The 1,070,312-nt window shown below is 38.6% G+C and overlaps 44 protein-coding genes, 2 long non-coding RNA genes, 2 other non-coding genes and 2 pseudogenes across 85 annotated transcripts; 23 read left to right on the top strand and 27 right to left on the bottom strand.

Annotated features, from left to right (window-relative positions):
• Positions 1 to 3,179: 3,179 nt before the first annotated feature.
• sdr42e2 (short chain dehydrogenase/reductase family 42E, member 2) lies at positions 3,180 to 12,269 on the top strand. Its single transcript, XM_055035895.1, has 12 exons — positions 3,180 to 3,411; positions 3,748 to 4,195; positions 5,002 to 5,097; positions 6,268 to 6,325; positions 6,524 to 6,642; positions 6,753 to 6,828; positions 7,985 to 8,067; positions 9,118 to 9,255; positions 9,352 to 9,417; positions 9,548 to 9,611; positions 9,711 to 9,784; positions 11,815 to 12,269. Exons 1-12 carry the CDS (start codon positions 3,305 to 3,307, stop codon positions 12,055 to 12,057), a joined length of 1,572 nt encoding a protein of 523 aa, XP_054891870.1. The 5' UTR covers positions 3,180 to 3,304; the 3' UTR covers positions 12,058 to 12,269.
• A 1,243-nt stretch (positions 12,270 to 13,512) lies between these two features.
• On the bottom strand, positions 13,513 to 13,594 carry trnal-uag (transfer RNA leucine (anticodon UAG)). The gene has a single exon. It is a non-coding gene; the product is annotated as a tRNA-Leu (tRNA).
• Positions 13,595 to 14,564: 970 nt separating this feature from the next.
• cdr2a (cerebellar degeneration-related protein 2a) lies at positions 14,565 to 22,434 on the bottom strand. The gene is made up of 7 exons (XM_055035738.1): positions 22,203 to 22,434; positions 19,868 to 19,980; positions 18,427 to 18,575; positions 18,163 to 18,339; positions 16,824 to 17,117; positions 15,830 to 16,103; positions 14,565 to 15,734 (listed from the first exon to the last, which is right to left on the bottom strand). Exons 1-7 carry the CDS (start codon positions 22,279 to 22,281, stop codon positions 15,459 to 15,461), a joined length of 1,362 nt encoding a protein of 453 aa, XP_054891713.1. The 5' UTR covers positions 22,282 to 22,434; the 3' UTR covers positions 14,565 to 15,458.
• A 573-nt stretch (positions 22,435 to 23,007) lies between these two features.
• On the top strand, positions 23,008 to 31,091 carry mfsd13al (major facilitator superfamily domain containing 13a-like). The gene is made up of 7 exons (XM_055035734.1): positions 23,008 to 23,410; positions 24,374 to 24,688; positions 24,770 to 25,198; positions 25,378 to 25,532; positions 25,611 to 25,694; positions 26,391 to 26,534; positions 27,347 to 31,091. The coding sequence occupies exons 1-7, from the start codon at positions 23,249 to 23,251 to the stop codon at positions 27,486 to 27,488; spliced, it is 1,431 nt and encodes a 476-aa protein (XP_054891709.1). The 5' UTR covers positions 23,008 to 23,248; the 3' UTR covers positions 27,489 to 31,091.
• si:ch211-139g16.8 (uncharacterized) lies at positions 29,562 to 32,259 on the bottom strand. Of its 2 annotated transcripts, none has more exons than XM_055035735.1 (6): positions 31,807 to 32,259; positions 31,323 to 31,634; positions 31,143 to 31,243; positions 31,006 to 31,053; positions 30,670 to 30,783; positions 29,562 to 30,555 (listed from the first exon to the last, which is right to left on the bottom strand). In XM_055035735.1, the coding sequence occupies exons 1-6, from the start codon at positions 31,856 to 31,858 to the stop codon at positions 30,502 to 30,504; spliced, it is 681 nt and encodes a 226-aa protein (XP_054891710.1). In that variant the 5' UTR covers positions 31,859 to 32,259; the 3' UTR covers positions 29,562 to 30,501. The 2 variants fall into 2 exon arrangements, with proteins under 2 accessions (XP_054891710.1, XP_054891712.1); XM_055035737.1 differs by having other exon boundaries at positions 30,670 to 30,780.
• Positions 32,260 to 33,380: 1,121 nt separating this feature from the next.
• LOC129363807 (ER lumen protein-retaining receptor 2-like) lies at positions 33,381 to 38,684 on the top strand. The gene is made up of 5 exons (XM_055036102.1): positions 33,381 to 33,777; positions 35,424 to 35,524; positions 35,604 to 35,762; positions 35,975 to 36,227; positions 37,368 to 38,684. The coding sequence occupies exons 1-5, from the start codon at positions 33,687 to 33,689 to the stop codon at positions 37,400 to 37,402; spliced, it is 639 nt and encodes a 212-aa protein (XP_054892077.1). The 5' UTR covers positions 33,381 to 33,686; the 3' UTR covers positions 37,403 to 38,684.
• A 1,721-nt stretch (positions 38,685 to 40,405) lies between these two features.
• LOC129363808 (lipid droplet assembly factor 1-like) lies at positions 40,406 to 45,639 on the bottom strand. The gene is made up of 5 exons (XM_055036104.1): positions 45,498 to 45,639; positions 42,770 to 42,869; positions 42,488 to 42,656; positions 42,261 to 42,406; positions 40,406 to 41,730 (listed from the first exon to the last, which is right to left on the bottom strand). The coding sequence occupies exons 2-5, from the start codon at positions 42,857 to 42,859 to the stop codon at positions 41,689 to 41,691; spliced, it is 447 nt and encodes a 148-aa protein (XP_054892079.1). The 5' UTR covers positions 42,860 to 42,869; positions 45,498 to 45,639; the 3' UTR covers positions 40,406 to 41,688.
• A 1,227-nt stretch (positions 45,640 to 46,866) lies between these two features.
• Positions 46,867 to 50,057, top strand: LOC129363654 (homeodomain-interacting protein kinase 2-like). Its single transcript, XM_055035881.1, has 4 exons — positions 46,867 to 48,187; positions 48,284 to 48,397; positions 49,408 to 49,521; positions 49,609 to 50,057. The coding sequence occupies exons 1-4, from the start codon at positions 46,987 to 46,989 to the stop codon at positions 49,959 to 49,961; spliced, it is 1,782 nt and encodes a 593-aa protein (XP_054891856.1). The 5' UTR covers positions 46,867 to 46,986; the 3' UTR covers positions 49,962 to 50,057.
• A 15,436-nt stretch (positions 50,058 to 65,493) lies between these two features.
• Positions 65,494 to 79,072, bottom strand: gpr139 (G protein-coupled receptor 139). Its single transcript, XM_055036276.1, has 2 exons — positions 78,614 to 79,072; positions 65,494 to 68,111 (listed from the first exon to the last, which is right to left on the bottom strand). Exons 1-2 carry the CDS (start codon positions 78,726 to 78,728, stop codon positions 67,120 to 67,122), a joined length of 1,107 nt encoding a protein of 368 aa, XP_054892251.1. The 5' UTR covers positions 78,729 to 79,072; the 3' UTR covers positions 65,494 to 67,119.
• An 18,342-nt stretch (positions 79,073 to 97,414) lies between these two features.
• proza (protein Z, vitamin K-dependent plasma glycoprotein a) lies at positions 97,415 to 102,243 on the top strand. The gene is made up of 9 exons (XM_055036216.1): positions 97,415 to 97,559; positions 98,556 to 98,686; positions 98,918 to 99,060; positions 99,178 to 99,202; positions 99,272 to 99,385; positions 99,477 to 99,605; positions 100,861 to 100,976; positions 101,067 to 101,184; positions 101,273 to 102,243. The coding sequence occupies exons 2-9, from the start codon at positions 98,608 to 98,610 to the stop codon at positions 101,806 to 101,808; spliced, it is 1,260 nt and encodes a 419-aa protein (XP_054892191.1). The 5' UTR covers positions 97,415 to 97,559; positions 98,556 to 98,607; the 3' UTR covers positions 101,809 to 102,243.
• Positions 102,244 to 110,393: 8,150 nt separating this feature from the next.
• On the top strand, positions 110,394 to 126,894 carry gprc5ba (G protein-coupled receptor, class C, group 5, member Ba). Of its 4 annotated transcripts, none has more exons than XM_055035603.1 (4): positions 110,394 to 111,018; positions 120,219 to 121,245; positions 121,456 to 121,601; positions 122,843 to 126,894. In XM_055035603.1, the coding sequence occupies exons 2-4, from the start codon at positions 120,219 to 120,221 to the stop codon at positions 122,885 to 122,887; spliced, it is 1,218 nt and encodes a 405-aa protein (XP_054891578.1). In that variant the 5' UTR covers positions 110,394 to 111,018; the 3' UTR covers positions 122,888 to 126,894. The 4 variants fall into 4 exon arrangements, with proteins under 4 accessions (XP_054891578.1, XP_054891581.1, XP_054891580.1 ...); XM_055035606.1 differs by having other exon boundaries at positions 110,396 to 111,018; positions 121,456 to 121,577; XM_055035605.1 differs by lacking the exon at positions 110,394 to 111,018 and adding an exon at positions 116,715 to 118,376.
• Positions 126,895 to 127,998: 1,104 nt separating this feature from the next.
• iqck (IQ motif containing K) lies at positions 127,999 to 143,411 on the bottom strand. Its single transcript, XM_055035014.1, has 10 exons — positions 143,123 to 143,411; positions 143,009 to 143,052; positions 142,555 to 142,672; positions 142,380 to 142,477; positions 141,914 to 141,966; positions 141,734 to 141,811; positions 141,303 to 141,387; positions 132,936 to 133,047; positions 128,882 to 129,004; positions 127,999 to 128,380 (listed from the first exon to the last, which is right to left on the bottom strand). The coding sequence occupies exons 1-10, from the start codon at positions 143,169 to 143,171 to the stop codon at positions 128,202 to 128,204; spliced, it is 939 nt and encodes a 312-aa protein (XP_054890989.1). The 5' UTR covers positions 143,172 to 143,411; the 3' UTR covers positions 127,999 to 128,201.
• An 853-nt stretch (positions 143,412 to 144,264) lies between these two features.
• On the bottom strand, positions 144,265 to 171,272 carry sun1b (Sad1 and UNC84 domain containing 1b). Of its 6 annotated transcripts, none has more exons than XM_055035159.1 (23): positions 171,111 to 171,272; positions 165,684 to 165,781; positions 157,715 to 157,903; positions 156,503 to 156,744; positions 156,096 to 156,362; positions 155,814 to 155,981; positions 154,617 to 154,769; positions 153,747 to 153,830; positions 152,477 to 152,587; positions 152,219 to 152,338; positions 152,030 to 152,123; positions 151,609 to 151,667; positions 151,037 to 151,221; positions 150,555 to 150,833; positions 150,236 to 150,328; positions 150,011 to 150,102; positions 149,752 to 149,896; positions 149,325 to 149,642; positions 149,141 to 149,225; positions 148,091 to 148,206; positions 147,782 to 147,949; positions 147,581 to 147,673; positions 144,265 to 147,497 (listed from the first exon to the last, which is right to left on the bottom strand). In XM_055035159.1, exons 2-23 carry the CDS (start codon positions 165,764 to 165,766, stop codon positions 147,381 to 147,383), a joined length of 3,261 nt encoding a protein of 1,086 aa, XP_054891134.1. In that variant the 5' UTR covers positions 165,767 to 165,781; positions 171,111 to 171,272; the 3' UTR covers positions 144,265 to 147,380. The 6 variants fall into 6 exon arrangements, with proteins under 6 accessions (XP_054891134.1, XP_054891132.1, XP_054891131.1 ...); XM_055035157.1 differs by lacking the exon at positions 171,111 to 171,272 and adding an exon at positions 168,183 to 168,399; XM_055035156.1 differs by lacking the exon at positions 171,111 to 171,272 and adding an exon at positions 167,684 to 167,789.
• A 2,179-nt stretch (positions 171,273 to 173,451) lies between these two features.
• LOC129363209 (centriolar coiled-coil protein of 110 kDa-like) lies at positions 173,452 to 183,823 on the top strand. 2 transcript variants are annotated; one of them, XM_055035154.1, is made up of 14 exons: positions 173,452 to 173,697; positions 175,280 to 175,448; positions 176,469 to 176,597; positions 177,666 to 178,815; positions 178,932 to 179,053; positions 179,403 to 179,577; positions 179,688 to 179,797; positions 180,248 to 180,364; positions 180,467 to 180,568; positions 180,649 to 180,765; positions 180,900 to 180,973; positions 181,138 to 181,206; positions 181,331 to 181,390; positions 181,931 to 183,823. In XM_055035154.1, exons 2-14 carry the CDS (start codon positions 175,287 to 175,289, stop codon positions 182,004 to 182,006), a joined length of 2,463 nt encoding a protein of 820 aa, XP_054891129.1. In that variant the 5' UTR covers positions 173,452 to 173,697; positions 175,280 to 175,286; the 3' UTR covers positions 182,007 to 183,823. The 2 variants fall into 2 exon arrangements, with proteins under 2 accessions (XP_054891129.1, XP_054891128.1); XM_055035153.1 differs by having other exon boundaries at positions 175,241 to 175,448.
• Positions 183,824 to 184,818: 995 nt separating this feature from the next.
• On the bottom strand, positions 184,819 to 192,578 carry LOC129363890 (nuclear GTPase SLIP-GC-like). Its single transcript, XM_055036219.1, has 23 exons — positions 192,478 to 192,578; positions 192,306 to 192,387; positions 191,875 to 191,987; positions 191,665 to 191,709; positions 191,505 to 191,543; positions 191,124 to 191,148; positions 190,946 to 191,026; positions 190,291 to 190,378; positions 189,171 to 189,387; positions 188,836 to 189,069; positions 188,505 to 188,711; positions 188,204 to 188,379; positions 187,957 to 188,050; positions 187,771 to 187,858; positions 187,542 to 187,660; positions 187,232 to 187,408; positions 186,972 to 187,126; positions 186,628 to 186,745; positions 186,306 to 186,414; positions 186,083 to 186,216; positions 185,626 to 185,707; positions 185,473 to 185,550; positions 184,819 to 185,387 (listed from the first exon to the last, which is right to left on the bottom strand). The coding sequence occupies exons 2-22, from the start codon at positions 192,370 to 192,372 to the stop codon at positions 185,492 to 185,494; spliced, it is 2,427 nt and encodes an 808-aa protein (XP_054892194.1). The 5' UTR covers positions 192,373 to 192,387; positions 192,478 to 192,578; the 3' UTR covers positions 184,819 to 185,387; positions 185,473 to 185,491.
• Positions 192,579 to 193,551: 973 nt separating this feature from the next.
• LOC129363891 (uncharacterized) lies at positions 193,552 to 196,646 on the bottom strand. 2 transcript variants are annotated; one of them, XM_055036221.1, is made up of 4 exons: positions 196,555 to 196,646; positions 196,395 to 196,464; positions 195,651 to 195,763; positions 193,552 to 195,198 (listed from the first exon to the last, which is right to left on the bottom strand). In XM_055036221.1, exons 2-4 carry the CDS (start codon positions 196,459 to 196,461, stop codon positions 194,386 to 194,388), a joined length of 993 nt encoding a protein of 330 aa, XP_054892196.1. In that variant the 5' UTR covers positions 196,462 to 196,464; positions 196,555 to 196,646; the 3' UTR covers positions 193,552 to 194,385. The 2 variants fall into 2 exon arrangements, with proteins under 2 accessions (XP_054892196.1, XP_054892197.1); XM_055036222.1 differs by lacking the exon at positions 196,395 to 196,464.
• Positions 196,647 to 204,982: 8,336 nt separating this feature from the next.
• On the bottom strand, positions 204,983 to 211,724 carry LOC129363455 (nuclear GTPase SLIP-GC-like; annotated as a pseudogene).
• A 19,400-nt stretch (positions 211,725 to 231,124) lies between these two features.
• LOC129363605 (nuclear GTPase SLIP-GC-like) lies at positions 231,125 to 239,836 on the bottom strand. Its single transcript, XM_055035803.1, has 22 exons — positions 239,682 to 239,836; positions 239,464 to 239,545; positions 238,634 to 238,746; positions 238,502 to 238,546; positions 238,321 to 238,359; positions 237,984 to 238,008; positions 237,820 to 237,897; positions 237,460 to 237,553; positions 236,804 to 237,020; positions 236,480 to 236,713; positions 235,929 to 236,123; positions 235,655 to 235,830; positions 234,948 to 235,041; positions 234,783 to 234,870; positions 234,579 to 234,700; positions 233,981 to 234,157; positions 233,734 to 233,888; positions 233,532 to 233,649; positions 233,333 to 233,441; positions 233,113 to 233,246; positions 232,363 to 232,444; positions 231,125 to 231,820 (listed from the first exon to the last, which is right to left on the bottom strand). The coding sequence occupies exons 2-22, from the start codon at positions 239,528 to 239,530 to the stop codon at positions 231,753 to 231,755; spliced, it is 2,430 nt and encodes an 809-aa protein (XP_054891778.1). The 5' UTR covers positions 239,531 to 239,545; positions 239,682 to 239,836; the 3' UTR covers positions 231,125 to 231,752.
• A 3,264-nt stretch (positions 239,837 to 243,100) lies between these two features.
• Positions 243,101 to 258,701, bottom strand: LOC129363606 (nuclear GTPase SLIP-GC-like). The gene is given in 23 exon segments (XM_055035804.1): positions 243,101 to 244,006; positions 244,098 to 244,179; positions 246,503 to 246,636; positions 246,716 to 246,824; positions 246,939 to 247,056; positions 247,199 to 247,353; positions 247,426 to 247,602; positions 248,169 to 248,290; positions 248,402 to 248,489; positions 248,929 to 249,019; positions 249,243 to 249,418; positions 249,500 to 249,703; positions 250,660 to 250,817; positions 250,820 to 250,883; positions 250,975 to 251,191; positions 252,489 to 252,582; positions 253,404 to 253,487; positions 253,610 to 253,634; positions 256,479 to 256,519; positions 256,635 to 256,677; positions 256,974 to 257,086; positions 258,068 to 258,149; positions 258,261 to 258,701. Coding segments are annotated over 22 exon segments (2,439 nt in total). The 5' UTR covers positions 258,135 to 258,149; positions 258,261 to 258,701; the 3' UTR covers positions 243,101 to 243,929.
• A 63,552-nt stretch (positions 258,702 to 322,253) lies between these two features.
• On the bottom strand, positions 322,254 to 343,131 carry pdgfab (platelet-derived growth factor alpha polypeptide b). 3 transcript variants are annotated; one of them, XR_008606328.1, is made up of 7 exons: positions 342,509 to 343,131; positions 341,688 to 341,787; positions 336,462 to 336,596; positions 334,478 to 334,668; positions 325,889 to 326,015; positions 325,237 to 325,362; positions 322,254 to 324,237 (listed from the first exon to the last, which is right to left on the bottom strand). XR_008606328.1 is itself a non-coding variant. In XM_055035798.1 (6 exons), the coding sequence occupies exons 1-6, from the start codon at positions 342,566 to 342,568 to the stop codon at positions 324,224 to 324,226; spliced, it is 627 nt and encodes a 208-aa protein (XP_054891773.1). In that variant the 5' UTR covers positions 342,569 to 343,131; the 3' UTR covers positions 322,254 to 324,223. The 3 variants fall into 3 exon arrangements, 1 of the variants encoding a protein (XP_054891773.1); XR_008606329.1 differs by having other exon boundaries at positions 341,688 to 341,784; XM_055035798.1 differs by lacking the exon at positions 325,237 to 325,362.
• A 14,685-nt stretch (positions 343,132 to 357,816) lies between these two features.
• On the bottom strand, positions 357,817 to 421,538 carry prkar1b (protein kinase, cAMP-dependent, regulatory, type I, beta). Of its 4 annotated transcripts, XM_055036062.1 has the most exons (11): positions 421,407 to 421,538; positions 418,684 to 418,871; positions 406,824 to 406,994; positions 402,269 to 402,360; positions 384,584 to 384,645; positions 381,195 to 381,241; positions 377,237 to 377,395; positions 370,933 to 370,993; positions 367,521 to 367,642; positions 360,093 to 360,174; positions 357,817 to 359,883 (listed from the first exon to the last, which is right to left on the bottom strand). In XM_055036062.1, the coding sequence occupies exons 2-11, from the start codon at positions 418,855 to 418,857 to the stop codon at positions 359,711 to 359,713; spliced, it is 1,143 nt and encodes a 380-aa protein (XP_054892037.1). In that variant the 5' UTR covers positions 418,858 to 418,871; positions 421,407 to 421,538; the 3' UTR covers positions 357,817 to 359,710. The 4 variants fall into 4 exon arrangements, with proteins under 4 accessions (XP_054892037.1, XP_054892040.1, XP_054892039.1 ...); XM_055036065.1 differs by lacking the exons at positions 418,684 to 418,871; positions 421,407 to 421,538 and adding an exon at positions 409,751 to 410,126; XM_055036064.1 differs by lacking the exons at positions 418,684 to 418,871; positions 421,407 to 421,538 and adding an exon at positions 409,054 to 409,178.
• Positions 421,539 to 432,124: 10,586 nt separating this feature from the next.
• Positions 432,125 to 458,449, top strand: LOC129363943 (dynein axonemal assembly factor 5-like). The gene is made up of 13 exons (XM_055036303.1): positions 432,125 to 432,666; positions 433,082 to 433,266; positions 433,472 to 433,596; positions 433,834 to 433,952; positions 436,114 to 436,346; positions 436,719 to 436,943; positions 443,328 to 443,471; positions 445,093 to 445,258; positions 448,468 to 448,615; positions 452,563 to 452,713; positions 454,289 to 454,445; positions 454,758 to 454,949; positions 457,870 to 458,449. Exons 1-13 carry the CDS (start codon positions 432,135 to 432,137, stop codon positions 458,085 to 458,087), a joined length of 2,595 nt encoding a protein of 864 aa, XP_054892278.1. The 5' UTR covers positions 432,125 to 432,134; the 3' UTR covers positions 458,088 to 458,449.
• A 947-nt stretch (positions 458,450 to 459,396) lies between these two features.
• LOC129363780 (MAPK regulated corepressor interacting protein 2-like) lies at positions 459,397 to 462,716 on the top strand. The gene is made up of 5 exons (XM_055036068.1): positions 459,397 to 459,848; positions 459,925 to 459,994; positions 460,397 to 460,536; positions 461,989 to 462,087; positions 462,602 to 462,716. The coding sequence occupies exons 1-5, from the start codon at positions 459,794 to 459,796 to the stop codon at positions 462,670 to 462,672; spliced, it is 435 nt and encodes a 144-aa protein (XP_054892043.1). The 5' UTR covers positions 459,397 to 459,793; the 3' UTR covers positions 462,673 to 462,716.
• A 381-nt stretch (positions 462,717 to 463,097) lies between these two features.
• trap1 (TNF receptor-associated protein 1) lies at positions 463,098 to 469,265 on the bottom strand. Its single transcript, XM_055036067.1, has 18 exons — positions 469,074 to 469,265; positions 468,315 to 468,485; positions 468,128 to 468,210; positions 467,897 to 468,037; positions 467,248 to 467,319; positions 466,946 to 467,106; positions 466,752 to 466,861; positions 466,591 to 466,664; positions 466,322 to 466,477; positions 466,040 to 466,160; positions 465,870 to 465,939; positions 464,591 to 464,738; positions 464,330 to 464,515; positions 464,112 to 464,250; positions 463,941 to 464,026; positions 463,676 to 463,821; positions 463,519 to 463,591; positions 463,098 to 463,428 (listed from the first exon to the last, which is right to left on the bottom strand). Exons 1-18 carry the CDS (start codon positions 469,180 to 469,182, stop codon positions 463,327 to 463,329), a joined length of 2,148 nt encoding a protein of 715 aa, XP_054892042.1. The 5' UTR covers positions 469,183 to 469,265; the 3' UTR covers positions 463,098 to 463,326.
• A 1,589-nt stretch (positions 469,266 to 470,854) lies between these two features.
• crebbpb (CREB binding protein b) lies at positions 470,855 to 508,964 on the bottom strand. Of its 7 annotated transcripts, none has more exons than XM_055035386.1 (31): positions 508,095 to 508,964; positions 494,223 to 494,833; positions 489,170 to 489,334; positions 488,199 to 488,451; positions 487,289 to 487,402; positions 485,700 to 485,939; positions 485,492 to 485,591; positions 485,244 to 485,384; positions 485,048 to 485,165; positions 484,768 to 484,942; positions 484,592 to 484,654; positions 484,266 to 484,381; positions 483,089 to 483,274; positions 482,650 to 482,997; positions 481,531 to 481,716; positions 481,265 to 481,445; positions 480,328 to 480,446; positions 479,996 to 480,235; positions 479,024 to 479,112; positions 478,069 to 478,179; positions 477,731 to 477,787; positions 477,554 to 477,631; positions 476,806 to 476,873; positions 476,563 to 476,713; positions 476,295 to 476,441; positions 476,087 to 476,200; positions 475,840 to 476,005; positions 474,921 to 475,088; positions 474,596 to 474,757; positions 474,215 to 474,496; positions 470,855 to 474,084 (listed from the first exon to the last, which is right to left on the bottom strand). In XM_055035386.1, the coding sequence occupies exons 1-31, from the start codon at positions 508,177 to 508,179 to the stop codon at positions 471,799 to 471,801; spliced, it is 7,320 nt and encodes a 2,439-aa protein (XP_054891361.1). In that variant the 5' UTR covers positions 508,180 to 508,964; the 3' UTR covers positions 470,855 to 471,798. The 7 variants fall into 7 exon arrangements, with proteins under 7 accessions (XP_054891361.1, XP_054891364.1, XP_054891363.1 ...); XM_055035389.1 differs by having other exon boundaries at positions 478,069 to 478,149; XM_055035388.1 differs by having other exon boundaries at positions 481,265 to 481,442.
• A 1,529-nt stretch (positions 508,965 to 510,493) lies between these two features.
• Positions 510,494 to 600,657, bottom strand: LOC129363211 (adenylate cyclase type 9-like). 2 transcript variants are annotated; one of them, XM_055035162.1, is made up of 10 exons: positions 597,396 to 600,657; positions 577,115 to 577,272; positions 573,870 to 573,977; positions 573,299 to 573,555; positions 572,985 to 573,087; positions 518,575 to 518,783; positions 517,869 to 518,028; positions 517,279 to 517,421; positions 516,005 to 516,025; positions 510,494 to 515,767 (listed from the first exon to the last, which is right to left on the bottom strand). In XM_055035162.1, exons 1-10 carry the CDS (start codon positions 599,206 to 599,208, stop codon positions 514,420 to 514,422), a joined length of 4,320 nt encoding a protein of 1,439 aa, XP_054891137.1. In that variant the 5' UTR covers positions 599,209 to 600,657; the 3' UTR covers positions 510,494 to 514,419. The 2 variants fall into 2 exon arrangements, with proteins under 2 accessions (XP_054891137.1, XP_054891138.1); XM_055035163.1 differs by lacking the exon at positions 516,005 to 516,025.
• Positions 600,658 to 603,074: 2,417 nt separating this feature from the next.
• On the bottom strand, positions 603,075 to 622,043 carry srl (sarcalumenin). Of its 2 annotated transcripts, XM_055035164.1 has the most exons (7): positions 621,967 to 622,043; positions 613,299 to 613,391; positions 612,922 to 613,017; positions 611,499 to 611,534; positions 607,763 to 607,879; positions 607,267 to 607,500; positions 603,075 to 606,716 (listed from the first exon to the last, which is right to left on the bottom strand). In XM_055035164.1, exons 1-7 carry the CDS (start codon positions 622,025 to 622,027, stop codon positions 605,905 to 605,907), a joined length of 1,449 nt encoding a protein of 482 aa, XP_054891139.1. In that variant the 5' UTR covers positions 622,028 to 622,043; the 3' UTR covers positions 603,075 to 605,904. The 2 variants fall into 2 exon arrangements, with proteins under 2 accessions (XP_054891139.1, XP_054891140.1); XM_055035165.1 differs by lacking the exon at positions 611,499 to 611,534.
• A 6,802-nt stretch (positions 622,044 to 628,845) lies between these two features.
• tfap4 (transcription factor AP-4 (activating enhancer binding protein 4)) lies at positions 628,846 to 636,725 on the bottom strand. Of its 2 annotated transcripts, none has more exons than XM_055036301.1 (7): positions 636,303 to 636,725; positions 633,406 to 633,571; positions 632,674 to 632,778; positions 632,409 to 632,579; positions 632,182 to 632,325; positions 630,392 to 630,559; positions 628,846 to 630,251 (listed from the first exon to the last, which is right to left on the bottom strand). In XM_055036301.1, exons 1-7 carry the CDS (start codon positions 636,389 to 636,391, stop codon positions 630,099 to 630,101), a joined length of 996 nt encoding a protein of 331 aa, XP_054892276.1. In that variant the 5' UTR covers positions 636,392 to 636,725; the 3' UTR covers positions 628,846 to 630,098. The 2 variants fall into 2 exon arrangements, with proteins under 2 accessions (XP_054892276.1, XP_054892277.1); XM_055036302.1 differs by having other exon boundaries at positions 632,680 to 632,778.
• A 5,251-nt stretch (positions 636,726 to 641,976) lies between these two features.
• glis2b (GLIS family zinc finger 2b) lies at positions 641,977 to 671,544 on the top strand. 4 transcript variants are annotated; one of them, XM_055035039.1, is made up of 8 exons: positions 641,977 to 642,799; positions 662,164 to 662,365; positions 663,268 to 663,398; positions 665,024 to 665,161; positions 665,241 to 665,374; positions 665,465 to 665,583; positions 666,292 to 666,957; positions 669,543 to 671,544. In XM_055035039.1, the coding sequence occupies exons 2-8, from the start codon at positions 662,188 to 662,190 to the stop codon at positions 669,770 to 669,772; spliced, it is 1,596 nt and encodes a 531-aa protein (XP_054891014.1). In that variant the 5' UTR covers positions 641,977 to 642,799; positions 662,164 to 662,187; the 3' UTR covers positions 669,773 to 671,544. The 4 variants fall into 4 exon arrangements, with proteins under 4 accessions (XP_054891014.1, XP_054891013.1, XP_054891016.1 ...); XM_055035038.1 differs by having other exon boundaries at positions 665,006 to 665,161; XM_055035041.1 differs by having other exon boundaries at positions 665,006 to 665,161; positions 666,292 to 669,656.
• Positions 671,545 to 671,756: 212 nt separating this feature from the next.
• Positions 671,757 to 777,398, bottom strand: LOC129363148 (mitochondrial import inner membrane translocase subunit TIM16-like). Of its 3 annotated transcripts, XM_055035036.1 has the most exons (31): positions 777,255 to 777,394; positions 775,799 to 775,895; positions 775,048 to 775,125; positions 774,674 to 774,744; positions 773,969 to 774,155; positions 772,907 to 772,983; positions 767,338 to 767,388; positions 745,413 to 745,496; positions 744,785 to 744,867; positions 681,086 to 681,140; positions 680,940 to 680,997; positions 680,699 to 680,844; positions 680,494 to 680,592; positions 680,315 to 680,410; positions 680,077 to 680,230; positions 679,815 to 679,990; positions 679,443 to 679,551; positions 679,216 to 679,302; positions 678,849 to 678,991; positions 678,611 to 678,715; positions 678,300 to 678,385; positions 678,014 to 678,155; positions 677,827 to 677,916; positions 677,617 to 677,733; positions 677,373 to 677,508; positions 677,150 to 677,241; positions 676,927 to 677,013; positions 673,369 to 673,453; positions 672,714 to 672,850; positions 672,296 to 672,361; positions 671,757 to 671,922 (listed from the first exon to the last, which is right to left on the bottom strand). In XM_055035036.1, exons 1-31 carry the CDS (start codon positions 777,312 to 777,314, stop codon positions 671,833 to 671,835), a joined length of 3,144 nt encoding a protein of 1,047 aa, XP_054891011.1. In that variant the 5' UTR covers positions 777,315 to 777,394; the 3' UTR covers positions 671,757 to 671,832. The 3 variants fall into 3 exon arrangements, with proteins under 3 accessions (XP_054891011.1, XP_054891010.1, XP_054891009.1); XM_055035034.1 differs by lacking the exons at positions 671,757 to 671,922; positions 672,296 to 672,361; positions 672,714 to 672,850; positions 673,369 to 673,453 and adding an exon at positions 674,632 to 676,341 and having other exon boundaries at positions 777,255 to 777,398; XM_055035035.1 differs by lacking the exons at positions 676,927 to 677,013; positions 677,150 to 677,241; positions 677,373 to 677,508; ... (22 more) ...; positions 775,799 to 775,895; positions 777,255 to 777,394 and adding an exon at positions 673,687 to 673,824.
• vasnb (vasorin b) lies at positions 701,161 to 721,909 on the top strand. The gene is made up of 3 exons (XM_055035037.1): positions 701,161 to 701,433; positions 708,282 to 708,369; positions 718,070 to 721,909. Exon 3 carries the CDS (start codon positions 718,077 to 718,079, stop codon positions 720,159 to 720,161), a length of 2,085 nt encoding a protein of 694 aa, XP_054891012.1. The 5' UTR covers positions 701,161 to 701,433; positions 708,282 to 708,369; positions 718,070 to 718,076; the 3' UTR covers positions 720,162 to 721,909.
• A 708-nt stretch (positions 777,399 to 778,106) lies between the features above and the next one.
• Positions 778,107 to 784,006, top strand: dnaja3a (DnaJ heat shock protein family (Hsp40) member A3a). Of its 2 annotated transcripts, none has more exons than XM_055036256.1 (11): positions 778,107 to 778,335; positions 778,963 to 779,099; positions 780,077 to 780,160; positions 780,289 to 780,495; positions 780,587 to 780,739; positions 780,821 to 780,968; positions 782,124 to 782,188; positions 782,321 to 782,449; positions 782,542 to 782,657; positions 782,752 to 782,849; positions 783,311 to 784,006. In XM_055036256.1, exons 1-11 carry the CDS (start codon positions 778,128 to 778,130, stop codon positions 783,331 to 783,333), a joined length of 1,368 nt encoding a protein of 455 aa, XP_054892231.1. In that variant the 5' UTR covers positions 778,107 to 778,127; the 3' UTR covers positions 783,334 to 784,006. The 2 variants fall into 2 exon arrangements, with proteins under 2 accessions (XP_054892231.1, XP_054892230.1); XM_055036255.1 differs by lacking the exon at positions 783,311 to 784,006 and adding an exon at positions 782,974 to 783,280.
• Positions 784,007 to 784,644: 638 nt separating this feature from the next.
• Positions 784,645 to 796,343, bottom strand: hmox2b (heme oxygenase 2b). Of its 5 annotated transcripts, none has more exons than XM_055035770.1 (6): positions 796,253 to 796,343; positions 789,972 to 790,080; positions 789,718 to 789,835; positions 788,856 to 789,347; positions 787,296 to 787,419; positions 784,645 to 787,212 (listed from the first exon to the last, which is right to left on the bottom strand). In XM_055035770.1, the coding sequence occupies exons 2-6, from the start codon at positions 790,049 to 790,051 to the stop codon at positions 787,085 to 787,087; spliced, it is 942 nt and encodes a 313-aa protein (XP_054891745.1). In that variant the 5' UTR covers positions 790,052 to 790,080; positions 796,253 to 796,343; the 3' UTR covers positions 784,645 to 787,084. The 5 variants fall into 5 exon arrangements, with proteins under 5 accessions (XP_054891745.1, XP_054891741.1, XP_054891743.1 ...); XM_055035766.1 differs by lacking the exon at positions 796,253 to 796,343 and adding an exon at positions 791,114 to 791,221; XM_055035768.1 differs by lacking the exon at positions 796,253 to 796,343 and adding an exon at positions 791,080 to 791,202.
• LOC129363581 (uncharacterized) lies at positions 794,696 to 800,521 on the top strand. Its single transcript, XM_055035765.1, has 9 exons — positions 794,696 to 795,145; positions 795,976 to 796,034; positions 796,275 to 796,815; positions 796,907 to 796,960; positions 797,054 to 797,132; positions 797,517 to 797,664; positions 798,000 to 798,095; positions 799,703 to 799,896; positions 800,008 to 800,521. The coding sequence occupies exons 1-9, from the start codon at positions 795,042 to 795,044 to the stop codon at positions 800,155 to 800,157; spliced, it is 1,425 nt and encodes a 474-aa protein (XP_054891740.1). The 5' UTR covers positions 794,696 to 795,041; the 3' UTR covers positions 800,158 to 800,521.
• trnat-agu (transfer RNA threonine (anticodon AGU)) lies at positions 795,262 to 795,335 on the top strand. Its single transcript has one exon. It is a non-coding gene; the product is annotated as a tRNA-Thr (tRNA).
• Positions 800,522 to 811,937: 11,416 nt separating the features above from the next.
• Positions 811,938 to 822,657, top strand: ccnf (cyclin F). Its single transcript, XM_055036079.1, has 17 exons — positions 811,938 to 812,202; positions 813,651 to 813,805; positions 813,879 to 813,985; positions 814,071 to 814,138; positions 814,280 to 814,476; positions 814,585 to 814,638; positions 814,955 to 815,059; positions 815,388 to 815,465; positions 815,815 to 815,969; positions 816,673 to 816,837; positions 816,965 to 817,088; positions 817,178 to 817,358; positions 817,440 to 817,527; positions 818,469 to 818,568; positions 818,648 to 818,784; positions 819,723 to 819,901; positions 820,952 to 822,657. The coding sequence occupies exons 1-17, from the start codon at positions 812,190 to 812,192 to the stop codon at positions 821,398 to 821,400; spliced, it is 2,355 nt and encodes a 784-aa protein (XP_054892054.1). The 5' UTR covers positions 811,938 to 812,189; the 3' UTR covers positions 821,401 to 822,657.
• A 2,241-nt stretch (positions 822,658 to 824,898) lies between these two features.
• On the top strand, positions 824,899 to 849,685 carry abca3b (ATP-binding cassette, sub-family A (ABC1), member 3b). Its single transcript, XM_055036077.1, has 31 exons — positions 824,899 to 825,183; positions 826,534 to 826,632; positions 828,136 to 828,382; positions 830,295 to 830,422; positions 832,234 to 832,399; positions 832,579 to 832,838; positions 832,938 to 833,054; positions 834,024 to 834,144; positions 835,611 to 835,784; positions 835,870 to 836,051; positions 837,796 to 837,942; positions 838,070 to 838,199; positions 838,295 to 838,449; positions 838,726 to 838,881; positions 838,971 to 839,181; positions 839,658 to 839,808; positions 840,228 to 840,326; positions 841,759 to 841,957; positions 842,035 to 842,341; positions 843,109 to 843,382; positions 843,477 to 843,681; positions 843,805 to 844,024; positions 844,662 to 844,820; positions 844,906 to 845,078; positions 845,424 to 845,558; positions 845,642 to 845,836; positions 845,924 to 846,111; positions 846,191 to 846,361; positions 846,661 to 846,857; positions 846,944 to 847,017; positions 847,845 to 849,685. Exons 2-31 carry the CDS (start codon positions 826,579 to 826,581, stop codon positions 847,974 to 847,976), a joined length of 5,127 nt encoding a protein of 1,708 aa, XP_054892052.1. The 5' UTR covers positions 824,899 to 825,183; positions 826,534 to 826,578; the 3' UTR covers positions 847,977 to 849,685.
• Positions 849,686 to 850,468: 783 nt separating this feature from the next.
• Positions 850,469 to 855,983, top strand: LOC129363791 (cytochrome P450 2K1-like; annotated as a pseudogene).
• A 104-nt stretch (positions 855,984 to 856,087) lies between these two features.
• LOC129363792 (uncharacterized) lies at positions 856,088 to 858,282 on the bottom strand. The gene is made up of 2 exons (XR_008606346.1): positions 858,172 to 858,282; positions 856,088 to 856,404 (listed from the first exon to the last, which is right to left on the bottom strand). It is a non-coding gene; the product is annotated as an uncharacterized LOC129363792 (long non-coding RNA).
• A 2,435-nt stretch (positions 858,283 to 860,717) lies between these two features.
• On the top strand, positions 860,718 to 864,769 carry LOC129363790 (cytochrome P450 2K1-like). The gene is given in 10 exon segments (XM_055036078.1): positions 860,718 to 861,393; positions 861,474 to 861,636; positions 862,110 to 862,259; positions 862,404 to 862,564; positions 863,084 to 863,263; positions 863,352 to 863,493; positions 863,904 to 864,088; positions 864,163 to 864,304; positions 864,384 to 864,527; positions 864,530 to 864,769. Coding segments are annotated over 10 exon segments (1,515 nt in total). The 5' UTR covers positions 860,718 to 861,186; the 3' UTR covers positions 864,571 to 864,769.
• A 1,069-nt stretch (positions 864,770 to 865,838) lies between these two features.
• On the bottom strand, positions 865,839 to 870,977 carry LOC129363147 (uncharacterized). 2 transcript variants are annotated; one of them, XM_055035032.1, is made up of 4 exons: positions 870,780 to 870,977; positions 867,775 to 868,461; positions 867,568 to 867,681; positions 865,839 to 867,325 (listed from the first exon to the last, which is right to left on the bottom strand). In XM_055035032.1, the coding sequence occupies exons 2-4, from the start codon at positions 868,417 to 868,419 to the stop codon at positions 866,408 to 866,410; spliced, it is 1,677 nt and encodes a 558-aa protein (XP_054891007.1). In that variant the 5' UTR covers positions 868,420 to 868,461; positions 870,780 to 870,977; the 3' UTR covers positions 865,839 to 866,407. The 2 variants fall into 2 exon arrangements, with proteins under 2 accessions (XP_054891007.1, XP_054891008.1); XM_055035033.1 differs by lacking the exon at positions 870,780 to 870,977 and adding an exon at positions 868,827 to 868,898.
• Positions 870,978 to 871,046: 69 nt separating this feature from the next.
• Positions 871,047 to 874,513, top strand: LOC129363542 (RNA-binding protein with serine-rich domain 1-like). Its single transcript, XM_055035699.1, has 7 exons — positions 871,047 to 871,125; positions 871,946 to 872,095; positions 872,196 to 872,375; positions 872,468 to 872,573; positions 873,612 to 873,765; positions 873,861 to 874,005; positions 874,089 to 874,513. Coding segments are annotated over exons 1-7 (843 nt in total). The 5' UTR covers positions 871,047 to 871,123; the 3' UTR covers positions 874,195 to 874,513.
• Positions 874,514 to 875,415: 902 nt separating this feature from the next.
• Positions 875,416 to 892,269, top strand: LOC129363540 (arf-GAP with dual PH domain-containing protein 1-like). Its single transcript, XM_055035696.1, has 11 exons — positions 875,416 to 875,637; positions 880,116 to 880,246; positions 882,939 to 883,030; positions 884,105 to 884,187; positions 888,392 to 888,504; positions 888,690 to 888,836; positions 888,990 to 889,073; positions 890,527 to 890,589; positions 890,701 to 890,772; positions 890,987 to 891,215; positions 891,305 to 892,269. Exons 1-11 carry the CDS (start codon positions 875,547 to 875,549, stop codon positions 891,331 to 891,333), a joined length of 1,134 nt encoding a protein of 377 aa, XP_054891671.1. The 5' UTR covers positions 875,416 to 875,546; the 3' UTR covers positions 891,334 to 892,269.
• A 482-nt stretch (positions 892,270 to 892,751) lies between these two features.
• LOC129363541 (ras-related protein Rab-26-like) lies at positions 892,752 to 932,068 on the bottom strand. Its single transcript, XM_055035698.1, is given in 10 exon segments — positions 892,752 to 894,387; positions 894,872 to 894,948; positions 895,083 to 895,139; positions 896,034 to 896,099; positions 908,903 to 908,955; positions 910,484 to 910,550; positions 912,404 to 912,445; positions 930,379 to 930,489; positions 931,881 to 932,036; positions 932,039 to 932,068. Coding segments are annotated over 10 exon segments (759 nt in total). The 3' UTR covers positions 892,752 to 894,287.
• Positions 932,069 to 958,004: 25,936 nt separating this feature from the next.
• On the bottom strand, positions 958,005 to 982,371 carry LOC129363710 (uncharacterized). Its single transcript, XR_008606344.1, has 3 exons — positions 982,268 to 982,371; positions 973,766 to 973,834; positions 958,005 to 958,792 (listed from the first exon to the last, which is right to left on the bottom strand). It is a non-coding gene; the product is annotated as an uncharacterized LOC129363710 (long non-coding RNA).
• A 1,739-nt stretch (positions 982,372 to 984,110) lies between these two features.
• LOC129363764 (transcription factor Sox-8) lies at positions 984,111 to 987,710 on the top strand. Its single transcript, XM_055036042.1, has 3 exons — positions 984,111 to 984,727; positions 985,030 to 985,265; positions 985,368 to 987,710. Exons 1-3 carry the CDS (start codon positions 984,312 to 984,314, stop codon positions 986,111 to 986,113), a joined length of 1,398 nt encoding a protein of 465 aa, XP_054892017.1. The 5' UTR covers positions 984,111 to 984,311; the 3' UTR covers positions 986,114 to 987,710.
• Positions 987,711 to 1,028,419: 40,709 nt separating this feature from the next.
• On the top strand, positions 1,028,420 to 1,029,686 carry LOC129363627 (dexamethasone-induced Ras-related protein 1-like). Its single transcript, XM_055035833.1, has 2 exons — positions 1,028,420 to 1,028,734; positions 1,028,849 to 1,029,686. Exons 1-2 carry the CDS (start codon positions 1,028,464 to 1,028,466, stop codon positions 1,029,370 to 1,029,372), a joined length of 795 nt encoding a protein of 264 aa, XP_054891808.1. The 5' UTR covers positions 1,028,420 to 1,028,463; the 3' UTR covers positions 1,029,373 to 1,029,686.
• A 249-nt stretch (positions 1,029,687 to 1,029,935) lies between these two features.
• On the bottom strand, positions 1,029,936 to 1,031,720 carry med9 (mediator complex subunit 9). Its single transcript, XM_055035832.1, has 2 exons — positions 1,031,623 to 1,031,720; positions 1,029,936 to 1,030,382 (listed from the first exon to the last, which is right to left on the bottom strand). Exons 1-2 carry the CDS (start codon positions 1,031,700 to 1,031,702, stop codon positions 1,030,157 to 1,030,159), a joined length of 306 nt encoding a protein of 101 aa, XP_054891807.1. The 5' UTR covers positions 1,031,703 to 1,031,720; the 3' UTR covers positions 1,029,936 to 1,030,156.
• A 5,907-nt stretch (positions 1,031,721 to 1,037,627) lies between these two features.
• On the top strand, positions 1,037,628 to 1,063,402 carry LOC129363459 (ubiquitin carboxyl-terminal hydrolase 22). Of its 2 annotated transcripts, XM_055035593.1 has the most exons (14): positions 1,037,628 to 1,038,054; positions 1,038,799 to 1,038,831; positions 1,049,585 to 1,049,717; positions 1,052,462 to 1,052,575; positions 1,052,684 to 1,052,785; positions 1,053,870 to 1,054,036; positions 1,055,111 to 1,055,270; positions 1,055,623 to 1,055,728; positions 1,056,702 to 1,056,860; positions 1,057,974 to 1,058,100; positions 1,058,585 to 1,058,676; positions 1,059,740 to 1,059,802; positions 1,061,319 to 1,061,468; positions 1,061,550 to 1,063,402. In XM_055035593.1, the coding sequence occupies exons 1-14, from the start codon at positions 1,037,935 to 1,037,937 to the stop codon at positions 1,061,590 to 1,061,592; spliced, it is 1,569 nt and encodes a 522-aa protein (XP_054891568.1). In that variant the 5' UTR covers positions 1,037,628 to 1,037,934; the 3' UTR covers positions 1,061,593 to 1,063,402. The 2 variants fall into 2 exon arrangements, with proteins under 2 accessions (XP_054891568.1, XP_054891569.1); XM_055035594.1 differs by lacking the exon at positions 1,038,799 to 1,038,831.
• Positions 1,063,403 to 1,065,921: 2,519 nt separating this feature from the next.
• Positions 1,065,922 to 1,069,723, bottom strand: LOC129363460 (somatostatin receptor type 2-like). Its single transcript, XM_055035596.1, has 2 exons — positions 1,069,320 to 1,069,723; positions 1,065,922 to 1,067,791 (listed from the first exon to the last, which is right to left on the bottom strand). Exon 2 carries the CDS (start codon positions 1,067,752 to 1,067,754, stop codon positions 1,066,642 to 1,066,644), a length of 1,113 nt encoding a protein of 370 aa, XP_054891571.1. The 5' UTR covers positions 1,067,755 to 1,067,791; positions 1,069,320 to 1,069,723; the 3' UTR covers positions 1,065,922 to 1,066,641.
• Between the last annotated feature and the right edge of the window lie 589 nt (positions 1,069,724 to 1,070,312).

Here is a 1,070,312-nt window from a genome sequence, read left to right as displayed (position 1 = left end):
CCTGAGTACTCGCGGTCAAAAACCCTAACACATTTCCTGTCTAAAACTGCACAAAGCTATGAAAACGGTTGGATTATCTGCTGAGTAGCTATCTACCAGTTAGCTGCTTAACAGAGCTTAAGATGATAGCTTCACAACTGTAGATTTAAAAAAGCATGAGCCAAATACCAGTGATGGGGAGTGATTATTTAATTTCTTTCCATGAGTCCTAAGCAGCCAAAATGACCTATTCTGTAAGAAATTACAAATATTGCCATTACATCAAGGTGGATCGTGGTTAACTTCAAAATACAACAACATCTAATTTAGAGGTGTATCATACTCTCATTCTTACATCAACTGCTGGCCAACTTGGAGTTAAGTAGATAGACGTGACAACAGGAAGCTGTTCTTTATACATCTCTCATGTCCTCTGTGGTTTCACCCTCCACTCTTTACTTGAATTTCAGATTTATCGCTCCCTTAGAGCCCCGGCTGTACCTGAGCACCGCTCCCAGTGAGCAGGTCAGCCGGGGTGACGGTGAATCAATTCAGTGCAGAACATTTAATGAGGAAGTAACTCAATTCCACCATTGTCACACCGAGTGCTGAGGTAACAAACGAAGAACAGCAGACAGACGGTACATATCTGATGGTCAGAAGAAGCAGTGTATAGTAATTTAATGGTGTTAAAAAATAAAGTCTTCTCTCCTGGGGTGTGTAGGTGTAACTACATACCATGATATAAAACAGTGTTTTGAAAAGACCAAAAGAGACTAATTGGTCTCTTCTGTGTTTTTATGTCAATAAATGTGGTTGGGATTAATGTACAATACAAATAGGTTAGAATTCAACAAAGTCAGATTTTGGCACCATTTGTTTCCCTTTCTGCTCCTAAATAAAATCCAGTCTAACTGTTTGCCTTCAAAGGTCAGCTCCTTCGCAAATAAGGTCCACATGTGTACAATTTGACCTCATATTAAATCAAGCTGTTTTGTGCAGGCCTCACATGTGTGTTAGAGAACATTGGTGATCACACAGCATCATGAAGACAAAGGCGCACAACAGAGTGAGGTTTTAAAACAACATTCTGGTTTGTGAACATCTGAAAGAGCATTGCTTCATCACTGATGGAACCAGGACCAAATTAAATAAAAGTGTTGACGTATACCTCTAGGTGAGATCATGTTTGGTGCTGCATTATGCTGCCACTGCCTTGTTTCATAGTGAGTATGGTCAGTTTTGTCTATTTTATATCCAGTGTTATTGTTCTTTTGTCTAAAGCGTTTATACCGAAAGGTTCAATTTCTATCTCATCTCAATAATGCTTGTCATTAACTTCTGAACTGAATTTTAAGGTTTTCAGATTAAACAAACAAATGTAAAACTATTTCTACTTCGCAATAATTAAGTCAGTCATCTTAATATTTTTTAAAGTGAGTTCCTTTCTGGAAATTATTAGAAATATAATGTATTTAAGAATAAAGTTTTGCAAAGGGGCAAATGCATCTGCATTTCAGAGTCCTTCCATTAACAACAGACTGATCAAATAAAAAATAATAGCATGCTACTAAACCCTAGCTGAAGATCTAACTAGATATTGCATCACAAAATAACGAGGGCATAGCAATAAAAAGGGGGTTTCAGAACCGTAAGTGTTGTTACATTTCCTAACTGCATCAGATCCCTGCAGCTTAAAGCATTTTCTCCTCCTCTCTTTAACTACTCGCAGCGTATTCAGCCATCATCTCAGGTTCAGCTTCTTGTCGGCTGCCAGCTAAATAAAACATTAAGCGTCTATTTCTGTTGTCCCCAAAACCACTGGGCTCAGGAAGTGACTGTGGCTGACGATTTGGCCTTGGTCGAGTTACTTGTCCTCCAAATGATACGGCTTTATTCTGTTGTCTTATGTTTTCCTTTCCATCTCGTCACTGTTTCTATCATTTTTCTTTACTATCATCATGTTTCTCAGCAGATAATGGAGGCAGAGGTAACATGATGACATTTTTCTATCTTAATGATTACAGCCGCAAATGGTTTATTATCATAACCCAGGTCAATCTCATGAACATTTTTGACAAATTTGATTTTCTCCCTCACTTTTTATTCTTTATTAATCAAATGTTTGGAGATTCATAACAAATATGAAAACTGAAACCTGAAGAGGTTTTCTTTGCTTGGCATGCCTTTTATTTTTCCAAATGTAGATACTCTACAACATTGTCTACTTTATAGTAGGTAAAGTTAACGCAAACCCTTTAAATCATCACAATTTCTTTCTGCTTTTTGTTGGCACTTGATCCTGAAGTGAAAAATTTCACTTTTTCACCAAACCCTGATTCATTTTAATGTATTTTTTTGCAATAAGCAAAAAGTGGTACATATTTGTAACTCCAAAGGAAAATCATACAAGATTTTCTAAATGTATCAGTTTCCTGCAGTTGCAGCCGCGGATCTTCTGGCACGTGTGTGCATTAGCTTTCCTGAAAATGGTCTCTCTGCAAAATAGTTGCTATCTCAATTTTTTACACAAATGCCAATACATGTAATTGTGTCCCAATGTGTACATTATTTTGGCCTTTTCCGTCTGGAGATATGGTTCTTTGCAGCTAATCCAGAGTTGTCTTTGACAGACACTCTCCATGCTCCTCTCCTGTTAACTTGGTTGACAAAATTTTGTGACAAATTTCCAATTTGCAACACAGCTTTTGCATCTATGTAGTTGTACGCCTGTCATGTGGTTGGTAAGAAACCTTTGGAAAAAGAAGAACTTATGAAATATAGCACAACTTTTATGCTTGGACATGTCCTCTTTAACTCTTTAGGTAAAAGGAGTAAAAGATTTCTGAGATCAAAATAGAAAAATCTCTGAATTCTCGATGACTCTAATAAGAATAAAACTTTATTAATAACCCATTTAGAGCATTATATCAGCTGCTTTGACCCACTAATGCATGTGACATTTTTTAATCAGTTCCTCTTGTATCAGAGAATGTCAGTTCTGATACAAGAGCCGTAAAGTTATAATACGAGATAAAGTCACTGATTTTTACACAACCTCAGCAGACTTTTCCAGCTGGCCTCCTATTTGGGGTTCTGAAATTATGATACGGTAATTGCTGACAATGTCGCCTGAACGATAGACAAGTTTGTTGTTAGATCTCCTGGTGCTCCCTTTAAGAAGACACACTTTTATAAAGCCAACTCCTGAGTTTTACTCAAAGTTTGATATGAATCGGTGGGGAGGGGGGCACTGCTTTTACAGCAAGGATTCTCCCTGTGCACTTCATCCAGACATTACGGTAGGAGTTCCTTCAGGTGGCTGATGGGCGGAGTGTTTGGAGGGCCCACAGATACAGCAGAACTAGAATTTCTTCATAAGACAGCTGACAGACACAGGTATGTATGTGAGGCGAGGAGGAACACAGTAAGGTGAGTCAATTCATGAAAAAGGTTTCCCAGCAGCTTAAGATAAATTTCAGGAAAAAACAGCAGACATTTGGAGTTATTTAACAGGAGAAGTTCTTGTAAAATGTTCTTTGTCATGTGAAAATTTAAGCTTTTTGTATTTACTGTATAATTATTTATATACAAAGCATCTAATAATAACTTATGTGTGAAAGCAGCTAAGACAGTTTGAACTTGTCACATTCAGCTAATTGCTGGAGGTTAAAAATTAACAAGATGAATTTCTGTGAAAAAAGCTGAAGATGCATGTCTAACAAATAAACAAGTACCCCTCAGTACTTTCCCTGTTCCCTCCCTCAGGATGTCTATTGACCTGTACAGCCCCAGCATGGGTGACAGTGGGGCCTCCATGTGCCAGATGAAGCAGCTGCCCTGCCACGGCGCCCCGCTGCTTCGCCTGCAGGCCGGTGGGCATCACACACTCAACCACTCAAACCTCCCTCACAAGCAGTGCTTGAGCGATCCATCCTTGGTTGCTTCCTCTGGGGGTGCGCCAGCCCTCCGCCACAGGGTCAGCGGGGCCACGGCTGGCACCTGCAACAGCCCCAACTGTGCTGCTTCAAGACTGGGACTGGAGGTGGGAAGAGCAGCCTGGGACAGCTGCAAAGGGAAGGTGTTGGTGACAGGAGGAGGGGGATATTTTGGCTTCAGGCTGGGGAAAGAGCTGGCCAGTGAGGGGATGACTGTGATCCTTCTGGATGTCAACAAGCCTCTCTGGGATATTCCTGATGGAGCAGTCTTCCTTCAGGTGATTCTCACGGGGGGAAGAAACCCCAATCCTTCTGTTTTTTCCCCACTATCATGCCTTTCTTCTTACAGGGTTTCCACCAATAGAACTATTCCGCACTTATTGATTCAATTTTATTTTTTGGCTCTCATTAATGTGCTGTACTGGGAAAAATTACTTTTTTGGAGTGATGAAACAGGGGAGGCTGGTGTTTCTTATGAATTTTCATCACATAATATAATGAATACCCTTTCTTACTCTCAAGTTGAATGTTTTCACCACTAATGTAATTCAGTGAAGGTGAATATATAACATTTTTATTTTGTTTTTTGTTTATTCAGTTTATTATTTATTTATATAGTGTGCATTGTTCTTCCTAATAATTTCTTTCTTCATTATTATTATTACTTTGCAGGGACATGTTTTTCTTGAATTAATCAATTTATTCGCTGAGATGATTTAGCTTGGTTCGTATTGGGTTTGTAGTATTTGCTCTCTTGCAGCCAAACAGTGCAGCTCACTCAGCTGTTAGCTGTGAAGTTGAGCTCTAGTGTCACTGTGTGTGCATCAGGTCAGTGTGCTGGCTGGAGACGCAGGTGAGCGATCTGTTTCAGAGCGCCAGCTGCCTGCTGGGTCACAGAGGGTGGAGACATGAATCAGGTTTCACCTGCACACCGCTGTCGGCAGGCTTTCACTTGACAAAAAAATATTACCAAATGTTTGTTTGGTATTGTTTTTTTATTACACATGCAGCAGACACTACCCCCTATTTGCAAAAAAATAAATAAATAAAATAACCTCAACATGGTTTTCGCTGTTTCTTTCAGAGCGACATTCGGGACTATTCCTCCCTGTACAAAGTGTGTGAAGGAGTGGACTGCATATTTCACACAGCATCTTATGGCATGTCTGGACCAGAGCAGGTGATCTTCCTCTTCCCTATTTGAACATGAGCTAGAGTTGGTCATACTGAATGTCGCTGAAACCCACAGCAGCCAGACAAGCCTCTAAATTGTTAACACATTCTCCTTGCAATGAAAAGTCCTCCAACCTGAATGACAGGGCGTTTGCTTCTGTGCCCTTCAGTATGTATAGCCACGATGCTCTCGGTGAATTAGGCATAAAACGGCTTCACAAACAATGAAATTGTCCAGCTCTTTGGGAGTTATAAGCTAAGGTCACTGTGAAGTAATAATAATTAAAAGAACTGCTGATTTTGCTTTAAAAACTCACAAGGAAATCTTGATTTGAGTCATGTACACCACACTTTCCAGTAAAGAATGTGGTCTGAATTCCTGGTAGACATTGTGAAGTGACGAGTCAAATGTGATCTGAGATACTTGAAGTACATGTGCGTTCATTCCTTACAAAAATTTTGCCTCTTTGTGACTGAATACATCCATTTAAAGATGCTCATAAGCCTTGAACTTTATTACTCTTTCAGTTTGTTTTTGTTGGAAGGTGATGTGATAGACCAACACAAAGTTGGTAGAACTGGGAATTGAAAGCAAATTAAGTCATGGTTTTTGACAATTATTATGGATAAAATTTAAAAGATTTTTTGTTTTAAATGTAGCATTTGTTATTAGTCCCTTTAATCTGACACCCCCAAATAAAAGTCAGTGATTTTGAAGAAATCACCTGTTGGTAAATGGAGCCTAAATGTGTGTAAATTCACCTCAATGGAAAAGCAGCTGTACTGTGGCAGCATCAGAGGTTTATCAGCTGGCAAAATGTAACAAAAAATGAAAACTGGAACTGCAGAGATCGTGGAAGAATTTGTTGATAAGACTTTATTGATGGGACAACGCTTCCAAAATATGGAAGAGTTGATATCGACCTTGTCGAAAGAAAACCATGAAAAAACAAACTGGAGAAACAACAAACAAGTGGAAAGAGGTTGCTCTGATTAGATCAGGTCAAATTGGCCTTCTTGGCTTATTTTTAAAATCCAATGCAAATCCCAAAATCAGGACTCCTCATGAAGTAAGAGTAAGAGTGCACTATTAGCTTTTCACACAACATCTTCTAAGAAATGTGACAAGGTTTTGTTTTGTTTTTATTTATTTTTGTACTGTTTCTCTGAAACCCAGCTGAGGAAGGAGCAGGTGGAATCAGTCAACGTTGGAGGAACCACTAATGTCATAAATGGTGAGATATTGCTCTTCGACAACAAGTGCCGCTCTAACTCCTGTCTCATGCTTAAAATATGTGATCAGAGATGGTGTTTCCCAAAACCGGAGTCTACATAGATGAGAGTAATTTAGCACTGTCGTGTGAAGAAGTCACCTTTACCAGCTGTCATTTGTCACAAAACTTTGCTTTGTGGTGTGATCTGCTTTCTGTCAGTGTGTAAAGAGAGAGGAATCCCCAGACTGGTCTACACCAGCACCATCAACGTGGTGTTTGCTGGGAAACCAATTGTGGATGGAGATGAGGCTTCAGTGCCATATGTGCCCAGTGATTTGGTAAGCAGCAGTCAAAACACGTCTTAAAATCTTGTACATATACTGTATTTTTAAACACCAGGACATGTAAGAAATCAGTGGGGTTTTTTATGTTTTTTTTTTTTTTCCAGCACATCGACCACTACTCCAGAACTAAAGCGGTGGCAGAGCAGATGGTCCTCTCGGCCAATGGGTCCTCAGTGAAAGGTGCAGAAATATCAGTGAGAGAAGTGACAACCTGAGCGCAGATTTATAGAAACAGGTTGCACATAGGGGAGAATCCAATCAGTCCTGTATATTCAGATGTGAGAACTGAGAGTGAAGTTCAACTCATTGTGTGCAGAAACAGTCACTAGATGACTTTTCCAGTCATTTGTAAAAGTAATTTATCTGAACATTTTATGATGTTGCAACAAATTTGAAATTGTTCTTTGACTTCATGTGTTAGACCAACACAAAATGTTGCATAATCACGAAGTGGAGGAGAAACAAAAAAAAAAAAAAAAAAAAAAAACTTGTCATTTTCAAATAATGCTCTAGATGTCCAGTGCTTGATATATTGTTTTATGAAGTAATCCTACTTTAAAGCTCTCAACAACTTTCCTGCAGTTTTCCGGTGAAATGCCTGAGATCTTCAAAGAACGTCTGTATTTACAATGACTGACAGGTGGCTTACGCTCACTTATGATGTGACTTGTAAAGGCAATTGGCTGTACTGGATATTTTTTTTACGCAGGAAACTAATGAAAAGGTGCTGAATGTTTATGCAGACCATACTTTGAGCTGGTCTATCACAAAAAACTAAAGTAAAATAAATTAAAGTTTGTTTTACTTTAGGAAAATTGTGCCTTATGTCTTTGCTATATAGTTTCTTATTCCATTCCTCAGTGTAATCCAACTCACTATGACTGATCATTTTCCCATACATTTAATTAAGCATAAAGCATTCAGGTGTCACGTTATATACTGCAGCTTAATGTGCGTGTATCTGCTATCAGAGGACGTTTTTTCCACTGGCATTAAGTCACCTCAGCAGCAGGAGGATGTAGCAAAGCACATTTACATTCTTATCTCACTGTAGTTGCCCTGGTCTTATGCTTTCATGCTATATTGTTGTTCTTGTAGGTGTTAACGCTTATTTGACTGTCAGAATGACACCTTGCATAAAAACCTGCCTCAGCTCTAAGCCCTTTTTTTTGTTTGTTTTGTATTATTTGCATGAGTCTCGACAATTCATCAATGCAGTCAAATGATTGAAACCGAGTCTTTGTTGACATATTTTCTTACATTGGATGTATGAGTTTTGTTTAGTTTGATCCCTCCCAAAAAACTGGCATATTCACTACTGCTCTTATTTCTAAAGGTGGAGGGAAACTGGAGACGTGCGTCCTGCGGCCGTGTGGCATCTATGGACCTGGAGAAAGGAGACATCTTCACAGAGTGATGGTGAGCAAACAGCCATGTCTGAGGGCCTCTCTGGCAGCACACACTCCTGTTAGAAGAGTTTACATTATTGATGGAGCTCTCCAGGCATCCAGTTACGACGCCTTTTCTTCTAGTTCCCCTCCTCCCCCTGCATGGTAGCAGTCGTTTGAGTTTTGGATGTAGGAAAGGATTTAGCATTTGGCCAAGATTATAACTTTTAATTTTCTGCTAGTGATGTATTGTTGTAGCAACCTTGGCAAAGAATTTGTGCTATACAGCGTTAAATCTGCTAGAATTTAGCCAATGAAGTTTGGTTTTCTTAAGGTACCTTTTAATGAACATAGAAATTATTTTGGTTTGACAGCTACAAAGACACATCAGCAAATTATTTATATTCTAATCAGCTTCTAAATAACCAGATGAATTACATCCGTACTACCACAACTCCGACTAGTGATAGTAATATTTATTTACTTATTTTTGTATAGTTAGTTTGCAAATTACATTTGCTAAAGTATCAAAATGTAAACACTTAATCATGGGCTAATATGTGTCCTGAATCATTTAAAACTGGTATTTGAGAACATCTATGTACAATTTAACTTTCTTTTTAATAGAAAAGATACAAATCTCTGTACTCATTGGATAAAATGTTCATAAAAAAACTACTTACACAAAACGTTAAAAGAGATTTTTTTAAAATCTAAGAATGAAACAGCATAAAGTTGGATACCTTCTGTATCTTGGTTTGCTACATTTTTTTTAAATGTAGCAAAATGTATACTTGGTGAAGTCTGTTATGTTCAAAAACGAAAAGAAATTGTGCTTCAAGGCAAAAATTTGTTGCTGAAATTAGGTAGTTGTAATAGAAAATACAAGGTTGTAAATTGTGAGATTTTTTTCTGACATACCTAAATTACATCCACAAGAGATCTATGTTCTTGATTTTGTCTAACTTTTAAAAATCAAATTGACTTGAATTAAACACTGGTAGGTACATTTTATAGCTATGTCACATGTATCTGGTGAAAACTGGATCTTAAGTTGCATATTTCTTGTTCTTTGTGTCAGATGAACGTAGAACGGCGCCTGTTCAGCTTCAGGTTTGGAGACCCAGCGGCCAGGATGAACTGGGTCCACATAGATAATCTGGTCCTGGCCCACAAACTTGCAGCTGAGGCTCTCACAAAGACGAAAGGCTGCGTCGCTGTGAGTCGTAAAGACACAGTTCTACACATAGTTTTATGTCTGCCACAGTTTGAGTTACTTACGTGTCCTTTTAAAAATGTTTCTGCCATTTTGCAGAGCGGGCAGGCGTATTTCATTAATGATGGCCTTTCAGTCAATCTGTTTGAGTGGCTGACACCTTTGGTGAGTCAGAATCTGTGGGTTAACTTCAACCATTATTGTGATGTAAACTTACAAGGATTTGTAGACTAAACACAATTTATTTGAGAGTTTAGTCTAAGGTGATTTTTTATTATTTTTTTTATCTTCACAGTTTGAAAAACTGGGCTACAGCAGACCATCGATAACCGTCCCAGTTTCTCTTGTCTATTCAGCAGGTAGCTCACCACTCCTCTTTTCTTTTCTTTTTTTTTTTTGGACATTTTCATTCGAATGCAAAGATTTACCTCTGATTCTCTGACTGTCCCCTTTTCAAGCTATTCTGGTGGAGTTTTTACATGTGATTCTGAGTCCGGTGATCGAAGTGCCTCTGCTTTTTACCAGGAGTGAGGTAAGCCCGCTTCTTTCTATTTTTTCTTAGGGTTTCTATTTGACTTAGGAGAAGTCAAAGAGTGGTAAAGACTGCGCTTCTAGTCCTAAATAAAAAAAAAATACTAAAATAACTGTGATTGTGGATGTCACAGTTATTTAAATAATATGCTGAGACTCCTGTAGAAAGATCACACACTAATCGACTCACTATCAAGACGTAGAAAAACCAGCTTTTACCTGTTTGTGATTTATTTCCTCTCATGAAAAAAATATTTGCTGTTTGTTGTAATGCTTGAAGAAATAACATTCCAACCGAAATATCATCGTGACAACTGCAGAAATGATTGTAAGGCAAGATAAAAACCTGTTTAATTTATCTATCTCTATTCACATAAACTCAGTTTTCAGATGTTAATCCTCCAGAGTGGAGAGTAAGAACAATTGTAAATGCCAAAACCTGAGGATTGATGCTACTGCATGCAGTAAAGAATAAGAGGTTTCTTTGCTCAGAGTCCAGATTTATGGTTGTCTTCTCTCAAAAAAAAAATTCATATATCCAACTGTTTTATATTTTGCCACATTACAAAATTTCAAATTTTTTATAATTTAATTTGATGGGACAACAGGGAAGGGATACATAAAAATCTGAAGAGCTTTGTGTGCATCTTTACTCTTATATCGCTGAATGAAGTTTGGCTAACTGCCTTCGAAATAATAATAATAAAAAAGTAACATCATTGATCTTGATGAAATTGTCACCTTTGCAATGAGGCACGGTGGGGCGGCATCATGCTGAGGGAAGGCTTTCCCTCAGAAAACCAGGAAGTTGGTAGGAGCTGACAGAAAAAAAAACCTTTTAGGTAAAACATGCAACAAGAGCCAAAGTTGGATGGTTTGGATAAAAATTTGTTCATGTGATAAGTCAAAGCCCAGACCTAAATGAATTTGACAGTGTTACACATGCTTTTCTTCAAATCTGTCTGAGTTTGAGACACGTTCCATGAAGATGGTTCAAAACATTCAGATGCGGTATGAATATTTTAGTGGAACACTGTATTTCCTTTTCCTTATTTTACCTTCATAATTTAGGAAAATACATTTTAAAAACTGTTCCACACATTATTTTTGAGAGATTTTATTGTCATAAATCTGAACTATGGAGTTTAGAAATAACATGGATTGTATCATTGTCTATTTAATCCAGTCTGAGATGCAATCAGTTGATTGAATGGATTATTTCTTAAACCAAGCAGCACTTTTGTCTAATATCACTAAGTAATAATAGTGAATCCTCCACGGGACTCACTGTAAAGTCCTCCTGTAGCTGCTGTGAGGCTGAATAATCATCTGGAGGCCTTCACTGTGAGTCCTGAGGAGTCTTGGTTGCAGCCCCGTCGGGTCTTCATAAATGCAACATGAAGCCGAAACCAAAGCTGAGCGCCGCAGACGTTACCTGCTGCTCATTCTGTCAGACTGCGGCTTGCAGGCCACTCAGATCGATGGTTGCCCCGTGAATAAAACATAAAGTGCTGTGGGGTCAAAACAGGAAGTTTTTACATGCTGATAGCAGGAAGTGATGTCAGTGGAGTGGCTGTTGCTTTGGTGTCATGTGGAGTTTTATATTTTTATTTTTGTGTGTGTAATTCTTTAGTCACATGAAGAAAATTTCACATGCCAAATTGAGGTATTTTTAGTAAGTCTGTGCTGATCCAGACTCTGTAGTCCTTCACTCCTTGACTGTAAAATGTCTTATGCAAGATCATATGGATAAACTGTTAATGAGTCATACAGAAAAAAAACCTTTTGTTGATTTTTCTGTAAAAGGTGAGCTTTAGAGAATGGAAAAAAGCCAGTTATGAAGACACAAAACTGGAAAATTTCCCTTCTCTGTCTGGACTTCCCCCGATGACATAATTCTGCGAGGTTACTTTTCTTCAACATGAGGGGATCAGGTCATCAGAGTTACAAATGAGAATGAGATGAATTTTTCCTCCAAATGCTTCAGGAGCTTCTTGAAATGATTTCTGAGGGTCCCATCTTCTTTTGCAGGTCCGAAACATCACAGTGAGCCACACCTTCAAAATCGACAAGGCCCGTCAAGAACTGGGTTACTGCCCACAGCCGTACAGCCTGGCGGACTCCGTGGAGCATTACCTCAAGATCCGACAAAGTCGTGACACCCCAATTTCTTTATCCCTGCCCTCTGTCAGGCAGCTGGCTGAAAGAGGCGTCCTGCTGCTGCTGATGGGACTCGGCCTGGTGCTGCTCATGATCTATGGCATCCTCAGTTAGAGTTAAATAGTTGCTGCAATGGAGAGGCTTTCACACCTAATTGTTGCAACAACTTTGAACTCTTTTCTCACTTGCGCAGAGTTCAACTCATCAAGAGTCCTTTTTTCTTTTTCTCCTCTTCAAATAATTTGTTGAATGTAGACAAATTAGACAAATTTCCTTTTCTTTTAAAATTATGTAAGCTTGAAAGTATTAAAGGAGATTTATATTTATGAATTTAATAGTTTAATTTTTGGTCTGTATGATTAATTGTCATTTATTGAAGCATGCTTCCAGTTTGTATGATAACATTCTTTAGTGACTATTTACTACAGAGGTTGATATTTTGTACACTTTTAGAAATAAAAATAATTATAATGAATGAAATGTTTAATGGATGCTAAAATAAACATTTTATGTTACTAATAAAAGTAATGAAAATATTTATAATTTAAATAATTTATTCCTATTTAAAGAAAACTAAATCTTAACTCTTGGGCTTGCTTGCATTTTGTGCTACACCTCCAAAAGACGCCCTTCTAAAGATTGTCATAGAAACATATTTTTCATATATTTTATTCCCCAGCTTTTTCCTGATTATCCTTTAAAAATTCTGTTCTCACTATATAGAAAATAACTGTGAACATTCTGTAATTCTATCTTTTTAAATTCTATATTTAGTGAATAAAATACCTCCATTTTTTCCTCTCTTTCTGATTTATTTTGTAAATAAAAATACTTTTTTCCTAATGCATATTTATTTATTTATTTTGAACATAATTATAATCTTTTAAAGTAACCTTTGCAAATTAGTAATTATGAACTAAATAATTATACTAAATACTAAGGTAACCTTTAAAACTATGACTTCAAAGAAACCTACTGAAAGCTATAAAATAAGACATGAAAAAGCGCAAACATGCATACACCTGAATCAAAAATAGAAAAAAATGCAAGCATATTGGATCAGATTGAAAAAAAATAAAAAAAAAACATTAGCATGAAATGTCAAAGTCTGAAAGGGTTTCAACAATAGGGAATGAAAAGAACAATCAAAATCAAATTAAAATAGCTTATTCAAAAATTTATTTTGAATTGGAGTTAGTATCACAACAAATGACTGATTGGTGGTTTATTTCAAATATGGTTTACAGAAGACTTTAAAATAATGAATAAATATTACCAAAATACACAGTCTTGTCAAATCGTCTGCTATGTGCATCTACCAAAGTTGTGAAAGCATAAAATAAATATTCATAGACTCAGAAGAGTTCTTTAAAATTTGTACTGTCATTCTGAATATACCCACCAGAGAGCGCTGATACACTTTCTAATCATTTTAATGGCCAACATAGCTATTAATATGAAGAATTTATAGAAGACAGCACAGGTTTTATGCTTAACATACTTAATAGGCATCATTAGTTATAGTAACACGTTCAAGTAAAACTAATATCAAAGTAAAAAAAAGCTTCTTGGCAGCGGTGGGATTCGAACCCACGCCATCGAAATGACTGGAGCCTAAATCCAGCGCCTTAGACCACTCGGCCACGCTACCTCGGCGGTTCAACCGCCGGAAACAGTTTTAGATAGTAGAAAGGGCAGAAACGGTGCAGCGCAACGGGATTTTTACTTTTGACTTACATGGATGTTAGTTAGCTTACTTTGCTTCCTTTGTAGGCGGTGCACACAGGCTCTTTTTGTTCGTAAGGAACTAACGAACAAATTCATGGAAATTCATGAATGAATAATGTGAGGAATCTGCGCTGAGTTGGAGTCACAAATACTTGTATCACCAGGCGTGCAGAAATGTGGTTAATTCAGCGTAGGGTGGCATAATAAAGCAGAGACAGTAGTTACTTTCTGTCACCCATCCTTGCTAAGCTAAAGGGACAACTGCAGCTCTACAGTAACAAAACTCTGCAGTTTAATTTTCAAAACAGTTCTACATCGAAACAAACGATTTAATAATTGTATGAAATCTGCTTTTTTGTATTTTCTCATGTTAGCTCTGCCTTATTGAAATTTGTTTCATTATTTTTTAAAAAAGAGAAATGATTCAAAGAATTTTTTTATACTACTTACCAACTAAGAAAACCAAAGTACATGTTGCACATGAAATAAAATCTTGGACAAATTTAAAGCTATGCTCAATCTGATGTCTGCTTTTTTGTTGTGACTTTATCCCTCCTGATTGTTTTGTGCTCTGAGCCTACATGCTCAGCTTTTGCAAAGACTTGTCTGTCTCTGTGAGCTTGGTATGCAATCCTCTTGTTCAAAGGTTTAGTGGATTTGGAGGCTGATAAAAAGTAGGGTAGGATGTTGAAATCACTTTTATGGAAATACAAGTGGCTCCCAAAACAGGTCAAATGACAATTTTTGTTTGTTGGTAAAGTAAATGTCATGTGGTATGACGAAAAGGACTTAATTTCCACTGCTTTCCTCTCATGATTACCTGGCAGGAATTTATGCAGGAAGGAGAACTCAAACTACTACCCCAAAACACAAAACCCAAATACTCATGTTGCTACATGCCAAATAGTTTTATTTTCGAACAAAACATGTAATGAGGGGGCAAAAACATTAACTGTGAGACATAATTGTTCTGATTTCAGTTTTTCAACAGCTGAGGGTCTGAACATTTATAATTCATCTATTTTTGTTAGACTCGTCTTAAAGATTAGAACAAAATCAGCTTATATTTTTTTAATAACATACATTTACAACACAGTGCTGCTATGCTGACTCGTTTCATTAGTTACATACAAAGAAAATACATTTGGTAATAAATAAGCAGAAGTTGTGCAAATCTTTTGCATCTTGTAGTTGAGCAAAAATGTTGCTACTGATATGAAAGTAACAACAAAAAAAAGAGATTTTGCCCTAAATGCTTTATATTAACACCACAACAAAGGTTTAGAAACCAGACCATCACCAACTTTCGTAAAACCAGCCAGTATTTCAACTTTTAGAAACCTCTGATTACATTTCTACTCTTTTCCGGCCTTATGCAACATTTCTACTTACACAATGCATCCATAAGCTCTAGCAACACGTAAACCTTTCTACTCCAAACACCAGAAAGATCAAGTGAGTTCATATTATATAAATACAGCAGAAAATAGTAATACTTCTGGACTGTTGCACTGAAATGCAGTTTAAAAATTTTTCACAAACATAATTTCTTTATGTACTATATTTTTCTATATTGTTTTCTGTTTTGTATAAAACATAACCATTACATTTTATTTTTAAACCAACCATTTTTTCCCCATTAGGACAGAAAAAACAAACTGTGCAAACTAACAAAAGTGTCAAACATGTAGCTTGTGCACCCTCTGTAAAGCTTTACAGAAAAGCAGCCTCAGTGCATCTCCTGAACAGAAATCAAAGTAAATCCAGGGAAGATGAATGCATGAAGTTCATTCTGCAGAATCACTGCTGCGTGTCGGGTGCCTGTCGTTGCTGAGGTCCTCTTTAGTCTTTTGGATGCGGGTGAAGATCTCCTTGAAGAGAACCTTGTACTCGGGCTGGTGCCCGTCTTCAGGTAGAGCCTTTAGATCGGATGTTGCAGCCGAGCTGGAGAGGCGGCGGCGCACCCAGGCGGTGGCAAAGGAACCGCTGGAGGTCTGGACGGCATTGTGGCTCAGTCCATCTTTTAGATTATGGTAACGCTGCAGCAGCTCCTCGTACTTTACCTGGAAAACACCAACACATTCATAATAATTCTGCAAGAGTCCTGCCTAATACTGTATAAAACTTGTGGGATTAACTCCATGTCTGCTTCTCCCACCTGGAGGGCACTGTACTGTGCATCCACCTCATTGAGCAGAGAGATGCCTCTCTGTTTCACTGCTTCCGCCCGCCTGATGCACAGCTGCTCATGACCGCGACGGAGCTCATCCGTGTTTGTGGCCTTTGAAACGCCTTCGCTGTGACACCTCTGTCGGCGTCGCCTCGTCTGCTCCTCTTCCTTCTCAGATGTCTCGTCTGCCTCGCTCTGTCTCTCTTCGGAGCCAAAGAACACAGTTTCGGGCAACAGCAGCTGGCTCGGTCTCCTCACACTCCTGAGAGCAAAACGAAACGGAAACATAAACAAGATGAATTTACAGTTCCTTGCTATGAGAGTTAACTTTTTAATATTTGGATGAACATTGATGATGGCAATTGACAGAATCATGCTTTTATGGTGTGATGCACTTTGGACTGCTTTGTTGCTGAAAGCTTAAGTGCAAAGTAAGAAAAGCAATAAGGATTATTATTATTATTTTTTTTTTACAAATCAGAATCTAAAAACTGCAGCATACAATTGTGTTCAGAACCCTTTACTGTGACACTCCTAAATAAAATCCAGTGCAAACAATTAGCTTCAGAAGGTACACAATAAACTTTGGCTGACATGCAAAGTGACTTTTATCCCTTAAATCACCATCCATAATGTAAAGCATGGCAGGGGAAGCATTGTGCTGTGGAGTTGTTTTTCATTACCAGAGACAAGAAAACTGCTGAGTTGATTAGAAGATGGTCAACTCTAGATAAAGGACAATCCTGGAAAAATAGAATGAAAAACCCAAAGTCTCACTAAAACTTTATGGTTTGAATCAAAGAATATTTATGTTTGAAGGGTCTAGTTAAAACCTGGGTCAGGGGTATTTTGCAAAGCAGAACAGGCAACAAATGCTGTCTCTAAATATGTGAAACTGGTTAACGAGGTGAAGCTTTAATTGCAGCAAATTCTGGTTCTACAGCAGTACACATTCATCATGGCTGAACGCTGCAGTTCTGACCTGCTGGCTCGCCACAGAAGCCGTAGCTGCTCCACTTCCTCCTCCAGCTCAGTCTGCCGGGTCCAGCAGCCCTCCAACTGGGCCAGTCGCTGCTCCAAGCCTCTGTTCTCCCTGGATGTGAACTCGATCTCTCGCTCCACAGCCTCCCTTCGGCTCTGCTCGGTGGCGATCTGCCTCTGGAGGGTTTGAATGGAACGCTGCAGAGCTTGGTTCTCCTCCTCCGGGTCCAGACATCTGTCTCTGTCACTGAGGAAGCTCTGAGGCGACCAGAGTCCATCGCTCTGAGTCAGATACCTGGAACAGAAATGTTTGTTTATTGCATGTTTACAGTGACACATAAGGTCTTTATGTAGAGTGAAATAAAACTGTCATTAATATTAAAACACTTATTATTCTTAAGTTTACTTTAGGTGAAGAGAATATAATCTAAAGGTGACCTCTTGTGTTAGGACAAGTCTATGGTTTAAACAAAACATGCTCATTACATGTTTTGCACAAAGTCATTCTTCGTTAATGATATTTCAGTCTCCTCAGTTCTACATATTTTGAGCTCTTTTCAGAACCTGGCTCTTGTCTCTTTAAATTCAAATAAGCTGCAGTTGGCCACACCCCTCCAACTCACAGTTTCTGTGGTTAGAGCTTTCTGGTTGGTAACTCAACAACAAAACACTTGTCTTTTCCAGCAGCCATTGTACAGAGCATACAGCATTAAAACCAGCTGACCAAATGTTCTGGAGCGCTGCTTGGGTTGAAAGACGATGGATTGGGCTCGGCTGGGGTTAGTAGGGAGCAGCAAACTGTTACTTTATATTCAGGAGGTTATTAACTTGAAAACTAAAATTATTTGACATCACATGGTCTGATACAAGTCCCAAGAGCAAAGTATGGAAATGGTACTTTTGCAGAGCAAGCTTAGTGGTTTCCTACAGTGGCCGCTGTATGTCTGAATGCATTTACACAGTGCTGACTACAGACAAGGATTAACTTTCCTGTCCTGCAGATTAGCTCTGAGGTAATGGCTCTGCTCTGGGTGACCTGCAGATGTCAATTCAGCATTCAAAGGCTGAGAATATATGCGGATCACAGAATAGGCCTTAGCACCATGTTGCAGTTATATTACGCTCTTATGGACAGAGTTGGGTATAGAAAGATGCCTCAGCAGATGGATGTTTCTGTTTTTTACACAACATCAATAAACTTATAAACAGAGCTTCTATGACACAACAGTTTTGCTTCCGTCTACCACATGTCTTCCTCTTTGAGAAGAGTTCCTTTGTCACAGCTTGAGGCTGCACCTGCATTAGCATAGGGTGCAATGAAGTTCTCTCTTGAGTATTACCTGTCCCGCTGGAGGTCATACAGCTCCTTGAGACAAGACACACTCTGTGCACTGAAACCACGCCGCTGCTCTGCCAGCTCTCTCTTGTTTCGCTCTGCCTGAGCCGCCTTTAGCTCGTCCATCTGGGTCTGCAGGTCCTCTATGAGGGTCTGAAGGGCTTCGATCGTATCCGTTAAACTGGTGTGAGAGAGAAAAATTAACCGTAAGGATAGATGATGAAAAAAATAACGGAAGGTTTGCAGGCAGAAGGTTTGGTTAAGCAACCTGTTGATCTTGGTTTGGGCCAGGCGGTTGTCCTGCACCAGCCTGTGGTTGCTTTCCTCCACGTCCCTGGCGGCCATGTCCAGCTGCTCGTACAGTTTGGCGTGTTGATCGTTCATCTGACGCAGTAGCTCCACCTGTTTGGTCAGGTACTAATGCACAAGAAAGAAAATTAAAATTCAACTCTTGCTGATATTCTATTAATAAAACAGCATGTAAATGTTTAAATACATATATTAAAACACTCCAGCATCATCTCCATTTTTACTCCAATTAAAGAAAAAAGAAATACAGCCAAAAGTTTCCATTTCAAATCTAATTATTTGATTTACTATGGGGATTTTGACTTTTAAATACAGAGTCCAACAGCAAATATACTGAAGATTAATTCAAAAATATTTTATGCTTTAAATAAAATTTAATAACAGCTAAAATTTGGCTTTGGAATCAAGATCTATCCAATTTATCACAATAAGGCTGAATCAAACAAAAAATGCTAAACAATAACCTCCACCAGGGAGCTAGAAAAAAAATGAGAGAGTAACATAAGTTGGTGGTTTGTATTTTTCTCAAAATATACATACTTTCAGTTGTTTCCAAGATTAACTTTCAACTGGAAATAAGTTCATGCTCGGTCTCCAGATCTGATAATCATAGTTTGTGAAACTGACACTAACATCAGCCTGGACATCTGTCTCTAAACACACATCAGGTGCTGCAGAACTGGGTTTAGTCAAACACAAACACGCTCTTGCGCCACAGAGCCCCAATCACGTGTTCTCACAGCTTTGTGGTACTTCCAGTGCCAGACACATTAGTACGAGGGTCACGGAGAAGTATTAGGATTAGCATATCAACTTCAATAAATCCTCAGACCGCAGCCCTCTCTATGCTGTAAACACATTAAGACGCTTACATTTGCTGACCCACTGAGTGGCGTGTTCTCCAGCTTGTACAGAGCAAGCTCTGAGACGTCATGGCAGTGAAATATAAAACCTAATTTTGACCTTTTTTTATTGCAAAAAAAAAAAAGGTCAAAATTAGTGGCCCAAACCAACATCAACAGGTTGCTTAACCAAACCTTCTGTCAGCAAAAATATTTTTTTACAAAAATAATACTATTCAGCCATAAAACTGTCTGACTTTACTAACTGTTATAGCCAATAAATTACATAAATTAAAATATTGCATATCAATGGATGCAAAGAGGTGGCAAGGGATCTGCAAAAACTTTTATACATAATTAGGTCAACTAAGATTGTTCCAAAAGGTTCATTAAGTCAGACTGGCTTAGATTTTACTTGACCCCATTTTTCAGCTTTTTTGTTGATGTAAACTCCTCTCGATCCCATTGCTGCAAATTGCATCATGCTCACTAGTGCAATTTTATCACAACTGGAGGGTCAAAGCAGCTGTTGTTTTCCCTTCTCCAAACATTCCTGACCTCGATCTCCTGCAGCTGCTCCTGGTTGGTAGAATACATCTGCTGCAGGGCCTGCTCCAGGTCATGGTTCCTGTCCAGGAGAGTTTTGCCCAGCTCTGCTGCCAGATGGAGATCTAAACAAAGCAGAAACAAATTCTCAACCACAACCTTTACAAGGGAAACTCACAAGTATAGGCTTATATAAGGAATACATAAAACAAACACATAACTTATTGTACACTATAAATATTCTGCACTCGTGGAATACTCCTCAGAATGCCTTGTGACTCCCTTTGTCTGTTTCATTCCCACCAGCTCTGGACCTTGTTAGCTGTCAGTGTTTCCTGCAGATCTGCGTTGAAGCAGGTCTTATCCAAACATATCAGCATATTTTCAGTACAGCTGAATTTCCTTTAATTCCCATGTTTACACAAGACATTGTCTAATTGTAAAGGGGGGGGGGGGGGAAGTATCTTTAAAACAAGGGTTAATCATAGTCAATATAATGTTTTGCAGTTTTCACCATTAGTATCACAAATATTTTTCTGAAATTATGCAGACCTATTGAGAATAACTACTACGCTCTGAAATGCTTAACTTAAACCTGTCATGTCTATATAACCTTGAGCTCTGGCCTGATGGCAGCAGGTGGACGGTTCGGTATTAAATTAGTTATGAACATCTCGATGACTTCTTACTAATTACTCTCTCCAAACTCTGAACCCAATAAGGTTCATTCAACCTCCAAAAGTAGCTCCACTTCTGAAACAGCATGAACATAAACATTTTAAGATACGTTTATAATAATAATCATCAAAATAATGTACTGATACATGTTGCTGAATAGATAGAGCAGGCTTTATTGCTGATCTGGTACAATTCTCATTTCAAAATATTCAGTAAGTTATTTTCACTATTATTTCACCAATCATCATTATAAGACCCAGATATTGTAAAAAAAAGTGTAAACATACTACACAATTGCTATGTTTTTGTGATTATTGTCAGTGCAGATAAAAAGATAAACAAATCTATGGAAATGTGCAAAATAAAATGCTGCAATCACCTGGATGCATAAGGGAACAGACACATAAACTACTTCTTGGATTAGGGCTTTAATTATATTGAATCTGATTAACTAAATTGTTCTAGTACGAATTTCAAGGAATTTTCCCTGCATTTGCATCCAAATGTCTAAGTCCATAAGTTAGCAGACAAGACTAGATGGACTTTATTGTAGAAAGGTATCAGTCAGAAGAAAATCCACAGTATGACATCATAGCACTGTGGAAACAATAATCAGTCATTGGAGAAAATATGGGCAACACTAAGCTTCCAAAAAATAGATTCTTCTTAAAAAAAAAAAAAAAAAAACAGAAGAAAAGACAATTCAGAAACTGGTCAACAAAGCTGCCAAGCAGCCAACAATGATACTGAAGTAACTGCAGGAATTTCCAACAAGTGCTGTTTGTGTTTCACATGCGATTACAATCTTCTATGTTCTCCATTTGTCTAGATAGAGAGACAAATGGACAAACACAATTATTGGCCTCTGAAAAAAAAACTTACAAGTCAGGCTACAATCTCTGATTCAGTTTCAGATAATGATTGGTATAAAAAACACTGTACATTATTGAAGAAAAAAAAAAAAAACAACAATCTCCATGGAACAATTTAGTAGATTTGGAGGAAATAGTGAAATAAAATAGTTGCATACTGACTGTTAATATGACATTTGCTCTAAATCGGTGCTACAAAAATAATAATAAATAATAATAATAATAATAATAATAATAATAATAATAATAATAATAATTTACATTAATTCCAAGTAAGACTGAGTGTTGAAGTTGAATCAAAAACACTAGTTTTAAGGATGCACACACTTATTCAACAGGGTTGATGCTTTCCCCCCCTACAACTTTAGGTCTGTTTACTGTTGATTTTAATGTCAAATATACATGTTTCATATGTGAAAATATTTACGATGGCGTCAATAAATGCAGAAAAATGCATTCTATTTGGAGTTTTAACAATGTACCCTAGTTATTTCTTTCACTTCCGTCTTCCATTCAAGATTTATTCCTTATATTTAGAAAACAATGAACACAGGATGCGACAGCCTGGGGAAATCCTGAGCCTTCCCATCTAATCATCAAACTCCAAATGGTCCATTATTTTCCAAATGGAGACTTGTGTTATACTTGTTCTTGTGTTGGAAGGCAACGATGACTACAATCTGTTGTGATTTAAACACTTTAGTTTGCACTATGAAGCTTGTACTGATGTTATCGTAAACAACAACTGTTGGCGTGCATAGTCCCAATCAGACGCGGGTTTTAGGGCGCGTCCTTACCGTCCTCAAGGTCCTGCTGGTTGTACCAGGAATCCCCCTTCTTCTCAAACTCTTCCTCCAAAATCATGTCTGTCAACATCTTTCAGCCTGATGAATCTCCTCCTCACAGAAAGCGGGAACTTAAACCTTCACGGCTCAGAGTCGCCCCGTGTCCTCCACCGGCTGCAGACCGACTGCATCCTCTAAGAGTCCGAGAGAGAAGCTTTAACTTCTGTTGTCCACGGCAACGTGGCAAAATCCTTCACATACACCCGGCATCCAGTAGGAGGCAGAAGAGAGACACAAAACCTGTGCACTTATTTTACCTTATCTTATTTCGCCTCATTTAAATTTATTCTCAATGAGTCCCACAATAATGTCAAACTGTCTAAAATGTTAAAACAGTTTTTGTGTTCGCAACTTCCTGCCTTCCTTGAGAGGCATTTAGAGGGCGCCAACTAGCGGATGGAAATGAAAAACCGTCAACGTTGCCGCCATATTGGACAGGGCAAACGATGAATAATACATGGTCTGTGCAAACAACTCAATTTGATCACTGATCAAATTCATTTTTGTTAGCTTTATATAAATCATAGAAACAATCAGTCTTTATAGAAATGTGTAATTCTGGAGATTTTTGCTTTTATTGAGCTTGTCCCATTACGGCGGACAAGCTGCGTCTCCAGTGTTACGGGATTGGCCTGTCTATCATCCAATCGCAGAGCACTTCGTGCAAGTCGTTTCTGCAGCCAATCAACTGTTTTGTTTATCATGAATAAGGTCCAGTCAGAAATCGAGTGAAACAGGATCACGGATATCATGCAGTTTGTGAAGATTTTTCTGTCAGACAGCCTTTCATTTGTGTCGTTGACTGGAACAGACGCACGAAAAAGCGAAAACTACCAAAACTACCCTGGGCGTGCTTTCCTCCATAAGATCAACCCACTTTCCCATTTTGAGAATGCTTTTTTTTTTTTTTTGCAATACATGACGTGAAGCATTTCTTCGCCCATGACCCATAAGAGAAACCTGTTTCCGCCTGGTGCCGTCGAGGAATAACCAGCAGGATGGCCCGACAATGGATGAACTGTGGGATCAACCATGCTGCGTTTGCATATGCCATGACTACACTGGGGTCATCCATGATCAACAATATTTTTAGCTTCTACTATGTCAAACTCTTTTTGAACAAGTACAGTATATCTGAGGCAGCCTTCCACCAATCACAAGTGAGTATGTAAAAGTATTCATCTGTTCAAATGTACTCGTGTTTGCACAAAACCACTTCCTGTTTATGCACGCGTAAAAGTTTTGGTATAGATTATGAAATATACTCTGCTGTTTCTTAAACCGGTTACTTATACAATTAATCTTTCACAATCACGTGTTCTATGAATTAGATATTTTGTCCAAAGATAATAATTTAATTTAGAGGTTTACAAATGCATTATTGTCTGATTTGACCATTTCCACAAGTCTTTATCATTATAATTAGGTTCACTTGCAGAAATTATATAACTTCTATATTTTTAGTAGAATTCCGCATAAAAGATTAACAAGGAAATGAGCTACAATGATCTTTCTGTGAACTCAGACTGCACTAAAAATATGTACATTTTGTATTTATTAGAAATATATATTTCTCTGTAAATATGTCTTACCTGAATTTTCTCAATTTTAACTTCACCCAGTTCAAATTCACTAAAGAAGTGCTGTTATTGCATGATGAGTGCATTATTATCTTATGTATCACTTAAAAATGGTCTCAAAACATTGTCATATTACTGAGACAGTAACGTGACGTCTCTGGAGGACCGAGCTGCTGGGAAAACAGAATCTTCGCTGGCCGGTGGAAACTGCTTCAGAGCTCAAATGTTGGCAACACAATGGGTTAGCTTCAAGTTTATCAACGCAAGAAATATAAAGGGGTCAGAGGTCAGGGAGCCAAAGAAATGTTAGTTTTGTATGCTTGTGGCGACTTTAAATTGAACTTCCTACTCCTCAATGGATGAAAAATCAGTGGACAAATTAAGATCCAAGTGTGTTTTCTTCATGCTATTGAAGGGGATTTCTGAAGCTCCAACCAGTAATAACAGAGCAGCCATCCATCCTTTCAACATGTTCGTGGAAAAACTAACCTGATGATCTGATTACATCCTATCTTATTTGTTTAAAATAATATGTGCCCACAGGTGGTGTACATGGTGTGGAATGCTGTCAATGACCCTCTGTTTGGTTACCTGCAAGATAACTCCAGGGTGCCTTGCTGTTCTCAGCGACGTCTCTCCATCCTTTATGGCGCTCCTCTCTACTCGCTGTCCTTTCTCATTGCCTGGTTCCCTTGGAGCACCTACTCTAGTGGTGACTGGTTGAGTGGCCTACATCTGACAGTGGCGCTGTGTGCCTTTGACGCGCTGTTGACTTTTGTGCTGCTCGCACAGTGTGCCTTATTTGCAGAGATTTCAAGCAACCATCATAATCGTTTAAGACTTATAAAATACAACCAGGTAATCCCACTGTCTCATCCCTAAACTCTTCAAAGTTAAAACACCACATCCTACTTATACCTCTTCTTGTCTTTTTCTCAGCTGGCTTCTCTAATTGGGTCCTCCAGCGTTCTTTTCTGTGGCATGGTGTCGACAAACATGGAAAACTTCAAAGCTTTCCAGGCATTCAATGTGCTCATTGCTATAATTAGCTGCATCTGCATGATGTACACTGGTGTTTACAGCAAAAGCCGCTTTGATAGCAAAATGTACGAGTTAGTTGATCAAGAGTGTGCCGACAAGGGGGCAAGTAAAGCGGCGTGCTCCGTCTCCATGTTGAAGGCGCTGACATGGCAGATTCTCACCAACAGGGACTTCCAACTGTTTGTGGTCATGAACTTCTTCCAGGTGTTCATGTTGGCTTTCTTTAATAACTTCACCATGATATTCACTGAGCACCTGATTCCCCCAGATGCGCTTCCATCGCTAGCCAAGAGTTTCATGTATGGAGCAGGATTCATCTTACCACAGGTAAATATTCTTAGACGCTTCAAGCTTTTGCATGAAAGGATCAATTACAACCCAAATACACAAGTTTTATTGGTTAAAACACATTTTTATGTTGTTGTTTTTAAATGTCCATCTGTAAAATTTCTACATATTTAAAAAATGTATATATCTATGATTTTAACCCCTTGTTCTCTCTGTAGCTTTTGGTTTTGAGTAGTCAGAGTTTACTGCAAAGTCTTGGCTACTACAAGATCATCCTCTTCACATTTATTTTCGAGGCTGGGATGGCAGTCCTCATGTTGATGCTTGGTCCTCAGCGTTACTACTTCTTGGCCTTTTTCCTCACTATAAATATGTAAGAAACTTCAGCTTTGATTGCACTGTAGACTGTCCACTTTATAAGCTTATTTTGTGATCTGATTCATTTATGCAGGGTTATAATCCAAGCAGCTTTCAGTCTCTTTGGCTTGCCTTTGGCAGACATTATTGACATGGATTTGCAAAAATACAAACGCAGGTAAGAAAACATACAAGTACTGCATTTATTCTAAGGCATGTGTGAACATTTGGTTTACAGTATTTCCCAGATTCCTTGGAAATACCTTAATAGGTGTTCTTTTTTTGACAACAAATGTTCCCCAGCATTTTCGCGTAGCTTCCTTTGGAACTTGCGTAACTTAACTTTCCATATGCCTGCTATCAAAAACAAATTCACTGTAGTTTGTTTTTATTTACTTTTAACGAATTGTGTTCCTAATATATCTCAAAATCCAATTGGATTCCTGTATCGGCATCAGATCAGCATTGTCTTGATTTGGTGTGGAAGAAGACATGGTAGAAAAGTTATGCAAAATATAATCTCATTTTTGCAAATGGAAACTTTAAATAGTAGTATGATAACAAAAAACACAGAGCATATGTGCAGTCCATACATATAATTCATATTTCCACTCAAACTCTTAACCAAAAAGTTTAAAAAGAAAATTGAAATGTGACAAATATTCTTGTTTACAGACTGATGTTTATCTTCCACCATGCTTAGTGAAGAGGTTTTTAAAGGATATAAATAAATATCTCCACAGCCCTTACCTCACCCACTTTCCATAACAACCATTTAGTTTAGAAAAGCTTTCCACTGGCGTCCAGCAAAGGTGGACTATCATTCAAATTATTGTAACTGGTGTTGTTCTTTGTGGGTTTTTTTTTTTTTTAGCTCCCCTCTCTCCTCCATGGTGTTTGGAACAAATGCTCTGTTCACCAAACCAGCTCAGTCTCTGGCTCCCATGATAGTCCTCAATATCTTGAACCACTTTGGATATGAGAAGCTGAAAGATGTGGGCCAGGAGCCGAATCAAAGGTAGACAAGTCATTGCGCCGACAATTATTTATTTTATAAATAGTAAAAACTTTTACTAAGCGGTAAAAGTACAGAATTGAATTCTTTTGCGCATAATTACTCTGCCATATATGATTTTTTTGTTTTGAAACTTAAATTGTTTAGAATGAAAACTAGTAAAATCAACTTTTGCCAGATAGTTCCAAAAATTAGAAAACATTTCACACAATTCTCAATGAACCATATTGATTGTGTTTAAATGACTACAAGTACTGAATTTAACCCCTTAATTGTTAACCCTAAAACACATATTTGCGAGTAAACCATCATCCTTGTGATAATTTAAGAAGTTTTAAATTTGAATTTATTAAACAATTTCTAAGTTTATGTCCTTAATTAAGTAAATTTTCTAAACTATTTTTTTTAAGTGTAATGGATACTGTGTTGTGTTTTTATGGTTAAAAACTGCTATTGTTCAAATCCCACAATTGATCAATATGCTTTAAAATGTGAAATTTGTGGAAATACATTCTGACAACTGAACCAAACACTGCTCCACTTCCGTTTATGGTTTCATCTTCAACTGAGTCACAGTTAATAATCTACAGAGTGTGTCCTACTTCTTTCAGTTCAAAGGTCGCTGGTAATATAATAATTTAGACCTATGGCAATATTTACTTTGAAGTTCAGCATAATTAACGTGTAGAGAAGAAATGGCACAATATTAATGTAGTATTATTATAGGAAACAAGTGTTTGCTGGTAAACCAGGTTGAAGGAAGGACCAGCTGCAAATGAAATAACCTATGACTGTTTGTATCTCCTTGTTTCTAGTGCTTTGGAAAGTCTCCACAGTGTTATGTTCTACTTGGTCTGTCTGATACCCATGTGTGTCGCCATTCTGCAAGTTCTGGCTTGGAGGCCATTTTCCATCCGCAACAGTCACACAGTTGATTCCAAGTACATTGACACCTAATATCAGTATCCTCAAAGTGTAAAAGATGGTTTCTTTTGACTGCTGAAGATTGGCACCAGCATTCCTCACAACCCCGGAAAGATAAACATGTTAGATAACGGATGAATAGATGGTTTCTTTTTGTTGGTGTTTGGGGGCCTCCTTAATCAATCTTGCTAAAATGTATGTATTTTTATTGTGATAGATGATGAGGGAAACATGGAAAAAGTGCATTCTCTTTAAAGACATAATAAGGTAATAATTTAACCTTTAAAAGGTTTTGACGTCTAATGACAGGTGCTGGTCACACTTGCTGCTAATCAGTTAGTTGCTGCTTCGCCTGTTGAATCTTACAAAAGCTGAAAGGGTTTATGTCGGCTTCCGTTTTGGTGTTGCTTTTCTTAAAAACTGGAGTCTGATGTATGTTTTGCACACTTTGGATATGTAAATTATGCTAGGAGCTGATACAGACCAGATCAACAAACAGGCTGTACTTTCTTTCCCTGTGATTATAACAGTTTTCAGTGAAATAATATTGAGTTTGATAGAAATCAAACTTTTCTTAATATTTAAAAAAATAAATAAATAAATCTATCAAAGAAGGACAACTGCCACTCAGGATTTCCAAAATCCAGTGTCAGGTTTCTGCCAGCTGTGGTTTAAAAATAAGATGCGTATTAACTAACTATGACTTTAAATAATCTGTCCTACTAACCCAGTCATAATTCTAGGTTTATGCTTGAAGAAACGGAATAAAAATGTCTGCTGTACAACATCTGGTAAGAAAATAAAATTCACAATCAGGTACCTCACCCACACTTTTTAAGGAAAATATCACTTTTTATTTTAGTCTGAGAAAAGAGTCCAATGCTTTAAGTCGACAGAGCAAAATAACTCAACAGAACAACTGTATAAATCAAACTAATTTCGTTGCCAAAGAAATGCATCTTGAAATGTTTTTGAGTTTACAATCCATAACTTATCAAATGTTTTACCTTCACACTTTTACAGTCACATTGCAGGTTTGGTCTTCGTCTTACTTCCATTTTATACCCTAACATAAAACTAAAAACTGTTATTTTAAGTTTCATTGAAAGCTATGCATTCATAAAATGGAAAATTAGTAGATTTTGTTTTACTTATGTAGGCTCTGATAGCTATATTCTGTTGAAGAAAATGCATATAAACAATGCAAGTTACTTTTTATAATAAATGACAGTGAGCTCATTTGCATGTTATATTGACAACACACTCCAGCATGTGTGTAAAAATAGGTTAATCTTTATTCACCTTGAAGAAACTGAATAAAAATGCAAAAAACCTTTATGAATATAACATACAAGTGAAATTATGCAATGCACGGTTTCACAGGAAAACAAAAGTTTAGTAGAAAATGTCACAGTGATTAAAAATCAATTTCAGAAATAAAAATTAAATACCAGATTTAATTCAAAAATGGATTAGAACCATTATTTTGTAGGAAACGTATATGTCAAATGAAATTTATGCTTATTGACTCCGTGTTGTGTATGCATATGAAACTTTAAAAGTACACTGGACTGGATGCTTCAGAGCTGAATTGTTATTGACTAATATAAACTGATGCAATAAAGATGATACAGTATTTGCTTATCTTATAATGCCAATATCAACCTGTTCTGATTTTATCATTGTGAGGTATTTATAAAGAGGTTTTAAACATGTTTCTAATTTTAAACTCGATTCTTAAAGTAGAAAGCAAAATTCCCCAAGGTAATCATTTTTTTTTTCTTTTGTTTTATGTACAAAGAGCCAGACTTCCTGGTGTGTCTCTATAGGCAACAGCTCCTCTGACTGATATGCTATCGTTCAGCATATGAACCAACCAAGTTTGATGCCAACAACCTGATTTTGAACACCAAAATAGACAAATTATTGTCATAGTCCAGTACTATGTGACACAGAGGGAACATGGCGTGTAACCAGTTTTAAGTTCTCAAAGCGAAAGTTAAACCAAACCTTCCACTGAAACTCCTGATCTTATGACAAATGCACAACAGAAAGCATTTTAAAGAACAGCATGAAATATTCGTATTGCAGCAGCACCAGACTATTAAAGGAAAAAGGGTAGCACTTTATTTGACGGGTTGTGAATAAGACTGTCACGACAACGTCATTAACATGACATAACATCTGTCATAAAGTGTCATTCAGTAAATCATGACACTTATTGACATTATTCAAAATGTCTTCATTATGACAACTTGTCATTAAGAATTCATGATCTGACATAAATTTGTTATATAAGTATAACTGATTTAACTTTAAAACTTATGTAGCTTTATGTTATTAAAGCTAAAGTTTAATTAGTAAGCAGTGTCTGACTTCATTAATGCACTTCTGGAATAATGATTAAAAACAATTTTCATGAACAAACTCCTAAATCTGCAATTGAAATGGGACATCATAAAAGTTCATATTAAAAGCAAGTGACCAAAACTTTTTGTAATACAGTGTCAATCATTTACAGAGCGTGACAGGATTTTTAAGATTCACAAATTGAATTTAAAAAAAATAACAAATCAACCTTACAACAAAATATGAGACTGGCAGAGGATCTTTGCATTGCACAGTTGAAATATTTTTATTTTACTAATGTTTCTATTTAAAACCACCTATTTCATGTGCCATGTTCAACTTTTGGATCTATGTTGAACGCTTAAAAGAACCATTTCTCATTTAATCTTCCAGGCTGTGCTGCATAAATGTCTCCAATTACAGCTCAAGAATAAACTTGCAAGGGCTAGTTCATCTGAGCAGAAAGTTTGAACAGAACTCTGGAAAGAGACAGTCAATGTGACGCTGCTGAAAACACTGAGACAGCATCATTACTGTGCAGTAAATGACTCATTTCATTGGTAAGCTTGAGCAAAGGGCCAACCAGTCTCCTGACTCATTTGGGTTTCTATTTGCAACAGAACAGTCGCCTCGAACACATGTTTCATAGCTTTGTAACATCCTCCTGAAGCTGTTATCTAACAGGGTGAGAAGACCATCAGACATTTTGGTAGATGTCGTCGGTAGAGATGTTGCCGTCTGCACTTACTGCCTGGAAAGACATTAACACATTTCTTTTTACTGTTTAAACCTAATGCAACAGCAGATGTTATTGCAGTGTTTCTGTTGAGTAATTTTGACACTAATTTGCTGCAACAGAATTTACCCCAACTTGGGAACCATTTCCTCTTGCGCTTTGTTTCCTTTTGCTCACAGTCGACCTGCTGTGGAGTTCTTGCAGTACATCTCTAAACTGTGTTTTCTTCCTTACGCTATTCTGCTGAAAAATGTTTCAAATGATCAACAGAACATATGCAGAGGTTAAATTTTCTTACGTGCATTTAAAGGTATGTCGAGGGTTGCAGTCGTGGTGTTTCGAGAGCTAGGGATTTACTGCGCCTTCGATTTTGTTCCTCTTTTTACGTATGGGCTTTTCCCTCCATTTCAGTTTACACGTAGTTTACACAATAGAAACGCAATTTAAAAAAGAGACTTCAATTACCATTTCGGTTTTAGGGCTCTTTTTGCCGAAGGTCAAGTTACAGTCACGCTGAAAACAGAAAAATAAAAATTTATTGCAAACTTTCAGCTTTTGTTTTGTATGCCTCATTGTTGATATAAGAGATATTCATGATTTACCTTCCTTACTATGATGAGCGCAACCAAAGCCAAGCTGTAGATGGCTAAGAGGGTAAATAAAACCCACACAAGAATCCTCCACAGCATTACCCTAGGTTTTTCTGAAACATAAAAGAAGAAATTAGTTATCTAAGTCACGTCACCAAAGCCATATTTTTCCCAAGGCGATGGTCTCCTTACCTCCCACGACAAGGAGTGTCCCATTTCCTACAAAGGGTTGGCAGCATTCTGCCTCTTTTGCAGCACAGAGGTAAAGCCCAGTGTCGTTGCCATCAACAGAATCAATGTTTAATAGATTTTTATAAATTTTGTACCTATGGGTCTGCATAAGACGCTTATGGGAATGCTGTTTAACAAGAAACCATTCAAACTCTAGCTTTCCAGCTGAACAGTGTGAATTAATGCTGCAATTTAGAACAGCTTTTTCACCTATATTTCTCCACATCAACTGTTGCTGCTGAAACAAGCATCTCTCTGATTTTTGACCGTGTCCTGGAATATAGAGCAACAAATAACCTTTGATTAACTTCCATCTTTAAAGTCTTTTAGAACAATAGCAGGGTTTCTGTCAAATCAAAGTTGCTTTCAAGGACTTACATTTTACTAATGTGAAACTGGGGAATCAATAGATATGTAATTCATCAAAGATATGTTAATTTCTTACCTGTCCCGGCTCGGTGCATAAGCAGGAAAAGCAGCCAAAGCACTCGCTTCATGTCTGTAGCTTGACAGCTTGTGAGTGATCTTATGATTTCCTGAATGAGGTGAAGAGAAATGACTACATGGGAAGAAGATTGTACTAAACTTCCTCATCTCTAACTTCCTTATTTAACTCTACTAAGCAAATTACAGCTACAACATTTGAGTTGAATATATTTACAAGCTTATCACAATGTCACAAAAGTATTCTCTGCCGCTTAACTGTTTCACACTAAAAATTTTACAAAATTTCAATCTATTTATTAGGATTTTATGGAACATATATATGTATTTAATATTTCCAAAATTTCTCACTTCCAGTCAAGTTGAATGGGGAACGTTTGTGAATTACAATTTTTAATGATTGCAACAGGTTTCCTGCTGGAGTAAGGCCTGTGTTTTGCCTGGATTTGCACATGGATTTACTTTGGCCTGAACCTTTTCATTAGCGCTCCAGATGTTTATTTTGTGGTTGTTTTTCTGCAAGTTTCTGACAGAATTGTCCTTTGTTTATATCAATTTTTCCATTAGCAGAAACATTAGCTTCTTACTTCCTTTTCCCCTGCTGAAGAGTAATCTGCAGTGATAATTTTGTTCCACCTTCTATGATAAGCCAGAAGGTTTAATTGCATATATTCTTGTCGGTATACCATAACTCTGTGGCTTTCCTGTGTAGAAAAACATTTTCACAACATGATGTCGCCACCCTATTGTTTCTAGATATTCACTGTGCATGATTTGTAATAAACCTTTTTTTTTTTTTTTTATATGGATTATTGACACTTTTCCATAAGAATCAGATTTGTAATCTACACTGCAAATAGTTGTCCTGTAGGTTTCAGGATATCTTTTCATTGATGCTGTCCTTAAATCTCATGTTCTTTGTTGTGCCATGCAGTCATATGCAGGTACACAATTTTCTCTATAGCTGCCTTTTTAAGACAATTGTTTGCACAGGATTTTATTTTGGGGTATAAGAGTAAAAGGAGCTGAATACAAATGATTACTAGACTTTTCACATCATTTGTTCTTTTGTTTTTTAATTGATTCTTCTTCACTATTTTACTCTACTTTGTGCTAATACGAATAAAAGATTTGCTCAATATTAAAAGATGTAAAATTATCAAAAATATGAATTCACCCTGCAAAGGAGCCATCATTAGTACTCTCAGAGCTGACATATTGGCTTGTAATGTGTTGTAACCTGCCGCGAAAAGTTCCTTTATCAGCTGTCACAGTAGTGCAATAGAGCTCTGAAACAGTCTGTTTCACAGAATAACCATATTGTGAGCGATGTTACTACTATTGCTTCTCCTGATCTTTACATTACTACTACTAATAATAATAATAAAGACAATAATAACTATAATAATGATTTGCTGTAAATTGATGCATTTAGTTAAAAAAACTTAATATTTTCTTAGCATTATTTTATTTGTATTATTTTAATATTAATTTTATTTATATTTTTATTACTATTGAAAGAAAATGTACCCAGCTATATCTCCTTGTATACTAATTATAATTACCATGCAAATGATGAAAACATTAACTAAATAACTGTCCCTCTTCTGGACGCTTCAATTTCTGTAGGCGGGGCCATCTGTGCTGTCAGTCACGTTTTCGTCCAATCAGAGATGGTCTTTGTGTTACCAGCCCGCCCCCTTCCACGTCGACCTGCACCTTCGCCATATTTTCAACCCTGTGGATCCCGCAGATTTTTGTCCCCCTCTAAGTTACTAAGGGAAGACTTGTAGGGCAGCAAGACGCGTCGGTTTGAGTCGGAGTAAATAGTGAAACCTTCATCTTCCCAGCTCTGCCCGCTTGCATTCCCGCTCCGCAACAATGAACATCTTCAGACTGACAGGAGACCTCTCTCATCTGGCTGCTATCATCATCCTGCTGCTCAAAATATGGAAAAGCAGATCTTGTGCAGGTGACCTTCCACTTTATTATTCTCTTGTTATCATGTACCATAGTGTGGCATTCCTGGGGACATTTGTTAAGCTTGACTTATGTCTTCAACCAGAATGTGTGTTATGAGTCTTGCTCATTAGCCTTTCTGCCAGCTAGCTTCACATGCTAATGGTACTGGTCATTCATTTGAGCCAAAGGCTAACGGCTAAAAGTAGAGCTAACTGTTAGCAGTCAAAAACTGCTGTTTGTAATCTCATACCTCCACAGAACAGCTCACCTAATGCAATAATTTCTGTTCATTATTTTGAAGGCAAATCTTGCAGCTTGGGGGAATGTCTGCTGTTGTAACGTTAAATCGATGATATTTGCTGAGTAACTGTGGTTTGATTTGCTGCGATCTGCATTCCGTTGTATTTGTGCTGCTTAGAAGAGAGAACTATTATCATTATTACTCTTTATGATTAGGTTAAGATAGTATTTTAAATATAAACTGCTGAGTTCACACTGAGTGGGTTTGCCAGCTCTACACCCCCAGTGATCCTGCTTTGAGGTTTAGGGATTGACTTTTTTGGTCTGCTCTCTGACGTGGCGCTCCAGGAGAAGCTACGGAAGTTAGCGACATGCTAAAGGTTTTTTTTTTTAAATTAGGGCGAGACGGATACTGTAACAATCCAAAGAGGGAATTGGTTTTTGTCACAGTAGTTTATAACATCATTTGGTGCAAAAAAAAATACAATGTAAAAAGTTTAAAACGTCACAATATCACACGATATCCAACATCAGTGGCCAACAGCAGAGACTGTATGAAACGATGCAATCCAGAGAACATCACTATGTACTGGACATTGATTCAGATTGTTGAACATTTCTGATTAACACATTGTTTGTACACAAAACAAGGTTTTCAAATAGTTAGATTACAAATTTAGGGTCAATATTTTATAAGGAATGTTAAAGTTGAGAAAACTGATTTATAACCTTTTTAATATTTGCTTTTGAGATGGTTAAAACAATTATTTAAAATGTATTTTTCTGTAGGAGCAAATATTGAGACTGTAATTTCAGAATTATAACTGCCTATTTTGCCCATCAGCACCCTTAATATCAAACCAAGATCATATACTCCCATTGCTTCGTGTAGAAATATTTACACTTTTATTCATCTACCCAAACCTATCTCAGATATGAATTTTAGCAAATTCCTGTTGTTTGCACACAGTGAACATATCCATATTATAATTTGATATCTATTTCTGCAGTCCTGTGGTTAGGTCTTATTGTTTTATACGATTACCTGAAAAGAGATGGATTCTTTGTTTCCAAATAAATCACATTTTTGCAAGTTATTGTGTTCAAACAATTTGATATTTGATATGTGAGCATATGGTCAGGTAGCCTGATTAAGGCCCAGTTTTCAATAATAATAATAAAAAAAAGCTCGAACTATTTTTTCTTAAATTGCTTTACACAAGTTTCAAAGAAAATTGATGATCATATCCCAGGGCTTTGATATTATAAAAAAACCATATTTTTGTGATGAAGTCATTTCCAGTAGATGTCAGTATCCTACAATGAAAAGCCTGACTTGTGAGTTATCCAGACTGTTTTCTAGCCCACAGTTTACTGAACTTGAACTTTGTATCTGCCGATATTTTCCTGTTAAAGGCATCTCTGGGAAGAGCCAAATTCTCTTTGCCCTGGTGTTCACCACACGCTACTTGGATCTCCTCACCTCTTTCATCTCGCTGTACAACACATCCATGAAGGTGAGGTAATTTAACCAAACACACCAGTGCTGTTTCTTTGTGCGTCGCCGCTGATGAGTGCTTCTTTGCTGCTCACCAGGTAATATATGTCGGCTGTTCGTACGCCACTGTTTACCTGATCTACATGAAGTTCAGGGCCACCTACGATGGAAACCATGACAGTTTCAGGGTGGAGTTCCTGATTGTTCCTGTTGGGGGTCTCGCTGTTCTGATAAACCATGACTTCTCTCCCCTTGAGGTGCGTTTAAACTGCTGTGGGGAATACAGACTAACTTGTTTAGGTTATATATGGCCATTCATACATCCATTCATAAATTTCTTCCTCCCAGAAGAAATTTTAAATATGAAAGTGGTGGATTAACAATATTGACTTTGACAACAATAATTATTCAGAACATATTGCTGACTTGCTTTCTGTGCTGTTTTTAACTAAAATCTTTTTGTCTGCAGATCCTTTGGACATTCTCCATCTACCTGGAGTCTGTGGCAATCCTGCCACAGCTCTTCATGATCAGCAAGACTGGAGAGGCCGAAACCATCACCACCCACTACCTGTTCTGCCTGGGCCTGTATCGGGCCCTCTACCTATTCAATTGGATTTGGCGTTACTACTTTGAGGGTTTCTTCGACATGATTGCTATTGTGGCTGGCGTGGTCCAGACTGTCCTCTACTGTGACTTCTTCTACCTTTATGTTACCAAAGGTGGGTCATGACTCAAAGGATAAAAAAAAAAGATGAAAATCTATTTTATTGTTTATAAATGAATTAAAAGTGAATTCTTAGTCACTTGTTAGGATAATTTACTTCTCATTAGATGGATGGTTTCTGGAATGTCTTTTCCTAGAACAACATTCATTCATGAGAAGGGTTATCTTCTCTGCTTCGTCCCTGAAAAACATCACTGGAAAGTTCATCCTTAGCTGATCGGAGGTTTCAGTCATCTAAAAGTCCTGAAAGGAGCAATTATATTTTTTTCCAAGGTCTCGAGTCATATTTGCCGATTATGATCCTATCATTCTGCAATAAATCAGAGGATAAATAGTCCCAGTTCCTCACAGAAGAATTGTTGTGCTCAAACACTTGGTATGCTCTGTAAATTTCCTCTCATATGCCTGAGATGTAGCTAAAATAATTTGCCTCAGTTCAAGGTCTTTTCAAGGTATTGACATCACTGGATACCACAGCCAGAACTTAGAAACATGCTGTATAATCCAAAAATTTTTGGGTTTTCACTTACTTTTCCTATTTGTGACTTACTATAGACAATAATTTCAGTAGAGATGTTTCAGAACCCTTTACTTATTTATAAGTTTGCATGCAGGGGTTTGAAGAAGGTCGAGGTGTCAAGTAAAACTGGTAAATAGCGCTTAACCAAACTGTCAAATCAAAATCCTCTATAAATATTGTACTGTTTTTAAGATGCAGATAATAAAACTCAACTAGTCAAATGTTTAATAGTGAAATGTGCTCAATTAATTTTTAAATTGCCATAAAAATTCAAAATTTGATGCAGGGATTTTGAAATGAGAAATATTAGTAAAACTGTGCTGTGTTTTTAGTTGTCAGAGGTGATTGTACATTGCTTAAAGTAGGTAAGTGAAATAAGAGCTACCTAAAAAAAATATTGAGATGATTAAAAACAATCAGTTCCATTAGTGCTTAAGTTTTTAATGCTTTTGAATCTTATGTTTCCTTTTCATATTCTGCACTTTGCTTCAGTTTGTGGTTTTAAGTAATCTGACAATGATTTATGAAAAGGGCATCTTCTAAATCTAGATAGTTCTAGTCATGGTTTCTAAGTGACATCTATGTTTTTTTGTTGTTTTTTTTTTCTCCCTGCAGTGTTGAAAGGTAAGAAGTTGAGCCTGCCGGCATAAAGACAGACTGGAGGCGACGTCAGTCCCAGCAGACTCAGGGGGTGCAGAGATGATGTTGTGGAGTCTCATGAACAACAGCAACAGAAGCCTGAAACAGCCAACTATTTGGGGGAATAAAAACACTAGTCGTCTTGATGATTGCTCATGGAACTGGTAAATGCCAACAAAGCACCGGCGCTGAACAAAGATCATCAACTTTTGGATTTCTGTGTTCAGCATCTTGCCTTAAAACTTCTTTTCATTGCTGTTCAAAATAGGATACATTGCTTCTTCTATTTTTCTTCTTTTTTTTTACATGTGCGGTGTATACCCTTGTTTTCTATTATTACATAATGTCACACAAAAGGTAGGCTTTGAGTACCTTGTTTGACTTTAACTTGGGGAAGTAAGAAAATGCACAAAATGTACAGTCTTATTAAAGAGTGAGATAAAGCATAATGTATCAGAGTGCCTGATGAGGATTATGTCCATTTTCTCAGTGTTTTTGTTCATTTATCTAAATTTTTTTTATTATTTTTGTGACTATAAGCAAATATGCTTTGAGGAAAAAAAACATTCAACAAAGCCAATATTAGAAGTGCATTTTTTTTTGTGTAAATTTTGCTTTAATAAAATGAAACTAAACATTTTAACAGGTTACACTTGTTTAAAAATCACATATTTTTATGGGGAAATCATAGAGGGATTTTGACTATAAAATGTAATGTATAGACTGGATGAGTACCAGCAATTATTTTTGGCACATCAGTATTTTCAAATGGTGCTCATTTTGTTTAAAATTCCATTTCAGATGTGTTGACTAGTCTTTACCACTTACATGTAGACCGCATTAAAATCCTAAAACGATGCATCGTCACATTTTTGGAGCAGATGGAGCCTCAGGCCTGGTTTTAGCTGTTATTGCACTCCAGAACCAAACTCATGAACACCTTCCAGTAGTTTCTCCATAGTTTTTCCAAACCTGAAACTGGGGTAAAAAAGAAAAGATTGCCACATTTCTTAGAAAAATCTTCTGGCTTATTGACTAACTTTTGTATCTCAGCTGATTGGTTTCTGTTCCAAATGAGCTTTTGAGCTCAGTTCTGCCTTTTTTTGTTGCTTTCTTGCTGAGTAGGTGTGATGTTGTTCAGCGAGTGCATTTCTGTTAAATCCAAAGGCCCTGTCAACTTTATCTCAGTAGGCATTCCTGCAAGGGTTTCCAAATTTTGTCAAATTTTTTTTTTTGTTTTCTTTTTTTGCATGATATCACCTCCATTAAAAATTTTCTTATCATCAAACTTAAGTGGCTTGGTTTGATTACTGAAAAAAGACTGGATATTCACTGCAAATAATTGTACAATTCATTATGAAAAATATTCATAATCTTTTTAAAATGATCTATTTTGTCACACAACCACTGATCTTGAGGGATTTTATTAGAATTTGATGTTTGATAAATAGTGCACAATTTTATTTTTCACTATTTCTGCATTTTTGTTCAGCAGCCTTTATCGTAATACAATTTTTAATCTGGTAGAGTCAGCTGCCTTCATAAATCGTGTATATAGTCTTGTATTACAATTTGAGCTCAGTAGAAATCCAACTGCTCTATGAAAACCTTAATGGTTTGTCAGGAAACATTAGCGAACCAACAGGAACAGGAAGACCAGGAAACACAGCAGACCTAATTATGTTTAACCTAAGTGAAACATAATAAGGTTAGGTTAATTAGAATATGAGAGATCAAAAGTAGCTTTGGAAAATTCACTGAGGTCCAACCTCAGGTTTTATCATTTGGCTCACACTTCAAATCCTTGCGGAGCAAGCAAGCACAAACTAGGTGCAGCAAATTCATCCTAAGGCGAATTCATGGAAAGAGACAAACATTAAGGAGAACCAAAGAATTGAAATGAATATGGTGTTGGATGATGACGCAAAACCAGAGAGAAAGACGCGAAGGAATGTCCTTAAATTGCTGAATCAGTCAGCTGACCTCGACAGAAGAGAGGATGCTTTTTACAAACTTAAAGAGAGGAAATCTTAGAAGTCAGCTGCTGGAAAATCAAAAATACTTTCATTGATTTTGACTTATTTTACCTTTTCTGTTCAATTCTTGTCTTCACTTCATTAAAGTTTAAAGTCTGCATTTTAAGCAAAATTTAGGTGATGGTAACATTACCATTTCGTATGCAAAAATTCAAACCCCGACTTCTAGAATAAGAAGCTCATGAAAATGATAAAACTTTTAAGAATGTGCAGCATTCAACACAGATCGAGTAAATTATATTTTGGCTAATCACTCCACAAATCCACTGATAGTTTTTTTCATAGTAAAGCCACAAACTTTGATGCATTTCCCTGGTGTGTCATGTGACACAAACACAAGGCGTGCATAATTGGGAGGAGGAAGAAAAATTGCATTGTTTCTCAATTTTTCACAACTAAAAATCTGAGAAGTGTGTAATGAAATTGTCTTTTATAGTAGCTTTTCAAAGCACCTGAACCTGCAATCACAGCTGCAAGTATTCCAGTTTTTTTTACAGGTAGTTAACATGTTATATTTTTGGTTTGACCTAACACCTTCTACACGCTTCCCCTGTCCCATCCTTGTGTTGTGGCAGAATGGAAACAGGACTTGTGGCTTTTTTTTTTTTCCCCTTTATGAGACAAACCAAATTTGTAGCAAGCAAAACACATTTCTCCTTGTCAAGCAATTCTTGGTTCTCTGCAGCTGCTCCTCTTGACTCATTCTCTTCATATTTTGTCTTTTTCTACACTATCAGGGAACATATATATATATATATATATATATATATATATATATATATATATATATATATATATATATATATATATACACATTTGTGTGTGTAAAACTCATGAAAACCATATAGAATTTTTTCCTTTCTCTTAAGTACTTACTACTTTGTGTTTGTGTGTCTTCCAGAAGACCACCTCAAAATCAGTACATCATTGTGCTCTATGAGTGCAATTGCAAAGTACTGCATATGAATGCCATTTTAAACAAAATCAGTTTATTTCTTTCCAATATGTGAAAAACTCAAATGAAGAAATAAAGCAAAAAATGTTAAATATGCACAAAATGTCTGAAAACAGATTTTTACAAAACTGTACTTCAAATCCCGACAACCAGTGTTTTAGAACAAATCTTTAGAAAAAGCAGCTTAGTCTGAAGTTCATGATAATAATCGAAAAGTGGAACACAGAATTCAATGAACGTGTTAATAGAGATTGAAATCGCTGAATAATTTTTTGTCAGTTCATTTTTTCTATCAACATAATCATGATCATATGTTAAAGCAACTTTCCGCTGGAAAATCTTGGCTTTTATCCCACGTAATGCTGGAAGCAAACACCACATGTACATGGTAGGCACTCCTAATGTTTTGACATTTCGATCACACTACAAATTATTATTATTAATAGAAAAAAAATCTCTTGAATCGTCAGTATCAAATGATTTGGACTGGTTCCCTGAAGCACTAGAATAAACACATTCCTTCTAAAACTGAGCTGTAATTGTCAGGAAATAGTTTTTCCTCATGTGCGTCTTCTTCAAAAACCTATACAATCATGAATGAAAGAACGTAAGATGAAAATACTTTTACTTCATTGACTGATGTGTTAGTATTAAAGCATTGAGAGCAAAATTAAAACTTGGATGATAAATATGATGCAAGCAAACAAACAAATACCAACAAAAAACCTGAAACAATTCTTCACATAAATGTAGAAATTTTGGCAGGACACATAAACTCTGGGTTGCAATCTCTCCTCCTCCAGGCCAGAAAGCATCAAACATCGGCTCACATGAGGATGACTAAATGTTCAGTGCTATGATTACTTTAAGTATGGTCTCAGCTCTTAACACCACAATATTTGCCCCTCGGATTTCTTGTAAGAAAATTATTAAATTACCATAAAACAGCTTTGTATGCTTTTTACTGTGTAATATTATTATTTAACAAACTATATACATACTATTTGTAACTACAAATGGACTTAGAACAATTTTGAAGAAATGTGCTGCTGTAGCTACATCACTGTCCTGAAACAGGATGTAGCCTGTCAACGGAGATCGATTCTTAAGTCCAAATTGGAGAAGTGAGCAGTATAAAACTCATACATATTGCACTGTAAACAAGTAAAACTTCACATTCCTTTCACTGAAGCAGCAAGGACACTTGGTGTTCATAAAGAAGCGACCTTGGCAGAGGTTTTGAGCTCAGCGGGTCAGATCCTGACTATCTTCTGTTGAGCAGATTGAGAAGATCATTTCGCTACTGCTACTGCTTCTGTCCTGGAGCCTCTTCTTCACTCCCCTTCCTCTGGTTCAGGAGAAAAGGAAATAAATGATGATCAAAAGTTAATAAAAGAGGCCACTACTAATACAAACTGTAGATTTTACAATACATTTTTATTCTGGCCGTTTTTCACTACTGAAGGGTGTGATCAACACATTTTTCCATTGTAGGTCTGGCTGCATCTTCAGGGATGGAGCAAGTAGACCATCCACTCCAGTTTCTAATCTTTTGCATCTTCTTGGACTTTTCTGCATTTACTTTAAGCGATCTTACCGAAGCATGTTTCACCATGGAGATAACACATGCAGAGTTATGTGCAGTGTGAGTTTTCTGCTGGATGGTATGTGTGCAGGCCTGCAGAAAAGTTCCCCTCTTGTCTCATCTGACCAGAACCCTCATGGTTTCTACACATCTTGGGCCAAAATGCAAACATGACTACTTATAGCTTGCTTTCAACAATTACTTTCTTCACATTCCCAATAAAATAAGAAAAAGAGTCTGGTTAAAATGTCAAAAACAGACACTCTACATGTGTAAGAGGTTGTTCCCTTTACCTTTGTCACATGAGGGTAGTAACGTTTCAGCAGGTTGGGAATGGTGATGAACACGCCGGTAACGATGATCGAGACCACCAGGGAGAAGAGGGCGATGCCAGAGAGCACAGACAGCAGAGTCATTCCTCCAACAAACAGCAGAAACACTAAACAGAAGAATTAGAATCAGCTTGAAGTAGAAAGAAAAAGAAAAACACACATTGTTCAGTTTGAGATGTGCTACGTACCCTCAAAGAAAACAAATCCCACAACTGACATAACTATCGTAATGAGGGCAAACAAGAGGAAGAGCCCAACAGGTAGAGCACCCATGGCGCTAAACATCAGCAGGGCGAGAGCTAAGAAAGGCCGACTGCGGAGGTACTGCCCGACCTTTGTACTCATCATCTGTGCCATCTGTAGGAGAGGAAACAACACACCTGGAAGCTCCACTTTGCCAAATAAATAGAGAAAAAACAATGGATGACAGGGGAATATCAGTCAAACACAGGTGGGACATTTGGGCTTACCTTGGGATCCTCCTGAAGGCGGTTCATCAAGGTCAGCCATCTTTCTCCGAGCTGCTGAGTCAAGCTGCTGTTGCTGCTGCTACGCTGCATCTCAACACACCTGGGAAAACAAAATCCGGCACAAAAAAACTCAGATTTATGGTTCTTGACTTGACTGTGCCTCTGAATTCTTGTACAAAACTTTCAATTGACAAGCTTTCTTTGTCTCACTGTACAGTAACACCAGCTGCACCTTCTTGAATACACAACTCAACCTTGATGCAGACGGAGAGACAAAAGTATAAAAATGTTCTTTTGCAGTTGAATTCTTATTCAAAGAGTAAAACTCTTAAGTAGATTATTTACACAGAAGGTTATATTTCAGTTAATTTTGATGAATAGGGTTTACATTTTATAAAAACTCAAAAATTAGTCACTCAGAAAACTTGAATCTCCATTAGGTTAATGAAAAGAGATTTTGCTTTTTGGAGACGACTGACTACGGAAAAGTATCCTTATGTCATGTACTGCTGCGTGGTTTTTATATAAATTACTCCATCTTTTCACCAGAGCATGGTGCTGCTCAAGTGTTGCATTAAAAGCAACCTTCATTTTGTCGGCACTGTTTGCTCAGGCGCCTCATCTTTCTCTTGGTAACATTCACATAATATCTGTCAAGTTAAGTCAGACTGTTGCTATTAAAGCAGGCAGTGAGAGCAGAAACCAAGAATATTAAATTAGCATCTCCACAAAGTCTTTGAGCAGAAAAGGGTATCAAGTTTTAAAATTGCTGCCCTGAATTTGGACCTGATAAAAAAAAAAAAAACTACACAAACATGTTTAAATTTCACAACAGAAACTAGAAAATTCCTGAAGAAATTTAACCGGGGCCTGCCAAAGTGTGCCCGTCGGTTTGGACCCAGCGTTCTGATGCTAAACATTAGCATTCATGCTAAAGAAAGCTGCAATGTCATCAATACCATGTGGAGAGTCACAAGCATGACTTACTGCATTAAGTAAGGGAAATAGCGAATACCTCATGCAAGGTGAAAGGCTAATGCTAATGCTCTACCTTGCTGCGCAAGACAGTGCCCTAACTTGAGAGGAAAAGATAATGCAAGCTAGTATCATTGCAGCGCCCGCGGCGCTGCATTAGCCCTTAAGACGAATCTTAAGGCTTTTATTTTGAAATTTTCAGAATGCTTAATTTTAAATGGTCAATGTAATCCCATGTACAACAGTAATTTGGTTAAATCAGACATATAATGGTCAAAAAAGCACTTACTTAATAAAAATTGTCAAGGCTTTTATTTTGAAATTTGTTTAAAGCTTAATTTAAAATTGCCAAACTAATTCCATGTGTAACAATGGTTGGTTAAAATGAGTTATAAAATGCCCAAAACACAAGTAGTTCTAAAGGCCAGCTCCTTCCTCAGAGCTCTGCTATAGTAAAAACTACAGTGATGCGTTTTTGTAGTTCTAATCAGCTGCTCGGCCCTGCTGTGCTTCGTTGCTATGGTAATTAATCCTCTGCAGCTGTCGTGTGTGAGACAGAAAGAATTCTATCTTTGTGAGACACCCAGTCAGTTTTCACTGAAAAAAGCAGTCTGAACAACTCCTTCCCATTCGGAAACCGTGATACATATCGGAAAACCGTTTGAAGCGTATGAGAGGGCTATCTTTCGTCTCCTATAGTCCCGCGATTCATATCTGTACATCACTCACAGTAATAACAGCGACGAGATAAAAATGGTGTGCGCTGAGGTCTGACATTTTTCAGAAATACATGGAAGTGAACCTGGCTGAGCGAGTCGAAATCCTGTCGCATCACTTCGCTCTGAAGCCCCTAGACAGAAAACCATAAGCCCTAGAAAAATTTTGAAAACATTTTACCGGAGCAGGCATGCGTATCTATTTCATGACCGAGTTTCAAACCGATAGGGCGATATTTGTGGGCGTGACAGCGATTTCAAAATTTATTTGGGGTCAGAATGGCACTGCTTCCCACACTCTAACGAATCGTTGATTACACTCTAGTTTGGGCAGTTTCTAACTGACAAGAATTTTTGATGGTTTTTCGCTTTTTACTTTTTTATCGTAACTCCGAATCCCACCAAAAGTAATAGCACCCCTCCCGGCGCCGAGCCGCACGATTTGATACCACTTTTGTGGGTGGGCTCGCAGCGGTACGAGCCGCATTCCGGTTGACGGAAGAAAAATAAATAAATAAAGAGACATTCTATTGGGTGTAGATTAATAGGTGCCTGCCATGCAATGCATGGAGGCAGTTACTGACTTGCTTTGCAAGTCAGTCACTGCTCTCCTTATGCATTGCTAGGCAGGCCCCAATGAATGATATGCTCCTGTGTATTCTTCTGACAAATTCAACTGTGCAGTTTCTTTCTTTAAATGCTTAGTCACATATTTAAAAGGGAAAAAGAAATATACGTTTTCTGATTTAAATATTGAGAATCTTAGGTTTAAATGCAAACAATTAAATTACTAATACTGCAAGAGGAATTGTAAACAAACCTGAAGTGAAACGAGTTAATGTCTGAAACAGAAGAGCCTTCACTGGTCCATCCAACAGGTCTAAATCTGAATTAGTATCTATTTAATTCAAATAATCCTGAAACGAAGTCTTGCGCAATCGGAGACACTTTCCTGACACGTACACTATGAGAAACAAACCTAAACTTCATAAAAACAGGTTCTGGAGTCCCGACGAAGTTCTGCTGGATCCACGTACCTGGATGAAGCTCACAGTGACCCGGCTTTGACCTTCTGCTCCTCGCTGCTCTCAGCACAAAACACCAAACCCTGAAGTTCCCACCGCGCTTACCAACCACGGTGAGGATCACGCCCTTTAAATACGAGCTCTCCTCTTTGTTTCCTCCCCCATCTTCTTCCTCCGGATTCTTCACGCTGCGGCTGCTGGGGTTCACTGCTGCCCTCTGCTGTTGACTATTGATACTGCAGCACCACCGGTTTTCAATAAGACTTTAATGAATTATTTAAAATCCGATTGAGAATATTTAATTTTACATTAAACAGCGAAACCTACAGGTTAGAATGTTTACCTAGCGATCGGGTATATATTTCAAATTATTATTATTATTATTATTATTTATTTTTTATTTTTTTAAAGACACAATTTACCATAAACTGGTTTGCCCAGCCCAGTGTTTAATGCTCTCCTGCCACCTTGTGGTTATTTTGAGCTCATATTTTCGTCAACGAGACCTACAAACCAAAAAAGCAATAATTTCATATTAATAATTGTTTTTTCTTTCCCACCGAAGAAACAAATAAACTGCAGCAGCACAAGTGCAAGAAATAGATGACAAGTACAGCAAAAATTATTCTATTTAAACATTTTTAAATATCTTTGCGCTGAAAACTTTTGTATGTATTTTACTTTTAGTATCAGGAAAATTCAAGGAATGATGCAAAAAAGTTGCACATTTTTAAATTGAAATGAAATAGAATTTTTATTTGGATTTTGTATATTTTTTTTATTTAATTAAATGCCAAGTAACCCTTTCAAATTAGCCAAATCTGCTCTGAGGATTATTTAAATTGAAGGTATGATTAAGAAAAGCAATTGTGACGTGAATAAATTTGCAATGAAGTGGGATCTTTGTATGATAATAATGCTTAACAGTTGAAATATGAACAATATAATAACCACGAAAGTCGAATATGGGCTTTGAACCGGATCAGACATTTCAATTTGACCATTTAGATACAAAATGACAATTAAAAAACACACCATCCTGCAGCTGGTACACCATCATTTAGACATGAAGTGTTTTTCAATAATCCTGACCCAAACAGGAACTCACTGCTGTACAATGTTCCCACTGTTAACGGCCTGCAAATTGAACAATTATTTATTTGCCCGATATTATTAGAGCACGGGCAGGCTACCAATTAAGCAAATGGTTGATAATTGTTACGTCCCAATCTTTCCCTTTGGATCATTTCCCACACATATATGATTACTTGTTTCTAATAAAACGTATTCACATGATTTTCTGATCGTGAGAATTGTGGGCGTGGCTTCTGTCGACGTTCCGTCAGCAGGAACGCAACGAAGCAACCCGTCAACTTCATTCTATCGCTTGTGACAGGATGACATTCCATGTTCTCTTCCACACTTGCTTCAGAAGAGCCAACTCAAGACTTGCACTTTGCTTTTGACATTCAACCCAGAGATAGCGAATTTGAAGAATATCATGGAAGAAGAGATAAAGCTCAATATTAAACTCGAGAAATATGTGGTTCTTCAAGGTAAGCTATCAGTGTACCACACTGAAGGGTTCCTGGGTGAGGGCTCCTACGGGACAGTGGTCAAGTGCACCAAGCTTGACAACGAAGAGCTTGTGGCCGTGAAGGTTTTGCGCAAAGACTGCTTCAAAGAAGGAAAAAAAGAGGCAAAAATACTGAGGAAAATCCTACAACTCGACCCTGACAAAAACAACTTGCTGAAGTTCATTGAAAGCTTCAAATATAAAGGCTACCTCTGTTTGGCCTTTGAAATTCTGGATGTGAGTGTCTTTGACTTTATAAAGAGCAGAGGTTTTGAACCGCTCAGTCTTTCTGAAATCAGAGTAATTGCTCAACAGTTGCTTGCAGCTTTGAATGCTTTGAAAAGCGCAGGTCTGGTTCATGCTGACATTAAGCCAGACAACATCATGTTTGTCAATCATAGGTCTCAGCCTTTGAAAGTGAAATTGATTGACTTTGGGTTGGCTGTGAAAGTATCCAAATTGTGGTTTGTGGGCACTGTTCAAGCCATTGGTTACCGGGCCCCCGAAGTCATCTTGGGTCTAAAAATGAATGAAAGCGTCGACATGTGGTCTCTGGGTTGCAGTTTGGCCTACATGTACCTTGGTTACAACCTCTATCCTACACACTGTGTATATGAAGTCATTAGGGCTATCGTCCAGATTCATGGTCAACCCCCAGATGATGTGTTGAAAGATGGCATGGATGTGCAACACTTCTTCACTAAACTCAGTGACTCTTCTCACTGTAAGTTCAGACTGAATACACCAGCTGAATATACAAACGCAACAGGGTATGGAACGCAATTTAAAAGCGGCATTTACAACCGCCTACGCAACCTTGATGACCTGCTGAAAACCCGCCCAAGGCCTATAAACCCAATGGAGCGTGAAGATTCCCTTGGATTTATTAGCCTGCTAAAACGAATGCTGTTGGTAGATCCAGATGCCCGGATCGTCCCAGGAGACGCTCTTGGTCATCGTTTCATAACTATGACAAATTTATCAGTGGGGAGAGATAACTCCTATGGAGGATCAGCTTTGAAAATGATGACTGACTGCAAAAATCCTGAGTTTGCAGTAAACCATTATGTCACTTCAAGTGAAGAAGCTGAAAGAGCAATGGAAGATGCAGTCGAAAGACAGCCAGGTGAAGCTATAGATTCTGTTCTCATAGTTAGAACAAAAATCCCATCACCAGACATTGCAACCCCTTTAATCAAAGATTACAAACCCTCTTTTTCAGGAAGAGAACAGCCAAGAAAGACCTTAATGAAAGTAAGACCCTGTTTTAGAGCTCAGCAAGGAGTTGCTGACCAGCCAGACACTGCAGCCAGTGGAAGTAATGATGAACCCTCAGGTGAAGATGCACATTCCACTTTTAATAACTCTGCACCAGCACAGCATACTTAATTACACCAATAGAGTCATAATAGCAAAACAATAGGTTGACTACCTTGGACAACTATGGAAAAATAAACTTGTTTCAAATGGTTTAGAAAGCGTAATTAGAAATACTAACTATAATGTAATTTAAGTGATAAAGCATGATGTCGCTCACAGCACAACGCATAGAATTAGACTGAATAGATCTGCTCTTATGGATTGGGCACATTGACCTGAGTGAAGCTGCCCCCCACTCACCTTCTTCAAATCAGAAGAAATTGGTATCAAATGTTTGTGCTAATTTTTTGCTGATTTGTGCAGCAAAAAGTTTCATTTGTGCTGCTATCATTTTAAAGATATTAAGAAATGTTTCCAGAGGTCAGGGAAGGTCAACCAGCTCTCCCCATCTTCTTCCAATCAGACAAAACTGGTGTCAATCAAGTCGACTACGTTTTGTATTGGCTCGTGCATCCAACAATTGTTTGTGCTGCTTTGGCTTTGAAGGTATTAATAAAAGTTTAAAGGTCATAAGGTCAACCAGCCTCCTCTTTTCATAAAATCAAAATGGCCTTTAAACTTTCATTAATATCTTCAAAGCCAAAGCAGCACAAACAATAATATTTGCTGCACAAATCAGCACAAACATACTTGAGTTGATTGACACCAGTTTGAAGAAGGGTGGGGCGTCTGGCTAAACTTTTATGACGTCTGAAAAGATTTTTTAATGTCTTTAAGATGATAGCAGCACAAACAACACAAACATTTGACACTAATTTTGCTTCTAAAATTGAAGAAGGAAAGGGCAAGAGGCAACTTCACTCAGGTGGCACATTGTCACAATACAAAATCCAGAAGTTTTTTTCAATATCAGGATCAATACAGATATTACCGGGTCAGTGCATCTCGACCTAAAACCGTTGAGAATATACATACCTCAAATGCTAAAGTCACTTCCAGTACCAATGATAAACCTTCTTTTTCCAGATAAGGAACAGATGGGGAGGACCTTCATCAAAGTAAGGCCTTATTGTTTTGCTTACCAAGAATCAGCTGAGACTATCATTAAAACTTCAGGCAAGGGTAAATTTATACCCCCAGGTAAGACCTTATCTCCAAAACCCTGGAGTATTTTTTTTTCTTTTGCTTCAAGTTTAAAAACAACTTCTTGCATTTCATTTGATCCAGCCTTTGGACACAGAAGTGGGCAGAAGGGGTCTGAGTCAAAAGTCTCTCGAAAAGCTCTGAAAAATATAGAGTGGAAAGAAAGGACCATTATCAAAGTAAAGCCATATTCTGCTGCTGATCAAGAAAGAAAAGACAGAGCTGACACGAAAGATGCTTTGTCAGGAAAAGTCATGTTCACTGATATGGAAACTTCCAAGAAATGCTCTGCTGCAGAGAGAGAAGACATTTTCTGCATAGAACGGAACCCCTCTAATTTTGTAGAAGTCAAAGCTGGCAAGACATCAGGAAAGAAGACCTGGAACTTCTTCTCTTGGTTGATCAAATTCATCTCATGCAACAAAAAATGTGATTGAAACAGTGCACAGAACTCCACAGTCTCCTGGGCGTTGCCTAAAGGCTCCAAAGATCAAGAATTGTGTATCTCTGAGCATAATAAAACCTTAATTCCATTCAACGTAAATACAAAGATGTGGTCCTTGTCCTTCCTTTATCACAAATGGTACATAAGTAAAGGTTGAACATGTTGTGTCTTTTCAACAGTGAATACAAACAGTACTGTGAATTTCTGACCATGTAGAAGTGTGCAAAACTGAATATTTTGGTATTGATCCAATACCAACACCAATACATTTTATTTAGGTTTTAACATATCACTAAACCTGTGGACCCTTAGGTGTTTTTGTAGTTTTTCCTTTGAATTATTTTAGTTCAAACATAAGACAGAATTTTAACAAAATTTGTAGGTTCCTGGGGTTCATTATTTTTTCTAATTAAAGTTAAAAATAATTCACAATAATGTTAGATACTCTTGGTTAATTATAGCAAATGCTTGGCACAACTAGATGCTATTACTTCTTCTTATTTAAACATACAAGGTTGGTTTGGATATATTTTTCTTCATAATAAACTAAATAATGATTTCATATGTGTAAGTGAAAATCTTAATATTTTTTCAAGTAGCCTCTGATCAATAACAACTGGAACATAAATCAATCTTCTGGTTTACAACTTTTCATTCTCTTTATTTTGCCAGTCTAATATTTTTATTTGTTTTTCTGTGTTAATTTTTTTCTTTTATCAGGTGAAGCTCTTTGAGTGCTGTACAAAAAAACCTGACTTGACATTTATATTAAAGTCAATATGCTGCCTGACTGTCTAGGAGTATGCCTCCCTCTTGTGGCTAGTTTGGGAAGCTGCAACAATACATTAAGTTAGTCCAGTTGTTTTAGTTTTCTTCTCAATGTCTTGTACTCTTTGCTGGGTTGCTGGTAATCGGTGTGATTATCACATTGTTTTACCGTGCAACCAGAATAAAGCAAAAACAAAACAAACACAAAATTTGAGGATATTTTAAAAGGTTTTATTTATTGTCTGTTGCATTTTCCATGTGCAGTGTAAATTATTTACAACTTGATCACCACTTGTTGAAACAAATGTATTGTTTTCCATAAAAACAATACTAGCATGCACACTGTTTGCCTAATTGTGCTAAAACACATCAATTCATGGGGACAATGACAAACTATAGGATTATTTGTGTGTGTATTACTGAAGGCAGATTGTACATTTTTAATTTATGAAATTAAGACAATAAATCAATTATAAATGACATCATATTCCTTATATGAAACAGAAGCACATAATGTGCAAAATGCCTTAGGTTATATGTGAGGCAATATGTAGTTGCTGTGGAAGGTTTTTCATGAGGGAAATCAAAGCAGTCCTACAGGAAATTGAGGAACAGGGCTCCATTTTTTGCTTTGCAGTCATCAGGCTGAAACGACCGTCAGAAAAAGAGACGTAGAGCTGCCTTCATACGATACCAGAGACATTTCACTACGAAGACAGTGGCTGATGAGAATCTCCAGGGACTGAACTGCGTCATCACCACTCATTACTACTTCAATCAAAGAAAGGAATTACTCCTAAATTAAGCCGAGCCCTTTGAGTTTACAGCATTAAATGTGTGCTGGTACATACCTGTAAGGTCTGAGTGAGTGAAGGGCCAGTGTGACTGGTTTTGAATCACACCAATAAACACCCCGAGGGTCCTGCAATGACAACTTATTTGGAACCCTTACAGCTGCTGGCCTTTCTAATTAATCACAGTGGTTTGTATTGAGTCGAGGAGAGGAGGTTTTGGAGAGAGAGAATAGGAGCGAGCAGGCATCCATCCCTCCAGACTGTTAAACACTGTGAACTCAGTGAACCAAAACTGCAGGAGTTACAGAAGAGAGGGTTGTGCAAATGTGTACGCAGTTACCAATTATTACTTTCAATATTTCTGCTGCTGTCGCCTTGACTTCCACAGTATTACTTTTGTGGCTTTTTCTTTTTACATAGCGCAACTTTTCGAGAATTTGTACTGACTTTTTCATTGCCATTGGTACTTCAATAGAGAGAAATGTGGCAGAGCACTTCAAGGGACATTTAAAAATATTTATTCACAATGTGCTGTTCACTTAGAGAAAGAGGTTGAATAAAAGCATTGGAAACATGGGTGCTTGCCTCTTTATTTTTTTTAAAACATTTGATCAAGTTACAAATACAAACACCAATGGGTTTATTTGGATTTTACTCATGCATCTGGATTTCTTGCCCATTACACTGTAGAACCACATTTCACAGCATTTATAGCTTCAAGTCTTTTGGGTATAACCAAAACAGACATTATTGCTTATTCTTCTACAGATTGGAAAGAAAGCATACCTTTCAAGTTCTAACACAGATTCTAAATTGGGCTTAGGTCTGAACTTTGACTAGGCCATTTTGACACATGTATCTAAATTATTCCACTGTAGCTCTGATTATATGTTTCATGCTGAAAGGTAACCCTCCAGCCCAATTTAAAGTCAACGACTATTTGAAATCCACTTAGTTTAGAATAGCCACAAATATTGACGTTTGCTTTTCAACTAAATTAGTCGTTTCTCCAAAGGAATCTGGTGATCTCTGAGACTCACAGGAATTTAATCTGTCAGATGTTACGTTTGTGACGTCGAGCAAAGAACACTGTTGTTGTTGGGATTAATGAAAACTGAAAATATTCAATGAGTCCTACAAAGAAATGTATTCAACTGTCTGGGAGCAAATTGAGTGTATGATATATCTGCTAGGTTGCTTTGCCCTGTTCAACAGATTGCAACCAAAACATGATGGATGGGCTGTCAGCAAATTCCAATTTGCATCCCGTGATTGTAAAACCTAATTACTGCCTGGAGGAGAGGCAACGAGGAGCTGGAAATCTCCTGCTATAGCCAGTCATAACCAGTTCATGTGCAATCTTATGTGTGGTTTCCAGACATCCTGACATCTGTCCCTCAATGACACTCTGCAGTCAAAGCTTTCTGTGCTTAATGAGAAAAATTAGGGCAACCTGGTGCCTTTTCTTCTCCTCTTTATACGTCACACTTGATACCCAAAACTCTCCATCTCACTGTCTGTTCATACCTTGTACCTCTGCCTCTTTGCAAGTGCTCACTTTTTTCATCTCTCTTTGTAGTTGCAAAAGGGAGTTCAGCTGACAGCTGGTCCCACAAGAAAAAAAAGATCTCCTTCAGAGTCATCCCAGTGTGAAACAGAAAAGTTTTTATTGACAGTAGTGATTTTGTTAGATGATAGGAGTTGATTTTGGTACCTGAATTCTGTCTGGGGGGAGTAAATGGCTAAAAGGAAACTCCCTGGAGAGTAATAAAGGGCACTTTAGGATGAGGTCAAAGACATAATCAGTACTCCAGTGATTGAATACATTACTTTTCAAAAGCATTCATATTACTTGAACTTTATATCTTCTCGTGTAACTACACAGACATATTTTCATGTTTTTTGTGTGACATCAAATGAAGTTAGATTTTCACACTTTTGTAAAAATCTAAATTTTGAGGAAAAATTGGTTTCAGTCCCTTCACTTTGTTAATCTAAAATAAAGTCTTGTGCAAGAAAAATGGCCTTGGAAGTCACTTACAGTGCCTATACAAAAAATAAATAAATAAATAAATAAATTACTGCGACATGCTGACGCTATCTGGCCGGACCTCTGTTGAAATTAAGTCAGTCACTTTAAAAGAGGTGAATATTTGTGCAATCAATTATCTTATGTTACATTTTTTTAAATCTAATTTTCATTATTTCAGATAAATCAGGTTTCACTTTGATATCAAAGATTTGTTATTGCTATTTTTTTGTACAAAATCTCAAATGTTACAATAAAAGCATCCAAGCGGTTGAATACTTTTAAAGGAACTGTAAATATTAAAGAGAGGCCACATGGATGTGGTTTGTTCTCAGTATAAATCAAGTTGTTCTGTGAAGGACTCAGATTTGACAGAGAACATTAATGAACAAACAGCATCATGAAGGAGCATTCTGCAGACAGGTCAGGGAGAAGGTTGTAGATCTGTGTAAAAAGAAGGATGAGGTTATAAAACAATATAATCTGACTGTTCAATCCATCTCCAAGAAAATTGTATCATATGTTACAGATGCAACTGTACCAAGGAAAGGATGTTCATGGAAACGGACAGATTATGAAAGGAGAACATTAAATCAGAGAGCCAGACAAGAGTCACATAGTAGCTCTGGAGGGTCTGCACTGATCCATGTCTCAGGTGGAAGGATTTACCTATGGGATTATTAGTTGTGAACTCCATTGCTGGTCCTCCTTTTTTGGAGGAGAGGCAAGATAAAAGCCATTAGAAGTCTTTTCGCGACAAGTCATGTAAGGACACAAGTAAATAAATGTGTTAAACAACTTTCAGAATAATTTATCATTTTTATTAAACTCACAGACATGTTCGTTGTGTTGATCCGTCACATGAAAGCTGAATGAAGGGGTGTGAGTACTTTCCTGTATTCTGCTGCAGAGGAGGAACTTCATTTACTGCTTTAAATAATGAATACACAGTTTTGTAATTTAAGAGGTAAGGAGAAGAACGATGGAGTATAATAAAATCTAATCTAAAGCTCAGCATCACCCTAAATTCATTTTTGTGTTATCAATTTGAGCTTCATGTATATTTCATGAGTAATTTTCTTCTGCAGGAGCTCTTAAGGTATACTGTGTCATTTCTTTTCCAAGCATGCTCATCTGATACAGTCAGAGAAACACTTGTTAGACACTGTGTTGAGCCAGCAGGTAATTCTTACAGTGAGAAAATCACCCAGCATCAATGACAGCAAGATGATCAGGAAATAGGATTTTATTCCCTGTGGAAATTATACACTGACATGCAAGTGCCATCAATCTCTTTATGAACTCCTTTCCAATTAAACATCCTTCTGCATGTATGCTTTAGGTTGCCTGTTTGCTTCCGCCAGCAATCTGCGAGTCTCTTTTGCTCAACCATCCTGTTCATCAAGCTTTGCAATTAAATTTGCAATATTTAATCAGTGTTTTTCACAACATTAAATTACAGCGAGTCAACATTGCCAGCGCATCCCGTCCAAAAACACTTTCATCTGTTACAAATTCGACAAGATCTGATTGAATTACAAAGCATGAGGGGAAACACTCAAAAGCCCTGGTTATCGGGTTTGAAAAATAAAAAAAAAAGACTGAAGCCGATCAGCAAAATCTTGTTGCCTGGTGTTGTTTCCAAGCTTCATCACATTTGCAGTTTGTCTCTGAGCGTCTGGGACTTTGATGAATCGCTGTCGCGGCCTTGTGTTCTCGCATTCTGATTTACTGCTTGAATTATAATTAAATGGGGAGATGTTTGAAAGTTGCTGCAGGATGAGAAGCCAAACTTTAAAACATAAAGAAGGAGGAATTAAAGGTGAAAGCGGGTGTGCAGGGGTGATGTGGCCCTTATTCGCTGGGCCTTTTGTGTTTTACAATAAGGAGAACAATGATGGATCACAGTAAAGACAGGGGAATGGATGGGGTGTCAACATCCTGTAGTTCCCGTCACTTCATAACTCCCTCAGGAAGGCCTGGATGCTTCTGTGGCTATAAATCACAGCTTTACTGTTAGATCGCTGGACTCACGCAATAAAACCTTGACTTGATTGTCTTGAACCAACAGGCAAAAGGATCAGATCTGCCTCTTTTGTGTGGATTCGAAAAAGATTATTTTATTGTAGTTTGTAGAGTAAAATACACATAATTACATGCACTGCAAGTAAACACGTTTTTCACTGTCTTAGATTAAAATTAAATGAAACTTTTCTTGTTCCAGGTCAGTCGGGAAAATTCAGAAACTGAGTCAGATTTGTAGGCCATCTTGCTCATGCACACATTTTTATCCATGCCCACATGTTTTTTAAAGGGTCTAAATCTTGATATTACTGCAATTAAGCCAGTTCATTAAAAAAAATAGTATGATGCTCAGGACTGTTGTTTATTTGGAAGACCCTTTGGGGCCCAAGTTTTAAGCATCTTGCAATGTTTCCTCAGTATTTCCACATAATGATCTTTCCCATTTATACCATAAACATGATGCTGCCACCTCTTTGCTTCACAGTTGGGATGACATCATCAGACTTGCAATCTCTTCCCTTTTTTCCACAAAACCAAACATTATCGCCCAGGTTTTTTCTAAAGTTTTCTATGGCATGGTAATTGTGGCAATTTAAACAAATTAATGAAAAATATCTGAAAAGATCATGTCCTGAGCCTTCAGTAAATAAAAATATTTTGAATCATCTTAGCTGGTCGAGTCTGATTTAATGCCAGAACAGTTAAAAAAAAGTTATTTTTCATGCTGTGTATCCATAGGTCTGTTTTCAACTGTACTGTTTGACAAATAAATCAACCCACCAAGCTGCAGAGCTTTGTTGATTTCCAGTGTTTAAACAAATCCTTCATGATGCAAACAGGCTGTTCAGGTGCAAATGCTTATCATCATGTGTGTCATCTTCACAGGTGATCCTTTGTTTCTGCTTAGAATTGCAGTGTGTTTGATGCCCTGATGCTCGAATGAAGCGCCACTCCAACATCAAGGTGATGTGGTTTGGCCAGATGAAAGGAGAGGGAACTGCGTCGCTCGTAATACACTAAACAGGCCGGCTTTCACGGTCAAAAGCAGGGCAGCTGCAGCAGGGATCTGTGTTGCATGAAAAGGAGGATTAGCATGGATTCATGATTCTCCACCGCGGTAAAAACAGAGCCATATGAAACTTGACTGTAAATGAGAGAGATGCAGCAAGTTTGTTTGTAGATACAAAACACAAGTAACAGGTAAACCCTCCTGCTAGGGTAGATTAACGAAATAAACGCACAATTTTGCAGGTTTTATTTATTAGTATTTGGATTATGGTCTATAACAGCTTGACACTTCGCTAAACACATTGGAGGGGTTTGAATTCCCTGTATGATGTTTTATCAGGCTTTGACTCCTGGCGGTGTCTCCAGTTGCAAATTGGCGTCAGGAGAGGAGTCAGGTGAGGTGGGATTCAAAGACCATGGCGGCAGATGATTACATGGATAGATGAACATATGCCAGAACAGGTGGACCACCTGCAAAATAAGTGCATAAATTTCAATCCATAGATGTCCAAAACACAATATTTGTGAATTATTACGTTTTATTTTGGACATGATAATGAAAATTTCTTTATCAACTTTGGGAATGACAGTGATGTACAACACATTATCAGGTCTGGAAGATCTCAAACATTTTTAAGCTCTGTGAAACTTTTGTTTAAGTTACGTGGGAAAAATTTGATAAATAGAATAAACACCCAAATCTTTGACAACTGGCATAGCGCTTTCTGCGTAGCATGCTAACAGCAACAATCGTTGTCATGCTTACTTTTATTCTTCTTATGATTAAAAGATGCATGCAGGGATACAATTCTTATCATACATCAGCAGAAGATGTATGATACAGTACATATGTACAGAATGTACAAAATATTTTAGTTATATTTGTTTTTCCAACAGATTCACCTCCAGCAGTGCATGCAATAAGTAAAGAGGTCTGGTCATGTGACCATTTATACTAGTTAAATTAAATGAATGCTGCTTAGAGTAACTACCTTTTATTTTATTTCTAAATTTAAATGAGCTGCCCAAAGCCAAACTAACAATTTTAGAGCTTCAAACAACCATTGTTGCCAGTGGGATTAAATGGGTTTTCAGAGAGATCTACAGTGATTTCTCTGAAAGAGGTTGATGTTGAAGGAAAGGTTTTGGCCTAGGAGTATTTAAAAGAATAATCTGAGTAAATGTAACTAGTTTCTGTCTATCTCAGCTCATACATCAGGGATCTGATGGTTCAAGCTGTTCCCAACAGAGCATTTTGTTCTCACCAGTAAATCACAAGTTTACTGGTGATTTCTAAAGCTTTCAGAAAAAGAATAGAGGGGCAGATCTTTCAGTCTTTAGTCTTCTTTCCTGTGGAACCAGCTTCCAGTTTTAGTCGATGAGGCCTCTATGTTTAAGACTAGCCATAAAAGCTTGCCTTTTGATAAAACTTATAGTTTGAGTGGCTTGGCTAATCTGTATGTAGCTAGGCTGCCACAAGCCAAGGTTGCTTAAGGACATCGCTGAGGTTGCTTAAGACATCGCTGAGGTTGCTTAAGACATCGCTGAGGTTGCTTAAGGACATCGCTGAGGTTGCTTGAGGACATCCTGGAACCAAAAATGGGAACATTAAAATCTCTATAACAGTTTGGTTTGGTCTGTTAGGGCCCTTCAATTGAGAATAACACGACTTTTTCCTGTTCTCTAAGATAATCACTTACTTTATTTCTTTCCCCAGTGAATTGTTCATGAAGCTGCCTGGAACGATACAGCATGTTTTGCCTGAGTCACTTCCTCGCTGAAAGCAGGATGAACCTCTCTGAAGAGAAACATTACCCCAGATTGTCATTTTGTCGCCCTCAAAGCGTAATTTCCCACCTGCGGCAGACACAGTCAGAGTGAGGGCTCAGGTGTGACATGCAGTGACTGTAATTTTGCAGATTACTGATGTGGATGATGTGCAAGGAACTGCCTCAGAAATCTGTTTCAATATTTTGGCAAGGAAGCGTGAGTCACATTATTGCAGGTCGTCGCAAGCGGAAAGGCTCCATTTTTGCATCTTACTTGATTTATAGTCATCATTCTTTTTTTATATCAAACTCAAGGCCTGCACACACAAAAAATCTTATGGTTATTGCTCAATAAGGAAGATTACTTGAGTATTTCAGAGAGTGAGCCGGGAGCAATCGCAGGCACAGACACCTACTGTACATCACAGACAAAATGTAATACAGCGCTTCAACATCGCTGCAATAAAGATAGCCTCTGAGAAGAAAAATATATCAAAAGAAAACATCCAGAGATGCTCAAAAGCTGCTCAAGATGAAATCTAAACAGAAACAGTTTTGCTGTATTTAAACTGCATGTTCTAACATTTTTATGAGTGTCCTTGATCTTCCATTAGCTAATTGTGGATCAAGCTTTTTTTTCTTTTTGGGGTGAAGTATTATTGAGGTTAAGTGGATGTGTTTATTCACTTTATACAAACCTGCCAACCTCTTCCTCTGAGTACTATCCTGTAGTAAAAACTGCAAAAAGAAAATGACTTTGCTCAGCATATGAATAATGTTGATCAGCGCTTTAATTGAATCACTAAATCATGACAGAAATCTCCCCTGTTAGACCTCACCGTCTGCTCCTGGTGGTAAAAGTTCACTGTAAAACTTCCATTACGTACATTTCTGAGTAGAATGTAGCAGCTGTGACATTTGCTCAGTCCTTTGCTTTGTCAATGGCATCATTTCTTCTGAATTATCCACGTTATCATTTCTGTCAGAAGCTCTGAGGACTTCAGCATTAGGCATTAGGTGGTCTCATTAAAATTTCACTCTCATTTTTTCATCTCAAACTGCTTAAGTTATACATTTTTGGGGACTTTTTAAGGCTTTTAAAAAAATGTTTAAGCCTAAGATGGAACTGAAAACTAAAAGTCTCTTGTCCACAAGTGCAGATGTTTTTTGTTTCTTTCAAGTACTTGTTTTGGGAAGATATCAACATCCAGATGGCTGACAAGAACTCAATCATAGATCAGCCTGAAGAACACGAAACAGATCGTAAACAAAACTCTGAATGTGGAGACGGATTTTACCCCTATCATTGTTTTTCTTTCCCCTGTTTCACTTCTGTTAATTTTACAGTTTCATAAAAACTTGCCAGAATATTAGAAATGATGCTTACTTTCTTTCTAACTAAAAATAACAACAACTGAAATTGATCACACAGCTAACAGTTTTAGAAAAATGTTGTATTTCTGACAAAACAGCATTTCTATGAGGAAGTAAAGTGCAAGTTTACTTTCCATTGATCTGTGTTGCACCAGCTGGTCTGAGTGTGAGACATGTGGTACATTCTGGGCAGAACAGACCCTTTAACCCCAGGATAGCACATTGTTGCACTGGAACAACAACTGAGAACACACACACTCACACCTTGGACTGGGCTGCTGGAGTACATGTGAGCAGATGCAAACTCTATGCACAGAGACAACGGCTGGAAAAATGCATGTTGTAACCTGGTCAGGAGTTTGTATGTTCTCTCTGTGCATGACACTCAATGCAGTCTAAAATCATGCATTTTAGATTACCAAGCTTAATAAGAATGATTCTGATGTGGAGTGAGAGGATGTAAACTATACATGAAGGACATTTTATCTGCATATTAGGCTTGCGCTCAGCTTAAATATATCCATATCATTATGACTTCACTGAAATATTTACAGTCTTTGATTTGAATAATAACAAACAAACAGCAACCTGGCCCATGTGTCTAATGGTCTTTCCATGAGCCTGAGGTGTACAGGAATTGATGAATTAAGAAACATTTGCTCGTGCACTCATGCACGTGCGCTCTCGTACGTGCAATCAGTAGCAAACCCCATCACAGTGCGTTCAGGCAGCCCCATCAATCTTTATTACTGCAGCTGCACACCAGACATAAAGCACAGACACACACATGAAGCCACATATTCCTCGATTTTCTCCCCGTCTCATTCTCTCTTTTCTCCTTGTTGCTCTCCTCACAGAAGCAAGAGCCTCTCCCGGTTTGGAGTCGACAGGACATTTATCAGATCAACCCGTTTTATATTACCTTGAGATGAAAAGCACAGTGACCTCAGCTCATATAATCTACAATAATGTGGGTTTATTGAAAAAAGGGTTGTGAAAGATTGTCTCTCTGAAACAGACAAATGTTCTTATATTTCACTGCTGGTGTTTTATGCATAATGCTCGAAAATAGCAGAATTTTCTCCCTTGCAAGAGGTGTTAATTGGTTTATCCTGAAATCTGTGATTAACAACTGGCTGACTGTGAATATGGTAATAAGAGAGGCTGACTCTGTGCCTGTGGATGTTGTTTTGGAAGGTGGAAAAAAAAATGTGTTGCTGCTTCAATTTAAATCTGATATGATTTCTGCTGAGCAAAGTGCTGTTTGTGTGCGTGTCATCTGATGAAGATGATTTTCAACTTTTGCACTCAGCTGAGTCAACACTGTCCAAATACTGACATTTATCACAGACGGAAACGCCTACTCTTGTTTCTAATTGTCAAGTCACCTTTCCTGAAACTGAATGTAAACTGGAGAAGTAATGAATTCATTATGTGAGCATTTGAGGTTTTGTTTCAAAAGGATGGCAAGTTCCTACCATACAGTTAAATAAAATATAAAGTTTATGTCCAAATCTGCCAGCTCTTTTCAATCTTTTAATAATAAAAACTAAGGTGGTGGAGGGGACAACAAAAGCACTCAAGAGGGCAGCCATGAAGTTTAAACTTGGACTCAAGTAGGTCTTTCTAATGGACAAGAGGCAGCTCTCTGATAATTATAGGAGCTGGCAAACTGGCTAAAAACATTAAGAATTAGAACTGATTAAAAGCCTTGCAGTGAGAAATAAATTGATTGTTTTTCAAACAGTAAATATCAGCTGTAAGCCACATTTAAAAGTAACAAGAAAACGCTATTAGCGTCTTCATATTTTATGATTGTGATTAAAAAAAACATCTTCTATACTTATTGTAGAATAGCTTATTGAATTGAGACAAAAAGACACATTTCACCAACAGCTCAACCTTTAGACAAATGGGTATTTATTTCTTTATTCAAAAAATTTGAGGCAATAAGTCACTTCATACTCTATACAGCACGGTAATACATTTTGATACATTCATGAGGCAGAAAAAATGTTTAATTATGCAAGCCTGTACAGTCACATAAAACAGTTTTAAATACTGCCATGAAGAAAAATAAAAAGAAAGTACTTCTGTAGAAAATCACAATCCCATAAAACACTGAACTGAAATGCAAGAAGCTTCATTTGCACATTCAGGTATATATAATCATAACAATGTGCTGTGTGTATTCATCTTCGTCTTATATTAAATACGTCATAGATTTCATATATTACTAGTTCTATGGCACAAACTGATTTAAAGCTTCAGTCTAAGACAAACTTTATTTGTGCGTACACTTGTTCACCCACGCACACACTCACTCACACTCACTCCAAGGAGCTGAGCACGAAGAGAGAGAAAGAGAGGAAACTGAGGATGTGTGGAGAGACAGCACAGTTTACCCCTCTGACTGACCTATGCTTGTTTATCTTCTTAATATCAGGCTCCAGAAAATATAGATCCCCTATTTTTTTCCTTCATAATCAGAAATATTTCTTGGCAATGACATCCCCTCCCACACTTGTTCCCATCCTCTATGAAAGACCTCACCTTGCAGAGTGGAGGGGACTGCTGGATGTTACACTTTACTACTGTTTTTGGTTTCCCAACATGTCTGCCTCCCGCATGGCATTCGGGTGCGAGTCCCTCACAAATGTCACATGAACATGAGAGAAAAGCTGGATGGAGCCGACATGGAAGTGAATGTCAGGTCAACGCCGATCTGGCACCAGCTCCTCAGGGCCGAGGCAGAAACAATGTTTCCGCAATTTTACCTTCCTAATGACCACAACCTGCTCATTTAGCAGTATTGATTAAAATAAAGCACATATTTTAGCTCCATTACATTCAGTGCTGGGAAGAGTGGGGGGTAGTTAAGGATCTCACTGAGTGATTATTGGTTATTGACCCGCTGGTCATTCATCTCCATTAAATAATGCACAACATCCCCTGGCTTCCCCTCATGGTCTTCAATTATGGGCATCAATTTTCTGATGACAAAACATGGAGTAAAATCATTAGTACGCCCATAGCATGAAAGACTCCGAGGTAATCAGTGAAGGCGTAAAAGAGGACACTTGAGAAATTAACTTTGAGCAAGGGCTTTAAGGCATAACGTGCAGGAAAAAGACGAATGAGATGGAGGAGGTGAGAAACAGATGGCAATCGCCAATACTTCATTCAGTTCGCAGTTGTGGAGAAAATCAATTAGCGAAGCACAAAAAAAAATTTGAATTTCACAGAAGACACGTCAGTTTTAGGCTGTGTGAGCAGCAGAAAGCAGGATATTGGAGATTTTTCCAAATGAGGTAAATTAGAAAATTGGTTCCTGCAAAGGTAATTGTTAACTCATACAAATATTTCCTCTGTAATAATAACACCTTTTATTTTTTTTAATAGCCGTTGTGGCATTTTGCAGTGAAACTGCGAAGGATTTTCAAATCAGTTTTCTAGAAAGTTCAATGCAAAAATATCTTTAGACACAATGTTGGCAACCTGTTCTATATATATATATATATATATATATATATATATATATATATATATATATTTATATATATATATATATATATATATATATATATATATATATATATATACTGTACAGTAGACCTATTATCATGGACCTCTTGACTGATTACTTTAATCTATATATATCTTAATCATTTAAGATGTTTTATGTTATGTTGAATTAATAAACAAACTCTTGTTTCTCCTTTTTTTTAAATTTAACTTGTGAAAATACCCTTATTTTTATTTTAATGTTTAGAGACTATATTCTCATTAAGGAATATGCTTAAAATCCACTGTAAAGCCTTAAAAATCCTGATTCTCGGATCAGTTTAATTATAAACATTTCAATAACAATTTATTTTTCTGCATTTAACTAATAGAGGTTATTAGGAATGTTCCTGTCAGGAACATTTGACGACCTCAGATGATCAAGATTGGACGTTTGCTAAGACCGCAGGTCCTGTTCAAGTGTGCATTAATGAGATTAAATTAATGGTTTCTTTAAGTTTGACAACAAAATAACTATAAAGTGCAGAAAATACCCAAAATTTCATCAGTATTATATGGTCATCATCAGTCAATTACTCACCATTGATTCTCCGGTCTCTAGTAGCTGTTTTCTATACAGTAACCAACATTTATCCAAGCTACTACTTCTCCAGGTTTATATATAGATACATGTTTTTTTCTCCAATATTAAAACTAGCATTATAGCCAATTTATCTGTAATATTGTCCTGACAATGCATCACCTAAGATGAGCATAGCTTTATCATTTGTTTGGAATCTTTCCTTCCTCTGTTTTTGTGCAGCACCATTAGGCTGCAAAGCTAATGTTGGCATGATTGCTATCTGTTTTGATTGTTGATAATTTTGTTTGTAGCACTTCAGTTTGGTTCCAGTAATTGTGTGAGGAGTCTTACAGAAAAGGATTTTCTCCTATTTCACAAACTTGGCGCCTATCTTGCAAATTGTAAAATATAATTTAGTCCATGTTTTGGATGTTGATATTTGCTCAGACAACTATGCCAACATAGTTGAGTTTCATCAGTATTTTGGACACAGATGCATTGAAACTGACTTGATGTGGAACCTAAATCCAAACCTGAGATCTGACTTTCCCACAAGTTGTGCTATAATATTATGCAAACCGCCAAGTAGGACGGTAAAAAATCTTAAATTATTTTGTACATGACAGAACTATACTGCATGTTGAGATTTTGCTTGTGGATGGATGCTTGTGAGAAAAAGAAGATGTTATTTGACCTATAGGGGGCAACACTTTTGATTTTTAACTCAGAAAGTCAGACTTCCAATCACAAACAAAGCTATCATTATATGTTTCTCCTAAATCTTTCATAAACATAGTGCAGTCCAACTTCTACTGGGAATCATTATGGTACTTGAATTGAAAAAAATGCAAGATAATAGAAATAAAAAGTAACCATGACTGATTTATATCTAAAGTAATATTTTAAATTTAAAGACTTGTTTCCTCTTCCTGTCCAGCATTACCATTTTGGATGGTAAGGAGACATTGGGGCACAATACTAAAGACAGAGTGTCAAAATACCAATGAAGATTTATAAAAAACCAATCAATAATCATATTCAGTAAATTTTTATATTGTTTATGAAAAAGTGTATCCATTATTTTTACATGCTATTTTGAATAAAATATAAAGTAAAACTGGTATTGTTTTCAAAGTCTATAAGTGTAATGTTTTTCATAAATAAATACATAAAAATGTATATTTAGTTTTGCTAATGAGTATATTTTTGATCAAACAAAGCATCTCCTACTTTTAAAACTCTTCATGTAAGTTACTATACACTATATCATTATGTTATTCAATTTGAAAGTCAAAATTAATCGTTTGCCATAATCAATTACTCTGGCAGTGAAGCTGACCTGGTAAATGATTTAATTTTCCACTCCATCCCATATCTTCTACATACAGGATTCCAGCCTTCTAATGTCTGCAGAAATGTAGAGAATTTGATTTTCATTCAAAAAAAAAAAGAAAAAAGAAAACAGTCTGAACATTTCTTTCAATTTTAAGACTCCGATCTCGATTCAGCGGCCTACAAATTCTATCCATCCATCCATCCATCCATCCATCCATCCATCCATCCATCCATCCATCCATCCATCCATCCATCCATCCATCCATCCATCCATCCATCCATCCATCCATCCATCCATCATCCATCCATCCATCCATCCATCCATCCATCCATCCATCCATCCATCCATCCATCCATCCATCCATCCATCCATTTTTAGATAACTCTTATATCTATTCGTAGGAACCCATCAGAAGGTCTTGTTTAAAGAGTACAAACAAAGATGGAGCAACGCTTCCTGAGGTGTCTCAGACATAGAAGCACTAAAAAGGAGTTTATTTGTCTCCTAAATATGCTCAAATTTGCTGCAGGCTGAAAAGCTTAATGTGTCTGATCCCTTTAGACATGTTTTAGTGGAACTCTGCCTTTCAGCAAAGCTCCATTAGATAGATGATGCCTAATAATGTACAACGGAGGGTTAAAGGATGAATGTGCACTGATCTCAGTGTGCTGTCTTTGGGCCATACAGCAAAAAAAAGATGGGAATGTCTTTATTTAAATGTGTTCTTTCAACACCCCAACAATGGCATAAAGTTAATGTAACTGTGGTTTGCTGTAAAATGTGTAGAGCAAGCAGGAGAAAGACACGACCTGTAATGTGTCGTTTTGGCCCTGAGACCGAATTCAGTGTGGCATAATGGGACAGAAAGCTTTAGATGGGGAAAACAAACCAACAAGAAGGGAGAGCAAAATAGCTAGTCCTCTCTACATCTCTCTGAATTTGGTCTCCTGGAAAGATAAAGGGTTAAAGACATCTTCATTTGCTTTCATTATATGCAACTAGATGATGGCTAACAGCAAGTCATCAGGGACCATTAATAGTTAATAGAGGACTATCTCCTAGTTGCAGAAATTTCCTCATTCTAATAATGGAAAAGGTGATAACTAGTCTAATAAAACCTCAGTGCTACACTGACACCAAGTCTTATTTCTTTTCTTGTGTTTTTGCAAAGCTACAGTAACAGTCATCTCTACCATGAGTAAATATTTCACCAACAAACAGAAGAATGGAAACTCCTTCATCCAATGATGGTCAGGGTTGAGTCCTAAGGCGAGCGTTGAAATATAGGCGAACTATGAGCACAGCACAGTCAGGAGAAGAGTCAGAATGTTTTGTTCATTTCATAAGAGCCCTATTTAAAATGCATTTGAGACTCCTCTGCATATTAAAATGGAAATGACAAGCTGTTTTACATGTCTAGAGAGACGGTCGCGACTGTGGGCAGTGGGCAGTCTGTCCGTGGTTCTGCCTGAGTGAATCACCCCTACAGGTGAGATGTGCAGGGGTCAGACCGGCAACAATTTCCCCAACAGATAACAGACTCATCTGTTAAAAGCTCTTCCTCATTTTCTGCCATGAACATCCATGACCAAAACATGTCTGATGATTCAAGGGCTCATCATCTTGTTTTGTTATTTTATGTTTTGCAAATGGCGGCTCATTTTCACTGGTGGGTTGTGGTGATATGCTTTCATCTGTCCTAAAGTTTAATCCTCAGCAGATGTTTTTTTGCATGAAGGGACCAAACAGCATCTAACTGATGCTGTTTGCTGCTTTATGATAACCTTGTTGATCACAAGAGGCTTTGAAATTTTGCACCATGCTTCTGATGTGTGTTGTTGCACCTTTTAAGCCATCTATTTTATTATCGCTGACCAGGTAAACTTGTGTGACCTCAATGAGTCCTATGTGGCCAAAGTTTGCCTGAAAGATTTGAGGGACCAGTGCTGGTAGTGTGGACTCAAGAGGAGATGCAGATGGGCTTTCCATTTTTGTCATACTGGTACACCAACATCTTGATGCAGTGAGAGTTGGCTGGTGAAATCCAAGGGCTGCTTGTGATGGAGAAGTTGTGACTGGCGTAAAATGGCTTTGGCTGCTTCCGGCAGTGGATGAGGGCTCGGAGCATGTTGGTCGCCATGGCCCGGAAACGCTTGCTGATGAAGCAGTACAGGAAGAAGTTGACACCAGTGTTGAGCAACGCAAGCATGTTTGCCACGTCGGTGAGCACGTGGAGCAGGCGGCCGGCGGTTTGTGAGGTGGGCGGTGGAGAGTAGAAGTGGTAGAGGATCAATAGGGTACGCGGAGCCCACAGGACGGCAAAAACAGAGGTGATGGCGAGGAGAATAGCTGTGGTCTTGCCGGTGGAATAGCCACGTAACCTGAAGCAGTTGCGGCGCTTTCTCAGCTTCCGCACGATGCCGGTATTGAGGGAGAAGAAGACGGTGCAGGGAAGGAGGTAGACGGTGGCGCAGTGAGCCCAAACTAGGACATGCTCGGCCACTGTTCTTCTGCTGCTTTCTCCTCCACCTCCTCCTTCATCGCTTTTCCCTACCCCAGGTAGACTGTGCCAGAACTCAGGCCACCAGTAATAGGGTGCCGCAGATAGCAAACAGCCGACGTACACCGCAAATATCACTTTGCGTGTTCGAGCGGGGTAGGACACCGTGTGGTAGCGAAGTGGGTGGCAAACAGCGATGTAGCGGTCGATGGTGAGCGGCACTGTTATCCAGATAGAGGTGTGGATAGAGGAGAACTCCAGAACCTGCACTGCGTTGTTTATGGATGGGGGGAGGAAGGAAGCCAAGATGAAATCCTCCAGGATGAAATCAACAAACACAATGAGGAGCAGAACAAGGATGTCAGCAGCGGCCAGAGCCAGGAGATAGTTGTAGGAGGACTTCTGACGACGCAGCACCAGCTGGGACAGGATAACCACAGTCAAGATGTTAGCTAGGAGTGGTGAGTAAGAGGGTGATTGAAGGAATTGGGAAAATGGAGGTGAAGGTAGAAAAGAAATGGGCATAGGTTAGGGCAGGGAGGGAAACAGAGAGATTGATTGTTAGTGGACTCTGGTGATTACAACAGCCAGCAATAAACAACACAGAAATGCAGGAGCAGCTAACGGCGACAGAAATGCTGCAGACATTTATTGCAAATACTGACACAAGTTGCACAGGACAAAAGCATGCAAGCAATTTTAATTTGAACAAGATAAAAAGACCCTATCTGTCTTTGTTCATCCTTTTTGTTTCTTCACTTCATTGACACCTGCTGGGTAATTCCAGGAGCAGCTGCCTCTCCCTTTGGCCAAACTGTTATCTCCAATCAGGAGTAAAGTCACAACACAGTGACAAGGGCAACATGCAGCCTCACAGTCTTGGCTCTAATGTCTGCCGTCCATTTGGCAGTGATTTAGCTTCTGAAATGAAGCCACCTCCTCCTGTCTGCCTCACCTTACTGGTTTCCCCAGAAATAATCATTAAACATTCTCACTGATGTTGACAATGTTTAAATTAAATTTACAATGGCCAAATTTACAATGTAAATTTGGCCAATTTGCATCTACCTTCCATTCAGAGGTCAGAAAGCGCTGGTAAATTAAAGGGTTTTGAAATTGTAATAAATGATAATGTGAAAAAAAATATCAGAAAACACTCAGAAAGCCTTACATTTTTCATAAAAAGGGATAAATAATACAATTGATAAGAACACCTCCACATTTATTCACACTTAAAATGGTTAAATCCCACACAGGTATGTCATATTATGAGTGTCATCAGAGGACCTTTACTAAGTAATTTGAAAGTGACTTATTCCTTATATTTAAATATTTTGCTTCGACAGTCAGTGTTATCCTAACTGTTGAAGTGAAAATGAACACCATTGTGACAGCAATAGAACAGTTTGAAGCCTTACGAAAGAAAATTGTAGCAGTTTAATTGTGTATTATTAGATGAGGGACTTAGGTAGGTCTCAAAACAATTTGAAAAAAATGGAGGGCATTAAAAACAACTGCCAACATGCCCAGGGCGGGCAGTTCACATGAGTTCACCCTCAAAGCTGGCTGCAAGAAACCACTAAGTCTGTGTCAAGAAAATCCTAAATGAAAATGTGAGAAATTAAAGCCAAGTAGTGCTTGACCCAACAGCATAAAGATGACACTCAACAAAGCAGTGAATCCAACACCAACACACTCAAGTACTGGGCTGAGTTTTGAGATGATCAACCTTTTGAAACAAGGAATACATGAATATATGTACCAAGCATATATTGTGAAGTCACTACAATTTCAAAGCATTAGATGTGGATGTGATGAACAGTCAAATTTCTTTTAAGTCATTTTTGATTTATACAACACTTTCATAACAACTGAGGGTAATCTAGTAATTTATTTGTTCTATATTGTCTCTTATTTAAGTGCAATTCACTTCCTTCCATAAAAGGGTATAGCCATTTTGTGGGCTGTATAAAGAATTTAAAAATATTGCAATTTAGGATTTTTTTTTCTTCACAAACATTTACAAAATAATTAATAAATACCTCAGAAGGATAACTTGTAGTTCTGCTACCCAACTAACAAAAACACAGTACTGTACCTATCCTTTTTTCAGTGAATAAGACGAATATTTCAATGCAGCCTGTTGGCACCATGTCAATCATGTCCAGTGTGTTACCTCAAACAGAGACACTTCTGACATCCTACTTTAGCTTCGGAGACATTAATCCACTTAGCAGCCATCACTGTACATGCAAGCTTGTGTGATCGTGTCCCTGTCTGCAATAATGCATCTGGGATTGGATTAAATATGGCAGCTTGGAGTCTGGGAGATCACACTTCACAGCCTCAGCCACTATCCAGTGATTACAAATTACAAAGATGGCTCTGGATAATGATTAAAGATGTGCTTGCAAGGCTGGGAGGTTGTGCAGCAGCGAATGTTGGACTCTGAACATGTACACACAAACAGATCATCAGAGATGAGCCAATTCATTAGGGTCTGATCTATCAATAACTGTAAATGACATGCTGAAGCTGTTTGGAAGATTTAGCACACCAATGCATGAAGGGCTACTGAATGCTGCACTCTCCAGCTTGGGTAATATCCAGAAAAGGATTTGGAAAATCATCGTTGGCACTGGGAGTTTTCTAGAAGACTTGAGTTATTTTTTTTTCATAAAATGTTCCTGTAGTCTATGATGTATACTGCTATTAAAAATACACATTTTGTTTATGTTTTTGTGGTTTGTAACAAATATATTAACACGATTGTAGTCCACATTTGATTTGGAAAGTAATTAGGTCTATTTCACGCATAATTCTTTCACAAAAATATTGAATTAAGTTTTCGTTGGTAGATTGGCAGCTTTTATTCTGATGTCCAATGCTAGTCCTTGGTCGTTATTTATTTTGCAGTGGGTGCAAAACTAAAGATAAAGGACATGTGAAGAACAAAAGAAATGTTAAAACTTCAGTAATTATTGGAAAAGTCATTTTTCCTTCAAGTCATGCTTCAGGTACTTACAAGCTTTTTGTCATGTGTCGATTCGCGAAAAAAACTGAAATTCAGATTGTGGACCTCTTGTTCTCATGGGCTGTTGTCTGTCCACCTTTAACACATTTTACATATTTTATTTCTGGTTAAGACCATTTTCCAAGATTATACATCAACCGGTTCCCTCTGCATCAAAACATAAATAAATTAGGTGTGATTTAAACACTTTTTTCTGCATTTTAAATCATTTATGACTGGACAGCACTTTGCCACAGGGACAGCAAAGCAACAAGAAAAAGAAAGTTTAATCATAATTGCATTGATTGCTTCCTTCCTATCAGATTTGCCAATAACGTCAAAGCCTTTGGATGACTAATCAAATGAAATAGTTGTTCTGATGTAACAAATGACTCAATATGCTATAGGGATTTCTTTAGAGCCTCATTAACAAATTTGATTTTATGTCAAAAGTCATTGTTGGCTGTTGTGTAACAAAACTCAATCCAATGTCCTCAAAGCTAATAGGATGACTCTTCATCCGTGTAATTTTGTATTAGTTTTGTATTAAACGGCTTTGAACAGCTCTTGTCACATCCAAAACTGGTTAGTCCTTTGTCCGGCAGCAGAAGGAATAACAACTGCAAGCCTACATGACCGTCCACCCAAACTTGCAGACTGGGTGAGCAAAGCATCAATATAAACAGCTGCCACAGGTAATTTGGGAGAATATATTGACAGGAAAACTAGGTGTGCACTCCACAAATCTTGCCTGTAGAGAGGAATGCCAAAAAACCCCTGGAAGATGCATTTTCAGTTTGCCACAAGTCACAAAGAGGATGCAGCAAACATGTGGAAAAAGGTGCTCTGGTCATATACAACACTGTGTATTCACTGAACAAACCATCTCAGTGAAACATGGTTGCAGTCAGTGGTCAGGGGTAATAGGAAATGAATGGAGCAATCTAGGAAGAAAACCTTTTAGTCAGTAAAGTCTTGAGATTGGAGCAGAGGTTTCAGTTTCAGCAGGACAAAAACCCTGAACATACTGTGGAGTTACAAAATGATGGTGTGGGTTGAAGATTGTTCACCTTTTAAAAAGTGAAAACCCAGAAAAAAATCCAATTAAACAGATGCCCACAGCCAATCTCCATCTCCTTCCAATCTGACAGAGCTTGACATGTTTGCTCTAGATTTGTTGGTGTCATTGCAGCAAACACACACTAATGCTGGAGACCAGAAATGGAAACCTGTCGTGGCTGCTGGGCTGCCTCCAGGACAATGGCTGGTTCTTTTATTGCTCAGGGCCAATAAATAAACCAAAAATGATGTAAAAACTCATTTTTACATCTTCTTGGTTCAATAAAATATTGATTCTTGAAGGGATGAATACCAGATTCACTCACACCTTCCGGATTTTTATTTATGAAACTGTACAATTTTGTGCTAATTTGGGTTTGTACATTTCAAATCCCCTCTCTATAGTATCTCCATCTATCAGAGCACTTGCAGTTGAAGTGACATAAAATGGGGAAATGTGAGATATTTACTGTCCCTGCCTGCACGTTATTCTGTTTGGGCTGCAGCAGGGGCCCTCTACAGATGAACAAAAGGGATCTCTTGCGAACTTGACATTTTCCATTTAGCTGCAGCCGCCCTGCAACGGGGTTGCCCAGCCATTTCAATTGATTCCTGCTTTTTTTTTTTTTTTTTTTTTTTTTTTTTTTTTTTTTTTTAACGTTGTCTTTGTGGATCTGCTTGGCATTTAGCAGGGATGTTGGCGCAGAGGCCAGGCTCGTCTCAGCGGGGAAAGCCGAGGCGCTACACACAAATCAGACTCACAGATTGATGAATCCAAAGTTTCACCTTCTTTGTTTAGTTTAAAAAAAACAAAGGATCTCTGACTGAGAGGAAAAATAAAACACAGGGTTTATCAGACTTCATTTGTCAAGGTGGGTGTTCTATATTATAAGGACATCCATGGCCATTGACGTTGTGTTGCGGGAAGAGAAAAGACACAGAGTGCTTCCTGATGCGTGTAACGAGGCTGACTCATGCCGCCATTAGAGGCGGGCTGTCGACATATGAACCTGCACCGTTCAATCCAGAGAAACAAAAGTTAGAAACATGAGTGACTGATGCTTGCTCATGGGTCTCGTATCAAACACAGAAAAGAAGAAAGAAATAATGTGGAAATTATTTGGAGCAATTTGCAGCTTGACAGCATTACTGGATGCTCTGAAGAGCAAAGAAAGGCAAAAGAGGAAGAGAAGAAAACCTTGTTCTGATGAAGGTCGCAAAGTTAAGGAGAGAACAAGAATAAGAGGGAATGAGAGGTAGGATTATAAGTACTAAAGAAGACAAAAAGAGAGGTGCAGAGGAGAACTGTCCGGGGGGAAAGAAGGAAGGCAAAAGACACAGAGAGGAGGTGAATATCAAAGCTGGCTTCAAAGGTCACAGACACTTTGTTCCTGATGACAACCATTTCTCTTTTGTCTTCGCTTAAGTGTTAGAGCAGACATAAAGCCAGGCGATCTATTAAATCCTCAGAGCAAAACCAGGGGCACGTCCTCAGTGCAAACCCATTGAAAAGCTTTCATTCAGTGTTTAAACTCTGATTTATACGCTTTCATCGCATGCAAATGGAGTGATATCAGTCCAGAATATTTTAAACTGAAGATAAGTTTAACATGCGGTGACAGGGTAGCACAAAAAAGGGAGGAAAAATGGGAAGCAGAGATTTGTGTCGAAGCAGGAAATTGAAGAATATCTTACAGATTGGGAGAAAAAAAAAAAGAAGCTGCTGCATCAAACTACTGATGCAGTATTCTGCCTGCTCACCTCAGCAGCTATTCATTTAAAAAGAGTCGCACTTCTGGATCAAGGGGATGCTTAAGACTTGGAAACAAAAAGTGCTAGCAGGAACTGTTTAAAAATCCTGAAAACAGCAGACCTTGACTGAGACATTAAGGAATGATCCAATGCTGAATCAACAAATCAAGGCGGTGCAAAAACTGCAAACGACAGTCAGATGAGACAGTGGCTGGAGAGAAATACAGATAATTCAGAGACATTTAGAGAAATGTCACTAAAGAAACAAGTTCTAAATAATAAAATGGGATGTGATATTAATACTCCAACAAGGAATAAAAGAGTTAAACCAGAAGAAATGAAAATAAAAAAGAACATAAATCTAAAACAAGTATTGATGTGAGGCTTTTGTACAATACTGTAACTCAAAAGATAAAATAAGAACCAACACTATTAGTAGTGTTCAAACTGTATATTTGATAACCGTGAAAAGTAAAATTTTTCAATAATTTAATCTAAACAAAAAAATAATTACAGGTGAAGCAATGCAGATGAAGCAGAGTTGAGGAAAAGTCAGAATTAAATAGAGATTGACTGAAAAGAGGAAAGCGAATGACTTACTAAACTAAGCTCCAGATCTCTGTTATCATCCTCACATTGCTACTGCTGTGAAAACCAACAAACAAATACAGAGGTTTAGCTTGGTGCGTTTCCAGCAGCTGTGACAGAGTTTTCTGTCAGCTGGCCAAACAAAGTCGGCTCTGTCACAGCAGATCTCTGATTTATTGACTCAAACACCTCCCTCGATGTTTTTTTTCCCCCCTCGCCGGCTCTCCACCCTCTCCTTGCAGTCCTATATTTTTCCAAACCACTGTTTCCAATCTCAGCCTACCTAATTTATTCATTTGCAATGCTCAATCTGTTATTGCTCCCCCTTTTTATCTCGACTATCTCAACCAATTTCAAACCCTGCTTCGAGAGTAATAGCATCTATTAACAAGACACCATCCCGCTCCAGATGCCCCGTCACGGGTGCAGATTGATGGATCGATAGTTCAAACTGAAAATCGATGGAGCCCATCTCTTCATTAAGTAACGGCTGACACTTGGCCCGCACCGCGGCGCGGAAGAAGAAGCGGTTGTTGGCGCTGACGACTCCCGACCTTTTCCCCTTGAACGGGTGGATAAGTGGGCGTGGGAGGAGATGTTGTCCAGATTGCTCAGACACCTGTCACCCTGTGGAGGAGTCACCAAGCCGTGACAACTGTGCAGGATCGGATCACTTTTTGTGCAATTAGTTAGAGAAACGTTCACTTTGGCAGAGCTGGTTGTTTTATCTATATTTCACAGCCCGATTCTTTAAATTGGGGACACTTGCAGCTGTAAAAAGAAACAAATCGGACATGTAGGTGGCATGACTGCATGGAAGAAGAAAAGGAGAGACACAATTTGATTGCCTGAATGTTTCAGTGACATCAGACTTGTTTAAAGGAGTGAAATCATTAGGCTGCACTAGAAACAGAATAATGAGCTTAAAGAGCGTAATTTAAAAGAAATGAAAGAACTCAGATTTAAAAGGACAGAGCACATCTTTCAGAAACCGATTTCCTTTTTTATATTAGTCTGTCGCTCCTCCAGATTTAACACCTCCACTCCTCCTACATGCGGCTCTATTTTCTCAAGTCATTTAACCTTTTTATTTAAAGAGAAGTGGGGGTTAAGCAGGCAAAGCACCCACGTGTCACTGAAATGATCTCCCTCCTCACCAGAGTGACCGTGCACCTTTAAAACCTCTTTCTCTTGACCCTTTTGCGACTCTTACCCGCACTCTTCCAGAAAATATTTTACCTAATATCAGTTTTATGCTTGCTCCCCAAATTACACATTGAATGACTATGTACATCAACACTGTCAGTTTTACAAAAAGATATTTTATGTAATAGCCTAACAGTCAAATTTAAGACTTAAGTTATTGAATGGAATACAGACCTGCACTGAAACATTGTCCGTTCATCATTACTACCTTACATTTTGCTTGATTAGTGACCGGTTCCTTAAAAATAAAAAATACAATATTTTTACAGTCAGTTTGACATAGTGAAAGTCTGATTTATGGTTATTATGCCAAGCAAGCAAATCTAGTCTCTTAGGGTTGAGGATATTTATTTATTTTCTGATCTGTCATCCTGTAATGCAGGGAGACAAACAGCCTGAATCTTAATCAGTAACATCTAAACTCGTATTAGAACCTGGTCTGGGTCCATTCTAACACAGACAGAACACAGTACTGTACTTATTTGCTTCAAGCTCAGCACAGATAAAATTACAACTTTATTGCTTTATAAGAAAAATTTTAGAACATCATCGCCTCTATTTTGAATAAAGGCAGATGTATATAATCGCATGTCATGACTGGATTAATTATCATTACAGTGTTTCAAATGAAGTCAGACAAAGTAAAAAGATGTAACAAGCTATTCAAAGAGAAACTTGATGCAAATTTGGGTTTTGTACAATAAATGTGCGCACAGACTCTTTTCGTGTCCTGTAGAGTTGCTCATCAGCTAATGGTTTCCTCCTGCACACAGCGTACTTTAGCACCCAACGTTTTAAGACAATCCAAGACGCAGGCCTCACATCTACAATCATGTTAACGACAACTTCATTACGCCGTTTGCCCTGCCTGTACATATCTCCACTGTCTCCAGTAGCATGGTGTGGCATGTAGAGACACAAACAGAAAGCTCAAGTTAGCAATTAATTAAAAATGTGGCAATTAGTTTCAGCTCTGTCATCTCAGCCGCTCTCAGTTCTCTGAGGTGCTACTTCTGCTAGATCTCTCTGCCTATTAGCCTATTATCCCTCTTCTAACACCAATGTTCTTCTCCTCTGTGCCCTTTCCTTCCCTTCTTTCCGGCCTTTAATTTTCAACATTTCCTACTTTGTAGTTTCCTCAGGTCGAACTGATTTATTTTGTTCCATGACTTGAGATGTATTATCCCTCTCTCATCGCCTTCGTACTTCAAATCTCCTCTTCCGATGTGACCCCTGCCTGCCCCGCAGCATGCAGTGTTGAGTCAGTGTTTGGATGCATAAGGGACCCCAGTTAGCTGATGAAAAACCTGAATCATAGTTTCCTGTCAATAAAGAGGTTTCGTTGCATGTGTGTTTGTAGGTCATGTGGCTGCTACTCGTTCCTGCTGCTCCCATGAAACATTCATGATTCAGCTTGATTGGAATAAGCTGTGTCATAATGACTGAACAAGTCACTGCTGCATAATATCAGCTTGGTGCACTTAACTTGGCCATCAATTCAGGCACCTTGTTGTTGTACCCCCTCACTCTCCCCTGGTTACTCTTACTAGGTGATTAAATAAACAGCCTCGGTTGCATTTCTACAGGCAACCCAGCAGCAGAATCAAAAGAAATGACAGCGAGGCAAATTGCTGGCGGCTGACTTAAATAATTAGGCAGGATTTGATCAGAAAGAAAGACTTATTTTTACAAGACAGCAAATCTCTGGGGCAACTGCAATCTTGGCTCACAAAAGCGCTGGACTTTGCATTGCAGATTTATTTCCGACCGAAACGGCTTACGCTCGTGATAGCATCTCATTTTCAATCTTTATCAAGGGAAAGCAATCGGATCTAAGGGAGATTTGCTAATCTGCAGCAGAGGGCTGAGAGAGACATCAAAACTTGTTGAGTAAATTTGTAAATGCTGGGTACGTTGCAGAAGTAAGCAAACTCCTTGAAATGTTTAATTTGTCTCATATTATAACAAAAAACTGCAATAAATTTCACCGGGGTTTTGTGCGCAAGACCAATAAAAGCTGATTATTTATAATAATTGGTTAATAACTGTGGCATGCATTTGTAATATCCCTCCTGCTACATCCATCCTCCCATCAACTCCAATCAGCCTCTCTGGCCCTGCTAAAAAAATGCCTCCACAAAGCAAGATGCTCCCACCACCATGTTTTAAATATGGGGGTGGTCTCTGATTAATTGGGTAAGTTTTCTGACACACATAGGGTTTTGCATGTAGGTCAAAAAGTTTTATTTGGGTCTGAGTGGAGCCCCTTTGGTCACATGTCCTCCTTGGCTTCTTACGGTTTTTCTTCAACAACGTTTTCCTTCCTGCTCCTCTTCGATAATAGCCAGATGTGTAGAGTGCACAATCAATGGTTGACATGTTGTCAAATTCTCCCTGCTATGCTGTAGATCTATGTTGCTCCTCCAGAGTCACCACAGACCTTTTTTGTTGTTAATTTAGTCTTGACAGATTAGCTTTGCCATAATCTTTCCATTTCATCAACACAGTTGATTGCACTGAATTTGATCTAATGTTTGTCTTGGTTGATCACATACATTCCCAATAAAATATGTTTAAGTTTCTCCAAGCAGCATGATAAGCAAATATCAGTAAGTGCTCAGGAAACAAGTTTTGTTTAATTATACATTTCTAATGTATTGGTGTCTTTAAGTAGAGTGGATGTGTATATTGGAAGGGCTTTGACGTCTAAACCCTGACCTCCATTCAGACATCAGCAAATATAATCTTTAGTCTGACCTCAATTATTTTTTCTGTCTGTGTCCTTGTCTCTCTGTTTCACAAATGCACAGACGTCGTTTTGCCTCCCTGTGTGAGAGCAGGTCATTGTTCATGGATCACGCAGTGGCACAGAGGCAGTAAATGAGTCTGACAGCGATGGTGAATGGACTAATCATTCAACAGTGAGGACAGATGTGCTATCAAATCGGCTCCCTGGAGAAAAAGCCATGCAGTGCACACCTGTCCTGGAGGTCAAGCCAGTAAGATTACTCACACAACTTCTTAAGCTGCTACTCGTACGTATTTACGCCTCATCTGACGTTGAGGGAAAAAAAGACAGTAGTGGTGGAATTTTGTGCTTATTGTGATGTTTTACATCAGGGGGAGAAAGAACGACAGGCATAAGTAGAAACAAATACAAATAAAGCAGATGCATGCGTGACAGCAACAAGGTCAGAGTGACAAATCAACAGCGCGTGTGTGCAGCGGTGCACAGCAGTCTTACTCGGTCCTGCAAACAAGTGCACAACAAATCGAAATGCAAAGCGTAACTCTGGGAGAGAGCAGCGATGCAGGCAGCAACGCAGACTTTCTTACCAGGCAGGCCGAGACAGAGCAGGACGCTGTAGTAGATAACGGGCAGGGGTCCGAGAGGGCATCCCCCGGTGCTTCCATTGTGGTGGGACACAGGGAAGATGTGGCTGTGCTCCATGCCTTCTTTCTGTCCTTGTCCTCTTCCTCAGCTGAGCTCAGTGTCAAGAAGTCTAGCCAAAAAGATCAAACCATCGCCGGTTCAGACGAGAAGCTGTTCTGTCCTTGGGAGCCAATGAGGATGAGTGTGTGAATAGTGGGTGCCGAATGTTGTGAGAAGGAGGGAAAACCGGCGGGAGATGAAGGAGGAGGAGTAGAAGGAGGAGGCAAAGACGAGACTCGAGGAAGAGGCGAGAAATAATGTGTGTTAGTAGGTGATGGAGAGGAGGGCGGCAGGCAGACGGAGGCTCGAGGAGGTGAGTGTGAAGGTAGAAGAGGTGAGGGAAGGATGCTGCGTGAGTGTGAGAGCTGGAAGGGGAATGGGAGCGACAGGAGACAGCACAGCAGGAGGAGGAGGACGAGAGACGAGGAGGGAGGGAGCAAGGGAATGAGGGATGAAAAGGGCAGAGAGGGAGAGAAAGAGAGGAGATTGCAGGTGGGAGGTGGAGGTGTTGGAGGAGAGAGATAGAGAGATAATAAAACTGACAGGAAGACAGATGTGATGGATGAAAGGAGATAAAAGGAGGGTTAAGTTGACTGTGGAAGAGGACAGAGCTGCTGGTTGCCTGTCAGTCAATCTCTTTATTGGTGGGTGAAATTTTGCACTTTTAAACGATTCAGAAACATCACAGCTTCCTTCACTCATGTACAGACACCTCTTTTTCAACATAAACATGCAGAAAACATACAAGTGGTCAGGGAGGTAGCTGCCATGTAACATTAACAAGCTGAACCATAAGCTGACCATGGATGCTTTTTTTCCCCCAAATGAAACATTTAAAAAACATTAATCCTGTGGGTCTTTTTTTTTTTTTTTTTTTGCTTTTTGGACTCCGTTGCTGCGACAGCAGGCAATATGTGTTCTTCCTCCCCAAACTCAACCACAGCGCACTGCCATCAATATCTTCATGAATTTTACTTAGCTGGAATCACTGGGGAGTTTCACACAAAGGAGAGAAATAGCAGGCAGCACTGCTTATTCCTTTGCTTCAGATAAAATAATTAAAATGTCTATCTGAAAAAAGAAAAAAAAAAAACAATACCCAAAACTGCAGGAGAGGAATTTTTATGCAGTAGCTTCTAAGACTATTCACAACCCATACATTTTTCATTTTCTGTCCCCTTGAAGCCACAAAATGCATTTTATTGGGATTTTATATGATTGCCAACAGTAAATAGTGAACGAGCTCATAGCAGAAGAGAAATTATAGACTGGCTGTGTATTTATTTATTTTTTTAACAAATAAGATCTGCAAATTTTGCATAAAAAGCTACTCGGGCACCATCTTTCTGATACATCTTAGTAAAATTGAGCATGACCGGTTGCTTTCAGAGTCCAATTGTGTGTCATTTTATTTCAGTTTAAATCCAGCTGTTCTCGGAAGGCCTCAGGGGTTTGTAAAAGAACATTAGTGAACAAACTGCATCATGAACACCGAGGAACACAGACGACAGGTCAGAGAGGAAGTAGAGGAGAAGTTCAAAGCAGGGTTAAGTTATAAAATCCCAAGCTTGGACCGTCTCATCAAGCAATGTGTTATCTGCATTCATGAAAGAAATAATAAAAAAAGAAATAATAGTTGAAAAAAGGCCATGAGAAGTCCCATTTGAATTCTGACACAACAGGTAAAATGCAGCATGGAGTGAAAAATTAAAATGGCATCATGAATAGACCACTGCCACTGTGACATAGAGATATGGGAGTCTTTTCTTTAGCAAAGAAAGGGGAGCTGGAAGATGAATGGTGCTAAATACTGGTCTATACTTGAAGAAAACATATTAAAGATGGGTTATAATGGTGCAGTCAAAGTCACAGGTAAATCCAAATAAGAATCTATTGCAAGATCATCTAACATATCCTAAGCTACTTAAGTGGGTAAGAATTTTGTTCTACAGCTATACAAAAATGGTGCAGACATACCCCAAATGTTTTTATTTATTTATTTTAACAAAAACTGACCACACCTGCCACACTTTATAAATATGTATTCATTAAAAATGTTGAACATTTTTAGTTTTTTCCAGCTCCACAAACATGCAAATTATCTATCACCTATAATCCCGGACAGCTTCCTATCCTGGACAGGAAAATATTAAAGAGTTCAAAAGGTTTGTTTAGAAAAAGTGAGCTTGTAAATAGCACTAACAATCAGCACTTAAAAAACTGTGTGTGGTGAATAATTTAACATTTGGTGTCTTTACTTATATTCTAATGAGAGAAAGCAGAAGAGCACATTCTTGAAATTGGCACAGTGTAAATGTTAATTCTGAAACTGAACTACACTTCACTGAAACAGCTAATTAAATGAAGCCATTTTACAGATTAGAAAATTACTTTTTTTCACCATTTGGTGCTTCAACAGCACCAAGCGTTGAGATTTGAGCAGACTCTTCCCTGCTGCTCAGGCTACTGTGTGGCCATGTAATATAATGTAACACATTTCTGTGTCAAATCAGAAAGAAACAGTGGAGACAGTAAAGGTCAAAATCCAAAGGGGCTTTTTGTTCTTGTGATCACAGGTCTAATGTAACCTCCCACAGCAATTACAGCAGTTTGTGTTGCTGAATGCAATCAATTTCACAGGCAGACAATTTACTCGTCCTGAAGAGCAATAGTCACATTTGACTGCTGCAGTAAGAATCAGTACATAATGGTCTCAGGACCGTTATACTGCCATTGATGTACTACTGTGAAATAAACTGTGTTTTTCTTGCCCCACTTGCTCCCTTTTTCAGCCTGCACCAGTTTCAATCACGCCGTTGTGCAGACAAGTGAAAAAGATTGCATTTTGGGGTCATACACAGTTTATTTGAACCGATCTTTAGAATAGGTCACTGGGTTTGCAACTTGAAAAAGTGAGCAAGACTGAGCTTTCAGTAAAATATAGTTTCTATAAGGGGAAGCAAGTGCAGCAAAAACTGTTTTATTTTAGCTTTTATTTATAGGTTCAGATATGGCATCTCAGTAGTGAGTTATTTGAAACAGTGGGATAAATAAACATTTAACACACTCTCAATTTTTTATGTTTCCTCACTCCCAAAGAATGAAGTGGTTTGTAGTTTTTATTTCTGGTACTCTTCAACTGCGAGAGACAAAATCTTTTTTTTTTAATCCTTTAAATCAAATTGTATGATTTTTTTGAAGTTGATTTGCTGTCGTGTATGGAAAATTGGACCAAAATTCAGACAAGAATTTGGGAAGTTCATGGTGAAATGTTTGGTAAATAATAAATGAATAACTTATTGATTAATGTCGAACCACTGCAAGATAAAAATGAGGAAATGACAACGAATTACAGAAGTTGTTACAGAAGGAACCATTTGGGGAAAAAAGTAAACCAGAGAGTTTGAATAGTGAGGGAGGTGGAAGTAATGAAGGAAACCAGTGGAGCTAATCAGAAGAAAGTAGAAGCAGCTGAGGGAGAGCACAGGCAGAGGGATGAGACGATGGAAAACTGCTAGACAGCCTGAGCACAGATGAAAGATAAATTGAAAGAAGACTATTGAAACCTTAAATATAAATCTGGATGCATAAAATAATAATAAGCCGACCTGTAAATCTGTCTGTCTTCCACTTATCACTTGTACTAATTGCTCCTGTTTGAACTTCTTACATGTGTGCTGTCTCTTTAAGGCCATGTGCTCTCCAAGGGGATAGAGGATTGGCTCCTTCTGTGACAACTACTGTAGTGTTTGGGGATATAGGATAATCTGTCTTTTCAGCTCACAGATGGAGTCGAATACCTGTTTAAATCAAAGAGAGGATTGAGGCTTGGTCACCTGTCCAGTCCGCTGTGTTTCATTAGAGGGTTCAAAATGACCCATTTGGCCCAATTGCAACCTCAGCATCTCTCCCTTTTGTTGAGTATTGCTGTCTCTGTGCCATCCTTCAGGCCCTGATGGTAGATCCTCCCAAGCTTTCTAATCAGATCTTGTGACCTTGAGTTCACAGGATGGCAATCAACCTGAACTGTATCCCCAGTTGGAATGGTATTTGGCTTTGGCCTTTTTATGCTTCAACAGAAGAAGGAACTTGTGTTCATTGTGTGGTTTTGTCGTGTACGTTCAGTACTCCATGTCTTGCATTGGGTCCTCATTTGTGTTGTAGTTGCTATTTTGGTTTAATCATCTATTCTTTCTTGGTCCATTTATTGCCATCGATCCTCTAAAACCCGCTTGTCCCAACTATCAGTGTCCATGTTCATTATTCCTCCCAGTTCATTCTGTGCCTTCCATATCTTCTTTTTCTTCTCTATATTCATTCCTAGTTTGCTATCTGTCAGGCCCATTTATGTTTCCTGTGTTGTCATTTGTTATGTCCCTGCTGCTGCCTCTGTTTAGACTATGTTTTGCGGCTTTAGTTCACTGAACTCAAGCACTCTGTTTTCTTTGCAGCCGGTCGCTTACGTTCTCTTGCTTTTTGGTTCTTATTGCTATACAGCATCACAGCTTTTTTCATGCATTCTGACTTAACTAAGCAGCAGTATCCAACTTCATAATTATGGGACAAGTATTGACAGTTAAATGCTATCTGTATTACTTATTGTGTTGTCAGAAAACAATAGATTTTTTCAGTGTTATTTATTGTACATATTGAGGGAAATATGACAAAAGGATGACAAGTAGTGTCTCCACCCGTCCCTTAACTGTCTTGACTGAAATCTTTTGAAGTCCACTGTCCAATATAAAACATTTCTATATAAAACAACTGGTGACTTTTGATGTTTTATAAACTGCAGGAAACTTGAACCAGAACGTTGCCAGGGAAAACAGCAGTGGCGTTGACATATTTTCTAAGCTATATTCAATTCCTTAAGACTTTATAATGTGTCAACTGGTTGTGTGTTGATAAACCTTTGCAATTTTAAATATGTTCTACAAAGCTATCTAAAATTAAAAACTAAACAAATGTGTCCTTCCTGTTTGAGTTTTCAATCTGCCACTTGTTTTTTTGCACATAAATAGTTAACTCCATTAAACTAATTACAAACCCAGTGTGGAACTCTGAGGTACCCCAACATTAATTTCAAACATTAATCATTATCAACATGCTGTTTTCTCTTTTCAGTGAGTAACATGACAAATTAATTTTGGATAATGTGGCATAAAAACCTCATGGCTGAAAATAATACAGCTTGAATCTGTGACACTTTCCACCAAGTGAAACTCTGCTTTTCACAGAATGGTCATAGTTTTAGTGCACTGATGTTTCTATAATGCATATTGCATGAAAAAGGAGTATTCATAAATTGTTGAATTAAAGTTAGATGAAATGATTTACAACATTTCTGTATCATTTTCACCTCCCGCATCCATACCACATAACTAATTTATATGCCATATAACTAATTTCTTTTTGCCAGTGCCCAGCATTCATTTCTTATTATATAATGATTTACAATCCAGACAACCTCAGGCTTTCAAGATTTGCTACTTGTGCACAGAGTAGCTCTCAGAGCAGCCTGGGCAATGTGCACAGCCAAACATGTCCATTTAGAGCGCCGTCAGCTGAGTCTCTGCTCTCTATATGAGCCTCTTCAGCACAATCAGGGTCTACACTGCATCTCCCCCGGGTCTAAAGAAATAGAGCTAGATTTTAATTTTCTCCTCCATATATAATAAAAGTTGGGATGGGGCTACCATAAGGACTCGAGGGCCGATGAGTTCAAACTGTTTTGCACAGGGAAAGTGGAGTAAAAAGTTTGCTTTATGGAAGGAAATGTGTCAGACCAGTGGAAAAACAAAAGGAGAAATGTTCATCTTTACATGTGTGGTGGTTATTTCATGACATCTTGATCCTTTATGAGCCCGCCGCTGTGTGAAATGAAGAATTGATTACAGAACCTGTCCAATAATGGATGGCCTGTTTCTGCCACGTGCTTCAGACATGGGACGTAGTGAGTGAGGGAGAGAGGAGGCACATGCTCCTAATTCTTTCTTTCTTCATGGGAACAAATGAGGTGCAGGGGACGTCGGATGGAGAGCTCCACAATTATGTGTTAAATAAAATATGGCGAGATGACGTGAATTGATTACGGGGAAATGTGGAACAGAATAAAAAGTGATTCTTCAACTGTAAAATACCCCTGAAGGGATGCGCATAGCCATTTTTTGTGCATTTCCAGGCTGAAAGCTTCCTTTTGGTTGCTATGTTTGAAGAAGGACACAGCATATAACACTAATCTACAAAAATGCATGTAAGGGGAGAAATTAACAGAAAAAAAATGTTTCTATCAAGACTTTTTTTTTGTGCATATTTTAAAATATTAGGACAGCTATTATTATTTTTTTCTTCCATTCGCAGGTGAGACTCGACCACCTGCTTACCACACAGTTCACTGCAGCAAGAGTAAATGAGATGGAGGAGCACAATATTTTCTGGTGGAAGGAGAGTTTAGCTTCCATCTGGATGAGTTCAGTGGAAATAAGCTGGAGTTTGCTCTGCAGCTGTCAGATATCAGGCAGGGAAATGAAACTAAACGCATTTGTTGTTTTCCAAAGCTCAATAAAATGACTGGGAATAGGCAGCAGTGGAAAAGAAGAGAATAAATAAGCAGCTTCACTGAATGTCACATTTATTGTAACTAAACTCTAGGATTTCTGATTAAGAAAAGAGAAAGAAGAAATCTGGCTCTTATTAAAATTTGTTGTGTTTATTTTTCTAAACATGCAGTCAAATTTGTTTGTCCACAGCTTGTAGTTGGTCACACAACCAGTAAAAAAAATCAAGGATGTCATGATGATGGGTGAATCATCATTGTTGTCTAATTTCTTAGAGAACTATAATAAATATAGGAGACACTAAATGATCAGTTATTGATGTTTTTTTTTTAAATACTTGGGGATATATTTTACTTTTTGTCCCCCAGTGTACTATACACAAAAAGTAAACATCACACAAACTTTAAAGAAGAGATGGGTTGAAGTTCAAGAAAGATATATCAAAACAGAGAGGAAACATGCTAGCATTAGCCTAGCACATTCAGAAACTGCACTTACAATTATCATAATCGGGAGAGGGAGGTTTACTCAAGATCTATCTGATATACCTATGTTTATTTAAATATGATAAAATTATGCCTGACTTTGTGGCATGTTTTCAGAAGATTACCTTTGTGTGTTTTGCATGTTCAAACTGTACGGCAGAAACCCTACTTGGGTTAAATTACCTGTTGCTGTTCAGGAAAAACAAGAAGAGATGATTTGCTCTGGGTGTAGAGCTTCTGGGTTTCAAGCACATACATGAAGCTGATTTTATTAACATGGTATCAAACTGGGACTTGCTGTAAGCAAATGCCTAACCTTGTGTGACCTAGATTGGTACAAAATAATCTGGACTGAGACATCCATGCTGTAAATCACATGTACCAACAATACAGTTTTTCTTGATTGCTCTGACCTGCTTTAACGAACTGAGATGCACTCGCCTCTTGGAAATGTGTTAACCACTTCTCACTGGTTTGACACATTTTGCTCTCTCTTTTGCAGAACAGTTAATACAGATGTCATTAAAGCATTCAAAACTCAATTACTTAATGTATGGTAGCTAAACATAAACCATCAGTTCTTAATTATTAGACGCTATCTAGATCTGTGGGATCTAGATAGCAAGACACAGGATCATTAGTGAAAATTTCTGTTATTGTCATTGACTTTTTTTTCTACCTATCTTATTCTGTAAACAAAACTAATTTTGTGAATGTCAAGACTGAAGAAAACGGAAAGTGTTTCAGCAATTTCCACATTGTGGGAGAAAAAAAAGAGAAACATGATTAATGACATAGCTTCCAGAAGGCAGGTTATTGCAGTACATGTACATGCAGACTGTAATATAATAACCTGCATTAAGTGGTTTCTCCTAGCATTGTGCCTTCAAGTGCAATAGATTGAGCTTATGCTACACTGTTTAGAAGATCACCCTGTAAAAAATGACCTTTTCCTTTCATTAGGTAGGAAAAAAAGAGGTCAAATTCTCTTTCCTATGGCGTTCAATAATTCTGCAGTGAATTAGATTTGAAGACAATACTTTTCTCCCTTAATATCATCATCCTACTCACCCAAGCTCTCTAGAGTTACATTATAGTGCCGAAGTTCTTTCAATAAAATCTGATGTTGTGGCTTGAGACATAAAGACAGACTCTTGTAAGTCGTAACTGAATAAATTTCACAAAATAAAGACACAGTTGTAAGAAGACAGAATGTGTTTTTTAGAGTTTCAAGCTAATTTTAATCTTGACTAGTCAAGCACACAATTAATCATCTATGTCAATATAAAAACTGCTAAATTGTAAAATGTTGTGTCAGTGTTAACAATAAAAAAACCAAACAAACACTGTTTTACTTCCTTATTAGGTCTCAAGAGGAGAATGTGATATATATATTTTTTCCAGAGAGTGATGTAAATGCTGTCCATTTCAAAGCTTAAAGCTTGAAGCCAGTCTGTTGTCCTTTTGGATAATGAAATAACTATATGTGTAATAAATTACACAAACGTAACCAAATACCATCGAGATAACTGAGTGTGTTTCAGCTTGTGGCCTTCGTTAGGCTCATGGGCCTGATGACAAAAGACCTCCCTCACTCACTCACCCAATGATGGCAGCAACAAAAAAATTCAAACGGAGAAAAGAAAATTGTTCTGAGTTCTTACCAGCAGATGACTCAAAACCTCAGGCTATGTCTGAGTTTAGCTCAGCTGGACTTGGATAAAAAAAATAAATAAAATCACATTACTACCGTCAAAGAGCATGAGCCAATAAAATTAATAAGATGCTGATGAAGCAGGTGAGGTACTATACAGAGGAAATTGAGAACAATGTGGTGACTATTGCAGGGCTAATGTTGTTAAAGAACAGCAGAACTCCATTGTTAAAATCAAACCAGATGGTGGGGCTGAACTGCAAGCCGCAAGGTGGTGATAATGTAGAGATAGAAAATAGCAGGTATTATAACTAAGCACTGGGAACACATGGAACCTCCAAGCAGGTGTCTTTTTAAAAACCTACATTTAGCCAGATAAAAACTCATTGCGATGGCCACCAGCATGTTATAGTGGACAAGACTTGTCCAGTGGCAAAATAGCAAAAACAGAATTTAAAAATGTATAAAATACAAACAATGCATTAAAAGGATAAAAGCTGAAATGTTCTCCAATGAATATCCACTCATATCGCCAGCTGGAGTTTGACTTTTAATTTTTTTTAATCCATTGCTAGTTTTTATTTGTTTATATGGATTCAACTGATTTGCCTACAAAATATTCAGTAGAAAAACTGAATTCTCTAAAACAATGGTTTTCAAAGTGAGCGAGAGCAAGCCATCTTAGAGCAATTACAAAATTGTACCCCAAACCCAGCTCATGAAAATCCCAAATTTAAGTCATTATGATCTTATATCTTTTTTATTTTATTTTTATTTTTTTGCTTGGCCCATATCAATTGTCTCTTACATAGTCTTGATGAAGTTGGGTAAATGTTTGCAGTTACATTTTCAGTTTTTTTTTTTTTATGTGACTCTTAGCCCCTTTCTGAAAAGCTTTGGACGTTAAACAATTACATTTGACGGAATTCAGGGGCGGAGCCTATTGATCAACAGGCAACATCAAAGGCCACTGATGACATCATCACTGACCTCATAGAATTTTTTAACAAAACTTTTTTAAAAATTGAAATTCAGACTGATTTATGAAAGTTGACATAAAATATTGGTCATATTTACAAATAAATCTTTGCATCGACAAGTCTTGTCAGGATGGAAGCTACTTTTGAGTGGGACAGAGTTTTGTCCCTTGACCCAGCAGCTCTTCGCAACTTGAAAAAAGACAAAGTCGACATGATTGTGGACATGTTTATTTCCACAAAAAAGTGGGAGGTTGAGGATAAAGCTCCAAACAAAATCATACATATTTTCGAAGTATTTCAGGCTCTGTTAAGGATAAAGAATAATGAAATTTGTGAAATGCAACGCCTCCTTGACAAAGTTGGTGAAGAGCAAGTTAAAACTGAAGTCAAACTTCTTTCGAAAGTGGAGACGCTGGAGCAACAACTTCGAAGGCATCCTGCAGAAGAGAGGAAAAAACATGTCGTTGTTTTAGAGACTGACGAGCTCAAAGACCAGCTAGAAAGTGAACAGGCACAATTGATCAAGTCAATAGAAAAAGTTGACCGAGAGAAAAGCAAAAGAAAACAGTTGTCCAGCGAGCTGCAGGAAGCAGACACTAAGATCGGTAGGCTGAAACAGGAGGTAAGACAATATGAACAAACAATTTCTGAAACAGAGGAAGAGGTCAAGAAGCTGCAAAGAGAAATTAAAAGACTGAGGATGGCTAATTTGGACCTCAAAGAGGGCTTCAGAACTTATGGTGAAGACCTAAACGCTAAAAGTGGAAGGTTGCTCAGGAGTAACAAGAAAGACCTTGAGGAATGTACAAATAAACTTCAGGAAACTCAAAGTAAAAATAAAGTACTACAGAATGACAAAGTACGGCTGACAACCCTTCTTCAGGAATCAGAAATGGAAAGAGAAAGGATAATACTTAAATTAAATTACGTAAAGGGCCAGATCCTAGAAACTGATAAAACTCTGGACTGGCTGAGGACAGAGAAGGAAGCAGCAGAAAATAAATTCAGAGACTTGAAAAAAGATATTTACTCAATGACTGAAAAGTTTGATGAAATTGCAGCTGATGCCAGTGAAAGAGTACAGGAATGTAAGAAAACGCTCCATGAGAAGGAACACGTGATTTTTGAGCAACAGAGCATAATCTTTGAACTGAAACAAGATCTACAATTAGCAAAAATTGACTTGAAGGACAGCTCTGTTGGTGTCTTGCAGCAGGCCATTGAAGACCGGGATAAAACAATTGATGTCCTTTGTGAGAAACTGGAGGACTACACTAGGCGAATTGAGAAAAACGTGCGAGCCTTTGAACTGCGGGAAACAAAAGGAAAGAAAGCCAAACTCATTCGCTTCCTTGAGTCTCAGCTAGAAGTTGCAGAACAGAGGGCAAACAACACAGATCAGGCTCTGTATCAAGCCAAAGCTATCATCAAGGAAAAACACAAAGAAGTCCGGAAGGTTTCAGATATTTTGAGAAATTATATGGCTGGTACTATCGGTCTAAATTCAGCCTTTAAAGACTTGGAGAAGTGGAAACATAAACTGAAAGTGAAAGCTTGTGACAAGGAAGCATTGACCTCAGCATTTAACCATCTTGAGATGAGAGTAAAAGACCTCATGGAGGAAAATTCAGATGTAAAGAAGATGCAGAAAGAAGGGATATATGAGTTCTACATGCCAAAAGGCTTTAGACGTCTGACACTTAAAGAAGAAGACAGGACTGAGCAGCCAACACGAGACTTAGCAGCAAGGCGTAAAACTAAACATTGGGAGAGACACAGTCCTGCAGAGTCACTATTAGCATTGAACAAAGATGTCCAACAGCAATCTGTGCTGTATTCATTTACAGATACCAGCAGCAACACAGATGAAGAACCCCAACCCAGCCACTTCCTTCTTAAAGAGATTTATAACCTAAGCAAAGAAATGGAGCTTGTGAAGAGGAAGCTGGACAGATTTCAGAAAATATGGGAAAATTTTAGTCCAGTTCACAGAGAAAGGGCTTTTAGTAGGGCAAACGTAGCATCAGGTAGTTCTGGGATGTCATTTGCACCAAAACAAGTCTCTACTTTAGAGATGGATGAGAACTATGAGAGCCAGAGAGCAGTGGGTGGACCTAAAGTCATGACTACCTCTCTCAGCACTTTGACAGAGCAAAATGCAGCACTGGAGTCTCAGGTTAAAGACTTAACAAAAATACATTTGGATGATAAAAGAGTGGAGCAACAACTCAGAAGTGAATTGGCACTTAAAAACCACAGAGGGGTCAGTGAAACAAAGTCTGGTAGAATCGCAGAATTGGAAAAGTCTGAGGCTGAGCTGCGCGTGAAGGTTTCTGAACTTCAGGGGAAGTGTTCCACTTTCAATGAGAAAATACTAAGCCTTAAACAATTCAATAATAAAGCCCAAGAGGAGCGAAAACAGGCAGAAGATGGACGAATGAGAGCAGAAGAAAAGGCAGAGGAGCTAAAAAGCAAAAATGCAGAACTCGAGAAGTCTATAGCCAAACTGAAAGAGAAGGTGGCTTCTCAAGACGCGAAAGTAGGGAAACAAGAGGCTCAACTACAAGAAATGAGGAAAAGGGAGATGGATAATGATAAGGTTATGGAGGGCCAGAAAGAAGAAATTACGTTCCTGAGGAGTCATGTGAAAAAGAAAGAGCAAACAATTCATTCACTGCAAGAGAACGAGATGGCTCTTCAAGAGGCGTGCAAGCTGGCAGAGAGTAAGCTCCAAGCGGAGGTGAAACAAAATCAGCAGAAATATCACAAGATTTACATAGAACTTCTGAACTGTGTTGCAGTTTTAGAGGGAGATACAATGCCCTTTAAAGACACAACCCTACTACCTGTTGTTGACCAAGTAATGTATGCTTTGGGTAAACTCAAGGATTGTCTGAGCAGCACTATGGGCTCAAAAGCCACACGCAAACATTTGGAAGACAAATTAAAGGAAAAAGAGGATAAGCTTCTTTCCAGTGATTGTGTCATCAATGATCTGCGTCTGGAGCTCTCCTCTTTGAGCAGACAGCAGCTGCAAGCTGACCAAACCATTGCCCAACATCTAGCATCACTAAGCAAAGCTAAAGAGACCATGAAAGATCTTCAGCATCAACTAGAAAGAAAAGATGACATGATAAAGAAAACCACCGAGAGATTTAATCGATCCTTGGATGAAAGAAATGAGCTGATAAACAAATATCAAAACGAATTAGCCGAACTTCAGCACAAACTTAATTTGGAAACGCACAATGGCAAGCGTCACGAAAATGAGAAAAAGCAGATGCAGCAAGAAATCAACAGTCTAAGCAGTAAACTAAATGTCCAGAAGGGGTTAAACACAGAGTGTCTAAATGACAAAGCAGAACTACAAAACAAACTTACCCAAAAGGAAATAGAGCTTGAAACTGTTAATAAAGACTTATTGGAGCTGAGACAGACATATGAAGATATTTCTGCCAGACAATCCAGAGAAAGCTCTTCAGCTAGCTTCAAACTGAAGCTAGCTGAAAAGGAGATTGATGAGATGAAAATACAGTTGAACTATTTTAAAAAGAAACTTCAGGCAAGTGAAAAGACGGTCATAGAATTCAAAATGAATGAAGACAGCCTGAAAAAGAAAATGGCAGACCTGGCACAAGAAATTGACTTTTTTCAGAACAGGCAGAAATCCGATGAGGATGAAAAGCGAATGTATCGTCGAGAAAGCCATCGGCTCTCAATACGATTAAGGAGAATGACCAATGTCAGTCAAAGGCACCTGCAGCAACCTATCACTGGTCCAACCGTTGAGGAACTGCAAGGCAAGATCAGAATGTTAGAAAGTGAATTTGAATATAGATTGAAAACTAAAACAGAAGTGAACAAAGAATTGATTGAATTCAGGATGAGAAAGGCATGGCAGAAAAAGGTGGAGAATCTGGAGACAAGTCTTAAGCAGAAAGAACAAGAAATTGAATCTCTTTTAAAAAGACAATCTACTCTCAGAAATCTCCTTGAGAAACTGGACAAAGACAAAAGAATACTTCAGGATAAGCTCAGGGCTCAAGGGAGATGGTGATGATGTGATCGTTTGCTTACCCAAGAGGGCCAACAAGAGTCTCTCCAAGACCTTTATGATGTGGAATGTCAGGACAACAGGTATATAGTCCCACCAGAACAATGAGATGTGAGTAAAAAAGACCCTTCAGGGAGCAAGATGGAGAGTGACTGAGGAGCAGCAAAAGCATCTCAAAGTCAAGATTAGAGACGGTGTACAGGAAACCCTAACCATGGAGAGCAAACCACAAAAAAAAACACAATTAGAAGCTTCGAGCAAAAGGAGAATGAGATAGACGAATGTTCAGCAAATGAGTTGAACACATTCATCATATTTAGTTCAGAAACAAGCTCATCCTCCTACTCCTCTGCTGCCTCCACAAGTTTGTCTTCAACAAAATCGGGAGATGCTACTGCTCCCTTTGCCCCTCCCTCAGGTGAAGAGGCAGCTGAACCAGGACAAGGCTGCAAGTCAAGATGGTTTCAGCACCAGAGTCCTGAATGTATGCAGAGCAGTTCTGTGGGATTCTGCAACACCTCTTCAACCTTAGCTTGACCCAGAAGAAGGTTCCATTGTTATGGAAGACATCCTGCTTGATTCTGGTACCCATCAGTCATTAATGACTATAGAATCGCTGCCCAGATGTTTCGTATCAAGGTCCTGGAGAAACTCCTGTTGGCCCACCTGAGTAAGCAGACAAACGCATATATGGGTCTCCACAGCAGTTTGCTTTATGCTGTGGAATTGGAGATGAAGACCCCGTCATGCACCTTCTTAACAAACCCACAGTCACCTGTCGCTGCTGTTGTATCGACCATCCAGACCACTCAGGTCTTCTGGTTCTGGTCCACTCTGCAGCCCTTGAATCACAACCAAACAGGAATAAACACCATTGAGTTGTTATGCTCCACTAATCTGGAACAAGCCCCTAGAAAACAGAAAAATGTTGAAACAAGTTCCTTTAAATCAATGTTAAAAACCCACATTTAGAGTTGCTTTTAATTTATAACAGCTGAAAAATCCTAAAATGCTGTTATTTTTTCAACTTGTCGTCCTGTTAAATTTTTTATTTTATTTTGCTTCTGCAATGTAATTCTTTTTAGCTTGCATAGATTTTGAATCACCTTGTTGTTGAAAATGTGATGGTGAATTGATGATGATTTTTTTTCTTTTTATTTCAGACAGACATTTCACCAATAAAAAACAAAACATAATAAAAAGCAGCTAGATGAAATAGTACCTGAGATACAATTTTATCTAGCATCTGGATAAAATGTATCTAAGTGCAGATACTTAGATATATTTTCTAAATATCTTTTCTTAGAAAATGTGTAAGTTCTACGATCGCCAAAAGTACATATTCAAATACATGCAAACACACCACTTGTTTGATGGCAGTGAGTCTCAAGAGGAGTTTGACAAAGTTTGACTTATTTAATAATAGCTATCTGTAGTTCATGACATAAATAATCTTTCAAAATCCAAAATAGTTTCTGAACCAGATATAAATAATATATACACATATGTATACATATGTACACACCTACCTACATAAGATATACATACATACACACGCACACACAAACATCAACCTACAGACATGTGCCCAAGCGATCCACAGTGTTTTAATTTCTGTCTGAATTATTCACCCCTCTTCATTCGTATACTTTTGGATACGTTGACTTCTCTTAAATGGTTGATTTGCTTCAACCAAGCAGCAATACTTGAAGCTATTTTACATTGTTCATATTTAGCATGAGGTTTCCAGCAGATCATTAATTAAAATGCCCAAAAACCTAATTTCAGTGACTCTGACATTAGGTTCCTAAATAACAAAAAAATTGTTTTTATCTAAATTTAGTGATAATATATTCATATCAAACCACTTTTTTCAAAATACATGATATTGATTTCTGTCAATGTTTGCATCATTTACAAATAAAACAAAATTAAATATGTCTGATACCTTACATGTAGAATTGATGTATAAAATAAACAATTTTGGACCTAATACTCAGTCCTGGGGTACACCACTAACAATGTCTGATGGTGCGTTCACACCAAACGCGTTTTGAACGTCAGGTGTGTCTAGTTCACATTCAAAGTCTGCATGGAGGCGCGTCGAGGGCCGTGGAGGCGCGATTCAAGCGTTTAGCTGGTTTGCCACATCAAGAACGTCCAACGGAAAAGACCGACGCGCCTCCACAGACTTTGAATGTAAACCGAAACGATGAGTGTAGAGCAAAATGTCAAGAATCTGCATTCAAAGTGCACATGCGTCAAACTTGAAGCGTCGGAGGTGTTTTTGATGCACATAACATGTTTGGTGTGAACTGACCAAACGTCCTCATCTAGGATGAGAACTGGAAATCATCCATTTGCACAAATTGTTGCCTGCTGTGTGTGTCATGGTCTGCACAGTGGCGCAGTTGGTAGCACTGTTGCCTTGCAGCAAGAAGGTAATTGAGAAGAAGACAGGGATGCATCCCTCAAAACTGATTTTAATAGGTTTTTGATTTAAAAATTAAAAAAAAAATAACATTTAGATTAAACATAAAGTATGGTTGTGTGTGGTACTCCAGGTATTTCATTTTTACCCTTATTAATTTATCTGTAAGTTGTCATTAACAAACAAACAAACACCTCCCTGGGGTGTTTGTTTTGTGTGCTTATAAAACTGGACTGAAGAAGAGCAGGCTAGACATGTGCAATGATGTGCTCTTTTCTTAGTGCTGCCCTGCAATTTAGAGCTGGCACTCAAAAAATAATGAGTGCAGAGGGAATAAATGGGAGCTACAATAATAGAGAGAGAGAGAGAGAGAGAGATATGAGAGGGTAATGTTGAATAAAACATAAACAGTCTGAGATGGATCAGATGATTAGTGGTGCTTTCCACCGCTGCACACTGGTAGGTTAGGTACACCACTGAATATACCTGCCAGCATGCAGGTGCATAGCTTCAGTGTACAAGAACTACAGCCTGTGCAACATGTGTTCATGGATAGGTATCTGTTGCACAAATCTCCACTGAGCCACGGTTGAGGTGATTCGATTCACCAGAGAAATTACTACGTTAATCACTTATGCATCCAGCTGCAGCTCTCCATTCTCAAACATGCTCTTTGTCTATTCCACACACCAGTGTCTGGTTGTTCTCCCTCCTCTGGCCACTTCAGCTCCTATCCCCGTCCAGCACCAGGGACCAGCTGGTCTGAGCAGGCTCCTATCATTTCTCTGTTATTAGACTGGGGAGATGGAGACATTTAACATGGTTGCTTCTAAGACCAAAGCCCCCACGGCCTTGTGTGTAAATTGCATTGCTCTTGCAAACAGTCTTATTAAAATATGACCACTAAAATGGGACTCTGGCTCTGTCCTTCTGGTCCAGTTTCAGAAACATTTACTGTTGGATGGTTTAATTGTTGTTTCAGAGTCTGATATCAAATATTTAATAACTCTAAAGCATCCTTGGATGAGAATTCTTTAGGAGAAATAACTAAATTAAAAATACTATTCTTACCAAAACTATAGATTTGATTTCCTGATACCAGAAGTTAGCTGCCTCTAAAACTGGTTCTCAGCAGCTTCTATCTGATCATTTTGTTCACTCGGATTTTCCCTCCTGATTTCATTTGTGAAGAGCCTTAATTAGTTTTTTTGTTTTTTCCAGGCTGCTGTGCATTTGTTTGTAGCTATACGGTTTTCCTATTGATCACAACTGATTACACCCAGTTTTAACTGATCCGATGTAAACACTGCATCATGAGAGAGGGAGATCACACTGCTGAGGGTTATAGCAGCAACAATGTTTCATCTTTAAAGTGTATTACTTTTCTGTATGAAGAGATTTCTCTTTTCCTTTTTTGTTAGCATGTAGATGTCATTGCGTACTCTGAATTGAAATCAGAGGCTGAAATTTGAATGTCTTCAAAACATTCAAATTTCCTTCACATATATCTAGTGTTTAAGAATTTAAGCTGTATATTTTGTTTAATTTGTCAAAAGGTTTAGTTTGTAAAACAGTCAACTGATACTGTTTCAGTTCACTTATTTACATCATAAATAAGTAATTTTACATCTGTAAAATTACATATTATTGTTTCTTATTTGCATATTGTTTTTTTCTGTTTCCAATGAGACTTTTGTTCATCACCAGCGTTTTACCACTTTCATTTTCATTCAGGTTTAAGAGATCAGCATTGTACAAAAAAACAGAACTATTCAAACGTAATATATTATTATTTTTGTCAGAAGCATTTAAAAACTGACTGCTTGGCAGTGATGAGATCCTAAGCTGCTCCACTATTTAGCAAACTGACTGTGATGCAATGTGATAGTTATTTTATTTTTCAAACATAAAGTAATTAATTATAAACAGGTTTAGTTATGAATGTTCATAGACGTGTAATCCCTATTTCTTAGTTGGCATTTTCGCCAGTCTTTTGGGTTTCATTGAAAGTTGTTCTTCTTTCAGGTACTTTTTTAAAATTATTATTTCATTTGAACGATTGGTCAAAAAGCATAGAACCACAGAACCACAGCACATGACCAAACCAACAAACTATACAGTGTGGCACGTCACTGAAGATGAGAATACTTACTGCAAAAATTAAAAGTAAACAAAACAGCGACTGTGTAGTTAGTCGTGGTAAAAGATGTATCTCTTTCAAAGCAGTACCCTTTTTGCTCCAGTGACCCAAACTGACTATTTGGATGCACATTATTGACGATAGGACTAAAAACTTAAATTAAGCTAATTATTTTTGCTCATTTGTTTTCGACAAGTTTTCTTTGATCATTGCTGTGTAATTATCCACCTGCTAACTCTGACGAGTCTCTATGAAGAACAAAACGACCCCACATTCACATGGTAACATCGTTCGCATCAATGTTCATTGTGACTCATTAAGATTCTGTCACGGCTCATGTCTCAACACTGTGTAACAGTGACCTCTACCGGCGTCTCTTTGTCATTACAAGCATTACAAACAGTAAACAGAGGAAGGCGGACGCCTGGGATGTGACCAGAGCTCGTTATTTTGGACGGACAGGCCCGAATCCGTCCGGTGGGGTTCCTGATATTTTTCCAGAACCAGGGGGGAAAGAAGCAGGTCATTGATTGGTTTTATTTCTCCAAGTAAGTGTCGAGTATTTGTTCTCTTTTTATTGCCATCATTGTCGGCAATGTTAAATGGTTTTCGGCCTCCGAGACTAACCCGCCCTGTCATAGACAAACGAGGGGTGTTTATTGTGCATCACAGGAGTTTTCCCCCCTAAAAACAAAGTACTTTTGCAGATTTTGTGTTGCACTGCAGAAAGCTGCTTGATGAAAAGGATATTTTTGAACAAAAACATTTTTTTTTTAACTGTATTCTAAGCCTTCTTAGTGTAAAACATGCTGTATTTACGCAATGAGTGAGACATGGACAGTTATTTGTTTCAGAATATATAATAAAATGAAGCGCCACAAACATGGAAGCCCTCCAACAGGATGCTGAATCATGTCAGATGTCTCATCACCATCTGTATACAAAAGATATGAGGTCAAATTTCTAACATTAAATAGTTCCATGAAATGTGGATAAAAACACCAAATTATTATACATTACATCATCATAGTGGTTTTTTTTTCGATGTGTAAAAACAATTCAACTGAAGTATTTAAATAAAAACGTATCTCTGACTTTAATAGGGAAACTGTCAGCATGCACAGTAACTCAAACCTCTAATAGTCCAATCATACTTTTCCAGTATTTATGACACTGTTATGATTACAGGGAGAATAACAGATCAATTACTTTGCTCAGGATTGTGCAGTTTTCCACCTGATTTCCATGTTGATGAAAGTGGTCACCAGGACACTTGAATGAACCTTGCAACGTTTTAAAAATTAAATTATGAATATAGTATTTCTAATGAATTAAATCCTATTTCTCAGATTTCATTTAGTTTCCTTTTATCCAGCTGTTAAAGTTTAAATACAAAGGATCACTATGAATTTGGGTAAAATGATCTTATAGAGGGTAAGCTAGAAGGATGTATGTATGTACGCATAGATAGATGGCAGATCATTGATGGACAGATAAACAGATTTTATTCTTTTGCATTCTTCATGCTCTTGTTGTGTTTCCAGGATTGCACATAGATCCCTGCAGTACCGAAACGTCAGACGTCTGGGTGTTAACATGCATTCCTCCACTACATACGCTGCTGTGCTCTGTCTCCTTGCTGGGGCAGTGACAGCCATTCAGACCCCCCAGACAGGTGAGAAAGGCCACCACAAGAACCAGATGGTGCTGTAAGCTTCAAGAGTGGGTCAGAAAAAATACGAAGTAGCAGCATCTGTAGCACTGACCTGAGAAAGGCATTAAATAAACAGAAGCACAGATACTGTTAAAATGTGATATTTATGAACAAAAATGTGCTAATTTCCAAAGAAGCTTACTGGCTCTATACATGAATTGGCCGTGCTGAGTAAAGTCACTGTTCCCTCAGTATTTCTGGAGAAGCAGCAGGCCACCTCGCTGATCTCCCGTCAGAAGAGAAATGCTGGAGCGTCCACCTTGGAGCAGGCTTGCATGGAGAGGGTGTGCACCTATGAGGAAGCCAGGAAGTATTTCCAGGACTCGTATCGCACGGTTAGCTTGCTGCGTATTCCCTTCATTTTAAATTTCTCTGAGCATCCTCATAAGAACTAACAGATAAGGCCTTTAACGCACCTGCTTCTCGCTTATCATGTGCAATTTTTCTTCCAGGACATTTTCTGGTCTGTCTACATCGGTAAGTTATATAAAGAACCTCCTGTTCAACAATGCGTTGCCTCTTCTCACAAACGTGTTCTCTGTTTAGATGGGGACCAGTGTGCTGAAAACCCCTGCAAGAATGGAGCCATGTGCTCAGACAGTGTTGGAGGCTATGACTGTGTCTGCAAGTCAGGTTTCACGGGAGTCCATTGTGAAAAAGGTACAGATCTGTTGTAGGCATCATCTAAAAACTGCTGTTTGTTTATTACTTATACGTTAGTGTGCACTCTCTGCTACATTCTGCAAACCAGATGAGACTCTTTGCACACTGGAAAAGGACAAGGGCTGCTCACAGTTTTGCAAACCAGGCTACACATCCTACGAGTGTTCTTGTGCCCGAGGCTGGAAGGTCAAAGACAAGGTCAAGTGTGAAGCTGCAGGTATGTAATCGGTTTTTCCTTGTGTGTATTTTTTGCAACTAAGACAAAGTGAAGCTTCTTATTTATTTAATATAGGTTATTCTTATTTAAGCAGTCTATTTTCACCTGAAATGTATTTTTAACAAATTGACTGTTAGTAAATTAACCTATCTGTCCAGTTTGTGAGGGAGAGACAAAAGCAGAAATATTTGGTTTTGACAAAGAATTTATTAACATTGTTTGGCATTAAATCAGATTAAAGTTGTATGTCTTGGCCCAAATGTTTTGGTTTTCCTTCCATGAGCTTCTCAGTATAGTTTTCTGGATTCTTGGTCCATTCCTCCTGACAGAACTTTTGTGACTGGGTCAGGTTTAAGCTCTTCTCACACATTTTCTATAGAACTTGGTTTGGGGTTCCAAAATACCTAAGGTAATTTTGAGGGCATATTCTGGAACAAGCTTCAACCTCCTGGCTGATGTTTTGAGATAAGGCCTCAACATTTCAACCAGATATTCTTGATGGTTTGCATTTGCAAACTGTGATCTGGTGTTTATTATGTTGCTTTTGGAATAATGGTTTCTTCTTTGATTGGCCTTATAGAAATATAATTTCTTACACTGCAGATACAGACATCCCTTTTACCAGCTTCATACTTCTCAATCACAAGGTCCTTTGCTTTTGTACTGGAGTTGATTTGCACATTTTGCAGGACATGTCTTCTTTCTTCACAGGATGTTTCCAGAACATTTCTATGCTTTTTATTGTTGGCTGTAATTGTTTGAAGTGATAAATGTGGTACTGGTGACATCTGGAATTTGTATCTGAGAATAAACCAAACCTTCAGAGGTTCACACTTATGTTCCTGATAATTTTGCCAATTTTTTATAGTTTCATAATGTCGCACAAGAAAACAATGTGCATGAGGTGTTTCCTTAAAATACATGTGAAAGAGTGCCTTCATTTAATTGACATATTGTGAGTGAACTTGTGACTTATAGAGTCTTCACATCAACTTTTCTTTAAAAAGAAAAAACAACAAAACTCTGTCTTTATTGTGGAATTTGGCAAATAGATATAATTTGGCTAATCCTAACTAACAAAGCTTTTGGTCATTTTAACATCGGAAAATGAGTTTAAAAAATCGTGTTTCCAAATGCAAGTGAAAATCTGAATTCAACTATATGTAGTATGTTATGTATATTGTTGCACAAGATTCTGGTGTTCACCAACAGAAGCTACTAATCTAATCTAATCAGAACCGTCTTCCCTTCTTAGTCAGATACCCATGTGGTCGGGTTAACAATCTGTCTCAGTGGAAGAACAGACAGTCAAGTCTTTCTACCAATAACTTCAATGGACTTTCTTGTACGCCGTCTGAGTGTCCTTGGCAGGTAAGGGGAGCCTACTCTAATGGATCACCTTGCACAAACTCCTGTAGATGCTCTTTTTGTGTTCACACAGTATCTCAATCTTCTTACCAGGCTCTCTTGAAGAGTTCAGAGTCTGCTGGCTTCTGTAGTGGAGTCATTCTGAAGGAGAACCTCGTCTTGACTTCAGCTCAGTGCGCCAACAAATACAGCTTCTTCCAGGTTGCAGTCGGTAAGTATAGTGAACATCAGTGTTGTATTGAATTCAATACTTTGCACAACTCCAGAAACTAGTTCTCTCCATTCCGTCGTCTCGTCAGGAAAGCGCAGCTCCGACTTTGAAGACGGAGAGCAGACGCTGTATGTGAAGCAGAATCACATCCATCCTCGTTACGTGAGAGACCGTCCTGAAAATGACCTGGCTGTGATCGAGCTCCGCGACCGCATAACCTTTAAGCCAGATGTCGTTGCGGCCTGTCTGCCAGAGAAAGACTTCGCAGAGAGCATCTTAATGTCTGGAGATTTGCCGGCTGTTGTTACCGGCTGGAAGGAATCCACACAGATGTCCAGTTTCCAGGGCCGACTCACTATTAACCAGTTGGTGTACAATAAGCTGCCTCAATGCATGGAAACGTACCCCAACCTGATGACCAATAAAATGGGCTGCACCACTGCCCGGGCCAATGCTGACTGCAATATGAGTTCGGGCAGCCCCTTGCTCACAATGTACAGGGATGTGTTGTTTCTCACTGGGGTAGTGAGTCAACAAGAAGGGGCTGACTGCACTAAAGGCTACATCTTCCAAAAAGTGTCCCGCCACCTCAGCTGGCTGCAGGAGTTGATGAATTCACGTTAGAAAGGTGAAGTGAGGGAACAAGTCAAGCTTCATTATGAATTTAGCTTAATGCAGGTAAATAATTACTTAAACACGGAATCCGTTGTATATATTTGTTTTGTTGAAACTCAGTCATAAGCTTTTCTGCATGTGTCTTTTTAAAATATTCATAACATAAACACTGTAGTTTGTTGGTTTTTTTTTTCCTCTGTGCACTTCCTCTTTTATCCACAAGATGGCTCTCTGTTGCTGTCAGTAGAGAGCTTTCCTCTAGCTAGCATGTGTTAAGTACCCAGAGATTGTGAGACCTGTAAATTATTCAGCACGTTTGTGATGTGAACATAGCTTCCAATAGATTTGAAGTTATATCAGCAACAATGTAATGGCTGACATGCACCTTAAAGGAGTCCTGGTAAATACAGTTTCATGAATGTAATAAACCATAAAACCAAAATATTTTATTGTTTTTGTCTCTATAGTAATGTAAAAGGTTTTGAGCAGTTTTGCAGATTTATGGATATCTGACATAATGTTCAATCATCAGGTGACTGTCAAGGTCAGAAATATGGATATTGTACATTATGTATGTTAATATTCTACAAAACAGTCTAATCTACTGTACTGTCTGCTTGTCCCTAAAATAGTTAAAATAAGTATTTCCACTCACACAGATTTTTTTTTTGCCTCCAATATCAAACATAGGTAAAGACAAAAAGCAGTTTTCTCAGTTTATAAGCACAAATTGCACATTATTAAGAAAAGCAGAAGGGAAAAAAGTATACAAAATAAACTTTGAAAAACCTTAATGAAGCATGAAGACCACTTTAAATATAACAGATCAGGTTTCTGGTAACAAAGTTTAGGTGTGACTATGCCAAAGTATGAATACTAAACCATTGTAGTCATAAAACAGAAACATGAATGAGCCCACATTCTTTATCAAGCTTAGCTAATCAGGGGATTTATTTAAGACTTCCACAGAGAAACTTTGAAGAACAAGATTAATAGTGAACAAAATATAATTTATCCGTTGAAAAAAGTTGGCCTGAGTTGCTCTGTCCATTGTAATGTTTTCCCATTTTGTCCCACACAGACATTATTAGCCTAGCCTGACTGTCACATACCAGTGTGTTGTCTGGCAACATTTTCCCACGGACACTCACCCTCAGCAGTCTTCTCACAGCCTCGATGGGCTGGTGAACAAGGCTGGGGCCATGTCATGCAGGCAAAGAAAAAAAAAGAAACAGAAGAATGGGCTGGAGAGACTGAAAGCAGTAGAAGGCCCATAACAAAAAAAAAAAAAAAACTGGCCTGCCACTTTAGATTGGGAGCTTGAAAAGAACAACTCGGGAAGTTGGGGCTTGCGTTGGCTGTTGCCATGGTACTCACCAGGGAGATGGCTCCTTGCTCCCGAAAAATGGCCGCCCTCCTTTACTGGGCCGTCCAGAGGAGATTCATTTAACGGAGCACCTTCCTTCCTGAGTGTGGTCCTGCTCTCCAGTTCTACCAGCTCAGTTTTCAACAGAGAAAGTTGAAAGTTTATATATGCATACGAATATATACATAGTTAATGTATCAGATTCTGTTGTTAATACTAACACATTTTATGTGCTAGAGTGGCCCAGTCAACGTCAAGGCCTAAATCACGTCAAGAATCTGTGACAATACTTTGGCTCAAAGATGAGCAGAAAAGTCATTCACCAGATATACAAAATTCGTAGAGACATACAGCCCCACATCCTAATTCTATCCTAATTCTAGAGATTACAGATTTTATATGTAGAAACATTTATTTTCCCTTCACATTTGCTTTGGTTTCTCCAAATACAACACTATAAACTAAGGTTTATAGTTGAAACCAGGCAAAATGTGGAAAAAAAAAAAAAAAGTTGCTATGTGGGCTATGTGGGAGTTATTTGACAAACTGACAAAGTGCTGAAATTCAGACAGAAAACAGCCTGAAAATTACGTTTAGCCAATAAAACTATATACAAAATGATCTGGTGATTGCAGTGTTGATGCTGAACAGAAGCCAGTCTTTAAGTGGACAGATTGAGAGATCTGAGAAACTCTCAGAAACACTATCAACCTGATCACAAGGCCTGCAAAATAAATGGCAATACTATTCCTGTCAATAAAAAAAGTCATGACAAACTTTTAAGAAACCTACGTTTTTCTCGACCACATCAGCAGAGCCCACATCTGACCAAATCCCACAACTTCAGTAATCCTTAATTCTCCCCAAACCTAATAACAGTCACATGCTGTGACCTCATATTCTTGCATGTATTTTGTGTGTGTTGGAAAACACACTTATGAAAACATCTCAAAGATCTCATTGTTGGAAAATCTGATGATTTTAATTCATTACTACTTGCTCAAACATGTCACCTGATCTTTTCCGGGAACCCCATTCTCAAAATTTATGTTCCCAGTCTCTCTTTTTTTTTTTTTTTATCCCACATTAGCTTGTCTCTTAGTTTAAATCAATGGGAAAGCTACTTCCTTTCGTTCCACCCCCTTTCAGACTCTACCCCATGCCAGACAGAGCGGCTTCTACTTCACTGGGCAATTGTTCAGACGGGCGGAGGTAAAACTAGACCTCAAGAGGTTGTAGCTTGGGCTGAAAGAAAATTTTGAAAGCAAAAGAATTAGACAAGCTGAACAGTTTTATGTGACACTGCTATAATCTAACATCTCTTTATGTAAAACACTGTACAGTAGAAATGGGTCCATCTTCACTTGGCCTTATGTTTCTCTCACTTGGCTGAGTTTGGCTGGGTTTAGCTTTAAATAATGAATACATTTTTGGATAAAAACTTTATAAAACCAGGACTTAGTCTTCATGACTAATGTATATTTTCATTTATTTGTTTTTGCAGGATCATCTGTAGCATTTTGGATCATATTTGAGCTAGCAGAAGTTATGTAAAAGGCTGGAGGCTTCTGCTGACTATTTGTGAGTCTCCCATTATGTGTCTTATGAATTTTATATAAACATAGGAGGAATAGGACCCTGGAGACAAAGAAATGACTCTGTGCTATTATTTTTAAATCCACTTGGGGGTAAATGTGCCAGCATACCAACTTGCTCATGATGAAATTTTCATAAAGCCAATGTTTAGCAGCCATTCTGTAGGACTTTCTCACAGTCTTAGAGCACAATAGCATGTTTAAATGTATTCATTATGTCCATTGCCTCACCTACACCATTCATAAAGCTGCATTACATCAGATCCCACTGAAGTCTAGCCAGATATTCATTTGACTGAACTTCATCTCTCCAATTTAGTGCATGAGTCTCTGGCAAGTTTGTTTAACCTTACCTGACACAAAATCTGAGGAAAACAATAGAGCACTCGACATAGATGAAACAGAAAACAATAATTATATGTGACAAGGTTTCATTTATTATTACAGGTATGGAGATCATCAAAACTGGCTTATTCATACTTCAACTTAATTTTTGTTGAGCCAAAAAGTTATTTGTCCTGAAATGTACAGGTGTATAGGTTATGTGGTTCTTAACAGATGGTGGTTACCATATCAATCAGTAACTGCCAGCTCCTTATTCTGTTGCAGTCTGTGGTATGTACTTTCTTAACAAGTATTTTAACATATATCATAGGCTAATTTGGGTAAATTTGTGGTTTCATGTGTAATCTTGCAATGTTTTGTATATTTTAAGCATCTTTGAAATACATGCTTTGTCTATATTAAAAGTGCTGTATAAGTTTGGTGTAATTTATCATTATTACTTTTTATTTATTTATTTTTTTAACTGTTATATTGAGTGTTGTGTGTTTCAGATGTGTTCAGTTGTATATCTATAAACTCTTAATTTAGAACCATTTCTCTGTAGTCAGTTTAGGTTTATTATTATTTTTTCTTTCTTTTTTTTCATGTATAGGGCCAAAAGCTGCAGGACTGATGATAACCATCAACTGGATTTTCTCTGTTTCTCTCTTCATTGAAATGTTTTGCCGATCGTGTGATAGTCTTTGAATGTTAAACATTTCCTGTACTAAAAATCGATACATTTATCGCTATTTATGTTAAGGATAGTATATGTTATGCAAACAAATGATGTAAATTTATGATCACACTCAGCTTGCCCCTTTTTCTGCTGCCGTCTGTAATTGTGGGGCAGGAGCTCTGAGACTGATGTATTTATTTGTTCTCTTTAGAATAAGTACTGTGAGCCTGAGTCAACCTACTGGACCAGAGACAAACAGAGAAGGGTCGCATATACACAGATATAGATAAATAATTTAAGAATATTTAACACATCAAGTAAAGTTTTCACTATTTTCTATGCATGTGTAAATACTAGTGTATGTAAAAAAAATAGTGCAGCTCCATTTACTGTATCACTCATTGGTGTAGGATCCTTTAATATGGTGGCTTCCTGGGTACTGGATGCTACTTGTGAAGCATTTTGTACTTTAAAGTTACATACTAGATATTGTTTAGTATCCAATATAGCTGTCATTCATATATTGTAGTGAAAGTTGCAGGTTTTAACTATTTATTTGCACTTATTGCAGTTTGTATCACAATAAACCAATGGCACACATGGTTTATTTTGACACATTTAAAAGTCTGCACAGCTGAATAGTTGTTAGCTTTGTTGTCTCATGGCAACAGGCTCCTTTGATTTTAACCAGACTATGGAAAGCTGATCAAAGATGCTTTGTCTGTTAACAACTCTTGTTTACTTGTGATAACACTTAGATTTTTTCTATATACAGAATCCCACTTAACTGAATTACCAACATTAAGGGAAAAAGGAAGAGTGTATTTCCTTCTGAGCAGCTGTATGGTTATAATAATAGCACAGCATGGTGATAAATGCTGTATTTCCACAGCAGGACTTTATATAAAAAAAACTTAAAAAGTCCAAAAAGCCCTTAGTGAACAGCTGGATCTTGACAGCAGAAAGAAAAGTGAGCACTAATAGTAGACAGTGAAAATAACAACTGTACTTGACAGAAAGTAATAAGTTTCATGGTGACTTATCAGTTTTAGGAAGCACTGTGCAGGACAAAGATCCTTTGACAAATTGCCACTTGGATCTTGAAGCATTTTAATCCAGTTTCATGGAGTTTTTCTCTGAAGAATGGAAATGGATACGTTGAGAATGAAACAAGGAAGCTTTTCAGCTACAACCTCATCTAAAATTTATGGATTTGACAATCCAAAAATACATTTTTATGTCTCAAATTGGTCACTTTTTATGCAAACAACTGCATTGTGCTGGTGAGAGGTATTATGAAGCAGTTTTTCCTCAATTGTTAAGGCTGAGAAGAACTGGAATATCTGTTGAGCTTGTGAATCAGATGAGAGCAAAACAATTCATGAAACTTCTATTAGATCTAATGTTTCAAATGTTTCCTCCTGAAAAAGCACCGATATCTCAAACTCACATCAATTCCATTACAGGCTGAGTAAAGTGGGATACATATATGGAAATAAAGTTACTCTATATAATTAGTCACTCTTCCTGCTAATTTGGACACCTGCATCCTGTCATAGTTAATGCATCCTGTAAGGTCACAGGATCTCATTGTGATGCCAGTCGCTGGAAACAGATGCAGCGTGCGTGTCTCCATGTGGGCCACCCTGCTGTCACTGCACTGTTTGTTGTGTGGAGGCCAAAAGGAGGCCTTGACGATGAGACGAGGCAACCTCCGGAGAAGGAAGAGGAAAGAAAGGGGGAGGGGAGAAAAACAAACTGCAAATGAATATGAATGGAAAGACAGAGATTACTCAAACATATATATATAGTAGATGAGTCAAAAATAAACCCGGGCAGCACCTGTGAGCCTGCTGTTCTGGTGCAAAAGAAGGTTTAGGAGTAGCAGACAATAACTCACAAGGCTGAGCCACAGTTAGTACAGGCTGTCAGTACGGCTATATTAGTCAGTGACTGAGCCTCGCATGTGATCAGTCGGATCCAAGTTAGTGTAGAACCCGTTATAAATACTCAGACGTTCTTGTCTAAACTTCAAACTAATGATAGGAACAAGCATGACGTATGTGTTCAATTTCTATCTGAACCAGCCAGTTCAAGCAATCAGGTGTGAAATATAGACAAACTAGTATTCACAGTTCACAGTCAATTTCTGAAGCTAAAATACGTCACAAACAGCAGCTGAAACCAGATATTTGCAAGCACTCAATGAAAATACATACAACCCTTTTTCTCACTGTCTGACATTCAGTTCCATTTCCCAAAGCTAAATTAAATGTTGTTATGTATATCATCCAAGTGTCTTCAAAGAGTCATGGGCAGTCAGTCTTGCAGCAAATCTAAAGAAGCCTCTGACTGAAGTCACTGCTGACAAGTCTCATGACTGCCACACATGATCGTCATGACATACCAGAGGCATTATTTCACAGTAACATGTCCTGGAGGATATGATCGTCATGAACTGCTGGTCCACCTCATTTGCTTTTGGTGGTTGTATGGTGAGAGACCAAGAAAAGAAACACATTTGGCACAGATTTCTGTTGCAGTAACTTTTATATTCTGAAAAAGATTGACTAATCACCATATAACACATGAAACATGTTCAAAGATTTTCTGCATTCTAGCTTCAAAAGTAACCTGGAAAAAAAATTTAAATGACTTTTTTACTCTATATTCTGCAGCAAGTCTTTGCAGAAAGTTGTTGCATCCCACAATTCTAAGTAGTCATAATAAATCTGTGTAAAGATTGCAAAAATAAATTAATATTCATTCGCAGCAGTCTAACATCATGTTGAATATTTTTTGTGATTTCTCTTACTGTGGATGTGGGTAAATTTGGGATTTGGGTGAGCTGTATTTTTTCCTTCTTTTTAAATTAAAACAGCACATGAATCATCCATTTACCTTGAGGAGCCTGACCGCTTCTTTCCTATTTTAAATGGCAACTAAACAGGAAATTATAGATTGCTGATTAAAAGTTCCTAGACAGGGTGAGATTTATTTAAAAGGTATTTTACACATTCTTCAGGCACCATAGACCAGAGTGTTATGTGCAATCTAACTGGGTATCTCAGTAATGTCCATGTGTAGTAATTACATGGTCATAAGTCTCTCAATTACCTCATGACTTTAACTTGATGAGGGATGTTTCTTTGAAATCAATTTGCCGTGATTAAATACGTGTGGTTGTTCAATGATTTCCTGTCCCTTTCACATCTTCCACGGCTCATATAAAGATAATGAGAATGGCAGCACTACCAGTGATATACCGCAAGTGCCTGTCTGCTGATAAGTGAAAGAACCATTAATCTCTCCCAATCCTCCTGTTTCAAGCACTGACCCCTCCTCCACAAGGTCCTCCTCCACCCCCTCTTCCCATGCTGTCACTCTCTCAGGCTGCACCTGTCACATTAGTCTCACATCTTCAGCTGCCATTACATATGATACGCCTCCTTCCTGCTCCCAGAGACTATGTGTCACCCCTTTTTTTGCCCGGATTTATGAGTATGAAAAGGAAAAGAGCAGGAAAACAAGAGATTAAAGCGAAAAAACTGCATGTGTCAAATGTAAGTGTGCATAGAATTTTCTGCTGCAATTGGACCAGTGCCAATTGTATGTCCAAAAGCCAAAATATGGATTAAATTTAAATCGGTGGATTAATTGTGATAAAATCCGGCACAAATATCAGCTTCCTGTATAGAAGTGACAAGGCTCCTTCTGTTTGTCATGAACTGAAATGGTAGGAGAACGACAACAGATTTGTGCTGTGATAAAGGCAGAACAGGAATCAGAGAGGAGGAGGTGCAGTAGTGGTGGTGGTGGTGGTGGGGAGGTGAAAGGGGTCACCACTGAAATCCTCCCCGATAAGACGGACTGGAGCAGCTGTGGCAACAAACGTGTGATGAAATCGAGAAATAATAATCCTCGCAGCAGTTTGTTGCTCCATCAAGACCCTTAGATAACCAGTGGAAGCATAAAAATGTATGTATGCTATTAAAACAATGGAAGGCTTGCATGAAACTGCTTTTTTTTTTCGAGGTAAGGATATGAAATATTAATAATGTAAATCAATCAAATCGGTGGATTAATTGTGATAATCACAAACTTATGTTTTATGTCATAAATTGAATTTTTGAAAGTCAATTTTATTGTAATAAGGTAGACTTAATTAACTTATATAGAATGATGTGTTCAAATCTCGCTGAATGTGAAGCTAAAAGCAAGAAAGTATGAAAATATGTTAGATGCTGCAATGAAGGTGTTCATCTTCCAGCAGGGCCATAATGCTGCATGGACCAAAGTCTGTGTTGGTGGCCCAGTCAAAGTCTACACCTATACAACTTACACACAGCAAGACTTTAAAAGTGCTGCTCACAGATTCTCTCCATCCGCTGCTTTGTCTTTATGTAACAAATTGGATTCCAATGAAATCTATTTCAAAATAAAAATAGAACAAAAAGTTCAGTAGTTATGAATATTTTTTGATTGGCTTCGGTGGCATTAGGTGGAAATTCAACAGCGTCCACACTTTATTAGTCTGAAAAACAACAGCTTTAGGAGCTGACACTCCGTCTCCAGCTGGGAGGTAACTTAGAAGCTGAACACATGCCAGTAAACAAGTCATTTATCAGAGTGAGGCGGTTTAACAGGGAAAGGACAGAGAGACGTCCGCGCTGAGGGTGTGGAGAGATGTCACTTTCCGTGCGTGTGTGCGCGCTTGGCTGCGTAGCGGGATTACCATTACGCACTTTATGCGGAGCGCTGTTTTGGTGATGCGTTCAGTCGGGAGAGGTGCAGCGGGGAGCTGCGAGCGTCGAACCGGGGACTCAGCGGCAGATTCAGCAAAATAAATAGAGTAGGAGGAGGAGGGGCACGGTTTGTGATGGGGGGAATTTTCACTCGTTTTCAATCTCTCTATCCTGGAGAAGATGCGCACCGTTAAACAGAGGATTTAGTTCTTCTTGTCCTTCGTGAGGATACGGAACCTGTCTTGTATTTTAACCCTGACACCCTCTCCGGTTCGGACTCGCATCAATGCTCGTTTTGGCTCTGAGGACCGCGGACACTGGCTGAACCTCCGGGCACTCGTCTGCTTCGGAGTCCATGTGGAGCCTCTGTGGAGGAGCGACAAACGCAGCCAGCTGAGCTCAGTCCGAAATGTGACATTTAAAAACAAAAAATAATATTTAGCATCCGATCAAACCTGGCGACTGTGAATCCCTCTTTATATTAGACCACATCTGTTTACATCGATCAAGGTAGGTGTTGAACGTAGAATGCTGATTGATTTAGTCGTGGGGGTGGGGGAGCAGTGTGGACGTCCGTGCGCCTGGTTTATTTAGAGGTCTGTGTTTTAAATGTCCTGAAGAAGATCTGGTTTTATTTGGAATCCGGTTGCTGTGTCGTAAATAAGAGAAGAGCCGCATCAGTTGCAGTATTTGGGGGAGAAAAACGGCGATGTCTATGCACCAAATGCATAGGTGTGTGACGTGGAGAAGCTGTATGGACACATACGCTCTTGCTCTCTTAATGGTGCATTTAACAAAAATAAATTCAACACAAATCTGTTTAGGGCTCCACTCGTTGTTGTTGTTTTTTTTTTTTTTTTTTGCACATTTGTTTCTGAGATAAAGGCGTCTGTGTCTTTTGGCTGCGCCTCCATTTTCATCACACACTATGGGGGTGGAGGGGAGGAAAGGAGGTTTCAGGGGTGTCAATCATTTCTCTATTCTCCAGCTCGGAGGTTGGAAACCATTCCCTATTTTTGGATCACACACAGTCACGCACCTCAATAACAATGGTTCATAGCTGCTGCTGCCCCCCCCCCCACCACCCCACCCCTCAAACAAACACACTCTTCTGGAACCCCCAGGGACCCTCCCATGTGGCCTTTATTGTTAAACGAGATGGGGGGGTCGAAGAGAACAGAAAAGAAAAATAGCTTACTCTAAATGTGTGATTGGATTTAGCTGTTCTTGCAGGTCAGCTAAAACCTTAAGGGAGACACCTTGCGATGTGTTCCTCCCAGCTCTGCACATTAGAGTCTTAATTCAACTGAGGCATTTTGTATGGAAATGGATGTTGGACTTTCTGTAGGTCAATATATGACATAGAAGCCTGTTGTCAGTGCAGGATTTGCGCTCTGAAAGCTCCCGGGCACTTTTTTTTTTTTTTTTACTGTGTTCTGTTTTCCCTCATGAATCAATATTCAGCTGAGTGGAGCTGTTTATTCTCAGACTGTGCATTCATCAGTTAGTTACCCCCCTCTTGGGAAAAGATGACACGACCATGTCCTCTGGGCTGAAACCATATGGACCCAGTATGGATTACTACACTCTGTATTCATTCTCCCATTTTGCAACAATAAACTTCCATGTGTTTTATAGGGATTTATATGCGGTAACTCAAGGTAACGTATCAGATACCCATGGAGTGGTAAGAAATTGATACATGCTTTTCAAATGTATTTATTTTGTAGAAATTGTTGTGCTGTGCATATATGCACTCAGCCTTAAGAGTCAAGAATCTCCTTTTGCTTCAGTCTCAGCTGCAACTTGTTTGTGTCGGTCATTACCAACTTTGCATATATAAAGACAAGTTCTGGCACATTTTAGATCAGTCATACTGGTGAAGGAGAACTTAAAAAGTTCTGTCGTTATCCTCTTCCATCCATTTACAAACACAATTTCTGACTGGCTTCCTTTCAACAATGGTTTTCTTCAAACCAGATTGGTGGATGCAATGTCAACATATTCTTCCGCCTGAGCTATGGATCTCTGCAGCTCCTCAAAGGTTATCTAGGGCCTTGCATATCACTGCATGTAGAGCTGAAACTGTTTTGGGGTTGGTCTTCGCATTAAGACTGAAATCTCAAATTATGTCCAATTGGACTTACTACGGAGAATATATATTTTTAACTCTTGTCACATATTCCCAGTGGATTTAGGTCTGGACATGGACTGGGCTATGATCTCTATCCTTTCATTGTATCTCTGGCTGTACGTTCAGAGCTGTTGTTCTGCTGGAAGGTAAACCTATGCCTAAGTGTGAGGTTTTCTGCGATCTCTAATAAGTACAATAGTCCTATTTGTCTGGATCAATCCGTCTTCACAGCTTTCCTGTCCATGCTGAATAAAATCACTTCCACAGTGAGCTTGTTTCACTGTAAGCATAGCATGTCCTGGGTGATGTGTTGTGTTAACTTTCTGCTACACTAAACATTTTGTGTTTTGGGCAAAAAATATTTTATTTTGGTCTCATTTGTCTTCAAATGGAAGAACTGCGGCAAAATGTAAATTGAACTTCTGATGATTTTATTTTAACAATGGCTTCCTTCTTGGTCATAATCCGTAAAGATTATCTTAACTGACCTCTGGATCTCTGCAGCTTCACCAGAGTTACCCAGAGTCTACCGACTGATTCTTTTATTAATGCTCTTCTTGCCTGTCAATTTAGATGGACATCTGCGTCTTTGCAGGTTTGCAGTTGTTTTACATTTTCAAATGATGGACTGAACTGAGCTGTCTGAGTTGTTCAGAGCCTGGAATACTGATTTATAACCTAACCCTGATTTAAACCCCTCCATTCAACGTGTTCAGTAATAAAACTAGTCTTTACAGAACATCTGTATTTACTGTGAGATAAAATTACACACAGTGACTTCTGAAGGTGATCAACTGACTAGAGGAATCGGAGCACATGCGTAGGATTTTTTTTATGCACAGTTAGGAAAACATTGATCATTTTTCATAATATTACAAGGAACAACATTTCTGGATTATAAAGGAACCTGATGTGGTGTAAAATGTCCCTTTTGTAAGGAACTGCTTGTATATGTGTTTTTATAAGGACAGGTTGTATTGGAACTTCGCTGCTTCATCTCTCATGTATGCATTTGTGTTCATGCCTCCACTCCCTCTTCCAACACACATGCACACCCACGCATACATGTGTGTGCGCACACACACACACCCACACCCACACCCACACACACACACACACACACACACACACGCACACCCACACACACACGCTCGCTCATGCTCAGGGCAAGTGGCTCACTCCTATTCTTCCTCCGAGCATCCGGCTGTTCCTCACTCCTCCTGCTCCTCTGATCACTATCGTGCTCTCAAACCCAATTTGATCCCCTCTTACCCCCGCCACCAGTCCACCACTCATCCTCTTTCCGGATGTCAATCTATAATTGAAGATGCTTAATCATATCGCAGTGAAGCAGAACACACGACACCTGAGCTGTGCATGCTCAGGATACACTTTTTTGCGTGCCATCACATCCGACCCGTCATCCCATACTGTATCTGTTATGGTGATAGAAGAGGAGGGAGGGGGTGGGAGGGTGGACGTGTAACACTGGCTCTGCTAATTGCGAAGTCAATTAGCATATGGTCTTGCTGTAAGCCCAGTCACATGATAATGAGGCATAATTAGGGGGACCAGGGATCTGTGGGGAGGCAGGGGATGAATATGTGCACTGACAGTTTCCATAAAATGGCTCCCAAGAGGTTGGAAATACCTTATTTTTTTAAGCATGCATTCAATCATCTGTTGCTTTTATCCTTTCATATTTTTTTTTTTTTTACTTAACCTTATTTTCCAAGCTCCTTCTACATTTAAAAGCAGGTTTGCATCCAAATGTTACAAAACTCAGCAATTATGTCTTGGTAAAAAAAAAGAAAAAAAATCCATGGGAAACGACCACATTTGCTCACACCTACATTCATTTTAAAAGCACCAGTTAACCAAGTGAGCACATTTTGGGAATGTGGGAGGAAACAGTAGTACTCAGAGGAAACCTACGCATGCAGAGTGTAAAAACTGCACAAGAGATTGGAGCCTGGTACAATCGGCAGCCTAAACTTCTGTACCAAGAACTTATCTGTTTTCATTTACCTTACGATTATTAAAAGTACAATTATGCACCTTTAGATGGGTGCAGTTATGCTTCTATCTTCAAAATTAAAGACTCACAATGACTCAGACTTTAGTCTACTGCCACATTTTCACATCTGTACTCCTATTTTGAACTTTTGTAAATGTCACTGGCTGCTGCGAAGGACGAAAGAAGAGCTAACTGTTTTTACTGCAAAGACACATGCTTGCATTCTCTCTGATAGTCAGTCTTCTAATTCAGAAACTGAAATGATAAAAAATAATAAAACAAAATTTGACAAGGGATCAAAAAGAAAACAAAAGATGATAAGGGTAAAAGAGTTTGTTCTGATTTAATTTCCACTGAAGATACCTTAGAATTTTAAATAAATATGAACCAATCCTAACTTATGACAGACAGAGTTCTGTACTGATATAGTACAAAATTACATGGAAACATTTTAACTTCTCAGAACATCTATGCAGGAATTGTAATTAGCTTCTCTGTTTGGATATTAAGCTAAACTTCTAAAAATCTTCAAACTGCAAATAGAGATTTTATGTGAAAGAAATATAACTTATCTGAGACAAAATCAAACTGAGAGTACTATTTAAATACAAATCTTTATTCTGCCATTGTTCTGGCTGTGTGTGAGCCTCTGTGTGATGACATTATAAACACATTTGATAGAATTTATCGTATGTAAGGTATACTACTAAAACTATATTGTATAATCTGAAACATTGGTTCTATCGTTGTTGTTTTTTTATTGCTTCTGTAGTTTGTCATGTAGTTTTAAAATACTGCTGCCATAACAATAGTGATAGATTTTCCCTTTTGTTTCCTGCAAAAGGACAATTGCCCAAACTGCAGAATTCAGCTTTTTTGTAATATGGAAAATATTTGGTAATCACCATGGCACAGCAACATGTTGGAGAGGGGCAATGTAAAATCTTGGAATACCTTGATGTAGTTTCAAGTCTATACTGAAAATCATCTTGTGTTTACATCTATTGCATGAAGGTTATCACAGTGAAGGCTTGTTTCTATATATCTTAACTTCTAGGAGAAAAATATTTAGGATATTTCTACACTGATGTTTCTTTGTTTGTTTTTATTTTGGCGCTTTCACGCCTCATCAACATTTAGATTAAACAATACACAGCTTTCGCTACAGATATGCTTTCTTTTGTCGAAACTAATAAAACCCCAACAAACCAAATTCAGCAAGCCAAAATGTCGTCATCCATGGAGACAGTATGAGAGTTTGACGGTATGATAACCTGGACTGACAGCTTTCAGCCAGCTAGCACGTAGTGCACAGCAGCAGTTGGCATAAAGCATTTCTCTGGCATCTCATCAAAATTGCTATAAATTGTCAGAAGGATTTGATGGAAGGTTTTTACAGTCTCAAAATTTTATAACCTTATTGTACCTTGACATTGGTAATCTGTCCAGGGTATAAAAACGAAAAATAACTTCCTTCAACAGGCAGAATCATTAAAAGATCCCCACTCTCCAAAAGTAGCTAATGTCTACTGCGGAAAATTATTTGGAGAAACCCCCAGAAAGATTATAATGGAAGCCTGGGAGTTATTACATACTCTGCAGGTTACTGCTCTTCATTTAATGAATCATTTTGGAGCAATTAGTAGGGAGCATTTATTAAATTGGTTTAAGTAAATTAGACATTATAATTAATCATCCCTCAATGGCTGTTTCACTTGGAAGGCAAACTAGACATGCTTTTTTTGAATGATGATTCAGAGGCAGCTAAACACAACTTCACTCCTGTAAGAAATCAAAAAAGCTTAGCACAAAACTTGATGATCTGATTTTATTTATGATTAATTTGTGAGCTAATAACTCGGCTCTATAGCGGTCCGGTTGAATACTTGCACATTTTTAGAAACTCTGATATTTTGTGTGTTGCTGAGCTAATCTGGCCAAAACTGCTGCAGAACAGAAAGACATGAAGCAAGTCGTTAAAATGCAATAATCGTTCTGATCGTTACCACACTAATTAGACAGCATCTGGCTGTGTGTTGCGTCTGATAATTATAGGAGTCTGTAATTGTTCTGGACCGCTTGACTCATCGCCTCCCCACCGAAACCCCCATCCTTCTCTGTCCAGCCTGGAGCTCGTCTGAATGACTGCAGTGCTGCACATTTGTCCTCTCACGCCTGTATTCCTGTTCAGTGCTGCAAAGAATGCATGCTGCATTCGCGTCACAATGGGGATTTGTGTTTCAACCATGCATGTTGTCCTCACGAGGACATATAATGCATTCAACAAAGCTGAATGTCAAACCTGCAGCATGCCAGCAGAGGCATGTTGGACATGCGTGCAGCACGCATGCAAGCTTGCAACCTTGTGAGGTGCAGAATAAAGGAGCTCAGTGCCGCCCGGCTGTTTGCACTTGCAGCAGAACTGGCTGGAGCTGGATCTCTCCTGAATTACATAAGAAACAGAATGAATGAAGACAAGTGGAAGGAAGTAGAGGAGGAGGAAGGACCACAAGGATCTAAGATGGAAGAAAAGGGAAGATGTAGCTGTTTAGAGGTCTTTTTTAAATGAGTAGTGTTTGAAGGAGGAGGGGCACGGAAGTCTAGCAGAACAGAGAATTTGAAATGGAGAACAGAAATGGCGACAGAAAGAAACATGTATGGCGAGGCAGGAGGCCATAGAGGATAAGCAGGCTATATCATCCTTCCTTTTCATACGACTCACTAATATGAAAGAAATATGAGGACTTAAGTAGTATAATGTGCTGCATGTGCATGTCACGCTTAACATGTGGGATTTTACACACGCATGTGCAGCTGATGGCGTTCATGTGACCGCGCGTGCGTGTGGCCTTTGGTGATTGGCTGGCTCACAGGTTTTGCCAAGTCCCACTCAAAAAGCAGCCAGTGCAGCCATCTGTGTGAGAGGGAGTGATGGGGCAGGAGGACGAGTGTGTGGAAAAGCCACTGGTGTGCAGGACGCAAGCCTCAGCCTCTTGTTCTGCATCTTGACTATGTGGCTTTATTGCCTCTGTCATTTGGAGTGAGACAAAGAAGGTGATGAAGATAGAATAAGGAAGGAGTGTTATGTCCTTTGCTGTTCTATCTCTGTAATTTAGAGACAAGAAAGACTAATCTAAGATGTGATGTGCCACATTTACGTAGAAATTTTGTTGTGCATAAATCTGTGCTTAAAAGCTTTGACTGATGACGGATTAATACTATGTGGTTTTGAGTTGATGCAGTATTGCAGGAAGGTGACAGAAGGAAAAGGGGGAGCTTTGACCCTTAAATGATAATCATGTACACATATACATGCATGCAACTTGCACAGTTAGGCCTGCAGAGGCTTCCTGGGAAGTTCACTGGAAAACAACAGCTGCCTGTTCAAAATAGATGTAGGGGCACACATAGCTAAAGCTTATAAATAAATATGGAGGAGTTGATGTGCAGTGGAAGTAATAAAGAAGAATTTCAGTTAAGCCATTAAGTCAAAAAGTAGAAATCTAACCTTTGAACCAGTTGTTTTTTTTTCAATTGTGGCTGTACATTTAAAAAATATTACAATATGGTTTTATGATTTGACCACAGAAGATATGTAGAGACGCTCGCCATGCCACCACTGGTAGCTGGTATCTGTGATCAACACCCAGCAGGATGTACCAGTACTGCTGTTACAGGAGAAGACACACTTCTCATTGACTCAATGGATTGTTCAAGGTAAAAAAAACAAAAAAACAAAGGGTTTGTTGATGCCTTATTATTGATTAATTATTTCTAAGCATGGGATTTTTTTCAAATAGAAATATAATAAGTTATAAGTTTAAATTCTTTTACAATTTGCCTTGCAAGACCATGAGTGATTGATTTAATTGGACCTTTATTGCAAGTTACTAGGCATACTACATTTACAACTGGCTTACACTTTCTTGTAGTTTAGTAAATCAGCCAATCACATGCCTGCAAGGCAATGCATTTAGGCATCTGGATGTGGTGCAGATTTTTAAAACCCTGCAACTGGTTGAGAGAGAAAGTGGATTTAATGAATGTGTTATGGTTGTAGGTGCCAGACAGGCTGGTTCAAATGCTTCATAAACTGGTTGTCTGCTGGGATTGCCAGACACAACCGTGTTTTAGGTTTCCATAGAATGGTCTGGAAGAGAGGAATGGTGGTATAATAGTGTAGTGTATATTTGTTTTGCAAACTTTGGGTCAAAACTCTTTGACACCTTGATAAAACATTGATATACCTTGAAGAATTGAGCCAGACCCAAAAGTGAGTCCAACCCAAAACTATCATAATATACTTAATAACAATTTCTACTGCAATACCTGTAGAGACTGGTATTGCACAAGTATTTGTTTCATCCCTGGTTTTGTAATTTTGGGGTTTGTCTTCTTCTTGCAGTCACCCCATTATAGCAAAGTATTAGTCTGTATAGGTGACATGCAGGCCTGCATGTGTAACCAGACTGTTTATCTGAACCTGACCCCCCCAGCAGTCTGCCTACGTAACCCACTCTGACTCACTGACACTGGGAGTGGGAATGTGAAGCTCGGGATATCCAGTGTCCTTTGTGTGGTATGCAAATACTGCAGTAGTCTATTTGTGGATTACTTTTCTCATGTCAAAGTTACATCTCCCTGAAGCAAACAATGGAAAGTTTATCTACAAGCATTGCAAAGAGCAGAAAGCACTTTTTTGACAGCTGACTGTTTTGCTCACAAAGAATGCCAGGACACTTTGTGACAGCAACCTGCCAAGAGGATATGTTTATCTGTCTGGTGTTTTGGTGCTGTTCAACACACATCAGCCTTCTACAACCAGACAGTGTGTCAGGTGAGACAACAGCAAAGATCTTCTCTGCAAAGCCAATAATTAAATGGAAAAACTCATGTGTGTGAATGTGTGTGTTATGAACAATAATCCTGACAGAGGGCAAAATGGTAGATTGACAGCACTGATGTTGCACCCTTCAAAAAGAACGAACAAGTACTTGTATTTTTGCTTGAGGTGCAGTGTTCTTATGTGTAGTGCAATATGCAGTGTCTCACACCTTGCAAAAAGCCGGATAGTGAGTCACAATCTTTTCAGTGTATCTGTATTTTTTTCTGGAAATATTCATGAAGTTGCAGCTCTTGTTTTCCCAGTGTTGTAGCTGCTCAGACTCCAGTCTTACATGGTGAAAAGGTTGAAGCCAGCAGATCTGAGCTCCGGTTGCACTCTAAGAGTTGCTATTTTTAAGCTGCAGAAATATTTTAAAAGAAAAACGGCCACAACCTGCCACCAGAATACGAATGTGTACTTTGTCTGTGTGTTCAGAGAAGCTTTAGTCATTCACCCAGCATAAAGTTTGGTCCTTTGTTCCATTTCTAAAATGCAGCAGAAGCAGATTGTCTGCTTTGTTTCAAGGACAGGCGATTGCTGCAGGAATGACTGACGGCTCAGCTTTAATGGCTCACCAACATTTGTGACTCATGACCCTTTTCCTGTCTCTACTTTCTGCCCTCATGCTCTGCATCATCTTCCTGTCCATCCACACTTCTGTTCACCTCTCAAAGATGGCGTTCCCACCTGTGGTCCTCCTGCTGCTGGCTGTTACTCATCATGCCCACGGTCAGAATCCGGCTGACTCCGAGGCTCTCCCAAGAGGCTGCGGCTGGGGTCTCGTGCGACCCTACACTCTCCTGTGCGACCTGGAATCCATCTGGGGCGTAGCTGTCGAATCTGTGGCTGCTGGTGGGACGTTGGCAGCCATCCTACTCGCTCTGGTCCTGTTGTGTCGTCTGCGCCACATCAGTGAAGCAGAGAAGCGAAGTGGCGTAGGGCCCATTCTCCTCCTCCTCCTGGGGATACTTGGCTTGTTCGGCCTCAGTTTTGCCTACCTGATCGAGCAGGATGAGTCTCTCTGTCTGATCCGTAGGGCTTTGTGGGGTCTCCTTTTTGCTGTCTGCTTCTCCTGCCTGTTGGTTCAGGGGGTTCGTCTGCGCAGGCTCGGCCGAGAACGACGAAGCCCCGGCGGATGTGCTCTAACCGGTCTGGCATTAGGCCTGAGTGCCGTGCAGGGCATCATTGCCGCTGAGTGGCTACTTCTGACCGTGCTGAGGGAAGGTAGAGCAGCCTGTCAGTACATGCCTTTGGACTTCTCATTAGCCTGCAGTTACGTGCTAGCCCTTCTTCTCGCTGCCCTTACTGCCGCCTCCTTGGCCCTGTGTGGAAAAACACGTCAGTGGCGTTGCAATGCCGTCTGGCTGCTGGTGACGTGCCTGCTGTCATTGCTGCTGTGGGTGGCATGGGTGGGCTTCTACCTATATGGTAACGACTGGCTCGGCAGGTCCCCAGAATGGAACGATCCCGCTCTGGCGATAGCCTTGGTGGCTCAGGGCTGGCTCCTGCTGATCTTCCATGCTATTCCCGAATCCCACATCTGCTTGAGGCCCCCACCGCAACCCACCGCCCCAGACTACTTTGACACATCCCAGAACTCAACACGGATGAGGGAGACGAGCTTTGATGAAGACATCCCTCTGTCTCACCGACAGTTTGTGGAGAACCAGGGCTATGGATACAACGACGAGAACACAGCAGGTACGCCATCGTTCAATATCCTAGAGAGCATCATTTGTGTGGGCAGCTTGTAGGATGAAAGTAGGCCAAAGTGAAAAATGAAACTCCAGGAAAGGTTTGCCTGAGAGCCTAGAAATAGTTGTTGGAGGAAAATTTCTGTTGCGTAGGAAGTGTTTCAGGAGGAAAAGCAAAGTGATGAGTCAAAATGAGTAATCTATGTTTCCCTCTTAGGCTTGAGGAGCGGTGGCAGTGCCGCCCAACACAACAGTAACACGGGTGCCAGGCCCAGTGCTCCCTTCCGCAGCAACGTGTACCAGCCCACAGAGATGACCATGATCCTGAACGGGGGAGCGGTGAGTACATCTTCCCAGTCACAGGTACACGCCGCTTACACGCCGCTGTTACACTCCATCACGCCGACCAGACTGCATGTACGTTAGTTCCTTATGGATCATGCGTCATTGCACAAGGAGAGAGAGGTGTGTGCTTGCATGCTCATGTCTCTGCAAATGCATGGACTGGTTTGGTCGCTCATCACTCAAACTCACAAAGTGGTTTGTGTGAGTGATTGTGAGGGAGCCTCAGTGTCTTTAACTCTCCCATTAATTTTATTTATTTGTTGAGTGATGCAACTGCCTGCTGGACTGTAACGTCAAGAGGAGGGTACATTCTGGCTGGCCACTTTCACAGATAATTTTCCGTTAAGTCCAAAATTATTCAAACCCCGGCAGGTATAGGTATAGAGATCTTTTTTTTTTTAACAAGTTTCTTTTTACTTGAAGTAATATTCAAATTTGGATTTGTCCAGTCAGAGAGCAGATTTAATTTTTGACAAAGAACATGTGGTAGGAGCTAAAGATTAGGGTGATGGCAACGAGCTCTTCCAATCTCAAAGACTTGGAGCTCATCACCAAAGATAAATTGTCAAAACATCAGTGGAAATAATGCAAAATGTCGGTTCACAGCTATAAGAAGGACGTGATAGCTAAGGGTCTGAGAACTTTCACAAGCAATATTTTGACAAAATGTATACAAGACTGTTTTATATTTTTTGATATTTAAACTCCTTTTACTTTGCTTCTTCTTTGAGAAATAACCGTCTCGTTTCCTATCAAAAACCAAGTTCTTGGTTGAAAAAAATAATTAAAAATTCAAATTTGCCAGTGGTTTGAACAATTTGGGATTTAACTATAGGTTCCCTACACAGCAGCCCTATAACTGAAATCCTACATCAATAGCCTCCTAACTATTGTTTAACTAGTTTACATAATATTACTAATTAATGCATTAGCAATACTGATTTTACTGATTTAACCTGCTTTGTATTAAGAAATATACATAGCAGATATTTTATAATGTGCAAAAAAAAAAAAAAAAGAAAATCATCTAAATGTATGATAACTTCAAAAACAAGGATTGCATTCTACAAGCCTTCAGTTAAACCCAAATACTCTTTAGTTTGGAGGCAAAGTTCCCGTCTAAAACTTTAAGCTGGTGTAAAGAACCAGGGGAAATGTAGCATTTTACAATGCAACTGACCCTTTTAGCAAAACATATTTAACGACATGATGTTTCCAGGCTGTTTATAGTTTACACACCAATTTCATTTCATCCACAGGTGCCCTCCGCCCCTCCCACTTACACTGGCAGGCAGCTGTGGTGAATGAGAGGAAAGACGAAGTTTGATGGAAAATGGCGAGAAGAAGAGGACGAAGGGAGGAAGGGGTCCGGGACTGTTTGGGTGGGGCAGGCATCTAGTTGGACTGGACTTTAGGCTTGTGTGCCTGCAGGGCCCTTTCATGTATAGACTTTAACACTGACTGTGTGCCAAACAATTATGGAGTGAATGTGAGTGAGACTGAGAGAGGGCCGCATATGGAGGACAGAGCTAAAACTTTTCTAGTCAACAAGTATTTATGGAAGAGTTGCAAAACTTGAACTGAGATGTCCAGTATGATAGTGGCCAAACAGAACTTACAATATTATCTGAAATTATTATTATTATATTATTACAATACATTATCTCTCTTTTTTGGTATGATTGGTTCCGTTGACACTCCAGCACTGATCTCCAGCATCTTTGAAAACTGTGAACGCAAACTTCGTCCTGTTCTAGCTCTTATCCTGTCAGTTGCAATGTTTTTCTGCTTTACGGTGCTGGCATTGAAGCGGAAACCTTTAACTCTGTCCTCCATCCATTCACACTGTTAGGGTTGAGCCAGATTGCAGCTCTCTTAAAAACAAGTCACCCTCTGTTGGTGTCTATATACGGGAATGAGTGCGTTTGTGTGATCTGTACAGCTCTCACACTCCAAACCTTCCTCCTCCTCCTTTGGACTGTTAGCCCTGGCCTTTTCCCCTCCTCTTCCCTGCACTGTCTGTGACTACAATACATAACTCTCGTCACCTTGCGTCATCATCCCACTTGCATGGACACATTGCGAGTACAAACTGTGAAGCCTGACTGTAAAGGGGACAGTTACATGAAGTGAGCACAGACACGACAAAAGTAAATCTGGAGGGCCTTACCCATCATGCTGCTATTGAACCGATACTAGCGATTTGAAAAGACCAAAAAAAAACAAAACAAAAAAAAGCAGTAAGGATTGTGATTGGACAAGGAAGGCGTCGGTCGTCAGCAGGGGAGGTGCAGCTTTGGGAATCTGGGTCAGACTTCTGCACTCTCCACGCATCTCCGGTGGCCAGTGGTGGATGGAAGCAGCCAGGAGAAACCGTCACATTAGATCAGCAGGAAGCGGAGCGAGGAAATGAATCGGCCTCTTGCTCCCGGTTCCTCTGTCTGTGTTTGTGTGCATACTGTATGTGAGCTTTGTGATTCCGTGAGGGTTCACGAGTTGTTTTCTGGTGCTAAAATTCTTTGCAGTGAGGTATAGAAATGACAGGAACAACGGCAGTGTGGATCCACTCGTCAGAGAACAAGTGGCAGACTATATTTAGAGCTGCTTCTGCTGTGTGGAGATCTTCTGGAGTCTCAGAGAGATCAGGTTTACACTGTGTGGTGGAAAGAAGAGGATCAAATGCAGAAGAAGATGTAGGAGGGGGCATATAGAGAGGGATGGTGCTGAGACCAGATTTTCTTCAGTCACTCTCAAATCTATATGAGAAAATAGCCTTCCAGTCTCTATGTGTGCATGATGTGGGAGCCTCTCCTCTTCCTGCTCCTCCTCCTCCTCCTCACCTTCTCCCTGTCTCTCATTGCTCAAGTCCCTATGCCAAGAAGGACTCCATGTTTCACTGGAGTCTCTGTTTTACACGCTTTCCCTACATCGTGACACCAGCTCTCTGTTTCACCTGAGAAACTGTGTACATAGTAGTGCTGTAATGCTTTGCTTGCTCGTTTACGTTTTTTTCTCCTTTTTATTTTAATACTAGGCTGAGTTTAGACACAGGTCATGCACTGGAGAACTGATTTTAATTTGGATTAACTTGCTTGCTTTGTGTTCATGCTCTGCCTTGTTTTCAGACGCTTTTATTTTTCTCTTGCTGGTGTCTTTAAAAAGTTTTTTTAGCTAGAGCTTTGAAAAAATGTTTTTGCCAACGCTAGATGTGCTTTTATTTTTATTTTTTTTTTTGGACTATTGTTCATGAATATTTTGCGATTCATTTAAAGGGATTTATGTTGGTTGTATCTACTGATCGCTGTTTTTATTTTCAGGAAAAAAATGACAATAGCTGTGAATAACTTTGGCACTTCATGCAGTAAACAAAGACTATTTTTATGAAACTCAGAGCAGAGCAGGGTGGGTCGACCCCACTAAATAATACAGTCCCTTGCAGAAGTATTTTTATTCCCTGAACATTTTTCACAGTTTGTCACAGTGCAACCATAAACTTAAACATATTTTATTGTCAAATCATAGCATATGACTGACCAACATAAAGCAAAGACGACTGAGATGGGGAAAGATAAATGTTAATTATATTTTTATGAAAGATTTACAAAAACTGTAAATAGTGGCATGCATTTGCATACTTGAGTCAGGGTCGGGTTAGTCTTTTGGAGCCTCTAGTATTCTATTTCCACATACTGACATAGTGTTATGTTTCACTGTGGACATGGTGTGTTCAAGGTGATGTCCAGTATTAGTTTTCTGCTATATTCAGCATTTTTCATGTAAGCTTAAAAACTCTATTTTGGTCTAATCTCTTCTGACAAGATTAAATGTCCTTTTTTTCTTGTCAGTTTTCAATAAAGGTCAACACCTGAGTTGAGGATCTCTGCAGCACCTCTAGAGATCCAGAGAATAACAATGTAGTGTTGTTTAAAAACCTATGATTGATCATTGGTCTGTCTGGTGCATTCATGCTGTGAGGCATTCATAAAACAGCTGGTCTTACATTTATTTTAAATTGGACTCTATTTTAATTTAGTGGATTCTGCACTAAACTATTTTAGGGAGGGCTAAATACAAATGTATGCGACATCTTTCTGAATTTTATTTGTGAAATAATTTGAAAGCCAGTCATCAATTTCCTTCACTTTACAACTAAGCATTACTTTGTGTTTGTCTGTCAGATAAAATCCCAAATGGAATACATAAATGTTTGTGGTTGTAATGTGAAAGTTCAGGAAGTATAAATAATTTTGCAGGGCACTGCAAGATCAGAGCAAAAGCCATGGTAGTGATATCTGAACTTGCATCAGCCCTGAGCTAAGAAAACTTTGGGGGGTTCGCCCCTGACTGCTGCTGCACGTTTATGTCTCAAACTCTGGCTACTCTAAAACAGGACGACTACTTGCAGGCCAGCTTCACACCCAGACACAGCTCGTCCTCGCAGCCTGAGCCGTGTCTGGGCCAATCCTGGTCAGAAACAAATCCGTGCAAGGAGAAGAGTCCTCAGGGGTTTTCATGGTCACCAGTACATTTCTCACAATCAAGGAGGGATGTTTGAGTTCTCGTGATGTTTTCACTCGGTGTGGATTACAAAAAAAGGAAGAACAACATGTTGTGACTTTGTAGATTTTGCACTCGTCAACTACCTATCTGTGCATGCTTATTCACCATTTCTACATATAAGATCTTTCTCAGACGTACTTTTCAATACTAACTATTTATGTAACGGTCATGTGACAGCAATCATAATTTCAGTGTATATCAGAAGACACACTTAATGTCTGTGCTTTGGAAAACACAAAAGCAAACTGCTTGTTGTGAAGTAAAGAGATTAAAATCAGAGGTCGGTCCAACATGGAGTGATTTCCAATGAAGGAAACAACATGCCATCTTCAGTGGACCTAAGAATACTTTCCTCTGCTTGAGTTTGAAGACTTAAAGGTTTTTAAAAAACAGAATTGTCTGACTGATATTGTCTCTGTGTTACAAATCAAGTAGACTGTGGTGAAATTTGCACAAAACTTCTATGTTGAGTTTGTTGTCCCTGGGCAGCCTATCTGAACAACGCCCCACCCTCCTGGGTTTTCCTCTCCCGATTTTTCTTGCCTTCAGACTGTTCCAGCAGGGCAGCTGACAGGGGCAATATTGGTTTTCACAGCTATGACTGTGCAGTGATGAGGCATGCATATGTATAGAAACTTGATTTCTTAATTAGAAAAAAAAGAGAAAAAAAAATAAAACAGTTAACTCTGTTGTTTCTGTAACCTATTCAGGACGAAAAAAAGCTCAATAAAAGTGTCATGTTTGTAGTGAACTTTTACCTGGATTTGGTGTTTTATTCTTGTAATTTGGAATTGTTTTGAAACCTGAAAGAAGAAAAGCCAAGATAATGTTGAACTTTGGGAGGAAAGTAAAAATTGCAGTTTTTTTTTTAAAGAAACGTAAACTATTAAAAGGTGATTTAAAAAAGAATGAAACATTGTCTATCTTTGTGGATAGTTTATAAAGCTAAACCTGTTGTTTCATAAAAGTAGTTAGACATTTTTAAAAGGAGTATGCCTTTTTGTATAAGTTTTGCTTATTACTTTATGTTTTGAATTATTTTCAGCTCCTAGGTGCCATGGATACGCAGCATCTTGATGTCCAAAAAGCTTTAAAATAAATCCATCGTTCACTGCAGTGGCAGAAGATCATAAAACTAGAGCTCATAATAACCTTCATAATACATAACCAGGATTTTGGCAATTGATGCAGAATCATTTTGCATTGGACTGAACCCACATTTTCAACCAATCTGAAAGATGCTCGATGTGTTCATAAAGTAATGAAGTGCTTTACTAGAATTAGATTATATTTTCCCACAAAACAAATAGATAAAATGGTTATTTCTTCATACTTGCACGCAATAATTTTAACTTACACTTTCACCTCTCGCCTGGAAACCAGACCCTCCTGATCTTTAGCTATGCAGAGTCGACCTTGTGCCGCTTCAACTCTAGCACCATGGGATTTAGTTTCAGTCTGATCCACTGATGCCAATTTCTCCAGAGCTGGGTCCAGTATCAGATATCCACAGAATAAAATGGGTGGTTTTATTAGCTTACCCAGCGGCAGCTGTCTACCATCTACAGATAGCTACTGCAGGAAGATGAATGTAGATCCTCTAAAGGCCACACTTTAACAAAATCAGAGAAGGCAAGGATCGAGAGATCCTTCCATCACGGGACCGCAGAGGATCCTCTCAGGTATGTTCAGTTTGTGGAGCGGTGGACATGTGCCAGAAGAGCACTTACTACATGTAGCATTTCAGGTTAATTTGCAGTCAGGGCATAAGGATAACAGCTCTGACAATTTTCATTTTAAATGAAGATCAAAGAAGTGAAAAGTCCATTGAGCATCATGTAGGGTTTTATTTTTGCAAATCACATTTTATGAACTCATTTAAGGATGAGTTCATGAAAAGATTGAGACAATGCTTGATCACCACAGGGATTGCTGATAAATGTATCTGTTAGTGTTAAATACATATTATTGAGCAGGGCAACATGCTACAACAACACAAATAATAAATATTTCAGGAGAATATTAATTAATGTGTTCTTTCATGCAGACAACAATCATTCACCTGTGACGTTTGGAGTTTGAAACATTGTTTTTATTTTCTGATTCCCTGACAAGGACATTTCCTTTCCTGATAAACAGGATGGCAAGTGCTGCTGCGAAGGCCAAGTCACTCCTCACTCCGGCCTTAATTGTCTGCCGGAATGGAAAAGCTCCGACCTTTTTTATTCCATGTATTACTGCGATAAAAAAGAAGAGACAGAACGAGGAAATACGGTCGTCCTCTGGTGAGATATCAGCAGGAGGTGCCAAGAGAAAATATCAGGTCTGTTCCAAGAGGTTTCCCTTCTGGCAGCATTATGGGAACTAAGTTATATGGAATTCATTTATTGGGTAAGACACATGAAGGGAAGTGATAAGTCAAAGAGGCAATGGGAGCAATAAAATGATTGGACATGGATCAGATCATAAATTCTTGCTTGACCCTGTAGGCCTTTGTATAGCAAGTGCTATACAAGGGCACTTGCTATATCAGTCATAGTTTGACTGATTACTTTGGTCAGTTTGACTTCAGTGTAACAAAGTCTAATAGCCCTTTAACACCATAGAAACATATAGAAAAAGGAGATAATTATTTCACAGAAAATACCTAACACAACTTAACTCAAGTGTTATTTTATCCTTTAGTGTAAAAGTAAGGATGTTGCTCAGTCATGTCGAGGATGTTTCCGCTTCCTCACCCAGGTTGGTGGTCTCCAACTCACTGGGCCCTGGGGTCGCCTTGTTGGTGGGCTTCATGTACAACCGAGGGAAAGAGCTATCAGCATCAGGATTCTCTGGAAGCTTTGCCTTCATCATAGCAACTGGAAACAACAGCAGTAAGGTATCTTTACTATGTTGGTTACTTTTCAAACAAATTAACAACAAAACATACATGCATTAGTGCAAGAAAAAGTCTTTGCCTTTGCACTACAACTGTACTATCAAAAACAAAAAAAGGACTAGACAGAAGAATGCTGATTAGTTTTTCCCTCGAAGCTTGTTCCGGTCTTAAAGTGTGAAGATTAATTTTTCACATTGTTGGTTTCCAAACAGAAATTTTCAATTGATTTTGTTAGTTAAAGTTAAAGAAAATATAGATTCAAAACAGTGTAGTATACAGCTTTAAAAACAAAACACCTTTAAGTTTAAGCATCTTGTATTATAAGCTATTATACAAGTACAATTATACCATGGCATCATGGTATAAAGCACACCTCATTGGACTCAACAATGGAGACATTTCCAATGCAATAACATCCCATGTGTAATGTGTTTGAAGTCCTTTGGGAGAGTCTGGCTTAAAGTGTTTCTAGGACAACAACTCTTGGCTCACTGCATTGTGCTAAGTTTGGTGGTGGGAGGATTGTGGTATTGGACTGCTGGCCCATGACACTTCCAGTGAAAGAAATGTCTAATGCTTTCAGCATACCAACATGAAAATGGCTCCTGTATGATTAATGTGATTGTCCACCAGTGCACAAAGCAAGACCAGTAAAGACAAGGGTGAGCATAAATTAGAGGAGTGGTTCCAATCCAGATCTTCTCATCCAACATTAGTGTCTGACCTCACAAATTAGTTTTTCCTTTTTTTTTAATCTTTGGAAATGGTCAGAAATTCCCACAAACACATAAAATAAATATATATAAAACTCTCCCCAGGCTAAACTCCCAAAATAAATCTCACATGGAAACAAAAACAACTTTTCCTTTCAGGATTCATTTGATAAAGTACAATCCAAACAGGGCATGTTCCAAAGGTAAACATCCCACTAATGATAGTCATGTGATGATGCATGTAGTGCCAACAGCTGCACCTGTTTATGGAGCTCCAACCCTTCAGAATTTTAACAAATGACTCTGTGTCTGCTCTTTGCCCTTTGTCTTATTGTTTTTAGTTTCCTTCTCAGGCTAAATCCAATTTCAAACTGAAAAAATACCAGAAGACTTGATGCACGTTTGCTCCTTAGGTCAAATAAGGTGAGTGCAGTTGTTCCTGGATCAACTTAAAGAGCTTCCATACACAAGGGGGAGCTTCCCAAAATATTTTTTGCTCACACTCTGCTTCTGTCGCAGTGGTAAACATGGCTCATTTATCTGTGAGTGCTCTCAACCAAAACAACATGCAGCACAGCAAAACCACCACTGTTAATCATCTCTACCCTCCCTTCTTTCACTCCACTTCCCTCCCTTCCTAGTCCAGTTCATATTCTGCTAAAGAGGTCAGAAAATGATTTCCATTCTGGACGATGGGCCGGTCATACTTTTTACTTTGCACACAGGGTGTTGCATCATGCACACACACCCCCATACCCCCTCGTTTTTATGTCAGGTCAGCAGCGGTGGCAGTGATGGTACGGCACCACAGCACAGGAATTTTTAACGGCCTGCTGTGGCTGCAGTGGGCCCTTTTGTTATGTGGAATGTGTTAGTGTGGAGGCAACCTGCAATCATGGTGGTTTTTGGCAGTGTTGGTAAGAAACACAAGCAGCAATATAATCATGATTGAGCTGTAATATGCATATTGGAGAGGGTATGTTTGAAATAGCACACCCATAATATGAGATCAAACCTACGGAGAGAAAATGTGTCAGAGTTAAGAAGAAGTTTTGGATTTGTGAAATCTTGATGTCTTCAAAACCATCACAGAATGCATATCTGTGTGACAGAGTCACACAAATATGCATTCTCAGCTGCTGTGAATGAAGTGGGTGTTATCAGTTCATGATAATACTGTTTTATTTGTATTAAGCTCTTCCTCATATTTGTATTTGGTGGTTATTTACACAGAAGCTTTGCCACCAAAGTAAACAAAATTTACTTTGTTGGTAAATTACTCTTACTAGAAAGGGTCTTGCACGTTTAACATTGGAGAATCACTGATGGTGCACGGATTTCAATTTCCCATATAAATAATTAAAACTTTCACTGTAAATAACAAACCAGTGTAAATAAGACTACGAGTGCTTGAACTGACCAGAAGTTCCCATCGCTTTATTACTGTTACTTTCAGAGACTTTAATGTTTTCCGGATTAAATTTGATCAAATTAGTTTTCATCTAATTTTTTTTAATTGTGAAGGATTTTAGGGTGCAGTAAACGTTACTAGACACCTGGTTAAAAGATGACATTAAAACCACATCTATAATGATTAGTGAGATTAAACAGCAATCCATCCAATAATGCATTATATGCAGCATCGAATGGTTACTGGTATTAAAGTTTTAAAAGTTATGATTTCAAATTGCTTTAAGTTTTTCTTAGTAAAGTACTTTCAATGAGGTATCAGAGATCATTTCTCTCTGGTTAGACAGAGAGATGTACCGCTCCCTCTTCTCCCACCCGTTTCTGCACACTGCCAGTCATTCCTACACTTCTTCCTTGCATACACAAAAAACAAGTCTGTCTGTTTCTGAAATATTTCTGAAATATTTCGGTAATAATGGGTTGGAAACCAAAGAAGCAGCAGGGTTAAAGGTAACCCTGTTATCTCAAATGCAGGTTGACAACCACAGCAGATACCATTCATCCTTCATGCTAACGAGCAGAATAGCATAAAGGAAGAGGTAAGCATTTTCAAACTATTACTCAATGAAGTGGGTGTTTTCCTCAGTCTATAATTTTGGCCTGAGCATCAAAATAAATGTGTTTATAGAGCAGTAACGATCAAAATACAGCACAATTTCACAAGATTTGTCGCTATAATTCTCAAATGTAGGCAGTTAGATCGGGTTATGCATTCTTTTCAAAATTTTACTATGAAAATTTGATATTTTTCCTGACAGCTGTCATACAGTGAGAATCTCAAACCAGTCCATGTTTGATCAATTTTGATCTTTTATGGCTTCTTGTGTGCAAAAAACAATGAAAATCACATTAAAAGACACTTTTTTCTTGGTCCTGCACATTTCAAATACCAAAGATTAGCCTTTTTCCTTGAACCGTAATGCCAGTCACTCTGTCACACAGATATGCATTCTCAGCTGCTGTGTCTCATCCTTCATGTGTGCGAACTACAACTCTCAAACACACACATAGTCTTCTACTTCTCTGTCTTAATCCCTATGTAACGCCCTTCTGTCTTCACATGTACCCCTCCAACCCCCACACTCTGCCATCTCCATCACACAAACACACCCCGAGCCCTGCAGAGATTCTTTTTCTTTTTCATGCTGTGTCTTTATCTCCGCCGCTGGCCTCATTCTCACTGTGTGCCGCTGCCGCTGCAAGAATCCTCGTCTTGGTTTTGACATCAAAGCCGTGTTAGGATGAATATTGTATTTCTGCGGCAAATTAGGTGCATGATGGGGTTGGCAGTATTATATAAGCATGTCTTTGCATAATGCATTTACTAATACTTCTCTACTGTATAAACAACAACTACTGTCAACGACAGCAGTAGCAATATAGTCCAAGGACTGGTAATCAGTGACTAAAAGTGAGTGAGTGAGTGCGTGTGTGATTTGATATACCGTAAGGACCATAAGGACCAACTGCTCCTTATGGGGGTTGAAACCCAGGATCCATAAGAAGAAGTGCTGCTTTGGGTTTAGGAGGTCGGTTGAAAACTAAGTTGTGAATTGAGTTTAGTTTAGGTTTAGGGCAGGTCTCTCTGCTGAGAGAATCAGGGTTAGGAAAAATTTGGCGGTTCAGCGTAAATGCGTTTACTAAAACAAATGGACACAATACAAAGTCCAGAGGTTGTACAGGAGTAAAAAGATGTGCATGTATAGGTTTGCATGCGTATGTGTGTACCTTTGGCCTCTTGCCGGGCCCAGAAACGTGCAACCGTTGTGGTAATGTCTTTTTTCTCCCGCTGTTCCCTTTGCCATCGCCGTAATTCCTGCACGTCTGGCCGTGCTCTGACCTGACAACAAATTATACACGTTAACCACAGCAAATGTCACAATTAGCATTTAAATATATTAAGCTATTCATTACTAAACTGTTTCAAATATTCAGAATACATTTTTTTGTTTTGTTTTAGGCATACCACCTGAGATGAAAATCAGAGAAACTCAAAAACTTCTTACACATTCACAACATAGTCCTTATACCACTTTAGAGGTTTATCCTTTAAACAAGAGTTGTATGTTGTGTATTGTGAGGGTGCAGCTGGACCAAAAATCAGACAATGTTATAAAAATGGCCTGGTGAGTAGAAGGGAAGAAGCTATAAGTATAAAATGGAAGTGAAAAATTGATATCAGGAAGCTTAAATGCAGACAAGATGTGATCAATGACATGTGGACCAGGTGAGTTAAATCAGTAGAATGTTGATCAGCTGTACGAGAACCATTAAATTAACTTAAAATGTTTAAATGGATGTTTTAAAATAAAACATTTGAGTACTTCAAGTAGCTGATCTTCCATTTGTTTAACTGTTGAAAAACAGTGATGATTTGTTCATTTTAATGTCATAAATACAGCAATATCTTTTTTAATTACTCTCATACATGTAGCATTAATAAGTCAAAGTTATAACATGTTTAATATTCAGTGAACATGAATATTGACTGAATATTCATGAATATTGTGATTCTCTTGTTTCAAGTTGCTCACTACACATTTGTAAAAATGGTTTCCATTTAACAGGATACAAATCCCATCCAAAATTTATTACTATGCTGAGGCCATAATTGTAATGATTGGCTGCAACCTTTCTCCCTATTAAACTTTTGACCTTTGATCTCACAACAGAGGTTAAAATTTGTCCTGAATTAAAGCAGGAATGAATGAACGACTTCCAGTTATTCACCTTTGAGGACAAGTGATTGACTCTGTGTAACACCAAATGAAATCTGCACAGTAGAAGTCGCTTATGGGGATGGGAAGATTAAAAAAAGTGACACAGTGATGTGATGAAATAAACTTTGTGTTATAACTTTTACTGATAATAAAAATTAAATGCATGCCTTGCATACCTTATTTAGAAATCTGGGCTGCACTTTGTTGCAAGAGCAGGCTCATCTCATCACTCATCACTGTACGTCATACAAATCCTCTCAAAGATAAATTAGCCCATCTATCTCTACCCTTTTGTTATTATACAAGTAGTTATGTTACCAGGGAAACTACATAAAAAATACATAAAAATTCAGTAGGGATATTCAGGCCTGTCAGATACAGGATATATAAATAACATGAATAGAACCTGTCTGGCTACGTTACAGAGGCTAAAAGGTGTCAAAAAGTCACACATGTCCTTATCTGAATGAGTCAGATTAAAAAGACTTACAAAGCCGAGAAGAAGCTAGGTTGTCACCTATATTCTAAAACAGATAAAAATAACTATAGCTTCACAGAGCAGTTAGTCATTTTATGAGTCACTGTTAAGGCCCATGTCTGAGTATGATTGTGTCTGAATTGTGTGGCTGGCTAAATGGGTGAAATTCACACAGCCTAATTGTCAACAAGCTGGCTTTTGATGCATCTCCGACTTTAAGTTGTTGTTGACATGACTCATGCTGTTGTTCTTGGAGGAAACCCCTGTAGTTGTTTTGTGTTTGTGTGTGGGCTGCTGAGAGATTGACTGAATGTTTGCTGTTTAGGATGAAAAGGAAATGTCCCTGCAGGGCTCACTTGCCTATTCCTCTCCCACTAAAAAGGTTTTATCTTTTTTTCACTCAGAAAGATTTTCCTCTCTGCCTCTACTCCCCTTCAGCTCCTCAGTGGCTCATATAACAACACCTCAGACCCTCTTGAGATTCTCCCCACATCAATGTTTCATCCCTCTCTGTCCACCTCTGTCCTCTCTGTTTTGCATTCTCCACGTCTCCTCTCGCCCATCGTTTTACCCTCTGCTTCCAGTGAACCTCAACATTCTCTTGAGTGTCTGGTTGTGAGGCTACAATAGTGTTCATACTCAGGAGTATAAAAGTTGCCCTGTTATATAAGGCTGGCCGCGAGGCTGACGAATTGGTAAAACCAACCAAACCAGTGAGCTCCAACAGTTAATTCAATGGGTGTCATGGTGTCGCAGCAGCCCCAGTCCTGATGGGAGCAAACCATAGAAATGGAAATCAGGGGCGAGGGTCAGGACATGTGGGGGGTTGGAGCCGCTTGTGTTTGCTCACCATTGCTTGTTTTCTCTGTGTGTGAGACTGAATGTCAATTTTCTCTGGCTCCCTCCATAAATCTTATACCTTATATTGTGCTTCTGCTGCCGTAATCTGCTTCTAAATAGAAAAAACTATTAAATAGAAACAACTCCGTAGAAATAGGTCACACGTTTAAAATGCAGAATGTTTTAAGTGTGTCTATGACCGACAGATGAAAGAAGCTGAGCTGACTGAGAGGATTTCATATCCCGTCTGTGTGAATGAGACCAGCTTGAATAGTGGTGATAAGTGCTGTTTGGGAGGATAAGTGGAAAAAAACAAAAACAAAAGAACAACAAAGTTCTGGCACATTTTTTATGTCAAAAATTCATCTCTTTCCCAGTATCAAAGCACTTGGTCATTTCTGAAAAACATTTTAAAAAAAGAATATAATACTTCAGGATGAATTTATGGTGGATAACTTTACTGTCATATGGTTTGAAATATAAAATCCACAAACCAGAGACAGTATGGACAGAGAAGTCTGTTATTTATGGATGGAAGAATGAATATGGAATATGACAAGATGTACAGCTTATAGAAAATTCTTACATCAACTTTTTCATAGTTTTTCTGAAACAAGTAATCTTTCTGTGTACTATAATGCAGTCTCTGACAATAGCACCTGATCTCAGGTTACGGCTTTGGAAATTGATATTTTTTCTGATGTCATCCAAGTTGGAATCGTTTATGACTGTTTGCGGACACAGTATGCTGCTGTTGTGATCAATCGTGTCACTGCACACATGGCCAAGTTTAGTTCAGTGCCTGTGAGTCACTCCTCTCATGTTGTGTACAATGCACAGAGGCATGGATTAAAGTGATTAGAAAAATCGCCAGGACACTGTGAGGCCTTAGCCTTCCACATGCATTACTTCAGATGTAAAATGCTAACACGAGCATCGACACACACCACTGAACTGAAAAAGAAGAAGAAAATACTGCATGAAGACAGCCGCCAACTCAAGTCCCACATATATCTTCATAAAAATCACAGCAGTGTCAGCACAAGAAGAAGCCCTAGATAAACCACACTCCCACAAGTTGCATAACTCCAACAAACAATGTACACACTCCTTCTAACACACATGCTTCAGCTCTGCTGCATAGCCTCTCAGGCTGCTGTCCCTTGCTAACTAAGTTAATCATTCTGCAGCAGCACTAAGGTCTGTGTTTACTGCAGTACTATCACTAACATAGACAAGTCACACAGAGTCATCCACAAATCTGCTCTTCCCCTTCACACCTCATCCACCCATCCATGTTCTATTTGTTGCCCGATGCTTCCGTCAGAGTTCAACCAGCCCAGTGACCTGCAGTCTGATATGTGCCTCTGCAGACTTGAAAATATTTAGTGGCTCCAATACATTCCCACTGTTCTTTTTTTTAAAAGACTGACAGAAATTCTCTTTTTTCCATGGACCATATTGTGCATAAAAATCCCATATCATTTAAACGATGCCTTGAAAGGACCTTTGATATAAGTTAGTAAGTGGGCAGTAAGCAGAAGCAGACAGAATGGCTATTTAATGGACTGAGTGCCTGTGACATTTTTTCTGCATGAGTGTCGCTGCACGTGGTCAGTCAACTGACCTAATGCAGAAGCTCAGCTCAGACCTTTCAGCTATGGCTGCTCTTAGACCGTTGAGCTGGAATCCCAGACCTAATTCTCTGATCGACTACACTGCTGTCTGGCAGAGATTCTCTGGGCAGAGTGGGTGTTAATATGTCAAACCATCAATATCAGGTCATGTCAAATGAAATATTACTCAGCACAAAGAGTGCCCCATTTCTTTTTCCATTCTAAACCAGGCCTAAAAATTCAACAATGTTAAACTATTAAAATGAAAACATAAAAATACATAAAACCAAAGATTCTAAACAGGAAAAAAATGTGGATTTCTTTCTGTGTTGCTGCAAGATTTAGCAATGAATGTACAGTGGGAAAACCTGTTTTGATAATTTTTCTCATTTCTAAAAAAATGCATTTTGGGGTTATAGAAGGATTTATCTCTCTATCAATGCCTTTGGGCAAAAGCAAACATCTCATTTTGAAGTGAAGATAGCTTGATAAGATGCTGGTACAAAACATTATTTTAAGGATTTCAGTCTTTTTGTCCATATTTATATTTTGGAAATATACCATGAAATATTTAAAACTGTTGGTGAAGAGGCGGGGTATTTCTAACCAAACATCACACTGAAAATAGTGACCCGGTTTTTGAGTTTACAGTTGAAAAAGCCTCAGCATTCTTTAATGATAGCCCTTTTAAACTAGGGAGCCCATGACTCCTAGTGGATTAAGCAGGAATGAGAAGTCCATGAATTGCTTAATTGAATCTAACCATTACTTTCTTAGTAATAGATATTGGTCCTGTTTGCAATTTTTGGGGTTAAAACATAATTTATAATGCTAGATTTTCTAGATTTATTCCAGGGAAAGTTCTAAAAATATCACACACTGTGTTGTGTTTAATGAACCTACCTAGTGCATAATAAACAGCAAGGAATAGGATTAAAATTTGTCTTTGTTTCAAGTTATTTTATACACACATTTGTATAAGTTGTTTACTTTTTAGGGTGTTTTTATGTTTATGTTTGAAGAGTACCAATAAATTCCTCTGATACTAATGTGCAGCAGTAGTCTATAGAGAAAATAAACCTCTTAGCATAAGTCACCAAAGTCAGGTGATTAATAGTAGAGTGTGTGCATGCTAAATAAATCGTAATAAACATGACATGGAAACAGTGGAAAAAGACCTCTGAAACACATGAACACAACTTTATAGTATCAACAAGCTAACTGTAGTTTATTATACAACAGCTACACTGCTCCAACTCAGCTCACCACATTCGAGTAATCCTAATAAGTCTTAGTGATCATAAAAAGTGTCTGTGTGTGCAAGAGTACATGTGTGTTACAGCAGCAGGCATGGATGAATGGATTATGTCCGGGCTAAGGCACGTAGTTTAAAGAAGATTATGCAACATGTTATGGTCTTACGGCTCTTCCTGGTTATTGTGCTCATACCTCATAAACATTTTCACATATGTCTCATTACAGCAACTAACTTCACTGTGTCTTATTGATATGTTTTGTGATTATCCACCACATAACTGGGTGGTCAAAGAAAAATTACAATTAGAATTTCTTTTTAAACCAATAATCTGAAAAGTGTGGAGTGCTTTTTTTTTTTTTTTAAAATATAACTTTACAGAACCTTTCACTATAATTCCAGGTGCAGGTCATCAGGTTTATGTTTAAAATCAACTTGAGATATTTACAGACCTAAATTTTGATGGCCCGGACTTTGACTGGGCCATTAAGACACACATATATGCTTTGAACAACGTCAAAGCACATATGAGTTGTGTTTTAATGCCTACAACAAAGACTAGTTTCTTTGTTGTAATTGCTTTCCATTCATCTCCTACTTGCTCTTTGGTCTCAGTTGAAGAACGGCACCCCGTAACATAACACTGCCATTTCCATGATTTACTGTGAAGGATGACTGTATTCTGAATGATGTAAATACCTGAAATACTAAATAATTTGTGTCAGTCCATCATATAAAATCCTTGATTTGTCTGTCATGTGACATTATGTGAAAATGTTCAAGGCGTATGAATGCTTTTGGAAGGCCTTGTATATGCAGGAGAAATGAGACAGTGTCATTGTCTAGGTCATTGACGGGAGTTTTTGCGTGCGTGCGTGTGTGTGGGTGTGTAAATGCCAGCTTCACTGCCTCTCTACTACAGTTTGCAGAATTGCGATGAGAAAGATTAATTGTGATGGGATGAAAATTTAGCTCTGCAAAAATACTCTTGGTCTCTGCTTCCTGCGCTTTTGGCCAGTCTGTGTTTCTTAACCAGAACACGCATACTCGCACAAATCCATGTCGACAAGCACAGATAGACACAGGGAGTCAGTGCTGCGTCAGGCGGGTTATATAACAGTTTTGAGCGTGAGACTGAGGGGGAACAAATGTAGGGATCAGTTTGGGGGGCTTGATCATATACACCGGAGGAAAATCTCAACATCAGACAAGGATTTTTTAGAAATTCAAAAACTACTTGCCATTACTTGAAAATCTCATACAAATACTGATTTTAGTAAACATATATTACATGTAAATATATACGATTTATGTCTGGGTGGCCATAAATCATAAAGGTTCTGCAGGACTTGCACAACTTCACAAATTACTTTATACATCAACTCCGGTGATGATACACCACAGCCTCTGTCAGTATTCTGCAAGCCCAAAATATCCCCATCCTGCGAGTGTTTAATAAGTTGTGATCTTGCGTCTGTCAAAACCCCAATCTCTAACTTCCGACACTGACTGTACCGCATTTTTAATCCTTGATCTCTGCTGACAAAGCTGCATTTCCTTCCATCGAGCTTCAGTCTCTAATCTGACACTACTCTGCAACATCAGCATGCCTTCTTTCCTCCCCTTTGTTACCCACCCCAGAATTTTCCAAACATAGCTTCATCTTTTCACTTAATCCTTCCCGCTCTCCCCCTATCAACTCAGTTTCTCTCTTTGTTATGTGGCTCTGCCTCAAGATCTCTGGGGCTGACGGTCTGCAGTGCCATCAGTGGCCTTTCTGAACAGTCTCCTAATTCAGGGTAAACACACTCACTGTTGCCAGAGATGAACACCGCTGAAAAGGAGAACAGTGTCTCCCCCTGCTGGCGGTAAGAAGCATCCAGAACAGAAAAATTGCATCTGCACTTCCAGCAAAGCTTTTAAGGCACACACCCATAAATTCAGCTACATGTTTGGATCGGTTTGCTGATTTATTTAAAAGCAACTGCAGATGACATGACAGTTGAGACAAACAGAACACAACCCTTTTACTTGGCCTCACACCACAGAACATTGTGTTTATCTTTTGTCTGAGAGTGACGAAACTGCTGCTGTTTGCCTCTGGCTGCATCTGACTATTTATATCATGGCATCGCAGCACCCACACAGGAGGGAATTAAAGGCTGGCATCACCGATGACATAACCACGCCGCTGAATGAAACTACAGGCCCCAGTGTAAGAGAAGGTTTTTACAGCGAAATTGGATTATACAACAAGATTATGGTTGTGGGCTAATTTTCCCACAGGCAGGTCTATTATATTCTAACATGACCACACACACAGGGTCACTGCAGTCTTGTGGACTGACTAAGCTGTTCCTTTTCTGTTATAAAATGAACCTTTGTATGCACTTTTGGGCCATATGCATTGACCAACTGTCAATGGTCAACTTACAGTAAGTGAGTTGACCATTAAACAGCAGCAAAATGACTGGATTCTGTTGCAAGTTCATTTTAAAAATTGATTTCTGGAGATTCCCTTTGGTTGACATCTGTGTAGATAGACGAATTGACTTTTATTTGTTTGAGTTTTGGTCAGAACTGCCTGTACTATGAGAAAAACTGCATAAATTTTACTTTTATGGGCAGTGTGCAAGGAGACAACCGCTTAGTGCTTTAAGAAAATCATGAAGACCAGACTAGACTTTGCTGGTGAGAATTGACACCAGGACTTCTGCAATAATGTTCTTTGGACTAATTACACAATAGTTAAATTATGTGCACATCAGAATAGAGAACATATTTGGCTTAATCAAACAATAAAGCATTCCAGGAGAAAAGAATATGTATCAGCCTTCATAAAATGTGACTATCCTCTGAAGCAGGATGTGGGTGATGAAACCAACCAATTTAAATGAATGTTGCCGTTTCTTCCCACAAGAGTGATCAAATGTTCATGCAGACTTATGCGAGATATTTGATAATGGCCACAAAAATCATGTGAAGGTCCATCGTAGGGAGATTTATGTAAATGTTAGTGTAGGTGTATGTATATAATGTTAGCTTGTGTTGATAAACAATAAGGATACAAAAATATTCAAACTTTTGCACTCAATTCTTGCTTTAAAAAAATAGAATTCTTTGTTGTACAGCCATTTAATGTTGGAAAAAAATATTTAAATGCTTCATTAAGATGGTGTGATGCACCTTATATCCTCTCCAGAAAGACTGGACAATCAGGGCAGCCTCCTCCTCACTGAGCAGTAGAAACAAAGGTATGGGAGGCCTAGGACTGGACAAATACAAGACAAGAAAAATGAAGAAGAGAATATTGTAGGATATGATATTAACACATCAGAAATTAAATCATAGGCATTGCAAGAAGAAATGTAACCATGTTTACAAGATTGAAACACACTACTCTTTTTGACTAATATCCATCTTACCTGATTAAATATGCACAACATGAAAGAGCAAGTTTAAAGGTTTTTGAGTTCACATCTCAGTGAAAGGTGGTAAGACCCTCAAAGGAGTGATGGGCAGTGATGACAAAAAGGCAAAAACTGTCCAAGTATTTCCAGAGCTAACACTATCCCAAATATGTATATGTGAATGTTTGCATTATGTAAGATACTTACTGCTCCTTCAGCCAGTCACTGACAAAGGGAATGTCAAAAAAGTTCACTGGATCCTGTCCCTGCCTCTGGGGGTTATGACTGAGAACAAATAAGACATAGCATGAGCTCAGAAAGTTATTTGGCTTAGGAATGCAGTGTCGTATAAATATATGAGTGCAGGATTGTGGGGAGGGCTCTTACTTGTAGAGCCACTCAGTTAGGAAGTCACAAGGGAGAAATTTGGTCATTTTTCTCTGGAATAACAAAAACAATTTTTTGAATAATTATAATCTCTGTGAAGAAAAAGTAGACTTAAAAGTAAAACATACCGGTTTGATACAAACCCTATCATCTAAAAAAATATTTTAAAGTCATGAGATATGCTGCTGGGTGTTTTATAAGATAAAAGATTCTGCGATATTTATTTCACTGATGATATAAGTTGCAGAATGTTGTCTCCACAATATTCAAATCACTCTCAATAGTGTCAAGTTCTGCAGACTCTGCTCTGTCCAAATACTTTTTGAAAGCTGTGAAAAACACTTTTATTGGTTGTCGTCATAGCCGTGGCAGTAAACAATAAATGCACTTTTGGGTCAAATTAAACATAACATTTTTTAAATGTGTTTAAATATTTAGCGTGATGTTTATCAGAAGAAATGCAGACCTCAAAACAGTGAGCTTTCTGGGCTTCGCTCAGCAAAGCTTCAAGACCGGGTAATAACACAGGGAACACTATTTTCTCCAAGAACCGCTTGACTGGCCCTGAAACACATGGCTGTTAGTCTTTGCAAATACAGATCAGGAATGGAAGAATATTTCAGGCAGGCAGTAAATCTTACGTTCATTATTCTGTGGAGATGGTGTCGTTTCGGCTGTCTCAGCATGCTTCCGATGAGGAACAGCTTTCAAGTCACCAGTACCAGCGAGAGGTTCCGGATGAGCATCATCCACTGATGTCTAATAAAGCCATAATTACTCTAAACAATCTTAAAGCAGAAAGGATATGTTCATCAAGCACATTGTAAACAAATTCAATCCCTTTAAGCGATTTTTCCCAAACTTTCTCATATTAAAGTCTCAGACTTTATCTTTTCAAACTAGTCATATAATTTGTACTCCTAACAAGTGTATTTACTACTAAAGGGCAAATTGGTTCCCCTTAGAGTAAATTAAGCGGTCACACTTTTCAGAATTGTATTTGTGGCCTTTGAAAACCAGTTGTGTTGGTTTGCTATATGAAATCCCAAGAAACTTGAACTGTGTGATTACCTTTTCAAGGCACTAAAAGCTCACCTTCAGCTTCTGTTTAGGAGGACTGGGCTGCTCAGCTTCAAACTCTTAAAATACACACAAGCAATTCATTTTATTTACATTAAACTCAGACTTATATAGGCACATTCATCTTACCTTGGCAAACTTGTTCCCACAATGACAATTTAGCATCTGTGTGCTCCATTCTTTAGCTTGTGTTCATTAGCTGTTGTCAAGGAGTGCTGTTGCTAGGGAAGTGCGTAGAAGTCGACTTCCGATGTAAACATCATTGTCAATCGGAGCTAGCTTGAGGTATTTAGCATCATTTCTCATACAGGTTGTAGCTTGAGGTATTTAGCATCATTTCTCATACAGGTTGTAGCTTCAAAATGTAGCTTAGCATCCGTCCGTCCACATAGCAGCTGCTTCGTGGTCCAAATTACGAACTTGGATGCGGAAGTGACGGAAATGCTCCTCGGATTTTTAAATTATTCACGACATAAAATAATAAAATTCGCAAAGGGCATTTTAGTACTCCACACTTTTTATACAAACTACCAAGTGAATGAAAACTAATAAATAAATAAATAAAAATGAAAAAGACACACTTTAGCTATTCTGGCCATGTACCACAAGATGGAGACACATTGCCATTCATAAAAAAATGTATAGGACGTTGAAATAGAATCCAGTTGATCACGAAAATACATGCTCACTTTTTTTCTTTTCTTTTTTTACTATGATGACAGTGTATATTCTGCTACCAGAGCTTTTGCTTTTTAGAAAGTACGTCACTGTTTTAATACATTTCATACCATTTCTCTTGATCAATTTGTCATTTTGTCAGCCAGTCATTTCTGTCTAAATAATGCCTAATACATAATTCCTTCTGGAGTAAATTCTTAATAAATATTTTTTGTGCATTTTCCCCCCTGCTACATAAAAGATTTTTCCAATGAATATTTTTCAAATTCAAACTCAAATTTACTAAGTCAACTGAAAATAAATGAGCTATTCAAATGTCATAAGTTCCCAGTATCTACAGCTTTACAACTTTTTAACATTTTATATGCGTAGGCTTGATTTCTTCCTATCTTTTTTTTTTTTTTTAATGTCCTGTAAAACACACTCTTTATACATGAATGGTGATAGACAAATGAACCTGCCAGAACTTTGGTTTTGAGCTACAATCATTCAAATCTAATATAGAATCCAGAAAATTTCTTCTGGAGAATTCAAATCCCTTAATGAGTATTACCCAACAACACAATCATGCTTATAAAATCAAGTAACACGTGAATGGTATAAAAGATCAAAATTAAAGTCTTTATTGGAATATATTCCAAAGCAATTAAGTCATCTCATGACTAAACAAAAATAGCCATTTATCTTTAAAAAAAAAAAAGATTTCCAAAATGCACTGAACAACTTTTAATAAAATATACACTGCCAAAACTCATAATTTGCAGCCACTAATAACTTGTTAATAAATAAGATTGTGAGCAAAACGTTTTTACAAATAGTATTTTTGACATACCCAACCCACAACTCTTTACATAGCCCCATTTTTAACAAAAACACCGCGTGCCACAAACCTTTGTCTATCAAGTTGTTGCAGTGCATCCTGTGTTGTGAATAATTCCCCAAATTAAAACAAAAAGAAAGCAAACACAATGAGAAATTTTAAAAATAGCAACATGATAATAATTATGACTGGCTTGGTCTTAATAAAGCAACACTGATAAAAGTAGGCATAATAAAAAGACCAACTATAAACAATGAAATATACAAATTACATTCCTTCAGGGTTTTAGAGTTCTAAGAGCCCATGTGAAAAAGGACATTTAGATCAAGTAAAGGGTGAGAGAGAAAAAGATAAAAACCAATCTATAGTCAACATGATCTCACAATTCTGGTTAGGATCTGAGCTCCAGACGCCAGATTTAACAACACTTTCATATACAGTGCCAAATAAAAGTTTTCATGTTCCTCAAACTTAACATTCTGTCATCTTATAACCACAAACCTCAGTGGATTTTTGTGATTTACCAACACCATGACTTCCAAATGTTTTACAAATAAATGTGTAGCACTGTGATCTGTATATGTATTCAACCAAGGAGACACGATTTTGTAGTTGCCTTTTCCTGTGATGGTTTTAGAGTATGGGTCTAGGCTTTGCACATCTATTCACAAATGTTTGCCAATTTTTATTTTCTTTTTTACAAAACAGCTCAAGTTCTGTGAGATTGGAAAGAGTGTCTGTAAACATTGCTTTTCAATTATTGCTAGATTCTCAACTGGATTTAGGTCTGAACCTTTACTGGGTTGTTCTAACACAAATATATTTCTGCCTAACCTGAGGCGTCAAAAGCCAATTCTCAAGAGCTGGCAACGCAGAAGTTTTAGAAGTGTCCCTGCTTCAACACACAAAAGGCTGAATGACTTCTTCAGCATGTCATCCACAGATGCATTTGATCCAAGTGTGTTGAGCCAGGGAGATATTAAAAACATGAAGAGTGCTGACCTAACCCTTTCCACTGTAACTCTGGTTGTGTTTAAGTCCAACGTGCTGGAGAATGAATCGTCACCCCAATCACAAAAAAAATCCTGAAATTACTTGTATTTAACTTTCTTTACTTTGATTCATCCAACAAAAAATCCTGTGCAACAAACTCCTTTCAGATGATATCTTACTAGGAAAAACAATTCAACATAGTGTAATATCAATATACTTTATATCCAACTGTCAAGGTGCCAGACGTTAGACATAAACTTCATGACCTAGAACCCCATAGAGAGGTCAGAGATGAAGTTGTGGAGAATCTTAAACACAGGTGTGTATTAAGAAATGGTCATTCATCTAAACCAATAAGGCAAGCAAGAACAGCATGAACACAGAAAAGCAGCAAAGAGGTCCATGCTAACTGTGGAGGAGCACCAGGTAGCCACTGATTAAACTAAAACTATTCTAGAGAAGAGAGACCAGATAAAACCACTGGTGAAAGAAATCATTGAGGAATTTCCCACTAGCCAAACCGAAGCCGAATTTTTTGGCCTACAGGAAAATTCTGTCTGACACAAAACTAGCACTGCAGAGCATCATGAACACAGTTACCACGGTAAAATCTGGTGGTGGCAGCTCCTTTCTTCAGCAGGAACAAGACAACTGCAAAGTAGGATTGAGTTCAACAGAGTAAGCGTGAAAAAAAAAAAAACAATTAGAGGCTGTGAAAAGTTCAACCCCAATCTGTCACTAAACTTGAAGATTGATATTCACAGATGCTTTTCTTAAAATCTGACTGACCTTGAGGTGTTTTGAAAAGGATTTAGTCTATAAATGTGCAAAGCTGGTAGAAAAGTACTCTCAGAGAACTTGCAGTGGTAACTGCAGCAAAAGGTGGTCCAACATCAGAGCTTCAAATGCAAATGAACACTTTACTTTTGGAGTTTTATTTGTAAAAATGTGAAGACTAGGTATCTTTTTTCCTACTTCACCATGTCTGGATCTATCAGTTAAAATCTTCCCCCAAAAATCTCACTGGAGTTTGTGGTTGTAATGTGATAAAACGTAAGAAAATAAATAAATAAAATAATGCTTTTGCAAGGCATTGTACATGATGGATGTATAGTCAATGTATGTTTCAGAGAAGGAGCCACATGCTGGCATGATTTCCTACATTTAGTGTAGTAAGGAGCCTCCTAAGGGTTGCATCGCATAGAGGTCAGTGTTTTATAGCATTGCTGTATGATTAAAGGAAACTTGCGTTGAGCCTGCACTTAATCAAACATTCAGAACTTGTTCACAGGCAGCATGTTCAGTTCTTTAAAAACAAGTCTTATGGCTATGGGAAAGCATTCGGAACCCATCTGTGGACTTCTCGGTTTAGCTGCTGCAACTAAAGGAGTGACATACCTGGCAAAGACAGAGTGGTCTTGTTCCTAAAATCAGCAGATTCTATTAAAGATTACAAAAGAGAAAAGAACTAAAATAAGTCAGATGCAGATTGAAAATGTGGTTGAGATGAGTCTGTCATCCCCGCCCTAGTAAAGGCATCCACCTTCCTGTGGAGGTGGGGATGGATTTGCCTGCTCAGGGAAGCCTCGCTACCCTCAAGAGCAACTCAGTGCAATGAAAAGGGGACTTTTAGCTTCTTTCGTGGTTCCACTCCTCTCTGCGTTCCTTTACAGTCCAGATACAAAACTTCCCAGTGACTCTTCCAGGATTTCATACACATACTTTCCTGCTTCCAACTCGGCACATTGCTTTCACACTCCACAACCTCTCTGTTTGCATGGCTTTCATACCAAACTGTCCCCACTGTCAGGTGTCCTTCGTTTTAAAGAAGCTGGTGAGAGTTATTTACAGACAGAGTAAAATGATGATTTATTAGTGTGTCTTTGGGTGGTTGCTTCATTCGGAAAGCGGTTCTCCATGGACCCTGAAGCGATATAAGCAGGTGTATTCTGGATGACCCCAGTTAGATAGAACCCGCACCTCTATGATCTGGAACGCCTTGTCGTTTTTCTCCTGGACACCAGAAAAGAAATTTTTATTGATTTATTTTCTCCACAACCGACGGGCTCATTTTTTTTTTACAGTTTTAAAGTTACCTTAACGGGGAAGATCTGCAAAGACTCGCCATCTTCCTCGTATGTGTAGTGCCCCAGCAGCGTTCCCTCTTCTTGGTACTCATCATCGAGACCCTAAAAAGGAAAAAATAAATAAAAATCAAAGACAAGTCAGAAGAGGACACTTGGTGTTTCTATTTGATTATTCCCAAGCCTCTTAGGTTTTTGGGTCAGTTTTCTTACAAAGACAGTGAAGTTGCGAGGAGCACTGGCGATGTTTCCTGTTGGAGAGAGCGTCTTAGGGATGTGCTCCACACAGAAGGATGTTGGACGAATCCTCAGGGAAAGCCTGATCACCAGATAACCTTGAGAGCCTTTAAATGCCCAGCAGTTGCCAGGATACACATCCGGCTGATGGAAAGGAGGAGCACAGTATTATTTTTAAAGTCAAAAGTCAGCAGTTTAACAGTTAAATGTTGTTTTTAATACACGCTTTTGTTTTTCCATGGTTATCAGATTTAGTTCCTCTGGATATCTGATGGTGGGACTCACCTGGATCACAACACGTGGAGACTGGGAGAAGTACCAGAGCGGAAGGCCAAATAGACTCATGAGGGCTGTCTTTGTCTCATAAGTCTCGGAGCAGCGTGTGCTAAGGATGCTACCACCTGATAAAACAGAAACTATATTCATACCCAAATACATACAAGTACCGTCCAGGGATCAGACAAAATATGGTTTTATAACCTAACCCTACTTTGAACTCCTCCAACACTTTATCCCTGAACTGTCTACTGAGTTCTTGTTCTTCATGAACATCTAAGGCATTCAGCTAAATTTATGCTGATCTCTTAAATCAGCATAAATCTATTCTAGACTCATGAGTAAATTTTCTAATTAATAGAGAATTTGGCAAATTCTCTACTTTTTATCAATTTAATCACTAAAAATTAATTAATTTTATGTGTAAAAATCATGACAGAAAGAAACAAAAACTACAAGAAGCCACCTTAAAATAAATCCAACATTCTGACTTTATCTTCTAGCTGGAAATGAGACATTCTGGTTTGTTGTTATAACATATGAAAAGGATAAACAAAAAAAACTTTTGCAAAGCATTGTGCTGCCTGAGAATAAGTGTTAACATCAGATGAAGGCAGGTTTAGTTGCTACAACTAAAGTAATACAACAAGAGTTTATTCATTAAATCTACACGCCAAAGTTTTTTTGTTCGTTTCTAAAGACAGAAAATATGAGGAACAAAAAGGAAGACTGATTTCAGTTTCAGATCAAGTTAAATCAATAGTTTTCTCTACATTGCCCCATATGTGCGTCGATAATTGATTGTACAAAATGGACAAATGGATGGAAAAACAAAACAGCAATGTTCCAGCACCCAGCCCAACTATGACTGTTAGAGGCATGTAGCTTCACAACTTTTAAATACCCTGCAGACCTCGATGCTGCTAATGCCTTAGTCCTCATTGCGCAAGACATGCATTACAGAGCGATAGAAGTGCTAGACTGCTAATCTTCTTAAACCACAACAGAGTTATCTACTGGTCTGGACACAAGCTCAGGGTGGACAGGTTTCCTACTTACCTCCAGACTCCAGGGCGTAGTCCACCTGACCCGTCCGGTCCTGAGAGTAGAGCTTCAGTGCGTTTTGAACAATCAGATTCACGTCCTCATTTTCAAGAAACAAGGAAAAACAAAATCATGTGAGACAAGCTACTAAATTACATGGTAAAGATGAGAATCTTAAATAGAAAGTTTTGTGCATTACTTCTTCAGATAGCCCCTCAGTTGTAGAAGTGTGCTGGACCGTCCCTCTTACGGTCTCAAAGAGGCTGCTGGCTCTGGACTCTGCCTCGCCCAGAACCTGGGCTCGACTGTGCTCCAGCTGAAGCGAAATGTTTTTCAGAATGCTCATCTCGATGGAGGCCAGCGCCGCCTGCAGGTCGGGTGTGCTCACGTAACGCTGCGACAGCCATTGGATCAGCGACTCAGGGATCTCACCCTGCTGCTGGTCCGCTGATTCATCGCTGCCGAAGAACAGATTTTTCAACTCCTTCCGCAACTGCGAGGACACTTGACTAGATATCTAAAGGGGAAGGAATATAAAGTAAAAAAAGAAGGAAATATTTGAACTCGATAAAGTTTAGATCATTTAAGGAGCATTGCTGAGTGACTAGGACGTTTATACTGCTCACAGTCTGCTGCAGAGTGTTCAGCTGCTCGCATTTGCCCTTACATCCTGCAAAGCCCTGCAAGTCTCCCCTGATTTTACTCAGCTCTGCCTCAAGTCTCTGCATCTCCAGCAATAGAGCATTATGGTCCTCCTGCTTCACACCCACACTAAAAAAAAAAAAAGGACGAAAACTTCATGTTTTACAGCATATTGGTCTATGTAGTATAAGAAATAAGATGTTCTCATGTCAGTTAGCATGTTTAATCATTTCTCCCTAGTACCTGACAGGAGCTGTGTCGGCAGCCGATTTAGAAGCCGCTTTCTCCCGTTGCTTCGCCTCATCCTCAAACTGCCGTTGCTTCTGCTGCATTTCCTACAATACAAACATGAACACTTTAATTTGGACCACTCATTCGCATCGTAAAGTTTGTTGTTTTTGCTCAATCTTAAGGAATCTCGATCCACTGTGTTCATTTGTGGAATTGCAGGAAATCTGCTGTGCATACCTCAGTCTTGGTTGTCAAAGCTCTGAGCAGAAACTCTAAATTAGCCAGACGTGCTGCCTGACTTTCCTGTTGCTGTTTTTGCTGCTCTGAACTCTACAAAAGAAAGAAATCGAATCTTCACTTTCATACGCTCTCATAATTTTACACATTACAATGTCAGGACTGTTGAAATAAATAAATAAAATAATGGAAATAAAAACCACTTGCATCCAAAACCATTAAAAATGGGTTATTATTGTTCAAATAATAATCATCAGGATGGAAACTGAGCTAATTCTAATGTACTAAGCGATTAAATGCTTAATTGTGACAGGCTTACATGTGCTATGTTTAAGTTCTCACGCTGCAGTTCTCCTCGTAGCACACCCAGTCGCTGCTCCATCATAGAGGACACCCACACTTCGAAGCGCTCCCTTTCGTTCTGACTGTGGACCTGCTCTCTCAGCGAGCTGTAGAGACCGAAAAGATTGCTGTGACGCTGATCCTGCCTCTGGTCTCCTTCCTGAACTTTCTCCCACAACAAGGCCAGCTGTCGCTCAACATGTTCGAGACGGTCCAGATCCATGCCACTGTGGATGGCGGCTGGGGGAAGGATTGGCTGAGAAAGAAGACAGAGGAAATTATTATATTTATATACTCTAAAGTCTGGCTCAAAGTCAACAGTGTATGTTTTTGTCTCTACTTTTTAATTATCTGCTAATGTCTGATGGTCCAATCATTAACGAAATCTTGTGGTTGTGAGGAAGTTTATAGGGTAAACACACTTTGTGAAAAACTGGTCTATAAGATAGTGCTACTCACTGTTGCTTGGGAGACCGGAGTGTTATGAGCCTGCTCCATGGGAGTCTCTGTTGCAGGGACAGCAGCGGGAACAGCGGCCAAGTTAGAGAAGAAATCAAACCTAGATTTAGAGCTCCACTCTGTGAGGTTTATGGCTGGAAGGTAGGTAAGCAGGGCACCGATGAACGGGAGGCACCACCATAAAACTGCAGGAGAACAAAAAGAGTATGAGGTTAAAAGTAACTCAAGAGGAAATACTCTTTTACAATAATGCAAGCTATTTGGTTACATATTAAACAGAAAGAATATACGTTTTTGAACCCTTTAGGAGGATCAAATTAGTGTTAAAACTAAACTATATAAAACTAAACTACTATTTTATTTTAATTGCAGCATGATTCAGCAGAAAAACAAGAAACTGCTTGAGAACAGCTGTGCTGCAGTGAAGACTCAGAAAGGTTGACCTGAATCTGCAGCTCGATTTACAGCAGACTCTAGAGATCTGTGCTGGTTCTAATAGCCATATATCATTCTCTCTGTGCTGACTAGAGTAAATGGGTTCAATCTGTTTAAAAGATGGTCTGTTTACTCACGCAGAAGTAGTAAGAGGAGCAAAAGAGGCAACAGGAGCTTCCAGAATTTGGGAAGGCATCTGAAACACAGAAGAAAACTTCAAATTTTACAAATGATTCAAATTTCATATTTTTAATGAGAAAAAAATATATATTTCTTTACATTTAGGCAAATAATTAAAAATAAATAATGTGACTGTTTAAAAAATACTTTAATTAAGCGATAATTAAATTCACTTAATTTTTCTTAATACTTGAATTTTTTTACATTATATCAATTAAAACACATTTTTTCACACATCAGGCAATTGCAACATTGAGCAAAACTTAATTATACTTACAGTCGAATGCAGAGCAGCTATGTTAATTTTAATTTATTATTTCTGTTAAACTATTAAATATCTGTGCTTAATTCATTGTCATAAAAGATAAGAACTCTTACCGAGTCAGAAAGAAGACGTTGACGAGAGACATGAGAGAGACCAGCTGGTACCATCCTCTTGCAAGAAACCACATCAGTCCCTTTCCTGCTTTTGCTAGAGAAGAAAAAAAGAGAGAATATATTCAAACTTTCAACCTGAAGCGGATAAGTATCCTAATTTGTTAAAAATGATAAAGATCTGAAATCTACCTGGGGCTGCTAGGATTGCCCAGAAGCATGAGAGAAGGCTTTGTGTTGCTGTGACAATTCTTGAACCTAAAGCTTTACCTGCTGCAAGCAGACAGTGACCAGGCAGCAGCAGATAGAAACCTGTTAAAACAAAGCGAATGATGTTCACAACTACAGCTACAGTTTTTAAGGAGGTTAGCTTACAAAATAACAACAAGAATATAAAAAAATATCTTTGTAATGGAATGATCAGTTAAAAATGATGAAGCTTCCTTTAACCTGTGTAAGCTAGGATGCTCCACAGCGCCCCCACCAAGCGCTGTGACCTGGGGAGTGGTGCAACGGTGACAGTGCGAGACTCAGAGTACTGCTTTCCTTTACAGTCGTCACCTGTGTGCGTCCAAAACGATGGAGAGCAGACAAGCAGAATGCAAAAAATGAGCAAACAAACAAAAAGACAATAAGCAGCATGAATAAACTCATTTATTCCACAATGATTAAATATGACTGATAAGCAAATTTGAGAAAATTATTGCAAATTATAGCTCATTTTACAAAGGCATGTGCTGCAAAGCTTGATGGAAAACTAAAACAAACAGAAAAATCTAAATGACATCTTTCTCCAAGTAACATTTTCATTGGTTTTAGCACATTAGCTTGGTGTCAAATTATTTTGAATAACACCCCAGGTCTGGTCCCGGGGACTGACGGATTATCCTGGTGGCTTTAAAATTTCCCGAGTCCCCCCACACACCCTATTCTTTTTACATATTTTATCTTCAGTTAAAATCTGGCATGAAAGTTCAAATAAAACTATTTAAATAACCTTCAACCTGACATTTGAGGGTCAAACAAATTTATAACAAAGTTTTTAATCAGCCTTTGTTTTTGGGGAAAAAAAATCTTCCTACTGTGTTTACCTTATTTTCTGCCATTTTGCAGTTCCACAGTAGTGAGGAGACATTAATTGAATAAGAAAATACTTTTTCTTCCTCCCACAAACTTCAGTAAACATTTAGATTGTCAGTTTTGGCCTTTTCAAACATTTTTAATGTTCAAAAAATAAGGAGTGCCCTTCATATTTTAAGAGCAACTGTAAACTAAATAGAGAAGTACATTTTCCATCTGAAAAAGTAATTTACAAAATTACTTGTAAATTAATTCTGTCAATTTTTTTGCTTTGAATTTGGAATTCTTATTTAAAATATCAAACTAACCAAGACGAAGATCAACTGAAAAGCCGTTTCACATCTCTCCTGCTTCTTTTTCATTTTGTCCCCACTTGTAAGTATAAAGTATATCAATAACCACTATGCATAATCAACTTTAAAATAATTATTTTCAAATACTCTAAATTGTGGATTAGAAAGATTTGGCTTCACTTTCTGCAGGTCGAAGTTCAACAGGCTGCTGAGTAGTTAAAGCAGTTCACACAACCTCTGCCTACTGAGGCTGACACAGGGCACGCATATCATTGACATCGTCAATCAAAGCAGCACACCAGGAACCCTAACAAAGGGTAAAGAGAACATGTGCTGTGTGTGCTTACACAGGGAACCATTGAGGTTAAGATGAGATGTTTCTTCAGTGACCAGGTCTTTCACATTCATACTTCCACAGAAACTTGAGTGGCCTGCAACACACAAATAACATATTTAATTGTACATCAAAAGGTTTGAATCAAAAAAAAAATCATAGCAGAAACGAAGATGAAGTTGAGACAACCACCATTCCAGAACTACCAGTATGAATGTGGAGGAAGCATAGCTCCTAAAGACGAGATTACAAGTAGAAGTTACGCATGCACAAAAAAAATAAATAAAGAGAATTCACACAAGAACCTGGTTGAAACAGCAATGAGAGAGGTTAAACTAAACCATCAGAGCAAATGCATATCATCCACTGTGGAAAAAATACAATTAGGAAATATACTGGATAAAAACATTTACTTTAAATACTGAAACCTCAGCCAAATAGTTGGAGCAATGAATGGTTTTACGCTATAAAGAGCAAATCTGAAAAGTTTAGTTAAAGAGTTTTGGAAGTTCATCTTAAATGCTCACTTAAGTGCATATCTCCTCTCAAGCTCATTTAACAAAATGAAGAAGTGGAACACATGTTGTCTGGAGTTTTTAAACAATGGCATGGTTACTTATTTCATTCCAGTATAGTTCCCCTTTCAAAAAGAGAAAAGTGTGAAAGTGAAAACTGGGTGAATTCAGGACAGAGAGAGGAAAGTTATGACATTCTTCGAAGGCACACCTAGTTTATGAGAAAGCAAGCGTCTCTATCTCCTAAGGAAGGAGGACTCTTTGATTAAGAAAATAGTCGACACTTAGAAAGGAGAAAAAGTTAATTAAAGGAAAAGAGGCAGCTGAAATCTGGAGCTGTGTCTCTCCAGTGGACCGACAGCAGATACCTTGTTCTTCAAAGGCAAGATCTTTGGAGCCCATCATCCTGTGGAGAGCGGTCTGCTTAAACAGCCAAAGTTTGGACAAACTCGAGGGCCACGCTTGTGTCAAGGAGTCTGAGTACGAGGTTTGGACTCCTGTTGACACACCCATTGACACCCCTGTCCACACAACCATTGTAAGTCAAGATGGAAACTTGATTCAAGATCAGAGGCATGCAAATGTGTTCATCCCTCCTCAAGTTTTCTCAGATTTTGTCTATGTTTTTTTCCATCCGTTTTCCACTTCAGCCTGAACATCTTTCCCTGTCTCTCCTGAAGAAAAGCAACCTCACAGCAGAATGTCCCACTATTATGTATTCAGGGGATGTTGCAGTATTGGTTTCTAGAAACACATTGTTTGGCATAGAGTTCAAAATCAGCTCCAACCTGAGCTGCTCCTTGCACGGCCGGTCAATTTAGACTTCACAGGCTGGTTTTTGCTTGGTACTCTTTTCATTTTCAGATGACTTATTGAACAATTTTCTGCAAAATGTTCCCAGCTTGGAAATTTATTTTACAACCTCAGCCTGATTTAAACTTCTCCAAAACTTAATCTCTGACCAGTCTGTCTGCATTCTTTGATCTTCATGATGTTGTTTGTTTACCAACGTTCTCTAAAAACTCCCGAGACCAGTTTCTGACTTTCTGAGATTAAATGACTCAGAGAGGGATTCTTTCTATCATTTCTATAATTATGTGAATATTGAAGGCAATTGGTTTCAATGGATTTTATTTTGAGTATTGGAGTAATAGGGGTTGATAAATATAGGTAACACTCTTAAACCAGTATTTGTAATGACCTTTAAAAACCATGTCATCTGGCTTTTGCTTCTCAAGGATGTCCTATTTTGTGTTGGTTTTCACATAAAATACTAATAAATTACATTGACAATTGTGGTGATAATTTGGAAATTGCAGGGGCTACAAGGGTACGAGGGTTTTACAAGAAACTGTAGAAGAAATAAACCTCATTATAAAAAAAGATATAGTAATTGAAATAACTGAAATTCCCCAAAACAAATTCAAACAGCAAACTTAGAGGAATGTAAGAATGACTGAACAACAGGGAAGAATGGAAAGAATCAAAAATGGAGTTAAACATCAGAAGATTAGATTTGGAAATAAAGTATTGATGTGTAAATTATCAATAAAAATTCAGAATACCTTTTTCAGCTGAGTTCCTGGTCTTTGTACCCAGCCAGACTGCTGAGTTTCTGGTCCTTGTTCCCAGCCAGACCAAAGTGCTGTAGACAATGGAAACTAAGGACACAATGGGGGACAGGGCTTTTTTGCTGTAGTGCACACATGAGTTAGACATCGACATCAGGACACCTGAAGGGAGATATCACCAATGGTTAAACATTCTCTTCATCAAACCCTTATTATGCCAATATGACTTTAAACTATAAAAATTCAAGTTCCCAAATGTGGAAAGTATTTTCTCACCCGACTTGTTCCTTCGACTCCTGTCTCTGGTATAAATATTTGTGTAAGGTGAAGATACGGAGGTGAGGCCATCAGTGGAAAGTTCTGCTGCTTGGCAGGATGGTGATGATGATAGCGAAGTCAATGATGACCGTGTGACACGAGAGTGACTTTGCTGAGAGTGAAACGAGCAATCTTTGCAAATGTAACCATTAGGGACCGAAGCGTTGGATTTTGAAAAGCTGGCTTCTCCGTTGACGTTTGATGAGCTCTCGCTGGAGTGTTGCTCTGGAACAAGACAGCCAGGCAGCAAATTTAACCAAATTTGATTTTCAAAATAAGACTTCCATTGCAAATTGTAGCTTCCTGGGATAATGAGAGAGCATTCAAAATTCCTTTGTGATTAAATCTATAATTTTTTGTCTCACCCCACTGTCCATCCACAGTAGTTGAAGATCTGATGGTGGTTCCTCTGCGCTGCCTCAGGTGATACTGCTCTCGAGCTGATACGAGCCGCGAGACGTCGTATGTTGTGACGTTTTCATGACTTGTTCTGTCAATCGGGGTACTGGCATCTGAGAAGGACAGGTTTTGTCTCGGTGTTGCAATTTGGCTCAGGGATAAAGACACAGAGCTGGATGTGGACTTCTGCTTTCTATTTCGTGGTGTCCTAGAAAAGAAAAAAGACTGTGTGGTTACTACTTGAATAATATAAGATATAAGAATAGTTTTCAATTCTGCTTGAATGTTAAACTAAAACAAAAAATTGTGGAAAGATGTGTATTTATTCCATGTTGTCTTGATCATGTTTTTTTATGATGTGCTGATTTTGTGTGAGTAAGGGAGAAGTGAGAATTTGTTGGATAATGTTAATGTTCGTTAAAATGAAAAAATTTCTAATAAAGACATATCATTTTACTGGTGCACAATGTCTGCAACATAATAATAGAAATAATAATAAGAAAGATACTTTACTGATATTTTTTTACTCTCCCAACAAATACTTTATTGTTTTTCCAGCTAACGGTTTATAAATATGCAGTCTTTTTTCAGCTTAGTAACTAAAAGTCTGTGTCTTCCTTCCCTTTTCATAATAGCATAGTGTCTATAACAGAAAACATAAATGCTGGGATGCAATGCTTCCCCCAACATTACGTAGCACCAACATTAAGAAAATTATCAGGAGCTTTAAAAAAAAGAAACAATTTAATTGAGTGATCCACTTTTACTGCCTAAATTGCTTACTTTCATGTACAAACAGCCAAAAACAATTCAAGGCAATTTTGTGTGATAAACCAACATAGAGTATTTTATTACTGTTAAGTGAATGTACATTGACACAGTTACAATTATTTTGACAAATAAACTGAAGTTTAATGCATCGTTTGTATTAAAAATGAGAACAAGTTCAAGATTTATGGATGCAGGTTACTGTAAAATGATTATGTGAAAAAGAGGAAGGAAAATAAGCTAAGTTAACGTATGAGTTTTCAAAACTTTCAATTTCATAGAAACAGAAAAAAATATTCAAATACTTTCACTTTGGTTGTGAGATTGGGAAGATCTTGTTTAGTCATGGTCTACAAGACACAAGTCTTTAGCAATGCAGCTAGTCAGTCAGGTTGAAAGTGTTCACTCACCGCGTCTCTTTCCTGGTGTCGATGTAACTGCTGCCATGGTTCAGGGAGTAATCAGTTACACTCTCGGTGTTGTAATGACTGCCGCTGTTCTGCAGACGGAGGCTCCGCCGTAACATCTTGGGCGATTCGTACACAGGAGAAATCTGGTGCTCCTTCTCAAACTCTAATGCTGCAGTTGAGTAACTTGAACTAAAACAAAAGCGAGAGACAATGAAAAAGAGTGTTAGAAAGTTTGCAAAAAAATCCCAAGTCATGAGGCCCTACATGAGACTTAATAATGATTTGTCTCTCATATTTACTGAACTCAAATTTTGTTCAGAAACACAGTTGAAAGAGGAAAGGTTTCAACCAGCAAAGCATTTTAACTCCTAGTTCCTCATCCTAAACATCTCAGTGTCAGATTTCTTAAATGAAAACAAACAGGCTTTTTATAGAGTTGCGATGCTGGTGGGTGTTGGGTTGTTCCTCACAGGAAATGACTCACTCACATGGGAAAGAGAAAAGAAAAAAGATCAGGATGTGTTTCTAAAATCAAAAATCAAGGCAAATATACCAAGTAAACATCCCCAACTATGCAAGGAGAAAGAGTTCAACTCAGTTTGCTGCAGTTTCATACGTTAAGAGGAAACATGCAATGAATGTTCGGTGCCATGCCTTACTGTGACTCAGAGGGCCACACCCACCCCAATGAACAGAGTTTTAGTGCCAAAATGCAGGCATGACTAACAGGCAACATCTGCAACTATTCTCTCAGTTATTAGTTCCTCTTCGCTGGTGAATACAGAACATTGTTACTGTAAAGATGAAATGTCAATGCTTTTTGCTGCAGTAGTAAAAAAAAAAGGCTTAATATTGATAGAGGTAAGCTACTAGGAGCTTTTGAAAAGATGAAAGATAGTATTCTTCCAGTTATGCACCTGACAATCAGTTAGGCTCACTGTTTACACTAAAGCCACCAGTTTTACGGTTTGGGCACAAAGTTGCTCAGTGTGCACAGGAATGACAATATCCTGCCCCTGACTTCCCAGTGCAAACTAATCAAGCTTTAAAGTCCTGCAGAAGAGCACATATGTGTTTGTCCCACACAGATCTTGTCTCTCTGCTAGCCTGTCTGGGAATAAAACTTGGGGATTACTCACCCTGACCAGGCCAATTATGAGCTTTTGTCTTGAGTCTGCCACCTGCCTGTTCAGCCAACTGCCACCTCTCTCAAAACTCGACCAGGACCATTTTCCAGCTCTGGGAGTCGTGGAGAATTTATTTGCTGCTTAACACTGGCCCAAGGATTAATAATAAAAGCAAGTAAGTACGGCTGTTTAAAAGATCACAAACCCAGACAAAAGGGCTCCAAATCTCCAACTGTACATATTTTTATATTTGTGCAGAAAGCTTGTTCACTACAGTCAAGTACCACCTCATCCATACTTTTTGTCAGACCACTAAATTATTATTCTTGCAAACTGTCTGGTAGATTCTTCAGGACAACAGTGTCCAACTAACAAAAGTTATTGTTTTTGTTTATGTTTTTAAGTTTTATTGTGATATATGCTGGCCTGGAGAACTTCTTATGGATAGGTTTGTGTTTGTACATCTTTGATATTTTGTTGCTTCCTGGCAGCACCAGAGAAAAAATTTGCTATAAAACACTTCATCCATTCTCTCTTCTCTGCAGCTAAAGACATAGAACACCCGATGCATGATTTCAGGATATGTCCTTCAGACCCAAAACAGCTGCTGTACAAAGAACAAAACTTTGCCAAGTCATGTGTGTCCTAGGCACTGTTGGGAGCAGGGCTGTCTGATAAGGAAACAAATATGTCTGTCTGTGTAGCCTGCAGGCACATGCAAACATTACAATACACTGTTCTTTAAAAGTATCCACAGCCACTGAACATATCCACTATTCGTCACACTGCAACCAATTTAAGTTGAAATGTTATGTAATAAACCAACAGAAAGGAGTAAATAATTGTGAAGTGGAAGTAAAATGATTCATGATTTTCAATATTTCTTTACTTCTGAAGGCAATAGGCTACACCAGGGGTAAGGGTGGACAAATAACGGATAGACGGATGGACATTAAAGTAAGGGAGGCTAAATACATGTGCACCCACATGTGCACCCACATTTCTAAAAATTTTAATTGTAAAGTAAAATTCTGTTCAGCTTTGTGTTGGCTTGTCATATAAAACTATATAAAACAGTGCTTCATTTTTCATGGAACCACTCCACATTATCTTTATAGGATTCTCAAAACAAAGACTGTCAGATTAAACAACGTTATGAAGCTGGCTCATGTTTCCTCAAAACCTCTTACGAATTTACTCCTCATTTGCTCTCATTCTCTACGTTGTCGCTTTTCTACTATGCAACATTCACAGCTCACATCAGAGATTCAGAGATAGCGATAGACAAAGACAATTTACAGACAAGAACAGACAACAAGCCAGACCTGAGCAGAGGGAAAAAACATTCCCATCTTGATAGCAAACTTGCTGGAATTTTATCTTGCATATTATAGATTCAAATCCTCTTTCCACACTCTTCTTGGTACAATCAAATTTTTTTGCCTTTCACAAACTCTTGTTTTGTTGTCATCATCATGAAATATGACAATCAACAATAACTTTGCTGATTGACAATATTAGTTAGTACTTTGCAATACATCCTCATTTGAGCTAAATTCTGAGAAATTTCAGAGCAAAGTACTATAAATGATGATGATTTTTTTGGGCAGAACCAAAGAATTTAATTTGATTTTCCAAAGTTGTGGATTTCCCAGCAGCTGCTATTTTAGCTGAGGAAAAAAAGAAGGTTTTGATTTCTGTAGGATGTATTCAATGAGCGTGTCATACATTTTCTTATTTGGTATACAAATAGACTTCTATCCAAAAGAAACTTGAAGGACCTAAGATGATTTAGGCAGTCAGCTCAGTTGGTACATTCACCCCACAAACTCTGACTATCATTTGTGAGATATGCACACATTTATTTTAGCCTGGGATTATAAGAACCATGTGGGTCGTAAAGCTCAGCAGCAAAACCACAGAGTGGAGTCAAAAGCTAGCCAGAAAAGTTTTAAATCTCACACGCAGAAGTAAACAGAACAGTGAAAGGTTTTTTTTCCAGGCAATTTTTAAAAATGCGGAGTTGCCAAACAAACAAGCAAACATGTTGCAGTTCAGGCTACTGCAAAAGGTCACACTGCATAGATTGAAAATTGTGTACAAGAAACCAAACATTACAACTGTAAATAGTTTTGAGAGGATAACCTGTATTTTTAAATAAATTTGTGACTGTCACTCGGTTCAGAATGTATTATATAGATATTACACAAGCTGACACTGCTGTGCCAAATGCTGAACATTTCAGAGTGATGAGATGTTGTAATTCAGAACTGCAACACCACATGTCCCTGTTGCATTTGCTGGAATAACAGTTATTTTCAAACATTTGAACAAGGAAATTCCCTGGGGGAAAAAAAAAAAACAGGATAGAGGTTAAAAAAGGGGGGAAAAACTGTTCATTTCCATCTCCAGAACTGTAATTGAGTAGAGAAAGTAGTTTACCACAAAATGTTGTGCCCTACATTTACTAGAGGACAAGAATTGGAACTTGGGGGCAAACGGAGAGTGTTCAAATTTCCACCCTACCATCTCTGAGTAGGAAGGATTTGGCTTTGTGATTAGGATCAATCAGGCTGGGCCTCATTTTCCCTCCCACTGACACTGCTTCCCTTCTGCCTCGCTGTAAGAAAACGTCCTTCCTTCACCCGAACTGGAGCACAACAACCAATGTCACATGTTACTGCTGTTACTATAGAGACAAGAATAAACTACTCTTCAACTCGGAAAGACAGATCAGTAGATGAATCCCCCTCAGCAGGAAGAAACACAAATATACAAGTCACACTTTCAGTGGTTTGCAAAAATGTTCATACCATCTGAGCATTTTGTCTCAATACAAACAAACTCCAATACATTTTGCTGGCATTTTGTGAGGAAGGAGACTATACAGACATATCTACAACAAAAATCTGAAAACTATTAGAAGTTTACCAAAAGCAATCAACATCATACCACCCAAGAAACATGGCAGCTTCAACATCATGCTTCTGTTAAAGAAAGTTGTGAGTACCGCTAAGAATGAGGATGAGCTATAAATGGAGCAAATCTGAAACATACCTGCTTAAGAGCTACAACATTCTTAAGACTGAGCAGTCAGTCTTACAGAAATGTGTATCATTGACCAATTACTGTTACAAAAAATATCTAGGTTAAAGGCTTCATCTCCCTTGAATCCAACTGATGTCATTTGCTTGCCACTTGACCAGGGGTGCATGCACTGAAGCCTGCGTGAAGCAACTGTAACGATAGGGCGCACCACAGCAGTTCTGCTGAAACTGAATAGATTCAAATGCAGTTTGATGGAGCTGCAGATCGACAGACAAGAACAGACAACAAGAAGAAAAAAAAGACAGCTAGAAGGTTGAATTTACTAGTCTTAGTCGCTATATATTATCATTCACTTAAATGCAACACCTGATAGCAATCAGCTTTAAACAGATTTTAGATAACCCAATCACTACAGTTCAAGAATGATGGTAGAAAAAGGAAGATACCATCCAGACGCCCCGGCCCCACTGACCCACTTTCACAATCATAAAATATGAAGGCTCTCTGGGAGGATTCTCAGCACACACACCTGTTTTCAGAGGAACATGGGTGCAGTCTGTTTTTCTGGAAGACAAGCAGCTTGATCTTCTATGGTTAAGATTAAAATACCATTTCTTGCCCACAACAATTTAACGGTGTGCTTAGAGTTTCACTTTAAAACCAGTTGTGCTGTTGTGTTGTGATAGTGGGAGGGAATGAGAAACAAATAATGATTGAGAAGTGTCAGTTTTTCTTGTGTCATTATATTGTTGCCTTCACTTGCAATGGAGCAGTTCTACGAGGGCTTGTGTTGCATTTTACAAAACTAATTCAAAAGCGACAGAATTACAATTTGACCAAAAACAAAGCTATACCCCTTGTCATGAGGACAAGGGTGTTCTCTTGAGCTTTGGGGGTGACAGTTAGGTGGTTAAAAAAATAAATAAAAATAAAAATGCATTGAAGCATATTCTCGTTGTTGATGTGTTTACAGACTAAAACAATTTTGATGCATTAATTTATCATGGGACACGATGCTTGGCAGATTCTAATCACTGATTGATTGGATGGGACAATATATATCGGCATTAAAATCAGTATCACAAAACTGACCTGATGATCAATGTTTATTTCCATCCTGTTGCCGTTTTTGTTATGGAGAGAGTGGGTTAACTGTTTGGTGATGTGACAGTGATAGTGATGCAGTCTATGATTGTTGGGCTTTTAACTGAAGTAGAAAAGCAATGTCAGCAGAGTTGTAATTTTTTCACCACCTTTGAAAGGGAACGAAAATGTAAATGTTTAAATATCACCCACAAAGCAACATTAGCAGATACCATACCATACCAACTTTATTTATAAAGCACTTTAAAAAAACCACAGCTGATACAAAGTGTTGTACGTAAAATAAATAAAACAAATAAAAACTCTTACAGTTTAAAACAAACAAACATACAATGTAAAACTAGATCTCTCTGGGGTTGAAAGCCAAGTAAAATAGATGGGTTTTAAGATGAGCTTTAAAAGTGGACAGTTAAGGGGCCTCTCTAACCTGCACAGGCAGGTCATTCCATAACTTAGGACCCACGACAGAGAAAGCCCTGTTCCCTCTGAGCTTCCTTCTAGATCTCGGTACCTCCAGATATCGGACAAGATTCAAATGCAAGAGCATCCTCAGTGCATCACTTACAATAAATGACTACAATAATATCCTTGACTCCATATTATATTAAACTAGAACTCAAGGATTACACACATGGTGCATTTTAAAACTGCCCTAAAACTTTTCATAAAGGCCAAATAAACTTCACTTTTACATGCTATGAGAAGTCAGCAAACAACAAACACCTGCAAGTCTTGCTTCCAAACATCTGCTTTACTGAGTTTAAATGAAATTAGGGTAACTACCTCTTAATTCACAGTTGGGATTTTTATCAAAGCTTTCTGACCTTGTTGCTTATAGGTCTGTAACTGAGTGTCTTTGCTGTAATAGTCTCCCTGAGGACAGAAACAGAGCATAGTCCTTTTCCTCCTACACTTGGTCTATTCAGTGCTACAAACCTTGTCACTGCTCCTTTGAGTTTTGACAACAGATGGACCAACTGTTTTTGTCACCTGACCTTGTCTGTTGCTGCACTGCTCTCTTATACTCACTGCAGACCATGCACACCCACTCCATTCGCAACTAGATTAATTAAATCTAGAATCTAAATTCTTACTGCATTTGAGGTCTGTTTCTAAAGTTCTCAGGAAAGGAGAGAATTGTTACCAACCGATTCAGCAGCCAGAAGCTAAAAGAATACCACAGAATCCTCAACTAGCTCGTCAAGAAGCATAAACGATTAGTCTAATCCGAGGATCAAGGCCATATCAGAAGGCTCATTTATAGCCTTACAGCTAAATTCAAAGGAACACGCTTGCTACTTGAGTTTGACAACCTTAGGCAAATCTGTTGTGTTCTTTGTCTGTTAAATTCCAGTTTAATTTTAATTCTTCTCGTTTCTCCTTCTTGTTTTATTGTTTGAAATAGAAGTTAATCTGTTCCAGAGTTTGCTTCAATTTGGTCTAACTTTGGAAATCTTAGAACTGCTTGATAAATAACTTGACATCAACATTGACACCAACACTTTTCTTAAGGTAACATTGATTTAAAACTACAGATAGGAAGCTAGAAGCATGTCGTAAGAAGCTGACAGCAGGCTCTACCTAAGTAAATAATTTGACCAACAAGCCAATATTAATTTTATTCTATTAAGAGTAGAAAAGCAAAAATATGATATAATGCCCAAGAAACATGCTTAACAAAAAAAAAACCTGTAGTTTTAATGAAGCATAGACATCAAAGTCTATGATTAAAAGGTAATTTGCAAAAATGTATAAGATAACATAATTGTAATCTATATTTCAATATGCTAATATATGAAAGCAAGCAGATCATGCACATTTTTCATCTTCTATGAAAGTCAATGCTATCATACAGTGAGAATCTTATAGGGCCCCATGCCTTAAGCAGTATGCTAATTAGGATCCAACGCTCCAATCTTTCTCAGCCCAACTTTCCTCAGACAATATTTTCTAGAAGACAGTGCAGTAAAACTGATGAGGTCTTTGTTGAAACTCGATTTTATTTTTACAAGACACTTGCATACTTTCCCTTGGGACCTGGCTGAGAGAGGGGGCATGCCTTTAAAGTCAAGCAATCACATGTCAATTCAAGGATTGTCAGAAACTGCAGCATACATGCGTTATTTCCTCACTCCCTGACCTACACACCCAAATGCCTTTCTGTGGTTTAACAGCTTCTGGCGAAGTAAGGTAACAGCTCTGGAGACAACGACATTCCTCCACATGCAAAAACTTTGCTGATAAGATGCTTACCACATCTAAAGCATGAGATGATAAAGGCGAGCTAATGAATGATAGTGGATTCAATATGCCTTCCATTTCTATTTATACAACAGAAATAAACTTCAAGATGCCACTAAATGCAGCAGCATAAGCATCATTTTGCAAGAGACTCTCAGATATGTTGTTTGGATTCAAATTGATTAGATTTCTATCAAATCCCGATAAATAAAAGATACCAGAAACAAATGATGGAAAATCTTGCAGAAACTTCACTTGCAAGGTTTTAAAGCTCATAAAAGCTGTTTGAAACACCAGCAGAAGGATCTCTGAGTCAACAGTCATCCATTCTGAGTTAATTGCTGTACTGCCCTGACTAACAAAAGATACAGGCTGTACTACTTTTAATGCCATAACCTGAACATTTGATGCAACAACCTGTGAACCGCAGAGCAACACTAAGATCTCACCTGAGAGAATACGTGTAGCCGGTGTTCTCTGGAGCACACTGTGGAGGTGTGTATGTGTGCAGCTGGGAAAAGTCCATGGTCATTCTTCTTTGTTTAGACTGAAAAAGTTATTGTGCAAAGGACAGGACTCCCTTTAGTTTCAGGAGTAGAGTTACAAAGAAAATACTACTTCTATAATATATTTGCTGCTTTGTTCAGTCTGTCTCTTAGATGTACTTTTCTTGGTTGTAGCCATACTAAGCTGAAGTTTTGGAAATGACTCACTACTCCACAATGAAAAAAAACAAAATGACATTCCCCAAATCATGTCTGGTTTGAAAACAACTAATAAGTTCTACTCCGTACAGCCCTGTCAGAAAACTCAGTCCTATCTGACACCTAGTGAGTACACATCCATCCCCATTTCTCTGAAACACAAAAATGCCACTGTAATAAAGAGTTGGCAGACCTCTTCCTGCATGCTGGCTCTTGTTGATGAGCGGTATGGACACCAGTGAAGCCGTGATGAATGGCCAGCCTCTTCTGCTCTAGTACAGGGAATGGTAGAGACAGGGCGATCCTATTTCCGTTTGTATTAAGCAGACTCACCATGAGGACAGCCAGTCCCTACAGTGGAGATTTCAGTAATGCTTGGTATTATGAAAGCCCACAAAACGGCAGAGGGTGGGGAGGATCCTGAAGCAATGGGCGGGAACCAATGGGCGGGAAGCGATGTGCCTAAGAGCTGAGCTTCTGTGAGTGAAGCCTGCTTAATGTGAACAGGCATTACTGCTACACTGACTATTTCTCTATGAAAATTAAGCCATACATACTTTCTCCTTGCTGGTTCTGCTTTATAGAAGTTTTAGAGGACATAGCAGCACGTGGAGTACTGATAAAGACTGCTGTTATTTTGTACATCCTTTTTTTCCCAATCAATCATTCTCAACAGGAAAGTAGAAACACTTTCTGTTTAGAGGAAATACCAGTAAATGCCAGTCCATAATCATTTGGAAATTAACTTTTAACAACAGACCCCTGCAAAAGCATTGATACCCATTTAAACTTTGTTGGCCAAAACAACAATGTAACTAATTGTACAATGAAACCTAAAGCAAGAATTGTTTTTGCTACTTTAGAAATAATTTGGCAAAAAACGTCTGGTGTACAGTAGATTCCAGACGTCTTTTAGTTGTGCCGTCTTTTAGTTGTGCCGTCTGGTCTTTTAGAGATTTGTCTCTACCAGTTTTCCACAGTTGGAGATGAAAATATTTTCCAATTATGTCTTGTAAACAGTTAAAAATTAAGATAAACTTATAGGACAACAATAAACTTTAAACAACAATTTTCTTGGAACATAAAATTAGATTTTGTTATAAACCTCGAGTCGTCTGTCCTAAACTAATTTATCGTTTTATGTGTTTTTAAGCAAAGAGGGACTCACCCTCAAGGACTTATCTAATTTATACTAGATAACTATGAATCTAGTACATTCCTAGATTCATACTAGGGTCAAACCTTTGATTAGGTAGCTGGTCATGCCTTGGTAGGTTTGCAGTAGGACAGCATAACACATTACAAATTTCTCATTTCACCCTTAGAGCAATATATCACTATATGTAATGTGGGCATAGCTAACACTATGACTTTAGTTGAGAAAAATTGTACAATCAATTAACAGGAAAACAAATCTCCACCAAAATCCTTACACATAATCTTAATCAAATCCACACTAAAGTCCCCAAACCGAAAAGGAGGGATAAAGGGAAACAAATACCCAAAAGCCAAGGGGACTGATTAAATTCAGCTAAGGATTAGTTCGTTTCTAGACATGTAGAGAAATTCAATGAATCAATTCCAAAATTATCATCAGTTTCAATTTTGCAGAGCAAAGACTATGAGACAGGCTGAACAATAACAGCAAAAAAAAAATAAAAAATAAAAAATTAAAAAATTAAAAAAGGCACCGCTACAGTTAACAAAGACAGCTTCCTTGTAGTTAGATTAATATCCTGGTTCACCTCATATCAGATATTTTGCTGCCTCCTTTACGCAAACCACCTGCGACGTACTCTGAAAAAACATTAGGCCACCGACCATCAAAACAATGACCCGGACCAAAAAGAAATTTAAATTCAAACATGTTTACTTTCAGATTAATAAACAGCAGGCTGTCGAGTCAAATGACATGTCAGCCTCGTAACATTCTCACGTTGCCCTGCGCTATATTTGGAGCAGGCAGTATTTAGATAACAGCGTCACACACACTGCGCCGCTCTGTCTTTATATCCCCCGATGCAAACACACTTCAATGGAAATGTGCATCCACATAGGTTGATATATGACACCGTGAATTGAATAGATTCGTGTAGATTCGAAATAAATTAAATAAATAAACAAAGGCCGGATACAGCGTTCGCTGTCGAAGCAGTTAGTAAAGGAGAGCAGCAAGGTTTATTTGAAATCGATTCAAATGCACAACAACACAAAACTGTGGCAACAACAGGGTGATCAACTTGCCCGCGTCAGAATCCATGCATGTTATTCTTTAAAAGCGTAATCCGAAGGAACAACGCAAGATGCGCAGAGTTCCGCCAGCATTCCGCTGCGGGGATCCTCACAGGTTCCCAATCGCTGCGGACTAATCGATCCGCTCCGTCACCGCAAATTTCTGACAGAAACACTCGGAAGTTTGCAGGTAGCAAGTGTCTGTTAACTGCTACGGCACAACAAGCTGACTTCCAAAATGGCTTCCCGGGCGTTAACAAAGCCAGAAGGATCGCTCCCGAGCTGATCCTCCCACTCCCAGGCCCTCCATTGTCGGGCCGGAGCGCCCAGTTTGAATCTATTGGAGGAAAGCTGCAAAGGCTCGCACCGCACTGGAGCTGCAAGTCTGTGCACGGACAGGACTCACACTGAACCCCTGAGGAGCTCAGGGTCAATGCATGACAAGTGCCACTTCCAATGAATCCCATCTATTATCAGTCAGTTATTTATTACGAGCAATGTGCAAGCAGCTGAGTTACTATGGTCACTTCTCTCACTGTAAAGCATCACCATTATAGAGGTGAAGCAAAACTATTAGAAACCTGTGGAAGTTGTCCTGTATAAATGTAACAGATAATCATACTGTTCTAATATATATTTTATAGTCATTAGGAAACAAATTTTTGAATTACACCTGTCTTCTTCTCAAAGTATTATCCTAACTATTCCAGTTCATTTCATGTTTAAGCATCACTTGTAACAAAAAGCGCTATTTTAAAGATGTATGTAAAGCTAAACCATAAATTATTTGCTGCTTCAGATTTAAAATATTTTCAACTCAACAAGAAAAACAAACTCCAGACCCCACCTCAAAACACATTAAGAAAAAATAAAATAAAATCACACAAACCTGATCTTTGTTTTTAAACAAAACAATAGACTTTCTCCAGAGAACAAGAAATGTAAATAAAACTCTGTATTACAGGTTAAAAGGAATGAAGTAGAAGAATGAAGCACAGTAACAGGAGCTTGAAGACATGGTGCGATGACACAATTTTCTAATTATATATCAGTTATGATGTGGGAGCAGCAGTGTTTATTGTCATTTCCAAAAATGCAATTTATTGTTTCAGATGTTTGTCACATCTCATTTGTCTCCAGTCATAAGATTCCTTGCTGATATTATCTGCTTTTATCAACACAACAGATAAAGTATCTTTTTAAGCCTGCAGGAACTAACTAAATAAATTAACAGAAAAAAACAAAAAGGACAGACTTTCACTGTTAGCCAGGAAACACTATTCATCCCTTTATATATGTGAACATAAACCGATATGTTGCAAATTGAAAATCTATAAAATTGCATAAAAAATAAACACTTTGAATTAATTAAAATATGTTTTCATTTATCCACTTTTTTTGGTTCATCTAACATTTTCATTTGCAAATGTATATTTAGACAAATGTTTTGGCATGAGTTGGCTCATTACATAGCTGGCACCGGGATGATGTTTCAAAAAAAAAAAGACAAGAAAAAAAAAAAAGAAGTGCAAAGGGAGTAGCAGGAAGCAGTAAGAATAGAACTTTGTTTAAAGCTTGTTCCCCAACGGATTAATAAACCATTGGACAGTTTTTATGTTTGGACAATGGGCGTCTTTCAGCTTAGTGCAAAATATGCCCATGGAGAAAGTTCCACTGCTCTTCTCTGGATGTTTGATTTTGACAACAGAAGGTAATATGTTCTGTGTGAAGCTTAAAAAGCTCAACCTTTATCACAGCAAAGAATGCAAGACTACAGCAAAATCCAGATCAAAACAATCCTACTCCTAAGAGTCTCATTACATTGCTATTTAGTTCTGCAGCACAAATTCTTGAAATATAGCACTTATAAATAAGGAGCCTAACAAATAGCCATTTCTATTGTAAGGGATAATGTAGGCTAAGAGTTTTAGAATTACTTGTTTTTAGTAGAGTCACTAAATGACTCAACAATTGCTGTCCTTCAAAATTATTAAGGTTTCAGATGTGAATGACAGCTAATCTTGTTTTGGACAAATTGAAAAAAGAGCCTTAGTTATGAAAACCTATCTGCTTGACAGCTAACTTTTTTTTTGGACTTTCTCAGACACTAAAGATAGAATGCAGCTCTTCCCCAAAGAGTAAACATCTGGAGTTGGACTTTCTAGTCAACATAATCAATGACGCTGATAATAATAAGCTGTGGGCTTCAACATTTTTAGCTGCCATTAGACCTTTAGGGATATAAACTTTTTTGTAGGGTATTTACACAAATAATGTATATACTTCCTTTAAATATTTCTCTTTTAATTTTTAGCCATTTTTCCTATTTTTATGTGGGGTATGATACTTCTGATTCTTAAAAAAAATCTAATATAATTCATTCAATTGTTCATTTTGAAGGAAATAAAATGAAATAGCTGGTATGAAAGTTCCACAAGAGAAAACGCCATGGCTTTACAGGAATTACTGGAGTTCAACCTAAATAAGAAAAGACTGGCTCGTTACAGGACTGGTCGTTCTGGAACCAGTTTGTCTTTTGCCAGCACATTGTCTCATTAACATGATACTGTTGCTTAGCAAACAGTACTCGTTATTAGTATCAGTTGAAATGAGAAAATGGGTTTGTCACCAAGCAAAACAACGATACAACCAGGCTAACAGAAATGTGAAGAGCTGCAACATTAGCTTCAGCTATTCATGACAGCTCAGAATGAAACGTGAGTAATTAGTTGAAAAAGAGTAACAGAAATGAGGAAAAACTCCAATGTTAGCTTCAATTATTCATAACAGCTCAGAATAAAACGAGAGTACAGTTTAAAAAGTAACAGAACTTTGAAAAACAGCAATGTTAGCTTAAACCATTCATAACACCTGATAAAACACGAGTAATCAGTTTGGGTGAAAAAGTAACAGAAAACACACAAAAAATAGACGACTCACTGCGTTAACTCTGCCTGAGGGTGTTTTTAGGTCGTATACGAGCTATATCCTGAGCTCACTCGTACACATTGTCTTTTCCATTAAAAATATGTTTGGTCTAACGTTCGCTTTTCCCGCACACATGATCATACTTTCCGTTCGGACACGTACGTCACGCAGCCAGTCCATATATGGTGAAAATGCCCAAATATGTTAAATAGTCTAACGCCTCAACAAATACGGTGACGACGCTCTCAACGTACAACAGTGCCACCTAGTGACCGCTCTTGAGAACAGCAAGGGACTTATTTTCTGAACAGTTTAGTTGAACTAATTAAAACAACGTGTCAGAAATTATATTATTATTATCATACAAACATTATGCTACTAATAAAGATAATCAAAATAAACTATTTTTTCAGGTCTGGTACTTTAAGGAAGATTTGTATCAAGTAAGAGGTAAAAATGTAAAATAGAAATTTAATTGGTAGTTTGAGTTTAGGTTTAAATTTAGAAGTGTTCATTGCTGATAAAAGGATTCCTTCACAGAACCTCATCTGATGTTCCACTCAGCACCTTCTCAAACCCCGGGCTGTTTTTCAAGCATCCAGACAAAACCTGAAAAACTGGACAGTACAGTTGGCATTCGTCTGTGGTTGTGACGTGAACTCATTGTTGTCAAGAACACATGACCAGACTGTTTAAAAGGTAAAAAGCTTGTTCTTCTGTTTAGGTGGCACATAATGTACACATCGAAGACCATGAAAACAATCATTTTTCTTATGTGTATGGGATACTATCTTCCTGTGCAGGCTCATGCCACAGATCGCTGTAAGTAAAAAAAAAACCCACACATTTACTGTGTGGGTTTTTAGCTTTGAAATAATTTGTTGTTTGCATGTCTCAGTGTAAGCTTACTTCAATCTTCAGTCTGTTGTTTGTTTTTTTATTTATCAGACTCTTACTGCGAAAGCTGCCTAACAGCAGCACAAGGTATGCAGGACTAAACTTGCCTCACAACTTGTAAATGATTTATTTATTATATCTGGGAGGCACATGTTTGGGGTATGACTTTTTATTTTCTTTAAGGCAGAGGAAGCAAATAATTTATGCTCAATGCTTTCCAGAGATTGCAGAAGGAATAAAAGAAGCCCCAGCTGGGAGCAGACACAGGACGATAGAGAAGCTCCTCAGTTGGCGCCTGTGTGAGAAACTTCTGACTTCCAACCATGACCATGTCTCTAAAGACACAATGAAATCAGCCTGCATGCACTTGTTGGGTAAAACTGTCACAGAAAAAAGAAATGTAACAAACCCCCCGCCCCCCTCCTCCTCCCAACTAATTCACAATGTTAATATGACTTTCACTGCTTATTTTATTACTGATTTTTTATTCTTAGATTCTCACCGTGACCAGTTCCGGGCTGCTTTAGTGAAGGAAGAGCCAAAGAATTTGGATATAGTGTTGTGTTATGAGCTGTCCCAGGCATGTGTTGGGGTCAAGCGCCGGACCTTTCAAGTAAGATTTTGATATATTGTTCTAACTTTTTTTACTTCGTTCTGTCATTATTTGTTTCCATTGTTTTGTCTTTGTGACAGGATTCGAAAGCCACCTTTACAGATGATGAAATTGCTGCCATGCTTCGAGACAACCAGGAAAATGTGCGCATTTCTCAGCCAATATATGCAGCTTCTCCTGACCAAAGAAGAAATGAGTTGTGAAGCTGAAACATAATTTTGTTTTTTACTGTGTTGTGTTTTGCATTTTTGGGGCATCAGAATGAGAAAGAAGTCTGATAAAATATTTAGCTGAATATTTTGTTGCATCTTGTTTGTCTGTTAGTGAATATCTTTGTAATGTTTCACATTATGGAAATAGGTTCTCTTGCATCATGCAACATAACAAGAAAAACATCTACAATGTTTAGGAGACTATAAAAATATCCTTTTCCCCTTTCTCATGGGTCAAAGAAAACTTTTTTTTCTCTTGCTTTCATAAAAAGTTAATTGTGCTTTTGCATAACTTGCAACATTATTATTATTTTTTTAAAACACAAGATGGTTTTTCAACAGCATAGAAAGCACAGTAGACCTTACAGCATCTCATGTGTGTAAAACTTATAGAGAAATTGAAATTGTTCTTATGCTTTGTACAAAATTCCCAAGGTTATAATTTTCTAAATTAGTTCAATAAATGTTCACCATATATTTACTTTTAAGTAAATATATTTCCTGTTCAAGGCTTTCATTCTCCCTTACACAAGGTTTCACTACTTTGTGTTACACTAAAACAGGAACTATTTGACGTACGTAATGCATGTATTAACATCATAAGAAATGCGTTTAGAAACAGCGACTGAACGAGGAAACGCTGGAGGACTGTTCGGCGCGCGCTTCCGTTGCTAGGAGGCGCTGTTGGAGCCCGGAAGGGTTGGAAGAAATCATGACCGTGATGATGGTCAAACCGTCATTAGGAGCACAGCCGCTAAACCATGCTGCTAAAACCTCCCATATTTAGCATCTCCGCGAGATTTTTTTGCGTGTAAGACTTCCCGTCGGGGCAAGACGACAGAAGACAGTCGGCCGTTTCCCTGTTTCTGAACTGCAGGTATGGTTACTCGTTGGTTATCTGCTGTTATTCGATGTGGCACATCTGGATTGAAAGGTCTCTAACGCTTTCAGAAGCTGCCGGCGGCGATCATTGAATTACAGTGAACAAATTCGGCGAAGCATGCTCTAGATTAGCGCGGGACAAAAAGGAAAACCATCCCCGCCCATGTTGTGCTGCCGTGGGCTGCATGAATCTGTGCGGTGGTCAGAGGTTACAGCTTTATTAAGGCATTGTCTTTAATTTAAACTTTATATACCTACACAGGTGTTATTACGATTATGTTCCATATATATATATATATATATATATATATATATATATATATATATATATATATATATATATATATATATATATATATATATATATATATATATATATATATAGGCTATATATATATATATATATATATTTGTGCCAATTGTCTTAGGATGTAAATCTGCATGAACTACTCTGTTCTCACAATGGAACAGAAGAGTTGATTGAATCAAATCAATACATTGTATTGTTCTGACACACAATCCCATCTGCATTTGAAACGAGTCATCAGCTAAGTCCTTCAGAAAAGAATGGCAGGAATGTGATGAGACAATATGAGAGCAAACTGAGCTTCATTCTTATCTGGGACTTCTACTCTCCTGATTACAGATGGTCATATAGTGCCTTTAAGAATGTTGACACCCCCTTTTCACAAAAATAAATGTATTTATTGGAGATTTTATCTGACAGGCCAGCACAAAGTCATGCTTGACTGAAAAGTGGAGTGGGAGAGGATACTTGGTCTTCATATGGTTTAGAAAATAAAAATTAGAAAATTTTGGTGTGTGTTTGTGTTGGTTTTGACTGACCCACTGCCACCCATGATTATGCTTTGATCTAAATCATTTCAGTGTTGAATTGGCTGTAACTTTATCTTCATCTTATTATTGGTTTTTACATCCATCTGACCAGCATTCCTGTGCTTGGTAAAGAAAAGCATCTCCACAGCATGATGCTGCCACCACCGTGTTTTACTGTTACGGTAGTAAACACTTTTTAATACTGTAATGGTAGTAAACGTTACGGTGTTCCGTGTGATGCATAAATCAGGTGGGAAAATTTGTTGTTGAATTGTTCTACCTGAGCTGTGGCTCTCTGGAGATCCACAGCTTATTGGATGCTTCTTTAATAAATGTTTCTTCTTCTTTTTCTGTTAATTTAGTTTTAAATAGGTCTGCAGTAGGTTTACTTTTTCTTGTTTCACGTTATGCTTGTATTAAAATATAATTATGCCTTAAACCTCTATCTCTGGCCTCCATGAACTAAATACAAATGCAGATTTTTATTTGTCCTAAACCTCAGAAACTATATATTTTCTTCTTCCTCTTTCCAGTTATGCACTACTTCATGTTGGCCTATTGCATAAGATACAATGCTGACTTTTGAAGTTATGTGTGGCAAATATGTGAAAATAGTATGTAGTCAAACTAAGAATACAGTAAACCAAAGGGTTTGCAAACTTTTTGTAATTCCAAGTCTGTATGTGATTTGATTTAAACAGCTGGGTGACAAGGCTACATGGTGTGTATTTCCTGCCCAGAGAGTGGATGTGTGGTCATCCAGGGATGGAGAGCTATGAGGAGTTCTGTATGCGGAGTTTGGCCATGCTGCAGGAGGGGAAACTCAAGAAGAAGATATGTGAGCCGCTTTGTTCCCTGAAAACATGCTCTGTCATCCGCTTTCATGGGAGACCTATACTGTTGCCTTTGGTAAGCAAGCCTGAGTTGTGAAATAATGAGCTTTTTTATTAGTTCAAAACAGAACCCATATCTAATAATTTGATATGTAACCAATGTTTGTGAGTTCCAGTTCCAATGAGAAGTTTATGCTTTATATAGATGAATATCATATTTATTTGTGGCTTTTATCAATTTGTTTGACTACTTGTTTTCAGAGTGGAATGAGCAGCACAATACAGTTTATAAAATGAAGAATCTTTTCCACTTCATTTCTAATTTTTATAGAATAGAATAGAAATATCATTTTTTCCCTCAATAGAAATTCAAGTGTAACAACAGCTGAGAGACAGTCAAAATGGAAGGATGCATCTTCAGACAAAGAACAAAAAATAAGACATTTTATCATAAGGGCAAAATAACAACAAAAGAAAATAAACCTGTAAAGTGATTAAGAATAGACTAAATCCTCCTCCTTACTCTTGCTATTGTTGCAAATATGTATCGTACTGAGAAATGTAATACAGTAAGGTGTGTAAAAATATACTCAAGCATTTCTTTGTAAGACCTTGAGAATCTAACATTTCTGTAAATTATGGTAATTCATCACTTCAAAGCCTATTTTGGCTCATTGTTTGGCTTCCCTTAATAGATAAAGCATGAGTCCAGTTTGTAGCTTTAAAAACAACTTTCCATTTAAGGCATTCCACTATTTGAACTTGTGATTTTCTTGCAAAATGAAGTCAGGAGTTCTCACATAAGAAGAGTCTAATTACATCAGCAGTTGGCACAGAAAATAGAGAAAAGGTAATCGATGAGGAGCTGAATCAGGACTGATTGAAAAACCCATTTGTTCCTCACTGCTGACAAAAAGTGTTCAGGCATCATCCCATTTCAGAAACTCTTCCACTGGATCTCAGAAAGATTTTTAACTCCAAAAATGTTTTAAAAACACTCTTTGGTAAGGACTTTAGCTAATCCTTTATATGTGGACACCATCAGAGTTTGTGAATCACCTTAACAGAAGATAAAAAAGTGAACTTTTTCTTCCAGCTGCGTGCAGAGCAGCACACAGAGATGCATGGCTACAGACAGAGGGCAATCCAGCTGGAGCAGAACAGAGAGAACCTGCAGAGAAACAAGCTTATGGACCAAGTTCAAGTCATTATGGACCAAGTACAGGTCAGTTTATAATGCATGTTCCTAGACACATAGCGACAAGTTGATATGAAGAAAATGTTGCACTGGCAATAAAGTTTCCAATGAAAACAAATCAGTCAAAGACATTCTGAAATGTTTATTACAGCGAGAAAAGAAAAAGGAACATTTTCCTTCATGTGAAGATCTCACATTCATGCCTCAAGTGTAAAAATAGGTGCATCTGTGCCAAAAACTAAATTACACATTGCTGAAAAATCTCTGGTGACATTTGCAGAGTTAAATACAGAGTGTCTGATTTAAAATCTGCTCCAGAGAGCTGAGCTATTTTTATCTGATTAAAGCCATGTTTTGTTAACTCATTTTGTAAAGAAATGTTACTCTCTTGCTAATCTGACAAACTGGAACAAACTTATAATATGGGAGGTGACTGACAGATTATTCAAAAATGGGTGGAATGATGATACATTTTGGATGCATTTAAAGAAACAAGGAATAAATATGAATTTGACAAAAACTCCATAATAAGTTTATTAACATTTTGTTTGATTATTCTAGCCTGAAGAATGAATAGTACAACCAGACCAATAAAGACTTAAAGTTGAAGATATTCAAGCCTGTTCTGAGTGCATTAAAACTTTTAATGCAATAATAGTTGCATTCACTTTATTTCTGAAGTCAATTGTTGGAGCCGGAATTGACTTCACACCCATATTCAGTGGAACTTATTTTAATGTCAGAAAAAAGTGGGATTTATCATTTGTTTTAGTGCTAACTACTGTTAGCAGTGCAAGCCGATTGTACAGCTTTATGTGCCACTGGTTTATTCAGAAACAAACTATCAGAAGTGTAAATAGTTTCAATGAACAATTTTTGTAACATTCTTTATGTCTGGACCAAAAACTCTGGGCTGCTTGATAATTTCTGACTTTCCCCATCTGGATTCTCTCTTCTTGTAATTCAAATGAGAACCTCAAAAATCTGATTTTTTGTACAAGGTGAATGCACAGTAATACTCAGTGCTTAAAGAAATTTGTGTGTATAGTATTCCCTCTACTTGAAAAGCTTTTTGTCTGTATATCTTCTCTTCAGGTGCAAGATGTGCCACATGAGAAAGACATAAATCCCCCAGTTTGTAAATCTGCGACTGTCAGCGGCTACACTTTGGTCACTGACTCACCTGGGCTTCCTAAAGTTCCTGAATTTAGGTCAAACGCAGTAGAGCCACCTTCTCATTCTAGCTCTGAAACTCCCATTGTTAATGGATATAAAGAAGAGAAGGACTTAAAGGTAGACAATGGAGAGAGAAGTGAAGATGAAGAGGAGGATGATGAGGACATAAGCTTGGACAGCCTCCTTAAGAGATCAAGGGAGTACGTGCAACGGGAGCAGAATCAGCAGAGATCATCAGAGATGGTTGACCCGATCAGCAAAGCTCCCCCAGCAGAGAGTGTTTCTCTTAAACAGCAGCCAAGATGTAGCCCCATCAGGGACTCAGGTGTTGAGTCTGGATTCAGTCTGCACCACAGCCCAGTTGGCCCATCTCCAAAGCAGCAGCAGCCTCTGTATGACCCCAGTCCCCAAAAGTCTGCCCCCCTCTCACCTGTCACACCAGAGCGATATGCTCACATCCCTAGTCCGGAGTCCAGTGTTAGCCCCCGTCCTTGTAGGCGCAAGCCACGGCCAGTTTCTACAGGGAACATCCACATCTCGTTTCCTATTGGCCCTGCAGACCTAATCGCTCGAAGCCCGGGGAGGGTAGAGGATGGCGCTGGACGGATGGACTGGTCAGAGGCTCTCTCAGCTGGTTCCATCTGCAACTGGGGCGTAGAGGGGAGGGATAGCAACCGTTGGTCCAGTCACTGTGGTACCAGTCCAGTGCAAGAGAACAACAGCCCTGTGAGTGCCTCTGTTTCCAGCGCCATGGCACGCCACGATCATCTGTCTTTAGGATTTCGCCGGCGCTGCCACACACTGGACAGCCAGCTAAATACCTTCCAGTCTGGAGCTGAGCAGGTTGACCGGAGCCAGGAAAGGCTCCCTCGCTTCATGGCAGGTGTTACATGGTTTGCTCCAAGTAGGCACACCCCTGCTGCCCCTTTAAACCAATCATACAAAGTAGAAAGCCCTTCTCCGTGTCTGCTGAGGCCTCGTGGGAGTCCAGATGAGCCTCGAGTGCCGAACAACAGCAAGAAAACACCAGTTGTCCTGAAAAATACTACTGAGTTACAAGCCAAGCCAGGTGAGTTTATTTATTGGATATTTTGTTTCTGAATAGTTCCTCTAAATGCAATTCTTCCTTGTATTCTAAAGTGGAATAAGAGGATTTTGCTTGTATTTATGTTTGGAAACAAATAGAGGAGACGCAGTGGCGAGCCCAGGCTCTGGAAGATATGCAAAGGCGTTTAGAGGAGGAACATGCCCTGCAGATGTCCATCCTCCTAGCTGAGCAGGAAAAGGAGCAACAGCGCCTTCATCTGGTGAGAACAAAGTGTCATAGAAGTTCTTTTAGCAATGCAGTGATAATTTTATCTCTCATTATGTCTCTCAAGGTGCAGAGGCTAAATAAGCTAGACTCTGATAGGAAAGTTATTTTATTTCAATAATTTAATTTGAAACATATAACACTGATTCATCCGACACTAATATAATTCAAACATTTATTTCAAACTATTTGAGATAGCTATAAGAAATTTAATTTTGTCAGAACACAAAGGAAATTAGTTGAAATTGTATTTTTAAGTCATAACCTGTGCATGTTGAGTTCATTGTCTTGTCTGTGTGTCTTATTCAATGCAGAAAGCTTTAATTTTTTTCTCTGATGTTCAGGAGCTCGAGGAGACAGAGAAAAGACTGAAGAGGCACGAATGTGAGAGGCCAAGAAGTGGGGACACATTTGACTGGAGCCATAGGTCTGTGAGTGGCAGCTGTCCCATTATGAGCCCCTCCTGTCCTGGACTGAGCCCCATTCACACATCAGAGCGAACGTCTGGGCACACTTTAGGTACCAGTTAATTCATTGGTGTCTTGTTATTTTAAAACATTTTGTTGCAGATAGTAGTTTGAAGCTATTTTTTTTTCTTCTTGAAAGTATATTGTTTAATGTTCTTCCAGGTTTTCCCAGTGCAGTTCCTGCTAGTGTGATGACTCCCCCCGTCCAGCCTGCTGCTTATCTGTGGGGCTCTTCACGGACAGCAAGCAAATCCCGGGCGAGGCTAAGTCTGGTCAGCACAAACATGCTTCCTCCACACTGAATGAGTGAAACCTAGTATTTCATGATGCTGACATGAACATGTCACACTCTATAAGTTCAGTCACGCCCAATTAGGGAAAATGAAAATATTTTTCAATGAAAATATTGTAGGAGCCCTGACCCCTGTTTTATTTTTGATACATTTGTACCAGTTAACTCAAAATTAGCAGGTTGGGTTCCAAATTGATGAAACCACAACTGTCCAAAGTAACTTCTCTTCAAAATTTCCATTGCTGTTTATGCACTATTTATATCTCCACAAGTCAGTTTTTTTACAGATCACATCTTTGGCATTGAGAACATAGCTGGTTTTGTCCATTGTCTATGTTCTGGTTTATTTGATTTGATTTGAAAACAGTTTTTAGTGGACCTTGTCCATTTTTATGATTTCCCTCTCTCTGTGAACTCATTTGGTTTGCAGGTTCTAACAGCAGAGCATCATAAGGCTTTTTGTAAAATTGGTGCCATGATTCGTGGCTTCCTCGTACGCAGGCTGCTCAAAACAGAGAAGTTGAAACACCTGTGCCAAACCGTTGTGGTAAGAGCACATCCAGACAAAAAGGACTTCACAAATAAAAACATTAAAACTATTCGGAAAATTAACTAGGCCAAAAAATACTTTTATAAATCTCTACCTTAGGATACGCAAGAATTCATTCAGTCATTTGAAACTGAAGCTGCACAGAAGAGAGGACCCTACACAGCACAAGATCTCTCCCTGCAGGAGCGAGTCCGAGCCCAGGTATGGCTATATATTACTGTTTGTAGCCAGAAGAGGTCCCTCTTGCCTTTTGTGTTTATATTGGCACATTTGTTTTTCAGCTACGTGCAGCCTTGTATGACATCCATGAGATCTTCTTTGAAATACCTTTGAGGGACCGACTGGCCCTTCTGCAACAGGACAGGGAGCTGCGCGCAGAGAGGAAGCTTCGAGATCTGGTAATCAGAAAATGCTGGCCAAGTATCACATAGAAAAATAAAGCAGAGGAAGATATTTAGGGAGAATATTTTTTGATTTTGCTCTAGCACCCCATTTTACTAAATTTCATTGTAAAATTTTATCTCCCCTGCAGGAGAAAGCCAAGACCCCCAAAGACAGAATGTCTCTCTCTGCTGCTACACAGAGGTCTCTGGACAGGAAGAAGAAGTAAGGAAAAACACACATTCATTTATTCCTTACGGATAAATGGAAAGTTACTTACATTCATCAGTAGAGTATCTCTTGGGATTTTCCTCCCAACATTCCTTTCTGATATCAGATAATCCAGATGATTAGCTCTGTTTTGTTCTTTACATTTGGCCATTGTTCAGGGTCAGCAAATCGTCAGCAGTGGCCAGGAAGGTGCAGCATAAGCCAAAAAGCCCAACTACCAACAACAGGTTACTGATATTTATTTCCTTTTACACTTTCTTTGACATCATGTTCTTAGTGTTTGTGCAGTTTAGTCTTTAAACTTTTTGTTTTTCAAATTTTCTTGAAATTTCTGTTTTGCTTATTTTCCAGAGTTCAAAAGTCAAGTCAGGGACAGACGTCTTCTACTCCAGGCCAGCTTAACCGCCAGGGGTGACTTTTCTACCTTTTATGTTTTCTTTTAAACCTGTAAAGTGCTTTAAATCACATAAACAAATGTTTAATTTTTATTTACTTTTTTCCATTATGAATTTATTAATTGATTAGTTTATTGCTGTTACTGAGATTAGTTTGATAAATTCAAACTTGACTCAGTATATCTCTTTTAACCTAACTCAGTTCTTGATGTGTTTAATTGTTAGTTTGTGCACTTAGTTTTGTTTACACATCTTTTCTGAGCTAGTTCTTAAGGTTTGTTCAGTATTACTCCAGGAATGTACTTATAGTCAGAGTCTTTGTATCCATTGAACAGCAATGTTCAAGTCTAGCTGAATGTTTAGAGTTGTCCTTTTCTCTGTGTGCACGAAGGACTAGATAGAACCTTGACTTGTAAATAAATTACAAAAATAGAAATCTTTTTAAGTGAGCATTTTGATAAAGTAAAATTCTCACTATAGTATAATGCCTTTTATAGTAAAGGCATTATAGTAAATGCCTTTACTATAAGGACTGACAGTGTCCGTTTGTCTCCAGGAGCTGGTACAGAAAGACTCCAGAAGAGAGAGTGAGGCGCTTGGACACCTTGAAGAAGCAGCACTCTTTGAGTTAACAAACACATTAATGCCTGATGATCTGCTAACTTGAATTTTTAAGATATTTTATGAGATATATTGTACAAGTGAAGCCACTACTGTCAGCGCTGCTAAATTTCACTCCTGTCTGTGTTCACCATCTCACTGTAATGCCCATTTGTAATACAATCTTATTGTTCACATTTGTTGTTAACTGCTGATGCTGTCTTTTTTTTTTTCCAACAAATGATTGTAAAACAAGAATGTAATGTATGTTGAGGAATTTTATAAGCAGGCTAGTATTTAAGATAGAGAAAGGCAGCTGCTCAATGGCTGAAAGTTAGTCAGAGCCAAAACACTAAAAGTCAGAAATCTATCTGTGCCTCAGAACTACACCTTGCTGCCAGCATGTTTATTCTCTACTATCTCCTGTGATCATAAAGACTAAGTGCTCATGATGGTAAGATTTTTTTCTACAAATATCAGTTTCATGATAAAATGCTTATCTTAAAAGTTATAGTACACAGAGCCTTGCAAATCCATTCATATCTTGACTTTACCAGTATGCACCTAATAGCCACAGACTGAAATGTTTGTATTGGGATTTTACATGGTAGGCTGACAAAAACTGGTGCATAATTGTGAAATTACAAAACCACTTACGGGTTTTAAATCTTTTTAAAAGCATCTACAGGCTCTCATCAACTTTGACCAGTTCTTCCACCCCTGCCAAAACAAAATCATTCCCACATCATTACTCTTGTTAACATTTGACTAGAACAACTACTCCCACATCTCTGCTGTATTCCATACTTGGCTTACATAAACTGATGTTTTTTATTTCAAAAGTGGATTTCTTTTGGCCTCTCCAGTTATTGTGGAGTGCACAACTAATAGTTGTCCTGTAAGGGTACTCCTCCAACTGAGCTATGGATCTGTGCAGCTCCTCTAGAGTCACTATGAGCCTCCTGGGTTGTTTTAGTATTGCCGTCCTTGCCTGGTCTGCAGTTTTCTCACACTCTCTTCATTTTTAGATGATGGATTGAACAATTCTCCATAAAATGGAGATAATGCTAAGATAATGTTCTTCAGATAATGTTCCTCCAGTGTTCTTTAACAAACATCTGACACCTTCACAGAACAGCTGGATTTCTACTAAACTAAACTAAACACAGGTTGACTTGTTCTCACTATATATGAATTCTATATATATTTGTTTCAGGGAATTTCACTTTGGCCTGGAGTGAAGAGTGCAAAGAGTACAGTACAGATTCATATTGTGCTATATAAATAATTTGAATTTAATTAATGCAGAAAAACTTGTAATAGTGTAGGTGAAATGAAACAAAAGCAAAAATGTGGAACTTGGATATTTGGCCAGGGTTCAACCTGACTTTAGATATAAGGAGAAGACATCTTAGTTATGTGGGCAAAAAAGTATTATTGGAGGAGAATGGTGCAAGGATGCAAGTATAGAATGAGAGGATTTTACACATAATCTTTCCAAAATGTAACTATTTTATAAGTCTATTTACAGTAAATATTGAACACTATATTTTGTGTTTCTTTCACTCAGTAATTTTGCACTAATTTGTGTTTGTCACATAAAATCTCAGTAAAATACCGAAATGTGTGTGTTTTGCACGTGAAAATGTGACATGAATAATTTTGCAAGGCACTGTTGATGTGTGTTTAATTAAAAGATTTGTTGAAGGGCTTTGAGTAACTTTCTGTGCTTTCTGAGCTCATGGTGCTGAGTGTACTCTGAGACATTTCTGTGTCTCACTGCTTATCTCAAAGTCTACACTGCTGTGGTATTTTATTGTAATTTGAAAATGCACAATAAAAGTTTTTTTTTTTCTCCGAAATGACTCAATAAGAGATTAGTTGCGACTAAGGATTTTTAGTTGAGACTTAAAAAGTTAAGGTAAGCATAACTATTTAAAATCATACGACCACAGCTTACCAAATTTGAATATTGTGAAAAAGTTCAATATTCATTTTCACTCATTTGGCTGCATTGACTGCAGACTTCAGAACACAATGAAATAATGCCAGCAGATGACGCAGCTTCCCGCATCATCACTGACAGTGGAAATTTCACACTTGACTTTAAGAAACACATTCAGTGCCTCTCCACTCTGCCTCTCCATGGGACCTTGATTTTAAAATAAAATGCTAATTACTTTCACACTAGATACAAGATATGACATTTGTAGCATATGTGTAGATCAACCCATAATGCCGCTTGATGAGCTGACTGCAGTTTCAGTCCACTCTTCATGAAGCTTTCTCAAACTTTTGAGTAGATTTTGCTTGTCATTTCTTTAATAATGCAGTCACTCTTATTCCACCTTTCCCTAATAGTTTTTTCTTCCACTCAGGCTTTGTGGCTGCAGGACAATGTAGGATTATGCACAGTGTATCTTAACAGCTGGAGATGTTAAAGATCCACCCTTATCGTTCAAACACTAAGTTGGTACCTGCAGTGAAAATGATATAATGTCATATTTTTTCAATAATTACATTGAAAAGAGAAAAGCACAAAGTGTCATACATAGTTTTATTTGTTTATGTGTATTTCAGATCTATTGTAGAAAGTAGAACAATAATAATAATAGTTATGAATTTCCCAGTGAATGAAACTCAGAAAATTTGAGTAAAAAAAAAAATCATCTGACATGTTCATGTACATCTTATTAAATTTTACTACAGGCTACTAAACCACACACACATGCATCAAGATTACAATTGAACAGCTAAAAAAAATATATAATTAATCTTTAGCAGGCAGAAATAATTCAAACTTTGTTATATGTCTTTACATTCTTTAAGTAAGCTTAACAAAAGAGAAAAAAAGTTTATTGAAAAAAAAAACTGAGTTAAAAAAAAGTGTAATAAACATGCTAGAAATGAATAACATTTGTCACGTATACAATATCAAAGAAAACTATTCAAAATGGAAATGTCTTTCATTTTTCCTGCAATTAGTCTGCAGTACTAGAAAAAGACACTTTGATTTGATTTTTATTTCAAATGTGATGCAAACGTTTCTAAAATTATTAAAGAGTAAAGAAGTGTAAGCAACGTATACTAAAAATTCATCAAAACATTTCACACATAAAATATCAAACAAAATTATAAAAAAATTAAAATGTCCTCTATATCTTTTTCTTGTAATTCTTCCTACAAAACTATGTAAAGACACTTTGACTTGACTTTAATTTCACTTTCTAAGTTTTTCCATATTCAGACTCTAATAAACAAAACAAAAATTGTTGCAAGGACCCCTCCAAGTGAAAAAAATGATGAATGAAGTGGCAAAGAAAATTATATATTTTTCATAATTATACAGTTTCTCATCCTGTAGGATGTTATGATGCAGCATGTTATGATGGTGAATCCTCCAATGAGAACAGCTGTTGAATTAAAAGCCACAATTAGAGCTGAAAGTTTTTGTTGCATCATTCAGTAAGAATATAATTTATCGATTATGTTCTTTACCTCAAACATGTTCTGTGTTTTAGTAGCTTTTCAGCTCATCAATTCGCTTTTGGACCATCTCAAGCTGTGCTGAAACATCTAAGAAAACAGTTTTAATTAAGATTTCCTGTGAAATATCTTTTTAAATATATTTTTTAAGAGATGACATTTTACCTGGAAATGAGAAGGCATCAGTCTTCAGGGACACCTCAATCGATTCCCTCATGGTATCCTCTAGAGTTTTCAGGACGTCCATCTGATTTAGAGTTATACCTTTTATCACTTGGTTCAGTTAAAAGTGAATTTCAAGATTAAATGGTATGTGATTATTGTTAAAATGGCTGAAACATGTATTCACACCATAGTGGAGGAATACTTTTAATAAAGCATCACATTTTAGCCATATGTTCTCTCACATATCAAGAATCTCTCCACTGATCTATAGATTGCACATGCATAGGATAATTCCTCAAGACACTTTAGAAAGAGAGAGCAAACAGAAACAAGCAACAAAAGGCATATACTTTTTCATAGCTTTGTATGGATCAGTATTTGGGTATGATAACAGAGTGGAGAGTTCTGAGAGGGAATGTAATTTATATTTCACTGTTAACATATTAAAAGTAAAAACCATCAAGTAGTTCAGTTGGTTCATCATGACCTTTTTAGCACTTTCAAACATGGTGTTCTTTGATCCATGTACATGATTCTCTATAGTTTCCCGCATGTTCTGAAGTGTACCAGTTCCTGTAAATGCTGCCGCTTCTGGAAAACACAATAACGTTTTATGTGTTAATAAGTAATACCTAAGAATAAATGTAAATTATTGTAATAACTTGATCGTTTTGTTTTACTTTTATAGCAGTCTTGCATTGCTTCCTCAATGGTTTTTACTAAACTCCTGTAGACTATTTTTTTGCGCTTACGAATTGTTTTGTTCAGACTTATCTTCAGACGTTCCTCCTAAAACAAAAATTTGAAATGGACAGTGATTCAAAAAATAATTTAAGTAACACAGTTTTAATACAATGTTACAGTATTATGCTATTGTCAGAAATAACTCATGTATGTTTACTTATTTATTTTTGACATATTTTGTTAAATCTCATTTTTAGCCGCATAAAAGCCTTTCATAATTATATGTATTTCTAACAACTTATGCTTCTCATTTATTACCTCTGACTTGAGAAATGCCAACTGCAGTTCCACATCTTTGTACTTCTCTTTCAGTTCATCAGTGACAAGTGAAAAACTGTAGATCACTCCTTTGAATGGGCCACATTTTCCATCATTTCTGAAACATAAAAAATACAGAATATTGTCAATAATATCAAAATGTGAAACTCATTCGCGCTATCATGAATTATTTGGGGCTATACACAGATTTTAAAAATGTAATGTGGTATATCATGGGTATTTTATATATTTTATAGATGGAATTGGAAACATTGAATTTTATTCGTGATTGATGTTGCAGTTAGATATTAGGAGAGGACTCTATGTTCTCATAAAGGTCTTACGGAAAAGTGGTTCTGAATTCCTCGTCAATGCTGTCAGTCAGAGCGGAAGTCAAGTTTATGTTGATGTTCATTTCTCTTCCTTTCTTAGGTCGGTGGACTCCTCCATTTTCCACAGCTTTTTTCAGTTGCTTATGAAATCCCCGACCATCCCTTTTCTGGGGGAATGAAAAACAGAGAGAGAGAAATGAATAAAATGTAATAACATATGTGACAAAAATATGCTACATTACAAAGATGTACTTTCTTATCAGCACACATACATGGGGATAGAGGGTCGTCCTCAAGATTTTTTCATAGGATTCTTTGGATCTCTCAACTCCCTGTTTAAGATGTTCTTCAAAATCCTTGCGAATCTTCGTCATTTCATTTTTGATGAACTCAATTTGAAGCATTAGATTTTTCTCAAGAGCTTCAAACACTTCCTTAATTCTGTCATCCTAGAAAAACAATGTTAATTAGGACATTTCAGACTCTTCAAATCTATTTTGAATATTTGTGCTGTATTACAATTTTCATAAAGCAAGTAAAATAGCAAAACACACTAAAAAACAATTAGCTTGTTGTTCTTACCTCTTTTCCTCTGCTGCCCTGAATCAAAGAGAGAATCCCATGAGCTCCAGACACATAGTTCAATATCTCTGAGTGACTGTCGTTGAGATTTTGCAAAAATTCTTGAAGCTTGGGTATTTCTGTGAAATCAAATCATATCTATCACTATATTTATATAATAAATGTCACAGTTTGTGGTTCTGCATATCTGTTCTGTGATAAATGTTTCACACAGATTGACACAACTTACCAGTGTCCTCTGGATTTAGATCTCGCTTTCGGAAAAATTCTCTGGAGCTCACAGTGAACACCTGAAAACACTCATCACTGAAGTGTTTCTAGGAAATATCAATATGATTTGTTAATGTAAAATTCATTTTATTTTTAATTGTAGACAAACAATGTGCCACACATTGTACCGGTATACAAAACTCACTTTAATTTTGCCCAGTTTGTTGAATTCTCTTCTCACGCTTTCTTTGGCTTCTGCATTTCTCTTAAGTATCAAGGCCTGAGTTTCAGGTTTGGTGCTAAAAGAGAAGAAATGATCTACTAGAGCTTAACAGACCCATGAATCTTCTGACAGTAAAATAAAACATGAAAACAAACTGGAAGATCATCTATGGCTTTGTTCCCTTTAAGTTTTATTTAGTAATATACTTCCAACACAGAAATAGACTCACAGTTCAGCTGAATCGTCAATATCATCAGACTTGGTGCAGACAATGTGAAGGTGTCGACACTCGCCACCGTTTCCAATCTGACTGCCAACATTTTTCAGGATGTCCCATGATTCTTGCTCTGATGCTGCTCGATTGATTTCAGCGACAACCCAGACGGTAGAACAGTCTCCAACAATCTGAAAAAAAAAAAGCATTTTATATTTAGGTGCTGATCAAAAAAAATAGAATATCATGAAAAAGTTGATTTAAATCAATAAAAAAGTGAAAGTAACAAGTAACAATGTAGTACTGAATAAATTACCCCTTTCCACATTGTATCTCTGCTTTTATTGCGGTCTCCATTTCCAGGAAGGTCCACAAGTGTGACATGTTGGAGAAAAGGATTGTTTGGTACCCTGACAGTCACACACTTCACAAGTGGCCAATACCACTGCTCTATTTCGCTATACTTTTCATCCTTAGCAGCGTCCCTTGTATATTTGACAATATATTTAGATAGGTCCTTAGCCTGCAAAACATAATAATAGTTATAATATTAGTAATAAAAGCTGTGTCATATTGACAGCTCAATGTAATACACATATATTGCTGAATTGCTGCACAAAGTTACTGTTAAAATCTTTGCATCTTACTGATTTAAAGGACAGGGTTTTGCTTGTTGAAAGATTAAATTCTGGAATTTCTTTGAAGTACTTTGACTCCATGAGTTGTTCACAGGATTTTTCCCTCCATTCTTCCTCATACAGAGCCGACAGCTTATCTACAGCATCATGGTATTCTTCATCAGAATCATCAACATTGTCTTGCGCTTCTTGATTTCCCTTTTTAATGATACAAAGCAGTGATCCCAGTTCATCTTCCCAGTCCTAAAAAATAATAGTAAAAAATAGAATTGCTTTTCAAGTGATGTGTAAAATTACTGAAGTTACATCTTCATCGGATTCTTATAAGTATATTTTTAGTTTACCTCGGGTGAAATGAATTCAATCTCTGCCTGGTAGTTTTCATTGAGCCTGTTACCCTCCACTTTAATCATGACTGAGGTACAAGCATTGACACTTCCAGAGGGCAAAAGATTCCTCTCTTCAAGGACAGCATTTATCAGAGATGTTTTTCCAGCTCCAGTTTTACCAAAGACACCAACCAACTCCTTCCTTTCCGTCTCCAGATTCCTGATTTTAGTTCTGTAGAAAATGTAGTCATTGTTGAGCAACTCAGCTTTAAAGAGCATGTCAACATATATATTCAATATTTAAACCATCTGAGTGAAAGGAAAAAAATACAGGCAGGTTTAACAAAAGCTTAAATGCAATGTCATCTTTGACCGGCGGAGGCTCTGCATTCAGGAAAGGAAGCGAGGCAACATAATACAGTGGAGATGGATTATTTGAAGCTGCAGGTCACATTTGAACCAACAAAGAAGCTGGCTGTTATACTTTGGGCTATTCCAACTCTCATTGCAGGTAAAAGGGTGACAAAACAAAACAAGAAATAAACATTTACTAAAACCTACTAAAAACAATCAAATAAAGATCCATCAAAGAATAAATTTAACACTTCCGCGGATTATCCTGCTTAATTGAAAACGAAATGCTCAGGGGCCGTTTAGCAGCCTCTGGAGCCTTTGTCTCCTATTGCTGCTCCATCCTGCTGAGAAGACACACCCAAATTCAGTTGTTTGAGGTAAGACTCAAACAATTAGCAAACTCAAATTAAACCAATAGAAATCAGGAACAAATTGACATTTCCCCCACATTCTCCCTGAACAGGAAGGATGACCAATCTCTCTTCCCTAAAAAGAATGTTCAACTAAATGTCACAATGCAACTGAAATAAAGAACTGAAACAAAACGCATTTGGTCTGTAAATAAATATAATATCAATAATCATGTATGAGGGATGGAGCCCTGGTCTCCATCACAGTAAAAAAAAAAAAAAAAAACTTGGTGAAGTATAAACAATTACAATACATCAATTAAGAAGAGGCAAAGCATTAAGTGTTCTGTGAAATTTCTTTAGATTTTTAGGAATATTTTATTCCAGTTTAAAACTTTATTTTGTTTATTTCCAACAGAGAATCTACTTACTTCAATAACTTATTGAGATCACTGTCGTCTTGCAACATGGCATTGATGTTCCCCATCGTGTTTCTCACGTCATTTAATATCTTTGCTTCTGTTTTGAGGAATAAATAGATAAATAAATAACTTTAATGTAAATAAAAAGGAATTTTTAGACTTTGTTAATTTGCAGGTAAAACAATGTGACATACATGATGTTATTTGTGAGATAAAATAAAAAATATTTTTCTACACAAATATCCATGTTGCTAAAATTTGTTTAGACAATTTTTCAATTAGAAGCAGAATTCAGCTTCTAAGCACCATACATCTGGAACAAACTTCAGGAAAATCATAAAACAACCACAACTCTGAGTTCCTTTAAATTTACACTAAAACCTACATGTTCAGAGTTGCTTTTGAAACATGATAAATGAAACATTCATAATTATTAAATTATTAATAATTATTGATGCAAAGCATCTGGAGATTTGCAAACTGTTAGTATGTCAATCAATGTGAAAACACCAATGCAATAAAATCATCAGTGACACTCCTAAATGAAAATGTAATCCCTCCTCCCACAGCACAATAAAAAGAAATCTGGAGGAAAAGTTGAGCTGTAATTTAAATATCCCAATAATATAATTTTATGTGTTACAGTGTGTATAAAAAGAAATACCTGCTGATGAATTTGTCTCACACTTCCTTTTTGCTGCTGGTTGTCCTTTGCTGCCCAACTGTTGGCCAGATTTTCGCTTTCCTAGTTTAAAAACGTTACTCGTATTTTTTTTATCACTACCTGTTTTTTTATGTCAATGTGCATGAAAAGGTTTTGACTAAGATCTTGTATTTCTCACCCGTGTCACTTGTAGAAGGTAAAACCTGAAGATGAACAGAAAAGTTTGACTATAATTAAACACGATTTTCCGTTATGACATACCTTAAAAGTTCATAACATTTGTTTTATTGCACTTGCATTTTCATTATATGGATGATAATATTGATGATAAATTAACATAATAATAACATACTTATGATGTCATCCTGTATGAGATATAAGGTGAGAATAAGAGAATTGCATTATGACTGAAAAAGAGAATTGCATTTCAATTCTCTCATTCATATGTGTATATATATATATATATATATATATATATATATATATATAGAGAGAGAGAGAGAGAGAGAGTGTGTGGATGTGTGTGTGCGTGTTTGTGTGTGTGATTATTCCTTCTCACCTCAGTGATATTGGTTGCTTCTTCATCATTCTGGTGGCCCTGTAAATAAAATAACTCTGGTAAAAAGCTTTAATTGAACACTGAAACTAAGCAGCCATAATCACAGATGTTAGGATAAAATACTTCACTTTAAACTAGAATAAGAATATGTTTGACTTACATGTGGTGGAAAATGATGTGTACTCTCATTTGGGGTTTGTTCTGCCTTTTTACAAAGCCAAAGTACGGGAAGAAAATCTGTTCAGCCCTTTTTGTCAATGGACTATTTTAATGTAAAATAATAATAATAATAATAATAATAATAATAATAATAATAATAATAATAATAATAATAATAATAATAATAATAATAATAATAATAAGGACATACCTTTAACTGACTGAGTAACTTTTTAAATTTTAACTTTGGTCCCATTCTTGGGATCAACTTTTCAATGTCTGCATCCTGAAGCATATAGAAACTGTCTCTATCAATCCCTTCATCTGTAATCAAACAACATGTAATTAGATATCAGTCATGCCAATATTTAAAGAACTGTTTAAATACTGTGTCCTCTGGGAGGCGCTATGTACTACTAGCACTTGAACACCTTATTCATGGTCACATTTATCTTTGTGTTCAAAACATTTTTATTGTAATATATTTAACAGGCATATATATGAATCCATGTCTTTTTACCTTTCTTGAGACATTGTTCTATGACATGTAATTTATTCACTTTTACATGCACTGGTACAGAACCACATGTACATTGCCTCCACAGTTTTTGTCCATAACAGTTACACAGTGTAATACATTACCTTTAAATTTTTCAATTAAGTCACTCAGACCACCCCGGGTTAGAATGTCACAAACAAAGTCATCCATGACCAAGAACAGAGACTGGAAGATAAATTATAATATCTTAATGATATATCTAAGTATTGTTTTACATAGGCAATTACATTTTTAAATATGATTTTAAAAACCCACCTTGCAATGAATGAAATTATGGCAACAACACTTCAGTCTTCAGATGAAGAAGAGAAAAATGATCTCAACGCTGATTCACAAAAGTAAAGTTGAATGCTCAAAGTTTTACATTCAAAATGGTAGAAAGCAGGAGACTGAGGAACAAGAAGGTGTGGGTTGGTAAATGAAAAGAGGAGTGGCAAACTGTAAAACAGGATAGGCTTCCACACTGTAAAACAAACTGCTTGAGTTTAGCCAATTCAATTGGTTCAGGAATATTAATACTGTATGAAAGCTGGACAAATATTTTAATTCTGACTCTAGTGTAAAAAACAAAACAAAAAACAAAAATATTTTATGTCAAGTTCTTAATGTCTATAAATGTATGACAAGTCCATACATTTATAGGCAGCTTAGAATTTGGATGTTTTTAAAAGCAAATTCGACACATTTATTCAGTTTGGGTTCTAGATGAAGTTTATAACTGTTTTTATATTTTAAGATTTTTCAATTAAATTTTTATTTGAGTTCTTTGCAATTTTGTCAATTTTTCTAATACTTCTATTTAAGTTCTTAATAGTTTGGCAAGTATCACTTTTGATATTTCAATTCCAAAATGTATTTTTGTTATTTCCTTATTCCTCATTCCTCAATCATTTCCTTAAGTTGTTTGATCTCTTAGTCTCTTTCATTTCTTCATCTGCTTATTATTTGGCAGGATACAAAGTGTTCTTGATCACTCTCTGTTGACATGAGATCAGAATCATTCCCATAACTTATATCTGTTTCCAGTTGGGACTTGTCAAGATGAGTCACAACCGGAATTTAAACTGGCAAGTGAATTTCTCAAAGCAATTAGTACAAACTAATCTCGTTGATAGTTCATTCCTCAAAAACAAGAATAAATGAATATTTTGTGAGGAACTGGAGGAAGGACCACGGTGAGTCTGATGGATCGATGACCAGGCATGACTGGACTCTCTAGGTGACAGCTGTAGATGTATAGAGTTCTGTTTGTCAGGGATGTAACAAGAACAAAGATGACACTGTACTCATGATGAAAGAGGGATTTGTTTTATTCATGGAAGTGGTAATAAATAAAAACTGCCCAAAAAGAAAGAAAAGCTGAAAAAAAAAATTCATATAATTGCAGAAGCAGCTCAAATATATCTTAACATTAAGAAAGGACATACTGAAGAAGTCAATCTTCTCAACCTCAGTTGCGCAGTGGTCTCTTTTCTTTGTTATTATATTCCAGTGAATTGCCAGAAGTCTTAATAGTAACAGTCAAGAATAAAAATTAAAAAAAAAACTGTTCAGATTTGACAGACAAACCCCATCTTATTTGTATCCAAAAAATTTGGTTTAAGCCTCAACTAGATTTTATAAGTCAAGTATATACAGCAGTAAGAAATCACAGTAAGAAAAGACAAGGTGAATAGCAACTTTCATGCTAAATTTTTGGGAAAAAATTATGAAGAAATATATAATATGGACAGATTTTGATAACGCAAAACATTTGTGTGTAATGACCCAAACAATGGGATTATGACTTTTAGTTTTACAAGGAACTCCATCCATTAAATGTTAATTTTACTGACATGAAACCAGTTATGTCAGTTCTGAAGCAGCAGAGACTTGTATGCAAGCAATTAATGCATGTCCAAACATATTTACAGCTTGTCAGAAGAAATGTAAAACTGCTGCTTGGAGGTGGAAATAATAGTAAAGTACATTTTGATTCTGTTTAGAGAAATTCACCATTACAATTGAGAAAAACTAACATCCAGCCAATAAAATTATATTTTGCTCTGTAGAATGTCTTTCCCATGCATTGTTGTAGGTACATCATCTTTGTAGCCTGTCTATAAATGAATCTGAGATTTTGTCAGATAGAATAGAGCCACTGATGTTTGGAAGAAGATGAAATTAGAGTCTGGACAGTGGCAAAGTGACAGTAAATGAAATCAGTTTGTGATCACAGATGAACATTTCTGATGCTGTACAGCTTGAAAGTGTTAAAGCAGAGCAGCAGACAAGATCCAGAATGTGACCGTGGCTGTGTGTAGAAACGTCAACATATTGCTGCATTCCAAAACTGTCCAACAAATAATAAAAGTCCCGCGTCAAAGTCTTGCTGAATTTGTCCATGTGAATGTTGAAATCACCCACAACAATAATATTTGGGGATAAGGACCACAAAAGTGTTAAAAGAGAGGAGAAATCGTTCAAAAAATCCTTGTTGGACTCAGGAGGGCGATAGATAGTGGCTAAAATGGTGGGTACTGATAAGTGGATTTGTAGAACTGTAGATTCGAAAGATTTGTAAGAAGGGGCACTGACAGAAGACACAAGCCACTTGTCCCTGAAGAGCACTGCGACGCCGCCTCCTCGTCCTTCAGAGCGTGGTTGGCTGATGTGAGAATACCCATCCGGCGCAGCCCTTTTTAAATGTGTAAGATCATTTTTCTTCTGCCAGGTCTCCGTCAGGCATAAGAAGTCAAACTGCTTTTCCCTTAGAAGTTCGGAAATGAAAGACTCTTTCTTGGTGAGTGAGCGGATGTTTAACAAGCCAACAGAGATGGTGATGGTGCTGACAAACTTTATGCTGGACCTGGTTGGGCGAGATGTCGCATTGCTGTCAGTGAGGAGACATTGTCTCGGTCGACCAGGTGATGATGACCCAATTGACCTGGTAACATCCTGGGTTGAACACTGTTCAGACCCAGAGTCAATGTGGCACTGTGAAAGACAAGCAATAAAGTATTATCTATCTATACTCCTTCTGCTAGGAAATGTTTACAGAAACATAAAAATAATTGTAGAATTTAATTAATTTAATTTAATTTAGTTAAAAGTTTAAATGTTAGCTACTGGTAAGCCCAGAATTATTCGTACCCCTGGGAGGATTAGAATTAAAAAATTCAATTGACTTTAATTAAATTAAATTGATGGGAAAAAGAGAAACTAATTCATTAATGCTGTAGTCCTTATTCCTTGGTGAAATTCATTGCTTCTTCATTCTATACTCCACATATCAGTTCATGAAAAGAATTTAACCAAGTAATCAAATATTATTTCATATTTATCCAGTGTAAAAGTGTTTGTACATCTTCATTACAAAAGCAAGTATCAAGAAAAAACATTCATTAAGCCAAAGATGAGCAACAAAATGTCATAAATCAGGGCATTACCTTTAACATCTGAAATCCCTGTTTGAATTGGGTCCTTTGGTCCACTTTTGGAATCAGTGTATCAATGTCTCGATCTTCAAGACAATAAAAACTTTCCATGTCCATTTCTTCTTCTGTAATCAAAAGATGTGTTTAGTTATGCTGATATCATTTAAATCTGCTGCATAATTAAGCTTCATAAACATGGTACAAAACTCATTGCAAGACGCTTCTGCTGCTGTGACTGAGGTTTATTAACATCTGAAATCGGTGTACAGTAAACACTTGTTAAAAAAACTGCTAATTTCATTATCCGGGTAAATGGATCTAATCATGGCCACGCCATAAAAGTCAATAGGTTTCTATGAAAACATAATTATAAATCACACATATTCAACTTTTGCCTGATGTTGAGGTTGGCAATCAATCATATAGCAACATAACGACAAATTGGACAACAAACATGCACACACTCTTCACCCTTAAGATGTGGCACAAGTACTAACATTTTTGTTATTTATTGCTACTTACTAGTCATTTTTATGGTGCAGCTTAAACACACACAAAAAAATTTAACCACATTTTACTTTGCAGACTCCCCAGAATTGCTCTAAAAATTGTCCCTGTTTATGGTTCCCCCCAATAATGAGATGACTACAGGAACAACCGTTAACTTTAGTACTTTAGGGACATCATATGAAAAACTGCACAAATACATTATCTGTGTTGTTTTGTATCCAGCAACAGTACAGTGCAATATGTTACCTTTAAATGTTTCTATCAACTCACTCAGACCCCACTGGGTTAGTTTTTCACAAACAAAATCATCCATGACCTAGAACAGAGATCATAATGATGGGATTTTATACATGTATTGTTTCAGCAAATAGTCATTTAGAGCTTTGAAGTCAGATGAGAAGCTTACCTGGCAAAAAAAGTTATACTTCAGTCAGCAGGAAGAGAAGAAAAAAAAATTCAATACAGATAATTTGGTGAGATTTCTGAGGTAAAACTGATTCCACAAAGGCTTACAAACATAATGGTAGAAACCAAGAGTTAGAAAAGACGAATGGGAGGGTGTGGCATGTCAGGACTCGGAAAGACAAATGAGGAAATGTGAGCTGGTTGAAAAAAAGAGGGACGGCAACACTGAGACGCTTCTACACTGTTGAACAAAATGTTAGATTAACTCATTAAATTAGTTTAGGAATATATGTGTGCAGATTAATCAGTTTCTCTCTGAAAAAATAAGTTTAGCACTTAAATATGCATTAATTAAACTTATTTATTAAATTCCAACGAATTGATGAAATGTACTTATTTGAATAAATAAGTTAAATTCAATCTAATTATTAAGATTCTTTTGCTGATCCGTATTGCCCTTCTTTGTCAAGACTGAAGTCGAGATGTAATGCTGTTAATAGTTAGTGCACACTACTTATTATACATGCTTGTCCTAAAGGTGTTCTTGTCCACTCAGGGTCTCGAAAGGTCCTTCTGTTACTCCTTAAAACAAAAGTATGTAACATTTATTCAACAAAATGTGTCTTTTACATATTTGTGAAAATTACCACCAAACCATGATTGTATTATCTGTGGATAAAATCTCTTCTACTTTATCCCGATGGTGCTGTCACATGCACAAATACAATGCTGTGTCAGAAACAAACAATTGGAGTCAGGAGGAAGATCTTGGTGCTGTTAATAAACCTTTTGTACGTGCTGCTTATACCCCACACCTTTCCCTCTCTGATGATGACAGAGACAGTTTTTTCTGGAATGGTAAGCTATTTCTCACATTAGCACATTCAGCAGTCAGTACACGAGCAAGACTGACATCAGTAAAACGTCCACCTGCCTAAGGGTCATTGGTTGTTTTTGACTGGGAACACTGCATTTCTTCAGGTTGCTATAGTAGCACTAGAAGCAGATGTTTTTTTTCACATGTTATCTGTCTCATGGAGCCTAGGCGAAAATTCAAGCTGGGAGACTCGACCCAGCTGACACTCATCTCTCAATCACCACGTCCTACCGCAGCCAATCAGGTCTGGAGAAACGCATCGCTGCATGCCAATCGTCACCCAGGAACGCCTTCAAAAGTCAAGCTACCTGCTCGTCGGTGCGCTTGTCCCACCTCCCTCCCCCTCATCTCCGCCTTCGTCCTGATGGTCGTCCTCCAGGATCCTTCCGCACCCAGCTCCACCACCTGTTTTCGGTCCTGGGAGAAGACTGTCCGAGCTCGGTCGAACACCTGAGTGAAGTTGGCCCCTCCACCTTCTTCAAATCAGACAAAATTGGTGTCAAACATTTGTGCTGCGTTTGTGCAGCAAAAATTTTCGTTTGTGCTGCTATCATTTGAAAGATATAACGAAATGTTTTTAGAGGTCATCAAAGGTCAACCAGCCCCCCCACCTTCTTCAAATCAGACAAAATTGGTGTCAATCAACTCGGCTGCGTTTGTACTGGTTTGTGCAGCAAAATATTTTGTTTGCGCTGGTATCATTCTGAAAATATTAAGAAAAATATTCTCCAGGGGTCATCAGAGGTCAACCACTCCCCTGGCCCCACTCACATTTGGAAACATAAATAAATTTGGTGTCAATCAACTGTGCTATGCCTGTGCAGGACTTTTTTTTATTTATACTGGTATTACAAATTATAGCACTGTAAACTATTATCAGTAATATAAATAATAAGGTCCTCAAAGGTCAACCAGCTCCCCTACCTTCTTCAAGTTAGGTAAAATGGGAAGCTTTATTTTTTTCTGTACTTTTTAGCACATTCTGAACAGAAACACTGTCACAGAAAGCACAGCACAGACCTTGATAGTTTGACTACCTTGACAAGTTAGGGGAGCTGGTTGACCTTTGATGACCTTATTATTTATATAACTAATAATAGTTAATAGTGCTATAATTTGTAATACCAGTATAAATGAAAAAAATTTCCTGCACAAACATAGCACAGTTGATTGACACCAAATGTATTTATGTTTCCAAATGTGAGTAGGGCCAGGGGAGTGGTTGACCTCTGATGACCCCTGGAGAACATTTCTCTGAATATCTTCAGAATGATACCAGCACAAACGAAAATTTTTGCTGCACAAACCAGCACAAACGCAGCCGAGTTGATTGACACCAATTTTGTCTGATTTGAAGAAGGTGGGGGGGCTGGTTGACCTTTGATGACCTCTAAAAACATTTCGTTATATCTTCCAAACAATAGTAGCACAAAAATTTTTTTTTTGCTGCACAAACCTGCACAAACCAGCACAAACGCAGCACAAACGTTTGACATCAATTTTGTCTGATTTGAAGAAGGTGGGGGGGGGCAACTTCACTCAGGTCGGCCGAACTGATGTCCTGCCCATGGTGATCCGCGACTCAATCTTCTGCCAGGCCCGAGCGCCAAAGAATTTGTATCATTAAATCTTCTGATTGCTATTTTCTTCTCTGTGTGAGTCTCTCCAGATTAAAATATACTTTCACAACATGGTGACAGTTTTAATAAATATGTGAAAAAGAGTTTATTCTAAAAATTACTGCAGCTTTAAAGTGAGCACTAAAACACACAATTAGGCCTCTTTTTCTTACCTGTCAGCTTTGCAGTAACCTTCCTGAAGATCTGAAAGTTTAGATGTTTTTACTGTAAAATTAATGCTTTATGGTTTAACTTTTAAATTTGAGAGTTTTGTTTGTTTGTTTTGCAATCTTAGAAAGAATTCCACAATCCAACTACGTTTTTAAGAGTTGGGCAAGTTCTATGATGCTGTTGACAATATTGTTATTTTGGATTTAGCAATTATCTTGAATTGAGCATTTCTATAAATTTAGTTCATTTAATGCATTTACTATTCTAAATTTATCTTCAGAGTTTCCACAATTGGCACATTTGTGTTTTCTCAGGTCATTCTCTTCTGTATTTGATTGAAGTATCTGACACTTTTGTTTCTTCCTCTGTTTATTATTAACATTTATGTAAAAGGTGCTCTTCTGTATGAAAGGTCACATCAACATCAAGCAGAGAAACTACTACTCTCTGTTGGCACGCTATCGAAACTATTCGACAGCTATTTACATCAGTTTCTTGTTGAGACTCGACTTACTTCTTTAGAACAAATCGACAAAATATAAAATTGCATCCTCCTGTTTCTTCCTGGCAGCAGTTAGATGCTGAATGTTGGCAGCTGGTTTGTTTCACTTCACTGATCAGTCATGATGAACTGCAACAACTGATATTGTCATTAAATTTCTCAATACTTAAAAAAAATAATTTAAACCAAAAAATTCAAAGGAAGAGGGGAATGGTTTCTTTTTGCAGAAAACGAAACCATAAAACTTCAAAGGTAAACAGAGAGAAAAGACTGTTTTGTTTTTTTTTCATCTGAGCCCAGGTTTTTTCCATGATGGTTACTGCCATTTGAATTTCAAATGTTATTCAATTGAAATTCAGCGACCAAAGCAACATTATGTTTCCTATGCTGAGTCTTCTCTCAGTCATATTGTGAGTTTGAGCAAAGAGATTTACTGTTGTAAGGCTTCTCTCTGCCTGAATCAGTTTCACCCAGAGTGGTAGAAATGGGAAGCGACTCAACTATACGTTAAAGTTACTCATAGATCTCAATTAGACATGAGTCAATGTCCTCCAGGGGTGGAGGACATTGACTCAAGATATAACGAAATGTTATATCTTTTCTGTTCAGTCCAGCTGAACAGAAAATGCATCACTCACAGGGATGTGTTGAAACAGGCAGCATTACACTCAGCGTCATCTATAAATTGAAGCTTAGGGTTAGCATGTCTGAGGCCAGTCATGGAGTAAGAGGTACTGCCTGATTGCCTGATGCCCAACCAGAGCCTGTCAGAACTTAACCAGTTTTTGTGGACATCGATGGGCCATTGATTGATTTTCTTGAAGGACTTTGAGCTTCTTGCCCACACCTCCCCTTGTCTCTGAGTTTATAAATTGAGCAATTTCAGCTGAGGGGAGTTGGAGAGAAGTGAATGGATACATGATGGGGCGTACCCATAAGAGTTGTGAGAACAAAGGCTATAAAGAGCTGAAGAAATGCAGAAAAATGCACCAAATACACACAAACTTTGATTACTGGAGCAGATTCAGGGGATTTGTCAGAGGAGAATAATGAGAGAGATGTGACCCAGTGACAGATTGAGGAAGAGGTCAGATTAGCTGCTTTCAGCCCATTAAAATATAGACAAAATGTTTGTGCAGATAGAACATTTTATGGAGGAAGGAGGCCTTTAACCAAGCAAACAAGCATGGTTTGTTTGCTTGGTTACTTCAGACAAATTAAGTGGATAAGGAGATCAACATATCTTAAGGAAATCTGACCTGTCTCACTTCTGTTTAATCTAATCACTGAATAGAAACAGAAACTGCATTTCCATCGCAAATGTTTGCAAATTTTTGATATTTTTCACTGTGAAGTACATAATTCAGAGACTGAGGTCCAGACAAAAGTCAGGGAGCAAAAACAATCTTTAATACATCTGCAGACGGAGAGCAAAAATACACTGCATTAGGCGAAAATCATTCTGCTCTAACGAACTCAGAGTTGCATAGTTACTTTATTGACCTCTCTCTGCTAACAGAGGCGGAGACTCAATCTTCGAAGATCAAACAAAAGAAACAAAGGAAAACAGATGGAACAGTTCAACCTTACACGCTCATTCACTATCATGTCTACGGGATGCAAAAACTAAACACTCTGTCGCCATGCAGGGAAGGCCACAGGAAAAACAGCAAGTTCCCAGATAACCCGTCTGGGAAACTTCAACAGACACATCTTGTTCAATTAGTTTGTACACCTCTGCAGCTGCATGAAAAGCATGCTACTGTATGATGCAAATACAAGATTTTCTCTTTAAAGAAAAATGTACTTCACACCTCTAATGTAGAAAAAACAATTTTGGAATTGAGGTGTTTCCATTGAATAAGAAAGGGAATCTAAATTGCATGTGAAATAGAAGGCACAAACAATAAATCATAAAAAATCAGCAGCAACTCATAGAAACAGCTACATGAGATTATATTCATAATTCAGCCATGGCGCTAGCGCTCGTCATGTATCAGCCATCAGAGGATAATGTCTAAATAATGTCTTATTCAGCCTTAACCCTTTATTTGGGAGTGGCTAAGTATGCAGCATTGCGGGGAAATTGTATTTGGCGATTTTACATAGGAGCTATAGATTCAACGTGTTTGAATGACGCATAACTTTTCATGAAAGCTCTGAAAGCTGCACATTGATGAAAAAAAACCCATCATACTCCTGCTACTTCCTGTTATTTTTGTCAGTGGTAACATCTGGTTGTTGATTTTATGACTTGTGTGACTCAAAAAATGTATATTTTAATACGAATGATCAGGTAAATTGGCATGAATTCATATGAGCTGCAGGTAGTCTGAGCTTCAAGCTTTGCCTGATGATCTGCTAACTTGAATTTTTAAGATATTTTATGAGATATATTGTACAAGTGAAGCCACTACTGTCAGCGCTGCTAAATTTCACTCCCATCTGTGTTCACCATCTCACTGTAATGCCCATTTGTAATACAATCTTATTGTTCACATTTGTTGTTAACTGCTGATGCTGTCTTTTTTTTTTTCCAACAAATGATTGTATAACAAGAATGTAATGTATGTTGAGGAATTTTATAAGCAGGCTAGTATTTAAGATAGAGAAAGGCAGCTGCTCAATGGCTGAAAGTTAGTCAGAGCCAAAACACTAAAAGTCAGAAATCTATCTGTGCCTCAGAACTACACCTTGCTGCCAGCATGTTTATTCTCTACTATCTCCTGTGATCATAAAGACTAAGTGCTCATGATGGTAAGATTTTTTTTCTACAAATATCAGTTTCATGATAAAATGCTTATCTTAAAAGTTATAGTACACAGAGCCTTGCAAATCCATTCATATCTTGACTTTACCAGTATGCACCTAATAGCCACAGACTGAAATGTTTGTATTGGGATTTTACATGGTAGGCTGACAAAAACTGGTGCATAATTGTGAAATTACAAAACCACTTACGGGTTTTAAATCTTTTTAAAAGCATCTACAGGCTCTCATCAACTTTGACCAGTTCTTCCACCCCTGCCAAAACAAAATCATTCCCACATCATTACTCTTGTTAACATTTGACTAGAACAACTACTCCCACATCTCTGCTATATTCCCTACTTGACTTACATAAACTGATGTTTTTATTTCAATAGTGGATTTCTTTTGGCCTCTCCAGTTATTGTGGAGTGCACAACTAATAGTTGTCCTGTAAGGGTACTCCTCCAGCTGAGCTGTGGATCTGTGCAGCTCCTCTAGAGTCACTATGAGCCTCCTGGGTTGTTTTAGTATTGCCGTCCTTGCCTGGTCTGCAGTTTTCTCACACTCTCTTCATTTTTAGATGATGGATTGAACAATTCTCCATAAAATGGAGATAATGCTAAGATAATGTTCTTCAGATAATGTTCCTCCAGTGTTCTTTAACAAACATCTGACACCTTCACAGAACAGCTGGATTTCTACTAAACTAAACTAAACTAACCACAGGTTGACTTGTTCTCACTATATATGAATTCTATATATATTTGTTTCAGGGAATTTCACTTTGGCCTGGAGTGAAGAGTGCAAAGAGTACAGTACAGATTCATATTGTGCTATATAAATAATTTGAATTTAATTAATGCAGAAAAACTTGTAATAGTGTAGGTGAAATGAAACAAAAGCAAAAATGTGGAACTTGGATATTTGGCCAGGGTTCAACCTGACTTTAGATATAAGGAGAAGACATCTTAGTTATGTGGGCAAAAAAGTATTATTGGAGGAGAATGGTACAAGGATGCAAGTATAGAATGAGAGGATTTTACACGTAATCTTCTTTCCAAAATGTAACTATTTTATAAGTCTATTTACAGTAAATATTGAACACTGTTTTTGTGTTTCTTTCACTCAATAATTTTGCACTAATTTGTGTTTGTCACATAAAATCTCAGTAAAATACCGAAATGTGTGTGTTTTGCACGTGAAAATGTGACATGAATAATTTTGCAAGGCACTGTTGATGTGTGTTTAATTAAAAGATTTGTTGAAGGGCTTTGAGTAACTTTCTGTGCTTTCTGAGCTCATGGTGCTGAGTGTACTCTGAGACATTTCTGTGTTTCACTGCTTATCTCAAAGTCTACACTGCTGTGGTATTTTATTGTAATTTGAAAATGCACAATAAAAGTTTTTTTTTTTCTCCGAAATGACTCAATAAGAGATTAGTTGCGACTAAGGATTTTTAGTTGAGACTTAAAAAGTTAAGGTAAGCATAACTCTTTAAAATCATACTACTACAGCTTACCAAATTTGAATATTGTGAAAAAGTTCAATATTCATTTTCACTCATTTGGCTGCATTGACTGCAGACTTCAGAACACAATGAAATAATGCCAGCAGATGACGCAGCTTCCCGCATCATCACTGACAGTGGAAATTTCACACTTGACTTTAAGAAACACATTCAGTGCCTCTCCACTCTGCCTCTCCATGGGACCTTGATTTCAAAATAAAATGCTAATTACTTTCACACTAGATACAAGATATGACATTAGCATATGTGTAGATTAGTCAGCCCATAATGCCTCTTGATGAGCTGACTGCAGTCTCAGTCCACTCTTCATGAAGCTTTCTCAAACTTTTGAGTAGATTTTGCTGTCATTTCTTTAATAAATGCAGTCATTTCTTATAATGCAGTTTTAATAGTTTTTTCTTCCACTCAGGCTTTGTGGCTGCAGGACAATGTAGGATTATGCACAGTGTATCTTAACAGCTGGAGATGTTAAAGATCCACCCTTATCGTTCAAACACTAAGTTGGTACCTGCAGTGAAAATGATATAATGTCATATTTTTTCAATAATTACATTGAAAAGTGTTACGGCCCGGCTCGGAAAGCCGCAACAAAATTAGGGGGACGCGGCAAGCAGTCAATGTTAATCACATGAAAGGCGTTTGTTTTTAAAAGAATGAAGTTGTCTAGGAGACATCAGTAGACGGCCCAAGGGGTGATCAGTCCGGGCCCCTTCAGTCTGGTCTCATCCTGGCCTGGATCTCCGGGTCGTCTGCGCGTGGTGGCATCTGACAGTCACACACATGAATGGAACGGCACTCCTTATATACCATCCAGGTGTCTGTAATGGAAGCGCCTCCCACATTGAGGACCTTAATTGATAGTAAATCACATGACACTCACAGGACTGCAAAGCAGGGCCGTCACAAAAGAGAAAAGCACAAAGTGTCATTCATAGTTTTATTTGTTTATATATCTATTGTAGAAAGTATAATAGCAATAATAGTTATAAATTTCCCAGTGAATGAAACTAAGAAAATTAAAGTTAAAAAAAATCATCTGACATGTTCATGTACATCTTATTAAATTTTACTACAGGCTACTAAACCACACACACATGCATCAAGATTACAATTGAACAGCTAAGAAAAAAATTATAATTAGAGGTTCAGTCATCTTCAGCAGGCAGAATAATTCAAACTTTGTTATATGTCTTTACATTTTTAAGTAAGCTTAACAAAAGAGAAAAAAGTTTATTGAAAAAAACCTCACAGTTAAAAAGTGTAATAAACATGCTAAAAATGAATAACATTTGTCACGTATACAATATCAAAGAAAACTATTCAAAATGGAAATGTCTTCCATTTTTCCTGCAATTAGTCCTGCAGTACTAGGAAAAGACACTTTGATTTGATTTTTATTTCAAATGTGATGCAAACGTTTCTAAAATTATTAAAGAGTAAAGAAGTGTAAGCAACCTATACTAAAAATTAATCAAAAAATTTCACACATAAAACATCAAATGAAATGATCAAAAATTGAAAATGTCCTCTTTATCTTTTCTTGTAATTCTTCCTACAAAACTAAGCAAAGACACTTTGACCTGACTTTAATTTCACTTTCTAAGTTTTTCCATATTCAGACTCTAATAAACAAAACAAAAATTGTTGCAAGGATCCCTCCAAGTGAAAAAAATGATGAAGTGACAAAGACCATTATATATTTCTCGTAATCGTACAGTTTCTCATCTGTTGGATGTTATGATGCAGCATGTCATGATGGTGAATCCCTCCAATGAGAACAGCTGTTGAATTAAAAGCCACAATTAGAGCTGAAAGTTTTTGTTGCATCATTCAGTAAGAATATAATTTATCGATTATGTTCTTTACCTCAAACATGTTCTGTGTTTTAGTAGCTTTTCAGCTCATCAATTCGCTTTTGGACCATCTCGAGCTGTGCTGAAACATCTAAGAAAACAGTTTTTAATTAAGATTTTCCGTGAAATATCTTTTTACATATTTTTTTTTAAGAGATGACATTTTACCTGGAAATGAGGAGGCATCAGTCTTCAGGGACACCTCAATCGATTCCCTCATGGTATCCTCTAGTGTTTTCAGGACGTCCATCTGATTTAGTTATACCTTTTATCACTTGGTTCAGTTAAAAGTTAATTTCAAGATTAAATGGTATATGATTTGTCAAAATGGCTGAAACATGTATTCACACAATAGTGGAGGAGTACTTTTAATAAGGCATGACACTTTATCCATATGTTCTCTCACATCAAGAATCTCTCCACTGATCTATAGATTGCACATGCATAGGATAATTCTTCAAGACTTTAGAAAGAGAGTGGAAACAGAAACAAGCAACAAGGCATATACTTTTTCATAGCTTTGTATGGATCAGTATTTGGGTATGATAACAGAGTGGAGAGTTCTGAGAGGGAATGTAATTTATATTTCACTGTTAACATATTAAAAGTAACAAACCATCAAGTAGTTCAGTTGGTTCATCATGACCTTTTTAGCACTTTCAAACATGGTGTTCTTTGATCCATGTACATGATTCTCTATAGTTTCCCGCATGTTCTGAAGTGTACCAGGTCCTGCAAATGCTGCCGCTTCTGGAAAACACAATAACGTTTTATGTGTTAATAAATAATACCTAAGAATAAATGTAAATTATTGTAATAACTTGATCGTTTTGTTTTACTTTTATAGCAGTCTTGCATTGCTTCCTCAATGGTTTTTACTAAACTCCTGTAGACTATTTTTTTGCGCTTACGAATTGTTTTGTTCAGACTTATCTTCAGACGTTCCTCCTAGAAGAAAAGTTTTAAATGCACAGTAATTCAAAAAATAATTTGAGTAACACAGTTTTAATACAATGTTATAGTATTATGCTATTGTCAGAAATAACTCATGTATGTTTACTTATTTATTTTTGACATATTTTGTTAAATCTCATTTTTAGCCGCATAAAAGCCTTTCATAATTATATGTATTTCTAACAACTTATGCTTCTCATTTATTACCTCTGACTTGAGAGATACCAGCTGCAGTTCCACATCTTTGTACTTCTCTTTCAGTTCATCAGTGACAAGTGAAAAACTGTAGATCACTCCTTTGAATGGGCCACATTTTCCATCATTTCTGAAACATAAAAAATACAGAATATTGTCAATAATATCAAAATGTGAAACTCATTCGTGCTATCATGAATGATTTGGGGCTCTACATAGATTTTAAAAATAAATGTGGTATATCATGGGTGTTTTATATATTTTATAGATGGAATTGGAAACATTAAATTTTATTCATGATTGATGTTGCAGTTAGATATTTAGAGAGGACTCTATGTTCTCATCAAGGTCTTACGGAAAAGTGGTTCTGAATTCCTCGTCAATGCTGTCAGTCAGAGCGGAAGTCAAGTTTATGTTGATGTTCATTTCTCTTCCTTTCTTAGGTCGGTGGACTCCTCCATTTTCCACAGCTTTTTTCAGTTGCTTATGAAATCCCCGACCATCCCTTTTCTGGGGGAATGAAAAACAGAGAGAGAGAAATGAATAAAATGTAATAACATATGTGACAAAAATATGCTACATTACAAAGATGTACTTTCTTATCAGCACACATACATGGGGATAGAGGGTCGTCCTCAAGATTTTTTCATAGGATTCTTTGGATCTCTCAACTCCCTGTTTAAGATGTTCTTCAAAATCCTTCTGAATCTTCTTCATTTCATTTTTGATTGACTCAATTTGAAGCATTAGATTTTTCTCAAGAGCTTCAAACACTTCCTTAATTCTGTCATCCTAGAAAAACAATGTTAATTAGGACATTTTCAGACTCTTCAAACCTATTTTAATTTAGTACCCCTGAAAAATATATCCTTAACATGGACATTATGATTAAGTAAATTATGTTTATTTGCACTGCATTACAATTTTCATAAAGCAAGTAAAATAGAAAAATACACAAAGAAACATTTAGCTTGTTGTTCTTACCTCTTTTCCTCTGCTGCCCTGAATCAAAGAGAGAATCCCATGAGCTCCAGAAACATAGTTTAACGTCTCTGAGTGACAGTCATTCAGATCTTGCAAAACTTTCTGAAGCTTGGGTATTTCTGTGAAATCAAATCATATCTATCACTATATTTATATAATAAATGTCACAGTTTGTGGTTCTGCATATCTGTTCTGTGATAAATGTTTCACACAGATTGACACAACTTACCAGTGTCCTCTGGATTTAGATCTCGCTTTCGGAAAAATTCTCTGGAGCTCACAGTGAACACCTGAAAACACTCATCACTGAAGTGTTTCTAGGAAATATCAATATGATTTGTTAATGTAAAAATTCATTTTATTTTTAATTGTAGACAAACAATGTGCCACACATTGTACCAGTATACAAAACTCACTTTAATTTTGTCCAGTTTGTTGAATTCTCTTCTCACGCTTTCTTTGGCTTTTGCATTTCTCTTAAGTATCAAGGCCTGAGTTTCAGGTTTGGTGCTAAAAGAGAAGAAATGATCTACTAGAGCTTAACAGACCCATGAATCTTCTGACAGTAAAATAAAACATGAAAACAACATCGAAGATCATCTATGGCTTTGTTCCCTTTAAGTTTTATTTAATAAGACACTTTCAACACAGAAATAGACTCACAGTTCATCTGAATCGTCAATATCATCAGACTTGGTGCAGACAATGTGAAGGTGTCGACACTCGCCACCGTTTCCAATCTGACTGCCAACATTTTTCAGGATGTCCCATGATTCTTGCTCTGATGCTACTCGATTGATTTCAGCGACAACCCAGACGGTAGAACAGTCTCCAACAATCTGAAAAAAAGCATTTTATATTTAGGTGCTGATCAAAAAAAATAGAATATCATGAAAAAGTTGATTTAAATCAATAAAAAAGTGAAAGTAACAATTAACAATGTAGTACTGAATAAATTACCCCTTTCCACATTGTATCTCTGCTTTTATTGCGGTCTCCATTTCCAGGAAGGTCCACAAGTGTGACATGTTGGAGAAAAGGATTGTTTGGTACTCTGACAGTCACACACTTCACGAGTGGCCAATACCACTTCTCTATTTCGCTATACTTTTCATCCTTAGCAGCGTCCCTTGTATATTTGACAATATATTTAGATAGGTCCTTAGCCTGCAAAACATAATAATAGTTATAATATTAGTAATAAAAGCTGTGTTATATTGACAGCTCAATGTAATACACATATATTGCTGAATTGCTGCACAAAGTTACTGTTAAAATCTTGCATCTTACTGATTTAAAGAACAGGATTTTGCTTTTTGAATGAAGAAATTCTGAAATTTCTTTGAAGTACTTTGACTCCATGAGTTGTTCACAGGATTTTTCCCTCCATTCTTCCCCATACAGAGCCGACAGCTTATCTACAGCATCACGGTATTCTTCATCAGAATCATCAACATTGTCTTGCGCTTCTTGATTTCCCTTTTTAATGATACAAAGCAGTGATCCCAGTTCATCTTCCCAGTCCTAAAAAATAATAGTAAAAAAAAAGAATTGCTTTTCAAGTGATGTGTAAAATTACTGAAGTTACATCTTCATCGGATTCTTATAAGTATATTTTTAGTTTACCTCGGGTGAAATGAATTCAATCTCTGCCTGGTAGTTTTCATTGAGCCTGTTACCCTCCACTTTAATCATGACTGAGGTACAAGCAATGACACTTCCAGAGGCAAAAGATTCCTCTCTTCAAGGACAGCATTTATCAAAGATGTTTTTCCAGCTCCAGTTTTACCAAAGACACCAACCAACTTCTTCCTTTCCGTTTCCAGATTCTTGATTTTAGTTCTGTAGAAAATGTAGCCATTGTTGAGCAACTCAGCTTTAAAGAGCATGTCAACATATATATTCAATATTTAAACCATCTGAGTGAAAGGAAAAAAATACAGGCAGGTTTAACAAAAGCTTAAATGCAATGTCATCTTTGACCGGCGGAGGCTCTGCATTCAGGAAAGGAAGCGAGGCAACATAATACAGTGGAGATGGATTATTTGAAGCTGCAGGTCACATTTGAACCAACAAGAAGCTGGCTGTTATACTTTGGGCTATTCCAACTCTCATTGCAGGTAAAAGGGTGACAAAACAAAACAAGAAATAAACATTTACTAAAACCTACTAAAAACAATCAAATAAAGATCCATCAAAGAATAAATTTAACACTTCAGCGGATTCCCCTGCTTAATTGAAAACGAAATGCTCCAGGGGCCGTTTAGCATCCTCTGGAGCCTTTGTCTCCTTTTGCTGCTCCATCCTGCTGAGAAGACACACCCAAATTCAGTTGTTTGAGGTAAGACTCAAACAATTAGCAAACTCAAATTAAACCAATAGAAATCAGGAACAAAGTGACATTTCCCCCACATTCTCCCTGAACAGGAAGGATGACCAGTCTCCCTTCCCTAAAAAGAATGTTCAACTAAATGTCACAATGCAACTGAAATAAAGAACTGAAACAAAACGCATTTGGTCTGTAAATAAATATAATATCAATAATCATTTATTAGGGATAGAGCCCTGGGTCTCCATCACAGTAAAAAAAAAAAAACTTGGTGAAGTATAAACAATTACAATACATCAATTAAGAAGAGGCAAAGCATTAAGTGTTCTGTGAAATTTCTTCTCTAGATTTTTAGGAATGTTTTATTCCATTTTAAAACTTTATTCTGTTTATTTTCCAAGAGAGAATCTACTTACTTCAATAACTTATTGAGATCACTGTCGTCTTGCAACATGGCATTGATGTTCCCCATCGTGTTTCTCACGTCATTTAATATCTTTGCTTCTGTTTCTAGGAATAAATAGATGAATAAATAAATAACTTTAAAGTAAATAAAAAGGAATTTTTAAAATTTGTTAATTTACAGGTAAAACAATGTGACATACTTGATGTTAATTGTGAGATAAAATAAAACATATTTTTCTACACAAATATCAGTGTTGCTAAAATTTGTTTAGGCAATTTTTCAATTAGAAGCAGAATTCAGCTTCTAAGCACCATACATCTGGAACAAACTTCAGGAAAATCATAAAACAACCACAACTCTGAGTTCCTTTAAATTTACACTAAAACCTACATGTTCAGAGTTGCTTTTGAAACATGATAAATGAAACATTTATCAACATTTTGATGTGTAACAATAGCATTTGAAAAAACTTACCGGTAACATTTTAATTGTTAACTTTGTGTTCTATGAATTTGTATTTTAAGACATAACTTAGAACTGTCTTGTTGTTGAAATGTGAGATATAAATAAAGTTGATTGATTTAATTGAATTAGAAATATAATCTGTCATTGCTAATAAACAATTAATTGTAATTGATCATTAAATACCTTGTCATATAAAGGCATTAAAGTATTAATAATTATTGATGCAAAGCATCTGGAGATTTGCAAACTGTTAGTATGTCAATCAATGTGAAAACACCAATGCAATAAAATCATCAGTGACACTCCTAAATGAAAATGTAATCCCTCCTCCCACAACACAATAAAAGAAATCTGGAGGAAAAGTTGAGCTGTAATTTAAATATTCCAATAATATAATTTTATGTGTTTACAGTGTGTATAAAAAGAAATACCTGCTGATGAATTTGTCTCACACTTCCTTTTTGCTGCTGGTTGTCCTTTGCTGCCCAACTGTTGGCCAGATTTTCGCTTTCCTAGTTTAAAAACGTTACTCGTATTTGTTTATCACAAGCTGTTTTTTTTATGTCAATGTGCATGAAAAGGTTTTGACTAAGATCTTGTATTTCTCACCCGTGTCACTTGTAGAAGGTAAAACCTGAAGATGAACAGAAAAGTTTGACTATAATTAAACACGATTTTCCATTATAAAGTTAACATTTTTTTATTTCACTTGCATTTTCATTATTTGATGATAAATTTACATAATAATAACATACTTATGATGTCATCCTGTATGAGATATAAGGTGAGAATAAGAGAATTGCATTTCAATTCTCTCATTCATATGTGTATATATATATATATATATATATATATATATATATTATATATAATATATATATATATATATATATATATATATATATATATATATATATATATATATATGCATGCATGGGCGCTTGTGCGTGTTTCTCACCTCAGTGATATTTCTTCATCATTCTGGTGGCCCTGTAAATAAAATAACTCTGGTAAAAAAGCTTTAATGAGAAACTAAAACTAAGTAGCCATATCACAGATGTTAGGATAAAATACTTCACTTTAAACTAGAATAAGAATATGTTTGACTTACATGTGGTGGAAAATGATGTGTACTCTCATTTGGGGTTTGTTCTGCCTTTTTACAAAGCCAAAGTCGGGGAAGAATATCTGTTCAGCCCCTTTTATCAATGGACTATTTTTTAGTAAAATAATAATAATAATAATAATAATAATAATAATAATAATAATAATAATAATAATAATAATAATAATAATAATAATAATAATAATAATAATAATAATAAGGACATACTTTAACTGACTGAGTAACTTTTAAATTTTAACTTTGGTCCAATTCTTGGAATCATCTTTTCAATGTCTGCATCCGGAAGCATATAGAAATTGTCTCTATCAATCCCTTCATCTGTAATCAAACAACATCTCATTAGATATCACCATCCATCCATCCATTTTCTGAGCACCCTCTCCCTAACGGGGTCGGGAGTTGCTGGTGCCTATCTCCATCTGCGTTCCGGGCGAGAGGCGGGGTTCACCCTGGACAGGTCGCCAGCCTGTCGCAGGGCAACACAGAGAGAGACAAACAGGGCAAACAGCCATGCACACACACAACTCACACCTAGGGAGAATTTGGGAAAGCCAATTAACTGACAGTCATGTTTTGGACTGTGGGAGGAAGCCGGAGAACCCAGAGAGATCCACGCACGCACAGGGAAGAACATGCAAACTTCGTGCAGAAAGACCTGGGCCGGGAATCGGACCCAGGACTTTCTTGCTGCAAGGCAACAGCGCTACCCACTGCGCCACTGTGCCCCATTAGGTATCAGTCAAACCAATATTTAAAGAACTGCTTGTGACATTGTTCTATGACAACATGTAATTAATTCAATTTTACATGCACTGGTACAGAACCACATATACATTACCTTCACAGTTTTTGTCCATAACAGTTACACAGTGTGATGATACATTACCTTTAAATTTTTCAATTAAGTCACTCAGACCACCCCGGGTTAGAATGTCACAAACAAAGTCATCCATGACCAAGAACAGAGACTGGAAGATAAATTATAATATCTTAATGATATATCTAAGTATTGTTTTACATAGGCAATTACATTTTTAAATATGATTTTAAAAACCCACCTTGCAATGAATGAAATTATGGCAACAACACTTCAGTCTTCAGATGAAGAAGAGGGAAAAATGATCTCAACGCTGATTCACAAAAAGTAAGTTGAATGCTCAAATCTTTACATTCAAATGGTAGAAAGCAGGAGACTGAGGAACAAGAAGGTGGTGGGTTGGTAATGAAAAGAGGAGTGGCAAAACTGTTAAAAACAGTTTGCCACACTGTAAAACAAACTGCTTGAGTTTAGCCAATTCAATTGGTTCAGGAATATTAATACTATGAAAGCTGGACAAAATATTTTAATTCTGACTCTGGTACAAAAAGACAAAACCAGAAATAAAATAAAAAATATTTTATTACAAGTTCTTAATGTCTAATAAGTCCATACATTATAGGCAGCTTAGAATTCGGATGTTTTTAAAAGCAAATTCAACAACAAACATTTTTTTCAGTTTGGGTTTTAGATCAAGTTTATTACGTAATCTAGATTTTTCTATTAAAATTTTATTTGAGTTCTTTGCAATATTGTCAATTTTTCTAACATCTATGTTTTACTCCTATTCAGGTTTTAATAGTTTGGCAAGTTTACTATACCTTTTGGTATTTCAATTCCAAAAATGTCTTTTTATTATTCATATAGAATATGAATAACTTCTATATGAACAACATATGAAGTTATTCATTTCCTTAAATTGTTTGATGTTTTAGATTCTTTCAGTTCCTCTTCTGCTTATTATTTGGCACTATACAAAGTGTTCTCTGTTGACATGCGATCAGAATCATTCCCATAACTTATATTTCTTTCCTGTTGGGGATTGTCAAAGTGAGTCACAACCGGAATTTAAACTGGCAAGTGAATTTTCTCAATTCAATTAGTATAAACTAATCTTGTTGATAGTTCATTCCTCAAAAACAAGAATAAATGATATTTTGTGAGGAACTGGAGGAAGGACACGTGAGTCTGATGGATCGATGACCAGGCATGACTGGACTCTCTAGGTGACAGCTGTAGATGTATAGAGTTCTGTTTGTCAGGGATGTAACAAGAACAAAGATGACACTGTACTCATGATGAAAGAGGGATTTGTTTTATTCATGGAAGTGGTAATAAATAAAAACTGCCCAAAAAGAAAGAAAAGCTGAAAAAAAAAATTCATATAATTGCAGAAGCAGCTCAAATATATCTTAACATTAAGAAAGGACATACTGAAGAAGTCAATCTTTAATCGTTTGAGCCTCAACTATTTTATAAGTCAAGTATATACAGCAGTAAGAAATCACAGTAAGAAAAGACAAGGGGGGGAGTAGCAACTTTCTTTCAAATTTTTTTGGGAAAGAATATGAAGAAATATATAATATGGACAGATTTTGATAATGCAAAACATTTGTGTGTAACGACCTAAAACTATGGGATTATGACAAGGAATTCCTCATCCATTAAATGTTAATTTCACTGACTTGAAACCAATTATGCCAGTTCTGAAGCAGCAGAGACTTGTACGCAAGCAATTAAGTATTTTAAATGATGTGGACCTCAAATATGCCAAATCAGCCTCTGTAGTAAGCGGCATTAGTTCATTTTATCCCAATTAATAGAAAAACCAGAGAAACTGCTGAAATTGTTGATCGTCATCAAAAGAGGAGACAGTGATTCTGTGGGTTAGAGATATATAAAAGTGTATCATCTACATACAGCAAAATATGATGTTACAATTAAACATCTCAAAAGGAGATATTAAGAGGTTTTACTAATTCTGGTGGCAAGAGATTCAATAACGACCGAAAAGAGAAATGAGGAGAGGGGGCAGCCTTGACGTGTACCACAATGAATTGATATTGTAATTATGTAAAACCGAGGCAGTTTGGGGTGAATAAATTATTTCAATCCAATCCGTAAACAGAGGCCCAAAACCTAACTTTTTAAGAACATACATCATATAAGGCCATTCTACTTGATCAAATGCTCGTTGTGCATCTTGCGAGACAAACGATGGACTCCTTTGAATGATTTGAATATAATATATTGAAAAGATTACGCAAATTAAAAAACATATGCCTACCTGGCATGAAGCCAGTCCATGATCCGGGGATGATTAAACCTATGTGCTTTTTAAGTCTATTGGCTAGAATTTTCCCAAGGATCTTGGTTTCTAGGGGTAACAATGATATTGGGCGTGAGGTAGGATGTAACAACTTCTGGTTTAGGAATGAGCGAAATATTGGCTCTGTATAGGGTGGGAGGCAGTCTTGTCGCTTGCTTAGAGTAGTTTAACATACGGAAAAGTAGAGGTGATAATTTGGGACTGAATACTTTGAAAAATTCAACACTGAAGCCATCAGGACCAGGGCTTTGTTGTTGGGAAGTGTAGAAATAACAGATTCAATTTTCTGTAAAGTTATGTTGGCTGATGGTAGTTTTGGCAAATTCAAATTTTCAAAAAATCTGTCCATATTTTCAATGTCCAATTTTCCTTGTGACTGATAGACACTGGTGTAGAAGTCTGCAAAGCAGTCGTTGATTTTATCCGGATCTGTGAGAAGTTCCATCTTCAATCGAAAAAGAGTAGCCTGTGTTTGTTTAAGCTGACGGGCTAATAGCTTATGGGGTTTATCACCTAACTCAAAGTATCTTTGTTTGACTTGAACCAATAATTTAAAAACGTTTCTTGACATAATAGAGTTATATTCATATTGTAGAGTTGTTATTTTATTCAAAATGTCAGGGCAATGTTTGAATTTATATGCGTTTTCTAAGGTGGTCAACAAGTCATCTATTTTATCCAACCTTAACTTGGATTCTTTACATTTTGCTGCTTCGAATGAGATTATACATCCTCTTATAACAACCTTCATTGCTTCCCAAAGCATTGAATCATCCGCATCCCCCTTATCATTAGAATTCAAGTATGACTTAATTTCGTTTGAGATATAGGAGCAAAACTCCTTATCTTTCAACAGTGTATTATTGAAGCACCAGCTGTCTCCCTTTTTAAAATCTGGTTTAAGGTTCAGCAACACAGGAGCGTGATCTGATATGTGAATATTGTGATATTTGCAGCTTGATACTGATGCTAGCAACCTAGAGTCCAATAAGAAGTAATCAATCCTAGAGTAGGACTTATGTACTGCTGAAAAGTATGAATAATCTCTCCCAGTAGAATATAGCAGTCTCCAAATGATGATATTCTCCTGCGAAACCGTTTTGCTGTTGATTCTCTCCTCCAGATCCAACTTTCTCTTTCCTGTTTTTGTGTCTTCAGACCAAAAAAAAGAGAAATAAATGTTTAATGGATTTCTAACAAGGATTTATTTTTGTAACAGGTTACATATGTAAGAAATATGTAAGAAACTTTAATTCTCACCTCCATTGCTTGTGGATGGCTGTAACTGAGAATGAACAGATTTATTTAACTGCTTTCACATCATGTAATGGGACAAACACTTTTTAATCTTTTGTTATGTAGCAAACAAATCACCTTTTAGTCAACGGTAAAGAGTGATTTAGTATCTCCAGTAAAGTTTTTTAAAGCTAGATTGCTGAAGGTTTTAAAAGGCCTCAGGGATCATAATTACAGCTAAAATGTAGAAGTGATATTAATTCATATTCAATGTCCTTTTGTTCTCAGTTAACAATGCAGCATATTGTCCTCAAAGTTTCACAATAGCCAAACTCTTAGGTCAAAGCATTTAAAAAGAAGCAAACTAAACTATAAGTTAAGGATCATGATACAATTTTCTGTGAACAGAGGAATATTTGCCCAGGAGCAAGTAATCCAAAAAAGCAGTGACTTGTAAATTGATGCACAAACTATATTAATAATATGTTATATTACAGTTGTGGTGAAAAGTTTACATACACTTGTATAAAACATAATGTCATGGCTGTCTTGAGTTCCCAATAAGTTCTATTTTTCTGTGATAGAGTGATCGAAACATATACTTGTTTGTCACAAAAAACAGTCATAAAGTTTGGTTCTTTCATAAATTTATTATGGGTCTGCTGAAAATGTCACCAAATCTGCTGGGTCAAAAATATACATACAGCAACATTAGTATTTGGTTACATGTCCCTTGACCATTTTCACAGCAACTAGGCGCTTTTGGTAGCCATCCAGAAGCTCCTGGCAAGCTTCAGGTCGAATGTTTGACCACTCTTCTTGACAGAATTGGTGCAGTTCAGCTAAATGTGATGGTTTTCTTGCATGTACCTGTTTCTTTAGTACTGTCCACATGTTCTCAATGGGATTTAAGTCAGGACTTTGGGAAGGCCATTCTAAAAGCCTGGTTTATCCATTCTTTACCACTTTTGATGTGTGTTTTGGGTCATTGTCCTGTTGGAACAGCCAACTGCGCCCAAGACCCAACCTTCGGGCTGTTGGTTTTAAGTTTTCCTGCAGAATTTGGAGGTCATCCTCCTTTTTCATTATCCGATTTACTTTCTGCAAAGAACCAGTTCCACTGGCAGCAAAACAGCCCCAGAGCATAATACTGCCACCACCATGCTTGACAGTAGGCATGGTGTTCCTGGGATTAAAGGCCTCACCTTTTCTCCTTCAAACATATTGCTGGGTGTTGTGGCCAAACAGCTCAATTTTTGTTGAACTTTCCTCCAGAAGGTTTTATCTTTGTCCATGTGATCAGCAGCAAACTTCAGCCGAGTCTTAAGGTGCCTTTTCTGGAGCAAGGGCTTCTTTCTTGCACAGCAGCCTCTCAGTTTATGGCAATGTAAAATACGCTTGACTGAGGAGACTGACACCTTCATTCCATCAGCTTCCAAATCCTTGCAGACCTGCTTTTTGGTGATTCTTGTTTGACTCTTGACCATCCTGACCAATCTCCTCTCTGCAGCATGTGATAGCTTGCGTTTTCTTCCTGATCATGGCAGTGACACAACAGTTCCATGCACTTTATACTTGCGAATAATTGTCTGCACAGTTGCTCTTGGAACATGTAGCTGCTTTGAAATGGCTTCAAGTGACTTCCCTGACTTGTTCAAGTCAATAATTCGCTTTTTCAGATCCACACTGAGTTCCTTTGACTTTACCATTGTAGCTTTTGAGGCTGAGTCTAATCACAGGGTCAAATGATCCCTATTTAAATGGGCTCATGAGAAGTGAACGACTGTAGTCAATCAGAATCACTTACAAGAAGTGAAGAGACCATGACATTAAACTAATTTGATTGACACAACTCTCTACATCACCAAAATTGACAATTTATGTTGCTGTATGTATATTTTTGAACCAGCAGATTTGGTGACATTTTCAACAGACTCATAATAAATTTATGAAAGAACCAAACTTCATGACTGTTTCTTTTTTGTGACAAACAAGTATGTGTTCCAATCACTCTATCACAGACAAATAAGAGTTATAGAACTTATTGGGAACTCAAGACAGCCATGACATTATGTTTTATACAAGAGTATGTAAACATTTGACCACAACTGTATATATATACCTCAGAATTTGGTATATATATATATATATATATATATATATATATATATATATATATATATATATATATATATATATATATATATAAAATGTTTTTTGACTGTGATTCAAAAAACATTACATTTATATGATACATAAAGGAACACTATTTAACACGAATAAAACTTCTTCACAATATACAGACAGAAAGAAAGCAAACCAATACTTATACCAACACACACTTGAGTTTGAGTTTGAGTGGAAGAGAAGGAAATTAATACAAGAAAATTATAAAATCATTGGACATGTTGACAGACGTGATTCTCCTCTAACCTTAAAAATGTATTGTCATTTTACATAATCTATAAAACAGCACCAGTGTACAGTGTGACAAATATGTCTCAGTGAAGAAAAATAAATAAATTTGTGTGCTGTATAAGTAATGCTGAATGTGTTCACCAGTTTGAACATACTGAACAGATTGGACCCCATCAGATAGGAATCAGATAGGAGCTGATTGATGTCGGATTAAAATCTGTTTCCATAGTAAAGTTTTTCTCAACAGGTCTCTGAATTTCTATCGGCTGTGCGACTTCACTTAAGTCACTTTATATTATTGCACACTGCATCCAAGCTGAGTGGATCGTGGTGCAGAGATGACAGAGAAGCAGAGTAAAGAAATACTGATGCACACATGTTGAAATATAAGAGCTCTTTGCAGCAGGTTCTGGTGCCATGAAGGGGAAAAGTTAGAGCATCTCTTGATTTTCTTTTAGCTAAAATAGGTGAAGTGTGTTGTGTGTTTAGTGTGTTTTATTTCTGACAACACACACCAAGATGATTTCATAACCAGACTCATCCATGGTCCCAAAACAATGGCTGAAGAATTACACAATATTCAGGAATATATAACTCTTCATTGTAGCAGTAACTGTAGCTCATAGAACAGACTTTAAAATACTGTTGTTAGTTTATAAATCACTGAACAGTTGAGCACCACAATACATTAAAGATAAGCTGTTGTTTTATCAACCTTCCAGACCGCTCAGGTCTTCTGGTTCTGGTCTGCTCTGCATCCCCAGAACCAGAACCAAGAGAGGAGAAGCAGCTTTCAGCATCTATGCACCAAAAATTTGGAACAAACTTCCAGAAACTGTAAAACAGCAGAAACCCTGAATTCTTTTAAATCGCAATTAAAAAAACACACCTGTTTAGAATTGTTTTTGAAATTTAATATGTAACAATATATTGTTTATTCCATGATGCATGACTTTTTTCTTGAGTTTATGATGTAAAGCATTTTGAAATGCCTTGCTGAAATGTGCTATACAATAAAATTTGATTGATTGATTGATAATCTTATATGTTGCGTTCCAAGTGAGAGGCAACTATTTCTAAAATGTATCACTGCAGCTATCAGTGACAAAATTCCTACACCTCCATCTTATCAAATGTCCCAATATTAAATGTATAAAGTTTCCTCTGAACACTGAGAGAATGAGGCTGAAAATCCACATGTTAAATATTCTGAAGAAGACGCTCATGATCACTGACCTGGAAACCCTTCTTCATACAACATTTAAACATATTCTTAGAGGTGTGAGACTTTCCTTTATTGTTAGGTTTGTTTTCAAAAGATGGATTTTATTTTAGGGAGAAATTGTCATGTTCCATGTTTTCCCGTGTGTTTATTTTGAGTTTTCAGTGTCCGAGTCTCGTCGTTGTCCTGTCTCCCCCTTCATTACTCCCAGGTGTGTCTTGTTCCCTTGGTTACCCTCAGGGTATTTAATCCCTCCTGTGTCCTTTGTTCTTCGTCGGGTCCTTGTCACTGTTTGTCGTTGCTTGTCTTTGTTTGTGCCGTCCACCTGCGTCACCAGTGCTACCGGGTTTGAACCGTGCTGCCTGGCCATAGACCTACTGAGTTTTTGTATTTTTTGGTTCATTATCATCATTAAAACCACCTTACACCTTACCTGGGTCTTGAGCATCTGCTTCACCACCAACATCCACACCATTCCATGACAGAAATAAGGTTTGTGTGAGTGTGTCCATCATACAGAGTGAAAAAAAATCAATTCAAGCCATATTATTTATTCATCTTTTAACAACACCAACAAACAGCTAAAAAAAAAAACATGTACAGGCAAAACTGTCTATTTTTAACACAGTTTGAAAGTAATTAAAATCTTTATTTGTTAAACACAAAAATGGTTATTTTCCAGACATGCTTGAACTAGTTTTGTGTAAAATAAACATAAAACCTGAATTGGACAAGCTAAACCTTGAATAAATGGTTCTAGATTAATTAAAGAAAACTTTGATAAACGTTTGTGAAACACTTAAAACTCTTTATCTTTATTATACAGTAATAAAGTTCAGTCTTATCTAAAGCTTCACTTGTGACATGTTTCTTTCTCCAGTTTAACAAACAGAAATCATTCGCTACAAAAAGACTTTCAAAGTAAAAAAAAGACTTTTTTGTTTACTTTTTATGATGTTCTTTAGAGATTATTAATTACTTTGACGATTCAATATAAGCATTATTTCTCAGATAATTATGATCAAACATACAGAAAGTTTTAATTGTAATATTTTTTTAAATTAATAATAATGGAGCAAAGTTGCTCATGAGGTTAATGTACAATATTAGGCTAAAATAGAGGAAAACGTCGCTGTACCACCCTGAAAGTTGTTACACAAAACAAGTAAGAACTGCAAAGGATCTGCTGATGGAAACTATTTCTCCTTCAAACGTTCCCAAAATGAGCAGAATGAGAATCATTGATGTGAAGACATGAAGACAGAGCAGAAGCTTCCCTTATGGAGATCCTTGTCATGGCTTCAGAGGATCTGTTAATTTGAAAGGATGATGTTTCATTCAAATCATATACACCATTGATCAATGTTGAAAACAAGATTCAATACTTTACCGTTTTCATGAGCTTTCTTCATTTGAGCTGTTTTTAAGCTCACTGTAGATTTTCTCTACCATTTCAAGCTCTGCTGAAACATCTAACAAAGCAGTTTTTGATGAGATGTAGCATCAAATATTTACAGAACGTATTTTAAGCCACATTTCAAAGACAAATAAGTTTTGCTTTACCTGGAATTGATTGACAATCTGTCCTGAGGGAGAGGTCCATGGAGTTGTTCAATGTGTCCTTCATTGTTTTCAAAACTTCCACCTAATTTAACATTAAATTCTTTATTTTTAAGTAGAAGTCTAAATTAAAGACAAAGTAATTTACTCATACATCAATCATTCATGTATGTATTCTTTTAGGTAAGGAATTAGCTAAAAGATTCATTTTAATAATTTAAATTCTGTTTTGCACAAACAGAGTTTTAATAAATTCAGTTTATTGAAAGATTTAAAACACTTGGTTTTGTGCAGTACTATAATCTAACAGAGTGCCACTGGTCTAATGAAAAAGCAGAACTTTTAGTCAGAGATGTTGTCGAGGATCATTTACTACAAATTTATTACCAGAAAAAAAAACCGCATTAAGTTTTTTGACTGGAACTGTGTAAATTAGTCATATAGAAATTGATCTTTCCAAGCATCAAACACTTCAGGTTTATGAGAAGTTCAACAAAGAATGTTCCTCATGCCCACTATTAGATATGATTTCTAATGCTGTGGGTCTTTTTATTCTACTGAATACTGTGGGAACCTTATTATAGTGCATGTTATCATGAACATGTTAATGTCACATTGATACATTTCTTTTCAAGACAGTTGAAATATATTGAGTGCGAGTAATTGTGGAGGACTTTGTTTCTGATATACCTGTTACATGGATAGTTTAGATTTTGCTCTGAATGAGCAACATAAATACTGTTTTAACATTTAAATAAGGACAAACCTTTAAGTCCTGGAGGTGGTTCAACATGACGTTTTTGGCCATTGTAAACATGGTGTCCTTTGATTCACGAAAATGTCTTCCTAATGTTTCTCTCATTTTCTCCAGCATACCAGATTTTGAGTGTCCTGCTGCAGCTGCAACAAAAAGATCAAAAAGAAAGATTTTAAATAATTTTTTTGTAAAATAAAGTTTTTGTAATGATAGAAATTCTCACTCTTGTAGCATTCTTGCATGGTCTCCTCAATTGTCTCTGTCAGGCTGTTGTACATTATTTTCTTTCGGTCTCTAATCCTTTCATTCAACATTTTCTTTAATTTTTCCTCCTATGAGACATGTTAGAAAAGCAATTTTACTGTGAAAACTAAATAGAATTGTTTTTATTAAAAGTGATAAATTGTTGCAATGCTTGATTTGCATATTTTCTCTGTTGTTTACCTCTGTCTTGAGAAATATCAGCTGCAGTTCCACCTCTTTGTACTTTTCCCTCAGACTTTCAGTGTCAAGTGAAAACTTGTCAATGACACCATTAAATGGGCCACAGTTACGGTCATTTCTGAAACATTTTGATATACTGAAGTCATTCACAAATAGAACTTTATCATAATTTTCTTTTAATAAACCCTTGAATTATGAATTTACAAATTTCAAACTTTCATCAAAGTTGAACAAGACTTTTCATTCGTATTAAATTCTTACGGGAAGGTTTTTGAATTCTCATCAATGCTGTCAGTCAGGAATGAAGTGAGTTTCATGTTGAGGTTGATTTGTTCTCCGTTTTTGGGTTTGTGGACTCCACCATTTTTGAAAACGCACTTTAATGTTCTGTGATAACCACTACCACTCTTTCCCTGAAAAATAAGGCATTATTTCAAACGCAACAGAAAATTCAAATTAACTCTGTTGATAGTGCCAAGAAACAGACCTCAGGTTTTAGAACGTTATCCAGCTTTTCTTCACATGAGCTTTTTGATTGTTCAACCCCTTCAGACAGGCATTCCTCAAAAACCCGGTAAGCTCTTTCCATTGCTTTTTGGATTGTATCAAGTTGGAGGGTTATGTTTCTCTCAAGCATTTCACAACTTTTGTGTGTATTCCAGTCTGAAAAAAGGCAACTCCTTGTTAGTACATGTTGTAAAAACTGGTAACTGTTTATGAAAGAGTCTTTAATCTTTCCTCTGAAGCTTGTTTTAATAATAATAAGAAAAAATAAGCAGGTTATTCCAAAATTTCTTCCAAGAGATAAATTAATTAAATGCACGATATTCCATCATCCAACACAGAGACAGAAAGGACAAACAATCATGTTCATTCACACATACACACCCAAACACCTCAGGAGAATTTATAGAGATCAGTGAACATATTTTTTGACTATGGGAGGAAGCCGGAGTACCTGGAGAGAGCTGCACAATAATTAAATTCATATATATATATATATATATTCAATAATTAATTCACCATTTCACACTTACTGTTTCACATGACAGTATCTTTTCTGTGGATTGAAGAAATTCTGGTATTTCTCTGAAATATTTGGGGTCCATTAGTTGTCCAGAAGATTTTTGTTTCCATTCCTCTCCATAGAGTGCAGACAGCTTTTCAGCAACATCCTGATAATCATCATCCTCATCCTCTTTTTTCAGATCTTCACTATTCTCTTGAAACTGACTCACTGACCACAACTCATCTTTCCATTCCTGGACATAAATTTTTTTTTGATTAGCTCTATTACATTGTGATTCTTCAGTTTATGTGAAATAGAAGGAATTATTTCTTTAGTTCTTTTACCTCTTTTGTAATAAATTCAATATGTGCCTCATACTTTGTATTGGACATGTTTGCCTCCACTTTAATCATGACTGAAGTGCATGCATCAACATCTCCAGATGGCAAAAGTTTTCTCTCCTCAATGAGAGCGTTTATCAAACTGGTCTTTCCAGCTCCAGTTTTACCAAAGACACCAACCATTTCTCTTCTGTCTGTCTCCAGATCCTTAATTTTATCCCTGTGAAAAAATAAAGATGTTTTGATTTATTAACTTTTAAAACATATGACTTAATGTGTAAGTTTTAGCATTTATATTAATATTTAAAATTGTATTGCAAGAGGAATCATAATTTGAGAATATTAACTTTTAAAGTCTTTTGTAAATACGAGGAGATTGGAAAAGATTTTGATGTCTTAGCAGAAAACTATGAGTAAGGAAGAGGAGGCATTGAACTTGTTTCATCATTATTCAGCAAATACAGTCAACAACAATGGGAGAAAATATGAACAAACATCATCATCACATAAAGACTGAGACTCTGCCAATAGCTTGGTGATAACAAAAGCATAGCTTCAGAAATTTTATGATAATATTTGTGAGTTGTTAATGTAACAATAGTTACAATAACAGCTATTGTTGCATTGACAATAGTTGTTACATTAAAAACTATTGTTGTTACATTGTATTCTCCACATGCCTGGATCAGTGGGATTGAAATACAGAAACATCTTCAGACTTGAGTCAAACCCCCACAAAATTTGAAGATGAGCAATTTGTGGTTAAATAGGTAGTTTGTAAAGGGAAGTTTGGTGTGTGCATTACAAATGTGTTTGGATCTTTCAGGAGTTGGGGTTTGGTTACAGGAAGTGTAACCAAAGTAAAAAACACAAAAAACTGTGACACTCTTCATCCGTTCATTACCATCCGGACGAGTTCTTCATAATTGATGCATCCATTAGCATCTTCATGTCAAAAAATGTTTTACTTCCTCAAACTTAAAGTTTGAGGAAGTTTTAATATGCTGCATATTAAAACTTCCTGATTACTTATCAATACCATCTGTGTTTCACTGCAGTGATCATATAATGCGGCAGGTCAAACAAGCTCTCTTGCCTCCAGACTTCCTTAAGAGATGTTGATCCCCTTATTTACTACATTTACCTAAAGTGATCTGGCAAACAAATCATTCTTTACTAGAGACTTTCAATATGAACATCATTTGGTTGGCAAATGCCCACTTTGTTTAAATTTTAGAGGCTAAAACGAAGGTCAGACCTTCATGTCTAGAGAAGGAAGAGGAGTTATGGAGGAAGCAGTGGGAGAGAAGCTTGTGCTTCAAACATGATCTTGAGCCTCACATATAAGTGTGCATGTGGTAACCTTATTGCACAAGTCGGCATGTATAAAAATGATCTTGCCATGAAATTTTGCGTACATATATGCAAACACTTTACCTGCAGTGAAAATGTGCTGAAGCCACGCAAACTGTTTTTGTGGACAATAACAAACTACAAATCACCAGAGTTCTCCTAAATAAACTGAAATCTCTCATTATTTACTGCTCTTTAGAACAAGAAGCATCAAACACACAATTTTCATCATTTAAAAAATGAAACTGAACCACATTTATCCTTGAAAGATAACATAACACAAACACACAAAATAAATAAAATAAAAATAAAAAGATGTTGACTGAAAGTAGTAAATTTTCTAAATTTTTGTCAATAAAGATGTAATTGATCCATGCCGAAGCTCAAGAAATGCATGTCATTTGCAGGGTAATTTCACTCTCACTGAAAAACAAAAAGCAGGGCTGGATCAGCAGCTGAACTACAAACAGGTGAAGTTTGATCAGTTTTAATGTGATGTGAAGGTGTGTAGTCTACACATTATTTTAATGTGTACACTGTGTTTGTGCAGCACACCTTGGTGGAATTATTCGGAGGAAGCATATGTTAAGAGATCATATTGATCTGCTGGAACATGATGGTTTATTAGCATTTAGCTCTGCACAGAACTTATATTATTTTTATTTTTGTGAGGTGACCTTATGTACCCTGAAAACACAAAAAAATATATAATAACTATTATAAATACTTATTCTGCTGCAAGCAAGGACCATTGCCATGGTTATTGCTTCACATAGCGGCAGCCTTCCGGGTACAGATACTAACTTACAGATGTATTTATGGGTGGCGACAGGGCGGATCTGCAGCTGTGCTCATTTTCCCCACAAATTGGGATTTATAAAAGAAAAGTGAGCAGGAATGCATACGCACATATTTGTTCATCAGAACTTTTTTGTGTGCTACAATTTTCTACATCTGTCCATATGGCACACTTTGGTATGGAAACTGCAAACTCTTGTCAGCATGAGACCCTGAGTCAATTCATATGCAGATGAGAAAAGAGGCTATAATGGATAATGATCTTTGTATGGGACAGCCAATAGACTGATCAGATCTTGTTCTGGTTTTAACTCATATAGAAGTAGCCATAGACCAAAAGATTTAGGTAATCTGAGTAAAAGCCATAAAAACTAGTCAAGCAGACTTCATATGTACTCACCTTAGGAAAGAATTCAGCTTTGTGTTTTCTTGATTGCGTAGTTTATCCAGAACATTTCTCATTATATTTTTCACTTCAGACTGTATTCTTTGTTCTATTATTAAAAAGAATGAGTAAAATTACATTTGCATGAACTATGAATCTAAACTGAAGGATTTTGAGTCCCAGGCCGTTGATACTGGCTTTAACATGGTGATAATACATATCATAAACCAGACACAGTTTTGAATATTGCTTTGACAACAAGTGCATCATAAACTATGTGATGAAATTGGTTTAACACTGAGTTCTGCGTGGTCTGGTCTGAACAAGATGCTGTTCCTATTATCTATGTCTGAACTTGCTCACATTCCTGTGGTTTGAAGTTTCTGTTATTTTGTTTTGCATTCGATGTGTTTCTAAACAAAATACAATTCTAATTTTTTGAGGATCACAAACAATACAAATCATCCATCAAAATTTATTTAATTTGCAGCTGACATCTGCAAATTAACATCTGCAGTAAAATTAGCTAAATTTTACTGCTTTGTAAGTTGGGTTGTGACAAGTTTTAATTCAACACAGACTGTTGTCATTTTTATGAAGAATTACCTGGAAAAGATGCTGTACTCCTGCGAAACCGTTTTGCTGTTGGTTCTCCTTTCTTAAACTCCTCTAGATCCAACTTTCTCTTTCCTTTTTTTGTATCTTCAGACCATGAAAAGAGAAAAAAATGTTTAAAGAATTTCTAACAAGGATTTATTTTTGTAACAAGTTACATATTTGAGAAATATGTAAGAAACTTTAATTCTCACCTCCATCACTTGTGGATGGCTGTACCTGAGAATGAACAGATTTATTTAACTGCTTTCACATCATGTAATGGGACAAACACTTTTTAATCTTTTGTTATGTAGCAAACAAATCACCTTTTAGTCAACGGTAAAGAGTGATTTAGTATCTCTAGTAAAGTTTTTAAAAGCTAGATCGCTGAAGTTTTTAAAAGGCTTCAGGGATCATAATTACAGTTCAAATGTAGAAGTGATATTAACAATTCATATTCAATGTCCTTTTGTTCTCAGTTAACAATGCAGCATATTGTCCTCAAAGTTTCACAATAGCCAAACCCTGAGGTCAAACATTTTACCTAAACTATAAGCTGAGGATCATGATATAATTTTCTGTGAAAAGGGGAATATTTGCCCAGGAGCAAGATGTCAAAAAAAGCAGTGACTTGCAAATTGATGCACAAACTATATTAATACTATGTTATATTACTGTATATGTGTTGTGAACAAGTATTTTATCAAACAGCCTCAGTTTTCAAATGCCACTCTAAGCCTCAGTGTTCCTTTGTGGAATATTGCCTACAATCTAATGAAAGGAGTTAATTCTTGTTATAGTCTTATGCTTTTTTATTATTGTTATTATATTTGGAGACACTAATGCTGTAAAATAATTCACTTACATTCATTTTTTGGCCAATTGAGTTAACCTTCAACTTAAAAGATATGCAGGATCTGAAAATTTAGATGTTTCCTTTTGCTTCTGCTGAAATAGATAGTTGAAACAATCTGGTTTCCATCTATGTTAAATTTCTAAACGACTGACCAGAAGCAACACCGTCATCAGAGCCACTAAGTGTGACATATAAGATGATGAAAATTGGTCTTCCTCCAAAGACAGTCAGTATTCAAGACTTTCAGAACTACTGGTTTAAGGCTTGGAGACATTTATTGATGAAGAATTGCAGTGACAGCTTGTGGTTTAGGCTCAACTGCAGTGCAGGAATATTAAGGAATAGTTTAGGGATCGTTTTCACTCAATCCAGGGGAGAAGATAAAAGGCTCCTTGTCTTTATTTGGTGTGAAGACCTTGGATGACATATTTGATTAAGAACGTAATGAAAGATTAGTGATTTTAAAAATTATATCAAAAATATAAACACTTTGTGTAAAACAGCCAGTTGTCCATTCAACATAGACAACTGAAATTTAGTTAAGGACAAAACTCTCATACTTACCTCAGTCTGAACAGTTGCGTTTTTCTGCTCCTGATCAATCTAAATTACATAATGTAGTGATGTACAAGTAATATATTAATGTCACAATTTTAATCCAACTCAGTATTTTTGTTGATTACTGTAAAAAACATTTAGTTCAATTTGTTGAACTTACTGGCAAAGATAAGGTGATGTGTCCTTATTTTGTTTTTACTGCAGACAACACAGGAAAAATGTGATGACACATTGGTATTGATGCAAATGTGTCATCAATGCACAGCACTGTCTATAATCTGAGGGTTTGTTGGACATTTGCAAATGACATCAGTGTGCATTGATGACACATTTGCATCAAGGCAAATTTTTCATCAATGCAAATGATACATCGATGTCATTTGCAAATTTCCAAGAACCCATAAGACTGTAGTCAGTATTAATCAATCAATCAATCAAATTTTATTTGTATAGCACATTTCAGCTACAAGGCATTTCAAAGTGCTTTACATCATAATTGTGACCGGTATTGTGACCGGTAAAATATATTTAGTTTTACTTATAAGCACCATCTAAAAGTTAGGGTGCAAGACAATATATTTACACAGGATATGAATGTTGTGATTAAAAAAAATGCATGCTTGTCATGTACTGTAGCAAATTACCTTTAACTGTCTCAGCTTCCTTCTTAAATGTGCTCTTGGTCCCACTATGGGAATCAATTTTTCCAAGTCTTGATCCTCAAGGCTGTACAGATATGTCTTGTCAACTCCTTGTTCTTTAATTAAAAAAGTAATTTGTTAACATGAAGTGATAAAAATTACATTTTAAAGTTGAAAAATATGTTTCATAAAGAGTGGAGAGACAAATGTCTTTCACTGAAAATGATAAAGACCATAGCTGGTCCCAAACATCAGTAGTTAAAGAAATGGCTGATTTAAGGATATTTCTATTTTCCCAAAAGCGAAAGATGACATTCAATGATTCAATCAGGGCCTTAGGTCACATTTGAATTGACATTGATCAATTTTATTTACTATTTAACAGCAAAGTCCATTGGCTTTGCTGTTAAATATGTATGTTGTTTGCTTCTCCTAATTTCATATATGCCTTGTTATCATTCAAAAATACCTTCTTCATACAATCAAGAAAGTACAGAGAGAAATTTGTGGTTTTGAATCTCATTTAAATCAAACAATATGCACTCTAGCAAATAATATGCACTCTAGCACTCTTTTCATATGAATTACTAAAATTTGAAGCAATAATTTATCCAGCTGTAGTATCTTGCAAAGGTAACCCCTGTAACATTACAGCCAGTCTCTTCAATGTATTTTGTTTGGAGTTTATCTGATCAACACAAAGTTGAGGGTGAAAATGATTTCAAGATTTTCTCAGACATTACTTACCTCGTGTTTCTTACCCCATCTGCTGGAGATGTTGTGATGCAGCAGCCATTTTTCCTAAATGTTTTTTCCAGTACTGTACCTTATGTTTAGTGTTTCTGCTAGAATAAAAAAAAAGAAGTTGTCTAAATGTTTTAATCTCTGACTACACCTTTGTAACAATCAGTTGCACCAACGTAACCAGAACACCTAGATTGTTATTGCCAGATTCAACTCATGAACACAATAATGCAGCAGTCTATTTATTAGGCCCTTATAAACACAAGCTGGAAATCTCTCCAGCCACTTTTTTACTCTGTACACTAGGGGGCAGCAGTAATCAACAGCTGACTTGAGAAACTCACCAACCATGTTTAGTTTTTCAAAGGTTAGGTGCCTTATTATCAACATTTTAATTATTTAACAAAAGAAAAATATACAAAATAAGCAGAAGAAACAGATCAACTAGTATTTGTTTTTCTTTTAACCGAAAATGACATGACCTGTTACTCTTCATGTAATGTAAGGATTCTCTAAGGCTGTAAGTGGATATATGATAATGACTCCATACATTGTGAACCACAACATACATCTGGCTGTATATTTTGTGCCAAAATTGTACAAATTGGCTTTCATGTAATTTATATTTGTTGTAGGACATGAAAGGCAACAGCATACACATATTTTTATTACATTTTTCTATAATTTTTACATTACAACAGATGATTAAATTTTTCAATGAAAAATAGTAGATCAAGTACAACAACATAGTAGAAGAGGTACAATTAAGAATGCCCAACTGTCCACAATATTAATTTATCAAACACTGCACAAATTTTTTCAACAAATTAGAAATGAGATTCATGTAATTTATATTTGTTGTAGGACATGAAAGGCAACAGGAAACATTAGTTGCTGTTGCCTTTCATTTATATTCATACACATAAATTCAAACATCATTTATTATTAATATTCAGAAAATACAAATGATAACAAAACAATCATTTTTGTGAGGAATAAAGGTTCTGACCTGTCATTATTATGACATTATATTTATATTATTGCTTAGCATTGACTTGCCAACCTCTTGCTTAACATAAATGGGAATGCTGGCAGTTTTAAAGAACATTTAAACCATATCTGCAACACAGGCGCCAACAAAATCAGTACATAAAATCTATACAAAGAGGATTTCATGTGGCCAATCAGAGCATTTACAACTTGTGATAAAACAGAAACAAAGACACACAGATATCAGAATATTGAGTCATTACAATGAGGATGATTGAAGGTCTAAATGTCATAAATGAAAGAAAATACAAAGTATCACAAATCTTTGCTGACATGTCAGGGAAACAAGTTCACAGTCACTGCCACTTATAAATGTCAGTATATTTATGCATCCATGCTGCTGCTCAACTCCTCGCAGAGATTCTGAACCATTCCAAGCTCCATTGACACATCTAAGGAAGTAAATTTTGTCATTAAATGTTTGTTGTGGTGATTACAGGAATGTTAGTGCATATTTTCATTTATGACCAAAAATAATTCACAACCTTGGCAGATTAATATTCAAAAGTATTTTCAATCATTGAAGATGTTTATATTTAATAGGAAATGAAAGAAGCCTCTCTCAAAAGATAAGACATAAAAACAATTGATTTTTACTTCAGTTTTAGCAAATAAGTCCAAGCAATAAATTATTTACAGTCTTAGTTAATAAAAAAATATTTATATATATTAATGAAAATATCTATTGGTATTCCACCAATCAAATGTTCTCATAATTGCTGACTAGAGTTTCTTTCACCTGGCTTTTAGACAATTTAATGAGCTCAAACTTTTCAGGTTGGTCGACCATTTTTACCCTCCTCCGCAAGATTAAAGCTAAAACTCTGTTTGGATCACGTCAGACAAAAATTTTGTTTCCACTCAGAAGAAATATCTTAAACCAAAGATTAGTTTTAGCCTAAAACTGCCAAGAACAGATGATGAGGTAATTTACCTGGAATTGTACAGTCGTCAGTGTTGAGAGACACCTCAATAGATTCCATCATGTCTTTTTCCAGAAGCGTCAGGATATCCGCCTAATTCATCATCATAACAATTAGTAAGTATTTATTACAAATATGATACAAGTTTACAAATGCTGATAATTGTTAGAACACCTCTTTTCAACACTCATATAGAAACAGTGAAGTTTAGATAGAATGTAGCTAAAAACAGAAACTCCTGGAAAACAACTCAAAAGAGGCTGCAGAAAACTGAACCTCACCATCCAACAGGACAACAACACTCAACATGCAGCCAGAGGTACAGAGGAATGCTCAAAGTCAATGAACAGATGTAAATCAAACTGAGAACTAGTGGCAAGACTTTAAAACTGATTTTCACAGACAATTCAGTCTGACAGAGCTTGAGGTATTTTGCAAGGAAGAATAGGGAAAATATTTAATCTCTAGGAAAGCAAACTTAGTAGAAAAATATTCTACAACATACTATTACCTCAGTATAACCTCACGGGAATGAATACAAAATCAAAATTACCCTTTTCAGAGTCATACTCCTGAAGGATATTTTAAAAAATAATGTTCCTTCCACTTCACAACGTGCTACACTACAAAGAAATAAATCATTCAGTCTTAGTGGTTGTAATCAGATAAAATATCAAAACGCCGAATAGATATGAATGCTTTCCAAATACATTATCTTTTCAATGTAATCATGCAATTTTAATGAATAAAATGAAACAAACCATCAGTTTGAGGAGAAGCTCCAACATGTCGTCCTTGGCTTTCTCAAACATGCTGTTCTGAATGTTGAACACATATTGCCATATTGTTTCCCTTATGTTCTGCAGTGTGTTTTTTCCTTGAAACTGTGCAGCTACTGCAAAATGAAAGTTAATTAATGTCCAAACAATAACACAAATTAGTAACATATGCTGTTCTGATGAAAAATATAACTGTTGTTACTTTCATAGCACTGTTTCATGATTTCCTCCACTGTTTTGGTTAGACTCATGTAGATTACTTTTTTGTTGTCACGAATTATTTTGTTCAGTTTTGTCTTCAGATTTTCCTCCTAAGAAAATAAAAAGTCAAGATTCAAACCCGGAGAGTCTTATTACAAATATTTAGAGCAGATGGATTCGGTATAAATGTTTTCTAATACCTCTGTCTTGAGAAAAGTCAGCTGCAGTTCTGCATCCTTGTACTTTGGTTTTAGTTTTTCAGTGTTAAGTGAAAACTTATTGATCACTCCATTGAATGGACCACAATTTCCTTCATTGCTGAAAATTTTCATCACATTTAAATTATTTTAGAAGTGTAAATTCCTCAGTTTCAGGAAATAAAACATGGTATAAAGTTCTTACGGAAAAGTTTTTCTGAATTCCTCATCAATGCTTTTACTCAAGAATGAAGTTAATTTCATGTTGAAATTTATTTCTTTCCCCTTTTTTGGTTTGTGGATGCCACCATTTTTAACGACACTTTTCAGGATGTAGTATTGAGCACTTCCACTCTTTCTCTGGGAAAAAAAGATATTATAAAGAAATAAATAAAAAAGACAAAAATAGAAACAGTCTAGATTCAGACAAATACAACCATCAGATTACGTACTGTAGGATATAAAATGGATTTCAGGATCTTTTTATAAGAACTTTTGGAATTTTTCACTCCTTCATCAAGACATTTTATAAAGGTGGTGTAGATCTCCCGCATTTCATCTCTGATTCCATCAAGTTGACAGTTCAGGTTTGTCTCAAGGTCATCACGGACAGCTTTATAACAGCCAGCCTAAAAAAACACACATTCTTTATTTAGGGCATCATTAACTGAGTCATTTTAAGTTCACTGCATCCTGGGTCTCCACACAACAACCAGCTGAATTTTTACTTTATCCTGTATTCTGGGTTCATGATATTGGGACAGAAGTTAGCAAGTTTTAATCAAACATTCAGTCAATAACCAAAGTTTGTTAGGTTGAAAAAGAAACTGGAACAAGCTTCAAATATATAATTGCTAACAGATCAGTAATAAGTAAGAATTATAAGAAAAGTATATTTCATATAGAGGATGTTAAGCCACATTTAAAGTAAAATGAAGTGACTAATACTATGGTAGAGTAAATGGCTTTTCTTTGCACCATAAAGTGTGCATCTTCTTTAGAAATTCAAGATTACTGGAAAAATTAAGATTTTTATTTTCTCAATCTTACCACTTTTTTCAAGTTGGCCCCTTGAATCAAAGACAGAATCCCTTGAGCTCCAGAAACATAATTTAGTGTCGCTGAGTGAGAGTCGTTTAGATTTTGCAAAAACTCTTGAAGCTCAGGAATTTCTTGGAAAAGACAATAAGATCATATCAGCATCAAACTGAAATTAAATTATTGAGGAATCTTCCATTTTAAGTTGTATCGTACCAGTGTCCTCCGGCTTTAGGTTTTTAGGTTTCAGAAACTCTGCAGAGCTCACTGTGAAGACTTTGAAACACTCATTGCTAAAATATTCCTGTGGAGAATTGAATTTGTTCATGTTATTTAATTGTAGACGATCAATTTGAAAATCATATGCAGTTCAAAGCTCACCTTTATCTTGCTTAGCTTGTTGAATTCTTTGCCCACTGCTTCCTTGGCTTTTAAGTTTCTTTTTACAATAAAGGCCTGAACTTCAGCTGGTGAACTAAAAAGAAACATTCACTAGTGAAAACTTTATGGCAGAAATAACGTCATTAAATAAAGCAACTACTACAGATATAAATGTAGCACCTTGAAAAGTATTTGAATCTTTTATTATATTTTGAACTGTGCAGACTTAGATTAGCAATCAGGAACATTTTATGAATGAACTTTCACTGACAATAGGCTTGAGTGCATGATGATAACATTTTACTTTTAAAATTATAAATAAAGGATAAAACAAAAAATTCACACATTTATTTTCCTTAACTGGGGACCTTATACTTCCCGTAGAGTATCTATGTGTTTTTTTCGTCAGCTTAGTCATATTTTTTCTATTATTTTAAACTACAAATCTCTATTCTAGTTTCACTTTACTGAAAACCTCTGACAGATATTTCTTTAAGAGTCATTTATCTACACTCATAAACCAGTGAGTCGGTTTTGGTGGATGTTTAACTCAATGTTCGTGACAATCATTCTCAAAATAAAACAATGTACTTCATAGCATTGTTTTGTTGTATTTTTTTGACATTATGTACAAATATTGAGCCTTTGAACGATCCTTACTGATGTCTGAACTGAATGTTCCACTTTTAGTGTGTTAGCAAACTTACGGATCATGCAAATCTCCGAAAACATCAGACTTGGTGCAGATGAAGTGAATGTTTCGACACTCGCCACCATTTCCAAGGAAATTACTGGCACTTTTCAGGATCTCCCAGGATTCTCTGTCAGATGCTGCTCGGTTGAGTTCTGATACAATCCACACCGTAGAACAGTTTCCAACAATCTGAGATGACGTTGTTACAATAAAAATGAATGCTTTAAAAATATTTAAAAATATAAAAGCTGAAAGACTGAAGACCACGGTTCCAAGACATAATGTACCTTTTTCCACATTGTATCTCGGCTCTTGTTGCGGTCTCCATTTCCAGGAAGGTCCACAAGTGTGACATGCTGGAGAAAATTATTTTGGGGTACTTTGATAGTGACACACTTCACGATTGGCCAGTACCACCTTTTTATATCGTTGTCTTCTCCTTGTCTGGTGTACTTCAAAATTTTTGCAGACAGCTCTATAGCCTGACGGTGCAAAACAAAGTAGTCCATGAAATGGAAGGTGAAGCAGACATGGTGTGAAGAAAGCTTTTTATATACAGTTAGAAACAAAAGGCGTTCTTTGAACTGAGCAGCTATCAAACAACAATTATCAAGTTTTGCAACAAATTCTCATTCAGAGTAAGGGATGGACTTTGACTTATTAGTTTTAAAACATGAGTTTGATTCAGACACCTCCACATTTTGATTACATGCATTATATGAATGACCCCAAATGTTGTTTATGTTTTTGACTGAGTCAATGTAGAGGGCCAGGTGACGCCAAAAGTCTACTGTTCAAAACCACAACAATCTTTCCAGACCAAAAAGTCACATCTTACCGATTCAAAAGTTAAAATCTTCTTGGTGGACCGAAGAAACTCTGGAATCTCGCTGAAGAATCTGTTATCCATGAGTTGTTGGGAGGATTTTTGTTTCCATTCTTCTCCATATAGTGCGGTAAGCTTCTCAATAAGGTCATGATAGCCGTCGTTCTCTTCATCATCGTCATGCTTCTCTTGCTCTTCGTCATCCTCAAGAAAGTGATCTACAGTCCCCAACTCATCTTCCCACTCCTAAAAGAAAATATTGTTTGGTTTAAGTGTGTAACTGCGATGCCTAATGTTAGATAAAATATGAGCAAACAGTTTCATGGTTCTGTTTACCTCTTTGTTGATGAACTCGATCTCTGCTTCATAATTTGAGTTGTGAGTGTTTGCCTCCACTTTGATCATGACTGAGGTACATGCATCTACATCTCCAGATGGCAAAAGTTTTTTCACACCAATGACTGCGTTAATCAATGAGGTCTTTCCAGCTCCAGTTTTACCAAAAACACCGACCAGCTCCCTTTTGTCTGTTTCCAAATCTATAATTTTGGTCCTGTTTAAAATGAGGACAAAATAAAATCGCTTTCACCTGTGCACAGAATTATCTAAAAAGTTAAGACCGGCATGTTTCTCTCATGCTTTCACATTGGCACACTTCTGTAGATCACATGGTCAAGGCCATAATTTGCTTGTATTCCTAAAAGCTTAACAACACCAGTGCACATGAACGTCATTATGTAATCACCCTCCACCAGACTAATTACTCTTCACAATCACAGCCATCATGTTATGCAAACATTCTGTTTCATGAATTTCTGTGGAATTACCAGAAAAGCTAAATGATGACAGGAAATAGGAAACTATGTCTTTAATTAAAACAAAATTAAACAAACCAACAAAACTCAGAGAAGATAGAAAAAACCGACATAAACAGGAAAATAACTTGTAATTATTTGTAAGGCATGACAAAAAAAAAAGAAAATTATACTTACATAAGGAATTTATTAAGATCTGTGGTTTCTTGATTTTGTAGTTTAGTATGAACATGTTTCATTATGTTTTTCACATCATTCATTATCATTGATTCTGTTAGTAAAAACAATGCAAAGGCTTAGCAACAAGATTGAACATTTAATGCAAAAGAACTTAATTTTGTTGCTCCTCTCACTTTGCCAATGCAATCTTTTACCAAAGATGTTCAAACTACAAACTGTGTGTAGTTTTCTTAAACTACTTAAACTAATTTAAGCAAAATAGATTATCATCATTATAATACACTGATAAAATATTTTATGCTTACGTAAAAATGCATCATATTTCTACATCGACATTATTTTGTTACATATCAATACCTGTGAATTGAAATCTTTCATGCTGTCGCTTTGGTTTCTTTATGCTAGATTCTTCCTGAAGATCAAGTTTTCGCTTTCCTTTTCGAAAAACATAAATAGATTAGTTGGGTCTCTTAAAAACAATAAAAAATGTGAAATATGGATTAAGACATCGTATTTCCCACCTGTATTACTAGTGGAAGGTGAAATCTGAGGATTCACACAAAAATGTCATATTTAGATTTTGTATGTTTAAATTAAACATGTTTACTTGGTTTTTGGCTTGAAATGATAAGAAATGTTATTTTATTTGACTTACAGGTATAAAATGTTACTCTTACTCTTTACATAAACATGGCGGTCACAGGGAAAATCTTTAAACAAAAATAGGACCAAAATGGAGCATCCACTACATCAGGAGTTCTGGTTAGGTTACTTCAGAATATTTATTCAGGGGTGTCAGAATAAGGAGGCCCAAATATAAATGCAAAAGATGCTTTTCCAGTTTTGGTTTGCACTTACGTCCTGCAAATCTGTTGCATCTTCATTCTGCACTTGACACTAAGATAAAAATAATTTATTTTGTGAGGCAAACACAGTTTTACTAAATTAAAAAAAAATATTTCCATTCTCAGATCATTTATATATTGATATTTAATGGATGCAATACTTGACATTTGTTGTCAGAATAGTTTTGACTTACTGGTTTAGGACAAACTTCCTTTTCACTATTAGTATTTTCTTTTTCCTAAGATGAAAATAAAATGTTACATACACAATATTTTTATATAAGCACAAGCTGTGGTAGTGAATGATTAAAAACATATTGCATTACTTTTAACTGCTTGAGTCTTTTCTTGAACCGTGCTCTCGGTCCCACTTTTGGTATCAGCTTGTCAATATCTCCATCCTCAAGGCAATAAAGGCTCTCAGTGTCAACCCCTTGAACTGTAATCCAATGAGACTCTGTTAACCACAACCTTAGAAATATGACTTAGCGATGCAGAGATCTATTTTATGCAGGAGAGGAAATGTTATCAACAATGTTATTCACTCCTAAGAGACCATTTTTTCCATGCCACGAAGAGATTGTATGAGAAAACACTTTTTATAAAATAAGTGTAGAGCTCTTGTATTTTCACCTTTATGACAGTGAAAGGAAAGGGAGACTGTCACCAATAAATCTTGCTACTTTCCCCAGTTCATGTTGTAACATCACAAGCCAGAAAATGACTTTGACTGGTACATTAGTTTGTTTAATTTCTCCTCAAACTTTTCACAAAAGTCATGCTTCATGTTTAAATCTGGACATTTTACATGATGCTGCCTGGCTGTAAACAATTAAAGTAAAATTTGGCTCTCAAGAGTTGAGTTAAAAAATATATATCAAAATCATTCAAATGGTCAGCATATTTTACAGTGCCATCTAATGGAGAAACACAGGCTAGACCCTTTAAAACACATTAAGGAGAGGTTTGAGAAGAAAAAAAAATGTTTGAACAAAATTATATGTGCAGTTCACTTGTTAAACAACAGCTGTGATTGTTTTTAAAACTATGTCCACTTTTATTATTAAAGCTCAAGTTATGCCAATGTTGTTAAATCAAATAAAATAGGGAAAAAAGGACCTTTCCTAATTAGTAGTCAAGATTTGTCATACTTTACCTTTAAATATTTCAATAAACTCACTGAGACCCCACTGGTTCAGTGTGTCGCATACAAAGGTATCCATTTCCAAGAACCGAAACTGAAAGTGAAAAAAACTCTGATTACTATACGCTGAATTACAGTTTACTCCCCGTTTCTTCCCCGTAAACTGGTGCTGAATAAATGCAGATAGAATAACATCTAAGAGCTGAAATTAGCACATTTGAGATCCTCACCTGTTTCTGAAGGTAATGCAAAGACTTTAGTCAAGCAGGAAGGGAGGAGAAGAAAAGAGCAAAACGACAGGAGGAAAAATCCCTGAAAGTAGCGCGAAAAAAACACAAAGCGAACCTTTTGCAGAAGATAACAGGAAGTGTTTTCCCACAGAGAGGCAGATTACTGACAGGAAAAAAACAAAAACAAAACCCCATTAAAAGTAGGGGGCGTGGTCTGCAGGAAAACTCAGACACGTGAGGAGGCGATCAGGAGAGAAACGCGGTAAAATGGCAGAGGCAGTAGTTAGAAAAAATACAGATGTCATTTTTACATCTAAAAAAGTAAAGATACAAATACCCTGGCAGGTATGATTTTAGTTCATATGTTGCATATTTCTTAACATGTGTTTGTTCAGCTATAAAACTTGCTGCACAGCTTAGTTAAAGGGGCAAAATGTAAAATCAACTTTTTTTCTGTTTTAGCTTTAAATCATGTAGATGTATCAGAGTTACTTTGATTCTTTTACCAGCATTGCACTGAGAAGTAGCTATTTGTGTTGGCTTGTTTGGGATCTGGGTGGAGAAGTGACAAGGAGTTGAGCTGCTCTGGCATGGAAACTGCAGCTCGAGCGACAGTTTCGGAATAAAGAGAATGAAGAATACAGGACCAGTGATATAAAAAAAACAATTCAAAGGAGACTATAAAACTAAAACTAACTAACTAAAAATACAGTTAGAACCAAACAACCACGTGATGATCATTTTCCAATACCAACGTTTTTGGTTGTCGCATACCAACGTATCCACAGAAGCTATTGGAGCAGGAGATGATCAAGGATAAATGACGTCAGATAGCATAGAGTTGATATGTGTAATGCCACTGGACTGAGTTTATTCAGGTTCTTTGAATGATGATGGACTCTTTGACTTCTGCACTGAATGAAGGTGTGTCTACCTGCTGACTCAGGACCTTTGGGTCCCATCATGGTACTTTGACTGGACCTGTTATCTGATCATAAAACATTATATCTTTGGAGGGAAATTATATTTATAATTTAAATCTGACTGGAGGTCATTTATTCCATCACTTATACATAATTTAGTTATTTTACGCACGTTCATGAACACATTTCTTTTTATCCCAACTCTTCACTTCACACCTCTGATTTGTGTAAAATCTTATTTGTATGTCATGACAAAAAAAATCAGATTATTTAATATCAGCAGTTCAGTGTACCTGAACCAATCCCACAAAATCAAAACTTGTTTGACTTATTTTCCAAGTTTTTTGCATAAGCATATTCAGCAGGTTCTTAATTACCTGCATCCCATGACAACACACTCTCTGTTTTGCACACAAGATAAAGACTCTTGTATTCTATCTGTTTCCAGTTCTAACTTGTCTTAGGCCAACTATGGGCTGCTGCATACACGTTCTTTAATTTCTTTGACGCCACATTACATTGTATAAATGTAGTACATCCACATATATGATTGAAATGAGAGCTTGAGAAGAAGTTGGTGTTTGCCAATAGTTTTTTTTCACCCACACAATAAAAGACTTGGACTCAAGTTGTTTTCTATCCACTTCTATCAAAAAACATACAATAAACTGCAAAGAATTAGTTTGTCTTTTTATAACCAGCAGAGCAATGAGATCATTAAATCATTAAATGTCACTTCTAATATTCTTGATTCTCCCACTGGTGCATTGTGAGTTTCTGTTTTGGTACAGAAGATGTTTATCATAACGACTACTCTTTTAGTTAGAAATGAATAAGGAACTGTTTTATGAGTGGTTCTTTGTTTTTCTAGGGAGTGGTAAATCAAAAGGTTTCAGGCTGGTATCATCAGGTGCTTATTGTAATGTCCTGGGGCAAATGCTTTATGGAAGCATTTGCACATGTTTGCATTTCCACGCAAGGGCTCTCACCCTTGCCTGCAGCATTTAACCCTGTGGTTTTATTTTCCTTAGTTTCTTTGCACCAGGAAACATATGGAAACTTTGCTTTGCATTAACAGGCACATTGCACACACCTCAAATTCCAACCTCATACATGGTTTTGTTTTAGATTCTTAATTTGGATACATTTCAGCTTATTAAAAGAAATAGTCTACAAGTCTTCTCTTATGTCGTCACCTCAGGATTTGGTTTGTATTTGTTTTTGTGCATTTTTGTTTTCTTTATTCTGTGTAATTAAAATGTACATAAATGGATAAAAATATGACCTGCTAGTGTTTTAGAGTCCTTCCTTTCCTATGTCAAAGCATGCTTGATCTCACTTCATGTAGATACTAGAGGACATTACCAGGACAAAAATGAGAAGAGTTTGAGTGGAAGAGAAGGAAATTAGTACCAGAAAAATGTAAAATTACTGGATATGTTGACAGACGTGATTCTCTTTTAACCTTAAAAATGTATTGTCATTTTACATAATCTATAAAACAGCACCAGTGCACAGTGTGACAAATATGTCTCAGTGAAGAAAAATAAATAAATCTGTGTGCTGGATTAGTAATGTGTTCACCAAGGTTGAAAATACTGAACAGATTGGACCCCATCAGATAGGAATCAGATAGGAGCTCATTGATGTCGGATTAAAATCTGTTTTCATGGTAAAGTTTTTCTCAACAGGTCTCTGAATTTCTATCGGCTGTGCCGATAATTCACTCTATATTATTGCACACTGCATCCAAGCTGAGTGGATCGTGGTGCAGAGATGACAGAGAAGCAGAGTAAAGAACTACTGATGCACACATGTTGAAATATAAAAGCTCTTTGCAGCAGGTTCTGGTGCCATGAAGGGGAAAAGTTAGAGCATCTCTTGATTTTCTTTTAGCTAAAATAGTGGAAGTGTGTTGTATGTTTAGTGTGTTTTATTTCTGACAACACAGACCCAGATGATTTTATAACCAGACTCATCCATGGTCCCAAAACAAAGTCTGAAGAATTACACAATATTCAGGTATATATAACTCTTCATTGTAGCAGTAACTGATAATCTTATATGTTGCGTTCAAAGTGAGAGGCAACTATTTCCAAAATGTATCACTGCAGCTATCAGTGACAAAATTTCCTACACCTCCATCTTATCAATTGTTATAATATAAAATGTATAAAGGTTCCTCTGAACCCTGAGAGAATGAGGCTGAAAATCCACATGTTAAATATTCTGAAGAAGACGCTCATGATCACTGACCTGGAAACCCTTCTTCATACAACATTTAAACATATTCTTAGAGGTGTGAGACTTTCCTTTATTGTTAGGTTTGTTTTCAAAAGATGGATTTTATTTTAGGAAGAAATAAGGTTTGTGTGAGTGTGTCCATTATACAAAGTGAACAAAAAAATCAATTCAAGCCATATTATTTATTTCACCTTTTAATAACAGCAACAAACAGATAAAAATAAAAACATGTACAGGCAAAACTGTCTATTTTTAACTCAGTTTGAAAGTAATTAAAATCTTTATTTGTGAAACACATAAATGGTGATTGGTGTTCAGACATGATAAAACTAACTTTATGTAAAATAAGCATAAAACCTGAATTGGACAAGCTAAACCTTGAATAAATGGTTCTAGATTAATTAAAGAAAACTTTGATAAACGTTTGTGAAACACTTAAAACTCTTTATCTTTATTATACAGTAATAAAGTTCAGTCTTATCTAAAGCTTCACTTGTGACATGTTTCTTTCTCCAGTTTAACAAACAGAAATCATTCGCTACAAAAAAGTCTCAAGTCTTTCAAAATGAAAAAAAACAATTTTTTTGTTGACTTTTTCAATGAGTTTTTTTTATTTTTAGAAATCATTAATTACTATAATGATTTCTATACAAGCATTATTTCACAAGAAATGATGAACAAACATGAAGAAAGATGTAATGGTAATATATATTTTTTTAAATGAATAATCTTGGAGCAAAGTTGTTTCAGTTGATGATGTCAGGAAGTTTCTAAGTAGGTTAATTTACAATATTAGGTTAAAATAGAGGAAAACGTCGCTGTACCACCCTGAAAGTTGTTACACAAAACAAGTAAGAACTGCAAAGGATCTACTAATGGAGACTATTTCTCCTTCAAACGTTCCCAAAATGAGCAGAATGAGAATCATTGATGTGAAGACATGAAGACAGAGCAGAAGCTTCCCTTATGGAGATTCTTGTCATGGTTTCAGAGGAGCTGTTAATTTGAAAGGATGATGTTCTATTGATGTCATATACACCATTGATCAATGTTGAAAACAAGATTCAATACTTTACCGTTTTCATGAGCTTTCTTCATTTGAGCTGTTCTTAAGCTCACTGTAGAGTTTCTTCACCATTTTGAGCTCTGCTAAAACATCTAACAAAGCAGTTTTTGATGAGATGTAGCATCAAATATTTACAGAACGTATTTTAAGCCACATTTCAAAGACAAATAAGTTTTGCTTTACCTGGAATTGATTGACAATCTGTCCTGAGGGAGAGGTCCATGGAGTTGTCCCAAGTGTCCTTCATTGTTTTCAGAACTTCCACCTAATTTAACATTAAAGTCTTTATTTTTAATGTAAAAGTCTAAAGCTCATAGATGCATGAGTAATTGCAGAGTTAAATAATTATACGTTTTATTTTTACATTCTTTTAGCTAAAGAATCTAAAAGAATCAAACAATGTTTTAGATTCTTTTCAAGAATTTGAAACTATTTTTACACAAAACAAAGTTTTAATAAACTCAGTTTATTGAAAGATTTAAAACACTTGGTTTTGTGCAGTACTATAATCTAACAGAGTGCCACTGGTCTAATGAAAAAGCAGAACTTTTAGTCAGAGATGTTGTCGAGGATCATTTACTACAAATTTATTACCAGAAAAAAAAACCGCATTAAGTTTTTGATGGAATGTGTAAATTATCATATAGAAATATATCTTCCAAGCATCAAAACACTTCAGGTTTATGTGAAGTAAGAATGTACCTCAGCCCACTATTAGATATGATTTCTAATGCTGTGGGTCTTTTTATTCTACTGAATACTGTGGGAACCTTATTATAGTGCATGTTATCATGACTCTGACATATTTTTGCCACATTGATTTTTTTATCAAGACCATTGAAATACAGTTGTGGTCAAAAGTTTACATACACTTGTATAAAACATAATGTCATGGCTGTCTTGAGTTCCCAATAAGTTCTACAACTCTTATTTTTCTGTGATAGAGTGATCAGAACACATACTTGTTTGTCACAAAAAACAGTCATAAAGTTTGGTTCTTTCATACATTTTTTATGGGTCTGCTGAAAATGTCACCAAATCTGCTGGGTGAAAAATATACATACAGCAACATTAGTATTTGGTTACATGTCCCTTGGCCATTTTCACAGCAACTAGGCACTTTTGGTAGCCATCCACAAGCTCCTGGCAAGCTTCAGGTCGAATGATTGACCAATCTTCTTGACAGAATTGGTGCAGTTCAGCTAAATGTGATGGTTTTCTTGCATGAACCCGTTTCTTCAGCACTGTCCACATGTTCTCAATGGGGTTAATTCAGGACTTTGGGAAGGCCATTCTAAAAGCCTGGTTTATCCATTCTTTACCACTTTTGATGTGTGTTTTGGGTCATTGTCCTGTTGGAACACCCAACTGCACCCAGACCCAACCTTCGGCTGATGGTTTTAAGTTTTCCTGCAGAATTTGGAGGTCATCCTCCTTTTTCATTATCCCATTTACTTTCTGCAAAGAACCAGTTCCACTGGCAGCAAACAGCCCAAGCATAATACTACCACCACCATGCGTGACAGTAGGCATGGTGTTCCTGGGAAAGGCCTCACCTTTTCTCCTCCAAACATATTGCTGGGTGTTGTGGCCAAACAGCTCAATTTTTGTTTTGTCTGACCACAGAACTTTCCTCCAGAAGGTTTTATCTTCATCCATGTGATCAGCAGCAAACTTCAGCCGAGTCTTAAGGTGTCTTTTCTGGAGCAAGGGCTTCTTTCTTGCACGGCAGCTTCTCAGTCCATGGCGATGTAAAACACACTTGACTGTGGAGACTGACACCTTCGATCCATCAGCTTCCAAATCCTTGCAGACCTGCTTTTTGGTGATTCTTGTTTGACTCTTGACCATCCTGACCAATCTCCTCTGTGCAGCATGTGATAGCTTGCGTTTTCTTCCTGATCATGGCAGTGACACAAATGTTCCATCCACTTGAAACTTGCGAAAATTGTCTGCACAGTTGCTCTTGGGACCTGTAGCTGCTTTGAAATGGCTCCAAGTGATTTTCTTGATTTGTTCAAGTCAATAATTCGCTTTTTTCAGATCCACTCTGAGTTCCTTTGACTTTCCCATTGTAGCTTTTGTGGCTGAGTTTAATCACAGGGTCAAATGAGCCCTATTTCAATGGGCTCATGAGAAGTGAACAGCTGTAGTCAATCAGAATCACTTACAAGAAGTGAAGAGACCATGACATGAAGCTAATTTGATTTACACAACTCTCTACATCACCAAAATTGACAATTTTGTTGCTGTATGTATATTTTTGACTCAGCAGATTTGGTGACATTTTCAGCAGACCCATAATAAATTTATGAAAGAACCAAACTTTATGACTGTTTTTGTGACAAACAGGTATGTGTTCCAATCACTCTATCACAGTTGTGATAAGAGTTGTAGAACTTATTGGGAACTCAAGACAGCCATAACATTATGTTTTATACAAGTGTATGTAAACTTTTGACCACAACTGTATATTGAGTGTGAGTAATTGTGGACTTTGTTTCTGATATATTTGTTACATGGATAGTTTAGATTTTGCTCTGAATGAGCAACATAAATACTGTTTTAACATTTAAATAAGGACAAACCTTTAAGTCCTGGAGGTGGTTCAACATGTCATCTTTCGCCTTTGCAAACATGGTGTCCTTTGATTCCTGAACATGTTTTTTTACTGTTTCTCTCATTTTCTCCAGCATACCAGATTTTGAGTGTCCTGCTGCAGCTGAAACAAAATCAATCACAAATGGTAAGAAAGATTTTAAACATGTTTTATCGTAAAATAAAATTTTTGTAATTCTCACTCTTGTAGCATTCTTGCATGGTCTCCTCAATTGTCTTTGTCAGACTGTTGTACATTATTTTCTTTTGGTCTCTTATCCTTTTGTTCAGCTTTTTCTTTAATTTTTCCTCCTATGAGACATGTTAGAAAAGCAACTTTACTGACAAAACTAAAGAGAAATTGATTTGATTCAAATCTGATAAATTGTTGCAATGCTTGCATTGCATATTTTCTCTATTGTTTACCTCTGTCTTGAGAAATATCAGCTGCAGTTCCACCTCTTTGTACTTTTCCCTCAGACTTTCAGTGTCAAGTGAAAACTTGTCAATGACACCATTAAATGGGCCACAGTTACGGTCATTTCTGAAACATTTTAATATGCTGAAGTCATTTAAAATGGTACTTTATCATAATTTTCTTTTAATAAACCCTTGAATTGTGGATTTACAAATTTCAAACTTTCATCAGAGTTGAACAAGACTTTTCATACGTATTAAATTCTTACGGGAAGGTTTTTCTGAATTCCTCATCAATGCTGTCAGTCAGGAATGAAGTGAGTTTCATGTTGAGGTTGATTTGTTCTCCGTTTTTGGGTTTGTGGACTCCACCATTTTTGAAAACGCACTTTAATGTTCCGTGATAACCACCACCACGCTTTCCCTGAAAAATAAGACATTATTTCAAATGCGAGAAAATTTCAATGAACTCTGTGGATACTGTCAAGTAACATACCTGAGGATGGAGAAAGTTATGCAGCGTTTTTTCACATGAGCTTTTTGATTGTTCAACCCCTTCAGACAGGCATTCCTCAAAAACCCGGTAAGCTCTTTCCATTGCTTTTTGTATTGTATCATGGTGGAGAGCTATGTTTCTCTCAAGCTTTTCACAAACTTCTGTGTGTATTCCAGTCTGAAAAAAGGCAACTCCTTGTTAGTACATGTTGTAAAAACTGGTAACTGTTTATGAAAGAGTCTTTAATCTTTCCTCTGAAGCTTGTTTTAATAATAATGACAATAAGAGGAAAAAACAAGCAGCTTATTCAAAAACTTCTTCCAAGATCTAATGTGAATTAAATGCACAATAATCCATCGTCCAACACAGAGACAGACAGGACAATCATGTTCATACACACACGCACAACCAAACACCTCAGGAGAATTTATAGAGATCAATGAATCAATGCACAATAATTAAATTCATAAATAAATAAAAAATCAAATGACAGATAGAAAATGGCAATTTAGAGCACTGCATATAAAAAGTGAACTGGCTTTGAAAGGAGATAGAAATGCTGTGTTTCAGCTGATACTGGAGATTATATGGCCAACTCAACTTTAAATTTTCAATCTAATGGTATAAAGGAGAGACAAAGAGATTGGGTCTCGGAGTCTGTGAAGAAGGATGATGTGCAGAAAAGTCAGAGTTATGTGGAGGTCAAAGGTTATGGAGAGACTTGGAGGTTTGAGGAAATTCACCTGTTTTTCCAAGCTGGCTCCATGAATCAAAGAGAGAATCCCATGAGCTCCAGAAACATAGTTCAGCGTTTCTGAGTGATCGTCATTGAGCTTTTGCAAAAAATTTTGAAGCTTGGGGATTTCTGTGAAAGCAAAAATATTATTAACTTTTATTTCAACAGTGTCACAGCCAGATTGCTGAGAGGATCTGAGTTACCAACAAAACATTCAGAGAAATTACAAATTTAACATACCAGTGTTCTCTGGACTGAGAATCGTTGGTTTCTGAAACTCTTTGGAGCTCACTGTGTACACTTTGAAAGAGTCATCACTGAAGTGTTTCTACGTAAAACAGATTATATTTTCCAGAAATTAAGATTCCAGCTAGACCTACAGAAACTCATTCATCTTTAGTCACATTGATTACTTCAAGTGTTTTCACAGGTTTGTCTACAAAAAGCAACTTTACAGAATGTGTCTGTTCACTTTCTCACTGAAACCAGGAGGATAGAGCACATCACCTCAGTTCTAAAGTCCTTACACTGACCCTGTGTAGTTAAGACAATAGGCTTCAAGATACTGTTGTTACCTTATAAATTATTGAACAGCTTAGCACCAAAATACAAAACAAGTCTTTTGGTTGCTCTGCAAGCCAGAACCAGAACTAAACAGACAGAAGCAGCATTAACACTTAAAACCCACTTGTTTAGAGTTACTTTGAACCGTAATAAAATTATTAGAAAGTATTTATTTAGTTGTTGTCTTGACATGCAAAGCTCACCTTAATCTTGTGTAGCTTGTTGAATTCTTTGCGCACTGCTTCCTTTACTTTCATGTTTCTTCTGAGGATTTCAGCCTGAAGTTCAGCTGAACTGATGGAAAAAGACATATTGATCCTTAAAGTTGTTTCAGCTGAAAAAATTAGATTCTCCACGTAATCCTATTTATTGACAAGTTCAATTTTTATAGAGTTTAGTGGAAAGAGGATGAAGATTTGCGAACGAAACTCCTGTTGAGTTTTCCAATTACTAATTTTTAAGAACATGTCTTCAGTATTAAATGTTTTGCACACTTTTGTTTCCTCATTTCACTTACTGATCAGTAGAGTCTTCGATAACATCAGATTTTGTGCAGATAAAGTGAATGTTTCTGCACTCCCCACCGTTTCCTATGAAACTACTGACACTATTCAAGATTTCCCAGGATTCTCTCTCTGATGCTGCTCGGTTGATTTCAGTGACGATCCACACAGTAGAACAGTTCCCAACAATCTGGAACAGCAACAAATATATTATAATGATCAATAATATGTGCTGATATGTTTCTGTTTTCTTTAGATAGCAGCACTTTACCCCTTTCCACATTGTATCTCTGCTCTTGTTACGGTCTCCATTTCCAGGAAGGTCCACAAGAGTGATGTGTTGGGGAAAATCATCTGGCACTTTGACAGTCACACACTTTACAAGAGGCCAATACCACCTGGTTCGTTCTGTTTCCCCTCCATGATTTGATTCAGTTCTTGTGTATTTAATCATTTTAGCAGATAGCTGTTTAGCCTGCAAAAAATGGAAAGAAGGTAAACATGGGAAATTTGACTTTAAATCAAAAGTTCTTGTTTAGTTTAATTTGCAAGACCAAGTTATCAGTTTTATGAAGAAATTGAGTTAATAGCAGGGTCTGTAATTAATTTATTGCAAATAATTACATTTCAGTTCAAAACTATATACTGTATATAAAATAAGCAACATTTTTAATTCAACACCCCATGCTGCTGCTAAATTATTAAATAGACAGATGAGCTTGAGAGGAAATATATTTATTGTTTTCAGTCTGTTATTTAGGTTCTTAACCAGAAACAGATGGATGCAAAGTGTTATTATACCCATTCAGCTTTCAAACATTTCAAAAATTCCTAATAATTTCTGTAACTTCTATGAAAAAATAATTCTTTAAAAATATGAACTGTGGACGCTGGCATTATTTATTGACAAATTAGTACTTAAATAAACACAAAAATACATGAGCTGCTTTGCATCAACAATTTATGTTTAAATGTTGGTTTGCAGCTGTACTAATATACTAATTCAAAGATCCTTCACAGAAGGAAATGGAACCTTCTGTGTAAATATTTAGCTTTAGCTGAGATTTGTAGAACAAAATTGAAGAGTCGTGGTCAGCCAGGTGTGTATGTAAACACCTTTTGGGTATTTATGCAAATATACTTTTAGAATGGATCCTACACAATACTTAATAAATGAGATCTCTGGTGTTTTAGTTAAAGAGGATGAGCAGCATTAGATGTTCGGCCTGCACATTGTTGTCAGCAAACCCTCTCTCCATATTTAATAAGTTCATAACATTTGTGGCCATTTTCAAGTGGTTTAATTACATAAATTAATAAAATATGACTAAAATACCATTCTCTTTATTATTTGTGGCATATAAATGATTAAATGAAGCTTCTTATATATTTCTAGTTATTCCTGATTTTGGCTTTTCTGGTTTTACTTACTGTTTCACATGACAGTATCTTTTCTGTGGATTGAAGAAATTCTGGTATTTCTCTGAAATATTTGGGGTCCATTAGTTGTCCAGAAGATTTTTGTTTCCATTCCTCTCCATAGAGTGCAGACAGCTTTTCAGCAACATCCTGATAATCATCATCTTCATACTTTTTTTTTTATCTCCAGTATTCTCTTGAAACTGACTCACTGACCACAACTCATCTTTCCATTCCTGGACATAAAAAAATGTTTGATGAGCTCTATTACATTGTGATTCTTCAGTTTATGTGAAATAGAAGGAATTATTTCTTTAGTTCTTTTACCTCTTTTGTAATAAATTCAATATGTGCCTCATACTTTGTATTGGACATGTTTGCCTCCACTTTAATCATGACTGAAGTGCATGCATCAACATCTCCAGATGGCAAAAGTTTTCTCTCCTCAATGAGAGCGTTTATCAAACTGGTCTTTCCAGCTCCAGTTTTACCAAAGACACCAACCATTTCTCTTCTGTCTGTCTCCAGATCCTTAATTTTATCCCTGTGAAAAAATAAAGATGTTTTGATTTATTAACTTTTAAAACATATTAATTGATGTGTAAGTTTTAGAATTCATATTTATATTTAAAATTTCATTGAAACAGGAATTTTGAAGTCTTTTGTAAATACGAGGAGATTGGAAAAGATTTTGATGTCTTAGCAGAAAACTATGAGTAAGGAAGAGGAGGCATTGAACTTGTTCCATCATTACACAGCAAATACAGTCAACACCAATGGAGGAAAATATGAACAAACATCATCATCACATAAAGACTGAGACTCTGCCAATAGCTTGGTGATAACAAAAGCATAGCTTCAGAAATTTCAGGATAGTATTTGTTGTGTTGTTAATGTAACGATAGTAAATTGTATTCTCCACATGCCTGGATCAGTGGGATTGAAATACCGAATCATCTTCAGAATTGACTAGAACCCCCACAAAACTTGAAGAAGAACAATTTGTGGTCAGACTTGTACTTTGTAAAGGGAAATTTGGTCTGTACATTACAAATGTTTTTGTATCTTTCAGGAGTTTGGGTTTGGTTAAATGAATTGTATTGCTTTTGCCAATACCATCTGTGTTTCACTGCAGTGATTTTATTGTGAACCAGGTCAAATGAGCTCTCATGCCTCCAGACTTCCTTAAGAGATGTTGTTCCCCTTATTTACTACATTTACCTAAAGTGATCTGGCAAACAAATCATTCTTTACTAGAGACACAGGTACAAGAACTTTCTATATGAACATCATTTGGTTGGCAAATGCCCAGTTTGTTGAAATTTTAGAGGCTAAAACAAAGGTCAAGCCTTCATGTCTAGAGAAGGAAGAGGAGTTATGGAGGAAGCAGAGGGAGAGAAGATTGTGCTTTAGACATGATCTTGAGCCTCACATATAAAGTGTGCTTACGGCAACCTTATTGCACAAGTCGGCATGTATCTAAATGAGCTTGCCGTAAAATTTTGCAAAACTATACGTAAACTTTTTACCTGCCATAAAAATTTGCGGAAGCCGCGGCTTTGTTCATCTGAACTTTTTTGTGTCACACTTTTCTAAATTTGTCTGTACGCCAATATTTACTATGGAAGCTGCAAACTCCTTTCAGCATGAGACCCTGAGTCAATTTATATGCAGATGAGAAAAGAGCCTCTAACAAATAATGATCTTTGTATGGACAGCCAATAGACAGATCAGCTCTTGTTCTGGTTTTAACTCATATAGAAGTAGCCATAGCCCAAAAGAATAAAGTAATCTGAATTAAAACCATGAAAACTAGTCAAGCAGACTTCATATGTACTCACCTTAGGAAAGAATTCAGCTTTGTGTTTTCTTGATTGCGTAGTTTATCCAGAACATCTTTCATAACATTTTTCACTTTAGATTGCAGTCTTAGTTCTGTTATTTAAAAAGAATAAGAGGAAAATTACATTTGCCTGAACTATGAATTTGAACTGAGAAGGATTTTGAGTCCCAGGCCGTTGATACTGGCTTTAACATGGTGATAATACATATCATAAACCAGACACAGTTTTGAATATTGCTTTGACAACAAGTGCATCATAAACTGTGTGATGAAAGTGGTTTAACACTTTTGCATGCTCTGGTCTGAACAAGATGCTGTTCCTATTATCTATGTCTGAACTTGCTCACATTCCTGTGGTTTGAAGTTTCTGTTATTTTGTTTTGCATTAGATGTGTTTTTTTGATGATCACAAACAATACTAGTTATAATTCATCCATCTTAAATAATTTAATTTGCAGCTGACATCTGCAAATTAACATCTGCAGTAAAATTAGCTAAATTTTAATAAATGTGTAAGGCTGAAATAAAATGAAAAATAAAAAAGGGAGGGGTCATTGCTGTATATCAGAGGGGATCTGCATAGCAACTGGAAGACAAAGGGACTGGACACTCACCCATTACAGAGGGTGAAAAACGCGGGACGGCGTAAAAGTTGGCACAAGATGGTCGACTTCTGTAGAGTGATCTACTTTATAATGTAGCGAATCTATTTAAAACTGTTAGTGTGAGGTTTTGATGCTGTGGAGCTCTAGCCTAGTGTTGTACAATGTATAGGTGTGGCATGATCTCCAAGTATCTGGCAGTTTGAGTTGGTGCCATTCGGTGGCACCAACTCAACTTACTTCTTTGTAAGATGGGTTGTGACAAGCTTTTATTCTTTTAATTGCCTGTTGTCATTTTTATGAATAATTACCTGACAAAGATGACATACTCCTGCGAAACCGTTTGGCTGTTGGTTCTCCTTTCTTAAACTCCTCTAGATCCAACTTTCTCTTTCCTTTTTTTGTATCTTCAGACCCAAAAAGGAGAAAAAAAAAATGTTTAAAGGATTTCTAACAAGGATTTATTTTTGTAACAAGTTACATATGTAAGAAATATGTAATAAACTTTAATTCTCACCTCCATTACTTGTGGATGGATGTACCTGAGAATGAACAGATTTATTTAACTGCTTTCACATCATGTAATGGGACAAATACTTTTTAATCTTTTGTAATGTAGCAAATAAATCTCCCTTTAGTCAATGGTAAAGAGTGATTTAGTATCTCTAGTAAAGTTTTTAAAAGCTAGATTGCTGAAGTTTTAAAAGGCTTCAGGGATCAATAATATTCTCAGTTAATAATGCAGCATATTTTCCTCAAAGTTTCACAATTGCCAAACCCTTAGGTCAAAGTATTTAACAAGAAGAAAACTAAACTATAGGTTGAGGGTCAAGATATGATTTTCTGTGAACAGAGGAATATTTGCCCAGGAGCAAGTAATCCAAAAAAGCAGTGACTTGTAAATTGATGCACAAGGTTGGTCCATTGCTGATGAATCAAGTTTGTTAACTGTCATGAAAACTGGTATGAGGAGGTGAGATCTGTCCACGTTCACGTAAAAAACAGACCATAACAGGCCTGAGAGACTGAAGTAATCTTGCATGCTGATTTAATGTTGATTATGGGAAAACGTATTATGTTGAAGTGTCGGTCAAGTATCGGTGATTATGAAGTAAGTAAATTCTGAAGTTTATTGTTGATAATTATGTAAATCAGTTAAACAACGAATTACAAGTTGAAAGTATAATCACATTGAATCAATAGAAATGAGTATTAAGAAGGTAGGATTGAAGAAATGTATTAAAAGTGGTTGTGTTGATGAGTATAAAAAGCATAGGGACAGTCTTTGAGTGCAAAGGCAAGCCTGGACATGTTCTGGTAATGGGTGTGGACAGGCCTGACTCATCGCTGGAAAAGGACATCTGGGCAATGGGCCCAGAGGCCTGGGGCAAGTAGAGGATGAAGTAATCAGGGGACCTGGTGTAAGCGAGCAGGCCTCGTATGAAGTAATCAAATACTTAAGAAATCATGTAATCTGCTCCCCATACACACAGTGGGGGAATAGAGTATAAATAAGCGGAGAAACAGAGAACTGGGGTTCTTCATCTTCAGCAAGTGGAACGAGCAACAGCGGGCCAAGAAATCAACGAGGAAGCCTCACCCGGACCCAGAGGGAAGACAAGCTTACACTTCGCTGGAAGGAAGACGGGACCCGATGCTCAATAACTCTGACTCCTAATTCGACCGAGGCTCTACACTCAACCCAAAAGATCTCAAGAACTGGCAAGGATTTGGGGACAGGACAAAGATCACCAAGGTGATGAAGATTTGGGATGTTTGAAAGATAACTACCAGCTCAGCTTTGTTCCTGTTCAAGGAGGATTCATCACACCAAAATAAGATTCTAACCAAGAAAATGAATTCTTTTGCTGCTGAGATCCACTGTCATCTGGGTATGAGTTGCCTGCACCCAAAAGACTTCTTTAGTACCTACAGTTTAGGTAGACGTGTTAGGAGATATGTATGTTGATTTTATTCAAATATAATTTTACTCTTTCAAATTTGTAATCATTAAAAAATAAATCTGTTTGCCATTTACTCCTGCTTAAAGCTTGCTCAAATAAATACATATATATATATATATATATATATATATATATATATATATATATATATATATATATATTTAAATTCTCATGAGGTTTGTAAACATTGAAATTAATTGAGTCATATTAGTAATGGTTCTTCTATTTAATGCAAAATCCATGATCATTGTTCTAGAAAAGTGGTGGCTTTGGACTTTCCTTTAGTTGACATATAAAATAATGACTCTGGGACTTACAAAGTCACTGAAAATATTCTAGCCATTAACAAGTGCTCGTTATTCTTAGAGAGAGGGCTACTGTTAACAGAAATGGTTATTGGAGTTATGCAGTCGTGACTCTACTCAACTGATTGCTTCTTAACTGAAAAGGGTCATAACTTCTGGATAGTAGGTAGTTAGAGCTAGACGATTATCTCTCGACACCTGCTTAGACAGATTGTTCCTCTCAGACCTTCTACAGGGTAAAACCCAGGCTTCAGGAACTTTCCGGACCGGTTAGACGGAGAGCTGGTCATTAGTCAGGGCAGAGGGGTTGTGAGGATTAGGGCGGGGCTGGCTACTGCATAATAACCAACATAATCCTTGTGTTGTGTTTTTATTTGTATTAATGTGTTGTGAACAAGTATTTTATCAAACAGCCTCAGTTTTCAAATGCCACTCTAAGCCTCAATGTTCCTGCATGGAACATCACCTGCAGTCTAACGACAGGAGTTAATTCTTGTTATAGTCTTATGCTTTTTTATTATTGTTATTATATTTGGAGACACTAATGCTGTAAAATAATAATTTTAATTCATTTTTTGGCCAATTGAGATAACCTTCAACTTGAAAGTCATGGAGGTTCTGAAAAAATTGATTTCTTTTTGCTGCTGCTGAAAAAAGATTATTGAAACAATCTGGTTTCCATCTATGTTAAATTACTAAATGGCTGACCAGAAGCAACACTGTCATCAGAGCCACTAAGTGTGACATAGAAGATGATGAAAATTGGTCTTCCTCCAAAGACAGTCAGTATTCAAAACTTTCAGAACTACTGGTTTAAGGCTTGGAGACATTTATTTGCAGTGACAGCTTGTGGTTTAGGCTCAACTGCAGTGCAGGAATGTTAAGGAATAGTTTAGGGATAGTTTTCACTCAATCCAGGGGAGAAGATAAAAGGCTCCTTGTCTTTAGTTGGTGTGATGTACAAAGACCCTGGATGAGATATTTGATTAAGAACGTAATGAAAGATTAGTTATTTTAAAAATTATATAAAAAATATAAACACTTTGTGTAAAACAGCCAGTTGTCAATTCAACATAGATAACTGAAATTTAGTTAAGGACAAAACTCTCATACTTACCTCAGTCTGAACAGTTGCGTTTTTCTGTTTCTGTTCAATATAAATTACATAATGTGGTGACATACAGGTAATATATTAATGTCACAATTTTAATCCATCTCAGTGTTTTTATTGATAACTGTAAATAACATTTAGTTCAATCTGTTGAACTCACCGCCAAAGAAAAAGGCGATGTGTCCTCATTTCTGTTTTTTTTTTTCTGCAGGTAAAACAGGAAGAATGTGATGACAGATTTGCACTGATGCAAATGCCTCATCGATCCACAGCACTGTCTGTTATCTAATGGATTCTTGGACATTTGCAAATAACATCAATGTGTTATTTGCAAATGTCCAAGAATCCATAAGTTTATAGTCATTATTGTGACCGTTAATGATATATTTAGTTTTACTTATAAGCACCATCTAAAAGTTAGGGTGCAAGACAATATATTTACACAGGATATGAATGTTGTGATTAAAACACACATGCTTGTCATGTGATGTTGCAAATTACCTTTAACAGTTTCAGATTCTTTCTGAAAAGTGCTCTTGGTCCCACTTTGGGAATCAATTTTTCCAAGTCTTGCTCCTTAAGGCTGTACAGACATTTCTCAACAATTCCTTGTTCTTTAATGAAAAAATTGTTTGTTAGCAGTAAGTGATAAAAATTACATTTTAAAGTTGAAAAATATGTTTCATAAAGAGTGGAGAGACAAATGTATTTTTGTGAAAATGATGAAGACCATAGTTGGTCCCCACAACATCAGTAGTTAAAGAAATGTATGAATTGAGGATGTTTCTATTTGCCATAAAGGTTGTGTCAATGATTTCGTCAGGGCCTAATGTCACATTTAAATTTGCACTGAATTTTATTGACTATTTAATCCAATTATTATTTTTGTAACATTGTTGATAACACAGTGACATTCAGTGTTTAACACTAAGATTGTTTGTCATAATTTGTAACCAGGATGCAGAACTTCTGGGAGGGTCCACAATGTCCACACTTAAAGTCATTTTAATGCTAATGATGTGTCCACAAATCTTTTGTTTTATATTTTTAAAGGAAAAAGTTAATTTGTTTATTAAACTTTACAAAAGTATGTTAAATGAATAGAAACAGAAAATCATGCATCAAGAAATATTACGTTTTTTACAAAATTAGTGTTTCTACAATTATTGGCACCCCTAAAAACTTTGCTTTATTTTATCTTTTATGGTCCTGCTGTATTTCATATTATACAGCAAAAGCTTGTAGCCATTTCACCTGCTTTTGTGTCTCAGAGATCTGACCCTGTTGATGTGACTCATGTGAAGTTATCTGACATCTTGATGTTTTCAGTTTTAGGTCAGGTGTGTTGCACACTGACTTTCCTGTGATTATCTCATTGTCTTGCTTAATAACTCATTTATGTCAGAGTCTTCCTTTACTTTCAGAGCATTATGAGGTGTAAAGTACATGCTGTACCAACCATGGCTTGTGCCACATTTATGCATAAAAAATTATGTCACAGCTAGTGAAGTGCATTTATATTGATGGAATTTCTTTTGCAATATAAAGATCTTGATTTCCTCAAAACACTACAACAAAGAAATGCTATACTTAACCTCTAAATGTTTCTATCCATTCGCTTAGGTCCCAGTCAATTAATATCGCGCAAACAAAGTCATCCATGACGCAAACATGCAACTGCAAGAGAAACCATGATGTCTTAATGAGCAGCTTAACATGACATTTTTAATACAGTTAGAATCATCTATATAAAAATCCAATCTATAACTTAAAAAGGAAAAGTCTTACCTGTTAATGAAAATGATGAAGACAGAAGAAGTTTGGCCAAAAAAAGGTGAGAACAAATGAAAAAGCCAAAAAACAAGTTTTGAAAACAATTTAAAATTTAAAGTGGAATTTCACCAGATTCTTTGCAAAGAGGCCGTTCACTATTTCTGAAAATGGAGATGAAGGAAGGTGGAATATAAGGCTTCTCACAAAAACAAGGAGGGAAACGTTAGAGAGGAGTGGCTTCATAAAACGAAAGTGTAGTTGAGTGCTTATTCTTTACAACAACGGTACAATGACTAATCTTTTTAAGAGTTTGTGAGGATAAGTTTTGCTTTCCTTGTCTTTTTTCCTAGTTAATCATTTGCATAACTTCTTTGAAATGACCTCTTTAAGTTATGTTTTCTTGACAAATACTTTGCAGAGGAATTGTTGGCATGTAACTATACACATGCAACTAAATGTTTCATAATATAATATGCATCACTTAAATAAACAAGAAAGTAAACAATAAATAAGATGTAAACAGATTCTGTTATTCAAAGCTTTCATGATCTCTTCCTTTTCCATATTTGCTGGAGTTTTGAAAACAAATCAGAGAAGCAAAGCAAAACAGGAACATCAACTGAACATTTAGCCGTGGCACTTAACATCTAATGATGGTCAATTACCTCATGCCAAGATGAAAGAACATAATCATATCAGATAATAAACATAATTAAGTATATGGTAACTCAATGCCTAAAGAATTTTGAGTGGTGCATTGTTTCCTCCATTTACAAACTTATTTTTGATATCCTGTATTATACTGTACCTTCCATACTTTACAAAGGACAGGTGTTTGAATGAAGTTGTTCGGTATGTTGTTTGCGTCTCCTAATTTCATATATGCCTTGTTATCATTCAAAAATACCTTATTCATTCAATCAAGAAAGTACAGAGAGAAATTTGTGGTTTTGAATCTCGTTTAAATCAAATAATATGCACTCTAGCACTTTTTTCACATGAATTACTAGAATTTGAAGCAATAATTTATCCAGCTGTAGTGTCTTGTAAAGGTAACCCCTGTAACATTACAGCCAGCTTCTTTAATGTATTTTGTTTGGAGTTTATCTGATCAACACAAAGTTGTGGATAAAAATGATTTCAAGATTTGCTCAGACATTACTTACCTCGTGTTTCTTACCCCATCTGCTGGATATGTTGTGATACAGCAGCCATTTTTTTCTAAATGTTTTTTCCAGTGGCCCTAATCCTCTTCCGTAGTTAAGTGTTAAATGTTAGATGTATATTTTAATCTCTGACTATGTAACAATCAGTGGAACCAATATGACCAGAACACCTAGATTTTTATAGCCATGAACACAACAATGCAGCAGTCTGTTTACTAGGCCCTTAAAAACACAAGCAGGAAATCTCTCCATCCACTTTTCTGCTCTGTACACTAGGGGGCAGCAGTAATCAACAGCTGACCAGAGAAACTGACCAACAACGTTTAGTTTTTCACAAGTTAGGTGCCTTATTATCAACATTTTAATTATTTAACAAAATAAAAATATACTAAATAAGCAGATGAAACAGATCGACTAGTATTTGTTTCTCTTTTAACCTAAAGTGACAAAACCTGTTAATGTTCATGTGATGTAAGGATTCTCTAAGGCTGCAAGTGGAGATAATGACTCCATACATTATAAACAACGATATACAATGATTGTTAAATTACTCAGTAATATGTTTATTAAAATAAGTTTCAGCGAATCAATCTAATGGAGCAAATATCATGTGTAATTGCTCCCAAAGGGAATTGAATTGAAAGTTTAAATTACCATGATATGAACAAACATCTGGCTGCATCAAAGGGTTTTTCAATTTTTGTCTCTCTGAGATGGAAAATACAGGCTGTATCATACAACTTTCAATTCTAACTGCATGATTTAATCTGTGCAGAAATGATGATTCAAAGTAATTTAAGATCTGGCACATTCTGGAACGTGTTGATGAATTGAAAGCTGATTTCATCTGACCCAGATTTTGAAGGTCCAGAATTAAGGACAGAGACGCAGAAAAGTAGAAAAATCATTCTAGTTGATAGACTTCAATATAAACAATGGTTTGCACTACAAGTGCACGAAGGCAAAACAAAATTAAACTTGCAAGAATATTAAACTTTGTACAAAAGAAAACAACCATTTATAAAACAATGTAACCCCATCCAACCCTGGTTTCCGTCTTCCTCTGATTCAGGAGTACAAACAGATCATCAGTGTCTCTGCAGAGACAATGATGTGGAGGAGTTTAGAACATGTTTGTCATGCAGTGGCTTAAAATAAATCTAACTCTCATTAAAACTCTTCTATTTATGTTTTAGAGGAGATTGTTCCATGGTAATGTTAGCATTGAGTGGAGGCAGGAATCAAACTCAAAGTTACCAACATGCAATAATAATAGAACAAGATTATTCACTTAAAGAGCAATGTTTGACATGTATTCAGCTGTTTGTCAGAGTAGTTAATAGATCTAGCATTTGAACATGATTAAACAGTCTGATGAGCATTACAGTCTGCTGGTCTTTTCTACAGATCTTGATGAGATTGTGAAATGTTTACACTGACATCAACATTTATTATGAGGTACTTCATAGAAATATGAAATTTTATAATGTCACTGTTCATAACTTCACACAGAGGTTTTGAAGTCAAAGATTGCATTTGACCTTGATTTTATATTTTGTTTACCTCTTAGTAGTTTCAATCTGATGCTCTCAGCATTGCAGGCCAGCTGTGTTCATCAGCGCCGACTTTACCGACAGACTGAAACTTCAGTGTGACTCTGCGAATGAGCGCCTCTGTTCACCTGTCCTTACTGACCGAGCCCAGCTGACCAGACCTTTCCGTGAACCTGCTCAGTGGTGACAGCTGTACACAACTAATGCGGAACAGCACACCTCCTCAGAACCGGCCGGACAATGGTTCCTTCAATACCAGGTCCCCCAAGGCAGACCTTCAGCCAAGCCAGATCGTGATGAGGAGCTGACTCAGCAACAGCCACCCAGGTGTGTCATGCTCCTGCAACACAAGAGCTCCTCTATGTGCCACCTGTTTACCTCATTTTACCTCATTTCCCTGCATTTCCATGGACTATATTTGTAGTTTGCTAAGCAGAGAGGGTATTTTCCTGTTGTCAGGTTAATTCTCAAACATTGGAAAGGATAGAGAAACATAAGAGGCCACCTTCACCCAAAGTCACTGGGGAGCAAGGCGATGCTGGGAATCCATGAAAGTTAAGTTAAACAGAAAGCACAAGTGGAATAAGAAAAAGAGTTGTGTACTAAATTTGAACAGTGTTTTCTGTTTGTTCGGGTCAGTCCATGTGTGTATGTGTCTGCTCTTCTCCTGGACTCCCTTAGCAAAGGTCATTTTCAGAGCACGACTTATTAAGAACTGCTGTAAGCAATAGGAAACCAAACCTAAATTTAATGTTGATTTTTATCTCAATGATTTAATTTACCAATTAAATTACTCTCATCTTATCCTTCCCAAATCTTAAGTAATGCTGCTCTGGCTATCATCACCTGAATATTAATCAAAGTAATGTAAGCAGCACTGCTTTTCTGAGCTACTGTGATTGAATTAAGCCATTGTTCATGTCAGTCTATAAACAATTTGAGTAGTGTATTACAGTTTAAATCTCTGGGTGCACAAATACAAGGAGGGGTTTTGAAAGGGATTCTTTGAAATACTTATAGAAACGCCTTAATTTGTTGCATTATCTCCCATTTCAACTACAAACTTTTATATTTTCACTCACGTTCTTCCAGAGTACAGGAAATGATCAAAATGGCATTTCATACAGATATGTTCAAAGTCAACTAAATTCATTCCAACTATTAAACAATGCAGTCAAGCTTTGTTCACAACTCAAATGTTTAAAATGTTTAAAATGTTTTCCATCAAAGCAAACTCCAAAAGACAAACTCTGTTTTAAGAGGAGGAATTATCCATCTGAATCTGCCACAGTGGCCAGAGTGGCCATCTGCAACCAGCAGCTGGGGTTTGATTAAGTCGATTTAATCTAATCCTCTGAAATAAAGTGAAACCAATTGTCTTCAGACATAATCTAATGAGTAAATGAAGTCTGAAATCTCAGAATAAATACTGCTGCTCTGTGAAGGCCTTGAAGGTTTGTTAGAAGATATAAGTGAACAAACAGATGAGATGGAAAATACAGGCTGTATCATACAAGATGGAAAATACAGGCTGTATCATACAACTTAAAGAAATATGGGAATAAAAAATAATTTAGGAAGAAAGAAAACATGTACATTGTGTTCTTTTTGTTTCTTTCCTTTCCTTGATATTCCTCTTCTGTGTTTTCAGTGACAGTTCTACAGAATGTCAACATTTCCATCTTTTTCACATTGAACAACAACTAGCAGGAACCAAATGTCTGTCCAACGTGCTTAAAGTGACTTCCAGCCACGATTTGGTTCTACCTTAAAAGTTTTGGAAAAGGTCTTGGGTTTGAATAAACCAAGAGGCTTGAAAAGGCATTGTGTCTTTAGACTGTTACCATGGGATATAGAAACAAACGGCCATATGTATGTGTGAACAGACATTTGCACGACTGTATCTGTCTTCTCACACCAGGTAAACATGGCATTCAACCAAGAAGGATGGCTTGGGAGAGATTTGTACGTGGCAACTGGAGGAAATACAAATCTTGGCCAGGCGTAGAGCACTTTGATTAGCTGAACGTATTTAGATCCAAGAACAGCACAAGAGGGTCTGGGATCTGTTTGGAAGAGAGACAGTGGAGGATGCCAGCGTTCGACCGAGGCATCCATGGAATGATGCTTTAATAAACTGAGAAGATGAGAATAACTTAAGAGGCTCTTTGTTGGATCCAAATAAATTAGATGGCATCGCTTGTTGCGACCTGGCAACCAGATCCAGCTGGTCAAGGAGGAAAAAGCCCATACATTCTTAACGTTCTTCCTCTCCTTTCAGGCCGTAAAAGGCAGGAATGTTGTTTAACAAACTGCAGTGGATGTTCTGAATGAACAGGCTTCTGGGGTGCTGCATGCTGTAGCTTCACTCTTCAGGTTCATTCAGAGATGACAGCATGAGGGAAAGCCCCTCTCCTGCTGCGTTAAAGCACCACATCCTCCTGTTTCCCGGATCCCCTCCCTTGTCGTCAGATGCAGACATAGTAACTCCGCTATATTTTTACGGTGTTTGACAAACTGCTCCTTAACAACCAAACCCAAACGCGCCAGGGGTCCCATCAGTCAGACTCTGCAGCTATAATCACTTTCTCGCTGATAAAACGTGGTGATGTTTTCCTCTCATGAAAACCAAATATATAACTTTCCAAACTTTTTTTTTCTTTTTCAATGTTTAAAGTTCATTTTGCCTGCCATAATTTATTTTTATTCACCCGCCAAATGTGCAGTTCAGTCACAATTAAAACATAAAAAAAATATTGGGTTATACATCGTTGACAGTTCAGGCATATTTTATGTAGCAATTAATACATAAACAGAGAGTACTGGTAGACTTTATTATTCTGAGTGGAATCAAAAACTACTCGCCCTCATAAATCTGGCCGGCCGAGAAGTGAGAGCAGCTCTGTTGACAGCCAGTGTTACACTGCATGGAAAAGCCAGCTCTGAACACACAGGGAAAACACACATCCGCACCCACACATTAACAAATGTTGATGGAGCCGCGGCTGTCCCACAACTCTGCGGGACTCTGGGAGCATTAACAATGTCCCCTTTGCTCCTGAAAGCTCTTCTTCCATCCCCTCTTTCCTTCCACATCTTTCCTTTCCTAACCCACATCCACCCGCTACTGGTAGCCTCATCACCATTGCCATAAATATCAGTAGCCTGTCTTCATTTACATATGCTGCTGGATGTGTCGTATGTGAGACTTTCTGACATTTTAATATGAAAAGTCCTTCATAAACTTCTTAAACCCTTAGTTGGTCACAGCTGATGACCATTCACACTGAGCCAAGTTCTGTTGGAGGAATATTCCTGTTAAAAAAGAGTTTTCCTTCCCACTTCCGCATCATTATGTGCTCAGTATGTTGGATAACAAAGCTTTTTAAACCTCAGTAAAGATTTTTAAGGTTTTTCTTCTATGGAATAAAATTTATTGGAGCAATTCTTTTCTCCCATATTTGTTGTGCTGTTATGCTGATGATATTCCTTTTTATTTGTATTCAAAACCTGACAAAGCAAAAGTAGAACTGATGGTTTATAAGCTTTTCTTTAATTGTTTCCATTTTTCTGGTGATGCACTTTGACAAATTTAGTTCTTCCAACAGCTTATTAAGTTATTAGTGGCACCGCTCCTGTAGCATCTTTAAAATAATAACAATTTTAAAGATGTTATGTCCTTCAACCAGGTAAGAGGGTTTTTCCTGTCATAGCCATAGCTAGTCAGTAATTGGTTGTGTAGAAATGAAGTTGAGTTGAGTTTATGTGTATCTTTCTAACATTATTCCAGTATTTTGCTATGATTCAGTATAAGAACTTTATCAGTGAACTCCATTCATACTGAATCCACATGATCATAGGTACCATTATAGCCTTCCTAAGAATACCTTTTTAATTTTCTCTCACACCCACCACTTTCAGTAGTTTCATCAGCTGTCAGGTTTGTACTGAGAGTCCTTGTTGCCTTATAAAAACAAAATTCCTCCTCTCTTAATGGGTCAGCCTGGCACCGGATTATTTTGGCAACAGGTTTCAGACATCCTGTGTTTGGCAGAACATCAGGATCCATCCTATCTTACGTTACAATACAAAGCATTACACAAGCTATGATTTATCTTGTATTTGTTCATTACTTTAAACTTCCAGGCAGAGAGGACTGACACTCGTCTAAGGTGTGGAATCATCTCCTTTTATTCATGCTTTTTGAAGACCCAACACTTGTCCTGACATCACTGATATAAAGTCAGCGCATACCTGCTCTTAATTACGAAAATGCCTCCCACACCAATCATTATGTTGTCTTTTCAACATCAAAAGAAGATCAAAGTGATGCTGCACTTTGATTTTTAATCTGTAGTTAGAATTTCCCAAGAAATAATTTTAACTTTTAGTTCAGTAAAAGGAGTAGGGTAAACTGTTGTCTTCCAATATATGGAAAGTTGGATTTCTGTTGAGATTAATTTATCCTTCTTACAATCAAGAGTAGATTTTTTTTCTCTTACATTTTCTTCAGTTGATTTTTGAGAATTCTGCAGAGACCGGGTTAGTTGTGTTGGTCAGATGAGTTAAAAATGTTGCATGAAGGTCAACAAACAGGACTCACACAAATAATTATACTATTATGCTTCATTTTTCATTCAGTCTACTGGACACGGTTGCAGTTTAAATCACTGTCAATGTACCCACTTTTTGCAATCTGGAATAATATATTTCTTTTCTTTCTGGGTTCTTTGCAGAAGAGGTTAAATATAGATCAGCATTGTTCATTAATTAAGTGACCTCTAACGGTGACACTGAACTATATTTAGGAGTATCAGAGTACATGGGATGGATCTATATATGTGCCACCTTTTAGATTTGCATTGAGCAAAAAAAATTAATTAATATCATTCGTCTTGTTTTCCTACAGTTGGTCAAACACATAAAACCGCAATAAAATATCAGTGCAATATCTTTGATCTGTCCTCCTCATTCTGAAACCTTCACTTGTCAAACCCTTCTCATTGAGCCTCCTTGAGAGATGGTTTTATTATTCTGCACCTTTGGCACATATGGATGGAGGGAAAATTGGAGGGACTGGGAAGGAGAGAAGGCAGAGTTATTTTCCTCATAATCAAAATGAGACACGTTATTGCAGGCCATTAAAATACGTAAACCCACCAAAGAAAAAACATGCTTTTATAGAGCGAGAGAACACATTTTATTATTAGTGGTGCAAAGTATTTGAGAGGCCTATTCATGGTCTGACCTTTCCCCCCGCCCCTGTCTCTTGTCATACCTTTCCTCCTGCCATTAACACAGAAAACTAATCCAAAATTATTCGGTGGGAAAACATAAACGCGGGCATATGGAACTTCACTGCTGAATGCAGCACACAAAATACAATATGCTGGCTTCAGTGCTCTCAGAGAAATCCTCGTTTTGTGGGCGAGGCTGTGTTTGCATTCATTTACTTTATTTAAAACTTTCCGACATCGCTGCTGCATGTTTTAGAAAAAATGAAAACTTGCTGTGAATTATTAAAGGTGTAAATGCAGAAGGCTGGGAGGAGACAGCATCAACTTCGTGCAAAACTTTGACAAATGGAAAATCTTACAGAGGCATTTACAATAAGGAGTCACATGTAGCTCATACTGCTCCTGTGTGTGTGCTTGTTTTTTGTGTCTATGCACAAGAAAGATAGGATTTCATTCTAATTGGAGTTAGAAACATACAGGGGAAGCAATAAATGACCAACAGATGGCGCAAGATAACCAGTCATTAAGCAATACTCCTGGAACTCTTTTTGTCATTTAAAAATTGAACCCAGACAGTAAATGTGCAATTTGGTTGTGTGTCTGTATGTAAGTAGGTAGGTATGGAAGTTAGAGCAGAAGTTCATTTTGACACAATTCCCAGGAATTACAGCAGGAAGTTATTGGGGTTTTGTCAGCAAGCGCTGCAATTCTTTTAACCAAATGTTTGTTTTTTTTTTTCTTTTTTCTTTTTTCACACATCTTTGTAAAAACAGTTCAAACTCAGTCAAACTGCAGAACCTCTACAGGCAGCAAATTTGAAATGTTGCCTAAGACCAGACGGTTATATCCCATTTCATTTTATCCAGCTTCTCTATCTATATTGAACAATTCATCCCGCAGCATGATGATGCCACCACCTTCTTTCTCATATTTGATGTGTACCCTGCATGACTGATGTCCAAATTTAAAGGAAATCAGTCAAATTTTAATGTGTTTGAATGGCTTTATTTCCATGGTGCCATGCTTCCTCACATATGATCATCTTCTTTTTTCCTACTGTAGACAAGTGTTCCCAATGCTTGACGCTGCCATCATCAGTTTGATGAGCAGAGTTAGTTCATCAAATATGGCATTTAATCGAATAGACATCTGTTATTACAGATAATAACTATTATGTAGTTTTACTGCTATTGCTTTAGGGTGACTTTTATTATCTGTCTAGGAACTGCAGTTGAAAATAGCCTTCGAGCGAACTGGCATGTGTACAAAAATGTTATTAATATAACAAATTAATGAATTATAATTCAAAATGTATGACTTCAAGTCATCAGCCACCTCTATTATAGCTTGTTCTATTATTTATTTTCCCCTTTGAAAACTTTCTGGAGGTATCCCTGCTAGCATAGCAAAAGGTTATAGCAAAGTAATATGATTTTGTTTCACTTCTGAAATTAATGTAGTGAACTCGTTTTATTTGTTGCATATTGTTTCTAAGTGAAATTTTATTTCTATTGCAAACAATCGGTCATTAAAGAGACTGATTAAAATAAAATAAACTCGAACCAAAGTAAAGTACACACGCCTATTACGTTTAGATATTTGTACACGTTGACATTAACATAGACAAGACTGCGCACGTTTCCCCTCAGCAGTTTGTGTACACGCAGTCTCCAGTGACGGCTAAATGATTTCTATCTTCCCAGTGCAAACATATTAAAGCTATATCTGACTGTGGGAGCTCCTCTCTGGCTGTTTCAATGTGGAGCTGCAGTGTTAGTGGAGACTCTACTGGCTACTCTGGTATCCTCCTACCAGCTCCTACACAAACAGAGTAACAACCACAAAGAAGAGCAACCGATTGATTCAGTTTCCACATTCCCTTTTGCTGCAGAAAGACTGAGGACGCAGGCTGGAAAACTAAATAAGATAGCGTGAGAGGCTTCAACAAATTATGAGACCATTAAAGCACAGAGTGTCTCAAGTAGGAGATGTGCTCCTTCAGGAATTCCTCCAAACTGTCCTAGATCTTACCACTAGAACCATGAAAACACAGCAGAATCTACATATGGAAAGCACCAATGTTTGTAGTTCCAGAACACGAGTCTCTTCTTGTTTAAGGGTGAGCGAGCGGCCTCATGGTACCTATCTGTCCCTTCTTTTTCAGGCCGTACTTTAACACATATTGATCAACGTGATGATTGAAGAAGCATTCGAGCATGCTAAACAAAAATAGACACTCCTGAGTCATTTTGTTGCTTTTTTGCTAGGAAATATATCAGAATTTTGTTTCTTTCTTGGACACTGAAAGGACATTTTGTTCTCAACATAAATGTTGAGAACATTTATGTTCTGAGTCATAAAGCTTTTTGTACAGTCACCTCTTTCCATCTCTATAGTCAGTCTTTCTGGCTCTAAGTTGGTCAACTATCTATGTTTAGGGGCATTTGAAATACAGATGACATGCAACAAAAGCAATCACAGATTGGGCCTCTTTGGCTGTGAGCCAATCACAATGTCCTGAAGCACAGCTCTTGGTGTCCAAAAGGCCTCCCACCCAGGCTAGACAAACGAGCTCACATCAGCTGTGGGCTTGTGGGTGGGATGCACCTGAGTCATAAAGCTTTTGTATGCAACCACCGGCCCTTCAGCTGATGGCTCCTCAGATTGACTTGCTGACCCAGCTTAACTGCCCAAAGGTTCAAAAATAACAGGAACTAAAAAGGAGCAATTAAACAAGAAAGGGAAAGAGTCAGGATGGGGAAACGGCAAATTGATATAAAGCTCAGAGTAAACCAAATGCTCCTTACAGAAGATTCAAAACCAGCTCTGGACTTAAAAGAGTTTGAGTAGCACAAGAAATCAGAGATTTGAGATTAAGCTTCTTTGTTAACAGATGAGGCTTGGCTGTTGATTATAAGCAGGACATTTTTAAATCTGAAATTAACACAAAAAGGTAAGCTCTTGCAGAATGAGCTGTACCAGATATCAAACCAAACAGCTATCTGCTTCTAATTAGCCTTGAAATGTTGCAACACTGAAGTTACATAGGTAATCATCTCAACACCATCATTTTTGGACTATATGCTTCTGATGTCTCAAGGGCTGCAGAGATGAAGGAAAACATAATTTGGAGCCTTGATTTATGTATCAATAAAAAATGTGTTGATTTACATAAAACTTTTAAATATATATACCTTTCCAAACCACAAAGACAAATTTGGGTGATTAGAATATTTCCAGGTTAGTGAGGATATTGAAAAAGCTACACCCATTATTCTTATTGTTAACGTATCTGTTAACATATTTGTGAAATATCTGTTAAATATCTGATGGAAGTCTCTACCCTGAGCTGAGCAACTAAGCAGCTAACATAAGCTTAATACATCCTTGTGTTTCTTTATGAAAAGTAAAACATGAAAAACATGCAACATTCCCCACTCTAAACATTTGAAAACAATTACAACTGTAACAAGTGCTTTAACTTAGTTTTTAAAACTAAAACACTTATTGTCACATGTTTGTTTTTTTTTTATCAAATTCCAATGTACAAAGCAGCAACACTTTAACTTGTTCTGAGGAGGAACATTTACATTACTATCATGTTTCATCCTGTGGTTTTGGACACAAGTGCCTGAAGTTGTTTTAAAGTGTTTCTCCTTCTGTTTCTTTGACACCTGTCAGATCTCAGGAGATCACCAGTGTGAAAGGAAAAACACACCAAAACACTAAATTCTAACACGTTGCAACAACAAAGTTCAATTTATAATCTTTTGGATTTTATGACAGACCAACAAAATTGTAAAATGGTAGGAAATGAAATATTCTCAAGGATAAAGATGTGGTGAAATTGCCGGTTAAAGGTTTGAAAATGACATCCCACCTTTGACCATTTAAAAAATGCTACTGCAAACTCAAGACATGACTGTCCACCGAAACTAAGAGGCCAGACAAGAAAAGCTCTGATCAGAAAAGCAACTGCAAGAATCAGGTGGGAAATTTCCACTCTGTACAATTATTAGCCATTCAGTACATAAATCTGGCCTTAATGGAACTGCAGCTTTTAAAAAAACCCCATCAAAAGTAAGTTTGCAGTTTGCCACTAGACATGCAAGGTGAACAATAAACATGTAGAAAATATTGACCAGATGAGACCAACTTTGACTTATTTGGTCTGAAGGCCAAACACAATATGTGGCTGTAAGCTGCTCAGAGTTGAAGAAGTGACTAATAGAGCTAGACCAGGGCAGGCCCGGAGGAATATTTAGAAGCTGCAAAAACTTTAGACTCGAACAAAGATTTTGCAGCCAGAAATGGAATAGAATTGTTGAAATTGATCAACAATTTGGCAGCACTTTAAGAGAACTTCATCTCTTAATTGAGACCATTACATTGGTCCAATTGGTTCAAGTGTTATGTGACTGTGGCCAAATATTCTGGTGGTAGCAACATATGCACAGAGAGAAGTTCAACATGATAACAAACTGCACACAGGCATGGTGTAAGACATGTATGACATGCGTGCTGCGCATGCAGTCACAGATGCTTACATGTCTGCGCTGTTAGTCATCATGACTGCAATGACTTTACTGCTTGATCAATTGTTACAGCTGCTATTAGATATCCAGGAGATACATTCCTTGAGGCTGGAAAGAGAAATATATGTGTGTGACTGGAAAGGGGCATGTTTTTATTCTAAACAAAAGAGAAGAGAAAAGTTAGTTTAGCTAAGAATAACCTCGGAGTGAAAATTTCTTTTCTGTTTATTTTTCTACGGCTGTGGGCAAGTAATTCTTTTTGTAAGATCCAGTTTCTCAGACTGCCTAGCTCCTTTCATGCTTTGTGGAAAATAACTGGTTAATGTAAAACGAAAAAAAAAAGAATCAAATGCTAAAAAGAGACTCCTTAAAAGATGCCTCTAGCTCATGTCATGTCGATACATGTGTTGAATCCTGATTCCTAGAGAAGTAGGCAAGAGTAAAGCCTCTCTGGATAAGCTACTTTATCTCCGTGCAGTCTATATCTTCCACCCCATCCCTCCTCCCTCTTACTCTCCTGCTCTTTGATTTCTCTTTTTCTTCTGCCTCCTTGAAGAACTAAGAGTGCTGATCTTTTGTATGCGCTCCATGTGAGCTTGTCTGTCGTGCATTGTTCCCTCTCTTCCTCAATATGATGAGAAAAGCTTGAAATAACAACGTCTGAGGGAGGAGTAAGACCCTCTGCTCTCTGTTTCATCTCTTCTCTCTGTTCTTTCTTTTTCACATGACAGTGATGCTCTCTGCAGATCTCCTGCAGGTGTGGGCCTTCCAAACCCCTTTGAGACAAATTGCACATTTATCCCCTCTCAAACGCCCACATGAAGGCTGCAGCATATGCATGTACTACAGGAGAAATGAGGTAGGAAGCCATCTGTCTTATGAAACAGGGAGTGTGTTTTCCATCTTTGTCTGGGAAAAAATAAAACATCTTCATTAACCCTTGTGCAATCTAACAATCAGTTTACTCCCCTTGTCCTAAAGGTCAAAAATAACCTGCCCCAACAAAAGCCCCAAAATAAAGCAAATTAATTGAATTTAAATCCAAAATCTATTCTGAATGATGAAACAATCTGATATTTATCAAATCAGCTCAGCTTTGAACATAAAATGAAAAACATCCTACGTTGAACACAAAACGTTCTTTAATTTAAGGATGAAAATCTTGAACATCATAAGAAGACGCTTCGACGTTGAACATCTTCAGCGCAAGAATTTGTTCAACATAAGATGTTCAACTTCTTATGCTGAAGATCTCATGTAGGACAGTGTGTGCAGACATACAATGTAGCATCTATCGAACCGTGAAACGTCTACTCATGGCTTCAACAGGAAACCAACTAGCGGTACTCAGATTCAGCATACCTTCAGATTTGTTTTTGTTACGTATGAAATTTGTTTTCTGCTGTGTTGGGAACTTGTGTGATGTGGGAGGTTAGCTGCAAACTGACAGTGCAGGTGCAGGTAAAATACAAGTTCAATTTGCACATCAATCCAGTGTCTTTGATATGTGTGCGCGTGTGTGCGGGAGTGTGTGCGGGAGTGTGTGTGTAGGGTGTGGGGTGTGCAGGTGTGGTGTGTGTGTATGTATTAGAGAGTTTGTGTGTGGCCTGTGAACTCTTTTTCTGGTGTTTTAATGCTTTTATAATGCAATGGGTCCAAAATGACCCACAAGACAATCCTTGTTCCTTTGTGGTGTTATAAACAAAAAAAAAGTATCACTTTTTCTAATGATGAGGTCAATTAAGGAAAAGTCATAAATTTCAAGTCAGAAAAAGAATGTTTAGGGTATTTTTTCTGCACCTAAACATGGTAAGGGGTCACTTTTGACAACACAAGGGTTAACCATTACATGACTAAGAATAACACATAAAAAAAAAAAACACGAGTTCAATAACTTGAATGTCTGTCACTGGGAGACAAATGCATGCACGCCATGCAGCTTTGAGACAGGAATATCAGGATCTGACCTGCTGACTGTGGCGAGGTCATGTGTGAGATGAGGCCTACAGCCGCTGCGCCCACCAGCACCAGAATGTGTGACGTTTCAGGAATCTAAACAGCCTCGTTCTGCCTGACCACACAGGAACAACACAGGACATCATGCATAAACTTTTTAAAAACTATGGAAAGGAAACGGTTGCAGTTGGAAATTTAACAACGTTTGCACTGTCTTTTATTTTATTATTTTTTTTATTGAGTTCTTACACTGCACACTGAATGGACAACATTCAGCAGATCAACATTTCCACTTGAAAAATATTTAGTATTTGTCTTTTTGGGCTTTTACTATTTTACGAGAAACAAAATTTGGATGTTTTATATGACTTCAGATCATAAATTTGATTTGTTGAGTTTAAGCACTGCAATAAATTAACTTTATGGCAATATGCTTAATCACTGAGATGCAACGCCTACTAGCACAGAGTAGATCAAAGCAGATTAAAGCTTCCTGGAGATGCAAATGTTTTCTGCATTAATATGTGCAAAGGTAGCAGCTATGCTGTACATGAAACCTCATATACATTTGAAGACGGGATAGAGTCCTTCTTGAAAGACTGAAGAAATGGTCAAAATCTCAGATTAAAAGCAAACTAAATTTGCTGACCTGTGCAAAAGACATTTTTTAAACCTTTCTGTTATGAAACACTATGCTGCACACATACTTCCCACAGGCTGTGCTGTCTGTGTTCTCAATTAGCAACCTGAGCTCACTAAAATATCAAAGAGTAATGTGATTTATTGGAAGTATGTACTTAATGTTGTGTATATATTGTCAGGTGACCTCACATACCAAATTGGTTAAAACTCAAAACCTTCAAAGGCATTGCAGTGGTTACACATGGCTTCCCAAACCTCCCTGCTTCTCCGGAAAGCACCCCCTCGTTATCCCGCTGCCATCTTACCAACAGCCCCACAAAAGTCCCCCCGCTTCTGTGTGAGTGTGTGCATGCATGGATATGCATTCAGCATGTGCTGTCATGTGTGCAGGCTGGCATATGTGTAAGTGACATAATTGTGTGTGTATATATCATGCTGTGTTTTTGCAGGAGCTCGTGCTGGCCGCAGTCACTTTTGATGGATATCTACTCTGGCTTTGGAGAGCTGCACGTTTTCCAGTGGGTGACTCATGGGGCTTCTGACAGATGCCTGTACCAATTTACTGCTACTGCCACTGCTGCTGCTCCTTCTCCTCTACCCCACATGTGTGTGTTTGAGTGTGTGCAGAGCAATGAATAAGTGTCCTGTACGTTTGCTGGTTGTGGTTGTAGTTTCCAAATTGTGCTTATGGACTTTCCACTCATCTTTCGAACAGCAGACGAGGAAAGTAAGAAGGGAGAGCAAGGTAGCAATTAAGCTGTTCTTCAATGAAATGCCATTCATTCTCAGATATTCACAGAAATGCCTCAGTCTGTTTTGGTGTTCTGTTGGTGTCAAACAGAAAAACTGTTATTCTTTCAAACAAGCCGTGTCATATTGTGTTAAAATTGTAAATATTCCATAACAAACACAAAAGTAAAAAAAGGAAAAGCTGAAATGTTTTATTCCATAAAGATTACATGGATTGACATTATTATCATTAAAATTAGTTTTACAAAAAGTCTAGAAATAGTTGGTGATCTGTGCCATGTGTTTCTCAATTTCACCATTTTCAAGAACTTTTGATATGAACAATATTGTATTTTACATGTAAACTTGAGGTGAAAGAGAGCAGCTGTTTCGGGAAAAAAAGGTAGAATAAAAAAGGATTATTTTTATTCTCTCATATGCATCTTCAATGCTTCACAAACTATTCATACTTCATTGTGTTTTATTGTATGTTATTTAGCATAGCTCTGTGTGATTGGGAATGACATACAAATGATACATGCAACTCGAATATTTCACAAATTAATTCCTAAATATCTCAAGACTTCACTTCATTTAGATCTGAACTTTAGACCAGAGTTGTGGATTATGTTTGTTTTTTTCCTGGGAAAACAAAATTTAACATTAATAATTCAGGAGAGACTGAAAAAAAATATGTAAACCATTTCTAATTTTATTGATAATGATTAACCAACGACCTTTGTTGTGATTGATTAACAAACTACTTATTGATAATTAAAAGGGCTTGGTTCCCTTGTCTGACTCTATTATCAGTACTGGGATTTAGAAATACTTTAATTTTAAGGATGAAAATTAAAGTCATCCTTAAATAACCCCAAATGGGTTTTTGGAAACAAAATTAAATATTGCACATCACTGAGCTGAAGCAGTTTTATTTACTTTGACTTCCTCTGTGGACCTGTGTCTTTTTGGATTTTGTACAAGAGAATGACAACCCAAGCAAAAAAAGAAAACTTATATCCCCAAAGTTGACATGGCGATAGAAAATTAACTTCAATCGGGATTTTGTTACTAATCATGGACTAATGCACAGTAATTAAAAATCTTGCTAAACCTTGTGGCCTGCCATGAAAGTGTCCCACCTGGGAATCATTCGGAGGTTACGGAAACACTGCTCATCCCCAGCACAGCGCATTCCTATTAATACGTCTGTCATTTTTCCAGGAAATAGCAACAGGAGAGTGAGTGAAATCTTCTGGGTTTGCTGCGTGCGTGAATGAATCGACCACCTAAGGCGGGAGTCCTGGATAATTCTCTCCAGACGAGAAATGTCAAACTTCATTTGGCTGTTCCAACTGAGCTTGACATGAAGCCTTTTATCAGGGATAATCCCTGGGTGGAAACATTTAGTTCTGTTCAGCCTGTTTCAGTAAATCCTATCCTCATCTGTAAGCAAAGAAGTCACCACTTTTACTCCTGTTTTCATGGCGGACCCTTTTGGGTTGAGGTTACCCTGGACACCATGTGACTACAACCAGATTTAGCTGCCCACAGAATGCTTAGGTTATATAATTTGTGCTTGTTATACAAATACTAAATATTCATTAATGGTTCTTCTATGGTTCCTGAAATGCTTCCTCATTATTTTGTGTCAGCTCTGTAAGAGGGACTTATCCCTCTGGATTTCTAGAAATAATCCTAAACCAATATTGACACATGCTAAAGAAGTTCACCTGCGGTGGAGGAGCAGGGCCAAAGGACTGTGAAGAGGGTCGTGCAGCCGAGGCCAAACCACAGGGAGGATGGTCCAGCGGAACAACGCTGCATCAAAGACGCCAAGTTTGTCCACCAACCTCATCTCCACGCCTCTCCACCTCTGAAGCTCGTGTCTATTTTCAGAAAGACAAACACAAGAGCAAACACCACAAACTCTATCATTGTTGCTATCATTTCCAAACAGCAATTTTCCGAGGGAAAAAATTATTTTAGAGAGCTGGTATGAAAACCTATGTGTGTACTTTGTTGCGAGGCAGACACCTTTTCATAGCTCTCCGTGTGTTTACTCATGCAGGTTTAGAGTCAGTTTTGCAACAGCCAGTCAACCCCTACTTGGTCAACCTGTGACTCTGGCTCAGCTGGATGTGGACTTGGCCGGGCACTGCCACTCTGGGCGCCAGTTCCAACCTAGCACCAAGGTGATGAAGGAAGACTCTGTCCCCTGTAACCCTTCCTTCACCCAGGTCTACAGAGGTGAGGAGGCACCCAGGGGACGCGTTGGCTGGAATCTATGGTTACATTCATACAACTCAAAGAGTGTGTTTGGGTGTCCTGAGTGGGATGGTGCCAGCATGTCTCATCTCCTTCTGCTAATAAGGTTGCTCTGCAGCTGTCAGCTGTCGTTAACCAGCTCCATCTCTTCATGGAAATCTCAGGATTTACTCATCCTGAAAAGCTGTTCTTGAACAGCTTTTCCAAATTTTCTCATGTTTACAAGCATGAGAAAATTTGTAAACTCTATTTGGAAAACAGAGTTTGTCCCTAAACTCTATCAGTTTAGGAAAAATATCCCTAAAGACACGGAGCATCAACTTCTTTCCACTTCCCAACAAGTTTCACATTGAAGTGAAATTATTTGAATTGAAATTTGCAGTTGGAACATGAGAAAATAACCATTATGGTGATTGAATTTTGGATGATGTCTAAGAAAGATTCCTAAAAAACTGTTATTATTTGTATTCTTGTTGAACTTATTTGTTTCCAGAAATAAGAACACGAAAAATGATCCGATATGAAGTTGAGAATATCCCTCTTTCCCAACTTTTTTCTTTCTTCTTCACTCAGTCTCATCTAAATTTCCCTTTAAATGGGGTCATATTTGTTTTCATAGCGCATTGATGTGCTTTAAAGTGTGGCTCTGCCCAGGTGCTACTGAATAAAGACTTATAACAATGGTCCATCATCTGAGCCGCATATCAAAGCGGCCAATGATGATTTGATGATGGTTGTTTATCCCACCATAAGGGTAGGGCCTCTCACTTCAGAAAGTTGTGAGTTCATCATAGAGATGCCTTTTGTCTCTGATTGAAGCCTTAGTTTTAATGTGGTGCCTGGTTTTCCTTCTTGTCATAATCTGAATGCATTTCAATAGAAGAACTGAAGATGACAGCAAAATGAAAATGAGATTTATTTCCTTTTCTGCTTTGCTGTCCCACCAGGTTTCAGTCAGGGCCCCCATATGAGCACCACTGCTCGCCACCTGCTTTGTAGGAAAACAATGTTCAGCACAAGCATTCCCAAATCCAAAAGGGGATAAAGGGAAAGGATAGGTAAAGGCAAAGCATTCGGTTTGAGCATGCTGAGCGCATACCGGGGCTCAGCTCACAGATTCCAAAGGCAAGCTGATGGAAGCGAGCCAGGCTCCTTCACACGGGACAGGAGGAGAAATGAAAAATGAGGGAGAGGACAGACAGAGATGGAGTGAGCAGAGCTGCAAGAAGGGGGCATTAAAAAGATTATCTCTTTAATCAAAACCCCAGGATGCTGATGGGATGGGAGGGGAATGGGGAGAATGACAAAGATAAAGGGAAGAAGATCGAGGAGAGCTGCAGCTGGAGTGTCTCAAAGCCTCCCACCTCTCACCCCATAACCCCTGTCTGCCTTCTGTTTGCCCTCATACCCAACTATTTCAACCCCCAGCAAAAAAAAACCCAGTTACTGTCTCTTTGCTAATGCCCCAAAATGTAGAGGATGAAAGCGAGAGATGAATCCGGCAGCTCGTGGAATAAGGATGAAGTGTGAATTGTTGACCTCAGCTGCCAGGTGACAGAGAGGCTCTGAGGGAGCCAGGCACCGCTTCACCAGGATTGATGGTTCCGGGAGATTCAGCAAGACAACCGAGCCGCGAGTGGTTTGTCATGTTCTCTCCAGTTTGTCTTTCTCCCACACACGGTCACATCACAGCCACGATTCCCCGGATCCTAGACTCTGAGCCCTTAGGTGAGACTTAGTGGACGTGTGGAGGACAGGTTGTGCTCTTTGTTCAGCGACGACACTATTCTTCCTTCCACAAGTAGCTCACTGACAGACTGTTCCGCTGTCACAAAAAAGATGGATGAAAACACTTTGTGCTCAAGAGCGCAGAGGACAAGAATGCCTCAGATTTGACCTTTCACCTACACAAGCGCAGCTTTTCTCAAGATTCCTTCAGAATGTCCTTGCAGGACCTTAAATTTAGTCAAAATAAACTTCCTATTACTTAGGTGGCATCCAAAAAATATCTACAAGTTTGTCTGACATGGATGTATTGATTTTTCCAAATACTGAAGTTTAGTATAATAATTAACAATAATTTCATATTTTGTTGATAACTTGTAAAGACATGAATATAAATTTTACAAACATGAATACATGTTTGTAGTATTCAGTCTACAAACATGTATTTGGAAAACATTTAAAAATTCTAAATGTTGCTGCTTGTTTGACGTAATGTATCTCTCTCACATGACCTCAAATATGCCTTGAAAGATCTGTAGCAGCATAACTTATATACATGAAGCTGGGAAATTTAATTGCTATTTTGCAGCTATGACTGATGTTTGTAAATTGTGTCAAATTAAAATTTTGATTTTAATTTATATCTATTGCATGTTTTAATTTCCAACAATCCCTTCATAATCTGGCATCTGCTTGACTGCAAAAACACATTTTTTTTATGTGCATGCATAACTTTTTTATTCTGAGAGTGGCAAAGTGGAAATCCACTTGTTCCTTTCAGGTGGAATGAATATTACTCAGCTTTTATCACGTTTTGTCCTTCAGACTTCATTTGTTAGATTTCAAGGCTGATTTGTTAATCCACATTGACCTAACTGACACTGAATTTTGCTATTGAAATCAGCACAATGTGGGAAATGGTGGAAAAGAGAAGAAAACAGAGAGTCAAGGAAATAAAAGATGCTGCATAAATTTGGGTTTAAACTGAGACCAGAGGAATATGAGCTCCATCCTTGTGAGACAGAGCGTCATCTCAGGCCAGATTACTGTCTCCAGAGCCAGTCAGCTGGACCCCTCTGACAAGGAATCCTCCATCTAGGAGTCGTTGTAAGCCATGCCATCATAGGGTGGGGTTCGGGTCAGGGGTTGGAAGTTACAGGGTTGACAGACAAGAGAGATTGATGTCCGTTGACAAAACTTGAGCCCAGCAGACCTGCCTGTTCCCTGGGGGTCAAATGAGAAGGGGATCAGAGAAACCGATACAACCCTCCCCCCTCATCCACACACACACACCCACACACACACACACACACACGCACACACACACCCCCACACACACACACCCACACACACACACAGTATGATTGCCCCCAGTGAACACAACCCTTAATGCTACCCTTACTGTCCCGTTCTGTCTTGTTTGATCATGTACTAAACTGTACAGGGAGACAGCGGAAGGCCTCAGTAAAATTAGTGCCCTGACATATCATTACTTGTGAATGCCTGCAGTAAGTGTGGCTGTCAGCTAGAGCAACAGGCTGTCACAGGGAGAATGTAAGACGTGAGGAGCTACAGCCCCTTCATGCATGCCATCCAGTACAGTGGACAGTCACTCAGCCCTAAACCGAACAACTTTAATACTAACGATTAATGGTGATGTATGGCATTTGTTAGCAATACCTCAAAATTAGCAGTGGTGGAAATCACCCTGTCATGTCCAGGATAAAAGACCTGCATATTCATTGATTGGGTGATTTATATATATATTTTTTTTTTGTCAAATAATAGGGTGGTATATTAAATGTCAATGTTTAAATTTAAATGAATTCCTTGCAAATTGATGTAAAGCACTTTTTTTCATGGCAAAACTAAACAGTCTATTTTTGTTGCTTACTATGTGATAAATAGAAACTATTGTTTAATTATGAAGTGTAATGAAAAATAATTGTAAACATTTGGTTCAGGGATTCTTAACTGGATCTAGGTCTTGACTTTTACTGGGTTATTTCAACCCAGGAAGCTGCTTTCATCTGAGCTATTCTAATGTTTATGTTTTGCTTACTAGTTGCCTTCCTAGAAGAAGTACCTCCTTATTTGTCTCAATCTGTTGCATCAACCATTTTTTATTAAAAATTCCACCAATCTGGTTTTATTTCTTTTTATAATAAATGGTCTTCATAAATTATCAGATTTAAAGTTTCTATAGTTTTTACTGTGTCATTAGAAAGGCTATTCTAATCCCTCCATGTTAGAACATTTTATTTTATGTATAAAGGATTTAAAAATTAGCATTAGTTTCCAGAGTTTATATTGTATAACTCCCCCCAAAAAATAATAATAATCCAAAAAAATACCTGTAAAAATATAACTTTTGGCAAATGTGTCAACTCTCTTTTAACAAAATGCTTCTCAAATTACTAATAAAAAGCTAAGCGTAAGCTCTTAGTTGTTTATTATGGCTATTATAAATTGGAAAGCTCAACATAAAATGATTACAACATTTTGTCTTAAAAACTGAACAGAAATGTAGCTAAAGAGGGACAGTGGAGATACAAACTGTAGACTGGCTGTGCTCCACAGTTTGTTGTGACATTCGATTGATCTAGCACTTCCCCTCGGAGAAAAAAATTTGACGAGGATTCTTGGACATGTAACGCTGAAAGGCTGCTATTAGAGCAGATCCTGCACTCACCCGTTCTTTCTCTTCTCCTGTTACATGAAGTCATCAGTGTGGAACGCCAGAGCCCTCTCCAGCTTACTCCTGAGGGAAAGCGACACACTGCTGGATATATATCGTTTGAAGATATGTAAAAAGCTGTAAAATCTCGTCTGCATGGTGTGGGTCCATGTCCCTTGACATGCGTGTCAGCGCAAGGCTTGTGATGAGTGACTGCATTGACGAGACATCAAGTCTAGCTATGCATTCAAGGGGGTAGTCCACTGTTGGGAGTGAATGATGAATGACCTTTGAACTTAAAGCACAAATTTTAAATGGAATTTGGATAACCTCATAAATATAATCAGAAGCATAAGAAGCTCTTGGGGGAGAAAATTTGGTGTACAGATATTCACATGCACCGATTTCATGAATATTAAGAACTTATTAGTTACTAAAACATGAACTTTCTTTTTTTAAGAATAAGTATGCTCATTACTAATCTTTGTTGTAAATATGTGGAGAACTCCTTGAAAATGAATGTTTTGTTCTTGACGTTTTCCACTCTTGTTCCATCAAAATACTTCATATCAAGTAATAGACCGATACAAAGAGACAGGAAGGAAAAATACAATTTTATTAATCTTTAATACTCATAAATGTAGATAGATAGATAGATAGATAGATAGATAGATAGATAGATAGATAGATAGATAGATAGATAGATAGATAGATAGATAGATAGATAGATAGATAGATAGATAGATAGATAGATAGATAGATAGATAGATAGATAGATAGATAGATAGATAGATAGATAGATAGATAGATAGATAGATAGATAGATAGATAGATAGATAGATAGATAGATAGATAGATAGATAGATAGATAGATAGATAGATAGATAGATAGATAGATAGATAGATAGATAGATAGATAGATAGATAGATAGATAGATAGATAGATAGATAGATAGATAGATAGATAGATAGTTCCAAGAAGGAGATTCAAGATGGAGGTTGGCAAAGCTGTCTGAGCAAACTGACAGATGCTTTTCTCAGTTTTCAGTGAACAAATTAACAAGTGGGTTCCACTTTGTAACATTCTCCTGTTTGAACTACTTGACCTTCCTCCATCGCTTGGCAGAGCTGAACCAATCAGAAGAAAAAGGTGAGGATTTAGGTGTAAACAGAGAGCCGCTGGTTGTTTGAAGCCAACCAGAGAGGTCATGTTCGCTTCCCCGGCCACTTCCACCCTGCTTCCTCCATTGATTGGGAATGTTTATCACATTAGAGAGAGGTCAAGGAGGGGGTCAAGTCAGAGCAGGGCTTGCGGGTTGCCACCTTGTAGTCTGGGTAATGATACTGTCCAGAACCTGACCACAGGCTTGGAAATATTAGTGAATGGATAGAACATGTTTGTAATTAATTGAGAGTGAGGAAAGATGAAAAGAATAATACACAAAGGAGAAAAGGTAGCAAGAAATATCAAGTTTCTAATGTCATGAAGTGTCAGCTCTTCAGTCCAATCCCCCTAGCAATTATTTATCTCCTAATAGACTCAATTTGCTATTAACCCACCAAATTCTATCCTTACTCTGTCATTTGCACCATCCACCTGGCCTCATATCAGCAAAATAGATACATGGCGCTTTCATCTACAGGTTCAGGGCCTCTCTGTAATCCAGGGCCTGCACTGGGTTCGCCCAGGGCAGAAAACCCTTTTTATGAGTGACAGGGCAGGAACCTCCCCTGCCTCTCTGTTTGACCTCCTTGTTTCCTTAATTGTGTGCAATGTCAGGACTATACTCCACCCAATCCAAGGTGTCCCCACCTCCTTAGGGGCCCATCACAACTGGGCCCACTGGCCACAGAGGCCAAGTATTTTCTTATTGTTGACACAGACAGCCAAACATTTCCCCTCCCACATAACTGTCCACCCCGGTGTTTTCTAGTTCCTTCTCCACCAAAACCCTTTTCGGGACCACCTAGGTGTTTTTAAGTCCTGGTGCTTGATGTTTCTTCATAACATGTTGGCAAGATTCTCTCCGTTCATGCTCTGCATACCAGTGGAGAGCCATTAACAATGCCGCCTCAAGGCAGGTCTATGACGACGGGTGTGAGGGGGTCGAAGGTCATCTGCTGTGGGGCAAAATCCTTTGTTTGCTTCTTTCCCCCCCAAGGGTAAAGTAGCAGGTAATATTATGAGAATGATATCTTCTTAAATATATCTCTCTTGTTAGATGATAATTCCTCTCTTACTTTATGTTCATTCTTGTATTTGGTTAAGGAAAACAAAACAACAACGCTCCATTACAACAACATAAACCCAATAAATACAGTGACATCTTAGTTTCTTGTGTGGGAGGATCTATTATGAGCAGCAGTAAAGCAAACATCTCTTCACTCAAGGAATGGCAGGTTGGTTGGACTGGAAACTCATCCTCTATTTTCAGCAAATGAGCTGTGTCAAGTTTTGTCCTTAGTCAATTTAAGTCCCAGAAGCATGAAAAAGCATCAAGTCAGGTTATTTTCTTTTATTCTTCCAATCTGAGGAAATATCCCGTTACACATCATTTTAACCAGGCTCTTTTGTATGACCTGGTTTGGACAAGCTTAGAGTTTTGTTTTGATTGGGGTTTTGTGATTATCCTGTCTTTTCAGTGATTTCAGGCACCGTAGTGCTGACTTTACAAATGGCACCTTGTATTTATACCAGTCAAACTGTTCCATATTTAGCAATCTTGTATGTATGTTATTTGAATGTTTTGTCACGGATCAAAACAAAGTAGTGTATGAAATGAAATATGTTTCTTGTTTTCAAAAAAAAAAAATATTTGGAAATTATGCCATTCGTTTGTTGGAACTAGAACAGGTGTCTCAGAGTTGCTTTGGTTTCTGGTAAAAAAAAAAAAAATTATAAAATAAGATAAATGATAATAAAATGAAATAATAACAATAATATAATAAGACAGGAATATGACTAAAATTTAACTGGTGGCGCTGATGTTTGAATACAGTATAATGCTGACCTGGTCTTTCTGGATGGAGTTTACATTCCCCTGTCATGCATGAAGGTTCCCGTCAAAAGTTTTATGAACACCTGCTTTCTCGCAATTTCCTAATGAAGTAAAGAAAATAGTAAGAAAGTGGGCTTGTGTGCATCTGTGTGTACATGTATGTGTGTGTGTGGTGTGTGAGTATGTGGGCAGAGGGGGGTGAAATATGGTTCATAGATGCAAGGAAAGGGGCTTGCAAATGTGTAAAATGAATAAATGTTCAATTTATATGTAGAGTGCACCTATCAAGACAAAAGTTTAATGCAAAAAAAAAATACTTCAAACTATTTTTAAAAAATGTTTAACTTTAAAACGGGTCACTTTCACCCTCAACCTAACAGGAGGGTTAAATTACCAGCCCTTCATCCGCAGCGGACTGAACGCAGAGCCGCGTCCGCATTGGTTGTGCAGCGCACTGCATATCTTACGGTCTAACTAACTTCTGCACCTTCATTTATTTCCTCAAGATAAACTGATTGATTTTCGTTGACTTTGGTATTAACTAAAGTATATAATGTCTGCGCATGTGCACCAGTCAAGGGTGTGAATTATAACCTGTCAAATGACTGACGGGTTTAAAATTTTTCCATCATTTAAAAAATAACCGGTCAAATACGAAAAATATTCCTCTGTATACATCAGTAATCTCTCTGGAGAGAAATAGAGGGACTTTAATGCTGTTCAGAAAGTAACTCTTGTCTCTCTACAGCAGAAGAATAAAGGGATTTGGTAGCGTTTGTAGCTGCAGGAGTAAGGTGAGTTTAGAGGTTTGCATGTTTAATTTTATCCCCGAGAGAGTTGTCCTCAGTGAAGACTTATGTATGCACAGCCAGAAAAGTGAACACAGGTTAACTGGAAGGATCAGCCACCAGGATCTAGATAGTGGTTAGTATTCTTATGGGTATTGCAGTTTGTGTGTTTTTCTCAGCAGGGAAATCTGGAGATTTCCTCTGTGGGGAAATTTGAGGAAGGTTCCAGGTAGATTGGTCGCAACCACATCTGACAGTCTGCGGTCGACAGGATCTCATGTATGTCTTTTTATCCTATGACTCAGTGATGCTTGATCGTGGTTTTCATTTGCTCCACATGCACCACTTTATTAACCTTTGCTAAAATGCAACTTTAAACTGTGCATGGAAAGCCCTGATGGAAACACAATTAGCATTTTCTATATCCACTTCAGCTTCCAATGACTTGGTGACATTTGAAAATAAGAACCCGTGGAAGCATGTAGATATGAATGACTCATTTCAGGGAAATTTAATCTTTTTTTTTTTTTTTCCGTGTGACTACGTCAACAGAAACACAGTTATGAACATTTCTGCCAAGACACACACTCCAAGCTGCCAATGCCTCATGCTTTGTGTGAGAACTTTACTATTTTAAAATCCCCCCAAAACTACAATTATACACAATGTGGTGTCTTGCAGAGAGGAAGTAAATGTTAACTGTTTTTGCTTGAGGCAAGTTGTCCCACAATCCGTTAATAATAACAAGAAGATAATACATCATTGTTACAAAACTACTTCCACATTAGTTTTATTTTCTGTTTATCAATAAAAATATTAAGCTTTTATATCAAATAAGGTGATTTACAAATAAATATAATTCAATTCATGGTTATCTGACTTGTTCTGCAAATAAACACAGCTGCATCTGTACTGTACAGGTTCCTTATTTGACTTAAGTTGTCAGATTGAAAAGCTGCAAAACGGTTGATTGAATTTGTATGCATATCTTAGTTTGAACAATTATGGCTCTCATTTTTCAGGTATTTGAAAGAAAAATAGGCTTAGAGTAAATCTCTGCATTTTTCCATTTAAATGTAAGCACTGGATATGCTCAAGCCCTGTGGAAAAGTCTCAGACTGTAGATGTAAATATATGGTAGTGTAGACTTGCTGTGCAGCAGAGAAAATCCAGCTGCTTTATTGAAATATTCTGTGTAAAATGTTTGCTTTGCACAATAGGATTTCAGCCAATATTTCTAGGGTGGATTTAAGTTGGATTACAGGAATGACTTTTGCCTTCAACTTAATGTAAGATAAGAGAGACTTCTGATAACATACTTGCAAGCTTAAAGTTGAAAATATTGAATCTGTTGGATACTGGGTTGACCAGAAAGAAAATAAAGCAAAAAGATTTTGGAAATATAAATATTTATTGAAACTTAGCTCAGTAGTTTTGAACATAAGAATACTATAAAGCGTTGCTTCTGGATACAAAAGTTTAAAAAGAAAAAGGTTACTTTTGGTTTTAACGTAACCCAATCAATCAAAATGCAGGTAATCATCATGGATAAAATGCAGTGCTGAACAACAACTTCATAGATTGACTTTTAAATACATATATTAGTCTATTGTGCTATTATGATTACATGTTTTACATCAAGATGTTGCGAAACCTCATTGACCAGACAAATTATAGTCTTATAATCTTTAATGTGTCTTTAATCCTTCGCTGTGGTGTTTTCTCTTTATAATACGAGAGGTATCTTTTGTTTTTTTTGAAAGTGTCTTTTCTTCTTCCATTTCAGAAATTCTGTAAGTGAAACCCAAAATTTAGGGTTGTAAATTATTATATTACAGTCAATAGGAGAATGTTTACCGAAAATAGCTTGAGTGTGCATGCTTTCTTTAAAAGAAACAGCCTTGATATAATTTTTGAACCAATCTGTGTCTGTTTTTTAAAGTGTGTGAATGCACAACCAGTTAAAAGTGGGTCTAGTTTCAATCTTCACTTCCAGACCTGTAGCAGAAAGTTCCACCTCGAAAGTTAACTTTTTTGATCCATTTATGCCTGGTCCCTCTTCATCATGCCCTTCTGTCTCCTGTAGACTCTGTGGCTGAGCTGGATGGTATCTGGAGCACAGTGTACTTTAACAAAGCTGCCTTTGTACGGAACCTCTCTCACTGTGGTTTGAATCCATAACCACCTCTGCAGTCTGGCCAAGGTTGAGTGAAAAAAAGTGTGTTGGACATTTGCTGGCAGGTCTGATTTGATCCTCCTTCGTCTGCCGCCCTAAACTTGTCTTTGCACAACATCCAGAGTGTGACATTTATTGTTCTGCAGGGATACGTCCCACCAGGTGTGTGTGATGACTGTCACAGCGCCATGATTTAGCACCGCAGGTCTGTGATTTTTAACGAGTTGGAGGAGCATCTGCAGACAGTTGGATAAGTTGTTCCCATGGGAGCCATTCAGACTCCTATAGAAAGGCCACCTGACTCTGGCCAAGTGATGGTACTGGGAGCACGGTGTTGGTCCAGAGCAGTGTGGGCCAGCGCTGGTCTGCAGTGTGACGAATGCGACACTTGAGCCAAACTGTAGCGCCGTCAGTGTGGTGGGTCCCTCTAATCACTCTGGCTTCCCAACTTTCAGAATCAAGTTTCAGATTCCGAGTCGGGTGGGGGGTACTTTGGCCTGTTGGGACTGAAGTGTCAGGTTCACTTTAACAACAAACACTTACAGACACTTCTACAGTTTCCCCACAAAATTTATGCAGAAAAACCCACAACAGACAGAAATTAAAACATCTTTCCACTCACCTCCCAGACTGGATCTGGTGTTTACAAGATCACGTCTCCTCTTGCAGAGGGTGGAGAATCTGCTGAAATGTGATCACGTTTATGCAGAAAGATGGCCTGTCCATAGAAATAAATTTAAGTAGAGAAACAGCAAGTTGTTTCTCAGCAGGAAAATCCTATTCAAGACTAACTGAACCTTAAAATGGCAAACTGATTTGTATTGACACATCTTTTTCAGAAGCCTCTACAAAATCAAAATCAACAAAGTTCATGCACTAATGTAAGGATGCTATTTGTACAGAAGACAAAATCTAAAATAGACATGAGGATAAATGTCTAATGCATCTCTTGTAATACAGGAGAATGTGTGTTGTGTAAAAAGAAAATACTTTTTTGTTAAAAACATCCAATACATAGTTCAAAATGAAGCAAATAAAGGATTTTAAGGCTCAAAGTTTTGGGAAGCTGGCAGCATTCTCTTAAAGTATTTGGTAAATAAACAAAGAGACAAAAATTTGTCTCTATGGTTAAAGGTTGCTTTAAACATGTAAAGCCTGACTCTCGATGATGCAGTACTCTGTTGACACGCCATACTATCAGTTTACGATGTTAATTGAACATCTAATAGCTCGGTAGAGCAGATGGCCTGAGGTTAAACGTGTCCTCTTGCCCCCTCTCTTTGGGTTTTATTTCAGGATCAGCTGGAGGAGGCGGGGATGAGGTGGGGGCAGCAGACGGTCTGTATGCCCAGAACTAAAGCCTCCCTGTTTGGAGACATGAGACCCACACCTCCCTCATCTTTGCCGACATCCACCGCAACCAGATTTAGGTGAGAGGTGGGGGGGCGGTAAAGTCGCACTGTGTGTCAATACCAACGTGGGCCAAACCAAACTCCATTTGCACTTATTTCTCTACTTAATCGCTCATCTAAACAAGCTGGAGGGTTGGTGGGAAAGGAGGAAGAAGGGCAAGAGGGGTGGGAGGTGGAAAGGTGAGGAGGAAAAAGGAGGCGGGAGGAGTGAATGGGGTTTGCCAAAATAAATGCATGAATGCCTTCTTTGACTGACTGGCATCTTTGAAGTCAGCTATAATTGCAGGCCTCTTGTCGAGCAGTGGAGCCTGTGGCAAGCCAGGTCGTGGGCAAATAAGATGTTTGGCCGCGTCGAGGAGGAAACGTCACTGCTGAACAATAAACAATATCACAAGGCTTCAGTTTGGCAAGAAATATGGCGTCATACTTATTTGACAGCAGCTCCAAACCGCAAGAATAAAAGTCCTTTATTGCCTGTGTATACACAGCGCCTTTCAAAAGGAATTATATGAAACCAACTTTTTTGCATTTGTCACCGTGCAACCACAAATTTTGTTACATTTTATTAGGATATTATATGATGTATTAAGATGGGGAAAAGGATCGTTTTAAAGTGGAAGAAAAAAAATATGCGAAGAGTGTGTATGTGTCCAGCTTCTCTTAGAAGGAGTGATATAACTGGTTGCATAGTCCATCAGCATCCAGTGCAATCTCTGAATATATCCAGGTGTTTAGTAAAGGCCTTGGGGTTTGCTAGAAAAAATTAATAATCAAACATGAAAACAGGTCGAGAATAACTAGGGGATAAATTTAAAGCAACATCCCAAGCTTTGAATATCTCAGGAAGCATCGCTTAGAATCTCATAATGCAAGGCGTATGACACAATTGCAAACCTACTAAGACATGGCTGTCCACCTGAACTTAGAGGCCAGGGTAGGACAGCATTGATCAAAGAAGTAGTCAGGAAAACCTTGGACTCTCTGGAGGAGCCGCTAAGATCCACAGCTTAAGTTGGAGAATCTGACAACAAGAAACTTTGTGTTTTAAGAACAATGTTGCTCATGAAATTACATCACAGACTTAATCCCTGCACAGGGCAACAACTCATTCTTTAGAAATGACAACGAAGAAACAAGTCATCTCATTTGGTTGACCAATTTGTACTGTTCTCCGAGAACACAGTAACCATGCAAGTATGAGCTCATGCATCCTCATGGTAAATCAGCAAGGCAAATGTGCGCTCCTGGGATGCGAGAGTTGGTCATGAAGGGTTTAGACCACAATGTGGGTTTTCCATTCGGGGAGGAACTGTGACAGGGTGGTGTAATTAATACACAAATCCTTGATGTTTTGTTTAGAAAATAAACCCACCCAAACCAGTGATTATTAGACCTAAATCCCTGAAGAATATCTCACACAATGCACCTTTCAGTTGGTCTTTATGACATTATTTCTTTTGCCAAGGGTGTGTTGTCTTGTTATTTTAATGTTCCATTGCAGTACTTGTGAGGGGAAAACCAAATGCAGCCTTCCCTTCAAATACTCGCTTGCTTTTGCAGTTTTTTTGAACACCAGAGAACCAACTGTTGCAGGTGTTGCAAGGCGCAGAATATGCTTGTAGGGGCAGCACTTACAGAGCCGGCAAGGTGTTTCTTGCTGTTTGTTTGAACTATGTACAGATGAGAATCCATGTCTGCTCAGTGTGATGAGAAGATGGAATGGCTGATCACGCTGAAGCAGCTTTTTGATGTTTTCCTGAATTCCAGGTCCGTGCCAAACACGCATTCCTGGTCCTGCTAGTGTTTTGTCCCATGTTCAGCGTCTGAGTCTTTTCACACCCTTGGGAGGTTAAATTGGCTTCTGTTTAGCATGTTTTCATGAATATACAATGCAGTCATCCCTGCTGTTTTAATAAACTTTTATAAAATGTATTCCTTTAGTTACAGGGAAATTCCTGAGGCCAGAGACATTCTGTAAATGTGCAGAGATCTAAGCAGAATTTGATTTCAGCCTTTGTCTTTCAGTAAAGCACATGGTTGTAAATTAGATTTAAATTTCTGGGTACTATCAGAAGCTGATTTTAGCTCAACAACTTTCACCCTGCCATAAAACCAAACGATAGAACAGATAAAGGCAAATATGTTACACAGCAATCACGCTTTGAAGAAAAGAACACTGATGCAGATAAAGAGAAAGACAAAAGAGATGACAATATAGCAAACACGATCTTAATCAAGAAATGTTGCATGGGAGCCAGGGAACAGAGAGATGTCCCCGGACAGCTATGATGCAGTGCAGAGACGGCAGTATAGCACATATATTCCAGAATTGCCAGCAGTGCAATGATGTTGCCTTCATACCTGCAGTGAATCTGTATGATTCTTCACAGACCTTTATATGCAAGGTCTGCAGCAAGCCAAATTTGCAACTAGCAGAAGGAATCAAGGGCCCATGTTGGGGGCTGGTGAGAACAGATATGGCATCCTGCCAAAAGGTAACTTATCCTCCAACAGCTATACAGAGTCCTTCTCCTTTGAGTATACACACCTGTGCATGGGCCAGGGCTTTTCTCAGTAGCCTTTTTCTTCTGTTTGATCTAGCAAAGCCTGAGATTTTCCTCCCACATTCAGCTGTGGGGCAATAAGAGCAGACCAACAGTTGGATATTAACATGAACACATGAATTCAACTATAAATTTTGGTTGCAGAACCAGAGCACTGTCTTTTTTATATAATCTAAGTGATAATACACAGTTACCATTAGATTGTGCTATTTGCTATACACTACACTGTACCGCACAACAACTATTTGAGAGACAAAAGTGGGAACATTAATTCCCAGATATGGTTGTGGGTTTGTCAGTTTTTTCTGCAATTGCTTTGAGTTTTCTTTTGTTTGTTTGTTTGTTCTTGTACTTGGATCGTCTTCATTTATAAGTATAATAAGTATTATACACAAACCTACCACTATGTCTTTCACTCTATTTTACAACATAGGTCTTTTTAAAATATATACATCTATATGTGTTATTATCCATCCATACAACCCAGATAGTTATTATCCAGTGATTTTCTTGTCACTTTTGTTTTGCAACTGGATTATTTGGTTGTTTATTTGTTTCTTTTGCTGTCCGGTCTTGAACTTGTTCAGTGCTTTGTTTTGAGATTATTAGCTCCATCCTTGTATTCTCCACTTTATGAACTCTTCAGCGCTAGTCTTCAGAGTTTGGTTTTGTTCAATTCAATTTGTGTCCTGTTACATCTCTTTAAACTGCTCGACATTTCCTCTTGTTATTGGGCCTCGTTCCGTAGTGATTTCATTCAATAAGTCTTCAAGAGCTGCAACTTTAGACTTCTGCTTTCCTGTCGGCACTTGGGTCTGCAAACAACAAGTTCTCCAAAATGACAAATCAGGAGCAAGATTAAATGGCTAACACCTTGGATGATGTTCTCAACATAAACATAAAATATAATATTCAATTCTAGTGTATCCCAGAAAGCTTTCTTGAACACAATATGACATTCAGTGTTTAATAATTGGTGTTTAATGATGAGGGAACAGCTATTGCAAAAGATCAAAGCAGGAACAACAAATTGTTATATTCTCCCAAATCTGAAACAAAATAAGCAACAGTTTATTTATTTTAATTAAGGTTGCATGTGAATGCAATACTAGCATTAAATTAAATGTACGTACAGAGGACGCATATTACTGCTATCTGAATTTGTGCTCTCTCTGCCTCCTAACGCATGCATATTAAACTAAATGGCGATCATAAACAGAAGGTTTATTATCACAGTAAATCAATGTAATTTGTGATTTACTGTGATGGACTGAAGAAAACATGCAAGAAACAAGACTACATTTTGATACAACCCAGATAGTCCTATATTGGGTTGCAAAGAGGTGTAACATATCTTAGCACTTACTGGGAAAATCTGGACAAGGTCCACGTTCCATGTTATAAGGATTGGATGATGAAGAGTGCACCCTTGGTCAGCAGATAGTCCAAAGCAGCTGCAAAGTTTGCTCACCACAGGCCAGCTCTTGCTGAGGGGTTCATGTGATGAGTGAACAACAAACCTTTGTGGTGTTGTGAAGAGTTTTCCATCTGTGCCATGTATTCTGTCAGCAGCAGTGTAAGTAAATGCACAGTGAAGTCACTCAGAGCTATAAAAATTAAGATCTGACCAGCAGCTCCTGAACAACAGAAAATCACATTTAGCAAGCTGGGCAGCAAGTATCAGCATATGCACCTTCTCACGCCCGCTGGTCTCTTCACCACAGATCCAGGATCCCCTTCTTACTCCTCTTGGCTCACTTAGATGCTGAAAGCTGAAATTACACCGGCGCAAGCTTCAAAATCTCCCTCCATTCTCCACACATGCCAGACAGGGGAGGAAAGAATAACAGGCTTTAATGCGTTTGGCCTGCTTTTCTCTCAGCCAGCGCAAACCCTCAGCTGCATCAACTGATAATTATTACAGCTCATAAACATGTGAGGGAGGCAAAGAAAATGCAGAGAAAGACAGGGAGGAAAGAGGCAAAGGTGTTGTAAGGTGAAGGTTGGAGGAGGGAATTGAGGAACTGCGGCCAGAAAAAAAAGGATGTCATGTGGAAATGGGAGTGTATGGGTTAAAAGTTGAGAAGCAAAAAAAGTGGAAAATCAGAAAAATTGCTTGAAAAAGCAAAGTCCATTGTGGATTTGTAAAGAGAAAGAAAGAACAAACACCTAGTGCGGATTTTGATTAGAACAAAAACAAGAGTTAGAAAAGATAGTCAGGGCTGAATATCACATCAACTCAAAGAAAGAGGAACATGATGACAGACGACAGATCTGGATCATGCCCAACGTAAATAGAGCACACAACTGGGTATCTGTGCTGTAAAATGTGTGTTGCGTTGACTGCTTGTTAATCCCATAAGCCAGGAGCTTCACAAGTTTTCTTTCATCGGTAGAACTAAAGCCGAAGTCAGCACACATGAAACTGGGTTTCTAATAAAAAGGAAGGCAAAGGGACAGCTCTCCAAATCATCCATAGGTGCAGACAGCGTGCAAACAGATAGAAAGCCTGCATGTAAGCAACAAAGATGTCATACCTGAGTGGCAAGCAAGTGGAGACAAGATGAGGCAGCAGTGAAAAAAGTGAAGCAAAGAGAACAAGATGAAAACATCTGGAAAGCCCAGGCTTTATCCCAGATTAATGAGTACATCATTTTTGAAACATACAAGAATAGTAGCTAAATTCTGAAGAAAGGGCAAAATTACCCTGCATTGTAAATGTAGGGATGTTTGTGTATTCTGCTTTAGAGAAAAAAGATGAAGGACTTCCCCACACTTAGCCCACCATGGGAGATAATCCCAAACGTGCACGTCACAACAATGTAAAAACATGTCAAAGTCATCAAAACATTTAAAAATGATTAAAATAGCACAAAAAAGAGGTAGTTTTCCATGTCTATTTTCTCTCTGTAAATATGTTTTTAAATGCATTGAATGCCTCTACAGCGGAAAGGTTATCAATTGAATTCCTGGACGTTCAGATCATGTTTGTTAACAAATGTTTTCTCCGGGCCTTCTGAAGCATGCATGTCAGGCAAAGCAGATGGTACATGCTTGTTTTTTATGTATTTGTGACACACTGTAATGCATTGGTGAAAAAAATGTTGGAAAACAATCTACCTAAATTGCAGTAGACATTTAGGGTTGTAGATGGATGTAGCATATCCCAGCAGTTACAGGGAGGCAGTTCAAGTCAATAATCCGTTTTATTTAGAGTTTTATTTTTAATTTTGACCAAACCTACTGCATTTTTGGATGTTACACTTGAAGGTTAAAATAAATAATAATGAAAAAATTATAAGCAATTATAAGAGATACTATGTAAAAGTCTGAGCAGCACAAATAAACCCTCCGTGTGAGTGCAGTGACATTTGTTTTTACCAGTCAGCCCTTCCTTGCCCCTTAGGAACAATAACATTTATCTAACATTTGCAGAAAAATCCTAAACAGCAGTGTAATTCAGAAATATGTCTGGAAATATGTTAGATGTTTTTGGTGATAACATAGTGAAGACAAGAGCTCTGATTTTATGCAGCTTGTTAGTAGATAAATTATTCTTAGGGAGATTTTGCTGGAAAATAAATAAATAAAATACATATCATTAATGAATTAAATACTGTTTAACAACTGAACAAAGGAGGCAACTTTTTAAGTCATGAGACTGAAGTTAAATGTTCATACAACAACTGAATGGTTTCGATCACATGATATTTATGTATTAGAACAGCATGGTCAAACTTCAGACCTAAATTCATCCAGGAATCTGTGGACAGACTTTAAAACATAAAACACTCTCCGTCAAAAGTACTTTGCAATCAAAAATCAGCAAACATACCACGAAGGATTCTGTCTCTAAAATAAACCAATAAATAACAAATCGAAATAAAACAAATTATTCATGATAGATCACAGTCGATAATGTAACTGAGTAAAAGAATTCTTCGCAGCCAGTGATTCCTAGAAATGACTCTGTATCTTCAGACTCAACAGTACAAAAATAATGTCCAGCTGTCACTCTGTCGCCACCATCAACAAATTTTGGTGTCATTTTTGCAGAATGAGGCACTACCTGCAGTTCTGTATCGATGGCATGTGTAATGTCTGTATCATTGTGTTTTTTTGTGGTGACAGGGAATGTAAATGAGACAGTAACCATGGACAAAGCGGTGGCTTGAGGTGGTAGCGTGAGCAAACAGACGTGTTTTACTGATTTTATCTGATAGGCTCTAAACATTTCTTACTCAGTACAGATTGCCTGAGACACAAGCACAAGCTGAACACCGAGACTTGCTGATTGTAAACTAAAACACACTGAAGCATGAATGAAGGTTCTGATGCCCACAATGTTGTTTTGTCTAAAGTTTAAAACTGTATGTGCTTGGGCCATTTTTCATATTTTTCTTTGTTGGCATTTATTTTAAATTTTCAAATTTTTGCAATTTGTTACTCTCGTGAGTATCTTGACTCTGATGTGGATGTTATCGTACCGATTATGTTCCCTTTTTTCTCTTTCTCCAGGTTGTCTTTCTGTGTCGGTCACAGCTCAGTGCTCCTCCATCACACGCACTAACATCATACCTCCTGCCATTATTTTGAGAAAAAAAGCTCCATTTTTCTCCCATCTTTTCATGCAAAACTGTCAGATGAAACATAATCGCTTTCTGACACATGACTTGCAGAGTAATGCAAAAGTAGTTTTTTTTTCTTTCACTTTTTGTAAAGTGAAGTTTAAATTGTGAAGTACATCACAAATGATAGATATTTTTCATTTCCTCAATGGAAAGAAGTGTGCATGATCTTAGAAAAATCAGTGGAATTGGATGAGAGCATATATTTTTTCATTTTCCCACAGACTCTTAACTAGATTACGATCTGGACTTTGCCTGGATCATTCTCACATATGAATTTGCTGTAATAAAAACTATTCAATTTTAACTCTGGCTGCATGTTTAGATTTTGCTTGTCAAGTCTTTTGCATTCTTCAACAAGTTTTCCTCCTAGACTGACCTTGTGCTTTGCTCCATTCATCCTCCCATCAATATTAACCTCCATGTCCATGATGAAGAACAGCACCATCATGCTTCACTATCGGAATGCAATTTTTTTATTAGAGATATTTCCGATTGATGCCCCACATATCAGTTTGCATGTTGTCCAAAAAGTAATTTTTTGAATTCATCTGACTGCAGCACCTTTTTCCACATGTTTGCCTTGTCTCCAGTACTTGTGCCATACTTTAAATTTGACTGCCATTGTGACAAACAAACATCCCTCAGTTTTCTCTCTGGACTGGCTCGTCTCCATGATGCTGTTTGTTCACCAATGTTCTCTAATAAACCTCTTAGGTCGTCAAAAAACAATAGAGTAACTTAAACTGGGATTAAATATGCACAGATGGAGTCAGTTAACTAATTATTTTACTTTTAAAAGTCTGGTTGGGTTATGTTGAGTTGGTCTGTGGCAGGAATACTTAATGAAACACATTGACATCTGTTGTTTAATGCGTCAAAACGGAAAATCTTTAATGGGTATAAATGCTTTTGGGGGAAGCTGTGCATGTGGTTTTTACCTTTAAACAGTCTACAGTTCCTATTTCTGCAGTTGGTTCATGCCTCTGTCTGTGCAGGTATGTGTTTGTTTTAAATATAATTTAAATGCTCGCAATGCTGCCAAAGCCTTGTCACATGCTGCAACAGATTCACTGCAGAGGCCATGCCTGGCTCACTCCAAAGCCCAAATGCAAAGGAACAACTGTGCCAACCGTTTCCATTTAAATTTGTTGGTTTTTTCAGTTTTTGTTTGTTTGGGTTTCTGTTCATTTCAGATTTCAAATATGATATAATGACTTGATCTGTGGTACATTTGGTGACCTTGCAGCATGGAGTTGTTGTTTTTTTCTGAGCATGCATGGGTTCTCTTTGGGTACTCCAGCTTTCTCCCACTGAACAAAAACATACATTTCTATGTCAATCAGTCTCTCTAAATTGCTCTTTGGTGTGAATAGGTAGGTTAGGTGAATGGCCGTCCACCCTGTGTTTCTCTGGCCTGATGATCCTTCCTTGGTGTACTTGGCTCTCCGTCCAATGGCCGCTGGATTTGGAGACAAAATCCATCAAGGCTTTGCAGAGATGAGTTGATATAGACAATAGATGGAAGGATGGCTTGATTTTCAAGGCAATTGGACAAAAAAAATGTAATGAAGGAACATCTTTTATCTATTAACTAATTTCTGGCGTGAATTTGTTTAGCATCTGAACTTAATCAGACACAATTAATGTTTCCTGTGCAGACGTTTCAGCGATTTATTGAAATGTCCTCTTCAACCCTTTCTTATCATTTGACAGTGCAAGCTCATCTGTACAATAAATGTATTGTTGCAAATGTTCTGTGTTGCTTAATGAGAATTATTGGAACAGAATTGAATTTGTTTGCTAGTTTTTGCACAGTAATGGCATTCCTCGCTGTGTCTGTTTCCCTTCTGTGACTTGCAGAGTTGCTTAACTCCAGACCTCAGCTTTTTCCATTTCCTTTTGATACAAAATACAGGGAAAAACAAAAAGACTGACGTGTTAAAATGACTTATTGGTACTGGACATGATGTATTTGGGGGGAGAAATTCTCGACAGGTGGGAGTGAAAAGAGAATCCAGTGTAAAACAAATGAGAACAAGTGGGAGTATTATGAAAGTGACTGGTAAAGTGATGAAGGCAAAGTGTTGGAGGAAAAAAAGAGCAAAATGATCCCAAGTCCACAGATATTTTGGTTGTTGTTGAACTTGAAGGTAATTCTATAGCCCATCAGTGTCTTGACATCTTCTGGCTAAAGTAACAACCCTTGACCATCAGATGATCATGCCTCTTTTGCCAGCCATAAATAAACAGCACAAAGTCCTGCATTTTTTCTAGTTAACTTTTTTTCTAGTTACACTCATGCAAAAAAAAGTACAACCTTGTTTTACTTCTGATGTTAAAAGAATAGGAGAAAAAAGTGATGATCTGCTTTTACTTGCTACAAAGTTAATGATCATTCTTTATCTATTACAGATCAAGCAAAAGTGGGAAATCCCTACAAAGTGTGAATATCCCAGGACTTTATTTCCCTGTGTGGCATCTTTTGTCTCTCGTGTTGCTATACAGAAATGTGGATTATCTCTTTAGTATCACTTCATTGAGGCTCGCAGGCGTTTTCTAGGTCTTTAGATCTGCTGCTGTATTTGTAATCATCCTCTTTGTTTCATGGCCTAATATGGTCCAAACTTCAGGCTCCAGACAGATGGCCCCACATTTGACTTTGCAAGAAGTTGGAGTTTGTAGTACCTTGACTCAGGGCTGAAAAACCAGCCCAAGTCTTGTTTGTGGTGTTTTACTTGTGCTTATGTTGACGGCAGACATTGTGTCCATTGCGGCTGGTGTTTCCGCTTTAGTCTCAATTGTTTCTTTTTTCTAAATCATTCAGGTGTAACTAAAACCAATGTTGTGCTACTGTTTTCGTTTTAGGCAGAAGAGTCCTGCACAATCTGTAATTAGGATTTACATCGACTCCTGCCAAGAATAACAGTTTCTTAAAATTTTTTCCACCAACTTTCTCTTTGTAGATTGTTAACTTTAAACTGTTCAGAAATTACTCTAAAGCCCTTTCTCAGATTGATGTGTGGCAACAGCAGCTTTTTTATGGTTATTGCTGATCTCTTTTTGTCTAGACATTGTGATAACTCACACATTTATTCTCAACAACACATAAAATCCCGACTTTATTTTATTCTTCAAATGACAGAGTGAAATCTGTTGTTTAGTTTTGGAGACTGAAGTTAAATAAAATTTATCTAAAGTTGGTTCTAAAACCAACTTTACCTGGATCTTAAACCAGGTAAAGTTGAGTTGAATTTCAAGTCTTGAAACACAAAATCTACAGTTAAGATAATTACTTTCTTTTTTTTCATAACTGCAATTGTCACATCGTTTAGTTTTACTTTGCAACTTCTATGTAGGAACAATAAAAAATCCAATAAAATCTTTAAATGGTGAGCACTGTGTCCGTGTTTGACTGGAATTAGAAACAAAATGACAAAAGGGTTCTCAGTGGAAACATGTCTAAATCAGATATAGAAGGAAACTGTAGGTGGATGGTTGAAGGTGCAATGAATGAGAAAAACATGTTCAACAATCATCATTAGAATTGTGTTTCAATGCATCAGCTCTTTTAATGGAAGAAACAAGAGTATCTCTCATGGGTAAGAAATGTGATTATGCATTGTTCATATGAAAAAACAGTTACACAGAAATGCCTTACAAAGCAAACTAAAGCAAGGTTTCAGTTCAGTTTTTCACTTTCACAAGTCCTATCTCTTTTTCCTATGCCCAAGTGCCTCTCCTATCTCTTCTGTTATTCAGTTTTTAGCGTCTGATTAGTTCGCCATACTTCACAGGAAGCTTGGCTACTTTCCCAAATCCGCCCATCCACATTGGGACCACGCAAACCTTATACAAATAAACTCACACTTCGGCAAAGTAAAACTTAGAATGTTGTACAGACACTTTAAGTAATAGTCTGAATGAAAATAGTTAAACTAGTAGGCCATATTCAGAATCAGTAAAACGCAAGTGACATGTAATATAGTCTCTCAGTAAAGTCCTAGTGGTTGTTTCTCTCCAGAACAAAGTATTGATTGATATGGATACTGCACTGTCTCTGTGATATTTGTTTGCATATTTGTCAATAGAATATAGACAGGTGTATGATGGAGTGTGAACAAATTAAAAGAGAAACTGAGTAACTTGCAGAAGCAAACTTAATGCACAGATACAGTGGAATCCAGCAATTAATCAAACAAATCAGAGAATTATTGTGGACATACGATCTGTGGCAAACCAGGTGAGCACAATCCCCAGAATGAATGGTCGCTGAATGGGAAAGCAAGGTTAAGACTGGAGTAGTGACACCACAGAATCATGAAATAGAAGGAAATCCACCAGGATCTGCAAAGCATCTTCAGTATCAATCTGAAATGGCAAAACTGCAGACGGGACATGACTACCGCAAACTCCAACTTGTTATGGCCAAGATTGGACATTAAATCCGAAACTCAGATTTTGCGTTTTGTTGGTTATCTAATGTTTGTATCGTTAGATTCTTGTGACAGCTGTTCTTCCACAACACATAATTGAGACAACACCAGTAGAATACAGCAAGTGGAAAATGTGCAGAAAACAAGAAAATTAAAGTCATAAAATTGGAACGATACCTAAGTTTTAGTGTTTGAAGAACAACATGCTAGCAATAACATGTTTGCTCATGCTGCCATCAACCAAATAAAAATTGTACCTTTTATCTTTTCATCATGGCAGGTTCCAGAGTCCTGGTGCGTTTTAAAGCCCAAAGTAGAGGTCTTTCACGTCTAACTCAGCAACACAGTATTTGCTATGGGGCTTGTAGATATACACCAAGAGGCAGGTACCAGCATAACTTTTTCAGGAATTTTTGTATTTGTCCTGTTCCTGTTATCTTCCTCTTCCATTCATGAAAAAATATCATGACTTCTATGACACTATGACAATGACAAATTATTTATTAATGAAATTTTTATTTGTCATTTGTTCCTCTTACTGCAGTATTGTCTTTATAATCGCTTTCTTTTGCTGTATAAAATCACACCGGGGGCTTCGTTCTAACAGAACCATGAAACATGACATGACACTTTCCCAAGTCTGAGAGCTGTAGTCTATCTTTCAAGTGCAGTATCGTTCATCTGATTACGTCCTGGAGACCACTGGCATCTCTCAGATATGGGTGTTGTGGTCGTTGCCTCCCGACGTCTCTGTTGTGGTCGTGTTTCGAAGATAAACCATGTGGTATCTTGTTAGTCTTTAGGAGAGGTGACAGAGAGTGACTTCATAGTTGAGCTGTAATATTATTTTGCGCTCATGTTACAGGTGATACTCTTTGAACTCAAATAATTTGTATTCACTTTACTCGGGAGAGAATTATAGTTTATTGCTCATTGTGTTGCAATTTGTTTGAACTCCATATAAACTCTTTGACGCCCTGATCCTTCAGGAGCCTAAACTTCAAAAGCTCACTGTTCAAACATCAATTCTCAGACATACCTTTGCACTTTCCAGCTTGCTTTAACCTCTTTCCGTGTGAACATCAAACCCCCTTCCTCTGTTTTTATATCTCTGCCCCCCTACTCAAAACACAGGAAACCTGTCCTGGAAAATTCAGCTCATATGTCACTGCACTTTAAAGTGAGAGTTTCAAGCAGGAAAAATAAATAGGGGAAAGGGAAAGTAGCTGCAGAACAAAGTAATGCTAAATTGGTGCGGCTGCATAGCTTCATTCTGGCTGATGTCCATGCTGATAAAGAAGCTTAGGATGCTAGTGTTTCTATAAAGCTATCGCTGATGTTATCAGAGACATGCTATTGCTTCACTATTAGACAGTGAATGCTTTGATTGTGGCTGTGATTATGCTCCTATGCAAGTAAGGCAGTCATTCTGTGTGTCTGATTCCTCACTGAGTAATCATTTGGAAAGCCAACATGGATTAGCATGTGCTCACAAAACAACAGCTGACTTTAAGTGCCTGTATGTTTCATGTTCCAGCTCCATCTTGTGTTTGTCTCCTTTGTAATCATTAAAAGCTGTGTGATTTCATTGTGAGACAGAGACAAAGTTACATTTCTCTGTGACTTGGTTTCTTATAACAATTTGCTGTAAGCTGTGCCACAACTTATAACAATATGTGTTGTGTCACAATGCCATGCCACAGCGTATCATTGCTGTGGCACATTTTGCATTTGTTTCTTGCCGTAAGCATTGCTTTGTTTCTTGCTACAAACAAGAAACAAAGCAACGTGAAGGAGCATTAATTGGTGGCTCAGAGAATAGGATGCTTTTTCAGAGTTGATTGGAAGATTGATGTTAAATAAATCTAAAAGTAAACCTTTTGGAGGCTGCAAAAACAAACCCCAGAATACTCATGCAATATATATGGAGCTATAGGGTATTCTCACATCTGATAGTCTGGTAGGCTCCGTTCAACTTGGGATCAAAATTGCAACAACTGTGACATTTGTGTCAAATAAATGATCCAAACTAATTGAAAAAAACTGTTCCCCCTCCTTGCCTGTGGTGGTGCTGCACTAAGATCCATTGAAAGAAAAGACACAAAACTTATGAAGAAGACACTGGGCGGAAGAAATAAACAAAAATGGAGTTGTGTGACATTTTAGCAGTTTTAAGATTTCTGTTTTGTCTGTGGCACATGTTCCAACCAAACACCTTTCAACAATTGACTCAGGGAGAGCAGAACTACCTACTACTTCTTTGTATTTTTGTCCTTCTAGGACCTTGTGGCCTCAACCACATCATCAACAAGGTGTGAAGCTGATAACACCTGCTAGGATGAAATGGATTGGCAAAACAACATCAGGATAAGAAAAACCTCATTTCTGCATTTTTGTGATATACTCTAAACACATTCAACAAGCCAGCACAGTAGATATTGTAGTCCACTTTCTGTTGAGTGTGAATGCACCCACAGATAGGAAAAGGTAAGGTTTATATTAATACCAAGAGAGAATCCCATTCTGAATCCAGCTGAGATTCAGACAATCATGTTGGATGTCTCCATCCAATCTGACGGTTCTTAAGCTGCTATTCAAAGAATAATTGGTAAAAAAAATATTTATGATTGCACAAAGTTGGTAGCAACATACTCAAAAATGTTGCAGCATAGGGTGGTTCTACAAAGTGATGCGTCTTGAAGTGGCTGAATGCAAATACATGGCACACTTTTTAAATTTTGAAAATCATTTATATTTTTTCCTTCACTTCCCAGTTATGTACTAACTACTCTGTGATAGTCTATCATATATAATCCAAATAAGATACTTTAAAAATTGTGGTTGTAATATAACAAAATCTGAAGAAGATCAAGGGATATGAAGAAGCGTAAACAGAGACTGCAATCTCTGAAATCTAAGATCATTCATCAATACTGGCAGCACGCAAATAGAGCACCAAGATGTTACCAGAAAGATGTCTGGAAAATAATAATTCAAAAAAAAAATCTCTCCAATTATGTATGTTGAGGCCTTCAAAGTGTGGAGTCCATCACAGAAAGTTAAACACTGCTCCTTTAATCATTCATCAAAGTCGTCATTGTTGTGGCACGTTCTGTCTTGTGCACTTCAAAGACAGAAATCTGCCCTGCTGCTACTTCTCCCGGAGTCTCTAGACATACACTAATACACTGGGGCAATTTCAGAGGTTTACAATAACAATGCAAATATTCGTCTGTAGGTAAACTGAGAGGAGTGACTTACAACATAGATTGGCAGGTGCTGAGCAGAAAGGAGGAAGATTTTCTAACAAGTCTTAACGGCTTTGCTCTCCAACGATGCAGAGTGGATATTTGTCTGGTGAATTCACAGCCTGCCTATTAAGCAGCCTGGCAAAAGGAAAAGACGATGCAGAGGACAGACATGTTTAGGTGGAAGATGGAGGCGACAGTGGGGGGGTTAAGCATTCCTGTAGAGTTGCTGTGGGGACAGTTGAGGCTGTGTTCCAGGACTGTGTCCACATGTTGACAGCTTTACGCCTGTGGTCCTGGACTATAACTGCTGCCTCAGATAAACGCAGAAGCCTGCTTCTTTCACCAATTGGTGTGAATACTGAAAGGAAATTTGGTCTGAAACTTGAAGCTCAGTAGAGAGCACTTTAAGGACAGTGAATAGAAATGCATTACAAGTATGTATTGTTTAAATAAGTTGAAAAACGTTTCCTACTAATGCTCTGTCTAATGTCCAGACTACGACAGGGAGAACAAATCAGACGGCCATATTGCTTGAACATCTTTTCCAAGTATCTTTTCTCAGATGTCGTGTTTGGTTACAGAAAGGAGCCATTATAGTCTTATAGGGGGGTTTTCCACCAGCAGGTCACTGTGGAAAATTTGAACTAAAGGTTTACTTAGGATCAGTTCTGTTTCCCGCACCACAGAGACTGAAAAGCTGTTAGCTGAGCCAGAGGAAAGTAACATTTTCATTGCAGGCTGGAGATAAGGCACAATCAGAACGTTGTGAGAACCATTTTCAAAACTCTACCCCGAGATTGATGCTGCCAACTTTTAGACTTTGTTGCTATATTTAGCAACAATAGAGACCTTTAAAAAATATGTTTGTGACATATCTATTCACGTCTGCGGCGCTATAGGCGACGCTGATGTGATGAGCCCTCCTAACTAGCAACAGGTGCGACTCTGGGCCTCATCTCAAAGCACACAGGTAGCTCTGTCCTTGCATGAATGTTCCTCCCTCCCACATGTATTTAGTCAGACCAGGATATGTTTTCCCCTTTGCATCCAGTGTGATTATGGCCACAATTTCCTCACATTATACTTTTTTCTATTCTCTGTTTGGTTACTTTATTTTGTTCATGTCATTTGTGTACAAAATATCTTTTGGCCAAAACTGCTCATGTGATCTTGTTTAACTGCAAGGTCCTAAGTGGACCGTAAGGCTGAAACCCCAAAAATGTTCCCCACTTTGCTTTTAAGCATGTATTTGGTCTCATCCGCAGAAACTTTATAGATGACTGAATAAGTATTAAGTTCCTCTCTATGTTAATTGAGCTGTTAAGACCATTTATTAGCTATAAACTTTTTTTTAATCACTGAAGTTACAAAGTTATAGAGCTAGAAGAAAGTTTCAGTTTTATTCTGAGATTTTGTTTCACAGAAACAGAAAATTGAGGAAGATTAAACCCAAAGAACAACTTGGATTCATTAAATCCAAAGTTTTTAACGTATCACTGCATAAAAATAAATGCCTTGTAACTAATACTCAATATATACATATGGCTCTTTTAGTTAATCTACTTTAATTTAGCCAGACGACGTCACAGTTGTATAACTTCAGTCATGCCGTCTCATATTACTTTTTGTGCATTAGCTACTTGGCCGGCCAGCTGACTGAACATCTAAATATACAGATAGGGCATCTGTAATAATACACTGTTGTTGTTGTTTGTGCTCATATACATACCGGTACCAAAAGGACCATTTCTGAGGAGAAACCAGTTAAGCTTACAGTCATGTTTTTATGCTGTGGGAAAAAAAACAAAGTACCTGTATGCAATACAGATAGAACCCAGGCTGGGATTTTAATCCATGATCTTCTTGTGCGACTCATTTGTAAAATATTAAAAAAAGAAAACTTTGGGGGAACCCCCGAAACTTGGAGGCCATACTGTTTGTGTAAGCCCGGCCCAGCGTGTGCTACTAAATCATCTTCACAAAATCCTGTAGATTTAAATACATAGGAAGTGTATTTAAATATGTTCTCTCCCATTTTTGTTGGTCATCAATCAGCCTCTCAGCATCACTCCCTCTGTATATAGCCTATCCAGTTTGTTCTCTCATCCAAGTCTAACATACACGTTGATCAAAGTATTACATTTTCAAACGTGTATGGTTCATAAGTGAAGCTCCCTGTTTGGATGGGTTCATCGTAAAGCTGCAGGTGTTAATTTTATACTCGTAAAGTTGTTGCTTTTTGACCTGTACGTCCTCAACGGGTGTGGACTGAAAGGCAAACATGCACAAACCAAAGACAAATACACACCTCACGGACGATGTTTTACAAAGTGTCAGCAGATGTACTCAAGTACTTTTGGTGCATTTTAACGGGCTACTATTAAAGTTGAGGGGGAAACACATTCTCTTGAATCTGGGAGGGAACGGTATTTCAGGCCAACTCTTGGTTTCAGCATCTGTTTGTGTAAACCAAATGGAACTTTGGAGGAGAACACACAGAGCTTCTTATATTAAACATTACACACAAGTAATGTTATCTCTGTTCTACCCTACATACATAAAAAATGATTCCTGAAAATATACAATTTGGGTGGTTGTGGTAATGGAAAAAAAATGTAATATACTGTACAGAGTGATAAATCTGTGAGAAAAAGACTTCCTTATAATTATTAGCGCCGCTGGTGAAGATTGGCACAGAGGAGGAGAAATAAATGACAATGAAGACTGTTTTTATGCCACCATTAATTCAAACTTGTTCTTATGCAGATCTATTTTAGGCTGTTTAAACTCATAAATTGCTGCTCTATCTTTAGCCACTAGCAACTAACCGCCAGGCATCTTCCACAAAAAGCAAAAGTAAGAATCAACAATTGCTTCAAATACTTTTATTTTAAGGAAACTATCAAAATTTGAGGCATTATTTACAAAGACATCTTGATTGTGTCATCACTGTATAAATGTAACTAGATTAAAGGCTCACATTTAATAGTTAAGAACTACTTTTCAATGAGAGATTATATAAGTGCAATAAAAGATTCGTTTATTTTGGGACTTTTTCCACATCTTAATCACCCGCAGTAGCATAGTCAGAAGGTGACATAGTCAAAAGATGTAATCCATCAGTCAGATGACTGATAGATACATTTTAAAAGTGTATATCAAATTATGTAAAGCAAAACTAAAATGTGAAAAATTACTCAAATATCACCAAAATAATGTGAATAATGCCATAAAATTGTACTCCACAAGTATTGTCTATAGCCTGAGCAAGACAGCACAGTCTTTCCTTTTATTATCACAGGCCAGAACCAACTGGTTGGATGCTTTTCTGGTATCAGTTAAGGACACAGATATTTGAGTATAAATAGCGTGAAAAGAGGAACAGTGCCAGACAGGAATGTCCTCCTCAAGGGCATTGCTTGGATAATGCCCAGAATGCCATGATGGGTGTTAAAATTTGCTGGACTGCAGCCAAAGGCAAGAGCGGGAAACAGTGGTCTGGAAAAAGGCAGAGAAAATTGTCCACATGGAGGCCTGTATAATATTTTCTCTCCTCTTTAATCTATTTGGAAGGGAGAAACATATCAAGACCCATGTGGCAACAGGTTCACAAATCTGTGCAGCTAAGACATAGAAGCAGGAATAATGACATTAAAAAGAAAAAAAAAATTGTAAAGAAGAAGCCAAAAGAAGTCAATTTGAAATAGACACTCATGTAATTCTGATGGATAAATATGCAACAGCCAGAGTGTAAACATTGTGCTTAAAAGGCAGAATACAAACCACCCAATCAGAAGCTGCCATGTTGATAAACAGACCAATAAAAACTCAATTTTAAAAAAGTAGTTCCAGCAAGCTCCATTTTAAGTATGCCATATGTATTGTATCTTATTTTAAAAAATGCTTTGATACACAGCTTTAAAAAAATTTCTTTTTACTTTTCTTCTTGGTAATTTTGAGCATTTTTATCTGATTTTAAAACTTACATATTATGTCAGAAGAAAATCTACAGGATGGTATTCAACTGGTTTCCTACTTGGTCTGGGAGACTGGCTTTGCTTTCACTCAACTCAAACAGCCGCTCAGCTGTTCTGAGTCACCATTACCTGAATGTGAAAATCATAAAAAATTCATTTCTTAAAGAGAATTTTGGCCCACAATAAAATAATGTGCCAGGAAAGCCTTTAAAAGGGCACCATTATGCATTTTCCAGACACATAGTGCCATTTTATAGCACAATCAAGTAACTAAATTGACTTCAGTTGTTATAAAAATGCTGTAAATATAAAACATAACATAAAAGAAATTTGACTTTGTAAATTGAAGCCTAGAAATTTCTTCTGGCTCTTTAAGAATCTCCTACTCTTTCTGACACTCTGGAGAGGAGCATCACAACACTGCGCCTCCATTATGCCATTTACAACAGAAGTATTTTTGCACGATGAGCTGAGTTTGCTAATTGTTTACTAATTGCTGCCGCTGCTTGTCTGGTATGAAGACTTTTAAAAGACATTTTCTGATAGGAATTGGGGATTCATTTGGTGCATACTATCCAGTGTCGAAGTCCTGTGAGGTTGCACAGCTGTGCATCTATATGCATGCAACCAGTAGCTTTGTAGCCGTGTTTGTAGCACCAGGAGTTCCTGTCAGTCGCACAGTGAGCCTCCTATGTTACAGAGGTCAGGGGTGAGAGGTCAGTGATGTGACACTGGGATTGTTGGAAGACATATAGAAAACCAGCCAAGACCTAACTTGACAACATAAGACCTTTGAGCTCATTCTCTGTCATTGTTTTGACATAGAGATGTTGAATCAATAAAATACCAACAGGAAATTTTGAGGAGATTTGATCATTTTGCCACTGCTGAAAAAGCCTGAGTGTAAACGAACAGTGTCATTGGCGTGTTGTAGCGTGACAACTTATGAATCAAACTGCTGACAATGTGGAGACATTTTGTGAGTTCTGGCAAAAGCTATTCACTGAAAAATGAAGAAGTTATTGTCAGTGATTGTGAAAGTTGAGATTATTTGATTGCGACACCAAAGAAGTCATTGACCTGGCAGCTCTAGGAGGAGTTCTAACTGTTTTCACCATTTCTTTTTTATAGTTATTGTGAGGAGTGACTTTCCTTTCAGTAACCAGTGGTTTATATTTTCACTCCAAAATTACCAATATGTTTTGGGGCAAGATTTTTAGCTAGATATTGCTGTAAGTTTAGTTAATTGTATTAAGAAACCTGAAATTAGTCAGAAAATACAAAACGTATAAACAAATAAATAATAAAGAGCAAGAAAGTTCTCAATTAAATGTTCAGCAGATTTTTTTTGCACTAGGCAAACAGCAACAGAAAAACTCAGTCAATAATCACACAAAGCACAAAAATATCTTGCGTTGTTTTTTGAACAACGTCTGAATTAAAGGCTGAATAAACTTATGTGATTCAGAAAGAAAAACTGAAAGCTTTGGCAGGTGTTTTCTGGTTTTTGACAATTGTTTCCAATACAAGTTTCAAAAACATCTTCTCATATTTACTTTATTTACAAAGCACAAATTCATAACAGATGTCATGTCAATACACTTTACACCTAAAAGGTTTATTAATTTATTTGCAAGTGCATTTTGCCAAACTTAGGTTGCAGCAAAATAGCTACAGAAATATTTAAACCCAGGACATCTTACATTACAGCTGCTCTTTCAGCTTTTCATTCAATAAATTCACAGGCATCCCGTATACTTTGTTTTGCAAGTTCATTAACCTGTCTTCAATTTAACTGGGGTTTCTCTTCTTTACTTCCTCCTCTCCTCTTTCTTCCATGTACCTCACTTGTATCTCATCCTGCTCTCCTCTCCTCTTACATGTCATTATACTGTACATTTACCCAGGTGGCTGCATGCCAAGCGTTCACACACAGGAGCCATTGTTCCGATTTGCTTTGAGACAAGCGTTTAAAACCTTAAATATCCTCAAATCATAAAACATAAACATTTACCCATTGAAGTATTGCTTTCTGCTGTACAAACATGCTATCACTGTCTTTGGACTCCCATAAACACACACACACACACACACACACACACACACACACACACACACACACACACACACACACACACACACACACACACACACACAGACACAGACATAAGCCTTCAAGCATTCAGTGTCTTGGATGAACTTAGCATTGAAATGTACACTTGTGCCACTGGCAGTGGAGCAACAAAGGTCTACACAGGCCCTGTTGTCCTGGGACAGTAAGGTAGTTATCTGTGCCACAGTGGGAACATAAAGCAGTCAATAGATGAATGCTATCTTTATATCTACTGCACCAGAGGTGAATTGAAATGCTGCCACTGGACGTCATGGAGCCCCGCTCTGAAGCACTGCCTTTGAAGCACTGACAGCACAGACAGAATCAGGCCAGCTCTTTGATACGGGTGTCGGGGGAGAGGAAAACTTGAACTTTAAGAGGGAGCATTATTTAGTTACAGCTTCATTTAAAATTCAGTACGTTACAAAAAAGCGCTGGAATAATAATAATAAAAATTTAAAAAAAAACCCTGAGGGAATTGAGTTTATAAAGGCTTTGCTTCCAAGTTTGTGGCTTTTACAAGTAAAACAACAAGAATTTAAAATCTACTTTGGAAGAAATAATCTAATATACAGAAAAGAGGTGTGATATTGCAATTAACATAATTGTGGAAAAAGTTCAAGGGTTACATACTCAATTAGCCCAAAGGAGTTTAATTATCTACGTCGTCTTGTTTTACCCCAACTTCCTGTTTTTCAATCCTATACCGTCTCTTTTTTCACTTCCTGCTAGCGGGGCTTCAGGTAAACCAAAACATTACATCATTACAAGAAAACCCTGAGGGCCTTTCTGAGAAGAAGGATAAACACCACTGCTGGCACTCAGAGAGAGTTAATTGCGGCGGCTGATTCACTTGCTAATGGCTGGACCACTTTCTGCGGGGTGTTTTTAGAGGGCTCCAGGAGTCAGGCGAGCAACAGCGTTGTTTTTAATGGGACTCTGAACAGTTAGAGCTGGGAACACAAAGTGAACCACTGCTTTTACTTGTGGTGCAAAGAGAATGATCTCATTAAAGGCCTGGTAATAAAAGAATCCCGGAGTGATTAGATCATAAGGAGCAGAACGAAACTTAACATCATTAACTGTTTTTTGCTACTTAAAACACACCCTGAAGCATTTCTCTCACCAAAATCACTCTTAACTTCTATTATTGTACAATTACTCATAAAACTTTCACTTTATCTCAAAGTCATGCTGTACAGTTTCTTGTCTTTGCAAAGAGAATACCATTTGGAGGGTGAAAAAGTGTACACTACACATTTGACAGGCACATTTTTAGTATGTATATCTGCCATAAATCCCTTAAACCAAATTAAAACGAACTAAACCAGTTGTTAAAAAGCATAATAAATTGTTTTATACATTTAAGAAATGACTGCTTGAGATGAAAGCAAATCAGCATGGAAAAGCTTTTTAATTCCACAGCTGTTACCATAAAGCAATAAAATCTAAATTTGGAAAGATGAAAGCTAAAAAAAATACAGCAGCTACAATATACTGTGTGTATCTTTTCTAAGTCTGGTCTCACAAATGTAAATTTACTTTTTAACGGCAGATTTTGTGGTGGAGGCACGTGATGAGTTAAATTGATGTGCCAGGTCCACAGAAAGCAGAAAGAGTTTCCTGTGTTCACTCAGTTACCAAAGTGACAAGTCCCAACCACAGGCGGCATAAACCTGTTGTTTGAAAAGTAAAGACAATAGGGAAGTGCAAATTGTACGAAGGAAGGAAGTAAATGCTGTGGTTGAAAAAAAGGATGTCAAATTCAACAGAAGCATACTGAAGAGTTACTTCAGTTCTTGCTTTATTTGTGACTTTTTGAAAACATTACTAACTGCTAGCTCTTGTTGTATTTTATTATGCTCTAACCTGCTTTGTGTATTCTATCTAAAGAGTTGAAAATAGATATTTACATGCACTGTCTAAAAAGACACCCATTTTTTCTTCTGCAAGACTAAATATTTTATTTTAGGTAATTTATGATTACTAAAACTAAATGTGTTTGCAAAATAAGTAATTTAACTCAACACCTCCAACATTCTAGCATCTGTTGCAAAACATTTCCATCATAAACAAATCCTGCAAAGCTGTGAGCTTTCACAAATTAATCCATCAGTGTGACACACCAGGAGATGGGAACAATTTGCAGATGGCTGAAGGTGCCACATTAATCTGTTCAAATAATTATAAGCAAGTATAAACAGCATGGGGATGTCCAGTAATCATACTGTTAATAATGTTAATATAAGCAGAATGTGTTACATCCTAAAACATTTTTAAACTTCAACTCCAGTGACCAAAATGTTGGTTGAGAAGTCTCCTGAGTTCATAGTGTTCTGGAGTTTCTGAGATTGATCTAATGCAACAATTTTAAGACATACAGAAGACCACAAGTCTTAAAGGAGAACTAAACTAAAATCTACAAATACTTGACACCCTCTTTAAAAATGCTAATAGTTGCTTGTTTTAACTGTTCAAACACCAAAAATACCTTAATGTACACTAATACCCTCAGTGGAAACTGCCTGAGCCTAATATTTACATTCTTCCTTATTTCCGCACCACAGTGACAAGAAAAATGAAAGCAGCTGCAGGATTGGCTGCTTTGCAAACACCAACCAATAGCATATTGAGTATCATTGCAACTGGGTCTGCCAGCATCCAAAGTTGGATTTTCTTCCAAATATTTTAGACGTTCTCTATGAAAAAAAATCTGTGAGTGAATGTATTTTCCCCGCAATTAACTTGGAATCACATTCCACAGAAAAATCAGCAAAAAAAAAAAAAAAAATTCATACAATAAGAAAAAAATAATCATGCTGATTTCATTTGTCATCATCAGAACCAAAAATGATTAGGTTAGTCATTTTTCATTTTAAATAAAAACATTCTAAAGGACATTCTGTAATATTCTAAATTTGACACTAAAAGCAAATATAGTTTAACGTCAGAAGTTGGAACATCAAGTCTAAACATTGTCACAGGTCTCAGTTGTGTTGAACCATTTGTTCAATGATTATAACATACCAGTTCAGCGAAGACAACGCATCAATTCACCTTCAACTTCTCAGTGTTTGCGAAAGCAGATATTCATCTTGAATTTACTGTAAGGGATGATGTCAGTGCTTCCAGCAATGAAAGAAATGATTATGAAAAAAAATCTGTTGACACATTTACAGGTGAGGTAGTCACTTCACATCGGCAGGAACGCCCCTTGTCTCAGTTCATTCTGCAGGTATTATAGTCTTGTTTATGCTGAACACAGCTTTTCTATTTTATGGGAGTATCCTGAAATCACTTCTGAAGTCAATTGCTGCCTCTCCTCATGACTTACCTGTGAGTCATGAATCTTCACTTTAGTCTGAGCACGAGGCACATTTCCAAGTGGAAAATCACATTACAGTCTGGTTGTCAACAATAGCTTTTAGAAACTTAATAGTAACAAAAAGAGCCTGTTTAACCTGGTTTGGGCTCATAGGAAGGAAAGATTCAAGACTGTGTAGTACAAATGTGAAATTAATTACGTTCAGCACAGACGGTGTATGTAATGTCTGACTCTGACAGTAAGAGACGTAATGAGCGACGTACCAGAAGCTAATTAAAAACATGTTCATTGTGTCTCGCTTTTACTTTGAGAAGAGAAAACAAGTCACGTTGATCTGAACCCAACACCTCTGCCTCTCTGACTGAACAAACTCATTTGCTTATTTACCTCCAACTGTCTCCTTCTGTACTTTGTGGTGTCTTTGTTCAGGCTTATATGAGCCTTAGCGTCAGATCAAACTGAGACTGAAAGGAATGTTGTTTGTTTTTTTGTTTTATTGAGTGTGTTGAAAGACCATAACATCTTGCAATTTTCTAGGCGAAAATCGCATTAAAACTGCTTATGACTGAAGACAATAATTGTGCAGAGTTCTAAAGGATTTTATGAGACATCGCTAAAGTAATGTTTTGATTTTTAAAGACTCAAAATCTTGGAAGTTTAATTTTGTATAAGTCATGATGACAGCTGTTGACAAACGTAATGAGTTTTTAGGCGGGTGTGAATCTGCCTAGATGCTGAAAATAGGGCCCTTTCCTTAGAGGATGTTCTGACAGCTTTTGAAAACAGATTGCTGTAAGTTTCTTTCCTATACTAACTCCTCACAGCAATCCTTCTCTTTAACACTGACCTCAATAAAATGATATCCAAAGTTTTGAGTTGTATTTGAATCAAACGAACAAGTCGTATAAAAATGGAGGCAGCACGCTAATGTTAGCCTAGCAGTTCAGAAAATTTTCTCTGACATCAATTGGAGAAAAGTTTGCCCCACTACTCAATTTCAACTCTGAGACGTTTGAGGGATTTCTTTTTGAAGCTTAAATTACCCCACAGTATCTTAATGAAATCAAGATCGGGGCTTTGACTTGTCTCAGCATTTTCCGTTCCTCATGTTTTTGTCATGTCCTCTGTGGATTTACTGATATATTTTGGGTCATTATAATATCGTGAGGTCCAGTTCTGCTATAGCTTTCCTTTTTTTCAGATGGTTTCAGATTTTACTCAAGCATTGTGTGATACAAGGTTGAATTCATGGCGAGTGAACTCAATCAGTAGATAGGTCCTACTGCAACTAGGAATTACATGCACCACAATAAAAAGTTTTCCTGAGATTGTTGTATTTGGTTGAAGCCAAACTTGAGCTGTGATCTGTTTTCAAAAAGAAAAAAATAATCTCAGACTCACCTCAAAAGAATATTATTCCTAAAGTATTGATATTGGTCTGTGCTTTCTCAGACAAACCTTAGTCAGGTCTTCTTCTTTGTTCTTTGAGAGCAAACGATTTCACCCTCACACCTCAGAAATTTAAACTTGTGCAACCTGTTTTTGCCATTTTAAATGGTAATGAATGTTGGTGTAGCCTAATACTTTAGCTATGTCTTTTAGTTAGTTTTTGTTGCTTATTTACATGACTTGAATTTGCCATCACACATTCATGTGTTTAAATCGGTTTGTCGTAAAGCATCACAATAATACAAAGCTGTTTTAAAAAAAATAGAAATAGCAAAAATTCAGGACATTATATAGTAACATTAAGAATCTCTATGAACAAAAATATTGATGAAAGTTTATAAAAATGTGGAAGAAACAGCAGCAAGTCAAATCATTGATGTGGGGGAAACAGGGAAACAATCACAATGTTTATGTAATGCTCTTACTGCACTCTACAGCAGCAGACGTTTCAAGAAAGCACGTCATTGATTTTTTTTAATTGATTTTTTTTCATTATTATTATTTTTAACTGGATTGGGTTTTTAAATTGGGATTTCTCATCTTAAATTAATCAGATTTCTACCTGAAACATAAGAAACATAAGTAAAAAAAATAACTTGCCCAATTTTAAAGCTGCTTGCTCTGATTCTTGTTCATGTTTGCTATTTCACAGAGGGAATCCCAACAAACACACAAAAAAATGCTGACCAGACAAAATATATCATGTGACGAATAAATGTGTCTGCTGCTGAGTAGAGCTCAAATATGAAGGGAAGGGAACGAAAAGGGAATGCTTTCACTGCTCGTAGGGTCAGGGACGTCACTCACAATGATTTACACTTTCAACTCAGCACAACAATGAATACATCATTTAAAATAGCAGGTGTTCACATGCTGCTTATCTCATGGAAAGCAAATTAAAGAGGAATGGGGGACAGTCAGAAGGGTGTGGGTGTCTGTGTGTGTAAGGGAATGAGGACAGGATGCGGCTGAACCTGAATTAAACTCTTTAAATTGGTGTAGTCAAGCTGGCATGCAGTTCACTGAGTTTCCCAACCACCGGCGGGCCTGTTTCTCATCCCACCACAATAACTTTGCCAGGCGGCTTCCAGCAGCCCTGGTAGCACTTATGCTGCTGTTATTAACTTTTGGTGAAAGTCATCTCAGAGATATGCGGGTCAGACTAAAACCGCTGAATATAAAACACCAGGGTTGGTGGGAACTGTGCATGCATGCGTCTGCGTGTTTTTGATTTTACCCAATCTGCAATGACATCACCCTAAGTATTCCAGCAACAGACACATGAAAAAGAACTGCAGATAGAAGCAGATCAAATGAGTCACTGGACAAAACTGCCGTTTTATTTCAGGGAGGGGTGAGGGAGGCTTGACAATATGACGTTAAATGGAAACCCTGATAGAAAAACAAGAGAAACTATAAACTTTCTTGCTATTTAAGGCATGACAAGGAGAACAAATGGAGTTCTGTGAAGTCGGAGAATCACTAATGTTACCCATCCCTCCATGCCCCTGGCACAGAAGCCGCCCGTGAAGGCGACCTCCACTCAGCATCTTTCAGCCTCACCTCCCATCAAAGACGGTCATATGGGGGTTGTGGGGGGTAGTCTTCAGAAGATAAGTTCACAGAAACACATCGCAGCTTTTAAGTGGATGTGGCAGGAAGTCCACGGCCAGTTCTGGAAGGTTCTCCAATACGAGAGATCAAGAGGTTATCAGGGAAGCTCATTCTGTTGCTCTCACACTGAAGTTCACAGGCTTCCTCCACATGTCAGACTATTCAAATTTACATAAATTATTACAATTATGTTTTAAGAGCGAACTAGAAGACAGATGTCTGACATGTGTATCTTTTGTATGTGTATGCCACACAATCACTTTGCATTTAATTTGAAAATAGGAAAAAATCTTTCCTTAAAGTGGCTAAACAGTTTTCACTTAGGGTTGTACTCGTTTTTGTTGTCAGTGGTTAATAAATAGATGGCAGTGTGTTAAGTTATTTTGAGAGGACAGCAAATTTAGAGTATTAATATTTACGTAAGGGCTCTACTCATACTCACTTTGTTAAAATGACTACGTGAAAGCAAATTAATGAAGATAAAGAGATGTGACAATAATAATGAAGCAACCATTAATAATTAGTAATATTTGCTCTCTTGATTTGAAATAGCCAGAGTCTCCAGATGTTTTTTAAATGGTCTCAAACTCCCAGTCAACTATTCGCTTAATAAAATAAAAAAAATCTAAATCCGGACAGGCATAAGCAATGACTGCAACAACAGGACCTAATGAAAAAACTAACTAAGAGAGATATCTAGACTGGATAGTTAAATACTGAACCATGAGTAGGTGGTTAATTAGAAATAGGATGCAGCTGAAAAGGAAGTGAAGCCGGTTTAACACAGGAAATAGGAGAAATTGCAGATGCCATACATAGAGAATCAAGAAGACTATAAATACCAAATTACAACGAAGCACAAAAGACTGAGCTAATTTCACACTGAGCTAATTTCTGGTAAAGGGAAGTTTTCTTTTCTTCTGTTTCGTTTGAAATGAGGGACAGTCTACTGATGCCACATGCCTGTCCAGAACGAACGGATGCTCCAAGTCAGTAACTTGATGCAATCTGCTTTGTTTTGCTAGATAGGAAACCTCTTGACCAATTTGAGTAATAAACTGAACTTCACTGCATTGTTTGATAACTACAGTCAACTTGAAATGTATGGAATTAAGTCTGAATCTGTCTGTACGATTGGATTGGATTGACTTGTTGCTTTGCAATGTGCCTTGAGAGAATTTTTTTTTTTATTATTGGTCCAATATAAATAAAATGAACTGAATTGGTTCCTGAGCTGAGGAACATAATAACTAAATGCCGCCTCTTCATTGGTTTTCATCCCAGAATGAGCAAACGTTGGACGACCTGAGGGTTTAACATGGTTCATTTACCAGCAATGGAAAGACCATAGTATAACAACAATTTAAAGCAGAGTTTGGAAGTGAAACATCCCAAGGACAAATAATTGCTGAGTACAAGAGCTAGAAGTTCCTGTTTTTCAGTTTACCACAGGCCATATAGAGGAAATGGCAAACATGTGGAAGAAGGTGCTCTGGTCGTATGAGACTAAAACCATACTTCTGTAAGTGGTGGAACACTAATATATACCATGTTAAGTGCTGTCTTGAACATTTCTTTTTGTGTTCTTAGCCCTGTTTGTTCACCAAATATTCCCTCGAGGGACAACAACACCCTAAGTATGCCATCCTAACAGTAAACCAGGTTGGAGGTTCATCTTCCAGCTGTAACCTGAGCTATTGTGGAATGGTTTAGCTCAAAGCATTTTTGTGTTAGAATGTTCGTTTTAAATACATTGACGCTTGTGGTTGTTGTGTGACACAATGTTTAATGATATAACAACAGTGAAATCTACCCATAAAGTAAATGCCCTTTTTTTGTTATTCTCATTTAATTTGCACTTGAAGAGAAAACAGAGCAACTCAATTTTAAAACCTTGGTCTGCTTTGGGAATGTCCACAACGTGTGCTTAACAATAGGTCCCATAGAGATGGATTTCAAATCTTTCTTTTCTTTTTGAACATTGATCCACACTTTGGCACCAGGTGTGTTTGCCACCTGCCTGCTGGGCTGAACAGTGTGAGGTCTGTGATGCTCTCATCATACCCTCATCAGACTGATAGGAGGGCGCCACTTCTTCCTCATGCCATCTTTTCTTCTTTTTGTCAACACAGTCAGGTCTGTGTGTGTCTGAGCTTCAGCCCAGTTTACTGACAAGATTTTTCCTTGAAGATAAGGGAGTGCTGGGTTTCTGTCTGTGTCCCTGGCTGCTAAACCAGGTGGTGTCATTGAGCAGCTGAGTTATGGGACCGTTCGATTCATGCTTTTACTTGGACTGCATCTTGACGGAGCTAGAAATAACGAGGCGAAGAACATCCTGAATATCATCATCTCAATGAAGTCAAGCATCTCTGGGAGGCCAAGTTCAGCTGAGTACATTACTCCTCTGATGATGACGGATCAAAGTAAACACTGATAATGGTTACACTGCAATCAATAATACTGCCGGCCCAGGAATGTCGGTTGCACTGGCTACTCCCGACCTCACACATACAATCGCACACACGCACACAAGTCCTTATTTCTCATCAGCATTGACAGATTCTGAGCTCTCATCTTTTCTTCCCAGAAGCCAAACACTCCTCACTCCTTCCTTCTAATTGTAGACTTTTTGATTTATTTGACGTACAAAGAAAAACTGGCTTCTCCTGCTGCGCTCCCATCAGAAAACGTGCACCCTCACACACTAATCCTCTTTCGAAGCAGCCACTGGAAAACGGCGCTTCTCCCTTTCTAATTACAACAAGCTTCTTCTCCCATTAGAGGCTGACTTATCGCTCTCAAGAGACATCCACTCTCTGTAGTTTCTGTTCTACACCCTCTCTCTCTCCCTTCTTCTCTCGACTCTTCCTTCCTTGAGTTTTATTGGGACCAACAGCAGCCCTGTCACATTCACCTCAGCCAGACACAGAAAAAAAGATATATTGTAAAAGGAAAAGAGATACAGTTTCTAGAATTTCAATACTGCTGCTAAAAAAAAATCTGCGTACACAAACATGAAGGAATCTGTGCTACTTGGCCGCAGGTTCTTATCTTTATGAGCGCCACAATGAATCTACCGAGCTATGGTCCAACTCCAGTTTATCAGCATTCAGATGCCTCTCTTCACTTGACCGAGGTCAACACTGAGTTTCTAGAGCTCTTTCTTCCCTTATTTTTCCTTTACTGCTTTAACTTGAGTGTAGTGACTTAGCAGTGTTAGAAATCCATTAATTTCACTGCAAGATTATAACTTGGTTTTATTTATTCATTTTTGCAGGTGAAGGGTGAGGCGAGGAATGGACAGTGTGAAAGAGGAGTCTGGACAAGCTAACAAGGTTAGCCAGAGAGGAATAGGAATCAGTTCAAACTGAATGTTAGATATTTCAAAATGTTTCAACATCAAGTGCTATTTCAATAGAAAATGGAAATTATTTGAGATATTTACTAATTGTTTAGATAATACATTGACATGCTTCCATACCTTTTAATTGATTTTGTTGCCCTCATCTTTATACAATTGATCAGTAAGCAGTAAGGTGCTTATATTATAAACTTGTGAATGTTATATTTAGCTAGTACCCAACATTTTGTGGCTTTTGGAGCAATGCAACAGTAATTCTCCATAATGAGAAGGTGAAGGTTTTAGAGCCCAAAAGCTCATAAAATAGTGTTTTGCATCAACACACATCTTTCAGTGATTAAAAGTTTGACTTTTTTTTTAACAACACAGTCAACATTGCTTCACCTGAATGAGGTATAAGACGTAAGTGTTTCTGAGGGAATTGCCACCCAGAGGTGAAACCAGAAAGTAGAAACTCCAGGTCACAGTCAAAAACCATAACCTCAACTATCTGTCGCTTGAATAAACCTTTCCTGCCCTAATCCAGTGTTTACATTCATTGCTGGGCAGTAATGATAGCCATGAGACCATGGACCACACCACGGGCCTTATACACCTTCCCCTCTCCAACCGCCTCGCCACCTTCCACCACTAACCCCCGAAGCTGTTTCACAGGAGCCAAATACCTTAAATACATAATTAGCGGGGTCATTTGTACAAAGTGGGCCCCAGCAAGGGCATGAGTGTATTGGTGTGAGTTTGTGGGGGGCAGATGGAGGATACTGAGTGAAGCAGGGGGGTTGCGGGGGGGAGTAGGATATGAAGACGTAGGAGGACGGCGAACAACAAAGACATTCATTCATGGCTGTGGCCCCGGACAAACTTGGCTGCCGCCTTCTTCAAAGGCCACCTCTGCCTTTCCTCAAAACCCGGAGGCCACAGGTTGGGGAAGAGAGGAGAAACATAACAGGGGGGAAATTGGGAAAAAAAAGTTAAGGGGCAGATGGCAGGATGTAAGAAATGATGGTAAAAGCTTTGGCTAATCCTGACAATGTTGCTCATTAAGATCTAGATAACATCGTCAGCGGCAAGCATTTAGAGTATTATGAGCTGTAATACAGAACCAGAGAAAGCTTGACGATTCATTTAGCAGCACTTGCCACATCCTCTTATGATCTGTGAACCCTGAACTCTGACCCTTTGAATTGTAGGCATTAAAATCCCAGTTTGCTCTTTGGAAGAGCCTAAAATTCCAGTGGGCCATGTTTCACACTGGGAGACCTCCTCGGTATTGTTCATATGCATGCACAATCACGCACATTTGCAGACTTTCACATGTAAAGGCGTACATGCCCACAGTAACATAAAGCCCATTCAGCAGCCCGCTCTTCACACCTTGCCTGACCTTTGTGCCCCTCTGGTATTGTTTATAGAAGCACGTCCACTTAAGAGGTGACCTGTCTGGCCTCTCTTGCCGTGGTGCCGATTATCCACATCTTGAGTCCACGCTGTTCCCTCTTTTCTTTATTTTCCAACCCCCGTCTCCATCCTATTGCACTCTCACTCCTCGGGGTATCCCCACTCCTCCTCCCTCTTTCCACACCATGACATATTGCTTTCTTTTCTCTGTGTGGTGAACACGCCGTGCACTCTAAATCCCCACTTCAGCCTCTCTTCTCGCCTTTTTAAAATAAAGCTGTGCATGTCAGATAAAAACAATAAAATCAATCAATTCCCGTGCTCTTCCTTTTATCTCTACGTTTTTTTACTTTATCCCTCCCGTTCCCCGAGCTTGTCGAATTGCTGTCTCTCTGATCCTTTTTTCTCTTTCATGTGTTGCCTTTCTTTATCTGGCTTCCTATTGAGGTAATAAGATGGGTGTATAGCGGGGAAGTGGAAAGGAGAAGGACTTTCATGTCCCTCCACCCTGGGATTAGGGTGAGCTCCTTGGGAAAAGCAATAAAGCTCCTGAACCTTTCGTCTGTTGCTGATGTGTACCGGAGTAAAGCTCAGCTCATGCTCACTGTGCAAACCTGAAAAAGCTCTTATTTCCTTTACATCACCATCCTCACTTGTGGCTTTCGGGATGCCAGCAGCTGCAGTATTTGTTTAAGTAAACTTCACACATTTGAGAAATAGTTCACAATGATTAATCCTGTTAGAAGATTTTAAGGGCCTGAAGTTAATAAGTCTCTTCTGTTTAAAAAGTTTGCTGACTCTTGCTCGATCAAACAAGCTACACTGGCCTTAGCCAATGTAACTACAGAGGAGTTACATTCAGCAAGTTTTTTTTTTTGCAAGAAAAGTTGCAAAAAAAAAAAAGTTCTGCTATAGATAGCTTATCTTACCTTTTTGTTTTGCAACATTTTATTCTAAATGCATCAGGTCTTTTTTTAGCATGTGATGGCTTTCAAAAATATGTGTCATAAGTTTTGGAACTAAACGTCTGTAGCAGTTTTATTAACAGAAATACATTTAGTACTGAAAACAAAGGAATTATGATTATTTGCACATTTGTCCAATGGAAGTCTACCAAATTGCATAATGGCATTGTTAAATCATGTATGAACGGATCAGAAGCTAGAGGAAATATGACCGTACATTGCTGTAATCTTAATGTGAACAGTGTTAAACAATCCACCTTGTAAACATGGCTCTAGTCAGCTTTTCCCAAAATCACAGGCTGTTGTAAGATTTTTCACGTGATTCTGCTCTGGTGAAATTCCCTTTGCTTTGTAAGAATAATCCTAGTTTTCTGCTGTTGATCCACATTCATCACTGTTAACTCACTGGTAAAGGAAGCGGTTGTTTGTTCAGATAGGGTGCAAGGTCAGGCCAGCACTGTAATGTTTTCAGACCACCCCAGTGAACTCATCATTTGTCCTGATTGTACATGAGTGCATAAAGAGCAAGTCCCCTCCACAGGGTGGAGTGATTTGTTCTCCTGTCAACACTGGGAGTAAAGCCTGACTAAACAAGGAGGGCATTCATGCAGTCGTCGATTTGCTGTGCTCACTCATTCACTCTTTCAAGGCGGACTTTGCTCTTTGAGGCATAACATGTGCACTTGTGAAGCTGATCGGGCAGGCATCTTCCTTATCAGCTTTCGAGATATGTGTGAAAAACAGCCTCTTGTTACAAATACACAATCTAGGACTATCTATGGAACACAACTTACCTTTTGTGTCTTTGTGGAAATGTTTGCGCTGCAAAAAGGTTTTGCTTATTGTGCCCCCAATCAAAGAAAAAGCAAAGCTAAACCCAGAGTTGTAAACATGACAGAAAATCAATCCACAGGTATGTTCACACAAAGTGTGAGCTCAAAATATACTTCTTAAACGGGACATATAGATTTTTACTTTCAATCCAAACCAGGATATCATAGATGTGTCAATCAATGTTAACCATTACATTTTGCTCAACAGCAAGCAACACTCTGTAACCTGGATTAATTTAACCTTGAATTTATTTGAAGACAGGGACTTTCAGCTTGCAGAAAACAATCACTAAAAAATATGTGTAAAAAAAAAAAAAAAGAAAAAGGACTTCAGTGACTTATATAGTTGTGTTTTATGATATGGATATAAAATACCTCTAACCAAATGTTTCTGTTGAATTTAGATACATTTTGCATACCATAATAAGATCAATGTTATGGTATAATTTTATGGGGGGGTTGAGGGGGAAATTCGTTAGTTTCCAGGCATCCCTGGAAACTAACAAGAAAGTCAGTATTCTAGTTTAGTCAAGGATTCTTAACTGGATTCTCCACTTTGCATGGGCCATTTCAGAAAATAAATGTGCTTTGATCAAAAACATTCCATCCTACTGTAGCTCTGGTTATATTTGTACTGGATAATGAGTCTCTGCTGCATTTATGTCTTCAGCATTCATTAACAGATTTTTTATCTACTGGTATGCTTACACAAAACAAGGAATGTATCTTTAATTCAACACAAGTCCACATCTTTCACTTCTGACATGGATGTCATATAGATGACCGCAATGTGGATTCAGCTCACCAAACTGTAGCATTTTCTTGACTGGCTTAATGGAAACTATGGATTTAGAGACAAAGGATTTAAATATGCGAAACTAAATCCAATGAAAGTGAATCTTGAACATGAGTTTAAGACACCAAATATTGCTTCATTGTAAGGACACAGACCCAGCTCCAACCACATGTTTACTTAGATCTGCACACTGTGGTACCTTTTCTGGTGTAGTTATGCAATTGTCATCAACGTATTGTGAAATCTATGTGATATTTGCTTGTTTGTTTGTCTCAAAAATGAAACATGACTGCAGCATAAGGAAATATAAGCCACTACTAGCTATTGATTCTCCTTTTTTATACCCTTTGCACAACAGTGATGCAAACAGATTTCAACCTTACCAATTTAACCATCTTCTAAAATTATTTGCATTGTTTTCCAAAAGAAAATAAAGAAAACATCATTCCTGCTTGGATATAAGTATGCATAATATATTTCATAACAAAAATAAAACATCTTCCTTTACTGACTCTCACATCTCCTCCTTGCACACATACATCTGAACCATATGCAAAACTTGACATCAATCAGATATACTGCAATATAATACGAAACATGGTTGACGATGGAAAAAAACAACAAAAAACAACTGGTAAAAAACAAAAATGACACTGAGATTGTGATACTAGTGAAAGCAAAGGACTGCACCAAACATACCAGTATGTCTGCGGGAATTAATAAAAACATATTTTTTTGTCCTTTCGCGAAGATTGAAAGTGACAAAAGCAAATGTCCACACGCATAAATAGTTTGTAAGCAGCGGCGCATCCTCCGTTTTTTTTTTTTTTTTGTAGATTTATATGTACAAGCAGGTAAGGCAATTTCAAAACTGGAAGTCTCTGAGGCTGTTTCTTCCTTAATTAGAACAAATTGTCCACCAGTCACAATGTCTGCTGCCTCTTATAGTTCTGCAAAACGAACACTCCCAATCTGTTTCCTTGCATCTTTATACCAATCTTCCTTTTGCTTTCTTCTTATGAATGCAACAGTTTTTTATACAAACAGGGCACTTTGAGTTATAGCACTGGATTCTCAGAAAAAAAGTCTGATCCCACAGTCTACTTTCCTTTTGCGTGTCTTTTGAATTGTTCATCCCAAATTCCTTCCATCTTCTTGAAGTCTGAGCTTCATGGCATCTTTTTTTCTTCGTAATCGTAGTTCAGTTGCCCTCATCATTACTAGTTTTGAAAGCACATTTGGCATTCTGTATTTTAGTCTGTTGTCTACTTTTCAGTCTCAAGACTTTTGAAGTATATTTTCCTTAATCAATGTTTGCATGATGGGTGGAGAGACAGACAAAGAAGATGGTGTCCTCTTCTGGTTTAGGTCCATCCTGTAATGCTGCCCCTAAGTCTGGGAGGTCTCACCTCACATCTGCTGTAGGATAGAGAGACAAAGCTGAAATTACTAACACAAATGCAAAAAGACTCCTATTTCAGTATTACAAATAAAATCTTTGCAGATCTCTGCAATCACATCCCAACCTCAGCATTTGAATCCATGCAATTCCTGCAAACTGACACAACACACATAAAACCAATAATGTTCTGAATTAAGTTTCCCCAGATACAGAACAACTTGATCAGTTGAAGCACATTTATGCTCAGGATGATTTTTCTGTGTACAAAAGATAGTACAGAAAAAAAAAGTGATGATACAGTGAATCCCAAAAGTATTTACACCCCATAAACTTTGTCACATTTTGTCTATAAACCAAATGTATCTTAATAGTATTTTATACAATAAACTGTTGATTCTGAGAAATGTGATGAGCATTTGTTTTCAGCCCCGTTTACTTTTGAACTCTATGTACTAAAACAATCATTAATGTCCCAAGGAGGATAATTTAAAACATAATCTGAAATAGAAAACATACATTACAACTGTAATTGGCAAAAATAACTAAAAAAGCACATTACTCTAAACATACTATGCTGACAGAAAAATATGGAGATTGTTTTACAATGCATTATTTGTCTATTATGTAGAATACCAATTAATGGAATTGAGGGTTTATTATTTTTAAAGTGAGAAGTGAAAATGTTCAGGGGGTATAGATGATTTTGCAAGGCACTGTAACTTAAAGAGGAGCAAGAGATAATTAAGAGAGAAGGGTGCCTCTTTAGTGGTTAGACAAAACAAACTGCTGATGCACTCAACAAGTCACAAGACCACTGCTGTGAAACAAAACACACATACAAGGTGAGCATGCTCAAGAGGTCACAAATTCAACATGCACAATTGGGGCCTGGAGGTAAAACTTGGTAGCCCTCCTTCTCCTCGCACTGTGATTGGTGACGGTGATTGGCAGGCCCAGTTTTGACCTTGGTTGGGCCAGTGTGACACCAAAAGGTGACTTCAGTGCTCAATTCCTACCTGTGTCCTGTCACAGCCTTGCAGTGGACTTTGGGTAATAAGAGCACCTTAATTATGTCACCAATAAGTCCTTGGTGGGCCTTAGCTTTTTAGGTTTCCTTTTTTTACCTTTAACCCTACGATGGCCTGAAAACACAAAAGTTGGGGAGGGTGAAAAGGAAGGAAGATTTAAAGCAAGAAGCAGGCTTTATGGAAACCGAAGGTACCGCAACAGCCCTGGGACAGAAGCAGAGAGTGCAAAAATTTAGCTCAGTTTAAATTCTTCAGGTGCCTTATCTGTGCACATTACAGGGCTTATCTGCACACAGATATAGGAAACCTTCAGATCAAGGCACGTTAACTGCTGTCATGCCAACCAGCCTTTGAACACACACCCTTAACACACAAATTCTCACAGAGCAAGGCTCAAACCTTTACAGTTTTCAAACAGAGAGTCACCTTGCAGGTGTGCATGACTGCTTGGAAGCATTTGGAGGTAAAGGTTCATTAAATCCAAAGCAGACCAAGAGAATAAGGAGGTGTGCAGAGTGACAAAAGTGTAAGTGCAGAATTTTGGCCATCAAACTTTAGAAAAACAAACAATATTTGAAAGGGACTTCAGAAACATCATTTAAGGAAGGTGTGAAGGAAATCCCAGCTTGCATTTATTTACCTGTTTCTGCATCTAAGTGTTCTACCACATGATGTTGCGATGTGCACACACACTCCAGGTGGTCCTCTAACCTCACAAAGACCTCCTTCAGCTTGGGTCTCCTCCTCACGTACTCCACCTTGGCTACCTAAGGAAAGAAAGAGGAGAAAGATTAGCTATAGGCTCCTGCACATTTACTCTTCCCTGTGTGTGTCAATGAATGCACACTCTATTTGCCCACTGGCAAACATCAAGAGGTGTAGTCCCATGACTGATGGCACATGCATAAACCAATTCATAAAAAACTCAGCTAAGGCTTTGCTTGTTGTGTTTGGAGTGTGACAGGAGCATTCCTCAGAGCCTGATTCATTAGGTTTCACTTGTTGTATGCTCTATGGTCTTTAAGCATCTGAATGGAGTGTATGACCCCGCTATGAGTTGAAGGATAAGGGGTAGGACAGAGCATACTGCACCCTCAGGCCCTGGGAAGGTTTGCTCTGGCAAAAGAAAAGAAGCTGGGAGATCCCCTTAGCTCCGACCCAAAGCATCCACATCCAAACAGACACCCAAACTCATTCACCTTGCCTCAACATGTTGATTTTAAGCCGTGTTTCTACATGGATTATAGAACGTTCTGCTTTGCTTGCATGTAGGAAATCTACTGTACCTTCTAAAATACTCATACTACTTAAACCGTTTTATTTTCTGTCACCATACAACCACAGACACTGCTGAAAGTAAGCCGGCCTTGTTTGCAACTTCCCACAAACTATGCAGAGCACACTCCTGACATATGGAAGAAGGCACTCCTTTGCACTCCATTATATCAAGCACATCAATGGAGGCAGATGGATGCTTTCAGTATTACACACACTATGCTGCTGATGGTCACACTGTTCTCAAATTGACTGGTTTGGGGACTTCTGTGTTGGGAGGTAGAAAAGATATGTGACAGACGTTCCCCATTTAACAGGACAACAATTCCAAGGATGCAGCCACGGCTACTAATGTAAAACCTTACATCAAAGTGTATTATTAAGTAATAGATTGCCCTAGTCAAAGTCCAGACCTAAATCAATTTGGTTAGCAAAGAATTTGGCAAAAATAAGGTTGCAAAGAGGCCAGAGACACAACTCAAAACACTATGAATTACTTACTTTATTAACTCAGGGAAATCAAATGTGAGTTTGCAACAGACAGTTCCATGTAAATTATTATACATATTTTATTTCTACAATAAAGTATGACTGCAATGTTACAAAATTTGTATAAAGTTTCTAAAGAATATTTTTTCTGGACTCTGCACAATCAGAAAATGGTCAAACAAGCACAAAAAGTGCAACAAGAATTCCAGTCATTCCAAGGCACAGCTTGTTACAACCACCAATCCAAGAGTTATGAATGTTCTGAGCCTTCATCAACAATACACTACTGATTAAAGCTCAGATGAAAGCTGAGTAGAAAAGGTTGCATGGAGGTTATGATGATATTGTTGTGCAACCGAGAAGGTGGGCACATGCTATTGCCTCTCTGATCTGAACACCAAGAAAGGTAACATCTCAAATCATCCCTGAAGGCTTTGGAACCACAGGGAAACAATTTCCTCGGCTTCACTTATGCCAGTTGCAGCACGAGAAAGGATATTGGCTGACAACCTTCCAGCACTCAGCAGCCATATGAGCAACACAGTCCTGTACTCAGCATGAAGCTTCTGCACGCACAAAACCAATGAGTCTGTTTTCCTCTATCCCATGATGGCACAGTGCCAAGCCTGGCTCTTGGTGGTGAGTCAGTCATGCAGACAAATCAACATACCAATCCCTGTCTGATAAAACAAACAATAATGCTGAAATTCAAAAAGAGAGAGAGTTGCTTTTTGTGGTACCGGGGGGGAGGGCGCAGTGCGACTGGAACTGAGGCAGCAAAGAGCCAAAGGACAAGCAGTTTTTAGCAGCCACTCATTTGCAACAGTTTCTATCTGTGGAAAAGAAGAGAAGAAGAAAGGCAGTGAAAAGAGGATAAGCAGGCAGGAGAGGTATGTGGAGAGCAAACAGAGGACAATGGTGTCTGGGATATTGGTGGTGTGTTTGCTGTTTCCGAGCCATGAAACAGAAGAGGAGCGGGTAAAAGGCCAGAGTGAGGAAGAAACTAGGAGAAGGAAGGTTAACCACCATTCTCATTAGCTCTCACAGGGGAGAACACATGTGTGTGTACAAATAGAGGTGGTTATTTAAGGACGAGGAGGAGCACCTCACCATGATCATGACTTGCATTAGAAGGCGTTCATGTGTTACCTATTAACACTGAGTTTCTGGGTTACCCATTTGGGAAATATATTAAACCAACACAGACACGACATAAAGAAAAATTATCAAAGGTTTGCATTTATCGACAAAAAGTGTGCTAAACATCCCCACATGGCGCGACTTTCTCAGAAAACCGCTGCCAATGTTTAATCCGATTATCTTACTGGAAAATACGGATGAAAGGAGAAAGAGATGAAAGATGCAGCTGCCTCCGCGGACAGCTTGTCTGCTGATGCCGGTTACGAGAATGTCTGTCAGGAAGCAAAGAAGACAAAGTCTTGTCTAAGACTTACTGCTGACGCTAATCCTAATGACTAAGACACACACAAGCTCTGCCGGGCCGAACGAACAGCTATTGACAGAAGCAATGGTCTCCTTTAATGTGGAGCCCAGCGGCACATTTGTTTCAATGACCTGCACATAGCAGGACCATAATCGCTCTCATATCAAGCAAACATGATTTCTAATTATTGGTATACTTTCCTACACCTTGTTCCAAATTTGTCAGTTGCATGTCCATGAAATCGATCTCAATTTCAATTTCACGGAGTTTGTGTAAAATTCTTCCCTCTGATCTCTGACCTCAATAGGTGTACATACAATTGCCCCTTGTATTTTTTTGTATGATTCTCTTTAAATCCACATTTTAGTTGAGTCTTTAAAAACCAAACATATCCAACAGTTTCTGAAATATGCTGGGCTGGCAATGTGATACGAAAAGCCATATCACGCTTCAAGTCACATACATTGCCTTACTTCTCAATCCCGGTGGAGTGTAAACTTCAGAAAGTTGCCTTCATCACATCTAGATGCTTAGATGCATTGGGTTGCTTTCTTGTGTTAGAAGGTAGAGCTGATGAGGACTTTTGCTGTAGCCTTTCTGTGCATTGTTGTCTTATTAACAGAGACTTACACTCTGTTGCACAGTCAGTGACTTCCCATTTAAAACCCAGATAAGAAAGCACCCCTCTCCCATGCTATGACACAGGGCCCCATACTCTCTTTGTATAAATCAAACTGCTTTAAACTCCCTGGAAATCCAGGCCCTGAGAAAGAGTCCCCTGAGTGGCAGTGGAATGATATCCAATCCAGAGGGTTGGGGGTGAGGCTTGAGGGTCTGGGAATCACACCCCCTTTTGGTTTTGGCTTGTCCCCAGTGTCACCAGCAGCCCTTCTGTGTGAAGCCGTTTGTCCGAGTCGGGGCTAATTGGGAATTCCCTGAGCACAGAACACTGACGATGAGAGCATGATGAAGGAAGGGGAAAGTTTTGCTCCGGACTTCCAAGCAAAACACAGCAGGGATGTGGATGTGCACTGCGGGCCATGGCAAACTGGAACAGTGACAGATTGGAGCAAAAATAAATAAAAAGTGCATGTGTATGTTTGCAGAATGGAGAGGGGTGGAAAGAGGCTGGGCAGGGTCACAATTCATCCATCAGGAGGGAAAACAGGCAACAGAGACAGTCTGTGTTTACTGCCCAGAAAAAAGAGGAGAAAGGAGAGGCTTTGTGTATCTCCATCTGTTACTATTTCTGTTTGTGCAATGAAATAAATAAAAGAAAATAAATCACATTAACAAAGCACATTTGTTTTAACAAACATGTAAATGATTGAAGTCTGAAGGTGCTTTTCTTGCAAAATGTTGCACAGGCTTCAATATTCCCTGAAAGCAACACTTACAACGTAAAACTGTGTGACCACAACTAGTTATAGGAAATACACTTGTTTTAAGTTCTTCTTCACTTATGAATTACTGTTTACAGACTACGCAGTGACATCTACAGTTTGAAATAAGAGCAACGGTGAGCGTAGTGCGCCTGACGTTGATGTGCAAGAACTAGCTCGTGCATAAAACCAGTCCAAGCCATACTCAAAACTTTACGGTTTCAAAAATACAAAATTTTTCCTTCAATTCATCCGTATGATTTCAACTCCTTTTAAGGGGCAGCAAGGAAAAAATGACTAAAGTAACCTGAGTTTTATCCAGCTGTAGGGAGCACAAATTAATGCCCCACCCCTACATGTTGCTCCATCCTGCCAGTCAGCTTGATAGCTTTTAAGAACAATAAATACAACTATTATTTACTGTCCCCTGTAGGACAGTAAATAAAAGAATTGTTGTAGTTATTGCCTGAGTGATAAAATGTAAAATTTTATTTTACATTTTTGTATTGAATTATCTAAGCAATACTGAAATATCGTGAGAGTTTCATACCAGCCCATGCCTTGTTGCAGTAATCAAGGGCGAAAAAAAACTGAAGCAAACTCCAAGTGCATTGACAGAAACCATAATTTCAGAAAGGGACATTACTAAGCAACGCAAAGGATGAAAAGTGAATGAGATTTAATGAAAGAGAGCACAGATGATGCAGAGACTTGACAAGTGGGGTAAAATTAGAGAGTTGCAGATTCAGGAGAGACATAGGGAGTGAACAACTATTTCACACATCAGACAATCAGACTCCAGCATTGAAGTGTACAGAGAGGAGATCTGGATGGGCTGAAGCATGAGGAGCAGGAGGGAGGACAGCAGGGGAGGAGTGAGGTAAAAATACAGTCTATTGAGTCAAATATGATTTTAAAAAAATACTGCTTCTCTCCCTGCTGAAGCGTTCCAGCCGCTGCAGCAGTAGCCAACATCTCAGACACTCCCATGGTCTGCGACCTGGCCCGCCATGTTCACACAAACTCCCTCACCCTGCTTCATCCACCAGGAGAGTTGACTGAATCAAAGGGTAAATAATTCACAGCTGCAAGAAACTTCAAACACAGAGGCCCCTCACTCCCATCCAACCCTCCCCTACCCTGTCCCTCACATAACCATAAATCATTCTCACTGTATCAACGCCACATTTTTATTTATGAAACACCCTGTAAGTCAGAGTCCCACAAAACCACAGGGGTACAGCTACCGCTACCCCCCAGTACCCTGCCATGACCCACCGTCTACTGGGGTAATCATGTGTGAGTATGTTTGCGTGTAGGGGTCGAGGACCTGGAGGCTGGCGCTGAGAGATATGTGGGACCCCCACACTCTGTACCGGGCCATTTCCGCCTGGCCTCAATTGTCCTCCACTTTGATCCAGTAGCCATCAACACTTCATTACTCTGCGGTCTGTCTTCCTCTTGCTGCAGCTTCGCACAAATGGCCTCATCTGGGTTTGCATCGTGTCGAGGACTCACTCTCTCTCACCCACACTCATGTAAAACAAAGATGTGCCCTGACAACCCATTCTAAACACCGCAAAATGCTTGCTTGGAAGCCGATTACAGGTTCCCAGCTATTAAAAGCTACTAAAAGTTAAAAGTGATACACCCTTTAGATTAGATTAGGAACATCATGGAGCTAATTTAAAAGGTTGGTTCTCGTGTTCTGCTTGTATTGTTGCAATTGAGTCTCCAAATGTCATTTGTAAACAACATGTAAACTCAACTTTTTACTCATTTCTTTCGGTCACTGCTGTATAATATTTTTTTCTTTCAGAAATCTACTTGGTTTGTGTGGCAGGCGTTTTTTTTTTTTAGTATGATTTTTCATGGGAAAAAATATATGTAGAGGTAATACATGTCTAAATATAATTGTCGCAAAGCATGTGTCAGTATGAGATGACCACAATATCATAATCTTACATAAAAATCCAACTTTCGCGGCTTTCACGGCTTTAAGTTGAATTATTAACCTTCCTACATTTTCTACAAAAAATGTAGATTTCACCAGCTCAGTTCTGCCTATTTTAAGCTCCTTTCTCAATGAACTGTTTTGGGCTATGACACTACTATGAAGATGTGCTTCCTCTCACTAGACCTTTGTAAACTCACTACCATGCCTATGAACAATAGAGGCTTGTACAGAACAGGGCCTGCACAGACCTATCGTGCTTTCTTTAAATACCCAGTCTCAAGTGAGTGGGCAGAATAAGAGCAGATGTAGAGCTGATTTAGACAAATCTAGGTTGGTGTAAGGTTGAAAGAAAACACCAGAAATCTTCTATGCTGATCCTTGGCTTACAGAAGAAAAACAATCCAGACCCTTTGGCAGTCAGAGAATTTTTAGCTTTCTAATAAAAGAACGAAAATGAACAAACTGTGCCTCTGTTCAAAGTCAAACCTTACGCTGAGATAATGTTTCTTACACACAATGTGATGAGTGTCACTTGATCAGAGAAAGCCCTGAGGGATGCCTTCCTTTGGGACACAACGCTTTTCACCCGCCCTGCCACCCCCAAAATATTAATCTGTTGTCTGTGTGCCCATTTTTTCACCCATGTCATGAGGGGAACACAAACAAAGCTGGATGGAAGTTTCCGGGAATAGCTGAACTGAACGTCTTGAAATTCTGTCGCCAGCGTCTTTCCATCCCCACATCGCTCCAATTACAGATAGAGCTCCTATTGAGGATGACATTCACCAACTGTTTGGCAAACAGGCTGAGTCGCTTCCATGCAGACAGACTCAGATGATTGTGAGGTATATCAGAACTCTCGACTTTGACCGCAACATGAGTCAGCATTTCTGACCAAAAACCTGATGACCTTCGCCCCAGTCTCAAGACTTTTGCAACCTAGTATGCTTTCTTCTCGGATTGATCTGAACTTAGATCCATCCATCAAACAAGTAACTCTGTCCAACTTCAGTGTATCTGTTAAAGAAAAGCTTGTTTGGTAATGGGGATGTTATGTTGCAAGTGATGTTGCAAGTGTTTTAGATTTTCAGGAATACTGAACATTTTGAAAATTGCCAAAAACTTTAAATTTTGTCCCACCTGGCCAGAGCACCTTCTTCCACAGGTTTGCTGTATCTCCTACATAGATTGCAGTTAATTCCACCTGAGCTGTGGTTGTCTGCAGGTCCTCTAGCATTACAAAGAGCCTCGCGGTTAATTAATTGCAATATTGCTCTGTTTATGTTAAAAGTCATATATTAGAAGTGACCGTTTGTTATTATTATTATTTTGGGTGATGTATTGAAAAACACTGCATTAAATTTTTGAAGTTTGAAGTACTTCTAATAATAATAAACTTGTATTTGTCTAAGCTGTTGAAAGCCATGCATCCTCAATGCAGTTTTGTAACAGTCTATCACACAAAATCCCAGTAAAATACAAAAACTTCCATTAATAAAACCTCCATAGCCCAGATTGGTATTTGTTTTATGACTAGACTAGTCTATCAGGCGGAGATCTTTAAAGACTTGGATGAAAGGCAAAAGAAAAACAACTCTGGCAGTCCCAGTAACTGGGCAAGATCAGGCTGTCTGCAGCAATAATTAAGTACAGATATAGACAAACACAGTCAGAGTATTCTTGGCTACGCTGTTTATACCTTGGTTGTCTCTAACTTCCACAGGGCAGACCACATAGTCCCCATACCTCCGAAAAGAGCAGTTCACCAACTCAATACTGCCACTGTAAATATAATGAGAAGTTCATCTCATGTCCTGCCACCATGTCTCCTCTGATCCTACGCAGAGGGACATGTTTTCAAGAAAGCTATGCTCCTCATTCTCACTGTCATTTTGTCTTCCGAGGGCACACTGCTTCCAGAAAAGACAAAAGGATAAACAACAGGAAGATGTTGAAGCAGTCCTGCAGCATGTGACACTCCAACAATCTCAAACATTGTTTTATTTATTTTTTTTATTTCTTGAATCCTGGCATGAGCTTCCCTCTCTGGGCAATTCCTTCAACAGATATCCCAGCCAGCAGCTGCCTCCTTCCTTTCTTTTTCATCTTCTCTCATTTGTACCCTCACCTTGAACTTACACCAAGCAAGAGACAGAATGATGGGAAGGGGTTTGAAATGGTAGGGAATGACGTTGGTAGAGGTCAGATGGACATTATTTTGGGAAGACATCAAGAGAGGTTCTCCTAAATAAGATATTGACATGTAATTTAGTGTTCTTCAAATTTTTCATGTCAGAATTCCAGATATCCCAGCTCATTTCAGTCAAATTTTAAAGTAGAAATATAATTTCACAATGACGTTGAGTTTCATAGTGTTTTAGATATTTTTTAGATATTTAAATATCATGCTGATGAGCAACTCTCTATTGTTGAATACCCTACAGAGTATCTATTTAACTTCTTTGGTGAATGAAATTAGAGACTTTTGCAGATCTCAAAAACTCTGAATGCTAAAATGTTAAGGTGTTGGATTTAAATTCACAGATTTACTTTCCCAAAAAGCACAGAGAAGTGTGAGTTGTACAAACAACAAAGCCAGACAGACTTACCACTTGAGGGTAAGAGACATGTTTATACTTGGCCTGATGATGCTAACTGGTTTATTAAGGAATCCAGTCTTACCTTAACGGTGCGGTGGTGCTTGCGGGAAGGGTGACAGCGCATGTTGCTGGTGTTGCAGCATCCTGTGCAGCGCTTCACCTCCACACAGGGCGGCCATATCAGGAAGTTGGCAGATGTGGGATCCACCTGGCTCCGGGGGATCTCGTAGATCACCGTCCGCGTCTTGCATGCTGCCGGGACGGCCTCTTCGACTGGAAGTGAGATAGTGGCTCAATGCATTTGTTGTGCATGTTACAACATCTGGTGACGCATTTCCCGACCTCAACTAAGTGCTTATGTATTGCTGGAATCTGATCTTCACACACACAGCTGCTTGTACTCTTGATGACTCACTTGATGTGAGAGCTGCTTGTCTTGCCTCATATCGTACCTACCATCTTTTAAGAGTGTTAAGAACACAAGCTTTCCAAAAGCCTGATCTCATATCAGCTAAAAGTCTAAGGAGCATGTGGAACTTGAGAAAACAGCTGCACTTATAGGCCCTCGCTGAAGTGAGCATAGCATGACTCAGCAAGACACCCATTACTTCAACAGGTGGGAAATTTAATAATCACAGATGTTTAATTCAAATGCTGCATAAAAAGGATTTTTTGTGGGTTGTATCATTATTTAAATGAATCACAAAGGTTTGAAAACATAATAGGGAATTATTAAATTCTTACAAGTTAGTTTATGTCTGTAAAAATATTGTACTTAAATGTATTGATTAGAAATTAGCGCCAGGTGTTGGTTTATCCAAATGGGTATCTTATCTCATTGTTTATGTGTAGTGTCCAGCATTCAATAGCAAAGCAGGTCATCCTATATTTTGGATGAAAATTTAATTCTGTTAAAAGTTAAAAGCCATGAAAAACTTGTGAATGGGAGAGTTTTTGTGTTGGAGCAAAATATTTGTATCCAACGTTAAACAGTTAAGCAACAGGGGTTGGTAGTGGATGCATTAGGTGTAGCCATGGCATCCGCAACCCAGATGGGGGGAAAAAGGAGGGGTAAGAGGATGAGAGGAACAGGGGGAGGTTTAGACAGGGGGGTAGGTAGGGCAATCTCATGCCAAAGATGCTGCTCTGGGAGGTTGCCCATTTGTCAGTCAAACATCTTATTTTGTTTTTCTTTTAAACTTGTAAATGTAAAGTTGTCAACTTAAAGTTAAATGTAAAAGAAAAAAAATTATATAAGATTTTCTTAATTTAAAACACATTTTAGATTCTTAGAGTTACATAATTTCTTTTTAGAAATGCTGATTAAAATATGCTTACATAAAATGTTGCAAATGTTACACTAAATTTGTTTTGTAGTTTGTTTTATCTGTGTCCAATTATAATAATTATCCTGTAAAGACGAAATGCCAATCATGCATTGAATGCAAGAACCTCTGTGGAGAGCAGCCAAAATGCTACACTATCTCGTAATCCTATGGTGCCAGACAAATAAACGAAACATGACCAGCAGCTTCGTCCACATCCAACTTCTCCACTGCTGGGAGTAAGGTGGAGAGTATGCACTCTGCAGGCTCCATGCCTCGATCAGATATCGTACCGCGTGGCATTTTAGGAAGAAATCTGACTGAGGGAAGAGGCGAGCTGCAACTTGAACCCTGAATGTCTGGAATTTCCACGCTCGGGGATATATTTCTCCCCTGACGCGTGTGTCTTTAGATCTGCAAGCCTCGGGCCAATTAAAAGGCTTGGTGTCAGACGTCCCCGTCAACGCCGCGCACTTGCCTCCCTTTCTCATGATTCCTTGATTGCAAATAAATACTGGGTAGATGTCTTCATTAGGGTGCCTCTTATCCCCCTTAAAAAGCAGTATAAAAACCACTAACTGTTAGCTTTGTTGGAAATTAGTGTAAAGCGATCTGTTTCATGTCCTGGGAACTTCCGTTTTAGAAGTGAGACTTCAGATTATTTTCAGGGCATGTTGACGCTGTGTGTGCCAAGTTGTCCCGCATGTAATGATGCAACTTCTGAGCTCCGACTGGTCTTACCAATGCTCCTCTTGCGTCGGCTGTGCAGCTGGGAGCTTTTCAGTTCGTTGTAGTAACCATGATGATGGGACGAGTTCTTATGGTGGTTGTGGTGCTTGTGGTGCTTATGCTCCTCAACAACATCGTTTCCCGTACCTCGTCAGAACAGAAGGACGGCAAGTTAATGATGTCACAAACGGGTTATTCAAACAAACAAGTTCAAGTTCAACTTTTATGCTATTTATCATGTTCACAGGAGAAACACTCTTACCAGAAGCACCTAAACCCCATTGAACAACAGTGCTGTTTGGCTTGGTAGATCTAAACAAAGGATTACATTTGAACTGTGACTCAGTTTAAATAAGTTAAATGTTCTGTACAATTTTATGTCAGATCCATTTTTACAGCACCAAATTCCAACAAATCTTGGCAATGAGCGCCAATTCACACACATTGACGTAAAATAAAACGAATGCCGTTCATTTCATTTCAGTCTAGTTACATAGTCACATTGAGATTCAATTACATAGTGCAATTCAACCCTAGTTATAACACAGTGCAATCAAGATAAGTAAATGTTTATAAGATTGATTTGCAACTGTTTATTCAAGAATTTTAGATAAGTGGAAGTAGGAAAAAAGACAATGATTTCTTAAGAATTAAATTAAGCATTCTTGTAAGCCTTTGACACTATATCAATCCTAACACAAAGCACAGGTTTATCACATAAAAATAAATCAAAGACCTTTAAAACTGTTTAAAACTGTTTAAATACAAATAAATTTCTACATTATTTTTATTTCTGATTAAACAAATTCTATACGTAAAGGTTTCTATGAAGGCACTGAGAGTTCAAGGAACGCAACTGAACGTTTCTATGACTGGAAGCTATAAATTGGTGATGCACTGGTACCTATACTGGAATGAGTGCTAAGAATTACATTTCTCAAAAAAAAAAACACAATGTTATTTATTGAGAATCCTGTGTCATCACCACAGCTCAAAGTTAAAATGGACATGCATCTCAACAAAGTTATGACTCAAACAATGTACTGGGAAATACACAATAAATTGTATTTCTGATAGAGACAAGAATGTCATGAAGTCATCACCGCAGAGATAAAGGAATACACGACTAAACAGAGATGTGACTCTTTACTAGTTTGGCGGCTACTGGAAAAAAAGACACTCTTGTTTTTCCCTTAATGAGGAGCAATACTCTGTTATAAAAGTATTTTCAGCATCGAGTAAGAGTCTTCAACTGCAATTCTAACAACCAAGTATTGGTTGGCCAAATAGCCATAATGAAATAAAGTATCTTTTATGTTCCCAGAGGGTTTATACAGTTCTCTTAAACATGCAAGCATGGTAACTTCTAGTACACTGGCTGCAAGTAGGAGGTTCAGTTGTACACTGGTTAATTGCTGGCATTTTATGTCAGCCTCCCTCAGTGACTAGGCTAAACTTTTTTTTAGCTGTAGCAAGATGAAGGTGAGTCAGCACTGGCTTGAAAAAAAAAACAACCAGACACAGAGGCTTAAAGTGGTCATTTGACAGGTAGGGCCCAGTCACCTTTATTTTAGACCTAATTAGTGGTTCTGTGTCCCTCATTTACTGCAAATGTTTGCTTTTCAATCACTTTGTGGTTTTTTGGGGAAAGTACATGTTTTGCTAACATAGCCAGTTCAGTTTTTTTCATGTTCACGGTCATCTGATAAGACGTGCTTGTTTTGGTCTCCACCCAGACTTTTAAGGTGGATTAAGAAAAAGTGCAAGAACAGCAATAAAATTATACAGCTTGTCTGCAGGATTCCAAGAGCGTCTGACTATATTTGCAAACAGGGTGGGTCTGCCTTTCTTATGGTATATCATGCTTGTATAGGATTATTCTACACATGTACACTGAACAAAAAGACTGTATAACAATTGGAGAAACTCTTCTCATCATCCTACATAATGTGGAAAAGCCTAAAGTACACATATGTGAACAGAGTTCAACACAGTCCACTCTTTGATCTTTTTTCGACCAAAGTAATTTGAAGGGATTTCCTCAAACTATACACAGTCCACCATTGGGATCGGTTGTTTATTTGCTTTTTGATCATTTCTTTTTTCAGGTCTGTCTGTCAGAGACAGTTCAGGGAATTTCCTTCCAGCTTGTCAGAGAGTCAGTCAACCAGTTGGCGACCCAGAACTAAAGGTTCACTGAAGGGAAGTGTTGCCTGCAGCTGAAACTGGGAGTCAAACAAAGGGCTGAGCTATCATTCTTTCAGACCATTACACTCACACACACATACTGTACATAACATCCCAATCTATCAACCTTTTCATCTCCTACTGTCATAAATACACAAAAGGTAGAAGAAGAATGTAACAAATATGGAAAGTTTGATGTAAGGGAAAGTTATATTCGATCTGACAGAGAGGCTGCAGAAGAAACAGGAAAGAAAATGAGGTGGAAAGACTACAGCAGTGGAGTGAGGGGGTTTGATTCTTTCCTGGTTCCAGGTGACTAATATGTATGCACACGCCCAGAGTCTCTAGACAAGAGACCAGAGGACAGGAGACAGTCTCTTACCATGAATCAGGCTTTCAAGACTGGCAAATTACTCCCTCCATTAGCTAAGGGCCCTCACTCCCTCCTTTTGCTTCTTCTCCTCCACTCTCTTTCATTCTCCCTCTCCTTGAACAAACAACCAGCATGTTGTTGACTTTCAGTGTAGGGGACTCCCTTCGTCTGTCATTCTTTCTCATTTGTCTTCTTTCTTTTTAACAGTTATGTGACTGAGTTGACAAAATGAAGGCTTAAGCCTAATAGGCAGCAGGGGACTTGTGGTTGTGGGTAATAACAGGTGGCAAGCAACTCCCCTCTTTAAGTGTCAGAGTTATCTGTTAACTGCGCAGGAGACAGAAGACAAAGCAGATTGCACAACAACCTGCGGCTTCTCCGATTGAAGCCGGAGCACCGACTCAAGATGTCTCCGACTCCCTCCTCCACCTCTGCCCCTTACCAAGAGTCAGGTTCCCTTTTCTGTCAAAGTTCTTCACTGAGAGAGATAAGAGCAGGCAGGCGAGGGGCCACCTCAGAAGGGAGACGGGGACAGAGAGGAGGAGGAGGAGTATAACGAGGAAAGCAGCACCTCAGGGGCCAGACAGCCATCTGCAGACTTCAACAGGGTCATCTCATCTGACAGTCAGAGCTGAGGACAGGGACTTTGTAAAAACAAATGCAAGCCTGCACTGAGCACAGGAGTATTGCAAGCCAGCCCTGGGTGCTCTATTTATCCTGCCAGCCCCCAGGGGACAGAAATCACAGAAAAATTAAAAGCTAATTCTGACAAGTTCACCTATGTTTTAAAATCTCCCCTCCTGGATGATGTCATTTTGCCTCACACTGATAACTTCCCTCGTTCAAACAATCGGCAACAAAAGCTCTGAAAATACCCCTCCGGCTGGCGTCTGGGGTCTTTTAATGGGCTGGCCAGGGCTGACAAAGCTGACCCTCAAGACAGATTTATGTCCTTGTATAACAATAATTAGCCTACTGCTGTTACTCTGCAAAGCATTGATCTGTTTGAAGAAAGACACGTTAATACAATTATAAACACCTTTTCTCATCCATGAGGCACCAAAGTGGTTTATTCTGGGCTCAGAGAAAAGTGAAATGATGCCTGCTGTGGAAAACAGCCCAGTTTGATGTTAATTAAATCCATCACTGAGGTTGTTCTATTAATTAAATCCTATAAAACTTTGCAAAAACTTTCCCACATTTTGTTAGGCTCCAACCACAAACTTCAGCATATTTTATTGGGATTTTATGGGATTGGTCAGCACATAATTGAGCTAAATTTTAAAGTGGAAAGAAATGACAATATGGTCTTCTGAAAAGCATATTTCTTTCCAGGCCCTTTACTTTGATACCCCCAAATAAAACGTTCTGCGAAATTATCTTCAGAGGTCACCTAATTCCAACCATGTGCAATTTAACGCCAAGCACTTGAGGCAGCTGTAATTGCAAGGCTTCAGAAGTTTGGTTGAGAATGTTGGTGAGTAATAAGCTTGATGAAGACTAAGAAATGGAGAGAGTTATATAGATGTTTAGATCAAGGTGAGGTTATGGATAGAGTTCACCATCGCAGGATGAAAAAGTTTTGGCACACCTCCAACTGGTTCAACCATCCCAACAGTGAATCATGGTGGTGGAAGCATCATGATGTGGGATGTTTGTCACAGTTGATGAGAAGACAGAAGGAAACATGGGGGTAATCCTAAAGTTGAGTTAAAAGTTTCTGGACTGGGGCAGAGGTTCTCCTTCTAGTCGGACGGCAACCTTAAACATACAGTCGGATCAACAAGAGATTGGTTTAGTATGTGTGGGAAAAGCCTAGTCAAAGTCTAGAGATAAATTCAATTAACTTTGTATCTGTAGATGCTCTCCATCCAACCTGATTGAGCTCAAACTATTTTCCAAAATGGAATAGACAGATTTCAGAAAACATGCATCCAAGTATTGAATTAAGAGGTTCTGAATAAGAAAAATCTCAACATAAGCACATGTCATTTTCTGTCTATTGTAAAATTGTCCACTATAAAATACATTGAAATATGTGGAGGAAGCTCGAGAAAACACAAAACATGGCTATTATAACCCATAATAACGCAAATTCCAGTCTCTTCCCTTGTTTGCCGAATGTAAAACGTAGAGAGTTGTAAAGCAGGAGAGGTAATTACCCGTTTCTGTTGGCAAATCTGCACAGTGGGAGCCCTGAACTTGATATATGACAGCAGCCTGTGTAAATAGAGGCTCATGTGAAGGCAAACAAGTTCTTCCAGTGCACAGATGTAATTTAATCAGTAAGACAGTCTGGGACACAGAGGGAGAAGAAGCCAGCTAGACCTGCAACCTGCTACAACTTTTCACCAGATTTATGGCATAAAAAGATGAGGCCGTCTGGAGGCAACAAAGCAAGTTCACTGAACTCACCCTTCATCACATGTGTGCAGTAAATGCACTTGTCTTGGATCATGCATTTCCAAATGTGCAAACTATTATTTAGGTTAATCATAAAGCCACGACATAAGAATCTTGACTTTTCATGTTAGGTTTAATCAGATTAGTATCCAAAAGCCGGGGGTATACTACCTGCAGACACTTGACTCGAAAAATAAATAAATAAATAAATAAATAAATAAATAAATAAATAAATAAATAAATAAATAAATAAAATAACAAGAGGCAGAATTTACCTACGGAGTCAATCTCCAGTAACCGCTGGAGGTCGCTGATGCTGTGGATTTCACTGTTGGAGAGTCGATCGATCAGCTCCTGGGGAAACTCCACTTCCTTCTGTGGCAGGGAGCGGGACAAAAAAAAAATCAAAGAAAATAAGGTTAGAGATGAGTCGAGTGATTGGGAAGCACATTGGGATTTGTCTGGCTGTATAAATAAAGGCTCAACCGAGGAAATGTTTTTCAGAAGCCAACTCTGCGACAAGGTGCCAGAGAGATCCGTTTGCGAATTTAGTGAATAGTCAGCGACATTAGACCTCAGAAATACACATCAGTTTCTTCCTCTGAGCTGGAAGGCGAAACTCAGACCGAAAGCTGTAAGACTGCGGGAGCGGCAACCTCGCACCCTTTGCACTTGTCGCGCTTCATCCAGGCACCTCGGGTTGAGCAAGACGTGCGCAGCCCTTACAGGAACAGCAACTATTTTTATCAGCCAGAGCGGTTCCCATGGACGCGCTTGGTCCAACCAAAACGTTTGCCCAGTTGCCCTCAAGCTACAAACAGATTTGGCACCAAAAGAAGACCAAAAATAACTGCGTTGTGCGTCCAAGCGCGTGCAGCGGTGTTTACTTTGAGACGCGCACTTGTGCCTCAAATCATCTGAGAGGTGGTTTTATTGTTTTGATTTTCTGTGCAAAGGCATTAATTCAAACTTCATTCCTATGGAGTTTAAATTAAACTTCGCGTTTCAGTGTTATGCGTATGTATGTGTGGCCCTTGAGGAGAGGACCTTTGCACTCTGATTTGGAATAAAACCTGGTTGAATCTGGTCACTTTACCTCAGCAGTGGCCAGCAGGTACGTCGTCCACAGAAGGAAGCAGCAAATTGTGGCTCTCATCTCCTTTTACTGTAAAGTCTCCCTCAAACACGAAAAATGTGCTGCCGCGTAGGAGCCCCTGACTCGCTCCTGGCTCCAGAGGATCCACAACCATCCCCTCAGGGAGGGAAACGGTGTAGTCAGAGCAGCTCGGCCAGACGCGCTGCTTGTACTTGCTTGAAACTCTCGGGCTGAGCAGTTTTCTTTTTATTCACATTGAGCTGCGTCCTCTTGGAAAAAGCCCTGTGCTCCTCCACAGCATATACCTTCCTTACGCACGCGTGAGGCAAATCCAATAAACAAGTCTAGCGCACATTGCACTTGTCCTTCACCTTAGCAAAAAAAAAAAAAAAAAAAAGACTTCACACTTTGACCCAATGCAAAGAGAAACCACACATTAAAAACAGCTGCTTGTCTCTGAGGACAAGTGAAAGCGCACTGCTTTTTCTCTGTTCTGAAAGTCTTGAATGAAAAATAATCCAAAAGATGCCCTAAGGAAATCTCCAATGGAGAAAGGCGTCCGTGACGGGCTGTTCAGAGCGTGTCTGCGCGCAGGTCCTTGGACGTGTAGGACTCTGGAGTGAATGGTGTCAGAGCGCCTCTGAGCCGCTGAATATAGAGAGCCAGCAGCTCTGTGCCCATTGCGCCTCCCCTCGCGTTTGGGTGATCGTGCATCCATTCAGCAAGGGGAGCTGGTTGGCTGATGACTTAAAACTCCATGATCCGTCCCCATACCCCTCTTACCGCCTCCCCCCTCCATCCTGTGTGAGGGAGTGCATGAGTGTCTATGTCCTTTGAAAAAGAAAAAAAAAGAACCCTTCACAGATTTGGTGTTCAGTCTCTTTTTATTTACAGGAAGACTGGAAAATAGATCCATTTTTCAAAGACATTTCCTTCATCTTATTTCCCACCACTGCACGGATCCATAACTGGATTAAGAAGTAGGATGCTCTGGGTTTATCTTACTGCAAATAATAGATAAGTCGCTCCGGATGCTTTGACTAAAGGACACGGTGGTGAATCATATTTTCAGCTGGTGGTCATGACTCATTACTAGAGCTGTCTGGGTTTCTCTGTTTATTCCTCCCAACTTGTTTTGCTTTGGAAAAATATTTCACCCTCATTATCGCAAGTTCAAAGCTACAAACTTTAGTTTAATTTTGCTGTTAATGTGACCACCAGAAGCAAAGCTTCATTGTCAAATGCAAAGAAAGGCATACATCTTTCTGAAAATACTTTTTGAAGTAAATAACGTAACAGTCCATGATGCAGTTTTTTTTTATCAAGTCTCGCCAGTTTCTTTGTGTGCAGAAGAAACACAGCATCATTCATCATTTTGTTTTCCTGCAATTCAGAAAGATTGGTCATCGCATTGTATCATATGTATGTACCGTGTTTATTTACTGCATGACGACTGAATAATTCAGTGATGTCTTTTTTTGTTTGTTTGGGTTTTTTTCGCCAGTTGTCCATAAAAGCTAGTTTGAAATGATACATTTTAACAAATAATTTGATCAATGCAGTTCCTTCAGAATTGCCTTTTCACAACTTCAGTTTACTTGGATTTGCAGTTGTCAATTTATTTCCATTTTTGAGGATGGATTGAAAAGTGCTACCTGTGAATTTAAAACATGTTGTTTAGCCTTTAAGCTTCTCCCCAACTTCATGCCTTGACCTGTCAGGTGACCTTTGTCAGCAGTTGGTTGCATTCATTTAACAAAAGTTATCAGAATAAATGGATCTGAAGAAAAAGCTTTTAAAAATCACAACTTTTGAAAACCACACATCATTGTCCTGCACCATCAGAGTTACATAATATAACATTTCAACAACAAACGTTTATGTTTGAGGTTATAATTTGACTAAATGTGAAAATAAGACAAGAAACTGTACTTTCTTGATTACGTAAGATTTCTGGACACAGGGAGCCACTGCCTGCCTAACATGCAGATTCACAACCAACTGGTCTTAACTCGCTCGGGGTCTCTTGTCCTTTATTGTGAGGTCTGGGAATAAAGCCTGAGGGTCATCACGGAGGAGACATGCATGCAGAAGCAGAGACACAGACAGACGGAGAGCTTGCAGACACATTATCAGCCAGAGGTGACGATCGGCAGGGAGGCACAGGTCAGCCGACCAGGTGGTCCAGCTTACACCTTGTCCGCTCAAACCTGGAGGGTGTTGTGGCTGGAAAGCCTGCAAAAAGAAATCACTCCAGCAGATGGTATGGTAATTAATTCAGCCATTTTAATAGGCCAGTTGAGCTCGTTTGGTGTCATAAAATGAATCAAATATTTTTACAGTGGAATTCCCTCGGCTGAAGTAATTTATGACAAGTTGTTGCAACTGAACCGCTTTTCCTGAGGAGCATGATTCCTTTTAAGAAAGGTGGTTCAGACAGTGAGTATACAAATGCTATGGCAACAGGCTGCTCCATGATGTTAACATATTCATTTTACTCAAAAAGGTTTATTTCTAAGTTTAAGACACATATAAGTGGTGCAGATGAAAGATGGAAAGCTTCCGATGCATTATTCTCTAAGGTCGAAACATAATCTCAAGGGAGGAGAGATATGTTTACAGAAAGAAAAACCAGAAAGATCTCGATCCTTCTTTTGCTCTCTTCTGTGTGAGCTAATAAGCAACATGTTTACTGGCAACTGAGGCCTGTGTACCTAACAACATTAACCCCATTAAATGACTTTATAGATGCTGCTGCACAGTAAATAGAGCTATAAAGACTGCAGAGAGGACATTGGGAGTGAGGTGATGATTCCTATTTTGCCCCCGGGCCACACATAGTTCCCAGTGATTGAGAGAAAAGAAAACAGGGGAACATTTTTGAAGAATGCGTTAGATATGAGTTGCATAGCCTCTGGAGAGCCTTTTAGTCTGGATGATCTGTCAGTTTGATTCATCTATTTCCATTCTTGAGGGATATTGAGAAACATTCAACTCTTTTTTTGACATCAAATTTTTATTCTTATCATCAAAGACCAATTTTATCTGGTATTTGGCATTAGAGTGCCCTCTCCAGTCAGTTTTGTATTTAGTAGAAATCAAGAAAGATTGGGATTGCGCTTAGATTGTTCAAGCATCCACAAAATAAGATGAACTTTAAATACTGAAACTGAAAATGAATGTTTTTTTTTATTTGTGATATATAAAAAGAGATGATGCTGGAACACCATTGTCTCCTGTCCAAAGCTGAAACATGTTTTTAACTCTGCCTTCCAATAAAGAATCTCCTAAATCTATGCCTTCAGGTATGGAGCTCACTGCAGCTCACTGACAAATCAAAAGTCTAATGAGCTAAAGTCCTGGTCTAAGATTGAGTTATTTATCACATCACAAGAAGTACTCTTAGGAGGAGGTCTTCAAACCCAAGAGACTGTGCCAGCTGTCAATCATATTGGGCAGCAGCAGCATCATAGCATGAGTCTGGTTTCCTTCCTGTAGTCCGGGTTCATTGCACTTTCAAATCCTGCGACTTCCCATTTACTCAACAGGTAACTGTTGATTGTTGTAGATGTGCAATTCTGTGTTTGCGTCACTCTTCCAAAAATAGTACTTCAAATGGTTTTGTGTGTGTTTTAAATGCTTTAGTAAACGTTTTGTGACCTGTCATAGTAGTTGTGATGACAAAAACATAATTATCTAGGGCTTCATTTTAGATTGAACTCTGACCTGGCAACGAAAGCAAGGAATCTCACACTTCAGTGTGCCAGAAAATCATAAAAAGATAGCAGGACTGACAATAGAAACTCCATGAACTGATAGCCTTGTGTCCCTGACTTGTTTTATAGCTCTGACTGTGATATTTCCTTCCATAGAAAGTTAAATGTTTTCCACAGGGCATCCCCCGTCTATAACACCTTCTGATGACAACAGAGTCAGAGAGTGGATTGCCTTGCAACAGAAAAACAAACACAGATTTTAACCTGGTGTCCCCCCCACCTCGAGCACCACCCAGCCGTATCATGAGCATGAGTCAGGCCCTTTGCAAACTACTGAGTGATTCCTTCCCTCCTCCCCAGGGCAGAGCTTACTAACTCGAGCCATTGCCAGTTCATCACTGTCCATGATGACAAGGTTGATGTCATTAGTGGTTTGATGTTTTGTAGTTTGGAACTATATTACAAGTGCTCCTGTTATGTACAAATTAGGAGCGGTGGTACCGTTTATGGTTAGGTTACTCATGTGCACGTTCAAAAGCACACGCACACAAGCTTAAGTCATTCAGGTGAAATTTTCCAGGAGCAAAGGTGCATTCCACACGCTGGCCGTAATATAGATTGGACTTGGAAATTATCCAGAGCAGAGTGCATATCCAGGGCAACCTCTGTATTCATAAGTAAACACACAGTCTAATTTAAATTATTGTTGAGTATTGGAGACAGTAAAGGTGCAGCAGCCGCATTTGCAGTTGGTTCTGGATACAGCTGCTCTTTTATAGGGACAATTACTAGAAACCATTTAAGGGACTTAATATGTCTAACATGCACTGCAACCTGAATGCTTTGCTCTGTGGGGCCTCTCAGTAACCCTCCGAACCCGTTTCCTTCAAGGCGCTCTAGGTGTGCAGCCATTCGGGGGGCACAGTACCCGACTGCTCTTTCATAAGCCACAATACAGTCGTCAAATCGGCCACAGGGATGAAAAAAAAAAAAAAAGACACCGCATGCACACATAAACGTACAAAGATGTCGGTGCAAGGTATGTGAGGCAGCTTTCCAGCTGCAACACATTATACATTACAGCAGCACACTTTAGTTGTTAAGGGACCACAGCATCCTCTCTCTGCGATCTGCAGATCTGTCAAAGTGGGTTCTGGTCTTGTCATAACTCTGACATGATTTTTTTTCACTTTAACTTTCTTTGTGAAATGTATCCTCTGAGAACTATCCTTTGTCAGAGGGAAAGAGAAACTGTAAACACAATGCCGTGCAAAGGTATTTTTGAACCCCTGAAAACCTGTAAAGATTTTCACATTTTGTCCCATTGCAGCCCCAAATTTCATTGTAGTCTCTATAGATTTTATGTGCCAAAAAAACAAACATGAAGTTGACCATAAGTGTTTTTAAAGTATGGTTTAAAAAGATACTGAACATTTCTAAACAAATATTTTCAAAACTGTAGCATACATTACCAGTCCCCTTTACATGGCACCAATAATCCCCAAAATAAACATCAGATTCAGATCAAAACACACTGAAGCAGCAAATAGAGAAACGTGTGTGTGCGTGTGTATGCATGTGTGTGCGCATGCGTGGGCTCGCGTGTGTGTGTATTGTCTCGGTATAAAATATAAAATTGAAGCAGAGGTTTCTTATCTCAAGATCATCAGGAAAATTGCGAGTATTCTACAACTCTAAGCCTAAAAAAGACATGACAGTCAACCTAATCTTAAAGAAACAGCTAAGACACCTGTGGTAACTCTAGAAGAGCTGCGGAGATGGAGGAATGCAAAGCACCATGTATGGTGGAAAACTAACGCTGTGCACACAGCAGCATCATGCAGAGTGGATGATGTCTTCTGCCTGAAGAGGAAATTTGTTGATATCTGTGCTGATCTGAGAATAAATGGAGTTAAACACAAGACAAATCTGATTAAGGCTGCAAAAGATTTGAGACTGGACGGAGCTGTGATGGGATGGTTTCGATCTAAACATATTTATGCGTTTGATTATACCGATTTTGCTTATAGTTCAAGCTGCATGAATATTTTTGCAACGCATTTTTTATTTCATTGCTGAGTCACCATCTATGTCCCATTTGACCCACAGAAATGGACTTTCAACCACAAAAGTATAAAGAAAGCCTCAGGCAGCAAGCTTCAGTCAAACAAAATTATTTAAGGGATTTCAGTTCTCTCACACTTTCATATAGGCTACATTTGGGAAACTTTACACATTTACACACCTCCAATTTCTTTAACTGGACAGACAGACATGAAGCAATGTGGGCACAAGTCCCTGCAAGCAGCTACCCGTTCCCCCTGTCCCAGCTCATTTTCCCCTTAAAACACTGCCTCTTTATTCTCTATGAGTGAAAAAAAAACCCAACTCTTTCTTACTGCACACACACAAACATGCACACACGCATACACTTTCTCGCACATGAAACAGGGGACTTCCAGCCTCTAAGAAATAGCAGTGTAATTGCCGGTGCTCTGTTGTCTATCAAGACCTGACCTTTTCAACATGTGTGCGTTGTGTTGGGAGCGATGGGAACCGGCGAGGAGGAAGACAGGGGTCTCCCCGACTCTGCGGTGGTCTGACCCATATCTCCCCTCCTCCTTTTCCCCCCACTCCAACTCCAACGAAACTCTGGGAACTCCCAGTGTGTCCGGGCATCGGGTGAGTTCGGAGGCTAGTACAGGGAGGGACGTGGCTAACCCACAAATCAGGTTCTTGGCGGGGCAAACATCAAAGCTGGGACAGGACGATGTGGAAATGGCAGAGAGGGCACAGAACTGCCCTGTCTCGATGGAGTCTCAGGGGACAGAGGAAAATTAGAAGTCTATAAGTAGAATCCAGACTTTATGGTAGCAAGCTCTTTTACCAGTGCCAATGGGAAAGTTGTGGACTAGTATTGCCTTACATTATCTGGCCCAGGAATAAGTGCTTTACAGAATGAAACGTATACAAGGAAACATTCATAATAAATACCTAACAGTTTGCAAGATTTTGCATCAAGAGAACTCAAAAAACAAGAAGCAACCAATACAGAGGGTAAAAGAAAAGATGTAGAGTTCATGGGAGAGCGTTCCTGAGGATGCGATAAATACAGCACAGGCAAAAGGGATTGTCCACAAACGCAATGAAAGGTCATCTTCACATCAAGACATGACAGACAAGCTCTGAGGGGGCACACACAGCTGACCTCTGTGGTTTATTTGGAGACTATAAGCTCATGATTACTCCAATTTACAAGTGTGGTTTCGACCTTCTTAACTTTCATTTCACTTGTCTTTCACTTGCTATAGCATAGGCACAATTTCTTGGACTTTAAATCGAGGGCATTAGACCCAAAGCAATGGTTGTGATGACGGAGGTGATATATGAAATTAAGAAAAAGATTCCTAAGCTTGGTTTAAGGGACAGAGGAATGAAGATGACTTAGCTGAAAAACAGAATGGGGTAAAGAGACGAGAAATGGTTGGATTCAAAGACATCTTGAGAATCCAATTTGGTTGCTTTATGTCCTCAGCATCAGCACCAAACGTGCCTGGAGGCAGTTTCACAAGAGAGTTAAACAGAGATTTTCCTCAACACACTGCGACTCCTATGGCAACCACACCAAACTTAGCTCAAAAAGCACTTAGACTCCAGGAGAGAAACCCCTTCCTACTTTACGGGCTGTATAGCGAAGCTGTTTCGCACGCATCACGCTAACGATTAACTGAGGCTAATGTAATTCCTCGACCCCCTGCCCAGGTAGCTGCTCTGAAAACAGCACCACTGCTGCTTTAAAAAAATAATTACAGAAGGTCTTTGGTGCTTTTATTGTTGTTATTATTGGAGGCCATAAAAGAAGTAGCTGCTATGATCCAACTTCTGGGATCAGAAAAGACTTTTTCTGGCATTCTTGTCTTTAGTAGAAGCTGCCGATGCAGGCACAAGTGTACTCTAAAATACCCTCTATGGAGTTCGCTGGAGGACCTGCATTAGAAAAACTAAATATTTTAGGTTTTATTTGACAGAAATCCATTCTGTCATCAAGGTGTGGCGAGGTCAGCCGTCTCTGGATTCAAACTTTATTTATTTTTTTTTCAGTTTTTCTCTAATACACCTCAAAATGTCTTTGTGAAAACTTGGGTCTAGTCAAAACAATGTTTCATTTGCCCAGGTCATGAGCTGCTATGTTTAAGGTGTATATCCAAGTGTCAGACAGCAGCTATTAAAGGTCCTCATAAAAGGGATTGAAGTAAGCTGGTTCAGTAAAAGATGCCCAGCGCATGTGATCCGGTTTGAGTCTGTTCAGCTTTGTAAAGGTGGCTCTAGAGCAAAAATCTAACAAATGATCACTATTTTTTAGTTAGTTAGTTAGTTAGTTAGTTAGTTAGTTAGTTAGTTAGTTAGTTAGTTAGTTAGTTAGTTAGTTAGTTAGTTAGTTAGTTAGTTAGTTAGTTAGTTAGTTAGTATCAATAAGATCTTAGACCAAATCATGAGTCACATTTTTTAGGCTGCTGTGAGACATTTTAGTTAACTGATAAAATCCATAGTGTGGCATTGGAATAAAGTTTATTATAATATTATAACCACAGAGTATAAAGTACTGTTAAAATAATGATTTCTCCAGGGGAAACAAAAGCTTTCCAGAAAAGTTGCTCCCTAAACCTAATCACTGGGTTTGGGTTTTTTATGTCACTGTGGACGAATTGTGTCCTCCTCTCTTTTCCAGCATTATTTTAATTCATCCTTGCTGGAGGGTTTTCAAGCAGGATGGCTGTGCAAAAGCATCTACAACTCTATTTAAGTCTGGACTTTGAACGGGCCTTTATTTATTTATTTATTTATAAATTGACTCATTCTCCTAACCAGAACCCGATGGATGTGCACACTCCTTCATGATTCCCTATGAGACAGTCCTGAAAAAGTATAGCAGCCTAAGACGTAGAAGTTCCATCTTTGTCTTATCAATTCCATATTTCCTCATCAGTCTTGGGGATCGCCATGTTATTTTTTTTGGAAAACATTTGCTGGGATTTTGCTCACTTTCTCTGAGTCATTTTGGCAATATACTGCTTTAAAGATTCACCACTGACTCATGTTTCCACCTTTTGTGGATAGTATGGCACTCGCCCTGGAGTCCTGGAGTCCCAAAGTAGTAAACATGGCTTTCTAGCCTCTTGCAGACTTTATTTCTCGTCTGTTATTGAATTTCTGTAGGCTGCTTTTTGACTTCTGTTGGCCTACTTCATGTCGTCGGACATGAAGTAGGCTAACATGTCCGAAGTGATTTCTTAAACCTGGATGTGGCTGGTAAGGTTAATAAGGTGGCTGATTAGTTTTTCAGCTTATTTTGGACAGGTTTTATATTATTATTTTCAAACTGTTATTTGCATTTATTCCGGATCACTTCGTCTGATATTAAAACTTAATTGATGAGCTGGAACAAGTCTGAAACAGAGTAAATAAAAAACATACAAGGATATTCACTGTTCTCATTTTCTACAAGTGAAGATGAAGTAACTAAAGAGAGAGATCACAACAAAGCGATTATCAGCAGGAAGTGGCTCCATTATGGGCTTAAAGATGGCAGAGAGTGCTCTTTGGTTACAGCTCTCAGTCAAATCCACACATTCCATCGGGGTTTAGGGTAGAGCTGGGTCACCCCTCTGACGGGTCCTGCGGGGTTTTAGGGATAGGTGGGCCACCCTCACTCTTTTCTCCACCTGCTGTCCTGGGACCTGGAGCGCTGCTTTGGGCACAGCGGAGGATGCTGGACAGATTCTTGGACACTTGAGGAGGAAACAGAGGGTGTGTGGATGTCTGTCAAGAGACACTTGACAGCTTTTTTAGGTTGACCTTGTGAGAGCTGGTGTTGTGAAGGATGAAGGTTTTCAGAGGCGTTGGGAGGGGAGGTGAAGCTCTCGCACTTAATTATCCCTGAAATGTGGGAGTTCCTGCGGGGGCTGAACTTCTATGCATCAATCAGTAAAGATATACTGTATCCGATTCAATCTGGAGAATCGGCAAGAGCAGACAAGTGGTTTGAAAAACCAAGGTGCTTCAAGAGTGTTAATCTGAAAATTATGAAGTAAATCACGTCAAGTTCTAGAATATCTCATCTTCTGAGTCAGCCTTTATGACCATTATCCTAAAAACTCAGCAGGGACTTTTTTTTTTCTTTCATCGCATTCCTTCATCTTCCTGATGTGATTAGAAAGAGTGTGAGCACTTTTTACGATCTGTACTCCAATACCCAACAATTCCTCTGAGAGAAGCAGCAGGGGAAAAAGAAATAATTGAGACAACCGCCGAACTGCCTCCCCTGGGAGTGAAGTCAGACCCCGACTGAAGAGATGCATTGTTCTGGGTTTGGATCGATGTAGGCAGGAGACTGCAGAATCATGTGCATGATGGAATATCTTACTCTGAAAGCTGCTTCTGACTCTTTCTTTTTTTTTTGTTCGTCTGCCTCGGCGATGCAGAATGTCGGGGGAACATTGGGTTTGTTTTCTCTACACGTCGTTTGGAGGCTCCGCTGACTGGGAAATAGCTTTGAAACTGAGGCCAAAACTGAGGCAAGATGGGGAGGCCCGGCCTCAGTGTTGGTACATGTATACATGTGAATTATTTACTTGTCGTCCAGCAGGAAATGAGGAACGATAACAAGCTTGGGAAAGAAAAGCAGAATAACAAACAGATGCTATCGTATCCACTTCTCTTTTTTTGTAGCTTTCTCTTTTTGTCTTTTTTTTTTCTCTGTTTCTATTCTTTAATTTCTTTTATGTGCCTCAGTGGGGTGAGTTTGCTAACAGGAAGTGGGGGAAAAATAACTCCCTGTATCTGATTCCCAGCTGCAATTGCTTGGTTACATTGACCAGAGGCAGAGAAACACCTTTAAGGCTGCGTCACTAAAATTTGAAGTATTTCTTCAAGCAATTTAGAAACAGGCTGAGTGACACAGATGTCTAAAACCAAAAATGCCCAGAATTTCAGTAAATGGGCAGATGTGATCCTTTACGGAGTCATTGAGCTCCCTTAATTTTAAACATAACCATTCAGTTGTAACTCTGACTGCATTTTAGGACCATTTAGGTTCCAGGTTTTCTTCCAGCATCATATTGTATTGATTTAGATCAATCCATCACATCACAGACTTTGACCAAAGATCCTGCTGAACAACATCCCCACATTATGATGCTGCCATCACCATGTTTAACCATGAGGAGCATTTAGTGTTAATTTTCCACCACACATGGGGTTTTCGCATATAGGTTGAACGTTTTTAAAGAATTGTTTGTGCTAGATATAGTTCTAGGTTATGAGACTTTACAAGTTTTTCTTAATTTCCTTGATAATCCATCTATTGCCATGTTTAATAATGTTGCTTCTTTGAATATGCAGTGTAAAATAGACAGGGACATTTTTAACTATACACAAGAATATTTAAAAACAATGCAACAGAAAAATGGAAGTTATAAGCTCAATGAGAAAATAAAAATTTAAATAAAAAATATAAACTATTTTAACTTCTGAACTGATGACGCTGCAGCAGGATTTTTGAATGGAACCTTTTATGGGAAGTTTTTGAACAATGTTGAGGTTTATTGAATATTTTTAGATTATTTCTACAGACATACTGACAAAACTAAATAACTATGTTTTTGCTGTAGAGAAATTTTTTCTTAACTCAGTTTGGAGTTTTTCTCCTCTTGACATTGCTTCGCTCATCCTTAAAGTCTCAATCCTATCAACCTCACTGTTGTTCAACCACCTGTGACAAGCCTTGGTGGTGGCCTTTGACCTGAGAAGGTCACGATTAGAGCTGAGAATTAGAACTGGGGACCCGGCAGAGGAAGAGGACGCCGCTGGACAGAGATTTTTCAACTAAACCGGCTAAACCCGGCTCTGAAGCCAACAGGTCGCCACACCCAATATATCCTGACAGCTGAGTATCAGAGTCGATCATTAGTGCAGGTGGTTGGGGTTGAAACGGAAAGCGGCAGAGCAATGCTGATCACCAAGCATTTTTAATTAGCCTGAATCCCTCTGGTGGAGAGGAGGGGGGGACGGAGGAGAGGTGGCATCTGTGGGAACACGGAGAGCAAGCGAAAAGGGCAGAAAACAAAAGACGGAGTCAAGAAAAAGACATGGGGGGAGGTGATGATGCTAACACACCCCATGGCACTGTGCCAGGTTTAAATATCTTCTCATAAAAAGAGTGTGGGATTATACAAAAAACAAAATGCACAAAAAACACTCAATTCCTACCGGATGGTTAATCTTGTAAATTTTAGGCACTCGTTACATAAAACTTGGAATTTGAAGGGACGTGCATGAGAAGCCACGCTGTAAATGAGTGGGGAAAATGTTTCCACATCGGAATAAACTCTAAAGTGCTTATGTGAGTTACTCTCAGAGGAGTTCAGAAAAAACTAGAAAGCCATTATTATGGGTCCCAGAGTGAAGCTTGTGTGATCTTCCACTTCTGCCTCTTGATTGCTCATTGCCTCCTCTAAATCTGTCCTCTTCCTTAAGTCCAGTGTTTCGGAGACAAGCAGTCAGCAGACTTACTCGTCTGTGGATGTGACTATGGAACGCCATAAGAGGTGGGAAAGGTTTAAGTAATAGTAGATACCAAGACCATCAGTACTTGGCATCATAAACGTATCTTAAAAGTTTACCAAACTTCAATTTGTTTTGGTGACTTTATTTATGTGATAGACAAACAAAAAGTAATGCATGTTTTTCACATTTTCACAAATGACAATCAGAAAATTTAGTACATTTTTATTTTCAGCCCTCTGCACTGCATTATACCCAACATTCTCCAGTGGGAGACTTGAGGTGGGCTGGATATTGACCTTCTGCTACTCAACATGCAATCAGAGGTTCAAAAATGACTTAAAGATGTATTAAGGTCTCAAAACTGACTACTCAAAGTCCAGACGTAAATCCAATTGAGAAGCTGGTAGCTGTAGCAGCTCAGGGTTGTTAAAGATTTGCCTCAGAAAAGCTGAACACAAACACACTTCCCACTTTTTTGATTTTTATTTGTGAAAAGAAAGCAGAAAAAAAAGAGAAGAGGAAACCATCTTTCGCAAACAACTTTGCACTGAGGTTGTCTTACAGATTCTAGAGCTGCTATTCGTGTTTTATGTACTCCAACAAAGTCATGGAGAGTTGCGTGTCATCGAGGACCTCTGCAGCAGGACCAAGTGATCTAATATAAAAGCAGCACAGACTGAAAGTGTGTGTTTGTGTTTACTCCTATACTGGCTCTGTTTCATCGTGTCAGGGCTTCATAACACTGCACATGTGACAGTGCCAAGATTTGTCCTTAGCTAGCCCACCCAGGATTAGGCCGTGTCTAATCTGGTACTCTGAACACACACACGCATGCAAACACGCACACACACACACTCACATGCACTCAAATACAAAAGGGAAGGCTTAGGTGACCAGTTCCTCTTTTGTTAATTTAGGCGTACCCTGTCATACAAATGCTGCATTCTTCGGTAAATGCTTGAATAATACTGGCACTTATAAGGTTCAGTTTCATGCTATTTCCAGAACTTTGAATCAAAATGAATGGGCTGGGCTGTAAATTGGTTGGTTTGCACCTGTCCTGAGGTCAACCAAAGAGCCTAAAATACCTGGTAGCTAAATTCATCCTTTCCATTTCCTCGCAATAACTTTAGTCAAGTTTTAACCCATCAACAATCTCATTTATTGTCTTCCAGGCAGTCATGCAGAATGCTGTGAAAAAGATCTTCCAGACAACTAGACAACATGTACTTTTAAATTATTATTTCTGTTAACTGAAAATGGACAGAAGAAATCTATCCAAACCTACGCTTCCCTGTGTGAATCCCCTTCAAGCCTAATGAACAGCTTTGCTTAACGGAAACGGATCCACTCTTATGAGCAGGATTGTTTTAATGAAGACACATTGTAAAGTTTTCAATACCACAGCATCTCAGTCAGATTTAAGTCTGCACTTTGACTAGGCCCCATTAATACCTTTAATTTGGCTTTTGTGAGCCAGTTAGAGATGAATTCGCTGTTGGATTTTGGGTAAGTGTCCAGCTGTGAACCCTTAATGTGCTTGAGCTCAAGGTCAAAAGCCTGTGACTGGACTTTCTTCTTCAGAGGTGAGAGTAGCTCAGGAAATAGCAGAGGTTTTTGTAACTACTAGGTTGCTGGTTTGAATGCCAACTATTTCTTTCCCAGTCATTTTGTCCTTGGGCAAGACACTTTAGGACCAAAATTGCAGTCAGAAAATGTTGAACCAATAGTTTGACACCAACCTGAGGAAAAACCCAAACTTGTAAAGGTCTGTTAGCATACATTGCAAAAGCAAAGAAGTTGTGCCTGTGTGGCAAGGGGAGTATTAAACTCAATGTCAGCGAGTTGGGGGCACATTCCTCAGTTGATTTAGTGGACATTAAGATGAAGAGGAATGTGTCAAAGCTGCAGAGGCTTTAGTCCACGGTGGTGTAAACCGCCTGGGAGGAGCTCCGAGCTTTTCTGACAGTCCCGCTATGACGGATGACTGACACTTGGCTTAACGTGAGAAGGAGAAAGATAGAGAGCAGACAAAAGACAAGAGAGGAAGGTGGAAGAAAAGAGGGAGAAGCCCGTAGGAAGAAATATGAGACATGGCTGAGGAGGTAAGCAGAAGAGAGAAGGAAAGTGATCAGAGATACAACAGCTAACAGAGGTTATGTGCAGTCAGGAATATGAGGTGAGGTAAAGAAAAGAGTATGAACTAAGTCCAGTCAGGGGAGGAGGAGAAGGTGCCAAAAGCCAGGATAAACGGGAGGAAAGAATGTGAGGAAAAGTCACACTCCTCCAGGGACCAAAAAGACCAAGAAGAAAATAACGTCAAATCAAAAGATTTTCTGAAGCTTATCTTTATTTGCTCAAGATGGTTTGATAGTTGAAAAAAAAAAAAGATACACAGAAGAGAAATACAGAAAGACTCTTTTTCTTAAGCTCCCATTTTTACATCAGGTCATTGTGCAACGCTGGCAGAGCTGTGGATCAAAGGAAAACAACACAAGTTCTTAGTTTTCTCAACTTTCTCTTATTAAGAACATTTCAAAACATCTGAATCAGACTACGATGCTGACCCAACGTTTTAAACTTGAAAGTGGTGCAAAAGTATGAAAACATCAAACAAAATCACCTCAAAAACAAGCAGATTTCTTTATTCAGTCCTGAGACGGTGTAAGACTTTCAGGTTCAGTCGCGTGGAGATGACACGACTGAACCTTTGGAGAACAACAGCTCACAGAAACGTTAGAATCCCTACATATTTTTGTTAATTTTCAACTAACCTGATAGAAGAGCTAAAAACAAGTACTGTCTGTGTGTCAAAAGTGTGATGTAGATCAATGGTAATGCTGGGCTGCAGTTTCTCATGAAGGGGGAAAATGGAAATCATATCAAACTGAGAAGATGCTATTACTCTCTTCACAGAACTGACACCTTCAGGCTTCAGCAACTAATATATATATATATATATATATATATATATATATATATATATATATATATATATATATATATATATATATATATATACATACATATATTAGTATATATATTGACCAAGACAAGCTTCCAGTTTAACATTGCTCAGACCATTGAAGTAAAAGTTTTAATAAATGTGTTTTTCCCCAAAAAACAGTTAGAAAATTCTTTAAAAAAACTTATTTTAGAAGTGAATGTCACACTGAAAATTTAGAAGAAAAACTTCAGTACATTTATTTAAGGGGGAGAAAAAGTATGTTTTAAGTATCCAAAAGTTTGATTATTTTTTTTGCATATCATAAGATAACAAGAATGTCTCTAAAGTTTTGATGAGTAACTCAGTAATCTTGTATCACTGGGAATAAATATGATGTGACTCAGAAGCCAGGTTCTTGCTGTGCAGGGATAGTCTCTGGGGAATAAATATAATAAGAAACAGAGCATATTTCTCTCAGCCACACTTCAAAATCAAAAATACATGAATATCATTGAAAAGAAGCTGGGTTTTCAAAGGGCAAAGCTGACTTACGAAAAATATTAGTCAGTGTTTTAAATTTTAAGGGGAAATTTATAAAAGCTTATTACTTTAATAATAGGTGGCTCCACAATGTCTTCTTTTCTTCGTTCTCCCCTCCTGTCCAGAATCCAACTCTGTTTTCCCATCCAAAACTTTCCATTTCTCCAATAATTCTGCATTTGCAGCAGCCCTGCCTTATGCCATAATGGCAGTGTTACCAACGACCTATTATATAATCAAGTTCACACTGTCTGACAAGGTCAAAATCCATTTCGGAATCACTCTGTGTGTGCCTGTATGATGTGTGTTGATCTTCCTAATTCAGGAAATGGCTACAAGTTAATAGCTTCTTGCCTTGACTTGCCCACATCTGCAGTGAGAGTAATAATTAAAAAGATTACAACACTTGGAAGTGTGACAAGGATGGATGGATGGATGATCCAAGTTTATCTGAGGGGATTATGTGGGAGGTAAAATTCAGATCGAAGCTCTGCAAAGTGGTTGCATGGTTTAAAACAGGCCCAGTGACCAAGAAATCACCAACTGAAAAAAATTGAACGGGCAAAACAGATAAAGTACAAAAAAGATATGTTCCTACACTGCAGAGTCTGACAGTAATTATCCATACCTAGAGTTAGGAAAATCAGTGCAACAAAGAGCTGCATCACTCTTTGGATGCACAGACATTTTAACACATATTTAATTGGTTTCTACTGTTGTGTATGTTAGCAATGAAATAATCTACAAAGTAAACCTCCAGCTACATCTAACAATCTTCAACCTGATAAGGATAACAAAGTTCTTCCTTCGATGCAACGAAAATATTAAAACAGCCGACAAAAGTTTTCTTCATACCGCTCTAACTACAGTTACATTTCATGGAACAACGATCTGTGTAGTGCGTGTTTGTTTTGATCGAGAAAAGATGCAACGCACAAGCAGAGGTAAAATAAAAAAAATATAAAATAAAAAGGCATCAAAAAGCAACAACATCCAGCAAGCAAAGAAATGTGTACCCACTTCCTGACGCTGTGCGTAAACATGACTTCACTTCCTCCATGATTCCTGAATGTGTCCGCATGCTCCGTAAAATACATCAAAGTGCAAACACCATTTTTATGCAAGTCCCCGTGCATCGTAAAGCGACTCATATACATTAGATCATGATTTAAATGGTTTCTGTCCTCTTCTGATTTTTACAGCTACATGACAAGTAGATTGAGTCAAAGTGCACAAGATCAAAAAACAAAATGAACTCAAATCGAAAGAAGTAAAGGTAGGAAACAAGCTTTTTGTGTCATTTTGTATTTAAAATTGCTGTTCACCCTGTGTCCCAACACTTCCTCTGGTTCCCAACCCTGGTGCTTAACCTCTGATGCTGCTGATGATGGTGCACACCCGTGCTGGTGGAGTGGAGGTGGAGGCGCTGAGTTCTCACACGGTGAGGGAGATGAAGCTGTTGTATCTCTGGATGTTCCTCTTGAGGATCTCGGAGCACGGCCCCAGCACGCGCTCGAAGCGGGGCCGGTCCAGCTTCACGCACTTCAGGGGTCCGCGGGCGACGACGGTGGCTGCCCGGGGACGGTTCAGCAGCAGGGCGATCTCACCTGGATGCAACAGGAGTAGAAGGCCAAAATCAGAGACAGATGCATTTCAGTAAATAAAAACATCACTAAAAAGTTAATTTATTTTATAAACTAATTCCATTCGGAGTAATGCAGATTGGTTCTCATCATAGGCCTAGATATCAGTAAAAATGCTCAGATTGGTGCATTTCTAAAAAAGCTCTAATTATGAAAAAGTAATCAACCCTCACCAAAGTAGTCTGAGGGTCCAAGGCGTCCGACCTCGACATACTCCTCATTGTCAGATCGGCGCTGCAGAACAGAGGCTATTCCCTGCACACACAGAAACAGAAAGGTCCTCAGCTATGTAAAAGAAACACAAAACTGTGGAAAAAGTGGATAGGAGACTGAAAATCATTAGGAGAATTAGGCTGAGCAGAAAGTTCCTCTGCTTCACAAGAACACAGGTGCACTAGATTTAGTCGTCTACGCTGCGGGACGAACACCTGTTGAGTGGGACGCACACGGACAGGAACGTCCAAGACAGGACGGAGAGAAAAATCCATTATTTCTGCCCTGATCCTTCCACTGAATAACAAACACAAACATCTAAGCCCACTTGGGGATGAAGTGAGTCATCACTGTCTCCATCATAAAATCCTCTAAATCAGAATTAATCCATGAACTGGAAACTGCTGTATTGTCCAACAAAGAGGAGCTTTAAGTCCTTAAATGACCCCCAAAACACTGCACACACATGCATACGCACGTACACACACAAATTCTGAGTTAATATTAGAAAACTCTGAATCACAAAAAGCACTTTAGAGTGTAACAACTCCAGGCGATGCATACATTCATCAGGCATTTTTGTTGTTGTGGGAAGCTTGAGTGTGTGATTCATCTAACAAGCAAAGGAAAGGGGAAATTATTTGGCTTTATTTTGGCCAACAAAGGATTAGTCCTGCAGCTGTTAGCAAACTTCAAACTACATGCCTGAAAATGTATGTTTTTCCACAATCTCCCAGACACACGTCAGCATCGAGTGCAGCTTTGACTGCATCGAAGCTGCACTCGATGCATTCTTTGCAAGCATATTCAGCGGTAATCTTGAAACATGCGACGTTTAAAGAGCTGCTGTAATTGATGGCAGGTAAGAAAAAAGAAAAGAAAAGAAAAGTCAGGAAGGGAACTTCCCGGCTTGTCTTTGACTGCTTTAGAAGACAGAGTTGATTGTTCCAGCAATCCCTCAAACGTTTCTAATCCCTTTTTGCTTTCTGTGCTCCTGGTCGCTGGCCAGGCTAATAATGCTAAATATGAATATAATGAGGCTTAATGAGAACCCCCCTCAAACTGCCAACTACTCACTGCTGGCAGACAAAGGTGAGACTGTATTTCAACCTGAGCATGTGTGTGACTCTGTGAGTTTACGCGAAAAATGAGCTGTGCAGAGTATTTCAAGCAAGGAGTAATTTGCAAATCCCCTTTTCAAATCAGTGCTGGAAAAGTTGTACTGCGCAGTTACCACGTTGACAATGCAACACGTTGCAACAGTTTCAGCGACAGTCTGAGAGACCATAGATAGGAGAGTCATTTATGCTTTTGTGCAGCAGCACCGTCTTCATATGGCACTTTATTCAGACGACTTGAATGTGATAAAATGTGATTTATTCGATAACTAATCAAATCAGCCAGGAAAAGGAGAGTGTTAAAAGAGCAGCCATGATGCCTGGAGGAACTCTGGTGGGAAAATCTGTTGACACGACAAACACAAGTCCTGAACTCAACAAATTTGGCCTTTACGGGAAAATGGAAGATGCGACTTAAACTGTTTTGCTTAAATTCTAAAAACACTGGATATGGAGAAAAATTAACGCTTCACATCAATGTAGGGGGCAGCATCATGTTGTGGGGAGGTTTTCATTTAGAATACCGAGGGGAACGCTGAGGGGAAGATGAATGGAGTTAAATCCTGGAAGAAAATCTACCTGGATTTAGAAATTTTGTCACATTATCATCTTAGGCAAGCAGGTGATGCGCTATATATAAATATACTCATTTCTTTTTTCCTTGTTAACACCTGGTTGTTCTTCATAGTTTTTTAAAGGTTTATTGGCCTTTATTTAGCTGTTGTTAGACCGAAATGTGGATTATGAGAGAGGGGGAAGACATGCGGCAAAGGTCGGACCAGGATTTGAACTCGCAACTTCCACGTCGAGGACCAAGGCCTCCATACATGGGTCGTGCTTTTCCCCTGCGCCACTGATGTGCCCTAAGATTACTTCACAGTTGCTGATGAGAAAACAATTTTAAATCCCAATAAATGGTGAATCTCTTTCAAATTCAACTCCTCATTATTGTTCCTTCACATTTTTAGCCCATTCAAGCACTATTTTTGTAACTTATAAACTGCATTTGTAGGATTGCAGTTGGATCTTTTTCAAGCTGAAGGAGAAATGAAAAACTGGAAGGTAGCTCTCCTGTGTTTACAACCACTGTAATACTCTCCTTTCCATTCATGTCCAAACAAAGAGAGTGAGACAGTGCAGCGCTGCAGCAACAGTTGTTCATGAACAGGCCTCATCCAGTGTGGTCTCGATAACCATCTCATACTGTACCACCTCAGGGGGAGTGCTCTGCTCCACAGATATTTCTTTTATAAACATTTAAGAGCTTCGCCTGCCTAACAAAGGCCTCTCCAGACTGCCGACAACAAAAGACGGCAGGAGAGGTCAGGCATAAAGAAAAACAAACAGAAAATAACAGGGAAACACGTGAATAAAGAGTTCACTCCAATTAAATAAGAGACAAGCGGCCGTCTGTCCCTCAGCGGGTCCTTTGTAACAGCTCGTGCACAGAAATACATATTCACATGCATCAGCACTTAAATAAATACGCCACAGGCGGAAGGTAATGAATCAACTGTGGATGACAAGTCAAAATGTAACAGCTTGCTTGTAGCAGAAGCATTGGAACGCCAACGCGCTCAGAGAAACACAGACAGGGGCACAGGCCGAGATGGAGAAAGGTGATATCCGGAATAGCCTGTTCATGGGGCCACCCAGCACCAGGAGTGTCTGCACCTTCTCATTCAAACACACATAGCTCACAGACTGCAAGCAGAACCATTTCTAACTAAATCTGCTCTCTTCCATCCACGTCTGAGGGCTACGCTAAAGCAATTCTAAAAATAGCTTTACTCCGTTACGACCTGGTAATTTTTACTTTCCTTCGACGCACCTTTCGATTTGAAAACCTCAAATAAAAATGATCTGCTTTATGAACTTCATTGATCTTCCTTCACTTAAATCAGGCATCAGCTGAACCGCACGTCAGGAAACGGGTTTGGAATACAGACGAACAGCAGATGATATACGCTGTTGGAAATCCACAGAGGGTCTTTGTTCTGTGTGACCCACAGGGACCCTTTAAATCCCGTCAGTGTGATTACTCTTGTGGGAGGTCAAAAGACAAATGTGAGACAGCTTATGAAATACTGTTTAGAACGATGACTGGGGGAGACGAGGGCAAATATATGAGCAGAGAAGATGACTTCATGATGTCTTACCTTTACAACCTCTGTGTTATTTACATACTGACACTTATAAGAAAGTCATATATATATATTTTTTTTACTGAACTAACTTCATATTTGGAAATAAAAATATAGAACCTTAAATACTGTCACATCCAATTACATTATAACCACAAACGTCAGTATATTTTCGGGGATTTTATGTGACGAATCAACATGAAGTAGGCTTCACATGATTTCAAAACACTGTGTGTGGGAGGAAACATCATTTTCACACTGAAACACAGTAGTGGCAGCATCATGCTGTGGGGGGGAGGTATTGTTAGAAGGATGGTCAGAGTTCATCATAAGGAGGATGGAAAAGACTCGAGACTCAGAATCAACTTCCAGTTGAGCAACACTTTAAACATGTAAAGCTCCTTTACACTTTTACATCAAAGCAAATATTTGCAGCCAACTCATTATTTTGATATTGTTAATAATAAATAATTTAACCATGTGAAATCACATGGCAGCATACATTATATAAGGCACAAAAGTATATAAGTCCAGGGAAAAGTATTCACACCTTATTAACTTTTCCACATTTTGTCACATCACCACCACCTCCTACAAGTTTTCTTTCGGGATTGCCATGAAAGTAGTTCCGTCTGTCTTCCCATCAACTCCAACCCTTTTCCCTATCTCTGATAAACTCAGCCATTACCCCAGCACAATGCTGCCATGGCCTTACCTTGCATAAGGATTACTTTATTTGTATTCAAAAATGAAAAGCCTTCCATTTATGACCACGGAAGAGGATAAAGAAGAAGAAGGGCAGAAAAATGTAGCAGAAGTGGTTGATGTTAAGGAAGTTGAGATTCGACACCTCGTGGTCCCTGGAGCCTGTGAGGACATGTTTGTACAGCGTGAGAATAAAATGTAAACATGTCCTCTTTCATTAAAGCCTCAATCTTCCAATCAGGCCTCAAAAACATGATGTCTCTATAAGCTTCTTCTTTTAAAGCAGTGAGTGTTTAAAGGTGTTTGTTTTTTTTCTTTCGCTGATTCACAAATAATAGTGAGAGGAGACAGATTAGGACACAAGGGACGTATGAGAAAAGGCATTGCAGTCGTAAAAATAGCAATAACACCCATATGTGCACATGAGAAGACATAGAATAAGGGAAAATATGGTGAGATTGTAGGGAGCTTTTCTTGCAATTAGTCACACTTTCAAAATCCTCCTTTATTTTGCGGTCTGCCCACACGTCCTGCCCTCCTTTTACTCATCCCTTTTTGCCTCTGTCTGTCTCCCTCGCTCTCTCTCGTCTCCCCTCCCGGGAGGCTGGGTCTCCTGACCCCGTGTGAAAGTCAGCAACACGCATTCCAGCCCAGTCCACGGCGCTCTGGGAAAGTTGGGCTGCCATGAGACATGAGGTTACAAACAGCATCGAAACGCTACTGGGCGCAAAAGTAGGTGGAAAAACAGTGGGTGTGTACAGGCCCCGAAAGATTTAAGGTGGGAAACAGCAATAAATCTTGTATAAAATGTAGTCGTCGTCCTTAATGATAAGAGCGACTGATCTGTGATAAGCACAAGCTAAAACTTGTTTGTTGAGTCGGAAAACGCATTCCCTCTTTGCTCCTACTTTTACTGTTTCTCCATCTTTTATTCCCCTCAGTCCACAACATATTTTCCTCCTTTGGCATGTTCAAACCCCCAGATCGGTGAGTCATGCAAAGCTGATTGTTTTTTTTTTTTTCTTTTTCTATTTTCTGCAGAGTCAAATTGACCTTTGAGGGATGTCTGCAGCTAAATTTGGAGGCATCAGACACGACTAGCTGGTGAAATACAATGTTAGGAAGTTTAAAACACTCATTCAGCTAAAACCTTCCCAAATACTCTTGCATTATGACACACATCAATGCACTTTCTTGGCATTTAAAGTAATAGACCAACACAGAGCAAAAGTAACTGTAAGGTTGGAGGAAAAAAAATATTTTCAACATTTTTTGTCAATACAAATACAAAAAGTATTGTGCATAAAATACTTTTGCTGCAATGTCTCTGCTCTCTTTGAACATCTACAGGATGACAATTTTGCTCATTCTCTTTCACAAAATAGCTAAGGTTCATTTAGATTTAAAGGAGAGGATCCCAAGTGTTGCCACAGAATGCCAATAAGTTCCCAATCCACTCTGGATTTTGATTGGGTCATCCTAACATATGAATTTGCTTCAATCTGAACTTTTGCATATTACTTCAGATCATATCTTTAGTCTTGTTGTTCTGCAGCAAAGTGAATCTCTGTCCCAGTCACAAGTCTTCTGCAAGATTGCCTTATAAATCATCATTTATTTGGGCACTGGCATTCTTTAAAGAACATGAGTAAGAGGAAAACCAGGAGAGGTGGGGAAGTGACACAGATACTAAAGTCACTGCTCAAATCAAGAATGGCTGCAAGCGCAGTGGCAGCTAAATATAATGTTTCACCATGTTTGCTAAAGTACAGCCTGTAAACATTACATGTGGCCAATGTTCACAAAGAGCTCAATTTATTGTGTGTGAGATTACAACCTGCTAACCTCATTTTACTGCTCCTCAATAGCTGGTTTACTCAGTGTTGTGTGTGCGTATGTGTGGCATCCCGGGTGTTGGTCATTAGGGAAACTGGTCTTCATTGCCACACATTCAATTTAACAGAGTGTGCACTTCTCAGTCATTATGCTGTCAAGCATTTTTCCCCCCAATTCTCATGGCTGAACTGGAGCCAAAAGCGAATACAGGTCAGTGTCAAGATGAGATTTGGAAATTTTACAGCAAATTTTACAGATCTGGAGGTCCTGTCAGAGTGACAATATGCTCTCCTTTAGAAATATTATCTGCTACTTGCAGGTAAGGTAAGGGACTTGTGGGGTGACTTTAAAACATCTTACAGCTGAAAGTGAAGAGTGGGGAAAACTTTCCACAGACTGACGTCAGAGGCTGGTGGATGTCTGCCTCACTGAAGTTGTTTCAGCCAAAGGGAGTAAAAATAGCTGTAAAAAAGGTGTTCTAGCTTTTTACTCAGTAAAGATACACATTTTTTTGTTTATATTGCTTGACTAGTAAAACAAGGCTGTTTAGTTGTAATTAAATCTGTTTATTTGCAAGAAGCAAACAAAAGATTACATATTGAGAAGGAAAACTTTTTTTTTGGGTGTTTTTCTATTTATTTGGACTTTGAATTCAGGTCAACTCTATGATAATATTTCACTTTCACAGAAGAAATGTTAAGAGTCACTTTCTGAAAACATTTTCTGTCATTTACTTTTAGAGAAAAGAAAGCGAAAAAATATTAAAATCCGAAATTGGATCTGCAATGAAAAAAGTCAGAGATTTTATTTGTAAGCCTCATTGCCCAGGCCGAATTGGAGTTGAAGGCAGGCACAATGATGAAAGTGAAAAAAATGAATGAAAAGAGATGTTGTACATCTCCACACAACACATTCTGGAGATGTGTTGTGTAGGAAGGATACAGGTGAAGAGAAAAAAAACTTGATTCAGTAAAACATGGGATAAAGTCTGACATGATTCACCCTCCTTCTTACATTTTGCCTCCTCCTTACCTAATCTTGCATACTTTAATCAAAGCTAAGAAGAAATCTCGACGGACATGGACATTATTACTGGCATGTGATGAGGTGAGCATCACCTGCAGGAAAGTCTGAAAAGAGGAGAGGAAAGAGAAGCAGGGTCTCCCTCCCATCAGGAGACCTCCAGTCAGAATCCTCCTGGCCTGACCCCGCTGAAAGCTATACAAGTATGGAGTTAATCAAAACTGTGTTAGGATGACAGGCAGGGGGCCCTCTGAGAAGCCATGTCAGGGGCCTCTTTTCCACAAAGCTTGCACTGTGATGGGGGCCTGCTCTTTGCACAGGAATTGTGGTTGAGGGCCGGGGCAGGTAATCTGTCTGCTGGTGGCAATAAACTAAAATCAGTTCTGATGTCAGCGGAGCCGTCTTCAAGGCTTTGGCTCAATGACATGAACGTCAACCCTTCTGCCCAACTGATGACACATGCATATACTCAGGTCCTACATGTCAGCACTTACACTTTAGAGGAAATTAGGCAAAGCGTTGAAATTAGCCAACATAATGGGCAGACATGATAGATCCTTACCTCTGTAATAATGAAGAAGTCATCTCCAGGCTCTCCCTGCACCACTATCTTCTCCCCATCCTCAAACTGGACTGGCTCCAGAGCATCAGCCACAGTCAGGCGCTCCCACTTATCCAAAGACTCTGTGAATGAAGCATGTTAAACTGTGAAACAGTGGACGCACAAACTCATATTTAAACAGTGTATGTTTCACGCTCACAGACACTCTCTTCACGGTCCTCCAGGGAAGTTGTGGGGATAAATCCCATTCCAGGCTAATCCGGTTATTCATCAGGAACCATTACATTTCAGATCCTTTGACTATTCCCTCGTTTCATGGAGGCCCAGGGAGCTTAAACACCTTAAAATTGAGCCCTAAGTCTGTTCTACTTACAGTGGCTTGTGGTGACAGAGATATGATTTATCCCCCAAAAGAATCTTTTACTCAGCAATAAGCTACGGTATGAGAGCGTGCTGAATGCAGCGTCCCTGCAAAAGTATTCAAACCATGAGAACATTTTAATATTTTGTGGCATTGCACCCACAAACGTAATTGAGATTTGATGTGAAACAACAAACTTTTGAACTAGTAAAATAGAAAAGCACACATTTGTTGTAGAGAGAAAGTAAAAACCTACAAAACATCCTGCTTAAAGTTTGCAAAAAGCCACATATGGATTATGCATCTTTACAACATAAAATATTGTAAAGATGCGTAACATTGGAAAAACAGAATGCTAACCAAATATTGCAATCAAGTTCTTTGTGATTACAATTTTATACATTTTCTGGGCTGCAACTAATTATTTTAGTAATCAGTTGATAAGAAAATGAGAACCTTTTTAATATAATATAAAAATCCACTAAAATGTACATACATGAAGAACTTAAATACAGAAAAATCTTTGCAAAAAGAGAGGCTGCTAACAACTTGCTACTGGGGTGGAAATTTGCCTCCAACAGGAATGGAACATCACATTAAACACTAACAAGTTTGTGGTTGCAAAAAGAAAAAAAAAACTCAAAAGGAAAGAGTACTTTTGAAATTAGACCAATTAAATAAATAAAACTTCACGTCTATTTAGTTCCTTTTACAACCAGCAAATTAGTGACCAAAATAGTGGCTAATTATAATTAAATATTTCCAAAACATTTTACAATAAAGCAGGATTTAGTGTCTAATGAATCAAGCCTGGAAAAAGGAAAATCCAATCAGTATTTTCTTTCAGTTTCTGGGAGATTTTTCAGCCAGTTGGTTGTTCCAACTGTCCAACCACAGAGACATTGACGTGGTTAGCCCGAGATATTCCTAGAAGCTGTTGGTTATTTCACAGAAACCAAAGTGGATAGTTTCTCATCTCTCTCGGAAAAAAAAAAAAATGCTTCGACCAAAAGAGGTTGAAGCCACGCAAAATTTGATGTTTAAGGAAGAACGATTGGCCGGTAATAACTGAGTATCTCCACACAGATGTTTGACCAGATGATCTCATCCTTCATTCACACTTCAGCAGATCAGTGTGGGCTAATCTTCCCCAGTCCTATCCATCTGCATGTGGAATGTGGCTTATCTGCACTGAAAACACTCCTCATCCTCAGCTTTGTCTAGATGAAAAGATGATTCCCTGTTTTTATTTGACTTAGACGCGAGTTAGAGGCGTAAAACTGCGGCGGGCTCTCTTTGTCTGGCAGCATTGTCTCCTGATGAGCTCACAAACTGATCCTGTTGTGTCTATTTATTTGTGTGTATAACCGTGTATGCATTTAGGATTAACTAGGATAGGCCTGGCAGTTTGGAGGTGTCCAGTGTCCTCTCCGGTGGGGCCATGCTGTCTGCCGGACCCAGATGGATGTCTTCTGTCTGGCTGCAAACTAAAAGGCAGCAGGTCCTGTAGAGAGGTGATCCTTAACGGCAAGGCAAGTAACACGATACAGAGATGTCTTAACTAAAGGAGCTACATTTTATGCTTCACGGAGCCTGCACCCACTTGGATCGGCTCGTTGTAAACATCCAGGGACCTCACTGCTAGGATGTTGAAGCCTGTTTAAGTGGGAGTGCGACAAATGTGTTATTTCTCACTTAACACCAAAACATCAAGGGCTTGCACCCAATTTTGTGGCTATCTCTGAAATCAAAGACAAACAAAAACACTACCGCCTCCTGTCCCTCTTGCATTTGACAGAGAGGCGAGCAGAGAGGCGAGCAGGGAGGCGAAGCAGCGGAAAGGGGGACTGAAGAGAGGTATTCTACCTCAACGAGGGAGGCGGGTTCTCGAATTCAAGCCTCAACAAAGCTGTCAAAAAGGGAGAATGAAAATAAAAAGAGCCGACTTCAGAGAGACAATCTCCTGAGTCCTGAATTGAGTGTATGTGTTTACTCACCCAGCTAATAACTCTGTACAGGGGGCACGGCCTTACCCTATACACCACACACGCACGATCAAGCCGATGGAGATGAGACGTCACTTCCAATTGCAACTCAATTCGAAAGTCAGAATGAATCTCATTCACCTTCCCTTTAAATCCAGTGGCCTGTGTATGCTCGGTGTTATCCAAATTCCAGCAGGAAAGAGAGGCTTATCCTAACCCCCTATACTTTAATTGTCCACACAGAGACATTACAGAGTGTGGCAGGCTTAAGGGTGAACACTGTGAGTAGATTAAGACTGTAAACACAGACCTTACTCAGCTATAGGCCCCGTGTGACAGCGTATGACTGTGTTTATGCAGGCTAGTCTATATGTTCATTTAACTGCCTCAACTCTGGATGTTGGGCCTTTTAAATCAACTTAGACCACAGGTTATTAATACTTGTGCAAAAGTACCAATTCTTTATTATAGAAGAAACAATAAACGACTTGTCTTAGTGTAAATTTCTTCATTAAAACCGCAAACCTCAATGTATTTCATGGAATTTTGTGATAAAGCAGTAAGAGGTGAATACGTATCATTTATAGCTTTCCAGTATTTTGAGAATAAAACATTGAGTGAGTCAGGCTGCCTGATGCGCAGCCGACTCTGGTTGAAATAGTAGGAACACCTTTAAGTTTTCTTTTTGAGAGAATGTGTAGGATCACAGTATACAATGAGGAATTTAAAAACAAATAATTTTAAAATTAAATCTTAAAGAAAGGGAGTCAGTGGTGTGGTGCCAAAACTGAAGCAATGTGTTAACTTTTTTTATACCAGTTAAAATGTATTCGACACATATAAGACTCAAATTTGATGAGTGCTGAGGGTTATTGGTTGTGCTGGATTTTAATTTGTAGCATTAAAAAGAAATGTAGCCCACATTTTCAGAATTTTATTTAGAAAATAAATTGAAAGGAATGTATATTTCCCACAATTTCACAAATTGCCCATGACCCATTAGAAAATCTTGAAGGCTTATGAATACTTGTAAAAGGCACTGTATTGAGCTAACAAATGCACTTACCAAGGATGGAGACCTTGCTGAGGAACTCTTCATACATCTTTCTCTTTCTCAGAGTACTTCCCTGTGAGACAAACAGAAAAAAACATTATCTGATCGATACAGTCCTAAATCAACTGGTAGCACAGCAGTTTCATTGTGCTGCTAAATACTGAAGTCATTCTTGGAGTGGCTCAGATTCAAAAAGCACATTCTGATTCATTTTGCAATGGCTTTTAGTTTTCTCTCACTTTCATCACTGAAGGATTAGCAAAAGCAAGTGTCAGCAAAACGGGAATTAAGTTTTTAATATCTAGAAATATTTGAATGGTTGTTACTTTTCTGGTTCCTGCATGAACATTTTTGCACTGGCTATCAATCACACAACAAGAAAAGTCCAGTGTCCATAAAAGTAAACTACAATACAAGGTTTTTTAAGATTAACGTGTCACAGTTCACGGGGTCATGCTTAGGGAGGTTTGTATGAGATATGGAGTAAAGTTTTATTGCGTGTGTGTCTGTCTGTGTGGCCCGCCCCACCCACCAGGCAGGGGACTTTCCCCTCCCTGGTTTTGCCATGAAAATCAGGTGCTTCCTGACAAGTCCAGACCCAGAGGACCCCTTCTCTAATTGTGTTTCTTCTTCACTGCACAGAGCCACTCAGGGAGAGTGGGAGAATAAAGAAAGAAAAAAAAAAAATCCGGTGAGGACAGGCGATCTTGTCCGACCCGTTTCTGCTGTTTGCATGCGGTAGGGATATATGTATTGAGGCTTGGGGTGTTTTCAGCACAAGTGCTTGAGTCCCACTGCTGCCTCTAATTTTATATAATTTCACATTTTGTCTTAAAAGGGGAGAAACTCTTCCCAAGTGAGTCAACGTCAAACTGAGGATCGTAAACAACTTGATTAAAGGAATTCTAGGCTGCTCTGCCTCCCTCCTGGATAAATGATTTGAGTGTGTGCAGGCAAGTCTGTTTTTAGTTCGGCCACTTATGTTTCACTGCTATCTGAGCAGGGACAACATTTTGAGGCTCTACTGTTGAACTTTCACATGCACACTGTGCTCCAACTTTTACAGCCTTTCTGCGAAGCTTAAGGATTCCAAATGATTGCCATGCAAACATAAAATGTATACAGCATGTCTGATTTATGTGAGTGCTGCAGGAACACCATGGTGGGCCCAAGTAATGTGAAGGATTTGCATTTCCAAAAGTTACCAAATAAAAATATGACACTACTGAATGTCATACTTTCTAGCAGCCGTCGTTATTGGCATCTCCCCTAATCCATCCTGTCTCCCTGGGAGGGCTTCAGCACACGACCATGTGTAAAAATGTCCTACTTCTCTTTGACCTACTGCCTTCACCATTTATGTGGTTAAAGATGAACCAGCATTTTTGTCTATTTGCCGTCTTTGAGATGGAATCATCAAAGGCTTGAGGTGTGGAGCCCAGCCAGACTAAACCAACTGTATCTTAAGCCCCATCGCTATCGCCTTCATCTCCGTCCAATGTGAAACATAACCGCTCCCTCACCCTTCATCGTTCCTTTTTCTTGCTATAATTTCCCCTTGTTTCCTTTCGTCTTGTGTTCTGTTTGTTGACAGTGGTCTGTCAGTTTGATAATAGCTTTGGATGTAACTGTGTCTGTTTAAATACCAAGATGACACAACAACGCTGGTATTGTATGACTGATGGCAACACAATGGGGAGAGTGTGTTTACTACAAGTACTGGTATTACATTGTTTGCTCAACTTTTGAATAAGGAAAGTGGTGGGATATATGGGTGTGGTGGAGTTTGAAGGGGCGCCTTGGCTTTGCTTTACAACATCAAATGAAATGTTACACATATACTGTGTCGTTAAAATGCTCATTGGTTAAAATTATTTATAATAAGTTTAATAATGTGATTTACTCTTTACTCTTCCAGGAATAAACTGTGGTTTTCAACTTTAAACCTTAAAAATCTGTAGCTTTCCCTCATCCTCCAGTCTCTGTACAAATCATAAAATATTTTACTAAATTACTACCTCTTTGAAAATTTTTTATAATTTTTTTAAAAGTAACAATCACCTTTAATCTTACACAGCTACACTATCATTTGTAAATCTACAGAGCTGCGATGCGGAGTTCCTCAGGGTTTCGTTGTGGGACCTGTCTTGTTTTTGTTATGAATTCTCCCATTAGGTCAGATAATTCAGCAGTTCAAAGATGTCTTTTTTTCTGACAAGACTGATTAAAAGGGATAAGGTCTGATTTTAAATGTCTTAGTTTAGGATGAATGTAAAAGAATTACAGCACTAAACAATCACAATTTAGAGATATTTTTCTTGAAAATAGATAACTTGACCAACATCAAATAACAATGTTATACATGTCTGTAAATAAATAATATCTGAACTGACAGTAGTATAGTCTTATAGTACTTGTACTACAGTACTTGTACTCTCTTTGACCAGTACATTGCATTTGTATCAGTTAATACTTTCAACATTTCAGCATTTTATTTTGAAGCATACTGCAAACATGCACTCCATTAAAGATGCTTCATCTGTAATGAACTTTGTCGTAGCTGTGATTTGATGTTTATTTACTTCAGCTTGCTTATGTTGTTTGATTCAGGGTACTCATCTGTTTGCTGTTGAATTCCCAGACAGTGTTTCCCTCCTCAGGGAAGACCATAATAATAGAAAACAGATCAGCTTGTTAGCACAAGCTTTCTTCACTTTAAACAAAACCCTGTAATCAATGAAAACATAAAATCATTTGTAGAGGCTAGTTCTGTGTACTACTTTGTGTAAAATTTTTCGCTTATTACATAATCAAGGATGTGTGTTGTTTTGCACAAAAGCATAATTGAAACATCTCTGACCTCCAGGCACCAATTACTTCACTAAGGGAAATAAGCCATATCTACAGAAAATATTTTAGGAGCTCATGTTATGTTATATTCACTTTTCTGTAGTACTGTCAATCAATTAAAAAAAAATTAATGAGGTTAATTAGATTCTGATGCTGTGATTAACCATTATTAACTACAATGTATAACTTTGTGAGTTCCTGCCGCACTCCAATTAAAATCAATTATCATTTTGTAGCAGAAATTGGCAACTGAGGTAAATCTACTACCCTACAAATGCATTCATGGTAGCAAACTTGTTCAGGGAACAACTGACAGATAAGATATGTCTTATTTTCTAGTTCTTGGGTGGGCTCCATTTCTGATGTTGCCCTGGGCAATTGCCCAGATTGCCCATGACTGGTTGTAAGTAATCAAATAATTATTGACTAAATCAATCAGAAAGTAGATCCAAGTCCATAGCTACGCTAGTCACTTCAAGCATCTGGGATGCTGAGGTGAGTAAATCTTCATTAGTACACACACAAATGCCTGCATAGCACAACAGGAGAAGAACATTAATGGGAAGGCTCTAACTGAGAGGAAAAAGCAGATGTCTCGAAGTCGGAAAGTCGAGTTTCCTCCACCATCTGTTGAAGCTCTATTGGCCAGACGCTTAACCCCAAGTTGCCTATCAATCAATGCTGGTGAATGTAGCTCTAGTGTGAAAAGAACACAATGTAACTTCAGTCAATTTATCTTGTCAATGGTCTCCTATTTGTGTAGCATTTATTGAAATTTTATAGCACTGGCACGTATATGTAATATACATGGCATCTCGAGAGTTTGGCAGTCATGTTACAGAATATTTCAACATCTCTTAAAAAAGGTGGATGCTTTCGTCAGCTAGAAATAAAATTTACTTTGCTTCACAACCAGACGTGTGCAAAGACAATGTTGTGTTCTTTAATGTAACCACATAAGTTTGCATGTTTTTGAATTGCCAGAGTAGGAATGAGAATGCTAATGAAATAATTCTGTGACAAATATATAAGTATTTTTTTTTACTGATAAAAAAGGGACCAGAGGGATTGGATTAAAGTAAGGTATATCCTAATACCACTGGGGGCCCTTGTGTTCTGATGAGTTCTCACTGTGTCTTAATGAACAGATTGTGTTTTTGTCCTAGTTGTGAGTCCTAATCTAGTTTTACTCAGCCGCATACATCCATCCATTTTAATTTCTTTCCTAATCATATTCGGGGTGTTTAGGAGACTGCATGCTCCCCATCAGTCCACTGGCTTGTCCAGCTAAATAACTCCAAAGAAACATCAGCACAAGTCTGTGCAATTCTACAAATGAGTTTGTCTTGAAATCAAATGGATCAGTGACAAGTGCTAAAGTGGTTAAATATTACTTTATCTTATAATTTGTAAATTATGAAGACAAAGAGGACGGGGGAGCAGATGTGAAAAAGTCAAACAAACAGCAGTGCCAATGCACATTTCAACCTCAGCGCTAACTAGCTGCAGACCCAGAAATTCAGCATAATTTTTTTCGCTGGGAAACACACATATTCTTACACAAAGAGAGAATGTGCATTGTGTTAGCCAAAGAAGCTGCCAGAATACCACACTTTGTAAAAAAAAAAAAAGCTTTACAAATCACTGACAGCAATAATTAACTACAGGTTTGTGTAATTGAATTCTGTTTTGAGTCCCGCCACCCCCCCTTCTATCTGCTGCTGCTGCTGCTGGAAAGAACGAAGGAATGAGAGCAGCGGAGAGCGAGAATCCTCTCAAAGAAAGGTTACCCGGGCAGATTGAGCCGTCACTTTAACTATGCGCTTAAGAGGTGACATGAGTGCTTGGCAGATTGTTGCCAACTTTACAATGAGCTTAAATTCCACTTCTCAAAGAGAAAAAAAAAACCTTCTTCCATCTCCATGAGCTCTGTTTGACATAAAACAGAATTTTCACTGCTGCCGATGGCAAAGTTTAGATACACACAGGAATTAGGAAGGTTAATTGGTGTCTGACTAATTTATTTGAAATAAAATGTTAGGAACGTCTGAAGTAATGTTTAGCTGGACAAGGAGGTCTTACAGAGACATACTCAGACATGTGCAATAATTAGTCATTCTTACAGAACAAAAATATGTCTGAGTCTGACAGCCAGGGCAGAGCACCTAATGTTTCCACTTTAAACATTTAGACATTCCTACTAGATAAGCTCCTGGAGTGGGAAGTGCATGTACAGGGCTGACCCTTTCTCTCCTCCTCAACCCCCCCTCACACACTGCTTTTACTTTTTTCGCTTTCTTCATCTAAGAAAGAAGAAAGAAGACCTAGGGAGATATTAAAATGGGAGGATGGACTCCTGTGTGTGCATACATGTGTCAGAATGTCCATGTAAATGAAAGCAGGTGCTGCAAGTGTTTAAGGAGTTTTAAGTGGCTAAGTAGGAGGAAATATTGGAAGCAAATGAGCATGAAAGATTAGTGTTGAGGACCTACTGCAGAAGATCTTAAATGTGCCCACATATATCATACTTGCAGGACTTCAGTATTAAATTACAGTATGACTGATGTTTCTCTGCATTTTTATGGTTTAGTGCAACTTTTATCTTCATTAAAATGTCAAATTTTGGTCAATTTTAAACTACAAATGATAAAAGTTCAAAATGTTTCTCAGTCAATTTTGTTTTTAATATGTGGAAGTGTTTCATATCTCTTAAACTTTTCCAAATTTTGTCCCATTATAACTAGAAGCTTAGAAAAACGTATTGCAATTTTATGCTGGAAAGTAACACATTGTATGCAGAATGCATACAAGAATGATTTAATAAAAAAGGAAAACTATACAAATTCACTAGTCTCAATCATTTTGCAAACTCTAGTAGGTTTTCTTCCAGGACTGTCCTGGTTTTAGCTCCACCTATTGTCTCACCTACTATGTCCCTGTTAAACTAAAACCTTTGCACAGCATGACATTGCCATGTGTAACCACAGGAATGGTGTGTTCCAGTGATGTGTATTTACACTGAGATTAATATACACATCCATGCTGGTTGCATGGATTTTATTTAGGAGCATGAAAGCAAAGAGATAAAGAGACAAATGTATGCAACATTTTTGTATTTTCCTGAAGTTGTGTCATTTTCTGTCCACTTAACAATAAGACAAAACTTGTGTTGATCTGTTGAATAAATTCATTAAAAGTTCATTGAAGTTCTAATGTGACAAAATCTGAAATAGTTTAATCTGAAATAGTTCACAGTACATTTGCAGGGGATTCTATTCGCAATTTAATGAGAGTTTGATATTCAATTAGTTAGAACAAATTTAATTTATTGTATTTTATTGTGCTAAAATGTGCTCTGGTGTGTAACGATATTGTTTTTTGATGTTGGAGATTTGGCCAATTCAAAGTAATTATAACAGCAACAGTGGCTTCATCCAAACTGCTCAGCACTCAGTATGTTACTTACCATGAGGATGCGGCGGTAGCTGTCCCTGTCAATGCCCCACAGTTTAAGATCTGTTTTGGCCTTGACAGTGGCAGCTCTTGGAGTCCCATAGATCAGGGCCAGCTCGCCAAAGCTTCCTCCCTCTCCGATATTGGTCACCAGCTCACCATTCACATAAACCTGCAGAGATAAAAAGAGAAAGGAAGGATGGACAGGCCATGAGATTGTCAGCTTCAAAGAGTACTGACAAATCAAAACCAGTTGCACTCTAACCTTTTGCACACAAAGCTATCGACTCTTTTATTCTACTCTAACCCTTCAAATGAGATCCTCTAAGGGAATCCATCCCATCTATTTCTTCACTTTTCTCTCCAGTCATCTGAAAGAGACCGAGTTAGACAGATGTGTAAAACAGGTCTATGCTCAAGTCAAACTCATCCACACTCCCTCGCTTACGTCCAGACCTCTATTTAGGCCAGCTGGTAGAGCTTTAAAGACAATACAACCTCAGTGAGGCCATCTCTGGGGCTGTTACAGTTTCAACTGTCAACACGCTATCCACTATCTTGTTGACTTAATAACACAGGGAGGCAGGAGGGAGGGAAACAGAAGGAGGGTTTATTCCTTTGCTCTTTGCTATGAATTGCGAAAATAGTTAGAAGACATTATTCAGACTCTAAGGGAAACCACAGGGGACCCATCCGTCACCATATGCTGGATTCTGTTCAAAGGGATGCAGAGTACTGACTGTGGTTACGTCAAGCTTCGAAGAACAATTATCCGAACGTTGCAAAAGCGTTACATCAGAGCAGAACGGTGGTGGTGTTTTTACGACAGTTTCCATTCCTGTTCCCAGGTGGCAATTATTTTGACTTAACTGTTGTACTAGCAAACTTTTATTCAGATCCCTGGAGTAATCGAGTAAATTTGAGGTTTTGGTAACAGTAAGTGCAGCTCCATAAAGAAAGTTTGAAATAAAGCATGTTTTGCAACTTTTACAGACTAAATATGACCAGAGAGTTGTGTGGCTGGTTGAACATAAGAAACAAACTCAAAATTTATGAGGAGAAAGCATGAATTTGTTCTTAGAGTTACTTTGTTTGCAAAAAAAAAATAAAATTAGTTTAGGTTGAAAGTATCAAGCCTGCTATTTTACAAATTTCTTATATGCTGGTTTCTCTTGGATAAGAGACGGTGCCTAAAAGTAAATAGATTTGTGTGTAAACATAAGGGGGATTACATTAGTAGCAACTTTCAGGCAGTTTATGAGTCGCTGGCTAATTTACACCCCAGTCTAATGAGAGACATCTTCACTCTCTCGCACTGTTCTTGACGTAGTTTAGTGCCAGGGTTGTGGCTGGGAGGCAGCCGCTGTCTGTAAGGGATGGAAGAGAGGAATATGAGGTGAAGTAGATGTAGAAGAGGGCGAGGTTTGGCAAAGAAGGGAGGTGAGCTTGAGGATAGTCTTCCCACAGCTTGGATGCAGGCAAAAAAGAGTCTGTGGGAGCAGATTCAGTGGTGAGCAGGACACATCTGGTTTAACACATTGAAGGAGGAGCAATCAAGGCAGAGCAAAGCTGCAGCTGTGGGGACGCTGCAGCTGTTGAGTCGAAACAACTTCATGGAAAACTTTAGGAACAAGTGGAAATATGACAATTTAAGTTTGGGATATGTAAAAATTAAATGCAAAAGACGAAAGTCAAAAATACAGAAAGAAATCTAAAAGCTTAGCATGGAGGAATTCTGACTATATAATTCACATTTGTGGTGAAAATTTTACAATGTTTTAAATCACGCTTACATTTCTTTATAGACTATAATGTGAAATGTATCGGCTCACACATCCAAATGATCAAGGTGTTCCAATCACTTCCACGACAAGAGGTATAGAATCCAGCTAATTGGTATCCAGACTGCTTGTACAATCATTTGTGGAAGTACATGTCACCTACAGTGAACCGTGAAACCGCAATAGAATATTTTCTTTATAAATATTCCAAATTAAAAACAATGTTAAAAGCATCTCCAATGGGAGCAATGGTTATATAGTTCCAAACATGGCTTTTGATTAGCTCAGGATCAGTCTTTAGAGTGCTTCATGGAGTGGCTTCCAAGGCCAGGCAGCTGTTTCCTAACCTTATATCATCAGGTGCAAAGCAAAGCCTCCGACTGGTGAATAACACAACACCACTGGCCTGAGGAGCAGTGAGATATGTTCTCTGGGTGGACAAATCAGCTCCAGCTACATGGAACATGTTGCAAACAGACTGGAAATTAAGTGAACATGATTCACTGAGCACTTTTAAGTCCAGACTGAGAGCACTAGAGATGATTCCTTAAATTGTGAATGTTTTTAATAATCATTTGTAAGGCATTTTTAATTTCAATAGGACTTTCGTGGTTAAATGTATGTAAAACTTTTTTTTTAAAAACCCCTTTCTCCAGGCTACTTTTAAATTGGACTACGACTTTTACACAGAACAATATCTCAATGGGTTTATTTTGGCTTCACCATGTCCTTGTCTGCCTGACAGAAACCAGAGACAGTGTTGAAACAGTTCCTGTTGAGCATGATATCTTACAGGAGTAATAATCAAATTTCTACTTAAGTCCTTATCTTCTATCTAAATACACTTTATGAATAAACACAAAAACTCAATGTTTTGGGCAAAATTATGGCTCACTTCTCTTTCACATGAATCTCAGTATAGTTTAGATTACTTATCTAATCACATCAATAAGTCAATGTGAAACAATGCCAGTCAAAACAGCAAGATTAGAAGCCATTTAAATTGTGGTTGTTGTATCAAGGCACCATCTCAGGGCTTTGCTTCCTACTTTCAATTTAGGATGGATTCCTGATGTTGGAAACCTTTAAAAAACCTCACCAACCTGCCTCTCTTCTCTTATCCAGCTTTTTTTGCTGTAAACTGATAAGGTCACTTCCTGTTTAACGTTCCATCAGCTCCTGTTTTATCTCTCCACTTAAGTTTATCGGTTGGTGTCAGGCTCGCAAAGACAATAGATCTTCTCAATTTGGGAACCGTCACGGGGCGCTCACCTCTGAAGCGCCATGTTCAGATTGTCATCAGACCAGAACCAGACTTTGAAGAGGACAAAACATGAGGGCAGCTCAACAAACCAGCTCATCTGCAGGGGTGCAATTTTGTCGTGACATGACTGGAGAAGTAAGGTTTCTTAAACCGGGTCACAGTCTTGTTTTACGAACTATCTTTAAAAAGAGGGGAATGGAAATTGACTGGTAAAATTCCAACTGGAATACCTTAGAATATATTTTTTGTCTGTTTTTCTTTTAATATCAGAAGAATTGACTAAGTGAGAGGACGCACAGAGATACAAAAAGGTGTTTCGAAGAAAACTGTATTTTCAACGATGGTTGGAAGAGAGCATCCCTTTCAACAGATAACAGGAAGGCTAAATGTATCACACCAAAAGGTCCGATTTAACTTTTTCAATTTTTAAGCTCTGTTTGTCACTGAACATGTCACATGTTGGAAGTTTTTGACACAATGTGAAGATCTGCATTCTCTAAGAATACACATGACACTGCTGTTTTTGCAATGGTAGTTGTGCAAATCGCTAATATCAGAGCTAAACTTGTTTTAATAATTTAAAAATTACTACGAACTTATCTAAAAGTGACTAGTCTCTTACAACCTTAACCTCACGGTATTAAAGCTAAAAAACAAAAAAACAGAGTTTTGCAAAGAGATAAAAAAATTCTAATTAGTGTATCTAATTAGTGTGTAAAACATATGTTACATTTAACAGTGTTTATCCCACTGCTAAATTGGGTGGGATAAACAACCTGTAAAAATTTTGCCTCAACATTTCAAAGACATCTAGACATTATCAGAGATGTTTGTGACATTTTATCACCATCTCATCCACATGTTCCTGCTGTTCGGACAGCAGCTTTTTGCTTGAGGTTGTGTGTTTGTGTGTGCCAGACACTTACATCCACTTCACCTTGGTCAATCACATAGAAGTTGTCTCCTTCATCACCTGAAAAGGAGAGAGGAATCATTAGTTAGTAGCAATAAAAAAAAAAAATTAACAGGCATACAATCTAGCTTACTTTGTTATTTCCTATACAAGGTTCTTGACAAATAAATCCTGAATTATATATTAGATAGTAGTAGGTCTGGACTGGACTCAAATGCAGACTTGTTGGAGTAAAACTGAATCTTACTGTTGTACGTATCCAAATTGAGCTATAATTTTAAACTAAAATTGTTTAAAAATACCAAAGGACACAAATAACTTAACTCTTAAAATAATAACAATGCAAAATTGAAGGTCTGTCTGATTTGTTTATTTCCCAAAAAGAAATAAAACAAATGAAAGAACAGTTCCAGTACTTCAGGTCCTTATAAATAAAATGACTTCGAGCTTCTGGGTAGTGCTAAAAGTACTACTGCCTTATTGAGAATACGTATTTCATAGGCCATGCCAATAACTTTGTGCAAATGTGCTCTTGCCAGCAGAAAGTTGCAGCAATGACAGTATTCATTACTTTGGTTTAATAGCGGAAACTTTGAAACATAAGTGTCTGAACATGCAAAGCTTTAACACCTCAGTGGGTTGGAAGAGAACAGTGTCTAACTACAGGTGGTTGCTTCATTCATTATGGTCTTTATATTACTGAAAACTATATTTATACTTTAAAAGCAACATTCAATCCATAAAATGTGGTCGAATTGCATCACTGTCATAAAAAAAAGCTGTGCTTTTAAGGTAAACTCTCAAAGAGAGGAATGGGGTATGTGATTGATGTATTCTAAAAGCATCTCTGGACAAAACAGTAAAACATTTAGAAGAAAAAGTAGGCAAAGTGAGTAAATGAGACATATTTTGAACTGCAGCCTTTTGGCACAAGTAAGATGCAACTTTGAGTGTATTTTTGATCTAAGTTTACCTGAAGACTTAAAGTGTGGAGAGGACCATGTGAGTAAAGTTCACATAAGTTCACAGGGCTAATTAATTCTGGGAGGGTTGGAGGGCTTGTTAATCATAGTGCCCTATTTGTCACACGAAATGTTCGTTGTCTGTCTGAAAGCCTACCCCTGAAAAGACCCTAAAGAGCCATGGACACACACATATTCTGGCAAACCTGCTGCAACCTGGCCCTGCCATAATTTTTCTTCTTTCTCTCTCTTTCATCTCATCTATCCCTCTTTCAATTTCCTCTAACTGTGTCTGTCTTTTCTTGTACTCTTCCTGTCTTTTATCACTTTGGTGGCCAGCCCTTTGTTTTGTGTCTTTCACTTGAGAGTGCAGGCAAATATTTAACCAGAACCTGCACTCACAAACACACACAGATATACGTCCTCACACAAGTTGAGATACCTCATGTGGCCTTGTTTCAACAGATTAATTTTTATATATACTAATAATGAACCAAAGGACAACATGTGTTATGTATTTGATCTCCAGGCTGCTGTTATACCCAAAGTACCAATATTAATGGTTTAGAAGAATAATATTAAGAGAATAATTGATTAAGTAGTAGTATGTTTCAATCGTTTTGCATTTATTAATATTGAAAAACATGCACGCTTTAATGACACAAGCAACTTATAGCTCACTATTGGATACAGCTTTATTAGTGTGCGTCTTAATTGAGACATTTATACAGAAGTCATAATACTACAGAAATTTTGATTAATTTCTGTCATCTATAAACAGGCTACATTTAACAATTTTACTAGCATCTCAATCTACTAAAAATGAAAAAATAGTGCAATACATAGTTTTATTTTTTAAATCCTGGGTAGGGTTTATATAGTATAAGTAGCTAGTAGTAAGGTTGGTTTTGTTGAAGCACTAAAGTAGTCTAAACACTAGCTATGACATCAGCACTTTATACAGTGCACTTTTGGTGTATATAAGAATGGGTTGTCTGGGTCAGGGGGCCCTGCATAGTAAGACTTATTATCACCAAATTAGGGCTGATATACTCCCAAAAGCTGTTTTAAGAGGTAGGTGGGAGGCACCAGCAGTTATCCTTCACTTAGTGTCTGTTTATGATTTCTTTAGTTTTTTTTCCGTTTTTTTTTTTTTTTTTTTTTGAGTACTCTACAGCTGTAACACCAGGTGATTTTGTGCAGGTGTAAACATGACATTATCTAAAGTGGGGGATTGTCAAGAATGTGTGTTTTTTGGTGTTTTAAAAATATGTGATTAAATGTCTGTGTTTGATAGGATTTTCAAAGAGGGAAATACAGAAAAACACGCAGTCTGGTTCTCCTGGTCTGTTTTTCTTCCAAGGCTAGGGATGATTACTGTGCAGGTTTCTCTGTAAAGCAAGTGGGAGCAAGTGGTGCATGTTTGAGAGGAATGTGTGAATAGGGCAATGAGGGGAAAAGGGAGTGGTAAGAAAAAAATAAACATGGTCAATGGTGGCAGTGCAACTGATGTATACTTTGAGATAAATCTATTGTGGATAATCAGTAAAAGTAGTGGTGTCTTAATTGCTTCCTTTCCATTTAAGTGGTTTAGTGGTTCAAGTTTATGATAATAGACCATCTATTATCATATCAAGGAGCTAGCACTAAAATAGATTCTGTACATTGTTCATCGCCAGTCGTCATTCTAATTTCATAAAAATTTCAAACCTATTGTTCTCGACTAGAATTCTGTGATTTAAAAGAACTAATATGGGAAAGTACATCAAAAACACAAAAGTTTTCACATCCCTTTAACTTTTAATTTTTTTTACATCATGACTAATTTAATTTGTTGAAATGTTTTTTTTTTTTTTGTGAAACTGATTTTTGTCTGGAAGGTGCTACATGAATCAAAAATAATGGTAAACTTCTATGCACGTTATTTCCTTACTTTTACGCCCACCAGCTGAGTGCTTGTGGAAGAAAACCCATATTACGGATCCCCTACCCTGCTTTAAGTCTGGAATCAGAGACTAGAAGGCAGAACATTTGCAGTAGCCTTCAATATGTGCATGTCTTCTGACTTTCTTTCAGAAGTGTTTTTTATTTATCCAACTTTCATAAAAACAGATTTGATAGATCAAGTCAATAGGGTGGGTGGCCATGTTTTGGTAGGTTTGCAGTTGTGCCATTATCTTTCCATTTTCACATCATTAATTATGATCTATGAGATGCTGAAAGTTTAGGAATATTTCTTTATTACCAAACCCTGCTTTCAACATGTCCACAACTATTCAGTGTTTTGTTTTCATTCATCCCACAAAATCCCAACATGATCAAACATTAAAACGTTCCAGAGTTAGAATACTTGTGCAACACACATATGCAAATGTTCTCAACCTGTCATACAAAATCATATTTTAACAAAATATTTTCCAATCAAATTGTTTGTACTAACCTTGTTGGATGACCGTTTCCCCTGCAATGTGGGTGACAGGGAACATGGCATCGAATATGTCACTGCAGAGAAACAGGAAAAAAGGAAACAATTAAAACACACATGCTTTCATTCTGTACATTGTATTTCTTGATTTCATTATAAATTCCATATGCAACACTTTCAAAACTGCATCATAAACTTGCAACATGAATGTTTTTCATCATTCTCTGAATGCGACCGAATACACACTATCCCCAGTTAAAGCGATCATAAAAAACCCACTCAAATACAGTTTCACAATTCATGAATTAACATTTGTGAAATAAGTTGTTATGGTTGTCATATGAGAAATCCATCAAAGGCAGTCAAATGTTTCCGCCACTAAGTCTGGATTTCTGCACAATACAGGTACAGTACGTGGGCCAGTTTATGGCTGTTTTGTTTCAGCTTATGATCAAAGTGCGTATCTCTGAGAGCATCTTCCTTCAGAGGCACAGAAAAAACAAACAAAATGACAACTGAACCCAAGTACCCGATTTCTGCTCCAGCCCGCCAGGTAAAAGCGCCTGTTAGACGGCTGCTAATCACACAGTTTAAATGCATGAGGCCTCAGAAGATTAGAGCGCCACTGTTGAAATGTGATGGGACAAAAGACATTATCCTCCTCTCTGGGTGTCTCTCCCCTCCAGGGTGTATTTTTATAAGTAATCAGTTGCATATCATTTGTCTTATAGAAAAAAAATACAAGAAAAAAAAACAATAAACAAAGATCAATTTTATCAAAGACAAAAACTGTGTCTTTGTGAATTTGGGGCAAGTTTGAGCTTGCTCTGAGTTATGTCTCTCTATGTGTGTGTGTGTGTGTGTGTGTGTGTGTGTGTGTGTGTGTGTGTGTGTGTGTGTGTTTCATTGAATCTGCATGTTTAAGCCAGTATGTCTGAATCTGAGTTCATATAATCCAAACACAGGTTTGGACAAAATTATGTGTGGGAGAGGGGTAACTGCATGCTTCTTGACCTGCAGCACACAAAATACACATAAAACACAGGACGGGGGGGGGAACTATATGTCAACAGCTGTTACGTGGAGATCTAAGGATGTCAGTGAGTGGTTTGGAAGGGAACGTACCATGCTGGTATTTATTTATGTGACACAGAATAGAAAACAGACTTAAGAAAGTGGATTTCAGCCAAATGCACCCACAGGTAAGGCCAGTACATTGCAGCTGGCCATTGACTCACATATACACACAAACACACACACACACCCACTGGAGGAAACACTTACACAAGCACAAAAAAATCATGCTTGCTCTTTGAAGTGTAGAAACCCAAAAATAAAAAGATAAACAACCACCATACAACATGTAAAGAAGTTATAAATTGAATGCAAGCCGTTGGTGCAGCTTTGCATGTCGGCACACTATTAACACACATTGGGACAACAACAACAAACTTGTAGACAGGGATTTTTGATGAAAACGTCCTAAATGGCAAGATGACACAAGAGCTCGAACACTTTGATGGGGATTAGTCAGAGCAACATCTGCAGGACTGCCCTCAGTTCTCCTCACATCTGTGACCACCTGTGGTTGGTGTGACTGCTTGAGCAAGGAGCTTGGGGCAATCAGTTTCAGGTCTCAGCTAAAGATGAAACTAAGTTTTTTGGTTTATTTTTTAAACTGAGAACTAGGCTGGTCACTAGAATCATTCCTCATCTGGCTTATTTGAAACTCAACATCACTGAATGTAAGCTACCTAAGCACCACAAGATCACACTAAAAACCACATTCTTCACTGTGGATGATTTGTACTGAGCCAGAATGATTCATTTTTTAAGAAAAAAAATGAAGTCAGTACAAGCAACAATGTTCTGGATAAAACCAGGACAACAAATGGCCAGACAAGAGTCATGTTCCCTTTTGTAAGGCTGGCAATTAATTTCAATGCAAAGCCATCGAGAGTGTGTCATCAATAAACTGCAAGAGCAACAAAGAAAACCAAACCTGACTTTAAGTAATTACACTTGACCACCTCTTTCTTTCAGTGCCCCACCTCTCTGCATCCATTTAGTGTATGCATCAGAGAGTACAACAAAGAAAGTCATGATGGTAATTACTTCCCCCTGTCTCCACCCACCTCTCTATTCTCAGTCACCTTTCTCCCTTCCTATACTCTCTGAATGCCCCCCTGCTCTTCCCTTTGATTCATTTCTGCCCAACACTTTACTCCCCACCCTTCTGTCCATTCCCCCTCTCCATGTGTCCTAGAAGAAGTGATTAATCTTGTCCTTTCCGCTACCTGTTGCTCCCGCCTGACCTTATGAAAAGGCAGAGTAACTCAACCAACAATGGATGTGCTGTTCAGACAGAGACAGATAGAAAAACAGGGAGGCAAAGACACCCAGCAAAGAATGGTGATGATGGTAGTGAGGCTATAAAGTTCTTTCCAATTTGCAACCTCCGTAAAGTCCCTGACCCACACAATCATATATCACCAAATTCAAACATATAGTGTGTGCACAATGGCATTAAGGATTAATCAATTAAGAATTTAAAAATGTGCAAATTGTGAAGCTACTCATAATGCCAGACTAAAATACTGTTGCCTGCTGTTGCAACTTGCACTTTACAACAAGTGTGTGTATCTATGCATGTAATGTGAAAGAGGGACAGGAACATTTTATTTTTGCCCTCCACAATAGCTTATTAGTGTTCTGCAACACTCATAATATAGTTTTTAGCTCGGGGCATTTCAGTCATTAATGAAGTCTAATCAGGCTTGCTTATTGTGGCTGGATTGCTTGTTGTTATTCCAGGTTGGCAGTGACAGCCGCCCTCTCTCCTTCACCTCCTACTCCGCCGCCCTCCTCCAGTCTCTCTTGCAGCACAGCTGTTTATTTGTTCAGCAGCAAACAGCTTATCTTTTACATTACTATGTCAACAGACGGCGCTGCCATTATTCCATTAGCACCAAACAGTCCCTTTGACGCTGCCGCGTGCCGCCTGTTCTTTGGGTTTCTAAATGACCCGCAGAATGTTGACTAAAACAGCCAATCCAGACTCATCAGTCCGTTTGGGTGGAAGAGATTTTGTAATAAGCAGAACAATCAACAGCTTCACCGCGTATTGGGAACTTCCCTGTTTTTCAGGCCGTGTCTCAGCTTGGCAGCGACGTGCCACTGGTTTGGCTGTGTTTATGCCATGAGGGCCTGAAGGAGTAATTTTCACTGCCACTGTTGATTCCAATTCGTTGTGCTGATTGTGCCGATTCTGCACAATACTCTTTGTTTTGCCAGCATAAACAATACCAAGAAAAAGGCGATGGGCTGAGATTTGAGAAGTTCCACTACAGACCAAAAACAAACAAAGCTGTCTAATATGCATATAGAACAAACTGCATATTTTATTAATGTGGTAATTTTGAAACATCTTTTTGTGGTTTATATGCTCCTGAATGTTAAAAAAGCCCCCGTTAACTACACTTTATCCAGAATCAAGAGTTTTCTGCACATTTTCAAAAACCTAAGTGGCAGCTCACCATGAATACCACACAACTACATGCAGATATTTCTTTGACAGTTGTTACAATTAGCTAGCAAAACATTTAAGGCTTGACTTAATTCACAAATATGGCCAAGCAAACATAAATTAGACTTCTACTGATAAGTGGAGGTAAAAAAAAAAAGTTAGCTGGAAAACAGCTTCATGAGAGCTGACTAAGAGCTGCAGTTTAATGTCCAGTTCAAATTTGTGCTCACAAAGCCAAAGTTACCCACATGGAACAACCAACTCACACCACCTTCAGCCATCCTGTTAGTGTAGGTACAATCATTTTGCTTTCAAACTGCATTTTCAGTTATATGACCTTTCAAGTAATCACATGCAACAACATCCTTACATGTAGACAGATACCCTGTTAACACAGATAGAGTGAGATGCTCAGAAAATAGGGAGAAAAAAATAATTACAAAGTGTTGAATCATTCCGTGGAAATATTTATGACATCAAAACTTGCGGCACGCGGTCCTATTCATTCTGGAGACCAACATTTATAAAGAAAAAAAATCATTATAAGGCTACTGCCCCTTGTTTTTGTTCTGCCACTCAGGACTATGCAAAGAGTGTTAAATGGTAAAAACAAAAATCACAACTGCAGCCCATTTCTTAAACAACTGTTTATCAGAACAAAGTTAACAAGAAAATAGGCACATGGTTATGTTCACACAAATCTAGGGATTTATCGGTTTGGATTTCACTTGGTGTGAGTGACTGTGTGGAGTCACAGTGTAGAAGAGAAAATCAAGCTGTCTTAACACAATTGTTGTCAAAACTAGAGCGATATCATATTTAGCAGCACAAGTTTTCAGCTAATACAATTTTTCTTCATCAACATAATTTGTAAGGCTGATGGTGATACTATGTCTTAACTCTGGATTTCAGGGCTGTCAGATAGACAAATCCTCATCCAGCATTTCAAACTCATGACTATTAAATACTTATGTTTGACAAGTATGTTGACAAAATAAGAAGACATTACCTCTTTATTGTTCTTACTTTAAATCGTGGGGTTTTTATTTTTTTTTAAATGTCTTTCATTGATCTATCTCAAATTCTATTGACAAGAACACCAGAACTATGAATAGGAGCCTATTGTTTCCAGATGTAAAATTAATTTGTTCAATTACTTGTAGACAGTGATTAGCCAAAAGAGTTTCACAATATTCATTGCCAAAACTTGTCCAACCATTATTTCTAAGACCAAATCTTTACCAGTTATTCAAATAAAGCTGATTGAAATAACATATATGGAACAGTTTCTAATACAAAAGCGTCAGAGGAAAAACATAGTTGAAAATGTGACTATGGAAGTAGATGACAATATTATAATTTTCTCATAAAGTTTCAGGTTTGTCTAAGCATAAATGTCTGGACGAATAATTTGATTTTTATTTTAGGCCATTTTAGATGCACAGCGCAGACTATAAATCAAAGATGAACTGATTTTGTAGTTCAATTCCACTGTAATAATACTATTCTTACAGCTTCCATATAATGGAATAGGCTCTATTAATAACAAGAGTTGGTCCATAAGGTTTAGAAATGGACATTTGTCTTGATAAAGGCCAGAAACACATGGATGGAAAGGATGTCCTAAAAGGACACGAGAAAGGCAACTTTCACTTTTAAAAATTCTTAATTCCCGTGGATTTGGAGCTCGATCCTACAAAAACCCTTGTTATTAAATTGCAACCTGCAAGTCAGTTTAAACAGTGAAATAAACTATTGGTTTTCTGTCTCATCCCTATAAACAGAGGTTGTAATAATATTTAAAGATCGTGGTTGAATAAAACAAAGGCCAGAGAGCCACACACCTGGATCTTGTTGTTTATAGCGGTGTAAACCTGAACGCATCCTGTTGTTTTTAAGTGTGAACATGTGCCTCAGGATGTGTGTGTGGCAAAGCCAGAGCACCTGAGGGCCAGTGCTTTCGCCTTATGAACTGAGTGACCTCTGAACGCCTACTTAAACCAGATGACAGGCACCACAATGATCAAACCAACTCACAGACAAAAAGATAGTCAGGTAGGAAACAAGCTGCATTAAGTTAACATCAATAGATAATGGCTATAAATGCCAAACTAACACGAGGGTGATCATAGCACTAATCAACAGAGCAAACTTGGATGCTGTGCTTTTTATTAATGAATCAAGTCCAAAACAGTAATTTTGTTTAATTAAATATGTGTCATAATACTTTCAGAAATTGCTACAATTTACATTCATATTAGGTGATGTAAACTTATGTTTGAAACGAAGGCATGTGGGGAGATGCTGCTGACCAAGGATTTAAATCAGATTATAGAGAAGCAGGTGCTGTTTCTGCTTTTTCACATCAAGCGCTGTCACTGGTGCTGCTGCTTGATCTTATAACTTTCAAAGCAAAGGTGGGTTTTTTTTGCTCTTTAAGGACCAAAAAAAAAAAAAAAAAACAAATGGCACTTTGTGCCAAACCTTGCGTAATATAGTTGTTAGAAAATGAAGAAAAAAAATGTATCTTCTGTCTACTTTATTTTATACTTTACTTAGAATAAGTTAAGTTTTTCTTTTATCTTTTAACAAAAGACATCTGAAAAAAAAAAAAATTCTGATTTGTGCTTTATGCATGCTTTACTTACAATTAATGTTTCTACACGGCAAATTAAATTACAAATTTCTTGTTACTTCGTAATATTGTAAAATGGAGCAGTTTAAGGCCACTTTCTTAAAGTAAATTTAAATTAACTCTAATTTCATAGAAATCAGAAATATTTAAAACAACTGCCACTATTTATAGAACATAGTTTCTATTTTTCATAGAAAAATGCCAAACTTTTTAAAACTCAACTTTTGATCCTTCCGAGTTCTTTATGTTATAAAACAAAAACATTCTCACCAAGAATTTATAGCACCTATAAAACAGGTGCTGTTTACACATGGTATTAGCAAGACTAGACAATGCAGTGAAGGAAGGACGTAAAGGAAAGAGTGAAGGTAGCACACAAGGATAGAAGTTAAGGTGGAAAGAAATAAGGAATGATGAACATAAAAGAGCAACAAGAAAAGATTTGAGCCTAGATATAAGAAAGAGAAGAAAAAGGAAGAGCAAAACCAAGACACAAAAACAGCCAGTCAAATGAAAGAAAATAAAAAAGGACACATAACAAGAACAGAAAGAAAGGAGGAAAGTCAAAGGGGGTAAAAAGCACAAGAGAGGGAAAGAAGAAGGGATATGAGAAATTGAGAAAGGAAGGAAGGACATAATGAAGGAAAGAACGGCACAAGCCAAGACACAAGCATGGAAAAAAGCAAGGACACAACAGCTGGAAAAGGACAGTGTATAGTGTGAAAACACACTATACACTATTATCTTTACGTCCTTTTCCATACAGTATAGAGCTGTTAATACAACAATGACAAAATATTTAACATATTTATATTTTTACTAAACAGGTTCCTGTTCAGGTGGGGAGAGCAACTAGTGAATTCTACGCTTACTCACACAGTAGCCTTCTTCAAACCTTTGAGCCAAAGTTAAATCAGGAGCCCCAAGATAAAATACCAGACTGAGCACCTTGGACCCTGCAAACCTGCCAATAACAACCTCAAGAAGGCTAATAACTGCCTTATCACCTCTGGTTGCCTTTCCAGCTTCCTAAACGATGAAACGCCCTTTTTACACGTCCAGGAAAAGCACAGAAAGAAAGATTTTATCTATCAGCAGAAAAATATATGAAGATATATAGCTGGTGCCATATCCAAATTTGATTTGCATGTTTCTCTTATATAACGTGGTAAATTATCTTAGTAGCTGTGTAATGACATAAGTCCAGACTCTGCTCTCTTTTTAACGCATTGTTGCATGTATCAAGAGCGACAAGCCTGTTTTACATCCCCACTTGTGATCCAGCACACACCACCTGCTGGTGAAGCATGATGTCAGCTTACAAGCACTAAAAACATCACAAGCAGGCCCCGTCCTGCTGCCTCTCCTCTGGTTTCCTCTCCCTTTTCTCTTTTTTTCTTTACCACCAAACTGCCGTGCTGTTGCTTAACTTTACAGGAACTTCTTTTTTTCTCTTCTCCTATTTCGGACCTTTCTCCTCATGCTGTCAGTCGATATCACATTTTCAGCAATCAAGGATTTTCACACTTTCCTAATGCCCCCCGCTCTCTGTTGTTGTTTGCCCCAGGGCAGGAAAAAGCGAGCTCTTCCTCCACTTAGAGACAAAAAGGGTCAGGTTGAATCAGGTGCTGACAGGACTAAGCCTCTGCCTCTCTGATGTGTCTGCAGCAGACATGTCACTGCAATGAGGTAAAACAAGAGAGAAAACCTCTTCCTTGCCCATTAAGAAGACATCAAGAAAAGCATTTACCTCAAGGCATATAAATATAATAAGTTTAGTTAAAGTAAACATAAAATATTAAGTGTACTGTATGCGGCAAGAACTTTATCCCCTTCAAAGGGAGAACACACACATTTCCTGACATGTTCCTGAACATCACAAGGAATGCCGCGATCTTGAGGGAAAGTGTTTTTTTCTTTTTTTCAACTCTTCCTTCTCCTCATTACCTGTCATTCTCAGCTCAGAGGACAACACCTACAATGGGATAAGGACTGAAGAAGCAGATCAGGACGTAAATTGGTCTTTGTAGGGAATTAGACCTGCGAGGTGTTTACACAGGTATGTGGCAGATTACACATACCTGCTGGAACACATTCACATGCTGAAACTGAGAAGGAAAGAAACAAAGAGGCAATTAAACATAGATGAGTAAATGAGTAAAATGAGAAGACTGAGGGTAAAGTATCCATGGGTGAAGTATTCATACCCAATGGACATTTTTATTCTCAGAAGCTGAGACAAGTTTCAGGATGCTGAGACCGAAGTGTGAAACTCCTTATCTAACACAGTGTTAGTTTTGTTTATGGTAATTGTCCTGCTGGGAGATTAACTTTTATTTGGTCACTCCAAAACATTCATTCTGTTAATTTCAGTAATTCAGAGGTGGAATCAGTGAGTGAATTGATGCCACCAACACTGCCAAAAATAATAATTTTACCTCTTATTTGATCTAACTGATCTATGACTTTACTAAATAATTTTGCACAGTTGTAAATTGAAAAATGTAACCAGTTATAATTATTTGCGATTCTTCAATATTAGAAAAAGAAACTTACGCAGCAATAACAACTTTTTTCAGGAGACATTGGCGACATGATGACGTGCAACAAATGTGAAATACAAGCACCATGAGATGCTTCTTTCTGAAAGTCCTCAGGCGTGGTAACAGACTGAGTGCCTCTAAGAGTGACACCATTAAACCAACGAGTAAGTCATGGGAGAATTAACACACTTTAACAAGACCGTTGTCTGTGTCTGTGAACTGAAATCTAACGCTGTGGCATAGACAAGGCAGACATGATGTATACAATAGAAGGCCATGGGGCAATCCTCACAGTTTTGTCAGATGCAACGTTGCTCTGTCCCAAGCTGATGCATGCCGGTCAGTGTGTGGCTTGTTATTTGGGCCTGATTGAGCTACAAAAAACACAGAAGGACTGCAGGAACATCATGTTCCCACACTGAAGGAAAACAGAGCAGATTTATTCATTCAAATGAAATAAAAATGATCACAACTAGCATGAGTGACTTCTACCAAGTTTACCTTTCCTTACTCCGGTGCCTCTTAGGACTCTGTCTCCTAAGAGGCAATATATTCTGTTGGCTTTTGACTCTTGAGCAATTTTTAAAAGTTGGACTATGTCTCTAATGACATAAGCTCAAATGGTCAAGTCAAGTCTACAGTTCTTTTCAAATGAGAAGCTGTGGCACGACTTGAAAACTGATGTCCATAGATACTTTACATGTCATTCAACTGAGTTTGTGCTATTTTGAAAAGATAGATGTAAGGATTTCAGTCTCAAGATGGGTAAATGTGGTAGAGATAAACCACATTTACATGTGTCACTACACTTCCACTACTTTGTGTTGGCCTGTCATCAAGAAAAATGGATTGAAGTTTTTGGTTGTGAAGTTAAAAAAAAGGTGTGTGTATAGGTTTGGAGGATACTGCAAGAAAAAAGACAATATGAAACTGCAAAAAAAATTACAAACATACACAGGAATATAAAATAATATTTCTGTGCAGTTTTGGGTGCATTTGGAAAGAATACAAAGGTGTAAAGAGATTCCAAACACAAATACTGCCACACTTCTTACTTGTTTCTGAGGACTTGACACAGAAACCGATGCAGGTGAATGATATGGAGCTAAAGTTTTCAGTAATCTATCTAAATACTTGGTTATGTCTACATGTGTGCACTGGCTGTAATTTAAATATGAGTTTGTGTTCAACAGCATACACAGATACAGCTTGTCCAATACAACCTGCCTTCTGATGACATGTTTGCATGTACACCTAATGATCAGTGTGAGCGTTAAGATGAAGTTGTCTAGACCTGAATCAAAGACGGGACAATCTGGGGAAGGTAAAAACTGCTGGCTTGTCAGTTGTCTGTGCGCTGGACGGTGGTGGGGATGGTGGAGGTTCAGTGAGGCCTGCAGCTCTCCTGTGGTGAGTGACCTCACTGCCTGGCCCCTGGCATTGTGGCAGCAGCACAAAGCCATGCAGGGGACAAGGACAAGGGGCATATACATCAGTATGGGGGGAGGGAATGGGTGAGAGTGGACGCGGACATGAATGAGCAGGAAACAGAGAGAGACGGGGAGCAGAAACAAGGGAAAGACAGAATGTACTGAATAATAAGAGATGAAAAAGAGGACCACCAGACTTCCAGGAAAAGTACACATAAGAGCATGTGGGAATATAGAGGGAGAAAGTAACAAGAAATACATGTTTGCTGTCTGTTTCTTGTGCATTTTGTTTTACTGTCCTCTGTGTGCTGCTTGAAAGGGAGAATTTGCAAATTGTCCCCCGACTCCAAGAGGAAGGACTAAGTCAAAGCCTAAGTCCATCTTGAATAGATGCACTCCTTTTTTAATGTCATTACAACAGATTAAGAAATGCTACCTGTTTTATCCATATGAAGCTAAAACAGCTATAAGATAACAACAACAGGCATTACCTTTTCTAGAGATTAATGATCAGCTGTGGTAATGATAGCTGATTTGGTTAAATGCTGGGCTATCCATCTTCTCACCCTGTTTGTGGCTTTGTCTTATCACAGAATAATTCAATAAACTTCTAATAAAGCAACAAACTTGTCCCTCTTGTTTGTTTAATTCATTAATGCACCCATCGCTAGTACACTAAAGATGTTCCCCGTCAATCTGCACAGCCTAGTGATGAAGGTGCAGAGGTCAGAGTTTAAGGGGCAAAGGTCAACTAATCAGTCACTTCATCAACTCATTACTCAGCTTGTTAATTAGAGGATTAAAGCAGGCAGGATGAAGAAGCAGCACCTCTTCTAAAACCCTCTTCATCACTGTAACTTTACTTTAAAGTTTAACAACATTTGTCTTTATGTATCTCAGAAAAACTTTTCTATAAGGAATTTAATTATTTACCCTGTGAAGTAGTGTATACATTACATTGTGAACATTATATCTCTTGAGCTACAATGACTGAATAACTTCTTCATTTAGTTGGATTTGAAGAGGACACACGCAAAAGGCAATGAAAGAGCTTGGATGTCAAAATTTAACACATTCATAGACATGCAAAAATACATGTCAAGTACCAGAAAAACACAAATTGTGAGAATCTGTAGAAAAAAGTAAGAATTCAACAGGAAAATTTTCATCTGCGGTATTATCTTTATAGAAATGTGCTTGGAATGTAGTATCAATAAATATGAGCATTGATTTTAATTTAAGTATCCAGCATGTAGAGGTGAGCCTAACTTAATCAGCCCAGAAACAGAGTCTTCTTAATGTCGCCTGATGCTAAGTGATGTTATTGAGTTACTGCAGCAATATTTGCGCAGCAGTGTTGCATATAATGTGCGACCACAGTGTTAAATGCTAAGGAGAATGATACTGACGTGTTCTTTTCCTAAGACAGCATTTTTCCTATTTTTCAACTTATTGTCCCATGTCTAGTATTTTCTGTCATTTTTAAACTAATTTCCTACGTAGGAAATATCTTAAAGGGAGTAAACGATTAATGCTCATTTAAAATGTAATGCCATCATTACCCAACATCGATCACATCAAAACCACAAGCTTTTCCATTTCGAAACATATTTACATTATATAACGGGTGCAGCAACTAGATTGCAATGCTATTTTTAACGCTTCTGGGAGAATTTCCTCATCCAGGCTTAGCAGACTGTTTATATGGACACAAAGAACAAGACTTTAAGAGTATGTTTTATTCCCCAAGAGTGGTTTGTGGTAGGGGGTAATAGAAGACTGCCGACAGGCAGTAGGAGACAACTTGATATGTTAATATGGGTCTTTGTTTTATCACAAGAAAAGCTGGAGATCATCGAGGTGTGTAGAGAAAAGCAAACCAAAGCCCTTGAAAACACAATTTATTACTATCAGATGTCTCATTTCATGTCAAAATTTGTATTTGGATAAGAAAGTAGTTACACATCAGGCTCTATGGAGAGGTGATAGTGCCTCCTCTGTCCATTTCAAAGCACATATTTTAAATTAGTTTTAATTTGGGGAAGTGATGAAAGATAAACTAGCAAATTAAGTTGCACCTGGACAACATGGCTATTTATACATCACAGTATAGAAGCTGAGGCCTGACACCTAACTTCATTATCTTCCTGATATCTGAATATTTATACTTTTATCTGGGGCATTTCCTTATCTTACTGAAACTTAAACACATAAATCACGTATGCAGGTTATAAAATCATTTCCTCTGATAGGAGCATTTTTGTACACCTCTATCTTTACTGCAACAGGTGGCTGGACACAATGTGAAATCAGACACCTGCTTGCAGCTTATCTTGAGAAAATATGTATGTTTGTGAGGGCGTGTCATAATGAGGTCATTCTGGCAGCAAATGAGCAGCAGATAGACGGGCCTTTCCTCCAGTCTGCTGGCAACAACACTCAAACAGATGTTCAGATACAACTGCAGAAACCAACAACTGTCTGAAAAATGAACAGATTACCATAGATTCCTCTAAGGGTTTGGCGTTTGCTTATTTGCGGCTTTTAATTTAAAGTTACTGTAACAATTAAGTTCTGATGGAGCTGGTCTGATTTGATCCAGACAACTAAAAGTTTAGAGAAGCCAAAGTTAACTTGAGGCAGCATGTCAGTTCAGAATGTGTCATTGACTTTGCCGAACTGATGTTTCCTGATACATATGCCACTTTTCAACATCTATTATGAGACGTAGCCATGCCAACAAGAGATTTGTTTACATGTGGGAGCAGCTGGAGGAGCTTTTCAAGGCCAAAGTAATGCCTGGAATGAGACCAAAATCTTTGACAGGCTGAGTTGGAGATGTGACGGATGTAGGGCAGGGGCACAGCAGAAAATAATAAGGGGAAAGTTTAGCCTTTCTTTGCCTGATAGTCACAGAAATTGTGTGATGATTGACAAGAGGACAGAGCAAATGCTGTGATATATATATATGTAATATTCAGCTTTCAGACAAGGTGAAAAGCCAGAAACTGCAGAGCAAAGGTTGACAGTATTTGATGATCTTTGTATGCTGGACACAAAAACAGTGACTGTGAGTTTCCATTCAGATTGTCCACTGAGCCAGTTCACCTATTTTTTCTTCCTGAAGGTGACGTTATCAACCCGGTTGTTGCCAGGCCACAAACAAAACCCCAAAGCATACATGGAAATCTCTAAAGATTTTAATAAAGCTTCAATCTCTGATACATTTAAACTTCCCTAAGGTTTGTCAACTCATTTCTTAATCATGCTTTTCTATTTCATTTTAGTTTTCCTTTTTTGTCCTTTTTCCCTTTTATTTAAACAAGAATATGTAATATTTAACTTTAATGATAATAGTACAATTTAAAAAAAAGTAAATTATGACAACAGCAAAGGAAAACTGCATTATAACCAACTTTATGTAACCTTCAAAGAAAAAGAAATATTCTTTGAGTCAAATTATCACTAGTAATATGGACATTACTAATTGAAGATTCCAGCTGGTTATCACTACCACATTTGCTTTTCATCCATCTTAATCTATTAATGTTCTGTCATGAAACTTTTTGACATGCAATAAAAACTTGTATGATCTTACAAATGAGATTCCTATGATTGATGGTAGTTTTCATCAGAATGCAAGTATCCATGAGTATTGGTTATACAAATTCATGCAATATTACACCCCTGGATTAAAAATAAATAAATAAAGACCTCAGGTTTTATTTTTATATTTCATTACATTCCTTTCGATCACTATAAATGCTACAAACTGGAACTGGAACCAACACTGAATAAAAGCAGGTTAATTAAAAGTCTGCAATGCAGCAACATTTTATTTCCAAGCAGCTGAGGAGGCAATGACTACACGCACGCATTGGCGCACATGCGGCTGGTGGAGCTCAAAAACTTTGAGCCATAAAGTTTGACATATGGAATGGTGTGTTAATCAAAGACTCCACACTCCCAGCTGGAGCAGACACACTGGGAAAACATTCTGACATGCTTACTTGAGAATGTTCTTATTAGTGTGTGTGTGTGCGTGGGGGTGTGTGTGCGTGCATGTGGACACATCACGCATGTGTACACAAGTTCCTCATGATATTGTCCTTTGAAGCAATGGTGGTATGTGCGCCTGGTTATGTGCTAGTGTATGTGAGCGAGTTTTACACTTACACTATAACTATTAGGAAGAATCAAAAGGGTTTAATATAATAAACGTCAACATGGGGAACTTTGTGAAACAGACTTTAATGGTCATGTTATAAAACTGTGTTCAACCTTTGGATCAATTATTTTCTGTATGACTCTCTGCTGTGATAATGCATTTTGTTAGACCTGTGCAAACATAAAACTAAAGGTTCAACTTTTCCTAACCAAAAAAAAAGTACCATCACACACAGTGAAAATAACATATTATTTAAAGGTCTTAGGCATAATACAAAAAAACAAACCAGTTGAAGTAACAAAATGATTTCATAAGGAAGAAATTCTGACTGTCTTGTAAAACACAGTGATTAAAATAAATGCTTAGGTTGCTAACATTGTCCCTGAATTCCTAGAAAAGCAGATAAGTAAGTTGAGAAGATGAAATGGCTTATGAATGACAGATATGATGAGATGGGATAGTACAACAAGAAGAAACAAAGCCACATGAAAAGAAATGAAAGCAGAAGAAGAGCTCTGCAGACAGCAGAGAAACAAAGAGGCCTTCATTGTTTCTAATCTTGCTCACTACTGAAAGGGATGATAGCATAATATGTTTGCTAATGGGGGAACAAATCTTTGGCGCTCAGCTTACATAACTGCTGACTGACTAATCATACATGCTGCCTGAAACACACACGACTGTCAGTCAGAACATTTCTCCCCTTGTGTGAGCTAAAGTTGAAACAAGATATTCAGAAATGCTCTACAAAGAGAGGAATAATCGTTTTCTTCTCACTATCTGACATTAAATCAGACTAAACATTTCCTGTTTTACAGTGGTAATAATTATAACAATTACTTCTTTTTGCTAAATGCCAGAATGATGAGGGAGAGAAAATTGCTTAATTTCAGAAGTTTACATAAACTGACTCGGTATTGTAAGTATGGCTTAAATTCACTCAAAAGGTTAAAACTTATTGTTATTAGATTACAAACTCATGCTATCCTTTTCCACTCTTTCAAAAATTGTTTGAAGGGACAGTAACATTAACTTCCTAGACTTCCTACTCAAGTTAATGTATTTAGCAAATAGAAATAATTATGTTAATTCTGTCCTACTACATGAAAAGTTTGGCGTGATTTTGTTTTTTAAAAAGTACAATTCTATTTGGTGTGCATAAATATCTGGTTTCAAATATACCCAGTCAAAAGTATTTACACAATATATATACATATCACTATATTGCCTAATATACTGACTGATCTAAAGAAGATGACATTTTAATAATGTACAAGTATTATGATGTAAAATACAAGCTAATACCAGAAGTAATTGTCAACTGTCACTAACTTCTCACACACTAGTGCCAAATCTGCAAGAACATCTGACAAGCCAAAGAGCCAGCTGCTTGCAGACTGAGAGGAGAGCAGAAATGAAAGGGTAGGAGGCTGAGAGGCGGCTCCATCTGCTGATCTGCGTCAGTCAGAGGCAGCACTGGCACATCTTGAGAAAGTCAACATCCCTCACTCTCCAACTTGGCCAATGCTTGCAGCAGAAGACATCAACTTATTCTTTAATTTGAAGCTTTGTTCTGTTTCTCTCTTGTGGTTTGTTGTAACTGTGATTTTAAATTAAAGCAGATTATCAAAACTGTGCACCATGGTAACATGTTAAACAAAACTCCGCCTTTCAACTCTGTTATATTCTTGGATTCTAACGCGACTGATTCATGTCGACAGGCACTCTGGGTTTATTTGTGCAGTTTTACATTTGTCCAAGTCTACACTTTTGAGCATAACTGGTTCAAGTTGACCGTGAATTTATGAAAACATCTTAGTCATAAAATATTATCATGGCTACAAGTGAAACAAAGAATAGAAAGGACAATAAAACAAAGAGTAAAAAGTTGCCAGCTTGCTACTTCATAAGTTATTATTGTAAAAAGATCATTTGCTTGGGAAAACCACTTTAATTCTCTCCAGGAGCAACCCAAAGTTTTGTTTTCAGAGTTAGCTGATGTCTTCAAATACATTAAATACATTTTTATTATAATTTTTGTCAAATAGTACCTGTTTAAGATGTTCTATCTCATGGCTATTTGATCAAAACTGCAGACGAATCAAATTAATTTATTTAGCCATTTTCCATCTGTGTGTCTGTTCCTTCCTTTCTTCCATCCATCCATCCATCCATCCATCCATCCATCCATCCATCCATCCATCCATCCATCCATCCATCCATCCATCCATCCATCCATCCATCCATCCATCCATCCATCCTCTTATGTCGCAGGAGAAATCGTACCTTTCACAGATTTAACATTCCCCTGTAGTTTCTTTCCAGTAATTCACATGTTCTGATATAGACATTTTGCACTATTTTAACATAAGTATGACTTCAGAACTCACAAGCTGCTTCAGAACAAGAAAGCAGATCTAAAACTGCATGTTTACCCAAAACTTTCAAAAGAAATTCCTGTATGAATGATATTAATGGTATATGCTAACTACCCCTTTTGGAGAAAGCAAACAAGACAGCCAGTCAAATAAAATCTTTTTCTTGCATGGCTTCATGAGATGATGTCAACTGCATTACATGGCTTGGCATTGCAAACAGCTTCGACTATATTAAAACCCGATGCCTTATCGTCTTCTGCTACGTATTTTTCTTGTTGGGCCCGTAATCTGCCATGTCAAGCACTCAATAACGTAGTTTTTTAAACTGTCCGGACTCATCGCATGTTGCAGCCCAGTCGAGGCTCCTTCAGAGGCAGTGACAGGCAATCAGAGGCACGCTTGCTAGCGCCAAGGGAGCATTGAAGACTGTCAGCTGATGAAAGAAAGGAAAAACTGTGTTTTGGGTTTGGTCCGTGTGGGCTCTAGCCAACAGGAAAGCGCCAGTGTTTTCCTCTCCATGGGGTATAATGGATTCTCTCCGCCAATGAAACCCTATTCCAGCTGGGACAGATGTAAGCATGATGAGAAGACGGCTAAAGAAGGGAAGGATATGAAAGAAGACAAGCAGATGGTGAAGAACGGAGGGATTGGTGAGGCTTGCCAGCTTTATGTTAAAAAACAAATGGAAATAATTCTTGGTTTCCAACTAACCTATAGACCATTGCTATATCAGTGTATGCAACATGATCATGTTGCCCAGAGAGGTTACTATATCAACCAAAAACATAACGCAATACAAGCAGACAGGTCCCTGCCCCAATCATCAATGTATCACTTCCTTGGCTAATTCTGGCAATGCCCAGCTCCTCGGCTTAAGTCTTCAACATTCAAGCAGCATTGACAGGCAGTGGTCACAAGGTTAAAACAGTGGCACTCATACATATTTAAAAGAAAGTCAAAGTTTCATCCATCAAAACTCATTCAAAGTTGGTGTACACTGGACTAAGAAAGACTTTGTACCTTCTCTCATTGTCATCCAAGTGAGCAAACAGCACATTCTTTGAGATGGCTTTGGCCAAGGCAGTCATGGTCTTGTAATCCTTAGGAATCACCTGCATAGACAAAGACATAATTGCAGTTAAGTGGGCAGAAACAACAAAGCACAGGTGGAACCATGATACAAACCAGGGCAAACCGACTTCAAAAGCTGACCAAGATGAGTAATTAAAGAGCAGCACATTGGCAAACCCTAAAAGACATATCCCACACATGCAGTATTTTTGGGAATGCCCATCTGCTCAACCATAACACTAAAATGTCACAGATCTTAGAAAAAAAATTCACAAGAGACCTGAAATCATTTATAAAGCATGCATTTTTTTTTGTCCCAGATTCTGCGGTACATGTTCAAGCAAAGGGGAGAACGGTAACATCTGAAGCCACAAAAAAGCAGCTGAACACAGAGGTCTGTGTTTATGGTATCTAACGTATGCCAATTAGAAAAATACTATAGAGAACATAAATAATACTGAAAACATAAAAAGGAAGAAAGTTTTATAAACCCAGTATCTTTCTAAAAGACCAAAGAGATGTATACTATGTGTATTTGCCTTTCATTCTAGGAAAGAGGAGGGGTTAGGCTGTAATTAAGTTAAGGCAACAGATGTCTCCACATGAAGACAACCACACCGCAGTGTACAATATGCACACAAGTGCACACACAGCCACATCAGACACAAATGAAGGAATACTACATTTGTATCATCTGTAGGACTACAAATATGACGATACAGCAGCCAGAAAGAGAATGATGCTGGTCAATGATGGAAACTGAATTGAGGAGGGATACACATTTTTAGGTTGGATTTTATATGCAGAGATTATTAATTATGAGGATTCTGGGGTTGTAGATATCCAGGACAAGGCTTTTGGTCACAAAGATACATAGTTTTCAGACCAAAAGTGGCATCCACAGAACTCCCTGCAGGAATCAGCACTGAACCTCTCATGTTATGTGTGGTAGAAAAAATAAGACTAAGGCAGAGTTTTTTCTGTAACCGTGTGGAGCCTTGATGATGCATATCTCTCTTGCTTACACTAGCAACTGAGCTTCCCCTGCTAGTGAGAAAAAGAGAAATGATAAGACAGGATATAAATAAATGATGATTGCATTGAGCAAAAAAGTACTGTTTTACCGACTAAATCAAAGCTGTTCTGCAGTACATGTTCAAGCAAAGGGGAGAACGGTAACATATGCGTTCACACCTATTTTCTTAGATGTGATAAATCCTGTGTTTAGTGACTGTGAAAGGATGTTGCACCGCAGTCAATGTTCAACCATTTTTATCTTTGGCCACAGCAAAGTGCTGTGTGTTGAAAGCAGTATTAATTTTATACTGTTGCATTGTGCACGCAATACAAATGAAAGACTTTCTGGGTGCAGAGCCACATGGAGCCACTTGTGGTCTTAAAACTTGAGGTGCCCAGTGGACATCGCTACAGAGGATACCTGCAGAACTTGCAGCAGAAGAAGAATCTAAAGGATGTACATTTCTAATATTGAAATATAACTGCACAATTTAAACATTTGCTGAAATGTGTGTTTATTTGAGCTAATGTTGGTTTAGCTTTTCTCTTTTTTCTGTCTAAATGGACTGTATCACTTCCATTTAATTGGCTGATTTTCTATTTGTGTAAACAGACACTACAACAAGTGCAGGTAGAAACCAATAAGGTTTAAAACTCTAGTCTGCTACTGTTTCTGCTTGGTGAGCACCTTGTCCCCTTCCAGCGACAGCTCCATTTTATATTAACCTACAACAAAAGTTGTTGTTTTTTTTCATCAAAAATGTTCAACACATTCTGGTTTTAGCAATGAGACATGCAGTCTGAGCTGTTCAGTCTGAAACCCCGACTGAGTGGATTCTACATTTTAAGACAGTCTGCTTTTTATGGCAAAACCATTTTAATCAGATGAGCAGAGTTGCTGGTTGTTAAAAAGCAACATGAAGTTTCACACTGGATCTGGCTTCATGTTCTAATTTGATTTTGATTAACTTTCCTCTGACGGGCTTGTTGTGTAAGTTAAAGACATGCAATAAATTGTCTATAAACACCACTGATGTGGTTTTGTGTATTGTGTGTTGAGGTATACATTTGTGAGAATGTGAGTCTATAAATGGAATAAGGGGCGTAGAAAATACACTAATTGAAGATAAAGGCGGAGCTTTCACAGCAGCACATGCTGTGCCAGCATGTGCTGCTGTGACCGAGAACTGCTGATGCATGTCAGCGTAGGCCACGTGCGTGATACAAAATTAGTGTGAAAAGATGTTCAATATTATTTAATTTTAAGGAACGCTTACTGAATGCTGAAACAATTATTGACATTTTAACAATTTAATGGGTTCTATCAATACATTCTGGCACAACCGGCCCGTCAAGAACATTCAAATTGTTGATTTGGCCCAAAATCAAACTGAGTTTGACACCCCTGGCGTAGACACACACCTCTCTCCCTCCCTCTCACACACACACGCACACAGACAATATGCACTTCACTGGTCCTGCAATTACTATGTGGTGATGTCGGCTTATGCTGTAATGTCATTACCTCACAATTCATGTCAGGTTAATTACAATTTAGAAAGTGTAGGACTGATGCACCATCTATGTTTCACTGTACATATGTGCAGGTGAAAGCATGAGTAAACGTAAAATATAATTCCTGCCAAACGTACAAGCTACAAAAGCCTCAAGGACAATGTAGACATGTAATACTGAAAAAGTCCTAATATTTCTTTCATTTGTGTGTGTTCATTAGGGCTGCTGTAAACAAACATTTTAGTAATCACATTCTATCAGTTATTCTTATTATTAATCAAGTAATCGGATTTTAAAAAAAAAAGAAAAGAAAATAAGATAGCAGTTTGAAAATCAACTTCAATCCAATCTTACATATTTGAGCCTCCCTGACAATTACTTTCTGTAGTTTAGAAAATTAACCAGAAACAATAATAACTCACTTTCAAAGTTAATCTGAAGAAAAGTAATACAAAGTAATTACTTGAAAATTGGATGTTATGATGAACGAACTTAGCAACAACTCATAGGTGGAAGTGAAAGTGCTGCCAAACACAAATAATAACCCGGCCGGAACACGGTGTGCTCATTAATAAAATTTAATTTAATGAAGCTTCAAGACATATAAATTTTCCTCAAGAAATTTTAATAATCGAGGTACTCGAATCATTCAAGGAATTGTTACAGCCCTAGTGTTCATGTGTAACATGAACATTTTTTTGAGAACAGCCCTATTAATTATGTCAGCACATTTTAATTTACTTGGAGCAAAGACCTTTTGATTAAAATGCATTTTAGCTTTAGCTACAATTTAGCCATCTGTAAGTTTTATAAGACTAAGATCTAATTTTCACCTATCCGGATATCGAGGAAAACAAATACATTTTTATACATTTTGGTCTTTTATCCACACAAATACTAATATCACTAGAGATCATTATTAAGAACATCTCTGATCAAAGTGAAGTTTTAAGAAAACTATATATCTGTGTTTGCTTGTATACATGGCAGAATGGAGAATCAGGGTCCCATGCATTTTCAGTCTTCCCCTATCCATTTGGCATGTTTAAAACAACGCTCAAGGTGGATTTGGGTGGGTTAATGGAGATAAAAACTTTTCTGAAACCAATCCATGTGCGAGGTGTTGTTTTTTTTTGGTGGCTGTTTTTCATTTTTACAAAGACCTGGGTACGTGTGTACAAGGCCCTCCATCATTTGTGTATCATTTTATTCATAGAAAAATCTGTTTCATCTACTTTAATCATAGTTCTAGACATACTATATCAGTTTTTAGTCCCCTTTCAAGTTCTGTCACATAATACCCTAACCATTTTAGTTTCTGCATCAAATATTCATATTTCTGTAATCAGATGGATTTGACATGCAGTGTGCCTGCTCCAATTGTGCACAAACCTGAATATTGATGTTCACACATACTCTGCAATTAATTTTGAGCTATTTTGCAAGTTATGAAGATGTGTACCCCAAAATATCTGCAGCTGCAACTATTTTAAATGGTGGTGATTATAAAGGGATGGCACAATTAAAAAAAAATTTATTTGTAAAAAAATAAGTGCATCCATAAATAACATGCTCACAATCACAAATTATGCATTACTTTTTGTTAGTCTACCCACTAAAAAGTCACATAAAATCAAAATAAAATCCATTAAAGTTTGTGGCTCTAAGGAGTCTTGCAAAATTGGCATGAAGGCACTGTAGCTGCATTGTTAAGTAAGTGCTGATAATGTGATGCAAATGTAAACGGTCATAAAAACAGTGATTATGAAATGCAGATACAATCTCAGCGTTGGTCCCGCAGATTTGTTCAGTGAAACATTCACCATGTGTGAAAATAAATTGACTGATGTGGCCAATTCTGTTTCGTGACGGCTTTCATAAATTTTACCCTGATTCTTCATCTACTGCCATTCTGCTCTTTGGTCCCACCAAGACGGTAAGTTGGAGGTTTTGAGCTGATGTGTAATCTGACCTTGCGTACGTAGCTGACAGCATCCTCCTCAGTGTACACTTCTGCGCTGACTCCTCCCCTGCGGCGGCGGGCCTTGACGACCGGGTTCGGAGGAGGAGGAGAAACCTCATCGTCATGAGAATCTGACTGGCTGTTAGATTTCTGCCGTGCCATGATCTGCTTGCATTCTTCCTGTAAAATGAAAGACATAAAGATGTTAAGCAGCCACCGTCTTCAGTGCCTGAACAAGAAAAGAAAATGCAAGCAGGCATTGCCCCACTTTAAGATAAAGAACAACAGGCAGCAAAAACATCAGAGAAGACCCAGGAGGCATGAGGCTGGCTGTGCTTCCAAACCCTGAACACAACGGGTGATGAGTTATTGACTACTTTCTTGATTAAACCATTAGCATACAAACTCAATTAAGGCACCGTAGCTTTGACAAAATGAGAGTGCTTCAAGAGTGGGATAATACCTTCTACAAAAGGAAAACAATAAACTGACCGCAGTGGTCACTTTACAAGTGAAGAGCAAAACTTTCAATGTTCTGCCATAATTGAATTTTTTTTTAACAGAGTAAGAGTACTATTTATTTGAAGTTGCTTGTTCAATCTTTCTTTGCCAGAGTAAGTCAAAATAAACAATCAAAGCTATTGTTTGTGCCTCCAAGCCAGTAGATGGCTCCAGAGAGTATTTTACTTCTCACACATGGTACATGTACTAAAACTTCAGAGTTTCATCACTAGGTTTGTATAGAATAACCTTTCTTTCAAACATGCTTTTGTGGTTTCTGGACATCATATTTGGAGCGTGATTTAAAATCAAGATTTAGTTATGATTCAAAACAACTGAGAAGGGCTGAAAACTGTTGATGTTCATTTTTAAGCAGTTAATAATAGTGCAGAAACCTTATAAAGTGATATGTCAGTTACTCAACATGTAGTTGCCAGGTAACTAAAATGCATGCTTGCAATGTTGTTAGTTGCAAATGTTAGTTGTAGATTGTGAGCGATATCGCTAACTAAAAGTGGGGCCCCTGAACACATTCTGTGTAATCTTGGTACGTCTCTTTTCTTTTCAACTCAGGCAGGCAAGCCTTAAGAAAAAAATTATCTGGTAAAAACTGTCACAGCAAAGCTGATGTAAGTAAAAACCTCGCAGACAACAGACTGCAGTAGGAAGAAAAACACATTTTCCAAACTGAGAACAAACAATCTTTGGTCATCCGAAATATGGAGATGTGTTGGAAGGGAAAGAATGACTACTGAACATGGTCTGGCAAAATCCATTCTCCATTTTGTCAAGGTTCCCATCAACAAACACAGAAGCTAGTTTTACCCTGAACGTGGCTATATTTCCGATCATGTCTCCGGTTCTTTTTGAAAGACAAAGTTAGAGCAACTGCTGTGTCCAAACCACAAGAAAATGCATTTTCAGCAGGGAAACTTTTTTTTTTCTAATTTTAGCTTTTCAGAAAACTAACCTTAAATAATAAATATGTTCAACTGAGCGAAGCTGAACCTTATTGAAACAGTCAACAATCACGTTTGTGATTTTACTGTAAGCAATCACAGAAAATGACTGAACATATAAGTAGAAATAAAGCATGTATATTTCTTCATCTGTAAGGTTATTGTCTAAAAATCTAATATATTTTTATGCAGAACGTCAGCCTTCATTCCTGACATCTCATTGCAATCATGTCGTATAAATCCCTTAACATTTTCCTGTATGCAGAACATGTACTGTGAATCATATTATGGTCTGGTTCGTCAGTTCTTCAGGCTTAAAAGTTTTAATTCAGTTTTAGTAGATCATCACAAACTAACATTGATCAGTTTTTATTGCTTTATAAATATTATTATTTGAATTTGGGTAACATGGTAACTTGACAAAGCAGATCGTTTTGAAGGCTACAAACAGCAAGACGTGAGGAACAAACATGTTAAAAAGCTCTGTGATTTGCTTGATCTTAAGTAGCTGAAAGTTTCTCGTTATTCAATGTTTTTCGCAGCATGGTACTTAAGTTGCATCTCAATGCTTAACATTTTTGTCACGTAGCCATTAAAACCACAACACACCTTATCTATAACTGTGATGAAACGGTAACATTTTACTAAAGGTCTTCACACCATGACCATTACGAAGCACCCATTCCTGTGATGAGTATCTACTCAACTAATTGATTAAGCTTAAAAACGATCAATTTGTTGAATCTGGCTTCTTGCTATTATGAATGATGCATTCTTACCATTTCCAAAACACGTCTATCCAATTTTATGCCTCATTCATACACAATCTCACTGTTCAACATAGGCAGAGGACAGGAAGGAAAGAAACAGAGGAAACAGACGAGAGATAGAGACAAGGCCCGTTTTAGATCTGTGTTTAAATTCTGTAAAAAATGTCCCAGTTCAAAAGTCAACAAGGAATTCATTAGCTTGCACTGTGACCCAGTCTCTGAAATAGTACCCAACTAATAAATTAATCACAGAATCGCTCAGTTTCACTGCCTGTCCTGTCTGAATTTAAATGTTACTCCTCCCAGATTTACACTTACAAACACGAATCAGAGAGGCAAGCAAAAATACTCCCAAGCACACACTTTCACATGCTTTTTGCTTACGCACAATCGTGAACCTGAGAGAACAGAGCCTGCAGCATGAGAAGACAATAACACAACTCTCTCTCGCCAACACATGCACAGACAGACTGCAGAGCGAGACGGTGATCACACAAACACCATTAAATTAGGACGACAACATCTGCAATCAGGTAACTTACTGCATAAGTAAAGGAGTTAATTTAAGAAAAAAAATATGCATGGAAGCATGACTCTTTCAGCTTCACATTCACAAGCACTCGCTGGAACTATTCGAAACATGGTTACCTAATGATAAAACCCAGGTAGCAAACTCCAAGATAGGTTTGTCTTCAGAGGTATTTACCATGGCATGTAGGGCCCCCGGTCAGGCCTGCTGTGTGTCCCCCTGCAGCATCAAGTCTCACTGTGCGTTCATGGGAATCAGCACACATGGATTTCCATCTCATACACACCTGACACACATGCCACAGTGCATCAGCATCCTCCCCTGAAGAGCACAGGCAAGCAGCAATAATCCAAGCTGGCTGCGTTAGACGAAGAGACAAAGAGCGACGGAGAACCTCCGGTCCCAACGGCGATGAAAATCTGATCACAGCAAAAAAAGAGCCCGACTTCCCATCGCTGCTGCAGCACAACTCTGTGTCGCTTGCTTTCTGCCCTCTGTCTGGCTCTCTTGCTCTCGCACTCACAATCAGGTGGCGCAGTGAGCGGGCTCTTCTTGCTGCCCTCCGTCACTATGACAACTGGGTGCTGAAGGAGTCTGAATGGGAAGACACAGCAGCTCCAAGAGGCGCTCTCATTCGCGCACGCACAAGTTCTTCTGACGCCCGGTCTGCAAAATCTCTCTGATCCAAGTGAGTCAGTTAGCAGAACGGAAAACATCGCTTTTCCTCGGCACGCACTTCTGTTCGGACCAAATGGTGCGTCTGCATGTTGAGCGCCACATTCTCTCACTTCCAAACCTCCTCTTTATGCCAGAAACTTCTTTCTGACCTGCTTATTGATCTCTACTACCGCCTTTCCTCTCAGATGAGATGGTCCAATAACACAGCTAGTTATCTGCCAACACTCTATATCTCATTTACTTTAACCAGCTATTGGTAGGTCAAATAAAACAAACAGAAATTATATTTTGGTATTTTTTTCTGGTTCAGAACTAGAACCTTTTCACAGAAAAAAAACTGATCAGAAAAAGCTATAATTTTGTAAATTTCAGATTAGAGATGCATTTCCATAAAATGGATTAGAATAGCGTTGCAAGGTTGTATTTTATAGCTTCCTCACACAGACGGACATGTTTTATTATATATTTTCTGTTATTTTTTATGATGATGACTTACAGCTAAAGAAAACCCAAAATTCAGTTTCTTTAATAAGCACATTATTGGGTATGATGTTTTTAATCTTCCCCTTGAAAACACATTAATTCCAATGTACTGGTACTAGAGACAGTGTGGGCTGGAAAACACAATCAGCATCTCTAAACCTATCAGTAGAGAGAAGCATGAAGGGCTCTTAACTTCCTGGATTACAGATATTCTATCAAGGGGGCTGTTATGCACTTATTGTTTATGCTGCTTTTTCTACCAGACTTTTTCCTTCCAGTTAACCTTCCATTAATGAGCTTGGACACAATCACATTAATGCTTGTGTCCAAGCACTCTGTCACAAGCAAGATACTTCAACTGTGACCTTTTGTGGTTTACCCTCAACGACCGTCTGCTGGACAACTGTGAAGTCAGCAGTCTTCAGTAAGATTGTGTCTGGCATAACATAACATTTCCGAATTAAAAATACTTTTTTATTGGTTTAATGTAATATTAAATTAATATTAAATATTAATTGTTTAAATTCTAATATTCACCCATAAGCATCTAAATTACAAGAAATAAATTACTGAAATAATTTAGCTTTTTAATGGTATTCTAACTAATTGAGATGCAGCTGCTTGCTTTGATGTATGAATCAGGATAATCCAGGTTTATGTTCTGTTAGATTCAAAACTACTGCTTCTAAAAACCAACCTGCCCCACATTTTGGACGCCCTTTTAAAGCCAACGACTGATTTAATCTGTGAATTAAAGCAAAACATTTCCTCAAATATGTTGGTATGTGTTACAGAATATTGGAGCAAGCAGTCAATTCCTCAAAGAGAGCCAGAAATCTGTATCAGACAGGAAAAGCTGATGTGTAAGGTTCCACACAGTAGGCTACAGAGACATATTCCTTTTCAGTGTTCATATTCTATGCTTGTATATCCACTATAATAATATTTTATGCTCATATTTCTGAAAGTTTTCATTTCATGTTTGAATTTGTATCTGTATATTATATCTTCCTTCAGCTTTAAGGCTGAATTAAAAAACTTTCTAGCTGCCTGTTTTATCTTGGTTTCTGGATGTTTCAGTTTTTCTGCTGATTCTGTTTTCACTTTTCTTTCTGCAATCAGGCTCAGGCATATTAGAGCAGATAATATGAACAGCAAGATAAAAAAATAGACAATTTGTGTAGGTTTTGCTGCAGCTTTCATAAGAAGAGCAGCAATAGAGTGTTAATATCATCCCTTTGGCTCTGCTTCGTTTTCAGCTAAAAGAAACCACGCCATTGCCCTACATTAGGCTCTCTCCTTTCGTCTGTACTCTGCTCTTCCTGCGTCATCATCTGCAGCTGTGTGCCAGACAAGAGAGGACGGGACTAGGAGAAAGACGCTAGGCGACAGAGGACATAAGCACAACCAGTGCTAAATAATAAAATAAAAACTCTCTTAAAAGTGGGCTTCCAATTAGCAAAAAAGCATAAAATACAAACCCAACCGCTAACACAATCGCTCTAAAAAGTCACTCTTGTTAAAACCATCATCTTTTCCATTTAAAACTAATTCATGGATGATGAGGCTTATTAAAATTGATATATTCTGCTTCATTTGTTCCTTGAAGCAATTTGCACCCAACAGACATAAACAAAAGTTATGACTGACTCATTTTAAAAGCCGCGACTAACAATTAATCAGCACAAGGACCCTACATGCACAAGAACAAAAGCATTTAAATCCTCAACGCAGATTAGCTAGCACTGGCCATAAATACTTGAAAACATAAGTCACTCTAAAAAGTTCATTTCTGATCACAGAGAGGGAAAAAATTTACACAATCCTAAGTGATTACCTTCCGTTTACCTCCTCCAGCGTCATCCACAGTTACATTCTGGGACTGCTGGAGTTGAAAGTATGTGAGTGAACCAAAAACAAACACTCACACACACACACGCCCACACACACACAATCACATGCAGGTAATGAAGCATGCAGGGGCTGATCCACCGGCGGAGCTAACAGTCTACTCATCACGCTGTTCCACACCATTACAGCGCCACAATGGGCTGAATTTTCACTGCTGCGCTGGCTCTGACAGCACTGACAATGTTCGTTCTGTTCTGTTTTTCAGTTCACAACATCTTGTCTCCCTGTGTAGTATACGTATACTAAATCTAAGATTTAGATTTAATATACAAATCTAAAATTACCTACATCTGAAATCTGCTGACTCTGACTAAGTGGACTAAATAGAAAAAAAAAATCGGCTCAATAAGAGCTGATTTTCCTCCACTGCACAGATTTACTGAGAAAACAATACAATTTACTTTTTGAAAAAACAAATGAGTCTAAAAAATCCCAGGAGAAATTACTGCTGGTTTTGAGCATTGTTTACCTTTGTTGGCTGCCATTTCTTTCTATAATCAGTTCTGCACTATTCTTCTCTCTCACGCAAAGCAGAAACTAACAGATGAAAAATGGCAGGAGGAAATGGACAGATGAGAAAAGAGAAAGAAGGACCACCATGGAGACAGAAGCCGAGGGTCCTGTGTACCTTTAGGGGCCTTCAGGTGAGCCATGGAAGAGGATGTTTGGCTTCGGGTCACTGCGTGAAACCAGGGGAAAGCTACTCTGCTCAAAGTGCAGTGATGAGCGTGAATACATTGCTTCACTGAGTACTATAACTTAGAAAGTCCTTTTGAGCTTATGATCTTAACCTGACCTCCCAATTTTACATCAGTGGCACTAAAACCATCTGAAACTGTATTCCCACGCATTTCACGCCCATTCTTCAGCAAATTTTATTGTAATTTTATGGGATGAACCAACACAAAGTGTGGCATAATCCCAAAGTGGAAGAAAAATATTACATTGTTTTTTTTTTATTCAGCACCTTTTCACTCTCACACACCTAAATAAAATTCAGCATCACTGAATTTAGCTGTTAGGCTTTTTTCACAAATGCACACCTACTTTGAGTCCATCTATGTATAATGCAGTGTAAATGCAGCTGTTCTGTGAAGTCTTCGAAGGTTTGTTGGAGAACATTGGTGAATAAACTGCATCATGCAATTTCGACCAAGAAACCAACTTTAAATTTCTTCAGGAATAAACGTAGCAAAAAGTTGCTCTGGTCGATGAGACCAAAATTACTTCCTACATCCAAAATATATATAAAATAAACTGTTACGTTATTGTTTTCTACTTCACAAGCTTATAGCAGTTGGCAATGGTATATCACATAAAACCCTATAAAATATTTTGAAGTTTGTGGTTGTTCCTTGATAAAACTCAAGTTTTTTTTTTTATAAAAAAAAAAAAACAACAGCAGAAATAGATAGTTGATACAAAACTTTCCAGAATTTTCAGATAAGCTGCCTTTAAAGGGACGGGTTGATTTGTTATGATAGGTTCTTGGCGATGGCAGAATGGCTGAGAGCCCAAGGCGTCTTCTCATTACACTGAAAAAGTGATGACAGCATCTGACTGACTGACACAACGAAGGAATCCATCTAATGTAATCTCACAAGCCGTCTTAATGCAGCAGAGTTGCCATTCGACATGATGCATTATGCAGAAATATTACTTTTCTGCTCCCTTCTCTTTGGCTCACTTGGCAAAATTTCACTTCTGTTTACTGAATTTGATTGCAGTTAATATTTTAGCATAATTTTTGCACACATTAAATGGGTGGGTATCAATTATCATTACATATCAATTAAAAGGCTAAAATTATTTTTTTAAATATTTATACTGATAAGAAAATGTGAACTATTCTCTTTTTATTTCGTTTTTCTTCCCATGACGTAAAGTGTTGTGTATTCCTAATGATCCCATAATCATAAATCTGTTTCATGCTTTACTCCCAGCACTATATATTTTAAATCTTCATCAACCATTTTCCCATCTCTCTGGCTTCAGCATTTCAAAACTTGCCTTTCTCCATTTTGCTTTCTCATTACTTTTAACTTATGAAAGTAAAACTGCAACTTATTTCATCTCAAATCAAGACAGAAAGAAACACATTTGAAATCTGTTTCATTTGAGTAAGGCTCTAAATTAATTAGTTGTAACTTACACAAGCACTGGCAAGAGAGACACACTTTGTCCTGTTTTAACCTCTCTATACCTGCTTCAGAATACATTTCAAATTACAGTGTATTGGTGACGCAAGTGAACATGAATAAAAAGTTCTCATTTGAATTGTCTATTCATTAGGCTGTCTTTTCTTCAACTCGTCTCATTGGATTTTCCAGGATTTGGGTCTGGTGGCTCAGATGATCACAGAATAGGGCTGGGTTTGTGTCTAGTGAATCAATTCTGTGTTGACTCCTATGTTTCAGGACATTGTCCTCAAGAATGGTCCAAAGAAGACTTTACTGGTTTTAAAAAAAGTAATTTAAAGAGTTTATTATGCATCATAGTATGGTTCCAAGTACCTTTCGAAGATCCCCAGCATTATGGATCCGCCACTGAACTTATCCTGAACCGTACTTGGCATGAAGTTCTTTCCTACATCATTATCTTTTACATTACACCAGAAACTTTTGGGATGCTTGTTGCTAAAAAGACTTTTTTTTTTTTTCCCAAAACACACAATCCCACTGAAGCAAACTCCACATGTTTACATTTGTGGACAGAAAAGGATTTTACCAGGCATTTGTCACAAACAACTGCTGTGATTAAAGAGACTTTGTGACTCCAAGAGGCTGCTTTAACAGTTCCCTAATACTGAGCTTTGGTGATTTCTTCACATCACTCTCACTGTGTGAATAATGGGTCTTTCCCCTGAGTAGCTGCCAGGGACTAAAAGAAACAGGCTTTTGTTTCAGTTCGTATTTATATCTGAGACACAAAAAGTCATGGGTCCCTCATTATGAGTTCCTGGAAATGTTAATAACCTTAAAAAATTTAAGCATAAATGTAAAAAAAAAAATGCTTTGACTATATTTATTGTAAAGGGTTTGTGTTAGGAATATTAGAGAAAAAAAACTATCATTTCAGAACATAGCATTTTTTTCCTAACCGAATAAATGGACTCAAATTGAAGGTTGGCAATTTCTTCATTCCTAGTGTGAGACTCAGATTTTACTTTAGGCTTTTTACACGTGTTTTAAACTATGAACAATAAATGTGGTTCTTTCTGTATTAGAGTTATAGCATTCACAGACCTCATCTTATCAGAAAGACACTAAGTGCTCTTCCTAATAAATCTTAATAATGATGCAAATTGATATTTCTTATGCACAACCCCAAACACCACTAAGATCCCAGAAGGAAACTATAAAGCCTGCAGATGCCAAATGCCAGAAAACATCTGTAATGCAAGCTGCTTAATGGGCGACACATTCACAAACACCATTATAGTTTCAGCAGATGCAAACTGTTGCAATTACTGTTGTGCAATATACATTTAACCATTCAATACAGATGGTGAGAGCAATTATCTATGCACAGTTGAAATTTCTGTTAATTTCTAATGTATCTCTTTAAAACTAATCCTGTCAGACAAGAATTCAGTTATGACAAAAACAAATAATGCTTTGCGTTTTTAGGCTAAACTGATTATATCAAAAATTAGGGGCTGTCAGTCAGAGCCAGACAGAACACACTGAGCTGATAGACATGATGAGATCAGAACACCCATCTGAAGCCTCTACTGTACGCACAAAAGGATCATCACCATGCATAAATGAGCAGGAAGAAAGGAACCGAGAAGCCTTTCATTTACACATTTACTCTGTAGGCATGTAAATGTACAAACGCAAAGGTTAAAAACAAAGTACCTACTGTGATGATTGCAATCAAGACAGAAACAAGAAAAATGAAGACAGAGAAAGAAAGAAAAAAAACAATCATGTATATCAGTAAAATATGCATGGAGAAGGTTTCTGAGAGTGGACAATGGAGAAACCAAAACGAGTAAGGCTGCCTGCGCTGTATGAATCCTTTCAGGAGGAAAATGAGGTTGGGTTTGACAAACGGACAGAAAGATTACATCCAGGCGATCTAATTCACACACAGAGAACCCTGACCAGATTAGGGAATAAACTTTGTGAATACAGGATGGATCTGCACTCCATCTATCCTCTCCTGTTGCCTAGGTTACCGCCTGTAGTGGGCGAGGAGTGTTGACGGAGGGCCCTGAGAATCACGCAATCATGAAAGGGAAAAAGTAAAAAGAAAGATTTTCAAAAACATCTTCTTTTGTTGTATTTTGGAGCTGAAAGAAGCATCTTCCTAAGGTAAAAAACAAATAAAGTCCAACACCAAGAATTATGACAACAGTTGAAAATTTACCATTTTCTCTGAATTTCAGAAGTGGCCCAATGTTTGCGCAAGTAATCGAAAAAGATGAATCATAAAGATTATGATCTTGAAATAAAATGCTGGTTATAAATCAGAGCTGAAGAAAAGAAAAAAACATTAAGCCTCTTAAAAATTCTGGGACACCACAAAAGCTTGCATGGCCTGCTTCAGCTCCACCAGTGATTAGCCTAGATTTGAACTGGTTCACTGCAATCAGGTTGGGCTTCTGTTCGTCGTACGAGGCTAGAAAAGAGCAGTTTTTATTCCAACTACTTACAGTTCAATTAATTCAAACAGCACAACTGTAGGCACTCTGTTTCGTATTGAAACTAAAAAGAGAGTACTGCGATCTTGCACAAAAAGTTACAGGCATCATTTGCAACTTACTGTTAAAAGTCCTTTTGTGATAATATGGGTTCATGGCAGGACTGCATGATGGCGCAGTTGGTACAACTATTGTTTTACGACAAGAAGAATTTCACATTGGTTAGAATTTGACTACTTAAAAGAATAAAATAAGCTACTTTTCTGTAGTACCTTCAGTTACTTATATCTCCCTGCTCGTTTAAATTAATTGGTTTGAATGAACAGCTGCTATGTCTCTCACATTTCCAAGAAGCTTCCTCTATTGCTCTTAGATATAAAGAGTCAATTCTCAACATATCTCTTCTCAAGGCACAAGTTTAGTATATTATGAAAGCAACTGCTAAAATGTTTTCGGTGTAAGAAAACCAAGCCAAATGCATCAGTCTTTGACTTTGCAGCAATCCCCCTTCCCAAACAAGAATGTAACAATCACCTTTGTGCTTCTTACTACTTCATTTTCCATCAGCTAGTTTATTTTTAACATATTTAACTTGGAGCTTGCTTCATTCAGTAACAACTTCCAAACTTAAAGAGACTCCAGTTGATACTTAATGGTGCATTCACTAGTCATAAAAAGGATTGGGGTTTTGATCTCCTGTACGCCAAGAGCTAAGGGTCGCTAAGCGATGCAAGCTGTTCCCCTGTTGGTTCCAAACACCAGCAAATCATCAAAAAAGATCCTGGTACTCAAAGACACCGAGAAGTCCAGTACTTGTCAGCAACAGGAAATGTACCACAGGGGTCACCACCTCTTCACCCACTTTGAGATTTTTTTTTTTCAGCTGATCCCAAAAAGCTCTCTCCTCTCTGAAGGTTGTTAGCTTTTAATTAACATGTCATCTCCATTATTTCTCTGCTCTGATGTAGACTGGCTTACAAAAAGAAAGATACAAACAGTCCGCTGTCTGAGTCTGCGAGCAGGACATTGGCCTTTTATGGGAATCTCTCTCGCATCCACTAATGGGTTCTACTATTGTAGCAGAGAAAATAAAGGCTCTTTTATAACATTTCTTTTTATGTTTTGCTTTGGGTTTTTCCTCTATCATCTCTTCTGCTACTGTGAAACTGAAAATCTCCTAACAAGGCACTAGAAAGCCTCTGTTGCAATAGAGTAATCCAACAAACAAAAACTGCTGAATAAATTATTGATGTACATTAATCATTGCAAGGATACCTAGCAAATAAAATCTGTCTAAACCTTTTCCAAACTCAACCTAAAAAAACACATCAAATTCCCACAATGCAAAGAAGAATCATAAACTAAAGACTTTTTTTTTGTTTTCACTAACCTTCTCCAGCTTTTCAAAATGCTCCCGCAGGAACTTCATAGGACGCTCAGGCTTGGCAATGCAAAGGTTCACGATGCACTCTTTGAGGATCTGCTGGATGTTGTGCTTCTGCACAAAGATTTCACAACCCTTCAAACTCTCGTCTTCTTCCAGAGCTGAGGAGGAGGTGGCCATCTTATCTTTTATCTCTGTGGTAGTGAGATATAAACAGGGTGGACCATGAGAGGAGGGGAAGCAAAGCAGACCAGAAAGGAGACAGGAACGCTGTAGCCAGCTTGGGTAAAGTAGGAAATACTGATTGAAGGGGCAAAAATGGAGAACTCATAAAACACAAAAAGAGGAGAGAAAAAAAAAGGATAGCAGGAATCGATGTGCAAAATTAATTGCAATAGTTATGTTGAAAAAAAAAATTGTTGGCATACTCCTGAATGTGATTACTTCATCATCAGCAAGAGACAAAGCACTGAATGTAACTAAAGAACTTGATATGTTTTGAGTCTGTTGAACTTTCCAGTTTATCAAAAATAGTAGCTTCTTCCAAACATGTAACTTGCATGTCGGACCCTGTTGGAGCTAAAATAGTGTTCCTTTTGATTACTTTTAGATGCGATTTATCCATATTTAGTAAACCAATGTATACAACAGGCTTTTGGGGCAGCTATCATTACACTTTTATTTATTCACTCTGCTATGAATTGGCCCCAAATAATTAACTTAAATTGAATTTAAGTCTGAAGAAGTCAATGATATATGCAATCGTTTCTTGGCCATGACTTTCATGTGAATAGTGAAGTAAAATGTTGTAGGTCCTTTTTACCTTTATTTAATGAGGATTAAAAGAAACTCATTGAGAGTAAAAATGTAATTCTTGATTTTAGTTACTAGCTCTCACTTTTAATTTTTTTAATTTTCATTCAATCAGTCTCACTTGTGTGACTGAATGGCTAATGAACATAATTTAACAAGGCCTAATTTGAGTCCTAGATGTGGCATGTTCCATGGATGTTATTCAAGATGGTGTGCTTTAGGGCACAATTATTAGTAAACAACATCTGTAGATTGATCAGCATGTACTTATGTTTGCCCTGGCAGATGATGGCTTTTAAGGTTCTGGGTTGTTTCTGCATGATAATGTCAAACTATAATGACCAAACATTACAGCAAATTGTCTGTTTCTATCTGTAATTCAATCAAAAAGGTTTAAAGCGCTGTGGTCTGAAAATCATTTGTTTTTAGATAAAGAGTAGGAGTCATACGGCAGTAGCAGGTTACCTAAATCACGGTTTTAAAAAGTTATGGTTTCTATTTTACATCATACCATGTCTTCAGCTAAAAATAGGAAGTGACAATATACACATTGCTATTGGCCCCTGTTGCTCATTTTATAACGTACTGGCATCAGTCCTATAAGTATAATTGAGCCAGCAACATTCTATCCTGTTGCCATTCGTGGATGTAATTCAGGATAAAAGGGGGTTGGCCATGCGCAAATTTTCAGGCAGGTGTCAGTGTCAGTGATGCTGCGGAGGATTGTTGGGTGGTTACCTGAAGCAATTTCAGTTGTCAGTGTGGTCATACTTCAGAGGCAAAAGGACAGGAATACACTGATATCAAAAATAGATATCGGTAAGTGTTTACTTCGGTACATCCCTAGCTTAAAGTCCTTTTGAATGATATACCATAGAAAGTAAGCTGGGAATTTCACTCGTCACTTGAGTAACACAGAGCTACATCTTCTCCTCCTAATGTTACTCACTGCAGGTCAGCTGGATGAAATATTGCTCCTTATGAAAGATATATAAAATTGTCTGTTTGGAAAAAATACACTATTATTCTGAGTGCAATAATCGATATATAAGCAACATGTTTTCTGCTTCAATTCACTTAAAGTAGTTTCATTGAGTTCTTATGACAATTGTGTTTTAGTTTCCTTTGCTCTATATTTACTCCTTGATTGTATTGTGCTTGTTGTATAATTCCAGTTATGTTTTATATAAGTATATAATTTTTTAAACAGACAATAATGGCACAAGCAATTTTTATTTTTTAAATTATGATCTGCAAGCCTTAAATTACTTGGGATCCTTTTCTAATTGTTGTTATTTACATTCCTCCCCATTATCTATCCAGCTTTTAATAGTAACGTTATAGATGTGCATAAAATATTATGTTTCAATCATAAGCAGTTTTGTTTTCTTCTAAATTTGGCTAATTCTATATTACTTAATTATATCATGTTAAGATGCAGGACATGTGTCAACAGCTCTGATTGTCAGACTACAAATAGGCCAGATCAAATAACATGCTGAAGCATTGTATATCTTGACAATCCAGGAAGAGGAGCATAGATAACCACCCTGTTTCACTTCCTGAAAGGCATATCACGTTTACAATGCGACTATTATTGCATAGTGCATCATCAGATTATGACTTTGGTAATGACATCTACAGTGTTTTTTTTTTGTTTTTTTTTTCAGAGTGCATGGTGCAGCACCGTCCATGAGTAGCAAATTAAATGCAAACAGTGTCGCTTGTGAGTGAAGCGAGCACCTGTTCAGCCGCATTCAAAAGGAAGCTAACAGCTAGCATTTAGCCCCAAACCACAACGATGGGGAATTAAAGCGACTACCGACAACATAAAAGCAAAACAGCGACTCCATCCATTGTATAAGCAGCTAGTTTATAAGCACGGTTCAGACGGAGTTGTCGCGCGTGATCCCTACCGTTTGTTTGTGGAGGATGCTCAGGTAGAAAACACCTGGGGCTGGCGCGTTGATGATGTACCGCTGTTTAGCTGGGATACCGCTACTAGAGCTGTTGCTGCTCTGCCTCTCTCCTGTCCGCTCACTCTGCGTCAGTCTCCATGACGTCAATCTGTCATCCCCCAGACCGCAGCGTCTCTCGAGGACAGCGGCACCTGGCACGCGGCAGCACAATCAGCCCGAAGAGGGGAAAACGTCACACAGACTTCAGTTAGATTTGAGCCATTTTAAATTTCTACCAGTGCTCATGAATAGAAAAACAAAGGTCAGGTTACTGCAATAATTTTGACTCAGATTTAGTCAAATTTGTGAAAAATCAAACATGCAAAAATGTATTAAATTGGGTACAAATTCTGTTATTTTAAAGAATGAAACAAAAAAAATTACTTTACATCACTGTAAAATAATAATTAATGGAAAAGAGATCAATATTTACATTTTTTCATCATATTAAAACCATTATAGATACAGTACTGTTTATTAGGCCCGAGCAGCTAAGCGCTGCGAAGGCCTATTGTTTTCCTATTGTTTATTATTATTATTATTATTATTCTTCCACCCAAATGAATTGGCTTTTTGGGGGCTTTATCATATTCAAAAACTCACCAAACTTGGCGGAGGCCTTAAGCCTGTTTAAAATTTACGTATTTTAAAGTCGTAGCAAAAATTGCAACAGAAATGTCTCTACGGCGCCACCTAGAAATTGGAAAAACACACTTTTTTACCCTCTGCTATTCACTTACTTTATCGTAGACACATTAAATTTGGTACACTTGTAGAACTCCCCAAGACGCTCAAAATTTACAATTAATGTCATAGTGCAAGTATCACAGGAAGTCAGCCATTTTTGATTGAAGTTCCCATTTTGACCCCATTTTTGCCGATTTTTGCCGTTTACAGCCTTTGTATTTGATCTATCTCCTCCTAGGGATTTTGATTGATCGACTTCAAACTCGGTCAGTCTGTTCATAAGGCATGTCCCATCTAAAGTTATCTAAACGGTGAGTTTTTGAGTATGCTGAAGGGGGGTTAGCAGGGGTCAAAGTTCACCTACTCGTCATAAAAAAATAAACTGCTATATCTCTTACACAGAAACTCACAGAAGCATCAAAGTTTCTGTGATTGATCATCATCGGGTCTTCTACAATACCCTATGGTCGAATGATGACATCACTTAGGCCACGCCCCCTGAGAACAGGAAGTGTAATGTTTTACTGTGAACTGTCGCTATCTGACCCCTTTGACCTCATCAACATGAAACTGTGCCCAGACACAGAGAACATGTTGGTGTATTGAGGATTCCAACCCGACCAGCTTCGATGGAGCAGGTGGGCGTGGTGGCGTGGCGAAGTCACCTGTAACGCCATCGCCATACGTTTGGCTCTCAATTCCACATTTTCGGGCCCAGCTGCTGCAAACTCATAAGGATGGATCCTCATCCACTCCCCAACAGGAATCCATCACAATATTTGGTGGGCGTAGCCTAATTTCTCTATAGCGCCCCTAGAAAACTTTAAATGATCAGCCCCAAGCCATGCTTTAACCTACAAATACGAAACTTTGTACACATGTGTACCTTGTCAGGACGTACAAAAAAGTCTCTTGGAGCCATGGTCTAAACCCCTAAGGAAGTCGGACATTTTGGATTCAAGTTCGGTTTTTGACCCCATTTTTGCCGTTTACAGCCTCCGTATTTGATCTATCTCCTCCTAGGGATTTCGATTGATCGGCTTCAAACTCGGTCAGTCTGTTCATAAGGTATGTCTCATCTAAAGTTATCTAAACGGTGAGTTTTTGAGTATGCTGAAGGGGGGTTAGCAGGGGTCAAAGTTCACCTACTCGCCGTAAAAACATAAACTGCTATATCTCCTACACAGAAACTGACAGAGGCACCAAAGTTTCTGTGATTGATCATCATCGGGTCTCCTACATTACCCTATGGTCGAATGATGACATCACTTAGGCCACGCCCCCTGAGAACAGGAAGTGTAATGTTTTACTGTGAACCTTCGCTATCCGACCCCTTTGACCTCATTAACATGAAACTGTGCCCAGACACCGAAGACATGTTGGTGTATTGAGGATTCCAACCCCGACCAGCTACGATAGAGCAGGTGGGCATGGCGGCGTGGCGAAGTTACCTGTAACGCCATCGCCATACGTTTGGCTCTCAATACCACATTTTCGGGCTCAGCTGCTGCAAACTCACAAGGATGAATATTTATCCACTCCCCGACTGGACTATTTGTAGGGCGTGGCCTAATTTCTCTATAGCGCCCCCTAGAAAACAGCAGCCCATAGGTTATGTTGTTATTAATTATTTAAATATACATTATTATAACTTTTTATATATGTATAAGTTTATTTTGTGGGTTAAAGTACAAACATTCATTCATTTTTGCTAGAAATAATACAAACAAAGTCATTCAGCAAAACTTATGACACAGCGAAGTAAGAACACACTGGGGTCAGTGTTGATGGAGTACCACTGGCACCTTGTGGAGAAATACTGGTACTGCTAGTGCAATACCAGTATTGCGAAAGCAGGAGGCAGTGGTACTCCATCAATGAGAAAACAGATCGACGCTACGTAATAACAGTCAGCCGGCGACAGCTGGAGCTGCAAAGTTTTCCTGAACATTTTGCTTGCTTTTTGTAGCGACAGAACTGGATTACGCTCAACATTTTGCTTGGATTTTGGAGTTGCAAATACGAACCACGCTTTGGAGCAAGAAGGCTCTGTTGGACCGGAGTTGGAGAAGTTTAATGGGCTCTTTGCACCTCAGCTTACACGTTCGGGAAACACGGCTGAAATGTTTTTCCAAGGTAACAATTAATAATGTACATCGATCCGAAACCCCAACAAGTAAGGCAAAGAAAGGTTTTAAGATGTTCGCCTCGTTATACATTCACAGATATGAAGGTGAGTTTTATTTTCTTTAAACTGCTAGCACAAGCCTGCTAGCTTTCTAGTAAAAATCTGCTATTTAATTATCTAAAGATTTCTCAGCCATTCTAACGGACACTGTTTGTGCCTTATTTTCAAGCATATTACGTGTGTTTATTGTTAACTGGAGAGGGGGTGGGGGGCAGATTACAGTTCAGACTTTTTGCTTGAAGTATGACGAAGAAAAACGAGCACAGAGCTTACTCTGGTATCGGAGTTCTAGTTCAGCTGACTGTTCAGATTCAGAGTTATTACTTTTAGAAAAATATGGCCGTGTTGCTTAAGATTTCTGTGTTTTCGTTTTATTACTTTTGCATGCTTGTTGTGAATGGCTCATTAAGACGATGTTAGAGCGGTGTGTACGGCGTTAGCTTCAAGTGGTAGCTTTAACTTGTAGCAACGAATATTTACAAGCTGTCTTAATTGAGGATGGCTTGGAAATCCATGAAAACTTAAACAAAGTACATAGTATTGTTTTATTGTGTCTTAAGTACGACTTTGTCTTTTATAGCAGTCATAGTTTCTGAAAGTGGAAAAAAGAGCCGCATTCGGGTATACAGTTGTGACGTCAGCGCGGCAGGTGCAAAGAGCCCATTGCTGTTCGTTTAAACAGTGGTAACTCGCGGTGCGGTGAGTAATTTATTCCTTCCTGCTGGTTCTGGAAGCCGTCATGTTTGGAACAGTTATTCTGAGGAGGATGCTAACCCAATGCCCGAGGCCTGCAACGTTTTTAATGCTAACGAAGCGCTTGACTAATTCAATAAACTGAATAGTGTGTTTGATACATCCAGTTTCATACATTCAGAGTTGTTTGTTATTATGTATAGAAGATGTTTAAAATGTCGTTTGAAAGAGCTCTGAGAAAATGCTAAGTATCTTTTTACAGATCCATTGGGGTTGTAATATTTAGTTGCAGCACTTCCTGTGATTAATACCTAATTAATGGATGGGATTCAGCCTGTGCTATTGTTCTAAAGTGCTGAAAGTTAACTGTGCTCTGTTATTGTGCATTGCCCTTGGTTTATTACTGAACAGTGCGGTTTATTAAACTGATACATCTTAACCTTCACCATTTTCCTGACTCATTTCACGATAACGTTAAAGTTGCACTGCATTTAGATCTCAGTTGTAGTTAACATCAAGCATGTGGGTGTGGCTTAGTGTAAAACTTTCACTATTTACCATGAAACATCAACATTAAATGACTTCCAAATGCAAGATCACAGCTGCATCATCACACTTCCTCTGTCTTTCTAGAGAACAGCCCTGAACACATTTCCATGGTCACTTGATGACCTCACTGTAGCCCCGCCCACTTTTAAGAGGCAGTCACATGTTTTTTCTGCTGTATGTTTTACTGTTATTCTATAATTTATATGGGTTTCATCATGTGAATACTGACTAAAAACGATAACATGATGAACTCTATGAATGTTGGCTGCTGACCGAACCGCATTGGGGTGTAGAAATGACGAAATGCATTACTTCGCCACGTGCATATGATCGGCTCTAAATGACACGTGGATCATCGGACTGGCGCCAAATTGAAAACGTATGACCTTTGTTGACCTCTAAAGAGCAAAACAGCATTGAAATGTATTTTAACTCCACTGCGCCCCTACATTAATCCGCCAGCTGTATTTCCTCGCTAAACCAATGAATCTATACCACATTTTTTTGCATCTTGAAGAATAGCCGCCGAACGCATAGATGCGTACCGCCTGGTGGACGGGCGCGGAAACTGCGCAACAACTTCTGTCTTAGCACGTGCGCAGCGTTGATGGAAACTGAGCAACAGCTTCCGCGGTGCGGGCGGAGGCGCTGAAAACTGCGTGAGAGCTTCTGTGGTGGCTGGCGTGAGGCGGCGGTTGCTCGTACCCCGCGGTGGCAATAGGCCGGAGCGGCGCTTGGCTGCGAGGGCCGTTCGAGGCTGCTTGCAGCTTTAATTGAATATTGTTCTCTAAATGGTAGACTCCACAGATAAAAATAACATATAAAAGCAATACGTTTTTTTACGTGAATTGAGAGGATATTCTTTCAAGGTCATCTGAAGTTTAGAAAATCTAACCATTGAGGGAACATTCTCTGTAATTTCCAAAGGTATTGTATGATGCAAATTTAACTGAGAGTTGACGATTAATATGCCAATTCTTCTTCAATTTGCTTATGCGTTACACATTAAATGGTTAAATGTAGTTGAATTTCAAAAGGTAAAAAAGGCCTAAAAACATACATGGTAAATGCCCTGCAAATTGATGTTACCTTCTGTCACTTTGTAAACGTCAATTAAGTTTGAGATTTGTAATCGATTAGAGTTGGACAACTTAAAAGAAATTCAGGGACAAAATAGAAATGAAGTTATTTGGTGTGCAGATTTTAATGCCCATAGCAATTTATAGGAAGGAAAGGGAACTGATACAAATAGAGATATAATAGAACAGCTGTTGGAAGACATTCAATTAGTGTGTACGAATGAGGGGAGGGGAACAAGAATAGATGAGCATACAGAAAACTGCTCAGCTATAGATTTAACTCTGGTGTCCAGAGATTTAGATGGATTATGTGAGTGTGAAATAGAGCAAGAAACAACAATAGGTAGTGATCATTTTCCAATTTTGGTGGTAGAAAGGCAGAAAAAATTTATATTTGGTAAGGCAAAATGGAATATATTTAAATACACATGGTTGAAGTCAGTTTCAATCTAGATATAGAAAGTATAGAGGGAAAGATTATTGAAGTTATATTGAACGCAGCAAAAATAACCATTCCTGTGAGTAAAGGTGAGAACAAAAAGAAAGAGGTACCTTGGTGCACATAAGAATACAGTGAAGCAATAAGGAAAAGGAATTGACAACTCAGAGCTTTTTCTAACATCTTCCTGTTCAGAGGGGACTATTTGTTTTCTGTTTTTGTTGCGGTTGCAACAGTCTGTGTTTTTTCTGCTGTTGTTGAAGCTTACCTTCAAACTAGAATCTATTGTTTAAAGCTAAACATGCTATATGTATTGATGTATGTGTTACTAAAACAGATGTCTATTTTAGATATCACTGGGTGTTGGAAAACAAAAGGCTGAATTACTGGATTATTCCTGCAGCTGTGCAGCTGATAAAGGTTTTTGCAATTATGTAGTTGCACTTCTTTACTAGACTGCACATTATTCCCCACTCCAGCTGCCAACTGTTCCTCCTGCACTGGCCTGCCCAAAAAAGCAGCAGAAACACCAGAAGGAGAAGAAGAAGAAACAAAGATGGCACAGACCAAGAACACAGGTAAGAAAAAACGAGTGGAACACATTGTCCTATGGAATGTGATATATAAATATACTAAATTATATACATTGCATATACTGTCATACACATATGATCTTAAAATAACAGTACTATAGTTATGTACACAATTTATTTCTCCTTTAATTGTGTCGCACTGCCATTTATGTTCCTTTCCCACCTGTATTTTATAATCGCCATATAAAATTTGTTGTAATCTCAATATTACTTGTGTCAAATATAATTTCTCTCACAGTTTGTTTGGAATATTTCTTTTATGTAGGCAATGAAAAAAAAAACAGGCTCAACTGCTATCAATTAATTTATTTGCAAGTTGGGTAAAACTCTAAACTGTGCCAAATCAGTCCCATTATGTCCTAACAAACTGCTCACTCATCCATTTATTTGTTCTTTAGTTTGACATCTTTCTGTGTATTTCTTGTAAGGGGATACATCCTGAACCTGCCAGCAACATGGTGGTGCGGAAGCCCAAAACTATGGGGAAAAGATATCTGCACTCCACACTTTTCACACTTTCCACGCTTGGAGTAGCATTGAAATTGTCTTTTTATTATTCAGAGTGGTGTGGTTCTTGTAGGCAGAGAACGTTTCAGACTGTAAGGTGAGGGATGATGGCGTTTCCAGAGCAACTTCTGTGCAGTCCAAGATGACACGGACATTTGGAGAGAACTTCAGAAATTTCTGAGGCATACTGGCTTTTACCTTCTCACGACTAATCCACAGGTTGATGGAAGAGAACACAATGAAGAGGTAGTTGGCCCAGGTGATGGTCACTCGGCTGACAGTAGCTATGCTGACTCGAAATAAGTCAACAATGAGCTGCTCCTTCATGCCCACTGCTACCCTGAATGAGTACATCAGGAACTCATCAATCAGAGGCATGCAGCGGGCAGGGCTGGCTTCAGCACATGCCTCCTCACCAAGTTTCTGTGCTCTGGTCCAGTACACCAGGCGTGATGCAGAGGGTGCAATGGACTCCCAGAAGATCCGGCACACACATTCAGATGGAAATTTGGTGTAGAACCAGATCTGCTCATCAGAGGCACAGTAGCAGCTAAAAAGTGTGGCAGACAAATCCACTTTTTCTGGCCTCCAACTCCTTAATATAATCCAGAGCTTCATCAAGTGCACCTGCAAAACCACAAAATAAAATAGCAAAACATACGGTTAGCAATAAGTTTTAATTATATATTTGAAACATTACTTCTGTGAAGATCAATACATGTTGTGAGTCGGAGCATTTATGTATACAGCCATTGACTTAATCTCTCCACAAAATACATAACCACATAATCTCATAATTTCATTATTATGTGATAATAATAATAATATTATTATTATAGCAACAGCTATATTTTACTGAAATTCTCTTACATGGAAAATATATACAATATACTATCTTTTACCTGCGGGTGGATGTGCCGTGTAGTCATCTTCAGCCTGGCTAGCTTTCTGATAGAGGACAAACTGCCGTTTCTTAGCCCTCTCGAAAGCAGACTCTCTCATTGCTGGTTCAGTGAAGTTATTCCAGGAAAACAGGGAAGGAACAGCTCCACTTTTAAGGCGGCTGGTGGTGGATCCGCTAACAAAATCCTCCGGTGTGAAGTGACGGCTACATACGAAAGTACTCCCCGTCTTTATGCAAAAGTCCGGACCTTCATCTCTTCGGATCGCCTGGATCCACTGCCTCCGTTGGTCTGGGTCCGTCGGGAACGCATGATATGACAGATAAGGCTATTTTCTTGCCCCACATGAACAACCAGAGACTGAACAAAAACAACTGCGCCGAGACTGAGCCGTTATTCTAGCCTTTTAATGCTAACGCTATAGCCACCGGATGTTGTCCGACCCCACATCCGCCCCGGCCCCGCGCATGCGCACATCCACCCCGGCCCCGCGCATGCGCACATTTACCCCGGCCCCGCGCATGCGCACATCCGCCCCGGCCGCGCGCATGCGCACATCCGCCCCAGCCCCATGCGCACAACCACCCCGACCCCGCGCATGCGCACAACCGCCCCATCCCAACGCATGCGCACAACCGCCCCGGCCCGCGCATGCGCACAACCGCCCGGGCCCGCCCATGCGCACAACCGCCCCGGCCCGCGCATGCGCACAGCCGCCCCATCCCCGCGCATGCGCACCACCGCCCGGGCTCCGCGCATGCGCAAAACCGCCCGGGCCCGCGCATGCGCACAACCGCCCCGGCCCCTACTGGTGGATGTGCTGTGTAGTCATGGTCCGCAGTATCATCTTCAGCCTGGCTAGCTTTCTGATAGAGGAGCAGGAGGTGGGGATGGAGTCGGTGGAGGGACTGGAGCAGGGGGAGGTGCTGCAGCAGGTGGAGATGGTGATGGAGCAAATAGTGATGAAATGTTTTCAAACTTGCTGTTTGCCAACAGCCAGTTTGCTGTTGATGATTACTGTTGATAAATACATTTGTTTCCATGTTTTTGAGGGGGAACGGATAATTTCAGTCAGGTAAAACAGCTAAAATATTTGGTTCCCCCCCATAATTCTGGCAAAAAAGGAGCAAATGCTACCAAATTCACAGTATTTATTGTTGATGATGAGAGGAATAAGCAGATAAAAAAATCTTGCTGGTAAGTGCAGTTGTTCCCATTTTATGGAGGGGGAACAGAATATTTTAGCCAGCTAAAATATATGGTTCCCCCCTCATAACTCTGGCAAAATAAGAGCAAATTCTACCAAATTCACAGTATTTATTGTTGATGATGAGAGGAATAAGCAGAGAAAAAATCTTGCTGGTAAGTGCAGTTGTTCCCATTTTATGGAGGGGGAACAGAATATTTTAGCCAGCAGAAATATATGGTTCCCCCCTCATAACTCTGGCAAAATAAGAGCAAATGATACCAAAATCACAGTATTTATTGTTGATGATGAGAGGAATAAGCAGAGAAAAAATCTTGCTGGTAAGTGCAGTTGTTCCCATTTTATGGAGGGGGAACAGAATATTTTAGCCAGCAGAAATATATGGTTCCCCCCTCATAACTCTGGCAAAGTAGGAGCAAATGCTACCAAAATCACAGTATTTATTGTTGATGATGAGAGGAATAGGCAAAGTTAAGCATTTGCAGGTAAAATAATTTGTTCCCATTTTATGGAGGGGGAAGAATATTTCAGGCTGCTGAATCATCCATTATTTCCTCTCCTTACTCCATAACCTTGGGGAATAAAGAACAACTGTTTCCAAATTCACAAAAACCTTTACATACACACTACGTGTTGGGAAAACTGTGTTTGGTGACTGACTTTTATTTCTGCCAGGCTTACGTGAGAAAAGAGCGATTCTCTTGGTGTTTACAATAACACAAAACAGCGTCAGAAGACCTCGTTTATTTATTTATTTTACAATTTTTTTAAACAACAGCTGCAAATTAAACTGAGTGTTACAACATTGACATGGTTGTATTAGTTGTTTTTTACCGAGAAATCGATCAGAAGCGACGTGAAAATGATCAGATCCGCCTCTTTCGCCTCTCTGGCTGTAATGCGCGCTCCCGACGCAGGGGGAACAGATTTTCACAGGGGAATCGAATTTCGCACAAGACCGGAAACGTGAAAAAGGTCTATTGGGGAGATTCCTTTATATTTAAGACAAAAGCAAATTATGCTGAATTATTGGGTGAGTTTGCAGGGACATCACAGCAGTAAGAATCCTGAGACCTTGCTGGGAGCGTGAAAAAGCTTAAATAGCCTGTTTTGCATGGGCAGCAGATGAATGAGTTAGGGAAATAGGTATACAGGAAAGGAGATACTGTGCTGCAGTGCCTTATCCAATTACATCTTTTTGGTTGTTTCCATGTGTGAAAGTTGATGTAGAAGTTTATATAAAAAAATGCAGGTTAATAAAGATAATAACTGGGTAAGTTTTGTAAATGACAGAATTAAGAATATGTATAAATACTTTACAATTTTATATCCAGATGGTTCAAAAGATTTAGTTTCAAATAAAACAAGATTTGCTTATGCTATTCCTGAACTGGGTGTATTTATGAAACAAAGAACATCTGACCATTTAGCTGTGTATACAGTGGAAATGTTAGCAATACTGATAGTGGGCAGAGCAAAATAAAATTGAAAAAGTTCTTATATGTTCAGATTCATTATCATCACTAATGTCTATTTTAAATGTCTCATCTCATCTGAAAGTCGTATGGAGTTGGTATATGACATTAATTAAGCATAAAATAAATTAAGCGGTTATTAAAGTTTTGAAGGAAATAGGATCACATATAATAATTTAGATTCAAGGGAGATACTCTGGTCTACACTACAGCATAGTAGATGGCGATAATACATCTTAACGTTAGATGTCACCCGCCAGGAAAAATCAGAAAGAAGAAGAAGAAGAAGAGAGTTTTGGCTCTAAAGCTGTCGTAAAGCAGACGTTTGTTTGTCGCGAAGCAACCGGTTGTCATAGCGATAGTTAAGATGGCAGCGGCTGGAGACCAGCATGCTGCCTCTGAGGTTTTGAGAGGTATCAGCAGACACTTAAACTGCTTGAACGAGGACAACAAGGCGACACGAAAGAGGGCTCTTGAGTCGATCAGGAAGGAGACTGTGAATAAAGGACTCCCCAGCGGCATTTTACAGGAAGTATTCTCTTCTCTCCTCAAGCCTCTCCTCAAGTGTCTGTCAGACCCAACGGAAAAATGCAGAGAAACCTCCATCGCGATCATAACAGAGTTTATTCGTTGTGTCCCCAAACCGGAGGAAGCGTTGCCCTATCTCATGCCCTGTCTGGGTCAGCGGTTCGGCGACAAAGACATCTTGGAGCCGTCGGAAGAGCTTCGGCTGTCGGCTGTGGAGTTGTTGACTCTGACGGTGGAGGTGTGTGGTAAACATTTAGCGCCTTATCTGAACGAAACGATCAACATTCTGCAGAGAACCATCGTTGACCCGTTTCCGGATGTCAAAAAGGAAAGTTGCAGATGCACTGTGGGCTTTGCAAAGTCTGTGCCAGGTTGGTTACCTTGGATTCATACAACACACGCTTACAGTACTCTCTACTGCGCAGCCGCAGTTCTTTTAAGGTTTTTTTTTCAATTCTCGGTTAGTAGTTCTCAAAGCTGGTTGATGATTTCAGGCCAGACATGAATATCAAAATGACAAGAAAGGTTATTTTGAAGTAAGGATGGAAAGAGAATAGTATCACGGGTGAAGAAGTTGTTTATGCTGCCATGACTTTTTGAATTTAAAGCTACTGGTAAGATTACTCAGTCCAACTTACCTTGGGTATAGATTTTACTTATTGAATTCAAATTATTTATTGTTTGGGATTGCTTCCTTATGAAATTAATTTATATTCAAATCAGAAAGTCCAAATGTCACAATTATAATGTAAACGCATTGAAATCTGCTTTCTTTCTTTCTTTTAGAACATTTTCACATGCAAGCTGAGAGTCTGGTAAAGCCTCTCATGCAGACTATAAGTCATCAGCATTCACGGGTCAGAGTTTCAGTCATTGAAGCCACTGGAGCAGTCATACAGCATGGCAGCGGAAAAAACATGGATGATGTGCTGTCACACCTCGCACAGAGACTATTTGACGACTCACCACAGGTTTTTCTTTTGTTATTCAGTGTCTTTTAGAAAGCTTTACCTGTGTGCCTTCTATCGCTTGCTGTTTGTTTGTTACTATCTGGCTTTATGGCTTGTAGAGAAACTACATTCTAACCTTTCAGCAAAGATTTTCTTATTTAATATGTGAAGTAAAATAAGCAAAACAAATTTTTTCTACTGCTCCTCATTTTCTTTTATATTTCAGGTGAGAAAAGCTGTGACTGCAGTTGTTGGTGACTGGCTTTTAAACATGAGAGATCGGTATTCATATTTCCATAAACTCACTCCACTCCTGCTGAGCAGCATCAGTGATGAGATCCCAGAAATCAGGTTTGAATTGACAATACAATATCATTTACCAAATATTAAACAGTTGAGATTACGAATTTAAATGCACCCGCACTATACATTTAATATAGAATTCCTTTATTTATTATCCATATTTATTTATCAAGCTAAAAAAAAAAAATAGGGTTTTAAGTATTCCTCCTGTAATAATGGAAATCTCAATGAATTCTATGAGAAAGTGGTTAACTAAAGATGGGATGTTTGTACCAAATGTTACAGACTGTTAGCAGCTGATTTGTGGAGACAAGCAGGACTGCAGTGGGAGAAGGAAAATGAGAACGACATAAAGGACAAAATGGATTTCCTTCTCAGCCCGCCTCCTCACTATCCACCCGGAGGTCAGTCATTGTACCAATAACATGTTTACTTTCAACTTCTATGTATTTCAGTGAAAACAATAATGTGTCACTTGTTTGAAAAATGCAGAAAAAAGTTTGTACTTGCCTCAAAATTACTGTTGTGTTTTCTGCACTAAAAATATCAGCCTTCCCTCTAATTTGCTGCAGGCCGAAGGCTTTTTTTTTTTTTTTACAGTCAACATAGTTTGGAATATGTTATGATTTTTCTGATTGAACTTATTTTAATCAAAAGTCTGTGCACCCTCCAATTGTAATATTTTTAGATTGGAGAACAAAAATGTTTCATGCCTTAGATTGATGGAAGAACTTAAGTATCAGAGTATTTGACCCTGAACTGGAGCTGCACAACAAAGGGGTTTCTCCAAAAAATTGGAGTATCATTTAAAATTTTATTTCTTTTAGCAACTGGGTTTAAAAAGTGAAACTGCACTATGCCAAAGTATAACATAGATGTCCTTAGTGTTATTTCTGAGAAATGTGTAAAGCCAAAGATCAGTACTAATGTTGCCACTTTGAATTATGATGTTTATTTATTTTCTTCTTTAAAGGGTATAATAAAATCCTAATTGATATAGCTACAATTAAAAAAACAAAAATCTTGTTTTTTTTAACTAATACAAACCAATAAGAAAAAAATAATAATTTGAAAGTTTAATCTGATCTTTTTTCATATGTTCACATCTGCATATTGAGGTAATGTAATTGCACCCACATAAAGTAAGCTTTACATTTTTGCTGTAGCTTCTCCTTTAGGAAAATAGACTTTCTATGACTGTTATGTTGTCAGGGCAGGCACTGGCCTGCAAAGATTAATGTTTGCCTCAGGTCACAGAATGAGCCTGAACCTGAACATGGTCACCACGTGTTACCTAAGAGCCAGGGGTTAGTGTACTCAGGACTGCAATAAAGCTTCTGTCCAAACCTCAGAGATAGCAAAGCAACATTATGGATGAAAACCAGCTCTGCCAACAGAGGGAAAAGAAAAAAAGAGGAGGCTTTTCTTTTCCTCCTCCTTTTGTCTTTCACTTTCTTGCCATCATAAATCTGCCGGCTCACCCCTTGTGAAGAGGTCACTGTCAGACAGCAAAAGACATCCAGAAATGGTCTTGTTTGGGCTTGTTGTGGTTTGCCTCTTTGATTTATATCCGTCTGCTGTTAGTCTTTGCTTCCTTGCTCATCAGTGTGCCTCTGCAAGAGAGAAAGGAAGCGAGGGTTGGCTAAATCAAAATTAACAATGAAATTTATTACCACTATGCTCCATGTTTTACAGTGCTGACATTTTTGTACATTGCTTAATCTTTTTCCACATTTTGCCTTATTGTAATTACGGAATTTAGTGTATTCAGTTGTTTTTTTTATTATTTGACAAACCAACACAAAACAGTGCACATTTGTGAGTTGGAAGGAATCAGACACATGCTTATCAATATTTTTGCAATGTGTGAATTGATTTATTTTTAAGCACTTTCATAGAACTGGATTTCACAATTACAGCTGCAATACTTTTAGGATGTTTCTACCATGTTTACACACAGAGTGACTGAAGTACTTGCAGATTGTTCCACCTCCAATTGCCCAGAGCTATTACCCTGCTATTTTAAATGCATCTCTTTTCTAACACACCTGAATTAGAAATACCTCATTACAGGGCCTCTGACCTGAATGAGAATATTTTGCTTAATCTAAAAGTTGCAAGATAGTTGTTCTGGACAACTGGACTCAGGCACCACTGATTTAAATCATTCCGTAGTTATAAGTTTTACATCAATTGTTCTGTGGCAAGGTACAATTTCACCCTGGCTGTTTTACAGAAAGCTTTCACTGACAAATTACAATCTTAAAATTGAAAATGTTTGGAAGAACGCAAAGTGTTTGTCATTTACTAACCACACTTTTCGTTTTCATTTCTATTTCAATCGCAAAAACTCAGAGGCTATTCAAAAATAGGCCTAGACACAGCCACCAACTAAACTTGACTAAAGCATTTTCAACGAGTGATTCATGTCTTTTTTGTGTTTGTGATCCAATTGACCAAAGATTGTTACTTTGATAAAGTACTTTTAGTCTTACAAACGAGCCTTGTCGTAATCTGAATGTCTATTCTAAGTTTTCAATTATGATAAAAACTTTTTTCCTTCAGTGGAACGTCCAGGACTTGGCTGCAGAGAACTGGTGGTTAGAAACCTAAGCAGGCTGGTTCCAGCTATCGCCCACGATGTGACTGACTGGCTGGTGCCGACCCGGGTCCGGACATCCCAGCTTCTCTGCGTGCTGCTGCTACATGCCGAGGACCACACCACTCAGCACCTGCAACCTCTGCTGGCCCTGCTCTACCGGGCCTGTACTGACACAGAGAGGGATGTAGTGAACAATGTAAGACCCAGAAAACCTTTGATCAGCTGGGAAGAACGTGCTACATTATTTTTGTGTGCGTTTTTTTTTTTTTTTTAATGAATCCAAATTAAGGCAATGATAAAAGTTTTAGTGAGACAGAGGGATTTGTTGAGTCAACTGTTTAGCGTTCATTTAAGTGATTATTATTATTATTATTATTATTATGATTATTATTATTATTATTTTAAATTAGGCCAAGTAGGGTTCAAGGACTTAGGATGCAGCTGTTTACAATAATGGATTGTCAAGATCTTTGATGTGTGGCAGATTAAAAAAAGGACTTCCTCCTCTTTTCCTTCCTGATGTCTCCTGTTTTTTTCTGTCTTCTTTCCTGTCTGTTCTCACTGACAGTGCCTGGCTGCTGCTAAGCTGATTGGGACTTTTGTCCCCCCACCTGTCTTCCTGAAGTTGATGCTTGAACATGTAACAACTCCAAGCTCTCCCTCCCACCCTTGGACCCCCCTTATGGTTCTGGCTGCAGTCCTGGGAGGCAGCTCCAAACCGCTTCTAAAACCACATCTCCAGCAGGTCGTAGACACTCTGGTGCAGCCTGAAGTCTGCCAGGAATATCAACAGGTCAGCGGAGGATAACTGGAGTCTGAATAAGAATGTGGTCTACCAGTTTTATTTACCAGACTTTCATAAGTACTTCAGGCCATCTGAGTCATTTGTGCCCATTAAAACACATAGTGGTATCCAAACGTTTACACAGACTCACAGTCCATATATTTTTAATAGAATTAAGATCAGGGCTTTCCAGAACTTTAACATCAACCTCATTTAATGTGTTTTGGGATATTTGTCCTACTAGAGCATCAAATGGTGTCAAAGAGTGCATTCAAAGTAGCCCTGTTTAGTCCGCTTTAATCAAACTAGTTCATTTGCCTGGTGACCCGAAACGCCAGCTGGAGATAGGCACCAGCACCCCCTGACCCCAGTACAGAACATATAAATGGATGGATGAATTGATTGATTGATTGATTGATTGATTGATTGATTGATTGATTGATTGATTGATTGATTGATTGATTGCCTTGAAAGTCTAGGCAAATGAATCGAACCAGACTAAATTTGCAAAAGAACTTGTGCTCATGTCTTCTTCAGTGGTTTTTGGTGGAGTGGTTTGTGGTGCAGTGCCACCTCGTGCAAGGGGATGAACAGGTTTTTCAGAGAGTTTGGATTGTTTGACACTGTGCAATATGAAAGCAAACCACATTAACGGAAAATACTGGTTCCCAATCAAACCAAGTCTACTGGACTGTAAGATGTGAACACAGCCAAAGTTTCAGCCATCAACCTCAAACTGTCCCCAGTAAATGAAAGGAAGCCAATTAGAATGACCAAAAATGATCCAGAAATCTTTACTTTAGGGCCATGCATGCATGTTCTGCATCCCAATAATCTATTTGACCTGCCTGTTTAGTGGTGTGATTGAGAGATTAAGGAGCAAAAAGAGTGTTGGGAACATTGTTTGACATGTAAGTTTGGGTTATTTATAATCAAAACTCAGCAGTAGTATCACAATTTGATGTTAGGGTTTGTTATGCTGTAAGGGACTATTGTACTTTGCAAATAGTATGTGGAATAAAGATCAAGGACTCCTTATGAAGTCGCCGATTTCCTACATGTCTGAAACTTGTAGGAGTTGATGTACTAACAGGACAGTTAGAAACGTGGTCAAACATTCAGGATGAACATTGCCAGAACCTAATTGGTGACTTCAGTAACTCCATAGCTTCTTTGCAGCATAAGAAAAAATGTACCAAAGGTATTAGTGGTAATGGATGTATGTATTTGATCCATGGTGGGTGAATTTGAAAAAGAAAAAAAACAAATAGATTTGTACACTTAAATAATCATTTAAGTTCCATCTTCATAAAATGCATTTATGCTGATAAAAGAGCGGATCAAACACCTCTTAAAAAGCATAACATTGGTATAATAATCCCGTTTGTGAAAACTGTTTACAATGTATTGTAGCTCTTACTTTAGCCCATTTGATCAAGTATAATGATAGATAGGTTGAAACGTTTGATGAAGAGTAGGTTATTATGACAAGGTGGCTAAAAAGGGTCACACTTTGGAGACTATCCAAGAACAGCAGTTGGTTCATCGGGTTTGCTTTTCAGTAATTCCAAAAAACATGCCCACTCCGGTAAAATGGTTGCCAGCACATGTGATGTTTTTCTAATCTAATATTTCAAGACTTTGATCAGACCGCCGCTGTTGTCACGCATCTCTTATCATCTGCATCTACATTGCTGCACTTTTTAGAAAAAGTTTCCTTACTTGTGGAAAAATCTAGACATCTTTTTTTGATTTTACACCAAATAAGTTTCTCTTGCTGTTGTCTGGCAGAGGGTTATTTTTGCCCATTATTTTAAAACTGACTCATCTGTACCCATGACCCCATTCCTCTCACTCAGACTGGGCTTCAAGAATTTCCTCTGTAAGACAATAATAACAAAAATCCACTAATTTCGCATGACCCCATCATGGACCTATGAATCAGGCGATGCAGCACACAAGATTCACCGCTATAGTTCAGCTGTGGCTTCAAATTTTAAAGCCTACCACGGTCAAGGCCTGTGATAAATGAGGAGGGGAAATTGACCTCCTGTCGTCCCCCGTTGCTGTCCGGCAGAGGTCGAGCGGACAGAGAATTAACAGGACGGCAGAGTCACACGCTGCCGCACAGATGTGGGCAGACCTCTGCTTCCTCTTCGTCTCCTTCTCAATCTATCTTTCTTTGTCGCTGTTTTTGAGGACAAAGCACAGCGAGCGCTGTCCCTGAAGAGCGTTGAGCTTAGATAAGCCCTCCTGCGACATTCTTTTCATAACAGGCATTGTTCACAGCAGAGAGCTGAATCTTTATCTGTAAATTAGACCACAATAGATGGGCAAACCACTATCAAGCATCATGCTTTTTGCTTGCTTTCTGTTGTAAAATTATTTTGTTAAATATGTTTACCTTCAGACACACAATATCAGCTCTCAGTCCTGGAAACTAAACCTTTCATTTTATTTTTAATAGCTAAGACATTTATGAAGTGTTTGGATTTAACCTGATAGAATTACATGCCACTTCAAACAGGAGGCAAAGGGAAAGTACAGCAGACATGATGTTTGACTTGGATGGAAATATATGCCTGTTTAGAAATTAAACAGAAATAATCTTCAAAGTGAGCAGAAGTAGTGGGAACCTTGAGGCCCAGCTGGGAGCTGAAAAAAAAAAGAAAGCTGATATACGAGGCGTCTGCACGACGTAAGCTCTCAGGCTGTTTCAACTCTTGTTTTCTTTTCTGTATTCATGTTAAGAGGGAAAGGCAGCATACAAAAATAAACGGCAGGATGCTCAGCGGGAATTAAAAATATTGGTCGTAAATTGGAGACGAAGAAAGCCAGCAGCTATAGAGGCCTTCACAGTGATATACAGTGTGTGCTCTGTCTTCTTTTTGAATAACAGAAGAGCTTCTTTTATCAAAGTTATTTCAGACAGAAATAAGAAAAAATAGAGCTGGAGTTCAAGCTTAAATCGATGCCTTCTTGAACTTTTTATTTTTTCACGTTACAACCATAAACTTTTATTAGAATTTCACATTCTATAGATTCTTTTTGTAAAAACATTTTTATGTTACTACCAATGAAAATCATCCCCATAGCAAGACACTGCCGCCACCCTGGTTCATAGGAGGTTGATGTATTATTAAGCAAAATATTTGTTGATTTAGATTTAAAATAATTTTTTATTTATTGTAAGAACATATCCCAACAGAAAATGAGATTTTTAGCTCACTTGACAAGTTTCAGCCATCAAGAGTCTGCATGTCTGCAGGAGGCCGTCTTAGTCAAATAGTCAAAAAAACTTCACTTTGTTGCAAAAGGATTTGCTGATTGCAAAAACATGTTTTCAAAGGGGCATGCCTTGCACGTGTATACCAGCTGGAGTCTGCTCGCATCCAGTGACACTCAGTTCCAAAAAGGGCAAGTGTTACCCGACTGCAAAGGGGTCTACCCACTCTCTCACACCCTGCTGGTGTTTGTTTTCCTGTTGCTATGGCAGTGTCTCTGGCAGCATGGGGTTAACTCCCCGCTGGATGGGAATTCAACGCCTGCTAAGGCTCCTTACAGAGGAACTGGCTGGATGTAAGTGATGTGCTATCCAGTGGTGGACAGATGCGCCACATGGCATAATGAGGCCCCCGGAGCATGCCTATTACAATATAACCAGGTGTATATCACCTGCCTCCAGGTGTCAACCTAATCATTAAACTGCAGCACTTTTTCCGCTCTTGGTTTTTCTTACCCCGTTCTAGCCCTAATGGATGTTTTCTGCACACATGTAACCTGTGTATCTGTGTTTGTTCACTAATGTGTGTAAAGTGCCTTGCTAAAAGTATTCATACCTCCTTTGCTTTTTCATGTTTTGTCACTTTCCAGTCTTAAACTTTAATGTAATCAATTGGATTGTATGTAAGAGAAAAACAGAGTCGCTCATAACTGATAGGAGGAAAAAACTGAAGCTTCACTAAGTCGTTATTGTTAGATCAGCGTTCTGCAGTATTTTCAACTGCAAGCCTTGTGTGATATGTTTCAACCTGCTTGGCATATCTAGAGATTCTGACATTTTTGGCACAAATTATGAATTTAATTTAGCTCTGGGCTTTGATTAGACGATTCATAATGTGTATACATATCCTTTGGTGTACACATTGTAGCCCTGGCTGTATGTTTAGGGTTTTGTCCTGTTGAGAAGAAAATGTCTCCCCCATTTTGAAGACTTTTGCGCCCTTTAACATATTTTCTTTAAGGATTGACATGTATTTAGCAACATCCTAAATACAGGATGCACAATGCTGCCATCACCACGTTTTGACATAAGAACGGTGTCATTTATTCATAATTTTTCCACATTCTTGTTGTAATGCATACGAGGCCTGAAAAAAGAAAACTGGAGACAGAACATCTGACGGCTTTCTTTCAACAATAGATTTTTTTCTTTCAACTCTTCCATGAAAGCCAGATTTGTAAAGTGCATGAACAGTTGTTCTGTCAATAGATTCTCACACATGAGCTCAGGATCTCTGAGTAAACAAGGAATTTTTAAGTTGTTGAAACGTGTTTAATCATTTTTCTTCCACTGTTCCACGATTATGCGCTACTTTGTGTCAGTCTATTACATACGAGCTCAATAAAGCACATTGAAGTTTGTGGCTGTAATGTAAAAAAAAAAAAAAGCTCAAGGGGTGTTAATATTTTTGTAAGGTATTAAAAGTCAGCAGCCACTGAGAGGCTGATTCATACTTGAGGATTCCCACATCACTTACTCACAGCACACAGCAGGAAGGCATTTGTCTTCCTATTTGCTGTTCAGCGGTACACGACAATAGGTGTGTAGACCTATTAGACCGCTCACACAGAAGAAAAACTCTATTATCTCATTGTGAAACTCACTTAGACCTTTCTGTTACAATCACTCCGTCACGACAGCCCAAAATTGACAGGTGAAAACAGGAAAAGAGGTCTTGATCCCAGTGATGGCATGGAAATTAGCCTGAGCTGCAGCTCTTTGTATAAACATGACCTCACCACAATAGCGGACAAATGATGATAATCGCACATTCCCAGACGCTCTCTGCTTCTATTTTTTGCAGGAGGAAAAAAGGGAGAGTTGCTGCTTGTCTATTGCATTGTGGAGGTTTTTCCATGCTACATTTTTGTTTCCCAAAAAAACCACAAAAAAAATCAAGTCATTTGTGGCATCTTCTCAGACTGGAGAAATAAACTCTCTACGAAGAACCTCACACTGGATGAACAAATCTGCATGGATGTTGCATGGTCCAAAAATGATGACATAGTAAATCATGGACAGTTAATTGCAATATAATGCGTGGTTGAGGGTGCTTTATGCTCTGTGGCTGCTTTGCTTTAACTTTAACATTGAATTCCTTACTGAAATCAAAAAGAAGATGAAATATTTTAGCCCTATTTGATTTTTCCCATAGTAAAAAATGTTTATTTGAGAAGATCTTTGTTGCAAAGTTGTAGCATCATCAATAACTTGGGGTGGAGGGGAATCTAAATATTTAGAAATTCTATTTAAAAACCTTTATAAAAATCCAAAATAAGTAAAACATGCAACATTTGAAGAACGAGAAGCCACAAATAAAATGTATCAGTTGCTTAGGTGACACCAGAGAACTTCTAAAGTAATAAAGCTACTGAGATACATGGTGGAGGCTGCATCATGCTATGGGCTGACTTACTTTTCTGAACATTTATTTTGCTTGCAGTTAAAATATTACTTGGAAACACAAAACTTCCAACAGCGACAAATATTGACAAGAAATACATCTTTTTATAATGTTGTTGAAATGGTTGACCAAAGCTGAAATCAATGGGCACAAAACGGGAATCATGTGTTCTTCTAAGAAACTGAGTACGTTTCGACTCAACAATGGAAGAAACTTTCAGTAGAAGTTTGTAGGAAATCTCTAAATGGCTTCATTTGTTACAGAATATTAGGTTCATGTTTTTCCAAACTTCAGGCACATCTCAATAAATTCAGTTAATTAGGGTGAGCAGTTAAATATAAAGAGTGACACTCATTTGTGTATCTCAAGCTGTTATGCCTGTTAATGTTGATAAACATGACAAAGCTAATGAAAAACTAAATTAAGTTAATCAGAAAATGTGAATATTACATAAGGCCAATATTTTAAAGAATCTGCCTGGATACAACAGTTTTAACACTCTGGTTTTTTGTGTCTTACTCTCTTTATGGAAGCATCAAAGCAAAGAGAAATGTGTGTTTCTCTTTTCAAATTAAATAACTTCAAAAAGATTGTAAGTGTAATTTATTGAGATGCGTCTAAAAGAATCAACAGATCAAATGTGTGTGAACTTCTATTGGTATGAAAGATTCATGGTAATTAAGCTTTCTGTGTATTTCTCTCACAGGTTACATACGTGGAGCAGTTGTTGGCATGTGTGGATGTGCTGCTGCATCAGTGTGAGTCTGACTGTGGCTCAACCAGCCTGCAGCTGCTGCAGGTGCTGGTCACCATCCAGAGCCTCTCCACCGATCCGCAACTCAGTGCAAAGGTGAGGAAGTGCACCACAACAGAGAATTATTCCTTCTGTTCAGATAGAAAAAATGTCCTGGTTAAAAGCAATATCGGTCTCTAACGTTACACTTTTCACAATTTTTTTTTCCTCCTGCTTTTTATTAGAAAGGTAAGCGGGTTTTATGAAGCGAGAGCTATTCAAGGAATGTAAGCATTTATACAGTTTCAAAGTGAGTACGACCAGCTGTATAATTACCCACTTTGCCAGGGAAGCTGAAATTGCACCTTTGGTGTGGAACTTTAAAACCAGTCTTGGGTGAAAGGAGGTGGATGAAGTGTGCAGAATGAAATGAGAATGACAGGAATAGAGGAAAAACAGATGCGGAGAGATGAGTGGTGTTTCTTAGTAGGTTTGTGTCATCCGTTGAGCTCAGTTTGCTTTCATAATCGGCTTCACAAAACCCAATTCATTGCTTGACATTAAGGGTTTGTCGAGCGGTCAGTCTCCAAACCCAAAGCGGCCGACAGGAGCAGTGAGAAGTGAAGTCATCGGTGTCTGAGGGCAACGTGTCATCCAGCTGCTTGTCGCCGATGTCGACTAATGACAGGGAGAAAAGCGGGAAGAAACTGGCACAGACGCAGTGCAGACACCACACCGGCCACCAGCGTGACTGTATGTTTACGTCTGTCTGCATCCAGTGTGTATGTTCACACAGGCAGCAGTATTAAAGATGAGAGGGGAAGGAATGGATTAGGAAGGAGAGGGAGGGTGAAAATTGGCCCTGGGCATTTGTGGACCCAGAGGAAAAGAAGTCTTGTTTTCCCAGAAATGGGGAATGTCTTTCCCATCAGTGGACAGCTCAGCGTTGTCCAGATTTGTGCAGAGGAAGTTAAGCGGTGACTCAGACAGTTTCTCTGTCACCGTTCAGCCCCGAGGGACGAGAAAAGGAACTATGAGATGCTCTAAAGGTCAGTTTCTCTGCCCTGAACATGAGCTAATAGTTGGTGAGCAGCCCCATCATGGATTGCACAGCATTAACTAGTACATGGAGTAAATGTTAGCTAACCCACTGGTGTTTGCTGAGGTTTTATCATTTATTAGCTAATGACAGCATATAAACAGTTATTCATTTAACATGCCGATGTTTATATTTTCTAAATAAAAGTCTTCCTTTTTTATGGTTTAACTATGGCTGAAGGATGTCAGAACTTGTAACGGGTTGTAAACGAACCCATCAACAAAACCTTTATTATGGTGCCAGGTGGTATGATCCAAGACACAGGGACCACAAAATAACAAAATTCAGGACTTTCCAACTTCACCATGCTATCTCATGTTCTCCTCTGCTCTTGGTTTATAGAGGTGTTTTTTCTCCTGTGCGTGTTTAAAAAAACAAGTTCTGGAGGCTCTTGTGTTTTTGCTGCCTTCAGTGCATGAGTTTTGGTTTGATTGATTTTACTTATAAAACCTTTTTGTCTCTCCATTTTTGTTCCATCCATAACTTTATTGATTGATTTTGTACATCTACTGGGAATTAGATCTTAAAAATCAATGGACTATGTTCAGTCGCTGAAATTACAGTTGTTCTGTTCAGTTGCTTTATTTTTTTACCAAACTTAAGTTGCTTATAGAAATGCTTCTACCATTTTTTTCACAGGCTTTGGAGAGTGTACATTTTTTGAGTAAGGTTCAGGGCTTGGACCTCTTGGAGCTCTATAGGCGACATATGGGACAGTTGCTGGACTGGTTGTCTTCCTCTGTCAACACCTGGTCCAGCTACTCCCCACAGAGACTCCAGCTGCATGTCCTTCTCACGCAATCAGGTGAGATTTCAATACATAATAGAACAGAAGTTATGTCAGAAAATAGGTAAGGTGGTTAAAAAAACCTAATTGATCTCAACATGATCACATTCATACATCTAAAACTTTTTAAAATCCTAAAATGAAATGATTTTTATTAGGATCCTATGTAACAGACCAAGACAGATTAGAGCATATCTGTAAAGTGGACGGCAAGTGAAGCATGTCTTGTTTAAATGTGGTGCAAATATATATCTAAACATTGTGGCATGCGTTTGTATGCAAATGTGGCAAAACTTTGTAAAACACATTTTGCTGCAATTACAGCTGTGAACATTTTGTGGTATGTGCAAGAGGCTGACATTTCTGCTCTTCATTCTCTGCAAAATAGCTCAAGCAAGATATAATTCATTAAGGATTAATAATGATGTTATAGAAAAAACACTCAAACTTTAGGTTTGGCATGTATTTAGCTATATCCATCATCTCTTTACAGCATGATACTGTCACTACCTTGTTCAATCAGTTGGATGGTGTGTTGGGGATCAGTGCTGTTTTTCCTCTAAAGTAGCATTTTCCTTATCTCCCAGAAACAGTTTGCACTGTTTAGTAAAATATTCACCATAACTTATAAGTTAGAAAGATTGTATTATTTTTAATGAACACAATCTCTTGGATTTGCCATTTGGAACTGTACCAAAGATCTGATGTAGATCTGTATTCTGAAAACCATTAAACCCGCAAAATTACCTGAAACAAAGATTCCAAGAAAATATCAGACATCAAACCCTTGTAAAATCATACTGCTGTAATAAATAAGCTGGATGCATATATATATATATATATATATATATATATATATAGTAAAATCATACTGCTGTAATAAATAAGCTGGATGTCTATATATGTATATATATATATATATATATATATATATATATATATATATATATATATATATATATATATATATGTTACTTGTTTAGAAATGTGAACATATAACTCATCTCTGATCTCTGACATCTGGCCCTCGTCATGTAGACTGATATTTTTCTGTAGCATTTGAGATGTTTGAGTTTGAGCCAGATCATTTTCAGTTTTAATCCATCAGACCACAACTTTGTACTTGAATGCAACAGAGAGGTTTGAGGTCTTTAGTTTAGTTTTTCTTTAACTTTTTGTTTAACTTTATTTGAAGCGATTTGGTTTTTTCTTAAACCAAAGACGGTGATTCCAGCTTGACAATTGAGTTGCTAAAATAAAAAAAAAAACTTCAATCTTTCATGAGACGTGTGCCCCAAAGACTTGAGACTTGACTTCTATGCTGGTCTCAGACTCAAGGCTGAGTAACAGAACAAGCACCGTGTAGTCTTATCACTGGACGATTGCAACAACCATCTTCATCATATCCCTCCTTTGACCCTACGGTCAAAGGAGGGATTTCTTAGAAATCAGCTGATGTGATCCTGTGACTACCTGGCATGGTGACACAGAGACATTATTACAGAGGTGGCTGGATTTCTGCCTCTACCACACATAAAAATGGCTGAAAGGCCCACTAATCCCAGCTTGAAGTGCTTTGTGAAAGATGCTAGAACCACCAGTGTGCTTTTTATTGTTTTTTAATTCAATCTTATTCCTCCAAGTGGACAATTTTGCATTTGCTTTGTCCAAAACGTGGTCTATGCTACGTTTAAGACAATAAACAGGAACAGTAGGAACATTAATCGCACAGGCAAATTTAGCTACTTAGGTTCTTTACATTTCACTTTTGTAGATGAGATCTTTATTTCCTAAAAACAACTGAGATAGAAGAAGGAGACTATATCAGGATTTTAAACAAAGACTTTGACCTTCTTCAAAACATCAGATGGTGGTTCTTAGACAGCTGAGATCTGAGATGGGACAGATATTGCTACACTCCTTTGTTCTTCATCTGATGGCTGAATAATCCCGTAGGTTGTGATGTGGCACAGTTTCATTTCCCTCCTTTGTTTGCAGAGAGATGGTAGGTCTTAGCAGATTAGTATATATATATATTTCATTTATTACATTGAAGTATATTCCTTCATCTGCATTTACTCATAAAGAAATCCATGAAATCCCTTTGTTTAATTCTTGTTAACTCATTCCTTTTAATTACCAGGATCTCCTGTTGTGTTTTCTCCTTTGTCTTTTGATCCCTTTATGAGGCTGGCTTACATCCTCAGTTGGTGTCAGGATTTCCCCTGTCTCCTCTCATGCTGGTCAACGCTCAGTCCAAACAGGGCACAGGGACTTATCACTAACTATAAACATTCTGCTCACTATATATAGCTGTGTAAACATGTAGGTGGACTGTTGTTAGATAAGTGTGTGGGCATGAATGGAACTGGAAATACTTGCAGGTTAAGTTACTTTCCTGTAAAAGGTGTTTGTTTAAAGAAAAAAGCACTCCATCAAAGGGCTGGGTATTTCCTCATCACTCTTTGTCACCGTCTGCCTCACCAGTCCGCCGAGGACTGATTATTGTTTTTAAATAGTGCTCCAGTGGTCAGAGGAATGGGTGTGGGTTTTTTTGTTGCCGTGTCATTTTGTCATCCGTCCATGTAGAAAACAAATTAAAAACAGTTGGTATATGCTATTTTTGCTATTTCTGAGAGTTACTGTGACTGGTAGCTCTCAGGTAGATACAGGCTTTGGTTTCCCTCAAAACCCTGAAAAAAATTAGTTATAAGTTTAGAGTAAAAAGTAGAATTAATTTCACTTTGACCAAATGGTTTGGTTGGCCATTAAACACCAATATACACCCAAGGACTGTTGAAAAAACTGTTTTTTGGGGGTAATTAATGTGTTTCTATGCACTATTGTCCTTAACCCACAAATTGGAAAATAATTACTATGAATAATACAAAGTTAAGTTGGTGACTTGACTGAATTTCCTCTTAAGTTTTAATTTGATGTAAAATTATGACAATATGAAAAAAATATGATGATTTGATTCTGGATAAAGTTGGATGTTTCATAAATGTTTTATTTTCTATATCTACAACTTAAAAGTTTACTGATTGTCAATATATATAATTTTTTTTTTCTCAGAGACAAAACAACTCTGCAGCCATATTGCCTTAAAGGAGTTGAAATGCTTCATCAGAAAGTACAGATGTGGAGACAGTGTAGTTAAAAAGTTCCTCTCTGTTTTCTACATAATAGATTTGCATAAAAACTTTCTGAACGTTTCTGTGTTGTAGGTCCAGTTATTGGGGAGTTTTTGAACCAGCTGATCCCTCTGCTCCATAACTGCCTGCAGCCAAACAGAGACATGGAAATGAGGATGAGCATTTTCACGATGCTCGCCAAGCTGCTGCTGGATGCAAAAAACACACTGGATTCCCAGGGGTGAGAGAGACGCTTTACACACACTAACTATAAAACCAGGTGAAACAGTTTCCACCCTGTTGTCACTGCAGAAAGACATGAGGGGTGTCAGCCTTTGTCTGATTCTGTCTTGTTTTTCTAGTAGTTACCATTAGCCCTGCTCATTGCTCAATCCTGTTGATTTTTATGATGTTGGCTACTTTTAGTAATGTGTAAGAATAAAAAGCTGTCCCTCTCAACTCACATTATAAATAGACCCATGGCTGCATCTTGCAAAGGTTTTCAACTATCCTGAGTTTTTTTTTTGGGGGGGGTTACCTCTTGTTCCCTTTTTTTACATTTTCAACCATGTTCTTTAATTGATTTTATTGGGATATTGGAGATAGACCAATGCAACACTGCAAGATGTAAGAAAAAATATACCTTATTTTTATTTTCAACTCTGGAAAAAGTGGTATGCACATTTCTCTACCTCCTTCGATCTTTAATAAACCTAAATAAAATCCAGTGCAATTAACTGCTTTCAGAAGGTACGTAATTACTAGACAGAGTCCACCTGTGTGTGATCTAATATTTGTATAAATCCATCTGCAGTGTGTAAGCATTAGAGATTTGGGTGAGAAAATCATTTTGACTAAAAGTTATGCTACAATGTTCAAAGAATATTAATTTCTTAAAATGGCCTAGTCCATTTCAGACCTAAAGCCATTTGAAAAACTGTAGCTTGTTATTATTGGCTTACAGGGGATGAATACCAACACTTTTCATCCCTTTCCTCCCACCTCTTAATAATACGCTATATTGTGTTCTATCACATAAAATCCAAATAAAATGCATACAGGTTTGTGCTTGTAAGATAACAAAAAGAAGAAAGTTTAAGAGATATAAATGGTTTTCCTGTAGAAGGATGACAGCCGTCTTAGAAAAAAATTTAAACAGTAATTTAATGGTCATTGACTTATTAGGGAGCTGGGACGACAGGAACATCTTGACACAGCTTTAGCCTTTTCCGCCTCCCTCCTTGGAGTTCCCAGCTGAGCGGCGGCCAGCTTGGACATCAAGCTCCAGACTGAAAGAATGCTTTAAACGTGGGGGCCCTCTCTGGGCCTCAGCAGTCATAACAGCTGCTCCTGTCCATCCAAAAGACAATCGGCACACTGTATGGCGAAAGCTAGAGCTGCAGCCAAAAGGTTTGTTTCCACTGGTTGCAAACAATATTAGAAGCACAATGAAACATAGTGCAAGGAGCCCAACAAGAAAGAATATCGTTGTCACTTAAACAACAGAAGGAGCTCTGGAGCCAAAATATTCTGCCAAAGATTGTGCAAACTGGAAGTTCTACATTGGTCTGATTATTTTCTTCCATCTATAAATGTTGATGTAAAACAAAAGAAGCCTCTGTTCCTCGTGCACTCCCTGCTCAGCCATCTGCACTCTCATTCCTTAGATATATCTCTGTTAATCACATAACCACCAAGAGACAGAAACCATGTTATACCTTCAAAAAGGTTTCAAACAAATGCTAAACTCACAGCGTGCAGAGCTGTGTGGTCTGCCATAACATTTCCATTCATTCCCTCCATTCATGATTTATGGCTGGATCTTTGTTGGGCAGATTGCAGGGCCACACGCGCGCCGCATGTCATCAAGAAGACAATGATAGTCATGCAGAAAACTTTGGTTCTTTGTTGTGCTCCCAAAATGACATAATGACACCTCGGTATAGAACCTGAAAGGGAAAGTTACGTGGAAGGTCCTTTCATCCGCACGCACTCATAATGTTGCTTTTCATGTGGATTTGCGTGCCGTGATTAAAAAGCTGAATATGAAAGTTAAGTACAAGAAACAAAAGTTTATACCTTTCCCCCCTGGATGTGGCAGACCAAAATAACGTGCAGCTTGTAAAGAGATAAGAGTGAGCTTTCAAGCTTTTGTAGATGACTAAATCAAGCTTCTGTAATTTCAAGCTTGGAGATTTACCACCAGAAAGAAAGATATATTCAGATATGGATTTCTTTATAAAACAAGCCATAACAAAGCAGTTAAAACTGTGCCCTTATCCGTAATGACTATAATCTGTAACATATCCAAGAAAATTGCGGAAACAAGACATTCCTGTCTTTGAAACACATTTTAGTCAGTTTTCAGAAAGAAAGACCTTAATAGCTATTAGATGTTCATAGTGGACGAATTACAGTACCACGTTTTTTTTTCATGTCAGACAATGAATCGGCATTTTTCACGTACATCATGTTACAGTAAATTGTATTGAAATGTCATTTGATAGACATAACTGAGAAGTGGGAGCTAAATTATATACGGATTACAATTTTATATTCATGTAATCTGTAAAAAGCTGAAAAGTGTGGATTGGTTTTCATCCGTTCTGTCGATGCCTGCAGAAGGTGCATGTATATATATTTTAAAGAAATCTCGCTTCAAAAAAGAAGTTTCAAGAAAGAAGTAATTGCTGAAGGAGAGCTTTAAGATTCCTTTTATTTCTAGAAGTCATTGAAAATTCCATCCGCCAACCCCATGGGCAGGGCTAATGATACTAGATGGACAAAATCGTAGTCCAAACTAAAACATGTGGACCCTACGTATTCACAGGGGCAAAAGGCCACAGCTGTTCATGAGTAGCTAAAATCCACAAATACTTGAAACATGAAAAAAAGTCAGAAATGATATGTTAGAGATTTCTTCTCAAACATTCCTGAAACAAGCAGCATCAGGAGGAAGTACAACTGGAAATAATAAATATTAGCACATTAATAATATGAATTAACAATGTACTATTAAGCCAATTACCAAAAGATCAGTGATCTATTCAAACAGCAGTGATCTCCAGGTGTGTAACAGGTAATGGCACCAATAATTTAAAGCTACAGCAAATCGAACCGAGAGCAGGCAAACTTTGGGAGCATGTTTTTGTCTCTTGAGACAACATTGCATTTGATAAAACCAGATGGCATTTAGCTTGCTTAAAGTGAATCTGGTCTGGGCTCCAGAACAGTGGGGAGAAGCACAGAGGGAGTTTGGGAAATCACATCTGAAAATGATCCAATAAATGTCAGAACTTGGCCTGGATGGGTCGTAGCTTTCTTACCTTGCAGTTAAAAAGTCCAGAATTTGAATCCCGACCCTGGACTTTTTTACATGGTTCTGTGGTATATTTGACATTTCTGGATCTAGAAAACCCCTGAAGTTTATTTTAAAGGATCGTAACGAGCTACCATGAGATTGTTGAGCTGATTCTTTTATTCTCCCTGTTGATTCCTGGCTGGAAATACAAAAAGAAGAAGCCAGGTTCCAGTTTGAGTTTCTGTGACATCTTTAGGAGTTTGAATACATGCAATCACAAAGTGGGGTCCGACTCCTCAACACTTGGCGACGTTCTTGACAAGCTGTCAATACATTTCATGTTGAAGAAACTTTGCTAGGGAGGTGAGAAAGTTCTGGCTGTATTTTTGATGCACAGTCGCCCCCTACTGGTGCTGAAGTCATTACAGCTGCTGTATGAGACAGGGAAATCACCAGTTGGATTCTCAGTCCAACTCGAGAGCTGAAATATGGAGGAAACACTGGTTGGGGGATGGAGAGAGAGCGCAGGTGCAGATAGTTTGATATCAGAGAGTCGAAGCCAGCATGGAAAACAGAAAGAGAGGGAAACCCAGATGTTTTTTTTTCTTTCTTTCTCCACTAGTCTGCCTTCCAGAGTGTGGGAAAATGACTGAATCACATCAGTTATGTTGCAGCAATGAATTAGTGCAAATACCTGCTGTTTGCTACTCAAAATCAGTCAGATTGGATGGAAAGCATCTGGGAACATTCATTTTTTTAAGCTTCATCATAGATTCTCATTGGACTGGACTTTGACTAGGAAAATGTTCTCAATTCTTTCGCAGCCTCTAACACACGGCTGCAAAAAATTTTTTATTTGGACTGACTCGATCATCATGTCATCGCAGGCATTTCTCTGATGAGTCGGAGAAGTTTCTGCGGGACATTCTCCTCCCTAACCTGGTGTGGCACGCGGGCCGCACCGCCGCCGCCGTCAGAACCTCAGCACTGAGTTGTCTGCTGGCCCTGCTGCATGGAGGGGCTGTTACACCTGGACAGGTGGGTAAACACACAAACACAGAAGAATTGACATTATGACGTCATGATTTCAATACCAGATGTGCTGAACGACTCCTGCTCTGGAAGCAAACATCAGTTTTGATCCCTTTCCAGTCAAATGATAACCTGCAAGAATACTTTTTATTGACTCAGACGTAATGAAAAAGGTGCATTCTTGAAACCCCTCAGGGGTCGACTTCAGATTTTCTTTTTCAACTCTTTTTTTTTTTTAATCGTTGAGGTAAAACACTTTTTTCCACCATCTTTTCTTCTTGGCTCTAGGAGTTGGCCTCAGCAGGTAGCAGGTGTGCGAGGAGGCAAGCGGGTTCACATACCTTTGTCCCAAAGGAACAATGCCGGCGCTGTTCTGGACTTTGGTTAAACTTTGGAACTGTTGCCAAAACCCGGCCTCGCACCTGCCTGCTGGGTTCCAGTACGCGCACAAACACATGCACATCTGGCAGCACTTGTCCCTCCATTTGCATGCTGACCTGTCTGTCCAAACTAGGTCAAGCAGCTTAATTTGGTGACACGTCCTCAAGTGCAAGTTGGTGCGAAGCCCTTGGGGACAATGAGAGAATGGCGTAGGTGTGCATGATCGAACCACTGCTATCTCGTGTCACTTAAATATCCTCACAAGATTAGAAAGCCCCGAAAGGTGGAGATTAAGTAAGGCCGGGTGATTTTAAAACCGGATGCTTAGAATGAGCTTACAGTAGAGATGAAGTAAATAACACGTCCTGACAGATGGAACCGCAAAGAGTTGTGTGTGAGTGTGTGCGCGTGTTTCCACAGGTGAATCAAGCAGCCTTTCTTTTTATAAGAACATTGTTTCCCCTCTTACTCCCTGTGAAAACAATTTACAGCTCCAGTTACACTTGGCGCTCTCAGATTGTCACTGATGTAATGGCGGATGAAACATCTGCCAAGTTTTCCTCCTCTTGTATCCACTGTGCCTCAGTGTGTTTCTTCTTTTTTTTATTTTTTTATTTTATTGTTTTGCCTGCCCGGTTTCGATAGCAAACACACAGGGCGACAGAGGTTTAAGTAATCACATCGTAGCTGTTGGCTGAGTTCACACAGCTTCACCTTGTTTATCCATTACCACTGTTTCACACTTCTGATTAAAACGTTCCCTCTCAGCGCTTAGGGCTCCTACACGCACCATAGAAATCTGGAGTTTGAATTCAGTATGGAAAAAAAAAAAAAAAACAGAAAATAGTGATTGTATTTAAGACTTTTTCTTGAATTTTCTTTCTCTAAGTTTGTTTCTTTCTTCCTCGCTCTATTTCTTTCTTTGCCACACAGTCATGGTTGAACTTGGACTATGTTTTAAAATCTTATACTGCTTTTAAAATGCAGATAAGATTAGTAAAGGTTATATTTGACTTTAAATGTAAAATAAAACATTATGTCCCTAACACCATTATGTGAGATTGATTTGATGATGCTTTAAAAGCATGTGCTTCACTAAGCTGCAGGTTCAGGTTCTGAACTTCGATGCCTAAAAACACATTTGGTCGGTTGCTGACCAGATTTATCCTTTATTGAGTTCCAGTCGATGTTTTCTTGCAGCTCCTGAGTCTGGAGGAAAAGCTCAGCCCCCTGGTGCTGTCGGCCCTGGATGAAGACTCTCAGATGAGCCGACTGTTGGCCTGTCGCTCTCTTTCTGCCACTCTCCGGCTCGTCGGAACTAGTTTACACCACGAGGCTCTGAACAAGATTTATCCTGGTAGGAAACTTTTTTGCCTTATTTGCACATGTGGCCGCTTTGAGTGAGCTGGCCTGTTTTCTGTGGGTCAAACGGGGGTAGAGGTTATCTCTGCCTTCTAGTGGCTCTCCACACTTCATTTGGAGAGCGAGACAACCTCTTCCCCATTGACACAGCTGGACGCAAAATGAACTTTTTACGGCTTTGGAATTCATAACCCCTTGAACTCTTATCGCATAAAAGCCCAATAAAATGCATTGAAGTCTGACACTGTAAAATGCAAACGTCCTGTGCCATAAAGGTCACCTTGACAGAGGCAGGTTTCTCCCGCAGAGCTGCTGAAGCGTCTGGACGACAGCAGCCAGGAGGTTCGCAGCGCCGCCCTGCAGGCCGTCGCTCTGTGGCTGTCCAGCCTGAGTGGAGGCTACAACCCGGACCTCTGTGCTCCCCATCTGCAGCTCCTCTTTCAGCAGCTCCTGCTGCACCTGGATGACCCTGACAGCTCCGTGCAGGACCAAGTGCTGGGTGAGACCGGGTGGGGGTGTTGATAGCTGGAGATGCCTGAGAAAGACAGCTCTTCTTCTTTTGGCTCTTTGAAAGAAAGGTGCAGATTCATATTTAAGAAATTAGTTGGGGTTTTTTTTGAGAGAAATTCAGGATGACCTCTGTCAAAACATTTTCTTCCTCTGGATTACAGCCAGCAGGACCTACTCTCTCTCATTTCAAAGCTCTTTTATTCTTCTTTTGCACTCAATTTATCACCCAAACCAGGGTGAGCATTTTCTCCTGCCAGAATACTTCAGATCCGTCGAGAACCGGACTGGTCAGACACCAACAAACAATTAACTAGCCGAGCGGTTTCACTGATCAAAGTCGTAATATCTAAATAAGTTGGTGTTCAAACACTTGTGATAAACGGATTTAGTTGTGTGTTACCGACCTAATTATAACCACATGAGGAACCCCTCCCTCCCCTCTCTTTCTTGCCACCTCCTCACATCTGTCCTCACGTTCATCCCACTTAATCCCTCCATCTTTTATCTGTCGGTATCCCTTCCTCTTCTGCCGGCCCCCGTTTTCTGCAGCGGCTCCGATTTACGACCCCATCAGTGGAAAAAATCTGAGCGGCTTTTCCCAAAGTGTGCGGCTCCCCGGGACTTTCTGCTCTTTCCTGACTTATCAGGAATGTTAGCTGTCATTACTTCTGACAGGATGCAGGCGAGCGCTGACGGCTCGGCCAAAGCTGAGAGGCCTCTTGATGACATCTCTCATCTCTAGCGCTCAGGAAGACAAAGAGAGGGTAGCGTATTCTCATGCTCACCAGATAAAAGACGAGCTTCCATGCATTGTTTTCTAATGTGACTCCAACATTTGAAGGCCTTTTAAAAGGGTTGAGTAATATTTTTTGTACATCTTTAAAAGTTAAGTTGAGTTTTTTTTTGTTGTTTGTTTTGTCTTTTTTAAAAACTGTTCCCCGGCAGTGTAAATGTACACACCTTAATAGATTCCACATGCCATGAAAGAAAAGTAAATCATGATGTCATCGATTAACAAAAACGATCCTGGTCATCCCGGATTCTTTAAATTAGAACTGACCCCCTTGTTGAATCAAAAATGATGTGAAATGAACAAACCTTTTTAGTTTGAGTTGTACCAGTCGTGTCTGTCCTGCACAATCAAGAAAACAATTATAAAGAACTTTTCTGACAACACGAAGTAGAAGAAAGTGGGGTATCTTAGCCTGATCTAATAAAAATTGTGAACAGGTTAGAAAATCCAACCTTTCCTATGAATTTGTGGCCTACCAGAAATATTTACATCAGTAACTCACCCAGGAAGACACAACACTACCCAGAACAACATCTGCGAACTCAGTCGCTAGGCTAGGCTAGCTCTCTGTGAACTTTAAGAAAGCACTTGCATAATAAGAAACAACAGATCTATTAATTAACATAATCAGGACTTGTAAAAATCACATAAATATCTCAAAACTTACATTTATTTTGTTGGAATTTATATGGTAGAGCCACAGTAAAATTAAGTGGCTTCTTTGTTTTTATTTCTGAGAATCAGAGTAAAGGGGGCTGATTCCAAATGCACTCAACAGTTTTCAGATTTTAATTTCTAAAGGTTTTTGAAATCAATGTACTCTCACCTAAAAGCCCAATAAAATACATTTTGACGATTGTTGTAATTTGACAAAAAGTGAAAAATGAAAGGGCCATGAATACTTTTGCAAGGCTCTTATAAAGTTTACATCGTCCTTTGCCTGTCAAGTGCTTCCATCCCATTGTTCTGAAGTTAATAAACACATGGGTGAGCTAGGATTCTCTAAAATAAAGCACGGTGCGTCCGCAGACACCTCGGAGTCTCTTTGTGAAACGGGAGGACCTCACATCTTGCTGAGCGACCATCTCCATCTGACCGCTCCCCAAACGTGGAAGCATTCCTCCCTGGTGTTTGAAGCGCTCTTTGTTCCCTCCCCGCTCTTTGTTCTGCTTTGTCTCCCCCTGCTTGTTTCGGTTAACAGTTGATCCTTTTCTTACGCTTCTTATATTTCAAACGCATGTCTCTGAAGTGGCTGGATGTCTGCGCCGCATCCTGACAGAATGATGGACAGCGTTCCCGTCCTCTCCCTCTCATCCCTCCTTGTCTCACTGTTGGCACGAGTTTAAATCACTTCTCACAAGCCGTCATTGTTCTCCTTTATCTCAGAGTCCGCTTCTCCCCCCTCCCCATTCATCCCTACTGGCACTTAAAGAAAACCTGAAGAATCCCCTAAACAAAGTATAATGCAGGCTGAATCCTTCAAACTGGTGGCATGTCACCACTGAACTTTTCACATCTTGATCACTGAAGAGTCCACCTGTGTAGGAAAACCACGACACCCCTAAAATCTACAGATTGTTGGAGAAAAAAACGAGAGAAGAGACGGTTTTATCGCCTCCCTGTGGAAAGGAAAGGAAGTTTTTCATGAGTAAGCGAAAGCGCTCTACTTCCATCTTCTGGTGAGGTCGCTCCTCTAGAAAATTCATTCAAGTTGATTCTGCTGTCACTTGGAAAGAAATAAGATATTTTGAATGGTTTAAATATGTTATTGAATAAAAAAGAAAACATGTAATGTAAGATTAAAAAACATGTGATCAAATTATAGCATATATAATATATTTAAATCCTTTTAAATGTGAAGATTCCTTGTTACTCCTCATTCTTTATAGTTTTTATGATAATGGGGTGAAAACAATCAGACTCAATTTTGATTTAGGTCAGTTCAGATTACTGAAGTCATGGCTGTTAGCAAGGTGCCAGAAGAATAATGTATTACTTTCTTTTGAAGTTATAAAAGTGTTTACCTAAAGATTTCTGGTGTGTGTCTTAAAACAGTGAAAGTCCAGTTGATAGGCTGTGTCATCTTTGTGTGTGTGTGGTTTCTTTGTTTGTGCAGAAGTCCTGAAGAACGGCAGCTCGGTTCACCCGTCTCTTCTGCAGAGGGAGGCTGAGGCTGTGAGGGACAAACACAGGAGCCCCCTTCACTGTGACCTCCTGCTGCAGCACATCAGCTCTCTGCACACACACACCTCGCACCAGCAGAACGACGCAAAACACGTCCAGACTGAAGCCGGTGCCTTCACTCCTCATCAAAACCAAAACTCTGTATTGTAATTTACTGCTGAGTTAATGTTGTTTTAATTTTTTTCCTTCAGTCATTCCTGACTGGAGGAATAGTACGTTGTTTGTACTATTAAGATATATTAGATGGGATTAATGTAATGCCACAGTGCTTTTTTTTTAAACATCAGAAGTGGCTTAGTGCGATTTGAAAATTAAAGAAAAACGTCTAATTGAATGTCAAAAACAATTTCAAAGTGTATTGAAATGCAGGTAGCTTAATGATTTTCTACTGTGATTTTAAACTTTGTACGTTTTGTGTGTGTTTTGAATTTCCAGAACAGATTGAAGGTAATGCACCTTGAAGTATTTCACAGTTCTTATAAAGAATTCAAAAAATAAATGATGGGAAAATGTTTTTGTTTCTCTTTTCCTTCCTTCATTCATTGTGCTATTTCTTCCCCTTTATTATGTTCACTTTTTTTATTTCCTTGTCTGTTACCTATTTCTTTCCTCCTTCTGTCAAAAGTCGACCCTTCATACCCTCATCTACGTGGATTTCAGAGGAGATGAGAAACAGACATTTAGAAATAGAGAAAACATTACATTTTAGCGAATTGTTCGATTTATTACCTACAGATGTATGTTCTTCTTTACTTTAAAGAAATTTTAAGACTGGTTCCATTGTAGTGATTTCTGGGAATCTGGCAGTAATCAGGGGTTCGTTTGACTCTTGAATTTAAACCACACAATTCATTTATGATTAACACAAGATTCTGTACCGCAGAACCAGGATAGTCTGGACAGCTTTAAGCCCCTAATCAAAGAAATTGTTTATTCAACAATAAATTATTAAACACAATTTTTTGTTCATTCCAAAACATGTTTGTTAGAAATAAAAACATCTGAACGGGCCAACTACTTTTCTATTTTATTTTTTTTTTTAATCATTCTATATTACATCATTTGAGTTAAATGTTTAAAGTCCTTCTGAATTTTTACATTTACTCATAAAAATCTGGCCAAATATAAGTTACTGATAATTATAGTAAAATGTAAACAGTTATCAGCTTGTGTGTTTGTGTGTGTGTAGCTATTGGCAGATGGGAGTGTTGAAGAAAAGTTTTCTTTGTTCTATGCACAAACTAAACCAGATAAGTATCCATTCCATTAATTTAGTTGTTATTAATCAGCGATATTTGTTGGGGGTTTGTTTTGTTTTGTTTTGTTTTGTTTTGTTTTTTTCCCTCCTGAAATAGTTTGCATTATTCTGTGGCTGCAGGGGGAAAGGCGTAAAAGAAGGGGGACGCTGTCTCTTTAAGGCGTTAAAGGAGGCGTGTAGGGGACGTCGGCAAGACGCGTCCAGAGTGAATGACTGAGCTGCGTGCGGTTGCGTGACATTGTGACAGGACGAAACTCATCAGAAACGGAACGGCTCGGATTCGCGTCTGCAGGTGAAGCGGGAATCAGAGGGACGGGACGTGGGGATCCGGAGACGCGTCACGGCTGGTTGGCATCTTTACGCACGGAGGAGCTGCGCGGCGCACCGCTCACTTTCAGCGAGGTTACAAAACAGTTCAGCCACTCTGCAGCCAGCGTGTGAAGATCAGCCTGACTGACCTACATCCCCGGAGTTTATTTTTTTTTTGTTTGTTTTTTTTTTTGTTTTTTTTTCCCCCTCAAATTTTAGAAGAATGTTTTCACCTTAAAGGCGTGAAACAACAATTAACTGTGAGCAGCGCAGGTGGATTTCCTCCCGCATGATGTACACAATCACAAGAGGTCCCAGCAAACTGGTCACGCAGAGGAGAACAGGTGAGTCTGCCAACTGTCAGCCGCCTCACACCTTCACCTTTCAGACACGCGTGGCTGTTTTTAATCGTTTCTGCAGGACCCACTCAGCAGCTGGAGAGCAAAATCAATGACTTCAAGCACAAGCAGACGTCCTGGAACATGCCGGAGTGAGTAAACCCGTTCTTTAAACTCATTTCAAATTAGAGGAACCTTCAGGTTGCCAGAACAGCAGGGGGTGTTTCTCCTTCTTCTTCCTGAACCTGAGGAACTTTCTGCCTGTTGCAGTGAATCTGGGTGCAGCGGTTTAAATCTCCTTAATCCAGAACACACTTTAACTCTACCTGTTGTTACCATGATGACTTTGAGGCAGCAGACACGACCCTGAGCGTGTTTGAGTGTGACCTTGGCAGCACATGCTCCCTCTCTCATTCAGCTGTTGCAATCTGACTTTCTACTGAGGCAAGCATGCTTGAGTTTAGGTTCAAAGGGCAACTTTTTTTGTTTGTTTGTTTTGTTTTCGTACAGTGAGAATGAACAGAATCTCTGATTTTTCTCTTTCCACTCGTCAGCCTTCCTGCACCCAAGATCGTTTTCAACCGTCTGAACGGGAAGAAGCACCAGCAGGCCGCTCAGGCGCTCCCCGCAGACGGCGGCCATGAAGAGGCTTTCTCCCCGGAGCACGAGGAAAACGTGAAGTTCATCTCTGAGGGTGAGGAAGACCGAACTGAGCTTTTTGTCGCCTGCGCTGCTGGTTTCTGTGAATGACTTGGCTGCTATCAGTGTATTTTTTAAAAGGCAACGGATCAAACGCCTCCTTCCCTTCCTTCCAAGGCGACTCCCAAACAGCTGCTCTGACACTGATAGAGCAGAGAAACTCTCTCGCACACACATTTCACACTCGCCAGGACAAAAGTGCTGAGGGAGCTTTTGATTTCAACCATTTCAACCCACAATATGGTCACACTGGACTTTGAAGGAAAGAGAATTTGTTTGAGTCAAAACAGTTTTGTTTTGTTTTTCTTTTTCCCCCTCCCTACAGTCACAGAATCCCTGTGTCTCTAGGAAACCTTGCTTGGCTCAGCTGTTTTTGCTTTCTGTGTCCTGCCAGTTGTTGGCATTGAAGCTCAGCCACAGCAGCCCATAAACAACTCCAGTAACCTTGTGTTTGATTGGACAAGGCCGTAAAGTAGAGCCAGCTCTGTAAAAAAAAATACCGCTGTTTCATTCCCATCACACCTTTTCAGTTTTTCACACAACAACCACAAGCTTTAGTGTGTTTTAATAGACTATTACAAAGTAGTTTATTGTGTTTAAGAGGAAGGAAACTAAAGTCCAGTAAATAAACTCCCTCTAAAAGTCCTGCAATTGTTCATCTGTGTGAAATCTAATCTGAGCATAAATGCACCTGTTCTGTGAAAGCTGCAGGCTCTTCCTAGAGAACATGTGACACAGCAGAATTAAATGATTTAAAAAAGTATTTGAAGCTTTGAATATCTCGCAGAACAGTCAGAAAACAGTGTGTGGCTCAGTTACCAACATGCCAAGGCAGGGCCTTTCCAAACTGACTGGTTGAACGAGGACCAGCAGAGATCCAGAGTCCAGGAGAGAGAGATTTGATCGTCCTTCCCAGGATGACCAACAATGTTTGTGAAATGGCCCTGTCAAAGTCCAAACTTTGATACAATTTTTAATCTCTGGAAACAATTGAATGTTCAGAAGGTCAGTGTTTAGCCTGCCTGAGCTTGAGCTGTGATGCAAAGAAGAATTGGGAAAAAAATTCCCAAATATTCATTTTAGTTTTTAAGACATTTTTCAGATTTGTCAATGTTTTTTTTGTTGTTGTTTTTTAATAGAATGAATCGTTTTTCTGTCACTTCCTGGTTCCTGGTCTATCATGTAAATCTCATTGAAATACACCGAAGTTTGTGATTACGCGTTGATACCGTTGCAAATCCCTGCAGCTACCATAGATTTCATCAGTCACACTGCATGTGTCTGAGACTCTGAATGATTAAAAAATAGAAACATTTCTCTGCAGTGGCCTTTGTTCTGGTGGACTTTACCCTGTGGGTGTGTCACTCTGATGCAGAACCGTTTTCATATTTCTTCATTAAACTCTAATTGTTCGACATGCGGTTGTTAAAGAGCTGCTTTCATTCAGCCTGGCAGGAGGTGCTTCAGGCGGAGGAAGGTCGAGGAGAGCAGGACTCCCAGACGGCAGTTTACTACAAAGAAACGTCTGCTGGGCCACACATGGACAGTGAGTACAGCTGCTTCTCTTCCTCCACCAGTTCGGCTACAAATACATGAAACAGTGGCCCTGTAGAAAATTAGAAAATATTTAAATCACTTGCACATTTTTTTATTGCTTTATTCATAAATGTATCAACACTAAAGACACATTTTAATAACCATAGTTTTGAAAGTCATTGCAGTTAACAGGCAAAGTTTATGCAGATATTTTACATTTTATGTTATCAGAATGAAATCTGCAAAATAGTGAAACATTTTAACTTTTTAACATTTGAACAGCAAAGCATATCAATTGTGTATTTATGACTTTGTTTTAATTTTTTTAAAAAGTACTTGATTCAAACATAGTATTGAGGAATCTTAGAATAATGTTCTAATAGTGGACATGTTAACTTATGTAGTTTCTGATTACGACCACTAGAGGGCAGTAAAAGCAGCATGAAAGTCTATGGAAAAATGAGTTTCTTGTCTTGGTTTTTATTTCAAACCGATGAGTCCGATCCATATTTCTTCCTTTCCAGGCTTTGTGCCCATAGATCTGGACGAGTGGTGGGCCCAGCGCTTCTTGGCCAACATCGACAAGCGGTCCTGATGTTTCAGACTGGATTGGATGCTGTTTGCCAGTCGGGAGGTGAAAACTGAGGAACGGCTCACTGAGGGGAGAAGATGCCTGCTTCTGTAGGCGCGGCGGCTCAGACGGCCCAGGAATCCTTTAGATGGACCGACGGCGCTGGGGCGCTGACCCCAAAGCTGCCGAGAGCTACTTTAGTGTCTGAAAGACCAGATGTAGGATAAGGTTTCTGGGGGTGTTTATGGTCACAGCAGAGACCATTTGAATGCAGTAAAATTGTGTTTTTCCAAACTTCTGGGTTTTATTTCACTGCATTTGCGGTTTCCACTTTAATAGTTAAAAGAACCTTATTTGGCAACTGATGGTAACATCCCTAATCTTAAATGTGGCTTATGAAATATTTGGAGATTTAAATTTGAGAACAAGACGAGGAAACTTTAAAACTGACTTTCACACACCAGACATGAACGGAATGCGAGTCCCATCAAAAATAAACCGTCTCAAAATGGATGAAACTTCTCCAACACCACAACCAGACAGAGAAGCTTTGTTTTCAGTGATTTGTGCAGCAACAAATTCCTCCACAGTAGTCTGTATTGATCTCCTGAACTGTCCTCGGTCAGCCTGTCTGGGTGCTGCGAATGCTTCAGTCGGCATCTGGAGCGAGGCGAGTCGTCAGTGTTTCTCCAGAGCTCTGGCCAGGAGCTCATTGAGCCGTGAGATCATGGGCCGGGGGTCGTCATTCAGGCCAGCTGCAATCATGGCGTTGTCGTAGATCTGAAACGAGCGACGGTTTAACATCTCATCGGTCACAGCTGTAGATGTTTAACAATTTGTTTAAAACCAAACAGAAACAAGATTCAGTACCTGTTCCAGCAGCAAACCAGCCAGTTCAGAGTTTGTGTCCTTCAGTGAGTGCAACTTCTTGATCAGATCGTGTCTAACGGGTGAGGAGAGGGATCATAGTTAGCAATTCTTACTTGTTTCTTTTGAAAGGAACAAACTGGTGAAATCCGTGTTTTACCCGGCGTTGATCTCCAGGGTGGGCTGCAGAATCTGGGCCCTCTCCTCAGCAGTGCGCGCGAGCTGCTGGGTTCGGAGGAAGTGGCGGGCCGCGCCCATTTCCAGCACCGTGATCATGGCGGGATGAGTGTCGAGACGAGGAGTCAGCTGAGCGTTACGAAGAAAATGACATTTGTGGAATGTCAGACATTTGATATTCGTGGAAAGAGATTTTTTGGATCTTTTCAGTCTTTGTTCCCTAATGTTGACTCCATTCTTGCGGTTACCTTTATGTTTGTGACCCGGGGACCCAGAGTGTTCTTCATCCAGGCCATCAGGTCGTCCGCCTGCTCCTGGGTCAGCCGCTCAGATGCTGCGGTGGAGAACAGGGCGGGATTACAGCCATGACAGAGATCACGGCCCGCTCCGCCTGACCTCTACCTGAGGGTGGGGCTCACCTGGTTTGCTGTCCTCAAACTTCTCTTCCTTGTAGTGATCCACCACGATGTCCGTCTCCACCGAGATCAGCTTCTTCTTGTCAAACTCCCTGAGGTGAAGCAGGGTCAGCTCGTCGAACTGCTCATAGCAGAACAGGACCTGCGAGCACAACAGAGTTATCCCTCATCTGGCCTCTCACTGCATAAAAACATTTTCAATCACTCATCATGTCTCCCACCTCCATTTCTTTCTTCTTCATGGCCTCAAAATACGGCGAGTGCTCGGCCAGGTGTCTGTTGGGGGAACACAGGTAGTAGATGTTGCGCGTGCCGGCCTTCATGCGGGATCCGTACTCCATCAGGTTGGTCTGCTGGCCGGCCGGCAAAGCAGACGACTCGAACCTCAGCAGCTTGGCGATGTCTTCCTGCAGAGCCACAGAGCAGGCGGTGAGGACTGAGAAAAACCTGCTGTGCGGGGAGCAGCATGTCTAATGCAGCACCTTTACGTCCTGTTCCTGGGTCGTGACGATGCCCTCGCGCATGAAGAGCCCGTAGTCCTCAAAGAACTTGTTGTACTTCTCCGGGTCCTTCTTGCTTTGGTCCAGCAGGAAGCGGATCACTCGCTGCTGCAGGACATTTCGAAGCTTTCTGAAACAGGAGATGCACATATGGTCACCAGAATTCAAAAACACTCCTCTGCTCACAGGTTCAAACCTTTCCAAGATGGAAATTTCCAAAATTTCCATCTGGAAATTTTGGAAACTCTGGAAACTCTATGTAATATTTACACTGCAAAAACATAGATTCCTACCATGTATTTTGTCTAGTTTCTAGTGCAAAGATTTTACTTTACGAAGGACAAGTAACTTTTGAGCAAGATATCAGAGCATATTTTAAGTAAATAAGTCATTAATATTGACTTTTTAAAAAAAAAAAACACAAAAAAACGTATCTTTTGGAGATTAATTTACAACATTGGAAAAATGTCTTAAGACTTTGTTCTGGAACAGCTAGAAACCGGAGAGGAAGAGTGGATCCAACATTAATGGATCAATCTGGTATAAAATATCTGGCCAAAAATTAAATTCACTGCTTTGAAAAGAGCATTAAAACTCTTTTTTTTAAAATAGAGCTGAAACGTTTCCTCAAGTGATTCGGTACCTCAATTATTAAAATTCCTCAAGGAAAACTTATCTGCCTTGAAGCTTCGTTAAGTTACAATTTGTTATTTAGCGCACCATGTCTTTTCTCCTGCCGGAGCCGCTGCCTGGTGGCCGGTGTTCAGAGCGAACGGCGGGGACGAGTGCAGCAGGTTAACTATTATTGTTGCAAGTTCATTTTCCCTATCAAATCACTACAGAATTAGGGAAGCTCAAATATGAAAAATTAGATTGATGTTGATATGTGATTGTAATACTGCCAATATTTTATCTTTTTCTAATCTGATTACTCGATTAATCGTAAGAATAAGTGACCGATTAATCGATTACTAAAATATTAGTTTACAACAGCCCAATCTAAAATAAATATTTAATCCCAAAAAATGCAAACAAAAATCTGAACCAAAGGAGCTTAGAGAGGCAGATTTGGAGAAACCTGATATCAATCTTACAAATTTGATTTCCAACAAGACAGTAAACATACATTTTTTTGAACGCAGTAAAAAGCTCCACAACATTAATCTGCATGGACTGTATGCTTTAAACCTAAAGATTCTCAAGGTGAGAATGAGCCACAATCAGAAACAAAAGGTCTGAATCGAAAACTACTCCACTCTACCTGATGAGGGCGCTCTCCTGCAGCAGTTCTCTGCTCAGGTTCAGAGGGATGTCTTCGCTGTCCACCACACCTACAGCCGCAAAAACAAATGGTCACATTCCTGATGTGAAGTGTGAGACGGAACCGAAAGGGTCGACCAGCGGGTGGAAAAGTTCAGGACGACGCAGAACCTCGAAGGAAGCGCAGCCACTTGGGCAGGATGTCGGCGGCTTTGGTCTGGATCAGGACCTTCCTGCTGTACAGAGCCACGCTGGAGCCCATCTCTCTGCTCACGTCAAACATGCTGGGTTTCTGTCAGATGGGACCAGGGTTAGTTCAGTTTTATACGATCAGAGCCAAAATCTAAACTTCATTCAAACATTTTCCTTATCGAATCAGCTAAAACCGTACTTTTTCCTCATTTTATTCCCCAACTTTCTCAGCTGACCTGAAATTCTCCAAACACTGCTCACCGCGTCAGGGACGTAAAAGATGCTGCGGATGTTGAGCGGCGCGTCGGCGCGGTAGTGCAGCGTGTAGCGCGGCTTATCGTAGGCCTGAGCAATGTAGCGGTAGAACTCCTCGTGCTGCCAGTCGCTGATTTCTTTAGGCTCCATCATCCACAAGGCCTGGTGGACAAAACCCAATCAAGAAATCCTTTTGAAAGCAGTCAAAAGGTCACAGAGTGTACTTGGTAAGTTTTACATTAAACACTGAAGATAAGAGAAGGACTGAGGCTCACCTGCAGAGTGTTGAGCCTCCGTCCGTTCAGGAAGATGGGGAAACTGACGAAGTTGCTGTATTTTGTCACAACGTCTGAAACAGATTCATCATGGAGTTGCTGTATGAATTTTATTGTACACAGTTGTGGTTCAGTACATCATGGTGCGGTTGGAGATTTACCTTTAACTCTGTCCTCAGAGGAAAACTTCTTACAGTCGTCTTTGAGGTGCAGCACAATTTTAGTTCCCTGTTGAACGCCGCTGGCTTCAGCGACCTCAAACAGTCCAGAGCTAAACGGGGAAGTGAAAATGTCCATTTGAAGTTTAACCGTTTTACAAATTAAAACAGAATAAACGTGGTCTCAGTGCTCTCACCCATCGGAGGACCACTTGTATCCGGGAGCGTCCGGCTCTGCAGAGCGGGAGAAGACGTCCACGCGGTCAGCCACCATGAAGGCGGAGTAGAAGCCGACACCAAACTGACCGATGATGGTGCTGCTGGCCTCTGCCTGGTTCTGCAGGGCATCTAAAAACGCCTGCAGTGAAGAGGGGAGAGAAGAGCGCGAGAAGGATGTGAACACAACACAGAGCCAAAGCTCAGTCACATTAACATTTAAAGTCATTTGCCTCCATAATAACCGCCAGTGAGGCTCACTTTGCTGAACACGAGCACTGACCTTGGATCCAGAGCGGGCGATAGTACCCAGATTGGCCACCAGATCCTCTTTGCTCATGCCAATTCCTGTGTCCTATCACAAAAACACATTTTTCACTACAAAGTTTTATTCAAAATGCAGCAGTACATTACCACCACCAGATGGCAGCACATATGAGAAGTAAAACAGCAGCATGTGTTTTATATTTGTAAAGGTTAAAATATTCCTATATCTTAACTTCACACAAACAAGTTTTCAAACCACTTGAAAATTTCAAGTGTTTTATGCAACAGAAAATATGTAGAAGTAAATGAGAAACATCCAGGGTTTTCAAAATGTAGGAATCTATAAATATCAATTTTCTCACCTATCATGTCTGAATTTTTTCATACATACCTGAGTACTTAAAAAAAAAAAAACTATTTCTTATACCATCATCAAAAACTGGACTGCTCTAGATTACTTCTCAGAGCAAAACATCTTAATAATAATAATAATAATAATAATTGGGCTTTATATGCATTTCAGGGAGTTACAAAACACTGAAATTCAAATATTATTAAAACATACAGCGCTGGAATTAATCCAACAATATTTAAATCACATACAAAAGCAATAACAATACATTTAAAGGTCAAGATAATTCTCATCTGGCATTAGATGTGGGTACCTGAATGGTAAAGGTTCCTTTAACTCCATCAGTCTGCAGGTGGATTTCCATCGGAGCCGTTTCCCCGCCAGCTGTGATCATTTTGTGTCGCAGCTTTTCCAAGGCGTCGCTCCCGTTAGAGATCAACTCCCTGATGAAAACCTGGTGGAATGAGGGTGAGCCAGGAAATGGATACAAAGGAGCGCTGACAATACTTGAACAAAGTGAAGGAACTGTCTCACAACTTCTTACCTCCTTCTCTGAGTACAAAGATCTGGCAACAATGTCCAGAAGTTTCTTTGTTTCAGCCTGAAACTCATGTTTAGAGCAACTACCTGAAAAAAAAAAAATTAAGAGTGACACAGAGCCAAACGTTAAGGCTTATGAGCCCTGAAGTTCAAGAAGGAGAGAAAGAATAACTTTGCAGCTGCTCAGGCACCTTGTACAGATTCCGTATCGGTGATGATGGTGTGTAGAGGTTCTTCTTCTGGCTCTTTCTCCACTTCCTGAGTGCTGTAGAAGGACTGCTGTTTGAGGCCCAGAGAGGACCACTGAGACCTCCACACAGCGGGCCGGCTGCTCCACCTCTGCTGCTGTCCAACCTGGAGATCTAATGGCATGAAGTGCACAAAGGAAGAAAGCTGCAGTATAATGTACACACAAGAAATATAAACATACATTTTGGACTTCTCGGGAAGAGCTGTTTTGGCAGTCTCTTCAAATATTGTGTAAATTTGCGATGTTCTTTTATCGCATGCAATTGTTCTGTCCTGACAGTTGCAAAACAAAAAGTACATCTTGTAAGTTATATGTATGTTTAGCCAGTCAGTGATGTTTCAGTGCAGCATCCAACAGGACATTTTACAGTTTTTACTTTATTTCTTGCGTAATATATTTAAATTTTGTGTCGTCATGAGCTACAAAGCATGCTATTTAAACATAAAAATACAACATAGAATATACCACTGTTTCACTTGGTGAATTAAATAACTCAACATTCAAATATAGAGAGTTGAATCTGTTTTTTCAGTTAATAATTATGCTCGCAAGGAGCTCAGTCAGTATTTTTTTTTTTACTCGGTTTTTTGTTTCCGAGTGAACAAAACTAATATTTAACCTCATTAGCTGAAGGTTATCAGTTCAAACATGCAGCTCCCAGCTGATGGAGCGAGATTAAGCTAACTGCGCTACCCCCTACCTCGCGAGACATTTAGCGTGCTCAGTCCACGCGCACAAGACGTTAACCGTAAATTGGTCCTGTGGGAAGAAGCGAGGATGAGGCGAGCCAGGCCGAGGCAGCGGGACATTTTGACGGATATCAACAAGCAGGTGGATACCAAAAGTCACTAGACTGGGGGACACACGTTGACCGGTGAAGACCGAGGATGAGGCTGCGCTTGAAGATGACGTCACCAGGGTGTCTAGAAATATGCCTGATCAGAATTGCAGAAGGAAGGTTTTATATTATTTTTGTTTGAAAACAAATTTATAAGCATCTATCATTTTAATAGGTGTGTCATTGAAAGCAAGCTTTTATTTTGCATTTATTTTGAGAAGATACGGTTAACTTTAAAGCGTGCTGGCGCAGTGGCGTTGTTCTTCACTTACACAGACAATAAAAACAGCTCGGTGATAAATTGAAGGCACTTCCTCGTGTGAATCCCGTTTCCCCAACTCACTTTCACATTTGGGGCGTATATTTGTACGAAATTGACATATAACTGAGCCCAAAACAGGCTTGTTCAAAAGGTTACATAATGGTCCTATCGCGACTGGCTCCGGATAACCAGGTGAAATAATTGGACCTATCTGAGTCGCGGTTCTGTCAGGTGTTGATGTACTGAAGAGATTTACATATATAATCCCCGGTTTCATTTGGCACCGACTATATAACATCGGACAACTCAAAATCTCAGGGGTTCCTCAAAGCGCCATTATTCTACCGCTTTTATTCACTATATATCCTCCCACAGCTCCGATTGGGTTGAAGAGATTTAATATTCATATTAAATTTCCTCCAGCTTGAGGAGGGAAGACATTGACGAGAGATCAGATACTTTTCAACATACCTCGACACTTTAATAGACTAGACTTCAACACCCACAAAGATAAAACCCCAAACTGTCTGCCAGTTCTTTAAAACAAAAGAATGCAAGAATTAAGGGTTTCCTGTCAAAACAAGCCTGGTAAAATATTGATGCACGCTTTTTAATTTTCTCTGGTCTTCTTATGCCTTTACTCATAGGTCAGCTCATCTAAAGTGGTGCTCCTATAGTGCTGACCAAGAAATTACTACACCGGCTCACTGTTTGTAAAAGGTTCAGTTTAAAATCTTAATGGTTTATGAAGAACTGAATGATCTTGAGAGTAAATTCATTTGAGAGTTGCAGGACAGCTCCCTGAAAAGATGCAGAAACTGTTTTTAAGATCTGAGACTTGAAACTATAGTTTCCTGGATTGTTCCTGTAAAAGTTCATTTAATCAAATCTTAACCTGTCAGCATTTTAAATTTACAACATACATTTTCATTTGATATTTAAATGCTGTCATTACTCTTCTCTCCCTCAATACAAAATGAACTTGCTTTGCAAAGCGAGAACTTTTATATTTCAGAGAAAAGGGTGATATATCCTGCCTGGGTGAAAACAGTTTATGTCCAGAAAGTGGAAGAAGGGTTGAGCTGCAGAGAATCATTACAGAACCCCAGACAGATGTGGAAATGGCTGTAAAGATTCTGTGACCACTTAGACGTAGAAGGACCTTCGTATCCTCCAGGAAGTGTTGCTGAGAAGAACGATGTCTGGGTTTCCCACCTGGACCGGCTGCCCTACGACTCCATCTTGGATAAGTGGAAGACAAATGAAGAATGGGACCGGAAGAGCAATTTCTAAAACCTCTAAACAATCAGTTTCTTCCTAAAATGCTTTTCCACCCACTTTCAATGTTTTAATGTTTGGTTGTGATAGGTTAAGAGACGGATTCTGTGGCACACAGGTTTATTTAACAATAAGGTATATAAGTACGAAATGAGCCATTTGAACCAGTTTATACAGTGATTTCATTCTCATTTTCTGCATATTTACAGTACTGTCTAGCTGCTTGATTTACATTAGAGAATAGTTCCTCATCAATTCAAGTTTAATGCGAGAGAAAAATGCTGCACAAAACTCTCCGAACACAAATCAGCAGTCAAACAATTACATATTTCCCACCACAGGCAAAACAGCTTCAGTACTTAATGACAATTTCTTTAGCATAAAGAACAGACAAAAGCAAGGTTTGAAAATCTGCAAGACAATCACTGGGATTGGGCCAGGTAAAAAGAACATTCTGGCACCTGTGAACAAGTTTCAATGCAAGCTTCTCTTTCACCAGCATGTTGTGTTTGTGTGTGCAATAGGTATCCTAGATCTATACAAATACGTTAATCTCCTTTAGACTCTGCAAGCAGGAAAGAAATTAAGGCTTTCCTGAAGGCAGTCCTTTTGAAAAAAATGGCATATTAGAATAAATTAGCCAGGAACAGGAAAAACTGAGAAACTGGCGAAAAACTTCACAGACAACTTTACAGACTTCGCAACACAAATACAATATTCATCTGCAAAGGTACAAAATAAGGATTTTTTTTTTGTTGTTGTTTTCTGATATTTTTTAAAAAGTCAATTGCAAATCATAAAAGAAAAATAAAATAAACCAGCAAAGACCAGGGCGAATTCTTACAACGCTGGTCTGAACCAAAAATATATTCTTTGTCTTTGTTTTCATTTCAACAGCAATTATTAAATCACTCTGTTTTCAGAAAAAGGAGTTTGTGGTGTAAGGAAAGTTCACAGTCCGTAGGCCTCCAAAGACTTTTTCTAAAATTAGTAAATAGAAAAATCTCAGTGGAAAACTGGAGCGGGCCTTTCTTCTGTCTCAAAATGCTACAATCCTTCAACGAACCTCTCTAGCGTGTCTCCTGTCGTGTCGCCCACCATGTTCATGTCGTTGCTCAGCCCTCCTCGGTTTGGTGTGTTCAGCTGTGGGAGCATTGCGCTTTGCTCAGGCGTTCCCATGTGTCCCTGGTCCATAGAGCCCGACATGGGGCCGAGGCTCGGGTGAGGGGAGCTGGAGTGGAGAGCCCCGTGCTGCGGCGAAGGCTGGGGTTGTATCCGTGGGGAGGAACCGGAATGGGGGGCTTGTTGTGAAGGCGGCCGGGGCGACTGCACCGGAGCCGGGGAGCGGACCTGATTTCCCAGGGTGTTGGCCATGGTCTGACCAGGTAGATGAGCTCCGGTCTGGCCTTGGCCCTGCAGCAGATGAGGTTGAGGACTCATCGGGTTGGCCTGCCCGGGAGAACCCATCTGCTGCTTCATCATCTGATGCTGAAGCATGCGCTGCTTGAGGTGGTTCGGGATCCCTTCCATACCCATGCCGGGCTGGCCCATCTGTGACATGGGAGGAACCGACCCCATCGCACCAGAGCCCCCTTGCATAGCCATCTGCTGATGCGCGCGGAGCTGGGAGAAGCCTGGGGGCCCCTGCTGCTGGGGGGGGAACTGGCTGTGGCCCTGAGGCATGCCGCCCTGCTGCTGCATCTGCTGCATTCGGAGCTGCAGCTGTCTGTGGTACTGAGGGCTTCCGTTTTGAGCCGTATTCATCATCTGGCCTTGAGGACCCATGGGGGGCATGCCCTGGGGGCCCACCAGCTGAGGAGGCTGCTGCTGCTGTGGAGCCATCCCGGTCCTCTGCATTTGGTTCATAGCTGCCATGGCCTGCATACCAGGCTGGGAGCCCAGCAGGACCTGAGGGTTCTGCTGCTGGACCTGTTGCTGCTGCTGCTGTTGTTGCTGCTGCTGCTGCTGCGGCGGCACCACCTGGTTGGCCTGGTACTTGGCCGCTCTCTGTTTGATGAAAGCCGCCATGAGGTGGGGATTGGACTTAAGGATGGTCAGCACCTGCTGCTGTTGCTGTGGGGAGCTTGGAGACTTGAGGGTGTGCAGTAGTTCCTGCACGGCACTTGGCGTAATATTTCCAGGCATTACCCGGGGCATGTTTGGCTGCGGCTGCTGTGTCATTCCCTGTTGCGGGGGGCCCTGAGGAGGCATGACCCCAGGCATTTGGGGACCTGACTGCTGTGGTATCATGGGCCTCTGCATGAGTGGGGACTGCTGAGACATGGGGGTTCCCTGAACTTGCTGGGAGGGCATGGGGCCTTGTTGAGGAGGGACCAGTGGCTGATGGCCTTGGGCATTCTGCATTCCTACACTCCACTGACCCTGCGACACAGCCTGCATCACCTGGGGACCCCGGGAACCCGGCATCATATGCATTTGGTTCTGAATGGGGTTCATCATGCGCGACTGGTTCATGGGCATCCCGTTCATGGTGTAACCCTGCTGCTGCTGCTGCTGCTGCTTTGCCTTTGCCGCCATCTCAATCTGTTGTGCCACTTTCATTGCTGCCAGCAGCTGATGCTGTGGCTGTTGAGGAGGAGGAGCCTGCTGCTGATGCGGCATGTTGGGCATAGGGGACAGCTGCTGAGGGAGCGGCGATGACTGTGGCCCAGGTTTACCTTGCGGCACAGGCGTGGAGGGCTGACTGCTGCGGCCGTTGCTGGGGAACCCTTGGCCCATGTTGCCGGGGTTTGGTGGTGGTTGTTGTTGTTGCTGAGGGTGGTTAGGCATGGGCTGCGGAGTCTGGGGCGTGTTAGGTTGCTGCACAGATGTGGGGGTTTCTGGAGCAGCTGAGGTAGGTGGAGATGGCATAGGCATACCTCTTCCAGCCATGGTGGCCATTCTGCGGCGCATCATCTGGGCCTGCTGCAGCCTGTGCTGCAACTGCTGCTGACGAAGCTTCTGCTTGATGTTGAGGCAGAATGGAACCGGACACTTGTTCTCCTGACAGTGCTTGGCGTGGTAACAGCATAAAGCAATCAGCTGCTTGCACACAGGGCATCCACCATTGGTCTTGCGCTTGCAGCCCTTAGTGTGCTGAACCACCCGCTTCATCTTCTGGCAGGATGCGAGCGAGCAGTTGGCGTTCCTGCACTGACAGGCGTGCACCAGAGACTGGATGCAGCGCTGGATGCTGAGGCGCCGACTCTCCTGAGGACTCTTTGAGGCCTCGCCGCTCTGACTGTTGCTGTCATCGTCGATACCCAGGCCCCACTTCACCATCTGGTGCTCGTGGCCCTTAGTGTTGTAGCAGTTAATGCACAGGTCGTAGTCCTGATGACAGATGAGGAAATGCATGTTAAAATGGAAATATGAGCATTTATCCAGTCTCTAAGCTCTGAAATGTTGTTGCTGCATTTTTAACTTTCTCTCACATTTATCCACAGATAAATTAGGGTCTTACCTCACAAACAGTGCAGTGCCAGCGAGTCTCCACATGGTGCTTGCATTCGTTGCATGTGTAGACAAAGCGGTCCTGGCCCTGGTTGTGCAGCTCCACCAGCATGCACATGGAGCTCCACTTGCATCTTCTGAGTGAGCTGAACTCCCAGTGCTTGTCCCTGGCCAAAGTCAGGAAGGCGTCACGTCCGTCCATGAGGTCACAGGTCAGCAGAGGGTCAGGGTCCATGATAGGTGGGAGGGTGTTGATGACAGGCCCCGAATGGAGGTGAATTACAAAAAACACCTAGAAAGAAAAAAAATATTGTAGCATTTAACAGCTGCTTGGCTCAATTATCTCTTGTAGGGTTCCCATTAAAGTCAACCTAAACTGCAGGTTTCCCACCTCTTTGTGTTTCTCCATGGTGGCGTAGAGTTTTTGAGACAGATCATTGGCTACATTTGGCATACCAGGCTTCTTCTTATTGGATCGGCTGACGCTGCTCTTGTTCTTGTTGGTTTTCTTATTATTCTTCTTTTTGGCATTCTTGCTGTCAGCCTGGACTCCCTAGAAGGGCAAACATCAACATTTTGGAAAACAGAGTCAAACCACGGTTGTGTAATTAGGCTGTGTGGGTCTACATTAAGCCAACACTTTAGGGTGATGAAATCTTTAGTGCTCAGCTGATGGCATAAAACAAAGAGCTCATCAATCCAGCCATCTAACATACCTCTGTTGTCTCAGAGGAGGCAGTGTTCTCCTCTTTCTTTCTCTCCTCCTCTTCCTGCTCCAGCTCCTTAATGCTCTCCTCCAGTACATTAGGCCAAAAGTCGCCCTCAAAGTATGGCAACTCGTTGGCACTGGTCAGTCTGTCTTCTGTTGCCTGCTTGAAAATGTCCTGGACAGAAACACAGCAACTTCTTATCTTAGGCAACGGAGAAGCAAAACCACCACATCAGAGAAATCACTTTGTTTCCATTATTGTCATATTTGTGCTTGAACTGCATTTTTTAAACTGAAATGAACTCTAAAGAAGGCTTATACTCTACAGGCACAAATGTCATGGGTAACCAAAATGGGTTGTAAAAGCATAAAATATTAAAAGCATAAAAAAGGACAAACTTCCTGTTGAAAATAACCACATTCATTATAGAGACTGAGAATGTGCCCGTTTGCCACAAAGCATACAACATAAAAAAAGAAAAAAGTTATTTTAATACATATATTTTTCCATTATACCAATCTTTGCATTACAGCAAAAACAGGGTGAGTTTTTTCCGATTTGTAAATTTTGCTCATTATCTGTTTTTCCACTTGAATTAGCTCCACTTACACATTATTCCCAGAGATTTAATATGAAATGTTTAAAAGTTCAGATAAAATGCTCATGAAAACTATATTCTTGTTGAATGGGGCAATGTTAACAATGATTACTATTATATTGATTGTTGATAAAGACTCAGGCCATTTTTTTATGTTTATGTTTAGGCACAGTCACCAACTTTCCTCTTATTTCTAAAGACAAACTCTTCAAACTTGCTTCACAACAGAAATTTCCACACAGCTTTCTAAAATCCATTGTTTTGTATTAAAAGTCTCAAAGTGAATTATCTCTGTCCAAGTAAACTTTTTTTTGTTTGTTTTCTAACCTTGTAATCATGAATGATCCTCTCTGCAAACGCCTTGTCAAGCATCTTCCTGTACCACTCCTGCAGCCTTTTGGGTTTAGGGATCTTCTGATCCGGAGGGTGGCAGTGGAAAATATAATCATCTCCTTCACTTGGCGGGCAGGCCCAAATGTGACCCATTACATACCTGCTCAGAAAATACACAATGAGCACTACACTCCTTTATGGGATAGGTGGTAGGTGAAAAACAAAGGGTGCTTGGACTTACCCAAGTTTCCTCACATACTCCAGGTAGCCTATCAAGATCTCGTGGTACACTGCAGTCCTTAGCACACGTGGCTTGAAGAAGTGAACACTGTCGAGGTATGATATGTAAACCCGTCTGAAAGGAAAAACAGGGGAAAGCATTACAAACCTAAATAAAATGACAAATTAACATGACATCTGTCAAGATTTTTATTGAACTGTAGCATTACCTTGTGTTTGGAAAAGGGCAATCTGAGCCATACTCTTGTACATGCATGCCGAAGAAACAAACGTCAACGCCGTCGATTTCCTCGAATGCAAAAAGTGCTTTGGTTCTGTAAGGGAAGCTCGCCACCATCTCACCGGAGTCTACAAACCTGTGGACGCAACAACAAATCCTTAGCCACAACAATGCAAACAAAAAAAGAAAGGAAAACACAATGCATACAAGATCAAAGTGCAATGTAATTTATCCAGCTGGGGTGTGAGCTGCCTCACCTAGACTTCATGCCAGGCTTAATATCCACAGTTTTATCGGAGCTGGCGACTACTCGCACAAACACTTCACCAGCTTCTGGGTGGTTCTGTCTTTTTAAGTACTTGTTTACTCTGTCTTCAATGTACGTCCCCAACCTTGTAGTCTGCAACCCTAATAAAGCAAAAACAATTTAAAAATTAATTCAGATCAATTTAGTGGGAAAATATGAACCTTTTTCTTTTTTCATCAAATGTTAAACTCACTTTTTGCGGAGAACTTGTTCTCCTTCCTTGTTTTTCCAAATTTTCTCAGGCAATTATCACACACGAAGCTGGAGACAAATCAAAGATTTGGTCAACCTGCAAGGCTTTTGGAAAATACAGCGCCTTGCAAAAGTCAATTGATTTTTGTCAGATAATGAGTAGGGCATAATAGTTGGTTGATGCTTTTTTTCTGTAACCAATAAAATGCTGTAAATTGTGGTGAACATTTATATGTGGTCATCCTCCTGCAGCTAAATGTTTCTGAAGATTCTTCTCTGTAAATTACCCAAAACTAAGTCACATTAGACAGAGAGTGTCTGTGAATGGCCATTTTCAAATCCTTCCACAGACTGTCCAATAGATTTTGGCCAGGACTTTGACTAGGCCAGTATCAAACATTAATCCAATTTGATCTAAACTATTCTAATGTAGCTCAGGCTATATGTTTAGGGCCACTGCCCTGCTGATGAAACGTCCTAAACAATTTTCTTTCAATATTTAACAAAACTGACCAGTTGTCATCTCCATGGTGTCGCCACAGCGTGATACTAACAACACCTTGTTTTGCTGGGGAAGCTATTAAAGGAACTAGAGATGTCAGAGTAAAAGGGTGAATAAATGTCTAAAGAACTCTGCTTGTTTGTCTATCACATAAAATTGTCAATAAGGTCGTAGTTGGGAGTATCAATATGTTTATTAAGAGCATATTTTCTGTGTTTTAGTCACAATGTTGTAGAACAAAACTCACCCAGAGGGCCAAATGACATCGTAGTGCAGCACACAGATCTGATGCATTTTTCTTCCACAGTCTTTACATTCAACAAACCTAAAAACAGACAAACATATTTCATTTTCACCAAAAGCTACAGTGAAACATTTCACTCAAATACTGTTGAACTTCTTGTACTGGCCACAGTCCACTCACGGTTCCGGGTCCAACGTATCATTTTTCTTCTTTTCAAACTGATCTTTAGATATTTTCCTGCATGGAAGAGAACATAGAAATATGTTGACGTTCAATCAATCAATCAATCAAATTTTATTTGTATAGCACATTTCAGCAGCAAGGCATTTCAAAGTACTTTACATCATAAACACAAAAACACAAAGTCATGCATCATGGAATAAACAATACATTGTTACATATTACATTTCAAATACAATTCTAAACAGGTGTGTTTTTAGTTGAGATTTAAAGGAAGTCAGGGCTCATATGAGACAAAAAGATGAGCCAAAGCAGGTCTTCAGGATTGGGCCACTCACGTCTGCGGTTGTGCCGGGTCGTCCCCCAGGTTAACACTGTTGCCCTGGATCTCATTGAAGCACTTCTCACAATAGTGATACCTGTCGGCAATAAGGCCATATTTGGGTGAACTGCAGCCAGCACACACAGTAGCAGCACAGGTGGGAGAGTGCAGAGCGAATGGAGCACAGGGCAACAAGGACGGACCGAGCATGGGCAGATAGACGGACAGATAGATGAACGGACAGACGGACACACACAGGCAGAGGTACAAGTTAGTCTCAACTGAATTGGTCATGATTCAGCGACTCATGCAAACTGGAAAAATGATGAGGAAGGCAAAAATACTAAAAACTGTACGTTAAGGAAAAAGTTGTCAAAAAACGAGAAATTATTTCAAACAGCATGCTGGTGAATGGACACTTTCACTGTAATGGTTTATGACATGACAACATGCACCAGGGATGGTGGGAATGAATATCACGATGGTCAGAAGGGGCAATGATGCATTAACAAATACACAAGCTTTTATTTCAAACTAACACAGACACTTTTCATCTATACATGCAACCTTTATGTAAAGACTGGCTAAAGGGAACATTACATTTTAACAGAATTACATTGAAAGCAGATAGGTTAAACAATGATTCATGTAAATCTGTGGAAAATACTGGATATTAAGATGTCAAACATCAAAGTATTTACAAGAGCAGGAAACTGTATTGTGTTGCACTGAGGTGCAGCAGCACATTCAGAACAGAAGGGGGCGCTTTGGTGCCAGATTCTTGTGAAAGTAAACCTTTGAACTGAGCAGACTGATAAAGAAAGATACCAGCCCATGGTGTCTGCAACCCTCCATTATACGCTCATTACCTGAGGTTCTTCGGGGGGTGTAAAGTGTAGAGATGTTTTCTAAATTTTTACAAATATCCAAGTACTGCCCCCCCCCCAACCAGTGTAATAACACCCTCCTACCTGTTCTGGTAGCTGTAGTAGGTGCTGTCTCTGGAGATGGTACACAACTGTTTGCCGTAGCAACAAAGCGTCTGAGGTGAAAACTCGTACTGTTGACAAAAACAAGAAAATAAACTGTTATTGTCCAGAAACCTCTGAAAGATTTTATCTGCAGTCATGGAAATATGGAATGTTTTGGAAAAGTAATCACACTAGAGCTGGGTCAAGTGGACGAAATAAATCACAATATTTTCCCCAGTATTGAACAATTTTGAATTTTTATTGTGATATAGTTTCAAATGAACAATCCGGTACCTAATTTAGTATGTCCCTCATTAAAAGCAAAGAAATATTTTAAATAAAACATTATTTAGTAAATAAGCTAAACTGCATCATTTCTTTAAGCATTGGGGGGTGTTATGAATTGCAAGTCCACTTCCTCAACTAGAAAAATATTGACCAACAAAACCTGCAAGCTTAAAGTGATGAAAATCAAGTTGACAGTTTGAAATACGGCATCCATCTTGTATGAGTGCTTTCAAATAATATCTCCATGCACTGCCTGAAAGGCCACGTGTATTTATTGAATTTTTAAGCATACATTTGTATATTTTCATTTCAGTTGCTCTGTAAAATGTTGAAATTGCTCAGCACTCACTTCCATGCTCTTAAAGTTATTCCAACTCCAACCACAGACTTTTTTTATTGGCTCAGATTCTGAATCAGATTTCATTGTGGATTTTGACTAAGCTATTCTTAAAGCTAAATATAGTTTAATCTAAACCACTGCGACCTATTTTTTCCTTCCACCTTGCATTGTTTTTTTTTTTGTTAATTTATCACAAAATCTGTAATACAACAGATTAAATATATTCATAATTTCAAAGAGTTATGGGAATATAAATCCTTCTTCAAAGCACGGCAGGTGTGAAGATGCTTTTAATAAAAAGCAAAGCACATAGGCATATCTGTGGCGTTGTGTTGCAGTCTCACCTTCCTGCCACAGCAGTAGCCCAGAACTTGCATGACTGGATCAATCTCTGCTTCAAACACCTCAGCCAGCTTGGTGCAGTACTTGTAGACGCGTGACGTTTTGCGGTTGTACAGCCAGGCGTTGTTGAACATGAGCCAGATGTCGTCCACGTACTGCCATGGCTCCTGGTACTGACCCGTGTCCAGCTTACGTTTGATGGTGGATAAGTCGATGGGGTTCTTCACTATGTCAAAGTAGTCCTGCAGGAAGAAGGGTGTGACAAGGATCCCAGTTCTATCTGTGTCTGTGTTTTGGAATAAATAAGTTTGTTCAGAAAATTGCTGACACTTACAGGAATGCCGAGCACCATGGGGTCTACAGGTTGCCTGAAGGGTAGGGACTCAGGGTCTTGTCTGTAGAGGGCCTCAAGAGTGGGCATCAGTGCTTGTCTCAGCTCCTCTGGCTTGAAAACTGGATGGAAAACAACTCTTCAGTGGAACTAAATAACAGCTTTCTTAAGTCAGCGTAAACATTTATGTACACCAGTGTTTTCCAGTGGAAACAAGCAACAATCAGGATTTATTTAGGCTTTTAAGGCAATTTAGGTTGGGTAAAGCCTTTAATAGTTGCAGTAATACTGCTTAAATGTTCACAAATTCCAAAATGCGTGTTTAATGATATCAGTTTAATCTACTACTATTTAGTCCAGGTTTAATCAGTTGGAGTATTTTAGATAGTGATGAAACCTAAAGTTCTTAAACGCTAATAAACTCTAAAGTTTTGTCCTGAAATTAATGCCGACCTTAACTTGTAAGCAGTAAAATGTCATTACAGTCTCTACCATTAATTATGAGGGTTTCAGATGGATGTGCACTGAAGAGCAACAATTGGAAAAAGTGCTCAGCTTTATGTTGCCTATTTACTAACAGAAACATTGCCTTGGTGCGTTGCTTTTGTATCAATCTTTAGATTGATATTTCTACAGACTAGATTTTTCGAGTCAATATAATAGATTACGTTGAACCGCTGCAGTTCTAATATGATTCAGAATCTTTATCTGTACTCAAATTTGTGTATTTAACACATTTTAATAACAGTTTAACCACAGGGGGATTGTATCAGATCTGGGATTTCCTGAAAAATCTGAAATCTGGCTTTTTGTCACTCAGCAAACTGGTCATTCCTGTACTGATGAAAACAATCCTCACAGAGGTTGCAGTGACTGAAACTGGTCCTAAAATGTTAATATTATCCACAAATAAAACATCAAAGTGGATGAGTGATCTTACTTTTCTTGCGGTTCTGAGCAGTGGAAGTGGCTGATGTGCTGTTGGACGCACCGTCCTCCTCTTCTTTGGGTTCCACCTTTACCTCTGGCTTCTTCTCGTCTGTCTCCATCGGTTCCTGCTTTGGTTCTGCTGCATCCGTTTCCTCCTTCTTCACCAGGGAGGGTTTGGTTTCATCGTCCTGCTGGGTAACAAGAAATAAAACCCACATTTACCTTCATAGCTTTCCTCCAATTCCTTTTAAATACAAGGTAAATAAATGTACATACTTCCATCTTTACATCATTTTGCTTTTTCCCAGACTTGCTGTCCTCCTCTTCCTCTTCTTCCTCCTCTTTGACTTCGGATTTGACCTCAGAGCTGCTCGTGTCAGGCAGGGCCTGCTGGGAGCTCAGTTCAGCCACAGAGCCAGGAGTGGGTACTCTGTTATCGATACCAGCAGCAGCCTGGGACAACTTCGAGGAGTTAAAGAGACAAAATGATCACTACACTAATAATTTTATCAAATAAGGACGAATGATGTGAAGATTTAAAAAGACCAGCCAGGAAGTTGAATTTAAGTCAGCGGTGGTATAAGCAGGGTTTGTACACTTTTCCCACAGCAAAATTTAAGAACTTTCCAAACATTTTCAAGGTATGTTTTCAAAATTCTTCTGCTTTGGAGATAAAAACAAATTAACTAAAAAAAAAAAACTGTTTCACTATTATATCACTTCAATTATTATTACTATTATTAATGTTTTGTGAAAGTATTCCACAGGAAAAAGATATATGAAAAAAAATAAAATTTTACATTTTAAAATGTTTCTCACACACAGCCTAGACACCTGACTGATGCAAAAACAAAACACTAACACCTGAGAATTTCAATAATTAACAGAAAATTTAAGTCAAAGTTAATTTCAATTACATTGACCAATACGTCCTTGAGCCATTAGGAATAATAAATATTTGTTACATTGACAGAATCCCAACAAACCTTAAGCCTTCCTGCTTATATGTAAAACTTAAAAATAACTTACAAAGAAAGTCATAAAAAAAAAACTTTTAAAAATATAAATAATTTTAGTCATTCTAACTGACCTAAGCCAAGAAACGTTTGGTCTCATGTAACATCAGACAATGAGGAAAAACATGTTTGTATGGTTTTATGAGGTGTATAAAAATATCTAAGTAATGATTTCCAAGTTTAGGCTGTTAAACCTAAACTTGGATTCAATTGCACTTTATTACAAAACTATACTGTTCGAAATTTGAAGGACATAATACAGAAATCAAGAACATCCCAAACCTTGAAAATACAAAATTGAAATTTAAGCATTTTCAGGAATTTTAAGTGCAAACCCTGTAAGCCAGTTTTTAGCATTCAGGCAGAACAAGGATCTCACCGGTGTACTAGGGTGCTGAGGCTGCACAGAGGTGGGCTGCTGCACCTGGCTGGGGGGCTCAGAGGGAGGCTGCAGGGGTGTCAGAGGCTGGGAGGGGTCAGGGGGAGTGCTCAAAGCTGCAGGGGGGCGAGGAAGGCTACTTGGAATGTGGGTTGGGGTGGACGGGGGTCCTACTGCAGAGCCAGGAGTGGAGGGCTGCGGCGGCACCTGGGCCTGTGTGGGAGCATGCTGCTGCTGCTGCTGGCTGATGCTGGGTGGAGGGGGCGTGCCCCGGGCGGGTTGGTTGGAGGGTCCAGAGGGCAACTGAGAGCCCAGTGCATTCAGAGGGAGGTTAGAGGTTTGTTGTTGCTGGGGGAAAAAAAGGGAAGCTCACTATTAGCATTGCCTGATATTTATTGGGCAGACGACTAGTTTCATCCAACTTCACAGATCATCTCACCTGTGTGACGGCAGCCTGTGGAATAGTCTGACCCATGCCCATATTCACATTCATGGCTCCACCTGCAGCACCAGGATACTGACCCTGCTGCAGGTACTGGCCTTGGGGGGCTGGTTGAGACATGCTATTAGCATGATTACCCATCATGCCTTGGTTCAGGGGCATCCTGGATGGAGACATGCCCAGCTAGAGAGTGGTAGAGATGACACAAACACATCAGAAAATCAACAAATGGATTTTTATAGAAAATGTAGACTACACCGCTAGAACCATGACCAAAGAACACAATATTCAATAAAAACAAAATTTTAAATAAACTGTATTAAAATGCAGAGGAGGAAATCAGTTTGAGATTTTAATGAAGTTATCATGAAGGAAAAAATTTAATGTTGAAGGTTATTCTTTTTGAATGGATCTGTATAGCTTAAATACAAATTATCACTATTATGAATTATTTATCATTGCTAAAAATAAATTGAGGCTTCACTTTCCTTTGTTTCTTTAGAACCAGGACAAACTTTTTTCTTGATTTATCAAAAAATTTAGCAAAACGTTAATGGAATGTGTTTTATCATATTTGGAGTATTGTTAAGTAATATCACTCCCTTAATATAAATGCAATGTCTTTCTTTAGTCAAATCAAACACTATGAATATAGAAAAGTCCAAATCTACCAGATTCCAGGAAAGGCCCAAAAAATCCCATTTAAAGTAATTTATCTTTTCTCTTTTTTCCAAATTATCTCTCTTTTTTTTTTTTTTTTTAGATCACAGCTCCCACAACTATTACTACCCATTTGTTCTTAACTAAAATTAATTTTATTTCTACTTGATTTTTTAATCTTTATTGTTTTTAAGTATTATATTGTCACTAGTCTGTAACATCTCATTTCCTTGGCATATGAATATGAGGGGAGTCTTCAAAATAGGAATAGTAAGAGAACATTCAATTCAAATAGAGCAGATGATACAAAATAGTAGATGCCAACAAGAACATTCCCTCCTCTACAGCTGGAGCTGCAGTGGGAAAATTTAAACCACCAGAAGTTTGAACAGCCTTAATTAAAGGCAAATTACAACATTAACAAGACACTTTCGACCTAATGTATCAAAAGAACTGAAAAGGGGATTTTTGCAATGTGGAATAATAATTGTAAAAGCTGGGAAACCAATCTCACCACGGAGTTCATGTTCATCTGCTGCGAATGGCTCATTGGGGAAGGAGCCCTCGCTCCCATGGGTGCCTGAGGCATCTGTGCATTCTGCATCACCATAGGGTTAAACTGACTGATTCCTGTGGGAACATATTTATGTACAATTACATACCTCTTCAGGGGAGTTGATGTAATTTAATATTCGATGCACAAATGGGCTGGCAGGGACACTAAAGCAACTAACCGAAAGAGTGGTTCAACAATCTCAGCCTTTACTAAACAGCTTTATTAACATAGTGTTTACACTCTGATATAAATTAGAAACACATGTAACAACTTGATAGATATACCTTGATCCACCTGCATACGGTTCATCATCTGATTTGGCATGTTGGGCATTGTTGAAGGTCCATCTGCAGGGAGGTAAGACAGAAATATGCTTTATTAAAAGTTGCTTTTAGTATCAGGAAACAAAGTGAGTAGCTTTAACCAATAAACCAAGGTGTTAGGGGTTGTTTGTACTAACTCGGAGGTCGAACGGGCTGTGTAGGGCCCATGCTGTTGGGCTGAGCCATACCAGACTGCTGGGGTCCCGGCGCGCCCACCATGATGGGCTGTTTTTGCAGACGCGAGCGTCTCTTCTCCTCTAGCTCCTTCTGGATCTTATAAATTTTTTCTGCTAGGAAGTGGTAATACTCATCCTAATGAGATGGACAAGAAAACCACGAGACCAGAAAAGGTTAAAAAAAACAAAAACAATCATTGAGTTGAAATGATAAGTAAAACAACCAAGAGTATCATCATACCCTGCTGTTTGCTGACTCATACATGTCTCCCTCAACTTTGCGTGCGTAAGCCACTAAGTTCTCCATTCGCCTGTCCTTCAGAGCTGCAGGGTCTGGGGTTGGGAATATGGCTTGTACTCTGCAGGACGAGAAGCTGAGTTTATCTGCTGAACAACAACATATTCTACAGACACACCTCCTTATGTAGTAGACTTACAGTTTGTGCACCAGATGGGAGCGCAGGCCCTGAGTGACATGTTCATGCCAGGCCTTTCTTACCCCTGTAGCAGAGAGAGGGGTGGCAGCGGGGAGGTTTCCCATACCTTCTACCTCTGATCCATCTGGCAGCAGCTGCCTGCTGGACAGAAAAGGTTTCTCTTTAGGCTCATTTCATGAAAGAAGCGGAATATGGACAGAGACCATATTCTGTAAGGATTGAGTCAACTGAGAAATGATAGGACTCACTTGTTGAGTGAAGAGGGGAGCGATGAGTCGGAGAGCAAGCCCGTCTGATCCGAGGAATGGCTACCCAGGCCTCCTGCCATCTGGTTCATCTGACTAGTGCCTGATATCAACACACATTAACAAAAGTTTACATACGAGCACAGCAACTGAACAGTTTTGGTAAAAAAAAAAAAAAAAAAATGCAGCTAAAGGCATTTTGGTTTCATACCGAGTTGGTTCATATTTCGTAGCTGCTGGTGTGCCTGGGGGTTCTGCTGAGCTGGACCCTGACCCTGGACCTGAGCAGGGGAATGGTTCCCATATGGGAGGCCCAGAGCTGCATAGGCCCTCTGCATAGAGCTGGGGTCAATGTGTGTGGGAGCGCTGTTCATGGCTGTGGCGCTCGGCTGGCCGGGTCCGACTGTACTGTTGGCATTCTGCAGGCTGGGTACGGGAGAGCTCAACATGGCTGGAGAGAGAGATTAACACACCCACTGTTTAGTAAGACTGAATAAAAATAATTATTATGAGGTTATTAAGTACATAAGCAAACTTTGTAGTTTGTAATTTAAAACCTACAAATGGTTAAAAACAAAAAAAAGAAAAAGTGAGTTAGAAAACTTTGCATCTTGTGCTTTTGTTTGCTTATTCATTAAAATTTCAAAAATAATGTTGCTAAATGGTTAATATCATTTTGAATCAGACGGAATTTCCAGATAATTTAATTTTATCTGCAATTATACATATTTCAGATAAAAAATAAAAGCATATTAGAGCCATCTCCGGCCTTTGTATGTTTTTAATTATTGAAACATACATAATAATGAATATAAATGATTTATTCAGTGGGAAAAAGAAGTTTTTAAAAAATAGAGTAAAAATTTGAAATTGAATTATGAAAAATTTGCATATTTTTGGCTTTGTTGATTGTTAAAAAAAATAATGCTAGCAAATGATTAGTTTCCACATATTAAATCTGCAATTTTATTAAATGAACAAATAATAAATAACATAAAAATTAAGAAGTTAAAAGACCTATAAGTACCAAAACATCTGGCATGAATGCATTTTTGTCTGCTCTTAATTATTCAAAAATCCCAAGCAAGCAAAAGGTTAAAATCCCAATATTACTTAATAAGTGGAAAAAATATATAATGTAACAAAATCACTAAATTAAACTAAGTTTATCAAATGAAAAAAATTGCATCTTTTTCTTGTATCTTCTCTTGCTAAGCATGTTTTATTTCAATAATTATTAAAGTAAAAAAATTTAAAAATGAAAGAAAGTTAGAAAGATATAACACTCCACACGGAAACTTTTCTTCTTTTGACTACTTTAGTCATGTAAATAATTTTAGTGAATGAGTAATAACATTTAAGAATGTATTTAAAAATAATAATAAAAATAAAAAAACAGAAAATGGCAGCTGAAGAAGGTCTCATGAAAAACCAGTGTAGCTCCCTGCTGTGTTGATTGCTGACAGTGAGCATGCTGCCTCTGTGGGGGATTTAAACCTGTCATAGTGGCTTTTAACCAATTAGAAAGCATGCTGTCCTGAGACCCTGCCCCCTCTAATAGCAGAGCCATCAAGCCCCTCCCTTGGTGTCACATTACAGGCCCTCCCTTTCTAGAGGAATCCTCTCACCATTGGAGCTCTGAGCTAGCAAGCCAGCACAGTTGTGCAGCAGGAAAACTCTGCCTGCAGGTGGCACCACTTCATGATACACTCACTTCCTTGAGGCTCACTACTGTTTGTTAAGCACTTCTTAAAATATTTTAACAAAAGCAACAGAGCAAACGTTCCTCGAGTTACTTACGCTGCTGATTTCTCTTGTCACTTGCATTCTTTAAAGGCAAGCAGACCGGGCAGTCGTGCCGCGTACAGTTCTTCCAGTGAGAGATGATCTGTCTGGATGATGCACAGTGAGCCACTGAAGAAAAATGAAAGCACACAGTAACTCTCAGTGAGAAGAATTAACAAATAAACCAACACACTGAAATAATCCTGAAAATATGTGAAATTAGCAATAAAAAATTAAATAATCAACATGTTGTAAAACCATGAATGAACCTTTTAATTAATTTAAACAACTCAAACAGCATAAACATTAAAGTTCAAAGTTCATAGACCCTTGGTGTTTGATGGGGACCAGTGTAAACATATTAAATGTAAAACAACCGTTCTTCCAGCTGTTTAAAATGATTAAATTAATGTTTGCTGATGTTGTCAGTCACTAGGATTCAGCCAGTCAGCTGAGGTAACCGGCTCCATTAAAGCAATAAAACACAGACGCACAGACGTTTTGCTATATACTCTGGGAAGTGGGGTAACTGCCTAGAAATTACACAAAACAGGCATCAAATAACCCTCCTTCAGCATCTGTGCTCAAATCACTTCACACAAAAAATAACTGCTTTCTGCATCTTCTCATTTAAACAAGACACGCACAGCAGCCGTTTTATTAGGCAAGTTTACCGGTGTAATCACTTGTTAGAGCAAAAAGTCAATCTACGGTAGCACCTCTGTTCATTAAGGCATCTAGACGTGGAGAAGAAGAAATCAAACGATGGACATTCTCAAGGGAAAACACACTGACAACACTGTTTTAGTAATGGTAGCCATGCTAATTGCTCAAACCTAATAACAACTAGCAAAAATATACGTCAACTTTAGTTTTTGGCGTTTTTAATATTAGTAAATGTTTATTATTGTAATTTTTTACTCACCCTGGCAGGACTTGCCAGCTTGGCAGTGAGTCATGTGGTTGAGTACGTTCTTCATGGTGCGGCAGTGAGGCAGCGTACAGGCCCTCACTTCTCCATTGGCCTGTTCCCGCCGTTGGCACTTGTGCGCGTGGAGCAGCAGGACCAGCTGCTGCTGAATGAGTTTTCGTTTCTCGGGGTCAGCAGTCGGCCCTCCAGATACGCCGCCGGCCCCCGGGACCATGCCCATCGATGTTACCTGCTGCTGCATCTGGGCCTGCAAGGGCATGCAGACAGACATGGTTATTACAATACGCCATTGTCAAATGTTGCTAATTTCAAACTTTAAAAGTGTGTAAAAAGAAAATGATGTGCATAATAAAACACAAGAATTAAAACTTGAGGTTTGGCATTCGCAGTTTAACGAGAGAAGCGGTTAAAAATAAAAAAGGATCAACACAAAAAGCATAGAAATTGAAGCAACAACAAAAAATAAACTGTAAGTCTGATGTATCATTATAGTAGCAATGTTCATTCCTAGAAATTGAGGAAATGACCCTTAATTCCAGAAAAGGTCAGAATTAAAAATCACCAAATTTTCTGTTTTCTTCATATTTAAATTGCTCTCAGTGAAGCCAGTGGTATGAAATAAATCAATGAAGTGAACAATTGAGGTTTCTACACCCCAATTTTAACTACAGCTGTATGCAGACATTGTGAAATTAAGCTGTTGAGCAAAAAGAGGAGTACCACTTAGCCACACTTTAATGAATTAATTGGTCATTTTAGTCTTAGTTTGAAATGACCAACAGAGCTGCATAAATCCTGCATTTTGTTTTGAGAATTCTTAAAACCTATAGCTTATATTTGAAAGAAATTATAAAATAAATAAAACCAACGCTGTATTTCTTTTCTTTTCTACAGCATTAAAGAATGACTTCAGAAAAGCAAATCAGACAACAGGCAGAAGGTCATGTAGAGGCTAAAACACTCACCATGTTTGGCACATTCCCAGCTCCCTTTAAGTCAGCAGGGAATGGGGGCAGGTTGTTAGGAAGGGCCGACTTGTTCTGGAGTTGTTGGGCATTGACCCCTGCTGTCCCCACCTGCTGCACCCCGACCTGGCCATACTGCTGGCCGAACGTAGCTCCTGACATCATCTACAGAGAGCAAACAGGAAAATGGCTGGTCACAAGCCGAGTCTCAGCATAGCATAGTTTCTCCATTCTTGTCCAAACATCCGACTGGTTAAAATTGAGGAGCTTGGCTGGCTTTCTCTCACAACAAAATAGAACTCCTTAAAAAAAAAAAAAAAAAAAGATTTTAGGATGGCTACATTTACTCAAACTGCCAAATTTTGGTCATGTGCAATGAAGTGGAAGTAAGCTAAACCTATCATCCATGATGGAACATTTCTGAACTCTGATATTCTTTTAATTTCAGCTGTGTCAGGGGTGCCCAAAGTCGGTCCTTGAATGCCAGCATCCTGCATGTTCTCTCTATGGTGACAGCAAAAACTTTTTCAGCATGTCAATGTACTTCTTTGGCCTTCTAATGAGCCATCATTGGATCCATGTGTGTTAAACCAGGGAGAGCACTGGGTGCTGGCACTCAAGTACCGACTTTGGGCACCCCTGACCTATGTCATTGTCTAGTAAGAAATATACACAATTGTGCAATTAAATGGTGGCAACTTAAGGGGAGTTGGTGGGATTTGTACTGATAGAAGTGAATCAAATCTCCCAACATCATTTCAAAAGAAGGGCTGTGGTAATATCATCTACCAAAAACAACTGTAACATACCAACTATATTAAGCATAAGATATTTCTCCATTTTTATTTTTCACTAATAGCTCATAATGCAGCTAGCACACTAGTGAATAATTATTTCAACTTACTAAAACCTAAATACATTCTCTTTAGCTGTGGTTGCATGTTATTAGGAAATATAGCATTGAGACAATTTCATTCAGAGTGCAATGATGATGCTGACTGCCATTAACCCACAGTGACTTATCTTAGGTCCTCTCCACACAGGGATGTTACCTAACTGGTTGTAAGTTTCAAAAATACCCATGTCAACACGAAAACACAGAGACCATCCCAAAACAGACATGTACATAAAGTCTGAACACCAGATTAGAAGTAAACACCACAAGAAAACAAGAATGCCAAAGATGCAAAGCATCCCATCAAAAATACTTTTGAGCGTTTCTCCTACCAACATCCCAAAAAGATCAAGGTTCAAAGTTATGACGTATATCTAAAATATGTAAATAATGCCGGATGCCACATCGTTTCTATCCCTAAGTGGTCGCTCCTCTACTTTCAGCTCGCTATTGTGAAGTTATGAATTTTATAAAAGCTGGATGAAAACACACGCTTCATACACTGTCATCGATGCTAACACACTGCAGATCATGTGCTTCCATGCTGGTGAATACACACAAACAGAAAACAAGTTGCAAAACCTTGCAAACAAAGCAAGCATATCTGGGTCTTATTAAACAAGCTCAGATTAATTTTGATGGAAGCACTTCCTTTCCTGTGAGAAGCAGCAGGAGCAAGTCTCAGGTACAAACATATAATCTAGCCCAAATGCTTCATGCCCTGCCCCTGACAAACAGTGAAAATCCAGTCATCACTGAATAAAAGGTTTTGACCTGGCTTGGCTGACGGAGGGGAAACGCTCCCTTTGGCTGTATAAGACTGAGCTTTGTAAAGAAATATATACACGAAAGAGAGAAAGAAAGAGAGAGAGAGGGAGAAAGAGAGAGAGAGAGACAGTAGACAAAGACTGAAAAGCGCAGAGATAGAATCAGGCAAAATATGAGAAAAAGACATAAATATGAAGATAGATTAAAAAAATATATAGACATGAAGAGAAATGTGTAAATACAGTAGAGACGATGAATTATGAAGATTTTCACATTTGTCTTCCTTAGGAATATTCTGTTGAACATGTAGACATATTAGACATGTTCAAGTACTTCCTCAGTCGCTGTTAAATGTGTTTAGTTTGTATTTATGGCTGTTACCTTGATTACATCAAACAATTTCTCTACAAAGTGATTGCTGCTATTAAATGAAAACAATGAAAAAATTACCTGTCTAGGTTATTTTTGTCTTTGCAGAATCCCTGCCCCTAAGACAAAAGTACCAGGGGAAACACTCTTCTTTTCACTAAATCCAACATAAAGCCTATTTTGAAGTGTCATAATAAGTTTGGTACCCTTGTACACACGTCAGATAGCAGCCTAACAAAGGGGGAATTTCCCAATTCAGAAGCTTAATATTGTGTTTTCTTTGGTATCAAATTCATTCTTCTCAACAGGCATTAAAAGATGGTCAACAAACTGAAATTGTTTCCATTTTCTAAATGCAGAAATAATGTGAAGTAATCTGTTTTCATTTTTCAAAATCCAACATTTACATACATTTCTTCAATATTTGACAAATAAAATAGGGACCAAATTAACATTTTTCTGTCCAAAAGTCATATTTTGGCATTATGCTTATGGTCCGTGTCACATTTACTCCGAATCTTTTAACTTCTTGAAAATGTCTGGAGATTTTGCTATATTATTTTCACCTCATGTTATTTGTATAGCACTAGACTGGTTCACAAAACAATTCTTATGTATTTTAAAGTTACTGTTCCATTTCTATTTAATATGAGGAACAAAAGCTTTTTGCCGAGAGATTTGTTGAGCAGTGCCTCCATAAAAATTAGCTTGTGTTGCTAACAGTTAAAGGCATGCTGAGCCTCCTTACTTGTTGGCAGGAGGTTCAGCATTTTTCTTTCTCAATTAAGCTTTTCTATAATTAGTTGTTCAAAATGTAAGGATTATGTATTTTCTTCAATAACTGGAAAAAACTAAAGGCACATGGAGCTGAAATCTATGGGAGAAAAACAGTCCAAAAGAACAGCAGTGGATTGCTGCTTTTATTTTTATAAATGAATTAATTCAACAAATTTAACAGACGTTCCTGGCATAAACGTCTGTTAAAGTCCCGACTTTCTTCTTCTGCCGTGGCTTAAGCGGCCCGACAGAGCAAGCCCTGCCCAGTCTAAAGAAAAACGGTACGTGACACACAGAGAAAGACCAGCTTGCACAACAAATGAGCACTGCACTGCTGCCTGCCTGCCTGCCTGCCCCTCCCCCTCCCCTGCACATAAAACCCGCAGATGCTTGTCTGCCTCTCATTCACACATCCAACCTCTCCTACCAATGGCTTCTCCCACTTGATGAACTGCCTTTATCAGGGGATTGTCGGCGGGGAAGAGGAAGGCAACACAGCAACCGAAAGCCTCCAGTACCTCCCCTCCCTCAGCTTGTGAGCCTCATTTCTTCAAGTGTTAATAATAAACTCTTACAATACGTATAAAACTTTGCATGTTCATTATCCTCAAATGTTGGGAACTTCCTAATCAAGTTCTTCAACTTAACCTAACCATTTACCTCCATAGAAGGACAGATCAAATGGACAACTGAAAGTGATTAACAATAAAATGTTGTATTTTACACATCGGTCTTTGACCATTTCAAACATTAGAAATGGCTTCAGTTTACTCAGATTTTTTTTTTATTTCTTCAAAAATTGTTTTCATAAAGAAAAGAAAGAAAACTTCAGTCTTTTCAATTTCAAAAAGCAGCCAAGAACACAGGCTGCACAATGTTTTAAACATTTTTGACACTTTTATGCAATCTGCCAAGTAAATCAAGACGATGCTTTGGTCTCGCGCCATTTGCAGCAGTTTTTAGTTGTTCCACAGTCATTTCATTTTCAGATTATAGACTGACTCTGTGAGATGTTCTGACCTCGTTTAAACTTTCTCCCTCACCTCTCTGATGCTGATTCTTCACTAAAAATCTGTAATAATCACTTATGAGGCCTTCCCATAACAACTCCGTTTAGACTTTAAGCTATGCAGATGCGAGTTCTATTTACTTATTTAACTAGCGAGCTGTAGGCGTAGTTGGTCATATGGAATTTAATTTAGGGGCATCACATTAAAGGGGCAATGAATACAAATGAATGTCCAACAATTCAGATTTTTATTTGTTGCACTGTGTAACTTTCCTCTCTCTTTTCTCCGTCCCAACCAATTTCAATAAGACGTTGTGCAAAACAGAATCAAATCAATGAATTTCTGAAGCACATAGTGAAAAATTAAGGTGCATACGTCTGCACAGGAAAGGAGGGGCTTGTTTTATGTGGTGATGTCTGCTTGTAACAATGTCAGTGAGACCTAGCCTGTTGGTTTTAATCTTGGCTTCCTTTCAAACCACAAAGTCCTGTATCTCTCAGACAAGCGGAGGAACAATTTCTCGCATTGAGCACTTCAAAGTGCTTGAAACTGTAGATATTCGGAGACAATAAAACCAGCAGAGTACAATACAAACCGCTGCTCATTCAAATATCGCAATGCATAAATGCCAAGGAGTTTTCAGCAACATTTTCACAGCTTAATCAAATTTTATATCACTAAGATGTGGAAAATGCCATAATTAAAAGATTGATTATATGACTGAATATTAGACAAAAACAAAATATAAATCCAAGATTACAAAGTAGAACAGGAAAGGTCTAACATTATGAAAAATTGCTGAATGACAAATCCATGACAATAAATTGTTTGATTTTAAAATGAAAAAAAGTTTTAATGTTGGTTGTAACTTCAGTCCTACACACAGACTGTTGACTTGACTGTTTTCTAGCAGACAGGTACAGACATCCTCCACAAGGAGGCGGAGCCAGAAAGGTCATGGTTGAACAAACTGGCTGTTCACAATATGTTGTATATGAACTTAATAATGGAAACTTTAGTAGAAGAAAAACAGTGTGGTTTGTAAAAAAGAAAAATTTAAAATGCGTTATAAAATTATTGATGTCATTAGCTGTAAATCAAGCAATAAAATGAACAGAAATGCTAAAAGATAGCACTGTGTTTGTGATAAATCTATTTAATGAGTTTCTCTTTTTAAATTAATTAAAAAATGTGCTCATATTTTTTCAGACAAATTCCATTTTTTTAAACTCACCTTGTTCATGTTTCCAGCTTGTAGAGTATTCATGGTGTGCGATGCACCAACCTGAGGTCCTCCTTGGGTCAGAGTCTCTGCCAGCACACTTCCTCCAACACCAGGTCCAGTGCCTCCTTGTGTTGCTTGGCCTTGGTACTGCATGCCAGGCCCAGGTCTCCCTCGGCCTGCTGGTCCCATAGCACCATTCATGACCTGTCCCCCTGGGCCCATAACACCATGACCCTGACCAACGTTCAACATCGTCTGGTTAAAGCCCAGGACTCCATTTCCTTGTCCAGTGGAAACACCTTTCTGGCCTTGGGGCGACTGGTGATTGGGCGAACCCTGGCCCAGAGGCCCTTTGCCCAGCACTGCACCCAGCTGGCTCGGCACCATGCCTCCCTGTTGGGGACTGCCAGAATTGCGCGCACCCCCAAGAATAGATGTGATTCCGGGTCGCAGGAGCTCCGAAAGTTGCTTGTGTTTGGAGGCGGCATCAGGCATAGCTGAGTTGTGACCAGGTGGCACGCCACTTGGACCACAATTAGCAGACGGCCCATTTCCCAAGTCTCCATTGAGGATAAGCTCATCAGGAAGATTGTTTTCCAGATCGAGTAACGATACAAGATCTAAAAAGAAACAGGAGGGAGAAGGAAAAGTTAGCCACCCCACTTTTAAGGACTTTAACTAAAACTTACAAAGTAGCTAAAAAAAAAAAAAAACACATTACTAATACAAACCTGGATCAAGCATTCATAATCTTTGCTCTTACTAACCTAACCTAAAGTACCAAAAGATCCTCATCCAGGAGTGAAAGACAATAAATTACCAATTTGATTTAACCCAATTCAAAAACATGACATGTACAAAATGATACTCAATGGGAGAGATGACAAAGTTTATTTATGTGGAAATGCAACTCAGCCATGATGGTATCGTTCATATTTCAAATAAATTAAATTGTTGAAAAATCTTTTGGTCAGACAGGTTAACCTAAAAATACCAATTATACTAATTTTACGGAAAGGGTTAAAATGGAATAGAAATAACCTTTAATGTTCATAATGGGGATATTCAGGTGTGATAGCAGCAAAGTGATTCCTTTAGTTGTTGAATTAAAACATTGTGTACTTAGTTTATTGTTGAGCAAAAAAAGAGCAAACCATGTTTGTGATTCCCTTTTTTAAAAGTGTGATTTTTCTGGGCCACAAGTACTTTTTATGATTTAACCCATGTGGCAAAAAGGTTGAACAGCTCAGGTGTATAATGAAGGCAAAAGTAAATGCATGTCTTAGAACTAAATATATCTATTGGGAATTCATAAGATTATAAAATTGGACTTTTGTTCAAAACATAAAAGCAGTTAAATTTTTTGACATGTTATTTTAAAATAAATCAAATTTTGGTCATTTTTAATATTAGTAGTGACATCAAAATAGCATGCTGATGTACTCTCATATTTGTGAAACCTTAATAATTCAGCTGATGCAATTTGTCAGGAAGCCTTTTCATTTGAGAAAGAAAAAAAACATCAACATGTATACATGTATTTATTCAAACAAAAAAGGAACTGGCTATTTTCTGTGTATTAAAATCATTTTTGTAACTGTCGTGTACTTAATCAAAAACAAAGAGAGAAAAAACACAATCGAGTGACATGTTATGTTTGAACTAAAAGTTGCAATAGAGTGACAGAGAAGCAAAGCTTTTGTCTGCAGTTGTGCAAATAACACACCAACTACCAATAAAATACTGAAGTCTAAAGCCTAAATCACGTGGCAATGCCAAGGTCCTTCCTGTGTAGGTGTGTGCTTTTGTATGCAAGCCAATAAACAACAACCACACCCCAACACACACCTTATTCTATGTCGCCACTGATTTATAACAAAAGAGGAATCCAACCAGCTTCTTAATGATGCATTTTCACAGTAATTAGGAAAAATAGACACTTCAGTTTTCCAAAGATGAAGTCTAAAACCACATTTATAAATTTCAGCTGACCCCAAAAGTGTGCTGAAGGAAATCGAAAGGCTAAACACGGGCCTTTGACATTATACGCTATGCAGCCATACGGTGCCGTCATACCTACAGCCAGCAAGGTAAACAAATAGACAATCTGGCATCTAATGGAGGGAGCAGCTTAAAAACAAGAGACGTTACATTTACTGGAAGCAAAAGCCGATCCACTGAGAAAATTGGGCTGCTTCTAATGAGTCAATGAAACAATAAGTCATGAGAGTTGGTACTAGCAAGAAGCTACATTGTGGAGTTTAACTTTACAGAGTAAACATTCAGGGTTTTTTTTTTTTTTTTTTTAGAAATTCAGCGTTTATTAGTTGTCATTATATGCACATTAGGAATGACTCATTGGAAAGTCAACTAACCATTAAACAGTATGAGAGTAAATGTATAACCACAAGCAAAAAATGCAGTTGCTTTATGGTAGTAAATCAAAAAATAAAAATAAAAAACCATATACGTTCATTTTTGAGAAATTACAATATGTGTTCTGATTTACCTCATTAGAATAAAAGTTCCTTTTAAAATTCCAAACCTTGAAGAAGGTATTAAATATACTTTTCTATTAAGTCCATATTTCTGAATTAAAAATGTTTCCTTTAATTGTTTTTTATTAATGTTCTAATTTTAAATGGGTTTTTTTCTGTGAAAATTGTTAAAGTGGGAAGAAAACTCCAAGTTTTCTTTCTTTCTAAGGTGTTTAAAAACTACATTTGAGAAAGCCTAAAATGGCAGCTTTTCATTCATTTTAAAACTTTAAAACACACAGCTTGAATTCAACAAAGAAATACAAGTTCACTCATTTTGTTTATACATGAAATCTCAGTAAAAACCGAAGAGCTGCATTCTGCAAGTGATCAACAGACTGCTGTTGACATTTGTTAGTGTTTAGTCTGCTAATTGTTTGTAGAAGAACATTTTAAGATGTTGACTAAGAAATAATTTTGTTGTTTTAAGTTTATCCTAATAATGGCCATTTTACTCCATCATTCTTTTTCTTCAGATTTTGGCCTTTTCAGACAAATGTTTTGGATATGAGAAGGACATTAAAGGGTCATTTTTGATTATTCTGTACAAATATTTCTGATGCTTTGAAGTAATTTCTTGTATTCTATTTGTCGTTTATAAAATGTAAATGTTAAGTGACCACAACAAATATTTATAATCTGTTGCTGAAAATTACTTTGTTTTGATCAGGTATCATAAATGCACATATATTTGAAAGGTCAATGGGCCCAAATGGGATCATATTCAAAATGACTTAAGAAATATAAACTCTTTTGGAAAATATTTTGCAACTACATTGGATTGTAAAATGAGAGAAGTTTTATCAATATTAATCTCCATAATTCAGCAAAATACTTAATTACCTAAAGAAATAAATGAATAAGCAACGATTAAGTGCTTAAATGGTAACAAGTGGTGTGTTGATGGTCATAAAGCTGGATATGACATGGATAAATTGTCTGAAGCTTTTATTCAATATGGAATTTCCTTTCCCACTGTCACTACAGTTGACTAATGAACCGTATTATGAAAGCAGAAATAGTTGTATTTCTAAAACGAGAAAAAAAAAAAGAAATCTATATGACAATGGAGTATTCTCAAGGTTTGTTTTCTCCATGCTTTTTTTGTTTGCTTTGGCATCACTTCATGTGTTTCAACTTTATCTCTGAACATAAGCATACAAGTTTATGTACAATATCATACATAAGCTTACAAGTTCATGTTCAGAGATAAATGCTGTGTCGTGGGGTGAATTAAACCCATACTGAAATTTTTCCGTTTGGATGTTACTATCATCCTATATTCTTTTAAATTTTTTTAGAAATGTGAGGCAAACATTATGATTTTGGCTAATTTATCATTTAGCCAACATTATTTCTTGTCACAATTTCTAGCGACAAGAAAAAAATCTTTTTCATGTCTTAAAAATTAGACTGAGCAGCACTTTTACAGCTGCTGGTTACAAGAACTAATAGCTATAAAATCTAAATCATTTAGTTCATTTTGAAATCTTATTTGTTATGAATTGCAATTACAGGACCAGGTAATAAACTAGGTCATATCTAACTGTCCTAAAGCAGCACAGTAAGTTTTTACTGCTAAATAAACACACATAAATCTTTGATTTTACACACCGATTGTTCAAAAGAAGCAAAGCATACAGTCAAAGATCAAAATGAAAACCTCTAAAATTAACACAACTAAGCTGAAAAACAGTCGCTGTCCACTAATTTAAAGACAGCTCACAGCAAAATTATCTGCTACCATCAAATCATGTATCTGAACAGAACATGATATATAACGTTCATATTTATGTCACCTTCCCTTACATTTTTAGCGCTCATCACTGTATCATGAAGGCTGCATTTCTGGTTCTGCAAAGGTTTGTGGTTTTACTGCCCTGCTTTGAGCTCCTAAACAACCATCATGAGAAAATGGTAAAATAATGCCAACTTGTAAATGGCTGTCACACACACACTCTGTCTTCTTCTAGATGCAGAAGCACACATATTTAAATGACAAACGAATAATAATCAATTTCCTTGTCAAACAAATTTGAATAGAAGTTTGCTTTAAATGTCAATTTATAAAGTAGCGTCTTATTGTCTTCTTCCCTAGTCAAGCACTGGCCTTATCAATAGCTTAAAGAAAGCTAAACATCTGCTAATCAAAGTCTGGATCTTGAGTCGTCTTGCATTTATGTGACATATGCTACATCCGAAGTTGAAGAAACAACTGTGAATTTATTCTTATAAATCTAATTGAGAAAAACATCTGTAAAACTTTATACATGCAATTTTAATTTCAAATTTGAAGTTAAGTGTACAAAATTTGTAGCACACAACACAAGTAAAGCTGTGAAAATACAGCTCTACTTGTGGAAACAACATCAGACAAATCATAACTACTTAGAAAAATTTAAATGAACACTAAACGTTGGAGAAAATAGGAAAGCCATCCCTTCTTCACACAAATATTAATGAATGAAATGCTCTCAAAAAACATAACAGTAATATTGGCGCACACGTGTCAAATGCAAAATGTTAAAAGAAGTGTGGAGAGGAGACAAAGAGTATCTGGGTGGCTTCCAACGACACCCACCCTTCATCTCGATCAGTTCCACCACAGCAGACATCAGCTATCTGCCAAAATGTTACTAATCTTGCAAAAGGGAATATTTTTATGCTCCCCACCCCTCTTATTGTTCAAATGCTAACATATATGTTGGTCCTCAGAGACAAAGAAATCAAGCAAAAAGCCCAATAGGTGAGCAGTCCCGTTAGCAAGTGGCTCAAACTTGCCCATGGTGTCGACGCGCCGATTCAGCTACACAAATGAACACAAGCCTGACTCTGGCCCGTGGCCACGGGCACAAACACATACTGACACGAGTCTGGAGCCCCATAAAAAACTGTCACACATTAACATAAACATCAAAGACTGCTAATCTGTGTCCATGAGCAACAGCTCAGCATGCATGCTCCTCCGTCCTGATGCCAAAAATGAAAATGAGACCCAAGTAGAATCAATTTATGCTTGCAGATATTAGGAGTACGCCAATCATCAATTTTTTTACTATTAATTTTAACAGAAAAGAACAAATAAAGAAAAAAAATTATTACAGATTTACTATGTAATCTTAGATAAAACTGCATTCATTGAATTAATAAAGTCTATGTATACCATCTACAGGCCTTCACATTAAATCACTTGTCCTTCATACAATGAGGGATTGCGTGTGAGTTGCCCAGAGGCTGAACTAACATGTAGAAAATGCAAAACAAAAGCTCTCGTTAAATACAACCAATCTATAAATCAGGCATAAACAAATATTAATTCATTAGCTGACAAAACATAGGAAGTCTGGAAAAATGGATTCTTGCTCAATACCAATTCCCAAAGAAAAATCCCATTTAATAACCAATCTAACAGAGAGCAATTAATTTTGTTGGTCAATGCCGCTCTGATCTGCCAGGATGTGAAAAAAGACAACTTAGGGGTATCCTGCAGTCTCTGTGTTAATTCTCTCTGCAACATTTCGCTTTGACCAAAATGAAATGCCAAATATTGGACAAAAAGAAGGTGTGAATTCCTGTCTTTCGAACTGCTGAGGTCTAGTTTGTTTAAAAATTGCTGTTCATACACATTTTGTCATGCTATTCTGCTTCATATTTGATGCAAAAAGTCCATATTTGAGTCAGCAAATATTCCCACAGATGCTGCACCACATGGAAAAGGGAACTTATTACAATAAACACACTTCTTATTTATTAAACTTCACCAGCTAAATTGCCTGAAAAGTTGATGTCAAAAGATGATAAATCTATGCTATGTTAATTTAAAACACAGACTTGACCTATCAGAGGACAGTCTGTAACTGCAGATAATTAAAGTTGGGGTCGGGACTTCACCAAGGTGTGGGTACTTGTATTCCTCTTCAGAGGTAAGTAAATAAAATATAGTTGCAAAAGCAATTTCTGTTATTCAAAAAGTCAAAATCATAAAAAAATGCAAAAATTATTTTAAATGTTTTTTTTTTTCAACAGATTTCTGTGTTACATCCTAAAGTGGAAATAGAACGCAACATGTAGAAAGTTACATTTTGCACCAGAAGACGTTGGGAACTAAACGGCAGAACTCAGTGGGGTACAAAATGGCATGGGCAAAAAAAAATACTGCCAATATGTTGGATGACTCTACTGTACTCAACCAACAGTTGGCATCTTTTCCAGTTTAGTTTGTGGGTCAGAAGTTGATAAGTTTGGTAACAATGGCCTGAAAGACCAAAAAGTAAGACAAAAACAAAGACAGAGGCATTATAAAAAATATTTAAAAAAAACGCCCTGTAAGAACTATTAAGAACCAGAGATAGCATATAGAATACAGCAGCAGGACAGAGGAAAAGACTTATCCCAGACTGTCATGCCATTGAATGGGTTGTAACTGACATGCTTGTAGTAAATCACACAACAACATGGTACACACGTCTCTGCTAAAAAAGGTAAATAGTTAAAAATAATTAAGAGATATCTAAGGTACTTTAACAGCAAGGCAACCTGTTTTAGCTGTGAAGTCTATATCTGCAGAAGATAAGGGCTCATCAACGCGTTCTCTTATGATCAAACCACAACCACTTTTAATTTTTTATCAGCATGTGCATAATTAACTTTCTTTAAACCAGTGTTTTTCAATCACTGGAATGATCCAATTTCACCTAATTTGTCTAAAAAGATTTTTTGAAAACGAATTAATTATCTGCAGATAATGTGCCATTTTCGAGTGTCTGTGCTGTAGTAGTGAATAGTGACATAATAATGTAATTTCCTTATCAATAGATGGCAGTAGGTACATAGCATTGTACGTTAAAACAAGAGACTTAATGATACATGAATGTGACAGGTAGCTTTGAGAGCATTGTATCTAGCAAGACTGTAATGACAGTAATGGAAAAGCTTTGGAAAAGAAAAAATGCTAACTCCAATCTGGTCCCTGGACAAAATTCGGACCCAGATGAAGGCCCTACTATGGGCGGATATCAAAAGAAGGCAAATACTGTGAGCTCGAGACAGTACAGTGACAGTTACATTTCATTTGGATTTACTTTTACCGGGGATGCAACGACACCGACTCCGTTGTGTTTGGTATGCAGTGAAAAGCTATCCAACAGTTCTATAGTACCAAGCAAGCTTAAACGGCATCTCCAAACAAAACACCTTTCGCTTCAAAACAAGAATGCAGACTATTTTGTTCTCTTGTGTACCACACAGAGAAACAGGCAACGCTCATGAGGAAAACCACAAAGGTAAATGAGAGAGCCCTTAAAGCTAGCTAGCACGTAGCTGAACTTGTAGCTAAATCAGAAAGGTCCCACAGTGTGGAAGAGACATTAATATTACCCCCCCATAAAACCACTGTAAATGAGATGCTCGGATCTGAAGCAGTTAAGAAAATAGCATATTGATGACAGGTCTCCAGACATAGAAAGTGTGGTCTTAGAAAAACTCTGTATCAGTGAGAAATGTGCGTTGCAACTTGTCGAGTGTACTGATATTAGTGGATATGCTCAAGTCTTGACCAATGTACATTTTGTGGATGGAGACGCAATCAGAGAAAACTTCCTATTTTGCCGGTAAGGACAACAGGAAAGGAAATTTTTCGGGTTACATCAGACTATCTTGAACAACAAGGACTTAAGTGGGAAAACTGCACGAGTGTCTGCACTGATGGAGCTGCAGCAATGGTCGAGCGCACCAAAGGCTTGGTAAGCAGAGTGAAGGAAAGAAACCCAGATGTAATTATTACGCACTGTTTCTTACACTGTGAGGTCCTCATGGCCAAGACTTTACCAGCAGACCTAGCCCCGGTGTTGAATGATGTTGTGCAGACGGTAAGCTTTATGAAAGCACGACCTGTGAAAGGCCGCATATTTGCATCTTGATGTGAGGAAATGGGAGGGGAACATAAGACCTTGCTGTTTCATACGGAGATCCGATGGTTGTTGCGCGGCAAGGTACTGGCCCATGTGTATGAGCTACGGGAGGAACTCGGGAGTGAATCTGACAAATGAGGGGTCCGATTACACAAAGCTGCTTGCAAGTGATGAGTGGTGTGGAAGGCTGGCATACCTGGCGGATATTTTTCATCATCTGAAGGAACTGAACACACAAATGCAAGGCCGAAATGAAAACCTGCTCACAAGTACGGATAAAATAAACGGATTCCGTTCAAAGGTGCACCTCTGGCAACAACATGTGGAAAGTGGCAACCTTGAAATGTTCCCACTAACCAAGAAATGGCAAAATGTTCACATTGCTGCCCTGTGTGAAGAAATAGGGACACATTTAAAAACTCTCGAGGAGAAGATGTCATTTTATTTCTCTTCAGCCTTCAATGAATTCCTTGACTGGGTTCGGGACTCAGTAGTTGTTGGAAAGAACATGACTTTACAGGAGCAGGAAGAACTAACTGAACTGAGACAAAATCGTGGTTGAAAGCTGAGCTTTGCTGATCTACCTTTGGACAGTTTTTGGTTGACTGCTGCCAAGGAGTTCCCCGTTCTGGCAAACAAAGTTATTTTGACATTGCTCCCATTTTCCACAACATATCTGTGTGAAGTGAGCATCTCAAGCCTGTCTATTAAAAAACTAAAAACAGAGAGACTCAGAGGTAGTGAGGAAGACCTTTGTGTGTGTCTGTCTTCAATTCTTTCCAGGATATCAGCTCTGTCTTCATCCAAACATTCACAGGTTTCACACTGAGTAAAATATACAGATATTGACATTCTGTACATGCAACTCTTCATTTTGTAACAGTGAAATCTTTCCCAAATATAATTTCTTCTCTCAGAATAAGAATTATTTTCTGTATTCCACCTAACAAAATGCTTGTGGACAAAATTAGTTTGCAAAACACTGAAGTTTTCCACAACTGCTTTAAATTTAAGACCACATTGTTGTGGCACTGTTCAGGTGTATTTTTGAAGTGGACATTCCTTTGATAAGAATGACTATATATTCAATATGGGTGGTTACAGAGTATCATTTGTTTACATTTTTGGTTGGTGGTGTGCCTCGTGATTTTTTCACAGAAAACAATGTACCTTGACTCAAGAAAGGTTGAAAACACTGCTTTAAACTATGTGTCAGTTTTACAACAGAAGGCTGTAATATGTTCAAAGAACAGATGTACAAATTAAGTTTTTCTTGTCAAACAGAGTAGAGGTGTGCAATTAATCAAATGTACAACTCAATTTGCTAAAACAATTTAACCACTAAAAAAAAATCATTGGCTTTTTGTTTTTGGATAATTTGTAAGTGTGCTATTATTTTACAATATCTCCCAAATGAAGCATGCTTCCATGCCTTTCAAAGGGTGAACTCCATGAGATTCTTGTTTTGAAAAGTTCAAAGGATGGCAGAAAGAGGAGAAAAGGAGCCTCAAAGTATCCTCCCAGTGGGATCTGAATTAACACACTTATCAGGAAACATTAACACACTTTAATCAGGAAACATCCTAATGTACACACTGCTGTTTCACACCTGGAAAAAAGTCTGGCATGAGACGACCATGTCTGCAGAGGTCTGAAACAGCAGAGGAATGGTTTACCAAAACCATCTGTGAAATTTCTTGCCAAAATCTAAATGACTTCTAGAATCTTTGAAAAGTTGCATTAAGAGGCTGAAAAGTTTGTTTGAAAAAAGTAATACATTTATATAATAATTTTGCAATATGTTGATGTACAGTAACTTTTCAACTGAGCATCTTTTTCAGAGATTGCAGAAATACATAATATTGCTATATGTATGTCTATATATACATATACATTTTTTTTTACATATAGTGTATTTAAATTAAAAACTGGTTATTTTAAATAATTTTTTTGCATTTAAGGCATTTCAATGACTTAATCCTAATAGGTGACTACATTTAACAACTACAAAATTGCAATCCAATAGTTTTCAACAACTGTGCAGCTCTATTTAGAGGTTGGGCATTTGAACAATTCTGGTTCACATTTTGATTCCTCGTTTCGATTCCGGTTCTCAACAGTTATCGATTCCATTTTTAATTAATTTTACTTCTACAATCTTTTTACCTTTTGTAAAACTTTACTGTTTTTTTTTTTTTTCATAGGGCTTCTTCCATGACTTAGGAACAGGTCCAGGTAAGCAGCATGTACAGTATATAATCATAAACGGTGCTAGGCTTAAAACCCGAACCGGAGCAAGATGAACACAGAAATCTAAGACCTGGAATTTGGTGGCTTCTGTCAGAGGACTGGGTTATCAAAATTAGGAATCAAAATTTAAAAAGTTGGACAATTCCAGGAGAACCGAAATGTTTGTACCAGTTACAATACATTCTTGATGCCCAACCCTTCCCAAAAATATATATAACATATATATTTCTTTTAAGCCAAACTAGTATATTTTGCCTATAATTGGGCAACCCTCATCAAACTTCTAGTCAGATTTTTGACTATATAGTTATTTGTGTATAAAGTAAAACAAAAAAAGAAAAGCACAGAAAAACAGAAAAAATCAACATAAAAATGAATGATTTACAAGATTAGTTTATTTATGTATCAAAGCGTGTCTCTAAACTTAATCTGACTTTTATCCTCCTCAGAAAATCTAAGAAAGCAAAAGTTGTTTTTCAGAATTTATTGCTGTAAAATTGAGCTCCTAGCTCAATGAATAAGCAAAATATGTAAATCTAATTGTTTAGCATTTGACCACCCAATCAATGACCACCACCAAAAGAAAAAAGGTGATTCTGATATCTGGCTACTTGATAAATCTGTGTTTTATACAAGAGGCCAAAGCAAAGGTCTAAAAATCATCCACTGTCATCTTCTGCTCTGCAGTGAGAGGTTTGACTGATAGACCAGCCTACCAGGTCATGCCTGCAAGCTTGTAGTTGTCAACAGTTACCCCACTATTACCACCTCAGAGACTTTCTTCCTACATTTAACGACATTTCAATCAAAAAATGGCACTGGCTAAAATCAAAATCGGCAGGTCAAACTTTTTATGGACTGATAATTTATGATCTGCGAGAAAGCTGCAATCGGTGCACTGACCCATGTAAGATGGCGGCTCATGCAAAACTTTATCCCACTTACTTGAAGGTCTAACTGTGACTTTTTCTTGACCAAAAACAGGAAGCACAATTTTAATGCTTATCCTGAATCCATAAGACTTAGGATATATATATTTTTTGAAGAATATCAGTAAAATGCAATTACATTCCAATTTCACAAGCCAATGTTTTATTCTCGGAATATTAGTTTGCTACTAATTGTCAACACAAGGACAACTTGATAACAAGGTTCAAGGGTATTATATTTCACAGGTCATTGAAATTCGGTGACCAACATACCCTCAGATCATCGTTATAATTAGAGCAGCTGTTTAAATTAGCTAATCAACCTCTGCTGTGTTCAGATCATTTTATAATGCCAAAATAAACATCAAGCCTGAAAACATGAAACTGTCAAGAACTGCATGTGTTGCCTTTTGTGTGGGAAAAGTTTGCGGGTTTTATGCTGATGAATCCTCATATATATATATATATATATATATATATATATATATATTTATTATATATATATATATATATATATATATATATAATGGAGCTGTTTGTTGCAATGGCAACGAGTCTGCGCGGAGCTAGCGACAATGGCATCAGCTAATAACGAATGATAACCTCGTACGTAAAAGTCCTGCCACTTTTCCTAGTTTCACTTTAGAGTTTGTTCACGCTGCAGCCTGTTGTTAGCGGTGCAGCTGGTGTTATTTAACTTACTTTAGCTGCTGCGGCGTTCAGAGCAGCTCTGCTCTGGCTTTAGAGGCAACAGGGTCTGCGGCCTGTCTGCAGCTCCCGTCGCGTCGCCGGTAAAACTTTAGCTTGTAGCTGAGCTTGAGTTTGAAGTTACATCACTTCGTCTGCCACCAAAAAAACGAAACGGGGATCCGCTCCACGGTGAAGCTCCATCCGCTGATGACGAACGGTGGACGCTCCGCTCTGTCTGATTTGATCGCCGTCACCGTCCTTCCAGGTCAAATTTAGATTTTTGTTGTCCTGGATACTTTACAAAATGTCTTTCCGTCATTCCTAGTCTTTGAATCTCGGATATAGAGCCAAAGTTGTGAAAACTTATATTTTCCTATGTCGAAGCGCAAAATGACTAGCTAGTCTCAACACGTTAGGTGAGGCGGCTCCAACACAACGCATGCGCACAGCAGCTTGGAGTTGGAGCTAAAAAAAATTTACACAGATTTTAGTAAAACTAACTTAAAACAATAAGTGAGCATCAATGGAAATAAAAAATATTTTTGCAGGGATGATAAAAATTGTACTACCTTTTACTACCTTTAGTTACTGGCCCACATTTTTACTTCCTTTTGCTGGCCCCGATTTGAGCTCATTTAATTTACTACCTTTCACTACTTTTGACTACCGCGGAAACTGATATAAAAGCTGCAATGTATAAAACACTTTGAGACATTCTGTTTTAAAAGGACAAAGTATAACACTGAACTCAAAAGATTAAACCTGGAAAAGTGTAACTTTTTTTTTTTTTTTTTTGAAAGAATCAGTCAAATCCCCTAAATGTACTGCAAAGAGACGATATCCACATCGCTCACAATATACACAAGCTTTTTCTCCTCCCCACTTGAGTGACAAAAGCTGCTCTGCAAGTTGGGCAAGTGAAGACACGGACCCTACGGCTAATCGGTAATATTCAGCCTTAAAATGGCAGGCAGTTTTTATAAAGTCCTGAATGTTTCCTCTCCCAAAAAGAAACTCAACAAGTGACAAAAAAAAAGGAAGTCTCATCTTACCCAAGTTATGTTTTCCATTTCTTTCCTTCAAGCACTCTTTTGAGTGATGGACAGATGTTTACTTTTTCAAGACAGGTTCAAATAGATTAAAAAAACTATTCAACTGGTAAAATAATGCAGGATTTTTGTTCATCTATGCAAAGAGATTTTTTTTAAGCGCACAAGCCCAGAGATCAGAAGCAAAATAATAATCCAAATAGTAGCCTTCATATAAAAGATGTAACTATATTTAAAGTGCCATAATGGCTTTATTTTTGTAGCAATGCAGAAGAAGTTGGGGGGGAAATGAGTTTCTGAGATTATCAGGAGTTTGAAACTAACTGGTTTTTAACACTGTTATGAGTTTATTCATTTGAGGAATCCAACAGGAACTTCATGTACAGTTCCTCTTAATATCTGCGCATCCCACGACTCAGGTGGCAAGGCTGGTGTTATTTTACTCGTTCCTTTTCTCTGTTCTAGTCATCTCCTTGTTACGAAGCTATATGAGGGCAAATCGGTGCTGCGTCCTTACCTGGGCCGTCGGATCCCGGTATGGGCGAATTAATCTTGGGTCGCTTTGCAGTGGGGGGTCCCGCATCCAGCAGATTGTCAGCCATCCTGCTCGGCGAAAATGGTCAATGGATGTTGATGCCGGGAAAAATAACAGCCGGGTCAAACCGAACCTTGAGTCTCTGGTTTGTAATAATACGTAACTTTTTTTCTTTTTCCTCTTCCAATGTTGCGTGCGAAGAAGCGACGTTAGTAGTTTATTTTTTTCTTGACTGGCAGAGTGGCGAAATGCTGCCCGGAGAAGACGGATTTGAAAAGAAGGGCTACAGCGCCACGCTTCGCAACCGAAGATCACCCCATGATAATCCAACACCCAACACCCACATAATTATCCCCAATTACCGCGTTCAAAAAATTATTTTAGTTCGAGCAAAATAAATAAAAAACAATTATAAAATATTACACGGCGTACAGGCGAATCCCTTAGCTCGCAGATGGCCGGTTTCACCCACGTACAGAATCATTTTTTAGCAGTCGAAATAAGCGGCGATAAAATCCGATTTTTGCTTAAATAAAAAAAGGAAAATTCAGAAAATATTTTCTATGAGGCGGATATTTTTTCTCGTCGCTGTCTCCCCAGCAAATACAGCGTTCCATGGACGGAGATACGGCGACAACCAGCGGCGCTCTCTGAAAGGGAAATCAAATATACAGTGGCCTTTCAGGACGGTAAAAACCCCCGCAACCCTCACATGTTTGGCCTCATTCTCTGCGGAAGAATCTCGTCTTCGATTTTCGACAGAAAAAATCCCGTTTCAGCCGGCTATGGGTGGCTCCGGTCGGTTTTAAAAATTGTGCTCCCCCGAAATTCCTACTCCGAGCCGCGTCAAGATGGCGGCTGTTGATTCCTCCGATACAAAAAAAAAAAAGTTTTTTTTTTTTTTTGGTGGTAGGAGGGGGACTGCTCCGACGCCCTGACGTAAACCTGTATCCCACCGTGCGTCATGTGAACGTATAAGAAGTTACCTTTAGGCGTGAAATGACATGAAAAATGAAAGGTATTCAATCTGTATTAAACTTTAACGATATACATAATGCATTTTATGACGTAGAATCGGCAAAATAAAGCAAAAGCGATGCATTTTCGAAAAACAAAACTGTAACAAAAAGCTTACAATAACTCATTTGACTTTTCATTACCTTGTCACTTTATAAACCTCAAGGTATTTCATTGTGATCATGTAATAAACCTACAAAGAAAACAAAATCTGATTCCAGATGGAAGCTAAAAAATCCATTTTCAATTCTCAATTTATGCGTGTTTATGTATTTCTGACATCTTTGGTTTGAAGTTTGACAAGCTATGTGGCAAAGGTAGCAAATATTTATAAAAATAGTGCTTAGGTTAGATAAAGGTGCACTAAAAATTTACAGATTTTTCCCCAACATCTACAGATTTCCCTTTCTCCTAAATGTACCATAACGTGGTGATGCTACATTTCAAAAGGGGACAAAAAAGCTAGTCTGGTTTGACAACAGAATACATGGCAATCTTGGAAGAAAACCTGAAGAAGCCTGCAAAAAAATAATAAATCAAGACTAGGGCAGAGGATCACCTTTCATCATAGTTGTCAAACTCAAGAAGATTGAGCGCTAGCATTTAAATGTTGGGCTCATCAAAACACCTCTGAATTAAATTTTGCCTTTACTGGTTTCTTTTGCTTGTAAAATATGGATAAATATACTATCTTCGTGTGTCATGAATATACTGGAATTTTATTTCCAGTATGTTCAAATTCAAGTCAGAGTCTGACTGATTTGAGTCTATCTGACTCTGATTTGAGTCTATCTGACTCTGATTTGAGTCTATCTGACTCAAATCCTATCTGAAAACAGTGGTTTGGCTTGAAAATGTCGTTTTTTAATGAGACAACATATGCCATTTGATAAAGTTTGAGCAACGTCCACAGATGGAGAAAACTTAAATAGACGTACTCCAAAAAAAAAAAAAAAATTTTCCCAATAAAAGTTAGTTTGATAAATTGCTGAGTCAGTGGTCCAAATATAAATTCACCATTATGTGTTAATTATGTACAGATTTCTGTATGTAAACAGAAATCTGTACATAATTAACATTGCTAGACTAACACTATTAATCGAGCACATTAAATTGGTCGCAGCACATTAAAATGGTCGCAGTGGCAAAATTAATTTAGTTTTTGTGTTTTAAAGCAGTGTTTTTTTAATAAGGGGTTTAAATTTAATTACACATATTTTTAGAAAACGTCAACATGCAACATATAATAATCTCTAAGCTTAGTTAAAGAGTACAAGACACAAAAATGTGTATGACGGACTTACAATCTTTTACCTCCTAAAACAGGTTAATATAATGTTTAGGCTGTAAATTGAATCGTCCTCTTTAATGTTCAGCAAGTGATTTTTATTTGAAGTTAAATTTCACTTCACCTATTAGCGTGCCTTATACAAAACATAAAACAATTTATTGTGTGGGAGTAATCGCAAGCTACTCCACTTTTAACTATCAGCAATATTAGCTGAGCTCCGTCTGTTACTGTATACTATGAGAAAAACTGGGCCCTTCAAGATATTAAAGAACCTCACACTTTTATCAACACCTATACAGATTTACACATGCAAGTCAACAAAACACACAAGCATTATTCCAACATTGCTTAAGTTGTCCAGTTCTAAACTATTTAATACCCAATTTCATGCTCTTATACAAATAATAGAAAATGCTTTACAGTAGAAAGGCATAATGTAGATAAAAAATGAAAGCCTTGTGCAATTTCATTTTAACAGTGTGTGTGTGTGTCTGTGGGTGGGGGGGGAACAACCAGCAAATGGAGACAACACACAACAAAACTGCATGAGATGGCAATGACACTCTTTGGCATCAACATTTTTCTAGTGCACTATTCTGCTGGTTCAGAATGTGACCAACATCTCAATGACTCCAGCTAAATCAATACACTGTATGCTCATGTACAGGCAAGAAAACAATAAAGGGGTTCAAAATCAAAATCTGGGAAAGCGGATGTTGTTCATTGCTGTACCCCGATATAGTCCAGAGTTCAAAAAGTATAACTAAACGACCCCCAAAAACAAAGGCTTGTCAAATTCATGCTTTATCCAAAACATTTTTACTTTTACCAACACCTAACTGTATAGTAATACTTTTTCACTTTTTGTAGTGTCAAACATATTAAGCTATCAGGGTTGTGTGCTCATGAGCAAAGAAACAGAGGTTTGCTTTTCATTTTCTATGTTTACATATACACTACACCATATCCATAAGGCATGCAATAGCAAAACAAAGTGAAAAAGGTTGTTACCATCAATAAAAGGGACTAGGCATTTTTGAAAATGATCCAAATAAAATTTTATTTAAGCTATAGATTCACATTTTATGCTTTGTTCTTAAATATGTTGTAATAAATCAAATCATCTCAAAGTGAAAATCTGTAAAAAAAAAAAAAAAAAGTTAAAGCACAACCCAAGCATCAGAGACATAACTTAAACTATGAAAATATTAAATATTCATACAAATGATTTACAGAAATAAAGGCAAATTGGTTTCTATTTATAAAGCTAAATTGCAAGTTGAAAATATGAAGTGGCAGTTTTAATATTTGAGGATTTGCTACTCATTATTTTTGAACAAATCCAAATTAAGACAAGTGAGTGAAATTGTATCTTTTTGCTCTTGAGCACACAATCCTTTTTTAGCAAGAACAATGACAGAAAATGCAGTGCATGGTTATTTTAACATTATAGCATGAAAAAAAAAGCTTTAAAAACACCTAAGTATATGAATCACATCTGAGACACGCCTTTTGCATTTACAGTGCTATCACATTAAGTTTCATGCCACTAAAGGTTGTAAGCAGCAAGCGTCAAGCTGTTCACATCCAGTAATGTCTCTGAGATCCTGGAGAATTAGACGTCTTAAATGAACAGCTAAAGTTTCATGTAACAACACAAACACATTTGTGACATTCCATATCAATTATCCTCGTTTTGAGAGAACTAAGAACTACTTTAACACAGTGTAATGCAATTCAGCTTTAGGCAGTTATTCTTTTGTCTTAAGTCTTTCTGAAATCATGGCTTAAAACGATCTATAGATATGTTAGCTTCTTCTAAAACACCAAACACATCTTGAGCTCCTACAGAACTAAATTGTTGGCTGAGGGAACAACTACGAGAAGCCTACAATGTTGCAAGCATGCCAATAAAGTATATCTGAGGAAACCATGTTTTAGAAATATAACTGTAGTCAGAAAAGAAAAGATGCCACAACAGCAAACGAGTTTGTATTCCAGTCATCTCAGAAACTCTAGGGGAGCTTAACCATTACCTGAACATATTGTCCAATAAAGGTTACACAATGTTAAATACATGCAGATATCCTCACACAGTTCAGACTCATCTACTGTGTCCTTTACCAATTAGTCCTGCTGATGCCATGAGGACTTTTCTAGTTTTACACAAACTGAGGCACGGCAGCAATTATTGTGCAGATTTTCCCATGTTGAACTAGCATGTTTTGTCATAGCTTTCACTTAAAGGGATACTTCGGATTTTTTTTTATGAAATGTCATCCATAAAAGCTTCCTCACTGATGTCAGAAGTTTATAAAAAAGTGAATAAGTCCTCATAGCGGTGAAAGGGTAATAGCTAATAATATGGGGGAAAGCGTTTTCGCCGACTTCAGCAGCTTAAAACAACTCAAGATGAAAATGTTTCCATTTGCGGGATACAATACTAGATTAGTAGACGTTAACTGCCTGCACTTTCAGTTAATATCTGCTTATGACAACAAGATAGGATCATATTTGTTGCCATTTTCTATGCTGACAGGTCCATGTGTACTATGCTAAAGTTACATTAGTTATATTTGCTGTCATCTGCCGTCACTTGCTTTGTCATCTGAATTAATTTGCCTCATCAGCTTTGACTAGTCAGTTTGCTCCAAGTCCACCAAGACCAGAATAAGCATTTGGATTCAATAGCATTGAAGATTATATGTTATCCATGTCTCATAAGAACTAGTCAAATGAAGAAATTAACTACAGAAACCTTCGCAACAGGCTGTTTTTGCTAGTAAGCTGAACAATGTTTATGTTACTGTGCAGAAGTTTTTATGTTAGTTAATGCAGGCTGTATCAATCTTTTCACCAAGCCCTGCAAGATGCAACTAAACTTCTAGTGTGTTACATAACTTGTGGAACACCTGGTTTTTATAATTTAACACATTTTCAACCACAACAGAAAATGTTTAAATACCTGGGATAAAAGGCAGTAACAGAAGGTATTAATCTAGAATTTTAAAGAGATTGCTGTCAAATTCGTTGGTGTTTTGTTGAAGTTGGAATAATCTGTTACCACACTGAAAGTCAGATGGTTTTGCTACATTAGTGATGGGTCAGCAACGACTGCTTTGGATTTTGTCAGACGGCAGTGAATATGCTAGACTGGTGCTCTTCCTCATCACATAGTCAATATCAAGTCGTCCAGACAGACTAATATCACAGAAACCTCTGACAATTTTGCCTGGTAGTGTGAATGTTGTTTGGCTGAACAAACAGCAACAATCTTTGCAGTAGCTGAAAATGTTGATTGGTAATATCTAATGATAAAGTGGCACACCCCACATTTGGAAACATTTCCAGCTTGAGTTGTACATTGTTGGATCTACTTGGTAGCTTTCCTCCATTCTTCATGTCAACTTCACATAATTAAAATTATCCATTTATTTTTGTTGTATTTTGTTTTACTGATTTCCTCTTGGATAAAAAGGCAAAAATAAGTAACTGCAAAATATTGTTTAAAAAAAGTAAACCAATAGAAAAAGCAAAGCTTTATTCCCAAAATGTTTTCATGTGTAAAGTTTTCCCTTTTAATTGTTAAGAGTTAAAAAGGCCTTGCTTAAGTCTGATTCTATTCTAAAGGCACTTAAAAGACATTTGACAGAAACAATCAAGATTAAAGGTGCAAAGATAATCAAGTAAGTTAATGACAAACAATGGGGTTGCTTGGAGGCAAATTTCCATTTTCTCTGAATATCTTCCCAACACCCTATGTGTGGTCCACCAAGCACCCTTGATGATATCAGCCAATCACATTTACACTACAAACAACCTTGTTCTTGGCAGATGGAAAATCTGGTCTGTTTATGCAACTCAGATTTCTAAATCTGTCCAAATCCACCTCCTCTACCTGAAGTTGGACAAAAATATAGCTTCTATACATGCCAGCTAGCAGTAATGAGAGCTTAAAGGGATGAGAGTTGGTGGTAAAAGTGCTCCTATAGCAAATGCTTAAAGCCTGGTTAAATCGACACCATTATAGACAGAGTTATCCTCTAGCTTGTCTTTTGTGTCTTTTCTTGGTGAGTGTTGTGGTGGATATTGTTGGATTGAGGATGAGACGATGAGCTGTTGGTTATTTGGCGAGTGTCCCTCAAGACTGGTTACAGGTATTGATGTTAAGCCACTGTGTGACATGGATCGTCTGGCACAAGAAGCGATCATGGAGGAGCATCTTCCATTGATGTCTGAGTCTTTCATTTGACTAAGCCCTGTTGTGTTTGAGGAACCAATGCTGGCACTGGGGACCATCATTTTGGTACTGCTTCCATTCTTGCTGGTGGTTGGCACCATGCTTGCAATCTCGTCAGTGGGAGATCGCCCAATGCTACCATCCACCTGAGCTCGGATCTCTGGTGAGACTGAGAGCTGGTACTGAGGCACAGGGCCACTCTCACTGCTTTTAGGATAAAGAAATGTCTTCATTTGACCTTTCCCTTTGACATTAACCGTTCCCCGATAATCAAACTCGTAATCCATGCCACTGAGCACGCAGTAGCTTTCCTCGCTGACCTGAACACGGCACTCCACACCTGTTGTGTCCATGCGGCTGGCGATGTTGACTGTGTCGCCCCAGATGTCATAGAGAAGCTTGGTGGTTCCAATTACGCCGGCTGTCAGGGGCCCGTGATTAAAGCCAATGCGAAGCTTGAAGCCAAAACCAAGCATGTTCTTGTTGAAGTCGTCCACCACTCGCATCATTTCCAGGGCAAATTCAAAAAGAGCTCGAAGATGCTCTTGAGGATGAGCTGCATCCGCGCACTGCTGAGTGTTGAGTCCTGCTGCAGCCATGTATGTTGCACCAATGGTTTTGATCTTTTCAATATTTGCAAAGGCAGGCTTGCGTAAGAGCTCATCAAAGTCACCAATTAACTCATTGAGGACGCGATAGCACTCCTTGCCTCCCTCGTAACTTTCTTCATAAAACTCACTGAAGTTGACAATACTGGCAAATATGACTCCCACATTGTCGTGGTTCTTGGAATAACTCTGGGTAACCTTAAGTTGTTCCGCTACATGGATTGGAATTATGTTGCGGAGCAGCCAGTCGGCCTGGTCCCTCATGTTCTGAATCTTGATGCGGTGCTGATCAGCTTCCACGTTGCCGTGGTAATGCAAACGGTAGCTGACCTCAAATTCACGGTTAAGGAACCAGATGAGGAGAAGGAGCAGGAAGAAGGCCACACAGGCTTCAGGAATAAGACGTTTGTGTGGGTCAAAGTTGGGTTGTTGATCAGAACTTGTTGAGTTGTCGGACAAGATTACATATCCGTTTGTAATGTTGCTTTGAGCATGAGACCTGGTGGAAAGACAAAGAAAAACTAAATTAAGAATAACAGTAAAAAGACATAAATGCAAGCATGCAACCAAAGTATTACTTGGCAATTGGAATTTCACATTTCTTATAAAAACAGGAACATGGGCAATTCTTTTTAGGGATTGCCAAAATCTCATTTCCTGTGGCATTTGATGACAGCATATTAAAAGGTAATATTTTTCATATTTATTTTACATTCAACTTTATCAAAGTTCTTACCAGAAAAAACTCTCAACAACACTGGAAGAGACAAAGACAACAATATTTATAAATCAGCCTAATACATAAAGTGTGCAAGACACAATATGTAACACCTATCTTTTCACACATTATTGTGACTCGATACATTTTATGAATAACCACCATACAGGCAGAGGAGCAATCTCTCAACATAACAGCTGATCTAAAAAAAGTGTAATTGAAAGATAATGCCACAAGAAGGAAAAAATAAATAAATAATAATAGACTTATAGTGAAAAAAAAAAGTATAAATCACTGTGTGAAGAGAAATGATGGAAAAGTCAAATGTTGCTTCTTTCACTTATTGGTAATAAATAACTACATTTCATTTTTTCATTACTTTTGAACAAACTTTTTAAATATCTCAAAAAGAAAAATTTGAATTAGGGATGTTTCCATCTGCTGGTTTGGAGCAAAGCCAAACCAGCTTTGCTCCAAACCATCTGACAAATTTTGTCAGATGTTTACATTACTAATGGCTGCAATGAATGAAATATAGAAATATGGACACCGCCCTCCAAGGTAGAGGTTCGGACTCATACATTTTCCAGATTTTGTGCCTCTGATTTGGCACAAACCCACAAGTGTCACATTAGCTCTTTCAGAAAAGCCAAAAACCATCACAAGTGAATACAAAATGTTTTTTTTTTTTTTTTTTACAAAATCGAGGACGTTATTTTGACCATTGACCTTTGATCACGGCAGAGCAGATCATTGCTACTTTGACTATTCTACAATCTAATGGACAGAGGTTTTTGTTTTCTTCCATATTTTCTAAATTGTGGACAGTTTCCATTTTAAAGAAATTTACATAATTTTAGATGAACTATCATTTTCTGTACCGACTTATACATTTGCTGCTGCATCTGCTCTAGTGAAAATTGTCTGCAAAAGCCCATTCCAATTTTCAGTAAAATGCATTATAACCAGCAACATTTCCTGCCTTTCAATTAATGATTCAATCACACATAATGAGTAGCCTGCAAAATTATAGCTTTTCGGTCTGTTGCTTTCTATTTCTCAGCTACACCTTCAAGTAAATTACTTGCTATCAAGAAATAAACTTATGCTTAACTCATGACTGACATGACGTCATTAGGGATATGAAATGAAATGTAATATGACATTAATATATGTGCATGCACCTCCACCAGGGCGGCATCAATTTGAAGCACATTAGAGTTTACATTTTTACACCTTCCAATATTTTGACCAACACAACATTTACCATGCATTTGTTAGCTGTGTCGTACCTGCAGGGGGACCAGCAGAGCAAGGTAAGCATTGCCAGCCCCACCAGGGTGGCTATTGTAGAGCGCATCCAGTAGCTGAGATGGCAGAAGTTACAGTACTGAACAATAGCTATGATGATGGCACAGCAGATGAACATGGTAAACTGAGAAGAAATAAGAAGAAAAGGAAAATATTATTTAAACATCCACACTCTGTATTTAGGATCCACACTCTGTATTTAGGATGCCATATAGATTTTTTGATATAGTTAGGCCTGGCCCAACTTTTTTGAAAGGTTGCCATGTCCCCCACCTGCTTCTTAAGCCTGGCAGTTCCAATGTTTAGAAAAGGTCAGATACTTTTGCTTTTCATTGCTTACAAGAAAGAATCACTATATACTTGCTGTTTCAAAGAAAAGCAATTTATCAATTAACACACTGTTGCTTGTACGGTTGGTATTAATACCATAACATTTTAAAATTATGGTGTTTTTAGTCAAGACTATTTTACAATGAGAATCTTATTTCAGCCAAGCCAAACTACTGTCAAAATAAAGATTAAACGTTTGATTTACAAAAAACAGGAAATGGTTACGAAAACTGAATTCTACCTGGATTGAATTATACATCTCACAGGTGAAATGGGAGTAGACAGCCAGAGCAGGTAGAGACACCAGGAAAGCTCCAATGAAGTGGCGAACTATCCAGCCAGAGACGGCCCTCATCAGCACCCGAGTGCAGCTCAGCATGCTGTCCAGATAAAAAGCCATCCTGAAAAAGGAATTCAATTGAAAAAACATAACATACACAACCTTTCATTGCATTCAACATTCATATTTTAGAGGATTGTCTGGAATGGGCGACCTGGTGCAACATCTTTCTGCATGGAGTTTGCATATTCTCCCTGTGCATGGATGGGTTTTCTGTGGGTATTCCAGCTTTGTCCCATAATCCAAAAACATGATTGTTAGGCTGCTTGGCCTGAACTGACCTCAGGAGTGAGTGTGTGTGTCTGTGTGGATGGCTATGTACCTACTTGTCCGTTTTATCCTGTGATTGTCCAGAGAGCAACCTGCCTCTCAAACCATGACTCCTGGATTTAAGATTATGCTATTGTAAAGAAAAATCTTATTTTAATGCTTTTTCAAAATCTTTTACAATGTTGCCAGTAAATGCAGGTGGTGCTGCAATTGTTCTTTTTTTTACTTCATATTGATACCAGATATAAGGCTGCACATTTTAATTTGTCCTTCTGCTGTCTGAAAACAACCCACAGCCTGCTTGTTGAAGACCCACACTCTGTATTTAGTATCTCACCGAATGGCAAACAGCAGAGCCAGAGCCTCCAGCAGGGCGACTACAGCTGTCAGAATGAGCGTCGGAGTGGATGGACTCTGCTGGGTGACAAGAGGTCGGAGGAAACAAGCAAGAGAGAGCGCCAGAACGACTAAACAGCACAGCAGCATGTCCAGGAAAGAGCTGAACGTTGGACTGGCGAATGTCTGAACCGCTGCTTGATTCTCCACCTGGGAGGGAAGACAAAAACGGAAATTAATAAGAAACGAACAGCAAATGCTTCCACTTTTTGTCGCCTACAGCTGCAGTCATGCCCTCATGAAATCACTTCTAAAGTTGCACCAGCAGAGGGCATTGTAACCTAGCGCATAACAACTTTCAAGGTCCTGCAGTCATTTCTCTTTGCCGCAGTCTGACCAGTCTGGTGATAATGTGGTGCTAACAGGCTTCCGAAACAAGACTCAAGACAGAGGAAAACTCACACAGATAAATACACAGAAATCTAACCTGATAGCAGCATAAATATAAAAAACTGGAAAAAGAGATTGACATCACGAAAAGATACTAACGTTGACAAAAAGGAGAACAGCAGCATGTTACTAGCAAAGAATACAGCACCAACAAATTAAAGCTGCAAGCAGCCTCGAACGGCCCTCGCAGCCAAGCGCCGCTCCGGCCTATTGCCACCGCGGGGTACGAGCAACCGCCGCCTCACGCCAGCCACCACAGAAGCTCTCACGCAGTTTTCAGCGCCTCCGCCCGCACCGCGGAAGCAGTTGCTCAGTTTCCATCAACGCTGCGCACGTGCTAAGACAGTTGTGTTGCGCAGTTTCCGCGCCCGTCCACCAGGCGGTACGCATCTATGCGTTCGGCGGCTATCCTTCAAGATGCAAAAAAATGTGGTATAGATTCATTGGTTTAGCGAGAAATACAGCTGGCGGATCAATGTAGGGGCGCAGTGGAGTCAAAATACATTTCAATGCTGTTTTGCTCTTTAGAGGTCAACAAAGGTCATACGTTTTCAATTTGGCGCCAGTCCGATGATCCACGTGTCATTTAGAGCCGATCATATGCACGTGGCGAAGTAATGCATTTCGTCATTTCTACACCCCAATGCGGTTCGGTCAGCAGCCAGCATTCATAGAGTTCATCATGTTATCATTTTTAGTCAGTATTCACATGATGAACCCATATAAATTATAGAATAACAGTAAAACATACAGCAGAAAAAACATGTGACTGCCTCTTAAAAGTGGGCGGGGCTACAGTGAGGTCATCAAGTGACCATGGAAATGTGTTCAGGGCTGTTCTCTAGAAAGACAGAGGAAGTGTGATGATGCAGCTGTGATCTTGCATTTGGAAGTCATTTAATGTTGATGTTTCATGGTTAATAGTGAAAGTTTTACACTAAGCCACACCCACATGCTTGATGTTAACTACAACTGAGATCTAAATGCACTGCAACTTTAACGTTATCGTGAAATGAGTCAGGAAAATGGTAAAGGTTAAAATGTATCAGTTTAATAAACCGCACTGTTCAGTAATAATCCAAGGGCAATGCACAATAACAGAGCACAGTTAACTTTCAGCACTTTAGAACAATAGCACAGACTGAATCCCATCCATTAATTAGGTATTAATCACAGGAAGTGCTGCAACTAAATATTACAACCCCAATGGATCGGTAAAAAGATACTTAGCATTTTCTCAGAGCTCTTTCAACGACATTTTAAACATCTTCTATACATAATAACAAACAACTCTCAATGTATGAAACTGGATGTATCACACACACTATTCAGTTTATTGAATTAGTAAAGCGCTTCGTTAGCATTAAAACGTTGCAGGCCTCAGGCATTGGGTTAGCATACTCCTCAGAATAACTGTTCCAAACATGACGGCTTCCAGAACCAGCAGGAAGGAATAAATTACTCACCGCACCGCGAGTTACGACTGTTTAAACAAACAGCAATGGGCTCTTTGCACCTGCCGCGCTGACGTCACAACTGTATACCCGAATGCGGCTCTTTTTTCCACTTTCAGAAACTATGACTGCTATAAAAGACAAAGTCGTACTTAAGACACAAATAAAACAATACTATGTACTTTGTTTAAGTTTTCATGGATTTCCAAGCCATCCTCAATTAAGACAGCTTGTAAATATTCGTTGCTACAAGTTAAAGCTACCACTTGAAGCTAACGCCGTACACACCGCTCTAAACACTGTCTTAATGAGCCATTCACAAGCATGCAAAAGTAATAAAACGAAATAACACAGAAATCTTAAGCAACACGGCCATATTTTTCTAAAAGTAATAACTCTGAATCTGAACAGTCAGCTGAACTAGAACTCCGATACCAGAGTAAGCTCTGTGCTCGTTTTTCTTCGTCATACTTCAAGCAAAAAGTCTGAACTGTAATCTGCCCCCCCACCCTCCCCGCTGCTTTATTGTCGTTAACAATAAACACACGTAATATGCTTGAAAATAAGGCACAAACAGTGTCCGTTAGAATGGCTGAGAAATCTTTAGATAATTAAATAGCAGATTTTTCCTAGAAAGCTAGCAGGCTTGTGCTAGCAGTTTAAAGAAAATAAAACTCACCTTCATATCTGTGAATGTATAACGAGGCGAACATCTTAAAACCTTTCTTTGCCTTACTTGTTGGGGTTTCGGATCGATGTACATTATTAATTGTTACCTTGGAAAAACATTTCAGCCGTGTTTCCCGAACGTGTAAGCTGAGGTGCAAAGAGCCCATTAAACTTCTCCAACTCCGGTCCAACAGAGCCTTCTTGTTCCAAAGCGTGGTTCGGATTTGCAACTCCAAAATCCAAGCAAAATGTTGAGCGTAGTCCAGTTCTGTGGCTCCAAAAAGCAAGCAAAATGTTCAGGAAAACTTTGCAGCTCCAGCTGTCGCCGGCTGACTGTTATTACGTAGCGTCGATCTGTTTTCTCATTGATGGAGTACCACTGCCTCCTGCTGTCGCAATACTGGTATTGCACTAGCAGTACCAGTTTTCTCCACAAGGTGCCAGTGGTACTCCATCAACACTGACCCAAGTGTGTTCTTACTTCGCTGTGTCATAAGTTTTGCTGAATGACTTTGTTTGTATTATTCTAGCAAAAATGAATGAATGTTTGTACTTTAACCCACAAATAAACTTATATATAATAAAGTTATAATAATGTATATTAAATAATTAATAACAACATAACCTATGGGCTGCTGTTTTCTAGGGGGCGCTATAGAGAAATTAGGCCACGCCCTACAAATATTGTGATGGATTCCAGTCGGGGTGGATAAAATATTCATCCTTGTGAGTTTGCAGCAGCTGAGCCCGAAATGTGGTATTGAGCCAAACGTATGGCGATGGCGTTACAGGTAACTTCGCCACGCCGCCATGCCCACCTGCTCTATCGTAGCTGGTCGGGGTTGGAATCCTCAATACACCAACATGTCTTCGGTGTCTGGGCACAGTTTCATGTTGATGAGGTCAAAGGGGTCGGATAGCGAACGTTCACAGTAAAACATTACACTTCCTGTTCAGGGGCGTGGCCTAAGTGATGTCATCATTCGACCATAGGGTATTGTAGAAGACCCGATGATGATCAATCACAGAAACTTTGGTGCCTCTGTGAGTTTCTGTGTAGGAGATATAGCAGTTTATGTTTTTATGGCGAGTAGGTGAACTTTGACCGCTGCTAACCGCCCTTCAGCATACTCAAAAACTCACCGTTTAGATAACTTTAGATGAGACATGCCTTATGAACAGACTGACCGAGTTTGAAGCCGATCAATCGAAATCCCTAGGAGGAGATAGATCAAATATGAAGGCTGTAAACTGCAAAAATGGGGTCAAAAACCGAACTTGAATCCAAAATGGCTGACTTCCTGTGGGGTTTAGACCATGGCTCCAAGAGACTTTTTTGTACGTCCTGACAAGGTACACATGTGTACAAAGTTTCGTATTTGTAGGTTAAAGCATGGCTTGGGGCTGATCATTTAAAGTTTTCTAGGGGGCGCTATAGAGAAATTAGGCTACGCCCACCAAATATTGTGATGGATTCCTGTTGGGGAGTGGATGAGGGTCCATCCATATGAGTTTGCAGCAGCTGGGCCCGAAAATGTGGAATTGAGAGCCAAACGTATGGCGATGGCGTTACAGGTGACTTCGCCACGCCACCACGCCCACCTGCTCCATCGAAGCTGGTCGGGGTTAGAATCCTCAATACACCAACATGTTCTCTGTGTCTGGGCACAGTTTCATGTTGATGAGGTCAAAGGGGTCAGATAGCGACAGTTCACAGTAAAACATTACACTTCCTGTTCTCAGGGGGCGTGGCCTAAGTGATGTCATCATTCGACCATAGGGTATTGTAGAAGACCCGATGATCAATCACAGAAACTTTGATGCTTCTGTGAGTTTCTGTGTAAGAGATATAGCAGTTTATTTTTTATATGGCGAGTAGGTGAACTTTGACCCCTGCTAACCCCCTTCAGCATACTCAAAAACTCACCGTTTAGATAACTTTAGATGAGACATGCCTTATGAACAGACTGACCGAGTTTGAAGTCGATCAATCAAAATCCCTAGGAGGAGATAGATCAAATACAAAGGCTGTAAACGGCAAAAATCGGCAAAAATGGGGTCAAAATGGAACTTCAATCAAAAATGGCTGACTTCCTGTGATACTTGCACTATGACATTAATTGCAAATTTTGAGCGTCTTGGGGAGTTCTACAAGTGTACAAAATTTCATGTGTCTACGATAAAGTAAGTGAATAGCAGAGGGTAAAAAAGGGTGTTTTTTCCAATTTCTAGGTGGCGCCGTAGAGACATTTCTGTTGCAATTTTTGCTACGACTTTAAAATACGTAAATTTTAAACAGGCTTAAGGCCTCCGCCAAGTTTGGTGAGTTTTTGAATATGATAAAGCCCCCAAAAAGCCAATTCATTTGGGTGGAAGAATAATAATAATAATTAAAGCTGCAAGCAGCCTCGAACGGCCCTCGCAGCCAAGCGCCGCTCCGGCCTATTGCCACCGCGGGGTACGAGCAACCGCCGCCTCACGCCAGCCACCACAGAAGCTCTCACGCAGTTTTCAGCACCTCCGCCCGCACTGCTGAAGCTGTTGCTCAGTTTCCATCAACGCTGCCCATGTTCCAACACAGAAGTTGTTGCGCAGTTTCTGCGCCCGTCCACCAGGCGGTACGCATTGATGCGTTCGACGGCGCTGCTTGACGACGCAAAAAAATGTGGTGCAGATTCATTGGTTTAGCGAGGAAATATAGCTGGCGGATTAATGTAGGGGACACAGTGGAGTCAAAATACATTTCAATGCTGTTGTGCTCTTTAGAGGTCAACAAAGGTCATACGTATCCAATTTGGCGCCAGTCGGATGATCAACGTATCATTTAGAGCCTATCATATGCACATGGCGAAGAACTGCAGTTCGTCATTTCTACACCCCAATGCGGTTCGGTCAGCAGCCAGCATTCATAGAGTTCATCATGTTATCGTTTTTAGTCAGTATTCACATGATGAAACCCATATAAATTATAGAATAACAGTAAAATATACAGCAGAAAAAACATGACTGCCTCTTAAAAGTGGGCGGGACTACGGTGAGGTCATCAAGTGACCATGGAAATGTGTTCAGGGCTGTTCTCTAGAAAGACAGAGGAAGTGTGATGCAGCTGTGATCTTGCATTTGGAAGTTATTTAATGTTGATGTTTCATGGTAAATAATCAAAAGTTTTACACTAAGCCACGCCCACATGCTTGAAGTGAACTACAACTGAGATCTAAATGCAGTGCAACTTTAACGTTATCGTAAAATGAGTTAGAAAATGGTAAAGGTTAAAATGTACCAGTTTAATAAACCGTACTGTTCAGTAATAAACCAAGGGCAATGCACATTAACAGAACACAGTTAACTTTCAGCACATTAGAACAATAGCACAGGCTGAATCCCATCCATTAATTAGGTATTAATCACAGGAAGTGCTGCAACTAAATATTACAACCCCATTGGATCGGTAAAAAGATACTTAGCGTTTTCTCAGAGCTCTTTTAAACGATATTTTAAACATCTTCTATACATAATAACAAACAACTCTCAATGTATGAAACTGGATGTATCACACACACTATTCAGTTTATTGAATTAGTAAAGCGCTTCGTTAGCATTAAAACGTTGCAGGCCTCAGGCATTGGGTTAGCATCCTCCTCAGAATAACTGTTCCAAACATGACGGCTTCCAGAACCAGCAGGAAGGAATAAATTACTCACCGCACCGCGAGTTACGACTGTTTAAACGAACAGCAATGGGCTCTTTGCACCTGCGCTGACGTCACAACTGTATACCCGAATGCGGCTCTTTTTTCCACTTTCAGAAACTATGACTGCTATAAAAGACAAAGTCGTACTTAAGACACAAATAAAACAATACTATGTACTTTGTTTAAGTTTTCATGGATTTCCAAGCGATCCTCAATCAAGACAGCTTGTAAATATTCGTTGCTACAAGTTAAAGCTACCACTTGAAGCTAACGCCGTACACACCGCTCTAAACACCGTCTTAATGAGCCATTCACAACAAGCATGCAAAAGTAATAATGAATAACACAGAAATCTTAAGCAACACGGCCATATTTTTCTAAAAGTAATAACTCTCAATCTGAACAGTCAGTTGAACTAGAACTCCGATACCAGAGTAAGCTCTGGGCTCGTTTTTCTTCATCATAATTCAAGCAAAAAGTCTGAACTGTAATCTGCCCTCCCCGCTGCATTTATTGTCGTTAACAATAAACACACGTAATATGCTTGAAAATAAGGCACAAACAGTGTCCGTTAGAATGGCTGAGAAATCTTTAGATAATTAAATAGCAGATTTTTACTAGAAAGCTAGCAGGCTTGTGCTAGCAGTTTAAAGAAAATAAAACTCACCTTCATATCTGTGAATGTATAACGAGGCGAACATCTGAACTTTTCTCTGGCTTACTTGTGTGGGCTTCGGATCGATGTACATTATTAATTGTTACCTTGGAAAAACATTTCAGCCGTATTTCCGGAACGCGGAAGCTCAGGTGCAAAGAGCCCATTAAACTTCTCCAACTCCGGTCCAACAGAGCCTTCTTGCTCAAAAGCGTGGTTCGGATTTCCAACTCCAAAACACAAGCAAAATGTTCTGTGGCTCCTAAAAGCAGGCAAAATGTTCAGGAAAACTTCGCAGCTCCAGCTGTCGCCGGCCGACTGCTATGACGTAGCAGCTCCACGACAGTTACACTTAACTGACCAGTAAGGCACAGACGGCTGGAATTAATGCATTTACTTGCGGTATTAAATATCAGTCATTAACAAAACGCTACATTTACTCCGTGTTTTAAGCCAACAAATATTATCTGAGGGCTTACATAAACATTTCAAGTTAAATGTAACCGCTATCTCACGGCAAACGCGCTCGAAACATTTTGACGGATGTCCGCCGTAGATCTGTTTTCTCATTGATGGAGTACCACTGCCTCCTGCTGGCGCAATACTGGTATTGCGCCAGCAGTACCATTACTGCGCAACCAGGGGGCAGTGGTACTCCATCAACCTGACCCCATTTTACTCAGCGGAGCTGTCATTTGTGTAGTGAATAAACGTTTTGCTGAATGAGGATGTTTGTATTATTTCTAGCCAAAATTAATGAATGTTTGTACTCTAACCCACAAAATTATTTAAAAAAATAAAACTTTAAAAATAAAATTGAGAGCCAAACGTATGGCGATGGCGTTACAGGTGACTTCGCCACGCCGCCATGCCCACCTGCTCCATCGAAGCTGGTCGGGGTTGGAATCCTCAATACACCAACATGTCTTCTGTGTCTTGGCACAGTTTCATGTTGATGAGGTCAAAGGGGTCAGATAGCGACCATTGACAGTAAAACATGACACTTCCTGTCCTCAGGGGGCGTGGCCTAAGTGATGTCATCATTCGACCATAGGGTATTGTAGTAGACCCGATGATGATCAACAACAGTAATTTTGGTACCTGTGTGAGTTTCTGTGTAGGAGATATAACAGTTTATTTTTTTACGGCGAGTAGGTGAACTTTGACCCCTGCTAACCCCCTTCAGCATACTCAAAAACTCACCGTTTAGATAACTTTAGATGGGACATGCCTTATGAACAGACTGACCGAGTTTTGAAGCCGATCAATCGAAATCACTAGGAGGAGATAGATCAAATATGAAGGCTGTAAACAGCAAAAATGGAGTAAAAAACCGAACTTGAATCCAAAATGGCCAACTTCCTGTGGGTTTAGACCATGGCTCCAAGAGACTTTTTTGTATGACCTGACAAGGTACACATGTGTACAAAGTTTCGTAATTGTAGGTTAAAGCATGGCTTGGGGCTGATCATTTAAAGTTTTCTAGGGGGCGCTATAGAGAAATTAGGCTACGCCCCCAAATATTCTGATGGATTCCTGTCGGGGAGTGCATGAAGATCCATCCTTGTGAGTTTGCAGCAGCTGGGCCTGAAAATGTGGAATTTAGAGCCAAACGTATGGCTATGGCGTTACAGGTCACTTCGCCACGCCGCCACGCCCACCTGCTCCATCAAAGCTGGTCGGGGTTGGAATCCTCAATACACCAACATGTTTTCTGTGTCTGGGCACAGTTTCATGTTGATGAGGTCAAAGGGGTCAGATAGCGACCGTTGACAGTAAAACATGACACTTCCTGTTCTCAGGGGGCGTGGCCTAAGTGATGTCATCATTCGACCATAAGGTATTGTAGTAGACCCGATGATGATCAACAACAGTAATTTTGGTGCCTGTGTGAGTTTCTGTGTAGGATATATAACAGTTTATTTTTTTACGGCGAGTAGGTGAACTTTGACCCCTGCTAACCCCCTTCAGCATACTCAAAAACTCACTGTTTAGATAACTTTAGATGGGACATGCCTTATGAACAGACTGACCGAGTTTGAAGCCGATCAATCAAAATCCCTAGGAGGAGATAGATCAAATATGAAGGCTGTAAACGGCAAAAATGGGCTCAAAATCCGAACTTCTATCCAAAATGGCTGACTTCCTGTGATACTTGCACTATGACATTAATTGTAAATTTTGAGCGTCTTGGGGAGCTCTACAAGTGTACCAAATTTCATGTCTCTAGGATAAAGTAAGTGAATAGCAAAGGGTCCTTTGAAAATTTCAAGGTGGCGCTCTTGAGCCGTTTCTTGTGCGATTTTTGCAATGACCTTAAAATACAAAATTTTGAAACTCCCTTTATGCGTCCGCCAAGTTTGGTGAGTTTTTGAATATGATAAAGCCCTCAAAAAGCCAATTCATTTGGGTGGAAGAATAATAAGAATTAAAGCTGCAAGCAGCCTCGAACGGCCCTCGCAGCCAAGCGCCGCTCCGGCCTATTGCCACCGCGGGGTACGAGCAACCGCCGCCTCACGCCAGCCACCACAGAAGCTCTCACGCAGTTTTCAGCGCCTCCGCCCGCACCGCGGAAGCTGTTGCTCTCAGTTTCCATCATCGCTGCGCACGTGCTAAGACAGAAGTTGTTGCGCAGTTTCCGCGCCCGTCCACCAGGCGGTACGCATCTATGCGTTCGGCGGCTATCCTTCAAGATGCAAAAAAATGTGGTATAGATTCATTGGTTTAGCGAGGAAATACAGCTGGCGGATCAATGTAGGGGCGCAGTGGAGTCAAAATGCATTTCAATGCTGTTTTTGCTCTTTAGAGGTCAACAAAAGGTCATACGTTTTCAATTTGGCGCCAGTCCGATGATCCACGTGTCATTTAGAGCCGATCATATGCACATGGCGAAGTAATGCATTTCGTCATTTCTACACCCCAATGCGGTTCGGTCAGCAGCCAGCATTCATAGAGTTCATCATGTTATCGTTTTTAGTCAGTATTCACATGATGAAACCCATATAAATTATAGAATAACAGTAAAACATACAGCAGAAAAAACATGTGACTGCCTCTTAAAAGTGGGCGGGGCTACAGTGAGGTCATCAAGTGACCATGGAAATGTGTTCAGGGCTGTTCTCTAGAAAGACAGAGGAAGTGTGATGATGCAGCTGTGATCTTGCATTTGGAAGTCATTTAATGTTGATGTTTCATGGTAAATAGTGAAAGTTTTACACTAAGCCACACCCACATGCTTGATGTTAACTACAACTGAGATGTAAATGCAGTGCAACTTTAACGTTATCGTGAATGAGTCAGGAAAATGGTGAAGGTTAAGATGTATCAGTTTAATAAACCACTGTTCAGTAATACACCAAGGGCAATGCACAATAACAGAGCACAGTTAACTTTCAGCACTTTAGAACAATAGCACAGGCTGAATCCCATCCATTAATTAGGTATTAATCACAGGAAGTGCTGCAACTAAATATTACAACCCCAATGGATCGGTAAAAAGATACTTAGCATTTTCTCAGAGCTCTTTCAAACGACATTTTAAACATCTTCTATACATAATAACAAACAACTCTGAATGTATGAAACTGGATGTATCAAACACTATTCAGTTTATTGAATTAGTAAAGCGCTTCGTTAGCATTAAAAACGTTGCAGGCCTCAGGCATTGGGTTAGCATCCTCCTCAGAATAACTGTTCCAAACATGACGGCTTCCAGAACCAGCAGGAAGGAATAAATTACTCACCGCACCGCGAGTTACGACTGTTTAAAGTAAACGAACAGCAATGGGCTTTTTCCACGTGCCGCGCTGACGTCACAACTGTATATCCGAATGCGGCTCTTTTTTCCACTTTCAGAAACTATGACTGCTATAAAAGACAAAGTCGTACTTAAGACACAAATAAAACAATACTATGTACTTTGTTTAAGTTTTCATGGATTTCCAAGCCATCCTCAATTAAGACAGCTTGTAAATATTCGTTGCTACAAGTTAAAGCTACCACTTGAAGCTAACGCCGTACACACCGCTCTAAACACCGTCTTAATGATCCATTCACAACAAGCATGCAAAAGTAATAAAACGAAATAACACAGAAATCTTAAGCAACACGGCCATATTTTTCTAAAGTAATAACTCTGAATCTGAACAGTCAGCTGAACTAGAACTCCGATACCAGAGTAAGCTCTGTGCTTGTTTTTCTTCGTCATACTTCAAGCAAAAAGTCTGAACTGTAATCTGCCCCCCCACCCCCTCCCCGCTGCTTTATTGTCGTTAACAATAAACACACGTAATATGCTTGAAAATAAGGCACAAACAGTGTCCGTTAGAATGGCTGAGAAATCTTTAGATAATTAAATAGCAGATTTTTACTAGAAAGCTAGCAGGCTTGTGCTAGCAGTTTAAAGAAAATAAAACTCACCTTCATATCTGTGAATGTATAAGGAGGCGAACATCTTAAAACCTTTCTTTGCCTTACTTGTTGGGGTTTCGGATCGATGTACATTATTAATTGTTACCTTGGAAAAACATTTCAGCCGTGTTTCCCGAACGTGTAAGCTGAGGTGCAAAGAGCCCATTAAACTTCTCCAACTCCGGTCCAACAGAGCCTTCTTGCTCCAAAGCGTGGTTCGTATTTGCAACTCCAAAATCCAAGCAAAATGTTGAGCGTAGTCCAGTTCTGTGGCTCCAAAAAGCAAGCAAAATGTTGAGGAAAACTTTGCAGCTCCAGCTGTCTCCGGCTGACTGTTATTACGTAGCGTCGATCTGTTTTCTCATTGATGGAGTACCACTGCCTCCTGCTGTCGCAATACTGGTATTGCACTAGCAGTACCAGTATTTCTCCACAAGGTGCCAGTGGTACTCCATCAACACTGACCCCAGTGTGTTCTTACTTCGCTGTGTCATAAGTTTTGCTGAATGACTTTGTTTGTATTATTTCTAGCAAAAATGAATGAATGTTTGTACTTTAACCCACAAAATAAACTTATATATATATAAAAGTTATAATAATGTATATTTAAATAATTAATAACAACATAACCTATGGGCTGCTGTTTTCTAGGGGGCGCTATAGAGAAATTAGGCCACGCCCTACAAATATTGTGATGGATTCCAGTCGGGGAGTGGATAAATATTCATCCTTGTGAGTTTGCAGCAGCTGAGCCCGAAAATGTGGTATTGAGAGCCAAACGTATGGCGATGGCGTTACAGGTAACTTCGCCACGCCGCATGCCCACCTGCTCTATCGTAGCTGGTCGGGTTGGAATCCTCAATACACCAACATGTCTTCGGTGTCTGGGCACAGTTTCATGTTGATGAGGTCAAAGGGGTCGGATAGCGAACGTTCACAGTAAAACATTACACTTCCTGTTCTCAGGGGGCGTGGCCTAAGTGATGTCATCATTCGACCATAGGGTAATGTAGGAGACCCGATGATGATCAATCACAGAAACTTTGGTGCCTCTGTGAGTTTCTGTGTAGGAGATATAGCAGTTTATGTTTTTATGGCGAGTAGGTGAACTTTGACCCCTGCTAACCCCCTTCAGCATACTCAAAAACTCACCGTTTAGATAACTTTAGATGAGACCTGCCTTATGAACAGACTGACCGAGTTTGAAGCCGATCAATCGAAATCCCTAGGAGGAGATAGATCAAATATGAAGGCTGTAAACGGCAAAAATGGGGTCAAAAACCGAACTTGAATCCAAAATGGCTGACTTCCTGTGGGGTTTAGACCATGGCTCCAAGAGACTTTTTTGTACGTCCTGACAAGGTACACATGTGTACAAAGTTTCGTATTTGTAGGTTAAAGCATGGCTTGGGGCTGATCATTTAAAGTTTTCTAGGGGCGCTATAGAGAAATTAGGCTACGCCCACCAAATATTGTGATGGATTCCTGTTGGGGAGTGGATGAGGGTCCATCCTTGTGAGTTTGCAGCAGCTGGGCCCGAAAATGTGGAATTGAGAGCCAAACGTATGGCGATGGCGTTACAGGTGACTTTGCCACGCCACCACGCCCACCTGCTCCATCGAAGCTGGTCGGGGTTGGAATCCTCAATACACCAACATGTTCTCTGTGTGTGGGCACAGTTTCCTTTTGATGAGGTCAAAGGGGTCAGATAGCGACAGTTCACAGTAAAACATTACACTTCCTGTTCTCAGGGGGCGTGGCCTAAGTGATGTCATCATTCGACCATAGGGTATTGTAGAAGACCCGATGATGATCAATCACAGAAACTTTGATGCTTCTGTGAGTTTCTGTGTAAGAGATATAGCAGTTTTTTTTTTATGGCGAGTAGGTGAACTTTGACCCCTGCTAACCCCCCTTCAGCATACTCAAAAACTCACCGTTTAGATAACTTTAGATGGGACATGCCTTATGAACAGACTGACCGAGTTTGAAGTCGATCAATCAAAATCCCTAGGAGGAGATAGATCAAATACAAAGGCTGTAAAAGGCAAAAATCGGCAAAAATGGGGTCAAAATGGGAACTTCAATCAAAAATGGCTGACTTCCTGTGATACTTGCACTATGACATTAATTATAAATTTTGAGCGTCTTGGGGAGCTCTACAAGTGTACCAAATTTCATGTCTCTACGATGAAGTAAGTGAATAGCAGAGGGTAAAAAAAGGGTGTTTTTTCCAATTTCTAGGTGGCGCCGTAGAGACATTTCTGTTGCAATTTTTGCTACGACTTTAAAATACGTAAATTTTAAACAGGCTTAAGGCCTCCGCCAAGTTTGGTGAGTTTTTGAATATGATAAAGCCCCCAAAAAGCCAATTCATTTGGGGGGAAGAATAATAATAATAATAATAATAAACAATAGGAAAACAATAGGCCTTCGCAGCGCTTAGCTGCTCGGGCCTAATTAAAGCTGCAAGCAGCCTCGAACGGCCCTCGCAGCCAAGCGCCGCTCCGGCCTATTGCCACCGCGGGGTACGAGCAACCGCCGCCTCACGCCAGCCACCACAGAAGCTCTCACGCAGTTTTCAGCGCCTCCGCCCGCACCGCGGAAGCTGTTGCTCAGTTTAAACTTCTCCAACTCCGGTCCAACAGAGCCTTCTTGCTCAAAGCGTGGTTCGGATTTGCAACTCCAAAATCCAAGCAAAATGTTGAGCGTAGTCCAGTTCTGTGGCTCCAAAAAGCAGGCAAAATGTTCAGGAAAACTTTGCAGCTCCAGCTGTCGCCGGCTGACTGTTATCACGTAGCGTCAATCTGTTTTCTCATTGATGGAGTACCACTGCCTCCTGCTGGTGCAATACTGGTATTGCACTAGCAGTACCAGTATTTTGTCACAAGGGGCCAGTAGTACTCCATCAACACTGATCCCAGTGTGTTTACTTCGCTGTTTCATATGTTTTGCTGAATGACTTTTTTTGTATTATTTCTAGCAAAAATGAATGAATGTTTGTACTTTAACCCACAAAATAAACATATATATATAAAAGTTATAATATGTATATTTAAATAATTAATAACAACATAACCTATGCGCTGCTGTTTTCTAGGGGGCGCTATAGAGAAATTAGGCCACGCCCTACAAATATTGTGATGGATCCCTGTCGGGGAGTGGATAAATATTCATCCTTGTGAGTTTGCAGCAGCTGAGCCCGAAAATGTGGAATTCAGAGCCAAACGTATGGCGATGGCGTTACAGGTCACTTTGCCACGCCGCCACGCCCACCTGCTCCATCGTAGTTGGTCGGGATTAGAATCCTAAACACACCAACATGTCTTCTGTGTCTGGGCACAGTTTCATGTTGATGAGGTCAAAGGGGTGAGATAGCGACCGTTAACAGTAAAACATTACACTTCCTGTTCTCAGGGGGCGTGGCCAAAGTGATGTCATCATTCGACCATAGGGTATTGTAGGACACCCGATGATGATCAATCACAGTAACTTTGGTCCCTCTGTGAGATTCTGTGTAGGAAATATAGCAGTTTATGTTTTTATGGCATGTAGGTGAACTTTGACCCCTGCTAAGCCCCCTTCAGCATACTCAAAAACTCACCGTTTTGATAACTTTAGATGGGACATGCCTTATGAACAGACTGACCGAGTTTGAAGCCGATCAATCGAAATCCCTAGGAGGAGTTCGATCAAATACGGAGCTGTAAATGGCAAAAATGGGGTCAAAATCTGAACTTCAATCAAAAATGGCCGACTTCCTGTGGGGTTTAGACCATGGCTCCAAGAGACTTTTTTGTAAGTCCTGACAAGGTACACATGTGTACAACGTTTTGTAACTGTAGGTTAAAGCATGGCTTGGGGCTGATCATTTAAAGTTTTCTAGGGGGCGCTATAGAGAAATTAGGCCACGCCCACCAAATATTGTGATGGATTCCTGTCGGGGAGTGGATGAGGATCCATCCTTGTGAGTTTGGAGCAGCTGGGACCGAAACTGTGGAATTGAGAGCAAAACGTATGGCGATGGCGTTACAGGTCACTTCGCCACGCCGCCACGCCCACCTGCTCCATCGAATCTGGTCGGGTTGGAATCCTCAATACACCAACATGTCTTCTGTGTCTGGGCACAGTTTCATGTTGATGAGGTCAAAGGGGTCAGATAGTGAAAGTTCACAGTAAAACATTACACTTCCTGTTCTCAGGGGGCGTGGCCAAAGTGATGTCATCATTCGACCATAGGGTCTTGTAGGACACCCGATGATGATCAATCATAGAAACTTTGGTGCCTCTGTGAGTTTCTGTGTAGGAGATATAGCAGTTTATTTTTTTATGGCGAGTAGGTGAACTTTGACCCCTGCTAACCCCCCTTCAGCATACTCAAAAACTCACCATTTTGATAACTTTAGATGGGACATGCCTTATGAACAGACTGACCGAGTTTGAAGCCGATCAATCGAAATCCCTAGGAGGAGTTCGATCAAATACGGAGGCTGTAAATGGCAAAAATGGCCTCAAAATTGGACCTTCAATCCAAAATGGCTGACTTCCTGTGATACTTGCACTATGACATTAATTGTAAATTTTGAGCGTCCTGGGGAGCTCTACAAGTGTACCAAATTTCATGTCTCTAGGATAAAGTAAGTGAATAGCAAAGGGTCCTTTGAAAATTTCTAGGTGGCGCTATTGAGCCATTTCTTGTGGGATTTTTGTGATGGCCTTAAAAATCAAAATTTTTAAACAGGCTTAAGGCCTCCGCCAAGTTTGGTGAGTTTTCCAATATGATAAGGCCCCCAAAAAGCCCCCAAAGAGGTGGGAAGAAAAATAATAATAATAATAATAATAATAATAATAATAATTAAAGCTGCAAGCAGCCTCGAGCGGCCCTCGCAGCCAAGCGCCGCTCCGGCCTATTGCCACCGCAGGGTACTAGCAACCGCCGCCCGACGCCAGCCACCACAGATACTCTCAGCAGTTTTCAGCACCTCCGCCCGCACCGCGGAAACTGTTGCTCCGTTTCCATCAACGCTCCCCACGTTCTAACACAGAAGTCGTTGCGCGGTTTCCGCGCCCGTCCACCAGGCGGTACGCATCGATGCGTTCGGCGGCACTTCCTGACGACGCACAAAAAATGTGGTGCAGATTCGTTGATATAGCGAGGAGATATAGCTGGCGTATTAATGTAGTTGGCGCAGTGGAGTCAAAATACATTTCAATGTTGTTGGGGTGTTTAGAGGTCAACAAAGGTCATACATATCCAATTTGGCGCCAGTCGGATGATCAACGTATCATTTAGAGCCTATCATATGCACATGGTGAAGAACTGCAGTTCGCCATTTCTACACCCCAATGCGGTTTGGTCAGCAGCCAGCATTCACAGAGTTCATCATCTTGTCGTTTTAAGTCAGTATTCACATGATGAAACCCATATATATGATAGAATAACAGTAAAACTCACAGGAGAAAAAACTGGTGATTGCCTTTGAAAAGTGGGCGGGGCTAGGGTGATTTCATCAAGTGACCATGGAAATGTGTTTCAGGACTGTTCTATAGAGAAACACAGGAAGTGTGATGCAGCTGTGATCTTGCATTTGGAAGTTTTTTAATGTTATGTTTCATGGCAAATAGTGAAAGTTTTACACTAAGCCACACCCACATGCTTTGATGTTAACTGCAACTGAGATCTAAATGCAGTGCAACTTTAACATTTTCCTAAAATGAGTCAGGAAAATGGTAAAGGTTAAGATGTATCAGTTTAATAAACCCTTCTGATCAGTAATAAACCAAGGGCAATGCACATTCAGAGAGCACAGTTAACTTTCAGTACATTAGAACAAAAGCACAGGTTTAATCTCTCTCAATAATTAGGTATTAATCACAGCAAGTGGTCCAAGTAAATATTACAACCCCAATGTATCAGTCTTAAGAACTCAGAACGTTGTAAGATTGTCGCTCTCAACAATCGTAACCGATCATCCTGTAGTGTGTGGTGTGTTACGACCGATCGGGTCCAGTCGGTGGAACATCGGGACCGCTTTGATCTAAAATCGGGGATATTGACTGTCTTTAATCATCTTTGCTCATTCATCCAATCTCTGTGGTGTTCCTCCGACTTTTTTTTTATCTTTTAATGAAAGATAATTATAAAATTATTGCACAGAGTACATCTGGTTGAGAAGCACATTCCAATCTTTGGTTGAAATGGCGCATTTGATTTTATTCTGCAGTCATAATACAATTTTAAACAATATAATAAGTTTAAATTAAAGGAGCTGGAATAGGCTACGTTAAGCTTTCGCGGTCAGTTGGGGGGAAAGGATAACTCCCATTTGATTTTCTAAAAACATTGAAAACAGTTTTTTTATGAAAAAAAAAACTCACCTCCATGTTGCGATGCAACACATATAATCCTTGCTTACGATATCTCCAGTTCTTAATCCAAAGCTTTGATTTTTGGTTACGTCTTTTTTGGGTTAAAATAAGTCCGCAAACTAAAGTTACCAATTCAACGTCGTTGTCCATGTTTGTTTGTTTACTCCAAATTCAGCTGTGGTAGTGCAGAATTTTAATTTGAAGGTATTTCGTAGCTGGTATTAGAATGTGTTCGAGTGAAACCTCACACTCTTAGAACGAACCCGTTACACCTACGATTTTAAATAGGCTAGTGTGTGTTCTCTCACGTTTTCAGAATTGGCCGACTTTTCTAAAATCGTGTAGTGTGAACTGAGCTTCACTCACCGCATCTCCAGTTACCACTTTTAAGACGAACGGCAATAAAACTCGTCTCCAACAGACAGTTCCGGCTCATGAGCGTCATTCGGGTCTGCAGCTCCAAAACCGAAGCAAACGTTAGCGTGGTCCGGTTCTGTGGCTCCATAAACCAGGCATAATGTTCAGGAAAACTTAGCTGCTCCAACAGTTTAGCAAAAAAAATGTACAGTCCACAGCGTAATGCGCCGAACCTCAACCATGTACGATCTCCTGCCGACTGCCAGTACTTACAGTAAGTATTAGCACAGCTACAGAACGTGCAGTCCTTCTCAACCAATCAAATTGCTTAAATTTGTTTTTGCCCTTGACTGGCCATTAAGGCAGAGACGAGGGAAATGATGCATTTACTTGCGGTAGGAAATAACAGTCATTAACAAAACGCTACATTTACTCCGTGTTTTAAGCCAACAAAAATTATCTTAGGGCTTACATATAACATTTCAGGTTAAATGTAATCGCTGTCCTTTGGAAATCTCACGGCAGACGCGCTGGAAACGTTTTTCACACGGCCGTCCGAAAAAAACCGAACTTGATTTGTTTTCTCATTGATGGAGTACCAGTGACTCCTGCTGGCGCAATAATGGTATTGCGCCAGCAGTACCAGTATTGCGCCACCAGGGGCCAGTCGTACTCCATCAACACTGACCAGAATGTGTTACTCAGCAGAGCTGAGTAACACAATAAAGGTTTTGCTGAATGACGATGTTTGTATTATTTCTAGCCAAAATTAATGAATGTTTGTACTCTAACCCCAAAACAAAATTATTAAAAAAAATAAAACTTTAAAAGAAAATTGAGAGCCAAACGTATGGCGATGGCGTTACAGTCACTTCGCCACGCCGCCACGCCCACCTGCTCCATCGAAGCTGGTCGGGGTTGGAATCCTCAATACACCAACATGTCTTCTGTGACTGGGCACAGTTTTATGTTGATGAGGTCAAAGGGGTCAGATAGCGACCATTGACAGTAAAACATGACACTTCCTGTTCTCAGGGGGCGTGGCCTAAGTGATGTCATCATTTGACCATAGGGTATTGTAGTAGACCCGATGATGATCAACAACAGTAATTTTGGTACCTGTGTGAGTTTCTGTGTAGGAGATATAACAGTTATTTTTTTACGGCGAGTAGGTGAACTTTGACCCCTGCTAGCCCCCCTTCAGCATACTCAAAAAACTCACCGTTTAGATAACTTTAGATGAGACATGCCTTATGAACAGACTGACCGAGTTTGAAGCCGATCAATCAAAATCCCTAGGAGGAGATAGATCAAATATGAAGGCTGTAAACGGCAAAAATGGGGTCAAAAACCGAACTTGAATCCAAAATGGCCGACTTCCTGTGGGGTTTAGACCATGGCTCCAAGAGACTTTTTTGTACGTCCTGACAAGGTACACATGTGTACAAAGTTTCGTATTTGTAGGTTAAAGCATGGCTTGGGGCTGATCATTTAAAGTTTTCTAGGGGGCGCTATAGAGAAATTAGGCTACGCCCACCAAATATTGTGATGGATTCCTGTTGGGGAGTGGATGAGGGTCCATCCTTATGAGTTTGCAGCAGCTGGGCCCGAAAATGTGGAATTGAGAGCCAAACGTATGGCGATGGCGTTACAGGTCACTTCGCCACGCCACCATGCCCACCTGCTCTATCGTAGCTGGTCGGGGTTGGAATCCTCAATACACCAACATGTTTCTGTGTCTGGGCACAGTTTCATGTTGATGAGGTCAAAGGGGTCAGATAGCGACAGTTCACAGTAAAACATTACACTTCCTGTTCTCAGGGGGCGTGGCCTAAGTGATGTCATCATTCGACCATAGGGTATTGTAGGACACCCGATGATGATCAATCACAGAAACTTTGATGCTTCTGTGAGTTTCTGTGTAGGAGATATAGCAGTTTATTTATTTATGGCGAGTAGGTGAACTTTGACCCCTGCTAACCCCCCTTCAGCATACTCAAAAACTCACCGTTTAGATAACTTTAGATGGGACATGCCTTATGAACAGCTGACCAAGTTTGACGTCGATCAATCAAAATCCGTAGGAGGAGATAGATCAAATACAAAGGCTGTAAAAGGCAAAAATCGGCAAAAATGGGTCAAAATGGGAACTTCAATCAAAAATGGTTGACTTCCTGTGATACTTGCACTATGACATTAATTATAAATTTTGAGCGTCTTGGGGAGTTCTACAAGTGTACCAAATTTCATGTCTCTACGATAAAGTAAGTGAATAGCAGAGGTAAAAAAGGGTGTTTTTCCAATTTCTAGGTGGCGCCGTAGAGACATTTCTGTTGCAATTTTTGCGACGACTTTAAAATACGTAAATTTTAAACAGGCTTAAGGCCTCCGCCAAGTTTGGTGAGTTTTGAATATGATAAAGCCCCCAAAAAGCCAATTCATTTGGGTGGAAGAATAATAATAATAATAATAATAAACAATAGGAAAACAATAGGCCTTCGCAGCGCTTAGCTGCTCGGGCCTACTTAAAGCTGCAAGCAGCCTCGAACGGCCCTCGCAGCCAAGCGCCGCTCCGGCCTATTGCCACCGCCGGTACGAGCAACCGCCGCCTCACGCCAGCCACCACAGAAGCTCTCACGCAGTTTTCAGCGCCTCCGCCCGCACCGCGGAAGCTGTTGCTCAGTTTCCATCAACGCTGCGCACGTGCTAAGACAGAAGTTGTTGCGCAGTTTCCGCGCCCGTCCACCAGGCGGTACGCACTGATGCGTTCGGCGGCTATCCTTCAAGATGCAAAAAAATGTGGTATAGATTCATTGGTTTAGCGAGGAAATACAGCTGGCGGATTAATGTAGGGGCGCAGTGGAGTCAAAATACATTTCAATGCTGTTTTGCTCTTTAGAGGTCAACAAAGGTCATACGTTTTCAATTTGGCGCCAGTCCGATGATCCACGTCATTTAGAGCCGATCATATGCACATGGCGAAGTAATGCATTTCGTCATTTCTACACCCCAATGCGGTTCGGTCAGCAGCCAACATTCATAGAGTTCATCATGTTATCGTTTTTAGTCAGTATTCACATGATGAAACCCATATAAATTATAGAATAACAGTAAAACATACAGCAGAAAAAACATGTGACTGCCTCTTAAAAGTGGGCGGGGCTACAGTGAGGTCATCAAGTGACCATGGAAATGTGTTCAGGGCTGTTCTCTAGAAAGACAGAGGAAGTGTGATGATGCAGCTGTGATCTTGCATTTGGAAGTCATTTAATGTTGATGTTTCATGGTAAATAGTGAAGTTTTACACTAAGCCACACCCACATGCTTGATGTTAACTACAACTGAGATGTAAATGCAGTGCAACTTTAACGTTATCGTGAAATGAGTCAGGAAAATGGTGAAGGTTAAGATGTATCAGTTTAATAAACCCTTCTGTTCAGTAATAAACCAAGGGCAATGCACAATAACAGAGCACAGTTAACTTTCAGCACTTTAGAACAATAGCACAAGCTGAATCCCATCCATTAATTAGGTATTAATCACAGAAGTGCTGCAACTAAATACAACCCCAATGGATCTGTAAAAAGATACTTAGCATTTTCTCAGAGCTCTTTCAAACGACATTTTAAACATCTTCTATACATAATAACAAACAACTCTGAATGTATGAAACTGGATGTATCAAACACACTATTCAGTTTATTGAATTAGTAAAGCGCTTCGTTAGCATTAAAAACGTTGCAGGCCTCAGGCATTGGGTTAGCATCCTCCTCAGAATAACTGTTCCAAACATGACGGCTTCCAGAACCAGCAGGAAGGAATAAATTACTCACCGCACCGCGAGTTACGACTGTTTAAACGAACAGCAATGGGCTCTTTGCACCTGCCGCGCTGACGTCACAACTGTATACCCGAATGCGGCTCTTTTTTCCACTTTCAGAAACTATGACTGCTATAAAAGACAAAGTCATACTTAAGACACAAATAAAACAATACTATGTACTTTGTTTAAGTTTTCATGGATTTCCAAGCGATCCTCAATTAAGACAGCTTGTAAATATTCGTTGCTACAAGTTAAAGCTACCACTTGAAGCTAACGCCGTACAAACCGCTCTAAACACTGTCTTAATGAGCCATTCACAACAAGCATGCAAAAGTAATAAAACGAAATAACACAGAAATCTTAAGCAACACGGCCATATTTTTCTAAAAGTAATAACTCTGAATCTGAACAGTCAGCTGAACTAGAACTCCGATACCAGAGTAAGCTCTGTGCTCGTTTTTCTTCGTCATACTTCAAGCAAAAAGTCTGAACTGTAATCTGCCCCCCCCCCCCTCTCCAGTTAACAATAAACACACGTAATATGCTTGAAAATAAGGCACAAACAGTGTCCGTTAGAATGGCTGAGAAATCTTTAGATAATTAAATAGCAGATTTTTACTAGAAAGCTAGCAGGCTTGTGCTAGCAGTTTAAAGAAAATAAAACTCACCTTCATATCTGTGAATGTATAACGAGGCGAACATCTTAAAACCTTTCTTTGCCTTACTTGTTGGGGTTTCGGATCGATGTACATTATTAATTGTTACCTTGGAAAAACATTTCAGCCGTGTTTCCCGAACGTGTAAGCTGAGGTGCAAAGAGCCCATTAAACTTCTCCAACTCCGGTCCAACAGAGCCTTCTTGCTCCAAAGCGTGGTTCGTATTTGCAACTCCAAAATCCAAGCAAAATGTTGAGCGTAATCCAGTTCTGTCGCTCCAAAAAGCAAGCAAAATGTTCAGGAAAACTTTGCAGCTCCAGCTGTCGCCGGCTGACTGTTATTACGTAGCGTCGATCTGTTTTCTCATTGATGGAGTACCACTCCCTCCTGCTGTCGCAATACTGGTATTGCACTAGCAGTACCAGTATTTCTCCACAAGGTGCCAGTGGTACTCCATCAACACTGACCCCAGTGTGTTCTTACTTCGCTGTGTCATAAGTTTTGCTGAATGACTTTGTTTGTATTATTTCTAGCAAAAAAATGAATGTTTGTACTTTAACCCACAAAATAAACTTATATATATATAAAAAGTTATAATAATGTATATTTAAATAATTAATAACAACATAACCTATGGGCTGCTGTTTTCTAGGGGGCGCTATAGAGAAATTAGGCCACGCCCTACAAATATTGTGATGGATTCCAGTCGGGGAGTGGATAAATATTCATCCTTGTGAGTTTGCAGCAGCTGAGCCCGAAAATGTGGTATTGAGAGCCAAACGTATGGCGATAGCGTTACAGGTAACTTCGCCACGCCGCCATGCCACCTGCTCTATCGTAGCTGGTCGGGGTTGGAATCCTCAATACACCAACATGTCTTCGGTGTCTGGGCACAGTTTCATGTTAATGAGGTCAAAGGGGTCGGATAGCGAACGTTCACAGTAAAACATTACACTTCCTGTTCTCAGGGGGGCGTGGCCTAAGTGATGTCATCATTCGACCATAGGGTAATGTAGGAGACCCGATGATGATCAATCACAGAAACTTTGGTGCCTCTGTGAGTTTCTGTGTAGGAGATATAGCAGTTTATGTTTTTATGGCGAGTAGGTGAACTTTGACCCCTGCTAACCCCCCTTCAGCATACTCAAAAACTCACCGTTTAGATAACTTTAGATGAGACATGCCTTATGAACAGACTGACCGAGTTTGAAGCCGATCAATCGAAATCCCTAGGAGGAGATAGATCAAATATGAAGGCTGTGAACGGCAAAAATGGGGTCAAAAACCGAACTTGAATCCAAAATGGCTGACTTCCTGTGGGGTTTAGACCATGGCTCCAAGAGACTTTTTTGTACGTCCTGACAAGGTACACATGTGTACAAGTTTCATATTTGTAGGTTAAAGCATGGCTTGGGGCTGATCATTTAAAGTTTTCTAGGGGGCGCTATAGAGAAATTAGGCTACGCCCACCAAATATTGTGATGGATTCCTGTAGGGGAGTAGATGAGGGTCCATCCTTATGAGTTTGCAGCAGCTGGGCCCGAAAATGTGGAATTGAGAGCCAAACGTATGGCGATGGCGTTACAGGTGACTTCGCCACGCCACCACGCCCACCTGCTCCATCGAAGCTGGTCGGGGTTGGAATCCTCAATACACCAACATGTTCTCTGTGTCTGGGCACAGTTTCATGTTGATGAGGTCAAAGGGGTCAGATAGCGACAGTTCACAGTAAAACATTACACTTCCTGTTCTCAGGGGGCGTGGCCTAAGTGATGTCATCATTCGACCATAGGGTATTGTAGAAGACCCGATGATGATCAATCACAGAAACTTTGGTGCTTCTGTGAGTTTCTGTGTAAGAGATATAGCAGTTTATTTTTTTATGACGAGTAGGTGAACTTTGACCCCTGCTAACCCCCCTTCAGCATACTCAAAAACTCACGTTTAGATAACTTTAGATGGGACATGCCTTATGAACAGACTGACCGAGTTTGAAGTCGATCAATCAAAATCCTAGGAGGAGATAGATCAAATACAAAGGCTGTAAACGGCAAAAATCGGCAAAAATGGGGTCAAAATGGGAACTTCAATCAAAAATGGCTGACTTCCTGTGATACTTGCACTATGACATTAATTGTAAATTTTGAGCGTCTTGGGGAGCTCTACAAGTGTACCAAATTTCATGTGTCTACGATAAAGTAAGTGAATAGCAGAGGGTAAAAAAGGGTGTTTTTTTTCCAATTTCTAGGTGGCGCCGTAGAGACATTTCTGTTGCAATTTTTGCTACGACTTTAAAATACGTAAATTTTAAACAGGCTTAAGGCCTCCGCCAAGTTTGGTGAGTTTTTGAATATGATAAAGCCCCCAAAAAGCCAATTCATTTGGGTGGAAGAATAATAATAATAATTAAAGCTGCAAGCAGCCTCGAACGGCCCTCGCAGCCAAGCGCCGCTCCGGCCTATTGCCACCGCGGGGTACGAGCAACCGCCGCCTCACGCCAGCCACCACAGAAGCTCTCACGCAGTTTTCAGCGCCTCCGCCCGCACCGCGGAAGCAGTTGCTCAGTTTCCATCAACGCTGCGCACGTGCTAAGACAGAAGTTGTTGCGCAGTTTCCGCCCCGTCCACCAGGCGGTACGCATCTATGCGTTCGGCGGCTATCCTTCAAGATGCAAAAAAATGTGGTATAGATTCATTGGTTTAGCGAGGAAATACAGCTGGCGGATTAATGTATGGGCGCAGTGGAGTCAAAATACATTTCAATGCTGTTTTGCTCTTTAGAGGTCAACAAAGGTCATACGTTTTCAATTTGGCGCCAGTCCGATGATCCACGTGTCATTTAGAGCCGATCATATGCACGTGGCGAAGTAATGCATTTCGTCATTTCTACACCCCAATGCGGTTCGGTCAGCAGCCAGCATTCATAGAGTTCATCATGTTATCATTTTTAGTCAGTATTCACATGATGAAACCCATATAAATTATAGAATAACAGTAAAACATACAGCAGAAAAAACATGTGACTGCCTCTTAAAAGTGGGCGGGCTACAGTGAGGTCATCAAGTGACCATGGAAATGTGTTCAGGGCTGTTCTCTAGAAAGACAGAGGAAGTGTGATGATGCAGCTGTGATCTTGCATTTGGAAGTCATTTAATGTTGATGTTTCATGGCAAATAGTGAAAGTTTTACACTAAGCCACACCCACATGCTTGATGTTAACTACAACTGAGATCTAAATGCAGTGCAACTTTAACGTTATCGTGAAATGAGTCAGGAAAATGGTGAAGGTTAGATGTATCAGTTTAATAAACCGCACTGTTCAGTAATAAACCAAGGGCAATGCACATTAAGAGAGCACAGTTAACTTTCAGCACATTAGAACAATAGCACAGGCTGAATCCCATCCATTAATTAGGTATAATCACAGGAAGTGCTGCAACTAAATATTACAACCCCAATGGATGGTAAAAGATACTTAGCATTTTTTCAGAGCTCTTTCAAACGACATTTTAAACATCTTCTATACATAATAACAACAACTCTCAATGTATGAACTGGATGTATCACACACACTATTCAGTTTATTGAATTAGTAAAGCGCTTCGTTAGCATTAAAAACGTTGCAGGCCTCAGGCATTGGCTTAGCAATCCTCCTCAGAATAACTGTTCCAAACATGACGGCTTCCAGAACAGCAGGAAGGAATAAATTACTCACCGCACCGCGAGTTACGACTGTTTAAAGTAAACGAACAGCAATGGGCTCTTTGCACCTGCTCGCTGACGTCACAACTGTATACCCGAATGCGGCTCTTTTTTCCACTTTCAGAACTATGACTGCTATAAAAGACAAAGTCGTACTAAGACACAAATAAAACAATACTATGTACTTTGTTTAAGTTTTCATGGATTTCCAAGCCATCCTCATTAAGACAGCTTGTAAATATTCGTTGCTACAAGTTAAAGCTACCACTTGAAGCTAACGCCGCACACACCGCTCTAAACACTGTCTTAATGAGCCATTCACAACAAGCATGCAAAAGTAATAAAACGAAATAACACAGAAACCTTAAGCAACACGGCCATATTTTCTAAAAGTAATAACTCTGAATCTGAACAGTCAGCTGAACTAGAACTCCAATACCAGAGTAAGCTCTGTGCTCGTTTTTCTCGTCATACTTCAAGCAAAAAAGTCTGAACTGTAATCTGCTCCCCCCTCCCCTCCCCGCTGCTTTATTGTCGTTAACATAAACACACGTAATATGCTTGAAAAATAAGGCACAAACAGTGTCCGTTAGAATGGCTGAGAAATCTTTAGATAATTAAATAGCAGATTTTACTAGAAAGCTAGCAGGCTTGTTCTAGCAGTTTAAAGAAAATAAAACTCACCTTCATATCTGTGAATGTATAATGAGGCGAACATCTTAAAACCTTTCTTGCCTTACTTGTTGGGGTTTCGGATCGATGTACATTATTAATTGTTACCTTGGAAAAACATTTCAGCCGTGTTTCCGAACGTGTAAGCTGAGATGCAAAGAGCCCATTAAACTTCTCCAACTCCGGTCCAACAGAGCCTTCTTGCTCCAAAGCGTGGTTCGTATTTGCAACTCCAAAATCCAAGCAAAATGTTGAGCATAGTCCAGTTCTGTGGCTCCAAAAAGCAGGCAAAATGTTCAAGGAAAACTTCGCAGCTCCAGCTGTCGCCGCTGACTGTTATTAGTAGCGTCGATCTGTTTTCTCATTGATGGAGTACCACTGCCTCCTGCTGGGGCAATACTGGTATTGCACTAGCAGTACCAGTATATCGCCACAAGGCAGTGGTACTCCATCAACACTGACCCCAGTGTGTTCTTACTTCGCTGTGTCATAAGTTTTGCTGAATGACTTTGTTTGTATTATTTCTAGCAAAAATGAATGAATGTTTGTACTTTAACCCACAAAATAAACTTATATATATATAAAAAGTTATAATAATGTATATTTAAATAATTAATAACAACATAACCTATGGGCTGCTGTTTTCTAGGGGGCGCTATAGAGAAATTAGGCCACGCCCTACAAATATTGTGATGGATTCCAGTCGGGGAGTGGATAATATTCATCCTTGTGAGTTTGCAGCAGCTGAGCCCGAAAATGTGGTATTGAGAGCCAAACGTATGGCGATGGCGTTACAGGTAACTTCGCCACGCCGCCATGCCCACCTGCTCTATCGTAGCTGGTCGGGGTTGGAATCCTCAATACACCAACATGTCTTCGGTGTCTGGGCACAGTTTCATGTTGATGAGGTCAAAGGGGTCGGATAGCGAACGTTCACAGTAAAACATTACACTTCCTGTTCTCAGGGGGCGTGGCCTAAGTGATGTCATCATTCGACCATAGGGTAATGTAGGAGACCCGATGATGATCAATCACAGAAACTTTGGTGCCTCTGTGAGTTTCTGTGTAGGAGATATAGCAGTTTTATGTTTTTATGGCGAGTAGGTGAACTTTGACCCCTGCTAACCCCCCTTCAGCATACTCAAAAACTCACCGTTTAGATAACTTTAGATGAGACATGCCTTATGAACAGACTGACCGAGTTTGAAGCCGATCAATCGAAATCCCTAGGAGGAGATAGATCAAATATGAAGGCTGTAAACGGCAAAAATGGGGTCAAAAACCGAACTTGAATCCAAAATGGCTGACTTCCTGTGGGGTTTAGACAATGGCTCCAAGAGACTTTTTTGTACGTCCTGACAAGGTACACATGTGTACAAAGTTTCGTATTTGTAGGTTAAAGCATGGCTTGGGCTGATCATTTAAAGTTTTCTAGGGGGCGCTATAGAGAAATTAGGCTACGCCCACCAAATATTGTGATGGATTCCTGTTGGGGAGTGGATGAGGGTGCATCCTTGTGAGTTTGCAGCAGCTGGGCCCGAAAATGTGGAATTGAGAGCCAACGTATGGCGATGGCGTTACAGGTGACTTCGCCACGCCACCACGCCCACCTGCTCCATCGAAGCTGGTCGGGGTTAGAATCCTCAATACACCAACATGTTCTCTGTGTCTGGGCACAGTTTCATGTTGATGAGGTCAAAGGGGTCAGATAGCGACAGTTCACAGTAAAACATTACACTTCCTGTTCTCAGGGGGCGTGGCCTAAGTGATGTCATCATTCGACCATAGGGTATTGTAGAAGACCCGATGATGATCAATCACAGAAACTTTCATGCTTCTGTGAGTTTCTGTGTAGGAGATATAGCAGTTTATTTTTTTACGGCGAGTAGGTGAACTTTGACCCCTGCTGACCCCCCTTCAGCATACTCAAAAACTCACCGTTTAGATAACTTTAGATGGACATGCCTTATGAACAGACTGACCGAGTTTGAAGTCGATCAATCAAAATCCCTAGGAGGAGATAGATCAAATACAAAGGCTGTAAACGGCAAAAATCGGCAAAAATGGGGTCAAAATGGGAACTTCAATCAAAAATGGCTGACTTCCTGTGATACTTGCACTATGACATTAATTGTAAATTTTGAGCGTCTGGGGAGTTCTACAAGTGTACCAAATTTCATGTGTCTACGATAAAGTAAGTGAATAGCAGAGGGTAAAAAGGGTTTTTCCAATTCTAGGTGGCGCCGTAGAGACATTTCTGTTGCAATTTTTGCTACGACTTTAAAATACGTAAATTTTAAACAGGCTTAAGGCCTCCGCCAAGTTTGGTGAGTTTTTGAATGTGATAAAGCCCCCAAAAGCCAATTCATTTGGGTGGAAGAATAATAATAATAATTAAAGCTGCAAGCAGCCTCGAACGGCCTCGCAGCAAGCGCCGCTCCGGCCTATTGCCACCGCTGGGTACGAGCAACCGCCGCCTCACGCCAGCCACCACAGAAGCTCTCACGCAGTTTTCAGCGCCTCCGCCCGCACCGCGGAAGCTGTTGCTCAGTTTCCATCAACGCTGCGCACGTGCTAAGACAGAAGTTGTTGCGCAGTTTCCGCGCCCGTCCACCAGGCGGTACGCATCTATGCGTTCGGGGGCTATCCTTCAAGATGCAAAAAAATGTGGTATAGATTCATTGGTTTTAGCGAGGAAATATAGCTGGCGGATTAATGTAGAGGCGCAGTGGAGTCAAAATACATTTCAATGCTGTTTTGCTGTTTAGAGGTAAAACAAAGGTCATACGTATCCAATTTGGCGCCAGTCCGATGATCCACGTGTCATTTAGAGCCGATCATATGCACATGGCGAAGAACTGCATTTCGTCATTTCTACACCCCAATGCGGTTCGGTCAGCAGCCAGTATTCATAGAGTTCATCACGTTATCGTTTTTAGTCAGTATTCACATGATGAAACCCATATAAATTATAGAATAACAGTAAAACATACAGCAGAAAAAACATGTGACTGCCTCTTAAAAGTGGGCGGGGCTACAGTGAGGTCATCAAGTGACCATGGAAATGTGTTCAGGGCTGTTCTCTAGAAAGACAGAGGAAGTGTGATGATGCAGCTGTGATCTTGCATTTGGAAGTCATTTAATGTTGATGTTTCATGGTAAATAGTGAAAGTTTTACACTAAGCCACACCCACATGCTTGATGTTAACTACAACTGAGATCTAAATGCAGTGCAACTTTAACGTTATCGTGAAATGAGCCAGGAAAATGGTGAAGGTTAAGATGTATCAGTTTAATAAACCGTACTGTTCAGTAATAAACCAAGGGCAATGCACAATAACAGAGCACAGTTAACTTTCAGCACTTTAGAACAATAGCACAGGCTGAATCCCATCCATTAATTAGGTATTAATCACAGGAAGTGCTGCAACTAAATATTACAACCCCAATGGATCGGTAAAAAGATACTTAGCATTTTCTCAGAGCTCTTTCAAACGACATTTTAAACATCTTCTATACATAATAACAAACAAGTCTGAATGTATGAAACTGGATGTATCAAACACACTATTCAGTTTATTGAATTAGTAAAGCGCTTCGTTAGCATTAAAAACGTTGCAGGCCTCAGGCATTGGGTTAGCATCGTCCTCAGAATAACTGTTCCAAAGATGACGGCTTCCAGAACCAGTAGGAAGGAATAAATTACTCACCGCACCGCGAGTAACGACTGTTTAAACGAACAGCAATGGGCTCTTTGCACCTGCCGCGCTGACGTCACAACTGTATACCCGAATGCGGCTCTTTTTTCCACTTTCAGAAACTATAACTGCTATAAAAGACAAAGTCCTACTTAAGACACAAATAAAACAATACTATGTACTTTGTTTAGGTTTTCATGGATTTCCAAGCCATCCTCAATTAAGAGAGCTTGTAAATATTCGTTGCTACAAGTTAAAGCTACCACTTGAAGCTAACGCCGTACACACCGCTCTAAACACTATCTTAATGAGCCCTTCACAACAAGCATGCAAAAGTAATAAAACGAAATAACACAGAAATCTTAAGCAACACGGCCATATTTTTCTAAAAGTAATAACTCTGAATCTGAACAGTCAGCTGAACTAGAACTCCGATACCAGAGTAAGCTCTGTGCTCGTTTTTCTTCGTCATACTTCAAGCAAAAACTCTGAACTGTAATCTGCCCCCCCCCTCCCCCTCCCCGCTGCTTTATTGTCGTTAACAATAAACACACGTAATATGCTTGAAAATAAGGCACAAACAGTGTCCGTTAGAATGGCTGAGAAATCTTTAGATAATTAAATAGCAGATTTTTACTAGAAAGCTAGCAGGCTTGTGCTAGCAGTTTAAAGAAAATAAAACTCACCTTCATATCTGTGAATGTATAACGAGGCGAACATCTTAAAACCTTTCTTTGCCTTACTTGTTGGGGTTTCGGATCGATGTACATTATTAATTGTTACCTTGGAAAAACATTTCAGCCGTGTTTCCCGAACGTGTAAGCTGAGGTGCAAAGAGCCCATTAAACTTCTCCAACTCCGGTCCAACAGAGCCTTCTTGCTCCAAAGCGTGGTTCGGATTTGCAACTCCAAAATCCAAGCAAAATGTTGAGCGTAGTCCAGTTCTGTGGCTCCAAAAAGCAAGCAAAATGTTCAGGAAAACTTCGCAGCTCCAGCTGTCGCCGGCTGACTGTTATTACGTAGCGTCGATCTATTTTCTCATTGATGGAGTACCACTGCCTCCTGCTGGGGCAATACTGGTATTGCACTAGCAGTACCAGTATTTCTCCACAAGGTGCCAGTGGTACTCCATCAACACTGACCCCAGTGTGTTCTTACTTCGCTGTGTCATAAGTTTTGCTGAATGACTTTGTTTGTATTATTTCTAGCAAAAATGAATGAATGTTTGTACTTTAACCCACAAATAAACTTATAGATATATAAAAAGTTATAATAAAGTATATTTAAATAATTAATAACAACATAACCTATGGGCTGCTGTTTTCTAGGGGGCGCTATAGAGAAATTAGGCCACGCCCTACAAATATTGTGATGGATTCCAGTCGGGGAGTGGATAAATATTCATCCTTGTGAGTTTGCAGCAGCTGAGCCCGAAAATGTGGTATTGAGAGCCAAACGTATGGCGATGGCGTTACAGGTAACTTCGCCACGCCGCCATGCCCACCTGCTCTATCGTAGCTGGTCGGGGTTGGAATCCTCAATACACCAACATGTTTTCTGTGTCTGGGCACAGTTTCATGTTGATGAGGTCAAAGGGGTCAGATAGCGAACGTTCACAGTAAAACATTACACTTCCTGTTCTCAGGGGCGTGGCCTAAGTGATGTCATTATTCGACCATAGGGTAATGTAGGAGACCCGATGATGATCAATCACAGAAACTTTGGTGCCTCTGTGAGTTTCTGTGTAGGAGATATAGCAGTTTATGTTTTTATGGCGAGTAGGTGAACTTTGACCCCTGCTAACCCCCCTTCAGCATACTCAAAAACTCACCGTTTAGATAACTTTAGATGGGACATGCCTTATGAACAGACTGACCGAGTTTGAAGCCGATCAATCGAAATCCCTAGGAGGAGATAGATCAAATATGAAGGCTGTAAACGGCAAAAATGGGGTCAAAAACCGAACTTGAATCCAAAATGGCTGACTTCCTGTGGGGTTTAGACCATGGCTCCAAGAGACTTTTTTGTACGTCCTGACAAGGTACACATGTGTACAAAGTTTCGTATTTGTAGGTTAAAGCATGGCTTGGGGCTGATCATTTAAAGTTTTCTAGGGGGCGCTATAGAGAAATTAGGCTACGCCCACCAAATATTGTGATGGATTCCTGTTGGGGAGTGGATGAGGGTCCATCCTTATGAGTTTGCAGCAGCTGGGCCCGAAAATGTGGAATTGAGAGCCAAACGTATGGCGATGGCGTTACAGGTCACTTCGCCACGCCACCACGCCCACCTGCTCCATCGAAGCTGGTCGGGGTTAGAATCCTCAATACACCAACATGTTCTCTGTGTCTGGGCACAGTTTCATGTTGATGAGGTCAAAGGGGTCAGATAGCGAACGTTCACAGTAAAACATTACACTTCCTGTTCTCAGGGGGCGTGGCCTAAGTGATGTCATCATTCGACCATAGAGTATTGTAGAACACCCGATGATGATCAATCACAGAAACTTTGATGCTTCTGTGAGTTTCTGTGTAGGAGATATAGCAGTTTATTTTTTTATGGCGAGTAGGTGAACTTTGACCCCTGCTAACCCCCCTTCAGCATACTCAAAAACTCACCGTTTAGATAACTTTAGGGACATGCCTTATGAACAGACTGACCAAGTTTGAAGTCGATCAATCAAAATCCCTAGGAGGAGATAGATCAAATACAAAGGCTGTAAACGGCAAAAATCGGCAAAAATGGGGTCAAAATGGGAACTTCAATCAAAAATGGCTGACTTCCTGTGATACTTGCACTATGACATTAATTGTAAATTTTGAGCGTCTTGGTGAGTTCTACAAGTGTACCAAATTTCATGTGTCTACGATAAAGTAAGTGAATAGCAGAGGGTAAAAAAGGGTGTTTTTCCAATTTCTAGGTGGCGCCGTAGAGACATTTCTGTTGCAATTTTTGCTACGACTTTAAAATACGTAAATTTTAAACAGGCTTAAGGCCTCCGCCAAGTTTGGTGAGTTTTTGAATATGATAAAGCCCCCAAAAAGCCAATTCATGGGGGGCAGAATAATAATAATAATATTAAAGCTGCAAGCAGCCTCGAACGGCCCTCGCAGCCAAGCGCCGCTCCGGCCTATTGCCACCGCGGGGTACGAGCAACCGCCGCCTCACGCCAGCCACCACAGAAGCTCTCACGCAGTTTTCAGCGCCTCCGCCCGCACCGCGGAAGCAGTTGCTCAGTTTCCATCAACGCTGCGCACGTGCTAAGACAGAAGTTGTTGCGCAGTTTCCGCGCCCGTCCTCCAGGCGGTACGCATCTATGCGTTCGGCGGCTATCCTTCAAGATGCAAAAAATGTGGTATAGATTCATTGGTTTAGCGAGGAAATACAGCTGGCGGATTAATGTAGGGAGCAGTGGAGTCAAAATACATTTCAATGCTGTTTTGCTCTTTAGAGGTCAACAAAGGTCATACGTTTTCAATTTGGCGCCAGTCCGATGATCCACGTGTCATTTAGAGCCGATCATATGCACGTGGCGAAGTAATGCATTTCGTCATTTCTACACCCCAATCGGGTCAGCAGCCAGCATTCATAGAGTTCATCATGTTATCGTTTTTAGTCAGTATTCACATGATGAAACCCATATAAATTATAGAATAACAGTAAAACATACAGCAGAAAAAACATGTGACTGCCTCTTAAAAGTGGACGGGGCTACAGTGAGGTCATCAAGTGACCATGGAAATGTGTTCAGGGCTGTTCTCTAGAAAGACAGAGGAAGTGTGATGATGCAGCTGTGATCTTGCATTTGGAAGTCATTTAATGTTGATGTTTTATGGTAAATAGTGAAAGTTTTACACTAAGCCACACCCACATGCTTGATGTTAACTACAACTGAGATGTAAATGCAGTGCAACTTTGACGTTATTGTGAAATGAGTCAGGAAAATGGTGAAGGTTAAGATGTATCAGTTTAATAAACCGCACTGTTCAGTATAAACCAAGGGCAATGCACAATAAGAGAGCACAGTTAACTTTCAGCACATTAGAACAATAGCACAGGCTGAATCCCATCCATTAATTAGGTATTAATCACAGGAAGTGCTGCAACTAAATATTACAACCCCAATGGATCGGTAAAAAGATACTTAGCATTTTCTCAGAGCTCTTTCAAACGACATTTTAAACATCTTCTATACATAATAACAAACAACTCTGAATTTATGAAACTGGATGTATCACACACACTATTCAGTTTATTGAATTAGTCAAGCGCTTCGTTAGCATTAAAAACGTTGCAGGCCTCAGGCATTGGGTTAGCATCCTCCTCAGAATAACTGTTCCAAACATGACGGCTTCCAGAACCAGCAGGAAGGAATAAATTACTCACCGCACCGCGAGTTATGACTGTTTAAACGAACAGCAATGGGCTCTTTGCGCCTGCTGCGCTGACGTCACAACTGTATACCAGAATGCGGCTCTTTTTTCCACTTTCAGAAACTATGACTGCTATAAAAGACAAAGTCGTACTTAAGACACAAATAAAACAATACTATGTACTTTGTTTAAGTTTTCATGGATTTCCAAGCCATCCTCAATTAAGACAGCTTGTACATATTCGTTGCTACAAGTTAAAGCTACCACTTGAAGCTAACGCCGTACACACCGCTCTAAACACTGTCTTAATGAGCCATTCACAACAAGCATGCAAAAGTAATAAAACGAAATAACACAGAAATCTGAAGCAACACGGCCGTATTTTTCTAAAAGTAATAATTCTGATCTGAACAGTCAGCTGAACTAGAACTCCGATACCAGAGTAAGCTCTGTGCTCGTTTTTCTTCTCATACTTCAAGCAAAAAGTCTGAACTGTAATCTGCCCTCCCCACCCTCCCCGCTGCTTTATTGTCGTTAACAATAAACACACGTAATATGCTTGAAAATAAGGCACAAACAGTGTCCGTTAGAATGGCTGAGAAATCTTTAGATAATTAAATAGCAGATTTTTACTAGAAAGCTAGCAGGCTTGTGCTAGCAGTTTAAAGAAAATAAACTCACCTTCATATCTGTGAATGTATAAAGAGGCGAACATCTTAAAACCTTTCTTGCCTTACTTGTTGGGGTTTCGGATCGATGTACATTATTAATTGTTACCTTGGAAAAAACATTTCAGCCGTGTTTCCCTAACGTGTAAGCTGAGGTGCAAAGAGCCCATTAAACTGCTCCAACTCCGGTCCAACAGAGCCTTCTTGCTCCAAAGCGTGGTTCGTATTTGCAACTCCAAAATCCAAGCAAAATGTTGAGCGTAGTCCAGTTCTGTGGCTCCAAAAAGCAGGCAAAATGTTCAGGAAAACTTTGCAGCTCCAGCTGTCGCCGGCTGACTGTTATTACGTAGCGTTGATCTGTTTTCTCATTGATGGAGTACCACTGCCTCCTGCTGGGGCAATACTGGTATTGCACTAGCAGTACCAGTATTTCTCCACAAGGTGCCAGTGGTACTCCATCAACACTGACCCCAGTGTGTTCTTACTTCGCTGTGTCATAGGTTTTGCTGAATGACTTTGTTTGTATTATTTCTAGCAAAAATGAATGAATGTTTGTACTTTAACCCACAAAATAAACTTATATATATATATAAAAAAGTTATAATAATGTATATTTAAATAATTAATAACAACATAACCTATGGGCTGCTGTTTTCTAGGGGGCGCTATAGAGAAATTAGGCCACGCCCACCAAATATTGTGATGGATTCCAGTCGGGGAGTGGATTAATATTCATCCTTGTGAGTTTGCAGCAGCTGAGCCCGAAAATGTGGTATTGAGAGCCAAACGTATGGCGATGGCGTTACAGGTAACTTCGCCACGCCGCCATGCCCACCTGCTCTATCGTAGCTGGTTGGGGTTGGAATCCTCAATACACCAACATGTCTTCGGTGTCTGGGCACAGTTTCATGTTGATGAGGTCAAAGGGGTCGGATAGCGAACTTTCACAGTAAAACATTACACTTCCTGTTCTCAGGGGGCGTGGCCTAAGTGATGTCATCATTCGACCATAGGGTATTGTAGGAGACCCGATGATGATCAATCACAGAAACTTTGGTGCCTCTGTGAGTTTCTGTGTAGGAGATATAGCAGTTTATGTTTTTATGGCGAGTAGGTGAACTTTGACCCCTGCTAACCCCCCTTCAGCATACTCAAAAACTCACCGTTTAGATAACTTTAGATGAGACATGCCTTATGAACAGACTGACCGAGTTTGAAGCCGATCAATCGAAATCCCTAGGAGGAGATAGATCAAATATGAAGGCTGTAAACGGCAAAAATGGGGTCAAAAACCGAACTTGAATCCAAAATGGCTGACTTCCTGTGGGGTTTAGACCATGGCTCCAAGAGACTTTTTGTACGTCCTGACAAGGTACACATGTGTACAAAGTTTCGTATTTGTAGGTTAAAGCATGGCTTGGGGCTGATCATTTAAAGTTTTCTAGGGGGCGCTATAGAGAAATTAGGCTACGCCCACCAAATATTGTGATGGATTCCTGTTGGGAGTGGATGAGGGTCCATCCTTATGAGTTTGCAGCAGCTGGGCCCGAAATGTGGAATTGAGAGCCAAACGTATGGCGATGGCGTTACAGGTGACTTCGCCACGCCACCACGCCCACCTGCTCCATCGAAGCTGGTTGGGGTTAGAATCCTCAATACACCAACATGTTCTCTGTGTCTGGGCACAGTTTCATGTTGATGAGGTCAAAGGGGTCAGATAGCGAACGTTCACAGTAAAACATTACACTTCCTGTTCTCAGGGGGCGTGGCCTAAGTGATGTCATCATTCGACCATAGGGTATTGTAGAAGACCCGATGATGATCAATCACAGAAACTTTGATGCTTCTGTGAGTTTCTGTGTAAGAGATATAGCAGTTTATTTTTTTATGGCGAGTAGGTGAACTTTGACCCCTGCTAACCCCCCTTCAGCATACTGAAAAACTCACCATTTAGATAACTTTAGATGGGACATGCCTTATGAACAGACTGACCGAGTTTGAAGTCGATCAATCAAAATCCGTAGGAGGAGATAGATCAAATACAAAGGCTGTAAAAGGCAAAAATCGGCAAAAATGGGGTCAAAATGGGAACTTCAATCAAAAATGGCTGACTTCCTGTGATACTTGCACTATGACATTAATTGTAAATTTTGAGCGTCTTGGGGAGTTTCTACAAGTGTACCAAATTTCATGTGTCTATGATAAGTAAGTGAATAGCAGAGGGTAAAAAGGGTGTTTTTCCAATTTCTAGGTGGCGCCGTAGAGACATTTCTGTTGCAATTTTTGCTACGACTTTAAAATACGTAAATTTTAAACAGGCTTAAGGCCTCCGCCAAGTTTGGTGAGTTTTTGAATATGATAAAGCCCCCAAAAAGCCAATTCATTTGGGTGGAAGAATAATAATAATAATTAAAGCTGCAAGCAGCCTCGAACGGCCCTCGCAGCCAAGCGCCGCTCCGGCCTATTGCCACCGCGGGGTACGAGCAACCGCCGCCTCACGCCAGCCACCACAGAAGCTCTCACGCAGTTTTCAGCGCCTCCGCCCGCACCGCGGAAGCTGTTGCTCAGTTTAAACTTCTCCAACTCCGGTCCAACAGAGCCTTCTTGCTCAAAAGCGTGGTTTGGATTTGCAACTCCAAAATCCAAGCAAAATGTTGAGCGTAGTCCAGTTCTGTGGCTCCAAAAAGCAGGCAAAATGTTCAGGAAAACTTCGCAGCTCCAGCTGTCGCCGGCTGACTGTTAATTACGTAGCGTCGATCTGTTTTCTCATTGATGGAGTACCACTGCCTCCTGCTGGGGCAATACTGGTATTGCACTAGCAGTACCAGTATATCGCCACAAGGTGCCCGTGGCACTCCATCAACACTGACCCTAGTGTGTTCTTACTTCGCTGTGTCATAAGTTTTGCTGAATGACTTTGTTTGTATTATTTCTAGCAAAAATGAATGAATGTTTGTACTTTAACCCACAAAATAAACTTATATATATATAAAAAGTTATAATAATGTATATTTAAATAATTAATAACAACATAACCTATGGGCTGCTGTTTTCTAGGGGGCGCTATAGAGAAATTAGGCCACGCCCACCAAATATTGTGATGGATTACTGTCGGGGAGTTGATGGGAATCCATCCTTGTGAGTTTGGAGCAGCTGGGCCCAAAAATGTGGAATTGAGAGCCAAACGTATGGCGATGGCGTTACAGGTCACTTCGCCACGCCGCCACGCCCACCTACTCCATCGTAGCTGGTCGGGGTTGAAATCCTCAATACACCAACATGTCTTCGGTGTCTTGTCACAGTTTCATGTTGATGAGGTCAAAAGGGTCAGATAGCGACCGTTCACAGTAAAACATGACACTTCCTGTTCTCAGGGGGCGTGGCCTAAGTGATGTAATCACTTGACCATAGGATATTGTAGGAGACCCGATGATGATCAATGACAGAAACTTTGGTGCCTCTGTGAGTTTCTGTGTAGGAGATATAGCAGTTTAATTTTTTATGGCGAGTAGGTGAACTTTGACCCCTGCTAACCCCCCTTCAGCATTCTCAAAAACTCACAGTTTTGATAACTTTAGATGGGACATGCCTTATGAACAGACTGACCGAGTTTGAAGCCGATCAATCGCAATCCCTAGGAGGAGTTCGATCAAATACGAAGGCTGTAAACGGCAAAAATGGCCTCAAAATTGGACTTTCAATCAAAAATGGCTGACTTCCTGTGATACTTGCACTATGACATTAATTGTAAATTTTGAGCGACTTGGGGAGCTCTACAAGTGTACCAAATTTCATGTCTCTATGATGAAGTAAGTGAATAGGAAAGGGTCCTTTGAAAATTTCTAGGTGGCGCTATTCAGCCATTTCTTTTGCAATTTTTGCGTCGACTTTAAAATACGTAAATTTGAAACAGGCTTAAGGCCTCCGCCAAGTTTGGTGAGTTTTGAATATGATAAAGCCCCAAAAAGCCAATTCATTTGGAGGGAGAATCATAATAATAATAATAATTAAAGCTGCAAGCAGCCTCGAACGGCCCTCGCAGCCAAGCGCCGCTCCGGCCTATTGCCACCGCTGGGTACGAGCAACCGCCGCCTCACGCCAGCCACCACAGAAGCTCTCACGCAGTTTTCAGCGCCTCCGCCCGCACCGCGGAAGCTGTTGCTCAGTTTCCATCAACGCTGCGCACGTGCTAAGACAGAAGTTGTTGCGCAGTTTCCGCGCCCGTCCACCAGGCGGTACGCATCTATGCGTTCGGGGGCTATCCTTCAAGATGCAAAAAAATGTGGTATAGATTCATTGGTTTAGCGAGGAAATATAGCTGGCGGATTAATGTAGAGGCGCAGTGGAGTCAAAATACATTTCAATGCTGTTTTGCTGTTTAGAGGTAAAACAAAGGTCATACGTATCCAATTTGGCGCCAGTCCGATGATCCACGTGTCATTTAGAGCCGATCATATGCACATGGCGAAGAACTGCATTTCGTCATTTCTACACCCCAATGCGGTTCGGTCAGCAGCCAGTATTCATAGAGTTCATCACGTTATCGTTTTTAGTCAGTATTCACATGATGAAACCCATATAAATTATAGAATAACAGTAAAACATACAGCAGAAAAACATGTGACTGCCTCTTAAAAGTGGGCGGGGCTACAGTGAGGTCATCAAGTGACCATGGAATGTGTTCAGGGCTGTTCTCTAGAAAGACAGAGGAAGTGTGATGATGCAGCTGTGATCTTGCATTTGGAAGTCATTTAATGTTGATGTTTCATGGTAAATAGTGAAAGTTTTACACTAAGCCACACCCACATGCTTGATGTTAACTACAACTGAGATCTAAATGCAGTGCAACTTTAACGTTATCGTGAAATGAGCCAGGAAAATGGTGAAGGTTAAGATGTATCAGTTTAATAAACCGTACTGTTCAGTAATAAACCAAGGGCAATGCACAATAACAGAGCACAGTTAACTTTCAGCACTTTAGAACAATAGCACAGGCTGAATCCCATCCATTAATTAGGTATTTAATCACAGGAAGTGCTGCAACTAAATATTACAACCCCAATGGATCGGTAAAAAGATACTTAGCATTTTCTCAGAGCTCTTTCAAACGACATTTTAAACATCTTCTATACATAATAACAAACAAGTCTGAATGTATGAAACTGGATGTATCAAACACACTATTCAGTTATTGAATTAGTAAAGCGCTTCGTTAGCATTAAAAACGTTGCAGGCCTCAGGCATTGGGTTAGCATCGTCCTCAGAATAACTGTTCCAAAGATGACGGCTTCCAGAACCAGTAGGAAGGAATAAATTACTCACCGCACCGCGAGTAACGACTGTTTAAACGAACAGCAATGGGCTCTTTGCACCTGCCGCGCTGACGTCACAACTGTATACCCGAATGCGGCTCTTTTTTCCACTTTCAGAAACTATAACTGCTATAAAGACAAAGTCCTACTTAAGACACAAATAAAACAATACTATGTACTTTGTTTAGGTTTTCATGGATTTCCAAGCCATCCTCAATTAAGAGAGCTTGTAAATATTCGTTGCTACAAGTTAAAGCTACCACTTGAAGCTAACGCCGTACACACCGCTCTAAACACTATCTTAATGAGCCCTTCACAACAAGCATGCAAAAATAAAACGAAATAACACAGAAATCTTAAGCAACACGGCCATATTTTTCTAAAAGTAATAACTCTGAATCTGAACAGTCAGCTGAACTAGAACTCCGATACCAGAGTAAGCTCTGTGCTCGTTTTTCTTCGTCATACTTCAAGCAAAAAGTCTGAACTGTAATCTGCCCCCCCCTCCCCCTCCCCGCTGCTTTATTGTCGTTAACAATAAACACACGTAATATGCTTGAAAATAAGGCACAAACAGTGTCCGTTAGAATGGCTGAGAAATCTTTAGATAATTAAATAGCAGATTTTTACTAGAAAGCTAGCAGGCTTGTGCTAGCAGTTTTAAAGAAAATAAAACTCACCTTCATATCTGTGAATGTATAACGAGGCGAACATCTTAACCTTTCTTTGCCTTACTTGTTGGGGTTTCGGATCGATGTACATTATTAATTGTTACCTTGGAAAAACATTTCAGCCGTGTTTCCCGAACGTGTAAGCTGAGGTGCAAAGAGCCCATTAAACTTCTCCAACTCCGGTCCAACAGAGCTCTTGCTCCAAAGCGTGGTTCGGATTTGCAACTCCAAAATCCAAGCAAAATGTTGAGCGTAGTCCAGTTCTGTGGCTCCAAAAAGCAAGCAAAATGTTCAGGAAAACTTCGCAGCTCCAGCTGTCGCCGGCTGACTGTTATTACGTAGCGATCTATTTTCTCATTGATGGAGTACCACTGCCTCCTGCTGGGGCAATACTGGTATTGCACTAGCAGTACCAGTATTTCTCCACAAGGTGCCAGTGGTACTCCATCAACACTGACCCCAGTGTGTTCTTACTTCGCTGTGTCATAAGTTTTGCTGAATGACTTTGTTTGTATTATTTCTAGCAAAAATGAATGAATGTTTGTACTTTAACCCACAAAATAAACTTATAGATATATAAAAAGTTATAATAAAGTATATTTAAATAATTAATAACAACATAACCTATGGGCTGCTGTTTTCTAGGGGGCGCTATAGAGAAATTAGGCCACGCCCTACAAATATTGTGATGGATTCCAGTCGGGAGTGGATAAATATTCATCCTTGTGAGTTTGCAGCAGCTGAGCCCGAAAATGTGGTATTGAGAGCCAAACGTATGGCGATGGCGTTACAGGTAACTTCGCCACGCCGCCATGCCCACCTGCTCTATCGTAGCTGGTCGGGGTTGGAATCCTCAATACACCAACATGTTTTCTGTGTCTGGGCACAGTTTCATGTTGATGAGGTCAAAGGGGTCAGATAGCGAACGTTCACAGTAAAACATTACACTTCCTGTTCTCAGGGGGCGTGGCCTAAGTGATGTCATTATTCGACCATAGGGTAATGTAGGAGACCCGATGATGATCAATCACAGAAACTTTGGTGCCTCTGTGAGTTTCTGTGTAGGAGATATAGCAGTTTATGTTTTTATGGCGAGTAGGTGAACTTTGACCCCTGCTAACCCCCTTTCAGCATACTCAAAAACTCACCGTTTAGATAACTTTAGATGGGACATGCCTTATGAACAGACTGACCGAGTTTGAAGCCGATCAATCGAAATCCCTAGGAGGAGATAGATCAAATATGAAGGCTGTAAACGGCAAAAATGGGGTCAAAAACCGAACTTGAATCCAAAATGGCTGACGTCCTGTGGGGTTTAGACCATGGCTCCAAGAGACTTTTTTGTACGTCCTGACAAGGTACACATGTGTACAAAGTTTTCGTATTTGTAGGTTAAAGCATGGCTTGGGGCTGATCATTTAAAGTTTCTAGGGGGCGCTATAGAGAAATTAGGCTACGCCCACCAAATATTGTGATGGATTCCTGTTGGGGAGTGGATGAGGGTCCATCCTTATGAGTTTGCAGCAGCTGGGCCCGAAAATGTGGAATTGAGAGCCAAACGTATGGCGATGGCGTTACAGGTCACTTCGCCACGCCACCACGCCCACCTGCTCCATCGAAGCTGGTCGGGGTTAGAATCCTCAATACACCAACATGTTCTCTGTGTCTGGGCACAGTTTCATGTTGATGAGGTCAAAGGGGTCAGATAGCGAACGTTCACAGTAAAACATTACACTTCCTGTTCTCAGGGGGCGTGGCCTAAGTGATGTCATCATTCGACCATAGAGTATTGTAGAACACCCGATGATGATCAATCACAGAAACTTTGATGCTTCTGTGAGTTTCTGTGTAGGAGATATAGCAGTTTATTTTTTTATGGCGAGTAGGTGAACTTTGACCCCTGCTAACCCCCCTTCAGCATACTCAAAAACTCACCGTTTAGATAACTTTAGATGGGACATGCCTTATGAACAGACTGACCGAGTTTGAAGTCGATCAATCAAAAAATCCCTAGGAGGAGATAGATCAAATACAAAGGCTGTAAACGGCAAAAATCGGCAAAAATGGGGTCAAAATGGGAACTTCAATCAAAATGGCTGACTTCCTGTGATACTTGCACTATGACATTAATTGTAAATTTTGAGCGTCTTGGTGAGTTCTACAAGTGTACCAAATTTCATGTGTCTACGATAAAGTAAGTGAATAGCAGAGGGTAAAAAAGGGTGTTTTTCCAATTTCTAGGTGGCGCCGTAGAGACATTTCTGTTGCAATTTTTGCTACGACTTTAAAATACGTAAATTTTAAACAGGCTTAAGGCCTCCGCCAAGTTTGGTGAGTTTTTGAATATGATAAAGCCCCCAAAAAGCCAATTCATTTGGGTGGAAGAATAATAATAATAATAATAATAAACAATAGGAAAACAATAGGCCTTCGCAGCGCTTAGCTGCTCGGGCCTAATAATAAACAATAGGAAAACAATAGGCCTTCGCAGCGCTTAGCTGCTCGGGCCTAATAAACAATAGGAAAACAATAGGCCTTCGCAGCGCTTAGCTGCTCGGGCCTAATAAATTAAAGCTGCAAGCAGCCTCGAACGGCCCTCGCAGCCAAGCGCCGCTCCGGCCTATTGTCCACCGCGGGGTACGAGCAACCGCCGCCTCACGCCAGCCACCACAGAAGCTCTCACGCAGTTTCAGCTCCTCCGCCCGCACCGCGGAAGCTGTTGCTCAGTTTCCATCAACGCTGGCCACGTGCTAAGACAGAAGTTGTTGCGCAGTTTCCGCGCCCGTCTACCAGGCGGTACGCACTGATGCGTTCGGAGTCGCTCCTTGACGATGCAAAAAATGTGGTGCAGATTCATTGGTTTAGCGAGGAAATATAGCTGGCGGATTAATGTAGGACGCGCAGTGGAGTCAAAATATATTTCAATGCTGTTGTTATTTTTAGAGGTCAACAAAGGTCATACGTATCCAATTTGGCGTCAGTCGGATGATCCACGTGTCATTTACAGCCGATCGTATGCACATGGCGAAGTACTACAGTTCGTCATTTTTCATCATTTTCAGCTGTGTTTTCTAAAGCACTCTATTTCATTGTTGGAGTAATACTTACTCAGAGTGGCGAATTACTGAAATGGTTTGGAAGAAGTAAGAAAACGCTACATTTACTGCATGATTTAATTCAACAAAATTATCTGAGACATTTCTATCCTTTTAGAAATTTCATGGCAACGCTCTCACAAAGTTTTCACGCCCCCCCGCCCGTGGATCTGTTTCTCATTGGTGGAGGAACACTGACACCTACTGGCGAAATACTGATATTGTTCTTCATCCTGTTTCTGCTGTTTCATTTGTGGAGCAATACTGACCCCAAGTGGCGAATTACTGAAATGGTTTATAAACACCAAAAATAGGATCAAAATCTGAACTTCAATCTAAAATGGCCGACTTCCTCTGGGGTTTAGACCATGGCTCCAAGAGACTTTTTTGTAAGTCCTGACATGGTACACACGTGTACAAAGTTTCGTAATTGTAGGCTAAAGCATGGCTTGGGGCTGATCATTTAAAATTTTCTAGGGGGCGCTATAGAGAAATTAGGCCACACCCTACAAATATTGTGATGGATTCCTGTCGGGGAGTGGATGAAGATCCATCCTTGTGAGTTTGGAGCAGCTGCGCCCAAAAATGTGGAATTGAGAGCCAAACGTATGGCGATGGCGTTACAGGTCACTTTACCACGCCGCCACGCCCAGCTGCTCCATCGAAGCTGGTCGGGGTTGGAATCCTCAACACACCAACATGTCTTCTGTTCTGGGCACAGTTTTGTTGATGAGGTCAAAGGGGTCAGATAGCGACCGTTCAGAGTAAAACATGACACTTCCTTTTCTCAGGGGGCGTGGCCTAAGTGATGTCATCATTCGACCATAGGGTATTGTAGGACACCCGATGATGATCAATCACAGTAACTTTGGTGCCTCTGTGAGTTTCTGTGTAGGAAATATAGCAGTTTATGTTTTTATGGCGTGTAGGTGAACTTTGACCCCTACTAACCCCCTTTCAGCATTCTCAAAAACTCACCGTTTTGATAACTTCAGATGGGACATGCCTTATGAGCAGACTGACCGAGTTTGAAGACGATCAATCAAAATCCCTAGGAGGAGTTCGATCAAATACAGAGGCTGTAAACGGCAAAAATGGGGTCAAAATCTGAACTTCAATCTAAAATGGCCGACTTCCTGTGGGGTTTAGACCATGGCTCCAAGAGACTTTTTTGTAAGTCCTGACAAGGTACACATGTGTACAACGTTTCGTAATTGTAGGTTAAAGCATGGCTTGGGGCTGATCATTTAAAGTTTTCTAGGGGGCGCTATAGAGAAATTAGGCTACGCCCACCAAATATTGTGATGGATTCCTGTTGGGGAGTGGATGAGGGTCCATCCTTATGAGTTTGGAGCAGCTGGACCCGAAAATGTGGAATTGAGAGCCAAACGTATGGCGATGGCGTTACAGGTCACTTCGCCACGCCACCACGCCCACCTGCTCCATCGAAGCTGGTCGGGGTTGGAATCCTCAATACACCAACATGTTCTCTGTGTCTGGGCACAGTTTCATGTTGATGAGGTCAAAGGGGTCAGATAGCGAACGTTCACAGTAAAACATTACACTTCCTGTTCTCAGGGGACGTGGCCTAAGTGATGTCATCATTCGACCATAGGGTAATGTAGGAGACCCGATGATGATCAATCACAGAAACTTTGATGCTTCTGTGAGTTTCTGTGTAAGAGATATAGCAGTTTATTTTTTTATGGCGAGTAGGTGAACTTTGACCCCTGCTAACCCCCCTTCAGCATACTCAAAAACTCACCGTTTAGATAACTTTAGATGGGACATGCCTTATGAACAGACTGACCGAGTTTGAAGCCGATCAATCGAAATCCCTAGGAGGAGATAGATCAAATACAAAGGCTGTAAACGGCAAAAATCGGCAAAAATGGGGTCAAAATGGGAACTTCAATCAAAAATGGCTGACTTCCTGTGATACTTGCACTATGACATTAATTGTAAATTTTGAGCGTCTTGGGGAGTTCTACTAGTGTACCAAATTTCATGTGTCTACGATAAAGTAAGTGAATAGCAGAGGGTTAAAAAGGGTGTTTTTCCAATTTCTAGGTGGCGCCGTAGAGACATTTCTGTTGCAATTTTTGCTACGACTTTAAAATACGTAAATTTTAAACAGGCTTAAGGCCTCCGCCAAGTTTGGTGAGTTTTTGAATATGATAAAGCCCCAAAAAGCCAATTCATTTGGGTGGAAGAATAATAATAATAATAATTAAAGCTGCAAGCAGCCTCGAACGGCCCTCGCAGCCAAGCGCCGCTCCGGCCTATTGCCACCGCGGGGTACGAGCAACCGCCGCCTCACGCCAGCCACCACAGAAGCTCTCACGCAGTTTTCAGTGCCTCCGCCCGCACCGCGGAAGCAGTTGCTCAGTTTCCATCAACGCTGCGCACGTGCTAAGACAGAAGTTGTTGCGCAGTTTCCGCGCCCGTCCTCCAGGCGGTACGCATCTATGCGTTCGGCGGCTATCCTTCAAGATGCAAAAAAATGTGGTATAGATTCATTGGTTTAGCGAGGAAATACAGCTGGCGGATTAATGTAGGGACGCAGTGGAGTCAAAATACATTTCAATGCTGTTTTGCTCTTTAGAGGTCAACAAAGGTCATACGTTTTCAATTTGGCGCCAGTCCGATGATCCACGTGTCATTTAGAGCCGATCATATGCACGTGGCGAAGTAATGCATTTCGTCATTTCTACACCCCAATGCGGTTCGGTCAGCAGCCAGCATTCATAGAGTTCATCATGTTATCGTTTTTAGTCAGTATTCACATGATGAAACCCATATAAATTATAGAATAACAGTAAAACATACAGCAGAAAAAACATGTGACTGCCTCTTAAAAGTGGGCGGGGCTACAGTGAGGTCATCAAGTGACCATGGAAATGTGTTCAGGGCTGTTCTCTAGAAAGACAGAGGAAGTGTGATGATGCAGCTGTGATCTTGCATTTGGAAGTCATTTAATGTTGATGTTTCATGGTAAATAGTGAAAGTTTTACACTAAGCCACACCCACATGCTTGATGTTAACTACAACTGAGATCTAAATGCAGTGCAACTTTGACGTTATCGTGAAATGAGTCCGGAAAATGGTGAAGGTTAAGATGTATCAGTTTATAAACCGCACTGTTCAGTAATAAACCAAGGGCAATGCACAATAACAGAGCAGTTAACTTTCAGCACATTAGAACAATAGCACAGGCTCAATCCCACCCATTAATTAGGTATTAATCACAGGAAGTGCTGCAACTAAATATTACAACCCCAATGGATCGGTAAAAAGATACTTAGCATTTTCTCAGAGCTCTTTCAAGCGACATTTTAAACATCTTCTATACATAATAACAAACAAGTCTGAATGTATGAAACTGGATGTATCAAACACACTATTCAGTTTATTGAATTAGTTTAGTTTAGCTTCGTTAGCATTAAAAACGTTGCAGGCCTCAGGCATTGGGTTAGCATCCTCCTCAGAATAACTGTTCCAAACATGACGGCTTCCAGAACCAGCAGGAAGGAATAAATTACTCACCGCACCGCGAGTTACGACTGTTTAAACGAACAGCAATGGGCTCTTTGCACCTGCCGCGCTGACGTCACAACTGTATACCCGAATGCGTCTCTTTATTCCACTTTCAGAAACTATGACTGCTATAAAAGACAAAGTCGTACTTAAGACACAAATAAAACAATACTATGTACTTTGTTTAGGTTTTCATGGATTTCCAAGCCATCCTCAATTAAGACAGCTTGTAAATATTCGTTGCTACAAGTTAAAGCTACCACTTGAAGCTAACGCCGTACACACCGCTCTAAACACCGTCTTAATGAGCCATTCACAACAAGCATGCAAAAGTAATAAAACGAAATAACACAGAAATCTTAAGCAACACGGCCATATTTTTCTAAAAGTAATAACTCTCAATCTGAACAGTCAGCTGAACTAGAACTCCGATACCAGAGTAAGCTCTGTGCTCGTTTTTCTTTGTCATACTTCAAGCAAAAACTCTGAACTGTAATCTGCCCCCCCCCTCCCCGCTGCTTTATTGTCGTTAACAATAAACACACGTAATATGCTTGAAAATAAGGCACAAACAGTGTCCGTTAGAATGGCTGAGAAATCTTTAGATAATTAAATAGCAGATTTTTACAAGAAAAATGTCCGAAAATAATCCCTGCTAGCACAAGCTAGCAGGCTTGTGCTAGCAGTTTAAAGAAAATAAAACTCACCTTCATATCTGTGAATGTATAACGAGGCGAACATCTTAAAACTTTTCTCTGGCTTACTTGTTTGGGCTTCGGATCGACGTACATTATTAATTGTTACCTTGGAAAAACATTTGAGCCGTAACGCGGAAGCTGAGGTGCAAAGAGCCCATTAAACTGCTCCAACTCCGGTCCAACAGAGCCTTCTTGCTCAAAAGCGTGGTTCGGATTTGCAACTCCAAAATCCAAGCAAAATGTTGAGCGTAGTCCAGTTCTGTGGCTCCAAAAAGCAGGCAAAATGTTCAGGAAAACTTTGCAGCTCCAGCTGTCGCCGGCTGACTGTTATCACGTAGCGTCAATCTGTTTTCTCATTGATGGAGTACCACTGCCTCCTGCTGGTGCAATACTGGTATTGCACCAGCAGTACCAGTATTTTGTCACAAGGGGCCAGTAGTACTCCATCAACACTGACCCCAGTGTGTTTTTACTTCGCTGTTTCATAAGTTTTGCTGAATGACTTTTTTTGTATTATTTCTAGCAAAAATGAATGAATGTTTGTACTTTAACCCACAAAATAAACTTATATATATATAAAAAGTTATAATAATGTATATTTAAATAATTAATAACAACATAACCTATGGGCTGCTGTTTTCTAGGGGGCGCTATAGAGAAATTAGGCCACGCCCACCAAATATTGTGATGGATTCCTGTCGGGGAGTTGATGGGAATCCATCCTTGTGAGTTTGGAGCAGCTGGGCCCAAAAATGTGGAATTGAGAGCCAAACGTATGGCGATGGCGTTACAGGTCACTTCGCCACGCCGCCACGCCCACCTGCTCCATCGTAGCTGGTCGGGGTTGAAATCCTCAATACACCAACATGTCTTCGGTGTCTGGTCACAGTTTCATGTTGATGAGGTCAAAAGGTTCAGATAGCGACCGTTCACAGTAAAACATGACACTTCCTTTTCTCAGGGGGCGTGGCCTAAGTGATGTCATCACTCGACCATAGGATGTTGTAGGACACCCGATGATGATCAATCACTGAAACTTTGGTGCCTTTGTGAGTTTCTGTGTAGGAGATATAGCAGTTTATTTTTTATGGGGAGTAGGTGAACTTTGACCCCTGCCAACCCCCCTTCAGCATTCTCAAAAACTCACCGTTTTGATAACTTTAGATGGGACATGCCTTATGAACAGACTGACTGAGTTTGAAGCCGATCAATCGAAATCCCTGGGAGGAGTTCGATCAAATACGAAGGCTGCAAACTGCAAAAATGGGTCAAAATCCGAACTTCAATCCAAAATGGCCGACTTCCTGTGGGGTTTAGACCATGGCTCCAAGAGACTTTTTTGTAAGTCCTGACAAGGTACACACGTGTACAAAGTTTCGTAATTGTAGGTTAAAGCATGGCTTGGGGCTGATCATTTAAAGTTTTCTAGGGGGCGCTATAGAGAAATTAGGCCACGCCCACCAAATATTGTGATGGATTCCTGTCGGGGAGTGGATGAGGATCCATCTTTGTGAAATTGGAGCAGCTGGGCCCAAAAATGTGGAATTGAGAGCCAAACGTATGGCGATGGCGTTACAGGTCACTTCGCCACGCCGCCACGCCCACCTGCTCAATCGAAGCTGGTCGGTGTTGGAATCCTCAATACACCAACATGTTTTCTGTGTCTTGGCACAGTTTCATGTTGATGAGGTCAAAGGGGTCAGATAGCGACAGTTCACAGTAAAACATTACACTTCCTGTTCTCAGGGGGCGTGGCCTAAGTGATGTCATCATTCGACCATAGGGTATTGTAGGGCAGCCGATGATGATCAATCACAGTAACTTTGGTGCCTCTGTGAGTTTCTGTGTAGGAGATATAGCAGTTTATTTTTTTACGGCGAGTAGGTGAACTTTGACCCCTGCTAACCCCCCTTCAGCATACTCAAAAACTCACCGTTTTGATAACTTTAGATGGGACATGCCTTATGAACAGACTGACCGAGTTTGAAGCCGGTCAATGGAAATCCCTAGGAGGAGTTCGATCAAATATGAAGGCTGTAAACGGCAAAAATGGGCTCAAAATTTGGCATTCATCCAAAATGGCCGACTTGCTGTGATACTTTGCACTATGACATTAATTGTAAATTTTGAGCATCTTGGGGAGCTCTACAAGTGTACCAAATTTCATGTATCTAGGATAAGTAGTGAATAGCAAAGGGTCCTTTGAAAATTTCTAGGTGGCGCTATTGAGCCATTTCTTGTGGGATTTTTGCGACGACTTTAAAATACGTAAATTTGAAACAGGCTTAAGGCCTCCGCCAAGTTTGGTGAGTTTTTGAATATGATAAAGCCCCCAAAAAGCCAATTCATTTGGAGGGAGAATAATAATAATTAAAGCTGCAAGCAGCCTCGAACGGCCCTCGCAGCCAAGCGCCGCTCCGGCCTATTGTCCACCGCGGGGTACGAGCAACCGCCGCCTCACGCCAGCCACCACAGAAGCTCTCACGCAGTTTTCAGCACCTCCGCCGCATTGCAGAAGCTGTTGCTGAGTTTCCATCAACGCTTCCCACGTTCCAACACAGAAGTTGTTCCGCAGTTTCCACGCCCGTCCACCAGGCGGTACGCATCAATGCGTTCGGCGGCGCTCCTTGACGATGCAAAAAATGTGGCAGATTCATTGGTTTAGTGAAGAAATATAGCTGGCGGATTAATGTAGGTCGCGCAGTGGAGTCAAAATATATTTCAATGCTGTTTTTCTCTTTCGAGGTCAACAAAGGTCATACGTATCCAATTTGGCGTCAGTCGGAAGATCCACGTGTCATTTACAGCCGAACATATGCACAGGCGAAGTACTGCAGATCGTCATTTTTCATCATCATTTCAGCTGTGTTTCTAAAGCACTCTATTTCATTGTTGGAGTAATACTTACTCAGAGTGGCGAATTACTGAAATGGTTTGGAAGAAGTAAGAAAACGCTACATTTACTGCATGATTTAATTCAACAAAAATTATCTGAGACATTTCTATCCTTTTAGAAATTTCATGGCAACGCTCTCACAAAGTTTTCGCGCCCATCCGCCCGTGGATCTGTTTGTCATTGGTGGAGGAAGACTGACACCTACTGGCGAAATACTGATATTGTTCTTCATCCTGTTTATCTGCTGTTTCATTTGTGGAGCAATACTGACCCCAAGTGGCGAATTACTGAAATGGTTTATAAACGACAAAAATGGGATCAAGATCTGAACTTCAATCTAAAATGGCCGACTTCCTCTGGGGTTTAGACCATGGCTCCAAGAGACTTTTTTGTAAGTCCTGACATGGTACACATGTGTACAAAGTTTCGTAATTGTAGGTTAAAGCATGGCTTGGGGCTGATCATTTAAAATTTTCTAGGGGGCGCTATAGAGAAATTAGGCCACACCCTACAAATATTGTGATGGATTCCTGTCGGGGAGTGGATGAAGATCCATCCTTGTGAGTTTGGAGCAGCTGCGCCCAAAAATGTGGAATTGAGAGCCAAACGTATGGCGATGGCGTTACAGGTCACTTCGCCACGCCGCCACGCCCACCTGCTCCATCGAAGCTGGTCGGGGTTGAATCCTCAATACACCAACATGTCTTCTGTGTCTGGGCACAGTTTCATGTTGATGTGGTCAAAGGGGTCAGATAGCGACCGTTCAAAGTAAAACATGACACTTCCTTTTCTCAGGGGGCGTGGCCTAAGTGATGTCATCATTCGACCATAGGATATTGTAGGACACCAGATGATGATCAATCACAGAAACTTTGGTGCCTCTGTGAGTTTCTGTGTAGGAGATATAGCAGTTTATTTTTTTACGGCGAGTAGGTGAACTTTGACCCCTGCTAACCCCCCTTCAGCATACTCAAAAACTCACCGTTTAGATAACTTTAGATGGGACATGCCATATGAGCAGACTGACCGAGTTTGAAGCCGATCAATCGAAATCCCTAGGAGGAGTTCGATCAAATAGGAAGGCTGTAAACGGCAAAAATGGGGTCAAAATCTGAACTTCAATCCAAAATGGCCGACTTCCTGTGGGGTTTAGACCATGGCTCCAAGAGACTTTCTTTTAAGTCCTGACATGATACAAATGTGTACAAAGTTTCGTAATTGTAGGTTAAAGCATGGCTTGGGGCTGATCATTTAAAATTTTCTAGGGGCGCTATAAAGAAATTAGGCCACGCCCACCAAATATTGTGATGGATTCCTGTCGGGGAGTGGATGAAGATCCATCCTTGTGAGTTTGGAGCAGCTGGGCCTGAAAATGTGGAATTGAGAGCCAAACGTATGGCGATGGCGTTACAGGTCACTTCGCCACGCCGCCACGCCCCCTGCTCCATCAAAGCTGGTCGGGGTTGGAATCCTCAATACACCAACATGTCTTCTGTGTCTTGGCACAGTTTCATGTTGATGAGGTCAAAGGGGTCAGATAGCGACCGTTCACAGTAAAACATTACACTTCCTGTTCTCAGGGTGCGTGGCCTAAGTGATGTCATCATTCGACCATTAGGTATTGTAGGACACCCGATGATGATAAATCACAGAAACTTTGGTGCCTCTGTGAATTTCTGTGTAGGAGATATAGCAGTTTATGTTTTTATGGCGAGTAGGTGAACTTTGACCCCTGCTAACCCCCTTCAGCATACTCAGAAACTCACCGTTTTGATAACTTTAGATGGGACATGCCTTCTGAACAGACTGACCCAGTTTGAAGCCGATCAATCGAAATCCCTAGGAGGAGTTCGAACAAATACGAAGGCTGTAAACGGCAAAAATGGCCTCAAAATTGGACCTTCAATCCAAAATGGCCGACTTCCTGTGATACTTGCACTATGACATTAATTGTAAATTTTGAGCATCTTGGGGAGCTCTACAAGTGTACCAAATTTCATGTCTCTAGGATAAAGTAAGTGAATAGCAAAGGGTCCTTTGAAAATTTGTATGTGGCGCTATTGAGCCATTTCTTATGGGATTTTTGCGATGACCTTAAAATACAAAATTTTGAAACTCCCTTTACGCGTCCGCCAAGTTTGGTGAGTTTTTGAATATGATAAAGCCCCCAAAAAGGCCCCTCTTTAGGGGGGCAGAATAATAATAAGAAACAGTAGGAAAACAATAGGCCTTCGCAGCGCTTAGCTGCTCGGGCCTAATAATAATAAACAATAGGAAAACAATAGGCCTTCGCAGCGCTTAGCTGCTCGGGCCTAACAATAGGAAAACAATAGGCCTTCGCAGCGCTTAGCTGCTCGGGCCTAATAAGAAACAGTAGGAAAACAATAGGCCTTCGCAGCGCTTAGCTGCTCGGGCCTAATAATAAACAATAGGAAAACAATAGGCCTTCGCAGCGCTTAGCTGCTCGGGCCTAATAAACCCTAACTACATTAATATGCATGCACACTTGCAAGCAAATTCAGGCAGATGGAGACCATTACATCACAGAAACACACCTCCTCCTGGTAGCTTATCCGGTAGGCAGACTCTAGGCTCCTCTCCAAGAAGGTGAGGCTCAGCTTGTGTAGGGGAGGCTTGTAGAAATAGTCCTTCATAAGACTGTTAGAGTTGCATAAACAGCAGAGAGAAAATTATGTCCACTTCAGACTAAATTGTTTTATATTTTATCATGCTACACCCACAAAGTTTGATTTAACTTTTAAATTGGAGAATGTATTGGATGAATCCACACAAAGTGCCCAACTGAACTGACACCCAAGCCCTTTGCAAGAGGATTTTCTATAAAAGGGACAGACAGGGTGGTGATTACCTATCCTCCTTGATAACATCCACAAAGTGAGCATCACTCCTTTCCCGGAAGTTCTTTGATCGGAGCGGGATGAGCGCCGAGTGGTCCATGCCCATGGCTCCTCCACTCCAACTCTTCTTCTCTTTTTCCTGCAGCATCTCACACAGCGAGGTCTGGCTGTTATTCAAGGCCTCAAGCTGAGGACTGAGCAGGCCATTCACCGTCTTGGGGCTGCGGCCAACTGATACTGCAGGGGAACACTTCAGATTTGAAGAGTCCTAAAAGAGAGGAGAGTTCAGAAAGAAACAGATCCAAAACTCTGAATTCAGAAGGTGTGATGGCGTAAGCTTTGCTCTCTGGAGAAGGTTTTATGTAGCGAAATAAAGGGGACATGAAAATGAAAGACGGCGCTCCAGTCAGATTCATTCAAAGGCAACAGTTTAAATCAAATTCATCTGGGACCCATTGAATTCTTCCTCAGAACTCAATATTTTCTGAAGCTTTTATTACAAAATATAAACATGCCGAACAGCTTAAATTTGTTTTCTGTTCACAATTTAGGTACACATGTTCACACCCTTCCCTTTCTTACCTTGCCGTTATTGCTTTTGTCATCATGGCAGCTATTATGTGCCATTCCTTCTTCAAGAACCTGATCCTCTCCTGCTATAAGGGTCACACTGCAGGACAGGCAGGGGGACTGTCCGGAGATTAGAGACAAACATTTGTAGTCACACAACAAGTGAGGCAAGTAATAAATTGCACAGAAGAAAACATGAAAAGTCAAGGTTGAGGAATCACAAGAGTTATGTTACGTATTCCCGAAATATCATGGAGACAGTTTTTTTTTTTATAGCTTCAGTCTTTGTGTCCACATGGAAATGGTGGTAACAGAAAAAATGCTTTGTTGGATCTTCCCTTTGTTTGCTATAAAAGTTACTGATGTTGAGCTGAGAGCTTGACTTTTAGTAATAAATTAGGCATAAAATAATCTGGAAAAAAAACTAAGATTAGCAGAATAAATTATTTTAAAACAAGACATTTTTAGTAAGTTCAAGGAAAATCCAACTGAGATAACATTTGACCTCAACTTTATTTTATTTTAAACCTCTTAAATCAATTGAAAGGCTGTTCTCTACTTGCAGCATATGCAACCTCTGCTTAAATTATCTCTCAATTACAAGAGTTGAATGCAGATAAAATTTATTTAGGAAATTGGTAAGTTTTTTATCAACCTCTGGTTTTTGTTGTTGTTCCAAAACATTACAATGTGCATTAAAAACGAAAGATAGAAGAAATCTACATAAAGTAGAAAAAAGGTTTCACAGCAATGTGTCAAACTAGCATGCAGAGTGAGAATGCCGGGAATCGCAAGAACAAAACAGCCCATTATAAATAAGATTCATGGTGCCCTTTGGTATTGCAATACTGAACCCTTCATAACTTGATATATTGTGCAGCTTACCTGAAGTCAACGAAAATAATTATTCATTTGCTTGTTTTCTAAATAGATAAATGTGTAGTAAAACAAAACAAAAAAAATGTCAAAGACTGCCTTACCCCTGAATCCAACTGCAACATTTTTTATTTCTTCTCCATTTTGGGAAACAGGATTGTCATAACCGCTAAAGAGTTATAGAATGTTTTCAGGTTATGAATAAAACCTTTTTCAAAAATAACCCAATCTTTTTGAGGAGTATTAAATATATAACTTGAAAAAATATAATGTGTGTGCATGCTGGAATAATTAAAGAGAAAGAATATTGACAATTTCATGTGTCTAATCTGAGCATAGTTGACCTAAGCTTAGCTGACACAAAGATAGTATGTGGTTCTCAATGGGTGCATTTATAAATCATTAAGCATCCAAATAATGCTGTCTGACATGAATAAAAAATATTTTAACACATTCAAATATCATCCACTAATCTATTTAAAGATCCCCCATCACTTGATACGAGTCTGTTTTTTGAGGAACAGCTTCTCAGAAGATGAATTGATCTATATGGAGAAGTCAGACTTGAAGAGCACTTCTCTGCATGAGCTAACCCATTACATTTGCCTCCCACTGTGCCCTTGATTAGTCGACTTGCTACAGTTAGAATGAATCTAAAAAGAAATGCTACACATCCTTGTTTAAATGGATGATTATCTCTTGATAAAAAAAAATAGATCTTTAATGTGACCTATGCTCTTTACAACACAACTGAAAAACAAAATTGAATCTTTTACGGGTAAAACAACAGACTGAAGTAACGTGAATGAATAAGTGTACATGCTCTTTTCTAACTGGGGAGGTGGCTACGTTTAGAATAATCCACTATATTTAGAGAAAATATGGTGCAACAGTGGCATTACATAGAAGAACTCAAGACAAAAAGGAAAAACTGGTCAGGAAGTCTGCCAGTTTCTGAAAAGTACAGACTGTGTGGTTTGTGTAACATCAATCCCCTTATGCTCTTAATATATCTGGGCTACACTATAGGGTGACGAGAAATCAAGTTTTTGCTTTTTAAAAAAATTTTTTTAGTTATATTTTTTTACACATTCAATGCAAAAGATTCTCCCCCCCCAAAAAAAAATACCACCCCTTATCATTATCCATGGTAGCATTATGGTTGGGTGAAGACAGCTTACTCTTTCATATATCAGCATTGATAGAAAAGTCTTATGGTCATGGTAGATAGCTAAGAAGAAGATTATTAAGGTTTTGAATAGTTCATCCTCAGTCTAAATCTGTACCAGATTGAAAATGTGAAGATTTCTACCCAAATGAAACACTCTCAAATATGACTTTTGTTTTTCCGCAGATGAGTGTACCAATGTATCAGAATAAAATTTTTATATGGCCATTCATAATTACAATGACGAAAGTGATTGACACACATTTTCCCAGTCATCTGGTTTCCCTACCACTTTATGTGAAATTGAGCATTTCCAGCTCTGTAATCTGTATCACAGTTGTGCATCAATGTTAGTAAAATTCACCCACATGGCCAAATAGATTAGTTGCAATTGATATTGGAAAAATGACTGGACGTTACTGTACTCTACAGATATAAGGACAATATTATAAAGTGCTAAAAAAAATCATTAGCTTTAAGGTCTGTGCACAATTTTCTCTTTTTCCTCGAAAGGATTTCTGTTTTACATGTGAAAACATTTCAGTTATTTTTTTTCCTGTCACAAGAAATAGATTTTCTAATTGGTGCTTGCATCCTTTTAATATCCACTACACATTGGTGGCCCGTATTTTTTGAAAGTAGGCAGACAGGAAAGAGTGGATGGAGAGAGAGAGGAAGACATGCAGGAAATGTCGCCGGGGCCGGAAGTTGAACCGCGACGGCCGCGTCGAGGACTAAGGCCCCCATACATGGGTTGTGCTAACCCCCTACGCCACCACAGCACGCCCAAAGGTATGTTTTTTACAAAAAAAATACATGCCAAAAAAATAATATATTTCTAAAATTGTTTAAGATCTTAAATTGTTGCTTTCAAGTCTCTTAGCAATACAGCTATGACTAATGGAAGCATGTTTAATGGTAAATCCTTGTAGGTGTATAAAAAGTGAGCTACTCCTACCCCAGAGGATGCATAGGGTTATATTAATGTAGCTAGCAGGAACACAGAAAAATGATGCTACATGATGATACTAGGCTGAAAGTCAATGCAAAGACAACGTCTCTGCATCCCCCAAAAAAATCTAAAATATTTATGAAAGCTTCTGATACACCCACGGATAGCAAAGGAGGTTGTAGTAACACACCGTGTGCCGTGTTCTTCCTCAGGCGGTGAAGCTGTGCAGCTATAAACAATACAGAGACGGTTACTACTCACCTTGTTTTTGTCAAAGGGGAGGGTGCAGGCCCCATCAGGTGTGTGCAAGCTGGGCATTTGGCACTGAGAATCAGCATCCCCTGGTCCAGACAGCCCCGTCTGGGTGCAGTTACAGAGGGCCTCCGCCTTTCTGCAGGAGATGAGATAGGTCCTCATGCCTGGAGAGGTGTCAAATAGATTAGATCAGAGCACGGTTTAGTCTTCTCTCTGTGTGTGTAGAGGAACCCTGGGGTTGCATTAGGATTCAGCTAAGGCTCAGTGAATTCCCTCAGTCATTTGTCTATGCAGGAAAGAGAGAAAAGAGGCAAATATAAAGCTCACCTAATTTAAAAACAACCAAGGTCGCATAAATGAATCATTCTTTTATATCCATGTGCATGTATATCCACATCATGTCTGGTGCTTTATCCCCAAGTGGCTTTTCTATATAATGCAATATAGAACAGATTGTTCAGACACACACAGAGAAAAACTTTAATAGAATAGATTTCTCTCTTTGGAGGTTAAATTTATGTCCTTCACTTATCCACTTTGATCTCCAGTTCCTCCACAATGTGAGACTCGTGCAGCACCTTGCACAAGGATTCATGCCCCTTGAATGCTTTTCACATGTTTTAAGGGCATGTCTAACAATGTCACTCATTTAAATAAATGCTAACATTTCCTCAAAGGTTCTTTGGACATTTCCTAAAAGCAGACCCACAAACTAGTTTGACTCAGGTTTGGACTTTGACTGGGACATGAACATGCATTGATCTAAAGCTCTGACTATACTTTTAGGGTTGCTGTCTTGCTGAAAGGAGAGCGTGCATCCCCAAACTCTTTTCATCTGCAGCCTCCAGCAAGCTTCATCTATCTTCCTTTAAGGTTTTACAACCTTGGTTGTTCCCACTCAACAAGACTAGCCCTCCAGCATGATTCTGCCGCCATCATGTTTCACAGAGAGGATGGTCGACTCAGACACGCACAGAACAGCTGTACTTCTTCTGAGACTCTGTTGGCCCTAACAGATTTATTTAAGAGAGACTTTGGGGATGGTGAAAGGAAATCCATGCCACATTTTTCAGATTTACACTACTTTATGGAGGTCTTGTGGTTGTAACATGACTGAATGCAAGAACGTAAAAGGTGTTTGACCAGGCATGGTACATTAATATGGTCAGAAGGTTTAGGGCTTATGTCATGTTCAAACACCTGCATGTTTTCAGTTTTATCAACATCTTAGTATTTCAGATCGTACAGGTTTTCGGCGTATTTGTGATGATTTTTTTCCCCAGAATTTCAGCTCTGAAAACAGGTCAGCTCACTATAACAGCTAAGCCTGGCTGTTTTCAAAAAATATAACTGATTTGTACAAATGAGAGAATATAGAGCAAATCGCTTAAATGGTGCTTGTGGGATGCCACAGAAGTTAGTCTAAAATAATTCTATTTGTAAACTTAATTTATACAGCAGTGTGTTGCATTTGATGATTTGTCAAATAGTTTTCAATATGGGGTAAAGATGTTTACATTAAGATAGTCAAAACAGGTGTAAACATATTTTACACACAGTATTTTAGCTTAAATTGTCTAAATAAAGCCAAATGTAATCAGGTAATTACTACTTCTGAGCAGTCAAAAGAGTGGACTTTAGATCAATAAGAAAGAAATAGTTGCATTTGTCTATTTAATTTAAGATGTATTAAATGCACTACATGGTGCAGATGGTTATAACATTTACTAGGTGAGAGCAAACAGACAAAGTATGTCGTCGACTCTGTTCATTTTCCTCTACTCAGTCAATGTCATTTTGTTGTCACTAGACACAACTTCAGTTATCTGTTTGTTGTCAGAGCAGGTAACCACATAACTCAGAGCCAAGTAAAATCACGGCCTCCAGCACCGAGCATTGTCTGCACTCCAGACAGACCTACCGCTGCCTGTGAGGAACCACCGCAGGGCTGCACCGCACAGACACAGGCCACACATGACACCAAGGTACAACAAAATGTTGGATAAATGGTTGGAATTGAATACGAAAGCAGCACTCATGTAAAAATGCAAATGAAAAGACAAAAAAATATATTACATGGTCATAAAAGCGCCTCTCTGTCCACCTACACGCTCAGTCAAACACCTATGCACAAAGTGCGTGGAGGAGTAGGAGGATAGCTTCGCTGTAGCTGTGTCAACAGGCCACGTGGATGAGATTCTAGGATAAGAAACCAGGGAACTCAAAGGCAGAAACAACGAACTAATTCTTCGCACCAGTGATGCAGAATGGCACAGCGGATGAGAACAGGCAGCGGGAAGCTAAGAAGAGCTTCTGACGGCCTCTGAAAATCAGAGCAAGTCCCTGTGAGTGTGTTAAAAACAGAGTCGGGGAACGAATGGCTAATCGAATCTCATTCTGCCTCCCACCGGGATACACACATCGACTTCTGCTTGTGGGTCAAAATTGTTATTTAGCTCCTCTATTCACACAAACTCTAGCCTTTGTCTCAATATCTGTGAGGAAATAAATCAGCTGAGAGTGAACAGAGGTGCACTTCAATACCTTTCAACATCATTGATTTGTTTCTGTTTGTTTTTTTCTGGTAGTTCAATTCAAAAAGTGAGACACATGCAGATTCGTCCCACAGGGATGTAGAGCAAACATTTATAGTTTAATTTATATTATATTATATTATATTAACCCATAAAAATGAAGCTTTATGACTGAAATTACAGCTTCTATAGTCAGGGGAATCATTGTTGATGACTTGATCATTTTCCAACAGCGTCATAAACAATCTGAAAAAGAAAGGTAAATAATGAAGAGTGTAATGCAAAAGAGGCTCACTGTTAATGTGCTGAATCTAAAACTATTTCAAAACAGTTGTGTGGAAGAAAAAAGATGCATACCAGCCATCTTCATTTTAGACTGAAACATGGATATTTTAATTCATGCCAAGACTCCAAGATATTAGAAAAATATGAGAAGATGTTGATGCAAGTATGGCTTGCAATAAATTCAGAAGGACTGGCCTGTACTGTGCTCATGCCTCACTGATTTCAGATAGAAATCTTACATTGGGTTGCAACTGTACTGTTGGCAACAAAAGGAGTTTCATACTGACTGGAGCAATGAACATTTTAGTGCCCTCTTCAAACATGTTTCACAAAATATATATTACTGCCTACAGAACAGGAATGCAAATATATATAAATAGTGAATATGTTTTGCTGTCTAAGCGCCTTTTGGCGATATTGATGCTGCTGTGCAGATTGACAAAGTGATAACTATAAAGTGATGAGATACTACGTAGCTCAAATTCACGAGTAAATCCGTGAATACTAACGGCACAAGATGAATTAGATGTTCTGGATGGAGACTAAGCCAAATCTGTTTTAAAGAAATTAATTGACCATTCAGTCTCTTTTCACAATTACTTTAAGAGCTTGTTTAGCGCACCAAACGCTAAGTATACATTTTGGCCTTATGACGTCTTTGAATACTTTCCTCCCGAAATTCTGGAAAATGTAAAAGCTTGTAAAGATCATTTGGCATAAACTTGAAAGATTAAAGCTACATTTCCAATTACTATAAAGTAATTAACCCTTCAGAGTAATATCAGCATTAATTGTTGGGCATCCTTTTTTATATGTCTGGCTGCAAAAGGTTAAAAAGTGCAACTGACACTGAAAAATGTCTGCAAAAAAACCCAAAAGACTAATGGATGCTTTTTATAAGGTCAAAACAATAAATTTATTAGTGATGCTTATATTGACAAAGTACCAAGATGGAGATAATTTGACCTTTCAGAGGAAAATATAGTATAGAAACTTCCCTTCCAAACAAATTCCCAGTCCCAAAACTGTATTACTAAGAAAATAAAAAATCCTTGTTGAGGTAAGGTATTGTTCAGTCACAACCATCTAAGAGCTCCAGAAAAAAAAAAACACTAAGAGAGATTACCTGTCCTCTCTTTTTCACCCGACTTAAATATCATCAAAGAAGGCAGGAAGGTTCTGAATTGGGACAAGAGAGAAATTATTCAACCCTAAAAATACACACTTATTTAAAAAAAAAAAAAAAAAAAGAAAAAATGCTCATGGAGTGAGGAGGGAAACAAAGTGGGACAAGCTAAGAAAAAAAAATCAAACCCAAAAGTAGTTCAGAATTTGACAAGCTGGAGGCAAAGTAGATCAGATGTGCTTCTGCTTAAAGCTTCGAAATAAAGAAAACATACAATGCCTTTTAAAAATATTCTCACCCCTTGAACGCTCTTACATTTGTCCCATAACAAAATATGAAGACTGAATATAATTGCTAATAGGTTGTAAAATGATACATAATTTTAAATTATCATTCAGATATAAAAATGTGAATAGTGACACACTTGAAATTATTTGTGGAAATGTTTGCTAGCTACGCATCATTTTCCTTTCATTTATTAATCATGCGCAGCTTTGTTGAGCCATAGCATTAAATATTAATAAAATATAGACTATTGTGTTTGTAGCATAACACAATATGTGACATATTGAAGGTAAATGTAAAAAATAGAAACCGTGTTGCTCAGTTGGTTTCGAGACAGTCTGTCACACCGAAGCAGATCATCATAGATCATCTTAAAAGACAGGAATCCATAACCCTGTTAACTTCAAATGTCAAAGCCCAATACGAGTGAGACAAATCAGGGGCAAAAAGCCTTTCAAAAGCTACACAACGAATAGTTTGTGCGTGTGTGTGTGAGGAGCTGCATAAGCTTTTAAACAGATTATTGCGTTGGTGCCCGTTTCTTTCCTGTCAAGGAGAATCTCATCTACAGTCTTGACATGAGGTTGCTGAAATGGCTGCATGGGGGATCATGGATTGAAGGTCCTACATCTTCAGCTCACTTCAGAATACATATGAGCTCAAAAAGCCTCACGGGGAAAAAGGTCAGGAAGCCCCAACTTTTGTTAATTTATTTTCAGCTCTGTGTGGATGTTCGGCTTGATGTCAGTCCCTCTGCCAAAACTTTTGAAGCTTTGTGAGGCAGATCCATATATGCGTTTGACCCTCTCACTCTTGGTTGTCCTTGGGCTAATTGAAGAACACCATTACTGGCAGGCTCCGAGCATTACGGGACGTGAAGTGTCCTGTCGTGTGCTATCAGCAGACTGGGAACAGTAAATAACCTTTCCCCGTGAGAGCCCAGTAACATTATCTCCATCTCTTGAACCTTTTTGTTCCAAACAGATGAGTGCAAAATGAGAAAAGCCTTTTGTAAACAAATCTATTACTACCTTACACGGCCACAATCTCGTGGAACAAATGTCCCAGAGCCCTCAGTGCGATGCAAAGAAAGAATCAAACAAACACAATAAAAGATGGACGCACACACAGATGCATAACAAAGTGGTCATTTTAGACACTTAAACGCACCCAACCACTGGTCTGAGCAAAGAGAAGGGCAATTAAATGGCAGCCCTGCATGATGGCACACTTATAAATGCCCTTTATGTAAAAATGAAGACCGAAGAGATGGAAAATGTGACGCACATTAGGCTGCCACTAATCTCCCATTTTTAGAATGACTGATGAGGCTCCCTGCCCTGGGCGTCATTCCACCTGGGGGCAGCACTGGAAATCCAGAGAGAAGTTCTCAGCTTTGCAGGTCCTGCAATAGTTTTCTATTGCTCACTTGCGAGTTGAATAAACATGAAATCTGCCAAGAGATACTAGCTGCATGTGAGAAGAGACAGATAAAACAAATTTGAATAAGGCTTACTGTTAAATGAGACATCCAAAAAAGCCTTTAAAATGATAAACCGTACACTAAATAATGCTTATTAAATACTTTAAAAGAAAACCTGTTATGAAATGCAATAATTAAATGCTTGAAATGGCTAAGAAACAATTTTATTCATGAAATAGTTACGGCTAAATATTTAAACAAGGTAAGCATGTTAACATATTCTGACTATTTACTTTTCAAGAACTCATTTTTTCCAGGAAATAACTGCTACAAGCTTGGCATTGCTAATCTGAATTGAATTTAAATGAAGAAATATGCACTCTGATGACACTAGATGCCATTTAGACCACTGCATTTTACGAGTGGAGCATTACGGTGTTTGCTATAGTGCTCCACTTGATAAATTTATTAAAAACTGGCTTTGGGTTTATTTCAAATAATTTGTAATTGCAAAGTAAAGGGCAAAAAAGAAAGGGAGAAAATTTGGGTAAGGTTAAAAGGGAAAGAAGAGAGAAACAGGAGAATACAGGATGATATTGTAGAGGTCTGCTTCTACACCTAAAAGAGAGGAAAACACTAGCAAATCAAGAAAGTATAGCGACAAACATATGCATACAAAAACAGCTCCAACATCCCTGTTAAGTCCCTGGTACTAATTGATACAAGAATGCATGCAAATGTGATACTCACTGATTTATTAGATATACATATTTCTTTCTTTCCAACTATATTTGCAGCCAGAGCTTCACAGAAAAAAAACAACAAAAAAAACTATATATATATATATATATATATATATATATATATATATATATATATATATATATATATATACACACACACACACACATACACTATCACCATCCCAGAGTGGCTTATTAAAAAAAGGAGAACAGAGGGCAACAAAGAGAAAAAGAAGGTTTGGCAGATTTGCTTGCTTCAGCACACAACCACATGAACACAAACACATTGTGGGTCTGATCTCCTCATAATGACAGGTTTGCCTTTCAGGGCCAGGTGTCGGAGCAGGAGGGCAGAAGAGCAGGTGGCGCACAGAAACTTGCACTGCTATGCCGAGCAGATCTCTGTGCCATTTGGCGCGTCAGCAAGAACCCTTCCTCCTTCTCATATCACACTCTCCCTGTCCAAGGATGTACAGTATGTCTTCTTCCCGTTGATGGGGAAAAGAACAGGAGGGGAAGAAAAAAAAAAAGAGTGGAAATTTGTCCAACATTACAAGCTGTTTAAGAGAAACTATGGAATGGTGTACAGGGGATTTAAAAGATAGAAAATATGCTCAAGAAAGATTTGAGGGCTTTCATTAGTAGCACACATAAGAGTCATCATGTAGTTGCGGATTGATAAAGTAGATACTGTAGAAAATGTTTCCGGAATTAACTGGGATTTTTTTTCTCACTTGCTATTTAAATTTTTGGGGGACGGTGGAATTATATCCACAAACCTGTGTTCTCCATAGATTTGTAGAGAACACAATGAACTGAGTACATAAATAATGGGGCAGAATATCAATGCACAACACTTTTCCAACTTAAGAAATAAAATTAAAAAAAACTAGGAAAAAGTCTTAATTATGACTCATTTCTTCCTTTTTACCTGTTGCTGACTCTCTCCATATGTCCCAGTGACATACATTAAAGTGTCTGTAACAAAATGAAAGGTGATACTGCTCAGTAGATATTAATGTGTACATACTGTAGCTGCATTTACCCACTGATAGCTGCAAGAACCCAATAAATATGAACCCTATTTTTTCTGCAGGAGTCCCCCTTTTATTCTTTTGTTTTATAATTCAGATCAGGAGGTAATTTAAAAATGTGTTATAAATAATAGAGAGACATCTAGCAAGATAAAGTTAAAAAGTTTGGGAATCACCTCAGTAGATACTTGACGGAGTTACTCCATGTATCACAGGCACACTGAGCCAGGAGTTACAACCAACACCACACCTAATGTGTTTGTCAAACAGAGGCACAGGTAATTCAACAAAATTTCTTCTCACACACCCTCGATAACCTGCAGTGACACCTGGGACAATTTATGCAACCCTCTGCATTAATAAGAAACAGGAGGTGTTACACACCACCTGGCCTTTCTCAGCCTGACCTTTCCCAGTGTGGCACAAAAACACTGTCCTAATCTGAGAATAGTGCCCTACTTTCTCACACAAGCACACAGCCCTGAGATTTCCCTTCCTTCCTTTTCCTGTTGCAATCAACAGAAATGTATCAATATCCTTCCCCTCTTTATGTCTGTGTTCTGAACAGAGGTGGACACAAGGTTAAATGTTCATATTTGGGCCCTACATTTTTCCTGGCTCCAAGCCGACTCCAGCACAGAGCACTCAAAAAAAGAAGAAAAAAAAACAACTGAAAAACGGCAACAAAAAAAAAAAATCCTCTTGACATCTCTCCAGCGTGTTTAACTCTCACTTGGCTGCTCCTGTGTACGACGCTCCGCATTCTTTTTGTATTCTGTGCCTGTTATCCTTCCATCCTCGACAGTCTGTGGCTGTCATGCTCTGTTGGCTGAACAATAGATACAGTTGAAATCCCTCCAAAATCTTTGACATCCTCACTTTCTGTTGCTCAGTGGCCTGCATTCACTCTTTGTTTTGTCAGCTTTGCTCAGTCTCAGTGCCCTCCACTTTCTCTTCCCATCCATCTGCAGTCTGACTATCGTCTGTGTTCCTATGTGTCCAAGCCCATATCCGTTTACTTCAGCAGCACAGAGTTCTTATCTCCACAGAATTGCTACAGCTGACATCATCTGAAGAACCATTGCTCATTTTCCTTCTGGTCTTTTTTTTCTTTTTTGCATTCTTTTCTTGCCTGTGTACTCATCATATTCTGAATGTTAAAATTCTCCTACATCGCTTTGCTCCCTCTCACAGCTGTGACCATATGGCCAGATTGGCCATTCAGCACGTCTGTGCAGCAGAAATGTCCACACTGCAGAGATCATTGATGCTTTTGAAAGAAAACTTTCTGTTGTTTTGCTTTTAGCTGATTTTTAGTAATTAAGATAATTTATTTCTAATTTTCCCTAAAAATAATGGGCATATTTGACTAACATTATTTCTCCTGCTAGCAGATTTATGTTTATATTAATCTTTTAATTTGCTCAACAGCTCTCTTCTGACGGGAAAGGATCAGAAGAGTATGATGCTAACATGTGTAAGAGATTTCACAAAAAAAAGGCAAACAGCATGTTCAAAATATCAACATGCAAAGCAAACTGTGGGAAAACAGTATCCTTATTACAATCACTAAAAATAATAAATAAAGAACTCATTGAGGAGCTGCAGGCAGGGCCATAAAAATGTATAAGTACCAGTGGCTACAGTAAAAGGTCTACACTTAATGAAAATAACATAAGGATAGGCGTTGTATTTAGGGAAAAAAATAAGCATTGTTTACCTCCGCGCACACACACACACACACACAGACACGCACACACACGCACACACACAGAGCTTCACATTTACTTGAAATGGTGGAAATATCTCAGCCTGAGATCATATCGATGTGCGGCTGTGAGCAGCGCCACCCTATTGATTTAACAGTGACCAGAGATGTGAGAGTGGGAAAACGATCAAAGCTCACAGCAAAGCAAGACAAAGCTCCTTTCAACCTCTGATTCACCACCTGTCCCTGGTTTTCTGCTCTAATAATAACACATTCTGAGTGATGGCATCTCTTCAATGGGGGGCTGATGAGGAAAATGTGCTGGATCCTCTGCAGTAAATGAGGATCTTAATTATCTCAGCGTCTAGTCTGAACAAGGGATAAGTTATGTATACCGTCTTTGTATCGCCCTGCCTCGCACTCCTAAAGAAGAAGAGTCGACGGGTTCAAAGTGACTCATGGATTAGTAAGAAGAGCAGAAACAATCTGATACCAGGCCTGCTCAGAAACACTCCTGTAATGTTGCATTGTTGATGATGGTGCAGTTTGAAAATAGCAGAGGCAGCATTTTGACACAGTTACTCAATGTGTAAGACAGAAGCAGAGAGAGAAAAGTGGACAGAGTAAAGAAAAGGGAGGAGATGGACAACTATAGAGTGATAAAAGGACAGGGAGTCACCTCTGCAGGGAATATATCAGGTACTTAACACTCTGACAGGCCAAGTCAGTAGTGGCCTTTGGGACTGCCAGCATAGGAGATTCCTCAAGCTATGGAGTCTGGATGGAGGAGCAGCTGACAGCTAATGAGACACAGAAGTGATGTGCAGATGGAAAAGAAACAAGGGCATCATCTATATAACCACCGTCTGATCTTCAGTCAAATTAAACTGAGTCCCATTAGGTTATTCTGCCACACATTAAGTAATGGCACCATCCAATGTACATGTACTGAGACATGTACATTTTCAGAATCATTTCTAGAGATCTTTTTACCATTTTAAAGAAACACAATGACAGTATTCTACATAGTCTCTTCTCTCTACAGACATGCATGGAAGCACAAAGCCTACAATATTTTCACTCTCAAATATTTACATTTTTACTGACTCAAGATCAGTACTGACTGTTAGTAATTCCTCTTTATGCTTCATCTCACTGCAAGTCATGCAATAAATTGGTGTGGGTTGTGAAAAGACAACACATTAAACACTGATTAAGTAATGGACAGCCAGGGTTGGTTATAATGCAGATCCATGTAGGGATGAAACGCATTAGAGAAGCGACTATGACTACAGCACTAAAGCCAAACTCCCTTCTGAAAATCTTCAATTTGGGGTTTCTTTTTTAACAGAAAATTGAAAAAGACAAAAAAGAGATGTCAACACAAGTTACTGAAATTCTTACTATCCTTCATAAAGATGAAGATACTGTCAGCAGGAAGAGTCTCCTGTAGATTTCTGTATTGCAGCGACTCTGAAGAAACCTCTGACTAAAGACAATCTTATGAAGTCAGGGTTGTTTTTAATGGTGTTCATTTTTACTTTTTTCAGCAAAAGCTCAGTGGTTCCATGTCGTCCTCAGAACAGACCCAGCCTGCTGCTACAACAGATGGTGGCAGAAGACACTGTACTCTCCGCAACAGATTAATAGAAAACACGCAGCTTCTTGCTGCAAACACTGAAGGATCTAATCTTCCTCAAGATGGGACCTCTGATGTACATAGTGAACCAGAATGGTAAGAGTTGGACACGGAACCTTTTATTCTTTTATTTATTCTGTTCGTCAGGTAGTCATTGCTTCAGGTGATTGTTGATGCATCTGCCTGTGTCTTTTGACAGTAAATCAGGCTAATTTTGCTTTTTTTCAATTTTTCATACATTAATATTATGCAACCAGGTCCCATTGTTAAATACTCCACATCTTAAGTTTCACCCAGAGAGTAAAATGCCATGAGGGACTTTGATTAATGGTAAGTGAACTGCAAATTTGTCTCCATCCTCTTCTAATGTTCTTCCTTTAAAACAGCAACTAAAGACGTAACTGTGAACAAGTAAGACTGCTTATGTAGGTTGTGCATTTAGAACTTTAAGGAGGTCAAGTTAATTTGTGTTGCTGCATATCCATTTAGAGTTGCACATCCATCCTCCACAGAGGTTCTCCTTCTGACAGGCTGAATGCTCCACTGACCTACATATAAAAACATTTATGGAGCAATTCATAGCTCCAGCAATCCGGTTTTTATTCTTTTCGTGTGCCATACATGAATGAATAATGCACCATCAAAGCTGACAAGCTGCTAAAAGGATATACAAAAGCATGTCTGAGGAAGATATAAAAAATTCAGAAGGCAGTTAGGACGTGCGAAGTAAGTACAACTGTAAATGTCATTGTGATATTTTATAAAATGTTAAGAAAATAAAGACCTCTTCGGAGAAAAAGGCTTGTGACATTTTAGTGTCAGTTTTGCCTATCACAATATCAGAGTTTGCTTTGAATGGGTTGCAAGAATATGGTTTAGTCTATTTGGCAACACAAACTGAGTAAAATTTGCACTTCTGTATAGCTTCTGTTTAAAGCTGTTTAAAGCTTTACAGAAGAAAACACAGGTTAGACTTTATAGAAAATCACGGTATGGACCAATAAGAACCTGATTAGTACATTTCTCATATGTATCTGCAACAACAAAATGGAACAAAAAGAGTACAAGCCCACAAAAAAATCAAACTGTCAATGAAACGTGCAATATTTTACTAGATTTGTGGAAAACGTTACCACGTCACTTATAAACCACAGGCAGCGAGTTCAGAAAATAATGCAACGACAGGGAAAAAGAACCAGAAACAAGTGGTCAAACGGAAAGCAAAGATGATTGCTCAAACAGTTTTAGAAGTAACACAGGAAGCGTGTCCGAGTCCAGAATGTGAGAGTGCTTCCTCGCTCTGAGACTGGAGAGTTTAAAATGGCGTAATTCAATTTCGCATAGTAAACCGTCAATAATGAAGCAGTTAGCAGTAATTTATTTATAGCGCAAGCAAAAATACACAGGCAATCATTAAGGAAAGTTACTTCCAAATTGTGTCATCAATCCGTGCAACTGAAGTGCAGCAGCAGCAGCGGTCTTCAGCAGGCACCGGCAGCCCTTCATCTTCACTCATTCATAATTCACACCGCTATTTATCACATGCTCGCTCCCCGCTGAGCACAGAGACGAGTCCCTGCAGCCAAAGACGGGGTGTGACTGCTTGTCAAGCCATCTGCAGAAAGACAACTGGAAGGGCAAGAGCAGAATTAGGGGTCTAACATGGAGAGTTGTGGTGGATCAAGGGGGAGGTTACAGTGCGTCCCCTCAACAGTGAGCTCCATCTGTCAATGTCACTAAAGGCAAAGTGTGTGACTGTTGAGGACTGCTGGCATTTTCTGCACCCTTGATCACAAAAGCCGGGGCGGTGGGGAACCCTGAGATGGCATAAGTGACTCATGAAAGCAATTCATCATCAGAGCTTCCACAAAACAAATGCTGAACCAGAGGACAGTTAAATGACAAACCACGAACAACGCACTGAGAAAGGAAGAGAAAAACACTTTCCTTACACCTTATTCCAAGGCTTTTGATGCTTTCAGAGGCATTTTTGCTCCATTTGAAGATGTACATGTTTGGCTACTTGTTTTAAGACTCAAGAAAAAAAACAGACTTTACTTTGCAACAATCTGGAAGTCTGAGATTCAGTCGAATTAAGTCAATTTGGCTCGTTTCTCTCCATCGTAGCACCAGTCCTCCTGTCTAAAAAGAGTCAACTGATCCTCACCTCATTCAATGGGTGGTTGCCATGGCAGTTAGCCTTCGTATGCACAGATCGAGTGTGTTGCAGGGGTGATGCAGAAAAAGCCTTGTATAGGACAAGTCTTAAGAGGCAACAGTCCATATTTAACTGCATTCAACCACCGTTCAGCATGGCCTTGTCTCACCTCTTCGTTCACTGAATTTGTCAGTCAGGAAGCAAAACAACAAACTCGTCTCTGAGCTCAAACTGCACACATAATAATATAGCATTGGACTGGGCAGTTTCCTTTACGTTAGTACTGCTCCACTTTCCTTAATTTATATCAGATTCCAAAGAGTTTTGTTATGTTATTAGTGAATGTAATTTTAATCGTTTAAGGACTCCTACTTTCTTATATTTAATGCATTTCTATTGCATCATGTAAAATTTAAGGGATAATCACTTATTTTGTAAAATCAACCTTTTTCCATATTTTCCGAAAATAAAAGTGAAAAATATAGAACAAGCCATAAAATATTCTGTTCTTTGTCAAGAAATATAGACATATTAATATTGAATATTTTAAACGGAATAACAATATCACAAACTTTCCAGTGTGAGGGGTTTGATGCATGTACAGCTACTTTAAAGTCACCCCACAGTCTCTCAAAGACATCCAGATCTGTTCTTGTTCATCATTACTTTATTCTCAGCCAGTCCAAAAATGGAATCAATAATATATTTTATATTTTTTCATAATATAATATATTTTTTCACAGCAACTTTGAGGTTTTATTCCAGGAATGCTGCATTCGGTTTATGCCAAACACGTCCTCAGCTCTTGTGTCCAAACAATAACATTTTGGTTTAATATGTCCAAAGAACATTATTCTAGAAGTCCTGGCGTTTGTCTGTGTTCTGTCTGGTATAAATTAGTCTGGTCTTATTGTTTAGTTTTCTTTTTTGTAAGAATGCAATGATGGCCCAAAACCTATTGAAAGCAATGACTGCTTTTTAATGTCCTGTCTGTATCATCTCACCAGTTCCATAGTGGCTAATGGAGCAGCTAAGGTACATAAATGGAGCACACATTTCTCTCCTATTTCATCAGGACAGATGCTACAGCTCATAAATGGATGCCATCAATATTTATGAGACAGAAAAAAAATGACTTGATTTATCAGGTAGGACCGGATTTACCAAATCAAACATTGTTACAAAATGAAATGTGTACAAACCTTTTTTTAAAAAAGTTTTTTTTTTAAATTAAATATCACTCAGTGCAACAATATTAGCTTAATAGAAACCCCACTGATATAATACAGAAAAGATAGCACACATCTTTTACTGCTCAAGACATTTCCTTACCTGTGAAAAACCTTGAACATGTCCAGGTTTAACATCCCAACTGAGTGAGTGTGTAACACAGCAGATAATAACAATTTCAGATATGAAACATCAGCTCTTCTACACATCCCAGCCCTTCAGTAACCTTCCCACAATGCCACGGTGTTTGTGAAGCCTGACAATGGTTCATGACGCCCTGCATCCCAGTTCAGATAAATGATACAGAAATTGCTGCCAGCGACAGTTCCATGCTTTGCTGAAGTAAAATGCGCAGTACAGTGCAGTGCGGTGGGGTAACATTGCTTTCTGGGTAAAGCTGTAATCTACTATGCAGAACCCAGATACTGTAGCTGGGAATTGGTTGGATATATCACAATTTAGAGTTCGGCTGGATCTTTCACTCCTCTGACAGATCTGTGGAGTCGCATCGTGCTCCGAGACTCGAGGGAACGCCAACTATGAGTCAATCTACTTAACACTCATTCATTTTAGAAAACGCCATGGCAACTGCAGCCACACCATCCTCACACTGTCTCAGTATCTACTTCTAACCTCCACTTAGTGCAGTTCATCATCAACACCTCTTGCCTGTCTACCGCAGAGATATGTGTGTGTGTGTGAGTTTTAGGAGAGTAGATATAAATGATGCAAAGGGTTTGATTGTCACTGAAGATAAAAGGATGGCTGACTGTATATTGGGGTGAAAAAGCCAAACTGTCTAAATTTAGTCAAGGGGAGTAATATGTAGGCAGAGCACGGGCCCAAACACTCTGGCAGATGGTGTCTTGGGAGAAGTGTGATACAGAGGTTTAAATGTATATGGCCTCATTTTACCCCAGAGCTAACTGCCAAGAACATTCACACACCGCTCCTTAGCTCAGACATCTATTGGACTGAAAGTCGGTCTCCATCAGAATCATCCAGGGGTTAATCTAATCATCATTTATTGGCCGCTGCTTCTTTAAGTACAGCTGGAATTAGAATAATGTCACCTTTGACTTAGCGAGCCCTTCAAAGTACTTTTATACTGAAGCATTTTAGTGCTACGTGCAGAGCTGTGTAAACAGTTTTGTTATTTAGAGAGGTTAAACAAAACCTGACAACATGGAGGCCATAATATCTCAAAAAGCAACACATCTAAATTTCAGAACAAATGTGAAAAGAAGTACAGTGTTTGACATCATCAGTTTTAGAAAGATTATGGTCCCATTTCTGTGGCTCAGGGACTCAAACAAACCATATTTTTGGTATTATCAAAGTTTGTTATATCGCCAAACTTCTGACCATCAGATATGTTTTCTTTGAATTAATAAAACCAAAGAATCTGTGCAAAGTTCATAGGTGTCAAAAAAACATAAAAATTATCAATTGAAACAATCGAACAACAAATCTTTGTGCACTTTTCTGAACAAAGTACAAAAAACAGCATTTGACAGCTAATCAAATCATCTTCCAAGTACATTTGAGAAACTATAGTGCAAACATAAAATGCATTTCAATAGGGAATCAAAGTAATTAATCTTACCACACTAGTATCAATCTGATACTGACTTGGTATCAATGTTTTGGATCGATCTGCCCTCCTCTAGTTTATAGAACATCACTTGAAAATCAGCTAAAATATATGAACTGTCTTGCTAAGCAAAGAAAACACATTAGTGGATTCTCCTGTTTCAGTACAAAATGACACTGAATTGCTTCTAAATTGATCTGCTCAAAATTTTCTTTAACAAAGCTGAAGTAAAATCGAATGCATTTAAAAAAATAAAAAACTATAAATATAGCTCAGTTCCTTTAACCATACAGCATTTACAATACAAACCATTAGCCTGGGAGAAAAGGGAATTGCTACATAGAGAATAAAACACTTGGCTAAAGCTTAACTGGCCTCATTTGCTGTGATCAAGGTCAAATGCTACAGCCAGTACAGTGAGCTTCAGGCATATATTGTACAATTTCCAAAGTGACAGTGCAGCCCAATGGGACAGCATTCACATGGTGGATGTGTGAAAGCGTCTGCATATGAATCTCCCCGTTTCTTTAATCATAACAAAGGACAAAAGTTGCATCATCTAATGCAACATTTGCAAGTAATATTATGATTTATTAAGATATTAATAACGCTTTAAAAGGTAGAAATCTCACCGTATTATACACAAACTGTCTTCTGTCATATTGCACGCTCTGCCTAGGATTCTTTTCTTTTATATCCGACATGAAACACTTTCTCCTTCTCCACCTCATTGTTGCATCATCGTAAATAACCAGAGTCATGACAGTCTAATTATAGGCAATCAATATCATTTCCAGTGATAAAAATGTTTTGCTGGGCAGGCGTTTGCTGTGTTCGAGGGTCAGAATAACACCGGGTTAGTGTGAGGAGATATGTCGAGGCAGAATTACTAACATTAGTCACTTTAGCCACAGAGATTATTCAGTCTTCCGTAATTAGAAATACCCCTCAGGCCAAAAAAAGCAGAGCGTGGTGTGGGAGGAGGTGATACAGCCATCCAGTAAGCTTTACTGGGCTGAAGGGAAAGACTGCACACTTCGAAACAACTGGTTACTGAAGATCCTGCCTGATAATTATGCAAATGAGCTGTCACAAGTTGCAATGAATCAAAGCCTTTTGAAGATCATCAGAGTGAGGAAGACTTCATGTGGTTTAATTAATTCCTCCCAACTTCAAGCATCAGTCTGGAAGGTTCACAGCATACATACCAAACAGCATAATTCCCAAAAAGCATAAGAAATATGTCTAAGCCCCTTCAAAACAGCGAAGTATGCACAGATAGTATAGCCCACCCTCGACTAATTTTGCGTCTCAACCAAAGAGCTTTGGCAGTTTTCAAAAAGACACGGTTCTCTGCAGGGTGAGACCAAGCAGGAAGTTTTCTTTTTTAAGACAGCAGCAGCTGCCATGTGTGGAAAAGGTTGTGGCATGACTTGACAACTGGAAAAAGCTCAGACTATAAAAGTCCACAGAGAGAGAGAAAAAAAACAAACACTTTACCATGATTGTCTGAAGCAAGTTGCAGTGGACTTGAATGACTTGATACCTGAGGGATCATTTCAAAATGTTCATTAATTTGTAATGTTTTTATGGAGCAAAAGGATCAAAAAGAAAGGAAAATGTTATATCCAGTCAAACTATCAGCAAAAAAACTTAAAAAAAAAAAAAACTGCCGGAAACAACAATTCCTTGAAAGAAGAGAACAGTGTTGACTCTTATCTGCAGCAGAATACAGTTAATCTGACATTTCCTCCAGTGGGATGACATTAACCAGGAACCATTACTCTGCATTTAGCACACAATGGAAAACAGATGAGTAGTTTCCAAAAGAAATTGAATATAGCCGACTTCTCCTAAGAAGGTAAGAAGAAAAACACAATGCAGCACAATTTTGATGAGAAAAAAAACAAAAACTTCTTATAGTTGTTGCATTCAGAAGCCTGTTTATTATGATTCTTCAAAATTATTTTACAATTTTTTTCAACCTAATTTATGTACAGAATATGTTTAGTTTGCAGGCTTAAGCAATCATTTTCAGAATAAATAAACTTTGAGAGCGGCAATGGGAAACATAAGCTTGTATGTTTCATATTACCTGTTTTAAATAGATTTAGTATGACCTTGAATAATTTTTAAAGGCCTCAGATGTCACCATCAGAATGCTTCGGTGCATTAGTGACTGATAAAAACACTATTTTGTACAGCAAAACAGATTCACAGGAAGAGCTATGAATCTTTGCACACATTCCTGAAATCAATTAACAACTGCTGACCAATTTTAAATGTTTTTAAACTGCAGGAGTAGCCCAGGGAGAAACACCAAAACAGTAAGAACAGACAAACTCTGAACAGAAAGGCCTGCATAAACACCACTATAAGTTAGGGATGTTACAAAAAGACAATATCTGATCAGAATCACATTTGAGATTTAATTAATAAATACAATTAAAAATAATCTACATGATTAAAAACAAAAAAGCCATAAACTCCAGCAAAGACACTATGAATGTCATTATTATTACACGGTTTAATGTTGAACCTGACATATTTACGGTTGGCAGCCAAGCCAACATGATGGCATGATTCTATTTTGCTGTTTTGTTGATGATTGAGCTCCTGTCTTGGAATATTATTTAAAACGGTTGCATCTCCTGTTTACAAAATATACAGGAAAAGTTGTCTCCTGCTCAATAAAATAAATGCTTTTCATCTCAGGAGCACAGCGAGCCAAGCAGGTCGCATGATATTTACCAAGAATGGACCAATACAGTTTTCTAAGTATGCAAAATTAAAATATGAACAACAACAACAACAAAAAACTTCTTTTTTTTACATGGTGCACAAAAAACTGACTGTACACCAAAAATGTATATTTGGTAGTGAGATTAGTTTGATACTCCATTTTCAGTCACTCATCATTAGATCCTAGGTTGAAATTTGGGATCAGATCAGGACATCTGTCAATAGAATGTTGTTACGATACGGCACCATGTGCACCAGAGCTAAAACCACACTTCTATAAGCTGCTGAACCGCAGGCCTCCGATCAGAGCCCAGAGAGCAACAGGACACAGCTGTAGCCGTCAACTTACCACATGTGGTTAATCTTTTCACAGTGTGCTGAAACAAAACTGTTCCTTTAGTCTGTAGTAACTGGAGCCAGTAACATAACACACTAACTCAAAAACAAGAACATCAAAAATACATTAACAATCACCTGCACAGAGATCCGTATTTTTGACAACACAATTTTGGAGGTAGGGGTAAACTACAAGGACCACAGACAGATGGGACACTGAAAAGTTACACGAATGATTTACACAGACTGAGTCAGACAGCACAAAGATTTTTACAGCCCTGGCGAACAACCGCCTCCTGACAGCCAGTTTTCTCATTGGCACAGAAAACCTACAGGGAGTGAATAAATCTTCAGAGGGAAGCTAAATAAATGATGAAGGCAAAAAAAAAGTCAGAAATTAAAGGAGGAGACAGATGACGAGGAGGGGGTGAATATACTACAGGTAACACATTAATCCTTGAGAGGAGAAAAAAGGAGCTAGACCAAGGATGGAAGTGACTAATGTGAGAGTTGGGGAGGAAACACATTCATAAATCACTGCTGCTCTCTAGTAAACAATATCCAGTTCACTCAGGCATGCTCCTTTCCTATGAACTGAAAGGATTTTAAGGGAAATTTATTCCATCTACAACGAGTCAAGTGGTTATTTAGATAAATTGATCATTTATGTAGCCCAAATTATTAACATGCACAAGTGAATTGGTAATGTGCGTGAATTGCAGGTTCGTTTTAATACCTATGGAAAATCCAGACACCACAACAAAACAAAAATGATTACGGCCCCTAATTTAAAAAGAGCAAATGGAGACCCCCTGAAACACCTTTCGACAGATGCCGTCTCTTCCCTCGCGATTAGCGATAATGGATCAGCAAGCTTTAAAGGAAGAAAGGAGCCATTAAGCCCCCATTTGGCAACACTAAGGTGATTTGCATAGATGTATAAAATAAAACCCCTGCAGTGAAGCAGCTTGAAGGTGGAATAATGACAAAGGTAGATGAATAAGAATGAGACTGCAGAAAACTCTCTATTGGGATAGGGGTATAGCTTCAAAGCAATCCTTCAGGGTCAGGGAAAGGTTAAAAGAATGGGATGCTCTGAGGACGTTTGAACAGGAACGTAATTGAGCAAGAGGACAAAGAGTGAGCTGCGAGGGTTGGGGAAAAGATGGCGTCTGAATGTGATAAAATCTCAATAGTCTAAACATTACAGAAAAGGCAGATAAACTCAAACCTTTGACAGAAGATCAGTGCACGGTACAAAGCATGTTTGTAACCCTGCATCAACCTTGAAAAGTACCAATATGCCTCACAGCTGCTTTAGTAGAGGAAACGTTCATATATTTGCAGTGTTCGAATTTGCAAACAATTAACAGCAATGACTGAGCTTGTTGGTTCACTGTATTGTAAAAATCAGTGAGAACGAGTAGAAAAATAAAAAATAAATACTGACCTTTGAGTTGATCAGCCACCACACTCTGTCCAATCCTCTCATTGACCTGTCCATCTTCATGCTGGTATCGGTCATCCAGGAAGTCAAAAGTGGCTTGCGAAAGGTGGACTTTTCCGGCAACACCCAACTGCTCCATCAGATTGGCCAGATTTACATCGTTTGACCAAACATCAAACTTGAACCGTTTCATTCCCAGGATACCGCACAGCACTGTACCAGTGTGGACGCCCACCCTCATGTTCACCATCTCCCTCTTCTCCTGGCAGAACTGCTCAATAGCCTGAATCATCCCAAGGCCCATTTCTACGCAGCAATAGGCATGGTCTGGTCTAGGTTCTGGACAGCCAGCTACGCAATAGTAACAGTCTCCCAGAGTGCTGATCTTCTCACAGCCGGTGAGCTCACAAAGTCTGTCAAAACGTCCAAACAAGTCATTTAGAAGCCCAACAAGGGCATGAGCAGATTTGTTGGCTGACATTTTTGTGAAGCCGACAATATCTGCAAAGAGGATGCTGACGTGGTCCATTCGTTTCATGTTGAAGGGTCTGAATATTATCTGGCCTCTGGGAATTGAGGTTTTCTTGCGTTTGTTGTTCTTTGGGCTGGAAATGGCTGCAGCTGCACCACTGGTGGAGTAACGTTTACCACAATTATCGCCAATCTCTTCGTCACCTTGCTTCATCAGCTCATCTGCCACAAGTCTTGGCATCACCGAGTGGATCATCCTCTCTTTCAGGGCTTTTTCCACCTCCAGATCTTTTCCGTGCATAATAGCCTGTCCGACTTTAAGAAAGGTGCTGCGCGAGCGCACTTCAGACATAACGAACAAATGGATGCCAATTGCATGAGCGCAGAGATGAAGCAGGGCTTTGGCTGGACCCAACCAACTGAACAACTCCAGCTCTGTTGAAAAAGCCCAGCTCCAGTTCCCTCCTGCCTGAGTTGGGAGTAAACAGCCCAGGATCTCAAATAAGACCGAGTACAACAACCCAAGCATGAGAGATGCATAAAGCCGAACGTGTAGAACACTGTACAGCAATAGCAAAACCTCAATACAGAGAGAGAAAGTGCCCACAGGAGAAAGACAGGGGAACTTATTAGAACTCCTAACGAGGTTGTCGTTGGACGTGTTGTATGTGGGCCCCATGCCACTGAATTCTTCCTGATCTAAATCGGGTGACATGCCATCTGGGTTCCTGAATCCTAATGTCTGAATCTGAGGGGCCAGGGTCAATATGAAGGTTACAAGGATAAGCAGCAGAGATGCTTGATTGTAGCAGCGGGAATAAAGCCTGGTAAAAGTCATTAGGAAGAGGAGAAGGCAGAAGATGAGAAAGAAAGCAGTAGGGAGGAGAAAAACAACTACGTCGCAGCAGGAAGGATGGGCAGCAAAATACAACCCCCAGAGGAAGCTGGCAGCCACCAGATAAAAGAGCACATAGCGGAAGCGCCGCCGGGTCTGAGGGAAACATCGCTCTCGACAGGCCTCCTCCAAGATAGACGAGTCAAACTTTGGGTCCCAGAAGTGACCTGCTGACCTCTCGAATAGCTGGGGCATCCCTTTATGAGCGCGGAAACTCTTCACCACGGGCCTCCTCACCCCAGACTCCCCGGAGCTGCAGCTCGAAGAGATGCTGTACTTGCAGTGCTTGGTGGCCCCGATGAGGCCTCCCCCGATGGAGCCCAGCGGCCCTCCTCCGTGCCTGTGCTTGACACTGCTGCCAATCCGCACCGAGACGCCTCCGTCTCCGCTCGAGTCACAGCTCACTTCTGTGTTGTGTGGCAGCAGTTTCTGATGCTGGGGAGATGCCATGTCGTCTATTGCTCCATTCGAAATGAAAACAACTACAAGAAGGCACAGTTAAATCATGACAAATATCTAGGCAGAGAAGTAAGGCAGAGCATGTGGACACAGTAGAAGGAGACGAGCTCAGTGCTCTGGTTGCAGCAATACCAGAAGATTATTGAAAGTTTTTGAGTGGTTCATTATTGCCCCTCTTGACGTCAATCGCTGCATTCCTCTACATTCCCGTCTGTTTAGACGCACTTGAGACTGCAAGGTTCATTCGCTGCCTGCTCTGTTCCACTCCACGCAGCCCAGAGATTTGCTCCCGTCATTGGAAAATATTACATAAAACTGTAAATCTATCCCGAAAGTAAAGGTTGGGGAGCAGGAAGTGGCTTAGAAAACTATGAAAGCGTAACCGAGAGGTTTTTTTTAAGCGCTTTCTTTGGACAACTCAACACAATACCTCGTCCACATTCAGTCAGTCTTTAGCCCCCCTCTTCCTCAAGTTGTCTATGTAAAGCAATGCTTCCTGTAAAAGAGCATATTTTGTTTACAAAGTTCAAGCAAAGTAACTCGTCCGCGGAGCTTCGGGTTCTCATATTGCTAGTTGTGATCAAAAAGACGGTCGACTTTCCCCGCACCTGAGGCGACGTGCGCGCAGAGACGCACACACCGAAAGCTGTTCAACGCATAAAGCCACATGCTTCTTGCTGCAGGGGCCTAATCCCAAATGTTCTCGCGCGCGGAGCCCCGTGTTTTCCTGCCTTCCCGCTCCGGCGTCTCCGGACTCCGTATCCAAACTCACAGGGGGTTTCTGCGCGAGCTGCTCTTGCAGAGGAGCAGGCGCGCGTGGAGGAAACGACCAATAGGAATGTTTGGATTCTTTTGCAAGAAGCGCGTCCGCGGGCGACTCCTGCCCAAACACGCTGCTTAAGGGCATTCACCGAGCACTTTTTTTACAATCCCACCGCATGTCACCAGCCCGCCGTGACAGACACAAGAAAAATATTCTCTAAATGTATCCGGAGCGCAGGGAGTCCACCTGGCAGCTGCGAGGGAGAAAAATCAAAGCCTTGAGCGAAGTGCAGGACTATTTCCTTTTGTCTGAAGTTTCCCTGGAAAAGCTGGGTCGCCCTTTGCGAACGCAAGAAGACAAAAAAGCCCACAGAGACTGAGTGGAGCTAATTAAAAAAAAAAAAAAGGTCCCCACCTACGCTCCCCTTCCACACCTCGGCCCCACAGGTCAAAAAGCAGAGCCCCGCCTCGATCCAGCCACTTTAATTGAATCAGACAGGAGATGGTGCTTTAAATGATCCCACTTTACCCCGAGACTAAAACGATATCAGAGCCTTTCTTTGAATCCCTCATTCCGACGAGAATGTCTCCTCTCGGGGTTATCTGGCCATGTTTGACACGATGGAGCAGCTGAGGCGATCAGAGAGGCAGCAGCCGCCACCATCTTCAGAGCGCTGACAGCCGCGACCACGGAGAGACGAGGCGCACGCGCGCGCGTGTGTCATTGAGAGAGATAGAGAGAGAGAGAAATTTACCTCAGGATGGAACAACAACCACTTCCGCCTTTTCCTTTAGCAATAAAACGGTCATCCTTGCACGTCATTTCCCAAAGGATTGTACAGGGACCCCTTTGCATTTTATGTGAATGACCAACGAATCAAATTAGTATAGTCATGCATGGTGCAAATTTATTTACAAATCTATTTAAAAAAAAAAAGAGAAGTAATAACACCTGGCAGCTGCGAGGGAGAAAAATAAAACTGGAGCTTTGAGCAAACACAGAGTTAAAGTTCAAACCCCCTTAACTCTGTGTTGCAATAACAAGACGCACGTCTTTGTCTTTATCTTTGTTTGTCTCTCAAAACTTTGCAATTTTGAATCATTGGTGGGCTGACAGATAACTGAGTGACATGCAGCAACTTGCTCCTCACAGTCAGCACTGACAGCAGCACGATTTTTCAGTTTGTCTTTTCAATCTAACAGCAATTAATATTTTTTTTATGAAATGTCATTCCTTTATTTCAGTCTGTTTTACTTTTCAAGCTGTTATCAATCGGCAGAAATTAGTGACAGCTGTTACTGATGTAACTGCCTTAACATCAATTCCCTTCCCTGAACTAACAAAGAAGCTATTTAATAAGTTTGCAACGCCCTCATAATGTACATTATTTAGGTTTATTTTGAAACAGCCTGACATCCGGTTTGCTGTTTGCTGTGTTTGGCGTTCACACGCAGAGGAGCTGAGTGCTGGGAGGGAGGGCCAGACTAAATGCATGTACCTGAGGGAAAAACAAAAGCATCAGGATGATTTCAATGACAAAGCTTCACAATAAAGATGCATCTGCAGGTGCATGACAGGAAAGGGAAACTGTGTCATTTTCCCTTGTTATATTTATTAAATCCATGTGGGTATAACACATATAATACCTAAATGGATTTAACAAACCTGATGGTCAAAATTGCCTGGAAAACACAGAGGCGTACCAAAGAAATGACAAGAAAGCTAATTAAATAAGTGCATAAGGTGGGACAAAAACAAGACACAGTGTGTTCTTTTTTCAAATGTTTAAAGATTGTGTGTTTTCTGCTTTCACAGTCTAGTTTATGTGCTGGGCTTTAGTTTGAAAATGAACAGAAGTGTGCCACTTACAAAGTGATTTGTCACACATTTCAATCAGCGTGTTATTAACGTTGTTGTCATTTGGGCACTGTGAAAGGACTTCTTATTAACAAGCAGCAAATGTTCACTGCAACTAGGCTGCATAAAATAGAAAAATAAAGCTCTGATTATTTGAAAACACCCAGTACTTGAGGATTAAATGAGTAAAATAAGTTTGTTTTTTTCATCGATGTGTATGAGAAGTGCAACTTTATGCTTGTGTCATTTTAATAATTCAGATTTAGACCCTATCTTCATTCATCCAGCTGTGCTGTTCCAGAATTGAGCCTTTCTTGCTTAAAAATCTAAGACATTTGTTCGCATTTACAAGCATCCCGCTGTGTTAATAATGTGGAAACACCTCTTTGTTCAATATAAAGCTTTAAGGACTCCTGGCTTTGCACATAAACTGGGATTTGCATCAGTCTTCAAGACTTTCTGCATCATCTCAGTTGGATTTCGATCTGGACTGGCTTTGATCTCAACCACCAGTATCCAACTTTCCTCTAATATGCAGAGGACTTTATCAAGGGTTGAAATTAGATGTTAATCCTAATAAATATTATTTCAGAATGAACTCCACCTGACTTCGCATCAACTCCAACCAACTTACCTTTTCTCACAGAAGAACTGCAGTCCCACAGGATTATGTTGCCATCACAAGATTCTATAGGACTCCTGTAGGAATTGCTGATGTGGTATTTTGACCATATTTGATTTAGCTGTGTGGATATCTGAGTTGCAGAAAACTGGACTGGATCAAATGAATCAAACCCACATTGTAACACCGTGCAGTACTTATCCAGCCTCAAAACTCATTCTATTCTCAAGTGAGCCGCAGTAAGATAATTTTTATTAAGGACATTAAAACAGTTACATTAAGCATGTTTTTTTAAAAGCCAGCTTCAGTGAAGGATGCTTTTATATGCTTAATCATGTGTTTGATGTTCTATTTGCAATAGTTGTCCTGTTATTTTTTGGGGTTTGTTTTACAGTCTGATGTCTATGGCAGCTCAGAATGCTGTGGCATGGACTCCTGCTGAACCACATTCCTCTCCAATTTATGATTGACTAATTTCAAACACATATTGAGACCTTATTTTTTCTGAAACACGAAGGGGCAAAGTGTGAGAAAGGAACTCAACAAGTGGGGGGGAAAAAAGGTTATTAAAATCTTTCTGCATTTTAGCTACACAATCACATTTTTCTCAACAAGTCAATCAAATATTTTTTTATTCTTTTCTGACAAACATCCACAACTTGGGCCAGTGATAACATCAGTGTTATACGAAAGGCCGAAACGTCAACTATATTCGACAGGACACACATCCATTCATCATCTAAAAGGTGAATAAAACTGACACTGAAATAGATCAGAGGCACAACCAGTTTTTGTCTTAAACCGCGCGCAGTTCACAAGGCTGTTTCTCTTGGGGTTTTTTAAACAGCACCCTCTGGCGGCCATGTTCCGCCTTTGCAGCACAAAGACAACGTCCAGAGCACTCACTTGTGAACAGAGTTGGGAAAACGGGTTTGTTCGAGCTTGATTTTTGATGTTCTTTGCATCATGCTTCAAAGTGTGGATGTGTAAAGCAATAAAGGATGTTAGTGAGGTCAGTCGGAAGTTCCTGTCTCCTCACTCAGCTCCCTTTTGTGCAGAGCTCTTGCAGGACTCAGAACTGTTTTTCACAGACTGTGAAGGCTTTTTAAAACAGCATGGATTTTCTCTCCTAACAAATGAGATAGGTTTGTCTTACTTGCTCTTCACATAAATTAAGTCTGTTGGTAACAGAATATAATATGCTTGAATCTCAGACGGTTGTTACTATTTGGATTTGTACTTTAACAAGATAGTTTTGCAAAGTTCTTTGGGATAACAAGGTTAGACTCTATCTCGTTTCCATAGAGGTCAGGGGAAAATTCATGAATCTTCAGTTTTGCATTTCCCTGTTTTGTGCTATTTTACAAGTAATTCACTCCACAAATTGTAACACTTTAGAAAATCTACATTTAGAGTTTAGTAGAATACTGCAGAAGAAAGAAACAGATTTTTACCTTTGTAGAGCTTTTAAATGAGTCATAGGAGTTAGGTTGTCCAGTCTACATGTGCTATGTGGACCTCTAAAAAGCTTGTATCAAATGTTTTGTGGAGATCATGGGGAGTTTGGGTAGATACAGAAGCCTGTAAGGACTGTCACAGTCCTTAAATCACCAAAGCAAAAGTAGTATTTTGTATTCTCCTGTTTCCATTACATACTGAATTTAACCGGTGCGGCTCATGGTCACCAGTCCTGCATCAGACATTTGTATACTATGGTATTCATGATATGTACATGATATGGTACTTATTGCACATGATATGGTTCTGCTTAGATTTTCAGCGTGCATTGGCCTGGTCAGCAGCAAAGTGTGAGGTAGCCAAAAAAAGTGTCAGCTCCTTTAAATCTGAGACCTGAAGAAGAGGTTGATTGCATGCTTTGGATTGTAGCTCAATCCTTGCCTTGAATAGAGTGATTTAAGTGTCACTGTGTCTCTTTTGTGAGTGACAGAGACACTGTGTCTGGCCTGAGCGAAGGTCAGACACAGTGGGAGTTAGAAAGATGGACTGGACCCTTGTCTGCAGTAATGTGTCCACTACTCCAATCTGTGGTATGGAAGAAATGGGTCAGCTAAAAAAAAACAAATCTCTAGATTTCAATTTTACTTTTAACTCCTTCTTATGTTCATGAGTTATAGATGATGGTTGAGAGTCCAAAGTTGATCCAGTCATGTGGTGGAAGCCAAGTCACTGCTCCTTTAAATTGAAAGTAGTCAGATGTAGTCTTTGGACCATATTATTTGGATGTTTCTTTGAGCATGTCTCATTGGTCTTGGATGTTTTCTTTGGGAGAAGACTTAGGGGAAGATCAAAAACTTACTGGAAGCACTGCATGTCCTTTCTGGACTGAGATCACCTTAAGATCCCACAGGAACAAACTGGAAAATGTTAGAAGAAGTAACTTAGGTTCCCCTCTTGAACCTGCTGCCCACATGAAATGGTCTTGGATCAGCGAAGGACAATGAACAGATAAATGTGCAGAGAAAACAGTAGAGTAAATGTAAAAAAGACAGCTGCAACTCAAGCACATCTTCTCCAGCTTCCATTGTGATGAATCAGCAACAAAAATGAGAAGCAAAATACGCCTAAAAAAACTTTTAAAATTCTACCAAAACCTGGCAGGTTAAAGATTCAGAACAATCAGAAATAAAAAATAAAATATTTAAGAAGAGTAGCAGGCTGAACGTACTCTCTCTGCTCCAAAGACTCTTGAACCCTGACCTCTGTTTACTTTATTATCAAAAACCAAGAGTGATGAGCATACCAATCTAAGAGAAAAAAGGCCTTGTTTGATGCGTGGACAGTTTGATGTTGCATGAGGGTTTTTTCTTTATGGCAGAAGAAAAGCACACATATTGGTAGATAAAAATGGAAAGTCTAACATGCAAAGATAATCATTTGATCAGATAGACATAAATGCTTTTGCATAGCACCCACAAGAAAGGCTACTTCAAAAACAACCTCTGAAGAATTTGGAATTGACCTGCTGCAATGCAATTCATATATTTTTACAATACATTTATCTGTTTCCACCTTTTGTTTTATTCACATAGAATGGAACTGGTATCATTTTTCATGTCAACTCACTTGTTGATAGCCATTTTCTTGCATTAGTATCCTCCCAACCCATTGGTGTGAGATAGTCCAGAAATATTGTGCCATAAGAGAGAGAAGGGTGTATGTTTTAATATACTTTGATATCAGAGAGATGTTCTCATTTCTCTTATTTGTCCTTAAGCTGCCGTATCGAACGATGGCTTCCTTCTCCCACTATCATATCAGCTTATTCTCCGGAGGACAACCCCCCCCACCCCAAACATTAATCCTCACCATATCTCCTCAACAATGCAAATGTCCAGACAAAAGCAGGGCTGGCTCCCACCAGAGCCCCCTTTCTCTTCACCTCCTCTGTCACCATTCTTCCTCCTGACAAGTTATTTTATGTTCCTCAGTTCTTTCGGTAGCGATTCTTTGGCTTCTCACCACAACCAGTGACCTCACAGGACGACAGGCCGGGCTGCTTGCCAGAGTTAATGCTGCTCAGGAGAGCGGGCAGCTCGTTGGTGATTGCCTTCTCAATCTTATCCAAAAGACAGCCTCCGATGTAGGAACATTGAGATGCCAGGGACTTGAAGCTGGCAATTGGATTAATGCCAAAGAAGTCACGGTAAGCATCCCGGTTGGGTAGGTCAAACTTGCTGACGTTGGTCTTGGCTAGAATTGATTTGAAAATGTAAAACTTGTCCGGCTCATCTACAATCTCCTGGAAAACCAGTTCTGGGTCACTGAAAAAGCTCATCTTCTCTTTGAAGGTCTGAACGTAACGGTCCACAAGCAGGGCATGGATGCGCACACGAATGGCGTGTTGGCGGATGAAGGCGATCTTGTTCTCCATTCGGTTCTCAATCACCTGGTTAAGATCTTCCAGGAGGGAGATTTCCTCTCTCTTGAAGAGTTCCCGACTGGTGTCTGGGGCATAATCATATGGCCAGAAGGAGCTGACGTAGACACGAGGCGGTTCAGTCACATTAATAAGTGGAGCCAAACTCCAGAAGAGTGCTCCATAAACTCTCATTAAGTCCTGCGTGGCCAGATTGTCCGCCTTGTTTAGGATGATGCGGATCTGTGACTCCCGACCTTTCAACTGCCGGAACAACATCTCAAGCTCAAGACCAACATCCAGTTTGGTTGGGTCAAACACAACAAAGATGAGATCGGCACGGTCAATGAACCACTGGCAGACATCATTGAAAGGATAACCTGGGTGGAAGAAAAGAAATTGCATTACAATTTATGTTGCACTGTGCAGTGCTTTACAAAAGCATAGACATGTTAAAAATAATCACAAGTCCCATTGGCTTTGATCAACATGTCCACAGCTTAATGCTGTTTGGCCCTGTGTTGGACCAGTTCAAGATGATGCGCACCATTAGGGTGTATGAAAAGCTGCAAAAGCAAAATGCTGTCCTCTATTTGCAGCATAGGTTCTAGAGTTTTACAGCTTGTTATTGTTGCTTATTCTGGGCAGAACATTTTTCCTGTATGGTGTCAGAATAATAATTATGTAGTGGGTTTGCTAAAGTGCATAGGAAGACTTCTGGGAGCTCTGCATTGTAGCTCTTTTATGATGTTTGAAAAAACACTGTTGCTGTTTTTGTAATCTTTAGTAAAAGATCAATTTCTCACGCATAATTCCGATGAACAATATGAAAGACTGTGGTATATTGAGAGAAATGCTAAAATGTTCAAGAGATGCTTTCTTTTTGTTTTCATTCTGATATGGATATACAAAGTGAACTGTCTCTATCACCTCTTTCCTGCTGCTTTCGGTTCTCTATGATTCCCGGTGTGTCCACAAAAGTCACACGTTCTAGCAGCTTGTGAGGCATCTCGATGCCGATGAGCTTTTCCAGGAAGTTCTGGCCAAACTTTTCAAGGGGAGAAAATGAGCGAGAGCTATCTGCTGCCATCACGATACCCTCTACAGAACGGATTTTCTCCCCGTGCATTATAACAGTAAACTCAGAGGTAGTGGGCTCAGCTCCTGCAGAGCAAAAGATATTAAGAAAGAGAAGAAGTTAGCAAGAAAGGTGGAGCAAATGGCCAACATATTTTTTTTCCAGGCAATAAATATGACAAACGTTCACCAAAGAAAGCGTCAACAACATTCAGCAAATGTTGTTAAACATCCATTTGTGAGAGTCAATACTACTCTTCTAATCTTCCTAAAGATGTTCTTGTTCCATTTTCTCCAGAAAATGACCCACTAATATGATTCATTGGCAATACATAGCTGCATGGTATACCTGTGTAAAGCTGATATGGGCTGTCGTGCAAGCCCAGGAGGTAATTGATCATTGAGGACTTTCCTACACTCCAGGGTCCAAGGAACAGCACCATGGGCTTGGAAGTAATCTCTCCATCTGTTAGGTGGGAAATGAAAATTTGAGTGAGGTTGCAAAAATCATCAAGCGGAAAATTCCACATTTATTCTAAATGGAAACTGTTTCCGAACTAAAGGAAATGCCTCTATGCGTACAATGTTCTAATCAATCAGCCCCAAAATTGTTTTACATGATGCTTAATATGTGACGCCATATTAAAAGATCAAAAAGAAAATTGAATAATTTTGAAATGCATCATTTTGCATATGATGATAGCAGCAACAAACAACTTTAGGATGAATAATCTCCAAAGACACCATCTGGTTCATAGAAAACAGGTCAGAGTAACAACGGTTTTCATAGCATCTACCATTTACTGTGCCTTGCAAAGGTACTCTTACCATTTAAACTTTTCCAAAGTTTGGCATACTACAACCACAAGCTTCAATGTATTGGAATTATATGTGCTAGAGAAACACAAAGTGGTGAATAATTGTGACATGGAATTAAAACCATGCACTTTCCAATCTGCAGGATAATTGTTTGCTCCATTTACAACTGCAAGTTTTTTTTCTGCAGGTTTTTAAAGTTTTTCCCATTTGTCTTTTTTTTATAAAACCATGAATATCCACGATCTGAATTATTCCATTGTAGCTCTGGATGTAGGTACAGGATCACTGTCCCGCTGGAACAACAGTTTCAGGTTTCATTCCAGTTTTCCACTGTATTTAGCTGGATCTGTCTCCTCATCAACTCTAACTAGCTACGTTGTCCTTGTAGAAGAAACTCAACCCCACAACGAGATGCTGCCAAAAACATATTTCAGTGTTCAGCGCGATTGCACTGTTGGTTTTCTAAAATAATGTTTAACATGGACACCAAAAAGCTTCTGAAGACAATTGACTGCACTGTATTGTAATTGGGAGTATCAGAATAGACACAGCACCTAAATACAGAAACAGGCAGCACTTCAATAATTTTTTTATGTGAAAAAATCTTTAAAAACCATGGAAATTTTTCTTTGATTTCAAAAATATATGTTACTTTATGTTAATCTTTGTTTTAGAACCTCAATAAAATACATTGCAGAGACTGGATGTGACATTAAAAATGTGAGGAAGCTGAAGGCATTTGAGTACTTTTGCAAGGTACCATAGTAAGTATTGCATTCTGTCTGTATTGTTGCATCACACTGCATACCAAGTTTTTCAGGAAAAAGAGGTTCATACATTATTAAAGAGCACTGGAGGAGCTCTGTCAGCCTCAGTCATGCACATGGAGGCTGCAAAGTTAAGAAATACAAAAATGAGCCAAAAACACACTGAAGCTACAGCTGACAGGTGTTAGCAGCAACAAAATATTTTTTTGGAAATGCAGCCACAGCATAAAAAAGAGGATAAGAAATTCTGAAACAGATTCAACACTGTAAGTTGTGTCTCCAGGCAATTTTCCATTTGTTATGTGGAAATGGTTAAAGGTAACATGGTCTGTAATGATGCTTTGTAAAATGAGCCTTTTGAAGAAAGTAATGTAATGCATGTATTTCTATAGCTAAATCAGGAGCAAAATGTGTTTAATTCTATCTGAACACAGACCACCCAAATCCTGCTCTTCAAAGCTAAAGCCGAAACTGCACATTCCCACTATGCTTTTAACACTTCCTGCACAAATCAAAAGTTCTCCCCAGCCCCCAAAATGAAAGAGCAAAGCAGCTGTGGAAAAATGTTTATTTACTTAATGTCCTCCCCATTTTAATTTGCACAGCTTCCAAAAACAGCAGCGTTCTGTGGACAGAAACGTTAAATGAAATATTGTTTTGATGACAATCTAATGCAGGACATCTTGTTTTATACAAAAAGAAGCATGTTTGAAATATTTACAGTGTCATGAAAAAGCATTGTCCCCGATAAAGATTTATTTTGTTTTTGCTTTTTTTGTCACACCGAAATTTTTCATCTCATAAAAAAAATGTTGTCAGACATACATAACCTGGATAAATGCAACACATATTTTTATTTAGTGATTTAAAATAAGCAATTACCAAACAGGTCGTTTGTTATTCTTTTGGAAGTAACAATTGCCATTAAGCATATAAAAATATTATTACAAAATTAACAAAAAAGTTTCTTTAAATTAAATAAATATTTAGGAAATATTTATTTTTTGACCATTTGTTGAAGGCATCAGACAACAGCTTAGTTGGTGTCTAGGTTAACCAGTCAGATGGTCTTGTTTATTATAATATATACATATAAGTCAGGCAGAACCCCAAACTCCACCAGTGGATGCTGCACCTTCTCAAAGTGTATCTCCAAATGATGCAGAGTGGTCTGGCCAGGGCAAAGAAGTTGACAGTTTGTCTGTACATGTCTCTCCTCCACAAAACCCTTCAGCTCTAAATCAAGCAGGCCAGCCTTCCTACAGAGACTGGATGAGCATGCCTTTTTTCTGACACCTTTAATGAAAACCTGTTCTTTGCCCAAATGGGTTTCCAGCCAGAAAATTCTGTTAACTGTGACATGTATTGGATTCCGATGCACTTTCCCCAGATGGGCCTATCAACCACCCCTACCTCCTCCTCGTCCTAGTCGTAAAAGCCTGATCAAAATGTCCAATCCAACGATGCTTACTGGTCAGATGTTGGAAAGAAACAGATGAAGGATGCTGAGAACTTTGAACCCTCACCGGGGTTTTGAAGTGTTTTATTTGATGCTTGCAACCCAAAGAATCTTAGGGGTTAGTATCTGTGGGTGTTGCAAGAAGAATGGCAAAAAGAAATGTCAGCAAATTATTGAGACTGAAAGTTCAAGGGGATCTTCCAAATGACCAGTGATCCTATAAAGGAACCCAAACTAGCTACACAATAGCATGGTCAGCACAAAAGATGACTCTCAATATTTGCGAGTACAAAAGGGTGCAGACCGGACTCAGTGTGAAACTCCATATTAATGAGGTAAACCGCCTGTTGGGAATTTTGTCATGAATGTCGCTTGTTTATAATATCTTGCTCTCAGTTCACTTTCACATATATAACAAAAATATTTTTGGTTAAACCATTTTAATTTGGGAATAGCCACATGTCCAAAATTTTACTGCTAACTTTGTCTAAAAGTTAGCTGCTTCTCGCCACAATGTTTTATTTCATCAGAATGAGAAGCTGATTTACGTCCCCCACTAATGACAGACTTGTTCCTAAGTCCTTGCTTACGCCTAATCAGATAATATTAAAGTTGTTTAAATGTAGAATACTGAACATTCAACCTGAATATCTGTCATATCTTGAGGAAATTATTGTAGACTTGAATCCTGTGTGCTCTTTGTTTCAGCAGTGGATTGAAATTGAGGCAAAATGTGTTTCTGCTTCAGATCTTGTCTACTTCATTTAGTCAAGCTCTGTTCAAGTAATTTCTTGGTCCTTCAGCACAGGCAGTAAACAAGCCTTGGTGTGACTAAAAAATCTAAACTGTGAATAATCACAATTTATTATAAGGTAATTTGATCTGTACTATTTAAAAAAAGAAAAGTGGTTTACATTTCTAATGGGGCAAATGTTTTCACAACACTGTAGCTACACAGACAGGAGATTTGTGAAGGGTGAAAGGAAGGGGCTTAGCTCTTCAGGCAGTGCCATGCACAGGTAAGCCCTGCCCACACCCACCTGTGGCCGAGTCGCCCAGGGTTCGTCCGGGGTATGCTGTTAGATGAGGGGAGATGGGGATGAGGGGAGGACAGAGAAGTGAAGGTGAGAGGAAGTGAAGGAGAGCTCAGTAAGGGAGTAAGGTTTCTACAAGCAGTGGGGAGGGGAAGAGTGTCGATGTACATGAATGAGTTGGAGATCATGGCTGGAATTTACGCTGGCATATTTGACCTACAAGTCGTCAAACATGTCTGTCAACAAATGCATGGTGTGCTCATGTGGTCAGGCAATGACGGGAATTTACTGTCCCTCACAAAAAGGACATTCTTAGACCCTGATAGAAACTAAATCTCTGCATGCAAACCAAGCCTAGAAAGCCATATGAGGGTGAAATTTATTGTATTTCATTCTAAAAAGATTTCTGGTCTCCTCCTAACTCAAAGCAGGGCATAAATGTGAAGAAAAAGGATTATTTTTATTTATTTTTTTTACAAAATTTGAAAAGTGTGGTGTGCATTTTTATTCCTGAGTCAACAGCTTTTAGAGTGTTTTCACACCTGAGGTATTTAAACCTCCATTTAAAACAAACTCTGATTAGCTACCCTTCATTCTTCTTTGTTTGTGTAGGTGTGAACACAGCGTAGGGTATAAACCAAGACCACCACCTATCTGAGGTCAATCCAGCACAGTTGCCAGGTGCCCATTAAAGTCAAATTGAGTCAAATCAATTTGACTCTTCGCATTGTCTTGTTTATGTTGCACTGTAGCAATGCGGAAGAGTACACAAACAGCTTTTCATTTCCATAGAACATAAAGGCCTGTGCAACTTTCAAAATGTTTTCTCAAAATTCATTCGGTGTACTAAGTTCTAAGATCTTTTTTTTTTTTTAAATCAGAAATGATACCCAAAGAAATACTAAGAACTACAGACTCCATGTTTTTGACTAGCTCAGAAATGTTCAGAATGCCAGTTTTCAACCACAAGATACTTAGTTATCATAGAAACCTCGGTGTTTATCTCACTTGACCAGAGCGTCTTCTTTTCTGTGTCCCATGAATGGCTTCTGGCAACCTTTAAACTCAACCTGTCGAGGCTTTCATTATGCCACTCTTCTACAGTATGTTTGCTATTTGTTCACGCCACACTTTTCAGCAATTTAATTGTAGAAAACATTCCACATCACATAAAAGCTTCCTTCACCTTCACTCCAAATATGTGTTGGTTCATTTGATAAATTCCCTGTGAAACAGATTGAAGTTTGTGGTTGTGACAACTCAATGTGGGAAAGGCCTATCTGTACTTTTGCAAGGCACTGGAACAGAAAGGAAATCTTCTAAACCTCATTGGACAGTGTCAAAAAAAGTGTGCATTAAAAAAGTTTATCAGTAGAATCCACGCAACAGATAAAGCGAAGACAAACTGAACACTCGGTTTGAGTGATACCTGAAATCTCATGCTGCCTCAGCTCGTTGTACTTGTAGGCCTGCTCCATTGGTTTGATGGACGAATGGTAGATCTTCCGCAACTTCTGTATAGCCGCTGGAGAACGAGATAAGAGAGCAGAACATAGTGGACCAGTGTCAGAGGAAGTGTTAACAAAAGGATTATTTACATAGGAACAAAATGTTGGCACAATGAGATGCAACTTTTATTTTTGGAATTGCAGCAACAAACAGGAACATGCTTATTTATTATAGATGTAAAATCAATGTTTTTTCTATAATGTAGTTTCTAAGACTGTCTAAAAGCAACTTTGTTAAACTATTCAGTCCTCTGATCAGCGCAAGATGATGAAAACAAACAAACTCTGTGTTCCTCACCGGCATAGTCTGCTGCTTTTTCCTCAGCTGCAAGCCGCAGCGTCTCATCAATATGAGATCTGTCTCTTAGGACAGAATCAAATTCTTCCACCTCTGAAAGAAAAGTAAAAACACAAAAACAACACAAAACATGAGTGCGAGTCACCTGAATTTTATGATGCCCATTCACAGCATCCAACAGAACATTAGAACAATGGGTTTAAGTGAGGCAGACTTTGTTGACATCAGGAGTTTGTAATCTGAGGTTTTAGATGGCCCAAAGCCTCTTGCTAAGTGAAGCACCATTTGTAAAATACTATTATTACAAATAAACGTAGAAACTGTAGGAGCAGCGACGCCTGAATGCTTCATATTCAGTCAGTTTGTCTGTGGGATTTAATGACCAAAAAAAGACCTGAATGTGAATTCTTTACCATAACTGGCCACTGGCTGTTTGTGTGAGGGAGAACGAGGCAGAGGATCTGACAGGGACATATTTGCTCACTTGTCATGTCCTCTTCTGAACCTATCGGGTTACTTAGATCACAGCTGTTAGTACAATCAGCTCTTAATTTAGAAAGCGAATGCTGAAATTAAACACACAAAGACATGGCACCGCCGGAGGCTTTAATGATGACCATCAGCGATAAGCCTTGGGACTTCCCCGGTTTCATAAAGAGGTGAGCCAACGTGAGTGTTCCCTGCAGTCACACGCATTCAACAAGGATTTATTTTATTTTACAAACTAGGCACAGACTGATAAGTTCTGTTCAAGTGCATAAACATCAGAAAGAGTTGTATGTGGGATGTACCACATTAAAATAGTCTAAAGGTTTCACATTTTCCTTTTCAAATGAAGCCGCACAGTTTGACTTTAAAATGAATCTAAAAGTTTTTACAGAATAAACAATCAAAACTAATATCAAAAGATATCAGTTTAGAGTGACTGGAAAGTATTCAGAGCACTTCACTTTGTCCACATCTCATTACATCAGAGCCGTATTACACATTGCATTAAACTTACATCTTTGCTCAAAATACTACAACTAAATATCAGATTATGACAAAAAGGGAGCAGTTTTGAGTGTTATTGTTGTTTTTTTTGTACATTTATCAAACATAGTAAAAACCAAGGCAGTACATTTACACAAGTATTCACAGCCTTTGATTACGAAAGGCACACACCTATCTAATTAAGATACCACAGTTGACAATACAGGTCAGAGGTCAAACACCCAGCGTGAAGTCAACAAACTTGTATGTAGACTGCTGAGGCAGGATTATCTTTAGCCACAAATTTTGGAAAGAATACACATTTCTGCTGGTTTGAAGGTCCCAATGGTCTCAGTCCATCATTCATAAATGGTCTCAGTCCATCATTCATAAAATTGGAGAAGTTTGGAACCATCCGGTACAAAGTCTATGGTCTGAAGAGACAAAGCTTGAGCTCTATGATATGAATGTTTGGAGGAACTGACAATCTCTGGAGAGATCTGTCAGTGGCTGCACAAACGCCTCCCATCCAACCTGATGGAACGTGACTGTAAAGAAAAACAGGCAAAACTGCCGCAAAACAAGTATGTTGAGCCTGTAGCAGCAAAAAGACTTGAGGCTGGATCAACAAACTATAAAGCAAAGGTTGGGAATTCTTATGAAAATTTGATTTCTTGGTTTTCTTGCACAAATTTCTCAACAGAAAAGAGATTAATTTAATATAATGTATACACAGTACATACTTCCCAAGTGTATTGTAAACTCACCAGGGCTTAATTTGTCTTCAGTCAGTAAAGTTTTGTTTTACAATCAAAAACTTCACCTTGTCTCCTGAAAACTAAAGTGCCCAGTTTTTGTCCATCTTGAATGTAAGCATTGTAATAATTTATTTCTGTAAAGATATGTGTAGACAATGTTTAAATACTAGCTCTGCACCAGAAAATATACTTATTTAAATAACCTCTACTAATTCTGATGAGTGTTCAAATAGCTAGGTAATCTAAATACTACCAGTTATGTCAAAATTTGTTGCTTGCTATAACATCTTCCAGTTTCTCTGCAGCCTTCTCAGACAAATATAAGAACATTCAAACAAAAAAGACCTTATATTCAAATCTATGAACATTTGCTGTAAATGGGAAGTTTTACAACCTGTTTTAATCTCAAGTGCACCATATTATAAAATCAAGAATTTCTGCATGGGAGGATCAGAAAGCATGAAAACGTTTATACTTGTGCTCAAAGAGCAGCTCTCTTATCTCAGCAGGAGGCTGGCAAGGAACGGTGGTGCCCAGGCGATTTCTGTAATATTCATCATAAACTCTTTGTTGTACATTTCAGACACCAGGAGGGGGAAAAGTAAGATTTATTTTCTGCAGATAAAAAGTGCAGACTGCTGAATTCTGGCCACTGGAATAAAACTTTGATCTTTCCTTGTTCAGTTTTGTCAAAATAGACTGTCTCTTGTAGAACGTTTTTTCTTTTAAAATCATAAGTGAGTTCTCCTTTTACAAGATTTTTTCAGGGGTAGTCAGTAAAGGGGGCAGATAATAAAAGTTTATGCACCATTGATCATTTTTTGTTTCGCTAAATAATTCGATTGAACAAATGAACAAATGAAATATTATGTCTTAGTTCTGATTTCTAATTCCTAACTTCACTATGAAAGAGAAAAGTTTAAACAGTTTTCTTCTGGAATATATGTTTTTCCATGACAACCAGACACAACCTCAGAAGAAAGAACAAAAGGACAAAAGTTTCTATGCATCTGCACTTCCCTCTCTCTGTGAGTTGGATATCTGGATGGTCCTAATCTTAGTTCATCTGGGAACTGGGTGAAAACAACTTCGCAAGGTAGTTGATGTTTTGAAATGACTGGCTGCCATTTGCATGACTACATCTATCACCCCACAAGGTCATTTAAATGCCCTGCAAAAAGAATGGAATGTTCTGTTGGTTAAAGATCACATCCAAGATGACTGTTCTTTGCTTCATTGACTATTATTACACCCCAGACCACGATAGATACTATTGTGCATAGCAAAGCTGAAGCAAACGGCTGTAATAATAAAGATCTTCAGAGCTTTAGCGGGTAAAAACCTGTACATATTGCTGTTTGAATTTTCCGATTATATTTTTGCCTCAGGATAATTAACTTAAGTAGTTGGATGATTTCGCAGTAGACTAATACATCTTCTTGTTAGACTACTTTGTCTTACCTAAACAATTTATTCCTCTATATAAATTTTTTTTTGATAAAATAGTAAAACAAATTGTAAAAACTGATTATGACATATGAGTTAAACTGTATTTAAAGTGAATCTAACTGATCTTTTTAAGCCTTAAAAATACTCAATGAATGCTTAGCAATCAATTATCAACAAATCTCAGAAGCTTCTGTTTTGCTATAAGGCAGCAGGGATGTACACTTGGTTGAATAACGTAACGGTGCTGATTCCTATGCTGTCAGCCAGCTAAAATTAAATCTGTGCAATGTTGCTGCCAAACCTGTGCACGACAAAGAGAAACCAAAAGGTCAAAAGGTTATCAGCGACACACATAAAGGCATACACGTCTATATTTTGCTAACTATTTTTTTCGAGCATATTTCATCATATTTAAAACAGATTGAAAGAGTCGCCCTCCCAAAAGGGATCAAGAGAACACACAAATTAAAATGTTCATAATGTGTTCACAGATTCCTTCAAAAGTATTCATTGCCTTTCGACTTGTATCTGCCTCGTCCTCGCTATCTGTGGCCAAAGTCCTCAACCGTAACCGAAGCTTCTGCAACGTCCCTCATCACTCAGAGCTTCACGTCTTTTAACACCAGCTCTTAGAGTGTGCCAAGCTGCTGTGAACTTGTTAGCACCTTCCTCAAGAAGTCAATACCTGATTGAGGCTTCCCAAAAGCCACAGAAGAAATGTTGTGCAGTGGGATGGGGAGAGTCTTGGTATCGCAGAACAGAATTAACCCCGGAGGCGCCAGAGGATCTGAGCCCCCCTGGACATCTGCTTTCTGTTCTCGTTGAGCTCGTTGCCACTCAACGCTCGCTCAGTTTGGAGAAACATTCTGGTGGCATCGGCACATTCTGCAGGAATGCCGGCGATTTAAGCCTACCATTACTGCTCTGTGACACGGAGTCATAGGTCAACTATAGACTTCTCAATAGGGGACCGTTCAGTCAGGATATTTTAAAAATGAACAGCAGTAGAGCTCAGTTTTTAGGACTAAGCATTTTAAACATGAATAAGATAAATCATACTTGTGATAGTAATTGAATCATTCCATTTAGTATTCATTGAACTTTTTAAAATGTTATCTTTAAAACTGCAAACCTTGCTGAATTTAATTGATATTGTATGTTAAATACCAACACAAAGCAATGTGTAGCTGAAAAGTGAAATGCTTAGAAATATTTTATATTACATATAAATGTTCCTTTTAGCATAATATCTCAAGCTCAGTCATATTGAGTCAAGAACATTTATGAACATTTTTGAAGCCTTATTACTGATTCTTATTTGAATTTAGCTTTGGAATTTCACTGGGCTATTCTAACACATCAATAGACTTTTATCCCAACCAATGTATGTTATCTCTGACTATGTTTAAGTTTGTTGTTGTTGAAGCTCTGACCAAGTGTCAAGTCTTCATCAGCCTTTACATATTAAAGCTATTATTCTAGGATTGCCCTTTATTGAACTCCATCCATCTTCACATCAGCTTCACTGACATTGCCAGAAAAAGAAAAAAACATCTGTGCAGCATGATGCTGCAGCCACAATCATTCGCAGCAGAGGTGATGTGTAAAAAGTGTTCCCAGCGTTGGGAATGCCTTTCCAAGAAACTAAAATAATGCCACGTTTCACAAGGTGTAGATGAAAGGGCAGGTAAGGTGCTAAATTAGAAAATGTGTATGTTTGAATCTGCTATGAGTATTTACACAGTATCAACATGGACAAATGTTTCTATCCATCTGAAGACCCAGGATTATATTTCACTCACAGCAGAGTGGAGGAAAATTTAATGAAACTGAACACGACAAGAGCCGAAAGCACAGGTTAAAGGATTTAACTTGAGCACCGAGGGATTCAGACGTTTATTAAAGGTCAAGACATTGCACCGGAAACCTCAGTGGAATTGCATTGATCTTATTTTCATTTTAACAATCTCGAGTATGGAAAAGGTATAATTTGTTTTATTTGGAAAGACAACTTGTAACAGTGGAAATGCACAAGATTTTTCCTTCAGACAGTATCAGATGTGAAGCTACTTAGCAGAGTTTGTGCTTGCTGTAGTGAGGAGACGTCACAAATGGGAACAGGTGGCACGGCTTGGGCAGCCAGTGCTCCCCCATAGTCAGAAATAGACTCACAATGGGTCAAAAGATGGACAGAGAAGGAGGAGGCAGAATGACTACTGCCTATTTTAGGGTTTACACTGTCAGTATGGAGACGCAGAGACATCAATATCCCACAAACCTGACAGTGTAATCAGCAAAACAGAATAGACCGGGGAGATTTCCGGCTGCTTGTTGTACTTATTTGAAGCAAATTAAAGTGAATTTTTAAGGTAGGTTTATATTAAGATTTTGTGAGCAATAGATAAGTCTCAATATAACTGTCCGCAGTTAGTTTAATCCGGACTAGTTGGACCTGAAGACTAACAGCTGGACCAAGACCAAACTGGACAAGTGGTCCCAATCAATGGTCTTCCTTATGAAACATACAGAAAAAAAGAGCATTATAAGCTTTTCTGGTTTATCTCATAGTAAGATTTATTAAGTAAAAGAAAAAGAAATAAATTCCTCAAAGCATTGTGACAATTACTGGATTGGAGTTTATAAAGATGTTACAAGATCATGTTAGTCTTGGCCCCTCTTGTGTATTTTCTTCCACTACGAATGCAAGTATTTTGATCTCTATATAAAAAAATATTCACTTTAGGGGTCACAGAAAGAAAGCGTGTCAGCTCACAGGGTAAATCACTTCATGCTGGGGAGTTTCTGCAACATGTTTCACTGTTAGAAAAGCATCCAGGTACATTTGATGCCCTTGGAACTTAGGTGCTACTATCAGAAGCGTTGTAAGGTCATGTAGTGCATCTGTTCTTGTCCTCCTTCTACTACAGCCAGGGGTCTCCCAGACATGCCTCATGCAATTAGAGGGACTCACATATCACTTGGAGACTGCTTTAACTTTCAGTGTCTTTCCTGGATAGATAGTGTTACCTCCAGCTATAAACACACCACTTAGGAGTTATAAATGCCAGTAAATGTCAGTAATAATATGACATGTGCAATAAATGTTTAACACGAAATGCTCCTCGATTTTTCTCAAAAGAATTTGAATTGTTGTGTCTTGCAAGCACTTTCAGCTTTCCGATTTTGGTCCACCTGGCAAAAATTATGGATCCAACTGTTACATTGATTTTATTACATTGTCGCCATTTAACTGATAAACTCTATGTTTGACATCGGACACACAACGCAGCTTAATTTATTTTTCTGTGCCATCAAATTCATCCTACGACATAAACATTTTCTTGCTTTTTCATTTAGAAATTTGTGACCTCCTTTAAAAGTGAATATTGACCTAAAGTGGATGAAATATGATAAAAAGATCAAATCAGATGAAAACAATGAACACAAAAACCCATTGGGTTAGTACCTTAGACCAGATTCTTGGTATACATTGTTAGGACAGATGTGTTGATCAAAGATTTAATCAAATATTGGATCAAAAACAGAGACCCAGTTTGTTCACTCAGAGAAGAGACCAGAAAAGGCCTTATTGTCCTTTACAGGTAGATTACAATCGCTTTATAGTTCAAGACTTTACTGAAACTCTTCCACAGCATGGAACAAGAAATAAAACAAGACTGTGTAACAATACTGATATCATTTCACATAGAGAACATATTTATCCCTTTAAGATTAACCTTTTTGCTGCAAAGTGCTTCATGAAAGCTACAGCTACAGCTAGCTTGGTTCAGGCTTGAATTCAATATAAACAGGCAATATTTATTTTAGTGGTTTATACTGAATATGACTTTTTAAAATCTAATTCAGGTGTTTTTCAATCACTTTCTTACTAGATACTATCATGCTTTGGTGTTTGATTCTTTATCCAAAAGGTTTGAACACAGAATAAGACAAAAATAATAACAAACAATAATTTCTCTCCAAGTCTTACTTGCTATGTAATCCAAATTCCAGGTAATTTTTAAAACCACTCTGAGGTAGCCTACATAATAATAATAATAATAATAATAATAATAATAATAATAATAATAATAATAATAATAATAATAATAATAATAATATTTTAGAGTCACATTATTTTTTTATATTGTCACCATTTAACAATATAAATGTTAAATTTATATTGCCCACTGTTAAGTAAGGTGGAGGTAACATCATGATGTTGGTTCACAATGTGTCAGCAGACAAAAAGCAAAGAAATAAAAAATCTTCCCACCTCTACATGCTTTCAATAAAAAGATGATGGTGTTTGTGCTGCATCAACAGGATCTGTGTTCATCGGTATGTTTTTACATTGAAGATTACAATATACAGATACGATATACATTTTTCTTCAAAATAGTACATCATTGGCTATTTTTGTTGTGAAATGTTTGTGTGCTGAGAAAAAAAAAAAGAAAAAAAAGATGGTAAATCAGTCCCTGGCTGATGATTCCCTGAAATGTTTATATTGTAAAGAGGTGAATTCAGATTCTGAGGAACCAAAAACACACCTGTGGGGTCTGTAGAGACAGTTTAACCCCTCCTGCATGGAGAATGCATGTCCCTAAAAGGCCAGTTGCTGGGAATAAATTGCGATTGTGACAGTGCAGAGTGACAGCAGCTGCACAGCATATCTAAAGCGGACCATCATGCAAAGGGGAGGGAGGGAAGAACTGTGGCGGACAGTGTTGGGTTTCAGGAGGTCTTCCAATCTTAGGCACCTGACAAGCCTGGAATATAGAAGCCTGGTTACAGACTGTGGAGGGAGAAACGGCACCCCAAGGACGGGCAGGGGTGACAGACAAGGGTAACAATAACTCCACCAGCGGAGACGGAGAGGCAGGGCCACAGGTTTAGAAAGTGAGCCAAGGCATCAGAGCTGCTGAACAAGAAATGATCTTTACTTTGTTCCACATTATCTAGCTTAGGACAATATTCATAATGGAAAAAATGCCGCACCAGACAAACAGACTCTTCAATGCATAACCTAATTTTTAGGAATGAAGTGAGGAGAATGATTCAGGGTCTATTAAAGGTCCCCACACGGCCACTCCACTCTCCTTAGTTAGACTGATACTTTCCATCAGCTGGTGCCATGCCTTTGGACAGCTGACATGCAGTCATGCCACAGCAGAGTCTGAATACTTCTCATTGTCCCTCCTTCAAAAACGTAAATCAGACTTTCACTTTAGACAATTAATTAAACTATAACTTAGAGGCGAATTAACGTGACCCAACTAGGGCAGCATTCCTGTGGTTTTCATTCTATCTCAGATTCAGTTCAGCTTCTCATTTTACCTTCAGTAAACTGTAATTACAACAGCCGCTAAACTTAGAGATGTTCATCAAATTCATCCACCAAAAGGCAGTAGGGAATAATTTTATGACGTACCATAAATGCACCATCAGATTCAAAACTTTTATCTACGAAAGCGTCCGATTCTTACCTGCTGTGGCCTGCAAAAGCAGCAGGGTGAGGAGACAGCAAATCGAGACAGTACCCTTCATGATGGCTGCCAGGAGAACTCTGATAGCCTCACAGACTATATATACCAAGGCAGGAAGGTTAAAGTGCACGCAGAAAGAAGAGGTGGAGCAAAGAGAATGCACCACTCCTAGCATGACTGGTGAAGGGGCTGAAACCCATGTGTTTCAGAAGCACCATGGAGACTCTTTATGTACAAGAAACTGGCTTTGTGTTTTCACTTTCATGCAACACTTAGGCTTAGCCAGAGTCACAACAGGTTTTTTTCCCTCACATGCATCTTCATATTTGGTAAAGTAATGTCAAAAAACTTCAAAATAAATAGATATTTTATTGCACAAGTATATTTTCATGTTGAAATAAATTTTAAGTATTTCTTAAGTGGAAAAATAAAATCCAAATTAAATGATCCAGAAATAAATTAAGGAGTTTATACATTAGTTTATATTCCGCTTTTCAAATAAATCAGTTACTCTGAACTTCTAACTGGTAATCCAGGACCTTTGCTTTTACAAAAAAAATATTATTTAACTCTTGAAAATATATTGACACCCTACATGTCAGATAGCCATACACAAAAATCAGCACAGCTGTTCGACTGCAGGTCTGACTGCTGGTTGGTCAACAGGACCTTTGCTGCATGCAATGCCCAGTTGACCAGGACTCCCTCGCAGAACAGACATTGTATATCATTTTAAATGCACTTAGAAGCTGATTAAAACAGGATACATACACTTTCCTTAATCAAGTGACTAAAATGGCTTTAACACCATCATCCACAAACTTAAATATCACAGATGGGGCTCCAGGCTGTGTTAATGTAGATTCTAAAACATCCACGCTACACTTACTCTGCTGGCATCTTAGTGGAAGTAATCACCATCAGCAGAGTGAAAGCTGAGAACAGTCCGCCTGAGTCAGCCGCGACTCCCTCACACAGCCCGGCGCTGGGCGGATTACCGTTTTATCATCCTCACACAGACACAAAGTGGCGAACATAATCTCACCATTCCTCGGGAATCAACATCTTAACTGTAAATTAATCCTCAAATATGGCAGGAAGTTTCTCTCTTTGACCACGTCCATCCCAAATGACTCGCGTCCAAGCAGCACAGCATGATCATTTTGAACTTTCTCATGTCTGGAGGAGGGTTCCTAAAGGCAAGATGGCTTTTTATGGATTCTAGACAACATGAGCTTTTCACTTAAATACACATGACAAACACTAGCATTAATTATGCAGACTTTAACTTAATAGTAGCCCATAAGCCACTGTCAAGAAGTTAAGAGACATCAGACACAAGGAGTTGATCCTTCCAAATGTGTGGTTCCTACTGAGTAATAAGGCCCCTATTTTCAGACATCCAGACAGAACAGTCAACCAGTTATTGATGTGTACAAATAATTAAATGTAAAAATAATTAAATGCGGTTTAAACTCTTGAAATTAGATTGTATTATTTACTTCAATTATTTTTTTTCAGAAAGTGTAGAGTCACTACAGAGCTCTCAAATGTGTTTTAGACAATTATAGTTTACACCTAAGCAAAAACCAAAACAGTTTTTTATACACATAACTAAATTAAAAAAGAGCAATAAAAAGCTGATTTATTCTCACACTTTTCATTTTATTTTTAAGTATAGAAATGTAATTTTATGACCCATGAGATTATGGGAGGGCAACATTCACAACAAGGGCAGGTTCCAAAAGGTCACTCATTACCAGTCACTTAATAGTTAATGGAAAGTTGAGTGGAAGGAAAAACAAGTCAAACAAAAAAAAAGATCTTCCAGGTTTCTAATAGCTGATCATCACAGTGATCAGACAATAATGCTTAAAATATGCCTCTGTGTATCATTAATTTACATGAGTTTCACTTTCTGAAAGAAAATATTTTTCTTTCTTCCATCTCATTTTAGTTTACACTTTTAAGCAATAATGCTGAAATCACACAGAAAAGCATATCAAAATATAACAAATATATTTTGAGATATTTGTCAAAGCATTTTTGACAAGTCAAATGCTTCATTTGCTATAAAGACTTCAACTCTTTCAGAGACCGTTTGCATGAAGATAAGTTAAAATAATCATTTAGAATAATAACTTGCGACATCTTTGGGGAAGAAGGAGCTCATTGCATGTCAGGAAATGACAAAAGATGCCACCCACTGACCGTGCCGTGCATGGTCGCCGTCACAGAGAAAGTGGTCACTCTTAATTTAGCTGCTGTAAAGAGAAGGAGGCGCTGGAGGGGGTTCGTCCGCAGCCCATCTACCAATCGGCTGCAAACACTTGGGCTTTACGGCCCGAACGATGCCAACGAGAACTGGCAGCGAGACAAACAGAGCTGTTCATGTCATTGCTGGTGCTGTAGTAACAAAAGAAAACACACATGAGCCAAATGTTTAAAAAACAAAGTACAAACTTTATTATTTTGTCTTTACAAAGGCACAAGCCTCTTTATCCCCGAAACATAAAAAAAAACGTAATAGCTTCTTGATGACCATATGCACTGACAAAGTAAAAAAAAAAAAAAAAAATGAAAAAATTAAAACAATAGGGAAGAAACTGAGCTGCAAAATAAAAGAAGATAAAATACATAAAATGACAGGATAAAAGATGCAAGAAGATGTGAAAGGTAAAGTGGTAAATGTAGGAGGACTGACATGGAGGGTTGGGGGATACACAGCTGTGCGGTTTTTTAACTCATAACCTCAAGAGCTTCAGCTGAGGAGATCCTCCTTTACACATACAAAAGAGGCAAACTCCAGTATATTACAGTAAGTGCTTCGTAATCTTCACCCTATTTAGTGATCCTTAGTCCCTCCCCCACTAATCTGACAGTCTGATATGCCCATATAATAACTTTGTAACACAAAACACAGAATAAAGACAGACGCAATGGAGAGCAACCAGTTCTGGGATTCAGCAGGAAAACTTTCCAAAGCAGACACTGGGAGAATAAAAAAAAAATTAAAGCTGCAAGCAGCCTCGAACGGCCCTCGCAGCCAAGCGCCGCTCCGGCCTATTGCCACCGCGGGGTATGAGCAACCGCCGCCTCACGCCAGCCACCACAGATGCTCTCACGCAGTTTTCAGCGCCTCCGCCCGCACCGCGGAAGCTGTTGCTCAGTTTAAACTTCTCCAACTCCGGTCCAACAGAGCCTTCTTGCTCAAAAGCGTGGTTTGGATTTGCAACTCCAAAATCCAAGCAAAATGTTGAGCGTAGTCCAGTTCTGTGGCTCCAAAAAGCAGGCAAAATGTTCAGGAAAACTTCGCAGCTCCAGCTGTCGCCGGCTGACTGTTATTACGTAGCGTCGATCTGTTTTCTCATTGATGGAGTACCACTGCCTCCTGCTGGGGCAATACTGGTATTGCACTAGCAGTACCAGTATTTCTCCACAAGGTGCCAGTAGTACTCCATCAACACTGACCCCAGTGTGTTCTTACTTCGCTGTCATAAGTTTTGCTGAATGACTTTGTTTGTATTATTCTAGCAAAAATGAATGAATGTTTGTACTTTAACCCACAAAATAAACTTATATATATATAAAAAGTTATAATAATGTATATTTAAATAATTAATAACAACATAACCTATGGGCTGCTGTTTTCTAGGGGGCGCTATAGAGAAATTAGGCCACGCCCTACAAATATTGTGATGGATTCCTGTCGGGGAGTTGATGGGAATCCATCCTTGTGAGTTTGGAGCAGGTGGGCCCAGAAATGTGGAATTGAGAGCCAAACGTATGGCGATGGCGTTACAGGTCACTTCGCCACGCCGCCACGCCCACCTGCTCCATCGTAGCTGGTCGGGGTTGAAATCCTCAACACACCAACATGTCTTCTGTGTCTGGGCACAGTTTCATGTTGATGAGGTCAAAGGGGTGAGATAGCGACCGTTCAGAGTAAAACATGACACTTCCTTTTCTCAGGGGGCGTGGCCTAAGTGATGTCATCATTCGACCATAGGGTATTGTAGGACACCCGATGATGATCAATCACAGAAAGTCTGGTGCCTCTGTGAGTTTCTGTGTAGGAGATATAGCAGTTTATTTTTTTACGGCGAGTAGGTGAACTTTGACCCCTGCTAACCCCCCTTCAGCATTCTCAAAAACTCACCGTTTTGATAACTTTAGATGGGACATGCCTTATGAGCAGACTGACCGAGTTTGAAGCCGATCAATCGAAATCCCTAGGAGGAGTTCGATCAAATACGGAGGCTGTAAACGGCAAAAATGGGGTCAAAATCTGAACTTCAATCTAAAATGGCCGACTTCCTGTGGGGTTTAGACCATGGCTCCAAGAGACTTTTTTGTAAGTCCTGACAAGGTACACATGTGTACAACGTTTCGTAATTGTAGGTTAAAGCATGGCTTGGGGCTGATCATTTAAAGTTTTCTAGGGGGCGCTATAGAGAAATTAGGCCACGCCACCAAATATTGTGATGGATTCCTGTCGGGGAGTGGATGAAGATCCATCCTTGTGAGGTTGGAGCAGCTGGAACAGAAACTGTGGAATTGAGAGCAAAACGTATGGCGATGGCGTTACAGGTCACTTCGCCACGCCGCCACGCCCACCTGCTCCATCGAAGCTGGTCGGGGTTGGAATCCTCAACACACCAACATGTCTTCTGTGTCTGGGCACAGTTTCATGTTGATGAGGTCAAAGGGGTCAGATAGTGAAAGTTCACAGTAAAACATTACACTTCCTGTTCTCAGGGGGCGTGGCCAAAGTGATGTCATCATTCGACCATAGGGTATTGTAGGACACCCGATGATGATCAATCATAGAAACTTTGGTGCCTCTGTGAGTTTCTGTGTAGGAGATATAGCAGTTTATTTTTTACGGCGAGTAGGTGAACTTTGACCCTGCTAACCCCCTTCAGCATACTCAAAAACTCACCGTTTTGATAACTTTAGATGGGACATGCCTTATGAACAGACTGACCGAGTTTGAAGCCGATCAATCGAAATCCCTAGGAGGAGTTCGATCAAATACGAAGGCTGTAAACGGCAAAAATGGCCTCAAATTGGACCTTCAATCCAAAATGGCTGTCTTCCTGTGATACTTGCACTATGACATTAATTGTAAATTTTGAGCGTCCTGGGGAGCTCTACAAGTGTACCAAATTTCATGTCTCTAGGATAAAGTAAGTGAATAGCAAAGGGTCCTTAGAAAATTTCTAGGTGGCGCTATTGAGCCATTTCTTGTGGGATTTTTGTGATGACCTTAAAAATAAAAATTTTTAAACAGGCTTAAGGCCTCCGCCAAGTTTGGTGAGTTTTCCAATATGATAAGGCCCCCAAAAAGCCCCCCAAAGAGGTGGGAAGAAAAAATAATAATAATAATAAACAGTAGGAAAACAATAGGCCTTCGCAGCGCTTAGCTGCTCGGGCCTAATAAAAATCCTAAGTTTTCCAGCGACCCTCCCCTTCTTCCTATAACAATAACCGACACACCTGACATCAACAGGTTTAAAGGGGAATTCCCAAATCTCGTCAATCGTGACGTTGGGGTTTAACGTGCAGTCTGTCCAGCAGTTCAAAGCTCAAACAGTCGACTCTAAATGCTGAGATGAGCCGAAAGTCCTAACTGTGATTTGATTTTTTCTGCAGGATCTCAGGAAACCTTTGATACGGTCTTATGGAATGTCTTTATTTTGGAGGTTTTCCCCCCCCGCCCCCCCCACATATTTTGCAACAAGGGCTCTCAAACTTTCAAATATAGACATACAGTGCTTTGCAAAAGTGTTTACAACCCTTGAACTGTTTCACACCACAGTCATTTAGTTAGGACTATGTGATCATAAATTTCAACATAAAGAAGCACACAACTGTTGAGAAAGGAAAAACATGTTTTGTTTTGTTTTTTACTTTGCAAGTGCTTTGTAAACCACTTGTGTGCAAATTTGGACTTCCAAAAATAAAAAAAATAAAAAAGAAACCACAAGAAGTCAGCAATTGCATAAAAACAAGTCATGAATGTAGAAGAAGGTGCTTGAGTCAAATGAGATGAGAACTGGCCTTCATGCAAATCAATAAGTGGCAGAAAACACACACTATATGCGACCCCCAACACAAAGTTTCCCTGGTTTAAACAAGGTAGTGGCAGCATCATGTGGTAGTTCTTGTCAGAACTGATGGGAGACAGAATTAGCCAAATCATGTCTAGAGGAAAAAATAACTCCAATTAAATGGTTTATATCAAAACACATGCGTGTTAGATCAGCCTAGTCAAAATCTGTGGCAAGCTCACACTTTCACATCCCAGCCAACAAACTATCATCGCTCTGAAGCATGGCAGCAGCAGGATTATGTTGTGGGAATGTTTTTTTTTTTAATAAATAGAGCAAAACATATGAAAGAAGCATATATATGCTTTAGTATATATGTTTTCTTCCAGTTCATTATGCACGACCTTGTGTTGACTTTTCTCATAAAAATCAAAAGAATGATACTATGTGAAACAATCGAGAAAAGTTAAAAGGTTTTGAATACTTTTGCAAGGCACTGTATAAACCAAACAATTTTTGCATTAATTTACCTTTAGCATAGTTTGTAAACTACCAATATGTTTAATTTCTGGGGCAAACATAATAAAAGAAACCCAAAAATAACAATATAACTGGGAATATATATTTATATATTGAATGACATCTGCCCGGTGTTTACAAGCCTGATCAAAGAGGTGAAAATCAGTTGCCCCCAAATGAAAGGCGTCCAGATTGTTCTCTGAAGCTGTGTGAAGGAATGGCCTTCCTGCAGCCAATAAAAAGGACTCATAGTAAGGCAAGCTGTAACCTCTCTTTTCTATAAGTTGCCAGTCATTACATTAAAAATTAAACAGAAAACTTACGAAAAAGACAAATGCATAGAGCATTTGTAGTAAATTCAGTCGTCACCATGAATGGCACACTAACTAGTTCTCAGGGCATTCTTCCTCAAATGTCACCATAATCCTCCTACGTCCCAAAAGGCGGAACAAACAACAAAACAGGCTCTCTAGGCCGAGCGAATAAGTGATTGTATGCGTCCTTTTTGTATAAATGAGTCGTGCATTTCAAGGCTAAGGTGGTGGAGTTTCAGACTGCCAGAGTCTCGGGCACCACGAAGTCCCGCTGCCTTAAAACACTCAGACACACACACTCCTCAAAAGTACTCATCATGGCCCAACAGATTAGCTTATACGTCAGGCCAGGGGCTCTTATACTCAGAAGTAGAGGATGCAAACAGTAAAACAAAAAACAGGCAAGATGTGGGATTACTGGGATCCCAGCCCAGCAAAAACAAACATAAAAAAAAAAAAGAATCAACAAAACTAAAGTTGTGAACCAGTAAGTGTACTCTCTTATTGTATGAGCACCAGTCAGCCATATAAACAGCCTTTAGTTCTTTTTTTTTTTCTTTTACTTACAAGTGGAGCATTTAAGAGAGAAACATGAATAATTTGACTTAATAAAATAACAAAGAACTTTTAGGACAGTCTTGCAAACTCACAGTGTGTTTGCCAACAGCCCGGATGGTTCTCGAGCGGAGCTGTTTGAAAGGGCGTCCATCTTCATAATAATCACGCTCAGTTGGCGGCCGCCGACGTCACACCCGTGGGCCTCTTTCCCGTTTCTTTGATCAGTCACACGACTTCAGGACAGCGCTGGGAGGACAGTCCTGGCGGCTGATGGACATGTCTAACAGGCGTTTGAAAGTCCAGTTTCCAGTTTGACCCAGAGTTCATAAAATCAATTAGTAGCTTTAATAACAGTCCCATGGAGTCATGAAGAGACAAGAGTTTGTTGTAAAAAGAGCAGAGGTTTGAGTTAAGCCAAAAAAAAAAAACAGAAAAAGAACGAAACTACGGGTGTGAATGTGTAATTGTAAACCTTCTCAGGTGCCTATTTTTGTAAAAATCTGATGTAGAGAAGAAGATGGGGGGGAAAAGTACGTCAAAATGGGTGCTACCAGCTCGGTTTACGTACACAGAACAAGAGTGCTGTGAGTTTGTAGTCTCCCATAACCCTGGTCTGCTTCGGGGCCCTTGTGTGTGAGTGTGTGCGTGTATGAAGGTGTCGGGTACACGAGCCTTCAGGCAGGCGAGCTCAAGGCAGCGAGCAGTCGTCGGGTCCGTCGCTGTTTGAGGCCGTGTCCGAGCCAGCAGCGTCGGAGAGGATGCGCCCCGAGCTGACGATGACCGCCCTCCTCTGCTCCTCCTCAAAAACCTTCCCCTGGGTGCCCTCAATGTGCTGGATTGCCTGGAGGCAAACAGGGAATAACAGAGGAGGCATGTCAGAGACTAAGGCGCCCTCTAGTGGTCAAATGTGGCGGAGAAAAGAAAAAACAAACAGCAGGAGTCATGTGAAGGAAAGATAATTTGAATTTTGAGTGACGTTACTTGAACGATGGTGTCCAGGTTCTGCCGAGATGTGGACACGGAATTAATGACCGATGTCGGGCCCATGGTTACCACGGTGACGTGATGGGGCTGGGGAGTTGGTGCGGGCGCAGGAACGATGACTGTGGCATGGTGTGTGGGTGCGGGCGGGGTAGCAGGAGCAAACACCTGAAAGAAAGATTTTTACACATCAGTCTAACGATCCCAAACAACATAATCTACAAAAAGTATTCCTGAGGTGCCAAACAAACAAGTGAATCAAACACTGTTTCTGACACACAGGCGATAGAAATCTACAAACTATGAGATGCATTTTTGTGTTTATTCCCCCCTGTCACTGCTGCCCCGAAAAAAGATCCAGGCAATCAACTGCCTTCAAAAGTCACCCAGCAAGTAAAAGTTGTGTAATTGAATCCCAGTGTAAATACAGCTGTTCAAGTGAATCCCTCAGTGGTTTGTTAGAGAACAAATGAGATAATAAAGAACAGGAAACACAACTTATAGGTCAGGAAGATTATGGAGGAGAGACCAGAGACACCTTCCAGCAGGACAATGACTCTACACATACAGCCAGAGCAACAATGAATTAATGTAGATGAATACACATCTATACGCTCATATGGCCAAGGCTAGGGCTGGATGATATGGCTGAAACATTTATCACAATAAAAGTGCTTCATATCAATTCATGTTGATAATCGTCGATATTGGTAGGTAAGACTTGAAAACGTAATCTATTCAATGTGACAAGTTGAAAGCGCAAAAATCTTTGTCACTGGATATGAAATACTGAACCAGTCAAACCCGCAATGATTTGGAACTGCAATTACATCAAATGATGGCCCCATAAGGAGATAAATAAATACTTTTACTTATTTTTTTTAACCACTTGATGTGAGATGTATTATTGTATGTTTCATTGTAAGCTCTACAATTTATTCTTGTCTCTGTAGTACTTTGAGATTTCTTTGAAATATAAGGTGCGTTACAAATAAAATTTATTATTATTATTATATTAAAAATGCACTTCACACTATTAATGCACGCACTCCTTTGTACTTGTCTATGACATCAAATCAGGAGTTGGCATTTATTGTACAATTTATTGTGAAACTGTTTTATTGACAGGCATTTTGATTTATTGATGTGTTGATCAATTCCAATTAATGATGTAAAATAACAAAACAAAACTGCGACAATATTAACGGACATGTCATTTTTGCTACTTTAGTTAAATAAATTTATGTTAAAATTCATTTAACATCAATAAATATCAGTGAAATGGAAAACATGACTAAACACAGTTACTGTGTACATCTTAGTGATATAAATCACACTTGTTTCAGTAACTTGCACTCTGAAGAAGACTATTTCCACACAGCATTTGTGTGTGATGTTATGAATGCTAATGCCAAGCATTCACAGTAATGTAAAAAGTTCTTTAAATTATAATTTTTATCGTCATCACAATTGCACCACAAAATATTGTGTATATATTCTAAGTCCACATTGCCCACCCCTATATCGAATTTCCAAAAAATCTACGAAACTTTATGATTGTTTACATGACATGTGAGAAAGTTTTTTAAGGGCTGAAAATGTATTTTCCAAAGCTCTGCATGTGACAGTCAAAATTATTCTGAGTCTTTTATCACAACAAAGATGCCGACATATATTGAAGACAAACTCAATTTCAAATATTTTGTGTTGATAAAGTAAAGCACCTTTATCAAAGCTAAATTTAGTCATTAAACAAAAGCTGAATTCTTTATAAAACGTTGGTGTTGAACCTGAGGGCTGTGTGCTGGAGTGAGGTCCCTCTCTAGCTGCTTCTGCAGACGAACAAGACTCTGCGTCTGGACTTGTTGTTCCTGGACCTGCTGGGCGATCGCCTTCAGCTTCTCTGGGTACAGCTGAGCGTCCAGGGAGCGCATCTGCCAGGAGGGACGCATGGGGAGAAAGGTGCATCAGTCACGCACTTAAAACAGCTGCGTGTTCATTCCCACCCGACTGTCACCTGATCCTCCAGCATCATCCTGACTGTGCGCTCTTTTTCCAGCTGCTGCCTCAGCTCAATCATCTCTCTCCTCAGATCTTCAGTCTTCTCCTCCTCCAGGATGTCTGGAGAGCCGATCCCTTCATCTTTCTCCTCCGCCCGTCTCCTCTTCGGTGACGAACCACTTAACTCCTGGGGAAAAAAACAAACAAAGATTGAGCTATCTGGTTCAGATGAGTGCTAAAAGCAAAGAAACATATGGAAGTATTTATGCAACTTGCTGTACCTGTACCTGAATGATCCGCTTCAGCTGACTGTTTTGCTGCAATAGCCGCGTCTTCTCCTGCTCCAAAGTGAAGATGTACTCTGCCGTCTGTTGCAAGATTGCAGCCTGAAGAACATCAAAGTGAAGCTGTAACAGCGAGTTCAAACCCGTACAGCAACAGCGACTTCAAAAGTATTAATGTTCCTTTTTCACGTTGCCATTTTCAAGTTTTGCCGCAAATCAGATTTGTGGCTAAGACTTAAATCTTAGCCATTACATCATATCTCCAGTTGTGGGCTTGTCCTGTTGGAAGGCAAACATTTCCTTAGTCTCAAGTTCCACTTGTTGTTGGTCAAGAAAAAGATTCCCACAACACAATACTCCCAACACCATGTTGATTCAGGCTGATCTTTAGCCTGAATCGCTAGTGTCTTTTATGTAAAGACATAATGTTTTTCGCTAGTGTCTTGTATGTAAAGTCAGAAGCTGAATTTACTCCACTAGATTGTATTTAGTGGTGACAGAGTAAAGGGAACTAAATAAAAAAGCACAAGAGAGATTTTTGTTAAAAAAAAAAATAGTTCTAGAACCAAGAATCATTTTCTTTCTATTTTAGAATTAAGACCTTCATGTGTTGGTCGAGCACTTAAAATCTAAAATGTGAAAAAGTTGAAGCAGGATAAATACTTTTTCAAAGCACGCTGGATCAAGCTCATCACCTGATCTAAATCAAGCCCGCAGTTTGTGACCTACCTTGCTGAGCTTCTCCCCATCGCTGTGTGGGATGAGTGTTTTAAGTGACTGGAATCCAGCATTGATGCTCTGCATACGCCGACGCTCGTTGCTGTTGGCAATCTCCCTGCGAATTCGCCTCTCTTGGTCCCGGGCTGTTTCTGGGGTCAGAGGAATGTTGGCCAGACTGAGGGGGAAACAAAGCAGGGAGGGAAGCAAATCCGTTAGTTGATAATAAATTTTGAGCACAGAGGAAGCCTTCAGATGGGAGTCAGGATCCGCTTAACTTCAGCAGAAACATTTGATGCATACGGCAACTACACATTTATTATGAAGCACTTATTAGTTGCAGTTTTAATCATTTTGTTACCTGATTTTTCCTGCCAATGGCATGACGAGTGTAAAAAAATATTTCCATTTAATTAATTACTTAAACAAAAAAGTAAACTGATATTTGGTTCTACAAGCAGCACACAAGCAGTGTTTGCCTCTAACCACTACAATTTTAATATGTTTATACTTTAAAACAGTCAAAATGAGCCTTCATCCCAGCCAGGTACTGGGATTTAATTTAGGGGAAATTCTAAGAGCGCTTCCTGCAACATCCTCTGCTTCCACCTCTGTATCTCCTGCCAGGCTCTTATCTGTACTGACTCAGCTGCCTCAGTGCAAACACTGGGAACTGTTGTGCAGACACAGATGAGAAAAAAAAATGTGCATGCGCGTTCTGAGTGTTAAGTGTGGAGATACACACAGACACAAAGCATCACTGCAGCACTGCCAATCCAACTGGGCTTTGCCTTCCCTAACAGTAGATTACCACCAAGCTGTATTAAAGTGTTTTTTTAAAAGGGGAGCAAGACAAAGTAAGCAAATAAGGCCGTAATGACTGATTTGTTAATGTAATAAATAATAGACTGTAAACAGATGAGCGGCAGATTTAGAAATTGAAAATCTTTCACCAGTCCAGAGACATAATATTCTATGACTCCCATTCATTTTACTGTTCAGTCATTCTTTCATTTGCAGAGCCAGGGTCATCTTAACCTGGTGGCACAGTCAGTCTATCTTGCATTGCACATCCAATACTGCATGAATAAAGCCTTTTCTGATAAATATCAATTTTACATACAAAATAAAATAAAAAAACCCTGCAATCATGGATGAAGTAGTATCTCCTTAGCCTTTACCATATTTTTTAAACTTAAAAAAACAAAAACAAAAAAAACCCCACTGTGCATAACGTACATTCTGTACATTGATGCCCAAAACAAATATGAGTTGATAGGAATAGGACAAAAATATAAAAATATATTTTCCTTGTTTGTCCTATGCATCAATAATCAGAATCAATCAAGGGGAAACTAGCTGATTCAGATCTGGGTGATTGATTGATGCATCGCTGGAAACCAATGCAGAAAAGGACGAGCACAAATAAACAACAAACTCGTTTTTATTTAATTATATTATGATTTAAAGATATTCAAACAATAACTCTTTATCAGCTAGTCATCACATGGTGCTTTAGAGAAACTGATGTTCAGATACCATTTTCAAAGTCTCAATGGATTCCCGTAAATTCATAAATGTACATTTTCTCCCCAATTGTCTTGGGAAAAACTGAAAGGTTTCGGATGATATTTTGTATTCTTACAACAGTGATAAACAATTGAAAATTCACAACAAAATGCTAAGACAAAAAAAAAAAGCTCCAATTCTGACATTGAAAAATAGACCACATAACTGAAAATCTCAATAATAAACTTAAATAGGCTTATGACACTTTACTTTTATATCAGCATAACAACATTTATTACACTATCTTATTTATTGTATATTTGCTAACCAAACAGCAGCTGACTGATGATTTGGGACAAACAGCAATAAGACTACATTTCCCAGAATACCCGTGCGCCAGCAGCAGTCGCAGCAGAAAGCAGCACAAGATTCCTCCGCCTCCTTCAACTAGCAGGGCTGCGGACGTATCGACGGGCCTTCCGTGACATACACACCCCCTTATTAATAACTCAACTTTTAACATTCCTGCCTCCCCTCGAACACCAAATATCCCGTTATCTGAAATGTATTAAAAAATAATATTTGTAACCGCTAAAAGAAGAGCCAGGCGTCACCACAGAGCCCGAGAGCACCTCGGCGCTCGGAGCAGACTTTTTTTTTATGTCCTCCGCCATTACAACAATGCGGCAGGCAGCATGGCAGAGGTGCGGGATGAAAAGACGCAGTGGAGGTGGCTCGATAGAGCCAGCGAGCCGCTCAGAAACCCCAATTATTTTAACGGAACTTAAAATAAAGGCAAATATGACGACAGCTGTTATATTTTACATCAACAGAAAACGGTTAGAAGAACATACAACGCGAGACTAACACCAGACCCCCCCCATCACTTTTAGCTCAAGCCACAAGCATGGCCGCACTACCCACAATAACTTCGGCTCCCTTTCAGCGAACCAGCTCCTTCCAGTAGTATGTGGAGCGAAAACTGGCCTTTTAAAGGACCGCAGTGATCGGTAGCAAAATATTTCATTTTCGTATGCAAATTACAGCGCCTATATAAGAGATTATTTGAGGATAAATAGATGTGGGATGTGCTCTGGAGCGGAGTAGCAGCGTGGTGTGCACGGAACCACGTGGTTTATGTTTGTTAGACACAAAATGCGTGAATTTCTATACTAAATGAGCAAAATACAGAACAGGAGACATTGCACCGGCAGCACGAGACACCCAGCCGCTCATTCGCAGTGTAACGCTGGTGTTTGGTGTTAATTAGTGCCCGCAGTTCCCCCGTAAGCGGGTCGTGTACACAATAACAGATCACATCAAACATGTTGCCTCAGTGCGTGGACAGTTCCTACAGTTATAATCATGCTGAATGGAGCACATGTGATTTATATACACACCTACAGAGACCGCCAATCACTTCTTTCTCCGTTTTCCTGAAATGTTGCAGCGGGGGCACCTTCTGAGCTGAAACCATGAAATACTCCATGCTCGTCTCTCGCCAGTTTGGCCCCCCTCCCTCTCCAAAATAAGAAGATAGAATAAAATGAAAACAAAACGGCAATCTCCGCTGGATTAAAGGGAAACAGATGACAAAAAATCCCGTGATCCGAGGCGCGTTAAATCCACAAAGTAAATCCGAATCCCTCGTCCGTGTATTGTAGTTCTTTTTGAGGCGACCGAGAGTTGTAATGTTACTCGACTTCCAGCTGATGGGGTTCCCTCGTTGTGTGTGGCGCTCTACCTCTCCTTCTCCCTCCCCTTTGCTTTCTCCCTCTGCATGACCGTGTCTCTCTCCGTGCGAGTGTGTGTTGGTGTGTGTGCAGCTGATCGGATTGCTTTCAAGGCGGGAAACAGCTGGTAGGAGTCACACACCGCACCACCAAATGCCTCCTTCCGCAGAGAAGGGGGAACTGCGTGTAAACAAAGGACTATTTAGTGCAGAGAGAAGCCAAAAATAAAAAAAATAAAAAATCCTGGTAGAATGAAAAATGCCAGAAAATATTGACGTATAATTTATGATTAAATACGCTGATTAAATTGCGACAAATACTCAGTCGGTGATTCTAAAAACATTGACGTGCAAACAACACAACAATGAGTTTAATCAATAAAACCATTGTAAAAATTTACAGATTTTTTTTTTTACCGCTATTACTTTCATTAATATTTCTGAGTAGATACAAGTATAAGCTAAAAAAAATGAGTGAAATGTACACAGTGTATGTACTTAACAGCAATAGTTAATTTTTAATAATGAGGAATTGCTCATTTAACTTTTCTTATGGTTAAAAAAAATAAAAACAGAAACAAAAAAGATTCTGATTTGGACGTGAGATGTTTGTGAAATAGTAATAAAGGTTTTAAACCAATCCCAAACATTTTAACTGAAGGGTAAAGATAAACAGCAGCCTCGGGGCATATGGGAGCATTTAACTGCCACTGAGAGGACATAAATATGGCCAGAATCTCATTAAGACAAGAAAATTTCATATTATAACAAGATATAAACAAGATTTAAAACCTGTTGAAACATGAAACTTTCTTGCAACTTGTTGCACTGAGTTACTGTGATGACATGTTTTGCTTAAGCCAGAAACTATTTTGGTTGTAGTAAAACTCATAATAACCAGATTTGCATCCGGTTAAAATTACAATTTTTCATTACAGACTCAAAACTTGTGATGATTTACAACCTTTTTGCTTAAATGACATGGTTTTAATGACATATAAAACTTGTTATAACCATATTTGTATCTTGCTTAAATGAGAATGTATCTCATTTTAGTGAGCTTTATATCTCCTTATAATGGGAAAGTTTTAATCAAAATGTTTAAGTAGGATTTGTCCCTTCATTAATGCAGTAATTTGTACAAAATGATCCTCAAACCAGACCTCAAACAAGTGTATCTACTATACAATACGTCAACCTACTTTTTCGTAGGCTAACACTTATATTCTAAAACTCTCTTTGATAATGTCATATTCTAATTTTGCAAGAAACTGAGTAATTAGTGTTTACTTTCTATAGGCCACACTAATCATCTAAATTAACGCTTAAGAACGACCAGTGTAGTACATTGAGGACATGAAATATGACATTTTTAATTGAATTATTGAAAAAAAAACTTTTTAATGACATTCTAATGTGTGGGGTTGCACATAACTATAAAAAATATAGTAATTTTAGCTTTTTTTTCTTTTGCTGTCCATGCTGAAGTGCAACATTAGTAGTGAGATAGTAATAACATCTTTTTGTTATATTTTGACAAACAAATAAGCAATGTTTTCAGGTTTGTGTTTTTTGTATTTTTTATTTTTTTAATCAATTGAAAAATAATATTTGCCCACGGCTGAATGGTGGCACTCACGGTGCTCCATACCACCTGCGCCCTGGCGATTAGGTAAATAAAGAGCGGGAGAAGCCTCTTCTTCAGGGGCGGACACTCCAACAGCTGCGATAAGAGAACAACAGCGATCAGCTGACCAGCTGGCAGCGCTGCACAGCAACAGCGCACCCAGCAGAAGGGAGGAAGGGAGGAAGGGAGGCCGTTCAGGGACACACTGCTGCTGCTGCTGCTGTCTGACACACACCGCACCGGCTGTAGGTAGGAGGGTAAATATCACAATGATTTAACAGGCTCATCAGATGCAAGGCGCGCGCGAGCCACTTCAAGTGCTGCAAGGATTTGCGTGAGAGCACCGCACCGCATCGTTCGTTTAACACAACAAAAAGCCAGTGCGGAAAACTGAGATAACAAACACGGCAGGTTTTAAAGCTTGAGGAAATCCAAAATAATTTCCCAAATTCTTTGGATTATCATAATTTGCTTGAAATAGATTGAGGCTGCTTATTGCCATCCAATCTATACAAACTCAAATTCGACAGACATAGAAATCGATTCTACTTATTACTATTTATGATGTCAAGCGCAGGTGTGGACTCTACACTCACAGGGCTTGTCTGTGGGCTTTTTAACGACATGTGATTTTGTGGCTGGAATGTTGACAGTATGGCAGGCCAGCACAGTTCGATTCTTGTCTTGAAATTTTTCTGGAGTGAGATTTTTATTGAAAAATGTAAATCTTCTAAAAGTGGATGATATTTGGCACAAGACAAAATATTGGCTTTTGGAATCAATTTGATGGTATAATAGATGACAACCACCGAGAGACTATAATGTAAAAGACCCCTATTCCATTTTTATTGCAGAGAATAACAGTTATTTATTTACAGTACAATAGAAATTTGCAAATGTCATAAAACATGTTGCGCAAAAAGTGTAGCTGCCAAATGCTGAAATTTAATTTATTTAGCAGGAGGGTCAAACTCAAGATGACAACTGGGATTTCTTAACATGTTTTACTTATCAGCAAAATAAACCATCTTCCTTTGTGAAGAGGGCGGAAGTGTGAGGCCTGAAGGTTCCTGCATGGTGATCTTGACAGTTACATAAGCAGAACATTTATAAACCTTTTATCCATATCTAGTTTGTCAAATATCTGCTTTAGAAAAGATTAAAAAAAATAAAAAAACTCAAGTTTTATTTTGTAATGAATAAAGTCATTTTTGATGAAACCTTAAAAAGAAAACACTAGAATTAGCTCCAACAAATAGCCATTAAATGTTATCTGAGGTTTCTCGACGCCCTCTAGTGGCAGCTGGTGAGAACTTGCTGGAGGCCAAAAACGGGCAGCTTAGGACATTGATTTCTTATACAAAGTCCAACAGCTGTAGACTGACAGTATCATACTGAGGAAATATCATACTTACAGTTTTATATGTGTCTCCTGTTACCTGGGGTGGGGAAAAAAAGGTGTTACATGTGTTACGGACACATTCAAGGTGTCCTCTTATGTGGACGTCTCCATAAAAAAGAAATCACAGCGAGCAAAATCTCCAAGTCCTCGTCATACAACTGTGCCCTTTTAATGTTGTAAATGTAGTAAATCAACAGGATTAAGTGGAAATTAAATGAAGTAGCTCTTTAATTAAATAACCAGTGATAAATGGCTGGAGCAATACACTCTAGACAGTGATTTATTTTCAAATCATTTTATGAAATAATTAAAAAATTTATAAATGTCTATAGGATTAAGTCATTGACAGGTTCAAATTTGCAAGGAAAAATATTTTTTTCTATGACTGCAATCACAGTTTTGGTCTAAGTTGCAAACTTAAATATTTTGGAATTAATTGCAAAACTGAAAAAAAAAAGAATCATCGCATTGGGTTCTACGAAGGCATCAGATGTTTGTTAAAGATCATTTTGAACAAACAGTATAATGAAGACCGAGGAACATATCAGACAGATCAATAACAACGCAGGGTTGGGTTATATAACCAATAGTAAAAAAAGAAATAGGAAGGGTATGGCAAACCTAGCAAGATATATCTGCCCTCCTAAACTGACAGGCCAAGCAGGGACTGAATTAATCAAAGAAGCAACATAGAGGTCCTTGGAGAATCTCCACAGCTCCAGTTGGAATAATACGTTGCCAGCTATTATTCATTCATGCAATCCTCCAATTCTGCATTCATGGATGGACGGCAAGAAGAATTCAATTGTTGAAAGGAACCTATAAGAAATCCCACTTAAAGTTTACCACATGTTGGGGATGGAGCAAACATGTGGAATCGGTTGTTCTGGACAGATGAAACCACAATTGAATGCTGTGACTTATACATGCAAAGATCTCTGTGTGGCAGAAAACTGACCTCACCACAACCACAACAAACCACGTGGGAGCACGGTGCTGTGGGGATCTTTTCCTTCAGCTGGCACTGGCAAGCTGGTCAGACTTGTTGGAAAGAATCATAGAGCTAAATGCTGGAAGAAAACCTGCTACAGACTGCAAGACTCAGTATTAGGTAATAGGTTCACCTGCCAGCGGGATAATCACCGAAACATACAGACAGAGCTCCAGTGGTTGGGTTTGCTTTAATTTAAACAGTATTGTAGTTTAGTTAAAGGTGTTTAGCCAGGTGCACATTTCTGAAGCCAAAGCATGAGATAAATGTAAGAACGACTCTTCATCTGCTTCGGATCTACTGGTCCTGTTCCTCGTTAAAATAGAAACAAATCCCATGAAACTATCAGAGACTCAAATTATCCTACTTGAAAGTTGGACTTGTTAACTTTCACCCACTGTACTGGTCCATTGAGCAATCTTAATTAAGTGGCGAGATTCGGTCCCTCTTTCTCATTTCCACTGGATCAGGGATATTATGTCTTCAATGCATCTGCAGAAGATCTGTTTCACTATTTGTTTCTTGATTATTAGTTCATTTAGTTTAAAAAATATCTTTTTAAAAGACTGTCACTTTATCACATTTTAGATGTCCCTCCTAAACCCCCATTTTGTTGTTATTTCTATTGTTGCATAATTGAATAATAAAATAAAATAAAAAAAACAGTTGAAAGATTTGAGCTACATAGAAAATCCTTGGAGAACCTTGCAGTGAAGACTGCAAAGGACTTGAATGTGGTGCAGGTTCACTTCCCAGTGACTATTCACATACAACCAGCTCCACAGTGGAATGATTTTAGAGCAAAACATATTCATATTGCGTTAGAATGACCCACTCATAGTCCAGACCCGAATTTAATTGGAAAATACTGAAGGATGTTAAAAACTGATGTTTCCAGACTCTTTCCATCCAATCCAATTTAACTTTAGCCTTTCCGGTCTGCCTTATAAGAACTGATACATTTCTAATTACATAATTATCCATTTCTTATGTTTTTACTTAATGCAGAACTCCTTTTCCAATCAAGCAATGTGGTAACTGTTACTTCTCTGAACTTTTTTTTTTTTGTCTCATGTAGCCTAATGCAGATTTGCATTGCACAGGTAATGCAGAGGATGTGAGCAGGCTCAGTGTGGACACACTGACTAACATTGAAAAATGCGGCGTTTGCTCTTTGGCGATATGGCTGGCCGTGCGCACAGACAGACAGACAGACCGACGTTTTGGGAGAGGGGGGCCGGGAGGGAGGCTTGGAGGAAAGCCGGGGACTGCCCATGATGGATGGGCGGAGCAGTAAGCATGCGCTGAGGTGGCAGGCTCTGGGCTGGTCCTGACGGGCTGGCTGGCTGCTGGGCTCCGGGCGGATGTCTGTGTGCGTCAGACGACGGTGGGGGAGAACTACCATCAACACGCAGCGTCTCCGAAGGAAAACACGCAGAGGAGACGCGGAGCGCTAAAAAAAAAAAGAAAGAAAGAAAAAAGAGGGGGGAAAAAGAAAGAAAACCAACCGGGCTAACGTTGGCATCTGGAAAAGCACCGACGAGAGAAGGGAGACGGTCCTCCCACATCCAGCCCCACACCCCGTCGCCAACCCGCCCCGGCGTTTTCCTCTCGACCACTTCGTGCCATCCCTCTGGTCCGACCACCCCAAAGGAAACCCCCCGTTAGACCAGCGTTGCCATTGAGCGATGCGCTTTGAATCTGGGAAGAAATCCTCTCTGCGCTTTTCGATGCGTAGCACAACCGGTGCTCTTCATTTCCAGGCTATGGATTCGGGTGTTTACACTTTTCTGACGCGTTTCCAGCTGTAATATAACATGCAAAACATCAGCCTGTCATTCCAGAGATTGGCTGGAATCTGAACAACCGGCTGTCACATACGCCGGGGTGAGCTCTTATGTGATTTTTTTTCTTCTCAAGCTTGAAAACAACTCCGACAATGGTCTTAGAACAGACCGCTTCATTAAACACTTAGTAATAGTCTCTAAAGATCTGTCAGCTGGATATTTCGATCCCACCGGGGGGAAAAAACGGCAGAAGTGAGGAGGAGTTTGATCCTGTAAGGACTTCGGGAAGTTCTTGCTCCGGAGGGAAGACGTGGATCGGACGTGGATCGGCCACATCCACGGCATTTTCGCTGCAAAGGTAAGTCGGGAGCGACGCTTTCCTGCGTGTCACTTGTGCATGTTGCGTTCACTGTCCAGGCTTAGAAAAAAGCACTGGTTTAAACAGGGCAGTGACCTATTTTCCAGCACGAAGTCCTTCTTCCGCCGAGAGTGCTTCGCACTGTCACTTCCAAGGCCGGTGGTTGCGTCTCAGTCAGGGATATGTGTCACTGCCCTTTTCAACACTGGACCAACCTTTTTCCAGATGTAAACATCCTTGCCTTCCACCGGCACCCATGGGAGACGTTTTAAGAGCACAATCACAAATCCCGCCCTCCATAGCCCATGGTGGAGCTCATCACTTGCAGCCAGGCCAGATGTTGGGCGAGATACAGGTTTCTGCTGAGCTCTCTGATGCCTGCTACAAGATCTGATAAAGAGCTCAATGTCTGCAGATTCCTGGCTGTGATTTAAGCTTGTGATATGTTGGTAAACAAAGTGTTACAGTGCAGGGATGTTGTCTGACATGCAGCTTTATTTTCCATATTTCTTCTCAATTCTCAAACTTTGTTTCAAGTCATTTGGAGCCTGTAGTGGGTTTTCTGACAAGATTGTCCTGTATTCAGCTTCAGTCAACCTTCTATAACTCTGGGTAATTTCTTTAACCCAGAATGCAAAAAAACACGCATCCCCCACAGCATGATGCCGCCACTACCAGCTGAAATCTAGGCTGCTTTTGGAAATACATAGGGGGGCTGCATTTAAGAAAAGTAACCTTGATACTTGCTAAAATATAGAATGGATACTTTATTTATTTATGTTTTTTTTCCCATAAATTATATTATTAGCTACAGTTAACAAACCTAATTTGTCTTTCCATTTTAAAGAAGGAGCTCAGCTCTGTGATGTCCTTCCCGGATTAATACTTTGACTCACAAAGCAAATCAAACACACAATTTTTTGCTACGCTACTAAAAGCAAAACACCAAAAAGTAAAAGTACTCTTTGCCCAGACATCATGTTATACATTTTTATTGGCCTAATCACCATTGAATTTTTACTAGCGGTTATCATACCATGAGGTTCTCTACTGACCCAGTCCTTATAATTGTATGGCTGAGCCCAAATGAGGATCTCTTTATCATGGCTGTTCAGCTCTGCTCCAAGCTAGATGAGGCAGTACAGGGGGCAAGGATGGGCACAGAAAGAGAAGCATAAATAAAGACCTATTATCATCCAATTAAGCAATTTTTCTGTCCCTACGCCTGATTGTGCAGCACACAGGGACTTAGTTTACGATGGACCTTCTCCCCATTGGCTGCCTCTCATGGGTCTATTGTTCCTGGAGCTGCCAGGGGAGAGAGTCGAGCGCTGCCAAGGCAGATCTAACAAGGCAAGGGCCAAAGGGGAATCAGGTCTGATCATTAAAAAGGTCACAATGCACATCAGAGGCACATAGGAGGGGATCAGATGAAGAATGATTGTAATATTTCCAAGGTGTGTGTTGGGTATTTTCCATGCAGAGACGTGTAGGCTCATGAGGTATCGGTGTACTGGGTCAATCCTATAAAACAGGAGCTGTGGAAGAGATCCCACCCTCCTTATTGCAAGTCTTTTTTCTTTTCTTTTTTTGTTTGTTTCATCCTGAAACCTTCCCTGAACTCATAACAAAGGAGATCCACACATCTACAGCCTGCTCTGGCCATTGTTTATCCAATCAGAAGATGAACAGTTCAGCTGCAGGTCAGCCTTAACATTCATCCAAGGGAAAGTCTGGGGTCAGACAGAGAAACATCTATAACCACTGGTCACTCTAAACTTCACTGATAATCCAGATGTCCACGAAGTTCCAGCTGTGCATCTCTGTCGACAATCAAGGATGCATGCGTGTATTTGAGCTGACAGCTTTAACTAATTCATATTTTCCTGCACCAAGTACAGACTCAACCATATTTAGACCAGGTCTCTGTCCAGTCCTTTCTACAAAAACCATGCTAGGTGAATATTGGTTCTGCTGCAGGTCTATTCATGTTGAACAGAGAGTTATCTTCATGCAGATGTTCTGGAAGAGAATTTAATCACTCCGCTTCATGTGCTAGTGGACAAACGCTTTCCACCATGTCATTCTCTGAAAATTAAAACCATGGGTGTCGCTATCGACCCCCTTCTTTAATTTTCCATCCGCCTATAGATTGCGCCCCATGCTACTACCACTGTATGACATCATTCACTCGGGATCCAAAACTGTAAAGGGACTGAACAGCTGCAGGATTTTTTAATTTATTTCTTTTTGGGGGGGTGGACAAAAGTGGACTCTCTTGGTAATTTCCTGCGTTGGAGAGCAACGGTGATTAGTAAAAAGAAGATGAGAAACACCTAATACACTCCTGATCAAAACTTTAAGACCGGGGGAAAAAGTGTTCAAGTTTCACACTGATGGATCACAACCAGGTTGAGTAAAGCTTCAAAATAAGAAAGAAAAAGACAAAAATGACAGAAAAAAGAGTGGGAAACATTTCAGCTGAAGCAGAGCAAAAAGTGTCAACAAAACAGACCCAGTTAGTGGCTTCTTGTGGACAAATGTTTCCAGGCAGAAGGAGAGATGTTTTTGTGGTTTAACTGCAGCGTAGTCCTGTTGAACGATCCACTCCTCACCTCACAGACGGAGGAGTCAGTCAAGAAGAATGCTTCTCCACAACATCTGCACATGACTTGATTCCTTCTGCACGACCTAAAGCTCCGCTGTTGCATCTTTATTGTGGCCCACAAAAAACATCTTCAGTTGGATCTCCCTCTCATATCAGAAATGTTGGAAGCCATCAGGAAGTTTCCCTCCAGCTCTTCCTCTTTTCTGTCTTGTTTTCATCTTTGGTGTTTCCTTGCAAATTTAGAACGGTGTGTGAGCCACACACCATGGCTCACAAATAAAACGGGGCATATTTGTGGCGTGAGAGAGAAGTGTTTTCAAAGCAGGTAGAGTTTTGTGGTTATTGGGCTGCAGGCAGCATCAGTAAGGACCGTACCATGGGTTGAGGATCTGCCTTTTTCATCAAGAACAACACATTACATCCTCTAGTTCAGCACAAGTGAAATTCTTCTGCTTTACCACATAACCTCCAGAATCTTTTAAGAAGACATTAAGGAATGTTGTGAATGGCTCTGCCAGTGCATCTCAATAACAGTGTCACTTTCAAAAGCAAAAAACCTTTTTGCCTTCGCCATTAGAAGTCATAAAAATGTCGTTGCCTGACAGAAAACAACAAGAAAGGCAGATTTATGGGCAGCTTTAGAGTTTTTAAGGCTAAAGTCTTTTGCCTAAATGATAAACAGCTTGTTTGGGTTTTAATGCTGTTTTCAATTTGTCTATTTGTTTTGCCTGTTGCTCCGGTTTCTTCTTTTCGCCTTTTGAAGCTTAACGTACAACCTGGTCCTGATGCAAACTCATATACTTGTTATTACTTCTCAGGATTTATACTTTGATCCAGAGTCCACAAGCTTTTCGCTCAGAGCGCACGTGAGTCCACAGCAGCATGTTTACCAGTCAATCAGAGCAGCTCTGGACATCGCAATCGATGAATGAAACGCTAACTTGTTCAAACTTGGGAAGTGCTTGAATTCATACTGCAGCGGGGCGCCATAGCTGCTGTGGATTACGGTCAAGCTGAAAGGCAACCGAGCAGCAGGGGAGAGAGGATTATGGTGGTCTGTGAATGAGGCAGCATGCTGTGAAAACGAGGCACCTGATCCACACTTGCATCAGGCTTCACAGAGATGCAGAGTGTTATTTTAGATTCCCCATGACAGAGCTGGATATCTTGTGATTGCACACAAAAACAGTTATTAATATTACTATGAAAAGCTTTGCGACCGCATTGCAGCTGTGGTTTGGTTTAGTTTTGACTTTTATGTCCACATCACAATTCACTCCATTGTTTGACTTGAGTTTGCATTTCCAGATAATGTGAAAGAGGTTTAAAGCTCAGTGTGTATAGTATGGAGTCACCATGCTTATGCCTCCTTTAAGGGGATATTATTGACTTTGACTGAAGATGTCCCTGGTACCTGTGCTGATTTTTGTTGCTGCAGATTGCTAATTCATGCTCAGTGTGACTCAACTAAAATTTACCTGAAAAAGAGCTGAGTCAGACTGAATCACAAGGCTCTTAATGTCACTTATTTTTCCGTAAATGCTCTTATGTATAATTATTGCCACATGCCACTGGAGTGACAGAGTCCTCATTGGTGGGTTACGGGATGTGTTTGTGGGGCGATGGTCGGCTCCATGGACCCATATAGTAAAAATAGACAGAACGGACGCAGCGCAGCGCGGAGCCTGACTCACGCTCACTTGGAAGTCAAAAGACACTAGTGCATACCTCCTTGTCGCCTGGCTGGCGTGGCTCACACACCGTGCATTTTTCTCCAGTTAAACTGTAACCACTAATCACCTCACCGCCTCACTGTTTCCTCTCAGAGCAGACAGCTCCTGGGTCCCCATGGTGTGTCAAAAGGCTCCCTATAGGAAACCACTCTTTTGCTTTAAATCACCCGTATTGAACATTGTAAATGAACGCTCCCATCTTGCTCTTGTACTAGCAACGATCAGGGATCAGTTCTTCAAGTTCAGGTCTGCTGGGCTGCATTTCCAAAATAAACACCGACAACTCAGTGCTCGAGTCCAAATACCCCACCCAGGCTCTTCTCATTTTCTGTAAAGTGCCTTCTGCACTCCCAACTCAATGATTCCTTCGTGAGAGGATTTCAGCTTGCAAACCTCTTCAGACAATATGCAGAGCATGTCTGGAACAACGTGCTCTTGATGGGAAGCAGTTGAATAAAGAGGAAAAGAGGAAAATTAAGACATAAAAGCTTAACTTTAGTGTGAAAGAGCTCACCAAGAAGAATGTTTCTGATTAGTTTCTTGGGCTGTTCAGAGCTTTGCAAAAATGTTTATACCCCTTAAACCTTTTCAGCATTGGATTTGACATCATACCACGAAACAACATATAGTGGCTTGATGAAGAATTCATAATCCTAACTTTTCAACTATTGTGTAGAATTATGTCCATATAATTTAATTCAATTTTGTAGAGGTTGCCTTTTAGCTACTTTTTACTACAACCACAGCTGAAAATCTTCTGGGATGTCTTCACTGGATGGCAAGAACATGTGAACATCAATTTTATAATCTTGATTCTCAATTGGATTTAGGTCTCGACTGTAACTAGGTCATTTGACGCATCAATATGCTTTTATCTAAGCTATTCCTTTGTACCTTTGTCTGTGTATTTAGGGTGTTTTTCTTAATGGAACAAAAACATTTCTCCCAGAATCATTATTTATTTAGCTCCACCTGTCTTCCCATCAAACATGAACTCCATGATGCTGCCAGCACCATCTTTCACCATGAAGACAGAACGTTCAGTGTTAGTTTTGCATGCATTCCAGAAAGTTTTAAAAATTTTGGTCTCCCCTGACCAGAGCAATTTTCTCATTTGTCCGTTCACCAGGCATTTCCGACAAAATCTGAGGCCTTTTCTGAGGCCACAGACAGCTGTGTTTACACTGAGATTAAACTACACACAGGTGGACTCTGTTTTCCAGGTGACTTCTGAAGGCACTTGGCTGCACTTGACTTCATTTAAGGGAGTCAGTGCCAGGGAGCTGAGCATAAATGCAAGCAAAAAGTCTTTGTAAAGAAACTGGAAAACCAGTTACATGCTACCCTGTACCGCTCTATTAAACTAAACCTCAACGACATGAAAAAAATCTGCGGGGTAGGAATCCTCCAATAAGTGACAGCAGAAGCAGATGTAGTGTTACTGATTTTATATGTTGTGAAGCTCGAGCCCAAAACTGCACATTCAGCAGAAACACAGCTGGTTTGTGTTATTATTTACTTGCTTGGTCAACTCCCCGGATTCTCTTGTATATCCTAAATAGCTCCATTGGCAGTACAGTATGGCTAAGGTATGTATGTGCATGATTTCTTGTTTGAAGAGAAGAGAAAGGGAAGAGTCAGATGAAGAGGAGCTCTGTCTGAAAGCACGAGTGAGGAATTACTCATTGGCAGGCAGAGAAGGGGAGTGGGATTGATGGTGGGGTTTTTTTTTTTAGACAGGGGGATGAGGGAGGGATGGGCGAGGTATTTTGGAGATTCAAATAAGGCTCAAGTCTGGGCCTGGGCCCTGGCTTTCTGTCTGGGCATATCCATTCCTGTCAGTTAGCTTCCAGACTTTGCCCCCTCCTTCCTCTGTCTTCTTCTTCATCCCCAATTCAGACTTCATCTCCTTACCTCTCTTTCACTCCTTTGAATTTTTCTTTTTCCATAAGCCCCCCCTGCATAGCAGCTTCACAAGCAACGGATAAATTATATAAGAGGTTGTCCATCCTATAGAAGCTGTAAAAGAGGGAGGAAGGGAAAAAAGAAAAAAGCCTGGCCTGTGAGTGTTTACCTTCTCCGTGGTGGTTTGGATGCGTTTCCAGCACTAATTTATTTCATATGTACTGACGTTTGCTTGAGAAGTAGCCTTATGTAATTTGGAAGCGTTTTAAGGTTGAGGTTGCATTTTGAGACGCGTTCTGGTTTAAGATGCTCTAAGAAGCAGCCTTAATGTTTTCATTTTGGTTGCTAAAGGTACAGTTGAAACCAGATATGTACATACACACTGTGTAATCTCTCTCTCTTTTTTTCCCCCCTCTTCTCACTGTGACATTAATCTGACTAAGCGATTCCTCTTTTAGGTCACTATAGATTATTTCTTGTTGCTGAAAGCCAGACTACTAAGAGACTCAGAAGTTTACTGACATTGAATTTATTATATCTTTACATAATATTGAAAACTCTTGGCTGTGTGAACTTCTGACTGGATTGGATCTGTTGATGGATTTTAATTCGACACCTGAAACACATGGCTTCTTGTTTGACATAAAGGACAAATCAAAGGAAAGAGAAGAGAGTTGTGGATCTCCATCCTGGAGAAAACTTCCAGATGCCCAAAGGTGCCACATTTTTCAGCTCAAATAGTTACATGCAAGCATAAACACCATGGGAATGTCCAGCAATTATACTGTTCAGGACGGGTACATCTTTGTGTCCCAGAAATTAACAGTAAAATACGTTCAGAAGATGCTTTCAAAACAAGCTCAGGGACAAAGACTTACAAGACATATCCTGTGGACTGATGAATCTAACATTCATATATCTTGTATAATCAGTACAAAAACTACAGATCCTTATCCCTGCTGTGAAGTATAGTGATAGCATCATCATGTTATGTGCGTGCTTTGATGCATTGAGGGACTGGTGCGCTTCACAAAATAGGCGGCATCATAAAAAAGAGCACTGAGTGGAAACACTGAAGCAACATTTGAAGACATCTGTGAAAAAGTTCAAGCTTTGGCACAAGTAAATCAGCCAAGTGGGCAATGGTTGAAAGCATACCACCACTCTAGTTGAAAAGTGTTTAGAGGCAATAAGATCAAGGCTTTGGAGTGGCCATTTGCAATTGTGAGAAGCTTGTTGAAGTACCACTAAAATATCTGATCTAACTCATACAACTTAAGAGGCAAGTCTGCCAAATGCTAATACTGCTTTGAAATTTGTGATTTTGAAGGAAAGTCATCAAAAAAATATCACAATTCTCAATATTCTAGCCTATTCTATAAAACATAACTATTTTTACCCAACTTGTGTAATTTAATGTCGACTGTAAATTAGCTTCAGTGCTGTCTGATTGCTGTTACCCTCAGGCTGTCCTTGTTTGAGTCCAAATTAATGACCTTAGGGCATAAGGTTGTGAATCAGTTTGGGTAAAATATTTGCTCTCTCAAAGTTTCAAAGTCTTTGATTTTATGTACGATTGAATTTATCGGGCCTCGATGTTTCACCAAGAGGAAACCAGGAATCGGCTCCAGATTCTTCTGCTTGCTCGTTTCCAGGAGATCACACAAATTGGAAGTGTCAACAAATTTAAATCAAGAATTTAAGTGGTGCTCCGTTTTGCAGCATTATGCTCAAACCATATCTGTCGCCATCTCAACCGTCCCCCATCTGTCCCTTCGCATCTGTCTTGTCTCTGGCCTCTTTCTGCCGTTTCTCTTTCTTGGATGGAGCCACGAAAGATGAAAGCTGCAGGGTGGAGCATGTCACTTATAGAGGAGCCAGAATATAGGAATATAGCAAGAGGGAAAAAAAAGAAGAGGATGAAGACAAAGAGAAGAAAAAGAAAGAAAAAAGACGAACTGACCTTGTTCCTTTGCCAATGGTGGAGGCGACGGCGGGTAGAGGGCTGTTCAGCGAAAACAACTGCTACCATTAAGTCAGACAGACCTAATGAGGATAAGACAACATGAGCTTTGTGTGTAAATGTGGGATCAAATGAGACAGACATGGGGCTCAAACAAAGACAATCTGAAGGGCACACCCAAGTTTAAAGCAGCAGCAGGAATCTTGGCCCCATATCACGTACTAAAACACACATCTCCTACTCTGCTAATTGCTCTCTTCTGTTTTTGTATTTCTTCCTTTTCCTGCGTTCCTCTCCTTTCAAAATGCTTTGGTTTGGAGAGCTGTAGCGCTGCGCTGTTCCTCCTCCTCCTCCTCTGTGCACACATGGACTCACATGATGAAGCTGTTTTATTTTAGTATGTTGCGATTCTAACTGGAAATGCATTTTTTGCACACAAAGTGGTGCACAATTGAGCTAGAGTTTTAGTTTATAGCACCATTGTCAGTCAGTTTTTGTTGTAAGAATTAACTTCATTGATCACGGTAACTAAGTTCTACAACAAACAATATCAATATAGGACAATCTTGGAGTTTGAAGCTGCATAACATTTGAGACTCAAGTAGAGAGTCATCTTTCACCTGAACAACAATTGTTAACGTTCAGTCATAGTTACAATAACATGGTTTAGATGCACTAGAATGGCCCAGTCAAAGGCCGGAAATAAAGTCAAAGAAGAACATGTGGCAGGACTTAAAAATTGACATTCAAAGACGCTCCCCATCCAGTCCTGCCTTCCTGGAGCTGTTTCTCAAAGATGTGTTGGAAAATGACAACAGACCCCAAAGACTTGCATCTATAACTGGTTCTTAAAAGTTTTGGCTCATAAATCTAGAATGCCACGCATTTTAGATTTATGCTTTTAATTAAAATCCATGTTTTTCCTTCTCTTTCCACTTCAGAATACGGTTCTGCGTGTCTGTCAATTGTCAACGTCTGAGAACAAAAACAAATTGGGAATGTTTGTGAATCAATAAAATATGAACATATTTTTAACAAACCGCTCTGGATGGCTTCACAGGTGTCAGTCTCCAGCAGAGACCAGAGTACGGGTTTGGGTGGAGATTCAGGAATTCATTGAAAATATTTGAACTCTGAATGAAACATTTAAAACTCTAAGCACATTATTTGTGTCTGATAAGTTGAAAATGCTTGTTTGTTTTTTTTTTTGTTTGTTTGTTTGTTTTTTACTTAGATCTGACTTCTTGACCAGTTAGAGTGTCAATCCAAAATCCAGAGTGGAAAAGGCTGAAAAGTTTCAACTCTGCAGAGATGTGCTTCCCCACCTCACGTCTCTCCTCGGCCTCAGCCTCCCGGAGGCCGTGTTGCATAAAGCTGAGATCATATTACTGCAGCTATTGAATATAAAAAACCCTGCTTCCTTGAGATTTCCCTGTGCTCACTTGCTTTATTGAGTTGCAAGCGAAAGGAGAGCGGCTCAGGTCGGCATGTCAGTGTGAAAGGGGTTTGTTTCTCATGCGTGTGGTGCCATAATATTCCCGTCCAGGAAATGACTGTGAGACAGACTTCGCCCCTCCCAAAGTTGGAGCGCAGATACAGTACCCTGAACGAGCCTGAACTCCACACAACGCAGTCAGTGCTGCAGGTTGGCAAAATCTGTTTAGATACAGTATTTACTGTGTTCTAAGGGATGCACAGGGAGTTTCATACACTGCAAGTTCACTCGCCGTCATTTTTAAACCTATAAACTCTACTTAGGTGTTTGGGAGAGGTCTGTGGGATTTTTTTGTGTGTTCTGAGTGAGCCTGGTATTTCAAAGATTGAGGCAGGTGTCTGTGCTTTGCATTCTTGACCTGACTTAAGGCTCATATCCGCGTCTTTCAGTGGCGATCTCTCGTTATAAATCTGGCAAAGTGTGATTGAACGTGCTTTGCATGCCGCAAACCATTTCAAATGAAACAGGTTAAGAACATTTGGAACCCTTTAAAGGTTTACGATCTGGCGCTCAACATGCATTAAGCCCATTTTCTTCGATAAGGCCACTCTTTTAGTGAACACACCTCCGACGTTAAAAGAATGTGGCATACTGCTGTGCACACACACTGTGCTAACATGTTATTTGCCCAGCCCCAACAACGTAATGGGGAGAAAAGGACATTTTTTAATCAGACAGAGAGTGAGGGAGTAGCGGAGAGGTGTTACTTCCAAACTCCACTTCCAGCAGTCTCACTAAAACAGATACAGCTGTTTTGTGAGCTGAAGCGAGAACTGAGTGTCACGGTCTTAAGACTTTTGAAGCCTCCGATGGCGTTTCTTCTGGTATTTTCCTTGTGTGGAGCCCCATATATTTTTCCATGAGCTCTGGCCAGCTTTCTTGTCGTAAAAGAAACTCTGCTCAGAATGATGCAGCCATTGCCATGCTTCAATATTTGGGGTGATGTGGCCACATCAATATGCCATTCAGTTTAGATTTTTGTTCCAAACAAAAAAAAAAAAAGGTTTTTTACTTGAATTATTTTTGCATTTTTCACTTGTGCTCTTATTTTGAAATGCCTCTTGACTGATGTGCCATTCTCCCTCGTTTGGAAGTTAAAGAAAAGCTACTAACTTATTAACTTTTCAGATTCCACTAGATTTTTTTTTTATTGACCAGCAACATTTCTAGATCAATATTCTGGTGTTGCTGGAAAATTTAGGACACTCGAAGATGCATATAGTTTTGTTCTTATTACTCCAAACAGGCATGTATTTCACAGTTTCTGCCAGGTTTTATTGGGGAATATAATAATAATATATTAATGTTACTTGCATTTCTTGAGGCTGTAATGCTAATGCGGTGTGAGTCAGCAGGAATGACAGTGATCAGTGTGGGAGTAGTGAAGAGCTGTCACTTCCGAAATCCAGTTCCAGCAATCCAAGCAAAAGAGACACAGCTGGCCTGTGGGCCGACGAGAGGACCAAGAGCTGAGATGTTGTGCTATTTGATCATCGAGAGTCATGTTCTTTCCAAAGTGCCTTCCAGAACATTTAAGGCAATTTACAACAACCCCACACACGATCCCGCTTGCACAAAACAAAGTCAGGTTTGCCAGACATTTACTTCTAAAGAAGCAGCACAAACTGTAAACTTTTTATGACGGTACTTTTTGGTTTTTTTTTTGTTTTTTTTTTTTACCAGATCTCCCACTATGAGCTCGCACAACTTCAGACTCTCTTTTGCTCTTTCTCACACTGGCTGCATTCCCTCTTTTCTCTCGCCTCCCATCTTTTCCCCTCCTGTTGATTTCCTGCCGAGCGTGGTGTGGATACGCCCCTGCTTGGCTGCCGAGCCAACGCCAGACCCTGAGATTGCACGCAGGAGTCGGTGGATTGCATCACTGGCTGCGGGGGGAGAGCCCACAGATTTTGATTGAGAGGGAGCGGAGGGTGGTGTGTGTGTGTCTGTGGAAAACAGACGGCAGCGATAGACGTGGTGGGAGTCTGTGAAGAAGAGGAAAAGAAGAGAGCAATAGAAGGGAATGAGAATATAGCCTGAGAAAGTGGAGAGGAAGTCAAGAGGGAGCAGAGATGAGGCAGGTTGTTTTTTTGTTGTTGTTTTTTTTACGTGGAAGTGCTGGAGGACAGAGATGAAAGTTGAGGAGTAAAGGTTGGAGGGACTGAGTTCGCCGCTGAAGGTGGAGAGGGCCACCGGAGTTACAGGAGGTTAAAATAAAGCAGTTTTGGGGACGGCTTCTCTTCTTTTCTCTTCTCTTACTCATGCTGTGCGAACTGCATCCTGCCGTTTGGCACCCTACAAAATTGGGATGTTGTGAAACGCCCCGCGTTATTGTAACATTACTCATCGCCAATCTTCAAAGCCCTTGTAACCACTGTGCAAAGTGCTGCACAAGTTGACGGATGGGATCATTCTCCTGTGGATGCTGTTCTGAAATGAAATGCCACACACTGTGTTGCGGGAGAAATTTTATTCCAAAAGTCGCTTTGTGTCTTGCTTTCATCCGCTTTGAAAAGCCATCCAATCAAAATGATGCTGACACCACATGTTGCTGTGTTACAGTGTTAGTTTTCCTACCAAACATGGCATTTTAGATGCAGGCAAGTTTTTGTCTCATTTAACCAGAGAACATTTTTATAGTTTTTTTTTTAAAGGTTTTTGACTAAATAAAAAAGTTACACAGGTATGAATATTTTTGTGCGACACTATAGATTTGTCTCTTCCATGAAGGCCATCTGACCAGAGAATGAAAAGACACGTGACCGCATGTCCTCTCAAGTCTGCACTCGAGTTGGACAGCATGTTCACTGTGAAGGGCCAGAGCGAGACAAGCAAATTAAGTGCAGCCAGGGGAGTTTTCCCCTGCGCAGCAGCGTTTTCCAGCTAAATCTGCCTTTTCTATTAATTTGTTCTGTCAAAGCATCTCGGAAGAATGTTTTATTGCCGAACTGATTTCTTCCTGATCATGTTCTCTCCTGAGAGCACAGTGTTCTTTTTCTAATGACCTGGCGAATAAAAGAAGCACAAAGATCAAAAAAACTCTTGCCAAACCATCCATCCATCACCCAGGCCACCGCATCGTGCCACAATCCTTATCCTTCCAGGGCACAAGGCTTACCGGCACAATGTGAAATCTCAATCAGGCTTTTTACAGACCATTCATATCCTAATCTATATATGGTAGGGCAACAATTTCTCAAATTAAAAATATATGGTTGCAACCGCTTAGTTTCTGCATCTTTTGAAATTCTCTCCATCTTTAAAGACCATAAAACGTTGTTAGATCATCATGACACTGTCACAGATCTACTTTGTATTTTGTTGACACAGAAAGAAAAGCAGCAATACCTCCAGCACAATTTTTATGGACTGGGTGCTTTAAATGACTGTGAAAATATGCATAAAACCTAAAGAGAATATTTAATAATATAAAATAATGTTATGTGAAATAATTCCTCACTGACGCAACGTGGAGCGTTTTAAGAAGAATGTGCTGCGTTTCAGATGTATTCTGGAGTGTTTTTCTATTCAGTAATTTCAAATAGACATTTAACTTTCATTTTTATTAAATCGTTTTAACACTGAACCTAAAATCAAAAATTTATGAAGCTTTATCAATCTGTCAGGAAAATATGCAGTATCATAACTGATTTGATTTTTTCTTTCTTACTGACTGACATACTGCTGGACCAATTCAACACATCTTGAAAGCAGTCAGACGCATTAAGCATGCTCTCCTTCTTTTTCTCGCTGTAGTCTCCCTTTGACAACAAACCACAAGCGCGACCCGCCCTCCATGTTCGGCTGCTCCCTCCCTCCTGGCACCTTCCCTCCTTCCCTGCCTTCTGCCTGGAATTCCTCCGTGTCTGAAAGCTCTGGCTGCAGGCCATCGGTAGCTCACTCAGAAGCTTCCTGTTGCACTATTTTCTTACTTTACTAAACCTATCCCTCCCTTTTCTCCCTTCTTTCACTCACTTTTTCTCCTTTTGCCCCCATTTGCTCCATTTCGTGCTCATTTATTCCTGCTTTCCTTATATAAAATCCTGAGAGAACTGGTAGCTGTTTTGGACTGCGCTAATGAAAACGTCTTTTCCCGGGCTCCACAAACTGTTTTCCCTCAAAAGCCCTTCCCTGGGGTCTGCATGCATTCTGCTATTACATAATACCGTCCAAGATTCAGTATATTTGCGACGGGCCTGAAAAAAGACGATAGCAGGTTCAATTTAATGACAAGAACAGTCGAAAACTTTAAAGCCCCGATAAGTTTCTTAGAAAATATACAAATGAGAAATAATCATTTCATGCTATGGTAAGTGATTAGGGGTAGAAGCACACAGGAACAATCCATAATAGCCACACATGTGAGTTTAAAAATTCAAACGAAGAATGCAAGAAAAAGAGAAAGAGAGAATAAGAGGCCCAAAGAAGGAGGAGTGGAAACTGAGGTTTCCTGTCTGAGGAGGAGGCTGAATAAGGATGACAAAGGCCCGAAAAAGAAACCTCTCAGCTGTCCGACTGTGTGTGTTTGTGTGTATGCTGGGTGATCCGTGAGAGACGAAAGACGCGGGTGCGTTCGCGGACCAGCATAGGTGGGGTCCCAAGCGGCTATTACCTCAACCCACGTCAGTAATGACAGAAGAGGGAGGAAAAGAGTGACCTCATACGGGTCTGATTTCTTCAGTTTCTCAGTGTGAATGTATTAATAATTCAGTAACTCGCTTTGTTTTTTCACAGACTTCATTGCTAGATCAGAAGAGTTTGATCTGTTAAACCAGAACTATTCCAGAGATTTTTGCCTATGAGAGAGAAATGCTAACTCCATTTATTTACTCTAGGTCTGACTTAAATATGTGGATCCCAACTGTAAAAAGTCAGGGGGTCGCAACTTACCCACGTCTCAGTCATATATTACTTACCCAATCCTTGTACCTGTTGGATGGAAACACAAGAAGTTTTTACTCTTTCCTTTTAAGTTTGTTAGTCTAAGTGCTGCTATTGACGACATGGGCCATGTTCTTTTCACACATTTAACAGTGTTTAGGAAGAAAATGTTCTGCTCTGCGGTGATTCATGTCATGGACTCAAGGGAGTTTCTCTGTTCACATCAGGCCCGTTTCCACTACATAAACCTTTTCCAGGAACTAGGGCAGCTTTTTGGGTCCCGGCATAAAGGTTTGGAAATTTATTAAGTGGTTATAACTGCAGTCAAATGTGACTGAAGCTCAATTATATTAATTCATTAATGAGGTGTTATTTCACTGATTTCTTGAAAAATCTCTAGTTTTTTCCCCTCCATCTCACCTTGAAATCCGGGATTTACTGGGAGGAAGAAATCAGCCTAAGACGACTTTGTGTTTTTATAGTGTTGCTTGGATCAGTTGGCCTCTGTGCATGCGTGTGCATGTGTGTGAAAAGGAAAATGAGAGTGAGCGCACAAAGAGCCCTGGGGAGAGATGGCTTACCTCCTACAGACCACCTCCCAGAGTCCCAGCAGGAGGGAGATTAAGTTACAGCCAACCTTAGAGGGGGCCGCACAAAATCTGGAGACATACACATTCTTTCACCCTCCTAAATACCGCTTGGAAAATAAAATATTGCACAATATGATTTTATACCCTGAAGCATAATCATCTTTTGGTTGATAGACATGTTCTCTAAAGCAGACGGGTCTGAAACCCAACCCTCCCTGTTCTGATCTCCTCAGATCAGATCAGGTGAAAGATCAGGCGGTCAGGGCCGGGTCAGCCTTGATCCGTGTGCTTTTAGCCCCAGAACACAGAGGTGTTGAAACACGCAGCCCTGCCTTTGACCTGATGCCCCTTCTATGCTGTCTCAGTATGTTAACCCGCCCAACTTTCATCCATCTTTGACCCAAACTTACCCTCAAACACACACACACACACGCACACACACACACACAGAGACTTAAGAGTCTTCAAAGGGACTTGTGTTTACAATTCAGGACTCAGGTTGGAAAGATTTACACGAGGAGATAAATGATAACGCTCGCAAAGACACACACAAACCTCCCTTTGAGGAATCTTCCTCCACCACTTCCTCCTCACCCTCATATATCCTCGCTGCGGCCCCTGCGATCTTCCCTCCTCTCCTCCCTCCCACTCAGCTGCTGTAGTCTGTGTTTACTCGGCGAGAGATTGAGAGAGGGCCCAGCGAGGGACAATGCTGCCTTTCAGAGACTCTGCCGACCCCATGGCTGAGCGAGGAAGTCTGCATGGGGGCCAGCCAACACCCCTTCCTCAAACTTCACAGCCACCCACAGCAAAGCTTTACACACACACACACATCTCACAAGCATGCACGGACAGAACGCCATAATCTTCCCTTGCCTACATCACTCCCACTCTCTGCTGCACGGCCCTATTTGTTACACTCTTTCTTACAAGCCCCTTCTCAGTGAATGCTGTTTCAAAGATTTAGCCAAAATCCTGCAAGTCCAGTCCAAGATCCACACACACATTGAGTCACTTCCCACTCAGACTGACTGAGGGTAGGCAGAGGTGAACTACATCAAAGGGACTCGCTAAGATGAGTATAAATAATAATAATAATACAGCTTATAAAGATGCTTTCAATGCATTCTTCACATTTATAAAGTTATTTTCAGTTATAAATCCAAATTATTATGGGTGAATATTTGTTTGTTGCTATGTTCTACATATTCTGTAGTAAAATTCAACACTGCACATCAGTGTTGAATACAACATCCTCACAGTGAAACATGGTGGTGGCAGCAGCATGCTGTGGGGAGGCTTTTTATCAGAAGGAACAGGGAGGCTGCTTATATACAGGGAATTCTTGGAATAAGCTGCCAGAGGCTGCAGAGTTCTTGAGACTGTGGGAAATATTCACCTTTGATACAACCAGAAGTGGAATGGAAGGTTTAGATGTATTCATATCCAGGTTTTCAAATGGCCTGTTCCAAGTCCAGACGTAAATCCAATAGGAAAACTTGAAATGCTTTCAACTCAGATTGATTTTATCCAGCAAAAATCTTAGTCTGAACACTCGCAACTGTTGAAAAGCCAAAGTAATACGACTTTAATACCACTGTACATAGGAGGTCAGTGTTTACTTTATCAGGCCTATGTTTTCCATAAACTCACATGGTAATCTTTTATAATCAAGAGACCTGAAACATTGTTCTAAATAAAACAATAAAATGAAACCTCAAAACTGCACAATCTGCAGACTTTTAGAAATTGTTTATGCTACCAGGTCTCATATCCACAAAAGATAAGTAGCCAAAACATACAAACAAGTAATTCCATGCACAATTTACGCAAAAGAAACTAATTACATTCATCAGACCTGTCTAACCTCACCTTGATGCTCCTGTCTTCTGTTACAGCACAACAAATATAACACTTTTTGTCATGCGGTCAGCTGAAAAAGTGACAGGTTGTTTGTTTTTAACACATCACGCTGCTTCTCGTGTATTCATCTGGTAAAATTGACCCCGACTGAAGGCTGCGCAATGTTTAGATTTTGTCTTTGCGATGAACACGAGTGTCTATTTTTGCTGTAAGATCAAACTGACAGAAGCATAATGCAGCTCTGTGTATATACACACTCTGCTTCCCTGCTTGCACCCCCTCTGAGTGTATTATCATCGTCTTATCTTTGGCTGACGGGGGTCTCTGGACCCTCTGGTGATCCCCTTTGTCTGGATATGCATATGCAAGCCGAGGCCATCACTTGTTGGGATGGTGAACCTGCTCACCTCCATGCTCCATGCCTCCCAGACACAAGGCCATCGACTCGTGTGGCTCCCGGCCAGTTGCTCTTAAAGCCCACCATTCACTGCAAACTGTGGCCTGTATGAGTCTGTGTCAGCATTTGTGTGAAGGAGAGCGGAAGGACACATGAAATTATGGCTTGATTAATTACTTCTGTGCATGGATGGATTTATTTGAGTGCCTGGTTTAGATGTGTGTCAGGATGTAGGGCTGCATGTCTGTTTGTTACCGTGTTGTGAAGAGGCTTTTGAGGAGATGTGTCCATGTTTGTTTGGTGAGGTGGAGCAGTGAACCCTAAAGCATTGCCCTCTGAGGTTTTGGCTTTAAATCAGCAATACAGCAGTAGTACCGCCTGGATGTGTTATGTAGAAAACTTCTGACGATGTTAAAGAACAGAATCACCTCTTTATGTGAAATCAGTGTTAAATCAGTGTGCCCCAGATTTATTGTTATGTACTCATACTTAATCAAAGTCTTGTAAAAGTATTCTTACCTCTTGAAAATGCTCCCATTTTTTGTCATGGTAAAACCACAAAATTCACTGTGTGTGATAGGAATTTTAAATGATAGAGCAACACAAAGACAGAAAAAACACTAATATTTGTTTCAGATCAAAACTGAAAATGTTTGGCACATTTGATCTGATTTATTGTCATATTTGTTTGAATTTGATGCAAGTCTTTTACAGAATCACCTTTTCTTTTGGGATACATCTCTTTTCTTCTTTGCAAAACAACTCAAGCTACGTCAGATTCTGCTTCCGATCATTAACTTGTTATTATCTCACATATTAACATACTTTAATTGGGGTTTTTGTTCTGGTGGAAATGAGTCTTAATTTATTTCTTTCTCATTCGTTAAGCAGTTTCTTTTATGTGGTAGTGGCAGCATCATGATGTGGGGTTGCTTTTCTTCAGAAGAGCAAGGGAAGCTGGTCAGAGTGTTTTACCGTGTTTTACTGTAGGAATTGTGTGTTCAGGGTAATGTGCACCCCTGTTGTCTGTGTAAACCAAAAGGTTTCATTTTTCCACATTTTCGGTGAAGATTGTGATTCTAATATGCCGTAAGGTGAAAAAGCACAAATTAACGATATAAAGGAATGCTAAAAGTCCTGCGACTAAGGAAGAGGACAATTAAAGTCCCAAGTAACAGCAAGGCCTCTGGCTGGATTCAGAGGTCAGTGTGCTTAGAGCAGAGAGGAGGTGAACTGAGCGGGTACAGCTGGAGCTGAAGGCCTGCGGCGTTGGTGGCGGGTCTCAAAGGTCCAAGTTGGAAGGTGCACTGGGGGGATGTTGGGATGGGTTACACTGGTGGAGGGCCTGATGCGACAGTGTTTAAAGGCCAGCAACTGGCCATGGGGTGAGGTGAAAAAGGCCCAGTGGAGGGGGTGACCATCTGGATCGGATTGTAGAAATTCCTCAGGAAGAGTGTGAGAGTAAAGGTCAGGGTGGAAAAAGAGAAGGGGGTCACTGAGTCCTCATCGTGTGTGTATGTGTTTATTTTTCTTTCTCAGTGTTTCAGATTTTGATTGTGGTCGGTTTGCCATTGTTGGAGAGTGCTCCCTGCCCAGTGGGGTTGTGGAATGTGAGATACTTTTTAAACAAAGTTCATGTGGGAAAAGTTGCAGGTGTGAGAACCTGCCCTCTGCTGTCTGATGCTCATAATCTTGGACTGTTGAATTTCTGTATGTTAGTTACTAAGCGATTTGAAAATAGACTAATCTCCAAAAAGTCTTCATCCATTTTCTCTTGCTACAAACACAAACCCCACAAAGTGGCACACAAGTGGAAGAAAAATGACAAATGGTTTCTAAAGCTTTTTTATATATATATATATATAAATAAAAAAGTGAAGTCTAAAGCATTGAAAGTGTGATTCCTTACCTCAGTCCCTGTTTTTGCAGTTGGGAGGTCAGCGGGTTGCAGCCATGCTGTCGCTGGACGAGCCCCTGGACCTGAAACTACCTCGGAGGGCAAACGGGAAGGACAGGGGAACCCGCTCTCCTCTGCTCTCACCGCTGCATCCCAAGCGGGTCCGCCAGTTGCATATGACGGATGATGGGACAGCAATTATAGAGCCCGCTTCACCTGCATCTCCACAATCAGGTAAGTGGTACCCAGGCGATGCCAGGGACCAGACACACTGATGTTGGCTAGTTCACTTGGCTGAGTCACTTCTGCACAAAACTGATGGAAATAACTAGCAGTGAAGAAAAGCTATAATCAATACTTGGGCCAGACAACTATGCAGTAGTTTTTGTAATTACTTTGTAAAGTCCAACAAACAACAGGGAGAAAGAAAAGCTCTTTGTGAGGAAAGGTGGTTTTAACCTCATGCAGTGTCCTTCACGTTAAGTCTATTGCAGTTTATGAGAACCTGGGCAACTCTGAATCTGAAAGGCTGGTGTCTCTCCTGTTTTAATGGTTTTCTTGTTTCAACACAATTAACTTAAAAATGCTTCCGCAGATAATGTCAAGGGCTATTGCAGAACATGACCTCTCTTAATTGTTAATAACTTTTCCAAACGTTATTTCTTTGAGAATTAGCATTATCAATCTTCGACAAATTAAGAATAAACCGGTTTTTCTACGTCACTCTAGGACAGATTTTGTCAGTAATCATGAGAACTGTGGAAGAAAGCTAGATTCAAGTGGAAAAAATGTAACTAAAAACCTGGAGGTAAAACCTTTATCCCCCTGAAACATGTCATATCTGAAATAGGGTTGAACAGGACAAGTTAGAATAGAATAGAATAGAATAGCATTTATTGTCATTGAACAGGATTCAACGAAATTTCTATTGCAACTCCCATGCAAAAAGTCAAAATATACAATATTAAATAAACAACACACAATAATAATAATAATATATACAACTAAAATTAACTAAAGGCACTCAACCACACCAAGAAGAAGCAGCAGGTCCAATTATGGTAAAGTGCAGTTCAGTGTCCCTGTAACAGGTATCTCAAGAGTGTCATCACTCCAACATGAGTGGAATTTCTCAGGTGTGCAGGTGGTCCCTTACGACCGGACTGACACCCCAACTCCTCCTGCGGTGGACCTGAGCATGTCTCCCTCCTCCAGACACACCCCCAGCTCTCCAGAAATGAGCAACGGCAGTTACGTTCCCTCAGGCGTGAGTATGACATCCAAGTTCCTGCAAACACTCCAGTGTAGGACAACTCAACGATGCCACATTTTGTCACATTACTACAAATACAAGCCACAAGCATTCAACATCCAGTCGCATTGTTCAGCCCGTCATCTGAAAACAGAAAGAGTATGACACAGTGGAATGTTCTGTGTTGCTAATTCAAGTTCAACTCAAAAATACTTTATTTTTTTATAGATCCTCTCTGTCCAATTTGACTGAGCGTGAACCATTTTGCAAAGATGTAATTACATCTAAAAATACTTACAGTGGTAATCACAGTTAATTTTGTTTTTACAAATTTATGAGCAGCGTCGAGATTGTAAAATTTTTAGGCCACTGTATGCAGTCAAAGTTTTACGCTGTCCTTCTGTAGCCTGACTCAGGATGTTTGGGTCATCAAATCAGGGGCAACATCAAGTTGTGTCACACTGTCACAGGGGAATTCAATTATGCAAGGTTAGGGAGGCCTCTGCCCCTAAGAGGGGAAGGGAAGCTCTTATCAAACCCGACTTGTGTCCCCAACAATTGCCTTTGTCTGTGCAACATGCACTCATTGGCCCCGTTGGGCTGTTGTGTGTGTGCGCGTGTGTGTAATCAGATTTAAGACAAAACTGCGGCCATGCAGACCTCATGCCGCCTAATTTAATTTCAGTGCAATTGAATTGAATTGCTAAGGCAGTTAAGCCACTCCTCTGTGTTTTACTTAACGCCCTGAAGCTACCGCAGCATCCTTATTCTTAGATAAACCTCCATCACTATCTTTCTTGCAGTTTCTCACACGTTTGCCATCAGGAAAACACTCGCTTTCTTCTTGTAAAAAAAAAAGCACAGTATGTGTGTGTGTTTCCAAGATTTTAGATTTTTAACTCGTTTCATTGAGATATCTGCTTTTTGCTTGAGCAAGAATTCACTGCAGGTTACTCTCAGCGTGGGAAAGCCTGGGCATTATCTCTCTGCGGCTCAGAGAGTCTCTCTGCTCTTCGGCAGAGGTTTGGGATATAGTGAGATTTGCAGCAGGACACTACTTGAAGAAAATGGAATGGGTTATAAGTTTAGTGGCTTTTTTAGCTTTTTAGTTAACTGGCAATCAAGCCCTTATTACCTGTTTTTCAGCAAAGTATCCACATGCTCCTCCTAATGTGAAAATTATCTTAAATTAAGTTTATATAGGATTGTCTCAAAATGTCAAATTTAGAAAAATCCAACCATTTTTAGTGCATAAAATACTGATAACACAGGTTTGGCAATAGTTTTTAGTCTTTGCCTTTAACATTTCACAAAGTCGCATTGAGGCAGGGATTTTTAATCAATCCTCTGCATATTTTCTCAGAGCCGCTCTGTGTTGATTTGGTTATTTGGCCAATGCATAAGGCTTACTGAGCCTTTTGGAAAATATACAGCCCCCAGAATCATAGATCCTCCACCTTACATAAGTGTGGGAATGCATTTTTCTGCTTCATACAACACCAAACACACTTCGAATTTTTGTTGCAGAAAAGTTCAATCTTACCAAAAAATTCAGTTCTAGTTCCTTAAAAAAAACTTAGCAGACATTCTCTCTCTCTCTTTTTTTTTTAACTGTTCATCAGAATTCTCACATCTCGCAGGCGTTTCAATTCTTTGTGCCAATTGGTCCTGGAGCAGGACTTCACCTGCCATCCTCCATGTTCATTGGCCAAACGAGTGACAAGCGGGCTTCCCCTGACCTTTCAGCGGATGAACAACTTGCATGTCGCTGGAAAAAGGTAGACAGGGATTGCAGTTTGATATTGAGAAACCTTTATCACCTTTTACGGTTTTCATACAATGTTTCCCCTCCTTTAGTGCCACCTGCTCTTTGACTCGCTACAAGATCTTGTGGACCATGTCAACGACTTCCATGTGAAACCTGAGAAGGACTCTGGGTACTGCTGCCACTGGGAGGGCTGTGCTCGCAAAGGAAGAGGGTTTAATGCCAGGTGAGGAAATCATTCGCTGAGGTCTATAAGAGCAAATCAGATATTCCGTTTTAAAACCAAGAACGTTTTACGTTTCTTTTTTGCTTGCAGGTACAAAATGCTCATTCACATACGTACTCACACTAACGAGAAACCACATCGTTGTCCCACCTGCAACAAGAGCTTCTCACGCCTGGAGAACCTCAAGATACACAACCGCTCGCATACAGGTCTGTGTTTGGCTCCCAACTATCAATAAAGCTAAAATACAAGAAAAATAAAATAAATCACCTTGGACAGTGTTTGATACACAGCTAAAGATATAATTATTTTTCAAACTTTTTCTTTTGCAGTTGTGATTTGGTGTTTACCTTACATAAGTTGTTTTCGTGTCCAAAGTCAAAAACTATATTAAAAAATTATCTGCAGATATAAAACGATATTGTGTACCAAGAAAGGACTTATAAAAAGTAAACCTGAGAAACGTTATGGTGGTTAGTCTTTAAGCGCCACTGTCTTGCATGTCTTAGACGTTGCCCTGGTTCAACACGTATGAATCAAACACATGGTTTATTAGCAGACCTCTGCAAAGATAAGTGACATCCTGCAGAGGCAATTTGAATCAATTGTGTTGGATCAAGTAGGCATCTTATACCTGAAACACTGTGAGTGAAGAACTTGAGCTACTTATCCCTACTAAATGTTCACAAAAATATGGTTGTATATGTGAGAGAGTTGAGAGCTCCATAGGCTCTTTCTGTGTTAGTAAAGGTTGAGGGTGATTATTTTCTTTTCCACACTTAGGGTTTTTGAATTTATGGCACTTAAAAGCAGTGATATTTGCCGTTTATAATTAGTGTGTAAAGAAAGCATTTCTTCAATGTATTTTTTGAAGGATACACATAAATTCTCATGTGGAAAATCTCTCCCCTCTGCAGGTGAAAAGCCCTACATTTGTCCTTACGAGGGTTGCAACAAGCGCTACTCCAACTCCAGTGACCGCTTCAAGCATACACGCACACATTACGTAGACAAGCCCTACTACTGTAAGATGGTAGGTTGCTTGAAGCGCTACACAGATCCCAGCTCGCTGCGGAAGCACATCAAAGCGCACGGCCACTTTGTGGCTCAGGAGCAGGGCCCTCCAAGCGGGGTCGGCTCTCTGCTGAAGGGAAGCCAGAGTGGAGGACCTTCTGGCACTGGCAGTAAGGATTCAGAATTGCCCTATGTCAGCGGAGCGCACATCATCATCCCCGGAGCAGCTGCCGCTCTACTGGGAGGCCACACCTTGCAGGGCGTAGGCGGTACACTTCCCTTGTCCCCTCTTAGCCCAAGGCCCCTGGACCTCACCACGCTGGGGAGCCCCAATTCATCTCCAGCCAGCCTAGGAGGCACATCCATCTTGTCCTTTAACGGCTCCCCTCTGGGCCTGGCTAAGGCTCCTTTACTTTCCTCTGCCTTTCCTTCCTCGGCCCTTGGCCTGCCAATGGTCCCGGTGCTGGGCCCCACTTCAGAGCGTCGGCCCCACAGCCACCAGGCAAAGAGAGGCAGAGGAGATGAAGCAGAGGATGAGATGGCGGGGAGGGTCCTGAACCTCTCCACAGGTGGGTCTCATGATCCCCTATCCTGGGTGGTCATTCCCCCAGGCGCTGTGGTGCTCAAGCCAGCTGTGGTTAACTGATACAAACACACGCACACACACTCTCTCTCTATCTCACACACATTCCAGAAGAGCTCAGGGGGTTGATGCCATAGGGAGGGTGTTGGATGTCAAAGGTGACATGGATTGGCTTGAACAATCAATTCCAGGCAATGCATGACAAGGTAGGAGTTTGGAAAAAGACACACATCACCTCACACAATTTAAGAATAAAACGCAAGCCTCTTGTATTGTTGAAGAACTAAACTTGAGGCCCAAGATCTGTGTTCAGGAATATGTACGCTCCTGGATTTATATCACAAAGCCTTAAAACAAGGCTCCTCTTTGCTTTCTTATTTTACACTTTACTCATTCTGGTTGGTTCTGTGGAAAGGGACCGAAAGCATGACAGTCTTAGTGCTCTGTGTTTTTAAAAATATGTATTTTTCATCTTTGAGTATTTATATGACTGTACTTTGACAGCTTAGTGCTGCGGTAGGGTGCCTCACAAAAATATTCACACCCTTTGAGGTTTTACACATTTTGCACCAATGCAACTACTCCCAGGCATTAAGCAATTCAGATTTACATTAAAGCAACTGCGTTGCAAATGAAAAACTAAAAGTGTGATGTATCTCTATTTTACTTTGATTTTCCAGTGCAACCAAGTACAGCAGCATAAGCACAGCTGTTCTGTGGAGGCCTTTAAGGTCTGTTGGAGAACATTAGTAGAGTTTTACGAAGACCAACCAGCACAAGACAGAGATAAAATGATTTGAGAAAGTTGTAGTGGTTTTTTTCCAGGAAGACAACAACCCTAAACAGCAAAAGCTAAACTATTCTTGTTAGAATGGTCCAGTCAAAGTGTAATGACTTTGGCAACGGGTAACAAGACCTAAAAGCGTACATTCAAGGTAGATACAATGTATTACTATGCAATAAATTGTGTTGGTTTGCATGACAAAAAATATATATATAACAGTTTTGTTGTTTAAAAAGACAAAATGTTAGGAAGCTTAAGGGGTTTGAATGCATTTTGCAAGGCACTGCAGGCACCACAAAGGAAGCACTCATACACCCACGTGTAATAGAAAGATGATTCAAATGTTGTGAACATTTGAAACATTTTTCAACATAAATTTGACAAACTTGCCGAACCAAAGCAAGTGAACTTATTATGTCTTATACTTCATTTAAACAGAGCGCTTAACAGTGTCAACTTATAGTATTGAAACTTCAGAACTGCTGCTAATATTTCCTGCTCCTCCTGCTTCATAAACAGAGCGAGAGCACTTTTGACAATCCGTCCCCGGTCTTGTGGAGGGTAATGAACACAGACCAGACCGGGGGCCGAACGAACAGACAAACGGTGTTAAGCCACCTTGCAATGACCAACCATTACTTCCTCCCTTTTTTCACAAGTGAAACTTTAGGCACTGGTGTGTCCGAATCCCCCTGCTGGCAGGAGTCAGGCCCTCCCGACTCACAAAAACCAGCACTGTTCAGCTCCTGGATTGTTCAGCTGCTTTACTGTAATTCAATCAACGGGATCTGGTTGTGTATAAAAGGCCCTCAGTGGTGATGAACACTACAGTCTTGTATTTTTTAAGCTAAAATGACCCCAAACCAGCTGTGAAAAACAGGTGGTGGGCCTATCTACATGAGGTTTGACCCCAATGAGTTTCAGCCGTGAAAAAAACAAAACAAAACAAAACAAAAAAACAAAGAGGGAATGTTCACGTTGTTCCACAGCGGGAGATGGGATACACTCAGTGCTGCCTACAGCTGGACTGACTAGGACGCCACACTATCTCAAACTGCCTCATTTCAGTCTGCCCCAAAGGGCAAACATGTAAAAACAAAAACAACTTCTGGGAAACACTTCATGGTTCGATTAAGCAGTAAACATGCACTTACTAAAAGCTACATCATTTCTAAAATGTTATATTTAAAGAAAATAGCTCTTATTTCAGTCCCCTCACAAAATTCAGTTTTTTGTTGGGCGTTTCGTCAGACTTGAGTTGCTCATGCAGCCATAGTGTTGACAGAGGATGGGGAGCAGAAGAGGATCCTTAAAACTAAACAGACTTGCATCTCTCCTCGCTCTTCGTCACTCATCCGTCTCTTTGGTCTATGTTTGCTGACGTTGGCTGTTTTTGAGTGTGATTTTTCATTTTCAAAACTTAGGAGCAAAAGTTTTCAATTTGAGAGCAAGACATTTTATGCCATTGCGCTCCCCTGCATAACTCTCCTTTTTTAAAGCATGAGGTGTAGGATTCATACAGGAGCAGAAGATAGTTGTGCAAAAGGGAGAAAGCAGATTATGCAGTGCCTCTTTTGCAGCAGAACATATAAATGTAATCAGATAATATTATTTCAAGGGCAATATAAGGGCAACACATTATCCAAAATCAAGAAAAATTCTCCTCTCAAATTGAAAATAATATGCTCATTTTTTTTTTTGCAGGAAAATCCCCTTATAACTGTTTTATTTACCCGTTTCTATTTTATATTTTTGCCATTACTATGACTTTTTTTTTTTTTTTGCAGATGTTCAGACGAGACATTTTCTTTGTGATGTTGAAGTTGCCTCTTGTGTTCTGCCATGGCTGCTCTACAATCAGGTTTCTGCTGCCGGGAATGAGTTTGTGAAGGGGTTGAAGTTGGGGGAAAAATTTTTTTGGATGGCTTTCCAGAGCTGTAGATTCCAACCCGAGGCTGGCACTTCAAACGGATGGTTAGATCGATCAGAAACATCAACAAGTTCACTTAAATTTTAAACTTGTGGAAGTTTAGTTCTGCAAGAGCCACAAAGACACTTTTTACAAACGGATGGTCAACTTTTTCGACTGATTGGCAGCTTGAGAGAAAAGAGAAAGGGTTATCAGGATGAGAGAATGGTCAGGGGAGCTATCAGCGTGTAGGCTGCGTGCCAGCAGAGGAAAAAAAAAAGAAAAAAGCAACTTGCAGCCATTCTGTGCTGCCGCTCTCCATCTGGCCACCCACCCACCAAACGGCCCTCTCAGCTCTGAAGTCACCGGCTGCGCTGGGCCCACTGTGGCAGCCTCTCACAGAAATACCAGCCTGCAGAAAACTAGGCCACTGAACTCTTCCTGCCCTCTCTCTCTTCTGTTACCCATCTTCTTTAGATTAAACCCATGGCTCAATTCCACCACCTCCTGGTTACAAAACATTTACCAAAGAACACTAAAGTACACCAAGAATTAGTCTCACATTAGAGCAGAAAAATGTTAATAATGTAACCCATTGAGGTTGTTTTTTTTTTTTTAATCAGAATGCCTGCAGGTCTTTCAAGGCTATGGCAAGCCATTATACCATATAACCAAAACATGCTATATCAAATTGCTATTGTGCATTCTATTGTTCTCTGTATTCATCTTAATTTATTAAATTACTTTTCTTTTTTTTTTTTTTTTGCTGACAAACTGACATTTCAGCAATCAAAATCCATTAAAACTGATTATTTAGAAAAGTTCAAGATGTCTGTTCCTTAAAAGTAAACATTTTACCATTTAATGTCTAAGCTTGGCACGTTATGCACACAAACCATTCAACTGCTAATGCTTAAAAAGTACACACTCATTTTGATTAAATTAAATGCACTTTGAACATGTCTATTACATGATAAGTGGCTTGCCATACAAGTTGTGCTGCAAAGCTCCTTCCCACCTCCACACACAGTTTGGAGCCGTCTGACATTCACTCTGCGGAGTGAATGGACAAACCTCGCATGTAACGTCGTCAGAAAGAGGCGTTAAGTAAGCTGGACATGGTTTCCATGGCAACGGCAGCGCCAACAGATGCTGAAAGAGGCCAGGGACAGAGACTCGGTGCCGGCAGCAGAAATCTCAGCACGACACGGGTCCAAACGGGATCCACACATTTTCGATGTTAAGTAAGCTGTATGATCCATTAACCCTTTGAACTCAGCCTGTAATAATCGGCACTCCCGCACCCTCAACTGTATACGTTTGGGGATGCCGTCACATTATTTTCCAATGTCTAAGCTGTCTTTGTGTTGTTTTTTTTGGGAAATAGTCGCTGCAGAGTCTCAAGTAGGGCTCTGTTTTCTTATAATTAAACATTTTTAAAAGTGGTACGGACTCCTGGAGTTGCTACAAAATCCCAGATGCCAGGAGACAAAAATGACTCGCATCAGAGGCTCGCTTTGCTGGAAGTGCCACAGTGTTGCACAAAGGGTTAATGATATGACTAAGGCCACAAGAGGCCTGTTCAACTTACGTGTTTTATTTTGCACATTTGTGAGATATTATGTCAGTATTTTAATTTTTCCAAGTGCCTTTTTTATTACAGGTAAATATAGAAGCTATACACTATATGAGAAAAAGTTATATGAAAATATATTTTTCCTGGCACCATGTTCTGTGGTTGGACATGCAGAATTTTAAGCGTTGTAAAAGTCTCCAATTGGTACAACATAGCGGTTTTCTCCTGTTTTAGAGGAATTTTATTACGATATTGATAATAATGTCAATGAAAACAAAATGTTTAATAAAGTTGCATTTGATAAGTGTGCTTGTATTTTTTTTTTTACATTTCTGCATATACTGTTTCTTTCACATGCTGACAATCATATTATCCTAATTTACATTCAACAAAAAGCATTGTGAACCAAGTTTCCAACGCTGCAGTCATAAATGTTATTTTTACAGACACCTATTGTCTATAAAAATAGACAATAATTGCATATTGTATAATGGGAATTCACTGGCACATACAAAAGACTAAAGAAAAGACTTTATTGGGTTATAATTTACATGGGAGATGGGGGAAGAAACTCGCGCTCCAATTTCATCCTTTATGTTTCAGGATTTTGCTGCGACTGCTGATTTTGTTCTTGTTTCTGAATACTTAGCTCCTCATCCAGACGCTCTTTAGCTCGCACCACCTGCAATGCAAGAAAACGGCACATGATTGACCTGCAGTGCAGGATAAAGCAGCTAAAACACGAACACAGCAAACTGTAATTAACAGAATAACTCAACCACCTGGTGTGAGGTGTGAGTCATATTTTCTTAGTGCAGAAACCTGGCATTTTGCTGAGGAAAAATAATTGGGAACATGGTGCACACATCTGCTTTTATACAAAACATGTTCCATTTCAATATTTCATGCAGTGAAGAAGGAAAAAAGGAGAGGAGGGAAGGAAGGGAAGGACACTAGAAAGGAAAATATACAACAAAGCAAGGACGACTAAGGAAGAATAAAAGAATAACAAGGAAACAACAGGAAGGAGGACATGCGAAAAACAGACTACTCACTTTTGATTGCAGATAAAATGAACCTCCCACTGATTTTTCATTGGCTTTGAAAAGGTGCTCATAGTTCTGCAGGAAATAAACAGTTCAGTCAGTGGAAACACACTCTTTTAAATGTAAAAACAGCAAAAAAGAACCCACAATAGTTGTATTCATAATCCAACTCATAATTAACCAACTTGATTATAAACACAGTTAAAGATTTATGACATTGTATAATTTAAAAAGCTTTGTGTATTATCATCCACTAGGAAAAACACATGACATCTGAAGTCAATCCTGATATTTAAACCACCAGTTTCTTCGCTACGCTAAACTCCAAACCAAAAGTGAGAGGCTTAAGTGTGGAACATTTATAAAAACCTACCCCACTCTGATTTAAACATGTCAGTAAGGAGGAAACAACGGTTCCTGGTTGTACCTTCTGAATCTCTTCAGGGCTGAGCGTGGAGATGTTGAGGATTTGTTGAGCCTCCTGTAGACTCATCCCAGTGATGCTGGACGCTGCGGCAGACTGCTGCCCGGATCGGCCCCTGGCCCGGGCCGCTGCCTGACTCGCTGGGAGAGGGAGATGCAACAGAGATCCATCCTGAAGAAGTGATGCTATGCCAACATGGCTTGTGTCGGAGAATCCGACTAGCAGACAGATTGTTGTTTTTGCAGAAACACTACAGCTGCTTCTAACTTGAATAAAACTCCATAGTTTTCCAGGCTGTGAAGAGATCTACGTCTCATTCAGTTTTGCTACTGCCATGAATAAACAATGGAAAGAAAACATCATCCAGGGGCAATTTTTGTACATTATAATAAGATTGCTTTTGGGCTGTTATGCAACATGGCTAAGCACTTTCTTTTCAAGGAAAAACTTAGTGGGCTTCATTTAGTCCATGGCACATATATATATGTTAAACATGTTAACATGATCTTTAACAGATCAGGATATTTTTTCAGTCTTAAACGTGCACCTCCTTAAAGGTCCCTTTAAAGATTACATATTCTTTCACAGAGTTGTAGTAACATTTTAATCAAATCCATGACTGCAGACGTCAGGCTCAGGATAACAGAAGCATAAATACCTGCATACTCCTGCTGCAAAGCCCGGGCAAAAGCTCGTCCCACCACCTGAACACCCATCACCACGATCTGAGCGAGGTATTTAGCCTTAAAGAGTTCAGATTAACACAGTTATTAACAGTGTTAGACAAAAACAAAGATACAGTCCTCAACACACAAACCTTCTTATTACTGAAGCTCTTTTGAAATGCGTGAGGTTCGTTATGTAGAGCAACTTAAAGACACAGTAGCATTAAAAACACCGCATTTCGTCACGACATGTTTCAGAGTTAAGGTAGTACATACTCGCATGAGACCTAGCAAAAATAACATGTTCTTACCATTTGTATGTCGCTATACAGCTTACACGGCCGATGTGCCGACTCCTGTTGTCACACATGCACACTGAAGGTTACAGAAGCGTCATAGTTCAAGGAAGACCGACAACTAAACGTTCAAGACGAGTCGTCTTGGTGGCACAGGTTTTAAACATCTCCCTCTGCTGGCGGGGAGGGATGAATGCAGAGTTGCATCATTTTTGGTGACTATCAACTCTGGTGACTCCAGAGGGCGCTGTTGAGAAGCAGCACTTCTCAACATCTCCACTATAATATACTATAGTCGTGATATAGTCGTGATATACTATAGTCGTGATACTAAATTGCAAATTAATCAAACTGAATTATGTGAATATGAGCCACTGGCTTGAGAAATTATCAAGAGAGCCGTTACAGAACATGTGAGCATTTTAAGGCTAACTTTATAGTTTTCACTGTTTAGTATGTCTTTAGGGAAGCAAAGAGTCCAAAAGGACATTCTATGTGTCTGTTCATCATGACAGACCATCACAAACTCCAAATAAATAAAAAATATTTTAGACCTTTCATAAATACAAAGAAGGATATGTCATGCATTTGTATTTAACTTTTAAGAGCTTTTTCTTGAATATGGTCTAGGAAGTAGTTTGAACCTAATGGGAAGATGAATGACGCACATTTGGAAGAATCCTGAAAAACAAACAAACAAACAAAAACATACAAGATGCTGCAAACGACTTGAGACATTGGTGGAGTTTCACCTTGACTCAGCGAACTGAATACAAATGTATGCCACACTTTTAAAATTTTGACTCAAAATTTTTTTTAAATAAAGTACAGTGAACTTTGTGGCTTTAATGCAAGATTGATGAGGTTATAACTAAGAAAATATTTTTGTCTGATGTGCATTTATCTAGTTTGCCATAAATGCAATAGCAATGCTCACCACATTGAGTTAACTGCAGAAAATCAGAGTTCATATGGTGTTTATTGCAAGACAGTTTTTGAAAAAATCCACAAACCACTACTACAAAAACAAAACCACAATGTTGTACTTACTATATGAAAACAAATCCCAAAACCAGTTAATTCAATCAAAACATACAACAGACCTTTAAAAATCACAAGCACATACATCCAGTGACATCCACCACGCATGTGTTCAACATGACAAGCAGAAAAATGCATAACTGATTTGGCCGGATCACATCAGTCATTCTGAGGATGTAAACAACGTTGTTGGATCAATAAATGGTTCTCAACGACTCCAACTCAGCCCTGAGTGATGATTACACAATGATGGCTTCACTCTAAGTCGCTAACACTGTGCTGTTTGCCTAATTAACACTATTCAAAAGGTATTATTCCCTAAACTGTTAGAATATTAACAAGGATTCAAGTTAAAAACATTCGACTACCCTGCAAACAAAATGGAATGATTAAGTAAAAACATAGAACTCCCCATTTTTCCCTCCTCATACAAACATTCCTTAATGGCTAAAGTGTTAATCAAACCCGACTAGGACAAATACACAAATACGTAATATCTACCATCTATCAACTGTAATTCAATTTATACTTAAAAGAAAAGGAGTCTATAGTTCCTAACATCTGGGACTCCCCTGACTCTGTTGTGTCCTTAAGTTTAGGGTGGTATGTACTGCTGAAGCTCAAACTTGTTACAGTAACTGTGATTTGCATGATCATATTGGAAGACAATCAGTCTTAAGAACTTGTGCTGTTATAGTGGGCAATCAGGAAGCAAAGCAGTGGTCGCATGTCGAACCAAATCAAGATTTGATTTAAAAATCTACAAAATAATGCCACTAGAAGATAGGAGAAACTAGCCTTAATTCTACATTGTTTACTTTAACAAGCTGTTAGAGAGTTAACTGATTATATATAAGAAGTTGGACAGGCTGCAGATTTAGTCACATTTTCAGATTTTTTTTTTTTACTTTACTGTTGTGTGATTTTATATGATTATCTCATGAATTCATCAAATAGATGAATCCTTTAAATATATACCAATGAAGACATTTGTTGGCACCCCTGCTAAAAATCTGTAGAAAGCATAGTGTGATCTCACAATGAAAAAAATCAGAAAAGGGGGAATCAGAGCTTTCAATATCAGTACAATTAATCAATAAAGTAAGATTTTACATTTGCTCTTGAAAAAAACAAACAAACAAAAAAAAACAAATGCTGACATTGTCCTTTCCAAGAGGAGATCTTTTCTTAAATATATGTCCCATTATTTGTAAAATCAGATGTTTTTCTCATAAAATAAATATATTAAAATGAAAGGTTGTATTTTTTTTTAATTATGCCACAAAAACTCAAGATTCATTTATATTCAGGTTTTACATTTTTATCAAGGGTGCCGACACTTTTGTCTATACAGAGAAAAAAAAACTATTTTAAGCTCAAACTGAATGTGGAATTTCCTACAGAGAAGTGCTAAAACTTATGGAAGTTTAATTTACACCTTATGAGTTTTTTATGTAATGCAATTTTTCTCTTGTTCGGTAGGCTGCGGTGTTTGTTTTCCCCAGAAGATTGTCTGGGTGACACATTCAAATACAAATGGCAAAATAACTCTTGATCTGTCCTTTCCTCTCTGCTGTAGACACCATGACTTGAAAGAAAGTCCAGATGACAACATCCTCTTTAATCATCCTGAATAAAACGGAGACAAGAATGAGGTTACAAAACAAAAAAAAAAAAAAAAAAAAAACAGATAAGAAAACTAGTATAATTTCTTGACAATCTGCTCAGTTTATATTTATTTGATTTTCTGAATATATTAAACTGTGACTTCAAGTTAAGAACACAACTAATGCAAATATACAAACACAGACTTCAGAGAAAAATTTCCAAGAAAAACACAATAATTTTACAAGAAAAAAAACAGACAAATACAGTTACTGGATTTTTTTTTTTTTTTTTTTTTTTTTACATCACTTGAACTTAACTATTTTGCTGCACTTGAGCCAAAAGTGCAATATTATCTTAGATTTTATGCGATAAACCAACAGAAAGTAGTGACATTTTGTGACATGGAACATGTTTTTTAATGTTCCATGAAAAGCTCAACAATAATCCAGCTGCTTCTTAGGGAACAGCAGCATCATGCAAATTTTTATCGGCAAAAATTGATTACATCTTTTCTTTCACTACATCAATGTGCACTACTTTGTGTTGATCCATCACACAAAATATTCTCTTGTGTTTTATTTTCAAGAAGTTGTGACATGTACTCACCCATTCCTCGTCATCCACACCCTCAAAGGATTCCTGTGGCAGGGGGTCGTCCATGTTTCCCAGCTTAGCCACCATGGCACTCAGGAGCTGGATCACACACACGCACACACACGCACACGTACACACTCAGTGTTACGATTTCAGGAGGACTCAGACATACTTTTGTTCAGGTTCTACCAAAGGTTCATACATCTGATCTACAACAAACTAATGCAAAGTTTACCTCCTCTTTTTTCTGTTCATCCGTTTTTTCCTCCAAGTAAACAGACGAGGGCAGGTATTTCCTCACCGGAGCCTCTTTGGGGGCCTCACTCACTGAGAAAAAACACAAACACAGCTTCGCATGAAGCAACCAAACGTACCAGGACATGTCCAGAGTCGACATGCGGGTGTAAAGGCGGCGTCTTGATGAACATTTAACAGCTGTGTTGTGTCTGTAGCTGCACCTGGCGTCATGTCTTTGGGCTTCAGGCTGAGCTTTTTATGCTGGCCATTGGAGCCAGAGAGCCAGGCAGAGGCAGTGAGCGCAGGCTCCCACCAAACTGCCGTGTCTGGGTACACATCGTCCTGGAAGAACTCTTTCTGGAGAGCCAAAAAGGAAAAATGTTCTGTTCATTAGAAGTAAACATGAGTAGAAAAAAAGTAGACAGTGTTCCTGGAAGTGTTTGCAAGGGGGTACGGTTGCCTCACTTTAACCCGGGGGACTCTGAAGGCCACCGGCTCTATGGTGGTCTTGGTGAGCATCAGTCCCACAGCTATCTCCACATCTCGCACGTTGCACTCCGTTTTAGGCAAAAAGGCAAGTCCCTGCACAAGGAGCACAGAATCCATTACTTTAACTTCATCTTCAATGATGATAATTGTCGATGATGATTAGGATAAAATAGGTAGCCTTAGTACCTTATGAGGCTCAGGGGAGTTAAAACTGCTGCATTCAATAAAGTATGGATCTTCTGGGACCAACTCATAAATGTAGACTCTGGTGTCACCCTGAAGAAAAGCAGGAAACATAATTTAATGCAAATTAGGCTTTAGCCATGACACACTCTGCAGCGACTAGCACCAGTTCATCTCTCTTCTTACTCACTTTCCCAGTAAGAATTACAACGCTGGTGTCGGGGTCGTAAAATGGGATAAGAGTGGAGGGAGATACATTTAAAGCAGCGTTGGCTACTGGCCCGGATGACAGGGAGTCAGCGGAGAACAGGTAAAGAACTCTTTCGCTACGACTACAATAACAATAGAAAAGAGGACAAGAAGAAGGGTTACTTTGGTCAATCTTGCTCAGACAGTAAAAAGAAAGGTAAATTAAAATAACTTAAGGAAACAGCCATGCTGAACAAAATAATAAAAAAGGTTTTAGTTTCCATTACCTGTCAAATCCTGACACCAGCAAGTACTTCCCATCACACACCCAGACCACACGAGCTCCTCTGTGGCCCTCTGGACCCGGCCCCTCCTGGGAAAATCAAAACAACAGCAAATCTTTGTGAGTACTGAAGCCAGGTTACAATACGGCTATCATCTAAGAATTGAGAGACAAATATTTATTACAAAAAAGGACCAAGTCAAAGTATAAAAGTATCCAGACCTCTTGAAATTTTTAATGTCGTCATAGTACAAATGAAAGGCCAGATTATTATTATTATTTCGTAAGGCGCTGTTCTATAGTTTATTGCCGTACTTGCACAGGTGCTGTAGATTTGCGAGGGTCATAGATGCGAACTTTCCCATCCTTGCAAACTGTGGCCAGCAGCTTTCCGTCTGGACTCCACGCCATTCCAAACACCTGAACAGGAACATCAGGAAGAGCCAAACCAGGGGAAAACCTTCCATAAGTTTCCCTTTGCTTTATGGAAACATCTCTACTCGTTCAAATTATGTTTTTCGAAAAGATTTTCTTTGCTACTGTAACAACCCACCTGGTCCTGGTGGCCGGTGAGAATCTTGACCTGCTCTCCGCTCTCCAGGTTCCACAGTCTGACTGTGAGATCGTAGGATGAGGACACCAGGACTCCACTGGCCAGAGGGTGAAACTTGATGGAGTAGATCTTCTCTGTGTGGCCTACAGGGAGTCAGGGTAGCCATCAAAACAACTGAGACTTCAAGAGTCACACAAGGAATGTGCAAGTTTGTTTCCGGATGCATTCCAAAATTAATACTGAAAAAGGTGCAAAATGCCACTTCCTGTCCTGCCATTTATTGACATTTTTTCAAACTCCTGCCCAAGCCAGAATCATTAATACATAGATTTAGGTTGAATTTGTTTCTCTATGCAATATGACCTACCTTGCAAGATGAGCTTAGGCTCAGTCAGCGTATCTTTAAGCCCGCCCTCTGGTACTTGCCACATCCTGATTTTAGCATCATCTCCAGCTAGAAAGAGAGTTTATTCAAATATAAACTCAGAAACATGCTCAGATAAGTTTGTGAGGAATACGTTTTTATCTGCACCTTTGCAAAAAAAAACCCAACAAAAAGCGGTGGAGGCTGTTGGTAAAGATATATTTACTCACCCACTGCCAGTCTGTGTGTGTCAAAGGGATCCCAGGAAAAGTCGGCCACATTTACAGAGTTTTGGATGGTGGGCAGAGCTGTGTCTGGCTGCCTCCCGGGTCCAGAGCGCTGAGAAGAGAAAAACAGCTGGAGTACAGGAAGATACCAGCTGTGGTTTTACATCTAACAAGCACTAACTAAACTAAATTCTCCGGGGGTTGAAGGTACTGCTAACTCTATTGGAAGTCTCCGAGTCAATTTGTACACACCGTCAGAAAGCACATTAGTTTTGCAAAAAGGCTAGTTACTGCACCAGGATTAATAGGGAATGTGTGAATACTTTTGGTAAGTTTCATTAAGTGTGACAAATAACAAAATGTTTCTATACATACTTCAAACACAGCAATCTGGCCTCCTGCAATGGCGAGCGGAACGGCCACACGTTGGCGGTTTACACAGAAGCCGTCACACTCGCCTGGCGTCGTCAGGTTGAGGTTCCGGATGTTGGTGATGTGTTTGTCCCGGTGCATCACTGCACCCTGGATGTGTCGGAATTTGGATGTTGGTCCTGATTAAAAAAACAGAACAGTTTCAAAAAAACATCTAAAACAGATGATTATTCTAAAAATATGTGTGCATTGTGTTAGTTTTTACCCAGCATGTTTTGGATTGTCTTTACGCTCTGGCTGGGACTGGGAAGGAAGCCTGAGGAGAGACCAGAGGTGGAGGAGGGAGAGCGGGACGGAGCAGCGGTGCTGCTGGGGGTGCTCAGAGGACTACTCGAGGTGGAGCAGCCGTGAGGCTGATCCTGGAAAAGCAGAATGCTGTTTTAAATTCTGCTAATCAAACATTAAGCTTGTCCTGCTTTGGAAAAACAAAGACACATTTTTACCTCTTTGCTTCCTCCATGGGGTAGTTCCTTCTTAACAAGTGTCTGTTTTTCTGCTGGCTTGGGTCTCTTGTCAGGGTGGAGGCTGACTTTATCCACCTTGAGACAAACGGAGATGCTTGTCTGAGCAACCTGTGTGGCCTTCAAACTTTCCTAAGCTGTTGTGAGCGAGGTTCTGTTACCTGTTTGTTTCCTCCCTTCCACCACTCCTCTGCAGACATGGCTGGAGTCGTGCCCACCGTATCTGGGTAAAGGTCATCATGAAACTCCTGGCCTGAGGTCTGCAAAACAAAGAATGGGGTTCCAAAAGCGCAAGCAATCAAACATCCGTGGAAAGGAAATCAAGATGTATGTGGATGTCATAAATCTGTGTTTTGCCGGCGATACCTTGCGAGGGACTTGGTAGCTGATTGGAATGATGCAGCTGTCTGTCAACTGAAGAACACGCACCACTTCACAAGAAATGACATCCAGTGCCAATTTTGGCACCATGGCAATGCCTCGAGTTGAAGCATCAGTCAGACAGTGGCTCACTGTGAGAAAGTTAAGTTAAAAAAAGGGTACAATATAGGAGAGAATTGGAAAAATAAAACATTTTTAAGCATGCACAAAAACAACCACATTTTACCTTGAGTCAGGAAAGGCTCAGCGGTTGAGACTTCAAAACAATCAACTGCAGTGTCTCCCTAAATGGAGAAAGAGAAGCATAAATAAACCAGAGTATCTTCAACATCATCTTTACAAGAAGAACAAATTTGCAGATATACAGCTTACAATGCCAGCGAGCATGAGGAGACCAGTGTCATCATCAAACAGAGGGACCAACGTCCTGTAGATGGAGACAAAGATGAACAAAGAGAGAAAACATTGGGAATCTTTTTCTTTGGTTTTGCATCACTTAGGCCTGTTCAAGTTGAAAAGTGTTGCCACTAGATGGTGCAGTTGACTCAGCAAAAGGTGTCTTCAACTCCTACAAACTCAGCCGCACGGAACGTTTTCTTTCCACCTGTAACAATACTGTGGAGGCTACACACAGAACAAAAATGCTGTGTATTTCTGTTTAAAATCCATCAGCTCAATATAAATGAGTCGCAAAATCTTCCCCAAAACAATAATCGGGTCCTGGACAGAAAATGAGAGACCTAGCCAAAGTACATTTTAGAAAGACCTTCAAAAAAACTTCATTGAAGTTGCTGCTTAGAATAAAAAAAGCAACATGCTTCTATATAAAAAGAAGGTCGTTTCCACACTGCAGCACAGAATTGGCAAAATGTACAAAAAAATCTCTGGTAAAAATGTACAAAAAATCTTAAAAAAAAAAAAAAAATAATGTTTTAGTGCAACCTCCCACTTAAAATTGTAGAAATAAAACCTTTAATAAAAGTAATTTTTTTTTCAGTTAGAAACAAAATGTTTTATGAAGTAATTATTTTCAACAAAATCCCTTGAGACTCAAAATTCCTGTAAAATAAGTGTTTTTTTTTCTGTTTCTGGTGGGTATCAACAGAATACCACAATAGAACATCGTGATGATCTTTGGGAATTTTGTTGTTATGCTTCATCTTGGTATCCTGCTTCTTCGTTCCCTCTGTGCTTTATTAGCCATTTTCCCACCTCCTGAGTTCAACTTGTATTCCTTCACAGCTGAACCCTGTTTGTTGAATAATCAACTCCGCAGCTTCAAGAAATGTCTTCACTGTAAATTTATTTCATAATATTGACATTATCAATGTTGACAGTAAATCACCCATTTTGGATTATTTGTTAAATAAAAAGAATAATCAACAGAGCAAACTGGTGTGAAGCTCAAAATAATCAAAGTCAAATACAGAGAGATTTCTTCTGAACCATTTGAAACCGTTTTCTGTTGGCGTACTACAAACTTTGCTCATGCAGGTCTAAACAAGTCCAGAGTCACCTGCTACCTCTCGTGATATAAACTAAGAGGATTGAGGGCTGCAGAACTTAATAAGGAAAGTACAACTAATTTCCTAAACCAAACGGCAAATAGTTCCACAAACAAGTGAGGTAATCTAGGCAAATCTCCCTCATTCTTCACTGCTATTTATTATGATTTCCTCTGCAGGTCGCAGTTGGGATAAGGACAGAGTCCAGGCTGACTGAAGTGGAGAGACTCATTTCCAGAGATGGGTTTATGATGACAACCTTGTGCAACGCTTCTATTCCAGGGCCACTTGATGCTGAGAGACTGGTGATGTAATGCTCCAACTATGACAGGGTAATGACAGGGTTAGTTAGAGTATGTAAGGCGACAACAAATGGTGACACGCAAGGGACTTTTTTTTGTTTTCTGTGAGTAGCAAAATATAAGAGCATGTGACAGCATGTCGTGGATGTTTGTATGAAAATTATGAAACAACCAATTAGCAAAGAAATAAAAGTATCAGACGAGAGTCTATGAACAGCTAACAGTTTGACATGTTCACAATTTTCCTTTCATCCTTAGTCTTTAATAAATGAGTCCAGATTTATTCAAGAAACTCTAGAAGAGAAAAATGGATCCATCAACAATTGTCAAAAATCAATGACTAAAACAGTCCGCAGTTTGTGAGGATCAAAAGTTACCTGTTTGACCAATAGAGCAGCAGTACAGGAGCACCACAGGGCTCTGTACTCTCACCATTACTTTTTACTTTGCACACCTTAGGTTTCCAGTAAAACTTAGAAATAATAGTATCTAGAGAAATTCTAAGAAAACTCTCCAGGTGTATTAAAGATGGACAAAGGGCTGGGAGAAAGCTGGTTTGGTTTGTGGCATGGTGTGGATACAACCGTCTTATCCTAAATGTCAATAAAACAAAGAACACAATTGTAGATTTAGGAAGTAAAAGAATTAGTCAAATAATATTTCTGTCATCTGATAAGAAGTGGAGGTGGTTAAAGAGTATAAATAGCTGTCTACGAGAAGGGACAGAGGAGACTTTACATCTTGGGGAAGCTTAAGAATCTTTATTGTTTGCAGCAAGATACTGGAGATCTTCTATAGGTTTGTTGTGTGGAGTGTGACCTATTCAATCATCATCTGTTGGGTCAACAGCATTAAGCCAGTCAGTCTTTCCATCTAGATTAAATATTTTGAACTGTTCATGTTCGTTTTCAAAGATCCAAGGGGTGTTGGGATTGTGTGTGCTTGGCTTGTTCAGCAGGATCACTATGACCTTACTGTTCAATGAAATCTACACCAGGAAATACAAAAAAAAAACAACAATATTTGGAAAAGTCATTAGCCATCTATTCACTTGTTTCGCTTTTATATGTGTTCAGTCTCATACCTTGTCATATTTATTAGCAGTAGTATTTCATATTGCTAACATCAGACTGGCTATGTGCTGTCTCACTTGTTGTTTTTGGCGGGGCTGCATGTGAAGGATGTGGTTTCTCTTTACGCACACTACAATACAGACATTTTTATTTCTTTAGAGATTGCTTACCAACTTATTTTTAGCCTGGCTTTAACTTGAATGTCACAGTGAAAAGATAAAAACAAGTGTATGAGCAGTGTTGATTACAATCCATCTAATCCATAAGGGACATACAGTAAGAGACATTCATTGAGCATTTTAAAAATTTCAATCTCAAAAAAAAGGTTGAGATCTTGAGGTTTTTTAAATCTTGTAATTGATTTAAGAACAATTCAAAGCAGGAGACAAATAATACCTGTGCCTCTTTTTGACCTCTCTCCTCTCTGTTGCAAGGCAGTGGAGTCAGCAATGGCCACACTTCGTTAGCTCGAGTCTCTGTTCCTATGTCCGAGTCTGTCCACAGGGAGTCCACCTCCAGTCCCACACTGCTCTTCTTTGCTCTGTCCTCCCCACACAAAACTACCTTGCTTTGTCCCTCAAAGCAAGGTCCCCAGCACCGTTTGTCCCAATTAGCTGTCCAAAATGCCTTCACTCTCTCCGACGTCTTATCTCCGCTTTTCTCACAGTAAAATGTACAAGTCAAACAGCCATATAATAGAAGCAGAGCTTTATCTCTTATTTTGGCCACTGTGTGCTGTCATTTTCATGGTCCACCTCCTCACTGGCCCGTTTTCCCACACAGCGAAATGCAGACACATGCAGGTGCATATTTACACACGCATAAAGGGGAGCACACATAAGTGCTGATGATGCGGATTTAATGACTTCATGATGCGGTATTGCAGAGTTAATCAATTAAGAGTCTACTATGCAAATCTCCTTCACACAGGCTCATTGTGAATGAAAAAAGAAGCTATTATTCTCATTCAGCAAAGACAGAAGCATTTTCCTGTTTTTGGTGTGCAATCAAAATAAGTTCACCACCATAATCATGATTAAATAACATGCCAAGAACAATATTCCAACTTCTATCTGCACCTAATAATGTCTCATCACAATCCAAACTTCTCTAACTATCTGCAAAGAGCCATCAGAATATCAAACAACCCACCTGCCTCCTTTCTGAGCTGCCATCACCTCACACTGCTCATCTCGCACAGATGCCAAATGAAAATCAGAAAATGACCTTCTCCCTTTGACAGCTGCCTTCAGCACCAGTAGATACGATGGGGGTAATATTCCTGCTCTCTGTGTTTAGGTGTGCATGAGACAGCCAGGATAAATTCAGATCATTAAAACGTGTTGTCATTTAATAACGTGTGTTGCTTCCAGTCTGTGCCCACAGACCTGGCCAATAAGGCAGATTCTAATTCTGAGAAAATCTAGAGACGAATGTTTTACTTCTGATTTTGATGAACCTGACAAGATAGACCATACCCCCTTCAACTTGTTCACATTTCTCCCTCAAAGTCTTTTATAGGGATTCTTAAAAAAAAATTGGAAAAAGGATTAGGAAAAAAAATAATCCATGGCTTTTACAGAATCACATGTAATTGCAGTTACAGCTGCAAGTCTTTTGGAGTATGTAGCAGCTTTGCATAATACTTAGAGATAAAAGGTTTTGCCCTTGATTTTTTTCAAAAGTCAGAGGCAAAAGATCAGAATTAAAAACTGAGCATATTTAAACAAGCTTTGACATAAATCCTCCAGGATTTTCTGTATTTAGTTCTGTTACTCTGAGCAGTTAAACACGGTGGTGGCAACATCAGACTGGAGTGCTGTGGAGTGTTCAGGCGGACATTCAGTTTTTGTTGTACCTGAATGAAGTTGTCCCTCCTGCCCCCAAACGTTTGTGTTACGTTAATGCAGCAAAAACTTTTGTCTGTGTCAATATCATTTTAAAGATAATGAGAAATGTTTCCAGAGGTCATGCAAGGTCAACCAGCCTCAAATATTTAATTTGGGCTTCACCTCATGAGAGAATCTTCTTCCATGTGCTTCTTTGTCTTTATGATGCTGTTTGTTCAGCAAAGATCTGAGAGGAAGCGTCATTTTTCTTCTACTTCACTTATGGATAGATTTTTAGTGGGCAGTGACTCATTATGGTAACAAAAGTATGAAACTCTGCGTTCCGATGTGACAAGAGGTGGACACATTTAAATTGAATCAATAGTTTTACAAGGTACCAGAAAAAATATGAAAATTGTATTATAAACATGTTTTATACCTGATTTTTACAGTGAAATACTTCATGCTCTTTTAGAAAAACACACAAAAACCAATATGCTATATACCTCAATGAGTCCAACAGGCACCAGCCTTCCCTCTGATACCATCAGACTCATCCAGTGGTGTAATGTGCTCTGGTGTAGGTGGAGCTAATTGAAGCAGCCGACAGAGGTATAAAGTTATGGGTTTGAGCTACGACCAGATGAGTATCAGTCAAAGGGACCTTTCTCTGTCGTATCAGATCATGACCTTCAGCAAGGCCTGCCTTAATAATAAAAACATGCACTAGATATGGCACTAAGCTCCAGATGACAGGTAGTGAGCCTGACAATGGAAAGAACGGGGAGGTGGAGGCCAGTAAGGAATGGAACCCCCACTTTTTAAAATTTGTATCCTAGCAATATAAAAAATACTGTTCTGCACATTCATTGGCCTTAGAGTAAGTCAAGAGTAGGATGCGTCTTCTGGATTTCTAGGAGATAAAATGAGACTAAATGTGGAAACGTTCACATCAAAGAACATCTCTGGAGACATAAGAAAGGAGCAACTACACCTTGATGTTAAAAACAATCTTAAATCACTGTGAAGGAACCTCTTTTTTATTGCAATCTAAGACATTCATCACTCACTTCAAAGTGTAACCATGCAGCTATTTAGGCTTGAGATATTTTCATGATCAGTATCTGATTATGAAACATAAAGCAGCACCAGTTAATAATAATAATGTGGCTGACGTTTTGATGAAAGTTGCGCTGTAGCAAAGAAATTAGCCTTGCATTTTATAGCAGGGCTCTTAAGTGATTCCTGTAATAAGTAACTGATCAAAATAATTTATGTAAGCCACAGATCCTCCTTTTTAATTTTCATTTTTTTGTTCCCAGACAGAAGACAGACTTATTGTCACGTTGTAAAGAGTTAAACACACTCATGCTGCAGGCCAAAGACTGATAACATCTCCTCAACAATGAAAGAATGAAGCAAAGTAATCCGCTTTGCTTCATTTTGGACCATATGTTCCTTTAAACAGAAAATAAAGACATGAGACTGACAATGTGAAGTTAGCAATTTTTAAGATAGGAGTTCTCCCTCAGCAACATCTTGGTAATTCTGTATGCTTACATCTATCAGCCGTTTTCATGCAGACATAAGGTCAGTTAGTTGGAAAATCAGAGGCAAAATCGATACTCTAATCCTTGTGAAACCTCAGTAAGTTTTATAGAAAAACAAATGTCAGGGAACCCGCCCTCAATAAACTGAAACTCCCTCCCAAAAAACAGCAGCTTTAAGTGAACTAAAACAATTACAACTGCGAATGTTTTCACTATTCTTTAAACTGCAGACTGAGTGAAGTCTTACAATGAACACACTGAAACGTTCCGTAATGAGCCGCACACTTTTTCCACTGACCAGTTTCTGTGTTTCCACTATGTGAGTTTAATGAGTGCTTTGGGTCTGCCTGCCTGGCTACCTTCAGAAGCTAGTTCATTAGAAGGGAATTAGAGCTGACGCTCTGCGTTCCTGAGAGGAAAAGAAAAGCAGGAATTGTCAGCGGAGAGACCAGCTGTGGCCGTATCTGAGCTCCAGTCTCAGATGGGCTGCCAAGCTTCATATCAACCCACTGGTTGATATGAGTACCATTATGTGCACTCATACCACACATCGAGTGCAGGTATGAATGAAAACATTGATGACCTTCTCATCAACCTCCAACTTCAACATATACCTGCAATCAAAAATATCACAAATAAAATTACAACTGACTCCATCCCAGCCTTAAGTTGTTACACGTCGTCACTTCAGCTTTCTTTTTTTCTTTCCCAGATGTAGATCATTTCTACACATTGGACAACATATGAGTATAAGTAGATTAATAGAATAAAACTATAACAATATTTTTTGGACCGTTTTTAATTTTAACATAAAATTCCAAAGAGTCTTGAAATAAAAGTCAAAGGAAATGATTGACTTTTTCCTCAACAAATTAAAAACATAAATCCAATCCAGTCTCAGGAGAGTGGCGTGAAAAGGTGTGACTAGTTATTCAGACAAGAGGTGACATATTTCCTCTTGGGGCAATAAAATTATTTTCTACTTGAACTGTAAAAGGATCTAAACAATCATTCTTTTATGATTCTAATATCTTTGCCATTTAAAGTCATTGAAACAAGACTAAAACTAGTACAGGTGAGTAAAATGCAACTAAAGGTAAATTAGATAGTAGTCAAAAGATTAAAATTAAAACTAAGATTACTAGACAATTTTTAGGACTTTATCTTCAAAATGAATCAAAAATACCAAATTAGTGGAGGGAAATCAATTAATCTGCAATGTATGAGTGACGAATATTACTACAAACAAGCATAGACGTGAGTATAGACTAGTGAAGAATGTTTGTGCAAACTGGAACAAGTGGAAGTAGGATGTGTTGAAGAAACATGTGCTCAAACAGGAAAAGAAATTAACTGATATGGAAACCTTGCTGGCATTAGTATCTATTAGCATTAATGGTTTACATTAATACAATAAGAAAAATAATTATAAGATTTTAAAATAAACACATTATTTTGTTATATTTAATCTTTAGGTAAACAAAACAAATGTAAAAAAAAAAGCAGTTTAAAGGAAAAACAGCTTGAAAAACATGATTCCTGAATTGCATCAGTTTCTGTTTCAGCTGAAGGTGATGAAACACCAAAATCTTGTTTTTATTCGTCTATGCACAAGGAAACAATCAAAGCTTCAACAGGTCTGATTGTTATTTACCAAAAGCAATGTGATACAGACACGATCACACAACAAAATCGCTTAATTAGGTCGAATGATTCAAGTTGTGCATATTCATGTTGGCTTGCACATCGAAACACTCATGCAGAACTTTTAAATGCCTGGTAAACTGGTCCAGACTGGCTTGGTTATAAAACAGGCAGGTCACTGGTTGTAAATTAGCAGGAGGGCTCCTTCCCTTCGCATTCAGAGCTGGGCGAGGTTGGGAGTTTTGCAGAATGTGGGTGGGCATGAGGAAGTTGGAGTATGTAGGAACCGTAAGAGAAATTGGGTGTTACAGCACTAATGGGAAACATAAACCCCTAACGTGCACATTAAGCCAACTCAGAAAAGTCAGAATGCTTTGGGGGCGGATGATAGAAATAAACAGCACATTTACTTTCAGTGTTGGCTTGTGAACAGGGGGGCCGTATCTGTAAGGTGCTATTGGCTGAGAAGTCCTGGACAAGACGCGTTCTGCATTAACCCCGACTGCCCCGGCTATATGACCATGTAATGACCTGTCGCCAGGAGCCTGAGAACTGCTGGCACTCAAGTCAAAGTCAGAGAAGATATACTAAAAAATCCTCTACAGTAAAATCTTGCCTTTGACATTTTTTTAAAGGCAAAATTAAAAAACATTTGCCTCAATCATTTGTGCTTAGGAACCAAATTTGTACAACTCTTGTTGTCTGAGACCAGAGAAAATTGTTCTAAATGTTATTCGGGCTGATTTTTTTGTTTTTGGACAACAATGTCCTAAAATGACATCTGACTTAAATTTGAATCTCCTGCAAATGACTAACTCCTACCAAATTACTTTTCCGTTAGTAGACCTAGCTGTTATTAGAAAAAAATGTGAATTGGTTATTGTATTTGGAGCAAGAGTCAACCCCCAAAATGCTCTCCATAATTTGATTATCTTCAAAAATAAACCACAGAACAAAAATTTCATGCTCTAAATGAGAAGAATGTTTCAGCACGCTAGACAGTTGCTGATGAAGTCAGTCTTGGTTGTTTACTCAGTTTTATTATTTCTGCAAACCTCAAGCAAAGACTGAGTAGTTGCTGTTCGAAACTCGGCGAAGCTCCAATGCAGTTGGTGTTCAAAAAACTCGATGACTGATTTACTGTCTTAAGTAAATATTGAACAGTGACCAACATGATCACATGGAGGTCAATGTGCTTAATAGCAACAGTCCATCCAATAGTTGGAGCCTTTCTTCAAACAAAGGAGGCTTTGACCTTACAAATAATACATGATCTATACCTTTAAGAACGCATTCACACCGCTTTAAAGAACTGCACATGACTCTTTCCCTCTGGCACAGCCAAGTAAGAGTTATTGAAAACACTAAAGCTCTAAAAATCAGTAATTTATGGACACAAACACGACTGCTTTATGGGTATTTTTAAAGCCTCAACACACATGTGCAGACGAGAGAGAAGGTTGACTCAAGGAGTAGGAAACAAGCAAAAATACGACCTTAAAACACAACTGAGTATTTCAACAAAGCATCGCTATGTTTTTAGTTCACCAATGTTTTGACTAAGTTTTGTCTTATAGTTTCACTTTATCAGATGGCTTCATCTTTGTGGCTTTTCAGCTCATGTCAGTACAAGACTTCATTCACTAAAGATGATGACACTCTTCAGTAAGCATCTTCATAAGGTGTTTTGCTTTTGTTTCAAGGTAGATGCACCCATTTTACACAAAAACATATTAATTTCTTTCCTGAAGGGTGCAATGACTGGACAGTTTCATAATGTTTCTTCATGAACCTAACATTTTCAGGCATCTGGAAGTTGCACCTCAGGATTAACCAGACTTGTGGAGTTCAATTCCCTTTCTGATATCTTACTTTTTTATATGTAGTAAATTATCCTATCACAAGCTTACAAAACTATGACGTCATCATCTGGGCTCAGAAGCGGAGTAGTCTTGTTGGTTGTTGTTCTGATTTTGAAGGAAGCATTTTTTAATGTTTTTTATTTGATTTATTTTTTTTAACTTTAGAAAAATAGTTTGTTTTTTGTGTTGTTTTTTCCCCCACCAATGTACTCCTTGGATTTCCATAGTTGAAAGTGATGTCAGATCACCCAAGAACTACCATCTTGTTTAAGAGACATGTTTTACAAATTCTGCATATTTGGAATTTGAATTCAGGTCAACTCAACTCAAAGAGATGATTGGGGAAAAAAAGACAGTTTTTGAAAATATTTTCTTTCATTTATAATTTCTTTTAAAGAGAAAAGTGGGGTTGAGTGGAGAATGTAATAATTAGAAATCAAATTGGACATTTATTTATTTTGAGGCCATATCAGTCCGACAAGTGATAGAAAGAAACATTCTTCCTTTCGAAGCTAAGAAAAATCAAATATGTACATGAAAATTGTTTATTCATTTCTCCATTTTAAATCAGACATCAATTTTACCCCATCTCCATTCAAATTTCTAAGATTGTTCTGATATTACCCCAAAATCATAAACCTCTGCCTTCTTCATAACTCCAGTACTTTCTTGGAGCCCTACACACCTATCATAAATCATTTACTTTAATGGCCGAGGCATGAAAAAGGTAAAGCAAAAAAAAGTCTGATTTACAGTTGCAAGATGGTCAAAGACAGAAAGAAGAAAAAACAAAATACCCAATAGAGGAGATAAGATTGCATCACTTGCTGTTAATCATCATGGTTATGCATGTCTATGTATATATGAGATCGCATGTGTGTGTAAAGGTCCTAAGAAGGCGGCTTTGAGATCTATCATGAAACATCTGGGAGAGTTATAGGTAGGACAAAGCAAGAGACGATTAAAGAAGACAACACAGCTGCAACATGATGATCACCTTGATGAATTGTGACTTTTACAGCCAGATCTGGTGCCATGATGCAGCCATGCATAAAAACACACATTTTTTAACTGTTCTTCTGCTCTACATTTCTGAGTATATCTGATCAGAGAAGCTATGTTTGCGGCAACATATAGCGAGAAAGAGAACAAGTGATGAAAAGGTTAGATTCACAGTCTTTAACATTGCTTACTCAAAGAATAACGTGTTGTAACAAAGCCAAGGAATTATGTAACGTGATCATTGAGATATAAAAAAAATACATCGCAGAGAAAGAAGCATACCAACATATTTTACATAAAGACAAATTATGGGTCACAATATAGTTGGTTTATCCCCAAATTATTTAGAAATCTGTTCTTACTTATATTTTAATAAAACTAGAATATAGAAAATGATTTGTTTATTATAGCATTTTCAGTCAAACCAACCTTTTGATTGCTGATGAACTTTTTGTTTGCTTCAACTGGTATTTTGATAAAATTATCAAAATCATCTTTGCTAAGGAAAGTCTTTGAGGTTGGAAGGCCTCATGCCAGCAAACGAATCTGTAGTTCACTCCACTGATTCTCCATCAGATTTAACTTGAGAGAATCAGTGGAGAACTTGGGAACCATATAAAAATATTTATAGAATAAAAAAAAAAAAAAAATATATATATATATATATATATATATATATATATATATATATATATATATATATATATATATATATATAAGGTAAAGATTGGCTCACATTAAACCTTAATCAACAAGGGGTATGAATAATTTGGGGTCTTAAATATTTCATATTCTTGACAAATATTTTTTGTAGTTTTCTTTTTTACCTTTTCTTAGCTGTGTTCATTCAAATACTCATTTTTATAATTTATAAGATGTGTTTAGCTCGTTTTCTTTCTCAGTGTTCCTGAGATGCTGCAGTTTCTACTTTGCAAACAGAAACCTAAACTGTCTGCACAGTCTGAAATCCACCACCTTCTCACAATAAACAACCCTGAGCAGACATTTACAAGCCTACATCCAGGCTCTGTCCACACTTTTCCAACAGCACACGATGAAGCAGCTTCGAGCAATTTATTTGCAACACAGACTCATCTTCCTCTGAGGAATAAAACTAAGAGCTGCTCAAGTTACAAAGAATTACATCAAGGTTAAAACCCGACTGGAAAATGGCAAGGTCGACAAAAAGGATCCAATGTAGTAATCTGCAGACAGAAACAAACCAGTGACTATTTGTATCTTTTCTATTTAATCAGCTACTTGACCTCGTTTTAATGTCAAGACCTTTCCAAGTCACAGTGTGTGAGTGCTATCTGTGTGCCTGTACTTGTATTTATCATCTTTAGTTTGACCATGCAGGTCATTTTAGAGGCAAATTACTAAATGACTGTCAAGTTAAATTAAACACTTTAAAAGGACCTTTAGATCATAAAACACAGATGAGCCGAAGAAGAATTAGTGCAATTAGCCTAACCCAGAATATGTAACATGCATTAATCATCTACCTATTTTACTCAGATACCCTTAAATAAAATGTAAAGTAATAAACAGTCAGACTCCACCTGTATGTAAATTCAAAGAAATCCTGATTCAAGTCAACTACAAGCCATGTGGGTGACACAACAAACACATCGCAGAAGATGTTCTGAGCAACAAAGACGAGGAAATTTGGAAGAAAACCTGTTAGAGGCAGAAAAACTATTTACAGAAAGAGAGGAAAAAGAAAAATTAACCCCCAGCCTCCATCACCGTTTTATGTCGGTGAAATTAAAACACATTACAGTTAGTGGGTATAATATGACAATATGTGGAAAGGTTCATGGGATTTGAATACTTTTGCATAACAATATAACCTGTAGCATGGTGTGGTTGTAGTTGTACGGTGAAAATCAGTAGGATCAGTTCTTTAATAGATTCAGTAGGACAATGAACACCTGAGTCTCAGATATGTTTCCTTTAATCTATTTATTCATTTAATCCCTATTATCTCCATTTATCTATTGAACTGAATTTAGTTCACCCCAATGATTTGACTCATCCTTGAAAAAAAGGGATATCCAAAGGTTAACATAAAACAGGCCTCAATCCAGATGCAAATTTACATATTTTATTTGTCTTGGATTTCTGTGTTATATGGTCACTTAGAAAAAGAAAGCAAACATACAGTAAAAAAAGAAAAAAGGATAAAACCTTAAGGTGTGGCTTTTTGATTATAAGAAGATTCTGGACTGCTAATCTTGCACGGTGCAGGGATTCGACAGGCGTTTGTATGACGGTGAGTTAACCTCTCTGATCCTTGGCATTTATTGGAAGTAATTCAATCGTTGAAATACGCATCATGACCTGAAGTGATCTGTGCCGCATAGCTGCTCTCATCTCCTTCAAAGAGTGTCTGTGTAGTCATACTAAACATACCTTAGCTGAGCTGCTGTCTCTAACAAACTCAACCACAGGCATGTTTCTCTTACTCAATACCTAGAATACCAGAGAGCAGACTGAGAGTATGACTAGAATGAAGAAGTAAGCAAAAGAAAAGAGAATGAACTGAGCAAATAGCTTGCAAGCATCTTTCAATAAAACCAAACCGGTTACGATTGCATTTAATGGACGAGGAAAGAAGTCATCAAAACAAATTATGGTAAGATACAATCAGATTTTATAGTGAAACTAAAGATAAGCAAAAAACAGAATCTAAAATAGGGAGCATTAGTCTGAATTTATTTGAGCTCTGTTAATGATGATCATGGGAAAATGTCATTTCTGTATGACCCTAGCTAAAAGTAACCAAGGGAGTGGAGGTCAGCAGGGTCTGCTAACCCAACCTACGCCCCCCGTACCTCACCCCGTCACTGTAAGATCACTCTGCACTTCATCACCCTGAGTTTCTCAAATCAGAGCTGCAACTAGTGCTTACAAATATATACATACTTATTAAATCTTTAAATCTTTCAACATTTCATTTTGATAAACCAATTTAGAGTAATTTACTGCTAATTTTTTTCTACTTTGTAAAAAAAAAAAAGCACCTCAGATTGGACAGAATTTATGCAAAGATTAATCTTCAAGTCTTGCTTTAGATTCTCAATTAAACCTATTCTGGTCTTTGACTAGGCCATGCTAGCACCAGAAGATGCTGTTTGGCATCAGACAGGTATAACAGTGGAATTGTCCTGCATTTAGCTCCATCCATATTCCAATCAATTTCCCTCTCCCATCTGAAACAAACCATTCCCACAACAAAACATGGTCACCACTGTGTTTTCTGGTGGGCATAGCGCAGACATGACGATTGCTGAGTTAGTTTTTAAGTTTTATAAAGTAATATTAAGCTTAAATGTGGTCTCCTCCGTGGGTATGTGTTTGCAGTGTCCTCTGCATGACTTGTGGTAAACTGCAAGTCGGACTTTGTGCTTTGTTTTTGGCACTGCTGTATTTAGCAATTAGGAAGCTTCTGAAGGAACTGGATGTTATTTAGGGATGTCAGAAAAAACGAGCTAAATAAAAAAATCAGGCCACAATTTTCAGATGTTCATTCCTGAACAGTTTGGACAACCATATGTTATGGGTTATGTTTAAGGGACACCCGTATGGGTGTCAACACTAGTTTATGTTGATTTATCAAATAAAATCTCAGTAAAACTCTTGGAAGTCTGTCCATTGTGTAGACAACATAAAAAGTAGTAGTAAATATTATTGTAGTTTCTTTTAGCAATTAAATCCAGGTTGCTGCAGCTCACATAAGATCCAGGTAAAATATAAACATCATAAGGTAATATCTTTAGTTGGTTTAATACTGTAGGTTAGTGAAGCACGGATTGCTTTTTGTGTATATTTTCTACACTCACCCCTTCTGTATGAAACAAGCAGCTCATGTGACCTTAAATTTTTAAAATACAATATCTGTGCTTATGGTACCATTTTGGAATGGCAAAAAGAGCTCTGATGTGTGCCCAAATTAAGCCAAGAGAAACAACAACTATATATAATGATTGTGGAAAAAAATGAAAAAGCCAAAACAATAAACAGACAAAAACAGGAACCAGATTTCTTTTAAAAACTTGCCCCAAAGTTAGATCCAACCCCCCAAGTAGCTCCCTTTCTAACTGAAAGGGGGCAATTAAAAAATCATGAAACCCCTTTCATCATAAATCTAAGCTGAGTTGAGGACATCCACTGATCCCTGAGCCACACTGGGTCTGACTACCAGATGATGCTGAATTATTTTATTCAAACTTCCTCTGCAGAGGACAGCTTTATGAGGGGCACAATGACTTACAGCAGGGTCAAGTTGGCCGTGAAGCTTGGATGGGAAGAGTCAATATTTCAACCTTAAATGATATATTGCATTGGATAGCAGGATTAATTGTTTGCTCTCACACAAACAGGAACAACTTCTGCTTTCAGTATACTCATTACTCCTCTTTCCACTGGCCATATTTTATTCCCTCATATCCAGCTTCCCAGAACTGCATCTAATTAACCCTGCGTGCTCCTAGTTTGTTAGCCAGGTTCCTCCTCCTGTTTTTTTGCATGGCACTGCATTTTTCTTGGACATTTTTTTTCCAAGCTGCAGGGTTAAAAGGTTCGGTGGGAAAAAGGGCAAATGGAAGATGGCAGTCACATCATGAGGGAGCCCACACATGCAGCTGTCAGAGCGCATTTATGTGTGACTGCAGATGAAACGCGTGTCCACCAAACTCAACTGAACACAGCTGACAAAACTGAAGACAAACAAAGAGAGTGCCTTTCTCAGCATCTAAACAACAAAGAGATGAATGATAATTATTCAAAGACTATCCTAATAGGAACTTTTGAATTGGACTAATCATCTGTTTTTATATACTAATTGTACAATGCCACACATATAAATATGTGTGTACAATGCCATATTTTATCCCTCAACTTTGTTCTTTGGTCTAAATAAAAAATACACTTTGAAAACACAAAGAGATGCAGAGAATTTTAAATGTCTGGATATGTGAAAAGAACCTCATGTGCACTGCTGGGTACGGTGGAGGATGTGTGATGCGAAGAGCCTGTTTCCCTTTCACAGGTCCTGGGACTTTTGCTGTATTCTTACAAGATGATTTTAAAGAACAACTTCATCTAAAACCTGAAAATGAGATTATATTGAACCTTTAAATAAAACAACTGGAAACATATGACCAGATCCACATAGAAATGTCCCATTTTTCAGAAAATCAACTAGAGTTTAGATTTATGGCCCAACCATAATGATTTGCTTGGTGGTCAGGTCGAGCTCAGGTGTGACTCCCCTTGTGGACAATGGATGGATACTTGGATGGAACTTGAATGTGTCAATGTCTGATGAGCTGCTGCTTTGCAGCAGGAAATATGGTCTTATTTGGCCTCACAAAAAGTAAAAATTCACAGAAATATTTTTAAGAAAACATACAAATCGCAGCAATACATGTTTTGCAATACATATTTTACTTTTAATTTGGCTATAAATAAGAAAGTTCCTAAAAAATGTAAAAAATAAATATAAAACAAAAAACTCAGTTTTGTTTTGTATCTATTGTGTTATGTCTCCAGACCTTCGAGGTTCTCACGTAGAATTTCACTTTTCAATAACAATGCTTTTTTTTCCTTTTTGTCCTGTTTTTTATGGATTCTTCATGACAGTATGATTCCAAACAATAAATCTCAAGCCAATTTATACGCACTATGACCTGTATGGAGAATCCATAAATGTCGGCTAAACCTGAACTTATAATAAAGATGGAACAAACTATAAAAGTAACAGTAAATTATGAAAGTAAAAGGTGAATGAGGTCAGAAATGACAGAGCATATAAAACAGAAAAAGGGGTCACACAACAACTAGAATGAAGTGAGACAGTTGGATGATTTAAGCACAAGTTTGCTCATCAATGCAGAGAGGCGAACAGCAAATTTAAGTGCAGACATGACTTGAGAAGTGATTATAAAACAGCCTGAAGAAATTCCCATCAGCCCAGCTTGACTCTACGTGGCAAAGTGCCTGCATTTAAAACTGTTAGCAGGCAGGAGTTGGCTCCAAGCTTCATGAGAGTTTTATAGGTTCCCCTGGGCAGAGCTATAAGCTGCCTCGCCATCTTTTACTGAACCACGGTGATTAGGAGCCCGATGTGGTGACGGCCATGCAGCCACCGGACTGTGATTTACAGCTCAGACCAAATGCATGTTTTTTTTTTTTCCACTGTTTGTGATCACTACAAGAATTTTCTCCCCTTTCTTTCTATCTATTTGTTAAGTAGATATCTATTTATTTATTGTTGAAGTAAGGGCAAGGAAATGTTCAAATGGAAACATAAAAAGTATTATTGTCAATCTCAAGAATGAACTAATTTACAAAGCAGATGAAATGGAACATCAAGTCAATAAATGTGAAATCAATATAAAAAAACCCAGGAAAGAGTTTTTATAAACTGCTAACTACAGATAAATGTGAGAATATGGGTTTTAAAAACTAGCCCTTTGTTGTATGCTTTGCTTCTGGACTCTCGGCTACTGGAGGCGTGGACTGTGTTGAAGTCTTAGATTCTACCCAATTGCTAACATTTAACCAGATCAATGCTATGAAGCTTACCAGAAATGGCCTGCTTTATTAACAACCATCCTCCACTACTAAGAGTGAAGTTTAGAGCTGAACGAGGCAGATTTTAATGTTAATTCAATGTTTGGAAGTGTGGCAAACACACTGAATGGCTTTGTTCACTTCTTTTGCTGCCACTGCTACAACTTTTTGATCACAATTCAAAAACTTTGCAGAACATTTGTCATTGTTAAATTCTCCTTCTGTTTGCTGATTTCTTGTAAACAATCTAATTCAAAGGGAAAAAGCCCAGAAGAAGCAGTGAAGAGAGATTAGAATTGAGCGGAAATGTGCATAAGGCAGTGGCCAGGTTATGTCTTAAAGGCTAATTCAGGAAAAAAAAAGTAATAAAAGAGTTCGTTTCTGATCATGTAGAATCAAAGTTAATAAATAATGCAATATCTCATTTAAAAGTATTTTATTTTTTGACTTTGGATCTGTCAGACACTCCTAATTGTGTAAAACCCTTCAATAGAATAGCATGACCTGAACCAGGAAAAAGACTGCAGAAGGTGTTAAAGTTGTGAGTCTGAAAATGGGGCCTCATGTCTCAATGGGACTTTTTTGTGTAAATAAAAGTTAAGTAAAATAAAGTAATTCTTGGGCATCTTGAAGCCCAAGAAAAACAACCCAATTTTTCAAAATCCCCCTTTCCATACTTCTGTGTGCGCAGTGTCAAGATAAATTTTCTCTGGTATTTACCCAGTCTTGTTTTTACTGTTCAACCTTCCAATTGCAGATACTGGAATCGTAGGTAAGTACACATATATCTTGTTGTTAACTCCTGACTTATGAAAAATGCTTATAACAGTAACTTTATTGTTAATGAACCCACAAAATCCTTATCTAAGCTTTTATTTATTACTTCATAAAGATTAAATCAAACAATAAGTGCAAAGATTACACTTGAATTTGAATTATTATATTTAAATTATGTTAAGTGCTATTATTGTGCTTTATTACTTGTCACTAATGTAAGATTTTAATTTTAAGGCCCCAGTTGCAAGAATCCTTCCTAAAGTACAACAGAAAACCCAGATCTTTGGGGGCCACCATAAACAACCTGAACCACTGATCTAAATAATTCACCAAGAGTGCAGCTGGTAAACTTCTAGTCTGCTCCTGCAGATAGGAAAAAAATACGGACTCAATTAAACACAAGATCAACAAAGAACAAACTTTCTTTTAAGCTAAATGTAAACAATGAGGTACAGAAAACTGTAAGGATGTATCTTTCCTTTTTTTGATATTTCTAAATATGGAAAACCTTTCCTCTGGAATAACTGAGCAGTTTTATCTGGACCTTGTGGGATGTGTGTGAAATCATTTCTCTATTCCTGCAATTGACTGTAATATCTTGCAGATGGTATTGCAAATGTGTGCCGCATTGATAACTCCTAGCAGGAGCAGAAGGAGAGCAACCAAGAGAAAAATCATGAACCACAGACTGTGTGGAGGCCAGTATGAAAAAACAAATGGTAGAAATTACACAGCGAGCACGGTTCCACAAGTGGAACTAAAGCACCCCTTGTCCGGAGGATCCCGGGGTTGAGGGTTGGTTTCGGGAGACACATGCGACCCGCCTCAGGGTCAGACACAGCACTGCATGCTGAATCATTTTCTTGTTGAGAGTTTCTACACCTTCGGCCACGGTAAGTGAGAAATTTCAAATGGTTTAAGTTAGTTTTTAAAGTTTGGTGCGGGGGAAAGTGATGCTCTGCAGGAATGCACGTGGCAAACCAAGACAAATATTAGGCAGAAGCGGCTGCAGGGTGCTGTGTAATTTAGTGACATGTGGCTAAAAGTACACACTGGAAGTGTCACAGTTCTAGTAGCTATCATCTTTCTGTACCTGGCTTGGACAAGCCGACATCAAATTAGTCTCTCAGCTGCCAATGGGTAATTTGTCTCTGGTGTTACGAAGTGTTTGATAGCTCTCAGTTTGATGATGGAGCAACCATATGTGCACTACATGCACACTCAGATCAGGACCTACTCTCAATTTATTCAAACTTTTTGGATATTTTTTTTTGTTATTTTGCCATTTTACCACCACACACTTGAATATTTTTGAAAGAAGTCCAGTTTAAAGCTGACCAAAAGCCACATACGGGACCATAGCTGAATTTTTTGTCCTGCAAGCAAAAACTAAAAATCAATCATTGAGTGAAACATTGGGGTGGCAGGATCATGCTGTGGGGATATTTTTCTTCTGAAAGAAAAGGGAAATTGGTCATGAATAATAGAAAGATAGATGGAGCTAAGCCTAGTGAAATATTTCAGGTTTACAATGTCTTACCAGAAGCTCCATCTGTCTTTCCAGCAAATCCAAATTGACTCTCTGCCCCTACTGAAAAAAAGCTTCCCCATACCATGATGCTTCCATTGCAATGTTTTCCAATGGGGATGGTGCACTCTGAATGATATGCCATATTTTCTTTTCTGCCCCACAGTGCCTATGAAGGTCAGAGAGTTAAAACTTGGTCTCTGTTTTCTGTGTCTTGTGGTAAACTTCAAACTTTTCAATGTTTTTCTTAAATGTTCACACAGGTGGAAATTATTTTTTACTGACCTATTTCAGGAGGCTACTTGTTATTTTAAATTGTATTTTAGTTTATTACAGTAAAGGCGGAGAGTACAAATGTACACCACACTTCAGACTTGTTTGTTTAAAAAAAAAGTAGTAACTCATACATACCTTTCAAGTTGGTCTAGATTATGTTGATCTATGGCATAAAAGTCTATTAAACTATATTGAAGTTTGTGTTGTAAATGACTCAGAGTATAAATACTTTTCCGGAGCACTTTAACTGAATGTGAGAGAACACTGACCCTACAGAAAACAGTACATGTCCTGTATTTTCAATTGAAATTTACCTCTGGATCAGATAAAACTTAAAGTTGTAACGTTTCTTGCTCAGAACAGGTCCTGCAGGGTAGGTTTAAGACCAGGCTGGAATTTCTTTCCTGAGCCAGGCTGCAAGGTGAGTTGTTTGTTGCCTTTTAGTCAGCGCAGGAGTGCGCCTGGACTCGCCCCTCCCACCTCCCTGCTCCGCTCCAACTCTCCCTTTGCTCTCCAATAAAGCGCTTTTTGTCCAGAGGAGTCGGCACTTGAGCGCATTCCTTGACGTGGAGGCTGGTCTACCTCTCTCTCTTACCATTTGGTGGGGACCGTTCTTGATAGCCCAGGTCAATACACCACGGAAAGGAAAGAAAAATACTTTTTGTTTACTTTTGCGAGATCGCGCGCACACGGAAAACTACCAGGTTTGGAGTTAACGTCGGTGAAGTACTCTGTTTGGATACGGACACAAGCGCGACAGCGCTCTTACAACTTCACCTCTACAAAGTTACTGGTAAGACACTGCTGCATTTATTAATAAAGTATGAGCAAACCATTCTCAGGACTTCAAGGCAGTTTGTTGTGGATCAAGACGCGTAAACCAGATGACGCGCAAAGCAGGACTGTGTAAAATATAATCAGCGAACGAATTGGGATGAATTAAATCTTAACAGATGTCCGATTACGCATTTTTGACATACACGTGACTTGAGTTGTTATATTTTCGTCTTTAGTTGCAAACACCTTTAACTTAAAAAAAGAGGAGCATTCTTTTTTTTCCCCCAATACATTTTAACGCACGTGTGTAACGTGACGAGATTTCTTATCAGAATTGAAATGCATCAAATGTTTCTAGGTTTACGTGAAGCTGCACGGACGCGCGGCTGCCTTACTGGGATGATAAGTTAGGGGATGCGGTTGCCTCTAATGGCTCAGGTCAACAATCATTGACAAAAAAAAAAAACAACAACAACAAAAAGAAAAGACAAAAACAGCGTGTTGTTTTGTAACTGGACCAAACATAGCGTGTGCGCGGTGCACAAAAGTAGCCGTCGGGGCGGTAACGAGGCGGGCTGGCGTTGGACCGCAGGACGCCGTGCAGCTCGCAGGGACCGAGCCGAGCGTCTGGACCGCACCGAGCCGTGCTCACCGCAGAGGACAGCTGTTTTTGGAACATACAGCAGGGAGCGTCCCACTACATGAGAAGCTCAACGGGACACAACGCGCACGATTTACATGTGTTTGAATTTGGGAAGTTTTAAATGGCAGAGGCGGTCAAAGGTTAGAAGGGACCCGAAGATTAAATTATTTTTAGGGCCCCCTTTTTATATTCAGCTCAGTTAACTTGCAACCCAACAATGGACTGTATGGCAGAAACCGACCCTTTACAGTATATATCAAATAAAAACAATTTAAATGAACATGCTTTCACTTTTTGGTCAGTTTTCTAATTCTGTTATAATTCTATTAACTTTCCAAAGCTAAGATGATCAGAATACTCCCATATTTACTCTGTAGGTAAACAGTAAATTCAATTACTTTTGTCCATACTTCTGAAGCAAATATTTATTATTATCATCTAACTCTCACATTAACGATCCTTGGAACAGCAAAAGAGAGACTTCCCACCCTGCCCCCCTAATAAATGGTATCAGATTTTTACCCAGGAATGTAAAGCAAACAAAAAAAAAACTAAGTGATTCAGAGATTCAGGTTACACACATTTCTCCATACTGACAAAACCTGAAAAAGTTATTACTGAACTTAGTGTCATTTCATATTAATCTATTAATGAGCTTTGAAACAGTGTATAAAATGTGTAGAAATTACTAAAATTACTTTGAATTTCTATTAGTACCCAAAGCAGCCACAAAGTTTGCATTTACTTGTGATAAATTAGGCAAAGAAAACTGGCATGGATTAAACTTCCCTCAGGATAAACATGATCCTTTTCAGGCTGCTGAATAATAATAAACACTATTTTAAGCATGTCTTATAATAAGATTAACTTTTGGGCCAAGCTTCAGTCTTAAAGCGATGAATTATGCCATTTGCCAACATTAAAAATATGCACCAACTATCACTACTAGTGCTGCAATGATTCAATTACATCATAACTTGATAACTCCAAATAAGCGCCCATTACAGAGCTGCCAAAACGTATAAATGTTTGCACATTTAGCTGAAGGTGTTCCGGAACAAGTTGCTCAGATGCAAGTGAAGGTAAAAAAAAAAGTGGAAATCAGACAAATGTCAGCTTCCTTTGCCAGGCGTGCGGCAGAGCTGCGAGCGACGGGGTCAAATTCCTGAAAGATTAAATCTCTGGGTGACCTTCTCCAGGTTTAAACCTGGAGAATAAAGCGACGTGACTCGACATGCTCAAACTGATCTCTGCTCAGGAGCGTAAAGACACAAGTAACTGTTCCATCTTTTTTCCTGCTCACTTTCCAAATAATGGTGCCAGTATAAACATGCATAGATCAAACTTGCCTTTGTTGGAATCATGACATCAGACAGAACAACAAGGAAGGTTAATGTCTTAATAGCTAAGAACAACCTTTTTTTATTATTATTATTTTGTACGGCCCGATAATGAGGCACAGAAAACCGCCTCCACTCTCCTAGGGGCAAAAAACCCCAGACCTAACTACTCCAATAGCCCCTCTATTAACCCGTCACTGGAGCTCTGCTTGTTTCATTGCCAAGTGCTCCATTGCAGGTACTCATTATGTTGTAAAAAAAAGCTCCTCTGTCATTGACAGTATGTAATGGTTGCAATCTGTTAATATATTAGGCTACCAGTCATGGTGAATCAGCCACAGGAGGCCAATTACTCCTGCACTAATGTGAAGAAATTTGAGGCTCCGCATGGTGACAACAGCAAACCGGAGGGCTGCTGGGCACTTTCTGATGTTGTAAATAACACAGAAGTGTGCCTGAACAGTCACTATTGTATTCTCAGACCGTGGTGTATGCTGATATTTTGACCTCTCAGAGCTGAGACAGACCAAACGATCTCTGAGGGAGTGAAAAAAACAAAAAGCAGTTACTTCTGCATCTTTCTTGCAAGTATTTCAAAGTTTAGATCAAAGCTTGTCAAAACATTCATACCACTCGTGTGTGTTGGTGTGAACATGTAGGAGTGGGTTTGCTGTGTGCACAATGAACGGGTTATTTTAGCCGCGTCTGTGTGTGGTCGGGAAGCAGACTGAGGAGAACAGGGACTCTGTCATAGAATCTGATTCAAACAATTAAGCACAAACCCGGCTTTCATGAAGTTTGTTCCAGAGATGTTGAAACCACATTAACAGGACTGGCTGGCAACACTGGGTCAGTGAGAGCGTTATCTGGCTTTTTTTTTTTTTTTTTTTTTACAAAATCAAGGCTGGCATTTCGTTATCTGTGCCAAAGAGCTTGGGAGGGAAAGAGCGCTGATGTCTAAATCTGCTGCGAACCACAATCATAACATTTCATTTGTTGTTTTTAAAGCCAAACTAAAAGCAGGGTTTCTTAAAAGTTAGGCTTTTGCAGTGTTTTCCAAGTTTGGAAGAGTATGGAAACATTTCATATTCAGATGTATATCACTTTATCTAAAAGTTGCATCCATCCATCCGTTTATCTGTCTTACCTATTTATGGTTGGAAAATGGAGTGTAATGAGAACTTTTTGGAAATTCTGGAAGAAAAACAGGTAGAAACTCAACTTATTATAATGTTGTATTAATCCATGACTTCATTCCTCCTTTTCCCAAACTTACAGACTTTTCAGAGCTCAGTTTTGCACCAATTAGGGCGAGTGCCTGAAGCATTCGACCCTCAATATTAGAGGGATTAGAGGGTTAAAAGTCAGGTGCTAAGGCGAGGAGGCCTGGGGAAGGTAGAAGAGCGGGGCACGCTCTCAGAGGGGAGGGGGGAGTCAAAAGGGCGGAAACTTGGAAAAAACATGTTACAATTAGCAAGGAGGAAATTCAAGAACAAATCCTTTTTATGTCAAAACTTGATGTGTTATTGTTCCTCTCCCCTCAGAAGTGCCACAGCAGGAGGGGTGTTGCCATCCTAGGAGTTTTTACTTATAAGAGGAGTTTTGAGTAAAACCCCCGAGCTTCAAAGGCCTCTGCCTCTAACATCAGTGCTGAACTAGCGGTATGTGCAGGCAAACCCCAGCCCATACGCCTGCCAAGCTAAATTGAAGAAGAGCCCGCCGATGCAGCCAAATGATGCGTTCAGAAGAACCACTTCAAAACCCTCGCATAAATATACACACACATGCAAAGGGATCTGAGGGCTTTGGAGTGGCCCGGTTTTAGCCCCAAAACCCCCTCAAATAACGGCTGCCCTCCACGTCCGCTTCCATACACAGTCCCACACAAGCATTGCGAAGTAAACTGTCGAAGGTCTGCAGAATTCATTCTGCCAAGTACATCTGAAAAGTTCTGAATCAAGATGTAAAATCTGTAGAGATACCCTCCTCCTCCAGCAGAAAAAAAAAAAAGATTCCAGAGGGACATGAGGGAAAGAGTAAGGAGAACAAGGATGTTCATCTATAAAGAAATACACCACAAATTGCTGCATTTCAGCACTGGTTTGTAAAAAAAAAAGGGGGGGAAAAACTGAAGAAATGACTCTTAATCTAAGGTTGTAATTACTTCTGGCCTGCACTGTAATTAGGAGATGAGCCATGAACTAGATCTAACTAGGCAGAAGGAAAGCAAAGATCCAAGGCACAAACGCACACAGACAGTGCAGTGCAGTTATTGGCATCCCTGGGAGAGATGTGTTACGTGTCTTTTATCACGCAACATAATAGAAAATGTGACCTTTAATTTTTGTACATGCATACGGAGGAGGTTTTTAACTAAATCAGCACCTACTGTCCTGCATGTTGCAGGTGTTAGTCTGCTGCCACAGGCTTCTGGTGACATGTTGAGGAGCTAGTTCAATAGTTTAAATTAAAAATGTTGGAGAAGAGACACATCGAACACATAAAAATCAAAATGCCCTGAGGATCAGGATTGGGAACCACTGCTGTACTCTATCCAGGTCCTTGATATATGTTACCCACAGCATAATCCCTTGTTTACTGCAGAGAAATGTAGAGACCTGTTGTCAATTACTAACAAAAAGTTACTTTTTTTCCTCCGCTAGATAAATGTACACTTGCTTTTTGCATCTTTTTACCAGGGGTGCTGATAAATTCCAGCTACAATTAAATAGAAGACAGCTGACTCCCTAAGTTGGCATCTAAGAGCTTTATCATCACTGAAAATATGACACATTTGAAATGTATGACTTACTCAAAAGTCAATACCTACATACGGACAGATCTACTTTCTTTCACTGAGTTGGTCGACACTTTTGTTCTCTGGCTCACTCTTTTCTTAATGTCTATTTCAGTCGCCGCCAGGGTGATACAGATAGCGCTGCTATCTGTTGACGCTCTGTGAGTTACGCAGGCCAAGAGCGGGAATCTGTTCCTGTCTGAATCTGAACGGCAGCAAAGATCAACCAATCACACAATGCTGCAAACAGCACAAGAGTGGCACAAGTTGCGACCTGTAACTGGTAGGAAGTCGAGCAAGAAGGAGCCTCACAACTTCTTACATCTTAAGCAAAACAAAAAACTGTATCTGGGTTTAGCTGATCTTGGTGCTGGGCTACATAATCGGCCTGCTGTTGTCAGTAACCTAGTGCTACAGCTGTTTCAGGAGCTTCATCTGAAAGAACGATGCATCGTTTTGGGTTTTGAGTTCCACTTTGAAAGCTAAATATTTACTCTTCAGTCGAGGAATCGTTTGAGAGGCAGCGACCTCGAAAATCTAACCACAGAAGTGTCAGGACACACGCTTTCCCTGATTCAGAAGCCACTCACACAACTTGTCTGCACGGTACCTCTACCTGTGAGGTTTTCTATGCAAAGAAGTATTAATAAAAGAACAGGGCTTCTGTGCGATGGTGTAAAACACACCATACATCGAACAACAACCAGTTTCACATGTAAATACACTGACGCATGTCATGCAAACTTACGTGTAAATATATGTCTCACAATCAGTTATAGTAAAGTTTATGGGATATTTTTAAAACCTGATTAAGCTCAAATGTCTATGCATTATGTTTTACAATCCACTGCTTACTGGAAACACAATAGTAAAGTAAATACTGTAAAATATTAATAAAGGTCACCTGTCATAGTTGGTAAAAGTAGAGGAAAGCTCAAATAACATATGCATAAGATATACTAATAATTGGCTTTAAAGCAGCTTAAAATATTGCACCAAAAATTGGTATGCATGTGGGGCTTTTTTGTCCGATCTTCATCCAGTAATTGAAAATTACATGAGGAGATGAATATAACGACTCTGATCAGGATTTTTTAGGGCAGTTTATATTTCCAGTTTTGCATGAAGTCTGATCCGCTGATTTTATTCTAAAGACTTTAGATAAAAAGAAAAAACAATATGATGCAAGATCTTTGATAGCGATAGACGTCCCTTGTCTTTATCTGATTTAACAAAAAAACGTTCACCACAGTACAAACGGCTGCAAGAGGTGGATTTAGATTAAAAAAATTGTGAGATTTTTTAGGTTTAACGTTTTTATGGAACAGAAGTAGAAACTCATCCATTTATGTTCATATTATCTTATACCAGCTTCCCTGTCTCTGCTGCCACCATCGTATTTGATGGAGCGCTGTGTTTAGTTTCTTCTGTACTTGACCGGAAGTAGAGTTACCTCAGTCAATCAGAGCTGGCTGAGTCATACATCCATTGGAACATTTTTTAAGAACCAAATCAGATTTACTGCATCATATTGTTCATTTGTATGTATAAAAAGCTGCATTTCATGTTCTAACATCAAGGATGGGGAGAAAATTTGTAAAAGATAAATACATTGTGGCCAGTGCTGAGTTTTAGCAGCAGAGGCACATAAACATGTGTGAAGCAATAAAAAGAAATAAATATGTAAACTGCAGAGAAATGTTTCAGCTCAAACTGGTTGAACTACCCTGGTAAAAAAAAACAACAGGACACACTGTGTGAGGGCATGGAGTTTAAATTAACACATGCAGACGATGGGTTGATGAAGCTAAGACAAGGAGTTGACAGATGCAAGAGGCAAGCGGTCGACCCACATTCTTGCCTCCCTTCTTGTGCTCCGTCATATTGTTGTGTTGCCACATGGTCGGCCCGCTCAGCATGCTTCTGCACACAGCTGGAATTTAACCAATTAGCAGCAACAAAACTTCCTGTTTTGCTTGTGGGATATTAACAGTGCATGACAGAGGGGCTGGTTTCCAGCTAAGCAGAGCGGTTGTACATGGTAAAGGTGATTTGATTAAAAGATCCAACTGCTTTATTTCCAGGTGGGGGAAAAAAAGCAAGTGAAGTAGAAGAAGAAGAAGAAGAAGAAGAAGTGGGGCATAGGGGTAGAAGAGGAAGCATCGTGACTGGGTAAGTGAATCTGGCAGCTTTTACTACAGAAGTGTCAATATAAATAAGAGGTGGCCAGCTGCTATAATACAAACACATGGTTAAGATCAGGAACACTGTGTATTATTACAGAGGGAAAAAAGCTTGACTTCATAAATAATGTAGAATTTCTGATGTGGTTATATTAATAGGCACTTGGAATATTTGAATCCAGCATCCCAAACAAGCCACTGTTGGCGGTCCTTAGCGCGTTAACTCTAACACCCCGCTTCCTCAAGAGGCCTTTTCACTCTGAGCCTGTTAACAAAGACTGGCAGGAGAACAAGAGCAGCTCTCTTACAAAGCATACAGCATTTCAGTGACACAAGGAGGCTGTGTAGGAAAAGTACATTAGTTTGTTTCTTTGCAGAACTTAAGGAATTGTTGCAGTCCCTTTTCCCTATGCCACCTTCATTTCATCCCTAAATATAGGCAGTTTTTTCATTCCCATTTCCCTCTCATAACTATTTAAAACAATTTCGTGCACATGTATTGTACATCTATTTCTTTTTGTAGGCACCCAAATGCTCAAATTTAACAAATGACTGAAAATGACTCTTGCATAACATGACGAATAAGGGCCTTCATGCGGATCCTGTTGATATAGAAGTCAAAGTGACAATTCCTTTTAATAACCGAAAATATCAGGCACTGAAGTTCTAAGGACGAATTATCTTATTAATAGGCTCCACAGTTTCCCTAAACAATCTAAGTGACATTCACAGTAGATGAGAAATCATACAGGCTGCCGCAGCTACCTCGGTCTCCTTTGCACATTGTATCTGGGCAGCTAATGGTAAAGCAAGCTGCACTACTCATAATGTTCATGAGGTTCAAAGAGTTTTTTCCCCCCCAAGATCTCTTCACACATCACCAGAAACTGCGTTGAGACATGTTAGGATCAACAAGTTGTATAACAAAACAGCCGGGAAACATGCTAACATTAGCCTAGCACTTCTAGAAATAATGGTGACATGAAAACAATACCAGGAGGAGTAGGAAGCAAGACTCAGAAATACACATGGAGACAAATTTCTGTCTAGCTGACTTTTTTTTTTTTTTGCAGAATATCTGTTGTTATTAGCAACAACAAAATTGTGCAAATTACTTAATTAGCACACAATTGCAACACCATTATAGTCTTGTTATATTACAATGCTTTGAAGCTACTGAGGGCTCAAACGTACCAATAGTTTTGATCTTATTTACTTTAATGACATCTCAAACTGGGAATTGGTTTCGGGGAATGCTTTTTTTAATCACTCACACTATACAGTCTCAGTAATTGGATATCAGTACACAACTTATCCTCTGTTCACCTTTTCCTGACCCTTCACCCTCTGTCCTGCCTCTGTACTGTTCCAGTTTTCGATGAGCTGTGACAGAGACTGTGTGGGCTTGTAAAGCCAAACCCACATGCACACAGTCTCCTTGGACGCACATCGCTACTCCTGCTAATTGCCTCCCTCTCTCATCCTCACCCACCTCCTCCTCTTCCTGTCTGATCCCTGTCTTGCAGGCAGAAAAAGACGCAGCAGTGAAGTATTGATTTCTGGCTGTAACCGCCACATTCCACATCCCTTTTTCTAAATCTTGTTGTAAATTATTTGCAACTCACACATACTTCAGTATCAACACCAAACCCATTTCTGCCTTCGGAGTTTTACCATCAAAGCTCGTCTTGAATTACAATGTGTGTCGACAACCCTGTGGATCTTTTAATCATCGATTTCCAGATGCATGCCTGTATTCCTGCCTTTATCTGCAATGATTTCACAACATGTTGAAATACGAGTGAAAATGACTGAGCTACAGCTTCTTATCAATGCTCCCGACTACAAGCACATTAGGATATTATTGTGGGTTAATAAAGTTACTATTTCAACCCACAGGCAAACACTCAAGAGCAAACAAGGGTGTTCCAAGGTAATACCACACGGTAACTCTTCAGCATACTTAAACTCTTTCGTATCAAAGCTCTGAGCCCAATCACACGTGTGTGAGCAAACATTAGAGAGTACACGCTGCTGTGTGTTTTTCACCCAGGAATCTGCTTCGATCACCTAGAGAGATGTATGAGGGGACCTTTGGAGCAAACAAACTGCTCCTTTTGCTGACAAAAGTTACTATTTGGTTCTAACAAAGCAACCATTTGTATCTTCTGTCTGAAAGTACGATAAACATGTCATGTGTACTGAAAGAACAGATCTGGGTCATGAACCACACAAAGGGCCACTATGTGTCTTAATTTCCTTTATACTTTTAACATTTGGTATTCAAACCGTATTGGATTTATTGGTCTGCCTAAAATACAATTAGACAATATTGTTAACACATATAAAATGAATGTAGATGCCTTATTTTCTTTATGCCAGATTCGAGGAGGCGGAGCTCATAAGCTGTAAAAGGTCAGCACTAAGGACTTTAAACATCTAGGGATCTCACCTGTTTGGGTGGTTATTGTGCTTACAGCTTCTATAAATCAATTGTTTGCTCTGATTTGTATTTATTCTTTGGACGTGACCTCGAAGCTTTCATTGTGTATTTCCCTTACGCTGCATGGTTGACCAAGGAACCAGCATATTTGATTAAAACAACAAGGAAATTAAGAGTTTTGGTTCATAGGGTGACACAGAGTGTACCTGAGGCCATGAAGGAGAAGCCTGTCTATGTTAGGAGTGGGGAGGGAAAACTGTACCGCCTGACTGCTGCCTTTTCCAACCTCAAACCTCCCCCAGTGCTGGAGCAGCACCAATGTAGGCAACAGTTTCACAATAAATTCCTTTGTCACACTGTAATCAGCACCAGTGATCTCCAGTTCACATTTATCTTGTGTGTATGGCACATGTCTGGACTTTCTTTTTTCATTATTTGTTAAAGAGAAGATCAAACTGTGGGGCAGATTTACAACAATCTCAAACAGTGTGTTCTTAGAGCAGGAAAAGTATTGTTAGGTGGATTTAGTGGCTCCCTGTAGCTTTGTCTGTCACATACTCAATATGCACGCGTCACTGGCAACTTACAGGTCCATACTGAATAATCAACAAATCTGAAATTAGCTCAAAGATGTTCAGTGCTTGGGATGTAGTTTTATAATCTTACATGACTTTAAAGTTCTAATTTCTGACCTCTAGCTGTGTTCCCTGGTCTATTTGTTCACCAGTACACTTTTAGAAACTATTGAGGTCTTCACAGAACAGCTTGATTTATACTGAGGCTAAGTTAAACACAGGTATGTTTTATTTAAGAGTGTCAGCATCACACTTTTGAGACTTTCATTTATAAGAAATTAATAATTATACGCTAATTTGTATTGTGTTTATGTGGTGAAATTTGACAAAGTTTTTCTCTAAACAGGCAAAAACTTGTAGTTTCTCCCCAAGACTGCAAAGTCTGACAAAGTGAGCAAGTAGTTGTCTGCCCATCACACTACTTTTGAACTCCCCGGAAATTTTAAACCCTCACAGGGTAGATTTGGCAGGTGGAGAAGACCTGCCTTCATCGGATTCCAGACATTCACGTCATGAACAAACCAATACCGAAAATGTTTTTTTTAAAAGGTTTTGAGCGGGGGCGTTAAGCAAGAACGGTGCAAAACAGGATATTTTAGTGCTTCTAGACAACAAGATTAAGCAAATGTGACTTCTTGGTATCTGGAGTACACACTTGGATAAGGCAGACAGTATGTTTGAATACAGCAAGAACATGACTCAGACATGCTGACAGACAAATAAAGAGGCAAAGGGATAATTTTCCTCAGTGAGTACGTGTGACATTGTTTAACAATAATGGTCGGGCTGTCACTCATTCACTCTAGTAAGCCTGACTGAGTCACATAGCTTCCAACTCTTTATTGATCCCTTACATGATGATTTTCCACAAAGGGGGGGAAACTGTCAAAATCAAGTTGCACAAATAGACATAACTCCATGCTACATCTTTTCATCGTTATTATGATTAATGTGGAAATCCTGTCTTGTTTGTAGTGGTGCTGAGGAATTTGTACAGGAACCCACTAATAGGTAACTACATAGCAAAAGAATTATGCATGGTGTGTAATGTCAGGTAGACAAGCATCTTAATAGCCAGGAAATAAACTGGCATTATGTAGAATGAATGTCACTCAGGAAGGATGACTGTCGGCATGTGAATGTAACTGTAGGCTTGTGGCTGAGTGAACTAACTGGTCCTTCCGGCTTCTTTAAACAAACAAACAAACAAAAAAAAACAAGCACAAAACAAAGAATTTCTTTCTTCAAACTTGATTCTTTTTAGAACCTTTAATCAACCTGATTCAACTGTGGCCAAGCTTGTGTTACATGTCTGCACCAGCATGGCAGAACACTCTGAAAAATGCTGCCAACAAGAACAAAAAGGTTTTGAAAGTGACCGGACGAACGGAAAATGAAAGCACAAGGCCAAAGTCTGGAAAGGGTTCAGATTCGTCACAACCAGTCGCTGCTCATACGGTTTCCTGGTGATGTGAAGCTTTTGGCCTAAGCAGGCTGCGACCTCTGCAGTGCTGTGGTTTGTTATTGTGTCTGACACAAAAGGATGAATAAGAAACGCGAGGCACAGGACTAACAAAAGCTGTGGGTGTAAAACACTACTTTGAGAAAGCGGATCAAAGGACAGGTTGTCAGTGGTACGCTGGAATCCTGTGTCCTCTGTGTAACGTGAGCGCCTTGTGGTGAAGGTCTTCAGCAGATGTGCAGAGCCGTGAGACAAAAGCAACTGCGAGTTGCTGTCTTCAGAGGGTCACAGGGCAGGAGACGATGACGAAAGACTCGTGTCGTGACCGAGGGGAAACAAGTGGACAGTGTGTCTGGCCTCAGCCGGAGCCTTTTTGCTTATTTAAAAGCAAAAAATGTGATTTAGCATCTACTAAACCATATGTCATATCCTTCAGCAATAAAACAAAAGGAAATGATCCACGTTTCCGTTTGGAACGCATACAACATGACCTCTGCGCTCCAAAGCTCAGAGGAGGCAGACGCAGACTCCACAAGTGCTCTCTTGCAGACGAGACTCTGCCACCAACCTCCTCTGGCTTCCCCCTCTGGCTTTTCAGTCCTGGTTGCATCATTTAGTCAGACACACTCCAGAGGGTTTGGGATTTCACATCTTCACTGAAGGAGCAGAGAAAAAAAGGCACCTGTCGAGACGAGGCGCAGGTATATGATTGTAACTGGAGCTGGGCGTGCGACTCTGTCCAACAGAGGATGTTAACTGTGTTGTGTGGATCAGCGTTGCAACAAAAGTTGCTGGATAGAGTGCAGAAGTGGAAACACTAATCTGAGCCTAACCTCTGACCCTGAGGAGTTGCTCCATGTCTCACAAGCTTATGGGCTTTGTCGTCCTTTGAACTGATGCTATCTGGCTGTTGAATGACTGTTTGGCTTTCGGGTCTCGTTTGTAATTTTATAGCAGATGAGAACGAGCTAAAATGTAAACCACTCACTGGTATCTCTACATCAAACGCAGAGGTGCCCTGAGTTCTCATATAGTGCAGCAAATGCATCCTGATCTTGAGATTTTTACCGTGAGTCTACCCTCACATTTACCCCTGCACTTGTATATTATGCTCTCTTTCAAGTCCTCCAGCTGTATGCTCGAATGGTATTGCTTCACACTGTTCTTAAAACAGTTCCAAATCATAAATCTTAGGATGAAAAGAACTTCCTTTCAAACAAAAAACAAACTAATTTACCAGAAATTAAAGTTGAAAAGTGGAAAACGAGTGAAAATAGTTAATAGTTTGGAAAGAGCATTCCCAGTGATATTTTAAGTGTGACTATTACTATGCTGATGGTAAAATCTCATTTTTTGTTCCTGTTATTTGACAGATCTTGATGCAAAGTTATGTTGGTGAACACATATTTCGAGATCTTTGTTCTGTTTAATTAGATGGTTGTCTTTACAAGCATAAAATCGAAAGTCAGCCAATAGTTTTTTTCAACTTATTCTGAGCATCTTTCCATATGGTAACATTATCTAACACAGTTTGACACATACAACCAGAAATAAAACACTACACAAGAGACACATCAGTCTCTGTGCATCGGCAGTCTGACAGTAACATGAAATTTTTACATATATAAATGTGCTAAATGTGTTGGCTCTATTCTCCCTCATGTTGCTTCTCAAGTGATCTTTTTCAACTCAGATACCGTTGCTTCACCTTTCCAATTCTCCCTTGGCTCTTTTGTCATGATGACGGATAACAGAATCCATCTGGTGGCAAAGACATTGCTGGAGGTGGAAGGGGACAGGGACGACATAGAACATGCACATAATCCACATACCACAAACTGTTTTCTTGTGAAAAGAGATGGCCACTGAAATAAAAAGTCTCTTTGATGAGAGTATCTTGTCTGCTGTGCACAACCTTATCCAGAACTGTCAGCCAGCATCATTCGCTCGTTTAGTCTCTGGCCCAACTTGTCCACACATTGTCGTTAGCTTTCAGCCCTAAAGACAGGGACTCTTGACCCTGTCTTTAGCCCGCTGGGCTGCTGGGATTTAATTGCTGAAGCCCACTTCACCATTCTAAAGTCAGACCTTATTGAATTTGAGGCCCCGCTGACAGAAACTTGTTCTTATCTCTGCTGGATAATAAGAGAGTTATAGGAAAGGGGAAATGTGATTATCCCTTATGCCTCTTCTGTTTTCCAAAGTGCTGAATTATGTTTGTCACTTTGAGAAACACAAAAAAGTTCACAAGCTCTGTAATTCAGAGTTTTGGCACATTTTCAGGCCCACATGTTCACCTGCCAACAAGTTTTTCTTCTAATAAAGCCAAACAATGTCAGATTCACCAACAGATGTTAATGGATCTGCAATGAATCCAATCCTTTGTTTATAAACCCCCAAAAAGCTTCCTGCAAATCTTAAAAAGTCAACCACAGAGCCAAGCTCACTTTTTTTTTCCAAACTGCCTGCCTCAGGAATGTTTCAAGTGCACGGGGGAGAGAAAAGGAAATTACAAGTCGAAAAAGGAGGACGACAAGTCAGGAGGGGGGCATTCCTCCGCTATGTGCGGGATTACAACTTGCCTTTTTACTATCTCTCTCTGCACCTCCACTCACAGCAATCACTCACCACAGCAGCAACGTGCCAGCTGTGCCGTATCTGAGCTGCCGATCAGCACGGGCCTGCTGCAGCCAAAGAGAAAAGACAACAGCAGAATCTAACCTTTCAAGTTCCAGTTTATCTGAGATCGGCCTGAATCCCTCCCCCTCCGCCACAGTTTCTCCTCCGCTGGGTTTTATCAGATGTGCCTGGCCCAGTTTGGAGTGAGGCACACTCAAATAAAGATTCTATCCCAGAGGAAGCAGCAATAGAAATACCGCAATGATTATTTTAAGGGAAATATCCTCGGTTTTATCCTTGTGGTGGTTTTGTTTTTCTAAAGCTGCTTGATGTTGCTGTGTATTCTGGCTCTGGACACTTTCCTTTTGCCCAGAATATTGGTAAAGTTTTGCTTTAGTTCTTAGGTTTCAGAAAACAAGAATCCTATTTAGATGTTGTTTGATTCTCCCTTTTGATATCTCTTAATTTCCATAAGCTCAAAAACAAATTATTTCATGATCCCTCATTGTACTGGACACCTTTAAATGCAGTATGATGACTAGTGAAATTTCAATAAGTTTTTATATCAAAAACAACTTTAATTCCCAAAACAAGCATATAAAATGCTGCTACTTTGGACTCTTCCTGAGCTACTCACTCTGAAACACGACTATTATAGAACTCTGTTTAACACAAACCCCTGCAGGCCCCTGTGTGTAAATTATGGGTTAACTGCAAACCTTCACCTCTGCTGCTCATTCATTTGTAGCCAGCAGCGAGCTATTGCCATCAGATGCTGTCATTACTTTTTCAACAAGGTTTTCCATAAACAAATCTAAGTCTGAGTGGAGTTTTTGCACAGTTGCGGTGCAGATCTGGAAAGGATTTCACTCCTGTTTGTAGATGGTGACTCGAACGCATATAGATACACACCACACTTTTCAGACTTTCTTTGGGAAAAAAGAACATTTAAACAACTAAGTAATGATATGTAGACCAACCCTAAGTAGCAACTGTTTGCTACTTAGGGTTGGTCTGTGACTAAAAAGTACGATTGGAACATGTTTTTGCTTTGGTGCAACAGAACAAAATATGAAAAAAGACACAGCAAATCACAATCCAACTACAGCAACATATTTTATAGATTTTTTAAAATTTTATTTCAAGGTTAGTTTGTTCTCCATACAAATGAGATACATGAAAAAAACACCAATCCTTACATTAGTTTTTTCAATACTTAAAGAAACAAAATTGAGAATAATTTTGTCTATAAACTATCTGACTTGCACTTCATGAAGAATTTCCACATATATTAATATGCTTCTGAAGTAAATATTTACATATGGAAATGGAAATGAAACAGTTTCCACATGAAAAGAGGAATGGATGAACATTTCCTTTAATATTTCTGATGAAATAGGCTGCATCAGTCGTGAGAACACAATGTTCTCATTGTACTGTGTATAAGATTATTGGTTCCAAAAGTTGGGTGCTATTGAGGTGTTTGGCAAAGTCTCTGTGCAGGGAAAGTCTGCACACAGAGACTTTGTGCAGGCAACAACTGCACCTTTTAAAGCCTGACAAATTCCCTTTTGCATTAAAACTGTAAAACATACAACATTTCATAAATGTAACTACATATGTTTGGAAGTGAAGTCCTTATTCTTAAAAAAATTGAGTTGGGATAGGAAAGTTTAGAGTGACTTTGGAGAAATCAAGCAAAAGTGCATTTAATTATCTTTTTCTCTTACTTTTGGGCAATGTTCAGCAGATACATGTTGCTTCTTCCCGCATGCTTGTCTCACTTGATAGCACTGGATGATAAACGGCTACACAGACTTGTCTGAAACTGGTTTCTTCTTTATCTCCCCCTCATTCCTATTCCCCTCTCCTTTCCATCATCCTTTGAAGTAGCGTGCTGACACTCCACTTCAGCATTTGTTTTAAAAAGCTTGGACTCAGGTGAAATGGCTTAAAGCATGGGAATATATCTTTTTTTAAAATCTATTCATCTTTTTCAGTATATTTCAGTTCTTAATGTTGTAGAGGCACTTGTTTGGCAACTATCACAGGCTGTTAGTCTGGATGACACAGAAAATGTTTATCTTGCGCCTATATGTGGGAAGGCAGTTCCAGAATATCAGCCCTTCTTCATGTTTAGCGTACTACAATAAATCATCTGCGGATGCTTTGCAACATGCTGCACAGGATTCATGCAGCCACTCAAGTGACTTTATATGACGAGACAAAACTGGAGTGAACAGAATGTTGTTAATTGTTACTTTTACCAATTTCACAGATTCTTGAGGTTTAGAGAACTAAACTAAGTTAAGAAAAGTATATATGTAATTTTTGACTTAGACCAGTGTCAGCATGACAAAAATCAGTGTTGTGCTTCTGAATCTAAAAGCAGAAATCACAAGGCTCTATTCTTGGAGTCAGAAGTCTTTGATTATGGTCCTAAAATGCAAGGTTTTAGTATTCTTAGTGGACAAAATTAAACTTGCCTTTGTCTAATTACACAGTTATGTAAAGGCTTTCCTTATCTTTCTTTTATACAGAATATTTCTAAGAGCCCAATTGCTAACTGTGTTTGTTTTTCATGTCTTAGGCAAACCATGGCCCAAGAGAGATTCTGCACCATGAAGGTCTTTCTCAGCCCATTGATGTCCTTTCTGCTCCTCCTCATCCTTCCTGATGGCCTCCTTTCTGGCAACTGTCCAGAGGACTGCTTGTGCGCCATTCCAGGGAGCATTTTATGTTCCCGAAGACGCTCCTCTACCATTCCTGGAGAATTGGATTCATCAACCAAAAATCTCTTCCTGTTTGCCAATGGGATTGAAGGCATTACAGCTGAGGACTTCAATGGACTACTTAATTTGGAAATGCTGGATCTGAGTCAAAACAAACTTACTGATCTTCCTGAAAGAGTGTTTGAGCCATTGAGCTCTTTAAAAAATCTGGACTTGTCATCCAACCAGATCACCTACATTTCAGAAAAATGCTTTCATGGAATGCGGCAGCTGGAGCGTCTTTATTTGTATAGCAATTATATAGAGAAGATCCATCCAGATGCATTTAATGGCTTGGAGAACCTTCTGGAACTCAAATTGCAAGGTAATGCGTTGACAACTCTGCCCCTCCTCTCATTACCCAAACTACTACTGCTCGACCTTCGTTTTAATGTCTTACCCTCTTTAAATACTTCCAAGCTTCAGACCCCCAACCTAGAGTCACTCAGACTTGGTGGTGTTGGACTTACCAGCCTAAATAATGACCTTATAAGAAATTTAAAGAATCTTCATGAATTGGACATTTCGGAAAACAAACTCGAGTCTTTCCCCTCAGCACTGAAAGAGACCCCAGGGCTGTTTCATCTCAATCTTGCTGGCAACCCAATGGGCCCTCCAAAGATTGAGGACCTGCAAAACCTTGGTGAGTTAACAGAGCTGGACATAAGCAGTCTCAGTATACAAGGTCTTCCTGAGGAGTTTTCCCAGCTCTTCCCCCATTTAGAAAAACTAGCAATTGCCGAGAACCCCTTCAACTGTCTTTGCAACCTAGCATGGTTCCCAAGATGGCTTAGAATGCAGAGCATCACCCTGGAGAGAACAGAGGAGACACGCTGTCATTTTCCACCCATCAGTGCTGGAAAAGTATTAGAAAGACTGGAAACAAGAGATTTTGGCTGCCCAACCACAACTGCAATGACGACGACTACTGTCAAAACTACAACTACCACCCTGCCTCCTCCTGTGACCACATTACCAACTACTACCAGACCTATCCAAGTCCACGGAGGCAGTGAAAAGACAATTTGGAAAGTTGGTGATATTCCTCTGCCTTCTGTCCCTGCATCTCCAAGTAGCAGCAGTATTGACCTAGATGAAGAAAAGCTGTTCTGTCCCAAGTATCCTTGTCTCAATGGAGGCACATGTCAGTGGACTCTCCGTGGTCCATTTGTTTGTGCCTGTCCAGATGGCACATCTGGACAATTTTGTGAAATCCAGAGCCGCTCTTCAACCTATCCAACTGAAGCTGTTCCATCCAAGTCCACCATTGTCACAAAGACACCAGACATCACTTCACATCAAGCGACAGCCACATCAATTCTGATAGATCTTCATCGCTATGTTAAAATGCGGCCACACATCCGTGGAATCCGTCTGACCTATAGCAACCTCTCTGGGCCGGACCGCAGACCAATTCCACTCAACCTTCCAATAACATTCCAAGAGTACACACTTCGAGGTTTGAAACCCAATTCCACCTACAACGTATGTGTCAGTCCTATAGGTGCTGCTAGTGATGCTGAGAGTGTTTGCACTCAGGCTCATACCAAACCTGGATCTTCTGGCCCTGGTGCACAAATTGACACCAGTGCATATGCAGGCACTGTACTTGTGCCTGCATATGCTATCATGATACTACTGTTCCTCATAGCGATAGTAGTAGCAATGGTTTGCTTTCTTCGGAGAAGGAGAGCCAAGACCCACCTGGATCTCGATTGTGAACCCTCCCAGTTGGGGATGGATGGAGTTAAAGCTGGTTTGGATAATGGAGCACTGTTTCACAAGCAGCCACAACTTATGATCCCTGAACCCTCTGTCCAAACAAGTAGTCTGGAGTACGAAGTCTTAATAATACAAGATCATTGTTCATCAAATAACAATATGTCCACGCACAAGCCTTCTTACTTTTGACAACAGGCCTTGATGACTTATGTCTAAAAGATGAGTTGTATTTCCTCTGCTGTGACCTGTCAAGCGGAATAATCAGAACATATAGAGCAAGGTATTCTGGTTGAAAGTGGAGGACACAGAATCAGGCAACTAATCCGCAAAGAAAGAAGCTGGACTTACTATCAACTCACTGCTCTATGGTTGTCCAAGAAGAGACTAAAACTTGGTAACACTTTATGCTTGGACTTTAGAATCCACCAATGGTGTTTCTATGCTAAATGCACCTATGACTATAAACCAACATGCTGTGATGCTGAGACGATTGTTTTTGGCTGCAACTTAGGGTTGGGACACTTAAAAAGCTCATGCACTCCTTTATGTGCACTGCATGTGCACTGAAATGAGCTTGGACTGCCGGTCCCCATCACAGAAAGCAGCATGAACAGTCTCAGTAGTTGGTTTTGAGGCGCGGTGCAAACTCTTCAGTACTTACCAGAAGGGATCAGTGTATGCTGTGAATGATCTTTTAACCCACCAAATGAAGTTGTACAGAGAAAATAACTGATGCTTGTATTGCTTTATTTGGATGAAATTGTTTTATAAACATGTTTTTTTAAATACTTGTATTTTTTTTATTATTGTTAAGTATTGTGATATTGAAACCCCTCAAAACACACCGTACACCCCTTCCCCAACTCACTTCTTGTGACTAACAGACGAAACATCAGATTGAAATCTTTGAAGATTAAAACTCATTTGGTACCAGTAAACTCAGTCATAGGGTTTTAACCCCAGAATATCAGACAGTCTGAGTAGATGGGAGTCTGGAACAAACCAAGACTAAATCTCCCCATTATAAATAGGAGAAAAGAAGCAGGATTACAACAAGGTACAGAAAAAAGGAAAGAACTGAAGGTGTTGTAATTCTATGTTCAATGCACTGTTTTTAAACAGCTATGACATTTATTTTGCTGAAAATGTATCACATAAGTCTCCAGTGACTTTATTTATTGTTTTTGTCTCATTTTAAGGTAACTCAGCTATTTGTTTAAGACAACTTTAGAACAACACAGTTAATGGTCTGGTGGTAAGATGAGCAAAGCAAACAGTTCATATGTACTATTTTTTCATTTGAGGAAAAATAGTGTCCTCGATTGCATGCTACGAGCTGTTATAACTTAATAGGGGAGACACCAGCTTTGCATGCTTGTATCTAGCCACGCTATGCAAACGTCATTTGGTGTCCATACTATTTGAAAAGAAAATGAGATGTACGGAGATCCACTGGAACATCATCAAAAAGACCCAGAGAGAGCCAAGATCAGTATCTGTGAATCTTCCAAAGAATGATAGTAAGTACTGTTTGTTTAAGCAACTGTGATAACCCAACTACATGTTCTGTCTTGTGAAAACAAAAACAACAGACATCAAGTTGCTATCATTTACTTCCTTAATATGCCCGCATTCATACTAAGCATGCATATGGCACCAATGACACATCCGTGACTGCCATTTTACTTCTGTCGTATTTCCCTTACGGATTCTACACAAACCCAAAAGCCTTTAAAACAAAAGAGTAGCAAACTGGAATATTTGTCTGTAAAATAGATAACATTGAAAATAGCCAAAAGTATTTTCAATGTGTTATTTTTTTCCTTATTATTTAGGGAATTTTTTTATTGCATATTGCTTTTTTATTTTTATTGTGTGAACTTATTTGTATAAATGGAAAAAAGTGATATTTACATTAAATGAATACCTAAAAGTAAGTTTTTGGTGGATTTTTTACCCCCTGTATTTAGAGTTTGGTCATTGAAAGGATGGTTCATATTAGGAGGGAGGGAAAGTGGGAATGTAGAGAATGTGTTTGTCATTAACTCCTCTGTTACACCATCACTTAGAGTGAGAGGAAGTCATAAATGGAGGGGGTGTGCAATGAAAGAAGGGAAGAAAACTCCAAATGCAGGTATAAAACAGCAATATATCACTCATCAACATGTTTTGGCTTTTAAAATGTTAAAGTAAACCCATGCAAACAGTTTCAAGTGCCAAAATCCATAAACTGATGTTTAAAGCTAGATACTTAAACAAATAAATCAACTTCTAAACACAAAATTCCAACAACCTCATTTCATGCTTGTGAAAAAAGTTTAGTTAGCCTATTCTTGAATCAGCCAATTCCAAACACTCTGGAGATGCCTTAACATGCCTCCACAATCACTCAAAGTCACTCTGCAAGCAAACAACCTATCACTTAGTGAGCTCGCTATTTCTTAGCTGGCACTTTGTTGCCTACTTCTTCCAGAATTTTCCACTGAGGTAACTGAAAAAGGAAGCGAAATAGTTTTAGCAATTATAGAAACGGAAGCTATTTTGGTCTATTTCAGAAAATACAATATAAAACAGGAGCTAAAAAATCTATTTATTTTACCAGCATTCATTACAGCTATGGAAGCAAAGCTCATGTCAAAAGACAAGGAAGCAGGAAATGCATTGCAAATAAATAAATAAATAATACCACTGGGGACGTTTTCTACCATTTGTCTCAGTAAAACCACAAATGCATTTAATGGGATTTTATATCATACACTCACACAAAATAGTGCATCATTAGAGTTGTCTTTAGGTCAGCCTCCCACAAGTACATGTTTTATATCAAATTCACTGGAACTACATCAGGGACTCTATCAACTCCATGGCTTGTGGAAAATCTCTTAATGCAATTGGTTTCACTAGATGTTATTTAAGGATGAACACAATGAGGAACAGTTTTTTTTTTCACTTCAAAATTATGCACTATTGTATGCAAAAATTTAAGTATAAAGATTAAAAAATATCCAACAAAATACCTTATTCATAATGTGAGGAAATGTGAAAAAGTCCAAGGGGTATGCAAACTTTTGCAAGGTGCTGAACGCAATTAAATCTACACTGAAACAACAACTACATAACTTCCTGTCACCCCTTCTTGTGCTAAAAACAACCAGATTTGTACAATTATAAGTTTCCTTTTTCCAAGAGTACAAGTCATTAAATGCAAACATTTTAAAGCAAAAATGTTGTACAATATATATATAAATATATTTACCTTTCTCTCCAGCAGTGAGTGGTTTTCCTAAGCAAATTCAACCCACACTGCTTGTATTTGCTCAGCAGTTTTTGGACTTATGCCTAAGCTGGAGGCAAAATGGAAGTAAAACAATATAATTAAAAACATTCAGATTCAGGTAGTAAGTGAATGTAACCATTGTGATTGCTGTAAACTGAGTGAGCATTGTTTGCAGACCCTTGTACTGAAAAGGATGACCACCCAGGTGTTTTATAGGTCAAGGGAGTTTGTAGGGGCTGGACATAGGAGCTACACACACAAAAACAGAGAAAAACGCAAATATAGATTTTCCCATAGCTTGGAGCTGTGGTGTGATGCTCCCCGCCAACAACACAAACCCATAAAACAACAGCACTCCCCTCATGCTGGCAAAATTTGTTCAGTTTTTTCAGAGAAAAGACGTATCTTGGTGAATTACGAGATACAAGAAACCCACTCAATGATATCACTAAATTAAACTTTCCCTGCCTCCCAAGATACTTGTAAAATTCACCCTTCGGCCAACCTATTATGAACCCTCTAATATACTGATACTAATTGGTCATCATTATCCATGAGGGAAGAATAAAAGCATTACTACTTTTATCACACCCAGACCTGGGTGTGAACTGGGGTGCTTCAAACTGGACTTTTAGCAATGGATGTATTTGTCCTCTGGGTTGTAAGGAGGGACACTGTGGACTAGGTTCATAGAAGCAATTTGAGACTATTAAGTTGAATCGTCAATTAACTGTGCTTGGGCACTTTTGGTGCGCGTTTCCTTAGACTGTCTCAGGCCTGATTACTTCCTAACTTATAGAATCAAGAAATTACATACATAGGACCTTTTCAACAGTATAAAGCTGGCTAAAAGATCTAGAAAAGCAACACGTCCCAATTTAAAGACGATTCAAGGACAGAATTCAAAGAGGTTGAGATCTAAGAGTGCAGAAAGACTGACTTTAATTTATTGCAAATGACTGACGGCAACAACTGCTATAATCTAATGAAATTTCTCCTTAATAAATAAAATACATTTGAAAAATGCTGTTTTATATCTGATAAAATATGCAATATTTTATCTGATATAAAAATTTGTTTAATGATCTAAAACATCCAAATGTGAGCTAAATCTTAACACAGACAGGGAGAAAATACTTTAAGACCCTTAAGCTGACTGTGTCTAACAGTTCAGGCAAAGTAAGAAAAATAAAAATATGAAGATTGTGCAAACAAATCACGAATGTTTTAGTCCAACAAAAAGGATTTGTTTGTACTCTTTAGTCTGTTTCTATTCCTTCTTTAGTTTTATCATTCTTTGTTTTGTTGAGCTTTTAGATAATTCATGCCTCTGGGACTTAACTTTCAACTTTGCATCAAATCTCACATTAAATTTGTACCACACTGCTAAAAGATCACCATAAATTGTTCAGGGGAGAAGTTTCCTGCTAACTAAAAGTCATTGTGAAATTAATTACACATTTATTTTACAATATTCTTTTTTCACCTCCTTACTATTCAAAGAAGAAACGACTGTGGGCCATAAATCTATGCACTCTGGCTCAGGTAATAAGCAGCTTTTGTATTTTCTCTAAACCCCTCAGTCCATCATCCCTGCTCTCACTGGCCTTTTCGTAACCTCAAACCACCTCTTCAGCCATAGAAAGATTATTTAAACTCCAGAATTTGTGAAAAAATTACAGAAAAAAACAAACAAACAACAAAGCTAATTATGAAGAATGAAAAAATACAATCTTTAATTTTAAAAAAAACTATTCAGGGAAATAAAAATGAAAAAAAAAACTGTTTAAATGTTTCAATACATTAAGCACTCATTTTACTAAATGAAGAGGAAGATTTATACTTTTATGACTCTGCATTTATGTTCTGTGATTATCTGTTCTAAAACGGAAAGTCAAAGACGAGTCAATAGAAGGGGGAAAGCTGAGCAAAGAAAAAAAAATAGCACCACTTTGTTTTTGGAATCAGATTCTCTGGCTCCAGTTTTTGGCCCTCGCCTCATTTCCCCCCAGCTCTCGGCGCATTCCACCTTCCCTCCATCTAAATCTTTCTGAGGAACTAATAATAATGGATGAAGGGTGGTGTGCCACCAGTTCCTCTCAAGCTATATAGCTGCCAAAGTGTGCCAGCAGATGGCCTGAATGCTGCTGCAGCAAGGGAAAATGGCACAGAACAGGGAAAGATGAGAAGTCAGAAAGAAAGAAAAACAGGAAAGGAAAGCAGAGGAAGAATTTGACTTTGGTTAGTTTCTGGCAGCATTCATTGGCAGGCACACATGCAATTCATTTCACATGCTCAAGATTATTAAATATAAAAGCAAATGCATCACAGAGATTTTTCTACCAGAATTAACTTTTAATAGTCTTCTTCAGTCATTTCTGATTCAAGTACAATGCAGGCTGATGCTGCAGGACATTATGAATTAGTTGTGTGTTAATGCACTGAAAAGGTTAATGAAGCCCTAAAGTTGCACCAGTAAGCTTTATGGGGCCCTGTCTGGATCTAACGTAGTGGTGGATTTGATTTGTTGGTGAGTTTATGTGGCATCTGATTCAGTTTCACCTCTTTAAAAAATTATCCAGGTAGAGCAGCATAATTTTGTTTTCATAGATTTTTACTGAAAAACTGAAATGTACTCAATTTTAATTATCTTGATTAAATAATTGCTTTATTGTTGCATGACAAATTTACAGAAATGTAAGCAAACGTTAAGAATAATTGAGTATAACTGTAATTTTTGACTGCAAAATAAAGATAAGTTTCTTCTCTACAGTGACATATATTCATACAAAGCTGCAGTTTTGTAACCTCTGGACACTCTACCACTTCTGACATCTCATTAAAAACAGTTTGACCCACAGAAACGGTATAATGTAAAACTTGATTACGTTTGAACCCATAATTTTTATTTTTCATTGCGCTATTAAATCTTGATAACTGTAGCTAACCTATGCCCAGTTATAGTTTTATGAAAATGTGATGAATTTAATAAGGCTAAACCAATTTTTTCTGCAACTAATCTGAGTAGAATGCATTCATTTAATAAATCAAGACTCCTAAAAAGTGTTCAGACCACACAAACTGTGGTATGAAATAAATTAAAACCAACTACAGAGTGACTTCATAGTGCCAGTTTATTAATGGTATAGAAAGCATTTATTTTGCTTTTGCTTCAGCAAAATGGAAGGTTGTTTGTTTATCTGTTGTAATATTTTGATTCTACAACTGAACCAGAAAACCACATCACAAAAACCATCAAACCCCAATAGGAACTTCAAGTAAAAAATTTCATATTCGAAATAATGATGGTTTGGAAAAGTTTGTTTTACCATAAATGAGGAAGCCAAGTTGGAAGGTAACCATCTACGAAATCATGTACAATAAAAAGCAGCGGATGGAAGGAATTATCTGAAAATTAAAGAGGTGGAGTGATGATGAAATGGGTGGACCGATTAGGGGGGAAGGGCGCTGCTGCAGGCTGAGTTGAAGCAGGGACACGTGCACTGATAACTTTATCTCTCATTGAAAACATCCGAACGACAGGCTCTGAGGGGGGCAGCTGTCGAGGTGTCAAGTAGGTGTGCGCATGTGTTAGTGCAGAAATAAAAAAAAATAAAAAAACACAACTAAATAGAAACACCTGCCATCTTTTGGAAAGCACCAAATGTGTCATTTCGAAAGAATGGAGGGATGGTGAGTGGGTGGATTTTATTTATTCAGGAAAGCATAAGCAAAGGAGCAATGTGGTATTAATGAAAAGGATTGGTGCCTGCCTGAGAGAGGTTGTAACGGGCGAGAGGCGTGCTCAAGTTTTAGAGATAGTGCACGGAGCACGAGACTGCACCAAGCATGTGTAAAGATCCTAATAAGCTCCATAAGGCTGGCAGAAGCAGCAGAGTCTAAAACCTAAAACAGATTCATTTTGTTACCAGGACTAATGCATTAAATTGACATCAACAAATAGGATGCAATCTGATTAGACATCTCAGCACGTATTTTATGAAAGTAGAAATAATTATGGAAGATGAAGCAGATGTCGGATTGGTTTGTGTTGCCTGAAACAGCAGAGGTAAGTGTAGTGAACTTTGAATTTTTGGTGGATTATTAGTCTTCCAATAAGCATTAGTCTTCTGTTACAATAATACCCATTTTCCCTACAACCATTGCAGCTTGTGAATCTTTCATGTACTTACATAATATTAAGGACATGAAGTTGGAAAAAAAAATCTATCATTTTCAGAGGGTTTTTTTGTTTCAAAAAAAAAAAATAAATAATAATAATAATAAACAGCTGGTGACCAGAATTTATTAGACCTGATCAGAAACTCCAAAATAATGTGAAATTCATAAATCTGTTCTACCAGACACTACAACAGTATTTGGTGTGGACGTTCTACTAAGTGAGGAAGACTAAAAGCTAACTATTTCAGAAAAGTTTTCAAAATAAAGTTACAGAAATCTGATCAAATATAAGCAGAAACCTTAATTTCAACTACATGCATGTTAATTTCGAGGCATGCCTGTAGTTTTATCAAGCAGTGAAATCCAGAGGGAGCAAGACCTTAAGCAGATGACAGCAAGGCTGAACATATTAAAGAAAAGTTGTTCTATTTTATCTGGCTTGGCTTTCACCTGATGTTATCAAACATGCTGGATTTGAAAATGTTTGCAACCTTTTGGAAATTTTAGTGTTTAAGGTTAATTTTAAGACACCCCAAAAAATGCTACGTTAATAATGTTAATCATCTCAAGCAAGCTGATAACTAGCTGCAGATAGCTGCAAAATAGTGCAGTGAGTTTTCTTTGTTTTTAAACAGTTGTAAAATAGCCATAAAACTTAATTATATATTTTTTTCACAGTTCTGAAAGAAAGAGTCAAATAAATTGCTATTTTCAAAGCAATGAAAAGGAAATAGGCATCATCTTAGTAAGGCGCAATCTTTGTGTGTTGCTACATTGCAACATTTTACAATACTGCAAATATAAAGACTAAAACAACTGATTTATCACATTTAACTTTATGACAACTAAACTATAAAAATAAGCCTGTTTTAAAAGCTTTTGGTATTCATATAGTGCTTTGTTGTTTGCCGCGATCCCCAGACCTCACAATTTTCAGCCAGTCATTTAAGTCTAAGATAAAAAAAAAAACCAAAAACAAAACATCAAAACAGTGCAAGTGAAAGTAATTGGAGTGCTGGCTTTGTTTTTGAGTTGTCTAAAATTCATTTGCTTGTTTACAGTTCTACTGCATTTTCATAGCATATTTTATTACATATAACTGTGTAAGCACTTTTACAGGCTTGAAAAGCTGAAAAAAAAAGCCTCGAGGCAGAGAAAGCCTGAAAAGGAAACCCATATTTATGGAAGTCAGCATTCAGTCAGAAGGCATAATAGGAGAGATCTCAGTTGCAATTACACAATGCAGCAACTGAGCTGCATAATCACTGCTTGTAAGTACAACACGGGCAAGGAGGATCATCTCGCAAAGGAGACTCATCAGAAAAAAGCCTGAAAACAAAACTGAACTTCTGTAAAGGATGCACAACTTACAGCATCCTGAATGAACACGCTGGAACTACAACAACAATAGAAGATCTGATAAAGTTTCTCCCAATTAAATTAGCCACCGTGTGGGGTCTGTTCTGCAGAAACATCCCAGATAATTAAAACAATACCACTCAGCTCTGCTGCATCTCACCAGATCAGCAAAGTCTCTGCTAACGCAGCAGAAACACACTTGCACTGTCTGCAAATCTGTGCCCACCAAATAAAGCTGAAGGAGTGATCTATAGTTTGTGATATGTTGCCAAGTAGTAATGCAGGATTAAGTTAAGGTCAGGTGAACAGTTTAGGGTGCTATTAAACAACTTTAATAACTACAACTGCTCAACATACAATTATTGCTAAACACAAAAAAGGCCTAAAACATAAAAGCTACAGTTGCGATCAAAGGTTTGAAGATTTGTTCTAAATGCGTAATAAAAACCACATGCAGCATTTTGCTCCATGTATGAATCTGTTCCAGATCAAAGCTTGGGAGTTATCTGATGGAAACAAAACCAAAATTACAACCCAAATTCCCCTGATCAACAGCTGAATTAGGACGACACACACTACCCCATGGCATCACTAATCTTTCCTTTAGCAGAGGGAAAAGCAATAACAGAGGGGGAGTTTAATTGGGTGTTTCTTCTCCTTATTGTTTTTCCATTTGACTTTTTCCTAATAACATAGAAACATTTAACAACTCCAATGGACACAAAATAAAACTGCAGTGCAAAGCGCAGACGCAGAGGCATAATGCCTATATCATGGGAGTAGCACCCTGGAAACTCTCTCCAAAGCCTTTTGGTTCAACAATTCAGGACCTCGACACATCCCTCAATACTCCAGCAGACATTCATCAAACACTGCTGTGTACACATCCTGCATAACTTTCAAACTAGACTTGCATCACGACCATGCAATGTATACACATCTGCAGATTCCACTGTGTTTGTGGTTGGTGCTCCTGTGTAATCTCAAAATGAGCTTGAGCTTTTGCTTTAAGGTGGGTGGGCATATTTGTATCAAAGAAAGAAAAAAAAGCCTTTTATAAACAGGTAGCAGCACCAAAAACACAATCACTTCTCCGGACTGCAAATCTGGCTCCTGTGAAGTAAAATTAGTTTAACATATTTCTTTCTGACTGTCTCTGTAGGGAGTGAGGGGTGGTGACAGGCACAGATTATGTGCTTGTAATCCTTTTCATCACAGCATGTAGTGTCTGTGAGATAAACACCAATTTCCATCCTCTCCACATGCGGAAGATGGAGATCTCCGCGTATAGTTTCTTGAAAAGCCATCATAGTCATGGAACCTTACTAGACTTTGTTACAGTGCCTAAAAAAAGATTTTCCCCTTTCACTATTTTTACTACTTTTACAAATCAATAGCGAGCAGCAACATTTCAAGGGGTATGAATACTTTTGCAAAGCCCAGGAGACTTTTCAGCTCAATATAATATTCAAGCCAGCTTCCTTTTTACTGTGTTGGTAATTGTTTCCCCAATTCAGATATTTGTTATGATGAAAATAAGAAAAACAGCCTGATTCAAATGTATTCTTCTGAGAGAGCAAATGGTGCAAGCATTGAGTCTAAATGAGGCGATTCAGTATCCTTTCAACTTCAAGCCCAAGCAGAAACATTCATTGGCAGAACATAATGACCACCTCCCATCTTAATGCTGCCAGAGGGCCAAGGCCAGCCGAACTCTGACCCTTGCCTTGGGCGTCCACCACAGGCCAACAAACACCTGTTTGTTTTCTTGCTGCTTGAACCCCCTTGGGGAGAGGCTGTGTTGGAGAGAGAGAGATTATTGCTTCACTCGAACACTAAATGCTGATCTTTAAATCCTGTCTGCAGGGAGGGCCTGGACACTCGCAGGTGTTTGAGTCCTGATTAGTGGCGACGCGGTGGATGAGTAACAGAGCCGGATGAGATGATTGTTTTAAAGGTTGTTGTCTGGTAATTAGAGTGCTGGCGTATGTCGCCTGACCAGTCAGAACTGATGGCGTTCAAACAGATTCTCAGATTTGTTCTGAAACAAGCCTGAGAATCTGAACACTAAACTTGTTATATATTAGTGGAGATCATTAGAGCTCAGACATTTTCCTAGGATTTAATAGGATTTTTTTCTTTTTGGGATGACAGTTGTCTTGAATTGGTAGTATATATGAAAAAAAAATAAAACAACATTTCAATTTATGACAATTTATGTTTTATTTTCTGCTTTATTTTGCTATAGTTTGTAAATCCTAGAAATGTTGGCATCAAATTCCAAACATTTCCAGACAATGAAAGAACCCTATAGCCATCCAGCCATCTTGTCTACAGCCTAAAAGAACCGAGTGTATGTGCAGGGGTATATCCTGGTGTGTGCCAGGCTGGGTGGCTCCGCAGCACAGTAAGCATCACCACAAAAGACAAACATAAACAAGGTCACCCGCAAGGCAGGCAGAAGCCGCGTGCCTGTGTGGGTGCCTGCCAGCCTGGGTTGTGGCCGAGGGGGTGTGGGTGCTGCAGCTGAGCACCCACAGACACTTCAAGTCAATGAGTGCACCTCAGTGGAAAGTCTGCATCAGCCCACAGAGGGCCCACTGGGGCTACAGGGAAGGTAGTGATCCACCAGGATCCCACCCCCTCCACTTCTCAGGCAACCGCAGGATAAATGTATCCTCCATGAGAAGAGGAAAATGGCTCCACTGTGGGGAAGGAAGGCAGAATAAGAAGTCTGATATGAAGACAAAATATCAGTGGATAAATAAGGACTGAATTTGGAAACAAACATCTGCAAAATAAAATAAAGGATGACCCCTGATGAGTAAAAACAAGATATCTGGGGGTCTGAAAAATGGCTGACGTCCCAGAAATTTAAGGGAGGGGAGGTGGTCTCTCCTGACTTACCAAACCACTATGTATTTTCCTTCATAAGGGTTATAATTTACACAAACCCACTAAAGGTCAGGAAGAAGGCATGTTGTGCCAACTCCATCCCAGAAACTGTGATGTTTTTCTTCTTAATTTTCCTTTCAATCCCTTTTCTCTCTGCTGTCGCTCTTCTTACCAGGTCTCCTCTTAGACTTAACAGTTTTCCAAGGATAATTATGGTAATTTCAGCTCAAGACGATCATAAATATTTCTGGTAGATTATTTATAACATTGCATTTCTGAGAAATATGGATGTTAAAAGTAATGACTGAGATAAAGAGGTTGTTTAGTTTTAAAGTGTGGATATGCTGTGCATTGAAACATGGTGACTATGGAGCACATGGTGCACATAAAGAAGCAGGCAGAGTGACCCAGTTTGGAAAATCAATAAACGTAAATGAAGAAGTGAAACAAAGTAATTTAAGGGAGTCCATTCAATTTAAAATTTCTAAATATTTCCCTTCAGTATGCAAGCTGGTATAGAGGCAAAGAGAATGAGTTTATAAAAATTTCAGACGTGTTGTCTTTTCCCTCCAAAACTATTTACCTAGATGAAGAGTAAAACACATCAACTTTCCATGTATCATAACTTGGGAAACCCTTGCCACCGAATGTCCTAATTTATGAAATTATACCTTGGAAGCATCTTAGGAAGATTTAATTTTTAACAAGAACCAGACTCAGCTTTAATTGGCTTCTAAAAATAATTTCTTGAAAGTAAGGAGAGATGGAAAATAAACCACCAAGCAAAACCTTTCGTGCATTTTGAGCCTATTCACATTTCGTGACATTCACAACCACAAACTTTAAGATATGTGGTTGGGATTTTTATGTGACAAATCAATTCAAAGTGCATCATTTTGCATAATGCAACACCACAGGGACAGAAGGTATTTCACAGTGATGTTAAGTAACTGTTTTCAATCTTTAGTGTTTTACACATAGACCAGAACAACTTCCTGCAAGGTTTTTAGGGGACGCAGCACAGAAGGACTATCTTTATCATTTGAGTGACTTCTGAAGGAAATCGGCTGTGTTTAATGTTTTATGCGGGTTTTTTGCGTTAAGATTCACAGTAGTTTTCAGGTGATCCTTGTGAAAAGACAGAAAACAATCCATCAGTTCACAGCTGTGAGTTCTAAAAGCTTTACAGCTCAACTGGACCATGGACTGACACTGATTGCCAGCATGCGTCGGTAACAGTGAAGAAGAATAAGGCCCACTTTATCACTGTGACTCTGGACGTTAAGTTGTGACAGCTTTTCCCCACCGGATTTGTGTTTTTCTCAGTCCAGTGCTAGTGAAAGCTTTGTTGCCCCCTCATCCCCCAGGGTGGGACTGAGATAAAGAGCCTGCTGCCCAACAGCTTTGTCCACTGGACAGTCAGAAAGCAAGCGGTGTCCGAAATATTCCCCCGAGCTCCAAGTGGCTCTCTTTTCTCCCCATGCTGGTGAAAAACACTAGACATTGCTTGCTCATCTACGTTCAACGACGATGAAGGATGGAAGTGCCATCTTTGAAAGCATCATCTGCTTGTGTGCAGCGCCCTTAACGCATGGCTAAAAAGAGACATGGATGATCAGGTCTATGTCACGTCCTGCTGAGTGATGATGAATGCTGTTTGGCATTGGTCTGTAAGTTCTGAATAGGACAAGGAAATGGCAGATCTATTGAGGCATGATACTACAGCAGTGTGGCACAAGGTTTAATGAATGCAGATGTCGATACGACTGAGCAGCACAGATTTTCTGCAGGGAACTCCTATTATACAAACCAAAGATAAAGCAGATCTGACAGAATTCAATTACTTACTTTTAAATATTATGACTTATATTGTGTTGAAATGACCTAGTTAAAGTCCAGACCTAAATCCAATAGAGAATCACAGATAATTTTCAACTAAATCTGCCGGAGATTTTATTTTTATTTTAAATTTTTACAAAGAACAATGGACACATATTTCACTGTGTACATGTTCAAAGCTGGAAGAAAATCATCAGGATCTTATTTTCTGGCGACAGAAAATAAGCAAAGGCACAATCTTTCGCCCTTTACCCCTACAGGCTAAGTGTCCATTCAAAAACTAGCTGAATTATTGACCTTTCTGAAATACTGTTTCAAGCCTCAAATGGTTGGTTTTTAGTCCAAATTGGAGTAGGAAAGTCTACAGACGTTTCTCTCCTTCAAACAGACTCAGCTGGTTCTCCCCTCTAAGGGTCCTCCACCTTTTCTTCTCAGTCCTACTCCAACTTCCTATGCACAATTGTGAAATTATTTCCTGGCCTACAACACATCAACGGCTCTCCGACTAATTACATTTTGATGAATTTTTCTTAATCTGTCTAAGCCAAGAGCACTTGCGCAAACTCAGGCACACAACTCGAAGTGGAAGAAAAGAGGCTACCGCGATGCAGGTGCAGAGCAGCTTTTCTTGTCATAACATTTCCATGCAGACGGTTGATATCTGACAGGCAGTGAGGCTGAACAACTCTTTCCCAAACATTTCTGTCTTCGTTGTCCACTTACAGTTCACATAAAGGCAAACACGGATGTGTTAACATAGGAATGTTAACAAGTAGGCATAGGCACAAACATAAACAGACAGGGAGCTGCAGCACGCCTCAACACTTTTCCAGTTAAACGAAGCATGGAGTATTGCTCCCTGCCTCACCGACAGTGACACGTTTCCACAGTGTGGGCAGACAAATGGGGCCCACATGGGAAATGACATCAGACAGAAGCGCATGAGGCCCACCTGCCTCGGACTGATCAAATGAGGTCTTTATTAAAAAATGTCCCTGTGTTTTCTTGAATTTTCCTCCTCTGTTGGCAGATTGGCCAGAGAGAGGCTACAGATCTCTGGTTTTTATCATGGAAACATGATCATACGAAGAAGACAGTCCACCCAGCCTGCCAGTTCTATTAAAAATATAGGAAAAGTCTGCTCACTCCTACCAGAACTAAAAAAATATATTTTGCGCGATTAAACATAGTTCCAGATGTGGATGAGAGCTTTTAAGGTATTATCCGCCATAATTATAATCTGGAGGAAAAAGCTGCTGTTTGAGATGAGATCTGGAAAAATGCAATAAAAAACTCGCTCAAATATTTGAGTTATAACGTCTGTATAAAAAATGAATTGAAGCATGAAACTGTCAGGTTTGAGTTTCAGTGTGTATCGACTTTTGTTTGTTTGTTATTTTAGAGACAATGGTCAAGACTTCAGGGATTTAAAGAGACTTATGCCAACATATCAACAGTACAGTTTAAAAAAAAAAAAAATTTTAAACCATTTATTTTTCAAAATCTACTGAATACATTGATTTACTTCCTGTTAAGTCATTAAAAGTTTAATAGGCATCGCTGTCAGATTAATTCAGCTCATGGTACCAGAATTATAATTACCAAAGTTACAAAATTTTATTCTCAGTCGATCACAAAGGATAATTTCATTTTAATTGTGTTTCCTACTATTTAAACATTAAATTAGACCAGAATCACAGTAGAGTGGTAAACTGGATCTTATTGTATCATTTGCACTTTTGGAGTTGCGAGACATTAGATGACTAAACCATGAAAACGTTTTACAAAACATACAAATTTTTGCATAAATTTTTCAGAAGTATAGTTGGAGAATTTTAGTTTTTAAAGTGTGCAGAAGACTTTATTGCCACAATAATGACTGCCAACTAAAATTGTAGAGTAAGGTAAAATAAAAAAAGTTTTTGAAAACCTGCTTTAATCATCAATAAAACAATTTTGACGAACTGAGTCATTAAGTTTTATTCTTGGATGAGATTTTCATGAATTTCATTCATATGAATTACATAAGCAGCTCTTTGTCCATCCATATTTCCAGTCTCTCTGACTCTCCTTTGCTATGCTTCCTTTATTCTTTGTCGGGTTAAGAGGTGTGCAGTGACAGGCCGCCAATCTGCAGCGGTCCCAAAGGCAGCGGCTGAGGCCAGGCTGCAGGATGGGCGTGCAGGCAGGGTGGAGGGCAGAGGAAACCGTCTGTTAATGAGAAACATACTTCTCTCCATCACTCAAATCCTTTTAAAACCACAGTTGAAAAAATAAAAAAATAAAAAGAGGTGGCAGCAATCCCGTAGATGAGCGGAGTCCAAAAACAAAGCAGGATTTGAAAATAGGGACGACGCGGCGCAAAGGTATGTTATTTTCCATGAAAGAGACAATCTGAGTTGTTATTAAAACTTCTGCTCTAGAGTTTAATAGGCAGGAGTTTAAAATAGAAATAGCATGGAAATATGAGCAGATATGGGAGACAAAGTTACAAAATGCAGTTCAGTGAAGCTGAAGCAAAAAGGTAAAACATTTGCATATATATTTAAAAAAAAGCATTGTGGTACATTGCTTTGAAAGTTATGGAAATGTGCAGCTTTCCATACACGTTTTCTTCATTAACAAAGCAAAAATAATGTGCTTCTTCATCTCTGAGCATTGAATTTATGCTGTAAGTCAACAGTTTGTGCTGTTTCCACTTTAGGCCTGGATCTTCCATCAACTGTGCCATCACACATTCAGCTTCTGGATATCTTACTCTGCTGCACAGTAAGAAAAGTGCTGAAAATGATTTGAGATGTGCCAAAGTAAAGTGAAGGCTTTTGCTCGGGCAAAGATCCTAAATGGTACTGCAAGCACATTTATGATAATGGAGGCAGAAAAAAGGGACATTTCTTCCAGATGTTGGAGGAAAAACTATATCCACAGCTGCATGTGTAACTGCGTTGCTGTTTGTGTTAATGATGGAAGGTGAAGTCTGACACTGTCTCAAACTCTGAAACTAAGACAGGATTGAGTGAGTTTTCCAAAATAAGCTATCAATTTTTGGCATTCCTTATTGCAGCGTAATGCGAAGAAAAAAAAAATAATTCACCATTAATCCTCTGTGTTCTGTGCATACAATTATAACCTGAGCAACAAAAGAAAATAAAGGAAAGAAATAGTGGATGGAAGGAGAGAGGAAGGAGGGAGGAGGAGAGGGTGCAGCTAAAGGTGGGGGTGAGTGACTTTATATTTTTCCGTCTGTGGCGAGTTCACACAAAAGGGTCCTTCTGATCCCTGGAGTGCTGAGCGCATACCTGCGGGATGAAATCAAAACCCTCTGTGAATTATATTAAAGATCCCCTGCCAAACACTCCACAAGCTTCCATGTGCTTTTACCAGTTCTGCAGAGTCCCATTAAGTTCGCCTCTAAAAAAACACTTAAATTAGAAATCCAGACCTGAGCACCTCCACAAAGCCCAGCTCCCAGCTTTGATTTTACCTACACTGCCTTACAAAAGTACCATTACCCTTTGAACTTAATCCCATTTTGCACATTGCAACCAGACTTGAATAAATTTTATTTGGATTTTGTTGCAATAGATCAAAAAGAAGTAGTGCCTCACTGAATTAGAAGGAATACATGAATTTACATTCGTTTTTCCATAAAAACAGACACTTGTAGTCAGCTCCTAAATACAAATGCATGTAAACCCCTTGAATAAAGTCCAGTTAAAACATTTGTCATCCAGTGAGAAAACAATAGTTTATTCTCAACATAAGTACAGCTGAAGGTGTCAGAGGTTTCTTAAAAAATATCAAGGAACAAATGACTTCAATGGCATCAACGTCATCAGAGCCGCATTCATACAGTTTCTAGCACAGTTGACCCACAATATTTCATTCGCATACATGCCATTCTTAGATTCTTGTAGTTGTGGTTTCTAGCAGATTAGAGACCCAAATGGGGAAATAGCAGATCTCCAAACCATAAGTTCCTAACAAAAGAAAACATGACTGTTGTTTTTCTTCTGCTCATGACCTGACCAGTGATATCTTCTGTGTGTTTGGCGCCACCATTCAAACGTCAGCATTACTGTTTATCAAAAGAAGAAAAGAAAACAGCATAAAGAATTTGGATTGAACTTGATGCCCGCAGAGTTCTAGCTGACCCTAAGATGTTAATCAGACAGCTCTGGATTTTTGGTCAACATTCAAAACACCATTTTTTATTTTTATTTTTTGGTGAAGCATGGTCGTGGCAGCATCATGTCTTAAACGGGAACACAGAAGCAGCTGAGAGTTTATAGAGAAGAAGCAGAGAAAACATACAGAAGATGCAGCCTTCCTTACACTTCACACACCAAACATTAGACACTAAGCCTATGTTTCTGGTTGTACATAATAGGATGTGAAAAACAAAGAGGCCTGAATATGTCTGCAAGGAAGTGTATGTTGGCTCAGGAGTATAGAAAAGGGCAATATCAGGAGACTAATAGTAAAAGGCAGAAGGCATGATGGTTTTAAGGTAAGGATAAAGAAAGGATTTGCTGGAGATCAATTTCTGACATATTAGTAAGATCATGGAAAATAGATTGATAATTCTTTTACTTAGAACAGGGAGCATGAAGGACAATCAGAAATTCACATTTCAACTCAAGAGACTAAGATTAACACATCTTTGTCCTTAAAAAGCGAATAAAAGCTCAGAGAGATAATATCGCTATCAAAGAAATATATGAGGGGATTTTAGAGCTGCCTCCCACTTCTTTTCATCCTCTTTTCCTGGTCAAACTCCCTCTCTCCGATGAAACCCCAAATGACTAACAGATTCCAGACACCGTGTTTCAGCTGTCAAGCCATTGAGTTCAGGTTCTTTGACGGAGCGTGTGCGGTCACATCTTTACTCCATACCATCCCCCCCCCAGTGGTCGTTGCTGACAGAAAGAGGGGGGCTGCTGCCGCTGAACTATTGACTTGGCCCTTGAGGATTACCTGAGGACTGAAGTTGCACCATTGGGAGGAATGTCTGGGCTGCATCCAAACAACAAAGCTTTGTGTTTTTCTTAGAAAATAAATTCAAGAGAATCAAGGTCAACTATCAGTTGAATAAGGTTTTATTTAGGGCTGGTATGGTTAGCGGTGCTGCAGCTGCACCTAATCCCCACAGGAAAGCCTTCATCTGGGACTGATTTTAAAGAAACTGGGCCAGGGTGGGAGAAAGGAGCGGACTGTTCTGTAAAAATCTGGGTCCCTTTTACTCAATCCATCTGATTAAAGGGAGCTTGGCTCAATTACACCCACTTACTGGGCCTTAAAACCCGGCCCGACCTGACACACGTACAAAAACACACACACACACACACACGCACACACACACACACACACACACACACACACACACAGAGAGAGAGAAAAAGCTGAGGAGAACCAGAGGGGAGTGTGAGTTTAAACATCACACCTGAGGTATTTCCATCCATCTCTTCACCACAAGAGACTCTCTCTATCGACCAGCAGTTTGGTCCGTCAGCGGTGTTTGCCTTAAAGGGAACTTCTTTGTGTAACCTATGATTGGGTTGGGGAAACGTTTCTCTGGGGACAGGCTTCTGTCTTCTCCAATCAACAGGCTAGATTCTCTGGGTCATTGCGATCTGTTTTAATCAGCCGCTGGCCAAGAAAAAGACATGAAGTTAAGGTTCCTTGTGATGGGGAGTAAGAGGAGACACGTGTGTAGCTGCATTTACATATATGGTACTTACAGAGGACAATAAAGGGGTCAAAGCCAGAAAGGTTACGATTCTGTCATGCATGATTCTCACAATCTGTCCTCAATTTCACAAAAGTATTCACACCTACAAACATATAGCCAATTTATATGGTTTCAATGTGATGGACCAACACAACACTGAGTATAAATGTGAACTCTAAAAAGTGTGGCATGTTTTGGTATTCAGATCTCTTTACCTGGAAATCCCAAAACAAAACACTGTAGAAGTCACCTATTTAAAAAATAGGAGTCCTTTGGGGTCTAATATAATATCAATAAAAAACCAGCTGTTCTGTGAAGGCCTGAGAGAACAGCTCAGGCCTTCTGTTTGTTCAGAGAATAATAGCAGAACAGAAGGAGAAGTTGTGACACTGCTGGTCCGCCTGTAATTTTAGTGATGATGGTGGAAAAAGTCAACAAAGCCTTTCAGTTCACGTTTGCCACAACAAATATTAACATTAACAGTCATCTTGTTGAGGGACGGCACTGTCTTTGCAGTGGAGGATGGTTGTTTGCAGAAGGCAATTTCCGGTAAGCTTCATAGCATGGAACCAGCACATTACATTCTTCACAGACAAATGTTAGTGATTGGGTAAAACTAAAGACTTCAGCGTAGTCCTCGCTTCCAGCAAGCACTTGATTCACAATAGCTAAGGGCCCAGATCCTCTGTATGAACTGAAGTGAAGAATAAGGGGCTGGTATTTACCAGGTAAACATTTCAACAAAAAAAATCTGTTGACAGGACAGCTGTTTGTTGCGCACTCAACAAATCTGGGTTTTATGGAAAAATGCCAAGAAAAAAAATCCACTGAAAGTCTAGTTTGCAGTTCAGTGAAAAGGAAACAATGAATAGGAAGCTGCTAAATGCCTTATTTGATGCTGTTTTTCAGCAGACAGAGAATTTGCTCAAGGTAGATTGGAAGACAGATGGAGACAATTGTTCACAGACATTCACCCAATTTAACTAAGCTTGAGTTATTTTGCAAAGAATCTGTAAAAACTCCTGCGATGGAAAGCTGGTTCAGACAAACAATCAAACTTTTCAGATTTTTGGGGGGGGAAAATAAAAGGCAAAACAAATGCTCTGCTACTGTTGCAGTAATAGAGCATTTGCCAATTATGCTCTACTGCTGTGTTAGTGTATTCCATAAAATCACAAGTACTTACATTGATGTTTGTGGTTGTGACTTGAGAAAATGTGAAAACTATAAATACATATGAGGTGAATGGATAATTCTGCACGGCACTTTCTGTAAGAGACATGGAAACTGTTTAGGGCTTTTTAGGTGCTGAAGTAGCAGAGTATACATAACTATCATAGCATTTACAGCATTGAAACAGCAACCTGGTTGCAATCATGCCCAGTTGTAAAGTTCACTGATTGCAGCTGGCTTAGAGGCCTAATTAAACTCATTATTATAATTCTGTTTTATTGGAGGAAAGAGCATGAGGGAAACACTTGTACACAGAGATCCAGCTACAGTTCTTTTCAAATGACCAGATCTGCCAGTTCTAAGGAAAATGAGTTTATGGTAATAGTAACCTTTGTGCAGTCCAAAATACTCTTTTCAGAATCATCACCTTCTATCCTTCACTTTTTCTGCCTCTATTTAAATCCCAAAAGTAAACATTTCCTTTCCATTATTATCCCTCCAAATTATATTCCAGCCACAACCCCGTTTCACTGGCTCATGATACCAGGCCTCTTTGTGTTGTGACACTCCAAAAAAAATAATCTTGCTGAACTTTGTGGCCATCGTAGCAACCCTGACACAACCCAGCTTGCCGCTCCACTTACACAACATGTTTACCACAAGTCATTTAATCAAAAACAGACCAGAAACAATGCATCCATCTTTATATACACCTCAGCTCTGAGATGACAGGGGAGGAAATGTCCCAATAAGAGTGTTTTGACTGTGAGATTCCACGGCAGCTTGTGCATAATAAGCATTGGACAGCTTAAGTACAGAGAAAAATGCAGTCAAGGTTTCGTTTTGAACAGTGCATTCAGTCTCTTGCAGAGGCGCCTGGTCATAAACAAGCAAGCAGAACTAAGACAAAATTATCCACGGATAACTTACCGTGATAACAAGCTGGAAAATGAAGAGCTAAGACAAGTCCAAAGGGAATTTGAGGACAGCTCAATGCTAATGATAGACTTTTTAGACATCATGCAAGCCCAATGAGATTAGAATCATTATGACTCATTACTAGTCTGCAAACCATAAAGGCTGCAAGAATGCAAGAAGGCCAAAGAAAAGATTTTACTTTGAAAAGGACAATGAAGGCTGCTGATATCCAGTCAGTTTACGAGAAAATACAATTACTGTGTAATAGAATGATAACAAAAAACTCCACTCGGGTTTTCTTCAGCCCTCAATAGAGCATTTGCCAGCTAAACATTTTAACCCAAAACTTAATCAAACATGAATATATTTTCATGATACAGTCCTGGACATATATATCTAAGATCGTTGCAAATGTAATTCTGACTTGGAATGTCGGAGGTCCAGTGAAACATGCAGGAACAATTTGTTTCTTTGCACTTCTGATGGTTTGCATTTCTACTGGTTATCCACTGGCTTGGCACTCATCCATTTAGCTTTGTTTCTTTTTTACACAAAGTAATTTACAGAGGGAATCATAAAATTTGTCTTTCCAAAGAAAAACCCTCCTGGACCAATGCTTCTATTAAAACAGAGTCTGTCCTTTCTACAGTCGCCACATGCATGCTCAGGAGGAAGGATGGCTAAGCATAGTCAGGAGCTTGAAGCATTCGTACGGTCTTATTAAAATCATTTTTATTACCACTTTGCATTGTCAACTGAATGTGAATGCAGTACGTAATAGGAGACAACTGCAATAAACTGGAAATCAAAATTAAATATATCTATATAACTGAACTCACTATAAATATTTGTTGTAAGTCTATTAATACACAGAATTGAACTGCTGGAATCATCAGCTTATATTGCTAGTTGTAGTTAGCTTGCCCATTGACCACAACATCGGGTCGCTCAAATGAGGTGCAATATTTGGTCATCAAATGTGTGCAGAAGGGGACCAAGTCCAAAAAAATAAACTCACTAAAACTCACTAGAACTACTCATCTCGAATACTTCAAGCGTTAACCAGAAAGATTGGCTCCTGATACTTTCGCAGTCTGTGACAGATGACTGGATCAAACCCTGGAAGGTACCACAGTTTCAAAACAAAACAAAGGAACCATGTGCAGACAATAAAACAAATAGTCTCTTAGCAGAATACTCCGTTTCAGGGGAACATCTGATCTGTCATTTTATTGCTTGCTTCTTATATCGATGCTGGTGCACAGCCAGCTGGTAATGTGGCTTTGTGAATAATAGCTCTGCGATACACCATCACAATTTAAAACAGGGCAACCAATGTGGAACACATGGGAGAGCACAAACACTCACACAGATGCATCCATGGGGACGTTTTTAGATTTCATTAAATGAGTATAAATACACAGGAAATTAGGCTTGTGATATTTTAGAAGCAATTTAAATTTGATTAACACTAATAAGAAATTGCATGAAGGATCATAGGCTTAATGGAAGACTATTAAGCCAAAGGAGGAAATGATGAGTCCCCAGATATTCTCACAATATTCACTTAAACTCTTAGTATTTTCACTCAAACAAAAGAGCAGTTTTAAAGTATTTCCTGGTCAACTTCGACATTCCTCTGTCTCTAAGCAGAGACACCACAGATGAACTCTCCAGTAAAATTAACTAATTAACACTCAGCTTTGCGGGTTCAGGGGACATACCAGAAGGATTTTTCCAGACATATGGTATGAATCCCACAAGGCATATTTTGACCATTCGCAGAAATAGCGTGATGCGTGGCAAAAAATATTCTCTCTTTCCATGAAAAGCATGACAGCTCCAAAGAAATGTGATGATTGCAGAGAGGTAAGCTGAGGGGCAACGGTTCGCCTCAGACGAATCAAAGAGGAAGCGGAAGGAAATGGAGATAAGTGGCGAGGGCTTGCTGTGTCACCGATTAGACATATCACGGAGAAAACAAATCCCCTAGATATTCAGCTTTTTTTGTAATCTCAGTGTGGTAAAACTATTCAAACATATCCAGGTATACTTTAGCCTTAAGCATATGTACACCATCTAAAAATCTGATATATTGTAACTATAACAAACCTCTAAGAACCCATATTAAAGATGTATTTATTCAGATTTTATTGCTGAACATTTTGACTTTTCATTTAAGTACTATTATTCTGAAGGGATCAGAGTTTCTACACTTATTGAAAATGATGACTATCTGTTATCTGCGTTCCCATCATCAATGGGACCTCAGATGATGGGATTTTATAAATCCCATTATTGACAGAAGAACTGTTGGGATTTATACAAATTAAATGGCTGTGAAATGGTCTTGTGATCATTTCACAACCTTTAAATGGAATAACACTCTGTTCAATTCAGAAAATGTTTGTAACATTTTATTAATTTAACCAAGTAAATGTCTCCTAAAGAAAATTGTACATGTTTTTATTTGCACCTCATAAGACAAATAGTTTAAACTCCTAACATGAGAGAACTGACTGAATTAAACTAATATTGAATAAATGTTGAAACAAAATGGCGTCTCTTTTACTCTCCTTCCAAAACACATCAGGTGAGCATTCCTAATAAATGAGAAATTACTGTTTCAGCAGTGGCAGAGTGAATAGTAAAACCATAAGCCCTAATCAATACATGACTCAGTAGAGGCAAAATCAACCTTCTTCCATGGCTGTCTCAAATCCAAATCCAACAGAACACCTCTGAGCAGAGCTGAATGGTAGAGAGCATAAGAGAGGACCAAAGACTGGACAGTCTCTAGAGTGATCAAAATTAGTTAGAGATTATGTCACCAAATGGCTGCTTTTTGTCCTCCCTCAATTATAACATCAATAGCTGGGACAATTCACTTCTAGTTCACGTTTACCCCACTTGGCCCACTAACCTGTTTATAAGAGCATTGAAATGCTTGAGCTGGAACTGACTAAGGAATCTTCAACCCATTCTCCCCCCATTTCTTCCTTTGGAGACCAGCCACGCTCCTGCTACCCTCCGGTCCTCTGCAGCAGTGTTAGGAAAAACAAATCTAGTGACTGGAGAAATGACAAAGGCTGAACTGTGGGGAGAAATGTCAGTAAGTCTGCTGCTGTTTCCTGACCCTCTGCTGAATACATACACATACACACGCACACTCCTGCAACCTCCCCTCTGCTGAGACATGACAGGAGTCAGTGTGTGTGTGACCAGACCCAGGAAATGACAGGAATGTAGAAAGACGGTGTCAAAAATCTGGGAGGTCTACACGCTTCTCAAATCGTTTGTATAAGCCAACCATACAGCATTTTTTACATCTTTGGTTCACAGGGACACACTCTGTGCAGCAACACATGATTTCTCACTGACAAATGAGTATTAAAGTGCAACAGCGTCAGCGATATGACAGGGCGACGCAGTACTCACCCACTGGCGGTGCCGAGTGACAGTGAGCTGACTGAAGAGCTCAGCCTTCTGCTGTCCCAAAGTCTCACTTCACGAGTCCGCATCTGCACATTCACCAGCACAATACAGGTGACCCAAGGAAGGCTGATATTTGAACCAAAATACTGAACATAAAGAATGCATATTCAGGAAAACTTGCAGTGGAGTCAATCCTGTTCATTTCAATGAAAGCAACATGTGTAAAATTAAAAATGGACAGGGCCATTTTTATTTCATTATTATCTATCAGGAACATTTTTCTTGAATATTTTTTTAGTTGCTTTTTATCTGATGACCCAAAATAAAAGTCTATGTAAAGTTGGCTAATTTTGTGAAGTCTGGATTAAATGAATCTTTAACTATCTGACTTCCAATAAATTGCATAGAAAATCCAAGATTGCTTATGACATTGAACATATACTCCACGTGGTTACATAGTGTTGGCAGCATCATGCTGTGGGGAAGTTTTTCTTTATTAATAATACATTATTGTAATAATAAATATATGTTTCCCCTAATACTTTAAAGAATTATTTTTTCAGTCAATATCTGTTCTGTAAAACATAAAAAGTAAAAAAAATTGATTGATGAATTGATTTAAAGCTCTCACCGTATCAAAGCCAGAGGTCAATAAAAAGTCATCTTTGGCCCACAGGATCCGGGAGTCCTTGTTGCTCTGAAGGCTCTTGGCACTCTGATGAACAAACAATGCAAACAAACATTTTAAGCATGTTTTCTCAGCTCTTCAATACTGAAAAAGGAAAAATCAGTTCAAAGTCAACTTCAACAGAAGCTTTAGGAACAATTTAATGAGGAGAGCGATGAGTGAATATTTTTTCTGAGATACTGAAAGGAGTGTAAACAAATTTCCCATTGATCTCACAACCCTGTGATTAAACAGAACAAGACAGGTTCCATAAAAGAACCATCTGCTGTTGGTATTTAAAAGAAAAGGTGACTTCTGCCCTGAATATAGCTAAGATTACCAAAAAGCCTGTGCTTGTGGTGCTGTCACTTCTTTTCCTCTGTTTCCATAGTTATTAGCCTGTCAAAGCAGCTGAGAGGGGCTCTGTTATATAGGTGGTCTTCAGTGGCAGATGACACATGTTGTCAGAAGTAATGAGCAGCAACAACTAGAAGTGCTGAAATGAGAGGAATGTTTGTAAAGACAACACGCTCAGGTTGAAGAGGTCATGTGACTGTGGGTGATTTAGCAGGTATTGTTCTCGATATCACTTTGGAACCTGCACTACGCACATGTAAGTGTACACAACAGAACAGAGTACAGAAGCAAAGCGGTCATGTTTCTTGTCTATTGGAGTTTTTATTCCTTAAAAGCGGTGGCTTTTAACACTTTGCAATTTACCGTATCTTTCATTACATTTTGAAATTAGATGTGCAGCAAAATTGGGCTTTCCCACAAGATAGAGATATGTTTTCCACAGAACAGGAGCTGTTAGCGTCTAATCCCATCCTGTCTCTCAAAATTATTGTTGGATTTTTATAGCCACAATACCTTAAACAAACAATCCTGAAAGCGTCTGCCATCGCAAGAAGACAAAGATGTCTTTCTGTGAGTCTCAACTTGTCCTCACTCATTCTCATGTAACCGTTAATTGACCACAGGCAACAAAACTGTGAAAACAATGAATTTCAGATGCCATGTTGCAGCCCTGAGTATACAGTGCCTCACAGAAGTATTTATGTAAACTGGACATGTTTTCAGAGTGCAACCACAAACTTCAACATGTGTTATTTAGATTTTATACACCAAGCTAAATTAGAGCACAATTAACATGTCACAGAGCGCTCAGAGGATTGCAGAGTTTGTTTGTTTTATTGTGCAAGAAAAAAAATATTTTCATGTTTTTTGATAACAATTTGATTTGATTAATTTGTTCTAGCTCTTAATACAGAAAATAAAATAATTATACAAAGCTTAAACCACTTCCAAATAGACAAGATTGTTGTTTAATAAGACTGTACCAGGATGCAGTAATTACAAAAATACAGAAATTTATTCTCAGTTGTTTTGCTATATAACCAATAACGTGTCTGAGTTTTACTTGAATGCATTGGAGAAGTGAACCTGGAAGGGAAGGACCTCCAGAGAGACAGACTTGCCTCAATAGAGTATCAGCACAAGGTCTCATGTCTGCTTCTGATGTTCCTATAGTATTTTTAGGTAGGCAAAATGCTTCAGAAAGTTTATGTTACATTTATGTTGATGACATTAGCCTTTAAAGCTCAGTGAAAATTGAACCACTTCCCTTGTCGCTTTTAAAAAAGCTAACACAAAGCTTCGGTTCAGGCTACCTTTCACTTTCCAAAATCACTGTAGCATCACTGTATGCCATCTTTTTAAACATCTTAAAAGGATGGCATCTTTCCTTTTCCTTCAGCTTTACTGTTATGCAATTCTCATGTTTTTTTTTTTATACAATGTGTACAAAGCATTTTATTATAACAATGCAAAATGTGTAAAGTTGGAAGGGTATGAATACTTCTTCAAGGCACAGTTGGAGGATAATACTGACTTGTTGGCTACCTCTTGGATCTGCAGCTGAAGCTGACATGAACACAGAGATTAAATCCTGTTTGACAGGAGTTCAGCACATCTGTATGGGGAGGAACCAACATGCACTTCCTGTTAATAATAACTCAAACCCCAAATCTTCCTCTCCTTTTTTCTGTCATCCTCTCACTCCCAGACTGGTGGTTTGGGGAGCAAACGCCATGAGGACGACACAGAGGATGTGGTTACTTCAATTTTGCATTAAATGAGAACTCTATGCCCCAAGATGTTCCCCAGGTGATGCTCATTTACATACACATGGACAATGAATGAGACACTATGAGCTAGTTTTTTCCAGATGCAGCAGCTCTTACAAATATGGAAAAGAGAGGTTTAATTTTTGCTAGTTGAACTGCTGCTTGTTTTGTTTATTTCTGTGCAAAGGAATTTAACAGCTTCACTGCCTTCTCCACAGGGTGCTATAATAGTATGTTATCTTTTTAGTAGATGTAGATCTGAAAAAGCTCTGCCTCTGAGGTCCTAAGCATATTAAAACCCCCGTTAACAAAGTGTTTTTTTTTTTTTAAACTGTAACAAGTGTCAAGGGATTTGTGGGCTGTAAATTTTCATGGTACACATAAAAAAACAAATTAGTTGCATTCCAAATTAAAGGACTGAATTTGAGTTTGTTAATCTGTCCGTGTAGTTTTATTTTGAGCAAGTTAATCTTCACTTAACATGTTCAAAACAGACTAAGTGGACATGAACTGCCTTTATGCTGCCAGCTCCTTTCCTGGATGTCTGGATAGTATTATAATAATGATCTGCCAACTTCTTGTGAATGAATGTCCTACATCTTCCTTTCTATTCACACATTAGTTCTTTCTGAAACTTATTTATGTTGGTGAAATTGCATCCAACTTGGACATTTTTATGTTTTCATTATAATTTTGGAACAAGTACAATAATTCTGAAACGTGTGATTTGTCTCGAGTCTGCAAAAATGCATTAAATTGCAAATATATTTGCAATTTAATGGAAATTAGGGAAATTATGGAAATAACCTTGTCCTTCCTCAAAACTTCAAAGTTGTCTCTTTTTTTTATTTACATGTTGATGTGCAAACTACAGAAGCCAGACAAAACATTTATCTTTGTTTACATTGTAAGTTTTGGACTCCATGTCAGACTTTAGCTCTGTATTCACATATCTACATGACATGCACTCTTCTCATCTAAAATATTGGGGGGAAAAGGAAAGCTCTGGAATTTTTCCTTCCTTGTTTAATATGCAATTCCTTTTATTCACAGGAAGAATAATGCTGTTTCGCCAAGTTGTTTGAGGTGAATTTTTTGCTCCACAGATGAGTTTTATCTTTTCTTAACTGAGCTATTGAAGGACTGACAGAGGTCTATGAGGTTTTTATAAACAGATATTCAGTTTTGCTTGAGTCAATAAGCAAACATTTGGAGCACCAATTATTTGCTAGTTTACTTAAGTTTCACTTATCATTACAATGGATGTCATCAGTATAATGTTTATTGTGTTTCAAATTATATTTCTTAGAGGAGAGCATACAAAAATAAAACAGATCAAACCCAAAACCTTGTAGAGCACCATAAGTAATTACCAAACAAATATATGAAATAGGAATTAATTGGGGCACTAACATTTAAGTAGAGTATTAAAAATTAATTTTTGGATTTAAGATCAAAACAAAAAAAAAGATCAACGTATAGCTGCCATTGTCAAATATATAGATGGATATGATATTTTGAAGGCTATTTGCTGTAGTTATTTTGTTAAAGATACACAAATGAGTAATTCCAAACTTCCATTTCAAAACAAACTATTGCACTTAATGGATGATCAATTGCTCACAAATCTAAGATTTGCATATATGATCAGCTTTATTTTCAATGGTTTAGCCTTTTGTCCAAATGTACAGCTTCAATGTAAAGATGACTGTGCAGAGAAATAAGGACAAGTATGGAACATCAGTAGCCGGCTGAACACAGGGTGTAGGCTACGCTGATGGCTCAAACTAAATTTATAGTTCTCAGCTACCAAGGAACCTGATATTACTGTACTATATGTCCATGCACCGACATCAAATACATACTTCAACTTCTTCACCTCTCTTAGGGACAGTTTTTCTCTGTCCATACCAGACTTTTGATTGACACTGCCTGTATGTTGAACAGATGTTTTCTTGTTCCTGGTGTGCTCCTTAAAAGCTTTATCCTCTAAGAGGATTTTCAAAACATTCCGCTGCGCTGGCTTTCCAAAACACTTCTGAAGTAACATGACCAAAGCTATGACATGGTTGATAATAAGTCTTGGAAAGAATAAACACCACCGTCATGGCCGAAGCCCATTTTCTGGAATGCAGTTCACTAGTTTGCATTGTGCAGGTAACAGAGCTCAGGAATGTCTTGATAAGCCCATGCAGGAGAGTTGGTTGAAAAATAACCATGGTGAGTGAAAGAAGGAAAGTGTAAACTAAGGCCTAAAAAAGCAATAGATCAAAAAATAAGAAGAAGGGGGAAAAAGGCTGATGCTGGAGTAGTATAAGGCTGAATCTATTGCCACTGAGCAATTCATCACCAACACAACTGGCTGACTTCCTTCCACAGGAAAAACAATTCTCTGGCATTCAGACCAAACTGGGAACAAGTTGAGATCAGACTATTATAAACTGCTAAGTGTCTATAACAGCAAAGCTGCTTTTAGGAGCCACAAGAGGAGTGTGATTCATTCTCTTGGCTAGAGATTCCAATTGTGTTTAAATAACACGCACAAGTAAACACTGAAACTCACCATCATCATTTTTTTTGCCATATTCAGTCATGGTGACACACAGCTGAGAAGCGGTGCAAAGCATTTAAGGGGGTGACAGCATTTCCTGTGAGATCATCATGGTGACAGTCTTATGAATTAATAAACACCATAGATTAGGAGGATAAATCCAAGTGCATGATGAGTCTGTAAGCTCTTTGAGACATAACTGCAGAACAATAGTGTTAGTATGCTCTGCTGACACCAACAAGCTGTGGTATTTGCCATATTTAGTGTTGCATTTTTGGGGCACTGTACTGGAACAGTAACGCCTCAGAGCCAGTAGGTTGTGGTCCAAACCGCAAGTGTGAAAGAAGTCCATTACCCCTTCACATGTGAAAGTGCTCTGGCTTCTTCCAGTCACCAAAAGGTTTACTTGTTTGGTTAACTCTTGGCTCTAGCTTGGCTGTGGGTGTTAATACCAACCAGCAACCAGCTGAAACTTTGACAGCTTGAACTGGCAACAAGCTGTCGCAGCAGTCACTTTTCAGAAAAATCTAAAACCAATCCTACCAGTTCTAGATTTTTTTTTCTTGGAAGTACAATTGTTGAAAATTATTGTGTTGCATTTGGAGGAGCTTAGGAACAAATCAAAGTCAGAATTCACTGAAGTAGATAGAACATACATATAACAAATTTTTATAAAATTTGTTCATAAATTAGTCAGATGAACACAATGAATAAAAGGAAACAATGAAATACAATTAATGAAGGAAAACAAGATGAAGAAAACCTTAATGACCTCAACATGCTGGTGGAATTAGCTCAGTGTACTGAGGAGACCTTAAATGAGCTTGAAAGAAAGGTTTGGCAAAAGCAGTGAAACCAGACACACTGAATTTACACATAAATGAAATAATATTAACAAACAATTAAAATTCAATCTTCTGGAGCATCAGAGGTTCCAGTCATACATTTTAAACATAAATGCCTATTCTACATATTGTTTACCTCTTAGTAGTCTAAAACCAAAATAAATAAAAAAAATTTCTACGTGAAACGTCTAAAGGAAATGCTTTCAGGAAAGAAAACTTTTCTTTTTGTGCTTTACTGGACTCCCTGCAACATAATCCAAGCAAATCCAATAAAGTGGCATGAACTCTTTCGGCTGACAAAATGTTGAGTAAATTACACCAACAAGATCACACCCATGTCTTGAGACACGTGCAGCCTTGTACCCTCGGGTAAGGATGTCTTTGAGACTTGGCAGCAGAAGCCATGAAGGAGGATTATGGTTATGCTCTATTCTGCTCACCTTCTCCTTGTAAAAGCAAACTTTCAGGCTAAAGAACCACGAAGCAGCTGCAGCTACTACTACCACAGCCCAGTGGCAGCCAGAGGACACGACATCTGGACTTTGTGAGTGTGCGCACATGCGTGTGGGTGTGTGCGTGTGTGTGTATACGCCAAACTATATTTCTCTGCCACTGTATATGGACATAACTGAAAACCCACTGTTCTTAGAGTATCCATTTAAAGACACATGCAACATACAGAGTTTGACAGATCTGAAAAACTATGTAGAGAGAGAATGAAGAGAGAGAAAAGCCAAATCTGACTTGATGTGAATAACAGAAATAGGACAAAAGGAGGTGTGGGGAATGAGCTACACCAGCTTGAATGATTTGTGAAGGAAGTAGAGGAAACCATATCACATCTTGAGAATAAATATTACCAACACAGGTGTGAGCCTCAGTGGTGTTGCAATGTATTTTCTATGTCTATTAAATGATAAAAGATATGAACCAGGTGGGGACAGTGAATTGAGCAGAATTACAGCCAGGATGACGGCACTGATGGATGAAATAATGCAACTGAACCTTGAATGACACTAGAATAAGTTCACAAGGAGGTTATGCACTTTGCGAGCTGGGATCCAGATCCTTCAAAGTGCCATTCAGCAGTCTGGCCAATTACGCTTTTATGAGCCTATTAAATATCCTCTCCCAATATAAACAAACGAGTATCACTTCTTCTCCTTCTGTAGCTTCCCCCCAGCTATTTAACTTCTGAACTGTAACAGACGGAGTGCACATCTGTGTCACTAGCCGAGAATGTTGATTCAACCACCAGGATGAATATCAGGTGTCAGTCAACACATAAGGGAGCAATCACAAGCTCTATCTCCATCTCTTTTTGCCCTCCTTTCTGTTCTGCAGATTATCTCATGAAAGTTGTAGATTTTTTCATAATGTGTGAAGGTGCAGAAGAAATGATTATTTTTGCAACCTCATGTTGTCCACCGTGTTGACAGCCTGTGGTTAGGGTGGTGTGTCAATCACGTTCCTAGTCTTAACTACTCATTTTAGCCTTCCTAGAAATACACGGCACCGTGAAATTTAAAGGATTTTTTTAAAGTTTTCTTTGGATTTGTCTGCTTTCCTACAATTTCCTCTCCAGTCCTTCTACCTGCCAATGACAATGACATTAACTTGACTCAAACTACAATTTAATTCATGTGAAAATTAATTGTCTTTGGTGCACTGCTCACTACATTTCCCCATTCTGTCATGTTACAACCAAAAGTTAAATGCATGAACATAGTTTTTAGTTTAACAAAAATATGAAAATTGAAGAATTTTTTTTTTCAGACCCCGCTTACTCTGCTAAACTGAAATAAAATCCAACAAAACCCTGAGCTTTGAAAACTTGATGAAGCACTGCTTAACTGATCATGCCAAAATGGATTATGGCAAAACTGAAACATGGCCAGGCATAAAAAATGACAGTCCAAGCAAGGACAGTATTAATTAGCTAAATGATCAAGGTCCCCATTGTAATGCTTCAGGAGCTGCAGAAAACCACAGAACTGTTGACAGGACAAGTCAACACTCCACAGCTCTGGTAAGAGCAGCAAGTTGAATGGCATTTGTCAAAGAAAGCAAAAAAAGTCATGCTTGCAGTTTGCCACAAGCTACGTGGAAACTATAAGAATCTGATCCGGTCAAATTTGAAATATTAGCCTGGATGTAAATTGATTGTACATCACCCTAAACATACCTCCACAGTAAACAAGTCTTTGATACTTTTTTTCCCCCCCACAGACAGTTAATTTGGTCAGTTGATGATAAAAGGAGCTAAATACAGAATAATTGTGGAATAAAAAGTTTTCAGAGTCTTCAAAAAATGTAAGACGGTTGCAGGACAACAACCCTAAAAAAACAGCCAGAGCTAAAATGGAATAGAATAGATTAAATTAAATTAATGCAATAAAATGGTTGAATTATAGTCTAGGTGTTTATTTCATTCTGGCTTCTCAGAATGAAAATAAAAGAAAACAAAATTCTTTTCCAGGACCGTAGTTGACTTTCAAGATATGGACTTGGTAAGTTAGATGTCTTTAGCAACATTTGCTGCACATAGCTGCAGTTGCAGCTGCTCTTCTAACTGCTTCCTCATTTTCTCTGAGATTCTCTTTATTTGCATGTCCTTTAAAGCCTGACTGATGTTAAAGACAGTTTATTTCCCTCTTTTCTAATCAATAGCTACTGCAGCTTTTATCACCCCTACATAAACCAGAACTCAGTCTTTTGATCCAATACTAATGAGTCATTTTACTAATTAGTAGGTTTTCTTCTTCCTGTTCTGTCGTCATGGGCCATTTAGGCTGTGTTTTAAATCAGCATAAGCTGGATCCAGTGTAAGTCTAACCCTACAGAAGCTTCTAGAAATAGGGCAGACCGAGGGGCTGGAAGATGGAAATCAAACCGGCCACTATATGCTTTCATTTCCTCTGTCCCTATTCCTATTTTTTCCTCTCCTAATTGAAACCATATTACATTTTGTTCATTTCTCCAGAATGTCCAGAAGCCACAAACTGTTATTTTCATTACTTCTTCGTACACTCTCGGGCTTCTCACAGACAAAAATAAACGTGGAAGATGACAGAAGCTGGACGGGGAGTTTAAATCTGAAGGAAAAACAAGGAGGGAATTCTGCACTTTCAGATTTAATAATTAAAAAAATAAAGAAATTCTTCAAAAAGGTTAAAGATCATTTCAATATAAAACATCATTTACCTCTAATTTAACTTTCTACTGCTTAATTTAGTTTTCTAAGCAGAAACTCCTGTAATACAATGAATGCAAGGCAAAGAATCAATTTGGACTGTATTTTTCTGATAAATTAAAATGATATAAGATCATATAAACTGGCGTTCACATCCTTTTTAGAAGCTAGAAGGATAATATCTAACAATGCACAAAACTTTTGAGCACATGATTGCATATAAAAACATATTTGCTTAAATTTCAATAAGCTGCAGCTTGTACGGCATCACCTCCTTCACCTTTGCCGATTGTCATCTTTGTTTCATCAGCAGTCACTCTTTCCCTACTGTCATTTCTCCCGAGTCAGCAAATGAAAACCCCATGTGAAGTGAAATGCAGCTGACATGTGAGCCAGCCAGACAGTGAGTGCAGCTTTGAGACAAGGTCTACTCAGCAGACACCAGGCCAAACCTGCAGATCCTGTGAAAACAGGATCACAAGCTGCACTGTTCCAAATGTATTTATAGTTTCCAGGGAGACTGGGATATCCAGAAGTCCTTTCTGATACTTCTGAACCATTTTTTAATCTTTTGAGTTTAAAACCCCTTCTGTTCTTATATTTAAGCCTGAATGAAAATAAGGATACTTTGGTGACTCTTTATTGATCCAGAGGAAGTTATGATTAATTAGACAAGGAGAATTCAAAGGGCGTAGCTGATTTTTACTGGTTAATGTTCACTACATTTTTATACATTATTACTTTCTGCATTGTCAAGTTATTTCAGCGACCAACAACTCTGCCCAAATGTGTATTTCTTGAAATTGAACTGGCATGTCTTTTTGTAAACTAGCCCAAGTTCAATAGGTTTGAATTTAGAGTGTCTGAAAACAAAGGTTTTCTACAGATTTTTGATTAGATCTAAATATGAACTTTGAACTGTATAGACTGTAGAAAGCATTATGTTGCCACTACTGTTTTTCATTATGCAATAATAGTGTGTCTAGGGTAATGTGCAATGTTAGTTTTACAAAAAGTTCAATTCAGTCTCATGTTTGCTGAATATAACACAGGACTTCCACTGAAATGGGACTTTCTATGTCTTTCTACCCATCAGTGGAATCTATTTACTAATTAGGCTTCTCAGGCCAGTTGTTTATTTAAAGGTATTGCAAAAAAAAAAAAAAAAAAAAAAAGCGCTCTTCATTTTTTTTTTTTTTTTTTTTTTAATAAATATATTTCTTTTCTTGGTCATTCATGAAAAATGGTTAAAAGTGCATTGGGATGTGAATGAATGTGGAAATTATTGAATGGTATCAATTCTTTCAAAAAATAACTTAATTTGAGTTTATTTTTATTATTGTTTTAAAAACCGCATTCGATCTATGTGGTCCCATAAATAAATAAATCCAGAACATCTCTCTCACTATTGTGTCATTTAGCAAAAAGAAATGATTTTGGTAATTCTAACTGTCCTAAAACAAAAAAGGTTTGGTCTAATTTAACTTTAGAAAGGGAGTAAACAATGTGCATGTGTGTTTTTATTCAGGATAAGCAAACTTCTGGATTCAACTGTAAATAGGCCTAAATTGATGCGAAAGCGTAATTTGTTTAGTGTGTGGACACACGAAAATTTTTCAAACTAAAATCCACATATTTAGATTTTACATTTTGAGTAAAATATGTTTTTGAGTTACTGTGGGCAGTCCAAGTTTTGAAGGAAGAAGAGAATGAATACCTTAAACTGTCTGTATGTGGACTGGCAGCAAAGACACTTTGCCTATTGGCAGGAGAATCCCTCTGGGAAAACTAGCCATGGTCACAGCGGCTGGTCCTGGATGAGAGCGCAGATACTCTGTTCCTGGAACTAACATGATTAACATGCTGTTTGAATTCCCTGAATAAGTGTTTGGATCCAAAAGAAGCACAAGGCGGCCAGAAGAGATTTCAAGTACACATTTGGTGATCTCTGGGGTTTTTGATGGTTATTGTGGTGGAAGCTCTAGCAATGAATGTTCTAGAGATGCACTTAGTGGCTTGGGCCTTAAAATGCGAGCACGGATCTGTGGGGCAGGATGGGGCACTAATGACAGATGGAGGAATGATGCTGCTGACAACCACAAGAAATCCTAACGCTGGGATGAGAATCTGTCCGCCAGACCTGCTCTACAAAAACAGACACGGGCCTCCACGAGGGAGGGGTCTGATGGAGGTGGGGTGAGCGACACTGAGGAAGAGAAAATCATGCCTGTGCTGCTGGAGACATCATGAAGCACCTCAATTTCTAAAGCCTGACCAAGCCCTCCGGTGCCTGTTGTCACTTATAGCAGCAGTGGATGCAGCTGGCTGACTGCACTGCGTTTCTGAAACCACATCACAGAGGCCTCACATCTTCAAAGTACCCCCACACATTTGTAAAGAAATATGAGTTCTGAGCAGTGACATCCATGAGGGCACACGTGTGCGAGGCACATGGCCTTCAGGGGTGTCATTTATGAGCAGCCATGAACCCTTCTGACTGCTGTAAATCCTGGATGCTATTCTGTGGTTTTACCTTTCAGTATTCAACTAATATTTGTTCGGTGCATTAAATTATATGGATAGATTTTTTTTGTTTGTTTGTTTGTTTTGGGTTTTTTTTTAGAAATTATGTATGTTAAAGTTTATATGTCAATAGGAAATAAAAACTGGGAAAAGTAAGAACATGAGAAGTGATTTGATAAGATTGAAAATATTCTGATGAGTGACAGCTTGATGAATCACCTCATCTTCACAATACTAACAACCTCCTGTTGCTGCTCATGCTGAAACAAAGAATCCCCAGTTATGATGGGTCTTTAGTTCCCCCCAATGTTTAGCAACTTTATTCAGGGATGTCGTCTATTTAGCTCTAGCATGAAACCACAGAAGAACCCATTGCTTTAAGAGGCTCAATTAGCAAAATATGGCCTGAATTGGCTTTGTTGAGAAAGAAGGGGATGTTTATAAAACATGTGCAAAGCACATTTAAGAAGTTCAACAGTTCCCACTCTTACAAATGTGTTATTTTTATAGGAACACTGTCTTACTTTTCTATAAAATAACCTGGACAGGTATGCACACATGTATCCCATTCCCAGCAGTGATGGTAAACAGCAACAACACAAACACTGTAGGGGGGGATATTGTTACAGCGCTGCTTCAACATGTATTTGCCACCACTCATCCATGCAATGTGGTTTAAAATTAGGTTTGTATAGAAACAAATGGCTGCAAATAAGGTATCAACGAGACATAGACCAGTCACATTCTCACCGTGAGATAACTGAGTAATAACTTTCATGGTATTTACACAAAAATCTACAACCAAAAAGTACAACATGATCAAATTGTGCATTGCTTGTGTAGTGCAGAAATGTATTATATTTTATTTTAATGTAGCGTTAAGTAAAACATAAAAAAATGCAGTAAATATCAGGCGAGTGGTCATTTCTGAAATCAAATGTTGTACATCACAGTATTAAAAACATGATATGGTGATGGAGATTTGTTTTCTAAAAGCTACATATGTTTCTTTGGCTTTGAAGTGAAAGGCATAGTGGCAGGATTATTACTTCCCAAACATCAGTTCTACAAATTTTTCACAACAGCAAATATTTCCAACCAGTCAAATTCTTGCTTTGCTTTGTAAGCAAGAGAAAGCTGAAGTAGACGTTCAGGCAGCTGATCAGTGGTGGTGTGCTGCAACATGCGTGTAATGGGACGCAATGTGTTGGCTAACTTCAGGTAACTCATTAAAACTTCTTTAAGTTTTAATGAGTTAAAATGTTTTGTATCTTGATACCAGTAATCTGGAGATTTCTACAAGCAACCTAACTTACTCTGTGCTAAGTTTCGGGAAAAAAACATAACAAAAAAGGGAAAACAGAAGCAGAAGTAATATACTTTGTGAATCAATAAATGCAATGTTTTTACTGCTTGTCAGCAGTGATTTATGGCCATAGTTTTGCTACATATAAATAAAATATAACTGAACTGTTTTTCCACTTGATTAGTTGAGCCATTTAGTTCTAATGATATAATTGATATAAACCGTTTGTCATTTCCTAATCTAATGATTTTTGGCATGGTACTCCACAAAGAAACAATCTCTTCAATGAGGACGTTTCCATCTGTTTCCAGCACTGATAAATCATTTGAACCCTTTATTAAGTTTGATAAATGTGTGTACTGAAAATTAGCGATATATTATTTGTTGCTAATGAATGAATGAACAATTAGTATTAGTTCAGCGTTTCCCATCTGGCTTCCTAAATTTACATCACATCTTGAACTTGTTTATTCTCATTAACAAAACATCATCCATGTTTGACAAGCAATAGTTTGCATGCACTCATAATCCCCAGAGTGATTCAAGTGCATGGCAAGTCTGCCTTTGTGGAAACTCAGCTCTTCCATGCAGCTCCACATAAAGATAACCTCAAGTAATTAAGCAAGACTATCGAGAAAAGAAAACACAGACTGTACTATGCTGCTGAGGGAAAATTTTAAAGTAGCAGCATTTAGTCAAACGAAGGTCAGTGTGCCAGTCAAGAATGGAGCCAGAGCTGCACTTTATTCCCCTAGAGCCACATTGAGGTTGACCAATCTGCATCCGAGATCCTCATCTTAGTTTATTCACTGAAGGCAAACTGTTCCTCATTACTGTGATAAAACTCAGATGGTGTTTCTGGATATCTCAATAGCAACATGGATTTTCTCAACAGTATTGATAGTTAAGATATACGTGACCTTTCATTTACTTTAACTCAACTCCAAAAGAACCCTTCAAAAATTCCTGGACTGACCTTTAAGATTTAGACGCAAAAGAACAAACAAGCAAAGACGCTTTTCCCAGCTCCAAGCCTAATCAATTTGCCAGATCTGGTTGAAGTCATAGGTGAACAGAATAGTCACTATTGTGTATATTTTCCTCCTCAGTCAAACTGAGAGACAGGGCTAAGGGAGTCACAAACCTGAAGTGATCTGCTCAGTTCTACAAATGAGCAAATACTTTGTTTCTCTTTTTTTTTTTTCAGTTTTCTTGTGATTGTGGAATGAGAAGATGACTGACCCAGTCACTGCATTTTTGTCTCTTTCAAACTCTCCGCTTCAAATTAACATTAGGTACCAAAAATCAGGAAGAAAAATCTGTGATGGTTCAAATGTTGAAAAAAATACTTCCTACTTTAGTGATAGTCAAAATCTTTGCATTTGTTAGCATCTCAGTTTTGTATTTTTGTTTTGCTTGGTATTGCATAAACATATCATTTGGACATAGACCATAGACCTTTATTAATACTAATATTAATCATTTTTATATAGCCACTGAATGAAGTGTGATCATTTTACTTAAGCTATTCAAATCTGAAATCTAAGAAACAAAATTTCCTTGCTTTTTTAATTTTATTCATTTGCACTTCATTTTGATGATTATGAGACAGATTTATTTCAGTAATTTGTGTGAATTTAACATAGCTCACAACTCCTAAACAACTTAGTAGATAAAACAAAATCATCAGAAATCGCTAAAGTATCTCTTCATGATCATGATGGTTCAGCAGAAAGCATAAATCACCATTAGATTTTGGCTCCAGGTGTGATCCACATGTGTGCATAGGGACTTAATTAGTTGGAAAATAGAGGTCTGTGAACAGCCAGCTCACTAATGAGGCCTCCTCTCACAAACAGCACACACATGTTAGCAAAGCTCTCCATTTGCCAGCTGGCATTCATCCTTATCCCTTTCCTCCAAATAAAAAATGTGAAAGGAAAAATCTTCACCAACAACCTAGAGTGTAAACCCACAAATACACACACACGGAAATGCAAAAAGAAGACCCTGTTCATTAGTACAAGCCGTTAGAAACCTCAAATCATGCTGCCGATGCCCACGAAACTGAGCCTCTGACTTTTTCCTCCTGCCTCAATTACATCTCAGGATCTATATAGAAATACAATCTAAATAAATCATCAAGTGAAACCTCTCCAAGATGATAAAGTTTCTTATAAATGAAAAAAGGCCAACCAGAGGAGTTCCCGTAGGTCATAAAACCCTCAACACTGACAGATCAATCCTGACTGAGATCCGTCCCATCCAGTGAAGTGAATGGATTATCCAGATTTCATTCCATTATTCCTCTCACCCATCAGAGTAAAATCCCATCTCCTCATTAAAAAAAGAGTTGACAGTTTTTTCCTGACTCCCATAAAACTCAAACTGGCAGCGAGGTGGTAACCAGTAATGCAGGGAGCTGAGGGATGGAACAAAGGAACAAGAAGAGGAGAAAACACGAGGGGAACTGAACATCTGGGCTGAGTTAACCGCTGGCCATTACCAGGTCCTGAACCCAGTCAGGCTTGATGGGGGGGGTGGAGAAATACAGGCATGATTTGCTGGGTTTGTGAGTGATTGGAAAAAAAGGTGAGTGTTCACAAAGAGGCAAACCACAGAAGTGAGATGGAGTGGTCAGAGAGCTGAATGTTTCTAAAGAAAAAGCCAGCAGCTAAATGTTTACATGTCTATATTTAAAGTAAGGCTGTTAAAAAAGTACTGATTTGTTTTTAGAGCCAGAAAGAGAAACTTGTGTTGACCTCAACTGGTAATAAAAGACTGCAAACAATACTGGTTATAAAATCCTTTGAAAAGACTTTTCCACTTTAAAATGATCATATGAGCTACTTTTACAAATAACTTTTAAAAACTAGACATAGATCTTGGCTTGATAGGGGTCTAAATTATGCATCTTGTGAAGTCTGAAACAAGGCTGCTGCTCTTTAAATATGTTTTCTTTCACATTTCACAGTGTTGACTTTGCATCCCACTAGGGTTTGCTTTAAACATTTTCCAAATCCACACACACGAGTTTCACTCTCAAAAACACATGAAAAGTTTCCTTCACTGGCCTTCGGTGAGAAAAATCTTACTTGTACAGAACACAGGGCAATTTTGAAACTGAGAAATGTGTATTTTTTTTTTACATCTCTAATTGGTCACTGAGTTTAAAGTGTTTAGGTAGATATTTTTACAAATGCAACTCAGTGTTTCACTTATTATTAATAAAACGTTCCTTGGAGCACCTTAAATGAGAGCTTAAATGACTCAAACCTAACACTGGATACATTGAGAGCCAAAGTTGCTCTCGCAACTTGGATAATGAGGATTACAGCCATCCTGGAAATGCAAAAAGAAAAAAATAAGTAATTCAAACTAACTTGTGGTTTCATTGAGCCTTTCTTCCAATAAAATGGGCCGTGACATTTTATCTTGAGTTTATCTAAAGTTTACCTGGTCATTTTGTGATTCTGATATCGCAGAGAATTTTTTTTAGCTGTAGATTTGCACATTAAAATAAAAAGGGGCATTGAGGAAAACACATGTAGAAACAAAGAGGCCTACTTTAAACCTAACTGTATCGTCTTTCTGTTTTGCCTTCACCTCAGTCCTCAGGGTTCCCACACGTTTTTCATGTCAAAATTCCAGACTGTAACTCCCAGACTTTTAACCCTTTTTAACCAGTTTTAAAGTGCTGCACAGAAATTCCCCCATTGTGGGGAAAAAAGGATATGTCTATTCTGCTCTGTATATTGCAGATACCTTCAAAGTGGTCAGGCTTTATGAAGCAGAGGATAGACACATGGAAAGAGATAAAAGGGGAATATAATTGATCTTTTTTTTTCACAATCCAGAAATCAAAAACAATAGAAGCACATTTCCTCCTTGTCCAGGCTGTGCAAGACGCCTGTTTCCATCTAGCTTCTAATCTGTGAGACGGAACTAAAAGAATGGGAAATGAGGGCACAGAGTCCGAGTTTGTCTGCCTGTGGTTTACTTTTGATGTAAAGATAAATTTAAGCACAAAAGAGAAATACAAGATCAACCTTACAGTTAAATACAATACAGTTAAGCTTGGCTCCGTTGTGAATCACAAAAACGGAGAACACACCTTCCAGGAAGCTCAGACTGTAATTTATGGAAGGGTATAAAAGATGGTACTGTACTGAAACCACTGTGCTTTTCTTTGGCCCTGCCCAGCGCTGCCTCATCAGATCCAAACCCCTTCTAGCCCACGGTGCTCTCTAATTTCACCCAGAGCAGCAGAAGCTCGGGCTGAGAAAGAGGAATCTGGCCCCCAAGTCCAGCAAACTATTCCCTTTTCCAGTCTGCCTCGTCTTCCAGCAACCGCAGATCGACAGCTCTATGGCCAGTAGTGGCCTAAAACTATGAGGGGTATTTTCGGCACTGTAATTTGAAGCACATATGGCGCGCGCACACACATACACTCTCAACAACAGATCCACACATGCAGCAAATACAAAGATATTGGGAGGTAGATCAAAAGATGCGGACAAGTGGAAGAAAGACAAACGCCCGCAAAGGCACGTGTCTCATTAGTATCAGGTCAGAATAAGTGAGTGAAGAGCCTGAGGAGTCTTGTGGCTCTGACCAGGAACGTAGCACAGAGGCCTAAATACACAAAGATGCAAAAGCAACTTATCTAAAGAGGCCAGTTGAGGGATGTTATGGCAGAGCAGCTGGGACCGAGAATCGAGGCTTCACAAACAGAAAAGGCCGATTATTCGACATGTTCTTCTTCTCACACCAAGTGCGTTTTTAACTAAATAAGCAATTCAAAGATCTTCAGTGATTCTTTTTCTTCCCTAATCCCAACAGTTTGAAAAATTTGGAAATGTAATCCATAAGATGGCTTTTCCAATAAGAAAAAGAAAAGAAGGACTGAGGCTAAAAATAACAACAGGTCAAATTAAGACTTTTTTTCTCCCAAAATAAAGCGCTCTACTGTGGAGAAACAGAAAAAGCATCCAGACAATTTTCTATTTTGTGTGCCAGCTTAGTAAATTCAACAACCAGATTATAGACAAAATATTTACTGCTCGGTTTCTCCAAGACTTTAATTTTCTTCTGTAATCCCATTTTCCATAAATACAGCAAGAGTAAGACTGTAATTAAGAGCTTTAATTTCCCCACCTGGTGGTTGGAGAGGTAGTAGGGGGAGATCCAGAGCAGGCTGTCTCAGTCATAGAGCCTCTGAATCAGGATCGAAATACAGACTGTCAATAATGTCCTTACAGGTTTGATTCTAACCACAGGTGGTTTTAAAATGTCTCCATTTTGTGGGACTTAATATGTTACCAACAAAAACTTCTGTGCACTCTATTGGAGTTTTATTTGATTACTCAACAGAAAGTAGTGCATAATTATGAAATAGAAGGAAATGCATGAATGGTTTTCAAAACCTTTCAAAAATAAAATGTAAAAAATAAATAGTGTTGATTTGCATTCAGCGAACAGAGACATTTAATATGAACGTAGTTTAAACATTTAACTGAAAACATGCCTGTCCAACTAAACTGGCAGATCAGGTATCCAGAACATTACTCAGAGAAGTAGCTAATTGGTCTTTGGTAACTGGTGGAGATGTACAGATCCATCAGGTGAGGAAAATTAGTCAAGACAGCAGCTATTAGTTGTCTTAACAACAAACAGAAGTCAAGACAACAGCTGTATAAGTCTGAAGTTTATTGAAGATTTTTGCTAAAAGAAAGCCATTGCTGAAATAAACACAAAAGAAACTCAATTAGATACCTGACAGAAAAGACTTAGAGGACACAACAGACATGTAGAAAGCCCTCTTATCACATGAGGTCAATTCTGCTTTTGGTCAACCTCCTAATCAATACACAAGTTGGAAAATTTACACCATACACATAGTAAAAGATGGTGATGGGAAAATCATATTGTAGGGATGCAACTCACAGGGCAATTCAGAAGGAAAATTTGTTAGAGGCTTTAATTTGGGGTTAAGGTGAAGTATTACCTGTCCTCAGGACAATAACCTTAAACATACAGGCAGATGTACATTGGAATGTTTTAGATCCAAGCATATGATTTATGATAAATGTCCCAGTCAAAGTCCAGACCTAAATCCAATAAAGAATCTGTGGCAGTGCTTTAAATTAATTGTTCACAAAGTCTCTCCACTCAATCTAAGTCAATACTACAAAGAATTGGCTAAGGGTCAAGATTGTGTACAGTGAAAACAAAATTTACATAATTATGCAAGTACTAGGATTACTTACTAAACACATTGGAAGAAATCCTGAATGAGGTCAAATTCATTAATTGTGATTTAGCTATTTATTATAGTCATTTTAAGAGAAATCTATGAGTTGCTTTAACAAGTTCCAGTTTTCTTGGGTTTTTGTTCCCCAGAACTACCTTCACGAAGACTTGTGGCTTCTCTTGATGAGGACAACTAGTTGTAACTCATGTAACAAGCCAACCGGACCTCCCAGAATCGCTACAAAGTCAAATAGTTTGGCCCTTGAGTTGGCCTTCTCATTTTTCTTTGTGGCCCTGCTGGCCTTTTTCCTGCCGTTTTTATACTTGCTCATCAAAATGCAAGTTGGAGAATGTGCTTTACAACTGTCCTTACATCAGGCACAAAACATACTTTGAGGAATCTTGCTGAAACCACTCAGCAAAAAGAGAAATGCTGCATTCTGTCATGTTTCATGGTGTTCGGCAGCTTCGTTGGTCTGTACAATCAAATTACTGTACTCCTACGTTTCAGCGTGTTAAGGATTCATCATCCGCACCCTGTTGACCACTCTTCAACAGATGGGGTGCTAATTGGAGCTGCTGTGGCTCTCCCATTCTCCAGAGACAGTTGCACATCTGAAAGCTGTCGGGGTGAGGCTTTTCCCAATCTGTTCTATGGGGCCTTTAAAACCAAAGCCTCTGACTGCTGGACCTGATGTGTTTCAAAGTTTCAGAGAGAGATAGGGGGAAAAAAAGGAGGACCAGAGTAACCCTCTAATAACTTAAATCTGTGCCTCAACTTTTGAAGGTCTGAGGTGGTTAAGTCATATGCCGTGTGAAGAGGACAGTGGGTTGAATCACATCTGCACATCTTGGTTGTCTCTGTGGTAATGAGGGCGGAAGAATAAATCAGGGAGTTTGGGGAGAAGAGAAAGAATTAAGACAGCGGAAAAGCAGATGAAATTGGCTCGAAGGCTGTTTCGCAAACCAGCAAACTACAGTAACCAAAGACTTTTCTTAGACAGAAAGAACATTTGTAAGAGGAATGCAACTACAAAGCTTTTCATCTTCCCCTGCTACATTTCACAAGAGTAGAGCATCCAAACAAAGGTTTTTGGCCTTTCCCCTTTGATGATCTATTTAGATCTTCCAACATTATCTCAGCTTTTTGGCCCACTGATTGGGACGGTCATGGAAGAGGGCTGAGATGTCTATTAATCCATTTTCATCTATTTGACCATGTTCTGGATCGTCACCCAACTGAAAACCCAAAGACGGTGCATCTTTAGTTTGATCTATGAGGTCTAACGACCAATTTTTAAAAATCAGAGTGATGGCATAGAGTCCAAAGTTCCCAGGGAGAAACTGACCCACAGCATCACAGACCCACCACTGTACCAAACACTTGGCATGAGCCCAATGATTTGAGTGGTACATTCTCTCATTGAGCCACTGTGCAATGTCATATTAATATTCTAACAAAACAAGTTATGACTCAACAACCAAAACTTCCCAAACCCTCTGATGCACAAGAAATATGGTAGAAATGAATGAAATGTACCAACTATTTCATTAGAACTGCTGTGGGTGCCAATGTGGTACCTGGGATTTGTTAAACATAGTTATTTGTTTATTGAATACAAAAAATTGTTTCAGCTTATATGATCATAAAAAAAGAAATAAATAAAAAAGCCTACACACAAATATCATGCAGAAACTATGCAAAGAAATCAAGGAAGTTGAGAAAACGTACCTCAGTGTTCCAATGGAACAAGCATAGTGTACTTTTCCATACTTCCTATCCTGAGTTTTTCCCCATCTATTTTATTACACTCTGGACTGGATTTTCAAAGATTAAATACAGAGAACTAATAAAACAGTCTGTGGTCATTTCTAACTTAATTTCACAAAATGTAACAATGCAGGAGATCAGAAACCTTGCAGTATTCATTTCATGCATAATGCATCTAATTCACAACTCCTGAACTAAAATATTTGGGTTAAATAGAAAAAAAAAAAAGACAGAGATTTAGAAATTGCAGAAGATGATGTCCTTTTACCCTGTCACCAGAATGAGTTATGCAACTCATTCACCCCTCCAACAGTATCAAGTGATTTACATAAAAGCTCATTTAAATTATATTTGAATTACACTGAATAATTTGTATTATTTCAAAGAAAAGCTTCAAAGTTCCTTGCATACTCAGACAACAGAGAGCTCCGTTAACTATCAGAAATCTTCGTTTCGCGTCTCAGAGAGACCTTGAAGGTTTCTAAACAAATAAAGAAAGTGTGGTTGAGCACATAGTGTAAACAGATGAAAGAGTCCACACATGTACACAGAGCGTGAACACACAAATATGTTCCCCCTCTCATTGCCATACAAGCTGATGTGCCTCCCAGGTATTTCTGGGATGTGATATGTAATATGCTGTGGCATGCAGTGTTTTTGCAGGATTCCTCATATTTACAAAACCAGAGAGCCCACGAGGCGGGCTGAGCATCCCAGTAATTAAAACACACTGGGAGGTCCACCACCAAAATGTGTGAGAATATTTGCCCTACGTTGAGAAGCCTCTCATGACACTTCTATTTCTTATCCTCTCAGCTCTGAAACAGCTCGACTGCCCTGCCTTCCTGTTGATGCTCGTTGTGATGACAACCGATGGCTCAGATTTGGGGGTCAGTGAGAGATTTACATTGAGGGGGAAAAAAACTGTAGTATTTGAGAAAGAGAAGTATCAGAGAGTGGTGGGTACCGTGGGAAGGTGAAGGCAAGGACTCCACCATGTGCACCACATTCATAAATTAGCAAGATGAGTCACTGAGTGGCCGGTGGGAGCTCCCTATAATACTGTAAAAATGTGTAGTAGATACATTATGGGGGAAAAAACATTTGATAATTGCCAATTCCAATTAGCAATGGGCATTAGTGATTAGTGTCATGCACTGCTATTGGTAAATGACCACTATTTAGTCATTAACCAATAGTGGTGAATCACCAGTGGTAATTACTTCCATAGAACAGTGATTTTGAAAGGAAGGAGTTTTCTTACTAACAGACCAAGGAGGTTATAAATCCTCCTATGATTTATTAAAATCTGGTGGTCTTACCTGAACAGGTGTCAGCTGGGCTCTGGGATCAAACACTCGCAACATCTTGTCCTACAGGAGAAGAAAGCAAGATTAAAAACAAAAGGAAAGAGATGGGCTATAAAAAAACTTTGTTGCAAACAGACAATGACTCAAATAACATCAAGTATAGAAGGCCAAAGCAAATCTGACATGTCATTTTAATTAGGCTTTTACTGATTTTGTTTGTAGACTATAATATGAGTAACTTCTTCTGTTTAACATCTTCTAGTTCCACTTTGTCGCTTGTTGTAACCGCAGGGTGAGTCAAGTGCAACTCATCTAGGATGAGTGATTGATGAGAGAAGAGCTACAAGCACTTTTATTATGCAGGTAACTGTGCTTGTTGGAGTCTAATGAATGTCTGCGCTTTACTTTCTTTCTATCCTTAGAGTAAACTGCTAATTCCTCTATTTAGACCACAATAAGACTGATACAACTTAATATCACAGATTCTCATTTGGCTTTCTCTGTGTTTTATGCATTTGTAGGCTTATTAAACACACCACAGAAGCCTGACCTGACCATCGAGCAAATCAAATAATTTTCGAATAAATAAAATCTAAAACCTAGATGCTCTTTGTTCTGCATAATGATTACTTTCATTCTCAGCCCTGTGTTCACAAAAAAGATTCTGAAGTTAAGTTGAAATTACATAAGAGGAGAGCTGAGGAGTAAGAAGTTTAACATGCAAGACGTAAGATAGCTTGTTTAAGTTCAGGATTTTCAAATTGCCTTACAGAAAACGTGGAAGATATTCCAGACTTTTCAGTTGACAATAGTACTTTCATGCAACCCAAATAAAAAAACTAGAATATTAATGATGATTATTGTAAGTATTAACAAATGGTCATTTCTCGTTAGTATAATTCAAACAAAGAACAAAACTCCTGAGTTTAGTCATTTAATCAGGAAAAATCCCACTGATTCACCGTCAGAAAATAAAATCCAGTGACCTCTCTGTGCCTTCACATGCCTTGACCCCAGTCTATTAAAACACACACTGCCGAGGCAGCCAATCATAGGGAACTGTATGTGATTGAAAGGAAATGATGCCTAATGGGATCAGGCTGTGCGGGACGCTTGTGTCTGAAGCCGTGTCACTCAATACTGCTGTGTGACTATGATCACAGCAACCGCCTGACACATGGAGCTGATAGCAGGTAATGCTTTTAAGCACTTGGGCTCAACCATGCCACACCTAACATATACATGTCAAAGGGAATCAGGAGGCTGACTATAACACAGAAAACTCCACTTGGACACACTCAACAAGAATCATTGTTGAGTGAAGAATCTATCTTGTTATCCTTTCACATAAAAACACATGTTGGAAGAATTTGAACAAGCTTTACCTTTTCTCCACTCTGATCCTTTCTGCAATTAAAAGATGGATCTATTTGCAATTTTTGGCATCAATAGTAAACATTGGTATAAATAATGAATTGTTTGGGGTGGGAGGGTTTTGGTATCTGACTTGTCTTTGTCTGTGCAGCCCACCCATGAATATGATGCCCCCTAAGTCTGTCTTTGGGCCTCTGTGACCTGGGAGTAAGCTCTGGGCTCAGAGAGCAGTCCAGGAACAAAACACAAACAAATCTCCTCCTCATGACCTTTGGGTAATACTCCACCTGTTCTTTCCACCAAGCTTTAGTTTACAATTCTAGTAAATATATTTCTTGCAAACCCAATTAAAAACAAAATAGTGATGGCACACAGTTAACGCGTGCAACCCTTATATAGAGGCCTCAGTCCTGAATGCAGCCATCACAGGTTCGAGCCCCATCCTGTCGACCTTTGCAACATGTCATTCGCCTCTCTCACAGCCTCCTTTTCTGTTATTTCACTATCAAACAATAGGAAATAGAGCCCAAAAAAATTCTTAAAACAAACAAAACAATCAGACAAATTGTAGCTTCGAATGGTTCAGAAACTATTATCAAAATTTTACTTCACCGCAGACTTTCCTTCCATTATGCTTTGGAATAATTAAATACAAATGAACTTGCATAAAAATATAAATATAGAATAGTAGTGAGCATTTTGAGTCTCATAATCAACCAAAGTGTTGCAGTGCAAACAACACACAAAGGAGGACAATATCTGGCTGGGCAAATACACAAACGAGGGGCTATTCATGCACAGAAGTGCTCACCAAACAACTGCATGAATGCACAAACTCAAACAAACAATCATTCTCTCTTATCCCTCTGACAATATCACACATGAAAAACACATACCACCTAAACTCATAAATGCACAGATGGGAGCCCTGCATGGCCGTGTCTGGATTTTGCGGGTGCTTGTGCAGCAGCTGTTTAATCAAAGAGGTGGCGCGTCACTCTCAAGCTGCCGTTGATGAGTTTTCACTGTGCACCGAATACACACAGACGCTGGGAATCTTCACCCAGCAGCGCTCTCCATCAGTCGCTGTGCTCGTCAAACAGACGGCGCTGCCAGACTGCTGTTCCCAGTCTCCCGTGGTTACTCGGGTCAAAGCCTGCTGAGACTGTAGCTTCTTTATCAAGTATTTGTTACAGCATGGTGTTTGGACAGCATAATAGTCGGTCCCGTTCGTCACTCACACTACCTGTAGCTTTGCCTGCACTTTACAGAATCTCTTTCTTCCACACATGTGCCATAAATACACCTTTCGTTCAGTCCAAATAAGGCCTGTCATGATTACTGCTCTTTGGGGACGGGGTATTCCCTTCATCTTCCCCCACCCATGCACCAGTGTTTACCCTACAGAGGAGACGGGGATTGGACCCACATGTTGGCAAGCTCTATTTACTTTAATAACTCCAATTGAAGGGAGTGAAAGCGGCCCTCTTAGTTAAATGACACCCGAGTTGAACATGGCTAAAAACTCAGAGGCCCCCAAACACACACACATACGCACACACACTTTCTTCTCAGGTGTCTTGTTCTTTCAGGCTGCATCAATACAGCTTGTAGCTCTGATTAGGATGATTATCCTGTCAGGAATGTCAAGGTTTGGACAAATCCTGTGATGGCTGGAGTAATTTGTTACTTGTCAGAGAGAAACAAACTATGAGCAACCAACCAACAATCATACCTATTAAATAGGTGAACCTGGTACATTTCTGTGTCAAAGGTCATTTGTTCTCAAGGATGAGAAAGTGTCATTACACATGGTCTAATGCAGGATCTAGTGCCCATGTACAAATTTTCCCATCAGTCACTGAGATTTCAGTAAAGAACCGACACAAAGAGGTCACTTAAGTAATGAGATATAAGTCACAGAACAAACATGAATCTCAATAAAGTAGAGTATCAATAAAAAGTTCATTTCAATAATTAAAATCACCCTAATGTTCCAAATGACCGAATCAAGATTAAGTTTTCTGTTTTAGGTAAGTTAGGATTATTAAAATGAATATAAGTCATAAGTATGGATATAGAAAGAGAATTTAGAAATATAAATGTATCAAAATGTAATACCATTAGAATTTTGAGTCACTGAGACTCAATAGAAGATCATTGCTAATAAATAAATAATAAAAAAAAATTAAGATTCATTATTTGCACAAATTACTGAAATAAATAAGTTTTCAATTGTCTTCTCCTTTGTTGAGCAGTATCTTTACATTAACGTCCCACATAGAACAATTTTAATAGCTTCTTTCTCTTTCTGTTAATTCACTATAACCTAATGGAAAACCCATTAATATAAAGAAGGACCTTTTTATCTTGAGCAATAAATTTACACTTTATGATGTTCAACATAAATATGTGTAAAACACTGAAGCTTTACAACAGAAAAGTGTTGCAAAGCCATTAACCTATGCTGGGTACAGGTAGCGATGAGACAGCCCCGAGTGACTAAACCTTCACACACAGCCTGTTTCCATTAGTTTCTTAATTTCCAAGCAGTTTTCCAATCTCATTTAGGAAAATCTCCTCAGGCCCTTAGTAATGTCTTTGGCATTACTATTTCACCACTGTAACAAAACTGGTAATTAAAGTTTTTACATTGAACTGATATCAAAGTTTTTCCCTGTTTTCCTTTGAAAAAGGCTCCATAATTCCTAATCCAACGCTGAATGCCATTCCCACCCTCTTTTATGAGCTTCACCTTGTTGACATTTTGATTTAATTCTCCAAACTGAAAAGGTGTATATGATTCAATGGCAGCATCTAGTGGTGACAACCTGTACCTGCAGCAAATGGTTCCTGGGTCCAAATAAACCTCTTAATCAAAAATTATGTTTTTAAACATTTACTTAAAGTATAAAGCATCATAGCTTTTAGTTTTTCAAGATTTAATGGATGATTTAAAAGTTTTTCTGCCATTCATGTCTTTGTGAGAAAAAAAAACTGAAAATGAGCTGTACAACATGACAAAAGATTGGGCATTTAATGCAATGTGTCTCCAGTAAAATTTTATTAAAAAGAAACTAATATTTTAATGGCAAAATATATGAATGTACAAAGTCTAGGAACTTAAATAAGTGTGCACATGCTCAATCTAATACTTGGCTGAAGCATATTTTAATGAATTAAAACATTCAATCTTCTTAGGTTGAATTCCATTACTATGCTCCATCTTCACAAGCCAGTATTTGTCAGTTTTATGTAGCAAAAGTTCACCAAACCAATCGTCAGGGAATCTCCAGACAACATATATTTTCTATCAAATCTACAAGAAATCTACAGATTTCTATCTATAGATGTGTTAAAACTTAACAACTAGAGGAGTTATTCTTTTCTTGATGTGGATCTGGATTCATTGGGATGCTCACAGATCAAATCTTTCTTCATCTTTCAGTTTCAAATAAAAGTGATACACTTTTGGTTTCCAAACTGATTGGTCTTTAGTGCTGTTCAATTAAATGGAATGGAAATCACTTTTACAATACAATATAATTGGCCAATTCAAGAGAAGCAACATGACAGAATGATGCAGTATGTTTTCTGACCATAACTAAGGACTTCAGTTATAAAGGTTTTAGGTAGGCATGGATATTTTGTTATCTGCCTTGTGACTCTACACTCCAGACCAAACATATGACAAAGTAATGATTGTTGTCACTTGAAGAAAACAGATTTCTCTGTAGCTGGTTCAGTGTTGCTAAAAGCTTCTTGGTGGCCTCTTCGCTTTCAACATGTTAACATATATTTTGGAGGAAAGTCACGTTTATATGTCCATGTTTCCCTACATATATTCTTTAATCTTCCTCTATTCAGTAGCATTATCTGTACTTAATATAACTGATGTTACAAGTAAACTGAAAAGTCTTTCCAAAAAACATTCGAGGGTGTGCATTGTCATCTTTTTTTATTTATTGTTTTTACGTATTTCCTCACAATTTCTCATTTTTCAGGATAAATGTAGTAGAGCAAAGTTTTTAAATTATTTATAATTCTTTCCTTTGTAACATCACATAATCCTGGCATTTTTAGACAGGTGTGCACAAATTCAGCCTGAAAGTTTCTGTGAAACTCTGTCAATTTGCAAAATAAATTAAAACAAATTAGGCAATGCTCATGTCTCCTGTTTAATTTTGGTGCACTGAGTTATCCTCACCTTGCTGGAGGATGCAAGCAGGGAGCCGTCTCGCTTCCAACTGAGACTCTGCAACTGATCGCTGTGCTGCTCCAAGGCTGCAAACAAAGACGACCAATGTAAGGTGAAAGGGAACAGCAAACATAGCAAGATAAAGATGAGACAGGGACGGAAAAAGTTGAGGAAAAAGAGGAAGCATGACAACACGAACGATGAACAAAGAATGACAACAAACACAGATGTGACAAAAAAAAAACAATATTCTGAAGACGTCACCACAGGAAAACAAGGAAAGATAAAGCCAAACAATTCGGAAAAGGACAAAGAGAGAGCAGATGATTTGCATAAAAATGTGTGAAAATTTTAAGCATTGATGTACAAAACACTGCTGTCAGAAGAGAGCACAGCACAGCGTGCAAGAAGTTTTTTTTTAACACCAAGAAACAAAGAGATGAAAAATAAAGGGTGCTCCTATGAAGATTTCCTCTTTTTTTTCTTAAAGGAAGAACCTTTTTTTTTTTTTTCCTTTGGCCACAAAACAACAAATAAAAGTAATGAAAGACTCTGTGGAGGGAGCAGCTCATGAGATGCTGGATCAGCAGTGAGCAGCAGCCAGCTCAGCTGTCATGGGGAGGTGAAGGGGGTGTGCAGTGTTTGTGGTACAGGAGGGAAGTATGGAGGGGAGTGAGGGGGTGAATGAGGCCAGAGGACAGTGAGTGCATCCTGAGGCCAGCCTGAGGAGATTAGCCTCAGGACTGCAAAATAAAACATTACCTCTGCTGCTCCGGCACTTAGACAGAGCCACAGGGCTGTAAAATGTAGGCAAGTCAGTCAGACATTCTCCGGCAAAAAAAAAAAATTAAAATAAAAAAAAAATGCCAACCTACTCCTTCACTCCAGACCAAATACATATTTCTGATACACATAAACACAACATGAACATGGCACAACGTAAGCTTTAACTGACACAGACTGAAGACATGATATATAATGTACAACAAGACAAACTTTCTGAGACATGTAGTTTAATTTTGTCAGGGCACACAAACTTAAATTATTGTAAAGCTTTCTCAACATGATTACCTGCAAGAGGTGCATCTTGCCTGCTGGTGTCCCAAATCAGAGGAGACTTGGCGGTTGCAACAACCAGCAGGCCCGATGAGGTGGGATGGAATTGCACAAGCTCGAGCCTGCCCTGTTCTGGCTGTAGAGTCAGTACAGGACTGCTGGGCTGTTCCTGCTCTGGATCGCACAAACACCACAGCTTCACCTGCACACACAGGAGTGTAAGATGTGAAGATAATATCTTCTCCATTGTAGATGGAGAAGAATTCAGGTGAATGCATCATCTTGTCAAGGTTTTAATGCTGATTTATCATCTTCTCAGTGTAGGTAAAGCAGGTAGAAGCGATGACTATTGATTTAACAAAGGGAAATGTCAGATTCAGATACACAAGTGACGCTATAGGGTTTAATTATGAACTTTATGCTTTATGACACCACAACAAAACTGACTCTGTTCAAATCAGAGAAAGACCATAACATCTGTCAGAAGATGGATGGTCTCAGCAAGGTTTTAGGGAAGTTTTCCAAGGTGAATTAAAATACAATGAGGTCTTGTTTGTGCATAATAGATCATGAGAAGTTCCTGATTTTTTGAGAACACAAAAAACTTTATGTCAGGAAAACAACATTTGTAAAATGGAGAATACTGAAGGGTAGGAAAGAGAGATAAAGGGGAAAAACAATGACAAAGTTGGGAAGAAAGTGGGACATTGTAGAGCTTACAGTTTCATCCCCAGAGCAGGTTGCTAGGAGACACTCGTCAAAGGGAGAAAAGTCCATATCAGTCACCAGATCTGAAGGAGGAAAGAAAATTCATGTTAAAAATTGGTATAGATCCTGTTTGGCTTTTATTTTTAGACACTGTCTGCACTTCTTTATTGTACAAAAACACAACATGTTATTAACTCATTAAAATAAGCTACACAGGACTTCAGATATATTATAATTTTTGCATAAAATGTGCTCTTTATGTGCTTCAAGATACTAAATAACTCATAAAAAATTGGTATTAATAAAAAGCACAAGGTTTTTAAACACTCACAAAATCTGAATGGTAATGACCCATATACTTATTTGTATCACATCAATTCAAGTACCGGAATGGCAGGAGATCTGGGTGACCGTCCATTGGCCATCTGAAGGGCTGACTGAGGTCAGGCCCACCATCCCACCACCTAGAGAGACATGCAAGCACATAAAACCTGGCAGGAACCACACCATAAAACCCATTTAGACTAAAAAAAGGTTCATGAGGCCTGGACACTGCCTGGAAAAATTACTCATACCTCTTTAGCCATGTCATGTTACACCAAAAAACTTCAATGTGATTAACCGACACAAAATAGTGTCATAGTTATTTACTGGAAAGAAAGAGATAGAAGCTAGAGTGGAATAAGAGCATCGAGGAACATAGATTTTCAGATGTCTATTCTTTATTAAGGGTATATTTTACATTAGCTTTTGTTAATCTGAAAATGTGTTTTTATTTCAATGTAAGCAACTTTTTTTCCATTTTACAAAAAATATGGAAAAAATTAAAGCAAGTCTGTTTCGTGTTTAGTTTGCATCAAATATTTTTAAGAATGAAAAATGTATTTTATGTGCTCTTAAAGGGAGTTTAGACTTATTTTTTGTTCTTAATATGCACGTAAAACTATAGCTTTTCATTTCACAATGAGTAGCTTCTTTATTCCACATATAAGTGAAGCTATCATAATTTTAAGGGTGTTCAGCAGTTAACAATATTTGCAGGGAGATTGGGCAAAATGTCTCTTTTCATTTGTAACAGCTGCATATGTCTGAATCTGAAGACAGTATTTTTATCTTGCCACAAAATTAAATCCATACCAGCCTGATCGGTGTTGAAAGCCACCAGCTTGGAGCTTGCTGTGATGTGGCTCCCCTGGCAGGAGAAGGAGCCGGCGTGGACAATGTTGATCCATCCCTACATTTACAGACAAAGAGGCACAAATAAGAAAACCCATACATGAACAGAAAAAAGAGAAACTCGTGGGGGGAAAAAAGTGTGATCTTAATGACAGGGAGGAGAGCATGTGACCAAGTTGGTGCAACAACCGTCAAAGAAAAAGTAGCCAGCAATAAACAGGAAGGATCTAGCTGAGTGTGCACACACTTTAGAGTTTTAGATCGAGCACAGAGCAGAGGAAATGGAAGTGCTCTTTTCACTGCACGGCAGGGAAAGGTCTTACATAACGTTAGCATGGCAAGAGCAGAATGTGTGTACAATATGCTCCATTAACTACTGCAAATTAGCTAAACAATAAAAAGCAACAGTAAGAGTATGAATAAACAAAGCGTGAATAGTTTTGCTCAGGGAACACTTATTAATCGTGTTTTCTATGAAGCTGCATATTGGTATACTTTGTTTTCACTACGACATCAAAGACATTTCAACAATTTAAGCAAGATCTGCAAAGATGATTATTAACTGGCTCGGCAGTGTTGCAAGAGAGCGTCTGTTTCCCTCAAACGAAAGCTGGACAAATTCATCTGTGAATATTCAATCAAGCAACACCCACTCCTCTTTGTCTCCCTGTCAAGCCCCTCCAACTGCTCCTTGCTTGCCTCTCTATTACGCTTCTCGTCCTATTTGGAGCGCTGCGTCCCATAGCTGCGCTGCGTTTTGAAATGAAAGCACATGGCTGCAGCGTCGGAACAGCTACATGCCTTCACGAATCATTGCTTCAGCATTCACAGGAGCAAGGCACCACCTGCTGCGTGTGCAGACTGGGGGGCATCCACTGATTGTGGGTGTGTGCGCATGCCAAGTTTTCATTTGTCTGCATGGAGGCAGTGGGGTTGCATGAAATGCTTCACACAGGGGTTGTGCAGGCGCTGTAACCTGGAACTGATGGGTTCAAAGGCATATTTGTATGCAAGACACTTGAATTCTGGTCCAGACATGTCGACTATTGAAATTTATACGTATCCTTCCTCCTTAGCTGATGGTTTCAAAAAATCTCAGCGGCATCCTAACAAAACTCAGAAGTGAGCAACAAATGCAACGGGAAAATCACAAATCAGTGAAACAAAAGCTTAATGGGTTTCATTGCAACATCTGACGAAGGCCAGCCGCTGAAACGCAGCCACGAGGCTAACAAATACATATAAATATGCACTATTAGCAAGTGCATTCATATTTTTCTCTTTACTACAGGCTCCCAGATGCAGGAAGTTCAACATCCCTTGCAAGCAGACAGACAGGCGTTCCTCCCCAAAAGTAGCTCAGCAATAGTGTTAGCCAGGAGATCTGTTTCTACCCAGAAGCGGGTTCACTGCTCACCTCCTTCTTGGCAACCTTCGGAGTGGTGTTTTTGAATTTGGAGGTCTTAAAACGATTCATAATGCTCTCCAAAATTGACTTTCGTGCCTTCCGGGTGTCTGTCGAGCTGGTTGGTACTGCTGAGAGTGCTGCCGCTGCTGCAGCTGACAGCTTTGGCCCGCCGCGCGGTGTTCGTTCGATTTGCTCTACCGACCGAGCCGAACGGCTGGGCGGTGTCTTCGATTTTTCCTTCAAGCCAGAGAGAAAATGACAATAAAGTTTGTTTACATTTTCGTGTGTCATCTAATGAAGTAATGAAGTAACTTGGTGTGGGACGAGTTGCCAGAAATTGTACTGATATTAGAGTGGTATCACGTAGGTAGGTCGGAGAAAAAGATGTTGTGTATTAAAACTACCCCGACAAGTATTTTTTTAATGACTTTACTAAAATAAATGTAACAAAGTTTATATAGTTACCCAATAAGCTCTGAACAGAACAAACCACATACAGTAATACAGCTCGATCCCAAACCAGTAAATCAGACCGGGATTTTAGAAGTTTTCCCACGTCTAACAAAATGCCACTCACAATATGGCGGTGATATCGGCGTACGATCCCGTGGTTAAGCGACACGGTGTTCCGAAACGTGCAACCTTGGAGAATAAAACGTTTGCATAAATTTTTTTTCATGTGATTTGTTTTTGCAAATAAATATATTTTTCCCCTTTTTTGAAAAACTATAGTGCTCGATGTATAATTTACTAAAAAGTAAGAAAAAACGTTTTTGTTGTTTTTTTTGAATATACATAAATATAAATATATATATATTTCTATGCACGCCCACACAGTTTTTCCAGACATGCGCAGTCTGACAAGCGGTGGCCACTGTCGGCATGATGGCGTCCTCGGCCGTTCGTAGCTCCTCACGCTGGATTACAGTCATCGTGTCCTCTGGACCTCGAAGAGCTGCCGGTTTCGTTCTGTCTTCTGACCATGGAAGCCTCCGAAGTTTTTCTACTGTGGGAGCTGAGAAGTTGTGGCGTGGGAGCAGCTTGTTTTGCGGGGGAGCAGGGAAAGCGTTGACATTGAGAGGGGTGTCGGGTGAGAACAACATCAGCTAAGCTAAAATAAGCTACGCGTACCATAATAATACAATTTTACTCAAGTGACACGGTCTATATTAATCGGATAACTGCAAACTAATATCTAACTACAACGATGAAATAAGGTTTTAACATCTATACATGTACCTGGAACCACCTCAAAGTAGTTGATCAAATGTGATGTAATCAGTCTAGCTAACTTTGCAGTTTTAAGTGACATTAGCAAAGACGAGAGTATTTTGTTTGAACTTTGTTAGCTATTGCGAGTCATGCTTGAATTATGATTGACTTCTCCCCAAGTATAGTAATGCAAATTCAGGAGTGCCAAATTATATCTATACAGTTTAGTGAAATCCTGTAACACTACCCTATTTTTAACCAATAAAGTGCAGTGCCATTTGGAAACCTCTTTTACTATACTGATTGCATATTTCTTAATTACAAAAAGAAAAATAAGAGGAAAACATTTTTGCAGTATAGGCTTATGGGAACTTTTATATATCTGGGGCTGAGACCCAAACAGGCTTGAACCTTTTAACTGAGAACTGTGAAAAGCTGCAGTGCCACTTTGTAACACTTCTAGTTGTCATTTACTTGCCTTCTCGCCTCTCTGGGCAAATTTCAGATCTGATGTCGCCCCATGCTCTCTTCACGCTGTCCTTCCACACAAGCGCTTCTTCGAGTAGCAAGCAGGATTTCTATCAGATTCTTGGAGTCCCTCGCACCGCATCCCAAAAGGAGATCAAGAAAGCCTACTACCAGGTTTGATCTTGCCTCATGTGCAGCTTGACTTTGTTGTAACTCCCAATGTTATATCAAATTATTATGGTGGTAAACGTGGGAGTGCAATATTATTGCTAATTTATGAGTTTAACTTAACATTTTCCTGACTATTTTCTATATTTTCACAAAGTCTTCACTACTGTCTGTGGCCTTTAGCTTTTCAGCTATTGAAAACATAAGTTGTAGCTGGTTTGATAAATGTAGCATCAAAACTAGCTACATTTCATCCAAATTTTCCAAATTTATCACTGACCTGCAGAGTGTGAATGATTAGCACTTAAAATGTATTAGCCTTCAAAATTATCCATGCAAGCAAATGTGAATTTGCACATATAAATATTGTAGCTAGACTCCAGATCCCTATTGTTGGTCTACCGTCTGGGATTTTTGTGTCTGTTCAATCCCAAAGAGATGCCGAGCTGCAATTTGGCGCGGTCTAATATCTAAAAATAAAATCAGCCTACTTTCATGTTCATAGCTATGTTATAACCCCAGCAGGATATTTAATTCACAGAGGAATCAGCTTGGTTCTGGTAATTTAACAGTCTTATACTTTTATAATGTTTGCAGTTAATGTAGGAAATGTAATGAACTGGAACTACACTGAAATATATTACAAGAGGAATTATGAATGAGTCATATCAAAACAGAGACAAAACATGCCATCGGTAGACTAGCTCATACTTGTTTGCTCAACACAAGGCTATTCTGCAGAAGCTCCTTTTGAGACAAAATATCTGTTGCTGTCAATTATTTTTCCACACTTTAGAGCCACTTATGTATACATAGCATTGGTTTTAATACAGTATTGGGCTGAGACTCTGTCTGGACATGACAATTCTTATATTAACCTGATTGGTAGCAGGGGGCAGAATCCTGATCAGTACACCCATAATGGCAACCAAAGCAAGAATCACAGAAGTTGATTTTTATCTTTTGCCTTGTTTCGTTCACAGATGGCCAAAAAGTACCACCCAGACACAAACAAAGACGACCCACAAGCAAAAGAAAAATTTGCACAGTTGGCTGAAGCATACGAGGTTTGCTTTCAGTTTTTATAATGAAGCGTAAATAAATATTATAAAGTAGATTTCCTTGAGTTTTGATTGGAAAAGTCACATCTATGAGTTTTTATGTGGATTTAAGCTTTGCTCTTTGGTCTTCTCAGGTGCTCAGCGACGAAGGGAAGCGGAAGCAGTACGACGCATACGGTACTGCGGGCTTTGAAGCAGGTCAGGCTGGAGGAGGGCAGCAGTACTGGAGTGGACAGGCCAGCCATGTGGACCCAGAGGAACTTTTCCGCAAAATCTTTGGAGAATTCTCAGCGGGCCGTGGCTTCGGAGACTTCAACGCCATGTTTGATCAGCCACAGGAGGTTAGTGAGATTTACAGAAAACCAAGCAATGCTGTGATCAACTGTTTGCCTTTTAGCACCTTTTCTAAAGTTCCCTCTGTTTTCCATGTAGTACAACATGGAGCTGACATTCACTCAGGCAGCAAAGGGAGTGAATAAGGAGATGTCTGTTAACATAGAGGCAACCTGCCAGCGCTGCGATGGGAAAGGCCACGAGCCGGGGACTAAGGTTCAGCACTGCCACCACTGTAACGGCTCAGGCATGGTAAGAACTCCTACATAAAGTTTGCATTTTCTATGCGATTTTAGATTATACTTCTAAAGAGACCTTTCCCACTACCTACAGGAAACAATAAACACAGGACCATTTGTGATGCGCTCTACATGCCGGCGCTGCGGGGGAAAAGGTACGGTTATTTCAACTCCCTGTAACACCTGCCGTGGATCTGGACAAACCAAGCAGAGGAAGACTGTGGTTGTTCCTGTTCCTGCAGGTCAGTTACACTCAAGTATCAATTCAGCTCCTACCCTTCACAAAGTCTGTATTGGCTAAATTATTTCCCTCTTTCTTTTTTATAATAGTTGAGCAGGGAAATTTAGTGGAATACCTGAGTCTTGTTGTAACATTGAAGTCAACCATTAACCGTTCATAAAATAAATAAACTGCATAGCACTTCTGCAGCTGCACTTTAAAAGCACCACTTTACAGGTTCCGTTTGCCTGGAGTCTGATTTTTATTTTTTTTAATTTTAGTGTCTGATATTAATGGAAAAGTTTACTGCTTAAAAAAACTGCCCACAAGTTCTCAATTGGGTTCAGGTTGAGGTGAAGAAGAGGGCCATGCCAAAAGTTTTTCATCTTTATTGCCTGAAGTGGCTAGCCATGCAGAGGAGTACTTGGCTGTGATGGAGCGTTATCCTGCAAACACTGCAAAAACAAAATCTTACCAAGTATTTCTGTCTAGTTTCTAGTGCAAATACAACAAAACACTTGGAATAAGAAAAAACTTAAGTAACGTTTACACAAGATATAAACGTTACTTAAGTTTTGAGTAAAAAGCTATTGATAAAAAGTAGTAGTTTATTTGGCAGATGTTTTTTCACTTCTAACACGAAAAAACGTCAAGCTGTCTATATTTAACTTGTTTTGAGAAGTGTATTTATTGCTGTGTAAAAATCACTGTCCTTTTGAAAGATTCAATTGTCTTCTTGACCTGAACCACTGTTTGAAGAAAGTGTCGTCTAAAGACTGACAATAGGTCAAGGAGTGGATTTTGAGCCTCACTACATAGATCTTTATCAGCCTCTCACAAGTGTTCTCCAGGATCACTTGTATGTAGCCTCAGCCATCTTTTCATCAATGTTGACCAACTTCCCTGTTGTTAGTGACCAATGTCATACCACAGCATAATCCTGCTGTCACCATCATGTCAACTGCACACAGCATTTAGCAACAGTTCTTTCACTGCTATGCTCTTGTTTTTGTTAGTCTATCGCATAAAAGAAAATACTAAGTCATGGTGCAAAGCTTTGCAACGTTTCTCAGGAACCAGATAATTCAGAGACGTTTCAAATTTTCACCTGCAAGATTCAGAATTTATCCCTTCTTAAAAACAAACTGAATTATTGTTTGTACTTTCTCCCTATCAGGAGTGGAGGATGGTCAGACGGTCAGAATGCCAGTCGGAAAGAAAGAAATCTTCATTACATTTCGGGTTGGTATTTACTGCAGAGCCGACATGACTAGACATGATCTGGCATGAATTTAAGTATAACATTTGTCAGACGGTATAAAGTGTGCTGCATTCAACATTTGGACTCTTTGGTATAATCTTCATTTTATCCAGGTCCAAAAGAGTCCTGTGTTCAGGAGGGACGGTGCAGACATTCACTCTGATCTTTACGTCTCTGTGGCTCAAGCCATTCTGGGAGGCACAGCAAGGACACAAGGACTTTATGAAACGCTTAATTTGTCAGTAAGTAGAGATCGACTTAATCTGATTAAAAATTATAGCTTCATACTTTTACAGTTGAAAGATCCACTGGTATTTTTTTCTTTTATCCCCAGATCCCTGCAGGTGTCCAAACTGACCAGAGGATCCGTCTGTCAGGCAAAGGAATTGCTCGCGTCAGTGGCTATGGCTTTGGAGATCACTACATCCACTTCAAAGTCAAAATACCAAAGTGAGACTCCACAGATGTCTTTGTTTCTCTATAGAGTTCACTGGAAAATTGTGAGGTGTCCAAAATACAACTTTAAATCAATTTTCTTTTGTAGGACTTTGACAGATAGACAGAAGTCTCTTTTAACGAGCTTTGCTGAGGATGAGACCGATGTAGAAGGGACGGTGAATGGAGTCACAAACACCAGCACAGGTATAAAGACCGTCTCACTCCAAGATAGTTCTTTTTTCCCCTCCCTGAGCTACTGAAAATCCATAAAAACTGGGAATTTTTGCAACTCAAGTTGTACTTAGTTGCAGTGTTAATATTTGTCCAGGTGGGGGCAGCAGTGGTGCGCAGTCTAAGGCAGGGAAAAGCAGCTTCCATGTCGAGAAGGAAGCAGAGTTGAGAAAGGAGGGCTTCCTCACCAAGTTAAAGAAATTATTTAGCTCTTCCTGACAGCCATAAATCGGGTATGGCTTTTTGTGTAAAGTAGTTGCTTTAGACACCTATTCATGTGTGCTACAGTACAAAACATGGCACTACATAGTCATCTGGTTTGTGGCTGTGCATGTTCCCTACATTGAATTATACTTCCGGCTAATTCATAGCATCCCGACTGGCATATTTACAGAGCAGCAATTTTAAGTTTGTTTTATTTTTTTTGTCCCAAGGTAAGAGATCGTCCTGGAACTAAACCCAAATGAGCAATGAGGACTGCGCAAAGCAAGGACAGTATAAATGTAGAGGGTCAGAAGAGACCGAGAGACTTGGAGTGTTGGTTTATTGTTTTGGATGGATGACTAAGAAGCTTTCCACCCAGACCTGTAGTAAAAAATCCTAAGGATCATCTTCTCTGTTCCCCTGCTGACGTGGATCTACGAATGTGCCAGTCTGCCAACGACACCACGCATGGCTGCAGAGTGTGTCTTAGATGACCAACTCTGTGCATGTTGGTCATCTGTTTACCAAAACGCAAATCTAAAAGCAAATACGTTTTAAGTAATAAATTATTGTAGTAAAAATCTACAAAAACAGTTAAGTCTGTTTAGGATTAAATCCAGCTAACTCACTATATTGCGACCCTTGTGTTTTTATTTTTACACTTCTTTACTCAGCTCTGACTGTTGAACATCTGCTTACAGCTTCAGATTACATGACTTTTATTGTTAGGTCTTATGTTGGATAATTTGACACACAAGCTTTCCTGAACTGTAAACTGTCAAATATTTTTAGTTTTGAACAATTCTAAAATTCTATGTAACAATAGTAAAACAGGAATTCAACCATGTATCATTTATATAACTATATTCTGTATAGTTTTAAATATATGGGCTGGTTTTAAAAATAAAACCTCTGTTTTACTTCTAGCTCTTGAAGAGTCATATTTTTATGTAGATAATTTCTACCAACCTAGGTGAACTTAGAGCAGCTTGAATGTTTTTGGGTGTATTCGAGAGTAAAGATATAAAAATAAATCATAATTTGATTAATATCTGATCATTTTATCTCGGTCCGGATCTATTTTAATAAGTGATTAAGTCGCTTTAACATTGAGACGTACACTGAGAGATACATACATACAGGTATTATCGGGTCACCAGATGGTGTTCAGATATTGATCTTCCAAATAACATAATTATCAAGAGATATTTTCAAATTTCCTGTTAACTTTAAAAATTTAACTCAAAGACAACAGTCCACTGGATGAATGACTGCGGAGCACCCCGACCACTGGGCTTAGCAAGTTTTCTGGGGGAAACCTTGCACTTCCTTCCACAATTATACTCTTAACTTGCACATTACATCCACATACTTCAATGGATTTTGAGGCGTTGTATCACTGACCAACACAAATAGTGAAGTGGAAGGAAAATGCTGCACAGTGCTCTGAAACACGACGTATAGAGGAAAAAGAATTCTGCATGTGATCATGAACACTATATCCACAATAAAAACAAGTAGTGGAAGCTTCATGCAGTGAGAAAGTTCAAGTTGTACAAACAAATGCAGAGTAAAACCATTTATTTTGTTATTGACAACACAATATAACTCTTAGTTTTCACTTGTACAATAAAAGAGCTCTAACTAGTCACACAGCTCCAATCGGATACAAAGGAATTAGGAGCCGAGTAAAAGAATTCAAAATTAGCATGTATTAGTCAAACATTTTCAGTTATGGCTGCAGATTGTGTCCTTTCAGTAGGTCCTATTAATACTGACACACATGTGAAAGCAATAAAACATGGGCTTACAAGAGCATTTCAAACAGTTCCCGTTTTAGCCCACCAGATGCATTTCATTGTGCTGAACCTGAGACTGTCAAAGACAAAACTCAATCACTCCCTTCATCATGTATGTGACCATGCAACTGCACCAGCATGGAAATATTGCAAGTCTTTCTCAGTGAGAGTAAATGCACTGTGCACATGAACCAGGCAGACGTTTGAGAAACAGTGCATTTCTTTGGATAATCAATACAAAAACCACTTCAAACGGTTCCTATCTGGGTGGATACTAAAGTCAGTGTAATTACAGCACAAAGTATTTCTACTTTACAGGAATCTTCTTCCAGCACATTGTGTACAACATAGCTGATGTGTTAGAAGTATATCCACAAAACTGGATAAAGAAACAAGAACTGAGCTGATACAGGATCAATATATTAGCATATTCAAAGCATCCACTCGTTTATCTCAAGGTAAATCTGCTGCGTCCAAATGAGAGCTCCTGCTGCAGGTGAGCAATAACACATTTTATTTAGAAAATTAGAGCATGCACATTAGAGACTGCTTTGTATTGGCTAATCCATCACATGATTCTGAAACAAAAAAATAATTGAAGTTATCATTCACTAAAATAGAGTAATTGTTTGTATTTCATCATTATGAGAATCTGAATGTTGTCAAATAATCCTGCACTTTTTAAAGTTTTTTTTGGTTGTGGTCATCCGTCCCATTGCAGACATGCAACCAACTTGGAAACATTTGAGTGTGACGACAATACAATAAAATGCGGCAATTTTCACATTATATGTAGGGAAAAACAGAACATAAAATATATGGATGCATATCCATTTAAACCCCGGCTCATCAAGGCCTCACCTACTGTACATGGTAGATACGATTTACCATTTTCTGTCTGAGCTCACTCTGAACTCGTTAGCTAATGCACCATCATGTGATCAATTACAGCTTTTTTGGGAAAGGAGGAGAGTGCCGAAGTAATTATGACATAAAATAACAGACATATGCCCTCAACCGTTTATTCTCACCCACGCCGCACACATAAATACATACAGCAACAGTGTATTAGTAGAAACATTGAAGGGGATGTGAGATTTTTAATCTGGAAATGGAAGAAACAGTCCAGTTAGGAGTTTGCTTTATAAGATGATTGGAGATGAGGAAAAACAACCTGGAGCAGGAATGTATACTTTGGGGAAAAACTGGAGAAAGAAAAGTAGAAACATCTGACCTTACTGACCTTGTGTTTATGACGAGATCTTTAGCTAGGGATTCTGAATGGCTTTATGTCACCACAATAAACCTGAGCACTATATATCCAGATAATAAGTGCAATTTCTGCTTTTAGAGTTTATAAAAGACAACCATACAATTTACTACAATTTCCCATGCTATAACTGTACACTTCCAGGTATTTTGTTAAGATTTTTATGTGATAGATCAACATAATGTAGCTTTTGATGCAGAATGTATTAATTTTTTTATTTGTTATTTTTTTGGTGGGGGGGGTTATAGTCATGGTACCTCTTTGTTTATTAATGAGCTGGACACAAATGCATGCCACATTAATTAAAAAACAATGGATCCTATTTCATCCAATCCCCAGTTATTTGGCATTTTGTGTTGGTCTATCACAAAAACGTTTTTTGGTTGCAACTTTAAAATAAACTGAAAAAGTTTAAAACATATGAATATTTTTAAGTACCACTGTAAATTGGCTATATTTGTTGTACAAAAGTACTTTTTTATTCCATATTGTTCTGAAGGATTTAAAGCATACATCTAATTCTAAGTATCATCTGGATTGACTATTTTTCTTGCTACAATATTGTATTTTGTTATCATACTGACAGTATAATTTATAATATCTGGTCTACTACCATCAGAAAGCAGCTATAACATAATTTCAGATGCACCAGAACTGAAAAGCACCAAATGGAAGGTAGTGTGTGGGAGGTAGAGAAACAAGAAAAATATCTATATTTTTATGAATAAAAAGGAAAGTAAAATGTGTGCTTTGTGGAGGGAGTCGTTGTCCTAATCATCCTGCAGATCACACTGCTGAAAGTCTACAACTAAAAAGCTAAAACATAACGCACAGACGTGATTTGAACGTTTTTATAAAATGGAAGTCTTCCAGTCTCCTTACTGTCCTTCGTTTCACCGCTCCTCTGTTCTATCACCAGCCGCGTGACAGCCGGATCACATCAGATACCACGCAGCCAGTCCAGCTAGAGCGGCGAACCAAGTGGCGAACAGGACCTGTCCAGTCGGGTGTCTGAGAGCGGCCATGACCAGCTGACCAAAATACGCTGTTCTCCCTGACGCTGCTGTGATGCAACACAGAAAACTACATTCAAGAAGCAAACTATCATCCAGCGATTAGTTTTAGAACGACACATTCTTCACTTACCCATCTTGGCAGCATAGTAGGGACATTTGCTGATGTCTCCTCCCATCTCTCCATGAACAGACATGCCAGTATCTTGAACATCCTCCTGAATTGTTTTGCCGATTTCTTCTAACTCCTCAAACACCTGCCAGAGCAAACATTAGGTTACGTCATAACATACCATGTAAAACTTCTCCTACTCTGAATTTTGTTATATTACAGTAATATTTGGGTTGATATTTTATAATAGAATTTGAACCTTTACACTTTGCTTTGTGTTTTTTTTTTAGGACAAGAAAATTAACCATCTTATTGAAATTTCCAAGTTCCATTTGGAACAAAATGTCAATCTTGTGCATATTAAATGTAGTACTAGTGTTTATTTTATGCTTCTGTTGGTTTATATCTCATTAAATCTTTCACACGCATAGTGCTGTACAACATCTGTTAAACAACATGATTATTTAATGTACAAATACATTCCCCTTTAAAGGAACACATTGTGTTTACCTTTACTGCTAATAGAGAGCTTGTTACTGAGCACTGCAATTAGCATACCAGAGTGATTTCTGATTCACAACCTGAACAAGGTTGAGTTGGATTTGGTTTAATTCCCAGATCCACTTTCCAACTCAATTCATTGTTTGTACTGGGTGTTTACACCACACTTCTCTGTTGTGCTGTTTCTGTTTCAAGCAAAGATCACTGTGCAGAAAACAGTCTGAGAACCATGATGTAGAAGGTAGTGATGTGTGGTTTTCAAAACTTTTTACAAATCAAAATCTGCACCCTCAAGTCAATCCTTTGCAGAATCGCCTCTGGCCGGAACTACAGCTGCAAGGCTTTTGTTGTTTGTCTCTCAGGTCAGAATATTTTGCCCATAAATGCAAAATATTGAATATTATAGATCAAATATAACATTCTGAGACAGAATATTACAAAGCAGATAAATATGCTTTGATCTAAACTTCCAGTTTTAAGTCTTTTGCATTCTGTAACAGATTTTGTAATTAAGTTGCCCTCTAACATAAATTTCCACTGTAGAGATTGTGTGTTAAGAATCAATACACATTTAATCTTCTACACAACTTTCCCCATAACCTGTCAGCTGCGACACGTTATATGTCTTCATGATGTCGCTTGTTCATTAATTTGATCTAATATTAACTTCTGGGGCCTCAACAGTACAGCTGTATTAAAGCTGGGTTTGAATTGTACACAAGTGGACTCCTGAAAGCAATTAGTACTAATGGATTTTATTAAAGAATAAAAGAGTTAAGGAGCATGGATGCATATTTATCAGTTTGCTTTTGTAAAGAAATTTAAAATGGGGCATCTTTTTCTCACCGCCAGTGACGTTTTTCTTTATGGCAGTCGCATAAGACAGAAAAATAAATTTGCTGGTTGTGACTAGAGTTTAAATCAATACAAACGGTTCAACGAAGTGCATCTCACACAGAATTTCATTAGAATAGCACTGATGATTACCCACTTTTATAATACCAACAATTAAATCTCTATTTAAATAGATTTTCCCGATCAGTAAAAGTGCCTAGATCATCAGCTGCCTCAGATTCTCACCTCCATGTTGAAATGAAAAGCTTTAACAGCTTCCTCCACCAGTTTCTTCTTTGTCGCCATGTCCAGCTCCAGCTCATTCATGCGGCTTCGGTACAGCTGTTTGAACGCCTTGGCGCTGTGGATCGCATCAAACTGGTAGAACTCCAGGCCTTCCCCTGTGGGTGGCAACTTCAAAGCTCTCTGTGCCACCTTTCTCAGCACCTGCCCCCCTGATAGGTCACCCATATAGCGAGTGTAGGCATGGGCCACCAGCAGCACCGGGTCTTCCTGCCCCACCTGGTGGATGCGATCCACATAATGCTGGGTGGCCTGAGAGCAGCTGATCTTGCTCTTCCAATCGGGACCGTAGAAATACTCCAGGTCGCGGGCCAGAGATTCATGGCGGTGCAACTCTGCAGGGAAATACAGGGGGGCAAATTGGGGGTGGTCCTTATTCCTCTCGATCTCCTCCTCCATGGCCGTATATGTGTGGTAAAGTGCAACAGCGCCAAGCTAAAGGGGAAAAAAATACAAACGTCTTCCACTTTCTTTTCAGCTTTATTTTCATTTCATTTATATTTTGTTAAGTAAATGAGGTCATGACATTTCCAAGTCTAATTCAACTCCATAAGGGATTTTCAATCAGGGCTTCTCAGCAAGTTCTGAGAAGATAAGAGGTTTACCTGCAGGGGGTAACAGTAAGAGGTTTCTCAATTTAGAGAATTACTAAAGAAATCTCAGTGAACAAATACACCCAACCCACAATGAACAAATAGTAAAGCAAAAAACTTGTTTTTGCCTGTCTCTGAGTTTCAAAAAAGAAAAAAGCTTTATACCATTAAAATCATCCCACTTTCGTCATTCTTTGTTTATTCAGTCTCACCTTGAAAAGCTCTTTGCGGATTCGTCCCCTGAGGAAATCTTTCACGAACTGCGTGTTCTCTGCTTTTTCGTGAACCTCCTTAGTTCCAGCAGCAAGCATCTCAGACAGATCCTCAGGGCTGCAATTAAAATGCCATCGAAATTAAAATAAAGTACAAAGCTTGCTTGTTTTCTAAATGTTCTCCAAACCCACAACAGTTCATAATCTTAATTAGATATTAAAAAATAAACCAAAGTACTGCAAAAAAGGTTTACCTGAGGTTGCTTTCTTCTTTCTCATATTCTGTCCCAGATCCATTGGACACACTTGATCCTGTCTCCATCTTCTCTGACATTGTTTGTGTAATTTTTTCTGAATTTCAGCCTGAAAACAGCACATGATGGTAAAGTTTTTACTGAGTCATATAAAAATTTGTAACCAAAAATTAAGGGTCATCAGTTTTATACATAAATGTCTCTTAGACCTTTTTACATTTTGTCACCTTCCAATCATAAACTTCAATGTACATTTTGGAGGATTCCCACCTACATTGTTCCACCTCAAGAAAAACATCCCTCACAGTAAGTTGCTGCCACCACCATGATCGATCACATAAAATCTCTATCACATAAAATCCAAGAAAACTCAATTAAGTTTGTGGATGAAAGATGGCAAAATAATAAATGATTAAATAAGCATTCTTATTTAAAGAGGCAACAGGAAGATCCAGATTTGTTGAATGGTTTGACAACAAATCTGGAAGTTGGGACAATCAACTCCAGTTTAAAGCCAAATCAATGAAAAAAAAAACGCAAAAGAGCCAACCTGAGAGCAGCTGCCAAAAAAAAAACAATCAGTTCATCACTTTCTCTAGTGGTCTGGGTAAGACGATCAAAACAAACACACCTTTAAACAACTGATTGGCCTGCTTAAAGCCGCAGACCTTACTTAACCCTGACAGTTAGGCACCAAGTTGAGTGACAGTAAACACAATTAGTCTTGTAGGTTCACAAAGGCACCTTTAAACAACGTCCAAGCTTGTCTAGCATAAATCGATTGAACAAAAAGCTGCAAAACACAGAACAGGCCTGCTTTCTGGAGTTTACCAGTGATCTCCGTGACAGCATTGGAACGCTAGATATGTTTTGGTAAACTAACAAATTGGCGCACGTTTCAGTTTATTTTTCCAATCAAAACAATTCCTGCCACACTCCAGTAAACCAAGAATTCTTTGTAACTTGTTGAACCGATGCGTTGTCAACAACAGCCAACTTTACAGGAGCTAAGTAAGCTAAAAGCTAGCTAACAAACTCGTTAAGATTTAACAAAAAAACAAAAAGATTGCTAAAACGTGCCACTAGATAGCAACAAATCATTTTTTACCTACTGGTTTTATAAATAGTCAAGCGAAACAAACCTTCCCTCCAAGCTCAGTAATAAAGACTTGAAACTCAAACGCAGGATGCGGAGCTCCACCGGAACGACAGTTATTAAAACCTTCTGTCGTTACCCGGCGAAAACAGACATGCGTGTCTCTACCGGAAGTGCTGACGCAAAATTGTAGTTTTGGCACAAGAATTTGTAGTTTCGGATTATAAAAAATCGCATCTCTTTTATTTTCCACTGAACATTACAAATCGCAGATGTTTCCATTACTCTTTGTGACATTAGTTAGACTCAGCTGTACTTTTATTTATGTATTTAATGTCCGTTTTTTTTCTTTTTTTTTCCTTTTTTCTTTTTGAAATCAATGTCCAGTAAGAGTACTGCCTGCATTTGATGTTTTCTTTGTTCTATTACTCTGTTCTGAAACGTTTGATTTTTCTTTCTTTGTACCACCTTGGTAGAACAAAATGAAGTTTTTTGAAAAGCATCTCCTGAATTGTGGAGATGACGTATGCTTAGGATGCTGACGTCAACCCCACTGAACTTTAGTAGAATCAGTTGTGCTATTTATGCTTGAGTGACCAACTCCTATCTATGATGGGTGACTTGCAACAGATGCACACTTCCTGGAACAGCTTAGGATAGGCCTATGGGCTACACAAAACATGTTCATTACAGTTTTGTTTTTTGATTTTTTGCACAAAATTATTCTTATCATGCTTGGATATTGAGATTTTAGTCTGTTCAGTGCCTATTTTGAGCTCCTTTCAAACATTTTCAAATCTCTGTCAGACCCAGAAGCATTTTCAAAGAATATTATTGTCAAGTAAAGATGTGGGACTTTGACAGAGTAAAAGGTACTTTAATAAAGTATTAGCTAGGTGAGGAAACTTATGACCAGTTTTTCTTTTTAATTCCTCATAAATGTGTTGTTTTCTTTCTCTTTTTTGTTGAATTGTAAAGAGGGAATGGTTGCTGAAAGCCTTTTAAAATGCTTTTCATAGTGTAGTGTAAAATTTTTTGCATAACAAATGCTATTTTAAAAAGTGTGTGTGTGTGTGTGTGTGTGTGTGTGTGTGTGTGTGTGTGTGTGTGTGTGTGTGTGTGTGTGTGTGTGTGTGTGTGTGTGTGTGTGTGTGTTACTGATGAATCATTAATACTTTAGGAAATTGATACTTTTCAGACAGTGTTTTTCTTCTCATTTTTATGCATATAATCAGTACATGCTGTTTGAGAGTGTACTAATCAGCTTCCATGGCTGTTGCAAGCTGAACCGATTTGTCTTGTCATTAAAAAAAACCCTGCCCATCTGTTTTTTTGTGGATAAATGTGTGTGCTGTGTGTGTGTGTGTGTGTGTGTGTGTCAGTGTAGCACCACATGTGTGAACATGCATGCATATGTACTTGTGCGACTGTCGGAGCCTGAGATCAGTCTAATGTTGGCTGGAGTGTCAGATGCTTTATTATCGGGGCAGCATGGGTGCCTCCTCCTCCCTCTGATACAACAGGAGGTTAGCAGGGATGGGGGGAGCTAACAGGATGATTCACGTCTCTCCAATAGGGCTTGCAAGCTGTTGCTATCTCAGAAAATACTTCAAGAGAATTATTTATGCCACTGTGGCATTTTCAAAAATACAGAAATATGTATACCCCATGAACTTTTTCAAGTTTTGCTTCGTCAAAACATGTATTTAACTGCAATGGTATATGTTAGAGAAACACAAAGTGGTGTGTGTCTGTAAAGTGAAAGACACATGACACGTAGCTCACAAGATTTTAACAAGTAGAGATCTGGAAATGGTGACCCCCGTACTCTGATGCCCCAAATACAATCAAGCTCAAAAAACATTGTTCAAAGGCTATTGAAATTGAAAATAAAACCCACATCAAAACTAAATCCTTATATGTTTGTTCTGTGAGGGTCTCAGAGGGTTGCCAGCGAAACAAGGAAACAAGCAGCACCATTAAGATGAAGGAACACAGCAAAAAGGCAGGGGTAAGAGGTGGATATTTTTAATCTGTGATTGTAGTGCTCCATTGCTAATGCTCCCACTTCCTTCCTCTCTGAATACCCCGCAGGTGTAATGGCTACTCGCAAGATCAAATCAGCAGCACTGCTTCTGCGTTATTGGGAGATTTTCTTGAAGGACAATTTTCATGGGAAAGGTTTAATGCTCCACACCCACCCCCCTTCCCCTGCACTTTCCCTGGCCTTGCAGTAGAACAAACACTGCTGTATGACTGGTATTGATTAGCAATGCGTGTGAGGGTGTGAATAGAAGGCCAGCCTGTAGAGGCCTGCAGGGGGTTAGGAGGTATTTCATTTCTGGAGTGTGCACACTTAGCATTTTGCTGTTTTCCTTGGATTAATCCTTTATAGTTTACATGTACTTCATTTTCAGTAATACACCATAAGCATTACTCTTGCCACCTACTAATTTGAAAAACCTCAGCCCCTTGCAGATTTCCCTTGTTTTTACTTTTTTTTGTCACACTGAATATGATTCAGACAATCAAATACTTTTATATACAGAAAAAATAAGTTGAGAATATGTAAAAAGCAGTTTTGAAATTATGATTTCATTTAATGAGCAAAAAAAAAAAAAAAAACGCTACCCAAAACAATCCAAAAAGTAATCACCCATTTCACTAATATGTGGTGGTCCCCCTATTGGGCTTTTTTTTCATAAGGCTACTGCAGAAAATAAGTTTTGTTAATCAAACCATTGTTTTTCTAGCATTTCAGAGGTTGACTTGATAGCATGCTTTGATTAATAAAATTTGTAAAGGTCTTTACAGATTTTCATACAATCAAAGACTTGATTGTATGAAAATTGCTCATTAATGATTGAATGATTAATCTCATCTCCTAATTTCTTTTGATCGTTTCTTTTGCGTTTCAGGTAAATTAGTGCTGTCAGGCCATCTTTAAGTAATTTCTTGACTCTACACATGTGGTAGTAACCACTGAATTCCAACCCAGCTTTACATTGAACGTGGTTAATCACAGTTAATTCAGAATTTAGCAAGATATGGGGCTATTTCTTTGTGTAGGGCAAGGTTGGCTTGGATAGCTTAGTCCCTTTCATAAACTAAATAATAATTTAAAAACTGATTTTTCATTTTCTTTAAGTTATGTTTGTTTGAGTATAACATTAGTTTGATCATATGAAAGTGTGACAAAATAGCAAAAGCAGCCAGAGGTCACTGAGTAACAATACCAATCTAAAATGTGACAAAGTTTCCAAGCAGAAAACAAACCACAAAGATGAATGGCACACTGACATCACGCTTTTAGTGTCAAAAGGAAAATACTCAAACGTTAGAAATGAGGATATTTTAAGGTGTTGAATTTTAATTGATCTGAAATATTCATGTTTCTGGTGCCAACCATGAAAAATATCAGATATGAATTTATAGATGAGTAGAAGACAAAAAAGTCTGTAGCTTATATTTTTGTATTATTTAGAACTCAATTTGTAAAATGGACGTCAAAGGCAAAATTTTAATCATATTCGCTGAATGCTTCATTTTTTTTTTATTCGCATGTGCAAACAGCGCTTTACGTTGTCACGGTAATTCTCGCGAGAATTAGGAATTTGGGACCCTTCATAAGTTAGAAAGTTTTAGTTTGTCCTTGGTCGTTTGTTGTATAAAAATACATAGCCTTCTACTCGCTCTTCAGAAATTATAGTATTATTGTTGATTGGTTTATTTTTACCGAACATGTAGATGTCAAATGTAATAACCAACTGCAGGCGAAACGTAGTTTCCGCATCCGTTAAGTGAGACTTCGCGGGTAAAGAGTATTTTCTATATCAAGATATCAACCTGCGGTTTGGAATGCATATTATTCTTTGTAGTCGTTGTACGTTCAATTATTTCCTATCGTGAAAACCAGACGCTAAGCGGTATATTTAGCTTTGTCACGATAGAACAAACAGACCCACAGAGGAAATATGTCGCTGCTTTCTGCGGTAGAGGAGGCTATCAAGACCTATAAGGCCGAACAAGTCAAGCTTAACCGAAGCATTCAATTTCACCGAGAAATTTTACATAGTCTGTAAGTAGCAAAATGTTTCAATGCCAATATCATTGTCATATCGTTCACAATTTCAAAACTTTTACATCTCATATACGGATGGTCAAAGTCTCGCATCCGGCTGTTCTAACGTGCCTGGTGCTGTGGCTTAGTTGGTTAAAGCGCCTGTCTAGTAAACAGGAGATCCTGGGTTCGAATCCCAGCAGTGCCTTTTGATGCAGTTCTGCTTGTGAAACCACTCGGCCTTCTATTGCACTCAGTATTAAGAAAATAACCAAACTGAGAATTGGCATATTAAAATTAACATTTAGTCAGACCAAAACTTTTTTAGGCTACAATTTTCCTCAATGTGTGACCAGAAATTAGAAGATTAGGCTTTTCATATGATAAATTGATTTCCAACTTTCTTCTGTTTGTGTCATGAGACCATGTTACACTATAAAAAGGTTATGGGTTTTTTCATAAGGCTACTGCAGAAAATAAGTTTTGTTGATCAAACCATTGTTTTTCTAGCATTTCAGAGGTTGACTTACATCATCTGATTAATGTAATGTTGAATTCAGAAAAAAAACATAATTTGTCCTTAACTTAATCTGACTTCTGCTTTATTCTATGATCATAAATAGTGTAATTTTTGATACAAGTATTTCTGACGCATTTGTCTCATTATAAAAGCTAGCACTTTCTTCAAAAACATGCAGCACTGAGTAAATATCTCTGTAAAAGAGTGTGAAAATTGCATAGTTTATAATATATTGCTTTTGATGTTTCTGCTTGTTGTTTCCTTACTTTGCTTTCTACCTCTTTTAGGAAAAATGTATTGCTTAGTAACTTGTCTATTCCCCGATCAGGATACCACAACAAGAGGCAGGCTCTGAAGAAGAAGAATTAGTAGACAATGCTGCTGCAGGTAACGTGGCCTAATAAATCTGACTGTATTAAAAAAATGTTTTCTGAAATCATAGATTAAATTTACATACTAATAAATGACGTATTGCTGATAAATCTGAGCATTTGTTCCAGGAATATAGCAAAAATATTTTACTTTGCATTCACTCTTCTCTCCTTCTGAAAACAAGTCATTCATATTGTGATAACCATAAGAGGTAATTACTGAAATCACTTAACTGTGAATGTATGCTGCTCTCAGACGCAGAGTCCTCGCCAGGGGAGAAGGAAGACATAGAACTGCTTGAGCAAGCACTGGAAAAAGCTTTTCGCGTCCGCACTGGCTCAGAGGTCTCTAAACAAGACTCCAGCAAAAGAAAACTATCCACAACTAAAGAAACAGATTGCATGCCAGCTCTATCAGCAGTGACTAAAAATAATCAGCCAATTATCAAGTCAAATAAAAAATCTGGCAGCCTTCACAGAAAAGGGCACAAAAAGCCAAGTGTTTCACATAGCTCAAGGCCTTCAGCGAGCCAGAAACCAGCACAGTCCAAAAACAGAACCCAACACCATCCTTCCTCAGCTGCTCATGCCGGACATCACCAGCAGACTGTCTTGGCAGGGTTTGAATCTCCTGATCAAATCACAGCTTCGCTTTCGAAAAACAAGACGGTCAGAAGCAATATGCCCCGAGACGATGGGCTGAGCAAATCTGCATCTGTCCCCAGGCCTTCTTCAGATGACATGTCCTTTTCAGGGACAGATGGATCTGGGGTCAGCAGTTTGCATCAACACAACGGGTAGGTTCAGCGCAAATGAGTTGTGGAAATAATCATGGTTTTATTTGCAATTAAAGAGATATGTATATTTTTCTACTTTACTGTTGGGCAGGACGCTTTCTGAGCAAATTGCAAAATGGAAATCTTTAAGGAGCAAACAAAACAGGTTGCTAAGTATAGTTTTTATATATATAAGGTTATTGCAAAGTACGGATGTAATATTTGGATTCTGACATTTCCTCCTTCATATTAACTTTAGATTGTGGGACAAAGTCATTGCCTTACAGAAGAACCCGGAGCCTGGGAGGAGTCGCTTCATACAGAGAATGAGGACGACGGTATTCTTCTGCTTTGAAATATATATTTTTAATTTGCAATATATTTCTTTTCAAAATTGGTTAATTGATATACAGTAACTTTCAAATATTCAACTGTCTAGGGTTATGTTCTGCTAATAAAAAACGCCGAAGCCTTCATCTTATCCAGCACAATTTTGTCTGTTTCCATCATACAGACTCATCTGGTTTTGTTAAAGTAAATTAATAGAGAATCTTGTATTGTTTTACATTTGCTTGTCATAGAAAATCCCATTAAAATGCTGTAAAGTTCCTTCTTCTAAGGTGCCTGGTTGTGGAAAGCTTCAGCGGTTGTCAATACTTTTTCAAGGCACTGTACTGACTCCATTCAGTCCCTGTTGCTCTCTATTGCTCTGACCCATTTAGTTTCCTAGTGATTGGCCAAGTGGAAGTCCAGATGAGACCAGGTTTCAGCTCCACAGACTAACCGACCAAGCATTCAACCTTGCACATCTTTGCCAGACCGAGAAGATTCTTGTCAATGAGGTGCCAGAAATGGACACTGAACTTCCGAGTAAGAACCGTGAACTGAATTGCATATGGAAACAATCAAAACAAAGAATGCAACGATCAATAGAAGTGTTGACATGTGAAAGAAGTGTCATGAAAATGTGGAAACAAAAGTTGGCAGATTTTTTTATCAGCTTTTTTGATTGACATATAATTATGTTTTGTTTGTTTTTTTTTTCTTTGCCAAAAATACATTTGGGACTTTTCTATAATTATTTGAACTGTTACGAGGTGGTAATAACCTGCAAGCAGAGTGCTAATTGCAGAGCTACCCCATTCCACCTTGTTGTGCAGTACTTTTGCCGAATAGCAGCAGTTTTTAATTATCTACCTCAACAGGTGGTGAGCAGACCAAGTCTCATTCCGGCCTGACACCTGCAGGGCTGCAGCTGGCAGCTGCAGAGCTCCACGTCCTAGCAGATAAAGTGAAGCAAGGTAAAACTTTTATATGACCAAAAAGCAAGATTAAATTGCAGTCTTGCTTAGATGTTGTGTGCTAGTTTTAATTTAATTGTATAGCTATCACTGTGTCAGTCCAGATTGTGCTTTGCAAATATGTCACTTGACTTTCTCGGCAGTTTTTCACGCTGGAAATATAAACATCATTGTTCGTATTGAGACTTTATGTGACGGATTAAGAAATTATGAGTTACATTCAACTGTAGCTACAAACTGTATGTACAGTTAATACCAGATATTTACATAAAATATAATAACTCATTTTTTTGTTTGCCGGTAATTAAATTTGACTTTTTAGACTCATTTTAATTTGGTAAAGCTTAAATAATAAAAAATTGATCTTCTAAACGCCAGGGCAGTGAAGGTAATTTTTCAAATATTTTTGTAACTTTCCTCAAGTGCAGAAGGTCAGACATATTGAAATTACAATGCCCTGATATGACTTTAGAAATCTCAGTTGATGTGGATGTTGAATCATTGTAAGCTTTTCATACAAACAAATAAACACTTCAAAAGACAGCAGTAGCTAGTGGGGGTGAAAGGGGAGCTAGTGTTTAACTCCAGCAAGAGATTTCCGGTGAGGTACACGCTGGACAGGTAGCCAGTCTGTCGCAGAGTCGCTAAGTCTTTTTTTATAATTAGGAAGGGGAATCTTTCAGTGTCCCAGAGATGAACGGTGCAAATTGTGCATTCCTAGAAAGAACAAAAGGGAAAATACATTATGAAGATGTTGGCTCAATCTGGTAATAAAGTGTAATTATTTGTAGTGAATTCTTTGCCAATATGGGCCAAACAATGAATTAGCAAGAAAAAAGACTTAATTCCTAACATGTAACAAAAAAGCTTTATTACAGCTTGCAAAGAAACTGCAGGACGACCTGCTATCAAAAAGGAAATCATTTATGATGTCTTTTCCATCCTGGAGGAAAGGACATTACACTAATACCTCTAAATAAAATCTGGTGCATGTACCCTTTTGCAAGGCACTGAGTAAGGAACCAGTACCTCCAGTGATACAGTTACCATGTAAATACTCACAAATTTTCCATTCACACCTCCTAAATGATGAGGTCACTTTCAGTGAGGAACATTTGTTTATGTGCCTGTGTTAAATTTCAAACGTAATGCAAGCATATTGGCAAAGCCAGTGTGAGAGAAAAAGTTTACAGTTAATTCTAGGATCTCACACTTTTTTCTTTGTCAAAGGGAGCTGAATGTGTGCATTAGAGCTCACACCGAGGCGCCATGCAGTATTTTGTTTCAGATTGTTTTACAGTGATTTATTTGGTTTCATTTTACGATCCGGATGTTTTTGATGAATATAGCGTGCTAACGAGCTAATGTGGGTGTCCATCTTGGCATGTGGAAAATGAAAACAGAGCCTCGGTGAAACCTCAGCATCAGATCAGTACTTTGCTTGGCCTCATCCATAATCTCCTTCTTCCATGACAGCAAGATTTTTACGCCGCCTCCCCCAGCGTGGCTCGGCAAAGTCCCAGTTATTTAAAGCGCCGAACACAGAGCAGAAAAACGTCTTGGGGTATGGTTGCTGATGCTCTAAAAATAACCTGGTTTTCCGTCAGAGTGGAAGGCATGGGATCGATGGAGGCCAGAGGGAGGCTGTCTTTGCCCGTCTGAGGCAGCTGGCCTGTTTGCAGATGGGGCGTCTTCACCTCTGCCCCTGACCATAACCTACAGCACACAACGGGAGCTCCAACAGCTGGAGGAGCTGCGGATGAGAGTGGCACTGCTGCAACAAGAGACTTACTTTGAACAGGTAGGGATTGTGTTCTTAAATTACCTGAAAAATGGTAAATCAAATTGTGAACTCTTACTTTCTTCATTCGTGTCCATACATGCTTTTGCTGACTCTGGTTTTGTTTGCCAGGTTCTCTTGGACTCTCTGTCCCCTCAGTTTTCATCCATCGGACCTGGACCTGGGTGTCCCGATCCAAGTACGCTCAGAGACATGTACTCCCTGTTGGGTGAGGGAGGGGAGCGTTTTGCTGCTATAGTCCAGGACCCTGAGCATGAATGACAGCTGAAGCGGTCGCACTGAAAGTAAATAAAGAAGCTTAGCAACAGGCATGGTTACATGAGACACCTATTAGCATTGAAAAGCCAATAGTCACTTCCTGTTGAAAGATTAGTTGAACTACAGTATAATAAAACAGAGATAAATCATACTGAAGTCTCTATTAAAGTTTCTCCAGTAAATTAAAATGTATATTTGCGTGAACTCTGATTGATGACCTATTTTTAACACATCTGAGCTCCTCCTTAGCTCCTGTGAGCCTATGACTGATTAATGTTGTTTTTGAATTTCTGTTTGTTTTTTTTTCTTTTTAAATTTCACCAGATATGAATGAATATATGGACAAATACAGTTAATGTTACCAATATGTACTTGTGTTTTATACGCTTCTTTCTTTCTTCATAAATGCATGCTTCATGAATAAATTGTTTAACACATTTTGTTACATTTCCAAACTTAAATGTATTTATTCTGGTGACTATAAAAAAGTTCACTGCAACAAATTGCCTCCTGAAGTCACCTAATTAGTAAATAGGTGTATTCTCATCTTAGTCTAAATATAGCTGTTTTGTAAAAAGCTTTAGAAGTTTTTTTAGAACATAAGTAAAAAAGACAACATGACAAAGGATTATGTTATAAAATATCCCAGGCTTAATCCAACTGAGAATCTGTGACAAGGCTTGAAGATTGTTGGTCAGAGACTGGGTTTTATTTTGGGGTATTAGTGTAACGGGGGCAGGGGGAAGAATAGATATAAACTATATTTTTTTTTAATTTTTGTTGGTGAAAAATACTGAAAACCATGCATCATCTTCCTTCCACTTCATAGTGGTGTCCAATCAGTTGATCTCATATAATCCCAATGCAGTGGAAGGTTGTGGTTGTTTAAGGTGTATGATGGCATTTGCTGGGCATTTTTAGTTACACATTGTGCCAGCAGGTGGCACTCAATATGAAAATTGACCACAAAGTGACAGATGTTGTTACTCTGAGAAGTGTGTCAAAATAAACCTGTAAATTGTGAACTCTGCTGAGCCAGTGATCTTATTTAATAATAGGACATCAATCTGGTTTTCATGATTCAAGCAATTATTGGTTATTAGTTGGGATGATTCATGGACATTGTTCTGGTCATTTCTGGGCTTATTTGATACAGTATGTATTTAAAATATTTGTATTTGAGGAGTTTTTGAGTCATGAGTTGGACCTGCATCACTTCCATTTTGTTTCAGTACAAGAGGTAAGGCAGGGGGCTCCGCCTTTATGCTTCCCGTTTCACCATATGTTTTTGATTTCCACATTGGAATTTACATCCAAACATACACATACTCAGCACATATGGGTCCGTCGTCATATGTTTGATTTGAAAACATTGTTTTTTGCCCATCTCATCTGTGATACGAGGGCGTACGTGAGATGCAGGGGCTGGGTCTAAAATGCTCGAGCCCACAGATGACGAGTGGACTGCAGGGGCCACGGCAGACTAGGCGACAGGTGGCGCTGGGTTCACACAGCAGGGCGTGGGTGTCTGAGCTCTGCTGCTCACAAACATAAGGGGCACGCACAACCAGAGCGAGGCTGAGTCACAAAGACAATGTGCTCATGGACCTGGCTCTGCACTCTGCAAGCTGGAAATGGGATGTTTCCCTGAGGACAGGAGCCAAAATAAGATTAAAGAAAGATTACTATTTCAGTCTCAGATAGCCTGTTGCTTTTGAAACAAAAGGCCATACAATAATTCACTTGACTAATGCTGAGTTTAAAAAAGATATTATTAGTTAAAACATCAACAAATATAGCAAAAAGCTGCCTCCCGATAAATCCTCGGATCACTATTAGAGAGGAGTTATGCGAGGAAACGTCTCGTAGATCACGTCAACACCACACACTGGTCCCTCTGGGAACGGCGCCCACGCAGCTCAGCCTTCCTGCGACCTGTATACATCAGTGACTCTGCTGTCACCAGCAGAGCTCCTCCACTCCCACCAGCATGGCCCAGCCCTGCCCAGGTTACCCGTCTTTTACAGTTTTTGTTTCTCACGCTCCTTTTTGGTCAAATTATGGGAAGATCGAAGGAGTTTTACTTTCAAAGGAAGATGCTTACTGGAAACTGCCTCTGGGTCTCAGTCATATTCCCACACTAGTGTGAATTAGCTCATAAATTCCTTCCTATGTTTAGCTTCTTTCCGCCTTTCTTTTTTATTTGAAGTGAAAGAGTTCAAGTTCGAATCCAGAGAAACGAAAGTGGGCTAGAAAGAATCCACTTTTCTTCTTCAACTGCCTCTTGCTTTTAAACTCTTTTTTTTTTCCCCTTCTGCCTCTGCCGTTCACAAACACATTCTTTACTTTCCCTCTTTTATTCGTCTTTGGCTCATGAATACGTCTTTTGCTCGGTGAGCTGCTTGTTAACTCTGTTTTGTTTTGTTCCCCTCCACAATCAGCCAGTTTAATCCTGCTTTTTTCCTTTGGTACCCTAACAACATTTGTCCCCACAAATAACCATGCTTGTCATTTACAGAGGAATACAAAGTATTTGTTCATTTGTTTCGTGCATGCCTTTAATTATCGGGAGCTGATTTGATGCCAAGCTGAGGTCCTGTTAATGAAGCCATGGGGTTAAAAATGTAATTAAACTGGCGATTAGTTTTTCCAATACACATTTACTGTGCCTTGGAAAGTATTCATGCCCTTTGAACTTTCCCAGATTGTGTCTTGTTAAAACCGTACACCTTAATGTTTTGACTTGTTTTAAGTAAGGCATCATCTCAAAGTAAAAAGCAGCTTTAGAGTTGACATAAAATGCAATTCAGTTTAATTAAATTACTTTAGCAATCTTCAAATTAGTAAATTGACCCCTAATGGCTTCAAATAGACATCGACCTTCTAGAAAGTGTCAAGTTTCTTTCATTTTGATCATAGGTAGGATTATCATGGTTATTTGTCTTTGTCATCTGTAGTTAGTATATAGTATACCTGTTTGTAATTTTTGATGCAGCTGAGAAGTCATCAAAGGTTTGTTAGAATAGTGGAAAAAAATACTTCGCAAGATAAGCATAAAAGTAGCAGTTTAACTCAAGTTATATAAAATAAAAGAAATAGTCAGGTAACCAGGATTTGACATTTTTGTCCTGCGTGGCACAACGCATAAGCCCCAACACTCCCTAGCAAGAATGAAACATGATGGTGGCAGCATTATGCTGTGGGATGCTGGTACCTCCAGGAAGTTTTCAAAGGGGTGGCTAGATGAGGGCTGTCTTTGTATTAGAATAATCCACCAAAAGCTATTAAATCCACCAAAAGCTATTAAAGAATTTCAGGAGTTTTATAGGATCAGTGTGTGTAAGAAGTGGACATTGAAATGTTTTTTTTTGTAAAGGACAAAATATTATGTATTAATATATAAAATATTGATTAGTAGGTTGTCATCTCCTTTAGACTTGTAATAAATGATTGATTTTTCATATAAAATTGACCTTTTGGCCAATTTTACATGTTGTGTTGTTTTATACGATGCTGTGGGGAGACTTTTCTTCAGTAAGATTGATGCACCACGTGGCAGCCATGGAATAAACCTGTTAGTTGTGGCAAAAACCTTGAAGTCAGGCTGGAGGTTCACTGTCCAAAAGGAACCCTAAATACATAGGAATGATTGAGATCACAGCCTTTTCATGTGATATATTGGCCTAGTCAAAGTGTGGACCTTATCTCAATTGAGAAATGTGTTATGACCTGAAAACTTTTGTTCATATATTCTCTCTGCCTAGTCTGACCTGAGTTTAAGCTTGATTTTGCCATATAAATTTGTTTTTACCACATAAATCTGGAGTTATTTTAAACGTTATTTTATAAAGGCTTTGAGTGCAGTGAATAAAAATACGTCATAATTTTCAGTATGTATAAAAACTATTTGAGAGCCACATACAAACTTAATTCCACTTAACCATTATGTACTGTTTGGTATGCTATAATTAGATCCCAAAACAATACACTGAACTTGTATTTGTAGCATTACAAAAAAAATAGATTGCCATGGAAAAGTATTTTCCATGGCATGGTATGTTTTCATAGGCTCCTATGTTCTTTTTTCCATAAACTATAAACTTTTACTTGTTTTCCTGGTCCATAATCATTTCCATAAATCACTGTGAAACATAAAAAAAAATGCTTCGCCACCATCTTCAAGCCCACAATGCCTCCAGATAAAGGCAGAAATCCAGATGTGTACTCCACATTTACTCTTTCTGTGCATTTCAGCCACGGACAAGGAAGCTGTCTAGGCTGATGTTTTCACAGAAAAGCGACTCGAGCATACTGAGAGATTAACTACAACCAGGTTGCCTTTCATTCAGAGAGAGCTGACTGAAAGAGCTGGCGCTTACTGTGTGTGTGGGTGGGAAATTACAGGGGGCTGCCTGTTTTTAATCATGACCATGGCCATGCATTGAATTTAGCCTATTTAGATGCTGTTTATCTTTTTGTTGTTGTTTACATGCATGTGATGAAGTGTGTATGGTTGTTGAAGTTGGAATTTCTCAATTTTTCCACTTCCCCCCATGGAGATTAAATGTGGTGCATATGTGCAATACTCGTTCTTCTAAGTGAAAATGAGAATTTCCCTCTCTACTTCCAGTTTTTTTTTCTGCAGGAGGCATTTTAATTCCCTATGGGAAGGTTGTATTCTCTGAAAAAAGAAAAAAACAGAAAAATACTGTGATAGAGGTGCAATGATGGGAAATCGAGGAAAGGAGGGAGATGTAAAGTCTTCTCCCCTCCCCCTTCCTATGCTTCCCCGTTGTCCTCCCTTCTTCAGGGTTTGATGTCACTCAAAATAAGCCAATCGTATCTCGTGGACTTCCTATTCCAGTCTTTGCTCCTCCTATTCCCTCAGTCGTTTAAATATATTCTGTGGCACTACTATGTGCAGAGTGTACAATGTGCTGTCGAAGAACCAGCAGCCTGTGTAGAGCGTTACAGCCGGAGAGGAAAGAAGAGAGGAGGGAACGCGTGAGTGGATTTCAGTGCTCAATAGAAGCCTTTATTTGACATGCTCCAGCGACTGCAGCTCAAGTAATTTCCTCCGTCTCGCACAGACCTTCTCTTTGCTGATTTTCTGTTTTTCTTTATCTTCTGTTTCTCCAGGCTGGTGCCTAGGATCAGCGCTTCTGAATCAGTTGGGATTGGCTTGCCCTCACAGTTAAGATGGGCTGCACAACGGGACAATTTGCTTGCCAACCACAACCCCAGCTAAACTCTGGTCAGGAGAGTTTGTCTCTGGAGGCTGGTGGTGCTAAAGTACCGGAAGTTCTCTCTTCCCTGGAGCGTCTATCTCAAGCTACCGGAGGCATGGAGAAGTCGTGGTACCGCTGCATCTTTCCCTTCGGCATCATCTCATTGGTCATAGGGATTGCAGGAACAGGGGTGACCTACACTTACAATGACCTGCCACAAACTAAAGTTGTATCAGTGGTGCTACTTGTTATGGGTGTTGTGCTGCTGCTGATGGCGAGTGCTTGCTGGACTCTCCACAAAAAGAAGAGAAGAAAAAAGAAAGAGAGAGAGTCTCTGACATCTGAGCAGTGTCCCCTATGAAGAAGATAAAGGAAAGCAATTAGAAGAACCTTAAAACAGAGACTGGCCAAGAGTTTGTCTGTGCTCAAGGTACAGCTGAAAAACCCCCTCACATTACCTTCAACCAATGCCAAACCCCCTCTTTTATTTATCACGGAAGTAAGAGACAGCTCAGGTAAAGAAATTATAGTCAAAGGACAGACGTTGTTGTCTAAAGAAGGTTTTGGGATCACAATTTCTGAAACTCTCTTTGGTCATCAGACAGCAGGTACCTCTCGTCAAAATAACTATGGCGGAGACACACAAAAACAGTTTTTGTGTTTACAAGCGCGGAGAGACCCTTTGAGTTAAATTGTTGACACCCAACACGCTTTGCAGGACTGCTGCTGGTGTCACTGCTGCCGTCACGGGGAACGTCAGTCACAGCATTCCTCTCATTGGGACAGGTGACTCTCCAAGAGGTTAGAAGCGGGCCAAAGACTGCAACCTGATACCCAGCTGAAAGAGCAGCATGCCCGTGTCACCCGCCAACGTCATTCGCCCGTCCTGTGACACTGCAGCAATGTGCGAGGGGCTTTTTATACGCAACAGAAGAGTGGAACTTGAGTCCGCCAGTATCTTTGCTGGCATGTGTACCGATGATGACCCCGGGAGGACAGAGGACTGGTAAACTGGTCTCAGATCAATATTTGGTTGAGAGATTTCTTTAGAAAGTCCTGAGGAAAAGAAAATTTGCACACATCCCCATCTCCAAGTCCATGCTTTCAGCGGCCTTTGGTAGCTTTGGGTGGGGGCTGACATTGACTTTCTGACTGACTGATTGCCTTTCTGTCAAGTGCGGGTATTTACGCCCAGCTTTGTGTCTATGAGGGATACTTATTGAAGGACATTGCCTGGGGGAGGCATGCCACTGCAGGGGCACTTTGACTCATCCTGCTCCTCCATTGCCCCTCCCACTTGGTGCCTTGAGGATGCACTAATGGAAAAAATCTCTGTCACATTCCCCCATTTTTGTCTGAACTTCAAAAAAAGTTTGCTATTTTTTTTCTTTCACCCAGCAAATATCTCTCCCGTAGTTGAAGGGCAGTAACTTCTACAGAGTAGAGTACAAAGCTGCTCACTATTGAGCACTGAGTAATGTTTTGGTTCTGCTAATCTCTGGGGTTTCCCTTTCCCACACGTTTTCCTTCAGAGACAGACTGCTTGTGAATAGGGGCATTCAGTGAATGTGTGTGATGCACAAGGCTATTTTATTGGTGTCTTAAACACTTCTTTTCGTGACTGAATGTTGTGTGAGCTAAAATAAAACATAAAATCAAAGAAGGAATGTGTAATGTACACATAGATTGAGTGAAAGGGATATGCTCTGCTTGTCTCAACATGAATGACTCAACTGGCCCTGCAGGATCTCTAAGAACTTTTATTGATCAAAACCACATTGATCCTGGCTTGGAGTTCGCCGGGGAGAGCATGGCTATACATGCATGTTGAGCAGTTAGCCTACAAAGCCACAGACCATCTCAAACTTCAGCTTGTAAACTGGCTTTTACCTTCCTGCCTGTTTTCAGGAACTGCCTGTTCTAATGGTTTGGAGCTCATTTGTGCATTTACTGCTCATTTTGCTTTTTGTACTGATGTTAGCCACACTCTGGTTGTTTAAACAGCAGCAACTGAGGGTTGAACAATAGTGGTAATGAGCAGCAGGATCTTGGAAGTCACTGCTTTTGAGATTTATGTGGGAACAGAGAGGAATGCCTGCAGCTAGATTAGAATCAGTCATCCTGAAAAGAATGTAATTATTTAAGAGGAAATATGTTGCATCACTGGAGGTTACAGAGATGATTTCTGCTGTGCTGGAGAGTGGCAGCTCATCTCTGAATCTACTCTCACTGCCGAGAGATGAGATTTAACAATTTCCAAAAATATTCTTACATTGATTTCTTTCACTTCATATGTCAGTTTGTTTTTTATATTTGTTCTCAGAGCAGTGGTGTCTTTTAAACTCGAGAAACAAAGCAGAAGCTCTGAAATTACATCACATTGGACAACATAACAGTCTGTTTGCCTCTACATTTTGTGTGTGAACTACTTTTACAACTGCTCACTTTATGGAGGCCCTTAGAAAAACATAATTGTGCCATCCTTTGTTGTCTTTTATACATAACTAGTCAGTGTTTAAATTAAAATAAATACTAAACATATGATCTGGAAACCTCCTGCCTTATATAATGTTGATTTTTTTTTAAAAGCCATTGACTTAGAGGAGCAGAAAGAAAGACTCAGATCTTTGATGGATAATTGTCTTGTGGGATGTAGTGCTTGCAAAAAATAGAAACAAATGAGATACACAGTCTTATATTTCTGCATTGGCTTGTATATCATTGCAGTTTTTAAATGTACAGGACACACTGACTATATTTTGTTTGGATAGATATACCTAAATTCACATTTTTAAGCTGTTTTGTGCCAGTATAAGTTGGTGGGCATTGACCAGATTTTTTTTATCTTTGTCTGAGACATGAAGTGATTTCTTCTCTGCCTTCTGAATTTTTAAAGGGAAAGTCTACCTCTTTCTGCTGCAGGGATGAATGTCCCTCTCCTAGTAGACAGCTAAGCTGTCAGTTTGTTTGCTGTTGTTTACTTCACTAAATCTGTTGCTTACTGTGCCCTCCAATTTTTGGTGCTGTATATAGATTGTTTTTTAAAATTTGTATTATGTATTTCTATCTTTATGTTGATGTTCTCTTTCTGTTTCTATTGCATTAAATAAATGTTTATGCTTTGTGTCTTGAAGAAAACATGGTTTGTATTTTTTGAATGATAAAGTTGTTTCTTTGTGAACAAACTGGGTGGGGCTAAAAACAGTGAAGACTTGTTGGTTGTGGACATATTGCAAATTACAGTTGTTTCCTATAGTATAAAAACGTTTTTGCAGAACCCACCTACACTACACATATAGCTGTAATGTCTGTTAAGCTGACCTTTTGCCATGTACTGCCCTTGTCTGACTGGATTAATGGCAGAGATATGCAGCAATTTGGTAGAAAATCAGACTGGCCAGTGTCAGGCAGAATAAATAACTCCCCCTACTGGCAGGCCGCCCTCAGATACATTGTAATTGCTGCTAATATAAATGAACAGCAATCATACACAGTCAGAAGTTAACATCACCAGGGCTGTGAGTGTTATAGCATAACATGATGCATATAAACAATATTATCTTCAGGATGAAACTGCAATAATTTTTAAAACCAGTTATTTGCAAAGGTTGGGATTTTTTTTTATTTTTAGGAAATTTATGGACACAAACTCAATGCACTTACACCCACACTAATACTTAGTCAGAGGTCTCTTATTGAGTTGACCTTACACTTTTTGTAACCTTCGACATTCTGAATGGGCAGCGTTAATTTAATTTGTTCTGTGCCTTTTGAGGATGGCCAGTAAATTGTAATATTTGCTGATAACATGTGGGAAAATTATGCAGTTGTGGCAGGGACCCAATATTTAGATCACACTACTGGGTGGACCGGCCAAACCGGTCAAAGTGCAGACGGGGGTGGAAGTGGTCTTTTGGATTTTGACTGTCAGCACAGATCACAGGAAACCAGTTGGGAGCAACTCATCCCCCGCCATAACTACAGGACTTGGCCTCCAACCAAAACATTCAACACTATTTGACCTCTCTCAAATTTTGAATTATATGAAACTGACGTCACCTTAGAGAGAGAGGCATAGAAATGCAACAGGCAGCTCAGTATGACATTATTAAATCTGGATTGGAGCCATCTGGAGCCTGATGGCTTTATTTATGCTTTATTCAAATTCCAAATCAACAGCATCTGTGGAAAAGACAAATCTGTATCTAATTAGTCACTGCCTGAAGCCGGCTCCGAACAATACCTTTGTAGAGGGGAAAGAGTTACATTTCAATTGTGACTTGGCTCAGACATGATGGCAGCTGTTTTGGTGCCAGGTGTAGACAGAGATTAGACGCACAAGACCAGACAGTCAAACTGAATCATAGGGAAATTATGTTAAAACACCATATCAACCTAGCTGTTGTTAGCCAAATGTGATGAGACATATTAGATTTAACGAGACTGGGTAATAACGGACAAGCACTGTCACTGTCAAGCAAACTCAATTTGGATCTTTGATTATTTTTAATGCTCAAGGAGAAAGTTTCACTGTTTAACAAATAAATACATTTCTTCATCTATTTCAAATAAAATTAATCGTAATGATGAAGGTCAGAGTATCATTCCTTTTCTATGACACATCTTTGTGTGTGGTGCTTCACAAATGATGTGGTTTCAGTTATTTAAAAATTTGATTTAAATGCCATTAATACCATTCAACCTATGATTTTGAGAAAGTGCTTGAGATGGGTTGGTGCTTCTACGGAAACAGTGCATTTAGTTGAGGATATCAGTGCCCTTTGCCTGACTGAGGTCACTCCTGTGATCTACTCAGATAATTTGATCACTCACCTCCATTGTGAAGTCAACAAAGAGTTAAGTTCTCCATTGATCTAAGAATAAATGGGAAATGTGCTGCCCCTATTTTCTATTGGCATACACTTGGAAAATTGTTTCTAGGAGCTTGTTTTTACCATTTTGTTGAGTTAAATTCATAATCCTAAACTCTTGGACTTGCTTGCGATGATGATGGATTAGTTGCGGAGCTGATGTGCAGCTCAATAGAGAGCCTGAGAGGGACAAATGATCATTATCAGGGCACTCTGCTTCTCCATCACTCTTTTTAAAAGACCAGCAATCAACAGGATACTACTCAGCTGAGAGAGCAGGGATGCAACACAAAGGTCTTAATCATGTCAGTCCCTCAATACCAGCTGCTTCAAAGGCCTAATCAGTCTATTACGCTGTTCAATCTCAGGATTGGTCAAAATATTACACACTCATCATGAAGATGAATGTCATATTAATTTGAGGTTAAAGGAGATGCATTTGAACCATTCTTCTTTCAGGACAGACTGATAATACGTCATGCAAGCATAGAAATTTTTAACAACAAAAATTAGGTATATAAGTAATCCACCCGAAGAAATCTAAGTGAATTATTCCACAAATAAGATATGGGTAAAAATGTAGAATGACACCACTGTTACGTTTTGAACAAGTGTACATAAATGCATGAAATGCTTGCAGAACAGCTTTTATTTTGTGTGTGGAAATGACAACTACTAGAAATAAGTTACATGAAGTGTTCAGATTTTAAATTGGACACAAGTCAGGTGATCTTTCTATCTAAAGATTTCTCCTTTTACTGTGTTCTTGTCTGACTGTAACACTTTTTTTCAGATGTCATTTAGGTTGTCAACTTGGGAAGCTGTAGACTGTATCTTTGTAAGTTACAACACAAGATAAGAGTTTTGGAGTGAACTAGTCAAAGTCTGTGCTTAAGTTTGATTGAAATGTGGTTATTGTAGCTATTCATTCCAAAAGCCCTCCAGTGTTCCTGATGTAATTCAAACCGATTTGGAAAGAAGAGTGGGTCAAAATTCTGGAGTTAAAAAATAATTGTATGGTTTCAGTGGAATTTACCTTTTCACAATAAGCATGTTGTTTCTGAGACTTTTATGGTAATAAACAGAATCATTAACCCCAAGAAAGACATAATCTGTAAACGGGCAAATGTGTTCTTACAGTATTACATATTGTCTGTTTTGTCCAATTTTAGCTGTACATAAAAAAGGTTTTAGTGACAATAAAACACAGGATATAGAGCAACCCCATATCTTTTGTATTTACATTCTGATCTTATTTGTCTTTTTCTTATGAAAGTCAATAGCAACTGTCCAATTAAACTACAAATGAGGCACAAGAACAGGTTCAATGAGATTTCCTCCGATACTGACAAATAGTAATACATAGGGGCATGTCCCTTTAATCACAGTACCTTTAAACACTGTTGTTCAATTAAACTACATTTCCCAAAGTACTCCACAAGAACGTGGAAGTTTGTCATATTCAGGTCAACCAATCAGATGTTCACACACACGAGCGCGTACTTCGAAATGGCGTTCTCTTGTCCAATGGCTTTCTAGAATTTTACAATTTATATGATATAACCAATCAGCGTTATCGTTCTTCAACGTGACCAATCAGCATGTCGCGTCGTTGCGTAGAGGCGTCATCATTCTCCTCCAATCAAACTTAACGCAGCGTTTAAACCGGGTGCGCGGGCGGTCCTAGGGCGCTTTAGGGGCGGGTCCAAACCAGGACGCGTGCTTGAATTTGAATTCAGAAAAAGTGCTTGCTTCAATATTAGTCAGCTACAGCAGCACAATATTAGCTGTAACTTTTTATTAGCATTAATCTATGTAGAAATAATCGTATCCCTGGTTTACGTCTAAATAATATTAGCTTCCACAATCGTAACGTTTAAAACATCTGCTTAGTCTTGCATCCACATCCTGCTAAGAAGAGACCAGTCTACTTGCAATGAAAGCGGGCGGTAAGTAACTATTCTTATTTTCAGTTGTTTTACTTCACAACAATAGATAATAACTGTTTAAAGATAGTATTTAATCGTCTTAGCTTCCGAGAATTCACTGGTGGCATGCTCACATCTGACCTGAATGAGAGATCGATTCCTTCTGGACTTTACAGTAACTACGGGACAAAATAGAAATGTTCAAAAGAAGCAGACCCATGCCCCTTTTAGAAATGTTATTTTCTTATTGTTGCATCTGCTGCAAACTAGACTCGAAGTTTAAACTTTGTGAAACTAAGTGATGATTGAACACAACTTTACTGGACGACGGGAGGGAAATTTGGGCGCTCACTTGATTTGCCTTCTCCCATACAGCAGCATTAGATCCCCGTCGTTAGATTGGTCCTAAATGTAGCAAATAAACGTAAGAGAAACGTTCCGTTTCAGGTGATAATTAGATCATCACTTGTACTTTTTATTTTAAAAAAGTTTAAGTAGTTTTTTATGTGTTTTAGATTACCTCAATAGTCCCCCTGGGGGTGTCTTACTTGGGAACAATTCAGCAGGGTGTCTTTCACTGTAAAGTTGCAGGAAAGTAATAATTTTATTATACTGCAAAAGTAGGATTAATTGCTATATTTAAAGAAAACTTTCAACCATATATTTCATTTATAATTTCAACTGAAGACACTTCATTCTCCTGGTTTATGTTTTTTAGTATACTTTTACCCAATTTTGAATATCCTTATTAAATACAGCTCTCATATCAAGTGAAGATTGTGCTTTTTCTCTCTTAGATGTTCAAAAGTGACACTTCCAATGTGTACTTGGTAGTAGATCTCTAAAGTGTACCTGCCACACTTCACCACTGTACTTTTTAAACATTACAACAGCAGTACTGTTGTAATGATTAAACATTACTATAAACTAGTATGCCTACTATAATAGTTTATAGTCGGCATGAAGTAGTATATACTCCTTGCCTGATAACCTTATGTAATAAGTAATACTATTATATCGAGGTATTAGCACCAATTTGTATTTATTTTAGTCGCTGAATAAGATGAGAGTTCTAGCTACAATAGGAAAACAGTATAAATTGTAATATGTTGCCCATGTTTTTTAAAATTGTTATTAATTCAGTTTACTTGTACATCACCAAATGACAGGAAATTTAACTTTGGAGTACTCTACGGATAAACCCAGATTTATTTCAGCTCAATTGTCATTAGATTTGTAATGAATGCTTGTTACACTGTTCATTCTGAGTGTCTGTTCACAGTTTGCTTGCAGGCTGCACACTGGCTTTAAATGAAGTGTAAATATTGGTTTGTCATTAGAGTGAGAATTTGTATGCCAAATTGGCACCAAGATGTGAAGTGCTTGTTCACATTGTGAAGTAAATGGATCTGTTTGTCTGAAAAAAAAACAGTTACTAAAAGTTTTTTGCATAACTTTCTTCCTTCTAGTCGTCCACTGCCGTTGTTCAAAATGCTACTCGGTTCCGGCTCGGAAGCGGGTTCGTAAGCGATCGTCCACCCTAACTCTTCTATCACTACCGGAGGAAATTCTTCTCTATGTGCTCCAGTGTCTCTCTGCAGAGGACCTCCTGTCTGTCAGAGCGGTAAGCTAAACAACTTGTGGACCATATTTGACGTCTCTTGTTGTTGGTGGGGCTAATGTCCTTTTGTTTGTAGGTTCATTCACAGCTACGGGATATTGTTGACAGCCATAACAGCGTATGGGCAAGAGTCAGTTTCAGAGACATGTGGCCATCTCCTAACGTTTTATGGCTGTTTGAAAGGTACAACTCCTTCTTCTGGGTGAAAAAGAATAAATGTAATTGCTCTCCGAAAAGATTTTTAGCTAAAATTATTCACTGATTTCAGGGCTGCTGAGAAAGGGAACTTTGAAGCTGCTGTGAAACTTGGGATTGCCTATTTGTACAATGAAGGGCGTAAGTACAGCAGTTTTTCCTCCTACTCTCTAAATGTCTGCTTTAAAAAAATCATATTAGTTGAATGGACGTCATCGATAGACGCAAATCCTCTTGATGAAATGATTGCAACTCTTCACTCTTGCCATCTTTCCCTTCCAGCTTTGTTGAGCGATGAAGGGCGAGCGGATGTATGTGGTCGAAAAGCCTCCCACTTCTTCAGCTTGGCGGAGAGCCTGCTCTCACCCAAAGCGGATCCCTTCACTTGGGTTTTCATCCGTCCTCCGTGGTCGCCCACTGGCAGCTGCTGCAAGGCCGTGGTGTTCGATCACCTAAAGGCTGTGTGTGAAAGCAACATGGTAAGTTCCGCTGCTGGCAGTTCAGAGGGAACAAGTGTGAAAGCTGGTGATTGGGTGATGCAGTAAATGCACACGGATTTATATATTTTTCCCCCCATTTCTCTGCAGGAAAAGAGGGGCCCTTTGTTGCACTGTTTGGCCCGAGTTTTGCTCCTGTTTGAAGTGAGTAAGCGTCTTTCTGGGTGGGGTTCGCTTGGTTTTTGTTTTTGTTATTTTCTTAACAAAATGTAAATGTGTCTTCCCTTGTCACCAGAAACGCAGGCCAAACGGCTGCCTTTCTTCTCTTTATGCAACTGTTACTCAAAGCCCCCAGTGGGCTCCGTTGTTTGACAGCATGACACATCAGGAGACTTTGTGTTAGCCAGAAACAATATGTGTCAGGCGCTGTTATTCAGGCACTTTCTCAGAAGTGTAGGAACAAAACGCTCCTTTCCAAATACGTGCCATGAACATCTGGATCTGTGCTGCCTGTTTTCAGGAGGAAGAGAAGCGGTCGGATGCTGTAGCCATGCTGGCGGAGTCGTCGCGGGCCGGCTGTCTGCAGAGTTCATTCTTGCTGTGGGAGCACAGCAGGAAAGCAGCCGTGAGTTTGGTTCTGTCTTCAATAAAACCTGGAGTGACTGCCTGATTTACACTGCCTTGCAAAAGTATTCAGACCTCTGTAGCGTAACTCTGGAGGGGCTGCAGAGATCCACAGCTCGGGTGGAAGAAAAACCTATGAACTGTGTGTTTTATAAACTCATATTAATGTTTTTCACTAAATGCTAGTGAAATATATGTTAAAATGTGCAGAAGTCTTTGTTTAGTAATACTTTCAAGGCACTAGCTTCCAAGGAAGCTTTTTAAACTATGTCAGGGGATAATTGCGGCTAAACATGTTTGTTTTTTTTCTTTTTTGTTTTACAATTCAGATGTCTGACCCTGGAAGGTATCTTCAGTGTGTGCGAACCCTCAGGGACTATGCCGGCAAAGGATGCTGGGAAGCACAGGTAATCAAAGGCCTTTAAATGTGTGGTTTGTTATATCACTGTGGGTTTTGTTTTGCCTTTGCTCCTCAAAAGTTGCCTCTGACACCATTCAGTTTCTCTTTTTGTTTTGACTCCTCCATTTTTGAAATTCTTGTTGAAACATTTATCACACTGTGTCAAAGAGGGCCTGACAGGATTCTATAATCCTGCTGACTTGATTTAGTTTTTTGTCCCCTTCTCCCAATGAATCATAATACCATGACTCATCTAAATCAAGCCAGATTTTTATTATGGTGCAGCACAGATCAACAAGATGTCTAAAGCTATCCTAAAACACGTTTTAACATTTGGTGTCCTTTGGTCCTCTCAGTTGTCTCTGGCTAAAGTGTGCAGCAGTGGGAATCCATTGGGTTTGGAGTCCAAGGCCTGCTCAGAGATTGTGGCACAGATCTTCAATCCCTCCAACTTGGGGCATCAACACATCACTCAGGGTATCCTCAGACAAGACATTAAGGACACAATGAGGTAAGAGGAGACAAGAATTTCACTTGACCTAGTATAATGGAGGTTGAAATTCTTTACATTTTTGTCAATAGCAGATTCTCAATGGTACCTGTACAATTTGTCAAAAATGCACACAGCTGCTGAAAGATTTGTCATGTTTTATTAGACATGCTGTAACTGCCAGCTTTAATGTGTTTCCTGGATTTTATGTGATGGAACCACACTAAGCAGTGCATAATTATGAAGTCTGAGCTAAAGGTTTGACACCAGAGATAAAGAGACTGAATTGTTGCCTGTTTCCCTGGACATAAAACCACAACCACTCTCTGATTGGATAAACATCATTTCATGTTTGGCTGTGGATTCATGAGTTTCTTTAGGACAGGACTTTGACTAGGCCATTTTAGCACATGAATTTGGTCTGATCTCAACCATTCTATCACTGCAGACATTATGTGCATCTTACTGGTTATTTTAGAGGATGTTATGGGATATAAGGGTGAAGGGGATGCACTTATTTCTGTTGATCTATAGCACTAAATCATAGAAAAATAAAGTGACATTTGAGGTTGACAAAATGTGGAAACTGAAGGAACGCAAATGCTTTTGTAAGACTTTGTAGAGTTTGTGTTCTTTCTCCACAGCTGAAACAAAAAAACTGAATAGATTTGTCATCAAATGCAGCATAAGAAATAATTATGTCTTTGTTTTCCTGCGGCTGCAGATACATTCTGGTGGACTGGCTCGTGGAAGTGGCCACTATGAAGGACTTCTCCAGCCAGACCCTGCATGTGACTGTGGGTTGTGTTGACCGGTACCTGGCCCTGCGTTCTGTCCCAAAGGCCCGCCTTCAGCTGTTAGGAATTGCCTGCATGGTGGTTTGTACACGGTGAGGGTCTTCACACTTCAAAGTGTTTTATTGTGTTTTTATTTATTTTTCTTCAAAATTACAAGGGACATTGTAGTTTGGCTCATAATCATGCCAAACTGAAAATGTTTATTTATTTATTTTTTAGCTATATTAGCAAAGAAATCCTGACTATACGCGAGGCCGTTTGGCTGACAGACAACACCTACAAATATGAAGACCTGGTGCGAATGATGGGGGAGGTTGTGTCTGTGCTGGAGGGAAAGATAAGGGTGAGTGTTGCTGACTATCTAACTGCTGCTGTTCTTTAGTTTTGTATTCTATTGTAGAGGTAGTAATTAAATGTCCTTTCCCCCATCAGAGCCCCACGCTGCTGGACTACGGGGAGGTGCTGCTGTCCCTGCTCCCCCTGGTAAGGCGCTCCTCTCACCTCTTCAGCTACGTCTGCGAGCTGTCGCTGCTCTACTCTGCTCTCGCCACGCCGCCTCCCGCCAAGCTGGCCTGTGCTGCGCTGCTCCTCACAAGGGCACTGCATCACTATGGTACGAACACCCCTCTTTAACACAAGCATATTATGCCAGAGTGAAGTTTCTGCTTAACTTGACTTGCCTGCTGCTCTGCAGGTCCTGTTTGGCCCGCACTGCTGAAGGACTACACAGGGTTTACCGAGGAGGACCTCGTTCCTCTCACTGTGCTGCTCTATGTTAAGTGGTGAGTGCATCAGTGTGTGTGTGTGTTTTGATTGGATTAGCTAATCCAATCAAGTTTTATCAAAAACCTTGCAAGCAAACTCAGGAGGATTAAAGACCATTCTTATTGCAAAGATTAAGAAATTAATTGCATTTAAAAATAGATTGCATCTGTATCTTTATCACTATGCCTCTTGATTTTAGCATTCTGTCTATTAGTATTTTTTATTTTTTTTAACCAACCAATTCGCTCTCTCACATTCGAAAACAACAATATATATTTTTTAAATGTCTTACTTGAACACAGGTTGAATTTTCTGATTTGTGGATACAACTACCACAGCAGTGACTCTATTTGCCACCTTTTACTGTAATGTGGTGTCAATATTGGCAAAAAAAAAAAAAGCTTCTTTTTTTTTTAAGTGTCTTTACTGATTGCAAAACAGTGTGAAAGAAACCCACATTCTGAAGTGAAAACGGCTCTTAAAAACACTGTGGCCCACTTTCTGTTTCATTGCTGTCCCATGACTCACCACATGACCATCACCTAGCTGTTCTCCTCCATGAAGATGGTTAACAGGAATTGATTAGTTGTGAGTCTGGCTGTTCTCAGCTTGCCCACGTTGATTAAAGAAATAGGCTGTCAAACGTATCTGTAGAAGGGAAATGGATGCCCATTTTGGCTTTAAAGTAAACATGAAGCACAGAGCTACAGTGTCATAAAGCTGGTGGGAGACATCGCTGGTTGAGAAACGTGCCTTAGTGTGAGTCACTTTAATAGGTGTGTGGCCTGTCTATGGGCCCAATCCTCAAATGGACAACTAATGAGATTTGTCCTGAAGAATTGACAAATCTCTTTGCTTGCTTCAACACTTTGCTTTTTGAAGCAAGAAAGTGCTCTCAGCTTAGTTTATTTATTTTTTCTCTTTCTGTTTTTTTTCCCTCGCTCCCATCTGTCCTCAGTTTCAGTCAAGATGTGCCCAAGGACTACAGGCACGTGTCTCTGACTGGAGTCAAGCAGCGCTTTGAAGATGAGGCCTATCAGCAGATCAGCAAGGGGAAGGTACCCAATTATATTTTCTTCCTCTATTAGTTTTCTAAACCTGAACGGTTATTGATTTTGAATTATTCTCTTTCACAAGGTTATGGATTTTAAAGAGCTCTGCCAGATCTTGGAGATCCCTGAAGTTGTGCCTCAGATGGAGCCACCTAGTCCAACTAGTGGTCAACCAGCTGACATTCAGACCTTCTTGGCTTCTCCATCAAACACCAGCAAGAGGTGAGGCAGAGTCCAAACTGGCAAATTTTGACCTTGAGCTTGCCAATGAGGACGAAATGTACTGTTCCTTCACTCTTAAGCTCTGCAAAGGTTCTAAATGTCTGGAAAATATTGGGATATTGATTTCTTTTCAAATGATGGTCTTTATTTTGCATTGGACACATCACAACTTGCGGTTTGGCCTAACTCTTCAATCGTTTTGTCTTTTAGGTGATAGAATACACACTTAATTGAAAAAAAGATGAAGGAGTCCCAAACTTTTTTTCCCCCCCACATTGTCACCTACCTAAAATAATGGTTTAAGTCAAATTTTGGCAATAAGGAGATGGTGATTTTTATTTATTTTAAATCACATTTAGCAAAAAATGACTGGGGCCATTATTTTAGGATGATGCTGTTATGTCGGGCTAAAGAATCCAATCTGCTGTCGTCACAGCATCATGAATTCCTTGAGTTTATATTCAACCAAGATTATTTCAGTTCAGACATAAAAATATAGGTACTAATAGAATATAATCTCTCCTGAAGAGATGTGATGAGCAGAAGACCTATTTTCTTTCTGGAACATACAGTTTATAAAACTACTAGAAATGTTTTGAAGATGTGGGTTTTTAAAACTCAATTTTATTTCCTTTCAAAGTTCAACTGGAAAACCATATGTAATGCTTAAAAAGCTACAGTTTGCTACCATTGAAGAATCTGTTATTTGTGCAGTGAGAAACCACAACAAGGCTTCTGTCATGAGCCTGAACTCACCAGTAAAAAATGACCAGTGTTCCTGCGCCACTTTTCTTGCTCATGTAGCAGTTCTCGTGGGCCCCGTGCCGTGGCAAACAGCCTTGGTGAACCATCCAGACGGTGTTTTTCTTTGGGCCATCTGCGAGAAATTCCTGTGACTCATTGTAACCCCTCCACTCGTCCACTGTGTCTGACCACAGGAGACGCGATGATGCCACACAGGCACACCGAAGCGGCCTGGTGGCCACGCCCACAGCGGAGCTGTCCAATCAGGAGGAGATGCTGCTGGGAGACATCCTGGACTGGAGTCTGGACTCTTCCTGCTCCGGTTATGAGGGGGACCGCGAGGAAGACAGCGAGGCGGAGAAAGATGGGGATTGTGAGTATAAAATAGAGATGATCTCACTGGAAGGCCTCTGTGTAATGCATGTAAATGAAGTACTTTATATGCAGAGGACAAGAATAATGCATCATCCCTTTTTTTTTGTGGAACATTATTCCACTGGAAATGACTCTGCTTTGTCTTTTCTTTATGCACTTTTTTTTTGTTAATAAAAGCTAAATTGAGTAAAGATTTACACATTGTTTCAGGAAGTTTGAAATTTGCTTCCATCATTCTCCAAAACAAGATCAGTCTGAAAAAAATAAATACATTTTGCCATTATTTTTTCAGCTGCCATCATTTAGAAAGTAATAAATAACCTATTGTTTTTAGAAAAACTTATTGATCATATTGATATTTAAGTTCAGACTGGTAAACACCAACTCCTTTGAAACTGCTTTTCTGTTTTGGCCTCAGCATTGTTTCACTTATGAAGTTTATGATCAGACTTTCTCTTGTGAATTCAGTTCATATTCCAAACAAGCCTTGACTCCAGCATAATGACCTGATTTGTGGAGATTAAAATTGCATGTTATCTTTAATTTTTACACAAGTAAAACATTTTAACCCTCGTTCTATTTTTATTTTGATCATGCCTTATAGACGATGAAAACCCCAAATTCAAACGAATAAGCTCGAAATAGTTCTGTCTTAATAAATCAATTTGAGTTCTTTTTTTAAATGATAGAACTATTTCATAATATTCTTTTTTTTCCTCTCATACCCACATGTTTGGTGTTATCTGGCCTTTAGGTACAAACTGTTACTCTGCTGTGGAACATTTTTAAATCAACAATGCTTGGATTCATACCAAGGGAACATTTTTTTCTCACTTTGATCACCAGATTCAGAATAATTTAATAACAGATAATTAAATACAAGTGGGCTGATGTTTTCAGCTCATATGTTCTCAATGCGATAAAAATCTGGAGTCTGAAGAAGTATGTGATGAAGAATTTGTTGGAACAATGGCTTACCACAGCTGTGCGGATTGTTTTGATAATATCGCTCTGGTATGTTGAACCAATTTCTTACTACTTTCAACAGTTTCCATGATGTATATCAAACTGCATCCCTTGGCTGACGGTGACAATAAACTGGAGCACTGCCGAGCTCTCTCCAGCGACGACGACAGCTACTGTGAAGTGGAGAGTGACGGGAGCAAGGACTGCCCAGGCCGAGAACCGTCTGCTTCATCTGCAGATCTCCACAGCTCAGGATACTCATCTGTCCAAAGTGTTAGCCCATCATCCACATGCTCCTCGTCCTCCCTCGTGACCCACACGTTCAGGACCTTTACCACATCCCTTGGCACGCCATCTGCCAAAGCCCAGCCAGGTTTCCGCCTCTTGGTGCCCATGCAGAGGCCCTGGGGGACCTCCACCAGACAGGTGAAGAGGAAGAACGTAGCGGCACATAGCGTAGGTGAGATGGAAAGGGAAGACGAGGATTTGGAGGATGATTTTTCAGCAGGCACAGGCTTCCTGAGCCTGTGAATGTCCACGACCACATGCTGTTCACAGACCACTTGCTCAGTTTCTAACCTGCAGAACTTTTAAATCGTCATCAATGTTCAACTATCCTGCGAGTCTGAGCTGGTCATTCAACTGCTAGAAGATCAAAGACAATAAGCATTTTAAGACTAGGTGAGAAAAAGGAACCGCTTCGCTCTTCTTTTCTATCACATTTCAGTTAGATGTTTACAGAAACGGAGAAGTAGAAATACCTCCCAGGAAACCATAGTCGACTCTAAAACCACTGGAATATCGGCTCGACTTTCCTCAGGAACCCAAAGTACTGGCTGCCCTTTCTTTGTGCAACAACCTATCTCAGATACCATTTGAAAAGAAACAAAAACCTCAATGATTTATTATTTTCAGGGGTAAAAAGTGTTCTTTGTTATTAAAAATACATGCATTATTGTCATGTTTGTGGTTGTTTTTGGTTGCCATCACCTCTGTTATGCACTGCCTGTACTGTATTTGAGTTATAACTGAAGGTGACTACTGTTATTGAAAATATCTGCAACCGAAGTCTAAAAAATAGTTTTCTAATGATTTTTCTTCCTGAGTTTTGTCGTCCTGCAGCTTTTCCAAAGGTACTGTGTTGTAATTAGTTTTCAAAAATAACAGCGCTGTGAAATCAGTCACTGAATTAAATGGCTTCAGTTCAGTTTTGTGCAAGCTGTGCTGTTGATGAATCATTTTGTTTACCTGTGGCACACTAATCCCATCAAGAGCCTCATACAGATGTTATCTTATTCACTAACATGCTCTGATGCTGAAGCAAAAAAATCAAAATCAAGATACTTGCTGGATTTTTACGTTTTGAGAAGAGCATTGAGGAAATGTAAAGTTAGGTTTCCTCCAAACTGAATCAAGTTTAGCACTTTTATCATCACATGTGTGCAGAGGAATGTACCATTCTTCCTAATGTTTCTCTTAACGTTCAGTATTGAATATTTTTAATGAATGTGTTTCTTTATTTAACACAACACACTAGAAGAAACCTTGCAGGGTTTTTGTGCCTCATTCAGGATACAGAAGACATGTTGTCTAAATTGCTGTGACTGACTAAATACATTTTTAAACTGTTACTCCAGCCTGGTGGTTTTTTTTTTTTTAACAGTGTACATATTGTTATGTATAAATGGGAGAAAGACAAAGACCATGCCACTACTACTTGAAATCATATGACTTATTCCCAAAAAGATTTTCTTATTGTTTTTCTACAGTTCAGTGTTTTCTTTGATGTCCACATTTAATTTTTGTACTGTTTAAATAAAAAAAAAAAGTCATTAAGCTTTGTTTTTGGGCATCACTTTTATTACTTTACTATTCAAAGTATAATTCCTCCACATCCCATAGTTTTCCACTTTTTTAATGCTATAACCACATGGTTTCATCAATATAGACCAACAATTCGTTTAGAACAGCTAAGGGCAATGAAATATGGACTTTAAATTATTCATTGTAAAAAACAAAATATAAAGATCACACATGAAAACATTCTTATAACTCTTACCCAGGCAGAAATGATACCACAGACTGTATATTTAGCATGTCACTAAAAAAGCTGTAACAGTTGGAAATATGAAAAGTTGGACAAAATAGCATCCCCACAGCATGATGCTGCCACTGCTATGGTTCCCTGTCAGGCGGTGTGTGTTCTGTAATTTTGAAAATGTGTGAAATTTTAGCCTACAAAATTAGTAGGATTCCTAGAACACTGAAAGACCTTTTTTTGTGGCTAATTTTAGGAAAAACATAAATAGTACCAAAGAGATAATGTATTCTCTATGCATCATTGATTCTGTCCATGTGAGAGCATCAGACTGCATAATTGGAGGGCAACAATTAAGATGCATTATGGAAATCAGCTGGATCTGGCCATTTGATAATTGGAGCTAATGTTTTAAATTAATGCCTCTACCTCTGACACAGTGTTCTATTTTTTTTAGCTTGTTTTTTTTTATATAATTTTTTGCTGAAGCTATTCCCTTGATTGTACATGATCAGAACCATTTGGTTTCAATGAGGCACATGGTTATCTTTGATGCCCCTACTGCCCTTTTTGATTTTTTATTTATTTATTTATTTTTTATATTTTTAATCTGTGCATCAGAAGGCCTGCTTGTGCCCCTCAGCAATAATATTTTGCTAAATATTTTAATTTAGCAAAATAAACTAGTCTGGCTGCCCTTGGTCTTATAATGTCTCAGTTTCTCTTCCTCCATGATGTTCAGACTCCGGGTCTATGGTGAGGAGGAGGATCTGCGCCCTCTAACTATCAAATTATGGGCAACAATATTCTTTTCATACACTGGTTTGTGAATAAAAACATAGGTCTGATGTTGATGTTAGAAAACTGTTTCTATTTATATTTTCATAATTGTCCTCGCAATAGCGGGACAAAACCATCCTCGCCCCTAAACACAGAAAATCTTCGACTGCAGAGAAACTTCTGATTTTAACTTAGTGGATCCCACCGACAGATGCGCATCGCAGCGGCTCTTCATGCAGGGCCGGCCCCAAGATAATATGGGGCCTTAGACAGATCCCTCCTATACCCCCCAAACCCTTCCCACTGAGAATCTCAGCATCACTAACATGTTTAAATATAGATAAGGTGAATCTATAAGAGGGAGACCAGGTTCATTGACTGAGTTTTAAATCAATTAAAATCAATCAATCAATTATAAATCATTCTGCAGCCAAGTTATTTTAGAGGTTAAATAGATATTATTAGGGCTTAATTAGTAAAATGGTAGCAAATTTGCTTATTTCATAACCAGGGACCTTCTCTCTTCTGGTCTATTTAACAGCTACAGTCTCAGATCGACTCAGCCCTCCAGGACTGTCAGCAGCACAAACAGCAACGTTATAGCCTACCTGTTGGGAAAATATATTACATTTGCTTTGCATTGTCCCCACATGATGGCAATGATACAGTATGATCCAATTAAATTCTGGATTGTTGCTATGTTGTTGTTTGGTGTTTCAAGCTCTTGTTCAATGTGCCCCTTTTAAACTTTGAGCCCCTGCCCCTCCAAAGGTCTCTGCACTGCCCTGGCTTCAACAGGGCATAACATTGTAACGAATGTATTTTTACAGCTAATCAAATGATCTAACCTCGTTGCACTGTAGTGCAGGGGGAAAATATTGGAAAATCATTTCCATTAGTCTGAATCTTCCTGTTTGCTTGGGGGAAAATTTTGCCACTAAGTGTTACAACAATTTTACTTGTGCCAAAACAAAAAGACAGAAGGCAAGGCTGAAACGAAGTGTCATTTTTAGTGATATTGGAAATGAGTATAACACATATTATATTACTAGGTTGTCATTTTTTACTATATATATATCCATTTGTATTGTTTTTACAATGATTTGAAGCAGGACTGAAATATTTCTAAAAAACCAAAACCCCCAGCTGCTGAAATCACGTGACACTCCGACTGTGGTCACGTGTTCCGTGTTTTGTTGACGTTTCTCGGTCGCTGGCTTTTTGTGGATGAATGTAGACTTTATCCAGCCGCTGGTGCAATGTCATCGGCCTCTCTGGCAGGCAGCAAACTGGAAGGGAAACAGCCGGCCGAGCTTCGCCGCCAACGCGCTTAGCTCCTCCAGATGCAGCCGCACATCGACAGCGAGGCTCGCTGTGATGTTTTACGGACCGGAGTGAGAAAATAAGGAGGAAATTGTTTTCACCTCGACTGGAGGAGAGGAAGAGATAAAGAGCGAAAGACCACCGTTCATATTCCGAAACTGTTTAATTCGAAGGTAACTTTTCATATTTGCATAATAAAACTTTAAAATGTCAATCCCAGCTACAGCCCTGCAGATAAATGGAAATGTAAAACATCAATATTTCGTCTTTTTTGTCCAACGTTTCCACCTAGCTCCATCGTTTTGCATTCATGAGATCCCTTAGGAATTGACAAGCAGCTCTGTTGTCCAATCAGAGGAGCGAGAATTCGGGCTCTAGCCAATCAGAGAAGAGAAAGACAATTTCTGGTTTTCAGGAAATGGTCCACGTCTTTTAAGGCATTATTGTTTACTAAATCAGATAAACAAAGAATTCGTTGTCTTTTCGATACATAACACATGACCTTGTAAACTGAATTAGGTAACAAACACGTAACATAAACCCAGAAATATAATTTCGGTGCGAAAGTCAGACAAATGCTGCCATTGTTAGCGTTATTACGCGTTCAGACTTAATTACGTGATTATGCATTGGCAGAAATAAGGCAAACATGCTTTGAACAGTTTGTCCATTTGTGAAAAATAATGCTATTTTAACCCGAGCACTTCTTTTTTCTTCTTCTTCCTTTTTATTTTTATTTATTTATTTATTTTTACCATACCTGACAAATGGATCGCTATAGTTATATTTGCATTGGTCTTTTTTTTTTATCGTTATAAATGTATTGTCATATGTGGTAAAAACTGACTTTAAAAATACAAAATTGTAGAAAATAATACTTTTTTAGCCATAGTTTTTTATTTCCCCATTACAAACACAACTTTTTTTCTCTACATTTTTTTCACAGCTTATGATAAATGTCTAAATAATTATCAACACAATAAAGATAATTTAAAATCTAAAGTTTCCATTGGTGTAAATATTGTTTAACTGTTTGGTTGACCATCATAAAGTAGCGCATAACTATAAAGTAGAAAGAAAATCTACCTCCACACAAATCTCTGGTGTTTTGCAGCCTCCAACATGATCATTCATCCATCACCATGTTTCTCAGTAGGGAAAGCCTCACATAGCATTTTCATAATAGGGTTAAAAATAAATCATTAGTTATATCTGATCAGAGAACATGTTTTTTCTGTGTTTGCTGGCTTAACTACATGACAGGAATTTTCTATGCTTTCTTTTAGCAATTCAACAATAAACACTTTTGTAACTGTTTGAGATGACTAAGCTAATTTGGTAATTATGATACTGCCGATTGCTCAATTTCACTTCTCTTTTTTTGTTTTGTTTTCTTCATTTATTTTGAAATGGAAACTGAGAGATCAGAGTCCCTTGCGGCCATTATTTCAAAATTTGCATAGTTTATCTCCTTTAAAAAACAAGTAAAACCCCTGCTAAAGGTTAATGTCTTCTTTTTTCAGCTCCTACAGAAAACTGCCTGGTTGGTGCCTTGAGTCTATTCAGCTATGGCTATCGCTAGGCAATTTGGACTGCTGGTGTGGAAAAATTATCTTCAGCAGGTGAGTAGGATCTTCAACCATTTTCTGTCCTTATTAGGTCACATCAGGGTTTACAACTGCATATTGTCAGCAAGTGGTTGAGCTCACAGTAGAGCAGTTTTCATAACAGTATTTAAGTGATGGGCTTTTGGACACCATAAATAAAATAAAGTGACTAACATTTTGCACTGACAATATCAGATATGTTCCAGCCATCTTAAAATAAAGATCTATCTTATGCTACATTATGTCACATGCGTTCTTCTTCCTTGTATAGGTTTAATGAACTGTCTCGTCTTCCTTCACTTAGGCTTTTAGAGGTATTGTGAAATAAATCATGAGACTAAACAAGTCAGATGTTTTCCCAGAACACCCTATCATAAGATTCAAAGGCTGACAGTGTACAGATGATAGGAAGTAATTCTTCTATTCCACAATGTTTAATTTTTCCCACCCACAGAGAATACTGGCACAGCTCTGTTTGCTTATTACTGATAGTAGCTGCTTGCATGAAGCAGAACATTATTATCAGACAATGACAACAATAAGTTAGATTATTGGGCAATGGAATGGCCTGTGGGCTGTGAATCATACGTGCTTTAAAATATTAAACCCTCTGGAAACGTCTGTGTCAGATTGTGATTCCTGAAGAATTTTCATCAGAAAGCATATTAGATTAAATGTAATCTAGAAAAAATGTTGGCCTATTTTTTTAATTTTTATTCAGCATTAAACAGAAATGCTTAGAATCTGTCTCTTTTTATCCATAAAGGATAAAAGGAAAATGTTTTTACCCTCCTTTGCGGAATGTGAGCCTCAATGCTTGGGAGTTCTTTTTGTCTCTCTGAATTCCATGTTGTGTTTATATACCGAGATAATGACTCAATATCAAAGCTGCAAAAATATTAGACATGTAATTTTTTGGCCTTAGAGAAATAATTGGTTTCAGAAGAGACTTCTAACCTCAAGCTGTGTTTCTGTCCATCCTTCCCTTCTTTCAAAGTAAAGTCCAATTTTGTATTGATTCTGCGTAAACGTGATCTAATGCTGATGTCAATATCAGCTATGACACAGACGAGGCCTTGATAATAAACATCCAATGTTCTGAAACTGTTCATCTCACTTTATGCTTTAACGACTGGTCAATGAGGTCAAACATTTTTTTCCTGGATAGAAGTAATAATCTGATAAACAAATCTAACGCACTTTTAAATAATTTTGACATTTTGAAAGTTCCATAAAAATACATTTGACTTTTTTTGTATTTGTGTGTCTTGTTTTAACTTTTCCAAATATCACAAAAACATACTTTAATGTATTTTATTTGTTTTTTTGTGCAACAAACCAAGGAATTCAATAATTTTGATGTTCAGTTGCTTTCTGGTTCTATGATTCTGCATAGAACCTGAAAGATATGCACACCTTATCAAGACTCTTTATTTATTTCCACATATTTTTGTTTTAATCTATGTTTCAACGTGACTAACTGCTACAGAAAAAAACTCTCCACTTTCTCATGTCCAGAAACGTCAGATTCTGGTGACTCTGGTGGAAATCCTCTTGCCGCTGCTTTTCTCTGGCATCCTCATCGTGCTGCGTCAGAAGGTGCCTTTTCAGGATTACCCAAATGCCACCATCTATGAGAGCTTTCCTGTCAACATTTTACCCAGCCGTATTTCACGAAACCTGCAGCTGGGCTACGTGCCCAGTAACTCCAGCGTTGTGCGTCAGGTGGCGGAAGATGTCAGAGGCAGCCTGTCCCTGCACTCAGGTGGGTAATCATCAGATAAGGTAACAGGCACGGGGCCACTGTTGTAACCGGTTACACAAATACCACAGGATTCTCAATGTTTGTGGATCAGGACAGAGCTGGGGATACTGGTTCCTCTGGAAATAGCTCTCAGGAGAGAAAACACGCCACACCCTACTCCTTTATCAGCAGGTACTAGAGACAGGGGGAAAAAAAGGCAGCCTGGACACTATAGCATGTCTATCTTCTCCCTCAAGACACCAGCATAACGTCTCTTTGATCTCGCCATACGCGTACATACCTTCTCTGCATGACTAGTTCTCCAAACAAACACTCAGGACACCTGACAGGTCTGCAAACATTCGGACATATTTGGATTCATTTTGACAGACAGATGGACATACACACAGTGGCTGCTGTGCAAAGAAAAGATGGGTGAATGCACTCGTATTCATAAGTTTTCCTGTGGTCAGACAGGTCAGATGTGAGATCCCACACGTCATTAATTCTGTTTGAATTAATGATTAATTCAAACAGACGAAAAATACAGAAGGGAAGTTGGAGGAGAATGAACTGGGTTACATTTTATCATTGTTGCATGTATGTGATCTCTTAAGTTAAAACTTAGACTGTATGCTTAAAATAGAATGTTTTTTTTAACAGTAGCATCATATTTAACTACTGCTGTAGATGATCCGTGCAATACTAAATAATTTGGTTTTTCTAAACGCTCGTAGCAGGGAAAAGAATACATGGTTTTACATCAGTAAACCTCTGAACCTTATGGGGGTTGGGTAATGAGTACATCAATCTGAGAAGCAGCCAAAGTCCATACTGACTTTGGAGGAGCTGCAGAGATTCACAGCATTACACAGGGCAAAACTGAAAAAAAGAACTGTTGGAGGTTGCAAAAAGCTTTAGACAGAGGTGTGTGTTCACTGTCCCATGCGGTGATAACCCTAAAAATAATGGCAGAGTTACAGTGGATTGCTTTATCAATCCATATTTATGTACTAGAATGGCCCAGTCAAAATCCAAATTTATTCTACTGATAAACTGTGGCAAGACTTGATTCTTAATGCAGCCCAACGGTGTTCTGGCCACTTTGCAAAGAATTGTAAAATATTTCAAACTGCATACGCACAGCTGGTAGAGAATTGGTAATTGCTGCAAAAAGTGGACATTGAATGCATTAAGAAAGGGCTGAATGTAAACGCACAGCAGAACTCTCAGGTTTTTAGTGGTAAAACTATTGATAACAATGCATGCGTTTCTTTCCACTTCATAAATGTGCTCTACTCACATAAAAATACTCATAAAATGCATTGAAATTTGTGGCTTTCAAGAGAAAATGTGAAAAAACTCAGTGGGTAAAAATACTATTAGCAAGGTGTTGAAAACATTACTCTTATTTTCTTTTCTAATTATAGAGTTAAATTTGCTTCTTTTTTGTTTTCCCACTAGCAAATAAGGCACAGTAATGTGTAATTAAGCTGTACTGAAATTGCCAGCAACCTATGTGATTATTGTTTAAGCTTTTGGTTTGGGTGCTGCTTGCATTCCCTTCCATCCCCTTAGATTGTCTTTTACACAATGTTTGTTTTATGAGGCTAACCCAGATTTAACCCTGGCACTGATATAATGCTTACAGTTTATGCAGTACTCACAATATCTTTGTATTTGTTTGATAGAAGAATAGAAACTGACAAGTTCAGGGGGTGGGGGGAATTATTTAATAAACACTGTGGGGAAAACTAAAAATAATTATCTATTGTTGATGTCTCTGTTTGGGGAAGTCACAGTATTCAGGATGGCAGCCAGATCTGGACTATTTCCCTGCTTGTGAGAGGGAAACATAGAAACCAAGAGGCAGACATGGGTACAGTCGAACATGAGAGAGAAGTACCACTTTTTGTGTTTGTCTTGGTTGCAGTGCGTGGCTTTGATACAGAGGAGCAGTTTGAGAAGTACGTCCGAACCGACCCTCAGTCACACCAGATATTGGCTGCTGTCATCTTTGAGCACCCCTTCACTCATGACGACGAGCCCCTGCCCCTGCAGGTAAAAGGCATTGCACGCTCAGTCACACCCATGCTGTGTGCATTTGAATACTTGGTCAACAATCCTGAAGCTGATCTCTATGTGAGGAGAAAAAGCAGCGTTGCTGGTTTAGCCCCTTTGGTTCACTTCCTTAAAATATTGTTGATTTACTGGTTCAGACTTGACAGCTTGAATGGAAGGAAGAATCCAGTCTAATTTCATTCACTCTGGAGAGTTTAACAGTTGAGAGAAAACATTTGTTCTTGCGCAGCCAGAAAAACTAGAAGAGCAGAGCTCTGTGCTGTAAAGAAAAAACTGACGTTTACCGCAGTAAAAGGAAATGTACCTCGACTAGAGTAAATTACCAATGTCACCACTGTATACCCTGTCTCATTACATTTTACACCTTTACTGTTTTCACTTCAGTTCACCTGCAGTCACAGTCATAAAATCTGAGACAACAAATGCATAAAAGTCTAATGTAAAACAATAAACTGTTCACATAAAGCATTCTTTCCTTTCAAGCATTTTTTTTTTGTTTGTTTATGAAGTAGAGGCCCATTTATCAAAGCAACAAAGTAACACATCGAAGAATAATTAGTTATAACTCATAAAACTTGACAGTGGATAATATCTCAGAGTAGTTCCATATATATGTGGTTACACTTCCCATAAGATATAAGTAGTGAAATGTGACAAACCTCAAGTTTCTGAACTGGTCAGCCACAGAAAGTTTTACAGCTATACATAGGTATATACACCTTTTCAACTAAGCCTACTAATCTCATACAGCACTAAGATCCAGGCTTTACGAATGCCACTCCAAAACATTGACTCTGTCATCCTTAAGCCACTTTGTAGCTAATTTGGCAGTATCTTCTTAGCCTTTAACTCACTTGCACCCAAACTTTAATATTCTACATCAGGGGTCTGCAAAGTCGGTCCTCGATGCATCCTGCATGTTTTACTTCTCTCCTTGATTTAACGCACCTGGATCAAATGATGGCTCGTTAGAGGCGTAAGAAGAACATAGACATTCTGAAAAGGTTGTCACTACCATCAAGGAGAGAACTAAAACATGCAGGATGCCGGCCCTTGAGGACCGACTTCGGGGACCCCTGTTCTACATAATCTCTTGAGATTCTTTAATATTTCCATCTCATCACCTTCCTAAAGTAATCGCCTAAGTCACTTTTTGCCAAAAGTGTTTTTTTTTTTAACCCAAATCTTTTTCTGTTGATTAATAACTTGGGCCATTATTTTAAGAAGGTAATATTATGATGTTATTTCCACATGATGTCATCTGTTTTAGGAAGTGGACCAACCCATTCTGCGCCAAAACACGCCCGCAGGATACACAGCTGGTGCTCTCAGGCTTGGAAAAATTTCCCCTTAGCCACAATTTAGTTTCATCATATTACTAAACATGAAGTTACTAAGTGCATTTGAAAACTTTAATCTGGCATTCTATGGTTCATTTTAGACTACTGATGCAGGACTTTTATTTATGTGGATAAAACAGCATCTTTACAAGACCTTTTTCTTTTGTTCTGTGACTGAAATGAACATTTCTCATCAAAGCCCTTTCACTTCTGGGACACAAAACATGTCTTCCTCCTGAAGACATATTGAAGGTTACACATAACCATATTCTGGATTCTTTAATGTAAATATTTGAACAGAAGATTGTGACACCTTCAGTTAAACAGTCCAGTTAACCAAACCTTTAAAGATGCCTTAGGCTCTGCTAGAGAGACTAAGCATTTAGTTTTGCTCTAAAGTTGATTATGATTTTACTGTTTTTATTTAATTTTCACTCTCTTGACTTACAGGTGAGCTACCACCTGCGCTTCACCTTCACCCCACGCAACGCCCCACCTAGGGAGAAGTCTGAACTGAGCCCAAACAGTGACTTGGACTGGCATACACTCAGCCTCTTTCCCCTTTTCCAGCTGCCAGGGCCAAGGGAGCAGCACGACAAGGATGGGGGGACACCAGGTGACAACCAAATTTTGTGGACAAATTGCTGTTAAATATCTTAAAATTCTCATAAGTTATGGGCAAATTCTGTAGATTTCAGTGAATCATTTCTTCAACCCAGACCAATGATGGCAGATTTATATATTTATATTACTATCTGTGCAATATTAAAATGCATTTTTTTTTTTTATACCAAGGTTATTACCGTGAGGGCTTTCTGGCAGTCCAGCACGCAGTGGACAAAGCCATCATGCGATCCCACAACAGTACTGGAGCAGACCATTTGCTGAAACAGACCAGGGTGGTTCTGTCACGCTTTCCTTACCCTAGCTTTATCTATGATGTCTTCATCTTGGCCATTCAGAACCAGCTGCCTCTTCTCTTAGTGCTCAGCTTCACTTACACGTCCCTCAACATAGTGCGAGCTGTGGTGCAGGAGAAGGAACGGAAGCTCAAGGTATTGTTACGTGCCCCTTTTGGAAAGTAACTTAAATGATTAATTCAGCCGTTAAACATATACATTACCTCTGCCTCTTGTTTGTCTTGTCCATTTCAGGAGTACATGAGGATGATGGGCCTCAGTAACTGGCTGCATTGGAGCGCATGGTTCCTGATGTTCTTCCTCTTCCTCTCCATTTCAGTGTTTTTTGTTACTCTGCTCCTCTGTATCCGGGTGAGTTTGTGACAGAAACAATCCCCTTTATTCTGATGTGAAAATGACATGACGTTATGATTACTGTTGTGTTTACTTACCGCATGTATAGATGCAATGAAACCAAGTCAAACTAACTTAAAGCTCAGTGCTTTTAAGTGGTGGTTCAGCAGAATGACTACAAAGGTTGTGCTCTCAGTGAATCATTTAAAACATCTAATTGCTAGGAGAAACAGAAGGAATACAAGAGACAGATTTACTAAAATGCAAAAAAAAATCAAATATATTTTTACTTCTCCATCTTAATCATATTATTCAGAGAATGATTAAAGTCTACATTTGTTGTTTGTTCTCTCCTTAGAACAATTGTGGTATTTTCATAGGTATTGTTATAACAATCACCATTTTAGCCAAAGATTTGAATATTTATTCTGTTGGAAACTTGTGATGTTTAAGACAACATTTCTTATATATTATCTTTTCTTCAAAAAGATTAAACATGTGTTATGGAAGCTGATAAATCTTTTTGACCTTACTACATCTCCTGAGTGCCGTAATTGAAGACAGGTTGAATTGCAGTTGCTTGTTTGAAAGTCAATTTCAGTAGCAGAAGAAAGTTAGCTGATAGAAACCAGGCAGCTGCCAATCACAGATAAAAGTAAGATTAAGCAACACAATTTGTAAGCCAGATAAATAAAACCTTGCCTGCCAATATTTTCACAGTATTGGCGTTTTGAACCAAAAAAGAGCCATGCAAATGGACACCTCCAAACACTTCTGTGGGATGGTGTTGCATCTGTAGTGTTTATGTGAAATTTTACAGTTGATTGTGAGGAGAAAGTTTCACTTGGTGACATTTTTTCTTGGGATTTCTGTCCAGTAATTTTCTATCTCTTTTTCGTAAGAAAGTTATTTGAAAATCCCTTTCATCACTGTTTAAATTATGCGTTAGGCCGGACACCACCTTGACAGTCCATGTTATTGATTTAGGTGAGTCCTAACGGTGCAGTGTTGAACTACAGTGACCCCACCCTGGTCTTTGTCTTCCTGCTGGTTTTCACTGTGGCCACCATCAACTACAGCTTCATGATCAGTGCCTTCTTCTCACGAGGTGGGTGGCTTTGTCTATTTGTAGTGGGAGATTAAGTATCCTGTTTATTGGCTTTCTTTGTGCTGCACATGTGGCCAAATGATTTTTTTCCCCAAAAAAGTACAAGTTGTACAACAGTTTGCAGTTTATCAGATTCTCCCCTTTAGTTCAACTATGACTTACATAAGTACGTGCAATCCTTATATGCTCAAATCATATATACCTTTTAATGGTTAAAAGCCATTTAGTGTAACTTTTTTTTTCTAGATCACAAATGTTCTGCTTACAGTAAATCTTAGATGACATGCATAAATCTCAACATCTCATTGATGACCTCAAAGATAAAGCATGCTGCATAAACCTCTTCTTTTTCACTTCCCTGTTGTTCTGCTTTCTTTGCTCTTTCACTCAAAGTCCATCCGAAATGGATTCAAACCAGAATCCATTTCGTTTCACTTTTCTCCAACAATGCAGCTAAAACTGCAGCGGTGTCAGACGAATTTTTGCTCCATTTTGCTACAAAAATCGCACACAAGTTGTTATTCATTTCATGAAAAGTATCTTGAGTACGTCTCCTGGAAATGTTTACAGAAGAGAAGTCTTGGAAAGATTGAGATTAATTATTTACTCTGTTAAGACTACTGATAAATCGGTACATTGATATGTTGTTTCAAACTGTGACCTCACTGCCGTTTTTCACGTGTGACTCATTTTTCTTATCTGCGTAGGAAGTTCACCTGGTAATCTTGACTTACATTACATCCCTTATTACTTCAGACTACCTTTCCCGACCTTTGCATTGTTGATGAGCTGACTCATTTAAATAATGGCAACTGTTGCTACTCGTATAAAACTTAATTTTATTTAAAGAAAACATCACAGTTTTATTTTTTGTTTAACTGGACATAATGGATTTTAAATCTTGCACATTTTGCCTGACATAAATTACTTGTTCAAGGGAAAGCAAAAATGTAGAAGATGGGAAACAAATTCAACCAAATGTTTCCTTCACTGACCTCTTTTGCCATTTTTTCTCAACAAATCATTTTTTTCCCTTCCTTTTGTATTTGTGGCTGCCGAAGGCTCGCCCACCCACAGATAAACTTTCTAGGTAGAGATAATGGCATTTGATCAATGGATGTTCCAATTGAGCTCAGAATGTCACATTGACTGCTTCAAGTGGTCTTTGATGGATTCATGTTGTGCTCATTGGAGTTGGAAAAAGAAACAGTTCTTAGTCTGTCAGTTTTGCGTCATCTCCTATTTTTTCCTCCCTTAATGTTTTATCTGAACCTCTGGGAAGATTCACGTTGCCAATCAAGCAAATGGCTTTTTGAAGAGCTCACAAAATCCTTTGCCTGTCAGCTCTTTGCTTTTATTTATGTTATTGAGTTGTATCACCCAGCAGAATATATCTGTAATGTTTCTTTTGCAAGATTGCTCCCATTTTTAAGATACATTTTCAACATTTTCTCTCATGCTTTTAGCCAACGTGGCGGCAGCAGCGGGCGGCTTCATCTACTTCCTCAGTTACCTGCCTTATTTGTTCCTGTGGCCTCGCTATGACTTACTGAGCCACGCTCAAAAAGTGTCAGCCTGCCTTATCTCCAATGTGGCCATGGCCATGGGAGCACAGCTTATAGGAATGTTTGAAGGCAAAGGTAAGGTTTGTGATCGAACTCAACCCAAAATGCTACAGTTTTCTATGTTACTTTATGTTTTTATTATCAATTCTTTGCTCCTCAGGTACTGGAATCCAGTGGTCAAACCTGTTTGACTCTGTGACAGTGGACGATGACTTCTCCATGGCCCAGGTTCTGTGCTTGCTGCTGTTTGACTCGGTGCTTTACGGCCTGGTGGCCTGGTACATGGAGGCTGTGTTTCCCGGAGAGTACGGAGTGCCTCTTCCATCTTACTTCTTTCTACTGGTACGCCAATCATCAAAATACCAGATGCAAAAGAAACTTCTGGGGCTTAGGGATAAGAGTACAAATTGATATTTTAGTATTTCGTCAATTATGGTTTTAATTTGTGTCTCAAACTAAAAAAAAAGAAGGCTGGAAAATGTGAAATTGATGGTTAATAAAAATTCCTAAAGCTTGGTCTTCAGCACAACTTTTGTAAACTTGGGACTCAAATCAATTTTTTAAAATTTAAATACACTAAACCACATGTGCTTTACTCCAGTGTAGGAACCAATATATTTACCACTGTTACCTTTAAACATAAATCAGAAATAATCAAAGGGTTTTTAGAATATAAGATAGACAGGCTGATGATCAGAAATATTTTCTAATTGTAGTTTGCATCAGTAAAGTATCACCTGCACCAATTTTTAGACTCAACTCTCCAGGACTCAAGCTAATACTGACAATAACATTAAAATGTTTTGAAAATGTTGCAGAAATTTAAAATAATTTAAAAATTTGCATCTCTTCTTCAATTTACAGCAACATTGTAGGTCTCCTCCAAAATCAAATTGTTACAAATATCTAAATTCCAAACGCACACTGTTGAGTCTAATATAACACTAAATATAATAAGCAAAAAAAAAAAAAAAGACTGAGGTAGAGGTATGTGGATAATGTGTCAGTGGCTGATAGATATAGTTACTTCACCCACTAAAATAAACATGAAGTAGCAGCAGTGTTTACGGATTTTCATTCTGACAATATTATGTTATTAATGCTAGTTGTAGCATCAAGATAGAACGGAACAGACCCTGCACTGTAACAGTTTTCATGCAGGCATGTGCATGGACGGCTATTATTTGGTGTGGCTTCATTGCTGGTCGTTAATAGTTAACATAAAAAATGTTGGCAAGGCAAGAACTGATATGATACTGATATGAAACTGTATCATATCATGAAGACTGACTGTCTGTTGGGTATAAAAGGCAATGTTACTGTTAATGAGTGAGCATCCATGCACACATTGAAACACATAAGATAAGAGTGCGTGGATCTGTTTGCAGCCTCGCTATGGGGAGGTTTCTTTTTTCTTCATTTTAGAGTAAGGCACTCCTTGACAGGTGTTGTTGATAAAGACTTTATACAGAACGGCAGTTGTCATTTTGGTCTGTTTAATGCATTTTTTGTCTTCCAGACATCAGTAAGTGGGGGTATGTAAGAGCTCAAGTGAGACTCTGCTTTCAGTGAGACTGGTTTTGATACAGAGCAATTGGAAGAGATTCAAAATGGGAGGCTTGAGCATGTCAGCCAGAATGAGATCTTCAGGTTCAGCTGGTTAGAATAACAGGAAGCTACAGAGCCCTTACCAGAAAATACAAACACGGTTTATCTTTACAACAACTTTGCTTGATCCCAAAGTGACGTTTCTTTACACAAACACGCATGTTTTTACACAAAAATAAATTCCTGGTAATTTTTTCCCAGGTGGTCAGGAATTCAAGGAACTGCCAGTAAGGTGTGGTTTAGACGCTGACGCACGTCTGTCAGCATCCATTGTGTGTGTGAGGATGGTGGGCAAAAAATAAGCTTTTATTCTGACTCTTAGGAAGAAACATTCTCTTCCCGTGCACATAAACATTAATCCTGCAGCTTAGCTGTTCTCCTTTGTTTCCTCTGTCTCATTCCTATTATTTGTAAGTGAAAATGTAATGTTTTTACAAGCATTGATCACAGTGTTTTGTTTTAATCTTCTGAACCACAGCCTTCATACTGGTGCAGCAGCCCTCGCATGGCTATGGTAAACGAGAAAGAGGAAGAGGAGGATGCAGAAAAAGCTATGAAGGGAGAGTTTATAGAGGAGGAGCCAGCTGGAGTAGTATCTGGAATAAAGATTAAACACCTCACTAAGGTAAGAGGCTGAAGACTGACTGTCTGTTGGGTATAAAAGGCTCTTGGTGCCTTTTATACCAAGAGCACCAAGGTGTGGACACGTTATGGTAATGTTTGCACTGGTTCTGGGTATCTCCCTCTGCCAGGAGTTCAAAGTAGGGAACAAGACACGGCAGGCGGTGCGAGATCTGACGCTGAACATGTTCGAGGGGCAGATCACAGTGGTGCTGGGACACAATGGTGCTGGGAAGACCACCACGCTGTCCATGCTTACAGGTCACCGGTCACAAACATGACAGGGAGCAAACACTGACCATGCACATCAAATGAGTCACCTAACTGGGATCTGTTCTGTTTCCTTCACATTTCAGGTCTGTTTCCTCCCAGCAGCGGCCGGGCCTACATAAATGGTTACGACATCTGTCAGGACATGGCTCTGATCCGACGTAGTCTGGGTCTCTGTCCTCAGCACGACGTTTTGTTTGACAACCTCACAGTGAGAGAGCATCTGCTCTTCTATGCACAGGTATTCAACAATATAGCACAGCAGTTACTTATAACTGTAAAATGATCTTAAAGTTTTTCCTCACACCAAAAGGTAAACATGAAGCTCTATCTGGTGGTGTGATTGTTTTTAAAAACTGCTTTCTAATTAGATGAAAGTTTAAGGTGTAAAGGAGCTTAAGATAACCTCTTAGGATGGAAGTCAAAACTTATTTGTTGTCCGTTGACTGAAATATAAAAATGTGAAGCTAAAAAAGAGAAATGGATTATTGTTTATGTATATGTTTATTTTATACAGCTGAAAGGCTTCCCCAAGGAGCAAATTTCAGATGAGGTGGATCGTATCATCTGCATTTTGAACCTGGAGGACAAGCGACATTCTCGCTCCAAGACCCTCTCTGGCGGCATGAAGAGGAAGCTTTCCATCGGAATCGCCCTCATTGGAGACTCCAAGGTCAGGAACTTTACCACTGCTTTTTATGATCATTCATTTACCTAATATCCCCCTCCATCAGTGAATACCTCCTCTGCTCCTATCTCCAGGTCGTCATGCTGGATGAGCCAACGTCTGGGATGGATCCATCAGCACGACGGGCCACCTGGGACCTTCTCCAGGGAGAGAAACGAGGTCGCACCATCCTGCTCACCACTCACTTCATGGATGAGGCCGATCTACTTGGTGACCGGATCGCCATCATGGCAGGAGGCGAGCTGCAGTGCTGCGGCTCGTCACTATTCCTGAAGAGCAAATACGGTAAGAAAAAGATGGAAGGCGCTACAGCAGGCCTTTGCCTGAATAGATTTTTACAGGGTGTACATTTTGTTCTTTTTTAATAAAAACAACTTCAGTCTGTCTCTTCTGTCCTCTTTATACATTGAGACTTAATTTCACCTTATCTGACCTCTAGGAAAACTAAAATACAATGATTAGATAGCAATTGTAAAGGCTTCAAATGCTTTGCTTAAATAGGATTGTGGAAAAAAGAAAAAGACAAGAATCTTGAACAGAAAAAAATGCAAGCAAAGCCAAATAAAAAATGTAATTTTAACAACTTATACATGTACTGCATTGACAAAAGTACATTGCACTCCTTACACGGACTTTTAAGGATCTGGATCAGTGACCTAGTGGCCTTGCCAATATAATATCTTAACATTTTCAATTTTGCATTGCTTAGTAAAGAAAAAATTATTATAAAAATAACATGTATGTTTTTGTTTGTTTGCCAGGTGCTGGCTACCACATGGTGATTGTCAAAGGTTCACTTTGTAATGTATCAGAGATCACTCGCCTTGTTCATATGTATGTTCCCAACGCTACAATGGAGAGCAGCGCCGGAGCCGAGCTCTCTTACATCCTGCCTAAAGAAAGCACCAGCAGGTAAGTTATGCTGCCCCCAGACCATTCATGCTAAAGTTCTTGTAATTGCAGTGTGGGTATTAGATTCACAAAACCCCAAATCAGTGACTAAGTCATAATTATTCTGAACTGATTTATGAGGAGTACATTTTGTTTCACAATTAAAGCTGTAATGTGTTAGCTGTTTGCTCAGATATGATTCTCATTAAATTTAAAATGAACATCATTTTTTTATTTTTGCCTCCTTTTACATACATTTTTGTACATTGGATCAAACAGTAGAAGAATATGTCATTCAACAAGATAATTATTGTGGAAGTTTGAGTGGTTTTAGGCTATAACTTGTTTGATTTTGCAATACCTTGACCCCTGTTCCCATTGGCAGTGGAAAGTCAGCAGTGATGTACAGTGTAGCACATCTCTTTTGTTTGTTCATGCAGGTTTGAGCTGCTATTTGCTGAGCTGGAAATGAACAAAGAGGAACTGGGTATTGCAAGCTATGGAGCCTCGGTGACCACCATGGAAGAAGTTTTCCTTAGGTAGGATACAAGATCTTCCTTATTTTCATCCTTCATGGGGTTACATTCTTCCATTCATTTTGTGCAAAACTTGTGTAATAATTTCTGCTTAGCATCAAAAACCCTCAGGGAGATTCCTATTATCTTTATTTCTTCTTTATATTGGTCAGAATGTACCAAATTCTCAACCACAGCTTTTATTTGCTGGAGCAGTGTTTGTCTTCATGTTCAAACTAAGCTGGAGCTACTTTCCTCCTTTGTTCATATAACTCCAGTTCCTGCTGCTCATTTATCACGTCTTTCTGCTTCCTCATGGGTTTGATTCGGTATCTGTGGCAACTAGCTCACAGTTGCTTCCTCTGTTGTGGACTTAGCTCTGCGTGCTGCTGATTCTGGATGTTTAATGACACTTTACTGCTCCCAATGCCTCATTATCTACAAGTCCTGCTGAGAATCTGTTCATACCGAAAATATCAAATATGTACCGAGACTAGCTTTTATTTGCGAACCTTAATAAAATATTTTATATTTAGTTTTAAAAATGCATGGCCTTTTTTACGCTTTGTTGTCACTTTGCAGTGAGTAGAATGCTATAAACTAAACAAAAACAGTATGTAAAAATAATATCCCCTTACTTCTGGGTATCTGAACAAACAAATGAGACAAAACAAGATCTGAAAGGGTTTTTTGATTTCTGACTTCAAGGCTAGAAAGCCTGAAGTGTTCTGAGAAAAGATTAAAACTTTGCACAGTGGGAACAAGATTTCTCTTTTCATGCTTTTAAAAGCAAAATATATTGATTATCTGTCGTTCCTCACTTTTCTGTGAAACATTGATGTGAATGTCTCTGGTTGGCCTGACCATCGTGCTGATGATGGTGACATTTCTTCACTGCTAAGTGCTATGGATATGTCTTGGCCTCATCCGACATGGACAGTTTCTAGTTGCAAGCCTCCCCTGGGACTGACTAATTATTCTACTTCTTGACCAGACTGCCTACAAAAGCAGTGCAAGCATATGTCCCTGGATTCCTTGCATTCGAGCAGTAAGGGGTCAGTAAAGGATGTTCTCTCATAGAGATTATGCAGCACTCTGTGTCCTACTGGTTTATTGAGAGAAAAACCCTTAAAACTTCCTCAATGCTTTGTGAAAGTTGCATTGTTCTTGCTTCAAGAATGTGCTTGCATCAAGCACATTCTTGCTTCAAGGGGGAGCAAGAAGGTTTAACTTTTTAAAGTCAAAATCTCATTTTCTCTGGGAATTCTGTTTGAAAAAAATTGTGTGCTGGAAGTCTGATCACTGTACTTGTCTCTCAAAAGTAGCAATTTGTTTATCCATATGTTAAAGAAAACAACTTTTCTACTGTAATTTTTTTTTTTCCTTTTTTCAATGAAAACTAAATTTATATCCTGGCGTTAAAAAAAATATATCTGTGGTCAATTTATATCTGCAGAGTTGGAAAGCTGGTGGATTCTAGTTTGGACATTCAGGCGATCCAGCTGCCAGCCCTTCAGTACCAACATGAGAGACGCTCCCATGACTGGACCACCGATGACGCCAGCAGCATCAGTGGCCTGACAGATGTCACTGACTTCACAGACAGTGGGACACTCATCTCTGATGATGGGTCAAACATTAAACTGAACACAGGGGTAAGACTGCAGAAGGTGTGTGTTATATGTATAACATCTAGAGCTCTGTTTGAGTTCTGCTGGGTTTGTGTCAACAGGTCAGACTCCACCTGCAGCAGTTTTATGCCATGTTTCTAAAGAGGGCACTGTACAGCTGGAGGAACTGGAAAGTGATGGTGGCTCAGTTCTTGGTCCCTTTGATCTTCACTGTTGTGGCCTTAGTGGTGGCACGCACCCTCCCCAACCATCAGGATGCCCCTATGCTGAGGCTGGCCCTCAGCCACTATGGTCCCACCAGGGTCCCTGTGGCCCTGCAGCCAGGCGCGGGTTCGCTTTCTTCTTCTCTAGCAGAAATGTATACATCCCAACTCCTAGACCAACTGGGTGAGCTCAGAAATGTCACAGGTGAGACACTGAAAGAAAGAAAATGACTAACTCTCAGTATCTAGCTAACATGGTTACAAGTTCTTTTGAAGTGGGGGTTCTTTCTTAAAAGTGGATCAAACCACCAAAAGGTGTCACACAAGAATCTCAAAGACTCTATGTGACTCAAAGCAGCAACAGCCAGCGCATAATCTGTAGAGTACATGAAATACAGAGACTTGTGGATTCCAAAACTTTAGAAATTGCTGCAAACATGGTCAGGTTGGTGTAAAATCTCAGAACAAAGATCGGCAACCAAACAAGTCGACTAAATTTTAGTTTTTATATAACTGACTGATCACAAGGTAGCGCAAAATCACTCCAGCTCAGCCAGTCTGGATTATTGTTCACAGAAAGCCCAAAAACATTAATGTTCAAATCTTGACTCTCAATTGGATTTATGTTTGAACTTTGAATGGGACATTCTCACACTTGAGAATGCTGTGGGACATTTTTCCCACAGCCTGATGCTGCCACAACAATGTAAATGTACTATATTTTCGAAAACTTCAAATATGTATAATTTATATTCACTACTTTAAATTAGACTTGCACAACAAATCTTTATTTAATACATTAAATACACTTCAAAGAATAAAAAGGGCAACAAATCCAATTGATCCAAAGGCAGCAGAGGTGTACTAAAATGACTCAATACTATGTAAATGTAAATCGGAATTAACCATTTAAAACCAAATTGCACAAAGACATCAAATCACAATCCGCATTCTTTCTTTTTGACTGTTTAGATTTCACTAATTACGTGCTGACCAATGCGAAAGCAGAAGGCGGGGTCTTTAACGAGCGCTGCGTGGTGGGCGCTGCCTTCCTTGGCAGGAGCAACCACTATTCAGAAGCAACAGCCTATTTCAACAACCAGGGCTACCACACACCTGCCACAGCCCTCATGATGGTGGACAACGCTCTGTTCAAACTCCTAGCTGGGCCCAACGCCTCAATCCTGACAAGCAATTACCCCATGCCCAGAAACCTGTCTGAGACTGCGAGGAGCCAGCTCACAGAGTGAGTACAGGACAGGATGTCCCTGATTAAAAGAAACAGAAGTATGAAAAATTCATGAATAACATTTGCTTTTTGTTATTTCTGTCCTCTGTAGTAGTAAGACTGGCTTTGCCATTGCCATCAACCTGATGTACGGCATGGCCTCACTGTCGAGCACTTTTGCCCTGCTGCTTGTATCTGAATCTGCAATCAAGTCGAAGCACGTCCAGCAGGTCAGCGGCGTCTACCTGTCCAACTTCTGGTTCTCTGCCCTGCTGTGGGACCTGGTCAACTTCCTGCTGCCATGCCTTCTCATGCTGGTCAGTGGGAAATCCAACCTCTGTTTACAGAAGAAATACTGTGAGAATAATTATCTTGCTGTGGTTTGGATTGTTTTGGCTGCTGTAAGAAGAGATTTTGTGTGTTTTCGTGTTTCGTTCCAGGTTGTATTCCAAGCGTTTGGAATCGAAGCTTTTGTGGCGGATCACCACCTCATCGATGTTCTCCTGATACTCCTCTTGTACGGCTGGGCCATTGTGCCTCTGATGTATCTGCTCAGCTTCTTCTTCTCCACTGCTGCCACCGCCTACACACGCCTGACTATCTTCAATATGATCTCCGGCACGGCCACGTTTCTAACCGTTACCATCATGACCATCCCAGGTGAGAAATGCACATAAAAGTCAAAAAAGCAGGCTGTTTTTGACTGAGAAATTCAGCCTGAACCCTGAATGATTGCATTTTTGTGTGAAAAGAACTATCATTAAATATAAAGTGAACTTAAACAAGCAATAACTGACAAAAAGAAGCTTATTTTTCAGAAATACACAAAATCTATTGAACTTTGTAAAGCATTTTCTTTCCACCTATTTTGTGTTGATGCGTCACTTAAACTCCTTATAGAATAAACTGAAATTTGCGGTTTTATTCAGACAAAATAAACAGTTTAAAAGGCATAAATACTTCAGGAATAAGTACCCTGTAGTAAAACTGCACAAATTAATTTGCCTCTTCTTGTCTTTGTTGCCAAATACAATGATCTTTATTAATGTGTGGGTAGGGATTGAGTGCTAATGTTCACAGAGTTGGCGCTTGGTTAGTTAAAGTGGGATGTGTGAAGCTTCTTGTTGGTAAGAAAGGTAGGAAACTGCAGGTGTGATTTCAACTATATGAGGGAAGGTGTGAAAAATCCTTGAGATTATCTTTGGGTAAATAGTTAAAACCAATAATGACAATCACACAAAGGCCAATAAAGTGTCCATCATTACTGTTCATAGTCATTCCTCCTTATTTCTTGCAGAGTTAAACCTGGTGCACCTGTCGCACTTATTGGATAAGGTTTTCCTGATCTTCCCTAACTACTGCCTGGGCATGTCCTTCAGCCAGTTCTACCAGAACTATGAATTCATAAAGTTTTGCACCTCCAGTGAAATCAGTGAAGTCATTTGCAAAGTTTTAAGTAAGTTCTACTTCAACAGAGCTGAAGTTATTAAAAAAGGTTATGAAAAGCATGAATTTGACTGAGTATCTCTGTGTTTTTGCAGATATCACATACCAGCCAAACTACTTCTCCATGTCAGAGCCTGGTGTAGGTCGCTTCCTGGTGTCCCTCTTGGTGCAGGGCGTCGTCTTCAACGCTCTGCTGTTTGTCATCGAGCTGCAGTGTGTCCGCACCGTCTGCAGACTCTTCACCTCTCTGGGCAGAAAACGCAAACAGGTGGAGGCAACAAAAATACTTCAGTATTTAGTTTGTGCCGCTTGTGGAGTATTTAGAAACTGCACAAACTGCAGTGAATATTTTCTTCTTCCGTTTGTGAATGACAAGAAAAAGAAAGGATGTCATAGTGTGAGTTAAAAAAGTAGCTTAAGGTGAAAAGTAATTCAACACCTTCAGTTAAAAATTATTCAATATGTTATGCATTTTTTAAAAGAATTTTGTCTTGTTTTTAAACTTTTCTAAGTACTATTGGTGTTAAAGGTCAGAAAATATGATTTAATATTTATATTGAAGTAAGATAAGATACTGTCATATTTTGATCTAACATATTTGCTTGGACCTCAGGTGACTCTCTTGGATGAGGCGGCATTCCTTCCAGAGGACCGGGACGTGGCTGAAGAGAGGAAGCGGGTCCTGGAGTGCCAGCCAGTGGTGGAGTCCATGGTTGGCAGCCCTCTCATATTGCATGAGCTCAGTAAGGTGAGTTGCACAGTTGCCTCAGTGCATGCTGCGTCGAGATGTAAAAAATGTGACAGGTAATCACGTCGCTCCGTGCTGCTCAGGTTTACAGCAGTGGGGAGAACCTCTTGGCTGTGGACAGGCTGTCTCTCGCAGTGGGGAAGGGAGAGTGTTTCGGCCTCCTGGGCTTCAACGGAGCTGGAAAGACCACAACGTTTAAGATGCTGACCGGTGATGAGAGCGTCACGTCCGGAGACGCCTACATAGACGGCTACAGCATCCTGAGGGACATTAAGAAGGTAAATCAGAGAGAGGAACACTATTTCAGTGAAAGACGGATTAGATGGTGCTGAAATCTGACACAAATGTTTATCTCGCTGTCGCAGGTGCAGCAGCGCATTGGTTACTGTCCTCAGTTTGATGCCGTTCTGGATCACATGACGGGAAGAGAGACGCTGAGCATGTACGCCCGACTCAGAGGAATCCCAGAGAAGTATGTAGCTGGATGTGTGGAGAACGTCCTGCGGTCGCTGCTGCTGGAGCCTCATGCTGATAAACTGACCCGCAGCTACAGGTGAGGACAGGAGCTCTGTCCTGTACAGATAAAACAGATAGTATATCCAGTGTTAACTGAAATATCTGAACTCATGCAGTGGCGGAAATAAGAGGAAGCTGAGTGCTGGTATGGCACTGATTGGTGGGCCTCCGGTCATCTTCCTGGATGAGCCTTCCACAGGGATGGACCCTGTCGCTCGGAGACTGCTGTGGGACGCAGTCACTCGCACCCGGGAGTCTGGGAAGGCCATAATAATCACCTCCCATAGGTGAACTCTTTATTAACTCGTACTTGTTTGCTAAAGATGAGCAAAAGAGAATTATTAAGAGATTAAATTTATCATTTGAGAGGGAAAGAGACAAAAAAAAAAAAAAAAAAACAAAGTCAGAACTAAACAAATTGTATCTCTGTTTATGGAACAAATCTTTGGAACAATCTGTCTAAAGAAATGAAAGGAAGTAGATACATTTTTACTTTTAAGAAGATAATAACATACACTAATATAAATAATAAAAATATGTATTGTCCACATTTTGGTCTATCTAAATGGATGTGTTCTCACATCAGCATGGAGGAGTGTGAGGCCCTCTGCACCAGGCTGGCAGTGATGGTCAACGGTCAGTTCAAGTGCCTCGGGAGTCCCCAACACCTGAAGAGCAAGTTTGGCAGTGGCTACACGCTGCTGGCTAAAGTCCACAAGGAGGATGACCTGGAGGACGGCGACCTGCAGCTTTTTAAAGACTTCATTGAAAGCACTTTCCCAGGTCAGAGGCGTCAGGATAAAAGTGGAGTTGAGACCGAAACTGTGCAAGCAAACCAAATCTCACTTTGGATTTTCTCCCACAAACAGGAAGTCAACTCAAAGATGAGCACCAGGGAATGGTTCACTACCATCTGACAGATAAAGCACTAACCTGGGCACAGGTACAGCCACTATGTTTATGTCTAATGACTGCTAGTTCAGCAATAGGTCACAGAAAGTACCTTCCTCTCTGAATGGGCTGTGTTTGAGCTCCCCCTAGTGGAGAAGGAGTAACTAACTACTAACTTAGGTAAACATAAAGGAGTTATATTTACCTAATATACAAAGGGAGTTAAATAAGGATTCTAGTAACTAAATTAAGTTCTACAAAATGTTCTGATGTGAAAACTTACGGTACTTCTTTTTTTTCTAATAAAGGAACAAAACCAAACACTCACATGACAAAAAACCTTTACAGAACTGATTGATCAAATACAATACATTTTAGAAAATAACACGAACGAAATGTGGCAAAAAAAAACCAACTAAAATATTCCTGGATACAGTGAAATGAAAACCTTCAAATAGACAGGAATATTCAAATGTGAAAGCAATCAATATAATTAAAACATTGGACTATTTTTTCTAAATATTTTTGACTTACATTTTCTTGTTAAAATTAAGTCTTTTGTGGCAAATACATAATTTTGTGATATTTTTTTTCTGTTTTGTTGCCATCACAGCACCACTGCTTATATGCTTCAGGATAAACACAAATGCACTTTTACTCATTTAGATTTTATGCATAACATAACATAATATGTCAGCATAACAAATATAAATGTGCATAAGAAAATTTTTAAAAGTATATTTATATTGTAAATATAATAATATTTATATTATTTAAAATAAATACAGTTTTTAAGTGGTTGAAATTGCATTACCTCCTCACAAAGACATGCTTCATCTCTTTTGTCTCTCCTCTTCACCTTCTTTCTCTGCTGTTCAGGTTTTTGGCACATTGGAGGCAGCCAAGGAGAAGTACTGCATTGAAGACTACTGCGTGAGCCAGATATCTCTGGAGCAAGTATTCCTCAGCTTTGCTCAGTTCCAACATTGCACACAAACTGAGAGGAAGTAGGTGGAAGGAGCCAGGAATCCGTCCATAGTCAACCTAAAACCTGGTGGAAGCAAAAACATTGTTTGACTCCCATCTCCATTTCTGACTTGAGCACTAACACTAAGAAAGTCAACGGTCCAGTCTGAAACTTGAGCATCTCTTCTGCTTCATGAGACTTTAGTTGGTCAATCACGCTGTTTGTTGTTGCCGTCTGAAGTTAGGAACGCTGACTCTCATCGTAGCTTGTGGGGTGTTGATTATACCAAGTGACAAACTCCTAGATCTGCACCTTTTTCAATCGAGTCAAACGCTTTGTCAACCCTCAACCACTACCAGCCGTGTGTGAGGGGGTTAATGTGTGTGTATGTGTGTTTGTGTGCATTTAGTATTTGTACAGACTACACAGGTAGTCTGTACAAATACTGTAGTATTTGTAGTTTTTCTTATTTATGACTTTTATGACTTCTGTTCCCATGATTTTGTGCTGATTGTCATCACAGGAAAGTTGAACCACTGATGATTGTGAAGCTGCTGTGCACCTTCGAGCCTTATCCAACAAACTAATTCTTTTTATGTCATCCTGACCAGAAGGACTCTAGACCCCGAAGAGTCTCTTAATGTTGCCAGATGTACACAATATGACATGTCTATGGTACTCGTACTCAAATCAAGACAGTTTTCAGTGTAATGCATGCATAGAATCTAAATGAGTAAAAGCATCAAGTTCAGCGGGAGGAGAGCAGCAGAGAATGAAGGATAATCCTTAAATTATATTTAATTATTTCTTATTATGGTCTGTACGTCTCCTCTTTCAGTTAATGGGAATCAGTTTCTGCAGCAACATGCAGCAACAGAAATATTAACCATTACAGTTTAGTTTATGTGCTCTTACAGGTAATTAAATTGCACTTATGCAAATGATGCAGTGAAAATCTTAATTTGAATGTAGATTTGCCCTGTTATTATTATTATTATTATTATTATTATTATTATTATTATTATTATTATTATTATTATTATTATTATTATTCCTTAACTAACTTCTATCCTGAAAAAAACAACAGTTAAATACTTCTAAACAAACCAAACCTTTTTCTCTGAGAGATAATTCTCATCACTGTATTTTACGAATACAGTGTCATTTTCTTCTGCCATTCATGACATATTACACCCTAGATCAAAGCGTGTCAACATTGTTACATTTTTTTTTATAAATGATGTAGAAAGACTCAGTTACATTTATTAAATAGTAATATTTCCGGCTTATATTATAGGTAAACCAAGTCTCCTGGTTTCCTGTAATCTCTGTGATACAAACCGGGACAAATAATATTATCTGCTCATCTCCTCATATTCTCCTCACTTCAGCAGTGTGATGAATGTGCGCTTCCCCACGCCGTCTAACTTGAGCAAGATAATACATTATCTTTTATTAAGCGCTTAATTTTCACTTTTATGACGTTTTTTTTCTTTTGTATTTTTTTGCACAATTCTTTCCCATTAAGCGAATGACTTGAAAGTTATACAGCATGAACACTTGAAATGTACGCAAGGCAAACTTTTAAAGATCGACTCCTGCTGAAATTATGGTGTCATATTTTAAAAAAGGGAATTTGCATCATTGTAAGTGTGTATTGTACTGTACCATGGAACTGAACCTGTCAAATCTGTATGTATCATTATCCTTTTTAAATAAAATAATGCTTTCCATGCAAATGGGAGCAAACGTTTGAGTGTGATTATGGGTTTTCTATCAAGAATACTGGAAACTCTGTTCTTGCATGATCTATTTTGTATTAGTTGCAGGTAGATGTGAAACTGGTAACACTGGTAATGATTGTTTAAAAATAACAAATATGGCAGAATGTGATTTAGATTTATTAATATTATTAATACAGTCTCACATCAACATAAAAGAAATGTGTATATCTATATTGGAACTGCACAATGTTGGGTAAACATTTTATAACGTTAGTGAATATTTAACGTAAAGAATGGCTGTTCCAAAGGTGATGAAAAACACCCCACATAGTGTTTTAGTCTAAAATCACGATAGAACGAAAGAAGAACTGAAAAGCAAAATAAACTTAATCGTTTCAAATACGAGGCCTGTGTGGCACAAAGGTTGTTCACATGAGGGAGGATGAGCTGGCAGGAGGTGAAAGGGAAAAGGGGGAAATGCAAACACTTTGTCAATACCTGCAAAGTCTGAACAATTGAGGACAAGGAACCTTTCAAGGATTTACAGAACAGCATATATGCAAAAGATAAAACACGAACATAAAATCATTTTCCAGTACAAGCATAAAGGAATCATGACAGACTCAGTTCTTTATTAATGGAAAACATTTTCCTGTCATTAAATCTTTGTGATAAAAGTATAAATCCATTTTCTATATATATTCTGTTATTCATCAAAGCTTGAGGGATAGAGAGGAGTAAACCAACTCCAGAGTTGAGATCACTGTCATGTTAATGCACAAAGGTTAAATAGGTGTGGCCAACAGAGAACAACAATCCCACAGGAACATAAAGTCCTCTCTGTCTCAGCTGAAAATTCATTTCAGGAGATCGTAAGCAGCTGAGAACATGGAGACTTTGAAGGATTTTGGTTTCTTTCTTTTCTCCAGTCCCACCTCTGTACTTGGAGTAGGTCTCCTTTTCATAATCCTATATTTGGTGACTGTTGGTTCCTCCAGAGAAACAGGTAAAGAACCTCCAGGACCAAAGCCTCTTCCTCTGCTTGGCAACCTGCTGCAGCTGGATCTCCAGAGACCCTACAAAACACTGTGTGAGGTACTGACTTAAACTGTTCTGCAACATTTAAACCTGTTGGACATCTGTTTCATTCTTTTCTCATGTTTTCATCCAATCAGCTTTCCAAGAAGTATGGGTCTGTATTTACAGTTTATTTTGGACCGAAAAAAGTGGTTGTCCTAGCCGGGCACAGGACAGTCAGAGAGGCTCTGGGGCTATGCAGACGAGTTTGGAGAAAGAGAAATCGCACCGATATTGAGGGATTTAACAAAATATCATGGTATGTCCAGAAGTAGATCATAACAGACTTTTGCAAAAGTACTAATGAACTACTGTTAGACATTCTCACATTTTCTCTCATTACACCCACAGAGTTCAATATGTTTTATGGATTTTATGTGACAGATCAACATAAAAAGGTGCATAAATTGAGAAGTGAAAGAATAATTATATATATGATTTTAAATCAAGAAGATAAAAATCCGAAAAAATATGACATTCGTTAAGTTTTTTTTTCAATAATGAAACTAGTTCTGGTTTTGCAGAAGAAAAGTTTTTTTCCCTTTTGTCCTTGGAAAACAGTTAAATCTCAGTCAGAATGGGTGCAGATTGTCTGTGAACATCCATTTACAATGTATTCCAAAGATTCTGGGCTTTGTGTTTGCTTAAAGCATAACAACTTATTGTTGGTCTAACAGTAAAATCGCCAATGAAATGTATTTTTGTAACTTGACAAAATATTGAAACAAAGTTCAAAATTGATTATGTTCTGTTTACTGTATAAGGAATTCTGTTTTCAAATGGAGAAACGTGGAAAGAGATGCGTCGTTTCGCCCTCAGCACCCTCAGAGACTTTGGGATGGGGAAGAGTTGCAGAGGAGAAAATCTTAGAGGAGTGTGGGCACCTCATTCAAGTGTTTGAGAGTTATAAAGGTATAATATAATACTGTGTTTCTCTAAGAAATAGACATGAAATTCTTCATTGAAATGGTTCAATCATTGTTGTGGTGTAATAGTTCGTATTAATGAAGTACATTTTAATAGCAGACAGGTTAAAACAGCAACTCTCTTGCTCCACAGGGAAACCATTCAACACATCCCAAGCAACAAATAATGCAACATCCAACATCATCTCCTCCATTGTGTTTGGAAGCAGGTTTGAATATGATGATCCTCAATTCAGAGACTTTGTTCATCGAGCCACTGAGAATATTAAGCTAACTGGCTCGGCAGGAATCCAGGTAAGCTTAATGTTTCACTTAAGCAATTTGATACATTATTTACCAAGTTGCAAGTTGGTAAAGTATTTACCAAGGTAAATAATATATCAAGTTACTCAAGTGAATTTCAGTATTCGGTAGACCATGACAAAGTTAGATATATGAAAGGTAGAGACTGTGAAATTATTGTCTGAAGTCCAAACCCTGAGCTTACTCATGCCACCCATTATTTTACATATATAAAAATACATTAACTTCTCATAAAAGAGCTATTTGGATTTATGTAATTTTCATAAATAGTTTTTTTTACATCCATATGCTTAATTGAATTTTGTTTCCTGGGGTTTTATTTGACAGACCAACAAAATGTGAGGTGGAAGGATAAGCACACCTATAGGTTTAAAATGTTTTCTCATATAAATGTTACATTCTATTTTTATTTCTGACTGAATGATATTCTACAAGGACTGTCCATTAACTCTCTTTAATGTTAAATATTTGAACCAATATTACATTTTTATATTCTTGAAATATATTTTCCATAATTTGAAGCTCTACAATACATTTCCCTGGCTGGCTGGATGGATAAAAAGCCGTCAGGTTATATTAAAAAATATTGAAGAGACGGTGAGAGAAGTGAAGGATTTAACCCAGAAACTGAAAGAGACACTCAACCCTCAGACATGCAGAGGACTGGTCGACTGTTTTCTGGTTCAAAAGCAGAAAGAAGAGGCAAGGCAACACAAACCTATTTTTTTTAAAGAATAATGGCAACATCAAAATGTGTGGCACATGTACAGTATTCACACAGTTTTCTCTTTAGGACTCTTGTGTCAAAGACACTCAGTTCACTGAGGAGAATCTGATATATACAGTGGGAAACCTGTTTGCTGCTGGAACTGACACCACAGCTGCAACACTGAGGTGGGGTTTGCTGCTCATGGCAAAGTATCCACAAATTCAAGGTAAGAAAGAGGAGAAAACATTTGGGTCATTTTTCCTATGCCCAGCATGTCCTCTCACATTTAAATGTTGGTTAAAATAATATATAATCCAAACAGGTAACTGTTTTGAGGTAACTGAGATCCCTGGAGGGAGAACTGTTGATCATTTCCTTCTTGTTTGCTGCAGACCGGGTTCAGGAGGAGCTGACCAGGGTGGTTGGAAACCGCGAGGTTCATGTGGAAGACCGTAAAAATCTGCCGTACACTGATGCTGTCATCCATGAGATACAGCGGCTTGGTAACATTACTCCTATTGCAATCCCACATAAAACTAAACAAGACGTCACCTTTCATGGATATTTTATCAAAGAGGTGAGCAGGAGGGAAATATAGGCTTCCAACAGACAACATCTTCCAGATGATCATGCTTGTATATTTGTCTTCAGGGAACTACTGTGATTCCGCTGCTTGCTTCTGTTCTGTATGATGAGAGTGAATGGGAGAGCCCTCACACCTTCAACCCTTCTCATTTCTTGGACAAGGAGGGAAGATTTATCAAGAGAGATGCCTTTCTGCCATTTTCTGCAGGTAAAACAACTTTAGTTGTTTGTTAATCAATCAGATAATCTTTGTCATTCATGATTGGATGAAAATGCATTACTTGCAGGTCGCAGGACGTGTCTTGGTGAGAGTCTGGCAAAGATGGAGGTTTTCCTCTTCCTCACCTCACTCCTTCAACGTTTTCATTTCAAGCCTCCACCTGGAGTTTCTGAAGATGACCTGGATCTGACTCCAGCAGTGGGATTCACCATCCCTCCTTCTCCTCATGAGCTCTGCGCCATCAGTCGGCAGTGAAGAATGAAACACTACAGTATAGTTCATCTCTCTACCAGAACCCTGATGTCACTATTACATATTTTCACTTTAAATGTCTGCATGTTACTTAAATTTGCACACTTTATTTCAGGAGCTTTTTTTTTTAGCTATAGGCTTTATCCCTCACTTTCTTCTTCTCTTCTAGTGAGTTAATTTCACTGACATATATAAATGATGAAGAGATTCAGTTTGACTCCATGTAATTTTCTTATGACAAAGCAAATTATTACAGAGTCTGTAATAATTTAAGATAGAGTCGTACCTGAACATTGCTGAAACATCAGTAATGTGTCATATTGATTATGACATATTACTGAAATGATTGGAGAGCTGGGTAGGACTCTCTGGTCTAGAACTCAATTGTTTGAGATCTTACATTAAGAACATGGATTTTTTTGCATCAATATTAAACTTCTCATTGCAGCGGCAAGAAGTTTCCTGTGGGGTACCCCAAGGTTCAGTCCTCGGACTCCTTTTATTCAATACTTATATGCTCCCACTCGCTCAGGCAATAAGATTATCTACCACAGCTAAGCAGATTCACAGCTTCGTGGTACATTATCACAGGTGACTCTGAACCCATCCAAGCACTAAACAGATGTTTAGAACAGATAAATGTGTGGATTGTGATTGTGATTGACAGCGCTAAAACCCTCCTGTCTCTAATTAGTTGTTTCTATATAGTACTGGGAGAAGGCAGAGGAATAAATTTTTCACAGATTATCTCTCATGTCATACTGTCACAATGACTGTTTTAACAAATATGTAAAAAAATATATTTTTATAAAAGTTACGTACTGCAGCTTTAATTTCAGTCAGGAGAGGACAGGTCAGGAAGGAGATGGGCTACAGCTGCTGCTGACTGACTCATCTGTTGTTAAGTGGTGAAAGGTAGAAGGTACAAGTTCAACATATGGGTTAAAAATTGACACTTTTACCTTTTTCTCTCTCTGTCTCTCTATTTTTTGAAAACCTAACTTCATTATTTTTCTTAGCAGCATAGTAACTTCCACAGTCGTTCTTGTCTTCTGCCGTATGTTGCTGATCACCGTCACCTTTAAGAGCTCCAAGCAGGAACAAACTGTTTCATGCAGATCCAGGGTGGCTCAGGGCAAATGTTTGTTTTTTTTTGGTCTGGGAGGGGTAACATAACTTGGCGCCCCTTCTCGGTGGTGCACAAAGATTAGGTGGCCGTTTGGATTTGCAAGCTGATGTCGAGTTAAAATAAAACCTTTCACTGCCTAACAGTTGAGGAAAGCGTAACTTGTAATTGCAAAACAAGCAGCTGTCACTTTGAACTTTTTCCAACAACATGGACATGACCTGAAGTATAAGCTCTGCTAGGGGATGATTTCTGTACCATCTAACTCAAAAACACTACCCAAAAGATTCAGTTGTATGAAAAAGTGTTTGCTCCCTTCCCGATTTCTCATTTTTTGCATGTTTGTGACTTTGTTTCAGAAAATCAAAACAATTTAAATATTAGTCAAAGACATTACAATTAAAGGTGAAATGCATATTTTAAATGAAAGTATTTATTATTAAGGGATAACAATTGAAATCCTGCGTTAACATTAATAATCCCCAGTTAAACTATAACTCTGGTTTATCAGACCTTAATTCACTGTCTCTTGCTACACTCAAGCCTGGTTAGTCTCACACCTGTTCTCAAATAAGATATCCCTTAAATGAAATGTGCCTGATAAAGTGAAATATACCAAAAATCTATTTCTTCTAGAAATCATGCCTTGAAGAAATAGAGGACCACATGGAAAGGCTTTCAAGGCCATTAATTCTCTAAAGCTTTGACATTCCAGCAGATCACAGGGAGAACCTTTATCCACAAACAGCAAAAACCATGGAACAATGATGATTGAAAATGAACAAATGTGTATAATCTTGATGTGATAAAATGGTAAAATGCTACTGTTACCACATATGGAAAGCAGTTATATAATTAAAAATAACAAATACTGCAGAATAAAATTTAGAAATCTTTAGAAAATTTGATCAATCTTTTAATGTTGTAATACATACAGTCTCATATCAACAAAAAAAGAGAAATGTATACATGTGTATTAGAGCTGCAAAATGTTGGGTAAATATTGAATAATATTAGTGAGTGTTTGCCATTCAGAATAGCTGTTCCAAAGGTAAAAGACCCTCAGATGAAAAATCCAACACACACTGTTTTAGTCTGAAAGACTGATAGAACGAAAGAACTGAAAAAATGAAATAAAATAACCATGGATTGTCAAAATTATTAAAAGTATGTTAAACTCAATTCTACTAATCTATTCAAAGCAATCCTTAAATTAAACAAACAACATCTGCCTCATTGTTATGCCATGTTTTATTACAATCTCCAATAACACTCTGTCAAATATCAGGAAGAAATGAAGAGAGAGCTTTTTTAAATTTTCTTCCGAGCTGTTATGTTGCCCCCCTCGTGCGATGACGCCCAGGGCAGAGAGCCATAATACCACCTCTGGGAGTTCAGGAGTTCAGTCCGAGTTATGAGCTTTCCCTGTCTGCGTGTTTGTCAGGATAAAATAAAACCCCAGGCGGTGACGAGGCGCGGACTGACCTCAGCGGGATCTTCACCGCCAGATATCTGTCGATGGCGATGGCCAGCAGGCTGAAGATGGAGCTCTGAGTGAGTACCAGCACGAAACAGGCGACGGTGTGGAGCAGAAAAGCCTGGAAATCAGCCGGGAATGGGTTTTGGTCTCTGAGCCCTCGGGCGGCACAGCATTGGAAACGGATTAGCGGAAAGATGAGCTCAGGAACCGCTCAGCGGCGCTCCGAGTGAAATCACTGCTGCGTCCTAAAGTTAAATCTCTACCAGGACTCAAGAGCTCCCTGATGTTGCAACTTTTACGGAAAATTACAGCGTAGGATCAAGTTAGACCAACATGGTCCATTTATTTTATCACACCTTTATAGTAATCGGTGACTTAAAGCTGAAAAAAAAACCAGAGAATAAATAAGAAAAACCTGCTGCACTAATACAGATTTCTGATTTTTCTTTGTGTCTTGCTCAGTTTGACTCTCTGTTTAAGTAACATTCAAATTTATAGAATATGATTGAAAATAATCCATCCATCCATCCATGTTCTTACGGCCTAGTATGGGGTCAGGAAGTGTGCTGGTACCTATCTCCAGCGGTCAACAAGTCAGAGGCTGGGTCACCCTGGACAGGTCACCCTGGACAGGTCACCCTGGACAGGTCACCAGTCCATTGCAGGGAAACAGAGACACACGCACACACTCATTAAGGAGAATTTAGAGAACCCACTTAACAGTCATACTTTTGGACTCTGTGGGAGGAAGCCGGAGTACCCGGAGAGAACCCACCATGCACAGGGAGATGATGCAAACTCCATGCAGAAAGACCCCGAGCCAAGAATTGAACCCAGTACCATCAAACTGCAAGGCAACAGTGGTACGAACTATGCATCCCTTTTTAAGTAACATTTAAAGTGATCAAATATGACTGAAAATAATTGTTAAGGTAATTATTGGAGGCTTTTTGGGGTTGGGACCGACGGAGGCACGGAGAGAGGACTCGATACCAGGACCAACAGAGGAACAGAGAGGCGGAGGCACAGGGGGCGTCATGGAGCCGAGATCTACAGCCGAGATTGACATCTTCAAGAGGCATTTCATTTGATAAAATACCTCTTGAAGATGTTGGCACCAGAAGAAAGTTTTGAGAAAAAACTGCCCCTCTTCTTCTGGTGCTTTTCAATCTGGGTTAAAAGAGACGACACAATTGTGTCGTTGACGATCTCGTGCTCCATGAAGCCCAGAGCCCATCCGGCAGAACATCCAAAGGTTTCTCTGAGGTCCCTGAAAACCTTTTTCACAAGCCCAGGGACCCAGTCCACCTGGATTTCCACCGGATGGCTCTCAATGTCAGCGCAGATATGATGAACTATGCGCTCCTGTGCCTCCATCAGGGAATCAAGACACCTCCGTGTCTTTGACTCCCTGATGCCCAGACACAGCAACGACTTTACAAAAGTCGCACTGTGTCCTGTCTCTGTTCCTCTAGGGATGCCCTCAGTTCTTCGGCGCGTCTCCTTGCTGTCATCAGTTCATGGACTAAACTGATGACAGCTCGCGCCAAAGAACTGAGACCTAAGCCCGGCCTCAGAATCGACAAGGGGTCTTCATCATCCATGGGAGACATAGATGTTACGTGCTTCAGGAAAAGGACGTCAAGCACCTGAGCACAGTCTCCCTGGACGACTTCGTCGACTCCCATTGCCCGGGCAAAGGCCTGAGAGACCTGATCTCCGAACATGACTTTTATATCGCCATACTCGTAGTTCAGGTTCTCAGAAACGTCCCTGACAAAACCGGAGAAAACATTCATTAAATAACTTAAAAGGTATCTCGTCCTCTCTTCGATACCTTCATCCAGGTCCAGAAACTGTCGATCCAGCCAGTCGTCTTCATGTGTCTGATCGATGTATTCACTGATAGCATTTATGGCGTGTCCATCCACTAGCAACTGCACGTCTCTCCTCAATAACTCCATGTTTCTTCTGAACTAAACTTGATGCCTACTCTTCTTGAAATACCGTGGAACCTGGCAGAATGTTACCAAGCGGAGTTATTTATACCCCGTGTTACACAACAAAGCAGTATGTGACATCACAGCCTGTTCATGTTATTATGATGTCACAGACAACTTTCCTTTAAATTCTTAATGACGTTTTTATACTTATTTGTCTGTAACTCAATCTAAATTCTTGCTCAGATATAAAAATAAAAAAACTCTAAACTTAAATGGGTTCTCTGCTGGTCAATAAACACATTCAGCTGAACCTGGATTTTAATTTTGCAATCAGAGATGCAAGATGATCCCTGTTTACGCATAAAAGCAGGTTTCCTGTACGTTTCATCTGGATTTTCTCAACTAGATCTAAAAGTATGCTGGTTTTTATGCATCCAACTTATCTATCAATGCTGATCGAGGCGAAAATTGACAAATTTCTATTACTGGCAACGACAATAATTGATGCTCCATTAAATGTTTGGCATTTAACTCACTCACAGAATATGTATCAAATTGCTGAAATGCAAATCCTAAATGCTTCCAAAGTGAAACTTTTTTCTACCATCACAAAAACATGATGTAAAATAAGTTGGCGAAAAAAATTGACGATCATTCCTCAGATGTCAAGCTGTTGGATTTCTGTTGCTTTATCATCAAATGTCAGTCAAGTATGTAGGGAAGTAAGATGACTTTGTGCATCCTGGCACCTGATGAATTTCAAAGGACTGGCTGGATAAGCAGAGTGTAATAATGCAATTATCATTCCAAGTTTATATGAGGCATTAAGCTACATGGGGGATTCATCAGATCCCTGATCTGATTCTGATCTGTGCGTCTTTCTGAAGACAAAAATCATCTCATATGACGATGGCGTGAGTGAAGGTCTGCACGCTTCTGCTTCTCCTGCATTATTAGCATATATGATTAAACAGCTGAAGCTCCAACACTGCAGATAAAAGCTCATCATCACGTGATTAATTAGAGCACTGCTTGATGGGATTAAGCCTGAATCTCATTTCACTCCTTCAGCCTCAACCTTAAGGAGAAACGGGAGTTTGGTTCGTCTCTGAGGAGTAAATAAAGATTTATAGAGAATGGTTTCCTTCCAGGATGCAAACATGGAAGTGAAGGAGATTTAACGTCCATAAGTGAAAACGACTCCAGCAGCGTCTACTTTGAAACGTCCCAGAAGATCTAGTCGCCGTTAATTATTGGTGATCAGATGAAAAATAGCAAATATGCATTTTGAAAAAATTAATATAACTTTCATTTCTTCTCAACAAGCTCATAAAGTGAAAACATACTGTAGCAAGAACAAAATAATTTACACACCAGACCTAAACACTTATCTGATCATTAAACTCAAAATCCTTTTATAAACACATCACATCTTTGTGCTTGTAAAATATTGGACTCCAGTTACGGATCAAAGTTAAAAATGATCAGGCTGATTGATTGGTGCTTCTCTAGTTATGCAATATTACTCCCATATATGTACTTAGTCATGTTTTATCACACTTTATTTCCTTTAAATATGTTAGTACTACACATGAAACCTGTCATTTTATAAACTAGTGTAAATGTAAAACTCTTTAAATACTTTAAAGTAAATCGCAATTGTTCTGCATTACAAAGCATGAAAAAATACCATCTGCCTCTGTAACAGTTTATAGGATATTATTAGTCATCTTAATAGTGGTGCCCCAGTCTGATTCATATTTTAACCGCTCATGAATACAAATCGAACCCTTCCTGAAAAAATAAAACCACGGTTTTATAAAACTGGAATTATTTTTAAGGCTCTCTGCTCGATGTAAAGTAAAATCATTTTTAGAAGAGTTTGAAATGATGATCTATGTAATAAAGAAGAGACTTAAACATGGATATTATGTGAACAAATTCATTTTTTCTCTTCGTTAACTAAATCTCACGTATACAAAGAACTCCTTCACTGACAATCAGGCAAATTTAGTATTTCGTGACTTGGTAAAATAAAATTGTTTCAAATACGAGGCCTGTGTGGCACAAAGGTTGTTTACATGAGGAAGGATGAGCTGGCAGGAGGTGAAAGGGAAAAGGGGGAAATGCAAACACTTTGTCAATACCTGCAAAGTCAGAACAATTGAGGACAAGGAACCTTTCAAGGATTTACAGAACAGCATATATGCAAAAGATAAAACACAAATGAACATAAAATCATTTTCCAGTACAAGCATAGAGGAAACATGACAGACTCAGTTCTTTATTAATGGAAAAAATGTTCCTGTCATTAAATCTTTGTGATAAAAGTAGAAATCCATTTTCTATATATATTCTGTTATTCATCAAAGCTTCAGGGATAGAGTGGAGTAAACCAACTCCAGAGTTGAGATCACTGTCATGTTAATGCACAAAGGTTAAATAGGTGTGGCCAACAGAGAACAACAATCCCACAGGAATATAAAGTTGTCATGTAACCTGTGAGTGTTTATTTTGCATGGCACAGTGCTGCCACCTGCTGGACTTTCAGGGAAATGTTTTACGTTTACGTTATTTAGTCAGTTTGTTTGTTAACGGCAGAGTATACATTGTGAATGTCGTGTTCAGATCGAGTTCTTCGACGCAATGCCTCTATGTATACTTAAAAATGAGCGTTTATGTTAATGTGTGTGAAACAAAGCAAGTTATTCATAGATTTTATGTTGTTCCTGATTTGGCAGTTTCACTCCATTCTACGTGAATAAAGGAAGAGCTGTTTAATCCTGACTCGCCTAAAAGGAGTTTGGCTGACCGTTAGCTTGGGTCGGGACGCCATAGAGAGACCGTTACAAAAGTCCTCTCTGTCTCAGCTGAAAATTCATTTCAGGAGATCGTAAGCAGCTGAGAACATGGAGACTTTGAAGGATTTTGGTTTCTTTCTTTTCTCCAGTCCCACCTCTGTACTTGGAGTAGGTCTCCTTTTCATAATCCTATATTTGGTGACTGTTGGTTCCTCCAGAGAAACAGGTAAAGAACCTCCAGGACCAAAGCCTCTTCCTCTGCTTGGCAACCTGCTGCAGCTGGATCTCCAGAGACCCTACAAAACACTGTGTGAGGTACTGACTTAAACTGTTCTGCAACATTTAAACCTGTTGGACATCTGTTTCATTCTTTTCTCATGTTTTCATCCAATCAGCTTTCCAAGAAGTATGGGTCTGTATTTACAGTTTATTTTGGACCGAAAAAAGTGGTTGTCCTAGCCGGGCACAGGACAGTCAGAGAGGCTCTGGTCGGCTATGCAGACGAGTTTGGAGAAAGAGAAATCGCACCGATATTTGCGGATTTAACAAAACATCATGGTATGTCCAGAGGTAGATCATAACAGACTTTTGCAAAAGTACTAATGAACTACTGTTAGACATTCTCACATTTTCTCTGATTACACCCACAGAGTTCAATATGTTTTATGGATTTTATGTGACAGATCAACAAAAAAGGTGCATAAATTGAGAAGTGAAAGAATAATTATATATATGATTTTAAATCAAGAAGATAAAAATCCGAAAAAATATGACATCGTTAAGTCAATAATCACTATCTGGTTTGCAGAAGAAAAGTCCTTGACAGTTAAATCTCAGTCACAATGGGTGCAGATTGTCTGTGAGCATCCATTTACAATGTATTCCAAAGATTCTGGGCTTTGTGTTTACTTAAAGGATAACAACTTATTGTTGGTCTAACAGTAAAATCGCCAATGAAATGTATTTTTGTAACGTGACAACATATTGAAACAAAGTTCAAAATTGATTATGAGTTCTGTTTACTGTATAAGGAATTATATTTTCAAATGGAGAAACGTGGAAAGAGATGCGTCGTTTCGCCCTCAGCACCCTCAGAGACTTTGGGATGGGGAAGAGAGTTGCAGAGGAGAAAATCTTAGAGGAGTGTGGGCACCTCATTCAAGTGTTTGAGAGTTATAAAGGTATAATATAATACTGTGTTTCTCTAAGAAATAGACATGAAATTCTTCATTGAAATGGTTCAATCATTGTTGTGGTGTAATAGTTTGTATTAATGAAGTACATTTTAATAGCAGACAGTTAAAACAGCAACTCTTGCTCCACAGGGAAACCATTCAACACATCCCAAGCAACAAATAATGCAACATCCAACATCATCTCCTCCATTGTGTTTGGAAGCAGGTTTGAATATGATGATCCTCAATTTAGAGACATGATTCGTCGAGTCACTGAGAATATTAAGCTATCTGGCTCGGCAGGAATCCAGGTAAGCTTAATGTTTCACTTACTTGATACATTATTTTCCAAGTTGCAAGCTGGTAAAGTATTTACCAAGGTAAATATATCAAGTTACTCAAGTGAATTTCAGTATTCGGTAGACCATGACAAAGTTAGATATATGAAAGGTAGAGACTGTGAAATTATGTCTGAAGTCCAAACCCTGAGCTTACTCATGCCACCCATTATTTACATATATAAAAATACATTAATTCTCATAAAAGAGCTATTTGGATTTATGTAATTTTCATAAATAGTTTTTTTTACATCCATATGCTTAATTGAATTTTGTTTCCTGGGGTTTTATTTGACAGACCAACAAAATGTGAGGTGGAAGGATAAGCACACCTATAGGTTTAAAATGTTTTCTCATATAAATGTTACATTCTATTTTTATTTCTGATGAATGATATTCTACAAGGACTGTCCATTAACTCTCTTTAATGTTAAATATTTGAACCAATATTACATTTTTATATTCTTGAAATATATTTTCCATAATTTGAAGCTCTACAATACATTTCCCTGGCTGGCTGGATGGATAAAAAGCCGTCAGGTTATATTAAAAAATATTGAAGAGACGGTGAGAGAAGTGAAGGATTTAACCCAGAAACTGAAAGAGACACTCAACCCTCAGAAATGCAGAGGACTGATCGACTGTTTTCTGATTCAAAAGCAGAAAGAAGAGGCAAGGCAACACAAACCTTTTTTTAAAGAGTATTGGCAACATCAAAATGTGTGGCACATGTAAAGTATTCACACAGTTTTCTCTTTAGGACTCTTGTGTCAAAGACACTCAGTTCACTGAGGAGAATCTGATATATACAACATCAAACCTCTTTGCTGCTGGAACTGACACCACAGCTGCAACACTGAGGTGGGGTTTGCTGCTCATGGCAAAGTATCCACAAATTCAAGGTAAGAAAGAGGAGAAAACATCTGGGTCATTTTCTCTACATCTAGAAGAGATTTTTTCAGCCCTTTGCAGCCCTTTGAGATTTCTGTTCTTCTCATAAGGTGTAAAATATAAACCTGCCTCTTTGGAAATAAAGCAATCTCTGTAAAGAAGTTTGTAGGCAAACTGTCGATTCAAAATTCCTTCATGTCATTCTCAGTTAAGCATGTAGATGTTAATGGCTAATTTTATGCAGGAGGCTTAATGTTTTTTAGTTGGTGCAATATTTTTTCTCAATATGTAAAAGCTAGATGGTTTCAATGTTTTCATCTGGAAATAGAAATTGTAAAATATTGCATCTGCTAAACGTCAACAAAAATATTTGTGGTGACTACTGGAGAACTGTTGATCATTTCCTTCTTGTTTGCTGCAGACCGGGTTCAGGAGGAGCTGACCAGGGTGGTTGGAAACCGCGAGGTTCATGTGGAAGACCGTAAAAATCTGCCGTACACTGATGCTGTCATCCATGAGATACAGCGGCTTGGTAACATTGTTCCAATGTCGATCCCACATAAAACTAAACAAGACGTCACCTTTCATGGATATTTTATCAAAGAGGTGAGCAGGAGGGAAATATAGGCTTCCAACAGACAACATCTTCCAGATGATCATGCTTGTATATTTGTCTTCAGGGAACTACTGTGATTCCGCTGCTTGCTTCTGTTCTGTATGATGAGAGTGAATGGGAGAGCCCTCACACCTTCAACCCTTCTCATTTCTTGGACAAGGAGGGAAGATTTATCAAGAGAGATGCCTTTCTGCCATTTTCTGCAGGTAAAACAACTTTAGTTGTTTGTTAATCAATCAGATAATCTTTGTCATTCATGATTGGATGAAAATGCATTACTCGCAGGTCGCAGGACGTGTCTTGGTGAGAGTCTGGCAAAGATGGAGGTTTTCCTCTTCCTCACCTCACTCCTTCAACGTTTTCATTTCAAGCCTCCACCTGGAGTTTCTGAAGATGACCTGGATCTGACTCCAGCAGTGGGATTCACCATCCTCCTTCTCCTCATGAGCTCTGCGCCATCAGTCGGCAGTGAAGAATGAAACACTACAGTATAGTTCATCTCTCTACCAGAACCCGGATGTCACTATTACATATTTTCACTCTATTTTAAGAATTTGACAGTTTCTATTTTTTTAGTTACATGCTTTTTCTCTCCTGTAAATTGTGTTCTCATTTGTTCTAAGCAGAAAAATTCTAACAGAAATAAAGGTTTGAAAATCTATCTGTGTAGTTAATCTATAATGCTAATACAAAAGACAGCTACTAGTATCCATAGAAAGCCACAACCGCTGCTGTGTACTCCTGTAAGTGTGTCATCGACACAAACATTTATGTAAACTACAATTGACTTAATAGTCTTTTTATTCATATAATTTTTGTTTTCTGCATTAAAATTTGAGCCATTTCTGTTGTGTGTTCAAAACCTCAGGAGACGTGAACATGTTTATTTCTCTGAGTTTAAGATGTAATAGTTTGTGTGTTTAATTTGGAAGTCTAGGTGGCGCTGTTGCCCTAAGTAGTTGCAAGTAGATGAAAAGTTTAAGATTTTGCTAAACAGTAACAAGATAAGAGCAAAATATGTTGAACTTCTTCATAACTATGAACAGCTCTCTAGTAGTGTGAAGATACAGTTCTCTGACTAAATTTAATTGGACACTTGCAAATCTTTTGCTGAGGTCACTGTAATTACGTAATAGTGACCAAAAGGGTGAGTACGAGCTGCTTTATTGACATCTACTCTGTGCTGTCATGGCAGAGGCCTTTAGACATAATCGCTTTTTAAAAGTTTATGTGTCGCAGCCTTTCTGTATTGAAAAATCTCCGACAGGCAATACTGGTGAGTTGTATTAACTTCACTCATAAAAGAGAAGTGCAGTCAGTGTACATATTTAGACAACTACTGAATTTTAAAACAGTAGTTGTAGTATTTGAATATGACCAGTAATTATATTGGTCATATTATTAAGGCCAGTGAAATGGGCAAATTTAGCTGGATTTTCATCTCAATATATAAATTCGTTATGCTTTTGCAACCTACTGTACATGTTCCCTCGGCTTTTGCTTACTCCTGGCTCAGTGGTTGCAGCTACTGGCCTATACTTCAGGGAAAAAAGTTATTACTGGTTTTGATTCTCCTCCTTCATAATATTAAGTGTCAGGTTGTAAAACTGTAGTCTTGATCTTTTAAGTTGCTTTTGGTATAATTGCTTCTTTGTCTCCCAAGATTTTAGCAATCAACATCCCATCCCGTTACTGGAAACACTTTACATTATGAAATGATTACTCTTTCTGGATCAAAATCTGACTTTTATTAGTAAAACAGGTCAAAGTTATTTATATTAACTGTTTGTGTTGGATTTCCTGTTGATAGAAGACAAAATCACAAAAATATACAGACTCATGACTTGCATTAAATTGTGGCTAAGTTAAATCAGAGGACTTCAACAAAACTTAAAAATTTGTTATCTATTGCTGTACATATTGCGTGATAATGTTCCTCAGCAATAAATTTAATAAACACAGCTTCTTTTATATTAGTAAATGGACTGAACTTATATAGCACTTTTCCAGTCATTTTGACCACTCAAAGCGCTTTAGACTAGTCACATTCACCCATTCGCACACACATTCATACACCGATACGCAGACCAGTAGGCCATTTGGGGTTAAGTGCCTTGCCCAGAGGCACATCAACATATGGCAGGAGGACACTGGAGTCAAACCTACAACCTTCCGATTGCAAGACGACAACTCTGCCACACAGCCACAGTCGCCCAAGTAGTCCCAAAAATGTACCTTACACCGCAACGCTACAGCAAATTAAAACAAACACAAGTGCAAGTTCTTTCGGTGGACTGAACTTGTGTTATTTAAGGTCCTTCCACCTTGATGCTACTGAGTGAAGAGGAGTTCATGTCTTGCTGGGTAGACCCGCTGCAGTCCATGAAGGTCCTGGCAGAAAAATCTGCTGCTTTACTCTCCTGCGTTCTGAACGACTGAGTGTGTGTGTGGTTGTACGAGGAAACGTATGACTGTGTGTAGGGTGCCAGGAGGGCTTGACTGTTTTGCTGTTGATAACCAGCTGGATAAGTTTGTGACTGAGAGGAAGTTTGAGTAAGAGTAAGAGGAAGACTGTCTGTGTTGCTACATGGTGGAAACCCATTTATGCTTGGTGGGCTCATTCCTGGAACCTTAAAGGCCTCTATGCTTTCTAATCTCTCTAAAGAGTTGTAGCCTGACTGAGTCTGGCCACACTGAGAGAACGTGCCTGGACTAAAAGTGTACGTGTCTTGGCTAAAAGAGGTAGTGGCAGAGGCTGCTGGCAAAGACGATGGCGAGGGAGTTTTGTTGAGCCGTTGTGGGGTTCTGTTACAGAGTCCTGCTTTAGAGGAGAGTGTTTGGAGAGTGCTGAGGATCTGCTTCTGAATCTGCGTCTGCTGTGACTGCTCCCTTTCCAGGCGGCACTGCTGCTCCACCATCATCTTCACTGCCAGGCCGAGGCTGCGAACTTCAGAGCCAAGGGTCTGGATCTGGTCCTGCAAGCTACCTCTTGCTCTGGTGTCCTGGACCGCCGATGGAGGATTTGAATTCCCCTCGCCTTGAGTCCTGGGGGAGGGCAGACGAAGAACAGTTCCTGGAGATGAGGATGTCAAAGGCGCTTGCGGGCGATTAGGAAGGCGAATTCCGACACGTGGAGGAGGATGAAGGGAGCGGACACTCATTCCTGGTCTCTGTGCTGCAAAGCGCCGAGGGGAACCATTATGCCCAGGCTGCCCCTCCATAACAGTCTGAAACAATAAAAACACTTTATTTAGAAGTAGCTATGGTGGAACCTTCAAAAAGGATTGTTCAGACTTGTATTTATAAATTTATTGCCACTTCTCTCTTGGATGTTATTGTGTTGAAGCTATTTAATCATGACCACAAGTTTTAGATAAAAACAATACAAATGCTATTCCCAGTGAAACATAATATACAGGAACAGGAACAGTATTGCTTTTAGGCTTTTTAAAGTTTGTTGAGATCGAACCTTTTCAGTGGTCAGGTCATAGGTTTCCTGCTGCTGTGGTAGAGCACTGTTTAAATCTGAACTTTGAACGCCAGCCTGATCTCTCCTCAACAACGCTGCCATCTGGTGGAATGACTGGTAAATGTGAAAAATATATAACTACTTTAGCAATTTATACAGCTTTAAAGCAAGTCAGCAATTTTAGAATTGAGAAAACTCTGTATTTACCTTTGTCCTATGTGACAATGCTCTGTCCAAAAGTCTTTTTCGAGCTGCCAAAATTGAACTAGTGGCTGGGGAAGGTGTCACTCTTCTTCTCAGGAATGCTCCAGATGCCGTTAACGTGGAAGACAAGTTTGAACTTGTTTCTGGCCTTGTTACAGGTGGCTGAGTCGCCCTTTGCTGGCCATGCTGTGCAAGTGAAGTGACACTAACAATCTGAATGTCGTTTTCTTCCTTATTTCCACCGGACTGCTGCTCCGGCCTGCTGCTTCCGCTAGCCTCCCCAGATCCAGAGGTCTTTGAGGTGGTCTCTGCATTGGTGGATGCCTGTTTGGAGAAGTTAGCTGGAGCTGGATACTCAGTGTGATGAGGCCTGTCCCTCATCAAGTTCTGAAGGTGAATGTTGCTCCACCTCTCCTGCAATGCCCCAGCTTGCGCTTGAGCTGTTTGCGCCAATGTGCTACCTCCAGCCTCCAGAGGTCTAACCCTCCCTGGTGGTCTGCCCTGGAACTCCCTCAGGTACAGGTATATGGCTTGAGCAGACACCTTGATGTTCTCCAGCTCCAGCACAGCTTTGATTTTGCGGAAACTGAGGCCAGCCTTCCGCAGCTCCACCACTTTGTGTTTGGCAGCATCATCGAGTCGCCCCATGCTTGTTCAGTCTAGATAAATCCCCAGTTCAGATGATAATGGCTACATGAGTCAGAAAATAAAAGAAGTTAGTAACAGTTTATGTTTTTAAAGCACTTTTATCTTGCATTGTATTTACTGTAAGGACATCTTAAAACAACAAAGGTGCTTTTCGAAGAATATCAATATCAAGTCCCATCATGTTTTTGAAGAATGCCTGTTGCTTTGGATGTTTTATACAGACAGTGTATATTGGGATAAAATGTGTAGAATTCAGTGTGTTAAAATGAGTCAGAACAGAGTACTTTTGCCCTAATGTCAACAACTTTATTTCTTTACTTGATAATTTTGAGACAAAGCTGAAATGCACCTCATAGTCTATTTTGAGCTATCAAATAATTTATTGCTGAAATGATGAGAAAACAGACCAGAGTATGTCAGATGAATGCACTGAAAGTCCTCAAGATGCTAGGGTGAACTTGATCTTCGATGGTGCTGACTGAGTATCTGCATAGGGTATCACATATCTTATTAGAATGTAGTCACTGCTGCAACATTATAATAAGAATTATGTTGATTCTGCAGGACGTATCTTCCTCCACAGATAATCTATCAGATTCAAGTCAGGACTTTGGCTGGGCTTCTCAAAATTAGAAACTTTATTTCCAGTTTAAAGACATTTTGGTAAAATTCAAAGTTCACTTGAAATCTAAACCAGTTAGGAGTCTGATTGCTTAACTGCATATGCTGGCTGGCTATAGCATAATTATACATACAGCTGTTAATGTTAACTACTACTAAATTATTGTAGGATCTTTTGCAGAATGTGTGGATAATTGCTATAATTTCATCTCCTTTCTCTTCTCTTATTTACATATTTGAAAAAAAAAAAAAAAGATTTCCAGTACCAAAACACTGTTGTTGGACGTATTTTAGAATGAGTGCCTGTGACTCAGTTATCACTAGTCAAAGGCTTAGTGTAACATCCTTAAAGGCCATCTTTTAAGGATGTCTTATTGTTTCACTAATTTAAGGACATTTCTGGCACTGTTCGAATAGGATTCAAATAAGATAATTGTGTTGCATCCAGCCCTTGTATTGTTTATGTGCTTGCTCTGTTTTGCATATTTGATACTCATATTATATTAAATAAAGTAAAAAAAGTGAAACTGAACCAAAGGTTATGCATGACATTGTACTTCATCTTCTTCCTTTTTTTCTAATTTGTAATCTTTACAGTAAATAGAACAGAAGTTCAACATTAATCAGCTTCCCTCAAAAAAGCACCTTTGAAACTTGTCATACTTTGTCTTCAGTTGAGACATCTTGAGAAACTCTTTTCAGTGACACATGTTCAACAAGATTTATTGCTCTCAGAGGCGAGAATCAAACAGTGTGGATTGAGATTTTAGTTTGCTTCTTAGGTATGTTCTAATCTCATGCTGGTTATAATTTTTATTGATAAAAGGCCATGTAAAAGTGTTGGACCTCTTTCACATTTTCTCATGCTAAAAAACACTGATGTACTACATAATGCTTTCATATTTAAAAACAGCACAGACGAGTGCATAATTATAAAGTGGAAGGAAAGTTACAGATGGGTTCCTATTTTTAGTAAATGTAAATCCTGAAGAAGGCCTGAAGAAGTTCTGTTTGCAGTCTGTCATAAACAGAGCAAATATTTGGAGGGAGGTGTCCTGGTCAGATGATATGTACAAAATCCTGTTTTGCTTAAAATGCTTTGCCACTTTAACTAGTACTCCCAATTAACATTACCAACTTATCTAAGTTGTACCAACTAATCTAAAAAAATCTGAATACCTATGTCATTTGTGGACACTAGTGAGGAGGGGAGCTGTAAAATACTACGGTGGAGCAAAATGACTATAAATGTACAGACAAAACTACAGTCAAGTGGTTCAAAACAAGCCATGCTCATGTGTTTCTACACCTCAGTAAAAGTCTAGCTCTAAATTCAATTAAAAACTTGTGGCAAGATTTTAAAACTCATGGTCACATGCTGCCCTGATTGAGTTCTGCAAAGAAAAGCTCGGTGTTGTTGCCTTAGTAAAAGCCCAGTAAAATACATTTAAATTTGACCTTATAGCATGACAATGTACGAGATAGTTCCAATGTTTTTAATAATCTAAATAAAATAAAAAAACAAACAAACAAAACAACAATTTGATCTTACAATGATCCTATTTATATATCTGAATTCAGAATAATCAATCACATATTCAGAATAATAACTATGTTGCTGGCATTGTAATAACTTGTAATAAACTCCCAACTATAAACCCGTTTTATCCAAACAGTTTTACAAGTAAATGCCCACACTGGGCTGCTTGAAAATAATCCGCATGTGCAGGAAAACTCACCTGGATTAGCTGGGCTAGCTAACAACAACAGCCAAAATAAAGTGCAGCGTTCACCCTGCGGAAGCCAGTCGAAAATAAGGAAGCTCTGCTGCTTTTTCACATTAAAAAAAATTATCAAATGATTTTATGCACACAAGTGACACAGTTTGGATATATTTATCTCAAGCGCTCTCTCTCATACGCAAACGCGTAAACCATTCGTCGTCAAATAACGTAAAATAAACAAATGATCGTAAGTGGCGCTCAAGCAACTACGCAACTTCCGGTATCATCATCATCATCAGCCAGCGACGTCTTTCCAGGCCGCGAGTGGTTCAACTGTAGCCTCCTGGTCCGAAAAAGAAATGTAGGTTCAAGCTTTTTTGGGGGGATAAAAACTATGAATATATACGTGCGTGAGATGTTTTTACTCAACTTTTAAATATTTAACGCTTTCACGTGGTCGTAGTTTCGCTATAAGAGGAGCTGTGCGGAAGGTTAACGGAAGCAGCTTGTTTTCAGGAGGGGGTGAATGAAATTCAATGGCGGCCTGTTTTGTCCGAGAGTCGAGCTTTTTCATGAATACACAGAACTTTGGATTAATGTTCTGACCCTGTTCCTAACATTATTATTCTAATATATTTGTGCTATGTATAATCAAACTGTTTAAAATTAATCAACCATTTGTGATTTTGATAGACGGAATATATGGAAGCAAATACAACCGCAGTAATTTGAACTCAAAAATAAAAACAAGCAAAAATTAATAAAATCTTTATGACTGTGGGGTTTGCTCAGCAGAATTATGTACTGTGACGTTGTGCACTCTCAATAAGGAATAAAATTGGAAAATTTTTGTTTGATATAATTTTTAAGCTTATCTTTTCTGCCAAGGTAATTTCTTTGTATCTTGAAGTTCAGTTTATTATACAAGGAAGCTGAAGCCAAATGTACATCTTATCCTATTAAATGAGCTATCTCACTTTCATTTTTCCACGAAGTAAACTGAAATATTTATCAACAATATTTACAATTTTTAAGATTGGTAAAGGCAAAACACATCAAGGACGTGACGTGATGTGACGTGATTAGATCTTGCATGCAGATTTCTATCTGTTTGTTTTTTCAAGAGCACGACATACAAGCATAACAGAACTAATTTAATGTGTTTCTTTCTTTGAATTTAGGGCTCCATCACCTACAAAGCGGAAGGAGGATGAGAAAACCAAAGATAGAGGTAAAGAGAAGACTGGTACCAAGGATGGAGACAAGGAGAGGGGGAGGGAGAAAGTGAGGAAGCGCCGTAGTGCTTCGTCTGGCAGCAGCAGCAGCAGCAGGTTTGTATTCTGATGCATTTTTCTAGAATATTTTGTTTTAGATGCCGTGCCCGAGCAAGATATTTTTAGTAAAATAATTGTGTTTCTGCTTCTGCTCCAGATCAAGCTCATCGTCCAGCAGTAGCTCAGGTTCCAGCTCAGGTTCCTCAAGTGGCTCCAGCTCTTCTGGCTCCAGCCGCACCGGATCCTCAAGCTCTCGTTCATCCTCCTCATCCAGCTCCTCAGGCTCCCCGAGCCCCAGTCGCAGGCGCCATGATAACCGTCGCCGCTCCCGCTCACCGTAAGGGTGTCCTTAAAATCTTTTCTACAAGTTGATGTTTCATTAGTAGGCTTTTTTGAAGAGGTTTAACTTAACACTTAATGTTTTTGTAGCTCTAAAGCACAGAAGAGGGGAGATGATAAAGACCGAAGGAAGCGAAGCCCCACCCCAAAACCGACCAAGGTTCACTTAGGAAGGCTGACCAGGAATGTGACCAAGGTTAGTGAAAAGAGTCCAAGGTTTACCTGGAATGTTTTTCCCTCTGGAATACAACAGGCACATAAATTATGTCTGCTAATGCTGAGATGGTCCTTCTATTGCAGGCATGTTGCTGTTTCAGCATCTTTGTTTAGGAGATTTAGATCTCCTTTCACCATAACAGTCCTCAATGTGACTGAAGATAAGATCTAACAATACAGCATTGATCTCTGATTTAAAGAAAAAACGTTTCCTCCGATTTCAACATTCTAGATAGTATGGGGCAGAAGGAAAGCGTTCCATTTCTAAAATAAAAAGCAGTAAGTTTCTATGGCAAAATGTTTTGAGTGGTTTTGTCACTACAAATATACATCACTACTTATGGAAAGTCACTCTGAACTTTATGAAAGGTCTGACTGTAACAAACCAATGACAATAGAGAAGAAAGTTGTGCTTCTGACTACAGTCGAGTGCTCTACAGCCAGAACTTTGTAATTGTTTAACCACGGATATACTCTGAAAGTTACTACGTCAGAGAAAATTTGTAGCCTTTACAGATTTAAATATTTACATAACATGAACATTGAGATGTGTTGATGTTATACTAAGGGAAAACAAATAAAATGCAAGGAACTACACTGGAACTTTTTTGGGTAACCAGGGTAGTTTTCTTATTTCTCTGTTTGAAACGCATTCTGTACTCCATTGAACCAGCAACACTTCTGCAGAAGGAATGACCCTATCAGTCATCAGCGAACCTAGTATTTGTACATTAATTGCGTATTTTGAACATTACTTTAGAAACAAACAGAACTGATGACCAGGATAAAATAAAGTTCTGGGGTAACAATACTCTAGGTTTGATGCCTTTTGATTTTAAAAGAAAAAGAATGACAGACTGGTCCTGAGTTTTGAAAGAAATTCTATGTGGTACATCAAGACAACTGCATGCATAATCTGTTGGGCTAAAGTAGAGTTATACAAAAATTATAGACATATGTTATCCTTCTGCTTATGATCTAGTAAATCCATTGATGATGATGCTTTTCTGGTTAACAGGACCACATCCAGGAAATCTTTTCTACTTATGGGAAAATAAAGATGATAGACATGCCTGCAGATAGGCTCCACCCACACCTGCCCAAAGGCTACGCTTATGTGGAGTTTGAGACTGCCGAAGAGGCTGCGAAGGCCCTGAAACACATGGACGGAGGTTGGTGTTCGTTTCAGTGCCTGTTAATTACCCTAAGCATACGGCTATGTCTGTGTTCACTGAATAAATATCTTTAATTTGATTTAAATGTTTAGGTCAGATTGACGGACAGGAAATCAGTGCAGCTGCTGTGCTGACTCAGCGGGTTCGTCTTCCACCTCGCAGACTGTCTCCTCCTCCTCGGCGAATGCCCCCTCCACCACCAATGTGGCGCCGCAGCCCCCCACGCATGAGGAGAAGGTACACATTAGCATGCCATATCATTTTATCCATTTATTTTCACAAGGATCATATTTTCATGGCTGCTCCTGTTTACCTCTCAGGTCTCGGTCCCCGAGAAGGCGGTCCCCTGTACGCCGCCGCTCTCGCTCCAGATCCCCCGGTCGCAGACGCCACCGCTCTCGCTCCAGCTCCAACTCCTCCAGATAAACAGTTGTTTTACCTTCAGAGATCACATGGCTTCATTGATTCTGACACCAGATCAACTGCAACTCTTACCTTCTTGATGACTTCAACAGGATTTAAATCATCAGTTTTTTGTAGCCATCTGTATACATGGTAAAAATGGAGGTGCTTTTGTCATATTTTTGGCTAAGATTACTCTGGAAAGTTTTCTTTCTGTTTTTTTTTTTATGTTGTCTCCACAGACATCTACCAATGTTTCGTTTGAAATGTGACGTATTTTTACCTTGTATTGAGTTTTTAGACATTGTGAAAAATAAAAGTGCAGAACTGTCAGCACCCTGAATGGCTTCCTTTCTTGGAACTTTTTTGCTGCACACACACTTAGTACTTGGGATAGGATTTCTGCTCAGTCTTAAAAATGTAAGAAATGAAAAAATTGTGCTCCATTTTCTTCAAAACTATCAAACATCAAATGAAAACTTCACTGGAAAAAAAAAAACTTTTTTTGCAGAAAGCATCCATTTGGTATTTATTTAATCAATTTGCAGACCTACAACATGCTCACAAGCTCTTCAGTGGCATTATTCCATGTCAGAAGGTCATTCAGAAAGCGTAAATATTTGCTGCAAGGTGGCCAAAAACTAATCTATTAAAGATTATTTTATTACATGATGGATATGCCTTGAGTTTTATTTTTATTTTATTGTTTTAAAGAAATTAGGTTGAGTTTGTGATCAACAGAAAACATGTAGAGGAAGTTAATTTTCCAAAGAGAGTTACTTTTCCAGAGCACAGTTATCTCAAATAATTCAGACCACAACATATTCATGCATTAAAATTGCTCAATTTATTTTCTTTTTTGTTTAACTGAAAAGCATATCTTCCCTTTAAATGTTATGCTTCATCTTAGTCTATTGTATAAAACCCCAACAGGGCTCATTGTGTAGTGTTTTTGTTGTGGAATAAAATATGAAAAACCTCAAAGTGTGTGAGGACTCATTCTTAATCAATTACTATCTATAATCAAGATTCTAAGAAGAGTATGGAAATCAGTGGAACTCTTGCCGTCAAAGAATTTGATCAGTCGGTTTTAATAAATTCACATTTTAGATTTTATTTTCGAACAACGTTCATCTTAAAGCTGCCACTGGGTGTCTCACTTCATGGGGAGACAAAGTGGAGAGCTTTCCTCTGACAGCATGCGTTCACCAGAGCATGCCGTCGGTGTCTTCTTCCTTCCAGCTGAAATGACAGCCTTCGCGTAAGTTGTTCAGACATCTTCCTGTTCGCGAGAGCCCAACGAGCTCACTGTGGATGACATTTGAGGGGTTTTCCAAGCCTCTGAGCAGGGACCGGGCCAGGAGCGAGCGTTTGTGATGTTTTCGGACCAGGAGCGGAGCAGGGAGCGCATTAAAGAGCTCCTGAAGAAACCTGGGAATGGACACTGTGCCGACTGCGGAGTTGCAGGTGATGTTTGGAGCCGATTCGAGTCAGGCTGGTTAACAGTTTTTAGTTATTGTTAGTATTATATATATTTAGTTTTCTTACGGGTGTTTCTCAACCGTGCTCGCGGGCTTCTTCTTGAGATGTTCTGACTCACAACTTAAAGAGAAAACCACAGTGTCACAATAACTAGTGAGTTGTTTTTCTTCAGCTGCAACAATGTCGACTCGTTTCTGTCCTCAGTTACAATGCGGTCAGAACATGATGAAACTAAGAACTGACTCAGTCAACATCCTTTCAGCAGCAATACGCTATTGCGTTTTATTTATCCAGCATCTTTCATCAAAGTTTTCACAGGATGAGATTGAAGAAGATATATAATGAAGATATAGCCTATATATATGGGTATTAACTGGTGAGCAAAAATCAATCTGGTCTCTAAGTTGCTGGTCTTTGATATCAATAATTTTGCATCTGCAACATCACTGAGATAATCATCCCAAATATATGTAACTACATACAAACATCCTTTCATCTCATGTACAACACTATGTAGTTTTAGCCAAATTTGAAGAGGGATTGCTAATGACAATTCTGCAAACATTTTATTAATAATAAAAATTTTGTAAATTTAACGTAATTGCTCTGATTACAAATACGTCACATTGTGTTTGACCCCACAGATGCAAAAACTACTAAGGAATTTAACAAGCAACTATATTTGTGTTGATGGCACATAGACATTGTTCAGAAAAAGGCCCAGCAGAGACTATGTTTCTTGTGACAACCTATCAAAGCAGCTCCTGTTCGTCCTCTACTCTGCCATTATTCGAGCTGTCCTGTGCACATGCGACTTGAACAGCTCTATAGTCAGGAAAGGGGGAGCTGACATGTCCTCAGACCATAAACTTCCTGGTTACGAACTGTTAAACTGTTATCTTCAAGTCTCCACTACAGAGCACTATTTGAAAAAACAGAGCCACAGAGTGTACATAGTATTATGTGTACATATTGTTCTTTCAGATTTTGTCAATATATATAGTTGATATACACGCTGTGAAATCAAATTCAAATTCCTTGTTTATACATGCAATCTTGGCCAATAAAGCTGAAAAAGGACTTCACAGGGCTCTCACAAAAGGTAGTGACACAAAATGATGGATCAAGAATAGCTGTAAGAACTCCCAAACCAAGATAAGAATGATTTCTTATTCGACAGGACCTGAGAAGATACGGGAAGCATTGAATCGTGGGGTTGACAGAGATGTCATCCCAGGGTTCTTGCAGCCCTAGAGAGTGGACAAAATTATGTGTTTTTATGGAGAGTGTATTGCCTTCACCTTTTTTACAAACACGAGTTGGGGTTCTATTTTTTACAACATCAACTGCTTAAAAATTGCCCATGCAATGGTGCCTACCTCCAGCAGTCATTTGTGACGATGTGACATATGTGACTATGTTTTGGGACTATGGGAAGAAGTCATGGTACCCAGAAAAAACTCAAGCATGCGCAGGGAGATCATGCGGACTCCATGCCGAAAGACACCGGGCTGAAATTCAAACCAGGACCTTCTTGCTCCAATCAACACTCCTACCAACTTCACATCTGTCAAACTACCATTGTTCCCCATAGTTTGATTTAAAAAAAATGATTTTTTTTATCTTGCCAACAATAACAATTGGGTGTTCAGAATGTTTTTAGTACATTTAAATTGAGGATATTGGGTGCTGTAGTGGCGGAGTGGTAAAACACAACCCATGTATGGAGTCCTTAGTTCTCAATGTGGCCGACACAGGTTAGAGTCCCAGTCTGATGATGTATTGCCGCATATCTCTCCTGTCTGACTTCTCTCAAATAAAAGCACCTAGAGTCAATAAAACCCTTAAAAGGAGGGAAAAAATGAACATATTAAATAAAGTTAAGTTCATCCACCTATTGTCGCAGCAGTCTGCATGGATGAAACTCAACATTTATCCTGCCAAATATTGTGACTATATGGTCATTTTCAGATGGTATGTCTTACAAAATAATTTAGCATTTAAATTCTAAAAGAAAATGCTGTAATTCATACATAAACTTGTAACTTTATTGATTCAATTTGACGTATGGTAGTTTTCTTTTCACTGAGCCAGCTGTGAGTTCTGGTTTCCTCCAGCATGTGGTTACACATCCTGAAGATCACAGCTACACTGTTATGCTTGGTGTCAAAGTTTCACTCATGGGCAAGCAAGCCTAGTTTATAAATTGTAGTTTCTTTAGTTGCTGAAAGTTATTCCCAAAGATCTAGAAGTTAAAGTTTTGTCATAAAATTAGATTTTTTGTTTCTGGAAGAACACTCTTAAAATTTAGCATATCTGTTTGTTAAATGGAAATTGATCAATTTGCCAATAATTATCATTATTAGTTGGTCCAGTTTATTGTCCTTTTTTATTTCTTTTTTACAAATGCATGTATTTAGACTATTTCTCTAATGGTCTGCAGGAAGTAATGCTCGTGATATTTGATGTCTTTATTCTTTTTTATTCCCTTGTGTTTGCATGGCTTAGCCACAGTAGACAGTTTTTATTTGTGATGGCGTGATGGTACGCACCGATTTTTTTCTAGAAGCCTACCTTTCAATTGAATTTCACCAAGAACAGCCCATTAAAAAAAAATTCTACATATTAAAAACAAAGCAACTATTGATTTGTACATAGGTTTTCTAGCCACGGTCTAATTTGCAAACCCAGTCCTTGGTTGGACCTTTAAAAAAATACCCTCCAGGCAGCTTCAATCTCACCCTCATGTAGTAATTATTAGACTCTGAAGTGCAGCAACAGTTTCCTGTCTGTGAGTGAAGTCACACCTTTGCTGCAAGCATTTCTTGCTCAGTGTATTTTGTGATCAGTTGAATTGCCTCCTTCTATTTAGTGATCTGCTTCCTGTCTACTTTACATGTGTGGAGGCATGATGTAGAAGAGTAAAAAAAAACAACCACAGAAGTAATTGGAAAGATAAACAGTTATATTTTTAGATATACGCACACTACACTACTACACCTTGTATGTAATTTTTGGCTGAAGAATGTCTTCAAAGTGTATATAGTAAACTTTTGATTTTCATATTTGTTATGAACAGACAGTGCTTTAGGTATATCTTCATAACTCTAACTTTTTCTTTTACGGCTACAAACTATCACTGTCTTTGTGTTAGTTTATCACAAAAAATACAGTTAAAAGTTTGTGTTGTGAAAATGTGAAAATGTTCTTTCTGTCAATCTATTTTCCCCAAGATCAATTTTTAGCTTTAAAACCGTCACTCATTTGACGTAAACACTTTCACACAGCATCATGTCCTTCTTAACTGGTAATTATGAATATCAATACACTGAATAACTGCTTGAAATAACTTTAATTATCTAGATTCAAAAGTGTTAGTTTCTGAAGATCAGCTTCGGTTTTTGTGCCATAATTACACATAAGGTCACAAAAGACAAAAATGCGGCCAATGCAATACATTAAGTTTGAGAAGTTTCAATATCAACATGAAAACTTGACCTATATATATTAAAAATGATTATTTATTTCATTCTTGATATTAAAAATTGATATCAGGAATAATTTTTTAGTGGGGGTGCTAAAAAATTAGCAGTAAAGTGCAGCTATACTTTATTAAAAAGTATATTTAAAACTTTTGTTCTAGAAGGACTATTGAATAGAAACATACTTCATGTCATCATTTCATAAATCACCTTTGCCTTTTATCTTTCTTTTTTGTGACGCGTTTGCATCAATGTGTGAGAATGTAATTGCTAAGATATAGTCCAAAAAAAAGTTTACCGCAGTTTTGGTAAACTTTAGCAATAACCTCACTCCTTGATGCAAATTTGAAATAATTACACAATTCTTTAATTTGGGAAGAAGGTTTTGGGAAATATTCGTTGTTGTAACCGGAAGGTTTCCAGTGAACCCTTTACCTCTTAGAGACAGTGAAATAAACATAACTCTTCATTGTTACATTTGTTTGCTGACATTTACTGGAAAGGGTTTCAACTTGTAGTTATTACTATGGTTTTCAGTCTGTGTTTGGTGAAAGAAAACATTGTGATTAGGTTTAAGAAAACCTAATGCTTGGCCAACTTTAAATTCAACCAAAAAGTCACAGCAGAAACTCTGTTCTGCTTTAATCTGACTGATGAATCCGCAGGAGTTTTTACATCAAACTCTTTGTCATTCTCTGTGCAATTATTACACTGCTGTCTCTGCTTACTAATATGATTATCACATGAGTTGAGATTTCACAATTAATTACCTACTTATGTTTTAATTAAGATTTACAAAATTTCTTAATGGTAAATTTAGGATTGTTTTTACTTTTTGCAGCTAGTTTAGACACCATCTGGAGAGACAATAGCGACTCCTACCGAGGAAATCAGATGATGCCTATGATCATTTATCCCACATGTAATATTCCTCTGTTCACTTCAACTAATTTCTCATATATGTTTTATGTTAAATTGCAGACCCAGAATGGGCATCTTACACCCTTGGGGTGTTTGTGTGTCACAGTTGCTCAGGTCTCCACAGAAACATTGCTCAGATCAGCAAGGTAAAGTCTCTACTGCTTGATCCCTGGAGCTACTCTGAGTTAGAGGTGAGATTTTGTTTTTTCAATTTTACCTTCTGAACAACTCAAAGGACCCAGTGTTTCGTCTTTGAGCATGAATTATTATTGACTATTCTAATTATTTTTATTGATTCTTTTTGGATTTTTACTTGCTTAAAAATAGTGTGAACTTGCAGTATTTTAATTAAGTAGACAGATATCGTCATCATAGTACCAAGGCAAAAGATTTTTAAAAATGTTTTGGGTTGTGTCCTGTTTCCTTAGTCTTATAATAAACACTTTCAATAAATTCTCAGCAGCAACAAAAAAAGGATATGGGTCACTCTTCCTTTAAGCAAAAACATTCTTTATTTCGCCAAGTTTTGATGAGTTCAAATCTGCTAGCTGGATGTTTTATTTACTGAGATATTAAAAAGTAAACATAGTTCTTAGTGTGCCTTTTTTCTTTTTTAAGAAGATTTTATTTAATCAGTTAGAAACATCATCATAACATAAAAAAGAAGCCTTCAATCTGCCCCAGCTACTGTATTTTTCTTGAATTGACACAAAGTCATTCTACGGGCCATAAACTGCCCACAGGCCACTCTTTTGACACCTCTGATTTAAAAGAAAGCTCAGTGTAACAGCTGCTTCCAGAGTCTTTATTCCCACTCAAACTTCTGACAGTGTCGCTTTCTGCCTCCTACGTTATCACTGCTGCTAGTCAACATTATCAATTGAGCTTGGGCTAAAAGGCGTGAGCCAGCAGCTGGCCAACACAACCAGCATCTTTGTGCGAGTTTGCAGGGGCGCTTGTGTGTTTGTAAGATCTTGGAAATGTGCAGACATTTATGTTACAGAAAATGTGCATAAAACAAATGACTTCTCTGTCTTCATAAAAAAGTGAAGCAAAAGGCCGTTCAAAGCAGGACATTAAATTAACATTTGTGGCAATAGTGGTCCTCCTGTTCTTTCTGTGTGGACTCTTTCTGTTTAATTTGTTGTTTTGAAAATGTGCAAAATATGCATACATATTTGAGCTTAAAAACAACAAAACAAAGATGGTAATAAAATCTTACAGTTGCTGAGAAAAAGGCCCTATGCGAACACTCCTTTGTGCATTTAGGATGCAGCAGTCTGTCTGAAGAAATTTGAAAAGTCTGCAACAGCTTCATATTCATCAGTGATGTTATTTCAGCCAGAGTACATTCATCTCCCACCACATACACTGGGTTCAAGGGGCCATCCTACGACAGAGCTGTTCTTCCTGATGAGCTCGGCTAATTGCTTCCTCTCAGCTGTAGATAAGCTGCTGCTCCAACTTATAGCACCATAGAAAATGGCGGCTTTCACTGCAGAGTCAAAAAAATTGTCCAGGAGCGCCCTCTGTTCTCCCAAAAATCTCAGCTTCCTCAGCAGGCAGTTTGTTCTGTCCCTTCCTTTAAAATACGTCAGTGTTGTGAGTCCAGTCCACTTTATTGTCCAGGTGAACACCCAGGTACTTTTAAGATTCCATTATCTCAATTCCACTCCTAAAAACAGAAGCTTTTTAAGGTAGCAGTGCATTCTGCAGGATATTGGTAACATTATTTATGCCTCATATTGTTCCATACAACCAGTATGTGCAAATGTGTTGGGAAATTTATACACTGACTTGCCAAAGAATTCATCATGTCCCTTAAACTTTGTCACATTTTGATACCCCAAAATAAAATCAAATGAAAAGAAATCACCCAATTAGTAGATGAAGTGTGTAATTCACTTCTGGTACAAATACAACTGTTCCGCAAAGGCCTCATAGGTCTGTTGAGAATATTGGTGAATCAATCTTGAAAAAAATCACAGAAAACTTTGTTTAAATGGAGCGTTGTTTATGCCCTCATCCAAAAAAATGTAACTACAATGGCACAACTGTAAATCTACAAATGGCCAAATGGTCGGGCAAGGAGAGCATTAATCACTCAAACAGCCAAAAGATTAATTGTCTTTCTGGAGGAGCTGCAGAAATTAAACAGCTCTATTGGGAAAGTCTGTCAGCAGGACAACTTTTTATCATGTTCATCATACTTTTATTTTTTAGGTAATATGACAAAATGTAAAAAGGTTCAAGAGAAATGAATGGTTTTGAAAGTCACTGTTATATTAAAGTAACAAATAATAGGAAGGATGTTGTAAAGCAGCAACAGTAAAAAGCAGTAAAATTCACCCTACCCCCATATTCATAAAGTGAAATATTCTGCTTTTGTTGTTGTTTTTTTATGTATTACTCATAAAATTATAGCAGCACTTCACTGAAAACAAACCTTTTATTTCAACAGTATAACATGTTGAAATACTCTGATTATCTATGTTCAGAGATTTCTGCTTCAGTTTGTCAGGGTAGGGTTTCTACAGCATTCCACAACACTTCCTGTTTTAAGTTGCATATGTTTGACACTTGTAACATAATTTAAAAATAATTGCATCTAAGGATAGGAGGAATCAGAAAGAAATCAACTTATTTAAGTAATGGTGGGAAATGTAGGCTCCTGTTGTTCAGATCTCACTTTGACAGTTTGACACATAGCATCTAAACTAAACACTGCTGCAAGTAAACCCTTTTGTTGTAGTTATAGGGTTTAATGATTAGTCCCCCATTTCAGTATCACAGCACATATGAACTCATTGTAAGTTAACATGATCAGCTAGCTAAGTTAAGCTAGCTATGTGGAAAACAAACCTTCATCTTTCTTCTTTATAGTTTATAGATTCTGTGGGGAATAATGCTGCAAAGGCCAAATATGAACAGATAGTACCTGCCTTCTATTATCGACCCACGTCTAAAGATTGCATGTAAGTAGTCCTCCTTCTATGACCCTCTTTAATCTTAGGGTTTTCTGTTCTGTTTGGTATTTGAGTTCAATCTTTTACAAGTAAGACAGTTTTTTTTTTATTACACATTAGCATAATATTGCTGAAAGTTCAATTTTTCTTGGATTAATCCCTGTTCTGAATAGCTTTTGTTTGTAACGCAGCACCACAATGACACACCAAGTACTGAAATCTGACCATTTTCTTTTCAGGTTGCATTACAGTGGTAACAGTTTTTTGTTCTAAGCCATTTTTAATCAATAAGCAGTTTACTTAAAGAGCATAAAGCAGGGGTGCTCAAGTCCAGTCCTCGAGAGGCTAGTCCTGCTACCGTCCTGCAACTTTTAGATGCAGCCTTACTCCAGCAGACTGGGATCAGCTATGAACAGGTCTGTAATGAGCCATTCATTTAATTCAGGTGTGTTGTAGCAGGGATGCATCTCATAGTTGCAGGATGGTAGCTCTAGAGGACTTGAGCACCCCTAGCATAAAGATATTTAAAATGGTAAGCAAGATTTTTTTTCAAGCCTGCTCAATTCAGGTTCTTTTTTTATCTTAAAGACCACAACCACATTTGACCGAACTAGGACAAGTAAGATGTATAATGGTGTAGACGTTGTTCTAAATTGTTATGTGATTTCCTGTGTGAGTAGTTTGCGTTACATGTTGTCGACAAACGTCATCTTCTGTATTGGACAGTGCTTAGGCTTAATTGGTGACTTCATATTTAGAGTTCTGCTGAACAAAAAGATGTGGTTGTGGTTTACCAAGATGACGCATACAAACTTAACAATTATAAAGTTTGCAATTATACAACCATGTGTATTTAGAGCTTCTGTTTATTTGAACTTCACAACCAAAGTGAAAAAAAGGCTTTAGTAAGACATAGCTGAGTTTAGAAACACATGCAAGGCTTTTCATTTAGATTTCTTCTTCTTTAGAAACTAAATTGGATGACTGACATCAACCACAAAAGATTTAACACATTTGTCTCACTTTTGAGACAAATGTGTTAAACAACTACATTAATCATTTACCATCCACTGTGTTCTGCAGGCTCCTACGGGACCAGTGGATCCGAGCAAAGTATGAGAGAAAAGAGTTTATGTGCGTAGAGAGGCAGGAGCCCTACTCTGCAGGTAAAGATGAAATGTATCTGTATAATTAAAAATTAGATTCTTGTTGAGTGCTTTGGAACCAAATTGTTTGCATCTTGCACAGCAAAACAGAGTGGTGAGTAGCCCTGTCGCGATGAATAATAAATCAATTAATCACACAATAAATTAAAACTATCGACCTCATTTCAATTATCGGCTTCATCGATTCTTCCAGCCTGTTTCTGATGAAAAAATTAAAATGGCTCAACTCCAGTGGTCTCCCTTCCTCATTTCCTTAGCATAATGCCCAGCGCACACTACATGATTTTAGAGCTGTCTGCCGATTGTCAGGCCATTTTCAAAAGCTGAGAGAACACACATTAGCCGACAGAAATCCTAGGTATAACGGTTTGATCGGTTCGATCAGGTTCGGTCGTGTGGTGTCCAACAATGGACACAAAATAATGGCTATCATTTATCGCAATAATTTGAGACAGTTAATCGCTTGGCAAAATTGATCGTGACAGATCTAGTGGTAAATAAATTTCCAGCATTATTGGCAAATGATTAACAGTGTTTTTGGTTGACACAAAATGAGAAGCTACAGGGAAAACCTTTGCATAACAGTGCCAGTACTAAATTACTTTTTTAAAATTTTTATTGGAGTTTAATAACTGTGTGTCTGTCTGTCTATCCTAGATAGCCAGCTAGCTGTTTAAAAATTGCTAAAACATGTCATACTCATTAGTGTAATAGAGGTAACACTATTCTAAAGGTACAACCTCTTACACAGTTAATTAAACAAGTAATATTAAACTCATTGGGGTACACAACAAATGCAGAATACCAGTGATGTTGCACAATTTTTTAAATTTATGTAGTTTGTATATTAAAAAAAAATTCTGTGGTATGGTTTTAAGCTGTTAGAATCTCATGCCTGCTATGTACAATAAATATGACAATTTATTATTATTATTATTCAAACAGTCAGGTAAAGTATTAAGTCATTAACATGGTTTAAAGTGGAAAGAATATGCACAGGTACTTTTCTGCCCATTCTGAAAAGTGGTGTCTCAGGGTGGTTTTTATCAGCTTTAATTGACCATTTCCCTTGGTTTCATATGTGCAGAAAACAGGAAGCTTGCAAAATAAAGGCAGTTGAACCTTCTTTAAAGAATGCCTGTCTTCTGGCCATTTTTCATCTAACTTTGCAGTGGCAATACAGAGTTTGCATCTCTGAAGCTGTTTTTCATTTAATAAATGAACACTTAGCATTTCCAAGCTTAAATTACTGGTACTTGTAGTATCAGTAATCAGTGTACAGTGCTTCACATGATGCTAATCAAAGTCTAAAACATCTTGGATTAGCATCATGCAAAAACATGAGTGTATGCATGTAGGAACTAAATGTCTGATTTCAGTTTCAGGGAGAGGACGAGAAGCTGCTATCAGAGTCTCATGACTGCTGAACACTGCGTCTTGCCGTCTGCGGCTTCTTGTTTTATACTGTGCAGAGGTTTGAGAGCATGTGGCTGCCTGCCTCTGCCATTGAGGAAGAATGCCCTCTTTGTGTGCAAGCATTCTGGGTAACATTCTGTGCAGAATTTAAGTCCAATAGAGTAATGGAACCTGCAGGCACAAACTGGCGTGAGATTATCAATGCATGCGTAAAATGTGTGAAAAATACCAGTTTTAGAATGTGTTCACAAACAATTAAATCAAAAATATATAACACAATTGAGAAAAAGCAGCAATTATTCCTACTGCTGATAAAGTAATATTTGAGAAAGCAACCCAGGTTGTTACTGCACCCTGCTTGGATTATTGTAATTCTATGCAGTTTTTTAATATATAAAATGTTAATTCAACTTTACTGATAAAAACTGTGATACACCTAAGCTCACCTTTCTAGTATGGTTTCCTATTTGATCTAGTTAAAAGTTTATTGCTTCTTTTTGAAAGTGATAGTGGTTTAGCTCCAGCATGTTTGTCTAAACTTTTGCACTCTCATGCTCCATGCAAAGCATTAAGGTTCTGCAAATCAATTGCTGAATGACATCCGTGGAACCAGACTCAGAGATAGAGCAGACGGCGCTGTAGAATAACCTGCCTCTGTACTTTAAAGCTTCACAGACTGTTAGTGATTTTAAGAACAGCTTAACAACAAATTTATACTCCATTGCTTTTAGTTCTAGTTGAGCAGAATATGTTAGCTTTTACTGTGTTATTTTGTTTCATTCACTTAAGAAGTTTCAATATCTTGTGTTCAATTTATTGGTTGGTCGATTTTCACATATGAGTCCGATCTTATTCACCAATCTTATCTAGCTTGGCAAATGTGTAAAAATCAACCACTGACCTTTTGCTCTCCAGTGAGAAAGACTTGACTGACAGATCGGCCCTTCAAGATATGTCTGCACATTTACAATTAACAATAGTGACTTCACTGTTTCCCACTCAACTTTCTTGCTTCTAGGATTAGGGTTGGGGTTAGCCCCTAACCCTTCTGCCAGTCTTGAACTTTTTCACCTTTCTGTGTTGATGTTATTATGACTAGAGGGACCATGCTTCTCTCTCTGGTACAATAATAGTAGTCTGTCTCATAAATCATTGATAAAGTCATTGCTCAACGAGGAGGTTACTGCAGCACGTGGATAAAACATGGTTACTTTTTAACAGAACAATGAAATATGAAACTAATGAGAACAATATCAGACAAACTTGCAAAGCAAACATCAGTATCTTCTTTACTTCCTGGTGCATTTACCAGAATAGGCTGTTCTTGCTGTTTATTGCATTCTTCTTTATTCTATCCAAAAGCAGCAGCATGATCTGAACTTTAGAGGGAAATGCTTCTCTAGTATGGTTTCTAGGTGGGGAAGTGGTTTAGTTCAGTTGTTTCTCATGTGGTCTACTTTCAGAAAATTCTTGGGAGGTATAAAATATTGCTATAAAGTTGTAGGTGTAGCTACAAGTAAATTTTTATAGCATCAAGCTACTTTTGAATATGTAAACATTCCAAAATATACAATTAGAATCATAGTAAATCCAAAAAGTAAATCTATCATATTTATCAGGGAAAGATTATGCTTGCGATCAGTGCTGCACTCTGCATCGATCAGCACTTTGCCCAGAGAATATGAGCTGTACTAACAATTATTATAGTCTGTATTCTGATGTCACACGTGTGAAAATGCATGCATAACAATGCACTGTGTGTTCTCTCCGATAATGGCTAAATATGGGCATTGTGGTGAGTATCAGGAAGAGGCCCAGGACTAGATAGACAGATGAGTCCGATTGTGTGTGTGAATTTCAAAAAAGGTGACGGATGTTCATTGTCTCTTCAAAAATTTAAAGGCTTGAGTTCTTCAGTTTTTTTGAAAATTAAAAGCTTGGCTGAAAACCTACTTTGCGTTTTTTTTTTTTTTTTAAACGCCCTAGTGTGTGTTCATGTGTGTGTGCTTGCTTTAGTGATGTTCTGGAAGTGATCGGTTGAAGCTGAATTATTTATATCTTTTAACAGCAGATGTTCTTCCTCCCATTGCTTATTAAGGTTTACAAGACTGACTACATATGCTAAAAGGGTGAACGTACAAATGCAGAAAGCTATAGTTTTTCAGGTTTTGTTTAAACTTTGAGGGCTTTATTTTTTTAACTCGATGTGCTTTTCACACAATAGTAGCAGAGTGAAAACATTTATGTTCCATCATGTCTCGTTGAAGAAACACTTTCAAAGCTGTAAGTGCAAGCCTGAGCAGCACAAAAAGCAGAAATTGCTGCTTTCTTTTTTTACTTGAGAAGGAGATAATGTTTCCATGCCATGACTGTATAGTTTCATAAAATATGTTTTTGATCTTATCCACAATACAGACAGGAAAAGGAGCACAATACAAGGAGAACATTCAGTTGTCACATTTCAATGACAATAGCATTGACAACTGACCCACATTTTCCTCAGTGTTTATCATCACTCCTGACTGTTTTTCATGGGCTTTTGTTCTCACCAAAATGCATATAAATTGTTCATAAAAATATCAATAAATGCTTAAAAAAACATCACATTTTAATACTGCATACTCTGATGATGTTGTGCTGCGATTGTGAATAGATATATTGACCTACAGGTTTGTTGAATGGATCATGGATCAGCTAAAAAATAGAGGGGTCTGGTTTATGTATTGCTCCACTTTTGTGTTTTGAATCCTTAATCAGAGAAAGATCTTTGTGGGTCTGTTCTTGGCAGGCTACAGAGAGGGATGCCTATGGAAGAGAGGAAGAGACAACGGCCAGTACCTCAGTCGAAAATTTATCCTGACGGAACGTGAAGGTGTCCTGAAATACTTCAACAAGCACGATGTGAGTTGGTTTCTTATGTGTTGCTTTGCACAATGCCACATAGGAAATGTTATGAATTCAAGTCTACATATTGTTTATGTTGGGTTCAGCTATTGGATTTTTTATTTTTATTTTTTAACATAAAATTGATAACTTAGGACTTAAAAGCATGATGGCTTACCATACTCCTGTCTTTCTCCCCTCAGGCCAGGGAGCCCAAAGCGATCATGAAGATCAGCACAGTGAATGCTACTTTTCAGCCAGCTAAAACTGGCATTGCTCATGGGCTGCAGATTACCTATTTGAAGGATAACAGCACCAGGAATATCTTTGTTTATCACGAGGACGGCAAGGTCAGCATGTTTCAGTCAGAATTCCTTCAACTCAAACATTTTAAGCCATAATAAATGTCATGTACTGTGTTGGAGTCATCTGTGTCAAATGTGACAGAGGGAAAGCTGGAAGTGACTGGGTTTCTGAAGTGTCCTGATGTTTTTGTCCTAAAGGAAATGGTTGACTGGTTCAATGCTATCAGAGGTGCAAGATATCACTACCTGCAGGTGGCCTTTCCTGGTGCTCCAAACTCTGAGGTGAGTACATTTTTAGTATATGTCTGCAGAATTCTTATGAATATCTAGGTATTTCTAAAATGATATATTTTCCTAATACCTTTTACATTTCGAGAGTAAATTTGATAGCAGTATTTGGACTGGAATATCTGAAAACTTTTGCTTCAAGAGTAAATATAAAATGTGTCCTTGACAGATGAGGGAACAAAGGCTGAGTCTTAAACGTGCTGTATCCTGGAGGTTGCTAAATATTCCATTTTTATATGACTGTTTCTTAGAGACAGTCTAACAGACTTAAAAACAATGTTACCCGGAAAGAAAATAAAATAAAAAATGACATGCATGGAACATCACTGCATCTATTGTCAAATGCACACTTGTTTTGTTTAAACTGTCATGAGTCTAAAATTTCACATTAAACATGTTTAATTCAATGCTGCCTTTTGAATTGTACCGAAAAGACATATTTATGACATTGTTGCAAAATCATGAGAAGAGAATATCATTGGAATGGAGTTGCATTTTAAATAGCTTCATTGAAAAGACGGTATGCTTTGGATTTAAAAGTAGAATTTTGGTCACGATCACTAGAAGACTAAAAATGACTCCAAATGCGACTAAGTGTCGCTTGTGAGATGCAGAACTAGTAAAATAAAAAGGAAGCAGATCATCTCTAAAGTCAGATCCTTAAACTTGGACTGTGAGCAGAAAAAAAGATTTTTATACGATGATTCATTCTTATGTTGCAATTTCACTCAGTATATATCACATCATTAACAAGACTGTGGCTGAAACTATTAAAACAAACTAAAAAGTGTGAAACCAGGTTGTTACTATGAGATCTGGAGTTTACACTTGCTCTTCTATTGCTTATTAGAAAGTGTGAATTCTTGACACTGATAACGTCATAGGCTGACAAATCCACTGCTGTTAAGGCCATTTTAAAGTTCTTCTAGAGTGCTGTTGCTACAGACAAAAATGCAAAAAGGCATTTTGGCCTCCTCAGGATTCCTTGTAATTCTGACAGCTTTTCACCAAAGTATCTTTTTTTTGCTTTTTAAGAGTTTACTTTATTGCTTAGCTATGTCCCTGGTTAATGGATAGCAGATGACAGACATGTGTGGGCTTTTTCACATATTTGTCACTTTATGACAACAAACTGCACTTTGATGGAATTGTGTGCTATAGAACACAAAGTCATTGACCATTGTGAAATGATGCATTGAAATGTGGAAAATGTGGTGCATTTGTATTGTATTACAAATAAGATGACTCGTAAAAAGAATTGGTGAATTAGATTTTTGAATGGGCTTTCACATTATGGAGGACTGAATACAAATGCACTCCACAACTTTAAAAATGTTGAAAATGCTATACCAATTTCTTTTTTTTTGTACAGATAAGTGCTACTCCCTAACAAATTTACAGCGAAATACTTTCAAGTGTTCACAATGTTTTTTTTTTTTTTTCCTAGTTGTTGCCAAAGCTGACCAGGAATTATATAAAAGAGGGTTACATGGAGAAGACTGGGCCAAAGGTGATCTGCTTATTCCTAGTCATTAACCCAATGTGAACGTGTAATTGACAATAGTGATGTAAAATTGAATGTATTGATGGTTATGTTGAACCCTTCCTTTTTGTCTTGCAGCATACTGAAGGCTTCAAGAAGAGGTGGTTTACGATGGATGACAGGAGGCTCATGTACTTCAAAGATCCGCTGGTAAATACTCAAAAATTTCAAGAGCAATGCTGTAGTTTACCTCAGTCACCAGGAGATGCTGCTGTGCCTCTTGTTTAGAGTAGAAATGAGTTTTGTGTGAAAGTATCCAAAATAACTAAAAAAGACTAATTTGGTTTGTGGTGCCTAACTTATCAGGACAGTAAATAGCTTTTGTTTTGCATGGTAATATCTGTGTGACTCTTTGTGTTCATAGGATGCCTATGCTCGAGGGGAGGTTTTTATTGGCAGTAAAGAAAACAGCTACACTGTCCTTCCTGGGCTTCCTGCCAATGTTCAGGGGACCCACTGGCCATTTGGAATCACTATAGTGACTCCAGACAGGAAGTTTCTCTTCGCCTGTGAGACGGCAGAGGATCAGAAAAACTGGATGGAAGCATTTCAAATTGTCATCAGTCGACCGATGTTGCCACAGGAGTATGCCGGTAAGCTGATTAATTAAGTGATATTTGCCACTTTTGACTCAGAATTATTCTGATGCCGTACTTCTGTGATTTATTTATTTTTTCTGCAGTGGAAGCTTATTTTAAACACAAACCATGATTGTGCTTCTGCTTGAAGTGCATCTCACAGTGGAGGCTTGCACAAAGCCTGGCGTTTGATTCAAAGATGAACGACATTTGACAGTTCCTCCTCTTCATTAACTACACTTCTTGACCCCAGCAACAACAGGAGCCAGACTCATTTTCTCTGAAAATGTCCATCACTCCCCAACTCCTGGATGCCACGACATATGTACTCCTAATATAACACGCATATTTGTTGTATTATGTTACGTACAAACTTAAAACGGGACAAAACTGCTGGTGCTTCTGGAAACATCAGTATCTAATTTTCTCAGTTGCATTGTAGAATAATCAATACTGCCATTACTGCAAATGATTGACATTTGGACCATTTAACAAAAATATAAAGACTGAAAGTATAATGTAGTACAAGGCTAACGATATATATAGTCTCACTTATGGATGCTATTTTGAGTTACTGTACATGTATGAGTGTAATTGTATTTAATAATTTATTTTTTAATTGTAGCCTATATGTATTCAGTTCTAAGATTGTATTACAAGCACTGATTTGCCATTTTATTTTTAGTTTCTGCATTAAGCAGCTTCATGTTAAATCCAGATTTAAAATGTTAGTGGGTGACATGTTATTGCATTTACGTCCAGCAGAGGGTGACAAAATACCATTTTATTTTTAAACAAAACTCAAGTCTTCCCTAAAATCTCCAGTGATTCATTAATTTTGCCTAACTGATGCCTTCAGGGCTCCATCTGAAATAATTAGCATTAACAGTGAATAAAAAGGGAAAATAATGTTTTATAATAATCTATGGTTTCTATTAAGATGTATTAACACACATTTAATATTAATTATGGTGCCAAAACTATCTGTATGAACATGCAGCACAGAAATATGTTCAGTATAAGACTTCTGTGATAATACAAACAGAAATGCACCTTTTTTGTCTTTTCCAAAGAATAGATTTTATTTCAACAGCTACAAACAAGTTAAAATGTTAAGAAAAACATGGCATTATATATCATACTTATATTTATTCATATTCTAGCACTGAAAAATAAAATATGAAGCAGTCTACTCAGTTTTTATATGCAACAAATATCACAACAGAACAGACATTTACAATGACTTCTAATTAGGGATGACACTGATCATGATTTTTGTAGTCTCCAAGTCTGATGTGAAAGATTTAGTATTTTATCTTACATATAGAGTCTGATCATTTATAAAGCGGATATTTTCTTTTAATTTTTCTTTATAGCAACAGCTGTTTTGGATCATCTTGACACGTTGCAGGATATTATCAGCATGTGCCCTCAACACATTAAAAAAAATCTTCCAGCATGTTATCTAAGATGGGACTGAATGTATTTATAATTCTTGTTAAAGACAACTTGTCTTATCTGATGATCTTGTATTGAAGTTGTTTCTAATATAAAGTGAGCTCTGTTTTGATTTGACTTGTTGATAATTTGGCTTAAAAGATATTTCACTTTGAACTCTAAAACTGGTAGAAGGCAGTTCTAATGCTATATACACTTGGTGTTTTGCTTTTAACTTCATCAAATTTAATGAGAAGTGTTTCAGCTGATTTCTGTACAAGTCTCTCTTCCTTACACTTAGAGCTGTTTGGGAGTTTCTAAACATGTCTGACAAAACCACAGGTAGGAGACAACAACAGGTAATGGAGGTTTAGTTTCTTTAGGGCCTTGGATCAGCACATCCCCATTTCTAATACAACATGTAAGATAACACCACAGTAAGTGCATTTAAGGTACTATTAAGCTTTACTATAATTATTTAAATATGGAAAAAAATAGGTATTTACATGCAACATTCTTGACATATTTTAACACCTATAGTTTACATAATAGTATTTAAACATAACTTTTTTTCTTTTAACCATTCGTTTCCTATCTCTGCTCTACTTCATTGTCACGGCACAGCAAGTGCCTCTCTCAAATGGTCAGCAGGTGACTGATGGGTTACACCCTGGACAAGATGTCATCAAATCACAGAGCTAACACTTACGAAAAGTCAGACAATCATTCACACTCACTTTCTGGGTGATTTGGGTGACTTGTGCATGCATGATTCTGGACTGTGTGAGGAATACCGTGGTACCTCGAGAGGACATGCACAAGTAAAATATGCAAACTCCACGCAGAAGGATGTCAGCTAAAATTTGAGTCCAAGATGCTCTTGCTGTGAGGCAACAGGCCTAACCACTATCCACGATGTTACCCCAATTAGGATCAAGATGAAAGCACATTAGATAATGACAAATAGAAATTAACAAAGCAAGATAAACATTTTTACACTTGGGAATTTTCAAACTCTTCTCATCAGTAACTTTGTACCAAAAATAGCAACAACAGTTTGCTTTCACTGTGTGATGAAAGGATGCATATCCCCAAATATTCACCCACGAATCATCAAAATATTCTGAATTAGTGCTGGTAAGTCAACCCAACCTCCTGGAGCCTGCTAAAAGATGACTATAGTCACTGAAACGTACAGAAGAAACATCAAAACACATCTAGATTTAAAATTCCACAACATTCTAACAGAAGCTGCCAATATAGATAAAAATAATGAGGACATGTGGGAAATAAGCTGCCTTGTAACTAAGCATCTTCACAAAAGAAAAAAAATAATCATGTGAATAAATTAATTTGAACAAAAATAATTCGTCAAAGACTGTAAAGCTGCCTTGAGAGGTAAAAATGTTCATTTTTAACATGGATCTAAGCTGTTCTGTCTTATATGTTCAATCTTAATCTTGGTCTCCATTCATAGCTCAAGAAACAATTAGGTGAATAGAAGCATGTTAAAGTATTAAAGCAAGAGAAACTTAATATCAGGAAGATTTTACAACTGCGGAGACAATTCATCATTCTTCATAAGTCCAGAAAGGATTTCCAACATTTAAATGATGGTTAATTGGCACATGGACCCACATTTTCAGCCATTTAGGTCCTGCAGCAGCCAGCGCCCTTCATCTCCTTGTTCACGTACTCATGCAGCTTAAACTTCTCACTGGGATCCTTCATGGACCTATGCTTCAGCTCCCTGAAGTGAAACAAAAACAAAAATAAAAACAGTAGAAAGTAAAACTAGTGTTTTACTTTCAAAGTAGTAGCTCTACTATTCAGTTTGTCTATTGGAAATATTATGGGAGACATCTCTACTGGCTTAATACTTTTATAGAAATTTGCCCATTCTTCTTCATAAAATACCCAAAACTCATCTAGATTGGATGGAGAGTATCACAGAATATCAATTTCATCTAGTCTTGAAAATGTTCCCCACAATTTATAATCCAGTGAACTGTAGTGAATCAGCATATTTAACTGTGAGGAAACTAAGCATGCGGCAAATATCCACAATGTCTTCTTAAAACGGGTTTGTTAAAGCAACATGTTTGTTGTCTTCCTCTTGTTTTAACAATTGCTAACAAATCTATACGAGTTCGGAAAATTATACAAAAATTGCTGTTTCCTGTCGTCTGAGAGATCATCTCTCCAAAACCCACGGACAAAAAAATTATACTTACTTGGCCACAGCAGTGAAAGCCAGCTCTATATTCAGTCCTGACCTGGCGCTGGTCTCCATAAAGGGAACCCCAAACTCCTGCAGAGTCAAAGCACTGAATGTTTATCAGTGTTTATCTTTATTTTGCTGAGTGTTGATGTGACAGAGCTTATAATGTCTGCAGCTTGACAACCTAATCTAAACAAAATCATACACATTTCACAGATCTTTACCTTAGCAAGCTTCTCACCATCTTCTCTCTTCACCACCCGATTATGAGTGGCATCGGCCTAAGGTGACAAAAAGTTTTATATTTACAAGTTAGCCATAAAATATAAACCATCATCTTGATTTATGATCCTATTTATCCCAAAGGCCATGAACACTATTGTCAACCAAAAGTGTTGACAATTAAACCTTTCTTTCATCTCAGGGGCATTTATTTTTGTAGTTTAAGTCCAGGGCCTTTACCATTTTAAGTAATTGTCATTTCTGTATGTTAACCTAGCTTTCTTGACATCGACCAAGCCCAAAAGAAACCATCTTTAAAGAACAACTTTATATTGAATTGTTTTAATAAGTTCTTTAGGTGTTTTGTTGCAAGAAGGAAGTGATACAAATGTTTCTATTTCTGACTGAAGTTAGAAATAAGCCACTAATGATACAAAATAATGTAGTTCACTGAAAAATTATTTTGTTGACTAACGTATCTAAATATCAGTCAGTCAAATGTAGCACACTATAGATGTTTTAGGACAATTTAGATTTTTTTCCCTTCCACTAAGACAAAAGTTTTACACTGTACACCATCTGCGTTACAGACATTTTCTCTGTACTCAAAGTATCATTGTAAAGACAGAAGACCTTCATTGTCATAAACCTGGATCAGTTTTCATTGCACATCATACTCTGTAAGTCCGTAATTTTTTAAAAAATCGTCTTTTTCAACAAACACTTTGCTTTGGGTCCTTGCAAACAACAAACGGGACATTCAAGAAGTTGAATGAACCAATCCATTCAAAAGAGCAGAAATCAACATGATTGTTAAAAATAAGACACAAATTTGGAAAACTTGAATTGATTCCCAAATGTGTGAATATATGTTATTAAAATACTTTCATAATGAAACAGGGCATAAAAAAATATATATTTTTCCTTTTTTTTTACTTTGTTTGACCACTTGCCTTGTTTCCAAGCAGCATGAGCACCACGTCTTGTTGGGCATATTCATGGATCTCGGTCAGCCATGCCTGGCAAACACAATAGAAACAAGAAACCAGAACATATAATAAATAAATGTCACAAAAATTGCCCCACCTCAAACAAAACAAAGAAAAAAAAAATAGAGAGAGACTACTGTTTCTTTGGCAGGATAATGGATCAACAAGTAAAGAAGGTGATACATTATAAAAAAGAGCAAAAGGAAGCTTTTGAAGAGAGAAACTCTGTGTTACTGTTACAAACCAGGTTAATCAACACTGTCTGCTACATCCTGTCTGATTCACAGGGGAAAGATGCAACCTGAAAGAAGAACAAACAGACCTGTGACTGTTTGCTCCGAGAGCAATGAAGCATTTTCTGCTGTCTGGGTTCCTAAACATCATTTTCAGGCCCACATTTCTCTAAGTAATTGTTGAAAGACAACAAAAACAAAAATGTAATTAAAAGAAAGAAAAAAAAATAACTTTTAGATTTTAAAGCACATGACAACTCTTTTATATTACATCCTTTTTAGATATAGCACCTTTAATGTACCAGAGTCGTTTTAAGTACCATGGGTACTTGTATGAATTTGATCATTCTATTCATTTATAATTCTGGTGATGATTCTGTATTGGTATAAATAGAAAGTTCCCCCCTCTGCACCTCAAGATCTGCCTTTTTCTCCCCAAAATCTCACACATCCAGTTGGTCCAGAAAGTTTTTGACTGTCAGTCTGATTTCCCAAACAGCAGATACATTTTAAGGCTGATCACTTAAGCTCCTTCATCTAAGTGTTTAATCTACTTTCTCAATTTTGGTGTTGATTCTTCAAAGATATGATTCAGGGGCCTCCGTCACACTGTGTCAAGAACGATCATGTCTGCTTTATGCTTTCAGTGCACAGGATCATGACAACCTTAAGCCAATAAAGTCACAGAAACTTTTTCTTTTATAAGACTAACTATATTTTCCACACTGATGGGGCTGGACTTGCATCATAACTTTAAGTTCAATAGAGATCTCAAGCTGGTCACAGGTGTGAGTGTGCAGGCTGGCATGTCTCTTTTTATTAATTCTGAGATGGACTGCAGAACTGATGCTCTATAGATCTGGTTTTTCTGGCATGCTGGTTAGAAAAGAAAAAAACATAAGCTAAGGTTAACAGCATTGGAGCTGGACAAAGGAGATGTAGGGTTTTGTATGCTTCAGTTCAGAGGCAGTTGTGCCTTCAGTAGTGCCTAGTTAGAACAGAGATACATAAAGTATTTAGTGACACACAGTAAATGTATACATGATGCAAGGCAGACAGAGTCAATATTTTAGGCTTTTGATTTGGTTAAGATTTGAATAACTAGTGACTTCTGTTACATAACAAGAGAACAAGAACATACACTGTTTCAAAGTAATGTAGTCCCGATGGAGAGTCTGTGGTTTGCATGCAGTAAGCTGCTCCTTTGTGGGATAAGTGGGAACGAGTCCAAAGATCACTTGACAGGGCGTAGACCTGAATCCAATTTAAATTTACATAATTAATGCTTCTGCAATATTCTGTTGGGCTTGTTGGAAATATCAGAAAGAAACATTTCACATTTGATTTGGTTTGAAGTGAATCATGGAGGATGACATCTGTCACTAAACCCTGCAGTATAATTTCTCCACAAGAGCACTTGACCTGTATGAGTAAGGCTGGGCAGCTTGCCTCGGTTTTTCTCTTCATATGCTTGCATGCTCTTGATAAATAATAGCTGGTAATTACATAATTTGGCTATTTATAGCATAGTCCCTCATGGATCGTTTCACAGATACAATCAATGATTCCAGATGAGGCCACTTGTCACTTCCATTCAAGAGAATTAACTCTTCCCGCTGCGCTCATTTCACGGAAAAGGGATGTAATCAAATGAGTACATTTGTAAACAATAATTTCGATAAATCCTAATGAAAGTCATTTTGTGAAGCTACGCATTACTACTTGCTACATATGTTGCAAATGTTCTGTCTGTGTTGGTAAAAAGTTAAGTGTTATTGCCTATCAACAAGTGATTCCCCCCCCCATCTTTATAGCAAATCAGAAGATATAAGATGCCAAATGCCTTTTCAAATAAATATTCTGAACTACAATTTATGCTATGCATATGCATGTAGTTACTCCTTTGTGGAAGAGTCTTCAATAAATTACTAATACCTCCTCTTTATAACCAGCGGTGACAGCAACAGTGGAGGGAAACCTGTTAGATGTAAATCCCTGAGCCCGTTCTAGCCGGAGCTCCACTGGAAGAGTTTAGATCAAAGCAGGTTAAGGTTTTCAATTTGCTCAGCCAAAGTGCAGAAATAATATCTCTGAAACAAGAATTTAGGCTCTAGATTTGTTAAGCTGTAAAATAAACCCCCAAAAGACCTATAGCTGCAAGTCTCCCTTGTTGCAAAGCTGCAACAAGGGAGACTAAATACAAAAGCACTTTGTATATTTTCAAAAGACATGAACAAAAATGTGTAAGTTTTATTTTACAGTTATACCCTACTTTGAGTTGGTCTACCGTGTATATAAAAAAACAGTAAAATACCTTCATCTCTGTGGTTGTGACATAAAAGGGGAATGGTTAAGTATGGAAGTAAGTATGTGCCATCCAGATTTGAGGATTGAAAACTTTCATTGTGAACCTGTATGTCTCAAATGCATTTAATTTCTTCCACATTAACACATTAAAAGTATTTTTTAATTCTTAGAACCATATAGCAATTTAAGATGAATTAACTATGAGTTTTGCAGCAAATGGGCATTTATCAGAGCCAGTGTGGTGGTCACTAATGTGGCTAATGTCTCTCTTTGGGTTATGCTACCTATGAATCATTGTTCATTAGTTCAATCAAATTTATGAACAGGTAAAGCAGTGGCGGGTCACTTTCTGGAAGACAGCTGCACAAGCAAGAAGCCGTCACATCCAGGAATCATCAGAGGGAAACTAGATTACACACCAGTGTTGTTCAGGGAACGATGGCTGGAGACAGTCCACAATTAAGATGTTTGGCCCTAATCACCTAATCTGCTTGTTTATTTTTAAAAATAGAACACATTAAAATACTCAATAATCAAATGTAGAGACAAATGGATCCCTAAGCTCAGGCGCAGAAATAGAATGAGGAAAGGATTATTATACCTTTTATCAACCTGTTATTATAGCAAAGTTGAGTTAATGTTGTTAAAATGACTTTGGTTTTGCATTTAAATCACAATGAGCAACAAGAGAACAAACCTGATGGATACAAATTACAAAAACTATTCCTTAGAGGGCCTCATAGCTATTAATTACTTGAATATTAGGTTTTTGAGCTTGTGTAACATTATGTTTGTTCATCAAGGCCATAGTGGGACTGTATTTTATGCTGCTGGCTGGGTGATCATAAGCGACACTAGATTGGCCTACTTATTGGTAGTGTATATGTCTATATGCCTCCCTTTCAAACCATTATGCTAAAACTATTCAACCCCTTATATAACTAATCATTATACAGGTAAAAAATGAATGAGTCTAATATCCTCTGTGGCCACTGTGAGAAGAAAAGGGCTGTTTGTTCAGTTTCAAGGCTAATGCCAGGATCTTTGGCCAAATGTTCTGGGAACCAAATGCCAATAAACAGCATAGAGTCAGGAGGTGATAAATTGCTTTTCCTCCTTATTTGACTTGCATTACAGTTTCAAAAGAGTATTACCATTCAAATTCAGCTTGCTTTGTTTGTAAGAACCAATAAAAATGATCTAACACTCTGAGCTCTGTGAGTCAGGATAACAAGTCAACACAATTTAAAACTCTTCCGAATTTGTGTGTTGAGACTAAAAGAGAGTCGAATAAAGCAGGAGATCAAGTTCAAAAGAATACAGAGAGAAAGAATACAGACAACAGATGTCAAAACTGTATCTATAGTTACTTTAAGGTAAAAATAACCCTAAATTTGAATGTCTTAATGAATAGGATTGTTGAAAGAAGTCTTTATAATTACCACATTGCAACATTTTCTAAGAGCAAATACATTCTGCTATTGACAATTAGTTCTGCTGCTTGGCTCATTCTGCAAATTCTTCTCAAGGATGAACAAAACTGATGGAGGTCCACAGGTTTTTTTTTTTCTGATGTTTTTGCTGAATTCTTTAGATGTTTTTGTAACGTCACATAAGAAAGCAGCATGTTTGAGGTGCTTCCACTCTACTCAGGAAAAGTTAAGTCTCTCCACAACCCTGAGAAAGAACTGTTACCTGTTTCTATACAGACTCACCTGTAAACTATATACTTGAGGGATGTGAGAAATAGGCTACATGTGACCCAATCAGCCAAGCTTACACTTCAGCTGAAGTCCAAATCAAGTTCTGTTTTCATAAAGTTACATTGCCAAAACAGCGAAAGCTGAATAAAAGACTATGACAAAGTTAGGAAGCTTGATGCGACGTGTCAAAAAGGATGTTAAAAAGTAACAAGATGGAGACGCCAAGTGAAGACAGAGAAACAATCTAAACATTTTAGAGGCGGCTGGCAGCTCTGACATTAACAAGACAAGCTGTCACTTTGTACAGGTTGCAGAGGCTGCTCTGATGTTGATGTTTTAGTTTTTCTTTTGTTGTTACTGAGAAGACAAATGAGTTATTTTGTCCTCTTTCAGCTCACTTGATTTAAAAAGACCTAATTCTTTCAAATTATATACAAGCTAATATGCAAATATGCAGTTTGAGATTAAAATAATTGAATAATGTGGGAGTATTTTGTTTATTTTGTAAAAAGAAATGCACACAACAATGAAAAAGAACATTTTCTTAAACTAGGATAGTTTTAACCACAAGATCTGGTTTAGCAGCGCTGTTGTCACACTTAAACCATGAGAAGTGAGCGTCTTCAAATGCCTTGAATGCCTTGGCCTTGAATTCCCTGACGTCTTCTGAGCTATAAAAACTAAGAAACCTAATGCAAGCACACATGATCATTCTCCTGCTGAAAATCCCAGCTCTCGCTTTGACTAACCCTAAATCTTTTCAAGTAGGCTTGGAGTTTTCCCTCACTTTGCAACTTTCCCTCCGTTGCTCTCTTGTCTAAGCAGATTTGCTATGGGTTGACAATGCTATTCTTGCCCAGCTTTGATCAGAGGGTTACACAGAGAGACAGAAGGCAGAAGTCTGCTCCCGACAACAGGCTGAGTCAGACTGCTGAGCGACCCAGAGGAGCGGAGGGTGAAAGTAGGACTTGTCCCCTGAGAGGAGCTTTAAGCAGCTGAGCAAAACACAATGACACCGTGTCACTGACACACAGAGAAACACTGGCACACAGACGGAGAAACAGGCAAACCTGCAGTTATTTAAAAAAATATCAAAACTGTTTTAATCAACATCTTTAGGAAGTAACAGAAATAAAGTAAAGGATGCTTCTGAAATAAAACCTTTGTATAATAATAAAATGATAATAACTATAAAGAAATCACTTTATTTATTTGTGAAAGAGTAGGAGATTTGTTTCAAATGAATATAATTTATTCGTATAAACTGATGAGCTGTGAAAAGCTGCAGTCACACTTAATTTAAAGAGAACAATGATAAAGACATATCCATTTGTCAATCATAAAACACACAAATCAGTGGATAGCATTCATATCAATTCAGAATAAAGATAAAAACAATAAACATCTAAATGAATTAATAATAATCAGTATAGCTACACAGATATTTATTAACAAATTGGTGCATAACCATTTAAGGTGTTTCAACAACACCTTAAAACCTTTCACAGGTTAAACATTGAAATGTTATTTTTCCAATCTAAAGTTTTGAATTGTTCATATTAATGTCAAAATAAATTCAAGCATATTGACAAAGCTCATGCTGAACTTACAGAGAGTTTTTGTATGACGTAAATAAGGGTGGGGTCACTTTACCACATACAAACCAGTAGCTATGTGCAGAATCAGAAAAGAAATAGCTACCATTTTCCTATGTATGTTCCCAGAGCAATATTTTTTTTCAAAAAGCTATATTAACAAATCTTTAACTTTCACTAAAAAAAGAAAGACAAATCTAATTTCAGCTTTGTGTCATGTCATTTTGGCTCACTATCGTTTTCTGTTCATTCAAAATGTTAACTGTAAAACAACTTTTTTGCATAGAAAGAAGTCCAGGTAAACAGCCTGTTAGCCATTAAGGCAAATAACAAAACAACAGAATTAAGAGAGAGTACTGGGCTTCTCAGCTCATTAAGCAAATTAAGGACATTAAGTAAAAGTGCCTTCAAGTTGATCTCAGCACATCTAAAAACACTTAGTGTATGTATGGAGGGAAATGAGACAGGACTTGGTGACATAAGTCTCTGCTTTATGAAGCGCCACATCAATATATGCTCCTCATCAGTTTGGGCTTTTTGGATCCAGGATTATTGGTGCATAATCCTAATCTATCAGAAACAAAGCCATCACATTTTTGAAAATGACAAAAACTAAATAACATTATAATCACCTGCTTACAAAGCCTAATGAAAGTCTGTTGAAGATATTGTGGAGCCAGATGCTTTTGCACAGCAAGACACTAAGATTTAATTTGACAGCTAAGGCCTAATCTATTTTCTGTCAGTCATGATATTGTATGTGAGATGCTCTGTAGCACTTTTTATGACAAACACAGTTCTTTGAAAAAAAAAAAAAAGGAAAGAGAATCTCTGTTCACAAGTCATCTATTCTGGTGATGTAGGCAAGATTTTTTTTAAGTTAACAAGATCGAAATTATATGAATGGATTTTCTGACCAAACCAAAGTTTGACATACATACATATATTACATATATAAGCTGACAAAGAAAACAAAAAGCATTTTTACATGCTACAGCCACAAAATTGAATAGATTTCCTTGTTTATAGTTTGAACATTGAATATTCCATCTAGCAAATTAATATGGCTTTAATCTAAAGTATCGAATTATGATGTATGATTCAGGCAATATAACAAAAGCAACTCTATGAGGACATTGTGATGCTATCTATCCAAAAAAAGAGATTTTTCTAAACACTTTAGTATTTTTAAATGGGACACCTTTAACCGATTCATGCAATAGAGGAACTGCTGTTATCCTATTTCTGTTGGAATTGACTCCTCTGCAACAAACAGCAAGCAGCTGTAAAATCCATCTTGCACTGTTTATGTGCACATACAGTAATCGCCCCATCTGTTTTGTCACAGTGCTCCCTACATTCAAAGTAAATTGGAATATCCACAGAGAATGGCGGCCGGAGCACTGCAGGTCTCTTTTACCTGCAAGATTTATGCACAGCAACACTGCACTGGCTGCTGCCTATATGTCTCCTCATACACTGGAGCTGTGGTGCCAGTCCATGTTTCATGCAGTGCAGCAACACAGTACTGGAATCATTGCAAAGACGAGTGTATATCATGGCTTAATCCACTTGTATCGAACCTGATAGTGTGGAAAAACTCTTAAGTTGCCTTAAAGCACACTTGAAAGCCTAGAATGAGTCACTCTTCAAATGCCGGCACATCCTCTTATTATAAATAATTGCTATTTGACTTTATATCACTGCATTATTTACAGACAGTTTCTCTCATCACCATCTGGTGTGCTGGTGCCATGACATTTAACTAGCAGCAATGTGGTAGGCAGGCGGCCATTTCATTTGAAGCCAGAACATGCCCTGGGGACAGACAGAGATGAATGAAAACAAGCAGCCGAATGTTTCATCTCCCTAAAGGCTTTCATTGTATTTCCACAACACAGACACGTACCCATGAAGCATTGGAACATCAGCACGTGCAATCTCACACCAAGATTTGCAAGCAAGAACAGACCGTTTAACAGTCAGTGTAAAAGCTTTGGTGTTCAATACGGAACATTATGTTATACTTACAGGCCTACAAAGAGGGCTTTCTAATTTGGATTGGAGAAAGTCGATATGTAATCAGTGAGGTTTTGTTTTTGGCAGCCTATTCATTTGGATAGGACTGACTGATTTTGGGCATAAAGAGGTAAAAAGGTCTGCATCTTTTCAGAATCAGAAAACAGAAAACAAGCCTTTTTCAGGAGATAGATATAAAAAAAATATGCTGGTTCTCATAACGCTTGTTTATATTCTGATTTCTACAGCTGGATCAATCAATATTTCTTTATTATGTGTATTGGTCGGTGCAGCTGAACGTTCTGAACAATATACATGAAATGCACAGAAAAATGGACAGAAAGGCCAATCAGAGCTGTATTTTGTTATTCTAATTTCTATAAAGTTCTACTTGCAATAATAGTTGATGGCCCTGACCTGAGAAATGCTGCAGTATCTACGTATTTATTTATTTATTTATTTACGGAAAAAGACACCAAATTTTGAGAAAGGATGAAATAAACAAAAGGTGACAGGATTTTCTTTTCAGATGCCAACCCCATACAAAAACAACATTTTGAACCGCAATCCTCCAAAAACAAACAAAAAAAGTGCATTGTCATCACCTTCACAATAAATTCACTAACTGGTCACTTTATCGGATACACCATATGGATTAAATGAAATAAAAGCAACATGTTTAAAATATAAGACTTTAAGGAAAATTTAGAGAGTAAAATAATGGGACGTGCTGATCAATCAAAGTCAAAATGCTTGTTTGAACAGTTGGGTTTTCAGTCAGGATAAAAAAATTGCCACCCGGAGTGATTGGGGAAATCAAGTCGTTGAAGCCTATGAAGAAATCATGTGTTGAACCAGGCGAACTTCGTTTGATTAGTGTATTTGTGCATCACAGATTCCACATTTACTGAATGGAAAAGGTTTATATTCACAAAGCCACATTCACTTAGACTGATTCTGTAGCTCTGATCATGTTTTAATTTTATTTTACCTCAAAAGAAAAGGAACTACAACTGATTAAAGGGCAGCTGTGGTTGTGTGGCAGAGTTGTCGTCTTGCAATCGGAAGGTTGTAGGTTCGATTCCAGCTTCCTCCTCCCATATGTCGATGTTCCTCTGGGCAAGGCACTTAACCCTAAATTGCCTACCGGTCTGTGTATCGGTGTGTGAATGGATGAATGTGACTCTAGTGTAAAGCGCTTTGAGTGGTCAAAATGACTGGAAAAGTGCTATATAAGTTCAGTCCATTTACCATTTAATACTTTTTTAACCCTTTTGGGAAAGCATCAAGTTGTTGTATGACATAAGACATCCAATCCAAACTTCAAAACAGTGCCCATAATGAAACTGTTCTAGGCTAACAAATAAAGTTACTGGAGCTACATAAAGGATTATAAAAAGGTGTGTCTTGCATTTCACTAAAATCATTCAGCTAATGCAATAGTACAAAAATCATTAATTTTTTTTTTGCCATATTCCAGGAGCAATATTTTCTGACTTCCTGTGCCTGCAAGCTGTGCCGTGATGCTAAAACTAATGGTTAAAACTGTTCTTCAACAAATGTTTTGTCTTTTATGCTATTTCATAAGGTTTAAAAGTTTTTTCTCAGTTAACTGAGTTAACTCTCTTGGCAACCACAATAGCAGCAGCAGAAGCAGCTATAGGCCTCTTCTTAACATGTTAATGACAACAAAATCACCAAACATCTAAATCACACAAAAGCCAGGCTGATTTTTAGAAGTCTAAAAGACAGATTACTTGCAATGGAGGCTTGCATAGACTTTTATGAAGTAAAATAAAATTGCCCCTATGTTGTGTTGGTTTGACTGAGTTGCAACCTGTAGCTAAAATAAAAAAATCTGCAAATTTTATTTTCAAACTTCCTAAAACAGAGCAATGTTATTTAATGAAACTGACTGAATATATAGTTAAATTGATTTGACTGAGCCTTTCATGGCTTATATTTTAAGCCTCTCTCTCTAAAAATGATTAACAGTTTCAATAATGGTAATGCTATGGTTTTCTAACTCTGCCTCTCTAAGGAGACGGTGACAGAATACAAAAATGAACAGAGCTGAAGGTAGAAAATATATTTTTTTATTTCCATCTGATTTATATCTTTCCCTCAGAGCAACATTTATCACCATTAGTGTTCAATAACCTGAGTTAATGCTCGTTAGACAGCGGCATGCCAGCAGCCATCTGGGGCTTGTAGCCAGAATTTCTTATTTCACTAATAGACGCTGAATGAATGTGCAGCAGATGGTTGGAGAAGAGGGGAGGAAAGATGTCATTCTGTGCTTCCTAAGAATACTCAGATTCAATGAGAGACTAAAAAACCTTTTTAAATAATGATGTCCAGTAACCTCAGTAGGTTCATACATCAGGTTTTGAAGTTTGGGCTTTTAAACCGAACACTTTGGAGACATTCTTAAAGTTGTGAACTCGTTGCATTTTCCTTTCCACAAACAACTGTGCATCAATAATACCACAACAGGTTTTTCAAATAGATTAAAACAATAAAATGAAAAAAAAAGTATATATAATAAGTAATCTTGCAATCCTTTCTTTTCATTTATTTGGATCAATATTGCCAATCAAGGCAATATTGTTGATTCTGGATATTTCCAAAGTTTGAGGAGATCGTTGGCATTAGTAAGCAGATTATTATTTTTATTTTTTCTGAAGCAATTTCATCTCTGGTGCCAGCCTTTTCCTTAGGGGAATACTGCTTGGTGTTAGAAGAAAATAATGAGAAGCAGACAAAGCTGAGCAACCTAACTTCTTTGAGGTAGAGTTGAAAAATTTCCAACCCATGATGAATACTGCTTGTGGTGACGAGGACAGTGGTTGAATCTAATATGGACATTTTGCTGTCATGATATACTTATGTCTAAGTACACGTTCACAGTTGCCCTACAGTAGAAAACCTGAGGTTTTTTTGGATAGATGGGATCCTAGTGGAAAACAAAGCCTGGAGTCCTGTGTGCTGTATCCATATAAAAGTGCATAAGACTTTCTGTAGCTCCTCCACCTCAACATAAAAAGGGTAAGAGACAGTGTGTCAGATTGCTGACAGTTACTCATCCTCCCCTGTGTAACTGCCAAACAAATTCTTCTTTCCGGCAGTCTGTGCTCAGACTTTTGTTTTGCTCTTTGCTCACATCTGAACTTGAAAAGCATCTTGCCTGCTTCAGGGATCACTCAAAGCATAAAGGAACATCACATTTCTCTACAGTCTAATATCAAACAGCCTCTTCTTCCATTAGAGCCTGTTGGTCCCTGAAAGAGCAATTTTTGTGTACAATGTCAAATACAGAGGCTCAAAATTGCCTCTCTTCAAGCTGTAAGATGAATATGGTTGGTATTTTTCGCTTTAACCCTTCAGAGGGCATTCAGTCTGACTGCGCATGCATCTCCTTAAATCTCCCCAGCATGAAGCGGATATTTCTTGTTTCTTGCCTGGTCCAATCATTTTGTCAATATAAACAGAAAAATCCAAAGCTTAGACTGTGTGGACACAAATGATCAACCAGCTGTGTTACAGTTTTCCAATGGGATGTTCGTCTCTCCAAATATTATTGTGCAACCTCGTTCAGAGCTTTTGTGGTCAGGACTCAGCCAAAGCATAAAAAGTAAAGCTGCATTTTATGGATTCACGTATTTTTCAGTTACTTTCAATCAGGGAGGTGTATGTTTTGGGTTAGCTGTAAATTCATTTATTATTTGAATGCTCCATTTGTCTCTCAATCCTTAGGTTTTTGTTTTTCAACATTTCAATTTTGGATCTTATATTTCCTTGCTATTTTAGGTTGTTGAACTTTTGGAAGCATTTAATAAACATGTACTGTGATTACCAGTGTGTTTATGCAAAGTGTGTATGCATTCAGCTTACAAGTTATATTTGTCCTTTTTCTTTTGTGTGGATGTTGGAGTGAGGAAGACTGCAAGTTGACCATTTGTTATATCTTTAAGTTTTGTTATGTTATGTTAACATAACAAAACTACATAATATAAATATAAATAAATCACTCAGACAACTATTTGCTGTTTTCTGAAGAGGTGCAGTGGCTTCCCAAAGTATTCACACCCCTAGATTTATTTATTCATTTTTTTTTTGCAATGTTAGTTATTTATAAACTTGGTTTGAACAAGGCCCTATATTGCAGCATGTGTGGTGTTGTCCTATTTTTCTCCCCTGTTAAATATAGTACATAAACAATAATGTTAATGATATGATATAATAATTCTATTTTGTTAGGAAACTATTATTGTGTTTCAGTCCCACCTGGACTCAGCTGGCAGCTTTCTGTGTAAAGTTGTCATGCCTGCTCCTGCAACACTAAAACTCAGTATTTGGAGTGGTCGAGCTTTTAGGAGTAGTCATATTTAATATATAAGTGAGAATTTAATATTGCCTTGGAAGTGGGCCAGCTCACTGAACAGTAATTCTTAAGTTTAATCAAATTCAGAAGATATATCTCCCTGTGTGGACTCAGAGTAGAGGTTAACCAAATTGCTTGAAAGGCACACAACTGGAGGAAATAGATTAAGAGATACAGCATAACGTAAAGTCTGGAGGAAAGAGAGGTCAGATTAAAAGCATTAGCTTTCCACAGATTCTCCTCGCCTGAAGAGTGATACATGTGGCTGCCTGGGACAACTTATATTTCTCCTTCAGCAGGCAATGCAGTTCAAATGCATGGAGAGAAAATGTTCAAAGGCATGGAGAGATAAAAATCTGAATCAATCTTGCTGGGTCACATTCATACTCTAAATCTTTCTATCTTATTGTGTCTCTTTCCCCAGAAAACACAACCAGAATTCTTCTCACAATATTAGATGTGATATCTGGAGTACAATTTGATTAAAAGCATCACAGCAAGTGTTCAAGTAATGAGAGAAAAGGGTCTGAATAAGCCGAAAAATGATTCTGAGTCAAATTACAACTTTTAAAAAGAAAAGCAAATTACTAACCTGTATATTGTCAAAAGATGATCTGTTGGTGACATCGTACAGCAAGAGCAGAGCTGAAAGACACAAAAAGGATTAGGGTGAAAACACTTTGACAGACAAACATTGAATGTTTTTTTTTTTTTTTTTGCATTACCAATAAATTCTGGTTAAGCTCACTTTATTATTTATCAGCTCAGGGGACAGGAAAATGAAATGATCATAAACCGTATCATAATTCTCATTTGGGAGAGCTGCTGTTTGTTGTCATTCAATGGCTCAGAACCACATCGGGGAAAATAAAGGGTTGTTTGTTGCATGACTGTGGTAAGTCCTGTGCATCTCTGCTGTCTTGAAGTTTTGCCATGCTGGAATGTTTAAATAATAGACAATTTGAGGAAAAAAAATATATACATTTTGCATTTGTTTTGCAATTTGAGTAGCGAGGCCACATTCATTGAAAACAACAAATATAATAAACAAAATGTTGAGAACAAACGAAAGTAAGTAAGATGCTTTATGTCTGTTTTTGAACATATGTCTCCCATTTGCAGCAAAAATAATTTAATACAATCTGAATATTTACATTAATGACAAATTAAGGCATTTTAAGGCAAACTTTTGAAGAGAAAATTAATAAAATAAAATTCAACCATAATAAAAAGTCATTCAGCTGCTTTGGTTTATCATTTGCACAACATGCTGGAGTTTAATAATAATTTCAAATTGACTTCTTACAGGCTTATCAGAGATATCTGAGAACCACCAGTAAGAATTTGCTAAATTATAAAGATAAAACCTGTAAGATGTGTCTGAAAATCCAGTCACACAGACAAACACTGAGCAACGTGATGACTGATTACAAAACATCAGAGACCTTGAATCCTGAATGTGTCGTCCTTCCCTTTTTGAACAGAGTTATAAAACCTCAGTACTTGATAAACACTGCAGAGTGGAAGTAAATACTCACAGCTAAACCAACATGTCTTAGAAAAATAACTGGCATAAATTTTTTGTTTTGATGGCAATGGAGCAACCTTTAAAAGTTCCATCAAAACAACACTTACCTGCTTTCATGTTCATATAAACCTTTATAAATGTGTAATAATTTAAAAATGTTTGTTTAGAGCGTCAACACGACACAAATCTTAACTTTAGCAATTAGGCAGAAGTCCAATTTAAATCTAGTTAAACAGAGTCAGTGCATAACAATTCTATACGGCCTTGATTGCAGGTAAATAAATGAAGTTAGAATATATGAATTAGTATTTCAAAAATGACAAATTGTAGAAACCAATATGCTGTCTTGGATGTCAGTTTTCAGTCTGAGCACATATTAATTGACAAGGAAGTTGTCTGTGTTTTATAGAAAAAAATTTTAAGAAGAACCAAATACCTGAAACTCAGCTCAAACTAGTGAAAGTCAATTTATTGTACTTTTGTATCAGAATCAATATACCACAATTTGAGAAATATTTATCAAATGGTAAATACACAAAAACCTTACTGCAGCATAAGACTTAACCATGATGTCACACACTATTAATAATCACAAGATTATTTCCCCAGAAATGGTAAAGCAGCAAAGGGGCATGAATATCTCACCGTGAGCATCCCGATAGTAGGCATGTGTGACACTGCGAAAACGCTCCTGTCCAGCTGTGTCCCAGATCTGGAGACAAGATGAGAAATTAAAGTAAAAAAAGATATTCGTTTTTGCTATGAGTTGATATTAAAACAATGACATGATTTACTTTGTGAGCATGAAATTCCTACCTTACTATTTTTACTACAAAGTTAACATGATTAGCTTTCATCTGTGGTGAAACACTGTGAGTTTTGGATGTGATTCCTGATCAAAGCATTTGTAAGTGACTGGCTAGTCCCAAAAGCTGTCAATGTGCTGTTTGGAATTTTATTTAATTCATTTGGGTTTTCCCTTTCAGCCTGTGCTTTTAAATGTTTTCAGTTAAACATAGACTGAATGGCACCTGCTCTTTATGTTTGTCTCAGATATCTATAGATAGCTGCATGTGCAAAGTTTTTCATTTTGAAGTAGGCTAGAAAAAAAAACCTTGAACTTTTCATCTTTAATTCAAAAAGTTACAAAGTTTTGAACTAAATCATCAACAAGTTATATAAAAACAGAAAATGCTAGAGTCACCCTACAAATTCAGTAATTGTTCATAGTAAAATCAGTTGGATTAATTTTATTAAGACTGTAGACATATGTACGTCTCCAGATAATAAAATCAAATTAAAAAGCTATCTATGCTGTAGATAATAAGTTGTCACATTATAGACGTTTGTCTAATTTCACTCAAGCTGTAGAAATTCCACCAACACATATTTTGCTGTAAAGAAAATCAAATAGGTATGACTGGCTTGATATTTACAAATATTGATAAATATATGGGACAAAAAAATGCTAAATAATTGCGATATCCCTAATAAATTATGATCAGTGTGTCAACAGTAAAGCTACTTTATATTCAAGTTTTAGTCACTGTTTTGTTTATTCTAAAATTATGTTCGGTCTTTTCAAAGCTTTGTTTTGATCTGTGCCTCCTGAGAAAAATACCAGTTTCAGTAATTGCATATTTAGTTCAGCTCCTACATCCTTGTTGCTTTGGAGCCAGTTTTCTGAAACCAGCTGGATTTTATAACAACACTGATAAGGTTTGACTAACAAAAACAAACTAGACGAAGTAGAACTCAAACAATGTTGCTTTTGAAAATATGCAATTAGTTAATTAGTTAATAAAAACAAATGAACAAATATATTTTTTTTACTTACTGTAATTTTCAGTGATGCTGTTCTGATCTTACTGTTTTAAGCAGTAATTAATGACTTCAGAACTTGCAAAATTAGGAAACCTGGTCTTCTTGTTATCATAACTTTAAATCAAACCAGGTTAAAAAAAAAAATCACAGAATCTCCCATTTTTATTTGACTTGTCATTCCCAAGTCTTTCTTTCTATTATTTTTTATTAAAAGGCAACTGCAATTTTTTTTTACTTTTGCCACAAGTTACACTCATTAATGGAGAACATTTAAATAAATAAAAAATGTAAATATTTTCCCATCCATAAAATATTTAATCAAAACCACAAAAATAAAATAACCGAGTTAATTATGCTTCCAAAACAGATCAAGCCACTAAATATTTCTGCACAATCAATTTATTTCACTCTGCAGTTTACATCCTTTATACTAAATTGATAAACATTTTATTTAATATGTGGCCGGGTACATTTACAATTATAAATGCAGCTAGCCACATAGACCTAGTACAGTCTGATATCTCACAAACACTTTTAACTGTGTTGTACACCAGTATGGATCATAACATTAAACAACTTCATATCTGCTTGATGCAAACAGACTCTGCTCACAATTTGGGTCCAATTATGTTTTAACCTTTTTTTATATCTCAAAAGCAATGCTGTTTTGATCTTTGTATGATTTTATCTACACATCTTTTCATTTTCTCTAAACGTACATTTTGATGGTGAATCACTTACCTGCAGCTTCACCTTGACTCCATCAATGGTCAGCACTTTGTTCTGAGAATGAAACCAAAAGAAAGAAAAAAAAGTAATTTAAATGTTTCAGAACAAGTAAGATGTCAATGTTTTTGTTTGTTTGTGGCTAAACGTTTTGCCCAATCAGGCTCTCATGCACTTACATATAGTGCTTGGAAATTTCCATCAATTCTGCATTTCTCCACCTCAGTTGGACTCCTTCTGAAGAAGTCTGGCATATTATAATTCTGCTGGTGGATGAAGCCCCTCTGCTCTCCTCACCAATCTCTTTCTAGTCTCTGAAGATTACTGAGAGTTCAGTGACTTGCAAAAGTATGCAACCCATTTAAACTGTTTCACTTTGCAATAACTATCTCCAGTTTAATTTGTCAGAATTTAATAAGATAAAAAAGACAAAGTAGTGCATAAAATTGTCATTAGGGCTGTTTCTGCTGCAAAAGGGGGAGGAGTTGGGTAAAAGTGTTGGTAATGGAATGCTTTGTACAATATATATGGACTTTATAACAGAGATTATAGGTACAGATGAACTAACCAAAATGAAGCATAAATGGTGAATATAGAAATCCCAAGAAGTGAACCCTGAGGGAACCATAATTAACTTGGTCACAGATACAGCAAATGTCTAAATTACAATTTGAGATCAATAATTAACTTTCTTTTTTTACAATATCTTGAACAATCACTTCACAATACTTAATTCATTTTCTACATACTTATATTTCTCAAAGAATAAAATGTCAATTATTCTTCCATCTAGTATACTAACACAAATCAATTTGCTTGATACCAAGGAAGGACTGAGAAGTTTTCCACTAGAATCATCCTACTTCCTATAGAATATTCCTAAGTGTTTCTGGCAGTGTCCTCCTATTACCCAAAGGTATTCACTGCTGATGAAACTTAGACCTGGATAGTCTTTGTTGACGTCTGGAGCTCATAGTTCTTTGAGAGACCCAAAGGTGAACTCATACATATTCATGGAAGAATTTGAGCTGCAAGCTAGACTGTAAGTGGAGTCTGAAAGGAATCTCAGAAGACAAGGTACTTGTTGTTGTTGCTAAAAACAACCCAAAATGTGCTTAGAGGCTTCATGAATATTTAGTGACCCAGAAAGGAATGTGGTGATCACAGCACTGTGAGGACTTTGGGGGTTTAGCTCAGCTTGATTGCTTTAGTAATAATGCTGAATTTGTTAAGAGAAAAATGTTCAGGTTAGACCCACTGGGGCCAGAAATGCAGGACTGAAGATGATGAAATGGTACTTCTTATCATCTAATACATGCCAGATTACTGTGACATGAAGACCTGTTCAGAAAGGCAGCAAATCCCACTTTAACAAGAACTACCTCCACTTTGCCTTCACGTCTCTCTCAGCAAACTGTTCACAGAAAGCTCCACTTTAAGGTAAGTTTCACTCCCTGAACTGCTGCAAACACCCTCTAAGATAAGAACATCTTCAAATACAAAATCCTCCACTTAGGAGCAACACACTCGGTGTTAGCCACTTAATGGTTCTTGTCTTCTCCCCCAACGTACACGACTGAGAACATATCCTCAGAATAGATTCACTCAAACAGCACTTCATGGGGATCATAAATTACAGATGTTAGAGAAGCTTTCAGAAGAGCCCGTCAAAAGTGTGAGCCTATGAAACATTAATGGGTGCAGCATGATGCAACTAACAGGAACATGACGTCCATAGAAAGCCTCGTTATGTGACAAATTACTAGTGCTGATAAGAATCGTACGGAAAAGTCCATCCAAGGCTGTTCCAAGATGTCTTTACTGCTAGTGAATGACGCTACCTGCACTCTACACGGAAATCATAAATCAACTCACCAGGGCAATAAACTGGAGAGCAGATGTGGGATGGAAGTACTGTGAGTCAGGGTGGTAAACCCGGTCCCCAGCTGCCATGTCTAACGCACAGTGACATACTGTGCAAACACTCTGCACCGAAGTAGTCTTTCACATAACACTCCTGTCTGTCAGGGACACACATTTTACCAGCCGGGGCTTAAAAATTATGGTTCAACTTGAAATAATACAGTTTAACATCCATAAAAATAAATATTTTATAAAGATCATCTTTTGACTGAGCCAGATTATGTTTTATGGTGCCATGCAAGAAATCTTCAACTTGTCAAAGATTTTGAGAAGCAAATATATATATATTTTTTCCCACTTCACAACTATGCATTAAAATGGATAAGAGCACATTTGCAAAAATATGCAGTGAAACTTTTGTCAATTTTTATTGACAAAATTATTTGTTAATTCCTTAAACAAAAAACACAAGTAGTGTGTTTCTTAACTTTATAACAGAAAAATGCATTTACAACTATCATTGCGTCTATTAAACATTTGGGTTTAACACTCAGTGAACGATATATAAATATATATATAAAAATTGTTGAGTAATTATATATATAAAACTAAAGATTCAAATCACCCTAAAATGTCAGATATTTTGTAGGAAAATTAATCACTTAGTTACGTTACGAGAATAACTAATACATTTTCTTTTTTCACTTTCCAGTATGTTCAGAGCAAAGCTGACTTAGTCTCTTGAAATTACGAGATTAAATACTTTACAAATATTTGAGTTGTGAAGTCCCAGACATGTTTAAAGATCATAATAAACCACACTGCATCACATTTACATATAATATGACCTACATTTTTCAAGGAATTAATCTACTGATGCTGAACTTGTTGAGTGAAAAAAATAAAATAAAATAAATAAAAAATTGGGAAAAATGATTTGAGCAAAATTCTGGAAATTCACTGGAGAGCAGAGCTTAATATAGCCAAAAAGAACAAATAAGGTTTCGTCTGAGAACTTGAATACCCTCTGTAGAGCTCTGAAGTAAAGGTTTTCTTCATTTTTGACTGAAGCTACTTTTCCAAACCACAGCAATACCTGCAGTCAGTGTAATAGGGGCAGTTTTCACTTGTATTGATTTTTTCTACTTGGGTGGCCAGGTGATTTTGAAGCCAGACTAATTGAGAGAGTGAAGGGCCTTTGGGTCCTTTTACAATTGAAACTGCAGCGCTGCAAAAAAACCCAAAAACCTCTTCTCCTCATTAAGTTGCAGAGGATGGCAGCAAGAGAAAAATAATAATAAAAAAACCCATAATGACATTAGAAACAGAAGTTCATAGCAAAAAAAAGGATATGATTTGAATTTGACTCAAATATTATATTTCAATATTTTACGAGGTGAGCTAAATTGATTGGATGACTACTTTCTTACCATCTCTGCATTTTCATATTTCAGGAAAGCCTCTGGTTTGGGTTTGATCCTCCACCTGTAACCTGCAGCAAAACGCTCACACCAACCGAGAGACTCACTGTGAGCAAGATGATCCCTGAGGCGGGTCAGACACAAGCAGTTTTGGGGCATCTATCATGCAGTCATTATTCATCTGAATGCAGTGAGAGCTAGCCCGGACACTTTCAATGTTTGTCTTTATGACATTTCACAAGGAGTGCTGATAAAAATGGAAATGGCTCTAAGTATGTGTTTGTGCTGCGGCCCAGTGTGATGGTGAATAATCATATGAGGCGGAGGGACCATGCTGTGAAATATGGCTGGTTGTTGAAACTCCAACTCTCAAATGCGCATGCTATTCTGGATAATGAGTGTAAAGAAAACATAAACTAGGGATTGCTAAGGCATCAAGATATATCTATGTGTCTCAGTCAATGTACCCTGCTTCCACAAATGGAGGCTCCTGAATAGCTAAACTCAAACCTAATTGACAAGCTCCTAAAAACTAAACCACTTGCACATATTAGAATAACAGAACTAAAGGGATCCTGATATCTTTAAGTAATCACAGTTATCCCATTGTTATTGAAAACTTTTTCCAATATCACTTTATTTTTCCAAAATATTCAACAATAAAGTATTTCATTCCATCATCAAATATTCACAGCGCTCCTCGGCGCTCACCTCTCTAGTGACATTAGAGCAGCAGGTGGTAAAGCTGCTCATCATTAATAACAGACACTTCTATTGGTAATGCAACCACACATCTAATGCCTTCAATTTAGTAAAGGGCAGAGACTCATAAAAGCATTGCGAGAAAGGTCTTCATAAAGGAACCACTTCTCTTTTGCAGTGGTAAATGGCAGTATATTTGAGCTTAATTCATTTTTCACTAAATTAAGCGAAGTTTTTTTGAGGCAGTGTGACTTAGTATCATTATGTTCGCTTTTTTATTTGCACCCACTCACGAAAGCAGGCGTGCAACAAAACGGCAGGCAGCAGAGTGGGTAACAGTCAGTCATCTCTAGTTGTGCTCGTAAGCACAACAGAAAAAAGTACACGATCAGTGAGGCTTTGATTGGATGGGCAGAGACATTAACAATGACATAAGATTTCAAAGAAAATTTTTCAAAAGACAAGATGAAAAGTGAGTTTCATCCTCTTGCTGCATCTCAGTCTGCTTGTCTGTATTCACTCTCCTCATGACACTCTAAAATGGTTATGAAATACAATTTAACAGTCACTGAACATATGGATAGTGTTCAGTGCAGTCCTTGAACTTTTCCACATTTTCTCCAATAGAGTCCACCTGCATGCAAGGTAATGCCAGTTTAAAAACAGCAGCGTTGGCAAGGACTCAGAGGTTTATGAGAGAACATTAAGTAGGAAAAAACAACCTCAAGAACAATGAGCAAAACAGAGAGGTTGGAATGTTGTGGAAAAGTTACATATTGGGTACTCCTGGTGTCATGGTCTAATCAGATATTACTTCAAGACACCTTCAAAGGCTTCCTGAGCCTCAAAATGGCCTGGGTCAGAAGGTTGCATAGTCTTAAAAGACTGTCGACTTGACAAATGTCCAGACAGGAGGGTAAAGCTGAAAAGTTTAATGAAGTGAGCACAACCAGGAAATTTTAGGCCACGTATGGAGAGGCTGATTTCATTTGCCAGCAGGTCTTGGAATTTGTCCACACTGTCAAAGGTACCAAAAGCTAATTCCATGATCACAATGCGACTGGTACTGGCAGGAAAACTAGCCTGACTTGAACCCCAAAGAGAATATATGTTGGACTGTCAAAAGGAGAATGAGAGACACTAGAGTCCCAGCAATAACATGACATGGAGGTTGGTAGCCTCCATTTCATGCTACATTGATGCAGTAATACATGCAAAAAAGAAACCCAACAAAGTGCCAACTGCAAAGAAATGAACAAACTTTTCAGAACACTACGCTTTACATTTAAATTATGTAATATTCAGTTTCTAAAACCTTCACTTTAGAATTTCCATTAACAGTAAGCTCTAGCCATCACCATTAAAATAAAGGTTTAAACTATTTTCCTGTATGTGTAATGAATAAATCTAATACATATATTTAATTTCCATGAAATGAAAGTATCGGACATTTTCATGATATAAATTTTTTTAGATAAAGTATTTTAAAAATAAAAAAACATTAGGACATGGTAACTTACTCAGCCTCTACAGTCAAATCCACAGATTACAAAGTTCTGATAAAGAAAACACATCAGTCTCTGATAAAAGAAGCAAAAATTGGATGTTGCTCTTGTATTTTTGAACACAAAGGAAACCATGGACAAGATTCAAAAACCCTGAAGGAGAATGACCATTAAAAACACTCGAAAACAAAGAAAATCTAATTTCTAAGAGAGTGCCAGCAACCAAGCAATGACTAACATCCACTTGTTGCATGAGTCAGCCTCTCAAAGTCATCTGAAGATGGTGACCTCATATTTCACATAATAAAGCCAATTTAACTAGTCACAGACACTTCACCATGTAATAATGCACTCAGTGCACCCATGTCAGATGATGTTGATGAACAAAGCAGCCTCCTGTCAGTGTTTGAGGGGTGTGTAAGTATGCACACAAACAAAAACTCAAACTGATGAACACTATCTGAGTGCTACAGACCTTGATTGTCTTTATTTATTCCATTTTAGAGTGCCATTCCTGAGGAAGAACAGGCTTATGACTCAGCAGCTCAAAGAACGGAGGCTCAGTTCTTCAGCTTGAGTATGTTTCCATGTTTTGCATATCTGAATCAGTACCACATATGCTGCAATTAATGATTAGCCCATCTCTGAATAATACTGTCTTGATTAGAAGACAGATTTAATAAGTCAGAGTAGTAAATTGCAAAAAGAAGTTAGCATCATCATGCATAAATATGATCACACGCCAGAGTAATGTAGTGAGATGATCTTACTTAACATGCATGCTTTTGTGTAATAGCTAATGGATGTAAACTTTTGCATTTAATACATTAATTTGAAACCTTTTCTTTGGATTTTTTCATTCTATCTATAACATAATTGTTGTGATTAAGGTGCATTCCTTCCCACACTGTAAGCATGAACTGGGTAAAAATTTGTCAAGTACTCTCAATTTGGCAAAAAAAACTAAAATGCCAAACAATTAATCATAAACCTTTACAATGCAACAGTACAGCAAAAGTGAAACAATTTATTGGTAAGATGAGTTAAGGAGATGCTTTGCATCTGCTCGTAGGTATTAATCTATTTGTCGATGGGCCACGTTTTGTTTTGTTCTTTTGGAAAATCAGAGGTCAAGTTAATAGTTGCATCTCAAAAAACATATAGATGGAGCTTCAGAGGAAAGCTACACAATCATAGAGCGTAACGGTACACATCGAAAACGTGTAATGCTCTCGTCACGCCACTAGTCAGAGCTTGGTTCTTTGAAGCTGAGTGCGCATGTGCGCTAGGGATTCCCTGACAGAAAGATCCATTTATTCTGTTTACAAGAAAAGAGCCGGTATGTTTTAGAACCATTGCACTCTTTTCAAACTGTCCCGTTGTCAGAGAAAACATTCAGTGGTTTTATGTAAATATACACTACAAACACAACAAAACTCTTCTACTTTCTCCAGGAACTGTTATTGTGTAATCAGGGCCTGAGTTGCAGTCGTTAGTTACACTTTCTTGGTCTTAGTCCCTGATTTGTTACTTCTTTGTTAGCTTTTTGTTCACAGTATTTGGGTTTGTGTGTTTTTCGGAACAAGTAGCTAGAAATGCACATATTATTAATGGTTGTAATTGATATTTGTAAGCCACAGTATTCTACTTTTTGCTCCTTTTAACTAACAATGAGCTTTCAAGATCTTTTCTATTTTCCTTTCTATTCTGCTGAGTGTGCACAATGGCAATACATCTGTTCTTCTGCTTAGTTTGGTTGATATGTCTGGATCTCACAGAAACTACATAATTTCAGACAATACTGATCTAACATACAAAGGCACCATGTTTTGACTTCCATTCATGTTGTATGCGTGCACCCTTTAATTGATTCCCAGCATCTCTGAAACACTTGCATAAAAATGACATTCATCTGCACTGGTTCTTCAAAAAAAAAAAAGTCCCCATCTTAAACAAAGGGGTTGGTTCGAAAATCGGCTTTTAAATGTGAGACACGCAGAAAAAATATTTTCTGATAAATATTTTCAACTATAAAATAAATGTATTTTGTGGTGGCTCATGTTTATAGTTTTCTTTAATTTCATGAATGTGAGCACACTGCTTTCATCCATTAGACAAAATAACAGCTGTCATGGTGACGTTGTCAGTTTTCATAGAGCGTATGAGCCAACAGTGATGTACGAGAGGCTGTGAACAATGCCTGGCTGCAATCAGGGATCGGTATCACTAAAGCTGCCATCCTGAACCTCCCCTGGTTCATTAACAGCTTCCACATCTGCTTAGCTTTTGTTGTCAATCTCTGTTTTTATTTTCTCTGTGTGGATGTGATCACTGCCAGCTGCTAAATGTGCTGAACAATGTGTGACTGATTAACATGATTGGGAAGCACACCGGTTGTTCTCGATGAGCTAAAGAAACATGCAAAAGATTTCAGATTTACACAATCAATGTTTGGGAATAGCCTTTAAATGCAAAAAAAATGTATCAAAACCAGACCTAATCGTGGCAGTGTGTTGCCAGGTTATTTTTTATTTATTTTTTTACCCTAAATTTATGTCTTCTCGTTAAAAAACTCTAGTTATGAATAAGACAGTGCCATTGAACTTTTGGCTGAGGATTATGGGGTCAGAGGTGAGGCATGACATCAGTACGCACAAATCCTGTTTCAACTGAAAGAACATCAACAAAAAACGAAATACAAGTCTTGCAGTTTTGTCACCTCTTTTTCAGATACAATCAAATGACAAATTTAAAGTATGTATATAGTATGTATAAACAAACAAATAAAAATCACCCCTAGTAACAATGACAGATCTATGCAGACGAATCTGCATAGATCGGAGATAAGTGAGTAAGGGTTCATTTTGTCTTCTAGTTTCTCTTTAATCTAATATAAAAAATTTCAGTTCATCATTCGAATTACAGTTGTTTAGAAAAACAGGGTAATCTAACCAGACAAATGTTGATTTATAAACAAAAGTGAAAATGCTTCCTATCTATTGGACAGACTGTTTTCAGGCAAGGAGATGGTGCTTGCTATATTGAAATGCAAAAAGAGAAATTAATTGCACTCTCATTTGAAAATTTTTGAAAACACCGAGGGAACTTGCCTGATTCATCCCCTCCACCCCCGCACACATACTAAGCGAAGGCAGAAATAACATCAGAGAATATACGATTCAGAAGAGATGTGTGTTACATGTCAAACTGTTCCGTTGTGATTGAAATAGAAATATGCCTTCAAACACGTCAGCCTTGAAGATAAAGCCAAAGAAGTGGCACGCAGAGTCAGTGTACGATAAACTGATCCCGTTTTAATGGGAAAAAGGGACTTGATCTTGTATGGGAATTAAAAGTTATTTCATTTTCACCTTTAATGAGCTGATTGTAGATTTTTGTCATGAACCGTGACAGTTTCGCACAACCCAGAATAAACAGCTGCTGACTGTGGTTTCCGTTTGCTATCCCTGCTCATTAGTCTGACTGCTGTAAAGAAAAACCATCCAAAGGAAGGTTGTTTTGGTACCAGCAGCTACAAACATGATGGTTTTAGTTAGTATGCCTGATGGTATCCATCTCTCCTAAACCTGTCAGGGACTTTTTATAGGCTACTTCAATGCACAGTGCCCCCAATAAATCACTAAACATCTGAGGATGAATTGTTACACCCCGTAAGCATCTTGGTTTCAGGGTGTACTTTGTGGTAAAACAGAAACTTTTCTTTGAGTTGGTAACTATTACAACATTTCTATTTGGGTCATTGTTGCTCTATTTAAACACTGATAAAGTCTTAATTCAGTGAACTCACATTTTTTACACACATTTCATCTTCTAAGGTCGTTTCAGCTGAATTAGAATCGACTAATCTATAAACATGGGAATTGGTTGGATAAGGAGGCTTTGAAAATCACAGAATGGAAAACAATTGAACTATTAAAGTAATTTATGAATTCTGTTTTAAAATGGTAAGTGGTTCAAAAGAGGCAGAAAAAGATAGCAATTTTAAGTTTGCTACTCTGACATTACAAGCAAAATGAACATATATTTAACATAAATATTAACGAATAAAATACGACTTGTACCAACTCTGCTTCCCATTCTGGTCAGCAATGACTTTTTCTACATTACGTTATAACAAGAAATATTTTCAGTTTGATAACAGTGAGAAATGTCTTCTCCAAGTGATACACATTTGCACTGTGGGTTGTATTTTCCTGGCAAGTCAGTCCAGCTCTTGTAACTCTGTCCATCAGGGACACTTTTAAAAGTCTGCATGGCAATAACAACTGTTCATCAGATTTATTTAAGAAGAATGTTAGAAATTGTCACTAGTGTGGCATATGAGGAGCCACTGATTGTAATGATGGGTAATGGTTAAAAACAGCAGTTCAAAATCATAAAAATGCAACAGCTTATGACTGAGACATTTATAACACACCAGGTAAGTACAGGTAAGTACGCAAAAATATATATATCTCAGAAAAACGCATTATTCTCTCCACGTACAACAATAATTTATTTCTTACTTTTTTCATCTTTCCAAGGGACACGACTGAAAATGACAACTATGACGTTTTCATTTCCAGCAGTAATTCATTTTTTTGGTAAATGCCTGGGCGATGCATGTATTTCAAAGTGATTTTGAAAGTCTGGAACTTGATACGAATACAGATCCAGGCTCAACTTGAGGTAAAGCTTGGCCTGGCTAATGTCCCCATGATTTTCGTGACTCAGAGAAGTAAATGAGGACAGACTCGTGTATTTGGGCAAGCCTGTGACATGGACTCCACTTTAAATCATGGTATAATTGGTCATTTTTGGATTTGATCTACAATGTTCTGTATCTGTAATTCTTGTATCCACAAAAATTTCTGTGTTGTCTGACCACGAATGTTAACAGTAAAATGACAAAAACAGAAAAAAAAAAAAAGCAAACCTTGCTGGTGCTGTTTACGTAACATGAGTCAGTAGAGGCCCAACTGACCAATGTGTGGGAGAGTCCAGTGCATAGTGCAATCACATCATTGTAACACTGGCCAATAATTGATATTTTAAAACCAATTCTTTTTACATAAACTGTTTTGGAAGGTTTACCTTAATACGAAGCTAAGACAATATAGCAGTAAAAAAAACCATACAAATAAAAGCAACCTAAAGGGAACCTGAACTTTCTATTTAACATTTTCTGAATGTATTTCCAAATTTATGCCCAGTTCACACTACACGATTGTTGGGCCCGATTTTGCCCTCACGACAATCTTAGAACGTTCTGAGTTCTAAGATGGACCTTTTTCACGCCTCCGGGTTTGAAAGCGGATGTGGGGTTGGACAACTTAGCATTAAAAGGCTAGGAAAATGGCTCAGTGTCAGCGCAGTTGTTTTTGTTCAGTCCCTGGTTGTTCATGTGGGGCAAGAAAACAGCCTTATCTGTCATATCATGCGTTCCCGACGGACCCGGACCAACGCAGGCAGTGGATCCAGGCGATCCGAAGAGATGAAGGTCCGGACTTTTGCATAAAGACGGGGAGTACTTTCGTATGTAGCCGTCACTTCACACTGGAGGATTTTGTTAGCGGATCCACCACCAGCCGCCTTACAAGTGGAGCTGTTCCTTCCCTCTTTGCCTGGAATAACTTCACTGCACCGGCAATGAGAGAGTCTGCTTTCGAGAGGGCTAAGAAACGGCAGTTTGTCCTCTATCAGAAAGCTAGCCAGGCTGAAGATGACTACACGGCACATCCACCCGCAGGTAAAAGATAGTATATTGTATATATTTTCCATGTAAGAGAATTTCAGTAAAATATAGCTGTTGCTATAATGATATTATTATTATTATGATCACATAATAATGAAATTATGAGATTATGTGGTTATGTATTTTGTGGAGAGATTAAGTCAATGGCTGTATACATAAATGCTCCGACTCACAACATGTATTGATCTTCACAGAAGTAATGTTTCAAATATATAATTAAAACTTATTGCTAACCGTATGTTTTGCTATTTTATTTTGTGGTTTTGCAGGTGCACTTGATGAAGTTCTGGATTATATCAAGGAGTTGGAGGCCAGACTTCAAAAAGTGGATTTGTCTGCCGCACTTTTAAGCTGCTACTGTGCCTCTGATGACCAGATCCGGTTCTAAAACAAATTTCCATCTGAATGTGTGTGCCGGATCTTCTGGGAGTCCATTGCACCCTCTGCATCACGCCTGGTGTTCTGGACCAGAGCACAGAAACTTGGAGAGGAAGCATGTGCTGAAGCCAGCCCTGCCCGCTGCATGCCTCTGATTGATGAGTTCCTGATGTACTCATTCAGGTAGCAGTGGGCATGAAGGAGCAGCTCATTGCTGACATGTTTCAAGTCAGCATAGCTACTGTCAGCCGAGTGACCATCACCTGGGCCAACTACCTCTTCATTGTGTTCTCTTCCATCAACCTGTGGATTAGTCGTGAGAAGGTAAAAGCCAGTATGCCTCAGAAATTTCTGAAGTTCTCTCCAAATGTCCGTGTCATCTTGGACTGCACAGAAGTTGCTCTGGAAACGCCATCATCCCTCACCTTACCGTCTGAAACATTCTCTGCCTTTCCATACTTATCAGGCCAAACCATATAAATATCATATCACTGGTCAATCTATCCGCCAAATTCCTATATTTTCTTTTGTGTTGTATTTATATTTTTTATTTATATTCTTATTCCTTGCTTATTTTTGCTTAATTTAGGGTTTTTGCTACTCACATTTAGTGTGTACCTTTGTATTTAATTTGTATTTGTTGTATTCTTTTGTATTTTGCGCACAGTGTGCCACTTTTCTGCCTGTAAGCTGCTGGTAACTTCAGTTTCCTGAGGGAGTCTTCCCAAGGGATCAATCAAGTACGAGTCTAAGTCTAAGTCTACATGAACTACACCACTCTGAAAGGTGATTTGAGTTGCTCCCTGTGGGTTGGTGGCATTTATTTCAGCGTTGTACACAGGCTGCATCTTGGACAAAGATACAGTTAGGGCCAGAAATATTTGGACAGTGACACAGGTTTTGTTATTTTAGCTGTTGACAAAAATATGTTCAGAAATACAATTTATATATAGTATGGGCTGAAAGTGCACACTCCCAGCTGCAATATGAGAGTTTCCACATCCAAATCGGAGAAAGGGTTTAGGAATCATAGCTCTGTAATGCAGAGCCTCCTCTTTTTCAAGGGACCAAAAGTAATTGGACAATGGACTCCAAAGGCTGCAAGTAACTCAAAAGGCCTTTCCCTCGTTAACCTGTAATCAAGTAAGTAGTTAAAAGGTCTGGGGTTGTTTCCAGGTGTGTGGTTTTGCATTTGGAAGCTGTTGCTGTGACCAGACAACATGCGGTCAAAGGAGCTCTCAATTGAGGTGAAGCAGAACATCCTGAGGCTGAAAAAAAAAGAAAAAAATCCATCAGAGAGATAGCAGACATGCTTGGAGTAGCAAAATCAACAGTCTGGTACATTCTGAGGAAAAAGGAATTGACTGGTGAGCTTGGGAACTCAAAAAGGCCTGGGCGTCCACGGAAGACAACAGTGGTGGATGATCGCCGCATACTTTCTTTGGTGAAGAAGGACCAGTTCATAACATCAACTGAGGTCCAGAACACTCTCAGGGAAGTAGGTGTATCTGTCTCTAAGTCAACAGTAAAGAGAAGACTCCATGAAAGCAATACAAAGGGTTCACATGTAGATGCAAACCATTCATCAATTCCAAAAATAGACAGGCCAGAGTTAAATTTGCCCAAAAACACCTCAAGAAGCCAGCCCAGTTCTGGAAAAGTATTCTATGGACAGATGAGACAAAGATCAACCTGTACCAGAATGATGGGAAGAAAAAAGTTTGGAGAAGAAAGGGAACGGCACATGATCCAAGGCACACCACATCCTCTGTAAAACATGGTGGAGGCAACGTGATGGCATGGGCATGCATGGCTTTCAATGGCACTGGGTCACTTGTGTTTATTGATGACATAACAGCAGACAAGAGTAGCCGCATGAATTCTGAAGTGTACCGGGATATACTGTCAGCCCAGATTCAGCCAAATGCTGCAAAGTTGATCGGACGGCGCTTCACAGTACAGATGGATAATGACCCCAAGCATACAGCCAAAGCTACCCAGGAGTTCATGAGAGCAAAAAGGTGGTATATTCTGCAATGGCCAAGTCAATCACCAGATCTTAACCCAATTGAGCATGCATTTCACTTGCTCAAATCCAGACTTCAGACGGAAAGACCCACTAACAAGCAAGACCTGAAGGCTGCGGCTGTAAAGGCCTGGCAAAGCATTAAGAAGGAGGAAACCCAGCGTTTGGTGATGTCTATGGGTTCCAGACTTAAGGCAGTGATTGCCTCCAAAGGATTCGCAACAAAATATTGAGAAAAAACATTTTTGTTTGGGTTATGTTTATATGTCCAATTACTTTTGAGCTCCTAAAATGTGGAGTGTTTGTAAACAAATTTGTATAATTCCTACATTTTCTATCACATATTTTTATTCAACCCTTTAAATTAAACGTTACAATCTGCACTTGAATTCTGTTGTAGAGGTTTCATTTCAAATCCAATGCGGTGGCATGCAGAGCGCAACTCACAAATATTGTGTTACTGTCCAAATATTTCTGGCCCTAACTGTATGATCCAGAATATTAATTTGTGTCTTTGTTTGATTTATTAGTCTGCTATACAGGAGAATTTGAATCTAATTAATTTCATACATAGCATAAAATTTACATAAATGAGCAAAGCACTGCATAAAAGAACCTAATTACTTATCATTAATACGTTGAAATAATGCGATACCTCTGCTATAATTAGATTCCAAGGCACATTTTTATCAATACAAATGAAACATGAATCTGTATTCTGTACTGAGATTTGCTTCAGTTTAAGTCAAACAATGCACTGAGGCATTTCCATAATCCTGAGAACATGTTGAGATTTAAACAACATGACAGTAAAAATCAAAAGGACAGAAACGTGGAATGTTGCTGCAGCTTTGAAGTGGGAACCGGTTCAAAATCCCAGTGCAAAGCAAATTGTGTTTTGTTCCAAACAACAAAGACAATCAAAACTGTCGTCCCTAAAAATAACAATCACACCCTGTCACACAATATCTGCAGACTCTCCATTAGAAGAAACAAATCCCAAATTCTGCTTCTTAAAAAAGTCCTGGTTTCTGAACTCATCAGGTAAACTCACTACTTTTTACAGTTTACAAATATGCAATTATAATGGATCTGTGTATTTGAACCAATTAAGTTCTATGTAAATGTCGTAAACTAGAACAAATTTATAAAAAAAACGTTTCATGAGTTTAGTGATTTCTATTTGACCTTCATGAAAAAAATTAAAAACATGAGCATAAAAGAGCTGGAGCCTTGAGTGAAGCAGCTCTGTACCACACTGCGATTAAATAATGAGCCAAAAATACAAAAGAATAGAGTAAGCAGCAAGAAACAGGTTTGTAATTTGTCATCCATTAGCAGGAAATGTTACACAGAGATAGAGAGAGAGAGCTGATGAAAGTCTTTAGTGTCCTTAGATGGACTTATATGTGCTACTGTTATGCCATGGGTTACATAAGTAAATAAACCAATTGCTCATCCACCCACAAACGCAACCAGCCCACAAGCAGGGCCACACAAGGATCAGATACTTTACTTCAACAGGAACAGGTGGCAAATGTGCCTTAAGAGAGTAGAAGGACCTTGGATTATATATAAATTTCTAAACATTAAAATCTAAGTCAACATTTTCACAAAGTGGAAAAGTTTAGAAGTCCAATAATTTCAAATGCTGTAACTTCCAACAAGCCAGTTGGGGTAAGTAGCTTTTTGTAGTCAATATTTTACCTTGAAGAGGGTTTTGAATGGCATGTTTGTCATGTTTCCATTTTGAAGTTTAGCAAGGATAAATGACTTCCTGTGCACACTTTTTCTACATAGTTATCCAAAACATTAAATAATATGATGCTCCAAACTGGTGTGTGATGACATTAGTCTTTGTTATGTCACAAAAAATATATTTTTTCTTAAAAAGTGAAATGGAAGTTGGGAAACAATTTGGTGCTTTTTTGCCACCTTGTGTCTGTTTCAACGCTGTGTCTCAAAAGCAGCGGGTAAAAAAAAGTCATGATATTTTTTATCCTGATTGTAATACAAAGTTAATAAAAGAATATGTAGCTTAAGAACGATTTGAATACTTACTTTTTTTCTATTTAAAATTATAGCCATAAAATTTTCAAATGAAATGTTGACTGAGGACTATCCAAATTTATTTAACAGTAAAATGACATGTTGGAACTTGTTTTTTGTTTAGAAACAGAAGATCTTGGGTTTGGTTTTATTAGATTTTAAAGAACTTGAGATTTTAATTCCTAATCAATTTTACAGATGTAAACAAATAAATGGCACCATTTCAGGGAAAGACAAATGATATTAAATCTTTCACATAATGTAATTTGCATTTTTATGGCTTCAATTGGTCTTTTAACTATTCAGGCAGTTTTGACGCTATGATCACATTCGCTCATTCACAGACGGACTCACAGACTGGTGGGCAACATGGGGCTCAGTTTCTTGCCCAAAGACATTTCGACATGTGGTGGCGGGGAGCTGGAACTGAATTCTCAATCAACCAATTGCCAACTGACTGCTTATCCCCACTGCGTATGAGATGGGACAAAATGCAGCAACAAGATGCAGGTGTTCCTTAAAACTTTAAGCCTGTCATGATGCAAGTTTCTTCATATAACAAGTCATTTGGTTTCCATTTGCAGACTGCAATAGTGTATTGTAGCATGTGTAGACATAAATATTTACAATTTTAAAACCAGCATTAATGTGCTAACAAATCCTTCACTCTAGACTAGCTTTTCTATGTAAAAATATATTCGCTAATTTTTCAATAGAGAAGGTATTTTCCCCAAATATTTCTTACATTTCTGCTGTCTGCACAAGGAGCTCAGAGGCCAAGTCATTAACCTGCAGCCAATGACTTTTCAGACTGCATGAGGAATAATGTGGGGGATACACTGCACAATATGTTTTTATGGGACAGAAAAATCCTTTATAAAATAAATTAAAATACCACTGAAAAGTTAATTTACTTGATTAATAAAATCTAAAGGAGGAAATAATATTTTAAATACATTCACTACACTAGTGACCCATTTCAAGAATGTATTTGAGTTAGTTTTGATAATTACGACAAAAACTAATAAAAATCTGTTTGTACGAATTGCATAATGGATATTAAACAAACGCCATAGAAAATAACATAATTAGTGGTCGACTGAAAACTGTGTATGAACTGCACAGTATATGCACTGTACTTTGAGTGTCTTTTGGATGAATTACAGCATGGAGTGGTTTGGCATGGAGGCATTCAGCCTGTGGCTGCGCACAGATAGTAAAGAAGCCCAACTTGCATTAATAGGCGTCTTCAGGTCTTTTACATTGTGTCTCTAAACTTCCTTTGCATAGTAACCCACAGATTCTCCATATGATTTTAGTCAGGTAAGCTTACATCACAGTAATACCATAGCTAAAAAAACAGGTATATGTTGTACACTTTCGACAATGTCGACGGGGGACAAATCATTCTTCATGTGGCTTTTCAGCAGAAGCATGAAGTGCTCTGAAATTTAATCGCTGTGCAGACTTTGGACTTGTTAAAAAAACACTCAGAGGACAAACACCAGCAAGTGACGTGGTTCCTCAAATCATCACTGAGTATAAAAACGTCCCACTGAACCTGAAGCAGCTTGAATTCTGCAGCTCTCTCCTTCAATTTAAAATGAATTGCAAAACATATTTTCCACTGAAAAGAAGAGATTGGACCACTGCAGTCCAATTCTTCTTCACCTAATTCAAGGTTAGACCCTTATGACAAATGTCATAGGTTCGTCTGTATTCAGTGAGTAAGGAAGGACTGAATTCAGCTCAAGTCAAAAATCAACAAAAAATATTTCTTTCAATATATCAAAGTATCTCACTAATGTTTCACTTTTTGAACAGAATGACATTTGATAGCTTAACTTTTCAATGACATACTAATTTATTGACGTGCATAATTGATGCCTGTATGTGAATAAATCTGCCTTTCTTTCTGACATTTATGTCAAACAAATAAAATTAAAAAAGCCTCCCGGATCAAATTTATGATGTACCGATTTCTTTACGAGTCTCATCAAAAAAGTGGACCCATTCTTTCCCTGCTGCCCATTAGTGTCCACAAAACTGGTACACGATAGACACCATAATCACCCAGATGGGCTGAAAAAGTAAAACATGTCAAACTAATTTAAGAAATCAATATCTATCTTCTGACGCAGGAAATGCTCAAAGCTCTAGGGCCCTAAAGACACAGAATGGCTCTAAAAAGAATCCTATTAGAGACTGGCCCTGTTTCCCTAACAGCACTAAACATGAAAAATATGAAAGAACTTTGTGATTGCTTTCTCAGCCCATTGATTCAAACTCACCCTAAAGTCGATTCCCACTGTGGAGATGAAGCTGCCAGCAAGGAAAGCCCCATCTTTGAAACGGACCAGTAGACAGGTTTTCCCAACACCGGAGTCACCAACAAGCATGACCTGCATAAAACACATGAGCTGAAAAGTCAATTGGAAGGATGGAATGAGTAGTGCTAAACATTGAACCCATGAATATTATGAAATTAGCACATCCAGAAAAAAAAGGATACAAATCCTATGTAGGGGTGTGAAAAGACTGAACTTCCTCTGTATTTCTGTGTTTGGTGTGTGAAGAGTGCACACATGACTGAGTTTGTGGACAGTGGATGTCCCAGCATCCTTCCTGTAAGTGTGTCCTCTCATGCAGAACAAACATACATTGCTGTGCTTCTTTGCCACAGACACATGGTTTTCATTCAGAGCCGTGATTGGATTAAAGGTTTTATGTGATTACAGTTATCAAGTTAGCTGAGGGACTCTGGGACCCAGATATGGAAATCAAAAGTGGCTCCTGGGTCCAGAGAGGAAACAGACAGATGAAAGACAGAGGAAGCAGAGCGAAGGGACACAGGGAAACAGGGTCACTGAGCAGATGCACAGTTACAGTAGCACTCTCCTTTTTTCTATTATTTATCATTATTATTTTAATTCAACAAGATTCATTAGTGTCTGAAAGCTACAGTGTTAACAAAGAAAACTATAGTACCTTGGAACAATTGTCAAAATCTTACAGATTTGGGCCTTTATTGAAGAATAACATGAAGAAAGGGGTTGTTGAAATGAAGCCAAAAACTCATATTAGCATTTGGTATTAGCCGAAAAATGTGCTCCAGTGAGAGATGAGACCATGGTTTAACGTTCTGGTCAACATGCAAAATGGCAGAGCATTGCACATCAGCCTGAATACACCATCCATAACATAATGGTGCTGACTGCATCATGTGCAACTACGTTTCAACTGGAGATCCCATTTTATTGAAAGAAAGTTCTCTAAGATAAGGATATAATGGGAATTTACTTGGATTAAAAATAGAAGCGTCACAACTTCATATTGGTCTACCACATATAATCCCCCCAATTCACCCCCTGTAAATGCACTAAAGTCTGTAGTTTGTGGCAGAGTGTGGAAAAGTTTAATTAATACAAATAACCGTGGATTCATACAGCAATATCGGAATGTGGTGCGAAAAGAGCAACAAACACGAAGTAGGTGGCAGACTTGAAGCGTTTTTGACGCACACAATGAAAACCCGTGGGCGTGAAACTGTTTGTGTTTCTGTGAAGTGGCAGCTCTCCACTCACACGCGTGCTCTCTGAAACCATGCAACAATTGCTTCGTGTGCATGCACCGTCGTGTCATCTGTGGAAAAGTGTACATTTGTTGCATAAAGTGGGCAGCCCATGATTTGATCAAATCGCCCCTCACCCTTTTTATTCCCTTGATGACAATCTATTTTCATCAAACTGACTGACATAAAGTAAATCTCACCTGCGCTGCTGTTTTACCTCACCTTGAAAGCGATGTCATGAAACTCGTTGCTGCTGCTGATGGACGGTCTGCTGGGATGCACCACGCCGTTCATCTGAACAATGCTCGGGCTGCTCCTCGCAGCTTTCCCGACGCCTTTCCCGCCTGGGCTGCCAGCTGACGGGCTGCTGCTGTTAGGGGCTTTGCCTTGGCTGCCTTCTTGCGAGACATCGCTTCCCCTGCTTCCCCCCCCCCCCCCCCCCCAAAAATAAAAAAAAAAAGATTTCAAAAACTGCGTTGTCTCTCTCGGTTATTTCAAACTACAACCTAAAAGGAAACGTCAACCAAATCCACGAGAAATGGGGTTAAAGGAAAGTTGCGGCTGTGCAGAAGTTCGCTGTTCTTTCACCTGTGCGTTGAGCGCATCTTTCTTGGCAATCCGCTGCTTTTCAAAGTGAGAGTGGAAATGAGGCAAAACGCTGGCTGCGTCTTTCTGCAGCTTCCTGCTCCTGATGTCCTTCTGGTTTCAGGACAAACGCCCCGGCGCTGAGCGCGGCAGCAGCATCAAGTGCATGTGATGCAGTGGAAAAACTCCACCTTCACGGGAGATCAAAACTTACAACGACTGATTTAAAACAAGCGGCAGGAGCTCGCAAAGCATGCTTAGATTTAAGAGAGGCGCCGATTTGGACAGAAAAGCTGGGACTGGCACACAAGAAACAAACATATTGAAAGGTTGATGGTGAAAACAGGGCGTCACTGGCCTTGGTGCTGAAAGCCTTTCTTTACTTGTGTTATATTTTAATGAAGACTAATATCAACAAAAACAAAATCATTCAATCTTGCAAACCATTATTTTGTAAACGTCATGAAATCCCACATTTAAAAGTATAAGTTTAGAAATGCATATTTTAAAATCTGTATTTGCTTGCGGTCATATTTTTAGGCAAATAAAACATTTTTTTTTGTTGCTTTAAACAACATGTTGTTAAAATTGCATTTGGTCGTTCGTTGTTTTATTTGGGTTGGTTCATTGTTTTTATTTTGGAATAAAACAATGAAGGGGGCAAGTGAGAAGAATGATGGTCGTTTTAAAATCAAATTGTTCCGGAAAAACAACTGAAACATATTTACCACCTGTGGAGCGTGCTTTACATGCGATTTCAGGAAAACGCCACACGAGGGTGCTACATTGACATAAAATAGAAAAATCAAATTTACACACCTGCTTTGGACTGGCGACTTGTTTAGGGTGAATCACGCCTCTTACCCAATTAGGGCTTTGAGAAAGACACCAACCTAAAAAACAAAACAAACAAACAAACAAACAAAAACAAACAAACAAACAAAAAAACGTTTCTTGGAGTATTCACACCCCTTGTAGTGTTTTACCTTTTATTACAAACACAAATGCCATAAAGACAAAACAACAAGAACCATGTCAACTGAAAAGTTTTATTTTGGTCTCACCTGATTAGAGAACAGTGTTTGCAGTGTTTGTGTTTGCCTCATGGCAAAAGTTAAGCAAGATGTCTTAGTGCACGACGAGGAGTCGTTTTGTAAACAAATTGCACCACCGGATCTCTGATCTCTGCTCGATCTGATCTCGATCTTCCACAACCGGTTATTCCTCAGTTTAAGAAAAAAAGTCCATGTCTTAGGCTTTGTAGAATTTATGAAATTCTACTGAAATGTTTTGAAAGCTGGCCAGCCAGGTCAGGTTTAAAATTGTAGAGCAGTTTCACCGTCTAAACTTCTCCACAACTTTCTCACTGACCTGTCTGCTGTGTACAATGTCGTTTGTTCACTAAATTAAACAAGTCACCTAGGAGATCAAGAAATAACTATATTCCTAATCAGATAATACTACCACTGACAGATGTAGTTACTGATTATGTATTTTCTTGAGACAACTCGTTGTACTTTCCAGTATAATCTACATAAATTTGTGACTGTAACATTTTAAAGTGTGAGAAAATTCAAAGAGCTTTCATTGTTTGTGCACAGCACTGTGAATTTGAGGGTCATTAAGATGTGGAAAATCACAGGTCAAAAAAATTACATGAAGATTTAATGGTATGAAACAAATACCACGATGTTCTTTGCTCCTGTTGAGTTTAATTTGCTCTCAGTTGGAGTATTTCAGCTGATTCCTATTGCAAATTAGAATACTCTAAAACTTAAACACTGTGACTATTCCTCTGCCTATTATGAATTTAATTACCAACAAGATGAAGTTCATCTTTGTCCTAAACATCTGTTCTAGCACAGAGTTCAGATGTACCGAGTGCTCCGTATGTTGAGCTTTCTGTCTCCAAATCTGCTGGCTGTCAGCATTTTACCACACTCCACCCAATGCCATGCAGAGCTGAAGAGCGAAGTGTCATTGGTTTTAAGAGAATCCAAACCTCAGGCTCCACCAGCCCCCACGCACAGCTCCCAGTCGACAGCTGAGATTTGTTCTGCCCCCAAGGCAGCTGTCCATTGACGCAACAGCTGGGCATTTTGGAGGGAATATAGGAAAGGGTCACAGGAATCCATTCCTGGTTTCAGGGAAATTAAAAGCCTTGCAGAAATGAGTTAACCATACGTAGTGGCTGTGCTGTACGTTGGAAGGTTGTGACACATATTCAGTGTGCCATCTGCTTTTATCTACTTTTAAAGGTCTCTGTTGAAATACGTGGCGACATAAAACTATAAACAGGTGTGTGAATGTAAACTGCAGAGCCAGTTCAGAGAAATTATATAAAGTCGATGTGGTCGCTCTGTCAAAACTAATAAAACAGCAAATATAATAAAGAAGTCTCTGAAGTGCTACAAACTGTGAAACAAAAGTCAAGCAGGCATGCAAACACTTCCACATAATAGCTGTAACACAAGCATCCTTAGAGACATTTTTGATCACATTATGCCAACTCAAACAATCACAAAAGAGTAGCTTAAGTGTAAAAGTAATTCAGTATTATGACTTTTAAAATGAGGTAGACAGAACTGGGCTGTAATGTGGCTGCATGTGCAGACCCAATGCAGAAAGGTCATCAGGGCCTCAGGGTCATAACTCTCTGCAGGCACACCCAAACCAAAGGCATTTGTCAGTTTACCCAGGGTCAGGTGCCCCAAGTGTGCACTGGCTGGTGTGCAGCAGCCTGGCCAGTCGCTCAACCAAAGTCAGAGCAACTGTTGATCTCTTGGCATCCCCCTTTTTCAGCTGCCTTTGGACCGACTGTAGCGTGTGGGGAGGCGGGGGCACCAGGGGGCATCCTGCCAGGCTTCACCCCTGTTTGTCAGGCCTTGGCGAGAGCAACCAACAGCAGACTGGCACTGCCAGGCACACATTCACTCACTGAGGCGTCTCCAAGAGAAAAGGACAGAGCAGCTTTGAGAGAGAGAGAGAGAGAGAAAAGAGTTGTTCACAGTCTTTTAAACAGACTTTTAGATAAACAAATTTTGGGGTAAAATAACCTTATTGTAGCAGATTAATAAATGTTATTACTCTTTACGAATAAGAGTTAAATAAGTCTAAATATTTGAAATTAGAGAGCTGTTACCAACTCAATTACAACTTTAAGGGACACTTCATGTAGGAAATAAAAGGACATAAAAACTACACACTTGCAAGCATGGAAATTGTTTTTCTTATTGAAAGAAGCTCCACATTTCTCAATATTTGTATTTCTAAAAGATTGATTAGCATAGAAATGTTGAGATACATCAGTGTAGTACCCATGATTCAAAGGTCTGCCATCATTCTGCCATCAGTTTGACAAAAATAATGGCAGAATGAATCGATGAGCATTTGTATTTGCTGGGTCACAATAAACATTTTTGTTTACAGCAACATAATGGGAAATGATGCTGGACCTCATGTGTTTCTAAAACATAACTATTTTCGAAACACATGCATTCCTACATTTGGAATTTTAAAAATATATAATAACATGTATTGTTTTTAAAATTACATTGAATTATATAAGATTACAAGTATAGTAAGACTAAGTTATACCATGTTATATTGTGGTACAACTTTATTGTAATCCCACCATATTGTGAATAATCTTAGTATATTTCCATCTAATATATTGCATTATAAACATATTTTTTAATCTCAAATCATATTTTATTGTCTCATCTCATATCAAATTACATCTAATTGTATCATATTTTGTTGAGTGTCATTCTGTTGCACTGTATCATATTAAATTTTCTCAACTAGGGTTGTATTTTATCATATATTGTTGACTCATACCATATCAAGTCATAGTATATCATACTTCTTGTGTCATTTTATAGTACATAGGAAGTCTTGATATCAAATTATATTGTGAATCACACATTGTTCTAAGGTCACATTTAATAAATCAGAATATGCAATTCAATGAGGCCCATTTATTGAAATAGAAGTGGCTTTTGAAAATAACAATCATCGAGGAAGCAATGAACATATTGCAAAGCTCATATTTCTGTATTGGAAATGTTATTTCATTGGTTTAATGTAATATTTGAATCTTAAATATTATTGTTTCATTAGCTTAAGAGGAAAATCACCACAAAATGAACAGAAATGCAGACTTAAGGACATATATCAGTCTGTATGTAAATAATCCATACAACATGTTCTATTTGGTGAATTGAGTCACTGAAATGTATTAACTTTTAATTTCTTTAGTGGATCTGTATCCGGTTATATTATGTCACTTAATATTATCACTTAATAAAAAAATAAACCATTTATATTACAGATTTAGATTTGATGTTAAACATTGTTGAATCTCTTTAGGTTATGACATTTTTCCATCAAAATAATATAAAGCCAAAGAAACACAATCTCTCTGTGTCCTAGTTAACAACTCTTGCAAAGTATTGGCTTATGCTTTTATAGTTGCTTGGAATTGCCTTGGCAAGATTACTATTCTTAGTTTCTTGTTGAACCAGCGTGTGAAAGTAACAATGTCAAGCCAGGGCTTCAAATCTGTCATCATTTAAAACTTTATTCTTTTTCTCTGCATCATAAAAAGAGGTGACAATATTTAATATTGCCTTCAAAAGATATCATTGCAGCATCCAAGTGTCACACCCGCAATTTCCAACTGAAAATGTCTGATGATTTATTTATTAATTTCTTATTTTTCATTTTAGGCGTAATTATTCAAGAGGGGTCCATATTAGTTGTACATAAGGGAGCAATAGCAAATTTATTCCAATGTGTTGAAAATAATGTAGACATGCCTCAATGGGCCTTTTAAAGGATCCAAACATAAAAGTGGGAGCCAGGTTACCAGAGTGGAAAATGTCCACATGGGTAATAATTACAACCAGGAGCTCAATTTCAACCCAATATCTGCTTTCAGACTCCTCGTTTTCTTGGACATTGACGTTGTAAAAATTAAATGTATTCCAAGACTCATCTGTGTTTCTACTTGCACTTTCATTTCCACTTGCAAAGTTGACAGTCTGTCATCTTAAGAGAGCGGATAATGGGTGCATTCACAAGTGATGGTTGTGTTATCTACGGCCTGACCATAAATCCTTGCTAATCCCGGTTGCTTCCTGCAAGCAACAGTGTTGCTGGATTCTGTTGCGCTGGTGATCAGATTTATGACCTTGCATATGGTGCTGCTGTCAAAAAAGGAAGCATTTGGTGTTGCACTGACTCCCTCATACACACCCAAACATGTAGAGTCAGCAGCAGAGTAATTTCACACAATGGTGAGATGAGAAGTGGCCAAACATCTGATTAAGCTCCAAACTGTATCTTTTCAGACACTTGGGGCTGAGAGAATAATTGAAACTGAAGCACATAAAAAGTGGAAATTCAAAAAAAGCGGGGATAAATGACCTAGAAGTCATTTCATCTCCCTTTCTGTTGTCATAGATAAAACTAGTTGAAATTAGGAGTAAAATAAAATGAAGCTCATCTCTTTTCCCTGTTGCCTTGCAAAAGCAGAGGTGGGTGAAACCATGCCTGTACTCAGCTGGAACTACTGCTACAAAAAGCCTGCATGTTCACATATGAACGCACACACAGTTTACATGCAACCAAGAGTGGGCACATGAGCACCAACTGGAGAGAGTCGTGGCAAGCGGGAAAAGGTGTGAGCAGGAAAAGTGGTGTGTGTGGGTGAGTGTGAATATGCAAGAGTGTGCGTGTGTATTAGTAGAGTTTTTGCAGTTGTGACAGCTGGGATGAGGGAGTGGAGGCGGCGTGTGTGATTGGAGGAGGTGCCAACAGAGCAAGTGTCTCTTTATTTTCACGACACGCAAATGTGTATGTGTGGATATATGGTCATAAACAGCGCGCACATGTGTGTTTATGTCCAGCAGAAGTTTGTGCTTTTCTGATTTGTTTCCCTATTGTTGCGGTGTATTTAAAGTAGACTCACATGCTAGTTCCACAACAGCATATGCAGGCATGCAATCATACGAGCAGGCAAACACAGAAAATAGAAACTATACATTCATTTATTTGCAATCCCTGCAGGCATTTCACAACTGCTACTCCAGTCTTGTGCTGGCATCACAAATCGACAAAAAATAGTTTCAGAGCGTATAGTTAAATTAATGTATGTTTTCATGTTCTAGAAAATGGGATGCAATTATTATCCAGCCACATGCACCTTTACATTCTTCAAATAAAACCCAGTGCAACAAATGCATTTAGACAAGGAGGGCGTTAATCAGAAGAGCAGGCAAGAGGTTTACAGTAACTCTGGAGGAGCTGCAGAGTTCCAAAGTTCAGGAGTGAGAATTTGTTGATAGGGCAACAACCTTCACCCGTGAGGCACATGAAACTGAAGCCCTTTGCATGGTAAGATACTACTAATTTTGCATGTTTTGGGAATTGCACCGCAATATCTGCCTGCTTTGCATGAGACTGTGCATGTGTGCTGTGTAGGTGAGGTCACTCGCAGCCACAGGAGCCTGGCAATGATGAGCTCACCCTGCAAGAAGGATTAAGGCTGTAACAACTGGTGCTACAGCCAGCGCCAGGCGAGGCAGTTGTGCGGTGGGCATAGAGCTGTGGTCCCAGCTCCACACCAGCGTTTACCCCAGTGTTGTTTTTTCATTATCCCGAAGCTGGCTGACGGTGTTGTGCAGCTCGCCAGGCCCACAGTGGGAACCCACAGTTGTTGCATGGCTTTAGGGGCCTTTTTTCCTCTCTGCCCATATCTGTGGTCACACACTATGACCACAGTCCTCACACAGAGTAAAGCATCAGGTTACACACCAAACACACTCGTTAACTCAATTATACAAGCCTTTCCCGCTTTGATGTGTAGCAAAAATGCCAGGATTACTGAGTGGACAGATGCCACCCGACCACAGCAGAGATCTGCTGCTGCATGCCTCAGCTCTGGCCGATGAGAGATGGACAGAACGGACTGCTAAGGGAAGAGGGGTGAAGGACCACTTATAACCCGGTAGAGTTGAAAGATGGAGACAAACATGGGGGTGGTAATAAAATGACTTTTACACTTAATAAAGGAATAAAAAAAAACTAACCAGGACTTAAAATTCATCCTGTCTACAACCTGCACTATGTCAAGATCAATATTAGGTGGTTTTATCATATCTATGCACTTTACATCTTTCCGCTATTGCTGAATAAAACACAACAAGCCCTTTGTAAGTTTCCACATGATATTTTCAGTGAAGCTTGGACACATACCTTAAACCATTAGCAACACCACAGGGACCAGTTAGTTAAACCAAGCCAATGTTCTCTCCGTTTTATAGCATTTTCAGTCTTTTTTTTTTTTTTTACCCTTTGTTCATTTATTCCCTAATTTTGTCTTTCACTTAGCTTGGCAGACAAGGGGATATTTTAAAATGGCTCAGAATATTTATCTTCTTGATGCTTAATGCTGCCACTTGATCCAGAATATCCCACATAAACTCTAGATGAGAATTCAAGGCTTCAGGCTTGTTTCTAGGGTTTGCCGGAGGGACGAGTGACGGAGGTCAGCGAAGAAAAGTCCCCACAGTTCGTTCCAATAACAAGATGAAACACAACAACTGTATAAAAAGCATGCCACTTCTTTTCGCGGAATGCACACTAATTTAATCACAACAGTCAAAGTCAGTTTGTGTGATTTCCACTAGGTGGCAATACAGCTGTAGAGTCACGGAGCAGGAGATGGAAACACACCTGTAGATCACATCTCGTCCTTTCACACTCACTTCATGCCACTAGAAATTACACTTTATTAAATTAAGCTGTTTGATTTCTGAAAGAGGAAATGAAAAAAGACAGGAGGTTGCCATTTTCAGGAAAATTCCAGCTAAATTCATTTTATGACAAGCGAACTTCAAGCCAACTGCTTATATACATATCTACAGAAGGACATATATGTATATATATATATATATATATATATATATATATATATATATATATATATATATATATTTATATATATATATATATATATATATATAAAATTGGTTTTCAGCTGTTTGAATCCAAAGTAGATTGAATCTGCATCCCAGCTGTTTCATGTTGTCAGTTGATAAATCAAATTTCAAGAATCATGTGGCTGAAAATAACAAAAAACATATAAATCTTGGTAGTATGAATATTTACATACAAGAAAATTGGATGTAAGTAATAAATAATATAACAAATAATTTTAGAAATAATAATTTCTTACATTGTCATTTATTTACTTGGTAGTCTAAAATAACAGACATGAACAAGAAATGCAAAAGATATTTTCGTACCTCAATAATCTTAACATGGTTGAAAAGGAGTAGGAAGAAGTAAAAAACTTATAAACTCCTGCCTAGACTCATATCATGTTTTCATGTGGACCCTTGTCATTAAATAAAAAAATTAAAATTTTGACATAGGCTAATTCATTTTTTTTATTTATTGAAGAATAAATAACTATTTGTTTTGTTTTTGTGACACACATATTTAATACAGCACACATACGTAAACTCAAACGCATGTCTAGCCAAGTGCTGGTACGTTTGATCTAATGTGTTCCTAACAGTGATCGATATATAAAGCTTTTGTTTTGGCTTTCAACATAGCTTTTTTCTGCTTTCTTTTGAATAACCCATCTTTAACATAAACGGCTTAGAGTGCCATAAACGGCGCTCTAAGCTATTTTGTGTAAAAAGGTTCGACGAGGAACAACAAGCCCCTCATTATTGTACACTATTATGTCTAACAGCTGTGAAAAAGTTGATGTTATTCGATCCTGTCAAGAAACTAGAAAAAGAGGTGAAACTCTTCAAGAATGAAGTTTTTCTCCTCCATGACATTATTTTTCAACAACTACAATTTATGACTGATGGTTGAGGTTGGAGTAAAGAGCTTTCCTGACCTTCTCACCTTTTTCGGGTTTTAGTTCCTGTTTTTAATCTTTAGCCAAGAGTAACCAAACCAGTGTCTGATGTTGTTAGTGGGGTTTTTGTTGTCTATCTCATTGCCTGGAAATCCCCTTCTCTGTCTAAATGGTTATCCTGTTTTTCAAGCCGGTCCTGCGCATCATTTGAGAACAGACAAAAACCCAGAAGCCTAACCTTGGGACTTTTCCACCACATGAAATAAATGTCGTATATAATGTAAATGTATGAGCCATAAAACAAGAACAACACAATTAAACGTTATGTGAGGGAGAAAAATCAAAGCGCAGATAGTAAATCACTTGTTAATCTCTTGAGTTTAATTGGGTGGGAAAATGGGGATTGCTGTGCTTTGTCAGTGTTCACAGTGTTCTATCTTTTCAAAGGGGCTCATGAAAAAAAATGACAGAAGAAGAAAGGGGATGAAAGTGGGATAAAGCTGATGCTCAGACAAGAGAGAGGATAAAAAATGGAAGAGACAAAAATAAGCGAGCATGAGGAAAGACGAGCCTGGAATCAATAATCTGGTTTTTCCAGTCAGGCCGAGGAGGGGAGAGTGATTGAGCGGCGCCTGAGGACAGCAGACCGCATCCTTCCTTCCTGCGAGGCAACATGGGGACAGGAAGGGCCACCAGGGGAGGTCACTCAGCCGGCGAATCACTTCCTCTCAGGGTCGGCAGGCGTGGGGAGGGATAAGTACACCCGGGTCAGAGGAGGGGTCTCTCTGTGATTATCTCCCTCTGATTCACATGTTAACCCCAACTGCACCCAGGTGGGGATTGCAATGAAAAGGTGCCATTGTTGTTGTAGTTGTGTCTTGAGGTGAGATGCTGAAATTGGCAAACCGCTTACAAATTTCCTTTGAAAAAGAGCGTAAAGTACATTGAAATACAGGAAAATTTAAATGTTTACAACAATACAGAATTTAAAGCTGAAAGACCTAAAATTCTGTGAGAAATGCTTTCCCCATTTTTATTGACATGCACATCTTTTGTTTTCATGTTTTCAATAGATATTCAGTGTGTTGTTCATGTAACTTTCAGCACAATTACAGCACAAACTCTTTAGGGGTGTACATGTTATCTGTAAAACATTTCAAGCTCAGTCAGATTAGAAACAACTACTTTCAAATCTTGTCAAATAATCTCGATTAGATTTAGCCCTGGACTTTGACTAGGCCATTTTGACATAAAAAACCATTACACTGCAGCTCTGGCTTTATTTTTAAAATTCGCAGTTTGTCTTTCCATCAATTATGACCAGGTTCAAAGTTTCTACAAAAGAAGAGTGTCCCATTCAACATGTGTGTTTAACTCAAAGCCATGGGGAAAAAAATCTTACCTCCCATAATTATTTATGTAGCCGCCTTGTATAGAGGGCCAAATAAACAGAACTTTCAAGATAAAAGTTATGTGCTTAAATATTAGTTCATCGATAAAATCAAACCCATTTTTGTCTGTAAAAATGTTCAATGTTACTTCATTTTAACGGTTTGCCAGTAGGAAGTTTTATCAATACATTCTTCTACAAATGACAACCGGCCCTTGAAGGACATTTGACATGGCCCAAAAGATGAGTTTGACAACCCTGTCATGCAACATGATGCTGCCGCCACAACATTTCACAGCGGAGATGGTATGTGCAGTGTTAGATTTCGGCCTCACGTAGCTGTTTGGCTGTAGCACAATAAAAGGTGCTGAATTTTAATTACAGGAAAGATATTAATTGTTATGGTTAGAAAATGTTGAAATCTAGGAAATCCTTTTGGAGGTCGCTGTATGCTTTTTCACCAACTTAAGGTCTCTCAAAGTGACACAGTAGGGAGTAAGTTGGTTCAGGATGTCCAAAACAAATAGGATATGCAGTTACCTAATCTGCACTGGATGAATAAAAACAACAGGAGCAAAGAAACTGTACAGCTTGCCACTGTTCAGTCACCTCTCGCCACAAAGCAACAGGCGGTGACTTACACCAGCTGAGTGGTGTTTGTATGTCCGCCTGTATGTCTGCCTATGCTTTTGAGAGCACGCCAAGCTGACCAGAAAGCTCTGGCAGTTTCCTTTAGATGCAGAGTTCCCCCAGGGGAAGGCCAAATAAACCTCAGATGTGCAGTTCCCCCACTTTGTCTACCCCCCTACAAAGACTGCAGATGGGAGGGAAGAAGAACAGAGGGATGTGAGGACAGAGAAGACATGAGGGAGGTAAAAAGATAGGGGGCATTCTGAGGTTTTAGACTATTTCTTTGTTTGTTTTTTTTGGAACTTGTCATTGTTGACTCATGCGAAGATTGTGCATGTTGAGCACAGAAGCAAGACATTTGGAATCATACATTTTATTACTGTGCACACAGTTCAGAAGTTTGTGTCCTTAAAATGCATAAACAATGCATATTTTCTGTATTTACAAAAATTATAGGCCGTAATATTTAACTGGATGAACACAATGAACTACTATAGTCTTGGAAAGGGATTCATAACTCTTAAACTTTTTCACTTTTGTCGTGCTTAAATCTCAAACGTCAAACTTTGACAGGTCCATTCTAACATATGCTTAGATTTAAATAACTGTGCAGCTGTGGTTGTTTGGGAAGTTTGGTCCTGTGGAAAGCTAAATCGCTACCTGGTCTTTTTTGCGGGCAGTCTTCCAGGATTTCCTTGTATTCACCTCCATCCATATTCCCATCAGCTCTGACCAAATTTCCAATCCCTGCATCATATAAACACCACTATAGCAGATTCCTACCTTCAAGCTGTGGCAATCACATAAAGTACTCAAATAATTTCGTTAAATTTTGTGGCCATAATGTCACACAATACAAAATAATAAAAAATAATGGGTGATATAAATAATTTTGTAAAGCACTGGTATTTTGGTAGGAGAAGTTTTGTAAACAAAAACAGTTGCCTGGAAGCTTGTGTAAACATAGCAAACTATTTTAGGGATAAAATCCCTTCTGAAAAGACCCTGTAGAACATTTTCTCAAAAATACACTTTCACGTGATCAAAGATTTGCTTCTCTTGGGCCTCTGATTTGACTGCCTGGAATAAGTTATGTAAATAATCCCTGTGAAACACACATTAATTGTTACTTAGAAACTCTGCTGGTCTGAGAATGCAAACCATTACTTATAGGTTGTCTCTGCTACACCCAGTCGTGACCACAAATTCTCTTTATGGACTGAGGACCAACTATGCAAATACAGGCATGCCTGAGACTCTGACCCCACACCCTTAATTTCTAGCAGTGTGCAGATTTCAGCACACATTAGTGGGTATACAGCTACGTGAGACACCAGGGTATTTATACCTTCCTAGGAACATGATTTGAATCCCTTGCTTTAAAAATAGAACACCTTTACTTAAGGTTTGCATTCATATCAGTAATAAAAGGTAAAACATGATAGTCCCAATTTAGCTATTTTGAAAATAAAATGTGGAAAACACTACAAAACAAGGTGAAACAATTTAAGAAATGGCAAAATGTGAAAATGCTAACTTTGCCCATAATTCCCTATATTTGCGTTGGCCTTGCCTTGCCATAGTCAATGGGAAAATAAGTGAAGGTTACTATTATGTTCAAATGCTTTATTCTACAAAAATAAAATAGTTTAAGAAGCCACAGGAGGTAAAGTTACATACAATCCGAGATTTTGTTGCGCAGAGTTGTTCAGTTAGAAAACTATAATTGTGTGGACTGAATAGTTTTTAGCATTCCTTTAAAATCTGTTTTTTTTTTTTAAAGCAGCTGCTACAGAGTTGTAATAATTAGATCTAAATTGCTCACAATCATTGCTTGGGAAACAAAAAAGTGTTGAAAATTTCAAGCTTTCTGAACAAGCTAATAAGTTGTCCCACAAACAAACATTTCTGCGGTTTTTGTTCGAGTCCACGATACCATAATTGGCTTCCCGTACTTTAGCATTTTTGTGGTTTTATGTCAATTTATTGAAATATTGTTTTTCAATTTTGTGTTGTTGTTCTCTGCTGTTAGTTTGCTCTGTTGTTGGCTTGAGTTGATTTTGCTTTCTGCTCTCCTCTGATGAGGAAGAAGACAATGTTTTTTGGCATCCTAAGCATACCTTTTTCTTCTTTAAAGTATTTTATTGAGGATAGTTAGAGTAGTAAGGAATGTGCATCACAATTTTCAACCCCCAATAATCACCTACACATGAAAAGAAATTATCACAAAACATATGCACTTATGATTGGTGCTCATTTGTATGCTTCACAGCCCTTGACTTTATGTGATAGTATTGACAGTTTTGTTGGGTCAATAATATATGCTTATGATGTATTTTTGGTCTTGTTTTCTCTCTTTCTTTATTTATCCTTTTAGAATGTACAATCATTTCTGAATTTATTAGAAAAAGTATATATGCTTTACCTCAGAAACTTTTACTTCATAAACAAAACAAAAAGAAAGAGAGAAGGACAGTGTAGTGACAATAGTTGCCACATTAATGTCACACTGCTTTATTTAGACTGGACCAGAGTTTTCTACTTTATACTTGGCAAAATGTTGTACGAAATGTTAAGAAAAAACACCCCTGCATTTGTATCAAATATGTCTTGGCCCCTGGTGCAAAAATGTATGTAGTCCCATGATGTCTAGAAGGTTTTGATGAAAGTCTGGATAATATTCTAAAACAAAGGATGCATAGAAACAGCAGATCAGAAAGAGTTTCTTACACCTTGTTAAGAAATGCTCTGGGATCTTCAGAGTAATTTCCTCTCAAATGCAACCTTCAAAACAGCCCCGCAACTATTCATTGCCTAAAATTACTTGGACTGCATTTTCAGATTAAAAAAAATAATCATTGCTGTAACAAAATGGTCTGGGATCAGGGAATGTTCCAGCTGAAGTAAGTGTTTGTCATCTTTTCAGAGGGAGTAATTTGTGATCCTACAAAATGCTGTAAATCCGTTGTTTTAGGACATCAGTGGGGGATCTTCATGTTTTCCAAGCTTCTATTCTGCCAACCTTTTCTGGCAACTTGATCATCCTTCTGTATTCCCAGCTCTTGGACAAAATGGGCTGAGATGTACCATGCAAATATCTGCCGTGTCGATTATTAGCAATGTAGTTTCAGTGTGATTATAACAAATCGCTTCTCCCAAAACAATCAATTTGTAATGGTTTTCATTTCAGCCTAAAGGAAACTACATAAACTGGCTTCCTGTCATTCCTAAAACCAACTTACAAAGCCACAGCAGAGCCTGAAACGTATGGGTGCCACCTTTATTTTCCTTCTAGACGCTTTCTGTTTAAGCAATCATCATTTAACAAGTCCGTGAACTGCTGCAACAGCGAGGGCTGTGGCTGGATGTGAGCTTGGATTGGATGTGGTGTTGCAGAACTCGTGCCATACCCTGACGACTAAGCTCACAGTGGGGAAGTATCCGTTTACCCCCAGGTCTGCCCCGCTCTTTCAGACTCTGGAAGGATGCCTGTGAAGCTGTATAGAGGGCGGAGGGAGAAGTCTGTGTGTTTCCATTATTGCACCCTTGAAACGTTAGAAGGCTCATTTTGAGGATCTAATTTTATTAAATCAACTGTGTGACAACATCGGGCTGTTTCCACAACACGAGCAGGTAACGGTGGGAGTTGGGCACGCAGACAAAGTGGTCTTTGAGTGCTGTGGTCAGGCGTTCTGCCAGACACCTTTCCACACCTAGCACTTGGGGAGCCTTATTGAGCACATAAGCTGAGCCTGTCATTACCTTTAACATTATTGCACTCAACACATGGCTGTGATACTCTGATAGCTGCACCACTGTAGCTACCAGGGACTCATTCTTGGTGTGTGCTTGTGCTTATAGGTCGGTTGAATATTTCTGCTTCTGTTGGTGCCGGTGAGTAAGAATGGTGACCCATGCTGCTGCTGGATAAACGCTCTAGCGATAATTTTGCACCGCTTTAGCCTGGCGGCAATTACAACATGGCAGGTGTGTGACAAATTAATCATAGTCTGTCACTGGAATGGCTGCGAATCATAATGAGACTTTAAATGATTAAATATGTGAGGGATTATTTATTGAATTTGGAAAATATGGAGTTATAATTCATGCTTCATTGGAGTTGGCGCCGGTCATACTGTGGTTTCCAACATGGTGAGAACCTCCTCCCAGTGAGGCTTTGTTTCGCTCTGACTCAATTTCAACAAAACATACATGTGCTCGCATCCTGTAGAACCAGCAAATAATGTATGTCTATACATGACAGCTTCAGAAGACCTCATTCACTTTCCTGAGGGATTTAAAAAGTTGGAGGGTTGGCTTTTTTGGACATCTTACATGGTATCAGAAAAGAAAGAATAGACCTGATCACTCAGTTATGCCTATTCTCTTACTGTCTTTCTGCAACAAGAGGCCTGGGAGGAAACTAATCTCCATTATTGCTTAGATTCAAATCCAATCCCTCTTTCATCGAGTGTCAGAAAGCCAGCTGAATAGCGAATTTGAATATTTTGGCAGGCCGAGCTTTTCCACTTACATACTTTTCGAAGATTGATTTTACCCGAGGCCTACATCTCCTTAAACAAGGTGTGCTCAGTCAGTGGATGGGGCCTTAACATTCTGGATTCAATTTAAAGCAGAATAAAAGTGGAATGGATTTTGGCAAAATTTATGAAAGCAAGCTGGCCGGAAACATTGTTCATGTCAGAGCGACAAATGGTGATACTAATCCTCATTGATTTGACCGCAAGTACATAAATTCAGATTAGGACAACTCGTCTCTGGTGAAACCACCAACCAATCTATCCATGAAGTTGCAAATATCCCAAAGGCTGTACAGAGCACTCAAGTTACAACAACAGGGCCTTGCAAAATTATTCATGTCCCATTAACTTTTTGACATGTAATTATGAAATCAGACAGCTCAGCATTGTTGTAATGAGTAAAGAAAATGATTGTTTTTCAAACCTTTCGCAAGCGAAACTCCCCTCTACTCAGAACACCCAAATAAAATCACAATTTCTATTCAAAACACAGCCATGACAGCATCATAGTGTGGGGAAACGTTCATTTAGTGTAGCAGAGAAGATGGTTACAGTTGATGGAAAAGAACATTTAATTGAAGATCATACGTCATCTGTCTTCCACTTTACCATCACATAAGATCTCAGTAAAATTCATCCAACTTTGTTGTTGTAACATGGCAGAATGTACAAATGTTTAAGTGCTCTGAGTATTTTATTTATTTATTTTTTTTACACAGTTTAGCTTTTTGATCCAAACATGAGTATTTTTGATGGCCACTGAAGAACTGTATCATGCTCATGTGGTGGCGTTGGTTGGTGTCGCAGCACATCTGAACACCTAGAGCAGTTGCCTTGGTAATATCTCTGAGTAATATCTCTGAGAAGACAAATCATAACACAAACATGCAATCGCCGACAAAAACACAAGCACATGTATTCACGAAAAAATTGATTTACACCAACACTGAAGAAAAAACAATTGGCTACAGTCATTGGCCAAATGGTGATACTTCCCTGGCCTGTGGGATTTCATGATAGGATCCCTTCTGCCTTGCTCCCTTTGCGCTCTCCCTGTCCTCCCCCTCTCTCTGTTTATGACTGATGACCTCAGGCCAGGGTAAGTTGGGGGTCAAGGTGGGGGGAAAAGAGAGGGGCTGAGGCTGTTGCTGAGGATGCCAAGAAAACAACAGCTTTGCAAAAACTCTGCCTGGACTGAACCCTCGTCAATGTCATTTTAAGAAGATCTGACAGTCTTGAAAATGAAGAATGTGAGTCAAAGTGCTTAAACTGCTCTGCATATTGTGTCAGTGGGTTTGTGTAAACAGTGCTTCAAACAGCAGACGTCAATCATGTCCCTCAACTGATCTCTGTCTGTTTGGAAGCTACGGAGGAAAGTCACGTTTTGGACAGATGAGGAATAACGGGTTGGACAGCATTTGCCACTTCAGTGTGCTGGCCAGAAAAGCCTCCAACATGTGTCACCGTGCAAAAGACGATAACGCCATTAGGCAGTTGCCACATCTCCCTCTAAATCGAAAAAATGTTTCAGATAAACCCCACCATATCGCATTACCATCAGGGATACTTTAAATAGGCTACAGCACAGTATCGTCGTCTGAGGTTAGCGCATGTATCACTCAGCTGGAGAACTGAGGGAGTGTGGCTCTGGGCCAAACCCAGTTGAGGGGAACGTGTGCGGGTGTGGGGGCCGGAGCCAATAACTTGAGCCGGAGCACACAGATGTGAAGGCTCTGACGGATGTTTCAGCGACAGATGCTAACTTCTCTCAAGCATGTGCAGCTGCGTGGATGTGCACACGCGTGCCTTTGCACTTTTGTGAACAGTATTTGTTTGCAGAAATTCATCTGTGAGGGATATTTGTCAGACTTTGCAATAATGGTCTTTGGGTTGCGGTTTTGTCTCAGTCTGCAAGTTTCTCTACTCTAAACTGGTCCCAATTAGATCTCTGGCTCCTCTCTAAAAGGCGGAATGACGACAACGCTCTCAGAGAGATTTGATTTTCTACTTTGTCGAAATTAAACAGTAACAGATAAGCCACTAGCAAGAAAATGGAAGAAACTGTAAAATATCAGGCAAAAACAGTCAAAGATGCAACCCATTTGACATCTCACTGCCAGCAATCACTTTTACACAGCACAGAAGGACAACCAAGTAAACAATTGTGAGCAATTTCTGCTCCCTGTTGAGTCATTATGTGCACATGTGGGATGGTTGTAAGTGTAATCACAGTTTCTGTCACTGATTGTGCCTGTCTAATTGTGTCTGTTCACATATGTGTCAATGAAGTGCCTGCATGTATGTCTGTTCGAAGATGACATAATCCTTTCTGCCCCTTTCGTCTTTAAGCTTTGTAAGCACTCTAAAGTAAAAGTATGCCCACCTACCTAATAAAACATTTTACATGTTCTCAAGGTACAAACACAAATGTCATTTTATTGGACACAAAGTAGTAGACAACTGAAATCTGAAGAGATACAGTATGTGGTTCAATGAGTTTGCACGGACTGCATAGTGGAGCAATGGCCTTGCTGCAGGAATGTCCTGGCATATGGAACCTGCAGGTTCTCCATGGAACCTGCAGGTTCTCCTGTGGATGTGTGGATTTTCTCCAGGTACTCCAGCTTCCCCCCACATGCAGCCAAGAAGCTCTGGATGAGCTACAGAAGTCTTCAACTGAGGTGCAAGAATGTGTTAACATGAAAACTAGTGGTCATGCATAAGCCAAAAAGTCTTCAAGATTTAACAAAGTTAAACATAGTGTTTAATTGTGATTAATCACAAGACTAGATTGTAATAAATTTGATCAAATTTTTATATTTTTTTTCTCTCTTTCTTCAATTGTGCTATAAAGAGGCAATATATAGGCAATATAATATATAATTGGTGACATCAGGTATACTATGGTGTACATTTAAACATATATTTTTTTGTTTTCCACCTTGCTACTGTTTGATGCTTTAATAAATTGCTCTTTTAATCCTTGGTAACCGCTCCACAAACAGGCCTTAGCTAAAGAAGTTGAACAAGGACATTTAAGGAAAGTCCCTGTTAGAGCAACTAAGGTCTGTTTCAAGTTAATCAGGCTCTTTATTATTGTTGGCAACTGACCTATGTTGTGCTTCAACAAGTCTTGTTTTAATTTTGTGATCAGTCATCGTGGTGGAGCTTTTTTATTCTTTTCGCTAATGAATTAGGTTTTTTTTAAGTTGAACTGTACAAGACTGTAAAACTGTATATGGAGAGCAGGAAAAAACAAAAAAAAACAAACATTTGAAATGATTTAGCAGAGAGTGTTTTGTGTCCATCACATGCTTTTAACAGCGAATGTACACTGACGTTTTCTGGTTGTAAAGTCACAAAATGGGGAAACGTTCAAGGCGCTTGAACACAACAAGACATTGTAACAGGTTTACCTTTTTTAGCAGTGTGATTGCAAACAGTCCCAGTAAGAAACTTTCTCTTGTTTTCTATACTTTTCTTCCACTTTCAGTCACTCCACTATACCATAAAAAAGAGCTTTGAGTTTCACGTCATGCAAGTAGCTCATTGCGGTGCTAATGATTACGTTTTGTCCAGCTGTCTGATTAATAAAGTGACCATTAGAGCTCTGCACCACACTTAAAATTCTCCCCCACTGCCTTGGCACACAGAGTTTTATGGGCACAGGTGATAGAGTGTCACTGCAGTATAGCTCTGCTCCACCGTAGACCTAATGGTCATTAATAGCATATGCACTCATTTTTACAACTGCGCAGCTTACAGAAAACCAACAATTATATGAAATATCCTTCAAAAGCTGCAGTTAAATGACATACACATTGGAGGGAGGAGCTAAGATTGTGGCATTAGGCACCCAGACAGGAAACACAACAGATTTTTACAGGGCAGGGGCACCTGAAGGTAATTACTTTTAACATCAGCTGAAGCCTGTAATAAACAATTACTTGGATTACACTAACGCCATGCCTCATAAACACTGTGGTTCCAAACTACACCTGAGTTTCCAGTCTGTCTGCAGCTTGGACCAAAAACACTACCTCATAGGGGAACGATGTGTGACAGCTTGGCAGTATCCCAACCAAGGATGAACAGGTTTTCCCCAATGGTTGCTTCATACAGTATATATTAAAAATGCTTAAAAGGAAAGAAGGAACTAAGAAACTATATGAATGTTTTGAAGATTGGTAACAGACACCAAGGACAACACAGACGATGCACCAGTAAACTGGTGTGACAGCAAAAGATAAATCTGAGGCTCAAATTGCTTTATTTGAGAATATTATCCACACATAAACAACAGGCCATGTGGTTTTATGTATCCAGTGTTCTGTTCCTCTTCCCTCCAAAGGCCAATAAAACAAACACCACAGACTCTGCAGCCCCCCTTCTGTATCCAATCCAAATCCACACATAAGTGAGTACAATGAACATGTAAATGCTCTCAGTCCCAGTTATACTTTATCCTTTTTACTCCCGGACTCCTTTATGATCTGCACTGAATCATTCTTGTTGTTAAAGTGCTGAAATGTGCTCTGACCCCTTTAGGGTGACAGTATAGTTTGGTCTAAACCATTTCATTGTAACTTAGGTTGTTTGGAGTCCTGTTGGAAGGTAAACCTTCATCCAGTCTTAAGTCTTTGCATCTCCAACATGGCTTCCATAAAGTTTTCCTTGAATTTAGCTCCATCCATCGTCCTGTCGACTCCGACTGATTCCAGGTCAGAGTTAGCTTCCTGTAATAGGATACTAAAAGCTTGGAATATTCTTTTACCACCTAATCCTACTTTAAGCTTCTCTAAAACATCATGCTAGATATTTCTGCTGTGCTCCAAACAGTGTCTTCAAAATCTAAAAATCAGATGAGGCCTTCACAGAACAGCTACATTTGTCCTGAGATTAAATTAAATTGCTCCCTGGACTTATTAGGTGAATTTGTTAGGCAAATGGATGCACTGTTTTCATTACAAGGGTAAAAAAGTAGAGGGACAACTCTCTAGAAAAAAAATACTTTTCATTTTTTTCTGTTTTTTTTCCTATGTGGTTTTGTGGTATTTGTGGTTACATAACAAAATATTAAAAATTTTAGAAGTGCACACTGTTACAAGGCACTTCTAGTTCCTTGCTCTCCTTCATCTCTGTTTTTCTTCATGTTGCAGTAGCTGTAACACTTTCTTTCTCTCCTAATTGTCCCTTTGCTTGAATCCGGCAATGCAGTTCGGCTGGGCGGGCCCAAAACAGAGCCAGGTGGAGAGAGATTAACACAAGCCAGGAGTCATTATGCTGTACATGAGCCGTGTCCAAAGCAACAACTTTTATAGCACCTGTAACACACCAGCTAATCTGTCTGACACCTCTGACCGAATCAACATACCAAAGATACACACATACACAATAGAGCAGTGCTGCCTTAATACATCTGCAGAGTCTAGACATAAAAGAAACAAGAGATATGTCTTTTTTTGAGAGGTGCACACATCAAACCTTTTAATTAAGAATTGAGGCAGCATCACACAAGCTCAGTTTTAAGCAGCTCGGTTTGCTTAAAACAAGGTATTTCTAATATTGTAAAAGAAACTCTGTTATCATAGCTAACATTTAAAAAATATATCAGCATCCTTCCCTAGTGATTATTAGGATTAAAACTGTTTTCTTGGCTAGAATTGACTAACATTTGCTGAGTGTGCGCTTTACAATGGAAACCTCAACTTTCAAATACAACATGAATATTTCCAAATCCAGGATTTTCCAAGAGAGGTGGAAGTTGAGAGAAAAAAGCTACACAGAAAATTTGCTGCTCTCCATTCAGCATGTCTTTTGCTGAATGCTTTGCTCTTTCTCGTGATCAACACACATCTTGTTCATGCTGTTGAAAATAGTGTTTTCTTTTGTGGAGTTTCCAATATCTTGTTTCTTCCCCAAACTTAAAAAAAGTTTCTTCGTGTTACAAACACCTCAGTTTAATTGAAAATAGCTATCAGTCTTCATTACTTAATAACGGTAGGGATGCAAAAATGTGTTCATGTCAGTGTGATCTAGTAAGACTCAGTGTTCAGTGGTTAGAAAAATTATTTGATCTTTTGATTTTTGACCTGTCACCAGTCAGAAGCAATCAAGCTGAAAATAATATAAATCTGGGAATTAGCTGAATTCTTGGTGCATCCCTCCGTCTTTGGTTTTGTCATATTTTTTGAGCTCTGGGGATAAATTCTCATAAGCAAAATGCAATCATTTGATGCGTGCATGCTTACAGATTTTGCCAGACCACTCTCTGTCTCTGCACGCACACCACCATCTCTGGTTTGCACATCGACCAATGACAGGACTAATCAGTAAAAAAATTTAATCCAATAAACCAGAATGCAGACCCCTATATTTAATTACAGGAATTGAGAAGCTGAAGGAGAGCATGCTCTGCCAATGGAGAAACAAACCACTTTATTGACAAGCACACTGCACTAATTGCAGCCTCTGTGATTATGCAATTTAACAGCATTTAACCACATTAATAGGAATAGTGAGTACAGCCGGGAAGGACATAGTAATCCACGGAAAGCGGAGATGTATTTAATGAAATTATTTTCAACTCTCTGGCTGATATGCAGACAAGAGAAGGAAGTCAGCTTCTTGTTGGTTGCAATGTTATACCATAGACTTCTCATTAGGTACGGTCAAAGAAAGCCTTGTGGTGGGTTAGTCCCGACTTTGTAGCAAAACTGCTGAGAATGAGAAGAGAGGAATCATCCTGTTCTCAGGAGAATCAGGGGTTGAAAGGTCATCTGATCATTGTGTTTGATTATGTAAGGTTCCAACATGGAAAAAAGAAAAAAATCTTGGAATAGTTAGAAATACACTTCAAAACATTTGAATCTGTTGGCTTATCATCCTCCTGCTATTTCATCCTGAATACACGACAGGTTTTGTCTGGAAATAATTGAATTTTATGTACTTAATATTCACATACATGGCACTGTTGTGGCTATAATGTAGAGGTTTGGAGTTGTCTTTACTGGATTTCTTATTTTAATGACAATAGTATTCACTTACAATGTGCAAAAGGCTCCTTATAATTACTAGAAGGCTAACAGGTAATCTTTAAATTACTTAACACCATGTCTATAAATCTTTGTCAAAATAAGTAAGCCAGTTCTGAGGACAAAAACACATTCAGTCCCAGTAGTAACATGGTGGGTGGATAATTTTAGCTTTAAGGGTTGCAGATTTTATCCCTATCATCCCTATTTTTCCTTTTTTTTTTTTTTGCCAAATTCAAAAGTGTTCGAAATAACAGAGATGAACTAATAATGAAGCTATTATGATGTGAGATTTCTCAGACCAAGAAAATTAGCAAATAGCTAATGCAAGTGGAAATGTGGATGATGTACCGAAAGACTGGGACATGTGGTCAGGGTCGAGGGTCATCTCACCCCCATATCCACTTCCCCCGCACTGCAGCGCACAGGAAACCCAAATCACCGGACCAAGTCTCATCAGCAGTTGTGCATGCACACATGCCGATATGAACAACAAGTGAATAACATTTCTTGGTAGCTCCTCCGGGGCTGAACTACTAACAGTCCCTTTGCAGAAATCCTGTTCTCAGCACCGTGATGAGCTGCTCCTGGAACTCATAAAACCGAGGCCACCCAGGGCGAGAGCAAAGTTGAGGTGGGGGCTGAGGGTCTGCTCTAGCCTTAAGGCGGCTCTAAACCGGCCAACTGTCATGTCCTGTGACCTGACCTACCAGACCTGGAACTGCACACACACGCACATGCACACACAGATGACCAAGAAAGCAGGAGGATGATGATCTAGCACTGTTAAGCCAAAAGATTCTGTTACAAGTGCTGAACAACTTCTTCAAGGTGCTTTATGGTGCTAAAATTGGTAGATTGAATAGTTGAGACTTACAGTGTCTCTTAGAGTATTTCTGGTTAAAAAAAAGGGGAGAAATTTTTATTTACAAGTTATTAGGTTAATGAGGAAGAGGTCAAACTTCGAACATGCTGTAAGTTTTACCTGCTGATCGGTGTCACAGGTGGCACAGAAGATTGTTCCTCCTCAGACTCTCATGCAAATTGCCAGTTAGCAAAAGGAGGAAGTGCACCTGTTACCTTGGTAAACTCTGGTATTTATTTGCACACTGGTTTTCTGAACTTTATTTCTGTGCTCACGTTTTGTTTTCTTTACCTGAAAGACTAACTTTCATAATTTAGTCAAACAGTTTAGGAGATGTTTACGTTGGATTTTGTATAAGCAGAAAATTTAAAGTCAGTTTCGGTTTATTAGCAAGCTGAAGAAATGAGAGGTAAGTGAATAGTTCTTGTGAGAAGATCATTTAGAAGTTATTAAATGAATAACAAATATTCTATTAGGTCGCAAAAACATCACTAAATGGCTCCTTTCAACCAAAACTTTTTTTTCCTTTTCAGAGTTAGCAAACAGAGATTGTTGCAGGACAGAGTTCTGATTATGCAGCATGTGTTTGGTACTGAAAGATGGTGGGGGGGTGTTCAGGGAAATAACAGTGTGGGGACTGTTTCAAATCCCATCCCAAGCACAAAGTTTCATTAATAAGAGAGGGTCTGGTCACGAACTTGTGGACCAGTCAAATAATGACAACATTTGTGGCCTTGCCACAGAAAAAAAAGTCGCTTAATTTCGACTACTCCTCAAAGTAGCTACTGAAGGCAATTTGTTACGTTCCTACTGATTTCGTTAATGCACTCTTTTCAGGGTTGTGTTGATGTAAGTTATCTGGAGCTTGGTACATCTGTGAGGCTGTGTGGAACACCAGATGTGCTGGGCACCTGTAGTGTGCTGTCAACACAGAAGAGAGGACCCGGCCTCACGCAGGACAGTGGACCTTGTCCGAGCAGACACAGATGCACAGGGTCACACAGGGTGGCCATTGTGTAGACACCATTTATGCACAGACACACACTCATAGACAAGCACACACACACCTGGGAACAGAGGCAGCAGCAAAGTGCCACAGTGTTGAACAGAGTCAGAGAGCCAGCTGCTGTCTTGCTGTTGCAGGGATCCATCAGTATACCAGTTTATACTGGCTGTAAATCTGCATCGGTCAGCCAGAGGCTGACTGATTAACATTGAATGCCCCTGACATATAGGGTGACTACAGATAGAGTATCATCTTCTTACTGTTCATTACAAAAATAATTGGCATTTTAACTTCTTTCCTCTCTATATTTTCTGAATTTATTTTCTTTTTTTGTTCTTGTGAGCCATGAATCACTCAGGCACAAAAAGGTCTTACACTCAGAGGAGTAAGACCTCCAAGTGTAAGACTCCAGAAAATGGACAATTTAGCGATGAATAGTGGTAAAAGACAAAAGGCACAAACCACAACACAGAAAACTCAAATGTAAAAGTAATAAATAAAGCAATGGAAATGAACAATATGACCCAACTTATGTGATTTAACTTCACATAAGATTTAGGGGGAAATAATATATAGATTTTTTATTTCTAATTTACTACTACATTACTGTTTGCTGCGACACACTGGCGACCTGTCCAGGGTGTACAGAAAATGGATGGATTACTTCTTTATTTTTATGAGGTCAACTCTTCCCTAAAACTATTCAAATCATTTTTATGTATGTTCTTGAATATAATTGCAACCATCCTTAAGTTGTAGTGTCCATTTTTTACGGAAAACAGGCTTTGAATTGAAATATCTCTTTTACATAAAGCTTGAAGATGTAATGCTAGAAGTACAAAGTCGCTGCATAGAACCTTAAAATCCACATTGTACAACAATTTGGCTACAATTTTTGAATATTCGAACACATGGAATGTAATTTTGTTACCGTCACAGACACTTGGAGAGAGCTTAAAAAAGGAACAAATGAGCTCATAAAAATTATTCCTTATATGTTATATTTAGGTTAATGGGATTTCCAGCCTGCTGACTTGAACTTGCTCTACATGTTTTAGACTTTGTCCTGATATATCACACCTGAATCAAATGACTGGGGTAACAAGCAGCCATCAGTGGAGATAAGGAACATGCTGGGGAACTAATTCAGTTTAAATTAGCTGTGTAGGAGCAAGAGCACATGTTAAACCTGCAGAGTACTGGCCATTTAAAGCTGGAACCGGACAATTCTGCTGTACAACCTCCAGCCATGGTGTTGCTACACGTGCCACAAACCTAAGAGAAACTAGAAAAATTAGTTCTTAGTTTCTCCGTGTTAGAAAAAAGGTCAAATAAAGTCCGCTGATGGTATTAAAATTAAATGGAAGCAGAGAGAGTTTATTTGGTTTTGAATTCAATGCAAGATAAAAAGAGAAACTAATGCACACAAATATGATTTGCACAAAAGCAAGACAAACGACACATCTCTCAAAGTTAGTAAAATTAGCACCACATGACATATGGGTGTAGCTGTGGTTTAAAAACAAAACAAATAAAAATCCTCTGATCTTTTATCAGCAAGTCACATTTTTCAATTTTGACTGTGTGCTGATGATTACATTAGCAACTTTTCACATTTACAAAGTGAGACGGCATGGCATTTATGACTGAAGACTTGAAACCAATAAAACACCAGTAAAAGTTTTTAAGTATTAAAACATCCAATCAAAGCAACATAAATAACATCACAGTGTAAGCTATTCAAACATTTGACAATTGGGCATTTAAGCTAACGTAACAAGATAAAAACAAGGGGAGGACCAAAGCAATGCAATAAACACAAATCTGTGAAGTGTGGAGTTACCAATTGTAGAGGGGAGCAGAGATGTAAATGTAATTAAAGGTAAAAACACATCAAATTATGCAAAATTCGTCCACACTGTGACATTTACAAGATGAAGATAACATTCTTACAGAGCTAAATGCCCAGTTTAAAAATGCAGATGTCAGATAGCCCCCCCCATTTCTCGCCATTCCCTCTTCTCCTCCGCTCTTGATCTCTCCACTTTGATTTATTCATTTTCTATGTTGGCGAGCCAGGCGGGACAATGGCGTCTTTCATAACTGAGGCAATGTTCCCACTACCAGCACCCTGCTGCCCCCCCAGCGTCCCTCATCCGCCAGGCCGATCTGACGTGACCTGGTCATGGGGGACTGGTCCTACATCAGAAGGAAACACAGAGAAATACAGAAGATATATTTCCAATGGGTTACTCAGTATTTTAGCGAATCGACATCAGAACTGATCTAAATACATGCTGTTAGGATGCACTTTGAGTTGTACTAAAACAGGCATAAAAAACAGAACTAAGAAATTCTTGAAAGTTTACACTGAAAATCTTTTTTTTTTTTTTTACAAAACCGATGGCTTCTATTGCTTTAAAGTCTTATTATATGTGAGTTTGGTAAAACAGCTGATTAAACAGTCACTGTGGGAGGAAAACATGGAATATGAAAAGAAGGACAAGCGTTGGAGGAACTGAATGAGGTGAGGGGGGTGAAGGCGCATGAGACGGGTGGTGGTGGTGGGGAGAGTGGGGACTAGGGGTCATTTTTGCCTCCCCCTGTTCTTGCTCTCCGAGGTGCATGCATGGTGGTTGACTGCAGAGTTAAGATTCATGGTTAGAAAGAGAGCCTTTCTGTTCTCCAGACTCCCCCTCTGCTAATGCAATTCAAAAAATTAGTATAATTATGCTCCATATTGCAGATTGAGGAGGCAATGTGGCCCATGGGACGTAGACAGGGAGGGTGAGCCAGTGTGGGTATTTGCTGACGGGAATAAGTAATTTATCGGGTACTTTTGCCATTTATGCAAGTGCATTCTTGCATTTATGACATTAAGTCTAATCGAATAAAAGGGTCCTGGAATGCTGCATCGCTCTCGAAATGAGATTCTGCTAATGTGAAAATGACTCCTCCTTCCTCCGTCCCTGTGGTCTTCATACTAACCGCATGTGTTTGTTTGCAACCACAGAACAACCTGTCTGAGCCACTGGGTTAATGCATCTTCTGCATTGTCCCTCAGTCGTCCATCCTCAATGTCTTCTTGACATTTGCTGCAGCAGATGTGAAGACTTTCACATGGACAGCTCTCGTGAAATGAAAGATTCTCCAGTCTCTTATACAGAATGGAAGAAAAATCTTACAAAAGGGCAAAATTTTAGTGTTAATGCCGAATAGTCTGATTATTAGTTGCTGGGTAAAGATCTCAAATAATGATCATTCTAATAAAAAACTAAGTTTGCTCCAGATATGCATGAGCTGATTGCTTAAATGCTAAGCAAAAGGCAAATCATTAAAAAATACTGAGGAATTAAACATCCATTTCAATTAATAGGAAGTAAAATAACATTGCATAACAATTGTGATATATATTATTGTATAAGTAATATATATCACAATATTATTTATACAAGATAAAGCTATTTATTCAAGTCACAACCAAGTTATATGTTTTCAGTTTGCTTTACCACACTGCTAACTCCATGGTTTGGGGTTTTTATTCTTCTATTATGCGTGCAACAAGAGGCCAGAAGGAAAATGGATTTTGTTTTTGCACCTAAAGGTCAGTATTTCAAACTCATATGTGATATAATAATGTCCAGATTCACATTAAATGATGATGATGATGATGATGATTTTGTGAATGTAACAATATGACCCTGAAGCAAACTTCAGGAAGATCTCTTCTTCCTCAAGCCGTCCCATCAGGCCCCACCCTGCAGAAACGAAGGAACCAGTGGGAAGGCGGAAGAACATCATTTGATCCCTGCTCCAGAGAGTGCGGGCCTACACATCATGTATATCCTGTTTGGAAGAGCAACCGTTTGAAACTCATCTCACACGTCCCAACGGCATCATCAAAGACGGATACGAGACAAGGAAGAAGAGGAAGAATCCGGAAACCAGCGACTGCTTTTCATGATCAGAGATGCAGAATTCATAATCAAGACACTCAAGAACAAAGTTTTTGAAGAAGATGAAAAGCTTCATTTTAAATAAATATCATCTCTTAAAAAAGCTGAAAGTAAATAAATAAAGGGAAGTTCTCAGGAGCCACAAAGCTCAGATCCTCCCACTTTGTTCATATATTTTCAGCTGTATTTTGGGGGAAAACTGGGTCAAATGACAGTTGATGCATAGATTCAGCCAAATTTTTTTTTCATTATTTGTGTTTTCTGTGACAAAACTTATTACAAAGGACTAAAATAAACTGACAGTCTAAGAGACAATTAGACTAACAAGCAGAGCAAGTGCTTTAAAAATGGGCGCCTAATTGAATTCAGATAGCATGATAAAAGGCCACATGGAAAAATTGAATTACTGCCTGAAACATCTAAGTCTGAAAAAGTTTGGCGACAAACAGAGAGATAAAAAAAATAAAATAAAGACTAACAGATAAATTGAAGTTTTATTAAAATCTGCAACATTTTTTTTCTTCTTTTTTTTTTTTTTTACAAAAGGTTAATAAATGTTTAATATGTAAAAGTAGAAAAAAAGCCACATGAATTACATTTAAAATAATTTCAAAAAATATCATAAAAGGTATTTTTTTACAATAATCATTAAGTCCTGCTAATAGTTGCACCAAAATACATTTGAGTATAGTTTAACTGCTTGGCCCTGAAAAAGTGGTCTGAAGGAACATTTTCACTTGAGATTTGTGGCAGTGTAGAGTCATAAAAATTTTTGTGACCGAAATAAAAAAAAAAAGACTGTCAAAGTTGCCGAGACACATAATGTTGACTGTAAATCAGTCACGGAGAGGAGGGATGTGGCTCCCTGAGGAAGCAATTAGCTGTGTTGGACCAGTTGCTAATAAAACACTTGGGTTACAAGCTACCCAAAGCCCATGCAGGCCGGGGGCACCTACCGTGCACTTTGTGACTTTATACGTGTGTGTGTGTGTGTACACTGGAGTCTAACAAGTAGACAGGGAGAGCCACTGGCAGCAACTGGTCAAAACTGAGATGCTTTTACAGCAACCTTCAAGTACTGCTTTAAAAAGCATCAAATGTTTAGCCCTTTTTAAACCCTCATAAACAGAAAAGTGTCTTGTGTGCCTTATAATTATTTTCTGTTCATCCAAACGTCAACATAAACATAAGTGAATGTAATCAGTCACAGAGGCTCTGGCATAATTTTATTATGAAGATTCTATACATAGGGTATTATTAGCAACAAATTAAAAATCTTCTCACAATGGAAAATGTTAGTTTTAACATAGTTCTCTTCTATTATCCAATCTTCTTTTGTTCATCCAGTTACTTTTACTCGAAGGCAGACTTTGGTTATCCAAAGCTACTTTAAATTAATTAATTAAACTTCACTCATTTAAACCAGTGGTGTCAAAATAATAATAATAAAAAAAAACAAACCTTGTCCTTATTGTAATCAAGTCAGACAGGTCAAAACCCTTTATCTAATAGTACCATAACACAAAAAACAATTATGAACCACACAACAAACATTATATTTTGCAAAATACACATAAGATATTGAAAGTTATAGTTGTTTTGCTTAATCAAAGGCTAATCTAAACAAGTGGGGTTTTAGCCTTGAGTTAAAAGAACTCACTGTGGATATGTACAGATGGCAAACTTTTTGTCACACATGCCTGGCAGTTAAACAGAAAGTCAACCAGACTAAGGGGTACAAATTAAGCCTTGCTATCCTGCTAACTTTATATGGTTACTATTTACACTAAGGTCTTCATCAAGCTTTCCAGTTGTTTCGTTCATTGATCTGATAGTAGATATGAACGAATTAAGGCCTGTGCTTGATTCTTCTTTACCAGTTCCTGACTCGTGAAGATCAACACACATCTACTTAAATGATATTTTACCTTGTCTTCTATGTTTCTAACAATTTAGAGAGATATGTCTCTGTTTTGTGTCATATTTATACATTTTTCATAGAAAGTGATAGGAGTGCAACAAAATGTAAAGATGATGATTTGTAATTTTGGATTTTTTTTTTACCTCCACTGAATAATAAAGGTTGGATTTTCTACTTTTATCAATATGACATCATTTTATAACAATAAATCATTAACTTGTCTCAAGAGTTCGTAAACATATTTACCAGTTTTTCTAATTAGCGTGGATAGCTGCTCTGACTGGCAAGATGCAGGATGATCTGTATTACTTTCACTCACAAACCTACATTTGGCAAAAATAACATCCCGAAAGTGAAAAATCAGAAAGCATGTGTAATAACTGTGATGTATAAGATACACCTTGGAGGCTCTGATGGACTGTAAGCCAATTGTTTTTACCTCAAGTTGTGTTTATAATTTTTCAAGTGCTAACAATAATCTGACAACCTTCTCATACTCTCTCCCTATAAAAAATACGGGTTCAAAAGAGAATAAAAGTATGAAAAAAAGTCAAAGTGGAAAGCAGAAGGAGATGAACATTGATGACTGTATTAAGGAGGCACTTCTGTGGATGTTCAATGCCCAATGGAGCTTTCCTTGTCAATAGCCCTGTCACACCAGATGAAGATCCACCCACAGCCTCCAGGACCACCATGATGAACAAAGTTAGATCAATGAAAATCTGGAAAATTTCTTTCAAGAGTAAATGCAGTTTGAATACTACTGCTAACCAAAATTCCGTTTTCCCAGTAACCATGCCATACTTCATCAATACACTGTATTTATGGGAATTTTCCTATACATGTTGCTGTTTACAGGAACCCACAGCTGATGACGGGTTTTGCCTCATTTTGTGGCAACAACTGCCTTTAAGCATTTGCATAGCTAGTTATAAGTCTTTCGCATCGCTTTACTGGGATTTTACATCTTTCTTTGCAGACTTGTTTTATTTCAGCCGTATTTCAGTCTCAAAAACAGAACAGCCTTTTGTCACAGCATTTCAATCAGACTTAAATCTATATGTTGATCTAGTGCTTTTCAAGCCAATCAGAGATGGACTTGATGATTTGTCTTGGCCCTGATACACTATCCAATTTCACTTGAGTTTAAGGCTTAAGGCTACAAATTGATTTCCAGACAGCCTCGGGACTTTCTGTAAGCATAAATTCATCAGTTACTGAGACATCGAGGTTTTAAAGCAATAAAGTAGCCACAGACCATCCACCCATTCTCTGAAAACAAAGTTGCCAGGGGGTCTGGAGACTATCTTCAGTGGTCATTGGGTGAGAAGTTGTCCTTCATAGACAGACAGGACAAACAACTATGCACGCACAAGCTCACACCTAACAATTTAGAGACACCAATTAACCTGACAGTCATGTTTTTGGACTGTTGGAAGAAGCCGGAGTACCCAGAGATAATCCATGCATAACATGCATGGAGAAAATGCAAATTAGATGCAGAAAAACACCGGGCTGCAAGGTAACAGTGCAACCAACTGTTTTATTGTGCAGCAGTCACAATGCGACCATCATACTTCAACCACTAATGGTTGGTTGAGTTTTATATATAACTGAGCAAACACTTGCCATTTTTCTTTCAAAAGAGTGTGTTCCCAACAGTTTTAGGGATTATTGGAGTGTTTATCAGCATCTGTGAAAAAGGCCTTTCAGTTCTCTTTTGTCAGAAATTGACTTTTTTATTCTCAAATCATAAACCCTGAGCTTAACTGAAGCCATAGAGGTCTGAAGTGCTTTAGGTGTTGTTCTGGGATAAAGTAGTTTTAAGATGCCCCAGATAAGTTCTTCATCCTTTCAAAGTGATTTTGGTTGGCCAGACATTCCTGGTAAGGTTTGCCAAATTTCTATGTTGTCTGTGTTAGTGAATTTCTAACATTTTATAGACTGTCACCTATTGTCAAATTATTTTGAAAAAAAAAAAAACTAAAAAGAAGAAAATAAAGTTTACTTTGGATCATAAGATGTTTTGCATTTGAGATATTTTAGCCAACTTCATGTTGTTGGTGGGCTGCACAGTGGCACAGTTGGTAGCACTGTTGTCTTGCAGCAAGGAGGTCCTGGGTTTGGTTTCCGGCCCGGGGTCTTTCAGCACGGACCATTTAGACCCCACAATTTTTTACCCTGGTCAGGCGGCATCACACTGGCCCCACACTACAAGTTTTTTCTTTTGTGGTTTTAGAAAATGATGGTTTGATGGGACAAGCTCCCTGGTTACCGGCTGTCCGACCGTGGTATTTGCCACGCTACTCTTGAGCATCACTGTGGGTCTGGCAGTAATCATTCCTTGGTGCAGCTCGAAACTCACATTTCTAACAAATATAATTGATTGCTAACTATAATTATGAACTCAGGACTTGGCAGTTTTTTATGTCATAACAGTGTTTTTCCTCTTCGGTGTGCAGATGGTGGATTGTTTGCTTAAAATGTTTCGCCAGATAATTTATTGGTGGGATTTGATGTACAAAGCAGCCATTCTGCTAAGTCAAACTTTAAATTATACTTAGTATTCGGGACCATTATGATAATATTAACTATTCTACCACAGAGAGAACCCAATGTGTCTTCAAAGAAAAACATTTAAACAGAAAAGAGAGAAAAACTATAAAGCAAGGTGAAGATTGATTATTTCTATTTTGATAAAAAAAAAAACAACAATAAAAATTATCTGGACAATACCAATAAATTAGTAAACAAATAAGTCAATAGAAAAATACATATTTTAAAATATATTAAAATAAAAAAACAAAGAAAACTTTATTGCTCTGTTTCAAGTTGTTTTTTCTTTGAATTTATTAGAAATTCAACATAATTAGGATGAACACATGAAATGAGATCTGATATGATATAATTTTTTTTCGCTAAATATCTGTTTGCAAATTTAATCAAATGTATCACTCCATCATCACATTTTCTTAGAGACATGAAAGGGCCTTAAACAGTATTTTGACATATTTATTTATTTATGTTTCCGTCACACTTGCAAAAATCTTTTCTAGCTTCTCTTCTTTTGTGTTAAACAATCAAGATCTACTTTTAAAGACTGCAGTCTGTTTCTGACTGCACTGATCTGGCAATCAGAAACCAGTGGTGTCAAAGGTGTGTGAATAAATAGAGCCATTAGTAAAATTAAATTAGGCATTTGACATCTCATGGAAAGTCTCAGTGGTAAATTCAAGTGATTACTGACAAACATGAAGTGGTTGGACGCATGGACTAAATGCAATTAGCTTCACAGAGCTCACAAAGGGAATTACAAAATCAAATCTGATTCTAACCAGGCCAAACTCAGCGCTTCCAGGAATAGTTTTTAAATAAAAAAACAAGTAGAACTTAAACGAACTGGTACCCATGAGGACAAGGAAAACTGAGAAGAATTTTTGGTTTCCACATCTGATGATAATATAAAATGTATTTTTTTTTTCTGTTTGGCAAACTCATTGAGTGACATGCTAATGCTGATGAACTGCAGGCAATTATATCATTTGTTTGCAGTTGTTTAGAAAGCACAACTCTATCTTCAGCGGCTACTTGCTTCCAGTGCTGTGAATAATACAACTAATGGTTCCATCCTGTAACAAAGTGGGGATGTGTTTGCATCTCTCAGCTGAAGTGTGAAACCATTTGTAGTGAGAAAACATGTATGTGTGTTTTATTATGTGCAGAAACCGAGGTGTGTCTGTGGAGCAGATTTTCACACACTGTGTGGTCTTGCCTCAAGAGGTGAGGAGAAGAACCTCACCCTTTGTAAACAGAAACGGAGAAAGGACTGAAAACTGTGGAAGTGCAACTTTTTCCAGGGGAATGACTCAATGTAAAGTAGAAAAGAGCACAATATTACAGAATTTTTCTCCGTTTTACGAGACCTGTGGGACCCAATGATAGGACAGAGACTCCCAACGAAGGTGGGCTTATGGGGATAGATGAGTCAGCAAACATGAGCAAGCTGGAAACTCCTTCGCTAACAGTAAGATGATTTCAAAAGTAAAACAGGGAAACAATGTGAGATGTGAAGGTAGGAGTGTCAGAGAAAGGGAAAGACCCAAAGACCCCTGAGAGCATGTGGGAATGGATGTACATGAATGCGAGAAAACTATATAGGGAATTCATCTACATCTTTGTACTTTTTTAGATCAGATCCACCACACCAATCATTTCCCCAGACCCATATATGTGCATTCTGTCTTTTTTCTTCAAGCAAACAGCTATTACTTAAATAATTATATTTTATTTTTATTTAAATATTTTTATATGTTATGATTAATGTATGAAGATCATCATCCATTATACCCCTTATTTTCCTTACTGAATAATAAATTAATGAATGCTTTTTCAGTCGAAGATGATGCTGCAATAATAGAAGCTAGATTTATTTTAAGGCTTCTACACATCTGTCCTAATAAGTGAAGATCAGTCAGTTCTCATGTTAAAGCATATTTATTACACATGCTTATTTATTTCACCTCCCAAGAAAACAAGCTCTCTTTAGATAGTGTTACTGTACACAACAGGAGAGCATTGAAACTCCTATATCTTACCCAAGCTGCCTGTTTTCAAACACTGGTAAAGGAGTCTGCCAGAGAAAAATAACCTGATCATGTCATCGAACAGCCAAACCAGCATTATGGTTCTGTACGAGACACAGATGAAGGTCTATTTACAGTGAGTTAAAATTCTTGTTTTAGGGTAAAACATATCACAACTAGATTATTGATTCACAAAAATAAAACGAAGAACATGCAATTCACATAATACGTTTAGATTTATTTTTGTATAAATCTAAATTGATTTCTGCTTTTACCTTTTTATATATCCTTAGTACAGTCCTTATAATTAGCTTCAGTCCCTATAAATCTGCTCTACCTTTTTTCTTTCTTTTTCTTTTTTTTTTTTCTTTTTGCAGTTGTTAAAACTAAAGAAAAATTATATTCTTGGCAGCGGCTGCACATGCTCTGGTCCATGCACGTCTGATTGAAAAAACACCTCCAACAGCAGCAGCCTAATTGTTTGGCAGGCAGTCGGGCAGCCGGTGCAGAAAAACTGTAATATTCATTAAACACAAGAAAAGGCATAAAAAGCAGACAGGCAAAATGTCTGCTTTGCTGTTTACCATTTGAGAAGCATTGTTAGGAGTTATATAATACATAGTTACTTGCTAAAAAGGATAGGGTATAAAAAATATTAAAGCTGAAGAGAAAAGAAATTTAGATTGCTTTTGCAAGAAATGATGCATGCAGCAAGTCAGACTGCCAAATTTTAAGTGATATCCCTGGTGAGACTCAGCGTTTCGGAACTGAAGCTGTACTGTAATGCAAATGTGGAGCTTTGCATCCTATTTTGCATTCAAAACTTTCCAGTTTGCTGTGACAGCTGGACGACGTATATGTGGTACGGGCAAGAAAAAGAGAGTGATGGCTTTGAATAAGCAAATAAGTTCAGTTTACCTCTTTACATTTTCCATATTACCTGGGTCTTTTTTTCAATGCAAAGTGGCCCAATTGGAGAGATGCTTATCATGTTACTGCCGCCGCTGTAAAAATAGGGAAATGAACAGTATGAACATGACAGTTAACTGGCACTGGTGAGGATAGTTTACTTCCTCATTCTCCTCCAGTTCAGTTTAGTTGTTTGCATACTTTCCTTTCTCACACGAAACTTAAAAATGAAAGGTGTCAAAAAGAATTTGGGAAACCTTCTCAGCAATTATACAGTTTTGTAGTACTCTAAGACAATGAATTTATTCTACCAACCTTGAAAACAAACTAAATATTATTTTTGCTGTTTTCTAAACATAAAATCCATATAGAGCCCATCCATCCGTTCCTAAACTAACCTCCCCTCGTATTAGCTGTATCCCAGGGAGGTGAAATCCAAACCAGAGTGCAGAGAGCCCTCTCAACTCCTCAACCTCTCAACACATCCTCAGCACTACCCTTTGAAAATAAACCACTCCGGCAAGCCCCCCTTCCCCACCTCGTTTCATGCTCTCGCCTCATATGTGAGCACACATGCCGCACACTCCACTGGGAGCTCTTTGGAGACTTCCCCGCTGCAGTTCCAGGAAGCAGATGTGAGAATGGCGGCAATCAGGCGTGATGCTTCTCAAGGCAATATGCAGACCATAATTCTCACTGCGTAGAGATGGAAGTGAGACGAGAAATGTTGCATCTTGAGGCCGTTGCCCAGAATCGGTTAACATGATACAGCTCTGAGCAAAGGGCAGCAGCATCTGGTTTCATTTTGTCAAACTTCAGAAATATGGGCTGGACATATTTACAACAAATTCCTATTGACAAATGAATTGATGTAGATGACGGTAAATGACAATGATGGGCTGGTAATTGGTCACAAGCCTTAAAGAAAAAAGAGCCTTAAAGAATAACTTCCACACACCCACGAGTAAGCAGAGGGTTGATGAAGCATTTAGGGATTTGATATAAACCAGTGACAAGCTTTTGCAGCTTCCCACACTCTAAAACACAAGGAGACGTAGCTCCAGATGGCCGAAAGTCTGCCTTTTTTTAAACATCCACCTTCTAATGATGATTGCTCTCCCACAGAAACTATTATCCAAGCAGCTAAGACACCCAGAATGATCCAGAATGTGTTGTTTATTCAATATCACATGAACTAGAGTGACAGAAAAGACAGTGAATAATAACCAGGAGCACTGCATGAAGAAATGGAGCATTGCTTTTCCCCTGTGGTGTGAGAAGGAGCAGTACGCCTGCAGGGTGTGTGAGATGGCGCCACAATGGATCTGATATCATGTCACTAAACTCAAAACTAAACATCTATGCAGTGACTGTTTCTGATTTTGGTCATATGAACAGATGCCGAGGGCAGCATTAGAAAGGGATCCATAGATATAACTTGTTTGTTTCACCCTGAACAACTTTGTATTGCTTTCATATATGTGCAGAACAAAGAGAGCAGAGAGCAGGCACTCCTGTGTGTTGATCTGGTTGAGTTGTTTGCCGCTGAGAACAGAGAGATTATATGCTTTGTGCAGGACTGCATTATATATAGACTGTATTTATGCAAAATCCTCCACTGAATATTGCACACATCAACTAACTGATGAAAATAGCAATGAATCACAAATAGACTTATCATTGACAGGTGAATTAGCTTTTTTTTAGTTGCCTTTTTTCAGTTATTCATTGATCAGTTGGATTTTTTCAAATATATATTTTAACAAAAGGTGATATTTTGTTAAATATTTATATTACATATACGATGTCCTGATTTATATTTCATTTAAAAAATCCATATAAATATAATGGAAAGGAAATGTTTTTCAGGGTCGCAAGGTAGATTTTCCAAAGAACAACACAAGCCTTCACACCAGAGCAGCACATGATCCTCAAGCGAAAAACAAAGCGGACAAAAACAAACAAAACAAAACAAAAACTACACATTTAATTTAAAATGAGAAGAAAAAGGAACATAAATGCCCTCAAATGGTATTTATCTCATTGCTGTAAGCATTCTCTCTCTCTCTCTCTCTCTCTCTCTTTCTCTTTTTCTGTCAAAACAAATTTATTTGCTCTGAAACAGACGTGTGTATTTGCATGTTTCCCTGACAACAAGAACATGTTTGCAGGAAATTGGAGCAAATTGAAACTACGTTATTGATTCTATATTGATGTAGACTGGGTAGAATTTGCATTTTAAAATTGATACCATCAAAGCTTAAAATGAAATACATGGCCAATAAATAATAGGTAAAGGTTGTGTGATGCTGAAATAAATAGAGTTTAAGTTTCAATTAAGCCAGTGGAACAGCTTACAACTAATTGGTTTAACTCATAAAAATTATGACACACTGATACATATCACAAAGAATTTTTAAAAATAGAAAAGAGAAGGGCTTTACATCCGTCATAACTTTTAGACTTGTTGTCTTTTGTTCCCATAAGGGTGATGATTTGTTAAGTTTTGTTGCTCAAAAGATAAAGACAAAAAGATAGCAATTTGTCCAGAGAGAAACAGCATTTTTTATAGGAGTAAGCACTGGCTTTTTCACAAGATCAAATGTTAACCACCAGTGTTTTTGTGAAACTCAAGAACAATGAATGTAGAAGGAAGTCTCACTTTTCCACATGCAGTCACTTCTCTCATGAGGGAACTGCAGTAATGTAGTCGTACAAATGATAACTTTTTCCACAATTTAAGCTTTATAATGCAGTCAACAGTTAGTTTTCGCAAAATGTCATTTGTGCTCATATATTCACTTCATTATGCTAGATAAACTGTAAAATCTATCATTCATTTGAGTCGGTTACTGACGAGACTAAAGGATTTATCAACATCAACAAATGCTTTGTCTTTCCCATAAAAATATAATGAGGGCTATGTGTTGTTAGCCTGGTAAGGACCAGCCCCTTGTACAGAGGGCCAGGGTCCTAAGATATTAAAAAATGATTGCTTCCTGGAGGAGTGGAGTTTGTTAAAGTTTTAAATGTTTTCCTGTGACATATGTAATGTGACAGTTTGGCACTATGACGTTTACCTGAAATCGCCTACGCTGTAGAGAACCTTGCTCCACCACAAAGAGAGAACTGCTGAGCCGAACGAAGCGGCTGTTAATGTTAATTCAATGTTTTGAGGTGGCCAAGTCAGACTGAATGGCTTCAATCACTTCTTCCGCTGCCATGACTAAACATACAGGCCGACTTTGATTCTAAAACAGTAAAAATTAACATCACCATTCAAATCTCACTCTGTTTGCTGACTTGACGGGGAGAAAATCTACTGGACAAATTGAAGTAAATTAATTCATCAAACAATCAAGTTTATTTGTTTAGCACATTTCAGCAAGGCAGTTCAAAGTTCTATTTGTCATAAAAACATAAAAATACAAAGTGAAAAAAGATTTGACACCACACAGTAATCCAGTGAACATTAAATTTTGCCAAATGGTATCCTGGTGCAATTAGTCATATCCTTATTTCATCCAAAAAATGAAATAAGGATATTCAGAGATACATGCGTTAACATTACTTTTGTTTTATTAAAAATAGAATCCAGATTAAGATTTAATAATTTTTCATGCTTTGAAAATGTTGTTTTTATGTTAATTTTTTTATTTTTTGGTTTTAAAATAGATTATTTATCTTTATAAATAACAGTTTAGCAAATGAAAAGTGTAGTTTTACACCATATCTACCATAACTTTTTAATTTTGGGACGTGACAGCATGGTAAATAGATGTTGATCTAATTTTCTTTCTTCTCATAATTTCCTCAGTATGTTTAGAATTACTCATCTTCTGTGTCTACTAGTCTTGCACAAAGGACAACCAAATAAATAAATAAGTTTATATGGATGTTATAAAACTTTGGTCCAACCATATTAAGTTCCCTGCAAGGATGATAGTTAGACATGCAATCCCATTCAGCAAGCAGAAACACTGGCCAGTATGACTTCCTCTCCTTTCTTTCATTCCTTTCTCGATTCCCTACCACCAAGCACTACAAAGACGGATGAAGGTCATCTTACAAATGTCCCCCATTGTGATGCAGAAATCCTGCATTTTGGCAGCATCCTGGTCTGTTAAGGTCTTCATTTCACAAAGCTGACAGGATCTTCCTCTGCTTTCTGCAGTCGTTCCTCATCCTTACTGCTTCTAATGAATTTAGAGAATAAAGCAACAAAGGCGTGCCTTAGAAATATAGGTAGAACCAATTTCAGTGTTGGAAAGGTTTATTTTTGTGTTGGTAATTGTCTGCCAACATTCTCCCACTGTTTGAATGATTCTTGTTAAACACGCTTGTATGAGTGGGCAGTATTTCCACAGAGGCAGCCCTTTTGACACGTGCATATTGCTGTATTCCCGCGATGTGGGTGTAAACAGTATTTGTGTTTCGACACGGCGCAGAGTTTGTGTGCATATGCTGGTTGAGGAACGGGATCGCTGTGGATGTGTGTGCATGTGTCAGAGCTTATCTGTGCTGGGGGATAAAAAAGGGAGGCACAGCTCTGCAGCCTGATATTCTGGGAACAGCAGGGTGGCGTTGTTGACCCACCTGCTCCCTTCTCTCTTCAGCTGGATCTAGTTGAATTTCAGCAGCTGCATCCCCTCACAAAGCACCTCTTTGTAATCTTCCCAAGGCGCACAAATACAACTGCAACCAGGAGAGGAGCGGGGAAGGAGGAGGGAAGATGGGCAGTTGAGACAGAGAGGAAAAAAAGGGCGGTAACTGTTACGCATGGCGTGTACCAGTGTCATCATAAATAAAGTGTGAATTAATGTACAGTAGCAGATATTGATTAAAAAAAGCAGAATGGCTAAGTATCTAATAAACTGAGCTGCACTGATATTTTAACTGTCACTGTCACACTATGTGTTGCTAAGTCTGAACATGCAGATGAACACAAAAGCTAGTGAAAGAGGAACAGGAGAGAACCTGCTCTACAAAAAAATTGTTGCAGAGCAGAGAAAGTAGTCTGGTTGTTTCCCATTAACAACATTTTTCTCTGGCAAGCTCACGTATAATGAACCTCACGCCTCTGGAATATGCAGTGTCACATGAATGCCATTTTGCACTTTAGACAACACACAAGCAGGAGTCTCCAGGGTTTTTCTACTCTCCTTACCCCAAACGCACCTCAGGCAACTCTTACTCAGAATTTGCATCAACAAACAAAATAATGTTTCCTTTCCTTTAGGCAATAAGTGCAGGAGTTGTGACTTTGATGCCAGTTTTAAAGGACTCGTTTTGCAGCTATAGATGTGTGATAAATGAGTTGCTCCCTCAAAGATTTCTTCTGCTGTTGTTTAGTTTAGCCACATGAAAATGATGTGGGCCATTGAATTAGATGATCGTTTGTAGAGCTTTTCTGATAATTTTGACCACTCAAAGAACATTCACACACACATTAACACACTGACATGCAGATTGGTAGGCATTTTGGGGTCAAGTGTAGTCCTCAGGGGCACATCGACATGTGAGAGGAAGAAGCTGAAATCGAACTGACAACCTTCTGATCACAAGACGACTACACAATCCTCAGAGCCACAGTCGCCCCCTTAATTGTAAAATTTGACAAACTTAGCCAGAAAAACTACAAAAGGCAGAAGTCTAAGATAACAGTTTCAAAAGGCAATGTAATATGTGGCAGTAAAAAGAATTGTAGGAATAGATGAAAAACAATCTCTACAATCTATCACCTGGGAAAGTTGTACAAAACCATTTCTGAGGTGTTGGGCTTCCAGTGAATCCCACTAAATACCTTTATTCATCCAGTGAAGAACAGCACTTTCCATTGCTTAGAATGGTGGGGATCCAGGAATGGTGACTCCTGACAAAAATAACACAAAGACCCATATGAGATTTGACAAAAGAACATCTTGGTTATATTCAAAATTTTGGGGAAATATTCTGGAAACTGATGGGGCAGAAGTGGAACTTTGTGAATCCCATTACATTTGATATAAAACTACCTAACAACAATCAAACATGATAGTGGCAGAGTGGTAGTCTGCGGTTTCAATGCTTTTTTAAACTTGTGGTAACTGATCGAACCATAACTTATGCTCTTGCATAAAATTCTGAAATGTCCAGACATCAGTTTATGACCTGAAGATTACTTGGTTCATGCAGCCAAACGATTATCCAAAGCACACTACCAATTCTCCCTTTAAAAGATTTAGAAATCTAAGTGATAGTGTTGGAGTGGCCTAATCAAAGTCATGTTAAAATCTCGCTGTTTTAAGAGATCTCAGTATCATACAGCAGATTTGTCCATACACAATTCTGGCCCTCCATGTTTTACGTGCCCAGTTGGCTATCTGCAGCAATTGGAGGCATTTTAAGGAGGTAATCTAATCAATTGAATCAATTGTGCTGGAAAAGGGAAACATCAAAAACTTTGAGGACAGTGGGGCTGAGAACCAGGGTTGGGAACCACTGTTAAAGCCAGCTACTATGTCCATCTATAATGTTGCCAAAAGCTGACTGGATCAGCTCTGAGGCACAAGAGGCAAATAAAAGGAAGTGGAAAGTTTATCATTTTTTTATTTTTGAGTGAATAAGAAAAACATAGTTTGTCACATAACTGAAAATGTTAAGTAAAAATGTCCTCTGAAGTTATATGGAAAAAAAAAAACTTCACAGAAAGAGCTACACAGAAAACTAAAGCAATGTAATTCAAAGTGAATGTGATGAGTGCAATCAAATGCAGGTGATTTCCAGCTGCTACGTAATTTTATCAGCACACTGACAGTCATCGCAGATGACAAAAAGCTCTCGTTAGTTCACCAAAGGTGACAAATAACCCTCAGTAACTCAACCCGGAGCAACTGTAGTATTAATTATTGGGCAAGATTTGTATTCTATTTTTTTTTTTTTTTTTTTTTTACTTTTATAAAACTAAATATAATCCAGAAGAACTGATTTCTTTTGGAAATTATCTTATTCCCTCAATTGATTGGGCAGAGTTGGAAAGCATTAATAAGAACTGCTGCCTAGAAACCCATCATAACTCTGGAGGAGCTGCAGAGATCTACATCTTAGATTAGAGAATCTGTCGACACAATAACTATTAATTGGGCCTCTGTTGAAGAGTGGCAAATAAAAAGCCTTTGCTGATCAAAAGTTATAAGAAGTCCGACTTGCAGCTTACTAAAAGTCATGTAGCGGTCACAACAAACACGTGGAAGAAAGTACTTTGCTGAGATGAAGCCAAATTAAACATTTCCATCTTCATGCAATCCTTATATATGACTCAAAACTAAGACTGTGGGGAAGCTGGCTAGCGTTAATGAGAACATGGTTGGAGCTGACTGCAGAATAAAAACAGTTGAGGTGGTGACTTGAGATTGGGACAGAGTCACCTTTCAGCAGAACAACAGTCCTAAACCTGCCACAATGGAAATCAGCCACAATGGAAATGATCAGGTCAAAACATATATGAACATGAATTAGATTATGGTTCTATGTACAAACTTTGGAGGGCATGTACAATTTTTTCCTACTTCCCAATTATGTACACATTGGTTTGTCACATAACCATCCAGTAAAATACTATTAAAGTACAATTTTTTCAGGGAATTGCACTAAATAATCTTTAAGAACAAACAAAACAAGAAATTTAGTCTGTAGGCCAGTAAAAAGGTTAGATGAACCAGAATGAAGCAGGCGTAGTGTTAAAGAGATGGGAAATACAACAACACATAGTCATGAATGAAAGTCCCCAGACATTACCACCTTAAACATTAACTTCATCTGTAGCATGGCTAAACCAAAATTTACTTCAGCATATCACAGTAAATGTTGCTCTCCGCACTGTTCTAGTCTTAAAATCAGGCTAACAGTTAGAAATAGTGAAGTGAGCGCAAACACAGTGCCCTGCACCTTTAACCAGTGTAAACGGTTTGCAGTTGCTTCCTTTTTTCCCTGCCTAAGGCAAAATATGTCAGTGTGACAGTTGGTAGGGAAGCTGTGCAGAATGCCCCTCGAATGGGATCCTTCACGAGAATGTGGTGAATATGACTGTGAGTAAAGACAAGCAGACATAAATGAAGCCGTCATAATAAACAACGGTCAGGGAAAGGAAAAATTAACAATTTTCTGCTTTCATGATTTAAATATTAAGAAGCTATGTAGCTAAATATCAATTTTCGACCAATCTCAGAGGCAACCATTGCTCATTTTATTTTCCTATTCCTTCAAAGTCATCAATGTTCACGATGCAGTTTCTTGCCTTGAAGCTAAAGCAAACAGGAATATTTTATATATAAAATGAATCTGAGCAGCATTTTATATAAACAGCATGAAGTGCAAAAAGTAAACATACATTATATATATAGAGAAGAGAGTTGTAGCATGTCATTGTGTGTCATTTGTGTGTGAGACAAACAGAAAGTGTGCATAAATGTGACATTTAAGAAAAATGACATAATTTATAATATCTTTACAAATAAAAACGGGAACAATGTGATATACAATCATATTTATCCCAGCAGGATCAATATGTTTTCACTTTGGTGACATCACCAAGTCTTTTGAGGTATGTCTCATTTACACATACAGAGACCAAATGTTTCCCTGTTATTTTTGACATGCTCAGTAAAGTTTTATTATTGTTGGCTTTTATTGCAGATAAATTTCTAAGTCTTGCCCAGAAATTCTCAAATGGATTTAGGTTTCATATTTGATTGGCTCAATTCAACACATTGATGTTTTGAAACCTCCCTACAGCAGCTCTCATGTTTGTCTGAGGTGGTTGTCTTGTTCACCCAAATCTCCTGTCTTGTAGTTTCCAATGGTTTCTTTCCCTTCAGAATTTTTTGAACTTCAAACTCTCATTCTCCATATTGTAATAATTTGTAAGTGTAGGGCTTTTTTGTGGATATCATTACAATGCCTTTTACAGTTCGCAGTGCAGACCCTGGTGGGTGTTTAAAGGAGTAAGCTTAGGAGTTGAAAGAATGTGTGCAAAACTGTGTCTAAGATGAGGATTTATGAGCTTCTCATTGAATAACAACTATTCATTCCATAATATACGAAATATACATTCCATGGGAAGAACTGTATTGCTGAAACATTTCATAATTAAAGACAAAGCTAATAAAACTGGTGATCACAGACTGATTGTTAAACCAGTTAGCAGCAGGTGTGCTAATGTGCTTTTGACTGCAGTCATTCCTTCAAAGGTTGCAGACTGGCTGGAGACAGACAGACTAAGTGGTGCTTATAAATATTGGCCCGGTACACTGGAGGCCTAATTGGAGAATTTGATCCACCAAACCAAAAATCACTTTAATAGCATATAAATTATCTTGTAATATGTGAATAGCACCCAGGAGATTTGAGGTTTCGTATTGCACTGTACTGCCTGGGTTACGTTCCCTTCTGCAGATAGTCCTGTTTCTGCAAACTTCTACATGCACATTTTTTTGTTTTGCTTTCATTTTTGTTTTATGAAAAATAAAGAATCACAAGTGTTTTGGGATTCTTTCTGTTTCTGGACGCATTAAGGTAGACAAAATCTTCACTTTACAAGGTAAAGTTTCTAAAGCCAGATGAAGCCATTTAAATAGTCTTGGTATTGCAACGCAGCCTCCCATTTCCCGTAAAGGGTGGGCTCACTGTTTTTCTGCCTGTCCTTAGCCTTGTTCAAACTATTTGCCTGGTTTAAGCCATGTAGTTCATGGGAAAATTAAGGAGATGATTTAAGAAAATCAAAGATAAAAAAGTAGACAATGTGGGAAACTCCATAGACCACAAATTCCTTTCAAAACATGATGACAAGAGAAAAAAGGGCACAGTAAATCATATTTATATCATGCCGGGGGAAGAAAGAACCAGGCATTTCCACTCTTCGTAAATGATTAAAGACAAATATGTTTTATGATAATTGTCAGAAACTGTTTTGTTTACGACAATTATGAAACACACAAATCAATTTCTAATACAAATTCATGCTCATTCTTTACAAACAAGAGTTTTTACACCTCGTAAATAAATATCAGTGAAACCAGCATTATTACACAACTGTCACGAAGTAGAACATTCTCCTTTCCATCCCTGGAGTCTTTTTTACTTTATCTGCACAGTAAACTACAATTGCATCTTAAAGTTGCTTGTACTGTTGTAAGAAAGCAGAAAAACAAACTTAAAAAAACCCCAAAAAAACTCTTAAGCTAAATTCAAATAAAAACAAAGTAAACTCAGAATGTTTTAGACCACTCAGCTGGATGTTTATGTTCTTCTTTGACAACATTGAATGGGAGAAACATCTTTGTGAAGAGAGGATTCTCTCCTTTGAAACTATAAAGGATTTGGGGTGAGGAAGCTGTGTGTGCGTGCGTGCGTGTGTCTGTGCGTGTGTGCGCGTGTGTGTGTGTGTGTGTGTGTGTGTGTGGGTGGGGAGTGCTCCAAGTGGTGCAATAAAGCAGAAAAGTTTCAAGTTTTGGTCACAGTCTCAATAAAAATGCTTGAATTGAGTTTAGTTTCAGTGGCACTGCTTGTTTAAAACCTTTAGCTGAGTTTCTCTCAAACATTTTGATTTTAATAAAATACGCTGGTTGGCAAGTTTCATTTGGATTTCAGGCAGTCCAGGTAGAGCAGTGGAAAAGAAGAGTTTGATTGCTTTAATGCCTACACAGATTGTTCCATTGAGTAGTGATGAGTTAATCATATCCAGCTCACCATTTTGTCTATAAACATAACTAAAAATAGTTTTAAAAAAACTGTCTGCATTTTTTTTATGTAGATGTCTTTCTCATTTCCTGAAACAAAACAATCTAAAATAAATATATTTTAATCTGTGAAGGCTATGAAGATTTATGGGCCTAGCTGTTCAAAGAGAACACAGATGTGCAACCACAGTGCAGCAGATGCTGTTTTTTATTATAACATAATAAATGTATAATCGTAATATGATATTATCTTGTTCACATTTGAAGAGTACATTGCAGCAGCATGATATTATATTGATCAAACATAAGTGGTTTATTCTCAGGAAAATAACATTTTAACGTTATAACAACTTTTCTAAGTTCTGTGCATAAGGAAAATATAAACATTATCTGTAAATGTGCTTATTTAAACACATTCCAACAAGAAACAGACTATATTGATTATTTTAACGACAAACACTTAAAAAAGTTGATTTATCGTGTCATTGTAATAAAAACATCCTTATGTATCTTTGCAAATTCAACTGAACACAACATACAATCATCTGCAAAACTGCTGCCTCACAAAACAGTCATGTCGACAAGAAAATGCACCAAATAATCTGGAAACACTTTAGCTTTTTTCATGCTCCTGACATTAAAATGAAAGACTGACTGAGAGCCAAACACACCCAGAGATATTTTGAATAACAGTTACCATAAGGTTTTAAACACTCACCCATCCCTGCACCTTTCTTTCTTTACTAATAAGTTGGAAAAAAAAAAACTGTTGTTGATTCGGTGAAACCGTCATTATGGCATTTTAATGAATTTAGGATACTGTGAGGTCAAATGTCAACAGGAGGTACTAACACAGAGCAGCTGTCATGTGATTAGAAGCAGTCCAGTCAAATATATCCAGATCTTTGGCCTCACCAGTCAGATAACCTATATCTGTCTGTAAACCAAAACAGAAAAAATCTGCTGTTTGGAGTTTAGAGGTGGAGCAGCTGAGAGGAAGATATTATGGATCAGTCACCGATGATATATGAGCAAACAGTCCTCTAAATATCTTCATCTAAAAGTGTAACCTGACCCTATCCTATATCTTGTCCTCTTCTAGGTAGCAAGATGTTGGATTATGTGACAGAAAAGTTCATTCTTCTCCTGTCTGGTACCCGAGCCTCCCACTTATATTCACTGTAACTGTAAAGTCTGCACTAATTACATTCTTCCTTAGTGTGTGAAACCAAAGATAGAAGTGGTCTGGTTGATGTGGGGTTGGGGTGAAGCACAGTTTGTCAGCAGCCCAGGAGTTCTGTCCACATGTGGTTGTGCGGTGGTTGGGATTGTCTGGGTGAAAAGGAGGACATGCCACTCTCCACAGTTCGCCCAGTTTATGTTGACTCATCCGGAGAGATTATTTAACCAAATGAAGGCCTGCTGTTTGGGTTAAAGTTTAGCTGGGGAGACTCTGTGGCTGTGGAGACAGCTGTTATCCATGTGGGAAATTGTATAGAATTTGTGACAGACATTTCGTGGTGCAGATTCCATAAACTGCACATGAAAATGTGATTTTTTATAACAGGTTTACTCAACACATGACCAGATTTTATTGTATTTTTACTTGCAAACCGATTCTGCTCTTTACATTCATACTCTTCCCAAAGTAAGGTAAGGTAATTTTATTTACATAGCATATTTTCAGCAACAAGGCCTTTCAAAGTGCTTCAAAGTATTGATATGTGGTTATAATTTGTGACATTATAATCATAAACTTAATTGTATATCATTAGGATTTGATGTGATACACTAAGTTGAGCTTGAATTTAAAAAAAAATGAGACAATTTTGTTTTAACAACAAAAAAAATCTGAAAAGTGTGAAGTGTGTATGTGTTTAGCTCCTTCTACTTAGAAACCCCTTTATTAAAATTGAAAGCAACACATTTCCTTTAGAATTTACTTTAAAATGTATGAAAGCCTGGTTGGAGAACATTAGAGAACACACAACATTAATCAGAGCAGAAGTCAAGAAGTCCAAGGTAAGTTTAGAGGAGCTGCAGAGACCACCCGCCCAGAAAAGCCTCTTAACAGGAGCTATGCGCTTCACATGCCTGGCATTTATAGAAGAGTAGCCAGAAGAAAGCATTGTGTTGCTGAAATGCATCAAATGCTCTTTTGCACTTGCCAATTCAAACCAGGCTCAGGAACATGGAAAGCAAGTGGTTTCCTGAAAGTTTAAGTAAACTATATGTAGAATTTGTTTTTGTTTCACTTCACAATTTATCACAGCACTTCGTGATAAAATATCCCAGAAATGCCTTTAAAATACACTGAGGTTTGTGCACGACAAATATACTAATTAAAAATATGAAACTACTGTGAACACATGGTGAGCCGCTGTTCAAATTTGAATCTAAACAGTGCAATATCAAGTCAGTGCAACTGCTCCACATACTCAGTTTAATAACTTGCCAAGAGTTAAGAAATGTGCCTAACTGTATTAAAACACAGAAGCAGAGACCAAAGGGAGAAGGATTCCTGTGGGTGACTGTGTAATTTAATTTAGTATGCACATTAGAAGCCAGGGAGTATAATTTACATGTGGGATAGAGGCGACTTGGACCCATGGAGGAGAAGCGAGCAAGCTAGTTCTAAAAATCTGAAAATTTTCACCACAATTTTGAGATCAAAATCAGAAGAAACAGAAAAATGAAAACCTTCCCTAACTCCAAGGGACACATTAGGTTCATGCTTGGTTACCTCGTCTTCTTTTGCTCCTTCCTGTTCTAATTTGGAGCCCACATACCCTGGCTAGAGTTTCTCCCCACATTACAGGGAAGAAGGCCAGGTCTGGTGAAAACTGTCTTCTATCCTCTGTCCCTTGAAGCAAGTTTCCAAAAAAACTCCCTTCCAAAAAAACAACAAAACAAAAAAGCCCCCCAAGTAACTCATTTAGTTTAGATTCTCTTGATTTTGCTGTCCATCACAATATATCTTCTTTTGGCAACCCATTTGTCAAGATGACTAGTAAACTCATCTTGACAACATACAGCTTTATCAACATACATCTTGTCATGTAAGTTGATAATGCTGCTGAAGATTTACCTTTCAACTATATTTAGCTGCACTTATCATAAATTTCTTCTACAACCCAAAAGCACAGTTTGTATTTTGTTTGTGGAAATGACAGGAATCTTGTGTGATGCTTATGCATGTCATGTTGGTTGAAATTTGCATGTTGACTCCATGTATGCATGTATGTTCCTCATAGGAAACATGCACTATGAGTAAGCACTTTTCCATGGAATAGATTGAAGCCAGACCCAGTTAAGCTGTTAGCTGCTGTCCACACACACACACACACACACACACACACACACACACACACACACGCACACACACACACACATGCACACCCACCTAGACATGCACACATGTTAAACTTGACCCTAGAGCTTTGGAAGCAGCTGCTAAAAAGGAAGCCAGCCTCATTCGACATGCAAATCGTTTACAAGTCTTTGTCATTCATCAGACTTTAAAGCTTCAGGTGCAACACTTTTTCAACTTATGATCAGGCTTAGTAAAAGTCAATATTGTAATAACTTACCTTGCACCAGCCACCAGAACTCTGCATGCATAAGTGTCAGTTTCCATTATTTCCACATTAGAGATCCTGTTCCCTCAGCCACCTGCAGTGTCCATGGAGCGAGGTAAACTGCCGTCCAGTAGACACATACCCTGTCTTTTCACAGGGAGGTCAGTGATAAAAATCATCCCACAATACATGAACAAAGACAGCTGCAACAAAGACAGTGATTCAGTCCTGCTGCTTATCTCTCCTTCTCCCGATAATGTACCTTCAGGGTCATAAAATGGATGTTTCACTGGATGTGAAAGGCTTTATTGTGGAAACATCCTCACTTTGTAAAGGTTGAAACTTTTTGTTAAAGTTGTAAAAGGGCTCATGATAACCTATAATGACTGAACTTTTCAAGATGAAGTTGGTTCTGAAGCAAAGCTCATGTTTTACATTTGCTTAAATTTAAATGCGGTTCTTGACTAAAGAAATATTAAAATGAAGACAAAAATGGAACATTGACATCTCAATCTACAGAAGCTTGTCTGTGACTGAATTACTTTTTGTTTAATGAGAAATTTATTCTACCAGGACAAAAAGCAACAAGAGTTCTAAAATTATATCACATAATTGGCTGATCTGCTGCAAAATAGCTAGTTGGAAAGTTTTGTGTTTTTTTCCCCTTATTTTACTTCATGAATACCATTCCATGTGGCTGACAATTTTTCATATTTTTTCCTTTTTAATGTTTTTCTATGTCCACATTTAATTCTACGTTCTTTTTCATTTTTGACAGTCAGATCTGGAAATGATCAATTTTTGCATAGTACATGTTTGGATACTGGAACACTCGTTACTTTGTTAAATCAGTAAGATTGTTGTCTCAAGTCTAAAGAATCAGTTACATGTCTTACAGTCATTAGTCATCTTGGTGGTTTCCAGGCAGCCAAAAGCTAGTAAAAGCTTTCTATAAATATTTAAACTTCTTCTAATAAAGTGAAACAAGAACTTTTTCTCTGAATATCGTAGCTAAATTTTAGCATTCTGAAGCAACTTTTACCTCATAGTTAAAAAACATTGTTTTCCAACTAGCTTGGCTTTTGGAACAGCACCCCTGCAATTTATGTTTGTACCCAAAAATTGGGTACAAGATAAATGTCCACTCCAACACAAAGATCTTGTGGACCTTATGGAAATTTGTAACGTTTATTGAGTGAGTAAAAATATTTATAATGCAAACGTTTATCAGTCTCTGCAGTACAAGCAAATATTTTTGATAAAATTAACATCTTCGGTTAATTTTTTCTTCAAATATTTGGTAGGATTTACCATCAAAGCTAACTGTGGCAGAAAAATTATATTAATATGTTTGGTTTACATACATATTGCTTAGTATGTGATTTAATTAACTTAAAATTTTGCATCCTCCAAAGTAAATTTTTACAGTGTAGAATCCAATACACATGTCCAGAATATATTACAACATTCATAGTTGTCAATTTCCCCTTCATATCTAATATGATTTTTTTTATTATCAATGACAAACACCGTTTAGAAAACCATTTTCTGAGTGAACACACACACACACGCCACACGCACACACACACATATGATTATATATATGAATATTATAAGTGCATGAACTGAGATATATTAGAGAATATCTCAATTCATGCAGTTTCAGAAGAGCCATAAAAAACCATGAAACCCCCCCAGCATTATCATAATGAAGCCCACACATTTCCCCCAACCAATGAGGAAAAGGTGCTGATTTGCTCCAGCCAATCCCAGGCGGAAGGAGGGCTGAACGATTTAAAAGTCCCAGTCAAGTTGCAGTAACATGTAGCTCCTGGTTTCATATTGTGAACAGAAACTTTGACGACCGCACCCCCAATGGCAGCTTAAGACAAACAAGACAAACAAATCGGGGCTCCAGGTGACTGAAACAGTTCAAGGAATTGAACCAGGGCGCATCGTGTGTAAAAGGCGCAGCGGAACTCTTGCTGCGGGGTCCCTTCTCTGTTTCATTTCTAACACAGTTTTGGATTTTCACCTGTGCTGGACTAATTGCATTATGTTGAAAATGACAGAGGAGCACGAAAAGTCTCTCAACGACCAGCCGTGCAGTCCATCAGGGACAAACAGCTCCATGTCTCAGGACGAGTCCGACTCCGACGCGCCGTCCTCGCCAACGGGCTCTGATGGTCACGGATCCCTGCTCGGCGGTTTGGGAAAGAAGCTGGACTCCGAGGACGATGAGCGCTTCCCAGCCTGCATACGGGACGCGGTCTCGCAGGTCCTTAAGGGATACGATTGGTCCCTGGTCCCGATGCCAGTGCGAGGGAACGGATCCCTGAAGAACAAACCGCACGTCAAGAGACCCATGAATGCGTTCATGGTGTGGGCACAGGCGGCCCGCAGGAAGCTGGCGGATCAGTACCCACATCTGCACAATGCTGAGCTGAGCAAGACACTGGGAAAACTCTGGCGGTAAGAAACATTTAATTACTGGGATATATGTATGCCGTAAAATGAAAATATAACTAATCTTTGAATAAGATAATCACCAAGCATTAACTGATAATATAACTGCAAATATGAACTCGGTTGCAATGAAAATGCAGGAAACTGGGGAGATACAATTTGGAAATTTATTTAAAGAAAACTATAGTTACGACAGCAAATATGCTCAAAATAAACTTTTAAATTCAAATGTAGCTTTCTCAATTGTTTTTCTGTGGTTTGCTCTTGAAATTTAAAAACTTTTTTTTCTTCAATACTTTTTATATCAGCCTGCTTTCTGAAAGTGAGAAGAGGCCCTTCGTAGATGAAGCAGAGCGACTGCGGGTTCAGCACAAAAAAGATCATCCAGACTATAAGTACCAGCCACGGCGACGGAAGAATGTGAAACCAGGGCAGAGCGACTCAGATTCAGGGGCAGAGTTGGCACATCACATGTACAAAGCTGAGCCAGGGATGGGGGGGCTGGCAGGAATGCCTGATGGACACCACCACCCTGAACATGCAGGTATGTCAACCAAAACTGCAGACAGGGCTATTACTTTTTAAGGGTCATTATTAGTTTTGTGTTTTAAGTGATCTTAACATTTATTTTGACTTTTCTTTTCAGGGCAGCCTCATGGACCACCTACACCACCCACCACCCCCAAAACAGACCTTCACCACGGAGTTAAGCAGGACCTGAAGCATGAAGGCCGCCGCCCTGCTGACAGCAGCAGGCAGAATATTGACTTCAGCAATGTGGACATCAACGAGCTGAGCACTGATGTCATCAGCAACATGGAGACCTTTGATGTTCATGAGTTTGACCAGTACCTCCCGTTGAATGGCCCCGCGTCGGGCTCCGCTGCCTTATCCTCAGATCACAGTCATGGGCCCGTTCCAGTCCCCGGCAGCTCCTACGCTTCCTCGTACGGCAGTGGTGTTTCATCCTGGAGCCGAAAGTGCGGCATGTCCTCCACTTCTCCCTCCACCGGCGAGGTCGGCCAGCACCGCCTCCACATAAAAACAGAGCAGCTGAGCCCCAGCCACTACAGTGAGCACTCCCATGGGTCGCCGTCACACTCTGATTACAGCTCCTACAGCAGCCAAGCCTGTGTCACCTCGGCCACTTCGGCCGCCTCGGGTGCTGCGTCATTCTCCAGCTCCCAGTGTGACTATACCGACCTGCAGAGTTCTAACTATTACAGTCCTTACTCTGGCTACCCCTCCAGTCTCTATCAGTACCCCTACTTCCACTCATCCAGGCGGCCCTACAGCAGCCCGATCCTGAATAGTCTATCCATGGCTCCGTCCCACAGCCCCACTACCCCCAGTTGGGACCAGCCCGTCTATACCACTCTGTCTCGACCTTAAAGGGGACCAGAAACAGTCTGTTTGCACCAGAGACTCATTCAGTTTGATGCACTACTAATGAAGGACGTAAGGCAAAGGAGAAGAGCTGTATGAAGGGGCCTGTGGAGCCACCTGCGACCGTGTGAACGTGAAACAAACAAAAGAAAAAGTGCCTGCTGATTTTATACAAAGTTCTATTGTTGAGATGAAAAAAAAATAAATAAACACACACACTTGTACAGAGTTTTTACACAAGGAGAACTTGCGTGTGTCATTAGAGAGCCAAACTCCTCCGTGAGGACACGTTACTTAAGCTGACATCTTGTACATCCATGTCCTTTTCCAGTTTCAAGTTGCAAAAGTGCACCTTTATGGTGAAGGTGCAGACCGGCTGCAGAATTCTGCAAAAATTAAAAAGTTTGGCTAACAGTGCACACAGAACCAGATATGTTGAAGCTGCAGTAAAATTTACATGAATGGCTGAAGCTACATATCGCAGCACACTATTTGCATCAGTGATTCAGCCTGAAAAGAAAAAAAAAAAGGCTCATCGATATTTTGTGTCATTTTTGCATAAAAAGTCTTATATGTATTTATGTTGATGCATTATTGGATTTTTGTTTTTGAATAGTTAAACACATGCTACATGTGGGTTGTTATTTTTTGTTATTTAGAGTACAGTTTTACTGACTTAATGAAAAGGAGGTAAATGAAGTAAAGCACCGTGCATTTGATATTCCGTTGAATTTCCAGAAGGATCTCCATTCCGAGTTTGGGAGCAAACAGACAGGACCAACAGACTCTGGCGCAAGACTCAGAACAGGTGTCTGAAATCTACGCTTGGCAAATCGCGATTAGTCATGTTGCGGGCTTAAAGGAAATGGGGTAAAACAACACCACACGCTGAGTGACACGTCAGCTGGACCTCCTGTACATGTCCATGGGGAACGCGAGAATACGGGTGGAAACATGCATCCGTGTGTTGGGAGAGATAATGTGCAGATGAATGTGTGAGTCTATTTTTTTAGGGGACTGAGTACATATCCCATGACATAATCATAATACACACCAAATGATACAAAAAACATCTTTTTTTTCTTTTATTTTACTGAAAGTGATGTTAAGCGTGACTGTTTTTAAAATATTTATTTCATAAACAATTGAAAGCCGACTCACTGCTGCATAAAAATGTGTTTGTGCCTTCTAATGCTAATTGTCAGTATTTTGGAATTAAATTGAATTTTTAACTAACAAACCATCCACTCAAGAGACTCGCTTTTAATTCCTGTCCTTAATTTGATATAATTCCCTAAAGCATCAGTTTGCAGAATTTCAAATAGAGCAGAACTGCATTTTTTGTATATCATTTTGGTGTATGATTTTGAAAAAAAAGGCTGTGAAGATAATTGTTCTATTAACTAGTTTCACACACACACGCACATCTAACCCTTCCGCTGGCCGTTTTTTCAAAAAAATAAATAATACTTTTTCTCGATGTTTGTTTTTGATCCTCTTCTTTCCATCTACAACTCATCTTATTCCGTTTTGTACTTTTTTTTGTGCTCAAATACATTTGGAAGCGATTGTGAAAACTATAATAAAAGAAGACATCATTTAATTGTGGGTTTCCCTTGGTGCTGGTTGGTTCATATTCATCTCCGTGATTCGCTGATGTTTTTTCCTCAGGAAATTTAGGAAAAAAAAAAAACAAGAATCCTATAAACAACTTTCATCATTTTTCGTTCTTTTCTCTTAATTTCTAGATATCTTATTGTTTGGATTTTGCAAAAGCAACATATCTATCAAAGTTGTCAACTTCAGATTTATTCATTAAACAACAGCATAAAAGGAATGAGAAGAGATCCTGTCTCCTTTGGTCCAGAGTTGGCTCTACCCTGGCATGCCAAGCCACCGTCCCTAACCAGTCCAAGGGCGATGCCAAGTGCCAGGGCCGCGCTGCTGAATTTTAATGATCCATTATGCTGTGGATGGGGCCCTATTGTGTCCCTTTATCCGGAGAGCTAGAAAGGAATTAATTGGACAGAAAATGGAAGGGCAAGGGGAACTGACAAGCCATTAAGAGGGTCCTGAATGGATGATTAGATGCACTAAGAGGAGAATTTCTCCCCCCCACCCCATATTGCAGCACTCCACAAACAAACAAAAAAAAAACAACAATAAGAACAACCGCAGCGACCACCGGACTAAATAGCTGAAATAATATCAGCGCACATAATCTGAAGATAATAAAAGAAGATAATACCACAGCAGATGGGATGTGGGTGGCTCAAGAACGACTTGTTGTTTTTCTTCCCTCAAACTCTTTTTTTTTCACAAGTGTTTGCCAAATACTTTCAGGAGGAACTCTTGAGAAAGAAGAGGAGTGAATAAAAGAGAGGCAAAAAGGCTCTTCAGGGTGCTTGGGTCCTGTTTCCTTGGAACAGCTCCACAGTTTCTGATTGAGACTCTTGAAAGCCCAAATGTAAATAGGTAGGAATGAACTGCATTGGAGAGCTTTACTGCAAGATAAACTACCCCAGTCAATTGAACAAATGGCTACACGTTCTATGAATTAAACAAATCTTTTTGTCTCAGTTATATTTCAAGCTTGTGGTGTAAAATCACTCTCACAAAACGTTGCAGAAAAATTACAACGACATAGAAAATTAATTGAATTTAATTAATTAATACATTTTTTTTTCACATTTTGTGTTGTTGAGACTTTGCAACATTCCAGCTGTCAAGTAAAGATGATGGGAAAGAAAGGGCGTCACTGGAAGTCGAGTTGTGGTCTTTTGCCCTCTTAAACATGATGGAGCGGCAGGGTGGACCCAGTTAAGCTGCTGCTTATCCGACCACGTAAGCATTGTCAGGATGGGGACAGCAGACCTGGTAATAGTCTCATCCCTCCTAATGAGCCTGAGCAACTCATGGCATGTTTTGGTGAAAAGGGAGGGATCTGGGAACTGTGAAAACCCCAAGAATGTGAGGCTGATTTGCAAGGGAAATGAAGTGGACATAAAACACAGTTATGGCCCGCTGCTGAAGCTGCATGTCCTTTATTCCTCTCGACAAAAACAAAAAAGGAGTTTCCTGAACGTTCGCCTAGACTTCTCTTGGCCAGTTTCTCGTTGTCTCGTTTGTGTGACAATAAAAGAAAAACAAAGCTGTTTCGTGGGTACGAATGTATCTTAATAGTGCTTGCACAGTACAGCTCCCTGCAAAAGTATTTATTCCCACAGAAATCTTTTTGATTGATGATATTACAGAATCTGACATATTTCAATTTCACAAAGGTGAACATAATTGGGAAAATGTTGGAAAATTATACGGCGGTTCTGATGTTAAAAAGTCAATGCATTGCAGAAATACTTTTCATTGCAATTACAGTTATTTGTCTTTTGTGGTGGAAGTATAGAAGCTATGCAAACATAGAAACAGAAGATTTTACTCAATTTTTCATTTAAAAAAAAAAAAAAAAAAACTTGTTAAAACTTGTTCATGTCTGATAGATTTCGTCTAAGCCAATTTAATACAAGAGTATTCCAAACTGTTCCCATCCAAACTGTTAGCAATTTTACTTGTACATTTCAAGCTGTTCTTCTGCTGAAATCTGGACTTCCAACACAGTCACAGGTAAGTTTTCCTCCAGAATTACCGGCACAAAATGATCCAGCCATTAGTTTTTCAGGGCATCGAATGATGTTAGTTGTCTGCCACACGTTAATGTTTGCATGACATTTTCGTCAAATCAACTTTGAGGAAGTTGTTCGCTTGGGTGGAGCTGCTAAAATTTAGTACTACGTGTTTACTTTGCATGTAAAGCGAGATGTTGTTGGAAACAGAAGGGTCAGGGGGATTTCTGCTGCCAATAAGCAACAGTTGCAAATTTAAAAGTAAAATTACCTGGAATAAAAAATATACCAACATCTGATTGCCGCCAGAAATTATAGTGGACACACACAATGTCTTGCAGAATACTCATACTGCAAACCTACACTGTAGTCATGTTACATCATTGAACTTCAATGTATTTCTTTGTAATTTTATGTGATAATCCAACAGAAAGTAATCCATAAAATGTAAGATTTCTGAAATGATGTCTCCAAAATAATGCAGTTATGACCAGGTCAAGCAAAACATAGTGTTACAGGCCAAAATCTGAATTGATACTGGTTCACTACTTGAAACAAATGTTGCAAAAAAAGAGAAATGCTTCTTATTTTACCACGTATGGTGCAATTAATGCCAAAATTATTTTGCTTCATATTTCTTGGATGTTGGTATTTGTTGGATTTATGCATTTATTTGCAAATCAGGAATGATTAAGAACGGCAACATTTTAAAACTCTCAGCATCACACTTCAAAATCCTAATCTTTAACCAGGTTTAAAAGAAACACAACCCTCCTAGAAGTGCTATCTATGTTTAATGAATAAGAAATAAAAGCTTGATCAGAAAGCGTTTGCAAACATTTCTCAATCTGTTTACACCTATTTCATGCCAGATGGGAGGAATTAGAGAAAATAATAAAATATTAAGATACTCCTTTGTTTTAATGTTTTAGTGATGGAACAACTTAATCAAATCATAGATTTCATAGACTCTCTAAGTGAGAGGGTAAAAGGCTTAAGCACATCATCAGTTGGGAACTTACTTCCAGATAAGCTCATTACAATTATTGTAGATGTGTTAGAAATTCAGGAATGATCGGCTTATTTTTCCAAGCACAAAAGAAAACCTATTTCTCGCTGATCTACTTACTTGCAATTATTGTTATGACATACAGACAAAAAGAATCCAGCATGCATAACTGACTTAAAATAAGTTTCAAATTCTGAAAGTTTCAGATTGACAGTTAAATCTGTTGTAGCTGCTGATGCATTGGTGAGACCATCTTGAGTAAAACTAAATGCTCTTTTTTTGCCAGTTGCCTGAGGTCAGCTCTACAGATACTGACATGAGCCGCGATGCCTTTGGTGACCGTCACACATTTTAATTGCTGTAAAAATATAACAACCATGAAACATGTCTCAAATAAATAAATACTACAATTAGTCTTTAAGTGGCTTCAAATTATTACAAGAGATTTTGCTCAGCACAGGTGCAGTGTTCTTAAAATTATTAGGAGAAAGTTGATAAAAAACAACACTTTGACATCTGGTCATTTTCAGCTCCCTGAACAGTTGTCCACAGTCTTTCACTTTGTTTTTTTATTCGTTCTCTCCTTTTCACTTTTCTTGGCACGTCTTGATTGTGAATGGGGTGGCAGCATAGCTGCTCATCTTATTTCCACAGCTTTAAGACTTGTTGATTAGTAACCGAGACTGTGTTTTCATTGTCACAGCTTTTTTGGTTTTGTTGAACTGTGGCAGCATTCCATGATTGTGTACTTTGTGCATCTTTATTTAAAGCGAGTTGATCTAATCCATTTTCAACTCGTTTCTCTCCCAATTTAAAGCAGTTTAGGACACAGTATTTTATTGGAAGATAACTTTGCTTGTTTTGACATTCTATTTTGTAACAGGATAACACCAAACATTCTGTGAGGCTGTTCTGTTGCAGCAATCCAACGTCGGCCTGTGGAGTTAATAAAAGGTCCATTTGAATTTCTATTATAGTGCCAACTAATCTGTAAAAAGGAGTGTGTTTTTTAATCTAATGTTAAACAGCTAAGAAATCCGATTCTTGTTCTTTATTCTTTATTGCAAGCAAAAAAAAACTAAATTTTAAGCACTTCAATTCACAAATTTGAGGTTACACTTTTCCTTTATACTTAGTTTATCTTTTTATTTACATTCATTAGACTTCTGATATTTGGCTGTTTAATTGTTTATATTATTTTACACTTGTTTTGCAGAAAAAAGGAGTTTTCTCCCTGCTATCTGGTGGAACTCACTGAGTACACTGAATATTATTGGAAGATGGTGAGTTGATCCTTATTAAACATGTATAATTATAAAAGGAGAGAGAGAGAGGGAGAGAATAAGACATGTTTCAATGAAATTACCAGATTTAGCCTCCCACAAGCTACTTTATTTCCTCACGTTCAAGTCTGAGTTCTACATACTTCCCATGCAAAATAAGAAACGTGAATATTGATGAATAAAACTGGAAAAACATATATTTCAAAGGGCTCAGCTTCCATTTTGTAAGGAGCTTGTTTCCAGACTCGCTTAATAATTGTGATGAAAAAGTTGCAATTTTGATTTTTAATATGAAACCATACAAGTGAACACTTGATGCCGACCAACACACAGTGAGCGATTCAAAGCAGTTATGTCAAGTATGGAATCTCTCTGCTCTCCCTATGCAATTAAGGGCAATGAATTAGCATATTATTATTTCCCCCTACACACACTCACATTGTTGTCCTGCCCCACAGCCCTAACACTCACACACTCCCATGTTACCAGTGATAAAGAGACAGAGAGAGAGAGGCAGCAGCCTGTGGAGTCCTGTAAAATCCTGGAATTTCAAGTGTGGGAGGCACATTTGCTTCAAAATTTTCATGCGCAAAGATTTCAGAGACAAAGCCAGGAAAAGGCGACGCATGACGCAAAAAGACATCCACAAGTGTAAAGATGAAAAGAAAAAAGACTGAAACTAATAGAAGATTGAAAAGACTCAGGTAGTAAGTGAAGAAAATGTTTTTTTCCCCTTTTCTTTCTTTCTTTCTTTCTTTCTTTCTTTCTTTCTTTCTTTCTTTCTTTCTTTCTTTCTTTCTTTCTTTCTTTCTTCTTTCTTTCTTTCTTTCTTTCTTCTTTCTTTCTTTCTTTCTTTCTTCTTTTCTTTCTTTCTTTCTTTTTTTCTTTCTTTCTTTCTTTCTTTCTTTTTCTTTCTTTCTTTCTTCTTTCTCTCTTTCTTTCTTTCTTTCTTTCTTTCTTTCTTTCTTTCTTTCTTTCTTTCTTTCTTTCTTTCTCTCTTTCTTTCTTTCTTTTTTCCAGAGCTGTTTGGCAGAAAGTGCAGCAGGGACAGCAGGCCCAGAGTTTTAAAATGTTGCTCAGTGCTGGCAGAGCCATGTGTGAGTGCACTCTGTGGGAGCACCAAATCTTGTTGCCCAGCACAACATGGTGATTTAGACACAACAGCAGAGACCATCAAAACCCATTTACCCTCCTAGAGCACAAAAACCTCCACGAGATGGTCGTTTTCTCAAGGCCTTCCATGAGGAATGCATTTTAAAATCGAGTCTGGGATGCTCCATTTTTCTCTGCCTTAACAGTCATTCTACAACTAGAAAGTACACCGCAACATATTAGGTGACCGTTGCAATATTTATCTAATATGTGCATGATCAGCAACACATGGCCATCCTCTCACACTTGATAGCGTTTATGGTATGACAAAGAGCAGAGGAAGAGGAAAAAATAAGGAAGAGTTTGTTCTCCCATGCGGTTTTGGCCCGTTCTGAGGGGGCTTGGAGCCTGGCCATTCTGTCCTGGGGTTAGTCTTTGATATGGATGGGATTCATTATGTAACTGAATCTATTGTCAGGGAGAAAAAACAATATGGGGCCAGAAGGTAGGTGTGTTGTGAGAGGACCTGAAAAAGCAAGTGAGCAAAAGGGCTTTTACACCACCTTCTTTACAGCTTATCGCAGTCTCGACTGGGGGAGCAACGGTTCACGCTTTGGCTTTAGAGCAGCATTATTTACTCCCTAACAGGTTTCTCTCTTTGGAAATACAGTGAAAACTCTCTTCTGAATTCATTCACTTATTTTCCATACATCTGCAAATAATAAGTGCAAAGCCTGATGTGAATTATGGAGACTATGATCACCTTCTGAGTGCTACAAATGGATAGCAACAAAGATCCAAGAAGCCTCTCCACTGCTGCTTTCTTCGTATTCAGATTCAATGAAACTTAGAATCTGGGAGTTAATATCAGCTTTGAGAAAATATTTCTGAGCATTTTCTGAATAAAAGTGTAAAGCGCCTTGCAAAAGTAATCATTTACTGATTAAACATTTTCACATTTTCTAATGTTACACTTGCAAACTTCATTGTACTATTATTAGGATTTTATGGTCAACAAAAAAGTACCACAAAATTGTGAAAATAATACATTTCTTACTTGAAAAATGAAAATATGAAAAGTTGTTTTACTGCAACTTCAGCTTAAAGTCTTTTAGACCATGTCTTAAAAAGATAAGGAATGCCATTGTTTTGCTTATTATTCTTTCCAATATCATCCATTTCTGAAGATCAGTTTTCAAGACTTGTCATAAATTACTGATTAGATTTAGAGCTATGTTTAGGACTTTGGCCTGGGCTCATTTTCACATGTGAATATAGTTTTATCAAAATTATTCCATTGCACCTCCAGCTGCATGTTTAGGTCCATCCTTCAGTGAAAGGTTTTCCTGAAGGGGACTTTCAGCTTCATCCATCATCCCATCAACATCATCTCATCGAGTGTGAACGTGAGCATTCACATTTCTGAAGAAAGGTCCCTCACAGCTACATAGGAGTAAACCATGTACAATTTATTTTTCTTCAGACTACTCCTTTTCATTCAGAAGTTTTATGTTAACATGTTCATTTTAATCTGTGAACGTTAATTACTTAAATGCTGCCACCACCATGTTTTGCACTGAGAAATGTGTGTGATCAGAGTGATGTTGAGTGTCAGTTTATATCAACAGATGGCATTTTGCACATAGGTAAAAAAGTTAAACTATGGTCTCAACAGACTTTCTTCTAAACGTTTTCTACGTTCCCTACATAAATTGCACCAAACTAAGACATTGAGTTCTTGTGACTTTCCACTATCACTTTCTTCCTGCCATACTTCTATGAACACAAGATTTGTAGAGTACATATCTAATAGTTGTCTAAGCAACAGATTCTTCCACCTGAGCTGTGAGTATTTGTGGCAAAGTTACAATGTACCTCTTGACAGCTTATTTAATCTAATCAATCCATTTCTGACAAGGCCTTCCATTCTAGGCAGACGTCCATGTCCTATAAGGTCCTAATTTATTAAATATCATTTTATTTTGGATGAAAGGGTATGGCATTAGCAGAAATAATACAATTCAAGGTTGCTGTTTGCTCCCTAATGTTTAACAACCTTTGAGGCCTTCAGAAAAATATTCTGTTTATTATGAAATTGAATTAAACACCAAGGGACTTAAATTAGGCGAATATTTTACTGGTGTTTATCTAGGGGTATCAAACAAAAGGCATTTGAATAGAAAGGCACAGCAGAATTTTCAAACACTGTTATCAAAACAAATTTCGAAATCCATTTTTCTTGTTTAGTTTTGCTTTAATAACTATGCGGTGCTTTGTTTTAGCTCATAAGATAAAATTCCAATAGATTCTCATTACAACAACATTACAATTTGTTGTTGTAATGAGACTAAATATAAAAAAGATTGCCAGGTGTTAGTCTGCTAACCTAAATCTGCTGCTTCTTGCCTGACGGTTACATCAACTCTCACACTAAAGAAGAAGAAGAAAAGGTACTTGATCAGAGTCTAATAAAGAGACAAGTTTGATTTGACTGAAGCCAGGAAAATGGTGCTCCATGCAACCAGAGGCTGAGGGTGATTTGAATGAATGAAAATGAGAACAGCATGTTTGCTGTTTGAGGGCAAGATATTAGAGACTCAAAGATAAACGCATGCTTAAATTTTGCAGTCACACTAGCACATTTCCAGAATGATATTCCTCGCTTGGTATGTTGCAAAGTCTGTGGGAAAGAAGGAATTTGTTCTCTATATGCAACAGAAAAAGGTGAATTTTTGGGTCTCAAAATGACAGCTTTGACCACAAAACCTTTGTAAGGCAACACAGGGACAAAACAACAGCCATCATTTGTTTTAACTCCTTGATTTCTAAGGGTAATTTTTAAGGAGGTTCCTTTTCACTGCTTTATCCCATAATGGAAGTCAAAATTATTACAATCAGTAGTCGAGTCCATACACTTAGCCTGGTTTGTCTAAATGTATAGACAACAATCAACAACAATTCCAACAGAAAGTCTAGCATATCTGAGCATCCATTAAATGGCTCACTAGTTTTGTATTGATGAGAAACATGCCAGAAAAAGGATTCAGTTAAGCGGTCCAGATCTCACTTCTAAAGTATTCTGTGTTGGATGCTAGAACTCCCTCATGACCACAGATAAAAGCCTCCTTCACAAGTTTCTCCTCAGTTCTTGAGCCAAGAGTCAAGAAGAAACACCCCGTTGTCATCTTATGTGCCACTTCCAGTCACATGTCACAAGCAGACAAGCCGCATCACTCTTTATTAACACAAAGTAAAAAACAAAACAAAAAATAAAATAAAATAATGGCAGTCTTGTCCAATTTAAATGTTCTGAGACAAACACATAAGAGATTGTTGGAGATATTGGGGTTGACAGGTTGTGCAGTGGATGCGATGAAATCCCTCTATAGTCACAAAACAACGTATTCCTTTACCCGATGAGTTTGACTCAAGACTCACTGAACGAAGAGTCTTCAGAGCTATTTTTAACACCAAATGTTTTAATAGACTTCTGAAAGGAAGCACACTGTTGGGAATATGTAAACCTTTTTCGGTGGTAATGGAAAATCTTGACTTTCTACAGTATTTCTCGGGAATTACTGAGTTTTGTTGAGTTATTACCTATTTTTTTCATCTCATTCCTTTATTCCTTTGATTTGACTTATTTTTGTGCTTTCGTCATCTTGCTTTAGCACCATGACATAATTATTAGTAACATTCATATTTATTAGTAACATCAATAAAGACGTATGAAAAGGATTAAATCACTTGATCAATCATTATTCTAGACACAAGAAAGGTCCATAGTGACAAAAAGTGATCAAAAATTTAAATAAGATGAAAGGTTCTACATAAACAAAATAAATTTGAGCTTTATTGAATGAAATAAATAGTTAACTCTGCCCTATAAATTAACTGCTTTTATTTAGTGGGAGAATAATTAAATGTTAAGGTATAATTATTTTTGACAATTTGCATAATTGTCAAAAATAATAATGTAATATAATTACTGTTATAATAAATATAAGAGTAGCATTATCCTCATTTGTGCTCAGTTTTTTCTGCTAAACAAAATTAATTCAGTGCTCACTATTCCAAATGATATAAATCTTCCTAGGCACAGAGATCTATGGTGCTGTTTGTTTCAATTTCAAAGACTTTGGGAACCTTGTCAGAGCACATAGAGTCTTTGAAATGCTGCAAGGTTTTACATAAAAATATAGTGACCTTTGGCAAGAAAACTAAAATTATTTGTCTTTTAACACAATAATAATCCAGTGTTATGTTTTGTTCTCATGACATAGTAAACTTTCTTCAATGACCAAAAATTCCCTGACCTACAGATAAGAAAATACAGAAAACAGAATGATACCAAGATTTTTCAAAGATAAATGCTTAATGACCCTTTTACCAGAGATACCAATGATTGAGTCACTTGTTAGTGCATTGAAATAAAGTTTGGTCATTCAAAAACATCAGTGCAATATAAGAAAACTGCAATAAATGTGCCAACATGACAAAGTAAACCCCATAACTAATGCTTTTCTTTTTTTTATTTATTTATTGATCATTTAAGTTTAAGTTCCTAAGTCTGAATTTAGACTTTTTTTAAGCACTCTAACAAATGACATATGCAGAGAAGATTCTGATTGCATAAAAATTACACACATGCAGCAACTCACTTGCACAGCTTGCCAGGTAGCAGCGTCATAAGATCTGATTGTGTTTTTTTCGGGATAGAACGCCTTGTGTTTTGGGAAGATTTTAAAATAAAACAGATCATTTACTGGCATGTGCAACGATATCCCTGAGAAAAGGTGCTGTCAGTGTTGCAAGAAGAGGTTACTGTAGGTAAGACATTAACACGTACAACTTAGGAAATGAAAAAACACACACACACAAAAAAAAACATTATCTCTGGAAAATTATGCATTACAATGATAATACGGTTAGCTTTTCAAATATTTTTTCAAAGGTTTTTCAAATAGCCCTGGATCTGACAAACATATACAGTGTGAGCGTGTTCATGCATTTTTGAATGTCTGCACATTTGTGATTGTGGCCAGTCTCCCAGGAAGGGGCTAATCCCAGGGCAGCAGCAGTGGAGGAGAAAGTCTGCACATGTGCAGATCTTTCAACTGTGGTTTGCGATGTTTAGTCTCGTTTCGTCAGTCCTTCTTGAAACAGGTCCAGAAAAGCTTTCAATAGACCATGATTCCAAAATCCCTCTGAATCCCAAAGGCGAATCACCCTCCTTGCATCAAGGGAATATAAGGAGAGAAAAAAAATCATCAAATGTGATCTTGATGGACAGCTTGGTGGTATGGTGGTTAAACGCTGTCACCTAAAAGTGAGACGGTTTCCATTTAAGTCTCAGCTGGAGTCATTCTGAGCTGAGACCGCATACTTGTTGTGAATGTGTGGGTTTTCTCCATCTATTGCGGTTCCCTCCTACAGTCCAGGAACATGCATGTTAGGTAAATGGCTATTGCAAATGGCAAAAGATTCAGATTGTCCTTGATTTGGACGGATCCCCTCCATCTGCAGGTCTGAACAGTGAAAATTGTATATTCCTACAGGTAAAGGTGCATGTCTAAGATTGACTTCTCATTCGATATTCAGTTCTCAGTTTCTTCTCTCTTGTGTCCCAGATTCTCCTCTGAAAGTTCTCCAGGGCACCTGATTTGGCTTCAACACAAACCATTTTCTGACAGGACAGTTCTGGGGATTTCCTGCAAATTTGTGGGCTGCAGTCCATCTCTGTCAAATGCAGCCCACAGTCATATAATTTTATCAAACTGCATCCAAGATGGGTAAATGCTTATCACATGTTCTTTTTTTAATTAAATACAGTTAAAACATTTAACTATTACTAATGTAATTTAAAAAAAGAAGCCCGATATTTTTTTGTTGCTCTCCACATTTAAAATGCAGCAGAGTTGTGTTTAAAACAATAACCACCAGAGCACAAATAGACACACTATGTTCACAATTGTCAGTTAAGTGTTTTGAAAACATTGTCACTTTTTAGGCATATTTCCTAATTTTGAACTGAATAAGCTTTAATGCTTGAAAAGACAATCATTTTATGGAGGACAATGCTCCATCACATGCATCCAAGTACCCCTGCTAGTAAAGGTGTAAAAGATGAAAACTGTGTTCAATTCTCTCCAATTCAATTTTATTTATATAGTGGGAGTTCACAAGAAATGTTGTGTCAAAGCACTTCACAAAAAGTTCCTGTTGAGAGAGATGTTCCTAAAAGGCGTGTTACAAAATCCCCAAATACACCAGCCTCCAAGCTACATTTGGATCCAGAACAACTACACTGATGTTTTAGGATGCAAAGGAACCATGTAATGTTGCCCAGTTGTTCTGGACTGAACACCCGTTCAGAGGTGGGAAGGACGTCAACATGGAGTGACAGATATGAATCAATTCTCAGAAACAGTCCCTTTACAGCCATAGATTGCTTTAAAAATTCACAGAAAAGCTCCCTATTCAAGCTTCTCCCAGTTTGTACAGTAAACATTTTAGTTTGTACCAAAACATTCAGACATTGTTACTCTAAAAACAACTCCATGTCTCCCTTTCCCTATTCTGTAGAAATATGAGACACTGGATGTATTCATTTTTAAAAAATTTTTTTATTTGGAGGAAAATATGTCAGGTTTCTAATATTTAAATAAAAGCTGTTCTAAAGATTTTAAGCTGTCCCCACTTTTTCAAAAGCACTGCTATCATTTTATGCACAGGGCTAAAAAGCAAAACAAAACAAAAAACTACCAACCCCCCCCCCCCCCTCATCCCAAGAAACAAACATTTTCCTTTGCCCTTAGTCATGTTCAGTGTGTGCACCTTCACTCATAATAATACTCAGTGACCCTACACACGACAACTGCTCACCACAGCAATAACTTTTGCTTTCTTGGCCCTTTGCAGCTGTCCACTCGACCAGGTCCTTTGGTTCATAACAACAGCTGAGGCTCAGCCACTTTAGATGCAGCAACCTCCCTGTCACGAGTTCCAACATGACCTCAGACCTAATCCCTAAATATCTATTTCCTTTTTACTGCCGCTTCACCCGAAGTTGTCACAGTTATTCCTTGATATATATATAAAAATCTGTTTTTATATTGATGGCACCAAATAAAGCCATTTTGATTCATCCCAGTCGAACTTTCTTATGAATGCAACCCACTCCAAACAGAATCTCTTATGACAAATACACAACACCCACTTTATCACTCACTTCTTGACGCAAGTGTTTCATACTGTTCCCCCCTGGCAGTTGTGAAATATATATATATATATATATATATATATATATATATATATATATATATATATATATATATATATATATATATATATATTATATATATATATATATATATATATATATATATATATATATATATATATATATATGCCTCTACATGTGTAGAGGCATTTCATGTTTTGACCACAAGATGGCTCTGCAGCTCTTTGAATGATCATGAAATGAATTCGGGGCCAATAGCCCCATCAAGTGTTTAACAGAGAACATAAGAAAAAGTCTATGATCTGTTATTTCTTTTTTTAAACCATTGCAGACTGTAACTCTGGCAGTCAGATGTTTGTGTGCATATCATGAAATAAAGTGTAAAATACATAGATAAAAACAAATCAATCAGTTAACAAACCACATTTAACCCCCCTGTTATGTTCGGGTCAAATTTATCTGTTTTAAACTTTAAAAATTTTCAAAAAATAGTTAGAAGTATTTTTTTTTTTGCATGAAACTTTTTTGATTTGTCTTTCTACTTGTACACACCACATAGAAATTGAACATTTATTCATTTTACACATTTGCACCTCCCTCTGAGTCCACTTTTTACATAGATAGTTTGGTCAATTTGACCTGCCAGTCAAGTTTAAGTGCAAACAAATATTTAAAAAATGTCCAAATCTATATGTTTCCTTGCAGCTATGAACCATATTTCGCCACTCACACACAAACACAACACACCACACATATACATGCACACGCAGACACACACAAGCCCATCACTGATCTCTTTACTTCACTAGGAAACTGGAATAAAGCAGGTGTTCATACCACTTTTGACGAGAATCTGTTCTGTTCCCGTGGATAAACTCCTCCCACACTGAGTGGACACTCAGCAGAAGTGGAGCAAAACAAATATTCTCCGCATGACTCATTTATCTTGATTTTAATCAACTTGTCAATTTGACCCTGAACAGTGCAGTTCTCAAGTTCAGTTATAAAGATCACCCATTGAATTTTTTTTTTTTTTTTTTATCAAAAATCAATTTCAAGGAAATTATTGTTTTTTTGCATCTAGGTTTTGTCCAGTGGACATAAAAAAAAATAATTCAATTTTTCATGTCCAAATAAGTAAATGAGTGGGTTGTCATCATTGTTCCTTAGTTTCTGAGAAATTAAAAAAAACATCATTGCACAAATATTGATTGAAATGGATAGTATTTGAGTTAATAATCAGATACAAAGATGTTTCAGAGGATTTTTTTTTTATTTCTGACACTATTGCATGATTAAAAACTCCCTGGGTCAAATTGACCCACGAACATTATCGCTGTACCCCAGAAACGAACAAAACCGGGGGGTTAAAATGACAACCAGGTGCTGCTACACTAAAATGTTTACAGCAATGATCAAACAAGCAAATACAATCAAGACACTTTTTAAACTATGCATTGAAAATATCAATTCTGTTAAAGGGAAAAACCACTCTTTGCAAGGTTTCATAAGTTATAATAAAAAATTATGTCAGTGTAGGGCGCAGACTTAAATAAAAGTGGAAGGGAAGGTTCTTCATTTAAAATGTTACTAAAATATAATTAATATCTATAACAAGACACTATAAAGCTGTTCTAATAAAAGGTTTAATAAACTTTCATATTCAATAATTATCTTGGTAAGTCATCAAGCCATTTATGGTCTAAATTAGCATTTAAATACATTACAATTAATTTCCTGGCCCATGATATCAGCTGAGATACATGCACCCTCATTAACTTTTATCTTGCAAAACTGCTTTCACTATGAGACTTGTTAAAACCATACAGCCAGTCATGTTTGCTCATGACTGCTTCCCCTAGCAACGTATGCATGGTTTTATTCCAGAAGACCATAAAACAGCAATGACTTCAGTGGCATAGCTGCAGAGAAGAGGGACGTCTGTCTGGGAAAATTAAAATAGTGAAGATAATACTTTTATGGTTCAGTGTGACAATGAAGACAAACCCAGGCATAACTGTTGTTTAATGTTAATGTTTGAGTCATTTTTGTTATCCAAAAAAACCCAGCTATTTACTTTGAGACTTCTAGCAGGACACAATCTTTATTGACAACAATTGAAGCAAATATTCAAAACTCTTTCAGATCAATGTATGCCTTCATCAACCAATCAAGCTGCAATTTATGTACAGTTTATGTATGTAATTTATGTATTTTTCTTAAAAATAAAATTTCTCATTTTATTTTTGCAAAACATAAATACAACAAAGCGTAACTGATATAAGCATGTGTCAGCACAAAAGACAGATGACATTATTTTTGACTGAGCTCCTATTTGGGTATATCACCTCCAACAAAAGCAAAAAGGAAGATGATTTGAAAGAGTCTCCATACTCTGAGTTTAATCTCAGACTCTGTGTGTTGCCAGGATGTGTTCTTCTGAATTTCACTGTTTAGAAAATAACAAGCTCACAGGGGGAGCAGAGGAGAGTAAAGCACAGGAAGACAAAGATGAACATGAGAACATAAGTAACAAAGACAGCTTCATCAGTTTTGTTGACCTCTTGAAACAGAAACTAGATAACTTAATTCTATAGATTTTCATTGCCAGTTCTATACCTCAAATCAATATATATAATATTTTAGAGATATCATGACCTTGTCATGAAAGAGAAATGTTGACAACATTCATTTCTGTCCATTTTATGCATTCAAACACATCGCACAATGCAATTTCACCCAGCTTCATCCATCAGTATCATCTGTGATTGAGCCACATTTCAGGCCATAAATTTCTGGTACTTACATCTGTCAAGATGACCCTGCGTGGTCATCACAAAGCAGAGACATATCTAGTCAGTAAGTATTCTTCCACCGTGGTATTATCCAATGTTGGTGAGCCTGTGCAAATTGTAGCCTCGGTTTTTTTGCTCTAAGCAGACCTGAGTGATGCCCAGGTTGGTCTTTTACTGCTGAAGCCCATCTGCTTCAAAGTTCCACCTATTGTACATTACTGGATGGTAGTCTACCTACCCCAGCTATACCCAGATGTTATTTGAGCTTCTGTTGCAAACTGTTATCTGATAGGAACTACAAATAACCAAAATAAATCAAACATGATCACAGAATTTCTGAGGCCGAGAAAGGCTGAAAATAGAACTAAACCTAATTTAGTTTTTGGGAAGATTCTGTTTGTTGGGATGGAATCACATATCAAACGGATCATATTTTCAACATTACACAAAGCTGGAAGACATAAGATGAGCAGAAGGAAACACTTATTGCATAACAACATGGTTATATTGAAAGAGAAACAACAGTCCACTTTTCCTGGAGGTACCTCCGTAACAGAATTATTCTTTAGAGAAAGAGCGTAACATGAGAATGATTCTGTTGCTGCCTTTTGAACACTCAAATGATCACTTTTTCTGATTTCGTTTATGTAATTTGGCTGACACGAGTGACCCGCTCACATGTCAAGAGAAAAACCAAGGGGCTTGGAAATTGTTAAGTGACATGACTGATGCAACCTGTGGTGTGGCACATGCTGAAACTCACACATGAGAAAACTCAAAGTGTACTCACGTTTTAGTAGAGAAACTCAAGCTGAGGTCATTGGCTTAGAAAGACTAAATCAGGCTCTTTTCAGACCTAAAACCCTTCAAAGAGACAAAAAAGCCCAAAGTCTGTTCTTTGCTGTTCCTGTACAGCAGACATTTAAGAGTCTATGAATTCAATGAATCTATCATACATGCTTTTCAAGACTTATTAATATTACAGTATGTTCTAAAATTATAGTACCTGCAAAGTTGTGTACCTACTCAAAAACACCACAGACTCTCTGAAACATTTCCTTGAACTTGTAACTGTAATAACAATAAAAAATAGGGAAGAAAAGATAGTTGCTGTTTAGTGTTTTGCTACATTGTCCAGAGTTCATACAGGTGTCCAAAATCAAGCCCCTTCATTTTTATCTTTTTTTTTTTTTAATTTTTTTTAACAATTCTAAAGTTAATTCTGGATATTTTTTTTCTCAATAATTTACGTTTCCCATTATGACAAGGCAGGTTCTTAGAAAGATATAGAAATTATCCTATTTATAAAAGATTTGGTAATCTTTGATCAAGATAAAAGATAGAAAGATTTTCATCTTGATAAAATTCACTGTGATGAATATTCACACCCATGTCTTAATAATTACTTGTCCTAATCACATCCTAGGCTTTTCTTGGGTATGTCTTTACAGTACAAGCCTGACACTTTTGTTTTGTGGTATTTTCTAACTTTCTTCTCTTGGTAGAAAACTCCTTTTCGGCCTTTCCAAAGGTACTGATTAGACCTCAACTATAGATTCTAACTGAGCTTCTCAAAAACGTCACAGTCTCCCTGAAACATTTCCTTAGTGATATTGAGTTTGTTCTTTGGGTCATTATCATGTTGCAAGACAGCTTAGTCTTTGTTCCAAAGCACTCTACAGGAAGTTTTCTTGAATTTTCTCTCCATTTTTGGCAACTGTCACCTTGTCCTCTGTAGTGTCCAGTCATCCAGGTCCTGCTGCAGAAAACATCCGAACAGCATCAGGCTACCACCGCTGTGCTTCACAGTAGGGGTGGTGTTACTGCTATCCAGACATGTGTTGCACAACAATAGTTTCGATTTAGCTATGAATATCTATTAATACTGAAGGCAACAATTAACAAAATTCGTATTTTCAATACAATGGGCAAACTAAAATTGATGTATGCTTTCCATAACACACAGTGGACAATGGATTACTTGTTTGTAAAAGACAGAATACTCTGTGCATCTTAGCTTGAATTTGTGTTTACTGCCTTTTCCTGGGCTAAAATTCTCAGAGGACCCTTGTTAGTGATGAATAATTGACTTAGTTCTCCTTCAGATGGTTTAGCTGCTACTACTGAGCTTTGGAAATGGTGAGTCACAGTGAGAAATGTCTGACACCCAGAAGAGGTAAAAAGTAACTGGAATCATTTCAGATAATTAGATCTTGTAAATGACTTCATGGGGTGTAGCTGAGGTGTTGACAATAACAGACCGGTTTATTAGATCTCTGATTAACTTATAAGCTCATAGGGTAACTCCACTGAGGTTGTTGAAAAGACAACAGATACCAATCTGGTTGTTTCTAAATACACGTACATATTGTACTCTAATGGTTAAGGCTTTACAAGAACCATTAAGCATAATCTGGTCATCCTAATGTAGGTTGGTCAAGATCTAAATGTTTTGTTGACACGATGAGCTAATTTTAGATATAAAGTAAACATTAAAAAATGCTGAGAATTTACCAAATCTGAAAGAAATAATGTTTTTTCTGATACAATTCGAAATGTATGATCATTATCAGATAAAAATAGATCAAGTTTTATAGGGGCATGTTTTAAAAACATGCACCTTTTTAGCTATGTAGTTACTTAACTTTGAGAAAATAGTTCATGCAAAATTAAATATTGCTATTTTTTTTTGTCCTTGGTATTTAGATGTCTTATTAAGGATGTTGCATAGGCATCTAAGTTTCACCATAGCCACTCAAAAGCAATTCTTGCATTCTTCCACACTATAACCATAAAAAAAACAAAACAAAACAAAAGCAGAGAATCCTCTATATTGTGGGGTGGAATAAAATGCAATGCAGTCCTACACAAATAGAAAAAACATAAAGAGATATTGCCAGTTGCTGAAAAACCTTGATGAAAGTTGCTGTTCCTAAAAGTACTATTAAGGGTTGGGGGACAGCATTTCACATAGTTCCAGGTTTGTTTTTAGTACTCCATTAATCATTTTGTTTTCTGAAGATTTTATTTTTTATTTGGGTTATTGTTGCTTTACTTAAAATATGTTTGATGTTTTTATTACATTCTTTGGACACTATAAGTTTACTGCATTTCATGAGTATTTTTACTTCTGAAGTCTGTAACTTATCACACTGTAATATATTCAACACATGCACAGAAAAATGGAAAATGTAAAGATAGCAACGTACATTATTAAATACATTAGATAAGAAAGACTGACATAGTGTCAACATACATGTAGTCTTGCTGTTGTAAGGATTCCCCTGCATTCTGTCCAGATATTTTAGTGGTTTCTGGTTTTGTGAGTGACCTCTAGAGACCAAGAAAAATTCCACGGGTTTTGTTTTTTACTGGAAGAGCTCACATGGAAATTTTGTTTTTGCAACATAGGCAATTTGTTGTCGGAGAAGTATTAGCTTTTCTTTTCTATGAACATAAAACATTCCCAATGACTTGTTGAATAAAAACATTATGTGAAGTTTGAGTTTTAAACTTCTTAAAATACATTTCAAATATTCTTTCAGGATTTGCAAATCTTCAGTCACTAAAAGAGAAATATATGCTTTAACTGATCTTGAAATGAAATTATGGTGAATGCAGCATGGTTTCTAGCATTGCATCCTGATAAAATGGGTCTATAAAGATAAAGGTTCCCCTTTACTTGTGGCGAGTCCTTAAAGGTTCCCTGTTTTACGAGATGAAAAGTCATCAATTTTCTTTGCCTTTTTCACATGTTTCCATGTCTCCTGCATGTTTTGTTGGGGGCACATTGTGGAAATTGTGTATATTCATTGTCATGGAACTTATTATTTTGAAACATAGCCCTCAAAATAGTAAGCTCCATGACAACAGGCAGTACACACAGCTCTCCGTCCAGGTCTACTTACTCTGCTCTGTAAGATGTTTCAATTAGGTTCTCCCAAGAGGTCAGCTTCCAACCGAGAAAGTTACATAATCAACAGTAGGAGTCTTTTTTTTTTTTTTTTTGGTAAGCAGGGCAGTGATATAGATAGAGGCACCACATAGGAGCATGTGAGTGTCATGATGTGTGCATGTCATGCTGCTTAAAATGTCACCTGCTTGAAGTTCAGTTCCTTCATTTATTTCTTTTGCAGTTCTTTCTTTTTAGGTTTCCTTCTTTGTTCATGAATTATGGTTGCTTTCTTTTGTTTCCTCATCACAGCACATACTGCATATGTTTTGTCTTTTTCTAAATTAGTTACTGCATTGAGCCTGTTTAATCTTCATGAGTACTGCTCACAACAAAAAAATATTATCAATTTTTTTTTATTTTTTGTCTTTCAAAGAACAATTAATTTGTCATATTAGCCAAATGCCAAATACATAAATGCATCCTTAATATTCTTCAGAAAGAAGATTTTTTTTGTAGATGTTTTATTTGGCAGAAAATAAAAAAAAACCTTTTACTTTATTAAAATTACTCCCAGTTTTTTACCAAAGGATCCCACTAATGAGAGCCAGTGATGAATTAATTTCCAGTCATCAAATGTCCCAGGATATTATCAAAGTCAGCAAAGAAAGCATTATTAGTGATAATCATGTCTCACTGTCCAAAGATGTTAAGCTCTAGAGTTTTTGTCTTTCCATAAGGGCATTAGACAATAATAAATCTTGAACAAATTAGCCATCACAGCTGTGACTGTTTACTATGACTCAGACAAAAAGTTATGGTGCTCATACCCATAAATATTGTATGCAACATTTAGCTGCTAAGTAAAGCTAAACAAATTAGCATTCATTCACCTGTGGAGCTCGTGAGACAGATTATCCTCTACTAAAATAGTTTGGCGACTGTTCTGTCAAATGCTAGTTTTTAGAACACTGTAACTGAGTATGTTGTTTACAAAAAAATAATCTTTTGTAAATGGCAGCTAACAAAAAGTCTCAGTCATCTTCTCAGATGATCAACGTTCACACTGAGATATCACCTATTTCTTGGTTACTATCTATAAATAATAAAATTGTTTCTGTTGACATATGATCCAAAGTATTAGAAAATCTATATACTGATTGCTAGACATTAACTCTGACATTCTAAATAGTGAAGTATGTGTTTGTGCATCTTTTCTTAGATATTGACTCTTGACCTTTAACGTGCAAGTCTTGGGATCTTTTCTCTGGACTTATCTGTTTTGCTTCCAAGTTATGTAGAATAAGAAAAAACTGTGACTAAAACAACTTCTGGCACTGAGTGTATTGGGGCACTCTTTGTCTTACACATCAGATGCATTATTTTATTTGAATACCAGCCTTCCAACAATTAGTTACAGTTAGGGCCAGAAATATTTGGACAGTAACACAATATTTGTGAGTTGGGCTCTGCATGCCACCGCATTGGATTTGAAATGAAACCTCTACAACAGAATTCAAGTGCAGATTGTAACGTTTAATTTAAAGGGTTGAACAAAAATATGTGATAGAAAATGTAGGAATTGTACACATTTGTTTACAAACACTCCACATTTTAGGAGCTCAAAAGTAATTGGACATATAAACATAACCCAAACAAAAAAGTTTTTTCTCAATATTTTGTTGTGAATCCTTTGGAGGCAATCACTGCCTTAAGTCTGGAACCCATGGACATCACCAAACGCTGGGTTTCCTCCTTCTAATGCTTTGCCAGGCCTTTACAGCCGCAGCCTTCAGGTCTTGCTTGTTAGTAGGTCTTTCCGTCTGAAGTCTGGATTTGAGCAAGTGAAATGCATGCTCAATTGGGTTAAGATCTGGTGATTGACTTGGCCATTGCAGAATATTCCACCTTTTTGCTCTCATGAACTCCTGGGTAGCTTTGGCTGTATGCTTGGGGTCATTATCCATCTGTACTGTGAAGCGCCGTCCGATCAACTTTGCAGCATTTGGCTGAATCTGGGCTGACAGTATATCCCGGTACACTTCAGAATTCATCCGGCTACTCTTGTCTGCTGTTATGTCATCAATAAACACAAGTGACCCAGTGCCATTGAAAGCCATGCATGCCCATGCATCACGTTGCCTCCACCATGTTTTACAGAGGATGTGGTGTGCCTTGGATCATGTGCCGTTCCCTTTCTTCTCCAAACTTTTTTCTTCCCATCATTCTGGTACAGGTTGATCTTTGTCTCATCTGTCCATAGAATACTTTTCCAGAACTGGGCTGGCTTCTTGAGGTGTTTTTGGGCAAATTTAACTCTGGCCTGTCTATTTTTGGAATTGATGAATGGTTTGCATCTACATGTGAACCCTTTGTATTTGCTTTCATGGAGTCTTCTCTTTACTGTTGACTTAGAGACAGATACACCTACTTCCCTGAGAGTGTTCTGGACCCTCAGTTGATGTTATGAACTGGTCCTTCTTCACCAAAGAAAGTATGCGGCGATCATCCACCACTGTTGTCTTCCGTGGACGCCCAGGCCTTTTTGAGTTCCCAAGCTCACCAGTCAATTCCTTTTTCCTCAGAATGTACCAGACTGTTGATTTTGCTACTCCAAGTATGTCTGCTATCTCTCTGATGGATTTTTTTCCTTTTTTTCAGCCTCAGGATGTTCTGCTTCACCTCAATTGAGAGCTCCTTTGACCGCATGTTGTCTGGTCACAGCAACAGCTTCCAAATGCAAAACCACACACCTGGAAACAACCCCAGACCTTTTAACTACTTACTTGATGACAGGTTAACGAGGGAAAGGCCTTTTGAGTTACTTGCAGCCTTTGGAGTCCATTGTCCAATTACTTTTGGTCCCTTGAAAAAGAGGAAGCTCTGCATTACAGAGCTATGATTCCTAAACCCTTTCTCCGATTTGAATGTGGAAACTCTCATATTGCAGCTGGGAGTGTGCACTTTCAGCCCATATTATATATAAATTGTATTTCTGAACATATTTTTGTCAACAGCTAAAATAACAAAACCTGTGTCACTGTCCAAATATTTCTGGCCCTAACTGTATATTTTCTAAGTGGTATTAAGACATTTTTATAGGTAGGATTTTTTTTCCAAGTCCAAGAGTTATTTCAAATTCACTAATTCACTTGCTCTGAATACTTAACACTGTAATTGTTTTAAATTGGTAAATCCTTGATTCAAAATCCATATATCTTGTGTGATCTTTCAGTTGTTTGTTTAAAAGAAAAGGCACACCATACCTCAGAGGAGCTTCCTGATTTGCTCATCATTTTTTCTGTTCACTTCCTCAAGAATTTGAACAGGATATGAACAGAATTTTGCTAATAACTATAGCTGTGGAGTAGCTATAAACTCATATTAATTAAGGTGGTTTTTTACTTACAGGAAAAGAGAAAATGCCAGATTGCAATGATTGCACACCATCATACATTACAAGTGTATGACTGTACCTGTCATTGTGTCTTAGTACATTTTAAAGTGGCTGTTTCATTGTGAGCCAGGCACGTGTTTCTGTGTGTGAGCTGGAGAACAAATTTGACGTCAGCAGGTCAGTAGACAGGTAAAAAAGTGCCTTCCATGTTCTTCAGTGCTCAAAGGTCTATCTCATAAATGTATTTCTCTACAGTAAAACTATGACTTTATTTATCTTAACCCTTTCATGCATGAATTAGGGTCCTTTGTGTCAGGATTTCCAATTTTTTTTATTTGATTTTCTTAAGGCATAAAAAAGGTAGGAAAAAAAATTTTGTAAAAAAAAAAAAAATATATATATATATATATATTTAAAAGCTTTTTTGAAGCCTTGAAGTTACTTGGCTTTTTTATGTGCCGATCTGCCATAATGGAGAACTATTTACAATGGAAAGCTGCTCACAGTCTTTTCAGTCTCTGAAGCCCTGAGGCGAACTCCAGCAAAATACACCTGAATAAGTTAAATAGATTTAGATTTGGAGCAAAACAAGAGGGAAGCAGAGGGAAGGTTCTTCTTTTAATCATCATGGGAAATGTGAGAATCCTCGTAAACAAGATTAATGAGACTGAAGCAGTGGCAGGGACTCAGTACAGCTTTTCATTAGAAAAAGCTGCACTGACGTCACAACAAAACAAGGCTTAACTAAATGATTTTGAAGTAATCAACTGTTAAATTTCTAATATTAAAATAAGTAGTACTTCTTAATTTATGTTCCTCTTTGTTAAATGTAGATTTTTCCCCCCACAAAACATGTACAATTTATTCAAATAAAATAACTTGTCTGCATTATAATGAACGGTAATTCAATTAAGTTTAATTGATCCAAACCTCTCAAACAAATTGTTTGATATCTGCAGCAGTTACAGATGCTACACTTTTTATTCAAAACTGCAGTAGATAACTTTTATGAAAATACATGTTTTTCTTTACATATTTGTTAAAACTGTTACAATGTCCTGACAATATATGAGGCTGTCCACATTAAAATTACAGTTTATTTAAGAAAATATCTAAGAGAATTAAACAGATAGAGATAAGCTTAGAAAGGCAAGGTTACAAATAACTTGCAATTACATACTTAATGTATTAGTTGAGTTTTCAGACATAAATTGATGAGTAAACAGCAGCTGTTTTAAAAAGAGACAATAAATGGATTATTTGTTCTGCCATAATATGCAAAGTGCAACTGCTGCAAAGCTGTGCTGCAAAGTACACCTGGTTTTGCTTTAACGATGAGGTCAGTGAGGTTGTTGTGTAATTTTTCCTCTCAGTTAGTGACAAGTTAGAGGAACTGTTGTTTTCTTCTTTTGATCACATTTCTCTGATTGGTCAGGCGTATTTGAAAAGCGTGATGAACTCGCTTTTCAGATAGCATTATCTATGCAGTCTCATAATGTGTTTAGGATAAGCAGAATGTTCTTGGAATCTTTTCTTATCTTGCCTCTGCATGGAGAAAGAGAACATAGTTAAAGGATCACACTGTCTTTTGTTTGTAGTCATTGCTAATTGATTTTCTAGGATGATGTGTTGATTGTCTCCACTCCAGCAAACTTAGGAAACAAGCTGACTAAAGAATTAAATTCAGTTTGGAGCGTTTTCTACTCCAGACCTTGTCGGCTCTTTTCTCAGAAACCTGGAACACTTTGAAATTATAAAAGTAATATTTGTTTCTCAGGCAAAGTTTTATGTCCCTCTTTTTGACAACAATTTGAAAACTAGAATAAAATGTAAAACTGGAGAAACAAAATGGTAATGGAGATTTGTGGGTGTGTGAATATACAGTTAGGGCCAGAAATATTTGGACAGTGACACAGGTTTTGTTATTTTAGCTGTTGACAAAAATATGTTCAGAAATACAATTTATATATAATATGGGCTGAAAGTGCACACTCCCAGCTGCAATATGAGAGTTTCCACATCCAAATCGGAGAAGGGTTTAGGAATCATAGCTCTGTAATGCAGAGCCTCCTCTTTTTCAAGGGACCAAAAGTAATTGGACAATGGACTCCAAAGGCTGCAAGTAACTCAAAAGGCCTTTCCCTCGTTAACCTGTAATCAAGTAAGTAGTTAAAAGGTCTGGGGTGTTTTCCAGGTGTGTGGTTTTGCATTTGGAAGCTGTTGCTGTGACCAGACAACATGCGGTCAAAGGAGCTCTCAATTGAGGTGAAGCAGAACATCCTGAGGCTGAAAAAAAGAAAAAATCCATCAGAGAGATAGCAGACATGCTTGGAGTAGCAAAATCAACAGTCTGGTACATTCTGAGGAAAAAGGAATTGACTGGTGAGCTTGGGAACTCAAAAAGGCCTGGGCGTCCACGGAAGACAACGGTGGTGGATGATCGCCGCATACTTTCTTTGGTGAAGAAGGACCCGTTCACAACATCAACTGAGGTCCAGAACACTCTCAGAGAAGTAGTATCTGTCTCTAAGTCAACAGTAAAGAGAAGACTCCATGAAAGCAAATACAAAGGGTTCACATGTAGATGCAAACCATTCATCAATTCCAAAAATAGACAGGCCAGAGTTAAATTTGCCCAAAAACACCTCAAGAAGCCAGCCCAGTTCTGGAAAAGTATTCTATGGACAGATGAGACAAAGATCAACCTGTACCAGAATGATGGGAAGAAAAAGTTTGGAGAAGAAAGGGAACGCACATGATCCAAGGCACACCACATCCTCTGTAAAACATGGTGGAGGCAACGTGATGGCATGGGCATGCATGGCTTTCAATGGCACTGGGTCACTTGTGTTTATTGATGACATAACAGCAGACAAGAGTAGCCGGATGAATTCTGAAGTGTACCGGGATATACTGTCAGCCCAGATTCAGCCAAATGCTGCAAAGTTGATCGGACGGCGCTTCACAGTACAGATGGATAATGACCCCAAGCATACAGCCAAAGCTACCCAGGAGTTCATGAGAGCAAAAAGGTGGAATATTCTGCAATGGCCAAGTCAATCACCAGATCTTAACCCAATTGAGCATGCATTTCACTTGCTCAAATCCAGACTTCAGACGGAAAGACCCACTAACAAGCAAGACCTGAAGGCTGTGGCTGTAAAGGCCTGGCAAAGCATTAAGAAGGAGGAAACCCAGCGTTTGGTGATGTCCATGGGTTCCAGACTTAAGGCAGTGATTGCCTCCAAAGGATTCGCAACAAAATATTGAGAAAAAACTTTTTGTTTGGGTTATGTTTATATGTCCAATTACTTTTGAGCTCCTAAAATGTGGAGTGTTTGTAAACAAATGTGTACAATTCCTACATTTTCTATCACATATTTTTGTTCAACCCTTTAAATTAAACGTTACAATCTGCACTTGAATTCTGTTGTAGAGGTTTCATTTCAAATCCAATGCGGTGGCATGCAGAGCCCAACTCACAAATATTGTGTTACTGTCCAAATATTTCTGGCCCTAACTGTAAGAATTATACATTGCTACAACTCTAACATGCAAACTTGATAACAATATTGAATAAATTAGGATTAAATTATTATAAATGGCAATATCACCAAACAATAATATTCCTGCTTTTAAGTTCTATTAAGTTAACATTGGGAAATGAATAAAACCAAATAAAATGTCTGAAGATCAGGTAAAAACTGGGTTTTTGGAGAAAATCTTTAAGTCCTTTCTGAGCTGAGAACAGTCTGTCTCCTCACATCAACAATTTACAAAATACTTAGTTTCATCTTTGATAGAATTACTGCTCTCTTTGCAAAGTTGTTTTTTGCTTTTCTTTAAAAAAAAAGTTATATATATGCCAGACCATGCTGCCCTCCAATCCCATCCCACAACTCATCTACACTTCACCAGGATTAGTCAGTGTGCCTGAAGCAGAGGATCAGGATCAGCATGCTGTCTTACACATACAGCATAAAATATGCAGTTTTATTATCTGACCCATCTAATCTTCTTCCTCTACGTAATGGCAAACACAGAAATAACATTGTTCAAAATGTTCCCTGATGCTGCATATTGCTGAAAGGGATTAAAAAGGATCTGACTGTGCAGTCTGGTGTTGTGGGTGTTCTTGGTAGCAAAGATGTGAGGTGAGGGATAAAAGAGTGGCGAGCAAGGGGTTGGAGGGCTGAGAACTCAGTTTTCAATTTTGTCTAAAGAATGGAAAGATGGAAACAAGAACTGGATGTGTTTTAATAGCTATGCTAGCAGGAAGACACAACAAAATGAAAGGAGGGGGAACAGGAACAGAGATATGTGAAGATGTGCGATTCATAGGCGTGCATACACACATATACATCGGACTACATCCAGTTCACTGAGTCAGAAGGAAGAACAGCCTGTCCAGTGTGTCTTTATATCGATGTGTGTGCAAGGAGAGCAGATCTAAGCGTCCTCTCCTTTTTAACCTTTTCCGCTACACGGTTCTCTTTGGTCCAGGCCATGCTAAGCACTGGGGATAACATTCTGCTCTTTTAATCAAGCTTTGACTGTGATGGCCTTAGCATGAAGGTCTTGTGATACTGGCACCCAGCTTATGAAAGCCAGCACTTTGCTCTTCTGCTTCATTCAAAAAAGAACAGAATGTGATGGTTAAGGTTAAATCTAAAATAAAACTTTTCTCAACAGAAATGGTTAAATTCATTGCTTAAATTCCTCCAACTGATATTTAAAGTAACAAAGTGTATTGGAATGATTATAATTTAGGTGATAAGGTAGAAAAATGTGCAAAAATTTTTTTATTTGTTTTGTTTTTGGTGCTTTAATGATATGAAGTAAATCACTCCATTGCAAGAATGACTGTCATAATTTTGAGCTTCAATTGATGTTTTTGACAGGCTTTTTGGGGGCATGGTATGATTATACATAAAACAATTTCTGTGCATTTAATAATAATTGGTTGGGGGAGTTTGAGTTTATGTTTCATCAATTAAAAAGGGTAAAAAAAATCATGCTACTGGTACTTTGTTATTTTATAGCCTAATCTTTGGTCTTCAAAGTATATTTATTGTCATCATGTCCAAATAGATTAATCTTTCCCCTGTCTGATGATTAAAAGGTTTTTCAAAAAGATATTTTTGGTCTTCTTGATCAGATCAACAACTCTCTGCTCACAGCACCTTCCAATGTAAGGGTTGCAGTCAAACAATGGTAAATGAAAACCACAAATATCAACAAATAAAGCAGGGTAATATTTAAAACAGGCAAACTCCAAAAGCCAGGTCTTTGTTGGCAAATCAATCCGTTATATTAAACTCTTACATTTCTGAATAACATCGCAGTCAAACATGCAGCTCAAAATATGGCAGAAACTTGATTTTTTTTTTTGTCAACAATGAATGTATATTTACTTTTGACTAACCCTGACACTTAACTATACAGTGACAAACAACTAAAAATTGGTCTTAACTTTTTTTTTTGCTTTGTTTTTTCCCCCTGAGGTTGCAGAAAGGGTTTAGCTTTAAAAAGTAAATTTCACCATCTCCTGAATTCAGTAATTAAGTCCAGCCTGAGAGATGATGTGGTTTTAACACAGAAAATCATGTCAGTTGGGAAATTATCTTTATAAATCTTATCAGCTTTGGGATGATAAAGTGAAATTTGTGGCACTACTACATAGTGTTTCTGTGGGGTTTTTTTTGTTTGTTTGTTTGTTTTTTGTTTTTACATTTTCACTACAACTACTAGCTATTGCTGAATTTAAAAGATCTTTTCACATCATATCTGCTGTGGGTCCCTGGATCTAGAACAAATAAATACTGCAGTGGAGGTCTCTGTTCTGACAGGTGTGTCCTTGTCTATGTAACGGAGGAGATCTGTCTGATAACGACCGACCCTCCCAGCTGCCTCTATTCCATTGGAACCTCGGATTAAAACGTGTTTCTACAGTGTGTTTACATTCATCCTGCTTTATTTCTGCAAAAATTTAACTTTATGCTTTCATTGTTATGATTTATTTTATGTTTTTCTATATGTCAAATTAAAAGGCTAAGCATCTGAAAGCAGAATGCTTGGAAAAAAAGAAGTCTACGGAAAAATATATTCAAAAAGGACAAAAAGCTCTTTAGGATGTCTTTGATGTCCCATGGGGTCATCCTAATCAGATTTTGTTATGCATAATGCAAAGAGTCACATTTCTGTCAGTCCTGCTCTGCTGTTGTAATTAATCCAGGTACTAAAATGCTCACATGCACTGCAGACAAGCTAAAAACAGTTTGTGGCAGGGCAGTGGTCGTGCATGTCATTACAATGATTAACAGAAGTTCTTAGCACCATGTGCTGTGCATAATTATGAACTCATTATGAACCAAGGTGGTCAATTGTTATGGCACATCCTGTGCATACAGAACAATGACACCCTCTGGCAGAGGATGTAGCCAGAATGCCTGCTGTGGGTACATGCTGGAGTGAAAGCATCTTGCATAAGCATCAAGTGAACGCCGTTAAACTCTTGTGTTACTTTCATCATGGAGATATACAGTATGTAACATTAAAATGCACACAGGGTTTAAGTCAAACGGCTCAAGTCCAAGTGACTTATTTATGTAAGCTGAATAAAAAAATGCTAAGATTGAGTTCACTTGACTTGTATACGTGCTGCAAATCTGCTATATCTGCATGTATCCATATATACTAACTACAGCTGTATAGTAAATGTTCTGCAATATCTAAGAAATGAACTATGACAATTTTGTTGCTGTTGAGGAATCAACTAATGCTCCGCTATTAGTTATCCACACTGACCTTCGTCTCCAAGCACACCACACTCTGTGTGTCCTCTCATGGTCAGCTCAATAAGTTGGCTTTCTCCTCACCAGTTTACCATGCAATTCCTTATATGTTGAAAGCCATCTGTTATCTTTCCTTGCCAGTGTGCACCTGCTTTTCAAGCATGCTAACTGCAAATGCAAAAACAGCACCCACAGCCTGATTCAGTTTTAATAAATCTCATTGCAGGTTGTAAGTCAATACATCTGGATAGTCTTCTCCCAGAATTTTATACTTTCTGATGATCAGTACATGTTTTGCATATTCATGAATGTCCATGCGAAATGGACATTGCCTGCTATGCTGGTCATTTTACGGATCCTGTCTTATTTGTATGTTGCTTGAAGATCAGGTTTGCACAGGCTATCAAGTTTGCACTGTTTTTTGTACTTGCAAATATTTAACATGAGGTCCTGAGATGGAAGGAGTGCATGTCTTTATACACATATTTTGTAGCCACCTCAACTCTGTCCATGCTGACAATGTGATAGGCCTGCTAGCTTCAGATTAAACACATGACTGAACATGCATAGTACATATGAAGAGGGTCAGTCAGTGCAAATCTCAATACAATAAGCCACAGGATGTCATGTGATCTCAACCATCTGTCTGACATCAGGTGAGCTGTCTGGGAAATGTATATGTTTGATTCCCATTTAAAAGCATTAAGAGACAAACTAAACTAAAGGACTGAAGATTCAGTCCAGTTTTCTTTAACTGATCTCTTTACAACAAAGCAGGTGATTAGAGATAATTATTTTAATATTAGAAAACTTTTTTAACAGAATGTTATGTATGAATGTTCACTCACATGATGTGTCCAGAGTAAATTAGCAGTACTAAGTCATCTGCACCATGAAATAAACTATTATTTCAAATTGCACGGTGGTATTCAGAAGCATTCATACCTCTTGAACTTTTTCACATTTTGCCACTTTACAAGAGCCATTAGCAACAACAGGCGCACTCAAAGTGCAAACTTCAAATTATGTTCTATGGATTTTATGTAAAGTAGAATGAAAAAGATATCTTGCGTTCAAAAACAAATTGGGAAAATAATCCCCTAAAGAGGTTGACCCCTTTACTTTCATGTGAATTGTTTGATTTATTCCAAGAAGGAAAATATTTGCAATAATGAAGAACAAGAAGGTTCTTCATTATTTTTTGTGTTTTAGTCTTAAATATTTGAGAATCTCTCTTTTTTATCACTACAAAAATTTTAATCAATTTATTTTATGCCTGATTCATTTATGTTTAGAATGTTTCAGTTTTACTATTTTTTTTTCTTTTTTATAAGTCAGCTGTTGCCGTGTCTCAGCCTCTCTTTTGTCATTGCTTTCGGTAACCCAATTTGCAGATGGGTCTGTGATCAGTTTATTCAACACAACTGTGTCCAGATGCCCCCTCAAAAAATGTAAACATTTATGCTTGACTGTGACTGCAGTGGGATGGGTCTGTTCCCCTTCCAGACTCCAGTTTTCAACACGTTTCACACTTACAGATTTTTGTGCTGACCCACCATGCTGAGTGACAACAACTAATGCAGTCTGATAGACTTTCCCTCACAAGGAATTGCTGGTGAAATTGGGCAAAAATTCCTGCAGTGTGGCTTCAGCTTTAATTTGAGGTGTTTTGCAAAGAAGAAAATGCGACATCTTTAGTCTAGGCATATGCAGAGTTTGTTGAGAGAATCCCCAAATGAAATGCAGACATATGTGTGGGAACAAGTGTTTCTTTTTTTACATATATAATTATTGTGTCTTAGTAAACGAATGCATTACTCTGGATTGATATACCACACAAAGTATATGCATGATTGTGGTTGTGCGATGAAGTTAGAGAACTAATAACTCAACTTTTTCGAAGCCAAACAAAATACTTCTGCTACATTAGAACATTGCTTATAACATGTTATTCACTCGTGTTGGAGGAAAAGTGATTAAATCTTCTTTGGACACAGACAAATAAATACACAATGTGGGCTGAAACACTCCAGCACTGATTGTACTTGGCAGGGCTTAAGTAGTCAGGTTCTCTGAGGTCACAGTCAAGAGCTACAGTGGATGCCCGGAGTTGCTCTAAAGCGATGATGATCACTATCGCACTCCATCAACATGGCTGGGTAAATTAAGATATGAAAGGTGGACTAAACCCAGCAGCTGCATGACACAGAGTGAAAACAAGGTCTTAGGTCCCTGGGTTCAGGTGGGAGCTCGGGTAAAAGAGTGCAATAAGGGTCAGGTGTTGTGTGTATGAGTTCATATACAGATATGTTTGGTAAATCATCTCTATATGGTCATCAGTTCTCACCTCTTTGTCAAGTCTCAGATTACAGAACATTTGTCTGTCCATCACTAACTTCCCTGGAGCCATATGCCCACTTGGGCACTGAAAGCAGTTCTGACCAGTTAGCTGTAATTAGCTCAGTACAGTGGGCAGGCTAATAGACAGCTGGTATTGACAAAGTCTGTCTTTACCTGTGGACTCTGTGTGCGCCTGCCATTAGTAATGGCTGTTCAGGGCCCAGGGGTTCCAATTAGGAAATGACACACAGATAGTAGAACATGACCTTGTGTTCCTTTGCAGGCTAAAAACCTACAAACATTGCTGCCGTTTTATTTTTAGCAGCAAGAACATGAGCGGAAATTCTATTTTATTAATTCCAAAATGGAAAAGGGGGTAATTTTAGTCCTCTTCTCAAATTAACCTTCTCTAATGACATCCATTCTTTTCCTGAAACACAAATTACATCTGGATGTGTTTAGTAATTGCTCCCTGCAATGTTATTGGATCTATCAGCATGCTAAGATAAATAGATGCCAAGAGAAGGACAGACCTGCTATTTTTATTACGCAGCCCGTCGTCTTTCCTCTTTTGGTTTTAACATTCTGAATTAATCTGCTGTTATTTGTGTTAAATATTTTCGGTCAAAGCACAGGTATGCAACCTTTACAATCCAGAAATCCATTTTGATCTCAGTCAAAATGGATAATAACGTTCAAGCTGCAAATGTTACATAATCTTTTGAAAATAGACAACTTGTAATTTTTGATAAATGCCTAATACAAAAACAATAATTGGCATCTTTATAGAACTATCATTTTGATTTCATTGATAGTTTTCTAAGCTAAAAACAGCCATTAAAATTATGCTAAAACAGCATATGGGATGTTGATATTTATAACAAAGGAAAGCAGAGCTTCAAAAATATCACAGGTACAAAGTGTCATTCTATTGTCATGCAACTGCCATGTCTGATTCATTCTTGAATGATTGGATTTGGACAAAAGGTGTAATCAGAAGGCGGGCATAAAGGAGTGAACATAATAGGCAACAACAATAACATTGGTTGGGGTGTTTAGACATTGCTCATTTTTATAACGTGGCCTAAAATGAGTGAAAAAATATTGCCCTCAGTGACAGAAATGTGATGTATTTATGAAGTTGTTTACAGAGAATTCTCATCTGGATGTTGGCAGGAAGACCGCCCGGCACTGAGGAGGGGAAACCACATTACCAGACCACCTGGTGAGCGAGCCTCTGAGATGTCAAGGGAGAGTGATGCCCACCACAGTCTACCACTGTCCATGCAGTCCACTGAATACATACTTCAAGACATAATAAAGCAACTTTAAAAAACCAACACAATATAATTATTGCTTCTTTTCATAAGGACTGGACTAGGATCACTCTTAATTGTGAGTGGTTTAACTCGGAGTTAAGAGTTAACGCTGTTCCTCTATTACTGGGATCATAGAATATATCCAGTTTCAGTACTTCCCATAGCTCAATTTACAAACAAAAAAAAACCCTAAAAAAAGCCAAAGTCCAAATAAAAAATATAAAAAATGCTTCAGTATTAAGCATGAAAAGCTTTAATAATAATAGAGTAAACCTTATGTTTTAAAAAAATAAAATATTTTATGTGCATGAATATTTTGGTATGCAGATTTGTCTATCAAAATGTAATTAGCTCTTATCAACTTGAAGCCCTCCTGAGGGGAAGCCCTGCTGAAGGGCTTCAAGTGGATAATGCTTGATGTATTGCATGGAAGCTTTTGGCTTCTATGTAATACATAATTTGAAAGTGATTTTGTCACAGGAAGGTGAAACTGTTAGTCACAGTTCTTTGTCATTTATTGAAAAAGTCAAAAGCTTTGTTTTCAGTTTAACCACGTGGCTAATAGTTTACATCCGCTCTATACATAAATGAAATATAGAGATTTTTTTTTTAATTACATTGTTTTTAATCTTCGATATTGTATATCCTTGTGTACAATTTAAACACCCTCTGGAAACAGCTATAACTTAATATTTTCCGGTATGTTTCTTAATCAACAACCTTTTAAAAACAAGTCCATAGTAAATAAGAAATTGCAGCATCTTTCAAACAAATCATGAATCATTACTGAAACAGATAGCTGTATTAACATTAACTGCCTCTTTTATCATAGCCACATGTACTTTGATATTCTTGTGATGCTTTTCTGTTTATACACTTGTGAAATCACAGAGACAGGGACAAACAAATTGTGGATATCAGCCAACAATTCCAATTCAGTTATGTTTCCAGCATCAAAATCACCAGTGTAGTGACTATGCCTGTGCATGCGTCCTATGTAATTATTTGAATGTAGTATGCATATATTTCTTATTAGCTGAACAGCAGGGATGTCTTAGTTGGCTGCTATGTAGTAATTACCTCAGCGGTTTTCTAAATCAGCATCAAACTAGGTTAGAATAGGCACCAGTTACAGAGCATCAAGGTAAACAAAAACAGAGAGGATGGGTCAGTACAGACGGGGTGTGATATTTGTGTTGTGTTATAAAATACTCCTTCTGCGATGTGAGTCATATCATTTAGGGGAATATTTTTCTATGGATGGAAAATGAAAAATTTAAGATTAATATTAATTTAGTGTTAGATTTGTTTTTTCTTTCTTTAAATGTAAGTAAGTTAGATGGTTTGGCAACCTTTTAGGGTGTGCCCTGCCTCTCACCCAATCATCATTGGAGATAAAATGGATGGATGGATGCATGGATGGATGCATGGATGGATGGATGGATGGATGGATGGATGGATGGATGGATGGATGGATGGATGGATGGATGGATGGATGGATGGATGGATGGATGGATGGATGGATGGATGGAACATCTGCCCAGTCTTGCTAAGACTGAACTCTTTAAAGAAGATAGTCTCCATAAATACCCCCAAAGAGTTGCAGTTGTCACTGAGAAAAGTGGTGATCCTAAAAGGCTCATGTGAATTGGCTCATGTGAATTGAACTCAAACAAACGTCAAAAGTTTCAGATTTTTATCTGTAACATAATTTTAAATTGTGCACCATGATTTTGCATTAGTTTTCCAATTTAAATGCATCAAATTTGTGTCTACAAGAGCATAAATCCATGTTTTTACACATATTTATGCATGTAAGAACATGCATAAATGCCATGCCAACATTTTTGGGTCACAATTTCACAATGAAAAAATATGTATTTCACTTTTAGTGACATTTGAAATTATCATAAAAAATGATGTAGGATATGATAAACCATGAGTGGGCTTTCATCACAGCAAGGTGTATGTGATGAACCATGATGTTCCCCTGACGCACAACATTTGGTGACCCATAAACAGCTAATTTGGTGTAAGAGGGGGATCGCTTTGGATGTAACATAGATGCTGTTGTCAACAGCAACCACGCTTTGCATTTCATAACACACAAATCCTAAAAATCTATTACAATGTCAAACTGAATTTAATGTTGATTTGAACAAATTTGACATAAATACAGATCTGCATACCTAATTTGAGAGAAATTTGTCAAGTTGATTTATTCTTCACTTCAAACAGCTAAATGCTCTTAAGACTCAAAATGAAATGGAAGTGCATCAAAGCTTATCACAAAAAACTTATATAAACTTATATATATTGGCTATATATATATTTCATTCAAGCACTGTTATTTCAGTTTCAAATATTTGTGCAAGATTTCTTTTTTCCTGACTGTATTTTTTATGTACAGCAGTTGGGTCTTGACACTGTTTTTCATATTTCCAAGATTGGAAACATGTTCGATAAATATTTTTGGGGAGGTTATAATCCTTGTCACTTATGCTAATTTATAAGGGTTTTATGTAATTCATTGGATGAATTTCTGTTAGTAAAAGTCACTGTGAGAAGCAAATAAAAATATTTTTCCCTTTTTTTGCTTTTTCTCTTTTCCCATTTGTTGAACATTTGTTGCGTTACGTAAACAGAGCTCCAAAGGGCAGCGGTTCTTTGACGTATACAGTTAAGTATTTATAAGATCACTCAGTTGTTGCCATATTTACTGACGGCAGTGCTCAATGAAGTTCACAGAGCTGGTGGTGACTGTTCCCACCTGCACAAGTCAGCTGAATGCTTAAGGGAAATAAATTAAAGCACATAAGGCCAATTTTCCAAAATCACTTTAACTGAGTCTCTTTGTATACAGACCCACTTTCAGCTGTTATTCATTAAATTGATTTTTACTGTCCACTTGTCACTGTTTTTGCCAAAGCATTTCAGCACAATGTCTTATGCAAACTTTACCTACTTAACCAGAGTTGCTTTCTCTTCATCTTTTGACTTTGCTTTATTGTACAAGAAGCAGATTGTTTCTCTACTGACATTCAGTAATGCATGCCGCCATTCACAGATTGTGCTCTGTGAATATCTATGTACATTACCATTTTCAAAAAACTGTAAAATAAATAAATAATGCACTTCATTACTACAATAGTTTGCACAAAACACTATATGTTTTTGCTGTAGGCTTAATGCCAAACTAACAGTCTCAAAAGAACCTAAACAAAATCAATAGATATCAAAACACCTTCTGATTTCTGCAGGTAGACTAATGTCAAAAATATCCATGTTTACAAATAAAATACATTTTTGTCTGATCGTTTTCAAGAAGGGAACATGTATATTGATCTGACTGAAATCTTTCCAGCAAAGACTCTGAGCCCGGATAATGAGATGAATCTGCACAGATTGCTTGTAAATCCATTATGAAAATAACCACCTGGCCAAAAGAAGTTCTTAGTCAAAAAGGTCAACTGAGGCAAACCCTGTGAACTGCTGTTTGCTCAGTGCAAGTGAGGTTGACAAGTATTCACAAATCATTTCTGACCCCCAGAGATTATACTAAAATGAACTGGAAAATTCAAACATATACATATATAAAATGCATATTCTTGTGTGTGTCTGTATTTGAAGTTACTCCAGTGTAACTTGAGTAACTAATTAAATGTAATTAGCTTCTACCCACCTCTGGCCATGAACTGATACATAAAAGGCTCATGAAGATGTTTACCTTCATATATTTACAACCTTACACACCATGCGTAAAGTTTATCAGATTATCAGACCACCAAAACACACAGGTGTTCAGCAAGCTAAAGCCGAACTACAGTCTCTAAGCTGATTGGCTGTGACGTTTTTAGGCTTTTGTCCTGGAAATCAAAGGATCATGCTTCATTCATCGGATTCTCTGCAGCGTGGCCCTGACTGACACGCAACGGACTGAGAGCACATGCCATGTAAACAAACCATTCAAAACATACAGCATAAGGCGGCCTTGTCTGTTTCCTCCAGAATCTCCCTGAACACAGGCTGCCCCTATCCTGCTGTATTCCATGGCTTTCCTATGACTCTGCTGATTTAAAACTGATAATTTAGACTAAAATGATTTTATTTCCCAGAATGTTCTTTTCTTTGTTGCCATAACACAAACACACGACCAATGTTGCTGGTCGGATGACTCTCTGTAAGTGTATTATTTAGATTTTTAACCAGATGCTGTTGCTGTGGTTTATATACAAATCATATACATTTGTAGGTGTGATAAATACTCCACTACATGTTTTTAAAGAATTTTGTTTCTGCTAAAGACTTTAATTTATATCACGAGCTACTTGGGTCCAAGAGCTCTAGTGTCTGTCATGACAACAATAGCACTGGCTAGTGCTATACCACACGGTGGAAATGAAGTACTAAATCCTTATTTCCTCTGTAAAATGGAAAAATAAAACTAATTTTCATTTCCTCTCCAGGTCTTAAAAGGATGTTGATATGAGTTCTTTCCCAATACCTCACAACCTAAGTTTGGTGAGAGGAAGTGAAAGGTTGACCAAAACAAAACAAAAAACAAAACGAAACAAAACAAAAAAAAAACATGTTTCCACATCAGCTTTAACATCAGTGTCCTCACACTGAAACTACAATTTTTTTGTCTTTCGGAGCTTCTCTGTCCTCTTTGCTAATCGGTGAAGGCAAACATTGCTGAGAAGAAAATTAGTATAATGCATATAATTGTTCATGGCGTGAGCAGGCTGCCACTGGTGTGTTTGCTCTTCTGGACCATGTTGCCAGGATAGTGTGTGTGCAAGAAGTCCATCTATCTAAAAAAACAAGTCTGGAGATTAGCTTAGGCACAAAAACACATTTTAAGAGACTAAGGACGAGGACACAGCATACTGAAGTCTGTTTCTATATAAAGTATCACAGCATCAGTACAGTGTCAGGCATGTAATTTTCTGCCAATAGTACCCAAATTCTGATAAATAAATAAAAAATTATTCTATCACTCTTTATGTAATGCTGAGCAGATTTAAAGTGTTGATAATATTCAACTGAAATGCACATTTCTGTTTCCATGTAAAATGCTTATAGAACCAGTATCATGGCAATGGTGTCGTTCTGCATGTGAATTTTTTTTTATGCAACTCTGGGAACGCACTGGCTTAAATTGTCAACCAATACTCAGGGATGTAGCACAGGTTCACTCCACCCCGCATACACAAATCCATCACTGAGGCTTTGAACAACCCTGGCTTAGGTGTATGCGTATCTCATTTCAACCTGTTGCCCTACAGAAGGCTAAAAAAGGTCACCATGGTTGGCAGGTATGAGGTTTCACAAAATATGACTAGATAAACACAGAGACATATGGCTGAGCTTGTCCTCAACTTAAATATCAAGAATAGAGATGTTTTTTGCTTTTTCTGTTAGAGGATATTTGAAGCAGAGAAGGTGAAATGAAACTGTGGTCCTGAATGTTTATGATGAACAATATCAACGTCTTGAACGCGGCTAACGTTGGCTGTATTGTTTTGATGCAATAAAACAATGACGCAGGGATATAAACACAGTGAAAACATGAGAAGCATTAGGTTGACCTAGAAATTACACTGAGAATTCCCAGCAACACAGGGCACCTTCAGTTAAATTAAAAACATGTTGACAGTAGTCTCAACAACATTATATGGCTCAACATCAGCAGCCTGTTGTCTGACGCTCCAGCTTGGTTGTTTACAGAACATTTCAATAGTATTCAAATGTCTGGGACATTTTCACATTCAGTCTCTAGCTTCTATGCATTTTATTGGAATTGCATGTGATATGATGTATGATTTTGTTGCCTGTGATATGTATTCTTGCTGATGCATTCAGCTTAAGCCTTTCTCTCAAATATGAACACAATTGTGTGATGCTGTCACCAACATGTTTCACCATTTGTTTGTTTGTTTGCTTTGTTCTGAGTGACACACAGAGTTAGTTTTCCACCAGTTCTGCTGCCAAAAGATAATTCTACCTTCTACATTCAAACAGTGTTATCTGTGACTTGTGGGGCATGTTCCATTGGTGCAATGTAATGCTTCGATACAATGACACAATGTTTCACCCCACAACATCGTGTGTGGGTGTGAATACTTTTGTGATGCACCTTATCTAAAATGTTGTCCTGCAAAAGCTGAGTGCATTAACTAAGTGGTCAAAAAATCAGACTTTGAAAGAGAAGAACTGAGTTCCACAAGGTGCATCACATGTGGCAGCACACTCAACACATAAATTATATTCAAGGCTGTCCCTTTTATTAGAAATCTCTCTCTTCTTCACTTTGATTCTCAGGTGAGAGGATAGGTTAAAGGTGATGAGTGGTTAAAGCAGGAAAGTGGATGAGCAGAGGCTGAGTCACAAGTGTCAGGCTCTATCTTGGGCTACCTTAATTAATAGGCCATATGAGAAAGTCGATACAGATTGGATTGAATGGCTTGCAGGCAGTAGTTACAACCAGCTGGACTTCTCAGATTTTTTTTTTCCACCCTTTGAGCCACTATGACGTTTGCTGCCACTGTGTTTGCTTTCTGACATTTTGTCCAAGCGGTAACAGTGATGAAAGTGACAACTACAGAGATGTGAATAACTGGGATATTTTTATGGCTCCTAAAAGAATTGTTTAAACATATGTGGTTTGTATGCTGTAACAGTTTTTCTTAAATGGGTAATGTGTTTTTAAAGGGGGACGCCATCAGAGTCTGGACTGACCTGCTTCACAGTGATCATGTTTTTAGTCACATTTGTTGTTTATTGTTTTGATTTTACATATTGATAAAGGCCACGTATTTAGATACATCCGTAAGAAAAACGTTTTGTTTTTCCTCAGCATAAAAAAACATTTTAAAAACATTTCACACTCTTATTCAGGTGAATAAAGATATTTAATTATATATTTCTGTCTTTAATGGATCTTAAAGCAAGGTTTCCACAATAACTTCTCTTTGCTGCACAATCCTCTCAGGTCTATTTTTATCCATGCTGTTTGTCAAGATTTGGTCACCAGTTTTTTCTTTCACTCAACTTTTCATTATGTCTAAATAGCCTACCACTTTCTCTTAATAGCTAGACTCTTTATTAGAAACCCTACTTTTCTTATATTAGTAAGGCAGGGTTTTAGTGACCCTGCTCTTCTGCCAAGGTCAAGGCAAAATTCAATTTATACATAGAAATGCTGTCAATACTGTCAATCCAACCCAATCCAATCCATTCAAATTAAACACTTTCAATAAATGCTGAAACAAACCAAATTGTCGGTGATTTTCAAACTCGGTGACATGCATATGAAAACATAAGCTTGTGTCTGACCAGTTTTTTTATTTTGATATAGGCAGAACTGACGCAAAACCGGAGCCTTACTAAACATTGTGATTGCCGCTCTTCGCTCTTGCTCCTATGATGCTAGGGTGACGCATGACGCAATGGAGGCGCGGCGATCTTCTCCAATAAATTCTCAGCCAGCAGCCCGTCTCAGCTTCAGACCTTTCCCATCCCCGCACTGACAAGGCACCGCTGAAGACGGGGTGCAACATCGCTGCAGCTATGATTAAGAAAATGTCTCAATCCGAGAATGACTTTGACATTCCTGCCAAGAATTGCCACAGGATGGTGATTCTGGGCTCTACTAAAGTTGGAAAGACGGCCATTATCTCCAGGTTTCTCAACGAGAAGTTTGATGACCAGTACACACCGACTATTGAAGACTTTCATAGAAAGTTCTACAGCATCAGAGGGGAGGTTTACCAGTTGGACATCCTGGATACATCTGGAAACCATCCGTTCCCTGCAATGAGGAGACTTTCGATTCTCACTGGTGAGTTTAGAGTCAAATCAAAAATCCAAATTACTCTGTTCGGTGGTCTAGATTTGATTTTGTGAACTCTTCTTGGTATTAAAACATGTTCCTTTGTATTTTGGTTTTTTGCAGGTGATGTTTTTATCCTGGTGTTCAGTCTGGATAACAGGGACTCGTTCGAAGAGGTTCAGCGTCTGAAGCGCCAAATTCACGACACTAAGTCCTGCCTCCGCAACAAAACTAAGGAGAAAGTGGACGTCCCGCTCGTTATCTGCGGCAACAAGTGCGACCGGGACTTTTACAGAGAAGTGCAGGACGAAGAAATCGAGAAGCTGGTCGGGGGGGACGAGCACTGTGCGTACTTTGAGATCTCTGCAAAAAAGAACACCAACGTCGACCAGATGTTTCAGACGCTCTTTACCATGGCCAAGTTGCCCAACGAGATGAGCCCCGACCGACACTGCAAGGTTTCCTTGCAGAACTGCGACGTTTTGCACAGAAAGTCGTTCAGGAATAAGAGGTGCAAGGATGGGAACGCTTACGGGATAGTGGCGCCGTTTGCGCGCAGACCAAGTGTGCACAGTGACTTAATGTACATTAAAGAGAAAGCAATAGGTGGCAGCCAGACCAAAGAGAAAGGCTGCATTATTTGCTGACGTCTTTACCAAATAGACTGCTCGAAACTCTTGCAGCCAAATAAATACATACAAATCAGACGAGCTGGAGAAAACACGAGACCAAATAGAAAAAAAAAAAACAACAAAAAAACTGGAGACTGTTTGATCCAAAAAGAGGTCGAGACGCGGTGCAGTAGATGCTCTGGAAATGCTGCAAATGTGATTGGGTTGTCTCTCCAAAAGCAGCGTTGAAGGGAATAAATGTTTACATTTTGCCATTGTTCTCACGTGGAATGGCACTTTGAATGTTGAACAAAATGTATACACATGTATTTATCATGTCCTTGTCAATATTTTTTGGATAAAGAGAAAATAAAACACTTGATACTTTTATTAGCCTCTTGTTTCCCTTGTTTTTAATTTCATGCATAACACAATGTATTATGTACTGTTTAAAGAATTTCTATTTTTTTTAAAACAGATTCACTGCCTTGCCTTCCTTAACATTTAGGCACTTTAATTTTGAGCCAACAGTGGATTTATTGACAATAAATACAGTAACTCACAAGTGGTAGAAGATTATGTTAATAACAACAGCGAGATAAGGTTTTCAAAATTGTTTTAATACAAAAAACAAAGATTAGAAAATTCAAACAAAATCTATAGACTCAAACACAACCAAAAATAATAAAATAACTAATGATCCTCAAAATTGTCGTGCAATGCAGGAAACAAATGCCATGTATGCCATGTCCTTGACCAGCTTGAGTTTCAATTTATTTTTCCCCTCCAGTTTGTGAAGTCCAGTCCAACCTAACTAGTGTTATGATGCTTTGGGGACATCAAACATGCATAGGCTTTTGTATTTCTGAAGCAGTTGGTTCTTGGTGCGCACCTGCTCTCTCAGAGTGGCCAGCTGCTGCTGCTGCTCCTGTGGACTGCTGTCTATCCCAGGCATGTTGGAGATTTGCTCCTTAGCTTTCTGAATCTTTGTTTTCAGCTTTATCAGCTCTTGATGAACATCCTGGCCGTCCTTATCCTTGTCCATGCTTGAAAAGACAAAGACAAAAGTAAAATAAAACAAAAATTATATATCAATCTGTTACAGTTTTAACCTGAGAGCTTCTTATAAGAGTAACTTCTAAACATCTGTTCAATGTAGTCCAGATAAAACCGGGGGCTTAAAAATGAAAATGATATTTAATAGCATAGAGGCCTAAGACTTGCTAAATTCCTGAAACACTTAAAACAACATCAAAGCCATTACCCCAAAATAGGAGGTTTGACTGAATCTTTAATACACTGAAGGAATTTGTATTTTCTCTTACTTTTTTTAAACTGCTGGCAAAAAAATTGATTTATGGTCAAATAAAGTTACACTCCAACAAATAAAAGTAAAATTAAAAGCTCCTGAAATTATTTAATCAATATACAAATGTGTCAAAGTAAAATGTATTTACTATTTGAATTCATTTTATAAACTTGATGGCAAAAGACATCCGACATCAAAAAGACAGCATTGGTCTATGGTGGAACAAGTCTTTGGGCATTGAATCTTGATTTGAATAAAATTCAAAACCTTGTCAGTTTCCCCCACAGGTTTTGTAGATTCATAATCTACAATAACCCTGGAACTATTAATAACACTGTGATTTTTAAACTGACAATATATCATTAGACTTATTTTGATGGCAGTGAATAGATTGTTAAGTAGATCTGCTCTAAATAGCAGTAATATATTACGTGATGTTTGCTATTTAACATTTTTGAGTCTTCAAAATGTTCTGACAAACTTGACAAAAAACTGAATCACTGTGCAACAGCTGTGCTTACGAGCCAAAAGAGCAGCTGCAGTGACAAATAATATTCTTTTACTTGTTGAGATGATTCAACTGAGGTGTGTTTGCAGTAGATACAAAGAGGCAAACCATTGCTTTCCAGCGCAGTACTAATATTAATATTGCACCCTACAAGTCGCGCTTCCCACAGTCACTTCGTTTGTATATGCGATGATGACAAATAAACAAGTGCTCCAAAATTAGCCAGACATATGCGAATCTAAACGACCTTTATTGCCTTACACAAGCCCAAAATCTGTGGCGAGATGATACTTGCTACGTTACATTTCCATGCGAAAGGCAGTGATGTTAGCTTTAGCTAACAGGTCATCAGTATGTATGCTCTGAAACGCCACGAAAATGTTCTTTTCTTTCAGACGGAGTGAAGAGTAAAGGTGTACAAGTGTTTACATACACAGCAAGCACATTCTCAATGTCACCTTGCTCTTACCATTTGATAACTTCGTGAACTAAAGGCAAAAGAGAGCAATCCTCGCCGTCTTTCTCCATCCTCGGTTGAGACACCGCCATCGTTCGCTGCGCAGCTTTTCCTCGTCACATTACGGTCTGCTGACATCAGAGATGGGGAATCCGGCTCTTGTCTAGGATCCAACTCATTTGGCTCTCAGTTCACAAACGAGTTGATTCTTTCGGTTCCCAAACGGATTTTTCTTTATTGTTTCATTGAGTATGCTTAAAAATGCTTTATATTTTGATAACATAATTTTCGACGTAAAATTTTCATATTAAATGAGTGTATATAGAAACTGTCACATTTGATTTCACCAACCCTCCAACCGAAACTGTTTTCGTTCCACACAAACTCCAACCTTTTTTTTAAGCTTATTGTCTGATCTCACTATATTATTGTACCTCACGGTCTATTAATATCTTTAATGAAAGCCTTAAAGCAATATCAAGCAATGTGGTTAATAATACCCTAAAATGCACAACAACATCATTCAGCATTAGGCGCAAAAGACGGGCAGCCAGCCGTATGCGTTGGCTCAGTCTTGAGCGACACATCAGTAGAAGAACTTACAGTGAACTTACAGTTCACCAATGATCTGACCCAGAAAATAATAAAACACAAATTAATTCACCATCAATGTATATATTAGTATATTTCTAGACATACTAATCTAATTGCATCATTTTCAGTATCACAAAGTGGATTGTAAGTCAGATTTAAATGGCTCAATTTATGATTGTGATACTGTCACGTGTCCTGAATGCATGCTTAATAATAACCAGTCGTCTTAAATATAATAGCTTCACACACCAGAACTATTAAACCATAAAATTGTGTTCCTGTATATGATTTCTTATCCTACTTAAGTAGAATGGTGTCCTTAGTTCCGATTTTATTTCCGAACAATGATCATGGGGGAAGGCAAATTACATATAAGCCATAGGGTTCTCACTTTTTGTGTTCCACATATTTTTTCTTAGAGGTGACATAAAAAGTATTTTTTTCCCCAGTTGTTTGCAAAAAGTCTCAAATGTAATGTTTTGTGCTAAGCAATTAACAACTTTACAAAGAGTTTAGTATAGGCAACAATATCTTCTCTTTGCTCTGTGGAAACATGCACACTTTAAAACATTAGCACATGTTAAAAGAGCAAATCTAGTCTCTCAGGTGGCACTATGTTGTAAAATATGTCTATTCTACAGACAGTTGACGTGATTTATTTAGGTCATGCTTACATGTTTTTTTGTTTTGTTTTTTGTTTTACTTGGTTTCTCATCTGTTTTAAATTGTCATTTGTATTTATTCTATTTATTTTATCTCTGATCTCAAAATTTAAAAAAAGTATGCTTTCTGTTTACTATGATGTTTTCAATATGACATCTGATGTCATATTGAATGTCATCTTTTCAATATGACAAGGTGCAGCTGAAGCAGATTATCTCAGGAAGCAGAGATTCTGTAGACACTGTAATACTGTTTACCTATTTCTGATTGAATCCTGAAATAGATACACAGGAGGTCTCTAATGGCATTTGGAAAAGATTTTTTTGTATTTATTTATCATCAATTAACACATTCTGTTCATATCCATATTATCCCTCCAGGTCTCTTTTTTACTTCCACCAAACTTGGCTCAACTCAAGAAACAATACGTGCAGGAGGAATTATTTGTTTTTTTTCGTTGAAATCTTAGTCAGCCAGCTTTTGTTTTTATAAGTGTTTGATTAGAAGAAGCTGAATAAATATACCTTCCGCACCTTTCAGTTTTTTCCTTGTCAAAACTTTTTGTATTCCTTTCAGTTACACACTACTTTTTGTTGGCTATTCTGTAAAATTTGAGACATATATTTTAAAAAAGTGACAGAAGTTTACTTGAATGAATGCATATTGACATGATTTATGACATAGTCATTGTAATTATTACAGTACTGTAATGTACATTTAAAATCCCTTTTAAAAAGGTATGCTTTCTATGGTTATTTGTGGTTCGTGTTTTGGCCCCTGACAGAATTTCCCATATTTGAGTAAAAGTGAAATATCTTTCTGAAAATGTCCCACATGCAGCTCCTAGAAGGCCTTATGACTATCGGGGGAGTTTTGGATAACTTTTTGGCCTGCGTGACATTGAGAGACTTCCGTTTGAACCCATCCATTGCACTCCCCAAGTGACTGGCCTTGCCCTGCCCACCCCTTGTAATGACGTGAAAGAGCAGCTGACAGTTTCCAGCAGATGGGTCATATCCCAGCATCTCTGGGTGACAGCCAGCAATATGCAGATGTCCTGTCTCACGATATGCTGGCTAATTTTAGCACACTTCTCTATATGAAAGATGCAGCCAATCATTGATGTTATACGCTATTGAAATCATTGTTTAAATGTTGTTTTCTGGACTATTTCAATTAAATGCATCCTATGTGACAAATTCAAAACAATCTAGTACTTTGTAAACACTTGATTGTAGATATGAACTTAATTTTATTTTGAGTGAATATCCAGTATTTATAGAGTAAGATGGTCAAGTTTCCTGTTCAGTCATTAAAAATAATTCAACCTCATCACCACAGATTTCAAACTTAGGCTTTATTAGTTAACAAAATTCTCCACTGATTTATATCATGATTCAACTTTTCTCTTGTTCATACATTCATGGTTTGTGATTGCTTCGGTCTATTAAGGCACAATGTGAAGAAATCATTTCAAAATCTTTCTTGAGCAGATTTTGCAATCCAGTTATGTGATCTGAAAAGAAGTTTCCTTTGTGATCTATTGTATATACATGTATAAGTCTTAAAAAAACCTGCAACGGCAACAATAGGCTCTTTTGTTGTTAATTACTCCAAGCAATTCAAGACAGACAACCATCTTTGTCTTTCAAAATTAAAAATATGTACCAGTTTGTGTTAGCCTACACATAAAATGTTGTGTGTGTATGGTTCCTTGTCCTGTGTGTCTCTATGATGCCCTGTGATGAACTGATGAACTGACCAGATTGTGCTCTACCTCTCGCCTGATGGCTGCAAACCTGTGAGGATTTTATTGTGTTGCACAGTTCAACAAGAAGGTAGTTCAAAGTGATTTACATGATACAGAGAAAGGATGGATGAATAAATGGATATTGAAGTTCGTGGTTGTAATTTGACAATATGTGAAAAGTTACAGCCTGTATGAATGCACTATACACTATGGTTATGATACTTTGTCTCTTATATTTCATTCATTCTGACTCTAAATACCAGATGGGCTGTTTTTTTGCTTCAAAGACATTATTTGACAAACAAAATATATTGACAAGAGGGATTCATCTGTTCTCTGTCCTGGAAAATCACAATGAAAAACATTACATAGAAGATTCATCAGGTTTTGTTATTCATTCCACGTTTTCAGGCTAACCAACCCCAAACTCCAGCTTTGGTTTCTTCTTACATAGTAAAATAAGTAAATAATAATAATAACAAAACATACACGCACACACGCACCTACACACACACAGGCACACACAGCATATTTCCAGCATATTTCCCGGAGCGAACTTTTGTTGGGTGTGGTTAGGAAAATTTTACTCAAAAACATGAAATAAGAAATGTCAGCTTCAATCTAATCAGTAAATGTCATTGCAGAAAGATGTGGAGATTGATTAAAACATATTTATTCAGGTTATATTTAAAGGACGTAAAGGTTGCCAAATAACTTGTTTTATGCTGATTTGTATTATGAACAATGAGTAGCCAATGAATGTGGGCGTGAGTGACCAATGATTGAAAGAACACACAACAAATCGATGTGTCCAGACAAAGTCAAAGTAGTTTTTCAACTTCTTGTTGCAGACTGACAACAACTTGGGGACTACAAAAAACTGTAAGTAAAATAAAATTGACACATTATTTAAAAACTAAAGGATGCTCTTTTTTATGCTCTTTTTTATGTAGCCCAAAATTTTAACTAGATTCACACTGCCCTCAAGTGAAAAAACCTGAAAACAACAGCATTTCAACACTTTCTTTCTTTTTTCTGTTATGTTTTTATTTATTTGGTTTTTGTTTCTTTTCCCAGAGTATGCCCCTCTTTGACATATAATACAGATATGGTAGTAAAAATTTGTTGTGAATTAAATAGAGGCCAATAACTGAAATATTCCCAGTTTACTTCATTTTCCAACCATCTGACATTTAAGTTATAACTTCCAAACAGTATTCTATTCTGAGTATCTTTCTTGTATCTAAAGGTCTTTTATTGTACTGTAAATTTAGGATTTACTTTTAATCACCTGAACATTAATATGCTACTCAGTTGTTAGTGATATCTTTACCACAATAAATGTTTCTGTTAAAGTTAAAGCGCTCATTTTATGCAGGTTATTCCAGAAATTAGAGAGTGCTGCTATTTAAGATTTGTCATTTCAAACTGAGACAATAGTGACTAAATTTGTCGTTTATGCCTCGTTATGGCGACCTTACTAACATCCACTAGGTGGTAGCCTTTAACTACTGAATCCAATTATCTTCCGCCAAGAGGGTACAAGGATTCTCTTCAGGTTTTCATTGAGACTGTGCCTCTGATTTTTCTGTAAAAGAAAAAAAAAAAACTGGTCACTGAAACTCATTACCCAGGATTTGTGTTATGAAACTGGCTGTTTTTAAATGGTGAGCATAATTACGCGAGGTTAGATCTGAGGAATAAACGTTGGACTGAATTAAAGTTAAGTTAATTCAAGTCAGGTTCACTTCTTCAACAAAGCAGTTCAGTATGTTTAATGCTGAATAAACATACTTTATGGTTTTTACACCATAAAAACACAAAACAATAACCATTTATGAAGCAGCAGTAAACATTTCATTTTTGTCAAATGCAATAATCAAAATCATCAAGCAAATATTAAAAATATTGATCAACTTATGGGGTCATTTCTGACCCGCAAATTATAAAAGCATTTAAACACCAAAAAAAAAAAAAAAAAAAAGAGTTCAAAGGCCACACACAAATTAGATATAGAGGATATGAAGGTATGCTAAACCTGAGTATCCCTGGACGGTTCCTTGCTGAAGCCAGGGGTAGACGTTTCACTGTTCAACAGATGCCACATTGTGCGTTTGGACATACTGTCCTGCATGAAATCTTCAGCATAAAAAGTTGAACAAGTTCTTGTGCTGAAGATGTTCAACGTTGGAGAGTCTTCATATAGTGAAGAACATCTTCACGCTATGAAGATTTTCTTGTACATCTTATGTTCAACATAGGGTGGAAAGCATTGGATGTTCTTCATCTTATGTTGAAGATGTTGAACATAGCATCTTTATAAAATGAAATACACCTTCAATTCGTCTCTCATCTTAAAATTACTACCATTATCTCTACCTCATAGCATAGCAGTACAAGTTATATATAAACTACAATAAACTATTTACAAGTTAAATGCCAAAACTTTTAAATAGTCTTCACACTTTCAAGGACACTTTGATCAGGAAACTATAAATGCAGTGCAATGCATTTATTTTTTTCTAAAATACTTTTACTTTTCAATTATTTTTAACATCTGGATGAAATACCTAGAGGAATAAGCAAAATAATTGGGTTAGCAAAAAAGTACAACAACAATTAAGAAACCTGTTAGTCTGAAAGAACCAGGCGACCTTTCCTAATTGAACTTAATGAGATAATGATTGGGCTGCGATGCGACTCTTAAATTAAATGGGGCAAACTCTTGTACTCATGGAAGCGCTTTACACCATTCAAGAATAACACTGTTACAAATTCCTGATTGTCCATATACTCCCGGTTATCCTGAATGGGAGGTGTGTCACTTCCCGCAAAGGAAAACATCAATGAAAAATTCCAAACTCCGAAGGACGGAACACACCGGGCCACAAACCCAGCGCACCAAACGTGCAACAAAGTTGAACGTGGCTACGTCACGTCTTTGTGTTGACAAATCATGATCCACATGGGCGGGCATTGTGAAGCTATAGTTGAGAGTTAGCAGGCTAACTAATCGTGAGAGTGGAAGTGGAGCTAACGTTAAAGGAAAAGACAACTGTCAAAAGAGAGAGGAGAATAGGAGTCTCAGAGCACCCAGGATTCTGTTAGATGGCTACATGAACTGATTCAGAGTTAGCTGATAACGACTGAGTTTATCAGATGCCTGAGGAGCATTTTGGATACTACACCGATTGTCCCGTTTCCAAACGGAAACCGTTTCTGGACACAGACAGTAGTGCTAGGTAGCCTAGCTGAGTGAATAACCCAGGAGACTCCTTATTGTCACCTCAAACTCCATCCTGAATGTTTTGTCTGTCATGAGTCCGGCCGGGTGCTCCCATGTGAACGGTTATAAGGTGGACAATTGGAAACAAAACCTCCGAGTCATATACCAATGCTTTGTTTGGAGTGGTACTGCTGAGACCAGGAGACGCAAGGTAACAAAATAAAAATAAAACATACAGAAACTGTAATGTTTGCCACTGAAACAGAAGGGAGATGTATTCGATTTGGCACTGACACGCGTAGGACCGTGGTGTCCCGCATGAAGCACAGCCACAGCTGAATAGAATTACTGTATAACTGGAACTGCTCAAGTAGCTAGCTCTTCTGTTAGCCACCGGTAAGTTAGCTGCTGTGGGTCTGAATTGCGGAAACCGGTTGCCTGTTTGCAGCATTAGAACTTAAAAACTTCAGTTTGTCTAAATGTGGTGCAGCGGAATGTCTTCGGTTTCGCTAAGCGGTGATGTCTGCTGGATAAGTAAACTTGGGGTTTGAACAACTGTGGCCACGGACTAACATTACCTCACCAAATATGAACCCATTGTGTTCCCCCCCTCCTCTTCCCCACGCACGAGTAGAGTGGAGTTCTTCCTCTGGTCGGCGTGGGTCAGATCGCTTTCTATCCTGTCCCTCCTTAATTTTAACAGAGGAAAATGAAGGAGGGAGTTTGAGTTGATTGCCTTATTATCACAGTTTGTGTCTGAGCCCGGCCTGCACCACTCCCTGTAGCTCTCGACAATACGATACTTCACCCTTTCTGTTCCCTTTTCATTTTTTAAATCTTACTTTATGATGTGGAACCCCGTCATTGCCTTATTGTAATAATTTGTTGTTTATTGGATCAGAACTGATCTTATCTCATGAGTGTTGTACATTTTTATGTCGTTGTGATAAATCAGGTGCCTCAGAGTGATGCAGGATGGACAGATCTGGTGAGTTGATGCTGCTTGTACCCCTCCTCATCTTCACTGACATAATGCAGGTAGAGCAGATGCATAAGAGCGAGCTTGCTCTCTCTTCCCAAGCATACCCGCTTTCTCCAGTGCCTCTTCACTGAAAGGATTACAAATAAAAAAAAATGTAGGCTGGAGGAATCTGACCGGAAGGCTGCACTTTTAAAACCACAAATACACAATGAGAAATAACCAAGTTAAAACGCGTACCTTCAAAAGAATCTCCAAATTTGTATTTTAAAGGATTAGACTTGACAGTGTATTTAAAGAAAATTTAAGTTATATCAAGATTGTGTATGTAGGTTCAAATTTAAGACAGGGTATCTTAGAAAAACAAATTTCAAAGGGAGTCATTCCCATTTAATTTATATTTAAATCATGGGGTAAAAGGATTAATTTCAGGATGTTGTAGATATTGCTGGGAAACATTTAAAACAGACATTTTTATGGAGGGGGCTCAATAAGTAGCAAACAGACTTTCACAGCACAAGCCTGTGATGTAATTGCTGTAGTTGAGACCATAAGCAAAAACTAATTATGCTAAAATATAAAAACACATTTATGATAAAAGCTGTAAAATATATGGATATTAATTTTGTGGTATTTTGATATTGGATTTTCAAGAGTTTCTTGAAGCAAGGCAGGATAGGGCTCCTGTTCTGGTAGGTCATTCCAGCATTGTGGAAAACATGGATCCTTACATTCATTCTCAAAATTTGCAGACAGCCGTCAAGATTTCCACCCTCATCATAAATTAAAATGTCATAAGAGGTTTAAAGCTCAAACGGTCCAAACAGGTCTGCTTTGATGTACTGTGTTTAGTCATTGAATCCCATTCTCGTTGCCTGAATGAACCACATGCAAGTGTTTACATGCAATAGAAAATGGTTACTTTTCAAATAGATTAGTACATTTCAGTGATCCATCTGACAGACTTTGTAGACATCCTATTGATGCAGAAAGCAGCAAGCTGCGAATCTTCTGCACTCAGTAATGGCGTCCATGTTGAGCTTATATAAGCTGCATTCACTAATTATGAAAAGCTTTCAGTTCCACAATAGCCAATCGAGCTGAAATGTGAGACTTTTTATTGCATTTCTAATACAAACTCTGGTGAAAAATGTCTAAATTTTTGTCTCACCCCAACCACCTCTGAACATTCTAAAGTCTTGGGCTAGATTACGCCACAGTTTTGGATTTTCCCCTCCATCAGTTCATATAATTTGTCAGTGCATTTGCCAGAATCTCTCTAATCAGCACCAGTTGTTAATTTAACTAGATGCTGCAGTACAAAAGCCAAGCGGCATACGCTTGCTGAGATAAAATAATAAAAGTCGAAAAGGAAGACATTGAAGCTGGGTCTGTTTAAATTCCGTGTTGGTGATAGAATCAGGAGTCTTGTGCCTCACACCCTATCGCTGAGCCTTTTAGCCGATGTGTCATGCAGAGCAGCAGTCGTGCTGCACACAAGCAGCGTGCTCTCGAGGAGCAAGGCATTCATCTATTTCATCCTTGAGTTCTCAGTTCTCTGGGATCTTATTATAAACACATACACTAAACCCGCATCAACGCTTTCAGAAGTGAGAGCAATAGATGACAGTATCATAAAGCGTTATGATCACCGTCTGTTGTTGAAAAGACAAGCTTTATCACTGTATTGCTCACCGCTTATTCATCCTTCAACAATGGCACAAATGAAAATCAGCTCAAATTTAGTACTGCGTTCTCCATTGTGGACTTTAAGACTCTTTCAGTGATTTGTTTTGTTGCCAAATTGCTGTTCCACATATATATTTTTTTTCTCATTTAATTTTGTTTTTCTCTTAAAGTTTGTTCTTGGCTGCTATCATCATCTGTTCCCTGAGGCTTAAATCAATTCCCAAGCAATGTGCAAAAGCTAATCTGTCACCTGCTATGTTTGCACAGTTAAAAGGCTGCTTGGGTACTATAGGTTCACTGGAAGCCTAAAGTGACTACATCATTTGTTTCCTTGCCCTCTGAATCTATGAAACCTCTCGCTGGCTAATAAGCTGCAGGCTTTGTGCTTGTCTTTGTCATTGTTGTTGAAAATAAATCTGCACGGCCATAACATATTTAATGCTTCAGGCTTAAAAGATAGAAATGAACGTGTTGCATGAGGTTTTAATGGCTTTGAAGCTGATTGTTATGCTTACATAATTTGCTTCATTATGTCCTGCATATTGGAGTCAAATGGCATGGCCTATCAGATAGTCAAAGGTCTAAACCTAGTCATACCTGAGAGAGACTACACCCAGGTTTATCAAAGAGACTGGTAAGGAGAAGAAAAACACCCATCCAATAACCCTTTTGGCCTTTTTCTTTTGTTTTTCATTTATTCTGTTCTTAAGTAAAGCTGTTCCTCAGACTACTGTTGCGTAACATTGATGAGGTTTCTGGGCAGTTTTTCGTCAAAAATGTTTTTGATTTAGGTGAAACAATGTTCTGTAACAACATTGTTTTGTGATGTTGCAGTACTTTTTTTTTTCTTTTTCTGTATGGTGAAGGGGTGAATAGGTGAAAGCCTTGAAGAAGAATTTATTCTACTTAAACTTTCACAATTTGTAACATTATGACTACAAACTTCCATATATTTTTATGGTGATTTGTTGTGATGGACCAACACCAATTGTGTAAAATTGTAAACTGGAAGAGAAATTAGTTGGTTGTCAACTTAGTCATGATATACATTTTCAAATATGCAAGTCCTTTGAGGTATTAATGTACCAGCTTTGAGCAACTCCATTATTTTGGAAATGCATGGATGAACCAGCTATTAAGCTTTGCTAGAGATTAACTGTTTTCAGTTTTCAGACTGTTTCACTATAGCTCCGGTTGTATGTTCATGGCTGTTGTCTTACTGACGCTTCTACTCCAGTCTCAAGTCTTCTGGATCCTATAGATTTTCATCCAAGCTTGACCAATATATAAACCCAACCATCATCTCATCGACTTTGATGAGCTTTATTGGCTATGTTGAAAATAGAAAGAAAAAGTGTCCCCTGAAGCATAATGCTTCAACCGCCATTGGTTCATGGTAACGTAGAGTGCATTACTAATGGTTGTCCTGTCAACAGTATTTCCCTCTTGAGTTGTAAATCTCTGCAGCTCTTTCAAAATTGCCACAGACCTCAGGGCTCCTTCTCTGATTAAGCCTCTCCTTGCCTTGTTTGTGTCTTGGTGAACTGTTTTTATTTTATGTCTATCTTGAATTGCACACAGATTAACTTTAACAATTGAGTTCTGTACTACTAATAGTTACACAGAACTTAATATAAGGATTTCAGAGTAAAGGGGACTGAGGAGGCTTGTACTCTACAAAAACAATGTACAATATCTCTTCTACTTTACAGTCGAGTTGTAAGTGTTGGCAAACAACATAAAATAATAATTAAAAAATTAGTTCATGGTTGTGACTGAAAAACATTTAGCTATAAGGTTATGGATACTTTTGCAAGGCTCTATATGGAATATGCATAAATCTTACTATGATTAAAAGGATTGACTCCAACTGTATTTGAAAGTGATAGTTTCACAATAAAGATGCACTTTATGGTATTGGGTTAGCTTGTATATATAAAATAAGATGAAAGTGGGTTAGCTGGTACTGGCAGTATTTAAAGTCATATCTGCTTTGAAGAGTTTGCTGTCACTTTGATTAAAGCGGTGAAGTTTATGATTACAGAGCTCTCTGAACTAGAGAGACGAAAGAAACCAAAACGACAACAAAAAAAAAAAAACATCTCCACCCCCAACCCTCAAGTGTTAGCCAAGATGCAAGATAGAGCAGAGATTGTTAGGGGTAGAAAATTAATATTTTCTTAAGGATAAAACATTTATGTTGCTCCTCCTCCCACTTCTTTTACTTCACTTGATTCGTGCATTCTCAAACATAAATAAGATGAGGCATGATTTAATCCACGGAGTGGTTGGTTTTGGTGCTGTGAGCAGATCTTTGTCAGATCCGACTCCATCACATCGCAGGCCTCCTGCTCTGTGACTCATCAGCATACATTTGGAGCAGCGAGATCTATTCCTACAGACTGTTCATGCTGCTTGCTTGTTCCTCTTCTGCCTTCGCTCCCACGTTGCGGCTTCCTCCTTTATTTTTTTACCCCCTGCTTTCATGTTTTTTCTTTTCATTATCAACCTAGTTAAAACCATGATTCATGTTGCTTCCTGCATATCTTCTTTCGGATTTTTGTGCCGGGGAAAAAATACTCATACAACTCACATTTTATTAAATGTAATGTAGTTTGTGCAAGACCAAGAATGATCATTCTGAAATCTAACAAATGTTTTTATATGGTAGTTTTGTATATCTCTCACATAATATTGTTGCGGTGGTGCTGGATTTGGCCCCTATCCAGATCTGATTCCTTCATCTCTGTATGCTCTCCATCACCCTGTCCTGTTGTGGCTTTTGGTTTGTCAGTCATAGTGACTCTTGTGGAATGACTCAGTCTAAACAAATGTAAAGCCCTTCAGGGGTAATCTGTGCCCTGATGTGTCTTCTTATGCTGTCCTATGTGCTGTCCAGTTCTGTAGATATTCAATTGTAATATGTATCTATATTCAGCATTTTGTTATGGTTTTAGGGCACTTCCTTTTCTGTCACTATTGTTTGGTTTTCTTTTTCTATATGTTAAAGTCCCCTGAAAAAAAAATCAGTATGGACATGTCAGACCTCAAACGGGAACTTTGTTTCAGCCAGGAAGTGCATGAGTGATGCTTCTCATTGTACCCCAAAGGAATACAAAACAATACCAGCCAATTGCTTTTATTGGTTGGTATTTTATAATGAGCATCATTGTCTGAGCTAAGGTATAAGAAACTTGTCTGACTGGAAAAAAATAATACAACTGTCTCCCTATGACTCAACCCTGCTTTTCTTCTGTCTTTTTTTGTTCCTTTGGCTTTCCCCGACTTTAAATGATCCTCCCGATTTGACTGTTCAGACAGCTTTGGAAAGGCATTGTTGCTACAAAACATGGTGGTCATGGTTTGAGCTGACATCCAGCCCCCCTCAGAACTGCCATCTGGCTAATGAGCTGTCCATCACTTGTCCATGGCTGACCAAGCCAAGAACCTAGAGGTAATCAATCTCTTTTAGTGTGGACACTCTGTTATTCCACTGGTAACGCCTAGAAAGCAAGTGAAAGTTTGTCTTTAACTTGTCTAGAACTGGTTGTGTTTATGGAAAATGTGAAAATAGGTGGCAGCAAACTGTTGAAAGATAATTAAATAGGGCTTCTTTTTATATTCCAACTTTTACCGCCATTGTTAGCCGCTAATGGCCCCATTGTGCTTCTATGCTGTGCGGCTTATAGATTTTCCAGAAGGTAATAGTTAAGGCCTGGTTGATCCTAATTGGTACTATGAGGATGCACTAACATTGAGTCTCATGTTCTTGACCAATGGCACCTTCCTTGTAAGTCACTTCGTGTGTTCCTCATTAGTTCGTATGGATGAACTGGTCTAATTTTTGTAGCTCACCTGCGCGTGGACATGTAGGAATTGCGTGTTGTAGATTTTTCTGTTTTTTCTTTTTGCAAGTGTGTTTTGTTTTTTTATGAATTTGCAAGAAGTGTTATAAACAAACACTTGTGTGTTTAAAAATCTAAATTTCTTAACCAAACACTTTAATCTCAATGAGACTGGATGGAGACCATCCATAATCTGTTTTCATTTTGACAAAACATCACCATGGCATAAAAATGCTTTCTGTTGAACCATTCTATGTCTTCAACTCTATCGGTATGGAAAGCATTACAGAACTATTGAAAGGCAAACCTCAGCTCCAGTGTCAATTTTTTCTGCACATTCTCACAGGCTTTCTTGTGGGATTAAAAAGCTTCACTTTTTAAACTGAAAAATACCATCTCCACCAGATGATGCTGCCACCATTTTGTTTCAGCTTCAGGATGGTGTGCTCAGACTGGTGTGAAGTATTAGTTTTCTTCACTATGAAATGTTTTGCACATAGGCAAAAATATATATTTTAAGGATGTTTTTTGCACTGAATTTCTTACTGTTGCATAAGATCAAAATAGACTGAATGCATAGTGATTTTTAATTTTTTTTATTTGAAAGATAAATCAATAATTTGCCTTTTCTTTCACATGTTGAAGGGGAAGGCAATTAATGGCTGCTTTTTAGTTCCATAAGATACCAGAGATTTAATAAATGTTGTCGATTAAGTGTGCCAAGGTTTAAAAATGTTGAGAATGAATGGTAGTTGAGAGCAGTGCCTATAACTTCAAAACACTTGAGCACCATTGGTGCTCAAGTTTTTTTCATCAGTTCACTTCATATATTTTTGTCCCATTGAGCTTTACCATAAGTGGGCATTTATGGATTGCTTTGTGACAATACCAGGGGAAACCACACACTCCAGCAATCCCTCACATCACCCAACTCCCAGACTCATTTGGATGATGTGGAAATGCGTTCTCACTCAAAGCCCCACAAATTGTCAACAGAGATCACAATGAGAAAATGGAAGGCAGACGAAAGGAAAAAGGGAATCGCATAGAAAATCTTTCTCAAGGGCGTTTCGCTGGCAGCGCATATTGATGACATTTTGTGAAGGGAGGAAAGACGGGTTGCAGTCCATAACACTGTCCTGGTAGGGCGCTGACAGACACCATCCCATGGGGGCAGTTGGCTGCATAAAGCATCACCACCAGTTTCCTCATTCTTTTGTTTCTTGCTGATATTAATACTGATTCAGAGACTGATATGTGTGCTGTTTTGTAGATGCATGTTTGGGTTTGGATTCTCCCAACAAATATCTTAAGATATGGGCTTATTGTCGAAATATTTTGCAAGCGTTTTTAGGCCTTTAAACACATTTCAGCTCGATGCATTGTTAATGCAGTTAACGGTTGAGCTTGTGTGTTTTGCATACATTCAGAGGCTTATAAATGCTTGGCAGAGTGGTGACTCACTGTTCTCATATAGCAATGCGCTCAAGCCTGTATTGACTCTCCTCCACTCCCCCCTCCCATCTGTGTTTTTTGCAGCAGCCGGAGCTTGCTCAGTTGATCCAGACATTCATCCACAATATAACTGTCATTTTCTCTCCTCCTTAGTTTCAGCGCATCACATTACTGCCTACATGAATGCATTAAGTTGAATACTAATAGCGGGAGGGTGTGCCTATGTTAAAAATGCATGCAAAAGAGCAGAAGATCCAATAGAGAGACATTAAAGTGCTATTAAATAAAATTATACTATGCTGGATTTAGAGCCTTGGATGATTTATAGATTTGTGCCCGCACCATCTTAGCCAAGACACTCAGAACCTCAAAGGAGCCTTATTCTCTTTTTATTAACAAAATGATTTATTCATTCAAATAATGCATCTCTTATTGAGATGCTCCAGCAAACAGCACCACTAAGCCTTTATACAGCCATGCAAAAGCATTCACTCCCTTTGAGCTTCTTTGTATACTAGAACAAAACATTTCATTTGATTTTATTTAAATTAAATGCGATACAAATTCAAGCAAAGTACAAGTGAAGTGGAAAGGGTAATCCTACACAGAGTTGAGATTTTTACAAGTGTAAATGTAGCATTCTTTTCAATCCCTTTTTCTCTTGTACCTTGAAATAAAATCCAGTTCAACCAAGTGGTTTATGGACAAGTGGCAACAGGAAACTAGTTGCCACAGTAAAGGAGCCATAAGACGATCTTAATTGCCCCAAGCTGTGTCAAGGGCACAACAAACCTGTAGAAAAGAGACCAGATGGCCTACATGTGCAGCGCTGTGATGGAAAAATAACACTGCACATCACCTTCAACATACCATCACCCAGGTGTAACATGGTGGTGGCTGAGTCATGCTCTGGGAATGTTATTTTTTTGTCAGGGATAATGTGTTTTAGAAGAAATCTGTCAAGAAAAGTCCTTAAAGCCAAGGTAAAAACCTAGTACAAGCATTCAATTAATGTTAACCTTACACAAAATGCTAAAATGTTCAAGAGTTCTTGATCTTCAGGAGAATTCTGTAAATTCGTTCTTCTGTTCTTGAAGCGAGCCATTCGACCACAAAGAGAGCATCCCAAATGGGATGCAGAGTTACATGGTATGAACAGAAGGTTGCTACCTGTGTGACGCTAGTCTCAGTAATCTGAGCTACCGGCTGATCAATAGCCGATCTAATAGAACATTAAAAGGCCCCCGGCACAGACATAGAGGCAGGACTACTGAAACTGAGGAAGCGATGGCCTCTGAACCATTGTCAGGGGAAGAAGGCAGAGATAGATTTTCTGCTCTCTGAAGAGGTGTAGAGGGGGATAAGAAAGAGGGCAAGGCGTGGCACTCACTGGCTTTCTTGTTTTTGTTTTGGACTTGTGGTGCATGGAGGGGAAAAAGGATGAGTAGTCTTACTGCTTTGGAAGGATGTGCTTAGACAGGCAGTGGAAAGCACCTATTTAGGGTTTTGCTCCTTTTACTTATAACAGATGCAGGCATGTTCCTTGATGAGTTGAATGTCATGTTTTATCCCCTCCAGAAAATCACAGTTTTATTTCCACTAATTCTTTCTGGTTTTGTTTGAGTCACTGTTTAACTAGTTTCAATAAAACCAAGTTTATTGTTAAAGAACTGAAATATCCACTCAACTTTAGTGTTGTTACAATCCATGCCTCCTACCAATATACAGACCAGATTGGAAGCTTTTCTGTCAGCCTCTGTACGTAAAATGTGACCTAACATGTAGTTCAGTGAGCTGTGTCCTCTTTAATACTATGAACTAATTTGCAAAATTTATTTTAGACTGATCTCATTGAGGCAATTATTTTGATTAGTTGTGCAGGAACTTGCATACTGAACACACTTTTTTTTTACATTAAATTTTACAGTAACTCTCACAAGGCTTGACATGAAGAGCTGTCATGAATTTCAACATATCTCAGTCAATCAAACTGATGGGTAGCCAAGCATATTAGCATTGGGTTAATGTGTTAAAAGAAGTATGATGAACTGTGATTAAATGAATAAAGCACAGCCAAAAGTCTCTGCCACAGTAGTCTTACAATGGTAATCACCTACATTTATCACTTTATTCACAGAGTTACAGCCAAATAAAAATTAACCATTAAAAACAATAGAAATTGGGGACAAATTATGTTTTCATGTGATTATCTTTAAGAATATTCAAATTATTTAGTAAATTTTTTTCTTGTTTAATTGAAAATGCAATTGACTTAATAAATCAGTAGTATTAAAATGGAACATCCATAAGTCAAAAAACTGAATCTTTGCAACACTTATGGTTTTTATGAGACAAAGACACGTACATGTAAAAGTCAACTAAAATGAAATGCAGCATTTCTCGTTGTAAAAGACAGATTATACCTCACTATTCAAAATGTATGACTTGATGAACCATTGGCTATTGTTCCTTAGTTCTTCTTGAATATAGCAAATTAATCTGAATTCCCTTGCAGAACATACATAACTCATATTTTGGAGATATTGGGGGATTTTGCTAATCTTGAAGGAATATTTAGACATTTTAAATTATTGGTAATCACCAGTATCAAAGAGAAATATCTTATGTCCATAGATCTTCTAAATTATTTACTTTGAATCATGCATGGAGAAGAATATGAAAGGGATGACTCCTTGTTTTCCCATTATACCAAAGGTTGATGTTCAGATGGAGTTTGGACATCGACCATCTGAATATATGATGCTCACTTTTATCTCTAGACAAAAGTGAACAATATGTAAATAATGGTGTGCAGGTTCACTGAGTTTGTTTTCAAAAGCTTTAGATAATTTTTGGTGCAGGTTTATCTTGCACTGAATTTCCACTGTTTATTAGTAATGGGTAACTGATAAATGGCTTGTATCAGAGTTAGTTTTTTTTGTGCATCTTCACCTGCTTCACACCGACTATCCTCAGTTCTCTCACCCTGTTTCTTCCTCACAAAGCAGAAATTCTGATGCCTTTTCTGCTCTACCATGATTCATAATGTGCTTCAAAAGGATAACTGGCATGAAACTGCAGAGGACACAAAAACACAGATGTCTTTATGATACTCTTGTAAGCCTGAATTTGAAGTTTAATTTCAAGATTTAGCAGTGTCTACTGTATTTAACAACTTGCCACGTCTTTCTGCAACATTTGTACACATTAACAGTTGTACTGCTGAACGTAATGGGAACTGACAGGACTTGGACTGGCTCTCGGCATGTTTGCCAGTAGTGTCAAGCTTTCAGATGCACAGTTTTGCAGATTGCTTCAACGAAATAAGCCAAACCTATCACCCACACACACACACACAACCACTGCTGATGTGGTGCCTGTGTGCCTCAGACAGATCTTGCTCGTCTCTTGCAGTGCGCCTGCCAAGCAGTAAATCCCATCATCGTCTGCGTGTGTTTTGGAGAGTGAAAGATTCTTCGTGGAAATATGTTGTTTTTCGACTGTATTTGATTTGTCAACAGGCAGAGCAGTCGTCAGTCTGCTTTCATATCAGGTTTATTCAAGCAATGTGTTCTCTGAAGTGTTTACGGGAGCAACTGGAAGATAGAAATCTGTTTCAGCTGGCAAACAGTTCCTCTCTGTATACTTCCCACTCACCATGAGTGTTCTGTTATCTCTTCCTTCACTCTCACTCACTAGCTTCTCTCCCTTGTTTTCATCCAAACCCCCATCCTCCCTGTTTTATTTATTTTTTTATTTATATTGTTTTACAGGCCAAGTCGTGCATCTGTCACATGTGTGGAGCTCATCTGAACCGACTCCACTCTTGTCTCTACTGCGTCTTTTTCGGCTGTTTTACAAAGAAACACATTCACGAACACGCAAAAAGCAAAAGACACAATCTAGGTAAGTGACCCATTCTTTCATACATATTACTGCCCACAATATGTTTAACAATTGATACTTTCTGGAAGTTACCACATTCTATACAGTTACACTAAGAGTTTACTTCACATTTTTGTTTCTGTCTTGCTGTAGAATGAGCAGTCATTGTATCAGACTAGTATTGAATTATGTTGGTGTCCATTTGAGACCAATGTTCCCAATCCAATTTAAGAAATGTCAGATTTCACTATATATACAAATGCAGTGCTTGCTTCTCAGCTATCTTGTAATGTCTACCATTGGCCGACTGCCACACACTGACACTATATAGAAGTACTTTTAACATTTCTTTATTAAATTGCACTAATTGCTCAATTCAGATAATTTTTATGCCCCTTTCTAATACGTTTCTGAGTTTTATGGGATTTTTTTTAATTAGCTGTGAGTCAACATTTTGAATTGAATTACTAAAATAAATGAACTTTTCAGTAATATTGTCATTTATTGATATGAAGCTGTACAATTTTTATTTGGAGTAATCAGTGTTGTCTTCATGTTGTTGCTTCTGGTGACTGTTGCTGTTTCTCCTATATGATATCAAAAGATCGGCTAGTCTTCAGTGCCATCTGAAGTGAGATCTTCTATACTGATCAGCTTTTTGGGGTCTGGCGAGCCCAGTCATCATTTACAAAAGGCATTTAATGCAAACGTTTCATTGTCCCAAAAATGTCTTATTTGTCAGCCATTGGTACATTGGTCACTCCCTGGCATGCTAAAGTTAAAGGCATTTTAACTTTGGTACTCCAGAAATTATAAAACAGGCTACAAAACAGACTTTGTTTTTATCCATTGATGAAATTTAATGTGGAAACTATTAAAAATGCATTGGCACCACAAGTAAAATGTTTTTTTTTCTCCCACTTGATTTGTTTTTGCCTCTTTTGAAAAGGACTTGATGCACATTACAGATATTGGGGGCATATAGTGCAAGTTTGTGCTGTCTTTTACTCAATTTGCTTGCTGTTTGTGAAATGTTAGTAATTTTTAAATTGTTTGAATTAAAAAAAAAAACTTCAATTAATAGACATATGATCATCACAGTCTTTGTTTCCTGAACACAGTTTTTACTACTAGATACTTAGATTCTTTATACATTTCCTTTTTAATTCTTCACTTGTTCACATATTATGTCTTTCCACTACTATATGGTGCAATCAGAAGATGTTAATGTTTTAACAAGTGTTTCAAGTGTTCATAATTAGAGCTTCTGCTCCTAAATCTCATGATGGAATTGTAGAGGAACAGCCAAAATCAGTGATGTTACATTCAAGTTAATAGAGCACATCTTAATATAGCTGAAGAAATTGGTTAAAGAAACAAAACTAATTCTTCCAAAGGCCTTGCTATATCCAAACATTCTAATTGTGTTAAAAAGACACAATGTCTAAGTTGATGTCTAAGATTTAGATGTTACCCTAATGTAGGCAAATTAACGCGTAGGGGCAATGCTCTTACTTTATTGTCTTTAACAGCTTGAATTGAATTAATGCTGCTTAACAGTTTGGTTAAACACATGTACCCCAAGTGAATGGTTATGGTGTTAATTAGCTTTGAGCTACACAGAAGCTGCTCTGACATTGGCCCTCTGCTCATCTCCGCTTCAAATCAAATTAATCCAATCTCCCTTGTGTGCAAAATGGCTTGATGGCATCTTCTCTCTCAGGGTTGCGTTCATGCTGCTTCAACGTGTTTGTTCTAAACAGTCTCGCTCTTAGATCTCTTCAGATCTTCAGTCCTTTCATAATCTACTTTTTCTACTTTTTCTTTCCCCTCATGTTCCAATCTTTTCATTCGCTGTTGTTGTGCTTCGCTCAGGTGAGGAAAAGTAGTCGATTTTTGTCCGTCATTGAAGTTCTTGCAGTCAATATATTCTGCTCTTCCATCACCACTTCATTGTATTGCATTTCTTTCCGTCCTAAATCTGCACATTCGGTTGTTGAAAGGTTTCTGAATAATTCCGAAGCTCACTTTCTTAGTGTGGGTAGCGCCAAAAACAGAAATGCGTCCAGTTAAACTAAAAATAGGTTGTCACGGCAACAGAGCTGAGGTATTGTTGCTGTGGACTTGGGAGGATGGAAGATGGTGGCTGGCGTATGTGTCAGTACATGGGTGAGAGATATGAGGGGCCAGTTAAGACAAATGGCCATTTTGTCTCTCACGCACTACTAAAGACTCGTACACATTCACAAAGTATTCAAATTGCACATATACACTATTAAAATGTCACACACACACAATTTTTTTTTTCTCACACACATACACAAAATACTAAAATTGGCCATATATACTTCTACAATATCACACATGCATACAATTTTCTACTCTGGCGTTAGCTCCGCCCCCTGAGGAGCCAGCTTATGTTTCTACTTTTTCAATCAATGTCAGCTATATTACTTTGAAGATGAATGTTAAAATATTTCCTCAAGCTTATGTTTGGAGGCCTTCTAATATGACTAAGGCAAAAGGCTTCTTTTTTACTATTATAGCTTTGTTCACTTATCTATTTTGCACATTTTTAGCAGCTGGAAAACTCTGAACTAAAGTACAGGATGCTTAAATAAATTAGAACAGAATTTTAGTAGTTTTGAAACTTTCACTTTTAAAGATGGCGTAGGGAGAGTTTTTCCTTAAAGTTTATCTGCCTGAATCCTTATCTTCAAAAATACACTACAATTAATTTTTAATGTCCTTTCTTTTCTTTCCAGCAATAGACTTATTATATGGTGGAATATACTGTTTTGTGTGTCAAGACTACATATACGACAAAGACATGGAACAGATTGCCAAAGAGGAACAGAGGAAGGCCTGGAAATTGCAAGGTATGTCATTCTGGTTATATCATTCAGAAAACACAAAGGCAGCTTTTTAGTCTGTTTTATCTTAATGTTTCACTGCTGTGATATTTTTGTTTCTTCTGTGTCCAACAGGCATTGGGGAGAAATACACAACGTGGGAGCCGACTAAGAGAGAGCTAGAGTTATTACGACACAATCCAAAGCGAAGAAAAATCACTACAAACTGTACCATAGGTTAGGCAATAGAGCGCACTTGTTCAGCTTGCATATCATAATCACAACAGTTTTTCAGTTTTTGACAGTTGTGAGTTGTCATGGTGTTTTGTATTTTTTTGTGCAAGTGTGCTTTGGGTTAGTTGTGCATTTAAGTGCAATACTCAAGGTCAACTGCACAGAACAACCCCATAGGCAAAGCACAGCGAGATGCAGATCTCTGTGTTCCGAGTTAGAAGCGCATCATAAGCTTTATTTTGTCTCTTTTATTCACTTAAGCTACTGTTTTACAGCAGTCTGTTGCTTTCTTGTACTCTTGGTCATTTTGTTTTATCTGTTTGGACCTCTTTTTCCCCCTCAAATCTTTAGACAGAATAAGTGGTCAGCCTGACTGACTGACAGATTTTGTGTTGCTTGGACTGTTTGCATGCCAGAACCAGTGTAAAGTGTTTAACATCTTACTGAGCACGCTCCTCTCGCTCTAAACCTTGCTCGGTTTGGATCACACCCAGAACCTGGCTGTGTTCCACCTGTTCAACCGGCCATCAGAAAAGGACTCTAAATGAATGGTTCACAGCTTTGTGGTCTTCTCCAGGATTCACACAGTTTGCTGGCTTGGACATCCAAACCAAAACCGTATCATTAAATCACAAGCCATTTATTGAACTGTTTCAAGAAACATTTAAACACACGTGAATGGGAACGTCCACAGAGTACATCGGGGAACAGCTCACCTCACATGTCCTAACACAATCGAAGCTGTGTTAGGACATGGACATTTCACATTTATCCAGGGGAAAATGTGAAATGTTTTTTTTGCAAATATTAATATGAAAAGTAAAGTGTATTTGTGTTCAGATCTTGACAGAGAGCTGATCTAAGTTAGCACGGATAACAACAAAGCGATGAAATGGGCCTTTACTACACATACAACTTGAAAGCCAGACTCAGTGTCACACTGTTTCTTAATATTATACCCATCTGATTACTAAATGAAATAAATGCTTACAGGTTAAACTCCCTTCTTCTCCAGCAGTATGAAGTAAAATGTGTGCAGTTTCCCTCCCATGTCGTTCTCACACTTTTTTGTATTTTCGTCCTGCAGGTTTACGAGGGCTAATAAACCTGGGCAACACGTGTTTCATGAACTGTATCGTCCAGGCCCTAACACACACGCCGCTGCTGCGAGACTTTTTTCTCTCCGACAGACACAAGTGCGAGATGCAATCAAACTCCTGTCTGGTGTGTGAAATGTCGCAGCTTTTTCAGGAGGTATGATGCACTGCTTGCTTATAGGAGGTGTTTGTGAATATTTTACTTTAAGTAAGAAAAGAAGAATTATTTATTAACACACAGCCGTATTCTGGGACTTTTAAGGACCATGCTTTTTATTTTTCCCTTTGGGTTTTGTGACTCAGCCTTTTGCAGCAGATTACACTCAGAGAGGGAGAGGAGGAGAAATGTACCCGAAAGGAATGTGAACAGCTTTTGAAATGAAAGGAAAGGAAGCCCTGTTAACTTTTTGTTGCACAGATTTGTAATTAGATGTCATGCATCTTTTTTCCAGTTATTTTAGCAAACTATTTTTACTTAGTATGTACTTTTAGGTCTTGTGATCTAAAATTATTACATAATGGGTAGCTGGTCTTCTCCTACACTGCCTAACTGTCTTCCTACGTCCTCTCTCTTTGCAGCATACATACAGGCCCACAGATGGCAAGTGGCGCTCTAATGTATTATGAGACGATTTGCCACCCCCATCTCAACACCTTTAACAACAGGGCTCTCAATTGGTTCATCTGTTAAAATGTATAGGACTGGTGGGGATGGAAAAAATGGTGTAAATTAAACTCTTAATGTGGATCCTGATCATGGTGGTCATTTTGCCCTTACTCTACATTTGTATTTTGGGGGCAAAAAGAGTAAATCACATAAAAAGTTAATGATCTTTTAGATGTCTGTGCTATTTGTGTTTATGAATAAATTATTCCTAAAACGCATAGACCTCATTGGTAAACATGATGGTGGCAGCAAAATGCTGTGGAGATGTTTCTCTTCTGCAGGGATGAGAAAGCTGGATAAAAATGGATGGAGCTAAATTGGTCAGAGGTTGTAAAAGTCTTGATACTGTGACAAAGTTTCCCTTTTTCAGCAAACCAACAACACTAAATATACAGTGGGAGCTAAAATTGATTGCTTTAAACCAGCATGTTGATGTGGCCTATAACAATGGGTCAAGAGGAATTTACTTAATCATAGCACAACCATAACGTGACAAGATGTGAAAAAGGTGAAGAGGTAAGGTACATTTTCAAAGCACTAAGCATCTTTCCTTTGTGTCCTCAGTTCTACTCGGGCCACCGTTCACCCCACATTCCCTTTCGGCTGCTGCACCTGGTGTGGACTCATGCACGTCACCTCGCAGGATATGAGCAGCAGGACGCCCACGAGTTCCTTATTGCAGCATTGGATGTTCTACATCGACACTGCAAAGGAGACACGATAAGTAAGCTTTGCTTGAATCCCTCATCCTAAAAGATGATTTTCAGAGAATAGTTTCTATAGGAAATTGTATAGTGGTAGTGATAAGTGTAAGAAGGTTGTACCTGATATTATTGGAAACATACTGAAGGAGACTAACAATGGTTTATACCAAGGGAAATGGGTAGTAATTGGTATGCAGAATGTAAACGGGCCCTGCTGCAGTGTGATGTCAGCCTCACTCACCTCTAGACATGGCAATAAGGGTTTCTTTGAAAACCCGAGAGTATTTAAGTGGAGAACTGATACTGATACCGGCGAAGAGAAAACTGAGAAAGAAGGCGAACCGGTTTTTCAGATTTCTCTGTTTCCGGCAGGAGATGACAACGGGAAGAAGACCAACAATCCAAATCACTGTAACTGCATCATTGACCAAATCTTCACTGGAGGCCTGCAATCTGATGTTACCTGTCAGGTTTGCCAGTAAGTGTGCAAGACTTGCTTATGGCTTGTTATGAAGGTTTTTTATTCCCTTGGATTTACTCGTCCACTCACCTTTACCTACCTCTCGCCCACGGGTAGATCAAAATGGACACTGCCTGTTTTCACATGGTGTTTAACCATGTGTCTCTCCTTCTCCTATTCAAAGAGCCTGGTCCCTGCAGAGCTACTTTAATGGGGGTTGTCTAGACAGCAGCACGATTGAACCGCTGCCCGCCTGCCCCCTAGAGCTGTCCTGCCGCATTAATACATGCACGCTGCACCGAACTACAAACACCTTCCCCAAACTAGGAGACAAACCTCGCCCAATGTGATGTTTTCTGCATTGTCTGCTTGAACAATTAATCATTCTTCTTCATTTTCTAAGAAGGCTTTCTGCTTAAAGACTTCAAGAGGATAAGCGATTAAGGAACAGAATACATCAGTCCTTTGTGCAAGGGAGGGAGTCAAATGGTGCCAGGTTACTGCAGGGTGGCACTCCCAACACCATAAATGCATGCCCATTTAATTTATTGGCCTCCCACTGCTACCCTTTAAGAATTACAAAATCATGACTCATCAGTATTGGTGATGTGCAGCAACTCTTCTCTTCTGTCACACTATTCGTAACAGCCATTAGAAGCATTCATTGTGGACTGCAGTGTATCGTTGCCATTAGGGTAAAAAGCAAAAATTTTTAAAAAGCCAATTTTCTTTGTAGCCTTACCTGTTAAGTGTGAATATTATGCACACACACAGATCCCATCACCCAGCAGAATAAAACAAAAACATGATTCAAATCTAGAGAGCATGGCTGGATTTAAATGTGTAAGTTGCGGCATATGTCATCATCCTTTCATCACCTGCAATAAGTGACAAGCAGACCAACAGTAAAACCTCACTCCCATTTATTATACATCGTCCTGGATTAACCTCTCTTTCTTGTTTGTTTTCTTCTTTTTGTTTTTCTTCACAGTGGAGTTTCAACAACAATAGATCCATTTTGGGACATCAGTCTGGATTTGCCAGGCTCATCTACGCCTTTCTGGCCTCTCAGCCCTGGAGGGGACGGCAACACGGTCAACGGCGAGAGCCACCTGTCAGGATCCACCACACTCACAGACTGCCTACGCAGGTACAAACTCATTTCACCCCACAAATGACATTTTCCCTCTCTCTTCTTTCCCTTTTTTTTATTCAGGGGTAAAAGGTAGGGACAGAAATTTTGAAGAGTTTCCATTTTATTCGTGTTTCAAAATATACATTTTCTTGTTGTGACAAAACATATTTTAATAAAGAAGCATAAATTGAAGAATAACGTTGACATAAACATCAACGTAACAATATCACATAGAGGCTTTTTTACTCATTAAATCCATCCGAAATGACAATTCCCACCATCTCACTAACCTCCCGTCATTCAGTGAAATAAAAATCAGAGGTTTAAAGACATGTTTATTCATAACCCTAATTAATTAATTAGCTGGATTTAGAACTACCAACTCTGTCCAAAACTCTGCAGCACATTTCTCTTATAAGACTGAAATCATTATCTGTCCTGAAAGGCCAGGTTAGTGCATCTCTACCTGTGATTTATACTGCTGCTATTGGTAATGTTCTCTTTTCTGTTGGACTGGAACACTAATCCTATTTAGACACGGCTGAATAGAACAAAAAACAAAGAAACATGTTGTTATCCTTACTTATTGCCTTTTGCAGTAGTAACCAAACAAATTTCATTTGTCCTCCCAACTCCCCATGCTTGTACAAAGGATCACACGTGGTGTCTGCTCAGTCACAACAACCTTGTTATGCTTGGATCTCATCTTCTCCCATCACCAGGTTGACGGAGCAGGTGTGACCTCTCAAATCTCCTCCGCAGCCCCCTCGTTCTCGCGGTTTCTTTTTCACTTTTCCTCATCTTGTTTCATTTCCCTGCCTCTCTACCTAATTCCCTTTCTGCCTGTGCCCTCAATCTCTACCTCTCCCATTTGTCTCACCCCCAACTCTTTTTTTTTCTTTTCTTTTCTCGCCTCCATTTTTTTTTTCACTGCAGCACCTCACACACCCCTACTTGCTGCAGCAAGTCTCTTAAAGGTACAGAGCAGGCTGAAGCTGTTGCGCTTACTGAACTGAGATGCAACAAAATCTACACTCTGGTCAATGATAAAAGCCTAAGATCATGATTCTGTGATCTGTAATCATGCTGATTTACAGCTTGTTACATGTTCTGCCTTCTGGTCTGCAGGTTTACGCGGCCTGAGCATCTTGGAAGCAGTGCCAAAATCAAGTGCGGCGGTTGCCATAGTTACCAGGAGTCCACCAAACAGCTGACAATGAAAAAGCTCCCCATTGTAGCGTGTTTTCATCTCAAAGTGAGTCAGTAACGATGTGTTGCCAGTTTATTATTGGTCTTCACTCCAAGACTGTTAGTTTTTGCACATAAGCCTTATTATATTCTGTGTAAGATTGTATTATTTTATTTATACCTGTGGTTGGGTTTTTGTGCGTAGGTGTGTTCATCATCCCATATAGCTGTTGTTGCTTTATCTCCTACTGTTTTAGTGCTTTTATGCTCTGTCCCAGGACACCCATGAATCCTATGACTCATACAGTCCTCCACTGTCCATGTTTTATTTATGATATGACAGAGGAGACATATAATCTATTTATAATATTCATAGGAACACGCTGTAAAAGGATTGCACTAAATAAGTCCAAGACCATTGCTAGATTGTCATTACTGTGTTGAAAACATAAATCGAATTTGACATTTTGTTGTAAAATTAAGTAATTTTAATTTTAAATTTACTTCCTTTTCCCCTTTTTCTCTCGTCATTCCTGTCTTGCCCTCTCCAGCGGTTTGAGCACTCTGCTAAGTTACGGAGGAAGATTACTACCTATGTTTCCTTCCCTTTAGAGTTGGACATGACGCCCTTTATGGCATCCAGGTGAGGCTGCAGCGAAAACTTGAAGTGCTTTGTTTTACAAAAGCTCTGATCTTGTCTGACTTATGATGGGCAGATCATTTTTTTCTTGTGTTCATTTAAGCTATTTTTGGTCTGATAAAAGTATCCAAGTCTGAAAATGTATGTTTAAAAAATGTACGTCAAAAACATATTATAAATGTGGAGATAAATGGCTTTAAAAATTACACATTGTAAGGCTAGATCTACATGTCTGTGAAAACTAAGCACAGTTTTACTTACTGTGTAATTACTGTCTTCAGGTTCATATTTCTTAAATGAAAACTCTGGCAGGATTTGTGGTGTAATCTGTAATTTTAACACACTTGACTATAATGAATTCATCCAACTAGAACCTTTCGGCATCTTTATCATGACTTGCAGTTTGAAATATGAATGTTAATCTGTCATACTAAGAATTTGAGACTTCACACACACTTTATGAAAGGGTGGGGAAATCACATTGATTACTGATGATACAGTTGTTTCAATAATCATAAGACTGAGTGTAGTCTTATGATTGATGATATTGAAATTAAGCTTGAATCCTCAAATAAAGAATGTAGAAAAAAAAGCTGACAAACACTGTAATTTTAACTTAATCTAAAGACAAGTTTCAACCAAAAACATAATATATGCTTTGCTGCTGTATTAGCTGGGGAATTACAAATAGACATAACAATAAATGTGTTTCATATAAATTCATTATCTTATTAGAACTAAACAAAGTGTGGCCTTAGAGGAACTTGGTTAAAGAACAACAATATCATAAACCAAACAATGAAGACGTCAAGAAATGTGTGTTAGAGGGATAAACATGGAAATGACTGAGATTAAGAATTATTCATAATGTAGCTTTAATACAGAAAATGAGAAAAACGAGTATCAATGTGAGGTATGTAATTTTTCGGCTGTGTATCTTGTCCAAAATGAGAAAATGTGGCAAGTCTGTTCCTGCTATCATAAATTGTGCTGCTCTGCCACCTAGTGGAAATTTTTTCTCAAGTAAAATGTAAACCTGTAATTGTTTTTCTTTCGTCATCCACAGTAAAGAGAGCAGAATGAATGGGCAGTATCAACAGTCAGTTGACGTATTAAACAACGACAATAAGTGAGTACCTGTGGTTTAGCATATGAAGAAAGACTGATCTCTAGATATTTTGTTCTCAGCGGTTCTAAAGCAGCACAGTGATCACATAAATTTTAACTTGAGCACAGCAGCACATGCTAAAGACCCAAAGCAGCCGACTGTGACTTCTTCTAATTAAATCAGGCTGTGGTCTATTAAATGCTGCTTAGTTTTCTTCATCCATGGGAATTACAATTGCTTCTATTTTCTAAGACATTTATGGGGATGTACTTGTTAATAAAAATGTCAAAGTGCTGCATGGTGGGGACATGCTGAGATTTGCAAATTAGCTGTATTTGTCTCTTACTGTCAACACAATTGAACAATGCAGAAAACTGCTGAGAATCTTTTGTAGATGACGGCAAAGTAAATTTAGAAAAAAGTATGATACATTGCAGTCAAAGCAATATATTTTTGAGTTTTCATTTTACAGATTGTGGCTTACAGCTCATAAAAATCTTTCATAAGTCCAGTAAATGTAGCTTTTTAATTGTGCATTGTCAGCCTAATAAAGTGGATGTACTTTAAGATGTTTTCACTCAGTACTTTGTCAGTGCTATTTTTTTTAAATAAATTACTGCATTAATGCCGTGTTGCATGGAGGCGACCAGCCTATAACTCTACCCAGGTGTTGAGGACGCCCAGATGGCGTTAATAACTGGCATCAGCTCATCTGCCTTATTGGGTTTGTTGTCTTGTCTTCCTCTTGACAAAACTCCATAGGTTCTCTGTGGCTTTTGGTTGCAAGGGTTTTCTGGCAAATCAAACACAGTGATCCCATGATGATTAAAGCAGGCACTGGTAGTTCTGGCATTTCAGGACAATGCAATCACAGTTCAAAAATCTCCAGGGCTTTGGACCTGATGAAACACAATAGAGCAACACCAGCAGATGACATGGCTCTCAAAAATCATCACAGGCTGTGGAAAGTTCACACTGGACCTCAAGCTGCTTAGACTATGTGCCTCTCCGGTCTTCGTCCTCATTCTGAGATCTTGATTTCCACATAAATGCAAAATGTACTTTGATCTAAAGAGAGGACTTTGGAGCACTGAGCAACAGCCCAGTCTTTGCCCCTCTCACCCAGGTAAGAAACCTGAAACGTCTCGATCTCTGGTCGAGGAGTGACTTGACACAGAAAATAAAATTGTAACTTCTGTCCTGGGTATTATCTGCCTTGTTTCCACTGAGTGTCACGTTTACTACACTATTAATTTAATTTTATTTTTTTGGCTCCATTTTAAAAGCAACCCATATAACCAACCCATATTGTGTTGGTTATATAGTAGCCAACACAATGTTGTTCCTGGGCTACCTTCTACCTTCTATCTACATTATAGCTGTAGTAAAACAGTTTTTTTGTTTTTTATATAATACAAAAATTATATTAACAAAATTTGGAATTATGTCAGCTGGAAGCGACATATATTTAAATTAGCAAAAATAATCAAAGTTTTATGAAGCAATCTAAATCATAGCTGATCCATCTTTATTTCAGGTATTCGTTGTTTGCAGTGGTCAACCACCAAGGCACGTTAGAGAGCGGCCACTACACTAGCTTCATCCGTCAACACAAAGACCAGTGGTTCAAATGCGACGATGCCATAATCACCAAGGCCAGCATTAAGGATGTACTTGATAGCGAGGGGTAAGAACTGAACTTAGCCTTTTGCAGAACTCTGAAAAGGAAGTAATAAAATCTAAATCTGATCCTTGTTTTCCCTCTCAGGTATCTCTTATTCTATCATAAACAGTTCCTTGAGTATGAATAGCTTCTGTGACCACTGATCATGAAGAACCACTGCTTCAAAGGGGAGAGAGCGAAGAGAGGAGGGGGCGGGATGAAACGCAAACACACAAACCTACCTGAAACCTTTTAACTACCAGTCTGCTCCTTCGGTAAGACGGATTAAAAAAAAAAAAAAAAAAGACATGTAAAATCATGGAAACTGAAAAAAAAAAAAAATAGAAAAGCACTGAGCTACTTCTTGGCATCTACTTGACAAAACTGAATGAAAAGGATCGGTGGTGGAAGAGTCGGGCGTCGCCTGTTCTGATGTGGGAAGAGGCCCCAGATCCCACAGTCTCTCTGTCCCCTTTCCCTTCCTGCTGCAGGGATGGAGTGTGATGCTGGGCACACCTGGGATTTTCTTACAGTATTCTGACCCCCGCACCCCCTCCATTTCTCTCCCATGGTGCTCTCATTTCAACTGACCAAGCATTTAACTTGCTCAAAATGAGGACAGTATGTTTTCATATGCATATAGGACTGAATGCAAAAAAACAAAAAAAACAAGTTAAAATAAAATAAGTCGTATATACAAACCAGTGTATTGCAACCTTTGCAAGGACCCTTTTGAAGGTTTGGTTATGATACTTATCATTTGTGACTTTAGCTTTGAAATACTGTATGAATTCTAGTATACATCTATTTTTTAAGAGCAGAGAAAACATGGGAGAGCTTAGAAACGCTGCCTTTGCCAGTTGCTGGAGAAGCGCTGCCATGGAAACTAAACAGATCTGGACCTGAGTGTTCTCATGTTCATTTATTTACCTTTTTTTTTTTCATTCTAAAGTCTGGTTGAGGGCAGGGAATATCTATTTTTTTAGCAACTTGTTAAATTTTGAGTTTTTACTTTTATTTTTCTGTGTATTTTTTTTCAGTACAGTCACATGTTCCTTGCTGTTCTGGTACCTGAAATGTTTTTTGGACGTATTATGCTTTCATTCTCGTGGAATTGTGGGTATAATGACGGTGTGGATTTATCAGCTCACCTTTGTGATGTTTAAATATGCTAAAAGAGAGCGTTCATGTGGCATTCTGCAGAGGACTTTGATATGTGAACTTTAAATCTGAATTTTCTGTGCAAGAAAAGGAAAAAAAAAAAAACAGAAATTAACAACACACTGCATGCAACCAGGCTTTTTGCGATCATGTGTGAAAAATTGCCGTGGATTGCGGCTCTAAGCTTGCTCCGGAACGACAATTTGCAGAGCGAAAAGGTGAATGTGTAAGATGTATAAACACATTGCACATATAAGGGCACTACTTGACCACATCCTGGCTCTGAATCCATTAGTGTTAAACTTCATTGCAACTGTGGCTGGTGCAGATCACTGTTGCAATTATCTGCAATTTACTGATCTCTGCAGATTAGTAAAAAAAAAAAAAAAGAGACAAAAAAAAAATGATTGTCAGATCTAATGACGCACATAATCCATGTCAGGGTTACTGAAATTGTTTGTATAAAAAGTACAAAATTCAAAAATATTCCCACATGTGAAAAATACAAATGAAAAAATGAGGGCACTTACCTGAGTTGTAAAAAAGAAAAAAAGATTCGTATTTGTTTTGCTGCTCTGTAATCGAAATCAAACCTGCATATCTTTTTTGGTAAGAGGACTATAATTGTTTTCTGAGAAGTAAAGTTCACCAGTTAATGTGTAATGGTCACATTATGGTTTTGATGCATTTTTGAGCAGTTTCAGGCCATCCGAAGGCATTCAGGGAAACCGCTGAAACAAAAGAAGAGGAGAGCTTCATTGTCTGTTTCAGTGATTAAACTCAGAACAAAACTGGAATGTGTATTTTGTGTGCTGTTTTATTTTTCCTCTGAAGGACTAGATGATGCACCGCAGTCTGAGCCAAATCTGTATAGTTTTCGATTGTCAGTTGTACAGTTTCTGTATCACTGATGAGCTATTATCCCAACAGGGCAAAAGAATACCGAAATTTGCTGACATACAGTTCTATACAGGTCAAATTTTAACATTTTGTTTCTGGTCTTTGAGCAACTTTCATGCATGTGATTATATCGCCACCTTGTGGCTACATCCAGAAGCACAATACAGCCTATAAAGGAAAAAAATAATAAATGTAAATCACATTCCAGCTATAAAACGTATACCTTTATGAATGAGTTTTACAGAAAAAAGTTTTTGTACTGTTATACTAAAGTGTTGCATATTTCTGAAGTAAACAGGCATGTAATTGGCCAGATATAGCTGATGTTGAGCTTGTACTTCAGTTGTGATTTGTATGAAAGGAAAGTGATGTGGAGAAGTCAAACTTATTTGATGTAACCATATCTCAGAATTAATTAAAATATGTTCTCAGTAATTTTGCTTTTAATGGTATGTAGTGCTTTTTTTAAAGCATATTTATCAAAGTAAAGTACTCCTACTGCTTTAAGTCAACACAGCCTTGGTTCAACCTTGTTTTATTATAAATAAGCAGAAGCTTGAGAAACAAAATCAAGGTTATACAAACTTGAAACAGAAACAGTTGCCATGATGACTACAGTGAGCAGGACAAAACAATTGGCTACATAATGCATCTTTAAGAGAAAATGTCTTCATTAGCACTGCAAGAAGAAGGCAAAAAGAGCTAATGCCACATTATAGTTAATTTGCTACTGTGATGCAAACCATTTTTACTGCTTTACATTTTGTACCACCCATTAAAAGAATAGACACAATTTTCTGGTTGAATATGTTTACATTGCGGTCATAATAAAGGCAATTTTCTTTTTCTTCAGGTATCTTTGCGGCTTCATGCATAATATGTAACTTACCAATGAATGTACAATTAACTAGGCTCACAACAGTAGAACAATGAAACACAAGAGGTAAAAGCCTTTTTAATGTTTGTATAAATGATTAAAACTAGATCCACAATGCAACAGGTAGAGCAAGTGCAATATATACTGACCTCTACTAATGAGTTTAATTCGGAGACAGGTGTGCTGAAATAGAGGCATCTAAAAGTTGCAGGACTCTGGACAATGCAGTTTGCATGTGTTAAATGTGTGTAGGGAACCAAATCTAACCCAAGGGGCATATTCTTGGACAAAGATGTAACTAATTCAATATTTATTTCTAAAAGGGGATTTATATTTATTTATTTTTTTACATGTACCATTTTTGCCAACAAAATTCACTTAGTTGGAATATAACTCTGAATGCCATGTGATGTACAACAATTTCTTTATATTTTTTAAAGTCTTCACAAAATTTTAAGTGTAGTTTTATTGTACATTTTCATTACAATCTACAAAGAATAGCTTTGGCTAATTAAAAAAAAAATCAAAACTAAAAAAATTATTTTACTTGTAACTTTGGTTGTCACCAATGCATTATGATGCATTTAGCAACTATAAACTACTTTAATTACGTTGTGATTATTTGTGCTCTATAAAATGGTAAACATGAAAGCACTACTCAAAGATAGTTATTGAAGTCTGCTTATTAGCTCTCCAGCTAGCATGCTAGCAAAACTCATTATTTTGGGCAAAAGTACCACGTGTCGCAATGTGATGACGATTGCATTAATTGTGTAAAAAAAATTACATAGTTGACACATATTTGAGATATCCTCACTGTAACATATAATATGTAGGTGAAACACTGACAGCACAATCCATAGGCGTGTGTGGTGAAGATCAATGAGATATAATTGAACTATTTTATGTGTAACAAATGTAGAGAAGAGGAAACTCTACATCTGCTGAAAATACTTTGCAAAGGCGGTAATCTGGCTGTTGAGTCAGACAGGCTGTCAGGGTGATGTGTGGACTTTGTTGAGAAGCAGCACTATGATGACTATGATGAGAAAGGAACACTACATCCTCTTGAAGATCAGTGTTCTAGCCCTTCACAAATTCACATCGCTCACTTACTCAGCACCAGAGAGGTTGCTGTCTCTCAAATGGCACAAAACAGTTAAATTATGTTCGTCTTTTCTTGAGTGAGTCATTGCATTTCACAACCTTGATGTTTAAAAAGAAAACCCTAAAACAAAACCTATGCACAGCAACCTGTGAAGCTCAAGCAATCCCCTGACAGATGGGTGCACAGCAAAGACGAGTACAATACTCATCCATGAAACCGTATCTGGACAGGTTTCATACGCTAGCATAACACAAACGCACAAAACAACCCAGGATTCATACTGAATAATTTAGAGTCACATAAGCCAACATTTTTGAAAAAGAGGTAACGTGCGTGATCAGACTGTCCTGTAATACATTTACTTATACACAAGCAATGATGTAAAACACTTAATACAAAGAAAGTTAGTATAATGAACACCAGCAAGAAAAATGAACACCAGCAAGAAAAACTTTCTAGCTTAACGCTGTGATGTATGTTGCCAGAGATGCAGATTTATTGGGCTATTGCCTCAATAATGCATGAAACAAATGTTACTGACATTTACATTTGGTATATCACAAGTGAACTACCCACAGAAAAAAAAAATCAACACAAGAGCACTGAAGTTCATTACATTTTGCCACAGAAGGATGTTTCACATTAAACACGGCTAAGCTAGGGTTATAATTAAAAGCTGCATGACAATATTGGTCCATTTTTAAACAATCTTTATGTCTTGTCCATTATATGCACAGCTATTTACAGAAATATTTACTTTCCAGGGCATCATTACTGGCAGCTCAAATAACTACATGTTCTTTTACAGTGCTGTGTTGTTCTATTGTAATTTTCAAACATTGCTGGGAAACTTGATGCAGGTCCTCTGTTGTAAACAACATATATAATACTGAGTCTCCAGAGAAAATCCATGTCACCCAGGGGACCATTTGCCAAGTAGGTGTCATTGCTTGTTATGTTCCCTCAGGTCTCCTTCATGAAGTACTCTCTTATAGCTTACTAAGGAGATTTGTATGAACCTGTGATTTCTTGTTTAGGTTCTCTATAACACTGAGAAGCCCAACTGATATGGTGCCTTGTATTTTTCAGTTTAATGAGGCCTAATAATTTAAGCCTTTCAGAGGACATCTTAAATGGGTTGGTAAAACTTGCTAGATGCTGGTCTGCAGGTCACCATTGAGCAAAGTACTCTGGGTCTCTGTTGGGTCATTCATCATGCGAGATTTGTCCTGCCGACTGTCACTGCGATCAACCTCGTCCAGCCCTCCTACCTTTTTAAGGCAGAGAACATTCTGGAAGCTCTTCTTGAAGTTCTCTGATAAGAAGGCATAGAGGATTGGGTTGGCACAGCTGTTGGCATATCCTAGAACCACCACGAAGGCAAAGGTGCTCCTCAGGATGGGGGTGGTGCTGATGCTACCTGTCACCGAGGTGACGTTGAAAACGTAGAAAGGCAGCCAGCAGAACACAAACACAGCCACAACAATGGAAACCATCCGGGTGACCTTGCGTTCTGATTGCTTCCTTTTGGAGGAGCCTACTCGGATGCCTGAAGACTTGACCTTGATGATGATGAGCAGGTAGCAGAGGCAGATGACCATTAGGGGAAGGAAGAAGCCCAGAATGAAGGTGTAGAACATGAAAACTGTGTAGTAGGTGTCTTGAGGTTCTGGCCACACAATGGTGCAGAAGCAACTATTGTGCTTTGTAATCACACCACTGTAGATAACGATGGGCAGATTGACTAGCAGTGAAACTCCCCATACGGCTAAATTAATAGTTTTAGCGATGCGTGGTTTTCGCCACTTTGTAGACTTTATGGGATGCACCACTGCCAAGTAGCGGTCAATGCTCATTACCATCAGGCAGAAGATGGACGTGAACTGGTTCAGAGAGTCCACCGTCATAACGACCCTGCAGAGCACAGGCCCAAAGGGCCAGTGGACCAGTGCCAGCTGGATGGCAATAAATGGCAGTCCTAGCATAAAGAGCACATCTGCTACCGCCAGATTGAGAATATAGATGTTGGTGACTGTCTTCATCTTGGCATAGCGCAGGATAACGTAGATGACCAGGGCGTTCCCACAAAGTCCCATAGCGCAAACTAGAAAGTACATACATGTGATGACCACAGTGCCGGTTTGATAGAAGCTGGGGTTTTCGTAGCTTCCATTATTGCTGGACTCATTCCCCTGCATGAAGCTGTCACACAAAATGTGCTCCGTTAGGTTTGGTGTGGATGATGGGAACATCCGGGGCTCCATGATGTCTCCCTGTCCAAAGCTGATTACGGCATCCCACCTGCACAGACAGAAAAGAACATTGATTTTGATCCTGACTGTTTCTCTGCAGGTTATGATATATGTCCAATAATAAAAGCAATTCTTCAGGATTAAGAACATTCACTGACAGATGCTGGCGACCCAGTTGACATTAACCTAATCACTCACTATCAGATAACAATAACTTTGTACGCAAGAGTGACATGGTGCAATGCAATAATGTGAGTTCAGTACTTTGAGCTGTTGTGTCATGTTTACTTTTTCTCATCACTCATAAGGGCAGCCTTTCCTGGAGGGAATTTATTGATTTAACTTCTTGATCGTCTGTCTTGAGAACTTATCTGACTAAAAGTATGTCTGAAGAAGATCCCGGCCAGAACCAGACAGGTCACACCACTTTGAATATTCAGTGAAGTCCTTCAGCTATCAAGGGAAATAATTCCATGCAGAAAGCAATCACAAACTTCCCAGGAGGAAATGACAAACAATCAGATGTGACAATTTACTCTTAATTTCCCATCAGATTTTGGCGTTTTCAATTTATTAAGGCCTGGGCATGTAGATTAATCCCGACCTAAGTAATTGAAAGGAGAGAATCAGGGTACAGCCAAACTGCCTTTCTACAGTCAGATTGAAGTGCTTCTCACTGCCAGTACGAAGGGACAAATGCAACTTCAGTGCCAATAACATTAGTGGTTTTATTGAGCCAGTTTCAGTTTTTCTCTCTCTCTCTTTGAGTAGTAGAACGGCGTGAACTGTGTACAATGTTAAGTGAACACACATCCTGATGTTGAAATAGAGGTTTGACCTCAGTGACAGCTCAATGTCCATTTTGGTCGTTAGGTGGACTAAAATAAATTTGAATAAAATGTTTTTCTTTGCACAGGATAATATAAATTATAGTCTAGCAACAAACAGAACAGGATTTAAAAAATGAACACAAATCTGTCATAAGTCCATCATTTTTTCCCTATTACCAGTAAGACGATGAATCAACAATGAGAAACAATGACAATTTTAAAAACCTGAAAAACGATTCTTTGCAGAAATGTGTAACATAGCAAATAGAATATTGCTGTCTATCTTGATAAACTATGATGACATAACTTCAAGATGCAGGTTCATTTTTGTTTCTTGTACTTTCTTCCTTTTCACGAGGATGTCATTATTGTTGCTCTTCTTTTGACTACATGAGTGAATTCTATTTATTTTTAAGAGACTGTGTGCAGATGACATGCATTCTGACAAAACGCAAAGTAAAAGGCATGAGGTCATTCATGTCAGTCATTAACGATGTTGAGAAACTCTGCACACACCATCCGGCGATTCTGTTTGTCTTGAACAAAATAAACTCGCATGTACATGCATTTTATTTATTTATTTTTTGGTCTTAAACATTATTACATGCTGGGAAAATCAAATCAAATAATTATCAATTTAGATGTAATGATTTAAAAAAAAACTAAACATTTGATACATGTGAGTTTAACTGAGCTTTACTGAACTTCTAGAATATGTGCAAATGAACCCCAAAAAACCCCGCTTACCTGTAGCTGGGTTTAGTCGCACCAGTCAGAAAATATGCGCCACTTCTTCAGAGCTTATGTGTCATCTTTTTCTTCTCCTTTAGGAATTCATCAGAACTATTTCACTGGTTTCGAGGAGTCATAACTCTCAATAGTTTAGGTCATTTTCTTAGCAATCCCATAACGTATTGCGCAGAGCTCGAGACAGAAAGGACGAGGCAATGCTCCGATGCGCTCCTGGCATGGTGCGCGCCGTGACTGTCTCCAGTTGGAGGGCGCGGAGATGTAAAAGGACGCACAGGAGCAGCGCCGCGGAGGAGCTGAGGAGACTCACCTCTGAACGAGGAGACGGGTTCTATTGCAAACAGATAACCCACTCTTACATAAAACAGGATATTCACGCTGAGAGCGGTCATTAATGTAGCGCTTTGACGCACGCACTGGGAAACCTTCACCAAATGACCAGAGTTGAAGATTTGACATGTCAATTAAGTCAACAGCAGAGGGGGAAAACAAACAAAAAACAAACATCAAAAAAACCAAAAAATAATAGAATGCTAATGGCATGTCTTCTCGCTATTTGTGCATCAAGACGCAGCCTATACGTCATCATGCAATGCCTTTTTCTATAATATAAATACTTCAGTCCTTTCCAGGTACAATTCCCTGTTTATTTACCAAATAGAAAAAAATAAATGCAGATTGTAATAAAAACAGTTCCTTGCAAAAGTATCTGTGGAACTTTTTCCACATTTTGTCATGTTAAAACTTGTCTGAACAGCTTGAGCTTACAGTACACATGTTATTTGCATCTCTGCTGAAAATCTTTTATTAAAAAAAACTTTAGAAAAAAAAACAAAATGTTTTGCTACTTTGTGGAAAATTTTGCCTTAAGCCTTGAAAGAGAACCTGAATGACCTCAGTTGAATTGATTGACTCAGTCACTGAAAAATATTTTACTCCTTCACCTATAAAAAGACCTCTGATGCCCTTTGGGTTACCTGTATTGAGAAA

The sequence above is a fragment of the Poeciliopsis prolifica genome, unplaced genomic scaffold, assembly GCF_027474105.1.
Source record: "Poeciliopsis prolifica strain line A6 unplaced genomic scaffold, Auburn_PproV2 SCAFFOLD010, whole genome shotgun sequence".
NCBI classification, from domain to species: Eukaryota; Metazoa; Chordata; class Actinopteri; order Cyprinodontiformes; family Poeciliidae; genus Poeciliopsis; species Poeciliopsis prolifica.
This window is presented reverse-complemented; position numbering and strand designations above follow the sequence as displayed.

Coding starts and splice junctions, on each gene's coding strand:
- sdr42e2 (XM_055035895.1), top strand. CDS start 3,305: ATGGGCGGAGTGTTTGGAGGGCCCACAGATACAGCAGAACTAGAATTT. Junction 5,098..6,267: donor GCATGTCTGGACCAGAGCAG/GTGATCTTCCTC, acceptor TCTGAAACCCAG/CTGAGGAAGGAGCAGGTGGA. Junction 9,612..9,710: donor TTCTCTTGTCTATTCAGCAG/GTAGCTCACCAC, acceptor CCCCTTTTCAAG/CTATTCTGGTGGAGTTTTTA.
- cdr2a (XM_055035738.1), bottom strand. CDS start 22,281: ATGTTGACAGACATGATTTTGGAGGAAGAGTTTGAGAAGAAGGGGGAT. Junction 18,576..19,867: donor AGCAGCTGCAGGAGATCGAG/GTCAGGAATGTT, acceptor CTTGTGCATTAG/TACCTGACCAAACAGGTGGA. Junction 17,118..18,162: donor TATGACCTCCAGCGGGACAG/GTAATACTCAAG, acceptor TTTCTGTTCCAG/GTATCTGACTCAGAGCGATG.
- mfsd13al (XM_055035734.1), top strand. CDS start 23,249: ATGGCCCGACAATGGATGAACTGTGGGATCAACCATGCTGCGTTTGCA. Junction 23,411..24,373: donor CAGCCTTCCACCAATCACAA/GTGAGTATGTAA, acceptor ATGTGCCCACAG/GTGGTGTACATGGTGTGGAA. Junction 26,535..27,346: donor GGCCAGGAGCCGAATCAAAG/GTAGACAAGTCA, acceptor CCTTGTTTCTAG/TGCTTTGGAAAGTCTCCACA.
- si:ch211-139g16.8 (XM_055035735.1), bottom strand. CDS start 31,858: ATGAAGCGAGTGCTTTGGCTGCTTTTCCTGCTTATGCACCGAGCCGGG. Junction 31,635..31,806: donor TATGCACCGAGCCGGGACAG/GTAAGAAATTAA, acceptor TCTATATTCCAG/GACACGGTCAAAAATCAGAG. Junction 31,244..31,322: donor GACACTCCTTGTCGTGGGAG/GTAAGGAGACCA, acceptor TTTATGTTTCAG/AAAAACCTAGGGTAATGCTG.
- LOC129363807 (XM_055036102.1), top strand. CDS start 33,687: ATGAACATCTTCAGACTGACAGGAGACCTCTCTCATCTGGCTGCTATC. Junction 35,763..35,974: donor ATGACTTCTCTCCCCTTGAG/GTGCGTTTAAAC, acceptor TTTTGTCTGCAG/ATCCTTTGGACATTCTCCAT. Junction 36,228..37,367: donor CTACCTTTATGTTACCAAAG/GTGGGTCATGAC, acceptor TTCTCCCTGCAG/TGTTGAAAGGTAAGAAGTTG.
- LOC129363808 (XM_055036104.1), bottom strand. CDS start 42,859: ATGCAGCGTAGCAGCAGCAACAGCAGCTTGACTCAGCAGCTCGGAGAA. Junction 42,657..42,769: donor GCCTTCAGGAGGATCCCAAG/GTAAGCCCAAAT, acceptor CCTCTCCTACAG/ATGGCACAGATGATGAGTAC. Junction 42,407..42,487: donor GGGATTTGTTTTCTTTGAGG/GTACGTAGCACA, acceptor TCTTCTGTTTAG/TGTTTCTGCTGTTTGTTGGA.
- LOC129363654 (XM_055035881.1), top strand. CDS start 46,987: ATGGAAGAAGAGATAAAGCTCAATATTAAACTCGAGAAATATGTGGTT. Junction 48,188..48,283: donor TGCAGTCGAAAGACAGCCAG/GTGAAGCTATAG, acceptor CCTCTTTTTCAG/GAAGAGAACAGCCAAGAAAG. Junction 49,522..49,608: donor GGGTAAATTTATACCCCCAG/GTAAGACCTTAT, acceptor CATTTGATCCAG/CCTTTGGACACAGAAGTGGG.
- gpr139 (XM_055036276.1), bottom strand. CDS start 78,728: ATGGAGCACAGCCACATCTTCCCTGTGTCCCACCACAATGGAAGCACC. Junction 68,112..78,613: donor GCTCTGTCTCGGCCTGCCTG/GTAAGAAAGTCT, acceptor CACCACTCCTAG/CTAACATCTTGACTGTGGTT.
- proza (XM_055036216.1), top strand. CDS start 98,608: ATGCATTCCTCCACTACATACGCTGCTGTGCTCTGTCTCCTTGCTGGG. Junction 99,061..99,177: donor TCCAGGACTCGTATCGCACG/GTTAGCTTGCTG, acceptor TTTTTCTTCCAG/GACATTTTCTGGTCTGTCTA. Junction 101,185..101,272: donor CTTCTTCCAGGTTGCAGTCG/GTAAGTATAGTG, acceptor TCGTCTCGTCAG/GAAAGCGCAGCTCCGACTTT.
- gprc5ba (XM_055035603.1), top strand. CDS start 120,219: ATGGCGTTCCCACCTGTGGTCCTCCTGCTGCTGGCTGTTACTCATCAT. Junction 121,246..121,455: donor CAACGACGAGAACACAGCAG/GTACGCCATCGT, acceptor TTTCCCTCTTAG/GCTTGAGGAGCGGTGGCAGT. Junction 121,602..122,842: donor GTACATCTTCCCAGTCACAG/GTACACGCCGCT, acceptor TTTCATCCACAG/GTGCCCTCCGCCCCTCCCAC.
- iqck (XM_055035014.1), bottom strand. CDS start 143,171: ATGGAGCACACAGATGCTAAATTGTCATTGTGGGAACAAGTTTGCCAA. Junction 142,673..143,008: donor CTCCTAAACAGAAGCTGAAG/GTGAGCTTTTAG, acceptor TGGCTTTATTAG/ACATCAGTGGATGATGCTCA. Junction 129,005..132,935: donor GGCCCGGCAAGAGGCCAAAG/GTACACACATAC, acceptor TGTTGTTTCCAG/TTGCTATGATGAAGGCAAAG.
- sun1b (XM_055035155.1), bottom strand. Junction 157,904..165,683: donor GGCTACACGTATTCTCTCAG/GTGAGATCTTAG, acceptor CTTTTGTTTTAG/TTCAAGTTACTCAACTGCAG. Junction 147,674..147,781: donor CTCGCAACTTCACTGTCTTT/GTAAGAAAACTG, acceptor TTTCCTTTTTAG/GGTCTCGATGATGAGTACCA.
- LOC129363209 (XM_055035154.1), top strand. CDS start 175,287: ATGTGTGGTCATCCAGGGATGGAGAGCTATGAGGAGTTCTGTATGCGG. Junction 180,365..180,466: donor ACCTGTGCCAAACCGTTGTG/GTAAGAGCACAT, acceptor TCTCTACCTTAG/GATACGCAAGAATTCATTCA. Junction 180,974..181,137: donor TCTCTGGACAGGAAGAAGAA/GTAAGGAAAAAC, acceptor GCCATTGTTCAG/GGTCAGCAAATCGTCAGCAG.
- LOC129363890 (XM_055036219.1), bottom strand. CDS start 192,372: ATGGATGACTTTGTTTGTGACATTCTAACCCGGGGTGGTCTGAGTGAC. Junction 188,712..188,835: donor AAACCCTGTCCTTTAAATCA/GTAAGATGCAAA, acceptor TATGTTTTGCAG/GCTAAGGACCTATCTAAATA. Junction 188,051..188,203: donor ATTGACGATTCAGCTGAACT/GTGAGTCTATTT, acceptor CTTCTCTTTTAG/CACCAAACCTGAAACTCAGG.
- LOC129363891 (XM_055036221.1), bottom strand. CDS start 196,461: ATGGATGATTTTGTTTGTGAAAAACTAACCCAGTGGGGTCTGAGTGAG. Junction 195,764..196,394: donor GTTGATAGAAACATTTAAAG/GTAACATATTGC, acceptor TTTTGATTACAG/AAGAAGAAATGGACATGGAA. Junction 195,199..195,650: donor AGGGATTTCAGATGTTAAAG/GTAATGCCCTGA, acceptor TGTCTTTCACAG/TGCCACATTGACTCTGGGTC.
- LOC129363605 (XM_055035803.1), bottom strand. CDS start 239,530: ATGGATACCTTTGTATGCGACACACTGAACCAGTGGGGTCTCAGTGAG. Junction 238,747..239,463: donor GTTTATTGAAATATTTAAAG/GTAAAGTATGAC, acceptor ATTGGATTACAG/TTCAAGGGGTTGACACTGAG. Junction 232,445..233,112: donor AGCTTCTCCTCAAACTGATG/GTTTGTTTCATT, acceptor ATGATGAATTAG/GCGGATATCCTGACGCTTCT.
- pdgfab (XM_055035798.1), bottom strand. CDS start 342,568: ATGAGAGCCACAATTTGCTGCTTCCTTCTGTGGACGACGTACCTGCTG. Junction 341,788..342,508: donor ACCTGCTGGCCACTGCTGAG/GTAAAGTGACCA, acceptor TCCCTGCCACAG/AAGGAAGTGGAGTTTCCCCA. Junction 326,016..334,477: donor AGCACCACCGCACCGTTAAG/GTAAGACTGGAT, acceptor TTCTTTCCTTAG/GTAGCCAAGGTGGAGTACGT.
- prkar1b (XM_055036062.1), bottom strand. CDS start 418,857: ATGGCCACCTCCTCCTCAGCTCTGGAAGAAGACGAGAGTTTGAAGGGT. Junction 402,361..406,823: donor CTGTCAGCTACGTACGCAAG/GTCAGATTACAC, acceptor TTGTCTATGCAG/GTGATTCCTAAGGATTACAA. Junction 370,994..377,236: donor GCTACCGCCGCATCCTCATG/GTAAGTAACATA, acceptor TTTGTCTCACAG/GGAAGTACTCTGAGAAAGAG.
- LOC129363943 (XM_055036303.1), top strand. CDS start 432,135: ATGGCAGCGGCTGGAGACCAGCATGCTGCCTCTGAGGTTTTGAGAGGT. Junction 433,267..433,471: donor TATTTGACGACTCACCACAG/GTTTTTCTTTTG, acceptor TTTATATTTCAG/GTGAGAAAAGCTGTGACTGC. Junction 433,597..433,833: donor GATGAGATCCCAGAAATCAG/GTTTGAATTGAC, acceptor CAAATGTTACAG/ACTGTTAGCAGCTGATTTGT.
- LOC129363780 (XM_055036068.1), top strand. CDS start 459,794: ATGATGTACACAATCACAAGAGGTCCCAGCAAACTGGTCACGCAGAGG. Junction 459,995..460,396: donor ACGTCCTGGAACATGCCGGA/GTGAGTAAACCC, acceptor TCCACTCGTCAG/CCTTCCTGCACCCAAGATCG. Junction 462,088..462,601: donor TGCTGGGCCACACATGGACA/GTGAGTACAGCT, acceptor CTTCCTTTCCAG/GCTTTGTGCCCATAGATCTG.
- trap1 (XM_055036067.1), bottom strand. CDS start 469,182: ATGTCCCGCTGCCTCGGCCTGGCTCGCCTCATCCTCGCTTCTTCCCAC. Junction 467,320..467,896: donor AAGGAACCTTTACCATTCAG/GTACCCACATCT, acceptor TTTTTGTGATAG/GACACAGGAATTGGCATGAG. Junction 466,478..466,590: donor GGAGGCTCAACACTCTGCAG/GTGAGCCTCAGT, acceptor TTTGTCCACCAG/GCCTTGTGGATGATGGAGCC.
- crebbpb (XM_055035386.1), bottom strand. CDS start 508,179: ATGGCTGACAATCTGCTGGATGCGGGACCCCCCACTGCAAAGCGACCC. Junction 477,788..478,068: donor GACCCGGCACAACCGCAGAC/GTGAGTGGCCCA, acceptor TCTTCCATGCAG/GAAAATATCTAAAGATCAGT. Junction 476,714..476,805: donor GAACAAGTTCTCCGCAAAAA/GTGAGTTTAACA, acceptor TTGCTTTATTAG/GGTTGCAGACTACAAGGTTG.
- LOC129363211 (XM_055035162.1), bottom strand. CDS start 599,208: ATGGCATCTCCCCAGCATCAGAAACTGCTGCCACACAACACAGAAGTG. Junction 573,088..573,298: donor GATGTTATCAAGGAGGATAG/GTAATCACCACC, acceptor CAACTCTAACAG/TCTTATGAAGGACTATTTCT. Junction 515,768..516,004: donor GTTGTTGAGAGTTTTTTCTG/GTAAGAACTTTG, acceptor TCTTTCCACCAG/GTCTCATGCTCAAAGCAACA.
- srl (XM_055035164.1), bottom strand. CDS start 622,027: ATGAAGGGTACTGTCTCGATTTGCTGTCTCCTCACCCTGCTGCTTTTG. Junction 613,018..613,298: donor AAAAGCAGCAGACTATGCCG/GTGAGGAACACA, acceptor CTCGTTCTCCAG/CGGCTATACAGAAGTTGCGG. Junction 611,535..612,921: donor GAGGCAGCATGAGATTTCAG/GTATCACTCAAA, acceptor CTCATCTAACAG/CATACCCCGGACGAACCCTG.
- tfap4 (XM_055036301.1), bottom strand. CDS start 636,391: ATGGAGTATTTCATGGTTTCAGCTCAGAAGGTGCCCCCGCTGCAACAT. Junction 632,580..632,673: donor AGCGGATCATTCAGGTACAG/GTACAGCAAGTT, acceptor TTTTTTCCCCAG/GAGTTAAGTGGTTCGTCACC. Junction 630,560..632,181: donor CTCCAGCACACAGCCCTCAG/GTTCAACACCAA, acceptor TCTTTCTTTCAG/GTGTTTGCTCCTGCTACCCC.
- glis2b (XM_055035038.1), top strand. CDS start 662,188: ATGCTGTCGCTGGACGAGCCCCTGGACCTGAAACTACCTCGGAGGGCA. Junction 663,399..665,005: donor GCAGTTACGTTCCCTCAGGC/GTGAGTATGACA, acceptor ACTGTTCATCAG/AATTCTCACATCTCGCAGGC. Junction 665,375..665,464: donor GGAAGAGGGTTTAATGCCAG/GTGAGGAAATCA, acceptor TTTTGCTTGCAG/GTACAAAATGCTCATTCACA.
- vasnb (XM_055035037.1), top strand. CDS start 718,077: ATGGCCCAAGAGAGATTCTGCACCATGAAGGTCTTTCTCAGCCCATTG.
- LOC129363148 (XM_055035036.1), bottom strand. CDS start 777,314: ATGAATCGTTTTAAGACCTCCAAATTCAAAAACACCACTCCGAAGGTT. Junction 681,141..744,784: donor TCACTCGGCACCGCCAGTGG/GTGAGTACTGCG, acceptor CTCCATCTACAG/GACGTTGGTCCCTCTGTTTG. Junction 679,552..679,814: donor GCCAGATTGCTGTGTTTGAA/GTATGTATAGAA, acceptor TTCTCTTCTCAG/CGCTCTGGACCCGGGAGGCA.
- dnaja3a (XM_055036255.1), top strand. CDS start 778,128: ATGATGGCGTCCTCGGCCGTTCGTAGCTCCTCACGCTGGATTACAGTC. Junction 780,969..782,123: donor GGTTGTTCCTGTTCCTGCAG/GTCAGTTACACT, acceptor TCTCCCTATCAG/GAGTGGAGGATGGTCAGACG. Junction 782,189..782,320: donor AAATCTTCATTACATTTCGG/GTTGGTATTTAC, acceptor CATTTTATCCAG/GTCCAAAAGAGTCCTGTGTT.
- hmox2b (XM_055035770.1), bottom strand. CDS start 790,051: ATGTCAGAGAAGATGGAGACAGGATCAAGTGTGTCCAATGGATCTGGG. Junction 789,836..789,971: donor AAAGAAGAAAGCAACCTCAG/GTAAACCTTTTT, acceptor TTTTAATTGCAG/CCCTGAGGATCTGTCTGAGA. Junction 787,420..788,855: donor CTTTTCATTTCAACATGGAG/GTGAGAATCTGA, acceptor TTGCTCTGGCAG/GTGTTTGAGGAGTTAGAAGA.
- LOC129363581 (XM_055035765.1), top strand. CDS start 795,042: ATGTCGCTGCTTTCTGCGGTAGAGGAGGCTATCAAGACCTATAAGGCC. Junction 796,961..797,053: donor TTAAGGAGCAAACAAAACAG/GTTGCTAAGTAT, acceptor TATTAACTTTAG/ATTGTGGGACAAAGTCATTG. Junction 799,897..800,007: donor AAGAGACTTACTTTGAACAG/GTAGGGATTGTG, acceptor TTTGTTTGCCAG/GTTCTCTTGGACTCTCTGTC.
- ccnf (XM_055036079.1), top strand. Junction 815,466..815,814: donor AAGGATGCTGGGAAGCACAG/GTAATCAAAGGC, acceptor TGGTCCTCTCAG/TTGTCTCTGGCTAAAGTGTG. Junction 817,089..817,177: donor TGCTGGAGGGAAAGATAAGG/GTGAGTGTTGCT, acceptor TTCCCCCATCAG/AGCCCCACGCTGCTGGACTA.
- abca3b (XM_055036077.1), top strand. CDS start 826,579: ATGGCTATCGCTAGGCAATTTGGACTGCTGGTGTGGAAAAATTATCTT. Junction 835,785..835,869: donor AGGAATGTTTGAAGGCAAAG/GTAAGGTTTGTG, acceptor TTTGCTCCTCAG/GTACTGGAATCCAGTGGTCA. Junction 845,837..845,923: donor TCCTGAGGGACATTAAGAAG/GTAAATCAGAGA, acceptor TCGCTGTCGCAG/GTGCAGCAGCGCATTGGTTA.
- LOC129363147 (XM_055035032.1), bottom strand. CDS start 868,419: ATGGGGCGACTCGATGATGCTGCCAAACACAAAGTGGTGGAGCTGCGG. Junction 867,682..867,774: donor CATTGTCACATAGGACAAAG/GTAAATACAGAG, acceptor CACATTTACCAG/TCATTCCACCAGATGGCAGC. Junction 867,326..867,567: donor ATGACCTGACCACTGAAAAG/GTTCGATCTCAA, acceptor TTATTGTTTCAG/ACTGTTATGGAGGGGCAGCC.
- LOC129363542 (XM_055035699.1), top strand. Junction 872,096..872,195: donor GGCAGCAGCAGCAGCAGCAG/GTTTGTATTCTG, acceptor CTTCTGCTCCAG/ATCAAGCTCATCGTCCAGCA. Junction 872,376..872,467: donor CGTCGCCGCTCCCGCTCACC/GTAAGGGTGTCC, acceptor ATGTTTTTGTAG/CTCTAAAGCACAGAAGAGGG.
- LOC129363540 (XM_055035696.1), top strand. CDS start 875,547: ATGTTTTCGGACCAGGAGCGGAGCAGGGAGCGCATTAAAGAGCTCCTG. Junction 883,031..884,104: donor CCCACGTCTAAAGATTGCAT/GTAAGTAGTCCT, acceptor TGTGTTCTGCAG/GCTCCTACGGGACCAGTGGA. Junction 891,216..891,304: donor GTTGCCACAGGAGTATGCCG/GTAAGCTGATTA, acceptor TTTTTTCTGCAG/TGGAAGCTTATTTTAAACAC.
- LOC129363764 (XM_055036042.1), top strand. CDS start 984,312: ATGTTGAAAATGACAGAGGAGCACGAAAAGTCTCTCAACGACCAGCCG. Junction 984,728..985,029: donor ACACTGGGAAAACTCTGGCG/GTAAGAAACATT, acceptor TTTTTATATCAG/CCTGCTTTCTGAAAGTGAGA. Junction 985,266..985,367: donor CCACCACCCTGAACATGCAG/GTATGTCAACCA, acceptor TTTTCTTTTCAG/GGCAGCCTCATGGACCACCT.
- LOC129363627 (XM_055035833.1), top strand. CDS start 1,028,464: ATGATTAAGAAAATGTCTCAATCCGAGAATGACTTTGACATTCCTGCC. Junction 1,028,735..1,028,848: donor GAGACTTTCGATTCTCACTG/GTGAGTTTAGAG, acceptor GGTTTTTTGCAG/GTGATGTTTTTATCCTGGTG.
- med9 (XM_055035832.1), bottom strand. CDS start 1,031,702: ATGGCGGTGTCTCAACCGAGGATGGAGAAAGACGGCGAGGATTGCTCT. Junction 1,030,383..1,031,622: donor GTTCACGAAGTTATCAAATG/GTAAGAGCAAGG, acceptor TGTCTTTTCAAG/CATGGACAAGGATAAGGACG.
- LOC129363459 (XM_055035593.1), top strand. CDS start 1,037,935: ATGAGTCCGGCCGGGTGCTCCCATGTGAACGGTTATAAGGTGGACAAT. Junction 1,049,718..1,052,461: donor AAGCAAAAGACACAATCTAG/GTAAGTGACCCA, acceptor TTTTCTTTCCAG/CAATAGACTTATTATATGGT. Junction 1,056,861..1,057,973: donor CTCACAGACTGCCTACGCAG/GTACAAACTCAT, acceptor TCTGGTCTGCAG/GTTTACGCGGCCTGAGCATC.
- LOC129363460 (XM_055035596.1), bottom strand. CDS start 1,067,754: ATGGAGCCCCGGATGTTCCCATCATCCACACCAAACCTAACGGAGCAC.